Genomic DNA, 1,153,433 nt, shown 5'->3' with positions numbered 1-1,153,433 from the left:
TAGATTAGTAATGAGTAGCTTGTGCCATGTTAGTATAAGGCGGCTACACCACTCGCCACTGCATATGTAGGGGCAGACTTAGGAGCTAGTTGCTACACAGGAGAATAGAAAACAACTTTGCAGCATGGTGAGAGTCTCACAAAACCTATGTTGTAATCGGACAATATGAGGAAGGTATCACAAAGAACCCTGCACCTTTCTCCTATGCAGCGTGCTCACAGCTCTACCATTGGTTTCTCTGCACTTCAAGGTTCATAAGCATTAATATCTCGGGGGTCCATCGCATTCCATCCCAGTATAACAAATAGCTTTTCTATTTGAAGCGGACTTAACATATGGATTGTACTGTTGCACAGTTAAAGAAAATTGGGAAATTGTGGCGCTTGCTTTCCTAAATGTGGGCAGAGTTGGTCATTAGTATTACACATACATGAGAAACTTAGAAGGGAATACAAAATGGTAATTATGAGAAATGTTCCACTCATGGGGCCTAAGTAAGCAAACAGGCCTGAGTAAAGAAACAAGTGTATTAAAAAAAAAGAAAAGGAAAATTCAAGAGCAAGTAGAAATCCCATAATTAACTATTTTGGACTTTTTATGCTACAGTTGCAAAGACAATATGATAATATTCATACGTAAAGATACCCTGAATTATTAATCATATATGTAAAAGAAAAGAAAGAAACACACAACTGCTACACAGTGCAATCACAGCACACACCGGGCGGATGTTAAATGAGCTCAGACTTCTAATAAGTCCCATTTCTGATTGGTGGGAATGGTCTGAATATAGGTTCAAGCTGTCGCCCCACAGGGTTAGTAAGACACTCGGAATATCAAGCCGGGTCAACCACGATAGAAATCCTTTCATACCTGACAACTTACAGTGTGAAAGTATTCGAAGCATAGAGTATTACCATTAAGAGTAATGAATATCAAAACGTTCAATAATCACACTTTTGGAAGGAGTCCTCACAGTAGTACTCTTGTGCTTTCCACAACGTAACTGAATTCCCAAAAGGTAAACAATGGATAGGAGAGATTACTAAGCTCGAAGTGTAATGAGGTACATCATTCTACACAAAAATACTACTTCAGGACTTACAATTTAAAAGCTAACATTAACAATAAATTGTTAGCAATTATCACTTAGTGAATGTAATGTTTTGAAAATCTCTGAAATAAATGGTTTATATTGATGTTCGTAATGTGAAAAATATACATCAGTGCGCTTCCAAGTTTAACCTCTTCAATGCCTATGACGAGCTGGTCTCGTCATGGGCCGCGGTTGCGCTGTGCCCATGACGAGACCAGCTCGTCATAAACCCCGCCCGCTAATGAAAGCGCCGGCACAGGGCGGGGAAAGGGGCGGGCACTGAAGGGGTTAAGCTGCTAAAAGTAAAGGTGTGATGAGTTTGCTGGACAAATTATTACAGAAGAGGTGGAAGATGGCTGACACATCAAGTTGTTGATGGGGGGTGCTGTACTTACACTGGTATTGAAAATGTAGAGGGTATCAGTTCTTGCCTACTTGTAACAGTGCTATCCCAATTAATGTTTTTCCAAATACAACCTATAGAAACGTCTCTCCATATCAATTAGTTTAAACAAATCTATAACTTAAAATGCCACAGGGTTAACCTGTGACATTATACTGTGGCTTTGGTTGCAATGAGAGATTTATAAAAAAAAATTAAAAAAAGGAGTATTCCAAATAATAAGTATGCACTCCTACGCTTTGGTACACGCCTACTGTTCGCGAGACCATGGTATAATAAATCCTGGCAAAGCAAGTAAGTCTGGTGTTAGCTGTGAGCCTGTTGACGTTGTCAATGCTCGCTTTATCCTTGGTATATCAAACAGTTGCTGGCCGGTGGAGCACAGCATTTTAGGTGAATCATAGGCTGTTAATATAGTTTTTGGATCATCTCTGGGCCCTAATACATGGCTCGGTGAACGACGCATGGAGTCTTAAATACTTTTGATTATTGGGAGCCAGTGCAAGTTTGCCAGAGCCTTGGTAATCGACTGGCGTTTGATAATTTTCAATATTATGCGAGCTGCAGCATTCTGTGTAACTTGTAGCCTTTTTATGACGTTCTTGGGTCTTCCCAAATATAGGGAGTTCCCATATTTCAATCATGAGGGGAACGGTCCATTTACTACCACTCTGTGTGATGGTTCAGGAAGCCATCTCAAATAGCTTTCTCAAAGACTTTAATAGGCCAAAACAGGTTGACACTATTTTTTTTGTTGCCTGTGTTGCCATCAATAGTTTGTTGTCTAGGCTCTAGACCTCGACTTTGGGTGCAGGTTGACTGGCCATAGAATGTGGGAAATTGAGCTCCATCCACTGAGCAGGGTTATTGCCCACCACCAAGACTTCGGCTTTCACCCCATTTAGCTTTAAACTGCTGGTTGACACCAAGTCACAACATGTTTAGGCAGTTATTGAGCTTGTTGGAAGATCTGGCCATTTGATGAGAGATTAAGAAAATAATTTGGGTGTCACCAGCATAGGATATCGATAAAAGACCATGAGCCTTTATGATCTTTGTCAGAGGAAGGGCATATAGGTTGAACAAAGTGGGGATCTATGAGGACCCCTGTGGTTCTCCACATCCTAGGGAGTAACTGTCTGTAAATACAGTCTCCTCACAGACTTGGAATGCTGTTCTATGGAGGAAAGAGGAGAGCCATTTTAGAGCTGTTCCGGCCTATTACAGCCTTTTTACTAGCACTGGGTGGGAGACAGTGTCAAAACCTGCACTCAAGGCCAACAGGATTGGGGCAGCTGCCCACCCTTCATCCAGGATGGCTCTAAATTCTTCTGTTTCGGCACGCAGAGCTGTTTCCTTGCTGCTACCCAGTCTAAAGCCTGCCTGAGACATATGTAAGATGTCATTTGTCTCTACATATCGCAAGAGGTTTCTGTTAACAAATTTCTCTAGATTTTGCTAGAACTTGGGAGGAGGGAGATCATGTGATAATTTTCACACTTACTTCCTTTCCACCTTTAAACATGAAGTCTGGAGGAGTGGGATCCAGTGGGAATCCTATTTTAAGAATTTGAGGATCTCCATGGTATCTCAGGGCTCGAAAAATCCGAAAAACGGACTGCTTCTTTAACCTCTCCAAGTGTGAGGAGGATATTATTGACCTTCTCCCAAAAAAAGTTGGCTAGCGTGTTGCATCTTGAATCTGAGGGAGAGGGACCAGGTGTGCTTTTTAGGGGATTCATAATACTGATATATGTATGTATGTATGTATGTATGTATGTATGTGTATATATATATATATATATATATATATATATATATATATATATATATATTTGTTTTTTGTTTTTTGAGCAGAAGAAATGCTTTATTTGTTAATTAATAAAAATCATTACAAACAACTAACTGGAATCACATCTTCATCCGACAAAGCACATATACTACACTGTATTGAGAATAATATCAAGGTACATTATAAAGTGCACTTGAGCAGTGTCTTACATCTAGCAGTGATAATGAAAGAGCACTTAGTTTTACCAATTCGATGTGTTTAATATCGCAACTTTAGAAAGCAAAAATCCATAATATACATTTTTTGCATGTAATATCCAGGAACATTTTTTAATGGATTTATATTTCGCACCAATCACAAAAACCATTACTCCAAATGGATGATAACGTTCTTAAAGAAACAACTACTCAACCCCCAAATTTAAAATACATACACAAAAGTGCCAAAATGAAGGTGCAATGGATAAAGTGTACCTGTGCAGAATCTTACAACTAGCAGCAATCGTTAAAGAGCACTTGTGCAAGACTTACATTTAGCAGCAATAGTTAAAGTGAGATTGTGCAGTGTCTACATTGAACAACATTCAAAACAATTAATAATTAATCAATCAGAACAGGCCCATACAAGCGTGTAATTAATTTAGTATTTATACCCAGTTATTACGAGCAATCAAAATCTTTTCAAACTTCGGTTTGAGGACCATGCACATAACTTCAGGAACAATTTTATAGGATTGCAATTTTTTTCTTTAACAATTTTGAGATTTACAACATTGTCCTGTAAAACCAGTCTTTAATATTCTAGGCATGCAACTGATATCAGGGGGTCACTCAGAAAGTAGCTTTTTTTCCTGCGGTAAGGACGAACTTTACAAACTGTGGGATAAGGCAAGGTGTGTTCCCAGAAAGACAAGTTAGTATAGCTTGTCGACATGTTCTCACCCCTAATTCGTCTAAAATGGATTTTAATAGAGCTTTGCTCTTTTCTAACAGCTGAGGACAAGTAGTTGCAATATGCATAAAAAATTATTTATAAAAACCACATAACCTACAGCTGATTGTGGGCCAAATTCGTTCCCATGAAGGGATTCCATCCTTTGTGGGAGATCTCCCAAATCGTAACAACATAAATCTGTCCCTTAAAAACGGTTTTAGGTGGGTTGAGATACGATTGTGGTTCTAATTTAGTGAATGAATTAATAACTGACCAGGAGTGACTCTTTTTAGCGAGCTCATCCTTATCCAAGAGAATCAATAGGAAGTTAGCTGATCAATTTTTGTCTGTTTAAACGCCACAGTGCTACTGGCTACGTCTTCGAGGGGCGGTGACTTAAAGTTATTTAAACTCTCCATTAAATATGCTCTCCAGCCCTTAGTATGTTCATACCTCATTATCTCCTGCCAACATTGGTTTAAAAGGGTGCTCTGGTCTTAACAAAAAACAGAATGTAACGATTTTAAAAAGACAGATTGTCTTATCAGAGTTTGTCTTTTCCGACCAAATTCCAATGTGACATTGGCAAGTCCATTATACCTTGGAACCGTAAAAACAAATTTTAAAACTTTTATTTGTAAGTTATCAAGGACTTTTGCGTCTTTACCTTGAAAAATCATTGAACCATAAGCCAAAGAGGAAATTACCTTTGATTTCATGACCTTAAGTAAATGCTCATGTTTAGACATGCCAACATATCTCTTAACTTTCCAAAAGCAAAAGGACAAGGATGTAGCTTTGGCTTTTTGGTTAATAAATTGCTGTTTAAAAGACAATTTGTCATCGAATGTAATACCCAAATATTTATAGAATTTCACAGTGTCAATATGTACCCCATTAATCTTCCATACTCTCGTCTGACTTTGTACCACCAATCGTCATTATTTTTGTCTTCTTGGTACTCATTTGTAAACCATAAGCCGATATATAATTATTGAATGAATCTACTAATCTTCTTAGTCCTATAGCAGTGTGGCTTAACAGTGTGATATCACCTGCATATTGTAAATATTTGATATCTTGTCCTAAAAAGGTAGCTGAGTGGGCATTACCATTTTTGAGAAATTATGGTAGGTCGGCCATAAAAAGATTTAAAAAGCATAGTGCCAAAACGCAACCCTGTTTAAGATCACTTTTAGTTTCGAATCGGCGAGTTGTACATGTACCGTCTCCGACTTTAACCTGGACCCCCGTATTAGTATATAGCAATTAAATCATGTCTAGCAATTGATTTGGAATGCCCCATTCAGATAGCTTAGCTCATAATAAATCAACAGGTAGTGATTTCCAATTTTTTGGAGCAAGATAAGCAAATGTTTTGCCCCCAGCCTGGAGTTTTCTGTAGCGGGGGACAACGAGCAGGCCTTTTCCCTCTGAACGAAGAGATCTGCCTGATAGAGCTTAAGTTTTTCCACCAGGTAGTTTGGGCCTCCGCCATATAGTGCTTTGTGGACTAGACTACAGATTTTGAACTTGATTATCTGGCGTATGTGAGGCTAGTGAAGATGCCTCAGCAATGGCCGGGCTGAGGTTCTGGGGGGCATATTAAGAGCCAGGCGAGCTGCTGTATTCTGTATTCACCTGCATTCTATTTAGAAGGGATTCGTTGGCGGATGCAAGAAGAGCATTGAAGTAATCGAGGCGGCTGATTACCAAAGCTTGAATCAGGGTGCTGTGGACTGATAGAGGAAGCATCTGGAACACTACGGAAAAGTCTCAGCATGTGGTAACAAGTACCTGAGGTGGCCATGAATTGGTCTCTCATAGTAAGAGTGGTCCAGTCGGACACCGAAGTTTTTATCCATGATCTTCGCGGTGGGGGATAGGCCCAACTCTGCGGGACACCACTCAGGGGACCACTACGTTTGAGCACTGCCAAATAGCATAATCTCAGTTTTGGCTGTATTGTGCTGGAGGAAATTTTCCGTCATCCATCCGGAAATTCACCAAACTTTTACATGTCATACGTGATACTTTGAGACCAGATACCTTGCGGCGGGGCACCTGATTGGGTGCAATTTCCAATGGTATAATTTTTCGTGTGAAGATGGGGTAAAAATAGTTGGTAGACATACACATATATAATGCATATAATAGGTAAACATTTAAAAATTACGCAATGTAACAGCTGCTACAGAAACTAAACATTCACCTCTATTGACTTATCAAAAGCTAAACTACAGCCATCAGTGAACGGATATTCAGCAGTATACGTAACAAGTTCAAAAACCGATGTATTGTAACTGCAGAGTACACATGAAAACAGATACACGCCAGGGTAGAATCTAACTTAAGCACGTGTGAAAAATATCCTAAATGTAACAAGCTCCGGTAAACTGCTGTCCTGCAGATCGCCCTTGTGAATACATTTAAGTGTCCAGCAACATATCGCAAATACAGCGTTACATAGCGGAGCAACTTGGCAGAGTACTACACGCTTCATCCCAAAGATTCAACTCATACGCTGCAGTTAGTGGGTCACACACGCTCTAGACACCTACAGCCACTCACCTTGCGGCAGCCAGGGCTACTCTGCCCACCGGGGCTTCCCGGCCCGGGTGAGGCGCTGGTCTCGATGACGGCCTGCAGCTGCTCCAGCTCCTGCCGGAGCAGCTGCCGCTGGTGGAAGCTGAAGGCCGGGTGGTTGCAGGCCATAGTAAAGAGCAGCAGCAGCTCGTCGGCCGTGCGTGCCTCGTTGAGCTGCAGGCCGTAGTTGTTGATGATGGAGTCCATGTGGGTGAGGGTGCGGCAGAGCACGGCGGCTGCCTCCCGGCTCTCGGAGCCCAGCAGCGCCAGGGACACCAGCAGCCGGCTGCGCACCAGCTCGTCCGTCAGGTTGGTGAGGCGAGCCAGATCGGCCGGGTTGTTGGCGCGGATCTCAGAGTCCCGGAGCGAGTGGTAGTCCTTGCGGGCTAGGTCCTCCAGACAGCAGCCCAAAAAGCGCAGTTCCAGCGGTAAGCACAGATCTAGCAGGCCGCAGAGGAACTCCACCCGCTGAGCCGGGCTCAGCTCCGAGAACCAGCGGTAGGCGGCGGCCCTCTCCAAGGGGCAGCGCTGCTTCTCCACCATGGTGGAGGGGTGCACAGGGGCTGGAGCTGCACCGGAGGCCTACACAGGAAGGGATAGCAGGCCTTCCAGTTGGCAGTGGACAACACCAGCAAGGGTATGTGATATGTATGTGGGAGTGGAGAAGGAAAAGTACGCAATAGGTAATGAAAGAGGGGCTGTCAGACCTCGGGGGTCGGGGCTGTCAGGCGACAGTGGAAGGGGTGTGAAGGCGCATTACCAGGTGGAGAGCGGGCGTCCGGTCTTCCAGTAGGGGGTGTGGCAGCAAAGCCACTGTGGCGGGGACTGTCAGGTCCAGGTTCCCGAGGTCCCTCGGCGCCTAACGGTCCAAAGAGTTAGGTCCAAGAGGCCGCATCTTTCCCCCTCGCCGCTCACTGCTTTCCTTGGGTGGGCCGTGGCCGTAGTAGTGCAGTAGCCATCGCAGGACTGAAGACGAGGGGCGCCACCTAAGAGCCCTCGGGAACGGCTGGTCCCGTCCCCAGAGGGCTCACCGGAGCGACTAAAAGCTTCCACCGCACCAGGAACGTTGAGGTTTTCTTCACAAGCCACTGACAATGAAAAGGGCCGCCTCTTGTCTCCTCACAGTTGTGGTTCTCCTTGAAGAACCCCGGGGTCTGGCACCGAGCCGGTGCCGCTATGTTTACCTTCCCTCGCTGACGCACCCCCACCGCGAAAAAAGCCGAAGGTAATGCTCGTGCCGTACCAAGTCCAACTGACACAAGGCCACGCCCTTTCCTTCTCAGGGTTAGACCCGCCCTCCGGGAAGCTCCTAAGTCCTTTGCTGATTGGATGTCAATAAGACGCCTACGCCTACGTCTGCTGCCACTCAACTTGACAGGCGAGGGTGCCACGGGTTCCTAGAAGAGGAGGGGGTGCCGTCTAAACAAAGGCTCGGATTGGTGGTAGAGTTAGCCAAGCGCTCTGATTGGCACCACCTCGCTCACCGTTTTAACGCTTGATTGGTTTGAAGTAGGATAAGGATGCTGCTTAGGCCAGTTGTCAAGGGGTTATTCGGAAGCTACAAAAGTAAGAGAAAACGGGAAAAATATATGGTAACTGCTTCGCCTGAGCCGGAAGTAAACACATGTTGAGTTCCATAAATAAAGCTCCGTTAGCCGTAGGTAGAAATCCAAGTAGGTTTATTTCAGTGGAAATAAAAATACGAGAACATCCAAATAAGTTGCCCACTAAATGAAGGCAGGAGCCGCTGTCAGTGCTGCCATCCGTAGGAACAGTCAGGTTGGAATGTCGCTATCAACAACAGCTGAATCCAGGGCAACAGATCAGAACATTATAACACTTGAAAATACACAAGCATTTTTACAAGAGCAGTGCACGTGAAGCCACAATACAAATCTATTACGCAATACAATGTAAAATAAATATTAACCCAATATACAACATCTCCCTTTCTTCAATCAGAACAAGGAGAACACAGTTAGTTGTAGCATCAACACAAGTGATAATCCTTATACTTTGTGGGCACAACAATTTTACGCTTAACACGGTTGACAATGGAGCCAGATTAGGCAACTCCGAAACATTTTGTGAATGAGTCCAAACCATTAGCTGACCTTAGGTTTTCAGGTACTCCACTTCCTTGTATGCAAGTTGGACTTCTGTGTGACTCAAAATGAGCAGCGGAATCTGCAGCCACCTGCTCTGAATTTGGTACATCACAATCGACCTAAATCCCAGCCAACACAAACGACTTTCTCCACCAGCAATACCATGTCCCATTCTCTCTGTAATATCTTTTTGAAGGGGTTTAATGCTAATGATTAAGCCAAATTGTATTCCCTGCTTTCTCTACTAAAATTAAGACTGATGGTCTTTTATTTGCTTGCTAAAAGTGGTGGAGGGTAGTAAAACAATTCAAAGGTTATACTTTCAATTTATTCATACTCTAAAGGACCACAGACTTCGAGGTTCAATTTTGTGGGTTTATTATAAGGCCCAAAATAATTGAATATAAACACACCTCAGTATCAGAGTATATAGATACATGAAAATCAATACAGAGCCGAGTCTACGAATATAATTCATACGGCATAAAAGGCATAAAGTGATGAACTCCAAAATCAGAATACAGCATAGAATAGAAGCTGAGTCCAATTCTCTTTTCATCTGGGAGGAAAATAAAAACAAAAATATCTTTCCCTACACTACTCTAAATGAGGGTCCTACCAATCTCTCTTTTGTCATATCCCAAAGGTGTCAGTACATGTTGACTTCCTAAGAAGTACTCACATCAAAAGTCTCTGATAGCTTAAAGCTGTGGAGCTCGCTCTAAGATGCTCCTTTCCTCCGAAAATAAGCAGAATTCTCCAGAATCTGTCCCTGCGCATCATACAAAAAGACAATGTTCGACCCACAATACGTCACACGATGAACTTTTTCAATTGCAGAGTTTTCAGTAGCTTTCCACAGGAGCTTTAATTATTTTTCTTCGTCTTCCAGTGGCCTTGGCTTTCAGATAGACCAGGCACGAAAGGAGTCCTCCCTTCTCGCCTTCCAGACTTCTTCAAAGACACTCTGGGTATCTCCTTAAATCTAAGAATAATGAGACCGAATTCCTGCACATGCAGTAGGATGAGAATACACTGTCTTCGAGCACAAAAAGGATTCATTTAATTATTTCTTGAGCAATCAAGGAGAAACGAAACTCAAACCCACTTACAGTTTGGGCCTACAATTCAGGCAACTTAAACTAAACACAGTATACACTGCACAAGTATAATTTCATCCTGCACATTACACATACAGGAATTATAAATGTCTCTAATACATGCAAAATCCTACTTGAATGTGCACACTACAATTTAGTGCTAATATAACGTGAATAAATACATCTTAATAATTATGAAGCACTGCAAACGACAAAATACATTTGAGTGTGTTTCAACCATGAGTATAGTGCACCCATACAATTTAGAGTGCTGTAAGCGATCTATCACTAACAATACCTTGTTCCACCAACCACGATTTTTGAACATGTGACCCTGACAATTTGTGGAGGATCCGTAAAGTTATACGCACTTTTAGCAGCTTTGTTAGGTTTCTCGACCAAAATCCATTCCCCTATCCCAACATTTTTTGGAGCCTGAAATCTGTCAGGTAATGTTCAAGAAACTGCGTACTTACTTTCAAAATTATCCCTGACATAATCCTCAACACAAGAATGATTCTTCAACCCTTTATAACACGAGTAATGGGTAGTTAGATCATACAGTCTGGGATAAGATGGGTTCTGGCATCTCTGCCTTTCAGCCACCAAAAAAAAGGCAAAATCCTGTGATGGAATGAGTGTGTTTAAATAGTTCTAAATTTTCTCACGCCACTATACACATACTTCCAAATTGGAAGACAGCGCTGTTTGTAGGCCTTTTTAAAAAAAAGTTATTACACCTCTCCAACAAACCATTAACTGCTGGGAAGTTAAGAGGTGTTTCCTCATGTTTAATACCATGTGTATATCGAAACTCAGTAATTTTCTTGGACACAAAATAAGTGCTCTTATCGGAAACCAACACCTTTGGAATTCCTTCAGCGGCAAAGACTGTTTCCAAAAACTCAAGGACCGTGTCTGTGGCGGGCAGTGACACAAAATCATAAACTATCCACTTAGAATAATAGTCTGACAAGAAAATTAAGTACTGTAGAAGGGTAAATTCTAGATTCTGGGATGCTCACTCAATCGTCAACACTATATTATCAATGACCCCCAAGTAATGCAGTGCTCAAAAAGGGGGGATGTCCACCCATCATCCTCAATCAAACCCAAAGGTTTTTCGTAAACATTACACAGCCTTTAGCACGTGCAAGAGTGTAAACAAAAGTGATGTAATCAATCTTCAATCATCGTTTACAATCTTGATAGTAGGAATACTTTATTGTCTGAAATCTTTTCAGTTCAGCCAACATACGTTTCATTGTATACACAACTTCATCAGGGCTGTTATATCTTTGAAAATCATTCAAAGTTCAGTCGTCCGGATATTAGTTCTACACATACTAACCAAATCACGCCAACCTATAACGTCATGTCCTTTTTCTGCAAAATATATTTTCGTTTCCACTTTGCACCCTAACAAACACAGAACATCTATAAAATACTCCAACATTTGTATGTCCTGACTACAGAAGGCTTTTGGATGAACATCTGTACACTTAAAAGACTTATTGACATCAGATAAAATAGAGAAGGGTGATACTTCTGCATCAATGTTACCAACTTGTGCAATGCCTAAGGGAGCCCTGAAAGATGGGCATGCAACATTATCATCAATTGTTAATACAAGATTGGTTTGATTTGATTAGAATTTATAGAGTACACAATTTACCCAAAGGCGTTAAGGTGCTGTTACCGGCTTCCCAGTGCTAAAGCCTAGCTGAAAATCCACCTAAAAAGCTGTCTATAAAGCAAAAAAGCCAGGTTTGAAAGCTTTCCTAAAAGACAACAACTGTGGGATAGCCCACATGCTTTGCGGAAGAGAGTTCCAGAGTTTACTTGCAGCAATCGAGAAGGCTCTGTCTCCCCATGTCTTATTTCGAGTCCTAGGCAGAAAGAGCTAGTATTAGTGTGCCGAATGCAGCTTTCTATTTGGGGCATGCCAGTGAAACATAGCTTTAATCCTTCCAGGACTTGGGAGAAAAAGGGCCTTATGCACTGTTCAAAGCACCTTAAACATAATGCTCTTTCTGATGGGGAACCAATGTAGGGCCCCTAACCCTATGGCAGCCGATTAGCTCCTGTGAATGTAGAGAGTAATTTTAGCAAGCGCATTCTGTGCTGCTTGCAGTTTGTGCTGAGCGCTGATGTTAGAGTCTAGAATAAAGCGAGTTACAATAGTCCAATCTGGACATAACGAGAGTTAATGGAACCTGCTTACGTGCAGGCCGAGGGATAGGAGGAAAACGTTTTCTGATCATGTACTCTTTAAATTCCTCATGTGTTGGCTCCACAACTTACAGGCATTACTGGACCTGGAACTAGACATGCAGACACTTTGGACGTGTCCTTGTTTCTTGCATTTGTTGCACTTCCTGTTGTTAGCTGGCCAACTGGGTTTGTTACTAAGATGTTTGGAACCGTATCTGTAACACATATGTTTCTAAGAACCAGTTGCGCCAAACCTCCCTTTAGAGTTGTTTTGCTGCCAACTTTTATTTGAAATAGCACATATAGCATCATTGCTAAGATCAGCACCAGTAATAGCCTTAGTCGACATAGAGGAACGTTCAACGCTCTTGGCAATGTCGAGAGATTAACTTAGAGTGTGATTTCTGCAAGTAAGTAGGCGTTCCTGTACTTTTGCGCTAAAACAGTTGAAAACAAACTGGGCACGTATATATGTGACAGATTCTCCAAAAATTCACACTTGGAAGCTAGCATACACAAATTTCAAATCTACTCCCGAATGGTCTTGTAAATAAGCTACTTCCACTGAAATAAACAATGTCTTTCAATAATAATGTTGGGTTGTTCACAAAACCTTTTTTCAGTCTTTTAACCACCTCAGTGTAAACATCCCAAGGTATAAATTGTCTTGAGGGCTGATCACATTCAGGTAAGTTATTGAAAGTTTCTTGGCCAGCATATCCAAATAAGCTAAAAAGTAAAGCCTTCTTTTTGTCATTGGAATAGTTCTTATCATCAATGGCAACCATTGCCGCCATTTTATCAAAGGTTTTCCTGGATTTTGTAAGACCAGACTTATTTTGACAGCATGCTTGTGATTAGCCATAATAAGGAATGAAAGTTTTTTTTAGTTTTTTAGAGTTTTAAATAGTGCTTTACATGAGCACCAGTTTCGTTACAGATGAACACATTCATTTTTGTTAGGCATGGGGAGATTTAATGATTTGCCCAGAATCACAGGATATTGAGCGTTGTTGCTGAGACTCGAACCCGGTTCCACAGGTCCGACGTCAACCGCTCTAGCCGCAAGGCTACATCCTCTCCCCAAAGTACACAGCTTTCAACTCATAATACGACACATTCCCTTTAGTAGGAAAGTGAGTGATCACTGGCAGAAAAGCAGTACACCTGAAGCTGAAAATTCCCTGCGCATGCAGCAGGCATCACAGGTGCAGGTGATTCGTGCCCCTGAATTCTATCTGCAGCTGACGTAGACGAGACGCACCCCAGAATTCTATGCGCAGGTCTCAAAGCTGGTGACGGTGGCAATTTAAAAGGCAACACACATACACGCCGACCAAGCCCTTCGGAAAGGCAGATAAGCGCGCATTTGAAGCACCGTTAATGGCAGTCTCACCTCCTTGAGACAACTGTTTCCAGAAAAACGGGGTGTGAGTCTGGGCAAATAACTTGGAGCCCTGTGCCTAAAAAATGAATTTGACCTTGTGTAATGTAACTGTAAGAGGTAGGAGAGCAAACAAATTAACAGGGTGAGCCGAGCCAGAGTAAAGCTTGTGCATGAAATTAGCCCTGAAAATGTTTGCTATGTAAATTACAGAACAAACATAATGTAAAGTTTGATAAAGTCTCTTCAAAATTAAACAAACTGTATTTTTGTAAACCTGTGAATGCTTTGACATCAATAGGTCACATTATAGCACTGCACTGAGAATTGCTCATAAAAGTGATAGGTTTGTAAAGATGAATGATTAGTGAACAAAGATTCAAGACAGTTGTGTTATAATCTGCTATGCTTGTGATGCGTGCTGTGCACACCTCCATTGTTCCCTGCTCTGCACAGCAGTGTATCATGTCATGGAATGTTGGTGAGTGACAGGAGGTTGCGTGGCAGTTATATAGAGTGGGCCGAGTGGAAAGAATGCTGCTCCTGGTGGAGTACTTTACTATGTAATTTATAATCTGTGTATGCTAAACTATAACTTCTTCAATATACCTACAACCTGTCATTCACATTGGTATATAGCAACATTATAGTCTATTGAATGAAACACAATAGGTTTTTGTACAATTGGTATTCTGAACTCACATATTTAAAGTGCTTACAAATGCGATCATGAAAAAAAGGAGTTTGGGAGACTTAAAATACTCCCCTAAAAGCACATAATTTCAGGGAGGAAGCCTGGATTTGTCTAGGTTTTCTTGTTTCACTTTATAGAAACCAGCAAGTAAATAGGTATATATTTGTCTTTTCTTATGTTAATGGCTTTGTTTTTACCTCTTTTTGCAGTGCGTCAAAGGACCCTGACTATGCTGCTAACAACTGTGACTGAGAATACTCTGAATCTGTTCACCTGATTTCTCCAGAATTTTCAGTAATATTGGTAATCTGTTATTACAAACTATGCTTACTACAACCATTATCAACTGTATTATCATCCAATATGAAGTAATCCACACTTTCAGAATTCATGGACATGCAGTTTTGTTCTTGGTTGTTATTTATTTTTAAGAAAAATGTGTCTCAGTAGTGTAGGCCCTAAATTCGCACTAGCTTGTCATAGTGAAAGAATCTCAAGCACTCCTGCCCACTGCCTAGAAGCAACATGCAATCAGAAACCCAAAGAATATTGAAAAGGAGGGTAATTGTATCATAAAAAGTTATTTATATTAAAGATAAACAGATTTTTCAATCACCCCATCCGGCTGGGCTGATTTAAAAATTTCTTCATCTTGAACATGAATAAAGGTTGGCTTCTGAACATATTCGCAAGACTCTTGGAGAATTAATTCTGTTAAATTCCATATATTGGATTGATTTTTGGACTTTTGGCTGATGCTGCTGACAATTTGGGCTTGGAATAGAGTATATATATATATATATATATATATATATATATATATAAAAGCTGGCAGACATTTGCTTTCTTGTGTGATCAAGGGCACAGGGTGCTCGAAACGCGTCGCAGAGGGAGTCAATAAATTACATCTACTGCCTTACCTGTTTGGGTCCGTCCTTCTCTGTTCGCCGTGAAAAGGAAGTACGAGGAGTTTTGGAGCATATATATATATATATATATATATATATATATATATATATATATATATATATATATATATATATATATATATATATATATTCCAAGCACAACTTTCCGAAAGTCACGAAAAGAAATCCAGGACACCCAGGAATGCTGTTCACCAAGTTCTTAATCCAGGCAAGTGATAGCCTTTTCCTGGGTGTCCTGGATTTCTTTTCGTGACTTTCGGAAAGTTGTGCTTGGAATGTTTGGGGCGTTGCCAGTAGGTAGTTATAGTTAGGACCAAGTTTCCATAGGAAAAGCATTTTTTGTTTTGCTTTGCTTATAACTTTGGCGTCGTTTGATGATTCTTCATGAAATTTTCCAAACTAATTCTTTGTTCACATCAGCTCCTATGTTGAAAGTTTGGGGGTGATTTGCCAAGGGGGACCGAGAAAAAAGGGAGGTCTCAAAACGTGTTTTCTCCATGTTAATTTCCATAGGGATCTTTAGACAAGGCTACAGGTCGAACGGGTGAACGGAATTACCCCAAATTTGGCAGGGAGAAGGGTCTTGGTCTAGAAAGCACGCTTTTGTTTATTTGGTGTAAATCCAATCAGTAGGTTTGGAGAAGTATCGAACTTTACAGATGTCGATATTTGGGAATTCTGCCTTCTGATTGGCTGAGGGGTTACGAGCACGAGCTTGCTGCTTATTGGCTGTGAGCGGTTGCAACTAAGAAGTGTTGGCAGCCATTTTGTGATTCCGTTGAAGCGAGTAAGGGGAAAAAATGCCAAAAAGAGTAGGAATGAGAAGGGTAGGAGCGCTGTGCTGTCTGTGGGGTGGTTAGGGTGTGCTACACAGGGAGTGTGAAGCGATGTATTCACCCCTACTGGTGTGAAAGTGCTGTTTTGCCCAGAGTGAGATGGTGCTGAGGTGAGGTGCCGGTTCACTCAGGGATGAAACCGTGAGCTGATTGCTGTAAACTGATGTGCTCTGGGCGCTGTAGCATACTGGCCGCTGTAGCATAGCTGTGCAAGTGTTGTTAGTATGGGTATAGACTATAGCGCTGTGAGCTCTGTGGGGTGGTTAGGGTGTGCTACACAGGGAGTGTGAAGCAAAGTATTCACCCCTAGAGGTGTGAAAGTGCTGTTTTGCCCAGAGTGAGATGGTGCTGAGGTGAGGTGCCAGTACACTCGGGGATTGCTGTAAACTGATGTGGTCTAGGCGCTGGAGCATACTGGCTGCTGTAGCATAGCTGTGCACATGGTGTCAGTATGGGTTTAGACTATAGCGGGAGTGGGAAGCAAACTACTCACCCCTACCGGTCTGAAGACTCGAATGGAGTGTTTTAGCAAGCAGGAATAAAGAAATAATCTTGAAGAATATAATGCAGAATGTTGCAATGCCACAGAAGACAAATGGTGAAATCAGGTGTGCACTGAAAGAACAAATGACAGACCAGGGTCCAGCTCAACCAATCCACAAGTACAGTCAATAACTCAGTGGTGCAACACACTTCCTGCACCCGTCGTCCGGAGGTGCGAGTCACAGTCACAATTTTTCAAGGTGCACTCGTAGCAAAAGGTAAACACGTGAGCAATAGTTCCAAAAGTACTTCCTTTATTAAGTCATTCCTTCATCAGGGCTCTTGAGTGTCTAATCAATTGACAGGACTAAGTTAGAAGCTTGAACAAATGGCGTCATAAATGGCACAGTACACCTGGAGCGAAGAAGGTAAGGGTCTCCCGGATATACAACCAATCAGCGATGAAGAATTAGACACTCAAGAGCCCTGATGAAGTTCCCTTTTGGCACTACTGGGAACGAAACGCGTTAGCTGTGTGTCGGTTTTTAAGGAATGACTTAATAAAGGAAGTACTTTTGGAACTATTGCTCACGTATTTACCTTTTGCTATGAGTGCACCTTCCACTTTCTCTTGGTGAGATCAGGTGTGTTTAAGAAAGTGGCTGTGTGGGATAAAGCGAGGGAGTCTGCAAGTTATATAAAAAGTGTCTTTATTTAAGTGCCATAAATGGAACCACTGGTGCAAGAGCTAAGGCATCCAGCTGAGGCAAACTCCAACCGCTTTTGCTGTATTCAAACCTAAGCTCCTGCATCAGTCAATTCCACATTACATGTTACAGTTCCATGTGACATAAACAAAACCTATTAGACATGAATGACTGTAAATTGTAGAATGAAAATAAAGGTAGGATACAATTACCACACTGTGCCAACCAGTTCCTAAACAATGCCGTGTTTTCGATCGCCAGCTCGTGAGCAGAGGCTGAGGATGAGCTAATTTGTGTGAAAGGGCTTCATGGATAACAGGCAGGCAGAGAGACGTGTGTACAAAGAATAGATATGGTTTCAAAATTGATGTCGGGTTTAGGCTAATTTACCAAGTAAATAGAGTATTTGCATAGGCCATACATCATCCATCCCTGGTTAGTGTGGAGATGTAAGGGCCAATAATGAAAACACAGTTCAAATGTCTAAGCATACTTAGAAAGTTATTATATGAAAATAGTTTAATTGAAGTGCATTAAAAAATGTAATAGGAAAAAGTCAAAAAAGTTGGAAAAAATCAATCCAAGAATAAAGTGAATTTCTCACAAGTCTTGGAGATTGCAGTCCAGAAGTTCTTCAGCGGCTTGAGATGCGTAATGTTCCAAGAGGCGATTGTTGCCATCATGTGAGAAAAGTGAAGCGATCCAATTCATATCCTCGAAGGGACAGTAATGTTCCTCGAATGTTGGAGCGGCAATTTGAATTGGCAGGCAATCTGCGATGTTGTCAAAGGTCGCACGTTGCATGAGATCTTTCGCGGCTGCGCAGAAATCCCATTCCGCCAGGATACCTATTTGCGTTGCATCCGCCATTGCTCCACTGCCCGAACAATCAAGTTCATGGTTTTCAAGATACTCCATTACCTACTGGATATCGGGAGCGTTTGCTGGGATGTTGGCAAGGCATAGATCCACTCGCCAGTCGATTGGGCAAGTTTTGCAATAAAAAGATGGTTGCACGCAGATTGTATATGTGTAAATAAATGCTATGTTGTAGCTGGCTCCGATAATAGATAGAGGCAGGCAGCCGAACAGTTGTTCCATTTTTTCACAGTATTGATGTAGCTTCGCGTAGAGGCGTATTCTGTTGGACATGCTTGTTACCACAGGGAGCGCAGCCATTTTTAACAAGCTAAAATAGTAGTAGGATGGCCGTAAACAGAGCGAGAATTATGGGCACTGTTGCTGTTATTCCAGAGATGATCGAATGAATGAAGTCTGGTATTAGACTAAAAACAGTTTGAAAGCCTGTGAGAAGGCCGGAGGAGACAGTGTTAAAACGTGTGCAAGACTTTAAATGTCAGATGTGTTAAAAATTGTGTAACAATTCACAAAGTATAATGGGAGGTTCGTATTTAAAAGGGAGTGTATTTTACTTGAAGTTCGTGCTATCTGCAGTCGATAAATAACTTTTGGAGAAGTGAGGGACACTCCTGTTTGAATCAAAAGCGCTTTCAGTTTGCTCCGTTTAATAAAATCTGTTTTCAAAGTAGGTATTAAAGGCCAAGTTGAACTTTGGGAGTTACTTTGTGTGGGTGGAAATAGAGGTTGCCATAGGAAGTTATCCAGTTTGAAACAGTAAGGACATACGGTATGCCAGCTCACATTGCGTAGCAGTCCATGTTATTAAGAAGCAGATAACTGCCATTAGAAAGCTGTGTGAATGTTGGCCTGATTGTGGGAGTTGGCATGCTTTTAAAAAAGCACGCAAGATTGGGGGCTGTAAGCTTAGAAGCGTCGTGCAGTTGGATTTTCTTGCATAGTAATGAATGACTGTGTGTGCAAAGGTTTCTCCTAGGTACTTTTAGGTCCAAGAGGAGGGGAGAAAGACAAATTGAAGAGAGAGACCTCTTATCTGACCTATCTTTTTTTGTATATCATGTTAATCACTAATTCTTTACAAAAACCCCAGGAAACAAAGTTATTTCAAAAACATTTTCATTCTTTTTATTATTTTCTTTTTTTATAGATAATAAAACATTCATATATGTTCTTTTAGTGTGTAATTTGTATACAGTTCAAATATTACTACACAGATGTTTCTTTACTGATTGATTTACATGAACAAATTTGAAAGGCAAAACAGTTTAAAAAGCTCATACAAGGAACCCCCAAACTGATCGTTTCCAAAAGAACATTGCATTCACATTCTCACCTATCAATCACTCTTACGTACCATCAGACATTCTACACAAGAAAAAGGGAAAAAAAGAGAACAAAAGAAATTTAAGTTTTTTTTGGTAAAAACATGAACCAACTCTGGTATGAGATCCTACTATATTGCAATCCAAGGAGTTGGATTTTAAATAGTTCTTACAGAGTCCTATGATTGTATAGTCAGGACGTTGACGTTGGATTCTTTCTATGGGTCTCCCAGATGTATGGTTGGTACTCTTGGTCTACGTACGTTTCGGAGACTATGTGCAATTTTCGCGTCTCCTTCTTCAGGACCAAAGTATATTTTAGAAGTGTCTTTGTCGTCTATACGATGAAAAGAGTGGGGGTTCTCTCTAAATATGATAGATACAAAAAGGTTTTTTAAACATGTGTAAAGAAGTTTTTTTATATATATAAAATGGGAAGAGTTAATATTCAAAATGACTTATATGTGGGTGCTCACACTTAATTTGAGCCCTTGCAGCTAATAACAAACATTACAACATCATTTTATCGTTTCCATTAGCATATCAGGAGAAATAGAAAAGATAGTGCACAGAGTACGGATAACCCTAAAGTGCTTCAAGTGTAATGAGTTATGTAATATGTGACGTCATCACCAGTGCATTGCGGGCGCGCGAGTTATAGTTAGCTCAACTAACTATAAAGGGTGAATTTCTCTGGTTTTATATGAGTCAAATGTCCAACTAACTATAACGCCCCTGAAACCTATGTTTTTTTCAGTGAATTTGTAAGGTTTTTTAAATGCTAATTCCTAACTATAACATCTGTAAAACCTATGGTTTTTTCAGTGAATATATATATATTTTGATTTGCTAATAACTTTGGCATCGTTTGACGAAATTCTCCCCCAAAAAAGTCTATCCAGGTCAGCTCCTATCCTGAAAGTTTGGGGGTGATTCGTCCAGCGGGGGCTGAGAAAAAAGGGGGTCCCAAAACACATTTTCCCCATGTTAATTTCCATAGGAAATTTTGCGACGACCTAAAGCCCGAACTGCTGAACGGAATTACCCCAAATTTAGCAGAAAGGTAGAGCTTGGTTCAGAGAGCGACCTTTTTTTTAAATGGTATCAATCCGTTCAGTAGTTTTTGAGAAATTCAAAGAATAAGAGTAAAAAAATCAATTTCCCATAGGAAACTTTGTGCAAGGCTAGAGCCGAAACTACTGAACAGAATTATCCCAAATTTGGCAAAAAGGTAGTGCTTTTATTTTTAAATTGTGTAAATCCGTTCAGTAGTTGCTGTGAAATTTGAAAAATAAAAGTTTCGATATCTGGGCGGAGCCTAAGTCCCGTGCACGAGCTTCACTGTGATTGGCTGTCAACACTCCAAACCAGGAAGTGTTGGCAGCCATCTTGTGACTCGGTAGAAGCGAGTCATCAGAAAACAGAGAAACAAAGGTATAAAACAAGCAAAGGTGGCAGGGTAGAAACATCCTGACCCCCTAGGCCTGCTCAGGGGGTCCAAGAAGGACCCTCAGTGCCAAAGAAAGCATTTAAAACTATATATATATTGGCGGTATTCGCACTGCGGTCGCGGGTTCCAGCGTTTTATTTTAATGAGACCCCGGGGTGGGCTAGGTCCTGTGGGCATTTTTTAACAAATATTAGCGGGGGCTCTCTGGGGCTGCGGGGGCCCACTAGGGTCCCCGCAGACCCGGGGCTTCACTCATGTTGGGATGGGGGTGGCACGGCCCCCCTCCTGGAGCCCTCCATGTGCTTATAACTTTGGCGTTGTTTGACGAATCTTTACTAAATTTTCCAGAAAGTTTCTCTTTTTTGATCAGCTAATATCTTGAAAGTTTAGGGGTGTATTGAGGACGTACAAGGTTGGTTGTTGATTGGAAGCAAGTTTATTGCGGCATATTTGCACCCACGACCAGAGCCATCCAGCTGCGAAGACATATTACAGGGTGATTGGTCAAAGGGCTGCTGAGAAAAAAGGGGGGTCCGAAAAAGTGTTTTCTCAATGCATTTGCCATAGGAAACTTTAGACAAGGCTACAGGTCAAACTGCTGAATGGAATTACGCCAAATTTGGTAGGGAGAAAGGTCTTGGTCCAGAAGGCACGCTTTTGTTGAAATGGTGTATATCCGTTCAGTAGTCTTTGAGATATTAAAGGAAAAAAAGATAGATATATCTGGACCGTGCCTAACTCCCAAACACAAGCTTGCCTCTGATTGGCTGCTAACACTTCAAACCAGGAAGTGTTAGCAGCCAGCTTGTGCCTCGCATCGAGTGAAAATATAAAAGAAAGTTCCCGGGGTCAATTTAACATACCGGAGCTCTGTGTGTGCGAGATACCCCTTTCACGCTGCGTCTCCGTACATCAGCAGGTAACGCACCCTTTTCCCCCATCAACAGCATACCTCCAACAACATTCTTGGGCCCGCAAGTCTCCCTCTGCGAACCAGTTGTCGGCTCATAGCTCTTCGGGTGCGAGTTCTCGGACACGCAGTTGTATCTGTGAAGCCAAGACTGGAAATATACCGCAGGTCTCTCGCTGCGAGATACTCTCTTCACCCTCCCTCTCCCCACATCACTGTTCCGCAGCTATCCCTTTGGAAGCCAATGGCCCACACCTTTCCCTATATTAGTCGGCCCGCAGGTGTTCCTCTGCGAGCTGGCCCACAGCTCTCCCTCTGCGAACTGACGGGCCGCGGTTCTCCCTCTGTGAGCCTGCCAGTCGGCTCGCAGTTCTTCATCTACAAGCCAGCCCGCCGGCTCGTAAGTCTCTGAGAACAGATGCAATGAAGGTAACGATCATGCAGGTCGGACACCCAACACTGCTCCAACATCCCCCAGCAGGAGCTCCTTGTCCGCTATCCCCCCTCACCCCCACCCCCACCCCCCACAAACAAATCTGACAGTCACGTTAGGGAATCTGGAACGTAAAAAATTGGCTAATGTTCTAAAATTATTAATAAGAAGATGCTTGTGAGGTTGGACAAATAAGAATCTTCGTCATGCATGGATTTACATATAAAACCTTTTATTAAAACAAAACAACAACAAATAAAACTATGTACAGTCATGTCGTGTCATCGCTGGACCATTTGTGGATCACAGCCTGCAAGACAAAAAGAAAGATAAGATGGTGCGTCATGCGTCCAGCAAAGGAGAAAGAGAAAGAGAGAAAGAGTGAGGGAGAGAGGAAGAAAGAAAGAGTGAGAGAGAGAAAGAGTGAGATACAAGGAAGAGAGAAACAGTGTGAGAGAGAGGAAGAGAGAGAGAAAGAGTGAGAGAGAAGAAGAGAGAGAGAGAGAAAGAGAGAGAGAGAAAGAGAGACAGAAAGAGTGAGAGAGAGGAGAGAAAGAGTGAGAGAGAGGAAGACAGAGAAAGAGTGAGAGAGAGAGGAAGAGAGAGAAAGAGAGAGAGAGAGAAAGAGTAAGATACAAGGAAAAGAAAGAGAGAGAAACAGTGTGAGAGAGAGTAAGAGAAAAAAAGAGTGAGAGTGAGGAAGAGAGAGAGAAAGAGTGAGAGAGAGAAAGAATGAGAGAGAGGAAGGAACAGAGAGAGAAAGTGTGAGAGAGAGAAAGGAAGAGATGGAGAGATAGAGAGGGAGTGTTGACACTGGAGAAAATCTTCACAGCTCATCTTTGTGCCACCGGTGTGTCTCCAACCACGTGCCGGGACATAGTGCACCCTCAAGTTTAGTTATCTGAAAGATAGTATAGAATTACTAATTGCAGAGTACATACAACTGCATACGCCTAATTCTCTGTTTCGGCAATGCGCACTCAGGCTGCTGCAGCCCATCCACTCCCACTGCTCGGAGGTGTCTGTGCACTCTTGTGCGCCCAGGCTGCTGCACACTATTCACTCCCACCGCCCAGAGGTGACTGCCCGCTGCTGGGGAAAGAAGCCTCTCTGCTCACCTTCCGCCACTGGGGTGTGTGTAAGAGGGTGCACCACGTGTCTAAGCAACTTTCACAGGCGTTGCCAGGATGGCCACGCATCATTGCATGTTCTACACGCGATTTGTGAATCACAGCCTGTTTGATAAAAAGCAAGATATGATTGTGCGTCATGCGTCCATCAAAGGAGAGATAAAGAGAGAGAGAGAGAGAGAAAGAAATAGTGAGAGGAAGACAGAGAGAAAAAGAAAGAAGGAGTGAGAGGAAGACAGAGAGAAAGAGAGAAACAGTGGGAGTGAGAGGAAGAGAGAGAGAGAAAGAAAGAAAGAAAGAGTGAGAGGAAGACAGAGAGAAAGAGTGAGAGAGACGAAGAGAGAAATAGTGAGAGAGAGGAAGATAGAGAAAGAGTGAGAGAGAGGAAGAGAGAGAAAGAGTGAGAGTGAGGAAGAGAGAGAAAGAGTGAGAGAGAGGAAGACACAGAAAGAGAAAGAGTGAGATACAAGGAAGAGAGAAAGAGAGAAACAGTGTAATAGAGGAAGAGAGAAACAGTGTGAGAGAGGAAGAGAGAGAGAGAGAAAGAGTGAGAGAGAGGAAGAGAGAGAGAAAGAAAGAATGAGAGCGAGAGGAAGAAACAGAGAAAGAGTGTGAGAGAGAGAAAGGAAGAAATAGAGAGTGAGAGAGAGAGAAAGAGTGTGAATGACAGAAAGGAAGAGATGGAGAGGGAGAGGGAGTTTTGACACTGTGTAGAAAATCCTCACAGCTCACCTTTCTGCCACCGGTGTGTCTCCAACCACGGGTCAGGATATAGGGCAGCCCTCAAGCTTAGTCATCTGAAACATAGTATGGAATCAGAAATGGATGAGTACATACAACTGTGCACGCCTAAATCGCTGTCCCTCCTTTGTATATCCAGGCTAGTATACCCCATCCACTTCCACTGCCCAGGGGTGTCTACCCGCTACTGTACACCCAGGTTGCTGCACCCCATCTACTCCCACTGTCCATAGGTGTTTACCCGCCCCTACGCACCCAGGCTGCTGCACCCCATCCACTCCCACTACCCAGAGGTGTATGACAGTCACTGCGCACCCTGGCTGCTGCACCCCATGCATTCCCACTGCCCGGAGGTGCCTGCCCGCCGCTGCGCAAACAAGCCTCTCTGCTCACCTTCCGCCACCGGCGTGTGTCGAAGAGGGTCCAAAGAAACCTCCTCACCCATTGTGTACACACGGCCAAGCGGAGCTCACAATTCAGGTTGAGTGTTGATTGCAGGATGGCCACGCATCATCGCAGGCCTGCTAGACAAAAAGCAAGATAAGATTGTGCGTCATGCACCCATCAAAGGAGAGAGAAAGAGAGATAGAGAGAGAAAGAAAGGGTGAGAGAAATACAGAGAGAAAAAGGAAGAAAGAGTGAGAGGAATACGGAGAGAAAGAGAGAAACAGTGAGAGTGAGAGGAAGAGAGAGAGAAAAAGAAAGACAGAGTGAGAGGAAGACAGAGAGAAACAGTGAGAGAGACGAAGAGAGAGAGAAACAGTGAGAGAGAGGAAGAGAGAGAGAATGAGTGAGAGAGAGGAAGGGAGAGAGAGAGAAAGAGTGAAAGTGAGGAAGAGAGAGAGAGAAAGAGTGAGAGTGAGGAAGACTGTGAAAGAGTGAGAGAGAGGAAGACAGAGAAAGAGTGAGATACAAGGAAGAGAGAAACAGTGTAATTGATGGAAGAGAGAGAGAAACAGTGTGAGAGAGAGGAAGAGCGAGAAAGAGAGAAAGAGTGAGAGAGAGCTGAAGAAACCTCCTCACCCATTGTGTACATGCGGTGCAGCGGAACTCACAATTTAGGTTGAGTGCTGATTGCAGGATGGCCACGCATCATCGCAGGCCTGCTAGACAAAAAGCAAGATAAGATTGTGCGTCATGCGAGAGAGAAAGAGAGATAGAGAGAGAAAGAAAGAGTGAGAGGAAGACAGAGAGGAATACAGAGGGAAAGAGAGAAACAGTGAGAGTGAGAGGAAGAGAGAGAGAGAGAGAAAAAGAAAGAAAGAGTGAGAGTAAGACAGAGAGAAAGAAAGAAAGAGTGAGAGAGACAAAGAGAGAGAAACAGTGAGAGAGAGGAAGAGAGAGAGAAAAAGTGTGAGAAAGAGGAAGAGAGAGAGAAGGAGAGAAACAGTGTGACAGGAAGAGAGAGAGAAAGAGTGTAAAGGAGAGAAAGGAAGAGATGAAGAGAGACAGTGAGTGCCCATACTGTGGACAAAACCCTCACACCTCACCTTTACGCCACCGCTGTGTCTCCAACCACGTGCTGGGACCTAGTGGAGCCCTCAAGCTCCCACATCTGAAACATAGTACAGAATTAGTAATGGCAGAGTATGTACGACTGCGTACGCCTAAATCGCTGTGCTGTGTTTCTGCATCCAGGCTGCTGCACCCCATCCACTCCCGCCGCCCAGACGTATTTGCCCTCCGCTGCGCACCCAGGCCTCACTGCTCACCTTTTTGCGGACAGGTTACCCTTCACATGATGCAGCCGTGCTCCGCAAGCCTACAAGTCTTACATTTGGAGCTGCGTCTTGATTTTTCCATGGCAGAGGACATACTAGTGCACCTATTATCATCGCAGGTTGCACACCCGCTCAGTCCTTGCGGTGCCACTAACTCAGTGACCAGTGAGGCCACGCATGTGGCGGTAGCCCCGCCTGTTCGATGGCTCAGTCCTACATGAGGTGTCCGGACCAGATAGTTGAGCTAACTATAACTCACGCCCCCGCAATGCACTGCTGATGAAGTCACATATTACATCATTCATGACATGGTCTGTGACATCACTAATGACATCACTGATGACATCTCAAATGACATCACTGATGACATCATCCACATGGAAATCTGATGCACCTCCTCATACCTTAATAAAACCTTTGATACACCCACTCTAAAATACAGACTACCATTTTCGAACAATAGAGACACCAATACCAGTTACTATGTACCCACGCACTGATTGCTAGATCTACACACATATCCACTCATTCACCCATACAGTCACTCATACATGCAGTGACTCATCAATACAACACAATACAATACAACATGAATAGGCATTCATGCACCTATAGAAACACTCACACACCGCCACTCATCCAGAGTTACTCACGCATCTAGTCAGTCATGCAAATAATCAATCATCCTTCTATTTACTCGACTATACAGTTATACACACACAACCTCACTTATTCATAGTGATACTAACATATACTTACTCTCTTATACAATCACTGATACAAGTATACACTCATCCATACAGCACCCTCACAATCACTGACTCTCACGTATAGTCATTTATATACTCCAACTCTCTCATGCACTGCGTTTTACATAATGTAGTTACTTGGACATGTAGCACTGAGATATCCATTCACTCACCAACACACCCATACACACACTCACCCACCCATACAGCTGTTTCCACATGCAGTCTTGAACCCATACACCCAGTGAATAAAGAACTCACACATCTATGCACAAAGTCACACACCTCCCACCCACCCTCACACACACTCAGGCACCCATAAAAATACTCAGGCAACCAATCAATAACCCATATAGACACTCATGTAGCTACTCATCAACCAATGCAGCAGCTTACACAGCAATAGACAGACTGATACAGACATTCACACAGTTTAGTCACTAACCCACGAATTCAGTAAGACACATTTAATCACTCACTTATACAGACAGTCACACACCTACTAAATCCTCCATCCACACACTTATACACCCACTCATTCTTCAATATACCTTGGCCAATATATTTATAAAACATATTTAAACTTTACAGAAACACACAGTTACTGGATGATGTCATCAGTGATGTCATCAGTGATGTCATTTGAGATGTCATCAGTGATGTCATATGTGACGTCATCAGCAGTGCTTTGCGGGGCATGAGTTATAGTTAGCTCGACCAACTATAACAGCCGAATTTCTATGGTTTTGTATGAGAGAAATGTGCAACTAACAACAACGTCCCTCAAACCTATGGTTTTTTCAGTGAATTTCTAAGGTTTTTTAAATGCTAATTTGTAACTATAACGTCCCTGAAACCTATGGTTTATTCAGTGAATATATATATATATTTTATATATAAAAAACTTTTAATTATATAATTACGCTCTTTTTCAATATTTATTTTTGCGTGATCATCAGATACACAACATTTGTTTTTTCCACTGCCCTTTACCTGCAAGTAATACTGACACACTTAAAACCTTCAAGACTTTGACAGTTTCTGAAAAACTAGACTAATCTTTCATTATCTTCTTGGAGCTTTAGTCATGACCCAATAACCCACATCGACCTGTAAAGTATTCACCTTTATGTGTATTGTCAAAATTTAATTTGTACATGCTCTGTTTTGCATAGACTCTAATATTACCACTATTTGTGTGTTTTTTCATCAGACTCCACCATGGATTTCTTTAACTACTGAGGACATAAAATCGTTGTTGAATCTCTTTGTTCATCAAAAAAGTGAAAGGTGCTACACAAGTGGTACTATGAGGTGTGCCATTATAGTTTCACCCTTTTTGTTTCAAGAATTCATCCACGTGGAAGCACCTCGCCAGAGCAGTCTGTACCTCTTCTTTAACAAAACAATTGACTGTCTTTCCAAGACCATTGGATGAAGGACTATATAAAGCTTTCTGTAACTACTTTATGTCATATTTGGCCTTGAAATTGAACATGCTTTCAGACATAAAATGCTATTGTGTATGACCATTTATTGTGGTGCAACTTAAATAGAAAAAAAAGATGTCAAAAAACTGTTCCGGAGCCACATGGGCATATACCTTTGTCATTGTCCAAGGACTTTTCTTTAGGTCAACCAGATTTGATGTATCTCATTACCTCATTTAACAGCTCATCTTTCTCAAATGCTACTTTCCACTCATTCTCACTTATCATCCCATTGCATTCCAGAACAGCGTCCTACGCTGCAACCACTCACTCAGAGTCATCCAGAACTTCCACATACCCATCCAATGGTAAAAGGATTCATGAAAGAGAGTCTGCAATAATGTTCTTGCCACCTTCCAAGTATTTAATTGCAAAATTGTATTCTTGTGACTTAGATAAAAGCCTCACAAGTCTTGCCGAAGGCTTTGCCACAAAGATACACAAAGGCACGACACCGGTTCCTGGGCGCCCAATAGTGTCGGGAATCGGCTCAATTTTGGAACCACTTTCCAAATTCGTGGATCACTTCCTACAGCCTTTAGTGAGAGATATCCCGTCTTTCGTCAGGGATACAACTGACGTCCTCAGAATCATAGACTCCATAGAGGATTCATCCTGTATCGACCTCCTCATCACACTTGATGTAGAGGCGTTATATACTAACATTCCTCAAGGAGATACACTGACAGTTGTAGAAGCAGCTTTGAACTCATTAGAGTGGGATTCACCTACCCCAGTTACATTCATTATGGATTGTGCGTCCCTAGCCCTAACTGAGAACTTTTTCGAGTACAATGGGCAATTATACCATCAATGCCAGGGTACATCGATGGGCAGCACTTTCGCGCCGAGCTTGGCCTGCCTCTATATGGCAACATTTGAGAAAGAAGTCATCAATACTGTACACAACCCGTTTCAACAACATCTTATCCTTTGGAAGAGGTTTATTGATGATATTTTGAATTTCTGGCAGGGCCCTATTGACACTTGCAACAGATTTGTGCAGTGGATTAATCAACAAAATCCATTTCTGAAATTTTCACATACAATCTCAGACACACACATTGCATTCCTCGATCTGAACATAAAACTATCAGGCGAACAACTCTCTACAAGCCTTTATAAAAAACCCACAGATCGCAATAGCCTTCTCCTGTACCAGAGCCATCACCCCAGAGCGCTAAAAGATAACCTTCCCGTGGGACAATTCCTACGTATCAGGCGCAACTGTACCTCCACGAATGACTACAAACTAGAAGCCTCCTCTTTAGCCAACAACCTAAAGACAAGAGGCTACCCACAGAAGGTGATACAACACACAATGAAGAGAGCATTAAATAGTCCTAGGGAGGCACTATTAGAAGTACATCAGAAACAACCTGAGGACATCATCACGTGTGTAACTTCGTTTACACCCAATTCCACGTCCACCAAAAAGATTATCTTGAAACATTGGGGCATTTTAAACACAGGCGATCTGCAGATACCTGCACCTAGGTTTGCCTACACCAGAACCAGTAGCCTGAGAGATATCTTGATCCAAACAAGACCCAAGAAGCACACTACCCCATCACAAACCACCTTGTGGGGTCTTCCACCGGTCAAAGGACACTTCCCCTGTGGTACATGTACAGTGTGCAAATTTACAACAGCCACTAAAGAAATTGCGTTAAGACCCAACTTTAAGTGGAACATACAAAAACACACTAATTGTAACACTAAACAGTGTATTTACCTGATTACTTGCCCCTGTGATCTACAGTACATAGGGATGACCATGCGTTCAGTTAAAATTCGCATAACTGAACACAGGAGTAACATACGTTGCCAACGAACAACTACAAGACTGTACAGACATTTCATGGAGACACAACATACTTCCGATTCATTACATTGGGTCATATTAGAATCCCATGCCCAGATATCTAAATCCTCCCTATTCAGACTCGAGCAGAGATGGGTACATAGATTATCAAGTCATATCGAGGGCCTCAATGATGACATACCCTGGAGCACCCTATCTTAAACTGGGAACTGTATGCCCTAATCTCCTGATCCTATTCCACTCTGAACTCTGGCCCATTCTGTTGAATAGTTCATGGAATTAACTTTCTCTTTGGCAGGATACGAGGCTCCTTTTGGTCCCTGTGTTCCCCTATTGCTTTATATGAACACACTGAGTACAGGACCACTCTTCCAAGCTTGTTTCATATATCAATGGACCAGTCCACGTATTGTGTGATTACTGACACACCATTTCATACACCTGGCCCTCAGGAAGTTGAACTATATAAGGACCACAACATTGGTACTCATATCATATGCCATGTTGGAAACACACAGATTTACATGACATAGCCCTCAAGCTAATCAGTGCCTTTACATCACCAATGATGAGCCACAACTTTCCTGATCGAAATACGACTGTTATGAATTTCACATGTGGAAAATTGTGTTTCACATCTGACGCCATTCGGGAGTGATATATTTATACCTTATCATCTGAGGCATTATATACTGCACATAGATCACTATTGTGACGCCCCCTCGCCGGTTATGCGCGCTCCAGTCATAACCATTACTCTGGTCTCTGACCCTCTAATCCTTGAGCCAGTAGCTTTGGACGCCTGTTGATGGTTCACGTACCACTTTACGCTTGGCTAATCCATCAGCAAGACACACCATCTGTCCTAGAGACGACGTCATGAGGTCGCTCAGCAACAGAGACGCTTCTCTGTGCCTGGGATCAATCACTTGTCCGGACTCCATTTGCGTAACACGTCACACTATGGTGGGTCACGTACTATTTTACATCTCGTAATTCAACAGCGAGACATTTTTTGGGCCCAGAGACAACGTCACGAGGTTGCTTAGCAACTATAACGCTCCTCCGTGCCTGGGACCAATCATAGGAATGTACTCCCTGAACGCATCTCGTCACGACGTGCTACGCACTCGATGACGTACCCGGAACCACTGTATATCTTCTCATACTCCCTTCCGGAATCTACCACCCCGGTTCCTGCCGGTTTGGGTAGGTCGCTTTCGTGTACGTGGTTCCACGTCGGTGAGTACAGATTTTGATTTTGATTTTAATTTTGTCTTGTCCTCCTACACCCGAGGAGCCACATCTGCCTATTGTCCACCGGAACCCTCCTGGTCTATTCCAACGGACTCTTTGTACCGAGGCCAGCACTTTCTGACTCGACCTTTGTGTCCGATACGGATGGACCGGTTAGGGGTATGGTAACTGCGGCTCTGCCCGGCTGCCTTCTCGCACCTACACCTCATATTTGGTGAATCCGTTTTTATATATATATTTCTTTAAACATACAGATACTAATAAAGATGGTGTTCTGGCAATTTTTTGTCTCCTCTAGGACCCAATTGGGTTCTTTTTAACCGCCAGCACCGTTGCTAACAACAGTAGCAACCCTTGTAGGTGAGTCCCCTTGCTTTCCGTAGAATTTTTTGGGATATTAATTTATCCTCCCTACCCCGCACTCCCGAATGGCGTTCGAGACACCACTATATAACGAAATTGCGTGTTGCACGCCCGAGCACGGTGATCACTTTTGACACAATATTCATAGCTATGTACAGTATGAAGATCTGCTTTTATTTGTTATAAAGAGTTTCTTTTTTCCCCAACAGGAACAAACCATAAGAAGTGGTATGTAGAAATCACCTTACCACATATACTTGTAGACAGTATTATTTTGATCCTGACGAATTGCCCTGATCCTCCTGACTCCTGCGGCAAGAAACATGTTGATCATATAGAGTAGAGCTCTTGCCAAGATACCTAATTCCTAGCATTTAGCCACTCTACACATTTTTAACAGGGTAGTTGACCTTTGGAATAAAGTTGAAGTAGGACCAACTGACCCCTTTTAAATTCCACTTCTCTGCTACATCATTTCACACTAGGCCCCTCACCCCCAAGCACCTTCGGCAGGAACAAAAGATCCCCGATAAAGAGTCCCGGTTTCGGGAGCCCGTCAAGGATTGCAGCGCCGACTTGACGAGGGGCAGTGCTCATATGATGAAGCATGACACCTAGCTTGCTGGGTGTGTGAGAGCACTAGTTCAAATTAAGGGAATTTCCCTCGCTTTCTTCTGATTGGTCTTTCTTAGCATTAACCAGCTGAGATATTCTCTTACCTGCTCTTCTCCGTCACTGTACATGAGGAACTTTGTACCCTTCTTTGTTACTTGCCGAAGGCTTTGCCACACATTTCCTAAACCAGCTAAAATACTAGAGAAAGTAGTGCAAGAACAACTTGCTGGCTACCTGGAGTCTAGACAACTGCTTCATGATTCACAATCCGGATTCAGGTCCAGTTATAGCCCCGACACCGCACTCCTGGAGGTGACTGAGACTATTCGCGAATGCGTGGATGCAGGCGAGGCGGCCATGTTGGTGCTCCTCAACCTGTCCGCGGCTTTCGATACGGTCTCCCATGGCATATTGATTGATAAAGTACAAATTTTTTTTTCCTTTTGGAAAAGACACTCGTCAAATGATTCAATCACTCCGACCAATCAAAATCCCAATTTCGGGTTTAAGCCATTCACTCCCACTGATGGAACACTTACACACAAAAAACCAATTATATCAGAGCAAGCTGTTTATTTGCATCAAAAAATATTTTCATGGAGATATGGTCAATATAAAATATACACTTCACTTTTATAAAAAACGAAAACAATTAAAAACATTTTAGCATATAGTCATGCAGGAGAAAAAAGGGATAAAAGACAATATACTTTGTCACATCATAGTTAATTCAGACCCCTCATGGGCAACATTGAATAGGGATTCACTTCCCTATTTCACATAGTTTGTATGCCCCTTCCGAATTTAACACATGTAAAATGCGTCGACGCGTTTCGGAGGTTTTCACTGTTCGTAGCCTCCTTCTTCAGGACAATAACTATTTGTTTCTCCTTATCCAGAAATAGAAACCTGTGCAAACGCACTAAGGTGACTTGTTCTTTGGGTTAGAATCTTGAATGAGATTGTCTCAGTATTTCACAATTCCCCACGCTCTAGGATCACTCGTGGGTGTAGATACCTCGAGTCCTTTTTTTCGTGATTTTCTGTCTTTAGATCATACAATTCTCTATACCGTTTAGTTAATTCCTCTGGATGTTATGTCTGTTGGTTAACACGATATTTTCTAGAGTATATATCCTATGGTTCAGGAACAATAAATGCCACCCCTTTTAGCTAGAGGGCCACTCGTATTCAAGGATTCTTTTACTGCTCCGGGTAAATTTTGCTCGTGGCTCAATAAGTCCAACGGCCTGCGTTCCCGGGCAGCTACTTCCGCGTCTGTAGGATCGCGGGCAATATTGATTGATAGACTACACAATCTCGGGATATGGGGTACCCCCTTGCCTGGATTAGATCGTTTCTAAGTCAATCAATCAATCAGTCATTTGTAAAGCGCACTACATACCCGGGAGAGTCTCAAGGCGCTGGGGGTTGGGGGGGGCGCTACTGATCGAATAGCCAGGTCTTGAGCATCCTCATGAAGGTCAGCAGGTCTTGGGTCTGTCGTAGGCTTAGTGGGAGGGTGTTCCATGTCTTGGCAGCGAGGTGGGAGAAGGATCTCCCGCCGGTGGTTGTTCTTCGGATGCGTGGGACGCTGGCTAGTGAGAGGTCAGCGGAGCGTAGCTGGCGGTTGGGGATGTAGAAGGAGAGCCGTCTGTTGAGGTAGGCTGGGCCGGTCTTGTGGAGTGCCTTGTGCGCATGGATGAGGAGCTTGACGGATATCCTCTTGCTGACGGGGAGCCAGTGCAGGTCCCTCAGGTGGGGGGTGATGTGGCCGTGGCATGGTATGTTGAGGATCAGTCATGCCGAGGTGTTTTGGATGCGTTGTAGTCGATTGATGAGCTTGGTCGGGGCTCCCGCGTAGACAGCGTTTCCGTAGTCGAGTCTGCTGCTGACGAGGGCCTGGGTGACTGTCTTTCTTGTGTCTGTCGGGATCCATCTGTAGATCTTGTGGAGCATGCAGAGGGTGTTGAAGCATTAGGAGGCGATGGCGTTGACCTACTTGGTCATTGAGAGCATTGAGTCGAGGATGATTCCCAGGTTGCGTGCGTGGTCGGTGGGTGTCGGGGCTGCTCCCAGTGCCGTCGGCCACCAGGAGTCGTCCCAGGCTGAAGGGTTGGTGCCGAGGATGATGACCTCCGTATTGCCCGAGTTCAGCTTCAGACGGCTGGTCTTCATCCAGTCAGCGACGGCCTTCATTCCTTCGTGGAGGTTGGCTTTGGCGGTGATGGGGTCCTTGGTTAGGGAGAGGATCAGTTGAGTGTCATCGGCGTAGGAGATTATGTTGAGGTCGTGCTGTCGGGCGACGTGTGCAAGCGGGGCCATGTAAATGTTTAACAGTGTCGGGCTGAGGGAGGATCCTTGGGGTACGCCGCAGATGATCTCGGAGGCTTTAGACCGGAATGGGGGGAGGTGGATGCTCTGGATTCTGCTGGAGAGGAAGAAGGTGGTCCATTCCAGAGCCTTGTCTCGGATCCCTGTGGCGTGGAGGCGTGCGCGTAGTGTGCGGTAGATGTGTTGATGTGATGTTGATGTTGATGTGTGTTGATGGCGGCGGAGAGGTCTTGGAGGATGAGTGCTGCGGTCTCGCCGTTGTCAAGCAGAGTCTTGATGTCGTCGGTGGCGGCGATGAGGGCAGTCTCGGTGCTGTGGTGGCTGCGGAACCCTGACTGGGAAGGGTCTAGGATTCTGATTTCTTCGAGGTATTGGGTTAGCTGTCTGTTGACGATTTTCTCGATGACCTTGGCCGGGAAGGGGAGCAGAGAGATGGGCCGGAAGTTCTTGAGGTCTCTTGGGTCTGCTTTGGGTTTTTTCAGTAGGGCGTTGATCTCGGCGTGTTTACAGCTCTCTGGGAAGGTCGCGGTCTCGAGGGAGAGAGTGATGACGTTGCGCAGGTGGGGTGCGATGGAGCTGCTTGCTTTGTTGAAGACGTGGTGCGGGAAGGGATCTGACCGGGAACCGGAGTGGATTGTGCTCATGGTCTTGATGGTGTCATCGATGCTCACGCTGGCCCAGGCTAGCAGGGGGTCATAGTCGATGGTGTGCGGAGGGTCTGTTGTGTTGCTGTCTGTTGGGGCTGTCCGGGTGTTGAAGCTGTCGTGGATGTCTGCTATCTTGCGGTGGAAGAAGGTGGCGAAGGAGTCGCACAGGGCTTGCGACGGCGGGATGTCGTTGGTGCTGGGGTTGGAGAGTTCCTTCACGATGTTGAGGAGCTCCTTGCTATTGTGTGCGTTGTTGTCGAGGCGGTCTTTGAACAAGGTTCTCTTGGCAGCCCTGATGAGGTGGTGGTGGTTGCGGATGGCGTCCTTGTGTGCTGCCCGGTTGTCCGGAGTTTGTACGCTGTGCCATTTCTTCTCTAGTTTCCGGCAGGCTTGCTTGGAGGCTAGGAGTTCTGGGGTGAACCAGCTGGCCCTCTTGCTGGTGTCTCTGTGGGGGGGTTTCTTCAGCGGGGCGAGGGTGTTGGCGCAGTCCTCGATCCAGCGTTTGAGGCTGTGGGCAGCATCGTCGGTGTTGGAGGGTTCGGTGGGTGGGCTGAGAGTGGTCGTACTCAACAGGTCATCCTCCAACCTTTTGTCTCTGAGAAACAACCACTTAGCTGCGGAGTCCCTCAGGGTTCCGCCCTGAGCCCACTGTTTTTTAATGCCTATCTATCACCTCTGGCTGAGGTGGTTGATTCATGGGGGGTCAGAGTGATCTATTACGCTGACGACACTCAGCTTGTGTTTTCTTTTAGAGATCACCCTGACGCTAGCTTTTCCAATTTCAGACGCTGCCTGGGCAACATTTCATCGTGGATGACTCTCAACACTCTCAGGCTCAATGCGGAAAAAAACAAGGTGTTGTTTTTTAATCAAAAAGTCCCACCCCCACCTCTACTCTGGTGGCCGTCTGAGCTGAACCCTCCCCCGGTACTGGTAAACTCAGCTAGGAATCTGGGTTTTCAATTTGACAATGAATTGTCATGCAAGGCTGAGGTATCTTGAAGAAGAAACAGGATACCGGGTAGATGTAAAATAGCAGATTTATTATAACAAGGAAGATCCCATCCAACCGCCAGCCATCAGATCAACTGGTGGTTTCCAGAACCTAGTTGCGCTCAACAATCCATGACATCAGCTGGTGATGTCCTGGAACATTAACATTCTAAACCCCACAACATGAGATGCCACACATCTCCCTTCCCCAAATACAGAAAGCAATGTCATAACATATATACATATACACATAACTAAAATCAAGAAGATTAAACATAGACAAAAAACCTGGCCTCATGACCATAAAGAGAAGTCTGCCAAATAACCTGGCTTCGTGAACATCAAACGAAATCTGCCAAATAACCTGGCTTCATGACCACCCTGTTGGATCTTCTGAGTGATACACCAATATCACTTCCCTTTGAATCGATTTCCACACCACATTCCAACTTTCCCTTACACACTACCACTCTATTCAAGTTCCATATGCGATGATCATGAGTTTGAATTGCATTTTTAAAAATTTTAGTCACCTTGACAGGTTTCATGTACTTGGACATTGAGCTGCCTAAAACACCAGGACGTTTAATCATGACCCAATCTCCCACATGTACCACAGTCCTCTTTACAACATGTTTCTTATCAAAATATTCTTTCCTTATTCTCCCTTTCTCTTCCTCAACTCTCACCATTTCTTCACCATCACATACCTTATCTTTTCCTTTTAGCAACTCATATTTATTGACCCAATACGGTTCAACACACGTGTTCGGAAGTCTACTCCGAAACAGCAGAAAAGGAGTTTTCCCTGTGGTTGAGTGTGGAGCTAGCCTATATTCCTCAACTTTTGCAATGACCTCTTTTTTCCAATCAGCACCAACACTTTTTGCTAAAGCAATGGTTTCCTTAATCACTTTGTTAAACCTTTCTACCATCCCATTAGTTTCTGGGTGATAGAGAGCAGAGGTTTTATGTACAATTCCCTTGGACGACAAGAACAGTTCCATTTCTCTAGATATTAACTGAACACCATTATCCGATAAAATAGAAATGGGCAAACCTTCCCTGGCAAATAAAGACTTCAAACAATCAATAACATTGCCAGTGTTGACAGATGTCAAGAAGAACACCTCAGGCCACCTAGAATACATGTCTATGACCACTAGTAGGTATGTTTGAGATTCTTTCCCATGAATGGGACCCACTATATCCAACGCAATTTCCTGCCAAGGTCCATTTGGACGTTTCCTTAAGACCATCGGTTGTTCATGCGTACACTTGGATTTGTCGCTGATGGCACACGACACACAATCTCTAATTATACGCTCAACCATCCTGTCCATACCTGGCCACCAATAAGACATGCGTAACCTTTCTTTGCACTTAGTTAGACCTGAATGAGCCACATGTACTGAGTCTACCAATTCCTTTCTTAAAGAAGTAGGAGGAATCAGTCTTGTGCCCCTAAACAAGAAATCTTTGTCTACAGACAATTCATTACGTACACCCCAAAAACACTTCACATTCTCAGAAACATTTTTACAGGAGGACCACCCTGCCTTTAACAAAGACATAACTTCACACAAGGTTAAGTCCTTCCGTATTTCATCCAACCACCTGTCTTCCGATATAATAACCTGATCTACAACACAAACAATTTCATCATCCTCTTCATAGTCAGGACTACACTCATGCAAACCAACTGAGGGCACCAAACGCGATAGAACATCCGCTACACCGTTTTCAATTCCCGGAATATACTTGATCGTGAAATTATACTCCTGTAAACCAATCACCCACTTAGTAATCCTACCAGATATTAGATCCAAACCTTTCTTACTGAAAATCTCAATTAGAGGCTTATGATCCGTATGGACCTCAAAGTCTACACCCCACAGAAACTTTTTGAGTTTTTTAACCGCCCAAAACACAGCTAAGGCTTCCCTCTCGACAACTGAATACCTAGTCTCCGGATCTCTAAGGCTTCTAGACAGGAACATAATAGTTTTCATGCCATCACTACCACCTTGCTTCAAAACTGCTCCCAACCCCTTCTCACTCGCATCTGTCACCAAAATAGATTTACCAGAAGGATCAAAACTCTTCAAAGAAGGAGCTAGTCCTAGTTTCCCCTTTATGGCCACAAATTCTTCCTCACATTTCTCTGACCACAAGTACTCCTCACCCTTTCGTAGTAACCTTCTCATGTTCACAGTTGCCAAAGCAAACCCTTTGATAAATTTGGCATAATATTCAATCATCCCTAAAAATTTCATGAGATCAGACTTGTTGGTAGGAGAACACATTTTTGTGATGGTATCGACCAACTCGGACTTGGGCTTTACACCCTCTCCTGAGATGCTGTGACCAAGATAATTGATGGTATTACACTTAAATGAGCATTTTTCCACCTTAATCGTGAGATTATGCTCACTCAAAGCTGTTAACACAGATTTCAATCTAATATCATGTTCCTCGTCGTCTTTAGCAAAAACCAATATGTCGTCTTGATAGACACACACTCCAGGGAGATCTTTTAATACTCTTTCCATTACTCTTTGAAACACCGAGGAGGCAGACACCAAACCAAAAGGAATTCTCCTAAATCTAAATGTGCCAAATGGAGTAATGAACGAGGTACAATCCCGAGACGACTCATTAAGTTCAATTTGATGATACGCCGAGGTTAAATCTAATGTGCTGAATATTTTTGCCCCATCAAGTAATGTTAACAATTCTGTAATATTGGGTAATGGGTATCTGTCCACCACAACACACTTATTCAGTTGTCTTAAGTCAATGCACAAACGCAAACTACCATTTGGTTTGCGAGCTGCGACCACTGGAGCAAGCCATTGTGATCCTTCCACCTCTTCAATGATCCCACCACTGCTTAGTTTTTCTATTTCTTTTTTCATATCCTCTTTAACTGATAGAGGAACACTCCTCACCTTGCATTGTGTAGGAATCGCATCAGCTCTTAATCGTATCTTGTGTCTATACCCCTCCAAACATCCCAGGGTATCCCTAAATACTTTTGGAAATTCAGATTTGAGCATATGAGCATACGTTTCATTGACATTCTTATCAACTGAATGGATCCTCTCCCTCAATTGTATCAGAAAATCTGCATTAGGATCAAGAAACACTCCCAAATCCCCTTGATGTAACCAACTAATGATGCTGTCTCCACGCTTTGAGACATAGATTTTTCCTCCAATCAACCGATCTTTATACTCTACTAGACCATTGAAATACCCATGTAACTTTATAGGTTCTCCCCCATAAGCCAACGGTATGATGTCAGGTTTGATGAGAGTAACCTTTCCCTTAAGTTTAGATAGATAAAAATCATTTGAAACTATGGTGATCTTAGCACCGGAATCAAATAGTACTTTGGTACTTTCTCCCTCCACCATAATTTCATCATATGGGCCTGTTTTTTTACCAGTTTTTTCCTCAACTTGTACTACAATTTGTCCACAAATTGAGTCGTCAGAGTCATTTTCTTGATAAATTTCTACCTCTTTGACCTTTGTCTTAAGTTTAGTTTTACAAAAAGCAGTGAAATGCCCCTTTAATTTACACTTTGAACAAGTTTGATTAAGAGCCGGACATTTTCTATCATTAGCCAAATGATCCATTTTCCCGCATCTATAACACTTCCTTTCCATCCCTACTTTGTCTGATTATGTTTTAGTGTTTGGATCACCTTTTTCAGATTTAATCTTTACCACCTCAACTTTTGACCCTTTTTCAGCATCTTTCTTAATCACTGCAACGCATTTTAAGGAGTGTTCTATTCGTTTTGCAACACTCAACACCTCATCTAGGGATGGTTCGTCCCTCAACCATAACTCTTCTCTAACCTTTTCCATGTTGCACCCAAACATAAATTGATCCCTGATGCGTTCATCAGTTAAATTATCGAATTTGCAAGAAGAAGCAAGCTTCCTTAACTGAGTTATATAATCCTCAATAGACTCATCTGTGGATTGCATTCTCTTCGCAAATTGATACCTTTCCAGGATAGTGCTGACTTTTGGCAAATAATGCTTATCCAGCTTCTTAATACAAATGTCATAATCATTTAGGCCTCTAGCTTCCTCAGCAGATAAATCTGGCAAGTTGTCAAAAACATCCTGGCCCTCCGAACCCAAACAAAGAAGTAATAATGCGGACCGTCTTTCAGCACTAAGAGACTGGCCACATACCCTGGCATATCTTTCAAACACCACCTTCCATTTTTTCCATTTGATTGTAGGAGCACCAGGAGATGATAAGAAGAAAGGTGCTGCAGTGACATTCTGCATAGCTGAATGGGTAAAGTGCTAGATAACTAATTAATTAAATATGCCTATTTCCTTAAATAATTGTACCTAAAGTAAAGTCCTTTGTTAGAGTCAAAGAAGACTCTAAACCATTCTACTTGGTTTATACATGTCAATTACATATCAAGCGAGTAATAACACTTTGTTCCCTTTGTTCCCTTTTTTTAAAAAGAAAACTATACATGCACACATATACCAGAACTTACTAAGTAGAAGTAGAGTTGTTATGGGGCAAACGAAACACTCTCGGACACAAACGGATAAATCGCGTTACAAAAAACTTAGTTGCTATGCAACCGTCAACAAAATGGCCACCACGCACGTCCAACGTGACGTGGTGCGCGATGACGAACTACAGTATGCCAGAAAAGTCAATCTCCGAAGCGTGAAGCCGTATTCCACAGTTCTACGTAGAATCTTCCGTCATGCTCCGAATGAGCGCGATGAAGATCGATGATGGAATCCAGAAAGAAGAATACCAGCTTGAGAGTTCTAGATCCAGGTATGCCGCACTATGACCGTTGAAACGTAAGAGTTTACTTTTGAATGTCAATTGCGGGTTGAAATCAAATTAAAGTAGAGATTATACCTTTCAGCCAAAATCTTGAACTCCGTTAAGACAACGATGAAAATGTTGCACCACTAAAGTCCATCTGTATCATTACTGAAGTGTATGGCACTTGTCGCAAAACTCCACGTTGTGAGAGCAAACAATTAAACAGCCATGCGATTACCGATTTCCGATGAAAATGTTGCACCATTAAAGTTCATCTGTATCATTACCGAAGTGTATGGCACTCGTCGCAGGGCTCCACGTTGTGAAAGCAAACAGTTAAACCGCCATACGATTTCCGTGCCACCCCTCTTTACAAATAAACAATGATAATCCAGGTGCAATCCAAACGAAGATGTTAACAATCGATGAGTGATCCAATTGAAATTAACAGTGACTGATGTGGCTTCCTCTTGGTGTACTTGACACACAACGATCAGAGGAAAGGAGATAATTAGACTCCCGTGTTGAGATCTTCCCATTCATCAGTTCATCGTGTTCCAAAGCCGACTACGCCAATGAGGTATCTTGAAGAAGAAACAGGATACCGGGTAGATGTAAAATAGCAGATTTATTATAACAAGGAAGATCCCATCCAACCGCCAGCCATCAGATCAACTGGTGGTTTCCAGAACCTAGTTGCGCTCAACAATCCATGACATCAGCTGGTGATGTCCTGGAACATTAACATTCTAAACCCCACAACATGAGATGCCACAAAGGCTCAAATTAATAAGGTCACCTCTGCGTGCTTCGACAAGCTTCGTATGATTTGAAAAATTCTCCCTTTCCTGCCTTTGAACACACGTAGGACCGTCATCCATGCTCTCATAACAGCACACTTGGACTATGCAAATCGCCTGTATGTGGGAGCTCCAGCCTATCTGATTAAACATCTGCAGATTGTGCAGAATGCTGCAGCTAGGCTGATATGTAATATCCTCTACCGTCACTCAATAACCCCTCATCTGCAGAAGTTACACTGGTTGCCTGTGACTAGCCGCATCCAGTTCAAATCCTTGGTCCTGGCTTTCAGGGCGCTAAAAGGTCAAGGGCCTGCATATCTCAGATCCAGGTTCATGCTTGCCCAGTCCAATCGAGCACTTAGATCTAATCATCTCTGTCTCCTTTGCACTCCCCGTTTTCGCCGCTCCAGAATAGGGGGTAAAGCTTTTGCCGTTATTACTGCTAAATCTTGGAATAGCCTGCCACTATCCCTCAGTATGACTGAATCTGAATGCCTGTTCAGGCGCAACTTAAAAACCTGGTTGTTCTCCAACTTGTAGCTGTGCTAGATACCCATACTGCACTTTGTCCGTAGCACCGGGACACCACTGTTGGGGGTAGCTGCGTGCTTTATAAGCTTCAAAATAAAATAAATGAATAAATAACTTTGTCATCTAGTAAGAAAATCAAAGATTTGTGATCAGTGAAGATCGAAATCTGACTTCTCGTATATAGTTCTGAATTTTTTAAATTGGCCATTAACAGGCTAATGCCTCCACTCAGTGGAACTGTAGTTTGCTTCTGATTGTCTTAATGACCTGATGCAAAAGCAACACCTGCATCTCTGACACATTTGAAAACAGACAATACATAAGTATCTGAGACACGCTTGCCGCAGAAGTTAAACCAAATGGTAAGTGCAGGTACTTAAATGCACCAAATGGTGTGACAAACATTGTTGACTCTTGAGGCATTGGTGATAATGAAAATAGATGGTATCCATAATAGAGAATTAATTGGCACCACCAATACTGGCTAGGAAATCCAAAATTCAGGGTACTGGATAGCAGTCCACTAAGATGTTACTGTTTAAAGTTCATAAATTAGCACATAAACGAATTTCACCTGATTATTTTCTGTGTAATTACCAAATGTGAAACCCATTCTACTGAGTCCACAGGTTATTTTCTCAGACACAATTTGTCTTATACTTTTATGAAATCCCCTCTGACTCTTAAAAAGGTACTGGTCTAAGTTTATGTACCACAGGAGTGGAATTTCTTTTTAAAACTCTAATACAGTACTCAAATCCCAAAACCTTACCCACTTGATCACTAAAATCTTCTGGGAATTTTTCAAGCAATTTCTTCACCCTAATCTGACCACTCAAATCATCATTTATCAATGCAAACTCCACACTGGCAATAGGTAAATCTCCAAGCACTACAGGATTTTCCACACCAGGTTTCAACACAATTTCAATTTTTGCTAAATCCAGCCCCCGACAATGTCTTTACCGTTCAAAGTCACACAAATCTTATTGACAGTCTACTTGCCTAACTAAGAATCAACACAACAATTGAGCCTTTTGAGAATCAGAGTGAAAATACCTAGCGGCCAGGTTCACACCGTATGTCACTGCCAGGACACTTAGATCCTCCTCAGCAAACTTGCTAAAACCCTCTACATTTAGATACAAAACTAAAGGAGAAAAATCATTGGCAACCCTGGGAACCAGAGTGTGGAACCCCATGCCTATACAGCTAAGACTTATGGAATCAGAAACTCAATTCATGCAATCCTTGAAGACCTGGATTTTTGCAGCCACCGACGCACTCTGTTCCTCATTTGTTTAGATTGCGATACACCCCATGCATGTTTGGATCTCTTCTTTATTTACGCACAATGCCAGGATGCTCCCTTCTGAGTGATAATTGCGTTTTACCAGTACTTAAATCAATCAAGCAATCCAAGCATATCAATAGAGTAATCACCAAAGGGCTTTCGACTACTATCTGCGTTACACAATTCACTAGCTCTACCCAGCGGCAGCTGGTGCAGGTAAGCGCGGTGGGGTGGGTCAGAGTGGGTCGGAAGGGAGGAAAGTCGATAAACGAAAGAATAGGTCAAATTAAATAAATAAATACAACCTATTATGTTGTCTGTCGACTTCCCCCCGCCCCGCTCCATCGCCCTACCACGCTTACCTGCACCGGCCACAATTAGTTCTACCGCAGTATTCATAAAAAATTTTATCTGAAAATGCTGTAATAGGTGACCCCAACTCCACCATAACTTCCATTTGCACTTTGCCTATTTTCAGTGGATACAGTGGCTCCTTGCCTGTGTTTCCTACTGCTCACACATTCACCTGCGATCTCAAAATGACTTTATCCAAGTGAGTCCAATACCCATCTTACTCTAAATCAATACTGTTTACTTTCACAGACATTCTACGACTCTTACACACGGAGTAAAAATGGCCAACCTTCTTACAAGTACTACATAATTTCCTCAGCAGAGCAAGACAAACTGTTCCCCAAATCCGATTTTGAACCACATCTTTAGCAAGAACCACATACCTTCCTATTTTGTACACTGGTCCCTCTAGCCTTATAATTCACTGCACATACTGTACAATAATTGTTGATACTTCCTACTGATGAACTACCTATATCTGATGTAAGTACTTTCGGTGAAAGAAGTGAACGCTGTATGCTACGTGCAAAATCTATTTCTTCTAAAAGAGTAGAATTTCTGTAGCTTTACAACTGCTCTTGTATTTTCTTAGAGAAGCAATTGAACACAATTGATCATGTATATAATTAGGGCTCCCGGTTTCATGGTATTTCTTTTTTAACATTTCCGTATGTATTTATCCATATTTATTTTTTGTCCATCTTATTGGTATTTATCCATATTTATTTTTTGTTTTGTGAACAGGTGAAGTGATCACTTGTATATTTCTGCATTTATTTAATTGATAAACGTGCACTCATACTTTGATGCCTGCCAGGTTTTAGCACATTACACAGCCCAAAATAATAAACCCACACAAATAAAATAGTATAACAGCACATATTCATGTTGAGATATCCATATTTACGGTAATCTCATTCAGCTTTGCCATTATGTACAGCTATTGGCCTGAAAGTCATTAAATTCAGCATGGTGAGTCACTTGAAAGAAGCCAAACTATCTGATTTTTCCACTTTTAAATATAAATACAGACAGGAAAGACAGTGTTTTCTGGCTGAATTTATCTGTAAAAATCAGTAAAAAACAAAAACAGGGAGCCCTGTATAAAAAAATAAAATAAAAAAAAATGTGTATATATATATATACATATATATATATATATATATATATATATATATATATATATATATATATATTCAGTGAAAAAACCATAGGTTTCACACACGTTATAGTTAGGAATTAGCATATAAAAAACCTTAGAAATTCAGTGAAAAAACCATAGGTTTCACACATGTTATAGTTAGCTGGACATTTTACTCGTAAAAAACCAATGAAATTCCCCCGTTATAGTTAGTTCAGCTAACTATAACTCGCGCGCCCGCAATGAACTGCTGATGACGTCACATATTACATCACTCATGACATGGTCAGTGACATCACTCATGACATCACTGATGACATCTCAAATGACATCACTGATGACCTCACTGATGACATCATCCAGTGAATGTGTGTTTTTCTGAAAATTAAATATGTTTTATATATGTATATCTCAAGGTTGATGGAAGAATAAATGGGTATATTACTGTCTAAATGGATGATTTCTTTTTGAAAAATTGATTATGTAACTGACTGATTAAGTGTATCATAGTGAATACATGGCTTAGTGAGTAATGTTTAAATATATAAATATCTGTATCATTTTTTCACTTTGTGTATAAGTGGCTGCAGGGGTTGGTGAGTAGCTACATGGGTGTCTATATAGGTTATTAGTTGTTTTTTTGAGTATAAGTCTGAGTGTCTGCATGGTTCGGTGGGGGGTATGACGTAGTGCATAGGTGCATGAATGAGTGACTCACTGTTTGTATGTGTTGAACAGAGCATGTGTGCAGGACTGCATGGGTGGATGAGTGTATGTATGGGTGTGTTAGTGAGTGAATGACTGTCTCAATAGTGTCTTTATGAGTAACTACATATGTTTAAAACTAGTATATGTGACTATTGGTTTATATATGTGAGTATATGTGAGAGTGAGAGATTGAAAGAGTTCCTGTATGAATAAGTATGTATTTCCATAAGTGATTGTTTAAAAGACTAAGTATGTGTAAGTTTCCGTAGAAGTAAGTGTGGTGGTGTGTGTATAACTGTATATGCAAGTAAATGTATGTTTGATTCTTTATTAGCATGAGTGACTATGTGTGTGAGTAGCTCTATGGATGAGTGGCATTGTGTTACAGGATGTATAGGTGTATGAGTACATATGAAAAGTGAGTACATGTATGAGTGACTGTATTGGACTGTTGGTGAATGAGTGGATGTGTATGTGGATCTTAGAATTACTGAAGAGGTTGTTGTAACTGTTATTGGTATGTCCATTGTTTTGTAAATTTTAGTCTCTATTTTTGAATGTGTGTATCAAAGGTTTTATTAGGGGAAGAGGAGGTCTGCCACTCTATCACAAGGATGATGTCATCAGTTTAGGTCATCAGTGATGTCATTTGAGATGTCATCAGTGATGTCATGAGTGATGTTACTGACCATGTCATGAGTGATGTAATATGTGACGTCATCAGCAGTTCATTGCGGGCGCGCGAGTTATAGTTAGCTGAACTAACTATAACGGGGGAATTTCATTGGTTTTTTACGAGTAAAATGTCCAGCTAACTATAACATGTGTGAAACCTATGGTTTTTTCACTGAATTTCTAAGGTTTTTTATATGCTAATTCCTAACTATAACGTGTGTGAAACCTATGGTTTTTTCACTGAATTTCTAAGGTTTTTTAAATGCTAATTCCTAACTATAACGTGTGTGAAACCCATGGTTTTTTCAGTGAATTTGCAAGGTTTTTTAAATGCTAATTCCTAACTATAACGTGTGTGAAACCCATGGTTTTTTCAGTGAATTTGCAAGGTTTTTTAAATGCTAATTTTTTTTTTTCTTCTATTTTTTCTAACATATTTTTATTTTAATTTTCTTACCTTTTATAAAGACTATGATTAAATTTTTAAAATTCTTAAATATGTTTTTTTTATATATTTTTTAAAATAAACATGTAAAATTTATTTGCAGTACTTTTTTTCTATTTTTTTTTAAATTTTTTTAGTACGCGTGCCGTAAGCTCACGGTAAGCGTACGGTTTACGCAACGTCCGTAATTTTCCTACGCTGCTTGCGTATAGTTACGCAATTTGCGTAGCCGCGCGTACTCCGCGTGGGACGCGTACGCGTGTACGCTACACGCGCACGTTACGCGGAAGTGCCGGGAGTCACTGTTATGCGCATGCGCGCAAGCGCGTGTCTTTTTTACGCGCATGCGCACTTTTGCCGTAAGCGTACCGTAAGCGTACCGTAAGCGTACGGTAGGTCATGTGATCATGAAACACAACTTTTGATTGGTTGAAACTACTTTCAGTTCTAGAACTCTCCTACACCACACCCATTCCCCTCATTTCTGCTTGTGATCCCTTGGGAGAAGGAGCTGGTTTGTCTTTGGGATACGATGGCAGAACAGCAGAGCTCTTCTGAGAGTGAGGCTAGCACTAGCAGCACTGTCTTGAGGCAGAGATCGAGGAAACAAAAGCCCTCTTATGTATGGGATTATTTTACTTTTCCTGAAGGCCAGCAAAAGGTAAATGCACCCTTAGTGACTTGTAAGCTGTGTAAGCGTGTACTTTCTAGAGGTAATCCTAACAGGAAGTATTCCTTTGGGAATCACACCATGAAGAGACACCTCCAGGATGTACACAGAAGGACACATGGTCATCTTTTTGGAGGTAACTCTTCAGAAAGACAAGCCAGTACATCCACAGCAGCTCAGCCTGAACCATCATCTGCAGGGCTGACTCCTTCTTCTGCAGGTCAGGTGAGCCCTTCATCTGTGGGGGGAGAATCTCCTTTTGCTGGCCCTCTGGAAATCAACCCTCGATTTCGGAAGGTTGATATTCGATGCACATTTTGTCAAGATCTAATTTGCTATAGGGAGACCAGTGTTTCCCTAGTGAACAACAAAATAGATCAACACATTTGTCGCTTTGAATAATTTTCCCATGCTTCCTTTCCTCTGTCCCTGCATGAACACAACGGTTCTTTTAAGAGCCAACCTTATCTTTCATCTTTTTTTTACATATGTTTTTAAAAACTTTTTTTTATTTTTTTTTTACCGTACGCGTACGGTGCGCGTACTTTTTTTTTTTTTTTTTTAAAAAACACTAAAAATCAATAAACACATTACAAGGTCCTTGAGAGACTACAATTATTATTATTGACTTACCATACTCACTGAAAAAATATTTATTCATTTGTTTTTTTTAAAAATAGTTTTAAAAATGTTTGTAGTTTTCGAAAATTTTCTATATCTATCTGGAAAAAAAGAAAAAAGTATTAATATTTTTAAAACATTTTATAATACAGTACACATATTTACATGGGTGTGTGCTAAGAGTCTGCTTCTTCCCCCAAAAATTCGCTCCCCCTTTCCATCTAATGCAACTGTGAAATCACCAGAGCAATACGCAATAAATCTCTGCCTATAATTCCTCTCTGCACACAGAGTCATGTTTTCACATTAGTCCCAAAACGAAATTTCTTTGCCAATTTGAAAGCACACTTACTGCTCTTTTTTTTTTCGGGGCAAGTGAAAATCGCTTTTACAGACTGACACATTATGAAACCACTTTTTTTGATTTATTTAAATGCACATGTCCAAACTGTTTTTTCAGACCACCACCATGTGTATTCTCGGTGACTGCCTACACTCCAGCAAGGGCAACCAGCCTTAGTGATGCTGAATGTATTTGCATTACAGACTGAAACCTGAAAACCCCACTCGCTTGTAAATACTGTGCATGACTATACATGGCAAGCACATGGGTGTGTGCTAAGACTCTGCTTCTTCCCCCAAAAATTCGCTCCCCCTTTCCATCTAATGCAACTGTGAAATCACCAGAGCAAGACGCAATAAATCTCTGCCTATAATTCCTCTCTGCACACAGAGTCATGTTTTCACATTAGTCCCAAAACGAAATTTCTTTGCCAATTTGAAAGCACACTTACTGCTCTTTTTTTTTTCGGGGCAAGTGAAAATCACTTTTACAGATTGACACATTATGAAACCACCATGTGTAACTACAACAAAAACAATTTCCATTTCTATTATTCATTTCTTAAGTTACCACATACATCCCCTCTCAAACTGTAAACTCACCTTTAAAATTAGTTAGTTGTGAAAGAAATGTGACACTCAAACAGCAGATTATCAGAGCCAGGATCTCTGTTGTGTTCACCTCTCTCCTCTCAGCAGAACCAGATAATGGCAAACTTTCCCTCTATTTTTCCACACATATACTTGTAAGTTTCAAATCTCAGTGCTTCCCCCTTTTTTTCAAATGTAATCACACATTTCTATTGGTTGAAAACCAACCCTTTTCCAAAAGTACCCTTCCCCCAACTTGACTTCTGCCTAGTACCCTTCCCCCAACTTGACTTCTGCCTGCTACCATAGCAACAGCTCATGGAACACTGCTGTGTTGAGTTAGGTCAGAAGTTCGCCAAACAATGTTTCAATTCCACAGAGCAAGAGTGCTTGACTTTTCAAACCTTACAGCAAATCCATAGTACTGTTCTTTGGTTACACATTTTTTTGTACCAATACAAAACATGCTTCTATTAATTTACACATACAGCCTAGTTTTTATTCTAGAATGGTATGAAACAGCCAATCAGTTCTTTTTGTTTTGAAAAAAATATGTATGCCTCCATTTCCAAACTGTCTTTCTTTTCATATTGCCATTCTACTGAAAGACACCTCCTGAGTGCATCCAGTTCTCCTTTGAAGATGTTCACAGTGTGGATTGTAGGGCACAGCTATGTCTTCTGGAGTGAAAAGTTTGCAGAGAAAACAGGTATGGTGAGAGACCTTGCTTTGCCAAATGTAGACATTAAATGGATTGGTCAGAGAGGGTTAAAGTGGCACCAATTGATGCCATTGGTGAAATCCTTCATTCAAATCCAACACCCTGACCTCATAATAGTGCACTGTGGTGGCAATGACCTAGGCACTTTGACTGGGGTAGGTCTGGAAATGCTTATGAAGGACACCTTTGCACAACTGTTTACACTTTTCCCTAAAACTGCCTTTGTGTTTTCCAACATATGCCAAAGGCAAAAATGGAACTGGTCCAATCATTTCTGTCCGCAGATTGACAAAGCAAGAAAGCACGTCAACAAATCTGTTTCTGCTTTCCTCCGTGACTATGGTATGGGTGCCATTTACCACAACAACTTGCGTTATGACATGCAAGACATTTATAGAGGAGATGGTGTGCACTTCAATGATGAAGGGAACAGAGTCTTCCTCTTGAACCTTAGACTCTGCATCGGTACTTACTTGTAGGTACCACTAAAAAAATGACTTCATAAACACAACAGCTCTTTTTAGAGCTCCCTAATTTCTAAACTCTTAAATCTGCTTTTCATTTTTTTTTTTTATTTTTTTTTACCGTACGCTTATCGTAAGCTTACCGTACGCGTACCCCGTGATTTTTTTTATAATCAATAAATGTTTTTTTTGTACTTTTCTGTCCTTCTTTGACCCCCTTACAAATGTTAGGGGGTCTGTAACTCTCCTCATTGCTCCCTTTCCTTGTTTTCTCTGTTTTTTTTCTGAGTGAAACACACAAAATGGCGGCCGCCGCTTCCTGGTTTCGGCCGATTCGAATGTTTACTAAGATCTATGGGCCAATCAGAATCTCCTTCGCGCACGCCATGTTTCTTCCGTACGCTTACCGTAAGCTTACCGTACGCGTACCCCGTGATTTTTTTTAAAAATCAATAAATGTTTGTTTTGTACTTTACAGTGCTTCTTTGACCCCCTCACAAATGTAAGGGGGTCTGTAACTCTCCTCATTGCCCCCTTTTCTTGTTTTCACTCTTTTTTTTTCAGAGTGAAACACAGAAAATGGCGGCCGCCGCTTCCTGGTTTCGGCCGATTCGAATGTTTACTAAGATCTAAGTGCCAATCAGAATCGCGCTCGCGCACGCCACCGTACGCTTACCGTAAGCGTACGGTAAGCGTACCGTAAGCGGGCTCAGATATATATATTGATTTAAAGGCTATTTTCTCAGAATCTACTGAACAGATTTACACCAAACCTACAAAAGGCACTTCCTTGACCTAGGGACTACCTCTCTGCCAAATTTTGAGTAATTCTGTTCAGCCGTTCGGGCTGTAGCTCGTTCTAAAGGTCCTATGGAAAAATGCATGGGAAAAACGCGTTTTGGGACCCCCCTTTTATCTCAGCCCCCGCTTGACGGATCCCCCCGAGACTTTCAGGGTAGGAGCGGAGCGTAGCGCCCCACCTATTTTGAGAAATTCGCGAGGATTCGTCGACCGGCGCCAAAGTTATTCAAAATAGAATGTTGAGGTTTTCCTATGGAAACGGGGTCCTAACTATAACTACCTACTGGCGACCGCCAGTAGGTAATATATATATATATATCGTGAAGATTTGTCAAACGACGCCAAAGTTATTAGCAAATCAAAAAATGCTTTTCCTATGGGAACTAGGTTCTAACTATAACTACCTACTGGCGACTGCCAGTAGGTAATATATATATACATATATACGTTTGGTTGAAAAAATAATATGCGGCTGTCCGAGCTGCGGGAACTAGTGGAGCACCATTTCTGATTTAAGAGAAAGGCTGTGGCAGGACAATGTTTCCTTTCCAAGAAGCACGCTGTTCCATTGCTTTATTCAAGCTCACAATTTGAGTAATTCTTTCCTACCAAAGGACTAAGCAAGCTGGAAGTAACACAAGAGCACGGAGCCTACTAGAGGAAAACACTAAGCTTACCTGTTGAACTGCAAGAACCATCAGGCATCGTGGCATTTACGATAAGCCACGCGCACTAAAGGCGGTTTCATCCAATAAATAATGATGAAACAAACAGGAGAAGTTTGTCTGTGCCCTTGTGTCAGCCCATGACTAAGAGGCGTGATTGCCCCGAAACGCGTCAGGAATGGCAGAATGATGGATGAAATGAAAAGCGAGCGACAGCGAGGTACATAACAACGGAAGGTGGGGAACAGTGTTGAGTGCCCACTTGAGCACAAGGGCGTTTGGTTGATAATATATATATATATATATATATATATATATATATATATATATATATATATATATATATATATATATATATATATATATATATATATATCGTATCAGCAAACAACTCCTTCCGTACTCGAATGGACCCTGGGGGAGTGGCGTACATGCCGGCGGAGATGAACCGGCTGTTCAATAATTGTAATTTAACCTGTTCCAGTAAGTACGCTCTCAGGAATCAAAAAGAACCAGAAATGGTTTCAAGAAAACTGCTGTTTATTCAAACACAACGCGTTTCGCCATCTGGCTTGATCACGTGTTAGTGACATCACTGAAAATGTCCGCATATATAACAACACATAACTATGAACATAGAAAGAGGACATCGTAAGTAAAATCATATTCCTCACAAGTTCTTGATGTGAAACAATGCACTTGCAAACTGTGGTATATTGGCAGCACCACCTGCATGGCTAAAAAACGTATACTGGAGCACTGCAGAGCCATCACCAATTTTGACCAGAAATACCCCGTGGCACGACATTTTAGGGAGAGACACTCTTCCAATACCAAAGAACTACGTTTCATCCTCCTAGAACAGGTAGAGAAAAACCCCAGAGGGGGTAACAGAGTTTTAAAATTGAGACAACGAGAATCAAAACTAATAATTGACTTTCAGACTAAGACCCCGGGTGGGCTAAATCAGGAAGAAGAATTGTCCGTACATCTCAAGGAATGAATTGTATAACATAACTCAATGATGGCTTTATTGCTGCTCTTCTTCTGTTAGCATTACATACATATAAATATCCTCTTAATTCATGACTGTATAGTTATAGTGTTCGTAATTTGTATATAAGAAGCATACATTGCTGTTGTTTCTACTGATATAATTCTAATTGGTGGTTTTATGTTTCAATTACAGGAAGTGAGGACGGGGTCTAGAGATTTGAGGTCTACCCACATGATCCCTACAAATTTCCTCCCCTTAATAACCTGCACCTATTTCAGTGGCATCATTGCACTCTTTTTCTATTTTCTTCTTATTCACATCTTTTCATTAATATTTGTCCAACGAGCACGACACACTGTTTATAAATCAGACCGCATACAATATGACACACACTAATTTTTGGGATGACTTACGGGTCCTTGGCCAGCCACATAAGCAGATTAACTGGATATTTCAGGCACTTGCCAACAGGGCTCTGTTGGGTGGACACCGTGAAAATTGGATGGTACAATACTGACACGTGACACTTGTCATTAGCAAACAGGTTGATCCTGTCGTTTTCTCTTTAACAGAGATGTTACACGTAATTTTCGTGTGCATCTGTATGGATGAGGGATTACCCTTTGTTGGAACACGCTAGATCTGAGAGATTATTTAGTAGTTATGCGCAGTGCAGTGTCATTTATTCAAGGCACACATAAATTGACGGCAACAAGACACAACTTTATTGAGGGGTGAAAATGAACATTGCCTTCAATAGTAGACTTCAACTGTGATGTGCAGTCCTACGTTGCTGTTTAGTATTTAACAACATTGCATGATTTGAACATTTACTTTTACAATGACATGTTATTTTGACCGAGTCTGCAAAGAGATACTGTAACTTAATGTGTATTCAACATTAATTTTGTTTCACATCAAGAACTTGTGAGGAATATGATTTTACTTACGATGTCCTCTTTCTATGTTCATAGTTATGTGTTGTTATACTAACACAACATAAACCACACTCTGATTGCCGATCCTCCCCCACCCCTTATCCCATCCCATCATAAATATATTTATATGCATCACCTTCTCAACTGCGTCAGCGTTTCCCAACCCATGATCCTCATCTCTTATGGAACCACTGCCTGTGTCCCCCAGAAACTGACCCATTGTTGTGCATGTGTGCCTCCTGTGTTGTGTCTCCAACCATGTCCCTGGATGGCCATGAGGGGGGGGGGGTGTCATCCAGCACCCGACATCCATGTTTAATATTGCAATTAACCTTTGGTGCCGTTTGCCTCCGGGGTAAATATCTCATTCAGTCACTCCAAGACTCCATTGACCCATTACATGGCATCTCCCGTCCTTAGCCCTTGCGTCAGAAAGTACCAACAACTCTGCTTTTGACCATCGGACCACATATTTCTGCACAACTGAATAGGCGGGCCTCTGCCACCTTCCAGGACTTGGCAATGCGTCACTTTTGCGATCAGCAGAGCTAAGCCCTGGAACCCAGCCAATTGCTTTGTCTGCTTATTCACCACCAGAGTTTTAAGAAGGTATCGGGCAAAGACCTGTAGGAGAAGAGAGGCCGTAATTTCAATGGGTCACCTCCCACCAAAAGTCGACAATCACTGTACAGGTCCATATCATATGGAAAAAGTCTACGCTAACACTATGAGATCTAGGACAGACTGCCATGACTCCATTACACTTCTTCCCTATCCTGTCTGGTGAAAGATATGTGTGGTGGATGTAGTTGAATTGAGTGAAGTGAAAGGAAGCGTTCCATGTGGTCGTCCTAATTGATCCCAAGCATCTCTTCCATTTGGAGTCCAAAAAAGATGTCATCAATTGTTCCTCCCACCACCGCTTAAGTGCCTGAATGCCCACATTAATGTGGTCCTTGAGTAGTGCTCCTTACAGACTGGACATCACTCGTTCCCTGCCTGTCGAAGACACCTTCATTTCTATTAAGCCCACCACCAGAGGCAAGTCACCAGCAGTGCCCCACATCTTGCCCACCGCCCAAAGCAGATCCAAATACAGCAGGTATTGTCCTGATTACAGGTTGCCCATAGCAACCAAATATTCAAATGTGCGCAATCTTCCCTCAAATACCACTTCACCCCACTTCGTGTATACCACTTCGAACCCATTTCGGACTTGGTAAATCACTGTCAACCACCTACACGGCTGAGGGGCCCACAGCGGTAGACCTAAGGCATAAGGCAACCTCCTCTTTCCTTGTTAAATGTATTTTCTCCAGCACCAAACTTCCACTTCAGTAGCACATTTGGGATGGTACTGAAAGCAGGGCATTGTAGAAACAACTCCAGAAGTGGCATACCTTGAAAAACAGAGGCGAGCAGGTCTCAAAAAATCATTACAATTTTACTAGACCTGCAGGTCTAGTGACAAATAATCTACTCAATCTAGTTATAATGCTCTTGACCCATAAACTAGTTTCAAATTATGTGCAAATATTTTAATTCACTGAGTTACCATTATCTTCTTTATCACATATGAGAGAACCTTCGAATATGCGAATTCAGCATGTTTGTTGTAAAAAAACACTTTTGTTTCATTTTATAGACTAAAACATTTGCTTCATATATAATACAAATCTAGCCACATATAAGATGCACATGACCACTGACTTGCCTCTTAGTTTTTTTAACTGCATCTGGGTGGGGGCAGGAATGTTTATCCAATCACGTTTAAAAACCATCACTTTTAATAAATGCACACCTGACTTATGAAGTGGTAACACACTTATTTGCAATCAGCTGATTCTCCATTGAAATGGTCACAAAATTTCCCACTGATGTGGTTTTACCGATAGCACTATATAGTGTACGTACTGTTTGGAAATCGAGTTTCTGCACATATTTGTCATTTGCACATCACCAAGTAAAGTGTTCTGATTTGTTTTGCTCCTATTTAAATCTTTGTTTGTATCACACTTCTGAACTACAACAAAAATATTTAATTTTGTAATTACTGATATATTTTGAAATACATGTACAAATTATGTGTACTATTTATTTACAAGCTGTTTAAATGTTGTGTGTTAGAAAAACATACTGACATCTTGCAGCCCTTTGTTTCACAATGATTGCCAGACAGCTCTCTTGACAAAAGCTTCTAACAGTAATAAGTGAAAGAAAAGTAAACACCATTTTCCAGGATAAGATAAGCAACAATTAGTAAAAAGACATACTGACATTGGACTTCTGACCTTGAGCAGACAGCAAATGTGTCAAGATAAAACCAAGATTTAAAGGCGTCTTTATTGCTCATTCTCTTTCTAAATGAACAGAAAACCTGTTCCTTTCAAGCTTAAGTTCACTCACCAGAACGGACGAGTATGTGCTAAAAATAGCTCGACCTGATAAAATCTGACTCGCCATAGCGAGTGTGTGAGTAGGTTTTTTTAAGGCCTGCCGAGCATATCCCTATACAGGTTTGCAGTGTACCTCATCCACTGGAATGGACATTGAAGCTGGGCCGCAGCATAGTAAAGCTCATCGCCATGCACCCTGAGGCCCCCATCGTTCACAGCAGCATAAAAGGCAGCAATCACCACCCTATGTCACTTGTTTCCCTAGATCAAGGAGACAAGCAGGCGCTGTAAGTCCCTATTAAGGGCAACGCTGCAAAGAAGTAAAGTCGGGGATGAATCAACATCTTCGCTATTGACACTCTACCCCTGGGAGACAAGGGTAATTGTGTCCAAAAGGGCAAGGACTGTCGGATCAAGGTAAGTACCTTACCAAAATTACCCTCTACTAGGGCGTGCTCTGTGTGGTATATCTGGACACCTAAGGACTTAATTGTATCATACTGCTAATGCAAGGAATCAATCCGTTTCTCCCAGTGCATGAGTTCAGGCATCTGCTGTAGAGGAAACAGAAGTGACTTTACCTGATTGATGCATAGCCCAGAAATGCACCCAAAGTCATCTAAGACATCTACAACCTCTGGGAGTACAGGAAGATCCGTCTTCTAATATATCAAGGTGTCATCAGCATACATGGACACCACATACTAATGTCCTCCATGCCACACACCCCACTGAGGGAGCATGTGCACACAGTAGACAAGCCAGGGGCTCCATGGCTAGGGCAAACGATGAGGGGGATAGAGGGCACCCCTGACTGGTACCCTGCTCGATGCTAAAACTGCCGGAGTTGATCTTGCCAGGGTGCACCCTGGTTACGGGCAGACTCATACAGGACCCCTACCCACCTACAGAACTCCAATCCCATTCCCAATTTAAACAACAGGGACTACAGGTAGGCCCACCCTAATGTGTCGAACGCCTTCTCAATGTCTAAGGATGCCACACAGCATTGTGTACACGTTCATCGTGTCCAGTCCATGCCACTGAATAGGCGCCAGAGGTTCAGAAATCTGCTTCTACTCAGGATGAACCCAATCTGATCTGAGTGTACTACATTCTGAATGATGGGGTCAACCTATTGGCCAGGACCTTTCCCATTATCTTATAATCAAGGTTGAATAAAGAGATGGGGCGGTAAGAGGCTACTTCATGCGGGTCCTGCCAGGTTTTGGTAGCACTCCAGTCAAGGCCTCCCTCATGGTGTCCGAAAGTTGACCATGTTCCCTGGCCTGTTCATATAGCAGTGAGAGTAAGGGGAGCCAGTAGCGCTTGGTATATATAGTAGAACTCAATTGGCAGCCCATCTTTGCCCGGGCTCTTGCCATTTGTCCATTTGCTTGTTGCCTCATTTAACCTCCTCCAGCATTAATGGGGCATCTAGCTCCTGTCTATGCAGTGGATCCAGAAGAGGGATCTCTATAGTCCCCAAGTAGGCCGATATTGCCTCCTGGTTTGTGCCGCAGTGGGCCCTATATAGCACCCTGTAATAGGTCTTGAATTCCGCATTAATTGCTAACTGGGAATTCAATATGGACCCGGACCTCAATTGAATTGCACCTATAGGGTAACACAGGCGTTCAGATCTTAATAACCAGGCCAATAGTCCACTGGCCTTATCATCTAGCTCATGTTGGCAGTTAACATATTTCTTCAATCAATCAATCAGGGGGTTTATAAAGTGAGGGTCTCAAAGCGCTGGGGGGATGGGGGGAGGTGCTACTCCGGATCAGTCGAGGAGCCAGGTCTTGAGGTTCTTTCTTAAGGTGTGCAGGGTGGTGGAGAGTCTGACGTTGACTGACAGCTCTTTCCAGGGCTTTGCTGCTATGTATGAGAAGGCTCTTCCACCTGCTCTGGTTCTGCGGACGCGTGGGGGTTCTGCCAGGGCGAGGTCAGCAGAGCGGAGGTTCCTTTTGGGTACGTGGAAGGATATTCTGTCGTTGAGGTATTTGGGTCCGATGTTGTGGAGTGATTTGTAGGCCTGGGAAAGTAGCTTGAAAGTGACCCTCTTTTTGATGGGGAGCCAGTGGAGGTCACGTTGATGCTGAGTCATGTGTTCGTGTTGTGGGGTTCCGAGGACGAGTCTGGCTGCGGTGTTCTGGATGGTTTGGAGCTTGTGTAACAGGGTTTTATTTATACCAGTGTAGAGGGCGATACCGTAGTCCAGTCTGCTGGTTATGAGTGCATGGGTGACGGTCTTTTTGTATTCTGGGGGATCCACTTGAAAGTCTTGCAAAGAATGTAGAGGGTGTTGAAGCAGGTGGAGGCGACAGCATTGACCTGGCGAGTCATGGTGAGGGAGGAGTCTAGAAGGATGCCAAGGTTCCGTGCGTGGTCCATTGGAGTGGGTGGGTTTCCAAGGGCGGGGGGCCACCAGGAGTTATCCCATGCAGTGGGGGAGGGTCCCAGAACGAGGACCTCTGTCTTCTCCAAGTTCAGCTTTAGGCAGCTGTCGCTCATCCAGGCTGCGACATCTTTCATTCCTTCTTGGAAGCTGTGTCTGGTGGCCTCGGGGTTCTTCGTAAGAAAGAGGATGAGCAGAGTGTTGTCGGCGTAGGATACTATGCTGAGCCCATGCTGTCTAACGATTGTGGCGAGGGGGGCCATGTGGCTATTGAAGAGCGTGGGGCTGAGTAAGGATCCCTGGGGTACTCTGCAGTTGATCTCTGTTGGTTCGGATAGGAGGGGAGGGAGTCGCATCCTTTGGGTTCTGCCGGCAGTGTGTCCCTAGTCGAGTAGTATGCGGATGTCATTGGTGGCGGCGAGGAGGGCGGTCTCGGTGCTGTGGTTGCTGCGGAATCCAGACTGGGAGGGCTTGGTGTTCTCCTCGATGAAGGTGGTCAGCTGGGCGTTGATGAATCTTTCGGTGACTTTGGCTGCGAAGGGAAGGAGGGAGATGGGTCGGTAGTTTTTCAGGTCCGTCGGGTCGGCTGAGGGTTTCTTGAGGAGGGGCATGACCTCTGCCCGCTTTGAATAATCGGGGAAGGTGCCGTATTCGAGCGAGGTGTTGATGGTCCTGCATAGTTTGGGTGCTATGGCGGGGGCGGCTCTGTGGTAGATGTGCGGTCGGCAGGGGTCCTTGGGGGCTCCTGAGTGGGTGTTTTTCATGGTCGTGGCGGTGTCTTCAGTGGTGGTAGGTTTTCGGTGGTGATGGTCGGTTGGTTGTCGGTTGTGGAGAGGGTGGCGGTGTCCGGAGTCTGTTCGCTGAAGTTGTCATAGAGGTCCTTGATTTTCAGGTGGAAGTAGGAGCTGAACTTGTTGTTTCGCTGGGGGGTTTGGTGAACTGCTGTATGAAGAGTTCTTTTGAGTTGCTTGCGTTGGTGTGGATTTTGTTCTTGATGAAGGTCCGCTTGGTGGCTTTTATGGGCTGGTGGTATTCGTTCATGGCGTTCATGTAGTTGTTCTGTTCTTCGCTGGTTTTCCTGTTCCGCCAGAGTTTCTCGAGGTGTCTGCAGGAGCGTCGGGATTCTCTGAGGTCGGTGGAGAACCAGGCGGCCTTCAGGGGGCGTTGTTTGCCAGTGTGGTGGAGGGGTGTGAGCTTGTCGGTGCAGCCGGGGATCCAGGGGTGTAGTTCTTTGGCTGCTGAGTTGGTATCTGCCATGGCATAGGGGGGGTCGTGGAGGAGGGTGACGTTGAGTTGTTCCTCTGTGACCTTGCTCCAGTTCCTTCGCGGCAGGCACTGGGCAGGTTTGCGTGCGATGGTGGTGTTGAAGGTGAAGTGTACTCAGTGGAGGTCTGTCCAAAGGGGCTGCATGGTGTGGCTGTAGAGGATGTTTGTCCCTCCTGCGAAGATGGGATCGAGGGTGTGTCCGGGTATGTGGGTGAAGGTGGTGATGAGCTGATTCAGTCCGAGGTAGGCGAGGTTGTCCAGGAGGGTGGTTGAGTCAGGGGTCGCTGTGGTTGTCGAGGTGGAAGTTCAGGTCTCTGATGAGAATGTAGTCCATGGAGGCGATGGAGTGGGGTGCGATGAGGTCGGCAATGGTGGAGGAGAAGGAGGTGCGAGGTCCGGGGGGGTCTGTAAACGAGGGTCCCGCGCAGCGTGGTTCTGGTACTGGTATGGATCTGGAAGCAGAGGTGCTCTGTGTTGGAAAGGGGCTCGCTCGTGCTGGAGGTGGAGAGATGAAGGGAGCTCTTAAGGGCGATGGCGAGTCCTCCTCCTGGGTGGTGGAGACAGTCCTTTTTCTGGATCTTGTATCCTTCGGGGATGGTAGTGGCGATGTCGGGTGCGGAAGTGGTGTTGGTCCAGGTTTCAGTGAAAAAAGCGACGTCGGGAGACTGTGTCGAGTAGGTCCCAGATCTCTAGGGCGTGTTTGTGTAGGGACCGTACGTTGAGGAGGATGCACTTCAGGGCTTCGGTGGTGCAGGTGTTCGGCGGTGGTATGGCGATCGTGGGGCCACTGCCAGTGGTGAAGGATCGTTGGCAGTGTCGGCAGGAGAACTGGCCGTGGGTGGTCTTTAGTGAAGCCCTTTGGCAGTCGTTGGTAGTTGTATTGGTGGAAGGTCATCGGTCCAGGGTTCCTGGCACTGGCCGCGGCCGGGTCGCGGACGGGCATAGACGGGCTTGCCTTAGGCCTTCGGCGTGCTAGCTGCGCACCCGCTGTGCGCGACCTCACAGCGGCCGCCATTAAGGAGGGGAGTGGGAAGGGACTTGCAGCTGGGAGGCGGGAGCAGGGGAGGAGTCAAGGGGGCAGATCTTATAGTCCAGATTAGATAGCCGTCGCAATGCTTCCTTATATTTCACTTTGATATCAGCTAACGTGTGGTAGATTGAGGTGTCAGTAGTCTACTCCCTTTCTGCTGTTTTCGATGTATCTTCAAGACGCAATACTTCAGTCTGTAGACCTTTCCTCATACCATACTATGTGGCCCTGAATATCCCTGCATCACCACTTTGAAGGCATTCAATTTCACAAACCAATCCGTGGCAGACCCCTTGTTTTTGGTAAAGTTTCTATCAAGGTGCCCCCCACCTACATCTGGAACAAACTGTCAGCTGGTACCAATGGTTGTAAACGCCATGTGGGTATTACCCATAAGAAGTTTACCATCAGTGGGCAAAGATCAGACAACATCCTAACCAGGTATTTCGTATGACTACTTTTGCTCACCATTGCTCCGCTACAATAGATCAGGTCGATCTGTGTGTGAAGGGCATGGAGTTCTGAGTAGTGGGAGTATTTCCTCAGTTGCGGGTGTAGGGTGGGACAAATGTCCACCATCTGTGTATTATGTATCCATTGCTGTAGCTGCCTAGTGGTGGCACTTTGCTCCCTGCACAGGAGGGCTGGACGGCTGGATCAGTCACACATCAGATCTGGGACACAGTAAAATTCCCCACACCAAAGGGCCGAAGACAACGCAGACCTGAAAAGGGCTGGCGTTAGGGAGGTAAGGAAGAGGGGCTGTCCCACTTTTGGGGTGTACAAAACCATCAAGGAATTTACCATCCAAAGTACCCTCCGTGATAGCATTGCGGCGCTCCAACAGTAACAATATCAGGTCTTCTCCACAGTCATCAGCGGGACCAGGGAGTGCCGGGCAGGAAGCGCCTTTATCTCTGGGTCTATCCTTGACCCCCTGACACCACAGATTGCGACTGTGCAAGGGGATGGAGCCAGAATATGCAGCGGTGGGTTAGAGCTGAATTTTTTCAGGAATCAGCGCACCGTTATTAAGGTTGGAAATAATCATGGCACTACGATTCCCAGAAGACATTCGTCGTGACATCATAAAAGGAAGTAGTTGCCTACCAAGCGCGTACCTTTCCTAAACGCCTCTGAAGAGATGGTGAAAGTCCATCGAAACGCTCGGTATATATGTCGTACTGTTAAGCACTTTCAGCACTTTTATATTAACCGCTTTTTTGCACATAGAGGCTTCATGTGAACAGTCTGAGGTAGGAGCATATGCTCATGGACTAGGGTTCGAGATAAAAGCAAATGAAAATTCTTAGTTATGCATTTCTGCAGTTTATAAAATTGTTCAGCAGATATTGAATATGTGACAGGTTCCTAGGTGGATTGATTGAATATATCCATGACCCTCATTTGCAGAAATTTGCACAGATAGCTACATTTTGCACAGATAGCTTTATTTTGCACAATTATCTGTTTACATATTTATTAAGAGTATATATATTTATGTATCAGGGTCCTAATATTTTATCCACAAAAAAGTTGGGAACTTGAGTCACGCAATGTTTTTAAATTTTATGAAACACGCAACTGTATATATATTTAAGTATTTATATATTTATACATCTATAATTTATTGCATTTGCCACTTTCCAACTTCAAGCATTTACGCTGTTTGAAAATACAAACGTTACAATCATAGTATAATGTTGTGAAATCAGAAACACGTTGTAGTGCACTAATGAAGTATTTTCTCTATGTCAACTTAGGTGAACATGTGACCCATGGGGGGGGGGTGGGTTCGACACCAAGCAATTTAAAAATAATGGCAGACGCCGTATTCGTTGTGTGAGTAAGGGCACAGTGTGCTTGAAATGCGTCAACAGAGGGAAAGGTTTAGGAAATAAAACATCTGCCTGCCTGAGCCGTTGGGTCTGTTTCTCTCAATTCGCCTGCATGGAAGTAGTGAGAAATTGCTTTTCTGATATATATATATATATATATATATTTCAAAAACATGGTTCTCTCAATGTGGAACAGAGAGCCTGGATTAAGGACTGGCAGGCAAGCTGGGGCTCACGTTTGGGCTGAATTTTTTCAGGAATCAGCGCACCGTTATTAAGGTTGGAAATAATCATGGCACTACGATTCCCAGAAGACATTCGTCGTGACATCATAAAAGGAAGTAGTTGCCTACCAAGCGCGTACCTTTCCTAAACGCCTCTGAAGAGATGGTGAAAGTCCATCGAAACGCGTCAGGCGAAGGAAGGGCTGTTCATTACACTGGCGAACCTTCCTGTCCATACCGAGATTAAAGGCTGGTAACCTTCTCTCTGATTCGAGTGTAACTCATGGGGCTACCATGTTTTTGAAATGTTAAGGCGGACGCCCATCTGCCGAGTTTGCACCACCCCATGATTCCCAGGGGGCCACGGGAGAGGATACACCTCTCTCTATGTGGAACAGAGAGCCTGGATTAAGGACTGGCAGGCAAGCTGGGGCTCACGTTTGGGCTGAATTTTTTCAGGAATCAGCGCACCGTTATTAAGGTTGGAAATAATCATGGCACTACGATTCCCAGAAGACATTCGTCGTGACATCATAAAAGGAAGTAGTTGCCTACCAAGCGCGTACCTTTCCTAAACGCCTCTGAAGAGATGGTGAAAGTCCATCGAAACGCGTCAGGCGAAGGAAGGGCTGTTCATTACACTGGCGAACCTTCCTGTCCATACCGAGATTAAAGGCTGGTAACCTTCTCTCTGATTCGAGTGCAACTCATGGGGCTACCATGTTTTTGAAATGTTAAGGCGGACGCCCATCTGCCGAGTTTGCACCACCCCATGATTCCCAGGGGGCCACGGGAGAGGATACACCTCTCTCAATGTGGAACAGAGAGCCTGGATTAAGGACTGGCAGGCAAGCTGGGGCTCACGTTTGGGCTGAATTTTTTCAGGAATCAGCGCACCGTTATTAAGGTTGGAAATAATCATGGCACTACGATTCCCAGAAGACATTCGTCGTGACATCATAAAAGGAAGTAGTTGCCTACCAAGCGCGTACCTTTCCTAAACGCCTCTGAAGAGATGGTGAAAGTCCATCGAAACGCGTCAGGCGAAGGAAGGGCTGTTCATTACACTGGCGAACCTTCCTGTCCATACCGAGATTAAAGGATGGTAACCTTCTCTCTGATTCGAGTGCAACTCATGGGGCTACCATGTTTTTGAAATGTTAAGGCGGACGCCCATCTGCCGAGTTTGCACCACCCCATGATTCCCAGGGGGCCACGGGAGAGGATACACCTCTCTCAATGTGGAACAGAGAGCCTGGATTAAGGACTGGCAGGCAAGCTGGGGCTCACGTTTGGGCTGAATTTTTTCAGGGATCAGCGCACCGTTATTAAGGTTGGAAATAATCATGGCACTACGATTCCCAGAAGACATTCGTCGTGACATCATAAAAGGAAGTAGTTGCCTACCAAGCGCGTACCTTTCCTAAACGCCTCTGAAGAGATGGTGAAAGTCCATCGAAACGCGTCAGGCGAAGGAAGGGCTGTTCATTACACTGGCGAACCTTCCTGTCCATACCGAGATTAAAGGCTGGTAACCTTCTCTCTGATTCGAGTGCAACTCATGGGGCTACCATGTTTTTGAAATGTTAAGGCGGACGCCCATCTGCCGAGTTTGCACCACCCCATGATTCCCAGGGGGCCACGGGAGAGGATACACCTCTCTCAATGTGGAACAGAGAGCCTGGATTAAGGACTGGCAGGCAAGCTGGGGCTCACGTTTGGGCTGAATTTTTTCAGGAATCAGCGCACCGTTATTAAGGTTGGAAATAATCATGGCACTACGATTCCCAGAAGACATTCGTCGTGACATCATAAAAGGAAGTAGTTGCCTACCAAGCGCGTACCTTTCCTAAACGCCTCTGAAGAGATGGTGAAAGTCCATCGAAACGCGTCAGGCGAAGGAAGGGCTGTTCATTACACTGGCGAACCTTCCTGTCCATACCGAGATTAAAGGCTGGTAACCTTCTCTCTGATTCGAGTGCAACTCATGGGGCTACCATGTTTTTGAAATGTTAAGGCGGACGCCCATCTGCCGAGTTTGCACCACCCCATGATTCCCAGGGGGCCACGGGAGAGGATACACCTCTCTCAATGTGGAACAGAGAGCCTGGATTAAGGACTGGCAGGCAAACTGGGGCTCACGTTTGGGCTGAATTTTTTCAGGAATCAGCGCACCGTTATTAAGGTTGGAAATAATCATGGCACTACGATTCCCAGAAGACATTCGTCGTGACATCATAAAAGGAAGTAGTTGCCTACCAAGCGCGTACCTTTCCTAAACGCCTCTGAAGAGATGGTGAAAGTCCATCGAAACGCGTCAGGTGAAGGAAGGGCTGTTCATTACACTGGCGAACCTTCCTGTCCATACCGAGATTAAAGGCTGGTAACCTTGTCTCTGATTCGAGTGCAACTCATGGGGCTACCATGTTTTTGAAATGTTAAGGCGGACGCCCATCTGCCGAGTTTGCACCACCCCATGATTCCCAGGGGGCCACGGGAGAGGATACACCTCTCTCAATGTGGAACAGAGAGCCTGGATTAAGGACTGGCAGGCAAGCTGGGGCTCACGTTTGGGCTGAATTTTTTCAGGAATCAGCGCACCGTTATTAAGGTTGGAAATAATCATGGCACTACGATTCCCAGAAGACATTCGTCGTGACATCATAAAAGGAAGTAGTTGCCTACCAAGCGCGTACCTTTCCTAAACGCCTCTGAAGAGATGGTGAAAGTCCATCGAAACGCGTCAGGCGAAGGAAGGGCTGTTCATTACACTGGCGAACCTTCCTGTCCATACCGAGATTAAAGGCTGGTAACCTTCTCTCTGATTCGAGTGCAACTCATGGGGCTACCATGTTTTTGAAATGTTAAGGCGGACGCCCATCTGCCGAGTTTGCACCACCCCATGATTCCCAGGGGGCCACGGGAGAGGATACACCTCTCTCAATGTGGAACAGAGAGCCTGGATTAAGGACTGGCAGGCAAGCTGGGGCTCACGTTTGGGCTGAATTTTTTCAGGAATCAGCGCACCGTTATTAAGGTTGGAAATAATCATGGCACTACGATTCCCAGAAGACATTCGTCGTGACATCATAAAAGGAAGTAGTTGCCTACCAAGCGCGTACCTTTCCTAAACGCCTCTGAAGAGATGGTGAAAGTCCATCGAAACGCGTCAGGCGAAGGAAGGGCTGTTCATTACACTGGCGAACCTTCCTGTCCATACCGAGATTAAAGGCTGGTAACCTTCTCTCTGATTCGAGTGCAACTCATGGGGCTACCATGTTTTTGAAATGTTAAGGCGGACGCCCATCTGCCGAGTTTGCACCACCCCATGATTCCCAGGGGGCCACGGGAGAGGATACACCTCTCTCAATGTGGAACAGAGAGCCTGGATTAAGGACTGGCAGGCAAGCTGGGGCTCACGTTTGGGCTGAATTTTTTCAGGAATCAGCGCACCGTTATTAAGGTTGGAAATAATCATGGCACTACGATTCCCAGAAGACATTCACGATCAGGCGGCCGTCCCATCCACCATCTTCAACTATGTATCATACATAAATAGTAAAACACGAATTAGCGTTTACCATAGAAGAATTCAACTGATAAAAAAACTTCAAACTATAGTAAACCAAACAATATAACTAACTATAAACAACTTTAACCAATAAAATCAAACTAACAATTAAATCAACAATATAAAAGGCACACTAATTAGAACAACTAAATACTTCAAAAACGACAAACGTTGTAAGATGAAGAAACTCTGCCGGATTCTTTCGACAAAGCATTAAAAAAGAAAAATATACATCTTGACAACTACATAACACACTTTCCAACTTATATCTTTTTACACAGATCTCCATAAAGAAAAATCTGCCACTTGAAAACCGATAATCTACCAGAAAATATCAACTATCACAAGCCAGCAAAAATATATAAGGAAATAAGTGTACATTAATAATTAATTAATTATAAACTCACCCAAATAGCAAACAAAAACAAACCTTACAAACTATCAACAAAGGACCAATTAAAATGTAACATATGTTATTTTACCAATCAATAGAAAAGAAAGCAACTGCTACACATTAAAACACCTTGAAGGGAAAAGCTGCAAAACCGGGTGAAATACCTCACCACAAAATACATGTAAGTATACAAAATAGAAGTAAATGCACTTAACATGTTCATGACAAACATGCAAAAGTTAAGAGATATTATACATTTATACTATTGCAATACTTACAGATACAATGATCGAGGCCGTGAATGTTCAGCAAAGGAAAAAACTCAAATGTGACGTTACCATGGGTTGGGTGACCATAACCGTTACTGTGGATTCAGGTTCACCTTACACCATAGTAAATGAGAAAGTGTAGAGGGATACATTTGTTCTGACAGCTGTGGGTGCACCTTGTATGCTAACTCGGACCCCTCTTTGCCCTGAGCCTAACACCTGGAGCTTTTCTCCCACAACCTTGGGGCCTGCTAGTGAGCAGCCACCAACCAGATGCTCCCTATCCCCCATTGGATAACATTGGGCCTCAGCACTCTGCACCCGGCCGCTCTAGTGCTTTTGACGGTGTTCTGAGAGTGCATCCTCGACCCTGGGGGAACCCTGGTTCTAACCCCAGAATACCAACTCTCACAAACCAGTAATTACCTGCAAACCGATAATTTCATTTCCTCCTATATGATTGCATTGACTGCTTTTCATTGAAAATTCTTGTGTAGAGTTGCTCTGTATGAAACATTGAAAAACTGCATATGTGTAAAAACTGAAGTACTTACCTTTTGTGTAGGAAATGTCTTAGTGTGATATCTAGGCATATCACACTGATTAGCAAAAGTAACTTAAAAAGTAAAGTGCACAGTAATATGTTAAGAAACTGAAAAGTAATTTCGAACTGCTTACTTACCTGTAAATGAACCAACTGCTTTTGATCCTGCATTTAACTGTAAAACACTGCGTAAGATTTTGCTAAGTATTATTTTACTTGCAGATCTGACTTGCTTTTAGAAATAAAATAACTAAATAATATTTGTATACAAACAAATTAGTCTGAGTTCAGTCTTTGAGTGTGTGACATCATTTCTTGCCTTAGTGTGTACAATAAATGCTTAACATTACCCTCTGATAAAGCCTTACTGCTCGCCCACACTACCACAAATAGAGAGTAAGGTGCTATCTGCTTTTACGTCTGCCTACCTTTAGGGTTCCACTGGACTCTGTGCACACTATACCTCACTTTGGTATAGTATATACAGAGTGTCATCCTACAGGGGTATCTCAAAGGGGCGATATAATTAAGGGCGTGGCTTAAAACATTTATGCTAAAAATCTGTGCTCAGCATAATGTGCCGCCCAACTGGTATTTCGCTGCTTCTGTTATTGCCTCCACATAAGTAAAATTACACCTTCAACAAGCCAGGACTATTGGCTTTGTCAAAGGATGGTAGTTGCATAGAATACATATCCTACATGCATACATACAGCTATGACTTCATTGTATATATTTTGAAACTGCTTTAGTTCTTGTGCAAGAGGTTGTGGCGTAATAGCTAGAGCTGCCTACTTTGTAGCTGAGGAAGCAGGTTTGAGCCTCAGCATCGGCTCAACATCCTGTGTTTCTGGGCAAATCACTTAATCGTCCGTGCATACCAAAAAATAAATGAAGATGTCCTTGTTGGTGCTCATGTAAAGCACTTCAAGTTTAGCAATACAGAACTGCAAAAAAATAAAAACAGTGAACTGCTGCAGAGTTAAGATTTTTTTTCCCAGTCTGAGTGTGAGGGTGTAAATGAAGAGCCCGATAAGGACCCGTCTCGGTGGCTGCTTTTACAAACTGCTGGTGCTGAGCACCGGCAAAACTCGGCCCTCTTAAAGCCAATATATATTATGGCATTAATCAGGGATCGAGGGTGAGGAAATAAATAATGTGCTGATCCTGCAACAAAATTCCAGTCTTATGATTAGGGTTGCCAGCTTATTATTTTGATGTTCCACACGGTACAAAAATAAGCAGTCACCTAAAGCTGTATTTTCAGCACTTATCTGGGCATACTTCCAACAGCAAATATAAATAGAAAGCACTTTTAATTGTGTTCTAGGGCTGCCTGAATGTTCCATGACTAATAATTAAAGAGAACAAAGACAGACAAGTCACATTACAGATGAATACATACTTTTTTATTTATAACCCTATTTAGTGTCAAGACGAGATTTTTGCAGTCTCTTTAAACAAAACATGGCTGGCATTTTTCTTTTGGCAACCCTACTTTATATTCCTTTTCATGAAAAGCATTCCCACACTACCGCAGAAAATGTAAAATACAATGTAAGGAATAGGCGGAGTGGGGGCCCAGGGGGTACTGGAATGAGGAAAAAAACCTAAGCCTCGGTAACCAGTTTACAAAGGTATGTAAATATGCAAAGAGTCTTTAAAGACCTGTGAAGAACTTGGGCGTGCCGAAGATTAGACTCCAGACACTGCCCAGTCGAGCCCACAGCTGCAGCAGCCCAGGCTGAGACACATTAAGGGGCTGGGCTGAAGCCCATTCGGCCCAATGGGGTGAAATGAATGGTAAGGATTTAAACTGTCTGAAATGTTAAAGAATAGGTATATATATACTATTTGCACATTTTGTTTTAATAAAAGTATAGGCTTAGGGGTTTTATATTTTGTACATATTTAACAACACAGCTCGGTATATATGTCGTACTGTTAAGCACTTTCAGCACTTTTATATTAACCGCTTTTTTGCACATAGAGGCTTCATGTGAACAGTCTGAGGTAGGAGCATATGCTCATGGACTAGGGTTCGAGATAAAAGCAAATGAAAATTCTTAGTTATGCATTTCTGCAGTTTATAAAATTGTTCAGCAGATATTGAATATGTGACAGGTTCCTAGGTGGATTGATTGAATATATCCATGACCCTCATTTGCAGAAATTTGCACAGATAGCTACATTTTGCACAGATAGCTTTATTTTGCACAATTATCTGTTTACATATTTATTAAGAGTATATATATTTATGTATCAGGGTCCTAATATTTTATCCACAAAAAAGTTGGGAACTTGAGTCACGCAATGTTTTTAAATTTTATGAAACACGCAACTGTATATATATTTAAGTATTTATATATTTATACATCTATAATTTATTGCATTTGCCACTTTCCAACTTCAAGCATTTACGCTGTTTGAAAATACAAACGTTACAATCATAGTATAATGTTGTGAAATCAGAAACACGTTGTAGTGCACTAATGAAGTATTTTCTCTATGTCAACTTAGGTGAACATGTGACCCATGGGGGGGGGGTGGGTTCGACACCAAGCAATTTAAAAATAATGGCAGACGCCGTATTCGTTGTGTGAGTAAGGGCACAGTGTGCTTGAAATGCGTCAACAGAGGGAAAGGTTTAGGAAATAAAACATCTGCCTGCCTGAGCCGTTGGGTCTGTTTCTCTCAATTCGCCTGCATGGAAGTAGTGAGAAATTGCTTTTCTGATATATATATATATATATATATATTTCAAAAACATGGTTCTCTCAATGTGGAACAGAGAGCCTGGATTAAGGACTGGCAGGCAAGCTGGGGCTCACGTTTGGGCTGAATTTTTTCAGGAATCAGCGCACCGTTATTAAGGTTGGAAATAATCATGGCACTACGATTCCCAGAAGACATTCGTCGTGACATCATAAAAGGAAGTAGTTGCCTACCAAGCGCGTACCTTTCCTAAACGCCTCTGAAGAGATGGTGAAAGTCCATCGAAACGCGTCAGGCGAAGGAAGGGCTGTTCATTACACTGGCGAACCTTCCTGTCCATACCGAGATTAAAGGCTGGTAACCTTCTCTCTGATTCGAGTGTAACTCATGGGGCTACCATGTTTTTGAAATGTTAAGGCGGACGCCCATCTGCCGAGTTTGCACCACCCCATGATTCCCAGGGGGCCACGGGAGAGGATACACCTCTCTCTATGTGGAACAGAGAGCCTGGATTAAGGACTGGCAGGCAAGCTGGGGCTCACGTTTGGGCTGAATTTTTTCAGGAATCAGCGCACCGTTATTAAGGTTGGAAATAATCATGGCACTACGATTCCCAGAAGACATTCGTCGTGACATCATAAAAGGAAGTAGTTGCCTACCAAGCGCGTACCTTTCCTAAACGCCTCTGAAGAGATGGTGAAAGTCCATCGAAACGCGTCAGGCGAAGGAAGGGCTGTTCATTACACTGGCGAACCTTCCTGTCCATACCGAGATTAAAGGCTGGTAACCTTCTCTCTGATTCGAGTGCAACTCATGGGGCTACCATGTTTTTGAAATGTTAAGGCGGACGCCCATCTGCCGAGTTTGCACCACCCCATGATTCCCAGGGGGCCACGGGAGAGGATACACCTCTCTCAATGTGGAACAGAGAGCCTGGATTAAGGACTGGCAGGCAAGCTGGGGCTCACGTTTGGGCTGAATTTTTTCAGGAATCAGCGCACCGTTATTAAGGTTGGAAATAATCATGGCACTACGATTCCCAGAAGACATTCGTCGTGACATCATAAAAGGAAGTAGTTGCCTACCAAGCGCGTACCTTTCCTAAACGCCTCTGAAGAGATGGTGAAAGTCCATCGAAACGCGTCAGGCGAAGGAAGGGCTGTTCATTACACTGGCGAACCTTCCTGTCCATACCGAGATTAAAGGATGGTAACCTTCTCTCTGATTCGAGTGCAACTCATGGGGCTACCATGTTTTTGAAATGTTAAGGCGGACGCCCATCTGCCGAGTTTGCACCACCCCATGATTCCCAGGGGGCCACGGGAGAGGATACACCTCTCTCAATGTGGAACAGAGAGCCTGGATTAAGGACTGGCAGGCAAGCTGGGGCTCACGTTTGGGCTGAATTTTTTCAGGGATCAGCGCACCGTTATTAAGGTTGGAAATAATCATGGCACTACGATTCCCAGAAGACATTCGTCGTGACATCATAAAAGGAAGTAGTTGCCTACCAAGCGCGTACCTTTCCTAAACGCCTCTGAAGAGATGGTGAAAGTCCATCGAAACGCGTCAGGCGAAGGAAGGGCTGTTCATTACACTGGCGAACCTTCCTGTCCATACCGAGATTAAAGGCTGGTAACCTTCTCTCTGATTCGAGTGCAACTCATGGGGCTACCATGTTTTTGAAATGTTAAGGCGGACGCCCATCTGCCGAGTTTGCACCACCCCATGATTCCCAGGGGGCCACGGGAGAGGATACACCTCTCTCAATGTGGAACAGAGAGCCTGGATTAAGGACTGGCAGGCAAGCTGGGGCTCACGTTTGGGCTGAATTTTTTCAGGAATCAGCGCACCGTTATTAAGGTTGGAAATAATCATGGCACTACGATTCCCAGAAGACATTCGTCGTGACATCATAAAAGGAAGTAGTTGCCTACCAAGCGCGTACCTTTCCTAAACGCCTCTGAAGAGATGGTGAAAGTCCATCGAAACGCGTCAGGCGAAGGAAGGGCTGTTCATTACACTGGCGAACCTTCCTGTCCATACCGAGATTAAAGGCTGGTAACCTTCTCTCTGATTCGAGTGCAACTCATGGGGCTACCATGTTTTTGAAATGTTAAGGCGGACGCCCATCTGCCGAGTTTGCACCACCCCATGATTCCCAGGGGGCCACGGGAGAGGATACACCTCTCTCAATGTGGAACAGAGAGCCTGGATTAAGGACTGGCAGGCAAACTGGGGCTCACGTTTGGGCTGAATTTTTTCAGGAATCAGCGCACCGTTATTAAGGTTGGAAATAATCATGGCACTACGATTCCCAGAAGACATTCGTCGTGACATCATAAAAGGAAGTAGTTGCCTACCAAGCGCGTACCTTTCCTAAACGCCTCTGAAGAGATGGTGAAAGTCCATCGAAACGCGTCAGGCGAAGGAAGGGCTGTTCATTACACTGGCGAACCTTCCTGTCCATACCGAGATTAAAGGCTGGTAACCTTGTCTCTGATTCGAGTGCAACTCATGGGGCTACCATGTTTTTGAAATGTTAAGGCGGACGCCCATCTGCCGAGTTTGCACCACCCCATGATTCCCAGGGGGCCACGGGAGAGGATACACCTCTCTCAATGTGGAACAGAGAGCCTGGATTAAGGACTGGCAGGCAAGCTGGGGCTCACGTTTGGGCTGAATTTTTTCAGGAATCAGCGCACCGTTATTAAGGTTGGAAATAATCATGGCACTACGATTCCCAGAAGACATTCGTCATGACATCATAAAAGGAAGTAGTTGCCTACCAAGCGCGTACCTTTCCTAAACGCCTCTGAAGAGATGGTGAAAGTCCATCGAAACGCGTCAGGCGAAGGAAGGGCTGTTCATTACACTGGCGAACCTTCCTGTCCATACCGAGATTAAAGGCTGGTAACCTTCTCTCTGATTCGAGTGCAACTCATGGGGCTACCATGTTTTTGAAATGTTAAGGCGGACGCCCATCTGCCGAGTTTGCACCACCCCATGATTCCCAGGGGGCCACGGGAGAGGATACACCTCTCTCAATGTGGAACAGAGAGCCTGGATTAAGGACTGGCAGGCAAGCTGGGGCTCACGTTTGGGCTGAATTTTTTCAGGAATCAGCGCACCGTTATTAAGGTTGGAAATAATCATGGCACTACGATTCCCAGAAGACATTCGTCGTGACATCATAAAAGGAAGTAGTTGCCTACCAAGCGCGTACCTTTCCTAAACGCCTCTGAAGAGATGGTGAAAGTCCATCGAAACGCGTCAGGCGAAGGAAGGGCTGTTCATTACACTGGCGAACCTTCCTGTCCATACCGAGATTAAAGGCTGGTAACCTTCTCTCTGATTCGAGTGCAACTCATGGGGCTACCATGTTTTTGAAATGTTAAGGCGGACGCCCATCTGCCGAGTTTGCACCACCCCATGATTCCCAGGGGGCCACGGGAGAGGATACACCTCTCTCAATGTGGAACAGAGAGCCTGGATTAAGGACTGGCAGGCAAGCTGGGGCTCACGTTTGGGCTGAATTTTTTCAGGAATCAGCGCACCGTTATTAAGGTTGGAAATAATCATGGCACTACGATTCCCAGAAGACATTCGTCGTGACATCATAAAAGGAAGTAGTTGCCTACCAAGCGCGTACCTTTCCTAAACGCCTCTGAAGAGATGGTGAAAGTCCATCGAAACGCGTCAGGCGAAGGAAGGGCTGTTCATTACACTGGCGAACCTTCCTGTCCATACCGAGATTAAAGGATGGTAACCTTCTCTCTGATTCGAGTGCAACTCATGGGGCTACCATGTTTTTGAAATGTTAAGGCGGACGCCCATCTGCCGAGTTTGCACCACCCCATGATTCCCAGGGGGCCACGGGAGAGGATACACCTCTCTCAATGTGGAACAGAGAGCCTGGATTAAGGACTGGCAGGCAAGCTGGGGCTCACGTTTGGGCTGAATTTTTTCAGGGATCAGCGCACCGTTATTAAGGTTGGAAATAATCATGGCACTACGATTCCCAGAAGACATTCGTCGTGACATCATAAAAGGAAGTAGTTGCCTACCAAGCGCGTACCTTTCCTAAACGCCTCTGAAGAGATGGTGAAAGTCCATCGAAACGCGTCAGGCGAAGGAAGGGCTGTTCATTACACTGGCGAACCTTCCTGTCCATACCGAGATTAAAGGCTGGTAACCTTCTCTCTGATTCGAGTGCAACTCATGGGGCTACCATGTTTTTGAAATGTTAAGGCGGACGCCCATCTGCCGAGTTTGCACCACCCCATGATTCCCAGGGGGCCACGGGAGAGGATACACCTCTCTCAATGTGGAACAGAGAGCCTGGATTAAGGACTGGCAGGCAAGCTGGGGCTCACGTTTGGGCTGAATTTTTTCAGGAATCAGCGCACCGTTATTAAGGTTGGAAATAATCATGGCACTACGATTCCCAGAAGACATTCGTCGTGACATCATAAAAGGAAGTAGTTGCCTACCAAGCGCGTACCTTTCCTAAACGCCTCTGAAGAGATGGTGAAAGTCCATCGAAACGCGTCAGGCGAAGGAAGGGCTGTTCATTACACTGGCGAACCTTCCTGTCCATACCGAGATTAAAGGCTGGTAACCTTCTCTCTGATTCGAGTGCAACTCATGGGGCTACCATGTTTTTGAAATGTTAAGGCGGACGCCCATCTGCCGAGTTTGCACCACCCCATGATTCCCAGGGGGCCACGGGAGAGGATACACCTCTCTCAATGTGGAACAGAGAGCCTGGATTAAGGACTGGCAGGCAAACTGGGGCTCACGTTTGGGCTGAATTTTTTCAGGAATCAGCGCACCGTTATTAAGGTTGGAAATAATCATGGCACTACGATTCCCAGAAGACATTCGTCGTGACATCATAAAAGGAAGTAGTTGCCTACCAAGCGCGTACCTTTCCTAAACGCCTCTGAAGAGATGGTGAAAGTCCATCGAAACGCGTCAGGCGAAGGAAGGGCTGTTCATTACACTGGCGAACCTTCCTGTCCATACCGAGATTAAAGGCTGGTAACCTTGTCTCTGATTCGAGTGCAACTCATGGGGCTACCATGTTTTTGAAATGTTAAGGCGGACGCCCATCTGCCGAGTTTGCACCACCCCATGATTCCCAGGGGGCCACGGGAGAGGATACACCTCTCTCAATGTGGAACAGAGAGCCTGGATTAAGGACTGGCAGGCAAGCTGGGGCTCACGTTTGGGCTGAATTTTTTCAGGAATCAGCGCACCGTTATTAAGGTTGGAAATAATCATGGCACTACGATTCCCAGAAGACATTCGTCGTGACATCATAAAAGGAAGTAGTTGCCTACCAAGCGCGTACCTTTCCTAAACGCCTCTGAAGAGATGGTGAAAGTCCATCGAAACGCGTCAGGCGAAGGAAGGGCTGTTCATTACACTGGCGAACCTTCCTGTCCATACCGAGATTAAAGGCTGGTAACCTTCTCTCTGATTCGAGTGCAACTCATGGGGCTACCATGTTTTTGAAATGTTAAGGCGGACGCCCATCTGCCGAGTTTGCACCACCCCATGATTCCCAGGGGGCCACGGGAGAGGATACACCTCTCTCAATGTGGAACAGAGAGCCTGGATTAAGGACTGGCAGGCAAGCTGGGGCTCACGTTTGGGCTGAATTTTTTCAGGAATCAGCGCACCGTTATTAAGGTTGGAAATAATCATGGCACTACGATTCCCAGAAGACATTCGTCGTGACATCATAAAAGGAAGTAGTTGCCTACCAAGCGCGTACCTTTCCTAAACGCCTCTGAAGAGATGGTGAAAGTCCATCGAAACGCGTCAGGCGAAGGAAGGGCTGTTCATTACACTGGCGAACCTTCCTGTCCATACCGAGATTAAAGGCTGGTAACCTTCTCTCTGATTCGAGTGCAACTCATGGGGCTACCATGTTTTTGAAATGTTAAGGCGGACGCCCATCTGCCGAGTTTGCACCACCCCATGATTCCCAGGGGGCCACGGGAGAGGATACACCTCTCTCAATGTGGAACAGAGAGCCTGGATTAAGGACTGGCAGGCAAGCTGGGGCTCACGTTTGGGCTGAATTTTTTCAGGAATCAGCGCACCGTTATTAAGGTTGGAAATAATCATGGCACTACGATTCCCAGAAGACATTCGTCGTGACATCATAAAAGGAAGTAGTTGCCTACCAAGCGCGTACCTTTCCTAAACGCCTCTGAAGAGATGGTGAAAGTCCATCGAAACGCGTCAGGCGAAGGAAGGGCTGTTCATTACACTGGCGAACCTTCCTGTCCATACCGAGATTAAAGGCTGGTAACCTTCTCTCTGATTCGAGTGCAACTCATGGGGCTACCATGTTTTTGAAATGTTAAGGCGGACGCCCATCTGCCGAGTTTGCACCACCCCATGATTCCCAGGGGGCCACGGGAGAGGATACACCTCTCTCAATGTGGAACAGAGAGCCTGGATTAAGGACTGGCAGGCAAGCTGGGGCTCACGTTTGGGCTGAATTTTTTCAGGAATCAGCGCACCGTTATTAAGGTTGGAAATAATCATGGCACTACGATTCCCAGAAGACATTCGTCGTGACATCATAAAAGGAAGTAGTTGCCTACCAAGCGCGTACCTTTCCTAAACGCCTCTGAAGAGATGGTGAAAGTCCATCGAAACGCGTCAGGCGAAGGAAGGGCTGTTCATTACACTGGCGAACCTTCCTGTCCATACCGAGATTAAAGGCTGGTAACCTTCTCTCTGATTCGAGTGCAACTCATGGGGCTACCATGTTTTTGAAATGTTAAGGCGGACGCCCATCTGCCGAGTTTGCACCACCCCATGATTCCCAGGGGGCCACGGGAGAGGATACACCTCTCTCAATGTGGAACAGAGAGCCTGGATTAAGGACTGGCAGGCAAGCTGGGGCTCACGTTTGGGCTGAATTTTTTCAGGAATCAGCGCACCGTTATTAAGGTTGGAAATAATCATGGCACTACGATTCCCAGAAGACATTCGTCGTGACATCATAAAAGGAAGTAGTTGCCTACCAAGCGCGTACCTTTCCTAAACGCCTCTGAAGAGATGGTGAAAGTCCATCGAAACGCGTCAGGCGAAGGAAGGGCTGTTCATTACACTGGCGAACCTTCCTGTCCATACCGAGATTAAAGGCTGGTAACCTTCTCTCTGATTCGAGTGCAACTCATGGGGCTACCATGTTTTTGAAATGTTAAGGCGGACGCCCATCTGCCGAGTTTGCACCACCCCATGATTCCCAGGGGGCCACGGGAGAGGATACACCTCTCTCAATGTGGAACAGAGAGCCTGGATTAAGGACTGGCAGGCAAGCTGGGGCTCACGTTTGGGCTGAATTTTTTCAGGAATCAGCGCACCGTTATTAAGGTTGGAAATAATCATGGCACTACGATTCCCAGAAGACATTCGTCGTGACATCATAAAAGGAAGTAGTTGCCTACCAAGCGCGTACCTTTCCTAAACGCCTCTGAAGAGATGGTGAAAGTCCATCGAAACGCGTCAGGCGAAGGAAGGGCTGTTCATTACACTGGCGAACCTTCCTGTCCATACCGAGATTAAAGGCTGGTAACCTTCTCTCTGATTCGAGTGCAACTCATGGGGCTACCATGTTTTTGAATATATATATATATATATATATATATATATATATATATATATATATATATATATATATATATATATATATATATATATATATATATATATATATGAAACAAAAGGTAACTCCGTAGGAAGCACTCGAGAAGCAGCAGAAGGTTACCAGCCTTTATTTTAAACGGGTATGGAGCAGTTCATTCAGCCGGTAGGTTATGACAGCCTTTCATTCACCGACGCGTTTCGAAAGTTTCTTTTTCAAAGGTTCCTGGAAAGTGCGTGCTGTGGCGGAACTCCTCCCCAGATAATGATTGCAGTGACACACCCAACATTTCAGCTGCTCAATTGAGACTGTGTTGCATTCTGGGATGGTAAATTCCTGTAATCTCCAAAAATCAATTGCACTTATTTACTGCCGATATGAAGCTCCCAGTGAGCCCCAGCCGAAAGAGCCAGTCCTGATCCCAAACGCTGCCTCTCCGCATCAGGGTAAGTGAGTCTTCTCCCCGCGGCCTCACCAGTGATTTGGGGCGGTGCTTCCCGCGACCGAGCAGCCGCATTTTACATGAAACAAAAGGTAACTCCGTAGGAAGCACTCAAGAAGCAGCAGAAGGTTACCAGCCTTTATTTTAAACGGGTATGGAGCAGTTCATTCAGCCGGTAGGTTATGACAGCCTTTCATTCACCGACGCGTTTCGAAAGTTTCTTTTTCATAGGTTCCTGGAAAGTGCATGCTGTGGCGGAACTCCTCCCCAGATAATGATTGCAGTGACACACCCAACATTTCAGCTGCTCAATTGAGACTGTGTTGCATTCTGGGATTCCAAATCACTGGTGAGGCCGCGGGGAGAAGACTCACTTACCCTGATGCGGAGAGGCAGCGTTTGGGATCAGGACTGGCTCTTTCGGCTGGGGCTCACTGGGAGCTTCGTATCGGCAGTAAATAAGTGCAATTGATTTTTGGAGATTACAGGAACTTACCATCCCAGAATGCAACGCAGTCTCAATTGAGCAGCTGAAATGTTGGGTGTGTCACTGCAATCATTATCTGGGGAGGAGTTCCGCCACAGCACGCACCTTCCAGGAACCTTTGAAAAAGAAACTTTCGAAACGCGTCGGTGAATGAAAGGCTGTCATAACCTACCGGCTGAATGAACTGCTCCATATCCGTTTAAAATAAAGGCTGGTAACCTTCTGCTGCTTCTCGAGTGCTTCCTACGGAGTTACCTTTTGTTTCATGTAAAATGCGGCTGCTCGTTCGCGGGAAGCACTACCCCAAATCACTGGTGAGGCCGCGGGGAGAAGACTCACTTACCCTGATGCGGAGAGGCAGCGTTTGGGATCAGGACTGGCTCTTTCGGCTGGGGCTCACTGGGAGCTTCATATCGGCAGTAAATAAGTGCAATTGATTTTTGGAGATTACAGGAACTTACCATCCCAGAATGCAACACAGTCTCAATTGAGCAGCTGAAATGTTGGGTGTGCCACTGCAATCATTATCTGGAGAGGAGTTCCGCCACAGCACGCACCTTCCAGGAACCTTTGAAAAAGAAACTTTCGAAACGCGTCGGTGAATGAAAGGCTGTCATAACCTACCGGCTGAATGAACTGCTCCATACCCGTTTAAAATAAAGGCTGGTAACCTTCTGCTGCTTCTCGAGTGCTTCCTACGGAGTTACCTTTTGTTTCATATATATATATATATATATATATATATATCTATATATAAAATATACCTCGCATTATACTTTAGCTTCTGGCAGAATAGGTATTCCACCACTATAAGTATGATTTTATTCTACTTTAAGCACACCGCACTTTCTCATCTATGGCCACTATTGAGGTGCTATGAAATGTATTCCTGCACTCTATAAACAGAATAGTGCAATAGTGAAATGAATCAAACTGAAAGGATGTTAATAATTGTCTGTAATGTTTGAGAACAAGCATACGCATACTTTCGCACTGCACTTTAGTTTATGGTATAGCATATCATTAGAAACGTTTCCTTTCTCTGGAAGCTATAAATGCTTTTGGGTTCTTTTAAATCTTAAATTGTATTTCATCTCAAGAAATAAATGGAGTTATGTGTGTGCCACCATTCTAAGTATGCAATGCGGAATAAACTCTGGCTGGCTAGAGAATCCACGCATATAAGCTCCTTTTGGGTCACTGTTTTACCATACTTTAGGTTGAATTGCTCTTTCATACTGAAACCCAGTATTCAGATCAAGCTTTATAAGGATCTTTTGAAAATCATTTTGATCAGTGCTAATGGCTTGAATAACAAGCGCAAGGACCAGGTAATCGAAGATTGGGTGAAAGGGCACTCGCCAGATATTGTGCTCATTTGAGAGACACATTTTTGGGACAAAAGGGAACCAAAATATAATATGCTCAAGTAATTGACAAGGCATCAGTGTACTTCATGTGCAAGTGCTGCCCATGGGGGGAAGTGGGGGTTGCAAATTACATAAATACTTTCTGTATCAAGTTACATTTTCCCAAACAGATGAAGAAGGAAGGTGGGTTCTGGTTAGCAGCTTAATTAACAACTCTAGCTTAACTATAGCTACAGTCTGTTATCCTATACTAGATGATCCAGCCCCAATGGTAGAGCTGGACCAAACATTATTGCCCATCCCAGGGAAATGGATATTAGGAAGGAATTTCAATTTTCTTCTAAAACCAGAGCTAGATTCAACATCTGACACTCGTAAGCAGAATGAGCAGCAAATGGCCAGAGCTATGTCAGATAATATTAAAGGTATCAACTTGGTGGACCTACACAGGCTTGAATGCTCCTGTATCTCCTAACGGCATAAATCTGCCGCAGGATTGGATGTTTTCCTTTCTTCATGTGATTTGAAGTTAAGTAGCTATACACGTCTTGAACTGTTTTTCAGATCACTCTCTCTTAGAGATGGAAGTGACAGGGATTAAAGTAGAAAGGTCTGGTGGGAGATGGTCTTTTAGCAAAGTGAATATGGAAGATGAAGAATGGTGTAAGGGGATACAAAGTGGGATTGTAAATTACCTTAAGGTCAGTCAGTCATATTAGCTTTATTTCGATAAAAACATATCTTAAAAGCTGTGAAACACAAGTTAAAAAACTACATTATACAAGGTACAAAGCTTTTTATCAAGTAATAAATGTATCGTAAGTGACTAAATAACATAATTCATCAAAAAATCCTTGTGATGGAATAATTGGCAATAACATTAAAAATAGTATTTACAAGATAAAATATATAAAAAATGCAATTCACAAGGTGCAGGTAGCTCATAGCAGCAACAATACTTAGAGATGAGCTTTCAGGGTTCTCGATCTAATGTTCCATGCCGAACTCAGGAATTTGGCCAAACCGCACGCGTGTAGGGCTCGTGCATCAGATTTTAGGATGCGCAACGCCACTAGGTGGCTGCGAGTACCCAACTCCCTGCAGAGCGGTTTAAGCCATCGTTCCCTTGGCACTTTATAGGCTGGGCATTCGAACATGACATGAGCTATTGACTCAAGGTTGGCTTCGCAATTCGGGCAGGAGGCTAATGTCTGATGGGGAGCCTTCCATCGAGCGGTCATTTCACGGGTGAGGAGCGAACCAACCCTGAACTCGAAAAACAGATCTCTGTCATAAGGTTTTTGTATGACATCTAGGTATGGTTCATAGTAGGTGATATGTTTATGTTGCATGAACTCCTCAGATAACCTACCTAGTTTAGAATCAAGAAAACCCTTATTGCGGACCCAGGACCAATAAGCTTTCTTAAATTCTGCCTTTGGTGGAGCAGTTCTGTTTATCCACGCCTCTTTAAGGCCAAGATCATACAGCAATGTCTTTAGGTCCTTAAGCCATTTGATTTTATACCAACCATCCATGTTCATTATTTCACTTAACCCCGCTGCATACTTTGCTAATTCTGGGGTCCGCCACAAGCGGGCCCACAGCAAAAGGGGGCGAAGTCTGGCCAAATCTCTAAATGAATGACACCCTAGATCTTGCAATAGGGGCCTAGTGGGGGTCCTCCGGGGCAGCATCATAAGATCTTTTAAGAATTTATTTTCTGACCTCACAATTTGATCTAAGTTAGAAAAACCGCAGAGTTCAGCACCATAAAGAGCTGAACTCACTCCTCTAGTTATATATATCAATTGCGGGAGCAATAGGTTTACTTGTTGAAGTGCGATGCTCTTTGAGTATTGCCCCCGCTACCCTTTTATGATTCAGAAGCATTTTTTGTACATGAGTACTCCAGAGCATGGAGTCAGAGATGCGGATAGCCAGGTAGTCAACCGTGGTGACCCTCTCTAACGGGACAGAATTTAATACAGGTGGAGTTCTAAGATTCTAAGGGGGATTCAGCACCAAGTACTTGGTTTTCTCAGAGTTAATGATCAATCCTCTATTGGTGCAGAATGACTGGAAGCTGTCCAACAAGCCCTGCATGCCCCTCGGGGTCTTGGAGATAAGGAGGGTGTCATCGGCGAACAGGAGGGTGGGAATTTTTTCGTCCGCCAGGGCTGGTGCGTCAGATGGTATTTGCTGCAAATGCTCCACCACCCCATTCACATACAAAGAGAATAGGGTGGGCGCTAAAACACAGCCCTGGCGGACACCCCTGTTCACCGGTATTCTATCTGTCTTCTGCCTCTGGGATCCCCATCTAACCTGGGCGTAATTACCTTCATGGAGACACACCAGGAGATTTAAAATATACTTGGGAACCCCCTGGTCAGCTAGGACCTTCCACAGGCGCCCTCGAGGGACTAGGTCAAAGGCAGTCTTTAAATCTATAAATGCAAGATAAAGACTGCCTTTGCCTATCTTGACCACCTTCCAGTAAAGAAGAATTAAAACCTGAACACCTGCTCAATTGTCCCTGTACCTGCCCTAAAGCCTGCTTGGTAGTCAGAGAGGATCCTATTTTCATCTGCCCATTCCAGGATTCTCTCCAACACCACCCTCCCAATGACCTTTTGCACTGAATCAATTAGGCTTATTGGGCGATAATTAGCAGGGTCGTCCCTAACGCCCTTTTTATAAATAGGGACCACCTCTGCTCCTTTCCAGGAATCTGGTATTGGAAAGCCGGTGTCAATGGCATTAATAAGTTCTGTGCGGAGATTCAGGAATATTGCCTCCACACATTAGAGATCGAACAGTCAATAGATGTCCAGACAGCGTTTATTGGGTACTCTCCTCATGTCAACATAGAACCTCGGCAGAAAAAAAGACTTTTTATAATTGCCTTAATTGCAAGACCAATAATTCATCAACATTGGCACAAGGAAGTGATTCTTACTTTCTAACAATGATGGTCTAAAATGTTAAAAATTAAGGGGCTAGAAAATCAATATCTGTTAAGGTCAGGATCTCATAAAAAATGTCAGAGACTATGGAGAGTACTGGGATAGATGGGGCAACAGAGGAATGTTTCCTCCTCCTCTTTGGAGTAATAAATCAATATGAGATTGGGGACAATGTGTAATATAGGCTTATCCATTGGCTGTATTATACTGTGTTTTCTGCAGTTTGCGAAATTTGAATAAATATTTTCTCTTTTTTGTTTATCATTATGATGTAATGTTTTAGTGAAAAGTCACTTGATGGCTGTACAAACTCTTTCAATAAAAATACTTTAAAAGAAAAAAAGTTAATAAATGTGAAAACATTGTTAACAATATAAAACAAACTTTGACAATATATACCATACAAATGTATTTAAATTTGATGTACCTGTTTTTTATTAATACAAAATACTGAACAATGTTTTATTTACTTAATTAAATAATTTTTTGTTTTTTATTACTTGATACAAATTGTAAAACTATAAACTCGTAAAGAATTGGAAACAAATACAAATTGAAAAATGTGAGACATGTTTGTAATATACAAAATTTGGAAAAGGTGTTAGATACTTAAGAAGTAATATTTACTATTCTCACTCCAATCTAAACCATTTCAGGGAAGGTATTAGACACCAAAGGGCCGACATATACTATTCCCACTTCAATCTAACCATATTGGGGAAGGTGTTGGACACTAAAGGGGTGACATTTACTATTCCAACTTAAATCTAACCATATTGGTGAAAGGTGTTGGACACTAAATGGGTAACATTTACTATTTCCACTACAATCTAAACCATATTGTTGAAAATGGTGGACACAAAAGGGGTATTGTTTACTATTTCTACTCTAATCTAAGCCATATCAGGGAAGGTGTTGGACCCTAAAGGGGCAACGTTTACTATTCCCATTCCAATCTAACCATATTCGAGAAGGTGTTGGACACTAAGGTGTCGATTCCGATCCTGTAAAACACGGGTACGAACCGTCGGACGGAGCGTTTTCTCCGTCCGACTCATACCCGGGAAAAATACCATACAAACATGCAAGTACGATTCGTACGCAAACACCATTGCCGTACGAATCGTAAAAATCACCGACCGACCAAAATATACCCACAATTCTGATCTGGGACGCCGCGGACGTGACGTCCGGACGGAGTCAGGCAGCGTTTCACAAACCAGCAAGTACGATTTGTGCCCACGTCACTCCGCACGGACAATATTTTACGGCAGCCAAAAACTGCCGGGAAAACAGGACGACACGCAGAAGGAGCACCTGTACGTGACGGACAGCCATGGACCTCAACCTACGTGTCATCCCGGCCCTCATAGCAGTCCACCTGGTGTACAGGAACCGACGCAGACGCCGCAGAAGGTCAGAACAACACCCAGGGGCAAAGGGGGGGGGCAGGGGCAGGAAACATCACCCCCACCCAAGTCCAAAATCATACATGCCCTGCACATACCTGACCCCCAGGGCCTGGTCACTTCGGGGGTGTGGGCATCTCCACCAAGGCCTCCCAACGGAAGTCAACACGGACGCGAACCGGCAACACAACAATTGCAGTACGCACCGTACCCACGCCTCAAGAGCGTGGGTACGGGTCGTACCACGCCCACCCCAACGTCACCCCAACAATGGCAGGACGGCCCCTACCCATGCCTATGGGACGTGGGTACGGCCCGTACCACCATTGTGGGGTGACGTAGGGGTGAGTGAGGTACGACCCGTACCCACGCTCCTAAGGCGTGGTTACGATGCGTGCCCCACGTCACCCCAACAATGGAGGTACGGGCCGTACCCAGGCCCCCAGAGCGTGGGTATGGCCTGTACCCCGCGTACCCCTACATCACCACTGCAATGGTGGTACGGCTCGTACCCATGCCTGTGGGACGTGGGTACGGCCCGTACCGCCATTGTGGGGTGACGTAGGGGTGGGCGTGGTACAACCAATACCCACACTCCCAAGGTGTGGGTATGGTGCGTGCCCTTACGTCACCCCAACAATGGAGGTACGGGCCGTACCCACGCCCCCAGAGCGTGGCTACGGGACGTACCACGCGTACCCCGATATCACCACTGCAATGGTGGTACGGCCCGTACCCATGTCCCACAGGCATGGGTACGGCCCGTACCACCATTGCAGTGGTGATGTAGGGGTACGCTCGGTACGAGCCGTACCCACGCCCTAAAGGCATGGGTACAGTACGTACCCCTACGGCACCCCAACAATGGGGGTACGACCCGTACCCACGTCCAAAAGGCATGGGTACGGGCCGTCCCGCCATTGTTGGGGTGACGTAGGGGTAGGGCCCATACCCAGGCCGTAGGACGTGGGTACGGGTCGTACCACGCCATTGGCCAGGCACATAGGGGTGTGTGGCCATCAGCCCCAGCAGTGCCCAGACATAGGAGGGGTGGGTGCAGAGTCCTCCCAGCAGTGCCCAGACATATGAGGGGTGGGTGCCTATCACTCCCAGCAGTGCCCAGACATAGGAGGGGTGGGTGCCTATCACTCCCAGCAGTGCCCAGACACAGGAGGGGTGGGTGCCTATCACTCCCAGCAGTGCCCAGACATAGGAGGGGTGGGTGCAGAGTCCTCCCAGCAGTGCCCAGACATAGGAGGGGTGGGTGCCAATCACTCCCAGCAGTGCCCAGACATAGGAGGGGTGGGTGCCTATCACTCCCAGCAGTGCCCAGACACAGGAGGGGTGGGTGCCTATCACTCCCAGCAGTGTCCAGAAACAGGAGGGGTGGGTGCAGAGTCCTCCTAGCAGTGCCCAGACATATGAGGGGTAGGTGCCAATCACTCCCAACAGTGCCCAGACATAGGAGGGGTGGGTGCCTATCACTCCCAGCAGTGCCCAGACATAGGAGGGGTGGGTGTAGAGTCCCCCCAGCAGTGCCCAGACATAGGAGGGGTGGGTGCAGAGTCCCCCCAGCAGTGCCCAGACATAGGAGGGGTGGGTGCCAATCACTCCCAGCAGTGCCCAGACACAGGAGGGGTGGGTGCCTATCACTCCCAGCAGTGCCCAGACATAGGAGGGGTGGGTGCAGAGTCCCCCCAGCAGTGCCCAGACATAGGAGGGGTGGGTGCCTATCACTCCCAGCAGTGCCCAGACATAGGAGGGGTGGGTGCAGAGTCCCCCCAGCAGTGCCCAGACATAGGAGGGGTGGGTGCCAATCACTCCCAACAGTGCCCAGACATAGGAGGAGTAGGTGCCTATCACTCCCAGCAGTGCCCAGACATAGGAGGGGTGGGTGCAGAGTCCCCCCAACAGTGCCCAGACATAGGAGGGGTGGGTGCAGAGTCCCCCCAGCAGTGCCCAGACATAGGAGGGGTGGGTGCCAATCACTCCCAGCAGTGCCCAGACACAGGAGGGTGGGTGCCTATCACTCCCAGCATTGCCCAGACATAGGAGTGGTGGGTGCCAATCACTCCCAGCAGTGCCCAGACATAGGAGGGGTGGGTGCCTATCACTCCCAGCAGTGCCCAGACATAGGAGGGGTGGGTGCAGAGTCCCCCCAGCAGTGCCCAGACATAGGAGGGGTGGGTGCCTATCACTCCCAGCAGTGCCCAGACATAGGAGGGGTGGGTGCAGAGTCCCCCCAGCAGTGCCCAGACATAGGAGGGGTGGGTGCCAATCACTCCCAGCAGTGCCCAGACATAGGAGGGGTGGGTGCCTATCATTCTCAGCAGTGCCCAGACATAGGAGGGGTGGGTGCAGAGTCCCCCCAGCAGTGCCCAGACATAGGAGGGGTGGGTGCCTATCACTCCCAGCAGTGCCCAGACATAGGAGGGGTGGGTGCAGAGTCCTCCCAGCAGTGCCCAGACATAGGAGGGGTGGGTGCCAATCACTCCCAGCAGTGCCCAGACATAGGAGGGGTAGGTGCCTATCACTCCCAGCAGTGCCCAGACATAGGAGGGGTGGGTGCAGAGTCCCCCCAGCAGTGCCCAGACATAGGAGGGGTGGGTGCCTATCACTCCCAGCAGTGCCCAGACATAGGAGGGCTGGGTGCAGAGTCCCCCCAGCAGTGCCCAGACATAGGAGGGGTTGGGTGCCAATCACTCCCAGCAGTGCCCAGACATAGGAGGTGTGGGTGCAGAGTCCCCCCAGCAGTGCTCAGACATAGGAGGGGTGGGTGCCTATCACTCCCAGCAGTGCCCAGACATAGGAGGGGTGGGTGCAGAGTGCCCCCAGCAGTGCCCAGACATAGGAGGGGTGGGTGCCTATCACTCCCAGCAGTGCCCAGACATAGGAGGAGTGGGTGCAGAGTCCCCCCTGCAGTGCCCAGACATAGGAGGGGTTGGTGCCAATCACTCCCAGCAGTGCCCAGACATAGGAGGGGTGGGTGCCTATCACTCCCAGCAGTGCCCAGACACAGGAGGGGTGGGTGCCTATCACTCCCAGCAGTGCCCAGACATAGGAGGGGTGGGTGCAGAGTCCTCCCAGCAGTGCCCAGACATAGGAGGGGTGGGCGCCTATCACTCCCAGCAGTGCCCAGACATAGGAGGGGTGGGTGCCAATCACTCCCAGCAGTGCCCAGACATAGGAGGGGTGGGTGCCTATCACTCCCAGCAGTGCCCAGACATAGGAGGGGTGGGTGCAGAGTCCCCCCAGCAGTGCCCAGACATAGGAGGGGTGGGTGCCAGTCACTCCCAGCAGTGCCCAGCCATAGGAGGGGTGGGTGCAGAGTCCTCCCAGCAGTGCCCAGACATAGGAGGGGTGGGTGCCAATCACTCCCAGCAGTGCCCAGACATAGGAGGGGTGGGTCCCTATCACTCCCAGCAGTGCCCAGACATATGAGGGGTGGGTGCAGAGTCCCCCCAGCAGTGGCCAGACATAGAAGGGGTGGGTGCCTATCACTTCCAGCAGTGCCCAGACATAGGAGGGGTGGGTGCAGAGTCCCCCCAGCAGTGCCCAGACATAGGAGGGGTGGGTGCCAATCACTCCCAGCAGTGCCCAGACATTGGAGGGGTGGGTGCAGAGTCCTCCCAGCAGTGCCCAGACATAGGAGGGGTGGGTGCCAATCACTCCCAGCAGTGCCCAGACATAGGAGGGGTGGGTCCCTATCACTCCCAGCAGTGCCCAGACATATGAGGGGTGGGTGCAGAGTCCCCCCAGCAGTGCCCAGTCATAGGAGGGGTGGGTGCAGAGTCCTCCCAGCAGTGCCCAGACATATGAGGGATGGGTGCCAATCACTCCCAGCAGTGCCCAGACATAGGAGGGGTGGGTGCTGATTCCCCCTAGCAGTGCCCAGACATAGGAGGGGTGGGTGCAGAGTCCCCCCAGCAGTGGATAGAGACATGGTGGTGTGTACACCATCCTACAATTAGCAAAACACCATGGGTGCATGAAGGCATACACAAAGTGCGACAATATTGAGAGTGGCATGCCAACACATCACTGACAGCAGTGTCCCATTCCCATGAGGGTGGATGTCCATCCCCCACTGCATGACACACCACATGTGGGTGTGATGACAAATGACACATGCATACCCACCCCTGGCGCTGCCAGCACAATACACACGATGAGAGCATGCAACAAGACTGTATACTCATGTGCCACCCTACTAAACTAAGAGACCCAAAGGGAACACACACTGTCACGCACATTCCAGGACTGATAGGAATGTAGAGGTGCTGGGGCAGCCAAGTTGGTGCCTCCCATGGAAGGAAAAGGGTGGAGTGCCCACAGAGACAATGCCCACAATTGTCAGTCAGGTGACCAAAGACCCTGCAGAACACGTAACACATGTGTGCGAGGCTGGGAGTACACACATGCATAGGGCGTAAAAGGGAACTGGTCCACATGAAGTCATGTCAATATACTCCATAAACTAGTACAGTGACCACCAAGGATGCCACAAATGATGCAGGTGGAGACATTGCTGAGCATGCATGGCCACAGTTGAAGGGATCCGTCACACACCCAGGATATGTAGACACAGCTCAGCACAACAATTGGGAAACAGCCTGCAGGGAAGATGTCAGGGTCCACAGAGGAAGGAACACACCTGGGGACAATTTCACCATACAGTAAGAGCACACATGACCAAAGATAATTTGCAGAGCCCTTTGTGATGGCACACAGATACCAGGGTCCACCCCATGAGCAGCACACTACAACATTTCCCAGACACCTAACACATTATCACCACCCCAAATCATGGAGCAGCACCCCCAACAGCAAGTCCAGGAAAGCATTAGTGTGCAAAAGAAAATCAAAATGCTTTATTCAGCAGAAATCAAAAATGTCAAAATGATTGTCCACAAACTAGAGGGCCCATAGGCCAGGCCATATGCAAAGTCCTGGTGGGGGACACCTAGGGACGTGTCTCCCCTAGCTTGCCTGCACAGTTCACTGTACCACATCATCCACAGAAGGGGGGGCATCATGTGGGGGGGAAGGACCAGGCACCGCAGGGACAGGAGGGGCAAGGGTAGGTGTCGTGGGTGCAGGGACGGACGACTCCACCACAGGGGGTGGGGCAGCGCCAAAGGTGGTGGTGAGGATTACGCTGCATACGGTGGCAAGTCTCCCAGCCTCTCCCCTGCACCCGAATGAACCACAGGATCCAAGGAGGGGGGGGTTGGAGGGATGGTGAGGAACTTCGATATTCGATTACGATCGAATCGACCCGCCATTTTGTAACCCGCCGCCATTTTGTGTTGCCATCACTCAGGCAGCACGGCGAACAAAGTCTTTTCTGCTTTTCCCGTAGCTTGGTGTCAAAATACGTCCTCTGCCTTGTTTGCGAGGCTGGTGTTTGGACTAGCTGAGTACACTAATCCGCGTCTGCTTCCCTAATCCCTGCTCCAACTATCTGTAGGCTCACACCATACTTTCCCGATCATATCTTATCAACTGGCCTTCACTGTCTCCTGCTAGCATTCTCTTGTGTCATGCCCGTCCTCCAATACACACAAACGTATCTCACCACCTGCAAGTCAGTTGTAATCTATTAATATATTACGTTCGGGGGTGGGATGACAAACACAGTTGGAGGAGAGGACTCTTCGAGTCATCTGATCTTTCTGTTTTCGAACCCTTCTTACTGGTTCCGCTTTGTTTTCCACTTACCCTATTGGCTCTTTTCTTCTTTGCTTGGGGCGTGTGTTCTGTTAATACTCCTATATTGTATAGTATTTAATCTGATGCGCCACAGAGTAAAGTGGCAGTCTCCTGAGAACCTACTTTGTGTACTTCTAGGATAACTGTACTAGCTGCAGCTAAATAAATCCAATCTTCTAACGCCGACAGAGTGTCCCATGTCTCTGTGTATCGAAGCAGGTGAACCCAGGAGATGGAGGGCGTACCCTGCGCCGCCAGGCCCAAAAGGTTCTGGTTCTTCAATTGGCGCCCAACGTAGGGCGGCTTCAGTGGTACCGGTTCTGCTCGAAGGTCGTGAGGAACCTCGCAAGAAAATTCCGGAGGGTTCGCGAGCCACACTAAGCGACCCCTGTATGTCGAAAGTGGTCCGAAGGTCTTTTGCAGCGCGGTTACTCCTTCCTGACGGCTACTGGCGACCGCTACCCTGACTGCTGCCCTGCTTTGGCCCATTCCTTTGGTGATGTATGGTAAAGCGAGACAATAGACGGGCCTCTGTTGGTGGAAGAAGACGTCCTTAGTTAAGTTAAGTATTTTCGTGGGTCGCGCCCACAACTTTGGTTCTTTGTTTGATGTCCTTACGTATCTTAGATTTAGTTTTTGCAAAGACTAAAGCCGAGGGTAAGTGCATTTGTGCTGCGTAAAACTGAGTTTTACTCCCTTGAAGTTTGTGAACAGTCCAGAGTCATTGTGAAATGCCTGGCCTGACTAAGTTTGGAAGAATTTGTTGTCTTGGTTGTAATAGGGACTCCCGACTTGAGGACTCTTGTCCGATTCCTTCGGTTGGAACTCCCACACATGAGCTCTACTCGAAACATGGTATCGGCCCCATTGCCTTTAACGAGACATGGACTCAATACACGAAGAAAGATGGTGTTCTTAAATGGCCAGAAAACTGTAGTTTTGATCCTAATGTGCCAGATAATTTAGAAACAGTTTTGTTCAAAAGAAAAGCCCGGCCGGCAATGTTTGACTCTCTTCGCCTTTGGCGTAAGGAAGCCAAACAGAAAGAAATTAAACAAGCAAAACGAGATAGGAAAGCACAGGGTATGACGATTATACAGGCTGCCCAACAGTTAAAAAATGATGAAATTGACAATGCGACTGAAATCTCAGAAAGACAACATCGTATGGCGATAGATAAATGCTATCCGGTGTTGCCTGTTTCTCCTTCTGATAACAAGAAAGATATAGAAGAAGATCCCCTAATGTCTCATTTATTAAGGTTGCCTCCGCCCTGTGCGCAAAATGCTAATGTGCCTCAGCCGTTACAGCCTGCTCAAATGCTGGTAGTACCTCCGCCGGTTCCGGCTCTTCAGCATGTGCCTCCTCCAGTACTACCGCCCTTGCCGGTATTACCAGTTCCTCAGCCATCATCTCCTTTGCCTTCTGCTCCTCCTGTAATTTCTGGTTCTTCTCTTGATAATTCTCCTAATATTCTGTCTCCAGTTTTGATGTCTAATTCACCGTCTATGCGTAAGCGTCTCACAGATTCTGTCACTAGTATTCTATCTCCTTTCTTTGGAGCTCTTAATGCGTCTCCGGCTTTTGCTCGAAGACAATCACGTAGTCAGTTTCCAGACTTCGAGGAACGAGAGAAGCTAGATTCTCTTGCACGAAGATGGATCAAGAAGGGTCCACAATATAGTGTGTCTGATATTATGCCTACCTTTTTGCAATGGAATGCACCTACACAAAGGTATGTTTTCAATGTAATGTGCGACGTTCTCATTAAAGAATGGGAAGATGTGAGTTCGAGTCCGATCTCACAAGATTTATTAGATATCCAAACTGATTTTTTAAAAGGACTTATTGTAGGTTCCAAGGTTGAAGAAGCTGTAAGAACACTCATCTCTTATAGAACTTTATTGTTCTCTCAGATTTTTCTTGATTCTGATCCGTCAGGTTAAACTGACATCGAAAAATTATCCTATGAGAGAGGTTCCTCCAGTATGGAAAGAAGAGGTTCCAGCAGCAGGTGCTAATCCTCTTATTCCTGCTCACTTCCAGCGTATATGGGTACATGTACCATGGAAAAGATCTGAAGTTTTGGCCCTTAAGCAGACTCTACCAGATCCTCGTAAGAACCCTGCAGGTTATTATAAAGAATTATCGCAGACAATCGATGCTTGTATAATGAATCTGGCAGATATTGATATGCTAATGGGTAATGTAGTTCCACAGACAATATGGGCAAAGATTCGTAGAGAGGATCATGTACAGGAACTGGGTGCTACTTGGGATGCCATAGCTAATACAGATAGAGACCAAGTGGGTGGTGCAAAGCCTGACGCTTTGATTTCGGAGCTTCCTGGTAGAATCATTACGTTAATGAAAACTATGATGCCTGCATTGAGAGTGAATTGGGATAAGCTAGCAGCATGTAAACAAAAGAAAGATGAAAGTGTCTCTGATTTCTTTACTCGGTTCGAAGAGACATTCATCGATCATAGTGGTCAGGACATGGCTACTGAGGGTGGACAGCAATTATTCGTGGATAAATTTGTATTCAATTTGCTTCCCGAGCTGTCACACAAATTAAAGGATTCAGAAAGTTCTTGGGCTGTTTCTTCTTCTGCCCAGATATTGGCTACTGCACAATATTACGAGAATAGAGACAAAGAAGAAAAAGAAAAGCAAGAAAAGAAAACAAAAGATCTAAAAACAAAGGTTCTCTTACAGCAAGCTTATCCGCCACGTTACGTTCAGCCTCAAACTGAACAGCCACCGCAGTTTCAGAGATTATTTCAGAAACCTGAGCCATACATTTCGCGACCTTTGTAAGGTCCTAATCAATGTGCCTATTGTAAGGAGGAAGGTCATTTTAAAAGCAGTTGTCCGGTTTTATTGCAGCGTAATGGAGCATCATCTGCTCCACGAGGTCGTGCTGGCCTCCAGTCAGAAAACAGAGGTAGAGGTCGAGGTATATTGACTCAAGAACGGCGTGCCCTTCCTTCTCCTAATTCCATGAACTATTTTGATCAGCAAAATGTGAGATCCACTCAATATTATAATGAGGACCATTATGTTGAAGGCGAAAATGAGAGTCTTCATGCCAACTAGGACAGCCATGGACAAAGTAGAGGAGTTGTGCCAATCCCAGTAGATCAAAATGGCCCTTATGTCAACGTCACTACTATGGGTGTATCAGAGCCGTTTCTTCTAGATACTGGAGCAATGAGAAGTTCTATCATTCATTCTAAACTCCCTGGCGCACCTTTGTCTGGCTTAACGAATGTTTCTGTAGGATTTTCTGGCGCCCCTGTTCGCAATCCGGTTTCTTGTCCCTTGCCTATTTCAGTTGGTCCTTATGATTTGGAAGCTTCACTTCTGTTAACGAATGGTTGTGGTGAAAATCTGTTGGGTCTATACCTATTGAAAAGGATGCATGCTACCATATATTGTTCTCCTTCAGGCGTACATCTCACTCTAGGTCAGAAGTTGATCTCCCCAATGTATCTGTCTAAAGATCAGTTTCCTCCTGAGTTGCTTTCTCTTCCGACAGCACTTTGGGCCACAGGTCCGAATGATGTGGGTTGTCTTGAGATACCGCCTTATGTTGTCACTCTCAAGCCCAATGTTGAATTACCACGTATTCCACAATATCGAATTCCTGCTGAAGGTGAAAAGGCGCTCTTATAAATCATTCACGATCTCATTCGGAAGGGTGTGGTCGAAGAAACGAGAGGCAACACATGCAATAGCCCTATTCTCCCTGTTCTTAAACGTACTGATCCTTCTCAGCCTCCTGTGTACCGGTTTGTGATTGACCTGCGAGAAGTAAACAAAATTGTGATTCCACAATTTCCTGTTGTTCCAGATATCACTGCCTTGTTGACTATGATACCTTCCACGGTGACTTGGTTCTCTGTTATTGATCTAAAGAATGCCTTCTTTAGTATTCCAATTGCAGAAGAGAGTAGGGACATTTTTGGTTTTTCTTTTAAAGGCCGAAGCTTCCGGTTTAAGCGCGCACCCCAAGGGTACTGTGAAAGTCCCTCCATTTACAGCCAAGCTTTGAAATGTCATCTTGATACTTTTCACTTGCCGTCTGGTGCTGCCCTTATCCAATACATGGACGACTTGTTAGTCGCCGCTGACTCAGAAGATATCTGCAAAGATGTCACTGTTGCACTGCTACATCACTTGTTCAAGCTGAATCACAAGGTTTCACCTTCCAAACTACAGTATGTTTGTCGAGAGGTTACCTACTTGGGTCATCTCCTATCAAAGGAGGGACGACGATTGACACTAGAACGAATTCAGGCAATTGCGCGAATGTCAGTACCATCCACACAAAGGGGAGTACGTGCTTTTCTGGGAATCACTTCTTATTGTAGACAGTGGATCCCTAACTTCTCTTTGATCGCCAAACCTTTGTTGGCACTCACTTTAAAAGATACACCTCAGCCCCTTCCTTGGACTGACGAGTGCCAAAAGAGTTTCACTGATTTACGTACTGCTCTGTGTTCTGCTCCTGTACTGGGTACCCCAGATTACACTAAGCCTTTTACGCTGTATGGTCACGAGAAAGAAGGTTGTGCATTATCAGTCTTGACACAGCAATTTGGAGATAGACAGCGACCATGTGCTTATTTTTCGGCTACGTTAGATCCCGTAGCTAAAGCATTGCCTAATTGTCTCAAAGCCACAGCAGCCGCAGCGATTTCCATTCGACAGTCCGCTGGGATAGTGTTAGATAACACTCTTATTGTCATGGTGCCACATGCAGTGGATACCTTACTAAACAGAACAAAGACACAGCATCTCACGAGTGCACGTTTAACTGGTTATGAGCTGACGCTATTGGCTAGTCACGTACACATGAAACGATGCAATACTCTGAATCCAGCCACTTTGTTGCCCCTTCCTAATGAGGAGAGTATTGAAGATCAACATGACTGTTTCTTCCGTACTGAGGAAGAGACAAAAGGAAGGATTGATTTGAGAGACACACCTTTAGAGAATCCAGATGGGACTCTATGGGTAGATGGTTCCTGTTTTAAGATGCCTAATGGGGATACGGTTTCAGCCTATGCTGTAACTACCTTACATACGATTGTGGAAACTGCACGTGTTAGACACAACTCAGCGCAAGCAGCAGAGTTGATAGCACTGACGAGAGCTTGTGTACTATCAAAAGGGAAAAGAGTGAACGTTGTTCACTGACAGTCAATATGCCTTTGGTGTCGCGTTCAATTTTGGGCATCTCTGGAAAGAGAGGGGTTACCTTACTTCACATGGCACTAAGATACAGCATGGTCAGTTAGTGACTGATCTCCTTGAGTCACTTACTTTACCTGTCCAAATTGCGATAGTGAAGTGTAGTGCTCACAAGAGGATAACGGATGATGTTGGACGAGGAAATGCATTTGCTGATGAAACAGCAAAGAAAACAGCGAAAGATTTAATGAGTCGAATGTATATGGCAGGTCCTGCGAATTGGGTCACAGAAAGAGGAATGTGTGAGAATACAATGGAAAGCGTGAAAACGATTCAGAAAGAGGCTACAGAAAGAGAGATAAGCAAGTGGAGAGAAAGTACGGGAATGTTAGATGAGATGGGTTGTTGGGTAGAATTGTCCGAACATCAACGATGGTTGTTGCCAGATGCTTATGTACTCCCAGTGGTTACTATGGCTCATGGTCCAGCTCTCCTTAGTGCAAAAGGCATTTGTAAACTTCTAGCTCCAGTTTGGCAGAATGAAAGTATCCCTAAATGTGCAGACAACGTAGTAAAGCATTGTATTGTTTGTCTGATGTATAATCCAGGAAAGGGAACCCCCACTCCAGCAGGTCACTTTGCTCCTCCGACATACCCATTTGAAGTGTTGCAAATCGATTATATTCATATGGATCGATGCAACAACCTCAAATATGTTCTGGTGGTAGTATGTGCCTTTTCGAGATGGATAGAAGCATACCCTTTGAAAGACAACACAGCTTTATCCACAGCCAAAATCCTTCTTAAAGAATTCTTTCCCAGATTTGGATTGCCGCGCATTGTCTGGAGCGACAATGGGAGCGAATTTGTTGGCCAAGTCATGCAGAAAGTTTGTGCAGGTCTTGGAATCAAACAAAAGTTCCATGCGGCAAATCATCCCCTATCAGCAGGTTTAGTAGAATGCTACAATGGGACCCTGAAACTAAAGTTAGCGAAAATTCAAGCAAGTACGGGACTTAATTGGTCTGATGCTTTACCGTTAGCTTTGCTATCCACCAGAACTGCAGTACACTCTTGTCTGGGACTTAGCCCTTACGAAGTGGTGTTTGGCCGTCCGGCCAACGTATGGGGAATACCTCGTCCTAAAAAGTACTCAGATTTGCCCTACCCAATGTTAATTGACTATTTGCATGACCTTACTAGTAAATTGCATGTCCTTCATCGACAGGTTCGGAGTGCTTTGCCGGAGGCTTCCACAGATCCAGGTCACTCCATCCATCCAGGTGACTGGGTCTGCATCCGCAATTTTCAGAGGAAGAAGAATTTGGAGCCCAGATGGCAAAAGCCCCGAATGGTTCTTCTCACAACGAGGACAGCGATTAAAGTTGAAGGAAAGAAAAATTGGATTCACGGTGTGCACTGCAAGAAAGTACCTTTGCCCTTGCCTTTCGATCAGTGGGTTCGCAGAGGGGTTGGTGACTGCGAAGGCGAAACAGTTCCACGATTCGTACCCTTTAGCGATGCACACCTGAATGGGACATTGTCTGAGAAAGAGGACGACGACATCCTACAGAAAGCGATTCCATTGCACCGTCGCTTGAACACGACTGAACCAAAAACATTGTTTCAAGATCAGAGTGTTCCTGGAAAGGATCGCTACAATCTTAGGCCCAGACAAAAGAACACTTAAGACTTTTTTATTCTTCCTTCTCCTTGTGTAGTGTTCTGTTTAGGTTGCAGGGTCACGGTAGGAGTCTAGGTCACGACCTGAGTAGTGACAATAGATCTGTAGGATCTTTCAGTGTCATAGGACGGTAGAGCATCGTGATTTTAGTGATTGAGGAAGATTGCCTTGAGCATCCACTAGTGAAAATGGAAACTACACCAAGTATTGAAGAGAGAAGAAATGAAACAAAGAAAGCATCTTGTAAAATAATGTACAGTCGTTACAGTATAACCCTATGTGTTTTGATATCATTATGTATTGCTTTGGCGATTATTGGTTGGATAGTTTATGTTTTGCAGCCAAAACACACCTCCCCTTCCTTTTCTTTGCCTTCTTCTACTATCTCTCCACACTTTTTCCATACTTTCCCTTCACATGAACTTGTCAGAAGAACCGAGTATTACAATAATTCTTCTGTTCAACTATTACACCAGCATCAATTAGTGGTTAACACAACCGATTGTTGGGTATGTGGTCTTATGCCGCATACTACTGAGAAGGGAATACCATTTCTAGTTCTTCCTTTCTCCTACGAAGGTTCCGCTTGGGCATTCTTTGTTATCTTCTCAAATGCATATCAAAGTAAATTCAGACGGTCTGTTGCTTCACAAATTAATTATCCGGATTTTAGTCATAGTTCTTTGATTAAGGGTATGGTGGTTATGGCTAAAATCATGGAGAATAGCAAGATTTCTATCGATGAAAGAAAAGCATGCACTAATTGGAACGTCACCCAATACATGTCAAGTCTTAATAATAAAATGGGAAAAGAGAAATCCTCACCAATCTGGACTGTACCGCATCAAGGTAACTTCTGTTTAAAGATAAACGAACGCTCTTCTGACACGGTACCAAAAAGTAACTGTTCCTACACATACATTTATTCCTCTCTGAACTCACCTCCTCTAGTACCGTCACAAGGCACCTATTTCATTTGTTATAATAGAGCCTATACCTGGTTGCCAACGGGTTTCTCTGGTACCTGCTACATAGCTTTTCTTCTTCCCCCTACTTACACTGCTTCTGCCACATATCACCGAACCCGTCTCAGCCGAGGAATTATTGACTCCAAAGATACCTCGGGACAAGAAGGAGGAGATTTCCTTAAAGGTTTTCTTCCATTCTGGGGTCCAATGGCCAATAGCAGAAATATAAGGCAACTGGTCCGTGTTGTAGAGACTACGATAGACATCACTGTAGGAGCCTTGAGTAATATCACGGCGGAACTACAGGCGGATCGTCTTATGACCTTACAAAATCGAGTTGCCTTAGACTTTATTCTTGACGATCGTGGTGGAGTGTGTAAATTGATCGGGTCAAGCTGCTGTATTTTCATTCCTAATGACGCTCCGACAGTATACCAAGCTATTTCCAAGTTGCATATAATCTCCGAGTCTATTCATCAGGATGAAGGAGATTGGTCCTTAACGGAATGGTTTTGGGGACTACTGTCCAAATGGGGTTGGAAAGTATTGACATTCCTTGCAGTAATTTTGACAATCATATTTTCTTGTTGTCTTTGTATGCACTGTGGTCCCGCTATCTGTGATCTTTGTGCCACTATGTGCATTTCAAGACCCAAACCTCAAGTGACAGAAAACATAAGGATGATGTTACAACAACAGCTTGATGATCTCATGGCTATTGATGTGGACTCAGATTAACGTGAGTCTATCTTGCCTGAGTTCTGGCAAAAGGAGGGTCTGAGGAACTTCGATATTCGATTACGATCGAATCGACCTGCCATTTTGTAACCTGCCGCCATTTTGTGTTGCCATCACTCAGGCAGCACGGCGAACGAAGTCTTTTCTGCTTTTCCCGTAGCTTGATGTCAAAATACGTCCTCGGCCTTGTTTGCGAGGCTGTTGTTTGGACTAGCCGAGTACACTAATCCGCGTCTGCTTCCCTAATCCCTGTTCCAACTATCTGTAGGTTCACACCATTCTTTCCCGATCATATCTTATCAACTGGCCTTCACTGTCTCCTGCTAGCATTCTCTTGTGTCATGCCCGTCCTCCAATACACACAAACGTATCTCACCACCTGCAAGTCAGTTGTAATCTATTAATATATTAAGTTCGGGGGTGGGATGACAAACACAGTTGGAGGAGAGGACTCTTCGAGTCATCTGATCTTTCTGTTTTCGAACCCTTCTTCCTGGTTCCGCTTTGTTTTCCACTTACCCTATTGGCTCTTTTCTTCTTTGCTTGGGGCGTGTGTTCTGTTAATAATCCTATATTGTATAGTATTTAATCTGATGCGCCACAGAGTAAAGTGGCAGTCTCCTGAGAACCTACTTTGTGTACTTCTAGGATAACTGTACTAGCTGCAGCTAAATAAATCCAATCTTCTAACGCCGACAGAGTGTCCCGTGTCTCTGTGTATCGAAGCAGGTGAACCCAGGAGACAGAGGGCGTACCCTGCGCCACCAGGCCCAAAAGGTTCTGGTTCTTCAATGGGTTGCAGCGCTCCTGGGGGAGGGTGTGGACAGGGGGGGGACTCAACTACCCTGGCCGGGCACTGCCTCCACCGCTTGCGGGGTGGTGCCGCACTGGGGCTGAGGGACACACTGGCCACGAGGGACTCCTTCTCTGACAGTTGGCCAGGAGAGCTAAGGGGAGTGGTTTTTGAGGAAGTGGGTCTTGAGGACTGCGGACTCCCACTGTGGCTGCGTGCCTGCCGTTTGCCCCCAGACCCAGTGGGTCTGCCTACTTCCCCCTGTGTGTGCATGACTGGAGGAGTGTGCTTGGCCTTCCCTGGTGGTGTGCTGCCTGTGTCTGGTGGGGTGCGTGCATGGGGACGTCTGGGTGTGCGTGAGTCAGGCATGGGAGTGGGAAGTGTGGATGGTGCAGGGGTAGGGGGGGACGGAGCGCTGCTGGAGATCCAATGCTGCAGTCAGTGACGAGTCTATGGACCTCAGGAACATCCGTTGATCAGACATCGCTGCTGACATGCCCTCCAAGTACGACACCATCTGTGTCAACAGTGTGGTGTGGCCATGGAGGACAGTAAGCATCGATGCCTGACCAACCTGCAACTGCCGCTGAATGTCCACAGACTCGGCATTGACGGCAGCAGGGGAGACAGGGGCAGGGGGTGCGGTGCCTGGCTCGAAGGAGACCTGTTGGCGCCGAGCACGGAGGGAAGGGACCCGAGCAACTGGGAGGCGGGTGATGGAAATGGAGGGGGCGGCAACAGATGGAGTGCTGCTTTCAGCTCTGGGAGCAGCGTCCGCCCCCTCTGGGAGCTCAGCCTCGGACCCGTCAGCGTCATAGTCGGTGGTGGGACTGGACAGGTCCTCCGCCGCACTCCCCTCCGCCTCCGTGCCACTCGCTGAGCCAGACTCTCCAGCACTGGTGGCACCGCTGCTGGATCCCTCCTCAATGTCCTTGCCAGTGTCTCCCTCGGTTTCCCCCGACGATGCTGTGGGCAAGGTGAAGAGACAGGAAAGAATCAGACACCTGTATACATATGACACATGATTCAAAACTACATAGGTCACAGTGCATAGCATGAAAGGCAACATGAGTAACATCTACAATACTATGCACATATGTAGGCCCTGCACCACACAGTTGGTTGACCCACCATGCCACTGAGAAACAATGGAGAGCATGACACAACAGCAAAGAACTTGAAATCAAATTAGACAGAGGAGCCAGTCTCTGGGGACAGTCGAGTACTGCATCTGGACCACACACCGTAGCCAAAAAAGGGATGAGCAGGAACCATGTCTTTCTACTCTTGGCACATGTTGCTTAGCAAATACATTAAACCCTGCCCAACATGACTGGGTCACTGCATGTTGAGTGTATGTTCAGACGATCTTCACACACAGGCCAGACCTGGCAAGGACACATACGGTTTGGACATGTAGGCCTTGCCCGCACAAACCCCCCCCCCTACCTGAGACAATGTGAGTGACACAGAGGAAGTACTTACACCTCTTACTCGGGGATTACTAAAATGACCTTCAATGAATCCTGAATGTACACGAACTAACCCTCGTGCGCCTGTCCACACATATTATTGACAAACAATCATCATCAGATAGTTGTACCAAGACACACAGGCACTGGCCACTGTGAGTATGCACAAGTCAAATTGGGTCACCCTGTACAGTGGACACATGTAGCACACTTAACGCAAATACAAATGAGGCCAGGGTACAATGCCACAGAGCCCGACCTATGCTGAAGACACAGAGAATGTCCACATTGTTGGATGACACACATGATACCTAGGAAAAGGTGCCCCAGGGGACTGTAGTGGCCACACTCCTCCATGGTCCGGGATGGATATGACTGCAACAGAAGCAAACGTCCCTGTACTATGCATATCTCCCACTCATGCACATCATGTCTGAGTGCACAACATTGGTCATGCATGCTGTAAGGCAGTACACTTTTCAGACACACTCCCATGTCGGGACTCAGCATCAGTGCCAACTAACATGGACCCCACATTGACTGAACTGGCCAGGGCACAGGCAAGGACCCAACACATGTTACACACCACCCCCACACATGATGCTGCAAGCATTGGGCACTTGGATTAACTGGCAGCCTAGATAACCTTGTGCAAGAGTGACTACACACAGACCAGGGAACACATGTCAAGGAGGGGAAGGAAGGAAGAACAGCACCGGTTGACTTGGTGGAACAGGATATGTACTGCACATATGAACCCTGGCAGTGTATCCATGCAACTGCGCACTTCCAATAGCTGGTGACACACAACAAACACACATGTACCTACCCCCTTCCTGCTGCTGCTTCTCCGCTAAGCGCCTATCCAAGTCAGTGAAGACCACCGCCAGGACACGCTTCATCTGGTGGGTCAGACGCCGGCATCCACGGTTCTTATGGCTCTCTGGTGAGTCCTCCAGCAGGACCCGGGCGATCCTCCTGGTCCAGCACCGGATATCCTGCCAGCGTTTCCTCACCTGGGCCAGGCGCCGCCACCGACCCTCCACCGACCTCACGGCACTGACGGCTTGCTTCCAGATCTCCCCCTTGGCATAGACGCCTACCTGTGAGGATGACAAAGTGAGCCAACATCAATACACCTGCTCCATGTCACAGAGACACACATTTGAACAATTTGGCTGGTTGGAAAAGGGCATAGTATGCAGCAAACTCATTGCACCTTTGTCATAGGGACATCATCCTCTGGGGAAGGCCAAATGCACTACGTGGCATTGGAAGTACACAGGTGGAATGAGGGGTGCAACACAATTACTGATCCCGGCTCACACTGTGCATCACAAGCTACACCACGATTATGTACAGCACCTCAAAGCAGTCACATGCCCCAGGCCACTGATGCAACCTCAGCAGGGTACACAGACACACACAGGCACAGGACAATCACCTGCCATTGGCAACTGCGGCTACAAACATCACTCTGCACATGTGCCACTAGACTGGGGGGTGTCACAGGTGTGGGGCAGGCTCAGCACGTCAGACACACAGCACTGCTCCCTGCTCACATCAGATGGGTAGGGTATATGCATCCCTCATGCAGCTGGGGTGCAAAACTCCACATAGACACTCACCCACATGACAGGGGACTTATACACACACCAATGTCCAGGGGACGAACACATCATTTGGACACTCTCACCACAGGTACACTCAACTCACACACATCTGTGGGTACAGTCACCTGTCACACTGGGGGGAACACAGAATCAGATCGGGTCTGTAGAAACAACATTCCCAAGAGGATTAGCCAGGCTGAATGTGGCATGCACCATGCAGTGATTGTCACAGTAAGCACCATGCAAGTGAGGAGTGCAGACATGCACTACAGCATGCTCTGCATGGGAGACATGAGGCATCCCCCCCCTGGGACCCACTCTAAAGAACATTGCATTTCTGTCACACCTGGACACAATGCCAGAAGTGACAGTCACAAAAAGGGGCACAGTCTGAGCTAATGGAGTCAGCACTCACCTGCTCCCCTGGTCTCCCATACAGGCAAGGGTACTGTGGGAGGATCACGTCCAGCAGGGCCTGGTTCTCCTCCTGGGTGAATGGCTGGGCCCTCTCCACAGACCTGGACATGGTGCCAGAGGAATCACGAGCAGCAGCAGTGGTGTGGAATGAAAGGTTGTGCAGGCAAGTGCTCTCTAATGGGGCCTGGCTGCCTTATATTTGCCTTGCTGGCCTGTTTCATTTACAGGAGTACAGAGTGATTGGTCAATCTCATTTGCATCCTACATTTCCTCCAATCCCTTTAAACCTACCCCAGTGGGTGCCTTTGCATGTTATAAAAAAATGAGCATGATGTCAAGTCAACAACCACTTTGCAACTTTGTATATTGTCTCCAACCGACTTCTGCTGGCCACCTGATGAAAAAATTTGAACTTGAAACTGGGTCTCCATAGCAACTAGCATGCATTTAGGCCCTTATAATTGTCCCTCATGTGTCCCCTATGTAATTTCACTATACACACACAGGTACGGAGCGTTCCACGCCCCTAGGGCACCACTACTCCAGTGATACGGTCCGTACAGGCGTCTGTAGGGTCCGTATCACCATGGTAGTGTTGCCGTAGGCGTACGCCATGGTGATACGGTCCGTACACGCGTGTGTAGGGTCCGTACCACCATGGTTGTGTCGCCGTAGGCGTACGCCATAGGGATACGGTCTGTACACACGTGTGTAAGGTCCGTACCACCATGGTTGTGTCGCCGTAGGCGTACGCCTTAGGGATACGGTCCGTACACGCGTGTGTAGGGTCCCTACCACTATGGTTGTGTCGCCGTAGGCGTACGCCATAGGGATATGGTCCGTACACGCATGTGTAGGGTCCGTATCACTATGGTAGTGTTGCCGTACGCGTACGCCATGGTGATACGGACCCTACACATGCGTGTACGGACCGTATCCCTATGGCGTACGCCTACGGTGACACAACCATAGTGGTAAGGACCCTACACACGCGTGTACGGACCGTGTCCCTATGGCGTACACCTACGGCGACACAGCCATAGTGGTACGGACCCTACACACGGGTGTATGGACCGTATCACCATGGCGTACGCCTACAGCAACACTACCATAGTGGTACGGACCCTACACATGCGTGTACGGACCGTATCACTATGGCGTACGCCTAAGGCGACACTACCATGGTGGTACGGACCCTACACACGCGTGTACGGACCGTATCCCTATGGCGTACGCCTACGGCGACACAACCATGGTGGCACAGACCCTACACACGTGTGTATGGACTGTATCACCATGGCGTACGCCTACGGCAACACTACCATAGTGGTACGGACCCTACACACATGTGTGCGGACCGTATCACTATGGCGTACGCCTACGGCGACACTACCATAGTGGTACGAACCCTACACACGCGTGTACGGACCGTATCCCTATGGCGTACGCCTACGGCGACACAACCATGGTGGTACGGACCCTACACACGCATGTACGGACCGTATCCCTATGGCGTACGCCTACGGCAACACTATCATAGTGATAAGGACCCTACACACGCCCTCAGAGCGTGTGTACGGTTCATTTCACACCTTACACTGGTGACAGGCGGCACACAGAAAGGAATTGAGCTGTCATACTTGGCCGAGGCTGGACATCAAGTCATTGCCAGTGCAGTCCTACATGTATCGGGCCTAGGTGTGTCAGGCTGTGATGTGGCACAAATCTCCTCATGTTTGAACCCAGTAGATGTGTGATGAGCTGTGTACACATGTCATGTGTCAAGCTGCACTATGTGCCACACATCCCCTTCACACCTTTGACATGTGTGCATGTAGTACAGACTTGTTGAGCACTGCGTCACTGGCATGGCACAGTCGCCAACACCCGCAACTGTCCCCTGATGCCAGGTACACGGATAATGACACCTGACATGTGACTACCGGCGTTGCACGATGTGAGTATGTCATGTGTGTGTCCTGTGTTCCCATAAGCTTGCTGTTGGTGTTCCATCAAATGCATCTGCAGTTGCTGCATCCAACATGTGCATGTGTGTGGATGGGCATGGCACACTATTATGCACACCAGGACACATGTGGAATCAGACGTAACGTGTGTATGTATGCATCGAACATGGACTTGCGAGACAAGGACATATCTGCGTAGTATCAATGTATGTGTGATCAGTTTTGACATGTACCCCTTCATGGCAAGGTGTGTGGTCTGTCCTTTTTTCAGGGAAATGTGACCTATGCCTCTAGTGTTCCGCAACCTGTCTGTATGATAAACATCCTTCTTCTGCACACATGTGGATGTCTGTCACTGCTGTAATGCGTCTGCCTGTTCACTTACACTGGCCCACAGCTAGTTTCATGCCATGTCATGTTGAGCTTGTGAATCCACGTTTGTAGCTGGCTCTTGGTAGGAGTGTCACCTGCCTGGCATACGTGTCCAGGATATATTGCACAGACCTGACTCTGCATGTAGCATATGTGTATTGGCTGTTAAACATGTGCTCAGTACATTGACAGTGTTGTTGTACTGTACTCACTCTTCGTTGTGCTTCCAAATTACTGCAGGGCACCGCCTCTCCCCCGACCAATCCCAGACCTGGCTGCCCTGAGGGAACGTGACTGTATACGCCGCTACCGCTTCACCCAACGGCTGATTCTGAACTTGACAGCAAGGCTGGCACCACACCTCCAACCGCTACACAGGTATTCTACTGCACTGACACCCAAGATGAAGGTAATGGCAGCCCTACATTTCTTTGCCACGGGTACGTTCCAACATACCATTGCTCATGTTGGTGGCATGTCCCAGACCATGTTCAGCCGTGTCCTGCATGATTTTTTAGAGGCCATGTTGGTTCACCTGGATGAGTTTATTCATTTCCCAACTCCTGAACAGTTGACAGGTGTCAAGGGTGACTTCTATGCCCTGGGAGGGATGCCCCATGTCATTGGGTCTATTGATGGGACACATGTGGCTTTGGTACAACCCCAGGCACAGGAGATAGCCTATAGGAATAGGAAACATTACCACTCCATTAATTCCCTTGTGGTGTGTCTTGCTAACATGGTGATTTCCCATGTCTGTGCTCATTTTCCAGGATCAGCACACGATGCCTACATCATGAGGCGTAGCAGGGTGCCTGAAATGATGCTGCAGCTGCGCAACGAACGAGCATGTCTTGTTGGTGGGTATACTCTGTTACTCCTGTATTTAGCGTCATCTTTCTGTCTTACTGCTTCTCCTGACCCACTTCTGTCCATGATGTTTCCATGTAGGGGACTCTGGCTATCCCAACATGCCATGGCTGATCACGCCTCTCCGCAACCCCAGAACGGCTGCCGATCACCGGTACAACAACGCCCATGGGCAGACCAGGCGAGTGATAGAGAGGACCTTTGGCCTCCTAAAGAGCTGATTCCGGTGCCTCCACAAGACCGGCGGCGCACTCCCATATGCACCGGTGAAGGTCTGCAAAATCTTCCTCGTGTGCTGCATGCTGCACAACATGGCAGTGGAGAAAGCTGTGCCACTCATCCTGGATCCGGATGAGCAGGAACATCCACCCGTGGAGGACGAGGGGCTTGGTGACGAGGCAAGTGATGTTGAGGAGGAGGAGGAAGAGGACATCCGGAGTCGGCTCATACGCAACTTCTTTGCTTAGTGGTGAGTTGCAGTGTCTGAGTGTGCATGCATTGAGCCTTGTGTGGCATGTGTTGCAATGTGTGGGTCCATCTGCATGTCTGGCAAGTGAGTCAGAGGTGTGTTTGGATGTGTCACTCGAGTGATGATGTAATAACAGTATGTCTTACCTGAGACAGTATTTTCACTTAGCATGTTGACAACCTTATACGTGTCGAGTACATGCCCATGCATGCGGATGTGCTTCTTTTGGCTCACTTCTTGTGTGTCTCTCATCCCCAGGTATTTGCGCATGCTGTCTGCTGGTGGCATTGTTGTGCTTCTGCTATTCCTCATGAATACAGCAACGTGTGCAGAATCAGCATAACATGCACGGACATGTCAAAAAATCACCTTAGGGTAAGGGATGCACCACGGCTTTTTGGGTGTGCTATTTGTTTGGAATGTGTGTGCACTGCTTCTGTTCATGTTTGGTTACTTAGCATACATGTAGAATCACCATGGGTCACATGACATGGAGCTGGATTCACCTGATTTGATAGTCACACTTGGTGACAGTCATCTGTAATGTGATTGTGGATTGTGATGAAGGCCTCAATGTGTGTAAGACTGCCCTCGGAAACATACGGGATGCACCGGGTTGACATAGTGTGGGACATCCCCATGAGTGGCTCAATGGTGAATTGAAGCCTCTCCGTGAGCAGCACGGGTTGTTTGCCTCAAACCCGTCACTTGTGTGCCAGTTCTATGGGGTTCCTGCATCTGTGGTGCAAAGGGGGGTGCCAGTGTAGGTTCCACATGTTCATCCACATGACCTGTGCATCTGTTAATATAGATGCATTTGCCTTCCGGCAAACATGACTAATAAAGGTGTCCCTCAGCCTCCAAGGTGCCTCATCTCTGTCAATGCAGGTCTCTTGCCACTGTGCATGCGGCATGTCTGGCATAGTTGTCACAGATTGTGCATATGAGTCTATGTGTAGAGTAGCAAGATGCAAGCTGTTTGTCAGGGATTATGATATGTATTGGGAACGATGTAAATGCATGTGTAGGTGTTTTGCCATCTCAGTCCCCACAACGGCCACTTTGCTGCATATGCATCCATTGTCTGTGTGTGTGCCATGTTGAACCAGACACTCCTCCCTTCTCAAACACCTTTTGCAGTATTCCTTTCTGACATGCTTGTGTTAGTGTGCAACTTGTGGCATGGTTTTCAGGACATGGCGCCTGCTGATGCAGGCCCTGCAGCAAGGGCACACAGTTTCTAGATTTGCCCGCACACACACGCCTCTAAGATGCACCCCCCTTCCTCCCTCCACCCATTCATTTTGGTGTAATCTGCTTGTGTGTGACACAGTTGCAGTGGCAAAGGCTGGACCGTCTGCACATGCTACGTGCACATTGCACGTGCCTCATGTCCTTGCATGTGCCACATCACGCTACACCATGATGTTGAGGCCACCCACCAAGCAATGTCCATCCAATACATCTGTTGCATGCACTCAGGCATGCACTCATCACCCACACAACACCTTTGCATAATGAGTGTGCAACTCCAACTGCCTACACAGCGCTGGCACGCCTTCCAGGCCCTGTCACACCAACCAGGTCATGTCCCTCCTACTCCCCACCGGCTCTGTACCCCAACATGGCCATGTGAGTGGTACTCCAGGCCTCTGCATGTAGTATGGTGTCGTTGTGGGACACATGGCACAGGTATCATGTCTCAGCGTGTCAGTCTACAATGTGTCCAGGATACCCCTCACACCATGACATGCGCACTGCATCTCATCATCATCTGGTGTCCCATTGACAGGCAGGTGCTCCTCACCCTCCGCAAAGACGCAGTCCTTGCCAGTTCTCATTTTGAATAATGCATGGTATCCATTGGCAGATGGCTGTATGTTGGCCACCTGATGCTGGACTTGTACACGACTGAGGTGTTCATCTGCGGATTGTCCCCTTACAGCTGGGTCAACTGCTTGTGTCCCACCTGCAAGTGCCCTGCACAGGCACACAGTGTCCACGCACACGAGCTGGTGTGCATCATGGAATGCTTGCTCACATGTGCTATGCTGAATACCAGCATCTGTACCTCAGGCCTCAGCACACTCTGCATTATGCACAAGGTCCACAGTTCGATCCACCTCAAGGCAAGACAGACCATTCCCCAGGTCAACTTCCACATCCGTGTCCAATCCTACCCTGCACTCTAGGGAGGAGTACCTTACAACTCCCATGACACTTGTCCACATCCAGGATGGATCTGCACAGCTCTGCTTCAACATCCGGCAACCCAGCCACATCACCGTCCAACAGGGATAGCGGCAATGGATCACTGTCATCTGCAGGATGACCTTCACAATCCACGGCCACACTCAGGAGGCAGCCTCACGACCACGCCCCCAACACAACCTTGTGGCACTGTCATCCAAGACCCCATTGTGCCATCTCCATGCATCCAACCTTGGCCTGGCCACCATTCTCCACATCCACCTGACTCCTGCTTGCAGGACATAGTTCTCCCACCTGGCTACACATACCTGGGACTCCCACCCCAGGACACTCCACATGATCCCTGACCTCTGTGCATGACTGTTGCTCTTCGAAATAGGTCTGTCCGCACAGTTGTGCAGGCACCCCCTCAGCTGGTTGGGCCCATCACGGGTGAGTACGGTGCTCCATGTCTGTATTGGATGATACATTGTGACCCATGTGTGTCCTGTGCCAGATTTCATGACTTAAAGCAAACTTTTTTCGCTGTCATTGTGGGAAAACAAATTAGAAAGGAGAGAGAGCACAACTGCTGTGTAGGAAACCCCTCACCCACCTACCTAGTAGGTGGCATGCTTCATCATCGGGGCCCAACTGGATTGTCTAGCACAATCCAGTTGTGCTACAACGCCTGAGATACAGCGGAGCAGGGTTATGAGCAGTGAGTGAAGTGCTATGTGCAGTGATATAAGAGTTAAAAAAGTCTCAGGGAAATGCCCTTTTGAAAAAACTTTAATTTTAAGGGTCCCAGGACTAATGTAAAAAGAGAGAAGGGGATAGCATTAGGAATGTTATTTTCCTGGTATCCCTGGAAACTAAGGTCACAATGACAGCGAAAAAAGTTTGCTTTAAGTCATGAAACTTGTCCATTTTGTTTGACCATATTGCTCTGGGGAAGAGGACAAGTCTTGCTTTTCCTCGCTCTCTTGTTGTTCTTATTTGTCCTGTGCCAGACTCAGACCCCAGGGTATGCATGGTTGGAGTTACTTCAAAAGGTTGTATGACATAATTTCGACAGACAGAATATCGACCTACAAATATATCGCAACAAAAATATCGATGTCAAGAATATCGACATCCTATCTACAACATGGTAAGTACAAAAATATCGAAAATTAAATATCGATGTCAAAAATATCATTATTAAAAATATCGTTTTTCTTTTACTTTAAAAATATATGTAAAATAAACCAAATTATACTTAGAAATTAAATAAACATAATTAAATATATTGTATAATGTTTAAAATGTATAATTAATATATATAATTTAATAAAACTTTAATTAAACATGTACATATAATTTATAATATATATACTTACTGAATAATTAATTTTACTAATAATTTCTGTAACGTATAAATTATTAAATGTTTTTAAAAATTACCAATACATCTATACACATAAAATAATAACATTAATAAATATTTAATAATTACATATAGCAAATAAAAATCAATATTTTTAATGTGATTAATTTTTATTATTAATGATATATTACAATAGCAAAAAATATACAAAACATATGAAATATCAGACACAATAAAACTACTAGTCCAACTCCAACAAAAACAACAATAAGGAAAATGTTGGATACCGTAGGGGTAAAAATTACTATTCCAAATCCAAAGAATGCAACAGTAGGGAAAGCGTTGGATAGCGTAGGGTTAAAATTACTATTCCAACTCCAGAGAGTGCAATAGTAGGGAAAGCGTTGGATAGCGTAAAGGTAAAAATTACTATTCCCACTCCAGAGAGTGCAACAGTAGGGAAAACGTTGGATAGCGTAGGGGTAAAAATTACTATTCCAACTCCAAAGAGTGCAACAGTAGGGAAAGCGCTGGATAGCGTAGGGGTAAAAATTACTATTCCAACTCCAGAGAGTGCAACAGTAGGGAAAGCGTTGGATAGCGTAGGGGTACAAATTACTATTCCCACTCCAGTAAGTGAAACAGTAGGGAAAGCGCTGGATAGCGTAGGGGTAAAAATTACTATTCCAACTCCAAAGAGTGCAACAGTAGGGAAAGCGTTGGATAGCGTAGGGTTAAAATTACTATTCCAACTCCAGAGAGTGCAATTGTAGGGAAAGCATTGGATAGCGTAAAGGTAAAAATTACTATTCCCACTCCAGAGAGTGCAACAGTAGGGAAAACGTTGGATAGCGTAGGGGTAAAAATTACTACTCCAACTCCAAAGAGTGCAACAGTAGGGAAAGCGCTGGATAGCGTAGGGGTAAAAATTACTATTCGAACTCCAGAGAGTGCAACAGTAGGGAAAGCGTTGGATAGCGTAGGGGTACAAATTACTATTCCCACTCCAGTAAGTGAAACAGTAGGGAAAGCGCTGGATAGCGTAAGGGTAACAATTACTATTCCCACTCCAGAGAGTGCAACAGTAGGGAAAGTGTTGGATAGCGTAGGGAAAATAATTACTATTCCAACTCCAGAGAGTGCAATAGTAGAGAAAACGTTGGATAGCGTAGGAGTAAAAATTACTATTACCACTCCAGTGAATCCAACAGTAGGGAAAGCGTTGGATAGCGTAGGGGTAAAATTTACTATTCCCACTCCAGAGAGTGCAACAGTAGTGAAAACGCTGGATAGCGTAGGGGTACAAATTACCATTCCCACTCCAGTAAGTGAAACAGTAGGAAAAGCGCAGGATAGCGTAGGGGTAAAAATTACTATTCCCACTCCAGTAAGTGAAACAGTAGGGAAAGCACTGGATAGCGTAGGGGTAAAAATTACTATTCGAACTCCAGAGAGTGGAACAGTAGGAAAAGCGCTGGATAGCGTAGGGGTAAAAATTACTATTCCAACTCCAGAGAGTGCAACAGTAGGGAAAGCGTTGGATAGCATAGGGGTACAAATTACTATTCCCACTCAGTAAGTGAAACAGTAGGGAAAGCGCTGGATAGCGTAGGGGTAAAAATTACTATTCCAACTCCAAAGAGTGCAACAGTAGGGAAAGCGTTGGATAGCGTAGGGGTAAAAATCACTATTCCAACTCCAGAGAGTGCAATAGTAGGGAAAGCGTTGAATAGCGTAAGGGTAAAAATTACTATTCCCACTCCAGTGAGTCCAACAGAAGGGAAAGCGTTGGATAGCGTAGGAGTAAAAATTACTATTCCCACTCCAGAGAGTGCAACAGTAGTGAAAACGCTGGATAGCGTAGGGGTACAAATTACTATTCCCACTCCAGTAAGTGAAACACTAGGGAAAGCGCTGGATAGCGTAGGGTTAAAAATTACTATTCCAACTCCAGATAGTAAAACAGTTGGGAAAGCACTGGATAGCATAGGGATTCTATAAACATAATAACCAATTAAATAATTAGTTATAAAAAATTAGCATATTAATAATTAATTTACAAAATATGTATTATTAAATACCAATTATTTAAAATAAATATTTATATAAATAACTTTAAATTACATCCCACACTATTCCCCCTTTAACACACAACACACTACACATACAAAATACACAATACATTTAAATATCAGTTTATCTATTATTTACAATTAATAATACATTCTTTATAATTAATATACTTATTATTTACAAATTTATACATATTAACTACCAAATTACAATTATTCACAAATTAATTATTATTTAACAATACATTAATTAGCAATAACAACAAACAACATGAAATAATAAATTATTTATATTTACTATATTTAACGTACTAATAACAATTAATTACCAATTAATAATTAATTAACAAATAATTATTATTAATTACAAATAATTAAAAATTATCAGTAATTATTTGAATTTAATTACATCCCACCCTATTCCCCTATAAACCCACAACCCACTACACATAAAAATTCACATAATTAATTTAAGCATCAATTAATCACTTAATAAAATTAAATCACCAATTAATTAGTAATTAACAATTAATTAATTAACAATACCAATAAAGAAATATTAATATTAAACTAATTATAACTTATATAATTAACCAATTAATACAATTAATTTACAATTAATAATTAATTAACAATTAATTAATCAATTAATATATTTAATTAACAATTAGTAATTAATTAACAATTAATTAATCATAAATACCAATTAAACAATACATATTAATTAATTAATTATAATTAAATTACTTCCCACTCTATTCCCCTATAAACCCACAACCCGCTCTGATACTAAAACGCTAAATTATATTTTAAATAATTATTAATCTCTAAACATTTTTTTTTAAATGTATTAAAATACATTACAATAATCTTTCACATACAAATAAAATACATATTAAAATACATTACACTAATAAAATATCGATATTCTTGACATCGAAATTTTTGATTACGATATTACTTACATCTATATTAATGACTTCGATATTATTAACTTCGATAATACTTACCTTGGGGTCGATATTCTGTCCATCGATATTCTTGACTTCGATATTCTTTACTTACGATATTTACAACTCGATATACTTGTAGGTCGACATTTAAAACTCGATATTTAGACTGCTCACCACTTCAAAACTCATGCATGGTTTGACTTGCCAACACACACATGTAATGGAATAATGCTAAATGACGGCATCATCTCGTGATTTATAATATTTTTATTGGTGGTGGGGTACGTGTTTGGGGGGATGCAAAGTGGTGCTCGCCGGGTGTCTGTAATCCAAAGTTCACAGGGGGAGTTGGGATCCTTGCCATTGGAAGTCATCAGAGTCCATGCCACAGTCTTTGTCAACATTGGTCAGACAGTGACCAGCAAGTCCATGTCGCAGAGAATGTCATTTGATGAGGTGCTGCTGTTGCGCCAGAGGGCCAGGTGCCAGGCCAGGTGACCTGGGAGATGGTGATGGTCCGCTGACTCTCACGGTCTTTTGCGTGGACGACCCACCTTCCTCCGGGGACCCTCAGAAGCAGGCCGTGACGATGTCTGGGATGCTCCGTCGGACGAATCTGCCTCCTCCTGATCCCTCCCTGTGGCTGGTGGTGATCTACGCCTGGTGGCACAGGGAGGGTTGCCCATGTTTTCAGCAATCCGACGGAGTACACGGGTCATGTCCGTTTGCACCACCACGAGCTCAGCCAGTCTTGCCTCCATCCATCCTTGGTGTTGCTGTTGACTTGCATATTGCTCGGCCTGCACGTTCTTTATCTGGTTGAGGGCCTCACGGCCTGGCTGATGCCCCTGGTGTCACGCCGGTATGTGTCCAGGATGTTGCGGACGTGTGACATAACCGGTTCCTCAGCTGTCTGGTCAGGTTCACGCCTCCGCCGTCCTTCACTCCCACCACCCCAGCCCACTTGAGCCTGGCCTGCTGTTGAGGGCACGTCGGTTCTCCGGGACCCCTGAGGGATGGCATTTGCGGGGTCGCCTGCCTCCTCCTGGGTGCCCGGGGTACCTCGTCCCTCCTGGTCAGACTGGCTGCGTTGTGTGCGAGCAGGGCTCCTGTGTGTATCCTGGGATGTGGCAGGAATGGGGGTGGTGGTTGGCACAGTTGTACCTGACGCAGGTGCTGCAGGTGCTTGGGCACCAGAGGGGCCAGGTTGGTCGGGGTCATCCACGGTGTGGTGAGAGTCGTCGCTGCCGGTGGGATCATCGTCACGCCGAGCCTGGTCCTGTGTGTCTTCCCCCCCAGTGTTGGGGGGAGATCGACGACGTTGCCCTGTGTGTGAGAGAGAGACAATGTTAATGGTGTTACATGCGTCATCCATGTTTCATACATATTCAAGTTGGCACAGTTCCTCTGGGTAGTTGGATATGTCTAGCATTCCTCTCACAGTGCACTTGTGGATGGGTATGTTGCGGGGGTCAGATTGATATGTACTCCTGGTTATTTGGCCTGTCTAATGAGTGTTGGGATGCTTATTTGGCTATGGATTGGTCTTGTTGTGTCACATATCCATTGTGGGAGTGCCAATTTGCGTTGGCTGCCCCGGGGGGGTGTGCGTGTGTAAGGGGGGGTGTGACCGGGCATGCTGTTGGGTGTGGTGTGATTTGTCATTGGGTCTGCCAGGTGATGTGTCTATCCCCTCATGGTGCCTGCTGGCATGACAGTGAATGTGAGTTCCTGTGGTAGGTAGGTGGCATGTGGAGTTGGTGTTTGAGTGTACAGTGGTCACAGGTTTGCCTTGTGCTGTCTACAGCAGGGCCAAGTGTCATCTACCTTGTCTGTACTTGGCAAGTCCCTGTGCATTGTGCATGGTGCATGGGTATGTCCCTTGGCCACGGCTGTCAACACTTTTCCTATGTGTGACACACTCTTTGTTGTTGCATCAGTTTTGAACGTAGTGAGCAGTTTAGCAAGCGTGCGTAGCGAGCGCTGCAGAACCGACTTACGTGTTGCACTGTACGCGGCCAAATGTAGCTTTGTCATGTCTATTGGAGAATCCAGGTAGGAAACTTATGCATTTGTGACTGGGTTCTAACAAACACAGTGAGTGGGTATACTGGGTGTGAGGTTAGGTTTGTGCCTGCAGCGAGAATCGACTCGTGCACAGTTTGACACATGGCCCAGTGCTTTCCAAACGAATGAGGGGTGTTTCACGCACTGCCAGACCTTGTCAACATGTACACAGTCCACCTGCTGATGAGCGGACATGCCCACACCACCCAAGGGTGATTTTGTCTCCCTCTGTCTCTCTCTCTCCCTCCCTCTCTCTCCCTCTCCCTCCCTCCCTCTGTCTGTCTCCCTCTGTCGCCCTCTGTCTCCCTCCCTCTCTCTCCCTCTCCCTCCGTCTGTCTGTCACCCTCTGTCGCCCTCTGTCGCCCTCTGTCTCCCTCCCTCTCTCTCCCTCTCCCTCCCTCTGTCTGTCTCCCTCTGTCGCCCTCTGTCTCCCTCCCTCTCTCTCCCTCTCCCTCCCTCTGTCTGTCTCCCTCTGTCGCCCTCTGTCTCCCTCCCTCTAACTCCCTCTCCCTCCGTCTGTCTGTCTCCCTCTGTCGCCCTCTGTCTCCCTCCCTCTCTCTCCCTCTCCCTCCGTCTGTCTGTCACCCTCTGTCTCCCTCTGTCGCCCTCTGTCTCCCTCCCTCTCTCTCCCTCTCCCTCCGTCTGTCTGTCTCCCTCTGTCGCCCTCTGTCACCCTCTGTCTCCCTCCCTCTCTCTCCCTCTCCCTCCCTCTGTCTGTCTCCCACTGTCGCCCTCTGTCTCCCTCCCTCTCTCTCCCTCTCCCTCCGTCTGTCTGTCTCCCTCTGTCGCCCTCTGTCTCCCTCCCTCTCTCTCCCTCTCCCTCCGTCTGTCTGTCTCCATCTGTCGCCCTCTGTCACCCTCTGTCGCCCTCCCTCTCTCTCCCTCTCCCTCCGTCTGCCTGTCACCCTCTGTCGCCCTCTGTCGCCCTCTGTCTCCCTCCCTCTCTCTCCCTCCGTCTGTCTGTCTCCCTCTGTCGCCCTCTGTCACCCTCTGTCTCCCTCCCTCTCTCTCCCTCTCCCTCCCTCTGTCTGTCTCCCTCTGTCGCCCTCTGTCTCCCTCCCTCTCTCTCCCTCTCCCTCCATCTGTCTGTCTCCATCTGTCGCCCTCGGTCTCCCTCCCTCTCTCTCCCTCTCCCTCTGTCTGTCTGTCTCCCTCTGTCATCCTCTGTCGCCCTCCCTCTCTCTCCCTCTCCCTCCGTCTGTCTGTCACCCTCTGTCGCCCTCTGTCGCCCTCTGTCTCCCTCCCTCTCTCTCCCTCTCCCTCCCTCTGTCTGTCTCCCTCTGTCGCCCTCTGTCTCCCTCCCTCTCTCTCCCTCTCCCTCCCTCTGTCTGTCTCCCTCTGTCGCCCTCTGTCTCCCTCCCTCTCTCTCCCTCTCCCTCCGTCTGTCTGTCACCCTCTGTCTCCCTCTGTCGCCCTCTCTCTCCCTCCCTCTCTCTCCCTCTCCCTCCCTCCCTCTGTCTGTCTCCCTCTGTCGCCCTCTGTCTCCCTCCCTCTCTCTCCCTCTCCCTCCGTCTGTCTGTCACCCTCTGTCGCCCTCTGTCGCCCTCTGTCTCCCTCCCTCTCTCTCCCTCTCCCTCCCTCTGTCTGTCTCCCTCTGTCGCCCTCTGTCTCCCTCCCTCTCTCTCCCTCTCCCTCCCTCTGTCTGTCTCCCTCTGTCGCCCTCTGTCTCCCTCCCTCTCACTCCCTCTCCCTCCGTCTGTCTGTCTCCCTCTGTCGCCCTCTGTCTCCCTCCCTCTCTCTCCCTCTCCCTCCGTCTGTCTGTCACCCTCTGTCTCCCTCTGTCGCCCTCTGTCTCCCTCCGTCTCTCTCCCTCTCCCTCCGTCTGTCTGTCTCCCTCTGTCGCCTTCTGTCGCCCTCTGTCTCCCTCCCTCTCTCTCCCTCTCCCTCCCTCTGTCTGTCTCCCACTGTCGCCCTCTGTCTCCCTCCCTCTCTCTCCCTCTCCCTCTCCCTCCGCCTGTCTGTCTCCCTCTGTCGCCCTCTGTCTCCCTCCCTCTCTCTCCCTCTCCCTCCGTCTGTCTGTCTCCATCTGTCGCCCTCTGTCGCCCTCTGTCGCCCTCCCTCTCTCTCCCTCTCCCTCCGTCTGTCTGTCACCCTCTGTCGCCCTCTGTCGCCCTCTGTCTCCCTCCCTCTCTCTCCCTCTCCCTCCGTCTGTCTGTCTCCCTCTGTCGCCCTCTGTCACCCTCTGTCTCCCTCCCTCTCTCTCCCTCTCCCTCCCTCTGTCTGTCTCCCTCTGTCGCCCTCTGTCTCCCTCCCTCTCTCTCCCTCTCCCTCCATCTGTCTGTCTCCATCTGTCGCCCTCTGTCTCCCTCCCTCTCTCTCCCTCTCCCTCTGTCTGTCTGTCTCCCTCTGTCATCCTCTGTCGCCCTCCCTCTCTCTCCCTCTCCCTCCGTCTGTCTGTCACCCTCTGTCGCCCTCTGTCGCCCTCTGTCTCCCTCCCTCTCTCTCCCTCTCCCTCCCTCTGTCTGTCTCCCTCTGTCGCCCTCTGTCTCCCTCCCTCTCTCTCCCTCTCCCTCCCTCTGTCTGTCTCCCTCTGTCGCCCTCTGTCTCCCTCCCTCTCCCTCTCCCTCCGTCTGTCTGTCACCCCCTGTCACCTCAGCCCAGCTTCCTGGGCACACACACTTTGCAGGTCTTTAAAAGGCCATTGGCTTGTTCATGTGGCTTTGTTTAGAATCTCCCGGACCCCATTGGGCAGAGTGTCTCTGAGTCTGCGCTGCAGCGGCGGTGTGTGCTGACACTCTTTCACAGTGTTGCCTCTTCATTAGCTGCTGTTATGTGCGAATTGGGCCTTCATACCCATGTCATCCTGCGACGCAGCCGCCATTTGCAGGCGACACAGTACAGTGTTGGGACACACTGTTTGTATAGCTCTGCCCTAGGCCATATGGGCTGAGGGCATTGGTGTCTGCTTCTGAGTTGCACAATGGGATCTTGGAGGCCCCCCTCCCGGCATCACGGACATCCTGTCTTGTGTTGGTGATTTGTGTGGCCTGTGACTTGGCATGGCCTTGCTTGGTGCATGGGGCATGGAGCCGACTGTGGCATGTGCGTGTTGTTGGAATGTGGTTGCGTCCGGTGATGGCTTTGGGGTAGTTGCGTGCATTATCGGGAGTTGGGTTGTGGATGCGGTTCCCCCCATGTGGGGTGAGTTGTTTGTGTACTCACCAGGCTCGGCGACTCCTTCTACTCCGTGTAGTCCCACCGGCGGCAGCGTGTGCATCACCTTCTCCTCCCAGGGATGGTAGTGTACCGGTCTGCGGGACGGCCCACCTCCAGTGATGTTCCCCTGGTTGTATTCGTCGGTCATTTTGCGGCGGACCGTCCTCCGCAGATCGTACCACCTGGCTTGGCATTCATGCCTGGGCCTTCTGATGGGCGCAACAGCATTCACCCTCTCGATGATCCTCTGCCACATGGCTGATTTTTCGGCTATGCTGGTCTTTCTGACCAATGTTCCAAAGAGCTGTGGCTCGACTCTGATGATTTCGTCGACAAGGATCTCCAGCTCCGCTGTTGTGAACTTTGGATTCCTGTCTGTGGGCATGGTGTGGGGTGTGGGTGTGGCTGGTTGTGGGTGTGTGTGTGTGGTTGTGAAGGTGTGTGTGTGAATGTGATGAGGGGGTGTTTGTGAAGGTGGTTGTGTGAAGGTGTGCAAGTGTAAGGTGTAGTAAAGGTTCAAGTCTGGTGCTGTGGGTTGTCTGTGGGGTCTGGCAGCAGTGGGTCTGTTGCAAAGGCTCATGGTTTGTGTGTGTGGGCCCTTTTTATTGGTCCATTTGTGGGTGTGGCTGTGTTTGAACTTTGGGTGGGTGTGTTATAAGGGGTGGTTGTGTTTTGGGCCTCTGTTTACCTGTTTGGCTGTTGCAGGTCAGTGTATTGGATGTATTTGGGCTTGTTGGATGTGTTTTGTGGTGTTGTGCGATTCGAATTGACTCTCCTTGTGGTGTTTTGCAGTGTCCTGGTTCAGTACGTTTGTTTTTCGTGTCTGTGCGGTGCGTACATTGGCCATGTTGTTGTACAGTGCTCACATTTGCTATGGCTTGGTACGACTCGTACATGCACACGGCTGGGTGAGGGTGCTGATGTAGGGGCCATGGGTAGGGTGCGTACAGGCACGGGCAGGGTGTGGGGGCCTGGGGTTACATGCCGTACATATGTGAACCGAGGGTACGGCGCGTACATGGGGGGGGCTGGGGGTATGGCACGTACATACGGGATGCTGGGGGTACGGTGTGTGCCCCCACCCCCATATGGACGGTGCGTACCCCCAGCCTCCGGATGTAAGCACCGTCCCCCAGCACATACCCCCACCCCCGTATGTACGCGCAGTACCCCCAGCCCCCCATATGTACGTGCCTTACCACCACCCCCGTAGGTACGCTGCGGACCCCCGAGCGCGTAACGCACCGTACATAGGGGGGGGGGTACGCTTCGTACCTACGGTGTGGGGGTACGCTTTGTACCTACGGGGTGGGGTGGGGGTACGGCGCGGACATGGGGGGGTGCTGGGGTACGGCGCGTATGTGGGGGGGTGTGCTGGGGGGGTGTTCGGCGCGTATGCGGGCAACTATTTGGACGTCTCCATACTTGCTATGGGAGTTCACACCGTACGGTGTTTTTTACATACGATTGTGCATTCGGACGGACGGGACGGATCCTACTTGCGCGCTCGGACTTCAGTTTCCCGATTCGTAGGTAAAATTGTCCGGGGACGTGTCGGGCACTTTTTCCGACCCAAGGACGTGTCGGGGAATTTTCCCAATGCGATTCGTATGGAATTTTTCGCATACGAATCGTACTTGCCAGTTTGTACGGGACTTGTACGATTCGTACGGTAAAAAAACCGGATACGATTCGTACGGGGGAAATTTTTAACGGATCGGAATCGGCACCATTATGGGTTATATTTACTATTCCCACTCCAATCTAAACCAATTAAAAGAAGGTATTGGACACTTAAGGGGTAACATTTACTATTCTCACTCCAATCTAAACCAATTTCAGGAAGCTGTTGGAGACTAAAGGGGTATCATTTACTATTCCCACCCCAATATAAAGCGTATTGGGGAAGGTGCTGGGCACTAAAGGGGTGACATTTACTATTCCCACTCCAATCTAAACATATTGGGGAAGGTGTTGGACGCTAAAGGGGTTGCATTTACTGTCCCCACTACAATCTAAACCAATTCAAAGAAGGTGTTGGGCACTAAAGGAGTGAAATTTACTATCCCCACTCCAATCTAAACCAATTTGGAAAAGGTGGTGGACACTAAAGGGATGAAATTTACTTTCCCTACACCAATCCAACCATATCAAGGAAAGTTGTTGAACATTAGAAAGGTAACATTTACTATTCCCACTCCAATATAAACCAATTTGGAGAAGGTGTTAAACACTTAAGGAGAGCATTTGCTATTCCAACTCCAATCTAAACCAATTTGGGGAAGGTGTTGGACACTAAAGGGTTGACAGTTACTATTCCCACTCCAATCTAAATGAATTTGGTGAAGGCGTTGGGTACTAAAGGGGTGAATTATACTATTCCCATTCCAATCTAACCATATTGGTAGAAGGTCCTGGGCAGTAAATAGTTGCAATTTATAATATCCACTCAAACTGATACATTTTACATAAAATATTACAAAATAAATCTATTAGAAAGACAATCAATACTACGTACTCTCGCATTTATATAAATGTTTGTAAAATATTAGCTAAAACAAACTAATTTAACTACAAACCTTTATATGCATATTTATATTTCAAATTATAAAATTACTAATTTAATTACTATCAACAAATACAATTGTTAAACATTATTTATTAACATTCAAAAAATTAAAAAAGAAAAAACACAGAACATGAAAGTAACAATAATACATTTTGTAAAAAATGGTATACATTTCATTGTTTTAATTTATAAACAAATTAATTAAAATTTAACAATTACGTTTTATAAGACATTTTAAAAAGGTTGCACAATTTTTATTTAAAAAAGTAATTTCTTTTTTATATATAATATGCTACTTATTTAAAATTAAATGCAATATTTAATTATATATATATATATGTATATATATATATATATATATAAAATATATATATATATATTGCTACAAATAACAAACAATTTGAAGATCCATATTTATCTTTAATTAAACTAGAAAAGTCAGTGATTTTAAACGTATTCTACCTTCCAAATCTGAATTAAAAAACAGCCGTGCGTTTTCTCCCTCAAAAGTTTTCACTGTTTGTTGATTCATTAAATGGTTCGATTTCCAAAACTATGCCATAACCAGTGCATAAATCTATTACTCTTTGTCTTAGTTTTCAATTACAGGTAACTTTGAGCACACAGATTTTTAAAACACACTCAGTCGACACTCACTTGACATCTGAATGAACTAAAGATCTGATAAAATGTAAACATTGTACTTCTGTCTGATGATTCCGGGAGCATAAACCCGATTCTCACTGAAGTGCTTCGACACTAAGTGCTTGTGGTAAACCAAGGGCCTTTCATAATATTTTACCCATAATTTTACACCCGATTCCATGAAAGCTTGGAAGCTCCTAAGTAAGATGCCAGGAACACCCTATGTAAAAACTGAAACTATTTTTAGCGTTAAATGCCTGCAGTAAAAGTGCAACATAGTAGCCACCATATAATTTATTATAACAACATAGCCCCAGAACAGTGGCTCTTTTGACCACATGTTGTACATGCAATGTAAACATGTTTGTCATCAAAGGTAATACTAAAGTATTGATTATATGATACCCTCTTCAAGCTTATACCATTTAATTTGCAAAAATACAAAGCCAACCTCATACAACCTCAGTCTCGCTAGTATTTATAATTAATTTGTTAATTTTGCAATAATCATTTCAGTCATTCAGATATCTATGCATGCGGCATGAGTTAGGTCGAGCAATACTTAAACATCAGCACATATTAATATATAAATTTGATGATTCCTAACCCTCTGAGAATTTGCATTTACTTCAGAGAGAGCTGGTAAATCTAAAGGCGAGTGAAGATACTCAGGTGTCTAGCAGGTTGGTGGAAATTTAGGCAATAGTTGATGTAGGCAGGTCCTAGGTTGTGGAGGGCTTTGGAGGTTTTCGTGAGGATCTTGAACTGGCATCTCTTCGTGATGGGGAGCCAGTGGAGGTTTCTCAGGTAGGGGGCGATGTGAGTTAGTTTGGGGAGGTCTAGGATGAGTCTGGCTGCAGTGTTCTGTATGGTCTGGAGTCTTCTGAGGAGCTGGGTGGAGATGCTGGTGTACAAGGCATTGCCGTAGTTATGTTATGTTACGATTTTTGTAAAGCACACAGCTGCCCCAGCAAAGGGGCGTCCCAGGGCTAATAGGCAGGAATTGGGAGGCTACTAACAGAAGGCAGAGCCTAAAGCAAATGGAAAAGGTGTGTTTTAATGGCCTTGGAGAATACCAGGTAGTTGTTCATACTGCGGATGTGCACAGGAAGAGAATTCCAGAGTTTAGCAGCCAGGGTGTGGAAGGAGCGTCCTCCTGCACGCACCTTCCTCACCCGGGGAACAACCGTCAGATGCTGGCCTATAGATCGTAGTTGGCAAGTGGGTGTATAGGGTGAAAACAGGTTTGCCAGGTTACCTGGAGAGGAGAGATTCATAATTTTGTAGGCATTGCAGAGGGACTTGAACTCGACGCCTCTCGCCACCGGCAGCCAATGAAGTCGGCGGATGGCGTTAGTCATAGAACAAGTTCTCGAAAGTCCAAGGAGAGTTCTAGCAGCCGCATTTTGAACCTCTGCAGACCTAGAATTTCAGGCTTGTTAACTTCCAGGTAAAGTGAACTGGCATAATCCAGCCTAGACATGATGGAGGCATGGATGATGACTTGACGAATAGAGTGGTAAAAAAAAACAACAGCGGTTTGAGCCCACGCAGGAGTCCAAAACAGGTCCCCGCAATTTTTTTGCTTTGGACCTGGAAGCTGAGGGCCGAGTCGACCCATACACCCAGATTTGTAACCACCTGTTTTGGGGGAGGTGCACATCCCAAGGTCGCACGCCAGCAGTGCTCGCTCCACAGCTCAGAGTCTCTCCCTACCACCAAAATCTCAGATTTGCTGGCATTAAGCTAGAGGCAGTTGGCAGTCATCCATTCTGCAACAGCTGCAAGATTGCTCCTGAACTTGAGAGCATCCTGCGTGGAGTCATCAGAGAGTGCTACTACCAACTACCATCAGCATATGATACTACCATTAGTCCTCTGCTCCTGGCCACAGCTGCTAACGGTTGGACATTCAGGTTGAGTAGCATAGGGCTCAACGCTGAGCCTTGTGGAACCCCTTGTTTGATAGTATGTATCAGGGAGGCGAAAGGGAGGGCTGCCACCTGGAAGGTTCTCTTAGAAATCAAAGAGGCAAACCATCCCAGAGCCGGGCCCTCGATGCTAGCCTCCCCCAACCATTGTAGCAGGATCTGATGGGATACTGCGTCGAACGCGGCACTGAGATCTAATAAAATCAGAGCCGAAGTGCGTCTGGCATCTAAGGCTACCCTCAGATGATCGGTCACAGCTAGGAGAGCAGACTCCGTGCTGTGACCCGGGCGGAAACCATTCTGAGAGGAGTCAAGTGTGCTGTTGTATTCCAGGAATACTGTCAGAATGGAGTTAATGTAAGCCTCAGCGCTCTTGGACACCCAAGGCAGGAGAGAGATGGGGCGAAAGTTCTCCGGTTTGGCGGTGTCCAATGTAGGTTTCTTTAACAGAGCAACCATCCTGGCTTGTTTCCAAGCCCTTGGGACAGCCGCCATGGACAGGGACATATTAATCAACTGACACAGAGGTGTAAGGAGCAAAGGTAGAGATTTCAAAAATTGCTCAGGCTTAAGAGGATCTGCAGGAGAACCTGATTTAACCCTGCTACATAACGTACGCTACTCATCCTGGGAGATCGAAGGGAAGACAGCGATTGTGCGGGTGGAGAGGGGTCTATGAATGGGACCTGAACTAATCGAGGTGAGGGGGAAGGTCCTATAGATGTTCTCCACCTTCTTGATGAATAAGGCAGCATGATCCTTAAATTGCTGATCAGACGAAATCAAAGGCGCTGTAGATGACCCTGCCGCTTTAAGATCTTTTAATATAAAAAAAATACTTTTAGCGGGATTGCTGCTACTCCTGATTTTGTCAGCAAAGTAGGCCGCCCTTTCCTTCTGGATGGCCCTGTGATAGTTCTTGATGGCTGCCTGATAATGCCCATTCAGGACCGGGTAGTAATCCCGTCTCCATGCCCGTTTCAACCTTTTGCATGCTTTCCGAATAGGTACGAGCTTACTGTTATACCATGGACTGGATTTACTATTGCCACTCTTAGACCACTTAGCAGGGATAAGTGTGTCAAGAGGCCACCGAATCTAGTCAGATAGAGCTTTATTGGCTGCATCAGGGTCATCCGGCATGCTGAGAGTATGCATAGAGAGGAGGGAATGAAATTGATCAATGTTCCCTTTGTACCAGGGACGCTTAAAGGATGACTTCTGAACCACCTTCTGAGAGGGCTCTACCCCCAAGAGTGTCATGGGTATCAGATAATGATCAGACCAACTGATCGGGATAGGAGTATTAATTGTGAGGGACTGGAAGATTAGAGAAAACTGGGTCAAGCAAGTGGCCTGAAGAATGGGTGTGGCCTAGAACCAGTTGAGTCAGCTGAAAGGCAGCAAGGTCTGCTAAGAAATTACCCATTTCTGAGGCATGTGTATTATCAAAATGCAGGTTCAAGTCACCAATAATGCTAAAATCGGCTTATCTCATAGCCAAAGAGTTTACTGCATCAGTGAGTGCTGCCCTAAACTCTTTAGACGGCCCCGGCGGGTGATAGACCAGAAACCAGGACATAGTATAGCTGGCGTTAAAGGAGATCCCAAAACGCGTGCACTCACAGCCAACCAAGACCTCTTTTGCAAAGGTGCAGGTGTGGCAGGATTTAAAGATAACTGCGACACCGCCACCTCTCGTCTCTCTGTTGAGAGTCGCAATGCTGAAGCCCCTGGGGAAGCGCCAAACCTGGTTCAGCCACCAAATCAGCTGAGAGCCAAGTCTCTGTTAGAAAGAGAATGTCGGGAGATTTGTCCTGCAGCAGGTCGTGCATATCAGCAAAGTGCTTTGCTAAGGAGCGGCAATTAAGGCTAAGAAGTTTAATGATATGCCTCGAAGGGGAGGGGGAAATAGGAGAGGATGTAATGACCCAGGAATTAAGGCCGGAACTATTACAGCAGAACAGGCCCTCAAGCAAATTACATAGAGGGTGATCACAAAGGCTGTCCAGTTTCCTGATAGCCTGAAGATCTCCATAAGAGTAGTTTTGCTTTCTACCAAACAGACCGGTAGCAAGTCTGGCGTTCGCAGTTGCGTGTTTAAATTGGGGAGAGTGGCAAAACTAGACCGCCCCCTCCGGCCCTGGCAGTGAGTCACCAGCAGGGCAGGGCAGAGAGTGAAAGAGAATACCCTCCACACAAATGGCACACAGCTGCGGTGGAACGGGGCCAAGTGCAAGAAGCACACAGCAGGTAAGAAGCGCCAAATAGTGCAAATGAAGTTAAAAGTGGGGTAAAAGTCAGCGAGCATACAATAAAATACTAAATAGTGAAAGTAAAACGCAAGCAGCCTCACCAACAGCCGCTGCGCGACCGCGGTCGCATCGTGTTTAAATGGGGGAGAGCGGTGAAACTAGACCGCCTCTTCCGGCCCCGGTTGTGAGTCACCAGCAGGGCAGGGCAGAGAGTGAAAGAGAACACCCTGCACAAAAACGGCACACAGCCGCGGTGGAACAGGGCCAAGTGCAAGAAGCACAGAGCAGGTAAGAAGCGCCAAATAGTGCAAATGAATTTAAAAGCGCGGTAAAAGTCAGCGAGCATACAATAAAATACTAAATAGTGAAAGTAAAACACAAGCAGCCTCACCAACAGCCGAAGTGGCTTGTGACAAGGGCCTGGATGAAGGTCTTTCTGGTGTTGGTTGGAATCCGTCTGAAGATTCTGCGGACATGTGAAGTGTGTTGAAGCATGAGGAGGCAACTGCATTGACTTGCTGCTTCATGGTCAGATGTAGAAGTTGATGCCAAGGTTTCATGCATAGTTAGTTGGTGTGGGTGTAGGTCCGAGTTCTGCAGGCCACCAGCTGTGGTCCCATGTGGAGAAGATCTTCCCGAAGATGAGTACTTCAGTTATGTTAGAGTTGAGCTGGAGGCAGTTGTCTATCATCCATTTGGTTACGTTGGTCATGGCATTACAGAAGCTGGTTTTGGCGTTGGAGGGGTCCTCGGTGAGCGAGAGGATCAGTTGTGTGTTGTCTGCATAGGAGATTATGTTGAGTCAGTGAGATCTGACGACGTCTGCGATGGGGGTCATGTAGATGTTCAACAGGGCGGGACTGAGAGATGATCCTTGTGGTATGGCACATATGATGACTTTCGTTGCGGAGGTGAAAGGAGGCAGTTGACTGCTCTGTGAGCGTCCTAAGAAGGAGGCGATACACTTGTGGGTGTCTTTCTGTATGCCTATGTTGTAGATTCTGTTAATGAGGGTGTTGTGGGAGGTGGAGAGGTGGAGGAGGATCAGGGCCACCATTTCTCTGTGGTTGAGGAGTGTTCTGATGTCGTCTGTGGTGGCAATCAGCATGGTCTCAGTGCTGTGGTTGGCACGGAATCCTGATTGTCAGGCATCCAGTAGATGGTTTTGTCCAGGAATTCGGTGATCTGCTGGTTGATGGCTTTCTCAAATATTTTAACCGGATTGGGGAGCAGGGAGATCGGACGATAATTTTCTAGATTGCTCGAGTCAGCAGAGTCTTTCTTTAGGAGGTGTCTGACGTTTGTGTGTTTTTCCATCTGTCTGGGAAGGTTGCTGTGCAGATGGAGGTGTTGCGGATACTGGTGAGTTGTGTGCTAATTGGGTTCATTATGAGATTGTAAAGGTGGGGGGGGCAGGGGTCAGTGGATGCTCTGGAGTGGCTGGAGGACATGATAGCTGAGGTGGCCAGGGCTGTGAGCTAGGACCAGGTGGTAATGGTTTGGCTGACGTTTGCCAGTTGGTTGAGGTCGTTGATATAGAGGGTGGTGGGTTGGAAGTTGAAATTGTTGTAGGTGTTGGTGGTCTTGCTGTGGAAGTAGTCAGAGAGGGTGTTGCAGAGTTCTTGGGAGGGGTGGATGGTGTTCTCTTTCGTGGCAAGTTAGAGAATTCTTTGACTATTCTGAAGAGTTCCTTTGTGTGGTTGGCCGCAGAGTTGCTGCGGTTGGTGATGGCTGCTTTCTTGGCTTCCTTGATGTGCCGGTGATAGTTGCTGGGGGCTGTTTTGTGAGCTGCCCTGTTGGCGGGGTTCTTGGAGGCACACTATTGTTCCTCCAGTTTATGGCAGTTGCACTTGGTGGTCCTGGGTTCTGGGGAGTACCAGCTGGCATGTTTGGAGATCTTGTTAGATTTTGTAGGTTTCAGTGGGGTGACTGTCGGTGATCTAGGCGGTGAAGTTCTGAATGGCTGGTTGAGGTCTGTTGAGACCCTGGGTATGAGGTGGTGAGAGCTTGTAAACACTCCGGCTTTGGTGGGAGAAGATCTGACGCTTGAAGATGTTGTGCTGGGCATCGATGATGGCGAAGTGTATGATGATATGGTCTGTCTAGGTGAGGTCTGTGATGTGGCTGAAATTTATTCTGTCTCTGGAGGTGAAAATGGGGTCAAGTGCATCTCCGGCTTTGTGCGTATGTTCTGTGACCAGTTGGGTGAGGCTGATGTTATCCAGGTTCTCCAGAAGAGGGATGGAGTTGGCGTAGTTGGGGTTGTCAATGTGGAAGTTGCCGAGGAGGACGAAGTGGTGGGAGTCGATTGCCAGGGGGACTATGAGGTTTGAGATGGTAGCACAGAATATTGCTCCAGGACCTGGGGGTCTGTAGGAAAGGTTGCCTCTTATTGTGGTTTTCTCCTCAGTTTGAAGTAGAAAGTTGAGAGGCCTAGGGTCGTTGTTGGTGATGGCACATCTGATGGTTTCCTTGAAAATGATGGCGATGCCTCCATCTTGTTTGTTGGCGCAGTCTTGGTGTATCATCTTGTAGCCTTCTGGAGTGGTGGTGGTGGTGATGTCGGGGTTCAAGGAGGGGTTGAGTCACGTTTTGCTGATGAAGGCAACGTCCATGGAGAGAGTGGTGATGGTGTTCCAGATTTCTGGGGTATGTTTTCAGAGTAAGCGGGAGTTGAGCAAGATACAATGGAGCTCTTGTGGGGTAATCTTGTCTTGTGGGTATGAGTGGTGTAGGCTCTTTTGTAGGTTGTGTCGCAGGAGGAGTGGCAGTGCCAGCAGGTGAATGGTCCTTTGGTGGATCGTGGGGAGGAGGAGACGCAGCTGTTGTTTCGGCATCCAAAATTCAGGTCCAGGAGTTCCTTGGCGGTGAACCGTCGGGTGGCGGGAGTGCCAGGGGTCCTGCGCTGGGCATTGTACAACCCGTGGTGCGTTGACCATGCACCCACTGCATGCCCACTGCACGCGTCAGCTGCATGGCAGTGCGGCAGACTACAATAGTGGTCCTGATGGTTTGTCCTGGATGCTGGGCAAGTACCTGGAAAGGGCAGCATGTGGACAGGAACAGCAGACAGCGCAGGGACAGCAGGCAGTGCAGGGGCAGCAGGCAGCGCGGGGACAGCAGACAGAGCAGGGGCAGCATCGCCGGTGAGTAGGTAAAGTTAGGACCTCGTTTCCATAGGAAGAGCCTTTTTTCATTTGGCAGTAACTTTGGCGTTGTTTGACGAATCCTCACAAAATGTTCAAAACTAGTTTGACGATCAACTTCATCTGCTTGTCTTGAAAGTTTCGGGGTGGTCCGTCAAGCAGGAGCTGAGAAAAAATTGGGGTCCAAAAACAAATTTTCACCATGTTAATTTCCATAGGAACTTTTGACATGGCTACAGCTCGAACTGCTAAATGGAATTTCACCAAATTTGGCAGAAAGGTAACTGTTTGGCCAGAAAGCGCCCTTTTTTATAAAATGGTGTAAATTCGTTCAGTAGTTTTTGAAATATTAAAGAAAATCCAAATTTGTGTATATAGGGAAGCGGAGGATCTGCAATTCCTCTCGTGCTGAGATCTGATTGGCTGCCAAGACTCCAAACCAGGAAGTGTTGACAGTCATCTTGGGACTCGGCTTGAGTTGAGTCCCAGAAATTTTTTTAAAAAGAAAAGTAAAGGGGCAGGGTAGAAATACACAGGATCCATAGTTCCCGCCGAAAATATATATATATTTTTTTTAAAAGCACAGGCTCCCACGCCTTGTCAATTATCAGCCCCTGGGTGGACCAGGTCCTGGGGGCATTTTCCATATAAAAACGGGGGGACGCATGGGCCCCCAGTCATGGGGCTTATTATGCCCCTGGGACCCCCACCTCCTTGGGGCCAGGCATCCAAAACAAATCGGGAGGGCCTCGAGGACCACCCAATGCCCCGGGGACCACCAACTACCCGGGGCTTATGCATTCTATAGGGGAGCGTCTCGGACCCCACCTGGCCCTGGGTACCACCACCTCCCCAGGGCCATAAACAAGTTTCAGAAGGGGCCTCAGGGCCCCCAGGCCCAGCGGGCCACTCCCTCCCAGGGGCCAAGTTTGTTTTCTATTTATATGGGAGGGGGGCCACACCCGTTCTCGGCCCTAGGGACTACCACCTCCCCTAGGCAGGCCCTACAATATGAAAGGAGTGGGGCTGCGTGGTCTGCCTCCTGGAGCCAAAGATGGCCCTGGGGACACCCATCCCCTAGGGCTGGCTCCTTCTATGTCCTGGGGTGTCCACCCCTGGGACATAGCTGTTTGCTATGGCTTGGCGGGAGCTTTACAGCTTCCACCAAGTCATAGCAAACTGTGCTCCACTTCCAGCAAGCGAGAGCATTAAAATTGCTTTGACAGAGAGGGAACTGCATGTTCAGCAACTCCCTCTCTGTCAAAGTAATGCCGGCTCCTGCAGGAGGCGGGGAGCTGGCAGGGACCATGGAGGCCTTGAGGGTCCCCTCGCTGTCCCCAGAAAAGTAACTCAATCACTCCTGCTGCTAGCTCAACACAGGAAACTGCTAAAATTCGAAACATCCACCTTGCAACAATTTTGTTACATAGATTCTTCAATCACTTCTGCTGCCAGTTCAACACAGGAAACTGCTACAATTCTAAACATCCACATTGCAACAATTTGTTACATAGACTCTTCAATCACTCCTGCTGCCAGCTAAACACAGGGAACTGCTAAAATTCAAAACATCCACATTGCAACAATTTTGTTACATAGATTGTTCAATCACTCCTGCTGCCAGCTCAACACAGGAATCTGCTAAAATTCTAAACATCCCCATTGCAACAATTTTGTTACATAGATTCTTCAATCACTCCTGCTGCCAGCTCAACACATCAAACTGTTAAATTCTAAACATCCACAATGCAACAATTTGTTACATAGATTCTTCACAAATTACCAAGAAATAATAGCAGTGTGCTTTAGGAATTTTCCATTGCTCCTCCTCTTCAAATGTTCGAACTGTGGTCTGCACAGTTTCCTTGCTGAATTGCTGCTCAGTTAATTCTTTGCAGCTGTCTTGCATTTACACAACCCTCTCCTCACAACAGTTGTAGTAGTGTATAAAGTGAGCGTATACCACTGCTGCTTTTGTGCTTCTGATTAGTTGTGTGCCTCTTTACCACACTGCGCACAGCTTCTACACCGTGAACTATATAACACACTTAGCTTTGCGTTAATATGTCCCAAAAAAAAATGCATCCTGCATGAAGCGATGTCACCGTAACTTGTGTTGTGTCAATGCTTGGTTGTGCCTACCTGAATCCAAATTGCAGGGTCGCGTCAACTCATATTTATTTGCCTTAGCGTGCTGAGAATGTGCATTACAATTTTCTACGTATTCTATGACCATCTGGCCACGCCGTCATGCTTGAGCGCTGATCCTCCAGTCACATTCCCACAACTGTTACAAAAGACACCTACAATGCACAGTAGTTGTTTTTAAACTTGCTGTTCTCATTGGTTGATCAAAGCAGAAAATACCAGTTTTCAACAGCAGGGTCTAAGCAAATCTCAGACTACCTTGGAGTCCTGTTAGGATCTTCTTATCGAAATATTCAAGGTTTGGTGGTGCAGCCGTCCTGACCCCTTCACAGGATCCAGGTAATCCTCGACACTACTTGTTGAAATGACTCTACCATGCAGGTCATATAGCATACAGGAAGCATTTATCATAGATTAAGAAACACCCCTCCAAATGCATTCTAACAGCAGCGCACATCAGCAATTGTCAACCTCTTGCATCTAAATATCCTTTCAAAGCAAACATTTTGGATGGAATAGTATCGTTCTGGCAGTGTAACTGTGGTAAATGACTGTGATAACATGTAGATTATAACACGACCCAAATTAAATTACTTAGTGGAGAGAATGTTGTTGTCCACAGACCAAGACACCTCAATGTACTCTACAGATAGAGGGCTGCAAACTAAGCTGAAGGCTGCATGCAGAAAGAAAATAACATTGACTTCAGCCTATTCTTTTTAACAAAATGAGCAGTTTGGTGTAGGTAAGCTTTCTCTACATATGCTAGGGGCTCTTTGATATGGGTAGCTCCGGAAGTTCCTTTCTCACTTACTTATATGGAGGCTGATGTAGGAGGCCGATATGTCCTGCTTCAGGGCCCTCTAGATGGACGAGACCTCATAATATTACAAAAACATATGCCCTCAATACAGATGATCCCCCTTGCTTTCTCACAGTGCAGGGCGTGATCATCCAAGAGGCCCACTTGCCCCTGCTGTGTTTGGAGGACTTCAATTGCATTTTGGACCCTAATTTAAACAGGACTCCTCTTAGGACAGACATGACGCCTCATATGATGGCCACTCTCCGTGCGGTCATGGCTAACAGAGGGTTGGTAGACGTATGGTACCTGTAACACCCTACACAGAGCATACACACTTGCTTCCCTGCAACACACAACACACAGTGGACTGGACACGGTGCTGGTGGTAGGGTTTCCGGGGCTAGAGGACGTACATATAATACACTTTCTGTCTGACCACAAGCACGCTTGTTGCTCAGTGATGATGGGGGACACAAGACAGAGCTCCAGGCCTTGGCAGATGCCCACAGATAGACTGGAAGACCCAATGGGGTGGGATACCCTATTGCTCTCACTGACAGGCTACTTTGAAATTAATTGGGGTTCCATTGAGAGTACGTCCATCGAATGGGAGGCACTTAAGGCAGTTCTGCATTGGACTGACGTGTGGAGTCTGTAGGCAGCTTCAGGCTGACTTAAAAAGGGAGGAACTGACGGCCGTGACGGCACAGAACGCATACTCACCTAGTGCCGCCAGACCCAGGGAGGAACACAGAGTTCGCCAGCATATATCAGACATTTGGGATCCACTCGACAAATACACTTTGCAACAATACCGACAAAAAGTTAACCAGGGCACCTTTTAGCTTGGATCCTATGCAGGAAACAGATTTATTTGCTCCGGATGGTACCAGAGTCACTTCCAGGGCAGGTATTGCAGACCTGTTCTGTAATCACTTATGACAAGTGTACACTGCAGACCCGTCTATAGACACACATGTGCACACCCTGATCACGGAGGGGCTAGATATTCCTACTCTTGGGCTGGTCGTTTCAGAAGATTTAGATAAACAGTTAGAACTGGAAGAGCTTATAACTGTACTTGGCATGCTACCGCATTCCAAGACGCCCGGTAGTGATGGCTTCCTATCCAGATTTTACCAAGCATTTTCGGCCATGTTTTTTCACAAGGGCTCCTGGATATATTCCTAGAGACATGGGATGCTGGAGTACTTTCACCAACCATGTGGGAGGGTGAGATCTGCATGCTTCTTAAACTGGGGTGGCGAGGCGGATAACCCTGGTGCATACAGGCCCCTCACAGTGATAAATTCTGATATAAAGGTGCTCTGCAAACTACTAGCCAACTGGCTGATGCCCCTCATGATGCACTTGGTTCATGGGGATCAATGTGGATTAATTCCAGGGAGAAGTACTGGTATGAACCTACAGCGTCTGGCACATATCCTCCATGAGGTAGAAAACCGAGATGAGGAGATGGCCTTGGTGGCGGTCAATCTGGAAAAAATGCTCGACACAGTGGATTGAGACTACTTGCTGCAGGTGCTGTGTGTTATGGTTCTTGGCCCACGGTTCTGCGGGTGGGTTCGGCTCCTCTATGTAGAGCCGAGTGCTAGAGTGCACGTGGGGCATTACCGCTTGGCGGCATGGATACTGAACCATGGGATTCGGCAGGGCTGCCCATTGTCGCCGCTCCTGTTTGCGCTTGCAATAGAGCTGCTAGGGAAGGGAGCTGTGGGACTAGGCCGTAGCATTTCAAGATGCCCGACATATCATCTCGCTTTATGAAGATGATAATTGTTTTATCTCTCCTCACCCTGGGCTGCGGTAACCAACTTACGGCAGTTGCTGGAGGACTTTGGGAACATGTCTGGCCTCCGGCTTAATCGTAGTAAGACCTTACTATTCTCTCTGGACTCCCTTGTTGGCACACCGGTGGATGGGTTACCAGTTCTGGGCCTGTGGTGGGAATAAGCGCACCTTAGACACCTGGGGGTTCAGGTAGTCTACTCCTCCTTGCAATAACTACACCTTAATGTAGATAGGGTCTTAGAAGTAGTGGCGGTCATCCGTGGCATTTTGGAACATATTGACACTCTGCTTAATGGGCAGAATGGCAATAGTTAAAATGGTCCTACTACCCAGAGCACTGTATTTGCTTCAGAATTCGTTATGCCCCCTTCCGCCGAAAGTATTTAAGCAGTTATATTCTATCCTTATTTCGCTTTCATTGGCAGGATGTTGTGTCTGGGTAGGGCTGACATTGTTGACCAAATGATACGAGGATGGGGGACTGGAAGTTCCGCACCTTGACCTGTATTATTAGGAGGCATGCCTCCACCATTCTGCTTGTTGGCTTGACCCAGACAAGAACTGGGAAAAACATCTACTGGTTAGAAGAGTTGAGGCGAGTCGCCTGCCAGAATTTTGATGGAAGGCGCAGGGGTCTCGCAGGACCTTCCCCATATAGTTCGACAAATGGCTCTATTATGGCAACAATATGTGCGGACCATATTGAAACTGGCCCCATTCCACAGAGAACAATCAATTTGAACACTACAACCAGTCAGACAGATAATGGAAAACATGTCATATCAGGCGTGGCAGGTGGGAGGGTGCACCCTCTTAGGCGATTTGTACCCTGGGGCGACCTTCATTTCCTTCGTGGAGACCCGCCAGGAGTTTGCACTTGGGCCTTGTTATTTCCTACACCATGCAGCCCTGGCAGAAATGGCCATGGTGGTTTGGACATCTTATCCCACAGCACCCGGCCTTTCACAAACGCTTGGAATCCTCATCGGCTGCGGTTTGGGTCGTCATTTGATTTCACCGCTGTACAGATCTATGGGTGTGGATGCGGTGGGTCCTCCACCCCGGGCATGTGCAGCTTGGGACCTGGACTTGGACAATCCATTGCATGAAGAGAATTGAGCGCGAGTTAATGAACTAACCTACACTGTCTCTTGCAATGTCCGCTTTAAATTGGTGCACTACAACTTCCTCCATGGGACTTATCTTACCCCCAGGGACATGCACCGTATGGCCCGACACACCCCAACAGTTGCCCAGGCTGTAGCACCACTGGGGCAAGCTTTATGCATTTAGCTTGGCAGTGCTGATTAGTATAGGAATTCTGGAGACAGGTGGTGGACGACATTACCAGAACCATGCTCTTAAACATGACGCTTTCCCCTCAATTTTGCCTTCTAGGTAACAACATAAACCATCCGAAGGGCAGGAAGATACCATACAAATTCCTATAGTTGGTCTTAGCTTTAGCGTGATGGAGGGTTGCCATCACTTGGATGGGGCAGAGGGCTCCTGAGATTACACTGCGGCATAAAGATGTTTCCGAATGGTCCTTAGCAGAGGAGACCCACGTGAAGCTCAATAGACGGGACAAAACGGTGAATGATGAACTAGTTAACTGGAGGGACCTGGTCGACTCTCTCTTAGACCCTGACTTGGATGCGACCTCAACGGACAAGGATGCCACGATTGATGAGGGGGAGTGACAACACTCTGAGCAAAAACAGAGCTCCATGAAACACACGCTGGGAGAACTCAGTCTTTACCTGGGGGATTTTGATTGTCCTGTTCCCCGGAATTATCTGTGTTGCAATTGCATTGTGTCACAAACACTGTGCCTCTCATCATGCAAACTGCTGTCTTCTGACTTGTTCATATTGTGTTGTTTTGTAAAACTGAAAAATAAAGGTTTTTAAAAAAAAAAACATTTCTTTTTTATATATATTGATTTTTTTTTTTAAACTTCGAAAAAACTGTGAGACAGTAGAGCTTCTTTTAGGCTTTTTGTTTTCAATTATTTATGAAATCAAACCATATTGATGTGCGGGACGTGTAAGGTTCTGTAGCGCTATTTAAAGTAATCTGAAGTAATAAGATATTTTACATGTAGAGTGCTAAGGGTGAAGCGGCAAATGATATAATGTTTCATATGTTTGTAAGGAGAAGAGTTCAGGGAGGACCTGAGCTGGCAGTTCAGACTGGACGGTCCCCATGAGGAGCAGAGTCAGGACTAATTTGCATATGAGTGCATCCAAACTGAGGTGGCATAGTGAGCAAAAAATGATGGATTGGGATCCGGCCCAAGCATTTGCCTAAGATCTATTCAAGCATTCCATCCACCACCTTGTTGTGTTTGCACATGATAACTAGAGGCAAAGTGGGAGAGGAGTCTACAAAACCAGGTTTCCTGTCAATGGCTTTGTGGTGGTGGCAGGCACCATGCAATTTTCACTACTTAATCCTCACAGTAGTGGGCAATGAGTCACTAGAAACATTGAGCAGCAGTGAGGCCAGTGTGACTATAGCTGCAACAACGCTATGGTAGGTGAATGGGTCATGTAATCAATCAGGGGGGCGGAAGAGCTGATATTTAAAGAGGTCCTGTTCCCATGCTCCTCAATGAACATATACAAGACACTGTGGGTAAGCAGTTCCTCTGTTAAGGCATGTATGTGGAAGGTGTCACTATATGCCAATAGTGTTGTCACTGGGAGATCTGAATTTCAGATCATATTGCCCTCACACACCTGTTAGGGTGTCATGTTTCATCATAGGGCGCTCCTCGTCGGACCGGTGCTGCAATGTCCAACGGGCTTGGTAGCTACTTTGGCGGAGTTCTTTAGATCTGAGATCGCCGTATGTGAGAGGTGTATGTGGGTAACTGGTGCTATGTGTATGATAACGTGAATGGATGATTTTTTAGGTCTCGCCTGACCCAGTGCATGCGCTGGTCTGGCAAGACTTTTTGAGAGGGCTCCAAAAAGTGCTACCAGGCCAGCCTAGACCTACAGTGCATGTGTGCGGCCACGCGCGCCGCGCTTGACGCGAGTACTTTCACTCGCCGCTTTGATGTTTGATCGCGATCGCGATCACTTTCGCGGCCGCACGGCCGCTTGTTGGATTTGTGGCCTTTAATCTCAGAACAAACCTTAACCCCTAAGAGCAAAGGGCAAGAGATCGCTTTACACCAGGAACAAACTTTAAATGAGGCATTACTGTTAGTTAGCAATAAATAATCCAAGATGAAAAGCCTACACATCAAGTGACATTAAATTAAAAAAAGGCTTCTGCAATTGAGCCCTTTAATGTCGCTTGTCTTAAAAAAAACATTAAGACTCGCAAATATCATTCCTCTCCAGAAGATGTGCAAATCTGTTTCTCATTGTTTGCTTTTTCTAGGAATCGTATTAAACAATGAACTCTTCAAGTAATATTATGTTTTTATAACTAACCACCTTGTTCCAAATCTACGAAAACAAGAAGAAAAATACTACATCTAACAAAGGAATAAGCAGGGTAGAGCAACTGAAAAAGGCAAATGCATTTAAACACCACAGGCTTGCGATGGTAAAAACTCATACCAGGGTTTTCAATTTTTTTTAACAGATGACCTGCAGTTTGAGAACTCTTGAAAAGAAATGGACTGCGTTCTCTGTACAGCTAGGAATAGGTACATTTTGGAGTACAATAACACAGGAGTCAGTGAGCACCAAGGATATGGGAAATAATATCGCCGCTTGTGGTGTTTAATCAGGGTTATTCAAAACAATAGGTGTTCATTTACAGCACTGTCTCACCCTTCTTTGGACTGTAACTCGGTCTTACACTTTGTTTGACATTTTTGCAGAGAATTGAACGTGGGCAGACATTTTGTGCCAATGTGGAAACTCCACATTTGTTAAGGACTGTCACAGGTTTTTTCCATTGACATATCCCAATCCCTGTCAGATCAATACACTCGGAGTGATCAGCAGCATCAGCCTGCAAAGTGAGAGATCTAAATTAGGACTGTTTTTTTAGGTCTGGCCTAGAGTTTCCATTAGCTGACTCACCAGCCTCGTGTATTCCAAAAATGTGAGAGAATGTGTGTGTGAGAGACAGTGAGAGTGTGAGGGAGACAGCATCCTCGGTCAGCCTACTTCATTCATGGGTCTGTTCAAGTGCTGTTTCCACCCATCAGAGAGCATACACCATTGCACAGTGGGTCAGCCTACTTCAGTCGCTGGCTCTCTTCAATGCGAGTGACAGTATTATTTTTTAGCACTTCTGCCTAAAACTGTAGTGGCAGAGTTGGTGGGCCAATTCTCTGCTTTCATTTCATGTTATTTAAATGTATTTTTTGTGATAGGTAATTTATGTTTTTACAAACATTTGCACACTATGTTTCGACAGCTGCAGTTTTACTTTTTGTTGCTTTCAATGCCTACTGCATATGTTTGCAAAAGAAAGAAATAACACAAATTTAATACAAATTGAAACAAAAGTAGTCATTTTCTTAGAGTCCGCTATAATACCCTCAAATAGAAATGCATTAAAATGTGTTCAAACTAAGCTCTGCAATGTGGCTTATGATTCTGCAGGATCCACAGAAATAAAATCCACACCAGGAGAGGTTACTGAGTTTATCAAGGGGATATCAAGGCCACTGTGATTCCAAAATCAAACAAGCATTGGCATAGCCAATAGGTCTCACCTTTGGGACCTTATAAGTGTTTAGCCATGCAACGGTTAATGTTGCTGCACCAAGGATTTTGTGCTGGATAACTAAACACTTATAAGGTCCCAAAGGCGAAACCTATTGGCTATGCCAATGCTTGTTAAAGACTAGTAGGCCAGGAGACAGACTCGCTCTTCAGAGATAAATCTAGATTAGGCATTAACTCTATCCCACACATTTGTACGTGTTGGGTCTGCAAACACACGAATGTGTGCAGTGTGCTTCAGTTAACGCCAACATCATTTCTAGCAGCCGCTGCTCTGGCCACATGTTTGTCGTGCATTTGGGAACGATTATACACACTATATTTATATATACAATAAACACAGTCGTGCAGACACAGAACGTACAAGAACACACACAAGCACGTATACGGACTCATAAGCATGCACAGGAGAACACAGGCAGACACAAACACACACAGACCGGCACTAGAACACAGGTAAGCACACACATATGCTATCAGATTTACAGTTTGCATGGGCATATAAATATTTCCTGCGTCTCTCTTTTGCACCAGGACGCACACCACCCAGCCCGTGCAGTGTCTCTCTGTCAGACGCTCTGGGTGCACACCATCTCTAGTGCAGTGTGTCTCCTTGCCCAGCGCTCTGGGTGCACCTGGAAGCACACCACCCAAGCAGTATCTGTAGTTAACAAATGTACTTCCTACCATTTTTATGTGAGTTTAGAATGTCTCTGTTTGTATCTTTTATGTTATTCAGATACTCTAAAGTCCTTATGCAATATAATGTAACTGGTTTTATTGTAAAGCGCTCTGACACCTTCGGGTAAAGTTCGCGCGATATAAAAACGCATAATAAATAAATCCCTGGGAGGCCCCACCCCGTCCTCCTCCTTCCTGCTGTACATTGTATCTTCAATTACTGTTGCCTGCGTATATTTGCGTCACTCTGTGTGCCTTCTTCACATACCAAGCATTTACAATGCAATAGGTCTCGCATTTGGAAAAGATTGAGCTATTGGCATTGTAAATGACAATGCTTTTTATTTATGTGTTGGTTTTGAAAACGGATAAATAAAAGGCATTGTCATTTACTATGCCAATAGCTTACACTCCCGCCAATGCGAGACCTATTGCATTGCAAATGCTTGTTTAAAATAGGCTCCAGATCTAAGAATATTTTAATTCGAAGAAAAGAACTGGGACTAAGTAAAAGCAGTAGTGCCGCCAGCAGGATGTAGAGTACCTAGGTGGCTAGTGAGTTTATAAGGTTGACATGTTTCGTGTCATCTACGCTCCAAAATCAAGCGACACTTCTTCAGGACCTAGGGTAGGTTAAGGTGAACCCCAATGGAGAGCACCAGACAGGAGGAACATCCAAAATAGGATGGTGTGATTTGAACAAAGGTAGATCCCAAGGCGGGACTCCACCTTGCCTCTCCACCTTGCTTGGTGGAAAGTACCACTACATGGAAGGAGGGGGGAGTTGGCCCAAGTATTAAAGGATAACCAACGATTACGAGGAGGGCGTTGCCTGCTCTTCAGTGACCTCTCCCGCTTCCAGACAACAGTTGATGGACAGAATGCAGAACAATGTCATACATTCACCCCAGTACAGAGATCTGGGCCTAAATCCATCGTTTTTTTGCTCACCATGCTAACCCAGTTTAGACCTGGCCATATGCAAATCAGTCTTGACCCTGTGCCTCATGGGAACAGTCCAGACCGAACTGCCAAGCCAGGTCCTCCCTGGACCGGAAACAAGCATCCTAGGACTGGTTTCGGGGTTTCACCCCTCTTCAGCCAGGATAGCTTGGCAGCGTTGTGATTGGTGCGGACAGTGTCCAGGCGGGCGCCTGTAGTGAGGCCATTTTCTCTATGTAGGCTGCATGCAGCCTACATAGAGAAAATGTAGAGTGCGCATGACTGGTTTGGTCGGCCCCAGAGGGCCAACTAAACAGTCAGGGTACTCAGAGTGGTGCAAGCCACTCCTCCCCGACCCGCCCACCCGCCCGCCCCAACCAGGCATACCCTCCCGCCCGCCTCCAAGCAGGCATGCCCTGCCTTCTGCTTTCTCACAGTGCGAGATGCAGAAACATAAAATGGTATTTAAAATACCATTTTATGTTTCTGCTTCTCACACTGCGAGACAGCAGTGGGGCGACGCTCCTCTGCCCTAATGCCCTGGCAAGACGTATTAACTCAGAGCACAGCTAGTGCTTCCAAATATTGAATCTAATGGCAATATTGCTTGTCCTAGCCAATATAAAAATCATTACAATGCAAACATGCATACATTTCTTAATTGTGCACAGATCTGTCCTTTATGCTAAATGAATCCTCATCCTGAAACACTATCAGATTAATAAGTTAATGTCTAGTGCTTCCTGATAATGAAACAACTAAAGAAGATCCTCAGCATTCTTGACGGTTGTTGGCGCAAGCCCTGATTTTAAGCAGACTGGGCTAGTGCAATGCTCTCTATGCTAGACAGCCGGATCACCTTATAAAGAGGTTACAAAGTATACAGAACATGGGAGCGAGGTGGATTTTTTGGAGGATGAAATTTGACAGCACCTCATGTTGACTTGGCCACACTGACTCCCTGTTCAGATGAGATGCTGGTTCAAGGCCCTTTGCATGGCTCATAAGGCACTTTACCCAGTAGCAAGTTCTTGGTCTATATCTGACGTGTTTAAAAAATACTTTCCTCCCAGACTGCTTTGCTCCACCTTTGCCTGTCTGATCAAGGTACCTAAATACCAGAGAGCAAGATTGGGCGGACGGGCTTTTTCTGTGGGTTCAGCTCAGGCATGGAACAGACTGCCAGTAGAGTTATGCCTTGAAACAAATTTCTTTACATTTTGCTAGGCTCTAAATTCTACAACACCATTTGTTTACATAGGCTTTGCCTGGAGCCATTGAGTGTGCTAGTTGCTGTATAGAGTGCATTAATGAATGCTAGGACACCCTTGTGTAATTACGCACTCTATAAAAACAATTATATAAATAAATAACGCTAGGCTTTTAAGTGGCAACTAAATGACACCGCTCTGAACAAAACTACTAAATTGGTAAAGAGAATATCATGACACCTTCGGAATAATAGACTAGCACACTTTCTCAACATGTGCCACCATGCAGCTTGCTGTCCTGCTGCCTGATTGGCTGCAGGATTGCATCCCTCCATTGAGCCAGAGATCAATATAGAACTGTTCAATTCTTGTTCAGCATGAGTACACCGGTAAGGCTTGCAAGCACTGAAGAAAAGGAGAAACCTGACCATAAAAAATAGCAACTGTAAAAGAAACAACAAATACACAAAGGAAACAGAAAAAAAACTGATAATACTAATAAGCATTGGTAAAGGTAATAAGTTTTGCCTTTGGGAACTATTGGCTTTATCAATGGGTTTTGGCCATCCTGCACAGCATCTGTCATGCTGTGCAGCATGGCTAAAGGTTAAAAAACACGTTTGATGCAGACAGCCACGTCATTTTGTAGGAATGTGGCTACAAAATGATGCAGGTGTGTTTTTCAGAACAATAACTCAAAAGGAAATAAATCTCCAGGGAGGGATGCAGAAGCAAAAAGGGACACGGGTGGGTGGGGAAGCAAATTAGATGTGGGCAGGGTGGGGAAGGCAATAGGGTGATAGAAACCACACAGGAGGGCCAGAGAAGCACATGGTGAGACAAAGCAACACGGAGGAGCACAGAAGCACACGGCAAGACAGAGCAACACAGAGACAGGATGTACTGGCAAGTGAGATGGTGCACGGAGCCCTGGCCAGAAAAGCGGATGAAGGACGGTCGTAGCATAGCATTCTCTGAATTGTTCCTACTGGTGCTTGCCCTAGTTTTGTGGGGTTGATTTTGACATGCAAACAAGTGCGTGTTAAAGTGGATACTATCAGGGTAGTAGAGTTGGTTGACATGCAATCAGATGGAGACAAGTGGATTCTGAGGTTGTTGAGGGTGGTTAATGCACAACATCATCTTTAGGGTAAGGCGCGTGCCAGGCGTTGAAAATGAAATTTCAAATGCCTTGTTTCATTTACAGGGGCAAAGGTTCTGTGGGTTGGTGCCAAAGGCAGAACAGACAAATACAAGGATCTCAGCAGAGTTGTTGGCACTAGGCGAATGAGAATGCAGGAGTTGGCTGAAACGTTGTTAGCAGAATCTACAGATGCACTGACACGGGCAGAGCTTTTAGAGAGAAGGACAAAAAGGGGACAATAGACTTGGTTAAGGTTGATTACTTATCAGTTGTTGAGAGTACTAAGAATGGGTTAGGAAAAGTTGACGATGAGGTCGCAGAAATTTGGGACACATTCTTTCAGGGTAAGGGTAGCTACAGAGGTGATTGCTTTGTGGTTTTTGGATGAGGATGTAAGGGGTATAGGAGGGGCGGAGGTCATCTTGATTGTGCAGTACAAGAAAAATGACCCACAGTAGGATTGTAGGGCATGGGTATTAGTGCTAGGGACAGGGGGCTGATAAGTTAACATGCTTTGTTTTGTTCACTAGTTTAAGTTTTATATATTTGATTTAGTTTTCTACTGAGAACAAGAAATTTGAAGCAAGACATTTATTATAACAATAGACATAAAAACATTCAATACAGATTTTAAAAAGTTTTTAAAAAGTTGCACACAAGTTCGTCTGGGGGAGATTTAAAAAGCGAGATCAGGCTCTGCACAGATGCGCTGTTATATCTAATTTGGATTATTTTTAAGTAGCGCCTTCTAGCCTCAATCAATGTCAAGTTCGGGCATACCGACAATACATGCTTTGTTCATGAACATGGCGGCAGTTGGTTAGCTGTCGCGGTGCTCCGCCCCTGACCTCCGGAGTGGGGAATGCAGCAGCTGCGGTTCCATTACTGACAGCTCAGGGGACTACTCCGTTAACTCTGTGAGCTCTTAGGAAAACTTACACTACTAAAGCTTCTTCTTCTTGTTTCCGTCCGGATGCCTTTTCTCTCTCCCCTCCATGTATGTTTGGATTGAACGCGTGAGGGAACCGGGGCCGGCGCTCTCGAGCCAGCTGAGTCAGAGCCTCTCACCAGGTGTGTTGCGCTGGAGTATTGCGGCGGTTGATCTGTGGCGGAGTAGACGAAGCTACTGGATCACAGCTCTTTCCGCTGGTCCCTTCGCCGGGTCGACCTGGTTCAACGTGGAGGTGGCGGCTCGCGTAGGGACTCCAGCAGGGACTCCAGCAGTAGCAGTGGTGGCGACTGTTGGTGAGACCAACGCGAAGGAACCAGAGCGAGCTATTACGAGGTCGACAGCAGCGTCGGTGAAACAGCGACCTGAGGTGAAAGGGAAGGGGTTGCGGGGGTGTTTGAAAGACTCCCCCTGGGGAGACGAGTTAGGTGTAGAGCGGGGGAGTCAGTCTGGGCCCTCGGGGTTTACCAACAGTGTTGGAGCCGGGAACAGCGTCTCTAAAGCGCATGAGGCAGGGAGGGAGGGAAAAAAGGGTATTAAGGTTCTAAAAAATCATTCCTCTCACGATTATAAGGCGTCTAGTAGGGGGGCAAGGGCACACAAGTTACAGAAAATACATCAGCCCGCAGCAGCTTCCCCACAAGAGTCACAACTTGCAAAAAAAACTTCATCCTTCTTAGCTAATGAGGTGATGGCTAAACGAGCTCCCAAGGCAAATAAAGTGGTAAAATCTGCTAAGTTTGTTCTAGATTCCAACTCTAAGATTACGCCTTCTTTACGTTCTTATTTTAAGGTTGTCCCCCAACTTCTTAATATTCGCAAAAGCCCCTCTGCATATTTAGGCAGTCCACCTCTGCCCAGTGTTGAGACCGCTCACGGGCGTAAGCAAGACTATTCTTTGCGCTCATTACCAGCGCCTGTTTCTGTTTCCGCTTCTGTTTCAATCTCCGAGCCCAGATTGTCGTCCTACAATAATCAGATAACCTCTCTTCCTAACGTCTCCTTAAACTCACAGCAACCTTCCTTATCTCTGACTGTAATGGAGGTCTCTCCTCACACTTCTTCCTCTGAACCCTCGCATCCCATCACCGAGCTTACCTCGGAGCTTATGAGTACACCTCCCCTTGTCCCGGTGGTGGCGACCCCGTTTATTGAGCCATTTTGTTTGGGAGAGTCTTCACCACTGCCGGTCAACATGCCAGGTATCATCAGTCCTGTCTCGGGCCCCATTCACGCTACAAAGCCAGAGCTCGGAGGATCAGATACTATGGTTCAGGCACCTCAGGGGGTAGGAGATGATGTTCACCACTCGGGCCAGGTTGCAATAGATTCATTGGTACAGGAGCAATGTTCGCTTCAAGGAGTGCAAGATGTGATATTGAGCAGCAACCTTGAGCATGATTCACAGACATTGAGGGCAGGGCTGCATCAAACGACCCCAGTTGATATAGCAACCCCTCTTTCATCTCTCTCATCACTTCCCTCTCTAGAGCAAATGTTTCGATCTCTCTCATCCGACATTAAGCGAGGTTTTGAAGAATCAGCAGTGATTCAAAGAGAGATCAAAAGCTTTTGTGAAGCGTTGGGCACTAAAGTTGATGGGCTCACTGCAAGGACTAATGCGTTAGAGGAAGCGGTTGGTGGATTATCCTTGCATATAGATGAAGCGAGGGATGAGATACTGAAACTTAAGAACGAAGACATTTCTATTTCTGAGAGGATGGAGACTTTGGAAAATCACGCAAGGCGCAACAACATCCGAGTTTTGAATGTACCCGAGGGAGTTGAGGGCTCTGATGTTAAAGGTTTCATTGTTCCTTTGCTAGTTCACTCTTTAAAGCTGGGGTTATCTGAAGAAGACATAGCTCGGGATATTCAACGGGTACACAGAGAACCCTTCAGACGGAACCCCCAAAGATCAAAACCGAGGAGGATCCTTGTGAACTTTCATACCTACACTATAAAGGAGCAGATTCTTAACGCAGCTCTAATGTTAAAGTCCCTCAACTATAAAGGTTTTTCATTTCAGGTACGCTCTGACCTGTCTAGAGTGACGCTTGAGAAGCAATGGGAACTCGGTAAAAGGATGGATGCATTTCGGAAGATTGGTGCCACGGTCCAGTTAAGTTTTCCTGCAATTTTGAAAATTATGTTTTGTAACAAAATGTACAATATTCGATCAGTTCAGGCGGCTGATGATTTGTTAGCTACCCTTCAAAGCGATAAGGGCGCAGCCGGGGGGCCTCCTTGAGCAACTTATCTCGATCCTTTTTACAGCTATTATTCTTTACCTCAGGTGTACTCTTAGGGAATTTCATATTCTCCCACTTCTCTATATATCCATAGATTGATCATACGTCCATACATGGAATCGCAAGTAAGGTAGTAAATCTGAAGCACCTTGTAAATTATAAACAAACTAGTGTTAGAATGCAAAGTTAGGAAATAAGAAACCGGAACAGGGGAAAGTGGGAGCAAGAAAGCAAAAAAATAAAAAAATAAATAAAAAAATAAAAATAAATAAATAAAAAAAGGGGGGAAAAAAAACAATTTTTTTTTTCTATATTAAACATAAATACTCACATATAGTGGAACTATATCAATTGTACATACACTCCGGGGGGTGGGGTTGGGCAAGGGGCACCACACACCGGTTTCCGGTTGGACTTGGCAAGGGTTCCCCAGGGGGTAGGGGGGTGCGGGTAGGCCACTGGGATGTAGGGGTAAGGGTAGGGGTGTGGGTTAGCACTAACAGAAAAGTTTCCTCGTTTTCAGTCTGGTCCCAGATTAAGTTCTGTAAATTTATATTTTCTTTTGTTTTTTCCTGGTATGAATTCTTATATTTTAACTCATCTAAAGGGTGGAACTTGAGCTATGAGTGATCTCAGGATTCTCTCCTGGAATGTTAATGGTCTGCGAACCAAATCAAGGGCAAACAGAATTTTTCAGTATCTTCGTGATGTTGATGCGCAGATCATTATACTCCAGGAGACACATCTAATCGAAGAGGAGATGTTGGACTTAGTGAAAAGGAACAGGTGGATTGACATATCGGTATCTACCTCCCAGACTTCAAATACGAGGGGTGTCACTGTTCTCTTTAAAAAACCAGTCAATACTAGGATCATAACCTGTAAGGTTGACCCGGGAGGCAGATGGGCAATTACTCAGGTGGTTATTGGAGGGGTAAATCTAACACTTGCAGGTTTTTATGGTCCCAACCAGGACGATCCTGCTCCTCTAGAGTCTCTTTTCTCAAGTCTGTTACACTTTCCGGATCCCATAATCCTTTCAGGAGATTTTAATATAGTACTCGATCCATCTTTGGATAAGATCCCTTGTAGCAGGCAGTTAGCTCCATCTAAAGCCAGAGCTTTTTTGCAGAGTTCCATGAAACAATACGGGTACATTGACATCTGGCGGGCAAGAGCAGGTACGAAACCAGGTTTTTCTTTCTACAATCACAAGTATCACCATCGTTCTAGAATCGATTACTTTCTGATAAGCCATATCTTGGTTGATTCAGTTAAAGACATCTCTTACCTTCCTTCGCATCTCTCAGATGACTCTGCTGTTCTTTTGGAACTGGTCGGTGTATCTAAACCTCTTACCTACTCTTGGTCATTTGATAGATCTTTACTTTCCTGTTCCCAAGATGTGTTGTCCATTAGATCAGAAACCATTGAATTCATGCGTATAAACATTGGATCTTCAGACCCTCGGGTCGTTTGGGATGCATTTAAGTGTAGTCTTCGTGGAGTAATTAAAAATAAGGTTGTACATCGAAGGAGGCTTTATGTCCAGGAGGTAACATCTATTGAAGCGGCGCTTCTGGAAGTGCAAGCAGAAATTAATGTCACTAATAAAGATCTTACAGATATTTACTCTGCGCTCCAAGAGAAGTTGGCTTCCCTTAAAGCGGGTTTATCCGACGTATTAAATACACGTATCTTGCAAAAATGGGAAGCGAGTAAACTGTCGCATTTTGAATATGGAGAGGGGGCTGGTAAACTGTTGGCCTGGAAGGCTAAGTCTGATAGAGCGCGTAACATTATTAGCGAGGTAACAACCACCCAGGGTACTGCTTCCTCTGATATAGAGATTAGAACCACTTTTAAAAAAAAATTCCAGAACATCTATCAGGAGGACAAGAATATTGACTCCGCAGATATAGAGAGTTGGCTAAGGGGTATCTCTCTTCCAAGACTCTCGGATCTGCAACGTGATATGTTGGAAAAGGAGGTAACCAAGGAAGAGGTAGAAGGGGCAATCCGTGCTAGTAAGAGGGGAAAAGCCGCTGGTCCGGATGGCCTACCGGCAGAACTATATAAGATCCTGGTAGAAGAAATTTCTCCCTTTCTTACAATATTATTTAATCATATCATAGTAGGAGGGGCCATACCACCAGCAACTTGGAATGAAGCTTCTATCACTCTTATATTAAAACCCAGTAAACCTCCTGATGACTGTGGCTCTTATCGCCCCATATCCATATTAAATGCAGACTACAAAATCTTTGCCTCCTTGTTGGCAAGAAGGCTGGGTCAAGTCATACCCGCATTAGTACATCCTAATCAAAAGGGATTTATTAGAGGCCGCCAGCTCTTCGAGTTAGCATATGATCTAATTGGGGCCATAGATATGGCCACCTTGAATGCAGCCCCGTTGGCCATTCTCACGCTCGACGCCACCAAGGCCTTCGACAGGGTCAATTGGTTGTACCTGTCGGGGGTCTTGGCTAAGTTTGGCGTGGGGGGAAACTTTCGAAGGGCTGTACGGTTGTTATACAACTGTCCAACAGCTCGGGTACTTGTTAATGGCGGACTCTCTGAACCATTTCCCATCTCCAGAGGGACCCGTCAGGGCTGACCTCTTTCTCCTCTTTTATTTGACCTCTATATCGAACCTTTGGCTCAAAAAATTTGTGAGGAACCCCGTATCAAACCTTTCATATATAGGGAATGGGAGAAGAAAGTTGCGTTATACGCGGATGACCTCATGGTTATGACATCGGACATTGATACTGCTTTCCCGGCAGTTATCAGCTTGGCAGTCGAATTTGGAAATGTTTCCGGTTACGAAGTAAATGCTGCCAAAACTGAAACGTTGGTATGGAATGACGTCGGGAGCAGTTTTAGCAACGGCTCAAATAAATGTCTTCGATATTTGGGGTTAAATATTATTAAAGACATCACTTTGATCGCGTCTAATAACTTTGCCAGGATCGCAAAAGAATGTCGGAAATTGATGAGAGCTTGGGTACATCTTCCTCTTACTCTAATTGGCAGAGTTAACTTAGTCAAAATGTCTATCCTTCCCAAAATCTCTTTTTTGTTTAATACAATCCCTCTTTATTTTGAACCTGCTTTGTTGTCTAAACTCCAGGGTGAGATCAGTTCTTTCATCTGGTGCAATAAAAATCCAAGGATAGCTTGGAAAAAGATAAGGCGTCGAAGGGAGAAGGGGGGCTTGGCAGGGCCCGATCTACAAATTTATGCCTGGGCTTTTCAGCTTTCCCATTCACGTATGCTCTTAAAAACTCCTGCAGGTGATGGGATTGGCAACTTGTTCTCTACCTTGTTGAAGAGCGAAGGAGCTGGGCAGTCAGGTTTTTTGTTTAAGTTTGGAGACCCCAAATTTTTCAAAAAGGTGAAGTTAAAGATTTTACAGGGCCTGGCAAGAACTTGGGCAAAAATAAACTTTTCTACTAAACTAGGGTATTATTCTAGCAGAGCTCCCCTTTGGGATCTTCCAGAGCCCCCAAACTGGCTAAGTGATGCACTTGCAGTACCACTCAGGGAATCAGGGATAGCTGTTTGGGGAGATCTATTTGTGGAAGGGACCTTGATCCCCTGGGAGGATTTAGCTCGTAAAGTTGGGCCCAATTTCTCAAGATTTAAGTATCTACAAATAGTAAGTTGGTCCCAAGCAGTAACATCACGACCCACACGGCTTGATAAGTTTGTTCTAGGGGGAGGAAACCACTTGGAAACTCTTTTGGTTGATCAGACTCCTGTAAAAAAAGAGGTTTCACTATGGTATTCTTTAATATTGGACGAAATGGACGGCGATTTTGATCTCCCAAAACAGCTCTGGAGCTCTTCATTGCCAGCCTCCAATGTTGCAGATCTCTGGTTGATGTCCTGTAAACTGTTGTGGGAATTAGTCAAACCAGCTTGGCTACGCAGGAACCACCTGTTCACTTTACATAGAGCTTATTATTCTCCACAAAGACTCTCGAAATTTGCTGCAGGAGGCCCGGTGGTTTGCCCGAGATGTGGACTTATGGAGGCTGCAGATACACATATGTTCTTTGAGTGTCCCCATTTAACTCCATTTTGGGATGCAATTAGCAATAAACTCTCGGCCAGCCTGGGTCGTCCAATATTAATAGATCTGAAACTTGTAATTTTTGGAACAGTAGACAATTTACGATCTATGGCTGGTAACCTACTATTCTACGCAATGTTAGTGGCTCGAAGAGAAATTTGTAAACGTTGGAAAGAACCTACGCCACCATCTTTTTTTGAGTGGCGTAGATCTCTGCTTCAGTTCTCTAAACTAGATATAGCTAGGGCCGGTAATCGTGACAGGAGAAACTACTGGAAGATGCTGGACGGGGCTGTTTGAACTTGCTGGGGTTATTTTTTTTTTTATTTTTTTTTCCCCAGCTCCGATGATTATTCTGCCATAGTGCCACCTTGCTGTCTCATTGATGGTCTCCCTCTTTCTCTTGCCCAGGTCGCACATATCCTTTCCAGCATGAATAACCACAAAGATGGTTAACTTCTGTCAGCGGCTAGCAAGGGTTGAGCAGTCAGGGCGGCCGTGGTGGCTGTAGGGCTCGTATATTTGATCTCTTATCTTTTGCCCTCCCAGCAATTGCTGTGCCAGCACAACGGTGCGCCCGTAGCTCCTGTTACCCAAGCAGCAGGCTTTCAGTAGTCTGGAACCATGGCAGTAAATGAGGAATATAACAAAAAAAACAAAACAAAAAAAAAAAAAAATACATGCTTTGTTCACTATGTATGTGGCATCCGGGCTCCAGAAGATGGCAGGGCAGATTTGTGGCCACTCATTCTGCAAATGGGTCGTGTGTCGAGAAGAGAAGAGGGTTTAAGTGCGGACCTGGGGATGCATGTAGAGAAGGTAAGAGTAAAGCAATGTAATGTGGATTTGTACCGCACAAACGTATCACCTGTGAGGGTATCCAGGCGCTGAGTAGGTGTGGGCTCTGCATGAAGGTTCAGGTGAAGAGCCAGGTTTTCACTTTCTTATGGAATTCCATAAGTGGTGTGGCTGCCCTGACGTGCTGGGGGAGATGGTTCAAGGGTTTGGCTGCCAAGTAGGATAAAGTAGGAGTTAGAGAGGGGATCAATGGGCGCAGTTGCAGAAAAGTTGGGGCTGTCCAGAAGTGTTGGTAATGAATTTGGGTGAGAATGATTTGGTTCAGTTGTCCAGGGTAGTACGGCCGAAAGAGATAGTTCAGGCCAGGGAAGAGGCAGTGGACAGGGTCTGCAGTGGCCTTGACGGAGTTTGTGCCACAAAGAGAGTGGCGAGGGTCCCTACAGCCGGCACCTACTGATAGGATGCGTAAAACGATTCAGATGCAGGTTTCTTGTGAGAGGGAGGGTTTTATGTGTGAATATGGACAATATATATGAGGATTATGAGTTGATCACAGTCAATGGGGTGCATCTCTAGAATCCTGGCAAAGAGGTGTTTTTGTTAGATTTGAGAAAGATTGTGACAGGATTGGTAGGGGAAATTGGAGAAATGGGCACACAGGCAAGGAGGGAAAGGAGAGGATGGGTGACGTTGGATGATACTAGTGTAAAGGCTTTCCTAGGTGAGGATGTTAGAGACACGTAAGGGAGAGAAGGAGGAATGACTGGTGTCCTGGACAAGCAAGCCAGCCTTAGGGGGGAGGGAGTAGGGTGTGCGTCCGAGCTGTGAGGCTCTGAAAGATGCTAGGACATCTAAGGTGGTGGCAAAAGATAGGGACGGGCAGGGAAGATAGGGGGACAATTAGGTTTAGACAGTTGCAGAACCCAAGTTTGAGGAGAAGTTTTAAGAGTGTGGAATTTATGAAGTTGTTTGCGTTAGTAAGGTGGGGGTTTTAGTTGTAAGGCGATATGCCAGGATTAATGTATTAGGAGCTCTGGACTCATTAAAGTAATCTTTTACACCCTTCATAAAGATTCAAGTGTGCTTTCCCTGTGCCACCTGATGGATGTACCTGGGGGAAGATGGGAGCATTTTCTTTTGCCCCTGATTCTTCGGGCGGCTTGGTGCAGGCTGACAGGGGCATAGGTGGCTGATTAACTGGGAGGGAGGGAAGGTGTGGGGTTAATGCCGGCACATAAGGGAGGGCTTCTCCTTTCCTTTCTTGCACACCCGGTGGGTCTTGCTGCACTCCCACCCGCCCACCCTCTACTGAGATGGTTTAAGTAAGGTTTGGGATGACTGGGTTTACTCTATGGTTGTGGGCTTTGGTTAGGATGGGGGCGGGCGTGATTGCGGCTAGTGGGACAGTCTCGGTTTGGGGATAGGATAAGGCCACAAGTGGCGAGGTTAGGGACAGGTAAGTTGGTGACAGAAGTGCTGAGTAGGCTTTTGGATGGGCAAGCAATCTTTGGGGGTGACAGGGAGTGATGGGGTAATATTAAGCTGTGAGGCTCTAAAAGATGCTAGGAAGACAAGGGTCTTGGCAAAGCATAGGGTTGGACAGGGAATAGAGGGGGACATTTAATTGGAGGATGGATGGGTACAGGGTAGGGGAGTAAGGAAGTTGCTTGCGGAGTGAGGAGTGTTTTTAATTGTAAGGTGATATGCAGGATTAATATATTAGGCCTGTGACCTGCTCCCATTCGGACAGCCTTTTGCACACTACACAGAGTTTGTCATGCTTGTGCCCTATCGCCTGAGACAGATTTTAGCAGCTGCTACCCCTGGTTATCCCTGACTGCAGTCCAGGTCAGCCTTTTATGCTCTTAGCTAAAATCTTTGCCTTATTAATGAACTCTTGGAATAGTTAATGTGCTTTTAGATGGCTATGTTTCCTGCCCTTGAAGATGGCTTTTCCATCATGGCCAAGAAGGCTTCCTATCCCCTGGATGGTTAAAGACATGGTGCAGGTCTCCAGGATTCAAGTCTGGCCGGGTTAGACAGTCTAACTTAGACCGCCATCTTTTCTCCGCGTGCTGCATCCACCACCGAAGAACACACAAATACACTCAGCTCACAGAAGAGTCAACACGGCAGCCAACAAAAACACAGCGAAGGTTTACAGACTTGTGGTTTGGGAAATACTCTCCAAGTTTAACCACAAGCGATCTGTTTATCCAGTTATCCTCTGCTAACTCAGCAAACATCCTGGCTGTGTTGAAACTACTAGCAGGCTTTTAATGAGAATTCTGGGAAGACTTTTCCATGACCTAATATGCTGAATTTACTGCAGAGACTTATCCCTTCAGCCAGACGCTTTTTGATTTATTCCCGAGTGAAGGTTGATAAACAAATGCAGCTATAACCCCAAATTACGCACATTGCACCCCTAGATCGCCAGATAGTGAGATCTCTGGAAAGCTTTTAACTCCCCGCTCGTCCAGACCAATACAAAAGGCTTGCCTCCTGAGGCTCTAGAAAGCCATTGGCAACTCTCGAAGCCCCAAAAAACTCATACAAAGACGAAGTTTAACTGCAGTTAATGTGTTGTTCTGTTTTTAAACAATTATAATGTACAGTATGCTGAATAGTAAAAGATAGCCAGAATGCGACTGTGGTGGGCCCCTAAGATTCTGGACCCTGGTGCCACTGCACATGATGCACATGATGCACTATAGATAGCGGTCTCATATATATATATATATTTACTTAAAAAACCATAGGTTTCACACATGTTATAGTTAGCTGGACATTTCACTCATGAAAAACCATTGAAATTCCCCCGTTATAGTTAGTGCAGGCAACTATAACTCACGCAACCGCAATCCTCTGCTGATGACGTCAGATATTACATCACTGTATTTAGACACTTATTTACCCATGTCTTCTTCCATTAATTTTTAGCTATACATATATTACAAATATTTTTTTTTCAGAAAGACACATATGTCATCAGTGATGTAATATCTGACGTCATCAGCAGAGGATTGCGGTCGCGTGAGTTATAGTTGCCTGCACTAACTATAACGGGGAAATTTCAATGGTTTTTCACGAGTGAAATGTCCAGCTAACTATAACATGTGTGAAACCTATGGTTTTTTAAGTGAATTTGCAAGGTTTTTTAAATGCTAATTCCTAACTATAACGTGTGTGAAACCTATGGTTTTTTCAGTGAATTTGTACGGTTTTTTAAATGCTAAGTTATGTATTTTTTTTTTTTTTTAAGGTTTTTCACCGTGCGCGCGCTGTGGGCGCTCGGTGCGCTTCGCACACCGAGCGCCCACGTTACGCAATTTGCGGAATTTTTCCATTTACACCGTACGCGCACGCTACGCGTACTCCGCGATTTTTCGTAAAAAAATTTTAAAACATTTTGGCCCTTAGGGGTCTTTCTGGGACCCCCTGACAAAGGCTAGGGGGTCAGGAACTGTCCACCCTGCCCCCTTTTCACGTTCTCCACCTTTGTTTTTTATCCCCTCACACTGCGAGAGACAAAATGGCGGCCGACACTTCCTGCTTTCGACCGATTCGAATGTTTACTAAGATCTAACAACCAATCAGAATCGCGCTCGCGCACGGCAGCGTGCGCGTACGGTAAGTTTTACCGTACGCGCACGGAGCGCGCCTATAGATATATATATGCTTTTAAATGCTATTTTCTCAGGAAATACCAAACAGATTTACACCAGACCTGCAAAAGGCACATCCCTGACCTGAGGACTACATCTCTGCCAAATTTCAAGAAATTCTGTTCAGCCGTTCGGGCTGTAGCTTGGACTAAAGGTCCTATGGAAAAATGCATGGGGAAAACGCGTTTTGGGACCCCCCCTTTTTCTCAGCCACCGCTTGACGAATCCCCCCGAGACTTTCAGGGAAGGAGCGGAGCGGAGCGCCCCACCTATTTTGAAAATTTCGCGAGGATTCGTCAATCGGCGCCAAAGTTATTCCAAATAGAATGTTGCGGATTTCCTATGGAAACACGGTCCTAACTATAACTATCTACTGGCGACCGCCAGTAGATTATATATATATATATATATATATATATATATATATGTGTATATATAGTAGTAGTTTATTAATCGACCAATAGCATGATCATAAAAACAGCATAAAAAGAAAATACAAATACACATTGTCCCATAGTACATAAGTAGAGAATCATTTCATCATATTTTTGTTTTAAGACCTTGCTTTAAACAAGTATCAAATATACTAAAATATTTACTATTTACAATTCTAAAATAACTGTACAGACAAAAATATATTTTAGGACATCCATCCCTGGCACTTTTCACAGTGAGACATTCGATCTCTGCCACCAGGCATATAACAGATATCTTGTGATTGCAAAAACAAGCCATTGTGTTGTGTCTGACCAAAATATGCGTAATGCTTCAGATGGCGTGAAAAGGAGAGCAATCGACAGGCTAGGATAATCCATGTTTTCCTTATGTTACTGTACGCAGGACGCAAAAAGAAAAAGTGCTCAATTGCCTCTTGTACAGACAAACATGTGGGGCACATAGGGGTGATTGTAACATTAGCTCATTTGTTTTTACATGCGCTTAGCGGTAAAATCCCAACTGGACTGAACTGGATATAAAGTGCTCGTGCCTGTGGTGGTTCAATTTCATCCATGAACATGTCAAAGTTAAAACAACTCTTAACATTTAAAAATTGCACGGTCGAAGTGCCACGTGCTGCAGTTTCAGTGCTGGAGGAGTTGATAAAATCCCAGTATCTCTTCTTTAGCAAGGGCACCATTCTTTTTGTAATGGAGCCAGGGACTTCCCACATCAGGCGATACAGCCATTTTCTAACCCTATTAAACCAAGGCAATTCGCCTTTCTGGGTTTGAAGAGTTAATAATTCCACCACTGCCTCTTTTAAGTGCATCTCCATGTTTTTAACCCAGATTCTAACCCAAAACATCAATGCTCTAAGGACAGCAACATGTGAGATAGATTTAATTCCTAAGTCGAGGCGCAGTGGTAAAATTGGAGTATTAATTGGGACATTAAGTATTGCCCTAAGGAATTTATTTTCCAACACCTCTAACTTTTTTGTGTTCTCCAAACCCCACAATTCAGCTCCATAGAGAGCTGCACCTAAGCCTTTGTCTATATATATATCACTGACTCATATATATGTGTGTGTATGTGTATATAGATGTATGTGTATTATATATATATATATATATATATATACATACATATTGAAAGAGAGTGATATTTGTGTGTGTATATATATATAAATAATGATAGATAGATAGATAGATAGATAGATGATAGATAGATAGATAGATAGATAGATAGATAGATAGATAGATAGATAGATAGATAGATAGATAGATAGATAGATAGATAGATAGATAATTACGCATAAATATAAGTACGTGAATTTCAGAATTAAAAGCATTATAAATAAAACAATGACAAAGGAAGGCATTGTATTTATTTCGCTGATTAACAGGCTGCACATAGCAGCGCTTTACAAATCCACGTGATGTTATTTTTTATAGCACTGCATGTTGTGGGCTGCTCCTTCAGGGCGCTATTGTCTTGTGACGTGTTCTGGAGCCGCTCGGCTCTCTTGCAATGGCGGCTGTGTGTGTTGCCCTTCCCTGCCTCCACTGAGCGCCGGGCCGTGCAGGCAGAGATGCTGCCAAGAGCAGCGCGCGTAAGGGGAGAGTTAGGCGCAGGCTGTCATTTCACTCGGAGCCCGTCTCCTTGCCAAGGGCTGGCAGGCTTCGCTCAGAGCCTGGCGCGCGCCCAGGGGGGAAGCAGAGGGAAGGGATGGAACAAACGGGATGAGCGTGGGCGCGCGGAGCCCTTGCCTTGGCATTGAGCTCCAAATCGATAACAAGTAGTCACAGCTCGCATTATATTACAGTTCAAGATGTGCTGATAATTACCGGAAAAGCCTTCACTGGCTCCCAGTCCAGGAGCCGGATGCACGTCGCAATCCTTAGTCTCGTGCATAAATAACATGCATCCTATCTTCGTGTGTAGCGCCAAGTCACTGTAGCGCCAAAGGCACTTATAATAAATACATTATTGTTAAACCAGCCATTGGTACTGGCTTTATCGACATTGGAAGAATAAAAGTCGGCACTTGCCTGCCAGGTTTTAAAGCTATCCCCTCTAGGTTGTAGAATTCTCCAGAGCCCCTTGCCACCCGAGGCACCTTACTGGGTACACCTTTCTTTCCTGTCTACAATTTCTTTTTGATTGCCAATGGCTGCTTAGCTCCTACATTATTCAAGTTGTCGAACAGATACATCCCTAGAGGTCAGAGGTCAGTGTAAATCTCATGCCAGCATCTTATGCGCCTCTACCCCCCTGGCAAGATCTCCCAGCTCGTCTCTGTTCATTGATGTCACTCCACCAAAATACCAGGCTTAGCAGAAGGGACGGCTGTATGATGAAATATGGACCACAAAAATATTGTCTAAATATGTACAATAAAAATATCGACATTACATACAGATAATGTAATGCACAAGTATATCAACTACACAAATATTGTGGAGCAAAATATCGACATTGAATTCGTAAGTATATGTATTCAAATGTAGTTTACATTATTGAAAAAAAAAAGTTTAATTATTTTTTTTTAAGAGCAACTCATAAAAAAAAATTCATAGCATTATCAAATAACATGAAAAAAATGATTTATTAACATTTAAAAACGTAATTCTTAAAAATACATGTAACTTTAAAATAAATTTAACAATTAAAATAAAAAATCTGATATTACATTATAAGTAAAAATAAATATATTTTAAACATAAATACAATTTGTTGTTTCCCTGATTTTTTGCTTTTCCCTTTTGGATAAATCTTGAGTGAAATAAAATAAACATGTCATGTTTGGTGTGTCTGACCTTGCAATGTTAAATGCTGTGCAATGGTGTGCGCACGTTTATTTTCACCATGGTAGAAATGTTGTGAGGTCCCTAGCGCCTTGGCAGCGCTATATTCAAAGTGCCAGGGGAAAAGGGAGCGGACGCCTGCAGTGCGGTGCTGGGAATGCACCATATCCAAGTTGCCAGGAGAAGAGGAGGGGGGCCCATCCCACATTATTTTCCTGTACCTTGTTTATTGACTCCAAGCGGGAGCCTACCCCGCCATCTGCCGCCTTCGCGGGTGCCCACCCCGCATGTGTGGCGCTTTTTGGCTGATTCAACAACAGCTGGAGCCCACCCTGCATCTACACTTTATTTTTCTCTCGTGGGTGCCTACCCCGCGTGTGTGGTTCGTCGCAGGAGCCCACCCCGCGTTTTGCCGCGCTCTGGTCTTTAAGGATACAGCGGGTGCCCACCCCGCGTTGTGAACCCTTATCGCAGGAGCCTACCCCGCATGTGAGCTGCCCTGAAGAGCGGGTGTATTTAAACTGAAGGCGGAAGCCCACCCCGCGCTTCAGAATCGACCAAGATCACCGCTGCTGCCAGGAGCCGCTGGGAGCACTGTCCGGCCTCCCCGGTGACGACAGGAGAACGTCATATGGGGCGAGGCCAGAACCAGGAAGACGCCGAGTCTGCCGGCCGCAGGAAAGAGTCCGGAGCCTTCCGCCCAAGTCCCGGGTCCCAGGGAGGGGCCCGGGTGAAGTCCGGCGAGGTGCTGCTGCTGGCGGGGCTCTCATGCGCTGAGGAGAGCCCCGTGACCTCAGCAGAAATGAAGAAGAGCCCGGAAGCCTGCACCCTCTCTAAGCGGGGCTCCCGTGTGGTGAGGAGAGCTCCGCGTGCAGCCTGAGACATCCCGGGCCCCAGGAGAGGGACCCGGGTGAAGAGCAGAGTCTCCTCCCTTGAGCCTGGTGAGTGGGGCTCTGTTGCATGGCGGTTGGGGGGAAGTGTCGGGGCACGTTGTCCGTGCCCGCCCCCCTGGGCCAATACTTTGTGGGGACGCAGTTGCGGGCCGCTGCACCATTGGGGCCATATTTGTTTTGAAGCCCCCGTGGGGCTCCACCACGGACAGGGCCACAGTGCCCCAGGGGCTACACAGCGACGCCTCGGGTCCCAGGAGGGGACCCCCACCTGGCCGGTACTGTGTGGGCCCTACAATTTTTGCATTCCTGAGTCACTGAGTGGGACCAGTGGCGCCAGAGGAGGACCTGCGACATTGGGGACACTTGTGTGAGCAGTTCTTCCCTAAGGATCGCAATGTTGAGGGTCATGCCTTATGTACTGCTGTGCCTGATTGCGCTGTAAGGGGGTGATGTTATGCCCAGTGTGTCTCACACTTCATACTTGTATGTTTATGCCATGATGTTTCCATTATTTGCCCGCTGCCAATGAGGTTGATGCCAATAAGAGGCTGAAGGTCTGCACGTTGTGTTTTCGTGCCCTAGGAGGTGCTGTGATCCTGCCTAATGTCTTTTTTTCCCCAAAGGTTGGCGCTGCTGATCCTGGGCCTAGGTGGGGTTTGTGTAAAGTGCACCCATACTAATGTTTTCCTGCTTACTGATGCTCGACATGAGGTTCTATGCCCAAGGCCTACTTAGTATATGCCTAAAGTGATTTATGCAAATATGTTTATGCCTCCATGCTCATATGCTTTGTGCCTGTGGTTATGCATAGTGTGCCCTATGTTCATGATTTATACCTATGCTAATGAGGTTTCATGCCCACTTTATGCTGTGGTGGTTTTCATGCCTACTGATTCCTAATGCATATGAAGTTGCATAATGTCAGGTTTTGATGTTCTAGGTTATGCCTCATGCTAAAGTGATTTATACATATGTGTTGATACCTCTGGTTGTGCTAATGGGCCTAATGCTTTTTCCTAGGGTGCACATTGTTGATGTTTATGCCAAGGATTTCTACTAAGGGCCTGATCTGGCCGGTAACTACTGGCTGTTATACATTTACTGCTTATGGACTTTCATTTATCTGTGTACTGTGTGACGATGTTGGCAGTGGCCCGATTGGCCCTGCCCTGTATATAATCCCCTGTAAATTACTTCCTGGTGCCAGTTGGCTCCGTGTTCACCACCGTGATTGCATCCTACTGTATTTGGTATAATACACACGTTATTTTTCATGCAACCTGGTGTGGAGTCTCTTTTTGTAGTGTGCCTGGTGTGTCGCCTGTGCGTGCTGCGCAGATGCTTTACACATTTCGTTTTGCCCGCCCGCTCTGCACCACGCTACCCATTTCTATTTATTAATACATTGTAAAAACACTTAAAACATGCTATTAAAGCATTAAAAAGAAAACGTAAAACTATGTAACAAAAAGTAATATTTTTAAAATACTAAATTCAAACTACCACACATTCCCTCAAAATGCAATAGAACCAATAAAAAATATTTTAAAATTACAAACAATATTTTTACATTTTAATTTTAAATTCTAATCTTAAACATACAAAATGATTTTCAATTAAAATTGCATAATTAATACGTTGATACCTAATTAATACTTCAATCCATATATATGAATTACATTTAAAAACTATCCAGCCAATACACCAATAAACCCCTCAACCCAAAATTAAATACGCAATTGTAAAAATGTGACATTTAAACAAATACATAACAATGATAAAACATTTCTAATATAAAATAATTAACATACTAATAAATTAACATTTTCTAATATATAATTAAAACACAACCCACCCAATCCCCCAATAAACCCCACAATCCAAAATGAAAATATAATACATAATTAAATTAAATATTAAATAAGAATTTAAATGTAGAAAATACTTAACATATCAGTCAATTAACTTTAATGAATATATATTTAAAAACACTACCCACCAAATTCCCTAATAACCTCAACAACCCAAAAATACATTACAAATAAATTCATTATACAATAACACATATAACAGGAAAAAAACATAGTGCAATACATTAACAAATACTAAACACCTAAATTAAACAATATTTGAAACTTCCGTTTTACAGTAAAAAAGTAAAAATAGTGATATACATGCCTTCAATATTTTGGTCAACGATATTTTTGTAGTTATGATAATTTGACCGTGATATGATCAGACAATATTTTTGAGTGGATGTTGACATGGAACACTGAAAGGACATCATGTTGTTTTAATCTCTGATGACATCACAGGGCTCATCCTGTGTCCTGCCCTTACACAATCATAAGCTTCATTAACTTCCTATTTCCTGCTCAGGGGCTGGGGAAGGGACAAATACTGGACACTCAAGAAAGCACATATGGCTCCTAGGGCTTTGTGTATGACCGGTTCCTGCCTTCACGACTTCTGAGAGCGACGAGATTAGTAACATCAGCGCCAGGGGCTTCTAGAGGGAAAACCTGTGGTATCAGCTGCGACCCCTATTCACCTTTAGTTGTTGTCCATGGACTCATTGATTGAATATGAACGCTCACTGAAAAGGACTGAGGAACAAAAGTCTTGCATGATGCTTACTAAAGGAAGTCAGGAATCGCCTTGCTAAAGCTCATGGTCTAAAGACCTGGAGAAAAACATGTATTGGCTAACTTTCTATAGTCCTGGATTCATTGAGGTTGACTCAGGATAAATGTATATTGCATAAATCCATGTTCTCCACAAAGTAACAGAAGAAGCAGTCCTGGGAAAGTAACTTTGTGTCATCAAGCTTCCCGCAGGCTGTCATGGTCCCCAAAGAGGGCCTATGTAGAGTTCTCCACTGTACATGGTCTTGTGTCGTATATAGCCAAAATAAAAGGTTTTTAATCTTGGTGTGTTGGAAGTTTGACGCTTTCTTTGGTTTCTTCACCCAGCCCTCCTTTTTCTCTTCTGTGAATTACGCAAAAATGTCTCTTTTTCCAACCCTTGCATCAAGACTTTCTTTAGGTAGAGTTGTGACTCTCTTCGTGGAATTTCTCAAGCTGTCTCATTTCACAACCCTTCCATCGGGGCTCTCTTTGGTCAGAGTTATGTCTCTCCACTTGAGATTTCACAAACTTCCTCTTATCCCTCAAGCTTACAACAGGACTTCCTTTAAGAATTCCTTCCTCCTCTTGGAATTTCAAAAGGCCGTCTTGTTTTCCACCCTTACACCGGGGCTCTCTTTATTCAGATTTACCCCCAGGATCTGTTCCATTCCTCCTATATCCTCAAGAAGGAGAAGGAATTATTCTGGCACAAGAGCATGAAATCCCTGCGATCCACCCAAAGATCAGTCTTTTTACAGAGAAGTTTGAAGAGGAGGCATTGCTGAGCACTTCCTTTCTTTGTTTGATTGGCTCTATCCTTAGTTTTTGTCGCTATTAATTTCAAAACAGAAACCTTTACTGGTTGTTTTCAAAGTTGAAGGGTGCATTAGTCCCCTCCTTCATATCTAGGTGGTCCCACCCCTTTAGGTCGACTCTTCCCTTCTTCTTTACCATTCTTTAGCTAAATATAGTGACTTTTGGTAGCACGGCGGAATCCCACCTATATTTTTCTAACTACCAACTCGAAACCCATCCAAAATGTGCTTTTTATTTGGTGGGGTATCCAGGCCCTCCAGGCACTACCTTCTCCACTGCTGGGACCAAGAAGCCCCTTGTCTCCCGAGTCCCTGCAGTAGAACCGCAAGATGTTGCAGTTCCTCACTGGCGGCGGTGTACCAAGAGGCTCCTTGCTTCCAACTTGCTCCATAGAGGGCACGCAATCCACTTGAATCTTGAAAGTTTCTCCGTCTTGCATGTTAGTCATGTAAGGACTTCACCTCGACGGTCTACTGCAATTTTCCTTGACAAGCACCCATATCTTCTACCGTACCTTCATACTTTCCAGTGTTCCTTCTGCCACTGGGTTAAATGTCCTGCAAGAAAGAAAATCGTAGCTTCAGTTTTCTTCATAGTTTAACTGATCCACAGCATGTTTCCCAAAGTGCCAGGGTTCTCCTACGCCCTTCAACTGTTATATAAATTTCATCCCACACTCAAATCCTACATTTGCAGTGTTGGTCTTCCCCTCCTTTCTGTGCTGCATTATGCCACTTGAGTCTTCACTCATATTCTCAGTTGCTGCAGCAGCCAGCTCGGGTTAAGGCACCACCAGATACCTCCAAAGGGCCTCACTGTGTATTACTCTTTTCTCTGTTGTTTGCTGCATGTTAACCTATGCCAAATCCTACAGCTGAGCTATAGGTAAGTCTGTGGCTGAACAACTCATCGTGCAGGGACAATGGGGTCCTCAGGCTGGCTGAGTAGACTTGCACGACAATGGAATCTTGATCTGACGGTGAGAGGCAGGAGGGCACAGTGTGGCAGTGCTCCATGCATTTCAGCTGGTTTGGTGACTGTGGACCCCTAGGAGTGCATGGGGTTTCGGAGTATCACTAGGCACTAAAGGTGGTGTTCAATCCTATTCAAGATGGTGGTTGTTACCATTCTAACTGGAAGGTGAATTCCCTACAGAAAACTACCAATAGGAAGAGGTGACTACTCGCAGGGACAGTATAAAGCTTCACTTGGAACTTGCGGTCAGTGCCTGGCAACATTGTGTGTTGGTGGGTTTTTCGCTTGCCGTCCCTGAGTTTGTCACTCAGCTTTTCCCTTGTTTTGCACCCTATTTATTTTCTTGTGATTTCTGATGCTCCCTTTCTCTACCAATATTCCTGCCATATTTGTTTGTGTTCTTGGTTGCTTTCCTTCTAGATTCCTTTACTTTAGATGAATCATAGAGACTGCTAAGAACCATACGTAACTTTTCCAGTCCTTTCCAAATCACCAGTTCTTAATATGAAAGGGGGTAAGTCACTATTTGCTTACTGGTGGTTTGATTAAAACATTTGGTAACAATACACACTTACTTTCTAGAAACTGGTCAGATCTCCAGAGGTACGGACGCAGTCTCTTTACCCTTCTCCATCACCCCATTTCCCAGGAGACTAGCCATTTGGATACTTTATGTACACAGGTATTAGGAGTCAATGCAGATACGGAAAGCAGATGCACACCTTGTTTTACATTTTCCTCTTGTTTACTCTTTTATCCTGTTTGCGTGCAGACTGGGACCGTGCCTCACCTCATGGCACGTGTATAAATTGAAGCAAAAATTGCAGCAACACTGTGCTGCTTAACCAATCGCACAGCTTCAAAAGAAATAGCTTGCAAACTTTTCACGATTCCAATTCTTTTTAATTCTTGAATTTTCACAGTTCATTCAACTTGACTGGTTTAATTCGCGATAAAACTGTCCAAACCTTCATAGCTTCACACGAGGTGGTTGTGCCAATCCAGGCCTCTTACCATCTCGCGTACGGGACATGTGATTCATGCAGCACGTTATAATTTTCTAAATCCCAATGCATTTCGGGCCCTCTTATTTGGCCCTTCTTCAGGCGAAGCTGTTAAAATTTAAACATAACATAAAGACCCAAATTAATCTTACATAATGCAACATTGTAATATTCTTAAACACATATGCATTCTCTAGTGATGTTATCCATGTTTTGCCCTTTCAAACAAACCGCATTCCCTTAATAGCGTTCAGACCCTCCCGTGAGCTTACTGCGTGCAATAACCTACCCCACTCCGTCCTCGATATTAAACCTGCCTATATATCCGCGTCGCTCAGTAAACAATCAACCCTCCCTCTTACTGTCTATAAGCACTTATTGACAAACGTTCCTTAAATTCCTGCAGCCAGACTTTATGTAATGTACCCGAGCCCAGAATCCAAGCAGTTTAACCAAATAATCTCCCATTATTCCATTTTAGCTAATTTACCTGCTGATATATCATTGCTATTCACGTCCTCTTTATATACGCCTCTCTTTGCGGACCATTTCAACCAAATGCTCGAACGTATCTACATGCGCGATTTTTCGAGCATTTGGTTGAAATGGTCCGCAAAGAGAGGCGTATATAAAGAGGACGTGAATAGCAATGATATATCAGCAGGTAAATTAACTAAAATGGAATAATGGGAGATTATTTGGTTAAACTGCTTGGATACTGGGCTCGGGTACATTACATAAAGTCTGGCTGCAGGAATTTAAGGAACGTTTGTCAATAAGTGCTTACAGACAGTAAGAGAGAGGGTTGATTGTTTACTGAGCGACGCGGATACATAGGCAGGTTTAATATCGAGGACGGAGTGGGGTAGGTTATTGCGCGCAGTAAGCTCGCGGTAGGGTTTGAACGCTATTAAGGGAATGCGGTTTGTTTGAAAGGGCAAAACATGGATAACATCACTAGAGAATGCATATGTGTTTAAGAATATTACAATGTTGCATTATGTAAGATTAATTTGGGTCTTTATGTTATGTTTAAATTTTAACAGCTTCGCCTGAAGAAGGGCTAAATAAGAGGGCCCGAAATGCATTGGGATTTAGAAAATTATAACGTGCTGCATGAATCACATGTCCCGTACGCGAGATGTTAAGAGGCCTGGATTGGCACAACCACCTCGTGTGAAGCTATGGGAGTTTGGACAGTTTTATCGTGAATTAAACCAGTCAAGTTGAATGAACTGTGAAAATTCAAGAATTAAAAAGAATTGGAATCGTGAAAAGTTTGCAAGCTATTTCTTTTGAAGCTGTGCGATTGGTTAAGCAGCACAGTGTTGCTGCAATTTTTGCTTCACAGGTATTAGGAGGCCATAGACCCTTGGGAGGCTTGTGATCGGCAGCACGGACTTGTGTTCACTTGTTTCACCGGCATGGAGGAGTCAGGGCATTTGAGCCATGCTCCACCTGAAGGCACAGCCAAGGGACCACCGCATTGCATTTCTCCTCAAGGCTCCAGGTTTGCAGGCCTTCCATGTTTTGACCCCTTTCAGTTATCGAAGGAGGGAGCACCAGATTCAGCTTCGTTAGCAAGCATCAAAATTGCTCAATTTCCTCAGGTAGTGTATTGGATCTGCACACCATTGCAGCCTCTTCCAAGGGATGGTTGTTCTGTAGGGTTTAAGTCAATCGACTGTTGCTCACCTCTGGAAGTGAGTGAGTGCCGAGTACATTTGTATGGGTGTGCACTGAGGACTTAATCAGCTCTTGCCTGGTGATCAAGTGCTCTGCCTGCCTACCCTTAGCTCTATGGTCTGGATTAACTAACATTTACATTTCTAATTCATTTCCTGAAACTGAGAAGAATGCAGATTTGCAGGAAGGGAGTTTCTGTGCTGCAACTACCTAAAGTTCTACACTTAACTTTTGCTAAACAAAGACATTTCTCTGTGGAACAACATAAGTTCCTGGAAGAGTGGTAAATAATGACCCGGTTGGTAACAAAAATAGGGAGATCATCTTGAGATGGTTTCATGCAGGAGGCATAATAACTTAAATTACACTCTAGCAGCTACTGGCGGCCAGTGAAGTTACCCTCTTGCGTCACACAAGTTGGTCCCTGTTTTAGACCACACAATGGCCTTGTAGCAGTATTCCTAATGAGGCACTGGGGACTTATCAGAGTTTCCCTAATCTAGGCGGGATTTCATCAGAGCCTGTGCTGCAAATTAGTGCATGTTGGCAGAGAAGGGTGGGAGAATTATTTTTGAACAAGGGGAAATGAAAGAAAGCTGACTTTACTACTACTTTGAACTGTGTGAGCTAAATAGACATAGAAAGTGCAAGGTAGCTCGAGCACTGAGGGAATCTGTCGACTGCAGTCTATCCATGTTATGATCGCTTAAAGACAAGGGCCTTGTGCTGAGGCTTGATTTGCCACCTCTGATTGGCAGGCAGACCACCGGTTAAGTATCATTAGCATAGAAATGGAAGGGAACCTGATCTGGAAATGGCTGAAAAGATTGACTAGGGAAAACTATTTAAGTGGATTGGTAACACTAGTGACCCCTGCGTGACACCACAGGATAAAGACGTGGAGACAGAGCTGAAGGGCCTGTCTCCACGTCTGTCAAAACATCCTGAAACCATGCAAAGGCTGCTTTTGACAGCTCCGACAAGGTGATCAACCTTTATAAAAGAAGTCTGAAATCCACTTTGTCAAAGACTTTGGGAAAATCCCAAAAGCATAGGAGGGATGGTGTACCTGATTCAGCACTACAAGGTACTGCTCCATACTTCAAGGAAGGCTGTTTCAGTCCTTTGTGTCGATCAAAGCCTATACATGGTAAGAATGTGACAATTGTTGACAAAGAACTGGCATGGATGTGTGGTAAGAAAGTCGGGCGCAGTCAGGGATTTAACTATTTGAAATAAAATCTTAGCTGAACTGTTAGAAATGGGGGTCTCTAGCTGGCAGAGGTAGGTACATTTGTCCAAATAGGGACCCTTCTTCCTTGTCAGCATAAGGGAGTTACACTCCTAAAATAACCCCTGCTCACCTCCTTGGTAACTTGGCACGAGCAGACAGGCTTATCTTAAAGGTAGTGTGTAAAGCATTTGCACATAACCAACAGTAATACAGTGCAAGGACTACAAAAGGACACCACACCAGTTTAGAAACATATCCAATATTTTCATTTACTCAAGACAAGACCAAAAAATATATATATCCACAATACATTACTTAGAAATCTTCAGTTATCAAAATAACCTTGAAACACAGTTCCTTGAAGCCGAAAGGTCCGTCCGGAACTATCATGGCGTCGTGAACAAAGAAATCCAAACAGTTCTGGCTGACCGTGGCGTCGTGAGCCAGATACGGTGTTGGGAAGACCCGCAAAACAGTACCTTTAGAAATTCAGGGCATCAGCGACCTCTCGTTGAGCTTCCGAAAGCACGGTGTCCGCAGGCGTCATTCCGGAGGTCGGTGCAGGAGTCGTCGGGCCCTTGAAGTCATACACATTGCTGATCGAACTCCTCGCGGTTGAAGTCAGGAGCACTGGCGTCGGCGGGCATTGGGTGCTGCGGTGCGAAGTGCAGGGGTGCGATGCCCTCAGGTCGCGGTGCGAGCAGTGGCTCGATGGCGGCATCAGCTGGCATCGTCGCTGAGACCAGGGTCGCGGTGCAAAGTAATTCGGTGCTCGTCGCGGTGCTGGCAGGTCACGGTGCAAGCAGCAGCGTCTTCGTTGCTGAAGCGCTGTCGTTGGCTGACGAACTGGAGTCGATGGCGCCGGTGTCGGTAGGCCAAAGCTGCGGTGATGGATGAGGGCAGTGCATCGTGTAACTTTACGAGTGGTGCCCGCGAACCACGGGTCAAGCAGCGGCGTCGATTTCGGCGTGGAGCGTTATCGTCTGGGACACCAAGGTGGCGTTGTGAAGCGAGGCGATGCGGAGTGAGTTGCCCACAGGTCGCTGTGAAAGTAGCGGCTCAGTGGTGGGATCAGCAGGCGTCATTGGTGAGACCAGGGTGGCGTTGCAGCGGTGCCCTCTGCGGTGCCTTCAGGACACAGAGTCGGCAGCAGTGTCATAGACGGCATCGGGTTGCTTTTTCTTCTGTTGCAGCTCAAAACACACAGTACCCAGTGCTGAGGGCAGAAGAACTTGAAGTCTTTGCTGTTCTGGAGACTTCTTGAACAGGGGGCAAGCTCTACCTCAAGCCCTTGAGAAACTGGCAAAAAGAAGTTGAAGAAAGTTCAGTCCAGTCCTTTCACTGCCCAAAACAGAAGCAGCCACTGCAGGCCAACACAGCAAAGCACTCAGCAAAGTGGTAGTTCCTCCTCACAGCTTCTCCAGCTCTTCTTGGCAGTCTTCTTGGTCCAAAAGAGTTATAAAGTTCAGGGGTTTGGGCCCCACTTTTTATAGCCCAAAATCCTTTGTCCTCTCACGCAGAGAGTGTCTGTGCTCAGCCAGAACCAGTTCTGCCCTCTCTGGTGTGACTTCCTGGCAGGAGGTGGAGACAGCATTGTCAAAGGCAGACCAAGCCCATTCAGGTGAAATGAATCTCCTCCCCCTACTCTAAATGCAGCCCAGGTCTATTCAGCCCTTTCATGACCCACCTAGACTACCTGGATCCACGGCTCCTCCCCAGCCCCTGTCATCCAAAACCCAGACAGTCAATCCACAACCCCAGCAGAGGCCTACTGGATGGCTGAGCAAGAAAATACCTACTTTCTAAAAGTGGTATTTTCAAATACAGAATGTAAAAATCACCTTCACTAAAAGATGCATCTTTAGAGTCTGAGTTCAGGCATACTAAACTTTATTTTTCTACCTATTACCTGGGGCCAGTTATGTTTATAAATGTTATAAATAAACTCCCTATTCTGTCCTATGGGAACAGGTAGCCTTGCAATAGTGAAAAACGAAATTGGCAGTGATTTACGATATGGACATGCCACACACACACCAGGACATGTCCTACCTTTCTTATACACTGCACCCTGCCCATAGGGGTACCTTGGGCCTACCTTAGGGGTAACTGACATGTAAGGAAAGGGAAGGATAGGGCCTGGCAAGTGGGTACACTTGCCAAGTCGACATGGCAGTCTCAGACTGCACACAGGCTCTGCAATTGCAAGCCAGAGTTACATTTACAGGCTGTTTGTGTGGGTGGCACAATCCAGTGCTGCAGCCCACTAACAGCATTTGATTTACAGGCTCTTGCACACTCAGTGCACTTTACTAGGGACTGACACCAATCATGGAAACACCAATCCATAACACAATTTCCAACAGGAGCACTTGCACTTTAACACTGATCAGCAGTGAGACAGTGCGCAGAGACACTAAGCCAGTAAAAACAGTCAAAACCGGGAGGTCAGAAAGCAAAAACTCAGGGGAAACATGCCAAAAGATGCCAAGTCTAACATGAACTGTAGCACTTTATTAGTTTTTTCCACAAAAGGTTTGTTTAACCTGAAAAATAGTACTATTGTATACCTGAAGCATGTTTTTGTGGATTGTCTTATCTGTGGGTTTGTTTGTTTTTCACCAGTTAGACCTTCAGCTCTAGCTTTGCTTTTTAGTATCTAGGTAAGTGAGGGATCCCTAGGGAAGGTCTTTTCATATATTTTCCACTTTTACTAAAAAACAGCACACTGGCAATGTGGGCTCAAAAAGGCGCACTGGTGTGATTAATTCAAATTGAATTTCCTCCAATGCTCTACTTTTGTGGCCCCACTGCCAAGAAGCCACCTCAACATAAGGTCAAAACAACAAATGAAAAGAAGTGTTAAATTCTAAAAAAGATTTTCTGTTCCAAAATTCACAGATGATTATACTTTTCTCCAGGAATAGATCATGACTGGAGAAAAGTTTAATCATCTGTGAATTTTGGAATAGATTAACTTTTATAGAATTTAAAGCTCCTTTTCATTTGTTTTTTTTCCACTTTTAATTATGACTCGCATGCTAAAGGCTTCAGCCAGGTCATGACTGTACTGAAGAATAAGTTGATCTTTTCAAAGGTGTTGCTGGTCAAAGGTCCTGCGAGAGGCAAAGAGAGGAGCTTACCAAGGTCTTTGATTCATGCCTTTTAGCACTCAGTATTGTGTTTGTTCTACAACCAGTTTCTTTTTCAATGTGTGACTGACTTTGGAGGCAGTATTAAACAGGAACAGAAGGTGATCTGACCAGACCACTGGTGGATTATCTTTAAACTTCACCTGTCATCCTTTTCTCAGAGTGTGATTCAAGGAGTAGACAGAAATCTTGTTGCTCCTAGTATTTCCAGTGTTGCAGAGAATCTGCCTTCCAAGTTATGTAGGTGAATGGTGAGATCACCCTGCAGGTTGACCGAGGAGTGCCACAGGTAATGCCTAATGTGAACCGGTGGTAGTAGTAGGTGGGCACTGGCCCTCATTTTTGGGAGCTGAACCTATTTTTAGTCTTTATATTTAGACCCCAAGCAGAGAAAAGCAGAAAAGTAATAAAGAAGGGAGGAGCGAAGGAAAACAGTGACAAAGGGAGAAGGTAGGTATGAAAAAGATCTTACTAGAGTGAGATACAGAGAAAGAAAATGTAGGTTGGCACAAGAGGCATTATGTGGAGTCAAGGCTTGGCAGCCTTAGTTATTGGCAATCCCACCATTCAACAGCATTGGCATCGAGCTCCCAAGAAAATCTTTGAACCCTTGCATTTAGGTTTTTACAAATTAAACTCTACTATGTGACCATGCTGAGACTGCCACTCCTCTTCACTTATGACCAGCTAAACATTTTTTTTTGTCAAAATCTGTTTATTTGGTTTTAATATTACCATAGACAAGCATCACGCACAATACATACAATCAAAACAAATACAGGGGAAGAGCCAGGAGTTCCATAGAGCTAGTAGGAGTATCACCTTTGTCACAAGTTCTAAGACTCTAAAAAGGTACCCATTCCAAGAGTATACATCAATTATTGTCGTGTGCACGTCTTTAACATCTTACTAATCGCCTCCCCTATTGGGGGCGTTACAGAGAATTTTAATAGGTATAACAAAACAGTAAAACAACAAAAACAGCTAAACATTTTTAACAGAGAATCTTACTGATATACATTGTATGTTCAGCTACTACTATCCCCAACACCCAGTAACAAAACTAGGAAATTCACAGCCCATTCTCCACATGAACTTTGAATGATAGGGGGGTTTTCCCTGAATTGAGTCCCACTCCCGATGACCTGCGGTTGCATCCTCCAACTTGCAAAACAGGCACTGTGGAGGAAAATGATGCACCCATCTTCAGAAGGATCCAACAGAATTCATTGTAAAAAGCAGTTTTTGTAGCTTCTTGCAGAATGGTAACATTGATTGCATGACGGCAAATAAAAACCTAGAAGGATTAGTGAGTGAAGTCAGTCAGATTTTCAGGGAATCTCCAAAATAATGTAATGTACACATACATGGACCCAATTTACAAACTGGTAATAAGGTGACTGATACATGACACTTTTTGCAGATATAACAGATCATATTTTCAAAGCAGCAAACATTAATATCAACTATTATAACACTGAACACAAGGGTACTCAGACTGAAAACATTGTATGCATCCTCATACTGTCACTAAGGTCATGTGCCATGCAGTCATAGTGTTTCACAGATGCATCACCTTTGCACCCTGATGTCCTCTGGGAGAAATGTGCATTGGTAAAAAGTAAAATATTGACCATCAATTACCAACAGTAAAGTCCATAACATGCAGACAACCCTTTGGTGAATGACTCAACTCCCTGAAAATCAGTTTGGTTATGGGTTATCCAGCCCTGCATATGTATTTTTTGCAGGCCCCTGAAAAATGAAAATTAAGATCCTTAGTTCCAAGCACTGCCTTCCCTGACTGCACTGCGAAGTGATCTAACAACTACCGTTAAATAAGAAGTCTAGGAATTATGATGTCCTCCATGGACTTGGACTACATTATCTGAAAAGAAGAATCCAGCTTTATTCTCCCGGCAGGGCCTTTCGCTCAGCGAAAGATCAATTGATCTCAAGACCACATTTTAAAAGATCTAGGGGTGGTGGCTCATCCTTTTCAGTGCGTGTGGCATCTATCTGGAACCTTTTACCTGTACACCCCAGAAACATGTCAAATGAAACCGTTTTCCGTAAACACCTGAATACATACCTCTTCAGCCTCAAAGTGCCACTACCTTATTCTGGCCACACTTTAGCACCAGAACACTCTCTGAGTATCTGTGCGTGGTTCAAGTATCTTCATTCATTCATTCGTTAGCTAGAATGCCAATTTTCAGCTGCTATGGAAACTCTGAAGCAAGTCAGTTCTACAAATAATACGAGTTACACTTAGCTTAAGTACATGTCCATCCAAGCTTTCCTGGACTTTTTCAGTTTCAAATCAACAGAACTTCAAATTTTGGCAGTCGACCAGCATGCATATCAGGCACCAAACATGTGTACCAATATAGCCTTAGAGCCCACCATAGCGTGCTCTACTTGCCATTAAAGGTCCGCATCAGCATTAAAAGCCTGAGCCAAAGGCGAGGGCCTTCAACTAGGAAGCGGGCCTTTAATGGCCGGTAGAGCCCACTACAGAGGGCTCTAAGGCTAGTAGAACATTCCCCAACTAGACGGCAGAATTTTTTCATTTATAAAGCAAAGGCCTCCTGGAGTCCGAGGGGATTGAAATGCCCTCGGGCTCCGTGAGGCCTTTTATTCACAGCTACAGCTGTGAACAAACATTGGAATGTTGGAGCTGCGGGCTTCTACAGGCCATTAGGATATCGAAGCACTCCATGGTTTTCAATGGAGAGGTCAACATTCCAATGTTCTAATACAGCCCCAGGATCTTGACATTTCAAACGATGAAAGAAAAATGTTGTGCTTCAGAGAAGTGTAATAGATGTTGTGGATGACAAACAAGTTTTGCGTTTTTAGGATGTAATGGAAAACAACAGTATAGAGCCAATTCACTAGATTATTCCAATGCTGTGTTGTGTTATCAATTTTTAATTAGCACCTGCATTTCAATTCCATGTCGCTAAGATCAAGCTGCACAAGGGATAACAACAATTTATGGTGATTCCTGGATCTGATTTAAAGTTTGATGGTTACTGAAATTCCTCGAATTTCTGGCAAAAACTGTATATGGAATAAAATTCAGCACCTGCATTTCCTCCATGATCGCTCCCTATGGTGCAGAGGTGTAATACAAAATGATGGGGCCCCCTTCACTGTTTGCAGGGGCTCTGAGACTCCCATATGACACAGATAGTTATAGTCCACTTCTGAGGGGGCTGAATGGGGGCTCCCCTGAACAGTGCCCACACCCTCTGCACTGCATGTGCTGTGGAGGCCTATGTTAACACTTCGGCTAGTGTGTAGGAAATTCACTCCATAGTTATAATTTCCTCCAGAAACTGAAGGGTTGTCAGTTAGCAAAGAACTCTAACTCAGGCACTCTGTTCGACCCACTCACTCTCAAAATCAATTGTCTCTCTAGATTAGTGTTATAACACAATATCCTCTCTTCAAATATTGTCTTCTTGAAATGAAACAGTTGAATGCTTTTGAACTCACATAGGGTAAGATCTGTCTTAAAGCAAGAGCACAGCCTGATAATGTATTTTCACATAGGGTAAGATCTGTCTTAAAGCAAGAGCACCGCCTGATAATGTATTTTCACATAGGGTAAGATCTTTCTTAAAGCAAGAGCACAGACTGATAATGTATTTTCACATAGGGTAAGATCTGTCCTAAAACAAGAGCACAGCCTGATAATGTATTTTCACATAGGGTAAGATCTGTCCTAAAGCAAGAGCACAGCCTGATAATGTATTTTCACATAGGGTAAGATCTGTCCTAAAGCAAGAGCACAGCCTGATAATGTATTTTCACATAGGGTAAGATCTGTCCTAAAGCAAGAGCACAGCCTGATAATGTATTTTCACATAGGGTAAGATCTGTCTTAAAGCAAGAGCACCGCCTGATAATGTATTTTCACATAGGGTAAGATCTGTTTTAAAGCGGGAGCACCGCCTGATAATGTATTTTCACATAGGGTAAGATCTGTTTTAAAGCGGGAGCACAGCCTGATAATGTATTTTCACATAAGGTAAGATCTGTCTTAAAGCAAGAGCACAGCCTGATAATGTCAGTCAGAAAACACTTTATTTGATTAATTAAAATCATAAAAGTACAGATTTCATACAATCAATAAAAACAGTCAAGGACATAAAATAAACCAGCAATATTAAAAAAAATATCCACAGAATTAAAAATAGCATGCCTAAAAACCTTCAGTCGAAAATCGCTCAAGAATTGCACAAATTAGAGGAGAATTTTGATTTACAACGCACAGCTGCTGCCAGAAAATTTGCCACACTAAATATAATGCGAATACTGCTCAACTGCTGTAGAAATAATAGGGCAGGTCTAACTTGTACAAAACCAGCTTCCTTCAGATAATGTATTTTCACATATGGTAAGATCTGTCCTAAAGCAAGATCACAGCCTGATAATGTATTTTCCAGCAACTGCTCTATATAATTTAGTTCTATTTAAAAGAAGATGCCTAATTGCCTCCTGAAAATGCATTTATGAGATGATGGATATTCTGGAGTGGAAGCAAATCTAGGAACTGTGAAGAAATATTATTAACCAAATTTGAGAAATGACCGCTCGCATATGGTTGCCCTCAGTGACAGCGGTCTGGTCGCCATGTGACATGAGGTTGTAATCACCATGGTAGAGATGGCAGTGGGGGGACAAACGAGGCACTGCAAGAAAGCATCGCAATAAACACTGAAGGCATGTTAGGGCTAAACTGAATGCGGAAATATAGCAGCAATCACAAAAAACAATAATAATCCCATTTAGGGATTGGATAAATTCATTTACATTTTTAGGGCATGTGAGAGTTCCATAAACTTCAGAAACAAAGATCTTAACATTTGTTAATACATTGCCTTATTAGGAATGCTCTTTAGAGGGGGTGTGGTTTGACTGCAAACCTGATCTATGTCTTGTCAGCGAGCTCTCAGCTACCAGGATACCCGCCTGCTTCTTGATGCTGACACACTGCCCCTCAGTGCAGCTCTTCCTCTTGTTTGGACTTTCAGGGCTATAAAAAAAGAAAAGAAAATAAATTAGTTACTAAGTTACTAGTTACTAATCTACCAGCTACTTACCTTTAATCTTGGGCTCCAGAGTAGCGTGCTACTTGCCGCAAAGCACTTCAACGCCTTGTCAGGGGTAGGAAGCGCTACAATTACAATTACATCCAGGAGCATGCATAATTCAAATCTGAACCTTAACATATATGCTTTTTCTGGACTCTTCTCTTCCATTATCTTGGGTCTTTCTCCCTCACATGGACATGACTCCAACACCTCTCAACACCACAGCAGCATTGCTGGTCTTGCACCACTCTCCTAAGCATCTGAAGGAACCCGTCCTGAATAAGATCAGAGGACAGGATCTCCTGAACATTCTATTTCTTTCAAATCCTAATCTCTCAAATCTTAAATAAGGTCATATGAGTGTGCATGTTCATAGTGGCATATCTTTAGTGCAAATGTAGCTGGAAAGCACCGGAACACTGACCAAAGCTAAGATGCCAAGAAATGATACAACTCAGTATCAGGTGGCAAGTCACTGGTAAGTTCTAGTGCATTCAGGGTAAGGATCCTTGAAGGGGTGGTGTCTTCAGTTTCTTCCTGAATTGCAGGAGGGTCGAACCAATTTTGATGTCAAATGAGATGGCCTAAATCCTGACTGTCTAGATGGATGGTCTGTCTTTAGCTCTTTTCCTTATGTCTTCTATTTGTCTTGAGTGTGGGATGCCCTAGTTACTGGTGTGGTACTCACTTCCAGATGTGGTTAGTTTCTTGGCCAGTCATGTCAAGCTTTGTAGATGATGTATCTAGTCTTTTAAAGGATACAGGCCCAAAGAGGGGTCCAGTGTGGTGCCTTCATCATTAGGGTTGTGTCAGTGAACTTCTTCAGATCCTTGAGGGGCATGTTGCAGTGTGCATGATTTATTTTAGGAATGCTAAAGTGGATCATGCCTTGCTCTATCATTCTAAATTCTGCTTCAGGAAGAAAGGACTTCAGAATCTTCAGGAGGAACAGCTGGTACTACTCTGTCTTGGTTCTCCTGATGACGTGCCCTTCCAGTGTGAGGTCTGTGTAAAGTGTGATCCCAATGGAAATTGCACTGGCCTTTAACTTGGGCAATGGAGGACTGGGAGTGAAGCCATCTAGGACATGAGTCTGAGGTTTTTTGGGACTGCAGGCACATAAAAGGAAATCAGTCTTTGTGGGCTGAAGCTTTAGGTAGGTACTTGACTCCAAATTCTGGAAGAGTTTGAGAAACGATTTAAAGTGACTGATTGTTGTGGGTTGAGGAGATTTTGACCTACAGTTGAGTGTTGTTGGTGTATTGATGAATCTTGATGTGGTCAGTTAATATTGATCCAAGGGGTTCCAAGTAGAGGTTAAAGGTGATATTGGAGGGGTAGAAGCCTGTTTAGCTCAACAAGAAACAGGGAGTAACTGGAATCTTGTGGTTTCTATTTGTACAAACTGGTAGCAACGTGTGAGGTAAGGGGTGAACCACTGTATAAGAAAATCCCAACTGTGTTTACGAGGTGCGGATCGGTGCTTGATGGTCAATTGTGTAAAATGCTACAGAGAGGTCAAGCAGGATCAGTAGGCAGGGGCCATTTCTATTGTTGGCTGAAGGATACTGTTGACTTCTTCAAGAACAGTTTTCTTCATGCTTGCAGCATGGGCTGAAGCTTGACTGGTGGTTTTGTAGAAGATTATTCTTGTGATCTGCCCCAGTAGGTAGGTGAATACTGCTTTTTTGAGGATTTCTTTTCGTATGAAGTGTAAATGGGAGTTTGGGTGGAAGACAGTGAGCTCATCTGGATCTAGAGTCAGTTTCTTTGGCAGAGAGTGGATGTGTCCTTTCTTAAGAGAGGCATTGATTATGCTGAGGAAGGAGGTGACAGCATCTCCTTGAAGAGATTTTACAACGGTTGATGGTAGAATGCCTTCTTCACAAGAGGCGGCCATGAGAAATAACTAGATTTTGGAGAGTACATTGTACAAGAAGAGGTAGAAGGAAGTCCACTGGGGTGTTGAGCAATGGGACTAGGCGGTAATGTGGATTTCTGTATTGCGTTGTTGTTGTGGAATCTGGTTTTGCCGATCTCGATGAAGATCTGCATGATGGCATTGCATATTGACAGTTGGGGGATTGAAGGGTCTGACAATGGATCACTGCAGTGCTTCACAGCCTTGAAGAATGCTTTGCTTTTGCTAGCAGTGGTTGCTCCTACGTTAAGGTGAAGGAGCGTCGCCCCACTGCTCACGGAGCAGTGTCAAATAAAAAATAAAACGATAAAAACATAAGTTAGTATCATTTAATTTTTAGTATCGCCAGGTTAGGGCGGGCAGGGCTTGGCTTCCGTGACGTTCAGGAGGAGGAGTGATTGCTGCACTCTAAAGTACACATGATGATTTGGCCCGCTGTCTTGGCCTGGCCAAACCGTCATGCGCACTTTGAATGTTCTCCACCCAGGCTGGATCCTGGGTTCTTCCTGGTTGAGGAGCGGAAAGATGACATGGGAGAGACGAAGGAAAGACACGGCGACCAAGTAAGTTATTTTTTTTCATCGAGTCTCTTAAGAAATACTGGGTGGAAAATGGGGTCAAAAGAAGCACTCAAATTCCAAAGGCGATGTGCTGCGGTCCTACCCCTGTACAGAGTTTCTTTGAGGTCTTCTCTGACCTCAAGAGAATGGAATCTGTGCTATGGCCTGGGTGGAAGCCAGATTGGGATGAGTGCAAGGGGTTGTGGAACTGCATGTATTTGGAAACATTTTTTTTAATGATTTGATCTAGAATTTTAGCCTGAAACGATAAAAGAGAGATTGATCAATACTTTTTCAACCTTAATGCCTCCAAAGCAGGATTTTTTAGAAGCGGTATAACCCTTGCATGTTCCATGGCTGAGGAATGGAGCTCGATTATCATGAGGATTAGCACCGGGACCGCCATTTTAAGCATAGGTGATGGAGGTAGGGGTGCTGGAGCACTGCCAAATATTACCGTGCTGGAGTTCAGAAGGGGAAAGAGTAATAAATATGCCTTTCAATTTATTTTGTGACAGGTCAAATGTCAGGCTACGCCTTCCGACAAATTTCTACTTATTCAGAAACTAGTGTTTATGGTTATTTCTCTGACCACAAAGTGAGAGGATTTTGGAAAAGTGTTCTAGGTGACAATGTTGCTGGTGTACAGGAAGTGAAAGGAAAATCCGCAGGATATCTGTTTTTTTCTAACACACAACATTTTAATACCTGTAAATTAACAATATACATATTTCAAAATATATCAGTAATTAGGAAAGCACAAATGAAGTGTTTTTTTTTAAATTCTGAAGTGGGATGGAAACAAAGATTTTATTAGGATCAAAAGAAATCAAGACACTTTACTTGGTGACGGTAAAATGATAAATAGTTGCTGAACCCCGATTTCCACAAATTATTTTTTTTGCCAGTAAAACTACATATCTATGCACATTTAGTTACTATTTCAACGGAAAATGGGCTGTCTGTAAATGAAAGTGGGCTACCTCACCAGTGCTCCGAAATGCACCACTGGCTATATACCAGACCCTTTCCGCTTCTCTGCTGAATGGGCGTAGCACATTCGCTACATATGTTCTTTGTGTGACACATTTCTAAAAAATCCCTATGACTACCGTGATGTAACATTGATGGCAGCATCCCCACTCTGATTAAGTATCCAGGGAGGCGGGGGATCTGGTGGGGATCCAGATTTAATTGAGTTATATAGTAACTCAAAATGGACCTTATCAGGAAAACCGAAGGAAGGCAAGAGACATTGCTTATGGGGCGCAAAAGCTGGTTACACTAGGGAGCATATTGATGACTTTTTCACGCAGCGCAATGCAGCAGCTGCAAATGGTGCACTGCGTGAAAAGGAGCGAGGAGGAGAGCGCCAAATGCATTGAAATATGGAACGCTGCTCCCCTTTTCCTAGCTGAAATCAGCTGCCGTGCGCCACGGAGACTCCTTTGTACCATGGTGCAAGGGTATATCCGTGAGTCTAGCACAGGTTTTGAACTGGAAGGGTATCCTTCCAGTACAAAATACTATGCATAGACTGACTTAAAGCATTTTCTCTCTTTGCATGTGTGCTGTAAAGTGCACAACACGTACACACGTGCAAAGTTAGAAAAGGAAGGAGAAATGAAAGTATTTCTCCTTACTTGCACCTACTTCAAAAGGGCGCAGTTTTCTGACGCTAAACCCTGTCTACTTTGTTTAGTAAGTTGGCTTTAGCATCAGAAACCTTGGGTGGTTGCATGGGAATGCCCATGCCCCACACGTGCTACACCCCCTTGGCGTTAAGTTGTTACTTTCAGGTTCATGCTTTAAAGTAAATTGGGAAATAAAGATTTTAGGCCGACTTGCTTTTGTGATGCAAACATGATGTAAAATCTGAGTAAATCTCCCCCTTGGTGAGTCCACCCCGGTCGCAGCAGCGCATGCGGAGTGTATGGCCGCTACTTAATGAAGAAAAGATTCGGCCAGCTCATAGCACTTTGCCTCAGATACAGAAGAGCTGGGAGCTGTACGAGCCGGACCCAGCATGGACTTCACATTTCACGGTTCAGGAATTCTGAAGCTACTGGACCTGCTGTCTCAGAAGCTGTTTAGCAAGGACGGTTTGTGTTTGTAAGGGCTCCAAGCGGGCACAGTTAGAATGTGCATTTTTCCATTTCATAAAATCTTTCCAAGAACTGAGTCAGCTCCTACACGCGCGTTGGTTCCTTGGGGTCACGCTAACTTGGCTGCTACTGATAGTTATTCTCATAAAAAAAAAAAAATACACATTTTGGTGTCAGATGCACGTGCCTACAGGAAGGTGTTTCATGCTGGAGGCAGGTGAGACATGCAAACGCTGGCTGGCTGTTTGATTTCACGTGTTCAGTCAGGTGCAGAGGTATGCAGCCGTGCAGGTTTGTTTTACAGGTGACAGGTATCGACGAAGGACTAGCAGCAGCCAGGATTACCACCGAATTGAAGGGCTTATTTTGACTCTGGGCACAAAATGCGTTTAGGTAGGGATGGGAGTTTGCACTGAACTGGAACTTTGGCCCTCACTTCCAAGGCTATTGCGCCGCATGTGAGTCACTTTTCATGACGCACCAGTGGTGCAGTGAGCCTGCCCATTGTTACAAGGCCACGTAAAGTCACCCTGCGTGGCCTTGTAAATATGGTTCCCTTTCCCAAACAACATCCATGGTACCTGACATTCCCAAATATACAAAGTTTTGTAAAGCTGGGAATGTGTCAGAATCCAAAGCTTCCCCAGGGGCTACGAGGAGAAATACTTTTATTTCTCCTCGTTTTTCCTCTTTCTATGCGTGCTGCATTCTGCAGCAGGTATATAAAGAGGAAATTACCATTAATTATTTTTTTATTGCAGAAAGGTGTCCCTTCCTGCACAAAAACAATAATCCCGCAACGCAGGCACCCATGCAAACATGACGCAAGGGTATCTGCGCTGGCACATGGCAGCCAATTGAGCGCCAGCACAGAGGAAAGCACACAGATGCTATGAATTCTTAATAAGACGCATCCATGTGCTTTTAAAATGACGCAGCTCGGCGCAGCAAAATGGCATGCGGCGCCACACAGCATCATTGTTTTGTAAATGACACCCTTTGAGTTTTGATGTAATTAATGCACTCACTGGTTTCTCCCCGCATATTTTCTGCCTCTTAAAACCTAGTGGAATTTGTGAAGGGTAAACAACAGTATTCTGAGTTTCCCACTTGAGGGAAGTAGGTAAGCAGCGTTAGTCCCCTCTTCTATGGTGAAGGCGTCAGAGAGATGTGGAAAAGCCACATATGATAAATAACACAACTCACAGTATGGATATTTACAGCGTGTAGTATTACCGCACACAATTAGGAGCTACTTGCAATGCAGCCCACTGGGTCTGCGCTACTACTGGGCAATTTTAATAAGGTAATAAGAAAATAATTTGAGGGCATGAGTTTTACTGCCTGAAATATAGTCCAAGAATCTGTGGAAGCGGATCCATACACCAATATTGAGGACACCCCAAAAGTTACCTCAGATGGTTGTACCCCAGGTTACTCTTGCGTTAAAAGGCACCCTCCCCGCCATCAATTTAGCAGTGTAATAATCATAAGTAACTAGCACAGCTCAATAATTGAGTTCTAGATCACACAAAAAAGTTAATGGGTTTTGTTACAGAATTTTTTTTTCTCAGAAATCAAGTGGTACAGAATAAATGTCATGAAGGTTCAGATTATACAGAGTATTCAAAATCAGAAACACTCTAAGTCCGAAAAGAGCAGCAAAATCAGAAAGAAATGAGAAAAGCACCTCTAGTTATGAGAAGTTATGGAAAATATCTCTAAAATCTATCTGCCAAACATCGGACAGCATCTCCAGTGGAATGGGAAAGTCTTCCGCCTTACCCCCAAATCCAAGAGGTTCCTATAAACAATTCTTGCATAACAAATTAGAGAAAACACAATCTCATCGTGGTATGATCACATGTAACAAATACTTCAGCCAATCAGAGAATTAAATATCACTGTTAAGTACACCAGCACTAACCCATTTTAAAGAAAATATTGGCGGCTCCGTGTGATGATGTATGCATGTGTCTGCATCACCACAAATGTGCACGTATAGGAAATGATGCTTCCACTATTTACTTTTCTTCATTTACAGTTCCAAGAGCACAGGCATCAATATTAAAGCAATAGCTCAAAAAAATAATTTAAACATGCACAAAAGTAAATTTTAAAAAAAGGAGTGGCCTGGTAGTAAATCACAGCTGTTGGGCCCTCCAAATTTTTTAAATTAAACAGACTTTGGGAGGAGGGGTGAGAGAGCAGCTTTGGCAGAAATCAACACAGCCAGTGGGGAAGATGCAACAGGGAACTGATGGTTGGACACCTTAAAGGTGTTGAGGGGCAGGCACTCCTGTGTAGTCTTTTTCTATTTCTAGAAACAGTCCCATAATGGGATAACAGTGATTTTGTAAGCAATTTGGGTTTATTCATGTGTTTTTAGCCATGTTGTACAGCAGCACCGCTGCTGTACAGCATAGTTGTCAGTAAAAAAAATGCTATGATGTGGTCAACACTGACCGCATAATAGCGATTTTTAGGTCTCAGCTTTAGACAGCACATGTGCTGTCTCAAAGAGACACTTGTATATACTTTATGGGCTTCTGTCACTCTTATAGTGTTTCTCCCCATTTGTCCAAGGCATGCATGCCTCATACCTCTTCCTGTGGTTAGCCAGGCCCAAGAGCCTGGACCAATTACTACTATCCATCCCCAGCTCCCATTTTAGCAAATGTTTTCAGAAATACTTTTTTCTTTGATTTGAAGCACTTCAAACGAACGCTCGCTTTTTCACCTGCTCCGAGCTCCGTTTCTGTAAACAGGGCTGTAAATTTTGTTCTTATCTCGTCAAAAACACTGCTGCTCTAAAGATGAATATTTACATTTTCTAGGTTGCACTAAATAATCAGTGCATGTGTATTCTTGTGTAACTGGTGTTGTCATTGTGTCGCGCTAAATAATCAATGTGTCTGTGGTGTCCGTGTATTTTTGTGTAACTCTTGTTGTTGTTGTGTGGAATAGTGCTTGTTTTGCTTCTTTTTTTGCCAAGAGTTGAACTATTTTAGCTTCTTTTCCAGTGCGCTGAGCTCCGTTTTCTCCCACCCACTCCCTTTCCGCTGCTTGCTTTGTCCATGAGTGCTACTGCAGATTCTCTAAACACCATAGCATGTACACTGGCTTACTTCCAATGGCTTAGGTGTTGTTGGGGGTTCCTCTTTTTGTACTGTGTTCAATCTCTGAGAAAATACACAACCTACTTCCAATAACTCAGAAAATACAGTTTGCGGTGAAATATAGTGTTGAGCTGCATTGTTGTGACCCTGCCTACACCTAGCCTCTTAGCAAGGCTGCCACGCTAGGCTGCGTCATTTCTACATCAAATATAACCCAGAGCAAGGACAAAAAAAGCATTTTAACTTCAGAAACCTCATCAAGCATGATAAATAAAGGATTGTAATATCTGGTACTTATTTCAATTGATACATTCTAAAAGTCCCATGCTAGTCTATGGAGAACCAGATTGGAAAAGCACTGGCTGCTTTTCAGACTGCCATTCAAATTAGCCAATCGACTAATCACAGCCTCAGTAAAGGGGAAAGATTTATTCACTATTCAGAAATATGAGATTAATTTAAATTCTCTTATACTGCCTTAAATGTGATAAAGAAAGTGTTAAATACTAATAATATCTAAACTAATGGGAAAGAAATACTCACAAATGTGTACGCCATACAGCAGAAATCATACATTCAGAATTAAAGGTTTATCACATTGTCAGACTGCCCCAAAAAAGGAATGCTTAATGCATCACTCCTAAAGGGTGTTGTTACATAGGGGTGGGCGGAACTCGAATAGTTTCACTCTGTGGACTTCCGCTGAGTTACATGAAAACTCCAGGAGATTCCGCAGAGTTCCACAAGTGTGCAAAATCGGCACGTCATGCTGCTGGCGCTGCTTTTTAACACCGGGACCTTGTTTCACACTGCAAAATCAGTGCGAACTGCACCACGTGGAGCACCAGAGGGTGTTGCTTCTATGCTGCCACTCGAGTAGACTTCTTACTGACGGTAGTGACCCCAGCACTGCCTGCATTGAGAAAATCCCGCTAGGGGCTGCTAATTCTCTCTTGTCCTCACCAACTTACTGTTGGCCAGCCACTCGCGAGAAAAAACTCTGCCATATGGCGGTTGGGTGAGTTTTGCCGGTTCTCCGTGGGCAAAACTCAGCAAATTCCACCAACGGAGTGGAATTTATCGCCCACCCCTGAATACTATATTTGACATAGCTCTGTGGAAAGCAGAATAAAGTGCATTCTACAAAATAATGGCAAATAGTGGCTCTACTAAAATTTACTCGCAATTATGTGTGCTTATATTTTGTTACATGTGCTTGGTATTTCTGGGCATGTCAGTTCTTTGGAATAGACTACGAAATCCTGCCTCTTTTTACAGGAAACTCTATCTTTCTTTATGACTAGACACCTAACATAAACCTCTCATTGAGAAAGAGCTGTTAATGAAAATGGCAGCTCACCACTTGCATTTGGTGATGTTTCAACTTAATGTACAGTACAGGACCTGCTTCAATTTTTTGTTATGTGTCTCCTATATAGAACCTCTGGTTGTGGTACTGAACCTCCAGTGAAAGAACAATATGCTTGTTGGCAAGTCAACCCACAGGTACTCACTAAAGAGGTACTGTTCCATGGTGGATGTGGTCAAAGATCGACCGGTGTCCACCCAAAGGTTAAGGGAGAGGAAGAAAAGTGAGGTCTAGGGTGAGGTACTGTGGATGGGGGGAGAAACACTAGGTGTCTCTTGTTGCCCCGAGGGATGTCATGCTTCATCATCGGGCGTATGCTCCTCGTCGGGCCGGCGGTGCAATGCCCTACGGGTCCCCCGAAGGGTCTCTTTGTCGGAGATCTTTTCGAGAACTGCCGATGGGTGCATGCGGGTATGCGGAGGGGGAGTACCAAGATCAGTGATGAAAGTAGTGTGTGCAAAGTGAGATAAAAATACCTAAGGGTTACCAAAGACTAGGGGTGTTTTAATAAAGAGGTACCCTTGGTACACTAAAAAACCCGTAGGTTAATAGTTACCTATCAAGACGTAATGTGTCTAAGGTAGCTTACAGAGTGGTCGACATGTTTCACGCCTTATGTGGTCGAAGCGATCCTTGGCGTTTCATCAGGACCAGAGAAGGTGAGTGATGTGAAAAAAGTGCACAGACTAAGTGTAGTGAGTGGGGTAATAATCACCCTCTCACTGGGCAAGGGGGAGGTAGTAACTCTGACACAAGTAGTGTGTGGTTAAGGAGTCAGTTGTGCCCCCTTTGCGTAAGACCTAGAAAAGGAGTTGGGATTACTCCATGAGCTATGCGGCGCAGGAGGCCCACACCATCTAGGGGGGTTGCTCAGGTGACGGCACTGAAAACCTGCCGATCCAGACGCCAGCTCGAAGGTGAAAAAAAGTCAACCCACAGGCCATGGCACGTATACTTATTCCAATGTTTCCATAAGATTTAATCAAACTCGATTTGCCACATAAATGTTTTAACTGAAAGATCATGAAGATGTATGCTGTAATGCTTACGTATACATAAAAATCTTTTTCTGCTCAAAAAATCTATTTAGATTGACTTGTGTTTCTGTGACATCCAGTAGCGTACGCGTTTTAAAGTAGAATCAGAGAAAGCAGGGATGCCTGTTTGCAAGCTGTGCTATCTGCAGTGCAGCATTATGGGAAATTATGAGTTAGATGTTAATGTTTTGGAGAGTGCAGTCACATAAAGACAGCCACACAGCTGTGCTACGCACAAACACACATCTTCATACATGGCCTCTAATGCCTTAAGCTTAACCTTCTACATGCCATATAATGAACAGGTGTGCTGGCTCAGAGTAGAGCTGGTTGCCTGTTTTTATGTAATTGCACTTTCTAAAGGGTATGCGTTCAACTTAGAATTTCTCAGAGTGAGTGCACATGAACAGCGGCAATGCAATTCAGAAATATGCGCAGTGAATGCTTCTCTCGGTTTGTGAGCTGTACCTGTGCTGTCTATAGCTCAAGCAGTAACTCAGAGAGATTTGTAATTATATGTATGTACTTCAGCTACTGCAACATCTTAAAAACAAGCATTGGCATAGCCAATAGGTCTCGCTTTTGGGACCTTCTAAATATTTAGTTATCCAGCACAATATCCTTGGTGCAACAACATCAATCGTTGCATGGCTAAACACTTATAAGGTCCCAAAGGCGAGACCTATTGGCTATGCCAATGCTTGTTTGGTTTGTCATTGCCCTAGTTGATTAAGTACAAAATCTGACAATTTGATGAAGACTGGAAAGAGTAGTCTATGTTGTACGGCTTTTGATAGTTTTGTCTGCTGATGGGAGCTAAGAAAGCTTTACTATTTCATGTATATTATTTGGTTTTTGTTTTGCACTGCTACATAGCGCCACACTTGCAGTGTCAACACAGTTTACAAAGCAACAACAGATAGAGATACAAGCAACGTAATGTATCAGCACGTAACACAGACGGTTATCATGTACATCCAGAAACAGAAGGTCATGGTCTTACCTTTTTTTCCAGAGAAAAAGAAAAATCAGAAGAGTGTGAAAGCGCACAGTAGGATTAGAGGGCAGCAGTTGGTGAGACGAAGGAAGAGTTGTTAGCTTCCCAGTTAGGTGTGCACCAGAAAGATAGTAGAGGCAGGACAGGCGAATAATCCGATAAGAGATTAAGCAAATGAGTATTCAGTCCTATTTTAAATTGAATTGTGGTTTCTGAGCATGTCGGTTTCACAGGAGGAAAGCTGCAGATGGAGAAGGCTTCTCCAAGGAATGATTGTGACACCACTTTGTCCGTTTGTAATGTTTTTTGTTTACAATTTTTACATCAAAATTAGTTTTTCGAACTTAAACAAAACAGTACTTTGCAAGCAGTGAGTGATTGTAAAACCTACGGCATGGACAGTAAATATATGGTGGTGTTAGCACCCAATAACGATTGTCCTAGCCCATGATCGGTCCACCGACCCGATTTTGGCATGTTTCTGAGGAAAACCTCTTGTGGTGTATTTGAGTTCTTCCTGTCTCACACACCAGTCCAGTCCATTCCATGGCGTCATGGAGAGTGAACCTGTGGAGGCGCAGGGTCTGGCAGTGTCTCTGCAATCACAGTACCAATCCCAGCCAGAGCGCAAGAACCTCCGAGACCTCCCAGGTTACCAAGGGTTCCAAGCAGGGCAAGCTGTGGTGAGGGGTCCATCAGCTTATCTAGTATCCTTTGTCAGTACTTCACTGTAATAAGGCAACCCCATACCATGTGAAAAAAATCTCCCCCCAGTTCTGAACATCGGAAGTATTTGGGTGGTTGCAGTCTGTTGGCTTTCCACAGTCGCGAGGGTGAAGAAAGGAAGAAGAAGGTCTTTGAGTGGGATATGGGGCATTCGTGCTGAGATGACAAAGCTACCTGTGGGATAAAGCATAAAGGAAATAAATGGGATGGATTGAATGTTTGGATGAATCTTTCAGCCACTGGTACTCAGGCCGCTTTCAAGTTCATGGTCTTTTTGCCACCATGCAACCCCAGACAGGAACCAGCCTTATCCAAAGCAGCCTGGGTGCTGCTGCAGCAGGGACAGTGAAGCCACCCCCAGGAGCGCCAGGGGTCCTTTGCATGTGCTTCAGCACTCTTGGTAGTGGCCAGGGCGACCTGAGTGACGACAGCGGCGGAGACTTGCCCAATCCTTCGGCTCCTTGCACCTTTGTTTACCTCACTTGTCGAACATGGTTCTTTTGTGTTGTCTGTCTTGCGTTGTAAAGCTGTGGACACACAGCAGCTTTGCTTATAGGAAATCACTGTCCAAGCCCCCACGCCCAGTGTGTGTGTTTGCATTTGAAATCCCTGCAGTTAATTGAAGTCTGGTGTCTACTCCAGATATCCCAGAGGAAGAGGTGAGATATTGGGCCAAGAAACTGGAGCAGATCAACGCCATGGAGAACCATAACGAGGTGAGCCATCCTCTCCCCTTCCTTGGCCATTCCATGGAGATCTGAGGATGCTGGGAACAGAGGTATCCGTGCCTTGTAACTGCACAGCTGCAGTTCTTTGGGCCGTCACTTGATTTGACCAAGCTCTCGGGGAACTATTTTGTCTTTTTTTGTGTATTAGCCACACATATTAGATTGTTGTGCTTTTTCGAAAACCGTTTTAAAGATATATGCACTTTAATAATGTAATGCCATGGGATGTAAACCAAGTGGTAATAGTTTTACAATATGAGATGGGAAGAACTACAGAAAACCGCATGGGATACAGGGGCGCTGGCAATGTAAACAAACATTTGCAATGTAATCTGTCCGGTTGCATTGCAAATGCTTAAGTTTAAAACTGAGCACGGCGCCGCTAAATGGACACCGCGCTCGGTTTCCTTATATATTTCTTAACTTCAACACTGAGCGTGGTGTCCTTGAAGCGGGCGCTGTGCTCAGTGCTAAAGTTAAGAAATATATAAATAAACTGAGCGCAGTGTCCGTGAAGCGGCGCCGCGCTCAGTTTCAAAGTTAAATGAGCAAGACTCGCAGAACGTTTCCCTTGTGGGAGCGAGCCAAGGGCACCATCTGTTTGCAAGTTAATTACAAACAGATGGTTTCAAGCTCGCTTCCGCAAGGGAATCGCCAAACGTGCATGCGTTGCCATTGAAAGCAATGCATAGGCGAGGCCTAACCAGTGCTTAGCTCAGCACTGGCACAGCCCTACATGATACATTGGTTTTCATTTTAAATATATTTTATAGCTCCTGCTCAGAACCATGTTTTGAGTAGATTATTTCAATAGAAAACAGCTTTTCCAGTCAACCAACATTGCTGTGCAGTGGCAGCATGTTATATATGTGCCCTGTTGGGTAGAGAATGTCCTCTGCATGGTGAATGGACAAGCCTCTCTGCCCTGAGTGCCTGAATGTATGTAACTGGTATGACTTTTGAATTTTGGCCCTAGCTTTATGCTAATGCAGCATGTTTGGAGAGGTCTAGGCCTTGTCCTGACTGCGAGTAGGTCCCTGACAACTTCTAACATTAAGGGGCACACTAGTGTGCCCTTCTTTGAGGCAGAGGACTGCTGTCTTTGGGTTTAGCATGTGCAGAGATTATAGCAACTTAACATGTTTTGAGAAATAAAAGGTGTACCAGACCTTTTTATCAAAGTACCTGAAGGAGAGTCCTTTCAGCCCACTGGAGTAAAGTTTAGCTTCTATATGCCGGCTCAGTCCTTTGCATTAATATACTGAGTGAGTGTTTATCATTTTTATGTACGTACCCTGCGTGATACGTGATAGTGTCTGTGTGCAGGCGACCATTGTAATGGAAGACAATGGGATCCATTTTGGATCCACTTAGCCTCGCTTTGTACAAGATGGAAAACAGATTGTGCTGCCACACAGTGGAAGTTTATTGTTCACATTCCCGTAGCTGGAGGTAGGAGACCTTGAAAATGAAGTGTGGACAGATGAAGGGTGAGACGGATGAGACGGGCTCCTTTAGATATTCTATTAGCCCTTTTGGTTAGCAATGAGCTGTTGATTAGTCTCCATGAGCACCGTCATTTATGGGAGGTAGGGGGTGAGAGGAAGGACTGCAGACCTTGTTTTGTAAGATGAGGAAAACCTTTCATGAGATCTGCCCTTTTGTCTTTTCCTGATTAGTCCTTCAGTTGAGCAGATGACAGCAAGTGCCGAAAGCTTACATCTCTATGTGCCTCTGTTGAGGGTGCTTCAGGATGCAGACTGCCCTGCTGTTCAGAGCACTGCTGTGTCTGTAGAAGAGTTTGAAAAGGACAATTGGAAGGAGGACCACCCTAAACCGGTTCTACAGTTTCATACAGTAGATCAACATCTCGTATTTGCCAGTTGTGTATAAAAGTGGGACCCACCACCCCACTTGGTAGTTATATTTTCAAGTACTCTATGGCCAAGGAAGTGAGTGCTCAGCAGTTGCAGAGACGGCTGCTGTGCAACCGTGGCTGGTGTTTGCCCGACACCCAGTCTTCCAGCTGTGATGACACATCAGCTGAAGTCTGGATCTCTATCTGGCGAAGCTGTGTACCTGTCCTCAAGTGCCTAGAAAGCCTCCTGCGTGCCTGCTGAGAGAAGGAAGGATCCTGTCTACCTAGCAGGGGGACTTTCCGGGCTGAAGTGAGGCACAGCGTGTCTCCTGTGGCTCTGGGACATCCATAGGAGCAGATTGATGAAGAGTGATCTGGGAGGACCTGGGTGTTGAAGGGCCCCAATGACTCTTCTGAAGGCTCATTACTTGAACCACAATTTCATGGGGACTTCATTGCCGAGGCCCACTTGTGGCTGTGATTGCATGTTGGCAATCCTGATTGCTGATAAGGAGCTGCATTTGCCAAACCCTGATTTGCTAGAGCAGGACTGTAACTACCAGATTGGGGACTGGTCCAGATGGGGCTGCAACTACCAAATTCATGACCAGCCAACGCAAAGCTGCACCTGCAGAATTCCTGATTGGGTCATGTGGGGGCGTTATGTGACTAATCTGGGACCAACCCATGTGGTGCTGCAATTGCCACGTGTCACAGGCCCTGTCGAGGGGCTTTGTCTATGGTCCAACTGACCCCAGCACGAGCTCCATCTGCTGCCTACAGAGACTGCGGAGGACATCACTTACCAGCAGTGGTGACTTGCTTTTGTCATCTCTAGTGTGTAGCATTGATTCCCGTTGTGTAATTAAAAACAATTGTTTTTTGAAAAGATAAGCCTTATTGAGCTCTGAGCTCGAGCACCCCAACACTACTTATCTGAGATGCCTATGGCTGCTCGCCGTTCCTATCCTGAGAGTCTAGTACAGATAGAGTTAGACTTCATTCAGCTTGCAGAGCCATAGTAGGATGGGTCTCGACATAACAGAGGTAAACGACCCCATCCTCCACAGTAGAGGCCCAATAGCCCCTATTTTCCCCTTGACACCCATCGAACGGGGGTTAACAACTCCTTATCCCCTCTTTCAGCCAGGTCAAGCTTTTTGGTCAACAGCAGGTTGGACCTCAAAAGGAGTGGTGTCTGCTGATCTTTGAAAGTGGTAGGGCTTAACACTTTCCCACTAATTTCAATGTACACGCTGGACTGCCTGAAAAGGAGTTTGGAGGTGTTCTTCCAGCCAGAAAAGTTTGAAAAAATTGGGTCAAAATTTGTATTTTACAGCACACTTTTCACATAAATGTGGTAAAAGGCTCAGGTCTTCTATGGCTTACCAGCTGTGGCCCTCAGGCCTCTAAGACCGTTTCCTACTGAGTTCTGTGTTGCTGAACCCAGCTCTGCACTCTACAGCCTCTTCAGACTAAACTATGTGCCCTTAATGCCCTCCGAACTGCCTCAGCACCACCGCCCCCACCCGTCTCAAATACTCTTCATTACCCTGAGAGGTGCCTTTGTAAGTTACTTGTGCCCCTCAATCCACCTGTGCTTTTTATTCCCCTCTAGGCATGTGTTCCATAACCTCGAGCCTCATGCCCCAAAACCCTTTACATTTTGGCGTTACCAGATGCCCATCAGCTCCTTCAGGAAGTTCATCAGCTTCTGAACACATTCTACTCTTCAGACCCCTCATCTCTTGAGTTCCTCTGGTGGTCTCAAACTCCTTCAGCAGCCGATACACCTCAGAGCACCTTATTCTTCCTGTCACTAGCCAAATTACTAGGTTCCTCACAGGATCCCCTGATTTGACATCAGTCTCCCCAATGTCCCACTCCAGTGCTCAGCCATACCCAAGCAGCCTGTACACTTTCATGACCATCACACTCTCACTCTTACTCGTTCATTCTCTCTGCCTCACTCATACACTTACTCATTCCCTTAATCTTTCACTCTGTCTACCTTACTCACTCTCTCAGCCACTTTCACTCAATTTCATGTCCATCGTCTCTCACTCTATCCCATTCACTCAGTGACTCTGACTGACTTTCACTCTCACTCATTCTCTCTTTCACTAATTTTCACTGTCTCACTCTTCACTCTCACTCATACACCCATTCTCTCTCACTCATCCACTCACTGACTCTCACAATTGCTCATTGACAAGAACACATGCACTCTTGTTCACATTCTTTCTCTGTCTCACGCGCCCTCGCTCCTACTCTCTCTCTCTCTCACTCTGACATTCTCTCATGCATTCTCACTCTTATTCATTCTGTTGCTCCCTCACTCTTACTCACTTACACAATCATACACACACATACAGTCTCTCTCTCTCTATCTCTCTCTAGCCTGCAAACCGCATTTGAGTCTTTGGTTTTCCTATTACTAACCCACTTCTGTCTGGCAGTATTCAACAATAGGTCTTTCATACCCACCAAAGCTGAATCCATGGGCCAGGTCCATCTCTATGTAGTTCCCTCACTGTGAGGCCTTCAGTCGCACACACTGTATGATCGACCGTGCAGAGCCTGACCTGGCCCTGTGATATTAATCACACTGCACGTAGGATGCTGGTCCTTGCCATTGGCTAGAGTGCTAAGAGGCAGCGGCCAGTTAGAGAGCTGAGGCCCGATTGAAGGTTCATCTCTTCACAAACCGAGCACTGCTTGTGAGTGCCCTATGTACACAAACTGTGCATGACAGCCTGGGTGAAGGCTCCACGTCAGCCAGACATGCACATTTTCTGTATACACGCTTTTGATATGGTCACTCCAGGACTCTCACACTGACAGAGGGAAAAGTATACACAAACAGTGCATGTCCCAGGTGACGAGGAGTACTCATACAAAAAAATCACAAGCTACGGGTGCGCTTCACCAGTCTCACCCTCCGGTTGGCCAAGCATGTACTAACAATGCACTGGAGGGCTCACCACCCTGACTCTTTCCTAATGGCGTAAGGCACTACTTAGATTGATAGAGGCATTGGGAGAAAGCTGGACTTTTATGCTGGTGCCCTATAGCTGCTATGCTTATACAGTACAAGGAACTGACTGAGGGGGACCTCTCTCCCACACCGTGCCAGATGTAAAGGCTTCAGGTCCCCAGATACTCTCCCCTTCCATTACAATACACCAGAGTTCACATCTGCTCCGCAAATCCCCCAAATTCTGTTTCACAGCATTATACCATTATCACTCGTGCTCTCCCTGGTTTCTTTTTCCAAGTTCTGCAACCCATCCCCATTGTTCACTGGGCCCCTCTTATCCTTTTAGGTCACTCAGGAAGACAATTTTACACGGCAGCACATAACTAAAGGATTCTGACATTTTACATCATTGTGAACTTGTGCAATTCACTCCTAGCCTCTGGTGCAAGTAATGAAGCTTGGTTTTTTTCATGAACTGTAATTGAAATGTATCTGAAGATTGCTGCCTGTTTTTGTAACTTTCCTGCTAGATTTGCTGATGTCTAAATTAGAATGCCTTCCATTTGTGTCATCATTCTGCTTCAACTGCTAATGTCTAAAGTTGATAAAACCCAATAAAAATTGTTTAATCACCAGCTGTCATGTACAGTTTGTATCAGTGTGTGTGTGGGGGGGGCGATTCATGTAAACAGTGGTGGGGTGGTTGGAGGGGGTGTGGGAGGAGAGATCGCAGGGAGCGCAGATTTAAAAATAAAGAAATAAAACTTACCTGATGCTGCTTCTACCGCCTCGCGCCTTGGTTTTCTGATGCTTCCTGGTCCCAGCAACCCCTGGGACAGCATCAGAGACTCCCTGTGTAATCCCCGCTGCTCTCAAGTAGCAAGACAGCATCACGGGATTGGCCTTAGCGGGCTTGTTTAACACTTGCTCAGGCACAGGGAGTCTGTGCTGTCTTTCCAACCCAACTGTGTAATACAGCTTAGTTGGAGAAACCTACCTGCGCATGTCTGTTTGGCCAGCCTAAGATGTCCGGCCAATCAGACATGCACAGTCAGCAGTGCACATCACTCCGCCCCCCCTTCCATAGCCCGCCCCCCCCCATCCCCACTCACGCTGGCTCACCCAGCAGCTGAAAAATAAAACAATAACAAAATATTGTTTTCTTTTTCAGCTGTTTGCTCTGAGCCAATGGGGCGACGCTCCTCCGCCATTGTGGAGGTGCCGCCACTGTATATTCTTTTTGTGCTGTCAGTCTGAAAGTCTGAAACTGTGGTGCTCAACTTTACACTCTCAGACTGACAGGGAAACGTAAAATTGCCAGCGCGCCAAGCACTATTGACTAAAAAGTTAGAACTGGCTAAATGTCTCACACGTGACAAGAAGCCAGTTGACAGCCATGCCACACTCCACTCCATGGCTTTTGTTGCCAAGAGCTATAATGTTTTAGTAACTTTTGATCAGCACTTCTGAGATCCCAAACCAAATAAATAAACCTAACATGCCTTCAAGCTGTCCCTTGTCGGTACACCCAGAGACACTCGGGACCGTTCTTTGAGAAGGAAAACATTTGGCTGTCTGGAAAGGATACGGGTTCGGTTTCCCTCTGGCACTGAGGGCCAAGACATATGCGCTTGTTTACACGGTCATTCCAGCACATGCAGGCCGTATGGGCCGCGCGCCAGCGCCTGCGCGTGCGCCCGGCCGTCCCACATGTGCTGTGTGCCTGTTCCCGCTCTCCATTACTGCCGAGTGATCCCAGCGCGCCTGCGGAGCATTACCCATCCCGGGCGACTAAAAATAGCAACAAAAATACGAAAAATGGCGATGGAGCAAGCAAGGAGTGACTCACTCTGTTTTCCATGAAGGGCGCCAGGGGCTTCCCGCGGAAGGGTCATTGTTGCTCGGCGAAGGGCTTTGCTGAGTCGTCGGACCCCGGCCTCCCGAAGTTCTGGCTGCGTTTCAAACGCGTGGCGCTATTTTTAATCTTGCTGAGCGCCGCCAACTGCGATTCCTAAAGATGAGAACATTGCGCGGGTGTGCAGACAGCAACCGGACGCGGGGGTGTGCATGAAGCTGTGCAAATGTCAAGCACAGGAAACTTGATGGCAAAGATGGAAAAACAACAGACTGAGAATGCGCGCTCTAGTTCTCCAGGTCCCAACGTGACTAGTTCTTCCAAGCCAACTTTAACACTACGTTCTTTAAAATGTACTCCTAATGTTATAATGGAATAAATAGGACTTCAAATCCCAGAATGCAAATAATTAACCTGGTCTCGATGAGCTACTCATGCAAGAACATGGGAGGCTTGAGAGCTATGCGCCTTTCAAGAAATTAGCTTTGGGCGAAAACCTATATATTGTTTTCCAAGTTATCCAAGGGCTTTCTGGGATAGCTAGGTTTTTCCAAAACATTAGTTAGCTCCTCAAGACATCTGTGGATTTACAATTTTTAAAATACGGAGGTTAATGGTCAGCTTTCTGACTGGCGCTCTTCATTACTCCAGTTCCAGGTCTTCCTTGGAACTGTCCTTGCATTATGTACTCTGTGTTTGGTGTCAGACAGAGGTTGTACCGCACTAGTAAAATTATGAACAAAAACGAAACCATCAATCTGAGATACTTCCTGTGCTATCTCACAAATTTAGGCACAGGAAGTAAATAGGCTTGATTCCATGACGGCTTCCTGTAGTTACGAAGCAACTCCTACTATACCCTGTGACAACTGACAGGGAAGCAACAGTGGGGTTTTAGGACCGTGGTTACTGGAAAGTAACCGGAGCATCCCCACCTCATCTGTCTTACACGTCACCGTCCTTGAAATGTCACAGAGTAATAAAGGATATGTAGAACAACCATTGTGCTGTTCTAAATGCTAATTTGAAGCTGATAGATCACAAAAACCAAGGAAAAATAGTTTATGAGTTGACAGCCCTCAAAACATGATTAGAAAAATCCTTGTAATAGCACCCCCACCTGCAAGTGATAGTGAAAACATGAACATGTGGTGGGTAGCCCAAGTAGCAGCACTGCATATGTCTCCGGACATGCCCCTTCAAATGCTTTCCAGGCAGTAGCCATACCCGTTGTTGAAGGGCCTATCGCTACTCCAGGCTTTGGAACACCCTTTGCCTGGTAGATAACGTGCACATCGAATCAAATTACTTAAGATAGGCGAAGAGGGCCACTTTCCTGTTCTACCAGCCGAAAGGTGCCAATCAAAAAGTTAGTCTTATAAAGCTATGATGATCTTCAATGAATAGAGAGCTCTAGGAACATCCACCAAATTAAGTTTTTCTTCTGCTTCTGAGGAAGGAAGGGGTAGGAAGGAAAAAGTGAAAAAACAGGTGCCTGATTTCAAGGTCGCTGGGTGGAATACTCCGTCACAAACATGATGGATATTTCACTGCCGTTATCGCAAGCGCAATACTCTATAATACCCTCGTAGTACGGTGGGCGGGTTATCTGTCCAATTTATTAGGGAGTATCCCATCTGCTCAACTCTAAATCAGGACTTAAATAATGAGTCCAGGGAAAGACTGAGAGGATCATTGGGGAAAAGAACATGGGATGAAGATAAGACTACCTTGAAAACAAGAGATGAACATAAGACTACCTTGAAAACATGAGATGAAAATAAGGCTACCTTGAAAACAAGGTATGCACATAAGACAACATTGAAAACAAGGGATGAAGATAATACTACCTTGAAAACAAGGGATGAAGATAAGACTACCTTGAAAACATGGGATGGACATAAGACTACCTTGAAAACATGGGATGGACATAAGACTACCTTGAAAACATGGGATGGACATAAAACGACCTTGAAAATATGGGATGAACATAAGACTACCTTGATAACATGGGATGAATATAAGACTAGCTTGAAAACAAGGAATGAACATAAGACAACCTTGAAAACATGGGATGAACATAAGACTACCTTGAAAACAAGGTATGAACATAAGACTACCTTGAAAACATGGGATGGACATAAAACGACCTTGAAAATATGGGATGAACATAAGACGACCTTGAAAACATGGGATGGACATAAGCCTACATTGTTAGTAAAATAAGTTTCCTCACACAAAAGACCTCTTAATTCTTGCATCCTTCGACCAGAGCAAAATCCAACCAAAAACGGTCTTGGAAGACAAAAATATATGGTATACTGACTGAAGGGGTTTAAAAGTGGGTTCCTATAAAGCTAAAAGTATATTAGCACTAGATCCAAAGAAGGGATTTATAAATGAAACACCGGCTTCTTCAAGAAAAAACGTTTGAGCAGTCTGGATGCTAGCCCACCAATGGATGTGACTTCTGGTCCCCTGAAACCTGTGATGTAGAACTGCTAATCCAAGTAAGAACCCATCCTGCAAAAATCAAGGATTAATGCAGGATTAGAGCTGGATGACTGCCCTAGCCTGATTTGACACCAAAAATAAAAACTCTGCCAGTGTCTAGGCATACACCTTAAGTGTTTCTGGTCTATTGGATTGCTAATTGCTGTTCGAAAAACAGCCCCTGGCTTGTAACCCTAGCCTTTCAAGAGCCAAAACCCTAGATGAAGGCCCCTGAGAGTTGACTGACAGAGAGTCGGACGGCAAGGAGGAAGGAGAGGTGGGAAATATCCAGAGAGGATGACATGGAAGATAGAGTAGAAGACAGTAGTTAGCACGGGACTACAACCAGCATTGTGATGCTATTGACCTGCACTTTCCTCAAAACTCTGGGAATTAGGGAAAGGGAGGAAATGCATACAGAAGAACTTGTGGCAAATGGATTGACAGGGTAACTAGTCCGCTTGCTTTCATTGAAGGAACCAGCAAGCAACATTTTAGCAGCAAAGCACTGGTGTCTGATGCAAATGTGATAATCCATGACCAGCCAGCCAGGAAAAAATCTCCCAAAATATTAAGGGACATAATCTCATTGTCCCTGATAGAAAATTCCTGCTCAGATAGCCGACAGGCCCATTCTCCCTCACAGGGAGATAGATCACTGTCAGATAAGGAAGATTCTCTTATGCTGACAAACATATGTCCTGGGCTAAAATAGACAATAAAAGAGTCTGAGGTTAATGTAGTAGTTGGCTAATTGATTGCTGTCCTGACACAAACAACTTGCCTTCGGACTATTTATTTGAAACGAAGAACCTAAAGAACACCATCTAAGTTTCTCCATTTGTATGATCTCTGTTTCTCCTTCTGAGACCAAAGACCCTGAATACTGGAGTCTCCCAAGATCACCCGCAACCCTGCTGCTGGCATCTTTAGTCAGAATATCTGGAGGGGGGAGTGAAAAAATGAACTTCCTTGATTAGGCTCCCACCTGAAGCCACCACTGAAGGGCATGGCGAAATACCTGAGTAGATAGGAGCATGATGTACTTCTGTGAGAGCCCACCAAGCCAGAAGATGTTGTGCTAGGAGTTGAAGATGGCTGCTGGACCATGGAACAACTGCTAGAGTTGATGTTATCTCCCCCAGTACCATAAGCCATTTCGCGTCTGTTGCTTGTGTCTTTTGAATTAACAACAGCAAGGCTACAAATCCCATTGCAGGTTTATTTGAAAAAGTGCTCTTATACATTTGAGACTGAGAGTCGGCACCAGATGTGTCTTCCTGAATTTTAGGATCCAACCACAACTTTGAATTAGATGTTACACTTCCTGGATACCCTCACTTGCCTTGGAAATGACAATACAGAAATTAGACAGAGTTCTAGGTAAGGTAACGGATGAATTCGCCTGCATTGAAGAATTACCACTAAACGAGATTATTTTTATGTAAATACCATCCGCGCTGACCAGAGGTGCAATGGGGGTACCATGAACTAATCATTCGGAGCTGCTGATGTATTGAAATATGAAGGTAAGAGACCTTTAGGTCCCGTGAAGCCACGCAATTTCCGGGGAGTATCAGGAAAAGAATGGATTAAAGAGTCACCATCTTGAATGCCACATGGAGAATGAACATATTGACCTCATTCACATCCCGTACCTCCTCGTTTGTTTGTGGACAAGAAACAGAATGGACTAATACCACATTTCTTTCTCGGCTTCCAAGACTTGAGTGTTGCTTTTTGTAACAATTCCTGCACCCCCTGCAGGAGAGCCTCACATCAGATAGGACAGTGAGGAACTGAAGTCCTTCTTAAGTTGTGTGATAGAAAAGCACTGTTTGCAACACTCATGAGTCTGAAATTGCACCAGTTTTTAAACAACTCTCTACTGGAGCGTCTTCGAAAGATTCCACAGGCAGAAAGTCAGGACATGGTAGAAGAAGCAGGGAATGAGGACTGACCACCAGTCTGGGATGTGTCAGAGATAGGAATCCCCGGCTGCAATCCCTACCTTAAAAGGGCTGACCTTGTCCTTTAGAAGTCAAAGCAGGACCAAAAGTCCAGCGCGAACCAGATCCTCATCCTTTAAACGAAGGACAAACTGAGGCCATCAATTTCCAGTCTTCTGCTGACTTCTTAACCATCTCCTCTAGCTGTGGGCAGAATAACCTTGTGCCTGAGAATGATATATATATTTTTTTGTGGTAATTTTGATAGTTAGGCATGTAGTACAATCTTATAGTTTTACACAATATCCTTGAGAGTCAATACAACTGTTATTTCATTCCTGCAGCATACTACAATGTTTTTTTTTCCAGCATTTGTAATTCTATTATCCTGCAACATTAATCATATAACAGCGATTACCTGTTACCACCCTCTACCTGTGGAGCGTGTTCTGATTGTAGATATTGTACAAATGGGCTTCAGAAGTCCCTTGGGCGTCAGGCCATTGGAAGCTCCTCGGCATACATTTCGAGTTGTTCCTTACAATATGTCATATCTGTTATACAGTCTTTTATATTTGGTGTGTGTCTGCTGCCCCACTTTATGGCCACACGTCGTTTAGTAGTAAGAGGGCTATGGCTAGTAATTTGAAGTTAGTTAGTTTTTGCATTTTAATGAGGCCCAGACAGATCTATGAAGTGTTTGTAATTGATGCCTTGAGTATTGCACCCAATATATTGGTCACTTATTCCCAGTATTCCTTCAGCGGGGAAAGGCCCATGCAACATGTACAAAGTTTGCCTGTGACGTGCCACAGCACACACACCTATCTCCTTCCCTAAGGCCATATATGTGTAATTGCGTTGATGTATAATACGTTTTTTGCAGGAACTTAAAATGAATAATGCGTAGATTGCAATTAGATGTAAGTATTTGTCTGTGTGTGCAACAAAATCTCCACTTGTCTTTAGATAAGTGTGCGTCCAGCATGGAATTCCATCTCGCTACTGCTTGTTCAGTGTGCCTATGTTGTTCATGTTGGGCTGTATTGTATAGGTTGGTTATAATATGCTGCAGTGTAGGCACCGTGAGCAGCACATGTAGTGTTTTGTGCGTGGGGGGTTCCTGAGGGAATATGGGGTATAAATCCTCGATCGCTGCTCGCAGCTTGAAGTATACAAAGAGTCTCAACGGCTTGTGAGCTCTGTTTGGGAGAGGGAGAGGATGTAGCCTTACGGCTAGAGCGGTTGACCTTGGAATGGGGACCGGGTCCGAGTCTCGGCATGGACGCTTAACATCCTGTGATTCTGGGCAAATCAATTAATCTCCCCGTGCCTAACTAAAATGAATGTGTCCTCATGTAACGAAACTGGTGCAATGTAAAGCGCTCTGATACCCGATGTCTCGGGTATAGTTCGCCGCTATATAAAACTATAAAAAAGAAAAAGTCCGGAGACACCTCCGCTAGTTCCCCAAACTGACCATTGTAGAACATACCTCCCATTTTGTTCAGCCCCATCTCGCCCAGTACTTCCTGTGCTTTTTTCTCCTGTGTCACCGACAGTTTGTGGTGATGTAACAATGGCATGGCAGGAACATATACCGTGAGCTTATGAGCCCGGCGCGCCAGTGTGTGCCATGCTGCCAACGTAGTATGTACTGGGTTTATCTCAGATCGTGGTGGTGTTTGTGATATAAGCGCATCTAGCGGGGTTGGGTGTGCATTGTTTGTTTCTGCAGTGATGTGTGGAAGGTAGTTGTGCGGATGCACCTAATAGCATGCATATTGTGCTTGGGCACAGAGGTAATATAGTTGCAAATTCCTGAGAATGATGTAAGGACCAAAAGTGACGTCCGAGAAGAATCAGCCTTCTTTAACCTCATCCCTAAGTGCCCGCTCGCTGCTATTAATGACCCGGAGAGCACGGCAGTCGCACAAAAGAGGGAAATGAGATGTCATAGCCCACTCCTCCATTATGGAAACAGCATTGGTGCAGTCATTGCCCTGCTGTAGGCCATCTGCTGGATCTTGGAAGTCTCTTAGTAAGGACTGAATGGCATAAGTTGCATAAGGATTGGTGCGCACAGGAAGATTTGACACTGCATAGGATTGCTTGACTGCCCCCTTCACCTTTTTATCCACTGGATCGTCAAGCACGGCATCCGCAGAAATGATGGAACCTTGTGATGAAAGCCCAGACATCAAGGAATTACCTTTCACAATATGAAGACATTTCTCATCAAACCACAGCAAATGGTACCTTCAGGAATGGAACCTTGGAAACTTGAGTTATAGAAACGATGTCTCAACGTGCCACCTGGTCTCACGATGACGCCACAAAGCGGCTCATAGGACAGACCTGGGGCCTGGGAGCAGACACGACCCAGATGCTTCACAAGGGCAACTGAACAACAAATGCTTCTACTAACAGGTCGCGGCCACAGGCCGTCAGGGGAAGAAATGTAATTAATGTGATATTGGACGCTGGCCTGTTCAGCCACTCTAGCCACAGAACTAAATTTCGGGTCGCTTGGTGCAGACCCAAGAATACAAGGATGACATTTGGCAATGTTAATGAAATTAAACCAAATCACTCTACTTGCCAGCGTTTTGGGTAGTCACTGTCTAACCTGGAGACAGAAATAACAGGAAGCTGGTCATGGGGTCAAACCTTTTACTTCCTGAGCCTAGTGTGGCAGTAGCACAGGATGTATCGGTGGTTGGTGGTTTTGTTTTTGTTTATAATTTTACTTGGGTAGTAGAAACTCTTTATGTCGCTGGCGGGGAGGCTCACACTGTGACAAGGAAGGCGGACAAGGAGGTTGTTTACTATTCTAAATACAGTCTTTGCATATTGGGGGGGGGGAAGTGTATATTTGGGCCCCCTTGCCTTAGTATTGGCGAATGGGGAGAGCAAAATGACAGGTATGGCGGTGTAGGTGTGTGCAGTGCGTCCACGTTCTTTGTAGAGGTAGCAGAGCATTAAAAGAGAGACAGACAGATTCAACATATGGAACTCTTACATTTAGGAAACACAAGTAGTGTAAGCGTCCTATACGGGCTTCGAATAATGAACCCAGTCATGGAGCACTTAATCGAGGGGTTCTGTCCCTTAAGTGACCTATTTGGAGAAAAATGCCCAGAAGGTAAGGGTGCAAAGAACTGTAATGTGTAGAGTAACATTGGTTGACAGTGCAAAGCAGCCATTGCAATGTGCATTGTTTCTGTTTACAGCTAGGACTAGCAGAGCTGAGTGATTCTGCAGACCTCAATTTACATTATCAGTGGTTTGAACAGCGAATACAGAAGTGATATAACATTGACCGCTTTCGAGTTGTGTTTGTTCTTGTGGTTTCATAATTGGAAGGCAGAGCTGTGCCCGGTCTGCATTCCCTCCATTATTATGGAAGCTGCACCCCCTGCTGTTTGCTGACGCCTCTTTGCCTGTCTGGTTCAATCAATCCTGACTTGCTGCCTTTTGCAGCCTTTCCATGGGTCTCCAGAACAAAGCATTCCCTAGCTGTTATGTTATCATATGTTACCTAGTGTTATATAGCGCCTGGCTACCAAAACTCGGGCTTCCCAGCGCTAGCAGGCATAATGACAAGAGGTACTGAGTTGACTAACTGAACGGGTGTGACTGTAATTGCTTTCTTAAGTGTATGGGAAGGGAGTTCCGTAGTTTAGATGCCAAGTATGTGAAGGACCTGTGCTATATGTCATGTTGTAATGTGGACCACAGCGCTATTGTTTGTGCAGTAGTAAAACAATTTGCTCCAGATGGTCTGGTCGCCATTGGCTTGTTATCACTCTTTTACATTTGACCACTTGAACAGTGATTGTTGTCTACGCGGTGGATTCACTTTCATAACTGGACAGTTTTCTGTATCAGTTGGTGTATCCTTTCCATGTTTGCAGTGTGCCTAGATGGGACGTCTGCGTGGGCTTTGTGTGATTCCTTGTCAGTAGCGGCTGCTGTGCGGAAGTAGTGGTGGGTTGAGGGCTGGGGGAGACGATGAACGACGGGGAGGTGGGGGAGGGGAAACATATCAAACAGAATAAATTAAAAAAAAAAAATTAAACTTACCTTCCACCTGCTGCCCAACTCTCTTCTCCGTGTGATCTCAACGCTGCAGCACGAGCTCCCAGTCTCCCTAGCAGCCAATCCTGACGCTGCTTTCATGTTAGAAAGCAGCGCCAGGATTGGCCTGTGCTTTGTTTTTTTCTAACCCAGCAACGCAGCTGGGTTGGAGACAGCTCAGTGTGCATGTGTGTTTGGCTGGCTTGAGAGGGGCGGCTAAACACATATGCACACTGACAGCAGTGCTGCCCACCACTCCCTCTCCTGACTGCCCGATGACCCCACCACCAGGACGCAGCATGCACAAGTTGAAATATAAAATTATAATAACTTTTTTTATTATCGTTTTATTTTTCAACTTTTGAGAGCGGCAGGGGAGGCGAGGCTCCACCTGGTGGAGGAGCCGCCACTGTTCCATGTGATGGCACTTTTTCACAGGATGAAAAGCACAGCAGGGCTGAGAACTGCAGCCATGTTTTTTGTTTGCATTCAAAGAAACAATGTTTTAACCCCTTTCATGCGTCGGATGCGCGGGAGCTGTCCGACGCAAAAGTGCTTATGTGCGTCGGACGGCTCCCGCACATCCAACGCCATGGCACAGGGAATCCCTCTGGTGCGGGCATCAGAGGCAATCCCTTTCCCCCTAAACAGACTCGGGAGCTGGGGAAGAGCTTCCCCAGCTCCAGAGGCTGTTTAGTTGATTTTCCTTAAATGACGATCAGTGTGCATGTCGCGCTGACTTCATTTCTGTGAAACTGAAATGAGCCGATCGGCTCATTTGGGTTTCACTTTCTGCGTGCTCGTGGGGCTATCCCAGCCCGAGCACGTAGAAAGCGAGAAGAGATATCATTGGAAAGGGAAGAATCTCGCTTTTCCAAAGGTACCCCTCCCTAGTAGATTCCTGCTTGGGGATCACCTCAGGAGGGCGATCCCCAAGCAGCGATCCACCCGCTGGACACCAGGAAATGGGGAGCGGCCCTTTGGGCAAGGGCCTTTGCTCCCCCATTACATTTAGGTATATTCAGTATTTCTGCCCCCCCCCCCCCATGGGGAGCAGAAAGGAGCAATAGCCCCCATCTGCCCCACAGGTGGGCAGAAAGCACACTAGGCACCAGGGATTTTTCTTTTTTTATGTGTATAGGGGTGGGGGCTGCCCACAATGGGCATGGGAATGCCCACACCCCTCCAAAAATTCCACAATCTTTCTCCCCTCCCAGAAGGCACATGGGGGCAACAGCGCCTGACCTGCCCCCCAGGGGGGTGCAAAAAGCCCACTGGCCCCAGGGATTGTTTTTTTTGTATAAATAGGGGTGGTGGCTGCCCAACATGGGCATGTTAATGCCCCCACCCCCACAAACTAAATTGCCACAGCCTTTCTATCTCCTCAGGGAGGCGGGGGGGGGGGCAATAGCCTCTGATCTGGGCCCCCGGGGAGGTCAGAAAGCACACTAGGCACCAGGGATTTATTTTATGTATATAGGGGTGGGGGCTGCCCAAAATGGGCATGCCAATTACCCCCCTCAAAAAAATTCCACAGTCTTTCAGCCCCCCCAGGAGGCAGATGGGGGAAATAGCCCCTGATCTGCCCCTCGGGGGGGGGGGGAGAAAACACATTAGGCACCAGAAATTGTTTTTGTTTATACGTAGGTGTAGGGGCTGCCCAGAATGGGCAGGCCAACTCACTCCCCACTCAAAAAAAATTGCCACAGCCTTTCTGCTTCCCCTGGGAGGCACCTAGGGGCAATAGCCTTCGATTTGCCCCCCCGGGGGGCAGAAAGCCCACTAGGTACTAGGGATATGTTTATGGACATGCCAGTGAGAAGCTCCATAGGCAAGGGTCGCTCTCTTTTTTTTAGGCACACATTTTGGCTGCTTCAGTGACATTTGTGGTCTCCTCTGCACTAAAGTGGGTGCAGAAAACCACTAGAAACCAGGGAGAGTTTGTGTGTGTGTAAACTGGAGTTTGGCTGGCGGTCTTTGTGTACTGACCTTTGGCTGCCATTTTGCTGGCGGTGTGTGTGGACCTGCTGCAATATCGGTCTCCAGTAACAAAAATGGTAGCAGTAATTTTTACTAGCAAACCTACCTCCTCCCAGGGCTGGTCGAGCAGCAATCTGCCAGAGCTGGTTGCTGTTCCTAGTCCGTCCTGCTTGGCTAGCGGAGTGCGGAGATGGCGCTTCGCTGGCAGGGTGCGTGGGTAGTGCTTGGCTGGTGGTGTGAGTGGATAGTGCTTGGCTGACTGTGTGCATGGATGGCATTTGGCTTGCGGTGAACGTGGATGGCACTTGGCTGGCAGTGTGCATGAATGGCGCTTGGCTGGTGGTGTGTGTGGATGATGCTTAGCTGGCGGTGTGTGTGGATGGCCCTTGGCTGGCAGTGTGCATGGATGCCACTTGGCAGGTGGTGTGCATGGATGGTGGTGTGCGTATACTGACTCTAGGCTGGCGTTGTGGCTTGCATAGATCCCCCAGCATTTTCTTACCCAGAATCCCCTGTAAACCTCAAATTTACGTACAGAGTCACATTTTCCTCACATTTCCGTGTGGATAAGCTGTAGGATCACCGCACAGGCACACATTTCCTACCACATAGTATACCCCTTGGTCTCCAGAGAAAAACGATACCTCACTTGTGTTGTTGCCCACAGTAGCGTCAGCCTAAAAACGTATAAACAAACTGCCCTTTTGATCCCGCTTTGGGCCCCCCTCAATCTTTACACGTTTTTGGCCCTTTTATGTCATAGGCACTTGGCCCATCCACACAAGTAAAGTATCATATTTATCGGAGGACTGAGGCGAATAGTGAGTGGTAGGAAATTTGTGCCGAGCATGTAGTAGTGGAGGAACCGACAGGATGCACTGTGATGGTGTGTATTACGTAATTTGATTACACTCAAGGGTTATAAAAAGTAACAAGGTAAGTCCCATTCAGTCTCTCAATGGGTTTCATTCTTGGTGACTGGTCTCCTTTTCCTTTCACTTCGTCCAGGTCGTCCGGGGTTTCCCAGTTGAGTAAAAGAAAACAAAAAGGAAAATATTCCAAAGAAACAAGAAATTAGAAAACGGGTCACTCTTTCTAAGAGTTACACCAGACTGCCACTTTCACCAGGCAAGCGGTGTTTGTGCAGGGTGGGAAGCTGTGGCCGCAATCCTTGTTGTGAGGGGATTCTCTCTTCTCCCACCCCCATTTGCTCACATGCTCTCCCACATGCTCGGTTTTCCATCTCCCAGGTATCTGCTATGACTCGGTGCCCCACAACCTCCACCAGAAGCCCCGGGTGCTCTATACTACTTGCCTTGGACCACGACCCGTCTCCTGGGCCGTGGTGTGGGCATCAAAAGCATTTGTCTCGTCTCTCGAGCTGCTGGGGTTGTATCCTACAAAACAAAGCTGCCCATCTTCGGTCCTCTCTGCTTCTGCGTCTCTGGGACTCACAGGCTCTCCCACAGCTCCGTCCTCAGCTTCGCGCACTTCGGCCAGTACTCCTTACTCGGGAACCCCCGGTCATCTCTTCCGGTTTCCCATCATTTGCCTCCTCCTCGTCCTCCACGTTCGACTTGTTTGTCTTCACTTCCTGGTTCTTCCCCCTCCTATCTCTGTCCTGATGCCCTTTGTTTTGTCCTTCCCAGGGGCATGGCGGATCTCCAAACCCTGGTGCTTTGAGAGCTGGAGCATTCTTCGTGTTCGAGACGTGGCATAGGCTGTTGGCCATTTCGGAATTCCGCGACTCCTCACATACCTCTCTTCCTAGGAATGGCCATTGTGGCCAATTAGATGATGGATGTCTGGAGAGGTAGTCAGCACCAATCTGCGTTTTTCCAGGGACATGGATAGTCTGAAACAAGAAGGGTTGCAATTCTAGAAACCAGCTCAGAATGCGGGAATTAGTGTCTTTATTATGTGCCAAACAGGTGAGGGGAGTGTGATTGGTAAGAACAATGAATTTATGACTTAGGAGGTAATGTTGAAGAGCCTCTATTGCCCACTTTATTGCTAGGCATTCTTTCTTGATTGTTGAATAATGTCTTTCTCTGGGAAACAGTTTTCGGCTGATGTACAGAAGTGGTTTCAGAGCCCCTTGCTGATTGGGTTGACATAAAACAGCCCCCAGGTCCTGCCCTGAAGCATCTGTCTGTAGCGCAAAGGTTTTTGTGAAGTCCGGGCAATGGAGAACTGATCCTGTACAAATGCAGTTCTTTAGCGTTTCGAAGCTAACTTCGTGGTTGTGGTTCCACTGGGATATGCGTGAGGGATGTTTACCTGTAAGGAGGTCTGTGAGGGGGCCTGCTATTGTAGAGAAATGGGGAATGAACTTGCGGTAATAACCGATGAATCCTAAAAAAGAACGTATATCCTTTTTGGTTGTAGGGGTGGGGATGTTTTTAATGGCTTCGATTTTATCCATTTGTGGATATAGGAGTCCTTCTTGTATTGTAAACACTAGGTACTGGATTTTATTTGTGTCCAGCTTTGACTTTTTGGGATTCATTGTAAGGCCTGTTTCTTGTATTGCATCAAAGACTGAGGCCATATGTACGAGGTGGTCTTTCTAGGTAGGACTAAAAATAACAATATCATCCAGATATGCTGCCGCATATCTTCAAGGGGGCTTCAGGATTTTGTCCGTAAGTCTCTGAAATGTTGCTGGGGCCTCATGTAGGCTGGAGGGGAGGACCTTGAAATGATATAAGCCAGAAGGGGTAGAGAACGCATTGTGGCTTGCATAGATCCCCCAGCATTTTCTTACCCAGAATCCCCTGTAAACCTCAAATTTACGTACAGAGTCACATTTTCCTCACATTTCCGTGTGGATAAGCTGTAGGATCACCGCACAGGCACACATTTCCTACCACATAGTATACCCCTTGGTCTCCCGAGAAAAACGATACCTCACTTGTGTTGTTGCCCACAGTAGCGTCAGCCTAAAAACGTATAAACAAACTGCCCTTTTGATCCCGCTTTGGGCCCCCCTCAATCTTTACACGTTTTTGGCCCTTTTATGTCATAGGCACTTGGCCCATCCACACAAGTAAAGTATCATATTTATCGGAGGACTGAGGCGAATAGTGAGTGGTAGGAAATTTGTGCCGAGCATGTAGTAGTGGAGGAACCGACAGGATGCACTGTGATGGTGTGTATTACGTAATTTGATTACACTCAAGGGTTATAAAAAGTAACAAGGTACAGAGGTGATAAGTCCCATTCAGTCTCTCAATGGGTTTCATTCTTGGTGACTGGTCTCCTTTTCCTTTCACTTCGTCCAGGTCGTCCGGGGTTTCCCAGTTGAGTAAAAGAAAACAAAAAGGAAAATATTCCAAAGAAACAAGAAATTAGAAAACGGGTCACTCTTTCTAAGAGTTACACCAGAGTGCCACTTTCACCAGGCAAGCGGTGTTTGTGCAGGGTGGGAAGCTGTGGCCGCAACCCTTGTTGTGAGGGGATTCTCTCTTCTCCCACCCCCATTTGCTCACATGCTCTCCCACATGCTCGGTTTTCCATCTCCCAGGTATCTGCTATGACTCGGTGCCCCACAACCTCTACCAGAAGCCCCGGGTGCTCTATACTACTTGCCTTGGACCACGACCCGTCTCCTGGGCCGTGGTGTGGGCATCAAAAGCATTTGTCTCGTCTCTCGAGCTGCTGGGGTTGTATCCTACAAAACAAAGCTGCCCATCTTCGGTCCTCTCTGCTCCTGCGTCTCTGGGACTCACAGGCTCTCCCACAGCTCCGTCCTCAGCTTCGCGCACTTCGGCCAGTACTCCTTACTCGGGAACCCCCGGTCATCTCTTCCGGTTTCCCATCATTTGCCTCCTCCTCGTCCTCCACGTTCGACTTGTTTGTCTTCACTTCCTGGTTCTTCCCCCTCCTATCTCTGTCCTGATGCCCTTTGTTTTGTCCTTCCCAGGGGCATGGCGGATCTCCAAACCCTGGTGCTTTGAGAGCTGGAGCATTCTTCGTGTTCGAGACGTGGCATAGGCTGTTGGCCATTTCGGAATTCCGCGACTCCTCACATACCTCTCTTCCTAGGAATGGCCATTGTGGCCAATTAGATGATGGATGTCTGGAGAGGTAGTCAGCACCAATCTGCGTTTTTCCAGGGACATGGATAGTCTGAAACAAGAAGGGTTGCAATTCTAGAAACCAGCTCAGAATGCGGGAATTAGTGTCTTTATTATGTGCCAAACAGGTGAGGGGAGTGTGATTGGTAAGAACAATGAATTTATGAGTTAGGAGGTAATGTTGAAGAGCCTCTATTGCCCACTTTATTGCTAGGCATTCTTTCTTGATTGTTGAATAATGTCTTTCTCTGGGAAACAGTTTTCGGCTGATGTACAGAAGAGGTCTGTGAGGGGGCCTGCTATTGTAGAGAAATGGGGAATGAACTTACGGTAATAACCGATGAATCCTAAAAAAGAACGTATATCCTTTTTGGTTGTAGGGGTGGGGATGTTTTTAATGGCTTCGATTTTATCCATTTGTGGATATAGGAGTCCTTCTTGTATTGTAAACACTAGGTACTGGATTTTATTTGTGTCCAGCTTTGACTTTTTGGGATTCATTGTAAGGCCTGTTTCTTGTATTGCATCAAAGACTGAGGCCATATGTACGAGGTGGTCTTTCTAGGTAGGACTAAAAATAACAATATCATCCAGATATGCTGCCGCATATCTTCAAGGGGGCTTCAGGATTTTGTCCGTAAGTCTCTGAAATGTTGCTGGGGCCTCATGTAGGCTGGAGGGGAGGACCTTGAAATGATATAAGCCAGAAGGGGTAGAGAACGCAGTCTTTTCCCTGGCTTGGGGGGGTCAGAGGGCTCTGCCAATACCCCTTTGTGAGGTGAAGGGTGGACATGAACTTATTGTTCCCTAATTGTTCAATTAGTTCTACACGCGCCATGGGGTACGTATTGAATTCAGTGATTTTATTCACTTGCCAGGAGTCTATCCAGAAACACCGACTTCCGTCGGGTTTTGGTACAATAACAGCTGGGGAACACCAATCGCTCTGGGATGGTTCGATGATATTTAGCTGTAGCATAACTGTTACCTCCTTTTCTACGGCTTCCCTTCGGGCGGCTGGTATGCGGTATGGTTTTAGCTTCACTATTTGATCTTTCAAGGATACTATGTTGTGGTGTGCGAGAGAGGTTAGGCCTGGCTTAGTAGAGAAGATGCCGGGATACTTATCTAGCAGACTGAGGAGTTGTTGCTTCTGTGAGGGGTATGGTGCTGTCCCTATGCTAATTCTGTTGTTTTCGGTTTCTTGATGGGAAAGCAAAGGAATATCTTGTGGGGTAGTAGTGTTGACATGTAATATGGGCACCTGTTCTTCTTTAGGGAGGAAAGGTTCTTCTCACTTCTTTAGGTGATTGAGGTGATAAATCTGTTGTCCTTCTGATTTTAGGGGTAGGAGTTCGCTATAAGTGACGGGTGTAACTCTTTTCTCTATAAGATAAGGCCCCTGCCACTGAGTCAGAAGCTCGTAATCTGTGGATGGGAGTAATATGAGTACTTTATCTCCTTTCTCGAGTTCCCTCAAACAGCTCCCACGATCATAGTACCTTTTTGGTCCTCTTGAGCCTTTTCCATAAGATTGTGCATCAAACTCCATAACTGAGATAAGGTGCTTTTCAGGTTCTCCACATACTCAAATATCAGTTTTCCCTCCTACCAATTCAAAAGCAGAAAAACTGGTGGAGCCTTGTTTATGCAATTTAATCGCAAAGAGTACCACCTGTATGCGTCTGTCCCAGTCTTTCCCTGTCTCTGAAATAACTTGCGTAACCTGTTTTTAATGGTTTTATTGTAGCACTCCACCAGGCCATTCGTCTGGGGGTGGTATACTGAGGTTCTGATCTGCTTAATTCCCAATAACTTACAGATGTGAGACATAAAAGGGGTCCCCTGATCCGTTACAATCTCTTCTGGGAACCCCACCCTTGAGAAGAAGGAGATCATGGCATGGGCTACATTAATGGTTGTCATGCTTGTTAGAGGGAAGGCTTCTGGGTAACGGCCTGCGTAGTCCACTAGGACTAATATATAGCGGTGACCCCTTGTGGAGGGGGGAAGCGGACCCGCCAAATCCATACCAACCCTCTTGAATGGTACATCAATTATAGGGAGAGGGAGCAGGGAAGCCTTCTTAACATGTGCCGTATTGTTATACTGGCACGTATACAGGAGGCGCAATTTCTGGCCACATCCCTATGGACCCCTGGCCAATAAAACTTTTCTGTTAGATACTTGAGGGTGTTTTCCTTTCAGTAGTGACCCCCTCCCTTTTGATTGTGAGCAAGATAAAGGTACCTGTTCCATATAGAAAGTGGGAACCAACAACTGTTTACCTTGGCCTCTACCTCCTTTTATTGCTCAGTAGAGTAACCCCCTCTTAACAAGGAAATAGGGTCCTACCTGTTCGGGTTCTTGGTCTTGTGCTGTTTCCCAGGCGTATCTGAGGGTGCCATCTTCGTGCTGGGCAACTCGAAAGCTCATCTGTGGAGGCTTCCTGCTTCCTTCTGGGGTTGAAAGGAGAAAAGCAGGTTGTGATGTCTGCATACTGGTGAAAGCCCTTTTTTCTTGTCTTTTTTCTTGTTTAGACTTTTTCCGTTTCTCGCCTATTTCTACTCCTTCTATATCGCTTTTACTAAAGGGGGCTTTTTGTAACCAGGCTATAGTGGGAATTTTGGTACCCTCTAAGTACCGTTCAAACCAAGCGTGATCAGTACCAATAATTATCGGTTCTGGCAAGGAAGGTATGACTCCTACTTACCTTAGCTTGAGGTCATTTTCTACATCTAGGAGGATCTCAGCTAGCAGATAGGTTCTGGAATCACCGTGTACGCAGGTAACACATATTTGTTCGCCCTCCCTTATTTGAGATTCTGGTATTAAGTTCTGGTTAACAATGGAAAAACGACATTTAGAATCCAACAGAGGCTGTTTACCTTTCTCATTTACGTACATCTTCCTTCTTTACTGGGCTGAGGACTTTTCTGATGTATATATATGACCCCGGGTATACCCCACCTCCATGGGTTCAGCTGCTGGGGTTTTGTATGGACATTGTCTGGCAATGTTTCCCCACTCAGAACAATGATAGCCTTGTGGGCCTTGGCTGCTGGGTACAGTCAGGGTTTTTGGGGGGGGGAAGACGGGGGTTTGTTTGAGGTTTCTCTACACGAATTGGACCTCTAGGGAGGTTAGGGATAGGGCGGGTAGGGCAGGCCTTAAACTTGGGAGAACGATGGAAGGCACAAACGAGTTCCGCCACTGTTACAGGTGTTAGATTGGGATGCTGTTTGACCCAATTGCGTATAATAACTGGCAAGGCCTCAAGAAACTGCTCTAAATAAATCTTCTCTGTTACTTTCTCCATGCTAGTGGTGTGAGGAGACAACCATCTATTCCCTAGGTCTCTGATCCTATAGTAGAGAGCCCTGGGATTATCCCCTGTAACCCACCTCTCTTTCCTGAACCTGGCCAGGTAATATTCTGGGTCATACCCCAGCCTCTGTAATATTGCCTTTTTTATATCCTCTTAGGCAGTAGTGCCGGCTTGGTTAGTGGCCTGATAGGCTGCCTGCAACTGCCCTGACAATAATGGGGTGATATACTGACCCCATCTCTCCTGGGGCCAGGCAGCTGTAGTGGCTACCCGTTCAAAATTTATAAAAAAGTAGTCAGGGTTGTCTCCTCTTGGTACTTTTGTTGAATGGTCTCCGGGACATTTGGCCTGAGTCTTGAATTGATGATAGCGTTGGTTAGTCTCAAGATGGCGATATCCTGTACTTGTTGATTATTGGCAATAAGCTCAGCTTGTCCTTTTAGGGCCTCCTATGAGGCTGCTCGGTCTCTTTGAGCAGTCTGTGCTTGTGGTTCCATTATTAACTGTAAGTGTCTTTCTCCCGCCGCCTACTAGGTTTTGGTCCCCTCGGTGGGCACGGGCTGTGTCATGATGCACCACAGTAGGCCTTGATCCCACTTCTGACACCACTGTAGTAGCGGAGGGACCAACAGCACGCACTGTGCTGGTGTGTATTACGTAATTTTATTACACACAAGGGTTATAAAAAGTAACAAGGTACAGAGGCGATAAGTCCCATTCAGTCTCTCAATGGGTTTCGTTCTTGGTGACTGGTCTCCTTTTCCTTTCAGGAAGCGCCACTTCACCCAGGTTGTCTGGGGTTCCCCAGTTGATTAAAAGAAAACAAAAAGGAAAATAAACCAAAGAAACAAGAAATTAGAAAACGGGTCACTCTTTCTAAGAGTTACACCAGAATGCCACCTTCACCAGGCAAGGGGTGTTTGTGCAGGGTGGGAAGCAGTGGCCACAACCCTTGTTGTGAGGGGATTCTCTCTTCTCCAGCCCCTTTTGCTCACATGCACTCCCCACATGCACGGTTTTCTCTCCCCCAGGTGTCTGCTATGACCAGGTGCCCCACCAGCTCCACCAGAAGCCCCGGGTGTTCTGTACTACTTGCCTTGGACCACAACCTGTCTCCTGGGCCATGGTGTGGGCATCAAAAGCCTTTCTCTCACCTCTCGAGCTGCTGGGGCTGTATACTGCACAACACAGCTGACCGTATTCAGTCCTCTCTGCTCTGGCATCTCTGGGACTCATAGGCTCTCCCACAGCTCCGTCCTCAGCTTCGGGCACTGCGGCCAGTACTCCTTCCTCGGGAACCACGGTTGTCTCTTCCGGTTTCCTGTTGTTTGCCTCCTCATCGTCCTCCACGTTCGACTCATTTGTCTCCACTTCCTGGTTCTTCCCCCTCCTATCTCCATCCTCGGGCCCTCTGTTTCGTCCTTCCCAGGGGCATGGTGGATCTCCCAACCCTGGGTCTGTGAGAGCTGGAACGTTCTCCATGTTCGAGACATGGCATAGGTTGTCAGCTATTTTGGAATTCCGGGACTCCTCACAGTGCAATGATCCCACAACGTTCCCACACAGATATTAGAGGAAATGTGACTTTTTAGTTAAATTTAAGGTTTGCAGCAGATTCTGGGAAGGAAAATGTGGGGGGATCAATGCATGCCACACCTCCCTGGACTCCCACGGGTGTCTAGTTTTCAGAAATGTCTGGGTTTTTTAGGTTCCCCTAGATGTCTGCAAGCCCGGGACCAAAAACACAGGTGCCCACCTATCTATCACAAAATGACCTGGTTTTTCAAGGGGGTCACCTGCGTTTTTGATCCAGGGCTCAGTTCAGATGTAGACTCGGTAGTTGAAACATAACCCTGAAAATGACAATTGATTCGAGCTGAACTCCATGAGTCAGGAGTAGAGGGAAACGTCTGCCGGTTAAGCAGTGCGCTACGGAGAGTTATCTTGTGCGGCACGATCCATGAATAAGGGGGGATGAGGAACAAGTTGTCGGACTCCTGATCAGAGACCGCTGCAGAATGATAGCCTATCTGATCGGGAATCCGCCAATGTTCCCCCCCTACTCCTGACTCACAAGGTCCAGCTCGAATCATTGGCCACCAACCCATGCTGAAAATCCAGTGGTGGTATAAATATATATCTATATTCATTTCCAGGGTTATATTTTAAAGTCAGTTTTTAATACTTCCCAATTTGAAATGTGACAAGACCCGCCTCACTTAAAGCCCTCCTCTTGTTCATGCATACCTCTCAAACCTCTGCAGTAGACTGGCGGGTGAGATTTCAGAACATAGTCTCATGCATACCAACAGGGTCTCATGCATGTATAGAGGAAGGAGACTCCAGATTTTTTAAATCTAAAAATTACCTACTTTTTGTATCTGTCACTCACCCTCATTTAGGGAGTGTCATCCTCTTTTCACTCATATCCACCCTCTGCTGATGTAAATCCAGTGAAAATGCAAACATTTTCTAGTATTTGCATTTTTCACATATTGATGAGAAGAATTTGGCCATTCCTAGCGATGGGTCAAGAGTTATTTTCATATGGCTGGGTCTGAACTGGCGTGACGAAGTAAGCTATAGAGCGATGACGGATTCAAGCCAGATCTCGGACTAGGGGTGAGTGTCTGAAAAGTTTCAGCACTCCGTCCATCATCTCCTTGTGTTTGCTTTGCTTACCCTAAGTTGGCAGAGTGTGTCCAGATGTGGGTTCCTTGCTCACTTTGCCACTGGATTCAAGCTAGCCTGGCCGATGAGAGGTGTTACCCCGAAACCGGTCCCAGGATGCTTGTTTATAGTTCAGAGAAGACCTGGCTTGGCAGTTCGGTCTGGACTGTTTCCATGAGGCACAGGGTCAAGACTTAATTGCATATAGCTGGGTCTGAACTGGGGTGACAAAGTGAGCTAAAGAATGATGATGGATTTAACCCATATCTGTGACTGGGGGTGAGTGTCTGAAAAGTTTCAGCACTCCGTCCATCATCTCCTTGTGTTTGCTTTGTTTGCCCTAAGTTGGCAAGGTATGCCCAAATATGGGTCCCTTGCTCACCTTGCCACTGGATTCAAGCTAGTCTGGCTGATGAGGGGTGGTACCCCGAAACTGGTCCAGGATGCTTGTTTCCGGTACAGGGAAGACCGGGTTTGGCAGTTCGGTCTGGACTGTTCCCATGAGGCATAGGGTCAAGACTGATTCGTATATGGCTGAGTCTGAACTGGGGTGGCAAAGTGAACTAAAGTACGATGATGAATTCAACCCAGATCTGTGACTAGGGGCGAGTGTCTGAAAAGTTTCATCACTCCATCCATCATCTCCTTATATTTGCCTTGGTCCTTCGAATATGACAGGAGTCTCTGCCAGCCATTTATTTTTTTTAACACATTTTTATTAGAGGATTGTAATACAGTACATCGTTGGGTTAAGTATTCCGCACGGTCATGGCATAGTGGTGCAAGTCATACTATGATGAAATATTATCATACAACCTTTGTCACAACTTGTCACTTGTTTACCTGGAAGCATACCCATTATCATTCCTGCTTTCATTTTGTTACGTTATGAAGAGAAAACATCCCTCGTTAGCCATAACTAATTTCCATGGAGCTCTGACAGGAGACATCCTGGAACATGGTATTCTGCCCAGTAAGCACTGTATCGACATATAGCTTATCATAAGAATTTTTAGACAAAACAACTAAATCTTACTAACTTCCCCTCCCACTCCCTCCCCCCGCAGGCTCAGCGGATGAAAGATTGTACAATCGTATACATAGTCCAATTCAGCGCATTGTCTCTTTTTTTATATACATTCATTAGTATGCTGGCCTCCAGCAACCCCCCCTGTGCATGTCACAGAGTTCCGGCTCCCTCCAGGCCCTGCCCCAAACTCCAGCCTCCTCAGAATACACATTAGGGACAGTATTCTAGCATGTCCAAAGCTCCAAGCTCCTCCATCAACAAATTCCATTCCATGGATATAGGCATCCTACGCAATCCGCACTGTTCTTCCCTTGAGTCTCTGTCAGCCATACAGTGGGTAGACAGGCTTACTGGTCAGACCACCCCACTGGGGTGAAACCTGTTTTTCCCAGAAAGTCATCCTTAGGGGTTCTCTAGAGGGGACGCAATTGGTAGCTCTCAACTTAAAGAATTGATCTCCCAGTCTCATATGTGGACCTTTTTAGACTTACAGCTTGAAGTTGATTTACACAGGTTTCAGTTCTAACACTACGTACAAATGAGACATGCATCGCTACACTACTTGAGGGACTCAGGAGAGATAGTGGTCTTCGACCCCTTAGGAGCTAATCCTACGGTGGGACTCTGGGGAACAAAATCATTCCCAAACACTAGAATTCCATATTCATTAATGCTCCCTTTACTTTCCCAATCTTCGAACAGGTCTGGGGAGTTGATGTGAAAACTCTGATACAGGAGAGCGAGAAGGATGAACTCATGGCTCCCAGGGAGGTGCACCTTTCAGACAGATATTGCCCAATTCAAATAGTTATTTATTACTTCTGTGAACACCTATGGAGGATGATTCGGAAGCACATTAGTACTTTCCTTCAATTTGGATTCCTTCACATTATGGATGGCATTGACACCAACAGATGTCAAAAGGCCCTGATATAGTTATGAGTGGTACTTGCTTGGAAGTATATTACACAGTGTTGGAGTGCTAACTACCCTCCCCAACTAAATCGATGGATTAGGGTATGAATAGTTGCCTCTTATCGGTAACAGCAACTTATGAAGCAAGAAGCTGTCCCCAGAAACATAATAAGGTAGGGGAACAGTGGCAAGAACAGTTTTCTACAGATTAACAGGGTGGGAAGTGAGTGGAAGGACCTTGACAGATGGGGGAGGTAAATAGTCATGGATTCTTCTCTACTGTAATACATTGATTGATTGCTGTTAATTTTGTAAAGTGTTTTTGTATTTCTTCTTAACATGTTTTTGATCTACTTCATGACTGCCCACCATTGTACAATATTACCAATAAATGCCTAATGAAATATTATATATTAAACAAAAAGGCATGGGCTCAGAAATCACAGCAGGCCAAGTAATGTTTAGTCAACCAGGACTGAAGGGTCTGTAAGTGGGCAGAATGAGTCTTTATGGGTTTTTATGAAAGGTATCAAGTTTATTGAATATAGTTACGATTTCCTTTCTTGAAAATGGTGAAATAAAAAAATAAAGAAAACAAAGTTCACTTCTTCAGGATTTCCACAGACACATGCGCGTGCGTGCACACACACACACACACACTTTCTCCTCTCTCTTTCTCTCTCTTTCTCTCTCTCTCTCTCTCTCACTCACTCTCTCTATGTTATACTTTTCTGGAAAAAGAGTATACTTTTCTGGTTTGAGTTTGTCTTATTTCTTATCTTCTTACCCCCTTTTCTGTCCTCCTTTCATCTTTTCCATAATTTCTGTCTTCCTTGTGTGTTTTTGAGAATATGATGACTTTTCTGTGTGGTCTGTATGGGCTTTGGTATTTATTTAACCCTCTGACAGGGAGTAAGACTTCACCTCCCCACCCAGCCCTCCCAACACTTGCCTGGCAGGATCTGTCCTCAGATTGTGTAGAGACAATTGGAACTCTCTCAACTCCTCAGGGAAGTAGGGAACCACCAGTCCTTAGTGGCATTCTGGTTCCCTTTGCCTGAATCTTCGGCTTGGTCCAATGCTGCTTTAGCATAACTGTAATGAAGGCAGCCATCTTTCTGCTCACTGCCAGCCAATGCTACAAGTTTGTGCCCGTCTCCAGCTTGTACAGCCTTGCTCTTGTGCCTGGCATTGGATGTGAGAAATCTTTGATTAAATCTCTCTGCACAGATAGTTTACATTTCCGCATTAGTCTGAAGGGCGTTCTTACAATCTTCTATTGCTTTAGATTCTCATACATGCTAATAAACCTGATTCAGGGGGTACACTTCAGATTTTTTCAGCTAAAAATGGCTTTATTTTGGCTGTCTCCCGCCTGAACATGCCTCTGCTTCAATAGAAGTCAACGGGGGAAAACACAGTCTCCCAATGATTTTTACTAAATCTCCCTATTTCCTCTTCCAAAATTGTGGCATGAATGGATTCATTCCAACATTACTAAAGATTTTGTCTTGGTCTCATTAGCTTGTTTTCCATTGGCACCATAAGTATGAAAATATATACATGTGTCTGTTTGTATCATTTTAATGCGTATTAGAGTGCTAAGGGAGTCGGGAAACAGATTTAACCACTCCACGTGAACTACGCAGGGCTTAACCATGCACGTCTAAACCATGCGTGGTTAAGGCATATGCGCGGTCTAGTTGCTGCTGCTGCCGCAGTTCGGGTTGAACTGTTCCCATGAGGCACAGGGTCAAGACTGATTTGCACATGGCCAGGTCTAAACTGGAGTGGCATGGTGAGCAAAAGAATGATGGGTTTAACCCATATCTCTTAACTGGGGGTGAATGTTTTGATTTGTTCTGCATTCCGTCCATCAATTGTGTGTCTTTTGCTTGCCAGCCGGAAGAGCAGGAAGCAGGAAGAGGAAGGATCGGGACAGAGAGCGCAAGGAGATAAGTCGGGTTTTAGGGGGTGGGGGCAGGTTGTAGGTAGTTGTGGGGTAGTTTTCAGGGCTGCGAGGATAGTTTACAGGGACGACGTGGGTCGGGAGCCTTGGGGCTCAGGGCAGGGGACGGAAGTGTGGGTATATTATTTGGGTTGGGGGTAGTTTTGAGGGTGGGGGATTGGGTAGTTTTCAGGGCTGGGGAGTTCGGAGTTTTAGGGTTTAGGGCAGTGTACAGTAAAGGAGCAGTTGGGCAGGGGTGGGGGTAGGTGGGGTTAGGTTTTAGGGGGTGGGGGCTTGCTTTAGGGCTCAGGAAGGGGACTGGAGTCAGAGTAGTTTTAAGGGGGCTGAGTTGTAAGTCTTAGGGTAGGGGACAGAATAGGGGCCATTTTCAGGTCGAGGGTGCAGTTGGGCTAGGGTAGGAGGGAGGTAGGGATTTTAGGTTTAGGGTGTTTGTAGGGTTTAGGGCAGAGGGGCAGAAGTGTGAGCTTTACCACACATGCCCATTTACCAAACATGTCTTTACCATGAAATTGCATGCTAAAGGCATGCGTGGTAAAAGCATGTGTGGTAAAGACGCAGTCGGGGTTTAGACTGCGTGGTTAAGGCATGCGTTTTTCCTTCACACAACCATTGGATTCACTTGTCATCCGATTGTGATTCTCAGACTTATATTTCTATTGCTAATAATCAATTAACATGTGTGTTTATTTCCTTCACCATGGCCCTACTATTAAAATGAGTTAAGAAAGTAATCAGGATCTGACCCTCTTCCGCAGACAGCTGAAAACCTGGCTGTTCCCCAGAGCCTAATTCTCAGCCTCCCCTCCGTTCTCCCTTCACTCTGTCTTTTAGCGCCAGGATGCCCGTAGGGTTGCAGTGCGCTTTACAAATATAAATACATACATACATACATACACTCCAGTACTTAGTGAAAAATGAACATTCCTTGGTCCAGGGTTTTCAGAAACAATAATTGTGCAGTGTGAGCATTTTCGTTAACACTGTCACTTTTAAAACAACATTTTGTGGCATTCATGAATAAAGAAATTGAAAACATAAGGAAACAATGTTTTCCTGGATTCCATCTGCCAACGCCCATGTATTGCTGAATGAAGAATAAGTTGGCCATTCTAGTCTATCATGTTGTCATTTTTAAATGGTGTCATTTGTTAAGAACTGTGCCAGCATTTGAATCATGCAAGAAAACTGGAGCACTTTGGCAACCAAATGTCATAATCACAGTTTTCATTTTTTGCAGGATGTCTCTGCTAGGAATCAGGCTTGATGTTGACTTCTTTACAGAGAAGATTTTGTGTGTGCTTCTTTCGGTAGTGCAAGGACTTGTACTCATTGAGCACGGGTCTTCAAACTGGGGGGTGGGCCCCCGCCAGGCTCTGGCCAAATGAAGCATTATGTTGATAACACTGCTTTATTTTCAGTACAAATAAAATTAGTGGCCGTTCTATAATGGCCCATCGAAAACATCTTTTGTCATTTATATCCTGGCTGGGAGAAGGTGTCAAAAGGGAAGGACTCCAAATATTTTCCAAAATTCCCCCCGCCCCCGTTATTCTAATAATCACACTGTGGATACCGTTGCACGTTCATAGGGCCTACCCGGCCAGAATAGTGTATGTGGCAATCATGTATTTTATTGCATCTTTAAAACGGTAAAAGAGCTTAACTGCAATGTTTAATTAAGTCTATATATATGTAAACATTGCCAGTTTAATCAAATAATTGGTGGGGTGTGGCATTAAAAAGCTTGAAGACCAGCAGAGAAAGACGTCTATAAACATAGAGGATGCCCCCAAAAGTGGGACGGAAAATGGGCTGCATGGAACACACACGTGGGATATCGGTTTATCTCCAACGGTGGAACTACGCCGCGGAGCCAGGGGCGTAACACACGACCCCGCATCCCCTGCGGAGGGGGCCCCGAGCTACAGGGGGCCCCCTCCGCACAGTACTCGGGCATTTGAGCTCCGGATTAAATCCGGAATGGGGGCCCCTCTGTGTACCTTGCAGGGGGCCCCCTCAGCTTTCGTTACGCCAGTGCGCGGAGCATCTATATTAAATCATTTGTTGGCTGATGTCGTAGATGTACCAGACTGACGTCCATAGGGGGGATGTAGTGTGTACAAAAAACAAAAAAATATATGTATACGTTGTATCTGAATGTGATGCCTTTTCCTTTTTGAACGAAATGCATTGCTGTGCTTGCTGTTATGATTCAATAAAAAACTTTATTAAAAAAAAGTTTTTGAAGACCACTGTCATGGACGGTCGGTGCGAGTCAAAGGATTTTTGCCCCCAGCAGTTTAGATTTGTAGATTTGTATTTCTCCTCAACAGGTTTTTGATTTTTGTTCCCACCAGCTTAGATTTGTAGATCTGTATTTTTTCTCAACACATTTTTCATCTACCTCATGATTGTCTAGGATCACAACTACAAACTCATCATTTTGTATTACCAATAAATGCCTAATGAAAAAACTATATATTCAACAAGAAGGTATGGGCTCAGAAATCACAACAGGCAAAGTACCGTCCATTAAATCAGGACTAAGGGGGTCTGTAAGTGGGCAGAATAGGTATTGATGGGTTTTTGGGAAATGTATCCAATTGACTGAATAAAGTTACAATTTCCTTTCTTGAATTTGGTGAAATAAAAAAAATATATAAAGTTCAGTTCTTCAAGATGTCTACAGTCAGATGTACACATACACATGTGGGCATACACTCTCTCTCTCTGTCTGTGGACCTGCAAATCCAGGAAAACAGACATGGGTCTCCCCAATGCTCTTGTGGATGTTGTTTACGAGGCTGTACCAATATGGAGACTACTTAAGGCCTCCAAGCGACTCTACATTTTAATATGTCGGATGTCACGCTTGGCACTGAGAAGTCAACAATAATCACAGTTAGACATTGTACTGGTCTTTGACATTAACCATGAACATAAAAGACACAAGGTTATCCTAATAAAATCAGTACAACATCAGCACCAGGAAATATTAGTCATTAAAACAGATCATATCTACATACATTTTGTAAAAGCTAGCTAAAGCCTGCATTTATTTTTCTGCAGATGGGCTAGAAGGCAAACCTTCTACTCTCCTCATACAGCTAAGGTGATTGCACATTTTATAGGATTGATGTTCAGAATGCACAAGGAGGGTGCTCAGTTGAGCATCATAATACTACCTGGAATTAAACATGTCCTACTGAACCTATATTGTTTCCTTCTAGAATTGTGAGTCTTATCCTTGTCATCTTACTCAGCAGACAGCAGACAGCAGACCACCGCTTAGAAATGATTGAATGAGGTAATGAGATAATCAGGTGCATGTGACTGAGCTCTGCACAGGGACTCACCTAATATTGCTGAAAATGAGCAAAGTCAAACATTAATTCTGTTAACCTAAATTGATATTGTATTTATTCAAACAATTGAGAATTATCACAGACCAACAGAAAACGTTCACAATATTAATTAATCGGTACAAAGCTTATTTATGTCACCCTACCAAGAAGCAGGGATCACAATCAGAAATTGTGATCACTGATGATATTTTTGCCAGGGTTACATTAAACATTTTTGGCTACAGGGTAGAATTGTTTTGGGCTTATTTCTAACAGGTATAGGGCATGTTTTGTGGTGGGCTTTCTTTGTCTTATATTGAATGAATGAATGCATGAATGAACGAATGATCAAATGAATGGTTGAATGAAAAGCATTTGTGAAGCGCAAACAATCACCCCACGGGGTATCTCGGCGCTTAAATCGGAGAACGAAGAGAAACTTGTCCATCCACAACTGAAAAAGAAAAAAGAAGAACACCCATTAGCGCTGGGGGAAAAAGCCTGGTTTCCATGCAGGGCTACACTTATTTCGTGTTTTCGGTACGATGTGAACTTGTGTTGTGGTTATTTCTAACGAGATCTTTTTTGTCAATAACCTATATTACTGAAATGCAGGATATGCCGCCAACCGCGGCCCCCGTAGGGGGCCACTAGAGCGGTCGGCACACTAGTGCCACCGGGGCACCGGACACCCCTCCCCACCCCCTCCCAAGGGGAGGGGGCGGGGACGCCAACCAGTGTCCCCCTCCTGGCGGAGTTACAGGGCGATCTGGAAGCAGGCGGTACAAAGGGTACCTCTGCGCGGCACCATAGGGGGTGCCTGAGCCAAAACCGAGGAGCCTCATGGGAGGATCCCGGAAACCGTGTCGGCACCCCACTAGTCCTGCGGGCGGTTGTGGGCCTGAATAACCGGGGGTTTGCTAAGCGACGCTCCGCAATGAGAGGGGGGGGCGTGAGTAGAAGTTACCAACGGCACGTGATCGTAGAAATAATCACATGGATGGCAGCAACGGCGGGTATCGCTCCCGCGCTGCCCGGCTCATCAGGCGGGCAGGCAACCCAGTTGGTTGCCTGCCCTTGGATCGCCCGTAAAATAACCCACACATTACATATTCTGGATTATGTAATAAACCTGCAGCAATTTTACCCAACTCAACAGTCTGTGTGTGTGTTATTTGGGTATGCAAGTTGGGGGAGGGGGGACAGAGGGGTGCCCCTGGGGGTACTATGTGGAGTACTAGTAAGATGCTGATTGGCAGCAGATAGTTTGCATTAAACCACTGGTGATGCAATACGAATGTTCCCTCATCCCTGTTGGATGCCGCTGCAGTGTCCGATGATTTGTTGAAGAATACATCAGCAGGGAAGGTCTGGTCTGTTTCAGTCACAATGTGTGCATTTCGTTATAAAAAAAATGCATTTTACGTCATACACAGATTCTAGAAAGTGAGCATCTGTATTTTCGCACTGTTGTCTGTCCTGTGGAAGACTTATTTCAGTAAACAGGTGAGATAATGTCCGAGCACTATTGTTTGAGGGGTTTCTCCAGCCTAAAAAAAAACTTTAATTTTCTTCCAAGCGTTGCCAATAGTTGTGGCTTTAATATGCCAACTCTTGCAAACACAGGCATGTGCACAAATGCTGTTTGCACCCTTTTTTTTTAGCACATTAAGCCAGACGTTTTGATTTTCCAGTGTCTGTTTTAAATATCAGGTTTCCCCTGAAAAGCTGAAACTTTGGCATACACATGAAACACACAGGAAGTGCGAATGTCATAAAAATCAGTTGAAACATGTGGCTTCAGAAATACACTGCCGACGGCCATGTGTTGCCCCGGCATAATTTAATGCTGACACAAGACTCACGAGGACATGGTCAGCAAAGAAAGACGAAACGTGGGCACAATGAAACCTCTACTCTGTGGGGATAAGTTCAATTTGCATTAGTGTCACATTTGAGGTTTGAACCTTGGCAGGCCTCTGAAAAACATCAACATAAGCCTGTACCTCTAGTCAGTAGCTTTAGAAGTGATTAGAGCACGTGCACACCACACACAGGAGAACAGTCAGACTCCTGTTTACATAAGACTGCTATAGTGCCAGCATCTTATGTGATACTCAATCTAGGCACTTGGGCAGGGATGTATGACGTTACAACGCACACATTTACACCGCGGTACATTACATCGCGGTTTTTACAACGCAAGTCGTTACAACGACTTGCGTTGGAGGGCGCTGGACTTAGGAGTAGTATAATTTACTATTCCAACTCCAGTCTACGTACAGTAAGGAAGGTGTTGGATAGTAAATTTTACTATTCCTTGTCCTAGAGCGCCATCTAGCGCAAGTCGTTGTAACGACTTGCGTTGTAAAAACCGCGATGTAATGGCATCGCGATGTAATCCCCGCGTTGTAAATGATGTTTCCCCTTGGGCAGCTTCTGAGTCCTACCAGACGCCATCTTGGAGAGACCCACCCATTTCTGAAACGATTGTGTGCCATCCTCTGAGACTTGGGTTCCACGCTCCACACTTCACTGACCTGTCTCTGCCAACATTAATCTTGTTTTCTTTTCTTTAGAACAGTCTGCAGCAAGAAAGCTGGGCCCTGACCTGGAAGTGCCTGCTCTGGAACATGCTATTTGGATTCTGTCATACCCATGTTTATGTTATTGTTACAAAACTGAACTTTAGAAAGCATCACAGTGGCTCTTATTAAGAGATTGCCAGAATTTTGGTGAGGGTATACTGGGTGACTCGAACCTCTGACTCCAGCGGGTAACCCAGGACCTTAATCCAGCAGTCACATGTTTGTGTATCTGGAATGAGGAATAACCACATGCACCAGGGCCCAGATTTGCTTCTGTTTGCTTTTACTTGACACAAGCCAGTGCAGCACCAAAGCTGCTACACTGATATACATCAAAGAGAGAGAGACAAAATGTGCCACATCTACTAAGATATAGTAAACTTTTGGCTGCAAGGTGTACGCTTCTGTACAAACACAATGTTTTAAGACAGTGCCCACATTGTATCTGTGCTGTATGTTGGGACAGAAAAGTCCCTCACATGGTGACAGACGTGTACCCCTGCCCAGTGCCCCAAATGCGACAATGTCTAGATCTCTGTTGCTGATTTTTGTTGCCAAGGGCAAACATGGATCATGCATGTACATCATGCCATAGGCCTGGGCTATGGATCGTGGTCTTTTTGGACCGGCAGGAGTGCCCAAAGCTGCCCTCCTATTGGTGAAAGGCTACTGCTTTTGCCAGGAGTTAAGCAGCATGAGCACGTTGGTGGCAGCATACCGTGTGGGGATCAGTAGTAGTGAACAGGCCTTTTTACCTGTGTCACTGGAGTGAGGCCTACAGGCTCCCTCATGTAAAGTTCCGCTGCTGTGTGATTACTCACCCTTGGCCTACATCAAGTTAGCTTGCAGTGCTGTGCAGTGCGTGTGTGTTGCATGCATGTGCTTAGTGGATGTGTACATGTGAATTGTACAATACATGGAAGATTTAGGTTCCATTTTGGGAGACCCAGGGCTGATTGGAGGAGCATGAGGAGGTAGAGGAATCCCCCAGACAGATTTATGGATTGCTGAATTCCTGTGAGCTGGGTACAATGCACTGGAGGAAGAAGAGCCAGGCTCTCCTGCACACTTCAAAGGGTGCTCTTTGATTCAGAGAGAGGTCACTGGAAAAGGGCCTGACACATCTCAAGGAGGAGATGGGGCTGATGAGAGAATCATATAGAATAGGGCTGCGGCCCTGGGGTAACCTTTCTATACACATATCACTGTGGCTACCATCCCGGTGTGAACCTCTAGTGACTCCCATGGCCTGTGTTGCGGGACTATCAGACTTGGAGTCACTCCTGCTGTGACAGACTGCTTTCTGGAGGAAAGATAGGGCAGAGTAGAGGGCAATTTAAAAGGAAGCAGACCCTCAACACACACTTCAAAGACTCAGACCCTAAATCACATGTGGCGTTTGGAAATGGACTATAAGAAGGGGAGATCGAGGCCCCAAAAACTGTCAAGAAGGCAGGCAGAGTGTGTGAGGAGAGGAAGCTCTGCAGGACTTCTGCCTGTGACCAGGGCTGGAGGCACATGTCTGTCAGTCTCCCAGCTGGTGAGGAGACATCACACAGGGGCATTCAAGACCACCTGCCTCTGGAGCCTGGAGCACGAGTGCCTGCCTGCTTGCCAAGCCAGTGAGCCCTGTGAGGAAGAGGAGGGCTGTAGAGAGCAAGGTCAAGAGGGTAATCCTGGTGAGTGGATTCCAGTAACGGGGTGTGAGGAGATGGGTGCTGCAAAGATCGGGTCAGTGCCCGTGTGCAGGTTTCAGTCGGCGATCCCCAATTGCCTTGGACTATGAGGTGAAGTGAGCCGGGAACTTTGCTGCACCAATTGAGTCCTTACCTGTGTGAAGGATTCAGTCAACGACCTCTGTAAGCCAGAGGAGGGCTGCAGTGAAGTGAACTGTGAACTTTGTTGCACCGATTGGGTCATAGATCATGTGTCGGTTTACTTCGGCAACCCCATTTGTTAGAGGGTGCTGCCGTGAAAACTGCCATGCCGATGAGGCCATTGCACATGTGCGTGTGAGCCGGCGACCCCGTATACCAAAGGGGGCAGCCATGTAGATTGCTGTGCCAATAGGGCTGTCGCCTGGTGCAGTGTGAGTCAGTGATACCATAAACCAGAGGGGGCCGCCATGAGGATTACCATGCCAATACAGCCGTCACTCATGTGAGGTGTGAGTCAGTGATCTTGTATGCCAGAGGGGCCCGCCATAAAGAAGAAACTGCTTCTATGCCATTTGGGCTGTCGCCCGATTAAAGAGAGGATGTGGTGACCATTTATATCAGAGTGGGCAATCGGAGAAAGCAAGGAGTGCAGGCTGATGGATGCCATCATTGTGTGAAGAGGCCACTGTGGTCACCCATGCCAGCCGAGCCCCGACTGATGATCAGAAAAAGGAACCCTGCCCTCAAGTGAAAGGGCAAAGGAGACATACCATTGCTTCTGGGAAGCACAGAGGATACCCAGGAGCAGCTCATGAAGAGCCGATAAGTGATAATCACCGAGGCAGCCACTGCAGCCACCGCGCCTGCAAGAGAGACGCTCTTAGAGACTTTGGTTGGACAATCCTTGCTGGTGCGGGTAAGACTGAGCTACAGGCTGGAGCTTGTTTTCCAGATAGTGCTTCTGCGCTGGAACACGTTTTACTTTTTTTTAACAGAGTCGGAGTCGTACTCCTGAGACTCAGACTGCTAGCGGGCCTAACCTGAATGTTACCTATAGTGAATAGGGAATAACCACTACCACTAGTGAGAGGGAAGTGGAACTCAGGGGACTGCCATAAAACACTGGAGCCCTAACCTCAGGGGACTGTGTCTATTGTTTGTGTATGCCGTATTTCACTTTGTGTTGATATAGAAATACTATGTTTTATCATAAAAAAAGCTTTTGACTGGACAGTCATTTATTGCTGCTATTGATTGTATTTTGAGATTAAGCTCACCCCCACCCGCTGAATCTACCTCCCTCCGAGAGGTGTCGGACTGCTTAACCTGCGCTACCACTGAGAGCCAAGTGCTGAAGGTGTACTTGGCCCCGTTGCTCAGGATGCATAGTAGATCGTGCCCCGGGACTTCAGAAGTAAAAGACATTAGCCTCCCATGGTTGGGCTCAGTAGCTCCAGCTTGCCCTGTGGCCCTCTGAACAGGGTTCTGACACAGACACTGTACAATGCAGTACATATGGAAAGTTGAAAAAACAAGGAGAAATCTATACATCCAACAAAATACATGGTATCGTGTCCCCCTGGGGGTATTTGCACGCATTTCGCAGGTGGTGCGGGTGCTGCTTTGGAATGGAGGGGCTCCTAGAATAGCGCTCCACAAGCTCACTAGAGGGGTATATGACGGGGGCCTGACGTTCCCTGATGTCAGATTATATTACTGGGCCCCGCAGCTCCAGGTCGTTAATGACTGGGTATATACAGATACCTCCGAACTGGCATACAGAGTAGACAGGTTATTCATGCCAGGGGGTAACTGTGAGCACCTGCTCTATGCCCGAAGGCCGCGAAGAGAGTGGCCTATACACACATGAGTGGTAGTTCAATGCTGGAGGGAGGCGAATACGTTCCTGGGGTGGATGGACAAACTGACCGGTAGGACCCCCCTATGGATTGGAGATCAGCTGAGAGAGGTGACGCGTTTGACCGGCTTCAGGGGGTGGAGGCTGATTGGCATTGACGACTTAGGTGACATCTGGAAGGAATCTGCCCCCCGCTCCTTTGCCTACCTCAAGAAGGAATACGACCTGCACGACTCACAACAATACCACTACCTACGTCTCACACAGGCCATACGTACACATATTAGTAGAGATTCCTCTATGCCAGAATATTCCCCCTTGGAGGATAGGTTACTCCTAGACCCCATATTGGAGAAGCCCACATCCACCATCTATCAAAAGCTCATAAAGAATATGCCAGACCCCTTGGTGAGGCTTCGGGCGACTTGGACCAGTGACATGGGTGCCCTAGACGATGATGACTGGCAAGACGCCATACAGAGCCCACGTGAAATAGCAATCCATCCCAGGTTCAGGCTGGTCCAATTGAAAATCTTACATCGTATATTTTACCCTCACACACATCTCTACGCATGGGGCAGGAGTCAATCGGCCCTTTGCGTGAGGGGCTGCCAGAGGGAAGGCACCTTCTACCACATACTATGGGAGTGCCCCGAAGTAGTTCCTTTTTGGACCAAGGTCACGGACACTATGTCCGCGGTTGTGGGTGACAAGGTTCCGATGGAGCCAAAGTGGCTGTTACTGATGATTAAGGGGGACACAGACTGGTCGAGGCATGTTGAACTCTGGCTGGCATTGGCCGCGGTAGTAGCGAAGAGAAACATCGCCAGGGGGTGGGGTTCCCCGATGCCCCCGAAATGGGAACAGTGGAGGAGGGACCTAGATTGGTGCCAAAGAGCCGAGGAAACCGTATACAAGAGCAGGGGCTGCATCAAGAAATGGAAGAAGAGCTGGGGGCCATGGCGGAAATATCGAAGGTCGGGGAGGGAGTCTGCGAGTAACTATGTAATTTGATATCCCACTTGTGTACTACTGTGCTCGTCTTTAATCACCACAACGCAATTCCCTAATCTACTTCTTAGACATTGTCTATTGTTTTATGGTACCATGAGCTATGTTAATTAGAATATTTTCAACAAAAAAAAAACAAGGAGAAATTAAAACCTTTCTCCTTGTTAAACCTGCCTCGAGGAGGTGTAAGGTTTGCGCAAATCCCTGTCTACAATCTTAGTAGATAGGTATTTATGTCAAAACCAAGGGGTGGTCCTTGGGAAAGCCCATGTACCACCCACGGAACACCTCTTGATGCAAAGCAGTGCAAAATAGCGCATAGCACAACTTTCTGTTACTTTGGGATACTTTCCAACCAAATCCTGATTTGATTTGGATAGTAAATTCCACTCCAATACTTTTGGCTGGGTTTCCAATTCCAAAATACTTTATTGCGATTGTTTAAAATCATAAAAGTACAGTCATAAAACAGAATTCATTTAGAGTACATATTCCAGTTAATACAAAAAGCCAGTGTCAGAGATCAGGGTATCAAGGTAATTTATCAGTAGGCTGACCCCTTTTAAAACCAATAAATCAATCAGTATTATTACTTATTAATTTCCTACGAATTATCCACATTGCAAACAAAAACTTGGAAACTGCAACCACAACAAGTGGATTTGTATCGCTTCTCAGAATCCTAAAGAAGTCAAGGTAACTCCTAATACCCAAGTTTAAACATAACTGTATGATCCATTTTTTCCGAATACCGACATATGCTGGGCAGAAAAGCACGACATGGATCATAGTTTCCAGTTCGGTTGAGCAACCAGGGCAAGTATGCTGGAAACCGCCCACCCATCGATCGGTAAATGAATAAAGAGGGAGGGTTCCATATCTAAACTGTAGATATAGCTTCTTTGCTAGAATAGGCTGGATAACATCAAGGTCGGGTACAAAGGCGTAGTATGATTTAACATCTAAGAAAGCATCAGTCAGACTAGATGGTTTAACTGAGCTATAAACTTTCATTAAAAAGTAATCTTTAAATGTTAAGGCAAGAGATTTTTTGGAGATGCCTAAAGTAGAATTCTCTGGGTTAACCCAGAGATGAGCAAGGCCAATGTGAGTTAATGTCTGCCTAACATACTGGAGCCAAGGGATCTTATCGGCCCCAAGTGAACCCAGGATTACTTTCAATTCGTCTCTGTAGCACGCCAGCTCTGGTATACTCCAGAGCCTTCTCCAGTACATCACCGGCCTGGTGGCAACGACCTCTGAGATGGAACGAATGTTGAGATCCAACCTCAATGGCATAAGCGGCGTGTTGTTTGGAAGGGTTAAGAGTTTCCTGATAAAATTGTTTTCTGTACTGACCAGGTCATTTGCACGGGTATGGCTCCATAATTCAGCCCCGTACAGTGTAGAGGACCTAGATTGCACACAGTAGATTTCAAGAGGGGCACTTATGATTTTTGAACGACATTTCTTGTAAACTTTAAGGATGCCCCCCGCAGCCTGATTAAGTTTTAAATTAGCTTTACGCATTTGGGGGGACCATCCCATTTTATCGTTCAGGGTCAGACCTAGGTACTCAAATATGGAAACCCGATCCAGGGCGATACCTTCCATTTTGGGGTGTGGATAATTGGAGGATTTTACGTTAAAAGCCATATACTTTGTTTTACCTATGTTGACCACCAGGTTCCTTTTTTTACAGAAATTGGTAAACTGGTCCAACACCCGCTGCATATCCATTGGGGATTTTGACAGCAGCAGGGTGTCGTCTGCAAACATAAGAGCAGGATATTTTCTAGAGGCCAATTTTGGTGCGTCAATATCAGTAGTGTCCAAAAGGTCGTCAATGAGCCCATTAAGAAAAAGAGAAAACAGGGTTGGGGCAAGGACACAACCCTGTCGTACTCCCTTTTCAACTGGGAATGGGCCAGTCAGGTTGCCATATTTTCCATAGCGGACTCTAGCGTAAGTCCCATCGTGGAGAATCTTCAATTGGTAGCATAAGTATGGTGGGGCCCCCATGGCTAGCAGTAGGTTCCAAAGCTGATTACGATCCACCATGTCGAATGCAGATTTCAAATCCACGAAGGTCATATATAGACTACCCCCATCCAATATGACATGTTTCCAATAAAGGATCTGGAGTCTAAATAATTGGTCCATAGTTGATATTTTGGACCTAAATCCCGCTTTAAGTGGGGTTAGGATATTATTCTCTTCTATCCAATTCTGTAGCCGTTGCAAGAGGAGCCTAGAATAAATTTTCTGACTCACATCTATAAGGCTTATAGGCCTATAATTACCTGGATCGAGGGGGGATCCCTTTTTGAAAATGGGGATAATTTCCGCACCCATCCAGGTTGATGGTACCGGTAAGCCTTGCAAAATGGCGTTAAAAAGGATTTGAAGGTAGGGGGCCCAGACCTTCCGTTCGTCTTTATAAAGGTCCCCGGGAATCCGGTCTAACCCGGGGGCCTTGTTCGCTTGGAGCTGATCCAGTGCCAGATCCACTTCTGATAGCGTCCAAGGGGGAACAAGCCAAGATGGATCCATGGCCATTAAGATAGCGGGGGGATCATCTCTCCTAATTGTATTAATGGAATACAAATTTTTAAAATGAGAAGCCCAAGCGTCTTCAGAAACATTGGGATCAATCGAAGTGTTGCCCTCCGGTTTCCCGAAGTGGACAAGGTTCCAAAAGGATCTTGAATCTTTTGCCACAAGAGCTGATCTCATAGCAACCCATCTTTCCTCTTCCCACTCGGTTTTAGCAGTAAGAATTATCTTTCTATATGCCCGCCTTGCTTCCAGGATGAGTGGGAGGTTGCCTACCCTAATGGCCTGTAATAAGTCCTGTTTGGCTAGCCTGCAGCCCTTTGTGAACCAGGGATTTTTATTTCCCGGCTTCTTTACATTGACTGCGCCTATACTGTAGAAAAATCCACACAGTGTTTCAACAAGATCCTTGTGGATTTTAACCAAATCCATGGTTCCATCGACTACAGAATTATTACCATCCATTTTAAACACCTTTTCAAGTAGAGGGAGTATTTTTAGATACAGTCTGGCAATTGCCATATCGGACTGTTTTATAGTAAGCCAGCGAATCCTCTTCCCCCCTTGAATGACTCTTAGGTTTCCTGCTGGGAGGGAGTCTATAGCTGACCCTATGTTCAGTAATTGAAAATTTAAAGCAACTGTCAAGGGGTCATGGTCACTCTCAGTTCGTCTAATTATCTTAAAATCCAACACTTTGGGCCACAGATCTAGACTGACCAAGACGTAATCAATCACAGATTCGTGACCCATTCCCCTGTAGGTTGACTGCCCCGGTATATCCCCGTTAAATCGTCCATTACACGCTCTCAAAGAGAATGAGTAAATAAGGGAGGTAGGCTGAAGGACCAAGGGGGTCCAGCGTTTGACTGCATACATACTAGTGGGTGGTATAGATCTAACCTCATCTTCCTCGAGTGAAATTGGGGTTTCTCCAGACAGAGGCTCGAAGTGACAATTAAAGTCTCCTCCGATCATCAACACGACATCGTCTGGGAAGGATTCCAAGAGGATTGACAAAGAGTCGAGAGTAGATGATGTACCACCCCAACGAGTAGGGCGCGAATAAATGTTAATAAGTGCAATCTTAGGGGTCTTTTTATGGGACATAAGAATGCAGATTATATCACTACTATTCGTTTCAACCCTTTTGATCTTAAAACCAAGGTGAGTGCCCACCCAAATGCACAGACTCCCCGAAGGCCTCCCCCTAGGGCCTTTTATAGCAGGTTGCATATAGGTGATATACCCCAGTCTATGTATGGGTTCTGTTGACCAGGTTTCCTGTAATACGCAAATCCCAAAGGGATCAATAAAAGAACACCACTCTGGGTTGTCAATATTGGTAACTAGACCCGCAATGTTCCAACTAAGAATTTTGAGCAGTCTGTCGGGATTAGGAGGGTCATTTATAGAGTTAGTCTGGGTGGGTAGAGTATCAGTAGTTACAAATTGATTGGCAGGGGCAACCTCCAAAACCGAAGGTTGAGTGGGGACGTCCCTCGTGGAACCTGAGACGATAGAAGGAATGGCTTCGACATCAGAAGATACAGGACCCACGGGAGAAGTCACCACTGGGACACCATGGCCTCCCTTGCCACCGGTCTCATCAACAGGGGGGGTGGAAGATAGTTGGTAATTACCTTGCGTCTTAAGTCATTCCACCTCATCCAAGGGGCTAAACCTATTATTAATTGGAAAGCCTAAGGCTTCGTTAGCAGGCATCCTACCCCGCATACCATCACTAAATTGCTCTCGATCAGCATAATTAAGGGACGGAGCGAGGGGCCTTAGGCAAGGAAAAGGAGGTTTGATAGGCGGGGGGTAGAAATAACCTAGATGAAGCGTTTTGATGTTGGAGAATAGGTTGTCAAAGGCGGAACTACATATATGACCAACTACCTCAGGGTTTTTAAAATTGACAATAACACAGTCACCTCCCACATTTTTTAGTTTGTGGCCCACCCAACCAACTCTTCTGACAAACAAGATAGAAGATCGTACATTTGTAGGCAGAGGTCTATAGGTGTTCAACCAGAACATTACTTTGTTTTTAAGTTCCTGGAAAGATTCTGGTCTCTTGGAGGCCAATTTAGGAACATTGGTCAGAACGACCACATAAGGGGCACTTTCAGGGGGAAGATCAATGCGTGGAATATCCAAGGGAGGAAGAGCCTCAACGGGAGGCTCAGGACAATGGTTGTCTGTTGGAAGTAAGCTAACAGACATATTTTTGGCATTTGATGTAGGTGAAAGAAGCCCCCGCCGTAGACTCTGATGGGGATTACGTAAAACTCCCCGTTGTTGGGTCGGCTGGGTGCCAGATAAGTCTTACGAGGTTATGGGGGTATCAAAAGTTTTGTCTTGATTTTGGCAAGGATGTAGGCAGGGTGTAATGGTTTGTAAATTTTTATCATTTTTAACTATGGCTACCTCCAATGCAACCAACCTATTTTCTATAGCAACTAATCTAAGCTCTAGCGGCTGAATGGCTAGAGCTAGCACAGTAGACGTTTTCCCAAGTAGCTGATCTATGTAAAAAAACTGTGAGGCTACATCTGGGGAGGATCGCTCTATGCAGGTTGACTGGGCAGTAGCTGTGGGTACAGTCAAAGAAGTGTCCAGAATGTCGGAATTTGGTTTCTGTATTTTATTCCTCCTACTTCTAGGCGAAATCCCAGTTCGTTTCCTTTTAGGGATAGTGCCCACTTCCCGGGCTGGGATTACAGGCATGATGGAAGGTCCCTGTACAGAAGCAGGATTATTGATAGCCATGTCTGTAATATTATCGGCAGGGACAATAGGTAGAGTTGGTAAAAGAGAATGACCTTTATATGGGTTCATAGTAGACATGGTGGAGGGGGAAACAGCAGGAGAGCGACTAAGTGCAATTGGGCCCAGTGAGGAGCGTTTAGAAGAGAGCGGTTCCATAGACAGCCGGCGCTCAGTAATTGCAATTTCATGCTCAAGTATCGAAGAGGCTCTAACAATGAATTTGTCCAGCGAACCGGCAACATGATCAGTGGCTGTCGATTTCATACCCCTTTTGTTCACCATTGTTCTCCGGCACTTTGAGCAAGAATTTAAATGTACTCACAGAATAGATGTACTAAGAGGGTAGGGCCGGACCGGACTCTCACAGGCACGAACGGGCATAAACGGGTCCGCCCTTGGCCCGGGCTTCGCCCGGCGCGCACCCCGCACGCGTCCCGCAAAGCGGTGAGGCAGCCCAGTATTATCCGGAAGCCAGGAAGCGGAACCAGCGGGTAGAGGACACATGTGTGTCTGGCAGGGGTTATGGTCCTCGCAGTCCCGCGGTGCTCAGATCCCCAGATTCAGGAAACAGTTCGCTCCAGCGACCGGCGCCCGCGAAGCGGGGGCCGGGAGAAGTTATCCGTAGTCGAGGGCAGGAGGCGGAACCAGCGGGAAGAGGACACAGGTGTGTCTGGCAGGGGTTATGGTCCTCGCAGTCCCGCGGTGCTCAGATCCCCAGATTCAGGAAACAGTTCGCTCCAGCGACCGGCGCCCGCGAAGCGGGGGCCGGGAGAAGTTATCCGTAGTCAAGGGCAGGAGGCGGAACCAGCGGGAAGAGGACACAGGTGTGTCTGGCAGAGGTTATGGTCCTCGCAGTCCCGCGGTGCACAGATCCCCAGATTCAGGAAACAGTTCGCTCCAGCGACCGGTGCCCGCAAAGCGGGGGCCGGGAGAAGTTATCCGTAGTCGAGGGCAGGAGGCGGAACCAGCGGGAAGAGGACACAGGTGTGTCTGGCAGGGGTTATGGTCCTCGCAGTCCCGCGGTGCTCAGATCCCCAGATTCAGGAAACAGTTCGCTCCAGCGACCGACTTTAAATGATGAAGTTCAAATGAGCATCACCGGCCACTAAAAATAGCCTGTTATCCGTATGTGGGTGCAATTTCCGATATTCCGCGCCACAACCGGCAGCGTTACTGCACGTTTCAAACTCCCTCTTGGCTGGGTTTCACAAAAGTGATGCAAACCTGATGTAAAGGGTTAGTAAATCTGGGTTCAGGTCATTTTATGCGTCGTTTTCCACGATTTTGGCAAGAAAACCGCAGACATTTTTCACTGGCTTCAGGGGTTTGGTGGGGGGATGTCGGGTGGGTTTGTGTCTGTCCAGGGGGAGCACTGTGAGCTTCCCTTGCACTGGTGAAGGGGTTTGGCTACAGCTGAGCTGTGCTGTTGCCCGCAGCCCCTGTCACTGCAGGAGTAACGCGAGGCTTGGTGTCAAATGCAGAGTTTACAGAGTCAATAATTCTGGTCCCTGAAAGACTTGGAATTGTAAGTGTAAGAACATTAGCTGGTGTTTTCTCACCAGATGGAATTCTGCCACTTATAATGAAGGCCGTAGTCTTTTATTTTTGCTGAAGATCACTATGTCCTGGACAAGAAAAGGCTGCAGCTCTTACATTATTGCCAAAACAGATTCATTTTCATCTCCTAGTCACACTCAGGAATGCATCATCAGGGTGAGTGTGTGGGTTGATACACCTCCTGAAGAAATGCATTCTTAGCATAGCAGTCGAGGATGAAGGGCCCCAGTCAGTGTGTCAATGTATGTGAAGGCACACGTCCCTCTGACCTTTAAGGGTTTCTTTTAGACCAACTCCACCTCTGAAACCCCACACACTGCAGGGGATGGGAACAATGGAAACGAATTGCACACAGCACAATCAGATGGTTCTGAAATGATCAAATAGAGGGAAACCTATCACATTTTAAAATTCTTTCATATTTTTTTCTAGTCTGAATCAACTTTTCCCATGCTTATTTTTCATTGGCTCAGGTGCGACTAGCCCAGGTAGAAGTGGTGGGACGGGGCAGAGCGGGGCGGGGCGGGGTGGCGGGGAAGTCAACAGACAAAGGGATTGGTAAAATTAAATAACAAATAAATAGAACCACTTACTGTGCGCTCGCCGCATCACTGACTTGGCAATGCGGCGAGGGCAAGGTAAGTGGTTTTATTTATTTACTTTTACCTATCTGTCGATTAACCCCCACCCTGCCCCACCGCTTTTACCTGTACGTGCCGCGCCTAAATTGGCTATTGTTAGTTTGAAAGACACAATTTCAAAATATCTTTGATGAGATTGGAAAGAAGAGCAGAAATATCAGTGCCACAGGGATAAAAGTGAAGGGATAGACCAGGGCAAAAAATCCAAACATCCCTCCTTGTATTAGTGTGATTCCCTAGGGGAAAGCAGAGAAAATCTTACAGCCCTAAATGGATGAGCTCACTTTCTGCAGTACTCCCTCGTTAGGAAGACGATCCTGACTATATGCCAAAATTGGAAGCCACCTTCTCCACTGTTGAAGAGTAGGATGGGGAAACAGGTAAGATTTTACTTGCACCCAGGTTATTGCCTCCATAGCTTGTCCCGTTACATCTTAGTACTCACAAATGCCATAGCTAGAGGTGCTCCACTCCCAGGGTCCTCGCAGGGGGCAGAGGTGGTCCAGTTATATAAAAAAGGGGATAGGGAAACCCCTGCAACTATAGGCCTATTAGCCCAGTAGACAAGCTACAAAAAGTATTTAGTCGAGCTCCCCGGCAAAAGATTCAGGAATGGGCTGATGAAAACACCATCTTATCATTATATCAAGCAGGCTTCAGAGAAAAGATGAGGACAATAGACCAGGTCTTTTGACGACTCCTCTTATTTTAGAAAACTGTGGTCATTGGCCAGGGCAGCCTGTATATAGGTTTCATTGACCTAAAGACAGCTTTGACCTAGTGCCTAGACCGAATCTGTGGCAAGTTCTTAAAGCCATGGGAGTCCCAACCGAACTGCTCAACTTGGTTGTCCGACTTTATGAAGATAACTTTGTTTGGGTGAGGTGGGGTATGCAGGGGCAACTCGAAGAAAGAATTCCAGTTAGCAGGGGAGTTTGTCAAGGATGTGTTCTGGCACCCACACTCTTCTCCCTATAAATGAACGACTGTATGATTTTTATCCTGAGAGCCTGCCAATGCTCCATCCTTAGGCGGGGAATAGATAGTGACTCTGCTATTCGCAGATGACACCCTGTTCGTGTCAAAAATCCCGGGGGTGGGGGTAGGTTTATAATTACCCCTAAACCAATTAAAAGCTTCTGTGACATCCGGGCCTTGAGATGAATGCGTTGAAAACTAAATTAATTACCCTACACCCCCACAAATCATAAAGGGGTAGGCCTACTCTGGAAGGGGCAACACTGGAAAGAGTAAACACATTTGACTTCTTAGATGTTAAATTAGCTGGAAAATGGGCTGGAAAACCCACTTGACAAAGATGGTACTTAAGCTCAAGCAAATAACTAGGGCCTTTGGGAAAGAACACCGCTCCTCCTTCAGTAGACCGGTTGCCGCCGTATTGCAAGACTATGATGCAAAAGCAGTTAGTTCTGCCTTGTATGGGTCAGAATTGTGGGGTTTGACACAAAAGTGGAGCTCACTAGATCAGAGCATACATTTTAAAGAAATATAGTGATGTTGTCCCAGAGAACTCCACTTCATCCCCTAATGTTAGATATTGAACGGCGATCCATCACTGACATAGTTAAGCTGCGCCCACTGTTATTTTGGGCCAGAATCAGGAGGACTCCGGAACCTGTGCCATAAGCAATATAAGGAGGCTTCTTTCGGATATAGGGCTTCAGGAAGCCTGAGAAAGGTCCAATCTAGCCCTGGTCCAAACAAACACAGTAAAGAGGCACTATTGGGATGGGGTTACACAAGTATACTGCTCCACAAACAGCGTAGCTCCCTGGATCTAATTAAAATCCTCATAATAGAATGCTGTATATAGTGTTTAGGTTTGGTACTATCCCCTGGAATGACCTCCTTGGTAAATGGAATAGTAAAGTACAAACCATAAGTACTGTAGTGTAGTTCCTATATCCTTGATAGGCTCTGCGCATTGGAATAATATACACTATAGTTTTGACATCGGACTGAGGTCAGTATGTCTGTATCGAGTACAATAAACTTAATTACTTGTGTGTGCCAGGTAACTCAGAGGTCACTAGAAACTTCTCGAATATACATGAAGGGATTCGTTTCTGACAACCACCGAAAAACATGACAACTTTGTTTCCCTCAGAGTCGGAACAATCTCAGAATCGTGGAAACAATAGATAACAGTTTCACTCAGTCAATCGTGCATGCTTCGTTTCTAAAGAGTTGCACAGAAATAGAGAGACGAGCGTTTCAATAAAAAGGGGTTTATTGAACAGTCTTATTTCTCATGCAAGAGATATGAATTGCTACAATCGTGAGACAGGATGCGAAGTACAATATGTACAGGGTTAGCAGTAAGATAAAATAATACTGGAATAGCATGGTTTGTAGCTATGACATATATTCATAAAATACATACATAAATAACACAGGCTAAAATGTGAATACTCATCTGATGCTTCTAAATAGTTCTACCCCAGTGTACCTAACCTAAGTGTAGTACGAGGTAAGAAGTAGGTGCTGTATTCTAAAGTATAGCTAGCTATAGTTTTAGTTGCCAAAGGTTTCTCTAAGTACTAGTCTGCTCCATACCTTAGAATGTGTGAGGTTGGAATCTCTTTCCGGGACTCGATATCTAACACCCCGCAAGGGGAGTCAGAAACACTGGAGCTGGATTCTCTGCGAGGAGGATGATAGCATCTGGTCAGTGCATCAGGCGGGAACTCGATCTCCTTCGGAACTTGCCGTGATGAACCGCAAGTAGGCAGACGATCTGGACCGTACAGGAACCGTGGTTTGCCAGGGCAAGTGCAGGTATATTTATACCTTGAAGGTGTTTAGGAATGCCTGTATTGACGTAAAAGTCGGGCATCGGAACGTCATGAGTGAACCCCTAAGGAATAGTTCATGCATAATAAATGTGTTCTTGGAGAAATCTATACTCAAGCAAGCGAAATTCCTGAAGGATTAAGAGTCTGGATTTCCAAGAACTTGTTGTGATGTGGATTGACGGATATAGGAGACCATGCCTGTATTCGGTTAGCATGGACAATGCCTAAATAAGGGCAGGATTTTCTATGCCTAAATAAGGGCAATATGAATTGTACCTATATAAGGGCATAAATTGGGAAACCTATATATGGAATCTAAATCTACACACAACACCCACTCCAGTTTCGTATGTACGACATTACTAAATCCTAAACATATCTAAAAGAGAGTATCGCATGATCAGCTAAAACATGCTAAAGCATATCTAAAAATGCATTACAAAACCATTGCTATGCATAAGGTGCTGTACATATTAAAATCAATATTTCATTCTAAGCATATGTGTGCATTGGAAATGCTAAAAAGAATGAACCAGAAATATATATACATGATGAAATGGTTCGTTAATACAGAAAAAAGGGCCGAAACCATTCCATATCAGGTTAACACAAATCAATTGTTGATGTGACAAGGTGGCATAATGTCCCTGGAAGATTTTCAAAGAATTCTGTTCTCTATGAATAGTTCTACTATAAGCAGATTACTGTGCCAAAAAATGGAGAAAAAAAATACAAATTTGGAGAGAAAAAAATTAATCATAGGAAAAAAGTTCCAAAGTTAGACCCTTGTCTGAGAAAGAATGAAGGCCAAATTCAGAGTCTCATCGGAACACTGTGTGCCTGAATCAAAAGTCAGTGTGTGGGCCTGGAGAAAAAATGAAATCTTCTAATCCTGTAGACAAAAACTCGTCTACTGTTGTAGGTGAAAGTTGGAATACCTCGTTTAGAAGATTAACTGCACATAGATGTGAACTATCGCCTTCAGCATTGGGTGCATCAGCAATATTCGAATCGGATGTTACCTGCGTGCCTGATGTTTCTTCTCGTACCTCAGCAGTAGCAATTTGCGTCTGTGAGTTCTCAATGAATGCCGTCATCAGGATTAGTAGCCGCTGGGGACAACACAGAGCATGGGCCGTTACCGGGTCCAGCAGAGTATCGATATCCGTAGGCATGACTGATGTGAGTGTTCGTCAGATGTCTAGCACGCATTCTTCACCACAGTGCAGGCAGCGTAGAACAGGTAAGATGCAATCTTGCCAGATTGGTCTGAATGACAGAAACCATGTGGTGTTTAATACTCGTAGACGAGGTAAACCCAAAATTTGGATGATGCGCTCACGACACTTCATCTCCAATAGAGCTCTCTCCATGGTGAATTGGGTGTCGCTGGTGATTTGGCTTGCCATATTGTAGCAGTAGGAGCAAAAATAGGATCACTGCAACGAGTGCTAAAAGGAGCGGCAGTCCGCCAAACACAGAGTGCACGAAGTTTCGAAATATGCAGAGGACTGCTTGAAAAGGTGCTAACAGTTCTGCACATATGTACTTAAATACATGTATAATACCGCTCGTATCAGACATGTTTAAGATACGACCTAACATTTCTGAGAAATGCACAGGGCAGTTTGTATACAAAAGGGTATGTATATCGGCAGAAGTCCTTGCGACTTGGAGGTCATAGGTTTCTCTGGCTGAGGTCAGTTGCACTGTTTTCTGTAAAAGAATGGCTTTCATTCTGCTTAGAGTATCAATTCGTATAGAAGAGATGTTCAGTGAAGGCCATAAAGGCGACTCCCTGACTGTGTCTATTTGTGGAAACAAGTTTTGCATACAGCAAGTGACCCTGGATGTAACCGTAACTAGATATGGAATACCTGGCAACATGCCACAGCAGCTGTGATCATTCAACATAATGTAACTTCCATTAGAAAGTTGGTCAAAAATTGGATTAATCACTGCAGCCGGTGAACCTTTCAGGTGATAGGATAAGTTTATAGTGGAACCATCACAGGCCCCGTGTAAGTTAATACCCTGACAAAGGAGAGAACCGCTTGGTGCGTGCTCACAGTTATTCACCGCTAAGAAACACTTCACGTTCCCCACTCTATGTGTGTAAGGTAAATGCCAGGATGTCTGGATGTATCCTTTACCCAACCTTTCATATTTGCCTACTGGTATATGTTTTAGGCAATACTGAAAATGGAAAGTTATAACAGACAGAGTAATTTTACCATGTATGAGCCATTCAGTAGCTGGTTTTTCTGCCACTGTGAATGGTAATTTTCCAGTTTTTGAATGCTCAGCACAGTGTAGTCTGCTCCCCTTTGTGCCAGTCTGATCTGTTTATCAGTGAGATTGAATTCTGAAAACAGTGACGTAGTGTTGATTAAACGCCAAGGCACATAGCCTGCACGCAAAATTTGTAGCGTCAAGCCCAATAGCATGATAGAACGTAGCTAAGACTGACCATGTTGCAACATGACCAAGTCTTGTTCCATGATCTCTATGACAGACGACACAATGCTGTCAAATGAATATATTCTGGACGACAGAGTCGTTAACCCATTGTCTACTATAGAGAGATTTTTCTCTAAATTAAAACAATCAATTTCTCATATTCGTTCTGCAGTCTCTGATTGGGTAACCTTCCATGCTTCACTATAAGCAGCGTAGATACCGGCATATATGAAACATTTTAACGCGGTTTTCTTGGTCCTAGCAAGAATTCCCTAAGGTCTGCGCCTACTTGAAGTAAAGCTAAGTGTTGTTTTACATCCTTCAGTGTAGCTTTCTGTAGCCAATCAAGGCAAAGTTTCCCTACACTGTATGTTGTTACTACCCCTGGATGCTGTCTTTGAACATAGCGTGGGTCTGGCCTATTGATAGTGAAACCTTGTGCTTTGTTCAGGAATCAATCTTGACCGTTGTTTGTGTCTGTGGGCCAGAGCAACAATTTTTTTCATTCTGGATCTTATCTGTTGTGATGCAAAATATTATGTACGTCGACCTCCCCCGTGTAGTGCTATTACTTGCAGGTGTAGGTATGGTTGGTGTCTTCATGTCTTTGATCTTGGCTGATCCAAGGCAAGACGTTTGTTGGACAGTGTCATTAATTTGCTCAGGGATGATACAGGCTCTAAACAAAGCTTCTACCCCCTGTATTTGCCAATCTTTTGCACCCCAGACAGATTTTGTCTCAATGTTGTCTTTCCAAAAGTTGAAACCCTGTCTAGACACTTGGGCAATAAAGGCTACAGAATAAATCTGTTTCGTATTGGTTAACATATTTTTCGTTCCTGTCTTGTTCACAACGTTAAAGTAAAACGTTTCTGGATTAGACAAATTGTAGCCTGAAAAATATGGAAATTTCATTGCAAAAGTTTTCGAACTACGCTTTGGCGGTGTAGGACAATGTTCCCATTGGTCATACATAAATACATTTCTAGGTGTTGCAGGTTTATGCAAGAAATGATGACCATAGTGGTTATAACAATACATTTGTTCATAGTCCGATGAACCCTCTAAATATTCATGATTTGTGAATACTGTAGACATATCTAGATCAGACGTCATGTTATTAACAGTCTCGAAGTCCCAATCATCAGAAAAGGTACTAGAGGTAATAAAGTCACTTAACGAAATTTTAAATAAGTGTGGAATCTTCAAAAGCTCAGACGGGCCAAAAATGTCATATTCAAGTAAGTTCACTCTTTTACTTGCTGTGTCCATTTGAATATATCTTCATACCCAGAGTTAATACCAGAGCTAACCAAAGTAGAAAGAAGAATATTCCCAAAACAATCCGTAGTTCAATCCATGGTGAAACTAGATAAGTCTTTTTCAGGATATGAAAAAAGTCTGTTGCTTGTTCTTTCAGAGTTCTTTGTGCTGGCGTCGTTTCAGGGTCGCTGGGATCCTCAGAAAACGTATCAAAGATAATGAAATAGCTAGAGGCAGTTCTGTCAATGGTTTGAATTGCATCAGGATTCGTTGAATTCGCTGGAGCCATTGGATCACTTGTTACATCGATGTAGACAGGTGTATCAGGACGAACTGTTATTTGGGATTCAAGAGGGACGAGTTCCATAGCTTTGTTGCTTAGTCCTTCATTTCTCACTGCAGAATCTTCAAAGGTGATGAGTCTTTCAGTTTGAACCTCTAGGATTGTAGCTAGAGGAGTGCGTCTGCTACATTGGCGGAGTCCACTTGGCCTACTGCTCAGTATTGGCCAAATATTGTGGTTTGATCAGGTCGATGGACACAGATCTTTTCTCCTTTTTACCAGCAAGGGGCGTCAAAAGTACTGTTCTAGATCCGTGGATTGCTAGGACAGGTACTGGTTGTCTGTAAGAATGCCCAAATTCGTTCTTGTCCGTGATCTTTTCTCTGACTAGATCACCAAGCTTTGGGATCCAGACAGGCCTTGCTGGGACGGACGGTTTTTCCCAGTGATGGTTGGCTTCAGGAGCACGTTGCTTTGTCTCGTTCTTAGTTCATTTAAGTCCTGTAAAACAGCCAAACGATCCTTGATATCAAACTTTTTATTTTCCATCACTGTGCCTTGCATATCAAGGTCTGGAATCAATATTCTAGTTCCAAATAGGAATTCATATGGAGTGACACCCCATGGAGAACTTCTTGGCAAGTTGTGAAATGCGCGCTGGACCCCATAAAGGTGTTTGACCCACCCATCACCCGAACCTAATACCCTAGCTGTTATAGACTGCTTTATGTCCCGGTTTTTTCTTTCCACAACAGAATTTCCCTCAGGATGGAATGGAGAAGAATACCACAATGCTACGCCCAAACTGGCCATGGCTTCTTTGTAAGCCCGAGAGCTAAACGCAGGGCCATGGTCAGAATGTAGTGTGCCAATTGCGTATGTGACGATAAAGACTCACAAATCTTTTATAACAGTTCGAGCGTCAGCCGAGCGCTGAGGCCACCTCCATAGGAACCTAGAACACAAATTTACTGCGACCAGGATATATTTATAGTTACCATCCCTTTGTAAGGGACCGCAGTAGTCCAGGTAAACACATGCTAATGGTTTATCTGAAATTAACAGAGGCGTCTGCGCAGGACGTTTCACAGTAAAGACTTTCATCTTCTGGCATATTTCGTAGCCCAAAACATAATTCCTGGTCTGTTTCCTAATGCCTGGCCACCAGTATCTCTGTTTTAATAACGATACTGTGGCGGAAACACCTGCATGGACAGAGGCGATCCCTTCATGTGCTGCTAGGATTAGTCCTAATCTATGTTCCATGTTTGGTATTACCCTATCCCCCACTCCAGGGATTCGAGCACATTGTTCGCATTAATTATATATGAGTGGAATTTTTTAGGTAACTCTGCACCGGGTCTTTGCTTGAAGCATTGACAGCCAGCATTATTTCACTGTCTATTTTCATTTTTGATCGAGTGATTGCAGTTACGGAAGCCTTTTGCACAGCCCCTTTCGCGGCTTCATCAGCCTATAAATTTCCTTCAACGTGAACGCCATCACATTGATGACTCAGCGTGTGTATCACGTGAGTCTTTTGTAGACCGTTTCGCAACTGAACTACTTGTTCCCAAAGCGTTTTATGTTTGATTGTGCCACCTTTTGCATCTTTGAAACCATTTTGAAGCCAATTCTGTAAATATTCATTGTGTGATTGAACACAGTAAAAAGAATCGCACACTATGAGTGTGGGGAATTCGCGATCCGTGTTTTCAAGTGCCATCTTGAATGCTTGTAGTTCAATCAATCAATCAATCAATCACTGCATTTCTAAAGCGTGCTACATACCCGTGAGGGTCTCAAGGCGCTGGGGGGGGGGCGCTACTGATCGAAGAGCCATGTCTTGAGGAGTCTTCTGAAGGCCAGCAGTTCCTGGGTCTGTCGTAGGCTGGTAGGGAGAGTGTTCCAGGTCTTGGCGGCGAGGTAGGAGAAGGATCTGCCGCCGGCGGTGGTTTTCCGGATACGAGGGACTGTGGAGAGGGCGAGGTTTGCTGAGTGGAGGCTTCGGGTTGGGGTGTGGAAGCTGAGTCGGTTGTTGAGGTAAGTGGGTCCGGTGTTGTGTAGTGCTTTGTGTGCATGGATGAGGAGTTTGAAGGTGATCCTCTTGTTGACGGGGAGCCAGTGCAGGCCTCTCAGGTGGGGTGTGATGTGGCTGCGGCGGGGGACGTTGAGGATCAGTCGAGCCGAGGTGTTTTGGATTCGTTGTAGTTGTCTCAGGAGCTGGTTTGTTGTTTCTGAGTAGAGGGCATTCCCGTAGTCGAGTCTGCTGGTGATGAGGGCCTGGGTGACGGTTTTTCTCGTGTCAGGGGGATCCATTTGAAGATCCTGCGGAGCATTCGGAGGGTGTTGAAGCAAGAGGCGGAGACGGCGTTGACTTGCCTAGTCATGGAGAGAGTGGAGTCGAGGATGACCCCCAGGTTGCGTGCGTGGTCCGTAGGTTCCGGGGCTGTGCCTAGCGATGTGGGCCACCAAGAGTCGTCCCAGGCTGATGGGGTGGGTCCGAGAATGAGGACCTCCGTCTTGTCTGAGTTCAGCTTCAGTCTGCTGTCCTTCATCCAGTCGGCTACGGCCTTCATTCCTCAGTGGAGGTTGGCTTTGGCGGTGTGGGGGTCTTCGGTGAGGGATATGAGCAGCTGGGTGTCGTCGGCGTAGGAGATGATGTTGAGGTTATGTTGTCGTGCGACATGGGCGAGAGGTGCCATGTAGATATTGAACAGCGTCGGGACGCCGTAGATGATCTCGGTGGTTTTTGAGCGGAAGGGTGGGAGGCGGACGCTCTGGGTTCTGCCGAAGAGGAAAGATGTGGCCTTCTCTTGAATACTGGCGTCATGGTGGCGTGCTGATAGGGTGCGGTGGCAGACTGTGTCAAAGGCTGCTGATAGGTCCAGGAGGATGAGGGCGGCTGTTTCTCCTTTGTCCATCAGGGTCCTCATTTGATTTGGATAGTAAATTCCACTCCAATACTTTTGGCTGGGTTTCACAAAAGTGATGCAAACCTGATGTAAAGGGTTAGTAAATCTGGGTTCAGGTCATTTTATACGTTGTTTTCCACAATTCTGGCAAGAAAACCGCAGACATTTTCACTGGCTTCAGGGGTTTGGTGGGGGGATGTCGGGTGGGTTTGTGTCTGTCCAGGGGGAGCACTGTGAGCTTCCCTTGCACTGGTGAAGGGGTTTGACTACAGCTGAGCTGTGCTGTTGCCCGCAGCCCCTGTCACTGCAGGAGTAAAGCGAGGCTTGGTGTCAAATGCAGAGTTTACAGAGTCAATAATTCTGGTCCCTGAAAGACTTGGAATTGTAAGTGTAAGAACATTAGCTGGTGTTTTCTCGCCAGATGGAATTCTGCCACTTATAATGAAGGCCGTAGTCTTTTATTTTTGCTGAAGATCACTATGTCCTGGACAAGAAAAGGCTGCAGCTCTTACATTATTGCCAAAACAGATTCATTTTCATCTCCTAGTCACACTCAGGAATGCATCATCAGGGTGAGTGTGTGGGTTGATACACCTCCTGAAGAAATACATTCTTAGCATAGCAGTCGAGGATGAAGGGCCCCAGTCAGTGTGTCAATGTATGTGAAGGCACACGTCCCTCTGACCTTTAAGGGTTTCTTTTAGACCAACTCCACCTCTGATACCCCACACACTGCAGGGGATGGGAACAATGGAAACGAATTGCACACAGCACAATCAGATGGTTATGAAATGATCAAATAGAGGGAAACCTATCACATTTTAAAATTCTTTCATATTTTTTTCTAGTCTGAATCAACTTTTCCCATGGTTATTTTTCATTGGCTCAGGTGCGACCAGCACAGGTAGAAGTGGTGGGACGGGGCAGAGCGGGGCGGGGCTGCGGGGAAGTCAACAGACAACGGGATTGGTAAAATTAAATAACAAATAAATAGAACCACTTACTGTGCGCTCGCCGCATCACTGACTTGGCAATGCGGCCAGTGCAAGGTAAGTGGTTTTCTTTATTTAATTTTACCTATCTGTCGATTAACCCCCACCCTCCACCACCGCTTTTACCTGTACTTGCCACACCTGAATTGGCTATTATTAGTTTGAAAGACACAATTTCAAAATATCTGTGATGAGATTGAAAAGAAGAGAAGAAATATCAGTGCCACAGGGATAAAAGTGAAGGGATAGACCAAGGCAAAAAATCCAAACATCCCTCCTTGTATTAGTGTGATTCCCTAGGGGAAAGTAGAGAAAATCTTACAGCCCTAAATGGATGAGCTCACTTTCTGCAGTACTCCCTCGTTAGGAAGACGAGCCTGACTATATGCCAAAATTGGAAGCCACCTTCTCCACTGTTGAAGAGTAGGATGGGGAAAGAGGTAAGATTTTACTTGCACCCAGGTTATTGCCTCCCTAGCTTGTCCCGTTACATCTTAGTACTCTCAAATGCCATAGCTAGAGGTGCTCCACTCCCAGGGTCCTCGCAGGGGGCAGAGGTGGTCCAGTTATATAAAAAAGGGGATAGGGAAACCCCTGCAACTATAGGCCTATTAGCCCAGTAGACAAGCTACAAAAAGTATTTAGTCGAGCTCCCCGACAAAAGATTCAATCATGGGCTGATGAAAACACCATCTTATCATTATATCAAGCAGGCTTCAGAGAAAAGATGAGGACAATAGACCAGGTCTTTCGACGACTCCTGTTATTTTAGAAAACTGTGGTCATTGGCCAGGGCAGCCTGTATATAGGTTTCATTGACCTAAAGACAGCTTTGACCTAGTGCCTAGACCGAATCTGTGGCAAGTTCTTAAAGCCATGGGAGTCCCAACCGAACTGCTCAACTTGGTTGTCCGACTTTATGAAGATAACTTTGTTTGGGTGAGGTGGGGTATGCAGGGGCAGCTCGCAGAAAGAATTCCAGTTAGCAGGGGAGTTTGTCAAGGATGTGTTCTGGCACCCACACTCTTCTCCCTATAAATGAACGACTGTATGATTTTTATCCTGAGAGCCTGCCAATGCTCCATCCTTAGGCGGGGAATAGATAGTGACTTTGCTATTCGCAGATGACACCCTGTTCGTGTCAAAAATCCCGGGGTGGGGGTAGGTTTATAATTACCCCTAAACCAATTAAAAGCTTCTGTGACATCCGGGCCTTGAGATGAATGCGTTGAAAACTAAATTAATTACCCTACACCCCCACAAATCATAAAGGGGTAGGCCTACTCTGGAAGGGGCAACACTGGAAAGAGTAAACACATTTGACTTCTTAGATGTTAAATTAGCTGAAAAATGTGCTGGAAACCCCACGTGACAAAGATGGTACTTAAGCACAAGCAAATAACTAGGGCCTTTGGGAAAGAACACCGCTCCTCCTTCAGTAGACCGGTTGCCGCCGTATTGCAAGACTATGATGCAAAAGCAGTTAGTTCTGCCTTGTATGGGTCAGAATTGTGGGGTTTGACACAAAAGTGGAGCTCACTAGATCAGAGCATACATTTTAAAGAAATATAGTGATGTTGTCCCAGAGAACTCCACTTCATCCCCTAATGTTAGATATTGAACGGCGATCCATCACTGACATAGTTAAGCTGCGCCCACTGTTATTTTGGGCCAGAATCAGGAGGACTCCGGAACCTGCGCCATAAGCAATATAAGGAGGCTTCTTTCGGATATGGGGCTTCAGGAAGCCCGAGAAAGGTCCAATCTAGCCCTGGTCCAAACAAACACAGTAAAGAGGCACTATTGGGATTGGGTTACACAAGTAGACTGCTCCACAAACAGCGTAGCTCCCTGGATCTAATTAAAATTCCTCATAACAGAATGCTGTATATAGAGTTTAGGTTTGGTACTATCCCCTGGAATTACCTCCTTGGTAAATGGAATAGTAAAGTACAAACCATAAGTACTGTAGTGTAGTTCCTATATCCTTGATAGGCTCTGCGCATTGGAATAATATACACTATTGTTTTGACATCGGACTGAGGTCAGTATGTCTCTATCGAGTACATTAAACTTAATTACTTGTGTGTGCCAGCTAACACAGAGGTCACTAGAAACTTCTCGAATATACATGAAGGGATTAGTTTCTGACAACCACCGAAAAACATGACAACTTTGTTTCCCTCAGAGTCGGAACAATCTCAGAATCGTGGAAACAATAGATAACAGTTTCACTCAGTCAATCGTGCATGCTTTGTTTCTAAAGTGTTGCACAGAAATAGAGAGACGCGCGTTTCAATAAAAAGGGGTTTATTGAACAGTCTTATTTCTCATGCAAGAGATATGAATTGCTACAATCGTGAGACAGGATGCGAAGTACAATATGTACAGGGTTAGCAGTAAGATAAAATAATACTGGAATAGCATGGTTTGTAGCTATGACATATATTCATAAAATACATACATAAATAACACAGGCTAAAATGTGAATACTCATCTGATGCTTCTAAATAGTTCTACCCCAGTGTACCTAACCTAAGTGTAGTATGAGGTAAGAAGTAGGTGCTGTATTCTAAAGAATAGCTAGCTATAGTTTTAGTTGCCAAAGGTTTCTCTAAGTTCTAGTCTGCTCCATACCTTAGAATGTGTGAGGTTGGAATCTCTTTCCGGGACTCGATATCTAACACCCCGCAAGGGGAGTCAGAAACACTGGAGCTGGATTCTCTGCGAGGAGGATGATAGCATCTGGTCAGTGCATCAGGCGGGAACTCGATCTCCTTCGGAACTTGCCGTGATGAACCGCAAGTAGGCAGACGATCTGGACCGTACAGGAACCGTGGTTTGCCAGGGCAAGTGCAGGTATATTTATACCTTGAAGGTGTTTAGGAATGCCTGTATTGACGTAAAAGTCGGGCATCGGAACGTCATGAGTGAACCCCTAAGGAATAGTTCATGCATAATAAATGTGTTCTTGGAGAAATCTATACTCAAGCAAGCGAAATTCCTGAAGGATTAAGAGTCTGGATTTCCAAGAACTTGTTGTGATGTGGATTGACGGATATAGGAGACCATGCCTGTATTCGGTTAGCATGGACAATGCCTAAATAAGGGCAGGATTTTCTATGCCTAAATAAGGGCAATATGAATTGTACCTATATAAGGGCATAAATTGGGAAACCTATATATGGAATCTAAATCTACACACAACACCCACTCCAGTTTCGTATGTACGACATTACTAAATCCTAAACATATCTAAAAGAGAGTATCGCATGATCAGCTAAAACATGCTAAAGCATATCTAAAAATGCATTACAAAACCATTGCTATGCATAAGGTGCTGTACATATTAAAAGCAATATTTCATTCTAAGCATATGTGTGCATTGGAAATGCTAAAAAGAATGAACCAGAAATATATATACATGATGAAATGGTTCGTTAATACAGAAAAAAGGGCCGAAACCATTCCATATCAGGTTAACACAAATCAATTGTTGATGTGACAAGGTGGCATAATGTCCCTGGAAGATTTTCAAAGAATTCTGTTCTCTATGAATAGTTCTACTATAAGCAGATTACTGTGCCAAAAAATGGAGAAAAAAAATACAAATTTGGAGAGAAAAAAATTAATCATAGGAAAAAAGTTCCAAAGTTAGACCCTTGTCTGAGAAAGAATGAAGGCCAAATTCAGAGTCTCATCGGAACACTGTGTGCCTGAATCAAAAGTCAGTGTGTGGGCCTGGAGAAAAAATGAAATCTTCTAATCCTGTAGACAAAAACTCGTCTACTGTTGTAGGTGAAAGTTGGAATACCTCGTTTAGAAGATTAACTGCACATAGATGTGAACTATCGCCTTCAGTATTGGGTGCATCAGCAATGTTCGAATCGGATGTTACCTGCGTGCGTGATGTTTCTTCTCGTACCTCAGCAGTAGCAATTTGTGTCTGTGAGTTCTCAATGAATGCCGTCATCAGGATTGGTAGCCGCTGGGGACAACACAGAGCATGGGCCGTTACCGGGTCCAGCAGAGTATCGATATCCGTAGGCATGACTGATGGGAGTGTTCGTCAGATGTCTAGCACGCATTCTTCACCACAGTGCAGGCAGCGTAGAACAGGTAAGATGCAATCTTGCCAGATTGGTCTGAATGACAGAAACCATGTGGTGTTTAATACTCGTAGACGAGGTAAACCCAAAATTTGGATGATGCGCTCACGACACTTCATCTCCAATAGAGCTCTCTCCATGGTGAATTGGGTGTCGCTGGTGATTTGGCTTGCCATATTGTAGCAGTAGGAGCAAAAATAGGATCACTGCAACGAGTGCTAAAAGGAGCGGCAGTCCGCCAAACACAGAGTGCACGAAGTTTCGAAATATGCAGAGGACTGCTTGAAAAGGTGCTAACAGTTCTGCACATATGTTCTTAAATACATGTATAATACCGCTCGTATCAGACATGTTTAAGATACGACCTAACATTTCTGAGAAATGCACAGGACAGTTTGTATACAAAAGGGTATGTATCTCGGCAGAAGTCCTTGCGACTTGGAGGTCATAGGTTTCTCTGGCTGAGGTCAGTTGCACTGTTTTCTGTAAAAGAATAGCTTTCATTCTGCTTAGAGTATCAATTCGTATAGAAGAGATGTTCAGTGAAGGCCATAAAGGCGACTCCCTGACTGTGTCTATTTGTGGAAACAAGTTTTGCATACAGCAAGTGACCCTGGATGTAACCGTAACTAGATATGGAATACCTGGCAACATGCCACAGCAGCTGTGATCATTCAACATAATGTAACTTCCATTAGAAAGTTGGTCAAAAATTGGATTAATCACTGCAGCCGGTGAACCTTTCAGGTGACAGGATAAGTTTATAGTGGAACCATCACAGGCCCTGTGTAAGGTAATACCCTGACAAAGGAGAGAACCGCTTGGTGCGTGCTCACAGTTTTCACCGCTAAGAAACACTTCACGTTCCCCACTCTATGTGTGTAAGGTAAATCCCAGGATGTCTGGATGTATCCTTTACCCAACCTTTCATATTTGCCTACTGGTATATGTTTTAGGAAATACTGAAAATGGAAAGTTATAACAGACAGAGTAATTTTACCATGTATGAGCCATTCAGTAGCTGTTTTTTCTGCCACTGTAATTGGTAATTTTCCAGTTTTTGAATGCTCAGCACAGTGTAGTCTGCTCCCCTTTGTGCCAGTCTGATCTGTTTATCAGTGAGATTGAATTCTGAAAACAGTGACGTAGTGTTGATTAAACGCCAAGGCACATAGCCTGCACGCACGATTTGTAGCGTCAAGCCCAATAGCATGATAGAACGTAGCTGAGACTGACCATGTTGCAACATGACCAAGTCTTGTTCCATGATCTCTATGACAGAAGACACAATGCTGTCAAATGAATATATTCTGGACGACAGAGTCGTTAACCCATTGTCTACTACAGAGAGAGTTTTCTCTAAATTAATACAATCAATTTCTCATATTCGTTCTGCAGTCTCTGATTGGGTAACCTTCCATGCTTCACTATAAGCAGCGTAGATACCGGCATATATGAAACATTTTTGACGTGGTTTTCTTGGTCCTAGCAAGAATTCCATAAGGTCTGCGCCTTCTTGAAGTAAAGCTAAGTGTTGTTTTATATCCTTCAGTGTAGCTTTCTGTAGCCAATCAAGGCAAAGTTTCCCTACACTGTATGTTGTAACTACCCCTGGATGCTGTCTTTGAACATAGCGTGGGTCTGGCCTATTGATAGTGAAACCTTGTGCTTTGTTCAGGAATCAATCTTGACCGTTGTTTGTGTCTGTGGGCCAGAGCAACAATTTTTTTCATTCTGGATCTTATCTGTTGTGATGCAAAATATTATGTACGTCGACCTCCCCCGTGTAGTGCTATTACTTGCAGGTGTAGGTATGGTTGGTGTCTTCATGTCTTTGATCTTGGCTAATCCAAGGCAAGACGTTTGTTGGACAGTGTCATTAATTTGCTCAGGGATGAAACAGGCTCTAAACAAAGCTTCTACCCCCTGTATTTGCCAATCTTTTGCACCCCAGACAGATTTTGTCTCAATGTTGTCTTTCCAAAAGTTGAAACCCTGTCTAGACACTTGGGCAATAAAGGCTACAGAATAAATCTGTTTCGTGTCGGTTAACATATTTTTCGTTCCTGTCTTGTTCACAACGTTAAAGTAAAAAGTTTCTGGATTAGACAAATTGTAGCCTGAAAAATATGGAAATTTCATTGCAAAAGTTTTCGAACTACCCTTTGGCGGTGTAGGCCAATGTTCCCATTGGTTATACATAAATACATTTCTAGGTGTTGCAGGTTTATGCAAGAAATGATGACCATAGTGGTTATAACAATACATTTGTTCATAGTCCGATGAACCCTCTAAATATTCATGATTTGTGAATACTGTAGACATCTCTAGATCAGACGTCATGTTATTAACAGTCTCGAAGTCCCAATTATCAGAAAAGGTACTAGAGGTAATAAAGTCACTTAACGAAATTTTAAATAAGTGTGGAATCTTCAAAAGCTCAGACGGGCCAAAAATGTCATATTCAGTTTGGTCCCAAACTATACCATCATGTATAGGAACGGCTGTGATGTTCACTGCTGACAAGTTTCTTGCTTTACGGTGGGATGATTTGTGTGGCTGGAGAAGTAAGTTCACTCTTTTACTTGCTGTGTCCATTTGAATATATCTTCATACCCAGAGTTAATACCAGAGCTAACCAAAGTAGAAAGAAGAATATTCCCAAAACAATCCGTAGTTCAATCCATGGTGAAACCAGATAAGTCTTTTTCAGGATATGAAAAAAGTCTGTTGCTTGTTCTTTCAAAGTTCTTTGTGCTGGCGTCGTTTCAGGGTCGCTGGGATCCTCAGAAAACGTATCAAAGTTAATGAAATAGCCAGAGGCAGTTCTGTCAATGGTTTGAATTGCATCAGGATTCGTTGAATTCGCTGGAGCCATTGGATCACTTGTTACATCGATGTAGACAGGTGTATCAGGACGAACTGTTATTTGGGATTCAAGAGGGACGAGTTCCATAGCTTTGTTGCTTAGTCCTTCATTTCTCACTGCAGAATCTTCAAAGGTGATGAGTCTTTCAGTTTGAACCTCTAGGATTGTAGCTAGAGGAGTGCGTCTGCTACATTGGCAGAGTTTACTTGGCCTACTGCTCAGTATTGGCCAAATAGTGTGGTTTGATCAGGTCAATGGACACAAATCATTTCTCTTTTTTACCAGCAAGGGGCGTCAAAAGTACTGTTCTAGATCCGTGGATTGCTAGGACAGGTACTGGTTGTCTGTAAGAAAGCCCAAATTCGTTCTTGTCCGCGATCTTTTCTCTGACTAGATCACCAAGCTTTGGGATCCAGACAGGCCTTGCTGGGACGGACGGTTTTTCCCAGTGATGGTTGGCTTCAGGACTTCATATGGAGTGACACCCCATGGAGAACTTCTTGGCAAGTTGTTAAGTGCGCGCTGGACCCCATAAAGGTGTTTGACCCACCCATCACCCGAAACTAATACCCTAGCTGTTATAGACTGCTTTATGTCCCGGTTCTTTCTTTCCACAACAGAATTTCCCTCAGGATGGAATGGAGAAGAATACCACAATGCTACGCCCAAACTGGCCATGGCTTCTTTGTAAGTCCGAGAGCTAAACGCAGGGCCATGGTCAGAATGTAGTGTGCCAATTGCGTATGTGACGATAAAGACTCGCAAATCTTTTATAACAGTTCGAGCTTCAGCCGAGCGCTGAGGCCACATCCATAGGAACCTAGAACACGAATTTACTGCGACCATGATATATTTATAGTTACCATCCCTTTGTAAGGGACCGCAGTAGTCCAGGTAAACACATGCTAATGGTTTATCTGAAATTAACAGGGGCGTCTGCGCAGGACGTTTCACAGTAAAGACTTTCATCTTCTGGCATATTTCGTAGCCCAAAACATAATTCCTGGTCTGTTTCCTAATGCCTGGCCACCAGTATCTCTGTTTTAATAACGATACTGTGGCGGAAACACCTGCATGGACAGAGGCGATCCCTTCATGTGCTGCTAGGATTAGTCCTAATCCATGTTCCATGTTTGGTATTACCCTATCCCCCACTCCAGGGATTCGAGCAAACGAAACATTGTTCGCATTAATTATATATGAGTGGAATTTTTTAGGTAACTCTGCACCGGGTCTTTGCTTGAAGCATTGACAGCCAGCATTATTTCACTGTCTATTTTTGTTTTTGATCGAGTGATTGCAGTTACGGAAGCCTTTTGCACAGCCCCTTTCGCGGCTTCATCAGCCTATGAATTCCCTTCAACGTGAACGCCATCACGTTGATGACTCAGCGTGTGTATCATGTGAGTCTTTTGTAGACCGTTTCGCAACTGAACTACTTGTTCCCAAAGCGTTTTATGCTTGATTGTGCCACCTTTTGCATCTTTGAAACCATTTTCAAGCCAATTCTGTAAATATTCAATGTATGATTGAACACAGTATAAAGAATCGCACACTATGAGTGTGGGGAATTCACGATCCGTGTTTTCAAGTGCCATCTTGAATGCTTGTAGTTCAATCAATCAACCAATCAATCACTGCATTTCTAAAGCGTGCTACATACCCGTGAGGGTCTCAAGGCGCTGGGGGGGGGGGGGGGCGCTACTGATCGAAGAGCCAGGTCTTGAAGAGTCTTCTGAAGGCCAGCAGGTCCTGGGTCTGTCGTAGGCTGGTAGGGAGAGTGTTCCAGGTCTTGGCGGCGAGGTAGGAGAAGGATCTGCCGCCGGCGGTGGTTTTCCGGATACGAGGGACTGTGGCGAGGGCGAGGTTTGCTGAGCGGAGGCTTCGGGTGGGGGTGTGGAAGCTGAGTCGGTTGTTGAGGTAAGTGGGTCCGGTGTTGTGTAGTGCTTTGTGTGCATGGATGAGGAGTTTGAAGGTGATCCTCTTGTTGACGGGGAGCCAGTGCAGGCCTCTCAGGTGGGGTGTGATGTGGCTGCGGCGGGGGACGTTGAGGATCAGTCGAGCCGAGGTGTTTTGGATTCGTTGTAGTTGTCTCAGGAGCTTGTTTGTTGTTTCTGAGTAGAGGGCATTCCTGTAGTCGAGTCTGCTGGTGATGAGGGCCTGGGTGACGGTTTTTCTCGTGTCAGGGGGATCCATTTGAAGATCCTGCGGAGCATTCGGAGGGTGTTGAAGCAGGAGGCAGAGACGGCGTTGACTTGCCTGGTCATGGAGAGAGTGGAGTCGAGGATGACCCACAGGTTGCGTGCGTGGTCCGTGGGTTCCGGGACTGTGCCTAGCGATGTGGGCCACCAAGAGTCGTCCCAGGCTGATGGGGTGGGTCCGAGAATGAGGACCTCCGTCTTGTCTGAGTTCAGCTTCAGTCTGCTGTCCTTCATCCAGTCGGCTATGGCCTTCATTCCTCAGTGGAGGTTGGCTTTGGCGGTGTAGGGGTCTTCGGTGAGGGATATGAGCAGCAGGGTGTCGTCGGCGTAGGAGATGATGTTGAGGTTATGTTGTCGTGCGACATGGGCGAGATGTGCCATGTAGAACAGCGTCGGGACGCCGCAGATGATCTCGGTGGTTTTTGAGCGAAAGGGTGGGAGGCGGACGCTCTGGGTTCTGCCGGAGAGGAAAGATGTGGTCCAGGCCAGGGCCTTCTCTTGAATACTGGCGTCATGGAGGCGTGCTGATAGGGTGCAGTGGCAGACTGTGTCAAAGGCTGCTGATAGGTCCAGGAGGATGAGGGCGGCTGTTTCTCCTTTGTCCATCAGGGTCCTGATGTCGTCAGTGGCGGCGATGAGGGCGGTCTCGGTGCTGTGGTTGCTGCGAAAACCGGATTGGGAAGGGTCCAGGATGTTGTTGTCTTCGAGGTAGCGGGTCAGCTGTTTGTTGACAATCTTCTCAGTCACTTTTGCCGGGAATGGGAGCAGGGAGATGGGCCGGAAGTTCTTGAGGTCCTTGGGGTCCGCCTTGGGCTTCTTCAGAAGGGCGTTGATCTCGGCGTGTTTCCAGCTTTCTGGGAAGGTTGCTGTCTCGAAGGAACAGTTGATTGTTTTCCGGAGGTGGGGCGCGATGGTTGTGCTGGCTTTGTTGAAGACGTGGTGAGGGCAGGGGTCCGATGGAGATCCGGAGTGGATGGAGTTCATGGTTTTGATGGTGTCTTTGTTGTTGACGCTGGACCAGGCGGCCAGTCGACTGGTGCGGGTGGTAGTCGCAGGGGTGGTGGACTCGGTGGTGGGTGCGGGGGGTCGGAGTTGAAGCTGTCGTGGATGTCGGTGATCTTGCGGTGAAAGAAGGTGGCCAGGGAGTCGCACAGGTCTTGTGATGGTGGGATGTCATTGGTGTTGGAGCTGGGGTTGGAGAGTTCTTTCACAATGCTGAAGAGCTCTTTGGTGTTGTGTGCGTTGTTGTCTAGGCGGTCCTTGAAGGCGGTCTTCTTGGCGGTCCTGATGAGTTGGTGATGTCTGCGGGTGGCGCTCTTGAGGGCTGTGTGGTTGTCTGGTGTTCGGTCGTGGAGCCATTTCTTCTCCAGCTTCCGACAGTTGTGCTTGGAGATCCGGAGGTCTTTGGTGAACCAGGCGGCTTTCTTGTTGGTGTGGTTGGTTGTGGAGGTCTTGAGAGGGGCGAGGGTGTTGGCGCAGTCTTTGATCCACTGTGTGAGGTTGGTCACGGGGGTGTCAGGGTCGGTGGGGTCGGTGGGTGGTCTCAGGGTGAGGGTGGTAGTCAGTTGGTTCTCGGTGACCTTGCCCCAGCAGCGGCGCGGTAGCTGTTGGGTGCGGTGGTGTGTGGTGGGTTTCCTGAAGGTGAAGTGGACGCATCTGTGGTTTGTCCAGTGGGGTTCGGTGGTGTGGTTGAAGGAGACTTGGGGGCTTCCAGAGAAGATGGGGTCCAGCGTGTGTCCAGCGGCGTGGGTGGGTGTCGTTATGAGCTGTTTGAGTCCGAGGTTGGCGAGGTTGGCGATCAGGGCGGTGGAGTAGGCGTCGTTGTTGTTCTCGAGGTGGAAGTTCAGGTCCCCGAGGAGGATGTAGTCCGTGGAGGCGAGGGCGTGGGTGCTGATGAGGTTGGCGATGGTGTCGCTGAACTGTGGTCGGGGTCCGGGAGGTCTGTAGATGAGTGTTCCTCTGAGGGTGGTGTTGGGGTCGGGGTGGATCTGGAAGTGTATGTGCTCGGCGGTGGTGAGGGTGTCGTCGGTGTTAGTTGAGATTCTGATGGAGTCTTTGTGGATGATGGCGATTCCTCCTCCCACTCCGTTGGTGCGGTCTCTGCGGGAGATCTTGTAGCCCTGTGGGATGGCTATGGCGATGTCTGGTGCTGTGGTGGCGTTCAGCCAGGTCTCCGTCAGGAAGGCGACGTTGGGGGCGGTGGAGTCTAGGAGGTCCCAGAGTTCGATGGCGTGCTTGCGAGCGGAGCGGGTGTTGAGGAGGATGCAGAGGAGGTGGTTGGGTTCTCTGGCTGGTGGTTTGGAGGGTTGGATGCTGGTGAATCTGCTGAGCTGTACAATCTCCTAGAGATTGCGTTTTTGTGACCATTGGTCTGAATTTGCCATTGTGCATACGACCTTTAACGATCGCGCATGCTGCACTGTAAGCATGTTCACTTTCCGTAGCGGGTTGTGCAGATCCGTCAGTATAAATGATAAATTCGTACTGATCAAGAGGGAGAATTTCAGTAGGCAGAGGACATTTGTGTTCGTATTGCAGGAATGCTTGTGTTTTTAAATAAGGATCAAAAACATATTCAACATCAGTTGCAGCAAGAGAATTAGCCCACTGTATCCATCTTGGATGTAAAGCTTTTGCATTCGGAATGCTAGCTTTCGTAACTGGCTCTAAGGCTGGTTCAGGAGTCACGACCATAATGCGTTTCCCCTGTGCTAGGGCTCTTTCTTTTGCTACAGCGGTTTGAACTGTTGTCAGAATCTTTTCTGTAGAAGTGAATTTCATTTCTGCTTGTATATACAAGTGTGATTTGTATGCAATTGGTACTTTTTCAACTTCGTTAAAAGTTAAGTAGGTTAATCCGCATTGACCCGGAATGATTCGGATCACTAATTTGCGTACATTTACACGTGTTTGCAAGTGTTTAGTTGCTAACATGTCTGTTTGAAGTGAACGCAGAATTTCTGTGTGTTCTTGTGTCCAAGTTGTGACTTTGAAATCAGGTTTGATTAATTCGTAGAGAGGTTTAACCCTTTCTGCGGAGTTTAAAACGTATGTTCTTCCAAAATTTAGGAAACCTAGAATCGACTGTAAGTTTTTCAGCGTTTTTAGAGGTTGGAGCAGCGCACACTTTTTTAAAAAGTTGGCTGCCAGGCTTTTCCCTTCACTTGAAAGTTCATATCCTAGGAAAAGGACGTTGAGATGGACAATTCTGGGCTTTTTAAAATTGAATTTGTAACCCTCAGAGGCGAAGCCCAATATAATGGTGTTCACCCTGTTCAAGTGTCTGTCCAGGTCATCGTCTGTCAGATATATATCATCGAGAAATGACAATGCCTCATCATCATAAATTTGTATTAACTCTGTTACTCTTGCTGAGAATAACTCTGGGATGTTTTTGAACCCCTGCTGGAGTCGACAAAATTGACGCTGGGTCCCCATTATTGAGAAAGCGGTCAAATATCTACTTTCAGGTGCAATATTTTGACAAAAGAAACCATTTGAAATGTCTAATGTGGTTTTGTACTTTTTACGCACAATGTTAATAATTAATGCTGTACTGTGTGCATTTTGCACTGCAAATGTTTTACAACAAGTGTTTAGGTGTCTGTAATCCAAAACTAGACGATATGTATTGTCTGGTTTGAAAACAGGAAACAAAGGATTGAGGTGCATGTTTCAATCCCCCCTTGTTATTCAAGTTGATCTAAGATCTCCCTGACTTGTTTTTTAGCTTCTTGTTTAACCGGGTACTGCCTTTGTGCAGTTGGTTGATTTTTTAACTGGATTTTGTGGTGACGTGAGTCCTCATCCCATCCTACATGATTCTTATATAATGCTGGGGCCTGGGCCACTGCCCATTTCCTGGCATAAGTATATTTTAAGTGTACTGGAACATCTTTGGAGAAGGCTGGCATAATGATGTCTTCGCCATGTGGGCACTCCCTGACAAATTCTGGTGGCCAGTCTTGTTCTGCTAGAAGTATATCATAACCCTTAGAAAGTCGCTCCCAAAAGAGTGCTTTCACTTTTCTTGGGATGTCTCCCTCAATCCGGAGTGTTATTTCATATAACCTATGCGGAGAACTAACCCTGGTATCTGCAGGTTCAACTTGAATGTCCTCATTCAAGTCCACTGTCTCCAGAAGCCCCTTCAGGTTCTGGCGAGCTACTGTAACTTCTGCTGCGCTGTCCAACAATATCTGAGCCCATTCTCTGTTCTCAGAATCCTCGGCATGTCTGATCTTCAGACCGGCTACTTTCTTTTTGGAAAATTGAGGTTTTGGTTTGTTTTTCTGAACGTGTTGATCGTCTTTGGACTTCACGCATTCTTCTTTGTTCTCTGACCATCCTCTTCTTTCGGATGTCTGTGACGATATCTGAAAGGTACGAGCGGAACGTGTATCAGTATCTTGATACCTTTCAGGTCTTCTCAAATTATCCCTATTCCTGAGGTTATACCTCCTTTCAGAGGGCTCCTTTTGAGGAGACCTACCTCAGGATTGAGAATCTTTTTCTTTTGAATGTTGTTTGTTATTTTCCCACTGCTTTTTAGAAGAGGTAGGATTGTTTTTTGTAAAGGCCTTTTCAGGACCTTCCGACAGTTGTGGTTTAACTGTGTAATTCTATTAAATTTTGAATCTGATTAAGTAATTCTTCGTCTGACATTGCTTCAATGTCAGGATGAGGTGTTTAGCTGGCTAAAATCGGCCATGTTGCTCCTGGTCTACCTAGTGGACCGAGCCTGGTAATGTGATTGTAATGTTTTAGGGTGCCTTTAAACCAGAGATCATGCTCCTGGTTTGTGAGTGGAATTTCAATATCGTCGAAAGGAATATATTCCTCAGGTGGTTCATCTTCTTTGTAGAAGTGAAACATTTTAGTTACTGGATTTGATTCTGGAAATACTATCCATGAATAGAATACCTCTGTCTGATGAGATTCATGTGCCTTTATCACAAAAACTGCCCTACCACCTCTTGGTGGTAGGGCATGTTTTATAAGTTTTAGAGTGATGGCTCTCCTTAAATTTGGAGCGATGATTTTCGCATTTTCATTGGTTTCATCAAAACCTGTATAATCAAAAGCTGCTGCGACTTTGTCGGGTACAGCTCCACCAGTATCGGAGTTTGTGCCATTTTCGGTCATTGTTTAATGAAAGTTTCAGAGCAAGTTTCAAGGGAACAAAGATAAGGTGCACAATATTTTGGAACACTGTATCCTTCAACATTGAACAAACCAAACAGCTAATACATAGGATTTATGTCCTACTCAGCTATGGCGGATATTATCCCTACCCACTCCAGACGTCTTATGGAGTATTATGAGTAGAGGTCTCTGAGAAAAGCACGACTGAGTTACTTCAGTATCTAGCATTAAATTAGTGCCTTACCAAACCGTTGGGCGCCATGTGGTGTAGTTCCTATATCCCTAATAGGCTCTGTGCATTGGAATAATATACACTATAGTTTTGACATAGGACTGAGGTCAGTATGTCTCTATCGAGTACATTAAACTTAATTACTTGTGTGTGCCAGCTAACTCAGAGGTCACTAGAAACTTCTCAAATATACAAGAAGGGATTCGTTTCTGACAACCGCATAAACATGACATCTTTGTTTCCCTTAGAGTCGGAACAATCTCAGAACCGTGGAAACAATAGATAACAGTTTCACTCAGTAAATCGTGCATGCTTCGTTTCTACAGAGTTGCACAGAAATAGAGAGATGGGCGTTTCAATAAAAAGGGGTTTATTGAACAGTCATATTTCTTATGCAAGAGATATGAACTGCTACAATCATGACACAGGATGCGAAGTACAATACGTACAGGGTTAGCAGTAGGATAAAACAATACTGCAATAGCATGGTTTGTAGCTATGACATATATTAATAAAATACATACATAAATAACACAGGCTAAAATGTGAATACTCATCTGATGCTTCTAAATAGTTCTACCCCAGTGTACCTAACCTAAGTGTAGTACGAGGTAAGAAGTAGGTGCTGTTTTCTAAAGTATAGCTAGCTATAGCTTTAGTTTTGCCAAGAGTTGCCAAAAGTTTCTCTAAGTTCTAGTCTGCTCCATACCTTAGAATGTGTGAGGTTAGAACCTCTTTCCGGGACTCGATATCTAACACCCCGCAAGGGGAATCAGAAACACTGAAGCTGGATTCTCTGCGAGGAGGATGACAGCGTCTGGTCAGCGCATCAGGGGGGAACTCGATCTCCTTCCGAACTTGCCATGGCGAACTGCAAGTAGGCAGTCGAACTGGACCATACCGGAACCATGGTTTGCCAGGGCAAGTGCAGGTATATTTATACCTTGAAGGTGTTTAGGAATGCCTGTATTGACGTAAAAGTTGGGCATCCGAATGTCATGAATGAACCCCTAAGGAATAGATGTTCATGCATAATAAATGAGTTCTTGGAGAAATCAAAATCCAAGCAAGGGAAATTCCTGAAGGCTTAAGAGTCTGGTTTTCCAAGAACCTGTTGTGACGTGGATTGACGGATGTAGGAGACCATGCCTGTATTTGGTTAGCATGGACAATGCCTAAATAAGGGCTGGATTTTCTATGCCTAAATAAGGGCAATATGAATTGTACCTATTTAAGAGCATAAATTGGGAAACCTATATACGGAATCTGAATCTACACACAACAGTACTTGCCCTTGCTGCAAGGCACTCATGTAATCTGTGGCCCATGTTATGTTGCCTGTCCGGACTATGCACGTCCCAGATCAAAATGAATAAAATCAATCTGCAAACAAATGGGTACACGCAACTTTCAGGACACCATGCAAATTCTTAAATCAGATACCAGACCACTTTCTGGCTGTGCAGTTGCCAAGTTCCTTGGCCACATGTTGGGCATTAGGAAAAAGGTCCAGGAAGAAAGTTTATGAAGGGGGCTGATTCTCCTTGTTTATAAAGCTTTTTCTTCCTCATTGTGTTTCTGTAACAATTTTGCACCAATTCTAAGTAACAGAACTAAGATGGAAAAGAGAGCCCTCCATCGAGTAACAGGTAGTTTTGACTAAATTTGAGTATTATCTTCTCGTATACATGCACTTTCTATGTTGTAATGAGTTTTAATCTTTTTAGGATGTCACAATCTAATTTTACTTTTCATAGTATTTATGTAAAGCTAAAGTTGTGATTTTTGAAATATTTATTTAGGAGAATGTATTATTCTGATGAAATCTTTTTTAAGTATCGTGTGTGCGAAAATGTTTAAGGCATGTATGCATGGATTAAACCCAGATCAGTTGACTGGGGGTGAGTGCTTGCAATGTTTAACACTCCGTCCATCATCCCCTGTGGTTTTGCTTTGTTCGCCCTAAGTTGGCAGGATATGCCCATACGTGGGTCCCTTGCTCACTTTGCCACTGGATTCAAGATGGTCTGGCTGATGAGGGTTATGAACCCGAAACCGGTCCCAGGATGCTTGTTTCCGGTCTAGGGAAGACATGGCTTGGCAGTTCGGGCTGGACTCTTCCCATGCGGCACAGTGTAAGACTGATTTGCATATGGCCATGTTTGAACTGGGGTGGCGGAGTGAGCTAAGGAATAATGATGGATTAAACCCAGATCAGTTGACTGGGGGTGAGTGCTTGCAATGTTCAACCCTCCGTCCATCATCCCCTTTGATTTTGCTTTGTTCTCCCTAAGTTGGCAGGATATGCCCAGACGTGGGTCCCTTTCTCACTTTGCCACTGGATTCAAAATTGTCTGGCTGATGAGGGTTATGAACTCGAAACCGGTCCCAGGATGCTTGTTTCCGGTCCAGGGAAGACATGGCCTGGCAGTTCGGGCTGGACTCTTCCCATGAGGCACAGTGTCAGACTGATTTGCATATGGCCATGTCTGAACTGGGGTGGCGGAGTGAGCTAAAGAATGATGATGGATTAAACCCAGATCAGTTGACGGGGGGTAAGTGCTTGCAATGTTCAACACTCCGTCCATCATCCCCTTTGGTTTTGCTTTGTTCGCCCTAAGTTGGCAGGATATGCCCAAACGTGGGTCCCTTGCTCACTTTGCCACTGGATTCAAGATAGTCTGGCTGATGAGGGTTATGAACCCGAAACCGGTCCCAGGATGCTTGTTTCCGGTCCAGGGAAGACATGGCTTGGCAGTTCGGGCTGGACTCTTCCCATGAGGCACAGTGTCAGACTGATTTGCATATGGCCATGTCTGAACTGGGGTGGCGGAGTGAGCTAAAGAAGGATGATGGATTAAACCCAGATCAGTTGACTGGGGGTGAGTGCTTGCAATGTTCAACACTCCGTCCATCATCCCCTTTGGTTTTACTCAAAAGTGTAGCCTTTAAATGTCTCCAACTCCTGAATTCATGGGGTGGAGCCTAGTTTACAAGTATACATTTACAACTTGAAACTTTTCACAAGTAGGGGGTAGTAATTTTTTTTTTTTTTAATCAGAATTTTGTTTTTGTTACATATTAATGTTAATATTTATTTTAAAGGTAGATTAATGAAATAAGTTACAACATTAATAATTCAATTTTAAATTAAAACTAATTTTTTGGTATATATTAAATTTCATGTACATTTATTTTTCTTAAATTTAATTTACACACCTAAAGTAAAATATATATTCTTTCATTATGTATTTAAAAGTGATGTATAGAATTACTTCACAGTAATGTAATTATTGTTTTAATACTTATTGATCTTATAATCATTGTTATATTTAAAAAGGTTAAGAAAACATTTTAAAATACATTAATAATGATAATTTATTTTTAGATTTTTTCGGTTATTCACCATTTGCGAGTGTAAAGTTACTCAAACGTGTAGCCTTACATGTTCCCAACTCCTGAATTCAGGGGCGCAGGAGCCTATATTACAAGTGTAAATTTACTACTTGTAACGTTTTACAGGTAGGGACAGCTACTCTACCTACAAGAAGGTCATGACTGACTACCACAACCAAATCAGATCGACCAAAAGGAACTTCATCCTCAGCAAAATCCTCACCAACGCCACCAACTCCAAGGAACTCTTCACCGTGATCCAGGAATTCACCAACCCTCGCAGCGAAGCCACAGACATCACCCCATCCCAAGACCTTTGCGACAAGCTTGGGAGCTACTTCCACCTCAAGATCAGAAGACTCTAGGAAAGCTTTATCGGCCACATGCAAGATGCCACTCCCAGCCTCCCGCCGCCCAGAGACACCGCCAAACCCACCATCACCGACTGGACTCCAATCACAACCCCGAAGACACCACCACAACCATGAAAATCCTCCACCCGTGCCCCCCACACATCTACCACAGAGCCGCTGACACCATTGCGACAGGAATGCAGCAGACCATCAACACCACCTTCACAACAGGCACCTTCCCAGACAGCTGGAAGTGCGCGGAAGTCAGGCCCCTGCTCAAGAAGCCCACGGCTGACCCCACCGACCTCAACAACTTACGGCCCATCTCGCTCCTCCCCTTCACAGCCAAAGTAGCAGAGAAAGCTGTCAACATGGAACTGTCACGATTCATTGAAGAAAACGCTATCCTCGAACCATCCCAAACCGGATTCCGGAGCAACCACAACACCAAAACCGCCCTTCTCGCCGCCAGAGATGACATACGCACCCTCCTGGACCAAGGTCACTCAGCAGCCCTCATCCTCCTCGACCTGTCCGCAGCTTTGACACCATCTCTCACCCCACTCTAGTAACCAGGCTACACGAAGCCAGCATATGAGGGACCGCCCTGGACTGGATCCAATCCCTCCTCACTGGAAGAAGCCAAAGGATCAGACTACCACTCTTCCGCTCCACCCCCACGGAGATCACCTGTTGAGTCCCCCAGGGGTGATCACTGAGCCCGACCCTCTTCAACATCTACATGGCCCACCTCGCAGCCATCGTCCAACAACACGGCCCCAACATCGTATCATACGCCGACGACACCCAGCTCATCCTCTCCCCCACCAGAGACCCCACCACCGCAAAACTGAACTTCCAGAAAGGAATGCAAGACGTCGCAGTCTGGATAACCAAAAGCTGCCTATAACTCAACGCCAATAAGACAGAGGTCCTCGTCCTCAGAACCACCCCCTCAGCATGGGACGGCACCTGGTGGCCTGCCGCCCTCAGGAGCCCACCGCCCCCCTCGGACCACGCCAAAAATCTCAGCATCATATTTGACTCATTACTCACGATGAACAGACAAGTCAACGTCGTCACCTCCAGCTGCTTCAACACCCTCTGCATCCTACGCAAGACCTTCAAGTGGATCCCCCCGGAGTCAAGGAAGACAGTCACCCACGCACTCATCACCAGCAGACTGGACTATGGAAATGCACTCTACGCCAGCATTAACAAGTCTGCTCTCCGCAAACTTCAGACCATACAGAATACCGCAGCCAGACTCGTCCTCGACATCCCCCGCAATGAACACATCAGCCAACACCTGCGGAGACTCTACTGGCTGCCCGTGGAGAAACTAATCACCTTCAAGATCCTCACCCACGCCCACAAATGCCTGCACAACAACGGACCCAAATACGTCAACGACAGAATAAACTTCCACATACCCAAAAAAAACCTCCGGTCTGCCAAACTCGCACTGGCTGAAACCCCTCGCATCCACAGAGTCAAAGCAGGTGGAAGATCCTTCTCCCACATTGCAGCCAGGACCTGGAATGAGCTACCAGCAGATATCCGGCTCACCCCCAACCTGAACACCTTCAGGAGAACCCTCAAGACCTGGCTCTTCGGCTGAACGGTTCTGCAAGCCCCCTCCCCCTCAGTGCCTTGAGACCCTCGCGGGTGAGTAGCGCTCTTACAATTCCCTGATTGATTGATTGATTGATTGTAGAGGGAGATCTCCAACAGTGGAGATCTCCCAATGGTAAAATATAGGGAAAAGTTTAAATGTTTATTAAAGTTTTAAAGCAATTCAGAAAAATATTTTTGTGTTTAATAAAAATGTTAATGAATGTTAAGATTTATTTTAAATGAGAATTATAAAAATGTTACAGCATTATTAACTCAATTTTAAAACTGAAAATATTTTGAATATATATATTTCCAAATAAAGTTATTTTTCTGAAGCTTAATTCACTCACCTAAAGTAAAAACATATTCTTTCATTATATATTTAAGAATATTTAAAAGTGATGTATAGAATTAATTCATAGTAATGCAACTATTTTTAAATTCTTCTTAATCTCACAAATGTTTTTATATTTGAAACGTTTAAGAAAATAGTTTAAAATACATTAAACATTTTGATTTCTTTTAAGATTTCTATTAACATTAAAAATAATTCAAATATATTTTTAAACAGGTCAAACAATTTAATTTATGTTTACATTAGTTCCTAAGATTTTTTTAAAATGTAAGTCCCTACCTCCATTATTTTAATATTGCTGTTGTTATAGTACCGGTGAGTGGCCATGGGGGGTGCTGGACCTACCCCGGCTCTGAGCAGTAGCACATTCACAATGTTTTGGGTCCTTTTGACTGTATTAACTCTAGAAGGGCAGATTGTGGATAGGAAGGGGCTTACTCTTCTGTGAGTGAGTACATGTCCATCCCTAAATCCCTTCCTAAACCTCCCTTAACCCCTCCTAACCCTTCCATTAACCACTCCTCTTTAGCAGTAAGTATTTCCCATTTTTCAGTCAGTCCCTCTGTCCCTCCTATATTACCTACTAAAACATTTCGTATGGAGATCTCTGCAGTCGGGGCGGAGCTCTCCGCACATAAAAGATAAGAGAGGTGGAGCACAATAGTTAATAGAGATGTGTGGTAAGGATATTAAGTGTGAGGTGAGTGGTGTGTGGTGTGTGGTGTAAGGATTGCCATGGGCAGCCTCTGTGACATTGCAAGATTCCCATGGTCCCTATTGCAAAAAAAGGAAAACAGACCCTGCCCCTGGATCTGGGTTCGATAGTAACAGACAGCTATAACAGGAGATTAGAGGAACCCTTACACCCTTGGACCCCAGTGGCACTGCACCTGCTGCATTATTGGTAGTTACACCGCTTTGCAACCCAGTATAGAGGTAGATGGCACACAGGAACATTAAACAAACAGGGACCTGAAAAGCAGTATCAAGCAGGGAATGGCCATGAGTGTGCTTTCCCCCATTTATTTATACCCTCTGTTGCGCCTGGTTTTCGGGTCCACGGAGCATACCATATGTCAGAGGTAGTGTCTGGGTGGCTCACAACAGTAGGGAGGCTTACGAATAGCTTCCAATGCTTACTTTGAGCTGGTAGTTGCAGGAGGGACCCACTGACACTAATTGTTGGGGACCAACAGAAGAAAATTCTAAGCAGACTTTGATCAAGAGTAAGAGAGAGAAAAACACAAAAAGTGGAAAGTAGGAGGAAGGGAAAGATGGAAAAGCAGTGACAAAGAGAGAAAGCAGGGGTAAAAAAGAGTTAGATAAGGAGGCAGGGAGTATTTGGTAGTGGAATAAAGAGGAATAAGGTGGAATCAAGAAAAGGCAGCATTGGTATCGGGCACACCAACCTTTTATAGTGCAAGTTGCTGGCATCTGAGAATTGATACGTAGAAGTGGGGATCACGATCTCTGGCCTCACCGCGAAAAGGGAAAATAAGTTTTAGAGATGGTTGTTCTAGAAATACACTAGAAAAACATGAGTTTGAAGTGTACTGTAATAAACCCATAGTGTGTAAAATACTGTAATATGTGTATATAAATGTGTTTCACTTTATGGAAAAGGCGTGACCGTCGCGGTTATTGGCGATGTCGCAACGTCCCGAATAACTGCCTTTAAGAAAAAATCTTCACAATATTTTGGATGCTAGGGTGGCTCTGACAAGAGCTGTTGCATTAGTTGTGTGTATATGGTTGATATACATAAGACTGGATGCTGAGTTTCAGGTTACTTAGAAACACCCTGTTGACGTCGTTGTGAATATAAAAAATTTAAAGAAAAAAACAATGTTTATTAATCCTCTAAAGAAATAGAAGATTTTAAAAATACCCTTAGAGAGCCATTTTAGATAGGGAATACAATTTAAAAACCTCAGAAAATCAATAAAAAATCATAGGTTACATGGACGTTGTAGTTGGGAAATAGAAACTTAGAAATTCAGTGAAAAAACTCAAGTTTATAGTTAGGCTGACACTTCATTCATACAAAACCAGAGAAATTCAGCAGTTATAGTTAGCTGAGCTAACTATAACTCGCACCCCCAATGCACTGCTTATGACCTCACATATTATATCACTCTTGACATGGACAGTGACATCACTGATTACATCACTGATGACATCTCAAATGACATCACAGATGATATCACTGATGGCATCATCCACAGAATCTCTGACGCACCCACTCACAACCCCATATAACTTTTCATACACCCACTCCAACTTCCACACTACCATTCTCAAAACCATTGACACACCCATATCAGCACTTATTCACCCACTTTCTGATTCATAGGTCTACACACACATCCACCCAGTCGCCTATACAGCCATTCATACACCAACACGCTCTCTAATACAGTCACTCATATATCAACCCATACACCCATACAGCCACTCACATACTGTTAGTCACTCATAGAGCTACTCACACATCTACTCACTCACCTACAGAGTCACTCACACAGCCACTTACCTTTGCAGCTAACACATACTCACTCACCTATACAGTCACTGACACAAGCACACACTCACCCATTCAGACACTATAACAACCCCTCACTCACACATAAGTCACTCATATACTCCAACGCTCACCTATAATGCCTTTCACATATCCAGTTACTCACCCATATACCACTGAAACATGCACTCACTCACTGACACACCCATACACTCACTCAGTCAACTATACAGCCCCTCACTTACATACATACTAATCCATACAGCCAATGACTTGCCCACTCACATATCCATGCAGGCAGTCACACACTGTCTCACCCAGCCACACAGACACTCATACACCCATACAGGTACTCATACACCCAAATAATCACCAATGCAGCCACTCATGTACCCACTCACCAACCCATACAGCCACTTTCTTGATAGAAAACAACCAGAAGAGGTCAGTAAAATACCAGAATCACTTTAGCATTCTCTTGATTCCAGTCCATATAAAATGTCTTCCATGAGCACCCATAAAATGATATTTTTTTCAAATCTTGTATTTTTAATGATATGACCACTGAAGGTCCCGATTTTATACTAAAAACACTGCTTTGGACTAAACCATTTCCCCCTGAAAGGCAATATTTCCTTCCATGTGTTCCTATACCTGGCGTGTCACGCAGTTTGGCACTTACTTTCCCTCCATGTTAAAGAACAGCAGATGTTTCAGCACCCAGGCTAATGTGCTGCATATCTAAATACATATAAGGTCCTAAAGGCGAGACCAATTGCATTGCAAATGCTTGTTAGTCTTAGAGTTTTTAGTAGACCAGTCGATGGAGCGGATCTCGAAGCGCGTTCTGCTAGTCTGAGGCTGCGTCTGTTGGCATTTAGGCTGTCATTGAACCATGGTTTGGAGTCTTTAATGGATTTTCTTTTTAGTTGAAAGGGGGTAGTTGCATTCAGGGCAGACAACATGGAGTTGTTATAGTGCTCAGTGAGGGCATGAAAGACAGCCATATTTGCAGGTGGCGGTAGGGAGATATTGCAGCGAGATATGAGCTCATTAGCGTTTGAATTTTGGAGCGTTCTTTTCCAATATATTTGTTTTAATGGTTGTGATCTTTTGGAGTTCCAACTTTCTAGGATATGGAAAGTGATATAGTGATGGTCCGACCAGTCACAGGGGAGAATAGATTCGAGCTGAATGTAGTTGGGATTGGAGATGATGAGATCGAGGGTCGAGCCTAAGTTGCGTGTGTGTATATATATATATATTTATATATATATATGTGTGTGTTACCTACTGGCGCTCGCAAGTAGGTAGTTATAGTTAGGACCTAGTTTCCATAGGAAAACCATTTTTTTACTTGGCTATAACTTTGGCGTCGTTTGACCAATCTTCATGATTTTCCAAAGAAAGTGTCAAGGTAGGTTCTGGTTGTCATAGAAAGTTTGGGGGGGATCCATGCAGTGGGGAGCGAGAATTTGGGGCATGAAATAAGGGTGCGTCTGTAATGTTAATACCCATATGAACCTTTAGCCGCACCTACAGTCCAAAGTGCTGAACGGACTTACACCAATTTGTTGTCTTTCGATTTAGATACCCGTATATAGGTTTCCCTGAATCATGTCCTTATATAGGCACACTTCGCATTGCCCTTATTTAGGCATAGAATCCCAGTCCTTATTTAGGCATTAGCCATGCTAACCAAATACAGGCATGGTCACCTACATCCGTCCATCCCACGTCACAACGAGTTCTTAGAAACCAGACCCTTAAGCCGAACGGGACTTTCCCTAGCTAGGATTATTGATTTCTCCAAGAACTAATCTGTTATTCATGAACTACTATTCCTTAGGGGTTCATTCATGATGTCTTCCTCTGCCCGACTTTACGTCAATGCTAGCATTCCTAAGCACCTTCCAGGTATAAATATACCTTCCCTTACCATGGCAAACCACGGCACAACTCAGCACGACTTGACTGCACGGTTCACCATGTCAAGTTCGGAAGAGACCAGATCCTGGCCTGACGCACTGACCAGACGCTGTCATCCCTTCTCGCAGAGAATCCAGCTTCCAGTGTTCTGACTCCCTTCATGGGGTGTTAGAGTTTGAGACTCGGAAAGAGATTCCCACCTCTCTCTTTCTAAGGTATGGAGCTGACTAGAACCTAGAGGGACTCTTGGAATACTAAACTTAGTATATACCATACTATAGAAAACAGCACCTACTTCTTACCTCGTACTACACTTAGGTTAGGTACACTGGGGTAGAACTATTTAGAAGCATCAGACGAGTATTCACGTTTTAGCCTGTGTTATTTATGTATGTATGTATATATGAATTTATGTCATAGCTAAAAAGACAATGCTATTGCAGTATTATTTCTTCTTACTGCTTACGCTGTGCGTATTATATCTTGCTTACTGTCTAATGATTGTAATAGCTCATATCTCTTACACGAGAAACAAGACTGTTCAATAAACCCTTATACTGAAACACCCATCTATCTATTTCTGTGTAACTCTGGAGAAACTAAGCATGCATGATTAACTGAGTGAAACTATTATCTATTGTTTCCACGATTCTGAGACGCGTTCCATTTCTAAGGGAAACAAAGTTGTCATGTTTATGCGGTTGTCAGAAACTAATCCCTTCTTGTTCATTCGAGAAGTTTCTAGTGACCTCTGAGTTAGCTGGCACACACAAGTAAATAAGTTTAATGTACTCGATAGGAGCATACTGACAGTAGTCCTATGCAAAAACTATAGTGTTTATTATTCCAATGCGGAGAGCCTATAAGGGAAATAGGAACTACACTACATGGCACCCAACGTTTTGGTAAGGCACTAATTTAACGCTAGATACTGAAGTAACTCAGTCGTGCTTTTCTCAGAGACCCCTACTCATAATACTCCATAAGACGTCTGGAGTGGGTAGGGATAATATCCGCCATAGCTGAGTAGGACGAGAATCCTATGTATTAGCTGTTTGGTTTGTTCAACGTTGAAGGATACAGTGTTCCAAAATATTGTGCACCTTATCTTTGTTTCCTTGAAACTTGTTCCACATTTTTTCATTGAACAAAATGTCTGATACAGAGGCTGCGGCTGACCAAGTCGTAGCACCTCTTAATACTACAGATTTAAATTAAACCGATGAGGGTGTTATAAACATCCGTCCAAATTTAAGGAGACCCATCCCTCTAAAACTGATAAAACATGGTCTGACACCAAGAGGTGGTAGAGCAGTTTATGTGATAGAAGCACATGAATCTTTTCAGACAGAGGTATTCTATTTATGGATAGCATTCCCAGAATCAAATCCAGTAACAAAAATGTTCCACTTCTTCAAAGAAGATGAACCACCTGAGGAATACATTCCCTTCGAGGATATTGAAATTCCACTCACATACCAGGAGCATCAGCTCTGGTTTAAAAGCACCCTAAAACATTACAATCACATTACCAGGCTCGGTCCACTAGGTAGACCAGGAGCAACATGGCTGATTTTAGCCAGATACATACCTCATCCTGACATTGAGGCAATGTAAGATAAGGAATTACTTAATCAAATACAAGAATTAATAGAATTACATAGTTAAACCACAACTGTCTGAGGGTCCTGAAAAGGCCTCTATTAAACACAATCCTACATCTTCTAAAAAGAAGTGGGAAAACAAAAAACAACATTCAAAAGAGAAACGTTCTCAATCCTGAGGTAGGTCTCCTCAAAAGGAGCACTCTGACAGGAGGTATAACCTTAGGAATAGGGATAATTTGAAAAAACCTGACTGGTATCAAGATACTGATACACGTTCCTCTCGTACCTTTCAGACATCTTCACAGACATCCGAAAGAAGAGGACTGTCAGATCACAAAGAAGAACGCATGAAGTCCAGAGACGATCAACACGTTCAGAAAAACAAACCAAAACCTCAATTCACCAAGATAAAGGTAGCAGGTCTGAAGATCAGACATGCCGAAAATCCTGAGGAAACAACTCAAGAACGGAGAATGGGCACAGACAATGCTGGACAGTGCAGCAGAAGTAACAATAGCTCGCCAGAACCTGAAGGAACTTCTGGAGACAGTGGACATAAATGAATACATCACAGTTGAAACTGTGGACACCAGGGTTAGTTCTCCACAAAGGTTATATGAAATAACACTCCGGAAGGAGGGAGACATACCAAGAAAAGTGAAAGCACTCTTTTGGGAAAAACTTTCAAGGGGTTATGACATACTTCTAGCAGAAAAAGACTGGCCACCAGAATTTGGCAGGGCGTGCCCACATGGTGAAGACATCATTATGCCAGCCTTCTCCAACCATGTTCCTATACATTTAAACTATACTTATGCCAGGAAATGGGCAGTTGCCCAGGCCCCAGCATTATACAAAAATCATGTGGGATGGGATGAGGACTCACCTCACCACAAAATCCAGTTAAAGAATCAACCTACTGCACAAAGGCAGTACCCAATTAAGCAAGAAGCTAAAAAACAGGTCGGGGAGATTTTAGATCAACTTGAATACCAAGGGGTGATTGAAACATGCACCTCATCAATGAACAATCCTTTGTTTCCTGTTTCCAAACCAGACAACACATATCATCTAGTTTTGGATTATAGACACCTGAACACTTGTTCTAAAACATTTGCTGTGCAAAATGCACACAGTACAGCATTAATGAATACAACTGTGCGTAAAAAATATAAAACCACATTGGATATTTCAAATGGTTTCTTTTGTCAAAACATAGCACCTGAAAGTAGGTACTTCACAGCTTTTTCAATAATGGGGACCCAGCATCACTTCTGTCGACTCCCACAAGGGTTCAAGAACAGCCCGGAGTTATTCTCAGCAAGAGTAACAGAGTTACTACAAATTTATGATGACGAGGCATTGTCATATGTCGATGATATCTATCTGACAGACGATGACCTAGATAGGCACTGGAACAGGATGAACACCATTATACTGGGCTTCGCCTCTGAGGGCTATAAATTCAACTTTAAGAAATCAAGAATTGCCCATCTTAATGTCCTTTTCCTAGGATTTGTACTTTCAAGTGAAGGAAAAAGCCTGGCAGCGAACTTTTTAGAACAATGAGCGCTGCTCCAGCCTCCAAAAACTCTGAAAATTTTACAGTCGATTCTAGGTTTCCTGAATTTTGGAAGAACTTACATTCTAGATTACACAAAAAGGGTTAAACCTCTCTATGAACTAATTAAACCTGATTTCAAAAACAAAGATTGGGCACAGGAACACACAGAAATCCTGACATGTTAGCAACAAATCACTTACAAACATGCGTAAACACACGCAATTTAGTGATCAGAATAATTTCGGGTCAATGCGGATTCACCTACTTAACTTTTAATGAAGGTGAAAAAGTACCAATTGCATACAAATCACAATTGTATACACAAGCGGAAATGCGCTTCACTTCAACAGAAAAAATTCTGACAGCAGTTCAAACCGCTGTAGCAAAAGAAAGAGCTCTAGCTCAGGGGAAACGCATTATTGTCGTGACTCAGATAGCAGTTTTAGAGGCAGTTACAAAAGCGAGCATTCTGTATGCAAAAGCTTTATATCTAAGATGGATACAATGGGTTAATTCTCTTGATGCAGGTTGAATATGTTTTTGATCGTTATTTAAAAACACAAGCACTCCTGCAATACGAACACAAATGTCCTCTACTTGTTGAGATTCTCCCGCTTGACCAGTATGAATTCATAATTTATACTGACGAATCAGCACAAGCCGCTACGGAAAGTAAGCAAGCTTACAGTGCAGCCTGCGCAATCGTTAAAGGTCGTATGCGCAATGGTAAATTCCGACTGATGGTTACTAAAACATAATCTCTAGGAGATTGTACAGCTCAGCGAGCTGAACTACAAGCATTCAAATTGGCACTTGAAAATACGGATCACGAAACTGTGTACAATCATACAATGATTATTTACAGAACTGACTTCAAAATGGTTTAAAAGATGCAAAAGGTGGCACAATCAAGCATAAAACGCTTTTGGAACAAGTAGTTCCTTTGCGAAACGGACTACAAAACACTCACGCGATACACACGCTGAGTCATCAATGTGATGGCGTTCACGTTACAGGGAATTCATTGGCTGACGAAGCCGCAAAGGGGGCTGTGCAAACGGCTTCCGTAGCTGCGATCACTTGTTCAAAAACGAAAATAGACAGTGAGATATTGTTGGCTGTCAATGCTTCAAGCAAAGGCAGTGGTGCAGCGTTACCTAAAAAGTTTCCACTCAAATGCTCGTATATAATTGATGCGAACAACGTTCCGTTTGCTCGAATCCCTGGAGTGGGGGATAGGGTAATTCCAAACATGGAACGTAGATTAGGACTAATCCTAGCAGCACAGGAAGGGATAGCCTCTGCCCATGCAGGAGTTTCTGCCAGAGTATCGTTATTAAAACAGAGATATTGGTGGCCCAACATTAGGAAACAGACCAAAAACTATGTTTTGGAATGTGAAATATGCCAGAAGATAAAAGTCGCTTCAGTGAAACGTCCTGCGCAGACCCCCCTGTTAATTTCAGATAAACCATTAGGTTGTGTTTACCTGGATCACTGCGGTCCCTTGCAAATGGATGGTAACTATAAATATATCATGGTCGCAGTGGATTCGTGCTCAAGGTTCCTATGGATGTGGCCTCAGCGCTCGGTTGATGCTAGAACTGTTATAAAAGATTTGCGAGTCTTTATGGGCACATACGCAATTGGCACACTACATTCTGACCAGGGCCCTGCGTTTAGCTCTAGGGCTTACAAAGAAGCCATGGCCAGTTTGGGTGTTGCATTGCGGTACTCCTCTCCATTCCATCCTGAGGGAACTTCGGTTGTGGAAAGGAAAAACCGGGACATAAAGCGGTCTATAACAGCTATGGTATTAGGTTCGGGTGATGGGTGGGTCAAACATCTTTATGGGGTCCAACGCTCATTAAACAATTTGCCAAGAAGTTCTCTAGGGGGGTCACTCCATATGAGGTCCTATTTGGGACAAGAATGTCAGTTCCTGATCTCGAATGTAAAGGCACAGTGGTGGAAAATAAACCATTTGATATCAAAGATCGTTTGCCTGTTTTACAGGACTTAAATGAACTAAGATCGAAACAAAGCAACATGTTCCTGAAGCCAACCACCACTGGGAATAAACCAGCCGCCCCAGCAATGCCTGTCTGGATCCCAAAGCTCGGGGCTCTAGTCAGAGAGAAGATGGCGGACAAGAAGGAATTTGGGCCTTCTTACAGACAACCAGCACATGTCCTAGCAATCCACGGATCAAGAACAGTACTTAAGCCGCCCCTTACTGGTAAAAAGGAGAAAACATTTGTGTCCATCGACCTCATCAAACCACACTATGTGGCCGATACTAAACAGTAGGCCATGTGGACTCCAACCAAGTAGCAGACGTACTCCTCTACCTACTATCCAAGAGGTTCGAACTGAAAGACTCATCACCATTGAGAATCCAACAGTAAGAAATGAAGGACTAAGCAACAATGCTATGGAACTCATTCCTCTTGAACCCCAAATAACAGTTCGTCCTGATACACCGGCCTACACCAACGTAGCAAGTGATCCACTGGTTCCAGCGATTTCAATGAATCCTGATGTAATTTCAACTATTGACAGAACTGCTTCTGGCTATTTCATTAACTTTGATACATTTTCTGAGGATACCAGCGGGCCTGAAATGACGCCAGCGAAAAGAACTTTCAAAGAACAAGCACAAGACTTTTTACAACACGTGAAAAAATCTTATCTGGTTTCACCATGGATTGAACTATGGATGATTTCTGGAATATTTTTCTTTCTACTTTGGCTAGCTTTGGTAATAACTCTGAGCATGTTGATAGATGGAAGATATATTCATTTGGACACAGGAAATAAAAATGTGAACTTACTTTTGAAACCACACAAATCATCCCATCGTGAAGCAAGAGACTTGTCAGCAGTGAACATCACACCTGTTCCTATACAAGATGGTATAGTTTGGGATAAGAAAACGGATTATGATATATTCGGTCCGTCTGAACTTTTGAAGATTCCACACTTATTTAAGATATCATTAAGTGACTTTATTACCTCCAGTACCTATTCTGATGTTTGGGACTTTGAGACTGTTAATAACATGATGTCTGATCTAGAAAGGTCTGCTGCATTCTCTAACCATGAATACTTAGAGGGTTCAACAGACTATGATCACTATGGTCATCATTTCTTGCATAAATCTGCAACACCTAGAAATGTATTTATGTATAACCAATGGGAACATTGCCCTACACCTCCAAGGGGTAGCTCAAAAACGTTTGAAAGGAAGTTTCCATATTTTTCAGGGTACAATACATCCAATCCGGAAATGTTTTACTTTAAAAAATGTGAACAAAACAGGAACGAAAAATATGTTAACTAATACAAAACAGATTTATTCTGCAGCCTATATTGCCCAACTGTCTAGACAGGGTTTAAACTTTTGGAAAGATACAATTGACACAAAATCTGTCTGGGGTACAAAAGATTGACAAGTGCAGGGGATAGGAGTTTTGTTTAGAGCCTGCATCATCCCACAGCAAATAATGTTTTTGAATGACGCTGTCCAACAAGCGTCTTGCCTTGGGTTAGCCAAGATTAAAGACATGAACACACCAGCCATACCTACAACTGCAAGTAATAGCACTACACAGGGGGTGGTCGACATACATACTATCTTACAAAACAACAGATCAGATTCTGAATGGAAAAAATGGTTGCTCTGGCCCACAGACACAAACATCTGTCAAAAAAGATTCCTGAACAAGATACAAGGTTCAACAGTCAATAGGCCAGACCCGTGCTATGTTCAAAGACAGCATTCAGGGGTAGTAACAACATACAGTGTAGGAAAATTATGCCTTAATTGGCTACAGACATCTATACTAGAGGATGTGAAACAACACTTATCTTTACTTAAAGAAGACGCAGACCTTAGGGAATTCTTGCTAGGTCCAAGAAAAACTCGTCAAAAACTTTTCATATATGCCGGCATCTATGCTGCTTATAATGAAATATGGAAGGCTACCCAAGCAGACGCTGCAGAAAGAATACAAGAAATTGATCGTATTAATTTAGAGAAATCTCTTGCTGTGGGCGACAATGGGTTAATGTCATTAAGGATATATTCATTGGGCAACATTGTATCCTCTGCCATAGACATTGCGGAACAGGATTTGGTCCTGCTATGTCAAGGCCAGTCTCAATTACGTTCTATTCTGTCATTAAGCTGGACGCTACAAAACTTGCGTGCAGGCTATGTGCCTTGGCGTTTCATCAACACGTCTTTTCTGTTTTCTGATTATAATCTCACTGAGAAACAGATTGAACTGGCACAAAGGGGAGTAAAGTATATAGTGCTGAGCATTGAAAAACTGGAAATATTGCCATTTACGGTAGCAGAAAAACCAGCTACAGAATCGATCATGCATGGCAAAATAACTCTGCCTGTTACAACTTTCCATTTTAAGAATTGCCTTAAACACATGCCAGTAGGCAAATATGAAAGATTGGGTAAAGAATACATCAGGACATCCTAGGATTTACCTTAAACACACAGATGTTGGCGTTTGGGGCGTGAAGTGTTTATTAGTGGTACACACTGTGAAAATGCACTGAGTGGTTCACTCATATGTCGGGATATTAGTTTACACGGGGCCTGTAGCGGTTCCACTGCAAATTTATCCTGCCACCTGCAAGGTTCACCAGCCGCAGTGATTAATCCAACGTTTGGACAACTTTCAAATGGGAGTTACCTCATGTTGAATGATCAGAGCTGTTGTGGCATGTTGCAAGGTATCCCATATCTAGTAACGGTTACTTCCAGAGTCACTTGCTGTACGCAAGTCTTATTCCCCCAAATAGACACAGTCAGGGAGTTGCCTTTCTGGCCTTCTCTGAACATCTCTTCTATACGAATTGATACTTTAAGCAGAATAAAAGCCATTCTTTTACAACAGACCGTGCCTTTGACCTCGGCCAAAGAAACCTATGATCGACAAGTTACAAGAACGTTGAGATACAGGCTCTGTTAAGGACAAATTGCCCTACACATTTCACAGAAATGTTGGGACGTATCTTAAACATGTCTGATACGAGTGGTATTGTGCATGTATTTAGTACCGTATGTTCAGGACTGGTAATACCTTTTCAAGCAGTCCTCGGAATCTTTCCAAACTTCATGCACTCGGTGTTTGGTGGTCTGCCGCTAATTCTAGCAATCATCGCAGGAATACTATTTTTATTCCTACTGCTACGCTATGGCAAGCCAATCCACCAGCATCACTTCCAGCACCTTGGAGAATGCTCTCCTGGAAAGGAAGTGTTGTGAGCGCATTGTGCAACTAATGGGTTTACCTCGTCTACGAGAACTAAATACCACATGGTTTCTGTCATTCAGACCAATCTGGCAAGATTGTATCTTACCTGTTCTACGCTGACTGCTTTGCGGTGAAGAATGCATGCTAGACATCTGTCTAACACTCCCATCAGTCGTGCCAATGGATATCAATGCTCTGCTGGACCCGATAACGGCTCATGCTCTGTGTTGTCCCCAGAGGCTACCGATCCTGATGACGGCATTCATTGAGATCTCACAGATGCAACATGCTACTGCTGAGGTACGAGATGGATCAACAGGCACACAGGTATCAACGAACACTGCTACTGACGATGCATCACATTTATGTGCAGTTAGTCTTCTAAACGAGGTAATCGACCTATCACCGACAACAATAGATGACTTTTTGTCTACAGGATTAGAGGATTTCATCTTTTCCCCTGTATCTTCAAAACACTTTTGATTTGGTTTACAGTGTACCATGTAATCTATGAATTCGGCCTTCATTTTTTCAAAACAAAAAGACAAAATTTTGAACTTTCCTAAAGATCGCACTTTTGTGAATATTGACTTTTTCTTTTATGGCTAAAAGCTCTGCTTACAGTAGAACTATTCATAGAGAACAGACTTCTTTGAAACATTTCCAGGGACACATTTTCACCTTTCTTCGCATTTATGTAATCGTGACATGAAATGGCTCTGAACCTTTTGCTTTCTGTAAAACTGGACCATTTCATTGCACATGTATATATATTTTGGTTCCTTCACTTAGCATTCACTGTAAATATATGCTTAGAATGAAACATTACTTTTACTATGTACAGCACCTTTGCATTTCATGTCTAGCAAAGTTTTTTAACATGCTTTAAAAAAAGTTTTTAGTGAACATGTGATACTCAATTTTATGTGTTTAGCATGTTTAGCATTTAGTAATATCAATCATTCGTCAATGGAGTGGGTGTTGTGTTTCGATTTAGATACCCGTATATAGGCACAATTCTCATTGCTCTTATTTAGGCATAGAATCCCAGTCCTTATTTAGGCATTAGCCATGCTAACCAAATACAGGCATGGTCACCTACATCCATCCTTCCCACGTCACAACGAGTTCTTAGAAACCAGACCCTCAAGCCGAACAGGACTTTCCCTAGCTAGGATTATTGATTTCTCCAAGAACTCATCTATTATGCATGAACTACTATTCCTTAGGGGTTCATCCATGATGTCTTCCTCTGCCCGACTTTACGTCAATGCTAGCATTCCTAAGCACCTTCCAGGTATAAATATACCTTCCCTTACCATGGCAAACCGCGGTACGACTCAGCACGACTTGACTGCACGGTTCTCCACAGCAAGTTCGGAAGAGATCAGATCCCGGCCTGACGCACTGACCAGACGCTGTCATCCCTTCTCGCAGAGAATCCAGCTTCCAGTGTTCTGATTCCATTTGCGGGGTGTTAGAGTTTGAGACTCGGAAAGAGATTCCCACCTCTCTCATTCTAAGGTATGGAGCTGACTAGAACTAGAGGGACTCTTGGCATACTAAACTTAGTATATACCATACTATAGAAAACAGCACCTACTTCTTACCTCGTACTACACTTAGGTTAGGTACACTGGGGTAGAACTATTTAGAAGCATCAGACGAGAATTCACGTTTTAGCCTGTGTTATTTATGTATGTATATATGGATATATGTCATAGCTAAAAAGACAATGCTATTGCAGTATTATTTTTTCTTACTGCTTACGCTGTGCGTATTATATCTTGCTTACTGCCTAACGATTGTAATAGATCATATCTCTTAAACGAGAAACAAGACTGTTCAATCAACCCTTTTATTGAACCGCCCGTCTATCTATTTCTGTGTAACTCTGGAGAAACTAAGTTTGCACGATTGACTGAGTGAAACTGTTATCTATTGTTTCCACGATTCTGAGACGCGTTCTGATTCTAAGGGAAACAAAGTTGTCGGAGAAGTTTCCAGTGACCTCTGAATTAGCTGGCACACACAAGTAATTAAGTTTAATGTACTCAATAGGAGCATACTGACCTTAGTCCTATGCAAAAACTATAGTGTATATTATTCCAATGCGCAGAGCCCATAAGGGAAATAGGAACTACACTGCAACATTTGGCAGGTAGGTAGATGTTGGTTCAAGTAAGTGCCTTTTGCTTATTTGGTGTAAATCTGTTCAGTAGTCTTTGAGAAATTTAAGCCAAAAATGTAAATATCAAAGCCCCGGAGACCGCCACCTTCCTGGGGCACTTTTCATTATTAATGCGGGCTGGTCCACTGGACCCGTCTGCAGCCCTGGGTCAGCCACCTCCCCTGGGCTATTTTTTCTTATGTGGTTGGGGGGCCTCACTGACCCCGGTGCCCCGGGGACCTCTACCTCCAAGGGGCTAATTTAAACAATATGGGGGAGCCTCTCGGACCCCTCCTGTCCCGAGGACCACCACCTCCCCAGGGCACTCTCTTTTATTACATAATGCAGGGGAGACCCTATGGCATTTTGCTCTTGCTTGCTGAAAGTGCAGCACACTTTCCTTTTTACACACAGTGAGCTGCATGTCAGCAGCTCCCTGGGTGTAAAAAGCGATGCCGGCTCCTGCAGGAGGCGGGAGCTGGCTGGGACTGTGTTGGCCCCTCGGTATCTAACGAGGTGGCCATGCCCTGGGGAATGGGGTCCCCGGGGCCAAAGTTGGCCCGTGGAGGGGGGCCGTGTGGGCCCCCCTCCCTTTACAAAATAAAAAGTTTAAAGTCCTAGCCCTGGGGGATGGGGTCCTCAAGACTGAAATCCTTTTCTAAAAAGTGCCCCCCTCCCTTTGATTAACAAAATGAATTAATAAAGGCTAGGCCCGGGGCCCAAAATGGTCCAGAGAAGGGGGGCCACGTGGCCCCCCTTTCTACAAAAGATTTATTTTTTTAAAGCCGGCAACTCACCGTAGGCCTCGCCTCCTTTCTCCACTACGCTGCAAGCACGCCTCCTGGCTCCCTCCTGGTTACAGCCATACAGCCACTCAGACACCAACTGACAGACTGATACAGACATTCACATAACCTAGTCACTCACCCATACATTCACTGAGATATGTAATCACTCACTTATACAGTAAGTCATGCACCTACTGAATCATCCATACAGGCCCTTATACCCCCACTGATTCACCAATGCACCTTGGTACATATATTTAACACTCATTTTTAAAACACTCACATTCAATGGATGATGTCATGAGTGATGTCATCAGTGATGTAATTTGAGATGTCGTGAGTTATATCATGAGTGATGTCACAGACCATGTCATGAGTGATGTAATATGTACAGTCACAAGCAGTGCATAGTGGGGGCGTGAGGTATAGTTAGCTCAGCTAACCATAACTGCTGAATTTCTCTGGTTTTGTAACAGTGAAATGTCAGGCTAACTATAACATCCTTGTAACCTTTGGTTTCTTCAGTGAAAAATATATATATATACATGTATATATACATTTATATATGTAAATATATATATATATATATAAATATACACAAACAAATGTGCCTGTGTATATAAACACACACACACACACACACATATTGTATATATATATATATATATATATATATATATATATATATATATATATATATATATATGTGTATTTACCAAACTTCACCAGGTTTACCAAATGTATGCCTTTACCACGCATGCTTTTGCATTGTAATGGCATGCATGGTAAAGGCATATCCGTGGTAAAAGTTTGCGCTGTAATGGTAGTTCGTGGTAATGGCATTGATATAGTAATACCCCTGTTGTAATGGCACACGTGGTATTAGTACACATTGTACTGTCATATATTCGTCAGGAAGGACCTCAAGACCTGGCTCTTTGATAATTCTGCAGTACCCCCTTTCCCCCAGCTCCTTGAGACCCTTGTGGGTGAGTAGTTGTGCTCTATAAGAACCCTGATTTTTTTGTGGTTCAAACTTTGTTGTCTCAATGTGCCTTGAATCTAAAGGATCCCTAGTCTTTTTTCCTTGATGGACTAATAATCTCCATCCTAAAAATTTGCTTGAAACATCCGAGGTTTTGTTCTCATGGAGGTGACATCTTTAGCTCTAATAGCAAGATATTAATAAAGGAATACCAAGGAGTGTTATTAAAACTATTTGATTTATCAAATTCTATATACAGGAAAATATGAAATACATTTGTATCAAGTTTTTCAAAATTGCATCAATATCTTAATAAGGCAGCTTTCAATGCAAGTGACTGATTCGTTTGATTGAATTCTAGACATAGCTGGTCCTTGCTTGTTGAATTAGGGAGCCAGAAAACTGATCTATATAGTTTGCTCTACGCCTGATTAAGCCAGCAATTATGTTTTCCAGGAAATGCTTTGAATCCATAGGTAAATGACAGGATACATGTTGCCTTTATTACTTTGAGTGGTGGTATTATTGGAGGTCCGTCAAGGTTTTTTGATATTTTATAAATTCATATTTGAATAATCACCTTTATTTTCCAGTGCTTAATAGCGCAGTTCACGTTGACCGGTAGCTCGAGATTTGACTTGGAGTCAGCATTGCGGCACCTTGAAAATGTCAACACCTTAATCTTTCCTCGATTGACTTCCAGATTGTTTGTTTCACAGTATAATTTCAATTTATTTAAAATGTGTTGTAGACCAACAGAGGTGGAGTCTAGAGTGACTGTGTCATCCACAAACCAGGTTATTTGCATTGGATGCCTGTTCAGCTTTGCCGCACATGCTCTTGGAAGAAATAAAGCCTCTTCAATGTCTACCACATATAAATTAATAAAGGCTGGGGCCAAAATATATCCTTAATCAAGCCATTTATTTATAAATATTTAGTGTGTCATTCGTCTCTCAGTCTAACTTGCATTCAGTTGCTGGAATATAATGAAAATATTGCTTTTGATGTATTATATGGGATCCCTCACCTGGTACATTTTGCTCAAAGCAGGCCTCTATCAATGCTATCAAATGCTTTTCAAAAGTTTATAAAACTTGCACATAGGTTGCTGCCTTTGGCCATTGTTTTATGGACCAATGGGTATATGTTACCACAGTATTATCTGTACTTTTGCTTTCCGCTCGAAGCCTGTTTGGAGCCAGAAAATCTGATTTCTATCTAATGCTCAATCACCCAGATCTTTAAGTACTAAGAAAGCAGAGCATTTGGAGTCAGTATCTAGGAGGGCTACAAGCCAGTGTCATGCCCTATCTTCCAGTCAAAAAATTTCCATCCAAGAAAATCAGCCTTTGACTGGTTGTGATGCCAAAGGGTCCAGAAATGACAGAGAACAGGACGTTCTAACTTTTGTGAATAATTTGATGGTCTCTTACAGTTGGAATTGCTGCTCAATGTTAGCCTCTTGCTGTTCTACAGGAGGGTACCCCTGATCAACTTTGCTGATATTGGCAGAGAAGTAGTCTGAGGGAAGTCCAAGGAAATTTAAGGACATTATGGATTCACGTTTGAACCATTTTACTTTCGAGCAGCACACCTAGGCCTCAGACTGGGCCCATGTTTGATTTATTATCAGTGCCACCACAGAAACTGCTGTGGTGTAGATAATGTCATTGGTTTCCCAGGCTTCTCCTTTTTACACAATTATTCAGCCTTCCTGAATGCCTTTAATGATATATTCTGACAAACAGGGATTGGCTGGAAGTGTACTCAGCCTTGTTTGCCTATAGCTACTTCTCACCTTCTGTTTGCAATCTGACCTACAAAATGCAAAATATTTCTTCTGTATCATTTTTTCTGTTGCATCCTAGGAAGCCTCCTGAGCAGTAACCTTTGCAAGAGGTAAGAGGTAATGGAGAACTTGCCTGAGCTGAGTCTGGAGGCTGGGTGTGGGTTGAATGAATATGATGCTATGCTAAAACAAACATTATGTGTACTTTTTCCTCACCAAAGTACAAGATTAGAAAGGTATCATTTTGGTGCTGAGTATAGAAGGAGGATAAATCCATGGTGGAGTACATCACTGCTCTCAACTGGCAGCAACTTGTAAGTGTAGAGAACTGATGAATGAACGCATAAGAGATCGGTTTCTGTTGAATGGTCGGAGTGACGATTTCCGATATGAACTGTGGTTAAGTGATGCACCACCTTTGAGTGATGTAATTGCTTAACTTAACTTGAGGCATTGGCTCTCCATCCATTCCTGAAACTCTACCATACAATGTTGGGAAGCTTCTGCTGGTGGCCACCCACCACCTAACTACAAAAGAAGTTGAGTGTCATCAGCATATCTGTGGATGTGGAGGCCATGAGAGAAGGTGACTAGTCACTGGTCCTTTGTAAATGTTGTGAAGGTAGGAGGTGGGCTGATCCCTGGAGGATGACCCTGCCAAGTAGCTAGAGCACTCAGGTAGAAGTAGATGCAAAAAACAGATTGACTGTGCAACGAAAAAACAAGAAAGCAAGTCTTTTCAGTGTTCTTCCTGAAATACCAGGGTGTGTCCATTTACCAGTTTTGTAGCAGAAACTTATTTCACACTATTTTTGTTTGATTGACGTACTAAGAAGTGAAGAACACACTTGTTCCTCACTTTTGAAATGAAAAGGTGTGTTATGTTTGTACCAACATCAGTGTGTTCCATTTTTGTTTGCACAAGTAGTAAAATAGTAATTAGTGTGAAATCCATTTGGTATATTTTGTTTAAAAGGGTTACTTATGGAGAATGGCTTCTTTGTTGATCTTTTTGCTCATTTGAAGGATTTATGTAAAACATTTATCTATTGCTGTTCTGTTTCCTCCATATTTACCTTACGCCTGATTCAAAAACTGTTTTTGTAATGTGGAGTGGAGAAAAATCAGTTTGCCCAACCTGATTAACAAAAATGGTGTAAATCATTCCATCTTATGGCAAAATGATTCCAATACGGCCCATAGAAAATCGAAAACACTAAGGGGCATATTTACAAGCCCCTATCGCCACCACAACGTCACTTGAGTGACGTTGTGGTGGCGATAGGGGCTTCGCCCTATTTACAAGGCATCGTTAAGCCACTTAACGTAGCTTAACGCTGCCTTGTAAATAAGGCACCCTTTAGAAAGAGGAGGGCAATAGGAGTTGCGGTGGGCGTTCCCTCGCAACACCCATTGATTTTGACGCTTCCCCCTATTTACAAGGGTGGCATAAATAGGAGGCACAGCCAAAATTAAGACAGGGAAAAGCTGGTCCTAAACAGGCGAAACTAGGAGAAATGCTTTATTTCTCCTCGTTATTGCTGTTTCCATGTGTGTTGCGTTGTGCAGCACACATAGAAACAGCAAATTGACATTGATTCTGTATGTGCAAGAAGGTGACCCTTCCTGCATATAAACAATCACACAAAAAAATGACATTTTGTAACTTCTGTGTGTGCTGTATTAAGCAGCACACATAAAAGTTACAAAACACCATTTAAAAATTGTTTATGTGAAGGAAGGGAGACCTTCCTGCACATAAACAATCTTTCCCTTAACGCAGACACCCTTGCACTCTGGTGTAAGGGTGCCTGCATTGGCGCCAGGCTGGTAAGTTTAGCACCAGCGCATGGGGAAATGCAGGGCTGCACCATATTATTGTAAATATGGTGCAGCCCTGCGTTTCTGAAGTGGTGGAGCGTGGCGTTAAGCCAAACAGGCTAACGCAGCACTCCACCACTTTGTTGTTAATATGCCCCTAACTATGAGGGATGACAGTAGGAACATTGCTGTAAGTACATAATGTGACCTTAAAAAACCTTTGTGCAAGGTTTGTGGGTGTCAGAGGTGGACTGGCCCGGAGACAAAATCTGTATATATCCGGGGAGGCTGGCCCACATCTGATAATCGGTGTTGTTCTTGATAGCAAAAAAAGTCTCTGCGGCTGGCATTCAAAATTGAAAAAGATTTAAAAAGTAAAATGTACAGGACTCTTGCTATGATGAATTCCTCAAAACCAGGGTTGTCTAATGTAGGTCCGGAAGGCCTGAGCCATGCCAAAAGTTTGGGATATCTTCGTAAGATAGATTTGCGTACAATGGACCTCAATCGAACCTATAAGATAGACGTGATATGATTTGCATACAATGAAGAGCAGTGGAAATATTTTACATCCAGGACCTATGATGGACATGCCTGCCCAAAACCCATGAGAACACTCTAGTGTTACCCGCCCTGTACTGGGCGGGTAACACTCTTTTTTGATTGTCAATTTTTGATTGTCAATTTTTGAGGCACTTGAGAAGAGCCAGACTGCCCCCCCCCCCCCCCCCCCCCAACTCAAATAAGAACATGGTCCTTCAGTGTGATTCAGTGCAAGCTTGTTGATAAAACCTATGTAGTTAAAATGTCCAGGTCTTCCCTCTAATGATGGGACCTAAAACTTTGGTTAAAAGTAATAATCATAATCCTGCAATGTCTAGACTTTACTCCAAGCATTAAGGACATGTCTTGGGGCCTCATTGAGAGCTCTCCATCATCTCCATGGGAAGATAATGGGCCTGGATTTAACAATATCGGCTGGCATCCTTTTGTTAGATAACAGGGATTACAAGTCCCCCCAGAATGGGAAAGCAGAGACACTTTCACTTCAGCCTGAGGGGGCTACTTCATGCCCCCCTGGCGGAAGTATGAGTTTGGGTGGGGGCTGGGTGCAGCAGCTACCTGCAGACCGCCTAGCTCCTCAGAGGTCTCTAACTCTGGTGTCTCCAGGGCCAGAATGATCGAGTCCAGAGTTTGACAATCCAATTATTCCAGGCCCGAGTCACCGTAAAACGTGTGATTGCCCAGAATGACAGCACATGTGGGTTACCCCTCCTAGTGACTCGCCGTAGGGGACTTAGTGTTGTCATTTTGCTGTAACCAACCTTTATAAAGGAACCTGAAGATACAGTCTAAAATTACCTGGAATAAAATATGTTGATTTATGAATGTTGATATGTTTCAATCAGTGGGAGGAGTGGGGTCCAGTAGATCAGCATGTAGCCATGTGCAAGTTTTTGGGATGAGCAAGAGGTCCTATGGGAGGTGATGGTGTTGTGTGTAGATTTAGATTCCGTATATAGGTTTCCTGATTTATGCCCTTATATAGATATAATTGCCCTTATTTAGGCATAGAAAAACCAGCCCTTATTTAGGCATTGTCCATGCTACCTTGTCACATCAACAATTAATTTGTGTTAATCTGATATGGAATGGTTTCGGCCCTTTTTTCTGTATTAATGAACCATTTCATCATGTATATATATTTCTGGTTCATTCTTTTTAGCATTTCCAATGCACACATATGCTTAGAATGAAATATTGCTTTTAATATGTACAGCACCTTATGCATAGCAATGGTTTTGTAATGCATTTTTAGATATGCTTTAGCATGTTTTAGCTGATCATGCGATACTCTCTTTTAGATATGTTTAGGATTTAGTAACGTCGTACATACGAAACTGGAGTGGGTGTTGTGTGTAGATTTAGATTTCATATATAGGTTTCCCGATTTATGCCCTTATATAGGTACAATTCATATTGCCCTTATTTAGGCATAGAAAATCCTGCCCTTATTTAGGCATTGTCCATGCTAACCAAATACAGGCAAGGTCTCCTACATCCATCCATCCACGTCACAACGAGTTCTTGGAAAACCAGACTCTTAAACCGTTAGGAATTTCCCTTGCTTGGATATTGATTTCTACAAGAACTCATTTAGTATGCATGAACATCTATTCCTTAGGGGTTCATTCATGACGTTCCGATGCCCGACTTTTACGTCAATACAGGCATTCCTAAACACCTTCAAGGTATAAATATATCTGCACTTGCCCTGGCAAACCACGGTTCTGGTATGGTCCAGCTCGACTGACTACTTGTGGTTTGCCACGGCAAGTTCGGAAGGAAATCCGGTTCCAACCTGATGCACTGACCAGACACTGTCATCCTCTTTGCAGAGAATCCAGCTTCAGTGTTTCTGATTCCCGTTGAGGGGTGTTAGATATCAAGTCCACGGAAAGAGATTCCAACCTCGCACATTCTAAGGTATGGAGCAGACTAGAACTTAGAGAAACTTTTGGCATCTCTTGGCAAAACTAAAACTATAGCTATAGCTAGCTATACTTTAGAAAACAGCACCTACTTCTTACCTCATACTACACTTAGGTTAGGTACACTGGGGTAGAACTATTTAGAAGCATCAGATGAGTATCCACATTTTAGCCTGTGTTATTTATGTAATTAATATATGTCATAGCTACAAACCATGCTATTGCAGCATTATTTTATCTTACTGGTAACTCTGTACGTATTGTACTTCGCATCCTGTCTCACGATTGTAGCAGTTCATATCTCTTGCATGAGAAATAAGACTGTTCAATAAATCCCTTTTTATTGAAACGCCCGTCTTTCTATTTCTGTGCAACTCTGTAGAAACGAAGCATGCACGATTGACTGAGTGAAACTGTTATCTATTGTTTCCACAGTTCTGAGATTGTTCCGACTCTAAGGGAAACAAAGTTGTCATGTTTATGCGGTTGTCAGAAACTAATCCCTTCTTGTATATTCGAGAAGTTTCTAGTGACCTCTTAGTTAGCTGGCACACACAAGTAATTAAGTTTAATGTACTCGATCGAGACATACTGATCTCAGTCCTATGTCAAATCTATAGTTTATATTATTCCAATGCGCAGAGCCTATCAGGGATATAGAAACTACACTACAATGGTTTCTCTATAAATCCCAGTATGTACTTTCTGGAAGCATCCATCTGAAAACTAGAAAGGGCACCAGCAATTCTATTCTTGCAATCCCCCCAAAAATATAACACAGAATCTAATGTCTGTCAAGATCAGAGCTACTGGCAGCTTTAAAATGCAAGCATTTGCAATACAACAGGTCTCGCATTTACGCGAGTTTGAGCTATTGGCATTCTAAAGGACAATGCCTTTAATTTATGTTTTTTTTTTTAAACAGAAATAAAACGCATTGTCATTTACAATGCCAATAGCTTAACCTATTGCATTGCAAATGCTTGTTTCTCCTTGTTGCATGTGGCCAGAACACAACCCACTCAGCTTTACCAAGCGATCACTTGAGACTTACTTCAGCAGAGTGGCATTAGCACCGAGGCACAGTCTGAAGAAGGGAAGCCACACATGTGGAAATGATAGTGGGGAGACGACCCACTGGAATTTGCGTGACCTCCCGCTCGTCAGGAGTAAATCGCAGCCGACACTTCTTTCCTGCCTGCCTTGGAAACCCACAAACTGTAGAATTCTGAGGACAAAGGGGTACAGAGAAGTCAACGTGCAATGTTATAGCCTGAGAAAATATTCTGCCATTCATTTATTTTTTACTCGCAAGGTAACGCAAGACATTACTTTCACGTGGCCCGGAGGAACATAACTTATGAAGAGCTACATAGGGGATCTCACAGGGGCGCCAAGAGTAAATTAGCAGTTCTGCCCACGCTTCGCAAAACCAGGCCTGAAAACAGATTAAGCAAGCTTCATATATCGAAAAACGCTTCAAAAGCCTTTTAGAGCGGAGCACACATTAGAGTTCTTTTATAAATATTCATCCAGAGTAAAAGAGGACATTATTGTTTTTCAAACCTTTAATCTCCTGGACTGGGGGTACATCCGCAGAGAGATCAGTGGCGCAGTGCTTTAAATTGAAACATACATGTAATAGTACCCTCTGTTTAGAGTACCTGTTTGCTCTTCAGAAGTGCAGGTGGTCATCCATTTAGAAGTGGTACTCCCCCCTTCAAATGAAAGAAGTGCAGGTGCTCAGTACCGGACAGCACCTGCCCATTTAAAGCACTGGTCCCTGGTCCGCTCGAGTAGCACCAAGCAAACACTCACAGCGCAGGGATCTGTGGGACAGACACTTGCAGTCTACAGTTCGGATTCACCCAAAATGTTTTTTCGTGTAGAAACGTGCAAAGTGTGTATAAAAATTTGCGGTAGGTTAAAAAGGTGTGCAAAAAAAGCATGTCACAAAAAAACTCATTGACTTTCAGTACTTTTCGGTCAGCTGTCTCCTACCAACATTTTACCTCCTTTGCCACTTTTCACTCGTGTAACTCCAAATTTGGAGATTAGCTGAAAAAGTGACTTTTGTATTTATTATTTTCAAAAACAATCGACTTGATTTCTCAAATATCGGTGGCCATGAATAACTCAATTTTTTGCCAATAAATCGTTTAAAGAAGGAGCTATACCGATTCTAACCCCTGCGTCAGGTTGACACGCGGTGACGGTGGTCAGTGTGCCGATTTGGAAAGACAAAAGGCTGAGGTGGCCCTTATTAGAACTCTTGACTGATCAATTACCTCTTCAGTATTACCAAATATGTCACAATTAAGGTGAATACTAGCCTTCGGACCGTTCTAACCGCGTCCACGTTTGTCAGGAGTGCAGCCGGCGTGGTGGGAGCAAAGAGGTTTGGCAAGATCACACGGTGAGGACAGGTAGCGCCGGGATCCTTTATTGGAGGGCTCCAAAGTATGGAGGGAGAGGCGGCTCTTAAAAGCAGAATATGAAGTTCACTGCTTTCCTGTTGCCCTTTTAGATACAGCGTGTAGCCGTGTACCCAAGAACGCACCCCTGCAGGAGGTTGAAATCTCTTCCATTGTGGGTGGATTTTTTTTCTGTAAAACCCAAAAAGAGCTTCTGTTTTTGACCGTAAAAGTAGGCATCGACAAAACAGAGGGCTAAAATTTATATCATGACATCCCGAATCTTCGAGGTTATCAATTTCATTGCCTATATTTTTTTTATCCTATTTCTGTGTTTGGTGTTTTACTTGGACGATGGAAACTGCAATAGGATGCAAAATGCGCTCCCCGATTAACAGATATCCTGCGTGGGCCCCTCGTTGGCAGAGAGAAACATTTCACGGGTCTGGACTGTAACACACAGACAAACATACATACACACACACACGCACACAGACACACATGGGCACACATACATAGATACAAACAAACATACACACACATAGATGCACACACACACATGAGCACACACACACTTGCACACATACGCACACATGCACGCACACACATGCAGGTACGCACCAGTACCTGTCACGAGATCAGCTGCTGGTTTTCATATGCGGGTCTTGCACAAATGACACACTTGCTTATTGTGCACTCCATGACAAACAGTGAAGGCTCATGTTGCTGTTCACTGAAACCTCGAAGGATTGCATTACTGGCCATTCTCCTTCTAACAGTGATGACAGGCGCTTTGTATGGCGCTACACAGCACCACGTTGTCACAACTCGGACCTTCAGCGCGACGCGAGTGAAGCGAGCGCGGGGCGAGGGACTACATCTCCCAGCATGCAGAGCGGAAGGCGCGAACACGGGACCTATATAGGCCCCGCCTTCCTTCGCTCCGGTGCTTGTCAATCAAAACTCGAATCCCAACGAGCCCAGAACGCTGCTAGCGTTTTCCTTCGTACCGAGAACTATCCGAAGCTAAGCGACTACCTTCGGCAGATCGCCATCACGGGGGACGAGGAGCCCCGACGCGCAGTAACTTCCCAACCCGCCGAAGGCACTTTTCCACCTTCCTGACGACCAGAGATTCCTCTACGGAGCTACCGCGCCCAGCACACCGGCCGCCGCCGTGGAGCTTCACCTTCGCTGCAACACCGCAAGTCTCCAGACTACAACCCGACACTTCACGCCCCTTTGTCCTAGGAGCTACCACCTCCCTATCCTCACGGGCAAGAATGCAGGGACGCCTTATCCGGACGCCGCATTCGCCCTCAAGGGGTTGTGGTACCGCTCCCTTTACTCTTTGTTTTTCCCTTCCTGTGTACATTTCCCGATTACCGGATTCTGCACAGGGCGTCAGGAAGTACCTGCGTATAATTGCAGAACACTCCCTCCTTCCCGCTTGGAGCTGATTGAAAGGCTCGGAGAGCGACCAAGACATCTTTCCCTATGCGCTTGAAGCCGCTTGAAAGGCTTGGAGAGCGGCATAGCACATAGATACATTCTGGGGTCTTCAGGCTGGACTTGTGAGTACGGGTCTCAATCTTGGGGCTCTCTGTAATCTCTCCTGTGCTGTGGTCCAGTCCTGGTCTCAGTTAGCTCACTCTGTTCTCTCTTTCCAGGGTTACCCGGGATCACGGTTCCCATCGGAAGATCACCCCACCCCCAAGAAGTCTTACCTGTCCCCTTTCCGGGGTTCCCTTCCGTTCCTTCTCCCCCTTGAGGTGGTGTGTCACGCTAGACGTGTCATTCAGGGTTAGGCGGGCAACACCACATAGGGGGAGGGGATTATCAGCATCGCTCCCGCTGTATCCGGCGTACAAGGTGAGTGGTTCTCAACCTTGTATCTCAGATCCTGACAGGTTGACAAGCCCACGAATACGTACAGCCTGAGCGATGGATGCGGATACTACCCTGACCGCTATATTGGACACGTTAACTGCCTTGCGAGGAGAGGTTGATGCCTTTCGGGCAGAAAACTCCGCTCTTAAACAAGAGATGGGCACCATGCGAAGAGAAGTGGCAGGCCTCTCCCGCCAAAAGGGTACAGGGGCAGGAGGAAGCTCGTATATCAGAGGCTGGACGCTGCCACCCCCTTTTTCGCAAGCGCCCGCTATGGATGGGGGAGCGACAGCGGCAGTGGGGGGACAGGGCACAGGGGTCTTCCCACATACCTCCTTTGCTTCAGTGCCGCAGACGGGTTCCACACCTATACACGTCATACAGCCCATGCATCTGCCCCTCGCCCCTCCTGAAAGGTTCTTTGGGGACCCAAAGAAGTTTGGAGTATTCATGGGGCAGTGTAGACTGCATTTCTTGTGCAAACCTGCTGTCTTTCCAACGGATCAAGCAAAAACTGCCTTTGTGCTGTCTTACCTCGGAGGCAACGCAGCGAATTGGTCTTTTCCCTTGATAGAACGTGACGACCCGGTGTTATACCACTTCCCGAACTTCTGTGTAGAAATGCGACGGCTGTTTGATCGGAAGGGTCATCAACTGTCCCTGGATAAAGAACTCCTCACTCTCAAGCAAGGTACTCCGGACTTGCTTACGTACATTACCACTTTCAATAGGTTGATTGTGGAAACAGAGTGGCCCGAAGAAAAGCGGACGTCGCTATTTTACCAAGGACTAAGAGGGGAGTTGAAGGACGTCCTGGCCCAAGTGGTTCAGCTACCTTCTACGTGTGATGATCTCATTGACCTAACCGTCCAGTTAGACCACCGTCTTCTGGAGCGGAAGGGAGATAAGCTACGAGTAGAACCAAGATTCATCCCTTCGAGGCCCCGTGTTAGTCCCGAGGACCGAATCTCTCCAAGCGACGGCTCCGAGCCTATGCAGATCGGGGGAATTCGAGGCCCCCTCAGTCCACCAGAAAGAGAGAAGAGGAGAAGTCAGAAGTTGTGCTTATACTGCGGGAAACCCGGGCATTTCATCAAAGAATGCAAGAGCCGGATGAAAACGGCCGGCCCAGGAGGAGCAGTGCACAAAACCCTGTCGGTGGTAAACACAGAGGCTGAATATCTGGAAAACTAACATCCTCAAACAGGTTGGAGACCCCCTGTTTGAGGCCTACGGTCACTAAGGTCTCACCAGCAGTCGCTAACACCTTGCAATCATCCGTAGCCCACATGAACATTTGTGCGGTTCTGGACTTACCCTCGGAGATATCAGTGGTTGTCCATGCCTTACTGGACTCGGGGGCAACTGGCAATTTTATAGACCAAAAGTACGCCAGAGAACTGCATCTGCCTTGCGATCAAAAGGAGGCGCCTGAGATGGTGAAGGCAGTGGCGGATCTGCTCTGACGTCGGGTCCTGTGCGGTTTCACACACACCCACTCCGGATGCAGATCGGAGAAAACCATGTAGAACGTATACGTTTCGATCTGATCGATGCTCCCCAGTTTAAACTGATATTAGGAATGCCATGGTTGACGTTACATGACCCGCTGGTAAGATGGGCCGCGCGCACAGTGTCGCTGAACTCTCCTTTTTGTCGAGAGCACTGTACCAGGGAGGCAGAGAACAACGCCTTACCTAAGCCGAGTCCAGCAGCGATGCTCGCAAGTGCAGGCGTGGAACAGCAGGTGTGCTGTCTATCGACCCTACCGGCAATATATGACGAATTCAAGACAGTGTTTGACAAAAAAGAGGCCAGTCAGCTGCCCCCCCACAGGGAGTACGATTGTGTTATCGAATTGGAAGCCGGGGCCAGCATTCCCTGCAGCCGGGTCTACGCCCTCACCGAAGCCGAAACAACTTACCTGCAGCAATATCTAGCAGACATGCTGGCTTCGGGATTCATACGCGCATCTTCCTCTCCCGCTTCCTCGCCGATCTTCTTTATACCGAAGAAGGAAGGGGGATTGAGGGCTTGTATTGACTTTCGTGCCATTAACAAAGTGACCATAAAAAATCGGTACCCGCTCCCCTTGATTCCCGTGCTGTTGGACCAGTTAAAAACGGCCAAGGTCTTTACTAAGCTCGATCTCAGGGGGGCTTATCATCTAGTCAGGGTAAGGCGGGGGGATGAGTGGAAGACGGCGTTCCGAACGAAGTTCGGGCTCTACGAGTACCGAGTAATGCCCTTCGGTCTCTGCAACGCCCCCGCCGCCTTCCAATTCTTTATGGACGAAGTGCTGAGAGGACTTTTGGATGTCTCCTGCATCGTCTATATAGACGATATCCTGGTCTATTCTGCCTCAACGGAAGAGCACGTGCATCATGTCTCAGCAGTACTAGAGCGACTAAAACAATACTCCCTTTACGCAAAACTGGAAAAATGCCTATTCCACGTCCCTGAGGTAGAATTCCTGGGCTATGTCATCGGTCCTGGTGGAGTGTGCATGGATGACAAGAAGACACAAGCCATTATCCAATGGAAAACTCCCGCCTCGGTGAAATCCTTGCAAAGTTTCATAGGCTTCGCAAATTTCTATCGAAGATTTATACAGGGCTTCTCTCATATCATCCAGCCACTTACCAAATTGCTGCGAAAGAGAGCTACTTTCGAGTGGTCGGAAGAAGCGGAAAAAGCGTTTCAGGCCCTGAAGCATTGCTTCACTACCGCACCGGTGTTGCGGCATCCAGATGCGGCGCAGCCCTTCGTATTGGAAACGGATGCATCGCACTTTGCAGTTGGAGGGATACTGTCGCAACGCCATCCAGATACGGGCCAACTCCATCCCATCGCCTTCTTTTCCAGGAAACTATCAGCTTGTGAAATCAACTATAGTACCACGGACAAGGAGCTGCTAGCAATTAAGAAAGGATGTGAAGAGTGGAGACACCATCTACTGGGAGCTCGACACACGGTGGAGATATTCACGGACCACCGGAATCTCCTGTTTCTGAAGACAGCCAGGGCCCTCACTCCCAGACAACTCCGCTGGTCATTATTTTTTTCCGACTATGATTTTGTGATTCGGTATCGCCCAGGACCGCAAAACGGCAAAGCAGATGCCTTATCCCGAATTCAGCACCCTCATGAACCCAGTGAAATACCCCTCGAGGAACCCCCCATCATCCTGCAGAAAGCCTCCTTTCCAGAAGACCTCCTTGCCGCAACCAGCATTGACGACTTTCTAGCGGATGTACGAGCTCAGACAGAGAAGATGGACTCGCCTGCTTGGGTAGCAGAAAACCCCTCCCGTCGTTATTATTTATTTATTTATTTAAATTTAAAACACTTGTAAAGCGCAACTGTCACCTGACAGGTATCCTGGCGCTGAAACTCACTCCATAGGAAAGAAAGATATGGGAGACTAAATAGGGGGTTTAGCAGTGAATGGGATTGGGGAAGAGCCAGGTTTTAATTCGCTTTCTGAAAGACAGAAGTGTTGGGATTTGGCGAATGTCAACCGGCAAACTGTTCCAAAGTTTGGCGGCGGCAACTTTGAAGGATCTTCCCCCGGTCCTTACTTTGTTAAATCTGGGAATCGACACAAGGCAGGCTGAGGTGGATCGGACAGTTCTGGTGGGGGTATACCAGGAAAACATTTTTTGTAGGGAACTGGGGCCCGTTCCGTGTAATGCCTTGAAGACAAGGCAGAGTGCTTTAAATGCAATTCGCTGTTTTAAAGGGAGCCAATGTAATTCGGCTAAGGCTGCTGTGGCCGAGGATCTTCTGGTCCAACCAAGGGCCAGTTTGGCTGCAGCCGACTGGATTCTTTGTAGTCTGTCCAGTAGAACAGCTGGAGACTCGAGCAAGAGAGCATTACAATAGTCAAGGCGACTAAGAATAGTGGACCTGACTACTAGTGCTCGGGCCTGGGTGGGGAGTAGTGGTATTATTTTACGTAAAGAACGCAGTAGGGCCGAGCAAGTAGAGGCTGTTTTAGTTACCTGCGTTTCCATGCTGAGGTTGTTGTTAAGCATAACACCCAGATTGCGGACACTGGTGACTGGCTGTGGTTTTTCTGGGTTTTCCGGAGGCCAGAATTCTGTAGGAAATGGGCGAGGAATCCGGCTCCCAGAGCAGAACAGGACCTCGGTCTTGGAGGAATTGTATTGCAGGGAATTCATGTGCAGCCAGCCGGCTGTGTCTCTTAAGCAATCGTGGAACGATTCCATGGGGATTGAGTCCTCCCCCTCCCAGGAGAGGATGAGCTGGGTGTCGTCCGCGTAGTTTACCGTTTTAAATCTATGGGATTTGATTAAATTGATCAGTGGGTTTAGATAAACGTTAAAAAGGATCGGGCTTATGGACGAGCCCTGGGGTACACCGTGAGGTACTGGGGAGAAGGTGGATTGAAAAGGGGGGGAGGGACACAGCCTGTTTCCTATCTCTCAAGTATGAGTAGAACCACAGCAGGGCGGTGCCGTCAACTCCTGCCTCTCTGAGCCTCTTCAGCAGAATCATATGGTTAACCGTATCGAATGCGGCAGACAGGTCCAGCAAGATCAAGGCTACTGCGTGGCCCCTGTCTGCACGCATCCGAAGTTCTTTCATGGCTGTAAGCACCGCCGTTTCGGTGCCATGGGCTGGGCGAAAACCGAATTGGAAGTCGTCCAAGACGTGATTCTCCTCAAGATGTGTCGAAAGACAGGAGCTGACCCAGCGTTCCACCACTTTCGCTGGAAAGGGTAGGAGCGATATAGGTCGAAAGTTGGATAGACACTCGGGGTTCAAGGAGGGTTTTTTCAGCAGCGGGGTGATAAGTGCTTGCTTCCAGGGGGTGGGGACGAATCCACAGCCCAGAGATTGGTTACAGATCCTGCGGAGGGTGTGGAATAGTTCAGTTCCGCACGCTTTCCAGGTTTTAGGGGGCAATGGGTCGAGGGGGGACCCAGAAGTGATTCCGTGTGCCAGTCTTTCGAAATCTGCTTCGGGGATAGGGGGGAGAGCCTGTAGGCATTCCCTTGGAAGTTGTCCTGGGCTCAGCGGCTCAAGGTTGGTAATAGCGGCTCCGGGGGGGTTTAGATTATCTTGAAAAGGGGGAATTGCAAGATTCTTAATGATTGTCTCAATTTTGTTCGTGAAGAACTGAGCGAGATTATCGCAGAGGGTTTGAGAAGGGGGGATAGCTTTCTTGGCACAGTCGGGGTGGATAAGGTTATCAAGGATCTGAAAGATGCTTTTGGAGCTATTTGCTGCGTTGACTATAGTGGAGCAGTAATAGGTGGATTTGCTCTCTGCGATGGCTAATTTGTATTCAAGGAGCTTATTTTTCCAGCTACTTTTGTTTGATTCGCAGTAGCCTTGTCTCCACTTCCTCTCGGCCTGTTTGCAGGCTGATTTAAGGGTTTTCAGGGAGTCGTTGTACCATGGGGCTGGTGCTCTGCTTTTAGGTTTGCATCTTTTTAGTGGAGCAATAGAGTCCGTGGTGGATACTATCCTCGTGCAAAAGGCTCTGTAGTTGTCTTCAACCGGGTTGATTGGGGAGAAGCTATCTTCTACATTGAAGACGGTGGTAGTGGAACTCAGTTTTTCCAGAGCTTTCCAGTCCCTATAATTAAATTCGGATGGTGCGCTATTATTCAGCTTTCTAGTTTTTGCAGTGGTAACGTAGAATTTGATAAGAGCATGATCCGTCCAGCTCATAGGCAGAATGTCGTTCAAATGTGTTAAACCATGACTGGAAAAGATGAGGTCAAGTCGGTGGCCTGCTGAGTGGGTAGGATGCTTGACCAGTTGGTCAAGTCCCGCGCTTTCGCAGGAGAGCAGGAGGTTTTCTAGACCAGTGTCTAGACTCCCGTTTGGCCAGAGGTTGAAGTCCCCTAGAATGATTAATTTATTATGGGAGGTTGCCATGTTCGTGAAGGTGGTCAGAAGCGCTTGCTGTTGTTGGAGGGTGAAAGACCCTGGAGGTCGGTAGCAAATAATTGCCGTGAAAATGCCTCCGGAGTGGCAGTTTATGGAAAGGCCGAAGAGCTCAGTCCCCGCGACTGAGTCCATGTCTATGGTATTAATGTGCCAGGAGGCTCTATATATCATGCCTACACCGCCACCACGGCCTTTGGGTCTGGGAAGGTGCAGAATTTTGAAGTCTTGAGGGCAGGCCCATGCTAATTCAATGTCGCAGTCTGCGTGAGTCCAAGTTTCGGTTAGGAAGAGGACATCCAGGTGGTGGGATTCTATGAGGAGATGGATTTCGTTAGCATGCTTTGGCAGTGATCTAACATTCAGAAGGCCTCCTAGGAGCAGACCCTTATGGGTGAAGTCAAGCAGTGGAAAGGCGGTGTCATCAAAGATGAGCTTGCCTTCGTGAGCGAATTCTCGCAGGTTAATCAGGGTATCCCGCGTATAGCGTGAGGGCTGCGAGCAAATTTGTGCAGAGATGTCTGCGCTAGTCGCGTCCTCGTCGCGGACGAGCGCAGACGAGCTTGCCTTAAGCGTGCCTTCGGCGCGCAAACGGCGCTCCCGCTGCGCTCGTCCGCTGCGCTTCCTCCAGTAATGCATTTTATAGTGAGGGAGAGGCGGGGGGCGTGGCCACAGAGGGGACGTGGCGTCGCTGCACGCCGTCAATGGTGGCGATCAGGGGGCGTGTGTCGGCGTTTTGGTATGCGCTGCTAGCACTCAGCAGGCTCCCAGAGCGAGTGGAAAATGCTTTTGCCAGGTAGGCGAATGATTCTAGACACAAATGTAGAGAACACTCAAATGTTTAAAAAGTTTTTAAAAAAGCAACAATTACGATGTGTGCTCCCGACTTTCCGCCTCAGGAGTGAAGAGTCAATCAATCGCGCTCTCATTCAGCGCTATTTGACTGGGCGGGGGGCGTGGCCACAGAGGGGACGTGGCGTCGCTGCACGCCGTCAATGGCGGCGATCAGGGGGCGTGTGTCGGCGTTTTGGTATGCGCTGCTAGCACTCAGCAGGCTCCCAGAGCGAGTGGAAAATGCTTTTGCCAGGTAGGCGAATGATTCTAGACACAAATGTAGATAACACTCAAATGTTTAAAACGTTTTTAAAAAAGCAACAATTACGATGTGTGCTCCCGGCTTTCCGCCTCAGGAGTGAAGAGTCAATCAATCGCGCTCTCATTCAGCGCTATTTGACTGGGTGGGGGGCGTGGCCACAGAGGGGACGTGGCGTCGCTGCACGCCGTCAATGGCGGCGATCAGGGGGCATGTGTCGGCGTTTTGGTATGCGCTGCTAGCACTCAGCAGGCTCCCAGAGCGAGTGGAAAATGCTTTTGCCAGGTAGGCGAATGATTCTAGACCCAAATGTAGATAACACTCAAATGTTTAAAAAGTTTTTAAAAAAGCAACAATTACGATGTGTGCTCCCGGCTTTCCGCCTCAGGAGTGAAGAGTCAATCAATCGCGCTCTCATTCAGCGCTATTTGACTGGGCAGGGGCGGCGTGGCCACAGAGGGGACGTGGCGTCGCTGCACGCCGTCAATGGCGGCGATCAGGGGGCGTGTGTCGGCGTTTTGGTATGCGCTGCTAGCACTCAGCAGGCTCCCAGAGTGAGTGGAAAATGCTTTTGCCAGGTAGGCGAATGATTCTAGACACAAATGTAGATAACACTCAAATGTTTAAAAAGTTTTTAAAAAAGCAACAATTACGATGTGTGCTCCCGGCTTTCCGCCTCAGGAGTGAAGAGTCAATCAATCGCGCTCTCATTCAGCGCTATTTGACTGGGCGGGGGGGGCGTGGCCACAGAGGGGACGTGGCGTCGCTGCACGCCGTCAATGGCGGCGATCAGGGGGCGTGTGTCGGCGTTTTGGTATGCGCTGCTAGCACTCAGCAGGCTCCCAGAGCGAGTGGAAAATGCTTTTGCCAGGTAGGCGAATGATTCTAGAAACAAATGTAGATAACACTCAAATGTTTAAAAAGTTTTTAAAAAAGCAACAATTACGATGTGTGCTCCCGGCTTTCCGCCTCAGGAGTGAAGAGTCAATCAATCGCGCTCTCATTCAGCGCTATTTGACTGGGCGGGGGGCGTGGCCACAGAGGGGACGTGGCGTCGCTGCACGCCGTCAATGGCGGCGATCAGGGGGCGTGTGTCGGCGTTTTGGTATGCGCTGCTAGCACTCAGCAGGCTCCCAGAGCGAGTGGAAAATGCTTTTGCCAGGTAGGCGAATGATTCTAGACACAAATGTAGATAACACTCAAATGTTTAAAAAGTTTTTAAAAAAGCAACAATTACGATGTGTGCTCCCGGCTTTCCGCCTCAGGAGTGAAGAGTCAATCAATCGCGCTCTCATTCAGCGCTATTTGACTGGGCGGGGGGCGTGGCCACAGAGGGGACGTGGCGTCGCTGCACGCCGTCAATGGCGGCGATCAGGGGGCGTGTGTCGGCGTTTTGGTATGCGCTGCTAGCACTCAGCAGGCTCCCAGAGCGAGTGGAAAATGCTTTTGCCAGGTAGGCGAATGATTCTAGACACAAATGTAGATAACACTCAAATGTTCCGCCTCTCAACGCCTCTTGTATCATGAGAAAAAACTATTTCTTCCGTCAGAGGAGTTAAGGCAGCGGGCTCTGCACTGGGTACATGATACTCCGTTAGGGGGGCATTTGGGAGCCCGCAAAACTACGCAAGCCCTGCAAAGATACTTCTGGTGGACTACCTTGGGACCAGATACCATAAACTACGTCTCGGGGTGTGCTGTGTGCGCTCAAGGTAAAGCGCAGCATAGGAAGCCCTGTGGGATGCTGCGTTCGATCCCGATTCCTCCGTATCCCTGGCACACGGTGTCCATGGACTTCATCGTGGACATGCCCCCTAGTCTGGGCCTAACTACCATCTTGGTAGTAGTAGACCACCTTACCAAAATGGGTCACTTTCTAGCCCTCGACAAGCTGCCTTCGTCCTCCGATCTGGCCCTCATTTTTCTGCAACAGATTGTGCGGTTACACGGAATACCGGCTGTTCTCATCACGGACCGAGGGACACAATTCACCTCTCGCTTCTGGAAAGCCTTGTGTGCGGCGATGAGCATTGACGCACGCCTGTCCACAAGCTATCACCCACAGACAGACGGAAAAATGGAGAGGTTAAATCAAACCTTAGAACAATACCTCCGGTGCTTCACTATCTCGCATGAGGAGGAGTGGGGCAGACTGCTGTGGCTAGCGGAGTTCGCATATAACAACGCCGAGCATTCCTCGTTGGGGTGCTCGCCTTTCTATTGTCTATCAGGTCACCACCCTAACATGCTACCCTTCGAATGGCCAGTGCAAACACTACATCCCACCATACAAGAACATCATTCACACCTTCGCTCCGTTCTCCAGGCAGCCAAGGCACGATTAGCAGCAGCGCAGAAGCACGACAAACAGTACGCAGACAAACGAAGGTCTCCTGAGCCGGCGTATGGGGTGGGGGACAGGGTATGGCTAAACACTAAGTACCTAAGATTCAAGGGCAACACCCGTCTGCAGCCACGATACGTAGGGCCGTATGCCATAGAGAGAGTGATAAATCCGGTAGCCATGAAGCTAGGCCTCCCCGCGTCGTGGAGTATCCACCCTGTATTCCACGTATCGCTGTTAAAACCTTGCCTCCCTCGTACCAGGCTCCATCAAAAACCCCTGCCTCTGTTGGTAGATGATGGAGAGGAATATGAGGTCAAGAGATTTCTAGACGTGAAACGTGTAAGGGGGAGACTACTCTACCTTATTGACTGGAAGGGATACGGACCAGAGGAGAGATCGTGGGAACCCATAGCTAATTTACACTGCCCTGCTCTGCTGAAGAGATTTCACGCAACCCATCCTTCCAAACGTGGAGGCCCGTCGAGACGCCGGGCGCAAAAGGGGGGTTCTGTCACAACTCGGACCTTCAGCGCGGCGCGAGTGAAGCGAGCGCGGGGCGAGGGACTACATCTCCCAGCATGCGGAGCGGAAGGCGCGAACACGGGACCTATATAGGCCCCGCCTTCCTTCGGTCCGGTGCTTGTCAATCAAAACTCGAATCCCAGCGAGCCCAGAACGCTGCTAGCGTTTTCCTTCATACCGAGAACTATCCGAAGCTAAGCGACTACCTTCGGCAGATCGCGACGAAGAGCCCCGACGCGCAGTAACTTCCCAACCCGCCGAAGGCATTTCTCCACCTTCCTGACGACCAGAGATTCCTCTACGGAGCTACCGCGCCCAGCACACCGGCCGCCGCCGTGGAGCTTCACCTTCGCTGCAACACCGCAAGTCTCCAGACTACAACCCGACACTTCACGCCCCTTTGTCCTAGGAGCTACCACCTCCCTATCCTCACGGGCAAGAACGCAGGGACGCCTTATCCGGACGCCGCGTTCGCCCTCAAGGGGTTGTGGTACCGCTCCCTTTACTCTTTGTTTTTCCCTTCCTGTGTACATTTCCCGATTACCGGATTCTGCACAGGGCGTCAGGAACTACCTGCGTATAATTGCAGAACACTCCCTCCTTCCCGCTTGGAGCTGATTGAAAGGCTCGGAGAGCGACCAAGACATCTTTCCCTATGCGCTTGAAGCTGCTTGAAAGGCTTGGAGAGCGGCATAGCACATAGATACATTCCGGGGTCTTCACGCTGGACTTGTGAGTACGGGTCTCAATCTTGGGGCTCTCTGTAATCTCTCCTGTGCTGTGGTCCAGTCCTGGTCTCAGTTAGCTCACTCTGTTCTCTCTTTCCAGGGTTACCCGGGATCACGGTTCCCATCGGAAGATCACCCCACCCCCAAGAAGTCTTACCTGTCCCCTTTCCGGGGTTCCCTTCCGTTCCTTCTCCCCCTTGAGGTGGTGTGTCACGCTAGACGTGTCATTCAGGGTTAGGCGGGCAACACCACATAGGGGGAGGGGATTATCAGCATCGCTCCCGCTGTATCCGGCGTACAAGGTGAGTGGTTCTCAACCTTGTATCTCAGATCCTGACACACGTGATCACACAGGAAGGACACTCTTCAGTTGCTTTATATTCTAATCTAAAAGTAAAACCAGGCTGCAACAATCGCCTCTGAGCCATGCACCCCAGGGCCTCTGTGCACACCGCAGCGAGTGCAGTTGTGCTTGGCCTATGCCTCTTTAGGAGCTCGGCGAGGGCAGTGCTGCGCCCGAAGCAAGGAGGAATCACCTCCAGGTCTGGTAGAGAAGCTGTTTGTAAGTGTCTCCTTGTGCTTACGTTAGAAGTGCCTGGGAATCCCTGATCTTCGGGAAAAGCGGAAGGTACACGCTGCCTTCATTACTTTCTTACACCACAAAAAAGTTATGGTGGCTAGAGGAGAGAAAGTGTAAACGCAAAAAACACACACACGAATACTGTGAGTCCAACTGCCAGACAAACATGCGCGGTCCCGAAAGTGAAAGAGGAACGCCCTGCAGCCGGAGCATGGGGATCTCTTGTCTTTATGGGGCCATGTGTTTCTAATTAGAAACACATGGCCCCATTAAGCTAAGAAAGAAGGCAAGCCAGTCATGGTCGCAGGCGAAAGGGCGTGAACCCAAAACCCTCATTTCCAATGGCGGGCAAGCATTTAGCATAAACGGTGATGCCAGCCAATGGAAATGAGGGGCGGGGCTTCAAGCCCTCTACTGAAACTCCTCATCGACAATAAATCTCGCCGAGGCAAGCAGCGCTTTGCGCTGCAACGCCACGCGAGACCTAATAAGGACAGTTGGCTGTGTGCTTTATAGACCAGCTGCTAAACTGAAAGATTATGTTCTGGCTAGATAACAGTTGAGCCCAGAGTCAATCGAATAGGAAACAGTTCCAAGATATGTGTTCCTGATCCCAGGAGGTCTTCTTCCAAGAGTCCACCATCCCATGCAAGCCGTGTCTTTCTCAACACAGCGCCAATGTAGATGCTTCCTTCGGAACTAAGCACAGCTCCAAATCACCACTGCTCCTTGTCTCCCTCACAATGACACCCATAATGAAAATGGTCATTAACAAGTCCCACATCTTCAGGTCTTGCTTAGGGCCCTTTGGAGAGCTGTGTGAATTGTGAACTGTGCGTCACAGACTAACTGTTGCTCTTAGCCACTCTCTGAGGTGCGACAGATGCTTCATTGTAAGGTTTTAGGACTAAATGCAACATTTCACCGCTGTCCTGAGTGCTTCTACAAAAGCAAAATATTGTCCAAGTATGGTGGCATCTATTGCAACCAACTCTTTTTCCTGCACCTCCACTCCTCAAATATGCAGAAATGTCGCAACTATGGGCAAACATTTGCAACTTGCGACAACGTACTGCTTGTCAGTAGCATTAGCCTGCCACGCGGTAGAGCACCTTGGGAACACTAACCACCAACCTACAAATACTAACTCATCATTCTGCAGTCTAGACATATTAACCCACAATGCTGCTCGGCTTTGTAGAAAATCAAATCCACCACAATGCATACCACAATCACCAATGCATTACACCCTAGAAACACTAACACATCACACTGTGGCACATCATGCTACTGCAGTGCACCATATGGTATCCTAGAAGACAATTACCTGTCTTAATGCACCTTAGAGACTGTAGCCCATAGCTCTGGGCAACACCCTAGGAGCAAACACCAAGCAGACAACACAGAGAACAGAAGCACACTACCCCACCGCACTGCACTGTATCCTAGAGACAATATCCACTAGCAGTACACTGTGCCCTAGGACCACTAACCCGGCACATTACATCTTCATCTCAAGCACATTAAACCACTACAGACCCGCCACACTGCTCTGCATCCTTGAGACACTGTCCCCCAGCAGCGCACTGTGCCCATTGGATCGCTGACCTGGCACATTACATCTTCATGTCAAGCATATTAAACCACCACTGACCGGCCACACTGCTCTGCATCCTTGAGACACTGTCCACCAGCAGTGCACTGTGCCCTAGGATCGCTAACCCGGCACATTACATCTTCATCTCAAGCACATTAAACCACCACTGACCCCCACACTGCTCTGCATCCTTGAGACAATGTCAAGCAGCAGTGCCCTGTGCCTTCGGATCACTAACCCGGCAAATTACATCTTCATCTCAAGCACATTAAACCACCACTGACCCACCAAACTGCTCTGCATCCTTGAGGCACTGTCCACCAGCAGCGCACTGTGCCCTAGGACCCCTAACCCGGCACATTACATCTTCATCTCAAGCACATTAAACCACCAGTGACCCGCCAAACTGCTCTGCATCCTTAAGGCACTGTCCACCAGCAGCGCACTCTGCCCTAGGACCACAAACCTGGCACATTACATCTTCATCTCAAGCACATTAAACCACCACTGACCCACCACACTGCTCGGCATCCTTGAAACACCATCTGCCAGCAGTGCCCTGTGACCTTGAATCGCTGACCCCCACATTGCATCTTCATCTCAAGCACATTAAACCACCAATGACCCACCACACTGCTCTACATCCTTGAGGCACTGTCAACCAGCAGCGCACTGTGCCCTAGGATCGCTAACCCGGCACATTACATCTTCATCTCAAGCACATTAAACCACCACTGTTCCACCATACTGCTCTACATCCTTGAGACACTGTCAACCAGCAGTGCCCTGTGCCTTCAGATCGCTAACCTGGCACATTACATGTTAATCTCAAGCACATTAGGCCACCGCTTACCCACCACACTGCTCTGCAACCATGAGACACTGTCCACCAGCAGCGCACTGTGCCCTAGGATCGCTGACCCGGCACATTACATCTTCATCTCAAGCACATTAAACCTCCACTGTCTCGCCACACTGCTCTGAATCCTTGAGACACTGTCCACCAGTAGCGCACTGTCCCTAAGATCGCTAACCCAGCACATTGCATCTTCATCTCAAGCACATTAGACCACCACTGACCCACCACACTGCTCTACATCCTTGAGACACTGTCCACGAGCAGCGCACTGTGCCCTAGGATCGCTAACCCGGCACATTACATCTTCATCTCAAGCACATTAAACCACCACTGACCCACCACACTGCTCTACATCCTTGAGACACTGTCCACCAGCATCGCACTGTGACCTAGGACCACTAACCCTGCACATTACATCTTCATCTCAAGCACATTAGCCCACCACTGATCCACCACACTGCTCTACATCCTTGAGACACTGTCCACCAGCAGCGCACTGTGCCCTAGGATCGCTGACCTGTCACGTTACATCTTCATCTCAAGCACATTAAACCACCACTGACCCACCACACTGCTCTACATCCTTGAGACACTGTCCACCAGCAGCACACTGTGCCCTAGGATCGCTAACCCAGCACATTACATCTTCATCTCAAGTACATTAGGCCACCACTGACCCACCACACTGCTCTGCATCCTTGAGACCTGTCCACCAGCAGCGCACTGTGCCCTAGGATCACTGACCCGGCACTTTACATCTTCATCTCAAGTACATTAGGCCACCACTGACCCACTACACTGCTGTGCATTCTTGAGACCTGTCCACCAGCAGCGCACTGTGCCCTAGGATCGCTGACCCGGCACATTACATGTTCATCTCAAGGACATAATACCACTACTGACCCGCCACACTGCTCTGCATCCTTGTGGCACTGCCCCCCAGCAGCGCACTGTGCCCTAGGATCGCTGACCTGGCACATTACATCTTCCGCTCAAGCACATTAAACCACTACAGACCCGCCACACTGCTCTGCATCCTTGAGACACTGTCCCCCAGCAGTGCCCTGTGCATTCGGGTCGCTAACCCGGCACATTACATCTTCATCTCAAGCACATTAAACCACCACTGACCCACCACACTGCTCTGCATCTTTGAGGCACTGTCCACCAGCAGCACACTGTGCCCTAGTACCACTAATCCGGCACATTACATCTTCATCTCAAGCACATTAAACCACCAGTGACCCGCCAAACTGCTCTGCATCCTTGAGGCACTGTCCACCAGCAGCGCACTCTGCCCTATGACCACAAACCTGGCACATTACATCTTCATCTCAAGCACATTAAACCACCACTGACCCACCACACTGCTCTGCATCCTTGAAACACCATCCGCCAGCAGTGCCCTGTGACCTTGAATCGCTGACCCCCACATTACATCTTCATCTCAAGCCCATTAAACCACCAATGACCCACCACACTGCTCTACATCCTTGAGGCACTGTCAACCAGCAGTGCACTGTGCCCTAGGATCGCTAACCCGGCACATTACATCTTCATCTCAAGCACAGTAAACCACCACTGACCCGCCACACTGCTCTGCATCCTTGAGACACAGTCCACCAGCAGTGCCCTGTGGCTTCGGATCGCTAACCCGGCACATTACATCTTCATCTCAAGCACATTAAACCACGACTGACCCATCACACTGCTCTGCATCCTTGAAACACCATCCGCCAGCAGTGCCCTTTGCCCTTGAATCGCTAACCCCCACATTACATCTTCATCTCAAGCACATTAAATAACCACTGACCCACCACACTCCTCTACATCCTTGACGCTCTGTCAACCAGCAGCGCACTGTGCCCTAGGATCGCTAACCCGGCACATTACATCTTCATCTAAAGCACATTAAACCACTACTGACCCACCACACTGCTCTCCATCCTTGAGACATTGTCCCCCAGCAGTGCCCTGTGGCTTCGGATTGCTGTCCCGGCACATTACACTTCATCTCAAGCACATTAAACCACTACAGACCCGCCACACTGCTCTGCATCCTTGAGACACTGTCCCCCAGCAGTGCCCTGTGCCTTCGGGTCGCTAACCCGGCACATTACATCTTCATCTCAAGCACATTAAACCACCACTGACCCACCACACTGCTCTGCATCCTTGAGGCACTGTCCACAAGCAGCGCACTGTGCCCCAGTACCACTAACCCGGCACATTACATCTTCATCTCAAGCACATTAAACCACCAGTGACCCTCCAAACTGCTCTGCATCCTTGAGGCACTGTCCACCAGCAGCGCACTCTGCCCTATGACCACAAACCTGGCACATTACATCTTCATCTCAAGCACATTAAACCACCACTAATCCACCACACTGCTCTGCATCCTTGAGACACTGTTCACCAGCAGCGCACTGGGTCCTAGGATCGCTGACCCGGCACATTACATCTTCATCTCAAGCACATTAAACCACCACTGACCCACCACACTGCTCTGCATCCTTGAAACACCATCCGCCAGCAGTGCCCTGTGATCTTGAATCGCTGACCCCCACATTACATCTTCATCTCAAGCACATTAAACCACCAATGACCCACCACACTGCTCTACATCCTTGAGGCACTGACAACCAGCAGTGCACTGTGCCCTAGGATCGCTAACCCGGCACATGACATCTTCATCTCAAGCACATTAAACCACCACTGTCCCATTATACTGCTCTACATCCTTGAGACACTGTCCACCAGCAGCACACTGTGCCCTAGGATCGCTGACCTGGCACATTACATCTTCATCTCAAGCACATTTAACCACCACTGACCCGCCACACTGCTCTGCATCCTTGAGACACTGTCCACCAGCAGCACACTGTGCCCTAGGATCGCTAACCCGGCAAATTACATCTTCATCTCAAGCACATTAGGCCACCACTGACCCACCACACTGCTCTGCATCCTTGAGACCTGTCCACCAGCAGCGCACTGTGCCCTAGGATCGCTGACCCAGCACATTACATCTTCATCTCAAGCATATTAGGCCACCACTGACCCACCACACTGCTCTGCATTCTTGAGACCTGTCAACCAGCAGGGCACTGTGCCCTAGGATCGCTGACCCGGCACATTACATCTTCATCTCAAGCACATAAAACCACTACTGACCCGCCACACTGCTCTGCATCCTTGAGGCACTGTCCCCCAGCAGCGCACTGTGCCCTAGGATCGCTGACCTGGCACATTACATCTTCCTCTCAAGCACATTAAACCACTACAGACCCGCCACACTGCTCTGCATCCTTGAGACACTGTCCCCCAGCAGTGCCCTGTGCCTTCGGGTCGCTAACCCGGCACATTACATCTTCATCTCAAGCACATTAAACCACCACTGACCCACCACACTGCTCTGCATCTTTGAGGCACTGTCCACCAGCAGCACACTGTGCCCTAGTACCACTAACCCGGTGTGAGAAGTTGGCCTGATGTATGATGTCACTAGTTATAGTGTACACCTTATATCAGTCCAAATACCCTTATGGTGATTGGTTGTAAAGTCAACCTTATAGACCAGCTATCCTAGTGGTAGCATAGACAAGAGCAGTCTTAGGCTAAACTCTGAATGGCATTTGAAGCCAGCTGTGATACCATATATAATCCCTTGAATACCAAATGAAAGGACACCACAACAGATATATATATAAAATAAAGTGTATTTATTCTAAGCAAACCCTCAGCACTCTTTATGAGATTAGAGGTAAGTACAACACAGTCTTATTAATGCATACAGTAAGTCACACAGGTAAGCAATACAGTTAGGCCCTAGGGGCCACGCAAACCACATACTAAGTAAGTGGTATAAGAACCACTGTCACGGAAATAGAATAGGCCTAGGCCTAGGGAATCGCTGGGGCTACACTACACTAGCGTTAGTTAGGAAGTGGGAGGCCCACGGGATTCGTGTGCAGAGTGGAAACACTCACGCGTAATGCGTAAAAGTCAATAGCAATAGTACAGTTTAGAAAACGGTAGATTTAGGACACTTCCGGAGTAGCTAGGAAGTTGAGACTTGAAAACTAGACACTAGGATAGTCACTATCCTGATGAGCACCGGAGTACCCAAGTTACCTAGCCCACAGGCTGCGGGTGCATAGGGGTGAAGATGCGTCGTTTTCGTCGTCGACTCCTATGGATGCCTGAAGAAAGATGCTGACAGGCAGTCAGTGAAGAGTGTCCGGTGGATCCCAAGGCTGGGATCAAGAAGAGAAGAAACCTGCAAGCAGAAGGGACAGAGTCAAGGTCACTAGCCAGTGACCACGTGGAACCAGGAAGGAACCAGGCGATGTCGTGAAGAGTTGCAGGTGAAGGTGAAGCTTGTCGCTGCAGCCAGGAGGACCAGGAAGCGTCGAGGATGACCAGGACCAGGAGGCGAGCTGTCCCACGAAGGCTCTTGCTGTCGGCGGCGTCGAAGTTGGACTAGGACTCACCAAGCCTTTGGCAAGCGGAACCCACGAAGAACAAAGGACTTGCTTCTGGTGCAGACCAGGAAGGTCTGGGGTGCTCCTTCTTTGCAGAGAAGCGGGAGCCAGTCTGGAGGAGCCAAACCAGCGCAGAAGATTTCAGGGTGCGTCGTCACAGAGGCCACTAGCCAGCGGGCAAGCAACCGGACAGACGCGGCAAGCAGGAAAATGCTGAAGGGCCCCACGCAGGACTCGTGGAGTGTGGGGGGCTGGTCTTCGGTGCAGATGGTGCTTGGGGTTGGGGCTTCTCAATCCCCGGTGCACAACTTCGAGGGTACCTCAGAAGCTGCGCTGTAAGTTACTAGCCACTTTTCCCAGGTAGCCAGTCCCACGTCGCTCGTCGCCTCCACGGATCTCAGCTCTGCTGCAGATGTGGATGAGGGTCGGAGAAGTCTGGAAGTCAAGGCTCTGGTCGGGCTCTGCAGTCGGTTCCTCGTAGAACGGTCGCAAAGCAAAGGGTAGTCTCTTGATGGTGCCTGTTTGCACAGGGTAGCCACTCCTTGGCCACAAGGGAGATTCTTCAGTCTTCTTCTTTCGTCGAATGTCGAAGGTCCAGAGTTTCTGTTCAGTTTTGCAGGTTCAGGATAATCTAAAGTCTTGAGGCCCAACTCCCACTCTTATACTAATCTGGGGGGCTGGGATACCTGCTAGGTCACGCCTTATGGGTGGGACCTGGGAGGGGGTGGTTACACCCACTTCCCTTTGTCCAGTTTCGCGCCAGAGCTGGGGCTGGAGTGCCCCAGCGCCGGTTTGAACTGGACTATGCAAGGAACACCTTGTGTGCCCCAGGCATGTCTCATTCCTTTCAGCCCACCCTGCCCCAATACACTAAAGGCTGTCTGGGGAGGTGCTAGCACCTCCCCAAGCAGGAAACCTATTGTCCAGGCCTCCCTGGCTGGGATCACTCCCAGCTGCAGGAGGTCAGACTTGTGTCGTGGCAGCAGCATCCATTTTGTGATGCTGAGGCTTTGGTCAGAGGCTAACAGTTGAAGTATGATTTTAACATGTCTTTCCCTCTAGAAGGGGGGAATAATATTCTCATGTCCAGAAATGGCATGGGGGTATTATTCCCTAGTGTTAGACACCTTACACGACATGTTTTGATAAAGCCAAACCATAGTTACCATAACCGTCTAAGATTATAAGGCACTTTAAGAGTATATGGTAGGCTATATCATAGAACAGCTATAAGGACAAGGTTCCGAAAGCTGCAGACAGGCTCAGCTCATGCTAGAGCACCATCTCACATGTTACCAAGCACTCTGCCTCCAGGATTGTCAAGGCCTGCCATAGGAGTGACTGATAGGTACACATGTGTCTATATGTAAGTTAGGTATAGGAATACTACACCTAAGCAAGGGGTGATTACACGACCTTGCCCCAGCTGAGTGATCAGCCAGTTGTGTCAAAATGGAAGGCCAGGCCAGGGGTGGCATAATACATGCTGCAGCCCCTGGTAGGCCTAGGGTACACCTATGCCCTGGGTACCTAGGGTACACTGTACAGGGGCCAATAAGGTGATCCTATCCAAATGGGTTATGCACCTAAAGTACATAGTATTAATTTAGAGAGAGAACAGCAGGGCTGTGGGTCTGATTAGCAGGCCCACAGCCACATCTAAGTCGAAAACCAGTAAAGCAAAAGCAAAAAGTGGGGGTGAACATAGAAAGCAGACCCTACTCTCCTACACAACCCCCCCCCCAAACTTTGGGACATTAAACTAACCTTGACCAGTTGAGTCTTCATGTTCTAAGTGGAAATATCTGGAGAGTCCATCTGCATTGGCATGGTCAGTCCCAGGTCTATGTTCCACTGTGAAGTCCATCCCCTGTAGGGAAATGGACCACCTAAGAAGTTTGGGATTTTCACCCTTCATCTGATTTAGCCACAAGAGGGGCTTATGGTCTGTCTGAATCTTGAAGTGAGTGCCAAACAAGTATGGCCTCAGCTTCTTCAGGGCCCAAACCACAGCAAAGGCCTCCCTCTCAATAGCTGACCAACGTTTCTCCCTAGGGGTCAGCCTTCTACTTATAAAAGCAATGGGCTGGTCTTGACCATCTACATTCAGTTGTGAAAGAACAGCTCCCATACCTAACTCAGAAGCATCTGTCTGGACAATGAACTCTTTGGAGTAGTCTGGACTTTTCAGAATAGGTGCACTGCACATGGCCTGCTTCAGGTCATCAAATGCTTTTTGACAGCTTACTGTCCACTGAACTTTCTTTGGCATCTTCTTGGAGGTCAAGTCATTAAGTGGTGTCACTATGGACCCATAGTTCTTAACAAACTTTCTGTAGTACCCAGTCAGGCCCAAGAAAGCTCTGACCTGAGTCTGGGTAGTTGGAGGAGCCCAGTCCTTTATGGTCTGGATCTTGCTCTCCAGTGGTTGAACCTGACCCCCACCAACTAGGTGGCCCAGGTATACAACCTTGCTCTGCCCTATCTGGCACTTAGTGGCCTTGATAGTGAGGCCTGCCTTTTGCAGGGCCTCTAAAACATTCCTCAGGTGGACCAGGTGATCCTCCCAGGTGGAGCTAAAGACAGCAATATCATCAAGATAAGCTGCACAATAATCATCCAACCCAGTAAGGACTTGATTCACCAGCCTTTGGAAAGTGGCAGGTGCATTCTTCAAACCAAAGGGCATTACCACAAATTGATAATGTCCTCCTGGGGTCGAGAAAGCAGTTTTGGCCTTTGCACTCTCAGCTAGTCTGATTTGCCAGTAGCCTGCTGTTAGGTCAAATGTGCTCAAAAACTTAGCAGCTGCCAGTCTGTCAATGAGCTCATCTGCCCTAGGTATTGGGTGGGCATCTGTCCTAGTGACAGCATTGAGACCTCTGTAATCCACGCAAAACCTCATCTCTCTCTTACCATCTTGGGTGTGAGGTTTTGGCACAAGGACTACAGGACTAGCCCAAGGGCTCTCTGAAGGTTCAATGACTCCCAGCTCCAACATCTTTTGTACCTCAACTTTTATGCAGTCCCTGACATGGTCAGGTTGCCTGTAGATTTTACTCTTCACAGGCAGACTGTCACAAGTGTCCACCTCATGGGTGCACCAGTTTGTCTGACTTGGGGTCAGAGAGAACATATGTCTGTAGGCCTGCAGAACTTGTCTGCAGTCCTGTTGCTGATGGACAGTGAGGCTGTCAGAAAAGACCACACCATCAACTGAGCCATCATCAGGGTTCTGAGTCAACAGGTCTGGGAGAGGGTCACTCTCTTCCTCCTGCCCCTCATCTGTAGCCATGAGTAGCCCCATGTCTGCCCTGTCAACATATGCCTTCAATCTGTTGACATGAAGCACCCTGTGGGGGCTTCTGGGAGTCCCAAGGTCCACCAAGTAGGTGACTTCTCCCTTTTTCTCAACAATAGTGTGGGGTCCAGACCATTTGTCTTGGAGTGCTGCTGGGGCCACTGGCTCCAACACCCACACTTTCTGTCCTGGCTGGTAAACAGTCAGTACAGCCTTTTGGTCATGCCAAGCTTTTTGGAGTTCTTGGCTTGCCTCAAGGTTTTTAGAAGCCTTCTTCATATACTCTGCCATCCTGGAGCGGAGACCAAGTACATAATCCACTATGTCTAGTTTGGGTTGTCTGAGAGGTCTCTCCCATCCTTCCTTCACCAAACACAGGGGTCCTCTTACAGGATGCCCAAACAAAAGCTCAAAAGGGCTGTAGCCAACCCCCTTTTGTGGGACCTCTCTGTAAGCAAACAGAAGGCAGGGTAAAAGGATGTCCCATCTTCGCCTAAGCTTGTCTGGTAATCCTTTTATCATTCCCTTTAGGGTCTTGTTGAATCTCTCAACAAGCCCATTGCACTGTGGGTGATAGGGTGTGGTGAACTTATAGTTAACACCACACTCCTTCCACATTGCAGTCAAGTATCCTGACATAAAGTTGGCACCTCTGTCAGAAATGACCTCCTTTGGAAAGCCCACTCTGGAGAATACTCCAAGCAGGGCCCTTGCCACAACAGGAGCTGTTGTGGTCCTCAGGGGAATTGCTTCTGGGTACCTGGTGGCATGGTCCACTATCACCAGTATGAATCTGTGCCCAGATGCTGTTTGTGGGTCCATTGGTCCTACAATATCTATGCCCACTCTTTCAAAGGGGACCCCCACCACAGGTAGTGGTATGAGGGGGGCCTTTGTGGTGCCACCTGATTTGCCACTGGCTTGGCAGGTGACACAGGAGCGACAAAACTCCTTAGTATCTTCTGACATATGGGGCCAGTGAAAGTGAGGGACAAGCCTGTCCCAAGTCTTGTTCTGGCCTAAATGTCCTGCAAGGGGAATATCATGGGCCAAGGTTAGAAGGAAGCCCCTGAACTTCAGTGGTATGACCAACCTCCTGGATGCACCAGGCTTGGGGTCTCTAGCCTCTGAGTACAGTAGCCCTTCATCCCAATACACTCTATGGGTACCTTGAGCATTCCCTGCAGCCTCAGCAGCAGCCAGCTGTCTGATGGGTTCAAGAGAGGGGCAGTCTAATTGAGCCTGCCTCAGATCTGCCCTGGAAGGTCCCCCTGTCCCAAGAAACTCAACCTGATCAGGTTCAAGTTCTTCTAGGACAGTTCCTTCAGGGCTCTCAGAATCATCCTCCTGGGAGGGCTGATCCACTACCTGAGGCAGGGGGGGAAGGCACAGCCTTAACCCTACTGCTCTTTCTCTTGGATTGTGACTGGTCCATAGTTTCAGGATCCAGCACTTGTTCAGTGTTGCACTTTTTGGCCTGTGACCTGGTCACAGCAAGGACATGTGCATCTATCCCCAGCATTTCTGCATGGGTCCTATACTCCACTTCAGACCAAACTGAAGTTTCAAGATCATTGCCCAGTAAACACTCTACAGGAAGGTCTGAACTAACAACAACTTTCTTGAGGCCAGTTACCCCTCCCCAGGAGAAGTTAACAATAGCCACACTATGGGAGGTAGTGGCATTGCTAGCGTTGGTCACTAGGTAATTCTCACCTAGTATGATCTGTCCAGGGTCCACAAAAGCAGGTGTCACCATTGTGACACTAGCTCCAGTGTCCCTGTAGGCCTGAGCCATTCTTTGGTTGATAAAAGGTGCCTGTCTGTACTTGCCCAGGTTACTGGGGCCTACAGTAGAGGACAAAGCTAAGTCCCCATCACAGATCAGGACAGCCTGAGTAGGTACTCTGACTAGGCCAGAATCCTCCTCAGTTCCCAGGGTTAACCCTACTACACCCTTTTGCTGGGAACCACCACTTACAGCTGAACTAGGGGGTACAGTTGCCTTAGGGGCCATGGTGGCTGGGGGCTTATCCTTTTTGGTGCACTCACTAAACCAATGTGAGTTGGACTTACAATAGTTGCACCATGGTTTCTTTTGTAGGGGTGGGCGGAATTTGCGGAATTAACCTTCGCAAATTATCGCGAGAATGTTTAAAATTATCGCAAACAAGCAGAAATATCGCGAAGATGCGGAAGTTTTTTTCCGGCATGTTCGCGAGATTTTCTGCATGGTTGCGGGTCGCCAACTTACCCATGTGGTTGCTTGCGGGCGCGGCCATCTTGTTTTGAGTTGTTCTCGCGGTGCATGATCGCGAGAAGAAAGACGTGATCGCGCGACGCATGACGTCACTGCGGGCGCGAACTGTCGCGAGACAGCGCAAATGGCTAAAAACAATACAACATCTCATGGAGAACGCGACCGGATCAAGAAAACTTGTCGGCGAACGCAGGGATTCAGGTAAGGCGATCGCGCGCGCGCGAGAATGTATCATTTTACAGCGCGAGCAAGAAACAAATTATCGCCAAGCTGCGGAAACCGGAATTTTTGACATTTTCGCGCTCTCCGCGGAACGCAAAAATGCCAAATTATCGCAATTTCCGCGAACGGAACGAAATTTTTGCCCAGGCCTATTCTTTTGGCCATCTTTCTTCTTATCCTTTTTGGAACCACCCTCCCCCTGAGCCTTTTGGGGGCCTGGTGAAGACTTCTGGTCTTTTTGTTTCTGCTCATTACCCTTCTGGTCTGCCTTTTTCTGATCACCGCCCTGGTTCTGGTTTTTCTGCTTAACTCTAGTCCTGACCCATCTATCTGCCTTCTTTCCCAATTCTTGGGGAGAAGTCAGATCAGAATCAATCAGGTGTTGATGCAATAGCTGGTTTTGACAGTTGTTAAGTATTTGCTCTCTCATGATCAAATTATACAATCCTGTATAGTCCTTAACCTTACTTCCCATTAGCCAGCCTTCCAGAGCCTTAGTGGCACAATCTACAAAGTCAGTCCAGTCCTGAGTCTGTGTCTTCTGGGTATCCCTGAACAACAACCTGTATTGTTTAGTGGTTAGGCCAAACCCATCAATCAGAGCACTCTTCAGGACAGTGTAATTATCTGCATCCTCATCACTAACTGTGAGGAGCTTGTCTCTTCCTTTCTCAGAGAAGGAGAGCCACAAGATAGCTGCCCACTGACTTTGGGGTACCTGCTGTACTTTGCAAGCTCTCTCCAAAGCAGTTATCCATTTGTGGATGTCATCCCCACACTTGTAGGGAGGGACAATCTTGCTCAGGTTTCTATTATCATAGTGCCTGTCTCTATCTCTAGGAATGTTGCTGCCACCAGTGGGTTCTAACCCACTTAACGTTTGCTCTCTAGCCAGAGCAAGCTTCTCTTTGGCAAGGGCAAGTTCTTCCCTCTGAATCCTCAGATTAGCCTCCCTCATTCTGGCTGCATGCTCCTTTCTCTCAGGTGAAGTCATTCCCCTGTGAGAGGAAGCATTAGAGATGCTAGAGACATGGGAGTGGATGGATTCCCTTGAAGGGGATCTGTCCCTCCTGCTTCTCTGTGAATGCCTACTTGTGGGTCTGTATGGGGGGACCCCATGCAAACTCCCATGTAAACTTAAGTTAGCCTGGCTAAGTCTCCTTACTTGGCTCTGGCTGTCTACCTCCCCATCTGAAGCCCCATCTGACTCCTCTGTGGTGGGTAGACCCTCCTCTGTGCCTAGGGCACCTGCCTGAGATGCCCTATGAGCATCATACTCCTCTAGGAGTTGTCTTAACTGAAGGAGGGTAGGGTTTGCACCCTGTTTTATTCCTCTGGAGGCACACAAGTGTCTCATCTCCTGGAATGTTAAGGTATCATATCTAGAGGGGATCTTTTGCAGACCTGATCCTCCTGAGAGAGCATCTACTTGATCTACTCTCAGAGACATGATCTAGTGAGGGTGTGGTGTGTGCACCTACCTACACTAGTTGTATCTACTAAACCTCTCTAGTAGTTGTAGTCAGGGTGTGTTACTCCCTTCAACCTACAACTACAAAGTCCAGTAGGACTTAAGTATAATAATCTATGTTATATGTACTTAGACAATATCTGTGTGATCTTTCAATTTAGTATCTCAAGATTACAATGGTATTACAACAGCAAGCTCAGATCCCAACCGCTGCTCACCAATGTGAGAAGTTGGCCTGATGTATGATGTCACTAGTTATAGTGTACACCTTATATCAGTCCAAATACCCTTATGGTGATTGGTTGTAAAGTCAACCTTATAGACCAGCTATCCTAGTGGTAGCATGGACAAGAGCAGTCTTAGGCTAAACTCTGAATGGCATGTGAAGCCAGCTGTGATACCATATATAATCCCTTGAATACCAAATGAAAGGACACCACAACAGATATATATATAAAATAAAGTGTATTTATTCTAAGCAAACCCTCAGCACTCTTTATGAGATTAGAGGTAAGTACAACACAGTCTTATTAATGCATACAGTAAGTCACACAGGTAAGTAATACAGTTAGGCCCTAGGGGCCACGCAAACCATATACTAAGTAAGTGGTATAAGAACCACTGTCACGGAAATAGAATAGGCCTAGGCCTAGGGAATCGCTGGGGCTACACTACACTAGCGTTAGTTAGGAAGTGGGAGGCCCACGGGATTCGTGTGCAGAGTGGAAACACTCACGCGTAATGCGTAAAAGTCAATAGCAATAGTACAGTTTAGAAAATGGTAGATTTAGGACACTTCCGGAGTAGCTAGGAAGTTGAGACTTGAAAACTAGACACTAGGATAGTCACTATCCTGATGAGCACCGGAGTACCCAAGTTACCTAGCCCACAGGCTGCGGGTGCATAGGGGTGAAGATGCGTCGTTTTCGTCGTCGACTCCTATGGATGCCTGAAGAAAGATGCTGACAGGCAGTCAGTGAAGAGTGTCCGGTGGATCCCAAGGCTGGGATCAAGAAGAGAAGAAACCTGCAAGCAGAAGGGACAGAGTCAAGGTCACTAGCCAGTGACCACGTGGAACCAGGAAGGAACCAGGCGATGTCGTGAAGAGTTGCAGGTGAAGGTGAAGCTTGTCGCTGCAGCCAGGAGGACCAGGAAGCGTCGAGGGCGACCAGGACCAGGAGGCGAGCTGTCCCACGAAGGCTCTTGCTGTCGGCGGCGTCGAAGTTGGACTAGGACTCACCAAGCCTTTGGCAAGCGGAACCCACGAAGAACAAAGGACTTGCTTCTGGTGCAGACCAGGAAGGTCTGGGGTGCTCCTTCTTTGCAGAGAAGCGGGAGCCAGTCTGGAGGAGCCAAACCAGCGCAGAAGATTTCAGGGTGCGTCGTCACAGAGGCCACTAGCCAGCGGGCAAGCAACCGGACAGACGCGGCAAGCAGGAAAATGCTGAAGGGCCCCACGCAGGACTCGTGGAGTGTGGGGGGCTGGTCTTCGGTGCAGATGGTGCTTGGGGTTGGGGCTTCTCAATCCCCGGTGCACAACTTCGAGGGTACCTCAGAAGCCGCGCTGTAAGTTACTAGCCACTTTTCCCAGGTAGCCGGTCCCACGTCGCTCGTCGCCTCCACGGATCTCAGCTCTGCTGCAGATGTGGATGAGGGTCGGAGAAGTCTGGAAGTCAAGGCTCTGGTCGGGCTCTGCAGTCGGTTCCTCGTAGAACGGTCGCAAAGCAAAGGGTAGTCTCTTGATGGTGCCTGTTTGCACAGGGTAGCCACTCCTTGGCCACAAGGGAGATTCTTCAGTCTTCTTCTTTCGTCGAATGTCGAAGGTCCAGAGTTTCTGTTCAGTTTTGCAGGTTCAGGATAATCTAAAGTCTTGAGGCCCAACTCCCACTCTTATACTAATCTGGGGGGCTGGGATACCTGCTAGGTCACGCCTTATGGGTGGGACCTGGGAGGGGGTGGTTACACCCACTTCCCTTTGTCCAGTTTCGCGCCAGAGCTGGGGCTGGAGTGCCCCAGCGCCGGTTTGAACTGGACTATGCAAGGAACACCTTGTGTGCCCCAGGCATGTCTCATTCCTTTCAGCCCACCCTGCCCCAATACACTAAATGCTGTCTGGGGAGGTGCTAGCACCTCCCCAAGCAGGAAACCTATTGTCCAGGCCTCCCTGGCTGGGATCACTCCCAGCTGCAGGAGGTCAGACTTGTGTCGTGGCAGCAGCATCCATTTTGTGATGCTGAGGCTTTGGTCAGAGGCTAACAGTTGAAGTATGATTTTAAAATGTCTTTCCCTCTAGAAGGGGGGAATAATATTCTCATGTCCAGAAATGGCATGGGGGTATTTTTCCCTAGTGTTAGACACCTTACACGACATGTTTTGATAAAGCCAAACCATAGTTACCATAACCGTCTAAGATTATAAGGCACTTTAAGAGTATATGGTAGGCTATATCATAGAACAGCTGTAAGGACAAGGTTCCGAAAGCTGCAGACAGGCTCAGCTCATGCTAGAGCACCATCTCACATGTTACCAAGCACTCTGCCTCCAGGATTGTCAAGGCCTGCCATAGGAGTGACTGATAGGTACACATGTGTCTATATGTAAGTTAGGTATAGGAATACTACACCTAAGCAGGGGGTGATTACACGACCTTGCCCCAGCTGAGTGATCAGCCAGTTGTGTCAAAATGGAAGGCCAGGCCAGGGGTGGCATAATACATGCTGCAGCCCCTGGCCTGGCCTAGGGTACACCTATGCCCTGGGTACCTAGGGTACACTGTACAGGGGCCAATAAGGTGATCCTATCCAAATGGGTTATGCACCTAAAGTACATAGTATTAATTTAGAGAGAGAACAGCAGGGCTGTGGGTCTGATTAGCAGGCCCACAGCCACATCTAAGTCGAAAACCAGTAAAGCAAAAGCAAAAAGTGGGGGTGAACATAGAAAGCAGACCCTACTCTCCTACACCCGGCACATTACATCTTCATCTCAAGCACATTAAACCACCAGTGACCCGCCAAACTGCTCTGCATCCTTGAGGCACTGTCCACCAGCAGCGCACTCTGCCCTATGACCACAAACCTGGCACATTACATCTTCATCTCAAGCACATTAAACCACCACTGACCCACCACACTGCTCTGCATCCTTGAAACACCATCCGCCAGCAGTGCCCTGTGACCTTGAATCGCTGACCCCCACATTACATCTTCATCTCAAGCACATTAAACCACCAATGACCCACCACACTGCTCTACATCCTTGAGGCACTGTCAACCAGCAGTGCACTGTGCCCTAGGATCGCTAACCCGGCACATTACATCTTCATCTCAAGCACAGTAAACCACCACTGACCCGCCACACTGCTCTGCATCCTTGAGACACAGTCCACCAGCAGTGCCCTGTGGCTTCGGATCGCTAACCCGGCACATTACATCTTCATCTCAAGCACATTAAACCACGACTGACCCATCACATTGCTCTGCATCCTTGAAACACCATCCGCCAGCTGTGCCCTTTGCCCTTGAATCGCTAACCCCCACATTACATCTTCATCTCAAGCACATTAAATCACCACTGACCCACCACACTCCTCTACATCCTTGACGCTCTGTCAACCAGCAGCGCACTGTGCCCTAGGATCGCTAACCCGGCACATTACATCTTCATCTGAAGCACATTAAACCACTACTGACCCACCACACTGCTCTCCATCCTTGAGACATTGTCCCCCAGCAGTGCCCTGTGGCTTCGGATTGCTGTCCCGGCACATTACACTTCATCTCAAGCACATTAAACCACTACAGACCCGCCACACTGCTCTGCATCCTTGAGACACTGTCCCCCAGCAGTGCCCTGTGCCTTCGGGTCGCTAACCCGGCACATTACATCTTCATCTCAAGCACATTAAACCACCACTGACCCACCACACTGCTCTGCATCCTTGAGGCACTGTCCACCAGCAGCGCACTGTGCCCCAGTACCACTAACCCGGCACATTACATCTTCATCTCAAGCACATTAAACCACCAGTGACCCTCCAAACTGCTCTGCATCCTTGAGGCACTGTCCACCAGCAGCGCACTCTGCCCTATGACCACAAACCTGGCACATTACATCTTCATCTCAAGCACATTAAACCACCACTGATCCACCACACTGCTCTGCATCCTTGAGACACTGTCCACCAGCAGCTCACTGTGCCCTAGGATCGCTGACCCGGCACATTACATCTTCATGTCAAGCACATTAAACCACCACTGACCAGCCACGCTGCTCTGCATCCTTGAGACACTGTCCACCAGCAGTGCCCTGTGGCTTCGGATCGCTAACCCGGCACATTACATCTTCATCTCAAGCACATAAAACCACCACTAATCCACCACACTGCTCTGCATCCTTGAGACACTGTTCACCAGCAGCGCACTGGGTCCTAGGATTGCTGACCCGGCACATTACATCTTCATCTCAAGCACATTAAACCACCACTGACCCACCACACTGCTCTGCATCCTTGAAACACCATCCGCCAGCAGTGCCCTGTGACCTTGAATTGCTGACCCCCACATTACATCTTCATCTCAAGCACATTAAACCACCAATGACCCACCACACTGCTCTACATCCTTGAGGCACTGACAACCAGCAGTGCACTGTGCCCTAGGATCGCTAACCCGGCACATTACATCTTCATCTCAAGCACATTAAACCACCACTGTCCCATTATACTGCTCTACATCCTTGAGACACTGTCCACCAGCAGCACACTGTGCCCTAGGATCGCTGACCTGGCACATTACATCTTCATCTCAAGCACATTTAACCACCACTGACCCGCCACACTGCTCTGCATCCTTGAGACACTGTCCACCAGCAGCACACTGTGCCCTAGTATCGCTAACCCGGCAAATTACATCTTCATCTCAAGCACATTAGGCCACCACTGACCCACCACACTGCTCTGCATCCTTGAGACCTGTCCACCAGCAGCGCACTGTGCCCTAGGATCGCTGACCCAGCACATTACATCTTCATCTCAAGCACATAAAACCACTACTGACCCGCCACACTGCTCTGCATCCTTGAGGCACTGTCCCCCAGCAGCGCACTGTGCCCTAGGATCGCTGACCTGGCACATTACATCTTCATCTCAAGCACAGTAAACCACCACTGACCCGCCACACTGCTCTGCATCCTTGAGACACTGTCCCCCAGTAGTGCCCTGTGCCCTAGGATCACTGAGCGGGCACATTACATCTTCATCTCAAGCACATTAAACCACCACTGACCCGCCACACTGCTCTGCATCCTTGAGACACTGTCCCCCAGCAGTGCCCTGTGGCTTCAGATCGCTAACCCGGCACATTACATCTTCATCTCAAGCACATTAAACCATGACTGACCCACCACACTGCTCTGTATCCTTGAGACACTGTCCCCCAGCAGCTCACTGTGCCCTAGGATCGCTAACCCCCACATTACATCTTCATCTCAAGCACATTAAATCACCACTGACCCACCACACTCCTCTGCATCCTTGACGCTCTGTCAACCAGCAGCGCACTGTGCCCTAGGATCGCTAACCCGGCACATTACATCTTCATCTCAAGCACATTAAACCACCACTGACCCACCACACTGCTCTGCATCCTTGAGACACTGTCCCCAGCAGTGCCCTGTGGCTTCGGATCACTGAGCGGGCACATTACATCTTCATCTCAAGCACATTAAACCACCACTGACCCGCCACACTGCTCTGCATCCTTGAGACACTGTCCCCCAGCAGTGCCCTGTGGCTTCAGATCGCTAACCCGGCACATTACATCTTCATCTCAAGCACATTAAACCATGACTGACCCACCACACTGCTCTGTATCCTTGAGACACTGTCCCCCAGCAGCTCACTGTGCCCTAGGATCGCTAACCCCCACATTACATCTTCATCTCAAGCACATTAAATCACCACTGACCCACCACACTCCTCTGCATCCTTGACGCTCTGTCAACCAGCAGCGCACTGTGCCCTAGGATCGCTAACCCGGCACATTACATCTTCATCTCAAGCACATTAAATCACCACTGACCCACCACACTCCTCTGCATCCTTGACGCTCTGTCAACCAGCAGCGCACTGTGCCCTAGGATCGCTGACCTGGCACAGTTTATCTTCATCTCAAGCACATTAAACCACCACTGACCCACCACACTGCTCTCCATCCTAGGGACCATGAGAATGTACCTCAGCGTAGGAGCATCTAATGGACACTGATGCAGCACTGGACCATATGCATCCTTGGCACAGTTACCAAATCTTTGATGCCTACTGGATGCTAACATATCACATGCATCACATCCTAGTGACATTAACTCACCACGTTTCACTTAATTCTACAGACAATGGTGCATTCAATGTCGCTGCTTTCAATGCAACCTCGCTGCTTCCTAGGCGCACCAACACATCAAGCGTTGCTGCCCCCCCCCCGGGGCAATACCTTGCTACCGTAGTTCCCTCTAACATGCACGGGCGTGTGCGCATGCACACGGCCTTCCTCCAGCACGCACACACACTGCAAAGCGCGCACATCACCAAGAGCCCGTCCCTCAACCACACGCGTAAACACGTGATGATGAGCGGCGGTAGAACTGTCACTTTCTTGGCGAAGTACATCTATTACGGGCACGTTAGATATGGTGCATATTAGAGAGCTCACAGCTTCAACAGCTGCAGCTTACTCTGTTAATGTCAGGGGGCTGCTGAGACCTGCAGAAATGGTGTGGCGTAATGGCTGTGCTTCTGCCTTTGGAACACAGGAGCTGAGTTTGAGCCCAAGTCTGCATCAATTTTATTTTTTGTGCTCGCCCCCCAGAAAAGCTTCTGAAATGCCTTCATAATAACCAATGATTTGCATGTAATAGTTGAGCAATTGGTCCAGGGGGTGTGTTTCTAACCTGATGGCTCTGGCTAAGGGTCTATTATCATGCTGTAATGTGAGGGAATCCAGAACAGTAAATCCAGGGGCGGCTGGTCCTATCTGAAAAACTTGTATTATGAATACCTAACCCAAAATGCACTCTACATACAACTTTCCCTCCGCTCCCAGTAAGAGTGAGGGGGGAGAGAGTCAGTGTAAGCCTCCAGAGGAAAATGTTGCCAAAGGGTGCATTTTTAACATACTGGGACTCCGGGCAAATCACTTAATCTCCTCATATCTTTAAAAACAAAAGAATATATAAAACTAAAAAAAACTGATAGCAGCAGCATTTGGGGGCACAAGGCAGGAATGAATGCTTTGTACACCACATTTATTTATTTATTGCAGTGGAACTGGCCTGCATTTAATCTATAGTACGTGTAGTTGCTCTTGTTATGTGAGTGACTGATTCTCAGTTCCTGTTTTTAACCACTTATTTTTAATAAATACTTGCAGAGGCGCATGCATCTTCCATTTCCCCTTGATGAGATGAAGGTAAAGAAACAGCCTTTCTGCACCGCTGCTGTCTGTATGGGGAAGAGACATGGATAGGGCTATGCTGGCTGAGAGATCGGTGTACATCGGGCGGGGGTGTCCACAAAATGGAATAGAGTGTGGGGGGCATGGAACAAATACAGAGGGGGCATATGTGAACCACCGCCAGAACAGGAAGATGAAGCCTCTGACACTGACTGATGATAAGGACCTGGGAGCACCTATCGGGGGCAGGGATGCCGGATTTGGAAACTTGGGCGGAGGCGCTGCGGGAGGATTGGATGTGGGATTAGAGGAGGCGCTGGTGCCTGTTGGGGAACGAATTTGCTATTCTCACCGACTGTACTGTACCTTTTTGTGTGAAAATAATAAAAATTTTATTACAAAAAGAAACAGCCTTTCCATGCTGCTGTCCTGAACCAAATCAGATGCCATATTAAAAAAAACAGACCAGTGAGTACCCCAGGGGTTAGCATGCATTATGAACTTCAAAAATGTCATGTTATAATAATTTGTCCACACAGCCACAGTATACAGTGCCAACTCCGGGTAATGTCATTAATGGGAAAAGTCATATTTGATAATCAGAAGTTCACAGTCTTAAATTGTGTAATTATTCTCTGCAGTAGTTAAGGTTTGAGAAAAGAACACCACTGGATGCACTGCATTTGTCACTGGAATGTGTTGTGAAGACATCACCCTTAGGGGAGCAAGAATGCATCAGTTTCAACAAGGAGGAGCAGGCCTACATCTGGATCATTAAAATGGGGTAGACCAAACTGTGTTCCTCGATTTAGTGAAAGCCTCATCTTATATCATATCCCATTTGAAGGGTTCCCATTTCCTAGACAACTTTATCATATGCGACCTTATCATACTCTAACATGATATTGGTTGAATGTTTTACATTCCAAATATTTTCAAGGCTCAGCTCGAACAAACAAGAGTGCAGCTCTTTACATATGGTGCTGTTTCAACTTGAGGATTTAAGGGAATGAATGGCTCGGTTGGGCTTTTATCCCATACATTGGTGGTCAAGGTATGACAACTGAAAGTTGGTGCGGTCATCAGAAATTAAGTCCTGTAAAATCAGTCTAGCAATTAACTTATACTTTTACTTTTTTCAAACTCTGCTACCAAGAAATTGGAAAAAAAGGACAAATGTGACGGTAAATCTGTTTTGGCTTAACTGACAAAGGCTGATCACAAAGGCTGCATTTTTACATATATTATGGTGTTAAGACACCTTCTGCAGAGATCTTTGTGTGCCCAGAAAACCTCAAGGGGTAATAGTTGTGGTAAAATAACTCTAGTGATTAATGCAGTTGCTGGAGAGATCTGGGTTTTGTCTAGTTTTTACACATAATGCTGCATAGAGGGCTAATATATCTTGTGTAAAGCACACTATGTAACATGCAAATTCCAAATTTTTATTGTAGATACATAAACAGGGTTTTGCTTTTGACACATATTCTTTATTACTTGCAGTTCATAAATTGCAACCCTTGCAGCACAGTAAGCCCAGCATAAACAAGCTGCTTGCAAACAGCTAGGCATGAGTTTAGAACCTTGTTGTTTTCTTCCTTAATTTGTTTTCTAAGCTGTTAAAAAGGGTTCCATTGCATATCAATAAAGTCTTATAAATACAGAGACAGCCCCAGTAGTAGTAGTAAAGTACTTTATTCTGTAATTAATAATCATCAAAGTGCACACGACCAAATACAATAACACAAACCCTGGACCTAATACTTAAAACATAATAAAAACACAACTCATTTTATTTATTTTTTATCTTAAACGAGATAGCAATAATCATCACAGTTTTTGAGATAAATTACAATTCATTGACACGTCTTATAGGATATCTTAATCACCTCATGTACTTAAGCAACATTCCTCCAGGCGGGAAAAATTATATAATAAATTCCTAAAGTGGCTGTGGAAAGTGCAACAAATGCTAACATGTAAGATCGTTCAAAATATATATTTAATTAAAAACACCAAAATAAAAGCAGTTAACTGTAGCTTAATGTCCTTTTTACCTGAGCAGTGTTAAAAAGACATAGTCAGCAGACTGCCAATACTATTTTACAGGACAGCCCTAGTACTGTTACATTTTAAATCCAGACTTCTTGTTTCTCCCAGCTATGCACTGATTACGTATGCCTACCTTCTTACAGCACATGCATATAGCTTATCTACAAGGGGTAAACCTGCCTCAAATGTTTCTCTTAATTGCTTGACTTGTAAAGTAATAAGTTGTGTACCTTTGTTTACCCTCCATTGCTTTGGAGTATAGGTGTTAGACTCCAGGTAACTCCCAGCCAGCTCATTCTTGAATAAAAGTAGGGCTGATCACTAAGCCTGGGCAAAGCACTAGGCTACGCTCGCGTAGTTTGCGAAGTTTGCGCTACTTCGCACTACACGATTTGCACGTAGCACAGTGCAAACACGCGTAGAGTAGTGCAATGGTCATTTTTTGCTTGCTCGCGGTCCTCAACGTCAAGTTGGCAACCGCGAGCAAGCAAAATGACATCCCGGCGAGACTTTTTCCTCGTTCGCGATCAGCAACATCAAGTTGCCGATTGCGAGCGTGGAAAATAAACCACCCCGCGAGATTCTCAACGTGGGGAGGTCAGGTTTCTCACTGCGAGTGGTCGCGTATGCTCGCGACCGCTCGCGATGAGAAACTACCAGTCCGCGTTGAGAAAGCTGCTGATCGAGTAAAAATCTACTCGAACGGCAGAAAACTACAGCTCGCACAGTGCAAGATGCCGTTTTCAATGATTGCACAGTTCCGGTGATGTGCAATAATTGAAAACGGCATCGTGCACAGTGCGAACAAGGTACTACGCAGTTTGCGAAGTGCTACGCGTAGCTCGCGTAGTGCGAAGTGCACTTTGCGTAGCTACGCGTAGCGCTACTTCGCGAACTACGCCCAGGGTTACTGATCACCCTTTAAATGAGGCCTTTGTTTTGGGCCAACTTAAATTGTAAATAGGAAAGCCCCTTCACAGTCTGCATATCCTTGTTCGTAACAATAAAGCAGAACACCTGTGGGCACTGCTAAATGTGCCCTGGTGTCGACAAATTACGCTGGTAAAAATGTCAGCATATTTCACTTGGTCCTGCGTGGATCTCGGTTCGAGTTCAATAATAGCTGCCTCCTTCTAACTGCTTGCATCAACCCTACAGTTCAGTAAAATATTATAAAGGCACAACCTTCTATGTCCTTTTCTAAACCTAGGATGTAGGTGCTAGAGGAGTAAACAATTCATGTCACAAGGGTATTTATCTATGTTGCAAAACTGTCTGAAGACTCTATGATATAGATCTATATGTATATAATGCACCTGTTTTCGCTCTCGTTGTCAACAGAAGTTTGGAGTGGTAATTGCCACAGATGTATATTGCTGAGTGCAACTCTTGCATGCATGATCAGTTGCTTGCTGCACACAGCTTTGGGTGCAGCGCATAGGGATCTTGCACCGCCGCACACAGAGGAAAATAATTAGAGGGAATATTGCTTACTACACAGCATTGCATTCAGCAAAGTCTAATCCAATACAGTCTGCCTCCTTGGAGCACTAGTCCACCACTGGTCTTTTTTTACTCTGCACGGTACAGAGCAGCAGGTGTAGCAAGAGGGCATGTGGTATTAGTTTGTAAGTCGGTTAGTGGTAGTACACAAACTATGTTTTCTGTTTGTCGCCTTATAATAAAAATAGGCACTCATCTTGGTTTTCAGGCTTGTGAAGGTCTTCACAGGTTTTGTTGTTGTGTACCTTATAGGAAATATTTTATTGAATTTCTATACATTGGGTTAATTCAGATCTTTTTATTCTCAGTGTTCATCCATTCCATGTTTTAGCTCTGTTGTGACAAAGCATTATGGGGATTGAGTGTTTAATGGCAATCCACTCCTGGTTTTATTTGTGCCTAGACAGTATATTTTAGGTATAGTTAGTGTACAGTAATTCAAAATGGCTGCTATAAATTTCCTTTGAACAAATCAGCGAGTTGATCAAAAGTCAGGTGACATGTTGGACTTTTTGGCACTCCTTTGCACTTTGTCTTTCCACTGGCACTTAGTTCAGCTGTTGATTTTGGGAGCGTTCCAACATGAATGATGGACCATATGGATTATTTGATGAAAGAGATTAAATGAACTTTTGTAAAAAAAAAAAAACACCCGAAGACAACATGATGAGAGCACATACCTGAGCTGAATATAATTGGTTTGCTGCTTGGTTGCGGATTTTCTCGTTTGGTTGAAACGTGATTGATCCAATCAGAAAGAGGCTGTTATTCGAGTCTTTCGTGTCTCGTGTGGGCTCTGTCTCTATTTTTAGTTCTGAACTGTTATTTTGGGCCATGATTCGGGACACAGCGAGCACCCGAAGAGATTGATATTTATGCGGGCGAGGAATGCATTGTGGAATGTGCCCAGGTTTGTGAGTGAAATGTGGCTTTCCTGCTTTCCGTAGCGCTGGCAAATCACGCAGTGCGTCTAAGGTACTCCAGTACGTGTATTAGCCACCACCGACTGGTTGAAGACCGAAGTTGCACGGTGTGGCGATGAAAACTTTGAACTTTGCTGAAAAATCACACCAATGAAAATTGAAGTGACGCCATACCCTTTGTTATTGAAGTGAAGGGGACAAGGAAATGTCCATTCATTCAAAGGTAAACGCTCTTTTGACACTGTGTTATTTGACATGTTGATGAGAGTTTTAAAAAATATATATTTATTATAGTGGCATTATGAGTTTTGCGCCACCTGCACATTGAGGCGGGGCGCTCTTAGCTGCGCCATGGGCGGGTGCCCCTCTTGCGCTGGAAGAAAATCATGGAGGGCCGGGCGATGATGTCATCTGGGGGCGCGTGGGGCCTTGCGGGTTATTTAAGGACAGCAGATCCTTGGGACAGCCTCTTTGTCCCCTACAGCGTGTGCAGAATGGTGTTGGCCAGCGACGATTGTTGACAACCTCAAGTCCCCTGTGGGAGATCCCACAGGCCAGAGTGCAAGTGATGGGGAGTGCGGGTTGGTGTGCAGTCAGTTGGTTGGTTGGGCATGAGTAGGCGTAGCCATGCTAGTTGGCAGCGAGCTTGTTGTGGCATGTTTTTGTTTTCGTGTGCTGGGGCTTGTATGGGGGTTGGTGAGTACCCTCATGGAGCAGAATGCCGTGGTGTGTTTAGCATGAGATTGTTTCTGTATACAAGATTGCACAAGAGCGGCCGCTCTCAGTGGGTGTGTCGCTGGGGTGGCTGCCGGTTGATGTCCGTGTGCAATATCTAAGCAGCTCCCGGGTGCAGGTGACTCGCCCGGGCAGCTTTAGCCGGTGCCCTTTTTGTTTTGTGGTGTGTGGGGATAGGGAAGTCTGTGTGGGGCAGAAGAGGGAGGTAGAGCCAATGCCCCGATCACTCAACTGCAATCTTAAGGCACACTTATCTTTGATTGTAACGGCAGTGCGGTAATGACCGGTTGCAGTGGCAGCTCCTCTAGTATGGCGGAGGAGCGTCGCCCCACTGCTTTTAAGCAGTGCCAAGTAGAAACATAAAATTAACATAATTTAGAGTTATAATTTTATGCTTTGTGCCCTGCTGGTTTGCGGGCATTCGGGACTGCTCTGCTCTTGGAACAGCGGAGGAGTGGTTTGCCCACTCCGAAGTGCGCAATGACTGTTTGGTCAGGTCAGCCCTTTCGGGCTTCCCAAACCAGTCATGCGCACTTTCTCCATTCTCCATGCAGACTGCATTACATCCTGCATGAAGAACGTGCCCACCCCTCCATCTCCTGGATGAGCGCCATCTCACGGCGCTCAGACCAATCACAACACTGCATTGCAGCATTGTGATTGGCTTAGGGGAGGCAGCCTGGCTGCCTGCTTCCTGTTCCTGTAGTCAGAGGCAGAAGAGCAGAGACATGGGACCCGGCCTCAAGATGAGTTTTTTTATCGCCCACCTCCCCACCTGCAAGTCATGCCGGCCGCCACTGTACTGCATGTAAATCACCTGATGCTGGCCACAACGTTGGGTTCCGCAAGGGGAAGCTGCAGCAGAGGCATGTTATGCGAGGGGTGGAGCTCCTGCAGCTTGTTCTGAAGCAGCTTTCTGTTATGGTACACTGCTCATCCATTTTTTTGTCACCGCAATGGACACGGGCTGCAGGTGCAACTGAGTGCTGTATCCTAATGTAGATTTAAGATTTGAAAGCGCTGCAATTGCTGTCCCCACCTCGTTCTACAAAAGTATAAAGTCATGGGTGCATTGTGGTAGTTTATTGTGGTAGCTTATGGGAAACCTCCAGTCTCTGGGGTTTTGTTGTGCTTGGCAAGTGCCTGGTTATGGGGAGGAGGTCTAGATCGTGGCACTGGTTGGGATGAAATTCCCATCTGGGGAGGCAGTGGTGTGGATGGGGGCAGCAAGGCCTTGGGAGCAGTGACTGTTGCTATGCTAGGTGCTGGTCCCTTTCTACGGCGGTCAATGTTAACATGCTGTTTTTCTTCTTTTTTATGTACTGCGCTCAGGAGTCGCATTGAATCCTGTGCTTTTTCACAGTATGCTGACATTCATCTCCCGGGTTGACCCGATTGGTTAATAGTCCTGTCGCACGAAGACCTGAAGGTCAGATCTTGGTGCCCTCACACACCCGTTAGGGGGTCATGCTTTATCATTGGGTGCTCCTTGTCAGGACGGCACTGCAATGCCTGATTGGCGTGGGGCTCTTTGGCGGAGATCTTTTAGATCTGAGGGTGCCGTAAAGATGCGTGCAAGTGAGGGGGGCTACCTAACAGTGTAGCTAGTGAAGTGAGTGAGTGCTGGCTAAAATAGGCTCTGTATCTAATGTACAATTTTACTAGAGATTTGAAACCAGGTCTAGCTACAAACAGTGGTGCTATCTTGTGGTCTACAAAGATAGCTTCTAGTGTAAGGTGGTCTACCTTACACTAGAAGCTATCCTGCTAAAAGATCTCTGCCAAAGAGCCCCCAGGCCCGTCAGGCAATACAGCGCCGGCCTGATGAGGAGCGCCCAATGATGAAGCATGACACCCTAACGGGTGTGTGAGGACACCAAGATCTGACCTTCAGGTCTTCCTGTGACAGGACTATTAGCCAATGGGGTCAACTCCCAGTGGCCACCATTGGCAAAGGAGGAACTAACCCTTTCTTGATACCCATTCAACTACCCCCAGGGAGGAGCTTGGGTTTAGGACCTCATTAAAACATTTTGCTCTTCCTCCCCCCCCCCCCCGCCCCCCCCCCTTTGATTTTGAGACATTAATCTCCCATCATGGCCCCAAAATGTGTGCGCGCTTCCATGTCAACCCAGCCACGCAGGAGGAATTTTGTTTGCTCAGTGAATTTTGGAAGATGGCAAAGACCCATGGCATTAATTGGGCCCTGCAGAAGTTGTCTAAGTGTCCTAAAAAGGAGCTACAAATGGCTGTTCCCCTACCTATGCGGCAGAAAAAGGTCCCAAGCCTTTCAGAGCCTTTGAATAGTAAGGCCAGCACTCAACTGCAGTCCAATCCAGTCAGCGAGGGTGGGTCAGCAGGGCAGCTCCCTGGAGCTCGCTGCAAAACCCAGGTTCTCATTGGTACCATGTTCAGCACAAGTCGGGTGCGGTGAGGCAGAGCAACGTGATAATTTTCCCCACTTCACAGAAAGAGGGTGCTCCTCGGGTAGGGGTGGCTCCTACATTACCACAAGCATTTGGGGGGGGGACTGGCTACACAACACATCTTACCTTCACCCCTAAGTACAGCCATGCCCACCACCTTGGCTCCTATGGTGCAGGTTGGGGAGACAGTGGTGGCACAGCCCAGTGGTCAGGTGCCCCTGGCCCCCGTAGGACAGCAAGGTGGCATTGGGGTGCAGGTGTGGGTCCAGTCAGGGGTAGCAGTTCCTCCCCTCCTCTTGGTAGCCACCACGTCACAGGCCCCTCTTACAGTCAGTCCCATGCTCTTTGGTTCTACATCGCCTACATTGGCACACCCCTCTGCGATCGTTTGGAATGGCCCAGCAGAAACAAAGGAGAAGATATATAAGGCCGAATACGTTGATGTGTTTGACCTTATTAACTCAAGTGTTGTCCCAGGGAAGATCAGAGCAGGCAAAGAGGGGGAGCAAAAGCCACAGAAGGTTTTGGTGGAGTGGTCCTTTAAGAATTAGGTTACATGGTTCTCTATTTACTCAGCATTTCTGTCTGAGAAGTTCCCCTGTGGGGGCTCCCCAATTATTCGGGTACATGTCACTGATAATTGTGTGGCTTTGGAATTTCAGGGCACTGTCTGGCTTCAATATGATATTAAGTTTAGGCAAACCAAGTCGGTCCATCCGGAGATGGCGTGTGACCAAAGAGAAATCAACATTTGGCATTCGGAGTTCAACATGGCCCCTAAATGGACAAAACACTCACAGCCCTTTCGGTCTGAAAACAGTGCAAGGGGCAAAAAATTGGTTTGCTGGCAATATAAAAAAGAATGTAACACAGGGTCCACCTGCAAGTTAAATACCTGTGCTCCTTTTATGGAACCCAGGGTCACCCAGAGAGCAAGTGATTCAAGAAGCAGGGAAGACCAAAAGAGCAGCACCCATCAAACAGACATTAGCCTCACTCAGCCTAGGAGGCTTTCCATTCCCATTTGTCTGCATGTGCTTGCTCACCCTCTCAGCAAATATAAATTTAGGCAAGATGCTCATCTGTTATATCATGAATTCAAGGATGGATTCCGCATTCCTTTCAGCACTTCCCCCAACACCGGTACTGCCCACTAACCAGTTGTCGGTGCTGCAACGCCTGGAGATTTTTAGGAAAATAATCATGAAGGAGGTGTGGACGGGGAGAGTAGCAAGCCCCTTACAGTCTGCACCATGCAGGGAGCTGGTATGCTCCCCGCTGGGACTGGTTCCTAAGAAGGAGCCTTGTAAATTCTGCCTGATTCACAAACTATCTTTTCCACAGGAGTCCTCGGTCAATGACGATCTGGACCAGGAGCTATACACTGTGCGGTACACTACTTTTGATGAAGCAATCTTCAAAATGCATAGGTTGGGTAGGGGCACTTTGATGGTGAAATCTGACATAGAAGCCGCCTTCCGTCTCCTGCAAGTGCACCCAAATGACACCTGCTTGCTTGGTTTTACTTTTTAAAGGCAATTCTTTGTTGACCTCTGCATGCCAATGGGGTGCTCTATCGCTTGCTCCTTGTTTGAAGCCTTCAGTAGGTTCCTGGAATGTGCAGTAAAGGACCTAGTGGCATCTGAGGATGTGGTGCATTACCTAGATGACTTTCTTTTCATGGACCCCAAACCTCCCCAGCATGTGGGAAACGCCCTACTGGACTTCTGACTGTTGGCACAGAACTTGGGGGTTCCACTAGCTGAGCGTAAGACCGAGAGTCCCGCTACTTGCTTTGCTTTCTTGGGCATTGAGATAGATTTGGTGGCCGGGGTGTGTAGACTCCCTCATGACACAGTTTCAGCTTGCAAGGCATCCATTGAAGCCTGCCTAGCAACCAGGAAGGTCACGTTACATCAAGTTCAGGTCCTGGTGGTGCAGCTAAACTTCACCCTGAGGGTGATCCCCCATGGCAAGGGTGTTTTCAAAGAACATCGAGAGGGCGATGGAAGACCTTCAGGCTAAAAACCATCACAACAGCCTTTCTTCTGAGGTCAGGGATGATTTCCCCACATGAAGGGGGTTCTTGGACAACTTTAAGGGCTCCCTGTTGTGGCAACAGTTAGTGCAATGCAATGCGGAGTTGGGCCTCGATGCAGAGGGCAGCATGGGGTTTGGGTGTTTTTTGACACAAAGTGGTGCTTGCAGCACTGGCTGGAGGAGTGGGTGTTCTCTGGGCTCGCATGCAATATGACATTCCTGAAACTATTTGCCATCTAAGTTGACAGAATTCAGAGCGCTGTGGCCACAAGCGAACGCGTAGATGTCAGATTTCCCCCAGGAATTGTTGAGGCTTGGTGCCCCATGGCTCCAGACTTAATTGCCGCATCCCTGACTACCAAGACAAAACGTATGTACGAGTCTGCATAGTGGGCCTATGATTCATCCTTCCGCTCATCCGATGTGGCTGAGCGGTTTACCCCAGAGGTGGCGCTGCATTTTCTGGTTAGGCAGAGGGATGGTGATAAATTGCTGTCCTTATTACGAATGCAGTTGGCGGCAATCGCCTTCTTTGCGGGGTTAATGGGAGCTGGGGACCGAACCAAGGATCACAAGGTACGGTGGGCTATGAAGGGATGGGAGCGCATGGACCCGGCTGTGGAAGGCAGCAGGAGACCTATTGATGTCACTAGGCTGTCTCGCATGATGGGGGTTTTACACCAGGTTAACCTATCACCCTATAAGGCAGCAGTGCTTAATTTGAGACAGTGGCTTCCAGTGTTCGGCACAGGCACTTAATTATCAGCACCAGCGTTTGAGAAAGCCTGCCACAAGGTGGCACTTTCTAGCTAATTTAGAGATGACGAGAAAAAACTGTTAATTATTAATGCTACAGTCATTAAAACATTTTATTACCTGCCGACCAAGTCATTCTTATAGCTTTAGGGGCCTGGAATAGTCTGAATTGTCACACTTGTAGGAGTGTGATGGTTAGTAGTTGTGTTGTTTCTATCATTGGCAGCACAGCAGGGCTCTCTGTGGTGGAAGCTGCAGTGGCCTCCTGACGAGAGCCCTGACACTTACTTTTTTGCAAATTAAGCACTGTGAGAGAGGGCTCTTCAGTCTTGCCTACTTGCTCGTTTTCTTTGGGGCATTTAGGATTTCCAAACTAGTATCTTTGTCCAAGTCGGGCCTAGGCACTTGGATCAATGTGCCTGATGTTGTCGTGTTGGGGCCTCCTTTACATGAGGGTTAGGCGATCCAAGTTGCACCCTTTGGGGAAGGTGACGTAGGTGATCCTAAACGCTGCTCCGGGTGCCTCTTATTGTCTGGTGACATCGACGCAGGAGTTCCTGCATGTGCGGCCTGAGGCCGGGTGTTCCACAGTTCCACAGTTAATGGGTGCAGGAAGTTGCATGCGTACTGGTGTGATCACTCCTTAATAAACACTTTCGCGGGTCTGTTAGCAAGTTTCAGGCATCACTGGGTTGGAATAGGGGGGGTGAGGGTGGGAGATCAATTCAATCACCTGCTACTGGCTCTCAAAACAAGGGGAGTGCCTACCCCACACATCCTGAACATTCATGCAGGGGCAATGACATGGTCTCGTTGAGTAGGCGGGGAGTAAGGGAGGCTTTATTTTCTACCCTCTCGAGGGTTAGGAATCATCTGCCGACACCGGCCATCTTGTGGTCTGAGGTAATTCCACAATTAGTATGGATAGGAGGGGCTCCCATTTGGTCTACCAATGATTCCATGAAGAAAATTAACCATTCAATCCAGAAGATTCTAGCAGGCTCCTCAATGGGTATGGTACGGCACAATTTAATCCAGGTGTCAAAAATTGAGTTGTTTCACAGGGATGGCGTGCAGTTGTCTCCCAATGGACAGGAGCTATTTATCCAGACCATTTCAGGGGCCATTGCGGAGGTCGAGCTCGGCCGTTGTCGGTTGGGGTGGGGGCGTGTGGGGTAAAGAGCGCCGGTAAGCTCCTCAGCCTGTGGCGGTGTCCCTAGCAGCAAAATCACTGGGGATACCAACAAGTTGGATTCTTTGACTGGACTGACTACTGGTCAGGGTGGCATTCCTTTGGCCACTGGTCTGGCAGGAGCTCTGACTGACCTGCCGGTGGTTCTGGACTCTCCTGCCCTACCCGAGATGCTCAGTTTTTGAACTTTGGAGGCTTCACCTGTGTTCAGGTACCCCACAGGGCCAATGCGTTATGTTGTGGCCTGTATTGGTAGTTCCCCTCCGGAATGGAGGGGATGCGGAAAAGTTGCTACCAATGCTTGCCTGTGAAATGCTTTTTATCAATAGGGCATGAATGCCTTGGGTGGAACTCGAGATGGTGCAAATTGGGGCCGGCTGGCATCAGCATGGCAGATTTGACGACAATGTATGTGTTCTTGATGGTTGCTGCAATTTAAAAACGTCCTTTCGCCTAGTGTAACCTTCTGTCTTCTTGCATCTAAATTTAGGATAAAAATTGTTGATTGACGCTTATGCTTGATGACCAAAGTTTAATGTGAACTTGTGAATAAAAGGCTGCGCCGTGGATGAACCACAAACCTGTTCTTTTCTTTTCTGGTGCATAGTGGTGGGGACGTTGTGGGGATTACTGGGCGAGTTGCACGTTGTGTGCATACTATTTAATCAAACTGTTTTTAAAGACAGAAATATTTTTTGATAATGCTTTTATCGGGAACGGTTTCTGCACAGCTGCTAAATGTCTTAGGTCCATGCGTGATTACTTAGACTAGTCCAGCTTTTCCTAGAATTCTGGGACTCTTAGTTCTGCTTTTATACTGGGCTAACTAAGACTACAAGTCTCAGCAAAAAGCAGGACTGGACTAATTTGTAACTCATGGACCTGGTAAACTTAGCAGCTGCTTAATTCTGAAGGAATTAGATTTTGACAACATGACTGGCGCATCACAATTAGAAAAATAGAGGAAGCATTATGATTTCAAAAGACCGAAGATGAGAACACGGATATGGGTAAGAAGGCACACACTAATTCTGTTGCAACTGAGAATGAATGTATCACAAAATTACTACTAATATTATTTTTAATAGCACATTACTAATTATATTACCCACTAGATTAACCACTAACCTTGGGTTCCGGAGTAGCGTGCTACTTGCTGTAAATTGCTTCAATGCCTCGTCTGAGGTAGTTAGCGCTATATAAATACAATTACAAGTATTGGACAAAACTAGTTGCCAAGACATTGGTAGGTGGTGGGAGATGACACCACTCTCCTCGTATCTGACCAATAATATGATTCCCCAGGGACTAAGGATTAAGACATTTCCAAATTGTAAGGAGTCCAGTTCCGCCACATGAGTTACTGGGGGAGTGCCCTAAAACAGAATGAAATACACATGATGGAGGTCTTGATTAAACAGGCAACGTTGGAACATGAACAATTGAATAGTATACTGATACAAATGAAATCTAAATTGCAATTTTTGTTAACAAATAATAAAACTGAGGACTTTCTACAGAATTTGGATGAGAAGTTAATTAAACATCAAGCAGAGATCTCCTTGAGGAACCAAACTAAATTTAAGAGAGACTCTGTAGACATTGAAAGGGATCATGTGTACACTTTGGCGAAAAGACATGACTATCTGAACAAGATGAAGATTGGCTTCACAAAATATTATTCAGGCCAGTAGACAAAGTTCATCCAAAGTAGGTTATGAAATAGATGAGTCATTCTGGAAGTTTTGGACAAATGCTTTAGAACAAATACAAATTTGATTTGCTGGACGAATCGATTCATGGGAAAGGAAAACAAGGAGGGGGATATGGCAAGAAAGGGGCATATAATAAAACCCACCTCACAGAGTGCACATAGAATGGAGCTTATATACAATTAATAATGTATAGTGAACAACCTTCAGAGTGGAGTGTGAGGAATGTGAACAATTTGAATTGTATGGAACAATAAGAAAATCATTTGAACTAAGACATTTTTGAGAGATGATTTTATTGCTTTATGTATTGATGTGGTTTACATTCTGACAGTGGTCTTTGCACCAAATCCATGTTTTGTCTCAATATTTCAGGAGCTGTTTTGTAAGGATTGTCAGCAGTGGCGTAACACAGGCCCCTGCGTTGCTGGGGACCCCAAGCTCCAGGGTCCCACCTCAGCACAGTACTCTGGCCGGGCAGCACCAGATTGAGTCTGGTGGGGTCCCTCCACGTACCTTGCACAGGGTCCCCTCAAGTTTAGTTACACCAGTTATTGTCAGTCTCTACTGATAAGAAGCAGAGTAGAAAATATTATTTAAACAAAGATCAATTGGTGGACATGAGATCAATTGACAGGCTTGATCATATACCTTAGAGTTGCTAATTCTGTGTTGTCTCACGTGATATTGTCACCTCAGATCAATCATTGGGTTTGAAAACCATTGAATTCTTTTTGCAAGAAAGATCTGCCTACTATCTTTCCCATAACAAAATGTTTTTGGATTGTATTCTTTATAATAATGATTTACTATTTAAGAAAGAATATTTTCTACAAATTTGTAAAAATGACAATGTGATCTTGTGTTGCACCCAAATTTGCCAGTCTGGCTATCGGTTACTGCATAGACAGGTAGCTTTCTCCTCAGAGAATGAGAAATTATATAACCATGTAGTTATGTGGCTGAGGCACATAGATGAGCTATTAATTATCTGTTATGGTAAAATAAGTGAATCACAGGAATATACTGGTGTATTGAATAATACTGATTTTAAACTTCAATTTAGTCAACAGTATAGTTTTGAAATAAGGTAATTTTTGATTTAGAACTATATGTTGACTTAGATAAGTAGATGTTATAATCAAGGTTATTGTGGAAGTCTACTGCCACAACTCTGTGTTGCATGTTAGCTGTGGTCGTCCAAAATCGCTTATCACCACTATACCTTAGGACAAGTGACTGTGTGGCAGGCACAATTTCATCAGTATTGAAGACTTTCCACAATAGACTTGTAGGACGGAACACCGTTTTGTAGAGAGTGCGTAGACGTGTTATTCAGTGAAGAAGATGAGATCGAGGGTGCACAATCTTAAGCGTCACATCCAACATAAAGCCAGGTTCATCACCAATTACTCCTCAGAAACAGCGTATATCTACTTTTCCCAATGTTACATGCAGTAAATCACCATCCATTGGGGATATGGTGGTTCATAGCCATTTTACAAACAAAAGGCATGATTTGTGATGCAAGAACACATGTCAAGGGTTCTACACATGTAATAAATGCAATATGTCAAATGCAAAGAGGTAAGAAGGAAGTGAAATCAAATTGTAACTTTTTTTTAGATGTTTTATTAATTTGTATGACAGATTTTGTTTCCTGCAATACTTTGCAATAGTGGAATCATATATGTTGGAAGCGCAATTCATCATATGAACATGCACATTTTAGAACTTAAGAGCTTAGAGAAAAATTCTCCATCGCTATTTACTTAACTGAGAAACTTCACAGTAAGAATGATGATCTCAAAGTGTTCGGAATGAACAGAGTAAGCATCTGTTATTAGAAGGATAGATAACAGGGAGCACAGATTATGTAGGATGGAGTCTCATTTAAATGCTACCATCCATATGGTCTCAACATCGAAGAAGGCTTACACTTGTTTTTGGTATCTTTTTTTAGTATGTTTTATAACTTTCTAAATTCCTCTACAAATAACCTCAATGAGATCTGGATAATAATTTTTTTAAATATTCATATTGCCTTGCTTTGCTGTTAAGGCAAGATTCAGTAGAATATATAATGGGTATGCTCTCTGTTTACAAATGGAGAATTCAAAATGGCCATTATGAGTATCCTCTGTGAAAGGACGGGGAACATACCGAAACATGTCAAGTGACATATAGGATTTTTTGTAGTTATTTGAACTTTATTGCATTTTTTGTTTGCACCGGCATGCAACACTTTGTCCCTGTGTAGACTTTTTTTTTATAGTGCCAACATGGGTTATGGGCTTTATTGATTGTTTCATAAAAGAGATGACTTGAGCTGTTGTGATATTTTCAATTTTTTTTAAACAGCCAGCATGCTGAGAACATATATTTGAGCTGGATAAGATTGTTCTAATTAGGATATTTATAACAAGTGCATCCACCAATTACTATGTTTTAGAGCACTAGCTGTCACTGAACTGCTAAATGACCAGATTAGTGTATTATGCACCATAAAGGTGCTTGATCACTCAGTGAAGGAATAGATAAGAGTAAACACTAAGTAAATACAAAGGTCCTCAAGGGCTTTCTAAAAGAAGATATGAAGACTGTTTACTAGTCTCTTCCAGAGGAAGAGAATTCCAAATGTTGTCAGCTGCTACTGAGAAAGCTCTGTGCCTACAAGTTGTGGTCCATTCTCTTGGGATCTATAGGTTGAAAAGTTATTCAGATCGCAGACTTGTGGTGGCCCTGTACCAAGATTTGAGTTTACTATGAAGTCAGGGCATTTAGCATAAATAAATCCATGGTCAGTGGTCATGGCTTTAAACAGAATCCTAATAAGGAATGGGAGCCAATGTAGATTTTTCCTGGATTGGGTGCGTGAATCGTATTTTTTCAATCCAATGAATAAATCGACAACAGCATTCTGCAAGAGTTGGAGGCAAGCAGCCTGTTTTCTTCAAGACAAGTAGCAAGATGAGGTCTTCTAAGATTTTTCTGCAGACAAATTAAAAATATGCTGCAGTATTGTCAGGTAGAAAAAGCATGTGTTGATGGTATTGGCAATTGATATGGCTAAATCTAAGTTGGAATCGCAGCGAATGCCTAGTTTAAGGACGGATGTAGCTGGGGGCGGTGAGGACCTATCACTAAAGATCAACTAAGGTTTTTCACAGTAATCCTTGAGCTGCGTAACAACTCAATTTTACTCGGGTTCAGTTTTTGTAGTTTAAAATCCAACCTCTAGTACTGGAGAGACAATCAACCAAGAAGGAAGTAGACTGTCTGTTTTTTAAAGCCTACCGTAAAGATGAATTGGCAGTCGCCAACATACATTAAGAATCGAGTCTGTAGTTAATGCAGTAGATGTGCCAATGCCTAAATGTAAATATTTAATAAATGGAGGGGGGCAACAAAATATACTGCTGTGGAACTCTAAGCATATTTTCTTTGAAATTGGTGAAGAAAGATGTTAAGGAAACAACTTGTCTCGGATTAGTAAGAACATATTTTAACCGAGAGGGCCTTTAACACTAATTTCCGTGAGCCTTCGCATTAGAATTGTATGGTCTACGGTGGCAAATGCTAATGAGAGATCTAGGAGTATAAGAGCTCCTGTGCCTTGTTCCATCATGTAAAGAAGATTATCCAACACTGCTATCCCCACCAGTTCCGTACTATGGCCTGGTCTAAAACCTGGCTCTTGGGAGGTGGGAAGATCTGTGTGCCAACTCCCCTCGCTCAAGAGTTCAATGAGGTGAGAAGACCATTGTATTAACATATGCCTGGAGTCGGAGAAATACAAATGTTCTAAATATTTTTTTTGCTAAATAAGGAAGTAGAGAAATGGGATGAAGGTTTCAGTGGTCAGAAGTGTCATGGAAGGCTTTTTCAGCATGGGCTTAATCAGAGCGTCCTTCCATGATGCAGGCATTACTCCATTTTAGGGAGCTATTTAAATCCGTGAGATTTCTTTGGCCACAATTATTGATAATTGTTTCAGATATTTTTCAGGGAACATATGTAAAGGTGAACCAGTAGGTCGACAGTCCAATTAGGTTATTATCTGAAATATAAGCAATTCTGTCTATGGAAGTTTTTGAAGGGTTGCGCAAGAGAAGGAAACTGACATAAGGGAAGGGTACTAGTGTCCGAATGGATGTCCGGTCTGATTTTTTTCGATCTTATCGAGTAAATCATTAGGATTGGGATCCTTGTCATCTTGAAAAAAAATTATCATGGATTTCAATAGTCATATGCCCAAAAGAGGCAGCTAAACCTCCCTTTGCATCAATTTTGGGAAGTTTTAAGGACTTTTTAGCTATGTAGTCTGGTTGAAAAGGGCCTGAATAATGATCTGACCATATCAATGGTATGGGGACCTCAATATGAATTCTTGTGACTTTGATGAGATCTAACAGATGCCCTGCTGTAATAGACTCTCAACTTTTGTTTTGCCAATGCTTATAAAAAAAAAGACATAATGGGAAAGGGTGAGGCTGAATCAGCCATCTCAGCCACCTTTCTTCCATCCACAACATTATCTCACACAAGAGGAACGCGGCTCCTCATCAATCTCCACACTGGACACAATGACACCTTCATCACCATACATCAAATTCTTAGCCCTGACACACTTTGTGGTACCTCCAGCATCAACATTGTAGTGGAAGATTTAGTTGGCGTCTACACACTGATGCTGAGGCTCCTCCAAGCCACACACACTCATGCACAGGACAACATTATCTCTAGTCATTTCCTCCATGGAACTCCTATCCTAAAACAAAGCACCCCTCCTGCTCATAGCAGATAAGCACACACAATAAAAATGACCAATTTTGCCACATTTAAAGCATTTGTTTTCACTTTGCAGGACATGCCATGAATTGTGCATAATGGCTTTTTGAGCCACATTTTTAACTAAACTGTTTCGTGCTGGCTGTGTGGCTAAACCCCTTGTTTTGTTAAACTTCCACACCCTATTAACATCCTTTACGGAAATAGCGACCACCTCTGAAGCTGATTTCCCACATTAAACATTTTAAAAGATGACATGGAATGTTCCACACTCTTTGCAGTTTCCATTCGCTTCTCTAGAGACGGATTTAGTTGACGAAGTAGTTGTTCCTGGATCTTTTTGTTTAGACAAAAAATAATGAACTGATCCCTGGTGTAGGTATCAGTTTTTGGACCAAAACCACAAATATCGACAGTGTCCTCAAAGCTGATGTTGCAGATTGTCGAAAATTAGGAGATTTTCATTGCCAGACCAGTTACCTCATGGGGCTTATTCGTGAACGCTTTTTTTCGGTCAGATTTTGAGTTGAAAGACAAATGCGCCTCACCACAGCGTCAGGATGCGAATACACATTGAAAGCAATTAAAGTTGAGCAACAAAAATGGCCGCCCGTATGCATGACAAAGCAGGGGGGGCTCAACCAGCTGGGCTGCTTACCAAAGCTGCTGATGTTCTGTGCAGAGGCACCTGAACGCGCATAGACGTCATGAGAAGGATGACTGCGACTCACAAGTCCTTTTGCAGGAAGGCTCACCTGCCTCCTGATGTCTGGTACAAGGAGTCGGAAAAGAGGACCCCACCATTAGTTAGGGTGAGCTTGACTCCCAATCCATTGGTTGACAAATGTCTGCTGCTGGACACCATGGCAAACAAAGCTCAACCAAGAACCGTGTGAGGCTCCTCAGCCTGGACTGATGGGCCTGCCATTTTTTGCTCCAGCAAAATCATCACCAAAGTTTTTTGAGGTATGCAGCAAACCAAGGTAAGTAAAATGGCTCTTTATTTGAAGAACTCATGTTATGTTATGTTATTGGAAACTTATAGAGCACACATATACCATAAGGTTTCTTGGCGCTTAATCACCTGGAGTGTTTTTCTGATGATGTTCTGAATCCTAGCATCAGGGCGCACCTTGCTCAGTGCTGCTGGCAGAGTTCATCCTGGAATGAACCAACTCGCGATTTGCTCACAGCTCTAGACTCTAAGGGTTAGGTCTGCCTCTCTGTTGCCTACTACCTTGTATAAGAACCACACTGGGCAGCAGTTGTCACAAGAAAGCAAGGATACAATTGGAGATCATGTTATGCCTGTATTAAGAGAATCTAGAGAAACACATAGGCCTGCAACAGTTGGTACTGGTAAATGAAGGGTATGGTCAGAGACCACATAGGGCCTGTATCGAGCAGGAAAATAATGAAGCTGGCACAGACATAATAATCCACATTTATAAAGCGCAAACAATCACCCGTAGGGGTCTCTAGGCGCTGGGGGCCGTCTGGAAGATTAAGCAAGCTATTGCCCAGAGTCACATGGTGCTGGGCTAATCTGCCGCCGGTGCCGGGAATCGAACTGTGATCCCCAGATTCCGGAGTCAGTCGCCCTGGCCGCAGCGCCACACCTCTTCCCTCGGAGACTAGTACTGAGTAGTGCTTGATCTGTAAAAAAAAGAATTAGTGCCAGGGCTCTCTTCAGGAGGCCACTGCAGCTTGCGTCACACATTGCCCCTGCCATGCTTACGATGATAGTAACAACCCATGTACTAACCATCACACTCCTACAAGTGTGACAGTTCGGACTATTCCAGGCCCCCAATGCTATAAGAACGGCTTGGGCAGCAGGTAATAGTAATTTTTCATGTATTTTAAATTAAAAATGAACTGTTGTGATGGTTCTCTCTAAATTAGCCAGACAGCGCCACCTTGAGGCAGACTGTCACAAGCCCCAGTATTGACGATTAAGTGCTGTATCAAGCACCGGAAACCACCAGCCCAAATTAAGCACTGGTACTGGGAGAGCAAGGAAACAGCTGTAGACCATGCATGGCCTGTATATAAAGAAAGGCAGGGAGTGGGAATATGCGTTAGACAGGAGGTGGCTTGTCTGCGGTCCTGTGTTGTTTTTCAGTCAAGATTGGTGTTGACATTGCAGCCCTCCAAAAAAGATCTAATATGGAGAGGGGCTTTGATTTTACACTTGAGGGAAAGAAGAGAAACTTACAGCGATAGATAAAGATGTGAGGGAACAACTGACTCTAAAACCTTCACAATGTGAAACCATAAGAAAGCATAGAACACCATTAAAACATTCCATAACAACGTAATAATGTTAATGCAGGAAGGGCAGTCACCACACTTGTGTTGTTATGTGTGGCCAGGTAGCTTGTGGTTCATGGGTGTTCCCTCTCCAGTTGTTCTCTTCTTGGACCGCAAGTGTATCCCCACCCACGCCATGTTGTTTAGTAGCGCTGTATACTTTTCTATAAGAAATAAGCCATCTGTGCCTCTTTATACCTATAAAATGTACAGCAAAGAGGCCTGCAAAGTGGCCTTATTTTGTAGTCCTGGTGGGTTTTGAACTCTGCTGTCTTCCCACTGCATCCTTTGTAAAGAGTGAGAAAGTTGGCTGATGATGGCTTGTTTAGGGCTGCAATGTCTCTCCCCATTATCTTGTGGAACTAAGAGCCGGTTCCATCAATATTAGGAATAGCAATTCTCTGCAAATCGCAATTTGGAAATCGCTATTCCTAATGTGTGAAACTCAGAGTTCATTTAGCGATTCCTAGTGGGTCGCAAATAGACCTACCTCATGAATATTAATGAGGTAGGTCGCAATTTGTGACCCATTAGAAATCTTTAAAATAACAGGGATGGTGGCCTGCTGGGGTCAGCAGACCACCATGTCTGTGGTGCTTTTGAATAAAGCAATCATTGTTTTTAAATGCAGCCCTTCATCCTTAAAGGAGAACGGGATGCGTTTAGAAAAGTAAAATGAAAAGTCTTCTTTTCATTTTTTAAGAGTAGACAGTGATCCGTGGAACTACTGCTTGCTCTTAAATAACTATCTTATGAACATTCATAAGTGGGACGTTTTAAAGAGAATGGATTACCACCTACTTGAAGCAGGTGGTAAAATGCGAATGTTTAGCGACCGCATTTTGGTTGCTAAATATTCTGACCTACCACTGCGATTCGGTAATAGGAAACGACGCCTTAAACACACTCCTTCCTAATAACGAATCAGTATTCATTCGCAATTCCAAACTGCGATTCGGTAACATGTTAACGAATGGCAATTTGGGAATGAAGCATACAAAAATGCATTTTTCTGGTCGCAAACAGCCCGATTCTGCGAATGAGGCCGTTTGTGGCCGGGAAACTGCTTGATACATCTGGCCCTAAGACATGGTACGGGCATCTATCTTGTTGTGTGGAATGTACACGAATATGCAAACACCAGTAATAAAGGAAAACGTTCCAATTTGTCTTGTCGTATTTTGAACCTATTCATGGATTAACCCTGCCATACACAGAGCTCGGTTCCTCTCCAAGTCATCCAATCTGCTAAAAGCAGAGCCAGCCTTGCTCGGATCATGCCTTGGACGAAAGGAAATTTGTCACCTTCACTGCAGCTGAAGAATAAAATGAGGCATCCTGAGGGCCCTTTTGTGTTCACAGGTCAGTCCCTGAATGTTTACATCAGAGATGAGTACTGGCCTCCCAGCGCAAACGAATCCACACCTCCACCAACTCAACTTGTTCAATTACAGCTTAGATCCGTGATGCTGGTGCCAAGTTATTTGTTGTGGGATGTTGTTGGTGTGTGGCAGCAGGGACCGAGGAGGAGGTACGAGGGCAGGAAAAAGGCCTGAGGGAGTGTTAAAAACTGCTTGCAGCATGCTAAACAAGCATTGCTCTGCCACTGATTTTTTTAGCCATGTGGTCCAGCATTCCCAGCTGCTGTGAAACATGGAGCTCACAGGGAGAAGAGACTTAAGGGAGAGAACGCTTGGGATAAAGGGAGAAAAACACAAATAAAAGGGAGCACCGTGGACCACTAAGAGCGCTGGAGAAGAACACGGACAAGGGAGAGCAACACAGCTACAGGTGGCATTTCTTGCGAGAAATGCGCATCCGCGGGCATGCGCAATTTTCTCAAAGAATTACCCGGGCGGAAGAGGAGGAGGGCAGCCTGAGGACGCCGCATGCCAGGTAAGTGGTTTTAATTTCATTTTAAGTCGTGTACAATTAATTGTTAATATAGTGGGGGTGGAGGCGGGGGCTGGCCAACTCCGCTCCGCTGCGAGTGTGTGGAGATTTGCCTTCTCCGCAGAACGCGGAGGAGGCAAATCTCCGCACACTCCGCTGGCGGAGCAGAGGTCTCCGTCTGGGGTTAATAGACTAGTGCTGTTGAAGTAGCAATGTTTTGCCAATTACATGGGTTTTGAGCTGTGCTTTGCGCATGGGTGTACTACCAGTACCTCACAGTTTTTACTTTGTGGGATGTTATATCATAGGTAAGTACATAAGGAGTCGTTACTTAGGTGAGATTTCGATACTTTTCTTCGCTGAACTTTACTTCACAGTAAAAAATGAAACTTAATACTATACATGTGTGTGCTTTGTGTATATATGTGTATGTGTTTTTATATGCATACACTAAGAGACATATATATTGTCAAGGTTGTCAGCTAAACAAATTTTATATTTAATATTAACTAAAATTATCTATTTGTAAATTAATTGCATTTAAATTAAATGTAAAGACAATAAATAACAAGTAATTAGTTATAAAAGGGTTTAATTGACTATGTGGTTATATGGTATATAGTTTAAAATGTTTAAGTTAATAAGGAGTTTGAACGCTCAGGGATGAAAAGCGCATGTGTTTTGTAAGGATGGATGTTTTAGGACTCAGAGATGGGTAGTGTGTAGAGGCAGTAATGAGTTTTTAGGGCTAAAGGATGGGTAATAAAGTGGTTTTAGGGTTAAAAGATGGGCAGTTTATAATATCAAAATTATATGTAACAAAGTAAAGGTTAATATTAGCTTCCTATTGACATATTTTCAAATTTACAATTAAATTCAATATAAATATCTTTTATAATTGTTAAACTAAATTGGTATCTATCTATCTATCTATCTATTTATCGATCTGTCTATCTATCTTTTTTTTAAAGGTAGTCTAATTGTAATGATCATGATATAATGACTCCTGCAGTAACAACCTAAATTCCTGAAGTAATGGCCTTCATTCATGCGCAAGGAGTCTGCTAACTGTTCTCTATTGATATAGACTGAAGTGTAAATGTACATTGACAGATGTTTCTCGCTGAAGCATCTGCATGGCCCTGGAGGAGTGCTTAGTGTATGCACTGGGTAGACTGTGCAGATAAGCTCTGTCACTGAACTTGAGTACAATAAAATGTGAGGGCGGTGATGACGAAGGCAAATTACACTCAGCCAGTTCAGTGTCTGTTTGTGATCAAAGGCCCAGATGAGCAGCAGCCTGAAAGCTGCTGAGAGCTCCAGCCCCCCCCTTACTGGGGCCATCCGGTGAATGGCGTCACCATAGGTCCCAAAACCCAAGCAGGCATCATCAAATGAAGAAACCATCTGAAATTACTATTTTTGGTGATTGTTAGTGATGCAGGACTGGATAAAGAGCATTATTTTTTCTCTACATTGCATGGCCCCTTTAATGCAAGAGTTTTCTCGCCTGCGGGAAGAAGACGAGCCAGAACAAGAACAAGACGGGTTTTCAGCAAGCAAGAATGTCTGCTTGTGTAATCTACAAACCGTATGGTAAAAGAATCCTCTGTAGTCTAACTCAAAGTAAAGTAAACAATTTAGAATAAAGGTCTGTTTAAATCATAAAGTTATTCTGAACTTTTTCTTGGCATCATTGAAGTTAAAAAAGAGACAATTGTGTTTGTGGTTTGAATTGGGAGGATTGGGATAACAGCCCCTTGGGCTAGCGGGCTCTGTGATTTGTGGCTTGTGAAGACAAATGCACAGTGAATGCCTTTTGTTCACTTTCTTTACTCATCAAGTGCCAGACTGCATAAATATGCAAAAGCGCCTGGCAAGTTTGCGTCAGTGATTTATATGACCTTTGTAAAACATCATTTGCACCCACCAACCAATTGTAAAATGATTTTTGAGACTATCCGGTTGGCCTGAATGTTGATGCAGAGTTACCATTCACTGCTTGAAAAGTTGGTATTCTGGGCAAACAACATTGAAAATGATATTTTTTTAATGAGTAGAGTAATTACAGTTTTGTGTTTGTGCATGCACACACAAATATGGAAAACACACAAATACACTTTCTCCCCCCTACCACCTCCCCCCATCAAGGCTTCCTGGCTCAATCATTCTTGAGTGCTGTGTAGCACAGCAGGGCCAGGATGTAACCTGCACTCTAATGTATAGCTCCCAGGAAGCCTTGTAGGCGTCCTTGTCACCTAGACCCTCCTGTATCCCTCCCTGGCTCTGGGCTCACCTTGCAGCTGAACAAATATAGGGAACTGCCTCTTGGGCAGGATGTGGGCCTCCAAGTGGACATTACCTCATGCCCCCACTCCAGGGGAGAGGCTCGGGGAAAGGATTGCCTCTGATGCCTTTCCCTACCACATCTAGGCATGTGCATGGCCTGCCCCAGGGCTGGGGAAAAGCACATAGTTTGGGCAAATGGTCTGGGACTGGCCAGGTGCCCTTGTGAAGGCCACATGCATTCCCTACAGAGCTGGAGCCTTCCTGGACCCTGCGATAGTGAAGGGGTCCATGTCACTCCAAAGACACGGCACCGACCGGATACTGAGGCGTGGCTCTAGGGATCTTCATTGTGTGCTGTCCCACCCTGCAGTGACCCTTTCCAGTCTGGGCTATGCCCACTATAGTGAGTACCCCTCTCACTAGAGTCATCTGTTCACCCCAGCACTCTTTCTCAGGCCCTCCAGAACATTCTGGCTCATGCCGTCTGTCTCATCCATCCTCTGGGCCGTATGTTCCCTCACACCAGGTGCACTGGCAGAGAGAACCTGTTCAATCAGACCATCTGGCCACTCTCCCTATTTTAGGTCGAGCATTTGAGACCTCTTGTATATACTTTAGTATATACTTATATGTGTATGTACTTTGTGGGCTCTAGAGATCAGCCCTAGGACTTGTGTGCTTCCACCTAGGGACTTTTTTTCTGTTAAACTGCCCCTATTTAACTGTCTTGATAGAAAACGACCAGCAGAGGTCAGTTAAGTACCAGAATTGCTTTCTGCTGAGGGACTTTTTAAAGATTTCTGGCAGCTGTCTCTATTTAACTTTCTTGATAGAAAACGACCAGCAGAGGTCAATAAAATACCAGAATCACTTTAGCATTCTCTAACTTCCAGTCCATAGAAATTGTCTTCCAGGAGCACCCGAAGACAATATTTTTTTCAAATCTTGTATTTGCAGTGATGTGAACACCGAAGGCCCTCGTTTTATATTAAAAACAGAGCTTTGGACAATACCATTTTCCGCTGAAAGGCAATATTTATCTCCATGTGTTCCCATACCTGGCTTGTCACGCAGTTTGGTGCTTACTTTCCCTCCACGTTAAAGAACAGTAGAATTTTCAGCACCCAGGCTAATGTGCTGCATAGCTAAATACATATAATGTCCCAAAGGCGAGACCGATTGCATTGCAAATGCTGGTTAGGGGATTATACCTGACTGTACCCCACCCACCACGAAGCTGGCACGCGAGGCTGCAGAGCGAGCTGGCCGTCATTTTGCATTTTCCCTTCTAATACTGACTAGGCGGATATACGCAACAATCGTTATCAAAATATTGTTCGAAATAAGTATTGTGACCTAAATATTTCAATGATGGCTCATCAGTCAACCATATTTAGAGCATTATTTTTCTGTCGGACGATATTGTTGATAACGATATTCGGGGACCTCACTGACTTGGGACACCAGGGAACTAGCAGCTACATCTCGGTTCATCAGAAGTCTTTGGAAAGCTTCGGGCAAAAACTTAATGCATGGCCCTCTAAATGCTTCTTCCGTTTTTTGCCAGATAAGCAACGTTTTTTAACTGTTGAAAAGAAAATACACTCCAGGGAAAGAGAAAATATGGAATCTGGCGCCCTCTAGTGGCATTTCCTCGTAAGTTTCTTCAATCATAATGAAGAGGGCAGGCGTGCTTTCGATAAAAATCTATACATACATTTTGCTAAAGGATCGTGGGCCCTGGACAGAGAAGGCCCTGGGATATAATGCCCCCTCTGCCCCCTTTGTGATAGCTCTGGCTACATTCAGCGTCTCGCTCTGCTTGAAGGAATCCTGTGCGGGAATATTGGGGTTCTAGGAACACACAAGTCAGATAAGCGAGGGAGGCTAAGCAGAGAGGCAGTGCTGTTAACTGAGGGTTGTTCACCCTTGTGTAACTTTAAGCTGGTACCCAATATCAAAGAGTGTTCATACCTGTCGAGGCCACAGGGGCATTTTAAGGATTTGGGGGCCCTGGACAAGATATCATTTGGGGCCCTGGGTCATAGCTGCGAGGCCCACAGGATCAGCCAAGGGTTAGGGCAGTGAGGCCCAGGGAAGAAGAGGGATCCCTCCCCCTTGCAGCTATGACCCAGTGATGTAATGCACAGCAGAGGGAGAGGGACCCTCCCCATGGCCTCATAGAGCTAGATCACGGCTGTCAGGCCCAGGGGAGTAGGACTCCCTCCCTTCTGCCTCATAGCGCTAGATTATGGCCGTAATGCCCCGGGGACTGGGACTACCTCCCTTGGGCCTCATAACACAAAGTCATGGCTGTGAGTTCCACAGAAGGAGTTGCTTCTTCCCTGTGACACACCCCTGGGCCTGAGAGTACTGAGTTCTAGCTGTGAGGCACAGTATAGCGCTTTATTGTCACGTGGGTAACTGTTCGTAAAGAGAAGGAAAGAAAAGCAGGTCTATTATGCTCGCTAGGTAAGACTGTGGGTGACGTACTCGCAGGATAGGTTGGAGATAGAGTCGTGTGGAGGTGGGGAAATTCCTCGTTTTGGAAAAAGTGCCCTCACACACTCATGCGGGTGTCATGCTTCATCATCGGGCGTTGCTCCTCGTGGGGGTGGCGCTGCATTGCCCCACGGGCCCAGCAAGAGTGCTCTTTGTCGGAGTTCTTTTTAGGAGTGACGCCGCAGTTGTTTGTGCGGGTGTGTGGGTGGAGAGAAGAAAGGTGGGTGGATAAAATCACCCTACCAGTTTTAACCTCACCACACGGACCCTTTATTCAAGGGTCCGTGTGGTGAGGTTAAAACTAATGACAAAGAAGGCCTCTAGAGATAATATATCTGAGGAGTAGGAGTTTTCCTTATGTTCTGTTTGTCAATAGGTGTGAAAAAAGTGATAACGGTGAGTGTTAGGTCGACATGTTTCATGCCTCTAAAGGGTCCCTAGTGGATCCCGTGACGTTTCTTCAGGACCGTGCTAGAAGTGCATTAAAGTTTAAAAATAGGAATCTGAGACGGCGACACCCAGTATTCCTATGGTACCTCTAGTTGGAGTTATTATGGTGTCAATGCACCTAGAGGAACGTCCTTATGAGTTCCTCGATCCAATCCCACTATTAGAACTGGTTGGCCTCATCGGCTTTTGTAGCGCGGAGTGGGAAAGGATATGGTGCCTCTCCCGAAAAAGCAGCCTATTACCTGCCCGCCGCTGCTAGAATGCCGGCATTCTAGCAGCAAGATCGGGGATCGAGCCATAAAAGTTCAGGCACACATGTATAAATCACAGTGCCCCCGCAGGACCCGGAGCAATCTTCAAGCCGGCACCCTCGAAATTCATAATGTACGAAGCTTAACGCTGCCGAATAAATCAAGCTTGCAGACACGTCGATCCCCGTCAATTTATTTGTAGAACATACTTACCCTGAACTTATGGTGTTAAAGCAGGTAACCTAACTACCCTAATGAGAGAGAATACAACTTTAATATATATATATTTTTTTAATCCTCATATCACCAGAAAAAGCGTCTGCAATACTTTATGGTGCAGCCCACTAAACTGTGAGCCCTGCAGCCGCTGCATCCGCTTTGGTCCGCAAACCTTACCAGACCAACACTTTTATTGGCGTCATTGTATAATCATTGGATCAAAGAAAGATATTCGAAACCTAAGGATCTGTTCTATATCAAAAAATCAAGCCAAATGTTAGGGTTATTCTCCTTCGCTGCTACCTGGTCTAAACAAGCGATTTTAATGGCTGCCTTGACCCAATCTTCCACCTTCGGGGGCAGAGGGTCCCTCCATTTTATACATATTTCCTTCGGGCAATCAGGATCAGATAGAATAACAGCCATCTTTGTGGTATCTTCAGCCACTTACTAATTATACCATCTTCTTCGAATAGGACAAGAGCCATATTCAGGGTAATCTCTCGGCCAAAGATACCCCTAAAGGTGATCTCTATTCCACCCCAGTAATCTCTCAGTTTCAAGCATTCAAAGAAAATTTGCAAATCGTTAGCTCTTATACAGTCACATCTTGGGCACTTGGGGGGAGGAATTGGGGCAAACTTTGCTGTCTTAGCCGGTATCCAATATAGACAGTTTATAGTAAAGAAGTGATTCTTTTTCAGGCTGGCTGGCTTTACAAAGTTGTATAGGAGCCTCAAGGAATGGTCCAAAACTATCTTTATGTCACACTCAAGGGAAGCCCCATTCCAAACCAAATGTTGTGGTGGACACTCCTTCTCATCCGCCTCCAAGAGTTTCTCATACCACTTAGAGACTTCCTTGTTCTTAAGATTCACATCTTGAAGAAATAGCTCCAATTCCCAGTCGCCATGAGCTCCTTTTCTTTCGACTGTAAACCATGAGGTTAGTTGAATAAACTTAAACCTGGAGAAGTCATTCCCAATCTTTGCTCTCAGAACCTCCCAAGGGTGTATGCCCCCGATGATATCAGATCTGACCATTTTGTGATACCTGCCCTTCTAATTGGTATACTCAAGCTGTCTTTTAAACATAATGGGGTCCCAGGAGATTCCCAGATTGGGGCTAGATCAGAATAGTAACCTAGACCCCACCTACTCCTAACCTTATACCATAAATGGATGGCAGACTTCAATATTTTTAGGCTGACTTTCTTGAAGTGCCTGGGGGCACCGAATTTATATAGAAAGCCATCCCCACCTCCCTTCCTCACCATTTCGGCCAAGAGCCTCCCCCAAATTGAATCCTCTGCCTTCCCAAGCAGCATCCAGATGTTTTTTAATTGAAAGGCTACACAGTACCAATTAATATCTGGAAGAGCCAAACCCCCTTTAATAAGCCTACGTCTTAGTTTCATCCATGCCTACCTTGCACCCGTATAAGCCCATATGAAGCTTACGATCTTCCCCTGTATTTTATTGATACCTAGCTTGGGAAAACCAAGGGGGATGGCATTAAACAGGTAGGTTAATTTGGTGAGTATGGCTATTTTAATTAGATTGACCCTTCCAAAAATGGTTAGAGGTAGATTTTTCCACCTTGCTAACCATCGGTCTATTTCTCTTACAACCCTATCTAAATTGATCTGTGGGATCTTATCTATCTCCTTGACGATTATAATACCCAAATACTTAAAATCATGGCTGACTTTCCCCTCCCAATCTTGGATATTCCAGCACATCACCTTGGTTTTTCATGAGTTTACTAAGTATCCCGATAAGGGCCCAAATTCCTCTAGAAGATGTTCAACCCTAGGAATTGTTGCGGCTGGATTGGCCGTGTATAACAGCAGGTCATCCGCATAAAGTGCGACCTTGCTGCTGTAAGATTGAGATCTGGGCCAATGGCTCTATATATATATCGAATAATAGAGGTAAGAGGGGGCATCCTGGTCGTGTCCCTCTCGATATATTAAAGCTTGATGTTAAAGTCCCATTTAACAAAATCCTAGCTGAGGCACCCTTGTAGCTCTTTTTTTAAGTATATGTGAAAATAAGTCCAAAACCCATTGCTCTCAACACCTCCCACAGGTTCTCCCAGCACATTCTGTCAAAAGCCTTGGCTGTGTCGAGGGCCACCACGGCTAAGGGTTCAGCATGATAAGAGGCAAGATCTATAGTGCTAATGAGTTGCTGGGTCTGCTCCTGAAACCTTTCTGGTCCAAGTGTATTAGTTGTGGTGCAAGCTTGGCCAACTCCCTGCCAAAATGCTCATAAAGATCTTATAGTCTGCATTCAACAAGGAGATTGGTCTGTAGGACTCTGGTCCTGAAGGATCTTTAGGGGGTTTCAACATAAGTACAATTGTTGCCTGTTTCCAGGATCTAGGAACTTGGACCCCTGGTTGAAAGACCGAATTAAACAGAGTTTCCAGTATCGGGACTAGCTCCTCTATCAAAAGTGTATACAACTCATTGGAAGTGCATCTGTGCCTGCTGCTTTACCACTATTACTTTTACCAAGACTCAAACAGATCTCCTCCCTAGTTATTGGAGCATCAAGGAGTTCACAGCTATATGATGTTAAACTTGGTAGGGATATCTCCCTTAGCCAGGCTTTAAGAGCCTCAGGATTCGGGAAATTTTCTTCCTTATATAACTCAGAAAATAGTGAGACTAAACAGATTTGCATATCCTCCAGTGTATTAGAGATGTCCCCATTTTCATTTACTACTAGTTGGTTTATATAGTTCCTAGACTGATCTAGCCTCCCAAGCCAGAGCGCGCCTGATTATTCACCGTACTCAAAATTCTGCATTGATTTTGCAAACCATTGTGCTTTACACTTCTGATCTAACTTGATCCTATAATTCTGGCGGGCCTCATCCAACAGTCTCTGGGCCTGTGACTTCACTTCAGACATCCCCGGATTCATCCTGGAAAGATCAGCCTCTAATAAGCCTACTTTATCCTCCATTCTTTTTTAAATTTGGGATTCCTCTCTGTTCTTGGCGCATATAAGACTGTGTAGAGTGCCCCTCACATAAGCCTTAAAAGCATCCCATACAATATCTAGGGATGTAAACCCAATATTGACTGCAAAGTAGTCGACACATGCACGTTTAAGTGCTTCTACTATTTCTGGATCGGTCAGCATCACTCTTTTAAGTGTCCATCTTGGTCTAGGTGGTTGACTACTTCCTACTAGAGAGATGGCAATTGCAGAATGATCTGAAATATGACTTGGGTAGATATCAATAGATGTTATGGCATCTGTAATAGATCTGTCTGCTAACAAATAGTCTATTCTTGAAAAATGTCTGTGTTTTTTTACTATGGAAAGTAAATCCGTGAGTATTGCCCTTCTTATCCCTCCATACATCCAAATGTGCCAGATCATGCATCATTTTATTTAGGTCCTGACAGACTCGAGGAGCACCCACATGTCGACTCTGATTTAATCTATCAAGCAGAGGGCCAAGCAGAACATTAAAGTCCCCACCAATTATCACAGGGGCAGTGTATGCCATCAAGTTCCATCGTAGATTACATAAATAAGTCAATACATCAATATTTGGGCCATAAAAGGATGTGCAGGCTAACTCTGCCCCTCCAAAGTCTAGGAGAGCGATAAGATACCTTATTTATCTGTTTTAGAAGATTTTATAACACAGCCCGCCCCTCGTTTAATCAGGATAGCTACCCCCTAGTATTGAACTGTCTGCTCTGAGGTGCAAAAGGATTCTACAGCAGAACTTCGTGCCGAAAAATCTAGGTGTAAATCCCTGGAAAGATGCTGGAGAACCAGTAAGACCCCTATGGACCGTTTGACTTATAAACATTTATTATTTAAATATCACCAGAACATAAAACTAGCAAGAAAATCCTTCATATTTGCACAAATTGACCAAGCCACAAACTCTTCAAAAACGATATTTAATATAGTTAGAGTTTGTTAACCCTCAGGCTTGTAGGTCACCTCAAATGGAGTCACAGGACCTCTGCAACTCTCTTGCAACCCACTTTGAGGAAAAAATTAATCTGATTTATGCTAACTTTTCACCTTCAATAACCCAGATCAAAGTCCCCATCATGAACACAGCCGTATCCAATCAAAAACCTTTGTGCGTGCTCAAACAAGTTGAACCTCTATCAGTAACGGAAGTAAACGCCTTGCTTTCCTCGGCAAAATCAGGTTCTCCTGGTGACCAATGCCCCCCGAGAATCATGGCCCTCATAGCCCCGTGTTGTGCTTTGGAGGTCCAAGCAATCTACAACAGGTCTATTAAGTCGGGCATTATCCCCCCTGTCTGGAAGGAAGCGTTCGTTCGTTCGTCCCATCCTGAAAAAACCGACAGCAGATCCCCTCATGCTTGCAAACTATCGGCCCATTTCATTACTACCCTTGTTGGGCAAAGTACTTGAAGCAGCCATAAATAAACAGCTGAGCCACTACCTTGAATCAAATGATATCCTAGACTCATCTCAATCAGGTTATCGGCCTGGCTACAGCACCGAGACTGCTATTCTAGCAGTTACAGATTCATTGAGGCTAGAAATGGATACAGGAGGATCAGCCATTCTGGTTCTCTTAGATCTCTCCGCAGCATTTGACACGATATCCCACTCTATTCTATCGGAGAGATTTGAGTTCCTGCGGCATACAAGATCAAGTCCTGAAATGGCTACAAAACTTCCTGGCAGACAGAAATCAAACCATCATGCTAGGCCCTTTTCGATCGAACAAATATGGCCTGGACAAAGGAGCCCCTCAGGGATCATGTCTCAGCCCTACTTTGTTCAATCTATATATGTTCCCTTTAGCAAATATAGCTGAATTTTGTGGGTTCGAGACTATCTCATACGCGGATGATACCTAGCTTATCTTTAAAATCAATCCTAATGCAACGTCAGAACACCTACGCTTTGCAGCAGGAATGACCTCCATCTCCAACTGGATGACCGAGAATCTGCTCCAGCTAAACCCGAGTAAGACAGAGATCTTATTAGTTGGGTAAGCTTCCAAGGATTGGTGGCCACACGAGCTTGGGACAGCCCCGGTTCCTAAAATAGTTGTGAAAAACCTAGGGTTTACACTGGATCAGGCCCTCTCAATGAAAGACCATGTAGCTACAATTACCAGTTCATGTTATTTCAGTCTGCGACTTTTACGAAAGATTCTCCCTTACCTTCCCATCAAGTATCGAAGAACGCTAGTTCAGGCAATGGTGATCTGCCGCCTCGATTATGGCAATGCCATGCTTGCTGAACTTGGCCCGTCCCTGTTAAAGAAACTACAGGTCATCCAGAACACCGCGGCCCAAATGATTTTCGACCGTCCGGCAGGTACGCCTTCAGCCCCTCTCCTATTAGAGCTCCACTGGCTTCCCATCGTGAAACGATCCCACTTTAAGACCTGTTGCCTTACGTACAAAGCTTTGAATGGTACAGGTTCCAAATACCTGGCGAACAAATTTAAAAAAAAGACCTCCACTCTTAATCTTAGATCTAACGCCATGGAATTCTTGGAAATCCCCAGAATTCGCCGCTCTTGTGCAGGGGACAGGACTTTCTCATGTCTCGCGCCGCGCTACTGGAATTCGCTTCCCATTGCCATTCGAAACTGTCCCTCTCTCACAATTTTCAGGAAAAAATTAAAAACATTTCTATTCTCTACCTCCTAGTATTTGTCTTGATGTTTCTCCCACTCTCCTTCCCTCTCAGTGATTAACTAAGCATAGCGCCGAGATGCCCCCGGGTGAGTTGCGCGCTCTAGAAGTACCCTTAACATAACATAACATGGGAAAGTGGCACAGCTCTCTAAAATATCCAGGTGAGTCTCTTGAATCAAGCATATTTGAGCTGAACTCTGCTCTAAATATTTCATAATCAATCTCTGCCTGCGCATACATCTAAGGCCATTGACATTCCATGAAAGAAGTCTTAAGTCACTAACTCCCATTGAAAAGAATTTTCCATCCCGATGTCATCCTGACTAGGACTAAAGCTATTATAATAATCATACAGCTAACTTTCTGACGTGATAGAGGATTATTATTTTTTTAAAATAATTGTCCCACTGCCCCAACCTCGTGCTCCCCCCTCCCCCTTCCCAATCTCCGTGCCCATGCCCATCTACCCCCCCAGGGAACCCTCCCTGCTATCATAGGCATAAAGCCTAATGGGCCTCAGTCCCCCTGGTATATTGAAACTCACTTATTTCTTTCGGGGCTCCTCTGCCTCCCTAACGCCACTTCATCCCCCCTACTTCTCTAAGTTCCTCCTCCCTTCTTAATTTTTGCAATCAACTCATCCACCTCCTCCACTGAGCGATGCACATACATATGATTGTTCCACATTGTGCGGAGTGAGACTGGAAATTTTAGCTGCACTCTGGCTCGCAGTTTATTCAACTCCTCCATCCGCTTGTCCATTTCCCATTGCTTCTGGGCAGTAGTGTGGCACACATCTGATCTGATTGAAAAAGAGAATGATCCGGATGACAGTAAACCTTCCTTAAGTGATATCGATAAAATAGCCTACTTTGTGGTATAAGTAAAAAAGTTTATTAGGATTTTTCTCAGCCTCTGTCTCACGGGGTTTCTCTTGTAGGGATCCCGATGAACCGCTGTATCTCTATGGAGAGGTCTATGTCTTTTGAGAACTGCATCTCTTAAAAGCGAGATCACAAAAGCCCTAACATCAGACCCTTCTAAGGCTTCTGGGATATTAATCCATCTCAAATTGTTCTTCCTTGAGTGATTCTCAAGACGCTCTAGATCATCCCTCATTTCTTTATTTTGTCTCATTAATCGATTCATCTCTGCTGAGGATGTATCGAGTGCCTCCTTTATCTTCGGGATTTCCTGCTCCAAAGTATCAGTTCTTAAAGATACTTCTTTCAGCGTCTGTGCTAGAACTACACAGGAGGCCTATATCGCCACTTGGTTATTTTCGGATACCGCAAATGTGTTCCCCATCTCTTCCTTGAGGGGTAAGAGGATGTCGGCCAGGGTCTCAGGGGTCGTCTGAGCAGCTTGACTAAAGCCCGGAACGGACTTTATGGATATTAGTTGTTCATCTTGAGTGTCCCATTCTTGTGACTCCAGCATGGTAAATCTGTTTGTAGTGGGGATTGAGGGATGTGTAGTCATTCTAGAGCTGCTGGATTCCACTGTAGTCACTATAGGCAAGGGCGGAGAGGCTAAGTGGGAAGGGAAAGAGGGGGAGAAGACTGCCCCTGGGGCCTCCTGAGGCTCCATCCTAGTGCACTTAGAAGTCCCAAAAGCCCCTTCTTGGATGGGAATTGAGACTGGAGCGGTGAGAACTTTGTAAGAGAACTTTAGTTAGGGTGTAATCATCATTTTCAGTAAAGAGGCCTTTTTTCTCCTACCTCTGCTCCTAGGACTCTTAACAACTGTGGGAAACGCAGCTCTTTCCCCCTTCTCCCCACCTCCTCTCCTTTTTTCTGTGACCCTCATGTGTCCTAGGTATGTTAATACTGCCTGTGCTATTCGTGGGGGGGGGGGTCTCCTGAGTAACCGACTCTGGGAGAGGGATGGATTGTGCATTCCTGGTGCGAAGCGTATATCTACAAACTTTTCCTGCAGAGAGGTAGGATATTGTTTGCTGATTTCTGCCCCTCTCCATAGAATAATGCCCAAACCCAACTCCCCCACTCGCTGGGTGCCGCCAAGGTTATTCAGGGAAGCTCCAGAAGGTGCATAGACTAAGGTACCATTAACTGGGGCCGGGTACAATAAGTCCCCTGCGGCTCCAGCCACCTCTGGGACCATCTTACCACCTTCAGCTGGCCCGTCCCTGAGACCTGTCCCTGCCACACCACCCTTCAGCCACAAAGGTCTTCGGTTTGGAGCAGAGACCCCGAGCCTGGCTCTGTGTGCCTCCTCCAATGCTTCCAGTGCTGTCTCTGTCACTCCCGACCCGGACCTAGAAGTTTGCAGCACAGCAACAACTCCACTCTTGAGCTGCGCCATCCCACCGCAAGCTCGGAGAGCGTCGGACCCCTTCCGTGGATCCAGAGCCATTGCCTGGAAGATGGGACAAACAATCCGAACCCGTAATGAGGACGGCACACAAGGTAATTCGGGGGGGGGGGGAGTTTATATCGAAATGCAAAGAGGGAGCGGGGGAGGCCTAGAAAAGCCCCTTTGCTTGCATTACCGGACCAAGGGGACTGCCGACCCGTGGACGCGTAGCTGACAGCCGCCATGTTCCCCTCCCATTAGACTGTCTACTGACCGAGAATACAACTTATTGATTAAAAAGCCGAGGCATGGTTGATGGCTATCTTTACTTTTTTAAACAGTTTTTGAGTGAATGGCAGCTGGGAGTGAGTCCCACACTTTGGCAGCTGCAGTGAAGAAGGATCTGTCCCCATACGTAGTGTTCTAGTTTGTGGCACAGTTAGTAAGAAATGATTAGTGCTGCATAATGTTTTGTTTGGCTACTAAAGTAAAATTCTGGAACTTCAAAAAGTAAGACAGTGGTGGTGTAGGGTTTTATGTACAATCCTAAGGGCTTTGAAGGCAACTTTCGAAGAAATGGTGGGTTAGGGCAGAGTTCTTTGAGGCGGTGATACCCTGTTTTGTCTTGATTTGGTGAATAAGAGGCACGCAGCCGCATTTTGCACAACTTGAAGTTGAAAGCATATCTCAATGGCTTTGTGTAGGGCATTCCAAAGAGAACAATGATTTTGACCATGTTCAAGGTAAATGTTAATTCAAGATTTTGAATTGGCAAAAACACACAAGGACACTTTAGTCACTTATGTTTTGAGTGATATATTGGTGTAGAGATGGATGACCAGGATGCATATAACATTAGGTGAGGATGAAGAAAGTTGCATAAATTCAGGTCTGCTGGCCATGAGCCCGGAAGGAGATGATTTATGCATTATCAACACCTCCGTTTTGGCGGGAAGCTAAAAGGCATCTATTAGTGTGTTAAAGTATTGCAATTGGTCAACGTTTTTCCATCTTACATAAGGTTCATATTTGCACTCAGATTACACTGGCTAAATATGATTTGAGTTTCCATGTACATTTAGACACTGACCCCATAGGCATTTCAGGAGAATTCATGAAAAACTCGGGGGACAGAACTGGCCCCTGGAGGACACCAGAGTTGAGTTGCTTAAATATTGAATAATAAGGTGGTAATTTAGTGATCTCTGCTGGCCAGATAAAAATTATGTATTCTATTTGGTGATGTGGCTATCCGCCCCCAACCCTACTAAATTTAGTTTTTGTTGGGATGGAATCTATGATATTGAAGGCTGCTGACAGATCTAAAGGTACTAGAGCCCCAACACCCCCATTGTTAACCAGACATCAAAGATTCTTCTGAAACCAATAGAATCACCAGTGCCAATTTTTTAACACACTTTATTGATGACTTTGACATTTCATACAATGCAATGTTCATCCTACAGAGGCAGCCTTTTGTTTTTGTAGGAATTTACAATATACATGTTACATGCAACTTCTTTATGTGTCACTCTGTGTGATATAGAAAACTGAGGACAATGATCCCCAGTGACGTCGTTGGTACTAATACGTTGGAGTCCCAGTACAGAAATTGACAGTATAAAGCCGTTATATTTCCAATTAACAAGAAGAACCTGTTCAACCGTGTCCCCCTCCCTCCCTAGCCCACCAAACCCAGACACCTGGTCAGTCTTACTTCAGCTTCCATGTCAATCAATATAGGTCACTAAAGGTATAACACTCGAAGGACTGTAGTGACCTTGGGTTAGAAAGCATGTGTTTGGGTCTCGGAACCTACAGATGAGAAGTCACTGGGCGACATTGTGTGCTATAGGGTTGGGGTATCCTGTGGAGTTAATAAGTCAAGTGATTCTAGTTCAAGCAGCATAGCCTCCCAGTCCATCGAGCTGGGCTGCTTCCTCAGCCGCCTCTATTCCTCTCTGCGAAGAGCTGCACCCTCTGCTCTCCCCCACTGAAGCATGCCAGCCTGCCACGTGGATACCGCGAGACCCCCGGGAGAATTCCACCTCATGGTGAGGGCTCTTACTGCTAAAATGAGGGCCAGGTCTAAAAACTTTAACTGTACCTTCTGCACCTTTGTGCGTCTGCGGAGGCCTGTGAGGCAGTTCAGAGTGTCGTCCGGGTCCGGGATTTGTGTGACTTTGCTCAGAGAGTGGCGGACTCCCACCAAGTAGCCTCTAAGGCAGGGGCAGGACCATAGCATATGGAGTAAGTCTGCCTCATCTCCCTTACAGCGGGGACAGTGATGGGGGGAGTCTGGGAACATGCGATGAATCCTCCCAGGGGTAGGGTATGCTATATGGAGGACCATTGTCTGGATAAACTTCAGTCTCGTGTTACGTGACACTTTTTTGGGGTGTTTAATCATACATTCCCAGGCCTTGTCAGTAATTTCATTATTGGAGTCCTCCGACCTGTGCGCCCTAAGGGACGTGAGTGCGATTGCTACATGTGTTCGGATACCTGTGTATAACCAACGGAACAAGTGTCCTCCATTTCCCATGTAGTATAAGAGGTGTACTAGATTATGTTGTGGGGGTTCACTCCGCTGTGGGGCCCAGGCTTGCCTAATATAGTGTGACACTGTAGCGTGTAGTAAGTATAAGTGGGTGGTGCGCCCATAGCCTGCAGAAAGGAGTCATGATCCAGCATGGTACCATCGCTGAAGAATGCACCAATGTCTTGCACCCCCGCATCTGCCCAGTCCTGTATCCTGGCCTTCGTGAGTTTGCCTTGTGGTGTGGGAATACCCAGGAGGGGGATGTTTGTTGCGTAAGAGGTCGCTGGGGAGGTGTATGATAATGCCTTCCTCCAGCATTGTTGGTCCGTCTTCAGTAGGGGAGGGCTATCTATAGCAATCTTGGTCCTAGGCAATAGTAGTGAGTGCAGCTCGCCCTGGTCTCCTCTATGTGGTGTAAACCCAATCTCTTGCAGATTTCTCCCCGCAGTCCAGTACGATAGCCACTGGAGCTGACTGGCGTAGTAGTGGGCCCTGAAGTCAGGAACTCCCAGGCCGCCACTTCGGGTCTCCAGTTGGAGCTTCCGCAGACTCATTTGTCTGCGGCCTGTGCCCCAAATGAGGTTCACCAGTATAGTATTCAGTGTGTTAAAAATGGACAGTGGGAGAACCACGGGCAAGTTTACAAAATAATATAATAGGCGAGGCAGCATCACCATCTTCGAGATGGCGACTCTTCCCATCACCGATAACGGCAAAGATGACCAGAAGACCACACTGGCACGAAGGGCCGTTATTGCTCGCACAATGTTGCCATCAATTTGATCTGTCTGCGTTCTGTATATGTGAATGCCTAAATATTTAAAGGTGGTGGGGGCCACCGGTAGGGTGTAGTCACCAAACTGCAGGTTATTTGGGTATGGTGTTTCCCGAAAGAAGTAGGCGGTAGATTTCCCAGGGCTAATAGCCAGACCCGAAAGGCGTTCAAAATTGGCAGTTACCTCCGGAAGAAGGGTATTATCAGCTTTCAGATCTCATAGATACAAGAGTATGTCATCAGCATTTATGGATAGTAGGTGATCTACACCATCAATGGGGATGCCGAGCTGGTCCGCCGAACCTCTAAGTGCTATAGCCAGGGGCTCCAGCACGAGCACAAACAGGGGAGATAGTGGGCACCCCTGCCTTGTACCCCTATGAATAGTATATTGATCTGAGATGTAACGGCCTGTGCGTGCTCTGGCTGTGGGGGATGTATATAATAAGCAAACCCATTTGAGATATGTGTCTGGGAACCCAAAACATTGCAAAGTCGAAAACTTAAAGTCCCAAGAGAGGGAATCGAAGGCCTGCCTGAGGTCTAATGCTAAGTACAAAAACAGTGGTCCTCAAACAATATAAATGACAGTCAGATAAATATAGATTGGAATCAATGCTATATTCGGAATGTCCAGCCGGACAAATGGTTTAATATTGTAATAAACTAATGAACACATATAGAAACAAAATTCACGTGGGACACAGTCCTGTATCCCATAAGGAACAAAAACATTACAAAACACACAAGGGCATTTCAGGCAAGACAGTTTGAGCTTGTAAGATATCTGTTGTGTCAAGCTTGGAAAAAACAGTCAGCACACTTTTTTAACACAATGGATTGATGTGCACGCGGTTTTGATTGGGTCGACGACGTTTCGATCCTTTCACGGGGATAGTAGGATCATCTTCAGGACACTGATAGGTGCATGCCTGATTTTAACAGAAATTGCCTTGGCAAGGTCTTAAGGATTTTGGGGAGATGCAGTAAGGGTTCCGTGTCGTCGGTCTAAGGGTAGAACAGAGGAGAATCGGGACCACTACTAGAGTTTAGATCCGTGCTATAAATTCAACTAGGTTAAGGTCCAAAGAATGATTCCAATGTAACGCAATTTCTTCGGCGGCGTGATAATACACGATTTGCTGCCGAGTCCTCTGGGGTAATGAGCCTTACCTTAACCTTGTTGAATTTATAGCACGGACCTAAACTCTAGTAGTGGTCCTGATTCTCATCCGTTCTACCGTTAGACCGACGACACGGAACCCTTACTGCGTCTCCCCAATATCCTTAAGACCTTGCCAAGGCAATTTCTGTTAAAATCAGGCATGCACCTATCAGTGTCCTGAAGATGATCCTACTAGCCCCGTGAAAGGATCGAAACGTCGTCGACCCAAACAAAACCGCGTGCACATCAATCCATTGTGTTAAAAAAGTGTACTGACTGTTTTTTCCAAGCTTGACACAACAGATATCTTACAAGCTCAAACTGTCTTGCCTGAAATGCCCTTGTGTGTTTTGTAATGTTTTTGTTCATTATGGGAATCAGGACTATGTCCCACATGAATATTGTTTCTATATGTGTTCATTAGTTTATTACAATATTAAACCGTTTGTCCGGCTGAACATTCCGAATATAGCATTGATTCCAATCTATATTTATCTGACTGTCATTTATATTGTTTGAGTACCACTGTTTTTGTACTTAACTGCTACCCAAGGTCCTTGATTACCTTTTGGGTCCCCTTGTTCTTTTCCTACTATGAGGTCTAATGCTATGCATCCCGCAGACAGGTAAGCATATGGAGTAGCCTTCATTTAGTAGTGTAACCGTCTGGTATTAAGGGATGTGCTACGGTTCTTTAGTGACCCGCATTGGTCACTGTGTATGAGTGTATTTAGATATGGCTGTATACGATTAGCAAGGGCCTTACTTAAAATGTTAAATTCAGTGGCTAGCAGGGAGAGGGGTCTATAATTAGACAGCTCTAAGCAGTCACGTCCCGGTTTGGGTAGCGATGTGACCAGTGCTTGCATGGTGGAATGTGGTAGGTGACCAGTCTCAAAGGCAACTTTGTATACTGATTCCAGTGTGGGTACCATGGTCTCCGAGTATGTATGGTAAAATTCAACTGGTAGTCCATCCATCCCAGGTGCTTTGTTACGATTCAGACCCTTAATGCAGCTCGAATTTCTTGTTGGGTTATGGGGCCATCCATGTCTTTTCGTACGTCTTCGGGGATTACTGGAAAGGGGAGATCCTGTAAAAACTCTGCTATAGAGGACCCTCCACAGGGGTGGGTGGTGCGTAAAGTACTCCAAGGTGATCATAAAAGGCTATGTTTATTTCTCTTTGTGTATGGACTATATATCCCGTGGGTGTACGGATTCTAGTTATGATTGGTGGATCTGGTCTATCCCTAACTATGCGAGCGAGCAGTGCAGCGGAACTGTCCGCCTCCGTGTGTTTCCGTTATAGGAATGCTCTATGGTCTATTGTCCGCAGTGTCTCTAGTGTTTCCACATGGTCTATATGGGCAGACTGCAATGCCTCTTTTTTGTCAGGGTCTGTCACCGCCTCTCGCTCAAGTGTATCCATTCGTTGTTCGGTGCTCAGTAAACGTTGGTGTGTCTCCTGCCTGGATCCCACCAACTGCCCAATCGATGCTCCCCGTACCACCACTTTCAGGGCGTCCCATTCAATTAGATTAGAGGAGGCTGTGTTCCAATTTTCAGCTAGTTAGTTAGTTATGGTTTTGGAAAGAGCTGTGCTGAATGGAGCATCTTCCAGTAGCTGTGGGTGCAACTTCCAGGTGGGCACTGGGGTGGGCACGTTACCCCAGGTAAGTGTGAACTCTAGAGGGTTATGATCGGAGAAGGCTTTTGCTAAATATGTGGGCTGGCAGACCTGAGTGATGATGGATCTAGAGCAAAGGAATCTATCAATGCTGGTATGGAGACTGTGTACTGAAGAATAAAAGGAGTATTCTTTGTGGGTGGGGTGGAGGCATCACCATGTGTCAGAGAGTGCCCATCCGTTAGCCCATGCCGTGAACTGGTCGCCAAATTTACTAGCATTCGTTCCATGAAGGGGCGGATGTGACCTGTCTAGGGTAGTGTCCAATACAGCATCCCAATCTCCCCCCAGTACCCAGGGGATACCATCCCAGTCCACTAATGCTGCTCCTAGTCTATGCAGGAAGCGGTCTTGATCAAAGTTAGGGGCATAAACGCTGCCGAGGACTACCGGGGAACCATCAAGCGTACCTTTTAACAGGATATATCTCCCTTGGTCATCAACTTGGCGTTCCAGCTCATGAAATTGGACCCCGTGGCATATCCAAATGGTCGTACCTCTGGCAAAAGCCGAATAATTAGTACAGTAAATCTGTCCCCTCCAATTTTTGCGCATTTTTTGTGTTTCAGACTCAGTTAAATGGGATTCTTGGAGGAACGCTACATGTGTCTTACGCCTGAGGAGATATGCATGTATATGATGATGTTTCTGAATCACCCCCAGCCCACGTACGTTCCATGTGATTAGGTTGTAAGACCCTAAAGCGGTAACAGTCCTTGGCATGTCACCGCGTATAGTGTGGAGCTCCAGCGCACGCAGAGCCAGTAGACCATGCTCGACCAGGAGTCCCCTTTCCCCGAAACATTAACAGTACTTGGCTCAGCGCCTGAACTACGCTGGGCCCAACAGTAATGCACAAGCAATACATAACCAATAACAATGCATACGCTAGTAGGGAGGCGGCCGCCCCTAGTCATGGTCATGGTCATGGTCATAGTGAGGTCCGCAACCTGGCGGCTCTACGGAACCCTGCCCTGGGGGGGGTGTTACAAGTAGACTTGTCAAAGACAGTATTCCCGTCTTAAACAATGATTTGTAAGAGAATTCCGAAGTCCCCACAAAAACATAGTTCTGTTCACATTTACAGAGGAGATCAATCTATATCACTGCATCAAACCATTCAAGCCCTCCATATTAATAGACTGGCTATAGCAGAGTGATAATGTTCATATGTACAGTTGTGAAAACAGTCTCTGATATGTGGAATCCGTGCTATCTACAGAAGCGGATACCAAAGGATATTTCTGGTGGTATCGTAGATTCGTTGTCAGTGTTCAGTTATCAATTATGTCGTTTGCTGCCCGGGGTGTAATCGTGGGGAAGAGAGTTATACTGTGTTCAGAGTCCGAATTCAGAGTGCTCTCCTTCGAATCCATGGGGATTTTGTTTGAATCTGTACGGAATGCACCAGCAACCGCAAGGGCCCCCTCCTGGTTGTGACGTTGTTGGTCGCGTGATGGACCGGCGCCGCCTTTACTCTGGTTGGAGTTCTGGGATCGATGGGTGCCCCGTTTAGGGAGTGTGTCCGAGTCCTGAGAAGAGCGGTCTGTGTGGCTGAGCTGGCTGGAGCCAATGCACATAACTTCCATCCATTCCTCGGTATCTGCTGGGCTCTCAAAGAAGTGAGTCTTTTTGTCGTGAATAACTTTCAGCCGGGCTGGATACAGAAGTGCGTATCTGAGTTGTGCTTTCTGTCGTTTTTTTCTTTACCGCTTGATAGGACGATCTCTGCCTCTGCACCAAGATGGTATAGTCGGGGTATAATGATATATGGTGGTTTTCAAATTGGATTAGTGTTTTTCTCTCGCTTTCTGTAGTAGGACGTTGCGGTCCCTATAGCTTAGGTTTTTTTACTATCAGAGGGCGGGGCGGTGCGCCAGGTCTGGGCGGTCCGGTTGGAATTCTGTGAGCCCGTTCGATGCAAAAGTATGGGGAAAGTTCCTCAGGCGCCACGTGTTCTCAAAACCATGCTTTCATAAATTCTGCCGTCTTAACCCCTTCGCTGCGTTCTGGCAGGCCAATAACACGTAAATTGTTACGCCTGTGCCTGCCCTCCGCATCTTCCACCCAATCTAAGAGGCTTGTCATCTGTTGTTGTAGCTGTTGTAAGGTGGATGAGTTTGCCGCAACTCGAGGAGCCAGGTCTGTGAGGGATTGTCCGTGGTCTTTGACCGTATCGGCCAACTTACCATGGTCCGCCCTGAGTAGCGTCAGTCCTGTAGTGAGTGTACCCATCTGCAACTCGAGCGCCGCTCTAGAGTCTCGGATCTCCTTAAGAATGAGGTCCAGTTTATCGGGTAGTCCATCAGTGAGCTCCGAAGACGTTGCCCCTGGCGAGGAAGGATGGCTAGAGTGTTCAGTCATGTTGGAGGGTTGACCAGTTCCTTGTTGGGCCCCCCAGCGTGTTCGCCCAGACTCTGCCCATGATGTGGATTCTCCGCTAGGTGCAGTGCAGGCCCGTCCCAGCAGGTGATCAAGAGGGGAGCCGGCAACGTTCCGTGCAATGGTAGAAGTACGTCCCGTCTTTTCATCAGTAGATGTTGGACATGTGTTGTCGTTAAAACCCTTCTGGCTGAAAGGGAGGTCCAGTAACTGGAGTGGGGGTTCACCCTTCACAGTAAAGTCAGTAGGATAACCCTTCCCATACAGTATCCAATCGGGTGAGCTGCTAGCTGGATTGGGTTGTATGATGCCGTGTTAAGGAGGCCAGTGCAGGTCTGAGAGCCCAGTATCAATGGCTGTATGCGCAGTGAAGGTTGTCAGGCAATACCTCAGGTCAAGTTCAGCTGATCGTGTCCTGTCCTGCCCATGTACAGTACTGCACGGCACAGCGCAGCGGGACCTTATTCTTGCTCACTGGCCAGTGAAATGTCTCAAGGTAGTGGCGCAGTCCCCACCCAGAGGGGACACTCACCACGCCGTTGCTGCTCCTTGAGGTTTATCACTACAAAGTATAGGGTGTCTTGCGTGACGGCGCTCTCCACTGTAGGGGGGGAAAGCCCACTGCATTCGCCAGGCGAAATCCACAGGAGACTATTGTTATATCCCCGGGGGCCCTCTGCACACGTCTAAATTGTCCCAGCCCAGCTGACCTACTATCTTCAAAGGACACACCCCGCCATGTGCTTCGGCCGACAGCCAGACTCGGGGGCAATATGTGCAGGCCAGTGCGAGACAATGCAGTATTATCACTCACCGCACCATCCCGCGATGGGCCTTCTGGGCTTGCCGTCGTCTTCCACTCGTCTGGTGCCCCCGGGGCGGTACCACCGCACGGCCGCCCGCAGCCAACTCGCGGGGGTCACCTCATGGTGTGCCTGCCCCTCGGCGGTGTGGGTAGAGCAGGTAGGGTGCTGCAGCAAAGGGACCAGGGGGTCTCGCCGTCTCCGAGCCCAGAGCGGGCCTCGCACTGTATCATGCGGGGCCGTCCGCGCTGCGTGAGGTCCCGCGCCTCATGCCAGGTCCCGGCCTCCGCCCGAGCTCAGTGGTGAGTAGGCCCCGGTCCAGAACTCTGGTGTATCGCAGCCTCAAGGGTTTTACTAGGCACTCTTCAATGCCTGGGACTCCGGCGTCTCGATGTCGATGTCCCCGATCGGGTAGTTGCCGGGGTTGACGGTACAGGAGGAGTTAATCCCCCCAAGGGTCCGGAGCTCTACCAGGTTCCGACCGCCATCTTAGGCGGCTAGCCACGCCCCCCATCTAGGATCACCAGTGCCATACTATGTCACGGCTAGAATCTGACCATGACATGTTATGGGTCTTTTAACCCATCCAAAAGATTATTATGTTCAACAAATTTGTTGAGCTATTTAAAAGTGTGTTCCAAACGTTTGCCATAGCATTGAAGAAGGGAGATTGGCCGGATGTTGTTAAGCTCGTGTGGGTCAAGAGTAGTTGGTTTTTTAAAGGGATTTCACAATGGCAGTTTTCCATACAATTGGGAAATTAACTTGCCCTAAGACACAGTGAAACAAGTCCAGCAGTAAAGTTTTGAGAAAAGGCAAAAGATGTGTCATGAATTCAGCTGGGTAAAGCTGCTTGGACGACAGCTTGAAAAGGTGCCTTCAATCTCGCCTCAACAGTTGATAACAAAGAGTTTGAAATAGTCGATTATGAGGTGTAGGAAGTTTTTCTGCCTAAAAATTGTGATATAGTAGTTTATTCTTGTTGGAGAAGAATCGAGCAAGATAATGACACAGTTGTTTGGCATGTTGTAAGGTAGCTGAGGAAGCAGAAGGAGAAAGTAGTTCTGATACAATATGAAATCATTCTTTCAAAGGGTAGATCCTTTCGAGATATGATCAGAGCTCATGCCTAACCGTGCCTAACAAAAAAATGAATGTGTGTCCTCATGTAACGTAACTGGTGCTATGTAAAACTCTGCAAAAAGAAAAAGAGAAGTTGCTTCCCAGATTTGAAGTTTATAGGTGGCAGCTATGTTGATGTATTCTGTTTCTTGGCCCTGTGAGCTATGGGGTCCACATATGGGTATACCCATTGCACTTGGGAATTTTCACTGAGAACAGGTAAAGGTGTCGCATTGAATGCTTGAATTCATTACAGCTCCTGGTAATTATTGTAGTAAGCATTCTAGGCCATCTTTGTTTTGGTTAGTGTGCTACAGATGAAGACCATTCATATGCAAATCAACCTTGGCCTTCCTGTAGAAACCATAGGAAAAAGCTTCTGCTCATTTATCCACTTTTTCTTCTGGGTAAGACATGAAAATAGTACCATACCTGTAAATACTAACCAGGTTGCAGCCCTAGATGGCTGGACTCAGCCCCATGGGCTTTGCAGCCATAGTCCAGCATTGAGGGGCCCATAGAAGGGGATCAGATAGTGGGACATGTTTGCAGCATTGTATAATTGCTTGTGGACATGTGGTTTCCATGTGTGCTGCAGAACTGGGGAAAGTCATTGCATGCAGGTGAAAGGATATATATCTCAAAACTGTTCATTGAATCTGCATCATGATAATATACAAAAGGAAAGTTATCTGTAGCTACCTAAGTGTATACTAATAATTAGTATTAGAATTGTTAAAGGGTCCAGAGAAACTTGATGGGGGCTTGTAGCCATGGCTCAGTGTCCTTGCCTTTAAGCCCTTTTATGCTTCATATAATTCCATTCTGGTAGTTGCACATTGAAAAGTGTAAGTTTAGGATGTAAAATCCCAGACCGTTAATCACTGTCAGAGAAAACCCAAATAATAATGCTTTCTTTGTACAGTGCTCTGTTGCCCGTTTCCTAGACCAGACCTGTCTTTTATAACGTTTAAAAAATGACAAATTTATCAGAACTCAGACTTTTTTCACTAGATCCCATAACTTAACTTATAGTGACCTAGAGTGATTCCATGAAATTTCAATATTCAGTTGTTTTGTTTCCTTTCATATCTTTCTTGTTCAAAACCACATGTGCAACACCCCTTATCTTGTACTGGGTATCTTGAAAACGATCTTGGAATTGCAATCCTCTCCGGCTCCCCTAAGGGCATCCTACAAACTGCAGCAGGCCTCATTAGGGAGGGAAGTAAAAGGGATACATGACCCCACTCCGATACAACTTAATAGGCTTCCCTTGCTGACCATCACAACCTTCAAAACCAGCTGCATCATATGCAAATCCATCATAGAGGACCCCCCTGATCACTTGGATGACATGCTCTCCATCTCTGGTGACTCTCAGCACACCAGCAGGCAAGACACCTTCAGGAGGGAGACGAAGAAGTGCAAAAATGAAAAAACAAGGCAAAGGCATTCTCCATCCAGGCACAGAGGACCTGGTAAGGTATGCCCGTATCCCTCCGGATAGCCCCAACTCGTTAATGAGCACTGCATCATGATGTAGTAACAGTCCACACACCAGCTATCCCTCCTAACAGGTTGACTTTGTCTTTGCTTTGACCCTATATAGCTCTCCTTTCTGTTAGGTTTACACAGTAAATGCCACTTTAATACATAACATATTAATCTGGACATATTAACATTGGAGTAAAAACATAAGACGTATAGAATGCGGGCCCAGCTTTTCCAACCAGAGTGATTGATATAATGTATTTATGCCTAACAGAGACTTAAAATATATGAACTTGTATTAGGGCTTTTATTCATGTTGTATTATTTTTCTGTTATTCGCAGCAGGGAAGCTGCGTTTTGCAAAGTCACTTCAATCATGCCAGAGGATTGATAGTTAATTGATGGCACTTTCTGTGAGTTCACTTCCTGTGATGTCACATTGTATGCAAATTTGAGAGGCCTCGCATATTCCCTTTCTGCCCAAAAATCCTCCAACCGGTCTTGACTTTTATCTGTACTTGAGCCCGGCTGCCAACCGAACAGTTGTCTGTGTTCTGTACTTTGCAGGTGAGCCAAATGTTTCACGAGCTGCACTACACACCAATGTCCACGCGATGTCACCCCGGGCCCGTTGTCCACATCTGCGCTCGCATTGACATAGCCAACAGAAATGCCATCACTGTAGTTTGCCTAGAAACAGCAGAGCGAGGGAGAGTGGAAGAAAATCAATGTTTCGACCAGATTAAAAAGAGAGCGAGCGAGAAAGCAAAATCACAGGCACAAGACTTGAAATGACCAAGTCCCAGGGGCCTCTGCAGCCATGCAGCCTCCTCGCGTTGGCGCTCGGTGTTCACACAGAAAGGGGGCTATTTTTATGCGGCTCAGGCGGATCAGATTTGCAGTTAAGTGGCTGGATGAAGACACGCGCACACATGCTCGGCCACATAATGGGATGCAGCCAGTGATAAGGGAGGGCACCGAGCCAGGCCCGGCTCAGCGCGAGCCATCCGGCCTGTTACTGCAGTTCAGTCTCGCCTTCAGCTGCGCCTGGTTATAGCCTGGTTGCAGGTACTTGTGGCGCATGCGCACGTTACAGAGGCAGAAGGAGTATTAACTCAGTCTGGCTAGGGCAGGGTCGGCCGGCTGCCTATAAGGCTTTGGGGCAGGTACCCTGCTGGCTCCAGGTCACTTCACCATGGGTGTTCTCATGCCTTCACAGAGGTGGACATCTGTCTAAAAGGGCAGGGCACCTTCTGTGCTGCAGCTCCTTTCTAGAAGTCACCTTGTCCAACAAATGTTGGCACTTGCCGGTGCTTCTCTTCACAGTGTGCACTGACGCACGACGGGTATACCACGGGGTGGCATGGGCTTCCCACCTGCTGCCTCAGGGTATCCCGCCTGATTGCACAAACTATCCAAATGCTTTCCTAGGTGAGTGTTGGACTCAGGCCCGAGAACACCCATGGTGAAGTGACCTGGAGCCAGCAGGGTACCGGCCCCAAAGCCAGTGGCGGCTCATTCGTCATGGCGGAGGAGCGTCGCCCCACTGCATGAAAACATGTAAAATAAAAGGCCATCCCAATAGCTGAGTTGACCCAACAAAGGTGAAACTTAGACCCAACCAAAGGGAAAGAGAGAAAGGGACGAGAAAGAAACACTAGAAGACATCCTCTGATGCCTGGATGGGAAATCATGAAGGGCCCGTCTTTTTACTCCGTGTGTGTAATAACAAAGTGCATCAGTAAAGCGTATTGTACAATAAGCATCTATTAAACATCTCTATTTCTATTGTATTGGGTTATTTATACCTGTGTGGGGCTCTTCTTCTGTAAAATGAGTGAGTATGGAAGCCACAGGCAATGTCACACATCTAAATATTAAAGGGAAGAAAATAAGGCGTCATGCACATATTACAATTATTTGAAGATTTACAATTTGATCTATATCTAGTATAAATAATTTTCCTAACTCACGAATTAGTAAATCTTCACTAGCAAGCTTTTACGGTATAGCCAAAGATCATAGAAAAGGAACATATTTCATTGTATGCATACAAGTATAAGTTCATGCTGCATATCTAAGGATGGCAACAAATAATCCTAAACAACAACTACTATATGAACAACACAAAAGCAACGGGTAGGCCTTGCACAATATTCCCAATGCACTTGAATATAGTCACTGAGGCTTCAATTAGTAACAGTCTTTGCGTTTTTCCATTTAAGTTCTGAGCAAATATGAACAGAAGATTCCAGGCGAAGTCAAAACAGGCTTCAAAATCAGAAAAGGATAATGTATTAAATCATGGAACAATGCATTGCAGCGCGTTAGCGCGTTACCAGACTTGATACTTTGAGTACTCTTTCTCCTTTCAATGTTACAAGAACGAGAGAGTCCAAGGAAAATGAAGACTGTGCGGGAGCCCGGCATCGACACCGAAGAGGACGCGAGGAATCACTCGACGCTGAGAACAAGGAGTCAAGACCATGAAGAATACAGCTGACAATGCTGGAGAAACCAGACAGACGTCCAACAGAAATGCTATGCGACAGCAGGAGGCCTAAAAGGCTGAGCAGAAAGCCTGACATAATAAAACTGCTTTATTATCATTTTATTTTACAATACGGAGCGAGAGCAGAGTGTTGAGGGCAGGACTATCCCCTGACAGCAGCAAGACGAATGCTGGGCACAGGGCATTGCAAGTGCGCATGACGGTTTAGCTGTCTGTCTTAGCATGGCCAAAGCGACATGTCCACTAAGCTATCTTCTTGCTGGTGCATGGAGAACAGCAGGCACAGGTTCCCAGTCTTTGCTAGCGCGTAAAACCAGCCTGCTCCGCCCAATCCCGGTGCATCCCTCATGCTGGGTAAAACCAACATGAGAGCAGCATCTGGATTGGCGCAGCCTGAGCACTGGGAGCTGAGCACCGAGGTGACGAGGCAGCAGGTAAGTTTTCTTTTCTTTTTCTTATTTATGTCCCCCCCCCCCCGCCCTGCCACCAGCTGCCACTGAGAACCACAGAGGTTTCAGGCCTTAATTTGTACCGGTGCTTGTCTGTGATGGGCACTGGCACTCATTTTTGTTGCCCGCGTCCATGCTTTGCCAAAGAGGAAGAGAGAAAGAGAGAAAAGTCAAAAACAGGAGAAAGGTAGGAAAATAGTTACAAAGGAATTTAAAAAAGGCACAAGGAAGATAAAGAGGCAAGAAGCATAGGGTGGTGTAAGAAAGCCATGAGGTGGACTCAAGATAAGGCAGCCTCAATATTCAGCAACCTTGGCATTGAACAGCCCTGATGATGGGCTCTTAAGAAGACATTTGGGCCACCACACAAATTCCTACAAATACAGTATTTGGTGCACCTGCATAGGTACACAGTAGAAGGCCCATAAAGAGTTACCGGAGTGTGGTGTATCCTTTCTTCTTTCCTTCTATGTGGAAACAGGACAAGTAGGGTGCCTCAACTTTCTTTATAGAGAACAAAGAAACTCATCACACACAAAATCTCTTTATCAAGGGTGCCATAATATTTTTCAGAACTTCTGGCCATAAGCAATACCCATGAAATGATGAAGAACCACCCTCTAGGGATGCCCAACAAGGATCCAGGAGAGCCTGAACTGTGCTAGATTTTCAGAATAGTCACATAATACGAATTTATGTATATTGAATCTAAATGGCACTTGCTGTATGATCATTGGTTATCTTGGCAACATGATTTATACTGGACTTGTTGGACCTATGTGGGATACCCCAGCTCTAGAACATGTGTGTCCACTATTAATTGAGAAGAGCTATATCAAGGCAAGTTTTCAGGATATTTGCACAAGCTATGTTTATGCACAAGAAATTTACTTTCAAAGTCTTTGGTTATCCAAGAACAAGGCAATGTGATTATTAGACCATAACAATCACTCCTGTGCGTAGGTGTGCCCCCTCTCTCACTCACAATATATATATATATATATATTCAATGAAAAAACCATAGGTTTCACACACGTTATAGTTAGGAATTAGCATTTAAAAAACCTTAGAAATTCAATGAAAAAACCAAAGGTTTCACACACGTTACAGTTAGCTGGACATTTTACTCGTAAAAAACCATTGAAATTCCCCCGTTATAGTTAGTTAAGCTAACTATAACTCGCGCGCCCGCAATGCACTGCTGATGACGTCACATATTACATCACTCATGACATGGTCAGTGACATCACTCATGACATCACTGATGACATCTCAAATGACATCACTGATGACATCACTGATGACATCATCCAGTGAATGTGTGTTTTTCTGAAAATTAAATATGTTTTATATATGTATATCTCAAGGTCGATGGAAGAATAAATGGGTATATAAGTGTCTAAATGGATGATTTGTTTTTGAAAAATTGATTGTGTAACTGACTGATTAGGTGTATCATAGTGAATACATGGCTTAGTGAGTAATGTTTAAATATGTATATATCTGTATCAGTCTTTCATTTTGTGTATAAGTGGCTGCATGGGTTGGTGAGCAGCTACATGAGTGTTTATATAGGTTATTAGTTGGTTTTTTGGGTATCAGTATAAGTGTCTGATGTCTTTATGGTTCGATGGGGGGTATTACGTAGTGCATAGGTGCATGAATGAGTGACTTACTGTTTGTATGTGTTGAAGATAGTATGTGTGCAGGACTGCATGGGTGGATGAGTGTGTGTATGGGTGTGTTAGTGAGTGAATGACTGTCTCTACAGTGTTTTTATGAGTAACTACATATGTTTTAAACTAGTATATGTGACTATTGGTGTATATAAGTGAGTATATGTGAGAGTGAGAGATTGAAAGAGTTCCTGTATGAATAAGTATGTGTTTCTATAAGTGATTGTTTAAAAGACTAAGTATGTGTAAGTTTTTGTAGAAGTAAGTGTGGTGGTGTGTGTATAACTGTATATGCAAGTAAATGGATGTTTGATTCTTTATTAGCATGAGTGACTATGTGTGTGAGTAACTCTACGGATGAGTGGCATTGTGTAACAGGATGTATAGGTGTATGAGTACATATGATGAGTGAGTACATGTATGAGTGACTGTATAGGACTGTTGGTGAATGAGTGGATGTGTATGTGGATCTTAGAATTACTGAAGAGGTTGTTGTAACTGGTATTGGTATGTCCATTGTTTTGAAAAGTTTAGTCTCTATTTATGAATGTGTGTATCAAAGGTTATATTAGGGTGAGAGGAGGTCTGCCACTCTATCACAAGGATGATGTCATTAGTGATGTCATCAGTGATGTCATTTGAGATGTCATCAGTGAAGTCATGAGTGATGTCACTGACCATGTCATGGGGAAAACATCGAGCTTCCAAGCTCTCCTCCCATACACTCACGGGAGTTCCTTTTGCTTTCTTCATCTGAAAGAGATCAATATTATCTCCCATAACTTCTTTTGAATGAAGAGGATGTATGCTAAAATGTTCATAAATTTCTTCTTCCTTTGACTTGTCCACTTTTTCAATTTGTCCAGTTGGTGTTTCTGTGTCTTCTTGTAAATCTTCTTCTTCTTCTTCTTCTATATAAATTGATTCATACCATTTGTTATTCCTTTTCAAATACAAATTTGCTCTTTGTACTTTCCGCACATCTACCAGCTCCTGCCAAATCTTCTTATTCTTTGTAGGTACACCATTAACCAGAATAATTAATGGTTCAGTTTCCAAAGTATCCGCATCAATAGTTTCCATATTTTTTTTCAAATCCAAGGGCAAATACACCACTCTTCCTTTTAAACCTCTCAGTAAATCAGAAGGAGGCAATTTACCAGTTTTGGGCTCCATACGTACTATGGTCTGGAACGGATGAACACATTGAATGAGTATAGACTCATATGTATTTAATTCAGAAAGTTCAGCAGGAATAGCATCCAATTCTAAATTATTATGTACAGCTCTGGTCGGCATTCTATTTTCCTCTAACTTGTTGTAACAGTATTTACAAATACGCTGATCTTCACCCAAATCAAAACAATTTTCTAGAAATATATATGTGGCAAAATCCTTCCACTTATAATTATCTTCATTTTCACTCTTTCTGTAGAGATCAACATTCCTAGTTTGTTTTCTATAATGAGTTCTGCGGCAACAAATACAAGTAAAATTTGGTCTTTCATTAGAGACTATTGCAAATTTTGTTATATGATCATTAAATGTGTTACTTACAGAGGGTTCTACATTCTCTTCCACTTCTTCCTCATTTACTGTGTCCTTCTCTGCACTGTTTTGTTCAGGACCAAAGTAACAAAACTGAATTTCATCCACAACCTTCTCTACATCTGATACCGTTCCTCGGAACAGAGCCCTATTCAATTCATTTAACTTTATTGCTGGACTTTTGGCAAAATACAACCGTCTCACAAACTTTCTCATTTCAGTATGATGAACAGCCAGCATCCTAAAATGATGGAAAACACTATTGCACACTTTTCTAGATAGACAAGCCAGAGAATGACCCTGCAAACCAGTATTCTCTCTCACTCTGCATGGATCCAGACGTTGAAGCACCTTAATCTTCTGTTTTATACTTTTTTTACTATATTCTCTTAGAAACTCTCGAAATTTGTCAATAGATTCCTGACGCACAGTGCAAATACTACTACAATTCCAAGTGTACACTGGGGCTTTAGGACGTCTCCCCATAGCCTCATCTGCCATCACTTGTACCTCATCTCTTGGAACCATTATCTCCTTCTCCATTATGCAACCATTTTTTACTTCGTAAGAACGACCTCTGGTGTCAACTGCATGCAGCAAACTATTACTTTGAAAATAGCTCCCTTCATTAAAAAAAGGTTCACTACTTGAACTATGCATCCACTTTCCTAAAAACACTTTACAAAAGTTTGTTCTGTTCACTACTCTTTTCCTTTTGCTATGTGATTTCAGTACATTAACCATTTTGTCTAATGTACGCATCCTATTCAAAATTAAAATGAATAGTTTCCTTTTTAATTCTAATGCCTTTGCTGCAATGGCTTCTATTTCTTTTTTTCTTTTATAAAACTTTGTCTTTTTCTTATATTTCTTCACATCCTTCATCAAATTGGACATAACTCTTCTCTGAAACATTTTTCTACGTATCTCTTTAAACGCTGTTTTTCTATTTATATAAATCTTTTCAGTTGCTGAAGGTATATTTGCATTAACTAAATTGTCAATTTTTTCCTCTCCTTTTTTGTTCAAAACATCCTTTCGAGTACAGACATTTTGTACATTTTTCATTCTTTTGAATATATTTTTTAGAAATTGTTTTTTCTGCTTACCAGAAGATTTTTTCTTTTTCCCAACATGAGCATCTTCTACTAACTTTGGTCCTCTAGTTGTCTTCAAATATAGGTTTTTTTTGTGCGTTTTTTGAACTCTGGATTTTGTAGGCATCTTAAATTTTGTCCACTGCTCTTCAGCAATACCTGAAAAAAACTAAAAAAAAAATCCTTTATTTTATTTAAATATATTACTACATTTCTTTTCACAATAGTCACAAAACGTAATTTCTTTGCCAATTTGAATGCACACTTACTGCTCTTTTTTTTTGGCAAGTTAAAATCACTTTTACAGACTGACACATTATGAAACCACTTTTCAGTTTTTAAAAAAAGCCCATGTCCAGACTGCTTTTTCAGACCACCACCATGTGTATCCTCGGTGACTACCTACACTCCAGCAAGGGCAACCAGCCTTAGTGATGCTGAATGTATTTGCATTACAGACTGAAACCTGAAAACCCCACTCGCTTGTAAATACTGTGCATGATTATACATGGAAAGGAGCTGGGTGTGTGCTAAGAGTCTGCTTCTTCCCCCAAAAAATCGCTCCCCCTTTTTCCTACTAATGCAACTGTGAAATCACCAGAGCAAAACGCAATAAATCTCTGCCTGTAATTCCTATTTGCACACAGAGTCATGTTTTCACATTAGTCCCAAAACGAAATTTCTTTGCCAATTTGAATGCACACTTACTGCTCTTTTTTTTGGCAAGTGAAAATCACTTTTACAGACTGACACATTATGAAACCACTTTTCAGATTTTTTTAAATTGCACATGTCCAGACTGCTTTTTCAGACCCCCACCATGTGTATCCTCGGTGACTGCCTACACTCCAGCAAGGGCAACCAGCCTTAGTGATGCTGAATGTATTTGCATTACAGACTGAAACCTGAAAACCCCACTCGCTTGTAAATACTGTGCATGATTATACATGGACAGGAGCTGGGTGTGTGCTAAGAGTCTGCTTCTTCCCCCAAAAAATCGCTCCCCCTTTTTCCTACTAATGCAACTGTGAAATCACCAGAGCAAAACGCAATAAATCTCTGCCTGTAATTCCTATTTGCACACAGAGTCATGTTTTCACATTAGTCCCAAAACGAAATTTCTTTGCCAATTTGAATGCACACTTACTGCTCTTTTTTTTTGGCAAGTGAAAATCACTTTTACAGACTGACACATTATGAAACCACTTTTCAGATTTTTTTAAATTGCACATGTCCAGACTGCTTTTTCAGACCACCACCATGTGTATCCTCGGTGACTGCCTACACTCCAGCAAGGGCAACCAGCCTTAGTGATCCTGAATGTATTTGCATTACAGACTGAAACCTGAAAACCCCACTCGCTTCTAAATACTGTGCATGATTATACATGGAAAGGAGCTGGGTGTGTGCTAAGAGTCTGCTTCTTCCCCCAAAAAATCGCTCCCCCTTTTTCCTACTAATGCAACTGTGAAATCACCAGAGCAAAACGCAATAAATCTCTGCCTGTAATTCCTATTTGCACACAGAGTCATGTTTTCACATTCGTCCCAAAACGAAAATTCTTTGCCAATTTGAATGCACACTTACTGCTCTTTTTTTTTGGCAAGTGAAAATCACTTTTACAGACTGACACATTATGAAACCACTTTTCAGATTTTTTTAAATTGCACATGTCCAGACTGCTTTTTCAGACCACCACCATGTGTATCCTCGGTGACTGCCTACACTCCAGCAAGGGCAACCAGCCTTAGTGATGCTGAATGTATTTCCATTACAGACTGAAACCTGAAAACCCCACTCGCTTCTAAATACTGTGCATGATTATACATGGAAAGGAGCTGGGTGTGTGCTAAGAGTCTGCTTCTTCCCCCAAAAAATCGCTCCCCCTTTTTCCTACTAATGCAACTGTGAAATCACCAGAGCAAAACGCAATAAATCTCTGCCTGTAATTCCTATTTCCACACAGAGTCATGTTTTCACATTAGTCCCAAAACAAAATTTATTTGCCAATTTGAAAGCACACTTACTGCTCTTTTTTTTGGCAAGTGAAAATCACTTTTACAGACTGACACATTATGAAACCACTTTTCAGATTTTTTTAAATTGCACATGTCCAGACTGCTTTTTCAGACCACCACCATGTGTATCCTCGGTGACTGCCTACACTCCAGCAAGGGCAACCAGCCTTAGTGATGCTGAATGTATTTGCATTACAGACTGAAACCTGAAAACCCCACTCGCTTGTAAATACTGTGCATGATTATACATGGAAAGGAGCTGGGTGTGTGCTAAGAGTCTGCTTCTGCACCAAAAAATCGCTCCCCCTTTCCATCTAATGCAACTGTGAAATCACCAGAGCAATACGCAATAAATCTCTGCCTGTAATTCCTATTTGCACACAGAGTCATGTTTTCACATTAGTCACAAAACGAAATTTCTTTGCCAATTTAAATGCACACTTACTGCTCTTTTTTTTTGGCAAGTGAAAATCACTTTTACAGACTGACACATTATGAATCCACTTTTTAGATTTTCTTAAAAAGCCCATGTCCAAACTGCTTTTTCAGACCACCACCATGTGTATCCTCGGTGACTGCCTACACTCCAGCAAGGGCAACCAGCCTTAGTGATGCTGAATGTATTTGCATTACTGACTGCAACCTCAAACCCTTAAAGTATTCCTTATTTTTACCAGTACACCTTAATTTATCATGAAAAAATTGTCCATATTATTTTACATGTTCCTCACATTTAAATTTCTCCCAAAACAGAAAATAATAAACACAACTTCTACAAAAGGAATTCCAATTCTATTATTCATTTCTTAATTTACCATATACATCCCCTCTCAAACTCTAAACTCACCTTTAAAATTAGTTAGTTGTGAAAGAAATGTGGCACTCAAACAGCAGATTATCAGAGCCAGGATCTCTGTTCTCTACACCTCTCTCCTCTCAGCAGAACCAGATAATGGCAAACTTTCCCTCTATTTTTCCACACATATACATGTAAGTTTCAAATCTCAGTGCTTCCCCCTTTTTTTCAAATGTAATCACACATTTCTATTGGTTGAAAACCAACCCTTTTCCAAAAGTACCCTGCCCCCAACTTGACTTCTGCCTAGTACCCTTCCCCCAACTTGACTTCTGCCTGCTACCATAGCAACAGCTCATGGAACACTGCTGTGTGGAGTTAGGTCAGAAGTTCGCCACACAATGTTTCAATTCCACAGAGCAAGAGTGCTTGACTTTTCAAACCTAACAGCAAATCCATAGTACTGTTCTTTGGTAACACATTTTTTTGTACCAATACAAAACATGCTTCTATTAATTTACACATACAGCCTAGTTTTTATTCTAGAATGGTATGAAACAGCCAATCAGTTCTTTTTGTTTTGAAAAAAATATGTATGCCTCCATTTCCAAACTGTCTTTCTTTTCTTATTGCCATTCTACTGAAAGACACCTCCTGAGTGCATCCAGTTCTCCTTTGAAGATGTTCACAGTGTGGATTGTAGGGCACAGCTATGTCTTCTGGAGTGAAAAGTTTGCAGAGAAAACAGGTATGGTGAGAGACCTTGCTTTGCCAAATGTAGACATTAAATGGATTGGTCAGAGAGGGTTAAAGTGGCACCAATTGATGCCATTGGTGAAATCCTTCATGCAAATCCAACACCCTGACCTCATAATAGTGCACTGTGGTGGCAATGACCTAGGCACTTTGACTGGGGTAGGTCTGGAAATGCTTATGAAGGACACCTTTGCACAACTGTTTTCACTTTTCCCTAAAACTGCCTTTGTGTTTTCCAACATATGCCAAAGGCAAAAATGGAACTGGTCCAATCATTTCTGTCCGCAAATTGACAAAGCAAGAAAGCACGTCAACAAATCTGTTTCTGCTTTCCTCCGTGACTATGGTATGGGTGCCATTTACCACAACAACTTGCGTTATGACATGCAAGACATTTATAGAGGAGATGGTGTGCACTTTAATGATGAAGGGAACAGAGTCTTCCTCTTGAACCTTAGACTCTGCATCGGTACTTACTTGTAGGTACCACTTAAAAAATCACTTCATAAACACAATGGCTCTTTTTAGAGCCCCCTAATATCTAAACTCTTAAATCTGCATTTCATTTTTTTTTTTTTTTTTTTTTTCTTCCGTACGCTTACCGTACGCGTACCCCGTGATTTTTTTTAAAATCCATAAATGTTTTCTTTGTACTTTTCTGTCCTTCTTTGACCCCCTCACAAATGTAAGGGGGTCTGTAACTCTCCTCCTTGCCCCCTTTTCTTGTTTTCACTCTTTTTTTTCTGAGTGAAACACACAAAATGGCGGCCGCCGCTTCCTGGTTTCGGCCGATTCGAATGTTTACTAAGATCTAACAGCCAATCAGAATCGCGCTCGCGCACGCCACCGTACGCGTACGGTAAGCTTACGGTAAGCGTACCGTAAGCTGGCTCAGATATATATATTGATTTAAATGCTATTTTCTCAGGACCTACTGAACAGATTTACACCAAACCTACAAAAGGCACTTCCTTGACCTAGGGACTACCTCTCTGCCATATTTCTAGTAATTCTGTTCAGCCGTTCGGGCTGTAGCCCTGTCTAAAGGTCCTATGGAAAAATGCATGGGAAAAACGCGTTTTGGGACCCCCCTTTTTTCTCAGCCCCCACTTGACGAATCCCCCCGAGACTTTCAGGGTAGGAGCGGAGCGTAGCGCCCCACCTATTTTGAGAAATTCGCGAGGATTCATCGACCGGCGCCAAAGTTATTCAAAATAGAATGTTGCGGATTTCCTATGGAAAAGGGGTCCTAACTGTAACTACCTACTGGCGACCGCCAGTAGGTAATATATATATATATATATATATATATATATATATATATATATATATATATATATATATATATACACTCACTCTCTCTCTCTCTCTCTCTTTCCCTCCCCCAGTCATCAGCTCCAAACACTTTTTGAAAAAAAGTAAATTGAAAGGAGCAGCCCTGCGGCTAATTAATGCCAACATTTTTTAATCAACATGGGCTCATTATTTACACTTGCAATACTCTGTAAACAGCCAAACAATCAAAGACATTGTTAGGAGGGAAGGATATCTAAATCTTATATCTACTCATTCAATGCTTTCCCCCCAGGTGTAAACATTGTCGCAAAAATCAAGGTTCCAACGGAGCACCAGGACACCACCTCAATGGCGTATAATGAAACACAGTTCGAAAAAATATCCAGAAGCCATATTGGGTGGCAAGGGAAATTTGCTCCTGGGCCAAATGGCCTCCCCCAAGCTCTCTTGAAAGCAGACCAAGAGATTTGGTCCATAAAATTAACAGCGATATACAATCCTATTTCTGACTCCTTGAGGGTGGCAATTGTGCATCTGATATGAATGGGGGGATGAAAAGTCAAACTCACAAATTATCGACTAATCGCCCTCCTAGACACTGAGGTAGACCTTATACTAAAATATTTTAACACCTGGGCCATGGAGAGGAAGCATATCTCCATGAAGCAGACTGGTTTTCAACAAGGCAGGGGAATATTATCAAATCTAATGGCTCTCTCAGTAATAATGGAAAAGATGTTTCTGACCAGTTCATCACTATACGTGTGCTTTGTGCAGTTTAAAGACGTGCTTGACCATATATCGAGAAATTTTTGTTGCAAAAATTGGGGTATACCACCAAACTTGGTCAGAGGCATTCGAATACTGTACACCAATACTTGGATGCGCATTGCAACCAGTGATGGCCACAATGTGCAGCCGAAAGTCTTTACCACTACCCGTTTTAAAGCAGGGCTATGTCCTTTCACATGTTTATAGCGGATCTAAAAGCGGAATTAGACCAAGTAACATGCATCCTCCCAAGCTTAGCGGGAGGCTCATATGAATCCTAATGTATGCAGATGGAATCCTGATGATCAACAAAATAAAAACTGGCCTGCAGAGGCCTCTCAATAAATTGAATGAGTACACAGAAGCTAACAAGCTACAGATTAAGTGAAAGAAAACCTATATTTTCAAATTTGAAAGAAGATCAAGAAAATAGGAATCTGTCATTTTAATGACCATGAGGTAGCAAAAGAAACTGAATGAAAATACTTGAAGATGGTAATTGATTCTAGGGGTACTTTCTAACTCCACAAGGAGCTCATAAAATCCAGAGGCAATTCGCTGGTAACAGATTTTCTTACCATGTACTTTATGGGGCCCAGCTTTGGTCCCCAGGTTGAAAATAACACAGCCAAATGTTTAGCTACCATTTCTTATTGATACAATCCGTGTTGTGGTAGAGAATCCAAGTTTTTTGATACAGTTCTAGCTAGCCCCTACAGGCAAATATTTCCACTACTAAGAAATGCCTCTCCTGCTCTGATATGATATTCTGGGAAACATTTCTCATTTCTCTTTGTCTTACATGAAAAACTGCATCTTCATTTGAAGAGGATACATTACCACAAAACACAGAACAACACAGACAGACAAGGCCCATATGTACAAAAGGATTTTACATTTCTTAACTGTCCAAATCACTATTTTGGGCTGGTAAGAAATGCAAAACTGCCATTCCTAATGTACAAAGGCCTATGCAGCATCGCAAAATGCGATTTCTAGCCAGTAGAAATTGCATTTTGCGATTCACAAAATAGGAAATCTCAAGTAGGGATTTCCTAACCGCATGTACATAGCATTTCCTAATTGTGAAATGGCCAATTAGGAAATGCTATTAACATCAACTTGGATCTGATGGTAACCAGGTGCAAACTTAAAAAAGGTACCCGAAATGCATCAGGATCATTCCCAATGGCGCAACAACACATGCCATTACAACAAAATAAATATTTCACGGATATCTGTTTTAAAAAAAATAAAAATATATATGTATTTATGTATATATATTTATTTATGTATATGACCTACTGGCGGCCACCAGTAGATAGTTATAATTAGGACCATGATTCCATAGGAAAAGCATTTTTTCACTTGGCTATAACTTTGGCGTTGTTGGACCAATCTTTATTAAATTTTCCCCAAAAAGCGTCAAGGTGGGTTCTATTATCATTGAAAGTTTGGGGGTTATCTGTGCAGTGGGACCGAGAATTTGGGGCGCAAAATAAGGTAGCATTTGTAATGTTCATTCCCATAGGAACCTTTAGCCACACCTACAGCCCAAACCACTGAACAGACTAATACCATAATTTGAAAGGGAGGTAGATGTGCGTTCAAGGAAGTGCCTTTTGGTTATTTGGTGTCAATCCGCTCTGTAGTTGTTGAGAAATGTAAGTTTAAAATTATAGTGATATCTCTAGCAGTGGATATTTCTTGGAGGTTTCGCGATGAATCGCGAATGCATGTGCCAACGGGAATGCTCTGATTGGCTGGACACAACCTGAACAGAAAGTTGCTAAAGAAAGTGTGAACGGCCCAGAGATCCTGATACTGGATATGAATACCTAGTGTAGGTGGAGGAACTTTCCTCAAGGCTCTGGACCTTGACAGCCATGAATAAACAGTTGAAGGGGGGGTTGTGATCAGGTGTTCCTCCTTTCCAGAGTAGTATTGTTATTAAAGGGACAAATCCTTGATATCAAGGATTTACCTGAGGACCCTACGCAAGCTTTTCTTCTTAACGATCGACAAAAATTGGATGTTTAATACACTGTTCAATTCCAACCTGAAAATGCACAGACTAATTGTTGATACTATCATGATGGACTGTAACGGCTAGCCTTGAGAAAGCTCTGTCCCTACCTGCCAAATAGGGCGAAACACGTGTCGGCTCTTCATTTTCCCTCACATTTTATATTATGAAAAATCGCAAATGAGTGAAACGGACATAACAATGTGGTGAATAAAAAGAATCTTTTTCTCTCAAACCGACCTGGATTACTGTGTTGAATTCAAGCAAGGAATTATCCCTTTAATAAGAATACTACTCTGGAAAGGAGGAACACCTGCTCACAACACCCCCATGAACAGAAAGTTGCGGCTGCCATTTTATCTATTGGGAACGGTTCCCAGGACTGAAAATGTGTGTGAAAGACAACATAAGGGGTCAAGTTGGAGGTACTCTGACGCCATGGTTGAGAAATGGGGGTGTTAATGACATTAGTTATGTGTCCCAAATAGATTTTTTAAATCACGCGCGATATTCGGGATGACGACGCGACCGCCAATTGCAGCCACCCCGAGTACTGTCTTGGGGACATTGCAACTATCAACATTGTCGTGGAATTTGATGGAACTTTAAAAAAATATATCAGTGAATCATTAATGTGCATTGTTATAGAGATATTGAGATTCTAATAAATGTTCTTATAGAGTTATTTAGATATTGAGTTATCTACTGTGCTGGTTAGAATGAATTGTATAGTTATTTTTTAATATGGTGGTGAACGCCTGCATTTGTTTTCCGTTTTCGCGACGTGTCTGGGGGGATCTTGATTACCGACGTCATCGCGATCTCTGGAGTCACCGCAAAATATATAAAAGGTTTTAGAGATGGCTTTTTAGAAACTCTCTAGAAAAACATGAGTTTAGAGAATACTGTAAGAAAACCCTAGGGTGTAACTTACTGTAGTATGTGTGTGTATATATATGTGATTTTGACTTTATGGAAAAGGCGTGATTGTCACGGTTAACGACATCACTGCGACATCCCGAATAACCACGAAAACGGAAAATAGTGCAATGTTCAGAATGGATTTTTTTACATAATATTTTTAGGTGTGTTGGTGGTCATTGAATGTCTGCTTTTGTTTTACACTTTCGCGACGTGTCCGGAGTAATCGCGATCACCAACGTCCTTGCGGTTCCCGGTTTGAAATGTACAGTAATAAACCTCTAGTGTGTAAAATACTGTAATGTGTGCATATGTGCATTCAATTTCTGGAAACGGCGTGATCGTCTCAGTTAACAAGTACAGATGGCATCATCAACAGAATCTCTGACGCACCCACTCACATCTCCATATAACCTTTCATACACCCACTCAGCCATACCAGTCTGCATTCTGCAGCACACATAGCAAGAGCAAAACACCATTAATGATTGTTTATGTGCAGGAAGGTGTCCCTTCCTGCACATAAACAATCATTAAATAATGACGATTTGCTACCTCTATGTGTGCTGCATTCTTCAGCACACGTAGAAGTAACAAATAGCCATTATTGATTTGTTTCTATGCAGGAATGGGCACCTTCCTGCAAAACAATAATTTCCTGCAACACAAGCACCCTTGCACTATGGTGCAAGGGTGCCTGTGTTGGTGCTAGGCAGCTATTTTTAGCACTAGGAAAAACACAGGAGTGCGCCATATTGTTGTAAAAACAGCGCACCCCTGCATTTTGTGAAATGGTGGAGTGCGGCGCTGCTAAATTTGGTGCAGCTCTGTGCTCTGCCATTTCCTTGTAAATAGGCCCCCAAGTTTACCTGTGCTTACCCTCTGGTAGCTTGTCTCAAAGCAGTCAGGCTAACGTAAAAAGGCAATGTGTTAAGTATTTGTGTGTGCGTGTGCACACACTCACACACAACCACATACCCACACCCACTAGTACAGTGAAAATCCCCACAAAGTACTCCACACCAGTTTAGGAAAATAACCAATATTTATCTGAGTAAAACAAGACAAAAAGCCTACATACACAAGTCAAGATTTGAATTTTTAAAGATTAAATCAAAATGCAGTGCTCCAACTGGGACAATCTGGTTGCGCTTGACTGGGACAAATCCAAAAGTTCAGTCGGACTGCTATGGAGCGCGGGCCGTATACAGAAATCATGCAGACACTTTTACAGTACCTTGGATGTGTTGGTAATCAAAGAAGATGCGTCACACAGAGGAGGTGAGGCGTCACGGATGCTGGTGAGGCGCTGGTTCCTTATGGCGGTACAGGGTCGTTGAAGCCTTGCCGCTCAGGATGATAAGTTGTGCAGAGGAGGTGATGCGTCGGTTGCTGGTCCTATACATCAGTTCCTGAAGGTGACAAATCGTCGATGATGCATTGATATCAAGAGCGCAGTGCGTTGGTTCCATGGCATCGAAGTCGAACCCCTGGGATGAAGGGCAATGCACCGATCGAGAGCCACACAGGGCCGGGGTTTGCTTTGGAGTCTGAGTGGTGCATCATGGACTTAAGTGAAGTGGTGCTCGAAACTCATGCAGTGGCGGTTCTTTGGAGGCACTGCGGCAAAGTCGGGGCTGCGTTGTAAGTTGCAGTCTTTGCGTCGCACACTCTGCGAGCGGTGACCACAGCTTCGGTGCAGTCGGGGCTGAGTTGTAAATCACAGTCATTGCATCTTGCATTCAGTGAGCAGGGACCACGACTCAGGTGCAGGCAGCGGCGATGTGCCAATTATGCAGGGATGCGCCGGTTCTGACGCTTTGGAGTTGATGCATTAATTTCTTGGTTGCAGTACCAAATCCACCTTCAAGAGTCCAGGACTAGTTTTGGCATCACTTGGCAGGTCAGGACTCAAAGCAGAGGCGCTCAGGTGCTAGCAGCAAGATGCAGGGGAAGTCTTTGATGTCCCTGAGACTTCAGTAACAGGACGCAAGCACAGTCAAGCCCCTGGAGAACCTTAAAAAGCAGGATGCAGAGCAAAGTCCATTCCTCTCGCTCCCAGGAAAGAAGCAGCAGGCAGCAGGCCAACACAGCAAAGCAATCAGCAGAGTGGCAGTCCCTCCTGGCAACACAACAGCTCTTCTTCCTGGCAGAATGTCCTCAGTCCAGAAGTGTTCTGAGTATATGGTGTCAGAGGTCCAGTACTTATACCCATTTTAGCCTTTGAAGTAGAGAGACTTCAAATAAAGGTCTTTGTTATGCACAAGACCCTGCCCTTCCTGGCCCTGGATCCAGGCACAATACAAAGGGGTATGCAGATCTTTGTGTGGGGACAGGCACAGCCCTATTCAGGTGCAAGCATCAACCCCTCCCACCACTCTAGCTCATAAAGACCCATCAGCCTGATAATGGGCCATCAGAATTTGCAGGGCACAACTCAGCTCCCTTTGTGTGTGACTGTTTAGAGTGAATTCACAAAGTCCAACTGTCGTGCAACCCAGACGTGTATTCTAGGGACATGCAGAGGCACACAATGGTTAAAGTAAGAAAATTTAAACTTTCTAAAAGTGGCATTTTCAGACCTGCAATTTAAAAACCAACTCCAATAATGTTTTTTAATTCTGAGTCCTTAGACACCAAACTAAAATTGTCTAGCTAATGCCAATTGGAAGATACACTTGTAAAGTGTTACACGGCAGCTCCAATGCTAACCTATGGAAGAGGCAGGTCTTGCTGTAGTAGAAAAAACACATTTGGCGGTTTTTCACTACTAGGACATATAAAACTCAAAAGTACATATCCTACCTTTTTAAATGCACTGCGCCCTTGCATGGGGCTACCTAGGGCCTAACTTGGGACTGCTTTACATGTAGTAAAATGAACGGTTTGGGCTTGGCAAGTCGGTGAACTTGCCAGGTCGATATGACAGTTTAAAACTGCACACACAGGCCCTACAGTGGCAGGCCTGAGACAAGTTTGAAGGGCTACTCATCTAGGTGGCACAATCAGTGCTGCAGGTCCACTTGTAGCATTTGATTTACTAGCCCTGGGCACGTGTCTTGCACTGTACTAGTGACTTATTAGTAAATCAAATAGGCCAATCATGGAGTATCCAATCATACCATGTTTTAGAAGAGAGAGCATATGCACTTTAGCGCTGATTAGCAGTGGTGAAGTGCCCAGAGTCCTAAAGCCAACAAAAAGGTCAGAAAAAGGTGGACGAAGATAAAATGTTTGCGAATAAACCCTGCAAAAAGCGCAGGTCCAACAACTAGTAAAGCAATTGTACCTCTTCCAGGAAGGCACCTTGGTGAGCTGAGCTTTAAATCATGGGTCCCAATTTTTGGAAAGGGCAACTGAACTTGAGCCTTTTGGAGTTGACAAACTGAGTTTAACTGAGCTGAGTAATATTCAAACATATAATTTAAGCAGGCGAAAATTCAGCATAGGTGTGTGTTCTATAAAAAGCTAATGTTATGCATTGCCAGTCTAGGAGTTATTTTTGGAGGTTTGGGATGCCAGATGATGCAATATAAAAACAAAAAATGGGCCTCTGATGAACATATGTAGGCAGATTAAAATAAAAGACCTTAGACTTTTAAAATGTTAATTCTCCTTGTAGTCTCTTTTTGATGCAGAACTGTGATCCAAAGCCTTAAAGGTCCAAAAAGACAGCATTCAGAAAGTGCATATTTTTGTTACGTTACTTAATGCTGCTCCCAGGTGTATACACGGCTTATGATGGATGAAGTGAATAATTATAGAAGCAAGGCTTCCATGCTGCAGGGAATATCTAAGCAATATTATCTAAGGGGAAGCACTCCCTGGTAGGCCCTCTGACTCCACCTCAGGCAATAACTAAGCAGAAGCTTGGGCTTACCCCTGACATCTGGGACTCAAATGCAGTCTCTTGTGGGTGAAAGTGTTTGCAAAATATTTTAGCAGCAATAAAATAAGATTAAAGTCTAGAAATGAATCTGATAAAAATCCCTGAGCAATTTAATAAAAAGGAGAAACAAAATGATAGTTATATACAGTGCAAAAGTGACAAAAATTGATTGAGGGAATCAGATGCTAGGATTTTTTTAGGGAAGTAAAAAGCATCAATATAAAAAAACAATAGGTAAATGAAAGGTCAATGTTAGTCAGAGGGGACATGGATGACTGTGTCCTTGACACCTTTTCAGAAAGGTGATGATTGGGTAAAGCCTAAAGATTCATCTCACTCTACACAACACTTTTTTTTAGTTTCTGAATAAGGCCCTGATTACAAGTCTGGTGATCCAACTGCCCTATTACCAGACCTCTGTTGTACCACAGAGATCCCTGGCGGCTGTGTGGTGGTCCTGATGCCGCAATATGCTTGGTGGGACCGCCGAGTTACTGCCAAGCATATTCAGAGTTTCCTCTCTGCCATGGTCTTCATGGCGGTTCCTACTCCATGAAAACTGTGGTGGAGAATAAACAAAGGGGGCCCTACAGGACTACCTCTTCCCTCAAGGTCATGAGATGCATGCGGGGGGCACATTGTGTGCCCCCCCCCTGTGTGAATGCACCCCAGTAGCTGTATAGCATGGACTACACGAGTCCATGACGTGCAGGTACTGTATTTGATGTTCCCACTGCGGTGCCTACGTGGAAACGCCAAAGAACCACTCACCAGTGACCAAAAAAGTTATAATCTGGCTGGCAGTGCGTACACCGGTTTGGCGGAGCGGTAGCAGGCCACTGGCATGGCAGTCTGCTCTCGCATCACCAAACTCATAATCAGGCCCTTAATCTAGATGGAAGTCATCATCCTCCAGCAGGGTAAGGCAGGATGCCGTGGCCGAGATGGGTTTCATGAGTGGGATCTGTCAATTCCTAGATTAAACTGAAGCACTGAGCTTCGCTGCCCAAAGTTCCAAGTGCAGCAAACTTATAGATTGTAGCTGCTTAGGATGATGCATCGTTCGGGTTCCTTTCCATCTTTCCTGGCTCTTGTGTTGCTCATTTGGACTCACATTTTTGGAGCACAAAATCCTTCATCGGAGCAAGGCTGGGAGCTGGGTCCAGACAGTGACCCATGAAGTCAGATACCTGGTTTCTTCTGTCCTGCTGAGCCTCAAACTTTGCTGCAAAAAACAAATGTCTGAGCAGGACACACCAGCAAATCTCTCCTGACACTGTCTTTGTTGGATAGCCGTGTCAACTTGTCTCATCCTCCAGAAGTTAAAAAAGTCACTTTGTTACAGAAAGTTGGATGTCTTCCTCCTGAATGCTGCAAACTGTCAGGAATCCTTTCTGTGGTAGCTGACACCTTTCTGAATGGACTTCTCTACTGGGATAAATCTAATTACAGACACTGCAGGAGGCGCCTGCCTGCCAGAATTAGTGTGCAGAGGCTCCAGTACATGAGGCAGAAACTAAGAACCTTTGTAGATATTATATTTGTGACATTTACACTAAAAATCTGTCTGAAGCGAATTCGATTTTCTAGGTTTAGTAAATTGACACAAGAATGACATTTCTAGATATTCCTAGCTCAAGTCACACAATTATGGTTTATAAATATGGAACAGCTTTGTCTCGCTTTTACCTGTTCATTAAATAATAACTGATTTATTTAATGTTGTCTTGCTTATACTGCAGGCTGCAGTGCAAAGGGCTACTTATCAACCCTTCTGCCATGGTTGTGGAAGTGTAAGGCCACACTGTGTCCCACACTGGGCTTTTAAACTTCATGCCAATTGTGTCAGTTTTACACAGTCTTAGCTTGAACCACCTTAAAGCTCTAATATGCCACTTAGAGGTTGGCAGTCAAGCACTATTTTTAGGGGTAGGCAACAAGCCGTGAGAGGTTGCTTGGCATCGTGTCTCATCCCAGAGGTCAAAATGCCTGCAAACTAGGCAACAAAACAGAGCTAAATAAATGCAGGTAGACCACACAAAAAGGCAGGATCCCTATAGGGTCAACTCATGATGACACAATAAGGCACCAGATTACTTCAAATGGATTAAAATCGGTATTTTATTAGATAAAGTGGATTGCCTAAACGACAAAATGTCGATTTCCTGGGTCTCAGGAAATCCTCGCAAAGGAGCTGCTTGTTGGTAGAGTGCTCCCTACTGCCTAAAGCAGAGTTCTTCAATCTGTGGGGCACGCCCCCCAGGGGGACGCCACACCATCTCAGGGGGGGGGGGGGCTCGCACTCCACCCTAAAATCTTAACTGTGTTGGTCTTTATCTGTCCTGTGTGGCAAGTCTACAAAACCATTTCAAATGGAAATTTTGGGTGAACTCTGGTAACAGAGGGTTGGAGGGGGAGGGATGTCATGTTAAGAGCTAACAGCTTCCCAGGAGGGTGTTAATTCGTAGAGTTGAAATACTTCAGCTGCAGTGGAAGGCAGGAAGTCTCTGCTAAAACTGAAAGCAAATGAAGAGACAGTCCTGTTCCCTTGCGTTAGATTTCATAGCAGAGGAGACTCCTTGCCTCCCACTGCAGCTCAAAGTGACTGCTGCTTTCTTTCAGTTTCAGCAGAGACATCCTGCCTCCCGCTGCAGCTGAAGCCTTTCAGCTCTATGAAGTTAACCCGGGCTTGGGAGGATTAGCTCTTAGCAGAAAGGAGACAAAGTTTCTTTTAAAATTACACAGGCAGGCGCACAATGCCCCACAGGGCTAAAAGGGCTTCAAGTTGCCAAAAGCAAAATGCCAGCCAGCCGTGTGTTGTTTAAACAGCCTGCAAATTACTTGTCTTGACATTAAATATGCTTATAAATAAAGAAATATGTACTCCTTTGTAATGTGACTTTTCTGTCTTTGTTCCCTTTTATTATCAATCCTACACAATAGACTGGGTCTACGAAGGTATCACCACCATGTATCAGAATAAGCTGCGGTACAAATACCTATATCTTTTGGTATTTTAAACGGCCCTCCTTTCTTAACTTGAGGTAGTCACCAACAGGTTTTAACCTTTAATTTTAAAAAAACCTACAGAGTTGTTTTACTAATGGCAATCCCCACTTATAATTCTCTTAGCAAAAGTACAAGAAGAGAATATCAATTCCCAACTCAAATACACCAAGTGTTTTGAATTTTGAAACACATTTTTGAAAAAAATGTTTGAAAAAAATGTGAGAAGACAAGATGACACCTCACGTGCGCACCACCAATTGAGCCTGCTGATTGGTACTCACCAGCTATGCCCACTTTTATCATCATTGGTTGTCAACTTGCTTGTAAAAAATATGAATTGAAGGTGAAAAGCTGTTGGTGACTACCTCAAGTTAAGAAAGGAGGGGCGTTTAAAATACCAAAAGATATAGGTATTTGTACCGCAGCTTATTCTAATACATGGTGGTGATACCTTCGTAGACCCAGTAGGATTATTGATTGAGAGGAGGGCGACTTGTGATCTGTTTCCCTCTGCAGCTCCTTGTTGTTTGCCCTTTTATTATCAGTCATGGATCATGCAGGCAGCCCTAGAACACAATTAAAAGTGCTCTCTATTTATGTCCTGTTCCAAGTATGCACAGAATGACAATACAGCCTTAGGTGACTGCTTATTTTTGTATCGCCTGGGACATCAAAATAATGACCTGGCAACCCTAAATATAAAACTGGAAGAGGCATATTATCAAGCGGCAGCGATAATTATCGCTGGCCGCGCTTAGCGTGAGATTTGTTATCGCCGGCTATCGCTGGAAATTATTGTCATGCTAGCGCTGTATTAACAACGCATAGCGCAATGGCGATAATTATTCCAGCGATAGCGGTGTTTTCCATGGAACATCGCTGGTTTTCCAGCGATGTTCCATGAAAAACGGCGATAACCTTGCTGATGCGACCCTTTTAGTTAGTTAGTTTTTGGCGAAAAAAACGTGGTTTTCGCCAAAAACTAATGTCTGCTAAAATGCGTGGGCCTCCTTGTAAATATTGCGATGTGCACATCAGCAATATTTTACAAGCAGTACTGCCCAGTGACACCCACTTTGCATCTCATTAGAGATGCAAAGCGAGGCGTTGGGAAAACGGGCACTAACATGCGCCAATGCATGTTTGCACCCACTTGTAAATAGGGCGATAGTTTTATCTCTGCTGTTTTGGCTTTAAAAGCCAAAAAAGCAGAGATAAGGCCCTTGTTGATATGCCCCCAAGTTTGTTACAAGATGAGCACATTTATTTCCTCCATCCTGATCCCTGGTTAATGCCATAATAGCAATAGTTTTAGCTTATATCTGAAACCCTACGCTGCAGTCAATAACATGCTGAGTTACTTCAAGTGTCAGGGAATGCACCCTGAATTCAGACAAATCGCTCCTCTTTCTCGCCCTTCAATTTCACGCTCACCCTGCACTCACAGCGATCACAATGCACTCACACTGATCACCATGCACTCACACCATTCACCTGCTTACCCTGCACTCTCAGTGATCACTCTTCACTCACAATGCACTGGCGCTGTTCACCCTGTACCTCACCCTGCAGTCGCATGAGCACACTACTCAACCTGCACTCATGTGACACTTCACTCACCTGTCCCCCTCACTGCTCAATCTGGAATTTCACTCAAATAAGCCGATCACTAACCATACATTAATTCGTCCCACTCTGCACTTACACCCTCACCCAAATTCATATGGCCACCTCACTCACCCTGCAGTCACTCCTCTTACCCTACTGTCGCATGGGTCACCGTGCACTCAGGTGGGTACTCTTGCCACCCACACAGCGCAGAGGGTTAATGTGCCTGCTTCAAAGAATGTGTACCATGCAGATCAAAGAACTGAGTGTGAGTAAACCATGAGAAGTGCTATAAAAAAAAGCATGAAATGTTTGCCAGAAAGGTGCAATAGAGAGATGAGGTGAATTGTTGGTGAGTGGCAGTGAGGGAATTCATGGGGAAGGAGGAAATGGAGGAGGGGGCTGCCAAAACAGAGTGTTGCACTGTGTGCGACCAGTGCTAGGGCCAGCCATGGCTGGGAGTGTTAGCCCCCACCTGAAGTTGGGGTCTAGTTGCGCCCCTGTACACAAGTATGTCCTGTCATGTCCCATCAAGGTTTTCGTCCTAAATTACGAAAGGACACATTTACATGCACTGCAATCCAGCCTTTCAGGGGGCCCCTTGATAGAGGCAGCTCTGTTTTTGCCCTGATGGCCTGGAATCATTCTTAAACAGATTCTTGTAAATACCATTTTGTTTCATTTCTTTTTAATGTGATAGATCTAAGAGAGTCTATTACTATTTGCAGGGAAATGTGTTTGTTTCATGTAACAACCATAAAAAAGTTTATTTTAGATCACAAACCTGCAGTTTACGAAACACTCTTATTGTGTTGAACATTACTTGCCAGATATGGCCCATGATATGCACGTGGCGGTTGATTGTATAGTGTACCAGATTCACAAAATTTCTGTTAGGTGGTGGGGTGGCCCAACACCTAAAAAAATTCAGCTGGAGGGGCTCAACCTAAAAAAGTTTGAAGGCCTCTGGCCTAAAGTCACACAACAACTAGATGGTCCATTCTTCTGCATGGTGGGCAAACCTTCTAGGAGAGTGGCACTCTTTTTAATTAATACACATGGTTGCCATCTTTGAGATCCTAACTGCCTTGCACATGGATGCCAATTCACCAAAATGCCAGGGGTAGCGGAAGTGACTTCACATGCCCCTTGACCTTCACTTTCACTCACACATACATGTGCTTATACATACACGCATTCACACACAAACTCACACATACACACACTCTGCCTACACAGTCTCTCTCTTATATAAACACACTCGAAACTGCAAGCACGCACCCAACACACTTACATTTATTTTGTTTTTCTTAACTTAGCTGCCAGGGAAAGTCCTATTCCAGCTCTTTGAACTCCATTTTTTTAAATTAGACTAATAGTGAATGATGTAACATTATTCACTATTAGTATAATGAAAAATTGACAAAAAACGAGGCGAGTGAAGCCCCCACCGAGGTCCATAAGGATGAGCTGCTTCTGTTCCTGCCACTGCTGACGCCAGGGGTCACAAAGGCAGTGCCTGGGGTCACAGGAGGCATGCCAGGGGTCGCAGCAGCGACCCCTGGACACCACTAAATGAAGTCCATGGCCTTGCACCCGAAAGCTCCTAACATTATTAGCTAATGTGACAGGTACCACTTTATTTAATATACTCCTCTCATCCTATTAAATGTCATGCCAACGACCTCCCGACCATGCTGGATGCAAAGTCAAAGGCAGCTCCCTGAAGCCTTTTAGGTGAAATGTTCGAGCTATAAATTCAAGTGCTTGGTATGATACAGCACATAACATATACCAGCTGTGCATAGAAAACATCTGTTTTCAGCAATTGAATATAGGCATTTTAGTGATTTACAAAACAGTGTTGCAATGGTCTCTGTTCTCTGAAATTAATTAATCAAGCAAGACTATTTCCAGCTGCGATGCACCATAATTGTAAAAATGAACACAGTATGAAATTGATTTATTTTAAACTCCACATAAACATCGCCCTGACTTGACTAACAATACAATATAGCTAGTATTTCATTTCGATTATGAAACTAAATTACTTGTGTGATTTACAAAGCCAGTAGCATTCAGAGCCACAGTTGCGGAAATTTGTTACACAATTAACCACATGTCTTCAATCGCAAGCTTTGGTGACCCCAAAAACAAAGCTAAGAAAAATGTCGTCATGTGGAACTAATATATTGCTTTGCACATCACTTTGTCACCCAAACACATTAGCAACTCTCAAAGATGTTTAACAATCACGGACTAGTTTCTCCCTCACTGGAGTTCTTAAGAGTAACTAAGTCAACGTGATTTGAAAGGAATTACGCTAACCCAAAAAACGATAAAGATTATGAGGCAAAACGATTTAAAAAAAAAAGTCAAACATAAGGTGCAGTAGAACAGGACCCCCCCCCCCTAATGATGTAGATTCTAAGTGGTCCCCTGGAGCCGTTCCTGGGGGGGCGGGGGGGGGGGGGGGGTGTCACCCTACAATCGAGGCTCAGGCGGAAGCTGTGTCTCTGCAGATTCTCATTGGGAAAGACCCAAGTGTTGGCATCGAGTTTTCATTGACACGGGCTGTCTGCTGCTGATAAGCATTCAGATCAATGCCGTGACCTCAGCCGGTTCGTCCAAACAGCGACGGTTTTGTTGAATACTCGTGTTGCCCAGCTGTCTTCACTTTGCTATTCCTGTCATGTTTTCTGCTTCACTGTCCTCTGAAGGCACTTCCGCTTTAGAAAAAACAACTTTGTATTAAATATTCAATACACAAATATAATTGCTACTAAATCCAGAATCCTATCGTTCTTGAAATCCCCTCTAATTCAAGGAACGACGTATTTAACAGTTATATTGAGTAACAGAAGGACCGGTCATTGAGACTTGCGGGGAAAAAAAATTGATGGTGTAAAAATTCTGTCCACCTGGCAACACATCAAAGGAAACATATTCAAGAGAGGAAGAAAGAGAAGGAAACAGAGCAAAACCACAATCCAAGCATCTTGACTGTATAATTTATTATAAGTGTACCAGAGCCTTTCATGGTTTCCGGATGTGTCCTGTTGTTAAAATGCATTTTCTACAGTCGAAAACTGAATTCTAGAGATTTTTAGTCTTAAATTCTCTTTTTCAGAGGAATATTTAAAGCTTTATGAAATGACAACCGAGAACGGGGAGACAGGAGCAGATGTCTTCTTTATTCCGCCTCTGTCACTCGTCACCCCCCCCCCCCCCCCCGCCCCCCTCCCCGCCATGTTTCTGCCGAACATTTTGGAACGGTCCTGAAGGAAGGCCAAAACGTTACCTTAAAAATATAAACTTAATGCAAGGACAATAGACTGATTTGTCTGTCAGAGTTTATCTCGCGATATTTCAGGAATCACGCCATGCCTCGAGCATCTATCGGCTTGAGGGCAGTGGTCCAGCAGTCAGGCTTGAAACCGATCGAAGGCTGAGCTGTTCTCATTGTTAACCTCTTCTTTTCAGCTGGTTTTGGTATTCCTGCCTCATCAACAGTTTTTCTTTAAAAAAAATACAGTTGTGCAGTAAGTGAAAATAGTAATAAAAATCAAAAGATACCTACTCTACCTGCACAAATAAATGAACCCCTGCCTTTCTCTCCAACAAAGCAAAGACGTTATAATAACGAAAGTGTTCTGCATATATTAAGCAAAGCAAAGCAAAGAACTCTAGGATGCTTCTAATTTATGTGGAGAACATTCACAAAACAGAAAGCTGAAAGACACTCAGGGCTTCGTTTACAAGAAAATGACGCAGAGCGGCGCCGCAAGTCATTTAGCTGTGCGGTGCTGCGTCATTTTCAAAGCGTAGGGATGCGTCGTATTAACAGCAATACGATGAATCTCTGTGCTTTCCCCTGCGCTGGCGCACAATTAGCTGCCATGCGCCAGCGCAGGCACCTTTGCGTCATTTTGAAAGTGGGCCTGCGCTGCGGGGACGATTGTTTTTGTGCAGGAAGGGGCACCTTACTGCACAAAAACAATCATTAATGGAATTTTCCTCTATCTGCAGCTCGCATAGAAAGATGAAAAAATGAGGAGAAATAAGGATATTTCATCTTGTTACGTCATCTGTATGAGGATTTGTAGGACACTGTCCTTGCCAAGATGATAAGGCTCCAATTATGAGTTGCACAGTACTGGCGGGGTGGCAACTCCACACCTGTAAACACTCGTACAAGTAAATCCCTACAGAATAGGAATAACTGTGCTATCCTGGATTTATCAGGCGGAATGTATTTTGGGCTGGTAAAGGCGTCCCACGTGCAGGAGGTCTGGAGGGACTTCTGATTGAAGACCAGAAAGGTTCTCTTGAGGGAGGACCCAAAAGGCCTTCAACTCAAGGACTAGATCCCTGATTCTACTGCTGGTAAGTTCATCAGTTCTTCCTTTCTTTTTAGAGTTGTCGGCCTCAAGAAGTTTATATTCCCTCGGGCCAAGCGGGAGGTGTGGTGGATTTGAGACAACAACCAAAGTTAGCTGGGATACACTTGAGAAGAGAAAGAACAGGTCCTCGCACCTTGGTCAGGTTGCATGGAGGATTTTCCTGGACCTCAGCTAACTAGAATTGATGTCCTAGCCGCATCAAAGGGGCATGTCATGTCTAAAAATAACCCTGGTGGTTGTTATTAGAATCCCTGGTATTGAGGAACGTTCGTCCCTTGAATGATGGACTGGGACCCATCATCAAAGGAGGCCCTGGCAAAAGAGAACTCCTTTTCTGTCTCAGGACCCTCAGCCCGCATATTCGGGCAACACAATGGAGTCCTTACCAGTGTGAATGCTGACGTGCTAGAGCTGGTATCTTCCAATCCGCCCTTTGTTATCGTTTAGACAAGATCCTAATGGATGCAGATGTATCTTGGCTTCTAACTTCTTGGGTTCATCTTTGCTGAATTGTGGCCCTGGAGCAACCATCAATATTAGAATGTGACTTGTTTCTGGTAACTTCAATAAATTAGTGCCCCTGTTTTCTGGATTATCCCCCATACGAATGGTCAATCAGAGAAAAACAAACGTTTGAGGAGAAGGGTTTTTGTAAATATTAGTTGAAGTGCTTCTTTAAAGAAAGCCAAGGACTTGAAACCAAATCTGCTTTTAATATTTTTTTCACTGACATAAAGGCTTTATAATCTCTGTGGTAACAATTGTTCCTTTCAGTTCTGGGTAAGCCCTAGGGTAGTCATAGCTGTATGTTTATTCCAGCCCACACCATATTTACCGCCACCAATATCGGCTTTGACCAAATTGTCCTCTCGCTCATCTGTCTCAATCCAATTATCCACCATTTTATAAGTTTCCGACACAACACTCCCACTTCATCTGTCACCACCACAACAGTTTTTACTGTATGCCCTCTACTGTACCTAGTACCTCCAATGCCACTTCTATTCCTAGAGAGTTTGGAGTGAGGGTCCAGCTTTTCTGGGCTTTTGGGGGCTATAATTGCTGTGAATTTGGCTATCTACCCGTTGTATTTCCTAATATCGAGTTCATTTATATTGACCAAATACATCCACAACATCAAGTACCAGTAAATCCTCAAAGTATGTTTATTGGGAAGTATACATTTACTATTCCCGACTCCTTATCTACTCGACAATATAATGAAAGCCCATACTGTGGTTTTAATATTTCTGTAGGTCGATATTTTGACCATCATATGTGACACCTGCTCCTGACCCACCTTCTAATATATGGGCACCGTATGCAATGAGCGGGTCCGGGCTATTCTTTCCCAATTTGCTCAACCTGTTGCTACTCATGGTTCTTCCCCAAATCCAGTCCCGGTTTTTGCAGTAGTAACACTCATGCTTGCCAAGAGCAGTTCTGCTGGAACATGGGAAGATACTGTGCTAAAATCTAGAGAATGTGTTTATTTCAGTTGAGATGGAGAGGCAAAGACGAATGCCATCTGTTGTGTTTTGTAGGAAATGTTTGAGCAGGGGGGAGCCAGGAACACATCGTTTGCTCATCCTCTTTGCATGAAAATGGGATGGCTCCCTGTGTGGGTTCGATGAAGGACTTGCGGCTGCAGTGAGCTGGTCTTTGGCCACCCCAGGGAAGCGATAAATGATGCAAGGACGACCTGCCCCTCATGTCTTCATTCCTTGCCTCTGCGACAAACATAAAATATTAACATGCCGGTATTGGCACCGATGAAGAAGACCAGCAGACACCATGACAGCTGGCTGTACGTAGGCAGAGCATCCTTTGTTCTCCGTCGTCCGCCATTGCAAGAGTCTGAGAGAAGCCAACACGAGAGAAAGCAAGCAAGGAACACAGTGAAACGTGTCAGTTGGTTTCCCTTTATTATCTGCAAGGCGGATGTTTATAAGTGTTAATATTAGGTATTAGAACACTGGAATATTGGAAGCAAAGCCGATTGATGATAATGATGTGCTCAAGGCTTATTATGGCTGGTATAAGCCTCTGCTCCAACATATCGATGTTTGTCTTTCTATTTCTCCCTTTTTAACTCAGAACATTCTACCCTCAGTGGGTGGAAACTTCTAATAGCCTTATAGCCCTTCTGCCTCATGCCATACTGGTTGTTAAAGGGCCTCTCCCTCGTTATAAGCCCTTCCCAGCAGATCGGGCCTATAACTCAGGTTCAGGGCCTATAACAACCGGTATAGCCCTCTGCAGCAGGCTACAAGGCTTTTTTTAGAACACTGGAAGGTTCGGAGCTTGATTGAAGACGATGAAGTGACTCAGCGCTAATAATGGCTGGTGTAGGTCTTCTGCTCCAACATTTCAATGTTTGTCTTTCTGTTTCTCCCCTTTTTAATTTAGAACATTCTACCCTGAGTTGGCGAAATGTTCTAAAAGCCTTATAGCCCTTGCCTGTATCTCGGGCCTATAACTCCGGTTCAGAGAATTTAACAACCAGTGTAGGCCACGGCTGCAAGCTGTAAGGCTATATTGTTATGCCAATCCACAGTTTCCAGTGTTTAAATATTCTTCACAAATACCGACCTCACGGTTAGTCTTTGTAAGTGTGGGTCCTGGTTCAGAGGCAATGTAAATATGAGCACAAGTTAGACAACTACCTTTTTTAAGTTTAAAAGAATTTATTAAGCAAAGGAAAATGACAATGCAATACAGAATATCAGGTATGGAGGGGAGAGGGGAGGGAGGGGAAGGAAGGGGATTGCAGAATACAACATGTCAGAGAGGGTTTACAACGAATTAAAATTTGTGAAAGAGAGACTACAACAAAATAATAATATTCATGGGCAAGCTAAAAGAAGCAAAGAGATTGCATCAATCATGACTAAACATCTAAGTGCAAAAAAAGAGTAAAGACAAAACAGTATAGTTGAAAAGTTATGGACACTAGAAGGGCATCATGGGGGTTTAGGAACTTCTTGTTGAGCAGGCGATGGACGAGAGGAATGAGCAACACAATTATCTAAATATAACGTAATGGGGTGCCATAAGTCTGCACGTTTGGTTGCTGAGTGAACAGAAGAAACAAAAGCATTGTCAAGTCTATGATTGTGACAGACATTGTACCACCACGCTTTGAAGGAAATATTGGTCGCATTTTTCCAATTAACCGTGATCTGCTGAAAAGCAATGGCAAATAGCAAATCAACAATACGAACATGCATATCTACGTTGTCCCAACTAGGGGATAAACTACCCAAGAAAAGTTGAGTGAGAGAAAAGGGAATACAAGTGTGGAAGATAACATTGACTTGAGCCCATACCTGTAGCCAAAAATCATGCACATGTTTACAAAGAAATAGCATATGAGGTAGTGTAGCATTAGGAGAGCCACACGACCAGCAATTGTCTGAGGTACTGGGGAATCGCTTGTGTAGTGTGGAAGGAGTGTAAAGTAGTCTGTTATAAATAAAAAATAAGGATTGTGTCAAGGAAGCTGCTCTAGAAGTTTTACGGATTTTTGTCCAAATTTTATCCCATAAAGATACCGGCCAGGTTATTCCAAGATCCAATTCCCACTGAGATTCAACCTTGGATTTGGGTTTGGGGAGCTTGTGTGTATGAAGGTGCTTATAAATAGAGGATGCTTTGGGAGTAGTACGCAAAATAGAGTGAAGTTGAGAAATGGGGGTGGACGAAGCAGGAGAGGGAGGAGAAACCGAGAGCCGCTTATAAACCTCCAAAACCGCAGTCTTGAGTAGAAGATACTTAGAGAGAAAGGATAAAGGCAAATCAAAGGAAGAACGAAGATCAGGAAAAGAGAGGAAGGTAGAACCAGAGAAGAGCTGCGAGATCCAAATCAATCCTCGGCTTCTCCAAGATTTCCAATAAAAGGGCTTGCAACCAATTAAGAGAAATTTATTATGCCAAATGGTAGAAGAAAGGAAATCAGTGACAGTTGTAGGGGGACCGGGTGTAGCAGACAGTAAAAGCTTAAGGGTGTATTTATGAATAGAAGTAGGGAGCAATGAGGGTTTGCGGGAAAAAGCAAGATATTCTGCGAAAGAAAACGGAGAAAGGAGAGCGCGTTCAACCTTAGTCCATAGAGGACAAGGAGAAGCGGGATCTTGCAACCAGAGGGAAGCTTGGCGTAACAAAAAGGCCTTCTGATAAGCAGGGAAGTCAGGGAAATTGACACCACCCTCAGAGGCGGGACGGATCAGTCTGGCAAGAGACATTCTGGGTTTTTTAGAATTCCATAAAAATGAAGATAACGTTGAGTTGACCTTTTTAAAGAATTTCAGTGGGATGGGTACAGGAATATTAGAAAGTGTATAAAGGATGATAGGGGAGAGCATCATTTTAATAGTGTCAAGACGACCCCACCAGGACAGGTATAAGGGATGCCACCTTACAGTGAGGTCAGCAATCTTTTGTGCGCATTTGGACATACATAAAGAGACAGTGTCCGAAACAGAGGGGGTGATATATAAACCCAGGTATTTGATATGGGAAGGACACCAAGTGAACTGAGAGTCGCTGAAGTCCTGTTTGAAAGTAAATTTGGTTAGGGGAAGGATCTCACATTTGTCATGGTTAAGTTTATACCCAGAAATAGAGGAGTAATTTCGGACTTCGTTCAGAAAAGCCGGAATAGATTCTGCAGGGTTAGAGAGAAAAAGTAAAATATCATCCGCATAAGCAGCAAGTTTAATGTGAGAATCTGCAATCTGAAAACCACGAATAGCAGGGTTTTGACGCAATTTGGACAGGAACGGCTCTAAAGCAAGGTTGAAAAGAAAGGGGGACAAAGGGCAACCCTGGCGAACGCCTCGACCTAAATCAAAATAAGAGGAGATTTGACCATTCGCAAAGACAGCAGCTCTGGGGTGAGAATATAACAGGGAAACTAAGGAAATAAATCTAGGGCCAAAACCAAACCAGGTAAGGGTGTGAAAGAGATAGCGCCATTCGACCCGATCGAACGCCTTTTCGGCGTCAAGGGCAATTGCTGCCAGTGAGTGTTGACAACGGGAGGACTTTGACAGGATATTGAATAAAAGTCTGGTGTTGTCTGTAATATGTCGGCCCTTGACAAACCCAGATTGTTCTTCGCCTAGAAGATCGGGGAGAAGGTGATCTAATCTGATCGCTAGCGCTTTTGCGAAGAGTTTGTAGTCAATATTGACTAAGGATATGGGCCTGTAGTTTTTGCAATATTTTACATCTTTCCCAGGCTTAGGTATTAGGCAAATGTGGGCATCCGAAAAGGTCCCCGAAGAGGCGCCGCGATCAACAAAAGTGTGAAGAAGGGAATGAAGCCGTGGAATCAATAACTTAGAGAAATGGAGGTAAAATTCGACGGTAAAACCGTCTGGGCCAGGAGCTTTATTGGGTTTGAGATGTTGCAGTGCAGTGAACAATTCCTTTTGTGTGACGTTAGACTCTAAGGAGGAAAGATCAGGGGGAAAATTAGGTGGTGTGTGAATGGTGGAGAAAAAATTAGCAAGGGAGCTGGGAGAGGATTGAGTTTCAGATGTATATAAAGACTTATAAAAGCGTGAGAATTCAGCGAGAATATCGGCATCCGTGTGTTTCAAGGTGTCATCAGGGTCATAAACAGATTCAATATTTAACTTATTATGTTTGATCTTCAAATAATTAGCTAGGAGCTTCCCTGCTTTATTCGCTCCCCCATAGAATTTAGCAGAAGACTTCAGCAAGTACAGAGAGGCGTCCTCCGTGGACTTCTCATTGAATTTCATTTTGGCAGCAACAAGGGCATTCAAGCTGTCGGCAGAGTGAGATGTAAAGTAGGCATGTTCCAATGTCTTGATGTCAGAAAGGAGCTGTTTGGTGAAGCTACGCGCAGTCTTGCGTTTATCTGCCACATAACGAATAATAAAGTCACGTGCAGCTGCTTTAAAAGCATCCCAGATAATGTGATCAGGGAGGGCATCGTCTGTATTAATCAAAAAATATTCGTCAAAAAAGGAGGTAAAAGAGGTTGTAAACTTGGGATCGGCGAGGAGGGAGTTATTAAATCGCCATCTTCTGGGGGCATCAATTTTAGGAAGTATGTCAACACTAGTAAGAACAGGGGCATGATCGGAAAGTAGTATTGGGCCTATCTCAGAGTGTAGAAGTGATTGAGCGAGGCTGTGTGAGACAAAGATGTAATCAAGTCGTGACTGGGAATGGTGACGGAGAGTAAAAAGTGTACTCCCGTAACTTTGGATTACAAAGGCGCCAGGAGTCTACTAACTTATGCTGTGAAATAGCAAGGTTAAACAACTTGTGAGGTCTATTAGGAATGTGGGGGGTCGTGGACGCCCTATTGACAAAGGGGTCTAGAGGTTGATTACAATCCCCTGCCAAAATAAAATTATGGTCCACAAATTTTGTTAAAAGTGGAGAGAAATCAGTCCAACAAGAAGGTTCACCCGTTGTTGGGCCGTATACATTGAGCAGAGAAATTGGAACACCTCTGACTGACAGCTTGGCATAAACCCATCGACCAGAGGTATCCGATTCGTGAGTAAGGATCTGAAAGGGGAGAGACTTGCGACATAAGATTGCCACACCATTTCGTTTGCCGTCACCCTGTGAATAGAATAGTTCACCCACCCATCCACGTTTAAGCTTAGCAGATTCTACATCAGTTAAATGCGTTTCCTGGATAAATGCAATATCAACATTCAATTTGGTTAGATGTGATAAAATCCGTTGACGCTTAATCGGAGAGTTGATACCCTTCACATTCCATGACAATATATTCAATGACATAACAGTTGCTTAATTTCAAAAAAGATGAAAACCAGAACCAATGAAAGAAAAACCCATGAAAAGGAGAAGAGACACAAAGAAAGAAGAAAACCCAATAAAGACATGCTGAGATAAAGGCTCAAGAATAGAAAATCGGCAATGTGAGCAATAGCAAGGAGGAAAGAATGAAAGGCAACAGTGTCAAATTTAGCCAATGAATCTGAAGGTAAACGAGGAATAAGCATAGTCAAAAGAAACAAAACAAGAACCAGCTTGACAGAAGGAGAATGGAGAATACTTACAAGGGGTAACTTAGGGAGGATACAATCAGGAACAGAGAGACAAGCAAGGACGGACGTGAAGACGGGGAAGGGAGGTAGGGCCAACTGGAGAAGGCAGGCACTCGGGGTCAGTGAGACGTCCAACCGGAGGAACAGGCGGAACGCAGGACATTGATCTGTGAAGGAGGAATGGTAATAAGGTTAGACAACAACAGGAGACAAAGTCATGGGACAGGTGATGATTGGAATATAAAAAGGAACCACAACATGAATAACAAACATTTCAATGAAAAGTAAGACCCAACAAGAGAAACATGCAAATTATAAGATCCATTAAATGAGAAAAACCAGCGAACATAAGAGCGAGGACATCATAATACAACTTCGGCAATAAGTCATGTTGGGAGAGAAGAAGAAGGTCCAGAAAGCTCCATGTCAGCATGGCCGCAGGAATTCAGGAAGCTTCGAAGGCGCGCAGGCTCCTCATAGGTCGTAGTCTTATTGTTGTAGGTGACTTTGAACAAACAAGGATGGAAGAGACCGTATCTGGCACCAATGGAGCGGAGGTCCGGTCTCATGTCCAAGAAGGCCTTACGACGATTCGCAGTGGCTCTGGCATAATCCTGCGCAAAGAACAAAGTGGAGCCCGACCATGCAAGACGAGGAGAAGCTCTGGCAGCTGAAAGGACTTTTAGCAGATCTGTGTATTCCAAAAAATACATTATTACCCCTCTGGGCTTTACTGATGAGGCTGAAGAGGAGTTAGCTCGACCAAGTCTGTGGGCGCGTTGGATGTTTAGAGAAGTATCCTCGGGCAAGTGTAAAATCTTGGGGAGAAAAGACTTGAAGAAATTGACAGGATCGTTCCCCTCACAGCCCTCCACCAGGCCGTAAAGGAGGAGATTATTGCGTCTGTTGCGATTTTCCAAGTCCTCCACCTGCTTCTGGAGATACGAAATCTGCGTATGCATGTGGGTGACCTTGGCCGCAGAATCCTGAAGAGACGAGACATCACGCTCTACCAATGACACTCTTTCATCCATTGAGGCCCAGTTGTCAGTAAGGACTTGCAACTTTGCGTTGGTTTCTTCCATAAACGGGCGCAAGGCCCGTATCTCTTCAAGGATTAATTCCATCGAAATGACCGAGGAGGACTTGGGAGGCGAAGGCGGATCTTTTTTCAATCTCTTCGGCGTCGTCTTCGTTGAAGATTGTGAGGCGGATTCCATGTTCGACGACACTTCACCAAAAGGGAGAGACTGAGAGGCTTCTAAATGGGCTAATTCCGTAAAAAGCTTGGAATTTTTAATGTAGTTGCGCTTGCAGACTTTGCCAGAACAGTCAGCCATCGACACGTCTGTAAAATGCAGGAACACCAAGAGCACACGTGCAAGCTGGGAGCAAAGCAAGTAATATTAGCCAGGAGAAACGAATTGGGGACCTAAAATGGCTGCCTGATATGAGGTAAATAAAGGAAGTCCATTAGGGTCATAAAAGAGTCATTATAATAAATAAAAAGTCACCTGTATGAGCTGGTGCATAACAATTATGCCGCTGAGGGTGCTAGAAGCATTATAATGTCACCATAACAGCTGGGGGCCATTGCGCGATGAAACGCGCTGCTGAGGAGAGTTCGAGCACGGCGAAAACAAAATGGCGGCCGCGGCCGAATCCGAGCCGCGACCGAGATAAAAATGAGCAGCCAGACTCCTGCAAGGTCGCCTCGATGGCGAAAAGGCACTCAGGGCATGCCTGACAGCATCCCACGACGGGATCCTCCTTTTGAAACTCCTGGAAGGAGCGCAAACCGCCTGCACACTCCGATGCGGGCGGAGCTCCTAACTCGGCGCCGCCATCCTCGTCGGGCGCCTAGCCACGCCCCCTAGACAACTACCTTAAAACTACCATCGCCTACCAGGCAACGCATGAATTCATAAAGCAATCCACTGCCTTTAAACACACTTGCCACAACCTTGGCGACTTGCCTAGTAACCACTGAATGGATATTTAAACCCATGGGGTCGCAGACAGGTAAGGTAAGGTTTCTTACATGTTTAATCATGATGTAGAAAAAATAACAAGGTAGCTCAGCAGGTTAATGAACCCACTGAGGAGAGCTACGTGTAACTTGGCCACAGGTGTGAATAATTCTGGTGGATCTGCCCTGCCTTTCGCACTTCTGATGTCTAATTACATGAAAACCACTAAGCTACAAATATGTTTTCTATGTGGCATTTAAAGCAACAGTTATTTCAAAGTGCTGTGCTGTAACTAATAGGTTTTGTATATAACAACAGGAGTATAACCCATAAACCACGTTGAGATTAGGGAATGTAAATAAAGAAAAAAAGAAAAAACAGTACCCCAACTGGTAGCACTATAGAGGACAATTAGACATGTATGTATAATACATTACGTGGAAAAGAAAGTAGGAGACTCTGAAAGGGTTTTGAAATGTGCACATGGCATCATATAATTATGTTAAAAATTAAAACGTACAGTTGTAGCAGCACTGTAAGCAAATAATGCGTGAAAGAACCCGAATTGGACTTGGTGCTCAATTGTGTACATGACACAAGCAGGTGGCGACGCAAGTGACAATTGTGATATCAGCGAAAACGGTGCAAAGTGTGGATGTGAACAAATATATACAGTGGATGTTGTGGCTCAAGACAATGATTTACAATGTTAGATTTGCGAAATTGAAACAATTTCATTTGAGCCACAGAAGGAAACGCGCCATCAGTTGCTTTGAGGAGTCGACGACGTTTCGATCCTATCAATCAGGATCATCTTCAGGACCGGGTTGTCGGTAATAGTGGTGCTGTACAGGGAGGTAAAGGAGAAGGTACTAGTAGGTGGCACTGTTCCCCAATTTAGTGATGCTGACTGTATCAACCATTAATGGATGGAATTCACTGAGCTACACTCATTGAGCCAGCTAGTCACTAAAAGGGTAAAAGTAGCATTAGTTGTATCAATACAGATGTATTGTTTTAAAAAGTTAATAGTGTAAGGTGATTATTATCAACAGAATGTGGAACCTCACTCCTGTAAATGCCACAAAGGGTGCTTTGTTTAATAATTTCTAGGAATTATGACATGTGCCCTTGTTACAAGGTCATTGTGGGAAGCAGAAACAGCACTGGAAAGCTTCATCATACCAGACCTACACTGCACAGACTGAGCAAGAATAGAAAACAAACCCCAGAGGTTCAACTCTCATGGAAAGTTTGGGGGAAATGGTGCCAACGGCTGCTAGTTACAACCCAATTTTTAAAATCGTTTGGGCAAAAACTTTGGTCGAATTACTAAAAATTGGCAACATAATGTTACATCCATTTTGCCATATTGTTACAACCTCGCACCACGGTAAAATTCTGAGTTCACTCTTTTTTCTTTTTTTTTTTTTTTTAATTTTTTTATTGCAACCGTTACAAAAATTACATTCCATATACAAAGGATTGAAAATACTTGCAGAGATGGAAATTTAAATTAGACATTATTCATATATAAAAAAATCAGATATACAATAACTACATTTGAAAACAAACAAGCAATCACGGGGACCATTGAAACTATAACTAGATATAATATACTCATACATTTCTGTTATTATTCCTCGAATTTTCAATCGGCTTCCAAACCATCTTGCCTAAGGCTCTCGCCTTTTTACCTTTGCAGGCAAAAATAGCCTTCTCCTGGTTATACATAGCCAACAGCCTAGTTAACCAGACCTGGAAGTTGGGGGGATCTGTGTCCTTCCAGCGGGCTGTTAGAATTATTCTATAGATCGCTGTCCCCAGGAACAAACAAATTCCTTCTCTCTTTGTGTGACCGAGTGTGCTGTCATAGCCCAGCATGTATAGGGTGGGGGATTCAGATATTAAATGCCCAAACACTTCCCGCCAAAAACCAGTTATCAAATTTCTTAGAGGAGTAAGTTTACTACATTCATAGAGCATGTGGAGTAGATGTGCCCCACTTTTTCCACACCTCGGGCATTCTGAATTTGCCCGTTTTCCCCAGGAGTAGAGCTTAGCTGGTGTAAAATAGAGATCATATATGGTCTTATATAACTGAGCTTTCAAGTTGGACGAAACAAATACTTTCATTGAGAGGTATAGGGACATATCGATGTCGACGTTGGGGTTATTTAAATTGCTTGACCATCTCTTTTCCGTGTTTTCCAGATCATCCTGGCGGTTTTCAATTAGAATTCCATACAACGTGCCAATCCTAGTTGTAGATTTGGCCAAACATGCAAATATAGGAATATTAGTCAAAGAGAGATCAGCACTCTTTAATTTTAAGATTGTATTAATCTGGATAAATTTAAATATATTGTTATCCGGGATATTGAATATACCATGCAGGGCTTGAAATCTATTAATATTGCATGGTAGCAAAAAATCCCCTATCGTTAGAACTCCCAGGTGTTCCCATCTTCTAGCCATACTATCGTATATGTGAGTTGGTAAAGCTGTAGAGTGCCACAGAGAAATATACTTATTATATTTGTGTATATTAAGATGACGCATTATTTTCCTCCAGATACCCCAAGCACTAATTATGATCTTAAACTTAGTTTTCTTGTAGTAGGAGGGTTCCAACTGTTTTACTAGGAGACCGTGAGCCTTATCTCCTATGAGGAGCTCATAGATTGACGGTATATATTTATCCCCTATTTCTTCTTCGGGTATTTTAACGAAGAATAGCGTCGTCATCTGATGGATCATGGTGGCCCACAAATAAAATCCCAAATTCGGAACAGAAAGGCCCCCTCTCCTAGTTGGTAGAGAAAGATAGCGGATTGATCTCCTTATTTTCCCATACCCCCAGATAAATCTAACCATCTGGGATTCCATGGCCTTAATGATTTTATCGTCTACTAGTAACGGAATTGCACGAAATAAATATAAAACCCTGGGTAGTATATTCATTTTGAGGAAATTCCCTCTTCCAATAATTGAAAGATGTAGACTATCAATTCTTTTTAAGTCGTTCTTAATTTTTTGGAGAAGAGGGTCGTAGTTTATATTAATTATTTCCTCTATTTTTGAGGATATCCGAACTCCTAAGTAGATTGCACTGTCAACTCTTCTTGGGTCAGCAAATTGGGTATTATGAGTGCATATGACCATTGTTTTATCTCTATTTAGAGAGTATCCAGAGAAGCGGCGAAGACTTGAGTAATTTGTTCAATTGTCGATAAGGCCTTAACAGGGTGAGATGTTATTATAGCCACGTCATCGGCGTAAGCGAGGATTTTAGTGTCAAATGGGCCTATTGTGACGGGTTTGATAGACTCTGTTTTTAACAGTTTCAGAATTAGGGGATTTATATAAAGGGCGATGAGAATCGGAGAACATGGGCACCCTTGACGAGTCCCTCGAGATATGTCTAAATACCCTGACTCGAGACCCATTGCCAGAACCCTCGCCTTTGGTGTAAAATACATAGCCTTGATGGATTTCATGAGACACGGACCGATTTTGTTTTGTTCGAGTACCGCCCATAAAAATGCCCATGAAACCCTATCAAAAGCTTTTTCCGCATCTAGGAGGATCATCAACATCCGGGCGCCCAAGACACCCACGGCCTCAAACAGAGCAATAGCACGGCGGATGTGGTCCGTAGTGCCCCTGCCCGGAATGAAGCCGTGTTGCCATGGGGAGACCAGACGCTCGACGATCCCCCCGAGACGGTTGGCTAGGATCTTAGAATAGAGTTTCGAATCGGCATTTATGAGAGAGATTGGGCGGTATGATGTAGTTAGATTGGGTGGTTTATCTTTTTTTAGGAAGACAACTATATTCGTTTCCCTCCAGGAGCTAGGTGGGGTAGCACGGACCTGAATACTTATAAATAAATCTAAAAGGAGGGGTGTTATAATAATACCAAGAATTTTATATAGCTCCAATGGTATTTTATCTGGGCCTGCGGCCTTACCTGGAGCCAGATCTGTAAGGGCCGTTTGCACCTCTACAAGGGTTATATCTCTTTCTAGATCTTGTCTAGTATCATCATCTAATCCTAGGTTACCCCCCTGCTCAGTTGCCCACCTAGCGAGTTCATCCTTGATTGTTAGGGGGTCCTGCGTATCCTCGCTTTGGTAAAGATTCTGATAGTATTTCTTAAAAGCTTCTAGAATAGCCTGAGGTGTTGTGTGTTCTTGATCATCTGCATTAATACTAGCAATTACTCTTTTTTCACAAAAAATCACAAATAACTTTATGAAGGTGGAGATTTACAATGTTGCACTCATCTGCATATGCAAATCAGGCTGGAATGAAGCATGCCAGAATCTGCGTGCATCACAATATTTGTCAAAGGATTGTGCTCGCAAACTCTGCAAAGCGTGCACAGCCGAATTCTCCTGTGAGCAATTACAAGCGCATATACATAGACGATGCCCCTAAATCTTTGGCCTCTTCAGTGCTTAATTTGAGCCAGTGGTTTCCGGGGCTCGGCAGCGGCACTTAATTGTAAGCACCGGAGCTTTCCAGATATGCTGCCACAAGGTGGCGCTGCCTGGCTAATCTAGAGAAGACCACAACAGTTCATTTTAAATTTAACATCCATAAAACATTATTTACCTGCTGCCTAAGCCATTCTTATAGCTTTGGAGGCATGAAATAGTCAGAATTGTCACAGTTGTAGGAATGTGATAGTTATTAGTTGTGTTGTTACTATCATTGGCAGCATAGCAGGGGTAATGTGTGGTTCAAGCTGCAGTGGCCTCCTGACGAGAGCCCGGGGACTTATTTTTTTTACAAATTAAACACCGACCCTCTTCTTGCACATAGGAACCGGTCCAGACTGAGAAGATGCAGCTTCTCATCGTGAAGTCCTTCTAACATGTGCTACAGATCTAGTACCGGCATTCATACTGTGGTTTTAATAGTGCCATGTTTACTTTTCCATCACATTTCTCAACCCTCTACCTCTAATGAGCAATATTGGTGGAATATCCCCAGATCAACCCACCATACAACTGTGGATGTGTCAAGGAAAATCACTTCACCCCCTGGAAAATTGTTGTCTCCTGATTGGCTCATTAGTAGGGATTTCATATAAGAGCAAAGCAATGGAGATTATTGACACAAAACCAATCTATCCACCTCAGCTACTCATAGTCATGCAGATCAGACAATGCAATCAGCATAAAATGTGCAGGGGGAATTACATTTGACTGTGCACTCATGGTGTTGCTCTGTATCCTACATCCATATGGTGAAACCGGTCCCGGGTTGCTTGTGTTTCGGTTCAGGGAGTACCTGGCTTGGCAGTTCGGGCTGAACTGTTCCTATTGGAGCAGAGTCGAGAATGATTTGCATATAGCTGGGTCCAAACTGAGTTGGCATGGTGCGCAAAAGAACAATGGATTGGGATGTGGCCACAAGTGATTACCAGTGGCTGGGATTAATTCAAGCCTTCCATTCATCACTGTTTTGTATAGTTATTGTGTCACCCTAAGTGGGACAGGTATGCTTAGACAAGGGTCACATGCACACTGTGTCATTTGAACCAAGCTGTACCAGGCTGATGAGCCCATAAATAGGGCAAAACAGGCCCTTGGTTGCTTGTGTTCTGAATCAGGCATGCCCTGGTTTGGCAGTTCGGGCTAGACTGTTCCTATTGGAGCAGGGTCAAGATTGATTTGTTTATAGCTGGGGCCAAACTGAGGTGGTAAAGTATACAAAATAATGAGGGATGCGGCCCAAGTGATTACGAGTGGCTGAGATTAATTCAAGAATTCCTTCCATCACTGTTTTGTGTATTTACTACATCTATATGCAGCACACATGACTACATGAAGATCTTACTTCTCACTGGAGATCCTAATTGCTTCACTTATGGAAGCTTTGGGTTACTCCCAGGCTTTTGATAATGCGTATGTGTACAAAATCGATTTCTTACCTGCTTAAAGTGCTACTAAAACATTTGCACTATTACACATTGCCCTCTTGTATTCTGATGTTGTACACTGCACATTTAGCCTGGCTGTTTGAGTAAGCGTAGCCTAGCTTTGAAGTCGGCATGAAGACGTGAGAACTACAAGTTTAGTGAAGTTGACTTTCAACCATACCCCTCTGTTTCAAGTCTTCAGTGTCTCCTTGCATTCTTCAAACAATAATTGGCACCTGCTTGTTAGCTGCTATCTAGAGTTTCACATAACACGACGTGTTGTATTCTCTACCTACTGCATTATAGAAAATGTATGAAAAAAAAAAGTAAAATCTGAGTGAATTTATGTGCTACAGTGGCTCAGACGGCGAAGTGCTGACCCATTGCTTTGAGGATTCACTCTTGGAATATTTTTGCTGCTTGCTGCATCTTTACATTAAACATGTATTAAACTTCAATGGGCTTCTCAGAGTGTTGTTTATACCATATGCCATTTGCATACGTTGTATAAAAAATACACACAATTTGTACATCCAACATTGATAATCTCATGTTCTCACTCCTCAACAGCAGTGATGCGTGGAAGAGTGCTACCGCCAAAGAGCTGTTGAACGCGTGTCAGTAATATCAATTGTGGCATTGTGTACATGTTGCTTGCTTTGGTGACACATTTGAAAATTCAAAATGAGGGGCTTTTGATGTAACTGCTGACGCGTGACTGGCTTCACACATTGCAGTACATACCACACCACTCCAGATGTAGCTGATTTTGAGGGTGTAGGGATCCTGTGCAAGTGACACAGAACCAAAATAGAATCTCCCACCCCTACTTCACATGCCAGTGCTGCCACATGGGCATCCTGTTGCATCGGTACCACTTTAGAATGCAATGAAGAACAGAAAGGTGTGCAGCATAAACTCCATTGCTACTTGAGCTCCTGCAGCTGGACATTGATGTCTTCTTCTGTAGTGTGGTGAGCTGTGCTCTCATCCTTTTTACCTGGGAGGTCCTCCCAAGGATGTTAAGTGCATTGAGTCTTCAGCAGCACCAGTTCTCCTCCCAGAACCTCCTGATGTTTATGCCCTTTATGGTGATTCCCCGCTTCACTGAATTTCCTGGTGAAGTCCTGCTAGATTTTAAGTGGTGCCTTTATGCACAACGTCTGACCACGGTCGCGTAGGACTGAGGGCTCTCCCCCCATGTTCACCAACGTCTTCACTATGGAGTTAGAGGCCCTCTGACTATATATTTCAGCCAGTTTAGAGTCCCGATATATTTGCATAGCAGCGTTGCGGGTGTAGATGTGTTCACAGCAGGGTGGATTGCACAGGAATGGCAGCTTTTGCTCGTCCACGCTGTTCATTTCCAGTTATGCACAGTTGACATAACATATAGGTATAACATTATGAAGCGCAGGATCTGAAAATCCTCAAATCAGGGATAAAGATATGTTTGTGCCACAGCAAGGAACAGGACGCTGTTTGGATTTTTGGTTGTTAGGTCAAGAAAAATCCAAACGGCGCCTGGCTCCATGCAGGGGCAAATAGTGTCTTTGCTGCAGAAAGGAACCAGACACTTATTTATTATTTTCTTAGGCTAAGAAACAATCTAAATTGTCTGGTTCCTTGCTAGGGCACAGAGACTGTTAGCAATTATAACTGGATCACTGGTGAAGGATGGAAAAAAGCATGGTTGGACAATGTGAATAGAATCAATTCACTATGAATAGTTAATTAAATCTACAGATATAAAATAAAGAAGGACCGGTCAGTGGAGTACTCAGTGGTGCAGCGCTAGTTGAAAGGCAGGGCCATAAGTGGTCAAGGATCCAGAGCCAGTGCAGAGGTCTGACAAAGATCAATCCTGTGTAAGTAAGGCAGAAAAGGTGGGATACCACTGCCGGGGAGCGGATGACGGCTACAGCCGATAGGACTGACGTGTGCTGGAATTGCAACTATTGTTATGGCATATCCTTTCTATAGGAGCATAAATAGTGCATTCTAATGTGAAGACTGATTAGAAGGTCAGCGGTGAGGTGTGAGATTTATGGGATATCCCTAAAGTATTGCAGACTGGACACCTTAAGTGACCAATATATCATGGCTCACTAGTAAACAGCTAGATGGTGCTTTTTTCACTAGTCTCATAAAATGCTAGTGTTCTTCCTTCGTAGGTGCCATTGGGGGTAGGGGACCTTTAATTCTATAAGGGAGGCAAATCTCAAATTCTGGTTCTAGTGAGTGGGCCACTACTTTTAGCCATCCCGCACCAGTGTGCTGCATCCTTTCATGGAATCCCAGGAGACAGTGAGTTTCCTCAGTGACTTCCATGAGAATCTTGGTGTCAGGTTTGATGTCCAGCTTAACCGAGATGTTTAAGGGGCTGTGGTGCAGAACTTTGGACTCTTTGGAAAGAATGATCAAGGATTCAATAGGGTGCAGGTGAAAATCCAGGCTAGGCAAGGTCAATGTCAGGAGACACTTACGGTGTTCACACCTGCGCTCATTGTTCTAGTTTCCAGCAGCTTGATCTCTACAATCCACCAACAACTGTGCTTCAATAGGGGTTATATTTGCTGTGTGTGATATGGAGGCAAGCTTTAGTGGCTTATCCTGGTAGGGCAGATTATCCTCTTATTCATGGAAATGAGTCTGTAGGCGACACAGAAGGAGCTTCAACAGGCACCTCATGGTTCCACAGCATCAGGGTTTCATTCAAGGATCCATACCAGTTTTAGGAGTCACAGCCAGCTCCTGCCTTCATATCTAGGAGTCACCTGCGAAAGTCTTATATCTCCAGATGTGCAGTATAGCTTTTGGACGTATTGGCACAAGAAGACATGTTTTCATTCTTTTTTTGTGGGCTGGAGGCTAAAGAGGGGTATCACAAGGGCCGAACTGGGAACCAAAACCGGCCCTGGCAAAGTGCTCGGCCAGCCACCGGGGGGTTGGGGGTGCGGCCGAGATATTTGCCAGGGCCAGTTTCGGCTGATTTTGTTACAGGGGCCGATATTGAACTATGCTGCAAAAATGGCCCTGTAACAAAAACGGCCCCCCAGGGTCCCAAACCCGGCCCCCACCCTGGCAGCCCACCAGAGAAATGCCCGGTACCAGCTAACGCCAGTCCGGCCCTGGGTATCACACCAACCAGTGAAGAAGCTTGGTTCAAACTTCTCAAGCAACAGACTAAAAGGACTAATTTGTAGGCATTCCAGGCTAGATGAATTTACACTGGCTTTGAGGTTTATTGCAACAGAGAGGCAGAGTTAAAAAGAAAGGGCCTCATTTACAATATTTTGATGCACCGCAAGTCTTCCTGCTGCACTGCTGTGCGTCAAAAGGAAAGGGCAATTGACATATTCTCTGAAACCCAATTTCCACATGTTATTGATTGTGCGCTATATAGCTTTATGAATAAACCATATTTATTTGCACATCTAGTGGCCTTTTCAATGGAAAATGTGCTGTCTGTAAGTGACAGTGCACTAGCACGCTATGCTTTGCAATGACGGCTGGTGCGGGTAAGAGCGGTGGGGCGGGGGGAAGAAGAGTTGACAGATGATGAGGGAAAATAAAATTAAAAAAGAAAACCACTTACCTTACGCCTGCCGCATTGTCGAGTCGGCGATGAGGTGAGTGCAAGGTAGATGCTTTTCTTTTTCCCTATCAGTTAATTAATGCAATGTTAATGGTAGTCCCTCTAGTCTGAAAATTGTTCTAGCACAACTCCATAAAAGATCTCATGGGCTTCATTTTATGAGATATGCATTTTGTCCCCCAGATGCCTATTTGGCTAGAGGGTGCCCCAAACCCCCAAAACTGGCATGTGGGAGACAGTCATGTGGATGAGGGAGAATGTTTTAACATTTAACTCAGACAAGTTAAAGGTAATGGTATTGGGAAAGGTAAAGAGGTTTGGCCAGACACCTGGTGGGCCTCAGACCAGAGCTCTGCTCAGACCCCCCAATACTGTGGTGACGGATTTATGGTTTATCTAGATGACAAACTCTCTTTTCAAACTCAAATAAATAAGGTTATCACTAGCTGTCTTTTTTATAGCAGGCTATTTAAGAAAATTCTCCCCTTCCTCCCCTCGGAAGTGGCAGTATGCACCACGATCCTACCGTGGATGAATGACTGAATAGTCACGATCTACGTATAAATACATCTGAAAATAAAAAGCTTCAAGCAGTACAGATCTTAGAGGTTTGATTAATTTTTAATCTGCCAAAAAAGGCACATGTGTCCTCTCACCGGAAGGCACTACAATGGCTACTGATTGACAAAAGAATTAAGTTGAAGGCCTTTTTTCTGGTTTAACAGGCAATCTAGGAAAAACGCGCTCTATATCTCCAGAATACAGTTCACGAATATCTCCCTACTCGTTGTCTCCGGTCAGCTATGGTTAAGACTTTGAGAATACCCCACAATATAAATTTTCCTCTATAGCGAACATTCTTTCAGCTGCTTAGCTGCCAAAGCTTGGACGACTCTTGTTCGCTCTCTGAATGGGATAAAGTCATATCTTTCCTTCAGAAACCTCTATAATGGCCTTATTTGCATGATTGTATGGCGAGAGTGGTATGTTTTCAGAATGTTTCAGTGCCAGAATGTCCCTAAAGGGCAGCAGCGCTTTATAAAACACTGTATCAAAACATAACGTGAGGGGGTCCATTTACTAACGTCAGGAGTCTCATTGGACCCCATATTTTCACATGTTTGTACTCGTAATCCAATGGAATTGTTTCGAGTTACCTTTGTGTCTGAACTCTGTATGGGCATACACTAGAACTGGCACATCCATAGACAGAGTCCTGTTGGGTGGAAAGGTGGCAAAAAGAGAAAAACTGTAAAAAAAACCTAAACAAGGTAGGTTGGGTACATATGTGACATACAGCACTGGTCTATTACCCTCTGGACATACCAGTCCCAGCTCATACTCCGAGGGGGTGGGTGGTAACTTCATACCAGTGCTTAATTTGAGCCTGTGGTATTTGGTGCTTTGCACTGGCACTCAATTGTCAACACCTGCACTTATGGCAGTCTGCCACATGGTGGCACTGTTTGTCTAATTCACAGACGGACACAGCAACAGTGTTTTATTGATTCAATATACAATTAAATGACTAATACCTGACACCCAAGCCATTCTTATAGCTTTGGAGGCCGGAATTAGGCTGAATTGTCTCACTTGTAGGAGTGTGACAGCTGGTGCAAGCTGTAGTGGTCTTGCGAGGTGGGCCCTGGCACCCATTTATTTTTGCAAATTAAGCACTGGTTCTCTGTACGATATTTCCTATTTTCTGGCTGCACTTGTTTAAATCTCCATCAGAATTCCCATAGGCAATTACATCTTTATTGTTGTTAGGAGAGATCAAAGGGGCCATGGTGGTAGTTTTGATCTGTTGGAGTCTAGGCTCTAGAAGCTCAAAAAGGTCCAAGGCCATGCTTTCACCGGAGTCCCAGAAAAAGAGAGTTCACTATCTTGCTCTTTGACTTTTTTAAGTTGTTTTTAATTAGTTTTAAATACAAGGTTAGGTCATTCGGCTCGGGATCAAGTGCTGTGATAGGGAGAGTCATCCCTTGCATATGCATTGGTGAATTGTATGTTACATCAGTCTTACCAGTATACAGTGCAGTTGTAATACATTACAAGCCCATGATTCTTGAATATTAAACAGAAAAACAATAAAACAGTTTCAACTTTAACAAACAAAAAACAATAGCATCTGACACTTCTCGAGGGTATCTAAAACACCATAGATACTGAATCTTTTCACGTACATTATGGATGAGTCGAGGTTCAGTCGCATCTTGCTCTTTGACTTGGTGTCTTTCTAGCCTATTTTAATTTCAGTCACAGTGGACAGAGTTGAGATAAGTCTACATTAGAGCCTCACATCAGTTTCTAGGCACAGAGTCTAATATTTGTGTGCTTAAGCAAGACACACAGAAGGACCACTGCCCACTCAATAGGGAGTGACTTGATGCTATTGCTTTTGAGAATTCGTTCCACCCTAGGAGAGTCGGAAGCTTGGCTCCTGCAGTGGTCCAAGCAACCATCTTCTGGGATGGAGCTGGAATTGTCTGGCTATTGTTCCTGGGATGTATCCAATCCTATGTGAAGTCTGTTTTGTTCACCCCGATTTGAGGAGCAATGCTCCTCACCTCAAATATTTTGTTAACAAGGCTTATGGTCAAGAAACTGTCAACCCATCTCCATTGCTGAAGTTAAAAGAGGAGAAGCATCATTTTCTTCCTTCGCGTGGGCAGGACAGGGACTCAATCATCTCCTGCTCGCCTGACTGCCCTTGAACGCTCAAGTGAGGCCTGGTGGCCCTCCAGAAACAGGGGCGGCTCCTCTGTTTGAGCAAAGGAGCATCGCCCAACTGTTTAAAATGCTGCTCCATGCCCCAGAATTGAAAGCAATAGTGGTAATAAAGTTGGATTATTACAATTTTCAATATAACCCTGACGCTCGCATCAGGATGGGGGCGGGGGGGGGGGCGGCCGCTGCTGAGTGACGGCAGCAGGGTGGAGCGTGGGCTGCCACAGCACTTGCATATCTTTTTGGCCAGCCATCTTGCTACGGCCAGCCAGACCTGTGCTCCATGCCCCAGAATTGAAAACAATAATGGTAATAAAGTTGGATTATTACAATTTTTTTTAAAATATAACCCTGACGCTCGCATCAGGATGGGGGCGGGGGGGTGGCCGCTGCTGAGTGACGGCAGTAGGGTGGAGCGTGGGCTGCCACAGCACTTGCATGTCTTTTTGGCCAGCCATCTTGCTACGGCCAGCCAGACCTGTGCTCCATGCCCCAGAATTGAAAACAATAATGGTAATAAAGTTGGATTATTACAATTTTTTTTAAAATATAACCCTGACGCTCGCATCAGGATGGGGGCGGGGGGGTGGCCGCTGCTGAGTGACGGCAGTAGGGTGGAGCGTGGGCTGCCACAGCACTTGCATGTCTTTTTGGCCAGCCATCTTGCTACGGCCAGCCAGACCTGTGCACTTTGAAACCTCTAACCCAGCTGTCTTAAGACATTTATCTATGGACACCAAGAACCACACAGTTAGCTTCCATCCTTCCCCATCCATGCCAGGGGCATCTCCATGGGAATGGATCCTTAGCCCTTTTGCACAAGGCCTCAGGGTTTGTACTCACTGGCCGACCCAGGGATCTTTTTGTCTAGGCCCGCCCATTGCCATAAGCATAAGCATGTCGGGGGCAGCACTCTTTCATGAGTATTGACAATGTTAAATATGCATTACAGGAACTTATGCATGTTAATATATGCTGTGTGTAGACTCTGAATGGTATGTAATGTGGTTGTACACTTACCATTAGTGTGTTAGACCTGAAAGTCAGGCCTCAACATAGATTCTATGGGCTCATTATGATGGCGGGAGGACCGCCACCGCTGGGCCGGTGGTGGCTATCTTCCCGCCATCACAATGAGATTTACCCACCGCTAAATTTGGATGGCGGTGGGTATCGCGGCGGACGCAAAGTCCATCCGCCACTTTTCCGCCTGTGGCAATCACACCGATGGCCTGGTGGGCAGAAAAGGGCCACTAATATGGTGGTGGTGCCTAGCAGGCACCGTCCGCCATATCAGAATGTGCCCTGGTGGGAGCATTTCCATGGCGGCGATGCCGCCATGGAAAGACTGGCAGGGACTGGGTATGGGGGCCAGTTGTGGCCCCCTCTGTGTGGGTGGAAGGTGTAGGTGCACTGGGGGGTCCCCTTGGTACCCCCCTACATTTTCATGCACAAGGTGTCAGGCATCATGTGGTGCCTGTCACGTTGTGCATGGAAATGCATATTGTGGCATTTTAACATTGTGAACAGTGCGGCAGCCAGCAGCACCATCTGCAATGTTAAAAAGCCAGGATGCACCCCCCATACTGGAGGGCGCATCCTAATTGGGCTGGTGGGACCGCCGCACGTCTGGCGAGCGGTCCCAGCACCGCTAAGATGGCGGGCGGACTGATGTCCGCCCGCCATCATAATGAGCCCCTAAATTCTTTGCTTTATTTTGTGCGAATTGATGTGTGTGTGCAGGAAAAATTGCAACTTCTGTTGCTTCAACTAAAGGTCATTTTCTATTTACTTAATGAGTTTTAGCAGTGGCTGCAGCATAGTTCAGTGAGCTTGCAACAAACTTCGTCCTCTTTAGCTATCTGGGTACAAAATAACAACCTATTATTTCTACATTGTTTCCAATGAAAGCTTTGTTTTTAGCTCGGAGTTGCAAACACACTGTTGCAGCGAGTTCTGAATGAACAAGCCTCCACCTGCACCACGGAAATACCAAGGAATAAAAAGTTTTTAAAAAACGTATTTGGGAAGGGACACAGAGAAACTAATTTTAAGGATTTTGGTCAAAGAAGGGAGGGTCCCTTATTTTCCTCTGTAAAAGCAAGGGGTTCTCTGCAGATTTGCTAGGTTTGAAACTCCCAGTTTCTCCAGTAAATATAACTTCGAGGCAGTTTGGGGGAAAACGCACTTTCCCATTTTTCTTTCCTCTGCATAGATTGCAGTTTCTTTTGGGAGGTGAGGAACTCTACCTTGAAGTGACCCCAACAAACATGTTGGGATTTTTCTGACAGGTAAAATCTTTTTACAGTTTAAAAAAATATATTTGTATTATTTTTCCTTTTTACACAAACATTACTCTGGTGTAACATTCTCTCGTGTGCCATTCAGTTGTCCTCCTCCCTTCCAACTCCCAAACTGGAGCTCCTCCAACTTTGTTTGTGCATCATTCTGTTTTTTTCTGCAGCAAGTGTGGTCTTGCATTTGTTTTGGTACTTGTAATAGCCTTATCTACCATAAGTGAAATGTTGGTTTTATTGTTATACCTGTCACATTCTTTAATTTTTGCACCACTTCTTGACAAAACTTCTGACACCACCACCACACTCCCACCACGTTTGTATGTAAGTGTTGACCCTGTACCCTGGGGCGGTAATAACTGTTCTCAGGCCTTACTCTGTCCATCAATTGAGGAGTCATGTATACTCTGTGTATGCTTTTGTAATGAGTTGGGTTCAGTCTGGAATATCTAGTGCCCTTTTATATTTCGGAAATATCTTCCGTCATTCCTGCCCACTTATTTCTTCTCTGATATCTGCATTTGTCAACCTGCTTTCATATTATCTTGTTTCTTACTCTGTGTCGGCTGCAAAAGTCTGCAAAGCCCATCAGTTGCCCCTCCCTGCTCATGTACATTCTCCAGTCTTTGAAGCTTCATGCAGGAATACCTTCTCTCTCAAACCTGGGGCAGGGTGAAGCTTACAGCGGTGGGCCACAAAGCTAATTGTGGCACGTACATTACATGATACTTATGTTCTTTAGATTTAGTTTTGCGCATGTGTAGGTAGTGTTTTAATCAAATTTTGGGAGAATAATGCTGGGGCTTTCAATGTTACTGGGTATATCGATGGTTAAATTAATTTGCTTAACAGGCCGGTGATATCTATTTTTATTCTTCTATTGTGACTTTGAAAGCTTCCCACTGCACACCAGCCGATTCTGCTCTATGTTTGTTAATGAAAAATAACTCCAGAAGTGCATTCCATATTTCTTCTCTTTAAGGTCGATCCTGGGGGCTCTTATATGTAACCTCCACTACATTATTCGCATTCCAAGTCTCCTCGTATCCATTTAGTTAATAGTAGAGTATACTCACGGAGGCTGTGGTCAAAGTACTCTGCCCCTTGGAATTCCCCTATCTGTTCCGGATGTGTAAGAATGGAATCAATGAGTGAAATATGTCATTTGGTGGTGAGTAGAAAGATGATCCCATTGTTTCACCGTCTTGCACACTCTGAATGGCAATTAGGTTCAAGTTATGCTATGGATTGCATTCCCCAGTGCCATGGAGGAGCGATCTAGTAGTCGGTTGGTTGACCTCGGGCTGTCTATTCAGGATACAGCCTGTGGTGTACATATAGAATTAGAAGACTTGAAATCTCCTAAAGTGTGAGTTTTTTACATTTGGTGCCCAAATATTTAATAATAATGTAAGCTGTCCGCTCTGAATTCTACTCCTAGGTATCTTCCATTGGGATCTTTAAGATTTTTTTCTGCTTTAAATTGAATAGTAGGAGCTATTCATATTGCTACTAGCCTGGATGATGAGTTAAACTTGACATGCTAGCGTGCTCCCCCCCCTAATTTCAATTGGATCTTTGCATGTTCCGCTGCAATGAGGTGGGTTTTCTTTAACATTGCTATTTGGGTGACTCTTCTCTTGAGGCATGACCATGTTCTTTGTGTCTTGATCACTCCTTTACTTCCCTTTAAGACCCATTAACATTCATTTCCTCTTGTATGATTTATCTTTCTTAGTCTCTGATGATTGTGATTCCCATCCCATCTGTCATCTGCAGATTCTCATTGTATACAATGCTCCCCAAACTCCTCCCCTCCCGTAACTCGCTAACATATCTCCCAACATGCTCTCATTAATAACTTATCTCTAATTGTCCCACGGGTGGTAGGTTTGCTTCAGCTCCTCCTTGTGGGGAGGGCTGATGATGTAGCCAGACCCACTTTACCAAATACTACTCGGATACCTATGTGACGAACAGTTTAGTTTCTGGAAGCTTTGCATCCTCTGGAGAAGTTTTAACGACCGCTTTAACGTAATACTGCTTTATTTCTGTGCTGCACTTAAGCATATCTTAGTCTAAAAGGCTCTAGAATGCCCCCTTCGTCCTCATTAGTCAAATTGTTATATATGTCCAAAGCTTGCAGATAATACATTACATATTTAGCCCCCCTTTCTCAATAATTCCCATTGCATTTATTCTCCCGGGTGCTCAATAGGTGGCTTTTGCCTTTTGCATCAATGTAAAGGTGTGTTGGTTGCAGCACAATATATGGTATGTTTGGTTTTTTTACTTATTCAAATGCCTTTCTTCACGTAGGTGTGTTGACATCACAGCCTGGTTAAAACAAAATCAGATTTTTTCCATGTTTAATTTCTTTTCATGTTTACTAACATTCAGAATTATGTTCTTATCTTGGTATTTCTGTACTCTCATCATCATCATCCAGTGATAGCCCACCTGTGGGGCATTAGTTCGGTGTTCTGCATGTCCTGTCCACCAGTGGTCACTTGATAGCCTCTTTAACTTTGAACAGATCAGGCAGAAATGTATCCAGGAAGAGTTCCAGCTGGCATGCTTTCATTCCTTCATGCAGACCTAGAATGCCCATGCTATTGTCTCTCAATCTGTCTTCTAGGTCTGTGAGATTTCCTTCGTCTTTTTGCAGTCTGTTTCAGTTCAGCAATCTTTTTCTGTCATCATCTACTGTGGATTTTCTGCATTGTGCATCTGCTCTATGCTTTCTAATACTAATTCCTGTTACATCAGTGTCTCATTAATTGGCAACTTCTCTATATTTTCAGTAATCACCGTAATTCCCTTGCTATTAGTTGTTTTATTCTGTGCTTGAAAGAGAGGGTGCGGATTGTGCCTCTTTCTGCAGCAGCAGTCATGTTTGGCATGATTGCACACATTTTTATAATCCTTCTATGGTGGGATTGTTTTTAGCTGCCAGGGCACACAGAACCTTTCCACTTTTGCATCATCAACTTTATCTTTATTTCCGGTGGCATGGGTCACTAAGCACCCATCTCCTGTTTGCTTGGCTGGTAGTCTCGGTGCCACTCCATTTTGTGACCATCAGACCAACTCCGTTCACTCTCCAGCTTAGTTATCTTCCTCAACGGGACCCTCTGTTTGTTTGCCTCCTTAGCTTGTTTATTCTCTTCCCTTGGGGTTCTGTAATTCTCGAGTCTGACTCCATTTTGTTCTGTGCCACCATTTTGTGTTGCCCTCACGTAGGCCTATGAAGGTAGCCTGGCGAATAAAGTGGCCTGGCCTTCTTAGTTCATGTATACATTAACTAGGTTTCTTTTTGACTCTGAAATGAACTGTAAGAAACTGACCTCTGCACCTGAAACTGACCCCGCAAAGCCAATTTCCCTGATCGATCTTTGTCTGAGATTGCCAATCAATGTTCAGGACATCGTTAAGTTTTAGTTTCCTTGCACATGCCTTATCTTGTTCAGCAGCTGTTACCGTTTCTTTTTTTGTTTCTTCATTACATGGGTTATGCTTTCAATTATAGGTTTGTCCGGCTTGTGGAGATTGAATTTGGGACATTCCTAATAATTAACTTTTGGGTTGGGATACTGTAAATTGAGTTTTTGTTATGTGACACTTTGTTTGAAAATTTACCTTATTGGCTAGAATTTTGTGCAGTGGGTGTACATTTATAATGTGAATATTGGGTATAAAAGGAGACGTCTCGCCTTAGTAAAATGAGCAGTCTCCTGAGAATTTACACTGTGATGTATTTCTAGGATCACTGTTACTATCTGCAGCTAATAAACTTGGTCTCTGATGCCATCCAGAAGTATACCAAGACAGGTGAACTCGAAGATTTTAGGCGTGCCCCTGACGCCGCTGGGTTAAACCCCGGTTCTTCACCCTTTCACACGTGCTCTCCATTCTTGCCAAAGTGGTTTTCAGGTGTTCAGAGGCTCCTGTGTTGGCCCTCTGCCTGCAATCTGAAGCGCACCGACTATTTTGCTCAAGCCGGTGCCCACCAGTGGAGGTGTCTCATGAATCACAGCGAAATAGTGGTTCTCTCCTGTGCTTTTGGTGTGTATGTGTACTTGTCACCTCTGTTGTTTGGAATTATCATTTAAAGGGTCCTCCTCCCCTACTTTCATTACCTGGTTATTGTTTATCAATTTGAGCTCTCAGGACCCCCAGTCTGCTGCAGGTGCTTGGTTATTTTCTCCTTCTCTGTAGGGATCCACCACAAGTTCAATGTCAATTTAGGCCCTCGTGTGTTGGACAAACATATCTTCTTCTGGCACTCCTTAGGCTGCAGACCACAGAAATCCCCAAGCCTGCCTATTTCATTTTGCCCTCTGAAGAACCGGGGTTTAACCCAGCGGCGTCAGGGGCATGCCTAAGATCTTCGAGTTCACCTGTCTTGGTACACAGAGACACGGAATACTTCTGGATGGCATCAGAGACCAAGTTTATTAGCTGCAGCTAGTAACAGTGATCCTAGAAATACATCGCGGTGTAAATTCTCATGAGACTGCTCATTTTACTAAGGCAAGACGTCTCCTTTTATACCCAATATTCACATTATAAATGTACACCCACTGCACAAAATTCTAGCCAATAAGGTACATTTTCAAACAATGTGTCACATAACAAAAACCCAATTTTACAGTATCCCAACCCAAAAGTTCATTATTAGGAATGTCCCAAATTCAATCTCTACAAGCCGCACAAACCTATAATTGAAAGCATAACCCATGTAATGAAGAAACATAAAAAAAGAAACGGTAACAGATGCTGAACAAGATAAGGCATGTGCAAGGAAACTAAAAGTTAACAATGTCCTGAACATTGATTGGCAATCTCAGACAAAGATCGATCAGGGAAATTGGCTTTGCGGGGTCAGTTTCAGATGCAGAGGTCAGTTTCTTACAGTTCATTTCAGAGTCAAAAAGAAACCTAGTTAATGTATACATGAACTAAGAAGGCCAGGCCACTTTATTCGCCAGGCTACCGTCACAGGCCTACGTGAGGGCAACACAAAATGGAAGCACAGAACAAAATGGAGTCAGACTCGAGAATTACAGAACCTCAGACCCTCCTTTTGCCATTACGTAGGCAATAACCTAAGACTCATGTTAATCTGAATCTAGGTCTATGTCGATATTCATTAGGTCATCAAGGTGTTGCTGGAGCATCATCTTATTATTCTCTACTTCTCTCGGGACAGGTATCCGATCACACATAGTAGCACAAAGACTACAAATGGTGGGACCACACTGGATGCAAAGACAACAAGAGAAAAGGATGGTTAAAACCATACCAAGGAATGTCAAAATCTTCCATCCCCATTTGGACAGCAGTCTCCAAAACCATCCCGTCAATGACCAGTCTCCTTCGTCTACATGGATAGACTCAGAGATTTTATACAACCTAGAGATGGCTTGGTACACTGTAGGGGCATTATCTGGTATGTAAACACAGCAACTGGATCCAATCAATTTACATACTCCTCCTCGATCTGCAAGTATGATGTCTAATACCATACGGTTCTGCAAAGTCATAAGGCGGTCCGCGTGAAGCTCAGCTGTAACATTACTAAGAGCACCTGCTGTCTCATTAATAGTAGCTTCAACAACGCGGACAAGCTGTCGAATTTGCCTACTATTGATCATAGGACCCCAAAAGGGCAAGAAGCCCTTGAAGAAATCTCCTACTTCGTGTGCTGCGGTATCTTCCTTATTGAAGACACCTCTACCATATCTCGTTCTATGATAGTCTGAAGCAGTAGTGTATGTAGGGGGAAGTAGAAACGCCACATAACACGTTCCTGAAAAATCAGGTGGCAACCATGTGTAGGCTCTGTCATGACAAACAAAATATGTGCCTTTAGCTGGCACAAACGGTGGAGAAGTCCGAGATGAATAGACATAGGTTTGAGCACACACACTCTTACCTAGCTGAGCTTTCAGGGTCTCACCATTACCTTGAAAACAAAAGTGGCCTCGGTGGGGTACAATCCAAATAGGGGGGAGACCTTTTTCGTCTCTCCTTCTCTGTCAAACTGGTACTATATCCAGTCACGTTCCAACCAACGTAAGCCTGCACCTCATCCTTAGGGATAGCATTATATGCATCAATATCTCGGATCATAGCTACTATTCCCCTTATTAAGGCACTATTGCTCGAGTTATCCTTAAGGGAACGTAAGGGGCGTACCCCATTTGCATAGATAAACATGGTCTGAAAAGCCCACACAGACCCATTAAAAGAAAAAGGCAAAACTAAATATGGCATACCTTTATCTGTCGTACGAGGCATAAGGCAACAAACCCAACAATTAGTAGTATTTACTACTAACTGATGCTGATGCAACAACTGTATAAACGAGTTGTTGACAAATTCTGATCTCCTTGTCTGTTCATGTTCAGGCAACGTGTAAAACTGGTGCAAAGAAACAGTAGTGAAAGAAAGCATAGGTTGGGAGGTGGGTGCAGATGTCTGTTGTGTAGCATAGACAGTCCAACCCACACAAGCTAATGTGATACTTAAAAACATTAAAAAGCACAATATTATAAAACATTTGCTATGTATCAATGTACAAAATCTTATCTTAAGATCTATTCTCTCAACATCTCTTTCAGTTACAACAGACTCCATCCTCAAACGTGCTGCTCGCGGCAATTTTCCTTCTTCACTCAAGTGTTTGTCCAGGCGTCCTAGACGTCCCTAGAACCGCAGACCTTTCGTCAATACGCGGGCCACCCCTTAAGTTCTTATACCGCGACCCTGCAGCTGAACCCGGATGGTGGTTCGAATAAGAAAAAGAAAAATAGTCTCTTGTCTGAAAGAGTGTAATTCACAAAAAAAATCTAATTTTATTTGTCCTTTTTAGACTTTAAGTTGTAGCGTTCTTTACCAGGCACAGTTTGATCCTGAAAGAGTGTCTCTGGGTGCTTAGTATCAAGTCTCAAACACGGCGGCACAGCTTCTTGCAAGACTTTATCTTCCGCACGTTCTGACTGAGTCCATTCCAGATGTGCATCGCTAAAAGGTACAAATCTCGGAACCCTTTCACTCTCGGAATCGGCAACACCTTCCCGGACCCACTTATCGTACAGTAAGGGCAAAGGTATCTTCTTACAATGGGTACCATGTACCCAGTTTTTCTTGCCGAACACCTTAATAGCAGTCCGAGTTGATAACAGGACTTGGTATGGACCGGTCCATCTTGGTTCCAAGTTTTTTGACCTCTGGAAATTCTTGGTTAGAACCCAGTCGCCAGGTTGAATCGTGTGGCCTGCGTCTACAGAAACTGAAGGCAAAGTGTCATGGACCTGTTGGTGAAGAACATGCAATTTAGCAGTCAAATCATGTAAGTAGTCAACCAACATAGGGTACTCGATATCACTGTACTTCTTAGGCCTCGGCACACCCCAGACATTCGCCGGGCGTCCAAAAACAATCTCGTATGGGCTAAGTCCCACGCGAGAATGTACTGTCGTTCTCGTGGACAAAAGTGCCAATGGTGAGTCATCGGGCCATGTAAGACCAGAGCTCGCTTGCACCTTGGCCAACTTCAGCTTCAGAGTGCCATTATAGCACTCGACCAGGCCTGCTGACTGGGGGTGATTCGCAGCGTGAAATTTCTGTTTAATACCCAGACCCGCACATACTTTCTTCATAATCTGACCCATGAATTCACTTCCATTATCACTCCATAGCATCCTCGGCAAGCCATATCTGGGAAAGAATTCTTTGAGCAAAACCTTGGCCGTAGACAAGGCAGTATTATCCTTTAGGGGGTAGGCCTCTATCCATCTGGAAAAGGCACAAACAACCACAAGGACATACTTCAAGTTATTGCATCTTTCCATATGAATATAGTCTATCTGCAGCACCTCGAACGGATATGTTGGAGGAGCAAAATGACCTGCTGGAGTTGGGGTTCCCTTTCCAGGATTATGCATCAAGCAAATCATGCAGTGTTTAACCAAATTCTCAGCACACTTAGGAATTCCACCATTCTGCCATACCGGAGCCAACAACTTACATATCCCTTTTGAACTAATGTGAGCCAACCCATGAGCCATAGTAACCACCGGAAGCACATATGCATCTGGCAACAACCATCGCTGGTGCTCTGACAACTCAACCCAACAGCCTGTTGAATCCAACATTCTCGTACTCTCTCTACACATACTCAGTTCTTTCTCAGTAGCTTCTGCCTGAATCATCTTCACACTTTCTGTTGTATCTTCACACATTCCTCCTTCCACAACCTATCTGGCAGGACCTGCAACATACATCCGACTCATCACATCTTTCGCTGTTTCTCTCGCTACTTCATCTGCAAACGCATTCCCTTGACCCACATCATCCGTAACCTTCTTATGCGCACTACACTTCACTATCGCAATTTGGGTCGGCAAAGTAAGTGATTCAAGAAGTTCATTCACTAATTGTCCATGCTGAATTATCGTACCATGGGAAGTAAGAAATCCTCTCTCTTTCCACAAGCGACCAAAACTGTGAGCCACGCCAAATGCGTATTGGCTATCAGTATAAACATTCACTCTTTCCTTTTGACAACACACACGCTCTAGTCAATGCTATCAACTCCGCTGCTTGCGCTGAATTCTGTGCAATACGTGCTGTTTCAACAATCGTGTGCAAAGTTGTGACAGCATATGCTGCAGTCGTCTCTCCATTCGGAAGCTTAAAGCATGAACCATCTACCCATAGGGTACCATCCGGATTCGAAAGAGGAGTATCTTTCAGATCAACTCTACCCTTCGTTTCCTCCTCTGTCCGGAGAAAACAGTCATGCTGTTCCTGAGCATCTGTCTCTACAAAAATCGGCAACAATGTAGCTGGATTCAATGTGTTGCACCGCTTGATGTGCACATGGCTAGCCAAAAGCGTCAACTCATAACCTGACAAACGCGCACTGGTAAGATGTTGAGTCTTCGTTCTATTCAATAGGGTATCCACTGCATGTGGGACCATCACAATCAATGTATTATCCAATACCAAACCAGCAGACTGTCGGATAGAAACAGCCGCTGCCGCTGTAGCTCTTAGACAACTAGGCAACGCCCTAACTACCGGATCTAAAGTAGCTGAAAAATACGCACATGGGCGCTGCTTGTCTCCAAATTGTTGCGTCAACACTGACAGCGCACAACCTTCTCTCTCGTGTACATAAAGTGTAAAAGGTTTACTGTAGTCGGGGGTACCCAACACCGGAGCAGAACACAATGCATCACGCAATTCGGAAAAACTCTTCTGACATTCGTCAGACCAAGGAAGAGGGTGTGGTGCGTCCTTAAGAGTAAGTGCCAACAAAGGTTTCGCTAGCAAAGAGAAATTCGGAATCCACTGTCTACAATACGAGGTGATACCTAAGAAGGCACGCACCTCTCTCTCTGTGCATGGCACAGTCATTTGGGCAATCGCTTGAATACGCTCTGGGGTCAATCGCCTTCCCTCCTTCGACAAGAGATGACCTAAGTAGGTCACTTCTTGGCGGCAATGCTGCAACTTCGAAGGTGACACTTTATGATGAAGGTCAGACAGGTGTCGCAACAAAGAAAGAGTAACTTCTTTACAAATCTCTTCATCATCAGCAGCAACCAACAGATCATCAACATACTGGATAAGAGTAACACCAGAAGGCAATGCAAGAGTATCAAGCTGAGTTTTCAAAGCCTGACTGTAAATGGAGAGACTCTCACAATAACCTTGAGGAGCGCGCTTAAACCGGAAACTGCGGCCTCCTATAGAGAAGCCAAAAATATCCCTACTTTCCTCAGCAATCGGAATACTGAAGAAAGCGTTCTTCAGATCAATAACAGAAAACCAAGCAGCTGAGGCAGGGATCATAGTCAATAAAGCAGTAATGTCCGGGACAACAGGAAACTGTGGCACAACGATCTTATTGACCTCTCGAAGGTCGATCACAAACCGATACACAGGTGGCTGAGAAGAATCAGTACGCTTAAGGACAGGCAGAACAGGACTGTTACACACATTACCTCTTGTTTCTTCAACCACACCTTTCTCAACCAAATCATAGATAATCGCTAAAAGAGCTCTTTCGCCATCACTGGAAATTTTGTACTGGGGAATGCGAGGTAATTTAGCATTCAACTTAAGGGTAACAACGTAGGGTGGAATCTGCAAGAGACCAACATCATTGGGACCTGTAGCCCAAAGTGTATCAGGGAGAGAACGCAGTTCCAGTGGAAGGCGATCCTTAGACAGATACATCGGGGAAATCACTTTCTTACCCACCGTAAGATGTACTCCCGAAGGAGAACAATGTAATGTCGCATGCAATCTTTTCAACAAGTCCAAACCCAACAGATTCTAGCCACAGCCCGTCGTTAGAATAAGGGGAGCCGCCAATTCACAGGGACCAATAGAAAGGGGCAAAGGACAAGAAACTGGATTACGAACTGGGGCACCAGAAAATCCTACTGAAACATTGATCAAGCCAGACAAAGGTGCGCCGGGGAGTTAAGAGTACATGATAGAACTCTTTGCTGCACCAGTATCCAAAAGAAAAGGTTCTGCCACACCTGATGTAATCACTTCAACATAAGGTCCACTCTGGTCTACTGGAACTGACACTACTCCCTCTCTTTGTCCATGGCTGTCCTAACTATCATTAAAACCAGCACTCCCACTTCCAACATAATAATCATCAGTGTAGTACTGAGGGGACTGGACGGTCGGAACATTCTGTTGGTCAACATAATTCATAGAATTCTGAGGGGAAAAGGAACGTTCATTCTGGGGAAACGTACCACGTCCCCTACCCCTAGGTACTTGTTGGAAACCACCACGACCTCTCAGACCAGACATACCATTTGCACGCTGTAGCAAGATCGGGCAACTATTCTTGAAGTGACCTTCTTCTTTACAATAAGCACACTGATTAGGGCCTAGCGGGAGTCACGAAGCAAAAGACTCGGGCTTCTGCAACAGTTTCTGAAATTGTGGGGGTTGCTGAAACTGGGAAGGTTGCTGAAACTGACGCTGATTAGGGCGAGGCGGATAAGCCTGCTGCAGAAGAACTTTCGTTTTTAATTCTCTAGTCTTCTTCTCTACTTTATCCTTCTCATCTTTATCTCTATTCTCATAGTATTGTGCAGTAGCCAATATCTGAGCCGAAGAAGAAACAGCCCATGAACTCTGAGTCCTTTAACTTATTAGAAAGTTCAGGAAGTAAATTAAAAACAAACTTATCAACAAACAACCTCTGACCACCTTCTGTACTCCTATCCTGACCACTATGATCAATGAATGTTTCCTCAAACATAGTGAAGAAATCAGACACACTCTCGTCTTTCTTTTGTTTGCATGCTGCTAACTTGTCCCAATTCACCTGCAGAGGAGGCATCATAGTTTTCATTAAATTAATAACCCTACCAGGTAGTTCTGCAACTAAGGGTTCAGGTTTGGCACCTCCTACCTGCCGACCATCTGCAGCAGTAATATTAACCCACGTATCTCCTAACTCTGGCGTGTGATCCTCGTGACGGATCTTCGCCCACAGGGTTGAGGAACTACATTACCCATCAACATATCTATGTCAGCTAAATTCATAACACACGCATCAACTGTCTGAGACAACTCCTTATAATAACCAGCAGGATTTTTACGGGGGTCAGGCAAAGTCTGCTTAAGAGCCAGGACCTCAGCTCTCTTCCAAGGGACATGCACCCACACTCGCTGATAATGAGCCGGTGCAGCCGCAATACCATGAGCGGCATCAGCCACAACTGCCTCTCTCCATACAGGGGGAACCTCTCTCATAGGATACTGCTTCACTTTTCTCCTAATAGAAGGGTCAGGTTCGAACAATGACTGAGGTGGAAGCCTAGACCTAAAAGTGAGTAGTGTCTCTACTGCTTCCTCAACATCGGAACCCACTATCGTCCCTTTAGCAAATTCAGACTGAACATTATGCAATTCAGTGGAATTGAACTCAACTCATTATCTTCCCACTCCTGACGAAGAAAGGTACACATGACATCAAAAACATACCTTTGTTTTGGTGCCTCCCACTGTAGGAAGATATCCATAACCACTTGTGGACTGTACTTGGAGGTATTCGAAACCCATCTACGAGCAAGGAGATCTAACACTGCCCGCTCTTCGGGACCAGGGAGCTGACTACGTCTCTGCTTACGTTCAAAAACAGGGGTCATATTCAGTGACCCAAAGAAAGGAGACAAAAGACTAGTGACAGTCTCAGCCATTCGTTGCCGAGCAGAAGGAGAAGAAGTTGACATGAGGACAGGAGACAAAGTGTTTTGAGGTGACAGAGACGTAGGGACAGAAATAAGAGAAGTCGAAGATAAAGGAGTGTAAGGCAAAGGAGTTTGAGGCAAGGCTGGTGGCAAGGCTGGCGGCCCTGGAGGGGGCTGCGCCGGGGGAGGAAGAACCACCTGTGAAGCAACGGGTGGCTGAACAACAACAGGGGGTTGAACGACAACAAGGGGTGCAACAACTGGAGGTAACGGAGGTGCAGTAGCACCCTGCACATAAGGGGGTGGTAATCTCAGTAAATGTGACATCAAAGGATCCTTTTCAGGGTCATCAGTCACATTTGAAAGGGGAGGTGGCAAAGCCGGGTAACATTTGTCAATGGCCATGCAATGTTCTCTATCTGACACTTCAATCGCACGATCTTCTTCATCTTCCTTAAACTGCCTAGCAGCTAGCATTACCGATATATTACTTTCCTTCCTATCTCTCTTAGCTTGCTTAATTTCTCGCTGTTTGGCTTCCTTACGCCAAAGGCGGAAAGAGTCAAACATCACCGGCCGGGCTTTCTTCTTAAATAGCGCAACTTCTAGGTTATCTAAAACATCTGATTCAAAACTACCATGTTTGGGCCATCATAAAACACCATCTTTCCTTGTATAACGGACCCATACTTCATTAAAGGTAATGGGACCTACACCATGCTTTGAATAGAGCTCATAAGTTGGAGTTCCAACCGGAGGTATCGGACACGAGTCCTCCAATCGGGAATCCCTATTACAACTACAACAAAACCATTTCCTAAAATTGCTAAAACCAGGCATCTTTTAGCTCACTAGTCTTGCTTCAAACTTCAAGGGGTTATCAAAAATGATACACTCGCAAATATACGAACCCCCTGGCTTCGACTATTGCAATGGCCGAATCAAAACCAAGAAACAAAACAGTCGTGGGAGCGACCCACTTATACTTAACCAAAATGTCTGTCATGCCACCAAAAGACCGTCTAACGTCTCGCCTTACAAATCATCGCAAGAGGGTCCAAGACAGGGCGACAGGCAGGGCAGCAGTCCTTCGCAGCCGTCGGAAAGGGGAAGCCTCGCAGAAAAAACCTTCGGTCCACGTCGACATGCAGGGGTCGATGAAGTGGCGGCCGTCCTCCAGAATTTCCTCACGGGGCTCCTCACCATCTTCGGGCTTGGACCAGTACCGCTGAAGTCGCCCCACGTTGGGCACCAGTTGAAGAACTGGGGTTTAACACAGCGGCGTCAGGGGCACGCCTAAGATCTTCGAATTCACCTGTCTTGGTACATAGAGACACGGAATACTTCTGGATGGCATCAGAGACCAAGTTTATTAGCTGCAGCTAGTAACAGTGATCCTAGAAATACATCACGGTGTAAATTCTCAGGAGACTGCTCATTTTACTAAGGCGAGACGTCTCCTTTTATACCCAATATTCACATTATAAATGTACACCCACTGCACAAAATTCTAGCCAATAAGGTACATTTTCAAACAAAGTGTCACATAACAAAAACTCAATTTACAGTATCCCAACCCAAAAGTTAATTATTAGGAATGTCCCAAATTCAATCTCTACAAGCCGGGCAAACCTATAATTGAAAGCATAACCCATGTAATGAAGAAACAAAAAAAAAGAAACGGTAACAGATGCTGAACAAGATAAGGCATGTGCAAGGAAACTAAAAGTTAACGATGTCCTGACCATTGATTGGCAATCTCAGACAAAGATCGATCAGGGAAATTGACTTTGTGGGGTCAGTTTCAGGTGCAGAGGTCAGTTTCTTACAGTTCATTTCAGAGTCAAAAAGAAACCTAGTTAATGTATACATGAACTAAGAAGGCCAGGCCACTTTATTCGCCAGGCTACCTTCACAGGCCTACGTGAGGGCAACACAAAATGGTGGCACAGAACAAAATGGAGTCAGACTCGAGAATTACAGAACCTCACCTCTGGTTGGGTGCCTGTTTTAATGTTGCTGCTAGGGCTTTAACCTCCCCTCCCCCACCCCAGTTGGCCTGCTGCTGCCTCTACATTTGTTGATGTCCCCAAAACCGGGCCACATCCGCACATCACTGTACCTCATGGGTGCGGTTGCAGCTGTCCCGAGGGCCATCCTCCTTATGTTCCCCCAGGGTGAGGTGTCCCATTCTGCACCACTCCATCCCTCAGGTGCCCAGGAATTCACCTTGCTTAAGGGCCACCTTTGATCAGTGCTAGGCCTTGCCCTTCCCATATATGAGGCTTGAGTGCGTTGTAGGCTCAGTGCTCGGCTCCTCTCTCTGTCTCTGCTTCCACTCTGGTCACTGAGTGCCGCAGACCAAGGTGTTGCTTACTTGCTTGGTTGGGGGTGGGGTGCTGCAACCTCCCTGTTCTGTCACTGTTATACATGGTCTCGAATTCAGGGGGTTCAATTTATCAATGGCGTGGCAGAGCTGTATCAAGGCACCCCTGACTAAGTAGCCATCTTGGCTACTCATTTTCGATAAGCAGATTTCGCTCTTGAGAACTTCAGGCTGAACCACCTGAGTAGAAAACCAGGTTGTTCAGTGGGGCAAATTCTCCCACTGCCATGCAAAACCAGCTTATAATCAGGCAAACTCTGTTCCTCTAGATACCCTTGTCTAATCCTTTGTAGTGTGTTACCAAGGGCGAAGGCAAGTTTAGAGAATGTACATTGAGGGTCAGCAGTACCATCGCTACACTTGAATGAATAAATTACTCAGTAAAGCTCCCAGACCAATTTAGTACAATTCAAAATTATATTAAGATAAGGCCAAAATGAAAAAACATGAGATCAGTTTCTTCAATGACACAAATGTTCAGTCCACACTTCTCTGTTCTGTGTGTACAGTTGATAAAAATTCCTGTGCATTGCTCACAAGGCCCACTGGAGGCTTCCTCCCCCTCCAGGAGTGTGGGCTTGACTCTCAATTCAGAGTAGGCTGTCTTGTTTATGCCGGCACAGTGCACGCCTTCAATCTACACAGAATTCATTCAGAATTTCTCTAGCTTGTATCCTCCTGATGGGCACGGTGTCTTTTTTTCCTCCTGAGTTTCATAAATTAGACGCTGTCCCCTCCTTCCCAGACAAAAGGTCAGTCTCTGGTACTGCCACCAAAGTCATCATGTTTCACCGAAGAGTTTTCCTCACAAATATCAGCTCGTCGTGAGGGGAGGCTGGCTTTGTTACTTACATCTGAGTCCCTACAAAGAATCTTTACAAACACTAGTGCCAAATCAGTTACAACTGGTCGAGTGGTTTACTTCTGCCATGTTGTCTCCCATGGGCCACAAGAAGATCTTCTGGCTCTGATCCTTGTGAGAAAGTGGCTCTGTATATACTGTTCCCTAATAGGTACAGGGTGTACAGAGTCCACAGTCCCCCAGAGGCTGATAGAGGTCAAAGTTAGGTATGACCTTACTCTCAAAAGTGGTAGCTTGGTCGAGCAGTAAGGCAGTACCAGAGGACAGTGTAAAGCATTTATTGTACACACTCAGTCAGCAAATGGTTTCACACACTCAATAACTGAACTCTAGGCCAATGGTTTATATATATAAAATATATGCTTGTTTTATTTTTAGAACCACAAAGGGAGTAAAAATATACTTTCTCAGAATGAGAGGTTGAATATAAATACTTTTGTCTTAGGCAATAAATTTGTGTAAACAGTCACAGTTGGTTGCAATAAACAATCCTATTTCCTAAACATAACAATGCATTGAGCTCAATGGTAAATTCAGGTTATTTGTAATAAATTACTTTTCAGATTACTTTTGGAATTCCAGGTCTGGCTCCTAGAACCAGCCTGGGGTCAGTATTCAGAATCAAGTGATGAAAGTCGACTTAATAACTGTAATGATTTTTAAATAATATTTAGCTATTTCAAAAGTTAGCACTTAGAAAATATTTCACAGAAAACATTCAATGGATCTCTATGGCAAGAAATTCAAATTGCAGGTAGAGTACTTTATCGTTACTTTAGTAATCCAGGACTGGGTGCCTAGACCCAGGACTGGGGTCCTTATCAAAAGCAGGTAAGTAATTTCGTTTGCAGAAATGGTACGATTTTAAAAGAATATTTCAAATTTGCAAAAGTAGACACTTAGAAGAAATTTCACAGAAAAGCAGACAATGGTTTCCTATGGGAGAAAAATGAGTTAGAGGTAAGTATAGTTGTGAACACTTTTCAGAGTCAGGGCTGGGCACCAAGATCCAGCACTGGGAGCTCACCTAGGAGCAGGTGAGTAAATTCGTTTTTGTCACTTGGCTGATTTTTGGTGAATTTTTGCAGTTTTGAAAAGTTCACACTTAGAAGATTTTTGAAGAAAAAGTCAGTCAATGTTACCCTATGAGGAAAACGAAGTTAGCGGTTTAAGGGTAAGTACTCGACTGGTAGAGTTGAAATTCCGGGCATGGACTCAGGGGTCCCCCAGTGTCAGGTAGGTACAGTTGGTTCACCCTCAGCGGTTTCAGGACGGCCGGGTGCAGAGAGAGTTAGGCCCAATGTTATCCTATGAGGGATAGGGGGGCCTTGGTTGGTGGCTGCTGTCTGGCAAGCCACGCGGCTGTGGGAGCTGGACTCCTGGTCACTTACTCAGGGCAAGTGGGGAAGTAGGTTAGTGTAGAGAGGGCACTGCCAGGGCCACTCGGGCGGCTGGGTGCAGGGTGCTTTTGAGCCTTCGGGCGCTCAATGGAAATCAATGGGAATGTTCCGGTTTGGAAAAAGGCTGCAGGCTCGGGGACGAGGATGCTTCAGGTGCCACCACCACTTCGAGAGGTAAGTTGGGTAGTTGTAGGTTAGGTGGGTACCCCGGGATTGGGCACAGGGGGCCGCAGGGCGCCGGGTGCAGGGGTGACTTTTGATGTCGGAAATCTTACCCTCTGGTTGATCGCGGTTGGGGTGGCACTCTGTTCTGAGGCTGCAGGCTTCTTCCGGAATGTCGAGGGGGGTCCTTGGGTGCCGGACTCGGGGTCACAGTCGCCGTGGGGTCGTCCTCAGGGTCTTTGTCCACTCCAGCACTGGCCAGGCTTGGCTGGTGCAGAGTGTGTTGGGTCCGCGGTTCCGGGCTGCTGCCCAGGGTTAAAAAATAGGTTTCTTGAGTAGAGCCTCTACTCATGGGAGACCCAGGGGCTTAGAGCCAACAGGTAGCCAGGTCCTCCGGGGTTGGTGAGGTTGCTGGCCACGAGAGATGCCGCGCTGGTGCAGGTTCGAGAGTCGACAGGCCGGTAGGGCTGGGGCCAAAGCAGTTGGTGTCTTCTTCTCTTTTTAGCAGCTGCAGGGCAGGTCCTTGTTCTTCTTGCTCTTCTTGTAGTTTTTTTTTTATCTGGAATCTCCCGAAGGAAGGTTCAGGGTGCCCCTAAATACTAGATTTAGGGGCGTTACAGGTAGGTGAAGGCCAGGGACCAATGGGTCCTTGTCCTGGGGTGGGTACACCCCCTATCCTGCCTCTCTCCTGTGGGAGGGGGGCAGTAGCCTAATCCTGATAGGGTAGGGTCCCCCATCCTCAAGATGGCGATAGCCCGGAGATGTGCTTCACCTCGCCTCCCCCACCTGAGGGGTGGGGTGGGCAGGCTGGCACATTCCCTGTCCTTGTATGGGGTTTCCGGCCAAGCTTCCCTCCAGAGTGGGGGGTTGCAGAGGCCTGGGGAATCTCCAAGAGGCGGCATGCCTTTGAAGCTTCCCTTGGCTCATCCTGGGGGAGGAGATTTATCACCTCACCCAGGACGTGCATTGTTGCAGGCCCGGGAGAGCAGGGGCTCTCCCACCCAGGGGTCCAGCAACGTGTCTGCTGTGTGGCAGCCTGGGCAGCCTCAGAGCAGACGTGGATTGCAGGTTAGCTGTAAGGGGGCATCTCTAAGATGCCCTCTGGGGTGCTTAGTACATTAAATCCCACACTGGCATCAGTGCGGGTTTAATGTGCTGAGAAGTTTGAGACCAAACTCCCCAGTCTTCAGGGTTGCCATTATGGTGCTGTGGAGCTCGTGTTTGACGAGCTCTCAGCACCATGTACTTGTAATCTGGCAGCACTGTACTTACAGTGCCCAGGAATGGACCTGGGTACTGTAGGGGCACAGGGCTCCTGCTCCTGTGCCCACACCATAGGCATAAGGCACCCAGCCAGAGGGGTGGCTGACATATGCCTTGGCAGTGTAGGTGATGGGCATGGCACACAGAGATGTGTGCCATGTCGACTCTTTGTTTTGTCCTGTGCCCAGACACTCAGCCTGCAAAGGCAGTGTGTGTGTGTAAGGGTACAGGGCCTCTAAGGGTGGCACAATGAGTGCTGCAGCCCTTAGAGGCCTTCCCTGGTCACAAGGCCCTGGGTACCTAGGGTACCATTTACTAGGGGCTGACATGTGGCCAGGGTTTGTCAATTTGGAGTTTGTATTTTAGGGAAGGAACACAGGCCCTGGGCACCTGATTGGCAGGAGCCCAGGGCACAACAAGGAAAAGTGCATCAGCTATTAGGCAAAAAAAAAAAAAGGGGGGGGGTTACCGCAACAGAAACCCACTTTCTCACACAAGCCCCCCCCAGCCCAAAGGCCAGGAGACTTCTGCCAAAGCTGGGAGAGTCTACCTAGTCTTTCAGGCGAGGAAGAGTTGGGGAAGTGGTTTGAAAGTTGCAGGGCCTACTCTGCCTTACATCCTGCTGCCTAGGTCAGTCCCTTTGGGGAGCTGGCCTGTCTTTTTAGTCTCAGGACCTAACTCCCAAGGCTCCTCTCCTCGTCTTTTACTGTCCTTGTCCCATCTTGCTATTTTGGGCTTAGAGGTGTATACCTCGGTAGTTTCTAACTTAGCCAGGGCTAGGCCCAGCTTACCCACAGAGGCTACCCACAGCTTGAGCAACCCCACCATGACCAATAAGGTCAGGGGGCCTGACTTGCTATTTGGCAGGGGGTTAGGCCACCATGCCAAGGTTAGGGCTGCCATGAAGGCTAACACCCAGCAGAGGCTGCTGACAGCTGTCAGTGCCCAGAACCACACCTTTAGCTCCTGACTGGCAAGTGAGGGAGCTATTTTATAGTTTTCTTTGGGTCCTGGCTGTTGGTCTGTTTTAGGATAGGGGGTCCCTACTCTTGGTAGGGAACACCCCTTCTCCACCCTTTGTTCTGTCACCTGAGGAGCCACTAATTCAGGCTGGACAGTTGCCTGACTAGTCAGGTCTAGTGGTTGGCTAGGGGGCGCTTTACCAGTGCCATTGTGGGAGTTTTCCCTTACTGGGATAGAATCTCCCTGGCTCTCTGGAACTGTGGCTAACAGTTGCCCACCTTTCCTACCCTGTTTCTTTTCACTCTTTTGGGACTCAGCTGCACTGACTGCAGGTTGAGCCTCCACAGGTTCTTTGGGCGAGGCCTGGCATTGGGCCAGCACCTCTCTTTGTCTCAGTTCCACATCTAAGTGATCATTCCCCAAGAGACAATCAAGGGGGAGGTTTTTACTGACTATCACTTTTCTCCATCTAAGGGACCCAGCTGTGGCTAGGGGCACTATAGCCACAGGCCTAACAGTGACTCCCCCTGGGACAGTTCTTACCCTTCTTGTTTCCCCTGGGACATATTGGTGTGGGAATACCAACCTGTCATGTACCACAGTGTGACTGGCACAGGTATCTCTCAGGGCAGTGGCTGGGATTCCATTCACCAGTAGGTGGTGGAAGTGTCTACTTCCTTCTGGGATCTCCAGCTTGCTTCTTGGGCCCATTCCCCAGTTGAAAGCTAGGAGGACTTCCTCATCTGAGGACCCTCCCTCCCAAGCTACACTGGCAACCCCTGGGGCTACACTAGTCACCCCTGGAGCTGTACTAGGAACCTTATTGTTAGGACAGCTAGAGTCCTGGGTGTGGTGTCCAGCCTTCTGACAGTTGAAACACCATATTCTGTTGGGATCCCAATTCTTACCTTGGTACCCTGGTTTAGTTTGTGAGGTGTCTTTGGGCCCACCCTCCTGGTCAGGTTTTTGGGGGGCTACCTGGGACTCCTTTCTTTTATCCACAAGGGGTTCACTCTCTTTCTTCTGGGGAGGTTTTGGGACCCCTTGGTTCTGGTCCCTCCCAGTGAACGTCCTAGTCACCCTAGTCTTGACCCAGTGGTCTGCTCTTTTTCCCAATTCTTGGGGGGATTTTAGACCTAGGTCTACCAAATGCTGATGCAACTTTTCATTTGTGCAGTTACTCAAAATATGTTCCTTCATGAATAAATTGTACAATCCAGTAAAATCCTGCACACCATGTCCAGCTAACCAACCATCCAGTGTCTTCACTGAGAAATCTACAAAATCAATCCAGGACTGGGTCTGGGTTTTGTGAGCCCCCCTGAATCTAATTCTATACTCCTCAGTGGTGAATCCAAATCCCTCAATCAGAGCTTTCTTCATGAGGTCATAGGATCCTGCTTCTGGCTAGGGGTGGGCGGAATTTGCGGAATTAACCTTCGCAAATTATCGCGAGAATGTTTAAAATTATCGCAAACAAGCAGAAATATCGCGAAGATGCGGAAGTTTTTTTCCGGCATGTTCGCGAGATTTTCTGCATGGTTGCGGGTCGCCAACTTACCCATGTGGTTGCTTGCGGGCGCGGCCATCTTGTTTTGAGTTGTTCTCGCGGTGCATGATCGCGAGAAGAAAGACGTGATCGCGCGACGCATGACGTCACTGCGGGCGCGAACTGTCGCGAGACAGCGCAAATGGCTAAAAACAATACAACATCTCATGGAGAACGCGACCGGATCAAGAAAACTTGTCGGCGAACGCAGGGATTCAGGTAAGGCGATCGCGCGCGAGAATGTATCATTTTACAGCGCGAGCAAGAAACAAATTATCGCCAAGCTGCGGAAACCGGAATTTTTTACATTTTCGCGCTCTCCGCGGAACGCAAAAATGTCAAATTATCGCAATTTCCGCGAACGGAACGAAATTTTTGCCCAGGCCTACTTCTGGCCCAGAGAGAGTCAGAAGCCTGTCCCTGCAGTTACCAGAGAACAGTTCCCACAGGAGTGCCCCCCAGAGAGGTTTCTTTACTTTCCTGATATCACAAGCCCTCTCAAAGGCTGTGAACCATTTGGTGATATCATCACCTTCCTCAAATTTAGGGACAATCCCTTTGGGGATTTTAAGGTCAGAAGTTTCCTCCCTATCCTTGTTTTTATTATTGCTGCCACCATTGATGGGTGCTAAACCCATCTCTCTCCTTTCCTTTTCTAGAGCCAGGAGCCTGGACTCTAGATCTATTCTTTTGGCCAGCCTCATAAGGCTGTCCTCTTCACTGGGGGGTCCCCCAGTGTTGTCTCTGGGACCAGAGCCACCTGTGTGGTCTCTAGGTGCCCAGATGCTATGTCTTGAGTTGGAGGGTATGGGTGCCATCTCCTCCCTAGGGAATAGTATGGGGAGGTTGCTGTCCTCCTCCTCTGTTTCCCTTTCCTCATCTGACTGGCCATCACCATGTTCAGATGGGTGGTCTTTAGCATACTCAGCCAGGAGCTCCTGGAGCCCTTGTTTGGTTGGATGCTGACCCATTTGTAAATTTTTGAGTTTACATAAGGACCTCAATTCCTTGAAAGACAAGTGTAAGTAAGGTGTGAGGTCGAGCTCCTCCACCAGGTCCATGTTATTATTATCACTAATAGCTGGGTTTGTTTGAGACATTCTAACCTGACAGTTCTAACCCTCTACCCTGACTATAGTGACTTTTATTTTTCTAAAATTCTAATGGGACTTAAGCAAGGCCCTAGCAAGACTTTTAGTAATTTTGGAAAAACCAATCAGAATTCTAAAGGCAATTTTTAAGAGTTCTGTCGTGTGATCAGATGGTAACCAAGTAGTCCAACAAATGCAAGTTTGTATCCCACCGCTGATCCACCAATGTGAGAAAGTGGCTCTGTATATACTGTTCCCTAATAGGTACAGGGTGTACAGAGTCCACAGTCCCCCAGAGGCTGATAGAGGTCAAAGTTAGGTATGACCTTACTCTCAAAAGTGGTAGCTTGGTCGAGCAGTAAGGCAGTACCAGAGGACAGTGTAAAGCATTTATTGTACACACTCAGTCAGCAAATGGTTTCACACACTCAATAACTGAACTCTAGGCCAATGGTTTATATATATAAAATATATGCTTGTTTTATTTTTAGAACCACAAAGGGAGTAAAAATATACTTTCTCAGAATGAGAGGTTGAATATAAATACTTTTGTCTTAGGCAATAAATTTGTGTAAACAGTCACAGTTGGTTGCAATAAACAATCCTATTTCCTAAACATAACAATGCATTGAGCTCAATGGTAAATTCAGGTTATTTGTAATAAATTACTTTTCAGATTACTTTTGGAATTCCAGGTCTGGCTCCTAGAACCAGCCTGGGGTCAGTATTCAGAATCAAGTGATGAAAGTCGACTTAATAACTGTAATGATTTTTAAATAATATTTAGCTATTTCAAAAGTTAGCACTTAGAAAATATTTCACAGAAAACATTCAATGGATCTCTATGGCAAGAAATTCAAATTGCAGGTAGAGTACTTTATCGTTACTTTAGTAATCCAGGACTGGGTGCCTAGACCCAGGACTGGGGTCCTTATCAAAAGCAGGTAAGTAATTTCGTTTGCAGAAATGGTACGATTTTAAAAGAATATTTCAAATTTGCAAAAGTAGACACTTAGAAGAAATTTCACAGAAAAGCAGACAATGGTTTCCTATGGGAGAAAAATGAGTTAGAGGTAAGTATAGTTGTGAACACTTTTCAGAGTCAGGGCTGGGCACCAAGATCCAGCACTGGGAGCTCACCTAGGAGCAGGTGAGTAAATTCGTTTTTGTCACTTGGCTGATTTTTGGTGAATTTTTGCAGTTTTGAAAAGTTCACACTTAGAAGATTTTTGAAGAAAAAGTCAGTCAATGTTACCCTATGAGGAAAACGAAGTTAGCGGTTTAAGGGTAAGTACTCGACTGGTAGAGTTGAAATTCCGGGCATGGACTCAGGGGTCCCCCAGTGTCAGGTAGGTACAGTTGGTTCACCCTCAGCGGTTTCAGGACGGCCGGGTGCAGAGAGAGTTAGGCCCAATGTTATCCTATGAGGGATAGGGGGGCCTTGGTTGGTGGCTGCTGTCTGGCAAGCCACGCGGCTGTGGGAGCTGGACTCCTGGTCACTTACTCAGGGCAAGTGGGGAAGTAGGTTAGTGTAGAGAGGGCACTGCCAGGGCCACTCGGGCGGCTGGGTGCAGGGTGCTTTTGAGCCTTCGGGCGCTCAATGGAAATCAATGGGAATGTTCCGGTTTGGAAAAAGGCTGCAGGCTCGGGGACGAGGATGCTTCAGGTGCCACCACCACTTCGAGAGGTAAGTTGGGTAGTTGTAGGTTAGGTGGGTACCCCGGGATTGGGCACAGGGGGCCGCAGGGCGCCGGGTGCAGGGGTGACTTTTGATGTCGGAAATCTTACCCTCTGGTTGATCGCGGTTGGGGTGGCACTCTGTTCTGAGGCTGCAGGCTTCTTCCGGAATGTCGAGGGGGGTCCTTGGGTGCCGGACTCGGGGTCACAGTCGCCGTGGGGTCGTCCTCAGGGTCTTTGTCCACTCCAGCACTGGCCAGGCTTGGCTGGTGCAGAGTGTACCAATGGGTCCTTGTCCTGGGGTGGGTACACCCCCTATCCTGCCTCTCTCCTGTGGGAGGGGGGCAGTAGCCTAATCCTGATAGGGTAGGGCCCCCCATCCTCAAGATGGCGATAGCCCGGAGATGTGCTTCACCTCGCCTCCCCCACCTGAGGGGTGGGGTGGGCAGGCTGGCACATTCCCTGTCCTTGTATGGGGTTTCCGGCCAAGCTTCCCTCCAGAGTGGGGGGTTGCAGAGGCCTGGGGAATCTCCAAGAGGCGGCATGCCTTTGAAGCTTCCCTTGGCTCATCCTGGGGGAGGAGATTTATCACCTCACCCAGGACGTGCATTGTTGCAGGCCCGGGAGAGCAGGGGCTCTCCCACCCAGGGGTCCAGCAACGTGTCTGCTGTGTGGCAGCCTGGGCAGCCTCAGAGCAGACGTGGATTGCAGGTTAGCTGTAAGGGGGCATCTCTAAGATGCCCTCTGGGGTGCTTAGTACATTAAATCCCACACTGGCATCAGTGCGGGTTTAATGTGCTGAGAAGTTTGAGACCAAACTCCCCAGTCTTCAGGGTTGCCATTATGGTGCTGTGGAGCTCGTGTTTGACGAGCTCTCAGCACCATGTACTTGTAATCTGGCAGCACTGTACTTACAGTGCCCAGGAATGGACCTGGGTACTGTAGGGGCACAGGGCTCCTGCTCCTGTGCCCACACCATAGGCATAAGGCACCCAGCCAGAGGGGTGGCTGACATATGCCTTGGCAGTGTAGGTGATGGGCATGGCACACAGAGATGTGTGCCATGTCGACTCTTTGTTTTGTCCTGTGCCCAGACACTCAGCCTGCAAAGGCAGTGTGTGTGTGTAAGGGTACAGGGCCTCTAAGGGTGGCACAATGAGTGCTGCAGCCCTTAGAGGCCTTCCCTGGTCACAAGGCCCTGGGTACCTAGGGTACCATTTACTAGGGGCTGACATGTGGCCAGGGTTTGTCAATTTGGAGTTTGTATTTTAGGGAAGGAACACAGGCCCTGGGCACCTGATTGGCAGGAGCCCAGGGCACAACAAGGAAAAGTGCATCAGCTATTAGGCAAAAAAAAAAAAGGGGGGGGGTTACCGCAACAGAAACCCACTTTCTCACAATCCTCTTTTAGAACATACACAGTTCTTGGTGTGTGTGGTCAGGACCCTTATCCACTGCTCCAGCATACTCTCTTCGTCTTCCAGGTATGCAACCATGTACGTTTCTGGTCTGGCAGTCTTCCTGACATGTCCACATTTCCAGCTGTGTTACATCCATTGAAAGCACACACAGGTTTGCTTTCATCAGGTACATGTCCCACACAACCTCTAATCCCCGCCTTCTCTGGTTGAAGTTTGTGCTCAGTCCTTTCCCTGCACCCAGCAGGGTAGCAGTCTTCACAACATGAAGTTTGCCAGTGTAACCTCACCGTATACACCATCAGATACAGTAAACCTTGCAGAAGTGGGGGACACCCCTGCTCTGATCTACCACTCCAAGCCACTCCCTGGTTTACTACAGATTTCTCATCCATGGCTAAAACTCTGTAATTGGTCAGTTTGAAGCTTTTCAAAATATCATAACTCTTAACAATGGCTTACCCTTCAAGAAGGTCATTTATATTTATTCTCCCCGTTGTTAACTAATGCTTCTCTGTTTCATTGTCCATGAACCCTGGCGGTGTTGAAAACCAAGCCTACACTATGGGCTTAATTCACAAAGGTAAATATACATTGGTATATATACTAACTTTTAGATCTACTCTGACACCCAGGTGTAACTGTCCACTTTTTTGCTATCCACCATTTCAGATTCGATATTTACATCTAGGGGTAGACTTGTGTATCCAGTCCCTGAAATGAGGGGGTGGAGTCTCTTGCAAGAGAATTTACAAGTGTAAAGTTACTAGAAGTAAGTTGTTACCTGTTGGTGGAGATCTCCAGCACCGCAGTGGAGAGTTCTCTATGGAAAAGTAAAGGGACATTTTAACAGTTTAGATATTTTTAATAGAAAAGTAAACAGATATCTATATTTAATATAAATGTAAAAAATATATATTAATCTAAAACTAATGACATAAAAAGCTACACCATATTAACTTATCAAATTAAATGTGTATTAAATAATAAAATAATGTATGTATTAATTTAATTGATAAATATTAATTCTAAACAATAATTTAAAGCATTACCAAAGCTTAACATTTTTATTTTTATGTGCTTTTTGGTAAACTTGGTTAAACATTATGCATTCACTTAACTTTTTTACGTTTTAAAAAAGTGTAAATATTTTTTTTTTTAATTATGTTTATTATTACATTTTTTTTTAAATCAATAATTATACATATTTTTTCAGGATCACTCTACAGTTCAAGTCTAACTTCTGGATAAATAGCTTTTCAATGCTACTGGATAGCATAACACATATTAGGTCTTCCGCATGCACTTTCTGTAGGGCACACTTGTCTAATGTGGCCAGCTTTGTGAGCACTCAGAGATGCTTGGGGCTTCCACAATCACTGCTGTTTGCCACCGACTATACCCTCAATGGAAGGTGCCGATGTAGATATGAGCTTGAACAGGTCTAGCTCAAGAGTCTTTGAATGTCTGACAGAGATTCCTGGTTGACTCAACTGGTGTGGCTACTGCAGAATTGTTTGAGACCAAACTACAGTAAAGTCTATTAAACCTCTGGAAACATTGGGCCAGATGTACGACCCTTATTTGCGCTTGCAAACTAGAGATCAGCCCGTTTGCGACCGCAAAAAAGGGTAATGGCATGTAAAAACGCTATTTTGCGAGTCACTGACTCGCAAAATAGCGTTTGCAACTCTCGCTATTAGGAAGGGGAGTCCCTTCCTAATAGCAAGACTTACGGCCATGTACTATTGTTTTGCGACCGCATTTGCGGCCGCATATCACTCACAGTTTACCATCTACTTCAAGTAGGTGGTAAAGTACTCGCAAATGGGAAGGGGTCCCCCTTCCCCTTTGTGAGTGTATGAGAAAATAGTTTTTAACAGCAGGCAGTGGCACCAGGGGCAACTGCCTGCCCTTAAAAAATGAAACTGAAAAGTTTCATTTTTCTTTTTTAAATGCATCCCGTTTTCCTTTAAGAAAATAGGACTGCGTTTTTTATAAAAGCTGCTTTATTCAAAAAGCAGTCCCAGACATGGTGGTCTGCTGACCCCAGCAGACCACCATCCCTGGGAGTGCTAGCCATTCCCAATGGGGTCGCAAATTGCGCTTGCCTCGTGAATATTGATGAGGCATGCAATTTGCGACCCCATTGGGAATTGCTAACAGTGTCTGTGACACTGTTGTTCATTGCATTTTGCGAGTCGCAAGATGGAAGGGTCGTACATCTGGTCCAAAGACTGTGTGGCAAGTGGTACCTGGGCTGATGCATTTTTCAATGTCTACCCAGAGCCACCTTTGCCTTGTGGTTGTCTATTAGGTTTACTAGATGAACAAAAAAGGCTAGGTACTTAAAACTGATCCATCCTAATTAGCTTATTGGGACATCAGGAGTAGAGTTCAAGTTAGTACTAACTTTGGGAACTGTATCTCAGAAATAAACTCTGGGGTCAAGATTTTAGGTGCCCTAGAGATCCTTGCACCCCACAGTAATTTGGGTTAAGGCTACTAGGGAAGATTTAGAGGATGGTATCTAAAGATCTGCGGATCACAATTAAAAAATAAAATAACTTTCACCTGTGTTCCTCCTGTGCAGGATTCAAAGGGCTGTGAGACTATGAGCTGCTCCACGGGGCCAAGTAAGAGCTCAGTTCAGGTTTTTGTGGCAAGGAATGCTGGTTTGGATCTTGAATGCTGCTTTCAGGGGATAGAACATAGATGGAGACCATTATGAGTGGAAGCAGATATTACTGGTCACTGTTAAAGTCCACCAGGGAGTCAGGACCACAAGTTTAATGTTCAACCTGATGGAGACCATAGAGAGTCAGTGGTTCAGGATTGAGGGTTTAGAGGCTCACCCTTGAGTGAAAAAGGAGTGAAGGTGAATATTATCACCAGTCTGGATCAGTTTTTAACCAGCCACTCACCAGCACTTGTGTCACTCTTGTGTATCTGCTTCTGATACTATGATCTATGCTGTCCACTGAAATTTGTCCTTTACTCTGGGTCGATCACAGTCTCTGGTGGACAGACCGTTACAGAGGCTCATCTTGGGGAGGCTCAACTCTTCTTCTGCTTGGGAGGAAGTGGGATGCTGGAGTCTTTAACGTGCTTAATTAGTAGGAAAAAAAATACATGTAGGGGTTTACATTTTTCACAGGAGCCTCTTACCACAGCTACTGAATCCCTGGTTGCTGAATAACAAGGCGGCCTAGTTTTGATTCCATCTCATGCCTCTTTCTTCCACCACTCTACACTTCCTGCCTCTTTACCTCTCTCCTGCCAGTTGATTTTCATCACTGCTTCCTCCCTGTGTTGCTGATATGTCTTTCATTCTTTTTCCCCTTTCTGCCTTTCTCTCTTGTGTTCTGGCACAAGTCTGAGGACGAAAAAAGAGCAGGTCCCAAACCTGAGTGCGGCACCCACACCCAGCAGGCATCAGCTGATCCATAGACAGATGTCTGACTGGCCTTTTAAGATTCTGGGGTAGCCCTTTATCTCCGGAGTAGAGTCTCCTTCCAAGCATGATCTCAGCCACAGGGGAATTGGTAATGTGCGTTTCCTTATCCTGGAAGCGCCAGCACATGCCTCGAAGGCCCAGGTTCAAGGTCTAGCTGTTCCAGGCGGCTCTGGCTCCACTGTGGCAGGATATATTCTCTTTTAAGGAAGCTTGAAATGGATCCAGCTCTGATCTGTTGTGAACCTGGATTCAAACTACTGAGGGTCTACTAACTACCCAGTCAGGATGCATGGCCAGCTTACCCTGGACGGGAACAGGGAAATAGGCTCGGTCTGGCTTTTCGAATATTGTCAGCTGATCCAGACATTTGGGAAAAAAAGTCCTTGGGCAAGGCAAGTGCAAGAGTAGATGTAAAACAAGTTCTGTGTCTTCACACTTAATCACACACCTGAATTACTTTAAAACTGCAGCTTGTGTTCTACGTTGTTATGTGTGAAGAAGTAAAAAAGAGCAGCCGACCAGCTCCTTGTCAAACCCAGGTAATGCACAAAAACGTTTGGTTCTTCAAGTCCTATTGTGCAGAGCTTAAGATCATTTTTACAATTTTTTGGATAAATCTTGCACAACTTGATAAAATATTGCATCCACTGGGTTCCTTCGCAACAGTTCAAGTCCTTTATATCGAATAACATCATATCATTAATGATCCAACTTGCATGAATTTATAAAATCAGAATATCCTACTTTAAAGTGGAGATCGTTCAGTGAATGTTGCGTCATTGTTGATACTCCATCAGGAGGAGTATGAATTTTCTTTGGGACCCTATTCTCACAGCCAGTTCTAATTGTTGTTAAGGAACGCCAAATCCCTCTTTTGACTATATACAAGGAAAGACTGAAGCAAGTTAATGAAGCACTTACTAATCCCCCATTCCTCTAAACAAAGAATGCCTGTTGTTATGCCAACATTTTCTTAGGTCTGGCGTTGGCCAAGACCTTTTGTTTTACTAAAATTATATGTATAAAATGCTTCCTTATAGGGGCTTTCAGCCAGCCCTCTTCATCCATTGGTCAGTTATTAGGTCATTCACATTTTTCGCCCACCCACTAGAGCATTAAGCATGGGGCAGTGGGTCAGTCCACTTCCGAGATTGGCTAACTTCACTGTGAATTATGGCATTCTGCTATTTCACAAGGAGCACAGCCACACACAAAGTAGTTCCCTTAAGTGCCAGGGACTACTAAGGAATTGTGGGCGCACTAATATTTTTGCTTTTTGCTAAGGCTTTTTTTTTTTAAGATTGACAAGGGCCCAGCCACTTCTCCAACAATAAAGTTTCACGGAAAACCATGACAAAAAACAAGCATTAGTAATGCCAAATGTCTGGCAGCCAATGACAGACATGCTTGCTTTGCCAATGCTAGTTCTGTTTAAGAGGTACCACTAAAAAAAAAAATCTGGAGAAACAGGGTAATTCCTTCCTGTAGTGAAGACAGCTATTTATATACGTACAATGCTAAGTTAGCACACACGCGTTAGATGTTAGAAAGCCATCTTGCCGCTTTTGCTGCTTTTGCACACGACACTGTAGTTACATGTTATTAATTGAGAAATGCTTGCTCGACTTTGCTTCACATGAGAACTGTCTGTTGTTCACATCGCTAACAGTGAGCAGCGACCTTGGTCTGAACATTGTGTAAAGAAACAGTCTGGGTCGCTAGACGGTGCATGTTGTTGCGTTCAGGTTGATCGGCCCACTATTTAGCCATAACACGCTCGCAGCTGCAAATACCTGAAAGTCGAGTGCTTTTCATATTGCAGTTCTGCATGTTTTGCACACATTCAGAAGAAGAGCTTTCCCAGGAGCAGAGTCTAGCTGATCCTGTGATGTGATTCCACTAAGCTGATCTTTACGGTATGGGGTTCCCCATTCAAGCCTAGATACCTTTTATTAGTCTAATAATAATAATATTAGTTTACTAGCGAAAGGAAGATGGCTGTCATCCACTGTCATTTTATTATGATTACTCCTTTCATTTTCTATGGTATTGTAACTATGCTGATGGTTTTGATCTTAATCATTTGTCTGCTTATGTTAGCGAAAGTACTGCATCTTAGGACACGAGGTTTATAAAATAAACTCTTTAAACTTTACCGTGTCTCTGTTTATTCTGTTGTGGACTGATATGAGAATAATTACGAACAGGTATTTCTGATTCCCACCATTCCTGAGAATACCCTAAGTCGCTTGTTCTGGGTTGTCTATACATTGGGACCGCTGAGATAAAACTCGGATAACGAATGGGACAGTGATGCTGGTCGGATAAGGGGTTCTGGGTTCTGAGGTGAGTTTTTGGTACACCACAATTCACTGAGGTCCTGGTTTCCTGTGCATAGTTCTGTGCATAAGCAGAATCCCTGCAACTTTTTGGATCTATTTCCTTCAAGCCTACTTGTTCTAAATTCGGGAAACTAGTTGCCCAAAATTGAGGCTAGCCTCCTTAAGTGACTAGCCACCTTTCATTTCTTATTGCATGATCTTATGTTACTTTTATGTTCATGTCATTGTACTTCCATCTTTCTTTCAGTCTTACCAGCCTAGATATTTGCAGAGGGACCCTTCAACAAGTATATACACAATTCTGAATCATATGTATTGCATTCCTTTAACATAACATAAACCTAACATGTGTATTTGTAAAGCACACACTCACCACTATGGGTATCTTGGCGCTGAATAACAGATGTTTATTGTTACCCAACTCAATGGTACTCATTTTATCGACTTCAGATGGATGAAAGGCTGAGTGGACCAGCCGGAATTTGAACCTGTGACCATGAGGTCAAACACTGGCCCCTGCAGTAGATGCATTAGTCCACTGAGCCACCAGACCTGGCTTTAAACAACATTTCTTACCCATGCTTGGATGCGCCTCTGTGTCACTTTATAGACTATTGCTGCAATGCTGACAATTAAGGCATGGGGACATACCCTTACTATGTGTGTTCAAAACAAGTTTTTTTTAATTAGTTTTAGATTGGCTTTGAGATCGATCTGGCATACATTTTCCTTCTTTTTTTCGAACAATTATTCAGGGTATCCTCAATCATAAAATTTCTGTACCTTCACGGTAATTCCACATTCAAATAAATTTCAGGAATAAGACGTCATCTATTATTATAAAATCTGTTTATTGGCATTTAACAAGGTTTACAGTACACTTTGAAGCCAGAGCAACTTACATTAATAGTAGTATCGTTGGTATTTACAAAAGACGTCATCTATGTAACTGTAATAAACAACCACATCTGGTTTTCATGTGATATTGTTCAAAAAAGAATCTTACTCATATATATTCATAAACAGATGTGCCTAATCCGGCATCGCTGGTGAACCAATAGAAGTTCTGGAAGGAATCCCTCTCAGTATAAATAAAAACAGTACAATTGCAATAGCAATAACATGAATATCGGATGACCTCCTTCAAATCCGCACTGTGAAATAGCCCATTCTACAGTGTCCATCTCTTCCTTGGGGGGAGTAAAAAGAAGTCACATTCATTGTGCACATTACAACACCTTTCTGGTTTTCATCTTTAAAACTTCCCAATGTGTTCAAGAAATTAAAACATGGGGGAGGGACCGCACTGCCTGGCATACCAGCACACAATTCACCCGGCTGCATTGGGATAGAACCTGCGTAAAGGCTGTGTATGATAACATTCACTTTAGTTGAATTGCTTTAGTATTCATTGTTGGAGCAGCCAGTGTTGTATATCTCTAGACACGGTTCAGGATATTGTTCTTCTTCAATAGAGAGTAACAACTTAGATTTGGGGGGCTGAAAATGGTGCTCAGTCTTCTCAGGTTTCTGTACCACTCCCCGAGCGCGGGTGCGTCCCAGAGCTCGCCAGCTCAACAAATTCGGAGAGTCTATTGGATATTATCTCCTCTGTTGTAAAGATTTGCCTATATAGTGTCCTAATGGTTCCTGAAAAGAGTTCACTGCTGACATTCTAGGTCTAGATTGAGGATCCATGGGTTGCAAAGTATCTTGGGGAAAAGATACAATCTTGAACATCTTGGATTGTTCTGTGTCAGATATTGCTTTGTCTTTTCCGATATCAAACCTACTTCTTGTGCTGTGATTAAAATCTTTGACAATATTCAAGTGTATCCCTTGAGGTCTGCGCCATCTTGCTGGTAGAGCAGCTGAGAGAGTAGAGGACGAGGGTGATCATGCAGGAGGAGGACTCAACAGAAGCAGGAACCCCACTGTTGTGCCTGGATGAATTAAGAGTGTAACCGGTGTTTATCTGAGCCGAAGAGCAGGTTCCTGGTCTTCCCGTATGTTTCCTGACCAGGTTTCTTTAGTCTGCACAGCTGACAGCCAGAGTCTATGACTATGAGAGTGACCACACCATTGCAGCATGCCTCCAGGAGTAAGCTAGATTGTGCTAACATGGTTAGGAGCTGATACCACGGTTGGGGGACCTGTGACGGCCATCGGTGGTGGTGTTCCTTGTTGTTTGGGAGGTCAGACCACGTGGGATGGGATCCCTACTTTGTTGAAGCCGCTGCATTCCTCAACAACAAAGGGAAAAGGAGCTTGCCCTCCCATCTCTGCTTTTGCTGTGAATCGCAAGCAGGACCACTCTCGCTATTGTTGTCTGCGGGACTCGCACTCAAAAATCCCGAGCGCTCTATATTTCACATAAACCAATCAAGAGAACTTTAACAGGGATGGGGCTCTGCTGCTAAACTGAATGGTATCTTTAGCCTTCATGCTTTAAAGACCTGACAGAACTCTTCAGTAATGGACACAACTGAACTGACCTGTGGGTTACAGAACCATGAAGGCTGTTCAACCATGCCATAGGGAGCTTGCACCCTGTGCCATAACCTCCGCTAGTCATCTTCGGTATGATTATAAATATGTAGCACCTGTATTAGAACCATGTGCCTGATGACCCTACTGTGTGTTGTGTTATGTTTTGCAGTGTAATAAAAGTACTTCTCTTTCTCTATAGGGAAAAGCCCTGGGCCGTACAGAATTTATTGTCTCTGTCACATAACTCTTTGAATTCTGAGTCTCTACCCACACGCTACCTCGTTAAGAAACTTCAGACGGCTCAACCTCACTGACCTGAGAGTCAAGTGCAGAAGAGTGTACTTGGAGCCCAGTTTGCAGCTCCATTTCAGGTCAGGTCCCATGACTTCAGAGGTTAAAAGCCCGATCTCCATGGTTGAGGTCCAGAAACCTCTCCGTCTGTTGTGGCACGCAATCTGTTTCTGACAAGGGTCATTTGTCAGTTTGAGGCTGGTATCTGTATCTCCAGTGTGCTCTTTTTGTTGGTACACAATCGTATACGTGAGAGCCACAGTGCTACCCTTAAACACCATGGTTATGACTATATCTCTATTATTTCGCAAACTCCATAGCTTAATATGTCCATTTTTGCTATATTTTCATATGATATTGCTTTGTTCTGAGGAAATACTTGTATGTCTTCTTAATGCATTATGTTTTACGCAATGTGCAACGTACAAACTTGTGATTTAGGTCTGAATTCTTCGTATTCCGATGTCTCACTTATATTTGCAGGGTTTTATTTATGACGGTCTTACGCTGCCATTGTGGAACATTTTATGACTGTGTGGCGGCATAAAAAATGCACCAGAGTGCACCATATTTACAAAGTGATGCATCTAGGCAGATGCGTCACTTTGTAAACTCCTATGCCATATATGATACCTGGGGTCAGGTATATTGTATGCAGGGTAGGTGTATCTCCGTAAAAAAGGCTCGTAGAAGTGGCGCAGTGAAAACTATAAGATTTTACCGTGCCACTTCTAAGAGTTCACTAGCGCCGGCCCTTTTTCATGGGACTCTACCATGTGTAATGACACATTGCTGGAGTTGCATCTGTTTTGAGACACACTCCAGCAATGCGTCATTCGTGCGCCACCAGATATGTCAGGATTCCTGATCTGATCAATGCTTGCGACATGGAGCGCCGTACTGTAAATACGAATACGGTGCATCCAAGGTGTCGCAACGAGGGCAAAATGAAAACTGTTGCATTGCTGTTTTCAACCAGCGATGCAACACTTTTCATAAATGAGGCCCGTAGATTCTGGTAATGTTGTAAAAATAATTCAAACGTAATTATCTCTTGATCTGGTACAAGTCTATTTCTATTGCATGAGTCATCGGACTGTATATCATAACATAAGGCCCGCCTCTTTGTGATATTTAGCGGTGTTGATTAGACTATTTATATGCTGAGATATTTACTGCTATGCCCTCATTTTACTAGATAGCACCTTTTTGCCTATTTCCTTTGCATTTCTTCCTTTTAAATTTCTGTTATCCCTATAATTGTTCCAAAAAAAGGACCCACTAATTGCAAAGATGTGGATGGTGCAGGGGTCCACTAATTGCGTAGATATTAGACGCCTGGCCTTTTGCGCAGATTTCTCACTAGTTTGCATGCTCCTTGTCCCCTGATTTCCCCTTGAATCCTCTTCTGGATTTTCTAGTAGCCTAAGCTGCAGCCCAAGTTTGCTGCTCATCTTTATAATCCAGAGTTTCTCCACGAATTTTCATACTTTATGCCCTTTTATTTATGGTGTCTTTTACTGTTACCATATCTTCCATCTCTTTTAAATACTCTTGCGATTTATTTGGCTCTATTTTTTTTTTTATTGTCATTGTATATCTTTAATTTCATTATTTTTCAATGACAAGGGAACATGTGTTATGGATTGCATGTCATTGTTCCAGAAACGTATTACGTTTGCATAACATCGGTTTTATGAGCCACATACAGCCATTACCCTAGAGTGGGGAACTAACAATAAGAAAGGTGTGCTATAGACACACGCACTTGCTCACGCACCCACCATATTTGGGTTGGGGAAAAGGTCGGGATCAGTACATGGATTTTCCTAACAGCATGATAAGTTGGTGATCTTCAACCCCAAGGGTATCAAAAAAGGCTGTAATGCAACAAAATAGGAATTCACCCAATGGTAGCAGGGAGTTTACTCGCTGTGAATGAACGGAGGGGACTCTGGGCACTCCTCATCAAGGCAGAGCTGAAAAACTGTGTGTGAGCACAAGTCTTGTCCCCGGTAACAAGGAGGTGAGACAATTGGAAGACAGAATGCAAAAATGGGGGCATGATACAGGTGCCCCATACAGCACCTGGTTTTCATTCCAACAGCCATCAAATCTGCAGCTCTCTTTTTTTTGGCTTGGTTTCTTGTAGTTTTAAATAGCGCAAACGTGGCCCAATTGCATTAGCATGCTTTACATGAACATCAGGTCACACTGCATATTTTTAGGTCTCGCCTAGGCAGCGCTTGCGCTGTCTCTGCGAGACATGCTGTATTCAGGATATGGGCTTTAAAAGCACCGCACATTTTCACGGACTGCCCCTGTTACATGTGTTGTTACTCAGAGCTTGCGAGCACTATTTATTTTGTTAAGCTGGAGGACTTGAGACTAGTGCTTGTGGTTTACAGAGCTCTCTTGTAAATAGGGCTGTAAATCTTGCTCTTATCTTGCCACATTTGCTGTGCAGTTAAAGACAGGGGTCTGTTTTGGCTGCAGCTGCCTCCTCCTCCCTCCAGTTTTTGAAATGCATGACCTGGCATCAGGGTCCCTAACTTCCTATGGCTGCTGCTGGCTCCATCTCGGAGCTCAGCTAGCATTTACAATGCAATAGGACTCGCATTTGCAAGAGTTTGAACTATTGGCGTTGTTAATGACAATGCCTTTTATTTATGTGATTTGAAAACCTGCAAGTGGTGCAGAAATACAAACTTTGTACTTATGGTTGTTGCTTACAAGAAGCAAGGCTGGCAGTACTTATGCCTCTTTTATTGCCAGCCTTGCTTCTCGTAAGAAAAGACTATAAGTGTAAAGTCAGTGTTTACGCACCGCTTGTTTAAGGTACCGGAAGATTAAGGGACTAATTTAGGGTTTGGCAGTATTTACTCTGTCCATCAGGGTGGCAGGGGACATTATGTCCACCATCCTGATGAATAAAGGCTCGCCTACTACTGTCATAGGGATTCCTCTGAAGGTACCACATTTTTGCATAATGGTTTTGACAGCTGTACACCAAACTTTTCAGTTTCAAAAACAAACTCCCAAAGTGCACATTGCCCAATTGCTTGCTCTTTAACTATAATAGAGTGATTCACTTGCTCTTTGACTATAATATCAGAGGGATGGGCATCTGAACCAGACCCCACTGCCTAGATCAGCCAGATTTATGCATATTATGATAAATGTGTGTAACCGAGAGTGGGGCTGGAGGAACTAATCTGCTTTCTTATGAGGATGAACTGGGAAGAGGGGTGGAATCTGCACTGCTGGGCAGTTCCGGGATGGCCTCCCCACCCCATTAAAATTTGACTACAGCTCCACCACTGCCCCTCCATCTCGACAATAAGAGTACACAACTCCAGGTTAGCCCCTTGATACTGTCACCTTGTGCTGCACAACCTCAGACGTCCCTGGGCAAGATGGCCCTGCAAAGGACTGCACGTATGATAGGGACCCACCTCTATTTCCCACTCACTGTTACACAAAAATACAAGCCCAGGGCTGCACAGCTCGAACAACACAAACTCCAGGGCTGCACAGGCCCTGGAACCTCCCCTTGCAGGGGTTGTATATCTCTTTGATGCCCCTTGAAAGTACTCAACAGCTCCAAACTACTCCCCTACCACATGCAATTATCACTTAGCCAGCTCTGGGATAGGCGCCAGACCCCACCAGAAGCAACACAGGTCTAGGAAACCATCCTACACAGGACAGCACATGCCCTGGACATCCCCGCCCCCAAGTACTTAATTTGTAAAAAAAAAAAAAAGTGCCAATTCGGATTACTTCAGGCCCCCCAAGCTATAAGAATGGCTTAGGCAGCAGGTAATACTCGTTTTTAATGTATAATGAATGAATAATGACCTGTTGTTGTGGTCATCTCTAAATTAGCCAAACGGCACCGCCTTGAGGCAGATTATCACAAGCTCCGGTGTTGATAATTAAGTGCCAGTGCCGAACACTTGAAACCACTGGCTCAAATTAAACATTGCTTCCCCCAAATACCCATGAGAGACTGCACAGATATTGGTGAGCCTGCTGTCTACCACACCTACCCAGGGTAACTCGGCTACTGGATAGCCTTCTGCCTAGGGCTGTGGCGGTATAGCGGTATAGCCCATACCTAACAATGCACGGCTGCAAAGTAATCTGTCCTTAGGGTAAGCTAGGTCCTTGGGTACCACTTGCAAAGTCTTGTACAGCTCATTGTTATCTTATGTTGCATTCAGTTTATTGAGTGCAAAATTGCCAACAGCCTTTAGGCGCTATAGAATGTAAGATTCAAAAAAGAAACAGAGAAGCCTACTAGAAGCTATGTCTAAGGGGAAAAGCTTCACAAAAAAAGCTAGGTCCTAAGAAGCTGTCTTAACCTGATGAAAGATTTCGCACGGCACAACGAAGTTGGGAGAGACAGCTAATGATTTTCAGTAGAGAATGTAAAGTTCCGTTCACCAGTCCTTTGCAGATTATAGCAAAAGTCAGTTGGTTGGCCTAAGGCAAATTAAGTGTCTTCCTCAGAGAGTATCTGTAAAGCGTCTATTAATAAAAGCTGGTGAATCTCTTCTTAATGCCCTGTGTACGCTACAGAGGGCCTTAAACTGACTCCGCTGATTAACTGGAAACCATTGTACAGTGCAAAAGTGGAGTAGCATGATCAAAGCGGGGTGCACACGAGAGCAGATCAGCACCAGAATTTTGTACAACCTGCAATTATTGTAGTAAAGATCGAAGTAGCGTCAAGTATAAGGAATTGGCATGTACGAGGCAAAATCATGTAAGGCCTTGCGACTACCATATGCTTGCCGTTAGGAGGAAGCATTGCGGAGATCTTTTTTTCGCAATTTAGGATAATAAGTGCAAGATGACACTCTAGAGAAACTTGGGCTGCCATAGACAATTGGTAGCCTCTCTTCGTGCCAGGACTCTTCACCCGCTAGACGCAGTCGGTAAAGGGCCCACCTCAGCAGGCATGGAGCCAAAGATGGCTTCCCCTGTTCACTATCAGGAGCTCCATCTTGTCAGCACTGAGCTTGAGTTTATTATCTCCACTGAAGGTGGTACCCAGGGTCTCAAACAAGCCAAAACTCTGTTATCTTCCCTGGAAGATATTAGAGCTTTGGCCTGTTGGAGACCCTGGGTCCCCCCTTCACTGTGCAGGTGCACTTATTTGAGCAAGTGTTTGGGAGAATGCAACTGGACAAAACATCCCCCACTCTCTGGAAGTGAGACATTTATTATACCCAACCTTTGCCAGATAAACCTCATCGCTTTCTGGAAAGCTAAGCGAGATGAGGGATTGTTTTCTAAGCACATCAGAAGTTGGGTATCATGCGATCCCTTGCCTTTCCCCATATGGGCCATTACCAGAGAGCAGGCATGGATGTTAAACAGATTGGCAGAAAGTGAGGGACCCCCACAGCTAACTTGATACAGTTTGTGTTGAGTAAGATGCCAAATTTCCTGCTTGGGTCTGGTCTGGTAGGAAGGTTTTTGGCCAAATGAACGAAGATACTGAATGCCTGTGGTTCTGAAATGTTCTGAGGATGGAGTGATCAACCGTGTCAAAAGTATCTGTTGCACTGAGAGGCCAGAAGACCCCTCATGCTGTGGAAATGTGGATTTTCCTGATTCGTTATGTCCCCTATCTTGGACCCCAACGGTTCTATGTGCATGTCACAAGTACATGTATGTTCCCTCCAGTTCCAGTTTCCAAAACGCAAACATATGTGCGTCCACCGTCAACATGTTCTCTGTCAGATCCGCCATCAATGGGCTGGATATTCGATTCCTAAGTATGAAAGGCCACCGACTTTATATGGCTAAGTTACTCCATTTTTACAGTTCAGGCAAGTAGGCCCGATTCTGTCCTCAAAGCCTTCCCTGCTCTCTGTCTCTGACAGCTTCAGCTTGAGCTCGCATCTGTATCCATGAACTTTGTCCTACTCCCTGTGCAGCTAACGGTGCCTGCCTCGGCCAGTTTTGCCTGCCTGCCAAGAAGCTGTATTTCACCTTCGAATTATCTACTTTGCTCTTCAGCCGATGCATTCCTGTCTAGTGATTTAGGTAAACATTTCCTTTAACTCACAAGCAAAGGACTCGGCCTTTCCGTCCTCCTGCAAGTAATTCATAGCCCTGTTGCCATGGAAAGTTTTCTGCCCCTCGCATCTCATATAGACACTTAGACGCTTGTACACGCACACACAGTCAGTATAGAATAGATTCTGTCCGAGAGTCTTTTCTTGTGGATAACATAGTTCTCTAAACATAGGATGTTAGATATGATTTGGGATTAGGTTGACTTGACCCCCCAGACTTCTCGTCTCCACATGTAGAGCTAAATGTCAAGTCCCCTTCACTCCCTAGTTGCACGTCAATCACACGTCATGCTGCTGCGCGCGCATCTATGTTAAGTATTATCTTATAGATCCACCTATGCATGATAATCAGAGCCAATCATGTTTCTTTCTGCTCCTTATTACGCCTAGTTTCGATTACGTACCACTATGTCATTCCTCTTATCAATTGTTACGCCTTTTGCATTCGTTTCATTGTAATGTATGACCTATAAAAGTTACTTCTTGTCAATAAAGTATTGTACTTCACTTCCTGAACCCTCGTGGTGACGGAACCTGAAGGCCGCCACTCGAGTCGGCCATTTTGGAATAAAGGCCATTCAGAAAATCTCTTATACCACGGATTCTGCCTCTTGTTATTCTGAGCTATTTTACTTTATTTTAGATTCCGTATGAAATTCAGTCAAGGTAAAAAGATATATTTACCACATAATGGCGCCCGAACAGGGACACTTTCTCATCTCACGCGCCGGCGGTGCGTTGCAGGCCCGGTCTCCTGCCACAGCTGGACGGACCATAAACGCGTACCAGCAGGATTTCCTGTAAGCTCCCTCCGGTCAAGCGGGGGCGACTGAGGCTGCGATCAACCCAGACGAGGCGGTGAGAAGTGCGAAGTATCCCGACCAGAGCCTAGCTGAGAGAGCAAGATCCGAGGTATACAGAGGCCCACCAGGTTTTCGAAATCCCGATGTCCAGAGGGTCCGCTATCCGCAGTCATCGAGTCCCGTCCATTCTCTGAGGCCTTCCGTTTCAAGGAGCTACCCGGTGAGTACCATCGCCGGGGAGGCGTGTTGACGCGCACATAGGTTGTGCCGGTCAAGACGGATTTGGGTACACAAATCCGGTCTGCACTGTTTAGCAGTGTATATGTACTGTTTAGCAGTATATCAAGTATTCCGAAGTATCTAGTTATTGTCAAGAATTCTGCTTGGTGATTAGTTATGCAGACTGTCATCATTGTTGGTCATTTTTAAAGGTTAAAATGTTTAATGTTTAATGTTTAATGTGTTAAAAATGTCCTACATATTGTGGTATGAATGATTGTTCATTGTTGTGTTTTTTTTTGTATTAAGTGTGTTCAAGATTAAGTATCAGATCAGTTGTCAATATGCCGCTCTTTTCGAAGTTAAGACAGATTACTACTAGAAAAGGGGTGCTTGAAGAAGCAGTTCCTATTCCTCCTAGGGACACTCCAGGGCATTTTATGTATCACAAGCATGGCTTAGATGCCATATTGTTTCTTGATCTATGGGTAGATTATACCAAGGGATTGCCGGAAAGTCAAAGGTGGCCCGCAGCGGGAACCTGGGATGCAGAGTGCATCATGAAAGTGGAGGAAGAGTTATGGAAAAGAAAAGTCAGACAGTCACAGAAAGACGCTGTTGAGTTATGGCGTAAAGAATCTCATAGACGTACAGAAAAAGCACGTAGACAAGAAGAGAGGAGTAAAGAGAGTTCAAAGGAAGTTCAAGAAAATATATTAATTGAGGAAGGTATCCGAGTGAAATCAGAACAAGTAGATAGACAAAGAAACGCTCTTATGAGTGGTATGTATCCTCTCCTAGCCGAAGGACTACCTAAGGCTGTTCCAGAGATGCCAAAAGACTTGCCACCCCCATTATTTCCAATTAAGGTACATCCAAAAGGGCATCCCAGAACCGCAGAAGATGTTTTTCTTTCCTCATATCTAGATGACGCAGCTCCCGAGTATGCTAACCCCACACCACATAGACCGTCTGGCGGAGGGGTTCAACGTCAGGATCAGGTATCTGTCCCCGTGCAACAGCAAGTCCCGACACGAGCTCCGGCAAGCACATCTGTTTCCGCATCTGTCCCCGCAATCGATTCTACAGTGGTATCGACACCTATAGTTGCTGTGTCACGTTCGACGAATCCATTCACACCCGACGCCCCTGAAGGGGCCACGGGAGGTGCAAGCAATACTTTCACGCCACCTAGAATAAATAAACTTGTTTTTCAAGAATCAGCGCATTCACGTACACCCAAATTCGTAAGTGAACGTACGCTTAAGGAACTCCTTATAGATTGTAGATATGACCCGGTGGTCGGTAAAGAGGACGAAATGGTCCTGGCATCATTACGTATCAGACGAGCCGCAGAGTATTTAGCGAGGTTACCAGGAATGACTACGCATCTAGATAACATATATCATTTTGTCCAAACAGGGCGAGACCCAGAATGTATTAACAGAGCTATGGAATTCCAGAAAGTAGAGATACAGGGGGAACTGTTACGTTTCCTCATAAACTGTGTGATCAGAAATCAAGACCGTCCGGGGGTAGACCCGAATACAATGCTTATTCTTACAAGATGGAGCCAGAATATATCAGAAGGGAGACACGATAAGAAAAACTGTATAATAGCCATGTGCCGAAAAATCCGTAGAGAAATAGAACGTATTCACGAAGAAAGATTGGAAACAGACGAGTTCGAGCAAGATGAAGTATCCGAATCAGGGAATTCCGCAAGACAGTCAGAAACCATAGCATACGTAGGCAGAGGAAGATCCTGTGATAATACTAGATGCTTTTCTGATCCCATACACTCAGAATGTCCAAATAATAGCAGAACGTATCCGACGCCTGTAATAAATTTAAAGTCTCCTGAACATTTGTTCCAAGCCGCAGATAAACTACTACGAGAACGAAGGGGTTACCACCTCCTCGATTCCATGGATGAGCAAGAATTGGCCAGATCAGCCGTTCACTGGATTGACAGTCCTGGAAAATACGGTGATAAGACCGTAGCACACACGTTTTTTAACCTTAGTGCAGATGAACAACGTTTAGCTGGAATCTATATGATTCAGCAACTCCTTATACTATATAAGAGCCAACATGCTGACCCTGGTCCTTTACCTGATATATTAACGGAACTACTCACGAACAGATGGAAAGGTTCTAGTAACAAGTTAATTAAAGAAATATTAGTGTCACGTAAACAGTATGTCCTTTTTGTAAGTCCGGATTCTTTCTCGCTGCCCCGCAGAGAAAGAACGCCGTATTATATGGATAGACAAAATCCCTTACGAGAAGTGCACCCAATAAAAGGCGAAGACAATGAGTTTCACCGTGTATTTGTATACACACCCATATCAAAAATTGAATTGTTAGAAATGAAGAAAGTAGTACCAAGTCATGACAAAGACCCAGCGGGTTTCCATCGAGAAATTAAGGACATGTTGCTGATGGGAGAGTATACCTATCCTGATATTATGACGATATTAAAGGTGCTCTTACCTGCTGGCATTTATGAAAAACTGAAAGAAAAAGAGTGGGAAGTGGGAGACCAAAAGATAGATTGGACAGCATTAGAGACGGAAGAAAAGGCCCGAGCTGCAGGTTCAGGGCTCGGGGATAAAGTCAAAGCATTACCAGGTTTACTAGTACAAGTACTGCCACGTTTATTAACTACGAAAAAGGAAGATTGGAGTGCAATCACGGCCTGTAAACAAAAGCATGATGAAGACACAAGTGACTATTATGCCCGATTTGAAAAATGTTTTGGAATAAATAGTGGTATAAAAACAAGTAGTGAGTCGTATCCACATTTATTTGTGACAAAATTAGTAGAAAATGCTTTACCTCCAGTAAAGAATAGAATATTGAAATTCGAGAGTACCTGGCAAAGTAACACTCCGTCACAAATGCTACAAATGTTACAGTATCATCACAATAGAATTAGAGATGAACAAGAACACGAACAAAGACGTATGAAAGATACAAAAATGAAAATGCTAGTGTCTCAGACAGTACCGGCTGAAGGACATAAAAAGGGTATGACACATTCCGATTCAGCAGGACCGGTAAAAGGGACATGCAATTATTGCAAAAAGCCAGGTCATTACGTACACGATTGTCCAGTTTTAAAACATAATATCGCCATAGGTAAAACACAAGAAAGATCACGGCCACTCAGACAAGATCAGAATGAACAAGGAACTATGCCGCATTCCCAGGCCATGCCAGCCGCACAACAGCCAATACAGTTTGTGCCAGCTGCACCACCGTTGCCTGTTACTGCCACACAAACCACAACACGACAAATGTATCAGACTGCACAGTATGAATATCCTGAGTATCAGCGTTACGCATGAACCAGCCTAGAGAGGGAAGTTGACTTACCGCTTATCGAGATTCCTGTAGATCAAGAAGGACCTTATGTACATAGTGAATTATTAGGTCAAGATAGAAAATTCTTACTCGATACAGGGGCAAGTCGAACAACTATAAAACGTAGTGAAGTTCCAGGGGCACCCCTCTCAGGCTCTCAAAATGTTTCCCTTGGTTTTTCAGGAAAACCTATTGTTAATGAAGTATCACAGCCTCTTCCACTTACGATAGGACCTTTGACACGAACTACAGATTTATTGCTTACTAAATCATGCCCAGAAAATCTGTTAGGAATTAAAACTCTGAAAGCCCTAGGAGCCATAATATGTTGTTCTCCGGGAGGAATAAGGTTGTTTTTACGTGATTTTAAAGGTCACTATGTGTCTAGAGACATGGATCCCCGACTACAGACTTTACCAGCACATCTATGGGCACAAGGCCCTACTGATGTTGGTTGCACGAACATTACACCATACCGAGTTACACTCAAGGCAGGAGTGGTATTACCACGATTGCGACAATACAAGTTACCGCAAGATGCTGTAGTGGCTTTGCTGAAAATCATTGATGAGTTAATTGCCCAAGGAGTAGTTGTAGAAACAGACTCCAATGTATGTAATTCGCCGATAATTCCGATTCTTAAACGAACTGACCCTACTGCTCCGCCAGTATACCGATTGGTTATTGATTTGCGTGAACTAAACAAGTGCATTGTGCCACAATTTCCTGTGGTCCCCGATATATCATCATTATTGACAGCAATTGATTCCGAAGCAACATTCTTTACTGTAATTGATCTCAAGAATGCCTTTTTTAGCGTCCCAATAGATCCGGAAAGCCAATATTTGTTCGGATTCAGTTTAAATGGGCGCAGCTTTAAATTCTCACGCGCTCCCCAAGGATTCACAGAAAGCCCCAGCATCTACAGCCAAGCACTGAAACGAGAACTTGACAGTATCCACATGCCAGTCAACACTGCACTGCTTCAATATGTCGATGATCTGCTGATCACCGCGAGAAGCGAACCTGAATGTGAAAAGGCTTCTCTAACAGTTTTACATTTTCTAGCCGACAAGGGGCACAAGGTGTCTCCTTCTAAGCTGCAATTCTGTGTCCAGCGAGTTATTTATCTTGGTCACTCGCTGTCCAAGGAGGGAAGGCAGCTTACACCAGATCGCATCCAGTTAATTGCTAACATGTCAATACCCCAGACACAAAAGGAGGTGCGGGCTTTCATAGGCCTCACTTCATATTGTAGGCAGTGGATCCCTCAGTACGCATTTCTAGCAAAACCACTCATTCAGTTAACCACACAGGAGGCAGCCACATCGACTGTTCTCCCTTGGACTCAGGAACATACACAAGCTTTTGAAAGCCTAAAGGAAGCTTTATGCCAAGCACCTGTTTTAGCAACACCATGTTATAGCAAACATTTTACACTCTTTGTTACAGAACGCGAAGGTACTGCTTTGTCAGTACTCACTCAGGATCAAGCAGGATCACGCAAGCCATGTGCTTATTTTTCCAGTACATTAGATCCCGTAGCTCAGGCTTTGCCCGCGTGCCTGAAATCAGTGGCAGCAACAGCTTTAGCAATCAGACAAAGCGATGCCATAGTGTTAGGACATCCATTGACAGTACAAGTACCACATGCAGTAGAAGTTCTTGTGAACCGAACACAAACACAACACTTGACCATAGCAAGACTTACCGGTTATGAACTGACATTGTTTCAGCCACACATAGAGATCCGACGGTGTAATACATTGAATCCTGCTACACTATTACCTGTAATTGGAACAGACCCACTAGCTCATGATTGTGTTGAAATTATTGAAATAAAGACGAAACCTAGACAAGACTTGACAGACGTTCCATTGTTAGATCCAGACCTGACGTTGTATGTAGATGGATCGTGCATGAGAGCAAGTACAGGAGACTTAGTGGCCGCGTATGCAGTCACAACAGACACTGAAGTTATTGAGACAAATTGTATAGATACTTTGTCAGCCCAAGCAGCAGAACTTATTGCTCTAACACAAGCCTGTATTCAAGCCACAAATAAGAAAGTTAATGTATACACTGACTCACGTTATGCATTCGGAGTTGTACACGACTTCGGCGTGCTGTGGCGAGAGAGAGGTTATTTAACCTCCCATGGTGCCCACCTTCAGCACGGAACCCTCATTCAGGCCTTGTTAGACGCAATACATCTACCAACTGCCATATCGATTATGAAATGTAAAGCACACACGAAGGTTACTGATATCATTTCTCAAGGCAATGATTTAGCTGACAGAACAGCTAAACAGACTGCTCAGAATCGCACATTAGACATGACAAAGCCAATAGTTCAGACACCAACACAGTGTATGACAATTAAGGATCCCGCACTTGACGTAATTGACATACAGACACATGCTACTGCAGAAGAATTAAAGAAATGGACTGAACTAGGAGGGATCCAGACAGATCAGGGATGGATGACGAAGGAGAAATCTGTATGGTTTCTTCCTGACTCTATGGTCCAAGCCATTATAGCTACAATTCACAGCCCAGCGCATTTAGGAGAGAAAGCTATGCTAGATAGCATTCAACACATTTGGTTCAACAAACATTTACGAGCAGCAGCTAAACAAAAAGTCCGTACCTGTATGATATGTTGTCAGTTCAACCCAGGAAAAAGTGTTCCCGTAGAACAGGGTGGATTCCAGACTCCTGATCATCCTTTTGAAGTGCTCCAAATGGATTATATCCAGATGGAACGATGTCGAGGATTCAAATATGTTCTGGTAGTTGTCTGCGCTCTCTCCCGATGGACTGAGGCGTACCCAGTATCAGATTACACGGCCCCGACTACTGCCAAACAGTTAGTTCGAGAATTCTTCCCGCGGTACGGTTTACCACGTGTTGTATATTCAGATAACGGCCAGCCTTTCTCATCCGAATTAATGAAACATGTCTCACTTTTGTTGGGATATCAGTGGAAATTCCACTGTGTCCGACACCCCGAGGCAGCAGGTCTCGTGGAACGACATAATCAAATTTTGAAAATCAGATTGTCTAAAATATGTAAGGAGAAAGGTGTTGACTGGATAGTAGCATTACCAGTTGCACTATTTTACATAAGAATGGTAGCACACTCTCGAACAGGGCTATCCCCGTATGAGGTGATCTTCGGAAGGCCACCAAATATGTGGGGGACGCCTATACCACGTAAAATAACTGATGTTAATTGTAATATGCTGACAGATTACTTGGCTTCCTTGATGTCTGCACTACAATCTTGTCGTTCACAGGTAGCTGCAGCTTTTCCTGACAACACTGAGGTGAAACCCCATGACGTTGCTCCGGGGGATCTGGTGTTTGTAAGAAATTTTGATCGGAAGACCCAGTTGGAGCCCAGGTGGAAAGCACCGAAGCTAGTCCTGCTGACCACAAGAACAGCCGTGAAAGTTGAGGGCCGCAAGGGCTGGATACATTCCAGCCACATTAAGAAATTTCATGGACTATCCTCGGATATAGACACTGTGCCCTGCACTCCCTCACAGACTGATTCAAAACTTCCTTTTGTTGAACAGAATGACTCTCAGTGCTATAAATTAAAGCTTAGGCCCAAACAGTCGAGCAATTTGATTGTTTAAGTCCTCTCCAAGGTGAAGCGGTTGAATTGTCTCCGACATGTATCCCTTGGACCTGAGTAGAGAAAATACCCAAGAAATGTTGAAACGACAGGCGTATTGTAAATCACTGCGTAGCTACTGTATGAGGACATTATTAATTTTGTTTTTATTGAGTGTTTTAATAATTATTACGAGTGTGATTTTGCACATATATCATCCTATTTCTAGACATGTTTATAATGTTGCTGCTGAACATTCTTTTAGTGACCTACCGCCACATGAATTATCTTATAGACTTGCGCTGCGCAATAACACCTTCATTAGTATGTTACATCATTCCCATCAGACTAGTAATGCCACCAATTGTTGGGTGTGTGGCCGACTCCCTCCCTATCAGAATAACAAAGGAGTTCTGCCTTTCTTTCCACATCCGTTCACACACAATGGCTCCTGTGGAGCATGGTTTAGTTTACTAAATTCCATAGACCCAGACACAGCAGTTTATAAACAACATTGGATATGGGGAAATCTGAATCTAGTTTTATTCAAAGTCTGTCATCCTAATAAGGAGGGTCACCCCAGTAGAACAGGAACTGATCTAGAAAATGAAGTGTATAAATTAGGTAATTTTACACCTAATCTTATGATTCTGAATGTCAAATCCGAAGTTGAACTAATTCTGCCCACTATGTCAGTATTTCCAGTTAAGGGTGAATTATGTGTAAGAAAAGTTGGTTCCATACATATGGGCCATAGCCAATGCGTTACTACAGTAGAATATAGTGATCAAGGTAAATCTTCATTTAGAGCTTCTCGCCATTCTTACTTTATATGTGGTCAGACGGCATATATGCGTCTGCCTCTAGATTGGGATGGTACCTGTTACATAGCATTCCTTCTGCCACCTGTTTTCCTAGCTCCACCTGATTATTATCGGAATGTTCATTTAGTACACAATAGAGAGCGAAGAGATCTCCCAGTTGTCGATTATACTGAGACGGCATGGGAGAAGTATGTAGATTTCAATAAAGGCATCTTTCCCTATATAGGTACAATATCAAATAGTAAGCTGATACGCAGACTAACCAAGACTCTTGAAGCTGTAGTAAACGAGACTATAGCCGCCCTAGGCAATCTGACAGAGGAACAATCAGTGATGAGAATTGTTGTTCTCCAGAATCGTCTTGTCGTTGACGTCATCCTGGCCGATAGGGGCGGAGCTTGCAGGGTCATCGGATCCAGCTGCTGCATATTCATACCAGAAAATTCGCCATCTGTATATAAAGCTATAACGCGCCTTCATAAGATTGTGAGCCAGATACACGAGAATCCAGGCACTTGGACGTGGTCCGGGTGGTTTTGGAGTGTAATATCAGCCTGGGGATGGAGAGTTCTATCGTTCCTAGGTATTGGCCTTCTTATGCTCTTCAGTTGTTGTTTATGCCTGCAATGTGGACCAGCGATTTGTGGTCTGTGTGCCACATCATGCATTCCATATCAAAGTTCTCGTTCAGAATGCCGGAAGAAGAAGGAAGAAGAAATGATGCTCCATGAGCAAATCGATGGAATGATGAAGATTGATATCTCTTGAAGGGCAAGTAGGGGACAAGGAGGGAATGTGGAAATGTGGATTTTCCTGATTCGTTATGTCCCCTATCTTGGACCCCAACGGTTCTATGTGCATGTCACAAGTACATGTATGTTCCCTCCAGTTCCAGTTTCCAAAACGCAAACATATGTGCGTCCACCGTCAACATGTTCTCTGTCAGATCCGCCATCAATGGGCTGGATATTCGATTCCTAAGTATGAAAGGCCACCGACTTTATATGGCTAAGTTACTCCATTTTTACAGTTCAGGCAAGTAGGCCCGATTCTGTCCTCAAAGCCTTCCCTGCTCTCTGTCTCTGACAGCTTCAGCTTGAGCTCGCATCTGTATCCATGAACTTTGTCCTACTCCCTGTGCAGCTAACGGTGCCTGCCTCGGCCAGTTTTGCCTGCCTGCCAAGAAGCTGTATTTCACCTTCGAATTATCTACTTTGCTCTTCAGCCGATGCATTCCTGTCTAGTGATTTAGGTAAACATTTCCTTTAACTCACAAGCAAAGGACTCGGCCTTTCCGTCCTCCTGCAAGTAATTCATAGCCCTGTTGCCATGGAAAGTTTTCTGCCCCTCGCATCTCATATAGACACTTAGACGCTTGTACACGCACACACAGTCAGTATAGAATAGATTCTGTCCGAGAGTCTTTTCTTGTGGATAACATAGTTCTCTAAACATAGGATGTTAGATATGATTTGGGATTAGGTTGACTTGACCCCCCAGACTTCTCGTCTCCACATGTAGAGCTAAATGTCAAGTCCCCTTCACTCCCTAGTTGCACGTCAATCACACGTCATGCTGCTGCGCGCGCATCTATGTTAAGTATTATCTTATAGATCCACCTATGCATGATAATCAGAGCCAATCATGTTTCTTTCTGCTCCTTATTACGCCTAGTTTCGATTACGTACCACTATGTCATTCCTCTTATCAATTGTTACGCCTTTTGCATTCGTTTCATTGTAATGTATGACCTATAAAAGTTACTTCTTGTCAATAAAGTATTGTACTTCACTTCCTGAACCCTCGTGGTGACGGAACCTGAAGGCCGCCACTCGAGTCGGCCATTTTGGAATAAAGGCCATTCAGAAAATCTCTTATACCACGGATTCTGCCTCTTGTTATTCTGAGCTATTTTACTTTATTTTAGATTCCGTATGAAATTCAGTCAAGGTAAAAAGATATATTTACCACAATGCCCTACCCCATCGCCCCCCACCTACGACTGCAAAGGTATAGGGAATTCACCTTTCCCCTGGGCAGCACATGTTTAACTGCCCCTGAAAAAGAGGGCAGGATGGCTTTTGGAGAACCTCATTCCTAGGGCTCTTCTGAGATCGTACTCGGGAATACTGAGAACAAGAATATCGAGGCACACTCACATTGTGATCATAATATCCAGCGACAAGCTTTCAAAAGGTAAGTGCATATAGAGGAAGTATAGATTTACTCTTCTTCACTCCACGCCTATGTACCTTGAAGATATTCTCTCGATATTCTGCCTATGATATTAGTGTCCCGTGATATTATGGAGTCGATATTCAGGGCAACTCCTGCTACAAGCTTCAAGGGCCTTCAGTACCTCACACCCAGGACCTATAGCTCCAAAAAAGCCTTTGCATTCGGAAGATGGCATAGGGAGCCATCTTCCCTTCCCACCCAATTCTCTAAAGGCAAAGAAGAAGCCACTGTCTATAGGGCTGCACAGCTCAGACTGCCCTTCCCACAGAGCTGCGCAGGCCAGGGAGACCCTTGCGCATGTACGCATAACATGGACTGCGCACGGCAGAGGACTGCACAGCTCCTGGGAGCCTTCCTCCTGGGACTAAAGAGCTAGAACACCTACCCAAGGGCACACCGCTCTAGGACAGAGCCTCCTCGCTCTTGCTGGGACCTTGAGCTCCACCCACTCAGAGCTGCATAGCTCCATATGAACCATGCATGGGACTGAATGCCGCAGAAGACGCCGCTGTGCTGGATCGCTGAGAATAAATCTGAGCATCTCTTTTAGAGCCCCTACACCCTAGTCCCCCCAGGGGCGAAGCTTTCAGGTGGGGTGATTGTGCTGTTACATCCCCCCTCATCCCCGAACACCCAATAAATGTATTTTTTGGTAAATAGTTGGGTACAGGTGGTTTCAGTTGGGTATTGTGTGTCAGCCGGATTTCAACAGGAATTTTAACATACATACAGGTTAAAAAGCACACACACTCCCTCTCTGTTTTGAACATCCACAAAAATATTGGTTATTGTACGAAATGTTATGCTTTCTCCCACTTAAGGTCCCTGCCAATCCGCATTCCTCTACCTTTCCCCTGTCCCGGATGCACCCTGCTGGTCGTATAAAGTATTGGCAACATTGTATGCCAGCCTGATTGTCGGAAAATCTGAAGCTCCCACGGCACCCCTACCCCCCCGCCCCCCCACCCCAATCTTACTGACCAAGCTACGCTCATGGGCTACCATCACATCCCTCTGAAAGGATAAGTGGTGGCCGCACAAGTGCTGAAAAAGTCCGCCCCCCCCCCCCCGAAAGAACTGCAGTGGTAGTTCCTGGAGCTGATGCAAGAACTGGGGTGCTGTACCTCTCCCAGGGAGTCCACCCAAGGGGTTAACCTGCTTGGCAGCTCCAGGGCACCCCCATGCCGTTGTCAATGGACGGCTGTGGAAGGCCGCGCCCCTCACTTCTCAAAGTGATTCAGCGTTGAACGACTTATCGAGAACCTCAGAATCTCACAACGTGTGCTGTGCTCTGCACCCCGAAAGAGGCCATATTTGCGGTCTCAAGAGGAACCAGTGAAAGGCCTGGACAATTCCAGGAAAAGCCAATGCTGCACGGATCAGAGGGAGACTGGTTTCTAGAGTGAAGTGCTGGGGAGCTTCGAGGGTGCCCCCGGCTAGTGTTGCACGGGTGGAAGAGGAAGTGCTGAACGGACACCGAAGAACTCCCTGCCAGAGTGACGTGCGCGACAGACCCTGAAAAGCCCGCTGGCCTGCCCCACGTGGTGCCTTGCACAGTTGCGGGTGGGGGGGGGCACTCTTCAGAGACCAGGAGACCCCCTCTCTCCACTTTTCAGGGTGAAGTGATGCGCTGCTCTCCAAGAACCCTGTGAAAGGTCCAAGAACCCTGTGAAAGGGCTAAGTGCAGGAAACCCCCAGCAGGGTGCCCTGCTACTTCCGGGGTGCTCCTTTGAAACCCCAAGAGAACCCCGTTTTTCAGGGTATGGTGATGGACATTCCCCCGGAAGTTCTCTGAGATGGTGGAAGTGCTGGCCGGTTCCGGGAGAGTCTCTTGCACAGTTCGAGGAGAGCACCTTCAGAGCCCCCCAGGAGAGACCGCTCTTCCAGGGTGAAGTGCTGGCCAGGATCTCGCGAGACCCTAAAGGTCTGAAAGCTCCAAGCGGGTCCTCTGCCTGCTACTGAACGACGGACAGAGAGTACCTCTGAAGGCCCCTCCCTCTCTAGGGTGAAATGGTGCTTAGAATCCTGACGCCCCCTGGCATGGTTGAGGTGCTAGTCAGCTCCTCGACAGTGTCCTGCTCGGCGCTTTACGCGCACCATCAGTGCCATGGGAGAGCACTTTGGCAGGGTAAAGCGCTGGTGTGCGTCAAAGGAACACTGTGAGGGGGGGTGAAATACTGCGCTGTCTCGGGTGAGCACAGTGAAAGGATCGAAGTGATGGACAGCTCCAGGGAAGCAACGTGAAAGTGCTGAAGTGATGGACAGCTCCAGTACAGCACCGTGAAAGGGCTGAAGTGCTGGACAGCTCCAGGGCAGGACCGTGAAAGGGCTGAAGTGCTGGAGATTTCCAGGGCAGCACCATGAATGGGCTGAAGTGCTGGACAGCTCCAGGGCTTCACCGTGCAAAGTGCTGGACAGCTCCAGGGCAGCACCATGAAAGGGCTGAAGTGCTGGACAGCTCCAGGGCAGCACCATGAAAGGGCTGAAGTGCTGGGCAGCACCATGAAAGGGCTGAAGTGCTGGACAGCTCCAGGGCAGGACTGTGAAAGGGCTGAAGTGCTGGACAGCTCCAGGGCAGCACCATGAATGGGCTGAAGTGCTGGACAGCTCCAGGGCAGCACCATGAATGGGCTGAAGTGCTGGACAGCTCCAGGGCTTCACCGTGCAAAGTGCTGAAGTGCTGGACAGCTCCAGCCCTTTTATGGTGCTGCCCTGGAGCTGTCCAGCACTTCAGCCCTTTTATGGTGCTGCCCTGAAGTGCTGGACAGCTCCAGGGCAGCACCGTACAAGGGCTGAAGTCCTGGACAGCTCCAGGGCTGCACAGTGAAAGCGCTGAAGTGCTGGAAAGCTCCAGGGCAGCACCGTGCAAGGCCTGAAGTCCTGGACAGCTCCAGGGCTTCACCGTGAAAAGAGCTGAAGTGCTGGAAAGATCCAGGGCAGCACCGTGCAAGGGCTGAAGTGCTGGACAGCTCCAGAGCAGCACCGTACAAGGGCTGGAGTGCTGGATAGGTCCAGGGCTTCACCGTGCAAAGTGTTGAAGTGCTGGACAGTTCCAGGGCAGCACCGTGAAAGGGCTGAAGTGGACTGCTCCAGGGCAGCACCATGAAAGGGTTGAAGTGCTTGACAGCTCCAGGGCAGCACCGTACAAGGGCTGAAGTCCTGGACAGCTCCAGGGCTTCACCGTGAAAAGGGCTGAAGTGCTGGAAAGCTCCAGGGCAGCACCGTACAAGGGCTGAAGTGACAAGTCCAGGGTAGCACCGTGAAAGGCCGAAGTGCAGGATAGCTCCAGGGCAGCACCGTGAACAGGACGAAGTGCTGGACAGCCCCAGGAGAGCCTCGTCCACAGGAGGATGTGATGAACAGCCTGTGGAGAGACCCGTGAACAGGATAAGTGCTGGAAAGCACCGGGAAAGTGCCGTGAAAGGGCTGAAGTGCTGGACATCTCCAGGGCAGCACCGTGAAGAGAACGAAGTGCAGGGCAGCCCCGAGAGAACTCCGTGAACAGGACGAAGTGCTTTTCAGGTCAGGAAATACCACCTAGAGCGCCAGGAGAACCACTTCGCAGACCCAGCAAAAGGACGTGAGCAACTGTTGTAAAGCGCTCAGTAAGCCCCTTGCCTGGGCAAAGTACCAGACCGCTCCGGAAGGGTCCGTGAAAGGTCCGTAGTGCTGGACAGCTCTCAGAGTGCCCTCTGAAAGCTTGAAGTGCCGGCCAGACCCAGAAGAACCCAATAAAAGGGCTGAAGTGCTGCCCTGCTCAGTGGAAGCCCTAGGAGCTCCCATGAAAGGGCAGAAGAGACTGGAAGACCCCAGACACCCCTCTGCGTGGTAAAGGACAAGACAGCCCGGAAGAGCCCGGTGAAAGTGCTGAAGGGCTGGACAGCTCCCCGGGTGCCCTAGTCTGTGTCCTGCAGCGGGACCTGCTCTGCTGTTATGGCAGATAAGGTGTGTGTGAGAGAGGAAGGAACGGGAGTGGGGGAGGAGGGAGGGAAAAGGAGGGGAGAGAGCGAGGGAGGAGGGAGCAGAGGCGGGAGGAGTGAGGGAGGAGGAGGGGAAACACACGGAGGCAGAGAGAGAGAGAGAGACTGCATTGCTGATGCAGGAGCCCAGGGTATCGCGTCTCCCCCAGCCCAGTATGCAGGGGCAGAGCGGCTCAGCCCGGGGCCCGGCAGGCTGTGTGCGCAGGGGACCCGTCTGATCTGAGGGTCGCCTCTGTGACCCGCCCCGTCCCAGGCGATTGCTCGAGGAGGAGCCGTGATATTGCACCAAATCTCTGTCGCTCTCTCGCCCACCTTTGGAAGAAGATCTGCCCGGTCTGGGTGGCCTGCCTCCCTCTCTGGATGACCTGCCTGCTCCCGAAGGACCAGCCTCGCCTCCACCCTCCCTCCCACCCCCCGTGGAGCAGCAGCCCCCCCGCCTGATCCCTTTGGATGAGCTGCCCCTCTTTTTGAAAGATCCGCAACCCCTCCCGCGACACCGCTTGGAGGAACTGGTACCCTCCGGAGGTCCATCTTTGTCCCCCACCCCCGGAGGGGGGTTAAGGCCTGGTACACCCCCGCTCCCCCGTACCTTTGGAACAGCAACTGCCCCCGGCACTTTGGAAGAACGGCCAATCCCCTGGCGGCCTTTTGCCCACTCCCCTCGGAGACTCCGACGCCCCCTTTGGGTGGGTGGTGGCCTCACTTGAGGGTTCTGCACACGTGCTTGGGCAAACTACTGACCGCCCCTGGAGGACCGGCTTTTCTACCCTAGGAGTACAATTATCTCCACCCCACCCCCGGCCCTTGGAGGACTGCATCTCCCCTCCCTCCTTTGTGATTTGTTGCCCCCACTCTCAAGGCTCTACTCCCCACCTTAAAGGGGTGTTCTTCCGCACATTATAGGATATGTTGCCCCCTTAGTGGGTTTGCAATCTTGGAGGTTCTTCCTACCTCCCACCCCACAGGATATACACCATATACTTGTATTATTGGAAAGTTCGACCCACCTGGCAGGATCTCCCTTTTTCTGCCCACCCTCCGCCCCGACAAGCTATCCTGCAGACTGCACTGCTCTACCTGGAAGGTCTGCCCTACCTGCCCCAGAGGACCCCCCCCCCCGACTTTCCTCCTACTCAGCCGTGGCTTCTCTTCTCTTCCTGCACCCTGGCCCGTGGAGCCCCGGTTAGCAGCCTCTGAGCCCCGCACCTTGGTATTTCGCAGAACCACCCCCCTTCTCTCGGTGCCTTGCCCGGCCCGCTCCGTTTTGTTGATTTGTGGGATTTTCAGACGGAATTACATGCATGTCCAGTGGGGGCAGGTTTAATTTTGATGATGGAGGCTCGTACTGCGGGGGCTGGGCGGACGGCAAGGCCCACGGGCACGGGGTGTGCACCGGCCCCCGCGGCCAGGGCGAGTACGCGGGCTCCTGGGCGCACGGCTTCGAGACGCTGGGCGTCTACACCTGGCCCAGCGGCTCGTCGTACGCGGGCACGTGGGCGCAGGGCCGGCGCCAGGGCCTGGGACTGGAGACCAAGGGCCGCTGGGCCTACCGAGGCGAGTGGACGCACGGCCTCAAGGGCCGCTACGGCGTGCGAGGCCCGGCCAACGGCGGCCAGGGCGCCCAGTACGGAGGCACCTGGAGCAACGGCCTGCAGGACGGCTACGGCACCGAGACCTACTGCGACGGCGGTGAGTACCTGGCCTAGAACGCCGTGTTGCTGTGTGCGTGGCTACCGGGGTTATGGGATTAGTGGGGTCAAGTACCGGGCCTGCCCCCAGTAAGGGTGCATGACAGTTCAGGGCCCAGAGGCAACCTCGAGTGTGCTTAGAAGCAGGCCTTACTGTGAGTAGTACACTCAGCGGACTGTGTGTATGTGTACCAGAAAACAGGGCCTGGAATCCAACCCTTTGAGTATCAGCCCACAGGCTCGACCATGTGTGCGTGTTTGTGACAGAGACCAGGGCTTCCGGTTCCAGGGTTTTGATGACACGTTCTAGGGGTTGAGTACTGAGCCGTGTCATTATGGCCTGCAGGTTCCAGGTTTGGGACCCTATGTTACTTTGTTTATTTTATTGGAGGGTTTGTGAGGCACTGACCTAGTTCCAAAGGCCAGTGGAGCGTTGTACATAGCAAGAACTAAAGTAGCCGACATGCATACATGTTTACAGTCCGGCCTAATCATAGTGAGTGCGTATAAATAAATACACATGAGCTCAGAGGCAGTGTGGCACAGCGGGCTGAGGGCAGGGGGTCGAAGCACAGGACAGGAAGACGGGGACAAGACAGGCCTGGCTACTTTTCTTGAGTTGGCACCAAGGAAGGAGCAAGTCTTAGCTGCAAATGGAGATTCTTCCAGAGTTGAGCTGTGTGGAGTGAACGTCTTGTGGCTGTGTGGAGTCAAATCCTTGTGGTTTTGTGGAGTCAAAGCCTTGTGGCTGTATGGAGTCCACGGCTTGTGGGTGTTTGGAGTGAAAGCCTTGTGACTTTATGGAGTCAACGCCTTGTGGGTGTTTGGAGTGAAAGCCTTGTGGCTGTGTGGAGTCAACGCCTTGTGGCTGTATTGTGTCAAAGCCTGTGGCGCGAAAGTCTTTTTGAATATTTTGACATTTTCAAAGGCCGTGCAATGTGTTACTAAGTCTAATATTCATACAACATGTGTGTAAATTGCAGGTTCAGGGTCCAGTTTTTATTTTTTTAATACAGTGCTAATGGGTTTTATGCGGTGGGCAGTGACCTGCCTGATGGACGCAGAAGGTAGACCTAATTCCACGATCATGGTGACTTGGACCAGGCCTCTTAATCTGTGAGAGTACTAGGCAAATGGCCCAGTGTGCCAATATTGTACTCTAGGTTTATAGGGTGAGAGAATAGTGCCCAGGTGCCCAGAGGGTATGCACCTACAAGGCGTTGATGACAATCTGTGAGTACAGATGCTGACGTTACAATGGCGGAAGATGGACCATCTGCAACAGTGCCCTGCAAGATGGATTCAGCCTGCACTAGGCACTTACTGCAATGGCGGGGAGTGCTGGTTCCCTCTCTCTTGAGTGAGTTAGAAGAGTTGTTGTGATTGTGTTTGGGGCTCAGTGCCACAGAGTGTGAAGATATGGTCAAGGAGCGGCACACAGGTTGCGAGTACAGTACCTGTGGATGTAAATACAAGTCCCCGGGTTCTTAGAGCACATCAATGGCGGCTGGATCGCTTCTTATTCACCCTATTAAAGAGGAAGGACTTTTGACATCACATGTATATTGATGCATTCAAGGGTGAATTGATGTCTCAGTGTGTGGGTAAAAGGTTCAAGTGCCTGTGTTGGTGACCCAAGGGGCTCACATTGGGTGAGTCCTGATGGTATATGAAGTGTGAATGCACAGATCTGGGACCATGGGCCCAGGGTCAGACTGGCCAATAGGGCAATCAGGCAGTGCCCGATGCGCCGGTCTGACAGATTATTGTGTGGGACAGTGTTTCAGCAGTTGTGGGCTGGCTTTTGGGCCAGGTAGGTCGGTTTACTAAATGGCGGAACTTTTATTTTGGGTCCCGGACCTATTTTTTAACCGTCAACCCTGCATGGGCCTACAAAACAGTTGAAAGTATTGGGTGAAACCGAGGATATGTCTGTATCAGGCCTCTGTCCAGTGGTGGCTGGTATGTACGGAGGGTGGTGAGATGGGTGAGACAACAATAAATAAGTAATAAAATAATTACACTTACCTTCCTCGATTGACGTCCTCCTAGCTTGGTTCTTCTCGAGGTAGGCTCCAACAAGGGACCCAGGAAACTGCAACACGGTACCCAGGAAACTGCAATGCGGGACCCAGTAAACTGCACTAACCAATTCTGGTGCTGCTCTCATGCAGCATGAGGGAAACACCAGGATTGGAGGTAGCTGCCTCATTCGGCACTCCAGAGGACACTGGAGCTCCATGCTTTCTAAAGGCCAGCTATCTTAGTTAGCTGGGTTAGAGAGGTTTAAAATATGCATGTCTGACTGGCCGTCACAAGACGGCCGGCCAAAAGACATGCGCACTTTTATCATAAAGTGCCCTTTTCACCCCTGCTCTCTGCTGCTGCCAGGCAGCAGCGCCCCGCTCCCGTCCTGATGCCCGGGACAGGGTTATTGAAGAACAAAATGGTAACAAATTAACTTTATTACCATTTTATTTTTCATCTCTGGGAGCAATTTAGTTAGTGGGGCGACGCTCCTCCGCCCCTGCCTCTAACGCTATGAGCATCCTGTGTTCTCACACACTAACCCTGTAGATCACAACACCCCTTGCTCTCCCAGTCTGCTATGCTCCATCCAGTATGCATACACCGGTTCCACTCTTGTAGAGAGTAGGAGTGTGCAAAATATGCATGATTTGCATTTGAGAAATGATATGCTATTTTGGCAAAACCGGCATTTGGTGCTATATTTCAGCCCAAAATGCATCCTCGGGTCCATTTTTGGATGGGAGGACACATTCTGCACTTTAAAAAAAAAAGCGCATTAAACACAATCATAGAGACCAACAGCTCCTCACATTCTGTCGTTTACGCTGTTACCGTGTTCTTGCGGTAAACAGTGAGCATCTGCGTAATTACACTACGCAGCATAAAAGCGCAGTTTGGGGAATTTTGCTTAACAAGAGTGATAAGAAATTACCAAAATTATGCATGATTAAGCCAACATAACATTTCTGTCTGCTAACCACTCTGAACTCTAGTACCTACATGAAGCTTGACCCTTTTCCTCTGAATAAATAAATAAATACTATGATTTGTAAAGCATGGCTATTCACCTGTGAAGGTCTGTAGGCGCTGTTCTTAGGCAAGGAGTGGTTAAGTAATTTGCGTAGAATCGCAGGATGTTTAGTTGCCGCAGAACTCTAACCCAGATCCCAAGCTCCAAAGTCAGCAGCTCTGGTCGTTACACCACATACAGGTATCATGTTTCTTTCTTAGGGCGACTCAGGGCAGGCTGTGCCCAGATATGCCACGTCAGCTGACTGTGCTCAAACAGAAGCAGGGCGGCCTGTCTGTGCTCAGAGTGTGTCTCGGATGCCTGGCCGGTGTGAGCTTGGCAGAGAGAAGGGAGGAGGCCCCATATGGTAGTTGACATGTTGGCAGGGTCGGACTGGCCTGTAGGGCAATCAGACAGTGCTCAGTAGGCTAGTCTGAGAGATCAGTGTGTGGGCCGGTTTTGTAGAAGTTTGTGGGCCTATTTATGGAAAGGTGGGCTGGTTATTACTATTGATTTCCCTGTTATTACCACAACATTGCCTACCCATGCAGTGTGTCTTTACAAGCTCAAAACTGGCTTAATTTGCAACCTGGGTTATTTCTTTAGCTTTCTGTTTCGCTAATGGGAGCCACTTTTATTTTGGTGCCCAGGCCTATTTTCTGTCCCAATCCGATCCTGCATGTTGGCTTGTCCTTCTAGAGAGTGAAAAGAGCCCTGGCTGTGCTCAGAGGGGCTCGGAGGTACCTTCTTGTGTCCGGAGTGAGTTAGAAATATTTAATCTGAGAGACAGACTCAGTGAAACTTGCGCTTAGATGGATTCATGGACAACTGCTGCAGAAAAACAACATGCAACACAACAGTATGACAAGCAAGACCTATTTTCTCTCCTGTTCTGTGAAGGAGATTGCAGGGAAGAAAGGGTTTGGGACAGGAGGGATGTATATGCCCCTTGAAAGGAGAGTTCACTGGCTCACTCTTCTTTGTCAGTTCCCCCGTATGGTGTTTGGTGCGTTTGCACAACTCCTTGGATCTGGGTGGGGTGTTTCAGAGAGCCTGTCCAACCACCCAGACCAATGCTGGGTAGTGAGTTAGGTGGAACCTGCATGAGCCGGTGAAACATTCTATATGGGTGTTAAGTTTACGCCGCAGCCCTCTGGGGCAATTCACTGTCTGGACTATTAGCAGTTTACACCCTGTAAGAGGATTGGATCATTGACAATTTTCCTCCTGCAATAGGACTACACTATTGAGAACTTACATCTTGTAAACAAGAAGGGAGTCAAATTATTAGGCTATTCAATTTACCCTACTCCAACCTGCTAAACTCTCTTGGGCTGGCTGCTTTGTGGGGCTGTTTCACTTTGTGGGCTCTCCCGGATTGAGGTTAAGAAGCATTTTGTGGGTGTATAGTGTTTTGTTGGGGTTTTGTTGTTTTTCACGTAGGCCAAGTGCTCACACACTGTTCTCCTAACAGACTCAGTTGATTGTTGTATTGCGCTGTGTACGACAAATGCAGCATAATTGACTATGCACTATCTCCTCTGCCTTTACTGTATTATTGGTAAATCACATTTTTAAGATGTATACCACATTTGTTGTAACATATCTAATTTTTCTTGGTATATTGTTATGGTTTAACTAATTTAAACAATAAATAATCATTCATACCATAAAAGCTACTTCAGAGCCTTGGTCTAGTACAACTGATATTGTCTATACCAAAATGGCAACATTAGAGGCCTGAGAAACGAGAAAGACACAGATCCAGTGGACCAAATGTTGGTCTAAAAAGTAAGGTCTTGAGTTTTTTCCTGAAACTGCGGCCATTCTTCTCTTCATGCAGACTGGGAGGTTGTTCCATCCTTGCATTCCTAGGGATGGCAAAGGCCTCCTCTACACACATTTCTTTCTTATATCGGAGGGTCAGCGTCTGCTGTTGGAACCTTATCTCAGGGCTAGCATGGCTAATCTATTCTAAACTTAAAGGAGCCGTTCAGCAGCTGGAAGACCTCCCCGTTGAACTAAACAATGTTTGATCCTGCCAAGAGGTGTTAGCTTATAATTGACCCCAGAAGGCCAGTGTTGAAACCCCTTCTGTTATTTAATGTCCCTGCACAAACCGCTTTCCAGTAATTAGGATCAGATGCTGACTTCGACAAGAGGGATCCTAAGATGTGCTTGAAGATAGCGAGTGATGGCCTTAAAGTTGAAAGTTGGCACATTGAGTCAGCTCAGATGTTTCTGTCTGATAATTGAGATGTCAATCACAGTAGATGATCAGGCTATAATAGAACTGTGTAGAAAGTGCGGCAATCCCCATCATTTCAGACCACCTGATTGGTGGAAGATTGGGAGTATCCCACTCAATCTTAGCACTGTAGGTTTCACTTCATTTAAGGCAAGACAACCCATGCATACAGACAGAGATATCTATAACATACTAAAGGAGGGGATTGTGAGCCACGGGGGGACCCCAAATAATAAGTCAATTACTCTAGCCAAATGTGTATCCACATTCGGTAGCTAATTCGGAATTTCCAAAGTGGAGGGGATCCACTTTGTAACCTTCCTGGTAATCTCACATACCCTGTTCAGTGCGTCAACCAAAGAATGGTGGTGTCAACATATCACAGTCAGCCGATGGGTCTCATAAGGTAAAGATTGTTGGTTTCCCTCTGTTACAGACCCACAAGAGGTTTTCCCTCATATCCACCAGATTCATCTTTGCACCATTATCAGTAACGGATGATAGCAGAAAATTGTGGACCAAGTGTCGTCGGGCACAAATATTGTATCCTAATTATTGTTTAGAAAACGTATGCCTCCTTAGAGTTAATAATATAAATTCTACACTTACTGAGGTGATATTTTTGTAAATGATATTTAGAACATGATCTGTATGGCAGACAATATTTTTGTCAATGATATTCTGACATACAGCCACCAGGACGATTGACTGATTCACAAATATCAAGCAGGTGGGAGTAATTTTCTCTAGGTGTGCAGGCAACAGTGCCCACTCAGAGGGATGCACATAGGCTGCAGAACCAGGGCTCGCACATCATCAACGTTCTGTTGCTAGGTACATGAACATCTATGTATAAGAAAATGGGCAACCCAATAATCCTGGTACCTGGGTAATCTAGTAATAAAGCAAAACAGCGGTACCTAAAGGGGGAAGTGTGAACCTTTACTTCCTTGGAGGGAGTAATTTTGACAATCAAGCAATTGGTTCCATTTCTAAATTGGGCAGTTGTATTTTCATTTCTTGACAAATAGAAAAAAATCAATGCAGCTTATACTTAAAGCAATTTATAAGTAAGAAGGTGATCCCAAACGGTGCAACAATGCAGTTCAAGTGAAAATAAGTGAATGTAAAGTGCGTTGGTGCTATACAATCTATGCACATACAATAGTCACGGATCCAGGATGAATAAGTGGTTTGTACACACTCTAAAAAAGAGTGAAATGCTTCAGAATATAAAAAAAAACTGCACACTATTATTGGGTCAAGTCAACGTTTCGACCCTAAGCATACCATTTAGACAGGGTAGGTTTGGGAAGCACCTGCCAATTGTTTAGGATGGATGTGGAGATATTTTCTGAGTGCTATTGATGCATAGCAGGCATCAGAGGGAAACTGACACATGGGACGGCTCAAGAGTTGCTAGGGTAGGAGCCCAATCTATGTAGTGTGGTCCTCAATTAAAGCATGTGTGCCACTGTGTAGGATTACTGGTTGGAGCCATGTGGTGTGCAGTAAATGGACCTCTGTGGTAGGTGTCTTCCACAATGATCGCTAGGTTGCAAAGTCGATCATTTTGAGTCTGCCGCACAGATATCAGACATTTGGAATGGTGTGCTTTCGATTCATTCAAAACAAATGGGAATAGGATAGCGGCAGCTCTTCCGCAATTGTGGAGGAGCGTTGCCCCACTGGTTCAGAGCCAGCAGCTGAAAAATAAAACAATATTTTATTATTGTTTTCTTTTTAACTGCTGGCTGAGCCAGCGTGTGGAAGGAGTGCCAGGGCATGGGAGGGGGGAGGAGTGGTAAATGTGCACGTCTAAGTGTGCATGTCAGTTTGGCCAGCCAAACTGACATGCACACATAGGTTCATCCAACCTAGCTGTATTTCACAGCCAGGTTGAAGAAACAGCACAGACTCCCTGTGCCTGAGCGAGCATTAATCCAGGCTGCTCAGACCAATCCCCACACTGCTCTCATGCTTGAGTCTATCGCAGGGATGAGTCCATGATGCTGTCCAAGGGACTGCTAGGACCAGGAACAGAGGAGCGCTAGGCGGAGGGCAGCACCAGGTGAGTCTTTTATTTTTTTTTAATTAATTTTTATTCCCCTGCCGCACATTCCCTGAGCCCCCTGTACTCCCCCCAGCCCAATCCACCCACCCCACCAATCCTTATCTGTGTCTCCCGTCTCTGGAATGGGACAGGCTTCTTGACCAAGGGTAAACTCACACACTCACTGTCTGCTCCTATGAACACTCACAGGTTGCAGGACCAAAGCTTGACCCTCAAATGCTGTCTGCTTCTAGGGACAGGCCACAGTCCCAGCACACTCGCCACCAGTGCACCTTTGTGTCAGTACTGACATACTGTGGGCATCTAGTGCCAGGCACATACTTCACTGGCCTCAGTACTTCAGAGGGAGGACCAAACTTCAGTCTTCTGTTGAACCCTACAGAGAGACTCAAGAGCAGAGGTCAGTCTCGCAGTCTACTTGCCCTAGGGATGCCAGATCTTCTGCCTCACACCTAACCTGGGCTTGAGACTGGGCTTAGCAGGTTAAGGGCTCTAGTACCATACCTGTCCCTACCTGGTCCTATAAAAACGGACATGCTGCAGTCCCACCAGAGGCCAGCAGCCCTGGGACCATTCTCAGGTTCAGCCTGAGCTTAAGGATCTGTAGCCTGCAGAACAGGGCCTCACCTTTGGCACTCTGCCCCCTCGTAGGGACCTACAAATGCCTAAACTTTGTAAGTAGGTGATGCTTGGATCAGAAGGGAGGTGTTCCATGGGTGGAGCTTGGGTGTTCCCATGCATCCGCCCATGGGTTTTGGTACATCCACAGATTTGCTAAAGCCAGTAAAGCTGGGAATGCGTCTAAATGCTACGTCTCCCTGAACCAGGCATAACAAGGAGAAATATCTTTATTGCTCCTTGTTATTTACTCTTTCTATGTGTGCTGCATCTTGCATCGCACATAGAAAGAGGAAAATGCCTTTTAAGAATTGTTTTTGTGCAGGAAGGTAAGCCTTACTGCACAAAAACAACCCTGCATGTAATACAAGCGTCCTTGCACCATGGTTACAGTCTCAGCTACTACGGCACGTATAGGTTGAACAACTCCAGTATTCAGGTGTGTCAGTCCTGCTACACAATCTGCAGTCCCAGCTACTAGGGACGCACACAGGTTGCAGGGCTTCAGCAGCTGTGTGTCACTCCTTCTATGCTGCAGTCCCAGGAACAAGGAACTGCAAGTCTACTGTAGCCATGTGTATCAATCCTCATGCACAGTCTGCAGTCCCAGCTACTACGGACGCACATACATTGCATGGCTTCAGTAGTCATTTGTGTCAATGCTTAAATCCTGTGATCCGAGCTAAAAGGAACGCATGCATGCTGCATGTCTCCTGCAGCAATGTGTATCAATCCTCATTCACAGTCTGCAGTCCCAGCTACAAGGAACACATATATGCTTGCATATCTCCTGTTGCCATGTGTGTCAGTCCTCATGTACAGGCTGCAGTCCCAGCTACAAGGAACACATGTGTGCTGCATATCTCCTGTAGCCATGTGTGTCAATCCTCATGCACAGGCTGCAGTCCCAGCTACAAGGAACACATACATGCTGCATGTCTACTGTAGCCATGGGTGTCAATCCTCATGCACAGGCTGCAGTCCCAGCTACAAGGAACACATATATGCTTGCATATCTCCTGTTGCCATGTGTGTCAGTCCTCATGTACAGGCTGCAGTCCCAGCTACAAGGAACACATACATGCTGCATGTCTCCTGTAGCAATGTGTATCAATCCTCATTCACAGTCTGCAGTCCCAGCTACAAGGAACACATATATGCTTGCATATCTCCTGTTGCCATGTGTGTCAGTCCTCATGCACAGGCTGCAGTCCCAGCTACAAGGGACACATGTGTGCTGCATATCTCCTGTAGCCATGTGTGTCAATCCTCATGCACAGGCTGCAGTCCCAGCTACAAGGAACACATACATGCTGCATGTCTACTGTAGCCATGGGTGTCAATCCTCATGCACAGGCTGCAGTCCCAGCTACAAGGAACACATACATGCTGCATATCTCCTGTAGCCATGTGTGTCAATCCTCATGCACAGGCTGCAGTCCCAGCTACAAGGAACACATACATCTCCTGTAGCCATGTGTGTCAGTTCTCATGCATGTGCTGCCATCCCAGGTACTACTGGTTGCAGGGCTTCAGTAGTCTTGTGTCAATCCTCATGCACAGGCCGCAGTCCCAGCTACAAGGAACGTGTGCAAACTGCATGTCTCCTTTAGCCATGTATGTCCATCCTCATGCACATTCTGCAGTCCCAGCTACTACAGGTTGCAAGGCTTCAGTAGTCATGTTTCAAACAAAACGCAAAGGTGCACCACTTGATAATAAAACAAGAAATAACTGGTCTGTATCCATAGAGTTTTCTTTTTTAGTCTCTTGTTTTATTCACAAAATTCTTGTTTAAAACACACAGCCGACGCGTTTCGTCCAGTAAAGGACTTCTTCAGGGCAAGAACACAGGGGATCAGGCACTCTTTGCAAAAATCTGCGACGGAGTTGCCACGGTGGGTAGATATTAATAGCACATGGAAGTTTCAGCAAACAATAAATAACGGGATGAGTGTGGTTCTCTGTAGACAATGTAGAGAATCAGAGGCATGGTGAACTTTGTTATACCAATTCTGTAGCCACACCACAATATGGTGTACCAGGGATAGTGGGACAATCACTCAGTCAACCTTAATAAGGCTACAGTCCGTTACGAGAGGCACTTCATGTAGAGCGTGGACGGTCTAAAAGACCATACCTCTGCAAGGAATGCATTCATACTGCATGTCTCCTGTAGCCATGTGTTTCAGTCCTCACGCACAGGCTGCTACAGAGACACACACTCTGCATTCACTCCTTCTAGGGACACGCACAATGTACAGGGCTGCGGTATCCAGGTGTGTCAGTCCTCACACACACGCTGCTACTGGGGACACGCAGTGTGTATTCACACCATCTAGGCACACGTGCAACCTACAGGGCTGTGGTATCCATGTGTGTCAGTCCTCACACACAGGCTGCTGCTAGAGACATGCAGTCTGCATTCACTCCTTCTAGGGACACACAATGTACAGGGCTGCGGTATACAGGTGTGTCAGTCCTCACACACACGCTGCTACTGGGGACACACAGTGTGTATTCACGCCATATAGGCACATGTGCAACCTACAGGGCTGTGGTATCCATGTGTGTCCGTCCTCACACACGGGCTGCTGCTAGAGACACGCAGTCTGCATTCACTCCTTCTAGGGACACGCACATCATACAGGGCTCCAGTATCCAGGTGTGTCCGTCCTCACACACACGCTGCTACTGGGGACACGCAGTGTGTATTCACGCCATATAGGCACACGTGCAACCTACAGGGCTGCGGTATCCCGGTGTGTCAGTCCTCACACACAGGCCGCTACTGGGGACACGCTGTAGCATTCACTCCTAGGGACACACAGGCTGGAGGCCTGCGGTATCCAGGTGCGTCAGTCTTCCCACACAGGAGTCAGTCCCTCAAGGGACTCGCTCAGTCTGCGCTCCCTCCGAACGCGCAGAGGCCGCAGTGAGAGCTCGGCAGGCCCGGCCCCCCGCACCTCGCATGCTCACTCACTGCCCTCTCGGCAGACAAGGGATCTAGAATGGATTTAGCTTAAGAAAATGATCTGGCTGCTGTGGACGGATGCAACGGGAAGCCGTCTGTTTTTTCTAACGTGCATGTTACATATTCAGACACAATCACCCTAATGAGCAACTAACAAGCGCGCGCCCGAGTGGCTGCCTGCGTCGTGGAGGCGCACGCACGTACGTACTCCGCCTTTGTAAATGTCACCTTAATAAGCAGAGCCCGGCCTGCGCTGCCAGGGATCCCCCGAGAGGCCTATTAGCACGCTCGCGTGCAGCGTGGCTTTATTAGCAGAAAATGCAGGCCTGTTTCCCTTCCGTTTGGCCTGGCTGAGGGTGCATGCACGTGACACACCTGGACTTTTTTTCAGAGGCCCCTGTGGTGTTGTGCTATAGGGCACTTAAACCCCTTAGTGCGTATGAGAACACCCGCCCGTTTCTAATGGAAACCGAACAGCAGCGTCTGTGATGTACACATCTCTGCAGCACATGACAGCAAAATGCAATATGCTCTTGGTCTCTGCGTTAAATGTGTTTCCTCGGAGATCATGTCTCCCATTAGTGGTTTGCAGCTGTTTGTTTTAAACCGTGCATGCCCTCTCACAAGACAATTTTAGAGTTTTATATATTTCTATACTGCTTTTCGCCTTTCAAACTGCTGGTTAAAATGGAAAACAATGAGCCAATTACGGAGAAATAGGTGTACCCTAGCAACAAGCTCGGCCTATTGCCGGTATGGTTTTCAAAAGATGCTGCTCGGAGAAGGTCTCCGTTGTTTCCCGGTGCTTTCATTTGTTTGGGGAATTAGGTCTTTATCTTGGCGGGAAGATAGCCACGGCTCCGAATGCCCCACCTGTACAGACCGTGGGACAACAGTCGCACAATGATGACGTCCCTGTGCGCCCCACAATCCATCGAATCAAACCCAGCTCTGTTCTCAAGAGGCACACACATGTGATCAAATCCTGGCCGTGCTTTAGAAAACAAACTATCCATATTCTTTGTTTAATGATCCTTTGAAATGTAGCATAACATTCCATTTCATTTATCCTGTTGCAATTGACTGTTGAAATTGTCAGGCGAAGATCTGTCCTCAAGGTCCAGATTTAAAAGGCAATGCTCTTTCGGAGTTTTAAGTATTGTTTTTTTTTGTAATTAACCGTGATGCAGTTAATTAAAAGGAATATTTTACAAGTATAAAAACAAATAACAGATACAAAAGCACACGAGAGTCAGATCTTTACAGTAATTGTCCTTGATGGTGCCAAACATGCAAGAATAAAAGTGCCAGTGCGTGGAAAGTGCAAATGGAGGAGCGAGAGCATTTAGGAATAATAACAAATGCATTACAACTGTAAAAGCAATTAAAAGATGCAAGAGCGTGCAAGAGTCGGGAGATCACTTCAGTAATTGTGCCTAATGGTGTCAAACATGCAACAATACAAGTGCCAGTGCGCGGAAAGTGCAAATGGAGGAGCGAGAGCATTTAGGAATAATAACAAATGCATTACAACTGTAAAAGCAATTAAAAGATGCAAGAGCGTGCAAGAGTCGGGAGATCACTTCAGTAATTGTGCCTAATGGTGTCAAACATGCAACAATACAAGTGCCAGTGCGCGGAAAGTGCAAATGGAGGAGCGAGAGCATTTAGGAATAATAAAAAAGCATTACAACTGTAAACGCAATTAAAAGATGCAAAAGCGCGCAAGAGTCAGGAGATCTCTTCAGTACTTGTCCCTAATAGTGTCAAACATGCAAGCATAAAAGTGCCAGTCCATTGAAAGTGCAAAGGGAGGAGGGGGAGCATTTAGGAATAATAAAAAAATTACAAGTTTAAAAGCAATTTAAAGATGCAAAAACACGCTGGAGTCAGGAGATCTCTTCAGTAATTGTCCTTAATGGTGTCAAACATGAGGAGGGGGAGCATTTAGGAACAAGTTCCTCAGGTAGGTTGTGCACCAACTTTAAATAGCTACTCAGCAATGATGATCAATTTTACCACACAAGCTATCACTTGGGTACTCTGGCCTTGCAAGCAGAAAAGCAGGTCTTTACAGCATGTTCTTTGTTAGTGTTAAAAAGGTTACTTTGAAGTTTTCTGTGAGCAGAATGCAAAGTGGGACATATGTGCAGTATATACAAAAAAGATTCTTCCGGCCCCTGACACATCCTGCATGATGGTGAGCTAGGTTCTGGTGCCCACAGCAGCAGCGCATACTTCGTTGATGAGAGGCCAAATCTTAGCGCTAAAATATGGATTTGTAGAAACCTTGGATAGATCCTAAAAGATAGCCCTGTGGAGTTGGCGATTTGTATGTGTTGATGAATGGCCACGAGTGTTCCGCTTTTGGAACCGCCCCTTGTCTTGCGCCCACAATAATAGCTTCGTTGGTTTGTTCATTGCGAGTTATAAGCATTATGGGGTAAGTTTGCTCCCTAAGATGGTGCAAGTTCAGCCCTTCTGACGCCTCACTTCTCGTGTGGGCTCAACGGTTCGTTTGACTGGTATGCTGAATCTCTTTCCAAGTTAGTGCTTTTAATAAATTCAGAGGTTTTAAGGTTTTTGGAGGTCTGGCCTTAAATCCGCTTTCTGTACTTCCAACAACTTTCATGTGTTACCATTTGTGGAGGAAAAATTTGGTTCAGTGTTGTTACCATGTATACTGAATACCGTCAGCGACTGTTTGCTTCATTTATTTTGGTGGAGTTGTTACCGGCTAGTTGGATTCTATCCAGACCACGGTGTTAAACAAGCCTGTTTTGACGAGGATTGTCAACACATTCTTTATTCTAGTTCCAGAGTAAAGTTTCTGCACTTGCAAAGTGGTGTTAGCTGGGGTCAGCAAGGTATACTTTTGAATATTTTTTTACATTGTAGGAATGATTAAGGTTTCTGTAATGTACAATGTTTAACAAAAGAGGCACGTAACAAATGAACATTTCTGGTGACATCAGTCCTGTAGTACAGCTGATTGCCAGGGCTGGTTTCTGTTCCCAGTCAGGTCGTGCCAGAAGCAGAAAGTTGGGAGCTACCGGGGACTCACAAAAAGAAAGCACACATTTGAAATGCAACAGGTCTCTCATTTTTTTTAGTTAAAGCTATTTGCATAGCTCAACAGCTACCGGACAGAAATTGCTACTTTGCAGGTGCCGAACAGAGCATTGTTCCGTGAAATGGCCTGAAAGCCTAAAACAATGTTGATAGCCTACAAAATAAAAAAGCAGATCCGGATGACCAGGAGGAACTGTGGACGTATTGGGATGGCCAACGCAAGCAAACAATGAGTGAAATCGCCTTGCCGTGACCCAAACACACAAAGGCGGGAGAATCAGACCCAATGCACCAATAAAAAGCCTGTATTTCTAAATGGCACAACAACAAACAAATGGCAATTCATGGGCATGCCAAAAGTCGATAGAGGAGGTAACAACAGGGCTTGCAGACAGTGCATGTGCGCTGCCTAGGCTCGACCTAAAAAAGAAAACATTGTACAAAGCGGAAAAAAAAGAAAGCAACTGCTTTGTGAGCAACGTGTGGGGAGATGCCTTGGCATTGCCAAAAAAAAAAGTAAAAACAAACCCTGCAAGGTCAAAACAACGAAAAAGAAATACATTGAAAAACTGTCCCAACCATTCTGCCACTAAAGTGAACTGTGTTTTTAGGCTGGTGTGAGCAACTAAAATGCCACGTAAGGAAAAGGGATGGGTCCCTGTGCATGTGATGCAACGTAAAGCAACAGCATCTTGGACTGAAACCCATAGTGACTAATGACTTCCAGAATGGCAGTTTAAAAACAGCAACAATATGTGTTTCCCACTTTAGACATCTAATGGGGAGACATAAAATGCATCATTTTAATGAAGAAGTATAATAAAGGAAAGTCAAAAGGATGAAGAGTATTCCAAAGGTCTCAGAGATTTAAGGAACAGAATAATGAGAGAATACAAAAGTAGTGACCTTCCCCAATCAATATAAAGATAAAGAATGGGTCAACAGGATGATGTTTACATTGCTGCTTCAAAATCTAAATTGATGTTCATTGTCTAAATAATTACACAAAAACCTTGATTGAACCTGGCAAACAAAACACACCTGAAATGACGAAATTGTGATTTTATAAATTTGAACAGCCATAGATTCTCACAATATCCTGATGAAGGCATTGAATTAAAAGTCGCAACTATGTGTACATACTCTATAAGATAATATAAAGAGAATAGGCTGAGATAAAGAGGAGCTCACAGAGGTAATAATACAAAAACAAGTGTAAAAGATGATTAATGCAGAAATGACACATATTTTACATGCTCAGTGTAGCTGGATTAGCCTAGTATGATTGAGAAGCGTGGTAGCTTTAGTTTTTTAGATATACAGATTTATTGTGTATCATGACCTTTTTAGATGTGCAGTGTGTAAAATAATGTGAACTATGGGTTTAAAAAAATGAAATATGCAAATAACAGCCTAACACTAAAATATGTTTTCTGTGAATATTGAGAAAATAAAAAATGCATTTTCTTTTTAGATCGAAGCAATATTGCATTTTGATTCATATATTCCATGACGGATTCATATATTCTGTGACTAATCCTGAGACTAATTTGTAGCAAATAAAATTTGAGGCGGTTTCATTTTTGACTATGAATGGACACTAGCAAAATGCTGCCACTCACATTGAAGAGCACCAGTGGCTCTCTTTTCTGAAATTTGTGAGTACAAACCCACCATTTTATAAACCGAAACAGGTACCATTTCCTGTATTTGCAAGTTTGCGCAGGCAAAGTCCATGTGCAGAAGGGCTGGGCTCAGATCCATTTGAGAGCAGTGTTATGGCTATCTATCGACCGTTCTATCTATCTATCTATCTATCTATCTATCTATCTATCTATCTATCTATCTATCTATCTATCTATCTATCTATCTATCTATCTATCTATCTATCTATCTTTGCATTTGATACAATACTAGCAATACATGAGCAAACCTTACCTGCCATTGGTTGCGCCAGTGTGTTTCCTTTTCTTGATTGGTATTGAACATTTTATTTACAGCTGAACCAACATTTTCCATGCATTTGAATTCATAAACGGATGAGAGAAGTCCCTTTTAGATTGTGTCGTTAAATACTCAGGCTACCTTTAAACATAGGCACTGGAAGTAAGGGTGCAGTTGCACCATCAAAATAACCATGCTGGAGTTGAGAAAAGGAATAAGCAATAAAGATGCCTGTCAACTTTGTTTTTAATATTGTCACATTTGCTGCACTTCAAAGATGGAGGTCAAATGTCAAGCTGCGTCTTCTGAGACATGGTGTTTACTTTTCCTTCTCTGATAGCAAAGTGAGCGGATTTTGCAAAGTGAGCTATGTGACAATCTTACTGGGGTCCTGGGAGTGTGGAAGGAAAGGCTGTAGAATCTAATTTGTTTCCTAACACACACTCAGATGTAAATACCTGTGAGTGAACTGTATAGAAATGTAAAAATATATTAGTAGTTAGGAAAACACATTTCCAATTCTGAAGTTTGATGGAAACGATGATTTTAATAGGTTCCAAACTAATCCAAAGACTTGATGATGCACAAATGATATTTGCTGAAGTTCGTTTTTCACGAATTGGCTCTCTTGCTACACTTTTTCATTGTGTCACTTTGATTTTTAACAATCCCTATGATTCTAGCGATGTAACATAGATGGCAGAACCCCCGCTCTGAAAATTATTCAAGCAGCACTGCCTTTAAAACACCCTCTACGAGACACAACAAACAAAACTACGCAATTCCCATCCTAATACGGCGTTCTCACATGGGAATGCACTATGGTAACTCAACCGCTGGCATTCCTTATGGTTAAATTATAGCATAGAAAGCATACTGCTAATTGGGAGCCATAGTTCTTGTTTGGTTGGGTTAATCTATAGAAACTTGATCATAATCTGAAATAGCAGCATTTGTAAAGCGCACAGCTATATCCGGAGAGGTGTCCCGGCGCTGGGGGCCGTCGGGAAGATTAAGCAAGCTGTTGTACAGAGTCACATGGTGCTGGGCTAACCTGCTGCCGACACCGGGGATCGAACTGTGAACCCCGTGGTCCGGAATCAGGCACCCTGGCCGCTGCACCACACCTCTTCCACAGGTACCTTATTGTTTCAAATATTAGAGGTTGCGAGTCAGGAGCTCACTGAGACCAGCCATCTTAGATCTGGAACCCAAAGAGATGAATCCAAGCGGCACTCCGGTAACATTCACCTGGCGCTTGCATAGTGTCCGGCACAGTAACACGCTTGCAGTGGTTTTCCCTCTCGGGAGCCTTCTACGCACTATTTTTCTCTTCCTTCACATTATTCAGAGTCTTTTCTGCTGTACTGTGGTTAAATTCTTATGAACAGCAGTAAGGCTTGGAACTTCATGCATTCATCTGCACGGGAAATGCTGAACACTGTTCATTGATTGCCTTTTATTGATACTGATGAACTGTTGGTTTTACATGATTTTGTTGTTGTATTTTACAAACCAATTAAATTAGTGCATTGAGTGGGCGACCTATGTGTGGCTTAGCCAAGGCCCACCGTTGACGAGCTTTGATGGTAATTAGATGAATGGTGGCCATGTTTTGCGCTACCAGAGAACAATGGCCATGCGTCCATGTGAAGCACGTTAGGCTTTGAGACGGGTCCATATTTTGGTACTCATCGGCAGGCAGCCATTGATTCACTAGGCAGGCTGGTCCGAGTCATCTGCAGGTGGGGCTGCGCAGAGAGGCTCATTTATTTTAGGAGAGATGGCAGGGATTGTTGTGAACTTGTCACCTAGTCTTTCTTCACCCAGGCTTTCTTCTGTGTTTACCATTTGCAGTTCTTTTAAGTGTCAAGCTCTCTCATCAGCCTACTTTAAAAAAACATTATTATAAATAAGCATACATACAAACTGGAAGCCTTCTCCATCTATTGGTTTATTCAGGTTTCATTCACACTTTGCTTCGGCACAGCGTAACTTTGAATTTGGGGCAGTTATGTTATGTTAATGTTTAAACCCTTAACATTTATACTTTTTATATTTTTGCCATTTGTGTGCACATTGCTTATATTTTCTAAAAATAAATACAAACATTTACTCCTGTTAGGGCTGGACCTATTGACTTTACCAGTGCTTGTCCTGCAATGTTGGTGTTAATGCCTTGTGATGTAGTGTTCTTTAAAGAAGTGTATCTTGAACTCTTTCCTAAATTGAATCAGCATTGAGGCGGGCCTGATGCATACTGGGATGTTATTCCAGATCAGAGTGCATAGATGGAAAAGGCCAGCTGACTTGTTTTTACTTTCTAAACTTTTTGGTTTTGCGGTCTCATGCTGTCCTGACTCAGGCTGAGCAGAGTACTCCTGGAGATGGCAAACTTGTCTTAAAGGTAGGCAGGGGTGATGGTCATTATAGCTTTGTAAATGATGCAGCTTGTTTTGAAGATGGTGCGGGCCAGTAAGGGGAGACAATGAGGCTCTATCAGGATGGGGATGATCATATGTCTTCAGGCCTTGAATATGAGCTGCCAGGGTCAGGATGCCCTCAAGGGGTGCCAGACTAGAGTCTAGGATGTCATGGAGCAGGGCGTTGCCATCTTCTGATCCAAGAGTATGACTGCTTCAACAGCAGTTCTAAAGTTGTTTTCTGGAAGGAACTGTGTCACTTTCTTTAAAAGCGGGAGCTTATACCAGGTCATCTTTGTTTTTTGGCAGTGTGTTCCTTCAGGGTGAGGTTGGTTTCCAGGTTACATTCAAGTAACTTGACACTCAGTGAAAGTTGGGGTTCAAAGCCATCAAGGTTCATGCCATTAAGCCATGCTTGTACTGTTTCTCATTTGTTGTTCTTGGCAAATAAAAGGAATTTTGTCTTGGTTGGGTTGGGCTTCAGGTAGGTGCTGAACATCCAGGTCTGGATGATGTGCTGCTGTTGCTTGAGGTATTGAATATCTGACGAAGAAGAGTCTCTCGGGTCAAGTTATGTATCACCAGCATTTTGGGGAATCTTTGTGCTCTTATCTATGAGAAGGGAGAAGGGAACCAGGCAGCCCCATGTGGATGTTGAAGGTGACATGGGACACTGTGGAACATTGGGAGACGTCACAGGTGATAAGGATCTTTTGGGACCTGGAAGTCCCAATATGAAAAAAGTGTAGGACAGAATATTTTACAGTAATAGTGAAAAATCTTCAACCCTGCAAAGTGTAGCACACATTAACACAATATTACCCACTCTAGAAACTAGTTCATCGCTATTGTACATATGATAAACTCTGTAAACTGTTTAAGATGCAGCAAAACATCACTGCGATACAACACCTAGACTGTTGAGCCAGTGGGTATTTTAATCATCTGTAGCATGGTCCTCTAAATGCACTTGTGTGAATTTTTTGAGGACATGTCGCATTTGATGCCTCAGTCTGGGGAAGTTACTTCTAGCGATGATAGTTGCAAGGCTGTCGACCTGGTAGGAAACGGAGAAGGGTGCATGTTCAAAAAGTACAAAGAGCCACGCCTGGGTGGGGAACTAGATGTGCAGTCTTTATGAAAGAGGAGTTCCAGGTGTGTGTTGGCACTGCCCTTCTGGCTAGAGGTCTGATTGCATCTTGTGTGCAAAGTGACAGGAGATCCTTTCTTCTGTAGCTGTGTACCAATGGCTGATTGTCTTAGCCTCAGTGTTGCTTGGCTGTCTGCACTCGGTTAATCCAAGATGAACTCTTCATTGAATAGGATGCCCAGATTTTATGCACATTTCCTCAGGAAGAAGATGTTCTCCAGAAATCATGTGAAGAACGCAGCGATTAGAACACATCTTCGTTTTGGATATTTAAGTCGCCCTATTAGAACCTCCATTTGGGATCGGTTAGCTTTAACAAACTATCCCTCAGCCACATTTAAATAGCCCAAGGCATTCATTTTAGAATCTGAAAGTTGTTATAGTCAGTGAATATGTTGAAATGCAGTTGAATGACCTCTAACCAGGACTAAAGAGAAAATAGCACCGGGTGATGATCACGTTGGTTGATGAATTTTGAATGTGATCCACTGAACAGGTCATGCAGCAGATCATTAAGGGTCTCTGCATTAGGAGCAAGGCTTCAAGTCCTAAATTGCCCTTTACTGATAGTTTGCTAAGAAGTACTGAAAGGATTTTCAGACATTTTGTGGTACTGCAGCCGTACGCTTCGGCCTTCCGAACAGAGGATGTGATGCGTTGTGTTGCCCACTGCTCATCCATGAAGGAGGAACAATAAGGTGAGGTTACCATCACCTCTAAGACACAGGGTATTGTAAAACCTTCATCAAACCCGGTTTGAGGTTCTGAGCACGGTTCATGGTAAACTATTACTGGGCTTTTAAATCTTTTGTCTTGGACTGGAAAGTTAGCCATTGAATGGTGATCAAGATTGGGATTGCAAAATGTTTTTTATAGCTTCTAAGTCATCCTTGGCACTTTTAGTGAGTGTTGAACTAACATTTGTTCACATGGAACAATGAGGAATGTTACCACATGCGAAGGGACCACGGAGGTGCGCCCTTTGATAAAGTATTTAGTAGGGTGGAATAAACGACTTTAGGAAGCAGAGAGGAGAGGAGGGTCCTATATATTTATTCTCCCCCTTCCAAGAATTGAATTGATTGACAATTGATGCAACTGCGTGAAGACGGAAGAAATCATGTGTAAAGAATCTATTTTGACTAGGAAAAGGTATACTATTTTGCTTGTGCTGTTGCTGAACTTTGGCAAGGTGGTTGAGCAAACTTTGGGACAATCTGAAATAGATCCTTTAGCCGATTTAATATTTGAGCAATTCTATTTTCTCTTTAATATTGTTTGCTTCTGATCATTGCTCAACGTATATGTTTAATGTAATTTGTATATACGTATTTAGGGCTGAGGATAGACTTTCTCGAGTACGTTTCTTTATTACAGCATTCTATATTTACGAAGCCAGCGGTTGACAGTGAATATGTCTATCTCTGACTTATGGACTTTTTTCCTTTAACGAGTGTGACAGTCAAGTGTTTGCGAAAGGGCTCTTGACAGTTTGACACAAGATTCTCAGAAGACGTTGGATTCCACTAGTAGTCCTTGACATCAGGTATATCAGTCAGTAGTGCAATGTGAGTGACAGTCAAGTGTTTACAAAAGGGCTCTTGACAGTTTGACACAAGATTCTCAGAAGGTGTTGAATGGCAGTAGTAGTCATTGCCATCAGGTATATCAGTCAATAGTTAATGCAATGAGTGTGACAGTCAAGTGTTTGCAAAAGGGCTTGTGACAGTTTGACACGAGTTTCTCAGAAGATGTTGACTTGCAGTAGTAGTCATTGCCATCAGGTATATCAGTCAATAGTCAGTGCAGTGAGTGTGACAGTTGTTTGCGAAAGGGCTCTTGACAGTTTGACACGAGTTTCTCAGAAGATGTTGACTTGCAGTAGTAGTCATTGCCATCAGGTATATCAGTCAATAGTTAATGCAATGAGTGTGACAGTCAAGTGTTTGCAAAAGGGCTTGTGACAGTTTGACACGAGTTTCTCAGAAGATGTTGACTTGCAGTAGTAGTCATTGCCATCAGGTATATCAGTCAATAGTCAGTGCAGTGAGTGTGACAGTTGTTTGCGAAAGGGCTCTTGACAGTTTGACACGAGTTTCTCAGAAGATGTTGACTTGCAGTAGTAGTCATTGCCATCAGGTATATCAGTCAATAGTCAGTGCAGTGAGTGTGACAGTCAGTTGTTTGCGAAAGGGCTCTTGACAGTTTGACACGAGTTTCTCAGAAGATGGTGACTTGCAGTAGTAGTCACTGCCATCAGGTATATCAGTCAATAGTCAGTGCAGTGAGTGTGACAGTCAGTTGTTTGCGAAAGGGCTCTTGACAGTTTGACACGAGTTTCTCAGAAGATGTTGACTTGCAGTAGTAGTCATTGCCATCAGGTATATCAGTCAATAGTCAGTGTACTGTATTTCTCAATATTAGTTTCTTTATTTTGGTTCATTTACTCTAATTTATTCAGCAATTTGCTAACATCAGGATAATGACAGTGGTGTTTAAATTACTGTATGCTAGAGAATTTATCTGCCACTGCTAATTCTATGGTTATATGCAAATCACAACAGTTCTGTATCTTTAACAATTTTATAACCTTAGATAACCAACCGATACACCTATTGGATTTTCCTGTTGTGTGGCTTTGATTTTTATTCGTGAATAATGTTCAAATGCTTTTATAGTCTAGCAGAATTTTTTCCTAAATTGGTCAAAGCTGTTCGATTAGAAAATGTGTCCTTGCAAATGTGCCTCCCTGGAGTACCTTCATACCAGCGCTTGAACTCTACTTTTTAAGGCACGTATTGAAGCTCTCACTGTTCTCCAAGACTCCATGCTCCACATGCATCGAGGGTATATTGTGACACTAAAGTAGGTTTGTGTACGCCTAGAAATATCACCGCAGTTGTACGATAGAGACTTGTCCTCTAAGTAAAAGCTGAAATGCATTCTAATGGTGCTAACCTCTAGTCTTGGTTCATTGAGTAATATGTACATCAATATTAGAGTTAGGTTTCAACAGATTTACTTATTTCCCTCAACACAAGGAACATTTTAAAAAGTCTTGGAATGTAATGGGCATTTTGTGGGAAGCTCATTGGTACCAGGGAAGCAAGCTGGAGTTTGTAGACTTTAAGAGTAGGACAGATCAAGGAATGCACTGAATGGAGAGTTGTCTTGGTCACTGGTTCATTTATGTTAGATTTAGAGCTTTGATCAGTGTCTCTTCATTGGCCCGCAAGAGACGAAACCCAGACATTGATGTCCTGCAGGATTGTCAAGTTATCAACTGTTGGCGCTAGGAGGAGACCCAGTAAATGAAAATAAGCTCATGTATGTTTCGGGCTCCTGAACAGGACAGCAGAATAGTATACGTATGTCAATCAGTTAGAAGCTCTAGGGATCTGTAGCGATATGCCATAGAACAGAATAGCAAATTATTACAATTTTTATAACACTGCAAAACAGTGTCAGATAAATGTAATAAACACTAGAGAACACAATCATGGTAACATAAAATAACACAAACTATATAAACATGCAAGAATTCAGGTTATCTGCAATTGCAGGCACATTTTGGGTTGAGCCTGTCCAATGAGAGGACAGGAATTGTGGTAATATAGGCATTGTTATTCATGGCAATATAGACATATGTTTCAAGAAAGGCCACCTTTTTTAGATGACTTTAGATCTTTAAATGGCCCCTAAACCCATCAACTGACACCTGTGCTGGGAGCCGCTTGACTCACTGAGGGGGGATAATTCTCTTCTAAAGGCATCTAGGCACTCTCTTCACTGTGCCTTTCCAGAGAGTGGAGCTACGTACAGTGAAATACCAGAGTGTTGTAGAGTGCCAAGGGGTAGAGTGTAGTGGCATAGACTGTAGTGGAGTACAGTGTAATAGCATTCTGTGGAGTGGTGCAGGGTGGAGTTGTGTACAGTGGAATAACGTCGAGTATAGTGGGGTACAGTGGAGTGGCATACAGTGGGGTAGTGTACGGTGAAGTGGTGTTGGGTGTTACTGGAATACAGAGCAATGACTTAGAGTAGAGTGGTATATAGTGGAATAGCATACAGCAGAGCGGCTTAGGATGGAGTGTCGTACACTGGAATAGGGTAGAGTGTAGTAGGGTAGAGTGGATTGGCGTTGAGTGGAGTGGTGTAGAGTGAAGCGGCTTAGAATGGAGTGATGTGCAGTGCATTGTAATAGAGTGGAGTGTCATACAGTTTAGAAGTATGGAGTGGCATGGAGTAGAGTTGGTGGAGAGTGGAGTGGCGTGGAGTGGTGTATACTGGAGTGGCATACAGTGGAATAGCGTATACTGGAGTTGGGTAGAGGGGAGTGGCTTAGAATGGTAAGGCATAGAGCAGAACCAAGTAGGGTGGAGTGGCGTAAAGTGGAGTAGCATAGAGTAGAGTGGCATAGAGTGGAGTGAGGTACAGTGTAGAGGCGTGCGTACAGTGGAATAGTATAGACTGGAGTGGGGTAGAGTGGAGTGGCATACAGTGTAGTGGTATAGAGTGGAGTGTTGTGAAGTGAACTACCATAGATTGTAGTGTTGTGGAGTGGAGCAGGGTAGAGTGTAGTGGGATAGACTGTAGTATTGCATTCAGTGTAATAATGCAGTGTGGAGTGGCATAGAGTACAGTGGCGTAGTGTGGAGTGGCATACAGTGGAGTTGTGTAGAGTAGAATTATGTTGAGTGTTACCAGCATACAGTGTAGGAACACAGAGTGGAGTTGCATATAGTGGAACAGCGTAGAGTGAAGTGTCATACATTGGAATAGCATAGAGTGTAGTACGGTAGAGTGGATTGGCTTAGAGTGGAGTGGCATGGAGGGTAATGCCACAGAAAGGAGTGATGAACAGTGTAATAGCGCACAGTGAATTATCGTAGAGTGGAGTAGCATTTACTGGAGAGGTGTCCAGTGGAGTGCTAAAAGTGCAATGATTAATAGAGGAATAGATTACAGTGCAGTGATGTACACTGAAGTGGCGTACAGTGGAGTGACATACAATGTAGTGTTGTAGTGTAGAGTTACGTGCAGTGGAATAGCCTACAGTGGAGTAGAGTCAATTGGAGGGACGTGCAGTGTAGTGGCGTACACTGGAGTGTCATAAAATGGAGTGGCGTAGAGTGTAATAGCGTACAGTGTAGTTGGGTAGGATGGAGTGGCATACTATAGATTAGTGTAGAGTGGAGTGGCATAAAGTGGAGTGGCATTGCGTGTAATAACGTAAGGTGGAGTGGCGTAGAATGTAGTGGCATACAGTGGAGTGTGGTAATTGAAACAGACAGACAGTTAAAGAGTGTTAACAGATGTGGATGTAATGTGGCAGGAAAATAGATTATTTGGTGTAAATGGTAATGTTCGCTAGTATGTGTGAATAGTGTAAGTAGTGTTAAAGTTATAATTTTAAAAATACATTGTTATATATTGTGCCACTTGGCATGATAAGGCAGTATGTGATTGGCTAATGGCTGTGTTTATCAAATGTAAAAGGCAGCCATGTTGTTTTCAGCACATTTTGGTTGTGTTCTGTGTTTCCTAGCTCTAGGTAAATAGTAGGTTTTATTGTTGTTCCCTACCTATTACCACTTTATTAAAATGTTAATAGGTAGAGAAATGTATTTATAATTTTCTCTAACTTTTTACAGCACTTTAGGGAGAACTGCACAGTTTAAAAAAAAAAAAATATTTAGAGAAACAATTTGTATGTATTACCGTGGTTCTTCGTAGACTTATTTGTGAAAATGTAAATATGCTACAAATTAAAAATATACTTTTGTACCTTATATTTTTAAAATATAGAGCACTTCTAGTGTAGTTTCATTTTTTTTTACATATTTATCCTTTACTAATTCATTTTTGGAACTGTTGTACTCCTGTGACAGTGGTACTTCATAATTAAAAAAATATTTACCACCAGCTCAATGGAAGTGGTAACTGATTCGCAAATGGAAACTTGTTGCCTTTGGACTCATTACCTTTGTGAATTGTGTCGCGTGCCCTCGAGGGAGAGGTTAGCAGGCAGTGGTGCAGGCAGGAATGGCCCAGAAAGGACCGCTTCCTACTCTGCCCCAGTGGCGGCTGGCACAGATCGAGGGTGGCGGTCGGAAGGCGGGGGTGGGTGGGTAAAGAAAATACATATAAACGTACCTCCTTGCCGCGTCTCTCCTCCATCATCTCTCTGCGTCTGGCCAGAACAGGAAGCACCCAGGCTCCAGTAAGCCATTCACAATGCTGCAATGCAGCGTTGTGATTGGTCTGAGCGCCGTGGTTCAGCGCTCAGCTGAAGACTGGGAGCCTGGGCATGTTCTCCACCGAGGCTGTAATACAGCCTGGGTGGAGAACATGCAAAGTGCGCATGACTGTTTGGCTGGCCCAAGATGGCCGGCCAAACATTCATGCTCACTTACAGAATGCTCACCACTCCTCCCCCTGCTCTGTGAGCAGAGCATCCCCACCCCATAAAGCTGCCGCAACAGGAAAAAATAAAATGATAATAACATCTAGCTATTATAATTCTATTTTTCCATTATTTATACTGTGAAAAGCGGTGGGGCGGCGCTCCCAGGGCCGGACTGGCCATAGCGGGCACCGGGCGTTTCCCCGGTAGGCCGCTAGGGTGGGGGCCAGTTTTGGGCCCCTGGGGGGCCGTTTTCCTTACCGGGGGTCGGCAATATCGCCCCCGGTAACAAAATCGGCCGAAAACAGCCCTCGCAAACTGCTCGGCTGCACTCCCCCCTCACCGCAGGGGGGGGGGGTCAACTGAGCAGTTTGCCAGGGCCGTTTTCTGTTCCCAGTCCGGCCCTGGGCGCTCCTTCGCCTTAGCGGAGGAGCCGCCACTGCTCTGCCCAATATTTTTCCAAACTGGTAGATGTGTTATTAAACACAGCATTCATTCCTGCAAGGAACATGGTCTGCTTTACAAATAAAAACATTAGGGAATGGAAACACTGGGTTTGCTGTCTGCTGGTCCTTGCAGGCTACCATCCCTGTGTTTGTAGCCAATCACAGTGGGTCACAAATTAGAGACCTGCCTCATATCATCAAGCAGGCCAGGTCATTCAGCGACTTCCTGCGACTGGAGACTTCGCAGTGATTTATTAGAGCCTAGGTTGCATTCCAGCATCAGAGACACATTTTTCTCTCAGTCCATCTCTCAGTACATTGGGGTGTACCCTGTAGAAACAGGGCCGCCAAGATCAATTGCTCAATGTGACCCCATTGTTTGTGGAAAACTCGTAATTAGGCCAAAAAAGGACTAGGCGTTTTTTTTAACCCCATTTTTCATGGCACTCAGAAAGGAGCGTGATGGTGTACGGCTGTGACGAAAACAATAAAACAAGCATTGGTGAAGCCAACAGGTCTGACATTGGTCATCGGGCGTCTGGCTTTATCCATGCTTGTTTTGTTTTTTCATGGTATTGCAAAACCTAATTACCGTAGAAGCTGCTGGGCCCTCAATCAATCTAAAAACAAACATTGGCTGAAAGCTAAAATATGTTTTAGGTCTCAAAAAGCAGGCATTGCCCTCCTGGACACGAAACAAACTCCTTTATGTGCGGATCTGCTCCTTATGAGAGGGTTGAATGGCATCACTCAAAATGACGTCACCTAATGGCTGAAGTGGGTGGACACATTGCCCCCATGCTGTATGCTGTGGCTATTGGAAGGAAGATGTGAGTGAAACCGTAGCAGACCAGAGAGAGCTACCTGAAAACCAAACAAAATCAAACGCCAGACCTAAAGAACCATCGAGTCAGAGCCATGGTTTCTAGAGGATGGGTTGAGAAACGGAATATATTATTTTGGGTTTCATCTTCCAGCCTGACTTCAACGCTGATCTGACATTTTATCTGCTGGCGCCGTCTAATATATGTGCAAATGTAGCACCCCCCCCCCCCTTCTCCTTTACTTCTTGTGTTCCACGAACAATTACGAACCGCTTAGCTTTGCAAATAGAAAGTTACGGTTTATGACGGTAAATCAAAAGAAACATGGTACAGATCTGCTGAAAACACCTCGGGCTGCAGGCAGCGGTCTCATTTAGCTAATCCTGCCCTGTGGGGCCTGAGGAAGCACAAAACGAGCCGGGGGCTCGAGTAAACGAGTTTAAAGGGAAAATGCGATCAAGCCATTTCAGGCCGTATGTGGCGGCGTGGAGCGTCGGCTTAATGTGCACATTCAGCGGCATGGCGGCGCAGAGCGCACTGCCACAGTGTGCGGCGGCCCAGGGGCGGAAGGATTGAGTTATCGGTTCTAAAGGTGGAACCCGCATTTACCGGATAGAGTCACTCTGCGTGGGTCCAAAAGGCAGAGCACTTGTTTACAGTATACAACCCTTGTGCAGATCTGAAATGTGGAGCCCTGGCTAACAGGATGCACGCCATGTGCATGGTTCTGCAAGATGAAACTGTGTTATAGGATACAACTGTCTGTAGGGTTCTTAAGGGTGGAACCCTGGTTTATATGGTTCTACAAGATGAAACGGTGTTTGTAGGATACAACTGTCTGTAGGGTTCTTAAGGGTGGAACCCTGGTTTATATGGTTCTACAAGATGAAACGGTGTTTGTAGGATACAACTGTGTGTAGGGTTCTAAAGGGTGGAACCCTGGTTTATATGGTTCTACAAGATGAAGCGGTGTTTGTAGGATACACTCTGTGTGTAGGGTTCTAAAGGGTGGAACCCTGGTTTATATGGTTCCCAAGATGAAACGGTGTTTATAGGATACACTCTGTGTGTAGGGTTCTTAAGGGTTGAATTCTAGTTTATATAATTCTAGAAGATTTATAGGATAGAATCTGTGTGTAGTGTTCTTAAGGGAGGAACCCTGGTGTATAGGATCCGGTCTGTCTGTAGGATTCAGGATACCAAAGGTGCTACTGTGTTTAGGGGCTCAAGTATGTAAATAATGAGTTATCATGTGTGATCAGTTTATGTGCCGGTGGAACACTGGCCTACTGGGTACAATCCACGCACAGTGTCCTTAAAGGTGGACACTGGCTTACAGGATACTGTACTGTGCACAAGGTTCTGAAATATGGGACACTGTTTTACAGGATACAATCCATTAGCAAGAGTCCGAAGGACAGAATCAACAACATGGTTTTCAGGACAACAGGGTTCTAATGGGAGGTACCGTTGTGTGAAGATACACTCAGTGTGCACAATTATAAGATGTTGAACACTGGTGTACAGGACACTATCCTGTGCACAGGGTTCTGATAATGGGACACTGTTTTACAGGATACAGTCCGTTAGCAAGGGTCCAAAGGATAGAATCCGAGAGATGCTTTACAGGACACAATCTGCCAACAGGGTTCTAAAGGGAGGTACCCTGGTTGAAAGGATACCCTCAGTGTGCACAATTGTAGGATGTTGCACTGGTGTACAGGATATAATCACTGTGCAGGATACTAGGGAGTTGAACTTTGAGTTACCCTGTACATCCTCTGTGATAGGTACTGGATTCTACAGCATTCGTTTACAATATGGGATCAGGGTTGCAGGATCATAAGGGTGTGGGACTTTGCAGAAGAGTATGAAAGCCTTGTGCAGGATTCCACAGTGTGGAAGGCCGAGTTACTATCTGTGCTCAATCTGCAGGAATCCAGTGTGTGTCACATCCCTTCCTATTTGCAGTCACTTTTTCATAGTTCAGCTCTAGAGCTTGGAGCAGAGTCTGTACACAATTACTGTGCAGGGTGTTGACATATGCATTGAATCGGTGTGCAGGCTTACACGGTGCTGAGCACTGAGTAACTCTTCGGACCCCTTGGAAGGCTCCAGGCCCAGATTGTGAAGCATTGCAGTTTAGTGTGCAGTAAATGACCTGGATACCAAGTCAGTGTGAGCAGGCCCTGACCATGAGAGAAGACTCAAAGATGGAGTTTATTGGGCTGATTCACAAAAGCATTGATGAGAATGATAGGTAGTACTGCAGGAATACTCTTTTACAAGCTCTTATGTGCCTTTAAGAACCAGCCCCAAAACGCCCAGCTTCAGATTAGTAAAAGTGCAAAGAGGACACTGTACTTTTTATTTGTATTAACTGTGTATGAATATTCCCTGGACATTCTCATTGTATTCTCTTAAAGAGCATCATACATGCACGTGTGTGTAACGTTGGCGTGCAGGATTGTGTCTAGTGGAACATTGAGCTACTCTGTTCACAAGTTTGCAGCCATGTAGCTCACAGAGCGTTAAGGAAATCTGTGCAATCAGAGTGCAGCATTGTTGAGGTTCTAACACTGGGTTACTGGATGAAACCACTGTGCAACCTGCTTGAGTGTGTACAATTAATTTATTTGTAGCCCTGTCTTGCCCACCAGTACACCATGTACTCTATCCATCCCCCACCTCCAATAGCGCTTGATAGGACTCCTTTGTGTTTGTATCAGGTTCAGTTCTACCTTTCACAGGAGCAGACACCCATCCTGGTCCATATGTATACTATAGAGACATTAAACTTCACCAGAGGGGAAAGTGATAGCATCTCCGCCTTGGTTGCAGGTCCAGGAAACCTTCACTAAAGAATCTCACACCCAAAGCTGCCATTGTTGCCATACCCTGGAAAGTTTATTTTCAAGCCCCTGTCACAGCATGGCGACCATAACTTTGAACAACTGCCTCTGGTCAGAAAGCCAGGTACATAACGTTCACATTAGCAGCGGCGGTCCATGCAGGTAACGGCGGTGAGGCGTTGGGCCCGGGTAAGGGGGGATTTTGAGGGAGAATGCAGAGGGAGAATTAAATAAATAATGATTTTTACCCTCATACATGGCCCCACCGCCCTACTGCTGTTATCTGCACAGACCGCGGCTGTACATGAGGAACACACAAACAGTTGTCGTGCACCTCACTCTTATGAGTACTGCAGGTACAGGCACCTACTGGTTTAACTGTCAATCCTCTTCTAATTCCACCATGGACAGGGGACTCTCATCCCACCAGGGGATGTGTAAATCCAGAATTGGTCTACACCTAGTCTGGCATGTCAGCTCAGTAAAAGGTGGGACTGCAAATGGATTGTGAGAGGCCTTGTGAAGTCAATCTCCCTATGTTCTTTTGGATCCTGCTAAATATTAGTCTGTATTTGAAGTCCCTCTCAGGAAAGTGTGATCCTTTTGTGTGAATGGGTGTGGACCAAAGTCTGTGACCAAGTCCCTTTCTCTACCACTGTCGGAAAACAAAGATCCTACCTGGTGGCCTAAATTTGCCCATTGGATTATTAGGTCTCAGTGATGACTCTTTGCATGCCATCCACTTATTCCCTCAGTTAATCAACAGGTCAAGATCTGACAACTCTTCTCCATCCTCTGAAGATTGATGTACCTCGTGAAGATGGGTGTCGGACTCTGAGATTCGTAGGGAATCTACCCGCTTGATGCCTAGCACTTTGCCGTCAAGCCCTTGGGTCACCAAGAGTCTAGTCTTTCCTCTAATGGAGGCCCTGAGTAGTCTAGGTACATCCCACAAAGGGTGATGGCTGTACCCTGTCAGTCAAGCAGGATGAGGAGTGTGGTGGCCCCATAGGGTTTTTCCAATGATCGACGTCCATGAACTGTTCTGATTAACTGGATTATAACATTTATTCCTACTCTCTCACAGTTGCAGGAGTAGCCAATCACACAACTGAAGAGAAGCACACTGGAAGCAATTAAATTGCCACTAATGTCATGATGCTTTGCTCCTGAAGGAGATACAGTGCCAGCTTTCTACAGTTTTGCTAAACATGTGGCTTGCATTATTCTCTACAGGACGGTGTACCTGCTGCTGTCACGCAGCACCAGAATTCACGCTTATGCATACCTGGAGGAAAGGTTGCCCTACATATTATTATGTGTTGTTTTTGATAATCTTTGATTTTGATCAATATTTATTTGCTCACAAGCATATTTTCAATAAAAAGTTGCGGGCTTACTTGCTTATTTTCCAGTTACTTTCTAAGAACCCACCTACACATATGGACTGTTGGTTTTCTTAGTCTGTTTCTGACAACCAACATTCCTGTTCTTGCGCTTGTTAGCTTTGCGCTCTAGTCTGCATTTCATAAAATAAACTGGGCTGACCCATATACCTTCTTCCCAGTTAGCCTCGGCCATCTGACTCATCATTGTCTTTTCAGGAATTCTTCGTGGTAGAAGATCTAGAGGATGAATTGTGCTGTAATAAATCAAAGAAGTTGAACACTTCTGAAGCTCGCTTTCCTAGGGTGACTCTTTCCAAGTTCTTGTTGTCTCTCACTTCCCGTTAGTTCTCAATGACAGTGTTTGTTTAACCTACAGGCTACAGCAGAACTGATGTCTCTCTAATTGCTGACCACTTTGGTTGTTAGTCTCACCTTCAGCCGTAGTAAGTTCTGCACTTCTCTGTTGGGTGAACTCCTTTCCATCTTTGCTGAGATCTTTGCAGGTCTATCTACCCATGTTTTTAAAATATCTCGAGCATTCCTAGAGGTACTCAGCATGACTGGATGTATACTTTTAATCCTCTTTTTCATGAAACCCAGTTTTGACCACACACATGTGTATTAATGTGAAAGCGCTCAAGTGGCCACCAACTGAGTTTAAATCCGTGGATGTTTGAGTTGTGCTCCTACCAACCTCGAGGCATGGCCACGTCAATAGTTGTAGAACCTTCTTATGCACCCGTCCTTGGCTCTTTGGCTGAGGCGGCAAGCCATGGGTTTCAATTCACCAAAGTGAGTGGGGTAGCGGAAGCAACATCACCTACCCTAAGACCTTAATGACCTCAAAGGAAGCAATCAATCAAACGCAACTCTATCACACCTAGGGGTATCTGGGCGCTGGGGAAGTGACATCATTTGACCCCTGATTTTTTCCAGGAAGGCATGTCACACGACCCTATCATCACAACAAGTATTTGCATTGGACAAAATCCCAAAGTTTCGCAAAGTTGAGCTATGCGCTGCTTTCTGTTATTTTGTTTTATGGGGGCTTTCCATGGGTAGTGCATTGGCGTTCTCATGCAACCACCCATGGGTTTCTCCATAAATCACGATCAACAAACATTGGTAGAAAGGAATTGCGATTCTCCTATTACCATGAACAGAGAATCTGGATTTTATTAAATACACGGAGGCTGACATTCTGCATTATCTTTTAATGCAACTTCAAGTACAGTCACTTAAAAGTTACATCCTAAAGTAAAAGTTCTAGAATAAACAAGAGTAACTAGGCAACAACAGCACAGAGATCAGCCTCTTTTAAATGCAATGAAAGTCAATAAAAAGTTTGTCTGAAGGTAACGAAGTCCAAAAACTGTAGTCATGCGGTGAAGGTCACTCCTTGGAGAGGAAGACGAAGAGTCGGATACTGTTTTCAACATATCGTGAAAAGAAACATCAAGATGAATTATCTGAAAAAATGACAAAGTATTAGCAAAATGGAATTAACACCCTATGTAAAGGGAAAAGAAACTCTAGTAAATGATATTAGACTTGAAAATGCAAAATACAGTGTTAAAAACTGAATAATAATGTAATCAAATCAAGGCATTACACATGACAAACAAGATGTTAAAATCCACTCCGGGAGGGAGGGTTGGGATAATGTCAGTCTCCGTGTCTTTAATGAAATCCAGATTCTCTGGTCATGGTAAAAGGAGAATCGCAATTTCATTACAAGACCGGAGGCTGCCATTATGCATGTTGGTAGTCAAGAAGAACTAAATATGACGTGTTCGACAGGTTTGCAGTAATGTTTTGCAAAGGTATAGGAATTTGACCAGTCTGCTGCTTTGAGGATGTCATTTAACTTACCTCCTTTCCAAAAGGATTGACTAGCCATAGCCCCTCTTAAAGAATGAGCTTGAAATCTATGGAGGTCAATGCCTGCCAATTGCATCGTCAGTTTAACCCATCTAGCTATAGTAGAAGAAGAGACAGGTTTGAAGGGCTTAACAAAGGATATAAGGAGTTGGTTAATACCAGTGGTGCGACGGGGGTCCATCCTTGAATCATATTCCTTCATGCAATCCACCACACATAATTTTTTACAAGCGTCAAACCTAGAGTAAAAAATCATATCAGACTTTGTTTTAGTTCTCTTGATGATTTCGAATGTGACGCCGAATGCATCATAGGATCTGTTGGAAATCTCCAACGCTTTAACGTCCGAAACTCTACGGCAGGATATTAGGCAAAGGAGAGAAGCTAATTTGATGGAGAGTGACTTATTATCTAACAAGTTATTATTCGGCCAGTTACAAAATAGAACAAGAAGCAACTTAACGTCCCAAAGGGTGTCATATTTAGGTTTGGGAGGTCTTTTAAGTCTGATACTCTTCATAATTTTGTTGTTCTAGTGTCTGGTATAAAACTTGGGGAGTTGAAACTTGAAGGAGTATTTCCGTGAAATCTATTCTGAATCCTCAAACGTCTCTAAAACCCAAGGATCATGTGTGATTCATTTCCAAACGTGTAGGAAATGTTTTAGGCGACCCCCTACTCCCTGAGTTAAAGAGAAAGGATGAGGAGGAAGGGTACTTACTTGAGGTGTTGGAGGGATTGGCTCCTCTGGTCCTGAAACCTCTGAAACGGGAAGATCGTCCTCGTTGTGGGAAGAAAGAATTGTTGGGTTGAAACTGGCGACCGAACCCTCTTTGTCTTGAGAAGTGTCTTTGGAAGAATCGGCCGGCAGAGCGACCCCTTCTGCCGGCCCTGGCGAAAACACTTGGGTTGAAAACTCTGCGTATGTTGGATTGCGCTTTACCTAGGGCAGTAAATGTCGCAACATATTTTCCCAGACCTTTGATCATATCTTCCCCAAAGAGGAGGCCATTGGGGTTGGATGAAGATTCTTTTTCTGCCATGTCGCAGAGTTTAAGGTCGATTTTCGACAACACCACTTTCCTTCTCTCGGTATTCAAGGCTGCGTTGGCGTTACCGAGGAGGATTAGTGTTCTTTGGCTCCATCCTCGAAGGAGGTCAATGTTAGGTTGTGAACCACTGGTGTAACTCTCCTTGATTAACTCGATCAAACAACACAATGGTCCAAGCATGTCGAGCATGCGGTCTTGACAGGTTTTGAGTGAGCGTTCCATACCTTTCCGAGGATTCCTGCCCAATTTGAATAAGAACTTGATGAGTTTAGGGCCCAAGTTGGGAGTTAAGCAGTATTTATCTTGTATGATAGAGCGAGGTCATTCTGCCCTCAGGATGTCTCTTTTTCCAAGGGGTTCTTGATCCACCTCTTAATAAACTTAGCCACATGTTTTAAGGGCCACCACTGTGAGCTCCTCGGGTGTTGTAAGTTGTCAGGGGGAAACACTTCCCCACCAAGGGGATCATAAATAATTTGTTTAGAGGAGGAGGGAAGTTCTTCATCCGATAAGTCAAGGTTATTATCGGCCTCAATCTGATCTAAGTCCAAAATATATTCATCCAGGGATTCATTGGAGGTATCCACTTCGTTGGATAAGAGGGTATCTGAAGCACTTTGATTATGTGAGCCGCTTAGGGCATCCAAATGAGATATGCCATTGTTGGCACGTGGTCTTGTTGGGGCGCGTAGGCCTCCCGTGTTAATTGAGGAGCTTAGTCTTCCTTCAGTAGTTGAGGCGGGTAGACCTCCCAATATGTTTGAGGTGCTTGGACCTCCCATAGTGCTTTCGTTTTGTAAATTGTTGCATTTCTTAATTCTTTTACCCTCAGTTTTGTTTAGTTGATCATGTTGAGTAGGGTAGATAGTGGGGTCGGAAAGAGACCTCTTTCCTGCAACAATTTTGCTTATCGTTTCTCTCATACAGGAGTGTAAGTCCTTATGTATTATTTTTTTAATAATCTCCTCATTTGAATTAGGAGGGAGTACCTGGGTCTGCGATTCATCTGACTCAACATCAGACATGGTGCAAAGGCCAGGTAATTTTTTAAAAATGTTTTAAGGGTATTAAATATAAATTAAATTGTTAATTTTCAGTAATCAATTTAAGGGTATTCATTATAATTTAATTGTTAATTTTCTGATAACCAAAATAGTGGATGGAGCCAAGGTTGCTAAATGTAAGTCAAAGCGTCGAAAATGGAGAAAAAACTAAGAAAATCGAAGTGTCTGCCAACCGACGAAGGGAACAGTTGTTGCTAGGGAACTAGACAAGCCTAGCCTTGCGTTGTGCGTGGATCGTTCTGTTGCTAAGGGTCTCTCTTCTAAGTAAGAGAGCCCTTGTTGCTTCCTCTTCCTTTTTAAAAAATTTTTTTATTCATATGCCTGATGCGCGCATGTGAGGGTGGGAGGAGGATGCGAGGAACGGTGCTGAAAACCGAAGGTACGGTGATGGTGCGGCGCGGCCTGCAGACCGTACATTCGAACTGCGAGGAGCTGCCGCGCCGTACCGAAAACGAGTAGAAGGCGATCAACAAGGGAGCATGAAGCGGAAACGGCACGACGGCAATCGGGTGAGGGCATCCCGCAGATCCGCTGTGTCCGAAGGGATTCAGTGAGCAAGCGTGTGCGTTGAAGCGCCAACGGTATGAAGGGATTGGCGTGGGGGCGTCTGTGAAGGCAATATTTACCAACTAGTCCAGATTAGGTCAGAAGGCATAAGGGAATGTCAAGGCAAGGACAAAGATACATGGGTCAAGCAATAGAACAGCAGGAGGAGGGACAGTAGAGTCCGAATCGAGGAAAAGGAATTAAATTAAATTCTCTCAAGTGTTTGAACAAACAGACAGGGCCAAGAAGCCGTGAAGATAATCAATGACAACAATCAGGAACAAATAGGTAAAACAGTGCAAGAAAGGTAGTGCAGTAACGGGAAGAAAAAAAGCCACAACTTATCTGTCTTGAAGCCGCATTTAAAAGAGGCTGATCTCTGTGCTGTTGTTGCCTAGCTACTCTTGTTTATTCTAGAACTTTTACTTTATGATGTAACTTTTAAGTGGCTGTACTTGAAGTTGCATTAAAAGATAATGCATAATGGCAGCCTCCGGTCTTGTAATGAAATTTACACTAAGATATTATCGCGTCTTTGAGGGAGGCCTAACAAGGAGAAACTGTATTCATTTCTCATTGTTTTTCCAGCTTTGCATGTATGCTGCATTGTAAAGTACACATACAAAGTGAGAAAAGCGTTGAAGCATAGGTTTTGTACTGGAAGGGGCCCCTTCTAGTGCAAAACCTTTGCTTCAGAGAATGCACATATACTTGTAATATGAACCAAAGGGCTGCCATCAGGGGAGCACTGACAGTGTGCCACCTTTTTGTGGTGCACTGTCAGTGAGCCTCCTGACAGCTTCTTTGCCTTTGTGCAACTTCCATAATACAGCGCGGGCGCAGAGGCAAAGAGATTCCCTCATTTACATGGGGCCACGCCCTCATGCAAATGAGGGAAGGCCCTCTTGATATAGAGCTAGCACTACATGTGCGCCAACACTATCAGTATTGCAGAAGGGGCCGCACAAGCGTCTGCGGCTGCTCCTGTAATACCAAAGTTTGGGAAACACTGTGCTAGTCAATTCTCAATATTTCACAAGCAGTGACTACAGGTGCATGCATATCCCTCAGGAGGTAAAGATTTTTCTCAGTTAACCTGGAGTTTGGAATATTTAACTAGCCAGAGTTTTGACCTGCTATTTCAGTGACACCCTCTGATCTAGAAGCACTCTCAAGGACTTGACCTCGGGGACAGGTGATGGAGTGGCTCTCAAGCAGGATGGCCTCAAACTACTGCCCAACATATCCTCAGGTGCAGTTGAGTTTCTAATAGTTGCGAGTTATCGCGGCTAGGCAGTCTTAGGGCCTCATTTATAAGGCCTCTTGCGACGCCATCGGAACGTCACTTTTTGTAACGCTCCGTGGTGCAGGAGCCATCTCCATATTTACAAGGCACCACAAAGCCACTTTTTTTGGTTTAATGCTGCCTCGTAAATATTGTCCCCTTTGACGCATTTTTCTGCGTTAAAGGGGCGTGCAATGGGTGTTGCTGGGGATGTTCCTAGCAACATCCATGGCATTTTGACACTGCCCCAGATTTACGAGAAATCGTAAATCTGAGGCCGCAGCATAAGCTTCCCAGGGGAGGCGTAAGGGAGGAACAACGAGGAGAAATATCTTTATTTACCCTCGTTTTTCCTTTTTCTATGTGCGCTGCATTCTGAAAAAGCCTCTAGTGATTGTTTTTGTGCAGAAAGGTTTCCCTTCCTGCACAAAAACAATCATCCCCTCAATGCAGGCACCTTTCCACTATAGTGCAAAGATACCTGCGCTGGCGCACGGCAGCCCATTTTGCGCCGGCGCAGGGGAAAAGGACAGCAATGCGCCGTATCTCATAAGTGCAGTGCACTCCTGCCTTTTTCTTTTACCATAGGGCAGCGCAGCAGGGAGGCCTGCTGCCCTGCCCTACGGTAAATCCTAATAAATGAGGCCCTAAGTTTTTAGCTCAAAGAGGGAGCATACTTGGAATTTTCATCTACCCTGCTTGCCTCCCTCTCTTCATTTTAATTTAAACTTTTACATTTTATTAATTGATTCAAGATTATGAATGTCTTCTCAAACTCTGCATATTTTGTATTTCCTTTCTTTCACCATGGCTAATTTGTCCTGGCTCTGCTTTGTTTTTTGATAACTATTGACTAGATATAGGTAAATTCATTTTAGCGAGTCCTTAATAGCGATTTTTACCGAATCGCTATTAAGGACTCGCTAAATTGAATGTAGGTAGGAATTGCTAAAATATTAGCGATTCCTTAAAATTCCTTAATAACGAATCGCAAATTAAGATTCGTTAATAAGGAATACCTACCTATTCATTCCTATGGACTAGGAGGCCCATAGGAATGAATGGGAAGATATTCACTATTTGTGATTCGGTATTAAGGAATCGCAAATAGCGGGAGCTATTTCAAGGGTGCCAGGGTGTCAAAAGGACACCCTGTTGAACCCCTGAAATGTGCATGTGTGCACATGTGGCGCACATACATGCCCTGAGGGGATGAATGTGTGCCACATGGCACTTTAAAAAAAGCAAAAAAGTGTTTTTTTACAGGAAATCGCTAATTACCACCAACTTCAAGTTGGTGGTAATTAGCGATTCCTTAAGCCTAAAGTGCACTTTCTTTTGTGCTACGTACATTGCATTTAAGGAATCACAATTTGCGATTCCTTAAATGCAAGAGCAAAATAAGGAATCGCAAATTTTGCGATTCCTTATTTTGCTAGTAGGTTTAAACTCACCTACATTGCTCTCAGCCAAATACCGATCGCAAACGCTGAAATTCTGCGAATTTCAGCGTTAGCGATCGGTATTTGGGCACCTACATCTGGCCCTATATCGCTTTGTCGGTGCCAGAAGTTCCACAAAATAAATGATTAATAAATCATCTGGAGTTTTTGATGTTGTCATTTTGTGGCACTTAGTTTAGAGTATTTTGCTCAATAATTGGGCGGATTTCAAAAATGTAACAAGGCATTGGATTACATGGATTGTCTCAGATTATTGTAGTAGGCAAGGGGTATGGTGTTGGTTCCTGCTCTGGTTTCCCCCTCTGACAAGCCAAGCAGGTAGAACATTCACATTTTGAAAATCCTTGCTTACCCTATTATGCGAGGTTGAATGTTATTATGCCACATGTAATTTTGTGTCTTCTTTATAATTTTCTGACCGTATGCCTGAGGGCTGTATTGGCAAAAAGCGTATGCAGAATGAATTAAGCTTGAGTTGGCTGTGATGACAAGCCAATGAAAGAGGCTGTAGGTTTGATTGATTCTTTGGGACAGTATGTCGGATGACATATGTCTGGTATGTTTCTTATGAAAAGTTATGCTGAATACAGTAAGCCTGACTAATTTATTGTGAGAAGCATTTGTTATATCCCAAGTGCCATTAAGGGTGGATTGTCATCACACTGAGTTAAGGACTGATATTTTCTTACACAGAATCCCAGAGATTGCCATAGTAAGCCAAGCCTTTGGTGATGGTTACCCCTAGAGTTTCACGTTGAGAGTAGTTGTTGAGCCATCTTTGGAGTTGTATGTTGTTTTGCCAGCTGTAATATGTTATGTGTTTGCAATTTCATGACTGTACCGATGGTTTCCTTGTAGCAAAGCTATGGCTCAATACAGTAGGCCGGGGTTTTTATGGTGACATGCCAATATTAAAGAATATAGGCCTTATTTAAAATAATTTTGAAGCCTTATAATTTCAAGATACACAATACAGATGGACAGACCATAGGCAATCTGAAAACAAACCGTCCACCCAAGTCTACCTTAAAGACCATGAAGCTGCATCGAAGGACACGAAGGGTGTGGCGGATCACCTCACAAAAGTGTGTATGAGTTCACTGTGGTCAATCCCTGTCATGAGCAATCCCTGTCATGGACAATGGGGATGAACCAACAGTCTGATGCATCGAGCAGGACAAACAGGGTTAGGGCCAGTGCATGAGAAAACGTAGTACCAAAGAATAAATTCTCCCCCATGACCCAGGAGGACTTGTGGAAGTGCTGAGAGCAGGTGGGTAGCCAGAGGGGATTAGGGTATGGGGGTGGTAAGGAGTAGGATTTGTGGCCCGACGTTGAAGGTGGCCTTTGCTGTGGCTCTCAACATTTTATTCGGGGGGTGGAGAGAGGAGAAAGAAATGAGCCGATGGTAGAAGATTTGCACCGTGAGAATCCTTGTTAGGTTGTCTTCGGAGGGGCTGTGAATTGTTTTCCTTGCTCTAATTTTGTAAATTTTTATGATTTTATAACTTTATGGTTAGCTTCTAGGAAAGTGTATGTTCAATATAATAGGCCTGAATTGGTTATGCTGATGAGCCAATGATAATCCCTCATTGATTAATTAGGAAAAGTTATTTTAGATGCCAGATGCTGGATCTGTTTATTAATAAAATGTTCGACAAAGGCAATAGACTGAGCTTAATTGTAGTGAAAATCATATGTTATAGTGAGTAGACCTTTAAGGAGGGATTGACATTACACTGTCTTAATTCCTGTAGACAGGCATTTTGTTACATGGAATTTCAGATTACAGTAGGACACAAGGGTGTTGTTGGTAACTTTCTTTGACAAACCCTAGGGGTCGAAGATTTGAACTGTGATGATCTTTACAATACCCTTATATGCATAGGCAGAGGCAAATGCGTAGGCATATGTAGTTGTCTGCTAGGCCCTGTTACAAAAAAAGCATAAAAGTTACATGCGTAGACAGAGTCAGCCCTTGTCTGTTTGCCTCAGTGCCATTCCCATTCGGTTTCTCCACGTGACAGAATACTGCATGGGGCAATCTGTTGCTGCCATTGGCTGTATTGCCCTGTGGAGTAGAATTTTGTTTGATTATGTCTGCACATCCGCCTGAAAAGGAGTGTACTTCCGCTTCTGAGCTGGAGCCAGTCCATAAATTCCATTTCTTCATTTTATAGGTCTTTCAATAGATCCCCTTTCCTTTCTTTCCTTTTTGTCTTTCATCTTTTAGTGTACTGCAGCTTCCCAGACAGTCCTGTCAGGTGTTTCTTTTGTCACTCATCATCTGCAGTGCGCTGCATCTTGCACAGACGCCATTTCTAAAACGAACAGCCATCTCAGAGTGGTATTGTTCATAATCTATCATTCTGTTATCATTCCAAGATTGCCACCATGTTTAGAAGCATTGTGATGGCCATCCTGGATCAGTACAGTGGTGCTACACTGTACACATTAACACCACAAAATGGTTGTCCAGTATGATTTTTTTCTTGCGCGACTATGGTGGAATGGGTGCATCATTTATCATTGTTTTACTGCTTCAAGATGGCCAACATGTAGCTTCTAAGAATGGCAGATGTGTTGAAACTTTAAAACAATGATACGCTATGTACAAGGCAGCCGCCCGCTGTTACGTTTAATTAATTATTATGTTGAATGCTTATGCCCGCCAGCTTTTGGTGGGAAAATGTTTTCTTTTTTTCTACTTTTCTTTTTTAATTTATCTTTCTTATGCCTGTTGATTTTGTGTATCTGTTTTATTGCAGATGGGTAAGTGGGGTAGTGGAAAAAAAAGTCACTGGGTGGATGAATGGAGAAATAAGTAAAAGGATTAGTGACAGAATACATGTGTAATGAATGAATTATTGAGTACCCAAACTAATGAGTAAGCGAAAAGGCACTTTCCTTTATTAACATGGCCAATGCTTGTTTAAGAGATATAGGGCCTAGGTGACGGAGTAAAGGCAGACACAGTGGCACAGTACTTTGTTTGCCACCTTGCCTTTACTCCGCCTGCAAAATGTGCAGACATCTTTATATACATTGGCAGGAACCGCCCTCATAGCGGTTCTTGTCAAACAAGGAAACGTTTAACAAATGGCTCCTTTAAATATGATAGCCATCCGTCATACTTTTCCAGGTTTTATTTTTCAAAAACCAACAGCCAGAGCAGGACCCACCCCCCTCCCCCCCCCCGCACACCATGGGAGTTTTCTCCAATGGTTTGGGGTGTATTTTTCTTTTTTCTTTTTTACTGCCCCTTCTCGCTAGAATGCAGCTGGTTGTGAAGGACAGTAATAAAAAAAGGCATCTGGCCACCCACTCCAAATAGGGTGGATGGTAGAATGGTGTATCTCTTATGGCCCCTACTCCCTTGGGCCATCCGTGGAAGGCTTATGCTGTTGAAGTACAATTTACTCCGTCGGCATAAACCTGAAGGTCCACACACCTCATCAGGTGGGCAGACTGAGAGTCCGGCAGAGCGGGTACTCCATCACTGTTGCAATGGAGTACTCTCTCCCTAAAACTCTATATGAGCCGCCAGATTGGAATTTCGTGCTAGCACTATAGAGTTTGACAGCTTATTGCTGTGGGCATGTACAGCACAGCTTAGAGAGGTTGATGGTGTGTTTTCTTTGCTTCCCTTGACAGTTTGTTTTCATGTGCCTATGCCAGGCAGTGTTGGTCGGACAGTTGGTTATTGTGTGCTAGCACTGTGCACTTTCTAAAGTTTGATGTAGTGTACATTTCTACATATTTTGTTACTGCACTTTTGCATTGCAGTGTCTAGCATTTAATGCAAAGTCATTTAGGGATAACATTATATAGTTGTTAGACTTATATGTAGTGTTGTTTTGTAAGAATTCTGAGTTTCCTGGTTTTAAATAGTTTATGTTGTATGCTGACTGGAGCTATGAAGTCTGATGCCCAAATATATGGCAGTTGTATGTGCACAGGCGATTTGTGTAAGACAAGCTGGATAGTTTGTGCAGTGCCTCCTGGGAATCAGTCACTGAACCAGAGTGATCTAAATAGGTACTGGCTGCATTCACAAAACCATTGGGATATATCCCCAGGGTGCTGGTATGGTATCCTCAATCGAGGTTAATACCGAAAGATGTGGTAGGTCAAATGAATACGCTGTTCAAAAAGTTGATATAGTTTGCTTATATTGTTGCTTCACAACATAATTATTCTTAGCTAGTCGAAAACACTACATTTCCCAACATGCAATGTGTTTTATAATTCCATCATTCCAATGCATTTCGGCCTCCAGTGGCTCCATCACGGGAATATCTGAAAATAATTATAATATACGCTCCTCAGTATACGGGAATGAGATACTAATTACATTTTTACAATCTTCAGTGTAATATGTAAAATCCGTTTCTACATGCAAATCGAAAGATCGTGCTCGTGATTTGGTGAGGAAACTGATCACTAAAATAACTTCCCAAATGCTCCAGTGAAGTACAGGTGTCAGGTTAATGATCGACGGGTGCAAACAACGGAATCCAATGCGTAAATGGAAGGTGCAGAATCAAAATCCGAAATTCACGCTGAACGAATGTATAGCTAATACGCACTTAACGTGTTAGAAAATTAGTGCAATTAACCGTGTGGTTTAATATGTTACGAGTGAGAAATGATAGTGCAGTATTTAGAAAAAACGAATGTGAGACGAAAACTTACTAATGCCCGAAGGATAGTTTCCCGCAGCAATGTTTGTAGTACAAGTTCGTGATCTTGCGATATCTCTACGGGGCTGTGTATTTAAATCCAACATGACGTATAGTCAGATGGGTTACGGGGTTGTTAAACATAAACAACCGACTCGATTAACTGTCCTTCGTGTGTGTAAAACGATGCGGTTGTGAATTAAATGTTAAAGCGTGATAAGTGACCACTTGTAAATCCCAATAAACAAAAACTTAAAATATATTATTAAGTGTGAAAAATATATCTGTATAATAGTGGAGGATTACAAATCCAATAATTAAGTTTTTGCAGAAGTGAAGAATAAGTAAAAATACTGTAACCGAAGTTCATTTGCAGAATATACAAAATCAGCTGTTACATCACAGTCTAAGTCAATTATATAGGTAACATAGGAATTCCATCCGATCGTTCATTCCATTGGGTTTTAAAGAGTTCAATAAGCGAATCCAATGGTTTTCTCACTGCCTGATGTAGTTGTGGTTGATTCTCCCCTCACATCTCTCGATGATTTCAAGAACACAAAATTTCAGCTGGCTGATGTTGTGCTCAGCCTCAATAAAGTACGTTGCCACTGTAGACTTTGTTTGTTTAGTTCTAATATTACTTGTGTGTTCATTTAATCTGATTTTCAGTTTGGCCAACATAAGCTTTACCACAAGGGCATTTTAGTAGATATACAACATTTGAAGTGTCACACGTGGCAGTTACTTTTAATTTAATATTATATCCCTTCATGGGATGTGTGATGCTTGCTCCTGTTAGTACATTATTGCAGTTGTAACAATTCCAACAGGGGACAGTCCCTTTATAATTCGTAACAGTTTTGTCACTTCTGGGTTGTTTGATGATTTCCCCCAGATTTCTGCCACGCTTATATGCAAAAATGGGTTCATGATCAAATATGTGATTAAAATCTTGTTCTAGTTTTAATATTGACCAATGACGTTTAATGATTTTTTTTGTACGCTCCACTCATGGTTGAATATTTAGAAACCACTGTTATACGATTTTGGCTTGGTTTAACTGTGGGTGTTAGTGATTCTTGCCTTGTTATCAATTGGCAGCGCTGTTCAGCTTGTTGGCGTACTTCATCAGGATAGTTGCGAGCTTTGAAACGTTGCATCATGTATTTCATTTGTTCCTCTCTATTATGCGGTCTGATACTGTCCTTTTCACTCTCAGTAGTTGTGTGAAGGGTAGGTGACGTTTCAACGATGGATGGTGAAAGCTTCCAAAATGTAAAGTGTTATTTCTGTCAGTAGCTTTTCTAAACAAGTTTGTTTGAAAGCCCGAGCGGTCTTTAGTGATTCTTACATCAAGAAATGTTATAGTTTGTTCATGAACCTCATGGGTGAATTGTATTCTTCCGTCAATTTGATTGAGTTTAGTTAGTTCATTCTGTAGCTCAGTGGCTGTTCCATTCCATAACAGGAAAATATCATCAATAAATCTTAAAAACAGTTTAGTGTGCTCTTTCCAAGGTCTAGATGATAGTATATGGGTTTCTTCAAAGTAACGCATGAAAATATTTGCATACGATGGAGCGGCGCAATTGCCCATTGATGTTCCGGTCTTTTGTAAAAACCACTCATTGTTCCATTTAAAATAGCTATGCATCAGAGTATATTCCAGTAATTCCATCAAGAAAATGTTCATTTCCCTAATCATAGTTGGTATGAAGCAACGCCTGTTCAATGGCCTCTATTTCAATTTGGTGTGGGATAGAGGTACACAAAGATTGTACATCAATGGTGCATAATAGTATGGTCTCTTTGTCGGTTGTGGTGACTTGATTTATTTTATTCAAAAAGTCAGAGGTATCTTTAATGAAAGTACTCATTTTCATTACTGTTGGTTGCAAGTGACGATCCAGACATCCTTAGTAGAAACAATCGGACGAAATGGTGGTTTCACTGGATTCTTATGTATCTTAGGCGTCATGTACAGACTTGGGCTTTTAGGATTAATAGGAATCAGAAAATTCTTTACTTTGTCATTTATCATTCCACAATCAAATGCCTTCTGACCTATGGTCTTGAGGACCTCTAAAAATTGATCTCTCGGGTTCATGTCACGTTTCATGCATGTTTGTTGGTCAAGTAGAGATTCATCTTTCTGGCTTCTCTACTGAGATGTGCTGCAGGCTTGGTTCAAGGACCACCTATGGGAGAGTTGTGCTCTAGAAACAAATAGAGGTAGAACCTCAGAATGATGTTTTTGGTCAAATGTTTCTTTGTCTGGTACTGCCGTCCTGCGGTTCTGGTTCTCCTACCTTATAACTGCAGAATGTCCCACCAGAGAGCAGCTCTGTCATTTCAGCGTGAAGAAGCAGTGTACATATGAAGGAAGAGATGTTGTGGGGGAGCAGTGTTGGATTAACGAAGGAGACCCAGAAACACTGTGTGTTACTGCAACATTGTGGGCCTGATTCACAAAAGGCCTCTGCATTTGTGGAGAAGGCCCCGCAGTCGTCGGGGGTCTCCACACTCGGGCAGAATTTCCACAACGAGAATTCTAACTGCGGGGATTACGCTCCGAGAGCGGAGAATCTCCCACGACTGCGGGGCCTCTGCACTCGTGGCGAAGGCGCACTCGGGGCGGAATCTCCACAATGACAATTCTAACTGCGGGGATTCCGCTCCTAGTGCGGAGACTCTCCCACGACTGCAGGGCCTCTGCATTCGTGGCGAAGGCCCCGCAGTCGTCGGGGGTCTCCACACTCGGGCGGAATTTCCACCACAAGAATTCTAACTGCGGGGATTATGCTCCGAGAGCGGAGACTCTCTCACGACTGCGGGGTCTCTGCACTCGTGGCGAAGGCCCCCAGTCGTGGGGGGGGGCTCCGCACTCGGGGCGGAATCTCCACAACGACAATTCTAACTGCGGGGATTCCACTCCTAGTGCTGAGACTCTCCCACGACTGCGGGGCCTCTGCATTCGTGGCGAAGGCCCCGCAGTCGTGGGGGGTCTTCACACTCGGGCGGAATCTCCACAACAAGAATTCTAACTGTGGGGATTCCGCTCCGAGTGGCGACTTTCCCTCGACTGCGGGGCTCCATCACGAGTGCGAAGGTCCTTTGTGAATCAAACACCCTGCCCGTTGAGCATGCCGTGCATCATGATAGATATGTTACCCGGCTCACCCAATCTCTGGTCTCTTGGATTTGCTGTTGAGCTTAAGGCTTACCCATCACCTTCCTATGTAGAGAGAACCCCAATGGGAGTCTGGTTTTGCAGCCTTTTCGCCAAAAATCCACCTTGCTATCAGTGGTGTGCACATTGTCTTCCTATCCCAGTCATATATTCTCTTCTGGGTTAGTGTATCCCTGGCTCCAGAACACCTCAGTGCCAGCGTCCGAGCCTCCACTTTCCAGGGTGTTTGCTTCACTGTCCCAGCGGCAGTGCTTTCAATGATCTAGTGTTCGCATTTCTGGCCGAGAGTTAGTTTGTCACACTATAAGTGTCGGTGTGCCAGTGTGAATCTATTCCCTCACTTGGCACCTGCCTCTTCTCCACCCCACCCCACAGTGCACGCGCTCACAGGCTTCTGCTGAGAATGCTGCAGGGAGCGGACCGGAAGTTCCCGTTCCAGATCGATGACGAATACATTGAGCTGCAGTCTAGAGCCCAGAGTGAGACAAAAGTGTCTGAGGGAGGGAAAAGCAGGGCACTTCCGGTTGCACACCACATTTCTCCGGAAACCTGGGAATTGTGGGAAGACTAGGACATCACAGTTTGAGAGAGAAGACCCACGGTATTAAAGGACAGGACCTGGCACTCTCTGATTCCAGACAGCCCAGCCCAGCTTGTCAACGCTCTAAGGCCGCTGAGACGGCTGCTCCAGGAAGTCTCGTCTGATGGTCTCGTCCGAAAAGGGGTGTGAGCAGTTCGGTAGCTCATTAGGGATGCAGTAGAGGTCACTGGGTGCACAGCTCTACTGTTTCACTACAGGATTTACTGGGGAAAAGGAAGCAGTAGTTACAACCTGCTCACCTGAAAAATGAGCCACGACAAATGCACACCTATCTTTTGGCATCGCTCAGATTTTCTTATACTTTTATGGTGTGTGTGTGTGTGTCCCTGACTGGTCCATAAGGCACCTGGAGAGGCAAGAGCAGAAAAGACTCCCCCAGAGACAAAGTGCCTGAGAGAGACTGGGGGTGATTTTCAAGTGGAAGGGGGTGGGTGGGTTGGAGAAGAAGAGGGAAGAAAGCGAGCACAAAAGAGAGAAAGAGTAAGAAAGAGAAATAGAGCAAGAGAGAGAGTGCGAGGAAGAGAAATTGAGGAGAGAAAGGGAGAGAGAAAAAAGAGATGGAATGGTTAAAAGCTGTTAAATGGAAATTAATGCCATTTATATGATAGACAGGCAGGGGTCAGAGGCAAGGTCAGCATCGATCTGAGATGGGAGGATATGAGGTGATGTCAGGATGGGCTTAGAATCTGCAGTGAAGGTACCTACTTCGATGGTGTGCAGCTCTGGTGACGTAGTGTGGCCACTCGAGTCCCGAGTCTTAATGGCGACTGCAAACAGGTCTATGAAACAAAGGACAAAGAACAGACTAAAATAATGTCTGAGGCATTCAGTGTCTACCTTCAAAGTAAGAGGAAAGGAATCTACCTCTATTAACTCACTAGGACTAGAGGAGGTTTCATAATTAACCCCGTCCAAGGATAAGTGAAGGGGTACATTTTCAAAACTACAAATGGTTATCATTTGATTTTCTTGGAGGTGGACGTTCAGTATATTTAGAATACTGGAATGTTGAGAGCTCCACTGAAAACAATGGAGTGCTCTTGGGTTCTAATGGCTGGTAGAAGTCCAGAGCTTCAACATTTCAATGTTTGTTCACAGCTGTTGCCGTGAACAAAAGGCCTCTCGGGGGGCTGAGGGGATGGGGATTTCAATCTCCTCGTGCTTTGTGTGGCCTTTGTTTTACAAATTAGAACCTTCTTCCCTCTAGGGGCGGAATGTTCTAATAGCCTTAGAGCCCTCCGTAGAGGGCTTTACCGGCCATTAAAGGCCCGATCCCCTGTTAAAGGCCTTCGCTTTGGGCCTTTAACACTGGAGAGGGCCTTTAATTGCCATTAGAGCCCACTACGTCAGGTTCCAAGGCTATATTAGATAATATTGCCATCACTATATTTGTTTATGAAATTTGTATATCAGTAGATTGTAGCGGTAGAGATAATGGCATAGCAGATCCAATGGGATTCCCAAGGTCTAACTTACATCACTTGGGACAGCTGTATCCCTCCGAGCCATGAGATGGGCCTTTCAAATAAAGCCTTTTCACACTTACAGGTGATTTGTTTCATGCAGAACAATATACAAGTGTTCACATGTCATCTCTTCAAATCATTGCAGGGAAAGGATTTCCACACAACCCCCCACCCCCATCCCTCCCAGGGTAAGATTTTAAATTGAGTTATGTTTTTGAATACATGCAATAAGGCACACTAATGCATATCCAGAGTTTGGGATACTAACAATCATTTATATAGAACCATAAGTAGAACATTTCTGTAAACAGTTATAATTGCCCAAAATAAATTGGTATTCATCTTAGCGACCTTGGAAAGAAGAAGAATTGAGCCAGTCTTGCCAAAATTTGAGCCTGCGACCACGCAGATCTGTCCAGCAAGCGCTCAGCTCCCTTGGCTGCCTTACTCTTGAGCTTCTGCCTGCCTTCAAATAACTGAATATGAGGTCCTTTCGAACAGTTGACAAAGTCCACCATGCCAGCTTTTTGCTTGGCGGATCCATCAGCAGAGGTCGTCTGTCACGGTGGACCCTTCAGCAGAGTTTAAAGCAGGCTGGCACCATAGCAGGAGTGTTAATGTTGTCCAAGGTTTGGTAATGATGAAACCATCTGTTTGTTTACCTACAGTCTGAGGATGACTCAGGATCCTATTGGTTGTCTCTTAAAAATATGATGAAGACAATCAACTTCTTTTTTAATTAGTGGACCTCTAAGATAATGTTTGGTCTGGGAGCACTGGTTCGCCTGTTGCTTATATCCTTCTGTAGCCACAGGGTAGTTCTCCTTCCTGCTGCTGTGAATTTCTTCTCTGGCTTCTGGGTTGTGATCATCAAAAGGGCTTAGAAATGAATGAACCCACCACCAGGGAGGTTGTACATTGGACCAACCCAAAATTGGGAGTTGTCTGTCGTCTGCTGGTATCTTCTAATACAGATTTGGTGGCAATCATTTTTGTGATATCCCACTGTGAAATTTGCTCAGCCCAGACTTTTGCCTGAATTTATTTTCCATCACCTCTCTTTCTGGGCATATAAATGAAGTTCTCAGGGATTGATGCTCTTGTGCCATGAAGAACATGTGCTATTTGTCGATGCCCACCAGTGAGGGCTGGTGGTCCCAATATCTTCATATTCCACAATGGAAAATCCTTCTCCCACTGGGTGATTCCTCTGGGCCTCCCTGGAATAGAAGCCTAGCACATTATAGTGGAATACATATGTTTTTGGATTATGTCATTCCTTAGACTAAAAACTCCTTTCAGGCAAGGATAGTCTTTTTCAGAGTGCTCCATGGCTGATCACTAACATAATATGTAATCCATATTATCATTATAATAAATAGTCATTTCACACACAGCGCTTCCTCTACATCTATTCCAACGGTCTGTTGTTTGGCAGAAGTGCTTTACCTTTTAAGGCACTTCTTGCCCTCAAACTAAATAAATGAATCCCATGGTTACCTTTATCCAATATTAATAATCTGTGTGTCTATTTTCCTCTCATTACATTTGATCAAATTTATTAGATTGGTTTGGTAATATTATTTTGATATTTTCTTGACTTTGATATTATTGGCTGTTTAAACTTAATGCACATTTCTCTGGGGCTTCCTGCAGCTTGTGCTATAGCTACCAGCGGTTGGTCAGAGAGTCTCCAAGAACTGTGTTTTGGCCTAAGCAGACTATGTTTATTAAGTTGGTTGGGGTCACCCCCTCACAAACTAATGACCCAATATCTGGTATTACCAAGTACGTCACATCGCCTTTAATGCGAACAGATCATTCTTACTATAAGCTTTGTACAATTCTTTCTTCTTTTACTGGGAAAGATTTTTCTGGAAAGCATATTTCCTTGTTTACCTTTCAAAAGGTATGTCCTGCACAAACAAGGAGAGTGTGCCGTATTATATTGAATGTGCTGCCCTGGGGCAACCTGCGAAGTTGTGCTGCCCTGGGGGCAGGGCATTCAAGTGAAATATGGAGCGGCTTTGAAGCAGCCGCTCCGTGTTTCACTGTGCAGGCGACAGCCCACCTGCACGTTTAAGAGGAGAGGGAGATTCCCTTGCAGGCTGGTGCAGTGAGTGAGTGCACCTGCCTGCAAGGGGATGTCTAGGGTGTCTAAAGGACTCCTTTCACACCCTTCAGAGGTCTGCCATCAGGGACGCACTGTCAGTGTGTCTCCTGACAGTTTCTTTGCCTCTTCACCCACATCTAAATTATTGTGCGGGTGCAGACGCAGTCGCAGAGATTCCCTCAGTTGCATGGGACCACGCCCCAAAGCAAATGAGGGAACACCTTCTGATAATAGAGCTGGCACTATATGTGCACCAGCGCTATCGGTATTACAGAAGGGGCTGCACAAGTGTCTGCGCCCCCTTCTGTAATCCCAAAGTGCCTCGGGCGTGCAAAGTGGGTGCAAATGCCTGTTGCGCTCCAGGGGCACTTTGTATAATACGGCCCCTTATCTTCTATCCCAGATTCTGCACACAGCAACATCACCAACGCATTTTTCCTTGTAGTTTGGACAGCATCATCTCAACTTGTCGCACTGCAGAAAAAGGCAAGAAGTACAGTTTTCAAATGTGAGAGGTTTTGGTGCAGCAGATATACACAGAGCTATTGCATCTCAATGTGTCTTAATCACTCCCTTTATTTTCTGTGGCAAATGTTGTGTGATGGGGAATTGGAGTAGTTGGTCCAAGGTATGGCCAAGCATTTAATGGATTAACGGATACATCATGTCCTTGTGCTTTCAGAACTTCTGGCCCTAGGGAAACCTGACACAGAGACCAGAGCTCTCACATTCCCCAGGTCCCTGAATGAGTAGACTGAAAAGAGGGAGATGAGAGAATGTTGTCTCTAATAGGTATCAGCTGATTTCTTCTTTTCTTCTCTGCATCTGACACTCTTTGCCCAGTGTCTGACTCCAGATATGTGGTTATCTGCTCTCTGATTGCTCAGTATTCCTCTGTATTCTTGGGTAGGCCAGTGTGCGCTTGCTCATCTCAGAGTGCGCTCCTTGTTTACTTACACTCAGCTCTCATATAAAGGACTTCTAACTTTTCCTTTGCACTTAGCACCTCTTTGGCTGCACAATATCAGTTATTTTGTTGGGATGTTGTCTCTTTCTCTGAACAGCCACTTCTTTGCCAAGCCTAATTGCTTTAGTTGTACAGCATCATTTCTCTCCTTGGCCAACGTTGGTTCACTAATTGTTCAACATTAGTCCTTTATTTTACCGGTATGAGCCCCCCTTTTTTACCTAGTACTGCTCCCTATTTTTCCGGTATTACCTCCTTCTAAGGAAAGTCTCAGTGCTTAGGTTGGTTAACATTGGTCCTTGTTTTTTAAATTTTAGCCCTGTTTTTAGCCGGTATCAATTGTTTGATTCCATGATATCTGCATATTCCTTGCCCAGCGGTGGCTGGCACTGATTGGGGGTGGCGAGGCAGTGGTGGGGCAACGGGGGGAGAAAGAAAAACAAATATGCATTTACCTTTAACTGCATCTCTTCTACGTCGTCTCTCCCAACCGGAAAAGGAAGTAGGAATCGCCCAGACTCCCCATTGCCAATCACAACGCTGCAATGCAGCGTTGTGATTGGTCTGAGTGCCGTGCTTCAGCGCACAGACAGGCAGTGGGAGCCTGGGCATGTTTTCCAGCCAGGCAGCATTAGAGCCTGTGTGGAGAACATGCCAAGTGTGCATGACTGTTTGACTGGCCCGAGACATTCTCACTTATCACACTTCAAAATTCCTTATGCAAGTACTGACAAGACCATTGCTCAGCACTGCATCAACAGCATACAACACACTTAGTGTATGCCACACTAAGACTACCCTTAGGTTTTTTCCCGGAATCCTAGGCCAACGACGGGCCCATTACCTCCATTAAGGTCAACAATGGACCACAACATAGAACATAAAGGTACAAATTTATAGTCGGTCAATGTCTCTTAATTCCGTCTCTTCATTATCTATTGTATTTAGTCGAAATAACCATCCAATAACGCTACCAGAAAACTGTGAACAAACATTGGAATGTTGATGCTCCAGGCTTCTATCAGCCATTGGAAGCCCACAGCATCCCAATATCTTAAATGGAGCGCTCAACATTTCAACATTCTTATTCGATTAATTACTTATGAAGTGGGAGATCGCTTAACTCTCTTGGTGCTAGATAAGCCTGTATGCTTACAACAGTCTTTGTTTACCATGACTTTCAAGGGAGCTTACTGCTTTGAAAAGTTGGAAGTTTCTGATTTGTCTGAGCTTCAGTAGCAGGGCGTTCCAGAGAACCTTTCTTGTTCTGGGTATAAGCAAAGTAGAGTATGTTGGGAACAGAGAGCCAGTGAGGTCAGATGAGGTCGAAAGGTGCATGCTCAAAACAAAAGAGATACATTGTGAACTATCAGATGAATAACACAGAGATCTGAAAGTCACCCTTTGGGCTACAAGAAGCCAATAAAGCTTTTCCAGCGTGGGCGCAATGTGAATGTACTTTGTCAGGTTTCAGACCTGCTGAAAGCCCCTGCAAATAGAGAGAAGTCCTGAACTGGAGACCAATCTTAGCAGTTTCTTCCGTTTCAAGGGAAGTCACAACTCTGTCTGGGAGTTATGGTAATAAGTAGATCTGACCATCTGCAAGACAGTGGGCATATGGCCAGTCTCGAATACCAGGTGAGCACCAAGGAACAGAGAACAACTGAAACAAGGTTTACATGTTTCAGTAGTGGATGGTTCTGTGACAAGCTGGGAGCCAACATGAAATCAGTCAAAGACCACTAGACGCTGTTAACACTCACAGGTAGGACTCTACAAACAAATGAGGCAAGAGTTGCTACAACTAGCTATACAGAGGAGACGAAGGAAGAAAAGGGAACCAAAGGAAGTGAATGAACGCAAAAGGTGTGTGAGCTGTAGCGAGGATCGGAAAACCAATATAATCATGCAACACGTTGCAAGACAGAATTGTGTTCTTAGAGCCTCTAAATGGGACTCCACCCCAATGCTTAATTTGAGCCGGTGGTTTCTGGTGCTCGGCACTGGCACTTAACTATCAACACTGGCACCTACGACAGTTAGCCACATGGTGGTGCTGTTTGTCTTATTTAGAGATGAACACAACAACAGTTGTTTATTCATTCAATATACACTAAACATTAGTAATACCTGCTGCCCAATTCATTACCTTTGGGGGCTTGGAATAGTCTGAATTGCTACACTTGTAGGTGTGTGATGGTTAGCAGTTATGTTTATATGGTCATTGACAGTGCTGGCAGAAGCAATGGGCGAGGAGAGCTGAAGTAGCCTCCTGATGAGGGCCCGGGCACTTATGTTGTTTTTTACAGATTATGTAGCACTCTACCCCTCTTGCCCTGCAATGATCCCAACCAAGGAAGTGAGTATATATGAATTAATGAAAGTTAGCAGTCTAGTGTGTTCCTGCCCATCTAAGCTTCCATCGACCTGTGTTCCTGGAAGCTCCAGCCCCCTTGTGTCTGTCGCCTAGCCTGAATCTTCACATGCTTGCGCAGACCAATCATAATTCTTACTGTGGCACTTTGAACTTGTTGAAGGTGTGTCCACTGCATTTTTCTTTCGAGTGTTTGCATCACCTCCTCATTGGTAGCGGGACCTTAAGCACCAACAGCAGAGCACAAAAAGACTGGAAGGTTTTTTGAAGTAGTTCTTGATGTTGGCTAGTGGGAATTTTAATTTTTCTGGACTCTCGGGGTAACCAGAGTGGTCCAATATTAAGTGCAGCAGAATTTGTTTTTGGTTTGCGATAAGAGCCAAATCGAAGGCTCTTCCCTCTATTTTTCTGCAGACTGAATTGACTATGATTGTGGAAATAAATACATAACTGTGCGTGGAAAATAACACAACATAAAGGGAGGGGGCACTGTCAATGTTCCCATACTTGTGATCTCAAGGGCAAAAAATGGGTTACTGCTTTCCGACCTCGCTTGGGTGCAGATTTTCGACCTTTTTGAAAAGTTCAAGAAGTTGCCAGGTTATGTGAAGAAAATTGTGACAGTTGTATGTTTCCAGGAGTTCCCCTTGAATTTTTTTGTGAATTCCTTGTTTTGCCTCTAACTTTTTACACAAACACACGTAAGCTTGTGGGTGGTCACACACTTAAATGTTATTCCAGCCCTGCAACACCCACCACACCATATGATCATAGCTTTATTTTGCTGAAAAATGTTTGTGAATGTATCCTTTAAATCGAGCAAATCAAACATTTGAGAATAGCAAAGCGCCTTTGCACCAGAAAAGCGAACCAGTTTGGGCTCGTAAATCAAACTTACTTGTATAAATAATTGTCAAAATAAAGCCTTTGGAGTTTTGGACTTAGTATTTTGGAATGCTGATGTTTTAAATTATAAAAAAATCACACATCTTCTTTGTGACCGCCTTCGCCCCCACCTATCTTTCTTACAGCCACATTTCTTCAAACAGCTGACCATATCTCCCACACTGCCAGTCCATGTGGAGCCACCAGATGCACGGGCCCCCACTTAGTTGTTCAGAGATGTAAAAATAATGGTAAATGTTTGGGAAGTGTATTGAACGTATTTAGAAAATAGTGTAATTACTGCATCTATTAATGTCTGAATACCACAGCGCAATTTCACGTCTGGAAGAATCAAGAAATAGTTGGTGCTAATTTCGCCCTTTCAAATGCAGAAGATGACCTGTTAGGGTAAAGCAGTTCCTGGAATCATTGGTGATACAGATACCTGCCTGATAAGCGCTAGTTATTGGCTTCATGGCGCGAAGGAATACCCAGTTCACTCTTGGGCATATCTCTTATAAACCATTGTTTTCAGGTGCGTTAGTCCATGAAGTAAACCGAGTCTACAGCTCGGGGGTGTTTTACAATGTTGAGCAAATGCCCAGTACTTGATTTAAAAGCTCCTGGTGGCTCTGAACACCTGAAAACACTATCTGCATGCCTTCTTATAACCTCCCATAACCTTTATTCCACCATGTTTCTCCCTGTAGCCATAACGCTCACTCCCTCAGATTCCCTATAGGAATTGGAATGATTTGCACGTTACTGGCAACCCTTAGCTATCCCTTCCAATCACATGGGGCCACCACGCTTCACAGGGTGTCAGCCCTCTTCACACAATCCTAGTGAACAGACATTATCCCATAGCAATCACTAAAGTGAGCTGTATCCGTTACGCAGAGAAGACTGCATGCATTGCAATGGGAGGCGCTGAGACCATTGTAGGCCTAAGACGATTTCATGGCATGAAAAGCCACCTCAGATTGTTTTGCTGTTGGGGCGAGTAGATGTGGCTGCCTATGCCATACCACCAGACCAAACCCCCACCTCCAAACACCCTGGTCCTCCTCGCCTGTAAGATCACACTGTGGAAATGATTCCAAGCTTTGTGCGTCTGCCTATGGGCTTTATTTAGATCTTGGCGGTGGGCAATACTCCGTCAAAAACGTGACGGATATCCCATCCGCCGTATAACGATTCTATTATATCATATGGAGATCATAATATGGCAAACGGGATATCCGTCACATTTGTGGATGGAGTATTCGATACGCCAAGATCTAAATAAGGTCCTTAGTCTGGTTGGTTGAAAATGAGAAAAATTGAGTACCTTTTTATTAATGACTGGCAACTCGAAGCCACAGAATGTTAGACATTGATTGGTAACAGGCACAAACATGCAGTGCTAAGCCGAAGACATTTGTACTTTCAAAAGATCAGTAGTTATGTGGGTTATATTACAGGGGCAGCAGACCATGAGGCATATCTGATGTAATGTGGTTGCAGGGAGCGTGGTTTGAGTCTGAGACTTACCACAGTGTGTCAACTAAAAAGATGGTGCAGCCGTGGATGTGGGATGTTGCTGGAGAGAGGTATTTTCACGGTGTTGGGAGAAGGAAGTAGGGGTGCCAGTGAGTGGGATCAAAGAACGTCATTTCTAAATAAGGTTCTACAAGCCCTTCAAATCTAGCCAAGTATTGCAACTTATGCGTGCTTTCTGAAAATAGCTTGAGATAAAATGGCAACTAATAGACTGATAAGTGATAATAGATAATTAAGCATATCCATGGAAACTGACACTTGTTACGGGTGTAAATTTCAATGAGAAAACTAAGAGGTTGAGTGTCTTCTGCAGAGAGTAATTTACAGGTCCCATCTCAATAAAAAATAAGGGTAAGTGCAGGTACTGCACAGAGAGAGAAAGAGACACAGATTATTTCTCTCTGAGCAAGCTCCTGGGTTATGTTGTATTTTATGTTGGATAATATAATCTGAATCCGACTCCAAGGAGGAGGAAAGAGCTTTAATATCAATATCTTTATGGAAGCATGGGCATCTCACATTTGAAATGCAATCCATGGAACAGTATTGTGTCCACGGGGACATGTTGTTTAACTCAACGTAAAAAATCAAACTATGATGAGGAGGCGGGGAAAACACCATGTTAGCGGTGAAGTTCTAACAGTGCCCTGTGCAGCTTTTAGATTACATATTTTTACATTACATATACTTGCAATTTAAGATACAGGGAGATGCGATGACTGATCCACCATCAGACACCACATACTGAACCTTGTATTAGATATCAACCCAGTGGTGTTGTTAACGTCCACTCAAATAGCTACTGGAAGGTTACCAATAGGCCACTAAACCGTTGATTAGATATTTATTTGGCCACTTAAGTCCATTGGTTTTTAGACAAAGGTTCATAAAATTGCAATAAAGGGTGCAGGCAGAGGGCTGCCAAATTAGTCGAGTAAAGAGAACAAGAAAGAGAAATGATGAAAACAGTGAATAAAGACAAAGGACAAAAGGCGATAGGAAAAGTGAGCACGAGAGAAAAAAAGAATAAGGAGGGGACAAAGAAAGAACATTAGCTGGAAATGAAAGAAGGAAAAAGGGAGAAATGTTGACGGAGTGATGAGTGAAAGGAAGGATAGGTGAAAAGAATGAAGGAAAGGTATGTAAAATGAAAAATAAAGTTGTTAAGAAGGAAGGGATAATTAAAGGATGACTGGATGGTAGGGTGAAAAGGTGGACAAATAAAGGTGAAAAAATATATGGATGGATGGATTGATGAAAGGATGGATGGGTGGAGAGTTGAACGGGATGGATGGATGATAAGTGGGTGAAAGTATGAACTGGTGGGATGATAACTGGATGCAAGGGATCTTGGGAGGGAGGGGGACTCTTCTAGGCGGGAGGTCCAGCTCTCTCCTTGACAGTACAGGTATGGTTTGAAGTATAAAAGCATAAATGTGCAGGGAGTGCTGGTGTATTTGTTTCTCCAGCTCCACCACGAAACCTTATTATTTCCACCGAAGTCTCCTTCCTGTTGTAGCAAATTTATTTTGAGGTTTTGTGTCCATGAGCTTCCAAGTAGCTTATAGTGCAATAAACCAGTCAAACGTTCTCTCACAGCAGAAGAGGCAAGAAGTACAGTTTTCAAATGCGACAGGTTTGGGTGCAGCAAATCTATGCAGAGCTAATTAATCCTGCATGTGTTTCATATAGGTATTCCCATTAAACATAACAGACTGGTAGGGATAGGACTTAAATTGTACAACAATAGTGTTTACCTTTTGCCCTGACAAAAGTCAAAGATCCATAGAGACCAGGAGCAAGACTGAAACATGTTGACTATTATTGGTATACATGAACAATAATAACCAGAAATATCCAGTTACATTTCTTTTAACTATACTAAAATAAAGGGAAACCTGTTATTTTTGTCTTTAGATCATACCCCAAGGATAAATATTCAAAGTGTTCCCTCTATCAAGGTTGTACCCGTCCTGGTTTATAGGGACCAGAATGAGTCCTGATGATGAAGCATGCCACTAATAGGGTGAAAAAACTAAAAGAAATTTCCAAGAGGGTTTGATGTTTTCCAAGTTTGTAATTTTTCAGTTTTTTTAACGCTAAATGGGTCCTCGAGCCTAAAAATCAATGCAAGGATGAACTTCACACAAAAATATAGGGTTAAATGACAGATTTGAATTTTCGATCATTATGGGTCATTTCACAGACATTTCTCATAATCACACAATAGTAAACTATTTAAGTCTCACACTCCACTAAGTATGATCCGTTATGGACCGCTACAAAATATTTTTTTCACCTGAGTAAGTGGTTTGTTGGGTATTGGGTATGTTGTTCTTGAGGGAGGCTTCAAAAAAGTGAACTAAGAACTTTTTTGATGTATGTCGCTGAAGTGGGCTCAGCGCTTTTATAATTAAAGCACTTTGTTTTCTTTTAAGAACGTATTTATATGTTATGAGCCTGATGGTCGACATAAGCTTCTTTAACAATGATGATCAAAAGAGATCGACTAGTTTTCATGAAAGTCTATAAATGTCCAGATTGGCTGATGCTGCCCAAAGGCTGGTAGAGTTTTGGCTAAGTCAGCCACATGAAGTGAGATCCCCAGACCACTGAGTGCCTTCGAACGGTCGATAGCAGAGAATCAGAGCTGTTCCCATCAAGCTAAAGATGTCGCTGACCCTGCTTTAGTACAATTGGCTCTCTAGAGAAATTGACCTGTTGGGAAATGTTGTTGCTTTCTAATAACCCAGTTTATACAGTAGATGAAAGGAAATTAGAAATTCTGTGTCTTTTCTAGTCATTCAGATATGTTCACAGATATATATATTTGTTACCTCCTACAATGGGGGCAACAAGGCGTGCATTGATATGCTTTTGTTGACTATTTTTAAATGGCCATAATAGGTTGTGATGAGAAAGTGGTCCATGTTGAACCACTTACTCATTGCTTCATCCAGTTGGAGACATCACGGTTCTGTCCTCCATTTGAGAAACAGCCACTCGCCCCAAAGGGGTAATGACTGCAATGGTCGTTATAATGCAATCGGGAATAGAAATCTGCAGTGTGGTTCTACGCATCAGCAGAACACTTCAAATGTAATGCTCTGCACCTAGCAAAATTATTAGTGGACAGTGGTGTGCTGGGGTTGTGGGGTTGCATGCCGATTCCTGCTTTTATTCAGATGTTAGGTTTCAAATTCTTAAATTTACAAAATAAAGACAATGACAATATGTACTTTTTAGGTCTCGCCTGACCCAGTGCTTGCGCTGGTCTGGCAAAACTTAAAGTAAGGGCTTCCAAAAAATGCTACCGCCGGCCACAGCTTGCAGTGCATGTGCGCGCGCTTGAGCAGAAGCGTCATATGGCGTGATTACTGCTGCGCGCGCACCACTTGCGCACATGCACTGCAAGCTGTGGCCGGCGGTAGCATTTGTTTATTACTTCTATGTAGTAATGGCGGCACCCATGCTTTAGCTTAAACATCTTAGGCTAAAGTCGGGTGCTGAGATTGCTTCAAAAGTAAAGAAATAGACAATTCTTTACTTTTGAAGCAATCTCGGCACCCGACTTTAGCTTAAGATGTTTAAGCTAAAGCACGGGTGCCGCCATTACTACAGAGCAGTAATAAACAGAAACAAGCATTGGCATAACCAATAGGTCTCGCTTTTGGGAACTTATAAGTATTTAGTTATGCAACTGTTGCATGGCTAAACACTTATAAGGTCCCAAAGGCGAGACCTATTGGCTACGCCAATGCTTGTTTCATTATAGGCTTCATCACCATGTAAAAATATGTCACCTTACCTCCGGAACATTGATAAACAATTGCTTTGCATTGTTCTTTTTCAAAACTGGCTTTTATGGCAAATAAATGAATGTGTAGCTGGTGATTGACATATCTCCTCACCTAGTATTGCATTTACAATTAGCTTTACAGTGGTTGTCAGTAGAGATGGCACCTATTGCTCTTTTGCCGGCAAAACAACATTTAAGTGGTATATAGCTCCTGTCTGCAACAGTTAATTTTGTTGCCTCCAATGCCAAGTTCCTTCCGGAAGTCCCTACATCTTTGAGGGCATCTTTAAGGAATGAACAACATTAGTACTTTTTATTGTTGTGGTATCTAGAATGCTTCCTTAGCATATGTCATGAGTGTGATGGGTGGCTAACTATCTGGTTATACATGATATAGAGATCCTCAGAAGCTAGACGCATATTTGTAAAACATATCAACCGTTGACTATATTGAATTCTGAACCGTAAAACTAGCTTTTACAAAAACAAAGTAACTATTTAAAAATTTCACAGATATCATAAGGGAGTCTCACTTAGTGTCACCTGCAAATTCAACAACGTTAATGGTTTGTTGGTCCACTTAAGATGGCACGTGTGGGTATGTGAGTATACTCATAGGCTTATCCCCACACTGTAGCAATTCAATGTTGCCCCCGCACAGAGAGCAAGCTCAGGATATGCCATATGTGTGCACACTGTCTTTTGGTGTAACTCATTTGCACGAAAATAACACAATATATCGTTGGCGCAGTCCACCAGATCGACCTTAATGACCTTCAGCTGTGTTGCTTGGCTTCAGTAGCCCTTGTTCTCTCTTATATCTCTTATTGTGCTGGGGAACTCGTAGCTTTCTGCTCTGCTGTTCATCTTTGTCTTGACAGCTCTTATTCTTAGGTCCCAAAGCACTGGGTCATTATCATTCACGTGGGAACAGCTTTTCTCAGCTACAACATAATCATAGACTGCTCTTATTTTTATTCACATTAAATTATGGAGTCCTTCGGTGTTTCTGTTGCCGCTCGGAGTCCTCCACAACCATGAGTGTAAGAACCACCAGTATGCCAGTGATACTCAATTGCTTGCAGAAGTCTCCACAAAGACACAGACCATTGCAGAAGCTGCCTGAACATCAGTCAAGCAAGAAGGTCATGATCCAACCTGAATTAAACCTCATCACTCATCTTTGTGACCAGCAGCAAACAAGTCCAAGCCAACAACAGGGTTATTACTATGCAGCTGGACGCACCTCCCTTGTCTCAGCCAAATCATAAGAGCCGCGACTTTATCACTAACTCAGACCTATCTTACAAAAGTCTGTTTGAAAAGAAAACACAGCAAGCAACTAACACTCTCTTGTGTGCATGGTCAAGCTATACTTCCTTGAAACAACAAAGCCCTGCTCCTCCTCTGTCTAGAGGATGGCAATGCAGTAGTGGGTGCTACTGCATGGGGGTGGCGGGGTGAGGGAGGGTGGAATGAAAGAAATGAAAAAGGCACTTACCCGGGATTATCCGGCCGCTGCCTCTGCTTCGTCCTCTTCATCTTCCTTCTACCTGTCTCCAGTCCAGGCAACATGAAGAGCTCAGGCTCCAGGCTCCCCTAAGCCAATAACAATGCTGTAATGCAGCGTTGTGATTGGTCTGATTGCCGTGGTTTGGTTCGCCGACGGGGACTGGGAGGATGGACATGTTTCCCACTAAGTTGTCCATTACAGCCTGGTGGGGAACATGCAAAGTGCGCATGACTGTTTGGCCGGCCCAAGATGGCTGGCTAAACCGCCATGCGCACTTAGAGAGTGCCACCACTCCTCCCCGCTGCTTTGGCCAGTCCCGCCCCGCCCCGAAATGAAACAGAGCCACTGACTGCAATAGGAAAAATAAAATAATGATAACGATCCATTATTATCATTTTATTTTTCCTTTTGAGCAGTGGGGCGTCACTCCTAGCCACCACTATGGCTATGCCCTTCTGTCTCAGGTCCTAGATTCAGCATTGGCATCAATAAAGCGCATCCTCTGTGGCATGTCTCATCCATGGACTCAAGAAACTGAACAACAAACCAACCACCCTGCAAGACCTAAACTGGCTTCAACTTCAAGCCTAAATCCCCCATCAATACCTGAGCATCCTGTGCAAACCAGAAATAGAGACTGCCCCCATCATGTGACAGATAAAGCAAATATCTTGTGTCAACACATTAGAAGGAGCCAGGATTTCACCAGCTAGGAGATGATGGAAAAAAGGAAATTCCAGTAACTAAGTGTTGTAACCTGAGGTTGTTATAATGCAGTGATACTCAAAGTATGGCCTGGGTAACCATCTTACAAGAAATGTGTAAAAATATGATAAAGCCTCTTCAATATTCAAAACGTGTATTTCGTTAACATACAGAGCTTTTTCACCGTAGTACAACCAATGGTATCACTGCATTGAGAGTATTTTTTTTTAAATGATAGTTTTCAAACATGGATTTGGAAACATTCATGCTTCCACCAACTCTGACAACAATGCCAGTAGTGAACTAACAGGCAAGTCAGTTGTCATGTGTTGCTATTATAAATCATCTTGTATGTAACGACTTGGAAGCACGTTTAACCGGTATGAATGTGGTGGTATCTTTGATCATATAATAGCAACACGACAGGCGGTAACGTGTATGCAACGTAGTACAATACCAGTGAGGAAAGCGTTATTCCCCCTGCACGGTTTTCTTTAACCTTATATGAGGTTCACATTGCGTAATAAGGCACGCAGCACTAATCGTTCGCAGAGGCACCAAAGTTTTAAGTGTAGTCACATATGGATTGTTTTTGGAGCACTTTTAGTAATTAATCACTGCTCTTATAATAATGTGTGAAGGAGAATTGAGAACTCTTGAATCATTGTTCATACATTGACTTTTCAGAATTATTCCCTTGAAGAAGGGCTTTGTCTCGAAATGCATCGGGAATATGGGAATACATTCCATTTGAATGAAAAATGTGACAGATGAAAAAGATTTGTTTGCATGAAGAGGAATTATTAAACATCAGTTCACATATGTGATGTAACATTGTGACTTGGAATCCAATAAAAAGAAGAATTTTCAAGAAAAGATTTCAAAGTTGATTTGAAAGATTGTAAAGCGAAGGGTATGCTTAACCCCAAAAAAAGTGTGCTGAGTTGGGGCGTTGTCTACATTTTAGACAGCGCAATTCAAAGCTATTATAAATGGACAACATCACAGTTTATTAAATCAAACACAAGAGAAGGAAAAGGAAGAAAAGTGAAAAAAAATGCCTATGATTACACAATTTGGTCAAGTGGGGAAGCTGGGATTGAATCCAGGTTTTCTGGTTTCGCTTTGTGCAATTCAGCCACTACTTGTACATACCTTGCTTCCCCATCACCCACCTTACGAACCCAAATCATCCGACTGGCACCCCTCTGGCATCGGTGCAGCCCTCGGTCACACCACAGACCACACTTTGTGGCCCCTGGCAAAATGTTTGTAAGTACCCATGTTATAATGAATCCTCTCCATCGTTTCTCAGTTCCCTGCTGCTCAGCCTATTGTGAGTGATGTAATGAAATGTTGATGGGTGCCTGTAAGAGTGCCAGTTGCACAGAGTTGGCTGGGCAGTGAGCAAGCTGCTCCTGGTGGGGCATTTATATCGAACCTGTAACCTAGGAGATATCTTCTTCAATATAGCTACATCTTGTCATCTGCGTGAACCAGCCTACCTTAATTACAGCACAAAGATTCTGCCTCTATTTATCCAGAGTATGGACCACCACCCCCCTGCGTCTCCCTTGCCCCCAACATGCGCATCACACCTGTGGTTCAGGTAGGAACTGAAGATAGATATCTCCATGGAGCATCTCATCAGCTGATAAGGGCCACCATCACCTTTCTCCCTTGGGTGATTAGGGATTGCTTCCCCTCCCCCATGTTATCCCGATGATCTGACATTGTCTCTGCTCCCTGCGCTTGCACCTGATGCCTCGATGGACAGTGCTCTGTTGTCATCAGCTAGGTCCAGGCCGTAGCACCACTTGCACGCGTAAGCCAAGGGCCTGTCGCGGATGTGGAACTTGTTTGCACAGATCACAAATCAGCCAGGATCCGCGGCGCCCGCCCCATGGCTGCACTGCCAGTGCTGACTTGGTGAAACCCTGCTTCTCGCATGAATAATGAATGCACACATAGCAAATGCACTGCCAATTTGCTTTAAAATGGATGGGTTCCATCTGAAACCATGTTCTTTCTGCCTCTGAAATGGTGGCCCGACTGGGGTACAGACCGTAATGAAAAGGACTGTACGAGGCCTATGGGGCTGGAGTAGTGACATGTGGCATAGGGCCCATAAAAGCATCATTTGGGTGGAACAGAGTCTGCTGTATGAGGCTCCAGCCCCAGCCCATCTTGCTTTTTAGAAGCACTGCATTATCAGTATTTGCTTACAGACCACAGCCTCTCTACCCCCCTAACCCTCTTGCATCCAAACATCTGTGGCCTTGGGGGCACATAAAAGAACTCCAGTGATGGTTGATCTGGGAGTCTTAAGTTATTCCACAGCAAAGGAGTGTCTTTTGTTTAACCCAGAAGGGCAGTTTAGTGAGAGGAGAACTCACTGAAGCATGATTTACAGGTCACCGGTTCGGGCCCTGGTAGGGCCAGCTCAGCCTTCTATCCTTCTGAGATAGGTCAAATAAATACCACTAGATTGAGTAAGAGTAACGCATGTTACGTACAGTGCTCAGAAGGGGAAGAAAGTATTATGAAATACATGTTAGAGTGCAGGTAAGCCTCGGGTGCGACCACAGGGACTCTGCCAATCGCTAACGGCAGGGGTAGGCTGACAAGAAGATGGGGTCTTTTGACAACGCTCTTTTTGTGACTTTTCTTAACTTAAAGTGGTTGTCAGTTAAAGGGCTCATCGAAGGCAAAGATTTTGAAAGGGGGTTGGGGGGCAGAGGTAAAGAGGATTTGCCAGCATTTGTTTGCTTCCTGGTTACGAGGAAGAGAGAGTAACGAAAAGCCAGAGTATCCGAGGGTACATGGTGCATGATGTATGTATGTATATGGTATTTTTATAGCGCCAACCTGGCCAAAGGGTAGTGAAGTGCTCTACAGGGTCAAAGATAAACGTCAGCGAGTAATTATGTATGTGGTGTATATATATCATGTGTATGTATGTATATATGTAGAACCAAGGATATTGAAACGGTGTCACAGATTTGCAGCATGCCCCTTTTGCGTCGAATTGCCTAACAAGTCGTGCTCCTTTGTACGGTGCATGCTCAGACAGACTGATATGCACATTTCATTTGTTATAATGGCTAAGAGTGTGCAAAGATGCGAAGCTTTTCCTCTGCAAAATTCATGCCGTATTATTGAAACCATTGGAAAGTTTGAAACCTTTCTAAAAGTAGGTCCTGCAGAAACAAATCTCAGCTAAAACTCACTTGGAATTTGAGAATTCTCTTGTAAAATATATTGTGGGAGAAAATTCTGCTGCAAGCTCCGTATTGTGAAGTTTGCAAAGCTTTGTAATTTTCATTATTTGCAAAATGTGTAAACTTAGCAAACATTGCAGACATCCCACACTCTCTTTTAAAGGCACAGATGGGAGGAACATTGTTCCAGCCTGGTCTAAATTGGGAATGCGCTTAACTCCCTCATTGGAGGTGTGAAGCAAATGTAAGGGACTTTGAAGACACCTAGGTCTTGTTATCAGTGGCATAGCTAGACCTACTGCCACCCGGGCCGGACGCTAGGTTTGGCACCCGTTGCAGGTAAGAGGGGGTTGGGGGAGGGGTCGGTGGTAGCGTCTGATGGACGACTTGCTCTCGGGGGCAGGGAGGTGGTGGTAGCCGACAGACAAGACTTGTTCACTTCTGCTGCCCGCAAAAACCGTGCCACCCGGGGCGGACCGCCCACCCAGCTACACCACTGCTTGTTATGTCCTGCTGGACACAGTCTAGTGTTGTACCAGCCAGTCCCACAAGGGCTGGCCCTTACACCCACCCCACAGGCGTCATCAGTCAGGTGACCCTGCCAATAAAAGAACCTGAGTGCACATGCTCACGGCCAGTTCCAAGTACTCTACCCAAGTGTCCACGTCACTTATTTACAAAGTATGGGGGCCTCGAGCCGACAACTTTACAGGTCTCACAGAGATAACTTCAGATAACCTCAGGGCAGTCAAATGTTGTGAACTTGTTTTCTGGAGATTCAGTCGGATACTTGTATGTTTCAGAGCTGTAGGGGTTTTAGAAGTAAGGAAACATTGTTAGATTGAGTGTGATGGTCCACCCAGTCTTCTGATTATAAACCAGCATGGACGAGGGAGGAAGTGACCACTGATTCAAATGCGTGGTCTCATTCACGGGGAGGCGAGGGAGTCTGAAAGTGTGTGAGGAGTACACAGCAATTTGGGAATATGCTAGGAAACCATGTGGAGGAGTAAGGAAGACTGAAGGAACAAATGATGTAGATAGGTAAGGAGATCCATGCTAATTATGCCTTCTCCAAAACTGCAGATCCAACATGGCACCCGGCTTCACACTCCTGCTCTGCTTGTTGGAGATCCTCCTGGCTTCCTCGTGCCATTTAGATAGAAATAGGTACACAGAGGGCTGGAATGACATTGATGACTTCCCCTCTTTTGAAAGCTTTGACTAGATGGACTGGTATGTTCTGAAAGGCTAGAAATGGATACCGAAAACTTCTTCCTGGATCTGGGTGGTTTTTCTAAGAGCTCTTTTCTGGGGGCCACATCTCTGTATCATGATGGACTTTTTTTCTGGATTGCAGAGCCTCTTGCACCTAGTTCGATGCTTCCTTTCCTCACACACTTGCATTTAATCATCCAAATAGGTTTTGCGCTGCAGCCGTTCCTACAGTATGGTACCATCTCGCTTCAATAATAGAGTAGGTCTTTCCAGTGTGCATCAGTTTCATTCCTTAGCGCTTCTCTTTCCGTCTGTGATCGGCAGTGGCTTCAGTCCATGCAAAGGCTTTCCATAGAAGCACAGCAGGCCTGCAATACTTTCCTCCAGTAATACAGAAGCTATCTCCCCTTATGTGCTGTCTGCTTGTAGTAATGCACGAGTTCCCCCCTGCATATACCATCTCTTTCAGTAGAGCACGAGCAGCGCACTTGTTTTCTCCAGTGATTTGCTTTATGCTTGCAGTTGCATACCAGTTTGTATAAGTCATGTATTGCCTCGCTTCAGTTTCCTTCATTAGTGCAGCAAGTTTCACTAGTCATGCACCATCATGTCTTTTAATCAGATACCATCTTGCTCCAGCTTCCTCCAGAAGTGCATCAGTTTCCTGCAGTCATATACAATTGTGCTCGTGTATGCTTTAGCACCCTCAAAGCTTCTTCCAGTCACATAATATTTTGCTCCAGTTTCCTCTAATAGCCCTCCACTTTCCTCCAGTGACATAGCACCTTGATTCAGCTTCCTCTAGTCTTGCACCATTTTCTTCTCCACACATTCCAATGCACACTCCTGTTTCCTCCAATAGTGTCAGTCTCCTTACATTTACCATTTTGCTCCAGTACCACTTCAGTTTTCTCATGACGCATCACAATACTCCAATTTCCTAGTCTCACAATATCTCATTTTTTTTTTTTAAACATATTTTTATTGCAGAGTTGTAAACAAGGCATCCAGTAAGTCAACCTGTACACGCTCGACATCTCAAATCTCAGCTGCCGTTATAACAATGCACACAGCCATTCAGCCCACATCCCGGGGGCCGGGCGGCGTACCAGCACAGTGACTCAGTGTGTTCAGGCGAGCAGCTCACAGAGACGTCAGGTCAACAGCGTAATATAGTATCTGCCTTTACACCCAACCATCTCCCTCCCCACAATCGCCGCCAAATACGGTCAGCCACTCAGAGTCAGCTGCACCAGGCTATCCTTGTCCACAGCACCGGTCCACCTTAGCTCCCTCCCGGAGGCGCAGCGCCTGCCGCCTACCCAACATCACCTTAGCGGTACCTAAGGAAAGCTGCTCTAAAGCCCCATTCCCTTCTAGGCCTTGGTCAGAGGGCCGGTCTGCCAGTGCTCGTAATATCCCTACAACTATACCCCATGAACTCCCCCCCCACCCCTCCCACCCCCCAACTGCTGCTGCTGTGGGTTATACTTGTGGGTTCTGACGCTATGGTTCGCCATTGATCGGGTCTTGCATATGGTCTCTCAAGCCTCCGGGAACCCCGCCTTCCGAATGGTCGTGCTCCACACCCTCCAGTAGGTAGTCTTGCAGAGCCTGTACTATCATCTCCCAAGCCCTCGCCCACTCCAATCCCTTTTCATTACCTGTCTTGACAGCCTGTCACCTTCTGAGCACGCTCTCACATCCAGACCATTTCAACAGCTCAGCCGTCCATCTCCTAACTGAGGGGCCCTCCCGAGACTTCCAGTGCCATGTAATTTCTCTCTGGGCCAACATGAGACCTAGGTCAATGAACTTGCTCGTCACCTTCGTCTTTGCCGTGTGAGGGAACCAGAGCAGAAGACACGCCGTCATGTCGAATTCTACCTCCCGGTCAGTGACCATGTTCAAAAGCTCTCCCACCTCAGCCCAATATGTCCCCAGCTTCGGGCACCCCCATAGTAGGTGGTCCAGCTCGGCCCCAAGCGCTATGCATCTCGGGCACGCCGCCTCCTGCACCTGAAAGTATCGTCTAATCCTTCCCGGCGTCAGGTAGGCCCTATGTAGGAGGAAGAAATGGACCTGCTGAAAACGGGCATTCCTGCTACCGTTCCACGTTCTTCCCAGAATATGGCTCCAGACCGTGTCCGGAATGGGCTTGCCTATACTTTCCTCCCACGTCTCCTTCAACGCTGTGAGCGGCTCTAACCCCTACTGTAGCATTCTAGAGTGGAGGCAGGTCACCGCCTTAAGCGTTCCCGCCACCATCACCACGTACTGGCAGGCCGCGTTTGCGGTAGGTTCCACCAGCCCTCCCCTCCAATGCTTTTGTATCGCTGCAATCACCGCCGCATGCAGGAGATAGCACCCATCCGGGAGGCCAAACTGCGCCTGCAACTCTCCGAAGAGGGCAAGCACCCCGTTGACATAAAGGTCCCCCACCATCTGCAGCCCCAACTCCTCCCACTCTGCCAACGGGGACCAGTCGCCTCCATGCGGTAACGCCGTCAGCATCCCCAGAGGGATCTCCGGAGCATACGGACACACTGCTTTCGCTCTCTTCATACTTCTGCGCCAGCACAGCTGAAGAGTTCTCTCCTCTATAGACAAGCCTCTCCGGTCCAATTTCTGTTGCATTACTATATAAGATAAAATATGTCTCTGGATGCCGGTCCCCCTCCCTTGTTCCGGACCTCTAAACACTCTAGCAATGTTCTGTGTCAAAACTTGGAGCTGCACCGCCATGTAATATAATTCGAAATCTGGGACCGCCAACCCTCCTTCGATTTTGGGCTGCATCAGAGTCGTCAGGGCCACCCTACGATGTCCGGTCCCCCATAGGAAACCGATGACCAACGTCCTCAGATCTTTGAAGATCCACTGTGGGACCCAGATTGGCAGGGTGCGGAAATAATAGAGCAGTCGAGGCAGAGCCACCATCTTTAACAATGCGACCCGGCCCTGCACTGATAACGGAAGGGAGGCCCAAAAGGTCATGCACCCCTTCAGGGCCCTTATGCAACGCCCTATATTGCCGTCTAACAAGTTCGCGACGTCATGATATATTCGGACCTCCAGATAGGTGAAGCATGTAGCCTCCCAGACCACATCCACCGTTGGAGGGGGATACGGCGTATCTGCCCACAGCGGGAAAACACAAGTTTTCGTCCAATTTACCCGGAGGCCCGACAGCCTACCAAAGCCCAATAGCATCCCCACAGCCCCCACCAGAGCCTCTTCGGTGTTTTCCAGGTACAGTAAGAGGTCATCAGCGTACAATGATATATGATGGGTCGCTTCACCACAGCTAATCCCACTGTACACCTTCCCTGTCCTCGCCCGTGCCGCCAAAGGTTCCATCACTAAGGCAAACAACAGGGGAGACAGCGAGCAACCTTGTCTCGTTCCCCTGCGCACCGGATACTCTGAGGATATGACAGATCCCAGTCGGACCCTGGCAGTAGCCGAGGAGTAGAGGACCCTCGTCCAACGCCCAAAGCCATCTCCCAGGCCGAACCTCTCTAGGACCTCATCGAGGTACCCCCATTCTAGGCTGTCGAAAGCCTTTTCGATATCCACTGCTAACACTGCCGGTTTCTGATCAAGGTCCCAAACGCTATCCATTATGTTAACCAGGCGACACACGTTTATATATGTGCTCCTGGTAGGAATAAAGCCGGCTTGGTCCCCATGAACCAGCTTCGTCATGTGTGGCAGCAATCTAGTGGCCAGGATACGACTCAGTATTTTATAATCCACCGTCAGCATAGACAATGGTCTATGCGACGTCACATCGGAGGCCTCCTTGCCAGGCTTCAGCAGCGGCACCACCAATGCCTCCCTCATCGACTGGGGTAGACGCCCAAGCGTCAAGGCCTCCGCGTAGACCAGCAGGAGCCTAGGCGCCAACACATCCACATACTGCGCATAGAATTCAACCGGCAGGCCATCCACTCCCGGTGTTTTATTTCTAGCCATCTGCTTGATGGCCACCCGGACCTCTGATAGCGTTATGGGTCCGCCCAGGTCTTTCGCAGTCTCAACATCCACCACCGGGAGCTGAATAGTCTCCAGATAGTCGGTTATGGCAGAGACGCCCACCCCCAATTGGCTCTCATAGAGGCCTGTATAATACGACTGGAAGCGCTTCAAAACCGCCGCCTGCGAGTAGACCACCTCCCCCGTCTCCGTTCTAATGCTCATGACCGGGCAACCTCTGGGTTCCGGGTTAGCTAGCCTAGCCAGTAAAGTTCCCACCTTGTCTCGCTCCGCATGCACTCTGGTAACATACAACTTATAATCAAAACACCACAGGCGCTCCGTTTCAGGCGCCTCAAGCAGCTCGGCCTGTAAGTCTGGCCGCTCAGGCCTGCGCCGCTCCAGATCCCGCAGTGCTCCCTCCGCCTTCCCCAAATCAGCCAGGACTGTCGTCCGTACATTCGAAAATCTGCCCATACAAATGCCTCTGGCCACCACCTTCATTGCATCCCATTCGATTGATCTCGTGGTAGCTGAGCCCTCATTCTCCCTAAAGTAGCGCTCAACGCCCTGAAGGACCGCGTCGCTAAACACCAGGTCTTCTAATGTATCAGGTCGCAGCCTCCATGTGGGGACAACTGACCTCGGCCGCTGCCACTGCACCGACAGCAACAATGGGTTATGGTCTGAGATAGTTTTAGTTAAATACTCCGTGTGGGCCATCATGGGAGCCAGGGGACCACTACACAAAATGGAGTCTATCCGAACATGCAGCGCATGTAACGCTGAGAAGAAAGAATAGTCCCTGACTCCAGGGTGTTGCGCCCGCCAGACATCCACCAGGCCCCACCTCTCCTGCCACTCTGCTCTGTGCGCCGCTAACCGGCGCACCGGGGAGTCGGCCAATGGGGGATGTGACCTATCTAGGGCTACATCCGTGATTGAATTGAAATCCCCTCCCAGCAATATGGGGCCTGCCAGGAAATGTGCCAGGGAACCTGTCAAGCTAGCAAAGAAGCGGGCCTGGTCCGTATTAGGCGCATATATACTGCACAGGACCACGCTCTGACCATAGAGCCGCCCCTCAACCGCCACAAAGCGACCTTCAGGGTCTACTAGCTGGTTCGTGGCCTGGAATGGGACCCCCGCCCTCACCCACACCAACACCCCCCTGGCAAACGCTGAGTACGTGGTCCCAAACACCTGGACACGCCACCGCTTCTGCAGTGCAGTATACTCCTGCTTAGTTAAGTGAGTCTCTTGCAGTAGTGCAATTTGGATGCTGCGTCTCACCAGCTGGGCGTGCACCTTATATCTTCGCGTCATAGTTCGAAGTCCACGGACATTCCATGTGAGGCATTTCAAATTAGGTAACGTCCCCGTTGCAGCCACTACCCAACAATTTCACCAGAGTCAATTGTCCACCCACAGCATCGCAGTAAAACCCCCAAACTAAAACACCCCAACAAACTCCCCCCACCCCTCTCCCCAGAACAAGACCCAATAATGCAATATCAGCCCCCATCCAAACCTGCAACCGTCCCCACATCCCCTACTCTGTGGTCGTCACCACAGAATGCCTTAAGGGCAACGAGAGGGTGATTCAGAGCCGACCCGGACCCAGCCAAGCCCCCCGCCCGAGCCCACGACCCCATGGAGATCACAACACAATACCTGCTAATCCCCAGAGCACCAGGGCATTCATCCAAAGCAGGAGTGGGGAATATGGCCTCACCCCTAGTGTCAACCGTTAAATAGGCCATCGGCCGTCTGTGGGGTGACCGCCGGCCTCCCAGAGCTCTCAGCATCCGAGTTTTCACCGCCTGATCGTCCTCCATCCTCACCAGAGTCCGAGCCCACCGACACCCTCTCCTGTTGGGAGCCCGTGATGATCGCCGTTGCAGCCAGTGCTCCCCTCCTGTCGTCCGCCATCTGGTCGTCCCGCACCGCCCTCCTGAGTTTATCACGTTTGCGGATGCGTTGAGATTTCCGCACCGGGATCGGCTTCTGTCTCTCCATCTCACCTTTCCCTTTGCGGTCCGTTCCAGCACGATACATCTCAAGCCACGACCACACCTCCTCAGGAGTCTGAAAGAATTGAGTCTTATCACCCAAGATCACTCGCAGCTTTGCCGGAAAAAGCAAGGAATATTGTATGCCCTCGGTCCTCAGTTCTTTCTTCACAGCCAGAAAAGAAGCCCTGTTTCTCTGAAACCTCCTGCGTGTAATCGGGGAACACCGTGACCGAGCTATTCTCCACCTAAAACGGGCCCTCCGAGCGCGCCCTCTGTATCAACAGATCTCTGTCCTTATAAAGCAATAACCTGGCCACCATCGGTCTTGGAGGGCGGCCCTGCGCGGGCGGGCGGGCCGGGACCCTATGCGCTCTTTCCAGGGAGAAAAAGGGGGAGAGACCCTCCGGGGCCACAATCGTTTTAAACCAGTTCTCCATATAGGCCACCGCATCATCCCCTTCAATGCGTTCCGGCAGGCCCACTACCCTCACGTTGTTCCTCCGATTACGACTTTCGGCGTCCTCCGCCCGCTTCTCCAGCGTCGCCAGGCGGCCCAGGATATCAGCGATTTTGTGTTCTGCAGTCACCACTGGCGGCTTGAGCTCCTGAAGCAGTAACTCATTGTCCTTCACCCTGTCTGTAAGTTTAGCATGATCCGCCCTCAAGAGGCCCAATCCAGTGGCAACTTGTGCTATGTCGTAACGCAAGGCCTCCTTGGTCGCAGTGATCGCCTCCAGTATGCTATCCAGCCGTTTATTCAGGCGACGTTCCTGCGCTGCGCCTTCCGAATCACTCTGGTCCCCGCTAGCCGCGGCTGGCCCCATCACTTTGCTGCACCCACAGGTCAGCTGTGGCTCAACGCCCGGAGCGGCCATCTCGCCCTGTGTGAGCGCCAGAGCAGGGTCCCCTCCGGAATGCTTGCCGGTCCCAAAGTTCAGCCACCACGGAAGAGAGGGCCCCGAGCCCGGCCCCCGCACAACGATCTCTTTGTCTCCCTCGAGCCGCGGCCGCCCCCTCCAGGGGTCCGTTTCGGTCAGGCCACACTCCCCGAACCCGCAGCTTGCTGGCTGTCCACTGTCCTATACCTCCCGGTCCGGGTGGGGCAGCGTTCACACCCCCCAAATGCCAGTGCGCACTCCGCGCACCGAGGCTACCCGCCGTCCAGGTCAGCGGCGTCTGCCAGGCGGACTCACCCCGATCTCGAGTCCACGTCGGAAGCCCCAGCTCAACCAACCAGGGGAAGCCAATGTTGTACCGCAGAGGGGCCCGCGGCTGGCCGGCGCGCCTGCTCCCAGCACTCCCCGATCCCAGGGTTTCTGATGCCCCGTCGGGCCAGCGACGACAGCGCACAACCGCAGAGCGCCGATCCCGCAGGTCTCCTTCCAGTCCCTGGATCGGTCCGGGGTCCGCTCCTCCCGCGGCTCATTAACGCCTCTTCTCCGGTCCGCCCCTACCCAGGGATCCGCGTCTCATGAGGAACGTCGCCAGGGGCCCCCAAGCAGCCCCGATACCGGGCACAGCGTCCAGCCCTCTCCTCACCTCCTCCGTCCTCGCCGTGCACCTGCGCGCAGCGTCCGCGGCTCGGCGCCGTCAGGGTCTCGGCTTCCATGGATTCCCCCACTTCGCAGCCCAGCAGCGGGGCCCGGCTCGCAAGGCCGCCGCGCTCGACGATGGGGGAGGGGCGTCGCAGTCGCTCACGTCCGCTGCCGCTGGAAGCTCCGCTCACCAAGGCCGTGGCTGTGGGGGCACGTACGGCGGGGAACTCGCACCGCTTCACTCAGCAGGGGGCTCTGCCCCACACCCCAGCCGCGAGCCGTTGTGCTTCGCCAGTTAAGCTCCGTTCATTCGGGCGGCCGCCATCTTGGCATCAGAGCACCGCACCTCGTCGTTCCGTATTCGGGCTCCGGCACCCCCCCTGGCCGCTCGGCGTCCCACCGTCACTCTCCTCCGCAGCCCCGGTGCTCCGTGCAGCAAGCACGCACCACCAGCGGTGTGTTGTCGAGGGTAAACAGGATAAACAACGGGATCAGGCACGGAGCTGCAGGCTCACGCCGCCATCCCGATCGGCGTCCAGACCACGCCCCCCTAGTCTCACAATATCTCATTCGAGTAGCACACCAGGTTCCTCCAATCACTCACTTTCCTGCTCTGTTTCTTTCATCGTACACAAACTAGTTCCACGTATCACCAGTAGCGCGTTAGTTTCCTTCAGTCACATCCACATAGCGCTGCTAGCGATCCAGTTTCCTCCAATCATATACTGTCTTGCTCCTGTTTTCACCAGCAGTGCTTTGGTTTTCTCCAATCACTTCTCATCAGTTTTCACCATTAGCGCATCTCTTTCCGCTAGTCGTAAACTACTTCACCCCAATGAAAACCAGCAGTACTCCAGATTCCTCCAGTCATACGCCATCACCTTCAGCACTTCAGTTTTCCCACTTGGCACACCATCTTTTTCTACGTTTCCCCATGTAGGGCAAAACATTTCCTAGTGCACAGTTTTCTGCAGTAACATTTGGTCTCACTACAGTGTCCTTCAGCAGCAACACCTCTCACTCTAGTTTCCCACCGTGGTGCAACTATTTCTTTCAGCCATATACCACTTTAGTCACGTTTCCTCTAGTTCACCGTTTCACAGCCTATGGGTCGTGGCCCACTGGTGGGTCGCAAGCCAATCTTTGGTTGATCTCCAAAGTCTAACCAATAAATAAAAATGCCTTTACATTCTCTATTTATCTTGTCACATTTGCAGCTCCGCAACCACGGAGGTTGAATGCCAGGCTTTGTCTTCAGATATATTGAGGCTTATTTTCTTTACCTGGGCATTGGTGTTCGCAAACTCCTGTCACTTTGCAGTCAGTGAAAGAAAAGTAAACGGAATTATGTGACCATCTTGCTGGGGTATAGGGAGTGCTAAAGGAAAACCTGTGGGTTGTCATCTTTTTGTAAAACACAACAAAATGCAAGTACCTGTAAATGAACTGTACACATTCAGGAGTTAGGAAAGCAAAACTAAAGCACATTTTTTGTAATGTGATGGAAACAAAGATTTTAATAGGATCAAAACAGATCAAGATGTGTTACATTGTGATGCACAAATGATGAATATTCACTGAACCCGATTTCCACACATTATCATTTCACAATATAGTTTTATCAGTAAAGTGCATGTCTGTGTAAAGTGAGTGGCCATATCAGGGGGAAATGTGGTGTCTGCAAATGACATTGCGCAATTGCACAAGGCTATAGTTATATTAAAAATCGCCCACCATATGTCCATTAAAGCTAGGTGGGTCGCGAACGTTTATCGTTTTAAAAATTGGGTCGTGGTTCTAGTTTGGGAGCACTGCACTAGTCATAACACTTTGCTCCAGTTTCCTCCAGTCACATACCACTTCGCTCCAGGTTTCTACTGTAGTTATATTGTCCTTGCTTGAGTTTTCTCTTCTATGGCAACAGTTACGCTCATGCACCACTCTAGTTTCCCACAGTGGTGCAACAGTCTCTCCTAGTCATATACCACTTTACCCCAGTTTCCTCCAGTCGCATACCATTTTGCCCCATTTTCCTTCAGTTGCACGCCCATTACCTCTTGTCGCGCCACTTTGCCCCAGTTTCCAGGAGTTGCATGATTTGTTTCCTCCTTTCGGACATCACTTGTTCCAGTTTCCTGCAGTTGTCTGCCCGTTTTCTCCAGTCACGCGCCGCCTCGCTCCAGCAGTGCGTCGGTTTCCACCATCAGTTCTCCTATACGACATGCTGCCTCCTTACTGTAATATGCTTGATTTTTCCGGCCATCAGCTGGCCTTCCCCTGCACTCTGTAAATAGGATTATGTTATTTGAAGACATATCTATGAAAACTCAACATCTGCCTTTTCGAGACTCCGTTGGCTGGCTGCGGTGATTCAGAGATTTGGCATCTGAGGCAGCTTAACATCATGTTATCTCCTAACGGCTGAACTGGGCGGTTATCTGCCGTCTGCCCCCTTCTTTCGTTATTTTTACGCGTCGGTGAAGAAATTGTGGAACAGGCACGTCCTGATGAGCCGGGCCCTGTTAGCTAATTTTACGCACACAGCGCATCCCTTGTATGGAAGCCGTCAGAGATTTTAGAATAGTCCACGTTCGAAAATAACCGTCATTTAAAAAATCCACACGTCCCCGAGGGCATTCAGGACCCGCGGTGTGAACACGGTGTGTTATTTCTCACAGAATATGTGGTAGCAACCGAGGCATATAGCAACCGCGCGAGGCAGGTGTGGAGCCGCCGCTCCCTGGAGACGCCCTCGGTCCTGGATCAGGAAGGAAGTGACGTGTAACCAGGTCTGATGTCCGTGCGGCGTCGCCTGACTTGTGACCGACTTTGTTATCAGGGCAGTAGTTGTTTAACTATATCCAAGCCCAGGGTCGGACCGGGACAGAAAATAAACGCGGGCACTAAAATAAACGTGGCCCCCATTAGTAAATTAGAAAGCTAAAGTGTGGCCCTTGGTTACATATTGGCAGTTTTAAACTTTTAAAGACACGCTATATAGGTGTTTTCTAATGTATGGAAGACTACATGGATTTGAACTTGCTGCAGGCAGTGTTTGTCTTAATTTCATAGAAGTCAACAGAAAAAACAGTTCCAGCAGTCGATAAAACAGGTCCACAAACAGCCCAAAAAATGTCTCACGCACTGAGCTGTCAGACCAGCCCATCGGGCACTGCCCAATTGCCCTAAAGGCCAGTTTGACCCAGACCAAGCCTGCTATTGAGGTGATGTGCTCCAAGTTGTGACTGAGACAGGCAGCAGGGTGTTGATCCCAGGCTGTTGAGCAAGTATATATGTATACATATGTATGTGGTATTTGTGGTGCAGGAGCCTAGCCAACAGGTAGAGTGCTGTACGGGGTCGGAGGCAAAAATACGGCCACTGAGTGGCTGGACGGGAAGCTGGGTTCTGCAAGTGTAGGTGAACAGTTACTCCGTTGTGATGTAATGTCCTTTTAATGGTGTGTCTTCAGCTCTTTCTTCAGTTGGAACAGAGCTAGATTTGTCCTTATGCATACAAGGACCTCTTTCCAAATCCTGGGTGCATAGATCCAAAAGGCCTGTTCGCTTGCTTTTTTCTTAAATTGTACTTCTTTGTCACCAGTCTAATGGTGTCCTGCCTCCGGGAGTGTTGAGAGCCATCGCAGGTTGTGTGATTATCAGACAGATAGGCATTGGTGCTGTTCGTGATGGGTTTGTAGATGTGCAGCTGGTTTTGAAGGTGGTGCATGCTGGCTAGATGAACCAGTAGAGTTCCATCAGGTTGGAGGCGATGTGACCATATTTCTTGTTTGTGAGGTGTGCTGTAGTGCTTAGGAAGCCGTACACACGGGCCTGTGTGGAGGCTAGCAGTCAGTGGAGCAGGGCATTGCCACCAACCAGATGCAAGAGTACGAGGGCGTGACAGCATTTCAGAGGTCACTTTCTGTCAGGAATGTTTTAACTTACTTCTGTAAAGTTTACTGGCATTTGGATGTCTTGATTTTCTTGGCAAAGTTTTCCTTGAGGGTGAGGCTGGTATCCGGCGGGAATATGCATTACTTGGCATTTGTTACAGTGCATAATTGGTAAAATAATAAGTGCCAGGGCCCTGACCAGGAGGCCATTGCAGCTTGCACCACCCATTGCCCCTGTCATCAATGGCAATGTCGGTACCGAAACAATTACTAACCATCTCTCTCGCCTGCAAGCGCGACAGTTCAAATTATTCTAGGTCCCCAAAGCTAAAGGAATGGCTGAGGAGGCAGGTATAAGCCTTTTTTAATGTATATTGTATTCATAAACAACCATTGTTCTGCTTATCTCTAAATTAGATGAGCAGCGCCACCATGTGGCAGACTGTCATAAGTGTGGTGATGACAATTAAGTGCCGGTGCCAAACACAGGAAACCAATTAAGTGCCGGTGCAGAGCACCGGAAACCATCAGGCTCAAATTAAGCACTAATTTGTTAAAAGTTGGGCTTCAAATGTGTCCACGTTGCTGCCATTGAGTCAGGTTTAGACTAGTTGTTGCTTGTTGTTATTGGTGAATAGATGAACTTGTATCTTCGTTGGGTTGAGCTTCAAGTAGGTGCTGGCTATTCAGGTCTGAATGAGATGCAGGCAGTGTAGGAGAGTAGGATCTGCTTCTTATAGTTACCCCCACTTTTTGCTGAAGTTTCACTGTCTTCGACTTAGATTGACTGGGATCCTGCTATCCAGGACCCCAGTCTAGCTGCTTTCTCTAAATTGATTGCATGTACTTTAGGTACACACCGGATTGGATTCTGGGGTACCCTTATCCGTCCCTAGTATATGGTATGCTATATACCCAGGGCATAGGTACCCCAGAGACCTCTTAAGGGCTGCAGCATGTAATATGCCACCCCTGGGAGACCATTCAAAATGACACCACAGGTCTCCTACAGCAGCCTGTGTAAGGTGGTGCATGCACCCCTTACTTAGATATAGGTTCACTATATCTACTCCATATCACTGCACATATAAACCTATCAGTCCCCCCTATGGCAGGTCTTATCAATCCTGAAGGCAGGGTGCTGGGTTTTATGTGAGAGGGTGCTCCTGCATGAGCAGAGCCCCTCGGCAGCCTTCAGAACCTATATTCTGGGGTTGTTTGTGATGCAGCCAACCATTTATACTTAAGTGCATTATAACCTCGCGGTAAATGCTAACTTTAAAACGGCTGCATGGAAACATGTTGTGTTTGGTGTCAAACACCTTGAAATCATAAGGTATGATTCCACCCTACTAGAGGGAGAAATATGACAACACCGGTACACCCGGTACCAGCTTTACAGAACCTGGCATCACAAAATGGATGCTGATATCCACAGACACAAGTCTGCCCTCTTGCTGCTGGACGAAACTCGAGCAGAGGACGGCCTGACAATAGGTTTCCTGTCACAGGGAGGTGTGACCACCTCCCAGACAGTCTTTAGTGTATTGGGGCTGGGTGGGTGCACTCCCTCGTGGAGACCGTGCAACCCGTACCCCTGTGCACCGTGTCCCTTTGCAGCAGCATATGCTTTTCGGCGATCCCAGAGGCTGTGCTTTGGGCTACTTGTAGTCCTGACCCCCAGCAGTAGTTCCACCAAAGATGTCCGGCCAACACTCCACAAGTGTTCCGTGGGCTGGTATTTTGTGATTCAGCTCGAGGTCCCTTCGCGATCCCTGGTCTGTTGGCCTGTGGATCCCTGTGAAGGCAACTTTAACTTTCAGTGGGCTGTCCTGGTTGCTACAGATGTGCCCTGACTCTTCATCACTTGGAGAGTCCCCAGGACCTTGATTGTCCTCACCGAAGCATCTTTCCTCTGCCCGCGTGGGTTGCAGTTGCCAAGGCTTGGTGGTGTTCAATCGGGACACTGACACCCCAGCACTCTACATCCTTCGTGGGACATCTCACATCCAGGCTTTGGTTGTTGTCGACATCTCCTGGTCCCCGTGGCTGCAGAATCAAGCTTCACTTCTTCTCACCTGAAACACCCAACATCGGTGGGCATTCGTCTATCGTGCCCCTAGTCACAGTGAAGTGACCCAGACTCTGTCCCCTCTGCTTTCAGGTTCTTCTCAACTCTGATCCAGGCTTGGTTCACACCGGACACTTTTCATCTTCCTGGCAGCAGCACTTCTTCGCATCACGCCATAGAAATCAACAAGCGTTTCCAACACCACTTGACCCCTATGCACCCGGCTTCTCTGGGATAGGTAACACGGGTACCTTGATACTCTCAAGGGTGCTGGCCTTAGAACTTTCTATGTTCCAAAGGGTTTGCTTGAAGTCCTCTCCTAAGTGTCCTTAATCTTTAAAATTCCAACCACGACTTTCCCATAGAGCTGTATGGAGCTCGTGTCTGTGTTCTCACACTGGACCCGTCCTCCGTGGGACCCCTGTGTCACTACCTTGGGTGCTTCCTTGGGCTCCCAGCGATTCTACGTGCTCTAGGCACTGTGTCTAGTCAAGTCGTGGTTGTTATACCACTTTTTTAGTATATGGTTCGGTTTCCCCATGGAGCCCGCTGTGTATTGTGCTATTTACTGTTGTTCTAGTGATTTAATATTGTGTGCTTTGTTCTCTAATCTCATAAAGAGTTTAGTAGAGAGTGTTTGGTAATAAATACATATATTTTATATATTCCTTGAGTGGTTCTCCTTTCATTTGGTCATTCAGTAGGTTATAATCTGGTAAACCAAGCTGCTTCACATTCCTTCGAGACTTAGCCTGAAGGCTGCTCTCCATAGCTACCACTAGTATAGCTTTCAATAAAGGTTGTCTTTAAACTAATTATCAATAAGGGTCGTTTGGACTGGTGCAAGGTGCCCACTTTAGTTAGTGGACAGCATATACCAGGCCAACTTCTCACAGGCAGTGTTTGAGGTTGTGGATATCTGGAGCCAAAAAGACATACTTTCAAGAAGTGGTGTATGTCATCAATGAATTGTTGAATTTTATTGATGTTCTAGGGTACTAGAGTCCCACGGGATCTCCATGTAAATGTTGAAGATTATGTAACACAAGATAAAACCTTTAGGGACTTAACAGGTAAAACAGATCTTCTGAGGCCTTAAGTTACCCACATGAATGAAGTGGTTTTGATTGTTGATTCTCGCTGGCTTGTGACTGAGCCAGATATCAGGGCAATGATCCCTTATGCTGGATTGGACTGGCCCATAGAGCAATCAGGCAGTGCCCGATGGGCTGGTCTGACAGGCCAGTATGTCGGCCATTTTTAGGCCAGTTGTGGGCCTCATGTAAGGTCTGTTGGTTCAGTTGTTACTGATGATTTCCCTGATATTAAAACAAGCATTGCCTGTAGCATGCTCAAATCCATACAGTCTGGGCTGATTTTCAATGTTATTTTGATAATAAAAATATATACACTAATAAAATCCATGCAGTCCTCAATACATTGCAAAACACTGGTGCAGCCTGTTTTTAGAAGTTCAAAACTGCCCCAGTTTTTTTACTTTTTAGTCATAAGATTGCTGCTGAGATTTTAAAGGCCAGCGTTCAGCAGAATCAACAGATTTTAATTACTTTTAACACTCAACCATATTTGAAAGTTGTTCCTGGGGGATGCAATCGTTTTTTATTAACCAGATTCAGACTGGGGATCTTTCCTAGAATTGTGAGTTTACCAACCATGAACGACTGGATCCGACAATTGAAATTGTGTACATGTGATAATCTTTCAGAGCAATCCACCATACATGTGTTGCTGTTTTGCAAATTCTACAGAGAACTGAGAAAGGTGTGGATTCTTCCTATTTCAAAATGCTTTGGGATTAGACAATGTAGGCCAGCGTTCATTGCTTTGCAATTCTTAGATAATGTACATATTATGTGGAAGATAGCAATGTTTTAAAAACACGTAATTAACCTCAGGAAAAGGATGATAACTCAAGTCTAAAGGTCACATGGTAGCAAAAGGTGCTGTCGTAGTACTGATGAATTTAAGCACTTTTATGACCCCAGGTTTTTATTGCTATTTCTTTTTAATATTTTATGTAGCTTTTAATGACTTTTCACTTAGTGTACAATCAATTAAACTAGCAATGTATAAACAGGATGTTTCTTTTTTATTAACTATATATATGTTTTTATATGTGCTTTTATGATTGTAAGAAATAGCAATCGAATAAAGCTGGACTTGACTTGACTTTTTACTAATTCAGTAATGGCCCACTTTTATTTTGGTGGCCGGGTCTATTATTAGTCCCAGTCTGACACTGCCCTTATATGTCCGAGCCTATCATGCCGATTGTCACTAAGTTGTGAAAAAGGCAGATATCAGGATGTTGCTCCTTTACTTATACATAAGCCAAATATGTTGGTAATGCACTTATATGTAGCTAAGCCACATATCAAGGTACGGCTTCCTTATTTGTAACCACACCTGAAATCAGAACAATACACTCTTACTTGTATTCAAGCCTGAGATCACAGTGATGCTTTTTTATTTATTACCACAATATCAGAACAATTCCTCTTATGGGTAGCCAGCCCTAATATTAGTGCCATGTGTGCTGTCTGGTAGCCAAGCATGCTATCAAAGTGGCATTTCCTCATTTCTTTTTTTGCATTTTAAAAAGATTTATTTATTGCCATTTTACTTTAAGTGTTTTATACTTAACGCAGATCAAATCTAATCGAGGTCTTGTACGCACATTATTTACAGTTGACAAATCAAATTTGGACAGATAAATGAAAACAAGTGACCCTACGAAGATCCTTGAATCTAATGTGTTTGTGCGCCACAATAGTTTACACAATAAATTACAAAAGATATGAAATATGACATTTACGCATTTCACCTGATGTCTGGGATATGCTGCTCCATTATTTCTAACCAATCCTGACATGAAAGCATTGGTCCCTTATTTGCACCCAAGCCTAATATCACAGCCATGCTCCCACTGATAAGAGGACAGCACTATATTACTTCCACCAGGCCTACTACATGACTGGCTGTGCTGCTCTGCACAGTCAGCCTGTCCATTCGTTTGCCACAGCCCCCCTTCCCAGTCACACCCTGTATCTCCCTTGGAATCCCACGGTAGCACACACGCAACTCTTCGAATTCTAAGAGCCTTATAACATAATGTGTATTTGTAAAACACACGTTCACGACGATGGGTATTTTGGCGCTGAATAACAGATGTTTATTGTTATCAAACTCAATAGTGCTTATTTTATCGGTCTCAGAAGGATGAAAGGCTGGGTGGACGTGCCCATGAAGGCAAACACAGACCCCTACATTGGATGCATTAGTACACTAAGCCACCAGACCTGGCCTAAAAGAAGAGCATGGGAGGGTAGGTCCATGTTGCAGCCCAGCCAATTTAAAAAAATCACAAACGTGAGCACTCGCTTTCCTGGTCTCTTCTCAATCAAGACTACACACAAGAATGGTAAACAGATGGAAATTAATTGATTTAAAAAATCCAGCAGAGGGCTGGATGAGAGTGGTGGTGGCAGCAGGTGGTGCTGGCAGCGGGTGGTGTCAACCGCAAAATGCTATGAAGAAGCATTTGGAGCCCTGGCCCTTATTTGTTCACCAACTAAGCTCTAGAAATGTCTAGCTGTGCAAGGGAGCCCACACCCAAGCATAGCTGGTGACACCAAGCGAGAGGGATCGAAGGCCAGTTCCTAGGCGCGGAGGGATTCTGTTTTCCTATAAACTGATGTGCGGGCAGGGCCGGCTTTAGGGCAGTGCGACCGGTGCGGTCGCACTGGGCGCTGAGCTTTGAAGGGGACGCTGACCTGGGGGGTGGAGTGGGCGGTTTGTGGGGGGCGCTGTTTTTGCAATAACTTTTGATTGCAGAGATGACGGGCACTTTTACCTGGTGGTAATGAGAGAATCCGAGGAGGCAGTCATGGGGTGTGGGGGGCAACAAAAATGATTGTCGCACCGGGCGCCACCAGCACTAAAACCGGCCCTGTGTGTGGGTCTTCCTTCCCGCTCAGTGTCAAGGCGGTCTTGTTGTGCATTGCGGGTAGCCTTGTCTGCTCTGCCATTCATTTGTCATCATATTTCAACAAAAAACCTCATCTGGCAGTTTTCTAAAGGAAATGGATGTTGCCGCGTGATGGTCTCGGCCCCTCAGGAGCCAGGTCCTGCTTCACTTCCTGCTCTTCCGGTCGGCTCTTTAAAGCGATAGGATCAATTAGGCATTCCCAGGATGGCCATTAGGCAGGGCTACAAGAGGAACTCGGCTCCTGCCCAGTCCCAAACCACTTGACCGTTGGTGCCCCGCGCGTTATGATGTCAGCAGAAATGGCAGGAAGCACTCTCCTCCTATTAGTGATAATATAGGGTGTGGGAGCTAGGATTCATAGAGAAGGAAGCCGTCATGAGACGTGTAGATATCCATGGATGCACATTGACGCAGTAGCAAGAGCATAACATTTGTAGAGCTTGATTATTACCCTAACTGAGTACCCTGCCACCAATTACTGTTGTGTTCTAGCTCAACATACCCTTATACCAGGAAACATCGTTCACAACGACGGCTTAACAAAGCATGCCTTTACAACGAAGGTGTTACAATGGAAATGTCTCAACCATAAATGATTTTTTACAACTAATTATTTTACCACACAAGTATGCCTTTACCAGGGATGCCTTTACAATGAGTTTTGCTATAAAAGTATGAAGGGTAAAGGCATACTCATAGTAAAACAATTACATGTAAGTAGTTTGGTAAGTATTAAATTTAAGTATATAGATAGATAGAAAGATAGAAAGATAGATAGATAGATAGATAGATAGATAGATAGATAGATAGATAGATAGATAGATAGATAGATAGAAGAATGAGCCCCTCGTTGGGACGCGCTCTCAGGAAGTAGGTAAAGAACAGGGAAAGTCCTTGCTTGTGAGCATACACTAGCATTTCCTGACGTGTTTTGGGCTCACGCATGATTACGGCCAGCCCGGCCATGGAGCGACACCACCGCAAAAAAACACGGATCCACAGTTTGTTTATTTGTTTATTTGGACAGACATTGAAGTGGAACAGCAGAGTTTTGTGTGATGGAAAGGTACTTTATTGCATCCCAACAGCATTGTTATTGTGGTGAGACGGCAGTCCACATGGGCTCCACATATACTACAGTTCCCAGAATGAATTGGCATATGCCGTATACTCACTTGAGGTTAATGAAATTGAAAGAGAGGATGTTCACTGTTTGTGCCGTTTTCTTTCCCAGCATGCCTTTGACAAAGGGTGCAATGCCCGAAACGCGTCGGCTGTGGGTTGTGAATTGCTGCTAGATATGTGGAATTCGAATAGAGTGCCTTTGGACAGTAAATAACCGGCTGAGAGTGCACTCTAACTGGGGGCAACCTCTTCTTTACATGAATATGGCTGGCCTGGCCGTGGATTAACAACCCCTTAAAAAAAAAAGGATCCACAGTTTGTTTATTTGGACTGACATTGAAGTGGAACAGCAGGGTTTTGTGTGATGGAAAGGTACTTTATTGCATTCCAACAGCAGTGTTATTGTGGTGAGAAAGCAGTCCACATGGGCTCCACATGGACTACAGTTCCCAGAATGACTTGGCATATGCCGTATACTCACTTGAGGTTAATAAAATCGAAAAAGAGGATGTTCACTGTTTGTGCCTTTTTCTTTCCCACCATGCCATTGACAAAGGGCGCAATGCCTGAAACGCGTTGGCTGTTAGCTGTGAGTTGCTGCTAGATATGTGGAATTCGAATGGAGTGCCTTTGGACAGTAAATAACTGGCTGAGAGTGCACTCTAACTGGGGGCAAATATATATATATATATATATATATATATATATCTCCCTCTCAGCGAGAAGGAAATGAGCCGCACACATCTCGATGAAACCGGCAGGTTTAATTGCATTGTTTAAAAGTGCTGGCATTATTTTGTCCCTGATGCATTTCGGTCTCTCTGACTTTTTTCAAAGGGGAAGCCAGGAGCATCCACAAGCCTGAGAAGAACGACCGAAACCCAATTTGCTGCATTTTAAAATGTTTGCCCCCTGGTGGGCGTCACGGTAGACTTCCCTTTAAGCATTATGGTTCCTGTAGTTCGTTCAGAGTCTCGCAATCAGTACCCTTCAGTGGGTGATGCTTGAGATTTGTTCTGCTTTTAACGATGTTTCTCGTGATCCCCATGCTTACTGTCTTTAAAGTTAGCTGGGGCCCAGAACCAAGGTCCAGTCCCTGGTGGCGCCGCTGCCCTTATTGCTCTCGCAGAAACACAAATGAGGTCCATTTTCGGGCAGTGATGGCGCTCTTTGTCACTGGTGGTGCGTCGCTCGCGGCAGGACCAAGCCGTGAAACATGAAACAAGCCCCTCTCAGCGAGAAGGAAATGAGCCGCACACATCTTGATGAAACCGGCAGGTTTAATTGCATTGGCAAGTGCTGGCATTATTTTGTCCCTGATGCATTTCGGTCTCTCTGACCTTTTTCAAAGGGGAAGCCAGGAGCATCCACGAGCCTGAGAAGAACGACAGAAACCAAATTTTATATATATATATCCAACGAAAACCCCTCTGTTACCAAGAGGCTACACGGGGGAAACCTTTCAGAAGCCTTTAATTAGGACACTGGGTAGGATTCATTTTGGCGACCATTCGCCTTCCTCAGATGCCTTTGCAAAACCTAGCACACCTCCATCCCCACCTTTGAGTCTCCTGCCGCTCTCCCATTGGTTGGAAAGCTCTGCCCCACGATCGTCCATATGCACATTTCAAGATTTCGCCGGAAGTTATATATATGGTGGATATAGGTTTTTGGGTGGCAAGGGTAATTTTAGGGTTTTTGGGTGGCAATGGTAATTTAAGGATTTAGGGTGGGTATGGGTTTTGGGTGGCAAGGGTAATTTTAGGGTTTAGTGTCGGTATGGGTGTTTGGGTGGTAATGGTAATTTTTAGGGTTTAGGGTGGGTATGGGTTTTTAGGTGGTAAGGGTAATTTAAGGGTTTATGGATTGTGGGTTAATAGGGTGATATATATATATATATATGTATAATAATAGAAGGATATATATATGTACATATATTCAGTTATATGTGTGTGTGTTTATAAAAAATAGAGATGGGGTTAAACGTACCTGTTAATTTTGTACCAAGCATATGCTTTTATCATGCATGCTTTTACAACATAAATGTAAGTATTTTGTAAGCAAGTATAAACCCATTACTCAGGCACATATCTATATCTATATATACATATAAATGCCTTTACCACAAAAATGTAAGTAGGGAAGTATAAACTATCTGTCTATCTGTCTATCTGTCTGTCTGTCTGTCTGTCTGTCTGTCTGTCTATATATAGATATATATATATATATATATATATAGATAGATATATGGATGTATTACCTACTGGCGGTCGCCAGTAGGTAGTTATAGTTAGGACCCCTTTTCCATAGGAAAACCTCAACATTCTATTTTGAATAACTTTGGCGCCGGTCGATGAATCCTCGCGAATTTCTCAAAATAGGTGGGGCGCTACGCTCCGCTCCTACCCTGAAAGTCTCGGGGGGATTCGTCAAGCGGGGGCTGAGATAAAAGGGGGGTCCCAAAACGCGTTTTTCCCATGCATTTTTCCATAGGACCTTTAGAACGAGCTACAGCCCGAACGGCTGAACAGAATTACTAGAAATTTGGCAGAGAGGTAGTCCCTAGGTCAAGGAAGTGCCTTTTGTAGGTTTGGTGTAAATCTGTTCAGTAGATTCTGAGAAAATAGCCTTTAAATCAATATATATATCTGAGCCCGCTTACGGTACGCTTACCGTACGCTTACCGTAAGCGTACGGTGGCGTGCGCGAGCGCGATTCTGATTGGCTCTTAGATCTTAGTAAACATTCGAATCGGCCGAAACCAGGAAGCGGCGTCCGCCATTTTGTCTCTCGCATTGAGAGTTATTTCTCAAACTTGATGCCCAAAAACATGTTACGAGGCATTTTTGACAACTCCCTCCCACACAGTCATGTTGAGGGAGTCCCCAAACATCCCCCAAGAGCAAAAACGGTTTTATTTTTTTTTCGGCAATTTCGCCGAGTACGCTTACCGTACGCTTACCGTAAGCGTACGGTAAAAAAAAAAAAAAAAAAAAAAACACTATCCACACTTACCCCACCCCCTGTGCTTTTGGTGGCCGGAGGCCACCAAATGTACAGGGCTTATTAATAGGTAAAAAAAACTAAATTTTGGCAACATGAAATTATAAAAATCGAAATAAAAAAAACACTATCCACATTGACCCCACCCCCTGTGCTTTTGGTGGCCGAAGGCCACCAAATGTACAGGGCTTAATAAAGTTGATAAAAACCGTGCACGGAACGAACTGCGTTAAGTGGGCGCGCACGCCTCGAATGGCGTAAAGTAACTTAGCATTTAAAAAACCGTACAAATTCACTGAAAAAACCATAGGTTTCACACACGTTATAGTTAGGAATTAGCATTTAAAAAACCTTGCAAATTCACTGAAAAAACCATAGGTTTCACACATGTTATAGTTAGCGGAAATTTTACTGATAAAAAACCAGTGAAATTGCCCCGTTATAGTTAGTGCTGGCAACTATAACTCACGCGACCGCAATCTTCTGCTGATGACATATGTGTCTTTATGAAAAAAAAATATTTGTAATATATGTATAGCTAAAAATGTATGGAAGAAGACATGGGCAAATAAGTGTCTAAATACAGTATTAGCATCAGCAGAGGATTGCGGTCGCGTGAGTTATAGTTGCCAGCACTAACTATAACGGGGCAATTTCACTGGTTTTTTATCAGTAAAATTTCCGCTAACTATAACATGTGTGAAACCTATGGTTTTTTCAGTGAATATATATATATATATATATAGATAGTTTATACTTACCTGTAAAATACTTTCATTTTTGTGGTTAAGGCATCTGTGGTAAAGGCTTAAGAGCAGCCAGGTTTCTAGCTGTTTGTGGAATAGGTTGTGTGTTTTGAGTTTCAAGGACTGCTTTAAGGAGCGTTTTGCCAGTATTTTCAAACTGTGCTCCTGATAGATACCACCATCACATAGGTTATGCCTTCTCTTGCTATGTTCTTTCTCCCTTTGTGATTTTCTTGTGATTCATTAAATGTTGATGTTGTTGTTTTGAGAGCCGAAGGGACAGAATGTACTGTGTACTAATTCTGAACAATTATTGGCTGATAGACATGTCAATAAAGGGTTCTGCTTCATACCTAGATCTATCTATGCCTTGGTGTTGATGTAACAGAGTAGGATGGTCCAGGCCAGTGTCCGATTGGTACCAGCCTTCTGCACAGGAGCAATGCTCTTTTCTACCTCTCAGCACTCGCAACAATGAACACACATACAAAGATATGAGGGTCAATAATAGAATCTGGGAAAGGTAAATGGGACAAAAGAGAATACAGAGACATTGGACTCCACAACTTCAGCCTCATCTTTCGGTTGGTCCATGGAGTATGCGGAATATATTGAGTTCCTACAAGGAATAGAGATGTCTTTAATTTTTTGTCCTACAGAGGGTTAAACGTGGCTTCATCTTTGATTGGATATACCTACTCTATCTCTGTGTGCCCAACTCTATGCAGTTCAATGTTCAGTTTCCAAGCACTAGTGCCCCAGACGTAACCTGTCAAATGAAACCTAGGGCATTAAATGCAACCTCTGTGCGACAGACGTATTTGATTGCTACCTCAAAGCAACACATCTCCTCCCTCCAGACCTCCAGCACCATTTGACCCTGCTGCAGCTCTTAATTATTCTTCATATCCTTACCTCCATAGCGACATATTACGTAGGTTTTTACTTGTTCTCCTATTTCGTTTCATTGTGCAAGGTATGATGATGTCTCTTTTGCTTGGAGAGGTTATTTTACAGATGAAATAAATTGTGGAAATGGTTATTAGGTTGTGGACATCCAGTATGGGTGGGGCAGTTCAGAAATGTGCCTGAGAAGAGCACAGCTCATACTACATCCTCATCAGGCACCTGCATGAGATTGGCATCCAAGGACTTGCCCTCTGCTGAATCTGCTCCTTTTTAACGGATAGAACACAACCTGTCAGCCTGGCATCTTACTCTTCAGAAGCCTGCAAACTCACCTGCGTAGTCCCTCAATGTTCATCGCTCACCCCCACCCTCTTCAACACATACATAATCCCTCTGGTCAATGTCGTCACACATACAATATCAACATTCTGTTCTACGCAGACAACATGCAACTCATTCTTTCCCTCTCGGACAAGACCCTCCAACAGAAGAAAGAAGTTCACTGTCTGCATGACCAAAGTCGCAAACTGGATGAAAGCCAAATATCTCAAGCACAACATGGAAAAGACAGAAGAAGTGATCTTCAGCAAGAACACCTCACCATGGGACTCCAACTGTTGGCTGGGCAAACGCAGATGCACACCCATAACCCACGCCAGGAATCTCGAAATAATCATCAACAGCAAATTAGAATGACAGCACAAGTCAACACCATCACTGCATTCTGCTTGTACGCCCTGAAGATGCTGAGGAAGATCTTCAAATGGCTCCCAAGCAAGACTAGAAAACTGCCACTCACATCCTAGTCACCAGCACCTCTACGCCGGGATCCCAAAGAAACACCATAGAAGACTGTAGACCATCCAGAACTTGGCAGCCAGACTCATCCTCAACCTCCCACACAGAACTCCCATTATACCACACCCCATAGAACAACACTAGCTTTCAATAGATAAATATGCTTAGTTCAAACTCTTCATACACACATTAAAGACACATCCACAACGCAGGCCCGACCTACCTGAAAAGTTGCATCTCTTTCCCTCACCATCCATGCACCTCCACTCCGCAGGACTCCTACTCGCCAACATCCCACCCATACACAGAATCAGATTAGGAGGGCGAGTGTTATTACATTGCTCCTAACGCATCACATCAGAGTCTCCTCTTCGCTTCTTGAATTGCGCAAGAAGCTGAAGCCCTGGCTTTTCAATTAACCAACCTACAATCGGTAGGGCTAGGCACACACGCCTGCTCAGCGCCAGGATACCCTTGTGAGTGATAGTGTGCTTTACAAATACACATAACATAACCCATGATATTACCCATTGAAATCTGTGCGCTTAGTTCCAAGTGGCATATAAGGAGGTATTTAGACACCGAAGGCTGTGATTACTGATAGCCCCACCGTCTCCTGTCTGGAGGTATAGGCATTATCTGAAGTCGCTCCGGGGTACTTTCATTATTCTTGACTGTCTGCTGTACAGGAGACGACTGCCATAATTTAATCTGGTCTCCAAATTTCCCGGATAACCTGCAAGCATCCGTATGCATGTGGAAATCTGTATGATGCTGCCCGCTTTCTATACACAAGTACATAAATGTTTTCACCTGTGCTACACGCCCAGGATCACCACCATGTTGGCAACGTAGAATACCACACTGCAGGGCCAGTGCCATATTTTAATATTTATTTCAAATTTGTTTTGTTATGGAGAAAGGGGCTATCTGATCGTCAAACTGGCTAGCAGGATCTCAGCATATCTGCAATGAGACACCACGGCCATCCAGATAACTGGGTCAGGAAAGCTTGCAGTACCCAGGGGAGAGCACTAAAACATTTAGAGCTTAGTCTTAAAGGCTCTAGCACTCAAAATTAGGTTTTGTTTTGAAGTGTTCAGTATCTCTAATTGATGTGCGTTGACTGTTCCTGTGGATTATAATGGGATTACACACCTACCTTATGAAGCAGGCTAGTATATAAGTCTCGCATGGAACCCCTGGGGTCAGGGCAACCCCATATTCACCAAGGAGTTGTGGAAAGAGCCTAGCGGTGTATATAGTACGAGGTCTCCTCAACCTCTCAGACTGATGAGTGGAATCAAACCAAGTCTGTCCTCACACCCTTGGATTCATAGCTCTCCATTGGTGGATTGCCACATATTGTCAATCTATTGACTTATCAGTAATGCTATGGTGGGGGTTCTTCTGCTCGCTATGATCTGCAGCCACGCATGAAGCTGCAGAAATTGGCAATAAGGAGCAAGGTCCGAAGCAACCCGCTCACTGGTGGCTTGAGGTACCATCAATGACATCATAACCTAGCACACAGAACAGACACGCCTCCCGTTACTTCAATCGTCTGATTCCCTCACTTCTCTGGAACATGGTCCCCAGTTGCCCCTGAAGGACTCAGCAGCTGCAGTCAGGGAACCTGGCATCCATACGTCCTCCCCTATACACCTTTACGCAAGAGTCTCTTACCTATTCTGCACAGAAGAACCTACATTACTGAGTATTGGGAACTGTAGTACTTCGGCACAGGTGTTTCTTACAGGAAATGTGGTCTAGTGGAGGTGTGGCCAATAAAGGGCTAGTGACTTCGATCTCTGTTCTTTAGGTGCTGTAAATATATGTAGTCAGGATGAGATGAATGGACTTCTCTTCCCTGTAATAATGGGGGGTTGATGCAGTTTCATTCTCTAATAGCTGCTGTTCACGCTGATCCCCAGATCTGCAAGATGTGACACCTAGATGTTTCAAGCCACATCGCCTAAACATCTGATGTAATGACTTCATTTCTTCAGACTCAGCTCTTCCTCGTGGATCAATTCCAGGCGTGGATCACCTTACATCGCTCCATCCTTTTCTCATGGACTTAGCTGGTTTTTGCGGGCGGTGGAATGCAGCGCCGGTGGTACAGCTTTCTCATTCCTTATTAAGACAGCAGCTTTGTGTCTGACCACTGAACAAGCCTTGCTAAGAGATAGTGGTGAATTATTATATAGCAGTGTGACCATCTTGCCATCCACAGCAACCATATTTTCCATCTAGGAATAAAGAGTTTCTCACAGACAGTAAGAGCAAAGACCTTGGAATCATGGACTCCCATGATGAGAATGTGATGTCCTGTGCAGTCCCTTATTGTGTATATGCCGGTGTTGGGTGAATATCTGTAGGTTCCATCGTTACTGTTGGGTGAGGGGGATGTGGTAGGTTTCATTTTATTGTGTGTACTGACACCCACAAATTAAGAGCTGAGGAGAGGAACCATCAGTGCACTTGGTGGAAGCTTAGATTGAAGCAAGTCTACTTGGAAGATGTACACAAATGAAGGAGAAGCATTTGTACATGATATATGGGTTTTGATACAGAAAACACATTATTGTGGATGGGGAAGGCATTTGCTCTGGTTTGTCTCCAAACACTGTTCAGATGGTCCAGCAGACAAAAATGTGAGGAGGGCAGTACCGGGATAAATTGAATATGATGTTCAGCCACCACACCTCACTTAAATTCTTTCATTCTCATCCGTATACAAAAGGTTAAAAAAAAAATCCTGTATTCTCTTGCTGCCCACTCTACATATTTTTTCAACAATAAATCAGAAATTCCTTCTTCACCTCCAACAAGGCTATACCACAAACAAGACCTTCTAGGCTGTTGTCTTCAACTTCCACCTTTTACGACCCAGCCTCACCCCCAGTACAACAAGAGGTACTTAGGCTATTGACCTCATCTCTTTAATCCACCGCTCCTCAACAATCCGACAGAAAGAAGAGCGCCTTGTCTCTGGCACACACCCCCCTCTTTCTTCAAGCAAAACGTCCCTGGTTTCTTACCATGCTTCACCACGTCCCCTAAAGTGCGCATCGGCAAGCCAAATATCTGGGGTTCAACCACCATTCGCAATCTCTCTTATGGAACCGAACTGCTAAACAAAGAAGATTGTGTTGCTTTCTTACTTCCATTCCACTCCTCTCCAGGTACTTCCATCATCTTTACCTCATCATACAAATGGTGCTGCTCCGCACTCGTATTACAGGTGAGCAGCCCGTAGTCACGGCGCTCTTCAGCTACTCTTTCAGACCGTGCCATCGACAAGAAGAGCCTTGCCTTTTTTCTGGTTCACTGAGGTATCTGGACCCTAAGACGAGCAGAAGGCATGGCACTGTTAGTACTACACTTAACTTTGAATGCCACCGGTCCCAGGTGAGCACGGGTGGGTGGCGGAGTCAGTGATTGGCAGCATTTGACTTGCCTCCGGATATGACACATCATAGAGATCGGTGGGACAGGCAGGAAGAGGTTGCATCGTCAGCCCATAATTTTCCAATGATTTCTTTTGGGTCGCTAGAGGCCAACAGGAGTGGGGGGTTGTTCTGGTTAATGCTACCAAAGTAGCAAAGGCTGTGGAAAGGGGAAAAGTCTGTAAAGGTAGAGCAGCTAAACTCTCTTTCTGTCACTCAGGTTGTAGGTTCAAGGCACTCTGGGAAAGCAGAAGAGAGCCAGGGAAAGACCTTAACACGGCTTAACAGATCTAAGGTGGTCGCCGTAGGCTGGGGGAAGATTCCTTGATGAGTAGGTGGCAGAAAGTAGTTGTTCACTACATTGTAACTTCACTGCAGTGTACAGCATTACTGTAAATCGCACTATTAGTTAAAAGTAATTGCCAGAAAGTAGACACTTGGGAAGGGTCTTGTTTGCTAGATAAGTGTCTAGTTTTTTATGTTTTGCTAACAAGCCTTGGTTATAATACCAGATTCATGATCATATCAAAATGCAGATACATTTCTTGATGTCTCCATGCCTTACTTCCTTCAGAGCTGGATTGACACCCGTTTCAAGTGCTGTATAAAAATGTGGATAATTCTGATCAGCCTGGAAGTACCAAGAGTCAATTTAGTTCTACTTTTCCTGTGTGTTTCAAAAGCCTGCATATCCTTCCTCTGGAATACACATTACAAAATAAGTATCTCCCATGATCATCCCTGTATAGCACCCATTGTTCCAGTGGGATTCACCATAGGATTACACCCGACTCATTGGCTTAGCAAGCAGTAGCAGCTGGTATCTCGGAAGATTGGCGGGGCGAGTGAGAGGCGGCTGGGTGGAAAACAGGGGCGGGCTAGACGGACGACAGAAATAAACAAAAAAAAATGTACCTGCTGCATCATCGGATCACCCCATCGTGCTCTTCTAAGCTCCTCTCATCCGCAGCACTTGCTCCACTGGCCAATCGTGACGCTGCTCTCATGTTTTGCTGCTGGTGGCAGCATGAAAGAACGTCTGGTTTGGCCTGAGCGCCGTTAATTTGCGCTTCCAGTTAGACCGGGAGCCTGTGTCTGCCTTCTCCATCCTGGCAATGCAGTTCGGGTTGGAGCAGCTTCAGTGCGCATGACGGTTTGGCCGGCCTGAGACGGCCTTGGCCAAACCGTCATGCGCACTGATACCGGTGTGAAACACTTCCTCTTGTGCCTGCCCCCCACTCCGGCTCTCTCCCAAAACCCAGCCGCTAGAAGAAAAAAATCGATATTAAACCTGGTTTATTATCATTTTATTTTTCATGCTTAAGGCTACTTGCAGGGGTTGATGCTCCTCCGCCATAGCGGAGGAGCTGCTGCTGTTAGCAAGGTGGCTGTGGGCCCTTATACAAGCCAGGGGAGTGAGCCTGTACAGCCCTGGTTGGTTAGTAGATCCAAGCCATAATTGGGGTATTGTGGGACTCTCATCCCTCAGCACCCCGATACCACAAGGACTCACAAAAGCCAAAAAATAGGTGTTCATCAATGTGATTCTGCCTAAATCATGCCTTTCTGTAACATTTCCTTGATGAAGGCGGGCAGGCGGCCATAGTGTGTGTAGATGTGCAGGAGTAGTGTTCTGTCTCTCCGGGAAGGGTTTTGAGAACTGAAGTCCTGCTTCTCAGCAGATGCTGCAGAACCTGCAGCTCTGCGTGACCATACATTGTTTAACAACTACATTCCTTTCTGTGAATATAAACAAACCCCTAATATTATTAATGGAACCAGGGAGAAATGAAAAATGGCTGTGCCGCAGCGGTTGCTGAGGATTTTAAATTAATGAGAAGGAATATTGATTGTTACTCTATAAAAAAAAAAGGAAAAAGAAAGCACATTTACATCTGCTTTAGCTGGAAAGTCTGAGTTTGTGGGTGCATTAAATAAGGAGAAAAATATTAACCATATACTCATCACCCTTTACTGGCCATAGCTTCATTTATTGTATACAAGGGATGACCTGCACCCCAGACTCCCTTCAACGAGTAAAGAGCACAGCTCTCTGTGGAATTCTAGGCCAGGGTGTCTCACCATTTACAAGAAATCACTGCGGAAAGTGCTTAATTTGTAAAAAAAAAAGAGGGCCGGGCCCTTGTCAGCAGTCCATGGTAGCTTGCACCACCCATTGCCCCTGCCGTCGCTGCCAATGAGTGTACCAACACAACTACTAACCATCCCACTCCTACAAGTATGGCAATTCAGACTATTCCAGGTTCCCAACCCTATAAGAATGGCTTGAGAGGCATGTATAAGTCATTTTAATGTATGTTGAACTAATAACCAGCTGTTGTTGTGCTCATCTCTAAATGAGGCAAACAGCGCCACCATGTCAGACTGTCATAAATGCAGGTGTTTACAATTAAGTGGCAAGCACTGGAAACCACCGGCTCAAATCAGGCACTGACTGTGGGTTCCAATAAATATATTTTTGGCCAAAATATTGCACCCCTGTGCAAGAGCTTTACATTTCTCAGTCCAGGGCAAAGTCGGGACTGCTGTCAGCCAGAATGTCTAAGCCTTCCAATCAAAATCATCGGACCCACTGGACTGAAACCGCATTCCCCATTAAATCAAGATAACAAATACATCTGTAACATACTAGAGGAATGCTTCTTACTTTTCTAAACTAATTCCTAGGCATTTTTGAAGAAAAAGAACACCTTCACTCAACCACATTGTGTGACAAATGGGGCATCCTATGAGATGGATGTGCCACACTTTTAGCACCAGTGGTGGCCGATACATACTGACAGTGGTGGGACGGGTGGAGGGAGCGCGGGAAGGGGTAATTCTGAGGGAGAGAGAAAAAAATTAAAACTTACCTCAAGTTGCTTAAGCCACCTCCCGCCTTCTTCCTCCCGCCTCGGAGCTCCTCTGCTCCATGGTCCCAGCATACACTGGGACAGCAGCAGTCTCCCCATCCAATCCCCGCGCTGCTCTCATGCTGCATGAGAGCTGCCCGGGGATTTTCCTGAGTGGACTGATTTGACACTCTGCTCAGGTCAGGAAGTCTGTGCTGTTTCTCCAATCTGGCTGTACAATGCAGCCAGGTTGGAGAAACCTAACTGGGCATGTCTGTTTGGCCGGCCTAATACAGCCGACCAAACAGACATGCACAGTTAGTAGTGCACATTACTCTGGCCTCCCATTGCCTAGACCCGCCCCGTCCATCCACACACACGCTGGCTCAGCCAGCAGCCAAAAAAATAAAACAATATTGTTTTCTTTTTTGGCTGCTAGCTGAGGCAGACGGGCGATGTCCTCCACCATTGCGTAGGAGCCACCCCTGTTTAGCACTGAGGTAGCAATAATGAGGTGTCAGTGTTGGGGCGATAAGCATTTGGGTGCCTTTTGTACATTACTGCTGAGTTGTCCATCATGAGGTAAGATCAGGTTTGAGTGATTGGGTATCAGTGTTGGGGTTGTGGTGCAATCCGATCTCAATGATTGGGCACCAGAGTATCGGTGTCATCATCTGGGCCTTTGTTGTGTTATTGTAAGATTGTCTTTGATGGGGTGGCACTTTTGGGGTATACAGTTGGAATTTGAAAGCTACTGGTGTATTGTTGTCCCATTCTTGCTGGGGTGCCAATGCATGAGTGTCATTGTTGAGTATCAGGAATATGGGTTGTAAGTGTTGGAACATCAGTAACAGTGGTCGAGGAATAGGTGCATTTTAAAGGGATATTTCTCCAAACGTTCTTTTTCAATGGCAATTTCTCCCTTTTTTCTTGTATATTTCCACTCACAAATCTCATTGCATTTGGGCAGTTTTTCACGGGATGTGGTCTCACACATGTTTCTATTTCAGAGAATATCCCACAAATAGCTTCTATTCACAAGAAGATATTTCCCAACTTAGCTTTTTTCATGTATTATTTTTCTACACATGGCTCTGACTCATCTGTTATTTCCTCACACAAAACTCTTTCTCGAAGTATGATACCTCACGCACATCTTGTTCTCATGCCTCATTTTCCAAAACACTGCTCTTTTTCATGGGATGTTTCCTGACATGTATCTCTTTTTTTGTTTACATTTCTTTATTGATTTTACACAAGAAACAATTGAACGAGCCAGTGTGCTCAACAGTCGTCGGGTTGCAACCCGGTATCTCTTTTTAAGGCACGTTTCCCCACACATGACTCTTCTTCAAGGAATGTTTTTCCACATGTAGCTCATTGTTCATAGTGCAACTTCAAACACACAGCCCTTCTTTATGAGATGTTTCTTCACAAGTAGCTCTTTTTCATCAAATGTTTCCACATAAGTAGCTTTTTGTATGGCATGCTTTCCAACACATTGCTCTTTTCCATGATTCGTTTCCCACCATCTAATCATGTTTCATGGGTTATCCGTTTACGCACAACTCTCCCTTATTCGGGTATTCTTTCCCACACAGGTCTTCCTCAAATGAATTTCTTAGTGCAGGGCTCATTCTTATTGGCGTCACATAATAATACAGTTTCTATATAGATTTACCAGAAATTAACCTTTTCCTCCAGAGATTTAGAACATCAAAGTTGACTATACTCAGATGTATTTTTACCACCAATCAACTCTGCCTTGCTCTGACTTATTCCCTAGACCAAGGTTGTCCTCATAGGGCATTTCCTATGAAATAGCTCCTTGTTCAGGGGCTTTCAACTCAACACATAGCTTTTCCATAGAGTGTTTTACTAGGATATAGGTCTTCCCACGAAGGCTGGAGGTATTTTTAGGTCACAGTTTTCCTCTGTTGCCCTGGGTTTCCCCCGAGGACACCACTTTTGCTTTTAGTATTTTTCCCAATAATATTGGTTTCATTTTTTGTTTTCCTAGTCAAAGCTCTCACTGAGGTAGAACACAGCTCTTTGTTCTGCACAGATGTTTCCATGTATGCAGCTCTTCCAGAGAATCGTTTTTCTAAGCACAAAGCTCTCCATCTGCATTTCATCGTACATATCTCTTAGAGGTGGGATTTCTTCACACAGTCTCCTCAGTTACATTTATCAGTAAGCAGCTCCTCTTCCAAGAAGTTTGGCAGCGGCTACCTCCTTCTCAGGATCATGGCCAGACCTATTGATTACAATATACGTAGAATGGACTTGAGGTTTGCCTCTTGATCATGAAGGGGTGCATTGTTGTCTGTTCCTATTCTGCCCTCTTGATTCAGTGGCTTTCCTCCCTATTCTTGCGTTTATACCACCCACGAGTATTTCGGTCTCACTGTGTTCTGATTGATTGACTTGTGTCCTCCATTGCCAACATTGCTTGCTTTCGAGGAACTACTTTTTATTTTCCACTAAGCACTCCATGGTATTGTGTATGTTGTCTTGCTTTCTCTCCCGTGTCCTGGTTGGTTTTCACTTACCCTTGCTTTCTGTGATGCTTCCCCATCCCACACCTCACTTGTCCATTGCTCCCCCCACCTATTTTGTTTCCTTTTAAAAAAATTAGAGCCCTCCACAACTCCTCCATTTCACCCTTTGAGCTCACTTCCCCTCACACCTGCTCTAGTGCTGCTTCTGCGTCCCTTCCAATTGTGTGTTTTTTAAATTATAATTCCTTTATTGGGGTGGGGGGGGCCAGTGGCAGCAATTTTCTGCTTGGCCGCTGCTTTCTTAAAATGTTCTTCCACGCACAGTTAATTCTTTTGTTTTTCTTTATTTGTGGCAGTTCCAAGATTGGGGTCTACCATCTTGGAATGGTAAATTTAAAAAAACAAAATGGTGGGAGCATCTGTGTGAGTTTGCGTCTTCACGCATGCTTCATGAGTCTTGTGCACAAGCAGTGTGACACATACATGCACGCGTTATGATGCAGGGCGGACACCTTAAAATAAATCTTATTTAATAGGAAACTCATTCCAAGGCTACTGGACAAGCAACCATATGCGTTTTGACTCATGTCAGTCCAAAATAGCATTGGGAAAGCCAATATCTTGGCTAGTTAAAGCCGAGACCTATTGGCTTTGCCAAAGCTTGTTCACTATTGCATCCAAGCTCTGGAACAGTTTTCAGATACCCATATATCTCCTGGAATGTGCTAAGCATGTCAAGCTCCTGTTTCGTTTGTTTATGGCCTTGTCCCTATCTCACTCATCAAAATTTATGGACTCCACTCTTGAAATTATGTATTGATTTGTGTTGGGTTTGCTTGAACCGATTGTAAGATAATTTCCTTTCCAAAGGCTCATTCTCCATTTTCCCATGTCAAATAAAAATGTAAGTTCTTTTTAACATAGGTCACCATCATGGGAACAACTGTGGCTTTAGCACGTGACTTGTTCCACACGCAAAGTCTCCCTCGTTAGCACCAACTTCTCACATCCAAAGAATGCATCACGTGGGTTGACCAGTGCGGAAGGTGCAGACGATACCATGTTGTGCTTTATTTTTCAGGCAAAAATATTAGCACCAACATTAGACTAGTGTTTCAAGCGAAGCCTGGGATAGTTCTGCCCTGTGACAGGCACATTTTCTACAGCAGATCTCATGGGGAGGGGCTTGCTGGAGCCTTCACCCCATACGGTGGCCAAGGAAGGACAAAACGCTTCTGAAGTGCTGCGATAACAAGAAATTGTAGAAACGCGCCATGCAGATGCTCTTAACATAATAGAATATTGGAGTGAAGGCGGTATTCAAGCGCCCGTGGACGCCCCCCGTTTCACGAGGCTTCATAACTGCGCAGTATTTATTATGATATCGACAAGACAATTATTCCCTACATTTCACGTCGGGGCCGCGCCGTCAATAACCCTCTAATTGAACAATTGTGGTGCCTTTCTTACTTTTATTGAGCCGCGCGAAAGACGGATGTTGTTCGTGGCCATATATAATGACCTCGTCTCATATAGCATGAGGTCGCGGGACGAGGCAGCCACGCAGCGCCGGTATAAATCACCCCTCGGACTCTGAGGTATGGCCGCCACCGGGGCCGGTCCGTCACTTATTGGCTTTTGATGCAGTGCTGAGGCAGGTGCTTCCGCTTTGATTTATGCTTCCAAACTATTGGTCGTGCAAGGGCTCTGTGCAGCAGCTAGCGCGAGAAAAAGCAGAACCAATGCTGTACATCTGCAGTTCCTCAAAAAAGCTAGTGATGCCTGTTTTTTTTTTATTTTGCGGTTTTACATAGCGCAAACTTGACCGCAAGCATTGGAGCGCTTTACATGAGCACCAGTTGCATTACACAAGGACGCATTCGTTTTGTGGTAGGCACAGGGAGATTAAGTGATTCGCCCAGAATCACAGGATACTGAGTCGAGGCCGAGACCGGAACCTGGTTCCCAGCTCCCAAGTCTGCAGCTCTAACCGTTAAGCCACATCTTCGCCAGGTTCCTTTTCTGTGGAACTGCATTATATTGTGGTGGTGCACACTTTGCCAGGAATGCACCATTTATGTGGCGGCATGACCTAGATTGTGTGCAGCCCCACTACTTGGGCTACTACGTCAAAACATAAATACATCATCGTCACCATTACTACCTTAACTTGCAATCACCCCAACACGCCTCCAGTGTCCAGAGAGCTATGGCTGGAGCTTGAAGACAGTATCTGCTTGCCCGAGGTCAGGGCAGGTCAATGTGTAATGGCCATGTCGATGTACTGACATAGGGTCCTCTGGTGGCCATTTCTGTAGCATCATGCTCATGGACATCAGCTCAACAGCAGAAGTGATATCATGCAGGCTTTGACCCTCAGTGACATCACAGACCGTGCCGGATTAAACCCTATGTTGGCCCCTAGGCATTCCAAATTTTGGGGGCCCCCTCGCAAATTATCTTCTAATACGTTTTTAATTTTATCAACCAAAAATTTTAATAAATCAATTTTACTACAGAAAAACGAAACATTAACAATTATTAATGTTTTCAAACAAAAAAATCTTTTTTCAATTTTAATAAACTAAGAAAACTTTAAATATTCACTTTCCTCAATTTGTTTGTGGTGAAATCTTTCAGGATATGTTGGAAGTCTACCTTTTGCAAGACATCATATTCAGTGGTCATTTTAGCAAGTGAGTTTAATCGTTCTTGTGTCATTGAAGATCTATGTCAATTTTTCAGTAGTTTTCAGTTCCAAAAAATTTGTTCACCAGGTTCGTGATCATGGGACACCTACAAATTCTTAACGCTGTCATAATATTTGGGAATGCTGATTGCACCATATTTTCAAAAATGAGTCTGTACGATTACGACGATGGCGGGGCCCCTAAAAGGAGTGGGGTCCATAGGCTGGTGCAGACTTTGCCAATTTGGTAATCCGGAACTGATCACAGAGTTGATAGGCACACCCCTAGTCTCTGTGGCCCTTTAGACGAGGGGTAGCAAGGGCGGTGTGGGAATTACCAAAAGCAAGTAATATGTATCATATACTACCCCTAAATGAGGTCCATGATTGTGTTTAATATTTAGGCCTCTGCCAGAAAAATAAACACAGATGGGCAGATTTATGTTTCCTGGCGCATCCCTGCAAATCAGCAGGAATGCGCCAGGAAAGATGCGTCACGCAAGTTTACTCTTGCGCCACCACAATGCAGCGCATCGTGGCGTAAGGATTAACAGATGCGTGACGCATCTGATGGCATAAAGGCGGCGCATTGCTGGAGTCGTGTCGCAAGCATGACGCAACTCCAGCAATGCTCAGGGGCTGCCCATACCGAACATGCTGCGTGAAGCCTTACGCCTGCTTCAAGCAGGCGCAGGGTTTTGACGCAGCAGCGTCGGAAAAGTGACTCAGTGAAATCTTGTAGATTTCACTGCGTCACTTTTCCAAGGCTTCTACCGACGGAACGCCCACCCTGCATACATTAAACCTCACACAGGTTTAATGTAGCGCAGGGCTTTACAATGTGACGCATCTCCCTAGATGCGTCACGTTGTAAATAAGGCGAAACATGGCGCATGGTTTACGCTGCCGCTGCGTCACAGAAGTGACGCAACGGCGGTGCAAATGTCTCGCAAGGGGCTTGTAAATCTGCCCCAGAGTGGGGAAATAGCTGAGCTACCAAAGTAATGCTAGGTCTGCACAAGAAACGTTATAAAGAGAGGTGTGAGATCTTCCTTTTGTAGAGTCTACGTAGAGAGCAAAGGGAGGGGGGGGGGAGTGGTTGACAGACGCCTCGATATCCCAGAAGTGTGAAAATACTGTAGAAAAGGGAGTACAATCCGGCAAAGGCGACTTGTAGTGTCAGGAGTGGCAAGTGAAGGCTCATAGAAAGAATAAGTAGTAGACTCTAGGGGGGACATACCCTTTTCTTGCAGACATGTCTTATCCTACCATTTCCTCGCGGGATACCATTTTCTCGGCAACCTTTCCTTCACTTGGCTTCTTAACCTGCATAAATTCAACATTACATTCAATTTAATTACAAACATTTAATTGATAAAAAGAAGTAATGATATTAAAAATCTGAATGAAATCAAATTAATTAAAAAAAATGGGTATATAGATCCATTCATTACGTTACATGACATTTACATTTAAAATAAGTGAATGCATGTTAATTAATTTCATTGGATTAATACAAAAATTAATTCAGTAATGACGAGTTATGGACACAATTACTATTAGGTTTGGGGTTAAGGGGCTAATTATATATTAATACACTACAATTAACTAAATAAAACGTATTGCAAAAAATAATTAAAAACAATATTAAACAAAATATACAATTAGGGAAAATAAGAAATGGTATTGGTAAGGCAATATCCTTTAATTTCATTAGAAGGGGAAAGAAATTATTGGTTGAGGGAAATATCATAAGAAGGAGATGGTGACAAGAGAATGAAAACTTGTTGGCTATCTTACATTGACGAAATGATGGACAAGGGAAAACATGCAAGGGCATATCCTTGGGGGGAATTATATTCAATTGTATCTAGCACTTTAATAGAAAGAAGAACATTTGTGACTGAGGGACAGACTTTATGTTCCAAATAAACTTCAGAAAATATGTATCTTGATGTCGGACAAAGGGCGAAGGTGAAAATAGAATGGGAGGATAAGTAGGCGTAAGGACTGAGGAAAAATACATTTTGAGGCCTATTGGCTTTGCCAATTGCCTATAAGGACGCTGCACAGTATCCCCAATGCTGTGCAGCATGACTAAAGATTAAAAAAGCCTTTACATGGGCACCTGCGTCATTTTGTAGGCTCACGCATGCGCACACCTACAAAATGACACTGGTGCTTTTTTCCTTTTTAGTTACCAATCGGAGTTGAATCGGTACTTATAAAGAAAATGGCATTTTTTTTAAAGCAGGTGGATGAGCAGAAGCAATACCATGGAGAGTGGTGGGGAGGTGTGTAGAAGCAACATGGGGTAGGTTGGGGGTGTGGAAGCCACATATGTAGGGCGGGAGGGTCAGGAAGCTACAAAGTGATTGGAAGGAAACAACATGGAGGATTGGGGTGGGGAAGCAACAATGGGTGAGACACAAGGAGGGGTGAAATATGGAGGATGCAGGTGGGAGAAGATTTGGGGAGAAGCACACGGGCAAGGGCAACATGGAGGGAGAGAGGAGAAACAGGTGTGCAACAGAGCAACATGGTGTGCAGAGGGAGAAAAGTACACAAGGGGACAGCTCAAAAACACATGCACTGTCATTGGGTGCTTACGTTAATAGAAGTTCTTGAAAAGCAAACAGTGGGAGCAGAGAAGGCAACCCATCAAACGAAATGTAAAGAGATTATGCTCCAGGACAGGGGCAACAGAAGATTGACAAGCTAGGACATGAATGACAAGCAGGCAAATGAGAGGGACAAGGAAAACCAACCAATGGTAAGCAATGGGCGGGTTCCAAGCCCCTGTATGTTCTGATGAGCCACAATATGTCTCGCAACAAAGAGCGCATGTGCTGTCAAGTACACTTCAACCTAAAAAGTGGATGGGGGAGCGGTGTTTTAAAGTTTACAGGGGCATATTTTGTCATTCATTTGGGAAAATGGACAAAAAAACTTTAGCAAGATTTTTTTTACATTTCAAAATGCCAAGCACATCTAGTGCAGTGGATGACTCCGTTCTACCCCTGTACTCGAGCTATACCAGTTCCGATCTCCTTCTGGTACAGTGAATGATGCCAAAGCCCCCTGCTCTGCGCCTGTCCAGTTCTGTTATCCTTGAAGTTCAATCAGTGGTACGCACCAGAGCTACTGGTGCTCTGAACTCCTTCTAGTGCAGTAAAAAGAGATATCCCCGGTCCGATCTCCCTCTTGTGACATGGATTCCATCACTGAGCCTTCCCAGTAGTGATCTCACTACAGTGCAGTGGATGGCATAGCAGCCCTCTGTACTGGAGCTACCCCAGCTCTGATCTCCCTCTAGTGCTGTGGATGGCACCACTGCCTCCCACACAGGAGCTGTCTTAGTTCTGATCTCACTATAGTGCTGTGGATGGCACCACTGCATCCTACACTGGAGCTGTCTTAGTTCTGATCTCCCTCTAGTGCTGTGGATGGCATCACTGCCCATCTCAGTGGAACTGTTCCAGTTTTAAACTCTCTGTAATGCAGTCGGTGACCCCACATGCAGGTATGAGCTCTCTTTTAAAGAAGGGGATGGCCTCAATGCATCCCTGCACTGGAGCCATGCCAGTCTGACTGCCCTCTAGTGCACTGGATGGTAATGCGTACTCCGTAGTGAAGCAATCCCACTTGTGTGCTCCCCTTTAGTGCAGTGGATGGCACCACTACCACCTACACTGGAGATACTCCTGTTCTGATCTCCCTCAAGTGCAGGGGGTGGAGATGTGAGCAGAAAACCAACCTAACTTAATCAAACAAAAGTGTCACTTGTAAAAACATGAAGTTTCAAGCTAACAATTCTTTCCTACATTTGGATATTGGTGTATTAATCTGAGATGTTCATGGCCATTGCTCCGATTATTTTACAAATCTAATATCCAGATGCATTGCAGCTTTTCCGAGTTCACTTGTATGGTTTGTTTTATGAGACGAACTAGCCTCCAATTCATGCTTTAATTTCCCTGATAATTCTATAAACATTGTGTGAAGCAAACACAAATACATGAAGTTCCCCATACCTTTCAAGACACCCATAGAGCTTGTCTGTACAAGTTCAAAACTGCCCCAATGTGCAAACGTGGGCCACTTTTTTAGCCATTTGATTCACTGATGGGAGCCAATGTATTATGATGCCCATGCCTATTTTCTGTTCCAGCCCGACCCTGCAAGGGCTGGCGGTTATTGGTGTGCGACAGGCGCTGGCAGTGCGGCCTGGCCTCGATTAAACAGTCTCTGTGACAGAGGAGGAACTGTTCTTGGTGTGCGTTGGGCACCGACAGAGGCGGCCGGCCTCGGCTGAACAGTTTCGGTGGCAGAGGGTGCTGGTGTTGGTGTGTGCCAGGTGCTGGCAGCTTATATTGGCCTCTGTTGAACAGTGTGGTTGAAGTATTGTAGGTGTGCGCATGGCTCTGGCGTGGCTGGCTCGCCCCAGCCAGAGCTGCCAGCTTCGGAGCTGGGGAACTAGGTTCGAATCTCGGCGTGGGATCGGTATCCTGTGATTCTGGGCAAATCACTTAATCTCCCCGTGCCTGCCAAAAATAAATGTTTCCTTGTGTAACGTAACTGGTGCTCATGTAAAGCGCTCCAATACTTTCAGGCCGAGTTTGCGCTATATAAAACTGCAACAACAACAACAAAACGCTGGACAGTGAAGACTAATTAGCTGGCGCTGTGCTTCGGCTGTCATGTCTTCCTGCAGGAGCTCTTCGTGGTGCTGAAAGGCAGCGCCCCTAGAAGGGTGTTTAGCCAAGGTCAGTTTATCATAGGCCTTGGCTGCGCGCGCTTGCCACATCTGCCAAACTTGTCCCTACGCTAACTCTGCCATCACCCCAGCTATATTTAGGCGCGTGCCGAGGACTTCGAAGCTTGAAAAGTTCCACCCAGACACCATTTCTTCACAAACGTACAACAGAGCACGTTAACAATTATTTTCGCTCACCTGAGGGACAGCCATCCCACGGCATCTGCTATGACTCTTGCTTCGCCGCCCAGATTACATCAAGTTACAACATGAGGGCAGTGGTCGAAGTGGGGGAAAAAAAGTAGGGGAACTGTAGGCGGAGAATCAGAGGGCGGGAATAACCTGAGAATGGGGTCAGTGGGCGGAGTTAGAGGTGTGGCCAGGATTGGCAAAACATCCCAAACTTTAGTATTTGTTTGGCATTTCACTGACCAGTTACAGCTTATTATGTTTTGTAATTCAACCAATGGATACACATGATTATTTAATGATTAATATGAGTTATTGACATTAAAATAAATTCGCAAAGAGGGATATGTTTCTAATCACAGAATGTCCCAAATGTGCTTAAAAATGGAAGCACAAGCCATTTATTTCTGAGTCATGGAGTTTCTATCATCAGCAATATACACAGAGACAATCAATTTTACGTGTGTATATCACTATATAGGAAATATTACATAAGACAAAGGACTACAAGGTGTAGGAGTCACATGACAACCATATTAGTAGGCAGTATAGTTTAATAGTGATTGATCTGGAGAAACACAAACTCAGAATTTAAAACTTAATACCATGATTGGGGGTTCTCTTTAATAATCATTATTGATTTCTATCCAAATGAACACTTTTTGCAACATCAGGATAATCAAAGGCTTGGGGAAAAAAAACATAAAGCTCTAGTTTATACCTTGCAGTTTGTATGCAGCTCTAAGATGAAAGTTAATAGCTCACTGTTCTTTGTTAGGATTTTAACTTATAAACTGCAAGTAACAAAAGGATCTTACTGACAAAAGCAGTAACCCACTGACCTATTTACAATGTGTGCACTTTGTAATAGGCATGGTACATTTTCTTTGCAGCAGGCACATTAACCCTCTGCGCTATCTTTCCCTGAGTCAAAACTTCCACTAGAAAAAACTCCGATCTCTCTCTAAGAAGAAGTTTATTCGCCGGAGTTATCATGACATTTTTATTATTGCCGAAAATTGCTGTAGGCCAGGAAGGAGGCAGCAAGTGCTTTTAAAACCATAATTTAGAACGCCCCCACTCAAAGTCAGCACCCGTTGCAGTCACACCGGTAGCACCACCCTTGAGCCAGCTCTTCTCAGGGGTCCTGTGACCTCAGTGACAGTCACTGTTGCTCTAGGGTCTGCTACTTTGTAGGCCTGCCCACAAGACTGGAGATTAACTTCCGTATGGATTGTGGTGGGAAAGCCTTCAAGGTGAACCCACACTTGCCACTGCTAGGGTCCACCTATTGGTGCTAAGACACCAGGGCTTTTCCAGGGCCTTCTAAGGTCTAGCATGGCAATGTGCTCCCTCAGGAGAGTGGTCTGGGGGACTGTTCATGAAGGCTGAACCTGGTTCCCTAGTTCTAAATTCGTCAGCTCTGCCCCCAGTGCTACATCCGCTCCCTCACTGAACACCATACTGCCCCACTGAGAGAAACTCGCACTGCCTTCAACTACAATCCAATTTGACCTGCTATAAACAACTGGATGCGACTCAATTCAAATTACGCACTCGGCAAGAGCAATATGCTGCCTAAAGGAAAAAGTAAAAGCATCCTGGAAAAAGCAAACACTCATAGTGAATGAAAGATTAAATAAGGCATGTAAAATGTAAGCAGAAACAACATGGTGAACTTAACGCTTTTACATTTATGCAGAAATCAACGAGTATTTTTGCCTGAAAACTACTGGGTCCTTTCTTTGCCTGAAAACTACAGGGCCCAGAAAGGACCTATTTCAATGTCCACTGCTTATATGCTTACAAGACGTAAGCAGTATGGTTTAAAAAGACCACGGGGCATATTCACAAGGACGGCGTTAAAAATTATCGCCGGTTTAGCGGCAGAAAACTGCAGCTAAAGCTGCGATAATGGGCTTGATAATATGCCCTTGAGAATTCCAATAGAAGCCCATGTTCTGGTGTGAACCTGGGCTTCTATTGGAATTCTCTAGGGCATAATCTCAAGCCCATTATCACCGCTTTAGCGGCAGTTTTTTGCCGCTAAATCGGCGATAATTTTAATGCCGTCCTTGATAATATGCCCCCCAATTCGTTAACACAAAGCCGCCGTACACATTTTGTTTTCCAATCCACCCATCAACCAGGTATTGCAGTACCTCCAGGTTTGGTGCACTTCCCCACCGGGGAAAACAGTGCTTCACTGGCAAACTCAGTAAAGTGACACTAATGTTTTTGGGGTTTGAAAAAAAACAATCTGGCCACTTTAAGAACACTCCATCTTGTTTTTTTATTGATTTTTCATATTATGAACCTTTTATTTCCGAGGCTGCACTTTGGAATAGAAAAATGTCAAAACGGCATTACCAGCAAAAGTAGTTTTCTTTTTTGCATCCATTTCACAGGCGAACAAATGAACAACAGAAAGAAAGAGGGTGACAACCATTTCTTTGAGTCCTGGTTTTTGGTAAGTGAGGAGGAGTTAGACAGAGAGGGAATAGGAGTAAGAAAGAGGGTGGGTGGGGGGGGGCAGCTACCAGCGGCAGATCAGAAGCGGACACTTGTCTCGTCTGGACCTTTTCCTTCTCTGCTCCCCGCCCATCCCCGAACAGCCACCAATGCCGAGCCTTCTCTAAGGCCGTGGATATTTCTTAAGTCCCGGGACGCATGTTCAAAATAAAAAAGGAGGGGAACGGAAGCTATAGAATTAAAGAAGTAGGGGAACGCCGTGCCCTGCCGTTCCCGCCCACTTCCACCACTGCATGAGGGAAAGTGCAACAATGTGAAAATAAAGTGCAGAGGCTTGTCTGGCTGTTTTACTGGACTCTCCCTTAAAAACGAGACACAGAGCAGCGTGGCGCTGCACAGCAGTGAGCGTACGATGCCCATAGTAAAAAACAAAACCCCCCAAAAACATATTCGACAGAGTTTTTGTGATGCTTGGCGGTTTGCAAGGTTCCTGTCTCGCAGGAGGCACCTTGCACACAGTCTCGACCCATTAGCAGTGGCGTTGCGAAACTTGAGCCCCCTCCCTCATACAAATTACATGGACGCCCCCCCTCCACCCCGGGACCCAGTTTGGGGCTCAGGCGAGGGCCCCCCACCCGTGCCCAGTGCTGGAGGGGGCCACCTGGAGCTCTGCCCCCCCCCCACACCCCGCAACTCAGCACCTCCACTCACCACAGGGGCTGCGGGGGCTAATGTTACGCAACTACCTGTTAAAAGGAGCGGTCTCTAGGGGACTTTGGGCACAGCCCGGAGGTGCCTAATGCAGAGATGAGGATGTGGGCCTTGTGGCCTGAACTCAGCGTGAACAGCTTATCCCTCCAGTGTGTGGCCCAGTATTGCCTGGCTGTCAGCAAAGGGCATTACAGCTCTCAGTGAGCCTTTTAGATGTCCTTCAAACCTCTAGTTCGTCCGAGATGGCAAACTCCTGCCATTGCTTTGGGTTCTGTTTTTGACACTATTAATGTGAAGGGTAGAGGAGCACTCCTGGATTGAACTTTTTTTACACAATTGCTTGTTTGTTTAAACTTTATAAAATTAATCTTATTTTATGGGTGCCTTACTGCTGTGCGTGTTGTTAGCACGTGCTTTTAATGAACCAAAAATCTAACAGGATCAAAACCCTGAATGCAGTGAGCACTGTTCACTTAGAACTAACCGTTCTATGATATCTTCTGCACAGTACACTTAAGTGAAATCCAAAATCAACAAATTCAATCAATAAGAACAACTCCGTTGTGTTGTATCTTATACAAATTATTGTTCATGAACAAATCATATAGAATACGTCATTCAATGTGCTGTATTCAATAAGTAACAGAGAAATGATATTTAAATTGCAGTCTTGGTTTACAGTCCGAACCAAAAATATATATAATAAGTTGCAAACTTTACGATAACAGCTTGTGTCATAGCATTAATATAAAGCCGGATGCATTTCAGGACTCTGCGGTCCCTTCCTCAGGGGCATGTCTGTAATCAAGCAAATTTGAAATTATACATTTGTGTACAATTTTACATGATGAGAATCCTACAGCCCAACAATTGGTGAATACACTCACCTGCTTGTGTATGATGTAAAATGAGACCAGTTCAAAACATTTCAAAATGAACAAACCGTAAACACAATATAGAAGTGAAAACGAGATCTAAAACGTGTTCAGACCAACAAAGTGAATGTAAATGACCAATGTCAATAAAGTTTTGTAGTTTCTATAGAAAAAAGATCTAAAGGTGATCTTAACGCTTTTAGCCGAGTCACCAGAAAGTATAAAGTGAAGTACTGAGAAGGATGCACTGAAGGTGACAAAACGTTAGCGTACCTGTATTATGAATGGAAAGCTGTACCCTGAGGATACCTTATAAAAAGGGTGTGTCTACATATCGATTCAGAATGAAGGAGAATATTAATGTAATCATACCTCATCAATGTCAGTGTTGTCCAGAATACGTAATATAACAAGGGGAACCTCGTATATCTGAAAAGTGTCAAAATAGAATTGTATCCAATTTACACAGGGTGCTATTTAAAAGACATAGGTACATTTAAGCGAAATGTAGTAGGACACTCACCAAGTACCGGTGGAGCTTGGTCATACGATATGCCAAACGAGTACTCAGTCGTCAAACTGAAAATGAGGAAGATACGGTAAGCATTAACCCCCTAAATATAGAACGCTCTGCGAAGAGAATGCTTGTGACCGCACATAGGTAATGTTCTTACATGATGAAGAGAAATGATACGTGCGTCTCAAGCGTCAGCAGCTGGATGACCTCCTTCGCTAAGCGCCCGGCATATAAACGTCAGAGCGACGTCCTTCATGATAGAAATAGAAAACGGATGGGTATCGGGTGCTAAACACTGTCCCAGTATTCAACTGACTGAAATATATGCTTTCGAGATGAAAAACTGATAACAAAGAAAATAGAAAAGTTAAAATTACTCTAAAAAAGCTAAAGAAGAGCGAGACAAATACTCGATAAATCGAGGCTATGAAATCGTGAAATTTTGTGCATGCGAAGCATACATGATCTGCGTCCGGTATTAACATTAGCAGCCTCCTCATGTATTAGGAGGGGTACCCTGTCCAGGGCACTGTCATAAACATAATAAGATGAAGAGCTATAATATAGGAGAAACACAGGGTGCAAAAGGTTGAGAAAACAAGAAGTGATGAATGTAAAAAAAAAGAAAATTATATAAGTGGGCTCTTATTGCATGTGAACATTCCAAATGTGAATGCAATGACAAAAAGAAGGTGCCGGGATACTTCATAAAAAACAGCTCATCTCTACTCTGTCATTTAACCCTTTTGGGGCTAGAGTATCTAGAACGTTTATCCAAAACACTTCACGCTGTAGTAGTTTTTTTTACTGTTGTCAATACCCTCAATTGGTTCAACTACCTCAACAATTTGACATCTTAACTGTGATATTGTGTGTTTTGTTTCCTGCCAATGAACTGCTATGCTGGAAGTTTTGTTGCACGTGCGTATAGTAGTTTTATTTTCCGTGAGTCTAAATTTGAATTTCCGTTCTGATTTGCCTATGTAGGCCTTCCCGCAAGGACATTTCAGACAATAAATAACATTAGTCGTGTTACAATCGGAAGTGTATCTTAACTTTATCTTTTTGCCCGAAATAGGGTGTGTCAGTGTGTCTCCTACTACTATATTATTGCAATGAATGCAATTTAAACACTTGACCGTGCCCTTATGTTTTGTAATTACTGGACGTTTTTGGGGAGTTGTCGTCAATTCTTGAAGATTTTTGACTCTGGTGTAAGCAAATGCCGGTTTGATATTAAATAGTCCCTTGAAATCTGATTAATTCTGAAGAAGTTTCCATCTGTTATGAAGTATCCTCTTTATTTGATTTGAACATGTAGAATATTTGGATACAAATGTCGGTGTGTCTTTCTTGGTACTGATGGACTTTATTAATAAGGACGTCCGTTGTTTTCTTGCTATTCTGGTCATGCTTGTCTGCAGAATATCCTCCGGATAACCTCTTTATTCAAATATTTGCTTGCATTCCTGGATCTTGGATATCGCTATATCGGGTTCTGAACAAATCCTTTTGATTCGGATAAATTGGGAAAAAGGTAGATTGGAGATAAGACTCTTAGGGTGGAAACTTGTGTAATGAAGCATGCTGTTCCTGTCTGTGGGTTTCGTGTAAACCTCTGTCTTTAAACCAGTGCCAATTGAGTCTTTGGTCACTAGGACATCCAAATAATTGATCTGTTGCTTGCTAATTGTGTATGTGAATTGGATTCTGGGATTCCTAGTGTTCAACTGTTGTCACTAAAGATAAAACAAAAATGTAATTGTTTGCACAACAGCTATTTCACGTGGCAAGGGGATTTTTATGCCCAGTTAACTGGAACATCAATGGGTTTTTCTGGAGCGCCGGCATACACCAATATTTTCATGGCGAAATTTGAAGTTGCCTTTATCTTTAATGACAACAATTGGACATTGGGAATAGGACAATATTGTAGATATATCGATGATATATTTTTGATTTGGACTCAATTAGAAAAGAATTCATCGTTATCTGTTTTTCATCTCGAAAGCATATATTTCAGTCAGTTGAATACTGGGACAGTGTTTAACACCCGATAACCGTCCGTTTTCTATTTCTCTCATGAAGGACGTCGCTCTGACGTTTATATGCCGCGCGCTTAGCGAAGGAGCTCATCCAGCTGCCGACGCTTGAGACGCACGTATCGTTTCTCTTCAACTGGTAAGAACATTACCTATTTACGGTCACAAGCATTCTCTTCGCAGAGCATTCTATATTTAGGGGGTTAATGCTTACCGTATTTTCCTCATTTTCAGTTCGACGACTGAGTACTCGTTTGGTATATTGTATGACCAAGCTCCACCAGTACTTGGTGAGTGTCCTACTACATTTCGCTTAAATGTACCAATGTCTTTTAAATAGCACTCCGTGTAAATTGGATACAATGCTATTTTGACACTTTTCAGACATACGAGGTTCCCCTTGTTATATTACGTATTCTGGACAACACTGACATTGATGAGGTATGATTACATTAATATTCTCCTTCATTCTGAATCGATATGTAGAGACACCCTTTCAAGAAGGTATCCTTTTCATACAGGATACAGCTTTCCATTCATAATACAGGTACGCTAACGTTTTGTCCCCTTAAGTGCATCCTTCTCAGTAATCCACTTTATACTTTCTGGTGACTCGGCTAAAAGTGTTAAGATCACCTTTAGATCTTTTTTCTATAGAAACTACAAAACTTTATTGACTTCGGTCATTTACATTCACTTTGTTGGTCTGAACACTTTTTAGATCTCGTTTTCACTTCTATATTGTGTTTACGGTTTGTTCATTTTGAAATGTTTTGATTTTGGCTCATTTTACATCATACACAAGCATGTGAGTGTATTCATCAATTGTTGGGCTAAAGGATTCTCTTTATGTAAAATTGTACACAAATGTATAATTTCAAATTTGCTTGATTACAGACATGCCCCTGAGGAAGGGACCGCAGAGTAAAGTTTGCAACTTATTGGATATATTTTTGGTTCGGATTGTAAACCATGACTGTAATTTAAATGTAATTTCTCTGTTACTTATTGAATACAGCACATTGAATGACGTATTCTATATGATTTGTTCATGAATACTAATTTATATAAGATACAACACAACGGAGTTGTCCTTATTGATTGTATTTGTTGATTTTCACTTAAGTGTACTGTGCAGAAGATATCATAGAACGGTTAGTTCTAAGTGAACAGTGCTCACTGCATTAAGGGTTTTGATCCTGTTAGATTTCTGTTTTTGACACTGCCGAAAACGTTTATTTGCTCACACTTATGAGACTCTGTGTGAATACCATGTAAACATTTGTTTCTTTTATATAACAGTTTTTTTCTTTTGCATCATACTTGCATTCACCTAGCGTTTTATACCCCTCATGAGACGTCAAAGCACAACTGCGAATTGGTAGTGTGTTACTTCGTGGAAGTGTATTAGCTGGAAGGGTAGCGTCCTTGGGTAGTGGTTCGATGCCCTCAGCAGCGGCTCCTTATCAGGGGCTTTAAATGCAACCCTCCCTCCTTTGAGCCCCTTGCACTTTTTTTTAGCATAATAAGAGGTGAGCAGGTCAGCCCCTCTTTCTCCTCTCCAGGCTCCTGATGACAGGAGGAGGAGGAAGGGGCTGGGGGGGGGCACTGAGGCATGATATAGCTACAGAGCGTTGTTTAAAAATAAAACACTCTGTAGCTGAATATTTGGATTGCCCATGTCTGAGGGGTATAGTTCAACTGTGGTCCCCTCACACAGGCACACTCCATTTTATTTAGCAGACACACTGAACATGCCCCAGGGAGCACAGTATATCTGCTAAAATGTGGATGTCAAAGCGCAGCACATCAGTGAACTTCTGAAGCCAATGAAAGACCACACCGAGTACAAAGGGCAGGAACCCTAGCACTATCCCAGCTTCTTATAGGGCTGTGCTTCAGCCCTATGAAGAAGCTGGGAGAGGGATTCGCCTTTTCAAATCTGCCCCTGCTGCTCTGCCTGGCTCCTCGTTGGGAATCATGGTTTGCTGGTTTCAATGCCCAGCACCAGATATCTGCTCTGCTGCTGCCATGGAGCTTCTGAGTTGCCATCTGAATAAGAAAGGTAAGTAAAAAACTGTTGTTTTTCTGTGCATGTGTGCTGGAAAATGGCCTAATCCAAAGGGTCACCCCAAACTTTATGCCTTCTTCCTACTCTATGTCCGACCTTGTTTTTGTTGGATTTAGGACTCTCAGCACTTTACCACTGCTAACCAGTGCTAAAGTGCACGTGTTCACTCCCCTAAACATGGTTAGATTGATGTATCCACAATTGGCACACTTAATTTACTTATAAGTCCCTAGTAAAGTGCACTACATGTGCCCAGGGCCTGTAAATTACATGCTACTTGTGGAACCGCACTACTGATTGTGCCAGCCACCTAAGTAGCCCTTTAAACATGTCTTAGGCCTGCCACTGCAGAGCCTGTGTGTCCAGTTTACACTGCCATGTTGACCTGGCATTTAAAACCCCTTGGCAAGCCTTAAACTCCCCTTTTATTACATATAAGTTGCCCCTAAGATAGGCCCTAGTTAGCCATCCACTTTTAAGTTTTGCATTGTCCTGGTAGTGAAACACCCAAATTCGGTTTTCGTTACTGTGAGGCCTGCCGCTCTCATAGGTTAACATTGGGAATTCCTTATCACACTTATAAGCTGTAATTACTGAGTGAGAGGAGTAGATATATTATGTTTCATATAATAAGAATGGTAATGATAAATACCCTTTACAGATAAGTTGAATTTATCATTACCCTTTTAAAAATGCCACTTTAAGAAAAATATAATTTTTTGCTTAACCCTGTGGGCCTGCAGCAGGTCTCCAATACACGTCTGGGGTGGTGGACAGCTGGGCCTTGTGCATTCCCTCTAGACAGCCAATCACAAAGGGAGTTTAGGTGTGACTGCGTGTTCATCCACATCCCGATGGGTCATGCTGGGCAGGATGAGAGGGAGGAGCTGACACAATAGAATAGGTTGTATCCTGTCTCCATTCAAATGGTTGCATTCCCTCTGGAGGGAGTCTGGGGCCAGAGCTGTGAGGGAGGACCTCTGTGCACTCCAAAGCCACTCTTTGAAGTCCCCTCCACTTCAAAGGCACTACAGGGTATAAGTACTGGGTCTCTGACCCAGCCAAATCAGACACTACTGAAACCATGAAGAAACTCTGCCAGGAGAAAGGATTGCTGTGCCACTACACGGACTGCCACTCTGCTGGATTGCTGAACTGGAAGAACTGCTTTTCTGCTGTGCTGCCCTGCTGCCTGCTACTCTCTGCCCTGCTGAGAAAGAACTGAACTCTTTGACTTGAACCCAGAGGGATCGCTCAGGGCATGGTGGTTTGTTTCGTGTTCTAAGACTGAGGGATATCAAAGGCTTACTCCATGCTCCTGTGCCTGGCCTATTGAAAGTGGGTGGAAATATATCTTTGAGCACACTATCACTGAAAGAGGTGATGTCAGGATTGCCGAGTCCAGCGTCACCGTGCCGCGAGTGAATTACCTATAGCGTCTAGCTATCGCGCATGCGCGAAAGCAGCGAAACAGTAGAAAAGCCTGCCGTTCAGGAATCTCGGGGCTTCGCGTTCTAGTGTTGCCCCGCAGGCGGTTCCCTGAACTTCCTGTATCCTGTTTCCTGGTTGCTTTGTGAGTGTGCGCTTGGCGTTCGTCTCGGAGGACTGGGACATTCTTCGTTCACTGGACTAATTCGAGTGTTAGTACGCCCCTTTTTTCGGACATACGTATGAGAGCCGTCTCTCATATTACAGAGCTCTGTTCTCCTCTTTTTTAGTGCTTCCGTTCTATTTTGTGCCGTGTCCCTGAGTTTGGTATACTGGAAGTGTGCCGCCCCTGGTTTCGGGACCTTGGTGTCTAAGGGTCAGAGCGCTCCGCCCACCTTGCCGGATTTTGTCCCGCGGGCCGGCCGGGTGTCTCTGCCCTGTCTCCTTCCTCCCGAACTGCTCCCCTGGACCTGCCAGTTACCCTGGAAAGAGGCACCTGTTTACTTCACGTCGCCTTATTCCAGCCCCCTCTTCCTGAGTTCCTCCCCTGCTGCATCTTCCAGAGTCGAGCTGAAGAAGTCTCTACAGAAACCTAATTCCTCGATCGGTGATGACATCTGGATACCCCTTGTAAGATAAGTGGGCGAAAAGGGGGAGGGGAAGTGGTGTTTTCAGAAGTTCCGTGGGCGGATTGCTATATGGTTGCCTTTATCTATCCTAGGGACATCCTACTACAGTCCTGAAGGGAAATTACGGCTTGCCTTTGCCTTTCCTGACCTCTTCAGTTCTTCTGTGCAACTATATAGATTGAACAAGCTGTTAGTTATAAGGTAACTAGATAGCAGAGCTACACAGTAAGGAGGGGTTTCACCAGGGTTATTATAGGCCCTTAATTAGGGCCTCATATATTGTTCTTCTTACCATTTGCAGAATCCTTGCTTCATGAACACAGACACAGTTCCACAGATAAGGAAGGAAGAAGATCGCAGCTCCTGTGTTTTCCCCTCTATCCTTGTTTTGTTTCCCCTCTTTCCGCCGCCTCCTCTGCGCTCTAGGGTTTGATAGGCGCAGTAGGGTGGGGTGGAAGGTTGGGACCTTTCTACACCTGAAGTTGGAATTCCTTGACGCCCCTGCGGAATTTCGACCGGGTAAGATCCTTACAGGTGAACCTTTAACACCATGTAGAGCACCCTATCACTGAGAGAGGTGAGAGTTTAACACCATACAGAGGACACTGTCACTGAGAGAGGTGAGTCTTCAACTTCACCCAGAGCAGACTTTCACTGAGCACACTATCGCAGAGAGAGGTGAGCCTTTAACACCATCCAGAGCACACTGTCACTGAGAGAGGTGAACCTTTAACCCCATCCAGAGCACACTGTCACTGGGAGAGGTGTGCCTTTAACACCATCAGTGTTACAGCAAACAAATGATGGATGGAATGCTGACAAACATTGTCCCCCAGCCAAGAGATCTGGGTTAAATCCATCGTTCTTTTGCTCACTACGCCACTCCAGTTTGACCCAGCCATATGTTCAAATCAGTCTTGACCCTGTGCCCCATTGGAGCAGTCCAGACCGAACTGCCAACACCATCAGAGCGCACTGTCACTGAGAGCGGTGAACCTTTGACACCTCCAGAGCCCGCTATCATGGAGCACGGTATCACTGAGAGAGGTGAGCCTTTGACACCATCCAGAGCACACTATCACTGAGAAAGGTGAGCCTTTAACACCAGACAGAGTACACCATCACTGAGAGAGGTGAGCCTTTATCACTGAGAGAGGTGAACCTTTGACACCATCCAGAGCACACTATCACTGAGAAAGGTGAGCCTTTAACACCAGACAGAGTACACCATCACTGAGAGAGGTGAGCCTTTATCACTGAGAGAGGTGAACCTTTGACACCATCCAGAGCACACTATCACTGAGAGAGGTGAGCCTTTAACACCAGACAGAGCACACCATCACTGAGAGAGGTGAGCCTTTAACACCAGACAGAGCACACCATCACTGAGAGAGGTGAGCCTTTATCACTGAGAGAGGTGAACCTTTGACACCATCCAGAGCACACTATCACTGAGAGAGGTGAGCCTTTAACACCAGACAGAGCACACCATCACTGAGAGAGGTGAGCCTTTATCACTGAGAGAGGTGAACCTTTGACACCATCCAGAGCACACTATCACTGAGAGAGGTGAGCCTTTAACACCAGACAGAGCACACCATCACTGAGAGAGGTGAGCCTTTAACACCAGACAGAGCACACCATCACTGAGAGAGGTGAGCCTTTATCACTGAGAGAGGTGAACCTTTGACACCATCCAGAGCAGACTATCACTGAGAAAGGTGAGCCATTAACACCATCCACAGCACACTGCCACTGAGAGAGGTGAGCCTTTAACACCATGCAGAGCACACCATCACTGAGAGAGGTGAGCCTTTAACACCAGACAGAGCACACCATCACTGAGAGAGGTGAGCCTTTAACACCAGACAGAGCCCACCATCACTGAGAGAGGTGAGCCTTTATCACTGAGAAAGGTGAGCCTTAGACACCATCCAGAGCGCACTATCACTTAGAGAGGGGAGCCTTTAACACTACTGTCAGTGAGGGTGCTGAGAACTTAAACAGCACCCACGTTAGGAAATCTTCCAACACGCTTCTGTATGAGCCTCATGATTGCAGGATCACAGCTGTTCAGCACTTGCCCATAAAGCACTTTGTATGTTATTGCCATGTGCTATTACTTAAAGTGTTATTACTCTGTCATACTTTGTCTGAGCTCCAACCCTACTTCCAAGTCATACGACATGCCTTGATGGCTCAATCTACCTACTCTTGAAAGCCAAGTGCACAAAGGGAATAACATGGTCGTGTTATGTTATTGCACTAGTGCCGGAGGCCTCAGCATACTAGTGGTACCCAAGAGTACCCACCAAGCACACTGCCAGTGACCAAAGACTGCCCCACACTTCCCTTGTCATTCCCCTGCTTCATGCGCTTGTTGACGATGAGTGCTCCACTGATTCACCATCGGACGTGCGGAGCTCAGGTGGAAACCACAGCCCCCTTGAAAGGAGGCGCACAGGCTGACGCAGTGGCATCTCTGCCATTCTGTGCACGCCTCGCCCATAAGTGCCTGCAGAGAGCGGAAGGGTGCGCGGTGCATACCAAGCGACGCGCGCGACAGATGTGCCGGGCCAGAGCGATAGATCTCAAATCGAGAGCAGGAAGGGCCCGCCCGACCACTTGATGCCTCCACGACCACTTGATGCCTCCACGGTCTGCATCTCCTGCCTCGTACTCGAGAGGGGCTCCACTACCCTCCAAATGACTGAGAGGAGGAACAAGCATTGGCAAAACCATTAGGTCTCGAGACAAGAGCTGTTAGCGTTGTCATTGATTAGCCATGTTGTTCATCAGCATGGCTGCTGCGCAGTATGTCTTAAAAAAGAGAGCATTGGCAAAGCCAATAGGTCTCGTCTATGAGTGTTTTTTTTTCTTTTTTAATTTGTCATACTGCTCAGCAGCCACACTGCATAACCTAGCTAAAATCATTGACAAAGTTGAAAAAATGAAGCACTTTGCTGTGGTTAGCACTGGTTGCGTCATATCCCTTTCTTTTTATTGTGCCTGGGGCAGGCTGCAACATGGAGGGAGGTGGTATGGGAGGCAAGAGGGGTGGAGGGTGTTGAGGGAAAAAGTACTATGACGCAGCCTGCACTGGATGTATCATAGCACTTCTTTCTGTTTACTGCAGGGTGTGGGTGGGAGGCAACACAGAGGGAGGGGGCTGGACGAAGGAGGGAGAGCAACAACAAGGACATCGGGTGGGGACAAGCAACACCACGGACATCAGGTGGGGGCGAGCAACAACATGGACAGTGTGAGGGGCAAGCAACAGCATGGCAAGTGAGAGGGGCAAGCAACAATACGGACAGCGGGAGGGGCAAGCAACAACATGGACAGTGAGGTGGGGCAAGGAAAGGGGTGGGCCAAGCAACATAGATGGTGGGGCCTGAAGCAACAAGGATGCCAGGTACATGAGGGAGAGAGACTACTGTAAAAGATAAGCACTGTCAATGAGGGCTTAGACAATAAGAGAAAAGTAGCATCCCATTAAGGGAGCAGTGGAAGGACACATGTACTCGAGCCATATTCAAGGAAAGGGACTAACACCACAAGTGGAAGTGAATGCTGCACACACCATCTTATGAAAAGCAAGCAAATGAGAATGGCAATGAAGCTAACCAATGGAAAGCAATGGGCATTCTCTAAGCCCTCGTAAGTAAATAAAATGTCTCTCAAGCGACAGTGCATGCACTGTCTCCGGTGAGATCTAAAAACAGAAATAGGGATTTTGCACATCTACTTTTTAAATAGTGTTTACTCCTGTGTAAAAGTGCTATGGTATTTATTGAATGTTTAACTGTTTTCTAAATCATCTGTGCTGAATCTCAGGTGCATCACTGAGCTAGATTGCAGAAGATAGAGGAAGATGGAGCGCTGCAAGTGAAACCTAGGCCAATATGTTTGTCAGAATGATTAGATTTTCAGCCATTTCTGGTCTCTCACTAAACGGCTCCGGGGCCATGGGGTGGTGGCATTGGTCTTCAGATTGTGAGAGAAGGGATCAGTGGCTGCCGGCATGACTCGCGGGTGGCGGGGTATGCGTGGGGGCACGGGGGTTGTACAATGAAAAAAAAAAAAATATATATATATATAGAACAGCCAGGCTCCCCTGACCAATCACAATGCTGCAGTGCAGTGTTGTGATTGGTTTTGAGCACCCTGGTTCGATGCTTAACCATGGAATGGGGGCCTGGGCATGTTCTCCACACAGGCTGTAATGCAGCCTGTGTGTTGAACAGGAAAAGTGCGCATGACTGTTTTGTGCGGCCCGAGAGGGCTGACCAAACAGTCATTGCGTACTTAGGAGCGGGCAAACCACTCCTAAGTTGCCCAGCTCCGAGAGCAGAGCAGCCCTGCTCACCTGCCCTCCCACAGAGGAAACATAAAATGATAAGCACTCAAAGCTTGGTTTGAGAGACTGAAAGAGTCACAACAGTGAGAGAGACCAAGAGGAGGAGGGTACAAAGAGAGGGATGCAGGATTAAGAGAAATGAGGTATATAAGGAGAGGAGTGAAAGAAACAGGAAGGAAAATGGGAGACAGGCATACAGGAAGAGTGACGAAAGAGGAACTGGAAGAGGTGACACAGGGAGACGTTGAGGGACACAGTAAGAGGGGAGGGTGAGAGACAGAAAAAATAGAATAAAGACACAGGACGAGGGAAGACGAGGAGTGAGAAAAGATGAGAGAGACAGGGAGCAAGTCAGATGGGTGCGACCCTGAGAGGGAGGCCAGAAAAGGGAGACAAGGATGGCATTAGAGAGACAAAAGAGAAGGCCCGAGAATGGTGTGAGAGATGCAGGCTTAGGGCACAAAGAGAGAGAAGTGTGCACACCAAGGCAGATGTGCTGTGTGCCCAGTGGTCCCCTCAGCTAATGCACACCTGCGTGTGCACGGTCTCCACATATAGGAAGCAGCCTCACACCTGTACCGCACCGAGGTAAAGTGTGACACTCTTCTGCAGATTAGCATTTCTCGCCCAAGAAAATCTCGGAAGAATAATCCTTTTTTGCATGTTTAGCACAAGAAATCCTGATGAGGCATCATGTGGTGGGCGTCGCCTCCTCCAGGGCTTCTGCTCCCACAGTGTTAGTCACGAGCTGCAGGCTGCCTGGGAACAGAACAGGCAGAGCAGGGCTGGTGACAGCAGGCACATCACAGGCTAAGGAAGTCAGAGGCGACTGGCCTGGGAACGGAACAGGCAGAGCAGCTCCTCTCAGGCAGTGCTGGTGACAGCAGGCACATCTTGGGATAAGGAAGTCAGAGGCGACTCTTGACTGGGAACAGAACAGGCAGAGCAGGGCTGGTGACAGCAGGCACATCACAGGCTAAGGAAGTCAGAGGCGACGCTCGCCCAGTCTGGGAACAGAACAGGCAGAGCAGCTCCTCTTAGGCAGGGCTGGTGACAGCAGGCACATCACAGGCGAAGGAAGTCAGAGGCTACTCTGGCCCAGTCTGGGAACAGCAAAAGCAACAATTGATGGACAGAATGCAGAACAATGTCATACATTCACCCCAGTACAGATATCTGGGCCTAAATCCATCGTTTTTTTGCTCACCATGCTGTTCCAGTTTGAACCCAGCCATATGCAAATCAGTCTTGACCCTGTGCCTCATGGGAACAGTCCAGCCCGAACTGCAAAGCCAGGTCCTCCCTGGACTGGAAACACGCATCCTAGGACCGGTTTCGAGGTTTCACCCCTCTTCAGCCAGGATAGCTTGATTCCAGTGGCATGGAGAGCAAGGGACCCACGTCTGGGCATACCCTTCCCACTCGGGGTGACAAATGCAAAAACAACAATTGATGGACAGAATGCAGAACAATGTCATACATTCACCCCAGCACAGAGATCTGGGCCTAAATCCATCGTTTTTTTGCTCACCATGCCGTTCCAGTTTGAACCCAGCCATATGCAAATCCAGTCTTGACCCTGTGCCTCATGGGAACAGTCCAGCCCGAACTGCAGAGCCAGGTCCTCCCTGGACTGGAAACAAGCATCCTAGGACCGGTTTTGGGGTTTAACCCCTCTTCAGCCAGGATAGCTTGATTCCAGTGGCATGGAGAGCAAGCCCCCCGCCCCCCGTCTGGGCATACCCTTCCCAGTCTGGGAACAGGACAGGCAGTGCAGCTCCTCTCAGGCAGGGCTGGTGACAGCAGGCAAAAGCAGGCACATCACTGGCGAAGAAAGTCAGAGGCGACTCTGGCCTGGGAACAGAACAGGCAGAGCAGCTCCTCTCAGGCAGGGCTGGTGACAGCAGGCACATCTTGGGATAAGGAAGTCAGAGGCGACTGGCCTGGGAACGGAACAGGCAGAGTGGCTCCTCTCAGGCAGTGCTGGTGACAGCAGGCACATCTTGGGATAAGGAAGTCAGAGGCGACTCTTGACTGGGAACAGAACAGGCAGAGCAGGGCTGGTGACAGCAGGCACATCACAGGCTAAGGAAGTCAGAGGCGACGCTCGCCCAGTCTGGGAACAGAACAGGCAGAGCAGCACCTCTTAGGCAGGGCTGGTGACAGCAGGCACATCACAGGCGAAGGAAGTCAGAGGCTACTCTGGCCCAGTCGGGGAACAGCAAAAACAACAATTGATGGACAGAATGCAGAACAATGTCATACATTCACCCCAGTACAGATATCTGGGCCTAAATCCATCGTTTTTTTGCTCACCATGCTGTTCCAGTTTGAACCCAGCCATATGCAAATCAGTCTTGACCCTGTGCCTCATGGGAACAGTCCAGCCCGAACTGCCAAGCCAGGTCCTCCCTGGACTGGAAACAAGCATCCTAGGACCGGTTTCGGGGTTTCACCCCTCTTCAGCCAGGATAGCTTGATTCCAGTGGCATGGAGAGCAAGGGACCCACGTCTGGGCATACCCTTCCCACTCGGGGTGACAAATGCAAAAACAACAATTGATGGACAGAATGCAGAGCAATGTCATACATTCACCCCAGTACAGAGATCTGGGCCTAAATCCATCGTTTTTTTGCTCACCATGCCGTTCCAGTTTGAACCCAGCCATATGCAAATCCAGTCTTGACCCTGTGCCTCATGGGAACGGTCCAGCTCGAACTGCCAAGCCAGGTCCTCCCTGGACTGGAAACAAGCATCCTAGGACCGGTTTCGGGGTTTCACCCCTCTTCAGCCAGGATAGCTTGATTCCAGTGGCATGGAGAGCAAGCCCCCCGCCCCCCGTCTGGGCATACCCTTCCCAGTCTGGGAACAGGACAGGCAGTGCAGCTCCTCTCAGGCAGGGCTGGTGACAGCAGGCAAAAGCAGGCACATCACTGGCGAAGAAAGTCAGAGGCGACTCTGGCCTGGGAACAGAACAGGCAGAGCAGCTCCTCTCAGGCAGGGCTGGTGACAGCAGGCACATCTTGGGATAAGGAAGTCAGAGGCGACTCTTGACTGGGAACAGAACAGGCAGAGCAGGTCTGGTGACAGCAGGCACATCACAGGCTAAGGAAGTCAGAGGCGACGCTCGCCCAGTCTGGGAACAGAACAGGCAGAGCAGCTCCTCTTAGGCAGGGCTGGTGACAGCAGGCACATCACAGGCGAAGGAAGTCAGAGGTTACTCTGGCCCAGTCTGGATCCCAGAATCTTGATCTTCTGAAAAAACACAGAAAGGGGATCTCCTGCATGTGATTCTCAGTTTAGGAAGTGCTTAGCTTCAAACTGGAGAAGAATGAATGCGGATTAAAGTAAGTGACCTGGTGTGATGCTGGAGAATGGAAAGGTCATGCCCTTAACAGGAGCTCTAAAAGACATTTTTATAGTAAGGCCTATTGCAACGAGTCAGACATATTAGCACATACGAATATGTTTTATGGATGACAAGAATATAGTGAATTGAACAATGAAAACTGGTAGGGAGAAACTGATGCTATCCAACGCTTGCATTAATTTATCTAGCGGCATGGGTTAATCTATATGTTAGTTTTATCGATTTAGAACCTCAGACCATATAGACCCTTACACTCAAAAGATATACGTCAACCTTGTGATATGAGGGTAATAGATCATTAGAACCAAGTGGGGATGAATGGTTATCATAAGAGTTCTTTGATATGTGTTGGGTAGGTTTGAATTGCATAAGGAAAATAATGTCCTTGGAGGTTCAGGCCAGCACATAAGCAGAATTTGTAATTCTTTGGAGATATTCTGGGCTCGTAGGAGTGGGTGGCAGAATCACACATGGCCGCACCTTCAATACCAGGGATTTAAGGTCATCGTAACTTTTCACACTGACTCTAAACTTCTACCTCCGGTAACACATAGGTTGTGTTTGGTCTCCTGGTTGCTGTAATAGCCTTGTCCTGATAGTCATTCCTTCTTTAGCATCGGCGAAAGCTGATATTGTATCATTCGTGCATTGCAGAACTGTGCATTCAATAGTATCAAAAGTGTGAGTTTCCTGCTGGAGGATTGAAATGAGGGAAAGGAAAAGTATAACCATCTGCTCAATCTGAAATAAGAAGAGCGAATTAATTTGCATATTCATAGGCCGTGGTTGCTTGGTAGATAATCTTAATTAGAGAGATTGATGCCTGTTCCGAGCAATCCATTCTGAAGCCATCAAGAGGCATTTGACGTGGCTAAGGCAGTGCTTAGTTTGTAAAATAATTAGAGCCGGAGCTTACAGCTCTGCTCAGCAGCCCAAGACCAGGGCAACTAAATGTCAGTGTGCCGAAAACCAAGAATGCGGAGTCTTAAACCCACCTCATGCCTCGTTGATCCACTCCCAGACACTCCCTGCCCCTTTATCTCACTCTTGCAGGTTCCTGCTTTCGCCCTTTATGACGGATTCCCCATCTTTCCCTTCCTTTGTCTTTCCACTTTATTTGTAATTCCCTCTTATTCTCTGTAAATATTTATTGAAGGGAAATAAGTGCAGGTCCCCACAAATGAGTGCCGGTGGCCTCCACCGGCAACCACCGGCTCAAATTAAGCACTGGACAAAGGGTCTTATGGCATTGTTTGCCCTGGTCAGCTGAGTCTTATCCATCTTAGCAGTAAGTGGCTGGAAATGTGTGGAGAGGAGAGGTGTGGTGCAGCGACCAGAGCGTCTGACTCCAGAGCACGGGGCTCACGGTTCGATCGCCGGCAGCAGCTCCGCTCAGCATCATGTGACTCTGGGCAATAGCTCACTTAATCTTCCCGACGACCCCTCAGCGCCTGGATACCCTTAGGGGTGATAAGTGCATGCTCTACAAATGTGAAATTATCAATATTATTATTAATGAAAGCCTTGTGTTTTTTGTGGCAACTCTTCCATTAACGAATCCAAATTAGATATGAACAGGAAGGGGAGGCGCGAGCAGAGGGATAGCCAACGCTGGTCTGCAGTGGCCCAACTCGAGCCTTATTTTCAGGACATTAACATGAGATATATTTATATACGATTAATCTGAATAGTAATCATTTACATATTTATAATCATGAAAACCTGCATCAAATGTAGCCTTTGGGACCAATGCTGGAAACCCTGGATTGTCTGATCTGTTAGCTAGGATATTTGATCATTCCATGCACTGTGCATTTACTACTGGGACGGAATATAATTTTTAGTGAATGTTTGGTCTTCATGGTGTGATTGGCACCGGTTAAATATCAGTTTCATTTGCTTTCAGGACTCCGAATCTTTAGTTGTTGCAGAGGGGGTTAGCATGCCTGGGCCAATGCGTGCTTGCTAGAACTTTGAAATTGACCAAAAATGTATTTAGACCTTATCCTATGCGTACCGATATTTTCAGAGCCTCTGTTTTTATTAGTTCCATTTTCATCTTTTCGAGCTGTAATCTCTTTTTAATTTGTAATGTTTTGTAAGTACTTTACCAGCTTTGGTACTGCCACGGTATATAGTCTTGATATTTTAGAAAGAGATATTGGAAGCTATTTTCTGCAGTTAAGTATGATATAGAAGTTGTCTTCAGAGTTGTTACTGGCAAATTGAGTTTGTTGTTTTCTGATTTGTATCAGACGTTTTTTTTACTGATTCCCCACCTTTCCATTCCTTTTAGAAACAATTACCACAGCCCTTAAGGCAACTATTGAAGAGTACAAATCATTTTCAGTGGAAGTTTTACCTTTTCTATTTGTGTTTCAAAAAAATAATCTTTGAAGCTATTGTTTTGGTGGTGATGTTTCATCTGTCAATGGTGGCTCCCGAGTCACCATTTAGAGGTTTTGTTGAAGGGACTGACTCGTTTTAAAGTGAAGTGGATATGTATATGTCGTGCACAATGGAGAATATATGTTAAGAGGTCAATTATCTGGTGATATTTTGTCTGTGGGAGTGTCAGCTTCCATAAAGTGAGAGTAAAATGTGCATTCCAGTTGATCCAGATTGAAAACTCTACAGACTTGAACTGAGTCACTATTTTCATTAAAGTTATATAATGTCCTGCATGTCCCTATCACTCTATATGTATTCATTTAGGAGTTTTGTAAAGTGCCAGCAAGTCACTTCACTAGAGTACTATGGAAAAACACTGGCAAGTATCGCAACGGCGAGTCAAACTGAAAGCGAGGCGTGCAATCCCTAAGCTGGCAAAAGTTTGTTGCTGTCCCTACAAACAAAGAATTGAGTGGAACAGCTGTCCCATGAGATCTGTAATTAGGTTGTTTCATTGTCAGACTGAGGTCCAGACCATTCAAACATCTCCTAATTCCCAACATATTACCTTCAGTAAGTAATCATGCAATTTGTTCCAGACGGTGAATCCACTGGGTGTCAGAGTAGTTCTTTCAATACTAAAAATCGTATGATCATTCATGATAACAATCAGGGTCTTGGGGTTTTCTGTAGGAGAGGATTAGATGACATCTTAAATTTGCCTGCAGAGCTCAGCACTGCCTTCAATTGAGCTGTAGAGGATTGCAATTTACATGTCTAACATTGGACAGTCGAAACGCCTGCCTCGATCTAGCAGCCAAATCGTTAACTAAGAATGGGTACCTTTTTTCCTTTCTTCTGCTGAAGAACAAGTACGTTGTTGGACCCATTTCTTTTTGGGTTTAGAGTATTCCAATTCAAACAAATGCATGTCCTATAATAAAGCATCAACAGGTACCTTTAACTATACATCAGAATCTTTTGTCATATGATTGGACGTAAGGATATTACTATCTGTAGGCATGCACAACGTTCATAATTTATGTGTCAGATTGGATGTGGAAGTGGAAGGAAGGATGAGAGGAGAATAAGATTGAAAATAAGGGGATAAAGGCTAAGAGAAGTCAGAGAAAAGCAACTATTATTACCAAATAGCAATATTATTTTTAGCAAATAGGGCAGACATACAGCTCAAAATACTTGCCCAGATACAGATATTTACATTTATATCGGGTTCAGGGTGTCAGAAACAATTTCCTTATGCCTTTATGTTGGATGTAAAAGATGGTAATACAGTCATTCAGGAGCTTTTGATTAAAATCGGTGTGTTCTCGTGACTATTGTGTAATGGTTGAATGCACTGGCTTCACAGCGGGTGGGCATATGGGGATATTTGCCGCGAGTTCCACACTTATAAGGAACCCAAGCCCCTGTTAAAAATTAAATTTATTTTACAAATAATAAAAAGTAGGCATGGGCTTCTCATTCTCATGGGCTTCACCACTATATGGGGATAAATAGAGTATGTTCTCTTTCCCAGAGAATGTATTTTTCATTTACAAGCTGAGGCCCCCTCGAAACAATTTAACCCGGTTCATACAAAATATTCTGAGAGGCCTGTATGAACGGTCAAAGACAGCAATTCCAATTATATTCTAGAATTGTTTTTTTTCCCATCAGTTTCTTCATTTGATAATGTTTTTATTCACACCAAGCCATGGCCTTCTCATGATACAAAATCTTGCAACCGCACTTGTCAAGGAACTGTTTCCTGCCTGTAGCTGTTGACTTAGTAGGTTCCAGGAAAATCAGGGAAAGGTTGCTTATCATCATCTCAACAAAAATAATTCTTCTCACTTGCCTTGTCAGAGCTTTCATGGCTTGGATGCATAGCAAGAAGTTGATAATGATACTAATAGTTTCCTTTAATAAGAGACAAATAAAGCCTAGTCTAGGTGCTCTTTGGAAGTTGAGAAATTCCTCTGGATTTAAACCCCATTGATTGAAGTAATCAATATTTTAAATCGATGAACATAGAACAAGATTATGGCCACACAGCAATGTAGAAATCATGACAATAAGACTTAAATTAAAGAGAACATGAAAAATGATCCTTTGAAACCCAGAAGATGAAACAAATATTCCTATGTGAGAAATAGCATATATACTACTGCATCAAAATTCACAATATGCTTCTTTCAGTACAGTGTAGCTTCTTTTTGGATATAAATAAAATGTTGACCAGCCTTCTCCCATATTTTTGTTCATTGAACAGAGTAGGAAAGTTTTAACTCAATGGAGAATAGCACTAATGTTAGACCTGTCAGCTTTAGAGTGGTCTGCCCCCAAACGTTTTGCCCTCCTTATCTCATTTCTTCTGACTTTCGGCTTTGCACACTCTACGACTGCAGACCAGTGTTAAAGTACACGTGTTCACACTTTAAAACCTGGTCACATTGGCTTATTCCCAATTGGCATATTTAATTTTCTTTTAAGTCCCTAGTAAAGTGGTAGTACATGTACCCGGGGCCTGTAAATTAAATGCTATAAGTGAGCCTGCTGCCCTTATTGTGCTTTCTTCTTAAGGCGCCCTTTAAACATGTCTCAGGCCTGCCATTGCAGCCTGTGTGTGCAGTTTTCAAACTGCCAGTTCGACCTGGCAAAATAAACCTTTTGCTAGGTCTAAACCTTAATTTTTAATACATATAAGCTACCCCTCGGGTAGGCTCTGGCAGCCTAGAGGGCAGGGTGAAGTGTATTTAAAAAGTTGGACATGTACTTTTAAGTTTTACATGTCCTGGTACCGAAAAAATCTTAAATCAGTTTTTCACTACTGCAAGGCCTACATCTCCTAAAGGATAACATTGGAGTTACCTTATTACATCTAATAAGCTGCCATTTCCAAATGGAAGCAGGAAACCAGTTCATGATTTGTGTCTTTGGAATTGTAATGAAAAATTCTCTCTTGTGGTAAAGTCGGATTTTAAATTGCTATTTTGAAAATGCCACTTTTAGAAAACTGGCATTTTCCTGCTTAGCAATTTAGTGCCTGTAGCCAGTCTCTGGGTCACATGACTGGATTTAATTGACAGTTGGGTCTTGCTTTGTGTATTCCTTCAAGATAGCCACTCACATAAAGGGCGCTTAGGTGTGCCTGGATGGGCCATCACTGGCAGGATGAGAGAGTGGAGCTGTGCCCAGCTGTGTCTTGCCTCCACACAAAGGACTGCATACCCCCTGTGATAAACTGGAGGCAGGGCAGGCAAGGCTGGATGCCTGGGGACTTCAAAGGGAAATCTCTAGAAGCTTCTACCACCTTCCGGAGGAAGGGTACCAGGTATAAATATTGGACCTTAGACACTGTTTCAACACACTTCTGGACCTGTGGATACTTTGCAAGGAAGAAGGACTGCTGTGCTGCAGAAAAGACTGCCTCTCTGCTGGAATGCTGCCCTGCTGTGCTGCCCTGTTTCCTGCTGCCCTCATACCTGGGTGAGAAGGACTGGACCTGCATGTGTTGACCAGAGGACCCCAAAGTGACTCCAAGGGCTAGTTGGCTGGCCTCTTGACTAGAGCTCAGGGACAGTAGGCTCCAACAACTTTAAACCTAGCAACTGGACTCTGCCATCTGTGAATGTAGCCTGCAAAGTGGTGCCATCCCAGTCCTGGACCCTTGGAAGTGGGCCTAAAGTGCTCTGTCAGTTTCTGTGGATCTAGAAGAACCAACACATCTCCTCTGCTGCATGGATCAGTTCCCTTGCAAAGACCCTTGCATCCCTCATCGACTGCAGCCTCGACGACGGATTCCACATCACAGCCTCGCACCTCCTCGAAACTGACTACGCAACACAACCTCCACGCCTGTCTTCGCATTGCAAGCCTGTATTGATGAGATCCTCGATGATGATACAGGGCCTCACACCTCTGCCTCGCTACATCTCGGAACCGACGCATCAATTTGGCTGCCCGACGCATCTTCAACGTGGACTCTCACAATGTTCCGCAAACCAGGATTTATGGTACTTTGTTCAGCAGGCCTAACTGGGTCCCAGTAACCACCCCACACTTCATCGCGGTCAGCCTGAACTTGTGACTTTGTCCTTGTCCGGTGCGACCTGATATCCATAGTTGGCGCTTTGTTCTTCTTGGTGCTATTTTTTACTAAAACCTTCAAACCTGCATATCTCCAGTTCTACTGATTGGATTTTTGTTGTTTGGGTCTTGTTTTTAGTTAAAAATTACTCTATTTTTCTAAACTGGTGTGGGAACCTTTTGTGGTTTGTTTTCACTCTGTTACTATTTGAAGTGTTGCACAAATACTTTACACGTTACCTCGGAGTTAAGCCCAACTGCTCTATGCCAAGCTACCAGAGGGTTGAGCACAGGTTAATTTAGGGTTTGCTGGTGATGTCACCCTGAGAACAATTGTGATTGCTGCTTGAGTAACCCAATATCTTACAACTAAGAATATCAGAGACCTTATAAACAATAAATACGTTTTTTAATGTGTTACAATCTACCAAACCCCTGGTTAATCTTTGACAATATTTCCACAGGTGTCCAACTCAAAATTCATGTCTTCACTGTTGATACATCCCTAAATTAAGGTATTTAGCATGTGGGGCTGTATCTTCTAGAGCTCCTACTTTGCGTTCAGTCTAATAAATAATATCTCAATGTCTGTGAGTTTTCACTCCATTGTTTTAAAAGTTGTGGTGATGGAGGCCCTTAAACACAGTTACTAGGGAGAGCATCTTTCTTTGCCGCTTTAAGATAATCCTTCATAGGATTTTTATAGTTGACAGTTTCAAGACAGAATTAATGTTTGGGGCGTCATTAATATATCATTCAGTTATTACTATTCCCTTCTTAGGGAATTAGGCGATGGTTAGGTTGTTTTTTTGACCCATGAAGCTTCATTCATCCACATGCTATGATGCAATTACATGAAGTGATTGGTTTTGGCAGTGGGATAGCTGCAGGAAGGCTCCAATAACAAGGAAGAATAAAGGTTAAAATTATTTCTTCAAAATCAGTGTTTTGTTCTAGGGATTGTAATAGTTTCTAAGTGTATCCCCCAAAAAGATTGCTGCCTCAGAAAAAAGAAATTGGTGTTAGTGACTGAATAAGGAACCCCTCCAAAAATTATTCCCCCTTCTATTTGATTTAGTCATGGATGCAGGTATGTTGGGAACACCAATTAAAATTAAACCCAGCAACCCAAAGCCAATCATCAGTGATACTGTATCCTATTTGCTACCATGAATTTTCCTCCCTTATACAGTAAAGTTGGCTGCATGGAAGAGTAGGTGAACAGCAGAAAACTGCAAGCACATGGCTTGTGATGTATGGTGGGTGTGTGGTGGTTACCCTAGATTCGGGAAGTAGGCAGGTGCATTGATGTATGGTTAGCGATCATAGGACGCTGGCCAGTGCTTATCCCCCATCAAGATTACAGAGAGCTTCTGTGTTGGCAGCATCAATCCAACCTCTAGGACAGCTGTCGGACTAGATCTTCCAGGGAGATGTCTGGATGTCGCACACTGCATCTCCACAGCCTCTCAATCACCTGTCATGTAGCCTGTTTCTGTTGCTCCTCATATGTCTAAACTTAGTTTCAAGCAACCTGCATCTTCAGACACACAGGACAAACTGATTTCAACTCAAGGTCCGCCTCACATGGTATTCCTCTGCAAATTCAATCACAAAGTCATCAAAATTAACTTCAAATGCAGTTTTCTGATTCCTCAGTGCTTGATCTCTGCAGTTTGTACAAACTATAGTGTTCCCAAGGAATATAGCTGAATATTATCAAAGAACCTGGAAGGTAGGAGAGCTTTCTTGGTCAGCAGCCCAGATAAACCCTCTTCAGCAGCCCAGCTAAACCCTCTTCCACCATTCCTTTGGTGAATTGTAAAGTTTTCTACCTGAGTTACATCAATGGTGCTATTTCTTAAATGTTCAATGAAAATAGGTTTCTACAAGCACTTTAAAAGGATTTCGTCAAAGTCGGTAACCTTTCAATGATGTTGAAACCACTGAATTTTGGCTCCTTACTATGCATTCTTTATACCCCAGACATAGGATCTTGAAATAAATGTTTCATCAGGGGCCATCAATGTAAAGCTTCGATGGTGTGGGTGATTTGATCTGACCACGTTAGTAAACAGTGAGAGGGAACACAGTTTTTGCATGCTGAAGCATGTTCTGTTTGCGGTGGTGCCCACAACTGATTCTGTTGCAACAGCTAAGCCAGGACATGGCAGTCATAAAGATAATGCAAATCTTTTTGACATTAGTTACATGGGGAGGATGCCAGAAAGGAGCTTCCATCAGTGCTTAATTTGGTACAATGGTTCCCGGAAGGGGCCACCAGCCTTCACTTTTGGGGGCCAGCACTTATTTTTCCTGATCAAACATTTCCCAAGAGCAAGAGAGGGAAAAGCACACAAAGGGGGAAGAGAAAGTCGGCAACAACACCACAAAGGGAGATAGGAGGAGCCTGTGAGAGTGAGGTAAAGTGATAGGGGGTGTCTGGTAGTGTATTAAAGAGGCCTGAGGTAGATTGAAGATTATGCAACATTAATGGTTGGCACCCTAACATTTAATAGCGCTGGTCACAGGCTTCTAAGCACAGCTTTGGGCACCAGCACTCATTCTTTTACAAATTAAGCACTGGCCATGATAAAACGCAGGCCTTGTGGAAACATCTGCCTGCAGTACCAATGACAAATTGGTGTTGATGGTTAGTCTTTTGGGCAGTAAAACCTCCTTCTGGGTCAATTTCTGGCAGTCTATGGCTGACCACACCCTATGGGGAAGTTGCATGTATTCTAAAGTGTGGCGCGCAGGATCTCAGGATCTATTAAGTATTTGTACCTCAGAGCACAGCACTTCATTCTACAGCTAGATTTTTCAAGATGGTTTTCCCTCTAAAATGCATTTGAAAACACTCAGCTCATTTTACTTTGCTTCCATACTTTTTTGATATTTAGCTTTTTATAGTTTAGCTCATGGCGGAGAAGCCGCCCCTGGCTTCATTGTTGCTTTGTTTGGGAGTAAGAGTTAGCTTTGCTTTACCTTCAGCCCCAGGCCAATTTGAAAATATAAAGGTTTATCCATATTCTTTCTTTATCTTCTTAACTCACCTATTCAGGGCCGGACTGGGAACCAAAACCGGTCCTGGCAAAGTGCTCGGCCGGTCCCTCGGGGGATTGGGGGTGCAGCGGAGCTGTTTGCCACGGCCGGTTTCGTTACAGAGGCTGATATTGCAGCTATGCTGCAAAAACGGCCCTGTAACAAAATCGGCCCCCAGGGACCCAAGACCGGCACCCAACCCTGGCGGCCCACTGGGGAAATGCCCAGTGCCCGCTACGGCCAGTCCGGCCCTGCACCTATTAATGGAGAGCAGATGAAAGAGCTAGCCATAAAGAGCATGACCTCCTCTTTCAGGATCTGTGACTCATTGAACAAAAGTTGCTGTTTGAATAAAAAGGAATATTTGGATAAATAGTATGTTATTTGGGCGCTGTCTGAGTAGAACCGAAGTAGACTAGGTAATGTGGAAGTAGAAAGCACTAAAATATTCTTGTTGTGGTTCTAAATGCGTCCCGGTGTATATGTGTAGATTCCTAATCTTGGGAACAAGTGTAAGTCTGATATTCCTGGAGTGCAATAGGAGGCCTGGCGAGTAGCCACCTCCATCATTAGTCTGGATATCTCTTGGAAGGTGTAGGTGATCCTTTTATCTAATTAAACTTTAAGTACTAAGAAATTCACTCCTTATTATGCTTGTTTCAGGATGAAGAGTGGGCTAAGAAGCCATAAATTGCTTTTAATCTATTTCACTTTCTTAGCATGAACTGAACAAAGGCTCTCATTAATTTAAATATGATAATATGAAAGGTGTTTTGAATGATAGTATGGTAGCTCACCCATGACATAGAAAAAATATCTAGCTGGTGTAAAATCGTAAAACAAGACCTCTTAATAAGAATGTGCTAGGTTTTTTTTTTTCTCTAGATTGTATATAAAGATTTTTATGCGCATTTATACAAACCCATCTGCATCTTATATTGTGATTTGTTGAATATAAGTTCTAAATTAATCCTATTAGATGATGGTGGTTTCAGATTGGAGGGCATGGATTAGGCATTGGGACTCCTAGCTTGAGACAGTTTATCTGTGCTGTGATTCAGCCTTGTCAAGGTACTTATAGAGCGCACTGTCACCAGACGGCCACCTTGCGGTGTCGCCTTTTGCGGTTTCCTGGCGCTGATACTCATACCGCTGTGGAACCCCTCCTGGCTTTCCCTGTGAAGTGTCCACTCCTGGGCGCCCCCAGGGTGAAGCCAGGCATCCTCAGCGCTGTTGGGGCCGGTGTGGAGGCTAAGCAAGCTATTGCCCAGAGTTGCAGCGTGTGGCCCGTGATTAGAATAGGCACCGAGGCGAGAATAGACAGGTCCGAGGAAATTGAGCCCGAGCCCCGCCGAGGCGGGAATCGAACCCTGGTCCCTGGCCAGAATTCTGCTTCAGGGTCTGCCGCTCTAACCATTGAGCCACACTCCTCCACTTAAAAAAAGGAGTTTGACTACACAGCCTCTTTCAACAGGGGCCTACCCTTTCTGCATTACCTGATAGAAGATACATGAGCCAAAGTTTAATCTCTGCCTTTTCAAGCCTTGACATCGTTGAGTAAGGTACCACTCATAGTTAGATACCATTGGATATTCTACCTTTCTTAGATCGCCGAAAAGAGCAACAGGCACTGATGCTTTCCAAGGTTCTGACTGCGGTGGTGTATGAACGAGATCCTGAAGTCGCCTTAGCTCCAAAAAGCAGCCCGGGGGATATTTACAACAGAATGTCGTAGCGCCGTGTTACGCCAAGATTTGGTAATGCCGTGCTCTGACATTTTTAAAATGCAGGAATGCGCCGTATTTACAAAAATACTGCGCACCTCACTGTTTACCCTAGCGCCGGTGCTAATAAAGCCTTCTAGCGCCAGCGCAGGCACCCTTGCACCATGTTGCAAGGGTGCCTGCACTACAGGGGTGATTGTTCATGTGCAGCAAGGGACACCATCCTGCACATAAACAATCTTGAAGGGCGATTTGATCTGTCTATGTGTGCTGTAGAATGCAGCACACATGGAAAGAGCAAAGAATGAGGAGAAATTAGTAATTTCTCCTTGTATCGCCAGTCTAAGACCAGGTATTCCCTGGTCTTCGTTTTTGGTGCTGCCCCAGCCTTGTAAATATGCGGCAGCGCCAAAAAGCAATGGGTAGTGCGGCAGAACGCTCACTGCAACACCCATTGCATGCCCCATTCATGTTAAGTGAGGTGTGACAAGGGGCCTTATTTACAAGGCGGCGTTAAGCCACTTAGCGTGGCGTAACGCCGCCTTGTAAATTGTGGAGAAGGGGATATTGCCACTAGAACGTTGCTAAAAGTGACGTTCTGCTGACGATATGCCCTTATATATATACCCCCTTATGTGTTTAGTGACCATGGGCTTGATTGTTGTTTCAGGAGAGGAGTCAATTATGTGGCCTTGATTTTCACTGACTGCAAAGATGGAAGATTTAATTAGGTCTTTGAAAAGTGTGGCCATTGTTTCCACTAGGACTTTCAAAACAGTTGACCAACAAACGTGTCTGCAGCATGGCTGGTTTTCACAAGGTACACTGTTTTCTTTAGCATTGCTATGTGTCTGGTGCTTTGTGTCTGTTTCACAATGTGTTTATAGCAACACTTGGGTTTTGGAAGATCCACACAGGTGGGTTCCCGATAAATGGGATCGTAATATTCTCAATGGCCCTCTACATGTGTGTAGGTGTCTAGAGGGGTTTACTCGCGTTTTTTAAAATATATATTTCTCTTTCACAGACTTCAATGAAGAATGTGTTACTGACGTATAAGTAAGGTTGATTTAACCACTTTTTCACTAAATTGTTCATTTGGTAATTTAGAGCCAAGGTTACAAGGGATTATGGCCCTGAAGAAGGCCGGTGACCCAGAAGGACAAGCAAAAATCGGCAGAAACATGTTAGTGTATGTAGTAAGGGGTAGGAGTGGTAACTTCTCCCATACACCCTGTGTTTTGATTTTTTAATCCTGCCAAGGGAGACCAAAAATAAAGGACTGTAGGTGGTACTTCCAGAGGTAGTTTTAGCACACTTTTCTCTGCAGTAGTGATCCCTCTTGGGGATACTTTTCCTTACCTTATTTCACCCCTCTTCTCGCTTGATCTGTTCTCAGCGCTCCGCCCAGTGTGTTGGTCTGCACCTGGGCGTCGTAAGCAGCCCTATGATGAAGCATGCCACTAAATAGTGGGTGAGGGCAGCATTGAAAAATCCTTTCATTTTTTCCCCTTAAATTTGTCCTAATTTTTCCTTTTCTTTAAATTCTGTTGCAATTTGCTTGGGACAGAAACATAGACAGAATTGTTTACAGTAGGGTCCCCTCTGTTATGCGGTTTTAGTCCTTCTCTTTTTGTGGGTTGAGATGTTCATGTGAGGGGAGTTAGAGGACGCTCACTCCCTTGTCTTTCTTTCTTTGTGATACTGGATCTACCAACTGACTAAAGGAGGTAGATGTGTGGGTGTTTGATCCTAATAAACAAACGGAAGACTGAGTTACTTGACTGGCATATTTTGATGCAGGTAATTCTAACACTCAGACGCAGTATTCAGTGTGATATCTTGTACTTTAAAAAAAAACGAAAGGAAAGGTATTTCACTAAGCCTGGGCAAAGCACTACGCTACGCTCGCGTAGTTTGCGAAGTTCGCGCTACTTCGCACTACGCGAACTGCACGTAGCACAGTGCGAACACGCGTAGCATAGTGTTGCGTAGTGCTGCGGTCATTTTTTGCTTGCTCGCGGTCCTCAACGTCAAGTTGGCGACCGCGAGCAAGCAAAATGACATCCCGGCGAGACTTTTTCCTTGTTCGCGATCAGCAACATCAAGTTGGCGATCGCGAGCATGGAAAATAAACCTCCCGGCGAGATTCCCAACGCGAGGAGGTCAGGTTTCTCATTGCGAGTGGTCGCGTATGCTCGCGACCGCTCGCGATGAGAAACTACCAGTTCGCGTTGAGAAAGTTGCCGCTCGAGTAAAAATCTACTCGAGCAGCAGAAAACTACAGCTTGCACTGTGCAAGATGCCATTTTCAATGATTGCACAGTGCCGGTTGCTTGTCCGCACTGTGCAATCATTGAAAACGACATCTGGCACAGTGCGAACAAGGTACTACGCAGTTCGCGAAGTGCTACGCGTAGCTCGCGTTGTGCGAACTGCACTTTGCGTAGCTTCGCGAAGTGCTACTTCGCGAACTACGCCCAGGGTTATATTTCACCACAACTTTCAACCGAGAGTTCAATGAATGTCTAAGTTTTCATCGGTTTGATGATTTTGCTCACAATTGTAAGATTTCACAATATGTGTTTGGCATGTTATGACTCATATTTGATCCTTTTGATATAGTAACTCCTACATTTAAATTTGTATTAACTAGAAGTTTATAAAGGTCCTTCAGGGTGAGCCTCTAGTCTGTTCAATGGGCTGAGTTAACTTGTCTCTGACTCCAAAAGAGGTATCATGTCATCTCTGTTATGTTAAATGGAGTCTATGCAATAATTGCAGCATATTGCTTCTGGAGCCTGTTGGTTCAGTAATTGTGTTAGATGGGCTGGTCATAAGTAAGTAGTGTGTCTGTTTGCACTTTTAGAGGCTACATGACTGTAGGCCAGGAGTGAAACAGGGCCTGTTATTCAACAATCCAAGAATCTCCAAGTTGGAATCTCCTATGGAAGCAGCCACGATGTTTGAGCCTGGCCATCCTTCTCAAAGGGGATGATGCAGTAATCCTTGCTGAGTCAGACAGCCTAGATATCGATTGATCAAAATACCTGGAGAAGCGGAAGTGACATCACGTACCCTTTGACCCTGATGACGTCTCAGGAAGTGACCTCATATGATCCTTGACATTGAATATTCCATGAAGCAATGTTTCTCAACAATAACCCTGATGGCATTACAATAATCGACATGCTGAATTTCCATAATAACAGCATTGTTAGTACATCAACACAACACAGACAATTGTCTTTTTAGATGCCGCCTACACTTTTGTGTCGACATAATCTTGGAAAGGGATGGGGCGTTCTACTTTCCCTGAATTGTAGCTAGCAAAGTGACTAAACCAGACTGCTTCTGAAGAACTTTGGGGGTTAGGTGCGGGGGCAAATAGTGATTTGTAAGATACAATTTTTACTTTTAATTTGCTAAACAGTGATAGCTTCTCTGAGGGAACTTGTTAATAATTCAAATTATTTAATGGTATGCTAAGGCAATTAAACCTGATGCTCTCCAGGATTGAACCACTTATTTTACAAAATCTGTTAAGGGTGTTCCCATATGTTGAAAATTATCTCAGTTGTGCCAGGACCAGCATTTTGTCATGGGTGCCTCCTATACGCCTTCGCTGCCACCTTGTGCCAAAAGTTGCATACAATGAGTTGGTGCCAAAATTCTCCATTAATGCTTTTTGTTAGAACTGGGAATCTCTAGTTGGCACAGGTATGCACTTGCGACAAGCAGGGACTCTCAATTCTAAGTCAGAGTAAGGGGATCACCCTTTCAAATAACCCCTGCTCACCCTTTCAGGTAGTGTGGTGCAAGCAGTCAAGACTATTCTCAGGGCTTCATAGGTTAAGCATTTGTGAACACATACAGTAATACAATGACACACCACAAATGGACACCAGTCAAGGTTATATCAAAAATAGGTTTCTTTATATAAGGCTTAGCACAAGACCAGAATAACAAATAAAATGACCACAGTATTATTTTAAAGTTCAATGTTCTTGTAAAAAGGCTTAAAATACAAAAATAGGCTTCTTTTAGTCAATTCTGCTTCTTTTCAGGCTTTGTACGGTTCGTACCTGGATGTGCGACTCGTCGGCATTAAAAACAAGGAAAGTACGAGTCAAACAATCAGTGCGGACTCCGGGGTCCGTGACGCGCACGCTGCGGGGCGAACAGAACAAAGTACCTTAAGTTCGTGGGGTCCGCGACGGACAGTGCGGGACAAGTTGATGTGTCCGGGTCGTAGCTCGGCAGAATATTCAGATGCTGGTCGGGTTGCGGCGTCGGGACGCGGCGTTGGTACGGGACCTTCAGGGATACGTGCGGATGGCCCGGATCAGCTTGCAGAGTCCGTGGCGTTCGGCGTTCGAGCCGTACCTTCGGTGCGGATAGGCGGCGACACTTCTCGGCGCCGTACAGCGTACGGGGAGGATCAGCGTGATGCGGCTTCTCGGCTTGGAGTACGGCACGGTGCAGTACGTTAGCAGCGTACGGACCGTACCTGGGGGACAGCGAAGCTTGAGTCCGGCGTACAGCGTTCGGCAGCCAGGGTTGTACGTCTCGAATCGGCGGGGAAGGTTAGGTGCGATGCGGCCGGGAGGGATACGGCGCATACTAACGCTTTTGGATCAGCGTAGACACACGGTGCCGGGCGGCAAAGACACGGCTTCGCGGCGGATGGGGTACGAGTCGTACTGGGGCCAAATCCAGCGAGAAACAAGCAAAAATTGGCCAGGCAACTCAGTTTTGGAAGGCAGATGAGTCCAATGGTCCTGGGACTCAGTTCAGGGGGCAAGCTCTTCTTCCAAGCCCTTGGAGATTGTTGAAAAACAAAGTGCAAAGTCTCTCTTAGTCTTTTCCTCTCCTTTCTCAGCAAGGCACCAACTGCAGGCCAATCCCCCAGGTCAGGGAAAGTTACTCCTCCTTCAGCTTCTTCCAGGTCCTTCTGGTCAGGCAGAGTTTCTTCGTGGTTCAATCAGGATCTGATTTCTTAGGAGCAGGGCTCCTACATTTATACCAAGTTTCTTTTGTCTTTACAGGCCAGGGGGGCCTTTGCATAATCCCAGTCCAGTTCTTTTCAGTGAGGAGCACTTTGTTGTTGGGACTCTGGCTTCTTCTTTCAGCAGGTAGGGCAGAGACATCAGTCGCTCCCCAGGGGGTGGAGCCAGCATTGTGGTGGCAGAGCACTGCCCTATTCAGAGTCAAGGTGCACTTCTCCCACCCATCCTGGTGTAATCTCTCTATTCACCACCTGGCAGCCCCAGCCTGTCTCCTGGAACTTCCCAGCCCTGTCACTCAAGCTACACACAAAGAAGATAGCCCCCCCCGCCCTACAGAGGCGGACTGAAATGGCTAGGCACGCAAAGGCTAACTTTCTAAAAGTAGCATTTGCAAACCCAGGATATTAAAATAACCTTTGCTAAAAGATGTATTTTATTATTCTGAGTTCAGGCATACGAAACATGAATTTCTACCATGCTTCCTGAGCCTGCTAGGATTATAGAGTGTTATAATCTAGCAGCCCATTCTGGCCTATGGAGAGCAAGTAGCCTTACAATAGTGAAACACGAAAATGGCTGTAATTCACTAGGGACTTGTAAAGATTTCATATTCCTCACAATTCCTTCTCAAAGCCTTTAAATGGTTCCTCGGTGGCACCGGACAAAGTTACAAGCTTTCCCATCATGCCGCGATGCCAGAGAAGAGCAGGATCGATCATGAACATCCATGCAAAGAGGCTGACCGTGGTCCAGTCTAGGTGCTACAGACATTACACATTGATCATTTGGGTCTGTGAGCCTCAGTTATGGAGCGGAAGGCAGACCATAAGGTTGTAGCACGGCTTGCTATAACCTCACATAAAGCAGTCGAAACAGGTCAGAAGAGAAAATAAGCTTTCATTCATAGATATAAAGATGGCTGCTTGCGGTAGCAGAAAACAACCACTAGGAGGCAGCTTGTTTGAAAATGGGAAAATGGTAAGTACAATACAATAGTAACTGCTGACAGGCGAAAAGTTGTTTCCTTTTTAAAACAATTTGACATGGGCCCTGGAATTTTGCCAACCTGTATATTGAGGACTCCTGGTTCATAAGGAACATAATTGTACCTATTTAAATTATTTTTCAAAGAGTTACAAGGGTGAAATAGGTTATTTCATGAGTGGGTATCTATGTATTGTTCTTAGCAGGGCCCTTACTCGTCAGTAGGATCATTGAAAAGAGTTAGATTAGGCATTTAAACTCGAGACATCCTGACCTCCCACCTTGAGACTTCCTGACCTTTCTTTCCTCCTCCCTTGATGGAACACTTCTCCCCATAGATCCACAGTTCTCCTACCCATTCATTTGCCTTATTTGTGACTTTCCATGCACCTACATAATAAGCACCAGGATGCATTTTGTAAACGTCGATCTGAGCTGCTGTAAACCACAAGTCTTAATACGCAAGTCCCTGCTCGTGTAATGTTCTCCATTGCCCTCCAGGGCTGCGTATGCCTTCTATAAATTCAACAAAAAAAGTAAATAAAAATAATACAGCTTGTGAAAAATTAATTGTCTACCCATCTGCTTGATCCTGTCCAACATGTCCACTGTTGAATGGAAAGACACCCACAGCATGGTTGACCGTGACATGTGTAGTTAAATTTGTGCACGTGCTGCATGATCACACAAATTGAGGATTATTATTACCATCGTTTATGCCAGAAGCCAAAAATGTGTGAAAAGAGTGACTAACTTTAAGAGCCGTGGTCTGAGTGAGGCACTGCGATGACCAGTGACGCCAGCAACCACTTTCACTAATAGTAGAATAGCGTGCTTGTGTGCATGAGCTATTTTATTCCTTTCATTTTGAGGAAGCGGCCACCGTCTATGCCAGAGGGACAAAAACAGGCTAAGAGCTAAATTCAGCTTGATGCAGAGAGCAGCGGCAATCCAAACAACTCTAGCTATGGCCTTTGTTACACAATTGCACTTTTCAGCGTCGCAATCAGTGCCTTGGATCTGCACAAAGGCAGAGTGTGCCAAGAACTTTCCACTCTGAAAAGGGCTGTTAACTGGGTCGAGCGCAGTCAGCCAAGGCTTTCCAAAACAGGCGCGACAAACCTTTCTTTAAAGCACTCCGCTGCAGAGAAAATAGTGTTCTTGGTGGATAATTGAGAAAAGCTTCCATATTAAAGCCTCTTGAAAAATTCCTTCATTGGACTGATAAAGGACGCAGAGGCACACCGCCTTCAGGAAATAATGGAGAAGCGAGATATAGAGGCGCTTCTGGTTGCCCCGAGACTGACTTTATTGCCCGCCCTACTACACTTCCCAAAGCACCACTGATACAAACATCTCTCAAACTGGTCCAACCCGACCGCTATTTCACCTGCGTTACATACTGTTGCACGCTAATATAGATGTTATTTTATGTTATGTTACATGTGTTACGTTATGTTACGGTATGTTACATTATGTTATATTATCTTATGTTATGTTATGTTACAATATGTTATACTACAGCAGCCGCGGCCCTTGCAGGTAACAGCGGTGGGGTCGGGTGAGGGTGGATTTCGACGGACGATGATGAGGGAAATGTATTTATTTATTTAATTTTTCCTCATCATCGTCCATTGAAATCCTCCCCCACCCGGCCCCACTGCCCGTCAAGGTTATATCAAAAATAGGTTTCTTTATATAAGGCTTAGCACAAGACCAGAATAACAAATAAAATGACCACAGTATTATTTTAAAGTTCAATGTTCTTGTAAAAAGGCTTAAAATACAAAAATAGGCTTCTTTTAGTCAATTCTGCTTCTTTTCAGGCTTTGTACGGTTCGTACCTGGATGTGCGACTCGTCGGCATTAAAAACAAGGAAAGTACGAGTCAAACAATCAGTGCGGACTCCGGGGTCCGTGACGCGCACGCTGCGGGGCGAACAGAACAAAGTACCTTAAGTTCGTGGGGTCCGCGACGGACAGTGCGGGACAAGTTGATGTGTCCGGGTCGTAGCTCGGCAGAATATTCAGATGCTGGTCGGGTTGCGGCGTCGGGACGCGGCGTTGGTACGGGACCTTCAGGGATACGTGCGGATGGCCCGGATCAGCTTGCAGAGTCCGTGGCGTTCGGCGTTCGAGCCGTACCTTCGGTGCGGATAGGCGGCGACACTTCTCGGCGCCGTACAGCGTACGGGGAGGATCAGCGTGATGCGGCTTCTCGGCTTGGAGTACGGCACGGTGCAGTACGTTAGCAGCGTACGGACCGTACCTGGGGGACAGCGAAGCTTGAGTCCGGCGTACAGCGTTCGGCAGCCAGGGTTGTACGTCTCGAATCGGCGGGGAAGGTTAGGTGCGATGCGGCCGGGAGGGATACGGCGCATACTAACGCTTTTGGATCAGCGTAGACACACGGTGCCGGGCGGCAAAGACACGGCTTCGCGGCGGATGGGGTACGAGTCGTACTGGGGCCAAATCCAGCGAGAAACAAGCAAAAATTGGCCAGGCAACTCAGTTTTGGAAGGCAGATGAGTCCAATGGTCCTGGGACTCAGTTCAGGGGGCAAGCTCTTCTTCCAAGCCCTTGGAGATTGTTGAAAAACAAAGTGCAAAGTCTCTCTTAGTCTTTTCCTCTCCTTTCTCAGCAAGGCACCAACTGCAGGCCAATCCCCCAGGTCAGGGAAAGTTACTCCTCCTTCAGCTTCTTCCAGGTCCTTCTGGTCAGGCAGAGTTTCTTCGTGGTTCAATCAGGATCTGATTTCTTAGGAGCAGGGCTCCTACATTTATACCAAGTTTCTTTTGTCTTTACAGGCCAGGGGGGCCTTTGCATAATCCCAGTCCAGTTCTTTTCAGTGAGGAGCACTTTGTTGTTGGGACTCTGGCTTCTTCTTTCAGCAGGTAGGGCAGAGACATCAGTCGCTCCCCAGGGGGTGGAGCCAGCATTGTGGTGGCAGAGCACTGCCCTATTCAGAGTCAAGGTGCACTTCTCCCACCCATCCTGGTGTAATCTCTCTATTCACCACCTGGCAGCCCCAGCCTGTCTCCTGGAACTTCCCAGCCCTGTCACTCAAGCTACACACAAAGAAGATAGCCCCCCCCGCCCTACAGAGGCGGACTGAAATGGCTAGGCACGCAAAGGCTAACTTTCTAAAAGTAGCATTTGCAAACCCAGGATATTAAAATAACCTTTGCTAAAAGATGTATTTTATTATTCTGAGTTCAGGCATACGAAACATGAATTTCTACCATGCTTCCTGAGCCTGCTAGGATTATAGAGTGTTATAATCTAGCAGCCCATTCTGGCCTATGGAGAGCAAGTAGCCTTACAATAGTGAAACACGAAAATGGCTGTAATTCACTAGGGACTTGTAAAGATTTCATATTCCTCACAATTCCTTCTCAAAGCCTTTAAATGGTTCCTCGGTGGCACCGGACAAAGTTACAAGCTTTCCCATCATGCCGCGATGCCAGAGAAGAGCAGGATCGATCATGAACATCCATGCAAAGAGGCTGACCGTGGTCCAGTCTAGGTGCTACAGACATTACACATTGATCATTTGGGTCTGTGAGCCTCAGTTATGGAGCGGAAGGCAGACCATAAGGTTGTAGCACGGCTTGCTATAACCTCACATAAAGCAGTCGAAACAGGTCAGAAGAGAAAATAAGCTTTCATTCATAGATATAAAGATGGCTGCTTGCGGTAGCAGAAAACAACCACTAGGAGGCAGCTTGTTTGAAAATGGGAAAATGGTAAGTACAATACAATAGTAACTGCTGACAGGCGAAAAGTTGTTTCCTTTTTAAAACAATTTGACATGGGCCCTGGAATTTTGCCAACCTGTATATTGAGGACTCCTGGTTCATAAGGAACATAATTGTACCTATTTAAATTATTTTTCAAAGAGTTACAAGGGTGAAATAGGTTATTTCATGAGTGGGTATCTATGTATTGTTCTTAGCAGGGCCCTTACTCGTCAGTAGGATCATTGAAAAGAGTTAGATTAGGCATTTAAACTCGAGACATCCTGACCTCCCACCTTGAGACTTCCTGACCTTTCTTTCCTCCTCCCTTGATGGAACACTTCTCCCCATAGATCCACAGTTCTCCTACCCATTCATTTGCCTTATTTGTGACTTTCCATGCACCTACATAATAAGCACCAGGATGCATTTTGTAAACGTCGATCTGAGCTGCTGTAAACCACAAGTCTTAATACGCAAGTCCCTGCTCGTGTAATGTTCTCCATTGCCCTCCAGGGCTGCGTATGCCTTCTATAAATTCAACAAAAAAAGTAAATAAAAATAATACAGCTTGTGAAAAATTAATTGTCTACCCATCTGCTTGATCCTGTCCAACATGTCCACTGTTGAATGGAAAGACACCCACAGCATGGTTGACCGTGACATGTGTAGTTAAATTTGTGCACGTGCTGCATGATCACACAAGTTGAGGATTATTATTACCATCGTTTATGCCAGAAGCCAAAAATGTGTGAAAAGAGTGACTAACTTTAAGAGCCGTGGTCTGAGTGAGGCACTGCGATGACCAGTGACGCCAGCAACCACTTTCACTAATAGTAGAATAGCGTGCTTGTGTGCATGAGCTATTTTATTCCTTTCATTTTGAGGAAGCGGCCACCGTCTATGCCAGAGGGACAAAAACAGGCTAAGAGCTAAATTCAGCTTGATGCAGAGAGCAGCGGCAATCCAAACAACTCTAGCTATGGCCTTTGTTACACAATTGCACTTTTCAGCGTCGCAATCAGTGCCTTGGATCTGCACAAAGGCAGAGTGTGCCAAGAACTTTCCACTCTGAAAAGGGCTGTTAACTGGGTCGAGCGCAGTCAGCCAAGGCTTTCCAAAACAGGCGCGACAAACCTTTCTTTAAAGCACTCCGCTGCAGAGAAAATAGTGTTCTTGGTGGATAATTGAGAAAAGCTTCCATATTAAAGCCTCTTGAAAAATTCCTTCATTGGACTGATAAAGGACGCAGAGGCACACCGCCTTCAGGAAATAATGGAGAAGCGAGATATAGAGGCGCTTCTGGTTGCCCCGAGACTGACTTTATTGCCCGCCCTACTACACTTCCCAAAGCACCACTGATACAAACATCTCTCAAACTGGTCCAACCCGACCGCTATTTCACCTGCGTTACATACTGTTGCACGCTAATATAGATGTTATTTTATGTTATGTTACATGTGTTACGTTATGTTACGGTATGTTACATTATGTTATATTATCTTATGTTATGTTATGTTACAATATGTTATACTACAGCAGCCGCGGCCCTTGCAGGTAACAGCGGTGGGGTCGGGTGAGGGTGGATTTCGACGGACGATGATGAGGGAAATGTATTTATTTATTTAATTTTTCCTCATCATCGTCCATTGAAATCCTCCCCCACCCGGCCCCACTGCCCGTACCTGCATGGGCCGGGGCTGTGCTACAGTATGTTATGTTATGTTATGTTACGGTATGTTACGTTATGTTATGTATGTTATGTTGCAGTATGTTACATTATGTTCTGTTATGCTATGTTATGTTATGGTATGTTATGTATGTTATGTTGCAGTATGTTACTTTATGTTCTGTTATGCCAAGTTATGTTATGGTATGTTATGTATGTTATGTTGGAGTATGTTACGTTATGTTCTGTTATGCTATGTTAGGTTATGGTATGTTATGTTATGTTACGGTATGTTATGTTATGTATGTTATGTTGCAGTATGTTACGTTGTGTTCTGTTATGCTATGTTATGTTACGGTATGTTATGTATGTTATGTTGCAGTATGTTACGTTATGTTCTGTTATGCTATGTTATGTTATGTTATGGTATGTTTTGTTATGTTATGTATGTTATGTTGCAGTATGTTACGTTGTGTTCTGTTATGCTATGTTATGTTGTGGTATGTTATGTTATGTTACGGTATGTTATGTATGTTATGTTGCAGTATGTTACGTTATGTTCTGTTATGCTATGTTATGTTATGGTATGTTATGTTATGTTACAGTATGTTATGTTATGTATGTTATGTTGCAGTATGTTACGTTATGTTCTGTTATGCTATGTTATGTTACGGTATGTTATGTATGTTATGTTGCAGTATGTTACGTTATGTTCTGTTATGCTATGTTATGTTATGTTATGGTATGTTTTGTTATGTTATATATGTTATGTTGCAGTATGTTACGTTGTGTTCTGTTATGCTATGTTATGTTATGGTATGTTATGTTATGTTATGGTATGTTATGTTATGTTACGGTATGTTATGTATGTTATGTTGCAGTATGTTACGTTATGTTCTGTTATGCTATGTTATGTTATGTTACGGTATGTTTTGTTATGTTATATATGTTATGTTGCAGTATGTTACGTTATGTTCTGTTATGCTATGTTATGTTATGGTATGTTATGTTACGGTATGTTATGCAGATTTGTAGAGCGTAGTGTCATCTGTGAGGGTATGAGTGGGGATTTATAAAGCACAAGCCTTGCTACAAAGCAAAAGTGAACTATGCAAGGACTTGGGAGGAGGAGAGGAGCACAGAGGAGGAGGAGGGAAACGATGAAGGCAGCACAGTGGGAACTACCAGTTGGGGTCCATTGTCTGGCGGGTTGGACTTTAATGAGGTGCTGCTTGAAGAGCTGGTTGAATCTTGGTGGAAGGGAGTTCCAGATCCTAGAGTGGATCCAGAGTGGATCTGGTGTTGTATCTTCCTCTTCCTGCTGTTTTTTGTCTCGACTCTATGAGGATTCTGCTGCAAGGGTCACGCGGTTCACCAGAGAGGCTGACCTCGATTGCCAGGTGATGCAGCCAGGACAGTTTTCTCTTCTCCCTTTCCAAAAAAGTGAATTTTCCATTTTAGCGCTCCTTTTAATAAGAGCACAAACTTGTGCCGTGATGGTGAAGCTGTTATTGCTGACAAACCGCAAAACACAATTCCTAGTGAGTTATTTTGCTAGAGGAGTGCAGAAAAGGGTTTCTAGAATCGGAAGCTCATTCCTGGCAACCACTCACACAGATCTGCCTATCTTTTTTTAATACAGTTTTGCACTGGATTCTATGCATAATCGATTTCCCCAAACCTGGACATCTCTGAGCTTAACTCAGCAGGCTGTTTGAAACAAAACGCCCAGTGTCTGAGCAAGCTTATCATTGGCTCTGGTTGAAGTGTGGGTTCTATCCCTCACCAGATTACTCGGCACACAACACAGCCTCCTTCCCACATCTGCCATGCCTTCTTTCTACCCTCACCTGCCTACTTTGTAGTCTTTCCTCCCCTTCCACTGTTCCTTCTCTCCTCACTCTGTTCGTTACCACTTCCTACGTGTCTCTCTCTCTCTGACTTTCCCCTATTGCATTCCTTTTTAACTCTTTTTCCTGTCACATCTGCACCTCTTTTACGCCTTATTTGCCTCTCTCATGTCCTTTCAGTCGTATTCCCAATTCTTCTTCTATCCAACCCACTGAAATTGTCCAATGAGAGGAAAGTGAACGTCTGCCCATGGTCGAAGGCTGTGCATAGTGGCTTTAGGTTCACAGTTCCTGGATGCAGGGCTTGGCCAGTAGCCATGCCATGTGCTTAGCATAGCACTGCTTATGGCTGTAGGCCATGCACTGTTTGTTGTGGCCACACCCTGCACCCGGTGCTCTCTGTGCACCCATGAAGCGTATGCACTGTGGGGCTGGGGGTTGTGCGCATCAGGACTAGGGCTATGGAGTAGTCAAACTCCACACCCTACACTCAGTGGCTGATGTGCATTGCTTAAAGCAGAGGATAATTGTTTCGGGGATGTAAGCACTGGCCGCAGGACGTGGCCTGTGCATACATCCAAAGGCTGCATGCATTGTGTGTGTGCATGAAGGTTGTGCCAGTCAGACGGTGGTGCTAAGGTTAGACATTTGCCACTCGATTGTGCGTACGCAGACCCACGCTATTGCCATGGTGCATAAGGTCTTGAGGTCCACTGACAAAGGCCCATGGTTTAGCATGTCAGTATGCAAGGAATCAAGACAGATTATCACCGTGTACAAGAACCACTGTCATGGTATGTGAGGACACAATGACCACTGATGATGTGCCGTCACCGTGTAATGGAAATGCATAGTCAGCCGATCATTCTATTCCAACTATGCCGTAACCGAGGACGCCATCTTAAATGAGGGACCAAAAATGTAAATCATTAGATACCAACTACGCGTTCATCGAGGACGCCATCTTAAGTGAGGGACCAAAAATGTAAATAAATAGAAATACTGTCGGGACGAGGATAGGATGGAATGCCTGTGGTGCCCCTTAGTGGCAGCGAGTCTAGTGCCACGGCTTTCACCAGGAGTAAGTAGTTTCACCCTGGTGGCCCACCCTCTGGTTCCACCAGTCTTGAGAGCAGCCTGGGTCAGGATGAAAGGAGTGACTTTCCTGCTCTCTGGTGACAGGGCCTTACGCCGTGGCAGGCCTGCACTCAGTAGAAGGACTGAGATAAAACTGTTTACAAAGCACCAGACAGTAATAGGTAGCAGTTATCTGCAGACTGTAATGATCCCAGGGGTGTTATCGCACACCTGACACAGCTTGCAATTAACCCCTGGCTGACTTCCATCTACAGTACACTGATAAACATCCACCCAGGCCTCGATGAATGCATGCCACGGCCTTGCCCCGGTGCAGGGCTTCGGCCCCACTGCAGACATTGATTGGCTGCTGGAATCTGAAGCTGTTTCAACAAAACACCACAAGCTGTTTCATCCCCAATTTGAATGAGTGAGTGTTGAGTGGCGCGCGTCTCTGATTCATCACTTATCAGTGAGCATCGGAACAGAGTGGTCCATTCGTCATGCGGTTGTGAATCATAGGTGAGTGTTCCGGCAGAGTGGAGGCCCTGTGTCAGCCAGTGGTTTATCACCCTTCATCAGAGAGTAATTATGTATTTATTTTGCGGAAGTCATGGCGATTGGATCTGAAACGCTATATATTAAAACTTTAATAGCCTATGAGTAAGGGGGTTGGAACCTTTTAGGGCTCATGGGGGAGGGATCTGCTAAATAACAGACAAAAAATAACATACGCAAACTCATATGCCGAAGACACACAGACTGTGTGTATCCATCTCTGACAACTTTACTCAGTAGCCAACAAGTTTAATCTCTGCATGACCATTTCTGGATAAAAGAAAATGTTCTTAAACTGAACACAGATAAAACTGAGGTGCTGGTGTTTCATCCATCTCGTCCTGCTGTTGGTGGCCTGAGGAATGGGGCCCATTACCTACTCCTGTTAAAGTGGCCAGATGTCTTGGCGTAATCATCAGCACTTTCCTGAACTTTGACTCGCAGGTCAATTGTCTCTCGAGTACCTGCTTTCACATAATCAGGACTCTTAGGAAGTCTTTCCTTATATTCCAGTTGAATTGCGCCACTCGGTGGCCATTACTTTAGTCTCCTCCAGTCTTGACTGCTGCAATGCGCTCTATCTGAATATTAATGCCTCCTTACTTAAAAAGCTACAAGCAGTGGCGGCTCCTCCGCTATGGCGGTGGAATGTCGCCCACTGCTTTCAAGCAGTCTGAGAAGCAAAAACATAAAATGATGATAACTTTCAGTTATTATCATTTTATGTTTGTGCTGCTTTGTGGGCTGGCAGTTGGGCGGGGCTGCTCTGCTGTCAGTGCAGGGCAGAGGAGGAGTGGTTGGCCCACTCCTAAGTGTGCAATGACTGTTTGTTCGGTCATCTCGGCTGCTCAAACCAGTCATGCGCATTCTCCCTGTTCTCCATGCAAGGTAAGTTGTTTTTTTTTATATTGTTTTTTAAATTATGCTCCCTCCTGCAACCGCGACTTCCCCGCGACCCTTCCACCGCAACCCGCCCACTCCTGCCCCCACCCGCAAACCATGCTGGCCGCAGCTGGCTACATGGGGTACAAAATGCAGCTGCGCACCTTATTGTTAACACTCCCAAATGAGTCCATGAGAGATGGCATTAGAGCAATGCATTGGGCTTCCTGTGAGGAAGTGCATTGTTTTCAAGGCTATTTTCCTAGTCTTTCTCGCTCTCCATCACAAAGGGGCCAAACATCTCTCCTCCCTCTTCAGCTGGTACACTCCAGGCAGGTCGCTCAGATCCTCCTCAGCTAGCAAAGTTTCATGCCCAGGTTCCAGAAAGTCAGATGGGGCACTCGGTCCATCTCCCTGGTTGCTGCCAAGTTATGAATTTCTGCCCACCCACATCACTAGACTTGACTCATTTGCCTCATTCAGGAAATTGTTAAAAACATGGCTTTTCTCATCATAGGCTCTCTGGATTTTCTGTGCTTAGGAGCTCTGTTTTTTTTAGCATAACGCTTAGATAACCTCAGGTTTAACCAGCTTTATAAATAAATTTTTCATTTTTCATTTCATGTGAATGGTACAGTCATGTGTCAGTGAAAGCTACAGTGATATACTCTCAGCAATATACATATTTACAGTGAGTGAATGCAGGATTAAATGGTAATCACTTTTTACTTTCTAGTAGCCAGAGATGATTCTTTAGAGATGTTGCTAAGGACCAATTGAGGTGCATGCTAGAATGTCTTGGGGAAGTGAGTTCCAGTGGAGAGGTCCCAGGAGACAGAATGACAAGAAACTATTAGATTCATCCCATGGTTAATTTTTATTAGTTCATCTTGTGTTATAGGTGGGAGCATGGTGGATCAGGTAATACAGGGATTAATGGCGTTTATCCTTGACTACCAGTGCTACTGTTTTGTAGAAGATGCTATTTGTGTCTACAACAATAAGCTTAGCTGAGGTGGGTTTATGTTTAGAGAGGTTGCTCAAGGTTCTAGTAGAAAAAGTGAAAGCCTTTTTCAATGGAAAGAAAGACAATTGGGGCGACCCATAGAAAACGATTGCAATAGTCCAGTTTGCTGAGTGCTTGTAGTTGATCAGTGATTTCACCATGTGAAATTGAATGAATTTTCCAACATAACATATTTTGAGAACTTTGTGAGCCTGCTGCAGTGGTAATGGTGATGATACAAGATTATAGGAGCATGGCCTGTTCTAATGGAATGACATGATTTCTGGAAGAGGAGGCGGCAACGGGTATTGGGAGTCACGTGGGAAATAGATTGAGGTGGTTAGAGGCAGGGGTGTGTGTTAAACAGGAAACTACAGGACTCAAGGTTTTAAGGAGCTCAACATGAGGGACTGGAGTACCATCCAGTTTATAATAGCAGTATGAAAGTTAGATATGACTTTCTGGAGGTAGAACGAGAGACCTGGAATTGAGACAGGTATTCGTGTGTCATCGTCATATAGATGGGTAGAGAAGCCGAACAAATAAATGAAATGATAGCAGGAGATTGCATAGGAGGAGAAAAGGGATGGCCCCGGAATGATCCTTGTGGGATCCCAGCAGGTAGGGATGTGGGTGTAGAAAGTTTGGAGCCTCAGAGCAGGAGCAGTCACAGAGTTAGGAGGATGATCAGTGAATAAGGGCAGAGCTAGTGATCCCTAGTGTGTTGATGGAGGCAAGAAGGGGAGGATAACCAGCAGTGTCGAATGCGACCTCTAGGTCAAAAAGTATGAAGATGCAGTGGAAGCCACATGCTTCAGTCTTTGTTTATCACAGTTATCAGTGAGAATCTGAACGTTGTGTGCCCCATGTATGTGTAAGTGATTAATTGCTCATCGGTACTGAAGTAGTGCGTACCACAAGTATCAATCAACAATTTATTTTGATTATCAATGAGTAGCTGAGCAGTGTGTAATCCACTATCCATTATTTATCACAATTATCAGTGAGCATTAGAGCTCTCTCTCCCCTTTTCAGTCACTAATGTATCACTGGTTTTAGTGAGATTCTGAGTACTATTGGTCATTTGTATCCGTTAGCGGTTTATCACAGTTTTCAGTGTACGTAATGTATCAGCCCTTTGTGTAGCCCAATTATCAGTGAGCATTTAAGTTTTGCATGTCTCATATGACCCATTGTGATTGATCACAGTTATCAGTGAGTATTTGAGCAGTGTGTTTTCATGTGTCAGGAAGTTTTATCACATTCATCAGTGAGCATTGAAGCACTATCTGTCCCATACTTTAGCCCCTGTTTGATGACAGCTGGCTGCCAGTATTTGAGCAGTGTGTGCCCATGTAGCAGTCAGTCAATTATCAGTTGATTTAGTATTGGAGCATCTGTGACTCAGCCTATAGTAAGAGTTTATTCACATTTATCGGTGAGCAGTTGAGCAGTGTGTGCTCCATGCTTCAGTCAATGTTCTGTCACAGATATCTGTGAGTGTCATAGCATGGTTTGTCCCACACTCCATGCCCTATTAGATGTTAGTGAGTATTTGAACAGTATGTGTCCCATGCGTCAGTCAGTGTTTGATATAGTCATCCTAGTATTTGGGCACTGAGTCTGTCTCATGCTTCAGTGTTTTAATGCAGCTATCAGTGAGCACAGGAGGAGTGTGTATCCCATGCGTCAGTGTTTTATCAGTGAGTCTTTGATCAGTCATTACCCCATACTTCAGTATTTTGTTGCACTTAGCAGTGAGTATTTGGTCACTGGGGGACCTATTTCTCAGTGTTTTATTGCAGTCATCAGTGTCTAAGCAGTTTGGACCCCATTTGTCGCTCATTGATTTATTACAGTATCAGTGAGTGTAGTGTGTCACATGCTTCAATATCTCATTACGGTTATCAGTGAGTACATGCGCAGTGTGTTCCCCTTGCTTCAGTGTTTTATTACAGTTGTAGGTGAGTATATGGGAAGATCATAATATTGGCTAATTGGTTTATGATTTCACTTCCTAGCAAGTGATTGCATTGCAACGCATAAGGGACTATTTGTGCATCTGAAACACTCCCAAATATCACACTTTTTGTCACATTAACTTTTTGTATGAATTGTATACAAAAAGCAATCCTTTTGAATTGTTTTCACCACATGATACACTGGTTCATTGGCAAAACATATGAGTTGCTAAGGAGGTCAAAGGATCTTTCCTCTAATGGTTTCAATTCCCCGTTGGTATCTATAGCTACCACATTCAGTCACTGGCCGGCGACAAGATTCCGTGATTCTGGAAGCTCCCTTATCCTGCCTGTCATGAGCCCCCTTTTGAAATACAAATTCAGCGTGACAGGCTGTTTTGGGAAGGCCAGGAAGTCTGGTATATAAATGAATCTGCAAGCCAAACCGATTGGCTTTGCCAGTGCATGTTTATCACAGTTATCGATGAGTATTTAATGAAAGTGTTTCCCATGCATCAGTGTTAGTTATCAGTAGGTAGATGGCCAATGTGTTCTCCATCTTTCATTGGTTTATGAGTGTTATCACCAAAGGTTGATTGTATATGCCCCGGCCCCAGTGTTTTATCAAAGCTAGCAGCAGGTGCACAGTACTTACCCTGTTCTTCAACATTTTACTAGAGTTACCAGTGACTGTTTGATCAATGTGTGCCTCATGCTTCAGTGTTTTATTGCAGTTATCAGCATGTAGTTGAATAACATGTGCCCCTTGCTTCAGTGTTTCATTTTGCTTGCCCAGAGTATATGTTTAGTGTTAGCTGCATGCGCTCAGGTTTTATTACAGTTATCAGTTAATATATGAGCAGTGCGACTGCCTTTCTCCAGGCCCGTGTTTTATTACAGGTGCCCTGATATACTGAGCAGTCATTTGATAACGATCTAATAACTAAGGGGCCATTTAGTCCCACGCGGACAGACCGCGGATCTGTCACAGTGGCAGAGACCTGTCTGTCCTATATAGACATTCACGCCTGCCTGGCAGGGTTCTCTGTGCTTGGAAGGGAGCCACCGTGGATTCCTTCACACCACTGAAAGTTTGCCGAGCAGGCGCCATGTTTAAAGTGCACTATTTTATTGCAACACCAAGTAGTTTTAAGTGTCAATCAATCAACATTTGTAGAGAGCTGCACAGTCACCCCTGGAGGTATCTGGGCGCTGGGGAGCGAGGTCTCCGGCGATACATTATGCTTATGTGTATTTAAAGTGTCTTTAGTTTTCCACCCACAGAGAGGAGTTTCAACCGTCACAAGCTCAAGAGCTACTTCTAACTGCAGTTGAACGTACAAGAACTCATAATGTATCCTCTGAAATATAAATCCCATTTTGGTGTATGGGATTTATATTTTGGTGACGGGACATTGGTCACTGTTGTGATGGAGTAACTCATCCGCCAAGATCGAAATCATCAGGTCCTTGAACTCCATTTATAGCACATACCTCTGCTACTACCCCTTTCCGGGTTGAGTACTATTTTGAACAGGGGTTCGCATGCTAACCTGGTCTCCTACTGCTGAATGCTTCTGAAGGTGGACTCTCTCCTGCTCGTTGAGCCCTGGCACAGTGCTGTGTCTCAGCCTCACTGGTATCCCGCATGAGCCAGCAGTAGGTCCAATTTATGCCACAGCACTTGCAAACAAGTTTCAACAGGCCTGCAACTGACTACACTACAGTAGCCTTCTTTCCCTCAATTTGCTACCAGTTGAGTTCTTTTTTACTACAGAAATCTGATTTCTACCCTATGTGAATAGGGAGGTTTCCTACTACATTATCATGTTTCAAATAGTGTCCTGCAAAAATATAGACCCTAGAATATTGACTCCTACTATAGCATCAAGTTAGGTGTATATAAGTAATTAGAACATTGGAAGGTTGGGCGATCCATTAAAGACAATGGAGTGCTCCTGGCTTCTAATGGCTGGTAGAAGCTCGGAGCATCAACATTCCAATGTTTGCCTTTGTTCACAGCTGTTGCTGTGAAAAAAGGCTTCATGGAGCCCAAGGGGATTTCAACACCCTTGGGCTCCGTGAGGCCTTTGTTTTACAATTTAGAACATTCTGCCCTCTAGCGGGGAATGTTCCAATAGCCTTATATAGGCCCCGTAGTGGACTATACCGGCCATTAAAGGTCCACTTCGGCTCAGGCCTCATAGCCCGCCATAGTAGGCTGGCATAGCCTACTATGGCGGGCTATAAGGCTATAATAGAGATTTTCTATTTTTAACTGCACATTCTCATTATCAATAATGAATTTAAGAGCAGTTAATCTCTACTTACTTATATATACCTATCTCGATGCTATGTTTATAGTCAATATGCCTCCCAGACTTTAAAGGTACTGGTTGAGAATCACAGGGGAAAGAACACGAGAAGTCGAGCAGTGGCAGAGAAATAGTGTTGCACCTAGGATGGCAGCACTAGTCTGTTTTTATGGGCAGGATAAGCTTGACTTGGAGTTGGCAGGAGAATGTCCTTTTCAGTCATAGTCCACTATTGACTGAAAAGTTTTGCGATGAGTCTTGCAACCATCGTTTGTAGATGAAGAGCTTGAAATGATTCAACCACATCACCCCAGCACTGAGTGAACTACATTGGCTCTAGCTGCATGTATGTATAATTTTTCAGGTCCAACTGCTTCTCTTTCAAGGCCGTCAAAAGCAAAATCTTTGAGCAAAGGCCTAGACATTAGCTACCTCAGGCAGACCTCTCCAAACCGCTAGCCGGGACCTCACAAGACTGGAAACGGAGAACTGCAGAAAGGAAGATACCAGAAGGAAAGGCCTCCCCTTCTACACACCCTTTGATCTGAAGCAACATTCCCATCAACGTCAGAACTGCACCTACATCCTGCAATTCATAAAGAAATTATTCATCTCTTCAAAGAGGACTACCACCCCACACAGTAGGGACTGAAACACTACATATTTTGTTTAAACAATCTAGAATAATATTTGTGGGCTTTCCCTCACTGTTTGGTTCTCTGTTTAACCCTAGCTTGGTTTGTGCTTTATACATACTTACTTACATACATACATACATACATAAATACATATAAGTCTAGTGTTGTTGAACACAATCTTTTTCCCCATTTTCGACCTCGTGTCCTTCATCCACTCGATCACGTCATGACTTTGACATATAAAGTAGAGACAATTGTTCTTACCAAAGGTTGGGAAGCTGGGTCTGAAACTTAACAAATAAAATTCTGCCAATAAATGTATCACTTGTACTTTCTAGGTATGATAGCTTGCATTTGTCTTAAATGATTTATTATTTAGGTGTTCTAGATAGCAAAAACAGCGTCTGCTTTCAGAGCACCTCGTTTCTTTGGTGCCATAAATAGATTCAAACTGGCACTGTAAGGGCATTTATAAAGTATGGGTCGCTACAATCCCCGGAGTGTGTCCACCATGTGAGCCACATGTTTTCAGCAATCTTTCTCACTGTGCAGCCCAACAGTTGCACATATATTGTGTTTCACACCTAACCTTAATGCAAGGTTTTTTTTTCAACCTGAAGCATCCTATGTGTCTGTTATCTATCTATCTATCTATCTATCTATCTATCTATCTATCTATCTATCTATCTATCTATCTATCTATCTATCTATCTATCTATCTATCTATCTATCTATCTATCTATCTATCTATCTATCTATCTATCTATCTATCTATCTATCTATCTATCTATCTATCTATCTCTTCTGCTTTCCACATCATTTCTCTGTTTGATGTCAGTTTGAGCCGCAAGCTAGCGATTTGCTTCTAACAATATCCATTCATTTCCGTCTTTGTGTCAAGCATTGGGTCCCTTTCTACTTCTTTCTCTACAAGAAGTCTCTTGGCCAAAGATAACTGCATTCTCTCAGATTGCATTGCATGCTCTTCGTCTTTGAATAAGGGTGCATACCCAGCACACAGTCTTTAATCTTCAGCTCAATCATTTTGGCAAGTACTCCCTGTTATAGGGTGACCACCTATTCCCAGAATATCAAATGAACTAGTCATATGAAGCAGGTCAGTCACATCAGATAGTATTTGTGGGTGGTGAATTTGGTTTTGCATTCTTGTTTGGATAGTTGTTGCATGCATAAATGAGTCATTTTCTCAGATTAAGGCCTGGCCGCTTTAGGGGTGAATGGGGATTCCTCGCAGAAGCCAGTTTACCTTTGTGGACTAATTCTTTTGGCATTGTGCAAACTCAGTCACAGCTCACATCAAGGCTGCTAGCTCTGCCCCACATTGCCTGGTATTCAGTTCCCATGCAGTATGCAAGCTTTGGTTTTATGCTTGAAAGAGATCCATCTTTTGGATCACAGTTTAGAACTCTATCAAAAGGACATCCCCCATATGTTTCTATTTCAAGGGACCTTTACTTGGCTAACCCCAACCCCTTTTGATGGCCTCTGTTATATTTATATTTTTGTGGCTTTGTACACCATATATTGTAGAGGAGTTTGTAGTTTGCATCTAGAGAATGTACTGGCCAGACCACAACAAGCCTAAAATCAAACAACCCACCTCATCTTCAGCATGAGATGAACAGACTATATCACACTTGCCAAATTTCCCAGGTCCACGTGTGATGAGCTGCTCTACTCCAGGTTTTTTATATGGAAAGAGCAAGACTACATGTTCCAGATTTCGAAGATATAAAGTGGGCTGGGGCACCACCCCATGCAGGGACCTGGCAAACTTGGCTGGGCTGATATATAGTCACGCCCCTGAGGTCTATTAAACAGTGGGTGCAATTCAAACCCCCTTCTCTAACTGGATGGGTGCTGCCCCAGTTATCTCATCATGACGCCTACAGTAGGCTTCCCTCCCATTGAATCCTCTCCTCCCACCAAATAGCCACAGGCATTATAGGGCACTATATCTTAGTTTTCAGGCTCTAATCTGACCACCTCCTTCTCATTTATTTGAAAACAGTATTTCTGATGTACTGGGAAGGGCTGAAAACACACAAATAACCCTTGATGTTTAGTTCCAAATCCCTCTAAATGACCATTACCCCATACTGTTTTTTTTTAACCTTTTTTGGTCCCCCTGTTCTGTCCCCCTTGAAAGATAATCTGAGGCAGCTGCGAGGTCGCCAATGTACAGAAATCCAAAAGCGGAATGCAGTGGAGGTCAATTATGACCAATCTGAGTTATTCACAATGCAACCATCAATTGCCATTGGAAACCTGATTCAATCAAGCATAAAATTCAAAATGATTAAATATAGTGATAATGCCAAGCCAATAATTGCATCTAGTTTTCCCCACAGTCCCTAAATGTACAAATATGTACTCATTTACATTAGTGATTAGACAATTAGGTACAAGATTGCAGCACAAATTAACATACAAACCAACAAACATATGCAGAGTTAGAACAGTATCGGTTTCCTCGATTAATCGATTAAAGGTACTTATGCGATAATTCCATTTCAAAGCCCACCTAAGAGGTAGTTACTCTAACAAAGAGAGCAATGAAGAAACTCCACTAATTCCTTTACTCCTTGTTGATTCAATAAATTGGCACATCATAGTCCATTTAGAAAGACTCCTCTACAGTGAAAGTCAATGCATTTTGGCAGAGACAAGTTATGGTTAAAGGACCATGCAGAATGTGTGCCACGCCGTGGTGGAAGGCATTTTGAGTAAATCAAAGGGAGTAACTACTAAGCATCAAATTGCGGTAAGCAGATGAAAATATCTTTAGCAAAGTCATAATACAAGTAACGCCTGGGTTGCAAAGTGATACTCCCAAAAGTGATCCAATTTAAATTTCATGGATCGGGGGCCAAACGCGGAATCGATTTGCCAGTGACACAGCACCACGTTGGACCCCCATTTCCAATGACAATTAATTGTTTCATTGTGACTAACGCAGATTGGTCATAATTGATCACCATTACATACCGCTTTTGAATTTTTGTATTTTGTATCCCGGGTTATGTGGTCTTATATGGGCATACCGCCCCTTTCTTTTCCATGAGGTTGCCGTAGAGATAGAATTAACACAAAAAAACAGTTATCTGATGTATCAAATGCCTGCTTGCATATTGGACACTGGAAGTTTTGATGCTTTATAGTGAGTGTCTCTTTCAGGAATGCGCGAGGCCTCATGACTTAACTGAGACTAAAGAGCGATGGAGTTTTGGTAGCTCAAGTGTAGCATAAATGATTACTTGATCGGTCAGATACATTCTGCTTTGTGCCAGAAGAATAGTAGGATTTCTTGGGAGCGTGCGGATAAACTCGCACAATCATTCGTACTCTTGTAAAGATAGAGGAATGACTTGGCAGAAGAGGGCTGATAGGGAACACAAATCAAGGTTTCCAGAGTACTTACATGACTGAAAACTCTATACAAATCCCTCAACCTAACTTAAAATGATATTAACATTCCTATAAGGAGCATCTAGAAATAATATAGGATTGTGGAAGCCTTGGAGCACAAAGCCTGCTGCATAACAACTATAGAAAGAAGGCATGTGGAATCATTATTGGCTCAATTGTCTAGTGAATGTGTTGCATCTTTGAGCTTAAGTCTACACAAATCAGAATGTTTTAGCTTAGAATTACATTTCTTTGCTCACTTTCAAAATGGCTCTCCTTCGTGCCACTTCTTGCAGTGTGTCTGTTATTTTCCCTGATCTCTTAGCACCCCCTGATTTGTCTTGATGCCCCTCTGAATGCACTCTAGAGGCTGAGCCTAATCAGAATCAACCTTTCAATTTACACATCTGCCTGATGACGGGTGAGTTCCAGTGAGTTGCAGATGCTTCTCAATCTTGTCTCTTGGTCTTTTACTTTGATTTTCAAAATTATCAACATTTGCTTGTGCTTCGCCAGTGTCTCTTTGTATCGGCAATTTTGCACATTTTAAAGACTGTTCCTAGTAGATGGAATGATCAGAGAAAAATATATTGCTAAGAGCACCTCAGAAAGAAGCATTCATCTTGGATATCAGTGAAGGGCATTTAAATTAATACATTTTTTGTTGATAAAGTAAGAGAACATAAACAGTGCTATTGTTAAAAAGCAATCTACATTTACAATTTTTCAATGCAATATACATATAGTGCTTCAGGACAGTATATATCAAAAGTATCAATGGAGGATTAAAAAAGTAATGGTTTGTGCAGGTAATAGGATTTTCAAATCCCTGCATGTGGTATGAGGAAGGAAACAGTGTCATTGTTTGGAACATACTCTATGCGAAGGACATGCATTACCTCTGAAAGAGCATGACCATAATCAGCCGTAGCCGGGTTGGTATCAGTGAGAATAGCATTCAAGGCAATTAGAGGCCTATAAACTGCCTAAAATCTGGATAGTAGGGGACTAATGAACCTTGTAAATGTTTATTTTGCTCTTGGGGACTCTCAACATCCTTAATCTAAAGGCAAGCCGAGAGTCAGTCAAGACTTTCTCAGTTTCTCATGTTTGCTTATTAAATGCAACCATCTGTTTTGCATTTTGCCATTATTCTTAGTTGTAATCTTAATAGGAAACACATTTTAATACCAAACAACATCCCTGGTCGCAAGAACACTGGTTTGTTCCAATGTTCAAGCTCTGTCTAGCCATTCTAATTATTCGATGTGGTTATGGTGGTAAAATATATCATATTTGGTTGTTATATTCTCCCCTAAATGTTTAACTTTATCTTGCACCCACCTGAAATAATACAACCCCCATATGTTTAACAGCCCCCGGGCCACGTGTTATATATCCAGTCCCACTGATTTACTCTGATTGATGAAGACCCTGTAGACTTCATGAAATCACAAGAGCTCCTGAGTAATAAATGGTATTGGAGCAGATGGGTCCACCATGATTCACATGAGGTCATCTGTATATACTACTACTATATACTACTAACTTGTGTTCTAAAACCCCGTCCTATTGTAAAACTCTTACAATGATCAAAACCCTGCAAACATTCCACTGATGGTTCTATTGACTGGGCAGATAACAGAGCTGACAGTGACCTCTCCCGACGAGCTCGTACATGCGGCTGTAATACACACTAAAAGGCCTTTCGATGGTCCATCCTACTACTTTGCTCTTGGAAACATGTTATGCTAGGGAAAGATCAGGGCAACATTTTTCAATTTTTAGTTCCAGGTCAATACAAAACTAATGTACTTTTCTTAGATAAATGCCGTCTGCGCATTTCAGGAATTGGACGTTTCTATAATTTTTTTTTAACTATCATGCACGTTTTAAGCTCCATTGGCCACACAGCAAAGTAATTCTTCACAAACTGACATTATTTCTCAATGATAGTATAGACGAGCTTCTATCAGAGCATCTAGGCACTTCATGCTACTGGTTGAAGACATACAGTTAGAAGAATGCAATGAAACGGGCCAGCGGTGGCGATCCACCCACCAAATGTTCCTGTGTCTCCCCCTTCCATTTTAGTATGGCGAGGGGCACCACGGCGGACGGAAATACCGTCCGCCGCTTTTCCGCCGGTCGGATTGCCGGCAGGGCGGAAAAAAGGCACACAATATGGTGGCGGTGCCTTGCAGGCCTCGCCATCCATATTATGATGCCTGCGGTGGAATGCCTTTCCATGGCGGAGACTCCGCCATGGAAAGGCATGCGGGAAATCATTGTGGGGGATCATTGCGGGCCCCCGGGGGGTGTGGGGGGTGGGTTGCTGCACTGGGGGGTACCTATGGCACACCCCATCGTTGCTATGCGCGAGGTGGCAGGCACCGCGCGGTGCCTGTCACGTTGTGCATGGCAATGCACAACATGGGCTTTAACATTATGGCGGGTACGGCTTACAGCATCGCCCGCCGCAATGTTACAGTCGAGGATGCGCCTGCCAGTGTGGCGGGCGCATCCTAATTGGCCTGGCGGGACCACCGCACTTCTGGCGGTCGGTCCCGTGTTCCGTGATTTTCAAAAGATGTGTATCGAGAAAACATGTTCTAGTAGGCTGGTTAGAGATGTAGAACCCAGTTCACAAACTGCATTTTGGAGTAATTAGAAGACATACAGTTAGAAGAATGCAATGAAATGGTTTGGCTGCAATATCTGACATCATAGTTTCCACAATAAAAAACTTGGGAGCCTATTAGGATCTCGGGCGGTTCGCCACCGCCGGGCCAGCGGTGGCGATCCACCCACCAAATGTTCCTGTGTCACCCCCTTCCATTTTAGTATGGCGAGGGGCACCACGGCGGATGGAAAGACCGTCCGCCGCTTTTCCGCCAGTCGGATTGCCGGCCGGGCGGAAAAAAGGCACACAATATGGTGGCGGTGCCTTGCAGACCTCGCCATCCATATTATGATGCCTGCGGTGGAATGCCTTTCCATGGCGGAGACTCCGCCATGGAAAGGCATGCGGGAAATCACTGTGGGGGATCATTGCGGGCCCCCGGGGGGTGTGGGGGGTGGGTGGCTGCACTGGGGGGTACCTTTGGTACACCCCATCATTGCTATGCACAAGGTGGCAGGCACCACGCGGTGCCTGTCACGTTGTGTATGGCAATGCACAACATGGGCTTTAATATTACGGCGGGTACTGCTTACAGCACCGCCCGCCACAATGTTAAAGTCGAGGATGCGCCCGCCAGTGTGGCGGGCGTATCCTAATTGGCCTGGCGGGACCACCGCACTTCTGGCGGTCGGTCCCGTGTTCCGTGATTTTCAAAAGATCCGTATCGAGAAAACATGTTCTAGTAGGCTGGTTAGAGATGTAGAACCCAGTTCACAAACTGCATTTTGGAGTATTTAGAAGAAGTATGAAATGAATAAAGCTTCAACAACTAGGTAATTTGTTCTCTCACAAGGTAAGCGTTATTAGTCAGTTCCATCCGACATACATGGCCCAGAATGACCGTTGGAGTAGGGAGCGCACCTTAGAATGTTTGCAGCATTCTGGATCAGTTTAATACAACAGAAAAGGGGTGAGTGGAAAGAACCATGAACGGGAAGAGAGAATGGAAAATAGGATAAAATACAACACATCTCCTTCCCTAGGGAAACAATACATAAGAGAAAAATATACGTCCGGCAAAGCGGAGACTAAGAAGAAAATATATACATATTGCTAAAACATCTTATAATCATTATGCCGCAACGTTTTTTTTGCATTGGTTCCTAAGAAACTCCTTTCTCAGTTGAATATCATGTCCAACATTTGTTTGCGCTTTGTATTCCCTTGAGACATTTTGTACATCCTCACTGTTATCTTTGACAATCCTGTCATTGCTCCACACTTGTCCATCATCAAGAAGTACAACATTTCTGAACACTTTACGTATTTTCTTCCCCTCAGAAAACTTTGAAGACCAAGAATACACAGATCTTGGTAGTTTTACTTTTACCACATCCCCTTCCTTCCAAATCTTACTCCTCACCAGCACTTTACTGTTGTACCTGTTAACATATTTCCTTTGGTGTTCTTGGACCTTTTCTCTGATCTTGTTACGATCTACTTCCTCCACCTTATTACCGACTAGCCACAGGGGACTTAACTTGGTGGCTGGTTCTCTTCCTTTGAGAGACTTAAATGGGGAAACCCCCGTGATGGAGTGAGGGGGTGACAAGGTAGGACCAAATCATTTCATCTAACTCTTTCTTAACGTCCAACCCTCTGTTCACATTTAGTTCGATACAGTCTTTTATCATACAGTTAACTCGTTCAACTAAACCATTAGCTCTTGGACAATACAGAGCAGTTTGCAAATGGTTTACAGAAAATCTATGTAAAAACTCTTTCATAAGCGATGATAAAAATTGGACACCATTGTCTGTTATTAAAGTTTGTGGAACACCCTCACTTCGTAATACATCTTGTAAAAAGTTAAAGACAGTACTAGTAATGACATTGTCGACATTTTTAATGACCACCCATTTAGAGTGATAATCCACTAATGTCAATATGAATCTTCCTCCTAGCCCCTTAGCATTTATTGGACCAATGATGTCTAGTGCCAGTTTGTTCCAAGGGGCCATAGGTACTTCTACAGCAGGAATGTGACCTTTGCTTACGTGTTTGCTCTTGTCACTGCATGAACATCTTATGCATTGTCTAACGCTCCTTTCAATCATAGAGTCCATGCCTGGCCACCAATAATGTAGCTTGGTCTTACTCTTCGTTAGACTGCATCCTAAGTGACCTTCATGTGCTAACAATACTATTTTCTCACACAAACTTTCAGGCGGAACAAGTTTGTCTCCCCTATACATTTTTTCCTTATATATGTACAATTAATTCCTCACCTCCCAAAATCTCTTTACATCATCTTTTAAGTCAGAGCACTTATTTGGCCATCCTTTCAAAGAGTTCTTTTACACTCTGAATAGCTGGATCATCTTTCACTCTGCTTTCCCATTCCTTCTCCTGTATGCCTTGCAATCACAAAGCCTTCAGCAACATTTTCTTTCAACTCCTCACTTGGCAAGGGGAGTCTAGACTAGCAGTCAGCTGCTTTGTTACTAGGTCCTGGAATATACACGATCTCGAAATTGTACCCTTCTAGACCAAGGAACCATCTCGAGAATCTAGGTGTGGTTCTTTCAATATGTTTTACAGAAAACACATTCACCAAAGGTTGGTGGTCAGTTTTTAAGGTGAAAGGAATGCCCCACAGGAACACCCGAAAACGCTTAACCACCCAGAAGAAGGCCAGTGCTTCTCTTTCCACCACTGAGTATATAGCTTCAGTTAATTCTCTCGATGCAAACGCCACAATCCTTTCTTCACCATCCACTACTTGGATGAGGGTTGCCCCTATACCTTTGGTGCTCGCATCAGTAGTGAGTATGGTGCACTAACTAGTATCAAATTGTCCTAAGAAACGAGCATTCACAATGAGACACTTTAACTTGTTGAATGCTTCCATACATTCGTCACTCCAGATAAACTTAACTCCTTTTCTCAACAAAGTTCGCAAGGAATGGGTAATGTCAGCAAAGGTTTTCACGAACTTGGAATAACATTCCGACAAACCGAGGAAAGACTTTACTTCTTCCTTGGTGGTGGGTACAGGAGCTGATCTGATTGCTTCTACCAAATCTACCTTAGGCTTTATACCCTCTCTGGATATAACATGCCCTAAGTACGTGACTGAACGCACTCCTACTTGGCACTTATCTCTTTTCAAAGTTAATTCTGCCTTCCCCAACTTTGACAATACAGTTCTGAATGTCTCGTTATGCTCCTCTTCATTTTTCCCAAAAACCAACAAATCAGCCTGGAAGCATTGTACTCTGTCTACTCCTTCCAAGATCCTTTGCATGGCCCTCTGGAACACTGCGGCAGCGGATGCGAGACCGAAAAACATCCTACAAAATCTAAATGCGCCGAACGTTGTGATGAAAGATGTCAATGCCTTGCTAGACGGGTGAAGCTTCACCTGGTGATAGGCTGAGGATAAATCAATTACCAAGAAAAACTCAGCATTTCCTACTTGATTCAGCATTTAATTTATATTAGGCAAGGGATGCCAATCAATCCAAATGTTGTTGTTCAATCCCCTCAAATCTATGCATAATCTGATGGCCTTCGTATTAGGTTTAGACGTAATAACTATGGGAGCAACCCATTCAGCCCTGTCGATGGGTTCAAATACAACTTGACTGATTAACTTGTCCAGTTCTTGCGCAAGGGGTTCCCTCAACATTATGGGTATGTTTCTGCATTTGTGTGGTATTGGTTTTGCCCTTTCCTTCAATTTTATTTTATGTTCAAATTCTTTCAAACACCCCAGCTTGTTTGAGAATACTTCTAGGAATTCATCAAGTATTTCCATACCACATGCCGATATTTCCACAAGCATGATAGGCACATCCGCTGTGGGATCTAGTTTTATACCCAAATCTTTTTGATGTGCCCATCCTAAAAGATTAGATCCTTGTTTAGCTATCTACACCTTTCCCACAGGGCTTCTGTCCTTAAACGTGATCTTCATAATAGTGACACCTTCCAGTGGTATGGGATCTTTGTTATACCCAACTGGGAATACATCAGGTTCAACTAGGGGTGATGCTTCATCATGAAACTTGGAATGGTACATTTCACTATTAATGAATGTAAATGGAGAACACTCTTCTCCCATCCAATCCAATCTCACACCTGCGCAAATTAACCATATATACATCCTTACTTCCTTTCACATCTACTTGAAGGACATATTTACTTCTGTCATCGTCACTGGATTCAATGACATTAACTGTTCTACCGGAAGTATCTTTACATACACGTGCAAAATGTCCCTTTCGATTACATCTCCTGCACGTTGCTGCTCTGGCCCAACAATTTACATTATTGGCAAGATGCCCAGAGCCTCCACACCTAAAGCACCTCATCCTGTTTTCTTGAGAAAATCTTCCCTTGTTATGCTCTTCCGCCGTTTCATCTTTCTTTTTTTCCTTAACGTCCCACACATTTGTTTTAATTCTCCACATATTTAATTTACTTCCTTTTCACTGGTAACAGACATTTCCTTTACACATTCAGCTGTGTGCTCTACACTCTTTGCTATATCAATTGCATTCTTTAAATCAGGATTCCCTACTAATAACTTCTCCTGAATCTTTTTGTTGTTAGTACAACGCACTAATTGATCCCTAATGAGGGAATCTGTCAAATCGTTAAACTCACAAGTGTTTGCTAGTCCTCTTAATACCGCTATGTAATTTCCTACCTTTTCATTCTTTCCCTGACCTCTTCCAAAGAATTTGTGTTGTTCTAAAACCATGCTTATCTTATCAGCAAATTGAAATTCGAACTTCCTAATGGTAATAGCATAAATATCCCTCTCACCAACTTCTTCTTCCTCTTCTTCAAGTTCAGGAAGGCTATCAAAAACTTTCCTCCCTTCAGCACCAAGGTTATGCAGTAAAATATGCTGTCTCCTTATCGCAGAAAACCCACTTGCACCTATAGCAATTAAGTATGTTTCAAACTCCTTAATCCAGTTTTTCCATGCCATTTGAGGTTCTCCTGCCTCTGATATAAACGGTGGAGGTTGGTTCATGTTAGCCGCTGCCATGTTTAATCTAATTAAAAGTAAAAGTTTCACACAAAATTCTAAATCTGCCCTGTGGAAAAATGAGGTTAGAGGAATAAAGTTAAATATAATAATAACAATCTCTTCTCTAAAGTACAAAGCTATAACGATTTTTAAAAGGAGAATGTCCAACTGAAGATAATCCAGAAAATCTTCTTGAAGTCACAAATCCGCCAAATGGTAGCAAGAAAATAGTGTTTTGGAATACTTCCACAGAAATTACATTTGTTACCATAAATAGTGCTGTTGCAGTTCTAATTCAAATCTCACAAAGGTAAAATCCTTAATTTCTTGAAGAATGTTGAAATGAAGATATGAATAGTGAGTTCGAAATTGTTCAAATGTAATTTCATCTATTTTCTATGCGACTTTCCACCGAGTGCTTGTCAAGAACAAAGTTTTCCTGTCTCAACAAAGGAGAGTTCCTTATTCATAATAATTAGGGCTCCCGGTTTTATGGTACTTTTTTTTTTTTTTACATTTCCGTCTGTATCTATCCACATCTATTTTTTATTCATTTTCTGTGTACTTATCCACATTTATTTTTAGAGCAAGCAAAAGAAGAGGCTGCAGCTAGTATTTTTTCACATTTATATATAATCGCCAATGCACGCTTGCACTCGGTTGTTATAGATTTATAAATGCATATATATATATATATACAAAAAAAAGTTTACCTATTACATTAAGCTGAAAACTTTTCCATTGCAGTACAAGCACATGTTCAAGCTCCTAGAGTCAGAGTGCTCGTGAGGACCATATGAGCTGTTTCCCTTTGCAGCCCGCCGCCAGTCAGTCGTGTAGCACTTTTCATGACGTGTGTAATTATTTGTATACAAAGCAGGATCGATGACATAGGACAAGTTGTGACCCATTGTTATGTGTGCTTCCTAGGAGCGCCTATACTTCAGTTTTAAAACAATCTTTAGTACAACAATGAGAATGATGTCATATAATAGCTACAGCTTGCAATGTTCCAAAACAATAAAGACAAAATAAACCACAGGTGTCTGTAAAAAGTTATATGTTCCCTATCCCGGTCAGAGAAAAGCAACCAGCAGTAATTGTTCGCCACCCACTGCGCTCCAGGAGTACATGCCGATCCCACACTCCATTCTGTCCAGCTATTTATTATTTTGTGGACTTCCCTCTACACACACTGCTTCACCTCCCACCCCCTGCAGCTAAAAACTTAAATCTCTAAATAGTGCACTCTGATACCCTGGTCGTTTAGAATGAATGCACGCTCATGTTTCTGAAAAGTCAGAAGTTAAAACATCATATAATAAACGGAGGAACATAGCATTCAGCACGTAGAGGGGATCTGCACTAGCCCCATCCAGCTGTAATTTCTCACTTAACACCAGTCAGGAATTAAACCAGGACACTGGCACCAGATACAGAGCCCAAAACCTGAGTTTCAAGGTGGCACAGAGATGTCTGATGCAGGCGTGAAGGATCGCTCACCTTTCCATTTAAAGCGAGGTTTACACTACAAAAGGCCATTCCCCCTCCCTCGCTCAGCGCTTTTCAAATATTAAAACATAGATGGGCACCCTCCCTTTCACTTACATTGGCTTTCAAGTGGCTGAGGGGGGCTCTTACTCACGAACCCGACCACGATTAGGTGAAAGAAACTAATTAGGAAATGTCAGCAGGGGTTTGGCGGCAGGCAGAGTGCGTCCACAGATCTACATCAGACAGAGGGGAGTGGCAACCCTGTGCTGGAGCATGCCTGCGCAGTACAAGTTTCTGAATCAGTTTCAACAGTATTTTACCGTTTCTATTTATAAATAAGGGCTAAGGAAAAATAGTTTCCCGTCTGTATTTATATGTAAAAATCTGTATAAACGGAAAACCGGGAGCCTTAATAATAATACACACACACTTTCCAAGGTTAAGACACCTCAGGTTGGCATATATGTAACCAGGTTCTCTAGAAGATAACCCCTTGACTGCAGTACAGAACGATGACCTTTCTCATCCACAAAATTTTCCGTCAGAGGGTCAAATAAGCTCCATTCACTCTCCGCTGAAATGCAGGGTCTCCTCAGCAGGACACCCGGAGACACAACAAACTGCAGTGTGAGACAAAACCCAGCGCACCACTTCCCGGCAAAGCCAAAGCCCTCCCAGGAGCAGGACTTCACACACGCGCACTTTAGTTTCCTCACATCAACACAGGAACTCATACCTGGAAGCGACGCTACTCAGCTTACCAAGAGGGTTACAACGGTGACTTCGTCTTCTTCCGTGGTTCCCTGAAGAGTCGACTGCCACACACCATTACTTGTGTTTCCTCACGTTGACGCAGAAGCTCTTCCCTTGACACAACGCTACTCAGCTGACACGGAGTTTCAGTGGGTTACTTCCTCTACTTCCCGAAACCCAAGAATAATTCCACATCGACACCCGGATCCTGAAGCTGTCACCGCTCAAGGGAATCAACTCTAGTCGTGCTCCTCAAAGACGTCAGGCAATCGAACACCACAGCTGGGCTACAGACGGAAGGGATGTTGGATAGTTGCCCTCCACGCAACTTAAACTCATCACCAGTGAAATGAATAAAGCTTCAACAACGAGGTAATTTGTTCTCTCACAAGGTAAGCTTTATTAGTCAGTTCCAAACGACATCCATGGCCCAGAATGACAGTTGGAATAGGGAGCACACCTAAAAAATTTTCGCAGAATTCTGGAACAGTTTAATACAACAGAAAAGGGGTGGTTGGAAAGAACCATGAACGGGAAGAGAGAATGGAAAATAAGATAAAATACAACAAAGTACTATTTAATTACTACAAAATGGAGTTCACAAACTTACGGGTGGAGATCTCTCCATCCGCCCTTTCTATCTTTCTGGGCAGAGATTTCCACCACATTTGCCGAGAGGTCAGCACACATAGGTGTGAGCTTTTGTCTTAAATGTGTGAGGAACCAGGGGAGAAGATGGAAAATGAAGAATAATGATTACTAAATTGTTAGGATTAAGGGAACATTAAGGAGGGACTTGGGGGAGGTACTTGACAACACAAATGCCACATTGACTAAAGAGTAAGACCATTGCAATAAAACAAATGCTCTTCTTTTTTGTGTTGAAATTTTTTATTGAATTTTATAAGACAAATACATTAGAGCATATGCAATAGTAAATAAAAGAGAATAATTACATGTTAGAAGGAATCATGGAATAAGAAATTGATAAATAAATACGATATAAATATGCGTTTAAATAGATAAATACAAATTAATGCAACGAAGATATCAAAACCCAGAATAACATGTAATAAGAGTGAGCAATAGGGAAAAAAAAGAGAGAAGAAAAACATAGTAGAATAAAGAGTGCTGGAAATATAAAGAAATAGAACAAAGGAAAAATAATTAAATAAAAGCAGAAGAATACCACAACGGAGGAAGCAAAGGATTGTGAGGGAACAGAGAGAAGAGAAAAAACAAAGGACAGAAAAGTGAAAGTTGATTAGTGTGTTTGAGTAGAAGTGGAGGCCGGAGGATCAGCAGCATTTGATTTAAGAAATGGAGACCATATTCGAAGAAAGGTGTCGTTTTGATCTTGAAGATTATAGATTGTACGTTCATGGGAAGCAGTTTGCATCATTGCCACCAACCAGTCCTCCTGTGATGGAGGCATAGTTGATTTCCAATGACGCAGTATACATATTTTGGCAGTAGCAATTGAGGTATGAAAAAGACGGAGTTGTGGCTTCGTGAGCTTTGGGGAATGACGTAAATCATGTAGGAGAATATTAGTAGATGTAAGTGGCAATTTTAGGGGCATAGTGGATTTCAAGGTAGCACCGATAAAAGTCCAATAGGGTTGAATACTAGGACATTCACAAATGATATGAGTAATATCACAACCTGAATTGAAGCATCTCCAGCAGTTAGAATGAGAGAGAAGACCAGCTTGGTGTAATTTAACAGGAGACCAGTGCCAATCATGCAGAATTTTAAAAAGACAAAATTTAAGCCTTGATTCACGAGCTCCCTTATTTAAATTCTCTAGAATCAAATCCCACTCAGCATCGGAAAAGGAAATGGAGAGACGAGATTGCCATTTACGCTGGAGATCATGTGAAAGAGATTTAGAAAAAAGATGAGATGAAAAAATTTTGTATATACCAGAAGTAACACCCTTAAATTTCCCCCAAATATGCAAATAGGATAATATAGGGGAATCCTGCAGGAGCCATGGTGATGTTCCTATATGGGTCTTTAAACATTGTTGGAGTTGAAGATATTTGGAAGAATGATGAAGGGGAAGATCAAATTCTACCCTGGGCTAAGAGAATGACTTAAAATCCCCATCATGTAGGAGTTGATCCGGATAGAGAATACCTGCAGCTCGCCATTCAGGCCAGGATAACATACGGCCATTAATACGGATCCCCGAATTATTCCACAAGGGAGCCTTAGCATGTATTCTGGAGTTTGAGCCTAATAATCTATGACTTCTCTGCCAGGATTTATGCATGGCAGATAGTATCGGGTTTTTTGGGTCAGAACGACTAGAGCCAGTACCATACAGAGGAGAAAGGTTTGATTCCGAGGATAGAAGATGTCTTTCTATTTGAACCCATTGTGGTAAATCTTTGATGCCAGGTAAAAAATATGAGATTTGGGAAATATGTAACGCCAAAGAGTAGTGTTCAATAGAAGGAAGACCGATTCCGCCAGATAATTGGTGAGCCTTCAACTTAGTGATAGCAAGTCGCGGCTTCATAGTACCCCAGATGAAAGTTTTAATCTGGGCATCTATTGATCGAAGTGAGGATAGAGGGATCTGCAAAGGAAGCATACCTAGAATGTATATAAATCTCGGAAGGGTAACCATTTTAACCGCCTGAGTTCTGCCCCAAAGAGAAAGGCCCAAAGCCTTCCATTTGTCAAAATCCCGTTGCATTTGGGATATAAGAGGAGATAAATTATCTGCAACCATGTCTTGCAATCCTTTATTAACGAGGACACCCAAGTATTTAAGGCGTGAAGGATGCCAATGAAAAGGAAATCCAAAAATGGCTGCTTTGGTGGTACCGTTAGAGATGGGCAAAGCCTCACTCTTGTCCCAATTAATCTTATAACCTGAAAAAGAGGAGAAATCATTAATAATGTGAAGAAGAGAAGGAATCGACCGGGGAAGACGAGTAAGGGTGAGTAGGATATCATCAGCATATAAGTATATTTTAGAATGTCCAATTGGAAGGGGGACACCAGAGACCTCATCCGATTGACGAATGGTGGCGGCCAAGGGCTCCATAGCCAGAAGAAACAAAAGAGGGGATAGTGGACATCCTTGACGTGTCCCTCTCTTAATGGTAAAGGTGTCTGATAGAAACCCACCACAGTTTACCTGAGCAGAAGGATGGTCGTATAATAAGCATACCTTATCAATAAATTTCGTGCCTAAACCAAATCTATCCATAACTTTGAAAAGATAATTCCATTCAATGCGGTCGAACGCCTTTTCTGCGTCAAGTGAAAGGGCTAACGCATCATCCTTAAGATGTTGAGCCGACCATAATGCATGGGCCAGAGAACGCAGATGGTTCAGAGAGGATCGACCCGGTACAAAGCCTACTTGAGAATGGTGTATCAAGGAAGGCAAGACCTTACGCAAACGCGAAGCAAGAATGCTGGCCAGGATTTTAATATCAGTGTTCAATAAAGAGATGGGGCGATAGCTACTGCAGAGCTGGGGGTCCTTACCTGGCTTTGGAAGCACAACAATAAGAGCCTTGTTAGAAAGAGGTCCTAGTGAAGATGAACTATCCGCCTCCTGGAATGCGGCATGCAGGGTATCAATAATATTGTGACCTGCCCAGCGATAGAACTCAGGGGGAAATCCATCTTCACCAGGGGCCTTGTGATAGGGCAGGGCAGTAATCGCACTAGAGACCTCATCTCTGGTTATTTCACCCTCTAGGATGGCTCTGCCCTCCGCCGAAAGAGAAGGAAGATGTACTTTTGCAAGAAATGCTGTCATTTTATCCGAGTCCATTCTACTATCGGAGGTGTAAAGAGATTCGTAAAAAGAGGCGAACTCATTAACGATGTCTTGAGGTTTCGTGCACAGGTGACCTTGCGTAGATCTAATGGCCGGAATGGCCATGGACGCCTCCCTCTGATGCAGCTGCGCGGCTAATAACCTTCCCGCCTTTTCCCCTTGCTCGTAATGCCGGCCTTTCATTTTCTGTAAAGCGAATTCTGCTTTAGATGTAAAAAGGCTATTTAAGGCCATTCGAGCTTGCTCTAGTAATTTGCGGTTTTGTAGAGACGGAGATGCGGTGTATAAGCGAGAATAAGTTTGTATATCAGATTCGAGCTCACTTTGTCTCCTTGCATTTTGTTTATTAGCAATTGCTGCATCACGCATTAATTGCCCCCTCAAAGTAGCCTTCGCCGCGGCCCAAAGAGTCCTGCTGGAGGTGACAGACCCCTGGTTAGTAGAAAGATAATTTTGAAGGTGTGATTGCAGTTGGGCCTTACCAGCAGGAGTCCTGTGGCGTTGGATGCTCATTCGCCATGGTTTACGTCCAGGCCGAGAGAGACCCAGATCAAGGGAAAGGAGAACCGGAGAGTGATCAGACAAGGCCGCTTCCAGGATGCAGGAGTCTGTAACGAATTGAACTGTGTTATGAGAAATAAGGAAATAATCAAGACGAGAAAATGTACCATGGGCCGAAGAAAAGAAAGTATATTCCTTATCTGTTGGATGGCTAAAACGCCAATGGTCAACCAGTCCAATATCTGATATGATGTCCCCCAACAAGGCTCTGTCTGACGCATTGCCCCTATCTAATGGGCCAGTTTTGTCTAGAATGGAATCTTGCGTCACATTCCAGTCTCCGCCAATCAAATATTGTGATGCATTAATTTCAAGCAGCAAACGGGAAAGTTGAAGAAAGAATGTTTTTTTGGTACCCGTAGGGGCATAGACAGACCCTACACAAATGTGAGACTCTCCAATTTTAAGTTTGGCAAATACTTAACGGCCATTTACATCTGACCATGTTTTAGAGACAGTGACCGGGAGGGATTTGCGAAGGAGGATTGCTACTCCACATTTGCGGAGAGGGCCTGTGTCTGAGGAATCGTCTTGTTGAACACTACTATGGATAACCTTGCCCACCCAGTCTCTGCAAAGTTTATCCGACTCCAGAGCATCCAAATGGGTCTCCTGAAGCAAGGCCACATCTACATGTTTGGTCTGGAGATAGGAGAGTACTTTCTTCCGCTTTATGTAATGGGTGAGGCCATGTACATTCCAAGTGATCGCATTCAGAGAATGTGCCTGTGTCATAGTAGAATAGAGCAAAAATCAGGAGGAAGAAAATAATATAAAGCACAAAACAACGTGGTGAACCAAACAAAAAGAAAAGGGAGAGAAATGACAAAAGAAAGAGGAAACAGAAAGAATATAAGTGGAAGTAGTACTTCTAATCTAGATGAAATGCATAAAGAAAACAATAAAAAGATAAAGACGAAAGGAGGTAAAATTTAGAAAATAGTACAGTAATAAAGAAACTATGGAATAATAGCGAGTAAAGAACAAGAAACCGTAAAACTGTTACCCGCGAGTCTGGGCGCACTAGAGCGCCGCCGCGGGAAAAGACCCCACAGAAAGAGAGAAGCAATTAAGAAGGCATTAATAATATAGAAGGGAAGCCCAAAAGAGCAATATAAAAAAGAACAGAAGAAGGTAGAGAAAGCCAAATAGAGGTTGAGAAGCAACACTACAGAAGAGGAGAAATCTTACAGTAATTAAATGTGAGGTAACCTAAGCGTATAAAACATATCATACACATATATCAAAAATCTATACCAATATGCATACGAGCAAATAAGGTGATACAACTATAATCAAACAATTAGGCGCCAATGCACCCGAGTAACTGCAAAACCAGTTGAGAATATGCAATAAAATTGTAACATGAAAAGTGAGAAATACAGGGAGAAAAAAGAATAGCATTATAAGGCAGAGATATAGCAGAAGGCAAAGTGAAAAGGAAAAGAGGTAAGATAAGAAGCTAGTGAGAAAAGAGGTGAAAAAGAAAAGGCAATCAGATATTATAACAGCGAAAAATGCCAAAAATATAATAATGATTTAACAATATAAACAAGGCCCGCAAGGACCGAAAGTCTACGATAAGCTGCCAATAGGTCAAGAAGTGATTTTTCCCACATGAGGAAATATTATTCAGTCCGCATCTGAAGGAGTTTTAAGAGGAGACCTAGACTTGTCTCTTTGCAGATCTTGTGGGAATTGAGGCGACGAAACCGATTGTGATGCAGATTTCCTATCTTCTTGTGAGCGATGGAGTCTTTCAAGGTCCCTACCACGAGGCCGAGGACTACTAGGAGGGCGTCTGCTGCGGTCTGGCAATGGAGTAGAAGACTTATAGGGAGAATGGGACTGATCCTGCTGCGAAGATGGAGTGAGAACCTCCATATCTTGAGGTTGAAGACAGTCCAAGAATTGCTGAAGATGCTCTGGGTCATAAAAGTCCTTAGAATCTCCATCTTTGGTGATGCGAAAACGTGCTGGTTCAAATAGGCCATATTTAATGCCTAATTGACGTAATTGAGGTCGCATAGAGAGAAAGGCTTTCCGCCGCTCATTTGTTTCCTTAGAGAAATCAGCTGCCATATGAATCCGATGGCCATCAAAGGAAAAAGAACCTTGTAACCGAGCAGCAGCCAGTAATTGTCTTGTTTGTTCGTGACGAAGGAAACAGGCAATGATCGGTCGTGGCCGCGCAGCAGGATCATTACGTGGAGGGCCAAGTCTATGAGCCCGCTGTATCTCCAGAGGTGGAGTGAAAGAAATGCCAGTCAGCTTTGGAAGTATACGACACAAAAATGCACTGGAGTTTTGTCCTTCAATGCGCTCTGGAAAACCAAAAAAACGGATGTTGTCCCTCCTACTACGGTCTTCCAAATCAGTGAGCTTGCTATGTAAGAATAAAAGGTCTTGTTCTTTGTTTGGAAGGGAATCAAATCGTTTCTCCATTGCCAGAACTCTGGAGTCCAGGGATTCAACCTTCACATGGAAGCTGGTGATTTCTGCTCTAATTGATTTAGTCTCCTCAGCCAAGGACGTGATTGTAAGGTGCATGTCATCTAGTCGGCGACTAACCTCAGATATTTCATGCAGAATACGCTGCATAGTTGCCGCCGACGCTTGCCCACCATTAGAGGGCGCAGCGTGAGGTGAAGGGGCCGAGGAGGATGCATTGCCTTTCGTTGGCATAGTAGTAGACTGTTTAAGAGCTTCTGCGAAAAGAAGTGGTTTAGGAGTCTTATTGCCTTGCTTGGCAGCAGACATTTGAAGAATAGGCTTGGTGGAAACTTTGAAAATACGTGAAGGCGTCTTTCCGTGTGATGAAATACTTATATGTGAGCACAAAAAATATGGCAAAGTGTCGGAATATACAGAGCAGCACAATTAATAACTGTACATATATATGATAATAGGACACTGGCCCCCCCAAAAGAAGAAACCCATGTCTCACTTTCAAACACTGGAATGCGAAAGCATATTTTCAAAAAGTGGTATCTGTGCAATAACAAGACATCAATTATCGCTATAGTCAAAAGGGCACAGAAATATAGCAGTAATAGAATGAGAAACAGCGTATGTGCGCTTATGGCGGTGGCAGACAAATTTGCGATTATGACGAGACTAAATTAATCAATATTCCAGAATGCAGATTAGTCATGGACCATGCAGGAGCAGAGAACACAATTCCTGACTGAAAAAGTTGACAAGAGCGCTATGACGACATTATGAGGAGACACACTCTAATGTATGTCAGTCAGTCTGCGCTAAAGAGAGCCATTTTCATGAAGCACCAGCTTAAACAATAGTCAAAAAGCGCAAAATTGTAGCTGCAGTGAAGATGAGGGGAAACAACTCTCAAAGGAACGAAAGGTTCCGTTTTTTTTAAATTTCAGCTGAGCTTGAGGAACCAGAAATTCCAATTACAAGAGAGCCGTTGACCGTGTAAAGAATGGAATGCACAAATCCTGTGCGAAATGCGCGTCAAAGGTGCTACAACAGTAGTATGGGAGAAATTAGCCCTACCAGTAGCTGACGAACAGCGCGGCAAAAATCATGGTTCCTGTCAGAAACTCCTGAACTCTGAAGGAGGCGTTGCTGCAGGCATATTGAAGGAGGCGCGGCCAAAGTGAAACCAGGCAGGCGCCCGTTGTCAACATCGGGGGCGCGGCTTCATGAGAAGAGTGAGGCGGCCTGAAGGAACACGTCAGGCAGAGTGCGCCGGGCAACATCACCACAGAACATCGTCGAGGCGGTCAGCAACAGAGAGCCGTTGTCATGCCTCCGAAACCCGCCCAAATCCTGCCCCCCATCTTCCGGCTGCAGCAGGGCACGGAGAGGAGATTCCAAAGCCGGTGGAAGGTGAGAATATTCCGTTAAGGGCTCATCCCGCGGCGGAGCTCACCCGTCAGGCGGCCATCTTCCTGCGTGGCCAGACCACGCCCCCAACAAATGCTCTTCTAAATGTGTCAAAACAGGCTTGAATGTACTCCAGCTCAGCCTTGAAGAAAGTCAAGCATCACACATGGCCAATAAGTTCTATAGAAATCAATGGAGACAGTGAAATAAAAAAAACTATATTTAATTTATGCATATGTATTTTTAGTGTTAACATTTTTATATAATTACTGAATAATTAAATTTTTATACACCTAATAATGCATTGAATTTTAAATAAGTGACGTTTTTAACTCATTTTTATAAAAGGTATAAAACTGTATAAAAAGTAGGTTAAAAAACATACCTTTTAGCCACATTTATTACAAATTACATAAAAATGGAGGATGGGTAACTTTATTTTAAAATCCTTATAATATAAAAATAAAATGTATAAGTATTTCTGAATTAAATTAATATATTTAAATTATGCTGTAACTTTTGAATGTATTAGTTCTGTTAATTATTAATATTAATTATAAAAAATATTTACATTTATCTTTTACAGTCAAATAATTTCATTCTTTTTTTAAATAATAATGCCAGCGTGGATAGCACTCTGCTTAATCCAATGCTTTAAAAGTCTCTTAGAGAAACAGACATTTGAGGTGAGGAGATTCAGAGTGTCAGTGGTGTCGTAGGGTGCTGCATCTAAAAGAGTTGCTCTCCACCTAAACTTGGGAACTACCCTGAGTTCCCTGCTTCAGTTTTTGCGTAATTTATGCAGCACTGTAAGCCTGAAACTGTATTGTCTTGACTTATACTGGCTGCTCCCTTATGTCTGGACAAATCTATACCTCTCTGATGAGTTCTAACTAGAGCGAAACACATGTTTCAGGGGTTGCTCTTATTCATTCCGGGTTGGCTTGGATGGTATTTTACCAACCCAAAGCTTTAATACTGTGCCTGGAGTGGTAAAATGCTTTTGTCATTTTACAGCTCTATGTGGAATGCACTTGCTAAACCAAATCTTCTAGACTTTGCTGTGAAAATGGCAAAAGGCTTTGTCACTCACTCACTCGACATGGATGGCTCAGTGCTAATCCGGTACTTAAAAACTATGCTAGATAAACAGACAGGTGAGAAGCTTCAGAGTGTGGGTGGTGCTATAGGGTGTCCATATAAAGGAGCTGCTCTCCACCTAAATTTGGGAACTACAGAACTCCCTGCTTATACATAGATGCAGATCAATGTACTGTATCTGCTCAGTTTGAATCAATTCCTCTTCGGAAAAATATCCACAGTATTTTGAATTCCTGAAGCTAGTCATATGTCTGATAGCTCTTCGAAATTTGGATTTCCTTATAGTTTGCAATATCATTTTAGAGTAAGTACATTTAAAGATTTTTGATTGTCCAGCCTAACTTTGACCATTTTCGCTCCCCTGTTCAAATAAACTCAATTAATCCGAAATTCCTGAATTTGAGAAGATGGCCCCAACAAGCTCAATTATCCATTGGATCAATGGGATGATGTTCTTTAAAAGTAGATTTCATAATTCGGTGCCCCTTGGCTTCTTAGAAATGTAATCTAAAGCGGACCCACTTCTGTCTGAATGATGTAACATCAGTATGTTACATGCAGTTAAAGCACCACAGTGGCAGTAATTATCCCTTCTAGGTAAACATAAATACTTTGACATGCTCAACAAGACACCAACAATCATTTCTGTTTTTCAATTTAATCCTCGTAATTTTTAAATTGCTTGCAAATTGAAGTTCATTATTTTTATAAGACTATTGGCCATTGCTGCTCAGTAATATAATCTGAAGTCCAAGTGGCCCACTGTTGTCTGATGATAACTTCAATATACATGTGGTGTCCCCTTCTGGCCTCATGGTGTTAGTTATCATTCATATTCAACCCTTTTCATACATTTGAAATGACTGAATTTGAGAAGAAGGTCTCAGCAAACTTCTTGTTTTTATGGCCCATTGCTGCTCCATAATGTAACCTAGGGTGGGCCCACTGCCTTTTGAAGGTGGTGATTTGCCCCAGTACGACCTTGAAAAATGTGTGGCAACACACTCCATAGAGATTTGCACTTGTCAGACTACCATTACGTAGCGATTTGGTTGACACTTGAGGACCTTGTACTAGTAATTTGTGAACATCAAATCTTTTTTTTAATGTGCCTTTTCTGCCTCTGTCTTGGCAGGAGTATGTTATCTACCCTCTAAGCCCCTCTAAGCCCCTTGTGCTGCTGGTGCATCACTTTTAATATGGGAAAAAGGGACATACCGCTGGAGCATAAGCCCATATGTTTTTCGCACAAACGTATCTCTCTGTCGCTTCACAGTTCTCACAGCCAAATCTTCATCGACCTTTAAGACCATAATATTAACTTGATTTTCATGAAGCACTTGTCTCAGTCTTCCAGCTTCATTGCGCCATAAAATCACAGATTTTTCTACGAATTAACTCAATGGTAGTCACTTATTCATGCTTTGAAAGTTGTCCCTGCCTGAATTTGTGATCTCCACAATACAAACATATTTCTGCAGCAGGCACATGGACCTATGGAGCTATCTTATCTGTTCTGTTGCCATTGGTAAATGCTGCTGCTATTGGTCACTTCCCTGAGGCTGATGGGCAGTTATCCCTTTGCTGATTATCGCCCAGACTTGCCGCTAATGGCAGTAATGGGTACGACTGCTGATGAAGGCTCTGTAATGAACATGGCCTTTCGAGGCCAATGCTCCCGCCATTTCTTTTGCGTCATTAAAGCCTGGCGGAGCACTTTGTGGTGATTGATTGCAAGGAAAGTGCTTTGGCATGGAGGACGGCTGCTCCTGCTGCTGAATTACCAGTAAGTAACAAATTACTTTTGCAACAAAAATTAGTTCAGCCAGTCAGTCGTCAGACAGATTTCTGTGTTGCTAGCAAAATGTCATTGTGTTTCTAAGAAGGAAGCAATTGTTTTCTGCACACGTTCAATCAAAATGGGATTAAGACGGAGGCAGTCTAGTAATGCTGTCAATGTTAACATTTAGATTTCCCATTCTCCAGGACTTTAAATGGGATGAAAAAAAGTGTTGGGGGAGGGGTATCTTAAAGAGGTGTGGTCTGTGTAATCAAGGGTGTGGCTTAAGCACTGAAACTAAATTTCTGTGATTCCCATAGTGGGCCACCGAACCAGTATTTTGGTTCCCCTCTGAGTTTTCTGTTACTGCATCCGACTATACTACACAAATTACATACATCTGAAACCCGCCTGAACTATTGACTTTTTCAATGGTTCTTGGCTGCTTAAGATAAATGAGTAACAATAATGATTTTGTTGTAAACAATTAATATTGAAAATGTTTCCTTAATCCTGAAATTGTGACTGTAAATTAAATATTACTGAGGTCTGTGGAAGGGTAGTGGGCTCCTGAGAGTCTCAGGCACTCCAATTATGCTCTTTGTATGTTAGCCATGTAGGCCCTTTTCCGTGTCATATCTCATCCATATACATATCTTACACCTTATCTCTTTCCTCTTCAGCACCCTCTTTTCACTCTCCCCTGAATGCACTTGACTTCATCAGTCCCAAACACACAACGCGCCCACGCTTAGCCACTGCTTACCAGTGCCCCTGCAAACGCAAGATGGATTCAAGATGTGTCACAGTACTCTGGCCTTGGAAACATAACTGATTAGTCCTGTACCCTCGCTCATCTTCCAGCAATACAAACCTTTCACACAGACATGGGCATTATTGTAATCACCATCTGAGGATAATATGGTATGTGCAGTCCGCTTAAAAGTGCTGGCGCTCAGTCACTCACACTTACTCCCTCATTCACCCACTCACTTCCTCGTTCATTCACTCACTCATTCACTTCTTCACTCAATTACTCCTAGCTCACAATGTCCCTTTTCTGTCATTCTGCTAAAAGCCTGCGCTAATGGCTCACTCCCAACATGCCCATGGGTCGCAAAGTAGCTGGACGCTATCACAGCACTTCCCCCCCCCCCCCTCTAGGTTACAGATACTCAAATTTTCCTGCATGGCTGCATGTAGCTGGACAGACTTCAGTACCTTTCCTAGGAAAATGTAGGTGCAAGTCAATTGGTACTAAATTAGAATTGCACCCAAAAGCATTCTTCAAGCTCTTGGGATCTTGAGTGTTTTTGGTTCTAGCACGCACCATGATTCCTCAGCACCTGCATGCGTCACACACCTGTGCAGAACAGAAAGGAGCTGCCGTAGCCTATCAGCAGCTAGCTCTTAAATCAACCTTGCAATCAGTGGACTGCTACAGGCTGTTGGCAGGCTTGTTCCTTGTGAACTGGAGTATGCGCCCAGCAGATGCATTCTAATGAACTGAAGAAAGTTCTCAGCAGTGTGGTTTCTGGTGCCTAGGAGTGAGCTCCTAGCAGACTGGCTTTGAGTGGAGTGAAGGGGGCTTCTGGGCGACTGGCTTCTGTTGGCTTGAATGGCAGTCTGAAATGGGCTTCTGGCAGGTTGGATGGTGTTGGACTAGAAGGGCCTCCTGGTAGGTTGATGGCTGTTGGGCAGGAGTGGGCTACTGAGTGGATGACTTCTTTTAGACTAGAGGAGGCTGCTTCCAGGCTGGCTTCTTGTGAACTGGAGTAGGCTCCTGACTTCTGGTGGATTAGACTGTCAGACTGGAGAGGTCTCCTTGGAGGGTGGCTACTGGTGAACAGGACTGGTGAACTGCAGTGGGTTCCTCCCAGAGTGGCGGCTTCTGGTTGACTAGACGGGTGCTTGTGGCAGTCTGACTACTGGTAGACTGGGGTGGGGTAATGGGGTCCTAGCAGACTGGGTTATGGTGGACTGGAGGTGGCTCGTGGGAGACTGGCTACTGGTACAACGGGGGGTCCTAGCAGACTGGCTTGAATTGACTCAAGTGGCTTCCAGCAGACTGTGCTCTGAAAACTTGAGGTGGACTTGTCTTTGCCAGAACAATACAATACAATACACAGAGAGTAAGGCGGGGGAGTCGTGATACAAGATGTCGAGGCCTACGACACGGAATGTAGACACCTTCTTAGTGACCATGTCAGCTATACCTGCCTGACCACGGACCCAATGCCAGAACTCTGGGCTACAATCTTTAACCTTGTGAGTGAGGCTGAAACTCAGGGCTATATTACAAAACATGAGGCCGCTTTCCTCACTACCACTAAGGGCATGATCCCATATTTCTACACTTTGCCGAAAACCCACAAGAACAGAACACCACCGCCAGGCCGACCGATTGTGTCGGGCATTGGGTCCCTACTAGAACCTCTATCACGTTACTGTGATTTCTTTCTAAAACCATTGATTCAGGCAACCAGCACTTACCTGAAGGATACGAAGAGCCTACTTGCATTACTACAGGACATCGAAATCTCAGATGAACCATCATTCCTGGTCACACTGGATATATAAAGCCTCTATACCTGCATACCACAGGATGACACCATCCGAGTCATCGAGGCAACGCTGGAGTCTAGCACTTAGGACTATGTGACACCACAAGAATTTGTGGTGGCCTGTGCCACCCTTGCACTTAAGCACAACTTTTTCGAATACAAGGGAGAACTATTCTTACAGTCAACGGGTACTTCTATGGGCAGTACATTCACCCAAAGTGTGGCTGGACCGTACGTGTATGATTTTGAGTGCAAACACGTCCTATCATTACAAAATCCACAGTTGTCCTATGTATCCTTTTGGAAAAGGTACATAGATGATGTGCTCATTATCTGGAAAGGCACTGAAAACACCTTGCTGGAGTTCTTCGGGTGGATCAACACATGTGACCCTAACCTTAAGTTTACCTATGCTTACGATAAAAGCGAAATGGTCTTCCTGGATGTAGTTATCACAAAAGTGGGTAACCAACTACCTATCAAGACACACCATAAACCGACGGCTAGAAACAACCTTCTGCACTTTTCCAGCTACCATCCCTGCCCATTGCGAGAAAACCTTCCATTTGGGCAATACTTGCGGCTACGACGGAACTGTAGTGAGGTCTCGGTTTTTAAAACCCAAGCACAAGAATTTACTTTGAAATTGAAGGATCGAGAATACCCTAAAAAGATTCTGAAAAAGAGCTGCAAGAGGGCCCGTAATAAAAATAGGGAAGCACTCCTGGAAGAAAATGTGACAAGTGCCATGGAGACAACACCTCTCACTTGCGTGACCCCTTATAATGCAGCCTCCAATGCGGTCAATAAATCCATAAACAAACACTGGAAAATTCTGGTGAGCAACAATCATAAATGGGACAAACCCCTGTTCTCTTACAAGAGAGCAAGAAGCATTAAGGACACTCTTGTACACACACGCCCCAGACCACAGGACAAAGAAGCAGACCAGACGGTTCTCAATACATAGGGTTTACCTCCAGTGATAGGCCACTTCCCATGTGGATCATGTAGTGTTTGCCACCTAACCTCTACCACGAAATACCTCTCGTTGGAACCAGGCAAACAATGGTCACAAAAATCCCATACGAACTGTAATTCCACTGACGTGGTATACTTAATAACTTGCCCATGTGGGCTCAGATATGTGGGCATGACGGCGCGGAAAATCAAGCAACGTATATGTGAACACCGAAGTACGATTCGTTGCCGCAAGAACAGCACAAAACTTACGGACCACTTCTTGCTCTTGAATCACACAACAAACGATCTGAGGTGGGCCATCATCGAGAAACTTAGAGCAGGTCCGAACACACAGCAGTCACTCTTTGAAAAGGAACAGCGGTGGATTTATCGTTTGTCCACGCACCGCACAGGACTTAATGATAATATTCCTTTGGGCTCAGTCCTCAAACGCTAATACAGTTATCCCTTTTCTGAATATTGAACATATTCCTTTGTACACTAGCCATCAAGCTTCTGTGAGTAATAAAATTAATCCCATCAGTTATTTGTATATTATTTTTATGAAGGGTCTGGTAGTTTCATTTTATTTAAATGCACCACAATATGAACATTCATATAATGATCTAGAGGACCAAGAATCGAGTCCAATACATCTCCCCTCCCTGGCTTAACTGGACATAGGTTGATTATATATAATTAATATAATTCCCAATCGCATTAGTGTAAGTTGTTTCACTACCTCCCCTTTTTTGCGAAATAACTTGTAGCCTCCCTACACACGATTGTACTTCAATCACGTCTGCCCGAGTAGATCATTAAAGTTCTTCAACAGCCCTCTATGGGGTGCGTTCTAGTTGTTTGACAAAACGTGACTCAGCCGGAATTCGTCACACGCTCCATTCTGGAGTCACGTGACTGAGAACCGGCTTCTTCTACCCGGGTTTGCCGATACTCGGCAATATTTGGGCCGAGGAGGACAGCGCGAGGTTCCCCGTGGGAGTGTGTGAGCATAGAAGTAAGTATAGATAGGGTTCAGCGATTTACTAATGGCCAACCTTAGGTTCGAATTGCTGTTTCTGACCCTTTCATTTCCCTCGTTTCAGTTACTATAGCACATTGATCCCCCATCCCGGACCCATGAAGTAAAACGTATATTGTTTTCCAGTAAGCCGATCATTATTTCCATGCTACTGTGTTGTTTGTTTTTTAATTATGCACGTGCACATGCCCGAGCGCTTGCCCCACATCTTTAGCGCATCGGTTGTATGTCAAGTGCTTATATTCACGAGTACGCTTTTACAAGCACTTTACAGGTCAAAGGTACCATTTAGCAAGCAAGTGCTTGACATTGCCTACATTTAAAGGGCAACATCAATCACAGGCTTTGTCCTGTAGTTGGACCCCTCCATGATAATTTTAATACTGGAGCGGCAGTAAAACACTGAACATGGTTGCCTGAGTTAGGGGCACCAGTGGTACTATTTTAATTACACTTCTTCCCAATCACAGCACAGGATTATCAAATAATTCTGCACCAAATGAATGCGTGTAAAACAGTCGACCACCGCCTTACATTTACAATTTTATGAGTGTCCTGTTTATTTCTTTTGCAGAGTCCAGTGGCCTAGGAAATCCCAGGAGGCCACATTGGTAGAACCGTACGTTTTACCACTAACACGGTTCCACAGGTTAGGGTGCGCCTTAGCGTGCGCATACCGCCGTGGAATCTCTATTGGTCCTGAAGAATGCTTATCGAATCCGCAATGATAAGCTGAAACATGTCGACCATTCCTCTTCACTTATTTTAAATTGGACAACTCTGGTTATCCTAACCAGCCAGTCTATGTCCGTTTCACTTGCTTTTAACGGTTGTTGGTTTGCCTGGAATAAACCGTTTTTTGGTTAAAACCAGACAACTTTTAATACTTGCACCACTTTTCACAATCACCTCCCCCCAAAAAAACCTGCTCCACTGTAACTCAGGCATTGTAGCACAACAGAGAGGCACTCTGCCTTTCTGGTGGGAACCCTATGATGAAGCATGTCACCAACCAGGTTGGTGAGTGAGGGTTCTTTTATGAAATAAATGTTGTTTTCCCATGCTGTTTTATTGTCTAGGTCTTCCTAGTAATTTCACAGTCACTCTTTCGTTGTTTCTATTATCTGTATTTATTCCTCAATAACTTATCTACATGACTGTATCTTGCAGGCATTTTGAAGGGAGTATAGTCCCTTCATTAAGGGAGTAACTTTCGAATAATGGCCCCTGGTTCACTTTGGAGAAACTGAAGAAGTTGACTGAGAAACATTTTATTAAACATCAGAGATCGGTTTAGCACCACCCTTGGGGAAAGGACTTGCTGGGAAGTGGTAATCACATATTGGGGAAGACTGTGCAGTAGGTATTTCGAAGTGGAGTAGCCTGGAAGGAGGAATTAAGTAGGATGTTGTGGAATTACTCAACACCATCACTGAGTGCCTTGTTCGAACATGTGTCCATCTTGGGTGGATAGGTGTGGAGTAAAGGAGGTATGTGGTGAAGATGTCAGAGAATGAACATAAGGAATATCAACAAAGGCAGAAAATAAAACTGACTTGTGTTACTAACTTTCTCAAGGTGGGGAACTAGGTATGTATCAAGTTAGGAGCGGAAGTCAGGAAAGAGGAGTCACCTGTTTCTTGCCCTAATAGGGTGAAAAAAAGTCAACAACCCTACTGTGGTTTTTGATGGGGGTGAAAAGTGGAATGTTTGAGTAGTGGTTTTGTACAACCTGAATATAATTGATGGGTTGTGTATCTCACAGAAATTAGAGCTTATGGTGTGCAAGGAAGGAGGATATGAGAGAGGAGTTGAGAGGGAAGAAGATTATGATGAGCCCAATAAACATACCATTTTTGAAAGAAATGTGTATTTTCCTCCTGTGTGTAACTATAGAGTTGCAGCCATGTGTTTTATTGTGTTGAATGATCGCAGAGATGTAAGTGTTTTTAGCTACATTTTGTTTCTACCTTACACAGCCCCTTTGTCACAGTGCTCACATTCTAAGCTCTTGTCCTTTTAGAAGATGGTATTTTTAAGCGACAGGTTATGTTCAAGTAATGTATCAAGTACTGCACCTTTAAGTGTAAGACTTGTTTAAGATTCTTGAATTTTCAACTAGAATATAATTGGGCCCGGTGGAAGGAGGACCTAGGGAGAAATAGGCTGCCATTGGTTCCTCAATACATTTTCTACAGCGTAAACTGTAGTGGGCCAACCACTGTCACGAGGTGATGTCCGAGAGAGTCCCTGGCCGGTGGGGGCACGGGGATAAATAAAAGTGACGTGGACCGCTCGAGGTCACTTCCGTATCAGTGTAACTGCGTGCGTCTTGTGGAGAGCTGGGCCGCAGCTCAACCACCACTAACCATGGGTTTAACGCTTTTAATGTTTCTCATCTCCACAGTGCAGTCGTTACGGCTGCCTCTTCATTGATGTTCGCCTCTTATCAGCGTCATTGTTCTGTCCTGGTTGCACGTAAGAGGTCGCCCCCCCCTACGCCTCGGTGCGCTCGCAGCCACGTGACCCACTTTCAAAGGCCGAGTATCGACCTCGGCTCCTGCCAGCTCCTGTCCCACGCGGCACTCTGCTGCAGCGCCCCGCGCTATCACGCACGGCCTGCCCTGATGGAGGAATCCTGGGGTTTGGCTTGCTGTCTGCAGCCCGGATTTGAGACCCTACATCTTCAATCTGCGTCACAGCTGCCGAGTGGACAGCAGTGCCTGTAACACCTCTAGCCAGCCCAGCCCCTTTCGTTCTTTTATTGCGTGCTGGGGTTTGAAGTCACTCTTACAGTGATCGAAACATAACTTACGTCTCTGGATGCATAGTGTGGGCGTCTAAAGACCTAACCACTTGGCAGCTGTGCGGAGGGGCACACCAGCCTTCTGGGCCACTCAAAGAGCCTCAGTCTGAGTGCCCTGGTAAACCCGATGAGACCAGTAGTGTGGCAGTAGTGTAGCAAGGATTGCGTGGGCCCTGGTGCAAGAAAGGAAATAGCCACCTTGGCTGCTGTTGGGGTAGTAAAATACAGCATTGTCAGGGTTCAATGGAGCCCGGTGCCACAGCAGTGGTAGCTACTACGAGTTTCTGGACTCTGATAGTGGCATAACCATAGCTCCCGCAGCCCCCTCATCACAGGGGGCACCCTCTGGCACTGTGCACGGGCTGCAGGCCCCTGGCCTGAGAGGTCCTGACTAGGTCCATAGCGTGGGTGGCCCATCCATGTACTGTGCAGACGGCCCCCCTCAAGTTCCGTTACGCCACTGGACACTGAGTCCACAAATTCCAGACCTGGTAACTCACCAGACCTGTTTCATGGATGCGCAAGGGCTGTGGCAGAAGCAAAGCCCCCCCCCCCCCCACTCTTCTCTGGACCCCCCCCTGTCTCTCAGGGGAGCCAGATAGATCTCCCCTCAAATTTGCCATGCCCTGGTGTGTCCTTCCCCCGCCACCCAGACCACAGCAATAGCCCACTGCAATTTACCGCCTGCCTGAATTGGATAGTAAATGTCAGCAGAAAAGGGCCCTTTTTGTTAGCCCGAAATGGGGGAATAATATATTGTGAAAAGAACTCAGTATTCCTGGGTCCACGTGTTGTTCCCTATTCTAGGTGGAATAACGTACAGTGCTGTTATTTGGTGCAGAAATCTGGAAACAGAGTTTCTGGAGCTCCCGCCCCAGTACTCCTGCACCAAATAATGGACTAATGAGGCACTTCGTGTCTCTCATAGATTTGAGCTACTGAAAGCCGCCAAAATCTCTGTGTGAAACCAGTGACGGAACGAAATTTGAGGGGCCCCTCTGCAAAGTACGTGGAGGTGGCCCCACATGCTCTGGACCCAGTCAGGAGCTCTCAGGCCAGGGGTCCGCCACCGGTGCACAGTGCCAGAGGGGGTTCACTGGAGCTCGGCGGCCGCCAGTACCCTGGGGGCTGCAGGGGCTATTGTTATGCCACTGCGTGAAACACCAAGGAAACACATGCGAGAATCGACATGGAAAGACCAATTTCTGTACATGTACCCCATTATTTTCACTGTACTCCTAGAATTACCAAGGAGTCTTGTACTCCGCAGTCATTTTGGATTATCCCCCAACCGATGATGACACACCTCGAGTGTGTCTTCTTTTGTTTCCCCATAGGAATTCCTCCTGCCCGAAGGGGGAGGAATCCCTAAATCGAAACACATCTGGAATCGGGAGCCAGCATGTGAAAAATAGCTGGGAATTCCAGCCCATGCATGTTAGTTCCCATTCCAGACACAAAACTGGGAATATCAATTACCAGTTGGGCCTAGGTAATTCTGCCTCGCCCCCTGCTACTCGTAGTTGCCCCCAAGAGGCAGCATAAAAGGTGTATTTAGATGTTCATTCACTTACTTAAATATTGCCAGGGGAGACTATATATAATTAATTTAATGGAAGCATTCAAACTACCTATAACAGAAGGTCGCGAGTGGGGCTGGTCAGAAGTCAGCGCTCCCCAATGTAATCTCATAGTGAGAGAAGAGTTGCTCCGTCCGACACCATGTCTTAAAAAAATTCCAAAATGAACACAGGCAAGAAACATACCAGTTCCAGGTGTGAGTTGGCTGGCAATGTGTTAGGAGTACTCACTTCCTACTTTCATTCCTCCTCCTTGTCAGTGTCCCTCTGTAAATCGATAGTCAAACACAGTCGATTACCCAAAAAATCAGATACTAAGACTATACCCATTGAAATAGTTCTAGCTATAGGAAATGCTGGGGAATGGTTGACGAGTGTTTGACAGATGGAGAGTCGTGTCTCTGGAATCAAGGCAATGCTCTGCTACAGTGACATGATGTTCATCTTTCAGTAATTAGTGCTTACACACATAGCTTGACTCATAAATCATCCCAAAATGGCAGCCACCTAAAGTGAAGGCTAGAAGGAGAGCCCAACTCGACATGGAGGCGAGAGAAAACTCCTTTGAGAAAAGGGTCACCGGCAGTGATAAAAGCTGTGAGGAAGCCTAAAATCAAAAAAAGAGGACTTGGAACGCCCACAACCTCCGTGACAGTAAGTTTAGAGAGATGCTGCAACCTTACTTCCATCATCTTGCTGCTTCATCTTTCCCCTTCCAGTGATGTGTGCGTTTGTACTGTGAGAGTCGTTTTAATGCATGAGTAGCTGGAAGTTCCCTAGGGCTCCAACCTCTCAAGACCCCCACTGGTGAAGTCATCAGGATAATCACAATCTTTCTCCTACATCGCACCCAAAACATGGAACAACCTCCCTCAACACATCAGAGCCTCCTTCTTCCTTCTTGAGTTCCGCATGAAGCTGAAGACCTGACTTTCCAATTAAACAACGAGGGGGCCACACACCTACACAACTGCCCGATTGCCTGGATACACTCAGGGGCGACATGTGTTTCATTCAAATTGACAAGACATAAATATGGAATATTTTGTTTCATTTGACTGGCTGGGGCTGCTTTACAGAAGCCAAGAGTGCACGTGTGACCAGGCCCAGCCTTAACACAACTTCTCTCAGACAGTTCAAATATACAAATATTTTTTTTTATGTCTAATTCCTTAATTAGCCTCACATCTTCAACCTTGCCTCTCTCTTGATTCCCCTCCACCTATACTATACCTCTTTGTAGCTACTCCCCTGGCTCCATCACAGGTATTTCTCACCTTTGTCTCACTCAATACACTTCTCACACTACCTCACCTCACTACCAGTCTCTATGCCTGCCACTCTCTCAACCTCCTCTCTACCTCAGCTTTGTCGACCTCCCTGCTTTCTGAACCTCTTTGCTGTTTCCATCTCACTCCTCTGTACCTTTCATCTACTTCACCCCTCAATCCCATCTCTTTATTTCATATCTTTGAAGCCCTCTCTCTATCACTATTCTTTACCTCAACTCACTACCTCGTTTCTCACAACCTCATGTCTCCACACCATCTCACACTACCTTATCTTTCAAATTTCACCACCATTCATTTGCTACCTCAACTCTCCACCTCCCTCTTGGCTTCATTGTTTGTTCTGTCTACCTCTTATCTCTTACTTCTTTCTTGCTATCCCTCCTTTTACCACTTTTCTGCATCTAGCATTATCGTCTCGCTTCTCTTCGTACACCTCTTACTCCAAAAGTTCGAATGTTGAGCAGAGGAGACTGGGTTGGTGAAGGCATTTGTTCAGTCGGTGTTTTATTCAATACAGTTAAATACTTAGTCAATATATTACTTCCACCCTTGTCTATAAAGATAATGGTATGTTGCTGTTAAAGAGTTCTGAGGAACAAAGGTGTTTTTAGAATCAAGTGTGAGGTTAATCTCCTGACATCAGCGCTTAATTTGATCTGGTGGTTTCCAGTGCTCTGCACCGGCACTTAATTGTCAGCACTGGCTCTAGTGACCGTCCACCACATGGTGGCACTGTCTGAGATGTGAACAACAACGTGTTTATCAAGTCAAATGGCATTGAAAATGAATCATACCAGCCTCTCACGCCATTACTATAGCTTTGTGTGGCCTGAAATAGTCTGAATTGTCCCACCTGTAGGAGTGCAATGGTTAGGTGTTATGTTGGTACTGTAATTGGCAGCGCTGGCAGGGGCAATGCATGGTGGAGGCTGCAGTGGCCTTCCGAGAAGGGCCCTGGCCCTTAATTTTTTACAAATTCAGCACTGCCTGACATCAAGTGAAATGGGAAAGATGTGCCCTGCAGCGATCCTAAATGATTCTCCACGATGTTATGTTTTTATGCTTGATCAATATCATAAGCAGAATGACTTGTGTTTGGTTTCCGATGTAAGCTGATGGTTGCATGCTACTGTTTCTCTGTAGATGACAGTAGTTTCCACAGATGCATTTTTCCTCATTTTCATTAGTGCAATTTTTTGCTCTATTGCTTTAACTTCTATGCTGGGCATGGTGGCTTTGGTTCCTGGCTTTTAAAATTGGTACTACATTATTTTATCTATCTGGTAGGCCACAGATGTAGGGCCAACTGGCCATTCTTCCACTTTGGCATTTTTCCAATAGTCTTCTGACTAGGCGGCTGCTTTTTCGGCACCAGCCCACTGCTGCGTTGGGCGTCTTTGAACATTTTTTCCAAGGCTGATTTGAATTTCCAGTCTGTCCCTAAACAAATGTGCTAGTGTGAAATGGACTTCACCTGCATTTACCTGAATTAAAGATTGGTTCAATTATTAGATAGTTGGATGGGTTTTCACTGGAAATTAAGATGGAATACCATTTTTGATCTGATACTAAATATAACAAATTAGCCTAGAGCATCAAACCTTGAGTTATTGTCAAATTGTATGGTTATAACCTTGAGCATTAATTAATTACACGCTTCGCTCTGCTACAGCGAAGCTGTTGCTTACTATCAGAGCTCACAAACGCCACCTTTTATCAACGATCATCCTCCAAATTCTGGAACTTCCTCCTATCTAAACTTTCATAAAGTTTTGTAAAGCTATCCTTTCTCCTATTAGAAGAATTACCACTAAATTTGTAAGCACTGGGTCACCATTGTATGTGTATGCATGTGCTCCAGAAATTTGTATACATCAATTCAGCAGTAGCATAATTTGAGAAAGTTCTAAAGTTTTCAGTTTTTGGCAAACATTTTATTCCACCTTCTTCCCCCTTAGGCACAGGCACATTGTGAACTGAGAGACAATTGTCATAGTAAATCAATGTAGATAATTGTTTGTCTGTGTGGCATGGGGACAAATGTTTGTGTTATAAAGGAAGAACCAGGAGTTGCTATCTAATTTCTTAATGGTAACTGTTGAATCCAAGTACCTTAGTTCTAATCCCAGTGTGACCAAATTGTGTGTTAATGAGCACGTTCTCAATCATCTAACTGTGTCTCGGTTGCCTGATCTACCAACACTGGGAGCAGTTACAAAAACGCGAAGGAACAACCTGTGCTGAACTAATAAAAATACAAGATATTTAAATTTAAGAGAAGCTGATATACCTCTGGCAATTTTGAGTAGTAAGTAACCATTTTGAAGGTCTACTGGTGGCCGCATTTGCTCTTGATTTGGCGAATTTATGGTGGTGAGTTTTGGAGCATTTTTTACCCGTGCTTCTATATCCTAAATATAAGTCGATCTGTCCCTGGAATACTGCGTTATTCCTAAAAGGATGTTTAATGATAAATGGCTGACACTGTTATCCACGAGTGGAAAATGGAGGACGCATTGGCCAATATTGATGCAGAGAAAGATGGTATTTGTCAACGTTGAAGTTGAAGGTGCGGATTACGCAGGGGAGGGGGTCGTCATGAGAACAAGCTAACCGCGTCCAATCTCTGCGTATGTGGTTAGAAGGGGTCGACCTAACACACTTCAATTAGGAACTTGGTTGTCAATAGCACTGGCGGTCAATAGCACAGTCCGTCTATCGATCTGACTATGTCACAAGGATTTGAACCTTGCCAGGCTCCGTTTCAGAAGGAAGTGTGGACGTTCACGCTCTTTCACATCAATTTGTTTTACTTTTGTTGAATCTTAACCCCCCTTTGAAGAGGAAGTCGAAGAGAAGATTCTTGTTATCCGTGTTCTCGCGATCCGTTTATCCCTGAAGATAGTCAGTTTAAAGACAGAGCTAGCGGGGTGACTACAAATTGAGCTTGCTTCCGGCTCCTTCGGAATAAGCTCTGGCAAAACCAATAAATCTGTCTTCAGTTTTAAGTATTTATTCATGAGCACAGTTTGTGCCATGGGACCAGTGCAGATACACATCTACTTCAATCTGTGCATAATGTGAACAGTGGGACCAGACACAAATTCAGATTGTACACTCTGTACAGTGCATATCCTGTACTTAGTGTCGGAATACACGCAGACATACAAAGTACACTGTGCTTCAGTGGATTGGAAAACTGCCCTGAGTAATTACCAGTGGCTCAGATTAATTCAAGCAATCTATCCATCACCTTTTGTGTTACTCAGTTCATATAAAATGCATAACTTGTGCAGTCACACACACTGTACTCTCTATTGCAGACATACAAATAATGCACACATTGTACATTGTACTATTTGTTCCATGGCATGCAAATATTCATAATTTAACTTTAAGCACCTCCTCTACCTGAAATTTAGCATTTCCCAGGCTTCCTGTTAAGTCCCCTTTCTATAACCTTAACTTTACACAGAAGAGCACAATGGTTCTCCTAGCAGGACCGAACATGGACTTCCCAGGATGGTGTTGGAGATTTCATTCTTGTAAGGGGAGACAACCCGATGACTTACACGGAGCATTGCTTGCATGCTTCGGTTAGAATTCTTTCCAAACCGGCTGCGCTTGCTGGCTGTCCTACACAAGTTGCTACGTTTTCAAAGTGCATATTGAGTTATTTATTGTTTGATTAATTAGAAATCATTACAATGTGTATATAAAAATGTTAATCAAACATTTTGCGCTGCGCTGCTCTCATCGCAATCAATGAGAATGTAACAGTTATATATTAATATTTACAATTAGATACAAATTTCCTTCTAAAAACGAGGTAACCATCGTGTAAGAACAGGTGCAAAGTAGCGCTAAGGTGCACAAGTGTTCGTAGTCCGGTGCAAAATCAAAAAGTTGAGTTACTGGCTGCATTGCTTAGTGCTATATTATCCAAAAGTTCATCAACGGAGTAGTGAATGGTTAAAGAGAGGCTCTGAATCTAATTTGCTTGGTCAATGCTGTACTGCTGCAATTTTAGTGTGGAGTTCAGAATTACGATGATCTATAGCAGGCAATTGATGTTACACGTTTTCCTTTAAACCCACAACTTAGCATCCTGTATTCCTTGAGCAGGGTTCCACAGTTCTTAAGAATTACAAGGTCTTTTGATTTAAAACAAATGCTCTACGTTGCACGTAGAGTAGCGCTTGTGCCGAGCTCTGCTGTAGGCTTTGTAAGATGAGTCGGTGTTATGAGGCTGAAGTGAGACTTCCAAAATCACCAGATCAGAAGACCGTTGTTGTGTCCGCCTGTAGCTGTTTCCTCATTTTGACACACCCGGAACTACATTTTTGGGATGGTCGGTAGGCTGCTTGAACTTACGATATGCAAGATGGATGAAGATAGTCAAACTGATATTTAGGGCCATATTCTCTGGCTTCAATGCAGCAATAATGCCCTGCCAGCAGGACCAGACTCCCAGTTTGTTCCACTCAGGCCTCAATTTTGATCTATGCAGGTCCATCAGTGCTGGGCAGATACATACGGCATGCTTCAGGGGTTCAACTGATTCCCTGCAACCCCTACACACAAGCTCGTCAGATGGATGCCGTTGGGGAGCTAGATGTTTCAAGAAGTGCCTCTCGCCCAGTCTAAGCACCAAACATCTCTGTTTTAGGTGCAGGAAATGTGTGCAAGCAAGGTATGGCAAGGGGGAGGCCAACTGGTAACAATTATTTACTGTCCATGCATGCTTGCTTTTAGCTAGGATTGCCCTGTCTGAAAAGTAGGAACACAGTTGCATACACTTCTTAATGCTTGATTTGAACGCTTTTTTACTTGGATTGAGATTCCACAGTTCACTTGCTGACAATTGCAGCATACATTCATTAAAGAACCAACTATGTGACCCACCTAGGTTGCTGGAAATGTCAGTCCATAACAGGGACTCAAGGGAGCCAACTCTAGCCTGTCTCCGCTTACGACACTGGTTGAGAATAGCACCGCACTTTGTATTTCGTACTTAAGGAGGCCTAGCTCTAATCGAATCTGGGCTGCGGAGGAGATTTTTGGCAGCCAAAGCACCTTTTTGTAGATCTTTTTCACATTTTGCTATAATTTTCTGGCGTGGTGGAAAAAATGGTCAGCAAAGATGAATGTCAGAAGGGCCTCCATATTGTTGGAGCCTGCTTGGCATTGACTTTCATTTTCAAAAACAAACCCTCCCAAAGAAGGGGTGAGTTCTGGACAATTACATTCCCAAAATACCCTGACACACAGTGAGTTTTCTCCTAGCAAACGTGAGGTCATTTTTAGGTCGAGCTTACTTGACAGTGCCTGTGCTGCCTATTGAGAGTCATATTGTGGCTTACCCCGGAACACAGAGGGGTTTGGAGCCCACTCATTTCTTACCATTGGTTGGCTTTCCTTGTCACTCATTTGCCTGCTTTTTATTTGTGTCTCAGCTTGTCAACCTTGTTTGCCCCTCCCATGGAGCATTGCCTCTTTACAATCTCTTTGATTAGCGTACATCTCTGCTTCCCCTGATTGCTTTTCAAGCCCTACGTTTATCTTTTGTGTGAAACACTCCAGTAGAGTGGGTGTGTTTTGAAGATGTCTCCCTCATGTATGCCTCTCTCCTATAATATTCTGCGACTGCTTCTTCTATCCTTGAGCTTGGCTGTGTGCTTTTCTCCATTGCTTCTCATCCCCAGCACCCTCCGTGTTGCTTTCACCCAACTCCTTTGATGTTTTTGCACCCGCCCTCCCCTCTGTTTTGAGTCCCCTCTTGTGTTGTTTTGTTGTCCCCCTATTGTGTTGCTTTGATGTTTGTCCCCCAGCCCCATGTTGCTTCCACATTCCTCCCACCCTCATCCTTATTTTTTCTTCTCCCCCTTGCCCACTGACCTAAAAAAAATGCTTATGCATAATTACATTTTTTTTGTCTCTGATCTAACTGGGATCGATAACTAAAAAAAAGCACCCACATCATTTTTAGCATAGCACACGTGATGCACATGCCTACAAAATAATGTGAACAACCACATCAAAGGCTTTTCTTTGATTATTTTTTTTTTGTTTTTAAAAAAAAATCTTTTTATTGAAATCAGGACAAGAGATCGAATCGACAATACATTTGAAAATACAAAATAATTTATACATTATCGTATCAATATATCTTGCAGAGCATGGATGTAGATGTCAGAATTAAGTTTCACAAACAACAGGTTTGTATTTGTTCAATAGCAGGTATAGAAGACAAACAGAAAAGTAGAAAACAGACAAAAAAAAACAAAAAACAAAGAGATGGGGGGAGTAGCCCCCTTTTCATTCTCAGTCAGGTAAATGAGGACCCCCAAATTCTATCTAGCTTCTGTAGAGATTTGACTCCTCTAATATTAGCTAGAGAGGATTCCATAGTATAGATTTCTCTAATAAGAGTCCACCATTCCATCACATGTGGTGGGTTGCTTGCGATCCAAGTTCGAGCTAAAGTCAATCTGGCACAACCTATTAAGATATTGAAAAGGTCTGATTGTGAGTCTGCTGGTAGATTGTTGTAGATCTGAATACCAAGCAATACGTTAGTTATGTTAAGTGTTATTGGTCTAGACAAAATCAGAGCCATTCCTTGTTTTACATTAGTCCAAAATTCCGTAAGTCGAGGACACGTAAACAGCATATGTTCTAAGCTTGCAGCTAAAAGATCGCATTTGGGACAGCTAATCCGTTGGTTATCAGTACTATTACTATACCACTTGGAGAGTCTTTCGGGAGTGTAATATAGCTGACAGATAGTTTTATAATACTGTAACCTCAAGCTAGAAGAATGAATTATGCGATTTATATTACAGAAAGCAGAAGAAATTTGATTAGCAGTAATATTTAAGCCTAGTCGAGAGCTCCATTTCGCTGCTATTTTCCTACAATCATCTGGTTTATATAAGATTAAAACACCGTATCCAAAACTGATAAGTGACCTGTCCTTGCTGGAATAGAAACATTCCCAAATATCAGAGTCAGGAATATTTAAGAGCTTCATTTTACGTATGAGATAGTCATGAATCTGTATGTATTTGAAGCGTGATGTTTCAGGTAATTTGTAAAGTCTGCTAAGAGTCTCAAAAGTCAGAAGGCCATCATTGCCATATAAATCGCCAAGTGTTTTTATTCCAGCATTTTCCCAGATTTTAAATGACCCGTCGTGAAATATTCCTGGGAGACCTGGGTTCACCCATAAAAATAATTGGGGATGATAGAACGTCGTATTGCATTAAGTCAGGATCGATTGCCAAATTTTAAAACTGTCTTTGACAGTCTTAAATTTAACTCGTTTAAAGTAGTTTGGATCGTTCATTTTTGCTAAGAACATATTAGAATCCTCACCCAGCGAAAGTTGATAACAAAAACATGTATTCTTATTACGAATAAACAAGCTACGGAGGCGGCTGAGAAAAGCTGAAAAAAAATATAATCTAAAATCAGGAAAGTTGAGACCACCTTTGTGATAGGGCAGTTTGAGTAGGTTAACTGATCTGCGAGCCTTTTTATATCCCCATATATAGTTGCTAAAGATCCCATCTAATCGTTTAAAATAAGAGTTGTTGACATAAAGTGGTATAGACCTAAATAAGTATAAAAATTTAGGTAGTATGCTCATTTTAATTAAGCTAATTCGACCTATGATGCTAAGAGGTACCTTATGCCATTTTTTTAATGTTAGAGCTGTTTCTTTGAAAAGATCCTCATAATTAAGAGTGATTATTTCATTAATATTAGAAGAGATATTGATGCCAAGATAAGTAGCTATTCGACAGGTACCTAGGACCGGAGTAGGCGACCTATAGTTCAAGATAACTTGTGTCTTATGTGTGTTAAGTTTGTAGCCAGACACAGACCCGAATTTATTAGCCTCATCAATGATACCCAATAGAGCTTCCGATGCATTAGTAGAGTAGACCACTATATCGTCGGCATATGCCGTAATTTTTAACGAAGTCTGGCCATATGCAAAAGGAATAATTTTAGGATGAGCTTGTAGAGCTGCTAAAAAGGGTTCCAGAGATAGCGCGAATAGCAAGGGTGATAATGGGCACCCTTGCCGTGTTCCACGAGAAATTGGAAAACTGAGCGAGATTAACCCAGCATAGCTAAGCTTAGCCTTTGGGAAGTCGTATAAAGCCTGTAGCCATTTGAGGTATTGACCATTAAAGCCCATAGTAATCAGTGTTGACCAAAGGTAGTCCCACCCCACTCGGTCAAACGCCTTTTCGGCATCCAAAAGTATCATACCGAGTGGGGTTGAACTAGTCCTGGCCACATCGAATGCCGTAATAGCCGTATTAATATGAGAAGTAGTATCTCTTCCCATAACGAAGCCATGTTGATGGGGAGTCACCAAATGCGGTATGCATGGAGCTAATCGTGTGGCCAGTACCTTAGCAAAGATTTTAGCGTCTGTGTTAATAAGTGAAATGGGTCGATATGACAGACATTGGTCTCCTGGTTTACCTTTTTTTTAAAAAAAAACAAGCCTAGTTGTGTTCCAAGATTCAGGAGCCTTCCCAGTACTTCCTATATTACTTATCACGGTAGATAATAGAGGTATAAGTTCCTCTGAGCATAATTTATATATTTCAAGTGGAATAGTATCATCCCCAGTAGCTTTACCTGGGGGGAGCGAGTTAATAGCCAGTCTTATCTCTGGCTCGGAAATATTAGCAGAGAGCAGCTCAAATCCTTCAATCTGTTGGTCCTTGACTAAATTTGTATCTAAATATTCTTGGTTCGGATTCATAGTCGGATGATCCTCTGGAGTATATAATGCTCTATAGAATACAGCAAATTGCTCCAGAATCTGCTCTGGTTGAGTATATACTATATTATTTTGGCCCTTAATTTCTTTTACAAGAGTTCTAGACTTATCGTCCGCTACTTTATACGCAAGGATTTTGCCTACCCTGTCTCCACTCTCATATTGAGAGAGATGGTACTTATGTGAGCTAATCGCATTTTTTTCCATAAGCCTTGTTTTAATATTGAGTTTAGAGCTGGCTAATTTTTGACATATATCTGCTATATTTGATGAGCCCTGGGTCAGAGCCAATGAAAGTTGTTTTTCTAATATACTTACAGCATTAACCAAGACATCCAGACTAAGTTTATATTGTGAGTTTTGATTGAGAACATAGTATTGTGTAAAACCCCGAATACTCGCTTTGACCGTGTCCCACACTATACTGGGTGTAGCTGAATTTATATTAAATGTGATAAACTCCACTAAATGTGCTTTTAATTGTAAAATATAATCCTTATTAGACAGCAGATGCCGTGGAAATGTAAATGACCTTGGTTTTGGGCGACTCTGTTGAATAGTAAACGTTAATATAATAGGATTATGATCCGAGGCAACTCTCGGACAGATTTCCATGGAGCTGTTTGTTAGTATATTGTCTGAAACCCAGGCCATGTCGATTCTTGAGCAAAGTTGATGTGGTGCTGAGTAGTACATAAAACCAGCGACAGAAGGATATAATGTTCGCCACGCATCTTTGATGTTATGGATGCGTCCAAGTTCAATAATAGCCGCTCTAGATCGGCGCATCCTCCGAAATGATTGATCGCGGGTAGTATCAATGTTATAATCCATAATAGGATTGAAGTCGCCCATTAAAACAAGTTCTCCTCTACTTTCAAGCAGTTCAATATTTAGCCTATCTATGATAGAAGGGTCGTCTACATTTGAACCGTATAGTACACAAAAAGTATAAGTATTACCACACCACAGTATTTGAGCGCTGGCCCATCGCCCAGCTTTATCCACCTTAGTATTAATTATTGCTAGATTTAAACCCTTCTGTCTTAAAATAGCCACACCTCTAGTAGGAGTACTACATTCTGAGCAAACCACCACTTCGTATCCTAATTGCTGGAGAAGCTTGCGGTCAGTATAAGTAATATGTGTCTCAGAAAGTAAAGCCAGCTGTGGTTTATACATATTTAACTCTTCAGTGACAAGTCATCTTTTATTCCTGCTGTTGAGACCTGCGACATTCCATGCCAAACATCTAATTCTATCCATTATATATACATATTTCTGCTCCCTGCTCATTGTTTTGCAAATCCATATATTGTTTCAAGAAAAAATTAGAAAAAAGAAAAGTCATCCCTCTCGTCCTGATCATTTGAACATTTTTCCCCCCTCCCGACATACCCCCACAAACCCTAAGAACCATCCCAAGGAGGTTCAGACTGAACCTCCACTCCCATTCCCCAAGAGGAGGAGAACCTCTTATGCCCTGCCGCCGCTGGATGGGCAGCTCGAAGGAGTAGCAGCATGAGAGATCAACCTGCAATAAACAATAGATTTATTTATTCATAAGCTCAGAGAAAACTCCGCATAATCGGAAACATCCGTAAACTCCAAATAATATAATACTCAAATCATCAGTTTCCCCCCCCCCCCCCTTTTTTTTTTTGATGAATTGAATAACCTCCCTTTCTTTCCCAGGTCATTGCCGAGCACCATTACCTACCATCGGCTCGAACTACCTCCGCTTATATTTTCACCTCCACCACCTATAGAGTTTGTCAGTATAGTATGCTAGAGTATGGGCAAGACCACCACCTAGACAAAAATAAGTAGGTAAATGTCCACATCAATAGTCACTAGGGCTATACACTCGTTTCCCTTTCCTGTTCTATTTTCGTCATCTTAACTTAGATTTTCCTCTGCCCCTTCTGAGATGTTAATTTAGAAAGCACCTGTTCTGCCTCCTTCTCATCAGTAAATATATATGTACGCCCCCCATTGATCACCTTTAGGCGGGCCGGTTCCTGCAGAAAAGCCTGACCTCCCAAAGCCTTGAATGGGTCAATGAGCTGGCGCAGCCGCCAACGTCTGTCCATGGTACTTTTACTTAAATCGGATCGTACGAAAAAAGATTAAGAATCTATCAAGACTGGGGAATTTGGCCTGGCTTTGAGTGAGACCGCCTGTCTGAGCAGAAAATTGCCAAAATAAATCAGAAAAGGGCGAGGAAATTTGCTACCCTTATTCAGTGTATAGAGTGGCAGTCTATGAACTCTTTGAAGCTGAGAGTCCCAATCCCAATCGGAAAGATCAGGGAAGCCCTTCTGAAATATTGACACAATATAAGCCCTCGGGTCAGCCCCTTCAGACCCCTCGGGTATACCAAAGAGTCTAAGATTAAGTCGCCTTTGCCTGTTTTCCATATCTTCCAGCTTATTTTGTAGTCGCCCGATTTGCTCCTGTTGTCTGTCGGCCACACCTTGGTTGGAAGCGCGCACGTTTCCTCAACCGTTGAGACCCTTTGCTGTAGAGACTCCAGGTCCTGAGCAACCCCTCCAAGTTTATTATTTAGTTCCTGCATAAAGTTCTGAATCTTGGTGTTATCTTCCCTCAGCTGAAGGAAATGTTGTTGAGTTTCCTTATGTTGGTCAGAGAGAGTCTGTAGAATGATGTTAAGAGGAAGATGTTGTTTTTCAGAGCTAACAAGATCAGTAACTGGGGGATAATTGGAGAGTCTAGTGTAGGAGCAGAATCAACTATAACAGCTGGAGCTAACTTGAGAGTTTGGTCGTTACATGAAAATATTTGCCCCTCGGTGGAAACCTCAATCGTAGAATCAGACCCGGTCGATGGATTGAGAACTACTGACAGAGGGTTAGTGAAAGCATTGATGGGAGAGAGTAGAGGTGGTGTCATTGTATCCTCTTGTGCTAGGGGTTGGATTGGAGACGTTTCTTTTGTCTGATCTCCCAATGTTATAATACTACAAGAGAGACGTAGAGCCATTTTCTTAACTCTCCCACTAGCCTGAATCCATTTGTGGAGTGGGCTTTTATCTATGACAGGGCGTCCGTATAGATCTGAAGTAGTTATACCGGGCTTAGATAGAGCTGGAGATTAACCTTCTTTAGCCTGTTCTTGGCCTTAGATTTCCCTTTTATTTTGGATATATTTTCCTTAACAGAGTCTACTGGCAGGTTCACCAGGGACTCTGGCATCTCATCGTTAGACTCCCACTCCTCATTATTACAGCTTAGGCCAGTGTTATCCAAACCAGAGGCAGTATCAACATCACCTGCCCCACCATCGGGCAGCTCACTGGCCCGTACCAAAGGAGTCCGAGAACCCTGGCTAAGGCCGTTTAGTGGAGTGGGGGCAAGAACAGCAGATTCCACCACGTCTTCTCCATTAGATACATCAATCAAACCAGAGCCCAGAGTCTCCGAATGGAGGGTGCCAGTTGACTCACTAGCAACATGTTCAAGCCCAGCTGCTTACAAGTTTACTCTATCAAGCAAGGATTCCCCCTGGGCACTTGAGCACCCCACCACAGCAGCTTCCCTTCCAGTACTTCCACATATAACGGCAACCGGAGGACATAGATCATTCAGTGTAGCAGACGATGTAGTCCCAACAAACAGGGTATGCTCATCGGGGCAAGATCCAGATGTCGATAACCCCCCTGAGTCACCACAACCACTACTGTGTATAGGGGGCCCCTCTTCATTTTCCCCCCGAGTAACATTTACGGGGACCAAAAGGGGAGGTCGAATCAGAGGCTTACCCGCACTAGATAGATGCCGGTCCGAGGGAAGCCTCCAACTTTGTCCTCGGTCTTGTTTATTAGCGAGGCAGAGACCATCCGAGAGCAAGCCGTTGAAATAGTTGCTTGCGCGGCTTGAGCTTGAGCTTGAGTGCTCCGTCCAGCGCGGCCCCCCTGGGCACTTATTTTGGGGGCCATAATAGCAAAGCTCAAGTGTTTGTCAGCACCTGGGAGTTCACAATTAAAAGCGGGATACACCGGGTTTGCAGAAATCACAAATCCGAGACTACCAGGCAGGCAGAGCTCCGACCGCCTGAACGCCGGCAAAGAAGAGCACGCCGCCCACAGCAGCCGCCGGAGGCTTTTGAAAAGCCGGTACATCAATCTTCGACCCTCAATCTTCGGTCTTTAATTCAATTCAAAAAAAGGTTCGCTCGTCATGTAGAGGGGATTTGAGAAATATTCAATCATTGCGGTCCATTGCTCCTAGACTTTTTAGAGCTTAAAAGACGATAGCAGGGATCTCGTACTGCTGCTGCTGCTCCGTGGCGTATCAGCCCGCCATCTTGCTCCTCCCACCGCTCGAGATAGAATTACCAATACATTTTTAAGCGCTGGGTCACCAAGTTATGTGTATGCATGTGCTCCAGAAATTTGTATACATCAATTCAGCAATAGCATAATTTGAGAAAGTTCTAAAGTTTTCAGTTTTTGGCAAACATTTTATTCCACCTTCTTCCCCCTTAGGCACAGGCACATTGTGAACTGAGAGACAATTGTCATAGTAAATCAATGTAGATAATTGTTTGTCTGTGTGGCATGGGGACAAATGTTTGTGTTATAAAGGAAGAACCAGGAGTTGCTATCTAATGTCTTAATGGTAACTGTTGAATCCAAGTACCTTAGTTCTAATCCCAGTGTGTGAACAAATTGTGTGTCAATGAGCACATTCTCAATCATCTAACTGTGTCTCGGTTGCCTTATCTACCAAAACTGGGAGCAGTTACAAAAACGCGAAGGAACAACCTGTGCTGAACTAATAAAAATACAAGATATTTAAATTTAAGAGAAGCTGATATACCTCTGGCAATTTTGAGTAGTAAGTAACCATTTTGAAGGTCTACTGGTGGCCGCATTTGCTCTTGATTTGGCGAATTTATGGTGGTGATTTTTGGAGCATTTTTTACCCATGCTCCTTTGTACTTCTATATCCTAAATATAAGTCGATCTGTCCCTGGAATACTGCGTTATTCCTAAAAGGATGTTTAATGATAAATGGCTGACACTGTTATCCACGAGTGGAAAATGGAGGACGCATTGGCCAATATTGATGCAGAGAAAGATGGTATTTGTCAGCGTTGAAGTTGAAGGTGCGGATTACGCAGGGGAGGGGGTCGTCATGAGAACAAGCTAACCGCGTCCAATCTCTGCGTATGTGGTTAGAAGGGGTCGACCTAACACACTTCAATTAGGAACTTGGTTGTCAATAGCACTGGTGGTCAATAGCACAGTCCGTCTATCGATCTGACTATGTCACAAGGATTTGAACCTTGCTAGGCTCCGTTTCAGAAGGAAGTGTGGACGTTCACGCTCTTTCACATCAATTTGTTTTACTTTTGTTGAATCTTAACCCCCCTTTGAAGAGGAAGTCGAAGAGAAGATTCTTGTTATCCGCGTTCTCGCGATCCGTTTATCCCTGAAGATAGTCAGTTTAAAGACAGAGCTAGCGGGGTGACTACAAATTGAGCTTGCTTCCGGCTCCTTCGGAATAAGCTCTGGCAAAACCAATAAATCTGTCTTCAGTTTTAAGTATTTATTCATGAGCACAGTTTGTGCCATGGGACCAGTGCAGATACACATCTACTTCAATCTGTGCATAATGTGAACAGTGGGACCAGACACAAATTCAGATTGTACACTCTGTACTGTGCATATCCTGTACTTAGTGTGGGAATACACGCAGACATACAAAGTACACTGTGCTTCAGTGGATTGGAAAACTGCCCTGAGTAATTACCAGTGGCTCAGATTAATTCAAGCAATCTATCCATGACCTTTTGTGTTACTCAGTTCATATAAAATGCATAACTTGTGCAGTCACACACACTGTACTCTCTATTGCAGACATACAAATAATGCATACATTGTACATTGTACTTTCTGTTCCATGGCATGCAATTATTCATAATTTAACTTTAAGCATCTCCTCTAACTGAAATTTAGCATTTCCCAGGCTTCCTGTTAAGTCCCCTTTCTATAACCTTAACTTTACACAGAAGAGCACAATGGTTCTCCTAGCAGGACCGAACATGGACTTCCCAGGATGATGTTGGACATTTCATTCTTGTAAGGGGAGACAACCCGATGACTTACACGGAGCATTGCTTGCATGCTTCGGTTAGAATTCTTTCCAAACCGGCTGCGCTTGCTGGCTGTCCTACACAAGTTGCTATGTTTTCAAAGTGCATATTGAGTTATTTATTTTTTGATTAATTAGAAATCATTACAATGTGTATATAAAAATGTTAATCAAACATTTTGCGCTGCGCTGCTCTCATCGCAATCAATGAGAATGTAACAGTTATATATTAATATTTACAAAAATTTTCCTTCTAAAAACGAGGTGACCATCATGTAAGAACAGGTGCAAAGTAGCGTAAGGTGCATAAGTGTTCGTAGTCCGGTGCAAAATCAAAACGTTGAGTTACTGGCTGCATTGCTTAGTGCTATATTATCTAAAAGTTCATCAACGGAGTAGTGAATGGTTAAAGAGAGGCTCTGAATCTAATTTGCTTGGTCAATGCTGTACTGCTGCAGTTTTAGTGTGGAGTTCAGAATTACAATGATCTATAGCAGGCAATTGATGTTACACGTTTTCCTTTAAACCCACAACTTAGCATCCTGTATTCCTTGAGCAGGGTTCCACAGTTCTTAAGAATTACAAGAACTTTTGATTTAAAACAAATGCTCTACGTTGCACGTAGAGTAGCGCTTGTGCCGAGCTCTGCTGTAGGCTTTGTAAGATGAGTCGGTGTTATGAGGCTGAAGTGAGACTTGCAAAATCACCAGATCAGAAGACCATTGTTGTGTCCGCCTGTAGCTGTTTCCTCATTTTGACACACCCGGAACTACATTTTCAGGATAGTCGATAGGCTGCTTGAACTTAAGATATGCAAGATGGATGAAGATAGTCAAACTGATATTTAGGGCCATATTCTCTGGCTTCAATGCAGCAATAATGCCCTGCCAGCAGGACCAGACTCCCAGTTTGTTCCACTCAGGCCTCAATTTTGATCTATGCAGGTCCATCAGTGCTGGGCAGAAACATACAGCATGCTTCAGGGGTTCAACTGATTCCCTGCAACCCCTACACACAAGCTCGTCAGATGGACGCCGTTGGGGAGCTAGATGTTTCAAGAAGTGCCTCTCGCCCAGTCTAAGCACCAAAAATCTCTGTTTTAGGTGCAGGAAATATGTGCAAGCAAGGTATGGCAAGGGCGAGGCCAACTGGTAACAATTATTTACTGTCCATGCATGCTTGCCTTTAGCTAGGATTGCCCTGTCTGAAAAGTAGGAACACAGTTGCATACACTTCTTAATGCTTGATTTGAACGCTTTTTTACTTGGATTGAGATTCCACAGTTCACTTGCTGACAATTGCAGCATACATTCATTAAAGAACCAACTATGTAACCCACCTAGGTTGCTGGAAATGTCAGTCCATAACAGGGACTCAAGGGAGCCAACTCTTGCCTGTCTCCGCTTACGACACTGGTTGAGAATAGCACCGCACTTTGTATTTCGTAGTTAAGGAGGCCTAGCTCTAATCGAATCTGGGCTGCAGAGGAGATTTTAGGCAGCCAAACCACCTTTTGTAGATCTTTTTCACATTTTGCTATAATTTTCTGGCGTGGTGGAAAAAATGGTCAGCAAAGATGAATGTCAGAAGGGCCTCCATATTGTTGGAGCCTGCTTGGCATTGACTTTGATTTTCAAAAACAAACCCTCCCAAAGAAGGGGTGAGTTGTGGACAATTACATTCCCAAAATACCCTGACACACAGTGAGTTTTCTCCTAGCAAACGTGAGGTCATTTTTAGGTCGAGCTTACTTGACAGTGCCTGTGCTGCCTGTTGAGAGTCATATTGTGGCTTACCCCGAAACACAGAGGGGTTTGGAGCCCACTCATTTCTTACCATTGGTTGGCTTTCCTTGTCACTCATTTGCCTGCTTTTTATTTGTGTCTCAGCTTGTCAACCTTGTTTGCCCCTCCCATGGAGCATTGCCTCTTTACAATCTCTTTGATTAGCGTACATCTCTGCTTCCCCTGATTGCTTTTCAAGCCCTACGTTTATCTTTTGTGTGAAACACTCCAGTAGAGTGGGTGTGTTTTGAGGATGTCTCCCTCATGTATGCCTCTCTCCTATAATATTCTGCGACTGCTTTTTCTATCCTTGAGCTTGGCTGTGTGCTTTTCTCCATTGCTTCTCATCCCCTGCACCCTCCGTGTTGCTTTCACCCAACTCCTTTGATGTTTTTGCACCCGCCCTCCCCTCTGTTGCTTTTGAGTCCCCTCTTGTGTTGTTTTGTTGTCCCCCTATTGTGTTGCTTTGATGTTTGTCCCTCAGCCCCATGTTGGTTCCACATTCCTCCCACCCTCATCCTTATTTTTTCTTCTCCCCCTTGCCCACTGACCTAAAAAAAATGCTTATGCATAATTAAATTTTTTTTGTCTCTGATCTAACTGGGATCGATAACTAAAAAAAAGCACCCACATCATTTTTAGCATAGCACACGTGATGCACATGCCTACAAAATAATGTGAACAACCACATCAAAGGCTTTTCTTTGATTTTTTTTTTTGTTTGTTTTAAAAAAAAAAATCTTTTTATTGAAATCAGGACAAGAGATCGAATCGACAATACATTTGAAAATACAAAATAATTTATACATTATCGTATCAATATATCTTGCAGAGCATGGATGTAGATGTCAGAATTAAGTTTCACAAACAACAGGTTTGTATTTGTTCAATAGCAGGTATAGAAGACAAACAGAAAAGTAGAAAACAGACAAAAAAAAAAAAACAAAGAGATGGGGGAGTAGCCCCCTTTTCATTCTCAGTCAGGTAAATGAGGACCCCCAAATTCTATCTAGCTTCTGTAGAGATTTGACTCCTCTAATATTAGCTAGAGAGGATTCCATAGTATAGATTTCTCTAACAAGAGTCCACCATTCCATCACATGTGGTGGGTTGCTTGCGATCCAAGTTCGAGCTAAAGTCAATCTGGCACAACCTATTAAGATATTGAAAAGGTCTGATTGTGAGTCTGCTGGTAGATTGTTGTAGATCTGAATACCAAGCAATACGTTAGTTATGTTAAGTGTTATTGGTCTAGACAAAATCAGAGCCATTCCTTGTTTTACATTAGTCCAAAATTCCGTAAGTCGAGGACACGTAAACAGCATATGTTCTAAGCTTGCAGCTAAAAGATCGCATTTGGGACAGCTAATCCGTTGGTTATCAGTACTATTACTATACCACTTGGAGAGTCTTTCGGGAGTGTAATATAGCTGACAGATAGTTTTATAATACTGTAACCTCAAGCTAGAAGAATGAATTATGCGATTTATATTACAGAAAGCAGAAGAAATTTGATTAGCAGTAATATTTAAGCCTAGTCGAGAGCTCCATTTCGCTGCTATTTTCCCACAATCGTCTGGTTTATATAAGATTAAAACACTGTATCCAAAACTGATAAGTGACCTGTCCTTGCTGGAATAGAAACATTCCCAAATATCAGAGTCAGGAATATTTAAGAGCTTCATTTTACGTATGAGATAGTCATGAATCTGTATGTATTTGAAGCGTGATGTTTCAGGTAATTTGTAAAGTCTGCTAAGAGTCTCAAAAGTCAGAAGGCCATCATTGCCATATAAATCGCCAAGTGTTTTTATTCCAGCATTTTCCCAGATTTTAAATGACCCGTCGTGAAATATTCCTGGGAGACCTGGGTTCACCCATAAAAATAATTGGGGATGATAGAACGTCGTATTGCATTAAGTCAGGATCGATTGCCAAATTTTAAAACTGTCTTTGACAGTCTTAAATTTAACTCGTTTAAAGTAGTTTGGATCGTTCATTTTTGCTAAGAACATATTAGAATCCTCACCCAGCGAAAGTTGATAACAAAAACATGTATTCTTATTACGAATAAACAAGCTACGGAGGCGGCTGAGAAAAGCTGAAAAAAAATATAATCTAAAATCAGGAAAGTTGAGACCACCTTTGTGATAGGGCAGTTTGAGTAGGTTAACTGATCTGCGAGCCTTTTTCTATCCCCATATATAGTTGCTAAAGATCCCATCTAATCGTTTAAAATAAGAGTTGTTGACATAAAGTGGTATAGACCTAAATAAGTATAAAAATTTAGGTAGTATGCTCATTTTAATTAAGTTAATTCGACCTATGATGCTAAGAGGTACCTTATGCCATTTTTTTAATGTTAGAGCTGTTTCTTTGAAAAGATCCTCATAATTAAGAGTGATTATTTCATTAATATTAGAAGAGATTTTGATGCCAAGATAAGTAGCTATTCGACAGGTACCTAGGACCGGAGTAGGCGACCTATAGTTCAAGATAACTTGTGTCTTATGTGTGTTAAGTTTGTAGCCAGACACAGACCCGAATTTATTAGCCTCATCAATGATACCCAATAGAGCTTCCGATGCATTAGTAGAGTAGACCGCTATATCGTCGGCATATGCCGTAATTTTTAACGAAGTCTGGCCATATGCAAAAGGAATAATTTTAGGATGAGCTTGTAGAGCTGCTAAAAAGGGTTCCAGAGATAGCGCGAATAGCAAGGGTGATAATGGGCACCCTTGCCGTGTTCCACAAGAAATTGGAAAACTGAGCGAGATTAACCCAGCATAGCTAAGCTTAGCCTTTGGGAAGTCGTATAAAGCCTGTAGCCATTTGAGGTATTGACCATTAAAGCCCATAGTAATCAGTGTTGACCAAAGGTAGTCCCACCCCACTCGGTCAAACGCCTTTTCGGCGTCCAAAAGTATCATACCGAGTGGGGTTGAACTAGTCCTGGCCACATCGAATGCCGTAATAGCCGTATTAATATGGGAAGTAGTATCTCTTCCCATAACGAAGCCATGTTGATGGGGAGTCACCAAATGCGGTATGCATGGAGCTAATCGTGTGGCCAGTACCTTAGCAAAGATTTTAGCGTCTGTGTTAATAAGTGAAATGGGTCGATATGACAGACATTGGTCTCCTGGTTTACCTTTTTTAAAAACAAAAACAAGCCTAGTTGTGTTCCAAGATTCAGGAGCCTTCCCAGTACTTCCTATATTACTTATCACGGTAGATAATAGAGGTATAAGTTCCTCTGAGCATAATTTATATATTTCAAGTGGAATAGTATCATCCCCAGTAGCTTTACCTGGGGGGAGCGAGTTAATAGCCAGTCTTATCTCTGGCTCGGAAATATTAGCAGAGAGCAGCTCAAATCCTTCAATCTGTTGGTCCTTGACTAAATTTGTATCTAAATATTCTTGGATCTGATTCATAGTCGGATGATCCTCTGGAGTATATAATGCTCTATAGAATACAGCAAATTGCTCCAGAATCTGCTCTGGTTGAGTATATACTATATTATTTTGGCCCTTAATTTCTTTTACAAGAGTTCTAGACTTATCGTCCGCTACTTTATACGCAAGGATTTTGCCTACCCTGTCTCCACTCTCATATTGAGAGAGATGGTACTTATGTGAGCTAATCGCATTTTTTTCCATAAGCCTTGTTTTAATATTGAGTTTAGAGCTGGCTAATTTTTGACATATATCTGCTATATTTGATGAGCCCTGGGTCAGAGCCAATGAAAGTTGTTTTTCTAATATACTTACAGCATTAACCAAGACATCCAGACTGTTTATATTGTGAGTTTTGATTGAGAACATAGTATTGTGTAAAACCCCGAATACTCGCTTTGACCGTGTCCCACACTATACTGGGTGTAGCTGAATTTATATTAAATGTGATAAACTCCACTAAATGTGCTTTTAATTGTAAAATATAATCCTTATTAGACAGCAGATGCCGTGGAAATGTAAATGACCTTGGTTTTGGGCGACTCTGTTGAATAGTAAACGTTAATATAATAGGATTATGATCCGAGGCAACTCTCGGACAGATTTCCATGGAGCTGTTTGTTAGTATATTGTCTGAAACCCAGGCCATGTCGATTCTTGAGCAAAGTTGATGTGGTGCTGAGTAGTAAGTAAAACCAGCGACAGAAGGATATAATGTTCGCCACGCATCTTTGATGTTATGGATGCGTCCAAGTTCAATAATAGCCGCTCTAGATCAACGCATCCTCCGAAATGATTGATCGCGGGTAGTATCAATGTTATAATCCATAATAAGATTGAAGTCGCCCATTAAAACAAGTTCTCCTCTACTTTCAAGCAGTTCAATATTTAGCCTATCTATGATAGAAGGGTCGTCTACATTTGAACCGTATAGTACACAAAAAGTATAAGTATTACCACACCACAGTATTTGAACGCTGGCCCATCGCCCAGCTTTATCCACCTTAGTATTAATTATTGCTAGATTTAAACCCTTCTGTCTTAAAATAGCCACACCTCTAGTAGGAGTACTACATTCTGAGCAAACCACCACTTCGTATCCTAATTGCTGGAGAAGCTTGCGGTCAGTATAAGTAATATGCGTCTCAGAAAGTAAAGCCAGCTGTGGTTTATACATATTTAACTCTTCAGTGACAAGTCATCTTTTATTCCTGCTGTTGAGACCTGCGACATTCCATGCCAAACATCTAATTCTATCCAAATATATATACATATTTCTGCTCCCTGCTCATTGTTTTGCAAATCCATATATTGTTTCAAGAAAAAATTAGAAAAAAGAAAAGTCATCCCTCTCGTCCTGATCATTTGAACATTTTTCCCCTCTCCCGACATACCCCCACAAACCCTAAGAACCATCCCAAGGAGGTTCAGACTGAACCCCCACTCCCATTCCCCAAGAGGAGGAGAACCTCTTATGCCCTGCCGCCGCTGGATGGGCAGCTCGAAGGAGTAGCAGCATGAGAGATCAACCTGCAATAAACAATAGATTTATTTATTCATAAGCTCAGAGAAAACTCCGCATAATCGAAAACATCCGTAAACTCCAAATAATATAATACTCAAATCATCAGTTCCCCCTCCCCCTTTTTTTTTTGATGAATTGAATAACCTCCCTTCTTTCCCAGGTCATTGCCGAGCACCATTACCTACCATCTGCTCGAACTGCCTCCGCTCATATTTTCACCTCCACCACCTATAGAGTTTGTCAGTATAGTATGCTAGAGTATGGGCAAGACCACCACCTAGACAAAAATAAGTAGGTAAATGTCCACATCAATAGTCACTAGGGCTATACACTCGTTTCCCTTTCCTGTTCTATTTTCGTCATCTTAACTTAGATTTTCCTCTGCCCCTTCTAAGATGTTAATTTAGAAAGCACCTGTTCTGCCTCCTTCTCATCAGTAAATATATATGTACGCCCCCCATTGATCACCTTTAAGCGGGCCGGTTCCTGCAAAAAAGCCTGACCTCCCAAAGCCTTGAATGGGTCAATGAGCTGGCGCAGCCGCCAATGTCTGTCCATGGTACTTTTACTTAAATCGGATCGTACGAAAAAAGATTAAGAATCTATCAAGACCGGGGAATTTGGCCTGGCTTTGAGTGAGACCGCCTGTCTGAGCAGAAAATTGCCAAAATAAATCAGAAAAGGGCAAGGAAATTTGCTACCCTTATTCAGTGCATTGAGTGGTAGTCTATGAACTCTTTGAAGCTGAGAGTCCCAATCCCAATCGGAAAGATCAGGGAAGCCCTTCTGAAATAATGACACAATATAAGCCCTCGGGTCAGCCCCTTCAGACCCCTCGGGTATACCAAAGAGTCTAAGATTAAGTCGCCTTTGCCTGTTTTCCATATCTTCCAGCTTATTTTGTAGTCGCCCGATTTGCTCCTGTTGTCTGTCGGCCACACCTTGGTTGGAAGCGCACGTTTCCTCAACCGTTGAGACCCTTTGCTGTAGAGACTCCAGGTCCTGAGCAACCCCTCCAAGTTTATTATTTAGTTCCTGCATAAAGTTCTGAATCTTGGTGTTATCTTCCCTCAGCTGAAGGAAATGTTGTTGAGTTTCCTTATGTTGGTCAGAGAGAGTCTGTAGAATGATGTTAAGAGGAAGATGTTGTTTTTCAGAGCTATCAAGATCAGTAACTGGGGGGATAATTGGAGAGTCTAGTGTAGGAGCAGAATCAACTATAACAGCTGGAGCTAACTTGAGAGTTTGGTCGTTACATGAAAATATTTGCCCCTCGGTGGAAACCTCAATCGTAGAATCGGACCCGGTCGATGGATTGAGAACTACTGACAGAGGGTTAGTGAGAATATTGATGGGAGAGAGTAGAGGTGGTGTCATTGTATCCTCTTGTGCTAGGGGTTGGATTGGAGACTTTTCTTTTGTCTGATCTCCCAATGTTATAATACTACCAGAGAGACGTAGAGCCATTTTCTTAACTCTCCCACTAGCCTGAATCCATTTGTGGAGTGGGCTTTTATCTATGACAGGGCGTCCGTATAGATCTGAAGTAGTTATACCGGGCTTAGATAGAGCTGGAGATTTACCCTTCTTTAGCCTGTTCTTGGCCTTAGATTTCCCTTTTATTTTGGATATATTTTCCTTAACAGAGTCTACTGGCAGGTTCACCAGTGACTCTGGCATCTCATCGTTAGACTCCCACTCCTCATTATTACAGTTTAGGCCAGTGTTATCCAAACCAGAGGCAGTATCAACATCACCTGCCCCCCCATCGGGCAGCTCACTGGCCCGTACCAAAGGAGTCCGAGAACCCTGGCTAAGGCCGTTTAGTGGAGTGGGGGCAAGAACAGCAGATTCCACCACGTCATCTCCATTATATACATCAATCAAACCAGAGCCCAGAGTCTCCGAATGGAGGGTGCCAGTTGACTCACTAGCAACATGTTCAAGCCCAGCTGCATACAAGTTTCCTCTATCAAGCAAGGATTCCCCCTGGGCACTTGAGCACCCCACCACAGCAGCTTCCCTTCCAGTACTTCCACATATAACGGCAACCGGAGGACATAGATCATTCAGTGTAGCAGACGATGTAGTCCCAACAAACAGGGTATGCTCATCGGGGCAAGATCCAGATGTCGATAACCCCCCTGAGTCACCACAACCACTACTGTGTATAGGGGGCCCCTCTTCATTTCCCCCCCGAGTAACATTTACGGGGACCAAAAGAGGAGGTCGAATCAGAGGTTTACCCGCACTAGATAGATGCCGGTCCGAGGGAAGCCTCCAACTTTGTCCTCGGTCTTGTTTATTAGCGAGGCAGAGACCATCCGAGAGCAAGCCGTTGAAATAGTTGCTTGCGCGGCTTGAGCTTGAGCTTGAGTGCTCCGTCCTGCGCGGCCCCCCCGGGCACTTATTTTGGGGGCCATAATAGCAAAGCTCAAGTGTTTGTCAGCACCTGGGAGTTCACAATTAAAAGCGGGATACACCGGGTTTGCAGAAATCACAAATCCGAGACTACCAGGCAGGCAGAGCTCCGACCGCCTGAACGCCGGCAAAGAAGAGCACGCCGCCCACAGCAGCTTCCCTTCCAGTACTTCCACATATAACGGCAACCGGAGGACATAGATCATTCAGTGTAGCAGACGATGTAGTCCCAACAAACAGGGTATGCTCATCGGGGCAAGATCCAGATGTCGATAACCCCCCCTGAGTCACCACAACCACTACTGTGTATAGGGGGCCCCTCTTCATTTTCCCCCCTGAGTAACATTTACGGGGACCAAAAGGGGAGGTCGAATCAGAGGCTTACCCGCACTAGATAGATGCCGGTCCGAGGGAAGCCTCCAACTTTGTCCTCGGTCTTGTTTATTAGCGAGGCAGAGACCATCCGAGAGCAAGCCGTTGAAATAGTTGCTTGCGCGGCTTGAGCTTGAGTGCTCCGTCCAGCGCGGCCCCCCCGGGCACTTATTTTGGAGGCCATAATAGCAAAGCTCAAGTGTTTGTCAGCACCTGGGAGTTCACAATTAAAAGCGGGATACACTGGGTTTGCAGAAATCACAAATCCGAGACTACCAGGCAGGCAGAGCTCCGACCGCCTGAACGCCGGCAAAGAAGAGCACGCCGCCCACAGCAGCCGCCGGAGGCTTTTGAAAAGCCGGTACATCAATCTTCGACCCTCAATCTTCGGTCTTTAATTCAATTCAAAAAAAGGTTCGCTCGTCATGTAGAGGGGATTTGAGAAATATTCAATCATTGCGGTCCATTGCTCCTAGACTTTTTAGAGCTTAAAAGACGATAGCAGGGATCTCGTACTGCTGCTCCGTGGCGTATCAGCCCGCCATCTTGCTCCTCCCACCGCTCGAGATAGAATTACCACTAAATTTTTAAGCGCTGGGTCACCATTTTATGTGTATGCATGTGCTCCAGAAATTTGTATACATCAATTCAGCAATAGCATAATTTGAGAAAGTTCTAAAGTTTTCAGTTTTTGGCAAACATTTTATTCCACCTTCTTCCCCCTTAGGCACAGGCACATTGTGAACTGAGAGACAATTGTCATAGTAAATCAACGTAGATAATTGTTTGTCTGTGTGGCATGGGGACAAATGTTTGTGTTATAAAGGAAGAACCAGGAGTTGCTATCTAATGTCTTAATGGTAACTGTTGAATCCAAGTACCTTAGTTCTAATCCCAGTGTGTGAACAAATTGTGTGTCAATGAGCACATTCTCAATCATCTAACTGTGTCTCGGTTGCCTTATCTACCAAAACTGGGAGCAGTTACAAAAACGCGAAGGAACAACCTGTGCTGAACTAATAAAAATACAAGATATTTAAATTTAAGAGAAGCTGATATACCTCTGGCAATTTTGAGTAGTAAGTAACCATTTTGAAGGTCTACTGGTGGCCGCATTTGCTCTTGATTTGGCGAATTTATGGTGGTGAGTTTTGGAGCATTTTTTACCCATGCTCCTTTGTACTTCTATATCCTAAATATAAGTCGATCTGTCCCTGGAATACTGCGTTATTCCTAAAAGGATGTTTAATGATAAATGGCTGACACTGTTATCCACGAGTGGAAAATGGAGGACGCATTGGCCAATATTGATGCAGAGAAAGATGGTATTTGTCAGCGTTGAAGTTGAAGGTGCGGATTACGCAGGGGAGGGGGTCGTCATGAGAACAAGCTAACCGCGTCCAATCTCTGCGTATGTGGTTAGAAGGGGTCGACCTAACACACTTCAATTAGGAACTTGGTTGTCAATAGCACTGGCGGTCAATAGCACAGTCCGTCTATCGATCTGACTATGTCACAAGGATTTGAACCTTGCCAGGCTCCGTTTCAGAAGGAAGTGTGGACGTTCACGCTCTTTCACATCAATTTGTTTTACTTTTGTTGAATCTTAACCCCCCTTTGAAGAGGAAGTCGAAGAGAAGATTCTTGTTATCCGCGTTCTCGCGATCCGTTTATCCCTGAAGATAGTCAGTTTAAAGACAGAGCTAGCGGGGTGACTACAAATTGAGCTTGCTTCCGGCTCCTTCGGAATAAGCTCTGGCAAAACCAATAAATCTGTCTTCAGTTTTAAGTATTTATTCATGAGCACAGTTTGTGCCATGGGACCAGTGCAGATACACATCTACTTCAATCTGTGCATAATGTGAACAGTGGGACCAGACACAAATTCAGATTGTACACTCTGTACTGTGCATATCCTGTACTTAGTGTGGGAATACACGCAGACATACAAAGTACACTGTGCTTCAGTGGATTGGAAAACTGCCCTGAGTAATTACCAGTGGCTCAGATTAATTCAAGCAATCTATCCATGACCTTTTGTGTTACTCAGTTCATATAAAATGCATAACTTGTGCAGTCACACACACTGTACTCTCTATTGCAGACATACAAATAATGCATACATTGTACATTGTACTATCTGTTCCATGGCATGCAATTATTCATAATTTAACTTTAAGCATCTCCTCTAACTGAAATTTAGCATTTCCCAGGCTTCCTGTTAAGTCCCCTTTCTATAACCTTAACTTTACACAGAAGAGCACAATGGTTCTCCTAGCAGGACCGAACATGGACTTCCCAGGATGATGTTCAACATTTCATTCTTGTAAGGGGAGACAACCCGATGACTTACACGGAGCATTGCTTGCATGCTTCGGTTAGAATTGTTTCCAAACCGGCTGCGCTTGCTGGCTGTCCTACACAAGTTGCTACGTTTTCAAAGTGCATATTGAGTTATTTATTGTTTGATTAATTAGAAATCATTACAATGTGTATATAAAAATGTTAATCAAACATTTTGCGCTGTGCTGCTCTCATCGCAATCAATGAGAATGTAACAGTTATATATTAATATTTACAAAAAATTTCCTTCTAAAAACGAGGTGACCATCATGTAAGAACAGGTGCAAAGTAGCGCTAAGGTGCATAAGTGTTCGTAGTCCGGTGCAAAATCAAAAAGTTGAGTTACTGGCTGCATTGCTTAGTGCTATATTATCCAAAAGTTCATCAACGGAGTAGTGAATGGTTAAAGAGAGGCTCTGAATCTAATTTGCTTGGTCAATGCTGTACTGCTGCAGTTTTAGTGTGGAGTTCAGAATTACAATGATCTATAGCAGGCAATTGATGTTACACGTTTTCCTTTAAACCCACAACTTAGCATCCTGTATTCCTTGAGCAGGGTTCCACAGTTCTTAAGAATTACAAGATCTTTTGATTTAAAACAAATGCTCTACGTTGCACGTAGAGTAGCACTTGTGCCGAGCTCTGCTGTAGGCTTTGTAAGATGAGTCGGTGTTATGAGGCTGAAGTGAGACTTGCAAAATCACCAGATCAGAAGACCATTGTTGTGTCCGCCTGTAGCTGTTTCCTCATTTTGACACACCCGGAACTACATTTTCAGGATAGTCGATAGGCTGCTTGAACTTAAGATATGCAAGATGGATGAAGATAGTCAAACTGATATTTAGGGCCATATTCTCTGGCTTCAATGCAGCAATAATGCCCTGCCAGCAGGACCAGACTCCCAGTTTGTTCCACTCAGGCCTCAATTTTGATCTATGCAGGTCCATCAGTGCTGGGCAGATACATATGGCATGCTTCAGGGGTTCAACTGATTCCCTGCAACCCCTACACACAAGCTCGTCAGATGGACGCCGTTGGGGAGCTAGATGTTTCAAGAAGTGCCTCTCGCCCAGTCTAAGCACCAAAAATCTCTGTTTTAGGTGCAGGAAATATGTGCAAGCAAGGTATGGCAATGGGGAGGCCAACTGGTAACAATTATTTACTGTCCATGCATGCTTGCCTTTAGCTAGGATTGCCCTGTCTGAAAAGTAGGAACACAGTTGCATACACTTCTTAATGCTTTATTTGAACGCTTTTTTACTTGGATTGAGATTCCACAGTTCACTTGCTGACAATTGCAGCATACATTCATTAAAGAACCAACTATGTGACCCACCTAGGTTGCTGGAAATGTCAGTCCATAACAGGGACTCAAGGGAGCCAACTCTTACCTGTCTCCGCTTACGACACTGGTTGAGAATAGCACCGCACTTTGTATTTCGTAGTTAAGGAGGCCTAGCTCTAATCGAATCTGGGCTGCGGAGGAGATTTTTGGCAGCCAAACCACCTTTTGTAGATCTTTTTCACATTTTGCTATAATTTTCTGGCGTGGTGGAAAAAATGGTCAGCAAAGATGAATGTCAGAAGGGCCTCCATATTGTTGGAGCCTGCTTGGCATTGACTTTGATTTTCAAAAACAAACCCTCCCAAAGAAGGGGTGAGTTCTGGACAATTACATTCCCAAAATACCCTGACACACAGTGAGTTTTCTCCTAGCAAACGTGAGGTCATTTTTAGGTCGAGCTTACTTGACAGTGCCTGTGCTGCCTGTTGAGAGTCATATTGTGGCTTACCCCGGAACACAGAGGGGTTTGGAGCCCACTCATTTCTTACCATTGGTTGGCTTTCCTTGTCACTCATTTGCCTGCTTTTTATTTGTGTCTCAGCTTGTCAACCTTGTTTGCCCCTCCCATGGAGCATTGCCTCTTTACAATCTCTTTGATTAGCGTACATCTCTGCTTCCCCTGATTGCTTTTCAAGCCCTACGTTTATCTTTTGTGTGAAACACTCCAGTAGAGTGGGTGTGTTTTGAGGATGTCTCCCTCATGTATGCCTCTCTCCTATAATATTCTGCGACTGCTTTTTCTATCCTTGAGCTTGGCTGTGTGCTTTTCTCCATTGCTTCCCATCCCCTGCACCCTCCGTGTTGCTTTCACCCAACTCCTTTGATGTTTTTGCACCCGCCCTCCCTTCTGTTGCTTTTGAGTCCCCTCTTGTGTTGTTTTGTTGTCCCCCTATTGTATTGCTTTGACGTTTGTCCCTCAGCCCCATGTTGCTTCCACATTCCTCCCACCCTCATCCTTATTTTTTCTTCACCCCCTTGCCCACTGACCTAAAAAAAATGCTTATGCATAATTACTTTTTTTTTTTGTCTCTGATCTAACTGGGATCGATAACTAAAAAAAAGCACCCACATCATTTTTAGCATAGCACACATGATGCACATGCCTACAAAATAATGTGAACGACCACATCAAAGGCTTTTCTTTGATTTTTTTAAAAACTTTCTCCAAAGTGCACATCGGATGCTGTGAGGTATGTCTAGGTATCATTTGCAAAGCCAATAGATCACAAAGGCAAGAACTATTGGCTTTGCCAATGCTTGTTTGTTTTTGCTGTTTGTGAACACCTGGATTTTTCTGGCGATTACAAAAGGGAAAGAGGTATATATAAAAGACTGCCCTAAGTGGGTGGCCCTTCAGTGTACAGTTTTTGACCAATGTGCCACATGTCAAAGATTTCTGACTACGGAACCTGTTGAGGCTCCGCTGCCAGTACCCTATTGGCCCCCACACCCCCAACTCTAAATTAGGAGGGGGCGGAGAGGACTGTGAGTCCTGTGAAACAGGACCTTTGGTGATGTATGGCCTAAGACTCATTCCAGCAAACTCATAATGTCCTATGTATGGTCTTTAGGGGAAAGCCAGATGTGTAAATTCAACCACACATTCATAAAAATACCTAGAAGTGATTCAGTGTGCACTAATAAAACTCTCGACTCTTGCTCATGCATTCCAAGTATTCGCTTTCTAAGCAACAAAAGTTTCCCTCTTTAGAAGAAATGTTTAGGTTTTAGATCAGTATTTCGTAACCTTTTGTCTACTGTGAACCCCTACTGAATTACTACTGTCAGCCCACGACCCACACTCTAAGCCGTTTCTACGATTTGAACCACAAAACATTACACACAATAGAGAATTAAGTTTACATAAAATTACGAAACATTGTATTTAATACACAAACCAACAAATATACAAAAAATGGGACGGTTGGAGCTTTTTAAAATGTGGTTGTATTTCTAAAAGAGAAAGCAATATGCTAGACAGCGGCATATCGCTTTGATTTTTTTACTCCTAAAGCATGCTGTCTTTTTGTTGGCACACACCAGTGCTTCAATTGAGGCCACCATGCCTCTGTACTATATTCTGTTTGCTGTATTTGCGTAGCTCCACTGAATCAAGCTAAGTACACAACTCGATTTGTAGCCTCCAGTTTCGAATTCGTTCACATTTACAGAGCATTTTAAAATATTAATTTTTGCTTTTTATGTATGTATAATTTATTAATATGAATTAATATTCTAAACAGTCACGGACCTCCTTAGTTGGTGTTGCAGACCTCCAGGGGTCCTTGGATCCCTTCAAATAGTTATTTAATGAATGCCATTCCTCCAGTTATTATTTTGTCAATAAAAAGCTCAGAACAGTTCCTGTTTGGGTTCTTAAAACATGATTTATGATGAATAATCCACTCTTGGGTGGTACTGTCTTTAGAGTCTGCTGAAGCCCTCTCTGGTACTGCCTTTAAATTCGGATTTGTCTACAAGGGAATGGAAAAGTTACCTTGCATGGTGATTGGTGCATTTGAAAATCTGGTAGGTCTATCTGACAGACCCAATTAAATGACCATCTATTAAAGGAAATACTTTACAAAACAATACCAAGTTTATACCTGGAAAGATCAGAAAACATAGGGAGGCGTGTAAAGAAACTAGCACTTGCCAAATGAAAGACCAGCAAACTTCAGTGTGCTCTAGAGTAGGCCTGAGCGGTAAATTCCGTCCCACTCGTGGAATTTGCGGAATTTCGGTAATTTCACGTTCCGCGGAGAACGCAGAATTGCCCAAAATTCCACGATCCGCGGCTTTGCGGAATTTTTTACTTGTTCCGCTTAAAAAATGCGTGTTTGCGAGATATTTCCCACCGAGCACACAAACCGCGTTCGCGAACAGGAAAAAAGCAGCGCGGCCGGGCAGAACAAGCAATTCCACGTGTTCGCGGATTTTCTGCGTGCTTGCGGAGATTTTTTACCGTTTTGCGGAGCTTTGCGTAGCATGATTACGCAAATTCCGCCCACCCCTACAGTCTAGAGGGAGCTCGTAGAGAATAGAAAAAAAGGGTGTGGAGTGTAAAGACCAGAAAAGAACAAACGAAGGATATCTATCAATAAGGTTAAAAAAGGCTATATAGGAAATAGGTGTTTTAAAGGCACTTTGCTGTTGGCGGGTGACAGATAATTGCATTTACGTGGATAACAGAGTGCCATGGTTCTCCAAATTGTTAATGCTTTCCTGGCTGCATTATTATGTTTTTTTGTGTGTTTGAAGATTTGTAAACTTCATAGTCTATCAAATGTTATAAATTGGTAGGATGAGAGCAGTTGTGACATGCTTCTAGAGGCTACACTCTGGTGATTACTAGCAGGGGTCAAAGAGTCTGAGTTGTGGCCATAGCTGGATTTCAGCATTGGCCCTCTCCCTCGTGGACATCACGACAAGAATCGGATGCTTCTGAGGTGCACCCTGTGCATGGTTGACAGACTCATCAACAAACTGAGGAAGTGTGAAAGACTCTCAGCATGCTTCAAAAACTTCACCGTCAAGGTTATTAGCGTCATGAAGGCAGTGACACCCATCATATGTCCTTGACTAGCAGACACAACTAAGATCCTAGGTGGCCTGTGCAATATGTGCAGCCTTGACATCTGCAAGACTGCACAACATTGCCAGACCAGGCATCAAGCACTGCAAAAACGAGAGGATCAAAGTTCAATTTCCTGCCGCACACCAAACATCTGGCACATTGGCCTAGTGAAGGTCCGAAAAGCAGCATGATCCGTGCTCTTCAGCAATGAAACAAGAGCCCAACTACCCAAGAAAGACCTCTCCCGCAAGGAGGAATACCCCCTCTAGTCTCAGCACTGGACACCACTGAAGAGGGACCCTCTAGAACCCAAATGGTGATTCATAGCCTCCTGCCATATACAGCACACTGTCGCTGTAGAGAGATGTTTGTGCTTTACACGTACCTTGCATACATACATACAGTGGCATCCTATGTTTTCACAGAATAACAGGAGATTTGATTATTCTTCCAGGGCTAAAAGTCATTTGAGATTTTGGTCACCTTAGATTTGGCTCATAACGATGGCAGCCTAGTCATAATGTGGAGTAAACATTTGCTTCCCAATCCTACAGTGTGTTTTTATCAATAGATAATATCTCCATAATTAGAGGGTGCTGTAATCCTGAAACATTCTGGGAGGTATGGGGCAGCTGTAAAAGCCATCTAGGTTTCTGCCAAGAGTAAGAGTAGGTGACAAGGCGTAGAGCTGGTGTGAGTGAGCCATGAAACGTGCAGGGTTCCTCATTGGAGAATGGTTCCTCTGTAGTCATAAACACTACAGAGTGGACCTTTGTTCATTGGGTAGTTTTGATGAAGTGAGGGGCCAGGCAATAGTGGCCCACACAGCATCTGATAATCCCATCTTTCTTAATTAGACAGATACACTCCTTTAATCAGTTTCTTAGTTGTGAGTTTTTGTGGGATGTTGCTTCATGTGTTTTTTCTTTCTCTTAGTCTCTTCTACTGCAATAGGGTCGTTTCCAGTAGAAAGTGTCTCTAGGAGCGATTTAGGCTAAATGTGATAAAGATATCCCAATACCGAATACTACATGTTTTTTTATATATGTAAAGACACTTGTGTCTATTCAGTTCTTTATAGGAGTGCAATGGTGGCTCACAGATCAATACATACCTCAAACATCTTCAGTGGTTTTGAACAATTATTGAGTTTCAGGAAGGTTATGGTAAGCATTAAAAAAACGTAGACAAGTGGGGGAAATATAAGGTGGGGAACTATCTGGACATTGCAGAAACTTAGAGAGCAAACTCAATCTCAATTTCTTACACGGCAGGTTGAAATTTGTTCTCTTTTGATCCATTCTCGCTTCGCAACTCAAGTGGGTGCAACACATCCAAGCATCCCTCTTTCCAGCCCTGATCGAACTGTATGAATGGGACGATGAATAGCTGAACTCAATGTAATGAAGATGATCGTAGATAGGGCATTACCAAGCCATCCCTTTTCCTCGTCGCAGACCTTAAAGTATGACCGTGTCTGGGATGAGGATTTGGTGGTCGCGGTGTGATGAGGATTACCACTAAAACATTGAAACAGCTCAAATGCTTTCTTCAGATACACCTATGGAAACATTTTATAACAGTTTAGCAAATGCACCATACAAGCGTAAGGGAAATACCAGTACATGATTGTACTGGGACAGAGATGGCTTTAGTATCCCAGGATACTATGTTATTGCATCAATAGCTACTGTGATGCCCCTACAAAGCTGTCCACTACCGGAGACTGACCTACAGCTCCTGAGGTCAAAGGGAGCAGAGGCGAAGAATTCAACCATGGCACCAGTTTCGATGATGTGGGTGGGGATGGTCTTTTAATCCGGCGTGGAGCATCACTTGTATTGAAAACCCTGAGAGGATGCTTGAATTGTGTGGTTGCAGACATCAGTTGGGAATGATACATCTGTAGGAAAAAATCAGAACGATTTGACTGGTCAATCGTGGAAGCAATATTTTTCCTTAGAATTGTTGTTTTATGATTGCATGTTATGTTATGTTACATGTGAATGTAGCAGCAAGGAACTGACAGAATGTGTGCCCTAGGGTCTTCCTATACACTGGCCCCTAAACGTCTTTCAGACCCATCTGCTTAGAGAATACCAAAGACATTGGAATGCCTAGAAAATGTTCATTCGTATGATGTTCAGCTCAGTAATAATGTAATACCTTGCTTCACCTAAATCGAGCATTAATCAGACATACATACTTCCACATCACTATAGATCTCAGGTGGAAGGTCACCTTTAACCTGTGGTCAAAGTTTCCGTAATCGGAGTGAAGATGTTGATGAGTTAATGGCTGCTACCTTAGCATAACTTGATGTGAAGGCACTACTGATGCCCTGCCCTGTTTTTATTTCTCAGCCCAATCGAATCCACCATTAGGGCCACACCTCGAAGTTATTCAGTTGACTTGCTAGCTCTCCATAAGAAGTCTTACCCCCCCTCCCCCTTTGTCCAAAGTGCTAACTCTCATGTCATATTCTGCTACTAGAGGAATGCAGGAGGTCCATGGAGTTTACAAAGAATTATGTTGACCCCCCAAAAGGGCAATGCCTGAGTTTTTCGAATTCTAAATCCAATCTGTTGTTGGCCAAGGTATCCGATCATGTGGACTCCACAACAGTCATATTTTGAGCTAGGTGGTCACTGTGCATGTATTGAATGATCTTTGTGGAACGTTAAACTAGCTCATTGCATAATGTGCAACTGATAAGTGAAACTTGTGGTTTTGTTTTTCGTAGGCACGTACCAGGGCCAGTGGGTCGGCGGTATCCGGCAAGGATATGGAGTTCGGCAGAGCGTCCCCTATGGAATTGCGGCAGTTATACGGTCTCCCCTGAGGACTTCAATAAACTCCCTGCGTAGTGAGCACACCAATGGCACGGCTCTCCATCCAGATGCCACATCCACAAATGTGGGGAGTCCTGCAGTGTCCAGGGGAGGATTTGTTCTTATGGCTCACAGTGACGCAGAAATTCTCAAAAGCAAAAAGAAAGGCCTCTTCCGCAGGTCCATCCTGAGTGGGCTCAAACTGCGCAAATCTGAGTCCAAGAGCTCGCTGGCAAGCCAGAGGAGTAAGCAGAGCTCCTTCCGCAGCGAGGCCGGCCTGAGCACTGTCAGCTCTACTGCCAGTGACATCAACTCCACCATCAGCCTGGGGGAGGGCGAAACTGAGCTCTCCGTCATTGAGGACGACATCGATGCCACCACCACTGAGACCTATCTTGGGGAATGGAAAAATGACAAGCGGTCAGGCTTTGGGGTGAGCCAGCGTTCGGATGGGCTCAAGTACGAGGGGGAATGGGCCTGCAACAAGCGCCACGGCTATGGCTGCATGACCTTCCCCGATGGGACCAAGGAGGAAGGGAAGTACAAGCAGAATGTCCTGGTGAGCGGGAAGCGGAAACACCTGATCCCGCTGAGGGCCAGCAAGATCCGGGAGAAGGTAGACCGGGCCGTGGAGGCAGCGGAGAGGGCGGCCAACATCGCCAAGCAAAAAGCAGAGATCGCAGCTTCCAGGTAGGCATTGAAGGGCAGCTCCTGGGTAAATGTCAGATGCTGATGCTTATCAGACTAGATCTCATTCAGCCACACAAAGCAGGCTGGCTCCGTGCCTTGTCCTAACGATTGCTGTCCCAGCAAAAGAGGCAGAGCTGCGTTTGTGACCTGGCATGCATTAGACTGTACTAATTATCTGTGTGGTGTATGGCTCTGTTTCTCTCCCCTCCCCCACAGCAGCTCACCCATGGCTGACCTCATTCGTCAGCTCTTCTCGGCTGTGCTTTTTATCATTGATCTTTCCTAAGACGTGCCAGTTCTCAGGCATTTATCCATGCATGGTTGTATACTTTGTTACAGTGGAAAAGTACTTCATAAAGGGAATGAAATGTTTGTTTTTGGTATAGGGCTGAATGCTAGCCTAAAGGTGCATGGAAACACTGGGAGGGAGGGGCCAAAAGAGCTGGAAAAGAGGATCAGGGAAGGAGGGTACAAGAGGGAGAGACTGATGGAGGAGCCTGGTGTATCATTGTTACCCAGGCTCACTACTCTTGGTGGTCAGGGTCTCACCATCTCTCAAATACAACAGAGCAGAGTCTGTCTTTTCTGTTTAGTGGAGTTTATAGAAGTGATTTTTAGGGGGTGTGTGTAAAGGGCCACAGATAAAAGTGGTGGGGTCACCTATATTAGGAAATGATAAATATTGTGCACGTTTGTAATATATATATCTATATATATATATATATATATACACACACACACACACACACACACACACACATATATAAATAGATACAGATATAGATGTATACACACACACAAGCCCCCACACAAACATATACAAAGTAATTTAACCATTTTAAGCAAACGATCAATTGAACAAAACTAAGGTCTGTGAAAGTGGTATGGTCTTCAGAGTGTTCAATCACTCCAGTTCTCCTCGACACACCACTTTTTTGGCTGGTCTTTCAGTTAGACTCTAAACCCTTATCCTGATATCATTTTGAAACCCTCCATCTGCATATCTCGTACCTCATCTCTTTCCTCTTACGCACCTTCTTTTCACTATCACTTGCATAAACTTCCATGCATCTCTTTCCCCTCACTTCCCCCACACACGATGTACCCACTCACCTGTAGGCAGTGCCTTTCGGTTATCTTCGCCGTTGCAATATTTCGACAGTTGTTTACCTCCTTCAAGACGCTTTCACATAGAATCACAATGAGAACCGACACGCCTGACCATTGCTTCGTGCCCTCTGCAGAGAGACAAAGGATTGGAGGAGCATGTATTCTGAACCCCTTTATGACTCACTGACAGACACTGTGAGACATTCACCCTACCTTAGGGCTGAACACCGCAGCTCTCAATCGTGGCCTGTTATAAACACCCACCCACAACCTGAATTCACACAGATATAGAAGCAGCTCTTTTCACAGTATGTACTATGCATGAGTAATATGTTGCTTGAAAACAACCACAGAAACACAACATCATGAAAAAATCAAATACTGTCAGCGAATTCCAAAGTAACAGGTAAAATGTAAATGAGAACAATATCGCAGTTCCCAGGCTGAGAGGCGAGTGTCCGTTTTTGCTGGCGGCAACTGTTGCCCGGTGGTGAAGCACAAAAGAGGCCGGTGGGAAATTGGCAATTACAGATGGGGCACCAGCCAGACCAGCACCCCTTCATCCCCAGCGACATCCCTACATCCCTACTCTTATATCCCATGACTTCAACGCTCACGACAATGCCAGAGCACGCTCACAGCCTAGAGCATTCTGCATCCTCTCTCAGCAAAACCAGGAATGTGCAACCTCAGAACTACCAAAAGCTACTCAAATCACCTCAACTACCTCAGATATACACTGTTCATGTCAAATATCACAAAGGATGTGCCAGTCCTCTTGCCTGCTTCAAAGACAATGACCCTCTAATGCTCTCAATCTACTCTAATCTTCACTCCTGCCCCAGGATTACTCCAACACTGTCACCTACCACGTGGATACTCAAATGATTGCACATAACACAAAATCCTCTAATTTACTAAAACACTTCATTTCCTCTGCCTCCAGGCTACTCAGGTCCAGTCCTGTGCACCACCAATTCTCTATCATGCCATTTTAACAATCCAGTCCTAAGAAAACTCCAATCTTCTCGTCAACCGTAATACTTTTCCAAATCAATCATAAGACCCAAGTTACGCAAGAAATACTATTCATGAGGATAGGGAGAATTCACAGTTCTGATCTTCTCCATCCATTCTTCAAATCCTCTGCTAGACTCCAAACATATCTGTCTCCTGCCTCTCAACAAGTGTAGAACAATCCAATCACCAAAGCCTGGGATAGTTAAATACTTTTATCTACCTATGGATACTCCACAAATCACACATATTCTAGGGATGCTCCAGTCATGACACTCACCTCGGTTACAGTCATATCCTTCACCTACCCCAAAGATACTTCAGTCCTGCTCCAATTCCCACCCCAATGATGCTATCATGTGACCTACCCAATAATAGCCTAACCATCTAACCAGATTCAAGAATATTCCAATTCTTTCACCTAACCTAAATATATTCAATTCCTCTCACCTACCTCATGAAAATGCCAGTCCTTTCATTTACACCAAGGGTATGCTGGTATTACCATCTGACCTGATAGTCAGGGCCGGACTGGCCGTAGCAGGCACCAGGCATTTGACCGGTGGGCTGCCAAGGTAGGGGCCGGTTTTAGACCCCTGAGGGGCTGTTTTTGTCACCGGGGGCAGATTTGCAGCATAGCTGCAATATCGGCCCCTTGCAACAAAAGCGAAAAGCAGCATAAAGCTTTCCACTAGAGCCCCCCCCAACTACCCTCACCCCCACCCCCAGGGGCCAGCCGAGATCTTGGCCAGTTCCTCACACACACACACAAGGATATATTAATCAACTCATCTAGGAACTCTAAATTCATTCAACTACCAAAAGAATAATTCAATCCCCTTACCGACCCATGGATACTTAAATCCTCTTACCCTTGCATGAATAATCAGGGGTGGCTCCTCCACTTGAGCAGAGGAGCATTGCCCTCACAGGCCCCAGAGCTGAAAAGAAAAATTGTAATAAAGTTTATTTATTACCTTTTTTTTTGTTAGCAACCCATCCTGAACTAAGTGTCAGGACGGGGTGGGGCCAGCGCTGAGGAGTGTCAGCAGCAGAGAACTATGTGCTTAAAAATTTTCATGTCTCTTTGGCTGGCCGTCTTAGGTTGGCCAGCCAGACATGCGCATTTTAAAGATCTCTAACCCTGCTGTCTTAGACAGCTGGGTTACAGAATGTGCAGGCCTCCAATGCTCTTAGGAGCGCTGAGAGAGGCCGCTTTATCCAATCCTGGCACTGCTTCAATGCTATGAAAGCAGCACCAGGATTGGATAGTGCAGTTTCCTGCTTCCGCGGCTTACAGAAGACACCAGGGGAAAGAGGACATAGTGTGGCGAAGAAAGGAAGGTAAGTTTATATAATTCTTTTTTTTTGTGCCCCCTGCCTGTCCACCATCGGTACTTGCCAGCCACCACTGTGAATAATCTAATCCTCATGTTGACTACATGAATACTCCAAGATTCTCCATAAACCTAAGAAACATTCCAAGGATAGCACTCACCTGCACCCGACTTCTTAACTCTTCTAACCTTGTTCAGACATGCTTCACTTCATTTATCTACCTAGGAGAGATGCCAGTTCTCTGACACCTTGTGTAGCTTGTTCACTTCATCTTCTTCACTTGCCCAATGTAACATCAATCAACTCTTGACAGCTAGGGTTATTTCAATCTTTTCCCCTAACCAGGGATATTTCAATCCTCTTGTATGCTCAAGGGATACCTCAGTATGATGACCAATGGTACTCTAATTACTTCACTTACCCCAGGACTACTCCACTCCTGTCGCCTACTCAGCCATATTACAGTCACCAGGGAGAAGGCCATCCAGCTCTCTCCCCTCCCAATGTACACTGCGTTACTTTCACCTATCAGAGATATGCTACACTGTCCTCAACCGTCTCAGAAATACTCCTATCCTCCTTCGTAAGCTAGACGTCCTTCAACATTCCCAGCAACTTAACTGACATCTCAATAATGTCAAGTACCCTTGGGTACTCCACTCTTCTAACCCATGTTAGTGAAAGCATAATCCTTCCACTAACCCCAGAGACGCAGAGTCCTCCCACCTTCCCCACAATTAACTAATGCTTCCACACATGTATCGGTGATACAGCCGAGTGTCATCTACCCCATGAATAACCCACCTCCCCTCAACCATGGAATTTATAATTAGGGTTCTCGGTTTTATGGTATTATATGTTTTTTACCATTTCAGTCTGTATTTATCCATATTTATTTTTGGGCCATCCAATTGGTATGTATCCATATTTATTTTGTATTTTGAGTATAAATGAAGTCGTAAAATGGTAATTTTCACATTTATTTAACTAATAAACATGCATTCATACTTTCACGCCTGTCCTCTTTTAGCAAATTATGCAACCAAATATAAAAAAATTCTACATCCACAGGTAAATATTAGCATTATGCTACAAATATATGAAAACGTATGCCTGTATTTAAGGAAAGCTCATCCTCTTTTAACTCTCCATGCTGTCAATCTGCTTAGCTGATGACTTTGAATTAATGAATGACATCATGTAGAGTCCCTCACAGGAAACCCAATTTTCTGTATTTTTTCACTTTTACCTATCCAAGACACTGAAACACCCTCATATACCACAGAGATACTCCTGCCATTTCCCCAACCACTGGCATTCCTAATCGTTTTCACTACCCAATGATAACTCCACTTATCACATGTGCTATCTATTCTCTCACCTACATTGAGATCCTTCAATCTACACAGTAGGCAAAAGTCACTCCACTAGCTAAGCTTCCATACTTTATCCCAGAAATTTGCAATCCCCTCACCCACCCAAACAATGCTTCATTATCCTACCTAACTTCTGCATAGGCCAGTCTTTCCACCCACCAATACGGTACTTCAATTCTGCGCCCTTAGGTTCTCTATTTATATCCAAATTCTCTATTACTTGGTATACTTCAGTGTTGTCACTTACATCAGGAATTCTGATAACCTCTCATCTACTCCAGTGATATTCCGGTAACCTCTCTAACCCAGATATACTCCATTTCTCGGGTGTGTCCTATGGACAGCCCCCTCCCTACCTCATGAAAACTCAGATGATTCTACCCACAATGAGGCATTCTAATCCATCCAACTACTAAGGAATACCCTTGTCCTTTCACCTACTGCAGGGATACTCTAATCCTCTGGTCTCCCCCAGGGCTCCTCCAACCCTTATCCCTGTCCCAGAAATATTAGTGTGACTTAAATGAACCCAGTGACACTCAAAACCTCATACCTATCTCACGGAGACCCTAATAACATCACCTACGACACCCCAGGGAGACGGCAATAATGTCACAGGTCAAAGGGTACTTGAGGTCTCTCCTACCTCGGAAATAGTCCAGTACCGCAGCCTTCCAGTGAGTAGTCCCATCATCTCCTCTTCTGTAGAGAAACTCCAATCAGGCCTCTCACCTACCCAGTGGTGGTACCCAATACTCATATCTATAAGGGATCCTTCAATACCATCACCTACAACAGAAATGCTCCAGTATTTTAACCTTCCCGGTGGAACTTTCTTACTCTCACTTACCAAGGCATACTCATGTCTTCTTAGTTAATCCTGGTATACACCAGGGGCATACTGCAGTGGGATACTCCACTAGACCTACATACCTGGATGCCATTTCCCATCCTTGGATGGAGAATTCATTTGTGCTCTGTTCCAGCCTGCCTATACCAAGTACATGTCAGTCTCTCAGTACACGTGGACAACATGCCAGTTAACCACTAAAACAGTCTACTGATCTTAACTCCCACTCCCCTCTGTGCACTTTTACCCACCCCAGTTCCTGTCCGCAGTAATGCATCACACAAGCCAACCAAACTATCAAGACAAATATATGTGGCCGCTTGCAAATATAGAGGAAATAACATACCTAGGAACACCTCAATATATACACCACACTGACTGCAGCCCCTTGACACAGCCATATACAACACAGACCTCATCTCCTTCCAAAAACCTCACTTTCAGAATCTAACCTGTCTTCTACCCTGCTGACACCAACACTACTCTTTCCAATTTCCCTACTAATAATCGTCCTACAACTCCTCTAACATCCTAAATGTCAGATCCCTCCTCAATGTTCTCTGACCCTGCTACTGCTTGCCTCCTTTCACCGCCCACATTGCCGTACGGGTCTGCCTCACCATGACATCTGCAGCTGAGCTGATCCCCATGTTCTCCTACACACTTCTGTCGCTCTCTCCCTCTGATCCTTTATCGTGAAGCAATTAGTCCTGTCTTGTTCAGTGCTGATCATGAGTGCTGCTATATTGAATCATCCTTCATATGTGGAATTTAAATTGCTTGCTTCAGATCTTCTGTTGTCTACTCGTGCTGAAAAATGGAATTGCCAACCCGGGATTGCCATACAGCTCCCATTCAGAATCCCACGCCATTTTTCTCAAAATCTCCTGAAGGACTAGTGCTTGATCCATCCATTATCCATCCTCTTTCAACCTATGCATTCTTCTGGAGTCAGGTTTTTAAAACTTTCCATAGTTCCACTCCTCAGAGAAGGCCCTCATGCTTATCTCTAACTCCCATGTCTTTCTGCACCACAAACCCCTCTCCTGTATCCTCAATCTCCTCGGCCTCTTGTGAACATGCATCACTGTTTACCACCTTATTGTGCTACTTCCTCATGCCTCCCTGGGTACCACAGGGCCAGCTCTTGATTTACTCTACCCATACACCTCAAACTATTCTTTTTCAATATAATAGTTCCTCAGGCTCCCTCTGCTAACCTTACTGGGTTCTCTTCTGTTCTCACTCTACAGCACAAGCATTGATGACATCATTCCTTCTATTCCTTTTATTATTTATACTATTATGATCCCATGATCCTTTTCACTTTTCTTTGTTTCATGCCCTTTCTACAAGCTAACATTTCAAACTGTCTCATGGGTATTAAACACTGGGTCGCGCAGTCCTGCGCTATGATTAAGAATTCTAAGACTGAAATCACCTTTTTCTTCTATCATTTTACCTCCTGACATTTCTCTCCTATCACTACACTTTCCTCTCCTATAATTTTCCCATATGACATCTAGGGTTACAATTTGACTTCCATATGAATCATGCATCGTCTCATTTCTATAGGGTTTTCTGTCAGCTTACCATTAATAACAATTTTACCTGCCAAAACGCATCATCACCTCATCGTAGCGTCACCAAGCTGGATTTCTCCCTGACAATCACAGGGCACAGTGCCAATTGCTCACCCTTGTGTTTAAAGCCATACAACTCACAACTGATTTATATATTATTTGGTATTGATATAGCTAGCCGAAAGGTAGTGGAGCGAGCTCTGTTCAGGTTCAACGGCAAAAACACATCATGTAATTGAAGGATAGCTAGGTTCTGAGAGCGGAAGCGTACACATCATGATGTAGTACTCTTTAACGTGGTGTGTCTTCAGCAGTTTCTTAAATTGGACCAGGGTTGTGGCAGTCCTGATAGATGATGGGATGGCATTCCAGTGCCTGAGTGTACTCGTGATCACACATCACACTCCATGACTCTATCTACACCCAGCTGACTTCCACTTCCCTATGGGACTCAACCCTGTGGGCTCCCTGTGCGTTAAGATCATTAAATATTCTTGGTCTATTGCTTTGAATGCCCTCCCGCTGCACCTCTGAGTTGCCCATTTCCTGTCTGATGCACATTTAACCAATACTACATTTGAAGAAAAACATTTTAAGCAATCCGGTTCAGATGATGAAGACTTTTCGCACACCCCAAGGCTGAACCTTAATACATATTCTGGAATACTTAAATCTATTCACTTATCAAATAAACTCTCCTTCTTCTTATGTATCCCAGTGATAGTCCCATGATCTTACCAGTCTACCCACCCAATGTATGCCTTTACCTTATAACATACACCGGGACATCAAATCATTTTACCTAACCAAACAGTACTGTAATGCTGTCACCTAACCAGTGTTTAATGTAATTCTGTCACCCATCCAGGAATCCTAATTCTGTAATCCTGCAATCTTCCAGAGTGAGAATCCAATCTTCTCACCCACCGCAGAAATTTGTCAATCACCAAGGCTACTCAAGAGATACTCTGTTCCTTTTACTTTATCCATGAGAATATCAATCTCACATACTGACCTGTAACCTACCTCCAGTCCATTAATGTTCTGACTCTCTTCCCTACTCTAGACACACTCTGACAGATTCACTCGCCTCAGAGAGACTTTGCCTCTCTGCTATCTCATACTCATGTCATCTGTCCTGTACCAGTACTCCATTCCCTTTTATTACTCTGTGCATATGCCAGTGGTCTTCCTCGGCTCAAAGGCCACCCACTGCTTCACACAATCCGAGATAATCCAATTGAACTACCAGTGGGACACTCCAATCCTCTTGCCTATCTAAGGATACTTCAACTACCTCACCGACTGGAGGCATATCCCAATGTTCTCAACGCATCTCAAAGCATTTGCCAACCTTCTTAGCTCTCATAGAGATACTTCACTGACGTCACCCAGTGATATTCTGATCTTTTTGCCAACCCCATTTTATGTTATGTTACATTTATTTTATAGAGCGCTCATCTGCAATGCTTCTTGGAGCTGTTGAGTATCCAATTGAGCAGCACTGACTAACATTAACCTTAATAAAACTGAAAAAGGAAGGAGGATTATGGGGTGAACAGCCACCTTTTCAGACATTTCAGAAATCTTAATATACATGCATCCATGTGGACTGCAAGAGGGCAACAATTTTGCATTTTGGCAGCAGCAACTGAGAAGGCTCTGCCTTGAAAAGAAGCCATCCTGACTTTAGGGATTACTAAATGTGCAAGATAGGCTAAGTATAAGGAGTGTTTAGGTGCCTTTCACTTGAACTTGGATGCAATAAAAGCAGGGGAAGGTTTTAGAGGGATTTACCTTTGGAAAGAAGGAAAGCTAAGTAGTCAAACTGGATAGAGTACCTCAAGCCTTCATTCTGTAGATCAGCAACATGCCATGGGTGATGAACCACACTCACCTACTAGATGTATAAATGATTCCTTTTATCTGATTAAACATACTACAGAACTATCTCACCTACTTCAGCAGCACTACCACACTTTATCTCATAATATTGAAATACTCTAAGCTCTCACACTGGTACTTTATGATTCTGATTTACTTCAGGAATTAGCCAATTATTGCACCCACCACTGACTACCCCAACAATACTCTACGTGTCTCAATACAAACACAAAATTCACATAATTTACTTCTGCACTTTCACCTTCCCTAATGATAATGCAATCTTACGTGTCCCTCAGATTCTTCTATTCTCTTGTCTACTCTGGAGGTACGTCTCACATAGTCTTTTGACCTAAACCATCATTAAACTGTTTACCTACCCTGAAAAGTCTTGGAGGTTCTCACAAATCGCAGATACTCTAATCTTTTATCCTATTATATGGGATTTTTAATCCTCTCAATTATTCCCAGAGTATATGAATGCTCTGACATGCCACAGGAGTATTTCAGTCTTTGTATCTGACTAAATACACAAGGAGCCTCCGGTTACCTCATCCACCACAGGGATGCTCCAATGTTCTCACCTACCCAAGGCCACTTCATATCTCTCATCCAACCTAGGAATACACCATTCCTTTCACCAACCTTAGGACCACTTAAATCCTAGGGTCGGTCAAACTTTCTAGTCTACCCCATAAGTATTCTCCCTCTTGCACACCACAGGTTGCTCCAGCCTGTATACTTATCACCTGCCTGGAGGTACTACACTGATTTGTACAGTGGTATACAAGTCATTTCACCTACACAGCAGTTCACCCATACTTTACCGTATGCTACACTGATCTACTCAGCTACCTCTTTCATTACTGTCACTTATCCCAGGAACATATTAGTACATTTGTCCACCACAACAATATTTCAATCCGCTCACTTCCACCAGGGATTCTCCACTCCTCTCACACATAGATTTACAGCCATTCGCCTACCCTGTGCATGCCAGAATTCTATAACCTATCATGGGATACTTTAATCATGTTGCCTACCCTTAGGATACTCCAAAGTAGTCACCTAAACCTATACTACTACAATAACTGGGCCTATTCCAAAGCTACTCCAACTCTCTAACCTATCACATGGCTAACTAACTCCTCCTAAACCACTCTAAATATTTAAATCCTCTTTTGCTTCAAAGATCTAGCTAAACCTTTCACCTTCATGTTTTTACTTTCATTTTCTCTCTTACTCCAAGAATCCTCCAATTCTCTCTCCTACCCCAGAGAAACTCAGTACTGGCAGATGCTCTATGTATACTTGAATATTTGCAATTTTTGCAGCGATGGTTCAGTGGTCTCTCGTAACTAACCGAGTGATACTCTAATATTCTCACCAATTTTAGAGATACTCAGATTCTCTTAGTTCCCCCAGGAATATTCAAATTCTTTCATATACTCCAGTGATATTCCTGTCACTCAACCCCCTCACCTACCCTAGGAGCATTCCTGTCATGTCACATATCCCAGGAGAAACACAATTTGCTAATGTACTCCAGAGATACACTGATTCTCTTACATTACTTAGGACAATCCAGTCTTTTGTTTCACACCAGTATAACCCAGTCTTTCGTCCCATCTCAGACATATTTCAATTCTTTCACTTGCTCCAGGGTTACTAAATATTCTTTATTAATCTAGACACTTCCAGCATCGGCCATTCATGTAATAAAATATACACAATAATTTATCATGATTAATCAAACCAGATATATAAACAATTTTGCTTAGAATCGAAAAATAGTAAATCCAAAAATCACAACACAGAACACAATTTTCTTTTAGGGCCCACAACACAACTATTTAAGCACTCTACGAAACAGAGGCTTTTTGCATCTTCATTTGGGAGGCCATCCCAATATTTAAATTTTGAAGAACAATAGATCCTTCCCATTCTAGGTGTTAGATATATTCTGAATTTGGGGTTGCCCTGATCTCCCTTTTCTTTACCTTTAACTCTGAACCTCCTGGGATGAGCTCCACCAGGGCAGGCCTCGTTAGAGTGTACTACTTGCAAATTTCTTTGGCCTTCTTTGATGATTTATAAACTGGAGTGCGTACAGAGGTGCCACTGCAATATCATACGGAAAAGGAGAATAAAGGAGGAATCAAAGGAAAGGGAAAAGGGGGGACAGAAAAAGAGGGACACGTCAGTTGTCATTTCTTTCCTGTCTCTCATCAAGCTCTTTATTGTCCCTTTCTATTAGACTGGTCAAACTCCAAAATTGCCCTTTTTCATCCTTTGCTTGAAAGCTTATATCAAGAAGGTAGGTATCTTCACAGTATCAGCTGAGCTAGGAAAATTGTAATCACCTTGTCTGTGATCTCCAGCTGCCTCATACAGTATTTAAATAGTCAGTACCTCATCGACCTTATATTAAGTAGGCCAAGGATTCTTTGATTTGACACAAATGCAGGCACTTATCTTTCTTAGTCCATCACACTTGGTTCGTAGCCAAACTTAAAACATTATTCCTTGCACCCATGAATAAACTCCTCCTTTCAACTGAATTTCAGTTTCAGGTATAAGATTGTGGCTTGTTGTCTGCAACAAAATTAATTGATTTCTGTTTTTCTAAGGTCTTTACTGTTTGTTGGACTTTAGTTTTTATTCTGTTACATTTATCCTTCAGCATTAGAACTGTTTTTGATTAATTGACTGGGCTACAGTTTTGAAACTTGTCTCAGATTTAGGTTTGCAGCCATTTTTCCAAGTTCTTGCTCATAGGGTGTGGTGATACATCCGCTCCTACATAGAGCAGCCCACACCACCAACGGCACTCTGAATCTGCTCACATCAAATGTCTCTTTTCTAGCAAACTTTTCAAGCATAGGATGAGCACAGTGCCATCCATGCCGAGCTAGAAAGAGACAACGTGTTTTGCCATTTCTGCAGCAAAGCCTTTAAGCATAGGATTAGCACAGTGCCATTCATGCCGAGCTAGAAAGGGACAACGTGTGTTGCCATTTCTGCAGCAAAGTCTTTAAGCATAGGATTAGCTAGTGCATCCACACCGGGCTGTAAAATGACACAATGACTTAAAGACTTTGTTGTAGAAATGAAGAAAGTTACTAATCATAAACACTGTACAAATCATTCAAATAAAGTGTTTTATTTTGAAATAGGTCAGGCCCATATATTGTCACTAAACACTTTCCAGTTAACCTGGCATCTAGCAGACTTAAAGACTATTGAGTCACATAAGAAATACTAGGCCTTCAGAATGCACAACCATACATATTGTATTGTGCCATTGGAAGAGTGGTAGGCCACTCAACCATGCAATAAATATTCTAGTACTCTGGGTGCCAATGAAAATCAAGGTGCTCGTTTGTAAAGAATGCCTCGGTCTAGCATACCAAGTAAAGCTAGGTTAGTATTCTGCTCAATAGGTTATTTAAAGCCCAAAGTTGCACTAAGATCATTGGACCACAATCCAAAATCGTCCCAGCACAGGAATTAAAAGCATTTAGTCCCAATCACCAATTTTATTTTTAAAGGGATGACAAAAGTTATCAGCCAATGGGTGGAAGGCTCCTTTAATCTGGCAGGGTTCCAATAAAGATGATACATATAAAAGCGGTCAATTCAATGTAGATTGACTCTGAACACCAGTTTGTGCATGCTTGGATTTAAGACCTGCCACTTGTCTTCAGTATTATTAATTTGATCTTTTTCTTTTCAAACTTTGACGATGTCCTCATGAATAGGAGGTTTTGCCTGATGTATTAAAGTGTGCATTTTAGATGTATACTCCTGTGAAACAATCATATTACAAATACACTTTATTATTTGACTTTTTACAACATAGACACTTAAGGTTTCTAAAAGATCCAAAGATGGTGATATTTCAAAGTATTCCTTGTTGCTGGAATCCAAACTTCCTGTATTTCTCGAAAGGACTTAAATTGAAGATTCCTTAAGCATTGACCACAAGAAAGAAATTCCACTACTAAACCAGGTGCTAGCCTGTTTTGAGGAGACCTTATTGCCAATGCAAGTATTGTTCCAAATGGAGTTAAAAATTGTATGTTTGTATACCTCCGAACAGTCGCATATATTTTGGACAAATCTGCTGGCACATTAAGGGCATTTTTTTTACTTCAAGTGCTGTAACTCACGTAACGAACCCTTAATTCAAAATTATCAATCATATAGTTTAAACACACAGTGTAAGCTTTTGGAAGGTATGGGTCTGTCAACTGTTAAATATCCCTCAACGTTATGGAATGTCTGCCCACCAACATAAAAAAAATGGCACAGTGTTTATATTTGTTTTGTACACCTTGTATGCTAATATTAATTTAAGGATCAAAGAATTAAGGTCCTGGAAGACAACCTTCAGACAAAAATCAAGGAATAGACTGAAGCAAAAATAAAAAGTTGTAAAGGGTTGCCCTAACAGTAAAAGAGAGAGTATTGACATTCATTTCGATAGAGGTTTGTAATCCTAAAATTCCAGATGTGCATGGACGATACCAAGATTAACATCTGGCTCAAGAACCGCACAGAGAAGTACGCTAGATGAGCCGAGCATCCAGTCAAGACCACTTTTGGATGAGGAAAGGTCTCACAGGGTTCTGATTGGATGAGTTGTATCATTCCACTGCATACTTTTTTAATTTTACATTCAGCGCTTCATGGGAGTGTGAGTGTTTCTTAGCTCTGTTACTACTATCCACCACTCCCCAAGCGTGCTCTGTTCTCATCCCACTCTCTCCCCCCACTTCCCAGTGCTGAGTGCTTCACTCGCCGTCCCACTCCCTACCCGCTTCCCATGTCCCAATTTTTTATTATTCATTGTTTTTATTTTTTTACGAGCGCCCAGCATCTGCAAAGTGCTGCCGAGCTGCTCGCTTCCTTTTTGCACTCTGCACAACTATATATTTTCAGTTTCCAATCTAGCATGGCCATCACCATGTTTGATCTGTAAATTGAAAATAGCTGCCCCTCTCATGACTTGTGCACAAGCCACAAGACGTGTATTCTTGCACCAAGACACATATGCGTACATCTGTGGCCAACTTAGAAGTGGATTTCTTTAGTAGAAAACCAATTCCAAGTTTGCTAGCCATGTGTGGGTATGCATCTTGATGCATACGCATGCTTAGTAGTAAGGATACAAGCAAAAAAAGATTCTTGGGGCAAAGATAGGGGCAAATCGATCGACTGTGGGCAGATAGAATCGTCCTTCAAGTGGGCAACAATGATCCGAGATTAGATAGTACCATAAAGCTGGTACCTTCGTCGGGGTCAACTACAATCCTAATTCTGGCACCAGTCATCCTTCCACCACCTCAGGGTATCGACAAACATTGCTGAGATCCCCGGTGCACCTACAACAGCCCTTCTAGCCCCTCAGCATGGCATGTTTGAAGGATGCATCAAAGGAAGTCCACTCAAAGTCAATGCTAGCTCGGACACGCCAGTGCAGCTAGAGTGTCGCTTCCAGCCCCTCAAAGCACCTATAGTTCTAGTTCCGATACTTTAGTTCAGCTACAAATGCTTTTCCAGCTCCCCAGGTCATCTGCAATTCTAGCACAGACTCTCCTGTCCATATACAATGGCCATTCCAGCACCTCAGTGCATCTATGATCCTAGTTCAGACATCCCAGTGCAGCTACAGTGTCCCTTCTAGCACCTTCAGTCATTCACCTTCCTAGCTGTGAGACCCAGTGCAGTAAGAATCACCCTTTCAGCACTTCAGGTCATCTACATTCCTAGCTTGGACACGCAGTTCACTTAGAATTGACCTTCCAGCAGCTCTGGTCATTTCCAATCCTATTCCAGACACCCTGTGCAGCTACAGCGGGTCTTCCAGAACCTCTGGGTCTCTACAGTCCTAGCCGAGACACCCAGGGCAGAACCACTGGGTCTCTAAAGTCCTGGCCCAGACACCCAGTGCAGCTACAATGGCCCTTCCAGAACCTCTGGTCATTTACAGTTCAAGTCCAGACACCCAGTGCAGCTACAATGGCCGGACTGGCCATAGCGGGCACCAGGCATTTCCCCGGTGGGCATCCAGGTTGGAGGTCGGTCGGTCTTGGGCCCCTGGGGGGCTGTTTTTGTTACAGGGGGTCGGCAATATCGGCCCCTTGTAACAAAATCGTCCGAAACCGGCCCTCGCAAACATCTCAGCTGCACCCCCCCCCCCCCCCCCCCACCCCTGATTTCCGATCCCAGTCCGGCCCATTCCAGAACCTCTGGCTCTCTACAGTCCTAGCCCAGACACCAGTGCAGAACCTCTGGCTCTCTACAGCCCTAGCCCAGACACCAGTGCAGAACCTCTGGCTCTCTACAGTCCTAGCCCAGACACCAGTGCAGAACCTCTGGGTCTCTAGAGTCCTAACCCAGACACCCAGTGCAGCTACAGTGGCCCTTCCAGCACCTCTGGCCATTTACAATTCTAGTCCAGAAACCCTGTGCAGCGACAGTGGCCCTTTCAGAACCCCTGGCTCTCTACAGTCTTACCCCAGACACCAGCGCAGAACCTCTGGCTCTCTACAGTCCTAGCCCAGACACCAGTGCAGAACCTCTGGGTCGCTAGAGTCCTAACCCAGACACCCAGTGCTGCTAAAGTGGCCCTTCCAGCACCTCTGGCCATTTACAATTCTAGTCCAGAAACCCTGTGCAGCTACAGTGGCCCTTTCAGAACCCCTGGCTCTCTACAGTCTTACTCCAGACACCAGCGCAGAACCTCTGGCTCTCTACAGTCCTAGCCCTGTGCAGCTCCAGTGGCCCTTCTAGTACCTCGGGCATGTATAAAGTTGGCTCTGTTACCTCAGGTGCAGCCACAACCACGTATCCTGTGGCATCTACAGTTCTAGCTCAGACACCCGGTGCAGCTACAGTCTTCTCTCTGGTACACCAGGTCACCTACAGCCATCATTCTGATGCCACAAGCCAGCTGCCGTGCTGGTTCAAGAGCACCAGACGGCCTCAGCCCTGCGTACAATACCCTAAGGAAGCTGTGATCCTCCACTTCTACCCCCTGTCACTTGTACGTCCTGCAACAGACATCCTTGGCCAGCTCCAGTGCTTGTCTCGGGTACCCCATTCAGACCCGGCAGCACGGCTACTGTCCGAGCTCCCATACTACGAAACATCTGTAATCCTCCACTGAGTGACCTAGACAGCTGGAATCCAGGCGTGAAGAAGCAGCTTCAGTCATCCCGCTTCCGTCTGGGCAGCTGTCTACAACTCTGGGAGTAGTAATGGGGGCAGTGAACTACAAGTCCCAGCATGCAAAGGGCTGTCTGCTGACGGCATAGCTCGTGATATGTGGCCAATGGCAGTATTTACATTGTTCCACACTTCCACACCATATTGGAGTCTACGTTTTTTGAAGGACGCGAAATATTTTTACTTCCAACGAGCTATGCATGTTAACATTTTAAACTTACAAAATAATGGTTTGAATTCTTACATTCACTTCTGGAAGCTCATGTCATCATTTCAAAATAGTAATCGGAAGACTTGAGTATATATTGAAGTAGAATAATAAGGAGATTTGAGTTTAGATTAAGGTAGCTCGGTATTCCGTATTAGTGTGCAACAAACATGCCACAGGTTTACATCCTAGCAGAGCTGACTCAGGCTTTCATTTGGCTGAGGTCGATAAAATACCACTAGGTTTGCTAGTAAGAACACCGTGGACATCCAGAAGCAATTCGGTTAGTGGAGTGACTTAAATAAGTACAATATTAATTGTATTCATTTCTCAATGTTTGGTATGACCTCTGTAGTTTGAATTGAACTCTTCACTTTTCTATTTGCCCTAATTTAACTATTAAAAAATGAACAATTCCCATATTAATTTTCTCTAAAAAGACAAATGTGTCCTGTGTGATGCTGCATGAGATGGGTGGGGCTTACAGTGGAGAAGGGGGAGGGTGGTTCTCCTTTACACTTGTAAACAGACTGTACTTTATGTATAACTTTCTTCAAATGTTGGGAGGAGACCAATGCTTACATGATAATGATACAATAATCTGAGTGTTATATGCATATGTCACTACCGAGGAGCCAAAGTTTCGAATAAGCTTAGCCAGTGGAGTGACGTACAGATTAAAAAGGGCGGGACTAAGGGATGATCGCTGCGGCACTCCGCAAGGGACGGGATAAGAAGCAGAGTAGAAATTGTTATTATTGACCTTTTAATTGGGATCTGTGAGGAAAGAGCTTAATAAGTCCAAGACTTTGTACCTGATCCCTAACTGATTTAGGCGGGCGATCAGCACCAAGTGACTGACAGTGTCAAACGCCGCAGAGAGATCCAGCAGGATAAAGACTGTTCCCCCTCCCCCCACCATTGACTAAATGGAAAAACATATTTATTTGTCTAGTTGTTTTATGTAGCGCAGCTGTGCTACTTAATATGGAGCAACAGGGACAACTTGTCTTAAAGGACGTAGAAAGAAAATCTCTTGGCAAAGTGAATTGGATAAGGAAAACGAAAACAAATGGAAAACTTTTACTAAAACGTGGAGGCTGTGTATTAAAAATCATGACATGTACCAAGGCCACATACTAGAGTTTTGGAAATTTGTTCCCTAAATTCCACACAGGGTTTTTGAAAGTAGGTGACCCCACTGTCTTTCCTTTACCTCTAATAAAGGGCCGTGAGCTCCCTTGTTCCTGTTCCCAATGTACCTCCAACAAAGACCCCCACTTCCTCTGCAGGTGTTGCCTCACCAAAGCGGAGATTTCAATTTTGCCGGCAGGAGTGCTTCCCGTGCACTGAAAAAATCTATTTGAGTAGATTTGAATTAATGTGGTTCCGGTGGTTCTACCAGGAGGAGGCGCTGTAAGGCTGCTGCCTTACCTTATTGAAGCACCAGCCCTTAGTGGCTGACCCAGACACATTTGTGGCTGAGCACCAGCGTCCCTACAACTCACGCTCTTCACCTTGCTTTACTACATTCATCTACAGAATTAGTCATTAGCCCCTCTTGTGTGCCCAAGTGATCCCCACCCCTGAGGGTTGCACAGATCTACACATGGCTTGACCCACAGACCCATTCTGTATCCCTCAATCACTCTCCTCCCCAGCTCCTCTTCCTCATATCCAACCCAATCTGTTTCCCTCCCCTGCATTTTCCTTCTTATCAACATCTGTACTCCCCGGTATAACAGATGGCCATTAAGCACTGTACTTGAGTCATCCTATTTCTACAGGCTGCTTATCTGCCACCCTTGGGTAGACTCCTCCTGGCATACACTGGCTGATTTTGAATACCCATCACAGTAGATTTCTCCAGGCCACTCCTGGGTTGGATTCTCAGAGCTTATAATATGGCCACTCCTATGAATTGATCCTCCACAACTCCTAGGTGGACCTTCGGAGCATAAACCCTAACTGGTTATATAATGCCTACTCCTGTAGGTTGCTCCTCTGCCACTCTTGCGTGTGCTCCTAAGAGCCCATACAAGGCTAATTTTATAATGGTTGTGTTACTGACACCCCTGGGAGGACTTGAGAAGTGGACACTTGTGGCTGTTTGCATAATTGCCCATTCCTATGGATTGCGCCCATCCTATCCTGGCCCGACTCCTCAGAGCGCATACAGTGTCTGGTTGTATAATGGCCACCCCTATGGAGTACTCCTTTTCCGCTTCTGGGTGAACTCAATAGAACACATACCATACATGATGGAAGGTGGCCCCTTGCATGGTAGCGCCCTTCATCTCCGTACAGGTTTTTCTCTGATCCATAGTCAATGTTGTTTAAACATTACCACACATACCTCTACAAAGATGGCAGGTATCCACATGTGCAACTGTGAGTCTTCTCACATTTTTTTGCATCCATGCTCACGTGAAGCTGCATGTTCACTGCAAAATGTGGGAAACAATTACTGACATAGACGCACGGCACAAAAAAAACCTTCAACATAGGGCACACTGCATAGTGTTGGTATTCCATAGCCAAGTTAACAGCTGTTGAAAATTATGTTGCTGGTTAAATTAACAAGGTATCGAGTTAACTGACAGCAATCCAATGGCAACAATCGGTATATGATCTACACTCACTGCTGATTGGCTAACAATCACCAGGATTAGCCATCATCTGGTGTTGAGATATTTTGGAGTTCACTCCACTACTGGACTCTGTAGCCTAGGAAAACACAATACCAGGTCATACCAAGCTAGTCAGGCTTTCAGCTGGAATAATAAATTATGGTGCCCAGTTCTTTGCATTCAGGGACCTGCCGTAAGGACTCTTGTGCCTTTGGTTTGCAGCCATCTTTCGGCTCTTTCTTGTAGTTTCTTTCTGCACTGAGGTCCTTCGGATCACCCTGTAACTCCAAACGGAAAGTGGCAAAAGACTCAGGGTTCAAATATCCCGCCATCCTACACCCCACCCTGAAAGTAGCATAGTTAGCGGGTGCTGTTCCTGTAGCCTCCTATATTCCTCCTGCCCAGAGTGGGGATGAAGGTGAAGATGGAGGGTAGCAGGTTTCTTGGCATGATGAAACTATCTAAGGTGCTCCCTGACACTTTATAGCGCTGCATAAGAAGCGGTCTGCAGCTCTCACACTTTTCATCCACCCATACATCAGCATCCAGTGTAAGCATTTATCTTGCACTCCTTTTTGCCTCAATATACACAAAAACACAGCAACAAAAATATGCTAAGAGTACAATGCCAGTGCTCCTGCACAGCAGAACAGTAGTCATATGGGCCGCTCTCTAGAGCTAAGGACACAAACTATTGCCAGAGTGCCCCTGGCTGTCTAGTGCAGTTATCACCAAATGTGCCCATTATTTTATTTTATGATGTTGCCAAGACCAAATGCGTGCCTGCTGATAGATGGCATAGGCAAGCACATGGTGGGGCTGTTCGCTGGGCCAGGGCATGAGCAGTTAACCCGAGTATCTGCCTGTAGGGTGAATTCACAAGCAGTAGCCACGTGGGCCAACCAGTAGAGCTCAGGACACGAACACCAGCCATGGAATGACTACCATTAGGGTCAGGGCTTGAACAAAGACCCTGGCATGCATGCCTGTAGGGTCAGGACATGAACAATGATCAGAGTATCTCTGCCTGTAGAGCACAGGATATCAGCAATAGCCAAGATGTGCAACCCCGTAAAGCTAGGGGATGAGCAAATACCAGGGTGCAGCTGTCTTTAGAGGTTATGGTATGAGCAGTCAGTCATGTGTCTTACGTGGAACTATGGTACAAGCAAAATCCAGGTCTAGCCTACCTGCCGAGCCTGTAGTGTGAACAACAGCTGAGATGCAAAAGTGCTAGGACTACTCACCCACGCATACAAGGCGCTACAAAACCAAGGACACGCGTATCTCAACCAACGTGTGACTTTTCACCGGCCAACCAGGAACCTTAGATTCGGATCGCTCGCCCTAGCTGCCACCTGTGGCATTCGCCGGACAAACAGTGGAGGCCGCTCCTTCTCTCATCTGGCGGCCATGACCTGGAACAGCCTGTGCCTCAGAGCCTCAGCATCGCTCCAGCAATTCAGGAAGGACCTCAAGGCCTGGATGTTCGACCATAAAGAGATCAGGCAGCATCGATACCCTCACGGGTGAAGTAGCCGCACTATACAAATCCTGATTGATTGATTGATAGGGCACAAGAAACATGCATTGTATGGCTGTCTGGGGAGCTTTGGGGGCACATAGTAGTGAGGCTTTGCCTGCTTATGGAGCTTAGAGCTTGGTATTTCTGCCTTATGAGCTGCCAGGACATGAACAAAAACTAGGATGAGCCTGCTTGCAGCTCTAGGCTATTAGCAACATCTGCCTATTTGTCTTGGGCATAAGCAGTCACCAGTGTGGCACAACCAATAACAGGGCCCACTTGTATACCTGAGGCATGGGTAATTCTCCCAGGAATGCTTGCCTGCTAGACATGTCGTTCTGTTCCCAGGCTGGGGTGCCCTCTGTACTCTCCGTTCATGCTCCTCCCACCACAGGTACCGCCTCCTTGCCCTTGGTATCATGGTTGTCCCTGTCAATCACGGCGGTTGCCTAGGGGATCACCATGGACGCAGTGAGTCACCGCTGGAAGGATTTGGCCTGTCTCTGCTGAGGGCGCTTCAGCTCACGATTCATCCTCTTCCTGGAATAAATATTGGATTTCCTGTGAATGTGCTAATTGCCTTGGCACACAAAGGTTTTTTTCTGCAAACACAACCCGGGTTTAAGAGAAGGGGTGAGGAGGGAGGGCTCCGAGGAACAGGGTCAGACCCGGATTCACTGTTTTGAGCCATGCGCAGCTGGCTTTTTCTTCCTGGTTAGGATCTGCAACAGTAATGTCAGCAGATGCAATAATGAGCGTCCCCAGGGCTCTCTGTGGTAGAGGCGCATCACAAATGGATGCTTCTTAGCGTCATCTCTTATATTGATAATTAAGAGAGAAAAGGTGCAGCGTGATTGCCAAGGAGATGACAGGAAGCGTGTTCCTTCGTACCAGGAACTCCAAGAGGCGCACACGCCCTTCGTGTGGCATACTTACTTACATTCTTGAAGGGCGGAGCAGGGACAGGCCGGGCGCTCGGGGTATTCATTCTGTCTTGGCGAAAGCAAATGCCTCGACTGGCCTATAGAGGGCGCTCATATGACTAAATCATGGCTTTAAAGAAACATGGAGTCATGGTGGCCGCCGCCGCACGGGTCAGGGAACGGCTAAAGAACCCGCGTGTGGGAAAGTAAACGGAACGGAACAGTTAAAAGGGGCTTTTGGACAGTGTGAGGCGTACCGTTAATCGCAACAAGGTGGTCATTTGGGTACATAAGGAAGAGGTTGATTAGCGCGCACGATAAAGTATGCGCACATAAATATACCAAAGTGGGAGGTGAAAACAAGATGGTGTTCATCATCCGAGAGAGACCAGAAGCCCTTGGGCTCTAAAAAGGACACACACAGGGTCGTGTCCCAGGGGAGTGGAAACTCATCCACCCGCCTGGAGAGCGAAATGAGACCCATCTGTGAAGCTTGAGGCGATGCAGTGGTGCATGATGGGATAGCAGGCGCTGCCTTCCAGTGACGTTTCCTTCTCCGTCTCCTTACTGTCTTTTCAGTAGCGCTGCTAGTGTGTCATGGACCATAACGCAATCAAAGAAGTACCCCCCCCCCCCCCCCCCCCATGATCAGTGTTCAGTGAAACACCTCACCACAGGCCTTTGGTCCCGCTGCCATTACACCTGCTGCACCAATGGAAGCTATCCAGGCCGGCCTCCAGAATGGCCGAGCTTGGTCCAGGGTGCCAATATTCTGAGGATGCAGAGAAGATAAACCATGCCCAATAGGATTCCAGCTTTACTTTGTCTTTTCCTCTGCCTGGGGTCCACATACTTTTTGCAGTTGGGGTTTACAGTTCAGTTTTCCTTGCCACACCACATGCTGATAAATTCCTGTAAGTACTGATGCATGTTTCAGATGTACATCTCAAGTATCCTGGGCCTGCAACATCAGAGCAAAGTTACACCAAGGCACCTTGCTCATTGTGAGTGGTGCACACGAGTCCTAGGCTGTCTCAAAAATTTCATGATGTATCATCAGGGTAACTGGAACTATGCAGCCTTCGAGGGCCACATTATGCAGCAGGTTTGACTAAAGTATGTTGCAAGGAATTGCAAACCAGGTGACATATTGCTTCACATTTTGTGGCAGTGTGATCTTGGTGTAATGACACACCTTGAGACAAAATGGATCCCAATCCTATGATTGGCTTGAACGTTTTAAGTCGTGTAAGTCCCTATTTCCAAGGCCTGGTTTAACCCCTTTAGGCTTTCTTCAGGAAGTCTTCCTACTTGTTGTCCACTGGCTCTGGAGGAGTTACACCATCCCCAATGCATTAGATTTGCCCAATAGATTAGTCACCAGAGATTAAAGTTCAATCACCTGGGACATCTTGGTGTCAGCACCCTCCAGGCTGTAGAGGCAGTAAAGGAACCCTAGGGTCGACACACTATCCAGAGCCTTCCATTCCTTCTGGAACAGACCCCTCATTATCTGACCAATGGGAAGACGGTGAACAGGATCCTTACAAAAGTGACAAAAAGGCCCTCTTTTTGAAATTACTCTCCTCGGGACAGTAGCACCTTTAGGGGTTCTGTTATGATGTTGAGTCCAATTAGCTTCTTAGTCTCTTTATTAAAGATCAATGATACCCCACCAACGATGCCTCCTGCTGGTCAGCTCCAAGTCTTCAACTGGCATTACATAGAACACACATGCATGGAGACTGCAAGCATTCTTGGCATGAGCTGCTCACATACAAACACACACTTAAAGGGCTATGCAGCATGAAGCCACAACACATCCCCCTTACATAACAATGCAATGAAAACAAGAATACAAAGTTCAGACCATCCTACCTACAAGTAGATAAGTAAGGAAAGGAAAGGACAATAATAGGCAAAATGGGATAGAGGAGACAACAAGGTGAACTGCAAATTAATCTCTGAAGTGAATAGGAACCCTCCTATGTCATGCGGCACAAGAGCTAGAATGATCACTTCCCACAGCACTCTTATTCGAAGACCATCATTAGCAGGTAACTTGCTGCCAGGGTACCTCGCGAGGCTGCACATGCTCCATCTGCAGCCTGTATGTACTGTTGCCACGTTCCTCTTGATAGAGGTAATGACAAAAGGGCCCATATAATCAGTCACACCGTTCCTGTCCAATCTTGGCTTCTTTACCAAAACCTGATCCCCCCACGTTCTACTTTCTGCTCTTCACCGAGTTTTTCTCATCGGACCTCTGTTTGTACCTTTGCTGGTAGGATCTGGCTCTGGCACCAACCTCCAACTTGTTCAACATAGTGGAACCTTTAACAGGCAACCACTCAGGATTGAGCTTGAAAGTGGTTGGTCTGCTCCCTCAAAGACTCAAAGGGTGACCTTTGTGTTACACAATTAGTGGTGCAATGTGTCCACTACGTGTCCCTAAACACTCCTTTGAGTGGTACCCTGGTCTCCACAGCTCTCTGCAAAAAAAGCCTTCACCATCCTGTTCATGCGTTCTGTAAGACCATTGGTCTGTGGCGCACAAAGAGCTGTCATCTGGTCTGTTATCCCAAAATGACCCAAGAACTCCTGTGAACTTCACCCCATTATCTGTTACCAGATATTTGGGTACACCTTCACCTTCAAACTCATTCTTGAGGAATTCCAAGACCGTCTTTGTGCATACGTTACCAACACACCTGGCAGAAACCTATTTTGACGTGTAGCCTACCAACAGCAACACAAACCTCTCAGTTGGCTGTAACAACCCAAAAGGCCCCATGATGGCCAGGCCCAATTTTGTCCTAGGCTCATCCGGTACAACAACTGGTGATAAGGGAGCAGTATTAGTCATTTGGGTCTTATTATTGGATGCACGCAGACAGCATTTCTTCAACAACCCTTCCCCCTGGCGATCCATGCCTGTCCACCAGTATCTCTTTCAGACCCGGAATTCATGAGGCTTCTACCCAGGTGCCCTTCGTGGCCTAAATTGACTACCTTGGATCTCATGGTCCTGGGTGGAACAACTCTTCCCCCCCCACAAGATCACCCTGGAACAACGTGAGTTCTTCCCTCACCAACCAGAAAGGTTTTAACTCAGGACCCAGCCCCTTGAAATCAAACCAGTCCTTCACTCGATACGTTTTAATCGTAGTAAGCCACTCATCCTCTTCACCACTCTTCATCCACTCATCCTTCGTGATCGTGGATTCCCTTACCCAACTCACACACTCAATGTCTTCGATGACCACCTAATTTTTACCTTCCACTGGTAGATGCAACAACCAGTCAGCAGTTTTATTTGTCAACCCAGGAAGATATTGGACCTGAAAGTTGAACTCCTGCAACCCTTCGCTCCACCGTTTGACACTCAGGAAACCACACAAAGTGGACCCCCTTTTTTAGCAAAGCTTTTATGGGCTCAACTGCCCTTGCAAAACCATTTATGAATTTAGAATAGAACTCCGCGAGCCCCAAGAATGATCTCACTTGTTCCTTGTCAGTGGGAGTAGGGGCACACGCTATGCTGTCAGCTATCTCTAACTTGAGTTGAATGCCCTCCTTGATATGCCATGACCGAGGTAGGTGACAGAAGTAACTCCAATCCTACATTTCTGCTCCTTTACAGTGAGCCCTTTCTCCGCCAGTCTTCTCAACACTCTTCTCAAAGCCTCATTATGTTCACCAACAGCCTTGCCATAAATGAGAATGGCATCCTGTAAGAATAAGATGTTGGGTAACTCTCCCAGGATCATTTTCAAAATTCCCTGAAAACAGGCTGAGGCCAGCCCAAACGGCATCCTGATAAACCTATACCCTCCCAAAGGTGTCATAAACTGGGTAAGCTGCCTCGAGTACTGGCGTAGCTGCACCTGGTGATAGGCGGAGGAGAGATTCAGCGTAAAGAACATGTTTGCTCCCTTAAGAATAGTGAGAGATTCTAAGATATTAGGAAGTGGTTGGCAAACCACGCATATCCATTTATTAAGATCTCTTAAGTCCACACACATTCTGATGGACTTACCTCCATCCTTGGGTGCCAAAACTACAGGCGTCAACCACTCTGATAACTCAATCTCCTCAATGATCTTTAAATCTAATAGCCTATCTAGCTCCTCCTTCAAGGGCTTAAGCATCAAGTGGGGAACTTTATGCATCTTATGCACACAGGGCTTATCATCCTTTTTCAATACAATCCAGTGTTCAAAATCCTTGAGCAACCCAAGCTCATCTCTAAACCCTTCAGAAAATTCATCATAGAAGCATCCCCCACTACCACACTCAATCAACATCACCGGGTCCTGTGCATTGGGATTCATTATAATCCCCAAATCTCTTTGGTGCCAAGGAGATTGTCTCCTCTCTTGGCTACGTACATTTTCCCAATGGTTTCGCTGCCTTTAAACTCAATCCTTTTTACAGCATAGCCCAGAAAATCGATGTGTGAACCACCATAGCTGACAAGGTAGATATCTGGAGGGAGCATCGTCCCATCAGGAAACTCATTATCCCAAAGCTTGTTCCCTATCGTAGTGAACGGGGATCTAGAGTCTGCCAACACCACAAAACCTCTTCCCCCAATTTCAATTTCGCTCTTAGGCATGACACAGGTTCCACATCCACTTCATCACCATCACTCTTTACATTTAAACCCACCATCCTTAGACCTTCTGCCACACTGTCAATACTTTCTATCAACCGGACTTCCCTTGAAGATTTGCAGACCTTTGCATAATGCCCTTGAAGACCACACTTGTGACAAGTGAGATTCCTGGCATAGTAGTTCGGGCTATTGGGCATATGACTAAAGCTCTCAAACCTAAAGCATTTGGATCTGCTATTGTTAGATGGAGCTTTAAACTTGGTTCTTGTACAATTGACAGGGTACAAAGACGTGCCACCCATTTACATGGCCAGTGTCCTGATCCAAAAGAGCCTCCATTACATTGCACGTTGTGACATCACAGGATCATGCACAGTTATGCACAGTCACACCGGCGTCAGCACAGCTTCCAGAAATTTGTCTGTGTTCTCTCTGTGGAGTCTTCAGATGGGGTAGATCACCAGGGGAACCTCAGCAGCCAGGAAAATGCCGATGCTCGGACCCACTTCAGCTTGCGGTTATACGCTTGAGCTGCCACCAATGGTGAGGCCGTTGACAAGGTATTGCAGAGTGTGTGCAGGGGTGCAGATGCCAACGCCAGCTATTAGGGGGGAACCGTTTACCTTACACAAGGGTTCGGCCTCCATAGTCTCAATACTACTGATGCCACAGTGTTCCAATCTGGCCGAGTCTCTTGTTGGCATTGGAACACATAAACCCACCATTCAGAGTTCCTATGGGTTCCCAGGGGAATTGGTGGTGATGCTGGTCCCCAATCCAGCTTCACTTTTCGCCAGTGTCATAACATTGAGTCCCATTAGCTTCTTAGTCTCATCATTAAAGATGAATGATACACCACCAGCGATGGAATCTGCCGGTCAGCTCCCAGTCTCCAACTGGCATTACATAGAACTCTGCCTGCATGGAGACTGCAAACATTCTTGGCATGAACTACCCACACACACACTTAAAGGGCTATGCAGCATAAATCCACAACAGGTTCCTTAATGATGAACTTCCCTTTTACCTCTCAGAGGCCATCTATGCCACTTCCCCCAGACTTCTGCTGCAGAGGATGCGTCCCCATAATAACAGCATCTGACAAACCATCATCCAAATGGAACCATTCTAAAACAGAGGGAAGTGTCCCTATATAAAAGAGGGAGGACCAGGGAACACAGTACCCTTTCTTCCTCCCCTCACTGAGGAGACAACACCAAGGGGCTCAAGTATCTAGCTCCTGTACAAAAACAAAATGCCAGAGCAGTGAGAGAACAACCCCAGGGACATGCAGGGCTGCCCCAGGACTCCACACATACACCATCATCGATAGAAATGTGGCCCAGAGCAAGGCACTGGAAAAGCCACCTATAATTGCGTAGCTGCAGCTGATAATCAGAGGATGGCACAGAATTAATTACCCCCCACGCCGCTGCATCATGCTGCAGATCATAAATAACCCAGCCCAAAGCCCTCGTAATGGATGAGGAAGCTCCTAGACTGTCTGTAGTGACCTATGCACGGTAGCGCAACGGAGGCTCGGAAGCAGTGCGGGGCCACCTAGAATGGGCAATCATGAAGGTTGTGCGCATGTGTGTTATATATATATATATATATGAATCAAACAAATTGCCCTGTAGCATCTGGGAAAGCACTCGACAGTGCCCTGCAATCCAGCTATACACAGCAACATGCCATCACGTTTCACCTCAATTCAGTAGCCGACGCGTTTCGGGGTCAGAGCCCCTTCTTCCTGGGCTGCATGAAAGACTCTCGACATCACGGTTTTTTGCATATCCAGCATTATTTATTTTCAAACCCCCCAATTAGGCGTGAGCTTAGTGCAACGTCATACTGGTGCATTATGGGGCTTGAAGTCACTAACCGTGAAACATTATTTTCTTTGAGTAAGTTCAAGAGTTCGTTCATTAGTTAAACTGCATATAAACACCTTGAGTAGGCAGTGTCACGATCTTGGCATGTTGATTTTGAGAATGAGCACTGTGCCGATCCGGTCCCAAGCAGTTTGGTGCCGCGGCCTCGCACAACTGGTCCCTGTGTTTTCGTCACAGCAGGCGATGGTGCTTCCCCCACGACCAGGCTGCCGTGTACCAATGTGAATCAAACAAATTGCCCTGTAGCATCTGGGAAAGCACTCGACAGTGCCCTGCAATCCAGCTATACACAGCAACATGCCATCACGTTTCACCTCAATTCAGTAGCCGACGCGTTTCGGGGTCAGAGCCCCTTCTTCCTGGGCTGCATGAAAGACTCTCGACATCACGGTTTTTTGCATATCCAGCATTATTTATTTTCAAACCCCCCAATTAGGCGTGAGCTTAGTGCAACGTCATACTGGTGCATTATGGGGCTTGAAGTCACTAACCGTGAAACATTATTTTCTTTGAGTAAGTTCAAGAGTTCGTTCATTAGTTAAACTGCATATAAACACCTTGAGTAGGCAGTGTCACGATCTTGGCATGTTGATTTTGAGAATGAGCACTGTGCCGATCCGGTCCCAAGCAGTTTGGTGCCGCGGCCTCGCACAACTGGTCCCTGTGTTTTCGTCACAGCAGGCGATGGTGCTTCCCCCACGACCAGGCTGCCGTGTACCAATGTGAATCAAACAAATTGCCCTGTAGCATCTGGGAAAGCACTCGACAGTGCCCTGCAATCCAGCTATACACAGCAACATGCCATCACGTTTCACCTCAATTCAGTAGCCGACGCGTTTCGGGGTCAGAGCCCCTTCTTCCTGGGCTGCATGAAAGACTCTCGACATCACGGTTTTTTGCATATCCAGCATTATTTATTTTCAAACCCCCCAATTAGGCGTGAGCTTAGTGCAACGTCATACTGGTGCATTATGGGGCTTGAAGTCACTAACCGTGAAACATTATTTTCTTTGAGTAAGTTCAAGAGTTCGTTCATTAGTTAAACTGCATATAAACACCTTGAGTAGGCAGTGTCACGATCTTGGCATGTTGATTTTGAGAATGAGCACTGTGCCGATCCGGTCCCAAGCAGTTTGGTGCCGCGGCCTCGCACAACTGGTCCCTGTGTTTTCGTCACAGCAGGCGATGGTGCTTCCCCCACGACCAGGCTGCCGTGTACCAATGTGAATCAAACAAATTGCCCTGTAGCATCTGGGAAAGCACTCGACAGTGCCCTGCAATCCAGCTATACACAGCAACATGCCATCACGTTTCACCTCAATTCAGTAGCCGACGCGTTTCGGGGTCAGAGCCCCTTCTTCCTGGGCTGCATGAAAGACTCTCGACATCACGGTTTTTTGCATATCCAGCATTATTTATTTTCAAACCCCCCAATTAGGCGTGAGCTTAGTGCAACGTCATACTGGTGCATTATGGGGCTTGAAGTCACTAACCGTGAAACATTATTTTCTTTGAGTAAGTTCAAGAGTTCGTTCATTAGTTAAACTGCATATAAACACCTTGAGTAGGCAGTGTCACGATCTTGGCATGTTGATTTTGAGAATGAGCACTGTGCCGATCCGGTCCCAAGCAGTTTGGTGCCGCGGCCTCGCACAACTGGTCCCTGTGTTTTCGTCACAGCAGGCGATGGTGCTTCCCCCACGACCAGGCTGCCGTGTACCAATGTGAATCAAACAAATTGCCCTGTAGCATCTGGGAAAGCACTCGACAGTGCCCTGCAATCCAGCTATACACAGCAACATGCCATCACGTTTCACCTCAATTCAGTAGCCGACGCGTTTCGGGGTCAGAGCCCCTTCTTCCTGGGCTGCATGAAAGACTCTCGACATCACGGTTTTTTGCATATCCAGCATTATTTATTTTCAAACCCCCCAATTAGGCGTGAGCTTAGTGCAACGTCATACTGGTGCATTATGGGGCTTGAAGTCACTAACCGTGAAACATTATTTTCTTTGAGTAAGTTCAAGAGTTCGTTCATTAGTTAAACTGCATATAAACACCTTGAGTAGGCAGTGTCACGATCTTGGCATGTTGATTTTGAGAATGAGCACTGTGCCGATCCGGTCCCAAGCAGTTTGGTGCCGCGGCCTCGCACAACTGGTCCCTGTGTTTTCGTCTTAGCAGGCGATGGTGCTTCCCCCACGACCAGGCTGCCGTGTACCAATGTGAATCAAACAAATTGCCCTGTAGCATCTGGGAAAGCACTCGACAGTGCCCTGCAATCCAGCTATACACAGCAACATGCCATCACGTTTCACCTCAATTCAGTAGCCGACGCGTTTCGGGGTCAGAGCCCCTTCTTCCTGGGCTGCATGAAAGACTCTCGACATCACGGTTTTTTGCATATCCAGCATTATTTATTTTCAAACCCCCCAATTAGGCGTGAGCTTAGTGCAACGTCATACTGGTGCATTATGGGGCTTGAAGTCACTAACCGTGAAACATTATTTTCTGCCTACTCAAGGTGTTTATATGCAGTTTAACTAATGAACGAACTCTTGAACTTACTCAAAGAAAATAATGTTTCACGGTTAGTGACTTCAAGCCCCATAATGCACCAGTATGACGTTGCACTAAGCTCACGCCTAATTGGGGGGTTTGAAAATAAATAATGCTGGATATGCAAAAAACCGTGATGTCGAGAGTCTTTCATGCAGCCCAGGAAGAAGGGGCTCTGACCCCGAAACGCGTCGGCTACTGAATTGAGGTGAAACGTGATGGCATGTTGCTGTGTATAGCTGGATTGCAGGGCACTGTCGAGTGCTTTCCCAGATGCTACAGGGCAATTTGTTTGATTCACATTGGTACACGGCAGCCTGGTCGTGGGGGAAGCACCATCGCCTGCTGTGACGAAAACACAGGGACCAGTTGTGCGAGGCCGCGGCACCAAACTGCTTGGGACCGGATCGGCACAGTGCTCATTCTCAAAATCAACATGCCAAGATCGTGACACTGCCTACTCAAGGTGTTTATATGCAGTTTAACTAATGAACGAACTCTTGAACTTACTCAAAGAAAATAATGTTTCACGGTTTGTGACTTCAAGCCCCATAATGCACCAGTATGACGTTGCACTAAGCTCACGCCTAATTGGGGGGTTTGAAAATAAATAATGCTGGATATGCAAAAAACCGTGATGTCGAGAGTCTTTCATGCAGCCCAGGAAGAAGGGGCTCTGACCCCGAAACGCGTCGGCTACTGAATTGAGGTGAAACGTGATGGCATGTTGCTGTGTATAGCTGGATTGCAGGGCACTGTCGAGTGCTTTCCCAGATGCTACAGGGCAATTTGTTTGATTCACATTGGTACACGGCAGCCTGGTCGTGGGGGAAGCACCATCGCCTGCTGTGACGAAAACACAGGGACCAGTTGTGCGAGGCCGCGGCACCAAACTGCTTGGGACCGGATCGGCACAGTGCTCATTCTCAAAATCAACATGCCAAGATCGTGACACTGCCTACTCAAGGTGTTTATATGCAGTTTAACTAATGAACGAACTCTTGAACTTACTCAAAGAAAATAATGTTTCACGGTTAGTGACTTCAAGCCCCATAATGCACCAGTATGACGTTGCACTAAGCTCACGCCTAATTGGGGGGTTTGAAAATAAATAATGCTGGATATGCAAAAAACCGTGACGTCGAGAGTCTTTCATGCAGCCCAGGAAGAAGGGGCTCTGACCCCGAAACGCGTCGGCTACTGAATTGAGGTGAAACGTGATGGCATGTTGCTGTGTATAGCTGGATTGCAGGGCACTGTCGAGTGCTTTCCCAGATGCTACAGGGCAATTTGTTTGATTCACATTGGTACACGGCAGCCTGGTCGTGGGGGAAGCACCATCGCCTGCTGTGACGAAAACACAGGGACCAGTTGTGCGAGGCCGCGGCACCAAACTGCTTGGGACCGGATCGGCACAGTGCTCATTCTCAAAATCAACATGCCAAGATCGTGACACTGCCTACTCAAGGTGTTTATATGCAGTTTAACTAATGAACGAACTCTTGAACTTACTCAAAGAAAATAATGTTTCACGGTTAGTGACTTCAAGCCCCATAATGCACCAGTATGACGTTGCACTAAGCTCACGCCTAATTGGGGGGTTTGAAAATAAATAATGCTGGATATGCAAAAAACCGTGATGTCGAGAGTCTTTCATGCAGCCCAGGAAGAAGGGGCTCTGACCCCGAAACGCGTCGGCTACTGAATTGAGGTGAAACGTGATGGCATGTTGCTGTGTATAGCTGGATTGCAGGGCACTGTCGAGTGCTTTCCCAGATGCTACAGGGCAATTTGTTTGATTCACATTGGTACACGGCAGCCTGGTCGTGGGGGAAGCACCATCGCCTGCTGTGACGAAAACACAGGGACCAGTTGTGCGAGGCCGCGGCACCAAACTGCTTGGGACCGGATCGGCACAGTGCTCATTCTCAAAATCAACATGCCAAGATCGTGACACTGCCTACTCAAGGTGTTTATATGCAGTTTAACTAATGAACGAACTCTTGAACGTACTCAAAGAAAATAATGTTTCACGGTTAGTGACTTCAAGCCCCATAATGCACCAGTATGACGTTGCACTAAGCTCACGCCTAATTGGGGGGTTTGAAAATAAATAATGCTGGATATGCAAAAAACCGTGATGTCGAGAGTCTTTCATGCAGCCCAGGAAGAAGGGGCTCTGACCCCGAAACGCGTCGGCTACTGAATTGAGGTGAAACGTGATGGCATGTTGCTGTGTATAGCTGGATTGCAGGGCACTGTCGAGTGCTTTCCCAGATGCTACAGGGCAATTTGTTTGATTCATATATATATATATATATATATATATATATATATATATATATATATATATATATATATATATATATATATATATATATATATATATATATATATATATATATATATATATATATATATATATATATATATATATATATATATATATTCAAAGCTGTACAAATGTGGAACACTCGCGGGACGTTTAGTTTGATTTATTGTGAGCAAATGCATTTTGGCACTCTGCCTTCTTCAGTGTTCATCACCACGGCATCAAACATAACACATATATAAATACCATCAAAGATGATTTCATTGGGGAAACACAGAGACACGAACAACAACGAAGGATAAGCAAAGTTCTTGGTCCAGATACCAATATCACTGGCTGCCATGTCTGATTCAAACCTTATGATAAACATTTCATTTTTCATTTATTTCATAGTTATTAAAGTCTCTGATAGACAATATCAGCATTTTATCTTGTATAGAAAGAAAAACAAAAATGCCTGATGTAACTCACATGCAGAACGAATCTATGTAGTCCTTCGTGACAAAGACGGTCAATGTGTCTCCAAACAAAGGTGCCATATTAGCCATCTTTCTGTCCCTCGCCACTGCAGTGGTTTCAAATGTTGTATATTACAACAGGTTACTGTCTGAATGACTCCAATCCATCAATTAAATAATTGGCAGCCTATAAAGGCCATAGGGTAGTATTTCCATTTTTGCCACCGCAGTTCTGGCAGTAATTTAAATATATGCTCCAAGTGTCACCCAAAACTGCCGAACTCTGGACGGGTGCTCTTCTTCGCTGACGTCCAAAGCACCCATCAAGAGTTCGACAGTTGTGGGTGCTAGATGGAAAATACTACCCTATCGACCTGAATAGGCTGTCAATTATTTAATTCCCGCTCGCTGGAAGCAGAGATTTCATCTCTTTCCCTGCCCACAGACATGCAGGCAAGGAAAGAGATGAAACGATTGCTTCTGCACGGTGGGAGGTGCTTTTCCAGCAGCTCCCTCCATGCAGCCATAATGACGGCTCCCACAGGAGGCGGGGAGCTAGCTGGGACAGCGGGGACCTTGAGACTTCCCCCAGAGTTCCGGGAATAAGAGCAGAAAGAGGCAAAATAAAGGTAAGAAATGAGCAAAAAGAAGCAAAACAAAGGTCAGCACAAGCAGAAAGAGGCAAAATAAAGGTGAGAAATGAGCAGAAAGAGGCAAAATAAAGGTGAGAAATGAGTAGAAAGAGGCAGAATAAAAGTCAGCAGGGAGCAGAAAGAGGCAGAATCAAGGTCAGAAACAAGCAGAAAGAGGCCAAATAAAGGTGAGAAACAAGCAGAAAGTGGCAAAAAGGTGAGAAACAAGCAGAAAGATGCAAAATTAAGGTTAACACAAGGAGAAAGATGCAAAATAAAGATGGGAAATGAGCAGAAAAAGGCAGAATAAAGGTGAGAAACCAGTAGAAAGAGGTCAAATAAAGGTGAGAAATAAGCAGAAAGAGGCAAAAAAGGTGAGAAACGAGCAGAAAGATGCGAAATAAAGGTTAACAACAAGCAGAAAGATGCAAAATAAAGATGGGAAATGAGCAGAAAGAGACAAAATAAAGATGCAAAATGTGCAGAAAGAGGCAGAATAAAGGTCAGAAGGGAGCAGAAAGAGGCAGAATAAAGGTAAGAAGGGAGCAGAAAGAGGCAGAATAAAGGTCGGAACGGAGCAAAAAAAGGCAGAACACAGGTCAGAAACCAGTAGCAAGATGCCGAATAAAGGTCAGAAACAAGCAGAAAGAGGCAAAATAAAGGCCAGAAGGGAGTAGAAAGAGGCAAAAAAATGGGCGGAATGAGCAGAAAGAGGCAAAATAGAGGGCAGGAGTGAGGAGAGAAGAGCAGAAATTGAGCAGAAAACAAGCAGAGGAGGCACAAAACTGAAGGCAGCAGAGGGTAGCGGACTGCAGGCAACCTGGGCAGGAGGACCTTCACAAGGGGAGCTGGCACAAGGACCTGTTCCAGCGTGTCTGCTACTAACTAACGCACCCACTGGCCAAACAAAGGTGAGAAACAAGCAGAAAGGGGCAAAATAAAGGTTAACACAAGCAGAAAGATGCAAAATAAAAGTGAGAAACGAGCAGAAAGAGGCAGAATAAAGGTGAGAAATGAGCAGAAAGAAGCAAAATAAAGATGGGAAATGAGCAGAAAGAGGCAGAATAAAGGTGAGAAACAAGCAGAAAGAGGCCATATAAAGGTGAGAAACAAGCAGAAAGTGGCAAAAAAAGATGAGAAACGAGCAGAAAGATGCAAAATAATAGTTAGAAACGAGCAGAAAGAGGCAGAATAAAGGTGAGAAACGAGCAGGAAGAGGCAAAATAAAGATAGGAAATGAGCAGAAAGAGGCAGAATTAAGGTGAGAAACGAGCAGCAAAAAGCTAAATAAAGGTGAGAAACGAGCAGAAAGAGGTAAAATAAAGGTGAGTTACAAGCAGATAGAGGCAAAATAAAGATGAGAAACAAACAGAAAGAGGCAAAATAGAGGTCAGAAACCAGCACCAGTAGGCAAATTAAAGGTGAAAGACAAGCAGAGAGAGGCAAAATAAAGGTCAGGAACAAGCAAAAAAGAGCCAAAATATAGGTGAGAAACGAGCAGAGAGAGGCAAAATAAAGGTCAGGAATGAGCAGATAGAGGCAAAATAAAGATGAGAAATGTGCAGAAAGAGGCAGAATAAAGGTCAGAAACTAGCAGAAAGAGGCAGAATAAAAGTGAGAAGGGAGCAGAAAGAGGCAGAATAAAGGTCGGAAGGGAGCAAAAAAGGCAGAACACAGTCAGAAACCAGTCGCAAGAGGCCGAATAAAGGCCAGAAACAAGCAGAAAGAGGCAAAATAAAGGTCAGGAGCGAGCAAAAAGAATGGGCGGAATGAGCAGGGCAGTGCAGGCAACCTGGACAGGAGGACCTTCGCAAGGGGAGCTGGCACAAGGACTTGTTCCCGTGTGTCCACTAATAACTAACGCACCTACTGACAGAACTACTCATACACTCAAGCACCAACTCACAGACCCACTCAGAGACATACACACCCACTGACAACCACACTCAGACACTCATGTGCCCGCTCATAGATCCATTCAAGCACTCATTCACCTACTCACAGACCCACTGAAAGACTCACACACACACTCACAGACCAACTCAGAAACTCACTCATACATCTACTCACATGATCATGCATCCACTCACAGATCCACTCGACTCATGCATCCACTCACAGACCCACGGAGACAATCGCACACCCACTCAGAAATCCACTCAGACACTCATGCACCCACTCAAACACCCAGTCAGAGACTCTCGTATGCTCTCACAGACCCACTCAGACACTCATCCACCCACCCACTCACAGATCCACTCAGGCACTCATGTTCCCATTCACAGACCCACACACAGACACTTGCACCCACTCATAGATTCACTTAGAGAGTCACACACTCCCTGACTGACCCAACCAGACACTCATGCACCCACTCACAGACCCAGAGACTCCCAAAGAGACTCACAGACCCTCTCAGACACTCATGCACCCACTCACAGACCTACTCAGACACTCGCACATCTAGTCACAGACCTACTCACAGACTCATGCACTCACTCATGGACCCACTCAGAGACTTGTGTACTCACTCTCAGACCCACTCTGCCACCCACTCACAGACCCACTTGCACACTCACAGACCTACTCAGACATTCACACACCCACTGACAGACCCACTCAGACACTCTAACACCCATTCACAAACCTACTGTGACACTCATGCACTCACTTACACAGTCACCGTCAAAGGTTAGTGGTTACATTTAGGAAATAAAATTTAAAAAAACCTCAGGAATTCACTTAAAAATACCGAAGATTACAGGGACGTAATCATTGGGAAATAGAGTTGAAAAAACCTTAGAAATTTACTGAAAAAAACGAAGGTTACAGGAACGTTATAGTTAGGCTCAGATTTCATTCGTACAAAACCAGTGATTTAGCAGTTATAGTTAGCTGAGCTAACTGTAACTTACGCCCCCGCAATGCACTGCTCATGACCTCACATATTACATCACTCATGACATGGTCAGTGACATCACTGATGACATCTCAAATAATATATGTATGTACAAATTAATCTAAATGTATCAAGTATTTTCTGACTGATTGCACGACTTGTGCAGCATTTTCTTTAGTAATGTTGCATCGTTTGTTTCTTGAACTCTGCAAATTATGCCGCAAATGGTGGAATAGGGGGCAAGTGTGGAAGATCCATAGTTATGCTGAAAATGTTGTGGCTGAAGAATTGCATGATTCCAGTGGCCTTGGATATGACTAATGAAACTCAATTATTAATATGTTTTGTTTCATGGTGCTTTCAGTGAAAGCCTTTTACCAATAAGGTCTCTGTGTCAGATGCAGGTGATTCCTCAGGCCCCTGCTCCCAGGACTCAATGGTGCTTAAACCTGTTTCACCCACAAATAGACTGGACCTGCACATCTTGAAGCAACAGGGAAGACAGAATAGATAGAGGGTTTGGAAGACAACCGCCCCCCTCACTATGAAATCTTTTTGTCACTCAACCACTCACACCCCAATGGTGCGTGTGTTTCTGAATGGAACTTTGAAGCTGCAGGCAGCAACTCAGAGATTGTGTTGAAGTGGGAAGTATTTACTATTTTCAAATTACAATAGGTTGTTATACCTTGTATTTAATGAAAACACGTGCAACAAGGATGAAGGAGTACATCCAAATCAGGTGTGAAAATATGAAATACTTGCCTTTCAATTTGTGGTTGTACAATGGTCAGTGTGATACACTCCAAGTCTTAGATTTACTAATGCTTTGCATCGAGTTTGCATTACTTTTGTAACCTAAACCTACTGCAAATTGTTATGATGGGAATTACTATCCAACGCAAAACAAGCTTTAAGTTGAAATGCTTCCCACAGTAACACAAATGTGTGCTTTGTTCTACCTTGCATTAGCTTGCATATAGGGGAGGTTCCATGGGTGGCACATGGGCTTTACCATGACACCAACATGGGTTCTGATGCAAATCCCTAGCTACAAATGTTAGTTCGCAGGGATTGACTCGAAACTCTTACGCCTCCCTGAGGCAAATGTGAGGAGGAAAAATGTTTTTGTTTAGCTTTGTTTTTCCTACTTTGCCTGTGTGCTGAATTTTGCAGCACTGCCTGTGTGCTGAATTTTGCAACACACATACAAAGTAGGGGTGGGCGGAATTTGCGTAGTCGCGCTACGCAAAGCTCCGCGAAACGGTAAAAAAACTCTGCGAGCACGCAGAAATTCGGCAAACATGTGGAATTGCTTGTTCGCGATGCTTTTTTCCTGTTTGCGAACGCTGTTTGCGTGCTTGGGGGGAAATATCTCGCGAACACGCATTTTGAGAACGCGAACAAGCAAAAAATTCCGCGAAGCCGCGGAACGCAGAATTTTGGGCAATTCCGCGTTCTCCGCGGAACACAAAATTACACGGAATTTACCGCCCAGGCCTTATACAACGCAGGAAATTTGTAAAAAGTATAGTTTCTTTACTGGACAGGTCTTCTTTCAGTCCTATTCCTTACTTCACTCAACCATACATTATGGCTCAGGGGTAAATCTGTTGGCACATGGTAGCCTAAAGTGCATCAGCACAGGAAGAGAGGAAAGGAGCACTGTTCTGCCTTCTACCTCTCACACAACGCAGTGCCGAAACTTTAGTTGCTGCCGTACATTGCACAATTTTTTCGTAAATCTGAGTGTACTACTGAGCAGTAACATATTTGTGCTGCACAGGCAACTTCATGCGAAGAAATGAAAAGCAGCCTTTACATGCATTATTGTACTGTCTTTTGTGGAAATGTATTGTACCTACAGTTATGTAGTGCTTTGTACCCCAAAACAGGTGAATGATTGGTTGAGGGAGTGAAACCCTACTCAAGCAGGAACCGCAATCTCTGTCAGGGTGAAACAGAAGTAGACCCCAAATTAACCTGTGCTTAACTGTTGGACAGGCCACATGAAGGGCTTGCTCCCTCCCCGCATGACAAGGCCCAAGCCCCGGACTCCCAGGTGTTACCCACAAGGGCAACCCGCACCCCGTCTCCCAGCGGAACTCCTGCCCCCGGACATCCATGTATCATGGGGCCGAACCACTACCGGCTACCCGGCCTGGATAAGCCGCCATCTTGGAAACTGCGCCACGAGGCTGCGTGGCCTCAGCTCGACCCTATCCCTGGGCCTGGCCGGCCCCGACATCCCGGCACCACCATCCACCCAGGAGGTGAACGGACCACTTGGCAGGTCAATGGGAGAAAGAAGTGCCGATGGCTCTCCCCCGCCAGGTGCCGATCGCCCTCCAGCTCCCCCAGGCGCTGGCTCCACCCCCTGCTGGGTGTCTGGACTCCCTCATCCCGGACCCCCCGACCTCCAAGTGCGAGGGTCCGGACATCAAAGGGCGCCAGACCTATAACTAGGGCAGCTCCAGAGCAGGAAGGCAGTTGTATCCTGGAGTCGAGAGACACCGAGAGAACTCAGCCTTGACGGACTACTGGCGCTGCCGTAGCTCTGCCTTGTGAAATATCGTCCTGCCTGCTGGCTCTGCCGCGGCCTTCTGCATCATCCATCCTCGTCGGGACCTGCTGGCGCTGCCGCGGACCGTTGTAACGACCACCTTCATCGGGACCTGCTGGCGCTGCCGCGGACCGTGTAACGACCACCTTCATCGGGACCTGCTGGCGCTGCCGCTGCCGCGGACCGTGTAACGACCACCTTCACCGGGACCTGCTGGCGCTGCCGCGGCCCGTCCAAGCTAGAACACCGAGCTCGAGGATTGTGAGCTATCCACTATACCATCTCAGCTACCAGATTGGTAACCAGACTGTCCCGCTACCCCCTTTTCCCAAACCAAGAGACTAGAATCGAGGGGACCCCTGAGTCCAGACCTCCTTGTACCACTTCATCGTACCTTAAGAAATCACCTATAAAGAACGTTAAATCCTATCCTTGTGTGGTGTATATCTGTGGGGGGGAAGTTGCTCATCTGTACGATCGCTGGAGACGGCTCTCCCCGAAGACCTCTCCCCTTGTCCTCGGCCGACCCTCCCGGTCCGTCTAACATTGGTGGCCAGCGGCGCGATCCGAATCAACGCGTAATCGTACAGAGAGTAGCTCACCCCACGACAAAACCACGATGTCAACCAAAGAGAGCGGATCCACCGAGAAATTCCAGATGGATAAATTGGAAGAGTATAGCCATCGTGAACTGAAACAATTCTGCATGGAACTAGGCATTGCTACCACCGGCCTGAGTACCAAAGACGATTTTAAACACGCCATTGAGTCGTGGGCGGAAACCGGGGTCGCCGGATCCCCAGACCAAAACGGTGCAGCATCGGAGAGGAACGCCACGGCTCCCGAGGAGCGAGGAACGGGCCTCTCGCAGGAAGAGATCCAAGAAAGAGAAAAAAACAGATTACATGAGTTGGAAATGGCACGACTCAAAATGGACGGTGAACTAAAATTAGCCGAGCAAAAACTGAACCTAGAACATCTGCGGCTCCGAGAAGAACGGGAAGAAAAACAGAGGCAGAGAGAGCTCGAAGAAAAAAGGCTAACATTCGAACATGAGCGCAAACTGGCAGAAATAGAACTACGGAAGCAGAACAAAGAACCGGAGGTGCCCGAGCGACCGCGCACCCCGGGAGCAACCGAAAAGAAAGTCCACATCCCCAAGGATGTTGTCCGAGAGTATGTCCGAGAGGACGACATACAACAGTGGTTCAAAGCCTACGAGATCGCCATGACCTCCCACCGGATCGATCGGAGTGACTGGGGAGCCGGCCTATGGGGGAGGTTCGTCAACGAAGGCCGCGATGCCCTACTGCAGCTCCCAGACCATCAGATGTCATCCTATGACCACATGAAGGCTGCCCTCCTCACCCGATATGGGCTCACACCCGAAATGTACCGCCAGAGGTTTCGGGACTGCACCCGGATCCCGGGTACAACGTGGGTGGAATATGTCAACTATTTCAGCCGAGCCTTCGAGGGTTGGATCAAGGGAAGCCACGTAACGACCTACGAGCCACTTTTTAATCTCATGGTGTGGGAGCACCTGTCTAATAACTTCTTCGTCGAGCTCAGGCAGCACCTCCTCGACAGTAAATTGACTGACCCACGGCAACTCGCCGCCGAAGCTGACCGGTGGGAAAGCACCCGAGTGGGCCGGAGAGGGCCACACGAGCAAAACCGGAACAACCAAGGTCAGCACCGTCCCCGAGGAGGAGGAGGAGGCCAGGGGCGAGGGAGAGACACCGTCCCGGCCACTCCCGCGGCCAGCACCCCGCCCCCGGCCGGCCGGGGCAACCCCCCGATGCGCCCGGGGTTCCGAGCCAACGTCACGTGCCACCGATGCCAGCGAGTCGGCCACTACGCCAATGACCCGAACTGCCCGCAGAACCAAACGCCAAAACCCCGCCAGGTAGCTGCCGCCGCCCTGGGGGGAGAACAAATCTCCGAGGAACAAGAAAAATATGAGCAGGCACAACAAGAGTGGGAACCGGCCGCCATGGTTCTGGCGTGCCTAGGGGGAAAAGACATGGTCCCGCGGGCTTCCCTACCCGCCAACACCAGAAAATATAGCCAGTGGGTGAACATTAATGGGCGCCGGGCCGAAGCCCTACGTGACACCGGGGCCAGTGTGACGGCCGTCCGCTGTCACCTGGTAAAACCAGAGCAGATCCTGCCGAACATTCTCTGCCCCGTCCGCTCAGCCGACAATTCCGAGAGTCTATGTCAGATGGCCTGCGTCCACTTCGAATGGGGAGGGGTCTCCGGCATGTTGAAGGTGACGGTCCGGGATGATGCCCCCGTGGACTGTCTCCTGGGGAATGATCTTGAGAGTTCCCCGTGGGCCGCCGTCGAAAGAAGAGAGCACCTGGGGATGCTGGGCCTCCCGGACTGGGCGTGCGTAACCACCCGGTCCATGGCCGCCCGTGCCATCCCCCGACCAGAAGAACCAGAATGGCCTGCACCTCCTCCCCCGATCGCTCCAGTAGAGGACACTGACTATACCGACCCCCCAGAGCCAACCCCCGAAGGGGTCGCCCAGCCCCAGGACCTTCCCGGCCTGGCTCAGTGGCGTCAAGAAGGGGGGCCCACCCAGGAACAGTTCCGCCAGGAGCAGAAGACCTGTCCCTCCCTCGAGGGACTCCGCCAGCAAGCCATCGCCCAGAGCGCAGGGGACTCCACCGGAGCCCATTGGGTCTATTGGGATAACGACCTGTTATACAGTGAACAAAGAATCGCGGAGTTAGGGGCCAGTCGAGTGCTGGTGGTGCCCCTCCGTTTCAGAGACTTCCTGCTAAATTTGGCCCACGATGTCCCCCTGGCTGGACACCTGGGCCAGGACAAAACCTACGGTCGCCTGGTGACCCACTTTTTCTGGCCGAGGATGCGAAACGACGTCCTCAACCACTGCCGGTCCTGCCCCACGTGCCAGGCCAGCGGGAAGAGCGGCCGCAAGCTCAAAGCACCTCTGCAACCCTTCCCGGTGGTCACCACCCCGTTCGAGAGGGTAGGAATAGACATTGTGGGGCCCCTGGACCCCCGCACAGCACAAGGACATCGGTTCATCCTGGTACTGGTGGACCACGCCACCCGCTACCCCGAGGCTGTGCCCCTGCGAACTGTAACAGCTCCGGTGGTCGGCCGGGCCTTAATGGGGATCTTCTCCCGGGTGGGCTTCCCCCGAGAAGTCGTTAGCGACCGAGGCACAAACTTTATCTCGAAATATATGAAGTCCCTCTGGCAACAGTGCGGGGTCACCTACCGATTCACGACCCCCTATCATCCTCAAGGGAACGGACTAGTTGAGCGATTCAACCGCACACTCAAGGGAATGATTGGGGGATTGGAAGAGCCCCTCCGTCGCCAGTGGGATGTACTACTTCCGTGCCTCCTCTTCGCCTATCGAGAAGTTCCCCAGAAGTCCCTCGGTTTTAGCCCTTTCGAACTCCTGTACGGGCACCCTGTGCGAGGGCCCCTCAGCTTAGTCAAAGAAGGTTGGGAGATGGCCCCCCTAAAGACCCCTCCAGACGTCTTCAAGTACCTCCTGGCACTACGCAATCAGACCCGGCGATTCAGGGAAATGGCAAAAGCGAATCTTGAGGCCAGTCAGGAGGACATGAAAAAATGGTACGATCAGAATGCCTCCTCCGTCGAATTCGAACCTGGTCAACAAGTGTGGGTGATGTCCCCCACCGAACCATGTGCCTTGCAAGACAAGTGGACGGGGCCCTTCAAAGTGGTCGAACGCAAGAGCCCCGTCACCTATCTCATCGATATGGAGTCTCCCCGGAACCCCCTCCGGGTCCTCCACACCAACAGACTCAAACCCCACTTTGTGCGCTCGGAACTCAGCCTCCTGATGGCTACAGACAGTGGGGCGGAAGAAGACTCCGAGCCTCTCCCTGATCTCCTGAAGACTCAGGAGAAAGACGGTTCCGTGGACGGGGTCCGGCTCTCCGATGCCCTCACCCCAGAGCAACGCCAGGGCTGCCGGGACCTCCTGCTGCAGTTTGCTACTCTGTTTTCCCTCACCCCAGGGGTCACCCCCTGGTGCTTGCACGACGTGGACACTGGGGACAGTTCCCCTATCCGACACTGGGCCTACCGCGTACCAGATCGGGTGCGGGCCTGCATCCAAGAGGAAGTGTCCAAGATGCTCACGCTCGGGGTCATCGAGCCCTCGGACAGCCCCTGGGCCAGCCCGGTCGTGCTGGTCCCCAAAGCCGCTGCCCCCGGCACCACTCCTGAACTCCGATTCTGCGTCGACTATCGGGGCTTGAACGCTGTCACCAGGACCGACGCTCATCCCATCCCCCGAGCGGATGAATTGATCGACCGCATGGGGGCTGCCCGCTACCTCAGCATCTTCGACCTGACAGCGGGCTACTGGCAGATCGGTCTCACACCCCGGGCCCAAGAACGGTCCGCCTTTTCTACCCCCGATGGCCACTACCACTTCAAGGTCATGCCCTTCGGCATGAAGAATGCCCCAGCTACTTACAGCGACTAGTGAACCAGGTCTTGGCGGGGCTCGAAGAGTTCAGCGCCGCCTACCTGGACGACATCGCTGTATACAGCCGCCACTGGTCCGACCACCTCCACCACCTCCGAGAGGTCCTGCAAGCCCTCCAGCGGGCCGGCCTCACAATCAAGGCCGGCAAGTGCCAAATTGGTCAGGGGTCCGTGACCTACCTCGGACACCAGGTGGGAAGCGGTCTGGTGGCCCCTCTGCAACTCAAAATTGCTGCCATCCAGTCCTGGCAACCCCCAGTCACGCAGACCGAGGTCCGAGCCTTCTTGGGACTCACCGGCTACTACCGGCGGTTCGTGAGGGACTATGGCAGCATTGTGGGGCCCCTCACGGGTCTCACGTCCAAAAACCACCCGAAGAAGATTAACTGGACCCCCGACTGTCAAGCTGCCTTCGAGAAGCTGAAAGCCGCCCTGTGCACCGCCCCAGTGCTCCAGGCCCCCGATTACAGTCGGGAATTCATTGTGCAAACGGACGCCTCCGACCACGGCATCGGGGCGGTTCTCTCCCAGCTGAACCCCGAGGGTCTTGACCAGCCGGTGGCCTTCATCAGCAGACGCCTCCTGGCCCGAGAACAGCGCTGGAGCACAATCGAGAGGGAGGCCTTCGCAGTAGTGTGGGCCCTCAAAAAGCTCCGGCCCTATCTCTTCGGTACCCACTTCCGGGTGCAAACCGATCATCGACCCCTGCAGTGGCTAATGCAGATGCGGGGGGAAAACCCAAAACTATTGCGCTGGTCCATCTCCCTGCAGGGGATGGACTTCACTGTGGAACATCGACCGGGCCAAGACCACGCCAACGCAGATGGCCTGTCACGCTTTTTCCGCCTCGACGAGGAGAGTCCCCAAGAGGATGGGTGACTCTCCCTGCCTTCAGCTGGGGGGGACGCATGTTGGACAGGCCACATGAAGGGCTTGCTCCCTCCCCGCATGACAAGGCCCAGGCCCCGGACTCCCAGGTGTTACCCACAAGGGCAACCCGCACCCCGTCTCCCAGCGGAACTCCTGCCCCCGGACATCCATGTATCATGGGGCCGAACCACTACCGGCTCCCCCGGCCGGATCAGCCGCCATCTTGGACACTGCGCCACGAGGCCGCGTGGCCTCAGCTCGACCCTAACCCTGGGCCTGGCCGGCCCCGACATCCCGGCACCACCATCCACCCAGGAGGTGAACGGACCACTTGGCAGGTCAATGGGAGAAAGAAGTGCCGATGGCTCTCCCCCGCCAGGTGCCGATCGCCCTCCAGCTCCCCCAGGCGCTGGCTCCACCCCCTGCTGGGTGTCTGGACTCCCTCATCCCTGACCCCCCGACCTCCAAGTGCGAGGGTCCGGACATCAAAGGGCGCCAGACCTATAACTAGGGCAGCTCCAGAGCAGGAAGGCAGTTGTATCCTGGAGTCGAGAGACACCGAGAGAACTCAGCCTTGACGGACTACTGGCGCTGCCGTAGCTCTGCCTTGTGAAATATCGTCCTGCCTGCTGGCGCTGCCGCGGCCTTCTGCATCATCCATCCTCGTCGGGACCTGCTGGCGCTGCCGCGGACCGTTGTAACGACCACCTTCATCGGGACCTGCTGGCGCTGCCGCGGACCGTGTAACGACCACCTTCATCGGGACCTTCTGGCGCTGCCGCGGACCGTGTAACGACCACCTTCACCGGGACCTGCTGGCGCTGCCGCGGCCCGTCCAAGCTAGAACACCGAGCTCGAGGATTGTGAGCTATCCACTATACCATCTCAGCTACCAGATTGGTAACCAGACTGTCCCGCTACCCCCTTTTCCCAAACCAAGAGACTAGAATCGAGGGGACCCCTGAGTCCAGACCTCCTTGTACCACTTCATCGTACCTTAAGAAATCACCTATAAAGAACGTTAAATCCTATCCTTGTGTGGTGTATATCTGTGGGGGGGAAGTTGCTCATCTGTACGATCGCTGGAGACGGCTCTCCCCGGAGACCTCTCCCCTTGTCCTCGGCCGACCCTCCCGGTCCGTCTAACATTAACCCCGCGGTAGCTTGGCACAACAGCAATCAGGCTTAACCATGTAACAAAAAGGAAGGTCTAGGCCTGGCAGAAGTTTTATTTTGCCAGGTCGAAATAGCAGTTCACAACTGCACACAAAGGCTGCAATGGCATGCCTGAGGCATGTTGTCAAGGCTACTTGGGTGGATGGCACAATTAGTGCTGCAGGTTTACTGGTAGCATTTAATTTACAGGACTTGGGTACATGGAGTACCACTTAACTAGGGGCTTACAAGTAAATTAAATGTGCCATTTGAGTGTAATCCAATTTCACCATGTTTAAAGGAGAGAGCTCACAAGCACTTTAGCACTGTTTGGCAGAGTCCTAAAAGCCTACAAAAATGGGTTCAGAAAACAGAAGGGTGAAGGCAAAAGGTTTGGGGATGACCGTGCACACAGGGCCAAGTCAAACAGGCGCCAAAGCCCATTTGAGGACAGGAAGCATTTACTCCAGGGGAGTGGGTGGAAGAGTGCTTGAGTGTCATGAGGCCTATGTCAGTGTTTTCTGTTATGCGTGAGGACCTGAGCTGTGCTCTTACTGTCTGTTTGTCGCTATGCATTTTCATGAAGTACAGTAAAACGAGTGGCAGAACTCTTGGGCTTATAAACTGCTAGTATACGGATATCAAGAAATGTGTGGGTCGGGTGTGGCCGCCTGTGTGGGAAGAGTTTTGGTGTCATGTGTATGGCGAAGGCTTCTCATTTGCTATCGCTTCATTCAGCCGCGTTTATGTGTGGGAAGTACGTAATCTGTGGCGCAAACGGTTTCTTTGACGTCTCACTGGAGCCTTTGAAAGAAGCGTCTGAGCCAAGAAACATGTTTAAATTAAAAACGCCTGCTTTGTAATTAGGTCAACTATTGAGATGCTACCTGGAGAGGGAACATCTCTCCAGCTCGTACAGGTTGCCTACAATATCTAGAGACTGGGAAGAAGGCTGGTTTTTCCTTATGCCTCTGGATACCAATCCAAGTACTCATTGATCATGCCACGACCTTGGGTCGCCGGTGGCCACCAGCCTCTGTTGACCTTTATTTTAATTGTCTTTTTTTCTTCTGAATTTAGAAAAATGTCAATAATCCTGCACTCGTTGATGCCATCAATATTGGGCTCCCATAACATTTATTAAGTGTTAGCGCATGAAACGACTGGCTGTGGTGGAAGGCTGTTTGTCATTGTCATGCTGTCTGCACCAGACATCGAAAAGGGTGGGATCTAAAGGGAATGATGCTCCCAATCTTTTTTAATTTCGCCAAAGAGTTCCCATACTTTTTGTTAAAAAATAAGAAAGGTCCCTGGGTGGTTAATGCGGCCATGTGTTGCCTCAGGTGGAAAGGGAAGAATCAGGACTCCTGCACTGTGAAGCAGAGAGAAGGGACAGACAGCTAAAGATGAGACATGCTCTCCAGGGTGCCCTGCTACCTGAAAGAAATGTAAATGTGTGCAGTTGGTTAATCAGCAAAAACTAAAGGCTGCTTGTGAGCCAGAATAGGCCTTAATTGATAGAATCGTTTGAAGCATAATACTAACAAAGAGTTATTCTTTCTGAAGGGTACTGTAGGGATATTACCAGCCTTGGAATGGCTGTTTCAAATTGAAACATATAAAAAAAAGGTTAGCTGTAGTTAGAGTCTGATAGCCTAGCACTAAAAATAGAACTTTTGAAAGCACTGGAAACAGTTATGCAATAAATCTTTTTAGACATTTGCTGCAGCTTATCTCATAGACTGTGCAGCAGATCGTGTAATACATGTTTTAGACTGCACCAACCTACTTTATACTGAGCCTAATACTTTTTTATGCTTATGACTTACATAATCACAGTGCTTTTTATCACACAGTGGGACCTCATAGCACTATTAGTACACATGCCACTATTCCCCAGTGAAGAACCCAGAAGTCAAATCAGTGACACTTTACATACACACAGACACCTAAAGTGATTACATTAACCAAACTATCTTTCCTGCCAGATCAAACATTTCCCAATAATTAGTTTAACTTGCATTTTCTTAACAAAATAGTTACATAATATCTTGTTATATTTAGAAAAGTCTCTGACCCCAGCCTCACTGACTCCACCCCCACTGACTCCACCCCCATTGAACCCAGGAGCAATGCTTCCAAACTTCGTTTTATTCACTTCGGACACTGGTTTCTGCAGACAGGGAAAGGGTACGGTGGATACCAGAGGTTGGTAAGTGCTGGTGGTTTCAGGTGGTGGGCACCAGCGCTTGTTTTTGGGGACCAGGACTTATTTTTTATCTTCAGAGGAGGAGAGAGAAAGGCAGCAAGGTGGGAAAGGAGGAGGAGAAGGAGAAAGAAAACAAAACAGTTACAATGAGAGACCACAGGGATGAATAAGAACATATTAGAGTGAGTTAAAGGGACAGGAAGTGGAAAGTGGTGGAAGAAATAGAAATGCCTTGACTTGGCATTAAGACCAGGTAGGCTCGGTGTTTGGCAACTGCACCATTCGCCAGAATCCTAAGAAAAGCTTTGTGCCTCAGCAATTACTGTTTTACAAACTAAAGCCTGTCAGATACTGAGCCCAGGCCCCGCCTGCTCTCCAGTATCCAAGGGGGCAGCTAGCATTGTTGCACAAGGTGCAGCCCGGGCCGGACTGGACTATAGGGCAGTGAGGCAGTGCCCAAAGGGTTGCCCTAATAGGTCAATGTGCAGGGCCGATTTTTACTGTTGATTTCCCTGATATTATAACATAAATTGCCTGAAGCAAGCTCAAATCAATGTAGTCTTCCCTACCTTGCAAAACTCTTATACAGAGTGTCTTTACAAGTTCTGACGTCCCCAATTTGCATACAATAGCCATGTTTTGTAGCTATCAAATTCAGTAATGATGGGCACTTTTATGGTGGTGCCCAGGCCTCTTTTCTATCCCAGCCCAACCCTGGATGCAGTGGTACAGAGGTCCAGAGTCCTCTGCATCCCATTGACTTCTGACAATGCTGTCTTTTACATACCTGAGGTCAGTCAAAGAGGTCATTTTGCTTGTTTGCACCAGGGCCCATGGCAGCCTTGCTACGTTACTGGTAGTATTTGTGACCAGTGGCCCTCAAGAAAACCTACATTCCATTCAGCATCATTCTGCTGCTAACGAGTGTGTGCAGATGAACAGGCCGGCTCTAGGGCGGTGTGACCGGTGGTACTGCACCGGGTGCTGACTTAAGGGGGCGCAGTGTTTGCAAGTTTATTTTGTTTTTAAAAGCCCCTGCCGCTGTGTGCCTTGCCTCCAGCAATTTCCAGGCAACAATAAAAATGTCCAGATAACTCCGATGATTAATGTTCTTCCTGGAGAGAGATCAGAGTTCTGTCTAGTTGAGGTTTTGACTTTTCATAAAATAGCATAGAGGATTAATATGCCCGCTGGAAAAAATGTGTACCATGCAGTTCACAAAGTGCAAATAATGTAAATATGTCAGTGGGTTACTGCTTTTGTAAGATACATCCTTTTGTTACTTGCAGTGATAAGTTAAAATCATAATATTGAACAGTGAATTATTAACTGTCATCAAAGAACTGCATACACACTGCAAAGTATAGATTAGAGCATATATTAATGTTTTCAAAAAGGGTTCATGTGGGAAGAAATCGATTCTTATTATTAAAGAAAACCACCAAAATATTAACGTTTTAAATTCTGAGTTTGTGCTTCACCAGACCAAGCACTGTTAAACTATACGGTCTGCCAGTATGATTGATATGTGACTCCAACACGTTGTAGTCCTCTGTTAACTTTTCTATACACTGATTTACAAACGTATGATTGAATGTCTCTATGTGATGTAAAGTGCTCTGACACTCCACACTGGCATGAGTGGTGCTTTATAACTAATAAATGCATCTGAGAGAGAATGGTTATGGAAACTAGAGGGGCACTGGAGGTGGTCATGGGGGGCGCCAATAAACATTGTCGCAACGTGCGCCACCAGCTCTAAAGCTAGCCCTACAGACGACCAAACACAGAGCTGCTGTCCTATCCGGAAGTCAGGACCTTTGCCATAAGTTATGGCATTTCAAAACCCTAGCACAGGTGGGCAAAGCAGTATGTCACTAAAGCCTAACATGGAGGCAGACATAAGACTGACCCCACCATCCCTCCCGGCCTTTCAGAGGCACTAGTGTGTTGACTCAGCATAGATCCTAGGTGCTGCAATGTAGATGTTTCCTCAGGTTGAGTTGTGGCCACCAGTGCCAAAGTGAAAGTGATACTGTGGGGCACACTCTCTCACAATGCCATAACATGACTAGCCACCAGCCGTCCTTCATTCGGTGAGTAGAAGGTGCCCCAAATACATGCACCTACTCGCTAGCCTCTTCAGACACAGCCTGTTGTAACATGCCTATAAGCGCCTTGGTGCAGTAGGATTTTCCCTGAGTGCACAGATGTAGCTCCCTCTGCTCAGGTCGTCTTAGTAAATCATCACTCAGTAGCACTACTTGGGGATTGGATGCGCAGTGACATTCCCTCCTGAAGAAGGACGCATTTTATTATTTTTTTTTTTTAGAGTTTTATATAGCGCGAACTAGACCCTAGACATTGGGTATCAGAGCGCTTTACATGAGCACCAGTTTCGTTACTTAAGGACACATTCATTTTTGTTAGGCACGGGGAGATTAAGTGATTTGCCCAGAATCACAGGATGTTGAACGTCATTGCCGAGACTGGAACCCGCTTCCCCAGCTTCAAGGTCGACCGCTCCAGCCGTTAAGTTACATCCTCCTTTAATTTCCATCTGAATCATGTCACTTGTAGAGTCAGCATAGGAGAGTTTTAATGCAAGCCCCAGCACAGCAGTAACCTGTTTCTCTCCTTTGTCATTAGGTAAACAGTGCAGCAGTGTGTGGCATGCAGCGGCATGCAGCAGTGTGTGGCGTGCAGCAGTGTGTGGCGTGCAGCAGTGTGTGGCGTGCAGCAGTGTGTGGCGTGCAGCAGTGTGCGGCGTGCAGCAGTGTGCGGCGTGCAGCAGTGTGAGGCGTGCAGCAGTGTGAGGCGTGCAGCTGTGTGAGGCGTGCAGCATTGTGCGGCATGCAGCAGTGTGAGGTGTGCAGCAGTGTGATGCATGCAGCAGTGTGAGGCGTGCAGCAGTGTGTGGCGTGCAGCAGTGTGTGGCGTGCAGCAGTGTGAGGCATGCAGCAGTGTTTCGTGTAGCAGTGTGAGGCGTGCAGCAGTGTGTGGCGTGCAGCAGTGTGTGGCGTGCAGCAGTGTGCGGCGTGCAGCAGTGTGTGGCATGCAGCAGTGTTTCGTGTAGCAATGTGAGGCATGCAGCACTGTGTGGCGTGCAGCGGCGTGCAGCAGTGTGCAGCGGTGTGCGGCGTGCAGCAGTGTGCTGCGTGCAGCAGTGTCGTGCAGCATGCAACAGTGAGTAATGCAGCAGTGTGTGGCATGCAGCAGTGTGTGGCATGCAGCAGTGTGCGGCGTGCAGCAGTGTGTGCCGTGCAGCAGTGTGTGGCGTGCAGCAGTGTTTCGTGTAGCATTGTGCGGCATCCAGTAGTGTGTGGCATGCAGTAGTGTGTGGCATGCAGTAGTGTGTGGCGTGCAGTAGTGTGTGGCATGGAGCAGTGTCCTGCGTGCAGCAGTGCCGTGCAGCATGCAGCAGTGTGCAGCAGTGTGTGGCGTGCAGCAGCGTGCGGCATGCAGCCGTGTGTGCCGTGCAGCAGGGTGTGGCATGCAGCAGTGTTTTGTGTAGCATTGTGCGGCGTGCAGCAGTGTGCGGCATGCAGCAGTGTGCGGCGTGCAGCAGTGTGCTGTGTGCAGCAGTGTCGTGCAGCATGCAGCAGTGAGTAATGCAGCAGTGTGTGGCATGCAGCAGTGTGTGGCATGCAGCCGTGTGTGCCATGCAGCCGTGTGTGGCATGCAGCAGTGTGTGGCATGCAGCAGTGTTTTGTGTAGCATTGTGTGGCGTGCAGCAGTGTGTGGCATGCAGCAGTGTGTGGCGTGCAGCAGTGTGTGGCGTGCAGCAGTGTGTGGCGTGCAGCAGTGTGTGGCGTGCAGCAGTGTGTGGCGTGCAGCAGTGTGTGGCGTGCAGCAGTGTGTGGCGTGCAGCAGTGTGTGGCGTGCAGCAGTGTGTGGCGTGCAGCAGTGTGTGGCGTGCAGCAGTGTGCGGCGTGCAGCAGTGTGAGGCGTGCAGCAGTGTGAGGTGTGCAGCAGTGTGAGGTGTGCAGCAGTGTGAGGTGTGCAGCAATGTGAGGCGTGCAGCAGTGTGTGGCGTGCAGCAGTGTGTGGCGTGCAGCAGTGTGTGGCGTGCAGCAGTGTGTGGTGTGCAGCAGTGTGTGGCGTGCAGCAGTGTGTGGCGTGCAGCAGTGTGCGGCGTGCAGCAGTGTGCGGCGTGCAGCAGTGTGAGGTGTGCAGCAGTGTGAGGTGTGCAGCAGTGTGAGGTGTGCAGCAGTGTGAGGTGTGCAGCAATGTGAGGCGTGCAGCAGTGTGAGGTGTGCAGCAATGTGAGGCATGCAGCAGTGTGTGGCGTGCAGCAGTGTGTGGCGTGCAGCAGTGTGAGGCATGCAGCAGTGTGCTTCGTGCAGCAGTGTCGTGCAGCATGCAGCAGTGAGTAATGCAGCAGTGAGTAATGCAGCAGTGTGTGGCGTGCAGCAGTGTGTGGCATGCAGCAGTGTGTGGCATGCAGAAGTGTGTGGCATGCAGCACTGTTTCGTGTAGCATTGTGCGGCATGCAGTAGTGTGTGGCATGCAGTAGTGTGTGGCGTGCAGTAGTGTGTGGTGTGCAGTAGTGTGTGGCGTGCAGCAGTGTGTGGCGTGCAGCAGTGTGTGGCGTGCAGCAGTGTGCGGCGTGCAGTAGTGTGCTGCGTGCAGCAGTGTTGTGTAGCATGCAGCAGTGAGAAATGCAGTAGTGTGCTGCGTGCAGCAGTGTGCTGCGTGCAGCAGTGTGTGGCGTGCAGAAGTGTGTGCCGTACAGCAGTGTTTTGTGTAGCAGTGTGTGGAGTGCAGCAGTTTCTGGCGTGCAGCAGTTTCTGGCGTGCAGCAGTGTGTGGTGTGCAGCAGTGTCTGGCGTGCAGCAGTGTGTGGCGTGCAGCGGTGTGCGGCGTGCAGCAGTGTGTGGCGTGCAGCACTGTTTCGTGTAGCATTGTGCGGCATGCAGTAGTGTGTGGCATGCAGTAGTGTGTGGTGTGCAGTAGTGTGTGGCATGCAGTAGTGTGTGGCATGCAGTAGTGTGTGGCATGCAGTAGTGTGTGGTGTGCAGTAGTGTGTGGCATGCAGCAGTGTGTGGCATGCAGCAGTGTGCGGCGTGCAGTAGTGTGCTGCGTGCAGCAGTGTTGTGCAGCATGCAGCAGTGAGAAATGCAGTAGTGTGCTGCGTGCAGCAGTGTGCTGCATGCAGCAGTGTGCTGCGTGCAGCAGTGTGTGGCATGCAGCAGTGTGTGCCGTACAGCAGTGTTTTGTGTAGCAGTGTGTGTAGTGCAGCAGTTTCTGGCGTGCAGCAGTTTCTGGCGTGCAGCAGTGTGTGGTGTGCAGCAGTGTCTGGCGTGCAGCAGTGTGTGGCGTGCAGCGGTGTGCGGCGTGCAGCAGTGTGTGGCGTGCAGCACTGTTTCGTGTAGCATTGTGCGGCATGCAGTAGTGTGTGGCATGCAGTAGTGTGTGGTGTGCAGTAGTGTGTGGCATGCAGTAGTGTGTGGCATGCAGTAGTGTGTGGCATGCAGTAGTGTGTGGTGTGCAGTAGTGTGTGGCGTGCAGCAGTGTGTGGCATGCAGCAGTGTGCGGCGTGCAGTAGTGTGCTGCGTGCAGCAGTGTTGTGCAGCATGCAGCAGTGAGAAATGCAGTAGTGTGCTGCGTGCAGCAGTGTGCTGCATGCAGCAGTGTGCTGCGTGCAGCAGTGTGTGGCATGCAGCAGTGTGTGCCATGCAGCAGTGTTTTGTGTAGCAGTGTGTGGAGTGCAGCAGTTTCTGGCGTGCAGCAGTTTCTGGCGTGCAGCAGTGTGTGGTGTGCAGCAGTGTGTGGCGTGCAGCAGTGTGCGGCGTGCAGCAGTGTGTGGCATGCAGCAGTGTTTCGTGTAGCAATGTGAGGCATGCAGCACTGTGTGGCGTGCAGCGGCGTGCAGCAGTGTGCAGCGGTGTGCGGCGTGCAGCAGTGTGCTGCGTGCAGCAGTGTCGTGCAGCATGCAACAGTGAGTAATGCAGCAGTGTGTGGCATGCAGCAGTGTGTGGCATGCAGCAGTGTGTGGCATGCAGCAGTGTGCGGCGTGCAGCAGTGTGTGCCGTGCAGCAGTGTGTGGCGTGCAGCAGTGTTTCGTGTAGCATTGTGCGGCATCCAGTAGTGTGTGGCATGCAGTAGTGTGTGGCATGCAGTAGTGTGTGGCGTGCAGTAGTGTGTGGCATGCAGCAGTGTGCTGCGTGCAGCAGTGTCGTGCAGCATGCAGCAGTGAGTAATGCAGCAGTGTGCAGCAGTGTGTGGCGTGCAGCAGCGTGCGGCATGCAGCCGTGTGTGCCGTGCAGCAGGGTGTGGCATGCAGCAGTGTTTTGTGTAGCATTGTGCGGCGTGCAGCAGTGTGCGGCATGCAGCAGTGTGCGGCGTGCAGCAGTATGCTGTGTGCAGCAGTGTCGTGCAGCATGCAGCAGTGAGTAATGCAGCAGTGTGTGGCGTGCAGCAGTGTGTGGCATGCAGCCGTGTGTGCCATGCAGCCGTGTGTGGCATGCAGCAGTGTGTGGCATGCAGCAGTGTTTTGTGTAGCATTGTGTGGCGTGCAGCAGTGTGTGGCATGCAGCAGTGTGTGGCGTGCAGCAGTGTGTGGCGTGCAGCAGTGTGTGGCATGCAGCAGTGTGTGGCATGCAGCAGTGTGTGGCGTGCAGCAGTGTGTGGCATGCAGCAGTGTGTGGCGTGCAGCAGTGTGTGGCGTGCAGCAGTGTGTGGCGTGCAGCAGTGTGTGGCGTGCAGCAGTGTGTGGCGTGCAGCAGTGTGTGGCGTGCAGCAGTGTGTGGCGTGCAGCAGTGTGTGGCGTGCAGCAGTGTGTGGCGTGCAGCAGTGTGCGGCGTGCAGCAGTGTGAGGTGTGCAGCAGTGTGAGGTGTGCAGCAGTGTGAGGTGTGCAGCAGTGTGAGGTGTGCAGCAGTGTGAGGCGTGCAGCAGTGTGTGGCGTGCAGCAGTGTGTGGCATGCAGCAGTGTGTGGCGTGCAGCAGTGTGTGGCGTGCAGCAGTGTGTGGCGTGCAGCAGTGTGCGGCGTGCAGCAGTGTGCGGCGTGCAGCAGTGTGAGGTGTGCAGCAGTGTGAGGTGTGCAGCAGTGTGAGGTGTGCAGCAATGTGAGGCGTGCAGCAGTGTGAGGTGTGCAGCAATGTGAGGCATGCAGCAGTGTGTGGCGTGCAGCAGTGTGTGGCGTGCAGCAGTGTGAGGCATGCAGCAGTGTGCTTCGTGCAGCAGTGTCGTGCAGCATGCAGCAGTGAGTAATGCAGCAGTGAGTAATGCAGCAGTGTGTGGCGTGCAGCAGTGTGTGGCGTGCAGCAGTGTGTGGCATGCAGCAGTGTGTGGCATGCAGAAGTGTGTGGCATGCAGCACTGTTTCGTGTAGCATTGTGCGGCATGCAGTAGTGTGTGGCATGCAGTAGTGTGTGGTGTGCAGTAGTGTGTGGTGTGCAGTAGTGTGTGGCGTGCAGCAGTGTGTGGCGTGCAGCAGTGTGTGGCGTGCAGCAGTGTGTGGCGTGCAGCAGTGTGCGGCGTGCAGTAGTGTGCTGCGTGCAGCAGTGTTGTGTAGCATGCAGCAGTGAGAAATGCAGTAGTGTGCTGCGTGCAGCAGTGTGCTGCGTGCAGCAGTGTGTGGCGTGCAGCAGTGTGTGCCGTACAGCAGTGTTTTGTGTAGCAGTGTGTGGAGTGCAGCAGTTTCTGGCGTGCAGCAGTTTCTGGCGTGCAGCAGTGTGTGGTGTGCAGCAGTGTCTGGCGTGCAGCAGTGTGTGGCGTGCAGCGGTGTGCGGCGTGCAGCAGTGTGTGGCGTGCAGCACTGTTTCGTGTAGCATTGTGCGGCATGCAGTAGTGTGTGGCATGCAGTAGTGTGTGGTGTGCAGTAGTGTGTGGCATGCAGTAGTGTGTGGCATGCAGTAGTGTGTGGCATGCAGTAGTGTGTGGTGTGCAGTAGTGTGTGGCGTGCAGCAGTGTGTGGCATGCAGCAGTGTGCGGCGTGCAGTAGTGTGCTGCGTGCAGCAGTGTTGTGCAGCATGCAGCAGTGAGAAATGCAGTAGTGTGCTGCGTGCAGCAGTGTGCTGCATGCAGCAGTGTGCTGCGTGCAGCAGTGTGTGGCATGCAGCAGTGTGTGCCATGCAGCAGTGTTTTGTGTAGCAGTGTGTGGAGTGCAGCAGTTTCTGGCGTGCAGCAGTTTCTGGCGTGCAGCAGTGTGTGGTGTGCAGCAGTGTGTGGCGTGCAGCAGTGTGTGGCGTGCAGCGGTGTGCGGCGTGCAGCAGTGTGTGGCATGCAGCACTGTTTCGTGTAGCATTGTGCGGCATGCAGTAGTGTGTGGCATGCAGTAGTGTGTGGTGTGCAGTAGTGTGTGGCATGCAGCAGTGTGTGGCGTGCAGCAGTGTGCGGCGTGCAGTAGTGTGCGGCGTGCAGCAGTGTTGTGCAGCATGCAGCAGTGAGAAATGCAGTAGTGTGCTGCGTGCAGTAGTGTGCTGCGTGCAGCAGTGTACTGCGTGCAGCAGTGTGTGCCGTGCAGCAGTGTGTGCCGTGCAGCAGTGTTTTGTGTAGCAGTGTGTGGAGTGCAGCAGTTTCTGGCATGCAGCAGTGTGTGTGTTAGAAAAGGTAGACGGACCGGGAGGGTCGGCCGGGGTCAGGAGGAGAGGTCTCCGGGGAGAGCCGTCTCCAGCGATCGTACAGACAAGTAACTTCCCCCCCACAGACAGATATCACACACGGATAAGGTTCAGCGTTCTTTATAAGCACTTATTTAAGGTACGGTTGAATGGTACAAGGAGGTCTGGACTCAGGGGTCCCCTCGATTAGAGTCTCGCAAGGTAGGGAAGGGGGTAGCGGGGCAGTCTATTTACCAATCAGGTAGTTCTGATGAGATGATGATGAGCTCACAATCCTCGAGCTTGGTGGTTAGGTGGTACGGGCCGCGGCAGCGCCAGCAGGTCCCGGTGTGGATGGTCGATACAACGGGCCGCGGCAGCGCCAGCAGGTCCCCGGAAGATATACGGTCCGCGGCAGCGCCAGCAGGTCCCGGTGAGGATGGTCGTTACAACGGGCCGCGGCAGCGCCAGCAGGTCCCCGGAAGATATACGGTCCGCGGCAGCGCCAGCAGGTCCCGGTGAGGATGGTCGTTACAACGGGCCGCGGCAGCGCCAGCAGGTCCCAGGAAGATGACTGTTGCAGAAGGCCGCGGCAGCGCCAGCAGGCAGGACGATGGTTCACAAGAGCGGGCTACGGCAGCGCCAGTAGACCGTCAAGGTTGAGTTCACTCGGTGTCTCTCGACTCCAGGATACAACTGCCTTCCTGCTCCGGAGCTGCCTCAGTTATAGGGCTGGTGCCCTTTGATGTCCGGACCCTCACACTTGGAGGTCGGAGGGTCCGGGATGAAGGTGTCCAGACACCCAGCAGGGGGTGGAGCCAGTGCCTGGGGGAGCTGGGGGCGATCGGCACCTGGCGGGGGAGAGCCCTTGACAGTTCGTTCTCCCATTGACTTGCCAAGTGGTCCGCTCCCCTCCTGGGTGGATGGTGGTGCCGGGATGTCGGGGCCGGCCAGGCCCGGGGTTAGGGTCGAGGGGAGGCCATGCGGCCGCGTGGTGCAGGGCCCCAGATGGCGGCTTGACCCGGCCGGGGAAGCCGGTGGGGCTGGACCCCGTGATGAGTAGGGGTCCGAGGGCAGAGGGTCCGTCGGGAGACGGAGTACAGGTGCTTGTCGTGGGGATATGCCAGGTGGGCCGGAGTTCGGGCCCTGTCGAGCGGGGAGGGAGCAAGCCGTCTGTGAGGCCTGTCCAACATGCGTCCCCCCCAGCTGAAGGCGGGGAGAGTCACCCATCTCCTTGGGGACTCTCTTCGTCGAGGCGGAAAAAGCGGGACAGGCCATCCGCGTTGGCGTGGTCTTGGCCTGGTCGGTGCTCCACGGTGAAGTCCATTCCCTGCAGGGAAATGGACCAGCGCAAGAGTTTTGGGTTTTCCCCCCGCATCTGCATCAGCCATTGCAGGGGTCGATGGTCGGTTTGTACCCGGAAGTGGGTACCGAAGAGATAGGGTCGGAGCTTTTTGAGGGCCCACACTACTGCAAATGCCTCCCTCTCGATGGTGCTCCAACGCTGTTCTCGGGCCAGGAGACGTCGACTGATGAAGGCCACCGGCTGGTCATGACCTTCGGGGTTCAACTGAGAGAGGACGGCTCCGATGCCGTGGTCGGAGGCGTCGGTCTGCACCACAAATTCCCGACTGTAATCGGGGGCCTGGAGCACCGGGGCGGTGCACAGGGCGGCCTTCAGCTCCTCGAAGGCCGCTTGACAATCAGGAGTCCAGTTGACCCGCTTCGGTTGGTTCTTGGATGTGAGACCCGTGAGGGGCCCCACGATGCTGCCGTAGTCCTTCACGAACCGCCGGTAGTAGCCGGTGAGCCCCAGGAAGGCTCGGACTTCGGTCTGGGTGACGGGGGGCTGCCAGGACTGGATGGCAGCAATCTTAAGTTGTAGTGGGGCCACCAGCCCGCTCCCCACTTGGTGCCCAAGGTAGGTCACAGACCCTTGGCCAATCTGGCACTTGCCGGCCTTAATGGTGAGGCCGGCCCGCTGGAGGGCGTGTAGGACCTCCTGGAGGTGACGGAGGTGGTCGGACCAGTGGCGGCTGTATACAGCGATATCGTCCAGGTAGGCAGCGCTGAATTCTTCAAGTCCCGCCAAGACCTGGTTCACAAGGCGTTGGAACGTGGCGGGGGCATTCTTCATGCCAAAGGGCATGACCTTAAATTGATAGTGGCCATCGGGGGTAGAGAAGGCTGACCGTTCCTGAGCCCTGGGTGTGAGGCCGATATGCCAGTAGCCCGCCGTTAGGTCGAAGATACTAAGGTAGCGGGCGGCACCCAGCCGGTCGATCAGCTCGTCTGCTCGGGGGATGGGATGAGCGTCGGTCCGGGTGACAGCGTTCAAGCCCCGGTAGTCGACGCAGAATCTCAGTTCAGGGGCGGAGCCGGGGGCAGCGGCCTTGGGAACTAATACGACCGGACTGGCCCAGGGACTGTCCGAGGGCTCGATGACCCCGATCGTGAGCATCTTGGCCACTTCCTCCTGTATGCAGGCCCGTACCCGATCTGGTACGCGGTAGGCCCGGTGCCGGACAGGGGGACTGTCCCCGGTGTCTACGTCGTGCAGACACCAGGGGGTGACCCCAGGGGTGAGGGAGAACAGGGCAGCGAACTGCAGCAGGAGGTCCCGGCAGTCCTGGCGTTGCTCCGAAGTGAGGGCGTCAGAGAGCCGGACCCCGTCCACGGAGCCGTCCTTCTCCTGAGTCTTCAGGAGATCCGGGAGGGGCTCGGAGTCTTCTTCCGTGCCACTGTCTGTAGCCATCAAGAGGCTTAGTTCGGATCGCACAAAGTGTGGTTTGAGCCGGTTGGTGTGGAGGACCCGAAGGGGGTTCCGGGAGGACCCCATGTCGATGAGGTAAGTGACGGGGCTTTTGCGCTCGACCACTTTGAAGGGCCCCGTCCACTTATCCTGCAGGGCACATGGTTCGGTGGGGGACATCACCCATACTTGCTGCCCAGGCTCGAATTCAACGGAGGAGGCATTGTGATCATACCACCTCTTCATGTCCTCCTGGCTGGCCTCGAGGTTCGCCTTGGCCATCTCCCTGAAGCGCCGGGTCTGGTTTCGTAAGGCCAGGATGTATTTGAAGACGTCTGGAGGGGTCGTGAGGGGGGCCATCTCCCAACCTTCCTTGACTAGGCTGAGGGGCCCTCGCACAGGGTGCCCGTAGAGGAGTTCAAAGGGGCTAAAACCGAGGGACTTCTGGGGAACTTCCCGGTAGGCGAAGAGGAGGCACGGGAGCAGTACATCCCACTGGCGACGGAGAGGCTCTTCCAATCCCCCAATCATCCCTTTGAGAGTGCGGTTAAAACGCTCCACTAGTCCGTTCCCTTGGGGGTGATAGGGGGTCGTGAATCTGTAGGTGACCCCGCATTGTTGCCAGAGGGACTTCATGTATTTGGATATGAAATTCGTACCTCGGTCGCTGACGACTTCTCGGGGGAAGCCTACCCGGGAGAAGATCCCCATCAGGGCCCGGCCAACCACCGGAGCGGTCACTGTCCGTAGGGGCACCGCCTCGGGGTAGCGGGTGGCATGGTCCACTAGTACCAAGATGAACCTGTGTCCTTGCGCCGTGCGGGGGTCCAGAGGTCCCACAATGTCTATCCCCACCCTCTCGAACGGGGTGGTGACCACAGGGAAGGGTTGCAGAGGGGCTTTCAGCTTCCGACCACTCTTCCCGCTGGCTTGGCATGTGGGGCAAGATCGGCAGTGGTTCAGGACGTCATTCCTCATTTTCGGCCAGAAAAAGTGGGTCACCAGGCGACTGTACGTTTTGTCCTGGCCCAGGTGTCCAGCCAGGGGGACGTCGTGGGCCAGGTTGAGCAGAAAGTCTCGGAAGCGGAGCGGTACCACCAGAACTCGACCGGCCCCCAGCTCGGCGATTCTTTGCTCGCTGTAGAGCAGGTCGTTATCCCAGTAGACCCAGTGGGTTCCGGTGGTGTCCCCGGCGTTTTGGGTGCTGGCTTGTTGGCGGAGTCCCTCGAGGGAGGGACAGGTCTTTTGTTCCTGGCGGAACTGTTCTTGGGTGGGCCCCCCTTCTTGCCGCCACTGAGCCAGATCCGGAAGGTCCTGGTGTTGCGCGTCTTCTTCGGTAGTCGGGTCCGGGAGGTCGGACTCGCCGTTGTCCTCTACGGGGGCAACCGGGGGCGGAGGTGCTGGCCATTCGGTTTCTTCTGATTGGGGGGCGGCACGGGCGGCCATGGATCGGGTGGTTACGCAGGCCCAGTCCGGGAGGCCCAGCATCCCCAAGTGCTCTCTTCTCTCGACGGTGGCCCACGGGGAACTCGCGAGGTCATTCCCCAGGAGGCAGTCCACGGGGGCATCGTCCCGGACCGTCACCTTCAGTAGGCCGGACACCCCTCCCCATTCAAACGGGACGCAGGCCATCTTACACATGCTCTCAGAGTTATCCGCCGAGCGGACGGGGCAGAGAATGTTCGGCAGGATCTGCTCGGGCTTTACCAGGTGACAGCGGACGGCCATCACGCTGGCGCCGGTGTCACGCAAGGCCTCGGCTCTCTGTCCATTAATGGTCACCCACTGACCGTATTTTCTGGTGTTGGCGGGTAGGGGAGCCCGCGGAACCATGTCTCTTCCCCCTAAGCATGCCAGGACCATGGCAGCCGGTTCCCACCCTTGCTGGGCCGGCTCATACTCTTCGGGTCCCTCCGATGATTGCTCTTCCCCGAGGGCAGCGGCAGCTACCTGGCGGGGCTTGGGTGTTTGGTTCTGCGGGCAGCTCGGGTCATTGGCGTAGTGGCCGACTCGCTGGCATCGGTGGCACGTGACGTTGGCCCGGAACCCAGGACGCAACGGGGGGTTGCTCCGGCCGGCCGGAGGCGGGGTGCTGGCCACGGGGGTTGCCGGCAAGGCGTCTCTCCCTCGCCCCTGGCCTCCTCCTCCACCCCGAGGACGGTGCTGGCTTTGGTTGCTTCGATTCTGCTCGTGTGGCCCTCTCCGGCCCACTCGGGTGCTTTCCCATCGGTCAGCTTCGGCGGCGAGCTGCCGGGGGTCAGTCAGCTTACTGTCGAGTAGGTGCTGCCTGAGCTCGACGAAACAGTTGTTTGACAGGTGCTCCCATACCATAAGGTTGAAGAGTTGTTCGTAGGTGGTGACCTGACTTCCCTTGATCCAACCCTCGAAGGCCCGGCTGAAATAGTTCACGTATTCTACCCAAGTTGTACCTGGGATCCGGGTGCAGTCTCGGAACCTCTGGCGGTACATCTCGGGCGTGAGGCCGTAGCGGGCGAGGAGGGCAGCCTTCATGTGGTCGTAGGACGACATTTGGTGATCGGGGAGCTGTAGTAGGGCATCGCGACCCTCGTTGATAAATCTCCCCCAAAGTCCGGCTCCCCAATCACTCCGGTCGATCCGGTGGGAGGTCATTGCGATCTCATAGGCTTTAAACCACTGTTGTATGTCGTCTTCTCGGACATACTCGCGGACCACATCCTTGGGGATGTGAACTTTTTTCTCAATTGGCCCCGGGGTGTGTGGTCGCTCAGGCACCCCCAGTTCCTTATTCTGTTTGCGCAGTTCTATTTCCGCCAGTCGGCGCTCGTGCTCGAGCGTTATTTTTTTCTCTTCCAGCTCTCTCTGTCTCTGCTTTTCTTCTCGTTCCTCTCGAAGCCGCATATGCTCGAGGTTGAGTTTCTGTTCAGCTAACTTGAGTTCCCCATCCATCTTGAGTCGTGCCATCTCTAATTCGTGTAATCTGACTCTGTCTCTTTCTCGTATCTCCTCCTGCGAGAGGCCCGTTCCCCGCTCCTCGGGAGCCGTGGCGTTCCCCTCTGGTGTGATGCTGTTTTGGTCTGGTGTGACGCTGCTTTGGTCGGAGGGTCCTGCGACCCCAGTTTCTGTCCATGACTCAAGAGCGCGCTTTAGATCATCCTTGGTACTCAGGCCGGTGGTAGCAATGCCAAGTTCTATGCAAAATTGTCTCAGTTCGCGGTGGTTGTATTCTTCTAATTTCTCCATTTGGAACTTCTCGGTGGAGCTGCTATCTTTGGTCGACATCGTCTTTTGTCGTGGGGTGAGCTACTCTCTGTACGATTACGCGTTGATTCGGATCGCGCCGCTGGCCACCAATGTTAGAAAAGGTAGACGGACCGGGAGGGTCGGCCGGGGTCAGGAGGAGAGGTCTCCGGGGAGAGCCGTCTCCAGCGATCGTACAGACAAGTAACTTCCCCCCCACAGACAGATATCACACACGGATAAGGTTCAGCGTTCTTTATAAGCACTTATTTAAGGTACGGTTGAATGGTACAAGGAGGTCTGGACTCAGGGGTCCCCTCGATTAGAGTCTCGCAAGGTAGGGAAGGGGGTAGCGGGGCAGTCTATTTACCAATCAGGTAGTTCTGATGAGATGATGATGAGCTCACAATCCTCGAGCTTGGTGGTTAGGTGGTACGGGCCGCGGCAGCGCCAGCAGGTCCCGGTGTGGATGGTCGATACAACGGGCCGCGGCAGCGCCAGCAGGTCCCCGGAAGATATACGGTCCGCGGCAGCGCCAGCAGGTCCCGGTGAGGATGGTCGTTACAACGGGCCGCGGCAGCGCCAGCAGGTCCCCGGAAGATATACGGTCCGCGGCAGCGCCAGCAGGTCCCGGTGAGGATGGTCGTTACAACGGGCCGCGGCAGCGCCAGCAGGTCCCAGGATGATGACTGTTGCAGAAGGCCGCGGCAGCGCCAGCAGGCAGGACGATGGTTCACAAGAGCGGGCTACGGCAGCGCCAGTAGACCGTCAAGGTTGAGTTCACTCGGTGTCTCTCGACTCCAGGATACAACTGCCTTCCTGCTCCGGAGCTGCCTCAGTTATAGGGCTGGTGCCCTTTGATGTCCGGACCCTCGCACTTGGAGGTCGGAGGGTCCGGGATGAAGGTGTCCAGACACCCAGCAGGGGGTGGAGCCAGTGCCTGGGGGAGCTGGGGGCGATCGGCACCTGGCGGGGGAGAGCCCTTGACAGTTCGTTCTCCCATTGACTTGCCAAGTGGTCCGCTCCCCTCCTGGGTGGATGGTGGTGCCGGGATGTCGGGGCCGGCCAGGCCCGGGGTTAGGGTCGAGGGGAGGCCATGCGGCCGCGTGGTGCAGGGCCCCAGATGGCGGCTTGACCCGGCCGGGGAAGCCGGTGGGGCTGGACCCCGTGATGAGTAGGGGTCCGAGGGCAGAGGGTCCGTCGGGAGACGGAGTACAGGTGCTTGTCGTGGGGATATGCCAGGTGGGCCGGAGTTCGGGCCCTGTCGAGCGGGGAGGGAGCAAGCCGTCTGTGAGGCCTGTCCAACAGTGTGGCATGCAGCAGTGTGTGGCGTGCAGCAGTGTGTGGCGTGCAGCGGTGTGCGGCGTGCAGCAGTGTGCAGCATGCAGCAGTGTGTGGCGTGCAGCACTGTGTGGTGTGTGGCGTGCAGCTGCATGCAGCAGTGTGTGGCGTGCAGCAGTGTGTGGCGTGCAGCAGTGTGCTGCGTACAGCAGTGTGTGGTGTGCAGCAGTGTGTGGCGTGCAGCTGCATGCAGCAGTGTGTGGCGTGCAGCAGTGTATGGCGTGCAGCAGTGTGTGGCGTGTAGCAGTGTGCGGCATGCAGCAGTGTGCGGCGTGCAGCAGTGTGCGGCGTGCAGCAGTGTGCGGCGTGCAGCAGTGTGAGGCGTGCAGCAGTGTGTGGCTTGCAGCAGTGTGTGGCTTGCAGCAGTGTATGGTGTGCAGCAGTGTGTGGCGTGCAGCAGTGGGAGGCATGCAGCAGTGTTTCGTGTAGCAGTGTAGGCGTGCAGCAGTGTGTGGCATGCAGCAGTGTGCGGCGTGCAGAAGTGTGTGGCGTGCAGCAGTGTTTCGTGTAGCAGTGAGGCATGCAGCACTGTGTGGCGTGCAGCAGTGTGCGGCGTGCAGCAGTGTGCGGCGTGCAGCAGTGTGCAGCAGTGTGCTGCGTGCAGCAGTGTCGTGCAGCATGCAGCAGTGTGTGGCGTGCAGCAGTGTGCGGCGTGCAGCAGTGCGCGGTGTGCAGCAGTGTGTGCCGTGCAGCAGTGTGTGGCATGCAGCAGTGTTTCGTGTAGCATTGTGCGGCGTGCAGGAGTGTGTGGTGTGCAGCAGTGTGAGTTGTGCAGCAGTGTGAGTTGTGCAGCAGTGTGAGGCGTGCAGCAGTGTGAGGCATGCAGCAGTGTGAGACGTGCAGCAGTGTGTGGCGTGCAGCAGTGTGTGGCGTGCAGCAGTGTTTCGTGTAGCAGTGTGCGGCGTGCAGCAGTGTGCGGCGTGCAGCAGTGTGCTGCGTGCAGCAGTGTGCGGCGTGCAGCAGTGTGTGGTGTGCAGCAGTGTGTGGCGTGTAGCAGTGTGTGGCGTGCAGCGGCATGCAGCAGTGTGTGGCTTGTAGCAGTGTGTGGCTTGTAGCAGTGTGTGGCGTGCAGCAGTGTGTGGCGTGCAGCAGTGTGTGGCGTGCAGCAGTGTGTGGCATGCAGCAGTGTGTGGCATGCAGCAGTGTGTGGCGTGCAGCAGTGTGTGGTGTGCAGCAGTGTGAGGCATGCAGCTGCATGCAGCAGTGTGTGGCGTGCAGCAGTGTATGGCGTGCAGCAGTGTGTGGCGTGTAGCAGTGTGTGGCGTGTAGCAGTGTGCGGCGTGCAGCAGTGTGCGGCGTGCAGCAGTGTGCGGCATGCAGCAGTGTGAGGCGTGCAGCAGTGTGCGGCATGCAGCAGTGTGAGGTGTGCAGCAGTGTGAGGCGTGCAGCAGTGTGTAGCTTGCAGCAGTGTATGGTGTGCAGCAGTGTGTGGCGTGCAGCAGTGTGAGGCATGCAGCAGTGTTTCGTGTAGCAGTGTGAGGCGTGCAGCAGTGTGTGGCATGCAGCAGTGTGCGGCGTGCAGAAGTGTGTGGCGTGCAGCAGTGTTTCGTGTAGCAGTGTGAGGCATGCAGCACTGTGTGGCGTGCAGCAGTGTGCGGCGTGCAGCAGTGTGCAGCAGTGTGCAGCAGTGTGCTGCATGCAGCAGTGTCGTGCAGCATGCAGCAGTGTGCAGCAGTGTGTGGCGTGCAGCAGTGTGCGGCGTGCAGCAGTGCGCGGCGTGCAGCAGTGTGTGCCGTGCAGCAGTGTGTGGCGTGCAGCAGTGTTTCGTGTAGCATTGTGCGGCGTGCAGGAGTGTGTGGTGTGCAGCAGTGTGAGTTGTGCAGCAGTGTGAGGCGTGCAGCACTGTGAGGCATGCAGCAGTGTGAGGCGTGCAGCAGTGTGTGGCGTGCAGCAGTGTTTCGTGTAGCAGTGTGCGGCGTGCAGCAGTGTGCGGCGTGCAGCAGTGTGCGGCGTGCAGCAGTGTGCGGCATGCAGCAGTGTGCTGCGTGCAGCAGTGTGCGGCGTGCAGCAGTGTGTGGTGTGCAGCAGTGTGTGGCGTGCAGCAGTGTGTGGCGTGCAGCGGCATGCAGCAGTGTGTGGCTTGTAGCAGTGTGTGGCTTGTAGCAGTGTGTGGCGTGCAGCAGTGTGTGGCGTGCAGCAGTGTGTGGCGTGCAGCAGTGTGTGGCGTGCAGCAGTGTGAGGCATGCAGCAGTTTGCTGCATGCAGCAGTGTCGTGCAGCATGCAGCAGTGAGTAATGCAGCAGTGTGCAGCAGTGTGCGGCGTGCAGCAGTGTGCGGCGTGCAGCAGTGTGCGGCATGCAGCAGTGTGTGCCATGCAGCAGTGTGTGCCGTGCAGCAGTGTTTCGTGTAGCATTGTGCGGTGTGCAGCAGTGTGTGGCGTGCAGCAGTGTGTGGCGTGCAGCAGTGTTTCATGTAGCAGTGTGCGGGGTGCAGCAGTGTGAGGCGTGCAGCAGTGTTTCGTGTAGCAGTGTGAGGCATGCAGCAGTGTGTGGCGTGCAGCAGTGTTTCATGTAGCATTGTGCGGCGTGCAGCAGTGTGTGGCATGCAGCAGTGTGAAGCGTGCCGCAGTGTGTGGCGTGCAGCAGTGTGTGGCGTGCAGCAGTGTGTGGCGTGCAGCAGTGTGTGGCGTGCAGCAGTGTGTGGCGTGCAACAGTGTGAGGCGTGCAGCAGTGTTTCGTGTAGCAGTGTGAGGCATGCAGCACTGTGTGGCTTGCAGCGGCGTGCAGCAGTGTGCGGCATGCAGCAGTGTGTGGTGTGCAGCAGTGTGCTGCATGCAGCAGTGTCGTGCAGCATGCAGCAGTGAGTAATGCAGCATGCAGCAGTGAGTAATGCAGCAGTGTGCAGCATTGTGCGGCGTGCAGCAGTGTGCGGCGTGCAGCAGTGTGTGCCGTGCAGCAGTGTGTGGTGTGCAGCAGTGTTTCGTGTAGCATTGGGCGGCGTGCAGCAGTGTGGGGCGTGCAGCTATGTGTGGCGTGCAGCAGTGTGTGGCGTGCAGCAGTGTATGGCGTGCAGCAGTGTGTGGCGTGCAGCAGTGTGTGGCGTGCAGCAGTGTCAGGCGTGCAGCAGTGTCAGGTGTGCAGCAGTGTGAGGCGTGCAGCAGTGTGTGGCATGCAGCAGTGTGTGGTGTGTGGCGTGCAGCAGTGTGAGGCGTGCAGCAGTGTTTCGTGTAGCAATGTGCGGCGGGCAGCAGTGTGTAATGCAGCAGTGTGTAATGCAGCAGTGTGCGCAGCAGTGTGTGGCGTGCGGTAGTGTGCGGCGTGCAGCAGTGTGTGGCGTGCAGCAGTATGTGGTGTGGTTTGTAAACAACAAGAAAAGGGGACATCAAAGGAAGGGTGGGAGGGAACGAGCATATGGGGTGTGAGTTATAACGAAAGTTAATTGTTGTAAGAGGGGATGCAGGAAGTGAGGCCGAGCGCGCGCTGGTGAAAGCAGTCTGCTGCTTTCAAGTCTGATGCCAGATGCTAGCTTTGCGCTTGAATGCCTCACATGCACTGGCCATGAACCGCATTCCTAAGGTCTTGTGCCCCTTACTAAATCTCTCTGAATGCGTGAGGCGGTGCATGTGCAGGAAGTAGCTGGTGGCATATGGAATGCGCGTGGTTGTGCGTGTAACTGCCACCCGATCCGCCTGAGAAGCCTTTGGGAACATTTTCTGAAGGCCCTACAGAAGTCTCGCTGCGTGATCGCTTACGCGATAGCCAGGCGAGACCTAAAAAGTGACAGAAAACACAATATTTTATTAAAGAATCAACATTTTTGACAACTATCAAAACAGAGAGAGGGAGATAGTGTGTGTGTGTGTGTTTGTCTGTGTGTGTATGTAAAAATTCCTGGTGAAATCTGACCTTGCCAAGATCAGACTCATTGAAATTGTTTAGCTCCACTGCAGCAGATGCCCAAATTATGCAGGGGTGAGATGTGGAAAGCAAATTTGACTTATATAGCATAATGTGGCACATTATGTAGCTGTATTATCTAGCTATTTTGTCATTTTAATAAATATTAATACTTTCCTGGCAAAAATCTCACCCCACGAATACTAGTTTCTGAATTGAATACAGCAACTGAAAGGTGACCAGTGAACCTTTTTAAAAAGCCTGCCACTGCTTTGCACCACATGGAGTGTACTTTTAGAACCTTTTGATCCATTTGAGTTAGACACAACACTTTGTGTTGAATTTCGAAGATTATACAGCAGATGGTGGATTTTATGGCATGTACGGTAAAATCTATAAATTATGCTGAAAGTGCTGCAGCCGCAGGATCCTATAATTCCAGTGACTCTTCCTATAGGTCACACGAAGATCTTCAGAGTAGATGTGTTAATCCACGACACTTATCCCTCTTGTTGGAAAGGCGTTCTCGGGGGGGGCTTCGGACTACGTGCCTGACCACCCGTTGACCCACCTCCCTCAGAGTTAGGCCGAGCAGGAGCGGGGAGGCCCTTCCTAGAAGGGTCTCGTACCTAGGATCGCACTCACGGACAGAGGGACGCCACACAGTATTCTTCGTAAGATAGCACCTTATCGTTAGCGTTAAGGGACCTTTATGATCCGAAATACAGGTGTTGGAGCAGCGCCACAAGCGGCGGCGATTGCGTGATGGAGGGTACGGGGGTAGCGGGACAGTCTTTGGGTTCAGTGTCTCTGCGGAGTATCCTTCGCACAGCTCTCAATCCTCGAGCTGGGGGATGTTGTTGCTCTCGGCAATCTCTGCCGGTTCTTCTGGAGGAGAGTGCCGCGAGTCACTCAGCAGGCACAAGAGGTTTCCGAGTCGGGGAGCCGCGACAGCGTCAGTAGGGCTCAGATGGTTCAGGGTTCGGGGAGCCGCGACAGCGTCAGCAGGGCTCAGGTGGTTCAGAGTTCGAGGAGCCGCGACAGCGTCAGCAGGGCTCAGATGGTTCAGGGTTCGGGGAGCCGCGACAGCGTCAGCAGGGCTCAGGTGGTTCAGAGTTCGGGGAGCCGCGACAGCGTCAGCAGGGCTCAGGTGGTTCAGAGTTCGGGGAGCCGTGACAGCGTCAGCAGGGCTCAGATGGTTCAGAGGTCGGGGAGCCGCGACAGTGTCAGCAGGGCTCTAATGGTCCAGGTCTTCTCTGCCTCCCGTCCCTTCAGCACCCCTTGTTATACTCCCCTCCTCTTTGAAGTCCGGAGTCCTCGCCGAGAGGGGTCTTGGTGCTTCGGGTGGTGTGTCGGGCTTTCCTGTCGCTCGGCCCTTTGATCTGTTCAGGTGGGTCTGGGAGGGTCTCCAGACGCCCAGCAGGCGAGGCGCCCGCTCTCCGGGGGCCTGGTGGCCGATCGAAACCTTCCTTAGGGAGGAGACCAGAGGTGTGACTGGGTTGGCGCCTCCGGGTCTGGCTTGGGGGATCGCTCTCTCCCTCGGCCGGGCATGCGCGGTGGGGTCCTGGGGGTTGGCTGGGGCCCGGCCGGCCATCGGGATGTTGGGCCATGGTGGCCGGAAGGCTGCGACGTCGAGGTTTAGATGCGGTGGCGGGGTGGCTTGCTGGTCGGGAGGGCCCACGCCACGAGGCCGGTCTCACACATGCCCCCCCCCAGCTGAAAGGCATGGATAACTACCCATCCACTTGGGGGTTCTCCTCGCTGAAGCGGAAGAATCGGGACAGGCCGTCCGCGCTGGCGTGGTCAGTCCCGGGGCGATGCTCCACAGTGAAGTCCATCCCCTGGAGGGAGATTGACCATCGTAGCAGCTTGGGGTTTTCTCCTCTCATCTGCATCAACCACCGCAAGGGTCGATGATCCGTTTGCACTCGGAAGTGGGTTCCGAACAAGTAGGGCCATAGCTTTTTGAGGGCCCAGACCACGGCGAAGGCCTCTCTTTCAATGGTACTCCACCGCTGTTCTCGAGGTAGCAACCTTCGGCTGATGAAGGCGATGGGCTGGTCTATGCCTTTGTCGTTGAACTGCGAGAGGACGGCCCCAATGCCTTGTTCCGAGGCGTCCGTCTGGACCGCAAACTCCTGAGAGTAGTCGGGGGCTTTGAGTACCGGAGCAGTACATATAGCGGCCTTCAAGGTGTCGAACGCTTTTTGGCACGGGGGAGTCCATTGTATTTTCTTCGGGTGCTTTTTGGAGGTTAGCTCTGTGAGGGGGCCGGCGATGCTGCCATAGTTCTTAATAAACCTCCGGTAGTAACCGGTGAGGCCCAGGAAGGCCCGGACTTCTGTTTGGGCCGTTGGGGGTTCCCAGGACAGGATGGCATCGATCTTCGGCTGGAGGGGGGCGACCTGCCCGCTTCCCACCTGGTGCCCCAGGTATATCACAGAGCCTTGACCAATTTGACATTTGCTGGCTTTGATGGTTAGGCCAGCGAGGCGCAGGGCCATCAGTAGTTGTCGGAGGTGCTGGAGGTGCTCGGTCCATTGGGAACTGAATACTGCTATATCGTCGAGGTACGCTGCGCTGAACTCCTCTAGCCCGGACAGGACCCGGTTCACCAGTCGCTGGAAGGTGGCCGGGGCATTTTTCATTCCAAACGGCATCACCCTAAAGTGGTAGTGCCCGCCCGGGGTGGAGAAGGCGGAGCGCTCCTTGGCTCCCTCAGTGAGCGCGATCTGCCAGTACCCGCAGGTTAGGTCGAAGGTGCTGAGGTAGCGAGCGGCCCGAGGCGGTCGATGAGCTCGTCTGCGCGGGGGATAGGGTGAGCGTCCGCTCGGGTGACCGCATTGAGTCCCCGGTAGTCCACACAGAATCTCAGTTCGGGGGCGACACCAGGGGCTGCCGCTTTCGGGACCAGGACTACCGGGCCGGCCCAGGGGCTGTCGGAGGGTTCAATCACCCCGAGGGCCAACATCTTGGTTATTTCGGCCTGGATGCAGGTTCGGACCCGATCAGGGACCCGGTAGGCGCGGTGTCTCACGGGGGGGCTGTCGCCGGTGTCTACGTCGTGGACACACCAGTCGGTGACCCTAGGGGTTAGGGAGAAGAGGTCTGTGAATTGTCTTAGTAGCCGGCGACAATCGTCGGACTGTTGGGGGTTGAGGGTGGTTGACAATCTCACCCCCTCTACGGAGCCATCGGTTTCCTTAGCACACAGGAGGTCTGGAAGGGGCTCTGTGTCTTCTTCGGTCCCACGGTCGGTGGCCAGGAGTAAACTCAACTCGGTCCTCACAAAGTGGGGTTTGAGGCGGTTCACGTGGAGGACCCGGAGGGGGTTCCGGGGGGACTGCACATCAACGAGGTAGGTAACTTGGCTCTTCCGCTCGATCACCTTGAAGGGACCAGTCCACTTGTCTTGGAGGGCGCAGGGTTTCACCGGGGCCATGACCCAGACCTGTTGGCCCGGCTGAAACTCAACCAGCGTAGCATTCTGGTCATACCAGCGCTTCATCTCTTCCTAGCTAGCCTCGAGGTTTGCCTCTGCGAGTTCTCGGAATTTCCAGGTCTGGTTGCGGAGCGCCAGGATATAGCGGAACACATCAGGAGGGGTCCCCCGGGGAGTCGTCTCCCAGCCCTCCTTGACTAGGCTCAGGGGTCCCCGGACGGGGTGTCCGTACAGTAGTTCGAACGGGCTGAACCCCAGAGATTTTTGGGGAACCTCTCGGTAGGCGAACAGGAGGCAAGGGAGGAGGACGTCCCATCTCCGGCGTAGGGGTTCTTCGAGGCCCATGATCATCCCTTTTAGGGTCCTGTTAAATCGCTCGACTAGGCCATTCCCTTGGGGGTGGTACGGGGTGGTGAACTTGTAGGACACCCCGCACTGCTGCCATAGGGACCTCATGTATTTGGAAATAAAGTTCGTGCCACGATCACTCACAACTTCGCGGGGGAACCCCACGCGAGAGAAGATCCCCATCAAGGCCCGGCCTACCACGGGGGCCGTCACTGTACGGAGGGGAATGGCCTCGGGGTAGCGGGTGGCATGGTCCACCAGGACGAAGATGAATTGGTGCCCCTGGGCGGTCTTGGGATCCAGGGGTCCCACGATGTCGATTCCCACCTGCTCAAAAGGGGTACTAACAACAGGGAAGGGTTGTAGCGGAGCCTTGCGCTTCCCCCCACTCTTTCCGCTGGCTTGGCACGTGAGGCAAGACTTGCAGTGGGCCTCCACATTCGCCCGCATCTTGGGCTAATAGAAGTGGGTAACTAGTCGCTGGTAGGTCTTGTCTTGGCCTAAGTGTCCGGCCAGTGGTACATCATGGGCCAGGCCCAGGAGGAGACTTCGGAAGCGCAGGGGTACCACCAGTACTCTGGCTGATCCGAGCTCGGCCGCCTTCTGTTCGCTGTACAGGAGGCCGTTTTCCCAGTATATCCAGTGGGTTCCGGACTGGTCGCCTGCTGCTTGGGTGTCGGCCTATTGTCAGGGCCCCATGAGGGAATGGCAGGTGGCTTGCTCCTGGCAGAATTCTTCTCGGGAGGGACCTCCCTCGCAGTGCCACTGGGCCATCTCGGGCAGGTCCCCGAGCACAGTCCGGGGTTCGGGATCTGGATGTCCTGATCCGTCATCGGGGATAGTTTCTTCTTCCTGAAGGGGGTTGTCGGGCTCGGGTAGTGCGTCCCGACCCTCGGGGACGGCGACTGTGTTCAGCGGTGCAGCCTCAACTCCCTCGGAGGAAGTCAATCGGAGAGTCATAGAGCGCGTGGTGGCGCATACCCACTCGGGTAGGCCCATCATCTCGAGATGGGCTCTTCGTTCCACTTGTCCCCACGGGGAATTCTCAAGGTCATTATCCAAGAGGCAGTGTACGGGTTGGGAGGTTCGGACTGCCACTCTCAATTTACCGGTGACTCCCCCCCCATTCGAAGGGTACCAGGGCCATCCGGCATAGGCTCTCGGAATTGTCTGAAGAGATGACTGGACAAAAGGCGTCGGGCAGGATCTGGTCTTCGGAGACCAGGTGGCAGTGGACCGCTGTGACACTCGCCCCAGTGTCGCGGAGGCCCTCGACGTGATGACCGTTGACCGTTGACCTGCTGTCGGTACTTCTTTGTGTTGGCGGGGAGGGGTGTTCCGGGGACCATCTCTCGGTCCCCTAAGGAGACCAGGGCCATAGCGGCTGGTTCCCACTCTTCGGAGTCTTCCACCTCTTCTCCTAGGGCTACGAAGGCCATTTGTCGAGCCGGAGGGGTTGTCGTTGCGGGTTGTTGGTACATGGGACACTGGGGGTCACTGGCATAGTGTCCGGTCTGTTGGCAGCGGAAACAGGTGATCTTGACTCGGGGTCCCGACCTCCCCAGTGGGCCGGTGCTGGCCAGAGGTGGGGCTGGAAAGTGCGGAGGTTGGCCTCTGGGAGGACTGTGCTGGGAGCCCCCCGGGAATTCTCTCGGACGGCCTTGGTTCCCCCCGCCCCTCTGGCGGGGGGGTCCCTGACTGTGGCGACCGTAGTCACCCACGGGACCCCGGGAGGCCCGGGTATTCACCCATCGGTCGGCTTCGACGGCCAGTTTTCGAGGGTCAGTGAGCTTACTGTCTAGGAGGTGCTGGCGTAACTCCACAAAGCAATTGGCGGACAAGTGTTCCCACGCGATTAGGTCGAACAGCTCCTCAAAGGTGGAGACCTTGCTGCCCTTGATCCACCCGTCCAAGGCCCGGCTGTAAAAGTTCACGTACTCCACCCATGTGGTACCGGGTATCTTTTTGCAGTCTCGAAACCGTTGCCGGTACATTTCGGGGGTGAGCCCATATCTGGCTACTAGGGCTTCTTTCATGTGATCGTAGGAGTTCAGCATCATGGAGGGCAGGTCCAGCAGGGTATCTCTCCCCTCGCTGAGGAACCGGCCCCACAAACCAGCCCCCCAGTCTTTTTGTGGAACTCGGTGGGAGGTCATGGCCACCTCGTAGGCCTTGAACCATTGCTGGATGTCGTCGTTTTTGTAATATTCTTTCACCACGTCCTTGGGGATGAGGACCTTTGGTTCCACGGTAGAGGGGGATGGTTGATTTCCCGAGGGTCTGGAAACCTCACTTTTAGCCTTGAGCTCGATCTCTTTCAGGCTACGTTCGTGTTCTAGTTGGAGTTTCCTTTCTTCGTGTTCTCTCTGTCGTTTCTTTTCCTCGAGTTCTCCTTGTAGGTGTAATTGTTCTACCGCCAGCTTTTTCTCGGCCAGTTTTAACTCTCCCTCGATTTTCAGTTTCGCTAACTCTAGTTCGTGGTTGCGGCCCCTTTCTCTGTCCGCTAGCTCCTCCGGGGATAGGCCCCCTTCTGGGGCGCTGCTCCTCCCCGGGATGCTTCGTGGTTCTTTTGACGGCTCTCCTTCCGTTTGGGCCCGGGAAGCTCCTGCCTTGACCCAGGTCTTCAATGCTCCCTGGAAATCTTCTTTCGTGCTTAATCCGGTGGAAGCGATTCCAAGGTCTTTGCAGAATTGTTTCAATTCTCGATGTGTATAATATTCCAACTGGTCCTCTCGGAATGTCGGGCCTGTGCTGGTACCTGCGGCACCTAGGGAGCTTTCTCCTTCCATCTCTTCTTGGTAGTGCGTCTGCCGTTTACTGCACGATCTCTAGGTGTTGGCTCGGATCCCGTCGTCTGCCACCAAATGTTGGAAAGGCGTTCTCGGGGGGGGGGCTTCGGACTCCGTGCCTGACCACCCGTTGACCCACCTCCCTCAGACTTAGGCCGAGCAGGAGCGGGGAGACCCTTCCTAGAAGGGTCTCATACCTAGGATCGCACTCACGGACAGAGGGACGCCACACAGTAGTTCTTCATAAGATAGCACTTTATCGTTAGCGTTAAGGGACCTTTATGATCCGAAATACAGGTGTTGGAGCAGCGCCACAAGCGGCGGCGATTGCGTGATGGAGGGTTCGGGGGTAGCGGGACAGTCTTTGGGTTCAGTGTCTCTGCGGAGTATCCTTCACACAGCTCTCAATCCTCGAGCTGGGGGATGTTGTTGCTCTCGGCAATCTCTGCCGGTTCTTCTGGAGGAGAGTGCCGCGAGTCACTCAGCAGGCACAAGAGGTTTCCGAGTCTGGGAGCCGCGACAGCGTCAGCAGGGCTCAGATGGTTCAGAGTTCGAGGAGCCGCGACAGCGTCAGCAGGGCTCAGATGGTTCAGGGTTCGGGGAGCCGCGACAGCGTCAGCAGGGCTCAGGTGGTTCAGAGTTCGGGGAGCCGCGACAGCGTCAGCAGGGCTCAGATGGTTCAGAGGTCGGGGAGCCGCAACAGCGTCAGCAGGGCTCTCATGGTCCAGGTCTTCTCTGCCTCACGTCCCTTCAGCACCCCTTGTTATACTCCCCCTCCTCTTCGAAGTCCGGAGTCCTCACCGAGAGGGGTCTTGGTGCTTCGGGCGGTGTGTCGGGCTTTCCTGTCGTTCGGCCCTTTGATCTGTTCAGGTGGGTCTGGGAGGGTCTCCAGACGCCCAGCAGGCGAGGCGCCCGCTCTCCGGGGGCCTAGTGGCCGATCGAAACCTTCCTTGGGGAGGAGACCAGAGGTGTGACTGGGTTGGCGCCTCCGGGTCTGGCTTGGGGGATCGCTCTCTCCCTCGGCCGGGCATGCGCGGTGGGGTCCTGGGGGTTGGCTGGGGCCCGGCGGGCCATCGGGATGTTGGGCCATGGTGGCCGGAAGGCTGCGACGTCGAGGTTTAGGTGCGGTGGCGGGGTGGCTTGCTGGTCGGGAGGGCCCACGCCACGAGGCCGGTCTCACACCTCCTCAAAATTCTCAACACTTTTTTACATTCTTTCCGCAGTGTCATAAGTCCCTGCCATGCTTCAACCATCTCTAAGTCACTCAGTACATTTCCACATCCAACACACCTCACTACCCCAAGCTTTCATATGCCTCTTCCTGGTCTACACCTGTCACAATCCTTGCTCCCCAATAATGTTAACCTTAAACTCTTCACCTCTCTCAATACCTCCTTCCAAATTACCTCCCAAGATACTGCTCACCTGAAGTCCACACCTTCGAGCAACACAGCCCTGCCTGCTCGTTTGGCATTTTGTGTTACTGTATTGTGCTGTCTGTCACTGTCTCATATAATGCATACATGCCAACATTCTAGAAGAGGAAAGTGGAAGATTATAGAAAAATAATCCGGAGAATGTATTTCTCCCATTGACTATATCGAGGCCTGAATCATGGCTGTTGTCATGTATGGGACTTCAAAGTGTGCTGCTGCAGGACTGGATATCAGGAATGCAGATACATGTTTTTTCCCGTACCTGTCAGGAGCACAGAGAAAGCTCTATGGCAATCAGAGAACATGTGGCAAAAATACTGTGCACTGGCCTGCAGGAGCAGGTAACTGACAGTGAATACTACCAGTCTCACTAGACCAGTCCCAGTGGTCAGAAGCCTGTCGAGGAATCTGGCGTTTGAATGCAGGAGGCGGGAGACTAGCCTTGAAATCAGTAGCTTCTTACCTGAATCAGGAGTGTTGGCATGCATGATAACGTCCCATTTACACTTCTGGTCCACAGCCAAGTAATTGCATATTGTGATCCATCTAAAACCTTTAAGATAGAAATGTTCATGAGAATCTATTGTTAAGAATGGCAACTTATAGCGTCATTCCGTGGGCACTATGCTTTGCAAATGATTACATTTGGTTTGAAGGAAGCAAGATACTGCATTGAGGCTTATATGGGGCTGCGTGGGGTTTCTGAAATGGTCATAAGTATTTATAGGTTAATATGTAGGACTGTGAGTGCCTATGCTAGGTCCAGCATAGATGGGTTTTGGGATAGTGATTACGTTTGGGAACTGAAATACAGTTCTGCAAATAAAATGGGAGGTCCAGAGCACACTGTGCTCAATAAGGGCACATCTGGGCCTGCAAAAGCGTTAATCTTAAGAAAGGTTAGTCCAAGTTTTCAGAGATCTAAGATGGCTGCGGTGTGAAATGTTTGCAGTAGATCAGGTCCTGTCAGGGTATGTCTGGCCTAGAATGGGGAACACTACTTGGATTGTGTGCTTCGTTGTAGGGGAACCACATCATTTATGCAAACGCGGTCATCTCTTTGCATGCTTGGGTATGTTTTACAACTCACACTCTATCCAACATGCCAAGACTTGACTTTTGAGAGTCCCTAAAATGACACTGTTTTTGCCTGAATTGATCTTCTAAAATAACATCCTTGTATCGGGGGTTTCAATATCTCAAATGTACGTTATTGGGGCAGGGTTTGACTCCCTATATATGATCTAAATTTTGAGCCACGCAGTGTGGCATTGCCGTAATAAATTGGTGTAGTTCTGGAGGGCTTAACCGCAGAGGAGCTCACACAGAAATGGAATAGCCAAAGGCGGGGCTTAAGACAAAGAAGGGGTTCATATTCGACAGAGCTATGGCCCCATGTTAAATTTGAGTTTGACCCTATGTCCTTACAATGCCAGTCTTCGTACCAATACTTTTAAGAAGTTGGTGGCCATCCAGGATTTTGTTTTCTCTAGGTACAGGTTCAGGGAATGATTCTGTTCTTATTGGGCATTGACATGGTCGAACAAATAGGAAAGCTGTACTTTATTGGTTTATTAGCAGTTCAAATAAAATTCACTGGGTTGTGTTGAGTGATGATGGTCAGGATGGGCGGAAAACAACATTACAGAAAATGGATAACAGACTGACCGTGGTAGCCCTCAAAAGACCATCTGTCAAGGGGTGGTTGCCCCCATTGCAGTCTCTGTGGCTTCTGTCATAAGAAGGAAACAAACAAATGAATGGAGGAAAAACACACCAATCCCATACAAGCTTTGCTTTAGGAAAGTTGGGGGTTAATGGTTGTTTATGCAGAAACTCGTCTCCATTGGTAGTTTGACTGGCATTATTTTATGCTTTTAGTTGTGCATTAGTTTCAATCTGCAGAGAACTGTAGAAATATTGGGACCACATAAATTACTGTTTCCAAATCCCACGAGTCTCGCAGGATCCATTGCTTCGCTTACGTAGTAGGCATCCAATAACCACTATATTTAACTTCATGCCACCATGCAGGAGCGGTCAATAGACTAAAATATTTGTTATTTGTCTCCAACCCTCTACTCTCCTATAGGACTCATTCCTGTTCCAATGAAGTAAGGCTCCAGGGATCATTGTGTCCAACCCCTGCTCTGGTGCATGAACCACTGATGTACTCATGGGCACTGACTCCCCTCTATCATTGTGTTCAATCCACCACTGTGGACATTACCCATCCATGCGCTAGTTCAATATTGTCTCCCCAATCTCTGTGTTCAGCCACTGTTATTGTGCAGGAACCATTGGTGACTACTTGGATCTCACCCTACTGTGGTGTAGATTCCACTGGTGTACTGAAATACTGCGGAATCCTGGGTCCAGCATCCTACCCGACGGTGGTGCCATCGCCGTCATTTTACTAGCATACTATGATGCGTGGATCCTCCAATCCACCAACCAGATCTACTGTGGTGCCGAAGCCGTGGCTGTACTAACATGCTATGACCTCCTGGATCTTTTGGTCGAACACCCCACCCTACTGTGGTGTAGATGCCTTTGCTGTACTGACATACTACGACTCCTTCTAGATCCTGGTGTCCAAGTATAGCCATCGCTATACTTAACTACAAATCTTCCACAGATCATCATGTCTAACAATGTAAGTTACTATGCAGAACTGTCCTACTGTGTGATGGTCCCTTGCATCTGTGTGCCTAACCTCATGTCGTGATGAATCGAGCATTTATGTGCTAAGCCGCACTGGTTCATTGTAGCCAACTCCTGCTATGGGGCATGAGCCATCACTGTAACCACCATTGTAATGTATTCGAACGCATGCATGTGTGTTAGACCTGCTGTTGTGATGCAGGGTTTGTGCATCTACAAAAATACTAGGGCAAACAGAATCATGTGCTCAGTCATCGACTATGAAACAAGACCTTCTCTGTACTGATTAACGCACTCATAGCTTTATCAGGATGTTCTCCGGAGGGTCGCGCTTCAAATATCTAACCTAACAGACTAGTCCAGAATTTATTGCTTTTGGCAAAGGTTCCCTAGTGGTTAATCTGAGTGTCGTTTTCCCTAATTTTAATGGTTTGCCTAATGTATTAGAGTTCTCTCCTTAAATAGGCCGTTTGCCTTTTGTGTGTCAGCTCCTTCCTAAATAGAATTGTCACACCCCACGCGAAACTTCTTGGACAGCGCCCCAAGAATTTCGACTTTGAGTTCTACAGATCTCTGTCCCACCCAATGCATTGCTACCTTAACAAAAATCTCAAAGCCCTCGTGTTCTACAGACACGTGACTGTATTTGAGAGGCTGATCATGATTAAGATCTCCACTTAGGGTCTTGTGGCCAGCCTCTCAGGCCTTCCAGTCTCCCATTTATGATTGGTTATTACACTGGAGTGCCTTACATTCAGTCTTCATTCACCACAATTTGTGACATACGCTCAGTTTTGAAGGCCAAGTTCATGTTGTAGATTATGTTAAGAATGCAGCTAGATAGATTTGCCATTCCCCTCTCAATTTTCCAAAGTTTGTCAATTTGATTTTTATACCTAGGAAAAAGTAAATTTGAGAAACACAGAATGTGGTGGCCGATAAGGTCCAGCAGATCACTCTCCTCTTTCTATTTCCTTGCCATGTTTGAAGCAAAGACCTTATGTTGCAGGCTTGTTCAGGATAAGCCCAGGAGGACCTGATCCGTGCCAGATTTTCAATATAATGCACATAGGATAAGGTTACAGGCAATTAAACTGAAGGGGAACTGATTTACATAGTCAGTGGTTATCCTGAAAATCTACCAAGGGCCTTATCCTGTCCGCCATATTGCGAACCCATTATATCCTATGGAGATCGTAATACGCGCGTACAGGATATCCATCACGTATGTGACGGTATTCCATCCGCCGAGATCTAAATAAGGCCCTTAGTATCCAGTCCTCCGATATCTATGCTGGCCATTCCTGTAATGTGGTGACTAGCTTTAAACAATGCAGACTTTTCCCAACTTTGATGTGTTTTTTTTTTTGTTGGGAAAACAGTCTTGTATAGAACTATAGAAATTGATGACAGAGTTGAACAGTAGGCAGTGCTTCATTTGTGAAAGAATGAGTGCTGGTGCTCAAAGCTCTACTCAGAAGCAAGAGGATGGTGCATTTAAATGTCAGCACGCCCTATACCAAAGCAGCGTAGCCCCAAATCCACTTCAAACTACTTTAATCCAATACCAGACACTCTGTCTCCTTTTATCTCACTCTTGCAGGTTCCTGCTTTCTCCCTTTAGGACGTTTTTTCGTCTTTCTCTTGCTCCGTCTTTCTGCTGTTTGTTTTTCCCTCTCTTGATCTCCGTAAATATGTCCGATTCAGAAAAACAAATGTTGGTTCCCAAATACAAGTTCCGTGGTCTGTGCATTACCATTTCAATCTGGCCATATAGACCTGAATTCCAAGGTCAGGGCCGAAATCCGATTCCAGTGCAAACAGGAATTTGTGCAGGGATCAGATCTTTAAGTTGTGCGATAATCATCAAACCCTCTCAGTTTTCTTTTGGCTGATTTTGCTATGCAAAGTGTGGCTAAATGTATATCTTTGGAAATGTCAGGTGAAGTGGCAAACCATGCAGACATTGATGATGTAAATACCAAACCCACATTTTATACCTTTATTCCAAGGAAGGGAATTCAGATTAGGAGTTATCCAGTACAGCTGCAAACACCCCACCTTACAGTTTCTGTATTTACCAGGTGCCAACCCCCACCCTGTTCCCTACCACTCTTAATCAGGCCACATGACACGGTCTCTAAGTTACCATCTCTCATTAGATTCTCCCATAGGAATTGTCCATTTCTTTTTTTTGCCCTTGTCTCAGGTTATGTTATGTTAACAATTATTTATAGAGCGCACATTCACCAATTGGTTTCTTGGCGCTTGGTCTAGGATAAGATGAGGCCATGTTAATCTGTCCTGCACTTGAATTAATCATAGGCTTGAGCAAATAGCCAGGTCTTAAGAAGCTTCCTGAATTTCATGAGTTCCGTGCATGATCTGATGTTGAGTGGCAGGGAATTCCAGAAGCCAGGCGCCAACACTGCAAATCTACATCCACCTTGTCGCTTCAGCTTATAGGCGGGTATGGTTAGCAGGTTCAGGGTGTTCTGATGGGAAACTGTCAGTGAATTCCATGCCCTGTCCTAACTTTTATTAGAACATTGGAATGTTGAGCGCTCCATTGAAAACAATGGCGTGCCCCGGGCTTCAAATGGCCAGTAGAAGCCCAGTAGAAGCCCGGAGCATCAACATTCCAGTGTTTAACAAAGGCCTCATGGAACCCATACGAGTTCTACCCACTCCAACACTTGAGGCCTTTGTTTTACAATTTGGAACATTCTTCCCTCTAGGGGCATAATGTTCTAATAGCCTTGGAGCCCTCTGTAGCAGGCTGTAAGGCTATAATATCTTGCTTCGTCAAAATACAACACAACAGTGGTAAAGAGACTGTCCAAGCCCACATTCCCTCAGCACTTAGATTATTAAACGCCCTGCATAAAAGTCAAGCACTGCGAAGATGACGCCTAGATAGGCTGATTATAGTGAGTGTCATCTGTATGAAGCGTGAGAATTGAAGGCATTATCAAGGCCCGCGAGCCCCTTATCAGGCACATAAACGTCTCGGCATCTCTCCAGTGGCCGGCAGCGCTGTGCAGCAGACGCTGCTTTATATGTTAGCGTGCCCTATCAGTGACAGAGCGAGGATGTGTGAGCAGGCCTAGGTCTGGGCCACTCTTGACCTTGACTTAACAGATCAACACCTTCTGAAGGATGCTGTTGACAGTACACGCCCCTGAAGCCGCGTGCGGTGCCAGGGTGGGCACTGTCCAGTAAGAACAGTCTCTTTCTGCTGGCATAGGGCAGAAGAGCCTCTGGCAATGTCAGTTCAGTGTTTGGGAGATATCTGGTCAGTCAGGTGTCTCTGAAAGGTCAGGAGGGCTGGGGATGAGTCAATTACATGTCAGAATTGCTCTGCCTGCCAGGATTTGCACGATATTCAAAGAGGCAGGTCTTCTTTAAATGCCAGAAGATGGCGAAGAGCCAGACACACATCAGCCTGATGCGCGACTGCCTTTTCAACAGCCTGCCTGCCCCATAGAGGCACTGATCAGTGCGAATCCTTACAACTTATAGGAAGGCCAGTCCTCCTCTGAGGCTTGCACTCTTAACGCCGCACAGTTGGCAGCTTTCGACAAAAGCAGGGTGGACATTGGCTGGAATAATGCCCAGATTTTAGTTGTAACCAGTGCTTAATGTGTGTCAGTGGTTACAGGTGGTGGGCACTGGAACTCATGGGAGTTATATTTCATCATTAGAATTTAACCTTGGGCAAGAGAGAGTAAGACAGGAAAGAGAGACAGGGGGAAGCAAGCGATAGGTAAACATCGACTAATGCAGAAAGTAGGGATGAAAGGATCCTTCAGGTGAGGCATAAAGAGACAGGCTGCGTAGGGAGGTGGGGGAAAGAGGCATGAGGTGGAATCTTGGCAGCCCTGGGTTTCGGCAGCACCAGCATTTGACAGCTCTGTCGCCAGGCTCCTAAGAAAAACCTTGGGTGCCTGCTCTTATTTAATTATTATTATTACTTTTCAAAGATCAAGCAATGATCATTACTAGTACAGCGCCAACACCTGGCAATCTATAAATTGTGATGTTCAGCCAGATGGAACCTGCACTGGTTTTATAATGACGTTGGCTGAAATGAGCAACGCTGATACCGTGCTGTGCAGTGGACACAAACAATTCATTGGTGAAAAGAAGTTGGTGAAGCTGGTGAGGCCCAGATGCATTTATCAATTTCTGATGGAGCAGTCTCAGAAAAAGACGCTTGGCTTAAGAAGATGTTGAAGGATGAGGGGCTTATTTAGGGGTTGACGGGCTGTAGTTCATTCTGCCATGGCGGCGAAGGCATAGTAAAGACATTTTAAAGTTGTTAAAGCTTAGTTAGTGCCTCTTATGTTATGGAGCTGGGTCTTGAATGTTTTCATGGATGTCAACTTTGCCTGTACATCTCACTGTTCCTGTGGTGATTAATTCTGGGTAAGCATGTTGGAACCTTGCTCTGCACTTAGAAGCTTAATGGTGAGCCCTTCTCTGGTTGCTACAGGGCATAAAAATGATCTGAAAGATGCCCAGTATACTCTCCATCCACACAGACATAAAGTGAACTCAGACAGTGATGTATGTCTTGTTTCACAGAGATTACGTATTCATTGCTTAGTCACTTTAGCTCCAAGGTGAATCCGTGATCACGGAATGTTTCAGATGGTATTAGATCTAGTTGGAGATACATGATCAGTGTAATGGACATGAGACAGAGCTCTCTCGTTTCAAAGCCTTTTCCTATTAATCTGTCTATTTCATGCTGGAGTAGTGACTCAACAGATATATCTATGTGCTGGGACATCCTATGGGTATTTGATAGTGCAGATAGCAGCCTTCTGTGGGTGAACTAGGAAGGGGGTAAAAATGCATAAGAAGCACGTCAAAAGAAACTGAAGATCTTACGAACAGAGATGCGGTAGTCAGTAGTAGTCAACAGCACTAAGGTGGGGGAATCTTAGACAGCAAATCTCACACTCAAGAACCAAATGAGGTCAATATTTTGAGCTAAGGCTCACCATCTATGAACACAGACATCTACAGAATACAAGACTATGGTAAGTGTGACAGTTGTCTCATCTGTCTTTGAAGGTGAGAAGTAATTTTATGAAAAACTATTGTAAGGACAGCACTTGACGAAAGACTAATTACAAAATATGTGGCTAAAACCGAAGCAAAAGTATGAAATCAATTGAAATAATGTTTACGAAGGCAGAATTAGCTCAGGTGAGTATGAGCTACCTGAAAAGTAATGCAAGCGGGCCTGACTATCAGAATGCTACAAAGAGATTATTGATGTTTTTTCTCCAGTAATGACCCATTTGTTCAATGGTATTTCGTCTGGTGGTAAATTGGTCATTTATTGGAATAGTGCCTCTATTATGGTGTTTCTCAGAAAATACACAGATGACCTCGGCCTTTTACACCCATTGTGATTCTAATGGCAAATTGTAAATATCTGGTCTAAATATTGTTGTTTCTTCTGAGTAAGTTTGGCCATTGGTATATTGATAGTAAACAGCTAGGTTTCATCCGTGGCAGGAATTGGTTGTTGCAACCCATGTGATTACATATTTTATTCTTTTTTTTTGATAAACAAGATTTTATTGCTTTAGACAACACAACAAAGAAAACTTTAGCACCCTTTGAACCACCACCACACAGTAATACATTAGAAGGAGCACCACAAACCCACTCTCCCCCCGAAACCCTCCCCCAACTGCCAAGTCGCCCTATGAAGGTACGTTGCCCAGCCATTTCCCCCAGACCTTTCGATATCTCTTGGGGCAGCCCCGCGCCTGGTAAAGAGTCCGTTCCTGCACCGCACACCAGTCCACCCCTGCGCCCCATTTAGCTAAGTTGGGCGGCTGCGGCTGCTGCCATGCTGCTGCAATGTCTCGTTTGGCCACCATTAAAGCTATCGTGAGGAACAGCTGTTCCGGGCGTGTGCCATCTAAGCCGTCAATGATGCCCAGTAGGGAGTGTTTAGGTTCATGTGGCACCTCCCACCCCAGGACCTCCGTAAGTTCAGACTCGACGCCCCTCCAGAACCCCTCCAGCTCCGCGCAAGACCACACCATGTGAAGGAAATCAGCCGGCTCAGAGCCACCTCGGGGACAGGTCGCGTCAGTGGAGAGGCCCGCTCGGTGGAGGCGAGCCGGTGTAAGATAAGCAGTGTGGAGGTAGTAAACCTGGATAAGCCGCAGTTTGGCGGAGGCCATCACTAAGCGGGGAGCCATAAGGGCATCCCGCCAATCGGCCTCATCCAGGGACCCCACCCAGCCCTCCCATCGTTCCTTAAGGCCCTCCAGGGATGTGGGGGTGTAATTGACAAGGGAGCGATAAATCCTGGAAATGCCCCCCCTCCCTACATAGCCCAGCATGATGTGAGCCTCCGTGGGGCTGTGGTCCGGCAGCCGGACGTCCAGCGGGGTGTATGTGCGTATGGCGTGTCGCAATTGGAGGTAGCGGTAGAATTGGGAGGAGTGGAGGGAGAAGCGCTCCTGCAGCTCCGACTAAGAACACATTCGCCCTCCCCGCCAAACGTCTCCCAGCTGGGAAATACCGAGTAGGTCCCAAGAGTTAAAGCCCTCCAGATCCGCGACTTCCCGCAGCCATGTCCCGTGCCACAGAGGAGTGACCCGGGTCAGCCTTCCAGCCCATCGGGTTTGACGGAGCGCCGCTCGACAGGCCAGGAATATAGCTTTGGTGATAGCCGGGCAAGAGGCAGGGATGGGGGCGCCATACAGACGGTCCTGAACGCCGGAGAAGCCCAGCTCCCCAAGTTCCACCCTATAGGCCAGGTCGGACCATCCCCCCCAAACCAGTTGTGAATGACCAGGAGGCGGGTGGCTAGATAATAGAGGTAGAGATTAGACATGCCCAGGCCCCCATCGAAGGTGGGCAGGCGGCATGTCGACAGAGCCAACCTAGGCCTCCCACCCCCCCAGAGAAATCTCGTCGCCATCCCATCTAGTTCACGAAACCAAGGCCGCGGAAAGGAGAGGAGGGTATTTTTCAGCACATACAGGAACCGGGGGAGAATCATCATCTTGTAGAGGGCCACCCGCCCCAGCGGGTTGAGGGGCACCTGGTGCCATTTCGCCAAGTCTGCCTTAGCTTTCTTGACCAGGGGGGTCACGTTGAGCGCCCAGCTCAGCTCCGGGAGGAGGGAGACCCAGATGCCCAAATATTTAAAGGACAGCCGGCGGAGGGGGATGGTCTCCTGCCAATCAAAACAATCCCGGGAGGGGTGCAAGGGAACCAAAACCGACTTCTTCGAATTCAGGGACAGACCAGACGCCCGGCCAAAACGACCCAGGATGGACAATGCGCGAGGTCCAGAACGCGCCGGGTCGCCAAGATACAGCAGGACGTCATCCGCGTAGAGGGCGATTTTATCAGCCTCGATGCCAGGCCATTCCCAGCCTTGAAGAAGATGGTCACTTCTAATCAGGGCCGCGAGGGGCTCCATCGCGAGCGCGAAGAGAAGGGGTGACAGCGGGCATCCCTGCCGCGTCCCCTGGCCGATCCGAAAAGGCCTCGATAGCGCTCTGTTAACCAAGACCCTGGCACGGGGGCGGGCATACAGGACCCGCACCATCCCCATGAACTTAGGGCCGAAACCCATATGGGCCAGGACGTCAAATAGGTATGTCCACCCCACCGAGTCGAAAGCCTTTTCGAAGTCGGCAAGGAGGAGGGCGAGGTATGGAGTCTGGCAGTGGCGGTGAGCCAGGGCCACGTGGAGGCGGCGAAGACAGTGGCGAGTGCCCCGCGCAGGCATGAAGCCGCATTGATCCGGATGGACCAGAGTCGACAAAAAGGGCCGAAGCCGCTGGGCCAGGATCGCCGCGTAAAGCTTCACATCAGTATTAATAAGCGAAATCAGTCGGTAAGCTGCTCTGTCGGTGGACGGCGGCGTAGATTTAGGCAAAACCACAATGGTGGCCAAGTCCGCTTCTAAGGGGAAAGAGCCCTTCTCGATCGCCTCCGCATAGTGGTCCCGCAGCCGCGGGACCAGGCTGTCCCTATATGCGGCATAGAATTCCTGGGGGAGGCCGTCGGGTCCCGGGGTCTTCCCCGCGGACGTACACCCTATCGCGTCCCCAATTTCTTCAAGGGAAATGGGGGTTTCCAGGCCCTCCCATTCGTCCGGTCGAAGCCGGGCGAGGTGCACGTCACTGGATGCGAGCAGAGTGGCCTGAGAAAGATCCGGTGCCCGGGCCCGGTAGAGCTGGGAATAGAACTGGGCGAAAGCAGCCGCTATCTCCACGGAAGAGGAATGGAGCACGCCCTCAGAATCGGTGATCGCCGGAATGATGCGTGATGTCCTAGGATAGGTGGCCAGGCGGTGCAACAGCGTGCCGTTTTTGTCACCCCAGCCGTACACCCGTGCCAGCGAAGACTGCCAGAGAAGCTTGGCCGCCTCAAGGGAGCGCTGCCGAATCTCCTCACGAAGGAGCCGCAGCTGCCGGTCCACAGCCGGGTCGTCGAGCTCAGCGAGAGACCTTTCCAACCGCAGCGCCCGGGCCTCACAGGCAGTGAGCTGCCGCAGCTGCGTCTGGCGGTGTCGCACCACGTGCGCCTTAGCCGCGCCTCTGATGGTCGCCTTGCAGGCCTCCCATAGGGTGCCCGCCGAGGAGACTGATCCCACATTGGTGCAGAAGTACTGGGTAAGCTCCGTGCCCACCGCCCTACGAAGCGTCCTATCCTGGAGGAACCAAGCGTTAAAGCGCCACATCGGCCGGGCCGTGTGAGGCGGAGGGCCCAGACCCAAGAAGACCGGAGAGTGGTCTGAAATCCCCCTGGGGAGGATACGGATATCTTGGATGCCCCCACAGGCGGCAGGGGGGACAAAAATCATATCAATACGCGCATGAGAGCGGTGAGCGGCCGAGGTGTGGCTGTACTGGCGCGCGTGAGGGTGCCAGGTCCTCCAGGCGTTGCATAGGGCCCGGGCCTCGGCCCGGCCCGCCAGCTGCCTCGCCCGTGCCGCACGGGAGTCCGACACAGGACCCGACGAGTCCAGCTGAGGGGCCAAGACAGCGTTAAAGTCCCCCCCAAGCACGACATCGCCCAACGGGAAGGTATCCAACAGAGAGGCCGCGTGGGATAACGCCTGCGACAATCCGGAGGGTGGAGCATAGAACGACAGGAAGCTGGTCGGCCTACCGTCGAGTGTGCCGCAAACAGCAATCCCGGTTCCCTGAGGGTCGTGGATCACCCGTGTGAGGACAAAGGGGAGGGAGCGGCGCAACAGGACAGCCACCCCACGGGAGCCACGGGAAAAGCCAGAGTGCCACACCCGGTCATACCCGTAGCGGGCTAAAAAGGGACACCTCTCACCGAGAAGATGGGTTTCCTGAAGCAGGAGCACATCGGCCCCCATTCGCTGGGCGTACTTAAGGACCGCAGCGCGTTTAAGCCGATCCAGCAGGCCGTTAACATTCCAGGATAGGGTGCGCAGCTGGGCCTTGGGGGCTAAGTCTTCCATGGGAACAGTGGGCAGGAATCGCAGCGGGGCGAGACACCCAGGGGGGCACCGGCAGGACACCGAGCAGCAGGGATGCGCGGGGAAGGGACAAGGTGCATGGAAGCGCCACGGGGAGCATGAATGACCTCCTAAGGGGTGTGGGAAGGTGGATATCTGACTATGGTTACCCCCAACTTTTTGCCTAGTGTCTAGCTGGTTTTTCGACTTAGTTGGCCTGAGATCCTGGCATTCAGGGTCTCAGGCTGTCTGCTCTCTCTTTAAAATGGACTCCATGTACCCTAGGTACATTCCCAATTGGTAAGGATCACCTTATTGGACCCTGTACAGTGTACCCTAGGTACCCAGGGCATAGGTGTACCCTAGGCCTCCCAGGGGCTGCAGCATGTATTATGCCACCCCTGGTCTGGCCTTCCAATCAGACACAGCTGGCTGATCACTCAGCTGGGGCAAGGTTGTGTAATCACCCCTTGCTTAGATATAGTATACCTATATCTACCCTTAAAATAGACACATGTGTACCTATCAGCCACTCCTATGGCAGGCCTTAACAATCCTGGAGGCAGAGTGCTTGGTAACATGTGAGATGGTGCTCTAGCATGAGCTGAGCCTGTCTGCAGCTTTCGGAACCATGTCCTTATAGCTGTTCTATGATATAGCCTACCATATACTCTTAAAGTGCCTTATAATCTTAAACGGTTATGGTAACTATGGTTTGGCTTTATCAAAACATGTCGTGTAAGGTGTCTAACACTTTGGAATAATACCCCCATACCATTTCTGGTGATGAGGATATTATTACCCCCCTTCTAGAGGGAGAGACATGTTAAAATCCTACTTTGCTGTTTAACTCTAACCAAAGCCTCAGCATCACAAAATGGATGCTGCTGCCACAGACACCAGTCTGACCTCCTGCTGCTGGGAGTGATCCCGGCAAGGGAGGCTTGGACAATAGGTTACCTGCTTGGGGAGGTGCTAGCACCTCCCCAGACAGACTTTAGTGTATTGGGGCTGGGAGGGCTGAAAGGAATGAGACATGCCTGGGGCACACAAGGTGTCCCATGCATAGTTCAGTTCAAACCGGTGCTGGGGCACTCCAGCCCCAGTCCTGGCGCGAAACTGGACAAAGGGAAGGGGGTGTAACCACCCCCCTCCCAGGTCCCACCCATAAGGCGTGACCTAGCAGGTAACCCAGCCCCCCAGATTAGTATAAGAGTGGTAGCTGGGCCCCAGGAGATTAGATTATCCTGAACCTGCAACTTGAACAGAAACTCTGGACCTTCGACATTCGACGAAAGAAGAAGACTGAAGAATCTCCCTTGTGGCCAAGGAGTGGCTACCCTGTGCAAACAGGCACCATCAAGAGACTACCCTTTGCTTTGCTCCAGTTCTACGAGGGACCGACTGCAGAGCCCGACCAGAGCCTTGACTTCCAGACTTCTCCGACCCTGATCCACATCCACAGCCGTGCTGAGATCCGTGGAGGCGACGAGAGACGTGGGACTGGCTACCTGGGAAAAGTGGCTAGTATCTTCAAGCGCAGCTTCTGAGGCACCCTCGAAGTTGTGCACCGGGGATTGAGAAGCCCCAACCCCAAGCACCATCTGCACCGAAGATCAGCCCCCCACACTCCACGAGTCCTGCGTGGGGCCCTTCTGCATTTTCCTGCTTGCCGCGTCTGTCCGGTTGCTTGCCCTCTGGCTAGTGGCCTTTGAGATGACGCACCCTGAAATCTTCAGCGCTGGTTTGGCTCCTCCAGACTGGCTCCCGCTTCTCTGCAAAGAAGAAGCACCCCAGACCTTCCTGGTCTGCACCAGAAGCAAGTCCTCCGTTCTTCGTGGGTTCCGCTTGCCAAGGCTTGGTGAGTCCTAGACCAACTTCGACGCCGCCGACAGCAAGAGCCTTCGTGGGACAGCTCGCCTCCTGGTCCTGGTTGTCCTCGACGTTCCCTGGTCCTCGTGGCTGCAGCGACAAGCTTCACCTTCACCTGCAATCTTCACGACATCGCCTGGTTCCTTCCTGGTTCCACGTGGTCACTGGCTAGTGACCTTGACTCTGTCCCCTCTGCTTGCAGGTATCCTTTCTTCCTGATCCCAGCCTTGGGATCCACCGGACACTCTTCACTGACTGCCTGTCAGCATCTTTCTTCAGGCATCCATAGGAGTCGACGACGAAACCCGACGCAACTTCACCCCTATGCACCCGCAGCCTGTGGGCTAGGTAACTTGGGTACTCCGGTGCTCATCAGGGTAGTGACTATCCTAGTGTCTAGTTTTCCAGTCTCGACTTCCTAGCTACTCCGGAAGTGTCCTAAATCTATTTAATTCAAAACTGTACTATTTCTATCGATTATACGCATTGCGCGTGAGTGTTTCCACTCTGCACCTGAATCCCGTGGGCCTCCCACTTCCTAACCTTTGGTAGTATAGTGTAGCCCCAGCGATTCCCTAGGCCTAGGCCTATCCTATTTCCGTGACAGTGGTCCTTATACCACTTACTTAGTATATGGTTTGCGTGGCCCCTAGGGCCTAACTGTATTACTTACCTGTGTGACTTAATGTATGCATAAATAAGACTGTGTTGTACTTACCTCTAATCTCATAAAGAGTGCTGAGGGTTTGTCTAGAATAAATACACTTTATTTTGATATTATATCTGTTGTGGTGTCCTTTCATTTGGTATTCAAGGGATTATATATGGTATCACAGCTGGCTTCACATGCCATTCAGAGTTTAGCCTAAGACTGCTCTTGTCCATGCTACCACTAGGATAGCTGGTCTATAAGGTTGACTTTACAACCAATCACCATAAGGGTATTTGGACTGATATAATGTGTACACTAGAACTAGTGACATCATACATCAGGCCAACTTCTCACAAGGGGAACCAAGGAAGGCCGGCAGAAAGCGGGCGCTGGCGGAGCGCATGTGAGTGTCAGGGGGAAGCCGCGCAGTGGCGCTCGCAAGAAGCTGTTGTGTGATGGGCCCAAGAAAAAGCAAACTTGAACTAAAAGGAACACCCTCCCTAGGAGGAACAACCGACAAAACCCCCCTCCCGACCCCCCACCCCCCACCCTACACTTCGAAAACGGAAGCATCTGTCGCCCTAACTTCAACAAACAACTACAAGGCCCCAAGCAGAGGCGCTCGGGTGTAAAGAGCGTGGTGGACCCCTCCTGAAGTACGGATGGAATGGTGCTGTCCTAGGTAACTACACCAGAGCGGAAAGCTGCCAAGGCCAAGTCTGAGATTGAGGCCCTTGCAGCGGGACCAGGCCGTCGAACCCTCCGCCGAGACAGAGGACAAAGAAAAGTCACGTCAAATGGCTGGGCTGTGGGAGAGGTCGGAGAGGTCTATGTGCAGGGGGAGGGGGGTCGGGGATGGGTCAGGCAAAGGCGATGAGCAGCGGCGAGAGCCCCCAGCCGCCTGTGATGACGTCCCAGATGAGGCGGATGAGTCACTTGGTCTCCTCCCCGACATACTCACGGATCGAGGCCCCGTCGCCGCCCCGCCGCGGGGTCGCCGGGACTGCGTGCGGCTCCTGCGTCGTGGGCGCGGGAGTCGAGCTGTGTCCTGAGCCGAGGGCCGCTGGGTTGGCGACACCCGCCCGGGCTGGCGCAACGGCCGTTCCTCGGTGAGCCAGGTCCACGCCGCCCGGGGAGTGTCAAAGAATAAAGTCTTGCCCTGGAAGATGACGCGGAGGCGCGCCGGGAACTGGAGTTGGTAGCTGAGGCCCAAGGAGCGCATCTTGTGTTTCACCTCCATGTACGAACGGCGCTGCTCCTGGACCTCTCGGGTGTAGTCCGGGAAGACCATGATGGGGTGGTTGTTAAAGGACAGGGGGGCTTGCAACCGCGCTTCCTTCAGAATAGCGTCCCTGTCTCTAAAGTTGAGGATCCGCAAGATGAAGGGGCGCGGGGGGGCCCCCACCGGGGGCCTGGCCGCCAACGACCGGTGCACCCTCTCCACCACAAACCAGGTGGACAAGCTGGCCGCCGGCATCCAAAACTTGAACCACTTCTCCAGAAAGTCGTCGGTGCGGCCAGACTCGACCCCCTCCGGAAAGCCCACCAGGCGGAGGTTATTGCGGCGGGCCCGGTTTTCGGCATCCTTCGCCCGTCGATGCAGCTCCTGAGAGTGGGTCGAGAGCTCCCTGACTTGGTCTTGGAGCTGCCGGATGTCATCCTCCGCCTTCGAAATACGGGATTCCGCCTCTGTGATACGGGCTGTGGCGTTGCGGAGGTCCTGTCGCAAGAGCGCGATGTCCACCTTCACCTCCCCAACCATCCCCTCCAGGGACGCGCGGGAGGCGTTGATGGCCTGCAGGATGGCGGCGAGGTCTGTGCCAGGAGCCGACACCGTCTCACCGCCCGTGCCCGGGGGGTCCGGGGTCATAAAGCGGTCAATTGTGGTCTGGTGGGACGTGGTCTTCGACTTGGCGCCCCTGTCCTTGCCCATGATGGCGCTCGGGATGTGTACGCCAGCGTCCGGGGCTCAACAAGGCGAATCGGTGGCCAGCCGCGCCCCTCCGCCAATCGACCGGCCGGCGTGAGGACAGGGACTGGAGGGGCCAGAAGAAAGGGAGAGCAAAGGCACCGCTGTCCCCCGGCGGGGGGAGGCCAGGAAGCCGCCGGAGACACCACCGTCCTGCTCCGGGCCGGGCCGCCCCCTCACCAGAGCCGCTCCGGCGCGGACCACCCCGCAGGCGTCTTCAGCCCAGGCACAGTCCCGGGGCCCTCTCACCGCAGTCCCTCACAATAGATCCACGGGTGCGCCCGATGCAGCAGGCCAGCCGGCAGACGCCCCCGGGTCCGATTAACAGCTGGGGGGGGGGAGAAAATAGAGCGCCTTCTGCCCACCTGCGGCGGGGCCCCAGTGGCAGGGGGGGAGGGGATCCGAGGCCACAGACAGGAATGGGCTCCCACGCCGGCTGCGGAGGCCTGTGGCAGCCGGGCTCCGCCGCTCCCCGCAGTGGGTCTCACCACACTGCTCTCCAAAGGGCCGCCGCCCGGTCACCGCCGGTACAGGTCCGCAGCAGCGGCGCGAAGAGACACAGGAGCCGGTCCCAGCGTGGCCCACGCAGGTACAGATCACCCGCTCCTGGCCGTCGTCGTTGTGGGCCTCCGCAGGTCCAGGGGGCACCCCACGGCTCCGGTAACAGCACCCTGCCGGTTCACCAATGGTTGGGGCAGCCTCTCCGGGTCCCGCAATGGCCAGCCAGCCGCCACCATCCACACGGCCCGCGGCCCTCACTGACACCGCGGGGCTCGCGCAACTTCCAGCGCCGGCCGCGGAACCAGCCTGCCGCGTCCCCAACAGCCTCGTAGCCAAGGGCAGCAGAACTCGGCCCGGGGAGCAGGAAAACAGCCGAAAGTCGCACCGAGTGTGGTGTCTCGGTCCCGCTGCAGATAGAGACCTCCGGATCGCTGCTAGGACAGCGGGGCACGGAGAAAGGCCGGATGCGAGGGGTCAGGCATCAGGAGCCTCACAGAGGTGCGGCCATCTTGACTAGCGCCACCTAGCGCTCTACATACATATTTTATTCTTATGGTGACCCAGGAGATGGTGCCACTCACACTAATAAGTTTAAAAGTAGAAAAAAACATTTGATGTAGTGGAGTAGAAATTAAACATTATATCAAACTTTTATCAGAATGTGGTTTTCATGCACAATTTAAGGGCAAACATTTTACCAGGCTATATGCTTCCAATCAGTAGTGAACCAAGGGAGGCTAGAGAGATTTGAATATTCGGGGTGGGGCGGGGGCACAGGCTAGGATGTTCCCCATTTTGCCTCTTATTCATTTTGGTCGTGGTGCATTTGGTGTGCAATAATTAGATATGTAGCATCATTGAAGAAGTTTAATTTTTATAAGAGCTTGGCATGGCAGGCATAACATCATGCTGACAATCTAAGATGTTTTGACATATGAATTGTTTGACTGAAATTCAAGGCGGAAAGTGAACATCAGTATGTCTAGGGAGGTTAATTGGAAGCAACCACTATTTCATAAGTTATATCTTAGTATTAGAACAGAGTTAGGTGTGCCCATTGGCATGGGTTACGCAAAGTATTGTATAAATGTTTGCTTTCAGTTAATAATCTATGTGTTGAGTATTTTTTGATGAACGGGCTCTGCTACAAACTGGGCAAGATTTTAAAGTAATCTGCGCTGTGCTAAGATCGATTTTTCACATATTGATAAACTGGGAATGTAACTTGAGTTTTTTTTTATATGTTGATTGATTTATATCATTCGGATATGTGTATTTGATGAAATGCTGATCATTGCAGAAGAAGGGGTTATACACATAGCTGATTTTCATAAGTTGCTAAAAGTTTGTACTAAGATAAAGTAGAATATATCTATTAAATATTTTTTACTCTACAACAGGTGCAAGATTGATATTGTTATGCGAGTGGAATGATCCATTATGCAGCTGGGTGGTTCAAAATGGAGTCCTTTTGTGCTATTGAAAAAGCTTGTACTAGTTCTCGAACTGGAGAGTATGTTTTGAGCAGCTTTGAGGTTACATAAAGAAAAATGTGGAGTAGGTATCAAAATAATGATAATATCGCATTTATAGAAGGTTAACTAATTAATTTGCACACTTCTTTAAGTGGATTATATGTATTACCTGCATTAGCATTTTTCTTTATCTACTGCCGCGCGGATGCATTTTGGTTGCATAATCCAGCACAAACTTCACATAAAATTCTGTTAGTCCCAAAAAGGACAATAGTTGGTCTTTAGAGGTAGGTGCAGGGGCATTTAAAATTACCTTCACATGGTTACATTTAGGTTTGATACCGTTCTTTGAAATTTCATGCCCCAAGTACTCAACTTTATCCTGCCTGAACTTGCATTTCGAAAACTTCAATGTTAGACCTTTGTCCTCCAATCTCTTTGGTTAAAATCTTATCATGTTGTGCATGAGTTTTTCTGAAAATGAATATATCATCTTGGAAGGTGATAGCTCCCACAACACATTTCCGCTCCTTTCTTTCGGACAGATAATTTCAGGTGTCGGCCCCCCCCTTCCTCTCACACGCCCATGAGATCAAACAGGGGGTTCCCCAGGGGTCGGCGTTAAGCCCCGTGCTGTTCAATCTTTACGTCCAACCTCTGGCAGCGGTGGCTAGAGATCATGGCTTGACCATGGTCTCATACGCCGACGACACGCAGCTAGTCATAGCCCTCTCCGATGAGCACTCTCAGGGAGCTGTGCAATTTCGGAGTAGCCTTGCAGCAGTTGCGCGCTGGATGACCGCGAACTGCCTTCAACTTAATGCCAGCAAATCAGAAGTGCTGCTGGTGGGGAGGAATAAGGGGCTCTGGAGTAAAAGCTGGTGGCCGGAGTCCCTGGGCCCTGCACCTACTCCTAAATCGGCAGTAAAGAACCTTGGGATATGGTTTGACTCCACCCTTGGGCTCCGGGAACATACCAAAAAGACCGCTGGCACTTGCTTTGGTCTCCTTCGGGGCTTGAGGCCCATGCTGGGCTTCTTTGATCCCCCAACCCGACAGTTGATTGTCCAGGCAACCATCCTGTCTAGATTAGACTATGCCAACTCCCTTATGTTAGGCGCCAACAAGGCCGAGGTTGCCCGCCTCCTGCGAGTTCAGAACGCTGACGCCCGAGTCCTACTGAGGCTCCCCAGAACCTGCTCAGCTTCAGGAGCATTGCGTCGCCTACACTGGTTGCCCGTTCCCCAACGGATCCAATTCAAAGTACTCTGCCTGACTTTTAAAATCTTAAAACTGTCCTCTCCCGAAATCCGCTAGCCCCATATGTGCCCAAGCGCCAGCTATGCTGTGCTGAGCAATTCCTTGCATCCATTCCCCGGGTGACGCGTCTCAGAGCAGGGGGCCGGTCGACTTCTTGCTGCTAAACTTTGGAACCCCATCCCTGTCCAGATCCGGCGGCTTGACTGCCTTCTATCATTCCGGATGGCCATTAAATCCTACCTTTTCCTTACAGTCCAGCCCTAGCTTTTTACTGTCACTGCCGCAAGCGCCGGGACGCCTCTTCACTGAAGCAGCTGTGCGCTATACAAAAATACCTAACATAACATAACAACACATTCTTCATTAAGCACTTAAAAACTAAAGCTGCACTTCCGAATGGCAGTCGCGAGTACTGAAGCATACCTTCAAGTGTCACAAAAACAAAATGACCAGATTTGAAAATGGTAGAAAAGGTTACTTCCACTCAGGTCATAGAGTTTCTGGATTAATTTTTTTTGTCACAAGGGGATACCAGAGGAACTTGTATAAGAGAATGGACCCAAATTTGTAAGTAAGGATATGGACTGTGTTTTTGACATAAGAGAATTTCTCTGCCGAGCCTTGGCTCGATTATCGTTTTAGCGGAAGATGATAAACCACAAGAAGAATAATCACTCACACCATCAAGGTATGTTACTACCTGTAGGATCTTAGTAGAAACGCCGGAGATCAATGACCCAAGATCCTTGGAGTTATTTAGGTATAATCATAGGACCCGGGGGAAAAAAAATAAAAAACCCCGGATCCCTGTCTCCAATGAATCAAGAAGTCCCAAAAGGCTCGATTAGATTTATTACCCAGTCTGGCTAAATCTACCTTTGATATCTCGATTAAGGACGTCAACCAGCCGGAATACTAAGGCGCAGATGATTCCACCCAGACTTTACAAATTTGTCTTCTGGCCAGAAGAATTGCATAGAATAAAAATGACCTGGCCTGGCCCGTAACATTGGGATCTAATCCAAAAACAATTAATGGCAGAGTTATTGTCAAAGTGATGTCTAGAATTCAGTGATGTTATTACTTCTTCCCAAAACCGGCCGATGAAGGGGCAGTCTTTAAACATATGAACATCTGATGCGTTGGGGAGATTACATTTATTACATTTTTTATTTTGCTGGTACTTCGAGAGTTTTAGCGGGGAGAGGTAGGCCCGGTGTGCTGTAAATAAATGGTTCCGTCTCAGCCATGCTGGTTTCACGATTTTGTAGAGTAGAGAGAAGGATTTTATCCAATCATCCTCACAATGGGGGCCCAACTCATCTCCCCAGAGATCACCGGGAAGGGTAAACTCGCCATCAATATGATCCAGCAAACTCCAGTACCACAGAGAGACCTCTTTACCCCCCTTTGCCGCTCTACCAGCTGTTGTTCCAGGTTGCTAGTGACCCCCAAAAGGACGCCCTTTTTACCTAGAGCCCTGGCCCAACTGACAAGCTGTATATACTTAAATCTTGTCACTCCAGGTCCTACCTTATCCTGCAAATCATCCCATGACACTAAATCTCCTTCAAACAAAAGATCCCCCTACCTTACGATTCCTGCGTCCCTCAAAGGTCTAGCCAGACAATCTTTTAAGCAGGCCGGTAGGCCTGGGGAATCCCAAATCGGTGCATAGGTGGAATAGTAAGAGAGCCCCAGGTTCTTCCTGATCAATGCCCAAGCTTTAGCCAAAGATTGAAGAATTTTTAATTTAACCTTTTTAAAAAAAAATTGATCTCCGTATTTAAACATAAATCCATCTAATGGTAGGCCTGCCCCTATTAGCATGGCTTTATACATTGTCCCCGTTAGTACGCTACATGGAGATTTCAATAGGATCCTTGAATGGGACAGCTGAAAAGCCCATGCATAGTATACCAAGTCAGGCAGTGCCAGCCCCCCCTTCTTTCTTTTTCCATGCTAGCCTAGTAGCTCTGTTGTTCCAAATAAAGGAGTTAATCTCTCTCTGGCATCTGTCCAAAATTTTAGGATCAAAAGCCAAAGGAATAGTGTTAAAAAGGAATATATATTTCGGCAGGATATACATTTTAATCAAGCTGGCCCTCCGCAGGATGGTAAGTTAGAGATAGGCCCATGATTTTAAGAGCCTCTGACAATCCTTAAAGACCCGGTCCACATTACATTCTACAATTTTATCAATATCTTGAGTTACCCGAATTCCAAGATATCTCATAGAGGAGGTCGTCTTCAGGTGTTTACTGACGACATTCCATACCATAATTTCTGTTTTACTGGGATTGATTTCATACCCAGAAATACGTCCAAATTCCTCCGCCCTTTTGGTGAAAGTAGGAAATGATAGATCTGGGTCAGATGTTAGAATAAGGATGTCGTCTGCATAAAGTGCAACCTTCCTCTCCCACTCCTCAAATTTAAAAGAGGGAATATTACCGTCTGTTCTCAGAACCTGCGCAAAGGGTTCAATATATAAATCAAAGAGAAGTGGAGAGAGAGGGCAGCCCTGCCTAGTTCCTCTCGTCATTGTAAAGGGTTCTGTCAACTCCCCATTAATTAGTGACCTGGCCGATGGTGCTCCATAAAGCAAAGAGATGGTGCGACAAAAATATTGACCAAAATTAAACTTCCTCAGGACCGCAGCCAAATAACTCCAATTAACTCTATCGAAAGCTTTAGTAGCATCCAATGTAAGGGTTGCCAAAGGAAGGGAGAAAGCAGTGGCGATGTCGATGGCCCCCACCAGCTCCCGTGTTAAATCAGCCAATTGTCGCCCCTTAATAAAACCCTTCTGGTCCTGATGTACAATTGAACCAATTACACTCCCCAATCTTGCAGACAAAATAGTTGCGAAGATTTTATAATCGCTGTTAACGAGCGAAATTGGCCGATAGGAACCACGCTCAGATAGATTTTTCCCTGGCTTAAGGATCAACACGATGGTTGCATCGTTCCAGGACTTAGGAGGAACCAGACCCTTAATAGGAATCTCATTGAAAAGGGCCGTCAGAGTTGAGACCAAAGTTGGTGTCAGCACCCGAAAGATCTCACCGGGTATGCCATCGGGACCAGCTGCCTTCCCTTTTTTAATTAAACCGATGGCTTTGCTGACTTCTTCCTCCGAGATTTCCATCTCTAAGTATTTACTTTGAGTCTCGGTGAGAGTTGGCAGCAGTATTTTATCCAGCCAAAGATCTCTTGTGGCTTAGTCCTCTATGGTATCCTCGTTGTATATGTCCCTGAAAAATTCTAGGAAGGCATTACCAATATCCAAGTTAGAAAGTCTAGGGCCGATCTCCCCTTCGACTTTTATCTCTAGAATATAATTTTTAGCCTGGTCAGCTTTAACTCTCCAGGCCAACAACTTCCCTGCAGCTTCACCAAATTCAAATTGAGAGATCTTACTCGCCTCCCACCTCCTAGCAACCCTCTCTTGTAGGATACATTCCAGCTGACTTTTTAGATCCATGAGCCTCTTTTGCTCAACAGCTGAGCCCATAGAGATACCGAGATTTTGTTCCATTAACTTCATCTCTGATTCTAAAGCTGTTATCTTCTCCCTATATACCTTACGCCTATAAGAAGCTCTGTTGGTAATAATGCCTCTAAGAAAGGCTTTCATTGTCTCCCACACAGTTGTTATACCAGCAGAATCTAGATTGATCTCTAAAAAGGTCTTACTTTCTGCTGCCAGAAAAATAATTTTGTCATCTTCTAATAGTATAGTACGATCAAAAGACCACAAAGCATGTCTAGGCTGCTGGTCGCCACTTAAAGAGAAAAAGATGGCCGAGTGGTCAGACAAGTGAGGTGGGAGGTAATCTATTGATACCAGCGAGTTTTTTAGGCAGTAGCTAAATAACGCATAGTCTATCCTAGATTTATGCTTATACTTGGAGTTCTGAAAGGAGACCCCCAATTTATTACCCGATCTCTCTCTCTCCATAGATCCGCTAAACCCAGCTGCGCCATAATTGCCACCAAGGTTTGCCTAGATTTAGATAATACATGGGCTCTACAACTCATTGATTTATCCAATTTAGTATTAATGACTATATTGAAGTCCCCCATCCATATTACAGGATCTTGAGATGTGACCAGATGCTTTCTTATACAATCCAAATAGTAAGGGTCATCTTGGTTAGGTCCATAATAGCCCACTAGTGTGTACGTTCGGCCATCTACCAGAATTCGTGTTAGAAGCCACCTGCCACTCTGATCTTCTTTATAATCCAATATTTGAAACTTCGCCGATTTCTTAAAAATAATAAGGATCCCTCTTATATTGGCATTGTGGTCCGTGGATATAAATTTGTCAATCCATCTCTGCTTCCCTAAAATTTCAGAGGCTTCAGCCTTTAGAAGATGAGATTCCTGAATGACAATGATCTGCGCGGGAGAATCTCTCAAATACTGAAAAATACGATCTCTTCTGCTCCTCACGCGCAAACCATTAACATTCCAGGATAAATACTGTATAACGGACATAGTCCCTGTTCTCTGCCGATCTCCCAACCGCCCAAGCCATCCCATCCGTTCAGCTCACCATACTCTCCATACCCACTTGAAATTGACTTAGAATAACAACCACACTTGGGGACTTCCTACTCTTAAAAAGGACTGACAAATGAGAATTTGTAGTCATTTTCCACCCACCACCCAAGACTTCCCCCCCTCCCCCCCTGGAAAACCCTCCCATACTTCCTCTGACCTGTTGGACTGTCAGATTTGCATCCTTGAACAGCAGCCCCTCCCTCCACACTACTTACGCAGTTTACCCTTCTGAAACCCGAAAAAAAGAAAAACAATCAAAAGGAGAGGGAAAAGAAAGTTCCTAACAAGTACGGAAGAGTATATTTCTCTTTCATTTTATTTTTTTATTGTCTTATAATATATATATATATTTTTATTTTTTTTAATTCCTTTTTTTCCCCCCCTTACCTCTTTGAAATCCACTTTCTCTTTTTTTTCATTTTTTTTTTCATTACATCCTATATCTGTCATTACAGAGTGATTTATTATTAAACTTCTTAAATCTTTTCCTGATAAACCCCTCCTTTTTCCCTTTCCTTCCCTTTCTCCCTTCCTCCTTCTTTAATTTTTCCTCCTATAAAGGAGACCTACATTCTCCGAATGCTTAACTCCCCCCTGTGAGTTTCCTACAATATCATTCAACCATACATCCGCCTCCTGGGGAGATCTAAAATTAAACATTTTATTATTATGCATCACCCGCAAGAAAGCAGGAAACCTCATCTGTACCGTTGCACCCAAAGATCTGAACTTTTCCATTCTTTGGCCTAACTCCCACTGTCGATCCAGTGTGGTTTTAGACAAATCTGACCGCACCTCAAAGGAGAACTCAGGCCCCTTGACTGTCTTTTCTTTTAGTGCCAAATTTAAGAGCTTCTCTTTTAGTGCGTATGTATGAAAATTAATCAGAATTTTTCTCGGTTTTGCTCTACCGGGTTTTAAACGAAAAGGCTCCTGATGAATCCGCTGTATGTCCTTCTCTAAAGCCTCGACATCCTCCTCAAAGACTAAAGAGGCTTTAAGCAAATAGACCACAAAGGCCTTTATATCACCTCCTTCTTTTCCCTCCGGCAACTTAAGGAGCCGGAGGTTATTTCGTCGTGAGAAATTTTCGAGGGACTCCACTTTTTCTTTCATAGCATCCCCCTCTCTCTGTAGGGACTGGATTTTGTACTCGGCTTTCTCCATATCCGATTTCAGGGCATCGACGGAGGTCTCAAGAATCTCTATCCTTCCCCCAAGATCATCGACTTTTTTCTCAAGAGTCTCACATGTGGCCCTTATCTCAGCCTGATTGATCTTAGAGATTGAAAAGTCCGATCTAATCTCCTTCCTCATATCTGTTATCGTTGCTATGAGGGCCTCCAGCGTGTTTCCTCCCTCTAATGTAGCACTGCCAGTACTAACACCAATCTCCGTAACCTCCGACAGGGGTTTCTCTCTCCTGTCCCGCTCCTCTGTGGCCATGTCTTCTTGGGCGCTGAGTATTTGTGCATCACATACTAAAGGCCTTATATCAGTCGTAGGGTCAAGAGAGGGATCAGCCATAACTGGCACAGGGGCTTTATTAGCTCGAATCTCTAGTACTTGAGGCAAAACCTTAAAGAATGAGCACAGGGAGGGAGTTATTCGTACTACACTACTCTGTTTATTTTTTGCCCCCTTCTGAGAAGTTGTTTTCCCTCTAGTACGTTTATATGCTTCTTTGCCAGCCCAATGGCCCCTCCTGTCTTCGTCCGCGTTTAGCTCTTCGCTGACCCTCTCCACCACCCTTGCAGGGTTTGCCGATTTCTTAACCGAAACCTGTTTATGAGACACACTTTTATCTCCTTTGCCCACTTTCTTCGCTCTGCCGATGCCCTTTCCTTTATTTCTATTTTTTTTTTTTTTTTTTTTTTTTTTTTTATGTTTGAAAAGCTTTATTCAAGAAAGAATAAATACAGAGGCATCAGCCCAATATAAGAAACAAACAAATGGAATGATTTACAATAAACAAGCTGATGTCATTAAGGAAAATAGAACAAAGCAATTTATAAGTTTTTAAGGAAAGACGGGATAGGAAAAGGGGAAAGGGTGATCAGGAAAATAAAAAAGGGAAAAGGGAAGGGAAAAACATATTATAAATGAAAGATCCTAAAACCTTGCTGTAAAAAAGGAATGAAAGCTGTAGGTATTGCAACAATCAAAATGATGCACAGCAAACCCAATAATGTCATAACCCAATCTGATATTTTAAAATAGAAGGAGGAGGGGTAACTCCCTCAAGGTGGCTTAAAGTTTTCCGAAGTGGTGATGGAAACATTCCTTGGGGCCATCCGATCTAAGTATGTGGTAAGAGGTAGCCAAAAAAGGTCCCTATTATGTGAAGGGTTACAGAGGGAAGCAAAGGCCGTATCTAGTCTGTGGAAGTGACACAAGGAATTCCACCAGTGACGAATGGAAAGGTTAGACAGGGTTTTCCAGTTAGAGGAAATGTGTTGAAAGGCGAGAGCGAGCATGAGGTCAAAAAGACCATGAGAGCCTAGAGGGAGATTCAAAGAGTCAGATAAACTGCCCAAAAAGAGAGTAGAAATAGAGTATGGAGAAGGGAGAGTGAAAATACGAGAGACATAGAGCCATACAGATTTCCAGAATTGGGAGACAGAAGGACATAAAAACAAGAGATGACAAAGATTAGCATTGGGGGCAGAACAAGTCCAACATTTAGAATCAGAAGAGGAAGAAAACCGAGCTAGAGAGAGTGGGGAGAGATATAGTCTATGATATAAGAAGAATAAAGATTGAGTAAGAGAGGCCGAACGAGATATTTTCAAAGATCTAGACCAAAGCTTATCCCATAAGGTAACGGGCCAAGCACAACCCAAGTCTTCCTCCCAAGCAAGTTCTAACTTAGATTTAAGACGCTCTGGATTAGGGGATGAGAAGAATTTGTAAATGAGAGAAGCCTTGGGTAAGGTTAAGAGAATTTTAAGAAGAGGTGCTTGAGAGAGCGAAGAAGGGGAGGAGGGAAGAGAGTAGAAAACATCCAGAATAAGAGTCATTAGGACAGCAAACTTCTGGAAGAAGGAGCGTGGACAGCGAAAAGTTAGTTGAAACTGTGGAAAAGAGCAAGGGGAAGCTCCGTCAAAAAACTGGTTCACCCAAATGATGCCCATCGATCTCCAAGACTTCCAAAAGATGGGTCTGTTTTTTATTAGAATAAGGGAGTTATGCCAGACAGTAGAATTCAAGAAGGATTCTCGAGTAGTAGATGTAGGATTGAAGAGTGGCTTTAGGAGAGAAGAAGTATGTTTAAACAAGGGAAGAGCCAAGTGTGAAACCTTAGCAGAAAAGTGAATAACCTCCTTAAAAGAGAAGGGAAGTAATAATGTGTGCTCGATGGAAAGCCAAAGAGGGGCAAGGGGAGAAGGGACAGGAGCAAGCCATCTAGAGGCCTGACGCAGGGAAAAAGATTTATGATATATACGAAAATCTGGAAAATTAACCCCACCATTGGTCTTTGATTTACGGAGTGAAGCCAAAGAGATTCTGGATCGTTTCTTGTTCCAAAGGAAGCGAGATAAACAGGAGTCTATACGTTTAAAGAAAGTTGCGGGGATATGGACAGGTAACATAGAAAGAACGTAAATTAAAATAGGAGCGATCATCATTTTGATGGAGTCCAATCTCCCCCACCAAGAAAGAAAAAGAGGATTCCAAGAAGAAAGTAAACGGTCAATGTGGGACAAAACCGCTGACATATTAAGAGTAATGGAAGAAGAAACAGAATTAGAAAACAATACTCCTAGGTATTTGATTTTAGAACCATTCCAAGCAAAGCCCGTGGGGGCGAAAGCATGAGGAGTGCAAAATTTCGTAAGGGGAAGAATTTCGGTTTTATCGGAATTGATTTTGTAACCAGAAACCTGTGAGAAAGACTCGAATTCGGACAGCAACGGGGGAATAGATGTTTCTGGCGCAGAGACGAAAAGAAGAATATCGTCTGCGTATGCAGAGAGTTTCAGTTGCTTGTCACCGTAAGGAAAACCAGTGATGGAATTATTACTCCGGATAGACGATAAAAAGGGTTCAAGGGCAAGAACAAAAAGCAAGGGGGATAGAGGACAACCTTGACGAACCCCGCGCTGAAGAGGGAAGTACGAGGAAACTTGACCATTGACCAGAACTGAAGCCTTAGGGGCAGAATATAATAAAGAAATAAGAGAGATGAAGCGAGGACCAAAGCCATGCCAGCGCAATGAGGCAAATAGGAAAGACCAGTCAACCCTATCAAAGGCTTTCTCTGCGTCAACCGAAATTGCCGCTAGAGGAATAGAAAGAGATGGAACCTTATTTAGTACATTAAGGAAGAGACGAGAATTATCGGATGTCAACCGACCCTTCACAAAGCCACACTGCTCCCTACCGATAAGATGGGGCATCAAGGGATCAAGACGTAGGGCTAACACTTTGGCAAATAACTTATAGTCAACATTCACTAAAGAAATCGGGCGGTAGTTTTTACAATATTTGGGTTCGCGGCCATCTTTAGGAATGAGGCAGATGGTAGCTTCTTGAAAAGTGCCCTCCGCCCTCCCCGATGAATGAAATGACTGAAAAAGAGACAGAAGTTTAGGAAGTAGGAGGTCAGAAAAATGCATATAAAATTCAACTGAAAAACCATCAGGACCTGGAGTTTTGCCTTTGGTAAGAATAGCCAACGCCGTGGAGAGTTCATGTAAGGAAAGGTCAACTTCCAGATCCGGGAAATGAAGATGAGACGTCAAGGGCTTAGGAAGTTTATCTAGGTAGGCTTGGACAAGAGAGGGAGAGGGAGAAGACTCAGGTGTATAAAGGGTACGATAAAATAATTGAAATTGTTCGAGGATATCCTGAGGTTTATGTAATAGCGTATTGTCAGAGGAGTAAATGGAATCAATGAATGAGCGTTCTTTGCGTGATTTGAGATAATTGGCTAGAAGCTTCCCAGACTTGTTGCGACCACCATAAAACCGGGCAGAACTCCGAAGAAGCATTGACGAGGCATTATCGGTAGTTGCCTTGTTAAAATCTAGTTTGGCACGAATAAGTTCCGGAGGAACAGAATTCTTAGGGGAAGAATAGAACTGGCGCTCCAGAGACTTAATATGAGCTAATGTATCTTTCCGTTTCTGAAGAAAGCGCTTCTTTTTTTGGAAACAAAATCGATGACAAATCCGCGCACAGTGGCTTTAAAGGAGTCCCATAGGAGATGGGGAGAGATAGTAGGAGCATCGTTTAATAGAAAGAAATCAGTAGTAAAGGAGCGGAAAGAAGAGGAAAAAAGGGGGTCAGTAAGTAAAGAGTTGTTAAAGCGCCAACGAGAGGATCTGGGAGGGGGGGAGAGAAGGTCAAGGTCAGTTACGATAGGAGCATGGTCAGAGATAAGGATAGGTTCAATAGAAGACGACAGCAAATTTTGCGACAAGGAAAGGGAAAGAAAGATATAATCCAGACGAGAGAAAGAGGAGTGAGGAGGAGAAAAAAAGGAATAATCAAGTGTGTCAGGGTGTGAGAGTCTCCAAGAGTCAATGAGAGATGTTTGAGAAATGGTGTCAAGAAATTGTTTGTGGGGCTTGTGGGGAATGAAACGAACACTTGACTTACGATCAATAAAAGGGTCCACAATCTGGTTGCAATCGCCACCTAAAATGAAGAGGTCATCTTTATATTGAAAACATTTGCTAGTAATTGAAGGCCAAAAAAGTAAATCAGGTTGTGTAGGGCCATAAACATTAAACACAGTTAAAGGGATAGAATTAATTGACAATTGAGCAAGAATCCATCTACCATCAGAATCCGACTCTTGTGCTAAAACTTTACATACCAATTTTTTATGACATAGAATAGCTACACCATTCTTCTTGTTTGCAGAAGGAGAAAATAGAACCGTACCCACCCACCCACGCTTTAATTTGAGAGACTCAGTTTCCGAAAGGTGCGTCTCCTGTAAGAGAACTATGTCGGGATTGTAAGTGGCAAGGTGGGAAAGAATTCTCTGACGTTTGATAGGGTTAATAAAACCTTTCACATTCCAGGAAATTACTCTGAACTTAAACAGTAAATAACATTGTCAGGAACAATATCTACAGCAATGGGCAAAAAGAAAAACAATTGTAAAAGATAAACATAGAAAAGAATAGCTACAAGAAAAGAAAGCTCAAGCAAGGCAAGGGAAATGAAGACTAAAGAAAGTAAGAGTAAGAAAGGGAAGAGAGGGGAAAGGCAAAGAGAAGGAAAAACAAGAAGAGACAGTACAAATCCATAAAGGACGACTGAAAGTAACATACCTGAGGGGAACACTGAGAGGATGTCGGGGCAGTGGATGACGCAACAAAACAAGCATGACCTCCCGGCACCAGGAGGACAATCCGACCGCATCAGGACGAAATGGAAAACACAACTCACATGAGGGAGGAAGGGAATACCTTAGTCGATCTGGGCAAGGAAACAAATACAGAAATAGATGAATAAAAGCACCAATGCGGACAAAGGAGACGTAAATAGATGAATAAACAATATACAATGAAGTGCAGAAAACTCAAGAGTATGGGTAACAATGAAAATGGAGAACACAAAGGCTACGCAAAAAAAGAGCAGCCAGCAGGAATAGTCAAGACAATGAGCGAACCTATCAAAAAACTCTTAAGAGCAAAACAGTATGAGAAAAAAAAGAACATCATAACAAGGCATGGTAACGCAGAAACATTATCAGGGAACTCTGTAAAATAAAAGGAGAGGAATGTTCAGCCACTAGTAGAGGCGGAAGTATCTATGCCGACATTGGATTGTGTGTGAATAAAATTTTTCAGCTCCGCAGGATCTTGAAAAGTCCAAGTCTTATTCTGGTGAGTGACTTTGAAGGTACAAGGGTGGAAAAGACCAAATCTAGCACCAAGAGCACGTAAGGGTGCGCGAAGGTTCAAAAATTCCTTTCTTCTTGCTGCGGTGGCACTGGAAACATCCTGAGCAAGGAAAACTCTCTGGCCCAACCAAGAAACTTGGCGCTTGGCTCTAGCTGCGGAAAGGACAAGGAGCAGGTCAGTGAACTTCAGGAAGAGAATGATAACTCCTCGAGGTTTAGTCGCGGATGAAAGGCGAGGACCAAGCCTGTGCGCCCTCTGAATGGTGAGAGAGGTGGTAGGAGGCATGTCTAAAAGCTTCGGGAGGAAAGTAGAGAAGAACGAGACAGGGTCATCGCTCTCCAAGGATTCTGGCAGCCCGTAAATGCGTAAGTTGTTCCTCCTATTCCGATTTTCTAAATCCTCGGTGTGCTGCTGCAAGGCAAGAACAGACTTCTCCAAGGAGGTGATACGTTGGGAATGAGAGTGCATCTCCGAAGTTTGCAGTTCCACCACCGATACTCTGCTCTCAATAGTTGACCATCTCTCTTCAAAAAGTTGCATCTTGTTGTTGGTTTCCTCAATGAACGGACGCAAGGCCCGTATTTCCTCAAGAATTAATTCCATGGAGATAGGGGATGACGGCGGATCTGGAGGAGGAGAGTCTTGTTTTGAACGTTTAGTTGACGAAGCAGAGGAAGAGGCCTTGCCAGAGACTGACTGTGCCAATGAAGGACGACTGGACGACGTTGTCGCCATTGTATCTGCAAAATTGGAAGGAGGATCACCTGATGAGGAGGAGGGAGGAAGCACCGCCGAAGATCCCTTTGAAGGCACAAAAACAAACTTTGGATTGCGAAGCTTGCCCATAGGTGCACTCCGAACAAAACCCCACAAGTATCACAGCTCGGGAGAGCGGCCAACGCCGTCAGCAGAGGTTGAAAGGCACCTTAACAGCACACAGCAGACCATTCAAAGACCCCACCGCCACCTGCACCTGTCACGCAGAAGAACCAAGGCATCCGAAGAAGATGGTGGAAAATAAAGAAGAAAGTCACTGAGAACGGCGTCTGACCATGCTCCTCAAAGTGCAGTCGGACCAAGGAGATAATAAAAATTGCGTGTCCTTAAAGATAAGCCATGGAGGGATAGAAGCAAAAAGAACAATAAGGCATTATAAAGTATCTACCTTGGCATGGTCCAAGAATCCATTTTTCATGAGGAGAAATGTGATTGCGTGGGAATCATCGCGCCGAAAAACAAAATGGCGGCCGTTATGAGGTGTTCAGAAAACGGCTTGAAACGAAGAGTAGAGGAGTCCCAGCGGAATTATTTTTAGCTCATCCTGAGCAGGACATGTTCCAATTACAGGAACCAGCAGGCGGCTTGTGAAACCATCGCGTAAATAAACGCGAGGCGGAGGAGGTCGTCCCGATGCGGCGGAGCTCCGAAGTCAGGCGGCCATCTTGAACGGCGCCCAAGCCACGCCCCCCGCCCTTTCCTTTATTGAGTTCGCCGTTACTCCTGTAACCCTCCTCCTTTCTCCCCCGAGGCTCAGTCTTACCTTCTTGCTCCCTGACTGAGCCTCGGCATTCTTCCGTGCTGGCCAAAACGAATGCCTCTGGGTCTGGGTCTGTGACCCGATTTCCAACCTCCAGAACCTCAACTGTGGACACCTCTTGACGACGGGCAGCTGCGCCTCCTGTGGGGCCGCCGAAACTCCCCCTCAGGAATCCGCGAGCCGCCACCGCGCGGCCGCGCCTAAGCTCCACGGCTGCACGGCTCCACAGCGATAGGGAGGCGGGAGGCGATAGTTTTGACCCAGCGTAGCACATCCACGGGAATTTTCCGGAGAAAAAAGCGAGAAAAGAAAGCTCCTGCTAAGCCGCAACACCCCGGGCTGCTCAAGTCAGAAAGACGTTACCATCAGGAACCAATACAGTGGAGATTTCCGGAGGTACTGCTCAAGACGCGCGGACCGCACTAGCCTGCGGCCGCCATGTTTTCCCCACAGGCTACTTTGTTGTCATATACTGCATCAACTAATTCAGTTACAGGTTTTCTGGGTTTAAAATGTTACGAGGAAGAAAACCACGATTGAAGTTGATGCTGTGGTGGTTGAGAGGAAAGAATGTAGGTGATGTTGAGATCGCTTTTGCTAAAGTCAGAGAGCAAGTGGAGATGTATCAGAAGAAGATGTGTGAAGGTGGTCCTAAGGCAACATATGCTGGGCCCATGTTGAAGGTTGGTGATCTAGTAAGGCTGAAAATAGGTGGTGTGTCCAAAAGAAATTTGGCCAAATAGTCGGATCCTCGAGAAGTTGTGGATATCTTTAGTAAGGCTGTGATAAAACATAGAATTTCATATGAGTTTCTTTGTACAATGGTGTATTGATGATGAGACATAAATTGATGGCTAGAAATGACAGAGGTTCTTATTTTGATGTGAGTGATGAATCTGACCAGATATCATTAAGAAGGGAAGGGAAATCAGATGTGTCTGGTAATGTGTGTGAAGAGTACATGTCTGGTAAGGTGGTGAAGAGTCTGCAGGTTCTAGTGGTGTGGTTCATGGAACGGGTGTAACAAGTAATGAGGATGTTACTCTGCATCCCAGTGACAATTTGATGGGCAAAGAACATAATTTTGAAGCTCATAGGAGTACAGGAGCAAATAATATTCCTGTGAAATCGAGCAAATTTGTAAAATATTGACTCATTGCTATGATTATCATATGAATAGTTGTTCCTTGCAATTTGTCTTATTCTTGTTTATCCCAAAGTTTTGTTATGCTTATCTTGTGTTTGTTTATTTTTTTGGTTTTATTTTAAGGTTTCTCTTTCTGCACATAAACAACCAGTAATGGCAATTTGTGGATGATGAGTATACACAGTGAACAAAACTTTACATATTTCTTTAATATAGTACCATTATTACATATATAATACATTAGGTAGCCAAGACTGCTAGAGTGATGATGGAATCGCAGGTGGAGCGTTTTGGTAGGGAATGAGATAATTCAGTGATACCATTGAGGAGTTGAGTTTTGAGGTAGCGTGAGAATGGACCTGAGGATGAGCTGAAGAACATTTCATTGAATGGGGCGGGGGGAGGTGGAACAAGAATTAGCAAGGGCATTTACAGTAAGGTTGTGAGACAGTGAGGAGCTGGCAGTTAACAGGGTGCCGGTTGCATTAAGGTGATGGGCAGCAAAACGTTTCAGACCTTTGTTAAGGATAATCTTTGGAATGGTTTAAACACCATGATAGGTTTCCAGAGGCCTCTGCAGCTGGTAAAAATAGGTCAACAGGGACATGTAGAATCCGATTATCACCTGTGTGAAGTGGAATTCCCATTTGGAATTCCACTCCTCACAATTATTAGTGGTCCAATGTTCCTGAAGTGCGTTTACTGAGTGTGGGGACACCAGACCAGACCCAGGTTTCCAGGCAAGACAATCTGCCTGGTAAAATCACTGCAGCAGCAATGAAGCCTCACCCCCGAGTCTCTACCAACCTTTTTCTCTGGTCATGGGGGAGCAAGCAAAGTTCCCCTATGCCACAACCTTTCTTCCTTTCTTTTCCCTGCCATCCATCTCCGTCCATGCCCACCCTGAACGGAAGCCATGGCTGAGGGATAACCCCTCAGAAACGGAAATACTGTGAGGATTTCTGCATGTTAATTCTGTAGCTGCACAATTATTCCCCATTCCAAGAGGCTTAATTCTATATAGGTGGAAGTCTATGTCCAGATACTGGCCGACTGGGGATCTTCGTATGAAGTTCTGCCTACCTTAAAATCAGACTAGAATCCTAACAAAGGTTCAAGTTAAATATTTAATGTAAAATACATGGTAACAATAGCAAAACATTCAACAAAACTAATAAAAAAGGGGAAAAACAATAATAAAAACTATTTTGTTAAAGCAAGATTGCAAATAACTTCTCAACAAGTGATACACCTACACAAGTTCACAAAAATTTACAATTTTTTTTAATAAGGCAATAATTATGACAAAAAAATCAATGGCGCTCAATAAGTTACACAAACAACCAAACAGACAATACACTGTGTAAACACAAGGTGTGGATGATGAAAATTACAGATATGTAGTTTGTACAAAACAAAACCAAAACATAGCAAAGAATGCGTCTCAAATATCAGGGCCACATAAAGACGTCGACAGCGTTTGGACCACATTAAAATTTGGAGGTCAACATCAGGACAGACAATAATGGATACCAGAGCGTCCAATAAAGAATTCCAATAATAAATTCTATTAAGTCCAAGGCATGGAAATAGGCAGGTTCCACTTGTTCAAATCACAATTGCTCCAAGACGGTGGACGGTCCCACCAGTCAGGCCGAGCTAATCAGGCCACAAACCAATCTACACAAATTTCGCCATCCCGGTCGAATGGCAGTCCGGGCTGGTGGAACCATCCTCTTTAAAATTGGCCAGCCGCTTACATTTGCTCAAAGTTGGAGCAGCTTTTTACCTGATTCATGGGCCACTTAACTGATGTTTGGCTCCTTATCGCAATAATACTGTGACTGCACTCGTGACCTATACGAGTAGTGTATCGATACAAACCCTAGTAGATAGGATGCCTCTTTCATTCCCAATTTGCCTTGGGGCAGTTGTGATTTGAACAAGAAGAGTCTGCCTATTCCCATGCCTTGGACTTATTGGAATTTATTATTGGAATTCTTTATTGGACGTTCTGGTATCCATTATTGTCTGTCCTGATGATGACCACCAAAGTTTAATTGGTTGAAACGCCGTCAACGCCTTCATGTGGCCCTGATTGTAGAGGACGCATTCTTTGCTATGCTTTGTTTTTGTTCTGTACAAACCACATATCTGTAATTTTCCTCAGCCAAATCTTGTGTTTACACAGTGTATTGTCTGTATGGTTGTGTGTGAAACATATTGAGCGCCATTGATGTGGGTGCAGATTGCTGAAACTTCAGCGATCAAGCACCTAGTATTTAGAAAGAAGTTGGATGAGAGACTTAGCTGATCCATTGATGGTTGTTACTTTCTTCTCAACCACTGCGACCCTTGAACTGTTTGTGTCTGACATGGAAGTGTGGGAATGGAGGGCCAATGTGTAACCATAAACAAAAATGCAGCACACTGGTGCAAAATGGCTCCCCACTTCTGCGATGCTGCACAGGCCGGTGGGGCAAGAAAAGGGGTCAACGCCCACCAAGCCCAACTAGATGTAACACTTTATGACACCGAGAATGTGGAAAACCCATTAAGAAGTAGGTACTGGAAATGTAGTGGTGCACTTTGTCAGTGTTCGTCGATAAGAAGGTAGTAGGCAATTATAGTTTTCCATATTGTGAAGGCCCAGAAATAAAAATACAGTGTTTTAATGACAGTTGTGTGCATTGAAAGTGTTTTTGTATTTCAGTTCTGCATATTATAAACCTTAGGCTCGAGCACGTCCTACCCTCTCTCCAGCACCGAGAAGAGCCTGCAGAGGGGATTGACTGGGACAATCTCACATGGCAGAGATCAGCAGGCGATTGACGATCTCGGAAAGAAAGCTTTCACAGCCAGTGTCCGTGATTCCACACCTCGCAGAGCTACCATTGCTGTGAGGGGCAGAGGCCGATCTGTGAATGCCTCACACAGAGCTCTTTCATTGTGTGAGCCAGCGTGTGGCTCTGTCATACAACACACTCCTCAAAACACAACCATCCAGGCCAGACTTCGCAGCAAAATCCGTTCACACAGAACAGCTGTTGTGGCAATAACTACTATCTTCCAGATTTTACATTCTCTTTCTCAGTTAGTCTCCTCTAAACCAATGGCAGACCTGCTTACAGAGAAGCAGGAACATGTCACGAAAGTCCTGTGTTTCTGAGAGGCCCAGTGAGATGGGCCATAGACAGTTACAAGACATGCTCCCCTGACATGTTTCGGTTCTGATGGCCACACCTCCAACTGACTATGGTCTTTAAATTGTCTTTCCACACACTTAGATTTCAGCTTATTAATCAATCAATCAGGGATTTGTGAAGCGCACTACTGACCCATGAGGGTCTCTAGGCGCTGGGGTTGGGGGGATATTGGGCTGCTCCGAGTCATCCGAAGAGCCAGGTTTTGAGGCTCTTCCTGAATGCTTACAGTGTGGGGGTTCGTCTGATGCTGAGGGGGAGTTCGTTCCAGGTCTTGACCGCGATGTAGGAGATGGCTCTTCCTCCCGTTCTGGCTATCTGGATGCGAGGGATTTCAGCCAGGGTGAGGTCGGCAAAGCGGAGGCTTCTCTTAGGGGCGTGGAAGGAGATTCTTTCATTGAGGTATTGGGGTCCAGTGTTATGGAGGGTATTGTAGGCATGAGCGAGCAGCTTGAAGGTCACTCTCTTTTCGACAGGTAGCCAGTGGAGGTGTCATAGGGGCTGGGTGATGTGGTCTTGTCGTGGGATGCCGAGGACGAGTCTGCCTGTGGCCTTCTTGACGGTCTGCAGTTTGTGGAGTAGAGATTAGTTGATTCTGGTGTAGAGGGCGTTCCTGTAGTCCAGTCTGCTTGTTATGAGAGCGTGGTGTGATCACAAACTTGTATCCTGGGTCACGTGGTGGAGAGTGGAGAGATTGTGGGTGAGGGTAAACTTTCATAAGGTTCCTTTTCTGGATTGTCCTGCTGGTCACAACTGATCGTGTGACAGGATTGTGGTAAAACTCAATGTTTAAGAAGATGTACATGCTCTAAAACCAGAGTGGTGTTACATGGAGGGACTGAAAGAGCAGGAGGGCAGAGAGGGCTGAGTGGGGAAGGGAAATATTTCAGGAACAACTCTTAGTACACATAGTCTGATATCCAAGACCCACCGAGACCAGATTGTTACCACTCTACATTCACAAATTGGTTGCTCAATATAACATAAAGTTTAGAAAATGTGTACGATAATGTCTTAATACCAGCTGCCTTAACTGTCCGAGTAAGAGTACGGGAGCCAGGAAACACAATTGAGACTTAAAAGGGAGTACCCGCCCTTGCACACTATGTCAATGACAAACTCATTCTTGGGGACGATGTGGCCATTTCTGCAGAATGTGGTTGGAAAAGTTACAGACAATTGCTAAGGGCCATAAACCTTGTCCAAAGCTGCTAAAAATATCCATGAAGATAGAGTATTGGTAGATGTCTGGAGAAAAAACCATTCTGGTAGGAAATCATTTTTCCACCTCTATTTTTATTTCCTCAATCATTTAATTCCATGGCTTCTGTACTAAGCCAGGGAACTTCTCAGTTGTGGAGCCTGAAGGATTTCTATGTTCTCAAATGAGACACCTAAATGCCGCACAAACGAGAACTTGGCTTCCACTACAGAAAACAAAGATCTTTCAATATTGACAATATACTGGGCGCTAACCACCAATAATTAACAAAGTGCATGGAATAGCAAATGTTATGATAAAGAGACCTGCATAGTCAATTGAATAGAGTATTAGAAAATTATATGGTTTTAAGGCATTGGCCTCATAAATGTGTCTAAATCAGTGAAATGATTAGAAGATTTTACCTGGGTGACACCACTTGCCTCTCCAGACTGGGAGAAATAATTCCACGAGGAAGGTCAGATGTTGCTGGGGTTATGATAAAAAGAAAATAATTCTACATATTAGGCGGACTTGTCTCCAGTTTGGCCCAACTGGAACTCACGTCTTAGAAAGTATATGTGACATGGGAAGTATTGTGTTCTTAGCAGTGAAACAAATGGTGGCATTATAAGAAAACCCTGAAATGTCAACGACGCTGGTGCTAAATCAAACTTTGGAATCTGCTTGTCTTGTAACATGTTACTTACTTATGAAGGATTTCACTAAAATGTATCCCTAAAAGGTAGAGCATACATTCATCGACAGGCACAAAACCGGCCAGATCATGAGCTCTCCGTGCATTCAGCTCGGAGCAATTACATTTTTGGTTCCTTCTCTATAATTTCCCTCCAAAAATTGCACCAAACCATGGATCAAACTGCAGAGTACCAAGGTAGAAAATAAATATCCAAGGACAATGTGAATAGTATGCGTTGGGGGTTTAAAATGCCAGAGAGCTTTGTTGTAACTTGATAAACCATAAGACCAAAGTCTAAAGCATTTGTAGATATGACCAGAACCACGAGACCGCATTACCGGATTGTCATTAGGGCTGCAGGTTTTATATTTATCTTTTGACATTTCCATCTGTATTTATCCATGTTTACTTTTTTCTTATTTTAATGGTATTTATCTGGATTTATTTTTCATCAGTGAGAAACTTAACTCACAACCGGTATAGTTTCACATTCAAAATCTGTAGGATTTTACCACGAGTGGCTCCTCCGTTATAGCGGAGGAGTGTCACCCCACTGAAATGCCCCCAGAGACGAAAAGTAAGACGTAATAAAGTTAATTGTCATTTTATTTCTTATCACCCTGTTCCGAACGTAGTGTCAGGATGGGGTGGGGCCTGTTGAATGGCAGCAGGGAGGAGGGCGGGCTGCCTTTGCACTTGTTTAAAGTATGCATGTCTCTTTGGCTGGCCGTCTTGTGGCTGCCAGCCAGACATGCGCGCTTTAGACCTCTCGGCTGTCTTAAAAGAGCTGGGTTGAGAGTTAGAGCAGGCCTCCAGTGTGCTGTGGAACGCCGAAACAGGCCGCTCCCTCCAATCAGGGCGCTGCTCTCATGCTGGTTAACAGCATGAGAGTAGGCCAGGATTGGCTTGGGAGCATGCCTCAATGAGAGATGACGATTGAGGACGCCACGCTCGTTGCAGGAAGGTAAGTGTGTTTTATTTAATTTAATGTATTTTATTTTTTGTGCCGCCCGCACTCCACCCTTGTGTGACATGCCAGCCGCCACAGGATTTTACTGCGCTTATTACTGATGTATTATAAAACAAAACACACTTTTGAGCATTTTAGTAGATAGTTGTGTTTAGTTCGAAAGCGTATTCCTTTTTTAACTCCATATGAGGTCAATACTCACAGCTATCAGCCTGCCTGACATTATTGACAGCCTGGAGATACACTCGTGTTTAAAAAACACAAATGCAAACAGGGAAAGCAATTATTATCCACCTGCATTGATCTTTTCTGTCTGCATTGATGTGTAAAAGTCAATACAAAAAATATGGTGCCTTAATTATCGTATCCGTTTAGTCAATATACCTTTTTCATGTGATGCAGTTCCCTGTGTGTGTTCCTATGTTCAGTGGTTGGAAAAGTGTAATTTGTGGGTATAATGTCTTTGACATGAAGTACAAGTTATCAACTGGTTGCAAACGGGATCTAAAACAAGCTAAGCATGTAATACTTTGAAGCAGCATGACAGATACCCATATATTGTTGTCCTATAATGCCATCCTGCTCCTGTTGTGTGTGTCTTTGGCGGTGGTTGCGTTTTGTTGTATGTATGGGCTCCTTGTCCCATGGATTTCTGACTTCTGGTTCTAAGTTAACACCACTGGTGTCTCCATAAGGGTCTGATCTATCAAATTACTTCCACACATTATTGTGGTCCAAAAATATTGTGTCAAAAATATAGAGGACCACAATATCGAGAAGGATAGTCAATAGAAGTGCTATACTTAACTCCACATCTACATACCTTGAAGATGTATGTATATATATCATCAAGGTACATAGATGTGGAATTAAATAAAAGTAAATCTATAGTTACCCCTACAAACTCACCTTCTCGATATTTCTGTCCTCGATATTTTTGAAGTGATATTCTGGTACCTCGATATTTTGCAGCCGATATTGATGTGAAATACCCACAGTAGACTATACATAGATGAGGATGCGTGTTGTGCTATTGGCGTGTGGGGGAATGCTGTGTTGCGATTGGTGTGCGCGACCCCTCCCTCTTCGTCCTGTTGAGGGCGATCCCACCTGCGGGCCCAAAAATGTCCAGTGTTGCGCCTTATGTTCAACCTATGGCACCGTGAGCATGGACATGCCATATAGGCAAATTAGTACATCTCTTTCCACTGTGCCATTGGCCAGGCTATCAGTCACTCCTACAGTCCTCTTAATTACCGACCAGGACTCTTAGGTATGACATCATTTTCATGAGTCAGATTTTGTAATTACTTCTGTTTGCACGATAAAACAGATGTGTTAAATACAGACAATAGAGGTCACTATCTGGTATTAAGTGTAGTACCATTGTGGGATGCTGATGAAATAACAGGGAGATTCATAAATATCACCAGACCCCTGTGTTTTCATCACTAAGTTAATATTTGCCAGAACACCCATTTCCACATAGCAGGCCAGATGGATGGGCACAGGGTACAACAGATACAATGATTGCTCCTGTGACTAAGGGCAAGATGTACAAAAATTAGGAATTACGATTTCCAAATTGCCTTTTTACCAAATTGCAATTAGAAATTCGTAATTTCTAATGTATAAAAATAATTATTGAAGGGATCCCTAGTGGGGTTGTAAATCTACCTCATGAATATTAATGAGGTAGGTCGCAATTTGTGACCCACTAGGAATCGCAGCCATCACAGGGATGGTGGTGTGCTTGGGTCAACAGACCCCCATGTCTGTGATTGGTTTTAAATAAAGCAAGCTTGATTTAAACTTTTTTTAAAGCAGCTTCTTTTCTTTAAAGGAAAACGGGACGCGTTTAAAAAAAAAAGAAAATTTAACTTTTAAATTAATTTTTTTGAGAGTAGGAAGTGGTCCCTGGGACCATTGCCTGCTTTTATAAAATATGTTTTGGTACATTCTCAAAGGGAGATGGGGTCCCTTGAGGGCCCCTTCCTATTTTTGAATGGGTTATCACCTCCTTTGAAGACGTGGGAAAATATTAATGTTTTTTGACCAGAGTTCGTTTGCAAAACATTAATTTAATATCACTGCGATTCAGTATTTGGAAGGGACGCCCTAAACAAGCCCTTCATAATACTAAATTATTAACACAAATTGTGATTCAGTAACAAGTTACCAAATCGCAATCTTTCTTCCGTACATTAAAAAATGCTTTTTTGCAGTCGCAAACTGCGTGATTCTGCTAATCAGGCCCTTTGCGACCCACAAAGCTTTGGAAATCAATCCCTAAATCTCAACTGAAAGACACACTCTCTTTTCCTTGCCCATGGTATACAATCACAAAGGGAGGTTTTAATACATATACCTAAAAAGAGGAATCGAAAACCTTACCGGGGCATATGCATTTATGAGAATGAGCAAAGAGGTGACTAAAGAATTGTAAACTTCTGAAAGTTCAACCAGCGATAAAGAAAAATAAAACATGTATTGAAAAACTGTCTTGATAAAGAAGGCCAACTGTGTGACCTGACTGAATTTTACAACTTGGTGTTCATCAATGCAATTCGAACCCTGTCCTCTCTAAGAGAATCCAAATGTATTGGAAGAGATCAGTACATGTCATTGAATGTTTAGGGTCATTTTGGAGCATGACACAGAGCAGTCTCTGCTCTTGTAGTTTTGATAGAAAGGAGAGCCTTGAGGTACCCCAAACTCCACCCCATATGCCCTTTTCATCTACCCTTGAGTTGCAACAGATGGATTTGTGGATGAGAGGTCTTTTTTGATCCTTCTGAGTCCTTTTCCCAGAACACTCCTCCTTATCGCGTGGCGCTGCCGGGTAGGTCGGCTGGTGCTGGAATGGCTTTGTGCTGTATCCCCAGCACACCTCCGCTATCTCTGCGTCCCCTTTCTACCGCTCAGCTTTGATGACAGGGATCGGAGGCACTACAGGCAGATCTGATTAGGATCAGTTGTTCACTCCTTCATGTCCCTATATCTAGCCGTGCAAGTTCAAGTCAGGATACGGTCGGGCGCTGAAGCCAAATCTATCATTCGGTATTGTCCACACCTCTCTGCACTGTCTCTGCCCCTGCAAAACGGCAAAAGTCAGGGTTAGTGCATTGTGCCAGATTTACCTCATGCTGCAAATCCAACTTCAATCGCCAGCGCAGTTTTCCCAGTGCTTAATTTGTATGAAAAATAAGTGCCACGGCTCTCGTCTCCACACATTGCCCCTGCTGTGCCACCAATGATAGTAACAACTCAACTACTAACCATTACACTCCTGCAAGCTTGACAATTAGGACTATTTCAGACCCCCAAAGCTATATGAATGTCTTGGACGACAGGTAATAGTCAATTGATATGAATATTGAATTAATAATCAACTGTTGTTGTGGTCATCTCCAAATTAACCAGACAGCGCCTCCTTGTGACAGACTGTCACAAGTGTCAGTGTTGACAATTAAGTGCCGGTGCCGAGCACCGAAAACAACCGGCTCAAATTAAACACAACACTGAGTTTTCCTAGGTTTTTGCATTCAACGGCACCCACACCGCAGCTACAAAGATTGCACAACAGGCTAACATTTCAAAATTTCGACACCGTATTATCATATTTGAGGTATTTTCCCAAAATATTCTAGGACCGAAGCAAACTAGTAGATAAGCCTAATTGAATCTCTGAATATTTTTCAACATTGATCCTTTTATTTTGATGGGGAAAACCGTCAAGCTCTCCTTTCACCCTAGAGACACATTTATGTACAGCCGCGGCCGGCATGACTCGTGGGTCGGGGGGTGGGGGATCGCGCAGGGAGGGTGACCACGGGGGGAGGTTTATATTAAAATAAAAGTTAACTTACTTTTGCCAGCCCGGTTCCGCGTTGTTGGTTACGCGTCATCTTCGCTGCAACAGGAAGCAACTGCAGGCAGCCTCCCTCACCTCTCCTAAGCCAATGACAACGCTGCAATGGCAGCATTGTGATTGGTTGAGACTCCAACCACACAGGTGTCTATGGGGAGGCCATTTTCTACGTGTAGGCTGCATGCAGCCTACATGGAGAAAATGGCAGAGTGCTCATGACTGGTTTGGTCGGTCCCAGAGGGCCGACCAGTCAGCGCCCACAACAGTGGGCAAGCCATTCCTCCCCTGCCATAGAGCAGGACCGCACGCCCGCCCCCAACCAAACCGTTCTGCTTTCTCGCAGTGCAAGAAGCAGAAACATGAAATGGTATTTATAATACCATTTTATATTTCTGCTTCTCGCACTGCAAGAAAGCAGTGGGGCGACGCTCCTCCGCCCACATGGATGAGCCGCCCCTGTTTATGTACCCGTTTACCTCACATCTGATCTGTTTCTTGGTAATGGGGAAGAGATTTTCAAGCAGTTTGAATCGTTCTTTAGGGCTGTGTCTACTTCACCCGACAGCCCGAGGACTTTTCAACAGTAACTTTTGGTCACTGCAAATAGATACCTACTAGAGAGGTTGGCTGTGTTCTGAGGTTTAGTGGTCGCCGGGGTTCGCACCCGCAAACGGTAGACTTCAGTTTGCGACCCCTGGCTTGCTGCTTGCTTCATCGAGGCCCGTAACACACAGTCAGCCATTCTTGGATTCCCTCATTTCCCTCTGCATGTGCATTGGTATGGAAAGCAGCAGCTCATGGGAGCCTCTTTATTTTCCATGGATCTGAAAGAGTAAAAAAGTGCAACAGTGATACTTTGATGTTGCCGACGGTGAATATGAGCCAGTTGCAGGGATTGTGGGGTCCCCTTCACTACTAGTTGTAGCTTCTTAGACAAAAGCCAGCGTCCTCTACGATTTGGGGTGAAACTAGGGTGACATTCCCTCACCAATCATTACAGACACTGTCTCCAGGCCTGAATGTTTCACCTCAGCTCTTCGATTTATGTGGGTTAGTCCATTTAGTTTAATGAAAGCAAAACAAGACAATAAAACCAAGAATTCATTCTCTATCCCACAAAGGTCCACGACTCTAGAGTGTGGGACTGACGGAGACAGAGTGAAGGTGTATGAGAAACATATAGTCATAATTCTGTAGCCAAGCAAAGCAAAGGCTGTATTGAAATTACATTTTTCTGTGTGCATGTATATGCATAAGTGTGCATTTGAGTAAGTGGTGTGTACGAGTCCAGCATTGAGTGTCTCTATGAATCTGGCACCCACAATATAAGAGGTTAATTTCTGGCACAATTCTGGATATTTGCCAGATAATGTTGGCATGGGCATAGTCCGTGTTGGACTGGCCAGTTGAGCTGTCTGGCACTACCCGGTGGGACAGCTTGAAAGAGCCAGAGTGTGGACTGGTTTTTGTTTGGTCCTGTCATGGCACACACAATGAAAAAATGTCAACACATTGACCGTTTTCGTGCAGGCATGAGACAAAAATTGAGTTTTCAGAAACAAACAAGATTTTCTTTGAATCTGTTAACCCAAAATGGAAAGTGCTTATTTGATAGGAAAGTATGCATTTCGATAAACTGATATGTTGATGCTTGTAGTCTGTATTGCAACAATTGTCAAACTTGTTAGTTGGTCAGAACTGTTTCCATCCATCAAAGTATCTCTTATTATACACAATGTTGGAGCTCCAAGCCCTAGGTGGGACCCAATAGCCCCCTGCACTAATATGCTCTGCACACCTCTTTGCTATTGCAGAAGAATGGAAGAGCCAGACGCTACAGAAGGTCACGTGTGGCCTTCTCCTGACCCGTGAGAGGAGCTTGCAGGATCTCAGTGACCATCTTAGGCCAGAGTCCCTGGGAGTCCAGGCCCTTGGCCGACCTCTTTGGAGATCGCAGTGAATCTTGCAAATTGTAATTTTTTTTAAATGTCTCATTTTAAAGGCACTGTAGTAACCACGGTCTACAGCCACCTTATTCATAGGTAGCCACGGATTGTATACCTTAAACCAGTCAGAGATGTTTAACAAACTTGGGGGCTTGTAGTTTTTATTTTTATCTTTCTAAGAACATGATTATAAAATCCCGTTTGCATAGTGCTTTTGAAAAGATTGTGGGCTATACAAATGACAAATAACAACAATAAAAACCTGCCATGAGAATTCACACAGGACCTAGTGCAACTTTCCAAATGTGCAGATCTACCGTTCACTGCTGCCCATGCTCTACCTGTTGTGTTAAGCAACCTGCACGCACTGCTGTGGCACCCTTCCTATGGTGTTAAGTAGGCTGTCTGGACTGCTGTGGTACTCTACCTGTTGTGTTAAGTAGACTACACGCACTGCTGTGGCACCCTTCCTATGGTGTTAAGTAGGCTGTCTGGACTGCTGTGGTACTCTACCTGTTGTGTTAAGTAGACTACACGCACTGCTGTGGCACCCTTCCTATGGTGTTAAGTAGGCTGGCTGGACTGCCGTGGTACTCTACCTGTTGTGTTAAGTTACTGTGCGACTCTATATGTTGTGTTAAGTAGCCTAAACACACTGATGTGGTACCTGTCCTATGGTGTTAAGTAGGCTAACTGGACTGCTGTGGTGCTCTACCTGTTGTTTTTAATATGCTTACTGTACTGGTGTAGTATGGAAGCTGTACCTGTTGTCTAAAGCAGGCTAAATGTACTCCTGAGGTGCTCTGTCTGTAGTGTTAGGTAGGCTTAGTGTTCTGTTATTGTATTCTAGAGGGTAGATAGACTTACTCCAAAGCTGTTGTACTTACGCTTTACCTGTGTTAGGTAGGCTTAATGTACTGATGTGGCACTCTACCGGCTGTTTTAGGTAAGCGTGCTGTACGTTTGTGCTACTCTACCTGTTTCGTTAGGTAGGCATGCTGCAGACTTGTGATACTCTACCTGTCGCGTTCGGTAGGTGTGCTGTACGGTTGTGCTACTCTACCTGTTGTTTTAGGTATGTGTGCTGTACGGTTGTGCTACTCTACCTGTTGTTTTAGGTAAGCGTGCTGTACGGTTGTGCAACTCTACCAGTTGCGTTAGGTAAGCGTGCTGTACGGTTGTGCTGTTCTACCTGTTGCAATAGGTAGGCGTGCTACAGGGTTGTGCTACTCTACCTGTTGCGTTAGGTAGGCGTACTGTACGGTTGTGCTACTCGACCTGTTGTGTTATTTAAGCGTGCTGTACGGTTGTGCTACTCTACCTGTTGTTTTAGGTAAGCGTGTTGTAAGGTTGTACTACTCTACCTGTTGTGTTAGTTAGGCATGCTGTACGGTTGTGCTACTCTACCTGTTGTTTTAGGTAGGCGTGCTGTACAGTTGTGCTACTCCACCTGTAACGTTAGGTAAGCGTGCTGTACGGTTGTGCTACTCTACCTATTGCTTCAGGTAGGCGTTCAGTACGGTTGTGCTACTCTACCTGTTGTTTTAGGTAGGCGTGCTGTACAGTTGTGCTACTCCACCTGTTGCGTTAGGTAAGCGTGCTGTACGGTTGTGCTACTCTACCTGTTGCTTCAGGTAGGCGTTCAGTACGGTTGTGCTACTCTACCTGTTGTTTTAGGTAAGCGTGCTGTACGGTTGTGCAACTCTACCAGTTGCGTTAGGTAAGCGTGCTGTACGGTTGTGCTACTCTTCCTGTTGTTTTAGGCAGGCAGGCTATACGGTTGTGCTGTTCTACCTGTTGCAATAGGTAGGCGTGTTGCAGGGTTGTGCTACTCTACCTGTTGCAATAGGTAGGCGTGCTGTACGGTTGTGCTATTCTACCTGTTGCGTTAGGTAGGCGTAATGTACAGTTGTGCTACTCTACCTGTTGCATTAGGTAGGCGTACTGTACGGTTGTGCTACTCTACCTGTTTTTTTGGGTATGTGTGCTGTACGGTTGTGCTATTCTACCTGTTGTTTTAGGTAAGCGTGCTGTACGGTTGTGCAACTCTACCAGTTGCGTTAGGTAAGCGTGCTGTACGGTTGTGCTGTTCTACCTGTTGCAATAGGTAGGCGTGCTACAGGGTTGTGCTACTCTACCTGTTGCGTTAGGTAGGCGTGCTGTACGGTTGTGCTATTCTACCTGTTGCGTTAGGTAGGCGTACTGTACGGTTGTGCTACTCTAGCTGTTGCGTTAGGTAGGCGTACTGTACGGTTGTGCTACTCTACCTGTTGTTTTAGGTAAGCGTGTTGTAAGGTTGTACTACTCTACCTGTTGCGTTAGGTAGGCGTGCTGAACGGTTGTGCTACTCTTCCTGTTGTTTTAGGTAGGCGTGCTGTACAGTTGTGCTACTCCACCTGTTGCGTTAGGTAACCGTGCTGTACGGCCGTGCTACTCTACCTGTTGCATTATGTAGGCGTGCTGTACTGTTGTGCTACTCTACCTGTTGCTTAGGTAGGCGTGCTGTACGGTTGTGCTACTCTACCTGTTGTTTTAGGTAAGCATGCTGTACGGTTGTGCTACTCTACCTGTTGCATTATGTAGGCGTGCTGTACTGTTGTGCTACTCTACCTGTTGCTTTAGGTAAGCATGCTGTACGGTTGTGCTACTCAACCTGTTGTTTTAGGTGAGCATGCTGTACGTTTGTGCTACTCTGCCTGTTGCATTAGGTAGGCGTGCTGTATGGCTGTGCTACTCTACCTGTTGTTTTAGGTAAGCGTGCTGTACGGTTGTGCTACTCGACCTGTTACGTTAGGTAGGCGTGCTGTACGGCTGGGCTACTCTACCTATTGTTTTAGCTAAGCATGCTGTACGGTTGTGCTACTCTACCTGTTGCATTAGGTAGGTGTGCTGTACAGTTGCGCTACTCTACCTGTTGCTTTAGGTAAGCATGCTGTACGGTTGTGCTACTCTGCCTGTTGTTTTACTATGCTTGCTGTACGGTTGTGCTACTCTACCTGTTGTGTTAGGTAGGCGTGCTGTACGGTTGTGCTAGCCTACCTGTTGTTTTAGGTAAGCTGGCTGTATCGTTTTGCTACTCTACCTGTTGTTTTAGGTGGGCATGCTGTACGGTTGTGCTACTGTACCCGTTGTGTTAGGTAAGCATACTGTACGGCTGTGCTACTCTACCTGTTGCGTTAGGTAGGCGCTCTGTACTGCTGTGGTCCTCTCACTGTTTTCATGAAAGAGGCTTGGGGTGGATTGAGAACCCTCAAGCAGCCTGGGCTAGGATGTTTCTCATATTGCCTGGCTGAATGTCCCTTGGGAAGTCCCACATCCGGTGAACAAGAGATGTGGACATCTGCTTTCCATGCTGCCGTGTTCTTTGAAGGAGGCTTGGTGTTGCTTCCCTGTTGCATCTGTTTTGTGACACAGGCTTGGCCTGCTCCTTGCTTCCTGCTCAGTATCTGGTTTGCGAGGGAGGCATCTGCAGCTGCTGTCACTAATTTATTTGTGGTGTGTGGAGGAGCAGCTAGCTCAGGTCCTGTCCATGTTTAAGTGTTTTGTTATGGAGGCTTGGATTGCTGCTTTGCATGTTGTACCTGTTTCTATGAGTGTTTTTTCACTGCTGTTGTCCAGTGCTTAATTTGTAAAACGTTAAGTGCCAGGGCCCTTGTCCGGAGGCCACTGTAACTTGCTCCACCCACTGCCCTTGCCAGTGCTGCTAATGACAATTCAGACTATTTCAGACGCCCAAAGCAATAAGAATGGATTGGGAGGCAGCTATCAGTCATTTTTATCATATATTATATTAATAATAAACAGTTGTTCTGCTCATCTCTAAATAAGACAGACAGCGCCACCATGTGGCAGCTGTCTTAAGTGCCAGTGTTGACAATTAAGTGCCGCTGACGAGCACCGGAAACCACAGGCTCGAATTAAGCACTGCTGTTGTCGATGCTGCACCATTTTGGTTTGAGGAAACCTTGAACTGCTGTTGCTCACTGTATGTCTGCTTTGTGTGTAAAAAAACCTACACAGCTATTGCTTGTACTAAGCCGCCTTAGCATCAGGAAGGCTTTCACTGCAAAGCTGTATGCTATTCCTGTTATGTGTGAAGTAAACCTGCTGCGGTGATGCCAGTACTGCCCATCTGTGTGTGGTTAAATCTTGCATTCCAGTTTATATGCTATCTGTCTTGAGTATGCGCGACACTTATAATGCTGTTACATGCACAGTATGTTTTGTGTGTGAGTGAAGCTTGCACTACTGCTACTTATGCAGTGCCTGTGTTTGTGAGTAACTTGCATTGGGCTGTCCCTTTCCCTTCGGAGAGACGCTTGCTCTGTTGTTACTTTTGCTATTACATCCCATCACACCTAAGAATAGGTATTGACTGTGACTATGTTGGTGACATGCCCCTGAATACAGTTGTAGAGTTGAAAGAGGTGGCTGAGAGTTCAAGGCAAGAGGAATCTAGATGCAAAGAGGTATGGGGTTATAAGGTGAAAGGGACTGGTGCAAGTATGGTAGAGAAGGCTTTGTACCCACAGAAGAATGGGCACTAAGTGCACTCAGGTGAGTGGGGCTCTATGCACACAGGTAAAGCGGGCTAAATGGCTGTATGTGAAGGGAAGTTAGGTATACATAGGTGGGTGAAAACTATCTTCACCCAGGTGAGAGTGGGTTAGGTGTACACCAAATACCTGGGGCTATGCGAGAGAGGCTAAGGTACCACCAAAAACTCAATATGTCCAATTTAAGTCTGTGTGGGTGGGTGACTGTGCAAACAGCTGACAGGAGCTACATGCACACTGCTGACAGCAAATAAGATGCAGAGTTGTGGGCAGTGGGATAACGTGTGTGGGGCCACAGGGGCGGTTGCCCCGGGTGCAAAATTTTTAGGAGTGCTAAATTAAAAAAAATCTTTAAATCTAATAGATGTGCTTGGGGGTAAAGGTCTCAATACTGGACTGGTGAAAGGGACTCAGAAAGTGCTAACAATCCGCCCCAAGCACTGGCACCCACGGTACGGCGCTGGGTGAGGGCTAGGCAAATATAGATGAGGGCATTCTAGGAGTACACTGGTGAGTAGCGTTAGGTGGATGGTTACAATGGACAGTGTACACATGTAAGAAGGGAGGTAGGCACAGGTGAGATGAGTGTGCACGCAGGTGAGAGTATGACCTCTGGGCATAAAGATTAGAAGGGGCAGTACATGTACACAGTTGTATGACGGTATAACGCTGGTAAATACATTGCATACCTTTCCCTCACATTTTTTAGCGCGCATGTTTTTATCCCGATTATGTATGTACATTGCATGCCAATACCAGGCATTGATTTTAGATTTAAAAACAATGTATTTGTGTGGGAACCACCCACCCCCCCAACTTACCTTAAATGCGTAGTATTGGCATGCGTTGAAAATGCATATTTGCAGCAAAAATATGGGTGCTAAAAAATGCGAGGCAAAGGCATGTGATGTATTTACCTCGTTGTAAAGGCTGTTTCCCTATGTACACGGCTGATATGTGGCTTAGAGAATGCAGGTGCCTGAGAGCTAGGTGCTTGTAAGTGAGAGGGGCATCAGTGAACACATGTAAGCTGTGGATAGGTGTGCATGTGGTTCACGTAAGCAAAATGTGGCTATGTGCACACAGGTTAAAAAAATAGATCTATCGGGTGACACCTATTGATAAAGTATCAAATCCTGATTCAGTTTGTGCAGGCACTACATACATGGCTAACAAAAATAGTGTATATCAGAGGTGTCCAACATAGGTCCAGGCAGGCTGGATCCATACCAGATTATTATAATAGCCACACACACCATATTTATATGGAATTAATTTAAATGGAACATATTTACAGAGTCAATAGTTATCCCAAAAATCTGGCATAGATCAAGCACTCCTGGACCTATGTTGGTGTATATAAAACAAAGTTATTACAATCATTAGCATTCACAGTTTAGCTTTATGCCATGAAGTCAGTTAATAACCTAAACACGCACTTCCCATAATAGGCACTTGCATTTCCAGTGCTTGCAGTCAGTTGTGACAGCAGAAGCACAAAGGATTGGAAATCGTATGTGAGACGAGTATCTGCACTTTGCAATGGGCACATTTGTGCCCAGGAATGGGTCGGTGGAGTCTGTGTGCAGGCTCTCATAAGGACAGCCTGCACATGTGAACCGCATAAGGCCGGCCTGCGTTTAGTAATTATGCACTGGTGTTATGGGATTATTCCAGCTCATCTATTGATTTTGCTTTTGCATCTGGAGAATCTGCCTGGGCTTTTGAGGCAGTACAGATGCATGTGTGGTTATGTCTAGGCAAACTGTGGTTGTGTCCAAGCAAATGATAGTTGTGGTTATCATGTGATGGCTGTGTCTGGCCGCTCCAGGCTGTGACTGGGCATTTGAAGTTATGTTTAGGAATATTATATGACAGCTGCAGCTGGACTACAATGGCTTTTCGCCTTGTTTTAGATGGTTTTGCTCCTGTCTTTTCATTCTAGCTCCCCAGGCATGTCATGGCAGCAGCTTGTTATGATTTTGGTCGATACCAGAAGCACACTATTATCAAGGTCGTATCATGTCACTACCTGTGATGTCGAGTAAGGGGTCAACGGGGTATGTGATGTCACTTCCATTATCCCCTCGCATTTTAGTGAATCGCTGTCCATGGATTGACACCATTCAGTCTCCAGGTTGTCAAAGGTGAAGGTGAACCTGTTTTGTGGTTCCTCTGTGCCATATCCCAGTGCTGAGACTGAGGATGGACTTACTGAAACTCCAGACCATGACCTTGTTTAGGAGCAGGCAGGTCAAAGAAGTCACAGGATTAGAGAAAGCTCTCTTGTGGCTAACAGAAGCAAGAGAGCCACAGAGAGGGCCACTCGTTCACTCCATACCATCATGGACATTGTACCCAACACTGGATTTTTAACCTACTAAGTCATTGTTATCTTGTCTTAGTGTAGCTCAAAGAAATCGAACCAAGACTACACAACCCAGAATGCATTAAACTGCGGCATGAAAGAATAAGGGATACAAGGACAAAAATGACATGGGGGAGGTGGTTACTCCATAGAAGTATCAGTATGGTGGTGATCTGCTGCGAATCATGGCTAATTTTTTGGGTGTCCCTCTCCCATCAACACTTTTTGTGTTTAAAAAGTTCCATATGTTGTTGGTAGTCTCAAATAAACTGACTCTACATGGATTCGTTATAGTTTGTTGCAACCAAACAGAAACTGACCACCTAGCAGGAAATTGGGAGACCTATTGTCAGCTTACCAAGACCTTACTATGGGCTCAAAGACCATCTATTGCTTACCATTGGGTGTCTATATTGTCACAATCATTTGCTTGCTTCTTATTCAATGGCTTGTCTTGTCTGTCTTGTGTTTCTCCTTTTCCCGGAGCATACCTGCTTTACTTGTGTTCTTCCACTGCTCATTTTTAGGGAACTACTTTTTCATTTTTTGTAAAGCACTTGATGAGAGTGTTTTCCAGCTGTATCTCCTGGTAGGTTTCTCTCACCACCCACGCTCCTCGTTTCTCTCTCTTGTCTGTGTGCTTCTCTTCCCCTTGAACCACTGTGCTGCTCTCTCTTATCAAAAGATAAGTGCATATAGGGAAATATATATTTAGCATTCCTAACTCCCCATGCATGTACGTGAAGATATATGTTCCATCTATGTAAATATATGTGGAGTTCGGTATGGAAATCTAGATTTACTTACCTAACTATATATTTTTTTCACAATTTTGTTTCCTCAATATTTAATATTATCGATAGTCTCACTTTGATATTTAGTATGCATACCGTAAATAGATTTCCTTGAGTGGATCACAAGCACACGCATAAAAAGTGATGGCTAAAGCCCCAGAGATGCCAACTGAGCGCTAACACAGACACTGATGATATTTTTTTTTAAAGAAATGTGATGGTTATTTGAGGTCTGCATTTGTTTCACCAGTGTACAAGATCTAGTGTTTAAATATAATGTTCCATGTGTGAGAATTAGTATCCCACAAATATATTCTTCTTTGTTGATTTGTAATTCATGAGATCATAAACTAAACCAGAAAGATAACTGCAGTCCTATAACATAAGCATATGTCATATTTGTTAGGAAACCCCCATTTCACAGCCCGGGGGGCAGACATTTTATATACATCATCCGTGTTTTGCAACTTGCCAAAGGAAGACAGACAATCCTCTATTTCTTGGAGGTGAGGGTCACATGGTTGGTTGTCGTCCTGAATGTTGGAGACAGGAGACGGCTCAGGAATCCTAAGAGGTCCGAATTGGATCTTTATTAATGACTCCTGTGAGCAGACGGCCTTCAGAGGAGATCAATGGTGTGCGTGGTGGCCTGGCGGGCAGGATCAGCCAGGTGGGGCCACCGGCCAGGCACACAATATCCACTCCCCTCCAGCAGAGCGATCAATTAAAGCCCCTAAATGGCCTTGTGTCCAGGGCTGGACTGGGAACACAAACCAGCCCTGGCAATACAGCTGAACCTGCCCCCGGGGCCCAGGAGGTGGGGGTTGCTAGTGAGAAGCACTGCTGCTGCTTTTGTTACAGGGGGCCGATATTGCAGCACTGCTGGAAAACTGGCCCCGAGTCACAAAACCAGCCCCAACCACTCGAAAACCACCTTCCACCCTTCTGGCTCAGTGGGAAAACGCCCGGTGCCCGCTACGGCCCTGCTTGTGTCATCTCACGGTGACAGCACAATAAAAGGCTGGCAGAAAGGTCTCCTTTCACAGGTTTGGGACTAAAATTACCCCACCGCAGATCTTGTTCAGCACGTATTGCTCTTTTATCCACTGCAGCGGCTCGCTCAGTGTGTAGGATTGGAAGTGTGTACTGAAAAACACACAGACGAGGCCCTCTGTTGAGTCCTGGCCTCGCTTCCGCAGCTACAGAGCACGCGAGCGGAAATGAAAAGAGCTTCCTAGCAACAGCTCATCCAGATGGCGCTGTATCTGCTCTCTGTGCCCACTGGCCCTCTAATGGTTAGAATATGTGCGGGGAGAGATCGTGTGACTGATCTGGGAAGAAATCCACCTGCAGATTTCCGTTCCTGAATCAAACTCTCATTATCCTGCTGCTGTAAAACCGAAATCACTCAAACAATCAGTCGGGAACGCAGTGTCTTTTGAGGGCAGTACATAACAAGCATTTGCAATGCAATAGGTCTTGCATTTACACGAGTTTAAGCAATTGGCATTGTAAATGACAATGCCTTTTATTTATGTTTTGAAAACCAAAACATAAATAAAGGCCATTATCATTTACAATGCCAATAGCTCAAACTCGTGTCAATGCGAGACCTATTGCATTGTAAATGCTTGTTCAAATCTTGGGGTCGATCGTCGTAGCCATTGAGCCTGTGAGCTGGAGAAGCCCCATGACCAATTGTTAGACCTGGCACCTTGGCACCTTGGCGTGAGTCTCCCTTCCACTTTTTGTCGCTGTGCCTCATGTGTTTTGCTGGTGTTAGCTGCTCAGAGCACTGTGCCACTGCCAACCAGTGCCACAGTGCAAGTGCTCCCTATTTAAAATGTATATGTTGGTTGGATTCCATGACTGGCTTATTTGGTTTACTGTCAGACCCCAGTAAAGTGCACCAGGAGTGCCCAGGGCTTGTAAATACAAATGCTGTTGGTGGGCTTGCAGCACTGGTTGTGCCACCCACAGAAGCGGCCAGGTAAAATGTATCTAAGGTCTGCCATTGCAGAGCCTGCGTGCAGTCTGGTACTGTCATGCTGACTGGGCAAGTGCACACACTTGCCAGTCCCTAAACCTTCCCTTAACTTCATATCAGTCACCCGTTTGGTAGGCCCAAGGGCAGGGTGAATTGTAAGCATAAGGTAGGACAAGCCCTGATGTGTGTGGCATGTCCTAATAGTGAATTACAGCCATTTTCGTTTTTCAGTATTGTAAGGCTACCTGTTCTCCATAGGACAGAATGGGCTGTTAGAATTGTTACATTCTATGATCCTAACAGACCCAGGGAACATGGTAGAAATTCGAGTTTAGTATGCCTGAACTCAGAATAATAAAATACATCTTTTAGTAAAGTTTATTTTAATATTCTGTGTTTGCAAATACCACTTTTAAAAAGTTGGTATTTGCTTGCTTGACCATTTCAGCCCGCCTCTGCTATGATGTGTATCTGCCTGTCTGGTTGTGTGAGTGACAGGGCTGGGGAAACCCAGAGGGGCAGGGCTAGGTAGCCTGGTGGTGAATAGGAAGATTGGCAGTCAGATGGGTGGGAGGAGTACACCTGGGCTCTGAATAGAGTTGTGCTCTGCTACCACAATGCTGGCTCCACCTCCTGCGGAGCGGCTGAAGTCTCTGCCCTGCACCCTGAATAGAAAGGCAGAGTCATGTCAACAGAGTGCTCAAGAACTGGTTTGGACTGGGCAAAGGCCCCTCAACCCCAGAGGAACAAAGGAATTAGGGGTATAAGTATTGGGACTCTGCTCCCAAGAAATGAGATCCTGCTGAAACAAGAAGAACCTCTGCCAGAGGAGAAGGAACTGGGAAAGCTGTAGGAGGAGTAACTGTCCCTGACCTAGGGGATTGGCCTGCAGTGGTTGCCTTGCTGCTGAAGGAGAGGAGAAAGACTACTAAAGACTTTGCTTCAACTTGTGCTTTGAAAAGATCTCCAAGGGCTTGAACTGAGCTTGCCCCCTGAACGAAGTCCCAGGACCAGTGGACTTCACCCCCAGCTCCCCAGAGTCTTTTGGAAGTGCCTGCTGCTGTTGATGGGCCTTCTGAGGGACTGCGTGTCGCAAGGAGCTGGAAGCACGACGCAAGGAAGAGAAGCGTGCCGCCGTCGGAGCCGCTGTCGTCGCATCTCGCAGAGAGTGTCGCCGCTGCAGCATCGCATCGAGCGGAAGCGTCTCGCCTCATTCCGGAAGTGTCTCGCAACGCCGAAGAAGTGTGTCGCCATCGCAGCCATCGTAGCTGTCGCATTGCACCGCATCGAGAGGAGTCTCGCATCGAGGAGGAAGCGTGTCGCCATCGTAGTTGTCGCATTGCACCGCAACCAGAAAAGAGCCTCGCATCCACGGAGTAGCGTGCCGCCGTCGGAGCCGCTGTCGTCGCATCTCGCGGAAGGGGTGTCGCCGCTGCAGCATCGCATCGAGCGGAAGCGTCTCGCAACGTCGGAGAAGAGTGCCGCTGCCAAGGCCGCTGTCGTCGCATCTCGTCAAGGGTGACGCCGCTGTAGCTGACGCATCGAGTCGAGCCTTCTCGCAACATCGGAGAAGCGTAACGCATCTGGAAGATCCGGTCTTTATTTTCTTTTGCACCAAGAACTTCAACGCATCTGCATCGCTGCAACACTTTCGTTGCCCTGCGTGTCGCATCTAAGGTACATTGACTTAAAGTGTCGCATTTAAGAACTTAAGAGAAACTAAGCAATCTTCTACCAACTAAGCAACCGTATTGTGTATTTTTAATCGTTTAATGGTCTTGTGATAATCCTATATAAAGAATCCTTAGTTATTAATATAAATACCTGTGTGGTGTCCATTTGTAGTGTTGTCACTTGGTTACTGTATGTGTTCACAAATGCTTAACCTATAACGCTCTGAGATAAGCCTTGTCTGCTCACGCCAAGCTACCTAGAGGGTGAGCAGGGGTTGTTTTAGTAGTGTAACCCCTTTCCCTGACTAGAGGAAAGGTTCCCTGCTTGTCACAAGTACCTACCTGTGCCAACCAGAGAACCCGGATTCTAACATTGGTGGTCAGCGGTGAGGATTCTGGACTTGCATTTGTGACTCATGTACAGTGATTGGTGAACACTACTTAGTGAGTGCATCCCTTAAACGCAACCAATACTTGTTGGTAATTTCTTTTTGGGACTTTCTATTTTTGAGTACTGCCAAGCTTAACCATGGTGGAGAAAGCAGCATCCATAGTCTCTGTTAATACTGAATGGGAATCGGAAGAAGAGAAACTGGACAGTTACCCATTGAAACAGCTAAAGTTCTACTGCAGGAAATTTAAAGTCTGCACAACTGGATGTAAAAACAAGGCAGAGTTCTACAAGGCGCTGAGGGCCTGGGTAGAAGCAAGGAATGCCACTGATGATAATGCAGAGGAGCAGCTGGATGGGCCAGTGGGCCCAGGAGGAAGGAGAACCCCTTCCCCTGCCGGTAGCAGTGTTTCTAACAAAAGTCTATCTCCAGAGGAGCTGGCAGATAGAAAAGAGTGTAGGATGCATGAATTGGAGCTGGCCAAGCTCAAGTTAAGTGGGCAGTTAGAATTGGAAATGCAGAGTATAAAGTTAGCCCTGGAAGAAAAGAAGCTACAATATGAACATGAAAAGGTTTTGAGGGAGATGGAGCTGAAAGCCCAGAGTCTAGAAAAGGCTCCCTCTGGTGGCAGCACACCGTCAGTGCAGGTGGACTCAAGGGTGTACATACCCAAGGATGTAGTAAAAGAATTTTTTTTAAATGATGACATAGGGCAGTGGTTTAAGGCCTATGAGGTAGCCATGTCTTCCCACCGGGTCCCTGAGAAAGATTGGGGAGCGGGGTTGTGGGGACGGTTCCTTAGTGAGGGGCGGGATACACTGCTGGATTTGCCTTCATATGGGGATAGGAATTATAATTATCTGAAGGCTGCTTTGATGTCTAGATATGGGTTGACCCCTGAGTTGTATAGGCAAAGGTTCAGGGGTTGCACCAAGATTCCAAACAGTACATATGTTGAGTATGTGACTTTTTTTTGCAGAGCACTGGATGGTTGGGTGAAGGGTAGCAAAGTTAATGATTTTCAAGGGCTTCTTGATTTAATGGCATGGGAGCACTTGTCTAGTAATTGTTTTCCTGAGCTACGCCAGCACCTGATTGATAGTAGGCTGACTAACCCTAGGAAGCTTGCTGAGGAGGCGGACCGCTGGGTCAGTACCAGGGTCCACAAGGGTCAAGTGGGAGATTCCGGCAAAGGTGGGCAGGGTCCCGAGCAGAAGAGTGGGGGGGACAAGGGTAAACAGAGGGAGTTCCAGAAGAGGCCCCAAAGTAATCCCCAAGGGAACCAAGGGAAAGGTTCTCAGCCTCCCCCACCACAGAAACCGACCGGGGCCCTGACAGGTACACCTGTTCAGAAGGGGCCCATCAGATGTTACAAGTGTGGTAACATGGGGCATTTTGCCTCTGATGTGAAGTGTCCATTGTTTGGTAAACCAGCACCCACTGGTGCTCCATCCCGGCAGGTGACTAGTGTAGCTCTGGGGAGGAGATGGGTGTCCAAGGTGGGTGGGGTCCCACAGAGATGTCCCTTGTCTCATTAGGAGACCGTGAAGTGGTCCCCCAAACCCAGCTGCCTGAGAACACTAAAAAATACAGGCAGTGGGTGACCATAAATGGCCATAGGGTTGAAGCTCTCAGAGACACAGGAGCCAGTGTGACGGCTGTCAAGCGCCACCTGGTGTCTCAGGAGCAGGTTGTCCCCGGAGCATTCTATCCGGTTGTTGCCGCCGACAACACCAAGAGTCGCTGCCCAGTGGCTCAGGTTCCCTTTCAGTGCGGGGGGGGTCTCTGGTACTCTTCAGGTAGCTGTGAGGCCCGCCATGCCTGTAGACTGTCTGCTAGGGAACGACTTGGAGAGCTCACCTTGGGCTAAGGTGGAGCGGAGTGCTCACCTGGAGATGTTGGGTATGCCGGATTGGGCGTGTGTCACCACACGGTCCATGGCAGCCAGTAGAGGTACTCAAGAGGTCCTGGAGCCTGAGAGGGAGGCCCAGGGACCGGCCTTAAAGAGAAGGAGCAGGGGGCGCGGGAAACCGGCTCCTGAAGTTCCCACAGTCCAGGAGGGAGCAGACCTTGAGGGGGATGCCCTGGAACCTACAGGGGAACAGATAGCTGAACTTGGGGACCTGCCTGAGCTGACCCATTGGCAGCAAGAAGGAGGACCCTCCATGGAAGAGTTCTGCAGGGAGCAGAAAGTATGCCCTTTTCTTGTGGGTATGCGGCAGCAGGCTGCAGACCAGGCCAACGGTGATCAGTCCGGAACACATTTCATTTACTGGGAGAACAACCTCCTGTATTCTGAGCCTAAGGTTGCTGAGCCTGGGTCAGCCCGTGTGCTGGTGGTACCTCAGCGCTTCAGAGCCTTCCTACTGGGGCCTGCTCACGATGTACCCTTAGCAGGACATTTGGGGCAGGACAAGACCTTTGAAAGGCTTGTCACCCACTTCTTTTGGCCCCAAATGCGCAGTAGTTCAGATACTCACTGCAGAACATGCCAAACTTGCCAGGCAAGTGGGAAGAGTGGAAGGAAGCAGAAGGCTCCACTCCAACCATTCCCTTTGGTCGGTACCCCATTCCAGCGAGTGGGGATTGACATTGTAGGGCCACTGGACCCTAGGACAGCGATGGGCAATAGGTTCATCCTGGTCCTGGTGGACCATGCCACCCGGTACCCGGAAGCCATCCCTCTGAGGACAGTGACGGCCCCAATGGTGGGACGTGCGCTAATGGGAATTTTCTCCTGAGTGGGATTCACTCTAGAGGTGGTGTCTGACTGAGGTACCAATTTCATATCTAAATATATGAAATCCCGTTGGCAAGAGTGTGGCGTAACCTACAAGTTCACCACACCTTACCACCCCCAAGGAAACGGGTTGGTTGAGAGATTCAACCGAACCCTCAAAGGCATGATAATGGGCCTGGAAGGACCCATGAGGCGTAAGTGGGACGTACTCTTTCCATGCCTTCTCTTTGCTTACAGAGAGGTGCCACAGAAGTCTCTAGGGTTCAGTCCCTTTGAGCTTCTGTACGGACACCCAGTGAGAGGACCTCTAAGTCTGGTCAAAGAAGGCTGGGAGCAATCTCCCAGGAAACCTCCCAAGAATGTATATAGTTACATGCTGGCCTTCAGAAACCAGACTAGGCATTTCAGGAAACTTGCTGAGGCAAACCTGGAAGCCTGCCAGGAGGAGATGAAGCGGTGGTACGACCAGACTGTCACTCTGGTAGAGCTTCAGCCTGGACAGAAGGTATGGGTCTTTGCCGCAGTGGAGCCCTGTGCGCTCCAGGATAAGTGGACCGGTCCCTTTGAGGTGGTGGAGCGCAAGAGTCCAGTTACCTATTTGGTGGACCTGAAGTCTCCTAGGAACCCCTTAAGGGTCCTACATGTCAACCGCCTCAAGCCCCACTTGGAGAGGTCCCAAGTGGGTATGCTCTTGGCGACAGATGCTGGGATGGAGGAGGAGACCGAGCCTCTTCCTGACCTCCTGTCAGTCAAGGAGCAAGATGGGTCAGTGGATGGTGTCATCCTCTCTTCCACCCTGACCCCTGAGAAACAGAATGATTGTCGCCAGCTGCTGGGACAATTTTCTGACCTGTTTTCCCTGGTTCCCGGTGTCACTGATTGGTGCGTCCATGATGTGGACACTGGGGATAGTACACCTGTGAGGCACAAGGCCTACAGGGGGACTGACAGGGTAAGGGCCTGCATCAAGGAGGAGGTCTCCAAGATGTTTGCCCTTGGGGTAATTGAGTCCTCAAGCAGTCCTTGGGCCAGCCCAGTGGTCTTGGTCCCGAAGGCTGCAGCGCCGGGAGCCACACCCGAACTCCGGTTCTGTGTGGACTACAGAGGACTCAATTCGGTCACCAGGACTGACGCACACCCCATCCCCAGAGCTGATGAGCTCATAGATCGGCTAGGGGCTGCCCTCTACCTCAGCATGTTTGATCTAACGTCTGGGTATTGGCAGATCGCCTTGACCGATGGGGCCAAAGAGAGGTCAGCATTTTCCACCCCTGATGGGCATTACCAGCTCTGGGTTATGCCCTTTGGGATGAAAAATGCCCCTGCCACCTTCCAGAGGTTGGTCAACCAGGTGTTGGTTGGGCTGGATTCGTTCAGTGCCGCATACCTGGATGACATCGCAGTGTTCAGCTCCACGTGGGAGGAACACCTGCGCCACCTCTGGGAAGTGTTGATGGTGCTGCGGAGGGCAGGCCTCACGATCAAGGCGAGTAAGTGCCAGATCGGGCAGGGTTCAGTGGTGTACTTGGGGCACCAAGTTTGGAGTGGCCAGGTGGCACCCCTTCAACCCATGATAGGTAACATCCTGAATTGGGAGTCGCCCAAAACCCAGACGGAGGTGAGAGCCTTCCTAGGCCTCACCGGGTACTACAGGAGGTTTGTTAAGGGGTATGGCAACATTGTTGCCCCCTTGACAGCGCTGACTTCAAGGAAGCAGCCCAGGAAGGTGATCTGGACTGACACCTGTCAGAAATCTTTTGAGGCCCTGAAAGCTGCTATGTGCACGGCGCCCGTGCTTTTGGCTCCCAACTTCTCCAAAGAGTTTATCGTTCAGACAGACGCTTCAGAGCATGGTGTGGGGGCTGTTCTTTCACAGATTAATGAAGGGGGCCTAGATCAACCTGTAGCCTTTATTAGCAGGAGGTTACTTCCACGGGAACAGAGATGGAGTGCTATTGAGCGTGAGGCATTTGCTGTGGTCTGGGCGCTGAAGAAGCTAAGACCATACCTGTTTGGGTCTCACTTCCCCAGGCAATTCAGATGGTTGATGCATATGAGGGGTGAGAATCCAAAGCTGTTGAGGTGGTCCATTTCCCTACAGGGTATGGATTTCACGGTGGAACATCACCCTGGCACAGATCACGCCAATGCTGACAGTCTGTCCAGATTTTTCCGCCTTAGTGATGAGGAACTCCCTGGGGTAGGGTAGTTCTCCCCACTTTTCAGCTGGAGGGGACACATGTTAGACCTGGCACCTTGGCGTGAGTCTCCCTTCCACTTTTTGTCGCTGTGCCTCATGTGTTTTGCTGGTGTTAGCTGCTCAGAGCACTGTGCCACTGCCAACCAGTGCCACAGTGCAAGTGCTCCCTATTTAAAATGTATATGTTGGTTGGATTCCATGATTGGCTTATTTGGTTTACTGTCAGACCCCAGTAAAGTGCACCAGGAGTGCCCAGGGCTTGTAAATACAAATGCTGCTGGTGGGCTTGCAGCACTGGTTGTGCCACCCACAGAAGCGGCCTGGTAAAATGTATCTAAGGTCTGCCATTGCAGAGCCTGCGTGCAGTCTGGTACTGTCATGCTGACTGGGCAAGTGCACACACTTGCCAGTCCCTAAACCTTCCCTTAACTTCATATCAGTCACCCCTATGGTAGGCCCAAGGACAGGGTGCATTGTAAGCATAAGGTAGGACAAGCCCTGATGTGTGTGGCATGTCCTAATAGTGAATTACAGCCATTTTCGTTTTTCAGTATTGTAAGGCTACCTGTTCTCCATAGGCCAGAATGGGCTGTTAGAATTGTTACATTCTATGATCCTAACAGACCCAGGGAACATGGTAGAAATTCGAGTTTAGTATGCCTGAACTCAGAATAATAAAATACATCTTTTAGTAAAGTTTATTTTAATATTCTGTGTTTGCAAATACCACTTTTAGAAAGTTGGTATTTGCTTGCTTGACCATTTCAGCCCGCCTCTGCTATGATGTGTATCTGCCTGTCTGGTTGTGTGAGTGACAGGGCTGGGGAAACCCAGAGGGGCAGGGCTAGGTAGCCTGGTGGCGAATAGGAAGATTGGCAGTCAGATGGGTGGGAGGAGTACACCTGGGCTCTGAATAGGGTTGTGCTCTGCTACCACAATGCTGGCTCCACCTCCTGCGGAGCGGCTGATGTCTCTGCCCTCCACCCTGAATGGAAAGGCAGAGTCATGTCAACAGAGTGCTCAAGAACTGGTTTGGACTGGGCAAAGGCCCCTCAACCCCAGAGGAACAAAGGAATTAGGGGTATAAGTATTGGGACCCTGCTCCCAAGAAATGAGATCCTGCTGAAACAAGAAGAACCTCTGCCAGAGGAGAAGGAACTGGGAAAGCTGTAGGAGGAGTAACTGTCCCTGACCTGGGGGATTGGCCTGCAGTGGTTGCCTTGCTGCTGAAGGAGAGGAGAAAGACTACTAAAGACTTTGCTTCAACTTGTGCTTTGAAAAGATCTCCAAGGGTTTGAACTGAGCTTGCCCCCTGAACGAAGTCCCAGGACCAGTGGACTTCACCCCCAGCTCCCCAGAGTCTTTTGGAAGTGCCTGCTGCTGTTGTTGGGCCTTCTGAGGGACTGCGTGTCGCAAGGAGCTAGGAGCGCGACGCAAGGAAGAGAAGCGTGCTGCCGTCGGAGCCACTGTCGTCGCATCTCGCAGAGAGTGTCGCCGCTGCAGCATCGCATCGAGCGGAAGTGTCTCGCCTCATTCCGGAAGTGTCTCGCAACGCCGAAGAAGCGTGTCGCCATCGCAGCCATCGTAGCTGTCGCATTGCACCGCAACCAGAAAAGCGCCTCGCATCCACGGAGAAGCGTGCCGCCGTCGGAGCCGCTGTCGTCGCATCTCGCAGAAGGGGTGTCACCGCTGCAGCATCGCATCGAGCGGAAGCATCTCGCAATGTCGGAGAAGAGTGCCGCTGCCAAGGCCGCTGTCGTCGCATCTCGTCAAGGGTGACGCCGCTGTAGCTGACGCATCGAGTCGAGCCTTCTCGCAACATCGGAGAAGCGTAACGCATCTGGAAGATCCCGTCTTTATTTCTTTTGCACCAAGAACTTCAACGCATCTGCATCGCTGCAACACTTTCGTTGCCCTGCGTGTCGCATCTAAGGTACATTGACTTAAAGTGTCGCATTTAAGAACTTAAGAGAAACTAAGCAATCTTCTACCAACTAAGCAACCGTATTGTATATTTTTAATCGTTTAATGGTCTTGTGATAATCCTATATAAAGAATCCTTATTTTTAATATAAATACCTGTGTGGTGTCCATTTGTAGTGTTGTCACTTGGTTACTGTATGTGTTCACAAATGCTTAACCTATAACGCTCTGAGATAAGCCTTGTCTGCTCGCGCCAAGCTACCTAGAGGGTGAGCAGGGGTTGTTTTAGTAGTGTAACCCCTTTCCCTGACTAGAGGAAAGGTTCCCTGCTTGTCACAAGTACCTACCTGTGCCAACCAGAGAACCCGGATTCTAACACCAATTAACGCCAGCACTCACACAGCACTCAGTTTAGAGTTTCATGAAATCACCCCCACCCAGATCTTACGAGAAACGCACCTGGGCAGCCACCACCGGGGTGCAGCGCGGGAACCTCTTGTTGGAGACGGAAGACAGGGGGGCCTTATCACCCCGATGAGGCGGCACCCTGCGGAACACAGCAGAGAAGGACTCCGCCCCACAGGACTTCTGTAGCACTGCGAAACTGCACAAAAACTGCTAACATATACACACGCCCACATGACTTTTTGGGAAATCACTGCAACGATTTACTGTCGAGTGTGACGAAATCAGTAATAATATCGCTGCCCCGGAGCGTTCAGATGTTATGCTGTTCACCACCAAGTGATGAATCACTGCCCCCCCCCCACACACACACACACACACACACACACCCCTCAGTCACTTAAGCGGGTGGTAAACAGCTCCTCTTCAATCCTATCAGGCACTTTACTCCTTCAGTCCGGCAGTATGGTCAGTGTGGAATATGCAATTGTATTTATATAGTGCTTACTACCCCATCGAAGCGCTTTTCGGCGAGTAGTAAAGGATTAGAGGTGAATTCTCTGTTAAAGCGCACACATTTAATTCCAGCCACATCTGCAATTGTGTCTAACTGGCCTCTAAAGTCATTCTTGACGCCAAATGCATTTGTTATGTCTTTCAAATGACAAAATACCCGAAACGCTTGTGGCTCCACACACAGAAACCAGCCCCGGAAGGACTTACCGTGTGTGTCATATTTCATTATAGCCCAGGTCACTGAGTAATGGACCGGAGCGTGTAATATTTCGGCAGAAAACCTGCCACGCATGTACCTTGGAAAAAGGCGCGTGGGTTCATCCATGTACCAACTTAGGACAGCGAAAACAGGAGCACCAAAAATGTAGACTCCAGCAGGAGATTTAAGAACACCAGAGACTCCATAGAAGTCACGGAGAACAAGCGCAGTGTGCCCTGAAGCTACAGTGCCCAGACAGCTCGTGACGCAGCATTTTCTGTCTGACTTAAAAAAATGTGCAATGCAAACGTCTACTGCTCCCGAAAACCTGCAGTCATGATGGGTTTTGCCTAGTCCTTTGCCTTTTACAAGTTGTACAGCATATATAATTTAAAATCAACACCGCACATGTAGCATCTGTAACAAACGGTGCAGAGAATCGAAGCGAGGAGCTGGCTCAACATATAACGCTGCCGACTTTGGAGCTGGAGAACAGGGTTCGAGCCTCGGGTGGGCTGTATCACGTAATCACATTTAAATAAACGGAGATCTCGGAGGGGAGTGGGGAGAGACAAATAAAACAGGGGGGGGGTCACAAAGAGCTCATTACCACTGCATCACACGGCTCCTTTGCCAAAGAGCGCACAACAGAGGGTTCCTCTGCAGGACGTTGCCATTGTGCCAATACAAGAAAAAAGTGCTTAATGGCTAATTAAGAGACACCGTGTCACGCTGTGAGTAAAAGATCCAATCCGGGTGGGTGGGGCGAAAAGGAGACCGGGCGGTAACAAGGAGGGACTAAAAAGCCTCACTGACAATGGAAAGTCAGGGTTTAGCATGCACGATGATGCAAGCCAATGGAATGAAGGGGCGGACTGAAATTGGCTTGATTACAAGAAGCCTCGCAGAGTGAGCAGCGCATGCTCGCTGCAACCCTAGGAGAGACCTAAAAATGGGGTGAAAAAGGCGGGGTCGCTAACGGAGGCGTGACCAAGTAAACGTGACTAGAAATAATTTCCAAGAAGTGAGGCCTATGTACTAAAGGGCATGACTTAAAATTTGGGAACTAAAATCCTGTGCATCACATAGTGTGCCACCTGACTAGCATTTGAGTGTCACTCAGTGAGTTTTCTGTCATTACCACCGGATCTATAAGCACTTCATTTTGTTTTACTTTCACGCTGTCAATATTTTAACAACTTTGCACTGTGAGAATCTTGCAGTGCCTTCAGTTTCAACTCCAGATCATGGCCCGTTATAACCACCCACCCAAAATTTGAACTTGCGCAGACACCTACAGTGGGCCCGGTTCAGGTATGCAGATGCATGATTAACATGCCGCTTAAAAAAAATACATAAATACTAGAAGCGGCTCGTGTCAGGGAAAAGAGGTGAGGCAGGGTGGGTGGGGGGTGGTTTGGGGACCAAGGAGACAAATAAAAAAAAATAATTAATAACTCGCTGCCGCCCTCCAGCATTGTGCTCTTGTGCTCTTCTCCACTGCAGGCAGTGGGAAACACTGCTGCTGCTATTGTTACAGGGGGCCGACATTGCAACACTGCTGCAAAACCAACCCCTAGTAACAAAAACGTCCCCCCGCCTTCTGGCCCACTGGGAAAACGCCCGGTAATGCCCGGTGCCCGCTTCGGCCAGTCCGGCCATAAGAAAATGCAATCTGTGCAGGACCTGACTGGGAACTAAAACCAGCCCTGGCAAAAATGTTAAAAGCAGCTTCGCTCCCTCTTTTCCTCCACTCTCTATTTACATCCACCCATTCTTTGTCTCTCTCCTCTCTATCTCTCTTCTCCCTCTTACTCTCTCTCTCTCTCTCTCTCTCTCTCTCCTGAAGCCCCACTGTATCTGCTCCAATCTGCCCCCGAGGAGATGGAAAAGTGACAGACCCCACCTACAACCACTGGCTCAACTTAAGCACTGGGATTACCCAAAGGCACAAATGGCCAGTGTGGCGCTGAGCCATGCCTAAGCCCCCTGGGGCCTTCCAAGCCACACTCTCCCATGCCACACTCTCCCAGATTGTCTCAACAGCTAATATTTGTTGACAAGTAAATGAAATGCAAAAACCAGTTGCGCCAAAAGGAAGACAAAAACAATTATTTTTATGAAGAGATGGTCATACATCGCAATTTCTAAGCACTTTTTTAGTTCTTAACATGGTTTACATTTAATTGTATCTTTGATTTTCAGGTTTGGTAATCATTCTCTAATCATTATTTGGTGCGCCGTTTTTGCTGTTCCTTGCACTTTGTCATGTGTTCACTTGTGCCGTTCACCTTTTGCACGAGCACTTTGAGCACAGGAATGTTTGTATTACATTTTTATACAAGATAACAGTGCAGATATATTATGTGTAATTTGCATTTGCAAATTCTTAATATAGACCAATTTCAATTCTTAAAAACAATTGTTTTTGTCTTCCTTTTGTCGCAATTGTTTTTGCATTTTTTTTACTTGTCTGCAAATATTACCTCTTGAGACGTTGTTTATTGCATATAGGCTACCAGGTCTCAGCTCTTTGCAAGGGTTACCTCCTGTGGTTTTTTTTCTGGCACTCTCACAAGAAGCACCCTAGATAGATGCGTTCTGCGACACTTCCATGCTGGAAGATGCTTAATGCCCTTTAAAGCAGCCTCTTTGCCCATTGGCCTTCATCCGTTATATGGTGCAGGCGCGCAGTAATGCAGTCCTCTTTTCGTAGTGTGACATACCCCCATGTCAAAGGCCGAAAGACACTGTATGGGTGCAAAATAATGTTATAGAAAGGGGGCAATACAAGAATCTGCAAACCCTTGTTATAAGAAGGGGCCCATAGAGATGAAAAGGTGGGCACACATGCCGGCTGGGCTCCAGGCACTACTGTATTCTGGGCCATGATCTCTAGTCCCCATTCTAAAGCATACCTTTGTATTATTTATATATTTGTGTAAAATAAATACTCTTTTCACTCATGTATATCATTCTATTTAAGGGACTGGAAAGTCAGAATTTGACAGCGGCAAAAGACCATCTTGACCGTTCAAGCATGGCAATATCATCTTTGCCTTTAATATACGCCCCAAAGTGGTCTCCAGTTTTACCCTGCAAACTCCCCGCCACAATGTGAAATAGAAATTATTAATTTACTCTACTTTCTTCCACCAAAGCTAGACTGCTTCATGAGTTTACCACACTCCAGCCAATCAGAATGAGAAGAAGAAAAAACAACTGGCACGCAGTTACATACTCTACATTACAAGTATGCGCTGCAGTAAATATTTGTATTACAAAAGTGACACAAATCCAGTGCAAAATCTTGTGTTGGGATTTACTTTTCAAAGTAAATCCTTATTTTGCATTGGAAAGTTGCCTAAAATAATGCAGAGTGGAACTATGGGCTACTTTCTGCTACTTTGCATGAATGGCATGTTTTCCATGAGGGTACATGGGTGTTCCCATGTAACTGCCCCTTGGTTTTTGACACAAAACAATATTGATTAACATTGCTTAATAGGAATTTATGCCAAACACATTCGCCTCCTCGAGGCAGGCATAAGGTTTGAGAAAAATGTTCCTTTCTCAAGTTTTCAAACTTTGCATGTGTACATCACAAGAAGTGGGTAAAGTATTCAAGCTTAGTTTTTGTACTGAGAGGGTCCCATTCCAATACAACACCTATGCTCAACAGAACACACACTCTTGCACTACAATGCAAGGGTATCTTCATTGGAATATGACTCGTTACTACGCGAGTCATTACATCGTGTGGCATTACAACGCGGTCGTTACAACGATCGTGTTGTTACCACGCAATGCCATTACAACCCAAGTCATTACATCGACTTGCAGTAGATGGCACGCTGACATTAGAAATATATATTTTCCTATCCCAACTCAAGCCAACGCAACAGTAGGGAAGGTGTTGGAATAGTAAACTATACTATTCCTAATATTAGCGCGCCATCTACTGCAAGTCGATGTAATGACTTGCGTAGTAATTGCAACGTGTGCTAACAACACGGTCGTTGTAACGACCGTGTTGTAATGGCATCACGGTGTAATCACCACGATGTAAAGGTCGTTTCCCCTTTGTTGATGTATAGCTACAAAAGTGTGCCAGCGTTGGGGGAGAGAAAAGCAGTAAATCTCTTTGTCGATATGGTGCAGTTTCTCCCTTTCCCACTGACTCAATGCATCACAGTAACTTTGGTTGCAGCACGACATTGCACCAAAAATTATTGAATCTGCCCCTGGGTTGATAGTTATTCACACTGAACACCTGTCAAATCAGCCAGCCTTGAACCGAGGTCACACTTGAATCATCACTTTAGTGCCTTGAGGCTCGAGATGGAAAGAGAGTTGATTAAGCTATTTTCATGCAACCACAATAAATTGCAAAAAATATCCTCTGATAGTGATAAATATATACTATGATGTTTTATAGCCTCAATACAGAAACGAATATTACAATCTTGTGAGACAGATTGGAAATATAAAGAAATAAAATATATAGGGCTTCCATCTCGAAGCACTGAGCACATCTGCATCACAGGGTTGACAACCTCGTATGTATGGAGATTAATTAATTTCGAGAAATCACAGAACATTTCCAGGTTATACCTGGAAATCTACGCCACTCGCAGTCTTCTAGGAATAATCCTTTAAATATTTTATGAATACCTTTTTCACATCTGAGATTGTAATTAAATTCTTGCATGAGAAAGACAAGCAAGAGCACTCGATTGATAACTTCCACACTCTGGAAAGGGATTTTCCCCCCGCCCTCGCAGAAGTAAATATCTGACCGCATTTTTGGTGGTGAGAAAGGTTCAGAAAATGGTTTGTGCGATGCCACCCAACGCGGACGTTTCTGGTTGTGCACAAACATCTCTGGGGTGGCCTCGCCCTGGAATGCCCGCTTCTCACATCTGCTCATAGATTTACATGCACAATTGTATAGTAAATCCATATACGAGTGGAAAACCAACCTTTCCTAATTTCAAAAGTGGTTTGGCACTCATAAATGACGATATTGCAGGTATAAATGTAGCTTACACGTACAAACACCTCAAGAATGATGCTAGTTCTATATGTGTTTTATATGTAGTCCTTAACTGTTTTTCCCCCTACATAAGTGAAGCATTGCAGTCGACACCACCAGAAGACATTAAGAGCCTGATTATGAGTTTGGCGGTCCATTGACTGCCAAACTCACTGTGGCATTGTGGTGGCGGTCCGGCCTGCCACACCAGCGATCCAACCACCCTATCACAACATTGGCGGTCAGACCACCATTGGATTGCTGAACCCACCGGGGAACCATGTTCACTGGCGGTGGTGCCGCAGTCAGGGGTCATGCATATTACGAGTTTCCTGACGGCCAGCGTCTCATGGAGGTTTTTCTCCATGAAACTGCTGGCGGTCAGGAAACAAAGGGGGCCCTACAGAGCCCCTCTTGCCCCATGCATGTTGGTGAATGCAGGGGGGCACATGTTGTGCCCCGCGTTGTGCATGCACCCCCAGTTCCTGCACGGCCTGAACTGCACCAGTCTATGCCGTGCAGGAACTGCCTTTGATTCTTCCATTGCAGTGCTTTTATCACTTTTGGTGTCTGATTGAGCCAGAGAAGGTACCAGTGTCTCGATCATATTAAAACTGCAATTAAAAACATTGCCAAATGGTTGCCAGAGGACTAACAGACGTTTGCTCACTTCCATGGAACAAATGGATGTAAAATACACGCGTAGAACAAGTGAAGAATACAAAACAGGCATCCGAATGCATTACCCAATAAGACACACTACATGCTTCCCACAATATGAGAGCAGCGGACAATAGTATTGGTCTAGGCCATCTTGGACTTTATCTCCCAATGTTTCATGGGAAGGATACTTTAGTAAAGGTTTCTTTAAGCACCAAGATATAATATTTTAGTTGACTGGCTGCTGTGAGGAATAAAGTAATGCATATTTTGAGCTTCCGGTCTTGAAATACAATTAAGCGTTCAAGAAACACAGTATCTTGCCAATGCAGTTTAAAAGTGATGTGTCATGTGTCTTTATAAATGAAAAACATGACACTTGCTAAGTAACTAAAAGGCATGATGATATATAATAAGGATAATACACACATTGTGATATCAATGCCCATCATATTTGCTCATTTATTTTTTACAATTTGTCCTTCTCTAGTGCCTTTGATCTTTAGTCAGGTACTTTTAATTTTCATGCTAAAATTGGATTAGAAGATGATTTCATAATACTTAGTAATGGTTCATTCAGAGCTAACTTCATTGAAAGTTAATGGTTCATTGAGAGCAATTGTAGGCTGAGAGTTATGAGTCACTGACAGCCGTGGGCCATTGGCAGTTAATAGTTTCTTGAGAGCTATGGTTTATTGAGAGCGACGATTCACACAAGCAGTTTCTCTGTGACGGCTATAGCGCATTGTGGGCTTGGGTTAATTGAGATTTGTGGTTCATTGAGAGCTACGGGCAAGTATGGTTGGTGACCGATAGCTTCGGTTCACTGATAGCTATTGTTCACTAAGAGCTACAATTCATTGACTTGTAGTACATTGAGAGCTACGGTTGACTGAGAGCTGTGGTTCATTGAGAGCTTTAATTCACCAAGAGCTATGGTTGACTCAAAGCTATGATTTATTGAGGGCTATAGTTCATTGAGAGCTATGGCTTACTGAGAGCTGATATTTTCTTAGGGATATGCTTCATTGAGAGCTGTGATTGAGTGAGAGCTATGGTTTGAGGTTACATGTTACCACATAGAGTGCAACTAGCTAATTCTATCCCTACATCAACACCGCTAACTTGTCAACAACTACGTCATTTCAGCTTTTTTATTTTTCTCAATTAATTGAAACTACATTGCCTTTCACATAGTTTTTAAACAGTATTTTTAGCTGTTTTTAATAAATAGTAATATTATAAAATGTTACAAATGCTTAAAAATGTCCAATAATTCGATTTTTGATGCATTTAAAAATGCTACTGAAAGTAAAATAAAAATTACCTTGACATAGAATTTTAAAAATATTATCTCTAAATAAGTATTTCACTGAAATACGTTTTTCAAAAACAGCCAGAAACGAACTCCTTCACAAAATGTTTAAACTTTTCACAATAATCTAAAAAAAAATCTACACATTAACTGAATGAATATCAGAAATGGTCTCCGAAAATAAATTTTACCTTTGATGAGAACAAATAACTGAGAGGATTTAGTAAGAGTCACAGTAATCCTTGTAAGACCACTATTTCCATTAACATCCTAACATAGAGTAAGCCGCGTAAACTAAACAAGTAATACTACAAACAAAGTAATAAACAAATAATAAATGTAAATAAACAACTTATAGCATAAAACTGATAACACTTATGAATGATGTCGATCTTTCAGAGTAAAGAACAACTGTTAAACTTGGAGTTAAAGAGTAAAGAAACAGAAAAAGGCTGATCCAACAGAAGCTTTCATAAAACCCAAAAATCATTGACCACCAGTATGTAAAAAAGTAAATAACATGCAATAGGTTACTTAACATTCAAACACCTACTCTAATTATAAAACTTACATTTTTAAAGATAAATCAATATCCCTATAGACTTAACTTCATAAAGAAAAGGATGGCTAATTATATACAATCTTGATATGTGAATCATGTTCTTTCTTATGAGGGGAATATCTGTTCCAGAAAACGTAGAACAGATAGTAAATTACAGTTTACATGTGTAAATTACTATGCATCAAAGTGTAGAGACAGGGCAATACAGAGGCTGCTATTGTTATGAAAGCAATCAACCACAACCACACAGGCTGGAATCACCAAACAGGCTGCAGAATCTGAAATTAGAACAACTATTGAAACTGTGGCCGTCACATCACCCGAAATTACAGGTGCTATTCTCAAACCGAGCTGTATTAATATTTCTCGCCACCAAGCAGTTTTTTTTTTTTTTTTTTAAAGTTTTTATTGAAATTAGACAAATCAAATAATACAGAGTTTGCGGCTGTGCGATCCACCAATAACAAATCAGTAGCAGCATTGTGACATTTCCGGTCCTTAGTTAAACAATACCCCATCATGAATGCAACCAACAACAAGACCCCATCTACCAATCCATCATCAACACTTGCCCGAACCTGAACCAGGGGGATCCCTGACCTGCGAGCTGTCCCCAGGGCACCAAAGACGTCCCCCTCCCCTGCCCTCATTTCTAACCCGGGCAAACGCCACGCGGTGTACAGTACCTGACCCCAGGAGCTTAATATCCCTGCGCCGACACCCCCGCAGGACCCCTGCATCTGCGTTATAGTGGGTTGGTACGACCTACCCCACTCCTGTGGGAGCTATTCCGGGATTCGGGGATGGTGGGGTCGAGCCAGGCAAGCCTGCAATGTATGTTTTGTAAGGGCCCCAGATGTCCCTAGGACGCGCTATTGTTGGGAGGAGACTAGAGTAGATCTCGCTATTCGTGCTGCAGAAAGCCATGGCTGTAAGCCATGTCTTGGACGTGGGAGCTGTCTTCCTCCCCCAGTGCTTTGCTATCTCCCGCTTGGCCAGAAGAAGCCCTATAGAGGCCAGTTTACGGACATTCTTTGGGAAATTGACCGTATAACCCAACAGTGCGACCTCAGGAGTGGGAATGAGTGTAAGCCCTAGCATCTCTTCTAGGATCTTGTGTACCTGAGCCCAGAATGTCTGCAGTCTCGGACACGTCCAGGCCATGTGTGCAAAATCGGCATGTGGTGCAGCGCATTTCCAGCAGGCGTGCGGCCGCGCGGGATCAATGGCGTGGAGTCTAACCGGGGTCATATACCAACGGCGCAGGAATTTATAATGTAGGAGTTTGTGACGGCTATTCAATGACACTGTGTCGGTGACCTTGCAACATGCCGTCCATTGTTCGTCCGTGATAGGCCTGCCAAGGTCTGTCCCCCACTCCTCCCGCGCACGATCATCCGCACAGGGGACCCGCGCCGCGCACGCCCTGTACAGCTTGGAAACAATGTGTGCCCCCGTATCGGCGTCAATCAGGATGGTGAGAGGTTCAAGGGAGGCCGGCTCAAGGGGAAAACCCTGAATCTCCGCCCGGGCGGCGCAATAGAGCCGGCGAAGAACGAACCGGTCCATGAATGTAGCGTCACTTAATCGCGCGTCCTCTGACGCCGAGAAAATGTGCCCACCCGGGTACAAGTCCCCGATCCTGGTGAGGTCAAATTTCGTCAACGTTCGTCGCACTAGTGCTTCATCCGTGCCAGGTAACAGCCCAGGGTTGGGTATCGGGAGGGAAGACGAATACAACAGAGGCTGAGCCAAATAGCGCGAGAGCCTGCTCCATGCCCAGCTGGTGGTGGACACAGTTTGAATGTCCTTTGGGTCCCTGGGGACACCTCTGGGCAACACCGTCGACAGGCGACCCGGGAGGACAAAGTCCGCCTCTGGGCGAAGGAATGGGATCCGAGCATCAGGGTGATACCAGGCATAGGCATGTGCACACTGAGCGACTAGATAGTATAAATATAAATCCGGCACTCCAAGGCCACCACGATCCTGTGGGAGTGTGAGGGTCGCCCAGCGGATCCGGGGGTGTTTTCCGCCCCAGACCAGTCTAATCATGAGGGACCGCAGTGTGGAGAAGAAGGCCCGGGTCAGAGGGATAGGGATGTTATTGAAAAGATACAAGAATTTGGGGAGCACTATCATTTTAAGAATAGCTATCCTGGCGGACATAGAGAGCGGGAGCCGCAACCACCCATCCACCTGGGTCTCCAGCCGTGCAATCGCGCGGCCATAGTTGAGGCGGATGATTTCGTCCGTGTTAAAATGTATTTGTATGCCCAAGTACCGCACCGAGTCGGAGCACCACTCAAGAGGGAACTCACATTGCCATGGAGAGGTGCCGATAGTCAGTGGGAAGATAATGGACTTATGCCAGTTTATGCCCAGGCCCGAATGGCTACCGAAACGAAGGATCTCATGTATCAAGGGGGCCAGGTTGGCCTGCGGCTCCCTGACATACAGGATTGTGTCATCGGCATACAGAGAGGCCAGTGATGGGCCCGTCCGAAACTGGAGACCCCTGTGGAGGTGCCGCTCTTGGAAATGCCGAATCAAGGGGTCCATAGCCAAAATGAACAAGAGCGGTGAAAGCGGGCAACCCTGCCGCGTACCGCGCGTGAGTGAGAATGGGCGAGATAGCGTGCCGTTGAGACGCAAACGGGCCGTAGGGCGACTATAAAGGAGTCTGACGGTCGCCAGGAAGTTCGTGGGCATGCCCATGCGCTCCATGACGGAAAGAAAGAAAGGCCACTCCAAAGAATCGAACGCTTTTTCGGTGTCTAGGAGGATCGCTGCAGCCGGAGTGGTCGGGTTAATTCTGTGCAGAACCGTGAAGAGCGTACGCAAATTCAGCGACGTCGAGCGGCGGGGGACAAAGCCGGACTGTGCGGGCGATATAATGAATTCCATCAGCTGGGAAAGCCTGTTGGCCACTATTTTGGCCAAGATCTTATAGTCAGTGTTTAAGAGGGAGAGGGGCCTATACGACCCACACAACGTCGGGTCCTTATTCGGCTTCGGGAGCAGCACAATGACCGCCTCACTAAGAGTTGACGGGAGGGAGCCGCGCTCCAAGGCCTCCGCATACACCTCTATTAGCTTGGGCGCCAGCAGATCCGAAAAGGCCTTGTAGAAGTCAGCGGAGAAGCCATCAAGGCCCGGGGCAGAAGAGCCCCGGAGCACTTTGATCGCCCCCCGCACCTCCGCTACCGTTATAGGTTCCGCCATGAACTCCTGCATGCCCCTATCCAGGAACACAAGAGCGATTTCAGATAAATAGGCCGCACGCGCGGCCGCGGAGTCACCCAACTTGGTGGTGTATAGATCTGTGTAGTAGGCCAGGAACTCGTCCCGGATCTCCGCGGGCGTTGTGCGGAGCGCCCCGTCCGTGCCCCGCACCTCGGCGATAAGGGACTTGCTGTATGGTGGTCGCAAGGCCTGCGCTAGCGTGCGCCCCGGTCTGTCCCCCTCTCCATACCTACGCGCAACCTGGTATTTCCCCAGATACAGGATCTCCCTGTCAGCGGCCTCCCGGAAGTCAGATAACAGTCGTAAGCGCCTGGTAAATACCTCGGCAGCGGGTGCCTGCTGCGCCTCAGTGTCTAGCGCGTCCAGCTGTGTCTCCAGTTGTGTTATTGTGGCGCGCAATACTTTCAGGACCCCCGCGTGCTTAGCAATGCAGACCCCTCTGATGTATGCCTTGAACCCATCCCAGAGCACTGCCCACGAGTCCACCGAGCCAGTATTTATGGTGAAGTAGTCCTCTATCGCCTCGGAAACCTCGTGTACAAAAAGGTCATCCAGCAGCGCCCTCCCAGTGAAGCGCCACTGCCGCTCAAACCCCTCAGGTCGAGGAACGTCTAAGCCAAGCAGGACTGGAGAGTGGTCCGAGTACGTTCTCGGGAACGTCCTCAACGCGCGGAACCAAGGGGACAGGCCCGGGGAGAGGAGCCAGTAGTCAATTCTGGTCCAAGTGTTGTGCTGCCCTGAAAAGTGTGTGTAGTCAGTAGTGTTTGGGTGTCGCCTGCGCCATATATCCGTCAACGAAAATCGACGGCAGAGGTCCTGGAATGCGCGCCTTGCCCTAGGCTTAGAGTCTGTGGCCCCAGAGGTGCTATCCAGCCCCACATCCAGCAACATGTTTAGATCGCTGCCCAGCAAAACGCCAGCCGGCGTTAGGGTTACCAGTTGGGCCGCAAGCGCATTGAAAAAATCCGGGGAATCAGTGTTGAGGGCATACACACATACAAGAGTAACAACATGGCCCATCAAGACCCCCTGTACAATACAGTAGCGCCCCTCCCTGTCCCCCAGAAACGTCTGGCACTGAAACGGGACTCTCTTATGGATCAGCACCGCAGTGCCTCTGGCGTAATTACTGTAATTAGCGAAGTATCGGTGAGCGCCCCAGGAAGCCGCAAAGCGGGAGGGCATGGGGCCATGCAGATGAGTCTCTTGGAGAAAAGCAATGTCCACCTGATGCCGATTTAAGTAATGCAGTACTTGTTTGCATTTACTCCGGTTGTTCAGGCCCCGGACATTCCAAGTCATTAACGATAGATTGAGAGGAGCTTCATTCAAACCTATGTGGGCCATTGATGCCAGTCAGCAAGTGATGGGAGCAGCAAAATCGGAATGTCACTGTGTATCAATAAAGTTCGTTCACACATAGCCGTAGTAGAAGAATCAAAATTGCTTACCCCAACCCCCCTCCCTCCGCCCAGCCAAACCACGCAAACGTGAGGCAATCCCAATTCTGTAAACAAAAAAGAACATAGCTCTAGGCAGGAATACCCAGTGTAACCAAACAGCAAAAAGCAGAGCATCGCAACAAAAAACGATCCCAGCGGTTTCAACCAAAGGGGGGTGACAACGATCCGCAATCAACCCAGCGCTGCAGCACAAATATACTCCAAATGTTAATACGTCCTCAAATAACCAAAGTCAAAACAGTGCAAAGTTCAGTAACGGGCGCAGTCTCAGCCGACACCTGAGGATAAGAACAGGTCCTGGCTGCCCGCAGACCCACTACCAGGGGGAGAGCGTCCACCCTCATCTCCCCCCGGCGGGCCCCCGCGCGGCTTGTAGGTACGGCAAAACTCCTGCACCGCAGCGGGATTGTCAAATAGCCGAGCTCGGCCATCAACCTCGACCCGGAGCCGGGCCGGATAGAGCATGCCATATTTAAGGCCCAGGTTCCGGAGCGCCGCCTTCACCCCCGCATATTTACGCCTGGCCTCCTGGACCATGGCGGTGAAGTCTGGGTAGAATGAAAGTCTTGAACCTTGCCAAGTAATCTCGCCCTTCTCTCTGGCAAGCCGCAAGGCCGTGTCACGGTCTCGGAAGTTCATAATGCGGGCAATCAGGGGGCGAGGCGGGAGCCCCGGGTTAGGTCTCGGCCCCAGGGAGCGGTGGGCACGCTCCACCATCAGCCAACAGTTGTTCCACAAAAACATCCAGCCTGCCCGTGGCCGTGGACTCCGGAACCCCAATAATCCGTACATTGTTGCGCCGACTGCGCGATTCCAAATCTTCGTTCTTGCTGGCCACTTCCTTCAGTATGCGCTCCAATCTGTCCACCCTTTTGATCTCCTGCACCGATTTATCCTCCACTGCCGAGATCCGGGCCTCAGCCTCTCCCAAACGCTTGTCATGGGCCTGGATTTTGGCCCCCATAGTTTCCAGCGTCTTATTTAGGGCGTCAAAGCGACCATCCAGGGCCCTGAAGCCGGCACGCATCTCCTGTAGCCAGTCCGGGGCCGGAGCCTGGGTCGTCGAGCCGCCGGTCGCCCCACCAGCCGGGTCCGGCATGTCAGGGGGGTTATCCGCGGGCTGCTCCGACAGTTTCTCGAACTGCAGCGTTTTCTGTTTGGGGTCCTTGCGACCCATTCTCCCAACCGCCAGACGTGTGGGGAGCCAGGGAGGCGATGGTGCGATGGAGCGTCCGGCTAATCCTTAGCCAATCTGGTCTGGAGCACTGATGATGGTGAGCCCACCGGGCCCCGGACAGTTCACGACCTCACTGTGCAGCAGGCAAGAGTCACGACTCCGTGTAGCCAGCAGGACCCCAATGGAACATTAAGTGCGCCATCGCGATGTGTTCAGCAGCCACGACTCGGCGCCGCCGGGGGGGGCAAGGGAGGAACGCACCAACCAGCCGCGGAGCACATGGCGAAACCCGAGAGGGCCCAAGTAACGAGGCAGAGACAACCCGGGTGTCGGGCCCAGCGCAGGGCCCCAACCGCCCCCCCCCACCGCCAGCAGGCCGTCCCGCCACCCCTCCCAGGCTCCCCGACCGGATTAGCCCGGGGCCCCAGGGAGGAGACAACGAGCGAGGCCGCGGCCGGAGCGCAGGGCCAGAGCCGTGCGCCCGGTCGTCCTCCGGTCCGCAACGGCGAGGGAAGAAAGAAGCGGGCCCCCGCCAGCCAGCACCTCGGTGCTCAATGCCCCCCCCTCCGAGCCCCCCGGGTACCTGTCTCTCGGCCGGCCGCCCTCCTCGCACTCGAGTCCCCCATTCCCGGATCAGCCCGCCATCTTGGGCCTCAGGATGGTGTGCTCATCTTCGGGCGTCCCCGTGGCCCGGGAGGTCCGCTCTGCATCCCAGCGCACTCCGGGGTCTTAGTAGGGTCAGCGGCAGCGTCTGGCGTCCCGCGCCCGCATCAGGAGGGCGAGGAAAGCAGGGTTTGCGCCGGGTCGATGGCGGAGCTTCAACGCCGTGCGGCCATCTTAGCCCGCGGCTTGGCCACGCCCCGCCACCAAGCAGGTTAACTGCAAGGTATCCAAAATGTGAAACTCACAATCAATAGGAAATTACACCTTGACAAAGAACCTCAAATCAAGCCCTTTACATGTTACTCTTTAAATATTTCCTGATAGCTTAAATACAGTGTACAAAAATTAACACTTCTACTCTACGACAATGAGCAGCTTAGAATTTCAAATAATAATTTCCCTCAAAAAATGAGAAAATACATGCAACTGAAATCATAATTCATTTCATACGACCAACGATCCAAGTAACAAAAACATGTCCTCTTTGTTCCGAATTAGAATGTGTTTTTTCATTTATCATATTCATAAGCAATGCATCACGAAATACAAATAGCGTCCTTGTCTAAGGATAAAGTTAGCTATAGTACAGATTCAAAAAGTGAATGTCCATTCTAATAGCCCCACCTCAAATCTGCAGCAGACCAATGTGAACACCTAATTTAGGAGGAGTTTTACTCTAAGAAAGAAAAGCTTGCTCACTTCAACTACTCTGAGGGTGTCTTTGTATAAGGTGGCTAAACAGATCTGGTCATAGAAGATCACCGGCATATAAGAACCTTGATAGAATTGCTACTCAAAGTCTTTAGTGAAAGAAACAAAGACAAATAACTCAATAGATGAATGGCACCACTTCTTTACTGCAACAGTGGGTAAAGCCTATCTTACCTTCTACAACTTCCTGATAACTCTCAAAAGAAGAGCAATGTTTCTAGGAAATGAGACAGCCCCCGGCAATCCATGCCATCATATATTTATGTTTCAAACAATAACATTAAAAATGTAGTGATGCTGAACATTACAAAAAAACATATGCATTTACCAGTATTATGGTTTTATTTTTATTACTATTTTAAATATTCAAAATATATTTTTGTATTGGTTGTAAACTATTACCTCTTGTCCTTTAACCACTAAATAATAAACATTTTTATATCATAATGTTTTTTATGTTATTATTTTAGAAAGGACTCTGACATGCTTTCTTACGCATGTTTCATAGTATAAAAGCTATATTTTGGTTTATTAATATCAGTAGTATATCCATATTTACTAATATTTATTCACTTACCTTTGTGATGTAGTGATTCATCAAGTATTGACCAAGGACCTATTACCCTCAGGATTGCTACTCCCACATTGTAGGGCACACAATATGCGAATTAAATTAATGTAGTACTCTTGTTGTTATGGGTTACACCATGGGTGGTTTGCTGAAACCTATGGCCATTTGAAAGATGCGATTCAGAGTTATGGTTTATTGAGAGCTGCCGTTGGCTCACTGAGAAATATGGTTCAATTGGAGTTGTGCTGCATTGAGACCATTGGTTGTTTAAGCTGTATTGCAGGTCTACTAAGTGGTATGGCTCATTGAGATATATGGACTGCTTAGAGCAATGGATCATTGATTGATGTGGTTGACTGAAAGCTGTGATTCAATGAGATGAGTGGTTTAGTGAGAGCTAATATTGGTTCATTGACAGCTACAGTGCACTAAAAGCAATGGTTCATTGAGCTCAATGGTTCATTGAGAAGTATGGTTAATTGAGAGCTATGGTCCATTAATGGTAGTGGTTCATTGAGAGGTATGGTTAATTGAAGGCTATGTTCCATTGATAATGGTTCATTGAGAGGTATGGTTAATTGAAGGCTATGTTCCATTGATAATGGTTCATTGAGAGGTATGGTTAATTGAAGGTTATGTTCCATTGATAATGGTTCATTGAGATGTATGAGTAATTCAAGGCTATGTTCCATTGATAATGGGTCATTGAGATGTATGAGTAATTGAAGGCTATGTTCCATTGATAGTAATGGTTCATTGATATCCATAGTTTATTTTAAAGCTCTGGTTAGACCAGTGGGATACTTGGTTCACCAAGAGCTATAGTTAATGAAGAGCTATGGATAAGTCATTGAGAGCATTGATACATTGAGGTCTGCGATTTATTGAAGACTATGACTTAGTGAGAGCTATAGCTCACTGTTTCAAAATCCATGGCTCCAACTCACCTTTGAATCTCTGGCGGGCATGGAGATACATGCCTCCAAACTTCATAGGTGCTCAAATCTTCTGCAAGTAGAGGAGATCAGAGTTGCGCACAGAGTGTGAGCGTTGCTTTGTGTGGCACTTTGTGGCTGTAATGCTTGCACTATGCGAAACGCACAAGTGGAGTCAAGACAAGCTACATATTATGGCGCATCAAAGGACTCGTACGAGGCTTGCAATAGTGGTGCCAATCTAGAATTCATTGAGTTTAAATGTTCCTATATTTCAGGGCATTCCTTGCTAGGCAATTGAGTTGCTTAGTTCTTTGTCCTGGAACCTTGATTCTATGAGATGGAATTATTCACCTTTTCACCTGGAGTTATCCAAGATTTATTGAATACAGAGAAGTATTCTGGGATAAAAATAGAGATCAAGGATTTAGACTTTGAATTGCACACTAGTACTGGAGTTATCCTTTCAAGGATTACAACACTGGTTCTCTTATTATTTCACAGGAGGAGCTAGAGGAATCTTCAACGTGTACACAATCTGTTTATAATACTTTTGAGTCACGTATGGTATTACGGTATTGTGAGTGGTGGGGAATTTAATGTATATTATAATATTATGAGTTAAATCCTAACACTAATGTGTATTAATTAACTTGTAAGTGAGGAACATTGAGAATCATTCAGATCACAGGATTCATTTACAAATCATCGAAGGTAGGTTTCTATATGGAGCTGCATATTACAGTTCAGTTTATTTTGATCTTCAGGTTTTATTTATCTTTCAGTACAGGAACTCACAGAGTCTTCAGTAACCATAGATAGTCAGTTATTGAGAGATTGCCACAAGATCGATCGTATGTCACATAGGAAATATTGAATTGGAATACAATTGGCAAAATACTAAAAGAGTTACTTCTTATTGTAGTTATCATTGCCTCTACAGTGTGGGCAGAGCACGGATGTAAGAGACGGAAGAGTGCAGATATCCAGTGTCTTTATTCCTCTCTCTTGTACCATGCCCCTTGCCCCCAGTCTTCTGCTGACCAGCATAAGTATCGCTTGCATGGTTGTTAATGAGTTCAGGGAGGTTTGAATTTTACCCTTGCTCCAGCCGGTTTAGATTACCATTTTAGTGCAAACCTAATACATTGAGACCCTTGTTTCACCGAGAGCTATAATCGGATAAATGACCGCTATGGTCCACTGAGAGCAACAGTTCATCAGGAGCTGTGTGTCTCTGAGATTGTTTCAATGAGAACTATTGTTCATTGAGAACAAAGGGTGAGTCATTGAGGGGGGTGGTCCATTCAGAGCAATGGATCATTTAAAGTTATGATTTAGTGAACGCTATGATTTAGTGATAGGTATGGTTCATTCAAATAATTGATCAATTTGTTAATGAGAGCTATGGTCCATTGAGAGCAATGGTTTGTTAAGACCTAAGCTATGTTTCTTCAAATTAGCCCTATCGTTCGTTGCGAGCTATGGTGTGTTAAAAGCTTTGGTGTATTGAGAGTTATGGGTCATTGAGAGCTATAGTTTATTGAGATTTATTGATCCTTTAGAGCTATGTTTCAAGGAAAGCTAATAATCTTTGGTTTATTAAAAGAAATGGTTCATGAGAGCTTCATTCAATGGAAACTATGTTTTACTGAGAGCTATGGTTGGATCAGTGACACTTATGGTTCGTTAAGAGCTATGATTGACTGATAGTTGTAGATCACTAAGAGCAAATGGTTCATCAACAGCTCTATATTTCTTTGACATCAGTGGTTGAGTCACTCTTAGCCATAGTTCAATGAGTGTCATGGTTCACTGATAGCTATGCTTCTCTGAGAGTTCTGTTTCACTGACAGCTATTGTTCTTTCATAGTTTTGGTTAGGTTTATGATGATTCAGTGGACTAATGCATCCACTCCAGAAAACTGAGTTTGACTTCATGCCATAAATACAAATCCCAGCAGGTCCACTCAGCCTTCCATTCTTCTGAGGTTGATACAAGGAGTACCATTGAGTTTGGTAACAATAAACACGTGTTATACAGCACCAAGGTGCCTTAAGGGGTGAATGGGCACTATAGGCGTGTTATCTTATGTGTTTAAAGCTCCATCCTAATTCTGAAATCATCATAATGCCAATGGAGTTCTCATTGACCCCCTCCTTTCTCCACATGTCCATATGAGGATAACCTTGACAGACCAGTCTTGAGAGGCTGAAGTTCACAGTAAACATCTGAAGATAAGAGAAGGATTTTAGATGAAGAAGTGGAATATTGTCGATGGAATGATGGGAGCAGGCGCTTTATGTTGTAGCCTTGAACAGAACTTGCTGAGGAAGGGCTCAGAGGCTTTTACAGGTGATGTGTTTGCTATAAAAAACTATAAATAAAATACATGTTGCCAAAGATCACACAGTGTAACAGCCAGTTGTGGCTGGTGTCAGGGCAAAGTGGCGGGGCAAAGTGGTGGGCGGGGGTAGGGGAGGACAAAACAAAAAATGAAAAAATAAAACATACCTGAATCGCGCCGCATCACCGCATCGCCACATCGCCGCTCTTCTGGCTCCACTGCAGGCACAGGCTCCCAGACTGCCCTGCAGCCAATCCCGATGCTGCTCCCAAGCATGAGAGCAGCATCAGCATTGGCCCGAGCACCCTCGATTTGCACTCCCAGGGTGACTGCCGTCTCCAACCCTGCAATGCAGCTCAGGTTGGAGACCGCTACAGTGCGCATGACGGTGTAGCCATCCTGAGACGGACGGTCAAACCGTCATGCGCACTGACAACAGTGCACCTACGACTCTCCCTGTGATTGCCATCACCATGTCACCGCCCCCTAGACACCACGGTATGGAGAAAAATAAAACAATGATAAACATGCTTTATTATCGTTTTATCTGTCAAGTTTTGCAGCTGCTGCTGCTGACAGGTGGGCCGCCGCTCCCCCGCGATAGCGGAGGAGCTGCCGCTGGTGACAGCGGGAAACAATAATTGAACCTCAAACACCTTCCTGCAAACCCATGGCCTTGCCCTCTACCATAAACTGAGTCCACACCTCCTAGCAAGCATTGTTTACAGGAACGGCATCTTTGCACAAACTGAAGCAAATCAATTGTTCAAGTCTGTGGGGTAAGAGAGAGCTGAACATAAAAGTAATCTGTTAAAAGGAGAAAAGTAAAAGGGATAAAACAGGAGTCTTTTGCCTAGAGGCTGGGAAGCAAGGGAGGAGAACTGAACAAACAAAACAAGCAATAGCAGCCTTTGGAGCAGACGAGGAGTGTAATTGCAGCCTTTCAGTAGAGCTGTCTAAGTCCCTGGAGCTGGTGTTTGGGGAAGGAGGGGAAGAGGAGTGAGACTGAAAGGCGGATCTGCACAACTTGCTCCTCTCTTCTTGAATTCCACAAAAAGCTAAAGACCTCGCTCTTCGAGCAACCCCGCCACCCTGGAACTAGACTCACACACCTGCAAAGCGCCAGAATGCCATCTGGGGTGATAGTGCACCATTCAAATTCACATAATATAACCTGTATAAGATGTCCCACCCTGTGCTGAAACACAAGGCGCTATATTTATTATTGAAAGCATTGCTTGTTTACTGCCTCACGTCACAAGAGATCAAAGTTCAGCATGATGCGGCTCATCAGAAAACTACTTGTACGTCCTCGGGTATGAAACTGCAACAAATATGAGAAGGAAGTTCTCCTGAACGACCCAGAGAGAAACCTCAGGTATGGTGGATAATATGGACACCACAGTGGTTTGATGCAAAATCATGCTCCTCCCACCCAGCATGTTTGGATCCTAAAACGTCATGTATTCCGGTCAACCTCTCAGATAAGCAAAGGCATTGGGCCAAAGGGGCCCCATAGTGCGGGGGACAGACAATCACTTATCTTGGTATAAAGATTCTGCCCTGTAACTCTTTAGATATGTGCATCACATGTATGTGTGTAGCTGTAATTGTACAGTGGTATGATAGCTGGGAAGCAATGGCGCATTCTTACTCCGAAGCACTGTATAGCATGATGTCCCTGACCTGCAACCCTCAATCTGATGAGCATGAGTATTTGTAGTTGAATTTGTAGGGCGCACAGCTACCCACAAGGGGTCTCCCGGCGTCGGTAGAATTAGTGATTACCCATCGCAGTTGTTAATGAGAGAAAAGCCAGGTTTTGGGGTCTTTACGGAATTTCAGTAGAGATGGTTCAAGTTTCAGCGTAGCCGGGAGAGAGTTACACAGTCTAGGGGCAACGCAAGAAAAAGAGCAACCGCCCATTCTCGTCAGTTTGAAGCGGGGAATCAAAAAGTTGCCCTGAGCTGATGATCTGAGAGGGCGGGATGGAAAGTATGGTTGAACCAGGGCCTTAAGATAACCTGGAGCCGACCCTAGCTTGATTTTATGTAGAAAACAAAGGGCCTTGAATTTAACACGGTTTGTAATGCGGAGCCAATGAAGGTCTCTAAGAAAAGGAGAGATTGAAGATCTCCACGGGACCTTACAGCGGAGGCGCGCGGCTGAATTCTGTACAAGCTGAAGTCTCCTCTGAAGCTCCTGTGTAGCACCTAGGTAGAGCACGTTGCCGTAGTCCAGGTGAGAGGTGACTAAAGCCTGGACCACCTGGCGTCTTGTCCATACCGGGAGCTTCCACAAAATTTTGTGGAGCCACCCCAGGATGGAAAAACAAGTGGCTGCTACCTTAGCCACTTGATGTCGCATGGAGAGCAATTCATCCATGACAAAGCCAAGATTGCGAACCTGGGTCACTGGAAGGGGTAGAGGGCCCATTTCTGCCTTCCAATGTGCAGGGCCCCAGAGGTGCTTTTGCTTGCCCAGAATAAGCACCTCTGTCTTATCACCGTTCAGTTTCAGGAGGTTCGCCTGCATCCACTCTGCCACTCGGCTAAGTCCAAGTTTAAGAGCAGATGGAGTATTAGCTGCGGCCGATGTAAGGGAGAAGAGGATCTGAGTGTCATCGGCTTATGAGTAGAAGGAAAGACCGAGGTCTTCCATGATGGTAGCTAGGGGTCTCACTTAGATATTAAAGAGCATAGGGCTCAGTGAGGACCCCTGCGGAACACCATGCGCCGATGAGCGAACAAAAGAAGAGGAACCGGAAGAGACAACCTGAAAGGTGCGATGATCTAGAAAAGAGGCCAGCCAAGCAAGAGCAGGGCCAGTCACTCCATCCGTTCTCAAGGCTATCAGCAGAATAGAGTGTGAGACTGTATCGAATGCGGCGCTTAAATCTAAAAGAATAAGCGCCGCTGTCTCGCCATGATCGAGACGGGAGCGTAGGTTCTCAGTGACCCCCAAAAGGGTTGTTTCAGTAGAGAAATGGGAGCGGAAACCCGATTGGGATGGATGTAGAAAACCTATGGTCTCCACATGAGATGTAAGATGTGAGTTGATATGTCTCTCCAGGATTTTTGAGAACACAGGCAATAGAGAGATGGGCCGAAAGTTGGCAAGCGTCTTGGGGTCTGCACCGGGTTTTTTAAAGAGTGGCACTACCAGAGCTCTTTTCCATTCATCCAGGACTGTAGATTCTCGTAATGAGGAATTGAGGAGCTCTTGGATGATTAGTAGAGCCTCAGGGGAAAGTTGTCGAAGAATGTTCATGGGAATTGGGTCTAGAGGGGAGCCTGAGTTGACCTTAGTTAAACAGGCAAGCAGTGAGTTGGGATCTAACAGGGGCCATTCCGAAATCAGTGTCTCCTGGGGTAGCGGGCTCAGTAGGGCCCAAGCAGCGGGGTCCGGAGGGGGTAAAGGGGAGGCTCGGGACAGGGCAGTATGAATAGTTTCGACTTTGGAAATGAAAAAGTCAGCAATTTCATTCCATTCCACTTCCCCTAGCACAGGTGGAATGGTACCAGTCTTAGAGCCGGCTAACCCACATGAAGGTAAGTTTTACTGGGCTTTTACCACAATCGTTAGACACATTAGCAATAAAAACTCTCTATCATAGGCTGCTGCGTGTTAGTAGGGTGGAGCAACGTTTGAGCCAAAGCTTAGAAAGATCTGGAGGTTTGCATGGGTCTAAAGGCCTTTATTCCAGAGAATTCATGGGAGAGCAGTGAGCTGCACGGAATGGGGAAACAAAGCTACAACCTTTGTTCCTTTATTTTATGAAAGTGATGACAGACATTTTGTGATACTGTGTGAATTCTTTCCTAGCATGTGTTTGACCCGTCTGAAGGTTTGATTCAGATGGGACAAAGGTTCATACTGGGTTCAGGAGGGTTTATGAAATGCACTGTTTAGTTAGTTAGTTTAGCAAGCTGTACTTAGTTTTCCCTCAGAAGTATGTTTGGGGGTCATATCAAGACTTACTCTGGATTGTGAACTGTCGAGATCCATGTGCAAAAAGATATGGCACTGAGACTCGTCTTTGATTGGCCCATCAGCCTAAGCAAAACTAGAAGAATGTTCTCAGCAGGCAGAAAAAGCTGTCATGTTGGTTTATCATTGTGGATGGAAGACAGCAAGAAGAATGTAGGCAAAAAGGCAGGGAATAACATGAGATGGACTGACAAGATACAGAGATAAACAAAGAAATAGACATATTGGGGGAGAGATAGAAGAAAGGTGGGCAAGCACATAGTGAATCCGGGAGCCTGCAGCTAACTTAACAATAAAAGCCGGTTGAAATGTCTGCCTCTGGTGTGTCGCCCATATAGTGAAACATCACCAAAACAGCTCCCCATCTCCTGGTGTGCAGACCAGCCAACATGCATGTGGTTGGGATCATAGAACTGCTGTGGTTGGACTTGATTAGTTAGCCATTTTCTCTTTATGTCTGGCTTTTTGCAGATGTTTTCTCTTTAGTACCACCATACTCAGATGTTGCTCACCCTCATGAGATTAGCCTTAAATGCAGGGTCCCTTGCCATGACATCAAACTTTTTACAATGTCTCTATACAGTAGTCCACTAATCTGAGGTAAAACTGAGACTCGCTCCTCATTGTTAAAACGGAACTAACTCTGCAGGGTAGGACAAGCAAGGCAGAACGTTATCTGGATTCTGGTCAATTCTAGAATTTTGGGACTCTGCAAAAGTGTCCATCAAGGATGGAAAGTGGAAGCATCTAGTCGGGAAGGTGCGGCAGAGCTTCTGGAGAATTTACATGCAAACTTTGTGGTCCAACGGATGAAGACATATTGTTGTGAAGAGGCGAATTAAGACTCTTTTTGTGATTCATCACCGCTGGCATGCAGAGAAACATTTATTTATTGTTTTTTTTTTAAGAAACATGTATTTATTGTTTGTTTTTTTAAGAAACATGTATTTGTTTTTTTTTTAAAGAAACATTTTTTTTTTTTTTTTTAAAGGTTACTGATGCAGTTCCATACATTTTTACATTAACCTTTGGATTTTAAGAAAACACATAAATTATGGCATTTTGATGCCATGTTCACCTACTTTCAGTGTCTCATACTGTAGTATCTTGCAATTTTTTATGACGGAACTCTTTTGGCTCCTAACGGGCACCGTAGAGCTGTGACGTAGGTGTCAGAATGCAATTCCAGGAAATCTTGTTTTAGAACGTTGAGTTCACAGTTACATGTGGCAGAATAAAGACATGTAATACTAAGATCCCTGTGTGGCGTGATCATTAGCAAGTAGCCAGGCTGGGAATACGCTACACATACCATATTAGAGTGACATGTTAATGCCATGTTGATGCGCTACAAATGATCAGTTTTAAGACATGGGGGATGCAGGGTTGCAATGTTGCTAGTCTGAGGGTTTACGGTAGAGGCAAAGTCAAGGTTTATTAAATATTTTGTTGCTGAAAGCGCCAAAAATTGCCACTTTCTGCTAGTTTCGTAAACAAATTGTCAAGTTCGGAGTGCATGTCTAGCTGTGCAGAGCGCACAAGAGGCGGCATTAAAATGCCAATTAAAATGGAAAAATAGGTCCAATCAGCCTGCAGGCGCGCCAGCAGTGCCAAGCAGGACAAATAGTTTGGCAGCGAGTGGCTGCAGTACCGAGAAAAGCGGATAATGTTAAGGTTTGGAGGGGAAGGGATTGTAGCTGCCCCAGAGTGGCCGGCAGTCAGGTGCCTCTGAACGGCTGCTTCAATGTTGGGCCTAGTCAGTCACATTATGGCACGTATAATCCGAATGGCCAATCAGGTGACCTGCTAAAGTTACGACTTTGTGGACCTACAGAGGAAATCTCAGATACAGGCAGGGCTGCTAGCCAATCAGGGCCTTTAATGAAGGGTAGACTGTTGACTGCAGGGTCTAGCTAGTCACGTTGAAGGCATTGATGGGCCTGTTGGCCAATCAGAGGCTTTACTGAAAGGCAGATTGCCTACAGGGGCCAGTCAGTCACGTTTCATGCAGGGACATAGCTGTTGGGCAATCAGGTGGTTTCCTGAAAGGTTGTTGCAGTGAGAGGTAGCGGAAAGACAGCATGGCGCTATCAGTCAAGCATGGACGGGTCAGTTGGACCATCAAGATATTTCCTAGACATTTAGTGCAGGTGTAGGGTCCATAATGTGAGCCACAAATTTGCCTAGCAAGCAGTCCCTCCTCCAGATAAGTTGCCATCTCAGAGAGGCCATGGCCAAGCCTGGAATGGAATAAATGGAATGGAAAGACCAATCGGCAGTAATAAGATTTGTCAACAAGCTAGTGCCTCTGAGTGTCTGGGCCAGAAGAGCCAAACTCAATCATTTGTCTTTCTGGTTTTTCGTAGTTATCCTCAATAATGATTCGTTCATGCCATTTAACACAGATCCCCAGCTTCCATGCCTGTTCTTAAACCTGTACTTGTTTACTTGCCCATGCCACTGTGATTTATGTTGCACATTCTTCACTTTTTATGTCAAAGTTTCACATGTGAAAAAGACCAAGAGCCTGATTTAGATCTCAGCGGATGGGTTACTCCATCACAACAGAGATGGATATTCCGTCAGCTGTAATATAAATCACATAGGATGTAATGGGATTTATATTGTGGATAGTCCGTCACCGTTGCGTTGTGATGGAGTAACCCGTCCGCCGCGATCTAAATCAGGTCCTAAGACAAACATAAAAATTCATGAAACCCTTAACCATCACAATATGAGCCATCACCATGAAAAAATAGAAAACTGTCTGGTCCTGAAATGCATTAAAAAATAAAAACAATTGTTAGTCACTGGGATGAACTGCAGTTTGAGTAGCATTAGACACTTAGTGCAAACTGCGACAGTGAATATAGCATATGGCAGTCTGTAACTAATGTTATCTCATAAGTTCCCACACTTACCAACCCAATAAGGATATACTAGTATTTTTAATGGACCATGTAAACATATCACTTACATTGTAAGAGGAGGTATGAAGCCATTAATTTCTACTATTGTGTTAGCGGTTGTACCTTCCTGCGATGAACCACCATTCTTAGCGCATCTGTCATTTTTGCACATGATTATCAGGGACGATCTAAGGCACCATTTAGCAACTCAGAACAGCTCTGAACAAAACAATGCTCAGGCTTTGCCAGCATGTTTTGACAAGCAGGGATGCAAAGGGAAGCCATTTTGATTTTCATGAGCAGTGACATTTGTTTAAAATGTACATCAATTCCGCTGATCCCCAGCGAGGGACCGGATTGAGAGGCAACTGGTGCAGGATGATGTTGACACCACCATGTTGGACCAGGTAGTTCTGGTTATTGGACGAGTGAGCCAGTGTTTGTACAAAGCTCGGAGATTTAAAATGTACCCACAGCTCCTCTGTCACAAGAGCAAGGGCAGGTACTGCTTCATAATTTGGCAGATCTGAAACGGGCAGCGTGGCTCTTTAATTCCTAAAGTGTGTTTAAGCAGTATCTAAAAATAAACAAAACAGCAATGGATCAAAGGCATGTTAGGTTTTAAATACATCTTGGTGTAATTATCCTCACTACTCCTGAATAAAAGTTATTTTATGATGAATATGCACTAGTGGTGTTAACAAGAAAATATGTGTGCTTTTGCTCCCAATAAAACTAAAGCCCAAAGCACCACTCATGACTATCTGGTCGTGCTAGACCCGAAAAAAAGTCACAACTTCAGACCGACCCTAATAGAGTGCTGGTCAGATACGAAAACCAGATTAGTCTCGCAGGAAAAGTTACCTTCATAGTCCAGCGTCAAGAGTTCTGTTCGCGATGGAAGGGGCCACAAGGGAGGAGGAAGAGTGCCGCGGGTGTCCGCCGAAGTAGCGAGAAGAGCCATCCTGGCATCATAGACAGTCGGTTGGTACTGGAGCTTCACTATGGTGGTCACCACATCGGTCAATGCTGTAGCACGAAGAGTTGGTGAGACAGATCTTTTGTATTGGTGGCTGGAGCGGCAGTGAGGTCTTGGCTCAAACATGCCCAGATGAGGCCATAAACTTCAGGAGACCCCAGCTGAGCCACAGCAAGGGACAGGAACTCCCGCAGGCTGCCTTGGTACTTCTATAAAACTCCACTGGCAAGTGCCATCCTTGCAGAGTGGTTAAGTGTACATCAGACATGGACTGAGGAAATGTAACTACCCCCACAAAGCCAGGAAAAGCCTTCTACAGTGGACCATTAAAAAACCTCCCCATAAATATGTGGGGCTTATTCACGAAATGCACTTTGTAGTATGTTTAGGAGTACTACAATAGTAGTACTCAGATACCACCAATTGCTATTCACCAACCTACTCACAGAGACTGCTGCCTCCACCTCTCCTTACTTTTATATGCAGAGATCTCTGCCCCGGTTAAGGCAAATCTAAGCATGACAATAACCTGTGACAGATTTCTGGCAGTGACATACTAAAAGCAATACGTGGCACTGAAATTCTAGAGGTAACACTGGTACTGGCATACTAGATGTTATACTCTGCATATGGAACACACATGGTGTACTGTAAGTAATTGTTGATTTAAAGGCACATGTGAAAAAATGCTGGGGCTGGCATACTAGAAGACATTTTTGACATGAAAGCACAGGTGGGCAAATACTGGTTTTGGTACATTAACGGTACCTCTTGGCATAAGAGAGGACAGTTCTGACATATGGTAGAGACACAACCAAGACTGACCCTGGCATACTAGAAGACATTTTTACATATGAGCCAAACATGGTATATGGATGCCACTAATGACAGAATTCTGGCTCTAACTAGATTTTGGCCAAAGAGGGCGCTTATGGCCTATGGGAGGGACCCATGACGACATGCTAGCCATGGCATAACAGAAGCCTTTTGTGACATATGGGGGCACTCATAGTCAGATTTCGCTAGTTTGGCACACCGTGAAAGGAGTTGATCATTTAATGAGGGCCCTTTCTGCACCTATGGCTTTTGTGCAAAATTCTGTGAAAATTGTGCTTTAAAATGCATAAATATTTGTTTGAAAAATTGTTTTGGGGAGACGCCCCCAACCCCTCCCTAGAGGAGATTGAGCTCTCTCGCTTTGCTCCCTTGCTAAAATCCAGTGCCATTCAAGTATTATGCCACTGCCTTCCAAGGTCACCTGTGGCTACTACAAGAACAGAAAGTAAACAGTGCCTTAATGAGCACGGACTACTTTTGCACTTCCACATGGGCAGGACATTAAACTTTCGGTTTTGTAAAATAAAGAAATTCAGCAGCACAATGTTTACTCTTCTGATTAAATAAAAAATTGATTCCGTGTTTCCTTATTGAGAATACGTGAAAAATGATGTGTTTGAATAAAACGTTCACCTCTGTGTATCACACGTGTGATAGTGCCTTGCAAATAATCCTAAATCAAAGTGTATCACAATAAATAATAATTTAAGCCAATAACATAGTTCTTATCCAATATATGGTCTACATCAATTACTCTATGTGGATATAATAGTTTTAAAAATATATTTTTTCCCTACTCAATAAGACTTATCAATAAAGTTCTTGGTGCGATATATACTAGGTGAATTTCTAAATCATGATAGTTGAATGTATAAATAATTTATGTTCCTATTACTGTTCTGTGTTTAGTGGCACAATAGCCTCTTCAACAAAAACATACGTTTTCATGAAAGAGAAATAAGTATTTTTCCTCAGGCTAATCATGTCAGTCGGCTTATATTATTGAAACCTAAAATAGACATCTGTTTCTGCTGTGTTGATATTCATGTATTTATTATGGAACTTCAGCAATGTCAATTATTGTGATGCAATCAGACTTAAGGTCATTTGAAAACGCTACCTGGGAAGATTCAGATTTAAAGGTCAAATGATGTCACTTCCTGTGATGGCATTATTGTTAAAAGGTGTGTGATGTCACTTCCGCTAACTTTAGAGTTTTAGTGAATTTACGTTCATACATTTATTTACAGGTTTAGGTGAGATCAATCTTTATCTCATGGACTAATCTCCAATCAGAAATCCAATTTTGTATTTACTTAAAGGTTGTCTAAAGAGCTACATGTCTTCTTTCTCTCATACTGCACTCTACAACATTCACACTACACCCCTCAGGACTCACACTGAGCAGCGTACACACTGCATCCCAGTGTATTATTTAAAGTCCATTGTCCTCACTGCCTCCCCGAATGCCTGTCATTATGGCTTCCCTCTTTGACCCACCCTTAAATGTTGCGTCTTCGATAACTAGATGGTGGATCCCTGAGTAAACCGGCTGTAATTTCAGTGCATCTTGTACCAAGAAATAGGGGTGGTTTGGCCTATTATTTAATTTGGCTGTTATGGGCCTAAGGGACTAGTGTTATAAACACTACTTCGTCGCATGACTATATTTTATGGCCCTAGGCATAGTCTCCTTACCAGGAAAGACTTGCATTGCACCATTCGCTAATATTGGAAGCGCTCGGATAGTGACTAATCTTATTCAGCATTGTATATTGCAAAAATTGACATTTTGATTTTTGTTTCAAGCATCACGTCTTAAGCAAAACGTACTATTGCATTTCCTCTTTGACACTCTTGTACAATATGTTGTTCAGAACCACGAGCTTAAAAAGTATCCTTTGTGTGACGTGATCTCTTGATTAGCTCTAGCAACTAGCCAGTTTCAAGGTTCTCATCCAGTTTCTGGCATTGACTTTGCACAAGTTTACTTACACAAGACCACCTACAGCTCTTAATTGATTGAACCTCAGAGTCACGGCTAGAGCAGAAATTGAGGATATGGGATATTCACCCTGAAACTGAAGTGTAAAGTTAGTTATACAATTTTTCATTAGGTAGAGCCTGGCTGATGAGGGGTGATAACCCGAAACCCGTCTCAGGATGCTTGTTTCTGGTCCAGGGAGGACCTGGCCTGGCAGTTCGGACTGGACCGTTCCCATGAGGAGCAGGGTCAAGACTGATTTGCATGTGGCTGGGTCTGAACTGGGGTGGCGTGATGAGCAAAAGAACAATGAATTTATTCCACATCCCTTGACTGGAGGTGAATATTTGATTTGTTCCACATTCCATCCATCAATTGTGTGTCTTTCATTAGGCAGAGTATGCAGTCCTTGTTAAATGGATTAAATGTGTAATGAATGCAGACTGCAAAACAAAATTAAGTTGGAGAAAAGATGAATAGAAAATATAAAAGGAAAGATTAAGCTGTTATCAGTATTGGTGATTTAAACAAAAGGCCAGAATAGTCATAATTATCTGCACATTTCAGAGTTAAAGAACACGCAGCTTGATTTACCTGAAATTCATATGTGAAACATCTGTGACAAGATTGCATTTAATCCAGAGGCAACACCTTACCTAAGCCCCTGAAAGTCTCTTTACAGAGGCACTATCTATTTCACCCCCTGACATTGCTGTGGGTGCGTATTGGGTGTTTGTCGTCTGATCCCTTGTTACATCAGCTACAAGCTTATAAGTAAGTTCTCCAGCTGATGGTAAGTGGTACTAAATAGGACTGCCCAGTGACCCTTAATCACAGGGGCTTCTTGCCAGTGCCATTTGGAAGCTGCAGGTGGTGTTTAGCTGGGGTAACGCACTTCGGGAACTGTAATCCTCTATGGAGGAAGTTCTGCTGTATGTTGCCAGTCCTAATATCCGCTTGATTTCCTATATATATGCAGAAGATCGGGTGGATATGAAGTAACTGTAAATAAAAGATGCTAAAAGTATTGGAATAACCACCAAGCATCACTAAAGCAGAATAGAAATGCTAAACATAATGGTTCTTGCCTCCTGGAGCTATTACTTTTAAGAATTTTTAACAGAATTTCATCATTTTTATCTTGCTTTTCAGTGGCGGCTGGTGTCACGGAAGGGTGGCTGGGTGGGGGGACGGACAGACTAGAACGGTAAAAAAAAAATATATATAAGAACTTACCTTCAGGCACATCACGCTCTTCTGCCAGCAGACTCCCAGAATCCCCTGTGGCCAATCCTGATACTGATCTCATGTGTGAGAGCAGCATCAGGATTGGCCTGAGCGCCCTCAATTTGCACTCCCAGGGAGACTGAGCGCTGTGTCACCAGTCTCCAACCTGGCAACGCAGCTCGGGTTGGAAACGGCTTCAGTGCGCATGTGAGTTTGGCCGTCCTGAGACGGCCGGCCAAACATACATGCGCACTGAAAGCAGTGCACCTACCACTCACCCTCAGTGCCTGTCATCCTCTGGCACAGCCCCCAAGACGGGTGAGTAGCGCACTTTATAAGCCCCTGATTGATTGATTGATTGATTGATCCAGCCATCTGCAAATCATTCCGCCATAACCCAATAGAAGCAGTTTGACCCAAAACACCTGTCCATCCCAGGTGGGTTAGTCATTGAAGGCCAGAGCCCAGTTTTACCCACAACCACCAAGAGGTCAATGTGTATCCACAACCACAACATAAAATAACCACATATTAAATAGTTCTCTGGAATGTGTGACTTGACCCACTCGGGTATACTCAATGGCTTAAGGTTGGCCATCACCAACTGCTTCTAGGATATGATTTTACTTGTCTAACATGTATGATGCAGAACATAGCTGTGCAAGCCCACAGTCACATAAGTATGCATTATGCTGCAACAAACACTGCCTCTGACACACGCATGCAGTTCTTCCAAGAATCAGACAGGCTGCAAGCCTTCCCCCAGTGCACATGAAATCCGTCTGATTTGAAGTAGGGGAACTTTTAGCATGTACTGGTGTTAATTCTCCCTTTTTTGTTTTTACTTGTCCTTTCGGAGTGTTTTTCTATGATCTAAATATGGCACCTCTTTTTTTCTAATACATCTTTTCCATATGCACAATCTTTCCTGAAGCCTGCTGTATCTGCTGGCTTCACATAATGGTGACTTACTATTGTAAAAATCCTTTAACGAGCACAGAGGGCGTATGTAGTCAATCACAACTGCGTGCAATTGTTTTTTCCTCCCCCTTTGCTTTCCACTGTTGTTTGGTTGTGCTTAAAGTCAGTGTGGTACCACAATATTGACTTCTAGATATTGACGTGAAACAATATCGTCAAGGTAATTAGATGTGGAGTTAGCATAGTAAACTTACTTCCCTCTGTAAGCATACTTTGATGTCCAAGTCAGAGCCCTGTAGGCTGTATTGTTGCTGGTAGATATTTTTGAATTTGACATTTTTGTGTACAAACCTTGGAGGCACACTTCGAAATGGACACTCTGGAAGAAAGGTTACAGTGGAGTGTCCTTTGTGGTACACACACCTACATCTGACAGATGTTTAGGGTAACGTTTGTAGGTAAACAAACTTACTAGCTTTGGCTTATTCTTCTTTAGTTATGTGCCTTAGTAGTTACATCTGACCAGTTACTCTTGTTTCAGGAACCTGCACCTCACCACCCCATCACTGGGATTTGATATCCTGTATTCTTAGTAAAAGTCAGAGGTACCTGGTTCCTTACTCCTTGTGTCTCTTTGGCCACCCTCTACTTACACTGCATCCTTCTCAGAAGTTTTGTACCTCCCTCATGACATTCGGGGACAACTCTTCAGGCACATAACATAATATCACAAAGTAAGTGCTGCAGAAACCTGCTCTCCACTTGCCCATCTTCTGCGTTTTGTGTTAGATCGTAGGGATCTTGTAGCCTCTGTAGCTATTGCTTCTCTAAGTAATGTAAGGCTTTTAATTGCTTTATTACCTTCTCATGATTATAGTGGCTCCACTGTGGAAAACCCACAACAGGTTATCACGCAATAATCATAAAGATATTCATGTTCAGCAAGTAGAGGTCCAGAAGCAGCTCATCTAGTTGGGTAATTAGTAGTTACCCATGACCGTAGTATCATAAAATGAGATGCAAGTTCATCAAGTAATAGTAGACTCCTACCAACTACTGTTCAATGCGGCACTGATTATGTTCATGATATTCATTCCTTTATATATAAACACATACATAGACCAATTGTTAGTGTCTTCTCTAAACGTTTTGCCTGCTTACCACCATTTTTTGCCGTTTTCATTTTGTTGGTCTTAGGACTCTGAGCTCTTTACCACTGCTGACCAGTGTTAAAGCCATGTGCTTCTCCCCTAAAATATGGTTTGATTGATATATCCACAATTGGCACATTTAAGTTACCTGTAAGTCCCTTGTACAATGCACTACATGTGCCCCGGGCCTCTAAATTATGTGCTACTAGTAGGCCTGCAGCACTGATTGTGCCACCCAACAAAAGTAGTACTTTCACCCGTAAGGTAGGCTCCAAGTGGCCCATAGGGCAGGGTGCTGTGCAACTAAAAGGAAGGACATGTACTGTTAGGTTTTGCATATCCTGTTAGTGAAAAACAACTACATTTGTTTTTCACTACCATGAGGCCTACCCCCTCATAGGTTAACATTGTGAATTCCTTATTACACTTTAAGCTGTAATTCCTGATTGAGAAGGAGTAGCTCTGTCATGTTTAATATCATTGGATTGGTAATGATAAATCCTCTTTGATGCCAAAGTTGGGTTTAACATTACTATTTTAGAAATGCCACTTTTAGAAAAATTGCAAAAACCTATAGGGGTTAAGCCCAACGGACCGGGGCCAGGTAGGGCTATTCAAAATTCAGCACACAAAACAAGTTAATGTGTGAATTTGATAAGTCTGTGTTTCTTTTTCAGTCCCAAAAATTGTTTTGATCAATTTTTAAATTAAAAAGAAACAGGAATGGTCTAATAAAAATTCCATTTGGACAGATAAAAGAGTTGACTGTTCGTTACTCCATGAGTAGTAGGAGTGTACGGTAGTACGGAGCCGGGTTCATTGTTTTGTGTTCTGAACTTTTAGAAAAATGGCATTTCTCTGTTCTTTCAGCTCTGTGTGCCTGCAGCCTGTCTCCAATACACATCTGGGGTGGTTGACAGCTGGACTTTGTGCATTCGCTCTAGACAGCCACACACAAAGGAAGGGTAGGTGTGACTAAGTGCCCATCTGCATTCCGATGGCTAATTCTGGGCAGGATGGGAGGGAGGAGCTGACACACTTGAATGAGCAGTGTCTTGTCCCTAAATAAAGTGGTGATTAACCCCGGTAGTGAGACTGGAGCCAGGGCTAGGAAGGAGGGACTTTTGTGCACTTCAAAGCCCCTCTTTGAAGTCACTGAAACTTCAAAGCCACAACTGGGTATAAGTACTGGGTCTTTGACCCCACCAAATCAGACATTTTTGTACCTGTTAAGAAACTCTGCCAGGAAGAAAGACTGCTGTGCTGCTACAGGAACTGCCACTCTGCTGGACTGCTGCTCTGGAAGAACTGCTTTTCTTCTGTGCTACCCTGCTTCCTGCTACCCTCTGCCCCAGCTGAGGAAGAACTGGACTCTTGCTTGAACCCAGAGTGATCTCCAAGCTCATGCTGGCTTGCCTCCTGCTTTGGGCTGGATTCTGTGGATTTTACTGCAAGAGGTATGGCTGATCTTTGGTTGATGAGATGCTATCCATGCCTACTGACATCCAGTTAGTAATATTAGCCATGCCATTGCTTCGGAAAAGATTGTCTGGGAATAAAACAGGCCACACTATGGAAGAGTGTAGACAGTAAGCCAGGTCTAAGCACCTTTCTGGTAAATCTAAGCCTTTTGGTATAGAGAGACTGTGCAAGAGAAATACTTCTGATTCCACTCTGGTTAGGTTGGGGTAAATCTTGTGTTAGGCAGCACCAGTATCACAAACCTACTGAAGTAAGAGATTAAGTTAAGTAAAAAACATCACAGTTGGCTTTGGCTACATCTACATCGGTAGATGAAGGACGCAGCTTTGATCATTTTCTTCCAACACAGTATATCTGTGTGGGGCAGGGTGATGTTTGAACTCATAGAATGAGACAGCCAGACTAATGGACAAGCCATGTGGTCTTCCATTCCAGTGTTGTCAGTGCTCTAAACCTACCCATGGGCTGCTGGGGTGTTGGCTCTGGAGAAACCCTTGTAGAGTAAGTCCAAAGACGTTTTTGACCAAATTGGGGAGTGTTGGAGATTCTGTTTAGGATGCAAGGCTGGGATCTCTGCCAAATCCACACCAAAATGTGTGGGAGAATATCAAGGGGTTCCTCGTTTCCTCCATACACTCTGCGTATGTGGGTTAGAGCATCTCCCAAATGCTGAAGTTTTCTGGACGCTGAAATCAATGGCTTGCCTCTTCTCTATGAGACACCTGTAGAGATAAGAGTACACGTTTTCCAGGCACAGCATCTAGCCATGCAAGATCTGGTAATGCAATTTATTTTTATTTCTTAGTTTTTGTTAGAAGAAAATTTTGAAAGTGTTGAAACACATTACATCTCTTACAGAGATTTTCCTATTGAAATATTTGTCCCAAAAACAACTTTATACGCCCATATGTTCTAAAATAAATTCCTCTAAAATGTTTACATTTCGGCACTACAGTTCTCAATAGCAAACTATCCAGCAAGTTTAAATTGGCTGGTGTAAATGTCAATCAAGCAATGTATGTCTAACGTTTGCTTTAGCCCTTTTCAGGCACAATAACTTCAAGCTGTGATCCTCTTATATGTTATGTAATGTTACGAGTTTGTTGAAGCGCGACAGCTGCCCTAGCAACGGGGCGTCCCGGCGCTGAAAAACCATAGCATAACCTACTGAGAAGGGGGGGGAGGAGGCCAAAGGCTTAAGGCAGTGGAAACAGGTGAGTTTTAATTGCCTTGCGGAAGGCAGATAGATTATCAAGGCGACGAGTGTTCAGGGGAAGGGAGTTCCAGAGTTTTGCTCCTAGAACTCTGAAGGAACGCCCCCCAATACGGCAGAATTTCGTACGGGGGACCACTACCAGATGTTGCCCTAGGGAACGCAGATTGCGCTGGGGGGTGTAGGGTAGTAGAAGTGGACGGAGAAGTACAGGGCCTTCTGTTTTAAGGATTTTGAAGGCCTTAAATTGGATCCTGGCTTCCACTGGGAGCCAGTGGAGTTTGTGTATGGTGGCTCTCGCCGAGCATCTTCTTGGAAGGCCGACTATAGCCCTGGCCGCAGAATTCTGAATTCGTTGAAGCCGTGTTGTCTCTGCTTTATTAGCGCCTAACAGTAGGACACTAGCATAATCCAGCCGGGAAAGAATGATAGATTGGACTATGAGCTGACGTGTTTATGCATATGCAGCCTAACGCAGCTACTGAGTAAGCACACCATGTTCTTTTAATATCCTATGTGGAGGGATGCTATCCTATGAATGCCTCTATCTAATTTTAAAAGATAAAAACAATCCAATTGAATCTACAATTGAAAACCTTGTTCTTTATTTACAGCTGCCGTCCTGCATATGAATTAGCTGATGGCTTGCCAAAAATTTCTCCCGCATGCCTGTGTGTTTCTGAAGTAGGCAGATGAGATTTTCCTTCAGAAGTGACTGTTTCAACCCAGTGTCTATAAATAGGTAGCCATATGCTCACGCGGTGCGGCCAGAGTCGAACAGTGCGGTGGGAATCTTCATAGATCAAATAGGGATGTATTCTTCAGTTGCTCCACGGCGCTCAATATCTGTCCCTTCATGTGCTAATTTATTCATGGACAGCTGGGAAGAAGAACATTTTTGACGAGTAGAATTTACAAAATGTACGGATAATGTTCTAATGTGCTATCACACCACTCCTGCACTCTCCACCTCCCAAAAATTACAAGGTTACTTATGCCTCCAAATGGCCTTATTTACAAGGCCCCTGCACCGCCAGAACGTCACTTTGAAGGGCACTCCAGCGGCGCACATTGCGGTGCCATATCTACAAGGCCACGTATAGCCACCCTGTGTTGCTTTTCATGGCCTTGTAGATATGGTGTGAGGTGTGTTGCCTCACTGCAATAGGGAGGTGTGTTATGTGCGTTATGTGGGTGTTCCCACGTAACACCCATGGCATTTGACACATTCCCAGATTTACAACGTTCTGTATACCTGGGAATGCGTCAAAAGCATACGCCTCCCCAGGGGAGGCATATATGTGCGCTGCATTCAGCAGCACACATAGAAGGAGGAAATTGCCTCCATTGATTGTTTTTCTGCAGGAAGGTGTCCTTTCCTGCACATAAACAATCAGTCCCACAACACACGTATCCTTGCAAAGGTGCCTGCGTTGGCACTTAGCAGACAATTGAGCACCAGCACAGGGAAAGAGGACAGAAATGCGCCGTATCTGATAGATACGGCGCATTTCCACCCTTTTCTTTTGCCGTAGGGAAGCGCAGCGGGAAGGCCTGCGGCGCTACTCTACGGCAAAATATTGTAAATGAGGCCCAAAGTGTTTTGCTCATGATCATAGTGGTAGTAAGAAGCCACCACATTCATTTTCTTCCAAAAGCTGACCTTCCTGTAGCAACAAATTATCTACGGCACAGGCAGAAAAATATATATTCATATATTATATATTGCTTCAAAAATCTAGTATTTAGCTATTGCTTTAATTTTCAAGCCTCAAAATTCATAGCAAAAGTAGACATGTCTTTTTTGTAAAATTCCTCTGTAAGTTTCCACTGATATGTGGTGTATCAAGCTGCTATGCAGCCCTTCCTTGGAGCTCACAGGAACGAAGTAATCAGTTTAAAATCTCAATGCTCGTAGTAAAAAAAGAAAACTGTAGCAAAATCCATCTTTAACTCTCCGCCAACACACCTTGATTCAGCCTGCTATGCAAACCGTCCTCGGCTTTTCACTGGAAACAAGTAACAAGTTCATGTAGATGGGGGAAAAACACGGCTTGTCAGTGAGGGGGTTGGATGTGAATTTTGCTAAAAGGAGATGTATAATTTTCCTACGAGGAGTGAGGCTTTAAAATGAAATGATAAAAGGATTCTATATTTAATGAACAAATCTGAAGCAATATATACTTAAGTCTGGCCGTGTGGATATTCTTCGCTGATATTGAGGTCTGCATTTTGGGGTCAAATATGGCTACATTTATTGAGAGCATTTATATCAAGTTGAATAGAAGACAGCAAGGGTTAAAAGAATGTGTCTCAAAATTGAAATGTAAATCTAATACTCAGTACAGTTAAAAATATGTAGTAAAGTTCAATTTGAAGATTGGTATAAGATTGTATGTGGAAATATCGACTACAGAAACATTGTGCTACCCAGTGCTTAATTTGTGAAAAATGAAGTGCCAGGGTCCTTCTCAGGAGGCCACTGCAGCCTAAACCACTCATACCCTGCCAGCGCTGTCAATGGCAGCACCAACATAGCACCTAACCATCGCGCTCCTTCAAGTGTGACAATTCAGACTATTTCAGGCCATACACAGCTATATTAATGGCATGAGCGGCTAGTATTATTCATTTTCAATGTATATTGACTTAATAAACATGGTTGTGCTCATCTCAAAATTACAAAAAGACAGCGCCACCATGTGGTGGACTGTCACTAGAGCTGGTGCTGTCAATTAAGTGCAGGTGCCGAGCACCAGAAAACACTGCCACAAATTAAGCACTGGTGCTACCAAAATATTGTGGCACAAATATCGAAGAATAAAATATCGAGAAGGTAAGTGCATATATAGTTATAGAATTACTATTCTTGAGACCACATCTGCATACCTTGAAGATGTACCTATCATTAACGTCCACATATGTGGAGTTAAGTAAAATAAATCTATACTTACATACACATACTTATCTTGTTGACATTTTGATCCTCAGTAATGTATTAAAATAGTCCAAAATCGACAATGAGGTGGCATACCTACTTTAATACAGCCTTATTTTGTGGTCTAACAATAATTGTGTAAAAATAAAATGCTTTGAAAGAGAAAACAATTCACAAGATTTTCCTTTTCGCGCAGAGAGGCTGTTTAAGGAAAATATTAAAAGCAACATCCAAACAAGCACAAAGTACAGAATCAGCTTCATAAATGGGATGGAATGGCATGTGATGAACAAGAAATAACACACTTTGCTTCTGGGTTTAATAATCAACACAAACAAATATGGGGAGCCTTGAAGAACAGGTTTATGTTTAGCAGTCATCTGAAAAATTACAACTTGATTGTAGAGGCTGTCTTTAAAAAGTAGATTTTTAGAAAATGTGGATTCGAAGAATGCTCTAAATTTATTTTACAAAATGTGATGGCGAAAATATTTACAGACTTTCCAATAACGTATTCTCTGCACCCCAAGGGTATTCACGTTGCAAAAGACATGGAAAGAGCACCATTACAATACTCAAGAACACAACTTTCAGAATAACCACCCCACTTTAAGAAAAAATTGGATTAGAAAAATGTGTTGGTTTTGTAGTCGCTTGGTTTTCCCAGATTGATTTCATGGGAAGTCTGTAGCTGGGAACAGTCACGGGTTGCGTTGTCATCCTGCTGCCAAAACCCCCTGTGGGAGATATCTACACGGACGTTTCTATGGGTTTCCAAAGCCAGTTCTGAGCAGCAGTGACGTCTGACAAGCAACTGTAAGTGGTGGGAATAATGTTTGTGAAATCTGTCTACTTTCTGCATCGGCTTAAAACCATGAGGTGGTCATCATGTGCATGCCCACCTTTTTCTCGTTCAAAACCTTTTGTATCGTTTACGGTACGGTCAACTCCAACATCACGCAGTACCTGGCGACCAAGAGCTCTGGCGGAACCAGCATAACACAGAGCAGTCGCATCACCCGGGAGAAATGAGAAAATACAAAAATGGAGGTAGGACACGTAGCCATTCTTGCTACACACATTGGGTGTGGATCTCACACCGGGTAGCCTCATCCCTTTTCCACTTCCAGGAAGAATTGAAACTCATCATGCCTAGCAAAGCTTCATTGCAGCATAGCCTCTGCGCTCCTAAACCCACCAATGCATCCCTCACTTCCCATTTTCATTTCCACACATCAGTACTCCTCTCTCCTACCCACCTCCTCCACTCTCCTCGCTCGTCTCCCCTTCGACTCCATTCTGCTGCTACTGCTATGCCCCTTGCTTCCACGCCCGACTCAACCGACGACTACCTTCCTCCAGATGCAACCATGTTCCTTCCTCCCTCCTCCCACCATCATAAACTACTCCCCACCCCCTCCAGTGCCCCTGTCAGGGCTAGCCTAGTCATGCAGGCATGCTGGTATTTTCCCAGTGGGCTGCAAACTAGGGGTCTGTTCTAGGGCTGAATGGGCTGCCATGTAAGCGCCAGCTAGACCAATTCTTTTCTAACAAACGTGTTAAGAGGATCCCCCAAGATCACTGGAGACGATCGGGATCTCTCAATACAGTCCGCCACATAGTTCCGTGTGTTGCTGATTTGAACACTGTGGTGGTGGTGTTTTTGCTACCAGTCTCTGGCCTTGGTGCAAGACCCCCCACCTCCACGTCTTTAATGCATACATGTCTCAGTACAGCTCTTTATTGGTTTGTAGAGTTTTTAGCGGACCTGTTTGTTCATGAGAAGTGCTGAGAAGTGCAGGCAGTCCGTACCATACATTACCTGCCCATTTAAAGCACTGGTTTCACCTTAAAGCACATGCTTTCACTAGATGCGTTATTATCCACCCTGGGTGGGCGGACCTTGTGTGGGGTAGCTCTGCAGATTGTGAGCATAGTGCTTGGTTGTTTGTGTACCAATGCCGGATTGTGTTTCTACGTGTGTGTCACTCCTCCGAGGCACGAACCCTTAACGCCCTCCCCGCCCAAACTACGTGTTACATTGGACTGCTTGCACCTTAGATTTTTAATGAATTGCCGTACTGTAAAGGCCCGGCGATCCCCCTTCGGTGTTAGCGAGCCCGGATCAGGGATGGAGTAAATGAAGGTATAATTATGGTGATGTATTTAATGAGCCATCAATCCCGTTTATGCACAATGCCGCCACACGTCTACACAAAAGGGTGTTTGCATAGAGCCCTGCTGCATTCAGCTGCCGCGTCTGATCTCTTCTAGTTCAAGGAGGGCAGCCTGAGGGGAAGGCGCGAGGAGAGGAAGAGCGGCGGATTATTGGCATTTCAGCAGCTAAATTAATCATAGGATCCGAGAGCGCTGCTGGTGGATGCGGGCGGCGGGCAGCGCGCGCGTCCCTCACAGATGACGCGTTAATTGGAAGGCGGCTGGGGCGCTGCCGCGCGAGGCGCACAGGTTTCTGGCAGGCTGGGGGCCTCGGTGGCTTGAGGGAGAGCAGCGCTCGGCAGCACCGAGCAGACGTGAGAGTGGGTCTTGAGGACGCTTGGACTTGTGGGCAGTGAGCATAGGCTGTGCACAGACCGATACCCCTGAATGACCATTGTTAGCAGCCTCCTTTCTGCACCACCACAAGAGGGCGCCATATTGTAGCAAACCAACCTGTCACTTGACCTTGTTACTAGGGGAGGGAGAGCACCCCAAGAGCAAAATGTCGTTTTGTCTCCAGCTCTAAACTGGGACTTGATAGGCAGGGCTAATAATGCAGTCTGAAAGGACAAGTTATATGTGGGGCTGACCAGTGCTTAATTTGTAAAATATCAAGTCCAGGTGCTCAATTATTTTTTAGGAGCCCACACCCTCTCTTCCGGCTCCACCCACTTCCTCCACTGTCTGCACCAACTTACTCTATTGGCTCCACCCACATCCTCAACTGGCCCTGCTGAAAGCCAGGTGTAATACCCAATCTGAATTTCAGCAAGGGAGGCTTCCTCAAGTAAGGTTTTGATAGGTTTCCCCCACCCGAGAACATTCTGAAGGCGATATATGTCCAAGGCTCTAGGGATCTTCCAAGCCCAACCATAAGGGAAGGAATGTGCTGTCGGATCGTGAGGTCTTTGTCCTTGGTCGGGATGTCACAGCTTCTGGGGCACTATCTGTCTAGGGTACCGGCGTCAACCATCTATAGCCAAGGCCTCATGTGCTGCTGCACTCCAAGTGGATACCCAAGTCACTCTCTTTGCAGCTCTTGACTCTGAGTCTTACTCTAGCAATTGTTTGCTAAGCACCAGAAACCACCGGCACAAATTAAGCACTGTCCGCGAGATAGCTTTTTTTTTCCACGTGCCAATCAAACCTGGTTTTGCTGCTAATAATATGGTTGCAAAATGAACAAGCTATGCAGCAATTTGGCTTAAATGTGACAGAGAACTTCTTAAAAGGCCATCAATTACTGATGATCAAACGATCAGTGCTGCCCATTGAGAGAGAAGCCAACTGACTGTGTCAGGGAGATGCTCAGGGTACCAAACCAACAATGAAGGGTGATGGAACTGTGACACTACACAAACACAAGTCCAAAAAAACAACAGTGGTCATTGTATCTTAATACATAACATAAATCTCGTTATTTACTTTGACGTAGGATTTGTATAAGGTTTATTCTGTTGCATATATTGTTTTAGATGCGTTTTGCATCTTCTGTGCCATAAATATTTAGTGGAGGAGCATCAAGGTGTCTATTTTTTGTTTGTATCTCGTCCATCACTTCTTTATAGATGCATATACAAGTTGCTACCTTGGCTAAATGTTAATCTTGGCAGAACTTGTATTTAAATACTTCTTAAACTTCCCTTCAGACCTGCTTATATGTCCTAAGGCATTTTAGCCAATATATGCGATCAATTATTTTTTAAACTAATTAAGTCAATTTTTTCACACTGTGCTTTTAAAGTTGTTCAGGATTAAATATTTTTTCCTGGGTGATTTGGATACCAGTCTGGGGTGTGGCTACCATTGTAGCTACCATTGGTGTAGCCGTTGAACCATGATGATTGCTGTATTTTACTACACCAGGCAGCAGTCCTTGATTGCACAAGGGCCATGGCATCCAATCTACTCTACTGAGTCCGGTATTGAATAAAAGTGCTTACATTAAGCATAGCGCCAAGTGCCAGAACGAAAAATTGGACATGGACATGCTGCTAGTGACAACGTGTTAACAAGAACATTCATACCGGAACCAAAGAGCAAGAAACACCAAGCATACCATTGACCCAGACTATATAATTAGTTTTATATATCAAATAGGAATTATACAAAAGTTAACATGAGTGCAAATCTCTCAAGTTTCCTATTTCCATGGGTGAACAGCTGAGCCAGGCCAGGCTTTTTCTTCACATTCTGAGACATGTAGTCTTTGTTTTCTAACAGAATTTACAAGTCCCACAATGCAGTAATAGAAATCTAGACTGGCTCAGCTACATATTAAAAATCTGGGAAACTAAGAGTTCTGCACCTTTGACTGTTAATCTAAATTCATATGCGTCTTTGATGAATTTGGAATTGTTTGAAATTTTTTCTATTGCCTGATATTCGCACACTTGTATTTTCGTTTGGCGGGTTGCAGAGGTGCGTTTCTGTGTTTACATTGTACCTGTGCAGCATTCGATTCACCTGCAGAACATTCGCACATACCTGTTCCGGAAGTGACCTTTTTAGGTCTCGCCTGACCCAGCGCATGCGCTGGTCTGGCGAACCTTATTGAGAGGGCTCCAAAAAGTGCTACCAGGCCAGCCTGGAGCTACAGTGCATGTGCGCGGGTGCGCGCGCCGCGCTTTACCGCGATTACTTTCACCTTAGCGGCGCACGCCCGCTTTGATGTTTGATCGTGATCGCAATCACTTTTACTTTCGTGGCCGCACGGCCGCTTTGCATAGCCAATAGGTCTCGCTTTTGGGACCTTATAAGTATTTAGTTATGCAACTGTTGCATGGCTAAACACTTATAAGGTCCCAAAGGCGAGACCTATTGGCTATGCCAAAGCTTGTTACTGTTGACATTCCTCAACGTTCCAAAAGCGGGCCGGCAAATGTAAAACTTGAATTGGATGCACCCATGGGACCCGAGTGCGATACGTGAGTAGCTCAGAGATTTCCTGCTGGGGGTTAAAGTACCTATAAGTACCTATAAGCCTGTAGCAGCGGAAGATTGGTAAAATCTGCCTCGACCCCAGCTCACTGCACCCATCAGCCCGCCCCACCCTCAAACTTAATCAACCAATGGGAGTAACATGCTCAGGCAGGCGTGCACTGCTGACATCACTAACGTGATGCAGTCATCATACCTGGACCTAGGTAGGCCAACCTCTGGACATAGGAGGCAGACATGCAGACCGAAGAAGGACAGGTAGGTAGTGCATTTAAAAAAAATTATTACTGGACCCTTCACACAGGATAAAAATTCAATATCCCCGGCCCTGTTAAAAAATGTGCAGGTGCTAAGCACCGGAAACTACCGGCACATATTAAGAACTGGGGCTGACTCTGTCCTAGGTCAGCCTGTTGCTTTTGAAAAGCGGTTAGTTTGTGCTAGCTACATGCCAAACCTCTGCCTCTTTTCAGAGGAAGTCAGTCATATGCCAGGCCACTGCAGGGGCGCAACCAGACCTGCACTTCGGGGACGGGGGTATAGGGCTAAGGTCTCAACCAATGGAGGTGGAGCTAACACTGCAAGTAATCGGGCGGAGCTATTCTTGGAGACAAAACAAGACACTTTAGTGACAAGTTGTGCATTTGAAACATCCTGCTCAAACCTGATACAATTACAACAAACATATTTTAGTTCATTAGACAATGTTAATTGGCTTTTTAAACAGCGGATTGAGTACGTTGAAGCAGCTTCTACAGAGTCCAATACAAAGAACTATAGAACTAGTTTTCACACAGCCATTTCAATACAAAAACGTTTTTTCAATTCTCTCTGTAAAATGACCGTGAGATCATGCAATATTTTTAATTCCACATTCAGAAAGAAGCTCCTGCTTAACTGTTGACCAAAGGTATATTTTCAGTCTGCCGTTGCAGTGTTCCAACATATGCTTGTTTGAGGCTGCACACAGGTACAGGTCTCAGAAATTCGAGGGATTTCAGGATCTGTGACTGGCAAGTCAAAGGCTTGGTTCTGGATTGATTTTTGAATTTGTAGAGCACAGCAGTTACCCGAGGGCATCAAGGCACTATAGATTACCGTCCAGAAAGAGATTCCCTATGAGAAGGTGATAGCGGGGGTGGCTACATGCAGAATAGCCAAGTCTTTAGGGCCTTTCTAAAAGGGAGGTGCTGGGAAATGGCTTTTATGTTTTTTGGCAGGGTATTCCAATGCTTACTGGCGACCGTCGAGGCTCTGTCGCCCCATTTCTTCCTTGCTGTTGTGGGTACGTGGAGATGTAAATTAGAGGATGAGCGAAGAGATCTACCCAGGGAGTACCACGTGAACCTGGATTTCAATCTCATTGGGTAGGGGAGATAGAGAACCTTATGGACCATACATAAAGATTTGAAGCTGATACGTTTGTTGATTGTAAGCCAGTGTAGGGTTTCCAGTCCCTTAGCTGCAGAATGTCTTTTGGGAATGTCCAGAACCAGTCCTGCAAGGGCATTCCGCACTAGTTGGAGTTTGTGCTGCACATTCTTGTTCAAGTCGAGGTAGAGTGAATTGCAATAATCCAACCTGGACATTACCAGGGCGAGAGCGAGCTGCTTGCGTGCAGGGAGCGGGATAAAAGGGAAAATTTTCTTCGCCATCCTTACGATCCAGGTGCAGGTGGAAACGGTGCGGTTAGTTTGGGCATTGAAATTATGGTAAAAGTCCATCAGCACTCCAAGGTTCTTGGCCTTGTTTCCTAGAGTAGGACACGCTCCTAGAGAATGAGGCCAACAGCTGCTGTTCCAGCTTGTTGCCCCTGGGTCAAAGACCATCACATCTGTCTTATCCCCATTCAATTTTAAGAAGTTGGCAGACATCCATTCTGCCACCTTAGTCATACAGCATCGAACATTCTCAGCCAGTGATTGATCCTATATCCTTATGAATTGATACCATTATCTGTGTATCATCAGCATATGACACTACTTCCATTCCGCAGGAGTGAATGATGTTCGCTAGGGGTGCCACATAAAGATTAAAAAGAGTGGGACTTAGAGCGGAGCCCTGAGGAACTCCACACGGCAGGGAGAAGGCTTCAGAATAAAAGCGCTAAAGCTTCACTTTTTGAGATTGATCGCCTAGAAAAGAGGACAGAAGCGCTAAGGCTTGATGTGTGATGCCCAGTCCTCGGAGTCTGTCTAGCATCAGGGTAGGAGAGATGGTATCAAACGCTGCAGACAGATCAAGAAGTATAAGCAGCAGTCCTTGTCCTTCATCCACTCAGCATCTAATACTGTCCGTGGCTGAGATTAATGCTGTTTCTGTCCCATGATGTTTTCTAAAGCCAAACTGGGAGTCGTTGAACCAGCGTTGTTGTTCAGCAGTCTCCATCAGCTGAATATTAAGATGCATTTCCAGAACCTTAGCATGTACGGGTAGTAGCGAGATCGGACGATAGTTTTTACAGTCTGTATTGGCAAGGTTCGGTTTTTTCAGCAGGGGCCTAATAATAGCCTGCTTCCAACTCTGTTGGTATGTCCCTGAGAGGTTAACATTATTTAATAGCTCACAGAGTGGGGTAGCTATATTACTGGCGGCCATATGGAGAACTGTAGGGGGGCAAGCTTCGGAGGGGGAGCCTGCATAGGTTCTCAAGAGATATTGCTCCACCATTTTAGGAGCAAGAGTGGAGACGGAGAGGCCCTTGTTCTCATGGCTTGTGTCTGGAAGTGGGTCCTGCCGTACTCGAGGGGAACCATGGGAGGCGAGATGATGAAATGGAGTAGGGGAATTCGGACCAAAGCCTGCATGGATGTCAATAGTCTTAGAATAAAAGAAGGTGGCTAGCTGATTGCAGAACACCTGCGAGCTCTCTGGTTCCACTCTGGAGTGTGAGGCTGAGAGCAGTTGTACTAGCTTAAAAAGCTCTTTTGTGGACGCAGCATTTTCATTTTTCTGGGTGCAATACTTGGATTTTTCTTCAAATATTGCGAGTTTATATTCTTTGGTGATGATTTTATATGAAATTCTATCTTGATTGTCTTGGTTTTTCCTCCATGCTCGCTCGTGGCGGCGACATGTTTGTTTAAGTATCCTTAGTTTATCATTGTACCAAGGAGCAGAAGGAGAGAGCCTTTTATGTACAGTTGTCTTCAATGGAGTCAATATGTCTGCTGCGCTCTCTAGCCAGGTGGTAAAGGCCTCTGATCCACTGTTCGAGTTCTCTGGGATCACACAGGGTATATTGTTTAAGGTTCTGGTAAATAATGCCTCAGCAGAGACCCCTTTCAGGTTTCTGTGTTTCTCCACAGTGTGTGGAGTGTTTGTGATACTGCCTGTTGATACTGATTAGATGTTCAAATCCACTGCATTATGATCAGACCCGCTGATGGGAAGTGTGTTTTGATAGACCACTCTGGGTTCGTTAGTAAAAATACCATCTAGGATGTGACCAGCCTTGTGGGTAGGGGGCGAAGACCAGTTGTGATAATCCATGATTAGCGAGAGCTTCTAATAGATTGTTTGAACTATAATTATCCCCCTCCTCTAGGTGGAAATTAAAATCCCCCACGATAGTCATCCGATTCTCTGCTAGCAGTGGTTAGAGATGGATTTTAAGATCCCTAAGAAATGGGGATCTGGGACCTGAGGGCCTGTATATCAGCAACCCACCAAAGGAGCAGGTAGGGGAGGTAATTAATTTGAATTGGATAACTTCACACAATGGTGGATTAAAGCCTGATTCTATCAGATATTTATAGTGTGCTTTAAAGACCAAAGCCAGGCCTCCGCGTCCCACCCTATCCACCCTCTGGATGGAGTAATTGGTCGGGACTGCATCTACCAGGTCAGGTCCTGAAGCGTTATTGGCCCAGGTTTCAGTGATGAGGATCATGTCTGGATCAAGATCGGCTAGGAGAATGGCAAACTCCAGCTTATTCTTGATGAGGGAGCCGGCATTAAGGAAGAAGCCTTTATAACTTTATTCAGTGACCAGACCTATTTCCTCGGGGTTATTAAGGGATTTATTCACGCCGAACAATCTGAGCAGATTGTGGCATGTAGGCATCCTGTAACAGCAGGAAGGGCATATGTGTTGCTGCTGGTCATAGATAGTCTGGAAGGAGAAGGTGGTACATGAAGAGGGTTTCCTATTACCTTGAAGTTTGAGTAGGTTCTCTTTAGAGTAGCTGAGTCTGCACACGTGTTCCCTGCTGCAGTGGCCAGAGTTCCCGGGCGCCGGTCATGGTCCAGACGCGGATGGGCGCAGTTGGGCTTGCCTCTGGTGCGCCTTTGGCACGCCCGCTGCACGCGTCCGCGCACACATGAGCCTTTTAAGCGTGTGTCTAGCGAGAACGCTAGACCGCTGACTGCCACTTCCTCCCCCGAACCAGAAGTGTCTCCAGAGCCTCCCTCCGCAGCATTCGAGCAGAACTGCCTGTGGCAGACTGGGGAAGCCCCTGAGTGATTAATGCAGTAAATGTAAGGCCAGCACTAAAGTGCCATCGTGCTAGATTTTAAAAAGATTAAAAATAGTACAATGCGGGGAAAATGTTAAAAAGTAGTATAATGTGGGCAGAATGTTTAAAAGTAATACAATGCGGGCAAAATGATTAAAAGAAATACAATGCGGGCACACAAACCAAAGACGGGACGGTGCAATCTATCTCTGCAAGGATCGAATCATCGATTGCCAGTTAGTTGGCAGTGTAACCGCCTGTTAATATCCTGGCCAGAAATCCATGTTATCCTAAGTCAAAATAAAATACTTGTTATTAACACCCCACATTGAGCAGTGCTCATGTGAGATGACTGAGGAACTTTCATGCAGGAAGCCACCAGGCCTAAAGAAATGGCAACAAAGGTAGTTGCTTTTAAAATTGTGTTGAAGCATGCAATGGATACAGGTATCCCTTCAAGCCACGGAACATATAAAATGTGTGGCTGATGGGCAGTGTCCTGCAAAGGGATCCCTCCCACAGAAACAGAAATTCAAGCTCAGAATAGCATATAGTATCAAACACCAACCATGTTTTCAGTGGTGGCTGGCACAGATCGGGGGGGTGTGGGGGTGGAGGGGGGATGGTGGTAGTAAAAAAGAAATAATAAACTTGCCTCCTTGCCGCTGCATCTCTTCTCGTCATCCCTCCTCATCTTTAATCTGCTCCGGCCGGAAGCAGGAACCACCCAGGCTGCCCAGAGCCAATCACAACGCTGCAGTGCAGCGTTGTAATTGGTCTGAGCGTCATGTTCGGCACTCAGCCAGGGACTGGGGGCCTGAGCATATTCTCCACCCAGGCTGTAATGGACCCTGCGTGGATTACATGCAAAGTGCGCATGACGGTTTGGCCGGCCTGAGACAGCAGGCCAAAGTGTCATGCACACTGGTAACAGTGCATACCACTCCCCGTGGCCTCCTGTTATCCCCCCGGCACTGCCCCCAAGACTCCGGGACACAAAATAAAACGATAATAAACCATGGTTTATAGTCTTATTTTTTTTTATTTCTTTACTGATAGAATGGGGGGGAAGACACTCCTCCACTATAGCGGAGGAGCTGCAGCTGCATACTTTCAATTCTGTACTGGAGTCCCCAGCATGTAAGTCAAATCTACTAAAATATCAATGTTGTTTTTAAATCCCACAGGGATCATGTGCAATTCAAAACACAACATTGTTAAAAATTTCGCCCAAATTCCTTTTGAGACGAATGGCCATATTCTCTGTAATGGTTGTCCCTAAATGTGAATACTGACTATAGTAACTACCTCGCCTGAGTAGAGCAACGGACAACCTTGATTAGAGTACAAGCAGCGGCGGCTCCTCCGCTAAGGCGGAGGAGCGTCGCCCCACTGCCAGGAGCAGCAAAGAAAGGAAAAAATAAAATGATAATAACGGAGTGTTATTATCATTTTATTTTTTCCTCCTGCTACGGCAGTGCGTGAGGGGGCAGGGCGGAGCTGCAGGGTAGGAGTGGTAGAACACTCCTGTGCGCAACGACTGTTTGGTCGGCCCTCTAGGGCTGTCCAAAACAGTCATGCGCACTTCCCTGTTCTTCATGCAGGCTACATTACAGCCTGCATGGAGAACATGCCCACTCCTCCAACCCCTGGCTGAGCGCCGTGTCACGACACTCAGACCAATCACAACGCTGAATTGCAGCGTTGTGATTGGCTTAGAGGTGGGAGCCTGGCTGTCTGCTTCCTGTTCTGACCTGGAGTCGGACACAGGCGAGCAGGAGAGAAGACACGGGACCCGCCGGCGGCGCATGGTAAGTGAGCTGTGCCGGCCTGCCTCTTGTGAGAGACACAAGATTACCAGTTTGTAATTGTAACACTGGAACAAGTAGTGCACAAAGTAGTGTTTTCATTTTGTAATGCTCTGCATTGGTAGCCTAATACACCCAATGCCAGAGTTATGCTGCGGTTGACAGGCCGAGACTTATTTTGTCTGCAGAATAAGGTTTCATAAGAATTTTGCTGCCAAACGACACTAGTTTTAGGAGCAGGACACAGCAATACAATGCCTACACAGAGTGCTGCTGTATTTCCTCTGCATAGACACTCTCCTAGAGAAAAAACACAGATATAGATAAAAGCAAATTCTACATCCGTCTCACAATACACTCTGAAAAACTGATCATAGAGGTGTTTGCTTTAGGCAGCAGAGGTATACCTCTGGTTAGTAATTATATGTTAAGGCTTCACATAGCTGAGCTATCTCTCAATATAGCCATAGTGCGGGTGCCAGACAGCTGAGTTATCCCTCAGGTGACCATGCTCCATCACCAAAAGGCAAGAGCCACAACCAATCATTTCTGTCCGAGTTCTTCTAAAATTGCCTCTGGCTCTGAGTTTAGTGCCTGAAGGCACCCACTAAATATATTGAAAACATATACATGCAAGATATGAGTGGTGCTGAATTGTTACTTATAAATCGCAATGAATGCCCTTTGGCATCTTGGTGCAGTTGATGTTCACTCACAGATTATTGCTTGCTTTACACTTATCCCATGGATTTTCATCCTGATAGATTTCCTCCGGCTTTTTCTGCTAAAATCTCTCTGGAGAAATTTTCAGAGTGTGGTAATTAGTGCACAACTCAGAATGCAGATCTGTGTGAAAACATCCATTTGCCCGTGGATCAGAATTGAAAACACAACTTTGAGTGTGGGGCCTGAGCAAAGTCTGTAAGCTTATGGAAAACACAGAAACTTTATGTCCATAGAGCTTTGTCTAGCTCTTTATTGACATTAATATGTGCAACCCCAAAGCTACCCATGTAGAAGGAATATTCCATATGAACTTCACAATACAACTGGAGCTACAGAACCAACGCTACCTTTGCTTAAGGCAACACCTGTGCTCAGGCCTTAGAGGGTTTTGGCTTTAATTAGAATCCGTGATAAAACCTGAAGATAAAACATATATATATATATATTTATTCAGTTTAGGTTTTAAAAGTGCCTGATATTATGAATAGGCTCAAAGCATTAAAAAACATAAAACAAGCAATGTTTCTGCCATTTCCGCACTCTCAGCTTTTCAAGGGTTGGGAAAGTGCTGTACTGTGACAATAAGATGCAATGTCACTGGCTTTTTCTATTACATTCTGGTGGATTCTTGCATTCTCTGTCTTTTGCTGAATTTAAAGTGTAGTTAAGTAGCCCTGCTGTGTATTTGTAGCTGTGGTGGGCTATGATAACTGATCCTTTTATCCCGGTTCGTCTAGTTGAAGGCACTTTAAGGAGCCAACCATGGCCCAATTGCATGTTGACAGTACCGGAGGGGTGCAAACTCCACACCAGTAATTAGATCGTACTGTCCATTAACAAACCTCCAGTACTGTGAAATTACAAGTTAAACCTAACAGGAAGGGGGATTAAGTGCAGACCTAGATTTACCAGGTGGGATTCCACACGGTATTCTGGCTAGCGACGGGTCGCGCATACGCTCTGCACCGGAGATGCAGAATGCAAGCTAAATGGGCGAACATCTGAGCGTTGACTCAGGGGAGAGCAGGAAAGGAAGGTGGTGGCAGGCTGGGACACCCATTCATGTATGTTGTAGTTACTGGATTCCGCAGGCACTTTGTGGATGCCACTCGGCTGCGGTGAGCACAATCACGTCAGATACTGTATTGGGCCCGAGAGCTCAACACGGAGCATTGGTCGAGGGCCGCGCTTGAGGTGTGCGGAGGGCGTCGGCAAGGGTCTCCTTCTGGGGGATAGGCGGTAGAGGCAGTGAGGCAGCGCTAGTGGCAACAGCGGTGGTAGCACTCTCAAGGGTCTTGCAGTGCATATGGCAAAGGAAAAGGCAGAACCTGCAGAGTCTGGGAGTAAGAGAAAGTCGGCCACTGAGCATAGCCCCCGACTGTAGTAATCGTTTTAAAGAAGCCCCTGTCTGCCGAAAGTGTTTACTTAGGAAAGGGCAGACCGATATAGATCAGAGAATCAGTACCAAAAGTAAAGATCACCCCCTCACTTTGTACTTACTTTAAAATACTCCCTAAAACTCTTATTTTTAATGATTCATTAAGAGGAGCAGAGAACGCAGTTCCTAAGAAGTCACCGGAGCAGCCTTCAGGTCAACCTTTGAGCCATGAGAGCTAAAGTCTGAACCTCAGCTTAGACAGCATGGCAACCAGTGGCATCATGAACCTGACCAGTCCAAATAGATACCCGGTTCTAGAGGAAGAGGAGAGAGGAAAGGTAACTAACATTGAGCAGCAGGCCTCAGGGGTCGTAAGGGAAACTACACCATTCAGGGAGGTGTTACCTAATGAGGATTCCCCTAACCGCACTCTTGTTTATCAGGGGGACAGATGATGCACCTACAACAGGGGGGTCTGCTAATACCGTAGTGGAAGCCATGATACATGCCCTAACCACAGAGATTAGACATAGGTTTGAGGTTTCAGAACTGAATCAGAAAGAGATACGAGGGTCATGTGAGAACCTGGAGAAGAAGCTAGACTTGCTGTCTAATAGGACTGCTATTCTTGAGGACACGATAAAAGAACTGAAAGCTGCCATGGAGTCTAACAAGAATGAGATTCGCCTCTTGAAGGCGAGCGATGGGGAATATCAGGAGAAGCTAGAGACGTTGGAAAACAATTTAAGAAATAATCCGAGGATTTTGAAGGTCCCGGAAGGGGCTGAGGGTGATGACTTAAAAGCATATGTGGTGAAACTAATGAAAGCAGGGACCCAAATAGAGTAGTCAGAGCAGGATATTTTTAAAGGTATCCAAAGAGTACAAGAAGACCCATTTAGAAAGAATACAAATAGAAGTAAACGTTGGAAGATCTTAGTAAAATATCACACATATGCGATAAAAGAACGTATTCTCTTTATGCCCTAAAAATGAGATGGCTGACAGTAAATGGGGTACCTTTTGAGATTAGATCTGATATCTCACGGGCTACCTTAAACAGGCAATGGGAACTGGGAAAGAGGATAGAGCCTTTGACAAAGCTAGGGGCCACTGCCCAACTAAAATTCCTTGCCACCCTCAGAGTTATGCATAACAACAACATGTATAATTTTTGTGGTTCAATTTTTTATTGAAATTTACAAAAGAATACACATAGTATAATAACTGTTTGCATTATCATACAATAAATATATAAGAAAATTGTTATATAGAAGCATATAATAAAACTTTCTGAATAATTAATCATATTATATAATTTAATAAACACATAAACAGATCCATGCAAAAACAAATATTTGACTTTATATTGAGGCCATAAAAGATGGAATTACGGGAAGGGGGGGAGGAGAGAGAAAGGGAAGGCAAAGAAGGGAACACAAAAGAAAACGATAAATGAAAATGTACACAAATATAAGACATAATGCTATATAAAGCTATATAAATATGTTCCTGAGAAAAGAAGACACTCTAGAAAACCAATAAGAATAGAGAAAAGATGAATATAAGGGATAATAATTTCACTTGATGTATAAATATATATATTAAAAGATACAGAATTATATGTAAGTGTTCTGGTGAGTAGCTATTAAAAACAACAACAAATAGGTAGACACAATATGTATTAAGATTTATTAACCACCAATAATGAATGATGAATGAGAATGAAAAGGGATAAGAATTAAATTACTGTGTAGATGGGTCATTAATATTAGCATCGGTATTTAAAGCTAGAAAAGGTGACCATACTCGAAGAAAGAGATCAGATTGATCCTGTATGTTGTATATAATACGTTCGTAGGAAGCTGTTTGAATAACATGTATAATTTTAAAGGCTGCAAAGAGGCCAATGACTTGATTTTTACCCCCAGCAAGAATTGTGGTGCTAAAGAGTAGAGATGACAACTGGACAGAGTGTTGATTCTGCAGTTCTCTGAAAAGCTCAACACCTTTATGTTAGATGAATGGTTTTTTTTTGCACTCCGTGGGGCCATATCTGGAAGTCTTTAGCCTATGAAGAAGTCATGGTGGGTTTTCATGGGAAGGTTGGAGGGCTGGGAGGAAGGGTACATGGTGGGAAGACTTTGGGCAAACATATAAAATATAAATCCTCAGGTACTTCAGATACCCCAGAATTCGACATGCCCCATTGATGGGTGTGCCTTCTATAACTAATATTGCGATGGAAGGCAAAGGTATAGCAGACCCTCTAAAAATATTGGGGCATATTATCAAGGGCTGGCGATACAATTTTCGACGCTTTAGCGTCCGTTTTCGGGCAAAAAGTGGCGATAATTTTATCGCATTATTTACAAGGACACGCTAGCGCATGTTTCAATGACTTAGCGCCCATTTACGGCACGCCTCGCATCGTTAATGAGATGCAAATGAGGCGTGCCTCACAAAACATCATAGAATAATATCGCTAATGGGGCATCGCGATATTGACAACAAGGGCCCGTCCGGCGATGCGATAATCATATTTGCGCTAACTCGGCATTAACGCTGCTTTCTAACATCTGCAAAAATCATGACTTATGTATACATTACATGGGGGGGTGGATTATGGTGATACAACCACAGGGTCGTATCAGCAAGGTTATCGCCGTTTTTCATGCAACATCGCTGGTTTTTCAGCGATTTTGGCCCATTTCCCCCTCTATCGCTGGAATATTTATCGCCATTGTGCTATGCGTTGGTAATACAGCGCTAGCAAGGCGATAAATTCCAACGATAAGAAAATTTGCGTTAAGCGCAGCCAGCAATAATTATCGCTGCCGCTTGATAATATGCCCCATTGTCTTGGAATATAAATGGCCTACGAGTAAAAGGTAGACGAGCAAGACTGCTTCAGTATTTGTGAGACTCCCCTGCACATATCATTATCTTGCAAGAGACCCACCTGACAAGGGAAGAGTGCATGGACTTGTTCCACTCCAGAAAATGGATTCCCAGGTGATTTTTACTAACCAGAATGTTATTACTAAGTGGGTTGCAATTGTGATATAAACACCTGTAAAAGATTTTATAATAGAAACCATCACTGGGAGGGCGGGCAGATGGGTCATTTATTAGTTTTCAATATATGACCAAAATGACACCCTAGTGGGATACTATGGGCCCACCGTGGATGATACTATGGGCCCACCATGGATGATATAGAACCCCTTCGGGAATTCTTCTCAAATTTGCTGAATTTCTCTGGCCCTGTTATAATGGAGGGAGATTTTAACGTAGCCTTGATTAATGTACTGGATAGGTCGTCTAAAAAACGAGTATTAGTAAAACCACATATTTTTGCCACACTTGTTTTACCTCACATACTAACTCCCCGATTACTAGTTGATCATAAACCCAGTGATTTTTTCTTGCCCCAGATAAATAATGATACCCTGAGGTATGTTATTTTTCCTGGTGCAATAAATATCACCTATTACAGGTTTTTGTGAAATGACATGCAGGTTTTGTTTTTTACAGCACCTGTTTCTGCATTGTATGTTAAATACTGTATATTTTTGCCCTGTTAATATCGGGCAGTTGTAGCCAGTCAACATTTGACCAAAGGTGAGATATTTAACACACCTGGCGATTGCTGGCTGAAGTAAATACCACCCAACTCTAAATTACAATCCTCGCGCAAACTGGGGTTTATGCAGGTGTCGTAAAATTCTATCCAATTGGTAAACAGAGCCTACATCTCTCTGCACATTTTGCAGCGGCCAAGCTTATAATGTGTGCAATACAATTTTAAAATAATGATTTGCATAGTAACAGTGATTTCAGTCACAGACTGGGACCTCTTACCACTCTAAATGCACATGTCACTATTCCCCAGTGCACCAACCAGGATTCAGTTCTGCGACTCTCTAGTTGCACACACATCTCTGCAGGGATTTAAGTGGGCCGGGTCTGAGCACCGGCAGTTTTTTAAAGGGGGCTCGAAACGGGTCTCTATCGGGCTCTGTTTTGTGCCCTGGCACAGGCGGTCCGTTTTTTTCCGGACTGCAGTTGTGGTAAATTTAAATTACCTAGACTTAATTTATGCAGTAAAATTCAATAAGAATAACTCAGTAAAAAATAAGAGGCAGAATCCGTGGTATTTGAGGTTATAAAAGGGAATTTATTCCTTACAAAGGAATTATGGTTCGAACCAGGCAATCGAGTTCCGTCACCACGAAGGTTCAGGAAGGGATCAGCAATACATTATTGACAGGTTATCATATTTATAAGAAAATGCATTACAGTAAAGACAGATGCAGGAGGCGTAACAGCTGAGAAGAGAGATAAGAATACACATACGTAATGAAAAAAGGCATTCAATAGGCGTGCATAAAGGCGTATACTAGAAAACGTCATTATGATGATGACACAAGTGGGTGGATCCATAAGAGAATCCTGCAAAGTCAGCAGAAATACAAGGCAAAGATGCGCGCGCAGCCGCATGACGTGTGATTGACGTGCAACTAGAGAGTGAAAGGAACTTGACATTTAGCCCTACATGAGGAGACAGAAGTCTGGGATGTCAGGACAACCTAGTCCCAAATCGTATCTAATATCTTGTGTTTAAGGAACTATATTATCTAGAAGGAAAGGTCTTTCGGACAGAGCCTATTCTATACTGACTGCTAGTGCGTGTACAAGCGTCTAAGTGTCTACATGAGATGCGAGGGGGCATGGGCCTACCATGGTAACGAAAGTCATGAATTACTTGCACGGAGACAGTAAGGCCGGGCCCTTTGCTCTGCAGCTGGAGGGATGTTTACCTAAGCTACTAGACAGGAATGCATTTCTCGAGGAGCGGAGCAGATAACTTGAAGGCTGAATACAGTTTTTGGCAGGCAACAGGCCGGGCTAGGCACCGTTAGCCGCGCAGGAAGTAAGACAAAGTTCATGGATACAGATACAGGTCCAGGCTGGAGCATTCAGAGGCAGAAGCAGGAAAAGCTCGATGGCAGAATTCAGGGCCTACCTTGCCAGAGCTGGAAAACGTGAAAAGTATACCATATAAAGACGGTGGCAAGGCATACTTAGGAACGGAATATCTGACCCATTCATGGCAGATCTGAAAGAGGACATATTAACGTTGGACACAATTGTATTTGCGTCTTCATAGCTTGAAATGGAGGGAACATACATGTACTTGTAGCATGTACATGGAGCCGTTGGGGTCTAGATAGGGGACACAATTGATCATAAAAATTCATATTTCCTCATTCCCTCCTTGTCCCCTACGGACCCTTCATGAAATATCGATCTTCAGGAATCCATCAATCTGTTCATGTAACATCATTTGCTCTTCTTTCTTTTTCCGGGATTTTGAATGAAAACTTGAACGTGGAATACACGATGTGGCACACAGGCCGCAAATCGCTGGTCCACATTGTAGACACAGGCAACAACCGAATACTACGAGAAGGCCAATACCTAGGAAGGATAGGACTTTCCATCCCCAGGCTGACAACACGCTCCAGAACCAACCGGACCATGCCCAGGTGCCTGGATTCTGGTGTATCTGGTTTGCAATCTTGTGAAGACGAGTTATGGCTTTATATACGGATGGCGCGTTTTCTGGAATGAAAACACAGCAACTTGATCCGATGACCCTACAGGCTCCGCCCCTATCGGCTAGAATGACGTCAAGGACAAGACGATTTTGGAGAACAACAATCCGCATCGCAGACTGCTCCTCTGTTAAGTTGCCTAGGGCGGAAGTAGTTTCATTCACTACTGCTTCAAGGGTTCTGGTTAATCTACGTATCAGTTTACTATTTGAGACCACACCTATGTAAGGAAAGAGACCTTTATTGAAGTCTGTATATTGTTCCCATGCTGTTTCAGTGTAGTCAACAATCGGGATATCTCTCTGGGGTCTATGGTGTACTAGATTGGTATTTCTATGATAATCAGGAGGGGCTAGAAAAACAGGTGGCAGAAGGAATGCAATGTAACAGGTACCATCCCAATCTAGAGGTAGGCGTATATATGCGGTATGACCACATATAAAGTAGGAATGACGGGAAGCTCTAAATGTAGACTTGCCTTTATCACTAAATTCGATCACAGTAGTACATTTACTATGACCCAGGTGTACTGAACCATTCTTTCTTACACATAATTCACCTTTGACTGGAAATACTGACATAGCAGGCAAGACTAGTGTAGCTTCAGATTCAACATTCAGAATCATGAGGTTAAGTGTAAAATTGCCTAATCCATATACTTCATTTTCTAAGTCAGTTCCTGTTCTTCTGGGAAGTCCCTCCTTGTTAGGATAACAGGCTTTAAGTAAAACTAAGTTCAGGTTTCCCCATACCCAGTTGCTCTGGTAAACTACAGTGTTTGAATCTAAAGAGTTAATCAAACTAAACCATGCTCCACAGGAACCATTGTGTGTGAACGGGTACGGAAAGAGAGGCAGAACTCCTTTGTATTTCTGATAGGGAGGGAGTCGGCCACATATCCAACAATTTGTAGCATTGCTGATCTGATGGGAATGATGTAACATACTAATGAATGTGTTGTTGCGCAGCGCAAATCTATAGGACAACTCATGTGGAGGTAGTTCACTAAAAGAATGTTCGGCAGTAACATTGTAAGCAGAATAAGCACGCTTGAAAATAGGATAGTACATGTGCAACAGTATACTTGCAGCAATAATAAAAAGACTTAGAAAAAACATAATCAACAATGTCACTATACAGTGACTATGAAGTGATTTACAATATGCATGTTTCTCGAGCTGTTTCTGTCTATTTCTCTCTCTAATTCGGTCTAGAGGATACATGTCAGAGACTTATTCAACCGATTCACCTTGGAGAGGACTTAAACAATCGATTTGTCTGACTTGCTAGACCTTAGTTTCAGTTTGTATTCCTGTGATTCGGTCTTTTCAACCAGGGGGAGTTTTGAATCAGTCTGTGGAAGGGGGCAGGGCTGAGAGTTCAGATCAGATGGTAGTCCATGAAATTTCTTGATATGGCTCGAGTGTAACCAACCCTTGCGACCCTCGACCTTCACTGCTGTCCTCGTGGTTAGAAGTACCAGTTTTGGTGTTTGCCAGCGAGGCTCCAACGGGCTCCTCCTGTCGAAGTTTCTGATGAAAACAAGGTCTCCAGGAACCACTTCATGGGGCTTCACCTCGGTGTTGTCGGGAAAGGCTGCAGCTACCTGTGAACGGCAAGATTGTAGTGCAGACATCAAGGAAGCAAGGTAATCTGTCAGCATATTACAATCAACATCAGTGATTTTACGAGGTATAGGCGTCCCCCACATATTTGGTGGCCTACCGAAGACCACCTCGTACGGGGATAGCCCTGTGCGAGAATGTGCTACCATTCTCATGTAAAATAGTGCAACTGGCAAGGCTACTATCCAGTCGACACCTTTCTCTCTACAGATTTTAGAAAGTCGTATTTTCAGGGTCTGATTATGACGTTCCACGAGACCTGCTGCCTCGGGATGTCGGACACAGTGGAATTTCCATTGATAGCCGAACAAGAGTGAAATGTGTTTCATTAGCTCGGATGAGAACGGCTGGCCATTATCTGAGTACACGATACGGGGCAAACCATACCGTGGGAAGAATTCACGAACGAATTGTTTGGCAGTAGTCGGGGCAGTGTAATCTGAGACGGGATATGCCTCTGTCCAATGGGAAAGAGCGCATACAACTACGAGGACATATTTGAATCCTCGACATCGTTCCATCTGGATATAATCCATCTGGAGGACTTCAAAAGGGTGATCGGGAGGTTGAAATCCACCCTGCTCTACAGGTACGCCTTTACCTGGATTGAACTGACAACAAATCATACAAGTTCGGACTTTCTGTTTGGCTGCAGCTCGTAAGTGTTTGTTGAACCAAATATGTTGAATACTGTCTAACATAGCTTTTTCTCCTAGATGTGCTGGACTATGTATTGTGTTAATGATAACTTGAACCATTGAGTCGGGGAGAAACCATATAGATTTTCCCTTCGTCATCCATCCCTGATCTGTTTGGATCCCTCCTAATTCAGTCCATTTCTTTATTTCCTCTGCTGTAGCATGTGTCTGTATGTCAATTACATCAAGGGCGGGATCCCTAACTGTCATGCAGTGTGTCGATGTCGGAACTATTGTCTTTGTCAAGTCAGTTGCATGAGTCCTATTCTGTGCTGTTTGCTTAGCTGTTCGGTCTGCTAGGTCGTTACCCTGGGAAATAATATCGGTGACTTTTGTATGGGCTTTGCACTTCATGATAGATATTGAAGTAGGTAGATGTATTGCATCTAACAGAGCTTGAATGAGGGGACCGTGTTGAATGTTGGCACCGTGAGAAGTCAAATAACCTCTCTCTCGCCAAAGGACTCCGAAGTCGTGTACAACTCCGAATGCATAACGTGAATCTGTGTATATGTTAACTTTTCTGTTCTTGGCTTGAATACAGGCTTGTGTCAGAGCAATAAGTTCTGCTGCTTGAGCTGATAATGTGTCAATACAATTTGTTTCTATGACTTCGGTGTCTGTCGTGACTGCATAAGCGGCCACTAACTCTCCTGTACTTGTTCTCATACATGAACCATCTACATAAAATGTTAGGTCTGGGTCTGGTAATGGGACATCTGTCAAGTCTTGTCTGGGTTTCGTCGTAATAGTAATGACTTCGATGCAATCATGTGCCAGTGGGTCTGTTCCACTTAATGGCAAAAGTGTGGCAGGATTTAATGTACTACAACGTCTGATTTCTATGTGTGGCTGAAATAATGTTAGTTCGTAACCTGTCAGTCGTGCTATAGTCAAGTGTTGTGTTTGTGTCCGGTTCAAGAGAACCTCTACTGCGTGTGGTACTTGTACTGTCAATTGGTGTCCTAATACTATGGAATCGCTTTGTCTGATCGCTAGAGCTGTTGCTGCAACTGATTTCAGGCACGCAGGAAGAGCTTGAGCTACGGGATCTAATGTGCTAGAAAAGTAAGCACATGGCTTGTGTGATCCTGCTTGTTCCTGAGTGAGTACTGACAAAGCAGTACCTTCACGTTCTGTAACAAAGAGTGTAAAAGGCTTACTGTAACATGGTGTCGCTAAAACAGGTGCTTGGCATAAAGCTTTCTTTAAGTCTTCAAAAGCTTGTGTATGTTCTGGAGTCCAAGGGAGGACAGTCGATGTCGCTGCCTCCTGGGTTGTCAACTGAATGAGTGGCTTTGCTAAAAATGCGTACTGGGGGATCCACTGCCTACAATACGAAGTGAGGCCTATGAAGGCCCGTACCTCCTTTTGTGTCTTGGGTGGTGGCATGTTTACAATTAACTGGATGCGGTCAGGTGTGAGCTGTCTCCCCCCCTTGGACAGCAAGTGCCCTAGGTACACAACTTGCTGGGCACAGAATTGCAGCTTCGAAGGGGACACCTTGTGCCCCTTGTCGGCCAGAAAATGTAAAACCGTCAGTGATGCTTTTTCACATTCGGGTTCGCTTCGGGCGGTGATCAGCAGATCATCGACATACTGAAGCAGTGCAGTGTTTACTGGCATGTGGATACTGTCAAGTTGTCTTTTCAGTGCTTGGCTGTAGATGCTAGGACTTTCTGTAAATCCTTAAGGTGCGCGTGCGAATTTAAAACTTCGTCCATTTAAACTAAATCCGAACAAATATTGGCTTTCCGGATCGATTGGGACGCTGAAGAAGGCGTTCTTGAGGTCAATTACAGTAAAGAACGTTGCTTCTGAATCAATGGCTGTCAGTAATGAAGAGATATCTGGGACCACGGGATATTGTGGTACAATGCATTTATTTAATTCGCGCAGGTCAATAACTAATCGATATACTGGTGGTGCTTTTGGATCAGTTCGTTTAAGAATCGGAATGATCGGAGAATTACATATATTGGAGTCGGTTTCTACAACCACTCCTTGTGCAATGAGCTCGTCAATGATTTGCAGTAAAGCCACTACAGCATCTGGAGGTAACTTGTATTGTCGCATTCGTGGTAATACCACTCCTGCTTTGAGTGTGACTCAATATGGTGTAATGTGCATACAACCTACATCAGTGGGGCCTTGTGCCCATAAATGTGCAGGTAGATTCTGTAACCGGTGATCCATGTCTCTTGACACGTAGTGACCTTTAAAGTCACGCAAAAATAGTCGTACTCTGTCCGGAGAACAACATATTATAGCTCCTAGAGCTTTCAATGTTTTTATACCTAACAAGTTTTCTGGGCATGATTTTGTAAGCAATAGATCTGTAGTCCGTGTCAATGGACCAACTGTAAGTGCAAGCGGTTGCGATACTTCGTTAATAGTAGGCTTTCCTGAGAAACCAAGGGAAATATTTTGTGAGCCTGAGAGGGGTGCCCCTGGGACTTCGTTATGACTTATCGTTGTTCTGCTTGCCCCCCTGTATCAAGTAGAAACTTTCTGTCTTTCCCTAATACTTGACTCTGTACATAAGGACCCTCTTGATCTACAGGAACCTCAATAAGGGGTAAGCCAACTTCCCTCTCTAGGCTATTTCATGTGTATCGCTGATATTCTGGATAGTCATTTTGTGCATATTGGTACATCTGTTGTGTCGTGTTTTGTGTTGCGGCAATAGGCTGTGGCTGTGGTACCACTACGGTCTGTTGTGGAACCGGCATAGGCTGTACATGTTGAGGTGCTTGTTGTTGGATCTGATCCTGTCTAGGCGGACGTGGTCTCTCCTTGGTTTTACCCGTAGAGATATTATGTTTCAGAACTGCACAGTCGTTTATATAATGACCTGGCTGTTTACAATAGTTGCATGTCCCTTTAACGGGAACCGCTGAATTACTGGACTGTGTCGCACCCTTTTTATGACCGTCAGCTGGAACTGACTGAGCGACAAGCATTTTCATTTTCGTGTCTTGCATACGTCTTTGTTCGTGTTCTTGTTCTTCTCTAATTCTATTCTGGTGATACTGTAACATTTGTAACATTTGTGAAGGAGTGTTAGCTTGCCAAGTGCTCTCAACTTTCAATACTCTATTTTTAACCTGTGGCAGGGAATTCTCGACTAGTTTTGTTACAAAAAGATGTGGATATGAATCGCTACTTGCTTTCAGGCCGCTATTAATACCAAAACATTTTTCAAATCGGGAATAAAAATCACTAGTGTCTTCATCTGGTTTCTGTTTACAAGCTGAGATTGCTCCCCAATCTTCCTTTTTTGTAGTTAATAAACGTGGCAATACTTGTACTAATAATCCTGGTAATGCTTTAGTTTTGTCCCCAAGCCCTACGCCTGCAGTTCGGGCATTTTCTTCGTTTTCTAATACTGTCCAATCAATCTTTTGGTCTCCCACTTCCCACTCTTTTTCTTTGAGTTTCTCATAAATACCGGCAGGCAATAATACTTTCAATATTTTCATAATGTCAGGATAGGTATAATCACCCATGAGTAACATGTCCTTTAGTTCACGGTGAAAACCTGCTGGATCTTTGTCATGGCTGGGCACTAATTTTTTCATTTCCAATAGTTCTATTTTAGTTATGGGCGTGTACACGAACACGCGTCTAAACGTATTATCATCATTTCTAACTGGGTGTACTTCGCGTAAGGGATTCTGTCTGTCTATGTAATACGTTTTTCTCTCCATGGAAGGAGCTGGATCATGTTCTGGACACAAAAAGGCACTATATCTATGTCGGTATTCTAGAATTACTTTAATTAGATCGGTACCTAGACCTCTCCATTTATTCAGGAGTAGTTCTATCAGTATATCAGGTAGGGGACCAGGATCGGAGTGTTGGCCTTTATACAATATAAGGAGATGTTGTATCATGTATATACTAGCTAAACGTTGTTCATCTGGGGCGAGATTCAGAAACTTGTGTGCTAGCGCATCATCACTGTATTTTTCAGAACTGTCAGCCCATTGTACTGCTGACCTGGCTAATTCTTGTTCATCCATAGAATCGAGCACATGGTACCCCCTTCGTTCTCGAAGTAATTTATCAGTAGCCTGGAATAAGTGTTCAGGGGTCCTTGGATTTGAGATAGCTGTTTGAAAAATTCTGTTACATTCTGGACGTATCGGACGTATTGTTTTATTAAAAGATCTTCCTTTTCCTACATAAGCTATCGTTTGTCTAGCTGGTAATTCTAATTGTCCTGTGTTCATTTCTGACTGTTCCTCCTCCTCTTCCTCTGATTCTGTTTTATCTGCTTCTAATCTTCTTTCGTATATTCGTTCTACTTCTTTTCTGATCTTTCGGCACATGACTTCTATATACTTCTGTTTATCATGTTTTCCGTCTGTTATATTCTGACCCCACCTGGTAAGTACTTGCATTTCCTCCGGATCTACCTCAGGCCTATCTCTGTTTCTGATCAAGCAATTTATAAAAAAGCGTAACAATAATTTTTGCATATCTACCTTCTGGTATTCCATGGCCTCGCCAATACTTTCAGGACCTTGCCCTGTTTGGACAAAGCGATATATTTTGTCTAGATGTTCAACCATTCCTGGTAATGTCATTAAATAGTTTGCAATTCGTCGTAAACGTACTGAAGATAGCAACATTCTGTCCTGTTTACCTGGCACTGGATCATATCTACAATCTGTAAGAGGCTCATTTAATATATTGTCATTAGCTCTTTGGGGTGTACGTTGGTGTGCTAAATCCCTATAAGTCAATCTAGTTGCTGGCGGCGGCGTGGAAAAACCTCCTGTCGCACCTCCTGAGGTGCCAAGTCCAAAAGGATTTGTTGGGTGTAGGGTAGAGAGTGTGGGTGCAGGAAGGACTGTAGAAACAGATGGAATGTTTAGAACGTGAGGAGAGGTTTGTTGCTGCGGAGGTTGGTGCAGCTGATCTTGGGGTCGAGCGTCGTTAATAGGTGGTGTGCGTTGCTGCGCACCATTAGCATATTCGGGGGCTGCATCATCTAAATAGGAAGAAAGGAAAATGTCCTTTGCGGTCTTGGGATGTACTTTAATCGGGAGTAATGGAGGTGTCAGATCTTTTGGTACCTCCAGGGTGGCCTTAGGCAAAGCCTCGGCCAGAAGAGGATACATACCATTCATAAGAGTGTTTCGTTGTCTGTCTACTTGTTCTGTTTTTACTCGGATACCTTCGTCACTTAATATGTTTTTTCGGGCTCTTTCTGAATCTTCCCTACTTTTCTCTTCTTTTCTGAGCGCTTTCTCTGTGCGCCTATGCGATTCTTTACGCCATAGTTCAATGGCATCTTTCTGTGACTGTCTGGCTTTCTTTTTCCATAATACTTCTTCTATTCTCATGATGCAATCTGCATCCCATGTTCCAGCAGCGGGCCATCTCTGACTCTCTGCTAAATCCTTGGTGTAGTCCACCCATAGATCAAGATATAATACGGCATCTAGGCCATGTTTATGGTACATAAAGTACCCTGGGGTGTCCCTAGGTGGAATGGGAACAGCTTCCTCGAGTATCCCTTTTCTGGTTTTTATCTGTCTTAATTTCGAAAATAACGGCATCTTGAACCTTGCTACTTAATTCTTACTTGGTCTTGAACACAATAATTACAACAAACACAATAATGAAGATCGAACAATCACTCATACCACAACATTTAAAACATATCACAAACTTTTTAGAAACCAACAATGATAATTAGAATAAAACTAGTTAACTGTATAATACTAAATATACTGTATGTACTGCTAAACAGTACAGATACACTGCTAAAACAGTGCAGACCAGGTCTGTGTACCCCAAACCCGTCTTGACCGGCACAAACTAATGTGCACGTCTAGATGCGTCCCCAGCAACGGTACTCACCGGGAAGCACGGAACGGAAGGCCTCGGAAGTCTGGACTGGACTAGACCAAACTGGACTGGACTCGACTCGTGACTTGGATACTTCGGAACTTCGGAATCTGGCGGGCCTCTGTATACCTCGGATCTTGCTCTCTCAGCTAGGCTCTGGTCGGGATTCTCCGCACTCCTCACCGCCTCGTCTGGGTGTTGATCGCAGTCTCAGTCGCCCCCGTTGGCCTGAGGGAGATACAGGAAATCCTGCGGGTACGCGTAATTGGCCGTCCGGCTGTGGCAGGAGACCGGGTCTGCAACGCACCTCCGGCGCGTGGGGTGTGAGAGGTGTCCCTGTTCGGGCGCCAATTATGTGGTAAATTTAAATTACCTAGACTTAATTTATGCAGTAAAATTCAATAAGAATAGCTCAGTAAAAAATAAGAGGCAGAATCCGTGGTATTTGAGGTTATAAAAGGGAATTTATTCCTTACAAAGGAATTATGGTTCGAACCAGGCAATCGAGTTCCGTCACCACGAAGGTTCAGGAAGGGATCAGCAATACATTATTGACAGGTTATCATATTTATAAGAAAATGCATTACAGTAAAGACAGATGCAGGAGGCGTAACAGCTGAGAAGAGAGATAAGAATACACATACGTAATGAAAAAAGGCGTTCAATAGGCGTGCATAAAGGCGTATACTAGAAAACGTCATTATGATGATGACACAAGTGGGTGGATCCATAAGAGAATCCTGCAAAGTCAGCCGAAATACAAGGCAAAGATGCGCGCGCAGCCGCATGACGTGTGATTGACGTGCAACTAGAGAGTGAAAGGAACTTGACATTTAGCCCTACATGAGGAGACAGAAGTCTGGGATGTCAGGACAACCTAGTCCCAAATCGTATCTAATATCTTGTGTTTAAGGAACTATATTATCTAGAAGGAAAGGTCTTTCGGACAGAGCCTATTCTATACTGACTGCTAGTGCGTGTACAAGCGTCTAAGAGTCTACATGAGATGCGAGGGGGCATGGGCCTACCATGGTAACGAAAGTCATGAATTACTTGCACGGAGACAGTAAGGCCGGGCCCTTTGCTCTGCAGCTGGAGGGATGTTTACCTAAGCTACTAGACAGGAATGCATTTCTCGAGGAGCGGAGCAGATAACTTGAAGGCTGAATACAGTTTTTTAGCAGGCAACAGGCCGGGCTAGGCACCGTTAGCCGCGCAGGAAGTAAGACAAAGTTCATGGATACAGATACAGGTCCAGGCTGGAGCATTCAGAGGCAGAAGCAGGAAAAGCTCGATGGCAGAATTCAGGGCCTACCTTGCCAGAGCTGGAAAACGTGAAAAGTATACCATATAAAGACGGTGGCAAGGCATACTTAGGAACGGAATATCTGACCCATTCATGGCAGATCTGAAAGAGGACATATTAACGTTGGACACAATTGTATTTGCGTCTTCATAGCTTGAAATGGAGGGAACATACATGTACTTGTAGCATGTACATGGAGCCGTTGGGGTCTAGATAGGGGACACAATTGATCATAAAAATTCATATTTCCTCACAGTGACAGCCGCACATCCATGTGTGTGTGCTCACACTGCTCTTCTCACTAGTGGAGAAGTTACGGCATGACGTCATGCCAGGTGAGCGTTGTAGGGGAAGGGAAATCCTTTAAAGAGTCATTTTCTCTCTGGATTTCCCTTCTCTTTTTGAAACTCAGGAGCAGCAACATTGTCGTGGTGTCACTAGGGCTTAAAGTGGAAGCTTTTTTCAATATTATATATAACAAGCCATAGTTGCTGTTTATTTATGTTATGCAACTAACAACCATTAACAAAGCCAATAGGCCTGACTTGTTGTAGGTATGATTTTACTTGTTGCATCATATCTGGATGCAATGAAAGAAACAGCAAAATACTAGTTGGGCGGCACATTATGCTAAACACAGATTTTTAACTTACATGTTTTAAGCCACGCCCTTAATTACATTGGCCACGCCCCTTAATGAGACCCCCCAGTTTTTTCATCCCACTTAAAGCCCTGGATCTCTGCAGTGATCTCATTAACCACCGGCTGAAGCCCGTTTAGCCTTACTGGCATGCACACCTGGATCACTGTGTAAGGGTGGGTGGCATTCACACCTGGATCACTGTGTAAGGGTAGGTGGCATGCACACCTGGATCACTGTGTAAGGGTGGGTGGCATGCACACCTGGATCACTGTGTAAGGGTAGGTGGCATGCACACCTGGATCACTGTGTAAGGGTGGGTAGCATGCACACCTGGATCACTGTGTAAGAGTAGGTGGCATGCACACCTGGATCACTTTGTAAGGGTAAGTGGCATGCACACCTGGATCACTGTGTAAGGGTAGGTGGCATGCACACCTGGATCACTGTGTAAGGGTAGGTGGCATGCACACCTGGATCACTGTGTAAGGGTGGGTGGCATGCACACCTGGATCACTGTGTAAGGGTAGGTTGGGTGGACGAAGTCAGCCACAGACAGGCCTCCGAAAGTCTGGTGGCGCTGAGGAGGAGTTAGCCCCGTGTCAGGCGCAGGTCTTTGTATGAGTGGAAGGTTGGATGTTCGTACCTCTGAAAGGGTCTGTATGGCTGAAACAAAATCAGTCAGATGTGACGCACGTATCTCTAAAAGCACCGCATCAGTGGTTAATTTGTAAAAAGATAAGTGCCGGGGCTCTCATCAGGAGGCAACTTGCACCAGCCCATTTCTCCTGTTAGTGCTGCCTAAAACAGAACCAATTACTAACCATGAAAGTGGGGAGAGGATGTGGCGTGATGGCCAGAGCTGCAGACTTCGGAGCTGAAGAACCAGGTTTGAATCTCGGTGTTGGCTCAAAATCATGTGATGCTGGGCAAATCACGTAAACTCCCTGTAAATTAATTGGTGCTTGCGAAAAGCACCGGTGTTGATGATTAAGTGCTGGTGCTGAGCACCGGTGTTGATTAATAAGTGCTGGTGCTGAGCACTGGAAACCACTGGCTCAACTGCACTGCATGCACGGTTCAGGTCGACTGAGTCACATCAGTGGGTTTGCTACCGACCATCTGTACATGTTTTAAACCATTTGTACATGTTTTAAGATTTTGCAAAGACCCAGACATGGTACTTAAATAGGACTTCATATAAAATCATCCGTACTAATTCTTAACATGGCTTTGCTTCCTTTCAGTCATGGATGGTTAAGGCAGCTCCTAAACACATTTTAAAGTCCTTTCTGCTTAAATTTGCAAATTTTCAAGTATGCATTGCTACAAGGAAAACATAGGTGATTTTTCTCATTTTTGTACCTGCCGAACATTAAAATGCTGGTCATGCCAGTAAAGAAACAGCCCTGCGGTAACCCTGTCAGGTGACTGGGGGCTGACTTTAAGCATACTGTGCACCCGCCTGTCAGGATATTTCCCAGTTCCCCTGTAGGGCCCACGTTCATGATATAGTGAGACTGCTCCAAGCCCAGCTGGCTGCAGCCAAACCCTTTTCCTTCACTGCATCTTGACAATTCCTGTGAGTGTTTTTCGTAACGTTCGCCACAGAATGTCTCGGTCGCAGGTTGCCCCAGGCTGCTCAAAGTGCGGTTTTCTCATGCAGAAGTAAACAGCTCGCGATGCACAGAAAAAAAAGCTGAGAAAAATGATCATGTTTATATATATAATGCGTATGAGCGCGTGAAGGGGGGGAGGGAGGGGCACTGAGAGCTGTGCAGTTGCATCTTAACAGAACCTCTGCCTCGCGCAGCCAGGCCTCTGGCAACCTATTAGAAACATAAATACACTGATGCTAAAGGCGCATCCAAAGCGCCAGACAGACCTAGTCTGCCCATTCCCTGCCTGCTCAGCTGCAAAATCACATATTGTTATTGACAGCGTCGTTTCGACCTGGGTAGTAATGCTATAATTGGGGCAAATACTGTTTGTGCCCCTTTAAGCACTAACAATTACAATGAGGTTTATTAAAGTTTGGCGTGGGAGCTCGCGTGGCACAATACAGCGCAAAACATAGCGGCAATTTAGCATAGAATATGAAAGTCTCCCAGTACAGTTCAAAATTGCCCACAACTTGCCACATGTATGACACAATTTTGCAATCGCAAACGGTGCAAATCGCAAAATTCAGCTGTTTGTGAATGTAAAATAGCCATTCATGATGTAACAAAGGCTTTGTAGTCGCAAAAATTGTGATTACCCAAAATTTGGACTGCAAATAGGGAATCGCAAATTGCACTTCCCTTAACACATGTACGGTGGTTGACGGTGGCGAATCGGGTGAAATGTAAGGCTCTGTGCTATATGTTTAGAATCAAAACAGGCTCGGCCCCTAAATGCCTCATGATTTGGTCCAGCATTACCACCCCTCTCAACCCCTGCGCTCCGCTCAACATATCCAGTTTGTTGTTGTTTCAAAATCAGGCTTGCCCGCATGAGAGGCCGTTCTTTCTCATACCTGGGACTGACTTTATGGAACTCTTTACCCGCTTCCTTGCGAGATGAGACCCCTCTTTGCGCCTTCCGCAAGGGTTTGAAAACCTGGCTGTTTTAACTTGTCTTCCTTTTTAGGTCTCGCCTGACCCAGCGCATGCGCTGGTCTGGGGAGGCTTATTGAGAGGGCTCCAAAAAGTGCTACCAGGCCAGCCTAGAGCTACAGTGCATGTGCCCGGGCGCTTTACCGCGATTACTTTCACTTTCGCGGACGCACGGCCGCTTTGATGTTTGCACGTGACCGCGATTGCGATCACTTTCGCGGCCGCAGGGCCGCTTGACATAGCCAATAGGTCTCACTTTTGGGACCTTATAAGTATTTAGTTATGCAACTGGTGCATGGCTAAACACTTATAAGGTCCCAAAGGCGAGACCTATTGGCTATGCCAATGCTTGTTCTTTTTCTTTACTGTTCTACCGTGCTCGGCGCCAGGAAACTGCTTGGGGTAGCTGCGCGTCCTACAAACCTTTAATAATAATAATGTACCAAGCATTTTCTAAATGCAAACTGTGCATTTAGGAAATGCTATTATCATCGACTCCAAGTCGATGGCAACCATGTGCAAAATGTGAAAAAATGCACGAAAATGCATTTTTCAAAGTGGCATGTATCTCACACATGCCCCTAGCTCATGTGTGCGCTTTACATCTGCACTTTTGTTTGGGGGGTGCTTCGGGGGGACTTATGCCCCTTGGCATCCTTGGTTTTGCATTACCTAATTTGTGATTACCAATTAGGTGATCGCAAATTAGCTAATGCAAAACCATTCACACCTATGGGCCTTTAAGTCAGTGGCGTAATTAAAATTGAAGGGGCCCCCCTGCAAGGTACACAGAGGGGCCACCGCTCCAGATTTAATCCGGAGCTGTCAGGCTTGAGTACAGTGCTGAGGGGGACCCCTGCAGCTCTGGGTCCCCCCGCACCGCGGCTGTAGCGGGGGCCTGTGTTACGCCCCTCCTTTAAGCCCAAAGGGACAAATGGAAAAGTATTACCTAATAGGGATTACCTATTTAGCTATCGCTATTTGGTAATATTAAGGAATCCCTAATTCTTTGGTGATTCCTTACATACATCGCATTTTGCGATTACCAAATAGCAATTCGGTAAAAATTGCTATTTGCTCATCGCAAAATACTTTTTGGATACATGTGGCCCAATATGTGCTAGTTCCAGTTTAAGTTCAGACATTTACCACCAGGCAGGTAGCGTCTGGTAATGGCATTACTAATTAGAAATAATAGGGTAATAAGTCGCCCACAACAGGCACACAAAAAATTTGCACATGTTATCGATGACATAGGAGAAATTCATGACAATAGATCTTGAAGTTCAGTTGTCGGATGGGGCTTTAAGTGTAAAATGGAAGGATGGATCATAATTTGCGACCTAACTCATGCATATTGATGAGGTAGGTTGAATTGCGACTCTGTATTTTATGAACTAACCTATTAGTACATAGGTTAGTCTGCAAAGCACAAACGCATTCAGTAAAATTCGGTGCATAAATTGCAACCCCTTTTACCCAATGCATTCTTCGTACATGATGCCTGGTATTCTTAAATAGCGAATCCTAAGAAATTGCTATTTAATATAATGGAATCCTAGTACATAACATTTTGCAATTTATAAATGGAGAATCAGTATTTTTCGCTATTTAGAAACAGGAAAATGTACTTTTTGTACACGAGATAAAAATATTTTGCTGGATGGCAGAGGAGGTTAGTGAAGCACTTTAAGAAGGAGCTGATCTTGGGAAGGGAGTAAAGTCTAATCTACAACTCTTACAGTTTTTGAACAAGATTTAAGCGAGCTCTGGTTCCACCATGTGATTTGGTCACTGATAATAGGGTTCCGTTTTCTTTCTACTGAGATTAAGGGCTTTTTGAGGAATTCCGAGTAGCACACCATTACACTTCCCTGTAAAGTTCCAAAGGGAATGTATTATGGAAAGGGCCAATAGGTTCTTTAAGGAGAGTTGTTTCTGGCTATCAGAAATGGCATGGATTTTGGAGGAAACATTTTGGGCTAACTCAAGTGCCTGCATCAGAGTGACTAAGTACTGACATTTTATGATTATGAGCAGTTGGAATCTATCTGGTTATCTTAAGAAAGAGAGTGATTAATTGTCATTTAATAAGTAAAATTCAATTAGTATTAAGAGTATTACTAGGGGATATACAAGAAGAAAAGATACATGTTTAACCCCTTCGCTGCTAGGCCTTTTCTTCCCCTGTGCTAAGCCTTTTTTTGGCTATTTGGGGTAGTGCGTGCTTAGGCCCCTGTAACTTTTTGACCTCATAAGGTATCCACGCCAAATTTGCGTCCTTTTCTTCCAACATCATTTGGATTGTAAAGGTACCCAGGGTTTGTGGATTCCCCTTGAGGGGTCCCAGAAATTAGCCAAAATACAGCTACATTTTAGTTTTTTGTGAAAAATTCGAAAAAGGGCTGCAAATGAAAGTGTCTGGGTTTTTCCCTGCAAATGGAATCAAATAAGGGTTTGTGGGGCTGAAATCACCATTTCCCAGCTTTTAGGGAAAGACAGACTTTTGTCAGAAAACCAACATTTTTTACACAGTTTTGGCATTTTTCTGGGACATAGCCTATTTTTGCTATTTTTTGTGCTTTCAACCTCCTTCCAGTTAATGGTAGAAATGGGTATGAAAGCAGTAATGGATCCTGGAAAGCTATACATTTTAAAAAAGTAGACAGAATTCTGAATTCAGCAAAGGGTCATTTGTGTAGTTCCATCAAGGTTTCTTTATAGAAACTAACAGTTAAATATAGGAAAAAATTTAAATTAGTTGAAAAAAACAGCCTTTTGTTTCCACGTTTTCACCTGTAACTTCTTCTAATTATGACAGCTCTTTGAAAGCAATATACCGTTACATCCGCTTCTCCTTACTGGCTGTAGGAATATAGGACTTGTGGATTCACCAAGAACCCGACGATCCCAGAGTAAAAAACTGAGCAGCAATTTGCAATGTCTTTTTAATATGTACCGGGTATATAGCAATTACTGTGGGAAAATGTATACATGGAAAAATCAGTATGAAAGACACCTATGTATTTCTGAAATGGGAACAAAATATAGAGATTAGAAACAGTAGATATTTGCACTTTTCCAAATTTGGGAATACTCATACTAGCATGAGAATTATCGGTCATTTTTTAAATTGACTTCTTTTTTACACAATGTCTTTCATTTTGAAGGCAGAAATGTATCGAAAGTCAATAGGTAATAACAGTTGCTTTACAAATCTGAATTACCCTAAGTCTCCTGAGGAAAATGGTACCTCACTTGTGTGGGTCGGCCTACTGCCCGCGACAGGAAACGGCGCAAAACGCAACGTGGACACACCTCAATTTCGCAGTGAAAAGTGACCCTTTTTTGGTAAAGTGCCTAGCTGTAGTTTTTTTAACTATAGCTCTGCCGGCACCTAGGGAAACCTAGCAAACCTATACATTTTTGAAAACTAGACACACAGGGGAATCCAGGATGGGGTAACTTGACTGCCTCCCACCAAGTTCTGTTACCCAGCATCCCTTGCAAACCTAAATAATTGTCCAAAAAAACACATTTTCCCCACATTTCTACGGTGGAAAGTTCTGGAATCTGCATGGATCCACAAATTTCCACCCACCCCATGTTTCCCAAAGTCTTCCGAGAAAAATGGTACCTCACTTGTGTAGGTCGGCCTAGTGCCCGCGACAGGAAACGGCACAAAACGCCACGTGGACACACCTAAATTTCGCAGTGAAAAATGACCCTTTTTTGACAAAGTGCCTAGCTGGTTTTTTTTTTAACCATAGCTCTGCCGGCACCTAGGGAAACCTAGCAAACCTATACATTTTTGAAAACTAGACACCCTGGGGAATCCAGGATGGGGTGATTTGACTGCCTCCCACCAGGTTCTGTTACCCCAAAATCCCTTGCAAATCTAAAAAAAAGTCCAAAAAAACACATTTCCTCCACATTTCTGTGGTGGAAAGTTCTGGAATCTGCGTGGATCTACAAATTTCCACCCACCCCGCATTCCCCAAAGTCTTCCGAGAAAAATGGTACCTCACTTGTGTGGGTTGGCCTAGTGCCCGCGACAGGAAACGGCGCAAATCCACTGCAATTTCTTTCCCTGGAGCATAGATTTCAGAAAATCGATCAACAAAGTGATCAAGGACAGGCCAAATCTTAAAAAGACGGTCACAATCAGGGTGATCTCGTGCCAACGCTAAACCATTATCGACAAAATACCTATCACGACTCATGACTGCCGGAAAAATAGCAGTTGCTATCAAGGGACTAGTAGACTAATATGAAGACATTGAAGGGTTCCTTAGCAAGCCCATCAAAAAAGTTAAACGCAAGAACTCCTTCATCTCTTCCAGATTTGTGGGAGTCCACAGGGTAGCTCTAGAGTGGGGCTTAAGACTGGCACTGTTGTCCCTCAAAAACTGTTCGGCATACAAATTAGTCTGCTCAACAATCTCTGCCAAAAACACATTGTCCATATACAACTGAAAAAAATGTATCGGCATAAAGTTTTCAGTATTCACTCTACACCCTGGAACACCAGTAAAGTCTGGCAATGCCAGCTGCACCATGCCTGGGGCAACCCAGAGGTCAGCACTTTCAAAAGGAAGCCTTGCAGCCCCGGGCTGCAGCCCAGATGCCTCTTGCTGCACTATACCAACGGGAAGCCTTTCAGCCCCAGATGCCTCTTGCCGCACTACACCAACGGGAAGCCTTGCATCCTCAGGCAGCAGCCCAGATGCCTCTTGCCGCACTATCGGCACATCAATCTCCCCCTCTAACTCAGGCACTTCATGCGCACTAAGAGTATCTTCATCATCCGATGATTCCATGTGGAGAGAAAACTCACTGCCAGAATCGTCCCCTGCCTCCTCTGCCTCAGATGCAGAGTCACTCTCTGAACCATGGTCAGAGGAAGACTCAAAAAGCATACCAACAACCTGCTGAGCAGTAATCCTGCGGCTAGCCATTATCCTTACTAAGAAAGGAGACTGTACAAACAAGTCAACAACAACCAACACTGTGCAAAACAAGTAAGTAAAAAAATGTGTGCCTTTATCACAAAGATCTATATACTCAAAAACTATACAATTCACTTACAAGAGACAGCTACACTCACCAGCACCTACTCTGCAGAGACACAGCAAAAACCAACTATGTCCCACTAGAAAGAAAAAAACAAAACCAATTACTCACAAGACAACAAAATACACATCGAGCACAAATGCAAAACATTTTTGACACTCAAAAAAAAGAAGCCAAACATACTGCTATTATTACAACATTTGCAAAAAACTAATTCATGCAGAGAAATGAAACTCATTTACATTGTACAAAAAAAGTCTCTTACCAAACACATGCAACTACACAAACAGCAGAACCACCAGTAACGAAACTGCAACCTGGAACAGTCTAAAGAGCAAAAGCCTTCACCTAGAACAAAAAAGGAAAAATAAAGCATTACAATTGCAATTCACAAAAAAATAAAACAATTGACATTATAACACGCCATGTTACTACCCAAATGGTCAATCAGCCAGATGGACCTTCAAATAGGGCTGAGAAAAATAGGGCGTTATCTTGCCCAAGGGATCGGATGAGGTTGTCTGCCAGGCCAATCTGCCCCCCAGGTGGGGCAGAAAACAGCAGACAGAAATTTGCCCCCTTGCAAAAGTAATAAATCCCTAGTGCCTAGTAGGGTTTTCTGCCTCCCCCCTCGGGCAGAAAGGCCAAAAAAGGGGCAGATCTGTCCCCAGGAAGCAACCATGTCGCTTCCATTACTCACAAAACAAAATCCCTGGAGCCTAGTGGGGTTTCTGCCCCTCCCGGGGGCAGAAAGTGCAAAAAAAATAATAGGCTGATCTGCCCCCATCTGCCCCCAGAAGGGGCAGAATATACATATAAAAACTTGTAATGAAGAGCAGCGGCTGCTGATGATTTGAAATATAAAATGCACATGTATTCATGTTATTATTTTTTGGTATGTGATAATCAAGTCTCTTGAATATTTTCATGTTAGTTTGTCTGAATCAAATCCCTTCTTCTATGATTGTTTTGAATGGTAGACAAGGCTTCTGGGGAAAATGATGAATTTGTTTCTCGTTTATTGTTTTTAAACAAAGAGCACAGTTTAACAGAATGTAAGTTAAAGGGTTCCAAGGCCTTTTCTGAAAGTTGTTTATTCTGAATATTCAACAATAATTAGACATGTTACATAAACCAAGACCAGAGTGTGAAAAGATCAAGGGGACTTTGTGCCAGTAACTCGGGACAAAGGCCATACAGAAACATATCATTCTTCCTTGCTGAAGGCTGCAGGGAGGTGTACTTGGCCTTCCTTCTGTGGGCTTATCAGCCTTCCTTTCAACACAGACAGGAATAGCAGACATTGCTGTTTCATTAAACATTGGCTGAATCAATCAGAGGACGTAAGCAGATGTGAACCATCTTTGAAACTCAAAATTAGGCTTTTCCTTTGGAGCTAGGGATACCTCGTTGGATTGATCGCTACCTGAAATGCATCCCATTCGCAGACTGCATAGTGGGTTGTGGGGTGGTTGCGGTGCAACTGGCTTTCTGTCTTGGTTTTGCATATTGACAAAGTCCTTAGTGCCAGGAGGTCTAGAAAGCCTATTCCCTGGCTGTCTTTGAGAAGAATTATCCAGAAAACATATCAGCTGGATTTGGACAGAGTGGTGGTTGTTAATGTAGTTACTGTTTGGGAGAACGAGTGATTTGCTGGATTGAGACAAGGAGAACAGGGTGAAAGGAGAGTCAGGTATGGTTGTTGATAGGACAGCAGCTATTGCTACTGGAGTCAGGAGAAGTACTTGTGAGAGGGCAGGATGCTGTGTTCAAGTGATTTAGGAAGGCATATCCTGGTGTTGTGTGGTCACACTGTTATCATTGCACTTACTTTGGTTTTTGATAAAATGGTGGGAGCTTTGCTATAATAGTAATATAGCTCAGTCTACATCTGTTTGGAATGGGGATCCTGAAATTGTAACCTTGTGAAGGTGTTGAGACCGCAATTGGACGCAACTAGACTATATGTGCCGTGGTGTTTCATTTAGAAAGTTTCTGTTATGAACCTTCCTATGCCTGGTCCAAAACCTATCAGCTCGGAGAGGGCCTGCTCCATGCCGCTCTTGAGCGGATTTTAAAAAAAGAACATTCTGTGACAGGATCTATTCCTTTTTCCTTTCAGCCTTTCTTGATGGTGACAGCTTTGTCTGTAGTTCTCAGACTGAAAGGGATTTATTCTCATTCCTGAACCAATCATGACTGTGAAGTAAATCACTTCAAATGGGTGAGCCTTCCCTCATATTTGAAGTATTTATTTTCATTAAACTGGAGGTCTTTATTTCAAACGTCTCAATTCAATCACAACCTTTCTCACAATATTGAAAATGTTGTCTGACTACAACGTTGCACGGTTGGAAAATGACTTCTCTACCCTCTTTCCCCTGCCCCTAATATTACAAGGTAAAAAAGCACTAATTTGCAAGAACAAGCATGGCACTGTGCAGCCATGTTCATCTTGCTGAAGCTGACATCCGTGAAAGAGGTGTGTCCCGCTACAGGCAGCCAGTGCATAGCCTGTAGGACTGACGTGATGTGGTTGCTTAGGTATAGGTGTAGGAATTGTCTGGAGTTCATGTTCTTGAGTCTCTATAATTTTCCTGTTAAGCAGAGTGGGTCACCAAGGCATAGACAATTAGCATAATCCAGGTGTGACAGCACCAATAAGGTGGCAGCCTCGTCCTCTTGGGGAATCCTAGATGAGGGAAAATGTGGCATAGAATTCTCATAGTAAATGAGTCACGTCTGGTAACTTGATTTACTTGAGATGTGGTGTTACAAACAGGTAACTGCTTTGAAAAAGGACTAGTAAGAGTTCTTAGCTGTATGGCTGAGACACTAAGTAAGGAGGAGCTACAACTGATGAATGTGAACCCAACTATAAATACATGATTTCTATAAAGAGAAGAATAATAACAAAAATGTGTATCTTTCAATTTTATTTGTTTTTGTTAGATATAATTATTCTTAATTAATTTCCAAAGATAATTACTTATGTCAAGATATAAAAAACTTGTAGTAATACCTATTTACAAAAAGTAGTGAAAGGGACAATTACTTCTACTCATATCATTTTTCAAAAAATACATGTACATAAATGCTCAATACAATCAATGATACAAAGTGAAAAAGTTGCAATCTAATCAGTTCACCAGCATTCAAGATGCCGCACTTAATTGTCTGTTTTTGTACATCAAAAAATATTTACAATATATACATAAAGTCTGGAAGAGAATAAATCATCTATAATACGTGATGGAAAGACACATGGTGGAAAAACCAACGCGTTTCGGCAATGCCTTCATCAGGATTCCATCACTCAATATAAAAAGAAGAAATCAGAATGCCAAAAGGTTGTTCTGGTGAATATGTCCTGTCTTAGATGGTGGTCGCCTGCACAATCAGGGTTGTGGGTTGTCCTTATGTATGTGAATTTGTTTCCGATATTTACGATGTCACTCCATGTGGAGTTGCCACCTATGGTTACGAGTATGGACTGGCACTTGTGTCCTTCTCTCAATTTCTCTAATGCTTTCCCATTTATGTATTTCAAAGAGACCTGAAGGGAATGTATTGCTTGATTTCATTAAATTCCCATCTGTCCAGGTAGCGTATTACATCTCGCTTTTTAAGGGACGATAAATGTCCAACACCGGTAAACGTTGGATGCTGGTATCAAGAAGGTAACTGTCCATATTCATTCCCAGATTTCTCCCTTTTATCAGTGTGGTTGGATGTGGTCCACTCTCCTTGTGTCAGATGGTGGTAGTGTGATACTTAGTACAGTTTTGGTAAGTGAGAAACTTTGTTCTTGTGGAGGTGAGCTCTTGGTTGGTGAACAGCATCCATTGGTTCAGGGCTTTGATGCCCCCGCCTAGATCACATGAGTCTACAACTGCTTCAGTTTGAGGATTAACTGTATGTTATCCACACATTTGTAGCAGGTTAGATTGAGGGACTCCATAAGGTCTGGTAGATAATTGAGCTGTCAATTGAGGAGGAGTAGAGAGATTTGGGAGCCTCGCCGGATGCTTTTGCTGGTTTGAAAATTCATTCAAGTGTATGGCGAGAGGCTGATGGTGCTGTCTTTGTTGGTCGAATGGTGAGAGGAGGTGGACTGGATTGAAGGAGGGTGAGAGGCCAAGTAATAATAGTTCAGTATCTCAATTTCTGTTGACCATGACATTGGAGATTAAAGTGGATTCGGTTTCTCTGCCAAGTTGAAAACCAGTTTGATGTTCTAAAATCTGGTTGTTTTCTTCCAAGAAGAATAAGATGTGTGTTAAGTCAGCTCGGTGTGTTTCCCTTTGAGTGGGAAATAGGAGTTTGATTGGTAGCCATTGATAAAGTTGCTCGAGGCTATAGAGTTTTTAGTGATAGTTCTGGCTAGGAATAAAATACTGGTGGAAAGAGAATGTTCTTTAATATCTTTGATGGGCAAGGGTTCTCAGGGGAGGCAGTGGCCTTAAACTGTTCCTTGAATTCAGTGGGAAAGATTTGATTTACGGAGGACAGAATTGGTTGTTGACTCATGAGGAGACTTCTTGGGCAGCGTGACCAGACACGAGCTGCTGGACAATTTGTTTCTGAGGATATGTTCCTGTTTCTTGGTTTATGAGGCTAAGTGATCTGCAAGAGCATTGTAGACCACTTAATTGGGGGAGGCTTTGTTTGTGGTTCAGCCTTGTTATGGAATTCTGAAATGATTTTATGAAGTGGTCATTAGTAAACCCATAACCGGCCACTAAAACTCACACAAAAAAAACCTCACCCAAGGTCTGATGAAAAGTCTAGCACCCCCGTTTGTCACTCTGGGTGCCCTTGTAAAAGGTAATTGGTTATTCCACCAAACTCCCAATTACAAGAGATATTAAAGGTCCCTGAATTTGTACACCAATTCTGTCTGTGGCACTGTAGAACAGTCCAGTGGTTCTAGTCTGTATAATGCACATTGTTACCTTCATTTACACCTCCCTCATACTGCTTTAAAGTGACAGAAATGTGAAATGCATCACTTCACAAAATCACTTGAATGTGTAAACAAAAAGTATGGGCTTTGACTAAGCATTTGCATCACTCCAGAGATGTTCATTGAAAGGGTCCCTCAGACTTTTGACTGATCATAGATCTTAGATCCCTGCGATGAGTGCATTCCTCCTTTGACTGATCATAGATCTGAGATCCCTGTGATAAGAGCATTATTCCTTTGACTGATCATAGATCTTAGATCCCTGTGATACATGCATTACTCTACTGAGCCATCAAAGCTTCCCTACAAGTGACAAAGTCAAAACTACTTATGCAAAATATATAATGCGTCAGCCTGGTTACTGCACACTTTGGACGGGTGGAAATAAGTGGGTAGTTCATGGAACGTATAAGACACCAAAATGTAATGAAAAACATCAGGGTTTTGTGGGAGGTCTGCTCTTAGTTGTACTGACTCACAAAGGAGGAAAGCTTGAAGATATTGCAGGAAACACGCTTACTCCAGTCTCAGCAAATATAAAGTTGCACTCGTCCTAAGCAAGCTATTCCTCATATTTTGGGTGGCTGTTCTATGAACTAATTATTGTGTGCTGACTGTGATAAGCATGTGTCATGTCTTGGGGTGTGGCGATGTGTGCATCCTAAAACTGGCTATTCTCTTAGCCAGCGCTTGCGTAAGTGTAGGTGGATATTAGTAAGGCTTCATGTAGGCGAAGAACATCATGTGGCAGAAAGATTTGTTTATACTCGGAGGCCTGTGCGGCTAAAGTGAACTTGGCGGAGCTTTGTAACAAGTCTGGGGGCGGCCCCTCTAGACACAAGTGGGCATATTTACTAAGATTTCACGCAATGCAGTACAGCAAGGGAAGTTGCTGTGCTATGTTACGTGAAATGGAGCAAGTAGAACTGCACCATATCTATCAAGATATGGCACAATTCTGCTCTCTAGTTGCTCTGGCGCACTTTTGCTATCTAGGGCCAAAACAAGCACCCGTGCGCCACAACGCAAGGGTTCCTCAGTTGCGGTGAGAATAGTTTTTGTGCAAGAAGGAACACTTCCAGCAGAAAAAATATTCTTCGAGGCTTATTCCTCTTTTTGTGTGCTGCAGAATGCAACACACATGCATACAGGAAATAATGAGGAGAAATAAAGATATTTCTCCTTGTTATGCCGCACCATTCTGGCGCAAGCCCAGTTCTACTGACTTTAGTAAATATGGGTTTGCATCAAAATACATGGCTGGAAGCACAGGAATGCCCATGCCCTACCCATGCACTGTCTCACCGATACAGGTAGCGCAAGGCATCGCTATGTGCTGCCTTACATTACTTTTGAGATAAAATCCCATGCAAAGCCACCCAGATCTTGATTTGCGTGGCATTTTAAACCCCAACATGGATTTTGCTTCAGGCTGCACTAGAATAGTGGCACAACCTCGACGCAAAATCTTAGTAAATTTGGGCCAAGAACAAAGTACTACTGTGATTTGACTGGATTATCAAGTGCCTCCCTTTTGGGCTTTAATTTAAAGGGGGAGGAGGAGGAGCAAAGTTGAAAAGTAATGGCTTCAGACCATGTATCACTTGTAATAAATATAATTTCCAATTTGTGTTATTCTTATGTAAAAAAAAAAGAGATATAAGACATTAAATATAATTACTATGTACATATAAGAAGTTCTATAGCAAGGATAGTAGAGAGACTAGAATTATAGATAGCTAAGGTCAACCCATCCCACCCCCACCTTCCAGTAGCAGCACCAAGATCTGTCCCACAGAGTAAAGTTCACCCCTCCCACACATCCGCAAGGACTCATTTCCTGCTGCACCATAGGTGCTCATAAAACTACTTGGATGTACAGATCTGAACTTGCTTCCGCCAGTCTGAGGGATGCATAGTAATGGGCAGCTCTACGGAGCAGATTCCTGCTAGCAGGAAATGAGGATAATGAAGCCGCATGTCCAGCACGGACACCGACAGGACCACCGTGAGGGATGCTGTAAACACGAGAGCTGGACTGACGCTACTGAGATACTGCTTTAAGAGTGCTGTACTGCATTCATACATTTCAGGGGTTACCTGGGTATGTGACCGTCACCACCTTTAACGGGTTGCTTGATCTGCTGCTATTCGAGCAATTTGTGTGAGGTTCCGCAGCAAAAATATGCATTTCACAGATGTTGCTGAACTTTGCGGACTTGACGGGTCAGCTGACAGGTGGATAGGGAAGCAGGTAAGGCAGCAGAGGCAAAATAATCAGATGGCGAGTGGCCTAGCCTGTCACCCATCCCAGACCAAACATAAACACAAACTGCAGACACCAAATACACACTTAGATCAGAAACTTAGACATGCACACATTCTCAGAGCACTCACACAGATATTGCATGTATTCCTCACACATTCGTATTAACTTCTTCACATGCCACCCTCACGCTGCTGTTACAGTTCTTGGCCCATTCCGGATACCCCTTTAGGGAGCTAAGGCTACTCACCAGCCACCGCTCCTCATGGCTGTCGCAAGGCGGACGTTTGCCGCCCCAGTACCAGGGACTGGTCCTCCAGCCCCCAGTAACACCCCTGGAGCAGACGCAGCTCCCACTATCGAGCCAGGAAAGCAACAACTTTACCGCCACATCTCGGTCCAAGCTACAAGCAGAAACCTCCCAGCACTCCATGGTCCTTTGGACCATGAGTGCTGAAAATGGACCTACTTCGGGATACATTTCCACTAACCATATTTGTGATGGCCGTTTCACCACTTCATTCAAGCTTGGTGAGATTCCTGCCATGTACATTTCACCCCTGCCTTGTCGTCAGGACTTGCCTTGGAGGACGGAAAATCCACCCCACTGTGGCAGGAACTTGAAATATTCATTATACGGCGGGCGGTCCAAATGAGGCCCTAAGTGATATGTTCCTAAATTTGAAGAGTGCGCGATGAAAAGCAAACTTTTGTAACCTATAGAAGAGCCTACAACGGTGTGGCTGCAACAAACAAGCATTGGCAAAACCAACAGGTCTCGCCTTTGGGACCTATTCGTTTTGCCAATGCTTTTTGACGGTGCTATAAAGTATCAGCCAAAAGCAGTTTTTTCAGAGCATGGGCAGCATCACGCAAAGGAAAACAATTGTGTGATAACGCTGCTGCAACATCTCCCACATCCTTTCCTAGGTGAACACAGATCTGATGACCTATGCACATGCAAGCATCATCACGTAAGTGTGCACCCGTGTCCCCACAAAAATGACACAGCCGCCATTTTTTCCAATTTTAAGCACTTTTTAAGGTTTGATCGGTGGCCATTCCTATTTTCAAGTTGGTTCTCTTGCTCTACTTGTTTACACCAGGCCTCTCCATCCTAATTGTTAGCAGGGTCAGACGGGGACAAAAAATAGGCCTGGGCACCAAAATAAAAGTGTCCCCATTAATTAAGCAAATAGCTTAAAAATGGTAATATCAGGGAAATCAACGGGAAAAACCGATCCACCTGGCCATAAAACCGACCAACAACTGCTAAAAAATCAGCCACACACTCATCTGTCAGACCAGCCCATGGGGCACTGCCCGATTACCCTTTATGCCAGTCCGACCCTGATTGCCAAGGATTGCTGGAGAATCTATCAAGGATAAATAATCTGTAGATAGAACAACATCTATTAGAACGATAATTTACGAATCATGGTAGCTTTATCATTCGCCCATATCCCCTTGGTGGCTTCTGATCACCTAATGTCCTGTTGATTGGGAAATTCTACAAACTAATGGGGCTGGATGCGCAGGGGCGACCGGCACAGGCAAGAGCAGTGGAGCAGGGCGGGGTGGGGGTCAGTCGTATAAATTACTTACCTTGCGCTTGCTGATTCAGAGAATGCAAAGTAAGCGTTTTTATTTATTTTATTTTAATTAACCCGCCGTCTGTCAACTTTCCTCCCACCCCGACCACGCCCCGCCTCACCGCTCTTACCTGTGCCAGCCACCACTGTGGATGAGGCTGCGATACTTATATTCTCGAGTGTTGACATATCCAGTCGGAGGGGTCTGTGCAAGACCATTCTCCAAATTCACTTACTTCATGACTGCATGTTACAAATGTTCTGTGGACCCAGCATGCAGATAGGATATTTCAGAGATAAAGCATCTTAAAGGGAACTTGATAGTCATCCGAAACAATGCTACCTAAGTTATATAACTTTTAATAAACAGCTTTTTTTTGTCACCATCAAGATTCTGCCCCTCTGGATGGTGGGACCAAGTAATTTACATCAGTCTTATCTGTAACAGATTTTTACATATGCATTACAGGGTTTTGGCAGTGCACCCGCCCGACACCCAGCCCATCCTTCTATGCATTGGGAAGCAACTAACAATTCTTCATGGACTGTACAGACCAGCCCAGATCTACACAATCGTTGTGACTCAAACCCTAATTGTGATCTAAAAGGCACGCGTGGTCTGCTCAAGACAGTCCTAAATCTGTAGGGAAGTGTGTTTCTCCGAAGTAGATGATGTTCTGAAGTGAAGAAGCGTGTCACCTATCCAGGTCAGGGACTCTTACCTTAACATTCAGGATGCTATTTCTGGGCTGTTTACCCCTTCGAGATTAACCTTGCTGTTGAAAAAATATCTCACCTGTCACCTGTGCACCTCTCTTGAGATCCAGCCGGTAGCATCAGAACCTGGATAATGATGCACTGGACAGAATCAGGACCATGGACAAGGGATGCAGCAAAGCTTTACTGGTTTCTAATGACTGAAGCCTTTCACCAGAATCAATACATGATAAACAGTGGCCCCTCTAAACGAGGACAAATCATAATGGAAAAAGATGTATATGATGACCTCCGAGGATGATGGAGAGCTTAGTTCAAAGGCACATTGGCCTGTGGTGGAATTGGGTGACTTTTCACTAGGCCTGGGTGTGGAATTCCACTCTGCTCGTGGATTTCGTGGAGTTTTTCCCACTCCAAACTACGCGTAGCGCACAGAGTTAAAAAATCTCAGCGGAGTGGAGTTTTTTCCTTGCCCGTGCTTGCCAAAGTTAAGTTGGCGAGTGCAAGCAAGGAAAATCTTACTCCAGAACACCTCCTGGCGACATTTCTCAACGCGGGCGGCTGCAGATGGTTGCTGCCACTTGCGTTGAGAGACCTTCTGTCGCGTTGAGGAAGGTGGCGCTCAGCAGAAAGGAGCAGTGCCCTCTTGTCTGCATGTGGTGTTGTTCATGCTTTTACAGCGCAGGACAAATACCCGGCGCTAAAAATCAGCGTGAACGGCGCAACATAACGCACTCCACTGGTTGCGGAACTCCATGTAGCGTGGCAGAGTTTCTATATCTCAGCTCCGGCTGACTTTTCACCAGGACAGTAGCACTGTGCCTCTGAAAATGGAGCATGGCTCAGGAAGGACAGGAGTGTCATGTCCATCCATCTCACTGTACACTAGCCCTTCAGGTATTTTAGGGGTGCACCACCTGTCAGAAAATATCCCAATTTTAGAACAGGCGAGTCACTCCCATCCTGCCTTCAGAATAATTTACTTTATTTTTATCCCATGCACATTCATATATACCTTGTTACCCCTATTTTCCAATAAGATACTTTCTGACCTGCTTTTCATTCCCCTCTTACAAGAAATACTTGTTGGTAGAATTACCAGGAATATGTTAACTGGACTTTTTTTAGTCAATTAAGGTGGGAGATGGATGTGTGCTGGTGACGCCACCTTTCGCTTAGAAAAACTCCAGCACTGTTTTCAACCTGCCTTTGAATCAGAAAAGCAGCCCCTAACTTAAAGAAACAGAATGAAGACTGTGCCTGGGAATGCCAACCTCATTCATAAAAATAATAATTGTAATTGTATTTCTATAGCGCTTACTACCCCTGACTGGGCTTTGAAGCGCTTTACAGCGAGTGTCACGCTACTCTGGAACTAAGGTTGGTGGGTAGTTCAGTGGTTAAATAACAAAAATATGTTACTATGTCGAAATTCTGTACAATGTAGGCACAGTAAATACCGTGTGTTACTATTACTGATTTCAATGGTAATGATTTTACCTACTTTGGATGGTTTTAAGGCTGGATGGGATTTGTTGGCATTCAGACTCGTGGCTCGCCAATCTCTGCAGATCTTAATTGCAAGCATTTGACTCACTGGACCATTTTCCCGTTATGATGTTACTAAGAGAAGGAACTCCTCTCCAGTATTTGCCAGTCATGTAAAAATAGCAAGCTTGAAAGTTTAAATAAGCTTTGGCCAAGCCAAGAGGTCTGACCTTGGCAAGTTTATGCAATCTGTATTTTTATATTTTTTTGTGCCCGCCACAAAAATAAAAAAGTGCCATGAAAATAATAAAAAGCAGAAAACAAAAAATGCTTCTGCTTAGAAGTGATGGTCATATACGGTCATATACTTGTAATAAAAAATGTAAATACCAAAAAACGTACCTTCACATGTTTATATAATAGAAGAGTGCAAGTGCTTCCTAGCAGTCAGATTTACCCAGAGCAGCTATAGAAACCCATAATATCTTTAATGCCCATTACAAATATGATTCTTATTGGCACAAAGAAAGTCTATCATCGAATAAATTACTGGTACCAAAAGTTATAGGTTAAATAGACAAGGATGGCTAGAAAAAGGCAAAGAAATGAAAGAAAAGATTATTAACAAAGTAAATTGTTGGCCCACTAGCCCTCTCCCATGTGATCAGGCAAAATGCTGTCTATCACAGTGCTAGAGATCTAATGGCTTAAGTGGGCTAATTAATTACCCCATGCTGTATCTGGGTGGTGGGATGTAGAAAAATGTGATGGACTGTTGAACAGACCAATGAACGAAGAGAGCTGGCCAAACTCCTACTATGTATCTATATATCAACGTATTTTTTTATTTGGGATTTTTCTTCTAGTTCTGGCATTAGCCTAGACCTTTTAATATAATAAAATGTTATCTACTCCGTAGTTACTCAGAGGGGCTTTCGGCAAGCCCTCTTCCTCTATTGGTCTGTTATTGTGTCATTACATTTTTTCTTCCATTTGAAAAGTTTTATATAGCGCTGGCTAGACCCGGAGGTATCAGAGCGCTTTACATGAGGATCAGCGAGTTACAGGTTAGATAGTTACATAAATTAAATCAAAGAATCACGGAGAGAGGAGGAGGGGGAGGGAAGGAAACACAACGGGGAAATGAGGCAAAACAATGTCAGATGACCGGCTGGGTAGGTGACGGCCGAGGGGGTGAAACCAGGGCCAGACTCTTCTATAGCTGCATGTGACAGCTCCACCGGGCATCGGCCAAGGTTGCTCGTGCACCGAGGTAAGTAGAAACAGTTTTGGTATCCGCCCAGAGTTACAGGTTACATAGTTACATCAATTAAATCATTGAATCACGGAGGGAGGAGGAGGGGGGGGGGGAAGGAAACACAATGGGGAAACGAGAAAAATAATGTCAGATGACCGGCTGGGTAGGTGATGGCCGAGGGGGTGAAACCAGGGCCAGACTCCCCTATAGCTACATATGACAGCTCCACGGGCATCAGCCTAGGTTGCTCGTGCACCAAGGTAAGTACAAACAGTTTAGGTATCTGCCCAGGGGGCATCGTCAAAGGTCCATCAAAAGTTCTATCAAAGATCCACCTGGCATGGGCCATGGTGATCCGGCTCTGAGGTGAGTACAATGTTCAAGGTTTCAGTCCAGGGGGCATCGTCATAGATCAATTGGCAGCATCCATCCCGGAGTTACTGGGAGCGAAGACTTACTGTAGCGTTAATATGCTCTCAATAGCAATGCTTCCAGGGGACAGGCCAGGACAGCCATCTTAAGGTCAGGCATACAGAATGTGTAGGCCCGGGGTTGTAGAGCTGTTGCCCCACGCAATTCTTTCAGTGTGAGTGAGGTTGTCATATGACTAAATGTAAAAAACAGTCCCATTGCTAGTCTTTTGCGCTGTGGAGACCCTGATGTGAGCAACGAAATCTAGTTCTGGGCGCCATTTTAGGGACAGGCACAGCCCTTGCCTGGCCCACCTTCGTGCAACTCGGCAACGATTTGTGTCCATTTTGGGGTCAGGCGGGGCGGGAATGGATCCTCCCCCCATCCACCTGGTGCCTCTTGTGACCCCCGACTCCCCCCAAAGCTTTCCCCTCACCGGCACGGGGTCCCCTTGATTGTGTCTCACGGAAGGGAACCTCCGCTTAACTCTTCAATATTGCCGCTCCTTCAGGCCCTCCTGTGGAGTTCGGATGCCGCCGCCAGGACAGTGAGCTCCTCCGCGTTACCTCAGGCGGAACGTGCACTCTGGCAATCAGCACCCCAGCGCAGTGACAGGAAGTCAGAAAAGGGGTGGTTCAAGCCCTCGAGCCAGGACTGGAGCGCCCTCCGGGAGTCACCAACCACTACAGCATACAGCATTGGGCCAGCTCACTTCTGTCACTGGCTAATTTCACTGTGAATGATGGCATTCTGCCCTTTCACACGGAACACATCCATACTCAAAATAGTTTTCTTCAGGGACTACACTGGCATTGCATGTTTTTTGAGAGCAAAAAATATTTTTGATTTTACCCATTTTTTTTTAGATTGACAAGGGCCCAATAGATTCTCCATCAATAAAGCTTTGCAAATACCATGACAAACAAAACAAGCGTTGACAAAGCCAAAAGACTGGCAGCTGAAAAGCCAGACCTATTTGCTTTGCCAATGCTTGTTATTTCATGAAGCTGACTATACAGCTTAAGTGGTCTCTAGGCCAGACCTCTAAACGTTGTACAAAGTATATAGTTTTGATGTCTAAACTGATATTATTTAAATTATATATAAAATGTGTGTCTCGAAAGCAGCCCCTTTTTAGGTCGAGCCTGTAAAAGCGCGCATGCGCTGTTCTGGCGAAGACTTCATGTAGGGGCTCTCAAAAACTAACCTGAGAATCGCACACGCTCGTACATGTGCTTTTGTTTTGGCCCACACTATTGGCCTTTGCATGCGTCTTTTTCACAAAGACAGCACGCAATTGGCCCAAGGCGGGCGCATTGCTCTGCCCATGGCCTATTGGTGTCGGTTACCCGCACGGCTGCCATGTGGTTTCAATTATCGTGCCCAGACACGGGCGCGATAATTGAAACCAGATGCCTCGCTGTGGCGCGCGCGCGCACCATTCGCGGGCATGAGCTGATGGTCCGCTCTTAGTTGTTGGGATAAATATCACTGAAGATAAGTCTTGTAATTTTGTAAAAAGGGTATTTATGCATCATATTAAGTAAGCCTTGATTTACAGCGTACTCGCCTTGGAACTTCTTGTTTTTTAAAAGCTACTATCACAAGATGTTCTGTATGAAAAACAAGGCTGCATACTTTAAATGGAATATTAACATGCCTAGAACCGGCAGGATGAACTGGGCGATTGATACCGCTTGGGTATATTTTATGCTGGTCCGAGTCCTCATGACAGTTTATGCTGTTGGATTATTGTGGTGTACAGATTTAAGAGAGCAGTTATAGCAAGCTGTTTGGAAAGTTCAGACCACGTCTGCGTCTGTGAGTCATGCTTTAGGCAGACTTGAGGAATGCACCAGCACCGAGCCCCTTGCCTGGCGCTTGGAAACAAATGACACCCACGGTAATATTTCTTCTAAGTTAAAGCGCCAGCCGAGCTGAGAGTTGCCCCTACCTCCGAAAACAAGAATAGTCCAATGGAGTCTCTGAAAATTTAGATTGGAACGAGATGATAGGCAAGAAGACAACTCGTTCGAAATCTTTCAGAGACAGCATCGACAAAATTAGCATAAAACGAGAAAAAAACTACAAACCTATAGCCAATGCCTGTCGCGTAAACAGCTTGTTGACAAAAAGGGAAAGAGAAAATGATAAAGGTAATCACGCCTCAGTGACTTGAGAGGCACAGGCGCTATAGAGTCTCTCTCTGGGTAGCCTCAGATAAAATGGAAAAACAGCAAACAACAAATACCAATTTTTGAAACAAAATCGACAACATGAAATTATGCACCTCGACCAAAAAAGGAAACTATTTTCTATTTTCGCTGAGTTACTTCTCAAAGTGAATTTCTAAAAAAGATGCAGTCTGACTGATTATACACGAAAACAAACTGACCATTACACATACTGAAGTCAGTCACTAACAATGGTTCTGCCCATGGTTGAACGTCATGTCCTTTGATTCTCACTCCTTAAAACTCTATTGTTGCAAGATCCAGGGATATATTTGCTAGGAAATGGCGCTGCGCTGTGAGCAATTTTGCAGCGCGGTGCTGTGTCCTTTAAAAAAAGCATTTGCAATGCAATAGGTCTCGCATTTACGTGAGTTTGAGCTATTGACATTGCAAATGACAATGCCTTTTATTTTTGTTTCCGTTTTTAAAACATAAATAAAAGGCATTGTAATTTACAATGCCAATAGCTTAAACTCGTGCAAATGCGAGACCTCTAGCATTGCAAATGCTTGTTAGAGTTGAGCCTGCGAGAGCATGTGCTAGCGCGTGCGCCTCGCTTGCAAGACACTGTTGTTAACAAAAAAAGGGCTTGGAGCCCACCCATCGCTCATCATTTGTTTGCATGCGTGGCACACTTGTTTACATTCCTAACATCATTTCCACTCCTCTCTGTGGAGCAGGGACAAAGCACTGATTGCTTCAACTTAATCAGTGCCCTTATACTGCCCCCAAAGGGATTGAGGTACTATTTTGTTCTGTTTAACTTTTAGTGCCCTAAAAACAGAAGGTGTGTATCAGGACTAACAACATTAAAAAGATTCATTTGCTGTAGTTAACTTTCTTTTATTTTGCCAAGTCTTCTTTCCTCACTTTGCACTCATGTTTTCTTTTCTTTTTTCTTGTGGGCTCTGATCTCAAAAGATGAAGAATATCTTATTACAATGCGACTTTGTTTCTTTCTTATGTGAAATTTCTGAAATGATGCTTTAACACATAATTGTTCAGTACACCCCAGTCCACTCCACTCCATTCCGCCCCACTCCAATCCATGCCAATCCACCCCACCTCAATCAATCAATCAATCAGGGATTTGTGAAGCGCACTACTCACCTGTGAGGGTCTCAAGGCGCTGTGGTGGGGGGAATTCGGCCAGCTCCGGCTCATCCGAAAAGCCAGGTCTTGAGGCTCTTCCTGAATGCTTGCAGTGTGGGTGTTTGTCTGATGCTGAGGGGGAGTTCGTTCCAGGTCTTGGCCGCGATGTAGGAGAAGGATCTTCCTCCCATTCTGGCTCTGCAGATGCGTGGAATTACAGCCAGGCCAAGGTCAGCGGAACAAAGGTTTCTCTTGGGGGAGTAGAAGGAGATTCTTTCGTTGAGGTATTGGGGTCCGGTGTTGTGGAGGGCTTTGTAGGTGTGTGTGAGCAGCTTGAAAGTGACTCTCTTTTCGACGGAGAGCCAGTGGAGGTCTCGTAGGTGCTGGGTGATGTGATCTTGTCATGGGATGCTGAGGACTAGTTTGGCTGCGGCGTTCTGGACGGTCTGGAGTTTGAGGACTAGAGATTTGTTGATTCCGGCCTAGAGGGCGTTCCCGTAGTCAAGTCTTCTGGTTATAAGTGCATGGGTGAGGGTCTTTCTGGACTCGGGGGGGGGGGGCGGGAACCATTTGAAGTTCTTGCAGAGCATGCAGAGGGTATTGAAGCACGTTGACGATACAGCGTTGATCTGTCAGTTCATGGTGAGGGAGGATTTGAGTTTGATGCCGAGGTTGCAGGTGTGGGAGGGTTGCCAAGGGCAGGGGGCCACCAGGTGTCGTACCATGCATAGGGGGTGGAGCCGAGAACAAGGACTTGCGTTTCTCCAAGTTGAAATTCAGGCAGCTGCTGCTCATCCAGAGTGCAACATCCTTCATTCCTTCCTGCAAACTGTGTCTGGTGATGTCGGCTTCCTTGGTGAGGGAGAGGATGAGCTGAGTGTCATCGGCGTCGGATACTATGCTGAGTTTGTGTTCTCTGATGATGGTTGCTAGTAGGGCCATGTAGATGTTGAAGAATGTGGGGCTGAGGGAAGATCCTTGAGGTACTCCGCATCTGATCACTGTGGGTTTGGAGAGGAAAGGCGGGAGTCTGATTCTTTGAGTTCCACCGGTGAGGAAGGAGCGGATCCAGTCTAGGGCAGTTCCCTGTATGCCAGCGTTGTGGAGTCTGGCAGTTAGAGTGCAGTGGGAGACGGTGTTGAATGCTCCTGAGAGGTCTAGTAGAATGAGGGCTGCTGTGTGGCCTTAGTCAAGGAGAGTGCAGATGTCGTCCGTGGCGGCTAAGGGGGTGGTCTTGGTACTGTGGTTGCTGCAGAATCCGGATTGAGAAGTGTCGAGGATCGAGTTGAATTCTATGAAGTTTGTGATCTGGATGTTGATGATCTTTTCTGTGACTTTGGGTAGGGGTCGGTAGGAGCTCCGGAGTGTATGCTTCTCAGGGTCTTTGTGGTGTCTTCTGTAGTGACAGGGGTCCAAGCGGTGATGATCGGCTGAGTTGCATCGCTGGTGGCCGGTGTTGTGTCGGTGCCTTGGTTCTGTTCGTCAAAGTTGTCATAGGAGAGTCCTGATCTTGTGATGGAAGAAGGAGCTGAGTTTTTTGCAGAGGTCTTCGGCGCGAGGGACGTCGGAGGTTTCCCTGGGGGGATTGGTGAATTCTTGTATTTGTATGGTCCTGAAGAGTTCCTTGGAGTTGCGGGAGTTGGGAAGGATTCTGTCCTGGATGAAGTTCATCTTTGTGGATCTGATGAGTTGGTGGTGTTCTGTCATGGTGGTCCTGTAGGCGGTGCGTGCTTCTGAGGTTTTGCTGTTCCTCCATGCTTTCTCGAGGCGTCGGCATGTGTGCTTGGATTCACAGAGGTCCGTGGTGAACCAGGTCGCTTTCGTGGTGGGTTGTCTGTTGGAGTTCTGGAGGGGGCCAGTGTGTTAGTCATTGATCTATCTGTGGAGTTTGTTGGCTGCAGAGTTGGCGTCGGTCGTGGGGGGTGGAGGAGTGCGGTTTAGGCCGGAGTTGAGGTGCTCTTCGGTGATCTTGCTCCAGTTTCTGCACGGGGCAAGGTGTATGCTTGTGTGCGGTGGGTTTCGAGAAAGAGAAGTGGATACATTGGTGGTCCTTCCAGAAGGGATGCATGGTGTGACTGACGCAAAACTTGTTTCCTCCAGCGAAGATGGGGTCGAGGGTGTGTCGTGCCTTGTGAGTGGGGATGGTGGCGAGCTGCTTCAGTCCGATGTTGGTGTGGTTGTCCAGGACGGTGGCAGAGTTGGGGTCTCTGAAGTTGTCGAGGTGGAAGTTCAGGTCTCCGAGCAGTGCGTACTCCGTGGAGGAGAGGGCATGGGGCATGATGAGGTTTGCGATGGTGTTAGTGAATGGGGCGTGGGGCCGGGAGGTCTGTAGGCAAGAGTTCCACAAAGAGTTGTTCTGGGGTTAATCTGGATCTGGAAGTGGAGGAGTTCCACGGGGGGCGAGGAGTCGTTCGAGAGGGCGGTTTTGAGTCAGAGAGAGTTTTTGTGTACGATGGCGATGCCACCTCCAGGGTGCTTGGGATGGTCTTTCCTCTGGATCTTGTACCTGTTGGGGATGGCGCTTGTGATGCCGGTGCAGAGCTGGCGTTTGTCCAGGTCTCTGTGAGGAAGGCAACATCGGGCAAGAGGGTGTCAAGGAGGTCCCAGATATCTGCTGCGTGTCTGTGTAGGGAGCGTAGGTTAAGGAGGATGCAGCTCAGGGGTTTGGGCGCGTTGACGGTAGCTGTAGGGGCCCGGAGGTGGGTGAAGGTGTGGCAGCAGTGTCGGCAGGAGAACTGGCCTTGGGCGGTGTTTGGCATTGACAGCTGGCAGTTGTTGTTGAGTGCTTGGAGGGTTGCTGAGTCGTAGCGGTCGGAGGACCAGGTTTCCCTGGCACTGGTCGTGGTCAGGTCGCGGTCGGGTCACAGACGGGCGCAGATGCAGCGCGCCCACTGCACGCAACCGCCATTTAGTAGGGGTCGGAGGAGGGAGAGCAGCTGGGAGGCGGGAGCGGAGCATGCAGGGGGAGGAGGGGCCACGGGGGCAGCAGCGGCGGGGAAGGGTGCGCAACTGTAAATGAGCAAAACAGTGAAAGAGAGGCACAAAAAGAGACTATAAAGGCACAAAGGGACAAAGAGGCACAAAAAAGGTACAACGAGACAGAGAGGCACAAAAAAGTCACAAAGAGAAACAAGCATTTGCAATGCAATAGGTATCGCATTTACATGAGTTTGAGCTATTGGCATTGTAAATGACAATGCCTTTTATTTATGTTTTGGTTTTTAAAACATAAATAAAATGCATTGTCATTTACAATGCCAATAGCTTAAACTTGTGTAAATGCTAGACCTATTGCATTGCAAATGCTTGTTTTATATTGGGGTAGAGCGGGAGGGGCATGAGGCAACACAGAGGGCGGGTTGGGGGAATCGCTGTGACTTGACCAGCAGTGCCCATATCGTACCACTTTTGTTTGTTATGCTGTCTCGTAGGCTTGACTGAAGGGCCCTCGCGCACTAGGGAGAAGGCAAGCGTGTTTGAGTGAGACGCTCAAGGAAGAGAAAATGTAAAGGTTTCATCATCAATAGCCCTTCACCCTGCAGCCCTTCACCCTGCTTGTCCAGTACCCCCAACTTACTAGTGATGGGTTCTCCCTTGGCCCCCTGTAATAGGTGGCAGCAAAATACTGAGGGGATGGTTTTAACAGAGACCCTAGTAAAAGAATTTGACAGACGCGAGAGTTAAATAACTCTTTAAAAATTGTCTAGACTGGTTTTGTGCCTGGGTTTGTTTTCAGGCTCGACTCTGAAATGTTGTCTTTCTTTTCCTTGTGTTTAATTACTCGCACTTTATTCCTTCTGCTGTTTGCAGTCGTTTCATGAGTTACTGAGTCAGTTCTTATAATTTCTGTAACGTACTTTAAGGTAAAGGGCTCACGAGCACTGCGGCTGAAATACATGTTAAATAACATAATCCTACACTTCCGCAGAAAGTGCCAGTGCATAGATCCGGGCGGACACAAATCTTACATTCACCCACGGTCACCTTATCCGAGCCACAGCTGGGATGAGCCCAGGTGTGGCCGCCGCTGCCTTATTTCACAAGGGTCCGTGTGGGAGCCTCAGCCCACATCGGCGCCTGGAGTCCAATTACAGTGGGGGCTCCAGGAGAGATTTAGGGTACATTCCCACACGCCTGCTCTCTGCTGTGCGTGGTAAGATGATCCCTGTAGGACGGGTGCCAGCGCAGAGGCCTGAAGAGAGTTGCTGCTCCCCCCTCGAGTCCCCCAGAACTGCGGCTGAAACTCTGCTCTCGCACCCAGTTCCTCCCCGCTCTCCCAGAGCACTCTTCCCAGCAATCACCGCTCTCATCTAAACACGTCCCCAGTCAACATCAATTTACAGAAAAATAACACACGCCACAGTCTGGAGCAGATACCTGTGGAAGAGCGCGTGCAGCCTACTGTCAATTGTAATCCAGACTGTGTCCTTTTGGGACAGCCCATCCGGACTGGATCATTTGCTTCACGGCTTGTTTATATAACACACCCTCTTTAGATAAGAAATTCCTTCACGGCAGCCGTGAAGCTGACGACCCAGCCCGGATGGGCCGTCCAAAAGGGAGACAGGGCGGTAACTAAGAAGCATCCTTTTCAATGTGAAGCCAGCATTTAGCATAAGCGCTGACGCGACCCAATGAAAATGATGGGCGGGGTTTCAAGTCCCCTTCTGAAATCTCCTGATCACATTAGCTCTCGCAGAGCGACAGCGCATGCGCGCCGCAATGCTAGGCGAGACCTAAAAAGCACAAGAAAGGCACCTCACCCCACACCAATCTGCCCCACTCAAACCAATCCACCCCAGACCAATTTAATCCACCCCACTCCAATCCATACTATTCACTTCAATCTCATTAACTCCCATCCACCACACTCCAATCCTCCCAACCCACCCCTCTACAAACTTTCCAATCCAATCTGCCCCACTCCAATTCACCCCACTCCAATCCAAAGCAATCTGCCCACTCCAGTTCAAAACAATCTGTCCCACTCCAATCCAAAACAATCTGCCCCACTCCAGTTCAAAACAATCTGCCCCACTCCAATCCAAAACAATCTGCCCCACTCCAATCCAAAGCAATCTGCCCCACTCCAATTTGTCCCACTCCAAACCAAAAGAATCCACCCCATTTGAATCCCCCCACTCCAATCCGATCCACCTCACCCCAATCCAATCCACACCAATCCAATCCAATTCACCGCACACCAATCCAATCCACCCCACCCAACCCAATCCAGCCAAATCCAATCTACCCCACTCCAATCCAATCCAACTCACCCCACTCCAATCCACCCCACCCCAATCCAGTCCACATCAAAGCAATTCACTCCACCCCAATCCATTTCACCCCACCCCAGTCTAATCCACCTCAATCCAGTCCACCCCAATCCAATCCACTTTACTTCACATGGAATTGTACATAATCTTAATTAAGTCCAACTGGGTTCCACTGAAGAGTGACTTATTAACTCAGATTTCTACCGACGCATGCCTTGAACTGAAATATTAGCTAGTAATGCATACCTTAACACAAGATCACCATAGCTTGTAACACTGTTAACAACTGTATTGAACTATTGAAAAACATCACTGGATACATATATCTGTGGTTAGTAGACACGCATCTTTAAGTGAATACTGGTTATAAAAGACTCGTCTGTGGTTACCTACGACAGATAAATATTAGTCACATTTCTTCCTTAAAGATTGCAAACAGATTCATCATTGGAGCTCAGAATCCTTGTTGCCTTTAGACAGACCGTGTGTAAACAGTTTATCTTGGGGTCTCTTAGGATAAAGTCTTACACCATTTAAGTTGTAATGTTCTGCGTTCAGAGCTATTATTGCAAAACACACTGTTTATCTTTTACTGTCTGTAACCTCATACGTGTGCTCGTTTCTACCAGGAAATTACCCATCATTTAACATCACTTCTCTGATAATGCTCTCACCCGCAGAAAAGAAAAACGGAAATCTCCCACAAGAATGAACAAGTAGCTTTTGAGCCGATCAGTGGTTAATTTGTAAAAAAAAAAAAAAAAAAAAAAGTGCCGGGGGCTCTCGTCTAACCATTCCATTTCTCCTGTTACCACCGCCTAAAACAGAACCAACTATTGAGCATGAAAGGGGAGAAAGGATGTGGTGTAATGGCCTGAGCTACCAACTTCGGAGCTGGTGAACCCGGTTTGTTGTCAGCTCAACATCCTGTGATTCTGGGCAAATCACTACCATACCATGCCTACCATAAATGAATGTGTCCTTAACTGATGCTCGTGAAAAGTGCCAGTATTGATGATTAAGTGCAGAGCACCAGAAACCACCGGCTCAAATTAAGCACTGGAGCTGAGGGCTCTTTCATACATCAGAAGGCCTTCAGCCTCTTCGGATTGCTCTTACACTTGCAGTGGAACTGTTGCTTTGTGAATGCCTAATTTATGTTTAAAGATGCCTGGGTGGCTTAGACTCAATCAGGACAAGTAACTGAGATGTGTGGAGTGTTGAGACAATGCGTGGGCAGGCTATGCTTTATGGGAGCTTGTTATAATGGTATATTGCCCTCGTGCAGCTACTCCCAGTAATGTATTCTGCATTAATTTTTAAGTGAGAACCTTAGAGTTGATTATTGATGTGTTTGTGTGTGCTACAGTTTTTGTCGGCCTGTATTGCATGTTAAATCACCCTTCTTTTAGGGGTCTTTATACTAAGAGTGCTTGTTTGTTGAAATGTGCATCTGTTGATATTGTATGTTAAATCCCAACTTCTTGTAGAGGTATTTATACCATGTGTGTGCATGTGTTTGTGTGTGTGTATACTTGTCAAAATTATCATCCATCTGTGTTTTATGTTAAATCCTACCTTTTTGTAGAGGTCTTTTACTATGTGTGTGGGTGTGTGTCTGTGTGTGTGCGCGCGCATGCTAACGTTTGCATCTGTTGATATTGCAAGTTAAATCCTACATTCTTATTAAGGCCTTTATCAGTGGCGACTGCCTCTGACCGGGGGTGGGGAGGCGGAGGGATGAAAAAAAACAAAAAACTTACCTGCTTTGCTGCCGCCTCTGCTGCACGCCTCTCCTCCGTCTTCTTCTCGGCTTCTGACTGCAGCCTGCACCGGAAGTGCCCAGGCTTCCAGACTCTGCCAGCCAATCACGATGCTGCAGGATCAACATCATGATTGGTCTGAGCTGCTTGTTTGGCCGCTCAGGCAGTGCCTGGGGAGGCCGGGCATGTTCTCCACGGGGCTCTGCATCACAGCCCAATCGAGAACATGCCAACTGGGCATGACTGTTTGGCCTGCCCCAGAGGGCCAGTCAAAGCGTCATGCGCATGTAGGGAGGGAGTGCAAACCACTCCTGCTCCCTCTGCAGCGAGCCAGTCCCTCCCGGAGTCGCAAAGGAAAATAAAATGAAAATAACGTATTGTTATTATCATTTTATTTTTATTTTCCACTACTCAACGAGCAATGGGGCGACGCGCCTTAGCGGAGGAGCCGCCAGTGGCCTTTATACTAAGTGTGTGTGTGTGTGTGTGTGTGTGTGTGTGTGTGTGCATGCGTGCGTGTGTGTGTGTATTTGCCAAAGTTCGCACCTGTCAGTATTGTACTTTAAATTTTACATTTTTTGTAGAGGTCTTTATACTAGGTGTGTGGATGTCAATGTGCCAAAGTTTGTGTCAATATTATATATGAAATCCCACCTTCTGAAGTATTTATACTAATGTGTGGATGTGTTTGGGCGTGTGTGTGAGTGTACATGTCCAAAGTTATCGTCCATGTGCATTGCATGTTAAATTCTACCTTTATGTACCGGTCTTTACTTTATACTAAGCCTTCCCTATATGTTTTAGCATTCTGCATGGGTCCCTAATTGTTCTGCTTTCTTCCTTGTATGAGGCTTTGCAATTCCAAGGGCTGGTGACTGAGTATAAGTCCCTCTTATGCCCTTGAGAGAAGTCCTGCTTCTCTCTGTTACAGTTCTTCTTACTTGAAACCCATAAAGGAATGTCCACAGGCCTTTATGGGATCAAATCTCATTGGCTATGGATTTTAAAACTTCACCACTTTGGTCTTTGGTTGTTTCGACGAGGTTGTGAGAGTATTACTTACAATATAATTTCTCCTGTTTGCCTTTAAGCTTCGGCATGATATGCTTGGACCTGAACGTCACCACCTAGTATCACTAACATAAGGAATGTTTTGATCTGTCAGCAAATCTGTTGCCAAATGTATTCTTTCATCCCACTATGGAGCTCCCATCACGTGCAATAATGATAAATTATTTCCACACAGGAATCTCATAGAAAGGATAAGGCTAAATGCCCTGATACTTCTTCTTCATCCAACCCCCTCCTGACCGCACCCATAATATTGGTTTGTTCCTATCACCTAAGCCTGACCCTTCCCTCTTCCTCATTCAGTGACCAAACACACCTTATTCATTACTTAATATTTAAAAAGGGCTTTGAGAATCCCACTTTCACGCCTATCACCTGCACAATCTGGTATTTCGGGATCTGTCATTGAGACCTGATCTAGTCATCAGTGGATGTTTATCTCTCCTTTCCAGCACATGGAGGTCCAATGGTAACTCATTCCTGAAAAGGAATGTCTCAGAAAGATGAATAGGGTGTCCCTAAATGCTACTTTCAGTAAAATTCTCCTTTTTTAGCCCTCAGTGATGTTATGTCCTGTTTGTCTCCTAGAATCTACACTCTAGCATTTCTTCCTGTCTTCGAGAGCTCCATAGTCATAGATTATCCCAAGATTATATATATTTACTCCTAAATGAAGGGTTTACCTGCAGGAACCTGTCAAACCAAGCATATCGCTGATGCGTACTTGCTACTACGACGCCCTCTTGAATGAAGCCGCTGTGAGACCTAGCAGATATGTTGTACGTGAGCCAGCTTCTATTCAGGGAAATGGATTCTATCCGTAGGTGTTTCTCTGCGCATAGCCTGTGATTTCAAAATATTCTCAAATTTACGCTCAATATCACAAAGGGTCTGGTAAAGAAGATTTAAACCGGACGTATTTGCACTATTTCAGCCATGTTTTCTTTCAGTGAACAATTCCTTTTGTAAATCTTTTTACCATTACATTTTCCTTCCATTAAACAATGACATGGTACAGCAACTATTATATTGTCAGTGATTGAGACCATCTCACTCAGGGCAACCTTTGATTAGGCACTTTGCAGGGAAGGGATCAAGACCGATTTTTATAAAAAATGGATTGCAGGGGCGTAGCTGTGTGGGGTGGGGGATATTCGGGGTGTTACACCTCCCTAATAAATGTATTTTCTGATAAATAGTTGGGTACAGATGCTTTCAGTCAGGTAATGTGAGATGTCAGTCGGATTTCATCAGGGATGTTTACAGACTCAGACAAAAATGCACTATTTTGAAAGTCCTCAAAATATTGGTTACTTTACAAAATATTGTCTTCTCTCTTAGTACTCCAATGATTACGCATTCCTCTCCTTTCCATTGCCCCTTAGGCCCCTCTCATCCACCCTGCTTGTCGTATAATGTATTGAAACTTTATATGCAAGCCTGATTGTCGTAAAATCTGAAGCCCCCTCACCCAATCTTACTGACCAAGCTACTCCCCATATGGATTCGGTAATGACGATGGCTTAATGATCAATAGATCGAGTTCAATTTAGAGATCTTCCTTATCAGCAGTGAGGACTTTAAACTATTGACCCACATGCACCCATCCTGTCACCATATCCAGGCATTCCTACACTGTGGTTCAGGTCTCCTGGCCCACATGACAAGCAATGATATCTGAAGGTCATTGTCCTGAGAATGGAAAGCACACCCTCTGTCACCAGAGGGATTCCTGAGGAACCCGAACTAGATATTAAAGATAAGTGGGGCAGGGGATTGTCCTTGAGGATTCAGCATCAACGATGCATAGACTGTAAACAAAATTCACATGCGTTTTCTGTCCTTTAGAAATGAATAACACCATGCATCCCTGTCTGAGACTCAAACAACTAACTGAAGACAAAACCACAAGATGGTCCTGATCCACAGTGTTGTTGGAGGACAGGTCCAACACAATCAACAGTTAAGGAAACTTATTGTCCACTTATCCAAAAGGTCATCCTGGGCACCAGTAGAGTGGACTGTATTCCTTGTCGGAGGGATGGGCTCTCAACTAGTGACTACCCAGGAGTTACTCTTCTTATAACAAACAACTGAAGTTATTCCTCTCTTGTGTTCTTCTGGGCTTTGGGTGGCCAAGGGAACTCTACTACAGGACAAAAGTAATTTAACACAAAGTATAGGGGTGTCTAAGTGTGTTTACTTAGCAGGAACATTCACATTGACTATTAAACGTCAAAGGCATATGTCATGAGAAGAAAGACAAAGATAACAAATTTAGTCAGGGTTTAGCTAACAACTCCAGTGTCATCCCTCGCCATCGGAGAAGACTAAACACCAGTAGGGGAGATATGGTGTTGCAATCTGTAAGTCTTTTGCTATTCACAAACATATTCTCTTAAATAACATGTCTCAATGTACTTATGCATTTGAGTTGTACTCACCCACATTTGCGACTGCCTCCTTAACCAGAAGGGAGCATTCACTGAAAGGACGTTATTATTCCCAGTAAAACAGTGGGTACGACTATAATCAATTCATGATCTAGGAAAGTAACAAACCTTATTGAATAGTAACATCTGACACCAGAGCTAAAAATTTACATCTCACACCAGAGCAAGCTCTCCTGGCTCAAACATATGGAGAATACTGAAAGAAAATAGTGAAGAAGATGTAAACGCATGAGCATGAGGAAGGCGTTGTAGTCCTTGTTGCAGAGCTCCTGTGGGGAAAGAATGAATGATCAGTCATTTAGCCCCATGCAATGTCATTTCCTGCCTGGGTTTGAAACCCTAGCTATGACAGCAGCATTTGTAGGGCATGTTTACACCTCTGCGGTAATAATGGACTGGACTTCCTGCAAGTGACCTCTTCATGTAGGAGTAAATATATATATTCTTGGGATAATATTTACAATAGGGCGAGTCTCTGGGTGGCCCAAGTACCATCAGTCTTCCAGTTCTTCTTTCAGTAGCCTCAGTATTGCCACTGTAAGAAAACCGAAAGAGCGACAGTGCTTATGGCGGGGCGTCTCTCCACTAGGGCAGAGGAGCATCATCCCACTGCTTTCTCGCAGTGCGAGAAGCAGAAACATAAAATGGTAATAACTTCCAGTACCATTTTATGTTTGGTTGCAGGCGGGTGGGTGGGGCTGCTCTGATAGCAGGGGGGGAGTGGTGTGCCCACTCCTGCCCTGAGTGCGCAAAGGTTTGGTTGGCCCTCTGGGGCCGCCAAAACCAGTCATGCGCACTCTATAGTTCTCCATGCAGGCTGCATTGCAGCCTACATGAGAACATGGCCTGCTCATAAGCGCCTGGCTGGACGCCGTCCCGACCAATCACAATGCTGCTTGCAGGGTTGTGATTAGCTTAGGGGAGGGAGCTTGGCTGCCTGCTTCCTGTTCCTGCCGGAGGCAGGAGAGCAGGAGCCAGAAGACAAAAGACTCGGCTGGCGGAAAGGTAAGTGAAATATATATATATTTAAAATCATTAAATTAACACACTCCCCACATGACCTCCCCCGCGTTAACCCCCCGCACCCGCCCCCCTACAATGAGCATTGCCGTCCGCAACTGTGTTTATGATATATTGTGTACTAATAGTAGAAAGACTGTAATGTTTGAAGTACAGATAAAATTATTAATACAATCTAAATTGGATTGAGTTCATGTATAGTCCATTAATCACCAATAGAAACTGTTGGTTACATTTTTTGTGAAATGTTTCAATTTACGAACTGACTGAAGTTCATCGAATTTACAGATTTTTTTGCCCTGATGAAGACAGAGACTGAGCCGTGAAAAACATGTTGGCATTCGGGTATTTTTGAAATCTATACAATAGTGGAGGCCCTGGAAATGAAGGCTTTGTTCTAAAATGTGTATTTAAGATTAATTTGAAGCATTTTAGTAGAATACTGAAAGAAAAAAATTAATTGAAGGTTTATGGTTAGAGGCCGGCTTTATTTGAAAGGGAATCTATGGGGGGGGGGGGGGGGGGTCCATTTGATATGATACGAGTCAGCTGCTCCTTCATAAGATAATAAATTCAGTGTCAGAGACATGAAATCTTCTACGCTTCTATTTACATCTGTTGACATCTGCTAATCAGTGATTTGCAGTAGCCTGTGGTATACGGACAGTCTGTTTATGGCTCATTAAAATTAGGCTTATGAATGGTTCAATGCAATGAAATTAAACAATGCCTTATGGATCGAAATGATAAGGACAAGGTGTCTCTTGAACATGTTTTACATTTTTAAGCAAGAAAGAATGTGCAGTATCGTATTTAGTGTCTAATGTGTTTCAATCTTGTAGTTTCTATCATGAATATTTGGAAAGAACCGAAGATGCTCAACACACTGTTACTTGATATGTCCTAAAAATGAATGCTCATAAACCCACAATTGTCACCCTTCCCTCTCACCTAGATGAAGTGGGGGATAAACGCCATTTTGTGTAGTATTTCTGCTATGATTTGAGAGCATACCTCATTGGGCTGGAATTGTTTTGATAAATGTTGACATATAGAGTTGGAACATCACCTTATTTATTTTCTGATCCCAATCACCCAATCTGCTCTCCTCCTCTTTCTTTCCTCTGCAGGACGTCCCATTCGAGGGCGAAAGCAGAGGCGGCAGCAACGGCGGCACAGAAGGCCATGGAGGAAGCTCGCATCGCCAGAATCACAGCCAAAGAGTTTTCGCCCTCCTTCCAGCACCGGGAAAATGGTCAGTTGCCCATTCACTGTTGATACTGCCTTATTTTGTACACACACCGCAACAAAGGTCAAAGCTATCCAGGATACCGGAGTACAGCTGAGTATAGATTGACGCACTCTGACCAAGTATTAAACCATAATAGACTTACTGTGACTAAACACAAAACCATAGTTGACCTCTCTCCTGCCAAGCACAAAACCATAGTAGCATCACTCTGATCAAGCACAAAACCATAGTAGCATCACTCTGATCAAGCACAAAACCATAGTAGCATCACTCTGATCAAGCACAAAACCATAGTCAGGCTCTTTCCGACCAATCACTAGACCATAGTAACTTTAATCCAAATAATCATAAAATCATAGTACGCCTCACTGCATTTTCCTATCAGTCCACATTGCATTCTATTGAGCTAGAGGATAGTTAGACAACTGATTTTTCATACCTACGTAGTAAGACCTCCAGGGACGGGAGACAGCATTTACAACGCAGTCATCACATCGCAGTTCTATTACAACGTGGTCGTTACAACAACTGCATTGTTAGAACGCGATGCCTTTACAACGCAAGTCATTAGATCGACTTGCTGTAGGGAGCGCTCTAACATAAGGAATAGTATAATTTACTATTCCAACACCATCCCTACTGTTGCGCAGGCTGGAGTTGGTATAGTAAATTACATTATTCCTAAGTCCAGCGCGCACCCTACAGCAGGTCGATCTAATGACTTGCGTTGTAAAGGTATCACGTACTAACAACGCGGTTGTTGTAATGACCGGGTAGTAAAGGAACACGATGTGATAGCATGCGTAGTAACATGCTATATTCCCAGGGGCACAGCCCTATTCATCAGGCCTTACTAGAGGTCATTATAACAATAATTGTATTTCTCTGTCATGTTTGCCCTACTGAATATCGACATGAAGAATATCATGGTACAATAATATCGAGAACAGAACATCGAGGGACAAAATATCGAAAGATAAGTGCATATAAGGAAGTATCGATTTACTATTTCGAACTACACATCTATGTACCTTGAATATACATGCACCGCGTAGGTACATATATGTGGAGTTAGGTATAGAAAATTCAGGCTCACCTGTCAATATTTTTTGTGATAGTGTGCCCTCGATATTTAGTACAATGGCATCAATATTTTAGCTTCGATATTTAGTATGCACACCCAGTGGTGTAGCTAGACCTTTTGCCGCCCGTGCCGGTCTCTCCGTTTGCTGCCCTGTGGCGGCCACATGTAAGAGCGGGGGAAGGGTTGCTGGCGATTCCTTCATTTGCCACCCATGACTGCCACAGGTAAGAGCAGGGGGGCGCCACCCCAAAAACTTGTGCTGCCCAAGGAGGACCACAACCCCCCGTCCCCTCTTGCTACCCCATTGTGCACACCCTCTGTCAGGGCAAACACCTCATGCAGTAGCAATGGCCACATACGTAGGTGTCCTATTAACGGTAAACTCGTCAGAGACATGGTCGCTTTCAGTGTCACGACTGGCTTTACGTATGACTGCTGTTGCCGGGAGCTCAGTGTTCCAAGCTGTATTCAATCAGCTGTAACCAGTACAGATTGAGCTTCACCAGAAGGTAAACAGAGAGAGGGAGAGAGAGAGAGAGAAAGCTGTCAAATGTAAACAGCGCCTCAGGTGCGCAATGAACCGCAAACAGCAAACACCTGTGATTGTGTGAGCACTTGTCTACGCTCCTGGTAACCTTCCAAAGGCTGTTAGCTGTAGACTCGTTCTGGTGGCTGCTGTCAGTGGTAAACACTGACGTGTTGCCATCATCTGTACGCACTGCTGGGATGTGGTGTTGTCACAGCAGCAATCGCTGCTAGGAGCATGTGGTCCGGTGTAAACAAAGGTGGGTCAAGGGGTATTCACTGCTGTAAACATTTCTTTAGACCAGTAAACACTTTTGGGAGAACACTGGACTCTGCAAAGAATGCTGTGGTCATTTGAGTAACCATTGATAGGAGTAACTCAAAGCTGTTAAATTTCCCAATTCCATGCATCCATAGATTATCCAGCCTGGGTTTTCTTCTTTGCATTCCTGGGCTGATTTTATAATGGGATCTGCAGGGCCACAAATTACAGAATGTGAAGAAAAACCATGCAGCTGGTACACTGGGAACTATAAACCTGTGAATGTGTTCACTGCATGTAAACAAACACTTCTGGCAGCATGCAACTAGCCAGTAACACTGGTAGGGGAAGCCAATGCTGGGAGTGGTCTCCCATGTGCAAAGGCAGCTAGCAGTTCAATGGTGTTTACACTCCTAGCAGCATCGCGTCATTTGTAAACATTGCTGTCAGCTTGACACACTGTTGGAGTTCCAGCTTTACCTTGTTGGAAGTGTGTTTCCGGTGTACATTGTTGTAAACAATACGAAAAGAGTTTCAGATTAGACATAAGTGGACTTCATGGGAATACAACTGTAGGAACACCATCAGATGCCTACACTATTGGAAGTGTGGATTATCTGGAAACAGATGTCGAAGATAGTTTCTCAAACTTGCAAGGAAACGGTGCTTCAATTGCACAAATGGACACTATCCGGTGTGGAAAGAGTAGCGGGTGTATAAAAAGAAGGGCAGCAACACTGTCGTCATACACTTTCATACCCCTGTTGGTCAGGATTGCCTCTAAGAATGCTTCTTTACTCCTCCTAGGCTTAAAGTCTGATTAAACTAGATCCAGCATATTGATAGTTTCGGGATATTTCTAGAGCTGGTATTTGACAATTTCCTCTAGTAATTTGAAAGCGTAGGACAGATCACATATCGGCCTGCGGCTTCCTGTATGCGTCAGATCCAAAGTTGGCTTTGTAGAAAGTGGGGTGACACATGCCTTTTTTGAAGTGCTTGGGTAACATATCACCCCTTAAACACCTATTTGTTATATTTTGCAAGTGGTTGGCTATTTTAAGAGGATACTACTAATGCATTAGAAATCATGGGGAATTAATTACATCTTATTGCAATCTTAAGATTTTGTTCTTTTTTAACATCTTCTATTGCATTTTTTGATTAAGGAGATGTTACCACAGCCTGTTGCTGGTTCCTTTATTTGGCTGAGGGAGGATCAGTCATCTGTTCTAGATGTTTGCACATCCCCATTTTCTGTTAAATTTTTATATTCATGTTTATCCTCAAATGAATAACAGCTAGAGCGTTAACGTCTATTGTAGGTCCAGAAAGGCCATGCCCATGCCTGGTGTTCAGTGAATCCCTAAGAAATACTCCTCTGATAAAATGTATTATACTCAATTTAAAAGGGAGTTGCAAACGTAGCCTGTGGTTATCATAAATATCTGACAAGGATTCCGCGTTCCTGGCCCAATGTTTTCTATTCCTGGGCTAGAGTTGTCGAGAAGCATTCTACAGATGAGTTCTTATGGGCACCACTCGAACCCAGATAGGATTTGTATCAATCCACTTGCATTCGAGAGTTGGTGTGAATTTTAGCAAGACGGTGTTCCACAAGGCGGGTTCTTACTAGGAGCATTGTTTTACGTATGTGGGAAATGTATGCTCTAGGCCATACCACTAATGATGGAGTTCCACACTTGTAGAGGAAGTAACTTGCAGCAGTCCCACCACAGTGAGCAGAAACCCTGGGATCCTGAGAGAGTTACTGGCACAGTGAGCTGTCTCCTGCAACAATAAACTCCAATAGGAGTTTTGAGCACTCCTGTTCACTCTTGCTGGGATTTTTAGCAGTGCTCGGGTATGTGTGGGTGGGATGTATGACGTTACAACGCGTGTCTTTACAACGCGTGCAGTTACATCGCGGTTTTTACAACGAACGCGATGTAACCACGCGATGCCATTACAACGCAAGTCTTTACATCGACTTGCGCTAGATGGCGTGCTAACATTAGAAAAGCGTAATTTACTATTCCAACTCCAGTCCACTTAACAGTAGGGAAGGTGTTGGGATAGTAAACTACACTATTTGTAATGTTAGCACGCCATCTAGCGCAAGTCGATGTAAAGACTTGCGTTGTAATGGCATCGCGTGGTTACATCGCGTTCGTTGTAAAATCCGCGATGTAACTGCACGCGTTGTAAAAGTTTCATTGTAAAGGTTGTTTACCGTGTGGGCAGCATCATTACTAGGCAGGCATCTTTAGTGCCACCTCATTAGAAGCACAAACTTCGGTGATGGGTATTATGTCCTGGCAGAGAATGTAAAACTGGTCGAATTCCACCTTGGCACAGGATTCTGTATGGACATTCACTGAACGGGACACAGTAGAGGAAAAGCACTGCATCTTCCATGGCTCAAAAGCTGCATTCAGTTTATTTCATAAATCTGCTACTTATATTCTGTGGCACCAGCATGAGTTTCTCCTTACGAAAAGGGTGACTCCTAGTTAGTATTGCACACCATAAAGTGTGAAATATTTCATTGACCTACCAGTAAATACTGTGGGCTTTTAGCATTATATTTGAATACTTGTGCATTGCTGTTGACCCATTCATTTAAAGTTCATATGGTAGAACAGAGCACCCCGAACAGGCGGGAGAGGGTCGCTCCTGTTTGCTATGCGTATTCACCAGAAGCAATATAGTGCTAGTAGGACAGTTTTGCTAGGCTGGCTCTGTTTCCTCAGCCTAAGAGCTGCAAACACTGTTAGATGGATGCTGCTGTCCTAAACCGTACAGGGACTATGTTCTAACAGTTTTAGTGTGAAGTGTGCCCAGAGAATCGAGGGTGAGTTTAGCTGGATATGGTTTGCAGGGACTGCTAGCAAATGCCTGGTTGGAGTTTGCAGGCATCTTTGAAAACTCTATGGACACCTGTTTGATTGCCAATTCTTCAGAAAGCAGAACTGCTGGGATGTGCCTTCAGAGGTCAGTTACTTTATGGTATCTTCCCCATTCAAGTTTAAAAAGCTGCCATCAAGAAGCCGGGAAAATTGGAAAATACTACGAGGCAGAATCTTTTGAGGGAAAAGCCCACGCTATGTAATTTATTGAAAATGATGCTCTGGGGTCCTCTCAATTAAAAACAGGATTGACAAAGCCAGTAGACTTGGCGTTTGTTAGCGCATGCACTTAGAGGCACGCAATATACAGGCACACATAGAGCATGCAGGAAGGCTCCAAGCATAATCCTGCTGGAGGTGTCCCCATCCTCTAATAGCAAGCATTGAGCATTGGCAAAGTCAATCGGTCTCGCCAATTGGGTGGAGGTGGAAACGGGAGGGCAGGTGGGAGTTAAAGGGACGGTTAAAAAAAACTGCTATCAAGTGGCCTGCGCTGGCCATGTCATAGCACTTTTTTGTCCTGCTGCCGGTTGCGGTGGAGAAGGTGGTATAAGAATCACAGATGGGGTACAGGTGGGTAGGGGAATAAAAAACACACAGATGGGGGGTGGGATTGAGGGGGGAAAAATGAGACATGGGTGGTAAATAATAAACATGTGGGTGGGAGAAGTAGAAGCAACACTGCGCCAGGGTGAGAGGGGAAGAAGCAACACGGGGCGTTGGGAGGTGAAGAAGCAACACAGCCAGGGGCTGGGAGGGGAAGAAGGAACACAGACAAAGAAGGTGGGAGTGGAAAGAAGCAACAGGGACAGGGGCTGAGAGAGGAAGAAACAAGTAAATAAAAATAAAAACAGTACCTCAATCATTGGCCCAGCAGAGGAAGGTCCCTGATCCAAGTCAGTACTTGGTCTGTGCTCCTGGCGAAAGAAGAGGAGAGAAAGACATTGTGCACTGCCCAATTAGAAGGCAGCAAATGAGAGTGACAATGAAGCCCAGAAATGGTAAGCAATCAGCGAGCTCCAAGGCTATTGTACAACACAATGTCTTTCGCAAGCAAGAATGCACGCCCTGACGCAGACCAGGCCTGCAAAAGCTAATGTTTGGACCTTTTCTTGTACTTTGGCATCAACTAGTAAGGGTGTCCTGAGGCTGTTCTGTTATCCATATGGAATGGCCAGCTATGAGAGCATGCATGTTTGAACATAGATTAACACATCTCCACAAGCTTATTTTCACAAAGTACAACAAACGGGCTCCCAAGCACACAGATGAACACACTAATAGGGATAAATGCACACAGATCATCAGCCATGCTTAACCCAGGAAAGGAGGAAGGACATATGAGATGCAGGAGGGGACAAAGGAGGTCTTTTTCTTCCAATACAGTACAAAGGACAAAAGGGTACAGAGGGCGCTGTGCACGAAGGAAGCAAAGGACACAGTTTGACCATTTATCTCTGCTGAACCTTCAAGATACAAATTTAAGCATCTAAGATGTTTTAATAATCCTGAACAATTTCTGAGCAATACACGATGATTGTAACTTATGCACAAAATACAACAGAAAAAAGAGGTTAGAAAAACTGAAGGAAGTGATGTGCACCAGCTAAACACTAGTGATGTTCCTCAGAGGAGTAAGGGGTGATGTGTGCCAGGAGAGTAGTGGGTGATGCACATCAGACGAGCAGTGGGTGAAGTATTGTTCAAGGGCACAGGGCTCAGCACAATATGGTGGCACATGGTAATGCACAACAGGGGACACATGGGTGTGTGAACTGTTGGTACCTGATGATGTACTACCACAAGGACATTTCAATGTGTAGTAGGTGGTACCGGCTGTTGTCAGAGTTCTAAAGATGTCCCATGTTGTCCATGAGCATCTCACCCAGACCGGTTTTCTTTTCATTGTAATGTTGCTCACTTATAAATGAGGGCTATAAGTATCAGAATCCATATAGAGGCTGTCGGGAACCAGCGAGCTTGTCATGCCTGACATTTTAGAAGACAATAAAGGTCATTTTTAACTCTTTGTTGGACTGCACATTAGTGCTTTGTTCACAGGTCAGGAAGCTTTATGTGGGTTGATATCCATACTCACAGATATCACATGGACTCACACACAGATGAACACAACTCACATTGAACCATTCCTATTTATTTATTTATTTTTATTTTTGCAGTTTTGTATAGCGCGAACAAGACCTCTACAGGTATCAGAGCACTTTACAGTACAGAGATAACGACATAGAAAACATATGAATATCGTGAAATAGGTGAGGAAAGTAAGGATTAGCATACACTAGTATCACATAGTTACAAGGGAGAATCAAAGAGTCATGTGAATTTGGCTAGAAGAATAGATTTCACTTCTTTTTTGAAAAAGGCTGCCAATGGGTTAAGTCTCGTTTCTTGGGGCAAGGCATTCCAAATCCTGGGTGCCATTCCTGAGAAGGAGCGGTAGTATGTTTTCTGCTTGGAGAACCGTTGTGGTTTAAGCAGAAGATTGTTGGAGCTCCTAGTGGATCTGTTGCCACCAGATAGTACCAATTTCTCCGTTAAGTATCTCGGTGTTTTGTGATGTAAGGCCTTATGAGTCATACAAGCGATTTTCAAGTGAATTCTGGCCTCAAAAGGAAGCCAGTTGAGGGCACGAAGGTCAGGGGAGATGTGGCTGCTTCTTTTGGAGCCTGTGACGAGCCTTGCAGCTGTATTGATTGTGGCTCTTAAGGGAGCTGTCGTTGATCTGGGTAGGCCACAGAGAGCAATACTTCCATAATCCACTTTGGGCAATACTAGGGATTGGACTGTCTGTTTAAAGTCTCTGGCCGGTATGAAGGGTTTCAGTTTTCTCAAGGTGTTAATCTGGAAATTAGCTCCTTTAGTTGCAGCGCTGATGTGTTTCTGCATATTTAACTTATTGTCCAAGGTTATTCCCAGTGATTTAGCTGAGTCGATGATGGTAGGTGGGCAATCGAGTGCTGTAATGTGCTTCATCCATTCAAGGATGGTGGTTGTTTGGTTGGGGGGGGGGGGCGATAAGGAGAAATTCAGTTTTTAGACTGTTTCGTTTTAGATGATTTTCTGCCAGCCAGATCTGTGTTTTGTGGAGAGTTGAGTTAAGGGACTTGATGTCGTCAAGTGAGTGAACTTTGATGTAGAGTTGTGTGTCGTCGGCATACATGTGATATTGGATGTTTGACGAGTTGAGTAGCTCCGTGAGAGGTTCCATAAACAAATTGAAGAGAGTCGGGGAGAGGGATGAACCCTGGGGTACTCCCAGAGTGACCGGGGAGGTGTTGGATAATGATTGGTTAATCTTGAATCGTTGTGTTCTGTTTTGGAGGAAGGACGTGAACCAGTTAAACACAGTACCAGATAGTCCCATCCTGTGTTTCAGAAGGTCTAGAAGATTGGCATGTTTGACTGTGCCGAAGGCTGAGGATAAGTCCAGCAGGACTAGCAGGCATCCCTTGTTTTGATCCAGAATTTGTAGTGTATCATCAATTATGTGGGTCATGGCTGATTCTGTGCTGTGTCCTGATCGAAAACCTGATTGGAATTGATCTAGCAAGTTAAAGTGATCTATGTGCTTACTGAGCTGTACGTGGACAAATTTTTCTAGCAATTTGGCGAGGGTCGAGATGTTGGAAATTGGGCGATAGTTATTCAGGTCAGATGGGTCCGCCGATGATTTTTTAGGATGGGGGATATCTGACCAATTTTGAGGATGTCTGGGATGATTCCTTGTGAAAGAGAAGTGTTTATAATCCTGGTCCATAGGGGCAATAGCAGTGGCGTGAAGGCTTTTAGATGGGTTGCTGGGAGAGGGTCTGTGAAGTGATTGGAAGGGTTCAGTGCTGTGATCATTTTTAAAATGGTTTCTTAGTTGTAGAGGCTGAAGTCGGTCCAGGAGGCCATGTTTTTTAGTACGAGCTTTGGAGAGCTTATTATCGGGATACTGGGTGTGATCGGTGCATCACTCCTTTATGGGCCAGTATGTGATAATAGATCGTTATGTAGGACTGTCTTTAAGTTTTCAGTCTTAGTTGAGAAGAAGGATGCAAGATCCTCACAGTTGGGAAGTGTTTCGGGATCAGCTTGGGGAGAGTGGGAGACACCCTTGGATTGAGCTTTGATAATTTCGAATAGTCTTTTAGGACGATTCTTGGCTTGGTCTAATTGTTGACGAATGAAGTCAGCTTTCGATCGTCTGATCTTTCTATAATAGGAATTTCTTTTACTTCTTAGCAATTTGAGGAGGGCAGCAAATGGAGCAGCTCTCCATTGTCTTTCAACTGTTCTTAGAGATCTTCTGTCTTCATTTAGCCTACCATCATACCAGGGGTTTGAACTTTTTGTGGTGGCTCTTTTCAGTTGTAATGGGGCTAAGTTGTCAAGAATCTGGTTCATAGAGTGAAAGTAGTGGTTGGTTAGAGCATGTACGTCCTTTAGACCCTCCAGTGGGGGTGTGAGGGTGTGAGTAGCGGTTGTGAGAGAGGCAGCGGTAATGTTTTCTAGGTTCCTCTTCCAAATTTTCTTTCTCATCGGTTGGATAGAGAGTGGCTTGACTACCTTCTTGATGTGGAAAGAAATTATGTGATGGTCAGACCAGTCGCAAGGGAGGATCGATTCCAGCTGGGTAGTGTCTGTTTTGGCAATTACTAGGTCGAGGATGGAGCCCTTTTCATGGGTGGGGCAGTCACATATTTGGGCCAGATTAATGTCTGACAGAAAGGCTTTGAGGCTATTGACCTCTGGGTCTTCCGGATCATTCCAGTGTAGGTTGAAGCCCCCCAGGAAGATTTGCGTATTTTGTTGGCCGACATTTGCAGCTATGATATCCATTATTTGTTCGATGAAGATGGGATTGTTTCCAGGAGGGTGGTAAAAGGAATGCAGAGAGCATAGGGGCTTGTTATTGTTTGTGATGTCTAGGCAGAGGTACTCACATGAAGAAAGCGTTGGTGTGTTGATGCGGTTCACCGAGAGGTAGTTTCTATGAATGCAGGCGATGCCACCCCCTGGCCTATCTAGTCTGTCGAGTCTAGAGATGTAATAGTTAGGGGGAACTAGTATGTCTAAGATGGGCGTGGAAGAGTAATTTAGCCAGGTTTCTGTCAAAATTATGAGATCGGGTTCCGTGGTTAATATAAGGTCAGCTATGTCCGTGGCATGACGCGATGCAGATCTCCAGTTTAGTAGGATACATTTGAGCTGGGTTGTAGAGGAAGTAGTATTGTGGTTGTGGAGGATGGGTACTCTCTTGAGGTTGTTTTCAACAATACCTCTAGGAGAATGTCGTGTCGAGACTCGAGAGGCACTGGGTTGGATGGACTGGATAAAGGACACTTTTTGCAGGGCGTCTGTCTGTATAGTATCCAAGGAAGGGGGTGTGGGTGCGTAGGAGCGGAGTAGGGAGGTAAGATCATTCGCTGAGATGGGGGATGTTATCCTGTTGGGACGTGATGGGGCATTGGGGTAAGGTACTGATTTCCATCTGGGGGGCGACTGATACCTGGGGCTAGTGCGTTGCTGATGAGTGTATCTAGTTAGCGGTTTGTGTGGTTGCCGAATTAGGTCGTGAAGGGATTGGATGTCCTCTTTGATTTGGTGTAGGGATCTAAGTATCCTGTCAAGTCCGTGATCTGAAATATGGGTTGTCGTGTCTGAGAGGGGACATGTCTGGGTATTAATGCGTACTTTCGACGTAACTGGTTTAGTATAAGGCAGTGTATCTGAGTGGCCGACAATGGCTGGGGGGGGAGTACGTAGGGGATGGGAGGGGGTGTTGATGTGAGTGGAAGGCAGTGGGACTGTGCGCTTCGTGGTGCAGGGGGGGAGGAAGATGAGACAGCAAGCTGATCAGGAGTGGGTTTGCGAGGAGCGATGGGGGCCAGGTCAGCCGAGCGGTTGTTGGGTATGATAGTGGAAGTGGAGGGGGGAGTACTATAAGTGGGGTAGGAGATGGAGTCCTTTAGGCGATGGGGGGGTGTTAGTGGTAGGCGAGGGGGCTTGTGTGAAGGCTGGGGTCGAGATAGTGCCCGTGTAAGGCGAGGTAGGTATAGGAGAAGTTGTGATGGTGCTGGGGGCCGAGTATGTGTTCTGTAGGTAAAGGTTGCTTAGTGGGGTGTTGGCTATACCAGGGCTGAGATTTTGATTGTTATGGGATGATACTAGGGGAGGTCCAGTTGCAGCATCAGATAGGGGATCAATCCGATAGTTGGGGGAAAGGTTAGATGGTGAGGTGGGATAGGGGCTTGCAACCTTTGCTTTGATGATCGGGAAGATGTTGTCCAGAATGTGAAGATTATGGTCAGATGCCTGCATGAGGATGATACCATTATGATAGATGGTGATAGTGGCATTCGCTATGAAGAAAGGGGAAGGAGTGATGTGCAATGTAAGACCGTGTGCAGTTTTTTTGGTGGATGCAATCGCGAATAGTGTGAGGAAGGCTTTCCTCCATTGTGCTCTTCTTTTGGTGTAGAAAATTATGTCGTTAGTTGTTCATCCTGTGTTATAAGAGAAGTAGGAGTCAGCAATTGGTGTTTCGGGGTGAGATTTTAACTGCCTATGTTTAAGTTCTTTGGCCGCCTTTTTTGAGAGGCTTGGGGGATATTTGATTGAGTAGGTGTGCAGGCCTATGGACTCCATAGTGTGAAGCTGGAAGATAGGGGGCTTAAAGGGAGGGGTAGGCGGGCTCAGGAGCGGGGGAGGTGGAATAGAGAGGCTGTACTAGAGGTTTCTATAGTATGTAACTGCACGTATTGGCCTATCAGATCAGGTCGGAGTAGCTGCTAAAATGTGTAAGCGGCGACAACATCCTGTGCATCTTCCTCAATGATATCAAGTGTACCGTCGAATTTGATGAAGGCAATTCCTAATGTTTATATGATGTAGGCAACAGTGGAATAGCGGGTTATGACAACTAGGTATGGGAAGAATGGGTATGATTAGGTGTGAATGCCTAGAAAGATAGAGTGATCAGCTACCTAGTTGAAAAATGCCCCATAGTGTGTGGCACATATTTAATTAGTCCTGGGTTTTTTGACCACGGCATTTGGCATTCTGAACATTTTGAACATACATACACACACTTAAGACAAACAACTTCTCCAAAAAACACTTGAAAATACGTTGGCGTGCACATAGTCACACTAGGATTTTTGCAGCATCACAAGTACACGCATACGCACATTTACACAAACACACACAACCATACCTACTCAGATAAACCCCATACACACACACATTTGCACGGCCCGCCAAATAATAAATCCCACAATGTTTCTGAACGCATCATTTACAGTATTTTCCGGTCACATTTCACTTGTGCTGAGATTTGAAAGTCTGTATTCATATTATGAAAAATAAAAGTACAAGTCCCAGAATGGAAAGTTGTGTTGGATTAAAAACCAGAACTGGCTGAAGGTGTCACTGATAACAACTATCAGCTGTCCACATTCATGGATATATATATATTTTAAATATACATTTTATGTTCCAGTTTTTTTAAAGGTGAAAGTTTTTATAACTGTTGTAAACTAATTTTCTGCTTTTTAACTGTCTCAGTTTTTTTTTGTAAGACAATTAAAAATTGCACCCATATTCATTTTTTCATTCACTGTGCTTCTTTATTTTTCACAGCTATAATTTACTTTCAGTGCACATGCAGAGTCACATGGATAAGACATGAAGTTACCAGTTGGCTCCATGCCACCAAGAAAGCAATGCGTCTGTGATATGTGTTTTTGTAGCTCGTTAATTTCAGGTCTGTTAATTCAGTATGGTTGAATAAAGTGTACCAGGGCTACCTCCCTCAGAATGCATTTAATTGTTGAGTGAACACTTGAGGTAAACACATGGGGAGATAAGAAGAGAACAGGAAAACACATGCACTGTCATGCGGCGCTTTACAATAAAATAATCCCTAAACGTGAGAAATGGAAGGATAGTAGTTAGCCAGTCAGGGAGATGCTAAAGAGGCTATGCTCCAGGGGACGACGAACAAACACAAAATGGACAAGCTATGGCAAGGAAAAGCAGTGACTAAGAAGCAAGCCAATGAGAGTGATAACAAAGCCAATCAATGGCAGACTGTAATTCCCTGTAATTTCTTGGAAAGCCCACAATAGGCCTCCTGCAACCAGACAGCTTGCACTTTCTTGTAGGCTCGACCTAAAAAATCACTGTCATAAACATTGACACTCAGAAACCTCTCCATAGAGAACCTCCTCCACAAACAAATGCACACACAGCATCCAGTCCCAAAATTCATAACAAAAATCACACACAAAACTCACAAACTAATATACTCAAAACTTACTACAGAGAGCCTCCATTACGCTGGCCTTTCGAAGCAATGAATTGGTGAAAGTTTCACCTGCAGGCCCTACAGTTCACTCTGGAAGAGTGTGAGTAGAGCGATCTCTTCAGTGTAGTGAATTTACTAGATCACGGTGGGTGAGCCATACCTTAACTCTTTCAATGAGCCAGTCCATCGTGCAGTCTGGATTCTAAGTTCCTATCTCATATAGTATGGCAGACTCACTCCATATGAGATTTTTGCTTCTGCAATGCAGGTCTTTCTTCCCAAGTCGGTCTACTGGTATCAGGTGCCCTTGAAGAGCCCTGGCTCAGTCTAAACTGTTTAGTGTAATTGGATTCTTGGTCCCACTGAGCCGCACTACAGTGGGAAATGCACATGCGGTTGTACACAATGAGAGGGACACATCTGTCGCCGTCCGCAATCATGTTTTCTAAACTTGGGAGTCTGGCACTATCTTAGAGGGTTGCGACTCAGAGCACAGAGTATGTATTTGGAAAAACATGGTTCTTGGGATCCACTTATTCCACTCAAGTGTAGGCCTACACTCAGCCCACTCCTATTGGTAACAATCATCTTAATACCACAAAACAATTAATGAATGAAAAGGTCAGTAAATTGACAGCTTCCAAATTATTCACTGAACATTCATAGAAAGATAAATACGTATTTAACGAAACAACACCAACATTCACTTAAAACAATCATTTAGGGCTAAATTACGAGACTAGCGATCGACGGACCACCAGACTCGCTGGGGCACAGCGGTGGTGGTCTCCCGACCACCCTGTTACAACAAAGGCGGTCTGACCACCACAGCCCCACCACACGGTGTTGCGGTGGTCAGGAGGCTGCAATGTGTTTGGCTGACCCACCGCGGTCCTGCCAAGCATATTACAAGTTTCCTCTCCGCCAGGGTTTCCATGGTGGTTCCACTGACATCAAAAACATGGTGGAGAGGAAACAAAAGGGCCCCCTTGTGCCTCTGCGCCCTGTGGATGCACACAGGGGGGCACAACATGTGCCCCCCGGTGTGCATGCGCACCAGTTCCTGCATGGCATGGACTTAACAGTCCGTGCTGTGCAGCAACTGTTTTTGGTTTTCTCAATTTCAGGGCACCGCTGTGTGAACGTAAACCCAGATCTGTGACTGGGGGGTGAATGTTTGACAATGTTCAACATTCCGTCCATTATCTTTTTGTGTTGCATTTTCACCCTAAGTGGGAAGGGTATGCCCAGACGTGGGTCCCGTGCTCACTACGCCACTGGAGTCAAGCTATCCTGGCTGATGAGGGCTGAAAGCCCGAAACCGGTCCTAGGATGCTTGATTCCTGTCCAGGGAAGACATGGCCTGCCAGTTCGGTCTGGACTGTTCCCATGAGGCACAGGGTCAAGACTGATTTGCATATGGCTATGTCTGAACTGGGGTGGCGTGGTGAGCAAAATAACGATGGATTAAACCCAGATCTGTGACTGGGGGTGAATGTTTGACAATGTTCAACATTCCGTCCATTATCTTTTTGTGTTGTGTAAAAAAAGGCTGCCAGACACGAGAATTACTCAGAATCTGGAAGGTGGCCTGATCACAGGTTTGGTGGTGCGGCGGCAGGGCGGACCCAGCACCGCACCACCAAACTCGTAATCATGCCCTTAGCCTACCCTACTAAAATGTTAACGTGCACAAATATTCCAGGAACCAAGCTTGCTAGCATGCATACATATACACCCCACACACATTCACAAAAATATGAATACACCCACACAAACATACATACACACACACTTAAACACAAACACCTTCCCCAACAAAAACTTGAAAGCACATTTGCATACACATAGTCACACTCGTATTTTTGCCGCATCACGTGTACATGCATACACACATTTCCACAAACGCACACAATCGGATCTACCCCCTTACACACACACATTTGCATGAACACACAGATACTAAATCCTAAATGTTTCTGAGCGCATCATTTACAATATTTGCCAGTCACCATTCACTTGTGAAGGTATTCTATTCTCCTTTGGAGTGTGAAGTTAGTTACACAGAGTTACATGGTAGTGACAGGATATAACTTGTCAAGAAGTGTAAATCATAGTGTGGGCAGGCCAGTCTGAGATATTTTGAGGATTTAACCAAAATTTGGTTCTGATATTTAAGGAATCAATTGAATTTGTTGACTGTCTGGGACCGGGTAAATTATTGGTTTAAATTTCACATTGCCACATCCAACAAGCTTTAACCTATCAACATGTCAAAACCTTCAGGTGTTTGACACAAGGGATGGAATCTTGCAGGCTTAAAACTAGTGCACTACAGATAGAGCTAAACTTGTCAGATGCAGAATAACCCTCCTGTGTTAACCACAGTCTGGGGCTTAAGAGACAGATACTTGCCCGTGGTCTTTTAGTCCTGTATGTGTCTGCACAAGCCCCATGGAGATGTAAACATAGAAGTAGGAAGCGTTTCAGAGCATCAGGCCAAATATCATGGGTCCACTGTCTTACAGAGACGCAGAGTGCCACATACACTTCACCCATGACCTTCATGTTTAGGAAGGTTGTGGCATATTTTTATTGAACACACAATTTACAAATTAATAAAAGGTCATTTTAGTTTGGGACTTTTTAACATCAGAGAGCTATAGCCTTACAAAACATCCCCCAATATTGATGAACTACACAATCAAATGATAATTTATGTGCAACTTAACAAGCACAAAATATTGAGTTTGTATTTTAAGCAATATTTGCGTTTTTCCATTACTATGCTTGTGCTTACATTTAAAATGGTATACAGAACTAATTATTTAATGGACTAATACAATTCGAACTGGTTTTAGCAGACACAGCAAATAACTGGCCCATGCTTAATAGACGACTTGGCTGTAGTTTTATCAAGCTACAACTCTTCTCTGGCATTAGACGTTGATTTGCCATCATTTTTTGGTAAACCATGGATTTTGGACCATTTTCTCATAAGTACGGTGGCTTGGTCAGTAGACCAAGCAACAAAGCTTAGTTTTAGGTCGAGCCTGGGCAGCACATGCACTGATCTGCCAGACATGCTGTATTTGAGTGTGGACTTGAAGCCCCGCCCATAATTGTCATTGGCTTGTGTCATTGTCCTTCCTAAATGCTGGCTTATGATTCGTTAATAAGCTTGTTAGTCCCTCCTTAGTACCGCCTTATCTTCATTAGTAACCTCTCAAGAGGACTGGCCCTTTTACTTCGTTTGTTACACGGTGCGTCTTATTTTAGTCTGTAAGCACTATCTTCTTTAATGAGTTTCACCTATTGCAGGCATGACATGCTTTCCTGCAACATTCAGTGTGCCATGTGCGCTTCTATTTTCCAAGCAGAACAGGACAATGGCGGCCAATTCTTTGAAATGCAATAGGTCTCACATTTACAAGAGTTTGAGCTATTAGCATTGTAGATGACAATGCCTTTTATTTATGTGTTAATTTTCAAAACAGATAAATAAAAGGCATTGCCATTTACAATGCCAATAGCTTAAACTCTTGCAAATGCGAGACCTATTGCATTGAAAATGCTTGTTCAAGGATCTGTTTTGGGCCTGAAGGCTTGCTAAATCCAAGCTGTGATTAGTCCTCAAAATTGGGTTTTCTCTTGAGATAAACAATGGTTAAACAATGGAGCAACTTCAGCAAGTATCCTAGTTATAAAGTTATTTTGCATTTGCATAACGACAACCCCCTTTATTATAGCATCACAGGGCATTCGCTATTTGAGTGCTCTTTTTGGAGATCTGGAACCGCCATCCATTATCTGAATCTCTTGTTATTTTGTTTGTGTTTATTTGTGTGTGTGTGGTTAGCGGGTAGTCGGATACATAGGAACAAGTATGTGGCCACTGAGTTTTGGAACAGTGCTGTGATACTGTTGCATGTCATTGTTAATTTGCCTTTTTGTACCCCTTTTTGGTAGTAAAGATGGCTGACAGAAATATATGAGTATAGACGGAATCTGTTAAACACTTGAGGTCGTTTAAAAAGATACTGTATTAAAAGATGAATACAAAGTTTTATTAATTGACTTAAGAGACATTGTATTATTTACCTCCAAGACCCGAATATGTGTCACTTGTAGAAATGTGCGACCATCTATTTTCTCCTCACTAAGGGTCCGCACCCCTTCTAACCTCTGCATGAAAATCTTCCTTTCACACCCTAAGTGCTTGACAATAATATCCAGAGTACACAGAGACAAGCGCCGCCTGGCTGCCACCCCTGAAGAATGGAGATTGATAGCGTCTGCCTGCCCGCGGCCTTGCATCCCCCCTTCGCCCGCCCCACGGGCGCGAGATGGTCGCTGCTCCCTCAGAGATCGGCTGCGCGCGCTGGGCCTTCCCGCGCGCAGCCCGGGCCCGCCATCGCCTCGCCTGTCCGTCACAGTAACTGCTGCGTGGGAGCGAGGTAATCCCAATAATAAAGCTATGGGGAATAAGGAAGCGAGGAAGCAATTACAAGACCTGTCCGCTGTGCCAGAGCCCCATCTCTTGATCAATGAGCTCTGCCTGCCGCCTGAGCCTTTGTAATTATCTCAGGCTGCCTTCAATTCAAATTTGGACTTCTGGCTTTTCTTGTCAATTTTTTTTCCTGTCTATTGCGCCTTTTTTGTTTTTACCTTTACTTTTTGTTTTTTTTCCCAAAATCCCAGTAGTTTTGCATCGAAGATATTACGCGGGGGTGAGACCCGCTCGTTTTGTGTGTTTTGAGTGCCGTTGAACGCAGCAGACAGCTGAAGCTGTCATCCCGGACCTAGCGCGGGAAGCGCCGAGCGCCACTGAGCCTCTCTCCGGGAGCCGCCACCCGCGGCTCACCCCCTCCCCGAACACTTCATGCACAGCAAATCTTCACTGCGGGGCTCTTTCTTCACTAACAATTTTCGTTGCAGAAAAATGGATCTTACATTCCTAGGGCTTCCGGAACCGAAGAGCACGTGCAAGAGGGACTGGTGCGTCCTTAACATCAGCCAGGCCTAATCTCACACCCTAGTAGTCCGTCATAATTTTTCAAACAAAAGTACCAGCCATACATCCTTGCTTTAGGTTCTAGGAAGTTCAGGTGCGTGTACTTTTTCTTAAGGGTCACGAGCCTCTTCCTGTTTGCTTTAATATTCATTTTGACTCCTCTAGAATACTTTTGTATCGATTTCTTTAGTCGGCTGTTATGAGATTATATTTAAAGAGGGAAAATGCCGGCGTTTGCTGAGTTACATTTTTTTTTTATAGTCACCAGCCTTGACAGAAACGGTACTGGCCATGTTTGCGTCATACAAATTCGTTGGTAACACTAGTTTCACCACACTGAAATTGCTCTGCAAAATATGAGCCCAAGGTGATGAATCTGTTGGCGGAAGGAATGCATTAATGAATCAATAATGCCCTTCAGAACACTACAACCATTCAACAGACATCACGACATTGTTAATGTTAAATTTTCATATTTTAGACATCAATATAGGTTTCCGAATTCAACTTGGGCATTCTCTTCACCCAAGATTTGAACTTCACTCTCCAGGCAGTCGACAGCATTAACCTTCAGCTGAAGAAGCAATTACGAAGATATTGTCGCAACTTAAATCCAGTTGTTGTACAGAACTCATAATATCCCAGATATCATCATGACTAGTCTGTTGCTAGACACCAAGTCCAAAAACTTCAAGCCGAAGCATGAAGAACAGGCCTGAATGTGAAACAATATGAACAGACAGCCTTAAACACTACACTACATTGTATTTGCGTTTGTACAGCGCTTCATACCCAGTTGCGAGGTGCTCAAGCGCTTTGCCTCTTAAAGTTGAACACTGGCTCCCAGCAAACAAAGAATACAATGCAAGGCCCAGTCCTCACTCTATAAGGCGCTTTGTGACCAGTGCCGCAGCTAACAGAACAATCTTGTAAGCCCTTGCACCCCTCTGTGGGTGACCAGTACCGGTGCTAACTGAACAATCTTGCAACCCCTTGTACCTCTCTGAGGAGCCCACCCTGACCAGACCTTGGAGGTCAAAGAAGAAAAAAAGGTGGAGGTGCCATGCTCTTGAAGTTTTTTGAGGGCTCTACAATGTTGTCAGAGTGCTGAGAGCAGTTTAGAAATATCTAATAACATGCGTTTGCTGGCTGCATTTTAGCTGCAAATCGTAACACGCACAACCTGTTACACCCTTCCCAAACTTCAACCCAGGGCGTGGGCCCTATCATAGCATTTCTCTAACCGCCTTGTCCACCTGCTGAATACTTTTATCCAGCACGGTTTTGAGTGAGTTGAGCACAACGTTGAATGTGTGTTGATCTGCAGGTCTAAAGTTGGAATTCCGGAAAGGCCTAGTTAGCCTTTCATCCTTCAGAGATTTTTAAATTGAGTACAGTTAAAGTAGACTATTGTAGCCGCTTTTAATTACCACACTTAGATACGGCAGTCGTATGTAATAACAATGTATAAAAGCAATGCATTTTTACCTAAAGGAAGTACATTCATACATCCCAAGATGCCTCACTGATGTGGTCTGTCTTATTGACAACACTGTTGTGCTATACAAAGCTCCTACATAAAAAAAAATCTTATAGGTTGACATAGAAACTGAGGCACAGGGTTCACATTTGGACAGGATCACACAATTCTGCAGGCGAGTAAACTGAAATTTGATTGTTTTTGTCATTTAATTTCGGGGTAAAATAGATTACCAGATAAAAAAAAGTCATGGCCAACAAGAAGAGCTGTGGAGTAAAAATGTCCATACATGCAAATAGACACCATCAGCGTACATCTCAAATTATTTAATGTGCAGTGTACCTCCAGAGGTGTGCCAAGTGTTGAAGTTTTCTCACATCATTCATAAAGTTCTGTGGAAGGTTTATGCTTTTCCCACATTTACATAAAAACTCTGACTGACAAATAGTACATTTGCAGAGACCAATTCTGCTAATATATTCCATTATTCATAGACATCTCTGTGAAAGGTAAGCATGCAGAGTAAACACCTACGTACAGTTTCCATGTTGAATGGGTTAAAGATATTTGAAAACTATCTTGCAATGCCTAGAAAAACTCTGTAAAAACTCTGCAAACGTAAACGTAACCAGGAATCTTTCAGATGCCAACTTTGACAGCATAAAAAAATGTTTAAGCTCCTAGATATGCTCTTTTTTCCTGCTAATCTGTTCGTTATGAGACGCTGTGTGCACAAACACCATTTGTTTTTTTTCCTTTGTTTAAAACCTTATTCATTTTTTGCATTACTTTTTTATTGTAGTAATACGCATAAGTATGAGCACAATTAAAATTGTTGTATGGCAGAATATATTGAACAATAATATTGTGACACCAGAATATTGTGTATAAAATATTGTTTGCAAAAATATCGAATTTACATACTTTGTCAAATCGTCAAAAAAGTCAGTATATCAAAATTTTATTATATATGGTATTTTAAGTCAATTATAAAATATTAAAGTAGAAAATAATAATCTAATTTAAAACAAAGTTTTAACAAGTTATGTACATAATATCGATCTCTTATTTAAAACATATATAGACAATAATCAAACAATTTTTAAATAAAATAAAATAAATGAACAATAACTTAAAAGTTAAACTTAAGTAACATATACCTAACCAAAATATATGTAACTTAATTTAAATATGAAATCTAATGTAAACATAGTTTAATTAATACTGTATACTAAATCATATATATATATATATATATATATATATCGTGTAACGCTCCTTATTGCGACGAAAATAATCCGGCACTCCATGAAGGTTCTCTTCACTCGAACTTTATTCGTTGGGTGATGGCATCTATGCATTTCAGCTGCTACACGCAGCCTTGTTCACGATGCAGTTCGTCATTAAATTAAACATTAAATACTTTTCAGTGTGTCATGAACATGGACAAAGGACAAACCCATTGCACAACAAAGCCTATGACTATGTTAATCTGGGTGCCATTTTGGAACATGTTACATAGCATTATTGGTACTCTGTTTTATATGCAAGTGCGTATTATATTACATTGGTTCTGTTTTGAGCAGTATAGTTCATCACTTTCTCAAACATTTAAAAAAACAAATAAATACGTACAAAATCATTTCTTATTTAAATGCATTGAACTTTTAGTGCTAAATATTCCTTGGCGATCCATTTTATACTTGGAATTTACCTAAGTTTATAGTCTAGATTGCTTCGTTAAAGTGCTAGTGCTCATTTTATTTTCTTTCTTTTTATATATACAGTACATTGATTACTTAAAGTGCTAGTGCCCAATTCTTTTTTATTTTTCCCTTTTTTATTTCTTTATATTCTGCTGCTTCCATATATTAAAATTCATATACTTTTCTTACAGAGAAAAAACATCTAAAGTGCTAGTGCTTAATTCTTACTATACATAGTTTTAAAGTGCAAAATATTAAAGTGCTAGTGTCCTTTGTCCTTCTCCTCATTTATAATGTATACAGTTTAAAAAAAATAGTTCATTTGAATATGCAGTTTTTTTAGTATTTGTTAGTACAGACATGTAAATAAGTCTTCATCGATTTTACGTCCATTGGGCTCTTTACTGTCTAGCTCGAATATAAAATACGTTTCCAATTTTCGGAATTCCTTTTCTCTATTTGCCCCCCTCCCTCTCTTGGGGATTTCTGCTATACAGCTACATCTCATCAATCTGGGGTCTCTTTGATGTTCTTTTTCGCAGTGCCTAGCTACTGGGTAGCTTCTATCTTTATTAATAATGGCTCTTCTATGTTGCAAGACTCTCTTGTGAGCTGGCAGGGTGGTGCTTCCTATATAGATCTTCTTGCATGGGCATTTCAGCATATAGACTAAAAAGCTAGATTTACAAGTAAATAGCCTCTTATTCTTGTGGTTTTATTAAAAGCAGTTTTAAAAGTCATTAGATTTTCCCCCCGTTTACATGCTTTGCACTTAAAACATCTTCTAAAACCCTCTTTCTTCTGTAGCCATGATTGATTGCTCTTACTCTCTTGATATTTACTTCTCACTAGGTGATCTTTTAGAGACTTAGATTTCCTGTATGTTATCTCTGGATAGTTTCTACTGTCTGGACATAGTATAGGGTCCCCTTTAATAAGGTGCCAGTGCTTTTTTAAAATTTCAATCTTATTTCATTGTGCTCCAGAGCCTGGTGATAACAGGTACAGCAATAGATCTCCTGAAATAGTTTCTGACAAATCGACAACAAAATGTGGCATTGGGCAATTTTGTTTCTAGGCAATTTTCTCTCCTGTGCGGAGTTACACAGGGATCAGCACTGAGCCCAACACTTTTTAAACTTTATTTTACGCCACTTGCATCAATCATCAAAAATGCCGGTTTCACCTTGGCATCATATGCGGAAAATACCCAAATTGTGGTGTCACTGACTAATGGTGATAACAACCCAGGTGAGGCATTTAGCCTATGTATGAGCAAGGTAATCATATGGATGGATTGCAATTGCCTGAAACTGAATGCCTCAAAGACCGAGGTCATCATCTTGGCAATAAACCCTCTCTCTGGACACCGGACTGGTGGCCGCATGAGCTGGACTCACTTCCTACACCCTCAACTAAGGTTAAGAACTTGGGAGTAATGTTAGACAATGAACTGAAATTCAAAGGGCAAGTTAATAAAATTGCATCCGCATCCTTTTGCTCCATAAGGCTGATAAGAAAAATCGAAAAATACCTGCCCCCAGAACTTTTAAAAACAGTGACCTTTGCTATGGTCCTTACGAGGATTGATTACTGTAATAGCCTCTACCTCACTCTAACATCAGGACTTATAAATAGACTTCAGATTTTGCAAAATGCTGCTGCCCGTTTCATCTCTAACATCCCCAAATACGAATCAGAGAGAGAAGCCATTAGAAGACTGCATGGTTGCCAGTCAGACAATGTTGCAAATTCAAAGCCCTCTGCCTGGCATTTAAATCTCTGCACAGACTCGGGCCTGACCAGTTTAAGAGAAAACTTAAATGGTACATACCAGCAAGAGCACTGCGCTCATTGATACAATCCCTTTATTTTTTAGCGCGGCCACTTTAAAAAAAAATCTACAGTCTGACATAAATAGGTTTCTCTGGGCTGACAAAGGGGTCAGGATCGCATGGAAAAAATTAAGATGTGAGAAAGCAATCGGGGGAATAGCCAGCCCTGATTTCGGCTTTTACAGTTGGGCCTTCCATTTCAAGAATTTGAGATCCTTGCTCCTTGAATCTTCCTGCTTTCCGCCTTACCTCGTAGCCATGTCAAACAGTGTCCCCCAGGGGGGAGATGGATTTTTGTTTAGGTTCGGACTCCCCAGATACTTTAAAAAGGTCAAACTAAAGGTCAGCCTGTGAATTATGGTTCCAGGTGAGGAAGCATTTTAGAAATCCATACTACTGCTCAAACCCTCCTATTTGGAATTCGCCAGGTACCCCGGATTGCCTAAACAACAGATTATCAGCCCCTTTATGGGAAAATGACTTTCAGAAATGGGGCCAATTACTCCGAGATAATAAACTACTGCCTTGGGATGAATTGTTCTCACAAACAAACCAAAACCTATCTAGATTTAAATTTTACCAACTCTCCCGCTGGGCGGCAAAACTGGACAAAAATGGAGCTATAAATAACAAGCTGGAGGATAAGTTTCTAGTTCCTCGCCCTCAAAGCAAAGAAGTATCTAGATGGTATTGGCTGTTTATTAAAGGAGACCCACCATCATCGCCCATGGAGGAGCCATGGAGAAGAGAATTGCCTTCCAGCGACGTTACATCTTACTGGCAAGTATCATTGTGCACTTTGTGGAGGGTTGTCAAGGCTGCACCATTGAGGAGAAATCATCTGTTCACACTCCATAGAGCTTATTGGACCCCGAAGAGGCTGTCTAAGCTGGGAGGCGGAGAGAAGTGTAAATGCATAAATAAGCGAAATGTACCCTGAGGAGTGCAGACAATGTGCACATGTTAATGCAGTGTCCTCAGATCCAGGGCTTCTGGAGGCAAGTGGGGAAGACTATCTCGGATGTAATTGGCCAGGAAATAAAGGTAAGCCTGGTTTTAATCATTTTTGGAATTCTTCCTGATGACAGTATTAACAACAAACTGTCAAATGCTTAAGCTTCACGTCTGTTTGTTTTAACCCTTTTGGCAAGAAGGGAAATATGCTTAAAGTGGATCTCCCCTAACCCGCCAAAGTTTCTAGACAGGGATTCATCAGTTAAAAGGGTTCATAAGCTGGACATGGGTTGTAAGTCAAAGAAAATAACAAGATTTTGGGAATTATGGGAAGAGTGGGTCAATAATTTGGGTCTGGTGATTTCCTAGTTTGCACAAAAAGTCCAATGATTATGAAACAAGTGAGTTTTGGGGGAAATGGTTTATGCAGAAACCATCGGCTCGATATTATCCTGGTTAATTCCCAAGTGTCATGCGGTCCGTGTCCCCAGGCACCCTTTGAGGTGGAAAGAAACCTACAGGGCGGCATATCCCCTCTATCAGGTCCAGAAGGGTGCTATGGTACTGATTTAAGACTATTCACTTTCTTTCATGAGGAAAAAGAAAAAGGAGCACTGCGCTCAGGCTCCGCCAGGAACATGGTTCCCCCACCTTTAAAAAGGCCACCTGGGGGGGAGTTTTTACAGGAACACTGCAACGCTCTGGATTAACTTGCCATTGACTTTAAAAACAGCTCCATCCCTACTCAGCTTCAGAAAAGCCCTAAAGACCTGGCTTTTCACACAGGATGGATAAAAGCACCTTTTCACCCCCTTGCTTTACCCGTAGTGGCTATTTCTGTTACCTTAGGTCAGACTCTATAGCCCCAAGACGCCCCCGGGCATGAGCTGCCCTTTATAAATTACATTTACATTACATTACATTGTGTTTGGTATTAAAAGTCGTTATAAATCTATGAGTTTTTAAGCCCTCTTTCTGCATTTTCTTTTTTCTGTGTCTTTGATGGTTCAAAAAGCATCTTCTCCCTCTTTAATTTTCTGGCCTTGTCCTATGCCTTCTGGATGATTTCCTGAGAATACCCCCTTTGAATAAAGCGACTGGTCATCTCTTTTTCTACTTTTTCATATTCTTTTTTTTTTTTGAAACCGTTTATTGCAATCTCAAGTATATACAAGTATGGGCCTACAACCTTCCGGCCGGCCGCTAGAGTGACAGGAGCACCTGACAAGCGTACAAAAAAGGCACTTGGCGTTGCAGAGAAGTAAATCAGGAGGTATCAACGACGTGGGCCACATGACTCTAAGCCCACAATACGTTTTCATTTTGTACAAACACAACAACACAAAAAAATCACACCCGCAAGGCAACCCGCAATCAAAAGTAACCACATGTGCTCCTCAAATGAGGGACCCCGACCATCCACAGGAGTCTAAAGAGGGGGGAAGGGAAACAAATCCAGGACTGGGGAAACTCTGTGCCCGGGGCTGGGGGAGGGGGTCAACTAGGGGGACGGAGCCGGTGAGGCAGCAGGCAGCAGTGGTGGCTCGCAAATACCCCCGCGGTAGGCATTCCAGGGGCCCCATACTTTCACCCACGCCCCAGGCTTACCCCTCGCCACATACACCACTTTTTCTCGGAACATGCACCAATCCATGTGTTCTTTCCAAGCCGACACCGCCGGGGGCCTCTGGGATCCCCACAGTTGAGCAATGTCACGCTTAGCTATCATATATCCCAGAGTCACCCATCGCGTCTGCGGAACCGAGTAATCAGTTGGTTCCCACACATTCAGCAGGCATCTCCTCGCTTCAGGCAGCAGCACGACATGCGTAACCACTCGCAGGACCTCATGCACACCACGCCAGAATCGCTCCACCCTCGGGCATTCCCACAGAATATGCAAAAAAGTCGCCAAAGCACCACACCCACGCTTACACAGCCCATCATCAGCATAGCCCATACGCAGAAGCCTTGGCCCCGTCATGTAAACCCGGTGGAGGATCTTGAGCTGGACGACGCGAAGGCGAGCCGGTATGGCCACCTCCTTCGGAGAGGCCACCGCGGAAATCCAGTCTTCGTCGTCCAACTCCAGCCCGTCGGCAACCCAAGCCTCACGGAGGCCGGTCAGCAGGCCCGAACGGTCATTAATCAATTTTTTGTAAATAAGGGAGATCGTGCTATCCGGAACGTGGCCATCCAGCACTCTATCCTCCAGGGGGGAAGACTCCGGGATGGAGGTGACGTCTGGGAAGACGGAGCCCAGCGCGTGACGGACCTGCAAGTACCGAAAGTATTCACTGCCCTGCAGCTGAAACTCCGTCTGCAGCGTCTCGAATGTTTTAAATCCCCCTCTCGTCCAGAGGTCCCCCACTTTACTGATGCCAATCGTGTCCCACTTCTCGAAGCCCTTCGAGGTCCACAGGGAGCCCAACCGCTGAGGCGCATACAACGGCGACGCCCGGGTCAAACGGTCCTTCCACCCCATAGCTGCATTGGCAGCGTGCCACACCCGCACCATGACACGCGTGGGCCCCGTCAAGCGGGGATCCGGCGCGCCAGAGTAGAGCGCTCGATTGTAGTCGCCACCGGGCAGGAGCATTTTGTCCATTTCAAATGCCGGGTTCAAGGCGGGCCCATAGAGGCCGTGATTAATTGCAGCTAGCTGGGCGGCCCAGTAATACCGCTTAATGTCCGGGAGGGCAATCCCCCCGTCGTACCACGGGAGCGTCAACTTCGCCAGGGCTATACGCGGCCTCCCGTCCCAGAACAGGCGGCGCTGTAGACTCTCCACCTCACGGAAGTAGCGCGCCGGGACTAGGTCCATAGTGTTCTGGAGAGCGTACAGGAAGCGCGGCAACGACATCATCTTAAACAATGCCGCCCGTCCGAGCGGCGAAAGCGGCAGGCGCCGCCATCGCGCGACGTCCTCCTTCAAGCGCTGGAGGGGGGGAAGCAAATTTCGCTCGTAGCGGGCCTCCGGGTCCAGCGTGATATAGACACCCAGGTACCGAAACCCCCGCGAGGCAATCTGGATCGGACAGCCCCGCGGGAGGACGGGAGCCTCCCCGGAAAGTACATAGACACATGATTTAGCCCAGTTGATGACGAGGCCTGAGTTACGGCCAAAGGAGCGCAGGAAATCAACCAGGACAATCAGTGATTTGCGCGGGGAGGCCAGGTACAAAAGGATATCGTCAGCGTAGAGGGACACGCGGTCCTCATATTCGGGGGTCCAACGGAGACCACGGATGGAAGGGCGCCACCGCAGCCACTCCGCCAGGGGTTCCAGGGCCAATGCAAACAGGAGCGGCGACAAGGGGCAACCCTGTCGCGTGCCCCGTCCCAGCGCGAATGGGGCCGAGACTCGTCCATTCACTACCACCTGCGCTAATGGGCCCGAGTACAACAATTTGACCCAGCTGATGAATCCCGGTCCAAATCCGAATTTCGCCAGCATCGCCCAAATGTATGGCCATTCGAGCGTGTCAAACGCCATGGTGGCGTCTAAGGACGCCAAGATGGCCGGCTCCCGCACAAACGGAACACGCGCGAGCACCCCGTGCAAGCGCCGCAGATTGAGGGCCGTGTTGCGATGGGGAATAAAGCCAGACTGGTCTTGGTGGATCAAATCGCCTACCACGCCGACCAGCCGGGTGGCGAGCACCTTGGCGAGGATTTTGGGCTCCGCATTCAAGAGCGAGATAGGTCGATAGGAGGTAACCCGGTCTCGGGGTCTCCCCTCCTTGTGGATCACCACGATTGTAGCCAGACGTTGGTCCGGCGGGAGGGAGCCCCCCGAGTGGGCCGCCAGGAACATCGCGCGGAGGTGGGGTGCCAGTACGTCCGGTCGCAGCTTATACAACTCGATAGGGATGCCGTTCGGGCCCATGGCCTTGCCAGATGCGACCGAGCGTATGGCAAGGGCAATTTCGTCCGAGGTAGGAGCAGCATCCAACGACTCCCTGTCCTCCACCGAAAGGGAGGGCAGCACGATATCTCGAAGCAGGGCATGAGAATCCGCCTCCGAGCAGGGAGAGACCGGGGAATACACCTCGCGGAAATAATCCGCGAAGCTAGAGACAATGTCTTCTGGCTCGGTGACACGTACACCATCCATCCTCTCAATCAGCGGGACCACACGACTCGCTCTCTCCTTTTTATCTAACCACGCAATCAATTTACCAGCCTTATCACCCACATCATACAGTCCCCCCTGTTGCTCTCTACTGAGGCCCCTGGCTGCCTCCGTGACGAGGGCCCTGTAGGCCGCTTGCTTAAGGTGTAGAACATGCAGTGCAGCATCCGTCACCCCACTCCCCAGATCACCCTCTAATTCAGTAATTTCGGCCTCCACCCGGGTCACCTCCTCCTGCTCGCGCCTCCGGGCATGGGATATGAAGGAGAGGGCCTCCCCCCTAATAACTGTCTTGAAGGCCTCCCAAAGGGAGATAGCCGAAGGGACAGACCCCACATTCTCCTCAAAATACCGCTGCAAGGATTTAATCAAGTCAGCACGAATGGTGGGGTCGCGCAGGTACCAGGCATTGATTGGAGCTACCCTGCCCTCCCCCCTCGGGAGGACACCAAATTGCAACAGGAGCGGGGAGTGATCTGAAATAACCCGCGCCAGGTGGCGCACCTCTCCCACCCTCCCAGCATAGGCCGCAGGGACAAGGATATGATCAAGCCGCGAGAGGCTACCATGGGCACCCGAATGGAAGGTGTATTGCAGCTGCGTGGGATGTTTTAAGCGCCAGCAGTCCACCAATCCCAATGTATCTAAGAGGCCGGACAGCCACGCCTGCGCCCGGGGGAGGTCTCTAGGGGGGTGACGATCCATAGTCCCAGAAACCACCGCATTGAAATCCCCCCCAACCACCAGAAGCCCCCCCGGAAGGTCAAGAAGGAGGCGCCCCAGGTCCGCAAAAGTGGTAGACTGTAGCCCCGGTGGGACGTACACTGAAACAAAGACAACCACTTTGCCCTCCATTCTCCCCACCAAGGCAGTGTAGCGTCCCCTCTCATCATGGCGCACCTCGTCTATTTCCAGCGGGAGCGAGTTCTTAACCATGATACCCACCCCCCGCGAGCCAGACGTGAAGCCCGAGTGGGCCACCAAACGATAGCCACGCCGATTCATGGCACAAAAGGAATTACCAATAAGGTGTGTCTCCTGCAGAAAGACCACATCTGGCGAAAGTCGTTTCAGATACTGCAGGACCACACCTCGCTTAATCCTATCCCCCAGTCTATTAACGTTCCAAGACAACAAAGTCAAGTCCCTACCCCCCATCACGTACTGAAGCCATCATTCGTCCCCCCGAGAGCACCTCAAAAACATCAATACAGTAAAGGGTTTGCCTTGCGGTAAAAACAAACAACACCCCACCCCAACCCACCCATCCCAACAGAACTCCCCCCTCCCTGCACCCCTGCATGAGCCCAAACAGCCCCCCCAAAGTGCAGTGTGCCTGTCGCCCCATAGATGAAAAAAACTAACTAGTCCCCCAGAGGAGGAGGGAAAGCCCCCAAGAGACCCCGTACGACCTCCACGGGAGGGGAACTTACACAATCAGTCAATGATGACAATAATGTTGTCCAGAGCAAGGCCTACTATTAGTCCCTCAGTCCTGATCCGGCAAGCCCTCCCCACCAACCGCGCCCCCCCCACCCCCCCGGCCCCGATACCCGGGCAAAGTGTCCAACCAGTCCCCGGCCGCCTCGGGACGATCAAAAAAGTGCGTGCGGCCATCCACCTCTACCCTCAACTTCGCTGGAAAAAGCATCGCATACTTGAGGTTCAGGTCCCGTAGGCGACGTTTGACTCCGAGAAAACTCAGTCTCTGCTTCTGGACCGCCGGAGTAAAGTCAGGATAAAAGTTTACGTCCACATTGTCGAGTCTGACCGGTCCTTGTTGCCTAGAAGTCTGCAGGATAGCGTCTCTGTCCCGATAGTTGAAGATCCAGGCGATGAGAGGCCTCGGAGGGGCTCCGACCTTAGGCCTTTCTCCGGGGACCCTGTGGGCACGTTCCACCGCAAAGAGTTTACTCAGCCCCCGGGGCTGGAGACGGGTAAGGATCAGGTCCTCCACAAACAGATCCGCCGCCTCCTCCTCACGTCCCTCCGGCACCCCGACAATGCGGACATTGTTCCTCCGGGCCCGACCCCTCGGAATCCTCCAGTCGACGATCCATCAGGGCGCTCGCCTGGCCTAATCGGCGCACCTCCTTTTGGAGGGCCGCCACGTCCGTTGTGAGGCCCGAGGTGGTGTGGGCCAAAGAGTCGACCCGGTCATTCGTCTTGGACAGATCGGCCCTCACCAGGCCCACATCCACGAGGACCGAGTCAATCTTCTGCGCCAGAGTGTCAAAGCGCTGGTCCACCGAGGCCTTCATCTCGGCGATGGCGCCCATGACGTCTCGGAGGGTCAGATCCGCAGGCAGAGCAGGAGCATCAGTCGGGCCCACAGGGGACCTACGTGGCGCCTCTGGAGATCCCTTCTGGAGGGTGTAGCGGTCCATGCTGTTGGATTGATGGGCTGCGCCACGGCGGGTCGATTTCACCTTTGCCCGGTCGCCATCTTGCTTCGTGGACATGGCTCCAATCCCCAAATCGTGCCAATCTCCTTGAAAGGGGCTGACAAACCCGTTCACGGGCTCCGGGGGGGGGCGACCACAGCTCCGAAGGGCAGGTCACAGCTGGCGGGCTGGCAGGGCACCCCGACGAAGCCACACCACCGCACGCCGCCCCGCGACCCTACCTCGCTTGGCAGCAAGGAGGGCGCGAAAGCGAAAGTGAAAGCGCTGGGTACGCGAGTCGCCCAGCCTCGCCCGCCGCCGTTGTTCACTTTGTCTCCGGATCGCCCCACAACTCCAATCCGGGGGGCCGGTGTGGAGAAGGCCGCAAACCGCAGTCGATGCTCCCGCCGGTGTCCGAGGTCCGATTTGGAAACGGAAAACGGGTGGCACCTCAGCTCGGTCTCACGAACACAGTCCCCTCGTCTAGGACAGGATATGGTCAGGATTTATGCAGGAGGTCGCGGAGGTCCTCGGGAGCCTCGCACCTACGCGGCCATCTTGGTTGCGCGCTAGGCTCCTCCCCCACTTTTTCATATTCTTCAAAATTGCTGCAGGTTCTCCTCGCCCTGTAGAACTCCCCTAAAGGTATACTCCTGATGAGTGGTGCTGGGTGGGAGCTTCCCGAATGCAAAATAGCATTCCCAGCCGTAGGCTTACGGAAAATAGTAGTTCCCAGCCTATCCCCTTTTGGGGTTATTCTGACATCTAGGAAATCTATTGCAGTTCTGCTGTGTTGTCCCACAAATTTTAAATTGAGATTCTTATCATTTAGGTTACTGATGAAAAAGTCAATATTGGCTTCTGTGCCCTGCCACAGCACAAAAACATCATCAATAAACCTTACCCACAGAAGAGTATTTTCTGCCAATTGTTCCAGCCCTGGACCTCGGAGCACCTGCTCCTCCCACCAGCCTAGATGTAAGTTGGCATAACTGGGGGCGAAGCAGGTGCCCATGGCTGTTCCTTGTTCTTGCTGGAACAACTTATTTCCGAACTTAAGACACCACTCCATCATCTCTAGCAGCATTCTATTGTGATATACAAATCTCATTGGTCTTGTTTGAAAAATATTCAGTGGCCCTTAAACCATTGGCATGCCTAATACTCATATATAGTGTATCTATATCAAGTGTTAATAACATCATGTTGTTTTCCCAGCATATATCATATATATGTTTTAAAAAAATCAGTAGAGTCTCTAATATAGGATGTTAAAGTCCTTCCAATTGGGTTTAAGAAATAGTCAATATATTTGGAGATGTTCTCGAATAGACTGCTACAAGATGAAATTATAGGTCTCCCTTGTGGGTTGTAAACGCTTTTATGTACTTTTGGCGTCATGTAAAAGACTGGAATAACTGGACTCTCCTGTTTGATAAATGTAAATTCATCCCAGCTTAGGAGTTTTTGTTACTTCCAGTCTTTCAAAGAATTCGTCTTTCACTTTGTCTTACTCCATTCTTTAAATCCGTTTGTAACACTCCCTGTTGTTCAGTTGATTTAGGGCTTCCTTTCTATACATATCCTGTCCCCAAAGTACGACATTTCCTCCCTTGCCTGAAGGTTTCACCAGGATTCCTTCTTCTTTTTTAATTTTATTTATGACTCTCTGGATTTGGGCTTCTTTTGGGTCCCTCTTTCGTTTGTGATTCCCCACTTTATAATAAAGGCATCTCAAATCCATTGTCACATTTTCAGAAAAATGTCTAAATTATCTCCTTTAATTTGGGGTATATAGCGTGACCGTGGACGAAAAGGAGTGCAGTCCGTATTCTCCAATTGTAAATTGAATGAATCAATTTCTTCATTATCTGTTTGGTATTCAATCATTACTGGTTAGGTTTCATTATTTTCATTTTGTGATGACCACAGATCTTCTAAAGTGAGCATATCCATAACCGTTAAGTTGTATAATTAATCTGGGAGAATAACCAATTGTGGGGATATTGAAGTTCCTTTGAGACTCTTATTATTTTTGTATAGTTTAGATAATTTTAATTTGCACACAAACCTATAGAGGTCCATTCTGCAGTTTGTATAGTTGAATTCCTTTTTATCACAATATGACAGACCTAATTCCAACACTGATTTGTCTTCCTCTGATAAAACGATGTTGCTCAAATTTATAACTGCATTGTTGGAGGGTATTTCTTTGATGTCTGCCTCGTATTGGAGCGCATTGATCTGTCCGTTTGCCCTCCTCGAGTTTTGCCGATATCCTTCCCCTCCTCTCCTCTGTTTCCTCGTCCTCGTCCTCGTCCTCTTCCCTTCCCCCAACCTCTTATCGTTTGGTGGTCCGTTTTTTGATCCAACTGTAAAAAAACAGAACTCATTGGTTACAGTGAGCCTCTTCTAGTGGATTCCTCTTGTTCTACTTCCAAGCCAGTATCTGAACTGGCCTCACTTTGTGAGGTTTCTTAGCGTGTAATGTTGCCACTTTGGACTCTTTGCCTCCTTTCTGAAACAAACCTTTTAGCAAATGTATATATTCATCCATCTAGTCGATCACGTAAGAATTTAGTCGCTTTTCTGTCTTTAATCCTTCTCTCATACTTATCAAGTCTGTTCTTTAAATCTCCTTTGAATTTGGTTATTCTTGCCTGGTCTACATTTTTATCCAGTATGGCAGTGCGTTCCTTGATTTTTATTAGAACGTCTTGTCTTTCTATTTCCGCATATTTTATTAACATCCTAATCATGTTGGTTGAGCTACTTGCACTATTATCAGCATATTCACGTAAGAGCTCCGAGTTGGGATTTTCATATGTAGGCGTAATCATTATACACAATCCTCCTGGGATTCTGCCTACTTGGATGTATTGTCTTAGGGATGCTACTTCCAACCAGCGTGAGATTTCTTGCTTTTTTAGTTTTTCGTATTCCTGTAATTGCTTTCCAATTTCATAATTAATCAATGCTGTAGGTTCATCTCTGTCCCTGTTCGGCATCGTTACTGTTTCCTCCAAAAGTTTAAGACCTTCTTGCTGTCTGGCTGCACATTCATCATCACTCATATTTAATATGTCAGTGAAATGCCCCTTCTCTTCCTCTCCTCTTCCCTTCCTTAAGGAGAGTTTGTCGCTTTCCAGCCCGGCTCCCACTCGCCCTTTGCTCACCCTGCTTACCGGAATCTCACACGAGTACACCTCCGTCGATTGGAATCCTCCGATCCCGAGACTCCTCGCGTTCGAAATCCGCTCTCGTGTAGGTGGCGTTGTCGGGCTTGCGGGGGGCATGCCTGTCCCCTTTTTCCAGTATCCAGGTGACAGCTGTACCGGCGTGCTTCCTGATTGCCGGGGGTGCTGGTTGTGAGACGGCCGCTGCGTCTCTATGTATCACGTGCAAATCTTCCTCATTGCAAGAAAAATAATCCAGCACTCCATGAAGATTCTCCTCACTCGAACTTTATTAGTTGGGTGATGGCATCTACACGTTTCGGCTGCTACACGCAGCCTTGTTCACGATTCAGTTTGCCATTAAATTAAACATTAAATACTTTTCAGTGAGTCATGAACATTGATAAAGGAAAAACCCATTGCACATCAAAGCCTATGACTATGTTAATCTGGGCGCCATTTTGGAACACGTTACATAGCATTGTTGGTACTCTGTTTTACATGCAAGTGCATATTATATTACATTGGTTCTGTTTCAAGCAGTATAATTCATCACTTTCTCAAACATTTAAAAAACTAAATAAATACGTAAAAAACATTTCTTATTTAAATGCATTGAACTTTAAGTGCAAAATATTCCTTGGCAATCCATTTTATACTTGGAATTTTCCTAAGTTTATAGTCTAGGTTGCTTAGGTTTATATATATACCCTGTATGAAGATTAGCCAATGGAAGCATGTCAAATTCAAACAATATCCCTTTGTGCTACGACGAATCAAAGCTACCAGTAGTAGAGTCACTATGGTGAGTACCTTTTACTTCTGTACACAGTTCGGCCTAAATGTTGGCCTTCATGCTGTGTTGCGATTGTACGAGGGCATACCCAACAATCAAGCTGCTCCCTCCTGCCCTGCTAGAGCTTGTGGCAACACCTATCAATGGACTTACTTGCTCAACTTACACAAATGGTAGAAATGTACTATACAAATGCATTTAACATAATGTAACATAAAAGAACTAGACACCGAGGCATTGTAACATACTCTGTGGTGCCTGAAAGACAGGGCTGCATCCACAGGCAGACTTCAGTGCCCATTTTTTAATGAGTATGATGAGAGAAAGGGTAAGACTTAGGCCACACCCAACACTCCTTCAACCCTCACAAATTTCACCCTTCGCAGGCTTGATGCCTGCAGCTGGGGAGGAGGGGGGAGACTGACATTTTCAAATTTCTTTTAGCTGTAAGCACTTTATTCATGTACAGGTGCTCGGTAAAAGTAAAATGAAAACGACATAATCCCTCCAGGCACTACACCGACTACCAATCAGGAGACGCAGCGGGTCTCCATGCACCTGCAATATTTTGGCAGCCAGAAGCACCTGCATGGTGAGGGGGTGGTAGATGGTTCTCCACACCAAGGCGGGCGGCTGATAGACTGTCTGATAGCTCACTTCTGCCAAACTTAGATCTGCGGCCCACGAGAACAGCCCTCATTATGGGGCTACATTTTCCCAAAGGGTGAATTTGCGAATGCCTCGTCTCGGCTCACCTCCGAAGACTCTTCTTGACATGCTGAGGTCTAAAAAAGCCACATCCTGTGGTCTGCAGGGAGATGAGGATTTTTTTTCTTGGCTCTACGCATTCCTCTTGATGAGTTCTTGTTTTAAAGGAAACTGCGCTGGAAAAGGCAGGTGTGTGAGCAGCCTTGCGTTCTACCAGGACAAGCACTGCATGTCCATGAAAACAAGGGCAAGCAAACAGGAAATTAGCAAAAAAGTGCTTACTGTTTGTTTCTCAAAATGCATACAGTTCATGACTATTCATAAATCAACATAGTCCTAATTATGAGATGCATGGTAAAATAGCACTGTAATGTTAAGACTGAGGGGTGCGGTAATCACCTGGTGTGTTGTTTCCTCGCCATTAGAAGTTTCACCCTCTGAAGAGGAATAAACATTGAAATTGTTTTTTGCACACTGATTTGCACACCGTTATCCTACATTTCGAGGACTAAGGCCCACATGCATCAAGGAAAAAAACGGTCACAAACGGGGCAAATTCTCAGAATCTGCCCCTTTGCGACCAGAATTTTTGCATTTGGGATGCATCATCCCAAATGCAAAAATCGCAAATTGCGATTGCATTTAAGGAATCGCAAATTGCGATGCCTTGAATGCAATGCAAGAGGCCATTTAAAATAGCGATTTCGCTATTAGGGTCCGCTAATTACCGGAAAATTATACCTGATGGTAATTAGCGGACACTTAGAAAAATGCACTTAAAGTGCATTTTTCAAAGTCACATGTTACACACACACATGCCCTTGGGGCATGTGAGTGCGCAACATGGGTCCGCATTTCAATTTCAGGGGTGCAACATCCTTTTGACACCCTTGCACCCTTGAAATTGCATACGCAATTTGCGAGTACCTAATGGGTACTCGCAAATTGCGCATGCAATTCCCTTTCATTCCTATGGGCCTGTAGGCCCATAGGAATGAATGGAAAGCCATTCCTTAATTGCGACTCGCAATTTGCGTGTTGCAATTAAGGAATTTGTAGGAATCGCTATTTTTTTAGCGAGTCATACATGCATAGGCTTTTGCAATTTCTTATTAGCGAATCCTTATTTTTTGCTAATAAGGAATCGCAAATGGCATTTTTGATACATGTGCCAGTTAGTTCCAAATTAACTCTGCCTGTTTCGAAATTGTGTTGCTTTCTGAAATTCATAGTAAGGATCGCAGTTGTTACAAAACATTTGAAAATGTAAGTAGTCATCCCTGATTAAAACCAATCAGAAATGGCCGACTTTTACCCTTGCAAATGAGGTTCTACAAATAGGAAATCCTACCTCTATGGAGGATATTTTTAATATTCACAAATCCATATTTAGGGAAGGGCTTGTGGGTTATTTCTGGGCTATTGTATTTTTTGCAAAAGTTGGTCATCACCCACAAATTTGTAAGTTTATGAATATTCATTAATTTTAGGGTAGTTTTATACCTTAGATTTACTCCTGGCAAGGACAGGGTGAAATATGTTAGTGTTAGTGGAGTAAGAATGGGATGTGGACATCCATAACATTGACACAGGTTAGGAGGAAGGGATTCCAACAGGGGAAAACATTTTTCTGAATGGAAAATGTAATTGAAAAAAAGTGTGTAAATGCACATTTGTGTCCAATTGATGCATGTAAGTAGTACACCTACAATCAGCATCTTTTAGCCCTTTGAGACGTCAACGAACTCTACCATCATAACAAATGTGTAAGACTACTCATGCACTACCTTTGGCCCCCAAATAAGTCAGAAATAGTCCACACATATGAGTAACCATACAAGATCCCATATTCAACCTTCTTTTCTAAAATGTTAGGAATTAGACCCTTTGTGAAATGTGCTTTGTGATCAGATTACTATAGAACCAAGAAAGCTTCACTGTTTTCCAGTGGGTTCTCAAATCCAGTTTAAATGTCTCTGTCTCTTACACAAAGATCTCTACGGGACTGCAGCAGACTACTTTCACCATGCTCCTGTTAGGTTCCCTCGTTCTCCCAAAAAGAACCCGGTCACACCCTTCCTCTTTGACTGGTCACCTTTGAAGGACGATGCAACTCATCTCTGAAACGGCAGGGGTGGCCAGCATGGATCGGAGGCAGGGGTGCGGGAGGGCAAATTGGACACGGTGGGAATGTAGGTTGAAAAAAATTAAATAGAAAATAAAAACGTACCTTCTTGCCGCTTACGCGCTGCGTCTCTCCCTCGCTCGGCCTAAACAAAAAGCACACCCAAGCCCCCAGTCATCCAAGCACAACGTTGCCTTAGCAGCATTGTGATTGGTCTGAGCACCGTGTTTCAGCGCTCAGATGCTGACGGGGAGCCTGGGCATGTTTTCAATGCAGGCTGTAATGCAGTCTGCATGAAGAATGCGAAGTGTGGAAGACTGTTTTGGGCGGTCCGAGAGGGTCGGCCAAGCAATCATTGCGCCCTTAGGAGGGTGCTACCAATCTTCCTCTGCCCCCTCGCGCAAAGTGCGGAAGTAGGAGAAAATAAAATGATAATAAAGCAAGTTATTATCATTTTATTTTCCCTCTGTCTCACTGCAAAAAAAAAAAAAGTGGGGCGATGCTCCTCCGCCTTAGTAGAGGAGCCGCCACTGTGAAACGGTCTCCCAGACTCCCGTTAGGCCAAAGAGAATTTCTTAACATTCAACAACAGTTAAATAATATTTATTTTAAGCCTCCCGGACGCCTTGCTCTCAGGCTAGCGCCTGGCTGTAGTAGGCACTATAAAAAAATATACTAACATGAGTGGGGCTCAGATTCCTTTCCCATGGTAGGAGTGATTCATTTTCCGCATTGCAGAAGCCATGACAGTCTTGCAAACAGCAGTAGGGGCATGCCACTGCAGCCGAGAATGCGCAAAACATGCGGCGGATTCCGGGGAGGAGGGAAGTTGATTCAGTGCCTTTCTGCTCCCACCCTCCAGACAAACATCTTGCACAGAAATAAAACATACTGAAAAAAACCCAGATTTAATAATACATTCGTCGTTGAGATTTATGATATTTGGAATAAATACACCATCCGCGCACGGGTCTCCAACGTCAACGCGTTTGCTGCAAACCTCCAATTAAAATTAGACAAACTGTGATTAACTGTGCACAGTGTGGGGAAAGGTGTCATGTTTGGCATAAGCAGTTTTCAGTTCTAGAGCGCATAACACGTGCACATCTAATTTCAAGACCATTCAACACATATAACTTGCTTAGGCAGGTCTGTCCGCAGAAGTACAATCTGTCAAGGCCCCTTTGTTTCTAACGAGGATGTCTGGTGAAGCTTTTAATCACCACAGTCCTGTGTATCACTTACGTGGTCAGCAGACAACTAAAGCTAATTCAATGCGGTTTTCAGGGGCAGATTGACCTGTTGTGACATCTGGGTGTTTGCTGATAGGCTGCTGACTGGCAAAAGTTTGCAGCCAGGGTTATAACAGCCAAATGTAAAGCCAGTGCACCTCTGGGGATTTGTGCTCAAGGCATCTCTCTCATTTTATTCAAATTTCTACATAGCATGGTCTCATCCCAGACCTACAGAGAAGACAAAATAATGCCAGTTGTTTGTGATAGGAAGACTGGAAGACATTGAGGTGGAAAAGATGACAGCAGTGATGGTACGCCTGAACTACTGAAACCACTCACCCAAAGAAACTTACCCACAGGCTGCAAAGGTTCAAGAATCAGGCAGCCATAAAGTCTGTGAACCTATGAAAATTGGGATTATGTGAAACCAGTCTTGAAAGTGTGCCACTGGCAACGAGGGGACGCAAGAACCCACGATCACAAATCTTTGCGCTTCACTTAAGGCCTATTGCACTCGTGCTGGGATCCTTAGGTTAGCTCCACTGTGCACCCTGCAGTAACCTGTGTTTGGCACCTGCACACCTGATCAACCAAAGAGATTCAAGTGGCTGAAACGCAGAGGGAGGTGTGGAACATCCTGAAATCCAGCCTACAAGTTAAAACTAAAAGCCTTCTTCAAGAAACAACTAAAAATGTAACAGTTCTGGACCTTCAGCAAAATACCCCACAGCAGGGTGCCAGTGATTGAGGAACATGTTGAAAAAGCGATAGTAAATAGAGATTGTCGCCTCGCACCCAGGGGCATCTTGACTTCCCCATGATTTGTCTTCTCATAACCTCTGCTGATGTCTTCAGGGCTCGAAAGAGCCTGAGAGGCGAATTGCAGTGTCTTCTGTCATCGTCACATAAATAAGAAATAAATAAGAGTAGAATAATGTAGGAAAGCCCGGAATTAGGAAAATATGTTATGCAACATAGATAAGTTGCTACAGAGTTCATCGTAGCTATTGGGGGTGATGATTCCAAGAAGGGGTTTAGAACAGCCATAGAAGGTATGACTTGATGAAGATTTTAGAAGCTATATGAAGGAATATAAATCTAGGATCAGACTGGTGTCCACAGGAATAGAGCTCCAATTTCTTCATGCTGTAGCAGAATTTTTTATTTCTTGTATTAGGGGGTGGTGAGAAGAAGAACAACTTTGCTGTAGGCGTGAAGGAAACAGACCAGCTTCAGAGTCTGTAAGGTATATAGGTTGTTTTTGTGCAGTTAGACAACCTTGAAATTGATGCAGGATTGTTCTCAGGAAGTGCACACCTTGATTGGAACCTGTTGGAGTTTTCAAGGACTCAGAATGATGGTCCCATTTCTTTACACCATAAGTGAGCTAAACTGAGAAGTGGAGGATGGTCTTCAGGGGAGATAGCAAGGAGCTGAGGATACCTATCAGAAGTGATTTTACCTTGTTGAGTCTTGAAATAATCATTGCTTTGACCACAGATCTGAAGCCATGATTCTGCATAAAGCAGGACCGGACTGGTGGGTTTGGGGCAGAAGGCAGCTTTCTTAGCTTTGATGCGCGGAGGGTTCTTGAATCCATTCATCCCTGAAAGCAACCATAAGAGAGCAGCTTACAATGTTCTGATGGGCACAAGTATAATGTTCTGCTGTAGATAAATGATGCTTCTGCAGACTAGACTTAAAGGTCGTCTTTATCAACACTGGGTGTCCTGACCTCTGTGGCAGGATCTTAAGCCCTGCTGTAGGTCATGGGTCAGGGAGATCTCAGAGGCCTATTTAGGGCTCACCCAAGGATTTTCAATCCTGTCTTTCCGATACATCTTCCCTGAGGGATATTACTAGGATAATGGCCTGATCATGTTTGTTTTCTGACTGCACTCTAACCTGTTCTTAGTCTATGGCCACACTCTTGAATCCTCCTGGAGCCCCCCCCCGCATACATTAAAGCACTGGGGGTATGGGGGGTGTGGTTAGTTCACCTTCATCCCAAACCCTCCTACTGGCCCGACAGCTTTACGACTTCGGTTTTCTTACCGTCCCTGTCACAATTAAATTGAGGTCACATTATTCCACACTCGATGGAGAACCAAAGACTTTAATAGGATCAAAACAGATAAAGGCACTTTACTTGGCAATGCAATAGATAATCAATCACTGCACCCGATTTCCACATATTATCCTTTGTGCACTGTATAGTTCTATCAGTGAATCTGCATGGCTGTGCAAATTTAGAGGCGAATTCAATGGAAAATGTGCTGTATGTAAATGATAGAACACCACCACAACTTGGTGTAGGTAATATATTTGCAACAGTGTGCTTGAAAGTTCACCCCCTGCTGCTGTTGGAATTCACCCTACATACTACCCGGAGGTCACTTAAGCTCTCATTAGGCACGTTACAAAGAAATATGTGGTGTGTTCAGGAGCTGTGCCTCATTCTGCCTGAATTAGTTGTTCACCCATGTTTTTTCCCCATTTTACACATGCTTTGTACACATCCGCTATAGTACAAAAATAAGACTCACCGTAAAGTATTGGAATATATATATATATATATATATTCACTGAAAAAACCATAGGTTTCACACATGTTATAGTTAGCGGAAATTTTACTGATAAAAAAACAATGAAATTCCCCCGTTATAGTTAGTGCAGGCAACTATAACTCACGCGACCGCAATCCTCTGCTGATGCTAATACTGTATTTAGACACTTATTTGCCCATGTCTTCTTCCATACATTTTTAGCTATACATATATTACAAATATTTTTTTTTCATAAAGACACATATGTCATCAGCAGAAGATTGCGGTCGCGTGAGTTATAGTTGCCTGCACTAACTATAACGGGGGAATTTCATTGGTTTTTTATCAGTAAAATTTCCGCTAACTATAACATGTGTGAAACCTATGGTTTTTTCAGTGAATTTGCAAGGTTTTTTAAATGCTAATTCCTAACTATAACGTGTGTGAAACCTATGGTTTTTTCAGTGAATTTGTACGGTTTTTTAAATGCTAAGTTACTTTACGCCATTCGTGGCGTGCGCGCCCACTTAACGCAGTTCGTTCCGTGCGCGCACGGTGCGCTTCGCGCACCGTGCGCGCACAGTGAGCACGCGGTGCGCTTCGCGCACCGCGTGCCCACGTTACGCAGTTAGTGCCGTGCACGCACGGTGGGCACGAGGTGCGATGACAAAGCAAGAAAGCACGTCAACAAATCTGTACTTACTTGTAGGTACCACTAAAAAATCATTTCATAAACACAACGGCTCTTTTTAGAGCCCCCTAATATCTAAACACTTAAATCTGATTTTCATTTTTTTTTTTTTTTTTTTCTACCGTACGCTTACCGTAAGCTTACCGTACGCGTACCCCGTGATTTTTTTTAAAATCAATAAATGTTTTCTTTGTACTTTACAGTCCTTCTTTGACCCCCTCACAAATGTAAGGGGGTCTGTAACTCTCCTCATTGCCCCCTTTCCTTGTTTTCACTCTTTTTTTTCAGAGTGAAATACACAAAATGGCGGCCGCCGCTTCCTGGTTTCGGCCGATTCGAATGTTTACTAAGATCTAAGAGCCAATCAGAATCGCGCTCGCGCACGCCACCGTACGCTTACCGTAAGCGTACGGTAAGCGTACCGTAAGCGGGCTCAGATATATATATTGATTTAAAGGCTATTTTCTCAGAATCTACTGAACAGATTTACACCAAACCTACAAAAGGCACTTCCTTGACCTAGGGACTACCTCTCTGCCAAATTTTGAGTAATTCTGTTCAGCCGTTCGGGCTGTAGCTCGTTCAAAAGGTCCTATGGAAAAATGCATGGGAAAAACGCGTTTTGGGACCCCCCTTTTATCTCAGCCCCCGCTTGACGGATCCCCCCGAGACTTTCAGGGTAGGAGCGGAGCATAGCGCCCCACCTATTTTGAGAAATTCGCGAGGATTCGTCGACCGGCGCCAAAGTTATTCAAAATAGAATGTTGAGGTTTTCCTATGGAAACGTGGTCCTAACTATAACTACCTACTGGCGACCGCCAGTAGGTAATATATATATATATATATATATATATATATATATATATAAATACACCCATACATACATAAAATAGCATCATTTACATGGTCTGAAATGCACTTGTATCTTGTGGTGAAGTATGCAAAGATTTCTTTTAACAAATAACTGAAGTTACCACCAGGGCCGGCTTTAGGGCAGTGCGACTGGTGCAGCCGATCTGTGCACTGACCTATGGAGGGGGTCACTGTGACCTCAGGGGGGCGCTGCGTTTAGCAATATCTTATGATAGGAGAGATGAGGGACACTTTTGCAGGTGGTAGTGAGAGAATCCTAGGAGGTGGTCATGGGACCGGGGGGGCGCCAAAATGATTGTCACACTGAACTCCCCCCGCGCTGAAGCCGACCCTAATTGCCACTGAGTAGTTAAAGTTAGGTCAGCTTCTCCACAGTAAATGCATTTTTTTCTATTGCTAATAACGTTCGCCCCGTTTGATAAATCTCCATAAAACTTCCTAAAAAAGTGCTACGTTTTGACTAGTTTGGGCATGGAAAGTTTCGGGGTGATGCATCAAGCAGGGGCTGAGAAAAAAAGGGGTGTCTCAAAACACAAAATCCCCATGCATATTCTATAGACTTCTTTAGGCAGGGCTACAGCAAACACTGCTCAACGGAATTACACTAAATTTGGTAGGAAGCTAGATCTTGGCCCGCAGATTGTGCTTTTTGTGATTTGGTGTATATACGTTCAGTAGTTTTTGTGAAATTAAGGGTAAAACATAATTGTGTATCTGAACGGTTGGGTCCTCAAGAGGCACGAGAGACTCTCGCAGGAATGGCAAGTGAAAAATGGAGCGTTCTGATTGGCCAACAGACCTTTATTTCCCATGGGCCATGTCACTCCCGTGGGAGTTAGACTCCCATGGGATTGAGGGCTCTGATTGGTTGTCAGCAATATCAGACTTGATCTCCAGTTCTGAAGTAAAAAATGAAAAGTAATATAAGGGGGCAGGGTAGATATACCCTGCCACCGTAGGCCCCATGGGTGGACCCAAAGGTGGACCCCCCTAGGACAAAGAACAAAAACAAATCTGCAAAAAATTTCACAATCCAGCGGGACTCCTGCAGGACCGCATTTATTTGGTTAATGCCCTGGGGAGCCCGCCGCCGGTGCTGTATCCATAAAGGACAGGGTGGCTGCATGGCTCCCCTCTCCCAGCCATTGAAGACCCCGGGAAGCCCACCCCATGGACCAACATTTGACAACATAAAATCAGGGGAGGGGGTCTCGTGGCCCCCTCCCTGAACCTCTAAAGGCCCCGGGGAGCCCACCACCTGGGCTGAAATTTCACAAAATGGTGAGTGGGCTGCGCAGCCCCCCTTCCCGAGCCATTTATGGCCCTGGGGCCCCATCCCTTGGGCCGGCTCTTAACCTATGCCCCAGGAAGCCCACCCCCTGGACATAGCGGTGTCCCTGCTGCTCGCACCGGAGCAGGTAGGGAAACCTGTGTTTGCTCTCACTTGGCGGGAGCATTTTCAAAGCTCCCACCAAGCGGGAACCTGATTACGAGTCTGGCGGTCGACGGACTGCCAGACTAGTGGGGGTGCGGGAGCAGTGGTCTCTGACCACCCTGTTACAGTTAGGGCGGTCGGACCACCAGTGCCCCACCGCAGCTGCCAGGAAACTGCCAATCCCTGGCTGTGTTGCAGCGGCCAGGAGGCATCAATATGCTTGGTGAGAAGCATATTACGAGTTTCCTCTTTGCCATGGTTTTCATGGCAGTTCCTACTCCGTGAAAACCCTGGTGGCGGGGAAACAAAGGAGCCCGACAGGGCCCCCTTGTGCCTCTGCATCATGTCAGAAAAGTGACTGCCCAACAAGGAGTCGGCGGTTCCCCTTCCCTAATTAGGATGCGACCGCCATCATGGTGGTCGGAAAGTTCCTATTTGCTATTGCAGCTTGTGCTGCGTGCTGCAGCTCAAGCCGCAATAATAAAATTACACTTTTGCACTGTGTGGAAGGTACCATGCGGTGCCTGCCACAGGATGCATGGATGTTTGGGGGAGAACCACAGCTGCCGCCCAGACCTCATAGCAGATGCCGCAGGTGAACCCTTCGCAACAGCCTTCCTATGGTGGTCGGACTGCCATAGAAAGGCTGTAGGAAACGAGCATCGTAATCCCCAAGGCGGTGCCTGAGCAGGCACCATTTTGGAGATTACGATCCACCCTCTGCCCCAACAGGATCCTTGAGCCTGTTGTAGGTGGAGCAGATTCCCCCCGCTGCAGCCATCGGTCAGACTGCCTGTATCCTAATACGGCAGTCAGACTGATGCCTCAGATGTCTGTCGGAACAACACCGGCGAGCTGTCATTCAGCCCAACATCGTAAGGGGGCCCACAGTGCTTCAAAAGGAATATATGAATGTGATACAGCCAGATCTTGAGTTTGGTTTCACTGCCCCCCCTTTAATTACAAACAGTACAATAGAATACATTTTTGTCTTCTTTTTGTTATAAATCTCATCATAATGACCTCCCTCCCCATCTTGAGCGTTAGCAAGTGTATAAGTATTGGCACAGCTTTTAGTTTTGCAAGAGCACTGAATGACTTGCAAGATCAATCTAAAACCAATACCACAATCAGGATAATACCAATAATGTATTCAAATATCGCCATGCATCTAGGGTTTGAAACGACCCCCAACCATGCCCAGATGTAAAATGTGATTCATCACTGCCGCTTTGTATCTTACATAATTTTTTTTACACTCACTTAATATTATCTTTTTACTTGTATATGCAAACAGAAATGTTAGGTAGGTAAGTGCAGCATTTCCAACCTACAATGGCACGGACCTCCAACTTTGGCTACTAAAAGGTAATCGAAAGCCATTCTAATTTGAATTAGCATCTTGACTGTTCTGTTATAAGTTTTAAAGCTATTGCTGTGGAATTTTCTACTCTTCCAAAATCTCAGCATTTCTCCTTGTTTCATCTAAAACAACAGTAATTCATTTTTGGGAATTAGAGGAGAGAAGAACCTGGAGGTAGGTGAAACGGCTCACCTGCCCCTCTTTCTTTCTAAAAGATGATCATTAAAGTGTCTTATGGCTTTAACGATATAACCTGGATAGCAATTCTCAGTCCAATCTAGCGGCAGCCAGGGCTATGCTCACAATCCACAAATGAAATATGTATGACCTCCCTGGGTGTGACATTTGAGAAATAGAACTCCATTTGGAAGGCATTACTCAAAGGGAGGTAACTTAAAAGGAATCTTCTCTACTGATTAAATCACATTTACTGGGTCCAACAAAGATAATGGAGGCATATGCTCTCTGTGCTTGCAAATAAATCCTTGCTCATCCATTGCAATATCAGTAACATTTGGCACATTGTGGTTAGATGATTATTAAAGTTTTTAAGGCCTGAAAAGAATAGGGGGATGCTGGCACACTCTGGCAGTCTATGTCAGAGCTAAAAAAGCGGAAGGTACTTGTCATTAAAACTGATGGGCACTCCGGTCAAAGGGATGGTATTTCCTTCATCAACAGGCATATACATTAGAATCCAGCAAGAGGAGGAGTTAATGGTGTGCCTTTACTTTTCCTACAGCAACACTTAGGAGTTTCCTTTGTAAGCCAGACAACTCTGTACAAGGGAAGGTTCTGCGCAGCTTGGTCTTGAAATAGTTCCCAACTTGGAGGCAAGGATGTACCACACCACCAGTTAAAACAGCAGTGAAGATTGCAGGCCAGACCCAGAAGGAGTTGGTTGCTTACCACAGACAGAGGCTTTAACCTTGAGAGGCTGTCTTGGCATCATCATGTGGTGGTGGAGCAGGAAAAGTAGGTGGGCATGGAGACTTAAACGAGGGCCGGGGGGGAGGAGCCAAGATGGCGACCGGGACGGCAGCGTAGACTCCCGGCTCCGTGAACCTCCGCATCCCGCACGGATATCCTGCCTGAGATCCTCAACCTGTGCTGCGTGGTCGTGTCTCTGAAGGAGAGGGGCTCCCGATTGTGTGACTCCGAGGTTTCTAGCTGCGGTATCGCCGGAGAAAACTGCATCGGAACTTTGCGGCCTGTGCGGCCCTGGAGCCGGGACCTCGAGTGGACGCCGTGGCCGGGTGGCAATGCAACAACAGCGGCCGGTTGTGACTGGGTGGAGTCGGCCCACCGGAGCGGTGCCAAACTCGGCCTACATTTCAGCGTGGTCACTTCTACTGCCAGGCGTAGCGGACCGAGTGCATGTCCGGGGGTGCAATTCTTAGATCCTCCGGTGACTGCCCCTGCCTTGATGGTGAGCTGCCCGGCCGCCGTCCGTATCCTGCCCCGATCATTGCGGGCCGCCCCCGGATTTCTACGGGAGCTGGTCCGTGGTGGGGACGACTGATGCCCGTGACCACGCAACGGATAGTTTTTTTTTTTTGCCTGCCCCCGGAACCCGGTCACCCGCGACGTGGACATTGCGACGCTTGTCCCAGGGTCCCGGCCCCGGTGAGGGTCGGGCATACTTGGCGGCCATCTTGTTGCGATGAAGCCTACCATCCTGTCCGCTGGGTCGCAGCGGGCCTGTGAGAGCGCGACTTTTGGGAGTGTGGCGGCGCGATCGCAGAGAGCTGTGCTGGGGTACGGCGACCTCCTCGAGGCTCTTGGTGCTCTCCACTCCTCCTTGGTTCATGGTTTCGGGGTCTTGGGGAGTAAGCTCGACGGTGTGGCGTCAGAGTTGGGGCAGTGGCGGCCCGCCTGTCCGCACGCACACAGGGTCTACTCACACTGCGCACAGGAGGACACGGTGGCGGCCACCCCTGAGGTTAGTGCACAGCTGTACGCTCTGGCCAGTATACTACAGTGTGTTCGTCCTGCTGAGGGCCTGATCTGTCCCGGAGGCGTTGGATCTGAGTGGGATGTGGTGGCCTCGTCCCGTACGTGCCCTCCTGCAACCCAGAGACAACTCCAGCAACTATTGTCTGCTTTGGCTGCTTCTGCCTTCCTGGACTTTGAGTGCAGTGCACATCCTAGGGCAGCACAGGGAAGCCTGTTTCTCCACGCGGCGGACTGTGTTGATGCTCAGAGACTTCCACCCCGCCTGTGTGCGTCGCTTCTCGGTCGTTTTTGGACACTCCTCTACCGTGGAACATTGGATATGGTGCTGGGTCGAGGGGTTGGCGTGGGCAGAATTCCAAGGAGTGGTCAGGGATAAGGCTGATCCTTCAGGGGTGGTCATCTAGTGGACGGGCGGGCTCAGGGGTTGCGTGCTCTCCTGGCATAACTACTAGCATAATAGGTGCCTAATGCTCCCCATCTTGTTTTGAGACGATTGATTTTGTGCTGTTCATTGTTCACGCTGGGGGAAACTTACCGTGCGGGAGGGAGAAGCCGGGGGTATGTTTTTAAGGCCCTCCTCCAGTTTATTAATACTCTCTCTACCCCCCGTCTGGTGGGGTTCTTTTCCTACTTCTTTTTCCCTATTCTCCTATATTTCGGGTTTGGTTCCAGGGCGACAGGCACACTGCTGGGGGGGGGGCCGTACTCATTTGCAGAGGTGCGGGGTGGGGGTTGGGGGAGGGGATTCTGTACTCTTTCATCTCTTTTTCCATGGCCTCCTTTTTCTTCTCTGATTCTTTTTGTTTTTCTTTTCCTGGGATCAGCGTGATACACCTCCTTTGCCATGACTTGTTGCCGTTTCCTGTGTTCCACAACTTCCGGGGTGTTCTTGGGGAGTTCGGCGGGAGACTGCGGGCGCAACTGTCTATGCTATTCTTCTCCATCCTGATGTTCTTGTGTTTGCGCCATTGACCTAATAGATTGCTGTAAATCGCTAACGTCTATTACTCCGCATACCTGTACTCGCTGTTTGGAAATTGTTTGTCACCTGATCCTTCTGCCTTGTTTCATTATAAAATGAAAACCTTTTTCTCCTGGTGCCCTACTTATGCTGTCCACAGTATTAGCATTACGATTCTGCTCCCCAAAGTGCTGCCTGTGTTTATACTTGCCCGTTTTTTGATCTGATTGCTTAGCGGCCGGCCCCGGGGGGTTGTAGGCCCATACTTGTTCTTATTGAAATGTCAATAAAGGTTTTCAAAAAAAAAAAAAAAAAAAAAAAAACGAGGGCCGGCTTTAGCATTGGTGGTGCCCGGTGCAACAAACATTGTTGGCACACCACCCAATGCCCCTTCTTTATGGAGTCACTCACTGCCACCCTCCAGTGGTGCCCCTCCTCTCCTTAGCCTCATCTCACATTTATTTATTTTATAGTGGTACATATCCTAATGTAGACTCTCAGAGCTTTTTACATCACAAACATATTGTACATAGACAATGAGGTATAAAAGTGTATCAATTAATGTGTAGGATATATTACTTAAGACAATGAGGACTACAAGCTGTAGGAGTCACATACTTTCTCCTACATTCTCTTTTAACCCTGACCGGAATGTCTGGGAATAAAGTATTAAGGTAGACATTCCTGAGACAGTTTTAAACTCTATATTCTGCACTTACCTTTCTTCTTTGATCCCTCCAATTATATGTTTGTCTCGTCTTCTCCCTCCCTAGTGTTCCACCCCAGGCGCTGGTTTGCGCAGGGGTGTTGTAGCAAGCCCTATGATGAAGCATGCCACAAAATTGTGGGTGAGGGAAGTTTTTCAAACAAGTAATGTTTGCCACTTAAGCCTATAGCATAATTGTCCATACTCCTACTTCTTTGTTGTGTTTTGTGATCAGTAGTGGAGGCCGGAGTAGGAGCCTTCCCTCTTTTCCCTTAATTGAGTGTGATATTCTGTAATACTGTGATCAGCTGGTGAAGTTCAGATATAGTGTGTGCCAGTGCTTGCCCTGGTGTCAACCTACCAGCCTGCCATTGCGTTAGCCATTGAAGCTGCACCTCGAGATAGTAAGACTCAAGGTCAGGGACTGCCATACCTCCCTCCCCCACTGGTCTCTGCAAATCAGTCAGCGCTCTCAGTCTTCGCCCTGAGCACCACCGGAAACTGATAAGTGTGTTGAGTTCTCTGAATAATGTCTGGGGAATCCGTATCGGGAGTACCAAAGAAATACAATAATTGGGGAAGTGAAATCATTTTAAGCAGTCCCACTCAGCCCACCACCAAGAGGGTAGCGTCCTCCAGAATTCAACACTCGTTCTGAGTGCTGAAACTTCCTTCCCAACATTCCCGTCCAGCAAATCGGCATGGTCGTGGCATATTTGTACTCCCAGGCATTATAGGCACAGAGGCTCCTACTGTAGTGACTCCAATCCCTCTGGGGGGCCACAGGCTTCCAGTGTCAAGTATAATCTCGACCTTTGCCTGTTGACCCACTTTCTGGACAATGAGCTGAATCTCTCTAGCAACCTCCTAGCCCCCTCCAGATCTGTCGCTATGTTATGGAGGAAGATCAAGAGATTGTCTACATATAAGGCAATATGGTGGATCTGCCTAGATATCTCCATCCCCTGGTAGCTGCCCCAGGTTCTGCCATATCCTGCCAGCGGTTCTATTGCCAGCGCAAAGAGAAATTGGGACAGTGGGCAACCCTGTCTAGTCCAAATGCCCACCCTGTAGCTCTCTGAGATAGATCGGCCAGTCTGGACCCTGTCTGTGGGAGCCATGTACAATAACCAAGTCCAATCTAGGAATCCAGGCCCAGGCAGAGCTGTTCCATTATGCCATAGAGAAAGTCCAATTCTAGGCTGTCAAAGACCTTCTCTATATCTACCACGAAGACCGCTGCTCTGGCGCAATCATAAGTGTCGTCCTCTAGCAGTGTCAGTAGCGCGGTGTTGCGATCAGGGACAAATCCCGTCTGATCAGGATGGATCAATTTAGCCATGTGGGCGAGAATTCTAGTGGCCAGGATCCGACTAAGGATTTTATAATTGGTGTTTAACATCGGTGATAGTTGGTTAGCTTTCATATCATGTGCAGGTCTCCCCGGTTTTAACAGAGGCATCACCAATGCTTCTCGAGTGAATGGAGGTAAAAAACCCCCGTCATTCGCCACTTTGTACAAGTCTACCAGCTGAGGCGCCAACTTGTCCACATGTGTGGCGTATAGCTCCACCAGGAGCCCATCTGTTCCTGGTGTTTTGCCCCAAGATAGGACTTTTATAGTCGCCTGGACCTCCCCAGTCCCCTCATACATAAGTGCTGGGAGAGATAATGGCACCAAGAATTCGCCTATGGCATTATCCATGGGTCCGAGGAAGTTGCTAGGAGCTCAGAATAGCAGGTGCAGAATTGTTGGTTAATTTCTGCCTGTTTACAGAGCCTTGTTCCTAGAGCTGGCTCAAGTTCCACTATGACCGAACCCCTTTTTGCAGGGTTAACAAGTTAGGCCAAGAGTGAGCCAGTGCGGTCCCGTTCTGCATGTACCTGTATCATATACTACCTGTAGTCAAAACATCTTTGTTTCTCGATATGTCACACTACATACTCCTTTGCCTCGAGTAGGGCTTGTTGTAATTTAGAGTGACCCGGTGTGCACCGTTCTACATCTCTCACTGCTACTTCTGAAATCCTGACTTTGTTTATTATTGTGCACTTTACCCCCATTTAATCGGCTATGCACTTTCCATTAGCAATGAGTTGAATGCATCCCATTCTATCTGAGGAGAAGTTGTGTCAGCATTGTCTTCAAAATATTGTCGGATGATACTCCCTTTTGTTTACCGGTAGACCTGGTCCTCCAAGGACTCTGGCTTCTGTCACCATGTTGGTATGCGGGCCGTATTCATTCGCATCATAAATGGAGAAGGGCCGGGTTGTTGTCCGATATGGTTCTCGTGAGATATTCAATGTCATACACCAAAGTATGGTCATCTGAGATGCAGAGGAATGTATCCAAGCACACTACTACGTCGTGAAATCTTAAATAAAAGGCATAGTCCCTAGCTAATGTGTGTGTCTGGCCAATCCGAAAAGGAGCGGGCTATTTCAGTGACTGGAGAGTCTCATAATGGAGGGTGGGAGCGATTAAGCACCTGGCCTGCCACGCAGTTAAAGTCCACACCCATGATAACCGAGTCCATCAGAAATGGGGTCAAGGATCTCGCTAAGTCAGTTAAGAATGCCCCTTTGTCAATGTGCGGGACGTATACATTAATAATCTCTTTGTCCCGACCCTCGAGCCGATCCATTACTATAACAAATCTACCCGCAGGTTCAATCAGGTCCCCGGTGTGCTGAAAAGGAACTCCTTGTCGTATCTATATCAGTGTCCCTCTCGCGTAGGACAAATAGGTAGTATAATAGGCCTGTCTCCGCCATCTTCTTTGCAGTGCTGTCCCCTCCTTAGCTGTGAGATGTGTTTCCTGTACGAGTGCTATATTAATTCCCTGCCTATTAAGGTGTGAAAATACCTTGTAGCGCTTGGTCATCAAGTGTGTCCCCCTAATGTTCCAGGAGAGAATGCGGTATGTCATGAGGGTTGCCATCGCGCCACACTACAGGCATTCAAGATCAACCACCACCTGAACACGATCCTACTCTCAGTATCACTCATCCATTGTTGGGGCACAGAACAGATTCTCCACTGAATGCAATTTTCAGGACATACCAAAACTAACAAACAACAGTCATCCCAACTCCCATTCCCTAGGACAAGTAGGCAACAAACCCCCATGTAAACTCGCAGTCAGGCCGCAATCACTCGCGGGTGCACCTATGTAAACAACAAACAGAGGGGATGTGGCTATCCTGGAATGTCCCACCAGGCCCACCACCACCCAGGGATAAACAAAAAGGGGGGAAAGGAGTCCAGGTACTGGGGATCAGAATGTCCTCCCCCTAATCCCCACAATTACCATAATCTGCGATACCCCAAACAATAACCTCAATTCTTACAACAAGAAATCAGCTTCATAGTATCTAATTTGGAAGTGCCTTGGGTCACCATAGGTAGTTACATGTCAGAGTCCCTGGAAGAGCCGGATCTGTGGTTGGAGTCAGATTGTCAGCATCTTCCACTGTGGAAGCAGGGCTCATTCCACTACTGCTCATTGTCGTGACCACCTCCACTACTCTGTGCTGTCCGTGTTGAGCTTTTTCCCTTGAGGTGGAAGTGCTGGTGTTGCCTTGTGTTGTGTGGTTCAACCTGTTCCTTTTTATTCCCACACTGTGATCCTGGGCCAAAGTCCGAATGATGCTTGTCAGTCCATTCCCACACTTCCTGCGGGGTTGTGAAAAACTTCACTTCTTCCTGGGTCATCACACGGAACCGGGCCAGGAACAGCATGGCACAGGACAGGCACATTTGGCGGAGTGTGGTGTTTCTTTGCATCTAGGAACGTGGAGCACTGTTTTTGTACATCTCTAGTGAAATCTGGGACTTTCATAATTTTGCTTTTTTCCACTCTGATGTCACCTCTTTGTCTGGTTTGGCCCATGATATGATCTTGGTCTTTGTAATATCACAATCTGGCCACCACAGGTCGTGTTGACACTCTCAGCAGTGGTGATGATGCTGCCACTCTGTGTGCCACTCTGTGTGCCCTTTCCAGGGTGTAAAACGGCGCATAACCAGTTTTCTAGGTATTCCAGCATGTTGGTCTCCTCATTCCACTCTGGTAGACCAATCACTCACATTTTGTTTCATTGGGATCTATTCTCGGGATCTTCAGCCCTGAGCTCCAATGTTTGGACCTTCCTCTCCATTGCAGTAGGTCGCTCTTTCATTATCATTAGGTCCGAAGGGATCTCTACTAGTTCTCTCACTGCCCTCATGACTCGTTTTGTCAGGCAATGGTGGTCACCTGTCAGGATCCCCATATCTAACACCAGAGTGTCAATCTTCTTCAGCACGTCTCTGGAGGCGGTATTTGCCTGCAGGATATCCTGGAAGGTGAGTCCACCTACAGGGCCTGAGAGTGGTGCTGAAAATCTGTTGTCCTGTGAGCACTCTGAGGGATCACCCTTGGCTGAACTCCAAATGTCTGTATCCTTTTTTTTGAGTTACCTTTCCCATTCCTGCGTTCTCTCCTCTGTGACACAGATCGGGGATGGCATTGGACAGATGTGGGGTCCGGGCTTGTGCTCTGGGTTCAGAGACCAATCACTTGGGTTCGAGACTAAGGGACCCAACTTAGCAGTTAAGGTGCAAATAGCAGCTGCCCCAGTTTGTTCAATACAGAGTACAGTATGCCCCCCTAAAGAGGCTTGTTGCCGCTAGTCAGTTCCTGCCTTGAGACTGGGGTTCCACTTTGTACTATGCAGTGGCAGGCGCCTCCTCAGATTTCACAGTATGCAAGAGTGTTCTGTATAATAGGAATGCTCCACTGGCACTCTGCAGTCAGGGTGTCACACCCTCTCTTGGGATCTTGTGCCCATACTGGGTCAATGGGAAGGCAGGCTGGCAAAGACCACATTCCCGAGTGAGGTCTAGTAGTTAATTAGTGTCTGCTAGATTCCAAAGTGTGGAGTGACCTCAGGGTGTATGATCCTTCCGGGCAGTTCAATCCTGTTAGGTGCTCCCCATCAGCAGGTGCAGTTAGTCCAGTGGTTCCCAAACTTTTTTGACCTGCGGCTCCCTTGACCTATTAGCCATTGGCCACGGCTCCCCATTATTTCACTTTTTTTCGGGCGGGGGGATGTAAGCCCGGACTCAGAAGTACTTTCATTTTTCTCCATGAAAATAATTGGGATGAAGAAGATGAACATATTATAATTATATTTGTAACAAAATAAAAATGAAAGCAGTCGTTTAATAATAAACTTTAAGTGTTAAGTGACTGTAAGTGCATAGAAACATTCCTGCGTCTTCAGGTGCCTGTGTTAATCTCACTGTGCCTGTGCCGTGATCTTCTTGACTCTTAGTGCTTCTATTCACCTCCTTTTCCCTCCATCTGTTTTGGTGCATCTCTCTGTACGTATGTGTTGGTATTTTTGGGGCAGACACCTAGCTGGAGCACAACGGAGCTCTGAAGTGTGGATTTACCCTCGTGTCTAAGATGTTTTGATTCATCTCAGTGTCCCTGCACATGCTTAGGGGCCCATCACCCTTGTAAAGGCGCCTAGATGCTCCGTTTTATCCCTAAAGATGCTTAGATGCACCACCATGGCCCATAAGGAAATGGTCAAAGGTACTCACTGTCTTTGATTTGAAATGGTTTGAATGCACGGCTACTCTGTCCCTGAAGGTGCTTTGATGCACATCCTAGTCTGAGTCCCTGAAGGTGCTCAAATGCACCCTTATCCCTGAAGTCAGAGGTACCCTTCCTCTCTGTGTCACTACCAGCTGTGAACGCCCCCCCCCCCCCCTGTGCACTACTTCTACATTTGAGATATCCCCTTCCTGTATGCTCCTTTCATATGCGAGACCCTCTCTCCAATGGCTACTGGAAATGTGAGGAAAAGAACATATATCACACATCGGGACATAAATACGAAACAGTTAGGTAATGCATAACACAGAAGAATTACCCAAAGCATAACCATATCTATATCACCATATGTCCCCCGTATTGCAGAAATCACGAAGCCATGCCATAAACGTACAAGTAGCAGCAACCTGCACTCCAAATACATGGTACATGGTACTGTGCACAACACGAAGGCGACAGGGACATCTGCACACCTACCACAGTGAATTTGGTAATTTAGCAACTTTGTTTCTTAATGACGCTGGGCCTCCATCGAGGACTCTCTCTGGCATTGCTATCACTGCCAAACAAATGCCCCCAATGTAGGAGCTGACATGGGGGGATGGTAGACATGGCACAGAAGAGGGGAAAACTCGATAGGTCCCTCTCAAGTGAAGTTTCGGACGGCAGTGGCTCCCAAACACATGTCTCAGCTGTAGCCGCTCTGACACTTTAATCTGGACCGCCGCAGCTAGGGGGCCTGGGGAGAACACAGGGGGGCCTAAGGCCTGGAAGTGCGGGGGAGGTTTCCGACTGTGGTGCACTTCTCTGGGGAAGAAAGTATCCGGCATTCAGGAGCACTGTGACTCTCACAGGGAATCTGAGAGGCAGGTCCGGGTGGGCACGACTAGTCGGAGCTCCTCATTGTAAAGCACTTTAATAGTGAATGCGGGCCCATCCGTGCTTGCTGTTCACCACTGATAACTGCCCATAGTCACTGACGTATTTCTCTCTGGCCACTCCTCACAGGGCAACAATGCTGCACTACCTGCGAGTTCAGCCGACGTTTGGAAGTTCAACTCTCCACATGTTTTCTTTTGGTCGTGAGCAACGCTCACCAAACGCTATTTGAGAAAATCAGTAGTGCTTACCCCGGTGGTTCCCAAACTGTGCCAGTGAGACTCTCTCCCCCTGTGTGCTCCTCCCCATCTGTGCTGCCACCACTTGTGATACATATACACTTCAGTGTGACGCTGCCAACTGTGAGAATGCCTCCCTGTGTGCTTCTTTTGTTCGGCCTCTCTGGTGCTCGAGCTCTTGTCCATGGGCAGCTGCATTATATTATCAGAGGGCTGGGGAGGGTGGGTGGTGCAGTGTAAGCATGCTGGGAGGCAGCCGCCGTAGAGCTGCAGTGTTTGTGTGTGAATGGGACACGGTGCTGTGCTTTTCACACTCATTCACTGCTCATTAGTGCCTGCTGGGAGGCGGATGCACCAGAGTTGTGTGTGAGTGAGATGTGTTCCAGAGTAGACGCTGACAGGGAGGCTTTCTTAACTCCCCCACGACAGTTCCAAATGGGTTATTCTGCGCCACAAAGGCAATCTACAAACTTTCCACATTGCAAAAATATTATTCCGAACCTGCTACCTTTTCCACTTCCCCAAGCTGTGCGTGGCGCCCCTGGCTACTTCTAACGGCGCACCAGGGTGCCGCGGCGCACAGTTTGGGAACCACCGAGTTAGTCCCTTATTATGCTCATAACATGAGTCCAAGCGCAGCAGGAGTCAAAGTGAGGCACTCCGGTGAGTATGAGGTAAACAGTCAAATGCACAAGTAGGCCATGCATACCTCAACCCCAGCCAGAAAGATGTGCAGTCGAGGGTCGCCACTCATCCCGAACCTCTCAGCCACTAAAGACCCATAAGACGAGTGTCAGGGGAAGGGTGATGCACACACAAATATCTCTGTATTGTGTTCTTTTCTTGGTTTAGCCTGTCATTCAGAGGGTGCCCCCTTGACCTCAGTGCCAGGAGTGACAGCACTGGCTGCACTGCCCTAAAGCTGGCACTGGCTTAAACCCACCAACAGGTGATGGGGCTGCAGCAGAAACAGTTTCCGTAGATACTCCAGGCCCAAGCCTTGAAGCAGCAGCAGCAGGAGCACCATTGTCTCAAGGAGGAACGACTCGTTTTCAGTAAGACGAGTGGATCCAAATTGCTGTGCCGCAGAATTTAACAGCTGTGTTCATGATAAGCAGCATCTGACAGGTTCCACGCCAGTGAGGCTTTAGAGCGATCTTCCTCTAGTATATGTGGACATATACCCAGTCACCTGGCTGGAGGGAATTGCAAGCCTCTGTTACACTCAAGTAAGGTATCTCGCACTGGCGAACCGAAACTGTAACAACATTGGATAAACTTTCTGAAATATTTTAAAACAGTATCATCATTTAACTGCAGATCCATTTTAACAGAGGAGATAGAGGGATTTCAGGGGAATCTTAGAGGGGCGGCCCATGACTGTTATATATAGTATGTCTTGACTTCTGGGAAGGGATCGCTCAAAGACCACAAGTCCAGTGGTAAAGCATCGGGCCATTTTCACTGCGTCTCTGAACATATTTTACTCTTATTTTTCAGGGTCCCATTATTCCTTTCCACTGTACCCACAGACTCTGGTTCATAGATGCAATTGAAATGCTGATCTATTTCTACAGCCTTACATACTGCATGCACTACTAAGGACACAAAGTGTGCTCCCCGGTCACTACTGATTTGGTTTGGTACCCCAAACCTAGGGATAAAGCCTCTGAGTAAGGCACGTACCTGAAGTAATGGCATCTTCGTTGGCACAGGGCTACCATCCACACACCTTGAAAACATACAAACTACGATGAGGACACAAGGTTAATTCACACTTTTAGGCAGTTTAACAAAGTCAAGCTGGATGTGAACAAAGGGGCCCCATGGAAAAGAGCGAGCTGTGGGACGGCCTTATCCCCTTTTCCAGCACTGAACAAACGGCATTTGGCGCAAATTGGCAATAACATTGGCCTGTAGAAGAAAAGAAGGTCACATACCAATGGTCTGCAGCTGTATATATCATACCTTCCCTAGCAACGTGTTCTGCTCCATATTACAACCTGGCAAGGTTTGGAAGTACAAATTTTGTTACGAGCACAGGCCCAGCACAGTTTACCACCACCACCCTGTCCTTCAATTGCAAGCATTCAAAAGATTAAGAACACACTGCCTCTTTGTATAGGGATTCCTGCAGAGGTCAAGGGAAAGAAATAAGCACTGTTTTATGATTCAAAGCCAGAAAGACCTGGAATTGGACAATAGTTGTCCATGTTATGAAGGAAGGTTTTTAGGTGGAAGGGTGCCCTTGATCGCCTTTAGGTCTGTAGAAGAAAGACAGATTGATTGTGGCTGTCAAACCTTGCAGAAACCATCATGGAGTTTATTGATAAGCTTAGATGAAATGCAGTAGCGGCCGCTACTAAGCATAGGTGGTGGGTGGGGGGTTTGCGAGGATAGGGAGCGGAGGGGGTAATAAAACAAATAAAAAGAAACTGACTTACCTGGGTGCTGCCGGGTGCTGCAGCTACTGCTCTGTCTCCTCTGCACCGCAACAGGAAGCTCCCAGCCTCCCAGAATCCCCTGTCCAATCACAACGCTGCCTTAAGCAGCGTTGTGATTGGTCTGAGCGCCGTGGATCGGTGCTCAAACAGGGGCTTGGAGGCTTTGCATGTCACCACCAGGTTGTGTAATGCAGCCTGGTGGGAAAGATGCAAAGTGCGCATCACGGTTTGACCGGCACTCTTGGGCTGATCAAACCGTCATGTGCACTTTAGAGTGTGCTTTACACTCCTCCCCTGCCCCCTGCATGGGCATGCCCGGTCCACCCGCCCTGCACCAGAGCAGGAAGGAAAACTAAAACGATAATATCATTATTTATTTATTTATTTTATTTAAAGAGTTTTATATAGCGCTGGCTAGACCTGAAGGTATCAGAGCGCTTTACATTAGGTTCCACAATGTAACAGAAAATGATCACAATTACACATTACGTCAAAAAATAAGCAATACATTGAGAGAGGAGAGAAAGGAGAGAAAAAATAGTGGAGGTGAGAAGATGGAGGATGAGGGAAGAGACGACAGGAGAGACGATAGGAAGTCTGTCTAAAGACCGACTGGGTAGGTGACATCCAAGGAGGGAATCCACGGCCCGTCTCCCCTTTAGCTAAACAAGGTAACTCCATCGGGCATCAATCAAAATAGCTAGGTCTCAAGTGGCGAGGGAAAGTTCACAGATAAACAGGGTGGGGACTAAGGGCAATGACAGGTGAGGTCAAAGGTCAGTAGCTGGAGAGAGGAGAAGAGTAGAGAGGAGAGGGGTGGGGGTAGGGGGAAGGGGGAGATAAGATCAGGGGAGACGCAGGAGAGTTTGCCCAAAGTCCGGCAGGATAGGTGATGGTCAAGGAGGGAATCCAAAGTCCATCTCCCCTTTAGCTCGCTAGGTAGCTCCACCGGGCATCAGTCAAAATGGCTAGGTCTCAGCTGTCGAGGAAAGTTCTCAGAGTAAAGGACCTGGTGGGTGGGCGGGAAACAGGGTTGGGTGAAGGCGGGTCGAGGTCCAGACGATGATCAATGATTATAGACCCGGCGGGGAAAGAGCATCATGGAGGGTCTCACTGAGGCGGTCATCTAGAAGTCAGGCAAGGGGGACGAGTCTTTGAAAGTTCGAATTCATTCAGCCCCCATGAATCTCTATAGCCAAGAAGGGACGTGGGAGGGCGGCCATCTTGATATCAGGTCTAAAACGCTGGGGCAGAGACATTTGAGCCATTTGTTAATGTAAGGATCGTCGTGGAGATGAAATCAGCCCCTCAATGAAACGCTCCTCTTAATCTGCAGGCACAGGTTCAGCAACGATTGTCCAAAACCCCTAGGTCTCTTCGCGCACCACCCCAGGAGAAGATAAGATGCTCTTCAAAGACCTTATTTAGCCGCCATTTTAGGGTCAGGCACTATTTACGAGGAGATCGCCGTGGAGATGAAAACGGCCTCGCAATGAAGCGCTCCTCATAATTAACTGGCAGCATCCGTGCAATTGACAAAATCGCCCAGACTTCAACGTGCAGCACCACAGGAGACAGTAAGCCGCTCTCCGTAATTTTCACTCAACATGGCGAATGACGTGGTAGCGAGCCCCTTCTCACCGGCATCGAGGGAGTTCTCACCTCTGTTGGTCCTGGTGTTCACTCTAGGTGCCCCAATCGTTGTGCTGTTAGTCAACGCAGTGAGTAGCCCCCAGCACAAGAGGTGGACCCAGGGAGGGGGAACTGCTAGCTGGGCAAAAACGGAAGCCGGCGACCTCACGGTGCAGCTCCCATGGCACTAGGCAAGACCTCATTCGCTCGGCAGGAGCCATCTTTTTAGCCTCTTGGTTATCATTAGTTATTATCGTTTTAGTTTTCCTTTTTACACTGCTCACAGAGCAGTGGGGCGACGCTAATGCAGAGGAGCCACCCCTGATGAAATGGCATTATCAGAGTAAGACATTGATTATATATTAAACAGAACTGTACAACCGTTTAAGCAAGAGATCTCATAAGAGGAAAACAATCAGAGATAAAGCAGAGAAATTATTTTGTGAAGGGACTTCAAAAAATAAATCTTGCTTGTTATTTTTGTCTATGTTTTCTTTGGCAAATATAATGAGTTCAAAAGTTTTATAGAACAAATACGTGTGAAATGTAAATAAAACAGGACTAGAACAGTTATTCGCAAATTGGGGTGGTTAAAAGCACAGTTGATTCGCCTTTGAATTAAAATGGGGTTTAATTTGTAAGATTTCGTCTCAGTTTTGAGAGAGGTTGCAGACTCTCATGTTTTTCAAGCAACTCTGACTAACAATCCAGTTATGAGAACTTCAGCGATTTGTAATGGATCACTATAGTTATTAATTGTTCTCTGTTCTTTCACACTTACTTCCAGCCATTCTCTGCTTCTCAGAACCAATCCTCGACCTGCTTCACTTTTCCCTGTCCTCGTGCCTGCAGGAAGTGTATGCTGAACCCCTGTTACATGTGCGCCTGTTTCACATACGCCTCCTATTAATCCCCATAGCATTAGCCAAGTTAATGATGTACCTCAACAGTCGCTAACTTCGCGTGCCGCGGTGGATCCGCGCTCCTCCTAGCAGCGCCTGGGGTGGGGTTTTGTCGCTACGCCGTTTCAAGCCCAGGGCTAGGTTTAGGACTTTCACAATTTTGATCAGTATCAATCAGACATTTTCTTTGCAGTATCTTCCTCACATAGGGTTTGCATTTCATTCCTGTCCGGTTGGCTACCAATATGCCCTCTGCATCTTGTAAGAAATTTGTTTTATTTTAGCATCTTTTGGCCTGGTGGACCAATCTGCCCACCTTTTTAATCATTTGTTTGTGAGGTTTATAAAGCGCTTCATGTCTCCCTGAGTCACATCTGAGTTTAGGGAACAAACTTTATGTCAGAGTACTGAAACAGGGGAAGTTCAATTAAAGGCTAGTCGGAGCAGTTCAAGTTCCAAGGACTACTTGAAATGTCTGTGATTCGGTTCTGCCCTGCCCATGGATCATGAAATTTCCATTTTTGGAACTGCTTTTCAGCCATGTGAATGCTCGCTGGTCGGTTTGTGCTGTTGCTGATCGTAGTCGACTGGAAGGCGCATAGTGTGGTACCAATTTCTTAAAATATTCCGGCCCTCTGCCCAATAGGATTTATGCATGGTAATAAGGACGGCTCTGACTCACAGCAAATTTCCATAGAAGTAAGAGCACTTCATGAAGCCAAGGGGCAGATTTACTAAAATCTCACGCAGAGCCGCAGGCAAAAAAGCTGTGCTGCGTTGTTCGAGAAGAAGAGAGCAAGAGAGCGCAATATTCGCAGAAATATGGCACTCTCCTCCCCTCTCCCTAGCGCCGGCGCTGAAATTATCTGCTGTGTGCCATGCACACATCTTTGCACCATAGTGCAGGGGTATCTGTGTGAGTCAAGCATAGGTTTGTACTGAAAGGATAGCCTTCCAGTACCAAATGCTACGCTCAGACTAACTTTAAACATTTTCGTGCTTTGTATGTGTGCTGTACAGTACAGCACGCAAACAAAGTCGAAAAAGAAAGGAGAAATGAAAGCATTTCTCCTTCATAGCTCCTATTTGAAATGGGCGATATTTTCTCACTCTAAACCCTGTCTTTTTTTTTGAGGAAATAGGTTTTAGCTTCGGAAACCTAGGGAGATTCGTTGGGAACGCCCATGCACCACCCATGGTACGCCCCTTGGCGCTAAGTAACGCACAGCAGCGCTGTGCACTTCTTTGCTCTACTTTCGAGTCTTTCCCAGCTCTAAACCTGTTTAGCGCTGGAAAGTAAATTAGTAAAAAAAAGATTTTGCATCGTTTTGCGTCACCTTTGTGACACAAACACGGGGTGACTTCTTAGTAAATAGACTCCCAAATGTTCATGAGCGTGCACGAGTGTAAATCAACTCTTTTTGATCATCTATTCTCCGTACCTTAAGCACACAAGTAGAGGTGATTTTTCAGCCTCTAATCCTGACTTTTATCCCCTGCTTCCCTATTTCCCCTTTCTTTGACTACCCCAAACCTCCATCCCTCAGGATTGCTGGCTCTCTATCTAACTCTTCACTCTGTCCTGGATACTGCGTTTCTAAGTGACATACTTGTCTGGCCTTTTAATCTATAATATCAAGAAAATCATTCCCTTCCCGGCCTTTGCCTCCACCTAGCATGTCACTCAAGTTGGAATTCTTCTGCAGCTGTTCCCTGCCAAGTCTCTTCATCTGCTCTTCCTGCAGACATTCTGTCACCGCTTGGCAGATTTCTACACACTGCTCCCTGTTTCTTTTACTGCAACGCACTTCATCCTTTTTTATTTATTGATTTTTTTTCTGCTGCGCTTATTTTTATGAAAAGCACAGAAAAGGCCATGATGCCTGCGCATTGCAAGGAAATGGTACCATAAATATAAAAGTAAAAAAGCTTCCCAGACTAGCAAAAAGAAAGATTTGTTAATCCAGAGACTAGACAATCCGATTCCTATATAGACAGATAATTGGGTTTAGTATTTATTGCAGCTGGTAGTATGTTGCAAATGAAAAAGATTGGGTCAGTGTTTGACTTTTTGCAAAATATACAGTACTTGAGATTTAATCCTCCTTTTTTGTGCCAGATGTATTCACAGTATCTGGTGATTGGCTTTCCGCACCCAAACAGGGGAGCTTGGGCAATGCCTCACTTTCATAGGAAGCCAATGACAAAAGTACAGAGGCTTGAGCAGTGTCTGGGCTTCCATAGGGAGCCAATGGAAAGAGTGCAAGGGCTCAAACAGTGGTTTATTTGCTACAGCTAGCCATTGGAAATAGTGTGAGGGCTTGAAGAGTGACCTTACTCCTTAGAAGGCCAATAGAAAAGTGCAGCGTCTCAAACAATTGCCTCTTTACCTTAAATGGCCAATGGATAGAGTGCAAAGGCCCCCAAATGACGTCACTTCCATGGGAAGCCTATGGAAAGAATGTAAAGGCTCCATCAGCGGCTTTGCTTCCACAGGAAGACAGTGTCTTGAGAGAGAGGGTTCAATCAGTCGCCTTGTTTCCTTAGAAATACAGTGGATAGCAGGTAATGGATGAAGGGGTGTGGCCAAATGTGTCCACTACAGTGTTTGCTTTCTAGCTTCATATTTGCTTTCATTTCTAGCCTGTGTGTATTTAGCCATTTGTTTGGTGTTCCTTAAGCTGGAATGGCGGACGGTTTTCCTGTTTTTGAGCAGGCGACTCACAGGGAAAGGACATTCCCTTTCTTCTGCCCGGCTTCCAATGGCACAGGTGGGCAAAAAAAGAGTAATATGAGTCTCAGAAATCCACGTGCTTCTAACACAGCGTTCATTTTGTGTTTTGGTGGCAGTCTCCATTAGTCAATACTTGACTCCCGAAGATGGAGCAGAATCTTTCCTCAGGTGGTACCCAAGCTGTCATTGGGCAGAGGCTACTGAGGCCTCGTTGCACGTTGGTGATTAGAAAACAATTCAGAATTGTTAGTTATTGTATCATCTGAATTTGAACTTCAAGAGAAATCTTGAAATTCAAGGGCAAGATGCAATGCAGTCTTAGATTAGCACCCCCACTTCTGATGATGTCATTTGTCAATAAATTGTGGGAGGTAAGGCCTCAGAAGAAACATTTAAAAAGAAATTCAAGAACGCACGGAACAACCTTCAAGCAGAAGAGACAAACACAAAGCAGGAGCAGATGCATTTCTGAGGCGCTCAAGTGCGGGTTGCCTTTCCCATCAGTCCAGGACATTTGGAAGTGGAGTTGGGGCATCAGAGGGCCCGTGCGGTAAGCCCAGGTGCCTTCCCTGAACGAATTGTAGAAGTATTGTATTGTAATTGCATTTGTATAGTGCTTACTACCCCTGACGAGGCGTCGAATCGCTTTTTTCGGTGAGTAGCACGCTATTCCCGGCCCTTTAGAGGATTAGTGTTGAATTAGTATAGTGAAACATGCAAGTACATTTTAAGTGGTGGATAGGTTAGTCAGTTATTTGGTTTCGGAAGGATAGCAGAAGGATAGAAGAGGAAAAAAGGTTTGTATTTCTATAGCGCTTGTTACCCCTGATGGGGTGTTGAAGCACACTACTCCGTAAACCCATAAAGGATTAGTGGTGAATTAGTATGGGGAAATATGAAAGTAATTTGAGTGGTGGATATTAGTCAGTTATTTTGAGTGAGAAGGATAGTGGAGGGATAGAAGTGGAAGAAAGATTTGCATTCATATAGTACCGGTTACCCTTGATGGGTGTTGAGGCGCTTTTCTGGTGAGTAGCACGCTACTCCGGAACCCGTAAAGGATTATTGTTCAAAGTTAGTATAGGGAAACATGAATTATTTTGAGTGATGGATATGTTATTCAGTTATTTGGATAGAGAAGGGTAGGTGGCGGGATAGAAGAGGGAAAGAGGTTTGTATTTATATAGCGCTTGCTACCCCTGATGGGGGTTTGAAGCGCTTTTTTGGCAAGTAGCACGCTACTCTGGAACCCATGAGGATTAGTGTCGAATTAGTATGGTGAAACATGAAATTAATTTGAGTGGTGGATATGTTAGTCAGTTATTTGGATTGAGAAGAGTTGGGGAGGGGTAGAAAAGGGGAAAAAAGGTTTGCATTTATATGGCGCTTGTAACCCTGATGGGGTGTTGAAACAGTTTATTGGCGAGTAGCACACTACTCTGGAACCCATAAAGGATTAGTGGTGAGTTAGTATAGTGGAATATGGAATTTGAGAAGTGAACATGTTAGTCTGTTATTTTGATTGAAAAGTGTGGTGGAGGGATAAAAGAGCGAAGGATTTTTTATTTATTTTTCTTTTAGGTCATAGCAGTAGGAGGAGGCTTTTGGATGGGTAAAAAGGGTTTTTTGGAGGGGAAGAGTTTAGAGAGGTTTGTTTTGGGGGATCGATATAGTAAAAGAAGTGTCAGATGAGGCAAGGAGGGGTAGAGTGGGAGAGAGTCTATAAAGGGTTATTTGGGGGATCATAGTAGTGGTATGGGGTTTGGGATAAATGTGAGAGTAGATGTAGAGGGTAAGAGGTGGGGTAGTGCATTGGAAAGAGTAGTAGAAAGCAGTTTGAGATGAGTCAGAAAGTTGGGCTAGAAGTTATATTGAGAGAAGTATAGGCTGATAAATAGGGTAGTGCATTGGAAATGCCAAATTAGAAGAAAGTGATAAATATATAGATCCATAAGTACATTGAAAGTATATAGATGCCTAAAGGAGGTAAGTATATGTAGATTAGAGATATTGATAGAGGTACAGGATGAGAAATAGGGTAGTACACTGGGTATGCTTTTTCAGGAGAAAAGTAACAGGCACACAGATCCAAGTACATGGAGGTACATAGATGCACAATGGAAGCAAGTACATGTAGACCAAAGATGATTTTTGTTTAATCAACATAATTATTGTACATGTTTATACAAAGCAATACACAAAGATAGGTGCATATCTATAGTGAAAATAAATGCTTATATACAGAGGGATATGCTGTAAATTTCTATTTGGGTATGGTGCTTATGTAGGGAAGAGCCAATTCTTGAGTAGTTTTCTGAAGATAAGGTGGATCTTATGTTGGGGGGTTTTCTTGTATCTTGGGATTTTGAGGCGAGGCCCCTTTAGAGCGGAGGTTCCTTTGTTGAATGTGTTTGGTGATTTTATTCCTGATGAAGAGCGGTCCCATTCCATGTATTGCTTTGTGGTTGATATAAAATAGCTTGAACGTGGATCTTCTGGCAACCAGTAACCAATGCAGGGCTTTCAAGGCAGGTGAGATGTGGTTTGATATGCAAGAATAGTCTGGCAGATAAGTTCTGAATCCATTGTAGTCTTTTCATGGTTGGTAAAGGTGATCCGTGGTAGAGGCTATTGGCACAATTGAGTTTGGACAGAACAAGGGAGATGGTAGCTTGGACTTGGTGTGGAAATCCCAAATGAGGGAAAATTCATTGCAGCGTTTTTATAGTGACAAAGCTTGATCTTGCTAGTTTGTCTACTTGGGCATTCATCAACAGCTTGGAGTCCATGGCCATTACGAGGTTTCTTACTTCCTTCGATACTTTAGGCGGTGATCCCAATTCATCAGGCCAGGCGGCAAGTGGGTCATAATGTTTCCAATCGCCACACGTGAGTATTTCCGTTTTGGAAGCATTCAATTTGAGTTGGCTCCAAGTCATCCACTGATCCACGGCTCTGAGACAACTGAAAATTAGGGATTTTCCAATGTCTTTGGGCTTTCCAGTTGAAGGAGTATTTGCGTGTCATCTGCATAGTTATAGCACGTGAGGTGAAATCGATTGATCAGTTCTGGTAATGACTTCATGTAGATGTTGAAAACCATGGGCGAGATGATAGAGCCTTGAGGGACCCCTGCTTTTGTGGAGTATGGTTTGGACGAGAAAGCTGAGGTATGGACAGTGCTTAATTTGTAAAACATTAAGTGCCAGGGCTCTGACCAGGAGGCCACTGCAGCTTGCACCACCCATTGCCCTTGTCATCGCTGCCAAAACAACTACTAACCATCTCTCTCGCATGTAAATGCGACAGGTCAGATTATTCCAGGTCCCCAAAGCCAAAGGTATTGGCTGGGGAGGAAGGTATTTGCAATTTTAATGTATATTGTAATTCTAAACTACAGTTGCTCTGCTCATCTCTAAATTAGATGAGCAGCACCACCATGTGGTGGACTGTTCTGATTATGGTGTTGACAATTAGGTGCCGGTGCCGAGCACCGGAAACAAATTAAGTGCCAGTTCTTAGCACCAGAAAGCGGCGGCTCAAATTAAGCACTGGGTATGGATGAAATTAGTTCTGTTTAGAAGGTAGGACGCAATCCAGTCTAGAGCAGTTTCCTCTATGCCGGCTTCATAGAGTCTTTGTTTCAGAGTGTCATGGTCAACTGTGTCAAAGGCAGCCGAGAGGTCCAAGAGGAGTAGCGCAGCAACCCCGTTGCAGTCTACTGTATTCTTCAGGTCATCCCAGATGGCAAGTAGGGCAGATTCAGTGCCTCTTCACGGACGGAATCCTGTTTGGAAGTCTGAAAGTATGTCATTCTCTTAAATGAATTGTGCCATCTGGGCTAACAATGCTCTTTCTATCAGTTTGCTCAGGAAAGTAATAATGGGTCTGTAGTTGTCAGGGTTCAGTGGGCCCAAGTTTGTTTTCTTCAGTAAAGGGCATATGTGTGACTTTTTGAGTTCTTCTGGAAATATTCCGGTAGTTAAGGAATCATTGATGATTCTTCTTACTGGAGTGGCAGCAGAGGTTGTTAAAAGAATTTTCTTGAAAGTTTGTGGTGGACAGGGGTCAGAAGGGTTGCCGGCAGCCCTGCTTGCTTTTGACCAGGTCCATAAATTCATTGTGTGAGATGTGTGGAAGGAACGGAGAGGCTGGGATAGAGTATTCTTGTATTGTTGTTTTGTACAAGGGTTAGTGCTGGTTTTGTTTCTGTTTTAAGTACGAGTCCAATGTGTCTGCTTTGTCCGTGTAATGATTTGCCAGTTTGTCTGTGAAATCTTGAGTAACAGGATGAGTTCCTTCTAGGCAATTTAGTTTACGAAATTCATTGAGTATTTTATAGAATTCTTTATTTGCACATTTAGCATTTTGAATTCTGTCTGAATACTACCTTTGATTAGCTTTTTTGATAGCTGACTTGCATAATCTGTTAATTTTCTGTAGGTGAAGTTTGTCTTGTTTGGCATTTGTTTTGAGCCAGGTACGTTGCAGCTTTCTAATTTGTTGTTTTATGTCTTTTATTTCTATGTTTCGCCAAGGCGCTTTTTTTCTTTTGTTCTGTTATGTGGTTTTGAGTGGTATCGGGATATCAAAAGCTTCTCGTAGCAATTCATTTAGATTTTGAACAGAATTTATTGTTTCCAGAGTTGTACTGGATGTTAGTTGTGTTTCTAAGTGTTCCAAATTGAGTTTGTTCCACGCCCGATAGGTGGATGGATGTAAGGTAGTTTTAGGTGAGTCGCTTAGTGTTGTTTTATGTTGGAAAGCAAGCAAGTGGTGGTCTGACCATGTGACTGGAGTTATAGTTTGAAAGGTAACTAGTTCAGTATTAGCAAATATGACATCTAGGATATGTCCAGCGATGTGTGTGGGCTTGTGGACAATCTGGTGCAGGTTCAGTGCGTCTAGGCCAGTGATTATTGTTTTTGGATGGGTCATATTGGGTTTGTCAAACCAAATGTTGAGGTCACCCAGAACGCATAGGTTGGAGTGTATTGTTATCAGGTTTGAAACTGTGTCTAGAAGTGCATCTGGGAATGTCGCCTTGCTAAGTGGAGGTCTGTAAAGGTGACACTCTGGTGCAAGACCTGGATGCTGTGCTTCAGATTCCACCTCCTACTCAGAGAATTCAAGAAGTTGCTGCCTACTCAGAATACCTGTAGAAGGGTGGAACTGCGCTTTTCACCTCCAAATTACTAAACATAAGGTTAGGAAACGGTGGAGGGTGATGCCTTCTTAATTGGTCCACGTCAGTGGATAATCAACATCAAGAGCATTGCTCAGAATGAAATTACTTGTGTTGTTTTTATTTCTGGCAGACAAAACAGGTATAAATTGTGAGAGGAAAAGCAACAAGCCGACACGTGTTTCGCCCTAGTGGCCCATTGGCCTTGGGCTTTTTCAAGGCTAGAGTGATTAGAAAACCAAGAATAAGTTGAATACAAAATGGGTGAGAAAAGTGAGAGAGAAAGAGAGAAAGAAAGAGTGTGGCAGATTTACCAAGAGTGTTAGTTTGGGGAAAAGGGAGAACGGGAAATTAGTCAAGGGAAAACAGATGGTGATAAGGGAAGAGGAAATCGACAATGCAAGGCAAGAGATAGAAAGAGGGAGAGAGAGGGAAGAAGAATGCGAGGGGAAAGAGAGAGACGATAAGAAAGACATGATGGTTCAAGGAAGAAAGAAAAGATCAAACATAAGGCTTATTAGCGGCGACATTCTGTTTTAACATAAAACAAAGTATGAAAGGCGAATAAATAAATAATCGGCACAATATTAATACAAATGTCTTATTGAGTGCATTGTCACATTGCTAATATGGTAGAATCATAGCATTGGAAAAAAAAAAAAAAAAACATCCTTGGCGCACCATCATACCCGGGACAGAACCAACAATGCTATACGAGAGGTGAATTGTGAAAAGAGAAAGTATGTGTCATAATTATAGGAAACAGAAGGTGAGATGATACAAAAGTCAATGAACGCATAGCCTGCAGGTTAATACGGTAAGGTCGCCAATAACTTTTAATAGTGACACCAGAAAGGAAAGTCAAAAGAAAATTGCAGGTGAAAGGAGGGGAAAAATTCACAAGAGCAACGAAAAAAACGAAAAAACAAACAAAAGAAAAAAAAGAAGAAAAAAGAAACAAACAAAGTGTCTCATTAGTTGTACACGTGGCAAGAAAGACTGCTCACCGGTTTTCAGTAAATAACAAGGTCTTCCTATATGAAAAAGCAAAAAATTCAAGAAATCACTCTTAAAATCGGGATTTATAATAAGAGTGCGCAAAATTGGGGGCTTAATTTGAAGGTAAAAGGAACGCTGCAAGTTGCAAATTAAGGGATTAAAAAAGGTTTAAAGAAACCGGCGCGCTAGCCAAGGGGGATGTGAGCGTTTGTCATAATATGTGATTTGCCAGTGAAATAATATAGGAGTTACATGGAAGTTAGATGGAAACGAAAATACATGCTGCATGAGGCGTTAATAATTCCAAAAATGGTGGCATTTAAGTTAAAACACAGTGATTAAAGGCTGCGCAAAATGTTGGAAGCCGGTTAGGTAATGAATGAAACTGACGCGCTAAGCAGGAGATCAAAGGGAGCGTTGTGACAGGGGCGCACGGAGATAAAATGTGATTGCCAGTGAGACAATCTAGGAGTTACATGGAAGTTAAATAGAAACGAAAATACATGCTGCATGAAGCGTTGATAATTGCAAAAACGGGTTGTCTTTAAGTTAAAACACAGTGATTAAAGGCTGCGCAAAAAGTTGAAGGCCGGTTAGGTAATGAATGAAACTGACGCGCTAAGCGGGAGATGAATGAGAGCGTTGTAACAGGGGCGCATGAACATAATATAAGAGGTTGCAAGTGCAGGGTTGCCTTTTGTGTTGAAACGAACACAAATATAGTTAAATATCCCAGAAGGGGAAGCAAAGCGGGCCTCTCTCACCTGCGGATGAAATAGATGAGTCTCTGCGGTCTCAGGGAAATCGGAGGAATGAGCTGTCAGAAAGGTTCTGGCTCGGGTTGCATTGACGTCAGCAAAATAAAGAATGCTGACGTACGAATGAGGCCACTGAAGAGTTACTATGTTACTAGTGACTATTGTCAGTAAAAAATTATGGGAAATATTATAGCAAAGGTTAGGCTTTAAGAAAATAATGCTAATATTAAGGGAAATGGTCTTGACGAAAATTAAGGGAAAGAAAAAGAAAAATTATATATAAATGTATATGTATTAATATAAATTAACACAAAAAACGGCTTCTCTGATTTCTGGTGTCAAAGGGGGGCAATGTTTTGAAAGTTTAGTATGAGTCTCTCTTGGGTCAGTAATTAATGTTAGTTTAGGTAAAGAAGGTCCGAAATGATAACAAAAGTGTGTTGCAGAAAAAGGACACGGAAACACATCAAAGTAAGGGATGGCAGATGAAAGTAATTAGTATAGTCTACAAATAAGGGAGAAAGGTTGTCAATGGCTCATGCAAAACATAATTATTTGCATTATAAGTAATGTAAAACATACTTAGCGTACAAATATAAATCTTGAGTTTTCAACTGGTTTACACAGTACATCACGAAATCTGTGAATGAATTAAAGAATGGAAAAGAAACAGCATAGTATAAAGAGGTATAACCAAGTGAGAAACTCGGAGCGACTAACATGCAAGGAAGTTAGTGATTGTTTTAAGGTCAGTCTTATTATAAAAAGGTTCATGAAAACAACGAGGAGAATTAATACAGCCAATAATGCATTTCTGCATCTTTGTTGAGGCCCAAGGTTGTCGCATTAAGGCGCATGATGTGTTCACTCTCTCTGCGTCTCATTATAAGTTCACGATTCCCTCCTCGTGACGCTGGTTTGATAATCTCCAATCCAAAGAATTTGAAAGTCTTCTGGTGTGGGTGCAACTCTTGGAAATGTTCAGTTAAAGGTGGTCCTATCTCTTCTTTGTTAATGTTGCGATAGTGTTCCAAGATTCTGGTTTTGAGCGGCCTGATCGTGCTCCCTATGTAGAATTTGTTACAAGGGCAGATTATGATGTAGATTACATGTGTTGATGTACATGTGATCCAATCCTTAATTCGAATGGTGGTAGTGGGGTCGTGTTTGTATTCAGTTTGCTTATTAACTCCCAGTTTACATGCATTGCAATCATGGCAGGTGTAGAAGCCAGGAGGTTTCGTCAGAAAATTTGTCTTGGGTATGATCCTTTTGTCCTTGAATTCAGACTTGCATAGGATTTGTTTGAGGTTCGTGGCTCTTCTGAAACCCATTTGGGGATATTCTTCCATCTGGTTGTTTAGTGAGGAATTGGAGGTCAGAAGATACCAGTGTCTTTTTAGGGCTTTCCGTATGTGTTGATGTCCATTGTGATAGTCTGTCAGGAACCTAATTGTGTTCCCTCTCTCATTGCTTGTAATGTCTTTGGGTTTGAGAAGGTCATCCCTGGACAACTTTTCACAGTCCTTGTACGTTCTGTCAAGGAGTTTCTTGGGGTATCCCCGATTCAGAAGCCTCTGAGTTAGGAGATTCGAACTTTCTTTGAAGGTATCCAAATTGCTGCAATTCCTTCTCATGCGTTGGTATTCCCCTTTTGGGATGTGATCAATTGTTTTATTAGGGTGACAGCTGTCTGCTCGGAGTATTGAATTGACCGAGGTAGGTTTCCGGAAGGTCTTCGTTTGCAGTTTGTTAGCCTCTACATATATGGTTATGTCTAGGAAGTCTATTTGGTTTGGTGAGACGTTATTCGTGGTTTTAATATTCCATCTGTTTGTGTTGATTTTGTGTAGGAATTCTTTAAGTAAGTGCTCGGATCCCTGCCAGATGCACAAGATGTCATCAATATATCGTCCCCAGTAAGTTATGTGGGCGGTATATTCTGCAAAGGTGTCATCCCATAACCAGAATTTTTCCACAAGTCCCATAAGAATGCATGCATATGGTGGCGCAAATTTGGCTCCCATCGCACTGCCTTGAATTTGTAGGTAGTATTTCGAGTTGAATGTGAAAACATTGTTTGTCAAACAGAAATGAAGCATTTCAAGGGTCATTTGGTTAGATTCCAAAAAGTGAACTGATTTGGTTGATAGTGATTTTTGTACTGCTTCCATTCCATCTTGATGACGAATTGAGGTGTAGAGACTTACTACATCAATCGTGACCAGGAGACAGTCCTCATTCCATGGAATGTTGTTTAATTTCAAAAGAATATCCTTCGTGTCCTGAATGTATGATGGGAGGTCTTTCATTAGAGGTTGCAATTGGTGGTCAACATATTCACCCAACTTAGAACATATGTATACCGCCCACATAACTTACTGGGGACGATATATTGATGACATCTTGTGCATCTGGCAGGGATCCGAGCACTTACTTAAAGAATTCCTACACAAAATCAACACAAACAGATGGAATATTAAAACCACGAATAACGTCTCACCAAACCAAATAGACTTCCTAGACATAACCATATATGTAGAGGCTAACAAACTGCAAACGAAGACCTTCCGGAAACCTACCTCGGTCAATTCAATACTCCGAGCAGACAGCTGTCACCCTAATAAAACAATTGATCACATCCCAAAAGGGGAATACCAACGCATGAGAAGGAATTGCAGCAATTTGGATACCTTCAAAGAAAGTTCGAATCTCCTAACTCAGAGGCTTCTGAATCGGGGATACCCCAAGAAACTCCTTGACAGAACGTACAAGGACTGTGAAAAGTTGTCCAGGGATGACCTTCTCAAACCCAAAGACATTACAAGCAATGAGAGAGGGAACACAATTAGGTTCCTGACAGACTATCACAATGGACATCAACACATACGGAAAGCCCTAAAAAGACACTGGTATCTTCTGACCTCCAATTCCTCACTAAACAACCAGATGGAAGAATATCCCCAAATGGGTTTCAGAAGAGCCACGAACCTCAAACAAATCCTATGCAAGTCTGAATTCAAGGACAAAAGGATCATACCCAAGACAAATTTTCTGACGAAACCTCCTGGCTTCTACACCTGCCATGATTGCAATGCATGTAAACTGGGAGTTAATAAGCAAACTGAATACAAACACGACCCCACTACCACCATTCGAATTAAGGATTGGATCACATGTACATCAACACATGTAATCTACATCATAATCTGCCCTTGTAACAAATTCTACATAGGGAGCACGATCAGGCCGCTCAAAACCAGAATCTTGGAACACTATCGCAACATTAACAAAGAAGAGATAGGACCACCTTTAACTGAACATTTCCAAGAGTTGCACCCACACCAGAAGACTTTCAAATTCTTTGGATTGGAGATTATCAAACCAGCGTCACGAGGAGGGAATCGTGAACTTATAATGAGACGCAGAGAGAGTGAACACATCATGCGCCTTAATGCGACAACCTTGGGCCTCAACAAAGATGCAGAAATGCATTATTGGCTGTATTAATTCTCCTCGTTGTTTTCATGAACCTTTTTATAATAAGACTGACCTTAAAACAATCACTAACTTCCTTGCATGTTAGTCGCTCCGAGTTTCTCACTTGGTTATACCTCTTTATACTATGCTGTTTCTTTTCCATTCTTTAATTCATTCACAGATTTCGTGATGTACTGTGTAAACCAGTTGAAAACTCAAGATTTATATTTGTACGCTAAGTATGTTTTACATTACTTATAATGCAAATAATTATGTTTTGCATGAGCCATTGACAACCTTTCTCCCTTATTTGTAGACTATACTAATTACTTTCATCTGCCATCCCTTACTTTGATGTGTTTCCGTGTCCTTTTTCTGCAACACACTTTTGTTATCATTTCGGACCTTCTTTACCTAAACTAACATTAATTACTGACCCAAGAGAGACTCATACTAAACTTTCAAAACATTGCCCCCCTTTGACACCAGAAATCAGAGAAGCCGTTTTTTGTGTTAATTTATATTAATACATATACATTTATATATAATTTTTCTTTTTCTTTCCCTTAATTTTCGTCAAGACCATTTCCCTTAATATTAGCATTATTTTCTTAAAGCCTAACCTTTGCTATAATATTTCCCATAATTTTTTACTGACAATAGTCACTAGTAACATAGTAACTCTTCAGTGGCCTCATTCGTACGTCAGCATTCTTTATTTTGCTGACGTCAATGCAACCCGAGCCAGAACCTTTCTGACAGCTCATTCCTCCGATTTCCCTGAGACCGCAGAGACTCATCTATTTCATCCGCAGGTGAGAGAGGCCCGCTTTGCTTCCCCTTCTGGGATATTTAACTATATTTGTGTTCGTTTCAACACAAAAGGCAACCCTGCACTTGCAACCTCTTATATTATGTTCATGCGCCCCTGTTACAACGCTCTCATTCATCTCCCGCTTAGCGCGTCAGTTTCATTCATTACCTAACCGGCCTTCAACTTTTTGCGCAGCCTTTAATCACTGTGTTTTAACTTAAAGACAACCCGTTTTTGCAATTATCAACGCTTCATGCAGCATGTATTTTCGTTTCTATTTAACTTCCATGTAACTCCTAGATTGTCTCACTGGCAATCACATTTTATCTCCGTGCGCCCCTGTCACAACGCTCCCTTTGATCTCCTGCTTAGCGCGTCAGTTTCATTCATTACCTAACCGGCTTCCAACATTTTGCGCAGCCTTTAATCACTGTGTTTTAACTTAAATGCCACCATTTTTGGAATTATTAACGCCTCATGCAGCATGTATTTTCGTTTCCATCTAACTTCCATGTAACTCCTATATTATTTCACTGGCAAATCACATATTATGACAAACGCTCACATCCCCCTTGGCTAGCGCGCCGGTTTCTTTAAACCTTTTTTAATCCCTTAATTTGCAACTTGCAGCGTTCCTTTTACCTTCAAATTAAGCCCCCAATTTTGCGCACTCTTATTATAAATCCCGATTTTAAGAGTGATTTCTTGAATTTTTTGCTTTTTCATATAGGAAGACCTTGTTATTTACTGAAAACCGGTGAGCAGTCTTTCTTGCCACATGTACAACTAATGAGACACTTTGTTTGTTTCTTTTTTCTTCTTTTTTTTCTTTTGTTTGTTTTTTCGTTTTTTTCGTTGCTCTTGTGAATTTTTCCCCTCCTTTCACCTGCAATTTTCTTTTGACTTTCCTTTCTGGTGTCACTATTAAAAGTTATTGGCGACCTTACCGTATTAACCTGCAGGCTATGCGTTCATTGACTTTTGTATCATCTCACCTTCTGTTTCCTATAATTATGACACATACTTTCTCTTTTCACAATTCACCTCTCGTATAGCATTGTTGGTTCTGTCCCGGGTATGATGGTGCGCCAAGGATGTTTTTTTTTTTTTTTTTTTCCAATGCTATGATTCTACCATATTAGCAATGTGACAATGCACTCAATAAGACATTTGTATTAATATTGTGCCGATTATTTATTTATTCGCCTTTCATACTTTGTTTTATGTTAAAACAGAATGTCGCCGCTAATAAGCCTTATGTTTGATCTTTTCTTTCTTCCTTGAACCATCATGTCTTTCTTATCGTCTCTCTCTTTCCCCTCGCATTCTTCTTCCCTCTCTCTCCCTCTTTCTATCTCTTGCCTTGCATTGTCGATTTCCTCTTCCCTTATCACCATCTGTTTTCCCTTGACTAATTTCCCGTTCTCCCTTTTCCCCAAACTAACACTCTTGGTAAATCTGCCACACTCTTTCTTTCTCTCTTTCTCTCTCACTTTTCTCACCCATTTTGTATTCAACTTATTCTTGGTTTTCTAATCACTCTAGCCTTGAAAAAGCCCAAGGCCAATGGGCCACTAGGGCGAAACACGTGTCGGCTTGTTGCTTTTCCTCTCACAATTTATACCTGTTTTGTCTGCCAGAAATAAAAACAACACAAGTAATTTCATTCTGAGCAATGCTCTTGATGTTGATTATCCACTGACGTGGACCAATTAAGAAGGCATCACCCTCCACCGTTTCCTAACCTTACCTTTTCAATGGCTCTTGGGTGTAGCCATTTACGAGGATTGTGCCACATATAAAATTGGGCCCTAACAACTGTAGCGCCGTAAGTCCAGAACTTTCCACCCATACAGCTTCTCAAATTACTAAACATGCTGGACTCTAGGTGGAAATTACATAGGTTGAGGTGGCATAGGAAGATGTTTGGGAGAGGGGGGAGATGGCACCGGGGCAGGTTCCATAGCAGGGATCTACAATGACCCAGCCGGGTGAAATTGTTACAAGCTCAAGGAAGACTCAGTTCCATGTATTTGCAATGCCTGTGATGTTTCAGCATGCAGTGTGTTGTGTTTCGGGATTGTGTGAACACACTTGATGGCTTAAGGTGCCTGTTCAATTTTCTCAATGACAGTGGCGAGGTCTCTGATCACTGACAGTGGGGAAGGAAGGAAAAGACACACCAAAGAGGGCCAAAGGTGAGTTCAACACATGTGAACACCCTAAATAGGAGTAGCAATGCCTGCAGTGAGAATAGAGCATCTGGTTTGGGACTTTTTGCAGGGAAACTCTCCGTATGGCAGTTATTTACGAGCTGTGATCCAAATCTGGTAATGTTGAGGCAAAGATAATATTTACGGAGAGTAGGCTGTAGGCCATGCGGACACGTCTAGTGAGCAACAAGAGGAGGATTCGGTAGGTCCTGCAGCAAGTGGGATATTGTATTGTTATTGCATTTATATAGCGCTTACTAACCCCGACAAGGCGTCGAATAATTGAGATCAGTTCGTGGAGCTACGCTTGTGCTTTATGATGGAGAAGACATGAACGAGGCGTATCTGCATTTGTATGACTCAGAGCTATATAGCAAAGATCCAAGTGGTGGTGGTGGTCGTCTGATTAGGGCTTTGGGACTCCATATATACAAGAGGCCTAGATGGGAAGTCCAGATAAGAGGGCATGCTCCTGGTGGAACTGAAGAACACTGTGTTGTTAAGGATATGCCTGCTTCTGGAGGAAGGAGAGTCCTACTCTTACAAAGATCAGTAACGGGGATCTCAGTAGAAAGGTAAGCCATCCAAAAGGCAAAAAGCCTGATGTATGAAATCTCCATTCACAAAAAGTGGTTGCATATTGTGCTCTGACTTTGTGCAAACGGAATAGTCTTTTGTGAACCACCCTATGTACAAGTAGGACAGTTTACAAAATACCGAATCGTGGTGGATCTCAATCTGAACTAACTCATCAATATTCATGCGATAGGTCATGAATTGCGACTCTCTGTGATTTACTGTATTCTCAGGGATAGTAACCTGCTAAAGTCAGATGACCACCATGTCTGTATTTTAATAAAGAAAAGTGTTCTTTTAATACAGCCGGTTTTCCTTAAAGGCAGCAGGACTTCATTTAAAAAGAAAAGTTTATTCTATTTTAAAGTTTGTTTGCCAGTTGGCTGTGGTCCCCTCTTACAAATGTGTTACCACCCTAACTCGGGAGTTGGTAACTTTTTAATGTTTTGCAACTGGATTGTGGTCACATGACATTGGCATATCCCTGAACAAATAGCTTTATGGAATGGACACCCTAAACATGCCCCTTCCAAATAGTGATTCATTATGGGTTTCCAACCCCACTTTGCAATTCGGTAACCTATTGCTGAATCGTCAAATGGATGAAGTGCATAGTGAATAGACATTTTGAGCTCACAAATCCTGTAGTTTTGTGAATTCCAATACTTTGCAACATCCAAATTGATTTGAACATCAGGCCCTGGGTGGTACTTCATAGCAGGTACGGAAGCACTGATCCAACACTCAACCAGATTGCTGATGGGTGTGTGTGGGCTTAGCAGCTCTTCGGTGCGTCAACAGCTGCACAAACTCAGAAGTAGTTTGTTGGTTTTGTGGACGATGGTGTAAAACAAGAGTCACTGTGCCACAGTGAACCCACCCTACATCACCCACACCCACTAAACCATCAAACAGTGATCAGAACAGCACTTTCCTGTGATGGCCAATCACACTTCATGTGACAGAGGCAGATATGGCAGCCTTTATTGACAAATGCACCAGAAGGTTAGGATCCGGAACTAATTTTCACAGAGCATGATTCAATATTTTTCTGTAAATTACACATATTGCAGTGTTGTGCACATTTGAAGTGGCAGTGCCATACACACAATGCAGTGCGGTACAGAGAAGAGTACAGAATGCACATTGAATGGCTCAACACGTGGTAAGAGGCATGCATGCCGTGCAGTGCACAACAAACACTGCAGCATCACGCACATAGTACAGTACAGTGCAGTACAGACAATGGAAGAGGTGTGGCGAAGCAGCCAGGGTGCCTTCATGCACACATGGTACAGTCCAATAAAGCACTAAAAAAATAGCAATGTGGAACAAACAATGGAGTACTGCACACAGTATAGGAGAGTGAGTTATACACATTGTGCAGTGCACTACGCATAATGAGCCCTAAACACAATACAGTGCAGTAAACACAATAAAGAGGTGTACATACAGTGCAGTAGTGCAGTGCACCTCTTCAGGGAAGAGGTGTGGCGCCACGGCCAGGGCGACTGACTCCGGAATCTGGGGATCACGGTTCGATCCCCGGCGGGAGATTAGCCCAGCACCATGTGACTCTGGGCAATAGCTTGCTTAATCCTCCTGATGGCCCCCAGCGCCTAGAGACCCTTACGGGTGATTGTTCGCGCTTTACAAATGTGGATATTATGAGTGCAGTACACACCATGCACACACTATACAATGCACACAATAAAGGACTGTAATTATAGTATAGTGCACTACACACAGTGGGTGCTCCACACGTACAGAGTAGTACACACAATGCGCACTACTCACAGAGCATAGGGCATGCATGATGTACACTTAGTGCATTGCACCATGTGCGCTAAACGCACAATACGGTTCAGTACACACGGTGCACACACAGTACAGTCATAATAAAGTACTATAGACATAGTATAGTGCACTACACACACTAAGTGCTGCACACGTAGTACAGAGCAGTACACACATTGCACACATAGTACAGTATAGTACTGTATGCACAGTATGCACAATGCATACACAGTACAGTTCTCATAATAAAGTGCTGTGGCCATTGTATAGTGCACTACACAAAATAAGCACTGCACACATAGTACAGAGCAGTAAACATAATGCACATATAATACAGTGTAGTACACACAATGCAGCCCTACTTACAGAGCTCGGAGCATGTGTGCTGTTCACTTTTTTTTTTTAATCCACTTTATTTCGTTTTGTATAGGCGCTATAAATCTAAGTCAACCATACATTATACAATGTATGTCCTGGACATTATTATCAGGGTATCAGCTCGTAGATGTAACCAAGTTTATCATTGCGGAGTAGTAGCTTTCTCTCAGGACATCTTGTTAATGCTACACACATGGCAGCAAGACATGGATAAACATATTAAGAAGCTGTGTGTTTATAGCAAGTAATAACCAACAGATACGACTGCCCCCATCTCTCCCTTCTCCGGTCCTATGTGGTGCCTAAAGTGAAGAGGAAACGCAGTATTGCATGCATCTGAGTTGCCATGTGGATGTCAGGGTGACTATGACACAGCGATCTAGGGTATGCTGAAGGCGCGCCTGATAGTAGTCCCCAGGTGTTTATGCATTGTCTGGTAGTTAGTAAAGCATGGCGTGCTGGATGTTAGTCCAGAGATCCATCAGTCCGGTGAGAGATTGACAGGGGCGGCTCCTCCACTAGGGCCGAGGAGCGTCGCCCCACTGCTTTCTCGCAGTGCGAGAAGCAGAAACATAAAATGGTAAAACTACCATTTTATGTTTCTGCTTTTTACACTGTGAGAAAGCAGAAGTGTTTGCTTGGGGGCGGGCGGGTGTTCGGAGCTGCTCTAGGGCCGGGGAGGAGTGGCTTGCCCACTGCTGAGAGCGCTGACTGTCTAGTCGGCCCTCTGGGGCCTAACAAACCAGTCATGCGCACTCTGCCTTTTCTCCGCAGCCTACATGTATAAAATGGCCTCCCGGTAGATGCCTGGCTGGTCGGCATCCTGACCAATCACAATGTTGTGATTGGCTTAGGGGAGGGGAGAGAGGCTGCCTGCTTCCTGTTCCTTCCGGAGGCAGGAGAGCAGGAGAGGAGCAGAGTCGACACTGGACCAGGCCGGCGAAGGTAAGTTAACTTTTTAACATTTTTTTAAATAACCCCCCCCGTGCCTCCATACCCGCGAGTCATGCCGGCTGCGACTGGAGATTGATCACTCATGGGCGGGGGGGTCTCTTCACTGATAGTGTCTTCCTCATGCTTTGTATCTATCAAACCCTCCCATGCCCTCACAAAGTCCAGGGAGCATCTCTCCTTTTTGGCATCACTAAAGAGGGTGCCCCTGTTGGACTCCGCCCATGTAAAGAGCTCTGTTTTCTATCTATTACTCACGGGCCCACGGGCGCTTTGCATTTAAGAGTAATTTGCCCCTTGACCTATGTCTTCTACCCATTTGTCTTTAAGAGCACTGAGCCAAGTTAAGTAGGGTGACCAGATCTTGAGAACCAAAAACCAGGACATTTTGCAAAAAATAGAAGCAGGACTACAATTTTACTTCAAGGAGCAGGGCGAATGACAGCTCTTATCAACATAGCAACACAGAACAGGCACTAAAAAAATAAATCAAATGTAATTTCTAAAACCTGCATCATACCTGTTAATTTAATTGCTTACTTATAACACCTGCTAACTAGCACAGCTTTAGAACGTCCAAAACAAAATTGTCTCTCACTGGTTTCAGTCGACCCACTCTAAAAAACCGGGACATGAGGCGAAATTGCCTAAATCCACCGGGACAGCTGGTGAACACCGGGACTGACCCGGCAAATCCGGGATGCCTGGTCACCCTGGAGATAAGGCCAATGCGTCTGAGGTTCATTACTACCCCCTCCAGTGTTTCTTAAGAGCTGCCATCACAGCTCCATGCAACAGAAACTGCCCAGTAGGAAGGTCAAACTCCTCCCTTAGCTCCTCAGAGGGTAGGAAATCGCTGGCTCGAAACAGCTTACCTAGAGTCTCAATCTCTATCCCTGCCCATTCAAGCAGTCCGCTCCAACTGCCCTTATGGGGGAGTACAGTCAGGAATTGCAAGGGGATTGTGGGTGAATATGGGGTATCTGTATGAGTTTTTTCAGGCACCCAATCTTGACTACCTTCAGCGATGCATATTCTTCTATGTTAGCCTGTGTCTGAACTAAGTATTCTCATCAGCAGGCATTGTGGTGGGGTGTTGACTGAAGCTGTCGCCTACCCAGATAGCCTAGCATGTATCCATATTGTGAGCCATTGCATCTGGGCCACCAAGTGGTACGTTTCGAAATCTGGGACTGCCAGCCCGCTATCCATCATGGGGCAGCATAGTTTTGACAGTGTTACGCTATGCCTACCTCCTGTCCCCCACACTAAATCCAATAAAATGGTATCTAACGCTCAAAATGTGCTTCTGTGGACAATCGCCAGTAATGTAGCAAAATAGTACAGCAGCTGTGGTAGGTCTATCATCTTGACGATTGCTATCTGACCTACAAACGGTATAGGGAAAGACTTACAAAAGGCCACTCTGGATCTCAAGACCGTGATGGCTGCTCCTATATTACCTTCCAAAATATCAGTTTCTGCCCTATATAAGGAAGCCCCCAGATATTTTATCAATGTTTGCGCCCATAACATGCGAAGCGCGAAGGGGGGCATCCTTCTGGAAGGAACTGATGGAAAACATGCTAGCTAATTGTCAGTTTATGAGAAGCCCTGAAATGTCCCCAAAGGCATTCAGTAGTTGCATCGCTTTCCTGGGGTCTGTCTGCCTATCAACTAACTACAGTTATGTTCGGGGCGTCCATTAGTATGTTGAGTTATCTCCTTATATTCAGTGCCTTATTGCAGCCAGGGATGAACCTCGACTGGTCAGGGTGAATTAGTCATTTCATAAGTGGTAATAGCCTCGCCGCCAGAACTTCACTGAGTATCTTATAATCAACATTCATCATTGATAAAGGCCAGTAGGCTGGCACGCCAGTTGGTGTTTTTCCAGGTTTGATTAAAATAATTACCTATGCCTTCCTCATCGATTGAGGTAGGGAATGACTCTCTCGTGCTGCTTGGTAGACAGCTATGAGTCACAGGACTAGCGCTTTTATATAGGCTACATAGAATTCCACTGGGATCCATCAGACCCTGGTACTTTCCCACAGGCCATCCTGTTGACCACCGCTCTGACTACTTTCACTGTTATTTCAACCCCTAGGTAATCTGCCTCCTCCGCTGTGATATGGGTCAGGGGAAGGTCTCCCAGGAATAGTTGTAAGGGGTCCTGTATCTCTCACCGGTTGTTAGAGTATAGCTTAGTATAATATTGCACAAAGGTCTTATTTATATCCTCCTGCTTATAAACACAGTCATCCTTCCCATCCTTCAGTTATGTTATGTTATGTTATTTACTTTTATTACGCGCACAGATACTCGAAGGAGTGTCCCGGCGCAGTTCAAGAAGGACAGAATTAAGACTCAACCCTACGAAAAGAGATAAGTTTTTAACAATTTCTTAAAGGCCCCAGTGTCTTCAACCAATCGGAGGGAAAGGGGCAGCGCATTCCAGGCGCGGGCCGCAAACACAACCAGGGAAGCGCCACCTAATCTATGGCGCTGGAAACAGGGCACCTTCATAAGCCTGAGAGAGGAAGACCTCAAGTGTCGCCCCGGCACGTAAAACGAGAACCGTTTCTGAAGGTAGCCCGGCCCCCGTCCATGCAGGGCGCGATGAGCAAGGGTGAGAGATTTGAAAGCTATCCGGGCCCTGACCGGTAGCCAATGAAGGGAGCGACGGAAGCCATGAACACTCTGCCTGGGACCCAGCCCCCCCAGCAAGCGGACAGCCGCATTCTGGGTAACTTGAAGCTTATTGAGTGCAAGAGCTGGAAGCCCAGCATAGAGCGCATTAACATAGTCCAGGCGGGACAAAATGAGTGCTCGGACCACTGATTCCCGAGCCGCTTGAGGCAGCAGCGGAAGGAATCTTCTCAAGATCTTTAGGAGACCAAAGCAACAACCTGTCAGACGAGTAACCTGGCTGGAAAAAGAAAGATTATTGTCGAAGTAGATGCCCAGGTTCTTCGCGGTCTGACTGTTTGAGACAGGCGGAGGGAAATCCGGCGGCCAGATCGACTCTCTGAATCAAGGAGGAAAGTCACCGAACATCAAGACCTCGGATTTATCCTCATTGCATTTTAAATGTGCCGCCGCCATCCAATCGAAAACCGAGGAAAGGCACCTCTGCACATGGGCCACCGAGGACCCCTGTTTGTCCCAAGTGAACAGAAGTTGCGTATCGTCGGCATAGGCAATGACCTTAGCCCCCAACCCCTCTGCTAAAGAAATCAGAGGAGAAAGATAGATATTGAACAGGAGGGGGCTAAGGGACGAACCCTGGGGAACACCCGTGCTGACTAGAAGAGGTGAAGAAGCCGCCGGGGGTATCCAGACTTGCTGGTAGCGGCCGTCCAGAAAGGATTTGATCCAACCCCAAACCGCGCCTGACACACCCATCTTCGAGAGTCTGTCAAGCAGCAGTGAGTGGGGGACAGTATCAAAGGCCGCCGAGAGGTCGAGCAGCACCATGGCAGCCTTTCCCCCTGCGTCTAAACACTCCCGGATGGCTTCAGAGATTTCCAGCAAAGCACCTTCCGCACTGAAGGAAGGGCGGAAACCCGATTGGGCAGGATGAAGAAGATCCGCGCTCTCGACAAATTCAGACAGCTGTCTGTTCACTATCTTCTCACAGACTTTAGACAAGCTAGGGAGAAGAGAAATCGGTCTGTAGTTTCCCGGCACTGAAGGATCGAGAGTCGATTTCTTCAGTAGGGGGAGAATTTTGGCCTGCTTCCAACAGCTAGGAACCCTGCCCACCTGCAAGGAAAGGTTAATAATAAAATTAACTTCCTCATTGACTGTATCTGCCACCGAAGCCAGAAGTCTTGCTGAGCAAGGATCGTCCGGAGAGCCGGATTTCAGACCCTGAAGAATTCTCAAAGTGCACAGCAGATCCACCGGAGAGAAATTGGACAGGGAGTGAGAGGTATGCAGTACCGCAGGAGTAGTGAAGGAGGAGACAGAGGGGCCCAAGAGCCCAGTAGAGACCGGCGGGGCAGAGAAGCTGCCTTGTATCTTTAAAATCTTGTCCCGGAAAAATGTAGAGAGCGTCTCGCACCAAGCAGTGGTTGCTGGTAGGATGCAGCTCTGCGCCACAGGGGACAAAAAACTTTGAACTATAGAAAAAATTTCTTTCGAGTTATTCTTGGCTTGATCGATCCGAATGGCGAAGAAAGCCCTTTTAGCAGAAGAGATCGCCTTATAATAGGTTTTTTGACCAAGCCTAAGCTGCCTCTTCGCTAACGGGCAGTAGTTACTAAGACGCCAGGAGCGCTCAAGTTTCTTACAACCCTGCTTGAGGAGACGCAAGTCCTCCGAGAACCAGGGTTTAGAGGGGGAAGCCCTTGACTGTCTAGCCGAGGTGGGTATGGCAATGGCCGTCCAAGAACCCTGAAGCCAGTTAGAGAAGGCATCAATACATTGATCAAGATCTTGTGACAAAAGCGGCCTATTGGCCGCCAGCGCCTTGGCAAAAAGTAGGGGGTCGACCTTCTTGAACGCTGGTTTATGACTGACCATTGGACTGACGCCGGGCGGGGTCACCACCCATGAGAAGAGAATAAGATAATGATCAGACCAGGGGACAGGGAGTGGAGCTTTGACTGAGATAGGAAAGTTGGAAAAGATAGTATCTAAAATATGGCCACCAATATGAGTAGCCTGGTTGACCCATTGAGAGAGCTGCGCAGATTGGCAAATATCAAGAAAATCACAAGTATCTTTTGAATGATTTTGGTCAAGATGAATATTGATATCGCCTAGAATCACATAATGGGAGAACTGAAGAGCTCTCATAGAGACCGCCTCCACGCAGGCCTGAAGGAAGGTATGGGCTACTCCCGGCGGACGATAAATCAAGGACCCCCCAAGAAAAAAGTGGTCCGAGCAATGGATATTGAAATCCAGGACTTCACAGTCGTCCCACGTGCTGAGAGAGCATTTATCCAGCGCCCATGTCTCTTTAAATATGACCGCCTGCCCCCCACCTCTCCCTGTAGAACGATCTAATCTGCTAATTTTGTACCCTGAGGGAATGGCCAAGGTGACTATTGGGTCGGAGGAGTTGTCAAGCCAAGTCTCCGTAACAAATAAAAAGTCCAGAGCTTTATCATCCAGAAGCTCAAAAACCTCTGAGTGGTGCTTTTTCAGAGAACGCACATTGAGTAGTGCCGCCGAGATGACAGGGGAGTCAGATATTTTAGTACCAGCAGCAGCACCCAACTCAAGGCCAAAGCCACACGCCCGCACACAAAGTCTCGAGTTCCATGCAGGTTAGGGAACAGCTGTAGGTTACAAGACGACCCCCTGCATCTGGAGAAGGCACTCACGTGAGTAGGACCGGTGGCGAGAGTCCTCCTCCCTGAAATGGGCAGCATAACTGGCCCCGGCTCCCGTCGGGCTGCTGATGGGCGCAGACGGGCTTGCCTTAGGCGCGCAGCAGGCGCGCCATTGGCGCGCCTGCTGCGCTCGTCCGCTGCGCGAACGTGCAGCGTGCATTTAAATAGTGCCGGTGTTGGGGAGACTAGAGCGCGTTCAAAACAAAAATGGCGCCTAGTACTGTCCCGCCGGAAGTGGGGAAAGCTCGCACGGCAGCGGGAATACAATTTTAAAGTGCCCCCAAAATGTATGCAAAGAATGTGTAAATACGCAGATTTAACAGTTAAAGCACAGTTAAAAAGTGAGCAAACAATGGAGCACATGTAAAGCAGCAGAAACAGCGATTTTGGTTTTAAAACAAGAGCGAAATTCTATCAGCCCTAAAGCCTCCAGAATTTGCGAGCCCCTCTTGTTGGGGTTAGCTAACCATGGCAGTAGTGCCCCAGATTTGTCCTGCTCTGCATGTGCTCTTTTCGTATATTCTTTGTAGTTGAAGCATCGGAGGCGTTTGACGTGCTCCACCAACTTCTCTTGCATGTCCAGCAGCTCTTGCTGCAGTTCTGGTTTCCCGGGTCTCTGTTTTTTGATGATCCTAAGGGTTGTTTCCTGTGTTTCTACTTCTTTAATCAGCGTTCTGTGGGCCCCCACTGATTCTGCTAAACACTATCCTGTTATTACTGTCTTATAAGCCTCCTACTCTCAAAGCACTGAGGAGGCAGTGCCTTCATTCGCTGCAAAGTAGTTCTGCCCACCCTCACCTGTCTTATCCTGAAGGAGTGGGTCATCCAATCTTTGGACTTCCAGGCTCGGTATGAGCGTATGTGTCCAGTCCCATGCCAAAGTCGGAAGTATTGGGTTATGATCTGAGATGGCCCTAGTCAGGTATTAGGAGTCACTGCTTCGTGGATGCCCGATGTGCATGGGAAACTAAACGAACATGTAACTTGTTCAGTGCAGAGAAGTATGAGTAGGCTTGTTCCCTTGGGTGAGCCACCCTTCACATATCTATCATCCCTCACTGTTCCTGCCAATCGCTGAATTAATTTCTTTGCCAGTTGTGTGGTGGGAGAATCCCTCAGGGGTGGGTGGGATTTATCCACTAATGTGTCAGCAAAACTATTAAAATCCCCCTCAACCCTCCCCGAGAATGACAGAGTGGGGCATACAGGGGGGCTAGTTTTTGTGAGATCATATCTAGGAACTTACCTTGTTCCAATACAGCCACTGATTATGGCATAGCATCCTTGTTTGCCTAATATCTCATTCAGGACCTGGAACGGGATTCCAGGTTTCACCAAAATGATCGTCCCCCTCACAAAGTGAAGTACGCTGTATACAACATTTGGTCTTACCAGTGCCTGTGTAAAGCCACCCCTTCAGGCTTGGGCAAATGGGTTTCTTGTAACAGCGCTTTATGAATCCCTCTGTTTCAAATAGGCCGGAAATTTGTACATGTTGGTCATGTTATTCAGACCTCAAACATTCCAGGACAGAATCTTATATGTAGCGTGCACTCCTGTAATCTAGGAAAAGGACAATTGCGGATCATTCCTGAGCCATTCTATAGCAATGTACAGCTCTTTGACAACCCCATGGACCATAACAAACTTACCCAACTCCACAGCCCCAGGACAGAAAAGTAACATCGTCCCATCCAAAGAGAAAAAAAATAGAATCCACTTGGCATACATATCCGCATGAACAACAAAGAGGTGATGCCCACAGTGCATGCCAATCCCCCCAGCAGTAGAGCTTACCACCTGGCCTTGACCAGTCATACAGGTGGGTAGTCTTGCACCTGCAATGACAGCAGTTCTGTTGAAAATACTCATGTAGTTTTATGGTAATGAACTAGCCCCCTCTATATTTTGCTTCTCTTTAAAAAAGAGTTAGTCTTCAGATACATTCATTAGTCCACCTTGGGGTAATATGAGGTAGGTGAGAGCCACTGCCAGAGTACAGCGTGGAGTCTGTGGCAGGATCCGTGTCAGTGCCATGGGTAGTTTCGTCCACTGAGTCTGAGGTTCGCTTAGGGTCAGGGTTACTGAGTTTCGCAGCTACTTCCATTGCACTTTGTCTGTTATGCTGTGATTAAACTACTGTTGTGAAACCCCTATGACCATGTGTGTTTCTGAAACAGGGCCATCTGGACGGTCCAGATTGTGGTCTTTTGTTCTTCAGCCCATTGCTGTGTTTTAATCCAGTACTACACCTCTTGTGAGACAGAGAAGAACTTAGCTCCCTGGTCCATGGTCACATGTAGTTTTGGAGGGCAGAGCATTGGCGCAGTTTCTAGGCCTCTAGAAGTTATGGTCTCTGTACGGCCATTGTAAGTTTGGGGAACACCATTTCCCCAAAGTTCTCAAGAAGAGATCGCCCTTCGGAAATGCTTGTTGCAGTATGTGGCCCTGGTCACAATAATGCAGTAGTCTGGCCACCACAGGGCACTCTGGTGCCCCAAGGGTTCATCTCCAGTGCACAGAATGGGAGACAGTCCCTCCGGGACCAGCGCCTCCTTGATCCAGTTCTCCAAGTAGGCCACCATATTGTTACCTTCTACTCTGTCTGAAAGACCCTCCACCCTTATTTCTGCAGGCCCATCCCTCTGCATCTTCAGTCCTGTTATTCAGCAACCGGACCCATCCGCTATTTCTGACAACTGATCCTTTAGGTTACTAACCGCGGGCGTCAAGTTCACCAGCGACTGCTCCTTTTTCGTGATTTTTTTGCACTGGTCGTAGGGTTGCCTGTGTCAGCTAACACAGTATCCATCTTAAGCTCCAGGGCTTTCCTAGTGTCCTTTATGGCTGGTAAAATAGAGTCTAATTCATCGGATTGGGTAATGTCTGACTCTTGTGGTGTTTAGGTCGGTCTGTCCATGTTGTCACTTACTGACTGCGGCATTTCCTGCTTGCTAGTTTCTGTTTCCTCCCATCTAGAGTGATGCTCCATGGTGATGGAGCAATGAGGACCCAGCTTCTGGTAGGTTTACACCCTTTGTTCCAGGCCGTTTGCACAAGTATAGATGCTCCGCTTGGGGCACAGGTCCAGTGTACGTTAGAGCACACCCCTCCGCGGGACTCACCACCTCCGCTGGGACAACCCTGTGATGCGGTGGAGGATCCCCTAGATATTGTATATGGCACTCACAAAGACGGATTGGACCTCTGGGTACAACTACAATCATGCAGCTGGTGAGTGAGGGGAGGGCCTCTCCGCAGTTCCCCTGCCCAAGGCACAGTCTTTGCGTTTTCATCAGTTTTCAATCCTGGCTCCCCTCTCAAGGCAGAGTCGTGGAGGATAGTGCTGTGCGGGCCCAGGTCACCTCTCCCTGGGGCGCATCTCACCACAACTGCAGATTTGAGACCGTCCCCTGCAGGGTCCACAGCCGCAGAGGATCATTTCCAGCCTAGGAATTGCATCAACCCTCTGGGCTCTCCATGGACCCGCGCACCCAGGGCCGCCAGGTGTTCGCTACAGAGGCCGTCCTTGGGTTGATTATCTATGGCCGAGATGCCATATCACAGGAACTTAGCTTACCCCAGGTAGCAGATAGGTTAAGGGGCACTGTACTCCCAGGTGTAGGCTGCTCTGCAAATACTCGCCCTCTATTCCAGCGTGGATCCTCCACCTTCACCATTTCGGCATCCATCTTTCAGCAGCGGCTTGTCTTGCCAGTTTGGGTCGGCAGCAGAGGTGCAGATACATCTGCATTCTGCCCAGGCTGACTGGTTGAACCCCACCGTCTGTTGCGGGCTAGTGGAGTATCATAGGCACGAACTCCAACTGCTTCTCCGTTCAGGCTTCTCTCCTTATAGGGCTAAAGGGGTCCGCCATATTTTGTTCACCATGCGATCATCAGTGAGCGCAGTTCTCGTCTCTGGGCAGCAAGTAGCGCCACAACGACTCCAACTGCTTGCAGGAATATGAAAGCCACTGCCACCTTTCGGTTACCGGGGAAGTAGGGGCAATGCGACTGCCCACGGCGCTCGCAGTGGGCCTGTAAGAGGGCGGCCCCCTTAGTGCCGCATTAGGCACATCCCCGTGCCCTGTGGCCGTGACCCCGTCCTCTGGGAGTCCCTCCTATGTCCAGTGCCGCTGCAGCATCATTTCCAGTGCACAGTGGGCTGGGGACGGGTACTTATACCTGCCCCCACCCACTGGCCACCCTCTTTGACCCCCGCTGTGCACGCTGTCTGCCTCCCATCCGCTTATCGTGAGTGCCGGCAGGAGGGCTGGCTAATGAATTGAACTTATTAATCTGTACATTTGTGTTGCAGGTGGAGTTACAGGGCGATCTGGAGGTGAATTGGTACGAGGGGTACCCTTTCAGGAGCACAATAAGGGTGCATTATGCCAAAATCCCTGGGGTCTTTACGTCAGGACCCTGGATGAAAACTACAGTGCCTTGCTTGTCCTTCGGGCGGTTGTAAGCCTAAGCAACCGGGGGCTTGCCTGGCTATGCTCCGCCCCTTAAAAGGCGTGAGTAAAAGTTATAGACTAGGGGTCCATGGTATGTAAGTAGGATAACCCCCACATAAATGGTAGCACCGATTTGGTTGGCCACAGTGCAGTTTGGCTTATCAGGCTGGCAGGGCAGCTTAGGTTAGTCACTAGTCACCACTGCCTGCCCTTGGATCGCCCGTAGGTTAACCCACCAAGTTGGCATACTCCTTGTATGTAATAAAGCTGCAGCAAACTGTTTACCAACAAAACTTGTGTGGACTGTTTATTTAGCTCTGCGCCACTAATTACTGCTAAGCGGGGGGTTTACCGATATTGCCCTAATAGTGTGCCAGGATGGTGCCGGGTGGCAGTTCCATGCCGGGAACTCCGCTAGGTGCTGATTACTGCAACCAGGTGTGCTGTTCACTTAGTGCAGTGCACAACACACAATGTGGGCTGAACAGACAATACAATGCAGTGCACACAATGCGCAAACAGTGCAGTCCTCATAATAAAGTGCTGTATTCATAGTATAGTGCACTACACGAGGGCTGCACTCATAGTACAGAGCAGTACACACACGGAACCAGGATGTGATTCAGACCGCCTGGCCCTGGAACGTGTGTGAGCAGGCCCTGTCCCTGGCACGCACTCTGCGTTGCGTCAGGCGGCGCTGCCTACCATCTGTCCATTAGAGGGGCCGGAACAATCAACAGCATTCTCTGCGGAAGGTTGTTTTTTGGGAGGGTTGCGCACGACGGAACGTCCAACACTTGATGAGATGAGAGAAAGGATACAGGGCATGTGTGGCTGCAAAAGAGACGATATCTGGTGAACATCCCTTCAGCGGTTTGATCCGTGTGCGTCCTCCCGGCCATATATTCACATCCTGAATGCCCAATAAAGACTCCCCTCTTTATGTCTTTAGTTTACGTTTCTGTAACGACGACTGTGTCACGATGGCGCCTGAGCTCTTTACTTTTGAGGCAGCAAATAGTGTGTACAATGGCGTATTCAAGAGATGCAATTTACATTATTTGGTCATAACAATGCGTAACGCTGTACACATGTACAATATAGAATTTGTACAATTGACCCGCGCTTATAAATCAACTAAAAAAAATTATAGCCTTGTTTATATACAGCTTCCTCGGTGCAGTTTCTTTCAACATTGCTTGAGTGCGTAAAGACCTTTTCTAGGAAGTAAAACAGTTCACGCTCACAGACTATTATGAATTATCGCTTTATTAAGACACCTCGGGGCAGATTTACAAGCCCCTTGCGCCACTTTTGCGTCACTTTCACCATGTTAAAAGTGACGCAAAAGTGGCGCAAGGGGCTTGTAAATCTGCCCCCTCGTGCGGCGTTATCTCTTACCAAAGTGGCTATTTAGTAAGAGTTGTTTCATCCCCTGTTTTTGAAGAGCGAGGAAGAACGGGATATCCGGGATATAATGGCTAGGTACTCCCAAATTTCGGAGATGCTTAAAGTAGGATTTCCAAGGGCTGTTGTTTTGTTTGTAGAATTTCAAATGCTGTAACTTGGCATTCATTTTGTTTCTTGAGTTATATTGTCCTTCTACAGTTTTAATTTTCTGTGTTAGGCATATAAGGGTGCTTTGGTGCAGACCTATGTATATGCTAGATGCTGTTTCTGATAGGCATTGGTTTCCCAGCTCAAGCCACGATAGTTCCTTATGCACCGGTGATGACATCAGCCGTGGAGTTGAAGGGCAGCCTTGCAGCTGAATGTCGGATTGCTTTCAGTAATCGTGTAAGTAGGACAAGCCCTAGTCTCGTGTGAAACTACCGTAATAGTGTGAAGGAAAATATATATAGGTAAGTGTAGTTTTACTATTCTTAACGGTACATCTATCTAGTGCTTAATTTGAGCCGGTGCTTTCCGGTGCTGAGCCCCGGCACTTAATTGGTTTCAGGTGCTTGGCACAAGCCCCTTAATTATCAACACACCTAGGGCAGTCTGCCACAAGGTGGCGCTGCTCATGTAATTTAGAGATGAGCAGTATAACAGTTGTTTAGGAAAACAAATTCATTAAAAAATTGCTAATACATGCCTCCCCAGCCATTCTTTTAGCTTTGGGGACCTGGGATAATCTGAACTGTCGCATTTACATGCAAGAGAGATGTTTAGTATTTTGTTTTGGCAGCTATGACAAGGTCGATAGGTGGTGCAAGCTGCAGTGGCCTCTTGGTCAGAGCCCTGGCACTTAATATTTTACAAATTAAGCACGGCATCTCTCTCTCTCTCTCTCTCTCTCTCTCTCTATCTATCTATCTATGGATCTGCCTATTTATCTATATAGTCAAGGTAGATGTGGAGTTAAGAATACTAAGTCTGTACTTACCTATATATACTTACCATCACTAAATTTTTGTAAACAAGATTCTGGCTCTGAATGTTTTGTACCATAACATTTAAAAGTCGATAGTCTGGTACTCTGCTTAGATTATAGTAAGAAAATCATGCTGAGGGGTATTTTAAGTTCACAATGGTGCATGTTTGCTGTTAGGTATTTTTCGCATCATGACTTACGTGGCTTTGTAGTGAAACTACTACGCTAATATTTCAGAAGGATATGGATGCCATAAGGGCAATAGTTGGTCCACAACTGAGCTTAGCAATAAGAAAAGACTCCTTGCAGCCCATCTGAGAGAGTATATTACCTGTCTTAATACTCCCTGATATGCTTGGAATCTTAAAAGCACTTACAAATATTAAAAGAGACAAGTGGAATGTTAAGCATAGTTTGTACACTAGGAGACGGCATGTTATAGAACACGGGGCTAAAAGTAAGAATTAAAAACAATTTATGGACTTTAGAAATAATATTGAGACAAAAATTATAAAAATATGTTAAAAGCACAATTTTAACAGATGATTGGCTTTAATGGCAACTGCCTTTTTCTATGAAGCAGGTGCACCAGTATGGGGTCCAATCGAAGCCCAAAATTACTATCTACAGATCTCAGCGGAATGCGTTCTAATAAACTATAGTCCACGTGTAGTTCTGGAGCGATGGGTCCAAATGGGGGTCCTATAAATGTACTTAAAAAAGTTCCTTAGTTTTGATTCATTAAACTGACAATCTAATTATCAGCCTGTCCCAAATTACGTGTAATCCCCGAATCTTTACAATGTTCTCTCATACACCCATTATTTAAAGAGGTCAATATTAGTGACCTGCACAGTTATTGCCATATTGCTCATTTAAAAGGTAGAGAACAATATACAGCAAAGTCCTCAAGGCATTTCGATATTTCACACCAATGCTGGGGGAGCAGCAAGTTAACCTCCTTCATAATGATGATAATACCTGGAAAGAGCTGCCGATCAACATCAGAGGCGCCCTCGCCCTGCACATCTTCAGGAAGACCCTCAAGACCTGGCTCTTTGTCTGACGAGCTGTTCCCCCCTACCCCCTCCAGCATCTTGAGACCCTCATGGCTGAGTAGCACGCTTTAAACTCCCCTGATTGATTGATTGAATATAGCCATTTTAAATGTCACTTCTATTGGTCATCAGTGATGATTGTTAGCTGTGAATGAGGATACCTACTCCAGCAATTCTGTGGTACATGTTAATAAAATTCAAGTCATTTTTTTATGGCCAATTGAAAAATCAGTTTTGCTGGACATTGGATGCTGCGACATTAGAACAGGTTTGTACATCTAATTACTTGAAGTGGAGCAAGAGAGACACACCATCAGAAAGGATCACTTGAATGCTCTTAAATCTGAATCTGATTTTCTACAATATTCTTTTCATGAAGCTATGTGGCCCATCAGGGACCTCTTTATTGACTATCCTGTAGAATAAATTAGCTTCTTCTTTGATAACATGTTCGTTGTTAAATTGGAACTGTGGCTTAATCAGGTCTTGGGAAGGTGTCGAAAGTTTGTTTTCCTTTTACCCAAGGCATGCTCCCAGAGCAATTCAGATTAGAATGTTTATTGGTGAGTATGGCTTTTACTTTGGACTCTTTACAAACTGATTATTGTTTTCATCTGTTTAATGCTGGAAAGGACTCTATTAACTCCCTGTTATGGGTGAGTTGTTAGGACTACATGGAGAATTACCTACTCCATGGACAAACCATTAGAACACTATCATTGAGTGATCGGGGCAAAGACATTTCGGAATTATTCAAAGTCTATTGAAAGATTCAAAGGCACCATCTATGAGCCCATTACGGAATCCTCCTATTCAGGGGATTTCTTTTAATTCCTAATATTAGACGGGGCATTTATTTAGTAAACACAAATAATATACTTTTGTCTGAATGGTGCTTAAGAGAGCCAATCAAACAAAATATTAGATTAAAATTCGTGAAGTTCCAACTCTCTTTCTCTCGATAGGGGAGTTCAGACACAGCTCGAGGAATGCTACAAAGTTAATCAAATTCCCCATTTGTTTCGTGCATTTGCCTAATGATGTTAGCCGAGTATGAAAGATTGTTAAACCCCTAGTTTATGACAATTAGGTTAAGAAGTTTTTAAACAGGCTACGTTATATTGCTTTGTATATAATGATTTTCAGCCTATAGGCTACATGAATACGTTTATGGACACAACTTTTCTCAAACCTTCAAGACATAGGTCATTGTAGGCACATCAATTTTGTCAACAACGAGGCAGTTGAGTGATCTTTTTATGTGGATTATTAATTGATACTAAATAATTATGGAGATATGATTAGTCCAAGCTGCTATGTTCGCTTAAGTTAAGTTTTATTGATACAGGCTTATAACATATTGAAGAGTATGTTGGGTGCTTAATTATCAAACATTTCCAGCTTTGGTTAAAAGAGGTCCTTCCCCGCACACAATCTTCCATTATTTTTTTTATTGCCATTTCATTCTTGTGTGTTTTTATATCGTACACTGATTTTATTGTAATGATTTTAATTAATAAATACAATAAAGGTAGTATTATTGTAATTACACTTTGCCTTCTAAGATGAATCCATTTGTATGTGATTTATTTGCTATAGGAGGAGATATCCAAAGTGGGATTGAGTTGTAAATCAAGTTATATTCCTGGATTAGGAGTAAAGAAAAGGAATTCAGTGTTGGTTGGACTAAGTTTGAATGGCCATATCTGTTTAGTTTACAGACCTTTTGAAAGAGTGGCATCATCTTGCTCTGAGGAAATATGTAGGTACTGGTAACTGACACCAGCATATTGGTGTATATTTACTTCCACCCGAACCCCACCTCCTAAATTATTTGTTTAGAAGGTCAACATATAAGTTAAATAATGCAGAGGTCAGAATGATTCACCAAGGTGTTCATTCCGATGAGAGAAAGGATTCTGAAAAGTGTTGTCCCCTATTTACTATGTTAGATCTGTCAATCAGGTAGAATTTCAACCAGTTCATTACCAGGTTTTTTTTTTTTTGCAGATTTATATAGCGTGAACTCGACCCAAAGGTATTGGAGCGCTTTACATGAGCACCAGTTACATTACACAAGGACAAATTCATATATATATATATATTTTTTTGGTAGGCACGGGGAGATTAAGAGATTTGCCCAGAATCACAGGATGTGGAGTTGCCCGAGGCTCGAACCTTGGTTTCCCAGCTCCAAAAAGTCAGCAGCTCTAGCCGTCAGACCACATCCTCTCCCAAGTTGGTTAGGCCTTCTGATTTTCAGGAAGCTATAAGAATTGGATGATCACTTATATCAACTGTAGGTCTAGTCATACCAGAATGTAAAACCTGAATTTGTCTAAGAGTCTGAGTGATCATATGTTACAGTCAGGGTATCCGTTTTCTGTTCCATCCTTTTCTGAAACCTGATCGGTTATCTCCAGGAAGCTTTTTTTAGTATGGTGTTTTTAACTGAGCAGTTCCTTTGCTTTTTAGTTTTTTGCCTTGAAAAGGCAGGGCCATTGCAAGCCTGAAGTTGTTAGCTACGTAGCTGAAGTTTAATTGGTCCAGATCCTAGGCATTCGTGGAAGGTTCCAGTTTTTAGAAAGCTATTCATTTTTTTCCAACCCATATGGAATTTAAATGAGTTTCTATAGCTTTACACATACAGTCTACAAGAGGGCCCACATAGCATGATGACTTTTCTAAGGCTGTTGCATTTATATATTGTTTTGCTATAGCGTTCACTTTCACAAATAGTGGCTTTATAGCACTTATAAAGAAATGGGACAGCGTCATATGTACACTAATAGGCTGTAAAAGAGTAACAGGTGGACTGGAAATGAGTAACTGTGAATACTCTAGTGCTGATGCTTAACTTAGTAGAAACTAAGGCCCTCATTACGAGCGTCCCAGAAAATGGCCCTGATTTCCCAATTTTCAGGTACTGATACCAGGAGTATCAGTAACTCAAGAGATTGGGAAACATCCATGGCCATTATATATGAGACACTGTTGGTCTCCTTAAAAATGAGGAAAAACAGAGGAATCTGTACTACTGGGACCAGTTACCCCAGTAATTTCCCATTTCCCCCTGGATTTTAACACAGAAAGTTTGGCAGCTTTCAGCAGCTCAAATCTCAGTGTGGAGATAAAGAGATCCATGGAATCACCACAGATCTCATAATTATGATAGACCCTGCCACTGCTGTTACAGCCCAATTGGTTTCAAGATGCCAGTCGTAATGAGGTTGTAGATCTTAAACTTGGCAGGAACACGAAAATCTTCAGTTTGTGTTTGTATTTTCAATCTTAAAGGAAGGGACAAAAGAATGAGATTTCAGAGGGTAGAGGTGGATCCTTGTGATTTGCCATCAAACTGTTTGGATCTCACCAGACTACATAATAGTAGGTGTGAGAAATTGGGTTGTTGGTAGAGGGGGCTGAAACCCTACTCAAGCAGCAGCCACATTCCTTGTCAGGGTAAACTACAAACAGTCACTAAATTGACCTGTGCTTAACCCTCCCATATGTTGACACAAAAGGAGTCAGGCTTAACTTAGAGACGATGTTCCATTTGTGGAGGAGGAGGCTGTGAGAAGGAGGGAGAACGTCACAGATGGTCATTGCTGTAGCACAAAGAGCAGACCGGGCATCACGAACGGACGTCGTTGTAGTGCAAATATAATTTTGGGCATTGTGGATGGTCGTTGCTGGAGGTTCGCATTGGCACAACAATTTAGGAAAAACAGAGTAATATTAAATACATTATTTGAGACCAAACCAATAAAAAATCCAATCAGAATAACTGGAGAAATGCAATTTTAAAGTATAGTTCCAGAAAAAAACAAAAAGTCACTCACGGTTATCTGGTCATGTGAGATCGGGTGAGAGTCACAAGTTCAGGCTGACCATGATGGAGCGCAAGCTGGATACAGGGATGAGTTGAGTCCCACTGAAAAGTTCCCTTCCAAAGTCCAGCGTTAAGAATTCTGTTTGCAGTGGAAGGGTCCCCAAGGAGCAGGGAGGACGTCACAGATGGTTGCTGCCGCAGCGCAATTAGCGGGGGGCGAAACAGACAGACATCGCTGTAGCGCGAATACCCTATTGGGTGTTGTGCATGGTTGTTGCTAGAGGTTCGGGCTGGTGGTCATAGCGTACTGTCGATGCTGTATAGTGCCTAGTGCAGATCGTGTGCTGCCATTCATCGCTGTCGGTCACTGAGAGCAAAGAGTTAGGTTCACCTGAGCTTCACATTGGCGATCGTCACGGATGGCAAGATCTTGACCTAACAGGCCCATTCGCGGTTGCAAAGAGTCCAGAATTTCAGGATTTCTTCTTGTAGGTTCAGAGCAGTGCACTCTGAAGCCAGTCAAGGGCCCTGTACCTGTGAAGGCACCTCTTGGGCATGGCCGGACTTAGATCTGAAACCAACCCTGGCAATCAACTCGACCACCCCCCACCCCCAAGGAGGGGGGGGGTGAGTGGGAAGCACCACACCCGCTTTTGTTACAGGCGGCCGATATTGCAGCACCTCTGCGAAACCGGCCACCTGTAACAAAACAGGTGCCCAGGGGTCCAAAACTGGCCCCCACCCTTCTGGCCCACCGGAGAAATGCCAGGTGCCTGCTAGGGCAAGCAGAGCTTAGGTAGGTCCAGTTGCTGGTCCAGGCAGCAGGCCAGCTGGGAAGATTCGGGGAGGCCTCTGGAGCTTGTTGTGTCCCTGCAGCTCAGAACAGATGGTTAGTCAGAAGACCCTGGGAGTCACTCTGTCTGGGATGAAGGCAGCAGGCAAGTCTTCCTTATCAGCAAGCAGGGAAGGCTTCAAGCAGCAGGGCATTCCTTCTTCTATAGTGTTTACGAGTCAGAGGGTGCCCTTTTTATACCTAGTGCCCACTTTGAAGTGGAAGAAACATCTGGAGTTTCCCCTTATAGAGGTGTCTAGAATTTCCTGTCTCCCTTCTCTGGTCCTAGTCTGTTTGGTGGTGCAATAGGCCAGTGTGAAGTCCTTTGTGTGAGCTGGGAGAGTGCCTTTTAAGTGCAAGTGTGGTAGGTGACAGCTCCACCACCCATAAAGCCAGAATGGACCATCCTGCTAACACCCAGAGCCTCCATTGTGATACTGTCCAGGAGGGATAAACACAGGCAAGTGGCAAACTACACCCAGTCGTGTGACCCAGGAAACAGTCTGCGGGCACCAAATGGTTAGGACAAGAAAATGCCAATTTTCTAAAAGCGGCATTTTCAGACTTGTGACTTAAAATGTGACTTTAACTTTAAAGAGAGTTTTACATTACAATTCTTGAGACACCAAACACGACTGCATTGGGTATTAGGAGATCATTTGCAAGGGGAGCTCAGAGATTTCGACTGCCTAGGGGCCTCAACAGCGTTTAATCCGGCACTGCATAGGAGGGCCCTAGGAGGGGATCAGCAGGGGTTACTTTGTGTTTGTATCCGTAATCCCCCACTACCCAAGCCCCCCTGACTTGTAATCCACCCCAATTTCATTAAATCTTCGTATGGAGGCTCAGGCCAGCCCAACTCCTACAGTCACTCTATGGTATATATTCTAACTCCCTCTCGTGTGCGCACACCCATCTTTTAACATCCGTGGCTTTTCCTGAAATAACGTCTGATAATTACCAGAGGAACACCGGGGTTCTGAAGTGTAGGAAGGCGTCTGATAGGCTGCCTCAGCGGAGGCCTGTGGGCGGTGTGGGAGCGCAGTGTGCTGGGGGAGACTGCTCTGCCACACACAGACGTTTGAAGGAAAATAATAATAGTAATTCTGCTTCTATATCACACAGAGAGCTTGCTAAGTGCTGCATAAAGGAAAGCATACATGCAGCAGAATTGTGTTCAACCTGGGGGTACTACAAACAGCTATTACCAAGGCCAGCTGGGTGACAGGGCAGCATGGTAGGCAAGAGATATGTCACAGCACGTTTTGTTACTGATTATGTTGTGTTGCGTCAAGATGAGCCATTCACGCTTTGTGGATTGTGTAATCCACACTATGTCCTGAGTCACCTCTATGCGGTGTCTGGCTTCTAGCCGTGGTGACTCTGCTGAGGGATGTGCGCCACTGGTGTAGCAAGGGAGCTACGAGGTCTGACACAGTCCCGGAGTATGCACTTCCTTCATACCTAGTTGCAGAGAAAAAAGAGCCACAATCTTGGTGATATGCAGAGGCATAACAGAGGCCCCTGTCTGTGGTACACGAGGGTTATGACTCTTTGGGGTGATCCACCTTACACCGATGGACAATTAATTTCTACCTGAATTGGGAGTCTCCAAGGCCCCTTATGCCATTCTGCACCTCTGGTGTGCTGGACCCCCCTTAACCTCCACTGCAACTGTACATGCCAGTGCTTAATGTAAGCCAGTGGTTCCCCGTGCACCGGCACTACTGACAGTCCACCACATGATGGTGCTGTCTGTCTAATTTTGAGATGAGCACAACAGCGTTTAATAATTCAATATACATTAAAAATTAAAATTCAGACTATATTCCATGCCGTTCTTATAGCTGTGGGTGGCTGCGCTGGTAGTGGTGGTGCACTGATGCTGAGGTGGTGCTGTGCTGATGATTAGATGGTGCAATGGTGGTGCTGAAGTGGTGCTGTGCTGGTGCTTAGTTGGTGGTGGTGCACTGATGAGGTGGTGCACCTATGCTGAGATGGTGCTGTGCTAGTACTGAGTGATTCTGAGGTGGTGGTGTGTTTCTTTGGAGATGGTGCTCAGGTGGTGCTGAGTGATACTGAGGTGGTGCTGAGTGATGCTGAGGTGGTGCTGAGTGATGCTTTGGTGGTGCTCAGGTTGTGCTTTGGTGGTGCTCAGGTGGTGCAGACTGATGTCAAATTGGTGCTGCACTGGTGTTGCGGTTGTGCTGTGCTAATGCTGAATTGGTGGTTAGTTGGTGCTGCTCTGGTGGTGGTGGAGCACTGATGCAGAGATGGTGCTATGCTGTGGTGGTGTTTAGTGATGCTAAAGAAATGCTGAGGTGGTGCTGTGGTGCTACTGAGTGATGCTGTGGTGGTACTGAGTGATGCTGCTGTTGTGCTGCACTGGTGCTCAGGTGTTGCTAAGTTGGTGCAGTGGTGATGCACTGAGATGGTGTTGCACTGGTGGTGGTGCACTGATGCGGAGTGGTGCTGTACTGATCCGGTTCTGTGTTTATGTTGAGGTGGTGCTGAACTGGTGCTGAAGTGGTGATGAGCAAGAAATGGTGCTGTGCTGATGCTGATATGGTACTGAACCATGCTGTGGTGATGCAGGGTCATGCTGTGATGCTGCGCCGGTGCTCAGGTCATTACAATGACCACATTGACCGCGTTGTTACATCGCAGTACAATACAACGCAAGTTGTTACACCGACTTGCTGTAGGGGGCGCGCTGGACTTAGGAATAGTATAATTTACTATTCCAACTCGAGTGTGCGCAACAGTAGGGAAGGTGTTGGAATAGTAAATTATACTATTCCTTATATTAGCGCGCCCCCTACAGCAAGTCGATGTAATGACTTGCGCTGTAATGTACCTCGATGTAACAACGCGGTCGTTGTAACGCATGCGATGTAATGGCTGTTTCCCCCACTGAGCTGATTATGAATTGGTTCGCAGAGATGCATACACACGTGCATAAGTCCTCGATAAAAGCACCAGTGCAAATGCCGCCCCTCCCAGCGGAGCCCCTGCTCGGGTTGAGGGGCTGGGGTAGAATCATAGACAACGATTTAAAGACGTTTTTAGTAGCAAGAAAGTAACAGCTCCTGAATTGTTGATTGCTTAGCTATTTATGATAAATGAACATTGAGAGTTTTTCACGTTGAATTTTCTAAAGGATAATTGTTTACACACTCCCTTTGTGACCAACAAAAACGAATTAGCCTGCCCTTTTATAAATAAACTTTTCTAGTAATTGCATAGTCAAACCGTAGTCCGTTTGGAGTAAAAGGTTAAACATTTGTTGCATGTATTTGTAAAACAATATAGTGTGAGTGTAGCTTACTTTTAGACAACCTTAAGCAAAGTGAAAGCCCCTCACCGACGCACATCTTTTGTTTGAAGCAAGCGCCAGGACAGAGTCCCAGTGTAAGTGCCATTTGACACCCGACAGAAGAGGACAGGGAATGAGTTTCCAAAGGGAGGGGAGGGGCTGCCAGTGTTTAGTGTCTAATTTAGAACAGGGGAGCGAGAGAGCTGCAGATGTTTACAGGCGCCACAGCTAAAAGTGATACAATATTTTTTGTGTCAATTTGAAGCGCCTCGAGGTGATTTAGCACACAGTGCAGGCTGTATCACAAATGTGCACCCTGACTTAGATCTTTCAGGAAGGATGTTTGAGAGGGAGCGAAGAAGAGCTGAATACAAACAAGCTGCAAGGGGCAGGAGGTGTTGTTCTAGGAAGCAAAGGAGAGTTAGTGAAATGGAAGCAGCAGCGAGGACACTGCAAAAGACACAGTAGTGCTCTGAAGGAAAACATATGGGCCATAGTGAAAGGATTCGTGTAGCAGGGTCAGTCTCCAGGGCAGAGGAGGGAAGAGGATGTAGCCTTACGGCTACAGCGGTTGACCTCGGAGCTGGGGCACCGGGTTCGAGTCTCGGCAACGACGCTCAACATCTTGTGATTCTGGGCAAATCACTTAATCTCCCTGTGCCTAACAAAAAAAAATGAGTGTCATTCTCTAACGAAACTCGTGCTCATATAAAGTGCTCTGATACCCGATGTCTCGGCTCTAGTTCGCGCCATATAAAACTCTAAAAAAAATAATAATTTTAAAGCACAAAAGCAGGGACTACTAAGTGTATTCACCTATGTCAAGCCAGAATTTCTAAAGGACTGTAAGAGGAACCAATGAAAAACATGGGTGTTTTTTAACCCCATGCCCTAGACACTACATGTCTGTTCGAGATAGCGCACGCAGCGCATACACTGCCTAGGCAAGACCTAAAAAAGGAGCTGTGTGGTAGAAAAAATGCAGCTACAGGGCCCTCCAACCAAGAAAAATAATCTCAAAAGAAAAAAAAACAGAAGGTGACAGGGATGGGTGAGCAAACAACAGAGATGCGTGGGGGGTGGAAGTCAGCGATGCAACAGGGAGCCAGTGGGCGCGAAGAACAACGGAGGAGCTTGGTGGCGAAGGGTAGAAACATGGAAAGCGTAGGAGGGCTGGTGATGTGACGCTTTACTTTATTTCAGTGGGATTGCACTGAGAACGTGGAATGCCTTGGACGGATTGATAAGCTCTTCTTCGTTTCTTCTCCAAGGCCCTCTTTTCCTTTTTGATTCTATAGTCATTCCTCAAAGCTCAAAACTTGGCTATTGCAATGTTCCATGTAGCTGTATTTCTCTCTTATTGATGGTGACCTCCTCAGTGCAGATGCTAGCGCCAAGACGCCTTTGAGCATATGCCGCACTCTATAAAAATAATAAAATAAAATACATTGCTGGGTAGGTTCTTCTTGTTGCTCTTGAGTAATAGTTGCTCTGCTGTTGTGGCTTTGGCTTCTGCCTGAGGACTAGCCGCGGTCCGTGGACGTAACATCAGTGGGGTTGGGTTAGGGGGGATTTCAAGGGACGATGCAGAGGGTAAATTAATTATTTATTTAATTTTCCCTCAGCATCGTCCCTTGAAATCCCCCCTTACACCGCCCCACCGCTGTTACCTGCAGGGACCGCGGCTGCCGAGGACCATGGCTGTTCTACGTGCCCTTTTAGCTGATGTTATTTGGGAATAGCTCTGAGACGTGTTCGGCTAGGTTGGGTCACCTCTGCTCTTCCATATGGTACTGAGTTTGGCTCATAGCTTTATGCGACTGCCCACCTGTCAAGTTGGGGAGGTTTTGAAATATCCCCACAAGACTGGGGAAGGAGGCCCCAGAGGTACTTGTAAGTTTACGCACTGTTGGCGCTTGGAGTTGTAGAACCTGCAGCCTCTCCTTCCATGTGTCCTACACACCTCCACTTTGGGATGAAGTTGATTCAGAGAGAAAGGTGTGACAACCAAGTCGGTGGCCATGTGAATGTGAGGTGGCCTGGCAAATCCACCCCGCACCCGGGTTTTATGTTAATCGGTTTGATGCTGCGTAAAAATGTTACACCTTCTCTGACTGCAGCATGGACATCCTAAAACAAGTCTGGAGGAGCAAGCTGCGGGTACCACCTTCATTGTGGTGAGAACTTTGCACTTTTGCAGGCCTGGAGACAAATATTCTCTGCTGCTGTTATTACTTCCTGCCCTCACTTGATGCTGCGGGGTGATGAGGGTGTAAGGTCGGCCTCTGTGGTGCAAGGGGTACCTACCCCTCCGTGCGCCTCAGCGCAGCAATCCTTACATGGCCTCCACCAAATTTTTCAGTGTCTACATCGTTATGCACTTCATCACTGACTTGGCACTTATGTTATCAAATTACCTTTTGTATGGACTACCTTGCACTTCCTTGGCTGCCAAAGGCCACATTGTGGCGAGGGGGAGGGCCAGAATTCCACAGCGTAAAGCCAATTCCAAATCGTACTTTAATTAATAAAAGACTTGTAAAGTGCAGCACTACCATTTATCACATGGAATGGATTCCGTGGTTTCATGCTTCCGTGGAAAAGACTTGTGACAGCAGCACTAAAATGCAGCACCCGGAAAATAGACCCAGGTGTTAATTAGAACATTGCTAAACACACACGGCTATTTTTACGCGTTCTAACTCACCGGAAGCGAGTGAACGCTTCATGATTCACCCAAAACCTTAGGCGCTCTAGATATGTGGTGTGCTGAACACTCTAAAAGAAAATCCGCTGAATGAATGGACCATTTTTGGGTGGGAATTGTCCAGCCATGATGGAGCTGTAAATGCTAGAGGCATGAATTACTGTGAGAACCACTGGTTCAAGTGGGATGATAGACTAGACTTGGAATTAACACTGAAGCAATTGAGAAATTATTGTTGAACATACTTTCCCCATATCTAAAATGAACATGAACATGTCTGCCCGGTGCATTCACCATCAGTTGTGCTTCTTTTTATAGTGTGGCCCTTAGAGGGTGCAGTCGCTTAAAGCAGTCACTATTAACCAATGGGATGAGACTGCGGCATGTGTGGTCCAGTTTCCACCACACATGCACTTTTCTGCATGGAAAGGTCCATGGATGGTGATGGCGAAGTCCTCAGTGGATACATTATGATTACTTTATACTACTGTACATTCAGGAAACATATAGTGGTGTTTATTGAACTGCCACAGGAAAGCAGAAGATATATGTGGCAATTATGGATTAAAAAAGATGTAGGGTTGATCAGGACAATACTTTTAAAACAATAGAAAACTCTCAGGAAAATACAGTCTGGGGAAATGGATGAGAAAATGGCAGCATCAGCACCCGTGGACGGAGGGACCAATCACGGCAGTGATACAAATCCTACTTTTGAGAAAACGTGGGTAAAATATTTGTAAATATAAATTAAACTTACTCGTCCTGTGGTGCTTTTTTCATCTATTGCTCATATAATTGCATCTCCATTTTACAGGATTTACGGTTTTAGTTAGTGAAGAGGGAATGTGTTGAAACTTGCGTGATGGGTTTGGTTTTGCTTTTACTTTAATGTATCAAAGAAACAAGCATAAGAAATAAGAATAAAGAAAGAAACAAAGGTGCATCAAATGAAAGATATTTCCTCTCAAATGTTTTATTTATCGGCTCAAATAAATAATTTAACGTGGACTGAAACTGCAAAAATGGGTTTAATTTTCCTGCAGCTCAGCTTCAGGCCCAGAGCATATGATGGCTCCAATATTTATTAGGAGGTTGATATAACTCCAGCGTGGCCTTTACTGCACTTTTTGTTGTGTGAGGGTGTTGAACACTTCAAGTCTGTGAACAGGTTGTTGCCGGTGCTTCTCAGTCTCACCAGTTGTACACTTTTTTCACTTATGATGTCATAGCTTAAAGAGAAGACCCGCCAGGTTTTATGCTAAGGTCTGGTACTTGTTTAAACTTCTCTGGCCTTTGTTAAAGAGTTGCAACCAAAGACTATTGGACTTACTTCTACATCCCACCATAGCGCTCCTTCCAGTGGGCTCGAGGGTTGTGCTTCCGCCATAGGAGGAAGACTAGAGACTTTATGCACAGCGCAAAGTCGAAATCAGTTTGGGAATCTCAACAGAATACTTTAGACAAGCGCTTCTTCTCTGGCTCTTCTTTGGATCATCAGATTGGACATCACTTGGCAGCAGGGCCGGCTCCTCCTGAAGAGCGGAGGAGCGTCGCCCCGCCAAATGCGAGTGCAGCAGGCACACACAAATAAATAAAATGGCATGGCAATGACATTTTATTGCCATGCTTTTTTTTAGTTGGCGCAGGCTCACACAAGTGACGGCACAGGCGGGGCAGAATCCTTTGATTGCAGTATTACAGCTGCCCCTTACTGCGCATGTCGGGTTGGGTGGCTGGCTTGCTACAGCCAGCCTGACATGCGCACTATCGACCCAACAATCCCATGGCTTTGAAACAGCCGGGGGATTGCTGGCACAGGCCCCCAGCCTCACAATGAGTGCTGGGTTAGCCTGCTCCCACCAATCCTGGAGCTGCGTTCATGCGGATTTAGGCCCAGATCTCTGTACTGGGGTGAATGTATGACATTGTTCTGCATTCTGTCCATCAACTGTTATTTTTGCATTTATGCTGATGAAAGCAGCTCCAGGATTGGTTGGATTGGTGTTCCACTGGGCAGGAAGGAAGTCCTTCCATTCCTGTACGTGGACTCCAGGGAAGAAGGGCCTCCCCAGGGGAGCCACATCGGGGGAGCAGCATGTATGGTGAGTTTGGCACCATCGCGCCCCACCATACGTTAATATTGCTAGACATCACTGCTTGCCAGAGCATATGGCCCCCTGATAGCACTCTTTTTGTGGTCTTACTGCAGACTGCTTTAGTTGTCTATTGCATACAACATTGTTATCAGTACTTCTTTACATTGTGGAGAAGGCATCATGTTTGCTCATTTTTGATGACTTCTTTGTCTATGTCGCTTTGCTGCTCCTGATTCAATAGTTTTTTACCCTATTCTTGTGTTTGTCTCGCCTCTGGAACATTTAGTTTTCACCCTTATTTTTGTTTGGTTGAGTGTATTCTTCCACTGCTGACATCAGAGAGCTAGATTTCTTTTCTCACCATCATTCGTAATTTAGTAGTCCATCTGAATTTGTCTTCTCCTTTCTCTTCCTCTCTCTCTCACTCTCTCTCTTCTTGAAGACCGCGTACTACAAGTTTCACCCTTGTCTGATTTGTAGCTGCTATACACATTCAGCCTAGGTACCTGACCGAAATCAAAGAGTTTGTTTAAACTTTTTTGGCTGCCTGGGGATTTCTATCCTCATATCTGCTCCGCAAGGACACACACGTTCGATAGAGCTGTATGCTGTCCTTCCTGAAGTTCGCTTCTCAGTATCCATTTGTGGGCTTCTTTTGTGAGGAAAAGGGAGAGATCTTGTTCAGGAAGCCTGAACCATCTCTTCTGCCTTACACACTGCATTGGCTATTTAGCGCCATCTATCCTGGAAAACCCACAAATATGTACCCTACACTGAGGGCCACTGGAATTATGCAATTGTGCGTCTGCAGCGTTTTTCACATAACTATGGATTTGCTGCATTTGCCCCACAATCCAGCATCTGCTGCATACTCTGCAAATGTTATCAAAAATAATATTTTGTTTCTAGTTAAAACAGTTCAAAAGTTACTAAAAATGCAGTGACGTGTGGAGATGCTCAGTGGAAGGCCCTTTGCGAACGTTGACTGGTCACCTTTCTGTTTCTTACTGTTGTATTTGGAAATTAAACTGGTAATAATGAGGTGAAACTAATGCCCAAACGGTGTTAATAAGTGTCAAAATGACAAAATAATAAAGTTATACTATTACAAAATGTGCCACGTTATGCTGCATAATTTGTTTTTTTCTTGCTGCATAATTTACTCCACACTGCCGCATAATTTCGCTCTCCCCTGCCGCATAATTCTAGTGGCTCTATCTATACTGTTCACTGGAATTATGATTTTTGAAGGTGGCATACCTTCTCAGTTGCCCTGGAGTCATCCAAAACCCACTCTATAAGAATTCCACCCCCACATCCTGTTCCCCAAGCCATCCCACTGGAATTGCTGTAGACACAATAGTAGCTCTGCAGCTCAGCTCAAATAAAGCATCTTGTCAGTGTAATCCATGTTGCTAATTACAACGAAGGCTACAAACGGGGTAGTAGTGGGAGAAGACATGTGCCCTGCTGAAACAACTGGATCTGGATTGCCCTAGCTAGGTCAGGAGCTAGGTCAGGAGCAGCCTGGTCCTGCAAACGCTAACGAGGTCCAGCCGAAGTGCCGGACCACTGAAGTGTAAGTATCTGCACTGGACTAGCAATGAGGTGCCAGAGCCCCGCTCATCTGATGAAAACTCTACAGGCATCTAAAAACATGAGTTTTACCGGTGTAAGCCCGTAAACATGCATATGTTAGTTTGTACAACCCTTAGTCCCATTCTTTTTGGTGGGACCCCACATCACTTTCCTATCTAGGCTCAACGCGATGCCAGGGTGTTCTTTTACCACACTAGGTCCTTTGGCTTGAGTCGCCTGGATAAGGCCTGGCTCCCTCATTCCAGAACCAATTGAACAGTCTTTCTACAGCATATGGTAAGCAAGCAAAGATGTGGAAGAATCCTAACCCTGAATACCAGTTTCACATCTTGCCAGTGAGGCCCAGTGGGTCTAGTGGGTGCCTTTTCAGGAGGCGTCCCTGGTCCAGTGGTTGCTCCTGCAATTGAATAAATACAGCTGAGACAACCTTTTGCAAGATACAAGCCAGTAAAATTTGGTACTTACTTTTAGTGCTAAGCTCATTCCCAGTACTAGTAGTGCACGCGTAGGGACATTGATATTGGAGGCCAGTCGTCTTTCCCTTAAAATGTGCTTGGTGCCTCCTGTCACCAACAATTGGCTCCCCAGTGGCCGCATCAATTGATCATTGAAGCATACTCTTTGAGGCCAGTTTCTTTTTGTGATCAAGTTTATGGGAATCAGCATTCACTTTAGGGTGGTAGATGTTTGGGCTCCTTAAGAAACTATTGGAAGTGCTATTCTACCTGTACTTTAGTAGAAACCTCTTCTTCGTACTATCTAGGATCCAGGGCCACGGTGAAGCTCAAACATAAGGCAGACATCTCATAGCACACAGGAAACTTTACATCATACTCTGTGGAACCTAGCATCATTGATAAACAGCTCAGAGCAAAAAGAATGAACTCCAAGGATTTCCTGAGTCTGTCAAAGACTTGCAGTTCTCTGTCCATTGACCTAAATTTCAGTGACATTTTAACAACTCATTTACGAGGGCCTATCGACAGTTTTGCACCACCCAAGGATCGCTTTTTTGGCACTCCGCTGGCGCAATGTGCCGTAGCATAATTACAAGGCCACACAAGACCACTTTGTGTGGCTTTTCATGGCCTTGTAAATATGTGCCCCATTCACGCAGAACACTGCGTGGAAGGGGCGTTCCATGGGTGTTGCAGTGGGTGTTTCCATGCAACACCCATGGAATCTGATGCATTCCCAGATTTACGAGGAATCGTAAACCTGGGAATGTGTCAGATTCTAACGCCATCCCAGGGGTGGCCTTAGGGAGGCGCAATGAGGAGAAATATCCTAATTTCTCCTCATTTTTCCTCTTTCTATGCATGCTGCATTCTGCCGCACGCATAGAAAGAGGAAAATGCCATTAATTAATGTGTGCCTTCCTGCACAAAAACAATCATCCCCGCAGCGCAGGCACCCTTGCAAAATGATGCAAGCGCTGGCACATGGCAGCCAATTATGCACCAGCGCAGGGAAAAGCGCAGAGATGCGTTGTATTGTTGTTAATACAACGCATCCCTGTCCTTTGAAAATGATGCAGCATGGCGCAGCTAAACGGCTTGCGGTGCTGCCCTTCGTCATTTTCTTGTAAATATGGCCTTCAATGTGTACGCTCAACTTATTAATTAACCGTCTGGATTTAGATTTTTAACCTAAGACCTAGGGCCTGATTCACAGTTTCGCCGACTGGGTTATCTATCACAAAATTAACAGATTATCCTGTCTTCCAAACTCTCAGTATGGCCGCCCTATTAATTAAGGCAGGCAGTCAGATTTCTGTCGGCAGTGCCCCAGTCGGCTCCCTCAATAGAAATCTTACTCTGACTGCCTGATGGAGTGCTGTCTGTCGGAGTAAAGGCATCACACCACACACCCTATATAGGAAAGACAGTCTAATGTCTTTTTTTTCTATTCGTAACCACCAGAGAAAAGCTGGCAGTGATTAATAGAAAAATTAAAATAATGACCCACAGACTCGGGGGGGGGGGGGGGGGACTCCCTTGGTGTGGGTGTCATGATCTATTTGTTTCTCAAGAACAAATTCCCAAGCTGGGAGTTTTTTTTTCTTTTTTAATTAAAGTTTGGTGGGTGGCTATTAAAACTAACAACCTTTTGGTACCTCCAGAGGAACGTCAGTGACAGCGATTCCAGTGCTATTACAAGTCACCGGGCCACATGTACGAATGCATTTTCCCATAGACACAGAATGGGTAAAACCATTTGATACGTCTGGCCCACCGTCTCTGAAGCAGCGAAGGAGACTTGGAACGGGCGCACTCTGAGAGGATCCTTCTGACTTAGGTCAGTTTTGTTCTGTCGAATCTGGAAGTCTTAATTTCTAATGACTCTATGAAATACAGTGAGGAAGCTACTTGGTGTGTGTTTTGGATCAATGGCGTCATGTTCTATAGAGTGGAGATGTCACATCGGTGTCTTCAAGTGAAAGGCAATGTCCTTGAGGTTGCAAGCACTTCTGTTAATGAGCAAAGAAAGGTTGTGGTCTGTACAGATAACAGCATTTTGATTCATTGTATCTAGGTGTCAACAAAGTTGCAATGGTTTTCCCTAAACCTAAATTATTTTTTAACACAGCAATATTTAAGAGCATTGTGAAGTTTATAAAGCTAAAAAAAGAAATAAATAGCATAAGAAAGCATCAGAGAAATGTAGTTTTGGAAAGGAAAAATCCTATAAAGAGAATATTTTTAAAGCGAAGTTAATCAAAGTTGGAAAACATCAAACTTTGCAAGCCAGGTGAAATCTAACGTTTGCTAATTTCACGCTACTTCGATAATGTAGCTTGAAAATCCACTGTGCCGTGTTACATCAATGAGCAGATTAAAACCTACTTCCATCAGCTTTGCATGTCATTGGTGGAGCTGTGGAAGATGAAACTGCAAGGAGAACTGTTTGCTAGCCACCTCCTTGGGGTTGTGCAGAACTCCATGCCCAAATTACCAACAAACTATCACGAGCCCAGCCCCTCCCCCCACTTCACTACTCTTATTTTTTTTAAACATTGTAGCCTCTTTAATTCATAGGACCCCTGGGGAAATGGTCTCTCAATAGTTTCTTTTGCCACTAGAGACAAGGCGAAATTATTATTTTTTTAGTATCCTGAGGGGGAAGAGAATACTTCCCTGTAAAATTATTTTAAGACGTTTTGGTGGGTTCATTCACTTTTGGCCGTCCTTCTGAGACCCCTATCATGTTTTGAGATTTAAGAGCTGTTATATTTCTGTGGGTTTGTAAACTTTGTATCCTCTCTTCCACCAATGCAATTAACTGGTGACACAGAAGCCTACATTTCCAATTCTTTGATTCCAGCCAGGAGGACACATGAGCTGCAATACCTCACCTTCAGTGAGTATGTGCAGTTACTCCTAAATTCGTCTCAAAACCTTTCTTTCTGTTTAGTTACCATCAGACTTTCACTAGAATTGATCAACTTTCTTTCCCATGTCCTTCCTGATTCCTGGTTGGGAATGTGCGAGGATTTTCCACATCTGGAATGTTAGGAAGATCTTTAGGTTCTATGTGGATCAAAAACAAGACTTTATCTGGGGAGACTCTGTCATGCTTGGTGGTTGTATCTCAAATGTAAAGGACGCTTGCATGCTGGAAGGATCCTATATTCTGGAGCACTTTGCTGTTAGTGTGGCCCCTCCTTGAGCAAGATCCATGGTCATTCAATAAACACCAACATAGCATTAGTGCGTCACAAAAGCAAGTTTCAATGGATGGTTTCTGCAAAGCAGCCATGTATCTAATACCACATGCCTTCTGCACCCACGACGGAGCAGACGCCGACTCTACAGCAGATACATTTTGGCCAAATTGTAATGAAGAACATTTGGATGGAGCCTGTGGTCTATCATAATTAGGTGCACCCCCCCCCCCCCCCCCAACTGGTTTAGGGTGCTGTCACTTCTCCTACAAGCTAGACAGGTATTTTTTACTCCAGTCCAAGAGGTCCCCTTCTGTCAGATGACCCACCCACCACCTCTACTTTCTTTATATCTACAATCCGGTAGAACACGCAGCACAAGGAATTGACCTAAGGGAAGGTAGCAGATGTGTGGCAAAGTGAGCTTGGTCAGTGGAAGTGCCCGAGACTCTGCCCAGGTTTCCAAACTGATTTCTCCTTTGTGCTATCCTAATGAGTGAGTGAGTTTTGAGCTGGGTGAGCTTCTTTTGGTGTTTTGAGCATTTCCAGTTGCAACATCAAACAACCACATATGCCTATAATTTGGCTGCAGAAAAGACAACCAGAGCCATTCCCCTTCTTGCAGCAACACTGTAGATTATATTTACTTTCCAACTACAGTGTCTGGCTCGAGTACCATTAACATGAATACTAGTAGCACCCAAAACTTACAGCTGTTCCTTCAGTATCCAGAGCTAGAAGTAAATGTAACCCATATTTTACATACAGAGCATATTATTTCACGGTTATGACATCCTACCAGTGACATATGGATTTCATCTAATGCGAGGGCTCATCTCAGCCTGTTTTCTTTCTGTCCAGTTAAATGGCCTCTACTCATGAATGTGCCAACCTTAATTTTGGTTTTTGGTGAATAACATTTTCTTCATAAATGGCAAAATAAACATCAACAATTGAGGCCCACTGTTAGCTGTGCCTAGCCTAGCGGAATGCAGCTTCCACAGGCAAAATGTGTTTTCACTTAAAACCGTAACTACTGAACTCTGCAATGCTGTGTATTTGTATTTATTTATTTGCATATGTTAATTCCAACAATCGCATTACAATAAAGCATTAAAAAAGGACATCGCAGTTCATAGAGGTTAATAGATCTGGTAAGGTGCAATAGTTAAGTGCCAGTGTTTCACTAGGGGCTTCTTATCGTGTTTGCAGTTGGCCGTTGCTGTTTGGCTGGTCCCATAGGAGAGTATTACCCCACTAGCTCCTTCAAATCACCAGGACTACTTTTGTTTCCATTCTTCTCACTGGTACTCTTTCTTTTGTAAAGTGCTTGTGCTTTGCGACTGTATAGGGGAGTGTTCTTTCGAGGTCCTGTGTTTAAAATAATCCAGTATCAGCGTTTGGACAGTACGAGGGCTAGATCGGGAGGCCGTGCCGGGGTACATAGTGCCACTGATAGATTATACATATCTGTCGCAGGCCAGGATATAACGTTATTTTTGCATGAAACATACTGCAGAGGCCTCTTGGCAGGTGGTTACTTTTTCTCTCAAGCATAGTTCTCTAAGAAGGATCCTCCTTTCATTTCAGTTGCTAAGGTCGGGCAACAGCACAGGAGGTGTAGCCATGATTCTCATTTGTATTCACACAGTCAACATGCTCCTCTTGTGCTTTGGTTTGCCCAAGCCCGACTGAAATCCGTAATTGGAAGTGCCAGCAATCGCATGTACATAATCTCTCTCCTGGTTTTAGGGTTAAGCGGGGCGGAAAGGTAGGGCTGATGTATGTTTCTCTTCTTTTTATCACAGACAACCATTTAATACAGTATATAATTTACTGTTTCAATAAGCATTTCTCAGTAAAAAAACATCACAATTAAGACATGTAAAATGGTCCTATAGTGTCATCCTGGTAAAATGGTCCTATAGTGTCATCCTGGGATTCAGGTAAAATTTACAAATGACTATGACTGCGTAGTCCTAGTTTACTGTACCTCCAGAAGCCCCTCATGGAATTATAGGGCCATGTTATATGATGGCCTATTATGTATTTAATATATTAATTGAATTGGAGTGTATCAAGTGCAATCTTTGATTCCTGCTCTGAACATTTAGTGGTTTCACCAAAGGAAGGACTTCACCTGGACATAAGGCCACCTGAGTATTATACAGAGGATTTAGGATTATATTATGGATGCACATAGAGCTATAAGTGGTCCTCTCAAAGACATAAAGAAAGACCTTCTTTGTGGGGGACGTATGCATCTCTGTGGTCATGGCATTTATAAAATAGTGTGGACTGTATGAAAATGTAAAATTCAATACATTGCAAAGATTTTTTTTAATGAAGACAAACAGTAAAAATAGATTTTAAGGGTAAAAATTCGCTTTTGACATTTTGAAGTTTATATTTCTTCAGCAAAATATTTGACTGAAAGCAGCACAATATTTTTCTCTAAAAACTTTCCAAATTATCAATTTTCGGTTTCTTTTCCTACAAAATTGGGAGAATTTTACTAGAGGTGTCATAAGAAAATTAGTGACATTTCAAAATTCCACCAACCTGATTACACTGGTTGAATGATAGTTTTGCACACTTCGTACCTAGGCACCTCTGCAGGTCCATCGGACTTATTAGAACATGGGAATGTGGAGAGCTCCATTGAATACAATGGAGTGCTCCATGCCTCTACGGGCTGGTAAAGGCCCGCAGAGCAACATTCCTATGTTGCTTTTGTTCGCAGCTGTTGCTGTGAACAAAGGCCTCTCGGAGCTCGAGGGAATTTAAACCCCCTCGGGCTCCGAGATGCCTTTGTTTTATTTGTTGGAACATTCTGCCCTCTAGTGGCAGAATGTTCTAATAGCCTTATAGCCCTTTGTAGCTGGGCTATACACACTATTAAAGGCCCGCTCCCTTGTTAAAGGCCCGAGCCGAAACGCTGGAGTGGGCCTTTAATAGCTGGTATAGCTCGCTACAGCGGGCTATAAGGCTATGGTAACAGTTGTGCTGGAGGTGCTTGACAGTGGAGCACTGATATGACCCTCTAATGAGAGCTGAAGTGATTTCTTTGGAGAACCATCCAAATCCAGCACTTTTATGTTTTAAGGATCAATGCGGCCAAGTGGAGAGTGAAGCATTTATAACACAGGCATCTCCAGGAAAAAATACACAATGGTAGATGAAGTATTAAAGTTCAATAGGCAAGTCTTATGAGGTCAGGTTTCAAAATTTAACATCTAAACACACTTAAGAAAGTTAGTGTTTTACGCACACAAATTATTGAAAGGAATCAACATACACATATTACATGAGAGATAATGATATCCTACCAGGGGACATTGGGTGGGGGTAAGAAAGGTTTTTGGAACAACATCTGAAAAATCTCTGCTTAGTAAAAACATAGAACAGTTGCCGGGAATAATAATGAAATGGACAGATCAATTGTCCCAGACAACCCTTATCTGGGTTTCTATGGTACTTACCGGACTACAATGCCTTACAATTAGTCAGACAACTTATTCAATGACAGGCATGGTGTAAGCAAAGAGGAAACCTTTGAGAACTGTAACAGCATCTAAAACTTGTGTTCTATCTCTTCTTGCAGGGCTTGAGTGCCAGAGGCCAACACGTCAGGCGTCCAGCGAGGACATCGAGGTTATCTCTGCAGGATCGCCGCCACAGCAAGAAAGTCCAGAGCTCTACCGTAAAGGGACCACCCCATCTGATGGCTCACCTGATGACAGCCCGCTGCAGAGCCTCCCAGGGAGCCCCACGTCTACTCCTCCTCCCACACAACCACCCCCTAAGGTCAGAAACAAGACTGCCCACTTTTCGCGACAGGTCTCAATAGATGAGGACAGGGGTGGGGACATCCAAATGCTTCTGGAAGGAAGAGGCGGGGACTACTTGAGACCCAGCAGCTGGAATGAGGAACGTATAGGTGTGATAGGAGGAAGCAGAGTCGGCATCCTACATAGCAGCATGTCCGGGTCTTGCTCCATGCCCGAGGAGATAAGGGTTCGGGGCTCCAGCCACAAGCATATGGCCTCCAACCACAAGCCCCGCGAGGGCTGGACAGACTCCCCCGTCACGGTCTCATGGACTACTCACAGGTCCCACAACCACAGCTCAGCCAGCACCAAACTCCTCGAGGTGGACGAGGAGAAGCTGAGCAACTATGAGATGGAGATGAAGCCGCTCAAGCGAATGGATTCTTATATGCAAGAGATTCACACCCAAAAAAGGCACTACAGCAAAGTGGGCCACCGGGCCACAGTTGAGGAGACGCACCAAGAGGAGCATGTCTACGGGGTGCACAGACTGAAGACTAAGCCCCCGGGTAAGGACAGCTTCCGGCCGGCACCTGCCTCGGAGCCCACCGTGCAAAAACTGGAGAACCTGAGGCTGGGGGACAAGGCTGAGCCTCGTCTGCTTAGGCGGGATTTAACGCTCTCGCCACCACAGAAGTCCTTACCTGTTGCACTAGAATCAGAGGAGGAAAACAAGGTGGAGAACAAATCTAATACAGTAAGTGAGATAGCAGATTGTTAATCTCTCCACATGGGCTAAACTTAAGTCACTTTCAGGTTACAATGCGCATGCCAACTCTAGCACAGCAGCCTTTACCACTGACCTTGTTCTCTATCATTCAATGGGAATTAACACATGTATATGGCCATCATTTGCATATGTTTACACGTGAACCATATTCTCTGTCTCTGTACCTCTGTTTGACACCCTTCTTCCTGCCTCTCAACCCTCTCCTGCTTTACCCCTTCACTCCTCACCAGACAGTCACAGGACTCTGCTCTCTAATTAACAATAGGTCACAGTTGTGGTTTGTTTTATCACCACTTGGACACTCAGCAGGTCTACCAATTGCATTGATACAAACTGTTGCCCTCCTTTCAATGGCCTACCCTGGTCGCTCCCTTTAGTGTGGCCTCCTTCATGCTTGAAGAGATAGTGGTGCAGCCCGTGACAGCAGCTCCTCTGACGGCACAGAGATCTCCACATGCAGGTCGAGAGCTCTAAATATGGCTGTAGCTCACCAGGGCATCAAAGTACGTGCCAGTACAGCCCACCAAAGCCTAAATGACCCCCTTTGTCTTTGGGCATTTAGACAAACATTTCACAACATATTAAGAAGAAGCACATGTTCTCTTACCATCATTTCTTTCCCTCCCTTATTTCTTATTGTCTGCCCTCACATAGTCAGTCATTTTACTGCTATCCACCCCATCACTCATATAGTAGCACTTTGCTGTTCTCTTATTCTGTCTTGCTCACTCTTTATTACTTTCTTCATTTAATTTCACTTTCTTTTTTGCTCTTTCTCCTTTTTTTACTACGCTGCCTATCTCTGTATCCATCTTTCTTCCATCTACCTTCCTTTCTTTCTTCTCTTTGGCCATCCTTTACATCTTACTTCATCCAGCCCTCCATTACTTTGTTCCTTACTTTCTTCCTTCCTCAATTTCCTTCTTTGTTTTTCTCTTCTCTTGTTTTTTCTTTCTCTCATTCTTCTTTCTTTTCCATTCTTGTTCTTGTGTGCTTTTTCTCTTTACCTTCCTTCTTTCCTTCTGTACACCTTACTCCTTTCTCTTTCCCCCCAAATCCCCCCCCCTCCTCGCCTGGCTGTTTTTGTCTATAATGCTTAAATTTGAATAGAATCCGAGTTTTATCCTAAATGTAGATCTTGGGTGCAAAGTTAGCTAACCATATTATGGTAACTGATAGGTCTTTTTATGTGCTGAGACTCCGCACTCGTAAAATTACTACTTGTAAGACCCTTTGTGAATAGCAAACAATTGTAAACTTACACAGAAGTGTAAGTTTACCTTTGTGAATCAGGCCCTGAGTTTTCTTCTCGAAGTAAGGTCTTATGTTTATAAACTCAGGTAGCATCTGACTGTAATAGGATATCCAATTTTCTGTTTACAGTGCAGTCTCTAAAAACAATGTAGTTTTCAGTGATAAAAAGCAACCTTGAGGTATTACTTTTACCTGATTTCTCTCAATTCTCTTCAAACTTCCTCCGTGCTATTCTAACAGGAGGAAGGAATTGTCCACAAAGTTTCTTAATCATTGACTTCCCACAATACAGCCCATCCTGCCCACTGGTACTTTTAATGTGAGTGAGGTATGCTGGCCTGTGCACCTGAGGAAACGGAAGGCTGTAATAGGACTTGATGGCAGTGGCCACTGCTGGATCATCGCCAACTTTCAGGGAAGAAGTCTCCTCCATCAGACATGTTTTCAAGATAGAAAAATATGCACTGAAACTACCCCTTTCACAGTCACTGACTCTGATTAACAAGTTGCACAGTTAATTCGTAATGCATGGCTCTGCAGGTAATGTTATAGTCTGCAGCCATTACCACCAGATTTAGACCGGCCCATGAAGGATCAGACACAACACTGTTTCCACTGATCACTACTTGCAAACAATTTTGTCAATAAAAGCTGCTGGAGACATCTCCAATATTACCTGTTGATGTGGGGATTTACCAGGTAATTTCCCAGCATTACCACAGCATCTCCTGGTAATTTTGGGGATGTTTGTAAGTGGTGCAGAGCGGAGAAAAAGGCAAGAACCCAATTACAGTACATTTCTACAGATCCTCTCCATTTCCTCCAAACTTGAACATTTCCACCACAGAGCACTAATCTTTCAGTAACCACTCTAGAGCACATGGTCCATATTCTAGTAAGCAGGATGCTTACTATGGTGCTGTGCTCAGTGGCAGATTGATGCATGCCAGAATACAATTCTTGTGAGATGTCAATTTTATAAGCTAATGAAATTGCTAAGAAAGGTTGATGTCTGATTTGACACTGGATGTTATGTTATTCGTTCTTTGTCAACAGTTATAGCTAAAGTGTGAAATTTGCTCCAAAGACCAATCTTGTGTTTATGGAACAGCTGCATCCCTAAAACAGTGATTCTACATGACTGAAAACGAGTTTTCTTTTTTCAATTTTTATACAGCACGAAATCGACCCTAAGGTATTGGAGCGCTTTAGATGAGCACCAGTTACATTACACAAGGACACATTCATTTTTTTTGGTAGGCACGGGGAGATTAAGAGATTTGCCCAGAATCACAGGATGCTGAGCTGATGCCGAGACTCAAACCTAGTTCCCCAGTTCCAAAGTCGGCAGCTCTGGTTGTTACACCTTTGTTTTAACAAATTGAAAAGAGATGCCTTTTCATTATTTGCCTGAAAGTCAAATAATATACTGTGAATCCTGTACCTAGAGCTGAGAGTCCCATAAGTCATCTGTCTAGATGGCGAAAACATGGTGTCATTCTAAATGTTCGAATTCTCGCGATCACTGACATCCTAATCTCCGATAAATTCAGTTGTCTAGCTTGTGTGTGTGCACAGCACAAATCTGTGCCAGATATGTGTGGCCTCGTTCATGAATAGCATTATGCACCATGTCTATCTATTGAAATTAAACTATTTGAGAAACCTTCAACCAGTGCAAAGTGTGATGAATGGTGTAATAGGATCATACCAATGTAGGTGTAGTGGAACCAGGATTGCTGCATTCTGTGGTTTTTCCAACTAAAAAACAAACTTACATGACGTGCAAAAACAGATGGTAAAATTAAGGGGGGGAAGATGCCTCAGTGTTGCAGTGAGCTGCGGCTGAGCTCTCACAAAGTTAAAACAGTGTAGCTCCTAGAGGCAATGGGTTTCTGTGAAAAATCCTGCACTTACCCTTAGTAGATTGAGAGAAGTGGCAAGGCCTTCCTCAGAGACAATTTGGTGTGATTCATAAACAGCAGCACCAAAATGACATTACATGCATAACATTAAAAAAAGAAACTTCCTAAACGAATTAGGTTAAATAAAATGTAATTATTACAATTAAAAAATAAAGCACATCTAATGTAGTGAATAGGGATCTATTGGAGCGCCTTTTTTAAATCAAAGTTGTACTTGAAACACAGCTGTGACCCTCAATTGGAAATGCAGACCTTTAAAAAGAAAAAAAACAGCTTCGGCAGCTGATGAAAGAAAGGGCCCTGAACTTCACGTTCTTTAGTGTTTTCTCTGGTGGCCTAAAAGATTCCTGGACTGTAGGCCACAGGGTCGAATAACGCCCCACTTTCCATACTGGACCACTTCTAAATATCCAGCCATCGATGGTCTTGCTGGTTTTCTTGCCTTGCAGGCAAATTCAGTTTTCTCTGCTCCTTGGATCTTCCAAACGGCTGTCCTGAAAACATAAACTCCACAGCAGGCGGCCTCCCCGAGTCTGGGTTCTGAACTCTTTAAAGCCTTGTAGGCCTGCGATGGGTCAGCTTCCTTGGTCCTAAGAAATGCCTGTCAGGTCCAGAGAAGCAGGATTCAGATAACCCCGTGCTTCATCATGCAGATGGGAATTCTTAAACATAGAGGGGCATATTTACTACGAAGAGGCGGAGCGCTGCGTTAGCCTCCTTGGCCACTTCAGAAACGCAGGGCTGCACCATATTTACAACAATATGAATCGGCTCTGCATTTCCCCCTGCGCTGGCACTAAACTTAGCAGCCTAGAACCAAAGCAGGCACCCTTGCACCATAGTGCAAGTGTGTCTGCGTTGAGGGGTAGATTGTTTATGTGCAGGAAGGTCTCCCTTCCTGCACATAAACAATCTTTAAATGGTGTTTTGTAACTTCTATGTGTGCTGCATTGAGCAGCACACCTAGAAGTTGCAAAACGTCATTTTTGTTATTGATTGTTTATATGCAGGAAGGGTCACCTTCCTGTACATAAACAATCAATGGCCTTTTGCCGTTTCTTTGTGTGCTGCACAAGGCAGCACACACAGAAACAGCAAAAACAAGGAGAAATGAAACATTTCTCCTCGTTGCTCCTGTTTAAGGCCAGGTTTTCTCTGTTGTTAATTTTGGCGCTGCTCCATATTTACGCTGCCCATATGGGGCAGTGTCCAAATCAATGGGTGTTGCAATGGAACGCCCAGTGGGTGTTGCAGTGGAACGCCCACTGCAACACCCACTGCCCACCACTTTCACACTAACAATAGCGTGAAAGGGGGCCTTATTTACAAGGCGACGTTAAGCCACATTAAGGATCCGATTCTGAGTCCGTCCAACATCGGTCAGAAGCTGCAACCGACCGACCTGCTGTCGTCGGTTACGGCCCTGGAAGTACGATACGACCGAACAGGGTTCGGTCGCACTTGTATACTTCACAATGGGAGCATGCATTCCGAGCGGAATGCATGCCTGCATTGTGACAAGCAGGGGTGCAGTTCATCCCTGCACCCTGTGGCCGGCACCCCAAGCTGCCTGCCACCGAGTGTAGGGTTCCGGCCTGGGGGCACCCCGCCGTTCAGCAGTCTCGCACCCATGGGGGCCCCCAAAGACAGTTACTGACTGCCTTTTCGTGCCGGAAAGACCGGCACGAAAAGGTAGTGAAAAACTGCCATCGTACTCCCTCAGTCGTAAAGAGGCGGCTGGGGGAGTACTGAGGGATTTCCGGACGGTGTACGGGCTCTCCGAGCCTGTTGTCAGCCATCCGGAAATCCGGGTTGGATTCCTTTCCGACCGAGCCTATCGGAATGGCTCGGTCGGAAAGGAATCCGGCTGACACGTTCCGATTCGGTCGGAAGGGCTCCAACCATCGTTCGGAGCCCTTCCGGCTGAAATCGGAATCGGCCACTAAGTGGCTTAACGCTGCCTTGTGAATAAGGCAAAACCCCTATCGCCACAGGAACGTCGATAAAAGTGACGTTGTGGTGGCAATAGGGGCTTGTAAATATGCTCCAAGATGTCTCTCTCCTTCTCAGTCCCAAGCAGCTGTCTTCCTTAAGAGTAATAGTAGGATTTTTTTAAATTAGGTTTATCTTACAGTGAAGGTGAATTTCTAAGCGAATCATGTCCGAAATCCCACACATTCACCTCCTTTCTTTTCCAGCATTGTGACTCAGTTGCTGCTTCCCAGAATTGACTTGTAGAAAAAACATAGGCGCACAATGCTTTGCTAACCAGGTTTTCAAAATGGTAAAACTGAGCACAGAAAGGGTTCCCATCTCTACCTCTCCTAACCCCTTTCAAAGTCAACTCACTCTAGCCTCTACGCAGCTAGCAGAAACCCACCTCTAGGCACTTATGCTTTCCGCACATGGGGAATCTTCCTCCTGAGTCAGGGGCGTCGGCTCACCAAAGGAGCAAAGTGTCAGGAACTTCGTCTGACTGTTAGATGTCCAAGCAGAAGGGGTGACAAGCAGGAAGGCCTTTGTGTAGGACAAGCTTTGATCAGTGTTAGAACATTTAGGTTGCTGTCAAACAGCAGAGGGCTGGAAAGCAGGAAGGCTTTATTTGAGAAAAGCTTTGATCAGTGGAGCACCTCTGCCGGGAAGTGAGTGGAAATCATTTAAGTGAACCACTGGGGCTTAGCTGCAGGATAGGGATTAAGGCCACCAGGAAAAAATGTCTTCTTAAAAGAGGAGAAAAGACAACCTAATAAAAGTCACCTTTGCTACACATAAATTCAAACAAGCATTGGCATAGCCAATAGGTCTCGCCTTTGGGACCTTATAAGTGTTTAGCCATGCAACAGTTGCATAACTAAATACTTATAAGGTCCCAAAAGCGAGACCTATTGGCAATGCCAAGCGGCCATGCGGCCGCGAAAGTGATCGCGATCAAACATCAAAGCGGCCGTGAAAGTGAAAGTAATCGCGGTCAAGCGCGGCGCACGCGCCCGCGCACATGCACTGTAGCTCTAGGCTGGCCTGGTAGCACTTTTTGGAGCCCTCTCAATAAGTCTCGCCAGACCAGCACAGGCGCTGGGTCAGGCGAGACCTAAAAATGTAATCCCATGTTGACTAATTGACTAGAGAATTGAATTAAAACTAGGTATGTTAAAAAGCATGCTGCCTCACTTGTTACCTCTCACTAAAGCTAATGGTAGAGTTCATACTTGTAATTGTGCACCTTTCTGGTTTACAGACAAGGCCGCAGTGCCTAACTTACAAGACACAGTGACAGCTCATTTACACTGTGTTAAATCTATCATCTTAATTGCAAATATGTTTTCAGCTTCACTTTGTATGGCTAGTCCACAGCTGGGTACATGTCGTTTCCACCGCTAATATCGCAGGGTTTGCACAATATGTGGAAGTTGGAAGCTTTAGACGCAGGGTCACATTTTGAGTCTCACTTTAAAGCAGGTTGTGCAGTTTGTGGACATTTTACTGCTCACTTATAAAAAAATATCAAACATGTGAATCATACGCCGAAACGTTTTTCGGAATGCATCTGTATTTACAGATGGTCCTCAAAGAGCGGCTCTTTTCTCTGCCGGAGGCCTAGAGATGTTCTTCTGTATGGTTCGCTGTCCTTAGCCAATAGACACCCATGTGTCTTTGCACTTTATACATCTCTGTTCTGTTCTAGTCTATGTTATACTATTCTGTTCAATTGCACGTGCAGTTAGAGCTTGTTAGGCAAACCCAAACTGCCCAGATATCCAAATCAGCAGCTATCTAGAGGCAAAATATCAAATTGTCCAGGGTGCACCTTGGCTCAAAGATGGATTTCTATGCACCCAAGTATGCCTGGAACCATCCTGGGTATCAGTGGATTCCTCCTGCATACAAGTATGGTTGAAATTCCCTCGATCTATGGGTTTAATATAGGTATCTGAGGATTATTTTGATGACTTTTACAAGGTATCAGCCACCAGTTACAACGCTACTCATCTCTTGGGACATTATAAAATGAGTTAAACATTATTCCTGCGTTTTTGTACGGGTTTGGAGGGGATACAAATGGGCACCAGAACTTAAAGTGTCTTACCCGAACAACGCTCAATTGAGTGTGGAACATAAGAATCTCAACTGTTGCTGCCAGATGTCCAGAAAAATAGTCCCAGATGTGGGAGCCTTTACAGGCATAGCAGACTCGAGAAGGCAGGGCACTTAGGATGGAATGGAGCGATAAACACATTTAGGCTGTAGGGTCACCCCTCCATTGAAACATGCGTCATAAGTTATCTCTTTTCTTCCCTTTTTGAATTCCCAATTCCTCCAACAATACCTTTTGGGGTGTCATGGGCAGACTTACATGGAACGGCTGCCCAAGCTGTTTGGAAGGTGAAGAGAGGTACAAAGGACCCACAAATAGATGAAGTTGGAAAAGAGAGGTAAGCAAGAAGAGGTTTAGAAGAGCAACACTCAAAAGCCACTTGAGTCCTGGGGCAAGACATGTTACTGCATCTGTATCTTTATGCTGAAGCAAGACAAAGAAGAAACATCTGTCAAACGAAACAACAATGTGGTCCACCATGTGGCTCAAGCCTCAGGCATTCATCATTCTGTGCACCGCAGAATATCCCTGAGGCAACAAGACGCTCACCAGTGGTAGTGCGGGGAAGATTTTGCAGTACCGTAAATCAATCTAATGAAGTACCTCCATTATTTTCTATGGAGGAGTTTTGTAGTACCAGTGTTTGGGCATATGTGGTGTTGGACTTACTCAGGTCTCAGCTGAAGTACATTTACTACTATTTTGATCTTTTTTGCCTCCAGTAGCTTTAAAAAGTTAAGCTCGTGAACAGGAATGTGCTTACTGTTTTGTTGATAGGTGCATGATCCTCCCTTACCCCTCCTCCACCTTCCCTTAACCCCCCCTTACTCCTCCCATATCCCCTCCCATTTTGTAGTAAGTATTCCTCCTTTTCCTGCCAGTCCACCCTTCCCACATTTACTATTAAAACGTAGAGATGCAAAGGCAGAGACCTCCGAAAGTACGTTAGTGAAGAGCATTTTGTAGTATATGAGTAGTCCTATTGTAGTACAACTTAACGCACTACAAAATGCAATTGGTGAATAGCCTCCCTGCCATACATTACCTTATTTCGCTAGGAACCTTTGCAGATAACTTCATTTAATCAGAGGCCACAGCCTAACATTCAGGCAATACTGACTCCATCTCATTCTTCTGATGAAAATGAGTACCACTGAGTTGGAAAATTAAAACAATTAGCACCTTGCATGGACCCTTAAAATTTCCTTAACCGATCAACACGGTTAAATTGCTGGCACTAACTACTTACATATGCCTACATTGTAAGCTCATTGACTGTGCAAAGCAAGGATACCAAGCTGAAGCACACAGCATGTATGTGTATTTGCCTGTGCTTGATGGGCGCGTGCTAGGGCACTTATTGTTGGCAAACTGCCTGGTGAAAACAGTGGTTAATGCCCATATGACTACTGAGAAGTTTTATTGACGTCATAAATCAGGAGACCAAAGGTTAAGTGGTTTATAAATGCCTTTAGACTTCCATGGTGATACTGTAAGTTTGCTGTTCCCAGACGCTGTTGGTTGCTATGACAATATTAACATACTGTAAATAACGTGGCTTTATTCAAATTAGTTCTCTGAATATATATATATATATATTAGATTTATTTGATTTGCCTTAAAAAGCTGTTTTAGTTTCCAGCGGGAAACTGCCATTGAAAGCAGTGAGTAGAATATTTTTGATGTACATTTGTTGTAGAAAAACAGAAAAACTATATGTTCAGGTTGTCTGTACGCTTCATGTGATGTATTATTATGTACCTTTCAACCCGCAGCCTCTAGCATGCTAAGTGTCAACTTTGCCTCCACTGGAGCTCGACACAGACTTAGTTCCTTTATGAATTTGGGACTTGTTGTTGCAGGCAACCCCTCAAAATTAAGTAACCCATCCTGAAATTCGATAACTATAGGGGGGGGGGTTCGTTTTAATTTCTATATTTAGCCCCTTAATTCTTTTTAAGATTTTGAATTCATTTTTACTGATTTCACCCAAGAGTGTTTGAATGACAGAAACTCTGTCACAGGCAATTGTCAAATGCTGGTTGTAAGCAATTTCAAATTTGAAACTGCCTTATTGCATAATGATTGATACTCGGAGTGTGTGACCTTTAAATATTTCTTCACTAGAACAGGGTTTCATGTGTTTGTACAAATAGTTACATAAAGCAACAAAGCAAATAATTGAAATAGAACTTACTGAGTTCTCAATACATTCCTAAAGGTGAGGATGTTTTAATTTTTTATTCTCACGAATTCATCTTATAGAAATAATACAAATTTTAAAATCACAAAAAGGCATACAAAGGGTTCGTACGTTACATTCTACATAAATTAGTCCCTACAAGAGCTACATTTGCATATCGTAACATTGAGCAATTAGTTGGATTACTACCAAAACTTCTTAACAGTTCCACTCATTAAAAAAGAAAAATGCTGTGCATCTGTACTGGGCTGAAAATCAACTTGTACAACTACTGAGTAATTCATAATTTCATATATAAACCTCATGTATAAAATTCAGTTTAAAATAGCTAGGTTGCCACACAAATTCTCTCTGCCTAACATCTACAAAATATTCCTAAGATTGCAATCAACGTGCGACTGTGTGACCTTAAGGTATTAGAGATCTAGATGCTTGATATCAATCTATACAAAGGATGATAATAAAAGCTTTAGACAGAAGGTTTCACAGTGTTTTGTTTTCCTTATAAAGCTGTGTTTTTTCTGAATGGCCTTAATAAACCTCACAACTGCAATCACAACGTCAAACATCTTCATTTCAAATAAAGTGTTTCTACCCTTGTGAGGGCTCCATTCCCTTTAGAAAATGGGTGAAGAATCAGTTTTCTTATCTCTTTAAAATATAGACAGTCAAGAATTAGATCAGGTATACTATGTTTCAAACCAAGAGGACATGGGCAGTAGCCTTGACTTCAGTGGATTCTCTTTTAATGGGAGGAGAATCTCCATATATGGTCTACACCAATACGGATCCGTAAAAGTTTACTTCCAATTCTCTTATTGGGAATTTTAGAAATAAATAAATACCCCTGGGTCTCCTAATTTTTTGATAGAATCGGTTATAGATTTTTTTGACAACTGGTAATTCCTATCTGCCAATGAGCTGTTTCTGCAAGTAGGATTTTTACCTTTTGTATTTTCATTCGGCTCACAAGATTGTAAGCATCAAATTTAAACTGAGAATATATAGCAAATGTGGTGATTTGGCATGACAGAGGATCAAAGCCGGACTGAGCACCCCTCATAATTTGAGCTGAATATTTGTGATTAGTCTAATTATTTTCAAGGGAAGATAAAAACCTCAGGTTATGAGATTTTGCTAATAAGTCCCAAGAGGTCAAGCCTAGATCAAAGCGTATAGCTTGAATCATTGCATTTTCAGGGACAAAGAATCATTCGTTCAATCACACCCTTTCCACAGGGGCCCAACTTACTATATTGTCAAGACACATCATCTCTACCCCATGGATGGCTTGAGGGACCAATTTGCCCTGTATCTCTTTTTTAATGGGTCTGCTGTTATCCCATCATATTGGACATTAAACTTTTTTAGTGCATTAGTAGTTGATCTTAAGTAAGTTTTTAACAAGCTAAAATGTTTGCCCCTTCAAAAATTGCCAGAAACATAAAGCCTCAGGCACTTGCATTCCCTGACCTGTTCTAAGGGAGCGCTGTTGAGAAACCATGCAAACTTCTGCAGTCTTTTTGAAAACCCTAGCAATTTTATTTGGTCTGTGTTTATTGTGAGCTTGTTTCTCTCACAATTTGTAAACAGAGAGTTGAGTTTACAGTGCAGGCCGATTGGAGTAGTCCATGAGGACAAGCTTGTCAGCGTACATAAGGCATGGGACGTGATTACCTCCAATCTTTGGGGAAATTCTTTTCATTGATGAGGGTTTACACAGGAAATTTGAAATACAAAGACTAAAGGGTGAGGAAATGTTTTCATGAAAAGCCAAAAGCAAGTACGCAGCACGTGAGCGACATGATAAAAACAGACATCCGCAATTAAAAGATACGCCATAGAGGATTTAGGGTATTATTTAGAGTTTGGCTGATGGGATACTCTGTGAAAACACAACAGATATTCTGTCTGCCATATTACAAGTGCCATAGGCTGTAAAGCGCTTATAATGCGGTGGACGGGACATCCACCACATGTATGATGGAATATCTCGCCTGCTAAACTCAAAATAAGGCCTTTGCTTGTACCCACCTGAACCGAACTCCTTTCCTTCTTTCAAATTTTTCAATGGCTTGGTCTTGACCAGAGACCAGAAATCTCCAGATAGAAAACAATTTTTGGTATTCCAGAAGATCAAAGTTAGCCTCTGACCCTTGGTCTCTGCACCGCTCCCCCTGCTGCCTCTGACCAGCTCCCTGTGACTGTGCCATGTTGCACAACCTACAAGGCCTCCGATTCAATCTCCAGCCCAGCTGACAGCCAGGGGTACTACTAATTTTACTGGTAATTCTGTTTGGCCCTTTTTGTGCTGGTTAATTTAATTTATTTCCACTGTAGACACCTAGTGCTTGTGTTTTCTTTAAGCCCCTTGCTCCTGGCCATTGCCGGCTCAAGCTGTTTTTTCCTGCCATTTTTTCCCAATTGCCACCCTCACACCTTCCAGGAATACTTATGGAGGCCGCTGCTTGGGCACCCCACCGGTGCATCAAAAGCACACCAAAGGCAAGCCCGTCTGCGCCTGGACCATGTCCACAGATACTCTGCCAGAGACCTCCATGCCCTGGACCCCGGATGAAACAATAACTGCTGCCTGGCATTGCCTCGCTCCACAGCGGGACCTTTCACCTGCATCCGCTGCCGGGTCACCTCCACCCCAGTACCAACCACCATCACAGCAACCAGCGCCACACCATACCTGGGGCATCCATGACCTCCCAGGAACAACTCAGCTGCCTCCTGGTCAACGGCAGATCGCTCTGCAAACATGCCTCCAAAGTCTGGGACACCATCTCCACACTCTCCCCCAATGTGACCTCTCACCCCCGCATCGACCCCTACAACATCAAACTTATGACCACACCAACAGACATGGAGGTGGCATCGCCATCGTACACAAGGAATCGATCACCTGCACCATCACCGAGGATGAAACTACACCAATTATGATACACATGAACTTCCAGCTCCACGCTGACGACAAAACCACCATCAAAGGCACCGTTGCATACAGACCACCAGAACCGTGAAACGGCCTCAGTGGCCCCATCGCTGAATTAATAACCCCGCTCGTCATTGAATCCGAACACTACATCTTCCTGGGAGACCTCAACTTCCACCTAGACGACCCCACTGACACCAACTCCAACAACTGCCTGGAAAGATTGGACAACATCGGCCTCAAGCAGCTGAACACTGACCCCATGCACAAAGCAGAACACACACTGAACCCTGTCTTCACGTCCAGTACATAATTAGATACAACCACACCTCGAAACCCACCTGGCTGGACCACTTCATAGTACACTTAACCCTTGCCGGCCCCCCCGCACCACCCCCAACCTCTACAGTGCCATCTTCCGCAGCTGGACCAAGGTCACTCAACACCAATGGACTGATGCCCTCACTGCCAGTCCATGGACCAGGCAGTGAAGAGAGTCCATGCCTGGATAACCAATGCCGCCAACCGAGTCACTGCCACCAAGCCAGTCAAAATGCATAGACCGACCAAGCAAGCCAGTTGGTACACATCGGAATTCAGCACGTCAAAACGTATATGCAAAATACTAGAAAGAACATGGAGCACCAGCAGGAACCACACAGAATGAACCACCATAAAGTTGGCCCTCAACGAGTACCACCGCTGCTCAAAGCCACGAAAAAGGAGGTCCTGACTCACCAGATTGAGACCAGTGCCAACCAAACCAAGGAACTCTTCACCATCGTTCGAGAGTTCACCTGCCTGTCAGCTACCGAAAAGTCAATCCTCTCCTCACATGAACTCTGCAACACCCTCGCTGACCACTTCCACAAGAAGATAGCAATCCTCTACAGAAATTTTTATCACCTTCCTACTGACGTCCTCAGCCTCCCATCGCCCACCACCGCTGACCACCTGCTCTCATGAACTCAATCCACTCTGGAGCACCCACCGACCCATTCCCCCACCGACTTTTCGACCTCAAAAGAGATGAGATTAGCCACCAGCTCACCACCATCCTCAATGCCTCCATCACCACAGCCACCTTTCCAGAAGCCTGGAAACACACAGAGGTGAGATCCCTCCTCAAGAAACCCTCTGAAAACCCCAGCGAGCTCCAGAACTACCGTCTCATCTCACAGCTCCCGTTTTCTTCACCAAGTCCTGGACAAGGCCATCAACCTCCAACTCACCGAACACCTGGAGAGAAACATCCTGCTCGACCCCTCCCAATTAGGGTTTAGACCCAACCATAGCACTGAGACAGCCCTGATGGCTGCAACAGAAGAGATCAGCACCCTACTCGACAGAGGAGAATCAGCGCTCAGATCCTGCTTGACCTCTTTGCAGCCTTCAATGCCGTGTCCCACCACACATGCATCAATCAAGTGCGCCATATAAGAACCACAGATGATGCACTTAGATGGATGGCATCATTTGTCAAGGGGAGCACCCAGAGAGTCAGCCTCCCTTCCCCTTCCCCTCACAACCCAAGCACATCTGAGGCATCCCTTAATGCTCATCCCTCAGAGCAACCCATTTCAACATCTACATGACACCACTCGCAGACCTCATCAGATCGCCTGACATCAACATCATTTCCTACGCCGACGATAGCCAGCTTGTCCTCACACTCTCAGCAGACCCCACCTCGGCGAAGACCAACTTCCACAACTGTATGAAGAATAATCAGCCTGGATGAAGAACAACTGCCTTAAGCTCAATACGGACAAAATTGAAGTTCTGATCTTCGGCAAACACACCCATCGGAAGTAGGACTCACCCCTACTCTAAAAGACCACGCCTGCAACCTCTGCATCATCCTGGACAGCAAACTCTCCATGAAATGTCAGGTCAATATCATCTCCTCAGTCTGCTTCCACATGCTCTGCAAAGTCTTCAAGTGGCTCCCCATCAGCACCAGGAGAATGGTGACGTAGGCCCTCATCACCAGCTGGCTAGATTACCGCATCACACTCTATGCAGGCACCACCACCGAACTCATGAAAAGGCTCCAGATGATCCAGACACAGCAGTCAGACTGGTCCTCCACCTGCCCAAGAGGACCCACATCACAGCACCTGAAGGACCTCCGCTGGCTACCCACCCAGAAGAGGTGCCAATTCAAGCTTTTGACCCACACCTACAAAGCCCTCCATGACCAAGGACCTGCCTACATGAATCACCATCTGCCCTTCCACCTACCTCCCAGAACCTTCCACTTAGCACACCTCACCCTCGCACAGATACCTCGCATCCACTGATGCCGCTCCAGAGGACACCCCATCTCCCACCTTGCCACCAAGTCCTGGAACGCCCTCCCCCTCCACCTCCGCTCTTCACCCTCGTTGACCCACTTCAGAATGGGATTCAAGACCTGGCTCTTCGACTTATACCTGCATCACAGCGCCTGGATACCCTTGCAGGTAATAAGCTGAGCTATACAAGCACCACTTGATTGATTGAAAACTAGCAAATGCACAAATGCATTATTTTTTAAATATGAGCAGAAACATTTTAAGTTTAGAATGTCAAACAAAACCGTCAGGTCAAGCCCACAAAATCAGCTGGGAGTAAACTTATTTTTTCCGGCCAGTTTAGTAAGACACAGGCCAAGAGGGAAAGCTGTCTGCTGGATTATTTGACTTGGTAAATAGCCCTTAAATCGTTATGACATTAAGACAGTGCATTATTGATTGCCATCTGCCAAAGACGTAACCTGTAAAAAAGAATTCAGTGTCTTCTGCATACTCATCTCGTGGGCTCCTGTGTCTTTTAAGTGTAGAAGCACTCCAGTGTACAGTTGGAAACATATAGGTGCCAAAAAGGCTACTGGTACAGGGAAAGTATTAAATCACTAACTCTCACAATCGACAGTTGACTGACCAGGAAGGAGACAAAGTACGCTGGAGCCTCCCCCACTCGCCCGCTTTGTCTCTCGGTCTCCATGGTGCTATTTGGTTTCTTCTCAGCGAATGTATATTGGACATCTTGATTTTTATAAAATGTCATGTTACCGTTTCTAGGAACTGTCAGCTAGTAACTGGATGAACATTTCCCAGGAACTCCAGTTTAATTAAGCTGAAAGACCTAATGGAGTGACCTGACCAACATTCAAAGCATCAAAAAAGTAAGCATTGGCTAAGCCCATAGATCGGGTGTTGTTCACTAGCCTTTGGGCTTTGTCAAAGCTAGTTTCATTTTTGCCATGGTTTTTTGCAAAAATGTAATGTTAGGAAACTGCCTAGCCCTAACCGATCTTAAAAAAAAATGACTAAACTCAAAAATATTTTTTGATCTCAAAAGCACACCTTGCCAGAGGAGGCTCTGGCACTGAAGGGAACTACTTTGTGTGTGGATGTGCTCCTCGTGACGTGTAAGAATGCAGTCACTTTCAGTAAAGTTAGCCAGTGGCTAACGTTGGCTAAACCTTTGCTTCATGCTCTAAGCCATTGTGGGTGGAAAAAATAAGTTAATGATACCATGACAGACCAATAGCAGAAGCACGCTAACTAAAGCCCCTGTATGTAAGAATAGCCTATAAATAATTTTAGTGAAATCAAAAGGTCTTGGCTAATGGTAATCCTAAACAGAAGTACTGCATGAACAGGCGCAAACACTGGGGTAAAGGTAAAGGTAGGAGCTTAAGTTTGGCGTTACAGATCAAATATAAAGCAATGGAAGAACAGACAAAAGTTTTTTATGCATTGTCAGTTGTTGTATTTGAGGAATGTAAGAGTTGTGAATGATGCATAAAGTTTTACTATTGTACTGTTTTAATATGTTAGCACTGGCTGAATGGACAGTGCTTTCGCGCAATTCCTGATAAAGTTATCAGTGGTACATAAAATGTACTTGTTTCACAGTTAGCTCTGCTTTAGAGACCGCTTTAGCTGTTTTTTCCACCCACGTTTTATAAACGAAATCATAATAAAAATAGATTTGTACCATTTGTAAAAAATAAAGACCAGCCTTCTTCGCCCATTAGCTTGTTCATCACTCACTTTTTGCTGCGGCCCACCACAGCATACAGCATGCAGAACACACAGATATATAACTGAAGGAAGTTTGTGTATGGTTTTAGTTTCCAATAGTGAATCATATATTTCCCCCTTAGAGTCCTGGAACATTCCTAATGGCACCATACATAGAATTACAAATGGTTAACACAACCCATACTTGTGGAATATCACAAGGTACCTTCACAAAATGTACAATCGACTGGCCAGGAAGGAGCCAAAATAGCCCAGTGCCACATGCCCACCACCCCCTCCAAATCCCATGCAGGTCTTCAAGGTCTGGTTGCTTCCCAATAATGTATTTTGCCCAATGATTTGGAACATTTTGATTCAGACAAAACGTTCTATGACCTTACTCTAGATGGATAAGCCAGTAATTGTATAAAATGTTTCCAGAAGTCCTAGGTCTGAGGATACCGCATTTAATAAAGGTCTGACTCTACAAACATTCAGGTCATCGGAAAAGTATACTTAAAAAAGAAAGATTGATCACATAGGGCAAAACACAGGTTTTGATGCTGGGTACGTGAAATTTATATTAACTTCCTAGGGTTTGTTGCATTGGTAGTGTTTTAGCACCTTCATGGCAAATCTGTTGTATTGAAAATTGGCTAATGGGTCACTGTGCAGTGTTTAAGCATTGCCTTAGTTGTCTCTGAATAATATTTGCAATATGCAGAGCATGTCAAGTTTAACTATTGCACTATGGGGGGAGGAGCCTAGCGCGCAACCAAGATGGTAGGTGCGAGGCTCCCAAGGACCTCCGCAACCTCCTACGTTTATCCTGACTTCATCCTGCATTGGTTGAGGGAACTGTCGGTGAGCCTGGGCCGAGGTGGTACCCGTTTCCCGTCTTCGAATCGGACCTCGGGTGCCGGAGTGAGCACCGATTGAAGTTTGCGGCCTGCTTCTCTCCTGACCCCGGATTCGCGTTTGGGGGCGACCCGGTGGCAAAGTGAACAACAACGGCGGGCTGGGCCTGGCGAGTCGCGTACCCCGCACTTTCACTTTCGTGCCCCCTTGCTGTCTTTGCAAGTGGGATCGCGGCGCTCTTGGTGTTGGGGTGGCCTCGCTGGGAGACCCGGCCTGCCTGCCTGCTGTGGCCCGCTCCGCCGTCCTGGGGTGGCCCCCCGGAGCTCGTGGCCTTGATTGCTCGCTTTTTACTGCGTGGCTGGTGAGGGTGTGAGACCCGCGACGATGGCCACTAAACAAGATGGAGATCGGTTGAAGGCCAAGTCGACCCGGCGTGGCGCCGCACATCAGGCCAACATCATGGACCGCTACACCCTCCCGAAGGGATCTCCCGGTGGACCGCACAAGTCCTCTGAGTGCCCCCCAGATGCCCCGGATTTGCCCACAGATCTGACTCTGCAAGACGTCATGGGCGCCATTGCTGAGATGAAGGCCTCGGTGGGCCAGCGGTTTGACACGTTAGCGCATAAAATCGACGCGGTCCTCGTTGATGTCAACCTGGTGAGAGCTGATCTCTCGAAGACCAACGACCGGGTCGATTCTTTGGCCCACACCGCGTCGGGCCTCACGACTGAGGTGGCGGCCCTTCAGACGGAGGTACACCGGCTTCGTCAGGCGGGTGCGCTCATGAATCGGCGCCTGGAGGATTCCGAGAGCCGGGCCCGGAGGAATAATATCCGCATCATCGGAGTACCTGAGGGACGGGAGGAGTCGGCGGCGGATCTTTTTGTGGAGGACCTGATCACTACCCATTTCCAGCCTCGGGGACTGAGTACATTTTTTGCGGTGGAGAGGGCTCAGAGTTCCCGGGGGAAGGCCGAAAGTCGGAGCCCCTCCGCGGCCTCTTATTGCCCGTATCTTTAATTTTCGGGACAGGGATGCGATTCTGCAAGCCTCCAGACTGCAAGGGCCGATTAAGTTGGAGAACATGGAGGTGAACTTTTATCCTGACTTCACCCAAGCGGTCCAGAAGCAGAGACTGAGCTTCTTGGGCGTCAAGCGGCGGCTTCGGGACATGAACTTAAAATATGCCATGCTCTTCCCGGCCAGGCTGCGGGTGGAGGTGGATGGTCGCACTCACTTTTTTGACCGTCCTGAAACGGCCGGGGACTGGCTGGACACTTTGTCTGGGGGTCGGGATCGGGATGGCGGGGGGGGGGGCTGCGGGAGGAGAAGGCCCACTGGACCGGGACTGAGGTGCTGATACTGGGACTCACTCTGGACGAAGATGCTGCCGCTTTCGTCCAAGCTTAGGGTCTCTCGTTTTTTGTACTCGTTCTCCCTCCTTTGTAGGTGGTGCGGGGTCTCGAAGGGGTACTCTTTCCTCCTCTAGGGGGTTTACCTAGTTTCAACTATATAGGGGCGACAGGCACACTGCAAGTTGGGGGGGCTGTTTGGGCTCATGCAGGGGTGCAGGGAGGGGGGAGTTTTGTTGGGGCGGTTGGGTTGGGGTGGGGTGTTGTTCATTTGTACCACAAGGCAAAAGTATCGTCATGCTATTTCCAAAGTGCTCTCGGGGGGACGAGTGATTGCTTTAGTTTATGATGGGGGGTAGGGGACTGAGTCTTTTGTCCTGGAACGTTAATGGACTGGGGGACAGGATAAAACGAGGTGTGGTCCTGCAGTTCCTGAAACGAATTTCACCTGACATAGTTTTTCTGCAGGAGACGCACCTCATTGGCAACTCCTTTCGTGCTATGAACCGACGGGGCTACCGCCTTCTGGCCCATTCGGGCTTCACGTCGGGTTCAAGGGGTGTGGGCATCATGGCCAAGACCTCGCTCCCGTTGGAAGTTGATGAGGTGCTCCATGATGACAGGGGACGTTACACGGTTCTGGTGGGTAGAATGGAGGGCAGAGTGATTATTTTTGTTTCTGTCTATGTCCCGCCAGGGTTGCAGACGACCACCTTCGCAGATCTGGGGCGCCTCCTCCTTGGCCTTCCGGAGGGGATTCTGGTGGTTGGGGGGGATTTTAACGCTGTGGTTTCCGGAACTGAAGACCGTCACCCCCTAGGGATCTCCCCCGTGCCCAAGCGTGGTTGTCTGGCCTATTGGATGCCTTGGGGCTGGTGGATTGTTGGCGTTTGAAACATCCTACGCAGAAACAGTACACTTTTCATTCCGGGGCCCATGGCAGTCTATCACGACTAGACCATGTCCTGGTGCCGGCGGCGCATGCGGGGAGGATCGGGGAGGTGCGCTATTTGGCGCGGGGTATTTCAGACCACTCCCTGCTCTTATTGCACTTCGATATTCTCCCGAGGGGAGAGAGTAGGGTGGCCCCGATTAATCCCTGGTACCTGCGTGACCCCACCATTCGCGCAGAGTTGGTTAAGTCCCTTAAGCGATACTTTGATGATAATGTGGGGTCGGTGTCATCTGCGGTCTCGCTATGGGAGGCATTTAAGACGGTGATTCGGGGGGATGCCCTGTCCCTTATTTCCCATTCCCGGAGGCGCGAGCGGGAGGAGGTGACCCGTGTTGAAACTGAAATAACTGAGTTGGAGGGCGACCTCGAATGTGGGGTGACGGATGACAAATTACATGTTCTCCGACTCAAGCAGGCGGCCTATAAGGCCCTCGTCACGGAGGCGGCCAGGGGCCTCAGTAGAGAGCAACAGGGGAGACTGTATGATGTGGGTGATAAGGCTGGGAAATTGATTGCGTGGCTGGATAAAAAGGAGAGAGCGAGTCGAGTTGTCCCGTCGATTGAGAAACTGGATGGTGTGTGTGTCACGGAACCGGAAGAAATAGTCGATTGCTTTGCAGAATATTTCCGTGGGGTGTATTCCCCGGTGTCCTCCCGCTCGGAAGAGGATTCCCATGCCCTGTTTAGGGATATCGCGCTGCCTTCCCTTTCAGAGGAGGACAGAGTGTCGTTGGACGCCGCCCCAACCTCTGAAGAAATTGCCCTCGCCATACGCTCGGTCGCTTCCGGCAAGGCCATGGGTCCTAATGGTCTTCCCATCGAATTGTACAAGCTGCGACCGGATACGCTGGCGCCGCATCTCCGTGCGATGTTCCTCGCGGCCCGTTCGGCGGGTTCCCTCCCACTAGACCAGCGTCTGGCTACTATCGTGGTCATTCACAAGGAGGGGAGGCCGCGGGACCGGGTCACGTCCTACCGGCCTATTTCGCTGCTGAATGCGGAGCCCAAAATTCTTGCCAAGATGTTGGCCAATCGGCTGGTTGGCGTGGTGTGCGATTTGATTCACCAGGACTGCCTGATCCGTCACCGGCCCCGTCTCCTTAGCCTGTTTGTCTTCCCGGTTCTGGGCAATGAGTTTACTTAGTCCCCGTCCTGACCTACTCCCCCCCTCGATATTCCTATGAATCGGTGGGGTCCCCCCCCTAGGGGAGCACATGCTGTTGTTTCCGACTGTGGGTTGCCTTGTGGACTTGCTTTTTGTTGTTATTTATATAAAAATGAAACCGTCGTGTGGGGTCCGGATGGTGTGGCTGCCAACGCCTCGTTCAGCTCCTGTGAATTCCCTTTTGCCGCAGCGTGCGTTCTATTGTCTGTATTACATGCTCCTTCTGTTTGCTAGTGGCCGGCCTGAAGGTTGTAGGCCCATCTTTGTATATTTTTTGGATTCTGTAATAAACGGTTTAAAAAAACAACAAAAAAAAACAAAAAAAAAAAAAAAAAACTATTGCACTATGTTGCCTATCACATGTTGCCTCTATCTTTGCCTTCGATCATGTACAGCGCTCTATTGCCTCTCGGTGAGGATTGTGCTATTCGGATACCTCATATACACATACATACTATTCAAATATATTCCAAAAAAGATGATCAGCACTCAACATATATTTAGTTAATTATACTGGAAGTACAATCAGAGAATATTTTCATATATGGCACAGACTCCGTTTTCAATTTTCATCAAATTGTACTTAATTTATCTCTTCTTTTATTTTTATAAAAATCCCATGTAGCTACAGTGAAAATATTCTTTGATTGTACTTCCTGTATAATGAACTAAATACATGTTGAATGCTGATCATCTATGTTTTTTCATTGTTTTATGAGAACTTGTTCTCGTAGGGGGAGTTAGGAGGTTGGCTCCGGATCATTGCACCACGGAATTGTACTTACCTTACAAATAGTGAAAAGCGCTATTAATTTGTCTCAGTCTCTTTTTTTGTGAATCATATCATTCAAATATGTTTGTTGTTGATGCAATAGGAACCATGTATTGCACATCTATTTTAATTTATGTAGAAAATGGACTATGGGTTGGTGTGCAATTTACTAAGCTGTCTGTTGTTGGTGTTTTTTTCTGGGGAATGCAAGTGTCACGCACAACATGGAGTTTTACTGTTGTATTACTCCAGTTTGGCATCTGCTCTTTTCATGGCCGCAGGCAGGTTAAAGGGGTGCATGTTCTCACAGAAGCCATTTCTAGGTCAGGCACTGCTGTAATCTCCTTATTGGTCCGAACACTGGACTGCTGACGAAAATATCTTTTGGGTATGTTTTTCCTTGTGGTATGTTGTCAAAGTTCTCAATAGCCACCTACGTGTAATTCTTATGACACATATGTTTTCAAAGTGTCCGACACTCAGACAATGGAGAACACCAACTATGTTTCGTAATTGCTGCTGTAACATGATCTGTATCAAAATTTCAACACAGGAGGTACATTAAATGTCTTAAAGATTCAAAACATAAACTGTCAGATTTCCTATATCATAAAGCGCAAATGTATCTCATCCAGTCATTCACTGACCCGTCTCTAGGTGGGTGTGCACCTGTATTTATGTATGTGTGATATGCATTTATCACCCTATACCTCTCTCAAAATATCTTCTACCCCAACTTTCTGACTCATCTCAAACTTCTTTCTACTACTCTTTCCAATGCACTACCCTATTTCTCACCAGATACCTCTATCAATATGTCTTACATCCTCTCTCTCATTTATCCCAAACCCCATACCACTACTATGATCCCCAAAATAACTTTTTCTGGATTCTCGCCTACTCTACCCCTCCTTGCATCATCTGACACCTCATTGACTATACTGATCCCCCAAAGCAAGCCTTTCTAAACTCTTCCCTCTGACTCTTCCCCTCCACAATAAAAGTCTAAATCATTCACTCTTCTATCCCTCCACTATCCTTTTCAATCAAAATAACAAACTAACATGCCCGCTTCTAACATTTAATATTTCACTGTACTAATTCACCACTAATCCTTTATGGGTTCCAGAGTAGCATGCTACTCGCCGAAAAAGCGCTTCAACACCTCATCAGGGGTAGCAAGCACTATATAAATGCAAAACTTTTACTCTCTTCTTTACCTCCACTACCCTTCTCTATCCAAATAACTAAATAATATATCCACTACTCAAATTACGTTCATATTTCACTATACTAATTTTCAACACTAATCCTTTATGGGTTCCGGAGTAGCGTGCTACTCACCCAAAAAATGCCTCATCACCCCATCAGGGGTAAAAAGCGCTATATAAATGCAAACCTTTTTTCCCCTTCTACCCCTCCCCTACCCTTCTCAATCCAAATAACTGACTAACATATCCACCACTCAAATTACTTTCATATTTCACTATACTAATTCAAAACTAATCCTTTATGGGTTCCAGAGTAGCGTGCTACTCCCCGAAAAAGGCCTTCAATGCCTCGTCAGGGGTAGTAAGCACTATATAAATCCAATTACAATACAATACAATCCATTTGTGTGTTGACTGTGTACATGGGTGATTGTATGTTGTTGCTGTGCTTTTGTTTGTGTTTGTATGCAGAGGTGGTTACGCACGTTGTTTGTGGCTGATTAACCATTTATTTGTATGTGTTTGTGTGTGGGGATCTGGTCTGTAGCTGTGATGTTCTGGATGTCTACATGTTCCCCTATATTGTGTGTGCTTCTGCTTTATAAAAACAAACCTATTAGGTTTATCAGTGCTTATTAGGTTTGTGATATAATGGTGCTCGTGCAATTTCAAGTGACTTGAAGGTCTTTGGTTAGGCCCCCTTTTACTATTGGCTTCTTTGACTTAAGAACCTTCAGCTACAGGCTTGAGACAGTATCAATCATAAATTGGACCAGTACATGGGAGTACTTTAGTCTCACCTTCTTGCTATTGGCTGTTGAGGTGTATCCTTCTGCGTCCAATGCTAAAGAGACTATTTTACACCTGAAAAGTACACTGTCATACCACAATTATTTTCCTCATCCATGCATTGTATGGGCATTTTTTACTTTTTTATTAATTGTTGTGCAATGAAGAAGGCATTTTTTTAATATCTTTTGTCAGCGCTCAAGTTCGAGAATCAAATCTATTGACTTTGTCAATGCTTCTCTGAGCTACCTCTGTCACATTGTTGAAGCTTTGTGACAATATAAATAACAGACCTTACTATTCTCCAACTCAGTGGTACTCATTATTCAACTCATAGGGCCTGATTCTGATGCGGGTAGGAAAGAATTCCCACCTAGGGCCCGATTCCGATGCGGTTAGGAAGGCCTCCTATCGGCATTTGCTCCTTCCAAATCGGATCAGGAACCTGTCTTCCCGACCGAGGGCCCAATTACGATGCGGTTAGGAACATAGGCTCCCATTGAAGTCAATGGGAGTCCTACCAAATCGTAACTGGAAGCATCTGGATGCATCGTACTCGGTTGGTCGGACTCTCCCAACCCGAGTGGGTTGGAAACCATTTCCAAACCAATTCGGTAGGGAAGCTTTCCAATCCACATCAGAATCGGGCCCATAGTGTTGAAAGTATAGCTTGTTCCTGCTGGAATTTTCTTCGCAAAATTCCGAGGTGGGATTTGCTTGATGGGCTTAGATTTGCATTTACTTTTTTATTCAAGGGCTCCACCAATGGGAAGGCAATGCTGCCCCATCGCAGTGTTACAAGTTGTGATAAAATTGGATTACAGAAGGTGCAGATTTCTTCTCCTTAGTTAACAGAGAAGAATCAGTGGCTCTTTTGGAAAAGATGGAGATTTGTCAAGCGATCAGTACCCCTGAAAAACAGCTGAGCTCTGGAGGGGGTCAGTCAAATATCAGATGTAGCTAGAAAAGAGCCAGAGGGGCTTATTTACTTTTTATTATGGAAAAAGTGACGTACCGGCGGCGCAAGGGGCTTGTAAATAAGCTCTAGACTCTTTACCAACACTTGTGGCTTTTATTATATACACGGAAAGCTCTCAGTTTCCGTACAGTCCAATCTGCGTCTGAGAGACTTCCGTAAGACGTTTACTTGACAGACAAAATGGCCGCCAACTGCCACCTCAGTTCATTGTCAGACATATTTACTGGCGTGCTGTCCCCAGCTCTCGTGCACTCTATTTTCTGTGATAACATAATTACTGCAATAATTTGGGACATCGATAGCTCCTTATCTGCTCTATATATTCCCAAAGTGCCTTTCAGAGCAGCTGCACAAAAGTGTTATTATTCAATTGTAATTTGTGCTCCTGATGACAAGAAAATAAGATCTTGATAGGAAGGTAAGAGCCCTCGGCACACAGACTGTCAGCGACGTGACACCGCGGGGTCGTCTGTATTTCCGAGCCTTTTCATTTGCCCCAGAAGTACTGATGAGTGGGGGTCACCTCCCCTAGGGAAATATAGCTATAGTGAGACAGGTCGGTGCTCTCAAAGGCTGATAGGGTTGGTGCAGAGTCAGCGAGATGCCAGGCGGTGAAACTAAAATGAATCCACGTGGTCGCACAAGTTTCAGCTGACAGCCTCAGATAGGGGACTACAGCATTACTCCATACTTGCCAAACTTAATATTTAAAGCATATTGCTTACCATAATTGTCTGAATTTTGAGTTTTTCTGTTTATATCTTTTATGTAACTCATGTAGTACGAAGTCCTTATGTAATGTAAATGGTCCTTATGTAAAGCGCGCTGACAGCTTTGGGTAAAGTTCGCGCTATATAAAATCGCATTAAATAAATAAATAAAATAATCACCTGGCACTGCATCATGAATATTGGCCTGCTGATGACATCACAGGAAATCATGTGGCATCACAGGAAGTCAGTGGACACAGGGCTCATGTGAGCGGAAATTACAGTGCAGCCTCTGATCTACATATAGTTATACGAACTTAAGTAAATGCATGGTCCAAATGCATACATTTAAATTCATGACATAGAGTAATCTTTGAACTCTGGGACCCACCCTAATCTCGCTGACACATGGATTCCTATGCAAATAGCAATCTGCAGTGTGATTCAGGCTATGGGATGTTCGTGGCCCTGCCCTGGCTAGTACCACCCACTTAGTCAGTAACACTCAGTTCCGGATTACCAAAAGGGCAAAGTAGGCAACGGTCTGTGGGCCCCACTCCTTTTAGGGTCCCTGCGGCAACGGATCAAAATACAACTTAAAAGTACATAAACCAGAGACATCAGATTCACATAACAATTTGTCTCTTTAAAGCTCATCTTCTGACAGCTGTCAGTTTGTAAAACAAATCCGGTGCATTAGGTATTAGGAGATAATTTGCGAGGCAGGGGGTAAAATTTCGACTGCCTAGTGGCCTCCACAGGATATGATCCAGCACTGGCCACTACTAACTAATATTTTATTCAAAATTTTAGCATGTGTGTGGAACAGTGTTTACAATATTGAAGCAATTATCATGAATACACAGTAGAAGTCCATATATATTTTTTTTACACTTTTGTTATGAAACTTATATGAGAATATCTTTTATTAATTTAGTTCCAATACATATCTAAAATTATTGTCCATTCATAATCTTAGGAATACTGTAAGATGTGTATACAATTAAGCCTATACACATCTTTGTTATCAAGTTTCCTCATTGTAAAGTGGAACCTTCACATACTTTTTTTGCTCGTATTACATCATTTCGAATCTAATCCTCATATGTTGATCACCAATATTGGTTAAATATTATAAAAGCCAGTACAGCCAACACGTGTTTTGTGGTTGAGAGACACTTCTACAGGTCTAGACAGTATGGTAGCTGTTCCTTTCCAGAATCTAATAACTGCCCCAATGGTTCTCTTTTGTTAGACTCCATGTCACCAATGTAATCTAGAAACTTGATCCTCATAAGAAATGGTACTGAAGAATTTATCCAAACTCAATTTTGGTTCGTAAATATTTCAAATTCATAAATGACCATTCCAATCTAATTAAAATCTGATTCATCTCCACATTTTAGCCACACATCACATATCTTACTGCGCCTCTCTCGGGGTACTGGCAAGACATGGAACACCCTCCCCATCCACTTGCAACAGACCCAGGACCTGCTGTCCTTCAGGAAACTTCTCAAGACCTGGCTGTTCGAGCAGTAGTAGCACCACCCCCTCCCCCTTAGCGCCTTGAGACCCTCACGGGTGAGTAGTGCGCTCTACAAATGTTGATTGATTGACTGATTGACATATATGAGTTTGTGAATTAGCCCTCAAGTCCTACTAAGTTTTGACCAGTATTAATGACGTACTATGAACAACGCACATGGGAGTTCCTCCGTTTGCATCAGAGGTTGCCTCAGGAAACTGAGGAAAGTCTTTGCCCGTGAACCTACAACGGCCCTCAAGGCACATGCGAGGTTTGCGCCACTGAAAGTGTGGCACACACTTGCAGCAACGCCAACTCATACCCGTTCTTTAGAATGTAAAATATCCCAGAGCTTCCTTCTCTCACATACATCTGCTTAACAGTGAGAGAGCTCATGGCCATCCCTTCTGATCAGACATGTATTTTACCACTGTACAAAAAAATGTTTGCATGACAAACATAGAGCTATCCTCCTACTGGGCAGTAAAATAGTCCCAAGTCTCCGCGCCCACACACTCAAATGCATCCGCTGCAAATTGGAACAGGTGCCATAAAATAGTTCATAGCCACCTGTTCCAACATCCATTGCGTTTCACTGATTGGTTAAAAAGATTACTATGGTAAAATAGGTCTAGTGTTTCCATTCCTTCTCATATCCTTCCACTGCACTGTCACTGAATCCTTTTCCTCCTCAGTATATATTATTCCAATGCCCAATAAAGAGCCTAAATCCCACCACATTCTAATCCTTATAAATCACCCCTGTGAAATAGTCCACCACAGCCTCTTCACCACACAGTTACTCTTCCACTGCGAAATGAGTTTGGGACAGTGCTTAATTTGAGCCTGTGGTTTCCGGTGCTCGGCACCGGCACTTAATTGCCAACACTGGCACTTATGACAGTCTGCCACATGGTAGCGCTGTGTATTTAATTTAGAGATTAGCCCAACAACAGTTGTTTGTTGATTCATTATGCATTAAAAATGACTGATACCTGCCGCCAAAGCCATTCTGTTTTTGGGGCCTGGAATAGTCTCATTTGTCATACTTGTAGGAGTGTGATGGAATTAGTTGTGTTAGTGCTGTCATTTGCTGCGCTGGCAGGTGCAATGGGGTACAAGATGCAGTGACCTCTTGACGAGGGCCACGGCACTTATGTTTGTTTACAAATGAAGTACTGGTTTGGGACAGAGACTGGTCCAAACCCATATCCTTCCATTACTGAGTAAAACAATCTGTCCCCCTGGCCAGCTCGTTTTCTTCTACTGGACTGTAAAATAGTCCACAGCACCGGACTGCAAACTCGTTATCTGAAAATGTACAGCAAAAGAGACCACAATCAACTCATAGCAGTCTCAACTCCTTTGTATACTGCATGGTAAAATAGTTCACACCCATCATACTCCATACATTTAATGCCTTCCATTGCAGATTAAGTACCCACAGCTACTTGTCCCACTCCACTGCAAAGCAAAACAGCTTACCCTCCTACACTTGCATTTTTCAAGTGATAGCGCACAGTCACCCATACTCATATCTTTCGTTGGCTCGTTAAAATAGCTTTCAGTACCAGTCTGTTTCTGTGATGCTACCACCTACAATCCAGGTATGATGAAACATTCCTTTTACCACTTATAGGGCAATGCAACATGGCACTGCCTTTTCATAGTTAATGAAGAAGATATATGGTGAAATGGATATGTAAGCAAAACATTGGACTAGCTACTTACTAACTCAGCCAGAAAGCACTTTTAGGGATTGTAAAGTGTACAATGTCACTATACAAATGCTACAATATAAATGGAAATGTAGCAACATGAAACAGCTGCAGTGTTATATGTGTCTCCATACCTTGGTTAAATGCCGTTGTGTGAAATGTTGTCAGCGGTGGAATGCTTCATCTCTCAGCTTACAACAGTGTTGGTGGGAAGGGCCAGAGAAGATGTGTAGGTTGAGATGTAAAGTCCAGTAGCGCCTGGTGAGGTTTACTATTACCAGAGTACTTTGGTTATATAAGTAAGCATCTTATGAGCATAAACCTGCTCGTGCTGTACTTGATAACACTTCAATGGAATGTACTGTCACTATCATCACCCACAGTGTAACAGAACCAAGAATGTACCAATGTCAGATGAGACTCCTGGTCTTAGTCTGTCAGTTCTCACGCCTGCTTAAGATTAAATTCTGCTTGGTGTCCCTTGCACTATTTTTGCCCTCACAATAAGATTACTCAATACCCTGTATCATTCCAGGATTTTTGTATCCTTTCGCTTAAACAAACTTCCAGGAAGTCAAATTTAGCACGCTTTAAGTGAAGATAATCGTCTGATATGCACAACCCTCCATAAATCCATTTACAGGACGACTGACTGATAAAAGCAGCCTCTTGAATTTGCTCACCTCTTCTGCTGTATCCATACTCGTAAGGTATTTTAGAGTCTCTGTTATACCTTGGATCCTCTCTCTTGGACTCCCGAGACAGTTATCTCTAGATTGTAGAGTGTAAAAATGCGACAATTCTTCTGATTTTAAAACTGAAGCAAACTGAATATGTGTCATATGTTGCACTCCCCTTATTGGCTGTCAGTAACCAACAGTGTTAAATTTAAGAACCTATGCAGAAAAAAGCAGGCGTTGTACGGCAATGGCCCTTCTTTCCTCGCGGGTAAATGTCTCCATTATCTGCTCAGTAGGAATCTAACTCAGCCTACAGCAAATACTGGACCTTTCCCCAAATGCAGATAGTGAGATTGGGCGGTTGGGTGTTTTTTTGGTGCAGGCCTCCAAGATGCGGAACTCCTTGCTTCAAAGAGATTCAGTTGTGATTGGTGGTACCAGTTAGGGGCTATCCTTTCCCTCAAAGCGAGGAGAAGATTGGTAGCTGGTCCTTCCCGTATGTTAAAAAGCCTTTTCACAGAAATTACATTATTGCTTTGTTATGAGAAAGTTATGCTCTCTAAAATCAAACATTTGTGTGTATGTGAAAATATTTGGATTGCGTTTAGTAGGCTATATCAAGAATGATGTATTTTTCTGCAATAATTGAGTTTTAATGTGATATTTTTTTCTTCTTTGTCTTTCATAGTGTGTACTTATGTCTTAATAGCATATATATATGGCTAGAATCAGATGCGGAGATAAATTGTCATTCTTATCTGTGTGTGCTTACACATGTTGCTGCTATTTGTGATTTTAAATTAATATACTAATATTTACAAAACACGTCTTAGCGCCATTTTGCTGTCCTCTGGACTGGTCAGGGAGAGGCCACCATGACCAAATGACATAACATTGTATGTGGCATTGTGAGGAAAGCACAGAACAGACAGAATTGGTAGCATGCGCATGGTAGGTAAGGATGTACAGAGGATGGTATTTTGGAGCTGGATATGGCATGGGCGATGATGCTTGAGGGATTGTAGTAAGGTTATTTTTTTTAGCGGTTTTATATAACGCAAACTTGACCCGAAGGTATTGGAGCGCTTTCCATGAACACTGGTTACATAACACAAGGACACATTAATTTTTTTTTTTTTTGGTAGACACGGGGAGATTAAGTGATTTTCCCAGAATCACAGGATGTGGACCCGAGGTTCGAACCTTGGTTTCTAGCACCTAAGTCGGCAATCTAGCCGTCAGACCACATCCTCTACCCAGGTTGGTCCTGTGGTGGTGAGAATGAAGACTGTTTGTGGGGGAAACGATGGATGCTTTAGGTTCAGCCCCTAACCCTTCATAGAGAGCATTCCTGACCAGTAGCTCTGCCTTTAACTTAGGATGCTATGACCCTTTAATCCCTGAGCATTCAGCTACCTACCGAAACCCCAAATATTGTGTGGTAATAGGAGGTGTGCAGAAGTTCCGACCTCACTCTTACACCTCGAGGTGTAGCAGCCAATTAGATGCACGAATACATCCTCGCACATGAGTTTAATGTAGCAAGAAGGGAGTGACGCGGCACACGGTGCTAAAGATAGAAGCTGTTCTTGGCGTAGTGGGGGTGTGGTGGCAGGTTGGGGTCTTTCTTGATATATTCAAACCAGAAAAGAAATTACTGCTCGGGCACTGAAAAAATCCAACACTTTGGGAGGCAATGAGAAATAATGGTTAAAAATAGGAGCAGGTTGTTACTTCTATGACGAATTTACACTTGGCGCACGTGCTGCACTTTCCGCTGAACACTGCATGCTAATCCACCCGGCATCAGGCTGTCAGTCGGTGCCATGAGGCCTTCCCCTTGGTGCCAGAGATGTCCTCCCATGCCTGTCACTAGAAGCCTTAAATGCACCTCTTGAAGGTGCTCTAACCTCCAGGGTTGGATTAGGATAAAGAAATAGGCCCGGGCACCCTAAAACAAAGTGGCCCACATTTGCGGATTGCGCTTTTTTCGCAAAACACTGCTTTCGTGTTTTAAGTATTATGAAGGGGGTAGATTCTCTAAAAGTGGCATGTTTTCTTAATCTCACTGAGGTTTGAAAAAATGCAAATGTTGCTAGGACTCTTTGTCCATGGATTAGTTCACAGTTGTGAACTGCACCTCAATAGAAGTGAAGTCAGTCCTGCTCAGTCTCCCTGCCCCTGCTCAATCTGCATACATTAATAGTCTGGCCCAGCGAAAGACTGGGAATGACACCTCTGCCCCGTTGGTAAAAGGGAGGTAATAGAGGCCCATCTGCCTGGGAAAGGCCGCTCAGGCCTCGGCCTCACCAGCCTGCTGGAGGCACCTGAACAGCACAGACACAGCCCAATTCGGCCTCCACGCTTGCCAAAAAAGCGGCCCACAGCTGCAACTTCGGTACTGGCCCCTTGCCCGAGTGACCGCCTTACTAATCCGACCCGGTTAGCCCCGTTCACGGTGTCGCAAAGAAGGCCATGGCGCTCGCCTTTTCATTCCCTCTGTCTCTTTTACTCACAGCAGGCCAGTGTACTTGTTTTTTAACCCGCTCCTCGTCCTTCACTCATGCCTGGACAATGTACTAATCTCTTTACCTCCTTCTCCTCTCCCTCCACAATTAATCTACAATGCTCAGGTTATAGGGTCTGGCTTGACAGCGCTGCTGTTGCCAGACAACTAAGTGAGCAACATTAGAGAGGGGCGTTGCCTGTGCCCTAATATTGGAGTCAGGAGTACATGTTTTGATTGGTTGTATGCTTCCACAAAAAAGTGCTTGCCCTCCACGCACCAATCATCATTTTGTTTATCCAGCTTCCTAAGCTTGAACTTTATGGGGCAAACACAACATTGGAATGCTGTTGAAGTGTTTTAGATAACTAGATAGTGCATGTTGTTTTTCTCTGGTAGCAGTACAGATGGGAGGAGAGCAGTCAACAACCTCCTTGGATATTTAGGGCTGGTTTGTGATGCCTCACATTACCATACAACATTCCTTTAAATCCAGACCTATTGGCATTGCCAATGCTTGTTTTTGCAAATTTTCCAGACATTTGATTTAGTTCAGTTACAGTTGGACACGATGACCCACAGCGTTTTGGTACATTCTTGTAGTGATGGTTTCTGCACCACAGCAGAGGTAAAACAGAATTACCCTAGCACTTTAAATTAATGAAGCTTTTTGTTATCAGAATGGATAAACAATGGGCTCCTACTATATATGTACCATATGAATATAGATGGTTTCAGGTACCACAGCGGGTGATGGTCCCAGTAAGAGAGCAGGGGGCGTTGACAAAATGATCCACCGCATCGTAGTAATTTGTTTTAGTGATGGTTCCAGTACCAGAGTAGGAATTAGACCAGGAGTCTTTGAGTAGCTCGTGAGCTACCTGTATCTAGCTACCTGCGAGTAGCTCTCCTGTGTTCAGCCCAGCCTACTAAAATAGAAGCTTTTGCTTTGCTGAATTATTATATGTGTACTACAATTTATAAGCATGTTCTCGAGATGAAAATGTGTCTATTTTCAGAACACATAAAGTTGATGTTTAGCAAAAAATAGTTGCATCTTCAACATGTTTTTAAAGCCATTATTGAGTTAAGGAGGTTTATTGCTCCTATTATTACCTTAGTGCCAGGGGGATTGCAGCTATAGCTTTTATGTATTACCCATGTACAGTCATTTAAAATTCTTAAAGGATGTATTTTACATTAGTGCTAGAAACCCTGTCACCTACACTGATGTGATCACTGCTGACAATCTTAGATGGGGTGGTCACTATTAAATCATTAATATTAGTAGCTCTGGATGATTTCTATTGAACATAATTAGCTCTTATTCCAGGAAAGGTTGGAGACCCCTGAGTTAGACACACTATTCACAGCCTGCTAGTACATTCCTACAGGTTTGGTTCTGGTACCACAGTGGGAGTCTGTGTATGATTAACAGTGGGCTCTTAGTACATAGGCAGCTAAGTGGTTTCGGGCACTATGTCAAGCTGATGATGCCGGTACCACAGCAGGGGTTGGATTCAGTTTTCAAATACATTACTTTGGTGGGGTGAGAGCAATGACCCATGGCATTTTAGTACATTTCTTTTGTGATGGTTTATGTACCACAGCGGGTGTCCTGGTACATATATAACATATGCATATCTATGGTTTTGGTCACCACAGTAGAATCATGGTAAAGTGTTGATCCCTGGGGAGTGGTTAGACACAATGTTCTAGTACATTCCTTTAGTGATTGTACGGCTGACCAGGTATCAACCTGGTCAGCTGAGGATGGGCTGACCAGGTTGCTATTCCAACAGGTGAATAGTCCACACAGTGCGGATTGTAAAGAATAATTTGTTCAATGTAAGGCTGCACAGCAACTCAGAAATACGTTTTCAGCCTGGGTAAGAAATCCCCAAACAGAAGGAATTAATCCATTCTCTGTATTCGTCTCACAAGAAATCAACCGCTTTGTAGGATGTGAAAGCTTTCACGTTCTACAAAGCGGTTCACATTCCGCACTGTGCGGACTATTCACCTATGGGAATAGCAACCTGATCAGCCCATCCTCTGCACCAGGAATAGGTTGCCCTTCCCTCTTGTCCTGATGAAGACCCGTGAGCAGAGGTCCTAAATCACCTTCTAAGCATAAGATGGGTCGAAACTTCGACGCATACCCCCAGCAAGAACCTGGATCATAATATATCACCCTGCCCTTTGCTTTTGACTGTGCATCTCTGCACAGATATATAAAAAAGATGATTAAATTGTCTACTGTATTTGTATATGGACAGGTCTCATCATTCTGGTTTGTGTTGCATTTAAGAACCAGTACCTACATCGAATAGATAACTAAGTTGATTATCTATTCTTGGTGAGCCTGCTATCTGTTCTAGGTCAGGCTGCTATGTATTCTTGGTCAGGCTGCTATCTATTCTTGGTCAGGCTGCTATCCCCTCTTGGTTAGGCTGCTATCCCTTCTTGGTCAGGCTGCTATCCCTTCTTGGTCAGGCTGCTATCCCTTCTTGGTCAGGCTGCTACCTATTCTTGAAGCAATAAAAAAAAACACTCTGCCTAGGAATTTCTTTATATGGTGCAGTACGTCACTGATATATACACAACAGTCCTGAGTAGGGTACCTTTCACATTAATAGTACAAAGAGCTTGTGAATTAGGGATATCATATTTATTTAAATTATTTGATCACCATAATAGAAAAAACATAAAAGACAAAGAATATCCACAGACTATTACAAACATCCTAAGCTGCACACACACAACCTTTCAAAACAAACAGGCAGACACAGACTCAAACAATCTCAGACATTCCATCAAGTGCCAATATATTAAATAGTGCAAAATTCGGTTTTATAGTCCAGAACAAGAATTACATCACATAAAGACATCAGACAATGTCAGATGATGTGGAAGATCCAGGCTTAGTTGATTATCATTATATAGCACTGATATAGTCCGTATTGTGATTTTTTTCTCCAAAGAAGAGATGCAAGCAAAAGAAGCACATGGGCTCCAGCACTGACTCACGTTTCGGTGTGAGACCCTTGTTTGGGTCACACCTTCTTCAGGGCGACAATACGTGTTTTTAAGCAAAGGAAATAAGTAGTGCCTGGAATAGGATGCCGGGATGGTGGCCCAAGTCAAGGACAGATTGGCAATCTTTTAAGATAAGAGGTGCACACTGGCTCCAAGAGTAAGGCCTGCACAAGGGATTCATCCGAAAGATAGTGGGCACAGAAGTGTAATAGGAGGATCCAATATGGTAACGCTGGATGCTTACAGGGAGGATCATTAGGTCGAATAAACCATCCGGGCAGGATAACAGCAGTCTCACAGCTGGGACGCCGCGCACTCCAAATACCTATTCTTGGTCAGGCTACTGTCTATTCTTGGACTGGAGCTGGGATGCTATTTATTCGGGATGACCTGCTATCTGTTCTTGGTCAGGCTGCTATCTTCTGAAATACTATTCTAGCCTGGGCTGCTCTCTATTCTGAACTAGACTGTCTAGACAATCTAATCTAGGTAAGGCTTATAACTCAAGCTTACCATGCTCCCGCTCTATCTTTTAATACTTAGAGACTTTATGACAAAAAGATGAGTGGCACAGTAGAAAATGATGTCGTACCCCTGTAAAATTTGTCAAGGGACCCCTAACAATTATCTTAAGCTGGCAATTTTACAGGTACACAACAGAGTTGGCAAATGCCAGCACTTTGCTATTAATAGTATAACTTTCTTGCTGCGAAATACCCATATTGTACTGTACTAATAAATATATACCAAACCCATTGAGAAGTAATGATGTCTTTCCAACAACTAAAGTGCACTCCTGCTTAGGGCCTCATTATAAGATCCCCACTATTGGTGCCACAATACCACACTGGAGAAATACTGATGCTGGGTGGGTATGGAATGGTATTTACCAGGTATGGTAATACCATCTCAGCTCCACATCTCGGTATGATAGATTACAATGCATGTTTGCCCGCATTCCGAGGTGCTTACATTTGATAAGTGTTGGGTTTGCCAGGCAAAAAGCACGAGGGGAAAAATCCTAGGAGTTTATTAATTTTTGCAAAACTCAGAATCCCGATTTAGGCGCAAAATTCTATTTGAACTTGGATCAGGCACTTCTAATGAGGCATTGGGGAGTGCCTGTGCTGCCACATAAATCCTACAGCAGCAGAGACGGTTTAAGGCATGGGCAAAGTGGGCCATTGCCCAGGGCCCCTACTTTTCAGCCTCCAATCCCAAAAGTGAACATTCTATTTGACCGCTGACTACTATGTCTTCCTCCAAACTTTCACACCACCACCTATTTCCGCATCTTCAAAACAAACCGTACAATTCTTCTCTTCCAAAGACACTTTATTAATTCTCCTCGCCCAGCTCCCCATCAGGCACGCGTGCCTCACATCCCTTGGTGTGACTTTAGTATGCAATTTTTTGTGAACATGTAACTTGTAAATATGTAACCCTCACCATGAGGTCATACTTTTTTATCACCTCTACAATGTCACTTGGAGTTTCGTAAGTAATGTACTTCGCTCTTTTGGAAAGCACTCTGACACCTTTGGGTAAAGTGTGTGCTATATAAAAACGCATAAATAAAATTGGAAGGAGGCTAACGAAGGTAAAGGAAATAAGATTTTATAGACAGCCTGAAAGTAATTAACTAAACCGGGGGCCTGGAATAAAAGCATTAGTCAAGGGAGCTCAGGAGGTCAGCCGTTGTGTGAGACTATCTAACAGAGACGTTTTAAGGCATGGACAAAGTGGGCTCTGGACCAGGGCCCCAGCCGTTCAATCAATCAATCAGTAGTTTGTTAAGCGCGACTACTCACCCGTCAGGGTCTCAAGGCGCTGCGGGTGGGAGGGTGCAGGTTCCGGTCCATCAAGGAGGGGGTCTGTCGAAGAGCCAGGTTTCGAGGTTTCTTGCGAAGATGGGGAGCAATGTTGTCTGTCTGAGGTTGAGTGAAAGGGTGTTCCAGGCTCTGGCCGCGACGAAGGAGAAGGAGCGGCCTCCCGATCTGGTCTTTTTGGTGCGGGGGACCACGACGTAGGACTGATTGTAGGGTCCTTTGGGGTGCGTGGAATTTGAGTCAACTGTTCAGGTATGCTGGTCCGGTGTCGTGGAGGGCCTTGTGTGCTCGGGTGAGCATCCTGAAGGTTACTCTCGCCTTGATTGGGAGCCAGTGGAGTGTGCGCAGGTGCTGGGAGATGTGGCAGTGTCTTGGCAGGTTGAGGGCCAGTCTTGCAGCGGCATTCTGGATGTTCTGTAGCTTGCGGGTGAGGTTTTTGTTTATTCCGACGTAGAGCGCGTTGCCGTGGTTGAGTTTGCTGGTGACCAGGGCGTGAGTGACGGTCTTTCTGTATTCGAGGGGGATCCATTTCAAGGTCTTACGTAGGAGGCAGAGGGTGTGGAAGCATAAGAACGAGACGGAGTTGATCTGGCAGTCAATTTTGAGCTCGGAGTCCAGGATGATTCCCAGGTTGTGTGTGTGGTTCGTAGGGGTGGGCGGGCTTCTGAGGGCGCGGGGCCACCATGTGTCATTCCAGGCATTGGGGTTTGGGCCCATGATGAGTACTTCCGTTTTGTTGGTGTTTAGTTGTAGGCAGCTGTTTTTCATCCATTTGGCGACGGCTTCCATGCCTTCTCGAAAGTTGTGTCTGGCGGTGTTGGGTTCATTGGATAGGGAGAGGATGAGTTGGGTGTAGTCTGCATATGACACAATGTTGAGTCCGAAGGTTCTGACGATGGGGGTGAGTGGAGCCATGTAGATGTTGAAGAGCGCAGGGCTGAGGGAGGACCCCTGGGGGACTTGGTAGGTGTAGGGTCTGAGAGGAAAGGGGGAGTCTGACCCGCTGTGTTCTGCCGGAGAGGAAGGAGCGGATCCAGTCGAAGGCCTTGTCCTGGATCCCCATGTCGTGGAGTCTGCGTATTAGGTTGCGGTGAGAGACTGTGTCGAACGCCGCTGAGAGGTCGAGGAGGATGAGGGCTACTGTTTCTCCTTTGTCCAGTAGGGTGCGGATGTCGTCTGCTGCGGCGAGGAGGGTGGTTTCCGTACTGTGGTTTTATCTGAAGCCGGATTGGGAGGAGTCGAGGATGTTGTGCTCTTCGATGAATGTTGGCTTGATGGCTTTCTCAATGACTTTCACTGGGAATGGGAGCAGGGAGATGAATCTGTAGTTTTTGAGGTCAGTGGGGTCCGCCAAGGGTTTCTTCAGGAGGGGCTTGACCGTGGCGTGTTTCCAGTCGTTGGGGAACGAGGCGGTCGCCAAGGAGTGGTTGATGGTGTGGTGGAGCATGGGTGCAATGGTGTCGGTGGCTCTGTTGAAGATGTGTTGGGGGCAGGGGTCCGTGGGGGCCCTGGAGTGGATTGACTTTATTGTCTTCAGCGTGTCTTCGGTGGTGAAGGCTGTCGTTGGCTTCAGGGTGTCGGGGTGGTTGGTGAGGGTTCAGTGTGTTGGTTGTCTTCATCGAAGTTCTTGAAGATGCTCTTGATTTTGTGGTGGAAAAAGGTGCTGAGTTTGTCGCAGAGGTCTTGTGAGGGAGGAATGTCAGTAGACTTGCTGGTGGGTTGGGCGAACTCCTTGATGATGTTGAAGAGTTCTTTGCTGTTGTGTGCGTATGTGCAGATTCTGTCTTCAATTGCTCTTTCCTCGTTTCTATGATGAGTTGTTGATGGGCGTTGGTGGCGGCTCTGAAGTTGTTGTGGACTCCGGTGGATTTGGTGTTCCTCCAAGCCTTTTCGAGGTGGCGGCAAGTGCGTCTGGACACTCGAAGTTTGGGGGTAAACCATGTGGCTTTCTTGCCGCGGGTGGTGTTATTTTTCTTGAGGGGGGCTAAAGTGTTGGGCTGTCGGAGATCCATCTGTGCAGGGTTCAGGCTGTGGTGTTGGGGTCGTCGTTTTCCGCGATTGTTGGGGTGAAGTTGCCGAGTGAGGAGATGAGTTGGTCGTCAGTGATTTTGGTCTAGTTTCTTTGTGGGAACAGGTGCTGGTGTCTGTGGATGGTGGGTGTTCTGAAGGAGAAGTGGATGCATCGATGGTCAGTCCACAGGAGTTTGGTGGTGTGGCTGAAGGTGATGGAGTTTCCTGTAGTGCAGAGGGGGTCGAGGGTGTGTCCTGCTGAGTGTGTGGGCTCGGTCACGATCTGGCGGAGTCCAATGTTGTGGAGGTTGTCCAGGAGGGATGTGGTGTTGGGGTCCAGTTGGTTGTCGAGGTGGAAGTTGAGGTGTCCCAGCAAGGTGTAGTTGGTGGATGCGATGGCCTGCGTGGAGATGATATCCGTGATGGAGTTGGCAAAAGGTCCACAGGGTCTAGGGGGTTGGTAGAGGAGGGTTCCTCGGAGGGTGGTGGTGGGGCTGGCCAGTATCTTGAAGTGGAGGTGTTCCATCAGGTCTGTGGGCTCGTCGGGGAGTGTGCTCAGGCAGAGGGTGGATTTGTGGACGATGGAGATTCCTACTTCCGGGCGGGTGGGGCGGTCCTTCCTGGAGATGTTGTATCGTTGGGGGATGGCGATGGCGATGTCCGGTCCTGAGGTGGTGTTGGTCCAGGTTTTGGTGAAGAATGCAACGTCCGGGGTGGTGCTGTCGAGGAGGTCCAAGATTTCGGTGGCGTGTTTGTGGAAGGATTGGACGTTGAGGAGGATGCAGTGTAGGGTCTTCAGTTCGGTTGTGTTCTTGTGGGTGGGTTGTGCTGGGACCGTGTTCTTGGCGGTGCAGCAGGTGTGCCGGCAGCAGTGACAGCTGAAGGGTCTGTGGGTGTCGGCTGGTGAAGCTAGCTTGCAGTTGTTGTTGAGGCCTGGGTTGAGTGTGTGGAGTGCTGCTGGGTCATAGCGTTGGCGTGGCAGAGGTCCAGGGTTCCTGGCGCTGGACGCGGTCGGGTCACGGACGGGCAGCAGCGCTACCGCACAGCGGCCGCCATTAAGTAGGGGAGGGGGAGGGATGGTCAGCTGGGAGCCGGGAATGTGCGTCGGCCAGGGGGAGGGGCCGCAGGGGCAGCGGGGAGAGGGAGGCAGGATGACAAAAGAAAAGAACAGGAAAAATTCTGCTACAAGCAAGGGGCATGGAAAACAAAATAAAATCCCACCAAGATAACACAGCGGGCACAGAAACCAAATACGAGGGTCACAGGGCAAAAAGACACAGCCTTTCAGTCTAGAGTCAGCTCTGTTCTGTAGACAGTTTTGCCCTGATGACCTTGAATAATTCTTAGACAGATTGTTTTAAATACAGTAAAAGTCTATTACAGGCATTTTGCAGAGAAATGTTGTGTTTATGTTTCATGCAACATCCATAAAAAAATCTTCTAGATCACAGCAGGACCTCACAAAAGAGAAATGCAAGGGTGCCTCAGAGATTGTTTTCAGTAATATTAGTGATCACCTGCTGTGTTACAATATTGAAAACAGACCTCACTCCCCCTGAATATTAGATTTAAAAATATTTAGAATTTGGAGGTGTGTGTCTGTGCACTGTCAGTGACTGGCCAAAGAGGGCATGAATGAGGTGGCATTGGATCATAAATTCGAAGCTATTCTGAACTGCAGCCCCCCCCCCAAAAAAAAAAATTATTGGCCCAGGGCCCACAAAATCCTTAAAATGTCCCTGCCCTCTAACTCAAAGCGCCATGGGCTTGGGCCCACCTCACCCATGCCCAAAAGCCGACACTGGCTAGCTGTCGTATTAAATACACAGCAGTCCTGCTGAGAAGGGCCAGTAGCACAGATGAGAAGTGCCAGTGGTGTCGTATTAAACGCAAGCAACCATGCTGAGAAGAACGAATGTTGTCCTATTTAAACATAAAGCAGCGTCAACCATGCTTTTACGTGTTTAGTTATCCCTATGGGATACAGCCCCTATATTCCCTAGTGCTCTTCCGGCACGTCCCTGGCCAGGATAGCACGCAGTGCGCGCACACCTGACGCAGCAGAGGCTCAGCCTGATCAGCCTCTCAAATCCTTCCCTTGGCTGAGTTTCCGCCATTGGTTGCTAGGCAACAGCTTCCTTCCTCGCAAGCTTGACTGCATTAAAAGAAGGCGGCTGCAAAGTGTGTTATTCCGCCAGCTTCTGGAAGGGAAACGCCACCCTGGCGCTCGTGACGAGTGTTCATCTCAGGTCTTGGCCCTTCAATGACCCGGGAGCGGCATTGTTTCACCAGCTGCTCATAGCTCCAGGCGCGTAGCTATCAATAGTGCGGCAGGTGCAGTAGCACCGAGACGTGGGGTTTGATAGTCGAGTGAACTCCTGTTATGGTGTCTTTTACTACCCAACTAGGGTATGGGGGAACATTTTCCATGCTTGCATTAGGTGCACAACTCTTAACCCGATCTCTGCTTCCCAGTTGCCCTGTGAGTCCTTGTCATGTTTAAGGTTGGCATTTTCCATGTCACCTGTGCATGAATATTCTAGGCTTTTCATTCAGCAGCCAGTTGCGTTGTGGTATTTGCAGTCCCTATTCGGTCAATGAACTAACTTGGAGTTTAACTATGAGGTTACAGTAGTTTGCAAGAGTAGATTTCCACACCGGAGCACTGCATCTCTGGTGTCACCGATTCATCTGGTAACCTTAATCATGTGTGAAACTCTCCACCAGTCGCAGCATTTTAGTCCAAAGTTGTTTCTGAGCTGGGAGTTTCCAGCTCACACTTGCATTGCTGAATGCAAAGCCTTAAAACACAAACTGCAACTAAGGGAAAGTGGGCAATAAAGCACGGATTGGCTGATGGAGACTCACCACCTGGAACCACTTGGCAGCTGTACAAATCTGAGCGGATTCGTTGAGAGCATCTACGACTATTGTATGCATTTTAAATCACTACGTTTACTAAAGCATCTCTTCGCTTAAAAAGTACAGAATATATAGTACATGAATGTTAGTATAAGACTAAAGCATTACAATACGTATATATTAATAACAATGCATAAGCTTTTAAAAATGAGGCAATGTTTCTAGCTAAACGCATGTTCTTGATTACAGTCGACGTGCCCGAAGAGGCAACTAGAGTGTGTCTTTTCGGATAAATCGTCCGGTCTATTTATTAAGGAGCAATTTTACAAGACCCCTCCCACCACTTGTGTACCAAGTGCAGTCCCGTATGACATACGACAATTCCTCTATTTTCTGCACGACGCTATATTGATACACATGCTTACGAGAAAACTTCTAAACATAAATATTGTGTCCAGTTTCTTTAAAAACATTATTTATTAGCTGTTTTTCATTTTCTAATCCCTGTTTACCTTTTAGAAAATAACAAGAGGCTGGAATACATTTTGTGCCAGACAAGAGTTTTACAGCCTTTCTTGAAAATCGGTAGCGTATGGTATTTGTTGTATTGTAGAATGTATATGGCGCTTCGGACAGAGGGCTATAGTTGTAAAGTAGTCAATGGGGAACTTCAATGCAAGACCTCAAGTGGAGATTTAAGTGTGCAATAAATAGCCAGCAACATTAGGTGTGAGATTAACAACTCATTGGCCCGAACCAATATGTGATTGATAAAGTCTCAAGACAATGGCTGGAAAAAAAAAGTCCCAAGAAAGCCAATGGTTAACAGTGGGAGACCCAATCCTAATTTAGTTATTGTTGGCAATAGATCCAACAGCTTTGCTGTAAAAAAAAGAAAAGAAAAAGAAACAGACCTAAAAAGGGAATCACATGGGTGTTGCATAACAGAGAACGCTTGCATTGCTGCAGGGAACACATGCATTGCTACAGTGTCTCATAATTGCTGTGAAGCAGGCATAAGGTGACTTGTTAATGCTTATTGAACTCCTAAAAAATAATTCAATATAATGGATGGCAAAACATCCAAAGACAATGTCACAAATGCCAAGCAAGTTCCCTTGTTCAGAATGAGCTTTTATGAGATCAACGGAATAGGTATCATAGGACCTGACCTAAAAAGAGTTGTTTTCGTTACACGGGGGTTTTCTTAGATTTCAACCACTAGTTTCCCTCTCACAGTAAAAAGCTGGGTTGCTTCAATACTATAGTCTTAGAGCCCGCTGTAGCGGTATCTACTGGCCATTAAAGGTCCTGTCCAGCGGTAACGAACAAGCAAGCGTGCCTTTAATGGGCAGTAGAGCCCGCTACGGAATGTTCTAAGGCTATTAGAACATTCCGCCCCTAGGGGGCAGAATGTTCTAATTTGTAAAATAAAGCCCTCATGGAGCTCGAGGGGGTTGAACTCCCCTCGGGCTCCGTGAGGCCTTTCTTCACAGCTGTTGCTGTTAACAATCATTGGAATGTTGATGCTCCAGGCTTCCACCAGCCATTTGAAGCCTGGAACACTCCATTGTCTTCAATGGAGCGCTCAACATTGCAATGTTCCAATACCAGATACATCTGTTGGACTTGTGACACTGATCTACTCATCAGTTTGAAAGAAAGTCAGTCACCCACTCCCACAGGGTATGCCCCACCCTCTCATTTATCCCCCCCACACCACCCACCCAGGTCCTGCTGCTTCAGTGTAAAGACCACTACAAAGGTCAGACTGTTGGTCAGTTTGGTGGTGTCAAGGAATAAAGCTCTCCGTTCCACGGCACACCTGGAAGTAAAAATACAATGCTCAGAACCATTTTTATTCGAAATGTGTTTAATGACGGTCCCCAGGCCCCAAACATATCTGCAGAGAGACCCATTCTTCTTGCTTGATCACATTTCAATCCTGTATTACAAACTGTTGCAGTCCTGCTTTTAGTTCCTAGACCACTTAGTTCTGGCCTTTGTGAATTTGATATTGGTGTTGGTGGTGTGGTGAGGACATCAAGGGAGTCCCAGACTTAATTCACACTTATTAATTCAAGTACTGTACTGCTGCACCACCTTCCAGATGGATTCCAAGTATAAGTGACGGAGGTGCCTAGACAACATCTGGTTAATTTAAAGATCATCGCTAGAGATGGTACCTCTATCTGTCTCCACTGTTCCATCTTGGACAGGGTCCAAGGCCTGGGCACATTCTCCTCCTTCCTCTGAAGGGCCCAGAGGGCTATCCACTTTTGGAAATCCGGGAATAGCACAATTGCACATAGCACTCTTTATAGCCTTATAGCCCACCTTAGTGGGCTCTACCGGCCATTAAAGGCCTGCTACAGCGTTAAAGGCCCGAGCCGAAGGGCTTTAGAGGCAGCTACGCAGGGCTCTAAGGCTATTAGAACATTCTGCCCCTAAAGGGCAGAGTGTTCTAATTTGTAAAACAAAGGCCTCACGGATCGGGCTCCGTGAGGCCTTTTGTTCACAGTAACACCTGTGAACAAACATTGGAAAGTTGGAGCTCCGGGCTTCTGAAGAACCAGAACCTTTTGGACCTGGCGGTGCAGGGTACGCCCTCCGTCTTCTGGGTTCACCTGCTTCGTTACACAGAGACACGGGACACTCTGTCGGCGTTAGAAGATTGGATTTATTTAGCTGCAGCTAGTACAGTCATCCTAGAAGTACACAAAGTAGGTTCTCAGGAGACTGCCACTTTACTCTATGGCGCATCAGGTTAAATACTATATAATACAAAATTATTAATGAAACACACGCCCAAAGCAAAGAAAAAAAGAGCCAATAGGGTAAGTGGAAAACAAAGCGGAACCAGTAAGAAAGGTTCGAAAACAAAAAGATCAGATGTCTCGGAGAGTTCGTTCCTCCAACTATATTTGTTATCCCACCCCCGAACTGATTCATTAACAGAATACGACTGACTTGCAGGTGGTGAGATACGTTTGTGTGTATTGGAGGACGGGCATGACACAAGAGAATGCCAGCAGGAGACAGTGAAGGCCAGTCGATAAGATATGATCAGGAAAGAATGGTGTGAGCCTACAGATAGTTGGAACAGGGATTAGGAGAGCCAGACACGGATTAGTGTACTCGGCTAGTCCTAACACCAGCCTCGCAAACAAGGCCGAGGACGTATTTTGACACCAAGTTGCGGGAGAGGCAGAATAGACTTCGTTCGCCGTGCTGCCTGAGTGATGGCAACACAAAATGGCGGCGGGTTACAAAATGGCGGGTCGATTCGATCGGGTTCGAGAATCGAAGTTCCTCAGACCCTCCTTTTGCCAGAACTCAGGCAAGATAGACTCTCGTTAATCTGAGTCCACATCGAAGGCCATGAGATCATCAAGCTGTTGTTGTAGCATCATCTTTATGTTTTCTGCTACTTAGGGTTTGGGTCTTGAAATGCACATAGTGGTACAAAGATCACAGATAGCGGGACCACAGTTCATACAAAGACAACAAGAAAATATGATTGTCAAAATTACTCCAAGGAATGTCAATACTTTCCAACCCCATTTGGACAGTAGTCCCCAAAACCATTCCGTTAAGGACCAATCTCCTTCGTCCTGATGAATAGACTCGGAGATTATATGCAACTTGGAAATCGCTTGGTATACTGTCGGAGCGTCATTAGGAATGAAAATACAACAGCTTGACCCGATCAATTTACATACCCCACCACGATCGGCAAGAATAAAGTCTAAGGCAACTCGATTTTGTAAAGTCATAAGACGATCCGCCTGTAGTTCCGCCGTGATATTACTCAAGGCTCCTACAGTGATGTCTATTGTAGTCTCCACAATGCGGACCAGTTGCCTTATATTTTTGCTATTGGCCATTGGACCCCAGAAGGGAAGAAAACCTTTAAGGAAATTTCCTCCTTCTTGTCCTGTGGTGTCTTTGGAGTCAATAATTCCTCGGCTGAGACGGGTTCGGTGATAATTGGCAGAAGCAGTGTAAGTAGGAGGAAGAAGGAAAGCTATGTAGCAGGTACCAGAGAAACCCGTTGGCAACCAGGTATAAGCTCGATCATAGCAAATGAAATAGGTGCCTTGGGACGGTACCAGAGGAGGCGAGTTCAGAGCGGAATAAATGTATGTATAGGAGCAGTTACTCTTTGGTACAGAGTCAGAAGAACGATCGTTTATTTTTAAACAGAAATTACCTTGGTGCGGTATAGTCCAGATTGGTGAGGATTTCTCTTTTCCCATTTTATTATTAAGACTCGACATGTATTGGGTGACGTTCCAATTAGTGTAGGCTTTTCTCTCATCGATGGAAATCTTGCTATTCTCCATGATTTTAGCCATAACTACCATACCTTTAATCAAGGAACTATTGCTAAAATCCGGATAATTAATTTGTGAAGCGACAGACCGTCTGAATTTACTTTGATATGCATTAGAGAAAATAACAAAGAATGCCCAAGCGGAACCCTCATAGGAGAAAGGGAGAACTAAATACGGAATTCCTTTCTCAGTAGTATGCGGCATAAGACCACATACCCAACAATCAGTTGTGTTAACCACTAATTGATGGTGGTGTAATAGCTGAACAAAAGAATTGTTGTAATATTCGGTTCTTCTGACAAGTTCGTGTGAAGGAAAAGTATGAAAGAGGTGTGGAGAGATAGTAGAAGAAGGCAAAGAGGAGGAAGGGGAGGTGTTTCTTGGCTGCAAAACATAAACAACCCAACCAATAATCGCCAGAGCAATACATAAGGACATCAAGATACATAGGGTTATACTGTAACGACTGTACATTGTTTTACAAGATGCTGTCTTTATTTCATTTCTTCTCTCTTCAATACTTGGTGTAGTTTCCATTTTCACTAGTGGATGCTCACGGCAATCTTCCTCAATCACTAAAATCACGATGCTCTACCGTCCTATGACACTGAAAGATCCTGCAGACCTATTGTCACTACTCAGGTCGTGACCTAGACTCCTACCGTGACCCTGCAACCTAAACAGAACACTACACAAGGGAGAAGGAAGAATAAAAAAGTCTTAAGTGTTCTTTTGTCTGGGCCTAAGATTGTAGCGACCCTTCCCAGGTACACTCTGATCTTGAAACAATGTTTTTGGTTCAGTCGTGTTCAAGCGACGGTGCAATGGAATCGCTTCCTGTAAAATATCGTCGTCCTCTTTCTCAGACAAAGTCCCATTCAGGTGTGCATCGCTAAAGAGCATGAATCGTGGAACTGTTTCGCCTTCACAGTCACCAATCCCTCTACGAACCCACTGATCGAAAGGCAAGGGCAAGGGTACTTTCTTGCAGTGCACACCGTGAATCCAATTTTTCTTTCCTTCAACTTTGATTGCTGTCCTTGTAGTAAGAAGAACCATTCGGGGCTTCCGCCATCTAGGCTCCAAATTCTTCTTCCTCTGAAAATTACAGATGCAGACCCAGTCACCTGGACGGATGGAGTGACCTGGATCTGTGGAAGCCTCCGGCAAAGCACTCCGAACCTGTCAATGAAGGACATGCAATTTAGTTGTAAGGTCATGCAAATAGTCAATCAACATTGGGTAGGGCAAATCTGAGAACTTTTTAGGACGAGGTATTCCCCATATGTTGGCCGGACGGCCAAACACTACTTCGTAGGGGCCAAGGCCCAGACGAGAGTGTATTGCAGTTCTGGTGGATAGTAAAGCTAACGGCAAAGCATCAGGCCAATTAAGTCCCGTACTTGATTGAATTTTCGATAACTTCAATTTCAAGGTCCCATTGTAGCATTCTACTAAACCTGCTGATTGGGGATGATTTGCCGCATGGAACTTTTGCTTGATTCCAAGACCTGCACAAACTTTCTGCATGACTTGGCCAACAAATTCGCTCCCATTGTCACTCCAGACGATGCCCGGCAATCCAAATCTGGGAAACAACTCTTTTAGTAGGATTTTTGCTGTGGATAAAGCTGTATTATCTTTCAAAGGGTATGCTTCTATCCACCTCGAAAAGGCACATACTACCACCAGAACATATTTGAGGTTGTTGCATCGATCCATGTGAATGTAGGCGATTTTCAACACTTCAAATGGGTATGTCGGAGGAGCAAAGTGACCTGCTGGAGTGGGGGTTCCCTTTCCTGGATTATACATCAGACAAACAATACAATGCTTTAATATGTTGTCTGCACATTTAGGGATGTTCTCATTCTGCCAAACTGGAGCTGAAAGTTTACAAATGCCTTTTGCACTAAGGTGAGCTGGACCATGAGCCATAGTAACCACTGGAAGTACATAAGCATCTGGTAACAACCATCGTTGATGTTCGGACAATTCTACCCAACAACCCATCTCATCTAACATTCCCGTACTTTCTCTCCACTTGCTTATCTCTCTTTCTGTAGCCTCTTTCTGAATCGTTTTCACGCTTTCCACTGTATTCTCACACATACCTCTTTCTCTGACCCAATTTGCAGGACCTGCCATATACATTCGACTCATTGAATCTTTCGCTGTTTTCTTTGCTGTTTCATCAGCAAATGCATTTCCTCGTCCAACATCATCCGTTATCTTCTTGTGAGCACTACACTTCACTATCGCAATTTGGACAGGTAAAGTAAGTGACTCAAGGAGATCAGTTACTAACTGACCATGCTGTATCTTAGTGCCATGTGAGGTTAGGTAACCCCTCTCTTTCCAGAGACGCCCAAAATTGAACGCGACACCAAAGGCATACTGACTGTCAGTGTACACGTTCACCTTTTTCCCTTCAGATAGTACACAAGCTCTCGTCAGTGCTATCAACTCTGCCGCTTGCGCTGAGTTGTGTCTAACACGCGCAGTTTCCACAACCGTACGTAAGGTAGTTACAGCATAGGCTGAAACCGTATCCCCATTAGGCATCTTAAAACAAGAACCATCTACCCATAGAGTCCCATCTGGATTCTCTAAAGGTGTGTCTCTCAAATCAATCCTTCCTTTTGTTTCTTCCTCAGTACGGAAGAAACAATCATGCTGATCCTCAACACTCTCCTCATTAGGAAGGGGCAACAAAGTAGCTGGATTCAGAGTATTGCATCGTTAGATATGCACGTGACTAGCCAATAGCGTCAGCTCGTAACCAGTTAAACGTGCACTCGTGAAATGCTGTGTCTTCGTTCTGTTTAGTAAGGTATCCACTGCATGTGGCACCATGACAATGAGAGTGTTATTTAACACAATCCCAGCGGACTGTCGAATTGAAATCGCTGCGGCTGCTGTAGCTTTGAGACAACTAGGCAATGCTTTAGCTACGGGATCTAACGTAGCCGAAAAATAAGCACATGGCCGCTGTCTATCTCCAAATCGCTGTGTCAAGACTGATAATGCACAACCTTCTTTCTCGTAGACATACAGCGTAAAAGGCTTAGTGTAATCTGGGGTGCTTAGTACGGGAGCAGAACACAGAGCAGTGCGTAAATCAGTGAAACTCTTTTGGCACTCATCAGTCCAAGGTAGGGGCTGAGGCGTATCTTTCAAAGTAAGTGCCAACAGAGGTTTGGCGATCAAAGAGAAGTTAGGGATCCACTGTCTACAATAAGAAGTGATTCCCAGAAAAGCACGTACTTCCCTTTGTGTGGATGGCACAGACATTCGTGCAATCGCCTGAATTCGTTCTGGTGTCAATTGTCGTCCCTCCTTTGATAGGAGATGACCCAAGTAGGTAACCTCTTGACAAACATACTGTAGTTTGGAAGGTGAAACCTTGTGATTCAGCTTAAATAAGTGATGTAGCAGTGCAACAGTGACATCCTTACAGATATCTTCTGAATCGGCGGCGACTAACAAGTCGTCCATGTATTGGATAAGGGCAGCACCAGACGGCAAATGAAAAGTATCAAGATGACATTTCAAAGCTTGGCTGTAAATGGAGGGACTTTCACAGTACCCTTGGGGTGCGCGCTTAAATCGGAAGCTTCGGCCTCCAAGAGAAAAACCAAAAATGGCCCTACTCTCTTCTGCAATTGGAATACTAAAGAAGGCATTCTTTAGATCAATAACCGAAAACCAAGTCGCTGAGGAAGGTATCATAGTCAACAAGGCAGTCATATCTGGGACAACAGGAAATTGTGGAATCACAATTTTGTTTACTTCTCGCAGATCAATCACAAATCGGTACACAGGAGGCTGAGAAGGATCAGTACGTTTAAGAATAGGAAGAATAGGGCTATTGCATGTGTTGCCTCTCGTTTTTTCGACTACACCCTTCTGGATTAAGTCATGAATGATTTCCAAAAGCGCTTTTTCACCCTCTACGGAAATTCGGTATTGTGGGATGCGTGGTGATTCAACATTGGGCTTAAGAGTAACAACATAAGGCGGTATCTCAAGACAACCCACATCGTTCGGACCCGTGGCCCAAAGTGCTGTTGGAAGAGAAAGTAACTCAGGAGGAAACTGATCTTTGGACAGATACATTGGGGAGATCAACTTCTGACCTAGGGTGAGTTGTACGCCTGAAGGAGAACAATATATGGTAGCATGCATTCTTTTCAATAGGTCTAGACCCAATAGATTTTCACCACAACCATTCATTAGTAGAAGTGAAGCTTCCAAATCATAAGGACCAACTGAAAAAGGCAAAGGACAAGAAACCGGATTACGAACAGGGGCGCCAGAGAATCCTACAGAAACATTCATTAAGCCAGACAAAGGTGCGCCAGGGAGTTTAGAATGAATGATAGAACTTCTCATTGCTCCAGTATCTAGAAGGAATGGCTCTGATATACCCATTGTAGTGACGTTGACATAAGGGCCATTTTGATCTACTGGGATTGGCACAACTCCTCTACTTTGTCCATGCTGTCCTAGTTGGCATGAAGACTTTCGTTCTCGCCTTCAACATAATGGTCCTCATTATAATATTGAGTGGATCTCACATTCTGCTGATCAAAGTAGTTTATGGAATTAGGAGAAGGAAGGGCACGCTGGTCTTGAGTTGACATGCCTCGACCTCTACCTCTGTTTGCTGACTGAAGGCCAGCACGACCTCGTGGAGCAAATGACGCTCCATTGCGCTGCAATAAAATCGGACAACTGCTCTTAAAATGACCTTCCTCCCTACAATAGGCACATTGATTAGGACCTAACAAAGGTCGCGGAATGTATGGTTCAGGTTTTTGATACAATCTCTGAAACTGCGGTGGCTGTTGAGCCTGAGGCTGAACATAACGTGTTGGATAAGCTTGCTGCAAAAGAACCTTCGTTTTTAAATCTTTCGTTTTCTTTTCTTGCTTTTCTTTTTCTTCTTTGTCTCTATTCTCGTAATATTGCGCAGTAGCCAATATTTGGGCAGAAGAAGAAACAGCCCAAGAACTTTCCGAATCCTTTAATTTGTGTGACAGCTCGGGAAGCAAATTGAATACAAATTTGTCCACGAATAGTCGCTGTCCACCCTCGGTAGCCATGTCTTGACCACTATGATCAATAAATGTCTCCTCGAAACGAGTAAAGAAATCAGAGACACTTTCATCTTTCTTTTGTTTACATGCTGCTAGCTTATCCCAATTCACTCTCAATGCAGGCATCATAGTTTTCATTAACGTAATGATTCTACCAGGAAGCTCCGAAATCAAAACGTCAGGCTTTGCACCACCCACTTGGTCTCTATCTGTATCAGCTATGACATCCCAAGTGGCACCCAATTCCTGTGCGTGATCCTCTCTACGAATTTTAGCCCATATTGTCTGTGGAACTACATTGCCCATAAGCATATCAATATCTGCCAGGTTCATAATACAAGCATCGATTGTCTGCTATAATTCTTTATAGTAACCTGCAGGGCTCTTACGAGGATCTGGTAGAGTCTGCTTAAGGGCCAAAACTTCAGATCTCTTCCAAGGGACATGTACCCATATACGCTGGAAGTGAGCAGGAATAAGAGGATTAGCACCTGCTGCTGGAACCTCTTCTTTCCATACTGGAGGAACCTCTCTCATAGGATAATTTCTCGATGTCAGTTTAACCGACGGATCAGAATCAAGAAAAATCTGAGAGAAAAATAAGGTTCTATAAGAGATGAGTGTTCTTACAGCTTCCTCAACCTTGGAACCTACAATAAGTCCTTTTTCAAAATCAGCTTGGACATCTAATAAATCTTGTGAGATCGGACTCGAACTCACATCTTCCCATTCTTTAATGAGAATATCGCACATTACATTAAAAACATATCTTTGTGTAGGTGCATTCCACTGCAAATAGGTAGACATAATATCAGACACACTATATTGTGGACCCTTCTTGATCCATCTTCGTGCAAGAGAATCTAGCTTCTCTCGTTCCTCAAAATCTGGAAACTGACTACGTGATTGCCTTCGAGCAAAAGCCGGAGATACATTAAGAGCTCCAAAGAAAGGAGATAAAATACTAGTAACGGAATCTGTGAGACGCTTACGCATAGATGGTGAATTAGACATCAGAACTGGAGACAGAATATTAGGAGAATTATCAAGAGGAGAACTAGAAATTACAGGAGGAGCAGAAGGCAAAGGAGAGCTAGGATCAAGAGATGAAGGTTGAGAGGCTGAGACTAATGGTGAAACCGGCGAGAGAGGTAATGCTGAGGGAGGCAAATGCTGAAGAGCCGGAACCGGCGGAGGTACTACCAGCATTTGAGCAGCCTGTAACGGCTGAGGCACAGTAGCATTTTGCGTATAGGGCGGAGGCAACCTCAATAAATGAGACATTAGGGGATCTTCTTCTATATCTTTCTTATTATCAGAAGGAGAAACAGGCAACACCGGATAGCATTTATCTATCGCCATACGATGTTGTCTTTCTGAGATTTCAGTCGCATTGTCAATTTCTTCATTTTTAAATTGTTGAGCAGCCTGTATAATCGTCATACCCTGTGCTTTCCTATCTCGTTTTGCTTGTTTAACTTCTTTCTGTTTGGCTTCCTTACGCCAAAGGCGAAGAGAGTCAAACATTGCCGGCCGGGCTTTCCTTTTGAACAAAACTGTTTCTAAATTATCTAGTACATCGGGATCAAAACTACCGTTTTCTGGCCATTTAAGAACACCATCTTTCTTCGTGTATCGAGTCCATGTCTCGTTAAAGGCAATGGGGCCGATACCATGTTTTGAGTAGAGCTCATATGTGGGAGTTCCAACCGAAGGAATCGGACAAGAGTCCTCAAGTCAGGAGTCCCTATTACAACCAAGACAACAAATTCTTCCAAACTTAGTCAGACCAGGCATTTCACAATGACTCTGGACTGTTCACTTCAAGGGAGTAAACTCAGTTTACGCAGCACAAATGCACTTACCCTCGGCTTTAGTCTTTGCAAAAACTAAATCTAAGTAACCTAAGGACATCAAACAAAGAACCAAGATTTGTGGGCGCGACCCACGAAAATACTTAACTTAACTAAGGACGTCTTCTTCCACCAACAGAGGCCTGTCTATCGTCTCGCTTTACCATACATCACCAAAGGAATGGGCCAAAGCAGGGCAGCAGTCAGGGTAGCGGTCGCCAGTAGCCGTCAGGAAGGAGTAACAGTGCTGAAAAAACCTTCGGACTACTTTCGACATACAGGGGTCGCTTAGTGTGGCTCGCGAACCCTCCGGAATTTTCTTGCAAGGTTCCTCACGACCTTCGAGCAGAACCGGTACCACTGAAGCCGCCCCATGTTGGGCGCCAATTGAAGAGCCAGAACCTTTTGGACCTGGCGGCGCAGGGTACGCCCTCCGTCTTCTGGGTTCACCTGCTTCGTTACACAGAGACACGGGACACTCTGTCGGCGTTAGAAGATTGGATTTATTTAGCTGCAGCTAGTACAGTTATCCTAGAAGTACACAAAGTAGGTTCTCAGGAGACTGCCACTTTACTCTATGGCGCATCAGGTTAAATACTATATAATACAAAATTATTAACGAAACACACGCCCAAAGCAAAGAAAAAAAGAGCCAATAGGGTAAGTGGAAAACAAAGCGGATCCAGTAAGAAAGGTTCGAAAACAAAAAGATCAGATGTGTCGGAGAGTTCGCTCCTCCAACTATATTTGTTATCCCACCCCGAACTGATTCATTAACAGAATACGACTGACTTGCAGGTGGTGAGATACGTTTGTGTGTATTGGAGGACGGGCATGACACAAGAGAATGCCAGCAGGAGACAGTGAAGGCCAGTCGATAAGATATGATCAGGAAAGAATGATGTGAGCCTACAGATAGTTGGAACAGGGATTAGGAGAGCCAGACACGGATTAGTGTACTCGGCTAGTCCAAACACCAGCCTCGCAAACAAGGCCGAGGACGTATTTTGACACCAAGTTACGGGAGAGGCAAAATAGACTTCGTTCGCCGTGCTGCCTGAGTGATGGCAACACAAAATGGCGGCGGGTTACAAAATGGCGGGTCGATTCGATTGGGTTCGAGAATCGAAGTTCCTCACTTCTACCGGTCATTAAAAGCCCGAAGCAGTTCATTGTTTTCAATGGAGCTCCCAACATTCCAATGTTCTAATACTTGTTATCCAGGCCATTTTGGCTGCCCACTGTGCCAGCAATGAACAATGATGCTGTGGGCCATGGGGTGGAGACCTTCACATCAGGCTCTTATAGAAGTTTGCAGGAGTATTATCCTTGTTCTTGTTCATAGTGACTGCCACATTAGCCAACCCCAACCTGAGATGCACACCTAAACCACACCTTGAGATGTTGATACTCTCATTTCCAGCTTTAAAGTGTGGTTTGTGCAGAGAAAGTAAACCTACAGACTTTTCTATAGGCTTCAGCTGGTCCTTTGCCTATGTCTGTCGTGTCCACCTTGTTGGCCAGAATAGCCACTCACCTGTGCTAACCTTATTCGATCAGGTGGCACCCATAAGCAGAAAGTAGCCATGCTGCTCCCAGCAGCATAAGGTAGACATGGGCAGGTGGTTAGCAGCTGCATGTTGTAATGCTCCATCTTAGATGGCGAATAAATAGGAGCTGAAAGATGTATGGAGACGGGTTGGCACTGTATGGCTCAGAGGGGCCGTTCTTCACCTTTATCCCTAAATACCACCCGCTATCACCCCATTATTAGAGAGTTCAGCCAAAAGACCAGAGACCCGCTGTGGTACGAACTAGTGACTGTCTATAATGCATAACTCAACGTTATACTCAAACACCTCAGTGTAATGTATCATATATTCAACAAAACTAGCATTACACTCGCTTTTTTGTGAAAAATACACCTAGTTGATAATGTTGGCCGCAAACTGAGATATAAGCCTCATATAAGAGACAAGACCTCAGAAAACAAAGCACCAGCCACAAGCAATGTGTAGTTTAATTTCAACCTGGATTAGGGAACCAAGGACCCTTTGGAGTTACATAGATCGCAATAATAGTGAAGTACTGTATGTAGGAATAAACCGTAAATTATGCTCCTATTCCTATAGTACATATGATTCGATTTGGTATTGAAGAGCCTCATAATAATATTTTTCTATGTAGAAAGAACTACAGCTAACCTTGGACCTCTCAAGTCTGCAAAATCACAAGTAAGCACAGTTACTCAAATCTATTATTGTCAACTCATTGGGAGGATCCTTCCTTACCATGCGGTGAAGGGCTACAATAGAGCCGAAGCGGCCAGTTCCAATACGCTTGCAGTCAGCTCTTTGGGATGCACCAATATATTAATTACAACCTTAAAAGGACTCCTTCTTCATCAGATATACTTGAGCCCAAAGTCCCTTGAAGAATACTTAGGTCTCCAACTTCCCACAGCAAATTCTATTTTATGCGATTACCAGAGCCCAAAAGACGGTATAGGTTAATACACCTTTTTCCACCTTGCACTTGAAATTACTCTCTGGTCCTTATCTATCAGACTGTTAACATCATTACTTAAGAGGGTCTTTCAGACCCTTTTCTGGGGAGCACAGAGCAGACAGGGGCTACTGGGCCCCAACCTTAGTGAATGAGGTCGTGTTCCACTGCTTTCCACCCTGAGGCTCTAGTAAACCTGACCAAGTACAACTGATTCCGCATTTGACCCTCAGGGCAGTGAGAGTGAGAAGCCAAAGGCTTCTCAGGGAAGCAGCAAGTGGGGCAAGAGCTCAGAACTCAACAAACAACAGACAATAACATATTGCCCAAATCAATACCTAAGTACCTTAATCACACAACATACTGCAATACTACACAGCTCAATAAGAGGTCACAGACACAGGGCTGCAACACCATTTGCAATCTTCCTTGAAAAGCTACACCTTTGAACACCCTCCCCCACTAACCAGACTTCCCAGAGTCTATAATCTATGGCAGAGGGACATGGCACTGATTTGGCACAGGTGCAGTTCCCTCAGGACACCCTAGGCTGTAGATGTGTAAGCACTTCAGTTTGCTTCCACCCCTTTAAGTTCACCTTGTAAAGGTTTCAAGTTTGTATAGCATACCTAGGTTTGCTTCCTCCGTTTCTCATTCAACTCACAGGTTTAGGCCCTGTGGTTACCTGCATTCTTCTTGTTGCAGTGCAGGTGGCGTGCGACAAATGCGTACAGCGGTCCCGCTTCTGAATCAGCGGCTCTCAAACTGGTCTCGCTCGGAATTTGATGGCTTAGAGATATCAGCATGGCTGCTCACACAGTGGCACTTGTCTTCGGCAGTAGTGGCCTCTGTAGGCAAAGTGCAGACTGAGACCTGGTATGGCCTTCAGGCCAACTGTGACCATGCGGGTGTCTGTGGCAGTTGCAACCTCTGGGCCAATCAAAACTCCTATCTCGATTGCATCAAAGTATGCCCCCTCCATTGCTGTGGGCACCGGTGTTTCAGTCCCATGCCAGGCTGACACTCGTGCCTGATGCTTGGTATTTTTAAAAGTTTTGGTGTAGCTCATGGCAGAACCGCTCAGATAACTGACAGACCCTTCCACATTAGTCACTCCTAGTTCGCCTATAGTCGCTCAATTTCACTGGTCATTTCCAATATCAGGACACCCTGGGGCTTCTCTTTCCTAAACAGTCAGTATTCCTATGCAGCCAGGCACACTCCTTGCCTTTCTCAGCAGGCAGGCAGGCCTTTAGGCTCTCTGCAGACTCTCAGCTCCTTCAGCAGAAAGTGCAGAATTTAGATGATGTCCCCTCTCCTCTGGGAGACCAGCTGTTTTGCAGACACCGGCCCGATCACACAGCAGTCCGTCGAGGATTCTGCAAAGCACTATCTTCCTTGCATGAAGAACCTAGGGGCATATTTACTAGAAAATGATGCAGTGCGGCGCTGCACGCCATTTTGCTGTGGTGAGCTGCATCATTAGAACAGTGCAGGGATGTGTTAATTTTACAGCAATACGATGCATCCCTGTGCTTTCCTCTGTACTGGTGCACAATTGGCTGCCTAGGGCCAATGCAGGCACCCTTGCACCATGGTGGCCATATTTACAAGGCCATGAAAAGCCACGCAGGGTGGCTTTGTGCCCTCGTAAATATGGCTCAGCATTGTGCACCACCGGAGCCTCAAACAAATGACGCTCCGGTGGCGCAACAGCCTTGTAAATATTCCCCTAAGATTTGAAGGCAAGTGGTTTGGTTTGAAAAATAGTATCTGACAAGATTTATATTACACATGCAATGTGGGTAGGAGGCAGCCTCTAAAACTCTCTAACATTTAATTATCCTAACATCCTTATAGCAGACTAGTTCTGATGTTAGACATTGACTGTTACACTTCCTCAGGGCCACCTCTTATTTATCTGTGTCTCCTCTTTGTTGTTGAACAGCACTGTCTGTGATTTGCAGTTGCTTTCATTCTGTGAGATCTGGAAAGAACTAAAGGCAGTGAGCTGAGATGGGGTGGGAGCAATAGTCACTAGTTAAGTTAACAAGTTGGTTTGATTAGAAGCTCCTAGGGGCTCCACTGATGCTTAATGTCACCTAGTTGAGCTTAATTTGCTCAATGCTTGCATATTCTGGGACACAACCCTAGTGGCATAAAGCAGCATATGCAAAGGCCCCCTCTAATGATACTGAGCTTGGCTGCTTCATATGCATGCAATTGACTTTGGCCAAGAAAGAGCTACTTGAGAGGTGAGGTCCCCAGCACCAGAGACTGAAGGTGCATACTTTACATCTGTACGCAAACCTACAAAGGGCAGGAGAATCTCCTGCCCACACTGCATGTTTAATATAAAGCTTGTGAGAAAAACAACTGTATCTACATAATCTGGGTGGAAAAGAGGCAGTCATCCCAATAAAATCAATATGTCCTCATAGCTGCAAATGAAATAAGCTCAGATGTGGTCCTACATATGCAACTGAAATCATGTGCCCGTGATAGAATCTTGCTTTAGGAAAAATATGGGAAAATAGCCAGTGAATGAGTCAAATTACAGTTTCCACCGACATCCTACGTCGTAAGATTAATTATAAAAGTACTTAACTCCAGCTTCCTGCATCCAGACTGATAGAACATCCTTTACAGTACAGGATGTTAACTGCAGCCATTATACAGAGAACACCTAAATTCAGAAACCTAGTTGTATGTTTCATTTCTCTCAATGCCTCCACCCCAATTCTCCAGTTTTTCTTAGTGCAGTTAGTCTGTTTATCCAGCCAACACTACTGGACAAACAGCTTGTGCCAGTGTACACTGGACCCCGTCCACATATTTTGCATCACTCACCTTAGAACCTTTCCAAACCCACTGGTTCCCACCTGTCCCATTCTGGGCTCCAGCTCATGACCAAGGTCTCTAGATCTAAGCCATGCCATCAATCAATCAGTCATTTATAAAGCGCACTACATACCCGTGAAGGTCTCAAGGCACTGGGGTGGGGGGGTGCTGCTGGTCGAACAGCCAGGTCTTGCGTATCCTCCTGAGGGTCAGCAGGTCTTGGGTCTGCCGTAGGCTCAGTCGGAGGGAGTTCCATGTCTTGGCGGCGAGGTGGGAGAAGGATTTCCCGCCAGTGGGTGGGAGAAGGATTTCCCGCCAGTGGTTGTCCTTTGGATGCGCGGCATGGTGGCGAGTGAGAGGTCGGCGGAGCGTAGCTGACAGTTGGGGATGTAGAAAGAAAGTCGTCTCTTGAGGTAGGCTGGGCCGGTCTTGTGGAGTGCCTTGTGTGCGTGGATGAGGCGCTTGAAGGATATCCTCTTGTTGACGGGGAGCCAGTGCAGGTTTCTCAGGTGGGGGTTGATGTGGCCGTGGCATGGTACGTCGAGGATCAGTCGTGCCGAGGCGTTTTGGATGCGTTCTAGTCTTTTGATGAGCTTGGCCGGGGCTCCCGCGTAGCGGGCGTTTCCGTAATCGAGTCTGCTGCTGACGAGGGCCTGGGTGACTGTCGTTCTAATATCTGTCGGGATCCATCTGTAGATCTTGCGGAATATGCGGAGGGTGTTGAAGCAGGAGGAGGAGACGGCTTTGATTTGCTTGGTCATTGAGAGCGTTAAGTAGAGGATGATTCCCAGCTGAAAGGTTGGAGCAGAGGATGAGGACCTCCGTCTTGTCCGAGTTCAGCTTCAGACAGCTGATCTTCATCCAGTCGGCGACGGCCTTCATTCCTTCATGGAGGTTGGCTTTGGCGGTGATGGGGTCCTTGGTGAGGGAGAGGATCAGTTGAGTGTCATCGGTGTAGGAGATTGTTGTAGTCGTGCTGTCGGGCGACATGTGCGAGCGGGGCCATGTAAATATTGAACAGTGTCGGGCTGAGGGAGGATCCCTGTGGTACACCGCAGATGATCTCGGAGGCTTCGGATCGGAATGGGGGAGGCGGACGCTCTGGGTTCTGCCGGAGAGGAAGGAGGTGGTCCATTCCAGAGCCTTGTCTCCGATCCTTGCGGCGTGGAGGCATGCGCGTGGTGTGTGGTGGCAGACGGTGTCGAAGGCGGCGGAGAGGTGTAGGAGGATGAGTGCTACGGTCTCACCGTTGTCCAACAGAGTCCTGATGTAGTCAGTGGTGGCGAGGGCGGTCTCGGTGCTGTGGTTGCTGCGGAACCCTGACTGGGAAGGGTCCAGGATTCTGTTCTCTTCGAGGTATCGGGTTAGCTGTCGGTTGACAATCTTCTCGATGACCTTTGCCGGGGAACGGGAGCAGGCAGATGGGCGGAAGTTCTTGAGATCTCTTGGGTCTGCCTTGGGTTTTTTGAGTAGGGCATTGATCTCGGCGTGTTTCCAGCTTTCTGGCAAGGTCGCGGTCTCGAGGGAGAGATTGATGATGTTCCGCAGGTGGGGTGCGATGGAGCTGCTTGCTTTGTTGAAGACGTGGTGCGGGAATGGGTCTGACAGAGAGCCGGAGTGGATTGTGCTCATGGTCTTGATGGTGTCATCGATGCCCATACTGGCCCAGGCTAGCAGGGGGTCGTGGTCGATGGTGTGCGGAGAGTATGTTGTGTTTCTGTCTGTTGGGGCTGTCTGGGTGTTGAAGCTGTCGTGGATGTCTGTTATCTTGCGGTGGAAGAAAAGCGAGGGAGTCGCACAGGGCTTGCGACGGCGGGATGTCGTTGGTGTTGGAGTTGGGGTTGAAGAGCTCCTTGCTATTGTGTGCGTTGTTGTCGAGGCGGTCTTTGAAGAAGGTCCTCTTGGCAGCCCTGATGAGGTGATGGTGGTTGCGGATGGCGTCCTTGTGTGCTGCGTGGCTGTCCGGAGTCTGTTCACTTTGCCATTTCTTCTGTAGTTTCCGGCAAGCTTGCTTGGAGGCTAGGAATTCTGGGGTGAACCAGCTGGCCCTCTTGCTGGTGTCTCTGTCATCCTGCTGTTCTATAGGCTGACTTATACAGAGTAGGCTTTCAGCACCCAGGACGTAGACTCCCTGTGCAGACGTTCCATAGGTTGGTCCTGCAGCAATGGATGGACATCATAGATATCAGCCTCCTCTGTATTTCTAAGGGTCCATGAATCTGCCATGGTTGATTTTTAATTGATCTTTCGTCTTAGCTCCAATCTAAATTGGACCAATGGAGGGCTTCGAAAATCCTTGCTCTGGATTTGTCAGTACCCTCAAAGGAAAGCAGTACTTGAGTTTGCTTCTACGAAACTATCCTAGTATGTGTGAGAAGCTGGCCTGGTATATGCTGTCCACTAGTTATAGTGGGCACCTTGCAACAGTCCAAACAACCCCTTATTGATGATAGGTTAAAGACAACCTTTATTGAAAGCTATCCTAGTGGTAGCTATGTAGAGCAGCCTTCAGGCTAAGTCTAAAAGGAATGTAAAGCAGCTTGTTTTACCAGTCTATAATCTCTTGAGTGGCTAAATGAAAGGAGACCACACCAGGTGTGAGAAAGTGCCATCTTTCTTGCATGGTATGCCCCCACTTTTTGCTAAATTGCTGAATGTACTTCGATTGAGTGTACCCTGGGTTCCTGCCAATCAGGTGCCCAGGGCCTATGTTCCTTCCTTAAACCACACACACTCCAAATTGGCAAACCCTAGCCACATGTCAGCCCCTAGTAAATGGTACCCTAGGTACCCAGGGCCTTGTGGCCAGGGAAGGCCTCTAAGGGCTGCAGCACTCATTGTGCCACCCTCAGAGGCCCTGTACCCTTACACACACACTGCCCTTGCAGGCTGAGTGTCTGGGTGCAGGACAAAACAAAGAGTCGACATGGCACACATCACTGTGTACCATGCCCATCACCTACACTGCCAAGGCATATGTCAGCCACCCCTCTAGCTGGGTGCATTACGCCTATGGTGTGGGCACAGGAGCAGGAGCCCTGTGCCCCTACAGTACCCGGGTCCATTCCTGGGCACTGTAAGTGCAGTGCTGTCATTTAAGAGTACATGGTGCTGAGAGCTTGTCAAACACGAGCTCCACAGCACCATATTGGCAACACTGAAGCCTGGGAAGTTTGGTATCAAACTTCTCAGCACATTGAACCCACACTGATGCCAGTGTAGGATTTAATGTACTAAGCACCCCAGAGGGCATCTTAGAGATGCCCCCTTACAGCTAACTTACAATCCACGTCTGCTCTGAGGCTGCCCAGGCTGCCACACAGCAGACACGTTGCTGGACCCCTGGGTGGGAGAGCCCCTGCTCTCCCGGGCCTGCAACAATGCACATCCTGGGTGAGGTGAGAAATCTCCTCCCCCAGGATGAGCAAAGGGAAGCTTCAAAGGCAGGCCGCCATTTGGAGTTTCCCCAGGCCACTGCAACCCCCCACTCTGGCGGGAAGCTTGGCCGGAAACCCCATACAAGGACAGGGGATGTGCCAGCCTGCCCACCCCACCCCTCAGGTGGGGGAGGCGAGGTGAAGCACATCTCCGGGCTCTCACCATCTTGAAGATGGGAGGCCCTACCCTATCAGGATTAGGCTACTGCCCCCCTCCCACAGGAGAGAGGCAGGATAGGGGGTGTACCCACCCCAGGACAAGGACCCATTGGTCCCTGGCCTTCACCTACCTGTAACGCCCCTAAATCTAGTATTTAGGGGCACCCTGAACCTTCCTTCCTTAGATTCCAGATAGAAACTTACAAGAAGAGCAAGAAGAACAAAGACCTGCCCTGCAGCTGCTAAAAAGAGAAGAAGACACCAACTGCTTAGGCCCCAGCCCAACCGGCCTGTCGACTCTCGAACCTGCACCAGCGCGGCATTTCTCGTGGCCAGCAACCTCACCTACCCCGGAGGACCTGGCTACCTTTTGGCTCTAAGCCCCTGGGACTCCCATGAGTAGAGGCTCTACTCAAGAAACCTATTTTTAACCCCGGGCAGTAGCCCGGAACCGCGGACCCAACACACTCTGCACCAGCCAAGCCTGGCCAGTGCCGGAGTGGACAAAGACCCTGAGGACGACCCCACGGCGACTCTGACCCCGAGTCCGGCACCCAAGGACCCCCCTCGACATCCCGGAAGAAGCCTGCAGCCTCAGAACCAAGTGCCACCCCAACCGCGATCAACCAGAGGGTAAGATTCCCGACGTCAAAAGGCACCCGGCGCCCTGTGGCCCCCTATGCCCAATCCCGGGGTACCCACCTAACCTACAACTACCCAACTTACCTCTCGAAGTGGTGGTGGCACCTGAAACATCCTCGTCCCCGAGCCTGCAGCCTTTTTCCAAACCGGAACATTCCCATTGATTTCCATTGAGCGCCCGAAGGCTCAAAAGCACCCTGCACCCAGCCGCCCGAGTGGCCCTGGCAGTGCCCTCTCTACACTAACCTACTTCCCCACTTGCCCTGAGTAAGTGACCAGGAGCCCAGCTCCCACAGCCGCGTGGCTTGCCAGACAGCAGCCACCAACCAAGGCCCCCCTATCCCTCACAGGATAACATTGGGCCTAAGTCTCTCTGCACCCGGCCGTCCTGAAACCGCTGAGGGTGAACCAACTGTACCTACCTGACACTGGGGGACCCCTGAGTCCATGCCCGGAATTTCAACTCTGCCAGTCGAGTACTTACCCTTAAACCGCTAACTTCATTTTCCTCATAGGGTAACATTGACTGGCTTTTTCTTCAAAAATCTTCTAAGTGTGAACTTTTCAAAACTACAAAAATTCACCAAAAATCAGCCAAGTGACAAAAACGAATTTACTCACCTGCTCCTAGGTGAGCGCCCAGTGCTGGATCTTGGTGCCCAGTCCTGACCCTGAAAAGTGTTCACAACTATACTTACCTCTAACTCATTTTTCTCCCATAGGAAACCATTGTCTGCTTTTCTGTGAAATTTCTTCTAAGAGTCTATTTTTGCAAATTTGAAATATTCTTTTAAAATCGTACCATTTCTGCAAACAAAATTACTTACCTGTTTTTGATAAGGACCCCAGTCCTGGGTCTAGGTACCCAGTCCTGGATTACTAAAGTAACGATAAAGTACTCTACCTGCAATTTGAATTTCTTGCCATAGAGTTCCATTGAATGTTTTCTTTGAAATATTTTCTAAGTGCTAACTTTTGAAATAGCTAAATATTATTTAAAAATCATTACAGTTATTAAGTCGACTTTCATCACTTGATTCTGAATACTGACCCAAGGCTGGTTCTAGGAGCCAGACCTGGAATTCCAAAAGTAATCTGAAAAGTAATTTATTACAAATAACCTGAATTTACCATTGAGCTCAATGCATTATGTTTAGGAAATAGGATTGTTTATTGCAACCAACTGTGACTGTTTACACAAATTTATTGCTTAAGACAAAAGTATTTATATTCAACCTCTCATTCTGAGAAAGTATATTTTTACCCCCTTTGTGGTTCTAAAAATAAAACAAGCATATATTTTATATATATAAACCATTGGCCTAGAGTTCAGTTATTGAGTGTGTGAAACCATTTGCTGACTGAGTGTGTACAATAAATGCTTTACACTGTCCTCTGGTACTGCCTTACTGCTCGACCAAGCTACCACTTTTGAGAGTAAGGTCATACCTAACTTTGACCTCTATCAGCCTCTGGGGGACTGTGGACTCTGTACACCCTGTACCTATTAGGGAACAGTATATACAGAGCCACTTTCTCACACCAGGTATATATATAAAATATATGTATTTATTACTAAACACACCCTACTAGTCTCTTTATGAGGCTAGAGGTAAAAGCACATAAGTTACACTTCAAATATTACAGTAAAGTAGCACAAATACACGTTAGGCCCTAGGGGTGAGCCAAACCATATACTAAAATAGTGGTATAAGAACCACGACTTAACTAGACACAAGGCCTAGAGCCTGTAGAATCGCTGGGACCCCAAGGAACCACCCAAGGTAGTGACACAGGGGACCCACGGGGCCGTTTGCAGTGTGAGAACACAGCTGCGAGCTCCTGTTAGCTTCTATGGGGAAAGTCGTGGTTAGAATTTTAAAGATAAAGGACACTTAGAGATGGACTGGGACCAAACCCTCTGGGACTTAGACAGTTCTAGGGTCAACACCCACGGAAGCACCGGAGTACTCGAGTTACCTCACCCAGGGAAGCAGGGTGCATAGGTGTCAAATGGTGTAGGGTCGCATCGTCGTTTTCAATAGGAGCTGGCGAAAAAGTGCTACTGCCGGGAAGATCCAAGCCTGGATCAGAGATGTGAAGAACCTGAAAGCAGAGGGGACAGAGTCTGGGTCACTTGCCAGTGACCAGGGGCACGATAGATGAATGCCCACCGATGTCGGGTGTTTTCAGGTGAAGAAGGTGAAGCTTGACTGTTCAGCCACGAGGACCAGGAGGTGTCGAGGATGACCAGGAGCTGGATTCGAGCTGTCCGATAAAGGATGTCGAGTGCTGCAGCATCGGTGGCCGGATTGGACACAACAAGCCTTGGCAACAGCAACCCCCGCAGAGAGTGAAGAAATGCTTCGGTGCGGACCAGCAAGGTCCGAGGGACTCCGCCAGCAAGGAGGAGTGAGGGCACGTCTGGAGCAACCAGGGAAGCCCAAAGAAAGTCAGAGTTACCTTCACAGGGACCCACCAATCGATGGACCAGGGATAGCGAAGGGACCTTGAGAGGAGTCACAAAATGGCGGCCCACGGGTCACTCAGGGTGACTAGGCCAACAATCTTCGGTGGATTTTCTGCTCGGGGTCTGGGCTATAAGTACCCAATGCACAGCCTCAGGAGACGTCGAGAAGCGGAGGCACTTGAAAATGTGCACGGTGTCCAGGGGTTCCGGTTCCACGGTACCCACGAGGGCTACAGGTCTCAGCTTTGCTGGGAACTCGGTTCGGCCTCTGGGAAGTCTGGAAATCCACCTCTGGTGTTGCAAAGTCTTCGACGTCCAGCGGGAGCTTTGGAGATGCAGACCGGACAGATGCGTCTTTGGTGCCTGCCAAGCAGGGGAGTAACTCCTTTACTCCAAGGGAGATTCTTCAGTCATCTGGCGTTGAAGAGATCGTCGAAGTTCCAGGATTCAGTTTCATAGTTTCGTCCAGGGATATCTAAAGTCCTGTTGCCAGGGGTTCCTATCTTATACCCAAGGAAGGAGACCCACCTATGGGAGGCTTTGGAAAGAGGGGTGGCTACACCCATTTCCTTTGTCCAGTTTCGTGCCAGAGTTTGGGCTGGACTATGCACAGGGACACCAAATGTGCCTTCAGTGCAGGACTTCAAAGCACTCTCAGAGTGCACCCAACCAGCCCCAAAACACTAAAACCTCCCTGTGACAGGGAACCTATTGTCCAGGCCTCCCCTGCCGGAGTATCGGTCAGCAGCAGGAGGCCAGACTCGTGTTTGTGGCTGCAGCATCCATTTTGTGATGCCAGGGCTCTTTTAAGTTGGTACCGGGTATACCGGTGCTGTCATGTCTCTCCCTCTAGAAGGGTGGGATCATACTCCCACACCAGTTACTGGTGTGGGGGTATGATTCCAAGGTGTTTGACACCAAACACGACATGTTTCTGTGCAGCCAGTTCAAAGTTAGCATTTACCGTTTGGTTATAATGCACTTAAGAATATATGGTCAGGCTGCATCACAGACAACCCCGGAGAAGAGATTCTGAAGGCTGCTGAGGGGCTCCTCTCATGCATGGGCACCCTCTCACACAAAACCAAGAACCCTGCCTTCAGGATTGATAAGGCCTTCCATAGGGGTGACTGATAGGTTTCTATGTGCAGTGATAGGTGATATATAGTGAACCTATATCTCAGTAAGGGGTGCATGCACCACCTTACCCAGGCTGCAGTAGCAGACCTGTGGTGTCATTTTGGAGGGCTTCCCAGGGGTGGCATAATACATGCTTCAGCCCCTGGTAGGCCTCTGGGGTACCTATGCCCTGGGTACATAGTATACCATATGCTAGGGACTTATAAGGGCACCCCAGAATCCAATCTGTGGTGTACCTAAGGTACTAGGAATCAATTTATAAGAGAAAGCAGATAGGCTGGGGCCCTGAATAGCAGGTTCCCGGCCAAACTAAGTCAAAAACCATCAAAACACCAGGAAAAAAGTGGGGGCAACCAAGTAGTCAAATTCCACCTTCCTACAGTATGTACTTAACTCCCATTCTCCAGGTGATTGCCAGTGTTACAAAAGTAACCCAATTTCCTCTTTGGTAAGGCAAACATTTATTCAGCTGATAATCATTCAAACTGCCGTAAAAAGACCATAGGCGATTATACCAACCCTCAGTTACAGTCAAGAGGCATTGCAGTTTTTGCGGCTATAAGACAGAATAGTCACTTCACATTTTGTGTTCCTGTCTGGCATTGGATGCTGAACACAGATTCTGGTTAAAGCCAATGTTTACCAACAAGGGCAGGCTTCATTTTTGTGGTCTCACTACAGTAAGCTCTAGCTGCATATAGGAAGATAGCACTGCATACCATACTCCACAAAGCCAATCCTTCCTCAAGATTGAATGCGTGTCAATCCCAGTTGCCTTGGTCCTATTTGTTGCTTTCCTTCATTTTTGTATTTGACCAGCTCACAGGAGCCTTTTGGTTTCACCATCAGTAGAACCGTCATTTTTACCTGCTCTGAACACAGCATTGCAACCACAGCCCCATTTAAATCACATCAGTTTGCTGCCTTTCAGTGTATCCTAGTGAGCACTAGAAAACTGTGGTAAACAAACATTGGCAATGCCAATCGTCCTCACTTGTATGTAGAGGTAATCAAGACTGATTGCCACTATAGCTTGTTGTGGAGTAGCACCTTCGTTGTCTGACTGGTACGATCACTGAAATGCTTGGATGGTTCGTGAAATTGATTGATGCTTTTCTTGCACAGCTGACACCTGTCTCTTAATTGGAATCTTGAACCCCAATAGAACCAGAATGTCTTGTAAGACAAACTCATTTGTGCAGCTTGGTTTTAGGCTGATTTAAGTGCTTGTTTTGAGCAATGTTTATGATGATAATCTTCATGCTTCACACATTTATCTGTGAATAAGTACTTCATGCTAAGGCTAGTGTTTTCTATGAGGAGCTTTATCAATGGTTTAGTCTAGATTGAACCAACTTCTAGCTTCCGTATTTGAGCACTCTTCCGCACTAAGTTGACTTTGTCTTTTTAACCCCTTCCCTGCTCATGACGGAACCGTTCCGTCATGAGCCACGGTTGGCGTGTGCTCATGACGGAACGGTTCCGTCATGACACTCCCGTTGGCGGCCGCTCCGCCTGCGCGGCGCTGTTTCCCCGCCTGTGCGGGGGGACAACGCAAATGGGCGGAGTCATGACAGAACCGTTCCGTCATGAGCACAGCTCAACTGTGGCTCATGACGGAGCGGCTCCGTCATGAGCACAGGCCCACCGCGCTGCCCCCCTGCCCCCCCCAGCGCTGCAGCGGAATGTCCGCAGCAGCGAAGGGGTTAATGAAAGTAGGGTGGCAATCGATGTGTTTATTTATTTTGAAGGTTTTATATAGCGCGAACATGACCCTTGCGGGTATCAGATCGCTTTACAAGAGTCGTGCATAGGGAACAAAAGGAACACATGAAAACATAGGTAAGAATTGAAATACAGGTCTTAGTTGCGTGGATGCAAATGTACAAGACTTGACATTGGTCTAGGTGTTTGTTAGGGCTATCCCATCAGCGGTAAGGACGGCCGCAATGCATTTGGGTTTAACCTTTCCTTTTGGCATCTGCTTTTGAGGTTCCAGGTGATTTAGCAGTGTTTCTGTGTGATTTACATGAACCTTTTCATATAGCACCCCCTTATTTCACGTTTGAACAATATGTATCTGAATTAAAACGTATGTTTTTTAGACTTCTTGTAAGGGTTCCAATTAACCTTCAAAATATATTTACCTACATAATTTATGTGTGTTACTTAGACATTTTGAAGAATTTGGCATTGCATGTAAAAGTTATGCAGGAGTTCATGCTTCTTCCTGGTGAAAAAAATCAATTCCTTTATCCAGAATGTCGAAGTTGCACAGATGAAAAGAGACATATACTAATGTATACCTAGGGGTAGATTGTCAAACATCTTGTGCTGGGATAGCATCACAAAAGTGACGCTAACCAGTACCAAATGTTTTTTTTACCATTTTCTTTGCTGCGCAGAACTTGTTTTGCATTGGAAAGTATCCTAAAGTAACGCAAAGCAGTGTGAAGCATTGCTTTGCGTTACTTAGTGCCAAGGGGGCATTGCATGGGTGATACATGAGCATTCCAATGCAACCACCCATGCCTTTTGATGCAAAACCCTATCTCCAAACAATTGTAGACAGGGTTTAGCGCCAGGTGTGAACAGGAAAAATGTTTTAATTTCTTCTTTCTTTTCCCACTTTGCACTGTGCAGCACACATACAAAGTGGGAAAAGTGTTTGAACTTGAGTAGGCATAGTATTTTGTACAGGAAGGGTACCCTTCCTGTACAAAACCTATGCTAGACTTAGGCAAGCACCCTAGTACTCCGGGCCAGACTGGGAACCGAAACCGGCCCTTGCAAACTGCTCAGCTGCCTCCCCTGGAGGGGAAAGGGGGTGCGGCCGAGCTATTTGCTAGGGCCGGTTTTGCCGATTTTGTTACCGGAGGCCGATGTAGCCGCCCCCGTGACAAAAACAGCCCCCCAGGGGCCCAAACCGGCCCCCTCTCTGGCAGCCCACCAGGGAAATGTCCAGTGCTCGCTATGGCCAGCCTGGCCCTGCTAGCACTATGGCGCGAAGGTGTGTGTCTAGCGCCGGTGCTAGGGAGAGAGGAGGAGAGAGCCATATCTCTGTAATAATAGCACTCTCCTGCTCCCTCCCTGTCGTGAAACTCAGCGCAGTATTTATGGCTGCGTGCCTTCTTTTGAAAATCTGGCTCCAAGAATGCATTGCCTTACAGGCAGGAAAGGCCTTAAATTGCCACATCAAGTTTGGAGGTTGAATGTTTCTCAGCTCTAGTATATTCCCAGTAGCCTCTATCACATGATAGAGCATGTGACAATATATCGTCGCATCTCGCTGTCCAAAGGACTTTGACTAATACACATTTTAGAATAAGCTCTAAGAATTTTCAGCACGGATAACCCAGTAACTCAAAGTCTGGTGATGCTGAGGCACAGAAAGTCTTGCGCCTTCTGCAGTCATGGAAAGCCTGGCACATAACCAGCTGTGCCCCAGCCCTGCCATGCGTCCACAGGCACTGGCATTGTTGGGAATTGTGCCATTGTCCTGGCAGGCCAATTCTTCTTTGACAAAAGCCGACCTTGCCTACCTTGGTGCTGTTGGCATTTGGATGGGAGGGTTTCTTGGAACACGGCCAGGAATGACCCATCATCAAACCAATTGTAACATCCCCCTTAATTCTGCAACTTACGGATATTTGAAAGCATTCCTAATCATTTTTTCTCTTCTTTTTGCAGGGCTCGGCTCCCATCCTGGTTGTCATGGTGATCCTGCTGAACATTGGAGTCGCCATTTTGTTTATCCACTTTTTCATTTAAAACAAGGCCAACTACATTTGCAAAAAACGGAAAGTAATAAAAAATGTTAGAAAAACCACCAAGAAATCCGGACTTGTGCAAACAGGGAGGGAAGCACGGAAACTAGACTGTTCCTACGTGGACTATGATATGAAAAACTTGAAGTGTTTTTTTTGTTTGTTTGATTTTGGGTATTCATTTTCCAGGACATAACTCACTCTCTCTCACGGTTTGCCTTTTATCTCATGGGTAATGTTTTTTCTTGTTTTTTAGCCAAAATGATTTGCTTGTATAACTTTATGCTGTGTGGCATGGCAGAATGTTGAAGACTCTTAAGCCCAACAAAGCCTCCTTGGAGGCAAAGGCCAGGATTGGGGAGGCAAGCTTGGGTCTGAAAGTCATGGGAAGTGGGGGACAAAAAGTGGATCAGGGTCAGCCACAGCAACAGAAGACCCTCAGTAGAATTCTGTAAGGCAGGTTGAGGAAAATCTGTTGGCAAAGTTTCCTTTCCCTTTTTTTTTTTTTTTTTTTTTTAAATCAGTTCTGAAGACATTCATTTTCTCCAAAAACGTGAATTTGTGGGATGAAAGCTTTTGACTTGTGGAGAGGTATTTTTTATTCTTAGGTAGGTCTTTACTTTTACAATTAAAATCAAAAATGTGAAACAAGGGCAGCTGCCACCATATCCCTGATATACCAAATGAAAATCCCATCATATTTTTGTTTCTCTAGGAAACTGGTTTGGTCTAGCTGTTTTCTCAGCCGCTCGTTGATGCAATACACCACCTTCTACAAATTTCTTCTAATAATGCTATTCCTTTGCCCTTAAGGTACTTGGACATGGCATCCACATGTCAGACCATCTGTCCTCCTACATCCCTGACCATCACTTCCTGCGTCACCCAAGCAGGTCACTATGTTCAAAAGCGGTGCTGTTGAAAGCCCGCGCATCAGATCCTGGTCAATGTGCTGCTAATAGCTGAGCTCGAGCACTGAACTCTTTGGCTTACCCCAGAGGAGGCTTGCCTGGTTCTACTCTGCCACGGACTGTTCCCAGCCCTCACGGCCATGGGACTAAGCATGTCGTATTTTTGCACTTCGTACACAGGATGCGTTTTCCGCCTTCCAGAAGGCCCGCCAGCCTACGTCGGCAATGGATGCCTCAAGAAAGGATGTATTTTTTTCTAAATGTCCCTTGATTTTCAGTTGTTGGAACATCTTTGTAATATGCCTGCCTTTTTGTTCCCTACCAATGAAGATGACGATGACAATACAGTAATGTGTATATTCATTAAAGATGCAGTACCCCTGTTTCAAAGCTATTGCTGTCCTCATCTCCCCGCTCCCCCAAAAAAACAGAGTGTGTTCCTATTCTTAATTATTCTTAATTAAATTGCCTGAGAAATGAAAAAGTCTAACATGGAAGTGTTTTATTTCTATCGTTTAAAAAAAGCATTTTTCTGCTCAGAATGAGTGCTTCATAAACTTTTGTTTACGAAAATTCAGATGCTGTGTGTTATGCTGAAGGGAGTTTAAGGATGAAGAGAAATTTAAATACAACCTTTCTTCAATGCCTAGAAGCAGTGGTGGCTGGTGACATTTGAAAGTGGTAGGCGTAAAATTATTGTCCTAATGCAACGCAGCGAGCGAGCATAGCGAGCGAGCCGGAACAACCTAAGGAGGGTTCGGGGGGGGTACTCCCCCTGAGAAAATTTTGAAAAAAGAGTGGACAAATGCTGCATTTTCAAGCAAATTTGAGAAAGCAGGAAGGTTAATGAAGCAATTGTGAAAGTGCAGTTATTACATTAATAAAGAGATGTCATATAACATAGGTTGCTGCTTATTCAGTATATGTGTCTTTGCTCTCCCTGTGCCCTTACATATCACTTATCTCGTATCCATCGCTCTGTCCCTTGCTCTACTTGGGACCTTATAATAATCTGTTCATCTCCGTCCTCTCCCTGTGCACTCATGCACCTCTCCAGAAAACTTAAATAAAACCATCATACTAAGGGGCTGCTAACCGGAGCTACCTGCCAAAAATGCACCTATATCCCACAGCACTCTATCTTCAATCACCTCCTTCATCGCACTCTATGTCCTGCGACGCGTCCTCAGACCCCTCTGATCTGTCACAAATGACAAAAAAACACTCCCCCCACACAAGATCCCAACAATACACCCTGCCTACCACTAATCCCCCACTGTGCAGCATGCTACCCGCCTGAAAATGCGCTACCGCTTACTGCAACGGGATGTTAAGCGCTATGTGAGTGACACAATATGCTACCTTATCTCTTCCTATCCATCACTAACCCATCTCTCCTCTGCTTCCTTCCCTCCCGCTGTGTTGCCGCGCTCCCCTTTTGTCATTGTGCCTCTCTAGCCTCCCCCGACCCTCTCATCCTCTCATCTCCCTCCCTCAACGCCCTTCTCCCACCCTTCACTCTTCTCATTCATCCCCACTCACCCGTCCATCGCTTTATGTCACTCCTGACTCACTTTTAACCTTTCCTCTCAATGCTCCATGGCTTTCTCAGTTTCAAGCTACTGTTTAGTTTCTTCCCTCTTTCTCTGCCCCGTCCACCCTCCTCTTTGTCTTTCCCTTTTCCATTTGACCCCCCCAGTCTAGTTTTTATTCTCCTCCGTCCATGTTGTCCCTTCCTGCTCACCCGTGTGTCACTTTTCCCCTCTCCAAATCTAACTCTTACCTCTGTGCCCGCCCCACACAAGCGGTTACTTGCCCACAGTCCACTGCACCAGAGCCTCAGAGGCGCCATACCATGGTACCAGGCGCCATCAACTCACATATTACTTTCTCACAAACGCACGTCTTAAGCGCAGTAACCCCATGTGCTGCCTCCTCCTTAAGGCAAAGTGCACAAACCACCATAAAGCCACTACTCCCCCACACTACACGCAGAGACACTGCACTGGTCACTATTATATGGATGTGGATTACAAATATGGATTATTATTCTAAATCCCTGACACCACAGAACTCAAGTGCCCAGGTCCACACATGGGTAGCTCATCAAATCCGCGTTTTTTTCTATGTATTCTGGGACTGGTAGTCCTGTATCTCTAATTAACCGGGACTACAAGTCCCAGAATGAAAAGACTAAATTTAGACTGTGTGTGCACCTAGAAATGTGGAACTTGTCAGCTCCGCACTCTTCCACCATGAAAGACACATGACCCTGACCCCCCTCCCACTCCCTGACACCCCCCACCCCTGCCTTCCGTGGAGGACCAGCATCAGCCACCTTAACCCCCACACACTTTCTCCCTATACCCATCCTCACCTCGCCAATGAAACTATTCAACGCCTCTTGAACAGAGACAGGAACAGGCAGACAATAGGACGCTTGAAGAGGAGCAGGCACGCAGGAGAAGTGTGAGGGATGCGAGACGTGCAGACAAAATGTGATGCATGAGATAGGCAGCTTTGAATAGGTTAAGGTTTACTCCCCACAAGGAAGTTTCAACGACTGTCACTTGCCACAAAAATGAGTGGGAACGTCAAATGTCATTGGGAAAATAAAGCAGCACAGAAAAATGTAGTGGTCGACTAAACCTTTCAAATGTGCGCGTGCATTTCATATCATTTGGGTAATTCTGAAACTCTAAAGTTTTTCCAATACACAGTTAAATGTAATGCTCCTAACAAGCATACAGAGACTGATCACCAATTTAACTCTGGACAAACATCGCCCTCGCTAATCTGCATAATTTACTGTGACGCAGTAATTGCAAATTTACAATGAAACGCACACTACACATACCAAATCTCGGTATGAATCTCAAATGCAATACTGATCTAAACACTGGATGCACAGGCGATCACCTGATCAAAACGCCAAACACGTTTGTCTCCCTATAATCGACTATCGAATGGTGTATATTTGATCTTGGTGCAGTTAGCGAAAAGTAGTGCACAGCATACTATGAAAAGTCACGTGGCAAAAGTTAGCACATATCTAAATCAAAACAATCCAGGATGCAATACACACGCCAGATAACATTTCAACACAATAAAATGCCATTTACAATTAATTGGGCGATACTGTGGGATTTCACTGCTTTGAGTAGTTTTGGAAGTGGCAGTCCAAGCATATTTCAGAATATTTCAAATACGGAGACAGTCAAATATTAGGTGAAGAATCCAAAAATTCATACCGCCAATACTTACAATAACGGCCAAATGTGACGTTATTCACTCAAAAAAAGATATTGGTTCTTACTGAGCAGCACGCATATGATAAAATCACGCTTTTCATTTCAGTAAATTTATCACTGAAAACCCTAAATAAGTTCTAGTATCACCACCATACAAGTGAGTACATAAATGGTGGTACTTTTGCCACATCGTGTGAAGAGTAAATCAAAACTACAGCATTTACCCCTCACTTTTGAACTCTTGCACCGCAGGCAAGCCCAGCACAGATGTTAAACACAAGTGAAATGGGGTCTCTCGCCACGCTTCTAATTCCTCCACGTCTAAGAGACTCAGATGTTCCAGCGCTTTCATGAAGGCAACGATGATCACCAGAACCACTATCATTCGCTCGGAATACTCGCGGGAAGGGGAGGGTCGCGCGGGGAAGAAGATTTAAAATAAAGCAAAAAACGTACCAGGTCCGCGCAACCTCTGTTCCTGAGATGGGGTCCAACTCCCGCGTTGGCGCCTTCAATGGTTACCGCGTCAATGACTCGAGTGGCAACCCCTCTCAGCCAATCCTGGCGCTGCCAGCAGCGCCAGGATTGGCTGAGGGCACGGTTACTCTCCGCCCGCCTCCCCATTAGGAGACCGAGTTTTGAGCCTTTGCTCAACCCTCTTTCTCCTAAGGGGCAAGCGCCAGCCAGACACAACACTAGTGCGCATGACTGGGCATGGCTGAAAAATTCTCCGACCTAAGCCCAGCATGCGCACTTGTGCTGCTGCCTGTGCCTGCTGTGCGCTTGTCAGTCAGGTGAGTCAGCATGACCCAGACCGCCCACCCCCTTCAGACTCTGAAGGGGGTGGGCGGTCCCTCGTCATGCTGACTCACCTGATTCAGGCTGACTGACATCACATGCATTTTATCTGAATGTCGGGACTCGTCTCGGAGCTGCCGGCTGTGGGCACGGGTGGCTTGTGGGGCAACACCCCAGAGCCCTAATGGACGTACCGCGCCTGCCTAGAAGTTTTTTAAATCAAGCACTGCCCCGTGGAGGTAAGAACGGTGGGGCGGCAGGGTGGGGGGCAAGGTTCAACATAAGACGACGAGAGAAACTTGGGTTTCTATTTTTTTTAATTTAAGCTTCCCTTGTTGTCGTATGTCGAATCCCCCCCTCTTACCTTCACAGGCCGCACCTGCTTAAAATACCCTCAAATGAACTGTAGCCATCATTAATCTCATGTCCCACCTGAATGTCCCATAGGGTACAGCAAGAAGGTGAAATATGTAACGTGCAGCAACCGTGGCATTGTTTTGCCTACAGAGTAGATAACATGGGGATCTGTGATGCAGGCAGTGTCCCATTAGCGAAATGTCTCACATACTTAGTGCCTTCACCTGGATTTAGGCTGTCCAGGAACTACTACCGCTTCGTCAAATAATTATAGACTCGCATCCAATGGCAGATTTACAGACTGGTGCAACGCAGGACCACAATTTGCTGCGCTCTGAGGCATTTTCCTATTTCTACATGTGCTGTAGAATGCAGTGCAAAGGGTGTCAAACAGTGTGTTAAGTTTTCTCACCTTATGGATGGGTTGTGGTCCCTTTCCAGTCTGGATGGTTAGGGGAATGCTGGCGCTTTTGGGAATGGAGTGCAAGGCTTGTGGAAGGAATGTGCCTCTCCTCTGCTAAGTGAGAGATAGTCGTCCCGCATACAATTAAGGTTATCCATTTGTGGGACCAAAATGTTAAATGCAAAGCAGGGGTTATCCCTCAACGCTTGCGCTTTTGTGGAATTGTACTATTATGTGTGACACAACCACTGAAATTTAAGATCCAATCACAATAATTATTGGATGAAAAGAATGTAATACTTTAAATAAAAGGTTTACTGCACTTCATCAGTTGAGCAGAGGAAAATTAAAAAAAATTATTTTGGTCTTATCTGGGCCCGAGCGGGTCTGTCGTGAATGAATCAGTGTGCAAAGAGATTCCAATGATTTTGTTTTTTTAAAAACTTTTATTCATTGAAATTCAGATACAGATAAATACAGAACATTGGTCCACAGCATATCGTGGTACAGTGTGAAATGATGGCAAGAAATGTTCGAGGATGTCCAAAATAGCATATATAATAACCCAACACAAACAAACAGATTTGCATGTCAAGTGCATATATTTAGTAGGCAGCAGAACACATAACAGTGCTGCTTTTTAGGTGGCTATGGGTCTGTGATTGTAGCGATAGCGATGGAAGTGAGAGCAGTCGTTGCTCACCATTGTAGGCATGTATCGCTTCCACTGCCAATGTAGCCTACCTCTGCAGGTACAGGTGATCAATAAAAGGTCCTCAGATGTTTTTAGATCGAGACCGCCCCAGCATTAATTCCCACTATGCCACCAGCAGCTCTTGGCACATAATGTAACCAGCATTTAACCTAGAGATTTGGGCGTATGCCCCCGGTGTATGTCCACCCTACACTTAGCCAGAAATAGCATAGCAGTCAGCCGGCGAACACCGGGTGTTACCTACTTTATGTATCCGAGCTGAGCGACGAGGGATGATCAGTGTAGGCAATGGCCAATAATTTGTAATTCACTAATGTGGTAAACCTCAGTCCAGACCTGGGCCACCCCGGGGCACTCCCATGCAAGACGGTTAAACATATTAAGCAGCGTGAATCCTCCGAGAGACCCATGTTGATTAGTTGAACAGGTGTGCAATATAGTCTATGTATAAACTCTATATGCATGAGTCGCAGCCTCCATTTCGGCAAGAGTATACTACATTGAGAGCAGCAGTAAAGCCCACTGTTCCTATATTAGTTGGGTTCCCAGGTTGGCTCGCCATGCGAACCAAGTCTTCGCATGCATATAGGGGCCCTTCTATTGCATTGTGGTATATAGGCGAGTGATGACTTTATAAGAGGGCAAGTGTGTTATGAGAATGTCCAGTGAATGTAACATTGGGGGGGGGCTCTAGAAAGGTAGCATGTACAACTCGGACTGCTGCCTTGAGTTTGTGATATAGGAATACATAAAGAGTGGAGTGTGGTGGATCATCTAAGACTTGTTGGGATGTGATGAATTGCACCCCCAGGTACATGTCTGTGAACATGTGGCACTGCAACAGGTTCAACTGGAGACACCCACCATGCCCACTAGTGAAGGAACAGAATACAGGAGTAAACCCATTCACCCAGTTGAGACCGGGTAAGTTATGTATCAAAAAAACGATGTCTCAACCAGTAATCATTAATAAAGACCGTTACACAAAGTGCGTGAATCATTTGAGGAGGGGGAAAAATGGGGGAGGGACACCAAGAAATAGAGAATAGGGGTTGTTATTTGCAG

The 1,153,433-nt window shown here is 45.6% G+C and overlaps 2 protein-coding genes across 2 annotated transcripts in view; one reads left to right on the top strand and one right to left on the bottom strand.

Moving 5' to 3' along the window:
- The window catches only part of ZCCHC14 (zinc finger CCHC-type containing 14), a 680,296-nt gene extending 672,256 nt beyond the window's left edge, over positions 1–8,040 (bottom strand). The window contains exon 1 of the mRNA XM_085639437.1: positions 6,796–8,040. Coding sequence (XP_085495563.1) covers positions 6,796–7,353 — 558 coding nt within the window. The 5' untranslated portion in view covers positions 7,354–8,040. The remainder of the gene's footprint in view (positions 1–6,795) is intronic.
- Positions 8,041–483,314: 475,274 nt separating this feature from the next.
- On the top strand, positions 483,315–1,147,323 carry JPH3 (junctophilin 3). The gene is made up of 5 exons (XM_085637819.1): positions 483,315–484,892; positions 713,045–713,822; positions 959,547–959,671; positions 1,075,330–1,076,252; positions 1,145,857–1,147,323. The coding sequence occupies exons 1-5, from the start codon at positions 484,505–484,507 to the stop codon at positions 1,145,935–1,145,937; spliced, it is 2,295 nt and encodes a 764-aa protein (XP_085493945.1). The 5' UTR covers positions 483,315–484,504; the 3' UTR covers positions 1,145,938–1,147,323.
- Positions 1,147,324–1,153,433: the final 6,110 nt, after the last annotated feature.

Source organism: Triturus cristatus, chromosome 12 (genome assembly GCF_964204655.1).
Source record: "Triturus cristatus chromosome 12, aTriCri1.1, whole genome shotgun sequence".
Classification (NCBI taxonomy): domain Eukaryota; kingdom Metazoa; phylum Chordata; class Amphibia; order Caudata; family Salamandridae; genus Triturus; species Triturus cristatus.
Note: the sequence above shows the minus strand (reverse complement) of the source record. Positions and strands in the feature narration are given on the sequence as shown.

Bases quoted from the DNA above. Each gene is read 5' to 3' on its own strand.
- JPH3 (XM_085637819.1), top strand. From the start codon at position 484,505: ATGTCCAGTGGGGGCAGGTTTAATTTTGATGATGGAGGCTCGTACTGC. The intron at 484,893-713,044 runs GTGAGTACCTGG...TGTTTTTCGTAG, and splicing joins CGAGACCTACTGCGACGGCG to GCACGTACCAGGGCCAGTGG. The intron at 959,672-1,075,329 runs GTCAGTTGCCCA...CTCTTCTTGCAG, and splicing joins CTTCCAGCACCGGGAAAATG to GGCTTGAGTGCCAGAGGCCA.